This window comes from Hypanus sabinus, chromosome 4 (assembly GCF_030144855.1).
Source record: "Hypanus sabinus isolate sHypSab1 chromosome 4, sHypSab1.hap1, whole genome shotgun sequence".
Lineage (NCBI taxonomy): Eukaryota > Metazoa > Chordata > Chondrichthyes > Myliobatiformes > Dasyatidae > Hypanus > Hypanus sabinus.
This window is the reverse complement of record NC_082709.1, coordinates 47,277,392-48,430,824: the sequence shown is the minus strand read 5'-3', so window position 1 is coordinate 48,430,824 and position 1,153,433 is coordinate 47,277,392. Positions and strand designations below refer to the sequence as shown.

Here is a 1,153,433-nt window from a genome sequence, read left to right as displayed (position 1 = left end):
CTAACTGAAAGAGGATTTTCACTTTTACAAAAAAAGACGCCTGTTTTAAACTTGTATTTACCCCAAGAAAGACTACCATGACCGTGAAGCCTTGCGGGGGCAGATGTATGCACATGCGTGTACGTGCTGATTCTTTTCTACAAATCGGTTTTGGCTCAATCTTCCCGATTCTGGTAAGTGAAACTACACTGTACATACATTATTTCTACTACATATAGCTGTGCATTTATCATATCATTCCTGCTTTTACCATATGTTAGTGTTATTTTAGGTTTTATGTCCTATTTGGTATGATTTGGTAGGATTTTTTTTGGTCCAGGAATGCTCAGAAAATTTTCCCGTATAAATTAATGGCAATTGCTTCTTCGCTTTACACCATTTCGGCTTATGAACGGTTTCATAGGAACGCTCTACTTTCAGATAGCAGGAGAGACCTGTATTCTGTATTCTGTATTCTTCAACCACTGTGATTGTTAATTGTATTAAAACAATAGCTACTGAATTATTGGTGCTTGTGCAATGAATTTGGATTAACAAGTTCAAGCCTAAACCATGAGGAACCATAAGACATAGGACCAGAATTTGCCCATTCAGCCCATCAAATTGACTTCAACATTCAATCATGGCAGATTTAACTTGCCTCTCAACACAATTCTCCTGCCTTGTCCCTGTAAACTTCGATGTTCTTGCTAATCAAGAACCTACCAAACACCACTTTAAATACACACCATGACTTGGCCTCCACAGCCATCTATGGCAATGAATTCATCTCACTCCATTTAAATAAATTCCTCCTCATCTGTGTTTGTAAGGAATTTAAAAGATTGCATTACAAACTCTCCCATCTCTGCCTTTCCCAGTTCACCATCTTGTCCACGCCAGGTGACAACCTGTTCTATCTTTATCCCTACAGTATATAACAAGTTGGCATGCTTTGAGGCAGCTATGAGTTCTGTTCTCAATTCAATTTCCAAAAAGATTGAGACCCTAATCAAACATTGACTCTTGTACACAAACGCAGAAAATAAAAGCATGAATTGAGATCATTTCTATTTTACCCACTACTCTGGATAGCTGAAAGGATGGGACAGATAGAATTAGACCATAAGACATGGAAGCAGAATTAGGCCATCTGGTCCATCGAGTCTGCTCCACCATTCAATCATAGCTGACTGTTTTTTTGGTCTCTTCCTCAACCCCAGTTACCGGCCTTCTCCCCGTAACCTTTGATGCCATGTTCATTCAAGAACCTATCAATCTCTGCCTTAAATACACCCAACAACCTGGCCTCCACAGCTGCATATGGCAATAAATTTTACAGTTTCTCTGCTATTTGGCTAAAGAAATTCCTCCACATCTGTTTTGAAAGGGAGCCCCTCTATCCTGAAGCTGTGCCCACTTGACTGTTTTAATTTTTTTTTCTCCTTATTTTTTTGTAATGACAAAAGAATAGCCAAGAGAGACCCTTTTATGCTCAGTATATAAACACCAAACTACATGGAACAGTGAACTATTCAGTTGGTTCCTAACCTAACTGAACTCAAAATGGGAAGGCAAGGGCAACTCATGCTTTCTATTATGATTTTTATCTGCTGGTTTGAGAAACTGATAATTATCAAATCTGTATATTCCCACAGATCTTCTTCTACGAGGACAGGAACTTCCAAGGTCAGCACTATGAGTGCAGCTCCGACTGTGCCGATCTCTCCCCTTACTTCAGCCGCTGTAACTCCATCCGTGTTGAGAGTGACTGGTGGGTGGTTGGTTCAACTGATAGATGGTTTCAGCTTTGATCTTATTGTTCATGATCCCTCTTACTTTCATTGCAAGTAAAATTGCATTGAAGCATCTGACTATTGACAAATCTGATTTCACCACCCCACACAGCAGATTATCTCAGCTTTTGTAGATTTGTAGATGACTTCAACAAGTACGGACCAAATAGCCTAATTCTGCTCCTATACCTTATGGATTTTTCAAGGTCAGTCAAGTTCATTGTCATATGTGCATGTAACTGCAACTGTGTCACAGGCAGATAAAATCACATAAGCAATATTCACAAGCAAACATAAATTAAGATGTTTATTCTTTCCTTATTAGGTTATGTCTATTCATCTTGTGCTTGACTCCAATTACAATCCTCTATTACCACAAGACATAGGAGCAGAATTAGGCCACTTGGCCCATCAAGTCTTCTCCGCCATTCAATCGTGGCTGATCCTTTTTCTCTTTCTCCTCCTCAACCCCAGTCCCCAGCATTCTCCCCGTAACCTTTGATGCCATGTCCAATCAAGAACCTAAAAATCTCTGACTTAAATAAGCCCAATAACCTGGCCTCCACAGCTGCATGTGGCAACAAATTCCATAAGTTCATCACCCTTTGGCTAAAGAAATTTTTCCGCATCTCTATTTTGGAATGCACAGAGAGGAGGAAACTACAGGATAGGGTTTAAGAGAAACCTGACCTTGGACGGCAGATGATGGAATTCATGGACAACTGTCCCTCTGTCTACAATAGTTTCCATTACCATGACATCCACTCCTGTCAGGTGATGAATGGTTACTGGATCTTCTCTGAACAACCCAACTACAGAGGCCAACAGCACTTCCTGAGACCCGGGGAATACCAGAGATAAAGTGACTGGGGGTGGCTACAACTCAACCATTGGGTCTTTCAGATGCTTGATTAACTTAAGTTAAATAAGTAAAGCTTATTTGTCACTACAATTAAACATTTCTATTACATTACTGCTTCTGCATCTTTACAAAAAGTGTAAACATTGGTGGTATTTCACAAGTATTGATGACATGGCACGAGTATTAACAAAAGCAATTGCTTGTTGATTTCTGGTGGCCTCCTTCAGTGAAACAGGCAACCTGTGTTCTTAAGAGACAATGATGTCTCATTACTACAAGAAGGTTACATGGAAGCAAGCTTTTTCCTCAGGACTTTATCTTACCAAGACAGCTTTTATTCCTGCTTGTAACTCTGCTTGTAAACAGCTCCTTTTGCCAATGGATCCTTGACTTTCTGACCAACAGACAGCTGGCAGCAATCCTCCTGATATGTTTATCCTCAACTCTGTTACCCAACAGAGTGGCATCCTCTGCCCACTAATCTACTCCCTTGGCCAGGGGTCAAGAATGTTTTTGAGAGCATGCCCACAAACTGGCAAAAAATTCCAAACCATTTTCTGGCATGCCATGGTCATTTTGATTCATCAATAACAATAATAAGGAAATAAAAGATTAGTTCTGTTGCTCATTTAGAGTTTAATTATTAATTAAAGTAATTAAAGTATTACAGAGACATCGATGTAACCTCTCACTGCAGCTCGTAATAAACCAGACTCGATAGCTAACTCTGGATAACAGTTACATGGCTCAGCATTGTATAGTAACCATGAGAAGGCCACTTTCAATAAGCAACTCACATCTAGTATCGGTATGATTTGGGTTCAACCAAATAGGAAAGTTGGAATGTTATGATGAGGGAACAGAATTTATGGTGAATTCTGGGTAAATGCTAGTCTATGCAAAGTTATTGGTCTCCAGGAAATAACAGACCTTACACCAGCATAAAATTAAAGTGGAAGTATATTTACAGATGTTTCAACTTTAACTAATTAATAGGGGAAAACAAAGAAAAAGGGGCACCCAGTACAGTTAAACTAGTCTAATGTGCTCATAAAGGTGGGAGCTAATTTCTGCAGTAGTTGGGATGCTACAGCTTGATAACTCGCGTGCTAGACCCACGTTCTGTTTGAAGGACACCAGACACAGCTCCAACTTCCCCGAAAACCATCTTGAATGACCTGGTTAACTCAAGAGTATTGGCATTTCTTCCTCGGAATCATTCATCTGCACAAAGCACTTCTTACAATGGGGTCTCCCCTTTGGGTGGGATCTTCCAAGCAATTTCCCTAATGCTCTTCTCTGCACTTCCAAACCAAAAGACTCCAAATCAGAAATCTGATCCCACCCAGCTCTCTAAAATGTTCTATGGCATTCCCCCCTCCCCCCGATTGTCTGATACAATGTTCCTAGGGTTGAACAAATGCTCCTTATCTCAGCTGACACTACAGAACACAATGCATTTGCAAAAAACTGCTAAAAATAAAATTCCCAACAGCATTGCAGTAGAAATACAATTTTAATCAGGGTATTATATTAAAATAAACAAAGCACTTCAGAAAACATAAAAACTTATTAATATTAATCCTTTAAAAAGCAATTTGAAAAATAATATCACTTCTATGTAGCATTGATATTAACACTATAAGCTTTGATGCATGTTCGTTACAGATCAAAGAAAGGAAAATAAACTCTCTTTCTTCTCAATGAGACTTTTGATACTGCAAAAATGTTGACAAACATTTTATATTCAGCTTGCATTTGATTGTTTTGAGTTATGCACATAGCATATTTCATAAGTAAGCCTACTCCTGTAATCAGACTTGACCAAGTTCATCACAGAAAATAATGAACATGTCAATGAAAGTACTGTTAATACTGCCACTGCAACATTTTGCAGACAGTTACAAGTTTCAGGACTGGAATTTCTGAGTTTTGGAACATTTTTTTCTCTGGATGTGTATGCTTTGATTCCATCACTAACTGATCTCTGGTAATATTTTCCAGTCCAGCATTTGTCGACAGATTGAGCTTTGCAGATCAATCAGTTGGATTTCAGAATTCTCAGAATCAATCCATTGCAACATTTCCAAAGGAGATTGAAGTCAAGTAGCATGGTGCCATGAAAACAGCTTTCCCCTCAATATCAGCGAGACAAAGTGCTGGCCACAGACGTCAGGATGTGCTCCTGTTCACAACAGTGTTGCTGAGGTCAAAGAGATCGAGAGCTACAAGCTCCTGGGAGTGAACTTTACCAATAGCCTTTCCTAGTCCAACCACATTGACACCATGGCCAAGAAAACTTAACAACATTTTAATTCCTCTGGAAGCTAAATAAATTTGAGAAGTCCTCTTTGATCCTTGCCAATTTTTATTGATGTATCACCAAAAGCATTCTATCTGTATGGAGAACAGCTTGCTATGGCAACTGCTCTGCCTGTGGCCACAAGAAGGAACAGAGAGATGTGGACACAGAAACCAGCCTCCTCTCCATGGACTCTGTCTACACTCTTTGTTGCCTCGATAAAGTAGTATTAGCAAAGTCCCCACCATCCCAGACATTCTCTCTTCTCAGCCTTCCATACCACTAGGGTTAAGGACAGCTTCTAACCCACTGTTATAAGACTATTGAACAGATCCCTAGTTTGATGAGATGGACTCCTGACCTGACAAACCACCTCATCATGACCTTGCATCTTACTCTCTACCTGCACTGCATTTTCTCAAACTGTAACACTTTATTCTGCACTCTATTATTGTTTCACCATGTGCTACCTCAATGCACTGTTATAATGAATTAATCTACATTCAGTATGCAAGTCAAGTTTTTCACTGTACCTTGGTACATGTGACAATAATAAACCAATTTGCCAATTTAAGAGTTTCCAAAGTAACTCTTTAGTTCTTCAGCTCCCAGTCAAAACTGCATTATAACTAATGTGACCTGTACAATTAAAAAAAGTTTTCCCAACAATAGAACACTGGAGACTACCTTCTGCACAACCATTAACTTGATTCTGTTTGTGTTTTTTTTTACACTAAGGTCTTGCTTTTGCTAGTCTTTCTCTCTCTCTCTCTCTCTCTCTCTCTCTCTCTCTCTCTCTCATGTCTTGTATAAGTTATATATTGTTTATTTTCTGTGTATTGTCTGAATCTACTTGCCTGTGAAGCTTCTGCAAGCAAGTTTTTAATTGTACCTGGGTCTCAACATACTTGTCCACATAGTAATAAACTTGACTTAAGATTTCTAGCGTAAACATAAAGAAAATATGTGGAAAAAGAATACATGTTAGTTCAGTTTCTTGATCAACAGGGCACTATCCATCCTCATGGAAGTTTCCAGTGTTTTTTGTTATAATTTCAGATTTCTGGCATCAACGTTCCTTTGTTCTTCACATCTCTGGGTTCTGAGCTTCGGAGGAACTTGCCAGAATTGGTGTTTTCATTGGTTATAGAATATTAAGGATGATATATGGGTAACTATAGATTCATTTTAACCTGAAGATGTAGTGCAGTAAATATCTGTGGTAAATTAAGATGATAACATTGCTTTACATGGAAAAATGTTGTAAAACATATGTCCTGTAATGAGAGCATGCGAAGTATGAATTTAGGTGACAAATCAATGTAATAATGAATGATGAAGGAACTATGGACAAATCACTTTTAAAATGCTTCAGACTTTCAAGGTAGGACAACCTGAACTTGGAAAAATATTAACAAGATCAATGGTGCTTTAGATATACAGTTCCCTTGGAGTATTGTGAGCAGTTTCAAACCCCTTAGTTTTGAAAGAATGTGCTGAAACTGGAGAGGTTTCAAAGGAGGTTCATGAAAATGATAAGAGGATTGAATTGCTTGTCATAATGAAGAGTGTTTGATGGTGCTGGGCCTATCTTCATTACAACGTAGAAGAATGAAGGGTGATCTCATTGAAACCTATTGATTGGTGAAAGGCCTTGATAGAGTAGATGTGGAGAGGATGTTCCTATGGTGGGAAAGTTTAAGACCAGAGGATGCAGCCTCAGAACAGAGGGGTGTCCTTTTTGAAAGGAGATGAGGAGGAATTTCTTTAGCCAGAGAGTGGTGAATCTGTGGTATTCTTTGTCATGAGCAGCTGTGGAGGCCAAGTCTTTATCTATATTTAAGGCAGAGGTTGATAGATTCTTGATTGGTCAGAGCATGAAGGGATACAGGGAGAACACAGGAGATTGGATTGAGAGGGAAATTAGATCAGCCATGATGAACTGGTGGAGCGGTCTTGATGAGCCAAATGGCCTAATTCTGCTCCTATATCTCATGGACTTATGGTGCATGCTATAAAACAATTGCATGTGGAAATAGAAATGATCAATTAATCCATTAGAGATTAATTCTGGACTACTGATAGAAAGACAGTTATGCTTTCTTATTAGGCAGTTATGTCCAAACATAAAACATGGTACCTGAAGAAATCAGATCATAAAACTGTGGTAAGATGTCTTCTGTAGATTCTCAAGTAGTTTTGCTATCAAGAAAGTTTTGTGGAATTTTATGATAACAGAATGTAAAATCAACAGTTAAATAAACTCAACAAGATGCAGGGAACTGTTTGTTTACCAGCATGTATTTCATTTACAAAATTTTGCAGTCATACTGCAGGAATAAAAAGTTTTGAGGCTGTTATAACAATATAAACAGGGTGCTTTTTTTTGGCTATGGAGCACTGAAACAGGTCCATATGTCTTTCTATTCTAATCCCACTTGCCTGTGTTAATCCCATATATCTATATTTTGTCCATTCCTGCTCAGATGTCTTTTAAATATTGTTATTTTTTTTGCTTTCACCAGCTCCTCCAACAGCTCAATCCAGATATTATGACTATGTGAAAAACTGGTCCCTCAGATTCCTTTTAAACTTTCACCTTGTCACAAGGGGACATGGAGACAGGACCAAAATGCAGGACACAGGCACTGAAGTACTAGGGGCAGGACAGGAATAATTAAAGGATAGAACAAGATAGGGAGACTGTGGCATGCATGAGGGATGTGGCATTCAAAGGTGATCCTGGGGTTCAGAGATAGTTCATGGCAAGGCAGGACCCTGGCAAGGCTAGAGGACAGGTCTATGGGACAAGGAATGCTGGGAGGATAGCCCCCTGGGCCAGCCACAGAACTCCTGGGCAGGGCCCAGCCTCCCAGGCAGGAGCACAGGGGCCTGGGCAGGTGCAGGGCACAACCCATCAGAAGAGAGGGGTAGGAAAGGGTCAGAGTCCCCCACTGGGCAACAGCAGTCCAGCCTGCTTACCTGACAGAGGCAAGGGATCAGAAAGGAGCTCAGTCCAGGGTGACTACAAGAACGGTCTTACAGAACTAGTTGATTAACAGTGGGTACTCCAAGCCAGGGCAACCAGCACAACCAGGTCAGAACAGGGTAAACAGGGCAACCAGCACAAACAAGGTGAACAGGACGACAACACCAACTAGACTCAGTCCCAGAGCCCCTTATATACACCTTCCAGCCGATAGGCATCAAGTGTGCCTCCTTAAGCCAAGATGATCCTATTTGGGCTTAAGGGTGAAAGGAGGGAAGGCTACAAGCCCTGGAGTCCGGAGTCTGCGGAATGTGGGCTCCAGACCGGACCATAACACACCCTCTCACCTACATTCTCTAATTTTAAATAACCTACTGGGGAAAAAGACTCCAGCCACCAATGTCTATCATTATTCAAAGTTCAAATTTCAAAGTAAAATTTATTATCAAAGCACATATATGTCACCATATACAACCCTGAGATTTACTTTCTTCCGGACATACACAGTAACTCCAAGAAGCATAATGGATTCAATGAAAAACCTCACCAACAGACAGACAACCAATGTGCAAAAGTCAACAAAATTGTGCAAATGCAAAAGAAAAAATAAAAAAAAACAAGTAATAAAGATTGAGAACATGAGATGAAGAGTCTTTGAAAGTGAGTTCATAGGGTGTGGGAACAGTTCAGTGATGGGGTGTGAAGTCGAGTGGTTAAAGAGCCTAATGGTTGAGGGGTAATAACTGTTACTGAACCTGCTGTGTGGGTTCTGAGGCTTCTATACCTTCTTCCTGATGGCAACAGTGAGAAGAGAACATGGCCTGGGTGGTGGGAGTCAATGATGATGGATGCTGCTTTCCTGTGGCAGCGTTCCATGAAGTGCTCAATGGTGGGGAGGGATTTACCCATGATGGACTAGGTTGTACCCATCACTTTCTGTAGGAGTTTCCATTCAAGGGCATTAGTGTTTCCATATGAGGCTGTGATGCAGCCAGTCAATGTACTCTTCTCCACACATGTATAGAAGTTCATCAAAGTTTTAGATGTCATGCCGAATTTTGCTAACTTCTAAATAAGTAGGGGCACTGCATGGCTTTCTTCATTATTGCACTTACATGCTCAGCCCAGGACAGGTCTTCTAATAGTATAACACCAAGGAATTTAAAGTTGCTGAACCTCTCCATTACTGTTCCCCCAATGAGGATGGGATTATGGACATCCAGTTTCCTCCTCCTGAAGTCAGTGATCAGCTCTTTAGTCTTGCTGACATTGAGTGAGAGGTTGTTGTTATGGCACCAATGAGCTAGATTTTCAATCTCCCTCCTATATGGTGATTCATCTTTGATTCAGCCTACAACAGTGGTGTCAACAGCAAACCTGAATATGGGATTGGAGCTGTGCTTCGCCATGCAATCAAAGCAAGTAGAGTGTGGAGGGCTTATCACACAGCCCTGTGCTGCACCTTTGCTGATGGAGATTGTGGAGCGGAGTTGTTACCAATCCGAACTGACTGCAAATGAAGATATTGAGGATCCAATTACATGAGGAGTGATTAAGGCCAAGGTCTTGAAGCCTATTGATTAATTTTGAGGGGATGATGGTATTGCATGCTAGTCCAAAAAAAAAGTTCAGAGCAAATTTACCATCAAAGTACGTACATGTCACCATATACAGCCCTGAGGTTCATTGTCTTTTAGGCATACTCAGTAAATCCAATAACCATAATAGAATCAACGAAAGTCTGACAACCAGTGTGCAAAAGACAACAATATGTGCAAATCCAGTAAGGAAAAAAAAGAATAAATATTGAGAACATGAGATAAAAAGTCCTTGAAAATGAGTCCATAGGTTGCGGGAACATTTCACTGATGGGGCATGTGAGGTTGAGTATCAATTACCCTCTTGTTCAAGAGCCTGATGGTTGAGGAGTACTAACAGTTCTTGAACCTGGCAATGTGAGTCCTGAAGCTTCTGTGCCTTCTTCCTGATGGGAACAGTGTGATGAGAGCATGATGTACAGTATACATCTTTGCTGTCTGGATGTGAACAGCCAATGAAATGGCATTTGCTGTAGACCTGTAGTGTAATATAATTGTGAAATACCCCATAATTAATGTGTGTTAATGAATATAATCTATAAATTAAAGGGATGCACGGTTTTCAGGCTGTGTACGAATTTCCTGCTCAGAGCAATGGTTGGTCTGTGCAGCTGTGAAAAAGGTTAGGCAGAAAGCAGCTTGCGGGAGTTGATATGTTTCATCACCAACCTCTCAAAGCACTTCATCACAGTGGATGTAAGTGCTACTTGATGATAGTCATTGAAGCAGGTTACCATGTTCTTATATATAAGAACTGATATAATTGAAACTAGCTTGAAGCAGGTAAGCACCTCAGACCGTCAAAAGGAGAAGTTAAAGATATCAGTGAACAATCTGAAATGATAGAGGTGTATTTTATCTAGCTCCCTCAAATCATGCCAGAAGGCTCTACTTCATTAGGGCTTTGAGGAGATTTCGTACGTCACTAAAGTTTCTGTAGGTGTAGTTTGGGAAACATTCTGACTGGTTGCATCATGGCCTTGTACAGTAGCTCCAATGCCCAGGATTGCAGGAGGCTACGGAGGTTTGTAGACTCAGCTAGCTCCATCATCGGAACAATCCTCCCCACAGTCAAGAAGGTCTTCACAAGATGGTGTCTTAAGTGGGTTATTGATAGGGTTGCTAACTGTCCTGTATTAGCCGGGACATCCGTATATAGGGCTGAATTGGTTTGTTGCATACGGGATCACCCTTGTCCCGGTATTTGACTGCTACTACTCTGTAATCTCCAGAGGGCACGCTTACAGATAGATCCTAGATCTGATACAACAGCGTGTGTGCGTGTTGCATGTGCTGTTGACATCACACACCAATGATTCACCTGTCATCCAATCACAGGCCCCCTTATGAGCACCAGTTGTGTGCTATATTTTGCCAATTCCTGGCAAAACAAAAAGCTTCAGTAACGTCTGGTGTTGTTCAGTCGGTTTGGCATGTGCCAATATGGATAAACCTCCAAAAAAGAAAAGACTGTGCAGCTATAACAAGCAATGGGAAGCAAAAAAGACGTGGATTAAGCCTGTCAGCAGTGACTTGATGTCGACGAAAGCCTTCTGTACTTTATGCTGTCGGGAATTCTCAATTGGCCACGGAGGTGAGAATGACCTAACTCAGCATGCTTCCACAGAAGTGCACAAGAAGGTGCCAGCAATATTGGTGCATCCTTCATGAAATCTACTGTGGAAAATGACAAAATCGCGGCAAGTGAAGCCTCATATGTGTACCATACGGTTAAACATGGACTCAGCTACAACAGCACCGACTGTCTTGCTAAGCTCAATGGTGCTTTGTTTAATGACTCAAATGTTGTGAAGAAGATGCACTTGGGAAGAACAAAAGCTGAGATGATTACAATGTATGTTTTAGGGCCAAAGACTGTGCGGGATATTATGGATGATCTGTCCCCGACCAAAGAAGGTGAGCCCGCAGACCCTCTTATTTCTCAGTTGCCATCGATGCCTCAAACAAGGGAGATAGAAAAATGTTCCAGTGTGCGTGAGATATTTCTCTGTGTCTGATGGAGTGCAGTTATGAAGACAGTGATGAAACTGCGAATGGCACACATCAAGCTCTGATGAGCTGTCTGGACAAGTATGAACTGGATATTAAACACGTCACAGCCCATGCAGCAGATAATGCCAATGTAATCTTCGGAAAACACCACTCAGTTTACCAGTTACTGAGCAGTGCCAACAATCGCATTCTGAAAGCTAATTGCCCAGCTCACATAGCTCATAACGCTTGCAAGCACGCCTGTGATCAGCTGTCAGTGGACATTGAGACAATTGTTCTAAAGGTCTATAGCCACTTCTCAATATCTGCTTCCTGAAGAGAACTGTGTTCATTTTTTGCCTTTGTTCACAATGAGTGGCGTGAAATTCTGCGTCGCATTTGCACACGATGGCTCTCTGTCGAACGTTTCCTGTAAAGCTGGCCAGCTCTTACCTCATACTTCAGCTCCCTTGAGGCTTGTCCTGTGGCACTGAAGAGGATTTTTGAGGATGAAGAAAAAACTGGAACTACTGAAATTTATCTGTGCTTTTTCCACAACATGGGGTGTGTTCTTGACCAACTCGTAAAAAAGCTGAAGGAAGCAAAACTCTGCCTCACAGATGTTTACGAGGAAGTCCGAAATTTCAAAATGAAGGTGCTTCAGCGGAAACAGGACAGCCTCTTTGAATACCAGACCAAGCAGCTGACAGACAAACAAGTGCTAGCACAAAGGTCCAAGCAGCAACAGGACTTTGTGAAGTTCTATGACTCTGCCATTACATACATTGACAAGTGGTTTGATTTCTCACCAGAAAATGTAATGATGAAACTGAAACCGATCAGCCTCTATGAAGAGCTCTCTTTCACTCACCTGGAGCAGGTGGTGGCTGCCCTCAAAATGACAGAGACAGTCAATATGGACCAACTCTAGGAAGAGTTTTGTGCTTGCCGGGAGGAAATACAGAAAGCCAGACAGGATACCACAAAATCCACCAGTGAGAAGTGGGTGGCAGTTTTCCAAAACATAGGGAAAGCCAACTTGATCAACATGTTCAGGATTGTCTCATTTGTCCTCAGTGTGCCAGGCTCAAATGCCTTTGTAGAAAGGATCTTCTATCTGATGACCATTAAATGGTCAGACTCAAGAAACAGATGCAGCATAGGGCTGATTAAAAATGAACTTCAAATATCTGTGAACTGTGACGTCATGTAAGGACTTCTCTCTGGCTGTGCAAAAGGACAAAGGATTGCTTGAATCAGTCAAGAACAGCAAGAAATATCCATGGAAAAAGTAGACCTGGTGAGTCCCCCCTCCTTTCCTCTTTAACAGTGATTATATGTCTATAGGCACATACAGATAGGGTCATTTGGTGTTATTCCATGTCTGACTGGTAGTCAGATTATGCTCTGTATTATGCTTTGTTATAATTTGGTGTTACACTTCACAAATAACACTGAAGATATGTATACATGGTTCATATATTGGATTTGTTTGCCTACTCGGGGTTGTTTTTTCTCTCTCTCTCTTTTGAAAAAGGTCCCTGTTACCATCTGCTAGCTGCCAGCCCCCTCAGTCACTTCATCCTGGACCTGCACCATACCCACACCGCCGCGGCTCGCCTCCTTTTGTCCCTTATTTGGGAGTGAGAAAGTTGGCAATCCTAGTTATTGATGTGCACAAGCCATTGGATGATACTGTCCCAGTTCCTCGCTGTGCTGTAGACTGAGAACAGAATGATTGGGCGATTATTAGTTAGAGAGGATTAATCCTGCTTTTTATTAATAGAATGTACCTAGCTGTAAGCTTCTATCAATGTACAACTGTTTCCGGAGCACAAGTTTTCACCACTACAACTGAGATCTTGCCTGGTACCATTAACCATTCCTGTGTCCCGTTCAGCCATCCTTTTACTTCTCTTCCCCATTATGATATATATTCAGCCAACTTAAAAATTAAAATAGCAAAAAAGTAAAAAGAACAAAAACTTGCCATGGTGCATATACAGAACTAATGAATGTCACTGACAAGTAAATGGAGCATCAGCATGCTGGGTCCTGAAAACCCCTGTAAGGTTCAGCTAAGCATGCACCGATGGAATTAAAGCAACTTTTGCTGACTCTTCACCCTGACCTGTTTGGGTAGATGTCTGTGTCATTGTATCAGCCTATCAGAAGTGGGCCCTTTGTGCTCAGGACTTGTTTGAGAATTGCAGTGGAAGCAGGCTTTATGGAGCACAAAGGGTTTTAATGCATGGTCAATCTATACACACAATTAAAATGGCATGGAGGCAAAATGAGACCAAAAATACATAGGTGCTTTTAAGTGCTGCCTTTTACAAAAAGACTTTATGTCACTTGCTTTGTTGTTTTTAATGCTGATTTTAAAAAATTGCAATTATTAGAATAACAAAAGCACATTCTACACAGCCTTTCAGCTCGGCGTATATAAACGGTACTGTGTGAGGCTGTGAAACATTCAGTCAGTTACCAGGCTAAAATGGGAAAGGTAAGGATAATACAGAATTTATATGTTGTATTAGAACTATTTATTCTATTTCTCTTATTTAGAAACTGTTGATAAACCTGCTGGTTTTTCACAGATCATCTTCTACGAGGACAGGAACTTCCAGGGTCGGCACTATGAGTGCAGCTCCGACTGTGCCGACCTCTCCCCTTACTTCAGCCGCTGTAACTCCATCCGTGTTGAGAGTGACTGGTGGGTGTTGTACGAGAGACCCAACTACATGGGATACCAGTATGTCCTGAGCAGGGGAGAGTATCCTGACTACCAGCGCTGGATGGGATTCAATGACTGTGTCAAGTCCTGTCGCACCTACCCTTACGTAAGTTACTACAGGAGGCATCTATGTTCTACTCAATCACGAAGGTGACCACAGGATTGAGTATATTTTTCCTCCAGCTTTAGGAACAATTTCAACTTTTCACTCTAGTACAGTAATTAGTTGGTGGAAGCCTTGTAAATTCCCAGTTACCAATTCACCGTAACCAGTCAAAGTTAATTTCTGTTCTTGCAGTCAATACACACAGTGGATATTAAGGCCATTTTAAATATACTATTTAAAAATGTTAAGGCATTATATGATGCCCAGTCTGTTGCAAAGCTCCAGAGGCTTTGGAGCAAAGCAAGTTGCTTGTTTGTTATAGATCAATGATCTAGAGTCAATAGTGATTTTCTGTATTGAAACTGAACGTGATAACAAAGAACTGGCTGCATTTGCATCCATACCTTTACTTCTATAGTGTACTTTAGTAGCAGCAATTTCTCCCCATCCCACCCTCAACATTATGCATACAGTGAAAAAGACCTCACAATAATAATAGATAATATTTGACTGATGTGGTGCAGATGTTGACTAGAATCTATAATGACAACTCCCCATCTAGTCTATAAACTAGTCTTTATCCCAGGGTCAAAATCTTTAATACTTGAGGGTATTCACTTAAGTTGAGAACAGGCAAGTTCAAGGAAGTGCAGGACACCTTTTGTGCACAGTGTGTGGGTGCCTGGATTGCTCTGCCAGTATTGGTAGTGGAGGCAAATGCAATAATGGTGTTTAAAAGACTCTTAGATAGATACATGAATATGTAGATATTAGTATATGAATGGAAGGATATGGACATTGTGTAGGCAGAAGTGATTAGCTTAGTTAAGCATTTTATTAGCTCAACACAGCATTATGGGTCGAAGGGCTTGCCCCTCTGCTGTACAGTTCTACATTCTATCTACTGCATGTTCTATGTTCTATCTACTGTATATTCCATGTTCTATTTACTCTATGATCTATGCTCTGTGTTCTATCCATTGTATGTTCTGTGTCTATTTACCCTATGTTCTATGTTCTCAGCTACTGCATGTTCTTTGTTCTATGCTCTATTTACCCTTTGGTCTATGTTCTATCTGCTCTATGTTCTACGTTCTAAGCAGCTACTTTATGATATAAAGGTAAAGAGGAGCAGTTTATTGCTATCAAAACTCAAGCTTTGTCAACCTGTTTAGTAAAAACTATTCCAAACGTCTCTAAGGTGTTACCTGGTCCCTGCCACAGTCATTTTTTTTTTGGATATCTCTCTCCATGCAATATCAGAATATGCATTTCCATTATGGTTACAATTGTCTTTCTCTTTCAGTACCAAGGAGGAAACTATAAGATTAGGATCTATGAAAGGCCTGACTTTTCAGGGCAGATGATGGAATTCGTGGACGACTGTCCCTCTGTCTACGATCGTTTCCGTTACCGTGACATCCACTCCTGTCACGTCATGGATGGTTATTGGATCTTCTATGAACATCCCAACTACAAAGGACGACAGTACTTCCTGAGACCCAGGGAATACAGGAGGTTTAATGACTGGGGCAGCTCCTGCGCTACCATCGGGTCCTTCAGGCGCATGAGGGACTTCTAGTCTGTTACCATGAAACATGATCCATATCTTGTTGAATCCATGGTCAACATAATAAAATAACCTCTATTGCACCATTATATTGCTTAATGGATTCATTTTGAAATAGAAAATCCAATCATCAGTAGAATCAGGGATTCTCATTCAGGTATTTCTAAACCATTATCCTTCAATAATGTGACAATCACAGACAGGATCTGATATGCAACAAATTGGTGTGATGTAATTCCAGCCAAACTCCTCAGAATATGTTCATTGAGATATTCAGTGGTGGTCTAGAAAATGCTTGTGTGCCAATAATAAATAGGGTTCATTCAGGAATTGGAGGTATTTGGGAATAAGAGGAGGAATTCATCCCCTAAGGTTGTTTGCCATTGAATGGGATCATGGCTGATTTATGCTCAAACCTAAATCCCTTTCTGTCCACAAATTTAACAATGCCTGTCATAAAACTGAGGAGTGACAAAGCATAATGAGAGTTCGCAGTGAACAGTTCCAAACTTCTACCACCGTCACCTAACTTAAATCCTCAAGTACTGGGCTCTCATTTTTAAGACTATCTCGCCTGGTCAAAGATTTCTTTACCAATAAAAAAAATACTTTCCATCTACTGCATCAATTTCTCTTAATATCCATCTATTGGCGTAGAACCGCTGGGTAAGACAACAAAGATACAGACTCTTCAGCTCAACCAGCCTACACTGACCACCCAGCTAGTCCAATTTCCTGTGTTCAGTTCGTATCCCTCTAAAAGTGGCCTCTCCATTCACCTATCCAAATGCTCCTTAAATAACATTACTGTACCAGCCTCAGCTTCTTCTACTGGCAGCTCATTCAATATACTCACCACCCTCTATGTGAAAACGTTGCCCCCGAGGTCCCTTTAAATCTTTCCCCTCTCACTGTAAGAAAACTTCAATTGAACTGTGCATTTGCCTTACAAATACAAATGCTTGCAACTCTATACAAGTTCTATATCTCTCCTCATAATTTAATCTATGACATTGTTCTTTCAAAGCCAATGTATTCTTCTGTGGTGTGTTGTCCAGTCTACTTGCTGTGCTCTATCCATAGCTTTGAATTGGGTGCCATTAATCCTACTGCATTGTGCTCCAGTCCTCTTAAGGTAAAGACCAACATTGCATTTGGTTGATTATTTCTCGTACCTGTCCATGGTGTTTTATCTGACATCCTCTGGACTTCCACTGGTTCTACTGCTTGGTATTTAGAAAGAACTCCACCCCAACCTTTATAGGTTGAAAGTGGATGGTCTTACATTGGCCTACAGGGAAATCATCTTGCTCTTGTTCTTTGATTAGCCTTTGTTCAAGTATCATTTTCCTCACTTGAAGTTGTAAAAATAGCTTGCAGTAGGTATGAAGCAAATGTGGGAGTTTACAAATGACAAAGCCAAGTTATTATTGATGAAACATGCTGAAACTCAGAGGTTAATAGGTTATTCATTGGGCAAGGCATGAAGGGATACAGGAAGAAGATTGGGGCTGAGAAGAAAATTGGATCAGCCATGATGAAATGCCAGGGCAAACTCAATGGTCAAAATGGCCTAATTATGCTCTTATATGTTATAGTCTTATGGTCTAAACATAACTCATTCTTCTCTAGGCATATGCTTCATCTTAATAGGTCTAACCTTACCCAGTGTTACATCAGACTAGATCTGACACCTGACCCCTTACATAAGTGCTCCTTGTTTGGATATATAGAGGAAGAAATACTTACAAAATTTAATGTATGCATCTTGAACCGAATACAGATAAAATACCATTTTATGTCTACTGTTTTACCTGACTCCTAAGACCCTTTGCCTTGCAAAATGAGCTACAAAGTATAGTTGCTTCAAGGCAGGAAGTCACAATTTTCATCTTGCTTTCTCCCAATGACATATAACCCCTTTTTATCTCAATCCCATGGTACACAATCAGGACTTGCATCAGAAAATAATAAGAAAATGAAAAATAAATCCATCCTATCCTGGCCCATTGAACTAATTACTCCAAATCTCCATCTCCAAATCATTGGGGACCTGAGTAACCCCAACCACAATCTATTCCAGCTGCTACCATCCGAGAAACAATACCGCAGCATAAAAGCCAGGACCAACAGGCTCTGGGAGAGCTTCTTCCACCAGACCATCAGACTGATTAACTCACTCTAATTTGAATGTATTTCTAGGTTACATTGTATTTCTAGGCTCTATTTATTATAAATTACTATGATTGCACATTGCACATTTAGATGGAGACATAGCATAACAATTTTTACTTCTCATGTATGTGAAAGATGTAAGAAATAAGTTAATTCAATTTTCTTTCATACCATGAAATAAATGTTGAAATTCCTTTGTTGCTTTGCATTGTTATAACCATTTTTATATGTAGGGTGCCACAATAGTGTAGTTAGCATCACATTACTACAGCACCAGCAACCCAGATTTAATTCTTGCCACTGTCTGTAAGAAGATTATACATTCACCCTGTAACCATGTGCATTTCCTCCAACTGCACCATTTTCATCCCACATAGCTCAGTAGGTTAATTGGTTGCATGCTGTAATGGGCAGCACAGTCTCATTGGGTCAGAAGGGCCTGTTAGCACGCTGGATCTCTACATTAAAAAAATTCTCCATCCTCATGAATCTCTGGGCTCACTTGAAGCAAAGGGGACAGAAAATAATCATTCATCCCCTCAGACAGAGAGTCACTGCCTTAACTCCAGGTACCCACTCTTACATTTCACCTTCTCACCAGAACATTTCTCTTTTTTATCCTGTGAACAGTGGGCTGATCAATCTATTCCCCATCAACCTGGCAGATTGGGCACTCACACTTGACAACTTCTCTTTTAACTCCACATCCAGCAGATAAATGTTGTCATTGAGTGAACATTAACCGGCCCCATCAATTTTTGCCTTTTATAGGACAGCTTATGCAACGCCATTTGACACACCCATTTCACCCTTTGCAGATTGTCCAGTTTGACTCAACAGAGACTTCTGTGGTGAGTGAGAAATGAAATTGCAAAACAAAGCCCCTTTTGTTTTCTCAGATGGGCATAAAAATCCCAGATTCCAAGACACTGATTAACCACTAATGCCTTCATCAATGAAACAGGAACATGATCAGTAGGACATTGCTGCTTGTGGGAACTTGTGAGTGAACTAGCTCTGCCTTTCTCTATTTCAACACTACCTGCACATCAGAAGTCGTAGTCAGTCCTTTGGAGTTAAGTGGGTTTGGCAAACTAGAAGCTGTAGAATAAATTCAATTCTTTCCAGTTGTCTCTGTTTCAAACCTAACAGGCACCTGCAATACAACGGAACAAAGTCAGTCAGAGCCATTTGTTCTTGTACATCTCAATGATGCTGCCATAAATATTCCCAATTTCTTTGGATTGCTGTGACTGCACATAGCATTTTCTGCTTCTGTTGACCACAAAAAGAAATTCTTAATAGTTGATATTACTTATTCAACCTCAATGCACTGTGTGATGAATTGATCTGTATGAACAGACAAGCTTTTCACTGTACATGTGACAATAATAAACCAATGCCAATAGTAGTTGGTGACAGCTGTGGAGGAGAGAATGGGTGCATTCAGTCAGCACTACATCCAGATGAGACCCCATCTGCCTACGATTGCTACTTCCTACATTTCTAGCTTGAGTATGGCTCAGGGTGAATACAGAATGAAGCAGTCTCCTCTGATCTTTTGTTTTCACTATCACATTTCGTGAAATGCTGAATTTCACGCCCAGCACCAAATGCATAACGGAATGATTATAATGAAATAAAATTCACCAGTTTAACCGTTGGAGTACAATGTTGTATGTTAATTCCACGTTGTCATTTCCTCTTCTAAAAGCTGATCTCTTCCTTGTGAATGGTTGTGCTCAGGCCCCCATGTCCAAAGCTCGTGGCTACCTGTAAGCAAACAAATCTCAAGGTTGTGTAATTTATACATTCTTTGGTAATAAAAGTATGTAGGGCTCTCAGTACCAGTAACTGTGCTGTTAACAGTTCAGGCTATCAAAATGGCTTCTCTGTAATGTTATAATGAAATGGCTCCTCTGTAATGTTATTTAATGCTGTAATGGGTTTCTGTGTCTGGAATGTTTGGGTTATGACTGCAGGTAAGGGGGTAAGTAACCAATGGAGAATTGTTAAGCAATCTTGTATGTGTGAGCTGAGCGGGAGTTCACGGTCTTTTTCGGGAGGAGCGGACAGCAGTTCCAGGGCGGCGGAATCTGGACGTCGGCAGTTCAGACGGTGGCCGAAGGCTTCGGAGGTCGTTGTGGATGGAACTGGAGGCGTGAGCTCCAATGTATTAAAATATTATGTTCACAAACTGATAAATTTACTGATTTGGTGCCTTTAGTTTATCTGTTTCTACTAACCCATCACTAAGAAATAACTATATAGGTGCAATTATTTACTCACCTTTGGAATATTGTCTGATACTTGTGTTGCGAGCATGTACTGGGGGGGCATTACACCGTATTTACACCAAAATATCGCACTATTGGTGGGACGATAGTGGTTCACCCTAGGCGAATGGGGGTAAATTGGGGGCAGGGATGCTACATGCACTTTGAATCTTTGACCCTATATGCTGATCTATAGACAAAGCTGACTGTACGACAGCATTGTGGGACAATGTGGCACATCAGTGTGCTTCCTATCTATTGAAATCACAGTTTTCTGCCTATTCCATTTAAAGTCCAATTGCTGTATCAAAATACTTAGCCAATGCTGGGCTTTCTCCTACAGAGAAGAAAGAGCTAAGAAGGACCAACCAATCCAGAAGTGCGGGCTAAAAATATACAGATAAAACAGAGGCACCTGAATGCCCCATTGGCCAGCAATTTCTGCAAAGACGTCAATAAATTACAAATCATTATGCATTGCCAGTATATCTGTGATATCTGCCCATCAATATAGTTGCTGTATTTACCCATTAATTGGTCAGTAAAATCACCACAGGAATTTAACAACAGTATGTAACAGTACCATTTTCCTGTGATAGCAAGGAAATGGCAGAGAAACTGAGTAAATACTTCTGCATCCATTTTCACTGTGCAAGACAATAGCAGTATGGTGGAAGCTCCAGGTGTCAGAGGTTATAAAGTGTGTAAATTTATTATTACTAGGGAGAAGGTTCATAGGAAACTGAAAGATCTGAAGGTAGAAAAGTCACCTGGACAGGGTGGGTGTACACCCTAGGGTTCTGAAAGAGGTGGCTGAAGAGAATGTGGAGGCATTAGTAATGATCTTTCAAGAATCACTAGATTCTGGAATGGTTCCTGAAGACTGGATATTGCAAATGTCACTCCACTCTTCAAGAAGGGAGAGAGACAGAAGAAAGGAAATTATAGGCCAGTCAGTCTGAACTCAGTGGTTGGGAAGATGTTGGAGTCGATTGTTAAGGATGTGACTTTGGGGTACTTGGAGGCACATGATAAAATAGGCTGAAGTCAGCATGGTTTGCTCAAGGGAAAATCTTGCCTGACAAATCCGTTGGAATTCTTCGAAGTAATAACCAGCAGGATAGGTAAAGGAGAATCCATTGATGTTACGTATTTGGATTTTCAGAAGGCCTTTGACCAGGTGCCACGTATAAAGCTGCTTAACAAGCTATGAGCCAATGGTATTACAGGAAAGATTCTAACGTGGATAAAGCAGTGGCAACTGGCAGGAGGCAAATAGTGGGAACAAGAGATATTTTCTGGTTGTCTGCCAGTGACTAGTGGTGTTCCACAGGGGTTTGTGTTGGGACTGATTATTTTTATGTTATATGTTAATGATTTGGATGATGGAATTGATGGCTTTGTTGCAAATTCTGCAGATGGTACGAAGATAGATGGAGGGGATGGTAGTTTTGAGGAACTAGAGAGGTTACAGAAAGTCTTAGACAGTTAAGGAGAATGGGCAAAGAAATGGCAGATGGAATACAGTGTCGAGGAGTGTATGGTCATGCACTTTGGCAAAAGGAATGAAAGTGTTGACTATTCTCTAAGTGGAAGGAAAATACATAAAAACTGAAGTACAAAGTGATTTGGGAGTCCATGTGCAGAATTCTCTAAAGGTTAATTTGCAGGTTGAGTCTGTGGTGAGGAAGGTAAATGTGATGTTGGAATTCATTTCAAGAGGACTAGAATATAAAAGCAAGGATGTAATGTTGAGGCTTTACAAAGCACTGGTGAGGCTTCACTTGGAGTATTGTGAGCAATTTTGTGCTCCTTTATCTTAGAAAGGATGAGCTGAAACAGGAAAGGGTTCAAAGGAGGTTCACTAAAATGATTCCAGGTTTGAACGGTTTGTCATATGAAGAGCATCTGATGGCTCTGGTCCTGTATTCACTGGAATTCAGAAGAATGAGGGGTGACCTCATAGTAATCTGTTGAATGGTGAAAGGCCTTGATAGAGTGGATGTGGAAAGGATGTTTTCCATGGTGGGGGAGCCTAAGACCAGAGGATACAGCTTCAGAACTATTGGGTATGCTTTTAGAACAGAGATGAGGAGGAATTTCATTAGCCAGGAAGTGGTGAATCTGTGGAATATTTTGCCACAGGCAGCTGTGGAGCTCAAGTCCTCATGTATGCTTGACAGCTTCTTGACTGGTCAGGGCATGAAGGGATACGGGGAGAAGGCAGGAGACTGGGCTGAGAGGGATATTTGATCAACCATGATGAAATGGTGGAGCAGAGTCAATGGGCCAAATGGCCTAATTCTGTTACTATGTCTTATGGTCTTATGATGGAATGATTTGTCAGAGTCCTAACCTTCCTTCCCTTTTCAGAAGTGAACAGTGAAATATCAATTCTATACGTGTGAATGACTGATGAATTTATAAAACGTTCAAGTTTAAAATTTTATATTTTATTTCTTATTTTCTATTTCTATCTCTTTTCTTTCGTAGTCCAGTCTTTCTTTTTGTTCATTCTATTTCTCTTTCTGCCCCTAGTTTGATGCTGAATTCAATATTTTAATTCACCCTGTCTCCGAGCTTTTCAGCGATTTATTCCTCAATCCTTCAATCTCATCTGTGTCGAATACACATTCTGTCTTGCTACTCATCAGGATCCCTTTGTCCCCATGTTGTTGTAACCAGCTCACACTTCCAGCAGCTTTATTAATAAGTCATCTAAGCCATAAGATCAAGTCTAAATAATAAAACGGAGTAGGGGATACTCTGCTTCAGCAAACTCTCAGCTATTAGTGATGGTTTATTACATCAACCAAAAATAATTTTCCTCTGTCCATTTCTCCAATGTATTTATGCTGGGCCAAATTTTATTTGGAAGACCATAAATGCTTTCAGCTGTGACTAACTATATAATTTGAAAGGGCTTTTAAGAACTGGCTACCATATTGTGAGTATTATGTCAGAAATAAAGCAGACCACGTAGAAATAGCAGATTTCCTTCTCCAAATGACATTGAAATTAGTGGTATAATTGACAGTGAAGAAAGTTATTTACAATTATTATCAAATTTTAGTCAACTAGGGCAGTGAGTCAAGGAATGGCAGATGAAGTTTAATTCAGATGACTGTGAAGTGTTGCATTTTGTAAAACAAATCAGGGCAGTACTTCAAGATTCAAGATTTTTTAATGTCATTTTCAGTACACAAGTGTAAAGGAGAACAAAGTAGTTATTAGTGCGGATGCAATTCATCACAAAAAACACAATAAAATAAAGAGCATAATAATAAACAATGTAATAAATATAAATACATAAGATAACTTTTATATATGTAAATTGATGGAATGTCCATAAAGTGAAGCTAGGCACAAGAGAGTCTGTACGTAAGATGACTCTGACAGGAAATTATAAATTATTATGGTGGGGGAGGGGTGTTGATCAGTTTACTGTTTGAGGAAAGTAACTCTTTTTGAGTCTGGTGATTGTTCTGGAGTGGATGCTACGTTGCTGTATCTTTGATGGGAATGGGACAGACAGTCCATGAGCAGATTGGTGGGGTCTTTCATGATGCTGCTTGTCTTGTTCCAGCAGCTTTCTGTATATATGTCTTTGATGATGCTAGGATGGTGCCTGTGATGCATTGGGCACTTTTAACCATCCATTGGAGAGCTCCAGTCAGCCACAGTGCTGTTTCCATACCGTGCAGTGATGCAGCATGTTAAGATGCTCTCTACTGCACTTCTATAAAGGACATGAGTATAGATGTGCATTGTCCAGCTTTCTTCAACCTCCTCAGAAAGTAGAGGCATTGGTGAGTTTTCCTGATTGTGTAGAAAGTATCTGAAACCTTGAGAGTTTGTGTGAGATGTGTACTCACAGGAGTTTGAAACCGCTGACAGTTTTCACTGCTGTGCCTCCAATACAAAGAGGAGTGTGAATGGTGTGAGTTCCCCTGAAGTTGGTAACAATCTCCTTTGACTTGTTGACATTGACAAAGAGGTTATTTATCTCTCACCAGGCTCCAAACTCTACCATCTCCACTCTGTAGGGTGTCTCATCATTGTTGGTGATGAGCTCCACCACTGTCGCATCATTAGCAAACTTGACAATGTGATTACTCAGGAGTTTGGTCGTGCAGTCCTGTGTGAGCAGAGTGAACAGCGATTGGCTCAGCACAAACCCATGTTGAGGACGATAGGGAGGAGGGATGAACGGTTGCACATCCTGACCATCTGAGGTCTGCTGGTTAGGAGCTCCAACACCCAGTTTCACAGTGGTGTATTCAGACCGAAGAGTGGGAGTTTGTTCACCAAAGTCAAAGGATCCAAATGATTCAAAGTACATTCATTATCTAAGTATGTTTGCATACACAACCCTGAGATTCGTCCTCCACAGGGACCCAAGCCATGAAACAAAGAAAACCGTGGAACCCATTCAAAGAAAAACATTAATGCCACCACACGCAAAAAACAATTTGCACAAATGGCAACAAGAACATTAACACAGCTACTTGCAAAAAAAAGCAAACGGCAATAAGAAAGAATGAGTGAAAACAGAATATAATACAGAAAATCAAAAGCGTCCATATTCAGTTCAGATCAGCGTTCATTATCTGCGGGCTGCCCATATTCAAACTCGCCCAAAATAGCAACAGAGGAAAGGAGTGGCCAGGAGCTACAGTCCAATTCCACAAACTGCAAACCCCGAACTTCAGACCGTCCTTGACAACATTGAGGGAGAGAAAAATCATTCGAACATCGGGGCCTTCCCTCGGAAGCAGTAAGTGAGAGGGAGAGGGAGACCATCGCAGGCAGACATCTTCCTCCAGCAGCAGTGAGCGAGAGGCTGGTAGATGATGCTGTGTACTCACTCGCCTGCCTTACTCACCTCAATACTTTCAATCTTCTTTGATGCTTTAATCAGTGAGATCAGCAAGAAATAGAGTCAATCATGGGGTTAGCCTTGAGGCTGCTTGCCTCCCAGAACCTTCTCAGAGATAGTATATTGCTAAATCACTCAATTGGCCCAAAAACACACTATCAAACTGTAGATTACATGCCTCCACAGTACTAGGACAACATTTAAAAAAAAAATAAGCCATAGAATGTCACCTGAGGTAGTGCTGTTTGCTGGTACCATCTTCTATTGTCTGTGGGACCATAGTGTTGAATTCAGGCAGACAGACAGACAGACATACTTTATTGATCTCGAGGGAAATTGGATTTTGTTACAGTCGCACCAACCAAGAATAGTGTAGAAATACAGCAATATAAAACCATAAATAAGTAAATAATAATGTTAATCATGCCAAGTGGAAATAAGTCCAGGACCAGCCTATTGACTCAGGGTGTCTGACACTCCGAGGGAGGAGTTGTAAAGTTTGATAGCCACAGGCAGGAATGATTTCCTATGACGCTCAGTGTTGTATCTCGGTGGAATGAGTCTCTGGCTGAATGTACTCCTGTGCCGAACCAGTACATTATGGAGTGGTTGGGAGTCATCGTCCAACATGGCATGCAACTTGGACAGCATCCTCTTTTCAGACACCAGCGTCAGAGAGTCCAGTTCCACCCCCACAACATCACTGGCCTTACGAATGAGTTTGTTGATTCTGTCAGTGTCTGCTACCCTCAGCCTGCTGCCCCAGCACACAACAGTAAATGCCACCACTCGTAGAACATTCTCAGCATTGTCCGGCAGATGTTTCCAAATTGAAATTCAGAAACAGACATAGTAAATGGTCAGGACCTGGAGAATGTTTTAGGATCTGGGGCTCAGGTAAGTGATGCCTTGAAGGTGACGACACAGGTAGATGGGCTGTTGAAGAAGGCATTTGAAATTGCAGGGGCCCTGGCAGAAATACTTAAAATGTCGATATCCCTGGGTCAGGTGCCGGAGGATTAAAGAATAGCTCATGTAGTTCTGTTGTTTAAAAAAGGCTCAAAAAGTAAGCCGGGAAATTATAGGCCGGTAAGTTTGGCATCGGTAGTAGGTAAATTATTGGAAGGAATACTAAGAGATAGGATCTACAAGTATTTGGATATTAGAAACAGTCAGCGAGGTTCAGTGCTGGGTCCATTGTTATTTGTCATCTATATTAATGATCTGGATGATAATGTGGCAAATTGGATCAGCAAATTTGCTGACGATACAAAGATTGGTGGTGTAGTGGACAGTGAGGAAGGTTTTCAAAGCTTGCAAAGCGATTTGGACCAGTTGGAGGAATGGGCTGAAAAATGGCAGATGGAGTTTAATGCGGACAAGTGTGAGGTATTGCACTTTGGAAGGTCAAACCAAGGTAGAACATACAAGGTAAATGGTAGGACACTGAGGAGTGCAGTAGAACAGAGGGATCTGGGAGTACAGATACATAATTCTCTAAAAGTGGCGTCACAAGTAGATAGGGTTGTAAAGAGAGCTTTTGGTACATTGGCCTTTATAAATCAAAGTATTGAGTATAAAAGTTGCAATCAAATGGTGAGTTTGTATAAGATATTGGTGAGACTGAAGTTGGAGTATTGTGTGCAGTTTTGGTCACCTAATTACAGGAAGGATATTAATAAGGTTGAAAGAGTGCAGAGAAGGTTTACAAGGATGTTGCCGGGACTTGAGAAACTGAGTTACAGAGAAAGGTTGAATAGGTTAGGACTATATTCCATAGGAGCGGAGGAGAATGAGGGGTAATTTGATAGAGGTGTATAAAATTATGATGGGTATAGATAGAGTGAATGCAAGCAGGCTTTTTCCACTGAGGCCAGGGGAGAAAAAACAGAGGTCATGGGTTAAGGGTGAAGGGGGAAAAGTTTAAAGGGAACATTGGGGGGGAACATTGGGAGTCTATGCCTGGCCAGCATAGACTCCTTTCCTGGGTAATATCCTTTTCTCTTCATTGACTGTCAGGGACATTCGTCGCAGAGAGTGGTGGGAGTGTGGAATGACCTGGCAGATGAAGTGGTGAATGCAGGCTCACTTTTGACATTTAAGAAAAACTTGGACAGGTATATGGATGAGAGAGGTTTGGAGGGATATGGCCCACGTGCAGGTCAGTGGGACTAGGCAGAAATATGGTTCGGCACAGCCAAGAAGGGCCAAAAGGCCTGTTTCTGTGCTGTAATGTTCTATGATTCTATGTTTCTATGGTTTGGCAAGCTTTCCTTCATCAGTCAGGATATTGAGCATTGTTGGCCAGAAGAAACTGCAGTCTGATCAAGGACAATGGAAGCAGACAAGTTAATTTGTTTCCCCCATTTTGTGGACTCTGAACAGTTTCTTGCTCTTGGATAATCTAATCAGAGCAACTGAATGTGGACACAGGAAGCTTCAGGTAATAATCTGGGACAATACATAACAAGGTCTGGGTATGGACTCTGAACTGATCCTTGCTCTGGGACAATCTAATCAGAGCAAGATACCTGAGACCATTCTCTGAGGAGTAGCTACTTGTTATGTAACATGCCAGACCTGCAGTCGGTAATCTCGTTAGACTCTGTCTGGGTTGCCTCATTTAACTGGCTTGGACCGGTCAGAGTGTAAAGACACAAGTACACAAGGCTGCAGTGGGCAGAGCCATGAAACAATGTTGGCTGTAGCCCTGTACAATGACCCAGTAAGAAAGTGACCCATGTAGGTCAGGTGACCTTGAGCCAATGGGGTGGAGATCCAATGGTTCAATTGATGAGGAACTATATAAGACTCAGGAGCTCCAAAATGCAGGAGTGATAACTCTCCATCAGCCAGAGATCAGCCATCACGGATAAGGAGGACCCGATGGACACGTGGAGATTGGGACCACGAGGAACGCCTGGCCAGCATAGACTCCTTTCCTGGGTAATATCCTTTTCTCTTCATTGACTGTCAGGGAATTCTAGTAGGGTGCAAACAGGGACAGTTTGTGAACCCACGTGCTTTTAGTTGAAACAATAAATGTTACTTGTCAGTAATTACAGATTCTCTGTGCCTCAATGATCATTATTACAAGGGATGGTTCTTGTAACAGAATGATGTCATTAAACTAGAAACAATGAAAAATGAGTTATGAGGAGTGCATAGCACGAGACAATGAAGGCTGATTGGCTAAGGCTTTTTTTCTCTGGCGCACAGGAGACTGAGGTGTAGCCTCATAGAGATTAATAGATTCATGGAGGCATAGATAAGGTGAATATTCCTTTTGTTAGGATAGGGAAATCCAAAAATAGAGACCGTCGGTTTAAATTGAGAAGTGAAAGACATGTCAATGGCTGAATCAAAGGTGGTGACAAATCAGCATATTTAGAGGGAGATTGAATGGTGCCATGACAGCAACATCTCACATAATGCCAGCAAAATCAGAGAGCTGATTATTGATTATGGGTGGAGGAAAGCAGAGGTTCATGAGCCAGTCTTCTTCAGGGTATCTGAGGTGGAGTGGGTCGGTAATTTTAAATTACTCGTCATTATCGTTTCAGGCGATCTGTCCTGGGATCGGCATGCAAGTGCCATTACAAAGAAGGCATGGCACCTCTACTTTCTTAAAAGTTTGCACACGTTTGGCATGACATGTGTAGAGTATCCTGAGTAGGTGCATCATGTCCTGGTATGGAACCACCAATGTCCATGAATGGAACATAACAGAAAGCAAAGGGTAGCAGTGAATGGGTGTTTCTCGGACTGGCTGGAGGTGACTAGTGGGGTACCACAGGGCTCTGTATTGGGACCACAGCTCTTTACGATTTATGTCAATGATTTAGATAAGGGCATTGAAAACTATATCAGCAAGTTTGCTGACGATACTAAACTGGGTGGCAGTGTGACATGCGAAGAGGACGTTAGGAGAATACAGGGAGACTTGGATAGGCTGGGTGAGTGGGCAGATACTTGGCAGATGTCATTCAATGTGAATAAACGTGAAGTTATCCACTTTGGAAGCAGGAACAAGAGGGCAGAGTATTGTCTGAACGGTGTAGAGTTAGGTCAGGGAGAAATACAAAAAGACCTAGGAGTCCTAGTTCATCAGTCAATGAAGGTGAATGAGCAAGTGCAACAGGCAGTGAAGAGGGCAAATGGAATGTTGGCCTTTGTTACAAGGGGAATTGAGTACAAGAGCAAGGATGTCCTTTTGCATTTGTACAGGGCCCTGGTGAGACCACACCTGGAATATTGTGTACAGTTTTGGTCTCCAGGTTTAAGGAAGGACATTCTGGCAATTGAGGAAGTGCAGCGTAGATTCACTAGGTTGATTCCTGGGATGGCAGGGCTGTCTTACGCAGAGAGATTGGAGAGATTGGGCTTGTACATGCTGGAATTGAGGAGATTGAGAGGGGATCTGATTGAAATGTTTAAGATAATTAAAGGATTTGATAGGATTGAGGCAGGAAATATGTTCCAGATGTTGGGAGAGTCCAGTACCAGAGGGCATGGATTGAGAATAAGAGGTCAGTTATTTAAACAGAGTTGAGGAAGAGCTTCTTCTCCCAGAGAGTTGTGGAGGTGTGGAATGCACTGCCTCAGAAGATGGTGGAGGCCAATTCTCTGGATGCTTTCAAGAAGGAGCTAGATAGATATCTGATGGATAGGGGAATCAAGGGATATGGGGACAAGGCAGGGACTGGGTATTGATAGTGAATGATCAGCCATGATCTCAGAATGGCGGTGCAGACTTGAGGGGCCGAATGGTCTACTTCTGCACTTATTGTCTATTGTCTATTGATACAGCCCAGCCCATCACAGGAAAAGCTCTCCATGTAGAACATCTACACAGAGTGTTGTTACAGGAAAGCAGCATCCATCTTCAAGGACCCCTACCATCCAGGCCATGCTCTCTTCTTGGTGCTGCCTTTGGGAAGGAGGTACAGAAGGCTGAGATCCCACTCCATCAGGTTCAGGAACAGTTATTGACCCTCAGTCATCAGACTCCTGAACCAGAGTGAATAATTTCACTCACTGCAACACTAAACTTATTCTGCAACCTATAGACTCACTTTCGTAGACTCTACAACTGATGTTTTTAATGTTATTTATTATTTATCTATTTCTTATTAATATTGCTTGTGTTTCTTATTGTATTTGTACAATTTCCGTGTATTGTACATTGTTTGTCTCTTTGTTCGTTCATTGATTCTATTGTTTTTCTTTGTTCTATTGTGAATGCCTGCATGAAAAAGGATCTCAGTGTATTATATAGTGATATATATGTACTTCAATAGTAAATTTGAACTTTGAACTTTTTGAACATTTTCACACAATAGATGGCCCCTATATGCAATGAGTTGTCAAGGTAATTGGTAAGGGTGTGTTCCAAACACAATATGATCTGCTTTTGACCTTCCCCATTGAGCAAACTTTTAAATCTAAAGGTCAATTTTATATACATGGTGATAAAACGGGTAAACTGATAGCTGGTCAGTTAAAGGCAAATATGGTCGGAAGACAGATTTTGAAAATACGTAGACCAGATAGAACTGAAACATTAGACCCTTATGAAATTAATAAGATATTTATGGATTTCTATTCTAATCATTATAAATCTGAATTCTGTGATAATACTATTATTATGAATAGATTTTTGTAAAAGTTAAATATACCTAAAATTTCTATTCAAGATATTAATACACTAGATGCACCTATTAAACAAGAGGAAATAGCCAAGGCTATTTCCTCTATGCAATTAGGGAAAGCTCCCGGACCAGATGGATATACAGTGGAATTTTATAAGACCTTTAATGAAATGCTTACATCATATCTTTGGCAATCTTTCACTGATTCTATATCCTCTGGGAATCTTCCGAAAACTTTTTATGAGGCATCAATTTCATTGATTTCTAAAAAAGGAAAAGATCTATCTGAATGTGCCTCTATAGACCAACCTCCTTATCGAATGTGGATTTTAAAATTCTCTCTAAGATTTTAGCCAATAGACTTGAGAATCTTCTGCCTACTGTTACCTCAAATGATCAAACTGGGTTTATTAAAAATAGGTATTCACATTTTAATATTCAAAGATTGCTAAATATTATTTATTCTCCCTCAGGTAAAGAATCTGAATGTATTGTTTCTCTCAATGCAAAGAAAGCTTTTGACAGGGTGGAAAGGCCTTATTTGTTTCAGGTTTTGGACAGGTTTAATTTTAGTCTGGGCTTTATTTCCTGGATGAAAATGATTTATCAAGCCCTGATGGCTGCGGTTATAACTAACAATCAAAAATCTCCTTACTTTAGATTATATAGGGGAACCTGTCATGGTTGTCCTCATAGTCCTTTATTATTTAATTTGGTTTTAGAACCACTTGCTATTGCTCTTAGGGATTCTAATTCTGTTGAGGGTATTAAGAGAGTGGATAAAGTACATAAGGTTTCATTATATGCAGATGAATTATTAGTTTACATTTCAAACCTTAGGAAATCTATTCCCTCTATGATATCCATATTTACTGAATTTCATATTTTCTCTGGATATAAATTAAAGTTATATAAAAGTGAATTATTGTCCTATTAATAATTATTCTGTTTATTATGATCAAATACCTTTTAATATTGCTAAAAAGTATTTTACCTATCTTTGTATTAAAACTACTAAAATTTTACAGGTTAATATAAATATTATTTTCTTCTTGTAATTGGATATGCACACAAATGCTTTCCAAAAGGTTGCCTATGATGATGTCATTAATTGGTCAAATAAATGCTAAAAAAAATGGCAATTTTACTCACATTTCTATATATGTTTCAAGCTGTTCCATCCTTTGTCTCGAAAACATTCTTTGATAGGATAGATTCTATGATCCTGCCATATATCTGGAATAATAAGAGTTCTAGACTGAGTAAACCTTTATTGTAAAAATTAAAAAAAGATTGAGGATTGGCCTTACCAATTTTTAGATTTTATTATTGGGCAATTAATATTCGTTATATCACTTTTTGGATTTACGATGTATATAATCAGGACTGTCCTTCATGGTTGGACTTGGAGGAAAACTCGGTAAGGGTTTTCTTTGTCTTCTTTAGTGGGAGCTCCTCTCCCTTTTTTGTTTTCTAGGATTGGTAGACTAGATCTTAGTTCAATTGTTAGACATACATTAAAAATTTGGTTTCAGTTTTGCAGATTTTTTGACTTAATTAACTTTGCTCTCTCTAGTAATATCCATCTTAACTATTTTTTTTTAAACCATCAATTCTGCATAAGGCCATTTTAACATGGAAAATTAAGGGAATAAAAACTTTTTTAGATTTGTTTTAGAGAATTGTTTAATGTCTTTTTTGCAGCTAATGGATATATATGATATATCTAATGCACAATTTTTTAGATATTTACAGGTTAGGAATTTTTTACATGATTTGTTCCCGAATTTTCCATTTGCTCATTTACCAAATATGATAGATGCTATTTTTCAGTTTAAACTATTTCAAAAAGGATTTTATAGCCATTATATATGAACAGCTAATGAATTTATGAACGATGTCTAATGATAAGGTTAAACGTGCTTGGAAATTGGAACATCAAGAGTCTCTTTCAGATGATCAATGGAATAAAATTTATCAGTTAGTTAACAATTCATCTATCTGCACCCGTCACTCCTTGATTCAGTTCAAGGTAGTGACAAAAGATAAACTAGCGCATATTTTTTCTAACATAAATCCCACCTGTGATAGATGCAATGCTGAGGTGGCTACCTTAACTCATATATTTTGGTCTTATATAAAGTTAAATAATTTTTGGAGAGTTTTTTTAGAACATTATCAAAAGTCATAGGTTTGGACCTACAACCTAATTCACTTATGCTTCCACTCAATGGATGATAGCTTTTTCAACTTTATTGGCTAGGAGAGCTATTTTGTTGTATTGGAAAGATCCCAATCCACTTTTTTTTTCTGGCTGTCCTCCATTATGTCATATTTAAGCTTGGAGAAAACTAGAAGTCAGACGTTTGATACGTCTTTTAAATTTGGGCAAACCTGGCGACCATTCATTCAATATTTTCATATGATCTAATTTTTCTTTTTTTTTAACCTTTTTTGGTATTTTTTTGTTCTCCGTGAAGTTTCAGATTTGACCAGAAGGATTTTTCCTTTTTTTTCTTTGTAATTATAAATTATTACTGCCCAGTCCTTTTTTTTTGTTTTAGGTTAGTTTAGTGTTTATTTTCTTTCTCAATAATGGAAATTTTGAATCTTTTTTTATGAGTTGTTAAGAGGAGTTGTAGTTCCTTCTTTAAATTAGCTCAATATTATACATTTTGATTTTGACAGTGTATATTCCTTTCTTTGTTTGTGCTTTTATTGAAATATGTATTTGATATAACTTCTCCTCTGATTTGTATCTATTCTTATTTTTTTTATTAAAAAAGATTGAAAATGAAATGAAAAATGAAGGGTGTGTAAAATTACAACAGTTAAAAGACATTCAGACTGGTACCTAGATAAGAAATGCTCAGAAGGATATGGACCAAACATAAACGGGACAAGCTCAGATAGGTAACCTGGTTGGCATGGGTAAGTTGGACTGAAGGGCTTGATTCTGTGCTGTTTTGCTTGATCTCTCTATGACTTTATGAATGACTTTAGTTAATTAGAATACACAGTAATAATTGAAGGCCTATCTGTGTATGTAACATTCTCTATTTTCAAAGTAATTTTACCTACATAACCCCAAATTTATCATTATTAATTGGTCTCCAATAGTAAAATTTCTCATTTGCTTGTTTTCCTGTTTCCCAACTTGAAGTTGAAGTCTATGTGAAATTTAATTGAAATTGTAAGGACACCGAGAATTCTGAAGTAATTTTCATTGTAAGGTATTGTTCTCATCACTGCATGAACTATACATGAATGTTTAATTAAGGGCAGGTAGGAAATCTCGGTAGATACAATCATCTATGGAACGAAAATCTCTAAAACATTTAATAGACTTATCAGTGTCAGTTGACACTGATAACTTTTTTGTTTTATCTTAGTTTCTGCTTCAGTGTACCTTTCCATTTTCTTCTCATGCAAAAAGAAACAAGATCAAGGGCTTTGTTCATCTATTTAGAACGTAATCTAGTAATGCAGAAAATTGTCATGTTACCTTGAAACGTAATAATGAACTGGAATAGTGGCCATAAGGGCAGAAATGGGAACATCTAAAATCTTTGTAATAAGTATGTTCATATACTTGTCCATAAAGAGAAAGTGCAATAAGATATCCGTCTAATGGAGAAAACTTCAGTTAAAAATAAATCGGGTTGGTTTTTTTACTGGTGACATCATCATCGAGAATGGCAGCTTAAGTCACTAGCTCCTCCGGAAAAATGCATATTAAGCTCCGTTAACCCATCAAATATAATATTTTTTGAAAAATATTTGAACTGAAAAGAGGGGCAAGAATGGGGAAAAAGAATGGAAATTTAAAAAGCGACACTGTGGAGCCTGCGGCCAAGAGGAGTGCAGTGAGCAGCTCTCCTATCCGAGCATGTGCTAGCGAGGTGGACGCTGGGCCTTGTTCAGGCGAAGCGGCGAATATGTTCGAAATCCTGAAAGAAATAATGGAGTTTCAGAAAGAAATAAAGCAGCAACTCTGTGATATTAAGTCAGAGCTCACCAGTGTCAATCAAAAAATAGTGGTGGCAGAGACTCGAAATGAAAAGGTGGAAGATCGTGTTCAAAACGTGGAACGGATACTGAGTAAGACAATAAAAATATTACATCACCAAGAAGGTAAACTGCTTGACCTGGAGGGAAGATCATGGCAGAAAAATATCAGAATCTACAACGTGGCCGAAGGATCGGAGGGCTTGTCTATGACGGAGTTTGTCGGAAAGTTACTGTGGGATGCACTGGAGCTTCCCTCAGCTATGGAGCTGGAAGTCGAAAGAGCCCATTGTGCGCTCGTTCCAAAACCTACCAGGGATAGAAAGCCAAGCTCAATAATAATTAAATTCCTTCAGTACAGCACCAAGGCAGAGATTCTATGAAGGGCCTGGGGTAAGAAGAGACTGTTTTTAGAGGATAAATCAATATATTTTGACCAAGATTACCCTCCCCCCGCGGCCCTCCAGAAACACAAAGAATACTCTGAAGTAAAGCGAGTACTAAAGCAAAATAAGATTAAATTTCAAACTCTGTACCCTGCTAAACTTCGAGTGTTTTATGACAATGGGACGCGGTTGTACCAGACAGTGGAAGAGGCGACTGCAGACAGGAAGGCCAGAGGGTTGCCCATCAGCGTGGCCAAAATAAGGGAAAGCCTGGCTGAGGAATTATCCCGCTCCGCTTGGGAAATAATGCGAGAATCGAGAAAGCAGGAAACGGGAGGAGGCCGAGACAAATATATCAGGAAGAGACCGGGAGTTTCCCAAAGACAGTCCTCACCCCCTTCAGAAGAGCCATAAGGTTTGGCTAACTTTAAAAATGTTGAGAAGCTAAACGGACTCAAAAGTACATGGTGATATACCTATCTCGAGAAATACTTATTATAATGTGGATTTTATATTACTTAGTTGTTATTCTTTATTTGCTCACTTATTCCTTTTTCCCCACCAAAATGAGAATATATATATATGTATGTATGTATGTGTGTGTGTGTGTGTGTGTGTGTGAGTATATATATATATATATATATATTTGAGTGTGTGCATATATAGGAGTACACAGGGAAATCTTTTCTGTGTAATGGATTTGTTCACTGAATTTATGAATACTGCAATGGGGGCCCTCAATTCACAAGTAGGAGGGGTTATCCCCCACAGCTAGACATTTCCTCTAGCTCAATGCAGGGTCATCTACTAGAGACCTCAGCCTTGGAATCACACGTTCGTTACCATTTCTGTTATTATTTTCATTTCTTGGTTCTTATTTGTTCAGGGAGTTGATCAATTAAGTTTTATTCTAATTTCAATGATACATTGACAGATAAATACAGATGGCTACGGAAAAGGTAAAATTAATTTCTTTTAATGTCAATGGGCTATTAAATCCAATTAAATGTAAGAGAATTTTATCCAAAATGAGAAAAGAACAAGCTAATGTAGTATATTTACAGGAAACTCATTTAAGTGATAATGAGCATAAAAAACTAAAGAGAATGGGCTTCACTAATCTGTTTTTCTCCTCATATAAATCAGGGCATAGGAGAGGAGTTGCTATTCTTATCTCAAGTAAGCTAAATTTTGAAAAAGTATTCGAAATGGGAGATAAAGAGGGCAGATATATTCTGGTAATGGGGAATATAGACGGCAATTCAGTTACTCTATTGAATATATACACACCACTGGGAAGTGATATTGGTTTCTTTCAGAAAATTACTGATATTATGGTAACAGAAACAGAAGGTCTCCTGATATGTGGAGGAGACTTAAATTTACAATTACAACCAAACTTAGACTCTTCCAATTGAAAAACCTATGAAACAAAATCTTTACATACAAAATTTAATACACTTTTTGAGGATATTAGTTTAATTGATATATGGAGGGACCTTTTCCCCGACAGAAGGGATTACACTCATTATTCTGCTCCACATTCTGTATATACAAGAATAGACTATTTCATAACATTTGGAAAAGTAAACACCTGTGGAATTGGGACAATAGATGTAAGTGACCATGCACCTATATATTTATCTGTTGATTTTGACCTACAACCAAAGAATACTATTTGGAAACTAAATTCAAGTCTACTCAATGATCTGTACTTTAAGGAACAAAGTAAAAAAGAAATTGGTCTCTACTTAGAATTTAATGATAATGGAGAGGTTTCACCTCCCATTTTATGGGATACTCTGAAGGCGGTCTTAAGAGGGAAAATTATAGTGATATCTTCATATAAGAAAAAATAAGGAATAAAACATTAGAGGAATTACAAAATAGGCAGAAAGAACTTGAGAAAAAACACAAATTGAATTTGGCACAGGATACATTAGGGGAAATTAAAAGAATTAGGAATGAAATAAATAGTTTGTCTTATCAAGAAATCAGGAAAAAACTTCTGAAACAGAGACATTATGAAAGCAGATTGAAATCTATGAAAATACTGACGTGGAAACTGAAAAAAAAGATAGCAGAAAATACAATTCATAGAATTAGGGACCCAAGAACAAAAATGATAAAAAAAAATAAGCTAAGTGAAATTCAGGAAGCTTTTGTAGTGTTTTACAAAACTCTATGTTCCAAAGTTCCAGGAAGAAGCATAATTCAAATTGACACCTCCTTGAATTCTCTAGAGTTACCCACTTTAAGCGAAGAACAAAATAGAACGATGACTGCTGACAGAACTGAAGTTGAATTAAAAGCTGCAATTATTAGGCTTAAATTAAGCAAGTCACCAGGATCAGATGGGTATACGCTAGAGTGGTACAAAGAATTTAAAAATGAGTTAATTGCTGTTTTACTCCCCACACTGAACTGGGATCTAAAAAAGGCACAAATGCCACCCAGTTGGAAGGAAGCAATAATCTCAGCGAGACCGAAAGAAGGCAAGGATAAAATGGAATGTGGGTCATTTAGACCAATATCCTTTCTTAATGTAGATTATAGGTTATTTATGTCCATCATGGCCAAACGATTAGAGGAGTTTCTACCCTTACTGATATGTAACAATCAGACAGATTTTATACGACAACGCCAGACACAAGACAATATACAAAGGACACTTCACATTATGGATCATAAACAAAAAAATAAAATCGAAGAGTGATAAGCGTGGACGCTGAGAAAGCATTTGATTTGGTTAATTGGAATTTTCTTTACAGAGTTTTACATAGATTTGGTTTCCAAGACACAATTATTAAAACTACACAGACACTATATGACAACCCTACTGCTAGGATTAAAATCAATGGATATTTATCAAATAGTCTTACCCTAGAAAGGGGCACGAGAGAGGGTTGTGCATGGTCACTTCTACTCTTTGCGTTATATCTGGAACCATTAGCTCAACATATCAGACAAAATGAAGATATCAGGGGAATTACTATTAAAGGGACAGAGCATAAATTGGCTTGTTATGTGGATGACATTTTGATCTATCTAGGGCAACCAACATACTTCTCACCTAAATTGATGCAATCCTTTGAACAATATGGTCAATTATCAGGATACAAGATCAACATAGATAAAACCTAATTACTTTCATATTACTATAGCCCACCAAGAGAAATTGAAAGTCTATACCCCTGGGCATGGCACACAGAATCTTTCAAATATTTGGGCATCATTATGCCAAAAGATTTGGCAAAATTATCAGAATGTAATTATCAGCCTTTATATAAAAAAATTAAGGAAGATGTGGCTAGATGGAACCTGATTCCTTTTTTCAGTCTCAGTTCAAGGATTGAGTCTATTAAAATGAATATACTGCCCAGGCTGTTATATCTCTTTCAGACCCTACCAATAGAGATTAATCAAAATCAATTCAATGAATGGAACAAGATGTTATCAAGGTATATTTGGCAGGGTAAAAGGCTTAGAGTTCATCTCAAAACTTTGCAATTAGCAAAGGAAAAGGGGAGATGGGGCCTACCTTCTCTTAGAGATGATTATTTTGCAACACAGTTGAGAGCTGTGATATGTTGGTGCAACCCATCATATGATGCTCAATGGAAAAACATTGAGGAGCGGGTACTTCCCATCCCCATACAAGCAATTTTGGCTGATAACAACCTGCAAAGGTACATAAATACTATTGATAACCCATGGGTGAAATTGACTCTTAAAATATGAAAAACTACTATAAAAGAATATAATCTAGAGGGAGATATTGCAATTCTTAAATGGTATGCATATGATTCAGATTTTACACCAAATAAATTGGATGCTAGATTTAAGGACTGAACAGCTAAAGGAATAACAGTTCTTTGCAACATAATGAAAGAAGGAACACTGTTCAGTTTTGAAATGCTTAAAGAGAAACACTTATTAGAAAAACAAGATTTTTATTGGTATTTACAGATGCGACAATATGTTAATAAGACGCTTCAAAATGTAACCAAGGCAGGTACATGCTTAATAGAGCTATTAAGAAAAGCATATAATTCAGGTAACAGTGGTAGGATCATTTCAAGCATGTATAAGGGGTTGTCAAATCTTAAAACACATTTGACTTCATACATTAAAACAAAATGGGAGAAGGAAGGAGGGATAATTATATCTGAGGAAGAATGGACAATAATATGGAGGTATCAATGGAAGTGTACCAGTTCACAGAAATGGAGGGGGTTCGGATGGAAAAACTTGATAAGATATTTTATTATGCCCTCTCAGAAATCCTATCATGATAGTAACCTCCCTGGGACTGCCCTGTTATCAAAAACTATTGGAGGGGGATACACAATGCCCTACAAGACATCTTTAAATGTGAAATACCCTTAGAGAGTAAGACCATATATTTTGGATATATACCTCAAGAATGGTTGAAAAGAGATAAATATTTAATGAATATACTGTTGGTGACTGGTAAAAAAACTTTTACTCGGAAATGGTTATCACAGGAGAGCCCAACTTTAAATACATGGATGGAAATTACAATGGACATTTACAAAATGGAGAAGATGACAGCATCTGTTAATCATAAGCTGGAACAATTTGATTCATACTGGGAAAAATGGTTTAACTACATATGCCTCATAGGCCTGATTTCATTCTCACAAATCAATGAATCTGTTGTAAAAAAAAAGATCACTCCCTACTTATACATAGTTCTTTCCTTTTGCTTGTTTTTTCTTTCCACTCTTTTCTATAAGTGTATACCTCAGATAAATACTTTGTGGAGATCTGTGATATATATGATTATATGATATATATGTACAATGTCTGAAATACATCTTATGGAAATGTTTGTTTGATGATGAACTTCAATTAAAAAAATAAATTACTAAAAAAAAACAAATTGGGTTTTTCACGATGTTCAGCATCATGTACCCAAGAGTAGGATCATTCCATGACATACTATACTTCTCTTCAAGTGTAGAGGAAACCATGTCAAAAGAATCTTTTGATAGTTTACCTTCATTATCAGAGCTGAACCCTTCCAGTTTTGTTAGGGTGTGATTAATCATTCCTGCAAGTGATTCTTTGCCTCCCCTTGTGTCTACTGCATGTTCCTTTCACCTACAAGGTGGTCAGAGCGAATGTTTAAGTGGGCAGGAGCAAGCACTTTGCCAGAGGCAAGAATTAAGTTTTCCAATGTTTTAGTTCTCATATGACCAAGAGGTAAGTGATATTTCAATTGGAATCACCATTGCTCACATATCCTCTTAATCTAATAGTCTCTGAGAGATTAAGTTTCAGCGGTGTCTGAGACAGATGAGGCAATTTCCATTGTAAATGAGACTTTGTCTGTGAAAAGCAAATGGTAAGTAAGGCAGCACTGAACAACGATATTCTGGCTTAAATATTAAAAGTAAAATACAGCAAAAGCAACACCTCTTCCTGGAGTTTGAGTCTGTCTTACTCTGTAAACAGCATCACATTCTGAATCTATTATCTCCAGGCAATGTATCTCTGAAATTTTCCTCAGTGAACAGGTTTTTCGTTCTTTCTCAGATCTAAACATATGTCTTACCTTTTGAATACATCTCACCACCCCCACTTCCCATTCTGTCAGGGTGTAGGGTTCTGTGATAGACTCATATACTGGTCTAATATAAGGGTTCCACTCATTCTGGGGGGATAAACCTTCCTGGGTCAGGTTTGTTGTCTATGGAGACAGTTTTGCTTACATTCTTGATTCCTCTCCCAATCTCAATTACCATGGTCCTATCATTGATAACCTGGGTAATGAGACCAGGAGGTTTTCATTTTGGACCCAGCCCTTTTTTGTGGTCTTCAAATTGTCTTGTTGTTTCTTTTGCTTTCTCTTGAATTCCCTTAAATTCTCTCAATTCCTTGAGGAGACTTGTTTTGGACATAGGTAATGGTTGGCCTGAGTTAGCTTGTGTGTGTGTGTCATGGTCAACCATGGGTAATGTGCCTCTGGTAGTCACTGGTTTGTCGAGCAACGTTGACTGTGGCTATTGAGATTGATCCTAGAATGGCAGGCTCTGCCACAGTTACTGCACGTGTAGGGCATTGTGGAATTGTTGTCCACTGTCCACTGTGCTCTCCGTTTCACTCTTCACCCCTCAAACTGACTCAGGATCACCCTTTCGCCTTGCTCTAGGTGTTGCTGAAGAGTACCTCGCCATTTGTTGCGGTCATCTGCTGTATCCTCCCAGCACTCTGTGTTGATTTTTAAGGCTTTCATGTCATGGTTGCAGAGGTCCTTGAACAAAATTGGGGTCTACCAATGTTCCTCTTGCCTGTTGCCAGTTCTCCATAGAGGATGTCCTTTGGCAGTCTACCATCCTTCATACGATGGATGTGGCCCAGCCAGTGCAGTTTGCATTGTCTTAAAAGCGTGAACATTGTGGGAAGTCCAGCGCGGCAGAGGACCTCAGAGTTTGGGACTTTGTCCCTCCAGGTGATGCCAAGGATGTGGCAAAGGCTGCACAGGTGAAAACTATTGAGTTTCCTCTCCTGCTTGGTAAACAATCGATGGCATCAATGGCTGAGCTAACAACATTTTCCCTCGAGTAGAGCTCAGAGTAGTGTTCTACCCGGCGTCCCATCTGCTTGCTTTTATTGGTGATTATTTCACTGCTGGATGACTTCAGGGGTGCTGTCTTGCAATGTGATAGGCCAAGGGCCTTCTTGATACCATCATACATCGATCTGATGTAGCCTGTTACAACTGCTGTCTGAGTGTCCTCACTGAGCTGAAGCCAGTACTCATTTGCACATGGCCTTGCAGGCTGTTGCACTTTGCTTCTAGCAGCTCAAAGTGCCTGGAGTGTTTGGTTGGATGGTGAGCGCTTGTACTCTGTGAGAGCTGCACACTTGGCTTCGATGACAGGAGTCATGATGTTGGACTTTGCCTCAAACCAGTCACTGCTCTTTGTGGTCTCTCTTCCACAGATAGAGAGTGCTGATTCGCGGATGGTGTCGCGAAGGTTTGACCATTGTTCTGTTGCAGTATCTCCTTGTGAGGAAGTAGTCAGAGCACCCCGTACTTACTCGGCAAACTGGTCAACCGTTTCTGACTGTTTCATCTCTGTTGTGTTGATGCAAGGTTTTCCAGTATGTTTGGAGTGGTGGATTTTCTTTGGACATAGTTTGATCTTGCAGCGTACTAAATCGTGATCCATATCACAGTCTGCATTGTGGAATGAGCGGGTGATTACTATAGAGATGATGAAAGAGTGTTTGGTGATGATCATGTCCAGTTGGTGCCAGTGTTTAGACCATGGATGTCGCCATGAGACCTTGTACTACAACTTCATCTGAAAGTAGGAGTTAGTTACGCACAGACCATGATAGAAGCAGAACTCCAGGAGACGTTGTCCATTGTCATTTATTTTGCAAATTCCGAAGTGGCCAAGACAAGATGGCCAGAAATCGTTATTGGCTCCCACTCTGGCGTTGAAGTCACTGAGGAGAACGAGGTGCTCATCACTGGGAATATTCCTGACAACAGCTTCTAATTTGTCATGGACATGTCTTTTGCCTCAGAGGTGGAGTTCAAGGTAGAGGCATACACACTGACAAGAGATACTGGGCCATGACAGGTGTGTAGGCGGAGAGTCATAAGTTGTTCTGATTCATTTTCTGGTGGCTCCATCATTTACAATAAGGAGTTCCTAACGGCAAAACTCACTCCATGTTTGCAGGGCTCGTCTTGGTCCTTTCCCTGCCTATGACTATCAGAGGAGTATTTAGGTGGACACTGTACATTATAAAATAAGGTATAACATTCATGTGTGCTCCTATTTTTGCTAGCAGCATTTTGTTCACAGACAACTGCGCTTCAGCAACAAATGTAGCCTACTTTGCCTCCAGAATGGACCAGTTTTAACAGACCTCCATAACTTCCCAGTTCCTTCCCTTCACAAGGCTACTCGATTGTGACTGGAAAAGAGAGCTGTACTCTGCTTGCACAGTGTGCCTGCTTGTTCACACATGGCTTGAAAGTCTTCATCACTGAAAGAAGACACTTGGTCAGCATACAAGAAGTCATGTATCCCAAACAAAGATCAATTATCACAAGATTATCGGAAACCCAATTATGTTTCCGATAAAGTGAGGATGCCAGAAATGGGCCTATGCAATCAATTTGCCACATTTGCATTGGTGCAGTTGGTAGGAGGTGATTTTGTGACTATCCCTTTATTTTTCACTGGACATCTTCACAATTTGTAACAAATTGCTTACAATCACTCAACATGCTGTCGTTCGTCCTTCGGAGTTGAAGACGACCACGACTTCTGTCAGGTGGAGGGTTTGTGACTGTGGGTCCAGAGGTGACTGGTGAGGCCAATCCGGGCCCTGAAAGCTCACCCACATGTGGGACACGTGAGGGTAGGTGCTGCAGTGGAAGTGGAGGTAGCTCGAGCCTTGCACACAGCGCGTTTCCTTTAAGCCTCTGAGGTGTGTCTGATTTCTGCTGCATACGATCCTTTAGTGGTCCTGCTCCACCAGGTTGGGCGGTCCAGAGCAAACGATTCCCAGCTACTGGGATTGATGTTGAGGTCTTTGAGGGACACTTTGAGGCAGTCTTTGAAACGTTTCTTCTGCCCTCCAACTGAGTGCTTGCCCTGGCTCAGCTCTCCATACAGCAGCCGTTTTGGTAGTTGACTGTCAGATATCCTGACAACATGGTCAGCCCATCTGGCTTGGGCTTTCTGTAGGAGGGTGTTGATGCTGTGGGTGCTAGCCCGCTCCAGGACCTCCGTGTCTGGGACTTTGTCCTGCCATCGTACGTGGAGAAGTCTGCAGAGGCAGCTCAATTGGAAGTGGTTGAGCAGTTTAGCGTGTCTGCTGTAGACAGTCCAGGTCTCGCTGGCATAGAGGAGGGTGGTGAGAACCACTGCTTGGTAGACCTTCAGCTTGGTGGTAAGGCTGAGTCCTCTCCGCTCCCATACATTCTCATGGAGTCTCCCAAAGGCGGCACTGGCTTTGGCAATTCTGTTGCTGATCTCTGCATCTATGTTCACCACTCGTGATAGAGTACTGCCCAGATAAGTAAAGCTGTCAACTGCCAGTAGCTTCTGCCCCTTTACTGTGATGTGTGGTTCCTGGTAGGGCTTTCCGGGTGTGGGCTGGTACATAACTTCAGTCTTTTTGGTGCTGATTGTAAGTCTGAAGTTGTCACAGTCTTGAGAGAAGCAGTCCATTTCTTGTTGCATCTTCTGCTCAGTGCTGGCGTTGAGGGAACAATCATCAGCGCATAAGAGGTCTTTGACGACGGTCTCCTTTACCTTTGTAACAGTCTGTAGATGCCGGAGGTTGAATAGCCCACAGCCAGTCCTGTATCTGACATGTATACCATCCTGACAATCGCGGAAGGCATCAGTCAGCATAGCAGAGAAGACCATGCTAAAGAGTGTAGGGGTGTGAAGCCTCCTTGCTTCACACCGTTCGTCACTGGGAAGGCTTCTGACTCGTCACCATCATCCAAAACTTTCACCAACATGCCATCGTGGAACTGCCAAACAATCGTGATGAACCTGCTAGGGCAGCCAAACTTCTCCATTATCTTCCATAAGCCATCTCTGCTGACCGCATTAAATGCCTTGGTCAGATTGACGAAGGTCATAAAGAGGTCATTGTGCTGCTCTTGACATTTTTCCTGGAGTTGGCGTGCAGCAAATATCCTGTCGACAGTTCCATGCTCTGCACGGAAGCCACACTGGCTTTCTGGGAGGAGACCTTGCTCAAGGTGTTGGAGAAGGCGATTAAGCAGGATGCGAGCCAAGATCTTCCCAGCTATGGAAAGGAGGGAGATGCCTCGGTGATTGTCACAAAACTGGCGATTGCCTTTCCTCTTGTAGATGTGGACAATGCTGGCATCTTTCAACTGTTGTGGGACCTTTCCTTCATTCCACATGGACTGGAAGAGCTCAGTCAGCTTCTGCATCATGAATGGGCCTCCTGCTTTGTAGACTTCAGCAGGAATTGCATCTGATCCTGGTGCTTTGCCACAAGAAAGTTGCCTGATGGCTTTTCTGACTTCTTCTTCTATGGGGAGGTTGTCAAGGTCCAGGTTGATCTCCACCTGGGGTAGGTGAGCAATGGCCTCATCATTGATTTCGGCAGGGCGGTTGAGGACCTGGTTGAAGTGTTCAGCCCATCTCTACAAAATCTGCTTTTTCTCTGTCAGAAGCTGAGTCCCATCTGCACTGAGGAGGGGGGAGGAGCCAGAGGACTGAGGTCCATACATAGCCTTCAAAGCGTCGTAGAAATGCTTGGTGTCGTGACTGTCTGAGTAGCCTTGGATCTCATCGACTCTATTGCTGAACCAGACATCCTGCATCTCACAGATTTTCTTCTGCACTTTCCATTTTGCACTGGCGAAGGCATCTATCTTTGCTTGTGATGTGGGATCGTTCTGGTGCACCCTGAACAGTTAGTGTTTCTCTGACAACAGTGCCTGTATCTCCTCGTCGTTCTCATCGAACCAGTCTTGATGTCTACAGATTGCTGGTCTGAGGTGTTCGGGAGCAGTAGAGTAGACTGCATCTCTGAAAGCCGTCCTCTGCTCTTCAATGCTGGTGTGGTCATCCTGGGGTGTGTCAAGCAGCCTGCTATCTAGGTCTTCATGAAATTCTTCTGCAACTACGCTGCTCTTCAGCTTGGAGACATTGAGTCTCTTTGCAGTCTTCTGACCTTGGGGTCTTCTCAGAGGCAGGATGCAAAGTTTAAACTTGGACACTATGAGTCGATGATCCATCCAGCAGTCGGCACCACACATGGCCTTTGTCACTCTCACGTCTGGCCAGTCCCTCTTTCTGGTGATGACATAGTCAATCAGATGCCAGTGCCTAGAGCGTGGATGCATCCAAGATGTTTTGTAACGGGTAGGGAGGCGGAATAGGGTGTTGGTGATGACAAGGTCATGTGTAGCGCATATCTTGAGGAGCAGCAGGCCATTGCTGTTACACTTGCCAATACCATGTCTTCCAAGAATCCCTTCCCAGGTCTGGTAATCTGTCCCCACTCTGGCGCTAAAGTCCCCGAGGACAATAAGCTTCTCTGACTGTGGGACTGCTGCTTTGAAGGCGTCAAGTTCTTTATAGAACTTATCTTTGATGTCATCTGTGTTGGTCAACGTTGGGGCATATGTGCTGATCAGCGTTGCACTCCTCTTATTGCCAAGTGGGAGCTGAAGCATCATCACGTGATTGTTGATGCCCTCTGGAAGCTTGGAAAGTTTACGAGCGAGGTGGGGTCGGATGGCAAATCCAACGCCAGCCTCTCATCATTCAGTCGCTCCAGAAGAAGGTGTACCCACCAGCACGTTCTATAAGCTGGCCCTTGTCTGCTAGGTGTGTTTCGCTGAGTGCTGCAATGTCCACGTTCTAGCGGGCTAGTTCTTTGGAGACCAGTGTTGTTTTTCTTTCTGGTCTGACAGCCTTGGTGATGTTAAGCAGAGTTCACACGTTCCATGAGCTAAGGCTGAGCACCTTCACTTTTGTCTTCTTTGTAGTTTGACCGCTGAGTGGGACCCGCCAGCTGCGGTGTGCTGGCCAGGGTAAGGTGAAGCAGGCTAAGTTTGAGGCACCTTTTCTAGCCCCTTCCTCCATGGAGGTGAGCAGAGCAATTCCTAAAAAGGACTGCTCAGACACCCAGGGGGCTGCCGAGCTCCACTGCTGCTTCATTCCAGCGGAGAATGACCCAATGCCCTGGGCCGCCTGTGTGCAGGTTTGTGACTACAGCTTCCAGCGTATCCACACCTGCTGCTTCGCCACTCGCCCATCGCCACAGGATTTGAAATTTTTTAGTGGAATGGGTTTGGAGTCGTGACTTGCGCTTGACTTGGATTAAAGTGAGGGAGAGTTGCGCAAATCGTCAGCCTCACTCTCTCATCTCGACCTATCTGTATCCAGTTGCAAGACAGAGTTGAGATAGCTGGAGATAAGTTGGGATGCAGTGGATGGCCAGCAGTGTCCTACGTGTCTCACTGTGCCTTGATTGCACTCCACAACGCTTTGCTGGGTCTGCCTTTCTACTTGTCGGACCGCCTAGTGGTACTCTCCTCCACGTAGTCTGCCGAATTCAGTCCTCGCATGTATGGGGTGCCAGGGAGAGGTAGTACCTCTGATGGGGAACATGTCGTACTCTTCTGAGTAGTTTGTTCGCATTGGTCCTCACCTGACACTCAGCTCTCACCATTGGTTCCTCGTAGCTGTTTGCATGCAACAGCGGTCACACCCTGGGCAACGGCTTCAACTGGCCGGCAAAATCTGGTGAGGGAAGCCGATGGGCCTCAAACCCTCAGTGAGTTAGGGCTTGTCTACCTACGCATGCGAAGACTGAATTCGGCGGACTCAACATGGAAGGCTATTGGCATAACATGGTTAATTTTTCATGAGTGGCCCGTCTGCTAGAATAATAGCGACCAAATCCTTGGTGGACTTTCTCAAATCAGTGCTTCCCATTTCTGGGCAGGTTGTATTTGCTTCTTATCTTTTATTTTAGGGGTGAAATACCCTATTGGAAATCCTTCAGAATTGGGTTTAGTAGAATACTTAAAACATCACCTGTATTTTTTATATGTTACTTAATTACTACTGAAGCTTTGGCCATTCTATTATAGCTTGTTTTACTTGTTTGTTTGCTAGTTTACTCAGATAGGTGTGTAAGAGGCTTGCGGTGTCCCAGGATGTGTAACACCTGTACTAATAGTCTCATCAATATTAATTCATAAATATTCTTCCAAATGGACCAATTAGGAAGCAGTTCTCCATCTGGTGGCTGACCAGAAGAGAAAATCTCTTATAGCCACATTCCCAACATAATTAGAGTCAGCACATATCCCAACTGGTTCTGTTGTATTTACTTGTTTTATGTATCATTCTAGGGCTTAGCCTCTGTGTATTGAACTGTACAATTCCTGAAAGCATGTATTTGCAACTCATGTAGTTCAAATTCAGTTTCCAATAAAAATCTTCCTCTGATGTATAATCAATAGCAGAGATTTAATTGAGTAGATCCATACTTCTAGATTTTCATTGCTGATCCACCACAGTACCATATTTGAGAATAGTGCTCCAGAGGATGTCATGGTCTGCTGGCTTGTGGCGAGGGCTGCATACCATCTCAGACTTCAAAGCCAAACGTCGTGGAGCCGCCAACATCGCGGCCTCTCTCCCAGATGAGTTCAATCACTTTTATGCTCAGTTCGATGTCGCTAACTCTGAGCCTCCGAGGAAAGCCATCGCTACGACCTGTAACCTGGTCATCTCTGAGGCTGAGGTACGCAGGTGTTTCCAGCGAGTGGACAGTCGCAAGGCTGCAGGACCGGACGGCATCCCAGGGCAGATACTCAGGATGTGCACAGCACAACTGGCAGGTGTTTTTACAGACAAATTTAATCTCTCCCTCTCCCAGTGCAGGATGACCTCCTGCTTCAAATTATCCACCATTGTCCTTGTGCCAAAAAAGACTAAGGTGACATGTCTGAACAACTGGTGTCCTGTCATACTCACCTCAATAATAAGCAAATGCTTTGAGAGGCTGGTCAAATATTACATCTGCAGCACACTACCACCCTAAATGAACCCCCTACAATTCACCTACCAACACAACCAATCAACAAACAATGCAATAGTCACAGCTCTACATACCGTCCTTGCACATCTGGAGAAGAAGGATGCATTGAACACCATAATTCACTTCAGGCTTGACAACAAGCTCAGAGACCTTGGCCTTGACCCTGCCTTGTGCAGCTGGATCCTGGACGTTGTCAGATTGCCAGCAGGTGATAAGAGTGGGCTACCTCACCTCCAACCCTCTGACTCTCAACACAGGAGCCCCTCAGGGCTGTGTACTGAGTTCCCTCCTTTACTCCCTCTAGACCCACGGCTGTTTCACCACTCACAGCTCTAATCTGCTAATTAAATTTGCCAATGACACTACATGGATTGGCCTAATCTCAAACAATAACGAGATGGCCTACAGGGAAGAAGTCATCTGTCTGACACAGTGGTGTCAAGAAAGCAACCTCTCCCTCAGTGTTGTAAAAACAAAGGAGCTGGTTGTGTATTACAGGAGGAATGGAGATTGGCTAACCCTTATTAACATCAATGGACCTGGGGTTGAGAGGGTAAAGAGCTTTAAGTTTCTCGGTGCTCATGTGCTCTGTACACACCAGCTGAGTGGTGAAAAAGACGCAAAGCACCTCTTTCATCTCAGATGGTTGAGGAAGTTTGATATGGGCCCCAGATCCTAAGAACTTACTGCAGGGCACAATTGAGATCATCCTAACTGGCTGCATCACTGCCTGGTATGGGGACTGTACTTCCCTTAATTGCAGGACTCTGCAGAGAGTGGTGCGGACAGTCCAGCAAACTGTAGTTGTGAACTTCCCACTATTCAAGATATTTACAAGGACAGGTGTGAAAAAAGGGCCTGAAGGATCACTGGGGACCCAAGTCACCCCAACCACAATTTATTCCAACTGCTACCATCCAGATAACAGTACCACAGCATAAAAGTCAGGACCAACAGGCTCTGGGACAGCTTCTTCCACCAGGCCATCAGAGTTATTAACTCACGCTGATTTGAGTGTATTTCTATGTTACATTGTGTTCTATTTGTAATAAATTATTATAAGTTACTATGATTGAACATTGCTCATTTAGACGGAGATGTAACATAAAGATTTTTACTCCTCATGAATGTGAAGGATGTAAGAAATAAAGTCAATTCAATTCAATTATGGAGAAGATAGTTCTGCATCTCCCATGACAGTAAAGGATTATAAATCATAGCTCCTAGTAAAGTTTCCCATGTTATGGTGTCATCTTGTAAAAGTATTTGACATTCCCCATATTCAGTTATGATAGATCTGCATTGACTTGATGATAATTTGCTATTATTTTTCAAAGCCTCCATCTCGATATAATTATCGGTTTATCAGTCTTACTTCAGTAAGTGTTGGAATACCATAGTAAGACACCATTCAGTATATTTCTGTTCTGTTTGAGGCCCTCCGTTGTCCGGAGGATGTTGGGTCCCACATCTCAAGGTGATGGTCAAGCCATGACACAAGTCAGAGTAGACAATATGGTGGATGAGCTGTTGCCCATATAGTAGGCTCCCCTTCTTCATGCAGCTGATAAATCCAAAGGAACACTAGAGGCTGATACAGTTTGACTAGCAGCATCACAGGAGTTGCCATTCAGTGTTGAAGTCAACATAGGACCACCTTAGGGATTCCAGCTCTGGATTTTTACTCAGGGTTTACTTTCGAAGCCTTTCCCTTGAGTGGGTACAGCTGCAAGGCAGTGGAGGTTTGAGATCAGAGTTTTCCTTCTCCTAGATGAGCTGCCAGCCATGGCTGGTGTGCCTCATCTGCCAGAAGCAACCAGTTTTTGCCCTGCCTGTAGAAACTGTTCCACCAGGCTTAGTAGCAAAGCCACACATGGAGGCCAGGAGCTGGACTTGATTGTCAGAGGTTATTTGAGGTGCACACTATTGGGAGAATATAATAGTGGGAACTTATCCCCACTACCTGCACAGCCTTAGAAAGGTTATAACTCACCTTTCTAGATGAGTTATTGTAACGTTCTCCTTCGCGTGTAACGAACGCCGAATTTAACGTCGAGATAAACCAGAGCCAATGAGAACCAGATTGCAGTAAGATTAACCATTTACTGTTCACTCTTCACATTAACATATGGTGAAAAAGCGTTGCTCTCACTGTGATTTCTCATGCCTGCAAAACAACTTCTGCTCAGGTGAGCCTTGCGCTAATTTCAAACCGGTATTTTCCCACAAGACGCGGCGAAACCGGATGTGACGTCATCGCATGCCAATATATTTTACATGCAATTAATATACTTTAAACACTTCTAATTCTAACTAGAAAATACTATTGAATGAATTACTAAGCGAAAATATTATAAACTAAATAACTGTCGTAAAGACAGCACACTCCCCGCTTGACCTTCGTAAGGTCACAATGAGCAGAGTACAAAACTTAGTCTCTTAATCAGTCATTGGGTAGAAGTAGAATAACTTCTGTAACTGGCCTTTGGTAAATTTTCACATCGCCTTGGTCGGTAGTCTTCAATTCGATCTTCCTGACATGTCCATCCCCGCTAGGGAATGTAGCAGTGATTCTGGCCATTGGCCAGCTGTTGCGGGCGATTTGCTTGTCCCTGAGCAGGACTAAGTCTCCAACTTGAAGATTCCTGTGGGGTTCTGTCCACTTTTGTCTCTGTTGCAACAAAGGTAGATATTTTTGTCTCCAGCGAGGCCAGAACTGATTTGCCAGAGCCTGGACTTGTCTCCATTGCTTTGTGTACAAATCCTTGTCTGAGAAGTCTCCTGGTGGAGGAGGTGCTCCTGCCTTCTGCGTAAGGAGCGTTGATGGCGAAAGTATAAAGGGGTTTTCTGGGTCAGAAGACACAGGTAGGAATGATTGTGCGTTTATAATGGCTGTGACCTCTGCCATTAGGGTGCACAGTACCTCGTGGGCCAATCAGGTGCGTTGCTGCATCTCAGGTTTCCTTTTCTGGGTTTTCCGTAAGGATGTGAACCGTTTGACTGCCTGCTCTTTGTTATCTGGTGAGCGCTGGCGTGGTTCTCTGAAAGGCAATGGGGCAACCCCATTATTTGCTTCATCTCTGAAGACCTTGGTGTCTTTGGGTTTTAAAGAAATGGTATCTTGAGCTGATTGTGCAAGTTTGTTTCCGTGCTCGGTTTGAACGAAAACTGACTGACCTAGCGTCTCGTCGGTTACTTTACGCTTGGTAATGTCTTGTTGTGCTTCTTTAGGGTACACCTCAGTGAGGCAGATCTTGGAACAAGAACGGCTTGACTGAGTTTGACCGCAAACTTCTGTACAGTTCGAGCTGACAATTGTTGTCCTGGAGTGAACCTCTCCCTCCCCGCCGTCCTGTTGTGGGGGTGAAGGAGCGTTGTCGGTTCTGTCATTCTTGACTTCATCACGGAGCCGTGAGGGTAAATTTCCTTCCTCGTATGGATGTGATGCAATCGTGACCCTCTGAGGTTCCTCGTAGCTGGGGAAGTTATCGAATACGTATGGAGAGGGGAGACGAGCCTGCCTGTCTATTTGAGATTGTACATAGTCGCTTGTGCGTTCCAGTCTGGTCCTTTCTAAAGTAGATCTTGCTGCGGTCAGATCACGCGACCCTTCAGCTTCTTCTATGTACTTTGCTTCCGCCATGGCAGCTTCTTCTTCTCTTTCTAGCTGCAGCACTTGCAACTCTGTCGATATTTTTGCCATTTCCAACTGGATTTCGGCTTCTCGGGCGGCCGCTTCTCTTTGTCTGGCGGCCCTTTCTTTCTGGATTTCGGCTTCTCTGGTGGCCAGTTTCATTTTCAAAACTGCTTCTTGTCTGGCGTAACGCAGTAGCACCTTGGCGGCTTCTGCCTTTCTGGCGGCCCTTTCGGCTTCTCTGGCAGCCCTTTCGGCTTCTCTGGCAGCCTTTTCGGCTTCTTTCTGGATTTCGGCTTCTCTGATGGCCAGTTTCATTTTCAAAACTGCTTTTTGTTTGGCGTAACGCAGTCGCACCTTAGCAGCTTCTGCCTTGGCTCTTGCCTGTGTGGACTTACTTGATGTCGTTCTACTGCCCTTGTCGCTGGGCGCCATCGACTTGATCCCGGATCGAGCTGACATTGCAGCACTTGGAACACCTGATAACGCCTGGGTGGGCTTACTTGATGTCGGTTTACTGCCCTTGTCGCTGGGCGGCGTCGACTTGATGCTGGATTGAGCTGACATTGCAGCACTTGAAACACCTGATAATGCCGCTTTTTCACTGTAACGTTCTCCTTCGCGTGTAACGAACGCCGAATTTAACGTCGAGATAAACCAGAGCCAATGAGAACCAGATCGCAGTAAGATTAACCATTTACTGTTCACTCTTCACATTAACATATGGTGAAAAAGCGTTGCTCTCACTGTGATTTCTCATGCCTGCAAAACAACTTCTGCTCAGGTGAGCCTCGTGGTAAGCCCCCACCCTCGCGCTAATTTCAAACCGGTATTTTCCCACAAGACGCGGTGAAACCGGATGTGATGTCATCGCATGCCGATATATTTTACATGCAATGAATATACTTTAAACACTTCTAATTCTAACTAGAAAATACTATTGAATGAATTACTAAGCGAAAATATTATAAACTAAATAACTGTCGTAAAGACAGCACAGTTATAATTTATGCAAAGCGCCATGGCTCATCATAAATTGTAAGGAGAAATTTTGAAATGTAATCAAGAATCAAGAGAAGATCCAGAAGCCTTTAATTTAAATATTTTTTTCTTCTCGGTAAATGGATTATTGGTTCAATTATTCCCCACAAGTTAACATTAAATATTTAGAATCACTCAAAGAATCTCCAGTAATATCATATACTCCGAACCCTTAGATTGCTCCAACTCAAGACGTATCTCAGAAACATTAGCTATTCAAAATACTATTGGTTATATTTGTTAAATAATTACTCCTCTATGGACATTACAAATCTTCCAATTTTTCAGATTTTCATTGTACACGAAAACCTAATACATTTTCCCTTCTTAATTACTAAAGCCTCTGTTTTAATAAAACCTGGATTGTGTTTCCACTCAATCTTACTTACTGAAATTAAACCATTTATGTCTGATCCTCTCATAACTTAAAATACAGTAGAGTCTCTCACAGAAGCTAGAGAATTGATGACAAGATCAGCATTTATTCCCCATCCCTAAATGCCTTTGAGAAGCTGGAAGTGAGACTTGTGCATGAACTCTTAAAGGTATATTTAATTTTAAAGGTGTCTGTATGTAACATAATACAATCCTGTGTCACCATTCACATTATAAGATATATTACTGCATTTGCTAATAGGAGTTACTGTATGTACATGGAGCCGTTTGAAGGGTTTGCCAGGCCAGTTAAAATTCAACCACGTTAATGTGAGTCCAGAGTCAATTGTATCTCAGATGGGGTGAGAATGATGCCAAGTTCTGTACATTAGTGAACAGAAAGAACTTCAACATGATGCAGACAGCTTCACTGATATTAGCTCTTCAGTTAATTAAGCGAATTTAGGCTACTCAGGATTTGATTTTACTAAGCAGGATTTGGGTTCATGGGTCTTGATTAATAAACAATGAAGCACAAGCCCCAGAAATAAGGAAGTGGTAAGTGACAATATAATGAGTTACTACTAAATGGAAAGTAGAATTCATGCCACACATGTGGCAACACGATCCCGAACAAGGGTCTAAACATCACCCCTTAATATATTCAATCGTTTTATTATAAACCGCGAGAGGATGTTATCATAAACCAGGAAGTTAACCAAGCAAGCCAATCAATACCATGCTTTACAAGAACAGGTAAGAAATTTGGTATTCTATAGTACAATCATATCCAATAGCCTCTCCATCATTTACAAGTCAGAATGCAGGTCTGAGACAGAGGAGAGCAACTCTAATAACACTTAAAAATCTCAACATCTGGAATGTTTGATTAACGTTCTTTCAGCCATCATTAACGTTTATTCTCTCCACCATTGTTGCTTTTATATCTACACAGTGAGCACAGGACTAAATAAGCTGCAACCACAGTCTAGGGCAGGGGTCAGCAACCTTTACCACTGAAAGAGCCACTTGGACCCGTTTCCCACAGAAAAGAAAACACTGGGAGCCGCAAAACCCGTTTGACATTTAAAATGAAATAATACTGCATACAACGTTTTGTTTTGCCTTTATGCTATGTATAAACAAACTATAATGTGTTGCATTTATGAAATTGATGAACTCCTGCAGAGAAAACGAAATTACATTTCTGCATGCAACAAAAACATTTTGAACTCCGAAAAAAAGACGTTGGGTTGAAGGTTACTTTTAAGTAAAATACTCAACGTCTATTTGAGTCCTTCTTGTATTTATGAAAAACGCCAAACTTAAATTTGTCGCCAGCAGCAAACCAAAAATAACGTCAGCCAGCTGTCAACCTGAAAAATAAAAGGACTATTTCACTGAACAATGAAAACATATGAATATATGTAAAATAATAGGCAATTAAAATATTTATCATACTTGGTCAGGTTGACTCACACCTGACAATGCAGTCGTATTCAGTAGGGATCGATCGATGCTTAGGGGAGTGACCGGGAAGGATAATGTGTTTTTTTCCTCTCTGAACTCACAGAAGTGTTTCCCAAACGATGTTTGCATTGCGATGATTGCAGAATGTAAATACTCCGAATTTATCAATGTCGTGACCTTGTTTGAACTCTCTCAAATTGGGGAAGTGAGACAATGTGCCTTTCTGTAAATCTCTGGCAAGCACTGTCAATTTGCGCTCGAATGCCAAAACATCCTCCAACATGTGCAGGGCTGTACGTCCTTACCCCTGAAGAGCTGTGTTCAGCGTGTTCAGGTGCGTTGTCATGTCTACCATGAAGTGTAGCTTTTCCAGCCACTCTGGCTGTTCCAGCTCAGGAAAGTTGAGACCTTTGCTGCCCAGGAAAGTTTTCACTTCTTCCAGACACGCGACAAAGCGTTTCAGCACCTCCCCTCTGGACAGCCAGCGATAAAAACACGTTGTAGCGGTGTGCTACACGCAGTCAGTAAACTGCAGTCAAAGATAGCTTTATTCGAACTAAACAGCCTTGCTTTTAAGCCTCCCTCAACCCACCCCCCCATGGGCGTGGATGCTGCAAAAGACATGTACTCACAAACCCCCGTAGGCTATCTCCCTTAGCCTGAACGCTGGCTAATTGTGAGCCGGTTCCAATGTGCCAGGAAATGGGTCGCCACAACGTCTTATTTAGATTGTACAAGGTCACCATAATCTTCAAATTTAGAATTACATTTCAAAAACTAACAAACTAACATAAAATACATTTTAATTAAATACTGACCAATTATTTCCCAAAGCAACAGGGAGCCGCAGCACAGACGTAAAAGAGCCACATGTGGCTCTGGAGCCGCGGGTTGCCGACCCCCGGTCTAGGGCCTCTTTTAATGGCGCATCCCATCCAGAGATCTTAGCAGTTCTGTAAGTGGAGAGAACTGGGAAGGCAGTTATTAGCACCTTCCTCTCTTGAATTTAAAGTAATTACAGAGTAATGACCTGAATTTAAATCACGGCTCTTCCATCGTTGCTGAACAGAAATGAATAAGGGAATCAGAATCAGAATCAGGGTTATTATTAATAACAGATTTTCTTTTTTTGTGACAGCAGTACAGTACAAGTCAATAAATTACTATGAGTTACAATAAATAATAAACAGGTGGTGCTCATGGGTTCGTGGACCATTCAGATATCTGATGGTGAGGAGAAGTTGTTCCATGGAAGAGTTTTGAAAAGACAAAAAGAAAGAAAAGCAACTAGATATAATCCACAATTAATCCCAAATGAAGCCACTTCAGTTTGATAATTTTTTCTTTGATGTCAAAATTAAGACTATTTGCTAACTCATGCTGGATAAGAAGTAGTACAACTGCCTTGACTTTTATTTGGTCTGTCATATAGGGTTCCTTAAGGTTGCTATGGTCAGGAGTGGTAATGGGGAGAAGCTCCCACTACCCATTAAATACTCCCACTGGCATGTGCCTCAAAAAGCCTCTGACAACCAAGTCCAGCTCCTGGACCTCACGTGTGGCTACTAAGCCCGGCAGAAGCTTTTCTTGTGACAGGAGAAGGGGCAAAGGCGGGTTCCTGGTGCCTTAAAACCAGTCACTTTGGGCATATGGGTCTCATTAGCAGAGACTGGCAGCTCATCTAGGAGAAGGAAAACTCTGATCTCAAACCCTCGCTGCCTTGCGGCTACACCTACTCTTGGGGAAGGCTTCGGGAGTAAACTCTGAGGGAAAAGTCCAGAGCTGGAATCCCTACAGCAGTCCTACATTGAGTTCAATGCAGACTGACCATACCCGTGACACTGCTGGTACCAAAATGTATCGGTCTCTTCTGTTTCTTTGGGTTCATCAGATGCTTGGAGTGGAGGAGCTTGCTACATGGGAAACAGCTTGCTCTCCATATTGTACTGCTCAGGCTTGTGTATCTAGACAGCTAGGATGCAAGACCAATAGGCAAAAATGACAACTTGAGCTGGGACACTGGGACAGAATGTGAACAAACAAGAGAAGCCTTAAAGAGACCTGAAAACAGACCTGAACCTAACACATTGGGAAGGAGCATATAGAGCCATAATGACACAGTATTTGTACACATAATTCTCCCAGACAGGTATTTGGAAGTGCAATTTGACTGTGTTTGACTAAAACAATACAAACATTGTTTTAGGATTTTAAATACAAGCACCACTCTCTAAAAAAGACATCCACTCAATACGTCCATCCTATCACCTTAAAATTATGCCCTCTTGTATTAGTTCTTTCTGCTTGGGGAGAAAAGTGCTGGTTGTCCTATCTATGCCTCTTATTATCTTGTACACCTCTATCAAGTCACTTCTCATCCCTTTCACTCCAAAGAGAAAAGCCCCTGTTTGCTCAAACTTTCCTAATTGACCCAAAACATCGACTCCGTTTCTCTTCCCATGGATGCTGTCTGATCTTCTAAGAGCTTCCAATATTTTTAGTTTTTATTTTGGATGTCCAGACTTTGCAGTTTTTGCTGCAAAATGTTCTGTATGATTGGCAGCTGAGTAATTTATTGTGGCCAGACTGAAATATTTGGACACTGAAATTACAAGTGGAAATGTTTCCCAATCAGAAAACCACATTTCCTGGGCAACACCTGACTAAACATCTCTACCAGATAAAAAATAAGCACCGATTCCACTTATAATTTTCTTTTCCTTTTGAGATACAACCCCTGTGCCCTATGTACATAGAGAGAAATTAATGGTAGTAACGCACCAAAAACATAAAATAGATCAATTAATAATTCAAATCAGGAATGGCTGCTTATTTTTTACCTTTTAGCTCGTCAGGATTACCCAAAAGAGACCGTGAAGAAATCTGCGAAGGGTAACACAGCAAAGATGGCAAACAATTTAGGAACAGGAAACTCCAATGAACAGTATGGTCAACGTCAAGTTTATTATAATATACACAAGTACATGTCTGCACAGATACAAAGAAAAACTTACTTCCATCAGCATCACAGACACACAGTTATTATGAATGTGTCACTTGGTATAATAATGATCAGTATAATAATAATAACAATAGTAGTACAATCAGTTTTAGTGATGTTGTCTTAAAGATAAATCTTGACCATGAAGCTTACGGATAAAACCTCGATTCATGGTTAAAGAGGGGCATCTGTTTTCTTAAATATGGACCACCTAAATTGAGGCAACTCCAACGAAGATTATCTCCTGAGTAACACATTTAGATCTGTGTCCCTTGTGTCAGGGAATAAATTTGCAACTACGAAGAGAGAAAGATAACAATCCTAGAAGCAAAGTAAAATGCAAAGATAAAACAAAAAACGGCAGCATCAGTGCTGTGACTGGCCTGCACAGAAATGCAGCGTCAACATTTGTTTGTGGCCCAGAACAATTAAAACAGCATCAAAGCAGAATGAAAAGAATCAGAGGTCATGTAAAATCCTGAATCAGGGAGTTTTGTCTACGGTGTCAATAGCTTTTGTTTTAACTTGGCCATTTTGCTGATATATACTGCTGTAATTATTAGAATAACAAAAGCATTTCCTACTGTGGCATTTTGCTTCAGCTTATAAATACCGAGCTGGATGAAGCAGTGTTGTGTTAGGGTTGCTCTTCCACTGTGCAGTTCAACATGGGAAAGGTATCATATTATTTTCAGATTTGCCGATAGTGTTTTCATCAGGTAAAGAAATTGATTGCTTACCTGTGTCATTTAATCCCCCACAGATCATCTTCTACGAGGACAGGAACTTCCAGGGTCGGCACTATGAGTGCAGCTCCGACTGTGCCGACCTCTCCCCTTACTTCAGCCGATGTAACTCCATCCGTGTTGAGAGTGACTGGTGGGTGTTGTACGAGAAACCCAACTACATGGGATACCAGTATGTCCTGAGCAGGGGAGAGTATCCTGACTACCAGCGCTGGATGGGATTCAATGACTGTGTCAAGTCCTGTCGCAGCTATCCAGAGGTGAGCAATTTAACCTTCAGTCTGAAATTATGGTGAACATTTTGTAAGTTAGTTTATCAACAATGTTCTGTTAGTTTGTGTAGTTCAGTCTCAAGCAATTAACTTATTGTTAAAAAACTTCCTGGATTGATTTCGTGATTAGTTTTGACATTCTCATTTCCTGTTCTGGTGATGAATCCATACTATAGGATATAAGACTGAAATGTGGTTTGAACCAACAAATGTCATTAGTATAAGCAAGAAATAATCTCTATCCTCTACTGGATTTTCCTACAACAGTTGTTAATTATCAATAGGCACAACTGGTGCATAGATTTGTAGATCAAGGAGATAGAAAATCATAAACTGTGGGAAGGCTAACTCTCAGAGATTGACTGTGAAGGGCTGTTTGCAGGGAAAGGGACATCTAACAAGTGGGAGAATAGTAAACGAGATATAACATGAATTCAGGGCCAGCATGTTCCCATTAGAGTGAAGGGCAAGGCTGGCAAAATTAGAGAACCTTGGTTGATGAGGTATGCTGGGGGTCTAATCAGGAATAAAGAATGAAGCATGTCCAATTTGCATCCCGGATCAAACATGTCCATTGAGCAGCACATGAAATATGAGTGTACACTTCAGTAGAAAATTAAGATGGTAAAAAGGACCATGAGATATACCTGCCATATAAGACAAAGGAAAATCAAATGAAGATTCTTTAGGCTCTGAAGAGCAAAAGGGTAGCTAAGGAGAAAGTAAGTTCCCTTGAGAGTCAGCATATTAATCCAAAAATAGGCTAGGTCTTAAGTGAATGTTTCTCTTGATTGCTACTATTGATTATAATTGTTACATACCCCGTAACTGGGTCACTTACCAGCAAAGATAGGGAGGTCCGTTGAAGTCTGATGGTACTATTTTTAACAGTACTTATTGATAAAAATACACAAAAATAATATCAATGCAAACATACAGATAATATACGTCGTCAATACTAAATCTAAAATCGTGGGTATAATAATAATCAATAAGGAATAGCTCTATCGTTGTCTAGGGAATAATGTATTGTCTGATGGAAATATAAAAGTCACTTTAGTTCATTCAAGCTGCAGCTTTCTGGTTTGAGAGAAAGACGGGTTAAAACTTGCCCAGACCTTTTATGATGTCAATCCTTCGAGAGTCGTTGGGAGTTGATTTCCCCGTTGTTAGCTAAAAGCCGTTCTTCCGTGGTAAAGGCACATCGATTCCGGGGCAAATGGAAACGGACGCACATGGCCTTCCCACAGGCTTTCGCTATTACGGGATCGCTAGCGTTTCTTCTGGTGCGTCTGTTCCCACAGACCCTCTTTTATCCTGACTCACAGGGTCTCAGATGTCAATCAGGTTGGGGATGATGCAATCCCTCCACCAACCTCCCCCTCGGTTCATTGCCTGGGGGCTTCGATGCATCATACAGGATGCAATACACAAGTCTGTCTCCAAGAGACAATAGCCGGTATCACTGGGTCCGCCTTTCGGAGGCCAGGACACATTCCAACGTCTTGTGGATTCTGCATGTCTTTCTCTCATTTCCTGGGTATCCTGAACTGACTCAATAGTGATCTTGCAATTCTCACAAAGGAGGGGGGTACCCCGCACCCTTCGGCCCCTCAGAGTTGTGGTACATTCATAACATAATTAATGTAGAGAAGGATGTTAAAGATGGATACATCTGTTGTACACTGGCAGTTGTATTGTAGGGTGTTATGGGAAGCAAGGGAGGAGATTTTTGTATCTTTGACATGTACAGGTGATATACCAGAAGATTGGAGGACAGATAATGTTGTGTTTTTATTTAGGAAGGGATTCAGGAATAAGTGAGGGAACTGCAGGCCAGTAGTTAGTAGCGAGAGAATTATTCAGAAGGATTCTGAGTGACAGGAGGCACCTGCATTTTGGACAGGCAAGGACTAATTCGCGATAGTCTGTGCGGCTTTCTGCATTGGACATCATGACTTGCAAATTTGATTGATGTTTTTGAAGAGGTGACCAAGATGATTGATGAGAGCAGGATGGTAGATATTATCTACCTGGACATTAGCAAGGCCTTTGACCAGGCCTCATATGGTAGGCTGGTCTGAAGAGTGAGATCACGTGGACTCCAGGGTGAGTTAGCCAGTTGAATACAAAATTGATGCAGATGACACACTGTGAATGATAGGGACCTGGGGAGTATTGTTGCACAGGGAGACCCTGAAGTAGAAGTTGAAAATGGCAAAGCAACTAGATAGAATCGTGAAGAAGGTAGATGTCAAGCTTGCTTTATCAGCTAGGCTTTGAATACAATCTTGAGCCATCATGGTATATTTGTACAATGTATCGACTAGGCCGTATTTGGCATTGTGTCCTGTTCTTGTCACCACACTATAGGAAGGCTGTTATTAAACTAAAGGGGGTGTAGAAAAGATTCACAAAGATTTTGCTTTGATTGGAGTGTTTGAGTTATATGGAGATATTGGAAAGGCTGATAGGAGTGTCCAAAATTAGAAGGCATAGGTTTAAGATGAGAGGGAGGAAGTTTTAACATGGTGCTAAAGGGTAAATGTTTAACATGAAGAGCAGTTGCTATCTGGAATGAGCATCCGGAAGTGGTGGAGGCAGGAACAGTAGTGATATTAAAATGTCATCTGGACAGGTATTTGAATGAAATAATTATGGAATTAATGCAGACAAGTGGGATTTGTATAGACAGAAATGATAATTAGCGTAGACGGGGTAGGCTGAATGGCTCACTTCCATGCTGAAAAACTATGTGTAATGACAACTGCACTCACTTCTGCACCGCAACACTCTCAAACTTCCAGCATACCACTACTGTCTTCCACAGTGAAGACTGATGCAAAATACTTCTTCAGTTTGTCCACCATTTCCTTATCTCATTACTACTTCCCCAGCATAATTTTCCAGTGGTCCAATATCTATTCACAACTCTCTTTTACTCTTTCCATACCTGGAGAAAACTTTTGGTAGCTTCTTTGACATTGTTGCGTAGCTTACCTTCATATTTCTTCTTTATCTCCCCTTATGGCTTTTTAGTTGCCTATTGTTTTTTTTTAAATTGCCAAGTCATCTAACTTTCCACTAATTTTTGTTCTATTATATGCCCTCTTTTTCGCTTTTACGTTAGCTTTGACTTCCCTTGTCAGCCATGGTTACATCATTCTGCCTTCAGAATACTTCTCCTTCTTTGGGATGTATCTATCCTGTGTTTTCTGATCAGCCAATGATGATCCTTTGTCACCCTTGCTAGTGACCCCTTCCAATCAACTTTGGCCAGCTCTGCTTTCATGCCTCTGTAATTCCCTTTACTCCGCTGCAGTACTGATACATCTGACTTTAGCTTCTCTCTGTCAAATTGAAAGCTGGAGCGCAAGATGCTCAATATTACCCATAACAATCCTGATGTATCTTCATTTGTAATGTATGTTTGGTTGCGATGTTGTGACCACAATATGCATAAATGCCTTAGAGCTTTGTCTATTCAGTGATCAATATGATGGTAGGAGACTACAAAACAATGAATGATCAATACTCCATTTCTTAATTTTGTTGAAGAACTTTTGATCGCTGCTGATAGATTTGTGTTGCTGTATTTCAGATTTCTTTTTGGGGAGCCATGGAATTGTAATTAATGTGAGACACACATGTACTTACTACAATAGCTTGAATGTTGTGTATTTTATGTTCCAGTACCGAGGGGGCACCTACAGGATGAGGATTTATGAGAGGCCTGAATTTGCAGGGCAGATGATGGAATTCATGGACGACTGTCCCTCCGTCTATGATCGTTTCCGTTACCGTGACGTCCACTCCTGTCAGGTGATGGATGGTTACTGGATCTTCTATGAACAACCCAGCTATAGAGGCCGACAGTACTTCCTGAGACCTGGAGAGTACAGGAAATATACTGACTGGGGCGGCTACAACTCAACTGTTGGGTCCTTCAAGTGCATGAGGGACTTCTAGTTCCTTTTTGCAAAGTATATTTTCAAATGATGACAAATTCTAAAGCACAATAAAATGTCAATCCTATCTGATGCATATCAAATTGTGATGATGTGTCTCTTGTTCCTCTCCATTTTTGCAATCTTACATATATGTTAGTAAGGGTGATATACATTGAGAACAACTTTGAAAACTACAGAATACGCAGTAACAAAGAATCCCACACAAGAATCTTCACCTAAAGGAAAGGTTTTCATGTTCAAAAGTTCAAAGTTCAAAATAATTTTATTATCACGTACATATATGTCACCACATACAACCTTGAGATTCATTTTCTTGTGGGCATATTCAATAAATCCATAATAGAATCAATGAAAGACCGCACCAACTTGGGAATTCAACCAGTGTGCAAAAGTCATAAGCTGTGCAAATGCAAAAATTAAAAAAAATTATACAAATAAATAAGCAATATATATTGAGAACATCAAATGAAGAGTCGTTGAAAGTGAGTCCATGGGCTGTGGGAACATTTCAATGATGGGGCAAGTGAGGTTGAGTGAAGTTATCCCCTTTGGTTCAAGAGCCTGATGTTTGAGGGGTAATAACTATTCCTGAACCTGGTGGTGTGAGTCCTGAGACTCCTGTGTCTTCTTTCTGATGGCAACAGTGAGAAGAGAGCATGGCCTTGGTGGTGGGAGTCTCTGATGATGGATGTTGCCTTCTTGTGACAGTATTTCATATAGATGTGCTCAATGATGGGGAGGGCTTTACCTGTGATGGACTGGGTTGTATCCACTACTTTTTGTAGAATTTTCCTTTCAAGGGCATTGGTGTTTCCATACCAGGCTGTGATGCAACCAGTCTATATACTCTCCACTACACATCTATAGAAGTTTGTCAAAGTTTTAGATGTCAAACTTTGCAAACTTCTGAGGAAGTAGAGGTGCTGTTCTGTTTTCTTCATAATTGAAATTACATGCTGGGCGCAGGATAGATCCTCCAAAATTATAACACTGAGGAATTTAAAGTTGGTGACCCTCTCCACCTCTGATCCCCCAGTGAGAACTCTGACTTTCTCCTGCTTCAGCCAATAACTGGCTCCTGGTCTTGCCGACGTTGAGAACAGGTTGCTATTAAGTCACCACTCAGCCAGATTTTCAATCTCCCTCTTATATGCTGATTCATCACCACCTTTGATTCAGCCAATGACAGTGCTGTCATCAGCAAACTTGAATGTGGCATTGGAGCTGAGCTTAGCCACGCATGATGCTTCCTGCCATTTTTTATGCTATCATGAAAAACACATATAAAGAGATTGTATGAACCAAATTAAGACATACGTATGCAGTGAGTACTCCAGGATACAGGTGCTACAGGTATGACGAAAGTACATGGAGAAGGTACTGCTACTTTTTAGATAAGTGAGGAGGTAACAACAGTACTTAAAGATGACATTCTTGGTGGAATCGCCCTGTGCGGCTATATGGGTTGAACTTAGAAACAAGAAGGGGAGGGTCATTCTAGTGGGGCTGAATTATAGATACCCCAATTGTCAGGTGTAACTTCAGGGTGTGTAGTGAAATTGCTCTTAGCTGTTTGAATATTAGATCTGTATTAGTGGGAGATTATAATTTCATCAATCATTGACTGGTCTACCCAGTGTGTCAAGGGCCTAGATGGGATGGAATTTGTGAAATATGTTCAGTAAAGTTTCCTGAAACAACATGTAGAAGGGCTGACTCTACAGAGCGCAATAGTCTTCCTTTTCTTAGGGAATGAGATAGGGCATGTAACCTGAGTGGCAATCAGACAGCAGTTTGGCTCTGGTGACCATAATTCTATTAGTTTTAAGGTGGTGATGGAAAACGATAGGGCAGATCTACAGGTCAGGGTCCTAAACTGGAGCAGGGATAATTCTGGTGGGATTAGGCAGGATCTAGCTGTGATTAGGTGAGCCTGGTGAAGGGAAAGGAACAAGTAGCAAGAGGGAGGCTTTTAAAAAGTGTGACATCAAGAGTCCAGGAGCAACATGTTCCTATTAGGAGGAAGAGTAAACTTAGTAAGTTTAGGGAACCTTGTCTCACAAGAGTTTTCAAGACTCTGGTCAAGAACAAGAAAAAAATATATATTGGCTTTAGAATTTTGGGGATGAGTGAATCCTTTGATGATTATAAAAAGATTAATAACACTCTTAAGTGTTAAATCAGTAGGGCAGAGAGCAAAGAGAAAGTATGAGATGTATGTAGCAGGTAAGATTAAGGAAAATACCAAGAAGTTCTACATCTATATTATGAATAAAAGGGTGGCTAGGGACAGAATATGTCCCCTTAGAAATCAGCAGGGTTGCCTATTCTTGAGCTGCAGGAAAAGGGAACGATTTTTAATGAATATTTCTATTCTGTGTTTACATGCATATCTCTAGGAAAGAGGAATTTGCAGTCTTATAACACACAAATGTAGGTAAATAACCAGGGTCTGACTGTGTGGATCATGGGACTTTGTAAGAGGCTAGAGAAGAAATTGTGGAGGCCGTTGTGCAGATATTTGCTTCAGTATTAGCCACTGGTAGAATTCTCAAGACTGGAGGGTGACTAATGTTGTTCCATTCTTTAATAAGGATGGCAAGGTCAAGCCATGGAACTATAGGCCCATCAGTCTGACATTAGCAGTGGGGAAGTTAACTGGAAGGAATTCTGATGGACAGTTTTTGAATAGACAAAGTCTGATTTGGAGGCATCAACATGGCTTTGTGGGTGGAAAGGTGTGCTGAAGTTTATGAAGTGGTAGGTGAAACCATAGTTGAGAATAAAGCAGTGGATGTTGTTTATTTGACATTAGAATGGCCTTTGACAAGGACACACATGGTAGGCTGGTCTGGAAGGTTAGGTTCCATATAATCTATAGAGAGATAATTACATGGATTCAAAATTGTCCCGGAGGTAGGAAGCAGAGGATGAAAGGTGAAGTTTGTTTCTCAGAATGGAGTTTGGTGACTAGTGCTGCACTACAGTGGTTGGTGTTGAACCCTTGTTAATCATTAGCTATACAAACAATTTGGATGCAAAGACTTGCTGATGACATGAAGTGCGAAGGTGTTGTTGATAGTGAAGAGGGTCATCATCCATGACAAGGGGATCTTGATTACTTGTGGAATTAGGCTGAAAAATTGAAAGTGAATTTCAATGCAGACAAATGTGAGGTGATGCATTTCAGAAAGTCAAACCAGCATAGTACTTGCACCATGAATGGCAGGACACTAGGGAGTGTAATAGAACATAGTTGCCATAGGAGTACAAATACATAGTCCTTTGCAAGCAGTGTCACAGGTAGACAAGTTGGTAAAAAAAAGAGACCTTTAACATGTGGCCTTCATTAGTCAAGCCACTGAGTATAGGATTTGCAACATTATATGTAGTTGTATAAGTCATTGGTGAGGCTGCACTAGTAGCAGTGTGTACTGTTTAAGTCAGTCTGTTATAAGGAAGGCATGGCTAACCTGGAAAAAGTGTAGAAAGATTTATGAGGATTCTTCCAGGACTAGAGACCTTGAGTTATAATGACAAGCTGTCCAGGGTAGGTTTTTACTTCTCAAAGCACAGGAGGATGAAGAGAGAGAGGCATAGATAATTCGAATGGTAGCACTCATTTCCCCTGTTAAGGGGTATGGATTTAAGTTTGAAAGGCAAAAACTTTAAAAGTGACCAGAGGGTCAACTTTTTCATGCAGAGGGTGTCAAGTGAATGGAATGGCTTCCAGAGGAAATGTTTGAGGCAGCTATAATATTATAACTTGACAAGCGCTTCAATGTCCATATTGGGTTGGAGCTTAGAGGGATATGTGCTGAATACAGAAAGGTTGGACTAGCTGGTTGGGCACAGTGGTCGGCATGGACTCATTGGGCTAAAGGGCCTGTATTTGTGCTATACTGTTCTATGACACTTTGTGTCAGGAGCCATGGCACAGATATGGCTACCGCCCACAGTCCTCTCTCCTTTGATAACAAAATCTCCAAAGCTCTCTGTTTACAGTTCACTATATGCACAAGTACATCACAAACTACACCTCTTGGCAACATTGTATTAAAGGAGCAGGAGATGGCTAATCAACCTTAAACCCTTTTCAATCACACAAGGTTGATCTACAACCTAATTCCATATACCAAGATTCATCCTACCACCTACTCACCATCTCTTTGACCCACTACCATCAGGAAGGAGCTATAGGAGCATCAGGACTAGGATTTGCTCACTGGGTCACAGCTTCTTCCTTCAGGCTGTGCAACTAATGAATATCCTGCCACTACCAAGGTTTTCTCAGTAAGACAGGGAGCTGTACCCTTCACAGTTTCCCTGTGCTGTTCACAACATGCATTTTGAATTATATTTTATTAACTTATTGATGGTAATATTGTGTTTTATTCAGCTGTATGTGATATATATTTTCTGCGAGCACCAAGAGGAACATTGTTCTATTTGGTTATATGTATGTACAGTCAGATGGCAATAAATTTGAACTTGAACTTGAATCAAGCTTTCCACCTATAAAAAAATTAATCGTAGATTTAAAATTAACAATTAACATTTGCCATATTTGGAAGAGAGCTACACATTTTTGATCACCCAGTGTGCCCCGTCATCACTTTTGAATGGCCTGTGTTCAGCATAGAGTCTCTATGACCTTCCCCATAACTCTACAATACAATTAAGCCAATTCTCTCGCTCTTCCAATCAGCTTCTCTTAGTATTCTGAAAATTCCCAAGAAATCACCTTCTTACATCAACCAAGCTGGGAATCTATTTAAAAAGCATGGTACTTAATACAAAAGCAAATGAGCGCTGATGACAATGAAAGGACAAGTGGTGCTTTGACTTCGACACAGTAAGACTACAATATATTTCATTGTCTGTCTGCATGTTGGTTTCACAACAGTGAATTCAGGAAAAAGTAGAATTAAATGTTGCTGGTCACAGCCAAAAAGTTTGCCAAGCACTTCATACATGAATGATGTGCTTTGCACATCAGTATATCTGAATCATGAAATGCTACCAGGGTCCAGATTAAGTTAACTATTTGATGTCTAACAGGCAAGTTCAATTGTATATAATCAACTAAAATTCAAAACGTTTTTACTCAACCTTTCAAAGTTAGGAGCATTTAAATTTGCTCACATCATTTTTGCATTGAAACCAAAAACTTAAAGCCATTTATTTTATTTATTTTTCATTACCTCAATTACTTCGAATTCTGAAATGAATTTAGATTACTGATACACACACCAAGTGCTGGAGGAACTTAGCAGGCCAGGCAGCATCTATGGAAGAGAGGATCTACAAACAGATCTACTAACTACTGTATTGGTCATACTTTTTCTGGACAATGATCACTGCGATCACTAGCCTGTAACTTTCCTTTCAGAGTTGAACTTTGAATGGTCGGTATAACCTGACAATTTTGCGGTGTGGTCCTTCTTGAAGGGGAAGGACGGTTGCAGAATGGCGTGTGTGGATGAATCAAGGTGGCAGGGCCCAGGCCTGAGAGTGAGGAAAAACCAATGCTGGAGCAGACTAGGGGCCAATTCATAGCAGCAGATTGAAGTGAAGCAGATTTGCAGCAGTGGTGGGGCTCAGTCCTGAGAGCATAGTGAAGTACCAGGGCCCAGATCCAAGAGTGAGGGACCAACCAATAATTGGCTGATTTAAGCAATGGGCCAGAGGCAAGGGATGGGTTAGTGTTCAGCTCAATGTAGAACGAGGTTTACTCATCTCTTCATTGAACTAAGGCTGTGACCTACAACTACTGGGCTCCTGGACTGGTTTCTTGGCTGCAAACTCACTTTTGTGAACTTTAGTAGTGAATGTTATTTGCTTACTTTTTTATTTTTTACATGATTTTTTCTTTTTTTTTGCACATTGAGTGTTTGATGGTCTTCTGTTTTAATGAGTTCTATTGGGTTTTGTTTCTTTGTGGCTGCCTATAAGGAGACAAATCCCAGTGTGGTATCCATACTTTGATAATAAGTGTACTTTGAACTTTGAGATTTACCTGGCTAATTTCTGGGATGAGCAAGTTATCTTACCAATGTCTAATATGATTTACTACCTCATCTTGAATGCAAAGCAACTGAACCTTCTTGGTCAACCTCACATGTGAGAACTTGTCTAATGCCTTGCTGAAATCCATATAGACAAAATCCACTGCTTTGCCTTCATCAACTTTTCTGGTAACATTCTTGGCAAAGTCTATAAGATTGGTTAGACACAACCTACCTGCTAGGATATTAGTTCCCCTCCAGTTCAGGTGCAAACCGTGTCTTCTGTACTGGTTTCAGCTTCCCTGGAAGAGAGCCCAATGATCCAAAAACCTTATACCATCCCTTCTACACCAGTTCCTTAGCTATTTATTAAAATGTATAATCTCCCTGTTCCTAGCCTCAGAAGCACATGACACAGGTAGCAATCCAGAGATCACAACCAGGGAATTGCAAATATCATACCATAGAAGCACATTGCTTCTGAAGATTATTTAATAACACTAGCTTCCCTTATCCTCATTTCTCATCTTAAACTATAAGCTTTGATGCTCCATCTGTTCTAACAGATATTTACTCTAATGTATTCTATGTCATCTTTATATGAAAGTAAAAGATCTGTTCTACATAACCCCATTGTTTTCCTAAATGATGAGTGGTGGAAAAATGCTGGTTATAATTTCTGACAATCTGTGACAGAATATTGATCTGATATTGCATTGGTTGCATTGATTTTATATTGCTTTGCAATGCCTAGTGGGAACAGGAACTTAAATTGCTTGGTTACATAAGTATAAAATTGCCCTCTAAATTTCTTCCAGACAGTTGCAAATTAGTAATTTATTTCCATAGTTTAATGTTGCTATATATAAAATAAATTATTTTGGCATCCTTTTTTAGTAACTTAAAATTGTTTGCTGGGAGTGACAACACGATAAAATGCTGACAGAACATTTTGAATATTTCCAATTGACTTTTTCATCAAAGTCATTAAGAATGAGGAGGCATGTAAAATGAGCTATAGATTTTACATAAATTGAAACACACCCATTTATTTTATTTCAGTCTCATTATCATTTGCAATATGGGATATTTTTAGCACGTAAACTTCTTATATTTCAATAGCATCTATTGGGAACCAATCTACAAAATTTTCAAAGAAATGTATCCAATCATGTACCAAAACAGGGAAAGTTCTTGATTCCTCCATTTGCATAATCAAAAATGGACTCATAGAAAACCAAATTCACACTGATACTTGTAACCACAATAAATCATATGAGATTAATTATATCTTGCAGTTCCTTTCTGCTGTGTCCACCTGACAAGTTTGCAATTCCATATTATCAAATTACTTACTTTTTTCTATTTGAATACCACAGGTAGTTTATACAAAATCAGAATCAATGAAAAGTGTCATTAAAAAAAAATTAGATAGGTATATGGACAGGAAAGGGATGGAGAGTTATGGGCTGAGTGAAGGTCGGTGGGACTAGGCGAGAGTAAGTGTTCGGCATGGACTAGAAGGGCTGAGATGGCTCGTTTCCATGCTGTAATTTTTATATGGTTATATGGTTAAAAGCCAAACCTTGGTGGACAGATGATGGAATGCACTGATAAATGCAGCTTTATCATTGCTTCCCTTACCATGGAATCAATCATGCCAAGTGCTTGTGGTGCCCGGGTTTTCTATAAGCATCCTAGTTTTAGAGGATGTCAGTAACTGCTGGAGAGAGGAGAGTACAGGTGCTACACTGACTGGGATATGAAATTTCCCACCATGGGATCCTGTCGCTGTTGTGTTATTACATGTGTACCTAATACAGAACTTCAGTTCCCAGAGTAATGTTGGTGAGCTGGTTGTACACGCTCAGTGTGGAGTTAGAAGCCATGTACTCTAGTTGGCATGAGTACTAAACATGGAGAGTAAATGTACCACAAGTATTTAAGAAAGAAATGCTCAGCTTCAACAAAGAGAAGTTGCCAATCAGAGGGCATGTTGTGTTCTGAAGCTGCCACTGTTCACTGAAATCATCAAGAGACACTCACCTGAAAACCTAAAAATTCTACATAGATAAGCTAAGCACGTACACATTTTACCTATACAATCTAACTGGAAATGCTTCAAACAGCGATTCACTATATATTTAGCAGTGATTAGAAGCCTAGAGGCGGATGAAATATCAAAAGAATCTATCTTTTTACCTGTAATTTGTGAAGAACCTTTGGATATCTATAAGATCTTTCAAATTGATGGAACAACCTTCTCATTGGATACTCAGATGACTAAAGTTGAGAAGTATTTTGTCCCAAGTAAAAGCATCACTTTTGAGAGATATACAGTCTTTTCCCTGTGACCAGAAACAATGTGCTAGCTTTGACCAATACTTAGCTGACCTTCACACACTTAGTAAGACCTATGAATTTGGAGATTTGAGAGACAAAATAGTTTGAGGAACTTCAACTAAAGAGCTCAGGAAAAGATTTAATACAGAAAAAGGGTGTGGGTATGTGTTGGGCAGGAGAGACCACACTATTACAAGCTAAGGAGCTGCACAAGGCAGAAACAACAGTGCACGCTGTGAAAGCAGTGGGGCAGAGCACAATATATTTGCCAAAGCAGCAGCATAGCAAAGAGGTAGCCTCAAACAGCAATGACTACAAATATGAAACCAGGCACATCCCAGGGAAGCGTCCTGCTTATGGAAAGTCCTACAATAATTGTGGGAAAAGGAATCATTTTGCAAAGTGCTGCAAAGCTGAGGCTACCAAGAAAAAGGTGCACACATTTGCTGAGGAAATGGAGGAAGTCTTTGTGGATTGTCTACAGACTGCCGGTGTTGGTAAAACAGAATGGATTGTTCCAGTGACTGTGAGTGAGACAATAATTCAAGTCAAGCTTGACACCAGAGCCCAGGTAAATCTGTTATCCATCTATGATTATAGGACTCTCAAATTAAGAGCAAGATTTATGCAGTGAAGTTAAAAATGACAGGTTACACGAGAGTACATTCCAATAGAAGGGGGCCGTATATTTACCTTCAAGCACAAGGGCAGCATCTAAAAGCACAGCTACAGATAGTAGAAAAGAGAGTATAGCCGATATTAAGTCTGAGTGCATGTGAATAGCTCAACCCAAAGGAAAGAGTTTTGGTAGTGACTTTGCAGACCAAAAATGATCATGCAATATTCATAGATAAGTACACAGATGACTTTGAGAGGCTTGGATGCTTACCTGATGCAACTCGAAAAACCATGTGTCTTCCAGTTAAACGAGAGAAGCACAAGTATTCCACTTTCCATAGACATCTTTACCAGCTACATCAGCATGACAGTCAGGATACTAGTGCTAAACAGGGTGATTATGATGAAGAAGTTGCCAGTCTTGGTTCAAAATGTATCTCTCATCAAATTCCAGTTAAAGACTGGAAATCAAGAATATTTCCATGATCATCTCCAGAGTTGAAGCGGAAATGTAAAAAGGAAGGTGGAAAGACTACACAGGCCCCAAGGTGAGAACAACAGCGCCAAATCAAAACAGACCAACGGGGAGAGTAGCTATCTATGAGATGCAGGTTACAGACGGAGCTCTGTGAATTGAAACAGAGTGAGTTGAGACAGAATGAATTGGAACTTGCGTAAAGACTCACTGATCACATGGATGTCGTCCAGGACTCCATTATAAGGCATGTGAAGTGAATTATGGTCACATGGCAAGAACAAGTACGCAGACAAACAAATAGGGTCTTGGCAGAAGCGTGTGAAAGAAAGCAACATGTTGATCAGAATTCCCTAAAAGACACCAGTATTAACACAGCAAATGAAAGCAAAACATCTGTGAAACAAATAGTAGACCGAAAGGAATTATTAAACTACTACAGAGATTGATGAGTGAATAAGGGACTGTATTTGTTCATTACAATTGAAGTTAATGTAAATATCTTTGTTAGAAAGCATTCTATTTCTTTCAGGTTTATGAGGTCATAGCATTGTGTTTGTTTTCTTTAAAGGGAGATGATGTGTTATTATGTGTGTACGTAATAAAGACCTTTAGTTCCCAGTGGGCAATGCAGGCAGTTCTCTCAGAACTGGGAGTGACGTTGGTGAGCTGGTCACACCCACTCAGTGTTGAGCTAGAAGTCATGTACTGTAAATAAATATGTGCTGGCATAAAAATCCACCTGAAATTTGTCTTTGTTAAAGAACAAACATAACAACTGTATTGCAGAGTTCTAGCAGATCGCTGTATATGATCCTTCTTTCCATCTAGGTTTTTTCATTAAAGTCAGAGTTTGTGAGGAGCAATGTGTTTAAATTCTGTTTCATTTATTTGCATCATACTTAGCCCTCAGCAGGTTTTGAAGTTTAAAAATGGAGTGTTAAATCATGAAGTTTAAATGAAGTTTAAATCATTAATCTTTGTAAATCATATTTTTCAAAACTAAATATTCAAGCAAAAAAAACTATGTATTTAAAACTGGTGAACAGCAACTGATTAAAAATGATTCCACTCTCTGCAAGCTAAACTTTCATATGTGTAAACATAATAAAGATCATCAAGACGTGAACATTTAGAAACTAAAATAAAACTTAAATCATTGATATTTTGTGTTTCAAACATAAAAATAATACATAATTTAGGTTCAGAATTCCCACAGAGAAAACCCATACATTCCACGGGGATGATGTACAGATTCCTTACAGATAATGTTGGAATTGAACTCTGAACTCTGACGCCCCGAGCTGCAATAGTGTCGCACTAACTGCTGTGCTTCCGAGGTTCTGCAATGGTGCACTGTCAAAAGAAACTTAACTGCTGTCAATATTTTGGAAGGTGCTAATTCTGCTTGACATAAAACCTTGAAATAGTTAAAATGTCCTTAGGTCAGTAAGGGATTGAGGGGAAAGAGATGGAATTTTGCAGGTTAGTGGCCTGCCCTTACATTTGTAGAGGTCTGAATTTCCACTGACAAATGGTCCAAAACAATTGTAAGCAGTAGCTGATGTGGTTGGGAGCTGTACATCTCTTAAAGTCTTCATAGAATTTTTACCAACTGATTCTCACAATATTCTCAATTAATGGAGGAAAAAGCTGTTTGAAAATTGCTGTCATTGGTTTCATGTCTCTCTCATAGATTTTCAAAGTGCATTGCATTCTGTCTTCAAGATTTAGTTTCGCAATTATTGATTGCTCTTTTTCTATAATTTAAAAGCTTATAAAATGCAAACATGATCGCAATGACAGTCACTTCAGCTCAGTCCCCGCATTCCTACCATGGCAGCAGTGTGGTGTAATGCAATCATTTCCAGAATAACCTTATAATTATTCACTGGCATTGCAGTCGCAGTCAGTTATCTCACTCTTAATCCCTTCTGTATCATGGAGAAGTCACAAGGAATGGTTAAAACGTGCTTGCATTAACTAAAGTGAGCACAGAATGTCGCAAAAAAGAGCAGAAGGATAGTGACCAGTAAAAGTCCTTTAGTTCAGTTAATTGAGGGATAAATTTGGCCAGGGCATCAACTTTAAATCACCTATTTTTGCCCAGAGTGCCGGTGAAAAGATAGACACAACTTTTGATGAACACGTTATCTAAAAATGTACCTTTGGCAGACCAGCAACTCTGCACTACAGTAGATTGTAATCAAGTCCATTAGATGAACCCATAATAGTGTTGTACAGTGTGAAAACAGACCATATGGCTGACTGAGTCCACATCAATCATCAATCACCCATTTACACTAAGCTGACACTAATCCTGACATTCCCATATCAGCTCCAATTCTACCACTCACCATCACACTAGGGGCAGCTTACAGTGGCCAGTTAACCCATCAGCCTGTGTATCTGGGGTTGTGGGAAGAAGCCAGATCAGCCACAGGAAACCTGTGTGGTCACAGCAAGAATGCGCCACACTAGAGGTCAGGACTGAACGCGGGTCACTGCAGCAGTGCCGCCAGCTGAGGCTTTGTGCCTTCTAACTTAGAGGCAAGAATGCACTGCAGCAGTGAAGAATTATAAAATGCACATCGACCTTTACTTCCCCTCAACTCGTTTTTCTTTACAGGATTCAGCTATGAAAATTAAGTGCAAGAGCACTCTGTTTTGTTTATTTAAAGAAAAATGCCATCCTGAACTCAAAGGTTTCTAAAGTGAACATTCATGGAAGTTCTGACATTACAAGCATATCTCACAGTCTGGAGAACATGGGGATAATCGTGCTTGGCCCTGGGCTGTCAGCTTAGTTGTGGGTGACTAGCAAGCACTGCAAATGCATAGCTGCAAGGAACTGGAGTTGCAATGATTCTCTAATTCTCAGTGACTAGGTGATGAAAGATGAGGTGAAGTCAATTCAGAAGCTGTTGTATTACTTCATAGGTATCCTGAAATTAAAACACATGCATGATTTAACCATCAATTTTGTACTTTAATTAATTTACAGGTTGAAATATTTCTTTCGATTCGGCAGGTCTGGAGACTGAAGGATGGAAAAAATCTAAAAGTAATGGTCAGACAATATCAATATACTGTGAGCTATTTTAATCTAGCTGAATGATAAGAGTTACCCATCAGTTGTAAGGTAGAACAGTTGTCCTGCTTAAACCTCAGTCTGCTTGCCTTAGTACAATTGTCACCATGCAACGTCTGTTGTACGTGGAGCCAGGGTACCTGTTGGCACAGCTGGGAGCAAGGGCTGGAGAATGGTGTTCTCTTTTTACCATTTACACTGGGTTTCTGGGTGCTGCTAACATGCAAGAGTCCCTGTAACATCCCAATGCTCCTTCTCCACTCGGAGATATTCTACTTTGTCAGGAAGGATTTGAGAAACCCCTTGAATCATTTCCTTTGTCCTCCAAGTAGCCTTTCACCACAACAAAGCTTGGAATCTGTTATTGGACATATGAGTAAGGTGGCTTGTTCATTGGAGCTGAATGAATATAATTCAACATTCAAAGTATAGTTATTATCAAAGAATGCATACAATATTCAACCTTGAGATTTGTCTCCTTATAGGCAGCCACAAAACAAAGAAACCCAAAAGAATCCATTACAAAAGATGACTGTCGAACACACAGTGTGCAGAAAAGAAAACAAATCTGTAAACAATGAAAGAAACATTCAGAACTGAAGGTCATGAAAGTGAGTTACAAAGCTAGTAACAGCCGATCCAGGAGCCCGTTAGTTCAGGCCACAGCCTCAATTCAGCACAGAGATGAGTAAACCTCACGAGCAACGAGTTGAACACTGGTCCATCCCTCTCCTCCTGCCCCAACACCTCGATTTTTTCAATCTGGCCTGGCGCTTCAATCGCCCGAACAGCACTATCAGACCTGGGCCCTGACGCTTTGGTACACTTTGATACGTTGTTGGGCCCAGGACCCACAGCCTCAATTCTGCCCATACTCAACCTTTACAATCTGGCCCGGTGGTTAAGTTGGTCAAACATCGGCATGTTCCTCGCACTCAGGCCAGGGCCCTGCTGCCTCAATCCTCCCTTGCCTCACTTCTACTGTTTAGAATTGGCTCTGAGTCTGCCCCAGCAATGGCCATACGTTGGCTCATTCCTCACGCCCCGGCTCAGCCCCCATGTCTCAACAGTCTTACGCCTTCGAGACTTCAGTTCACACTGCAAAACTGCCAGATGGCACTGATGGTTCAAAGGCTCAACTCTGAAAGGGACTTTACAGGCTATTGATTACAGTGATTATTTGCTAGAAAAAGTATGATTGATAGAGTAGTTTGTAGCTTTGTTTGCAAGTCGTCACCAGCACCATTTTAAACCAGAATTCAGGGTCTAAAGGCTCCATGCTGAGGAATTCAGCTGGAGAACAGGTACAATCATTGATTCAACTACTTGTCAGTGGATAGGGAAAATTTGACAGAGGGATTTGGTGGGAATCTCCAATGCTTTGAGGACTGTCTAAATCTTACAGAAATACAGTGAATGCAGCAGCCCAAGAGACCCATGCTTTCATGGAGAGGTAGATCCTAAATCTTGAATATCAGTCCACAATTTTCAGCATTTCATCATGGACCTTTGTTGGAAGTACTGTGATGAGATAGAATGAAGAAAGTATTGGTTAATGATGCAGCCTGTATTGATTTTAGTCAATGCGATTAGGTCTAGTTTGGGCTCACTGGTTAATCTCAAACTTATCTTGCCATAATGTAGCAGGCATTAGTGGGAGGTGAACATGTTCTACAGCCCTTCTCAGCTGACAGAGTCAAAGGTTTTAACTCAGTCAAGAGAAGGTGAGATACAATGGACAACGTTGATCCACATTTATCTCTTGGCCATGGAGTCACGAAGTTTACAGAACAGAAGCAGGCCTTTTAACCCACCACATACATGCCCATATAGTTCACTAGTTCCATTTAATATCAGAGAGATGTATACAATATACAGCCTGAAATTATTGTTCTTCGCAGATATCCGTGAAAACCGGGGGAGAGGGGAGAGGGGAGAGGACAGAGGGGAAAGCGGAGAGAGAGGGGAGAGAGAGAGAGAGAGAGAGAGAGAGAGAGATCCACTGTTCCCAACTTACTGTTTTCTCCCGTGAAGCTTCATTCGACGGCCCCAGCAAAGAGTGGGCTTGTCCACAGAACCGCAAAGCCTCTGAACCTCAAAGGCACACTTGTCTCCTAGGCCATGTCCTTGTGATCTTGAAAAATGGCTGGTCATGAGCACCACCCCCACCCCGAAGCCGGTTCCACCACAGCAACGAACTGATGTCTGAGTGTAACTCTAGGTCAGGTTCTCTGACAGAACCCTATCCACCCGGAAAAGGAAAAAGCGAATCATTAAAGCTAGGGATTAAGCTGTTTCTGAAGATGAGCTCGAAGGAGTCCCTTAAGCGCCATCATAGCTCTGCCCTTCGTTTCTCACATCACGACTGTGCCCTGGCATGTGGACATGTGGTGCAAAACAGATCCAGTGTGCCTCTAGATGCACAGAAGTAACTGAAATTCAGGGCAAGGGATTTTGGTCGCTAGGAGGAGGAGATTGAGGAGACCCTGGTAATGACATTTTTTTGTGTTGGGCAGCAGGGAGATTCCTCCCAGCTATCCCAATCAAATTAGTAATGATGATGACATGTCCTACTCTGCCCAGTCGCATGATTGACAAAAAGAGAGTAAGAAGGTTCTCGCAGTGGAGTCCACCTTCTGAAATAAATGCTTCGAGCATGGTCTTGTTTTCATCAACATTCTTCATATGAGAGAAAAAGTGATGGTGGTCTCAGGACAATAACTCCAATTCAGACACCTTCACCAGCTCGATTGTGTCAATGTCTGAGATGGGGAGAGTTGGAGAGAGAGATGGGGGAGAGGGAAAGAGGCTGGGGGGGGGAGAGAGACTGAAGGAGGGAGAAAGACTGGGGGAGAGAGGGGGGAGAGGGGGGGAGAGAGAGGGGAGAGAGAAGTGGGACAGAGAGGAGGAGGGGGGAAGAGAGAAAGATCATGATCACTTGAACTCTCATAGATACTGTTGACAAATAAATCTGCTTTCTTATCTCCATCAACAGAGTAACAACAGTAATACAGAGTTTTCAGAATATCGAAGTTGAAACCTTCAAGAACACCACAAAGTCAACTCTCCACAGACAGTTCCTCCTGACCTGGAAACGCCTGATGAGCTGGAGCTTCAGACTGTCCAAACATGGTCTGGACTGGCCTGAGGTCCAGCATAATTAGACGCTGTGAATAGACTCTTGATTCCATACCAGAAAACTCATAGACTGCTTCAATGAGATAGACCTGGGGATTCAAGTGCTAATTAATTGCAAAAAGCATGATGTTCTTGAATTGGAAAGCTTGCCACATCTCATGGGAAAGGATGACGCTCTATAGGCAGCTGAAAAATAAGATCGAATAAATTGGCTGTTACACAAAGATAAGATGGTGGATAGAGCACAGGAGACCGAACAAGTTGCTGATGGCTCTGACATGCATGGGTTTTTCAGCCATCTACTCATCAGTCACTACTCTGTTGACATCCTCGAGTAGAAGTGAAGTTATCAAGCTGAGAGAGACAGTCAGCACCAGCTGGTAGAAATACCCCAAGGAGCTCCTCGACTATTGCACTTCCTTCCGTCACAGACTTCCTGACCCACCTCTCAGCTGTCATTAATTAATTTGGAATTTAAAAAAAAACACAAATAACAAGGCTACAGGGGCAAACTGCGTTCCCACGGAAGTTCTAAAACTTGGTGGCAAGAAATTTCAGTCACAAAATCACCCCCTCTTCCACTCACTAGGTGGAGTGCTAGCCATTCGTTTGAAGAAAATTGAAGTCAAAGTAAAGATACATATGTTCCATTCTTACAATCGTGTTGCCAGCTTTATTCTTTTACAGCCTCATGCAGAATTCTGAACTGCCAAATGACTCCTCTTCATGTGCCTAAACTGTGCCTGGGTTCCTGGATGATAGGGGTCTTTAAACTGAGGAACAGATGTCAGCAGAGCATGGGGTCTTGAATTAGTCATCACTCCAGCTCAATGGTGAAAGGAAGTGTTGGACCCGGCAGCACCAGAGTGAAATGTGCCTTCAATATTGTCGAAAGAAGCAGGTTAGCCAGGTAGACCTAAATGTCAAGTCTGTATATAGAATTGCCACAGTGCAGGAACACATATTTGAGATTGAGAAAAAGCTACACATGGGCTCGTAATTCTGAGGTGTAGGCAGAAAAAAGACCTGCAGACTTGCTAATGGCAGTATGGTCTTCTACAACAAAGCTCGGTTACATTGATAGAGTAAGGAGGCTCGGCAAGAAAACAGCAGCTTGTATGAGTTCTGAAGACAGAAGGGCAATAGGAGGCCCTGCCATGGGTGACCACCAGCCTCAGAATATTATTTTTCCAGAAAACTGAATGTTATAAACGCAAGAGATTCTGCAGAAGCTGGAAACCCTGAGCAACATTTTGTGTGTGTAGTTGCCTTGGGGTTGGGCACATTGCACAAAGGAAATAACCCTTCAAACATCAGTGGTTATTCCCAGAAATAATGAGGCAAGTCCATGGATCAGATCTACTGGGACACACCAGTGTTGATGCAGATAATGAAGGAACTAAGGGAACTCAATGGAATTTATCACAAAACCAAAATTAATAGGTTAGGATGGTATGTTCATTGAGCAATTAAGTATAAATAACCTTTCACTGAGGCAAAGAAACAAATATTGGATACTTCATAAGGAGACAGACTCAAAGTTAAGAGCGGAATCAACAGCTGGTTGTCTAAGAAGAATATCACATTGTGTATTTTAATCAGCAATCCTGGGTGGAGACTGGTTTAAGTCACTTGGATTTTGCTTTGCAAAGGATTATGTCTTTGAGCAACAAGGGATTTAGAAGATATACACTATGGGTGCTCCAACCACCATCAGGTGGCCTTGGAGGTCTATGACATATTACAGGAAGAGACATTAGTAGACAAGGGAAAGAAAATGGCATTGAGAATGTGACAAGTACTATCTTGGTGAATAGAAGACATATTTTAGAAATTACAAGAGAAGGGCCAACAGCTCAGTGTTTTTGGAAAATGGTAATGTTCACTCAGGCACAAGCTTGAGCAATCTATATTTAGTCAGCAGGTGAAGCTAGAAAGCTGATCTTTGGGAGCTACCGGAACAGTCATCAGCTGCAGAAAAGGTTTCAGATGACAGTGGATGACAGATGACAAGAGGGCATTACAAGGATAATGCAGGGCTTTGGAGGGAGAAAGTCCTGCTGCTGGGAAGTTGGTGGGGTGGTATTGAGGAGGAGAGGAAACTGTTGATGTTTCAAACTACACTATTCTCCGAAGTAAAGGTGGTTAAATCATGTCGCAGAGAGCACATCCCAGGGAAGCACTGGGGTCATGATTTGGTTGAAGCCTTTCACACAAGGTGATGTTGGCTCAAGGAAATAATCAAGGTTGCCAGGAAGAATCAAAGATCTGGATCTTGTGCAGTTCTAGAATCTTAGGTTGTTGTGTTTATGAAACTAGCAGATGAAACTGTTGCAGCATCACTGCAGGAGTGGAGCTAAGGTACAGAGAAACATGATGATCCATTTTGTGTACCATATATCCAAAAGAATGGTACCCATACAGTATATGGAAAGATTTGAATACATTATTACAGCTGAGGTTGCATTATGATGAATGATCATGCAAATAATAAACCTGAGGGTGACAAGATGAGGAACATGTAGATAGAGGGACCCTACCCAAGTGGAAACTTGAACAGCAGAGTCCAGAGCCACAAACTAATTCATCAAGACATACCACTGACACTTGAGTGGGAGCAGGTCAAGGGTGCTGTGGATTTCCAATGTGATACCATGAACAAAATACTGTAGAGAGAGACAAATTAAGGGAAGGCACAGACAAAGGAAGGCTGTGAAAAGCATTCTACAGAATCTGTAAATGTTTACTTAATTACATAATTTTGTATTTGCAAATAGCTGCTTATTGTCATAATGCATGAAGGTAGTAGATTTCATGAGATTGATATTGAATTTTATTAGGGAAGCATAAAATAAATATGAATTTACCATTATAAAGTGTGTGTACTGCATGGCATCGATAGACTGGTGAACAAGAAACTGATGTTCCTTCTGAGTATGGCTACCTATGATTAAGAATTTTAGCTCTGCCTAGTAGGAGTAAAGCCACTTGCAGCAAAAATAAGGAAAATTATCAAATACAAAAATCACATAGTCCATTCCCAAACTATATATCCACTGCAACCTCAAAACATTTGATAAGTTCTCTGGCAATTTGCTACAGAGGATCTGTTGTGACACAGATTAAGGATTAACTTTATTTGTCACCTGTACAATAAAATATACAGTACAGTAAAACAGGAGTTCTTCCATCAAATCAAATCAGTGAGGATTGTGTTGGGGCAGCCCCCAAGTGCCATCATGCTTCCAGCTGCAACGTAGCATGCCCACAACTTACTAACCCTAACGTTAACCATGTGTCCTTGGAAAGTGGGAGGAAACTGGAGCACTTGGAGGAAACACAAGTGATCATATAGAGAACGGACAAACCCCTTACTGACAGCGGTCAGAATCAAACCCCAATCGGTGATCTCTGCAATTACACTAACTACTACACCTACCGTGACCAGTAGGGATGTCACAGGTCTTCAGCAGAGCCCGTGAAGCAACCTCACAAAACGCCAGCTCCTGAAGCACAGTAACTAATCCTTCCTTCCCATGGCTATTGGTTCACCATGAACCTGCTTGGGGGATCACCAAAAAACAGCTACATCCTTGCCACTTCTTTGGTAAAGTGAGGCGCAAGCTGCACCCCCCTCCCCCACTTGTTTTGCCCTTCTCCCGAGAGAGCTGTTTCCTTGGCCGTTACTTCCATCTTCAGGTTCTGTGCTTGGCAGGTAACTTAATGTGTGCTAAACTGGTATCTAGAATCAGAGGTGTGAGAAGGTTTCACACGTAGTGGCACAGGAAATCAGTCACAGACTCTGTTACTGAATGTGCTGAAGTGATTCATGTAGAGAGGACAGAAAGCCAAGATACCCAAGTATAGCAACAGCATATGAACAGAAGGGTTTATTAAGTACTTTCAGCATGCTCTGTGAAATTTGCACCAGAATGATTATAGAACATAGAACATAAAAAACCTAGAGGATAATACAGGCTGTTCGATCCACAAAGCTGTGCAAACATGTCCTTACCTTAGAAATTACCTGGGGTTACCCATAGCCCACTATTTTTCTGAGCTCCATGTACTTGTCCAGGAGTCTCTTAAAAGACCCTATCGTATCCACCTGCACCACCGTCGCCAGCAGCCTATTCCATGCACTCACCACTCTCTGCATAAAAAAACTAACCCCTGACATCTCCTTTTTACCTACTTCCAAGTACCTTAAAACTGTGCCCTCTCACGCTAGCCATTTCAGCCCTGGGAAAAAAGCCTCTGACTATCCACAAGATCAATGCCTCTCATCATCTTCTACACCTCTATCAGGTCACCTCTCATCCTCCAAACCTCCAAGGAAAAAAAGCCAAGTTCACTCAACTTATTCACATAAGGCATGCTCCCCAATCCAGGCAACACCCTTGTAAATCTCCTCTGCACCCTTTCTATGGCTTCCACATCTTTTCTGTAGTGAGGCAATCAGAACTGAGAACAGTACTCCAAGTGGGGTCTGACCAGAGTCCTATATAGCTGCAACATTACCTCTTGGCTCCTAAACTCAATCCCCCAATTGATGAAGGTCGATGCACCGTATGCTTTCTTAACCACAGAGTCAACCTGCGGAGCAGCTTTGAGTATCCTATGAACTCGGAACCCAAGATCCCTCTGATCCTCCACACTACTAAGAGTCTTACCATTAATACTATATTCTGCCATCATACTTGACCTACCAAAATGAACCACCTCACACTTACCTGGGTTGAACTCCAACTGCCACTTCTCAGCCCAATTTTGCATCCTATCAATGTCCTGCTGTCAGCCCACCACACTATCCACAACACTTTTTATATTTCATTGTGTCTGACTTTCTGCTTCATTATATCCTCTGCTGGCTGCCTGTTCTCTGACCAGAATTTTGATGGTGGCCTCTTCCATCAATACCCTTGGCTGCAGTGGGGCAAGCCATCTCCCACTCTAGAATCTTGCTTCTGTTCGGTTCAACCTCCTAGAAATCTCTCTTCACTTACAAGTGCACAGAGGCAGTCTCACAGAGTGCACTTGATAGTAGGAAAAAACAGTCAGGGTATCCATATATATGTGGATTATACAGAGTACCAAATAATCCGACACACGGCATGTTTCCTGCCTTTCATATTTCAATGGAATGTACAAATAACCCAGGCCCCCTGACTTTTCAATAGAGTTAGTGAGTCATTCAGCCCACAATGCGTAGGCTGGTCTGTGACCTATTAGATACAACTTCTAAAAGTGATGACTAAAGACCTTAATTTACCACTCATTATCATTTACAAGGGCAGAAACCTCCAGTGCAGTACTGACTGTGTAGATGTGTTTGCCTCCTGCGGAAGATTTAGTTACATCTCACTGAAACATAAAATTCTGAGAGAGATTGATAAGAGTGATGAAGAGAGGTTTTAATCTCTGGGTGGAATGATTAAAACTCATGGCATAGGCTCAGGATAAGAGATCAGCTATTTTGGATTAAAGGTGAAAAACATTTCTTTACATCAGAAGTATGAATTCAATCCTTGAGTGGCTGCACAGTTATTGAGTGTGTTTGAAGCTTTGATTGGTGGATTTTGGATTCCAGCCAGGGAAAATAGGGATTGCCAGGAACATGGACTTAGCATACCAGGTCAGCTATAATATTAATGAACAGCATAACTTGAGGGATAATTTGATGCACTGCTGTTTCTTTTGTCTGATGTAGTATGTAGCATTTGAGAAACCTCCCTACTCCCAGCCTGGATGAGAAGCAATAGCAGTATCAGGTCATCAGACCTGTGTAGATTTTGCCAGTTTCGTCCATTTCTGATCTTTGGATATAAATGAGTCATATTTTTCCATTGAAGAGCATCTAAGTGAACCTTCTATCAGCTAGACCTGCCATATCTTTTATTTAGTGGGTAATGATGGCTCAGTGAGAGATACGTGTTAACTGAGATCTGAGTCAAGAGGTCAACAATGACCATTGAGAAGATTAATGGATTGACTACATTCATTAATTTATTCATCGAGATACAATGCGGAATGGGCCTTTCCTGTAATCCCCTGATTTAATCCCAGCCTATCATGGACAATTTAAAATGACCAATTAAGCTACCAACCAGTACATCATTGGGCTGTGGGAGGAAACCGGAGCACCTGGAGGAAACATACATGGTCAAAGGGAGAACATACAAACTCCTTGCCGGAAGCAGTGGGAATAAAGAATGCAAGCATTTTAAACTGAAGGATTTGAACTAATATCAAATCAGACACTAAAGAGATAAATAGGGAATAAGCAGTAAGGATTTAGAGAGAATAATTGAAAGAAATGTTTAATTTTGAACTTTTTAAGTCTTTGACTATAATTACTACCTGATGGGCTGTAGATTCATATTTTTACTCATTAATTTTTCAGAGCTAGTAGATTGATTAACATTTATAGTGTCATTCAAGGAAAATTTGTATTTTTAAAGCAAGGCTTAAATATCTCTGGCATGTGAAGTTCTTTGTTCAGTGCACAGAAGGTAAATAGTGACACACTTTTTTTCAAAATTAGTATTACGGTATGCCTCAGATGGCAATATTTAGATATTGATATTTAACCATGCAAATACTCTTTACCTGAAGTTGGGGTACCATTTATACCTAACATTATTTAACAAAACATCATGGTCAACATTCATTGCAACCAAGGAAGACCCCAGTTATGACTACACTGGACCCAAACTTGTGGACAACTAGTCAATTATTTTTACATTATCAGTGTTAGTGCGTGGCCAAGTGGTTAAGGCGTTCGTCTAGTGACCTGAAGGTCGCTAGTTCAAGCCTTGGCTGAGGCTGCGTGTGTATCCTTGAGCAAGGCACTTAACCACACATTGCTCTTAGACGACACCGGTGCCAAGCTGTATGGGTCCTAATGCCCTTCACTTGGACAACATTGGTGGCGTGGAGAGGGGAGACTTGCAGCTTGGGCAACTGCCGATCTTCCTTATAATCTTGCCCAGGCCTGCACCCTGGAAACTTTCCAAGGCACAAATCCATGGTCTATTGAGACTAACAGAGGCCTTCCTACATTATCAATTTCCAACACTTGCTTTTCTAAAGTAGGATTGAACTTTGGAACACTGGCTGGGACATTTCATGATCTCATGCCTGTTTTTCAGGCTGTATGAATTCACCAAATGAGCATTTTGATCTTCCAAAGAGAAGTCCAGGAAGATGACACAGATGACAGCCATAAGCTCATTGCCTGTCATGTGAGTGCAGAAAATGTACAACCATCCACATCTTGAAGAAGTCCGAAAGATTTTTTGTTTAAAAATAGACTTTATTCATCACAATACATTCAAGGACAGTACATTCAGCAGAAAGACAAGATGCTCTTGAGTCACAAGCAAATTAGAGCTTCTTAAGACTTGATAATAATGCAAAACCTGAATGGAAATAGAGTAAAGAACAGTGTAGGCAAGCTCACTATGTTCTAAAGAATACAACAGTACAAAGGTACTGATTGAACTGAATGAGATATTATTGGAGAAAACACAACAGAGAAAACACAAAAAGGTAATATCGGAGTGGATGTGAAAAAGCTACTTGTCCTGGACAGGACAAGACTAAAGAATGCCATATATTGAGTTGTCAGCCCTTTAATTATCTCCTATTCAGAATGGTGAGGAACTTAGTAGATTTGCTGCTTCAGCTATAGAAAAGAAATTCTGATTATATCTTCTATACCCACCAGTGTTTAATTCACAAATGAATAGAATGAAGCAAAAGAGACAATTGACATTAAGTTAGTTCTGACTTTCAGGAGGAGCAGAATGAAAAGGAGACAACATGGATAAAGCAAGGAGCAGAATCAGGAAAAACAGTGGAAACACGAGAACTGTGGAGAATGTAGGATGGAATTCATGGAAAGATGGTCAAGTAAAAGAATCAAAAGATCTAGCCCTTAAAATCCAATGGCATTAGGCAACAGTTATCCAAGTCTTGCCAGTGTTAGGTTGGATTTCACTAGGGTCCAATAAAACTCAGATAATCTGTTGGAGAGTTCAGAAACCTCAATGGTTTGGGATCTGACTCAGTGGATGTGAATTTCCTCCCTCCTTTTCTCTCAACTGGGCCCTGGCTCCTGCACTCCCTTTAAACTCACCTGCTTCTCTTCAACTTACTCTTTTGAAATTTATCTGGCTGCCTGTTTCCTACACTCTTTCGGAATTTATTGGGCCTTGAATCCTATTGGGAATCTAAATAGTCCTTTTAAGCTAACCAGGTTAACTGGAATATGTATTATTCAAATGTATAAAAACTAAAAATATGAATTTAAAATATAATAGAATAATGTCCAACTGCTTGCCTAGTACAATTAAAGTCCTGAGTGAGTTGAACTAAAAGAGTTTTACCATATTTGATTTAGTTCCCGTGTGTTTGTTGTACATGGATGCACGGAAAGCACTGGATAGGAACTGTGGCATTAAACAACGCACCATGAAGATGGTACATGCTTGAATTTTAGTCATTCACTGTTATACTGCAGATGGGCTTCAACTCTGGGTGTTAGTTCAAATACCTTACACCATCTGGCCCAATACCATAGAGTCTCAGGCATTTCAGATAGTTTTGCTCTTTGAACTTTCTATCGTCTACCAGCTCCCTGCCAAGTCTTCATACCACATGAGTTACTTTCTGATTTCTTCATCTGATCATCTCCCTGATAGCCTTCACGTACCCCACCCCTGCTGCAGAATCCAATGTCCTGAATAAAGCTCTCCGCAGCCACTGATGTACCTCACCATTGAAGCTCTCATCACTTCCTGTCAGCTCTGCAACCCACTGACTCCAGTATCTCCATTCTCTAAAATGGTGGGAGGTCATCAAAAAATATTTTCATGAATATTTGATCTACTTTACCTATCAAAGAATCTCAGTTTAATACCATCATTCCAAATAAACTGATTCCTAAGCTCCTGAACCTAGGTCCCTACCTTTGCACTACCTTACTTTCCCTTCTCTATTTTCTAATTATGATTTATAATATAAATTTTTATTATATTTACTTCAACTTGTACTCCAGGGAGCACGAAGCGCAGAATCAAATATCGCTGTGATGATTGTACATTCTAGTATCAATTGTTTGGTGACAATAAAGTAAAGTATAAGTTGTTGTGCACAGTAAACAATCTCAATGTTGTCCAAAACTGTCTTGCCTCCACAAGCTCCCAATCTCATCTCCACCACTGCTATCGCCACTGTCTCACCAAGCAATATTGCTTAATTAATTTCTGATGAAGGGTCTTGGCCTGAAATGTCGACAGCGCTTCTTCCTATGTATGCTGCCTGGCCTGCTGCATTCCACCAGCATTTTGTGTGTGTTGCTTGCTTAATTAATGCTGTAATGTGCATCATAGATTTCAGCCCATAAGTATTCAGGCTGATTGTACAAGTATTGTTCCACTGAATGGTTGAGCTTGAGTAATAATCCCAAGGCCCAAAGGATGCTACTTCAATGACATGTCTTTATCATGATGTTATGAGCCTCGTCATGTTTAGGCAGTCCATACATAAATGTAAGAACATTAAAATCAGAAGAAATAAAACTAGGAGCAGACCTCATAGCCACAAAATGTTTTGCAGAACTGGAAATTTACAGAATCTCAGATGCAAAATGCTGGAGAGATTCAGCAAGTCAGGCAACATCAACGGAGAGTTCAGCTGAAGGATCTTGGCTCAAAATGTCGACTTTTTATTCCTTTCAATAGATGCAGCCTGACAGACTACTTTAGCCTCTTCAGAGCTTTTGAAGGATACTGGTTAAGTTCCACCAGTTCAATGATGCCGATGATCAGATTGTTCTAAATAAAAGACAATTACTGGCATGACCATAGCAGGTCCTAAACTCCATATTCACCTTCTTTGGATAAATGGATATATCTCTTCAGTTTTATTTTCATGATTTTTAAAGAATGACTAAGTTTTTGCTATGTAAATATATGTTAAAATATCTGAATGTATTTTGGGTTGGAAAAAGATCATTAATAAAACTCTATTTGCCAGTGCAGAATAATCATTAAAGCTTTGTGTATTTATGCTTGACATGCTATCACTAGAATTATCTTTAGCACAAAAACAAGTCAAGCATCACCAGTTGTCAACTTGGATTTAAGTTACAATTAATTGACCATAAATAGCCTATGATTGTTATATCTGGAGCAAAACCAGCAATGAGGGTCAAACAGGGTTTGAAGTCAATAAAATCTCATTAATTTATTATTATTACAGCTCTATTTAATCAACACACACGAAATGCTGGAGGAACTCAGCAGGCCAGACAGTATCTATGGAAGAGTACTGTTAATGATTCGGGCTGAGATCCTTCACCAGGACTGGGGAGGAAAGATGAGGAATCACAGTTAGAAGGTGGGGGAGGCAAGGAAGAAGCACAAGGTGATAGGTGAAGCCGGCGGAAGGGGTAAAGTAAAGAGCTGGGAAGTTGATTGGTGAAAGAGATACAGGGCTAGAGAAGGGGGTGTCTGATAAGTGAGGATAGAAGGCCATCGAAGAAAGAAAAAGGCGAGGAGCACCAGAGGGAGGTGATAGGCAGGCAAGGAGATAAAGTGAGAGAGGGAAAAGGGGATGAGGAATGGTGAAGGTGGGGGCGTGACCAGAAGTTTGAGAAATCGATGTTCATGACATCAGGTTGGAGGCTACCCAGGTGTAATATAAGGTGTTGCTCTTCCAACCTGAGTGTGGCCACTTTGCAACAGTACAGGAGGCCATAGACTGACATGTCAAAATGGGAGTGGGAAGTGGAATGAACATGCGTGGCCACTGCGATATCTTGCTTCTTCTGGTGAGTGGATGGAGTGTGGCTGCTCGGCAAAATGGTCTCCCAATCTACGTTAGGTCTCTCCAATGCACAGGAGGCCACACCAGGAACACCAGACACAGTATATAACCCCAGCAGACTCACAGGTGAAGTGTTGCCTCACCTGGAAGGACTGTTTGGGGCCCTGAATGGTAGTGAGGGAGGAGGTGTAGGGGCAGATGAAGCACTTGATCTGCTTGTAAGGATGAGTGCCAGGAGCGAAATAAGTGGGGGGGGGGGTACAATTAGACAAGGGAGCCGCTTAGGGAGCTCTCCCTGTGGAAAGCAGAAAGTGGGGCAGGGGTGGGCTGGGAAGGAAAGATGGGCTTGGTGGTGGGATCCCATTGGAGATGGCAGAAGTTATGGAAATTATGTGCTGGACACAGAGGATAGTGGGGTGGTAGGTGAGGACAAGAGGGACCCTATCCCTAGTGGTGTGGCGAGAGGATGGAGTGAGGCAGATGTGCACGAAATGGTTGAGGGCAGCATTGATGGTGGAAGAAAGGAAGCTCTTTTCCTTGAAGAAGGAGGACATCTCCTTCATTCTGCAATGAAAAGTCTTGTCCTGAGAGCAGATGTGGCGGAGACGGAGAAATTGAGAGAAGGGGTTGGTATTTTTACTAGTAACAAGATGAGAAGAGGTATAGTCCATGCAATTATAGGGTCCATACAAGTAACAGCTCCTCACCTACCACCCCACCAGCCTCCATGTCCAGTACACAATTCTCTAGAACATCCACCATCTCTAACGGATCCCACCACTAAGCACATCTTTCCCTCCCCCCACCCCCACTTGCTGCTTTCCGCAGGGATTGCTCCCAACACAAGCCCCTTGAACAATTGTCCTTCCCCACTGATCTCCCTCCTGGCACTCATCCTTTCAAGCGGAACAAGTGCTCACCTGCCCCTACACCTCCTCCCTCACTACCATTCAGGGCCCCAAACCATCCTTCCAGGTGAGGCGATACTGCACCTCTGAGTCTGTTAGGGTCATATACTGTGCCCGGTGCTCCTGATGTGTTCCCCTGTATATCAGTGAGACCCAACAAAGACTGGGAGACCACTTCGCCGAGCGTCTGCCAGAAAAAAGCAGGATCTCCCAGTGGCCACCCACTTTAATTCCAGTTCCCATTCCCATTCTGACACATTTAGCCATGGCCTCCTCCACTGTCATGATGAGGCCACACGCAGGCTGGAAGGACAACACCTTATATTCCATTGGGTAGCTTCCAACCTGATGGTATGAACATTGATTTCTCAAACTTTCAGTCACATCCCCCCTCATCATTCTCCACTCCCCTTTCCCTCTCTCACCTTATCCCCTTACTTGGCCATCACTTCCCTCTGGTGCTCCCCCCTTTTCTTTCTTCCATGGCCTTCTCTCCTGTCCTATTAGATTACTCGTACTCCATCCCTGCACCTCTTTCACCATTCAACTTCCCAGCTCTTTACTTCACCTCTCCCGTCTTCCTAGTTTCACCTATCACCTTGTGTTTCTTCCTCTCCTCCCCCCACCTTCTAACGCTGACTCCTCATCTTTTTCTCTCCAGTCCTGGTGAAGGGTCTTGGCCCAAAATGTCAACTATGCTCTCTTCCATAGATGCTGTCCGGCCTGCTGTCCTCCAGCATTTTGAGTGTGTTGCTTGTGTAGGGCTCTCAGTATCAGCAACTGTGGTGTCAACTGTTCAGGCTAACAAAATCGCTTCTCTGTATTGTTAAAATGAAATGGCTTCTCTAATAATCTTATTTAATGCTGTAATGGGTTTCTGTGTCTGGAATGTTTGGGTTATGACTGCAGATAAGGGGGTAACTAACCAATGGAGAATTGTTATACGATCTTGTATGTGTGAGCTGAGTGGGAGTTCATGGTCTTTTTCGGGAGACAAGCGAGGAGAATGGATGTGTGAGGAGTGGACAGAGGTTCCAGGGCGGTGGATACTGGATGTCGACGGTTCGGATGGTGGCCAAAGGCTTGGAAGGTTGTTGTGGATGGAACCGGAGGTGTGAGCTCCTACGTATTAAAATATTATGTTCACAAACTGATAAACTTACTAATTTGGTGTCTTTAGGTTATCTGTTTCTACTAACCCATCACTAGAGAAATAACTATAACGTTGTAATTATTTACTTGCCTTTGATGTATTGTCTGATATTTGTGTTGTGAGCGTGTACTGGGATGGCATTACACCATATTTACACTGAAGTATTGCTCTGTTGGCGGGGCAGTGGTGATTCACCCTAGGTGTACTGGAGTAAATTGGGGGCACAAAGTTTTTACAAATAAAGATAGTGCAGCAGACATGCATCATTCAGCGGCAGCCAACAGATGGGCAACTGCTATCCTGGTCACAGCATCGACTTTACCTGCCGAGTCTCAGGAAGGATTGTTGGCTTCTGTAGTTGGGTTGCTCATAGAAAATCCAGCAACCATCCCATTACCTGGCAGTAGGTGAATGTCGTTGTAATGGAAATGATTGTAGAGGGAGGGCAGTTGTCCATGAATTCCGTTATCTGCTCTGCAAAGTCAGATGTCTTCATCCTTCAATTGTAGAAGATGTGGTTGGAATGAAATGACAAAATATACATCTCAGGAGTTGTCTTTTCTTTACAAATATTTTATCAACTTCACCATAATTAGGCAGAACTTACCAGGATCTTTCAAAGAACAAATTCTAGACCAGAGATGGTCTTTGGTCATAGTTTATACAAATAATCATGAACCTACCAGCTACTTACATTTACTAATGAATTTTTAGCATTTGTATTCTGTAGTTTATAACTTTGGGTAGAAATTTGTGAATTCTGTAAGGGTGAATTCCCATAAACTGAATGGTTGTAATATGAGTCACCTGTAGTGGATTGATGCATAATACTCCTGTCTGAGATGTATCTTAAATGTCCTATTTCAACATTTTTGATGCAATAGTCTCAAAAGGGGAAATCATCAATGGCTTTTGAAATTCTTGACACAAATCGATACATATTCCACTCTTTTCTGCTAAAAGATGTGTTGCACAATGAATTTAAAATGAAATTAAAATTGAGTTTTGATTTGTACTCAGTAAAGTACAATAGGGTATTTTAAGAGACTCTTGGATGGGTACTTGGAACTTAGAAAAATAGAGGCCTATGTGTATCCCTAGGTAATTTATAAAGTAAGTACATGTTTGGCACAGCATTGTGGGCCGAAGGGCCTGTATTGTGCTGTAGGTGTTCTATATTTCTAAAAAATATAGCAACATTTGTTGCCTACACCACTTATCTGGCACATGGGTACAAGACTTGGGCAAAATGACAGGGCTTCCAATCACAAACAAGAGAAATTTTTCAGATGCTGGAAATCTGAGCAACACATTCAAAATGCTGGAGGAACTCTCAGGCCAGGCAGCATCTATGGAAAAGAGTACAGATGTGGTTTGGGCTGAAACCTGACAAAGGATTTTGGCCCAAAATGTCAAATGTACCCTTCCATAGATGCTGCCTGGCTGCTGAATTCCTCCAGCATTCTGTGTGTGTTGACAGGGCTTGCACTTGCCTAGGTGCTGGCAGTAGAGATTATCAGAGTTCCTGATTTTCAGAAGGGGCCTATGGCCCAAAGTCTGGATTTAAAACTGAATGAGAAAATGTTTCATAGCCCGGGTCATAACTGGGCACAGTTATTGAATCCTAACCAGTGTTGGTAGTGAGGGTACTGCCCCTGCTCAGGGCATACTGGTATCCCATGTAGATGGGCCTTTCATACCCAGCAATAAAATATAGTTGCATTTCTTCAATAAAGACTTACTTCTTTCCCATTTTCCCATTTTGAGTTGAATATTCCAAATATCATAAATGAGTGAGAATGGAGCCAACTTCTTGTTACATCCTCTAAACATGCACATTAGCAATATACAGTACATTGTTCATCAAATCAAAACTCCAGCTTTTCTTGTAAAGTTTTAAGTGCAATACATTATAATATTTCAATCGGAGCACATTTGCACAGTCACTCCTCATAATTGCAGTGACTCAGATGTTTCCGCTGCCATTACGGCTATTTGATGTGTTGTGCATTTGCAAATAATTCAGTTTAAAATGCACAACCTTATAAAATGACTCACACTGTAATTTTGCAGATAAATGGAAAAAGTATCACTCATCAAATGGTCAATATGGAGATTCAGCTGAAATTACTCCACTTTGGTGAAAAGTGGGAGAAAGAGATTCCACCAGACATAGGAGAGAGGTGATCAGATCAGTTATGGGAAAATTGACTTGAAGAACGATTTAGAAGTTTCATGAAAATTAGGTAACTTTATTGATTGGAGAAACATCACAGAATATCAGTTTTACAAAGTAGTATAATTCTTTGAGATTTAGTATAATTACTAGCTTGTTATATCATTCCTTCAGTGGATAACTGAGGAAAAAGTTGAACGAAGTTCACGACTTCAGGTCGGACAAAAAGAAAACTCAAAGTCTACAAACTCAGGCAGTAGTGATCCCTGCCCTCCTAATTGATTCTGAAGCTACCTACAGCAAGTTTCACTGTGCAAGGTGCAAAGGGTCAGGGTCATCAGACTCCTCTTCAAATGCTGTATCTGAATAGTGAATCAGGTAGCAAGAAGTATTTAATTGAGCGGGCACTGGAGCAGTGGAGTTCATGTTCCATTCATATCCCAGGTAAGTGACACACCCATCATTCGGCTCTCAGCTGAGAACCACGATCAGCAGGTGTGAGAGCACACCCCAACGCATTCCCTGATCACGGTAGAGGAGTCTTCAACCAGACCAGTGACCGATTATCACCAACATGTCACCTGCAGAACCGGATGAGCCAACACATTCAATCACTGCTATTCAACCATCAGGAATGCTTCCTGTGCCATCCTACACCCACACGTTTGGAGGTCCGATCAGCTACTTCTACCCCCAGCATACAGGCAGAGACTGAGGATCACATCACCACTGGTAAGGACCATGAAGGTATGGTCATGAAATGATTACAGCACTTAGTGTCGTTAAACTGAGCCATATTCAGGAATCCATCTTCAGATCTGAAAGATTGTGCCACAGTCCTTTCTGATTTCACCGAAACCTGTGTGGATGAGTGTGTGCCTTCAAAAACACACTGAGTTTTCCAACACCAGAAGATGTGGATGAACTACGAGATTCACAGTCTGCTGAGGGCTGGATCTGTGGTATTCAAGCCCAATGATTCAGAGTCCAGAACCATACAAGAAGACCAGGTAAGACCCACAGAAGACCATCATGAGATTGAAAAAGTAATTCTATGTGAAGTTAGAGACACAATGGTTACACAACAGCTATGGTGGGGTTTGTCTGTTGTTACTGTGATGGTATTGGGTTTGCTTACTCAAACCAAGACCTTAAGCCCTATAGGATATAATTATCCACAAGTAGTCTCACTAAAGGGAAATTATACTGGGACTGTCCACAATTCAAAGACTAGTTCACTTCCCTATTTATTCTTCATAGAAATTTTAGCTGCCCAAACCTACAATTCCAGTGGTGGGTCCCCTCTCCCTACTAAGGAGAGTGTGCTTCCAGCCAACAAAATAGTTTAAAACACAGTTTATTTATTTTCAATGATGCACATTTAAATCCAAACAGCATTCTTAAAACACATTTAAAACTCACAGAGGATTTCTATCTTAAACATTTCCAAAATGCAAACTATTTCTAAGAAACACAAAAGATTTCTAAAACACAAAGCATTTCCAAATAATTGCTTCAGGTGTGATAGAGTAGGAGGGGCCAGAGGAGGAGGTGTTGCATTGCTTGTCCGAGAAAATCTTATGGCGGTGCTTTGGAAGGATAGATTAGAGAGCTCCTCTAGGGAGACCATTTGGGTGGAATTGAAGAATGGGAAAGGTGCAGTAACACTGATAGGAGTGTATTATAGGCCACCTAATGGGGCACGTGAGTTGGAAGAGCAAATGTGTAAGGAGATAGCAGATATTTGTAGTAAACACAAGGTGGTGATTGTGGGAGATTTTAATTTTCCACACGTAGACTGGGAAGCTCATTCTGTAAAAGGGCTGGATGGTTTAGAGTTTGTGAAATGTGTGCAGGATAGTTTTTTGCAAAAATACATAGAAGTACCGACTAGAGATGGGGCAGTGTTGGATCTCCTGTTAGGGAATGCAATAGGTCAGCTGACAGATGTATGTGTTGGGGAGCACTTCGGGTCCAGTGATCACAATAGCATTAGCTTCAATATAATTATGGAGAAGGACAGGACTGGACCTAGAGTTGAGATTTTTGATTGGAGAAAGGCTAACTTTGAGGGGATGCGAAGGGATTTAGAGAGAGTGGATTGGGTCAAGTTGTTTTATGGGAAGGATGTAATAGAGAAATGGAGGTCATTTAAGGGTGAAATTATGAGGGTACAGAATCTTTATGTTCCTGTTAGGGTGAAAGGAAAGGTTAAAGGTTTGAGAGCACCATGGTTTTCAAGGGATATTAGAAATTTGGTTCAGAAAAAGAGGGATGTCTACAATAGATATAGGCAGCATGGAGTAAAGGAATTGCTCAAGGAATATAAAGAATGTAAAAGGAATCTTAAGAAAGAGATTAGAAAAGCTAAAAGAAGATACGAGGTTGGTTTGGCAAATAAGGTGAAAGTAAATCCGAAAGGTTTCTACAGTTATATTAAAAGCAAGAGGATAGTGAGGGATAAAATTGGCCCCTTAGAGAATCAGAGTGGTCAGCTATGTGTGGAACCGAAGGAGATGGGAGAGATTTTGAATGATTTCTTCTCTTCGGTATTCACTAAGGAGAAGGATATTGAATTGTCTAAGGTGTGGGAAACAAGTAAGGAAGTTATGGAACCTATGACAATTAAAGAGGTGGAGGTACTGGCGCTTTTAAGAAATTTAAAAGTGGATAAATCTCCAGGTCCTGACAGGATATTCCCCAGGACCTTGAGGGAAGTTTGTGTAGAAATAGCAGGAGCTCTGACGGAGATCTTTAATATGTCATTAGAAACGGGGATTGTGCCGGAGGATTGGCGTATTGCTCATGTGGTTCCATTGTTTAAAAAGGGTTCTAGAAGGAAGCCTAGCAATTATAGACCTGTCAGTTTGACATCAGTGGTGGGTAAATTAATGGAAAGTATTCTTAGAGATAGTATTTATAATTATCTGGATAGACGGGATCTGATTAGAAGTAGCCAGCATGAATTTGTGCGTGGAAGGTCATGTTTGACAAACCTTATTGAATTTTTTGAAGAAGTTACGAGGAATGTTGACGAGGGTAAGGCAGTGGATGTAGTCTATATGGACTTCAGCAAAGCCTTTGACAAAGTTCCACATGGAAGGTTAGTTAAGAAGGTTCAGTCGTTAGGTATTAATGCTGGAGTAATAAAATGGATTCAACAGTGGCTAGATGGGAGATGCCAGAGAGTAGTGGTGGATAATTGTTTATCAGGATGGAGGCCGGTGACTAGCGGGGTGCCTCAGGGATCTGTTTTGGGCCCAATGTTGTTTGTAATATACATAAATGATCTGGATGATGGGGTGGTAAATTGGATTAGTAAGTATGCCGATGATACTATCGTAGGAGGTGTTGTGGATAATGAGGTGGATTTTCAAAGCTTGCAGGGAGATTTATGCCGGTTAGAAGAATGGGCTGAACGTTGGCAGATGGAGTTTAATGCTGAGAAGTGTGAGGTTCTACATTTTGGCAGGAATAATCCAAATAGAACATACAGAGTAAATGGTAGGGCATTGAGGAATGCAGAGGAACAGAGAGATCTAGGAATAACTGTGCATAGTTCCCTGAAAGTGGAGTCTCATGTAGATAGGGTGGTGAAGAGGGCTTTTGGAACGCTGGCCTTTATAAATCAAAGCATTGAGTACAGAAGTTGGGATGTAATGCTAAAGTTGTACAAGGCATTGGTAAGGCCAAATTTGGAATATTGTGTGCAGTTCTGGTCACCGAATTATAGGAAAGATATCAATAAATTAGAGAGAGTGCAGAGACGATTTACTAGGATGTTACCTGGGTTTCAGCAATTAAGTTACAGAGAAAGGTTGTACAAGTTAGGTCTCTATTCATTGGAGCGTAGAAGGTTGAGGGGGGATTTGATCGAGGTATTTAAAATTTTGAGAGGGATAGATAGAGTTGACGTGAACAGGCTGTTTCCATTGAGAGTAGGGGAGATTCAAACTAGAGGACATGATTTGAGAGTTAGGGGGCAGAAGTTTAAGGGAAACATGAGGGGGTATTTCTTTACTCAAAGAGTGATAGCTGTGTGGAATGAGCTTCCTGTAGAAGTAGTAGAGGCCAGTTCAGTTGTGTCATTTAAGGTAAAATTGGATAGGTATATGGACAGGAAAGGAGTGGAGGGTTATGGGCTGAGTGCGGGTAGGTGGGACTAGGTGAGATTAAGGGTTCGGCACGGACTAGGAGGGCCAAGATGGCCTGTTTCTGTGCTGTGATTGTTATATGGTTATATGGTTATAAAACACAGGTACAAATCCCATTAGCTAAAAAGACATATCAACAATTTAGATAAATGAATCATCCATCGCAGAGATCGAACCCAGAGGAATAGTCTTTGGTTCACCCCATTGTTAAAAAAAATTTTCCTCATCTTCCTTAACCCATTCCTAATTAGCCTGAGCTGCTCTCTACATTTGTAGTCTTTCTCTCCCACATGCATATGATATTTCATCAGATACTCTTCCTATACAAATGGTCTATACAGTACTGTGAAGCAGAACTTTCCTGAGTACATAAAAACTTTGAACATTAATAGTTTAGTTATTTGACATGCTAAGTGGTTGCTTCCACCTCGTCTGCATGCCTCATTGAACTATGTAACTTAGTCTCAGCTTGTCTAAAGTAACTCAAATTAAATAACCCATTGACTTATACAGCATCTCTTGAGCATGAACTGCACTTGCTTACAAAGATATGCTTTTAAACTTCTTGCTGATTACTGCTTGATATTTATATTTTAAAAACTACAGACTGACAACCATTTTATAACCAGAATCTAAACAATGAAATATTAGATAGAAGTTTTCTTACATTTTTTTTGTGAACTTGCAAGCAGCAGCTGACGTGTTCGGAAAGTGAACTTGGCAAAATATGTGAAAGAAGCCTACTAGCCTAGAAAGTGAATATCCATCAGACCTCACTCCTGCAAAGCAAGGATTTCTAACCCAGATTCTTACAATGGATATCAGTTTTGAGATCAAGACTCCTACCACAAATCCTCTTGGGAAAAGGTGTTCACTCCCCCATCTGTTCCAGTGCTAGAAAGGCTCTCTTCAATCTGATGTTCAACAAGCTTATTGAGTGCTTCCCAATGTGGGGTTTCTCTGTGATTTTTTCTTAGAGAAACAAGCCCATCTAATCTGCAACAGATTATTAATCTGTTTAGGCCCATCAACCATAGCCCTCCATACCCTCTCATCCATGTATCTATCCAAATTTCACTTACATTTTGAAATTTCCCCTTACGTTCCCCTTAAACATTTCACCTTTTGCCCTTAACCCATGGCCTCTAGTTGTAGCCTCAGTGGAAAAAGCCTGCTTGCGTTTACCCTATCTATACCCCTCATAATTTTGTGTACCTCAATCAAATCTTCCTTCAATCATCTATATCTAGGGGATAAGTCCTAAGCTATTCAATCTTTCCCTATAACTCAGAACCTCAAGTCCCAGCAACATCCTTGTAAAATTTTCTCTGCACTCCATCAATCTTATTTACAGCTTTCCTGTAGGTAGATGATCAAAACTGCACAAAGCAGACCAATTTAGACCTCACCAATGTCTTATACAATTACAACATAACATCCCAACTCCTATATTCAATAGATTAAATTAGGAAAGTCAATATGCCGAATGCTTTCTTAATCACCTTATCTACCTGTGATGCCACATTCAAGGAATTATGGATCTGTATTCCTAAATCCCTTTGTTCTACCACACTCCTCAGTGCCCTACCATTCACAATATAAGACCTACCCTAGTTGGTCCTCCCAAAGTGCAACACACTCACACTTGTCTGCATTAAATTCCATCTGTCATTTCTCAGCCCAGTTTTTTCCAGCTGGTCCAGCTGCTGCTGCTGCAAGCTTTCAAGCTGGAAGCACTTCCTGCGGGCATAGCCATCAGGAACTGGAAGTCTCCCTGCCTTCCTACATCCCACAAGAAGAACATTGTTCTATCCTGCCTGACATCCCCACTGCTCTAAATGTGCAAGAAAAAATGAAAGAATAAATAACAAAAAAAAGCTACACCTCTCCTTGATGAGCCAAAGCCTCAATTCCCCATTCCAATATTGACCCACTCAAACAATGGTTGCTCCATTTAAACCTAACTTTTTTTTATGGGTCCTTGCCAAGTATCTAATTATATGCAATCCAATGTCTCCTCGGGAACTGTGGCACACAAAATGCTCCAAATCTCCCCACTCGCTTCTTTTAAACTCTATCTCCCTCTATGCAATCCAATGTCTCCTCAGGACAGTGATGTACAAAATACTCTTGCGTATTCACTTCCATAATCTCAGCTGCACATCTTTCTGAAATATCAAAGGAATGTTACGACAATAATTTTTCATTAACACACGACAACTACACATCAATATCCATATTATAAGTCCGTATCAGTCCAGCTTTAAAATCTTCGCCACAAGCAGTTCTTCCCAGTTCCTTGATACAAGTTTGAATCACTGCTTCTGTTGCCATTAGTTCATCAGGTCAGCAGGCAATGTCTCTCACTAAACTGAAGACAGTTCATCTCTTTCACAGAGGTGTTCACATTGTTTATGATGCAATGCCTGACTTTAATCAGATTTCCTGAAAATTAGTCTTGTAAACAAGTTACTAATTGTGTATTGCTGTCTTCTTTTGCCCAAGGATTAGTAATCTCACATTTTAGTTATAGAAAATGATATGCATCAGTTATATGATTTACCATATAGCAACATACATAAAAATGAAACATTTAGAAAATTAAGGAGGATTACAGTTCTCCTGTTGAGGACTTTGTCTATAATTTTAATTCCAGGATCCCAGAAAATGACATTAGAACTTTGTTACGTTCCTCTCACTGGTATGCTGTAGCTTACCATTCTTTTGCCAACCATAGCATCTGCATAGGTTTTTTCCCATTTTGGTGATTCTGGACTCTAGGTATAATTGTTCAGGTCTTCCCCTTTTACTGTGTTAAAGATTGCCCCTAGCTGAGAAGAAATAATACATCTTCCCAAATTCTGTGTTTTCACGAACATCTTTAACTAAGCAAGGGCTACCGAGTCTATTCTTTTAGACCATGGGAATTTTATCAACCAAATATATAAAATGTTCTAGTAACATTAAATAATACACTATTAGCAGTGTTGGTAGGCTTGTTACATTGTAGAAGTACCACATACACAAAATATGTCTATACCAAAATGGTAAGTAAATCATATTCATATAGTTCTACCTTGTGACAATATCATACTTCTAGATCTCTGAGGCCCTAGAATTACATCTCTGTTTCTGAAGAAATGCAACAGAATGGGGAAAAAGGTTATCAGGTGTACAGCATTTCTCAGTGGTCACTGTATTTCTCCCCCTGAAAAGCCTTTTACCATGGCACACAACATAACACACTAAATACAGTAAGACAGATGGTTTTAAAAGTCAAATCTGTAAACCATGATAGTACAATGTCATCATTAGCAATAAGCAACTCAGTTACAGTGTACATTATATAAAATCGTAAAAACCATATTGTAAAACGTTACCCATGTTAGAAAGCAAATATAAACATCCAAATGGCTGAGTGAAAAATAATGCTTGTCTTTCTGTAGAATTGTGTTATTACACCAATTATTTGAGACAGGCACCACCCTCCCCCGCCCCCCACCCAGCACAAGATGAGGCAAGAGTCAAGGATACCTTACGCAATGTTCATGATTATGACTAGTAAAAGAAGAAGAACAAGGACAGCATGATCAGGGAAATCCCTGCACTTCACTCTTCTAGGGTTGGAGATGAACCAGATGAATAAATAAAGAGGCAAGAAGGATGTCAGGCAACCATGCTGGCTTTGGCCTATCTTGTCATGTGCCTCCAGGTACTCCGTAATCTCATCCCTAACAATCGATTCCAACAACTTCCCAACCACTGAGCTCAGGCTAACAGGTCTATAGTTTTCTTTCTGCTGCCTCCCACCCTTCTTAAAAAGTGGAGCAACATTTGCAATTTTCTGCTCATCCGGTACAATGCCAGAATCTATTGATTCTTGAAAGATCTTTGTTAATGCCTCTGCAATCTCTCCAGCTGCTTACTTCAGAACCTGAGGGTGCATTCCATCAACTCCAGGAGATTTATCCACCCTCAGACCATTAAGCTTCCTGAGCACCTTCTCAGTCATAATTTTCACTGCATAAACTTCACTTTCCTGACCCTCTTGAATGTCCGGTATACTGCAGATGTCTTCCACTGTGAAGACTGGTGCAAAATATGCATTCAGTTCCTCTGCTATCTCTGCATTTCTCATTACAATATCTCCATCGTCATTTCCTATTGGTCCTGTATATACCCTCATCTCTTTCACCCTTTATATACTAAGAGAAGCTTTTAGTATCTTCTTTGATATTTGTCACCAGTTTCCTTTCATAATTCATCTTTATTCATCTATATCATCAATAAGGGTTCTATTCATCCTCGGGGAGGGGTGTGAAAGATAAATCCTGCTGGGGCAAATTTGATGTTCTCTATGGAGACAGTTTTACTTACAGTCTTGTTTCTCCTCCCAGTATCAGTTACCACAGTTGTATCATTGATACCCTGGGTAATGAGACAAAGAGATTTCCATTTAGGACAGAAAATAGGTCAGAACTATTTTAATGGAACTTCTTTTCATGGACCCATTCCCCAGTCCCCAAGTTTGTACTCTCCATACTTTCTTGTCAGCTTCTTATGCTTTTTCTTGAATTCCCATAAATTTTTTTCAGTTCCTTGAGGAGACTTGTATTGGACGTAGATGATGTTTGGCCTGAGTTAGCAATCAGGGAAGTATTTAGGTGGACATTGTACATTATAAAATAGGGCACAATATTCTTGTGTAATCTTATTTTTGCTATTAGCACTTTGTTCACAGACAACTGCACTTCAGGGACAAGTGTCTGCCCCTTTACCTCGAGAGGGGACCAGTTTTACCAGATCTCCTTAGCCTCCCCATTCCTTCCTTCACCATTCTACTCAATTGTGGCTGGAACGGAGTGTTGTACTCCGCTTGTACAGTATGCCTGCTTGTTCACACATGGCCTGAAAGTCTTTGCCACCTTCAGTCGGCATTTATGCAGGCAGGCTGCCAGCACATGGGTATAGGGAGTTTTGGAATGCTATGACAATTCAGTCTCACTACAAGAAGTCATGGAGACTATTAGGTATACATGTATTCTGGAGTTAGGGTATATAGCAAGTATTAATTTCAACAGCAGCCATTCTTCAGGTTTGAATGTGGATTGCAGATGACTTTAAAATGCAGTTCAGAAGAATGATCTGGAGCTGCAGGCTGGGGTCAATTGCAAACTTGCAAACACTCCACTTAGACCTCAGATGCCTGCATATGCACGAAAGTGGCCTAGACCCAGTGGGGGGGTTAACATTCATTTTGGGTGTCTGGAGAGTGGGTGTGACGGAGGTGTTTGAAGATCATATGTAATTCAAAGGAAGCATTGCAGATACATTTTAACTATAGAATTGTCCTGCTGTTTTCCTTTGATCTTTAGCATATAAAAATGCCATGTAATATTGGGTCAGACAGCCCTCGTCTTCCACGTGTGTCTCAAATATGATGTCTGTATACTTGTTTTGCTGGAATAAAGGCTTGTTTATACACTAGCTTCCATGTGTCTCCGATGACTTTGTCCATGTTACAACAGAGACTAACAACATATATCCCATATGTATTTCCTTGGAATGACAGAAATAGGCATGCAAGTCAAATTCAGTTTCCAATAAAAAATTGCCTATTAATAAGGGGCCGGGATTATAATTAAGTGGATCCATCTTTCTGGATTTCAGTTGCTGATCCATCATAGTAACATATTTGAGAATAGTGCAATAAATGATGTTGAGCTATATTGGGCCATGGAAAAGATGGTTCTGCATCTTTCATGACAGGTGAGGCTTGTAAGTTATAGCTCTTAGGAACATATTCCCATTTTAAGGTGTCATCTTGTCGAAGTGTCTGGCATTTCCTATGTCTAGTTGTGGCAGCTCTCTATTCATTTGTTGGCAATTTGCTATCATTTTTCAAACCCACAAATTCTGTTTGTATAAAAATGAGCTTGTTCCCTTGGTGGCCTTCCTGCAATAAGAATATGGAATACCATAGTTAGAAATCCTTCTAAGGCAGTAAATTTCTGTTCTGTTGGGAGGAATTTATATGAAGCATAATGTATGGAGGCTTGTGGTTCCCCTCCCTCATTATAGAAGATGGCTACAACAATTTTTGGAAAAACATGGATTTGCAGAACAAGAGATTTTCTTAGATCTCTTGTCCAGAGATCTACCGGTTGATGAACTGCATTAATCAATTTTTCTATGTCCCTTCTGAGGTTATAAACAAAAGTCTTTGTATTTTTCTGGCTTACACCTGTTGTATAATGGTTTTAACAATTGAGCATAGTCAGGTATGAAAGTTGCAGAATAATTCAGTAGGTCTAGAGTTGATTGTAAAGCTCTTATGGTCTTTGCATCTCTTACTTGAGTGACTTTTTTGTCTAAATTCAGGGTTTCAACCATGTCCCTGAATAGTAATTATCATGCATAGGAAGGTTACTTCTGTACGACTGAGCTGAGATCTTCTAATGTTAATTACATAGCCTCTGTCAGTCACTTTCAAGAAGTAGATGTGACCAGAAGCCATTCGCCAAATCTGTGCAAACTTAATACTTCTTTATGAGTCGATTCTTGCAGCATTTGTTATAATTTCTGTTGCTGTATCAAAATGGCAGGGTCGAACTTTGCCAAAACTATGAGCTTTGGCATTTGGAAAGGCAAGAGCGGGCATGCCTGTATCTTATTCGTCAGATGGAGCATTTTGAGTGGAATTGTTGCTGAAATTCTCCTGTGCAGCTTTTATCACATCAGTGTTCGCTGAAGGAAGTTCATCACTTTCACAGAGGTATTCACACTGCTTTCGAGGCATTGCATGACTTTGCTCAGGTTTCCTGAAAATGAGACTTGTACACAAGTTACTGATTGTGTATTGCCGTCGTCTGTTGCCGATGGATTAACAATCTTATGTTTCAGTTAGAGACAATTATATGCATCGGTTAAATGATTTCACAATATAACAACACACATAAAATGAACATTGCAAAAGTAAGGAAGAGTATAGTTCTCCTGTTGAGAATTTTTACCTTTCCCTCCATTACATTTTGCTTTCCCTGAGCTGCAGTGGAGGGATGGCTCTATCCCATTTTATACAGAGGGTAGACAAGACAGATCTTGTGGCATGTACCAGGTATCACACTCTTCTACATAATATCGATGGGGCTTCTGAATGTTCCATCTGCCCCTGAAGAAATCTCTTAGTCTAAGACTTTCTTTTGCAAAGAAAGGAGATGAAGCTAAAAGTCATGACCTATACCTAGTGCTTAGCAGTCTAACATGTGGGTGAATATCTCTTCATAAGGCAGGCGTTCTTTAGGGAACTTGTCTGGTTTGTTGATTATCTCATCCCTGCTGAGGGGCTAGTGTAGGAGAATGCTGTGAATGCAGTTGATCCGAGAAATGAGGCTGGTTTGATGACATTGCTACTGATCCTACTGACGTTAGAGGGAAAAGGGGAAAACTTTGTGCTAACGTCTCATTGCCCTTGCGTGGAAATGAGCAGCAATCCTGCTACCAGCATGTGGGTGCGTAAAATCTCTTCAATAACCTGAAATCATCTATGTATCAGTTGTGGATTAAGAGCTACTCCACACATGGTGCTGAGGTTTTCAATAGCATAAAGGGACAACTTTATAGATTGAACAAGGTCCCAGTCTGTCCTTGCCATTTATTCTCTGATCTTCCAAGTTGTTATTAAGCCCTAGCTTTTGATTATTTTACTCAATGCAGTACGAAGCCCTCCACGTACATCTCTGCCACTTACTTGTTTATAAATCCACATATATATTGATATGGATTTCCACACTCATGTGGAAGTGGTACCAAGGCTATGGGAAGTAACATTAATAAGAATTGTTAAAATTAGTAAGGATTGTTGGGAAGTATGACTGGCCCAGAAGGCCCATATTCCCTTGTTACTCTGAAGCAGCCACTTCAGAATTCCTTCAGCATCAGCTTGATGCATGGTGCATATTGCCTATAAACTTTGAATGTTCAGAGATCCAAAAATTTGATGGAATGTTTGCACTGTAGTAACTACCATGGCTCCACGAACAGGAACCTGTTCCTGAAGCCTTCTTTTACTGGCTATAGTCAATTTTTTTTTAGCAATTCTAGTGCATGTTCCTAAACATTTGTTCTCCAAGTTTCAGTAGTACTTCTAGGGTTTACTGATGTGGGCACAACGTCACGTGTGCCTAGCAGGAATACACAATACGTACAGAAAAGCAGGATGAACTCAGCAGGTCGGGCAGCATCACTTGAAAGAAGCAGTCATCGGATGCTGCCCAACCTGCTGAGTTCATCCAGCTTTTTTGTACGTCTTGATTTGATCACAGCATCTGCAGTGTACTTTGTGTTTAGGAATATACAATATTTCATGCATTGTGATGAAGATATAGATCACCAGCTTCTATCACATAAGCATGTGGTCCCCTCCCGAGTGCTTGGTTTCTATCTAGCCAGGGGCCAGTATGTTGCCCTCAAGCACATTGTTGGGATTGTTGCTACATTGTTGGGATCTCACACTAATTGTGATAGTCTTAACAAACACGAAATGCCGGCAGAACTCAGCAGGCCAGACAGCATCTGTGGGAGGAGGTAGTGACGACGTTTCGGGCTGAAACCCTTCTTCAGGAGTGAAGTAACATGGGATGGTTGATGGTCTCCTGATGAAGGGTTTCAGCCCGAAACGTCGTCATTACCTCCTCCCACAGATGCTGTCTGGCCTGCTGAGTTCTGCCGGCATTTTGTGTTTTTTAATTTCCAGCATCTGCAGATTCACGCATGTTGCCTTGTGATAGTCTTAGTCCGTCAGTTCATCAAATGGGGCTTGATCTGTCTAATTTGCATCCTGCTCTATGTTCAATCCCTTCATCATTCCAGTTTCTGACTTGAAGAATAAAATAATCATATTCAATCATATTCATATTCAATTAGCTGCCAATGTCCCCTCTCCCTGCCATGAAGAAGATACTTACAGTTAACTAAGTAGTTTAAATTACAGATCAATTATACTCATATACAAATTTGGCTTGTTAGCTAACTCTGCTAACAGCCACATGACTCAGCGGTGTGAAGGCCACCTTTCATAAGCAATATACATCTAGGGTCAGTATGATTTAGGGTTCAACCAAACAGGAAAGTTGCTGTACCCATACACAATTATCAGTCACCATGAAATGACAGATATGTACACCTGCATAAAATTATAAAGCAAGTGTATTTATCAACTTTTGTTGAAGAGCCCATTACAGTTAACCCAGTATAAATGTGCACATAAATATTTAGGTTCATTTTTGAAGTAGTCAGGTGTATCACTGCACCCATACACTGAACCCACGTTCTGCATGAAAGACACCAGCCACCATTCGAACTTCCCTCAAGGACCATCTCAAACGAACTGGCTAACTCAGGATATTTGCCTCTTCCTCTTTGGAACCATTTATCTACACAAAGCATTTCTTACAACGGAGTTTCTCCCTCAGGCAGCATTCTGCGGCATCTCCCATTGTCCCGTCCCCCTCCACAGCTCCTGCCAAAAGACCCTAAACCAAACTACTGTCCATCAGAAATATGAATCTCTCGAAACTTCTATACATCCCAATGGGCAAAATGTTACAACATGTACCAAGACAATCCTGATTGGCTGACGCAACATTCCTAAGTTGTTCAAAATGGCTCCTTATCTTTACCAAAGCCAAAACACTCTAACAGGACACACTGCTTTTGCAGAAAACTGCTTAACTAAAAATACCTCACAACATAGCAGCAGAAATCTTAACCAGGGCAGTACATTCTCCCTACCCCCCTCGCCACAACCAAACATACTCGTGTCCTTATGACACTGGAATCTATTAAGCCATTATTAATAACACAGTATTCAAATGAATTTCATGATTTCAGGACTTTCAATCCATTTGTAAATGGAAGCAACATATCTCACTATTGGGACGGGCACAACACTCTGTCTCCCTGGTGCCTCTCTGGGGGTTTCCTGACTCTCTGAGAACTCCTTATCTCATCTACAACTTCTTCAGCTTCAGCTATTCCTTGTGACCCTGTCTACTAGAGGGTGCCTCCCTCGTTCACCACTTGTACCTTCTGGTGACTCAGGCCCCCTGCCACCTGAGTAAATCAGATTTATCTCCAAATAAATTGGAGCCCAGCTTAAGCAGATTGATGGGGTTTCCTGATGGTGTGTCTTACATAGCTGAAATATTAGCAGGTATCCATCAAGTCAGCTCAGCTCAAAGGCTTTTCATTTCATTCCTCCAAAGCTCTGTCTCTGTGGTATCACGGGTCACTTCAGAAGCACAGGCAACCACTAAAGACACATCTTGGCTTTTGGAAATGTTCATGTTTGTCTCCTGCCTAACTTCTCTGAGTAACTTGGTAAAAGATGGAGAAGGGAGCATCTTGTGGGTCATTCAAATACATTGAGTAATCATGTCATGTGACAGCATGCCCTTCTCATCTTGCTCCACCCTCAAACAATTCTCTCAGACAGCTGTCTGGCCCCTTTGTAGCACAAACAGTGCAGCAGTTTGTCCAACCTGAAAAGGTAGGCAGACAGCTTCACTCCTTCCTCCTGAAATGTGCCTAAGCTTCATCATCAGATCGGCTGAACTTTCAGCTGTGCCAAAAGCACTTTCCAGAGCTTGTGGTAATTAGCCGACGTGGCTAATGGGTTTTCTGCCTTTAGGAACCTCACTATATCAAATGCTGGACCCTTTAAACTCTCTACCAGTCTCTGTTTTTTCATATTATCTGAGTACTGCCATTCATCCAGTAAAGGAGATGTCTGTTCAGCCCAAACCTTGTTATCTGCTTCCTCATTGGGGGTGGGCGTACCTCCAGAGAATATGCTTAGCCTACGATAACTTTGGCTCTCTGCAGGCATGATTTGGCAGTTATCAACCAATGGTGTAATACCAGCTCAGAACTTCAGTCAACAGCTGAAGTACTGATTAAACCTTTCTGACAACTCCCTTCCCTCACTTTGCAGAAATGAGAACAATTTGTCTTTAAAGTCTTCACCCTCAGTTACATTCCCCCACTCTCTAAAAATATGGACTGCCCATGGCCCTGCCTCTCTAGGCCTCGCTATCTTACTGAGCACGTCACTAGTAGTCTGGACTAACACAACATCCTTACCTGCTGATTGGTCAAAGTGCCATTCGATCAGCGCAATTTCCTCAAACAACTGATTCCTGGAGGTCAGATGAGAACGATGGCCCATGATAACGAGGTAGCGTCATCCATGCCTGGCATGAATGAGCAGTTATGCAGACTACTCCAACAGCATTATCCAAACTCTCAATCCCTACCATAAAGAAGAAGCCCAAAGCACCAGCAGGCTGCAGGCTCCATGGCAAGTTACACTTCATCCCATCCTGGAAGTTGATTGCAATTCTTTCATCACTGGAGGACCAACCTATCCAAAAGCCCTGCAGGAGTTCAATCATCAGGATCGCAACAATTCATTAATGTGTTCTCAGCTACCCTCTCAAGGATGCCTAGGGATGTGTAATGGAATGAATGACAGGAGGAAATGTAGAACTCCCTCTCATTCTCCCGTGGGGAAAGAAATGTGTTTACTTTGATCTCTTTCAGCTGCCTTTCACTCTGTGTGAGCCAAGTAATTCATTTTTCATCAACTGTTTTTAACGCCAACTGACAGCAAAATTGGCAACAACTAATCTGACAACATCAACAGCCATTACATTTTCTTCACCAACTGAATGGAGATTCATCTTGTGACAGGATCTTTGGGAAACTGACCCTTTTTAAAGTTTGCCTCACTTAATGAAGTCATTATAATGCGGCCCTCGGAGCTACAGTGCTGCTTCTAGACCAGTTTAAGTGAGGAAATACTCATCACTATACGGAGCTTCTTTGTAAAGTGTATTGACAGATATTGTTTTGAGTACTACAGTGTACTCTCAAAGGTAAAGCTGATGGATAAGAGGGCAGAACAGTACATCATTGTAGCTTGTTTGTCAGGTGCATTGTCCCGTGCAGTTTGGAATTAAATTTCCCAAGGGGAGTAAGTTTGATAAAACACAGATTAATAGCCAGGTTAACCCCATACTGTAATTTGTTTTTGTTATTTTAATACCAGGTCATCTTGCAATAAATACCTATCTATATTGCAGGATAATGAAGGGGCATTAATGAACACACCACAAATGGTACAATTTTAAGCCTCTAATAGGTAATGTGAGTGGTAATGATGTGACATGCAGCATGCTGTACCTCAGGACATGATATAATGGGAGGAAGATGAAATAGAGAACTTTTCCACCTCAGCCGACCTAATTTCCAAATGATTCCTACTGTCAGATTAAGTTGTTTAGACACAATGGTAAGTAAGTATCTACTAGTAGCAGCATCTTAGTTATTTAGGGTTATCTCTCAGGAGTTATGATCATACTTAAAAAGGAAACATCAGAATAAATGGAGAATGCGACACTTAGTTGTAGAATACCTGGTTATCTTACTGGGCCAGACTGCACCAATGGTGAGGTGGCAATTCCACAGGGAGTAGCTGGATGTGGTGGGTGCTTGAGTTTGTAACTTAATATACACAGCTGAGCAACAACAAACAGTCCAGCTTCTTAGCTTTAATAATCAGAATCAGAATCCGGTTTATTATCACTGACTATGTAGTGAAATTAGTTGATTTGTGGCTGCAGTACAGTGAAATAAAAATAATAGTCTCAGTTACAATAGAAATACTGTGGATTTTGTTTAATTGGGATATATCAGGACCAGCACCTTTCAGGCCAATTACGCAGCTGCCCCAATTAGCTGATTTTTCATGGAAATAGTTAAAGAGGTACAGAAAAGACAAAATACAATTTAACAAGTAACAAATTATATATTTAAATGAAATACAGGATGAATTGGAACACCATCCATACTACTACAGTACTCTAAAACTGTGTATTTGTTTTTAATAGCTAGTGATGAAGGAATTCATACAGTCTATGCTGTCACTGATTGTCAGGTTCTTGTTGAAGTGATGAACTGTTTCATTTTGATTTCTGGCCATTTCTGGCACCTCCTGGCCGGAATCCTTGAAACTGCGGGGAGGAGAACAGTTCTGAATTGTCTTACTGTTTATTTCTCAGCAACTATCAGAGGCAAAAATCACTGCTTTTTGAACAGAAGCAAACACAACTGACCCTATTTAAAAACTGTTCGCTCCAAGCATACTGTCATGTCTAACGGCTACACGTGCATACATCTGATGCCAGTTAGAAACTGTTTGGCATCCATCAACTGCCCCAATTAAGCAGCATAGTGTCCCAAATAAACAAAGGGAATCCTGGCTATTTTCTTGATTTGGTTTTGTTCTTTAAGAGTTGTCCCAAATAAACAGCTGCCCCGGTTAACCGATGGCCCAATTAACTGGAATCTACTGTAATAGAAAAATGAACATCTAGTGCAAAAAGGTAGCAAAATAATGATGTTGTGTCCATGAGTTCATGGACTCTTCAGATATCTGATGGCAGAGGAAGCTGTTCATAAAAATGTTGAGCGTGTCTTCAGGCTCCTGTACCTCCCTAATGATGGCAATAATAAGAAGCGGGCATGTCCTGGGTCATGAGAGTCCTTAATGACAATGCTGCCTTCTTGAGCACTGCCTTTTAAAGATGTCCTCGATGGTGCGGAGGTTTGTACGCATGATGAAGCTGCCTGAGTTTATTATTCTCTGCGGCTTTTTCCAATCCTGTGCATTGGTGGCTCCAAAACATTTCTATGATGCAGCCAGTTAGAATGCTCTAAACGGTACACCTGTAGAAGTTTGCTAGGGCCTTTGGTGAAATACCAACCATCCTCAAACTACTACTGAATGTCTGTCACAGCTGGTACAAACAACACGGTCCCATTCATTTGAAAGGAACTATGAATTCTCATTAATTTTTTTAAAATTTGTATTGATAATGTTAAATGAGTTTTTAGAGATAGGGGGACAATCCACGGAAACAGGTGCATCAGCCCACATAGTTCCCACCAAAGATCAAACACCCATTCTTACTCTAATTATTTTTAAGCGAGGTCATTTGTGGAACTTCTTAGTTCAAGTGTTTCATATCTTTTTTTGATTATGAACATAGGGAAAAGGTGAAAGACCTTCAAGCTATTCCCCTTCTCTTAGGGAGGATGAGATGGATGTTGGGAAAGACTGTTTGCCCTGAGCAAGTTTGCTACAGAAAGTGTGATGCTACAATCTGGGTTGTGAGCTGAAGGCAAGTCCCTGGCTAAGTGGGGAAGGGGAAACCAAAAGCAATCCTGAATTTTAGATACTTGAAATCTGAAGTAACACCAGAAAATGGTGAAAACACTCAGGAGGTGAGACAACTATGAAGAAAAGAAAAGCAGAGTTAAAGTTTCAGTCCAAAAACCATTTGGATGCTGCCTGATATGCTGAGTATTCCCAGTATTTTCTTGGGTAGGTGCTAGTAGAAAGGGAGGTGCAGTCATTAATAGCATGCTCCACAGTGAGAGGAGAACTTCATGCTAAGGCCCAGACTACAGATCCAGTGTTATGGTGCAGGATGGAGCAGATAAAGTTAGCAGACAGGTGCAATGAGTGATTAGGAAGGTAAATGGCACATTAGTCTTTCTTACAAGAGGGATTAGATTTAGAAATAGAGAAGTATGTTGTTGAGGCCTGAGTGCTGAGTACTCGAGCACTGAGTACATGCCTGGTCCTTCAACAAAGGATGTTCTCACAGTGAAGTCCAGAAGAGACAAGAAAAAGGATACAGCATAGTTAAAGGTCCTTTACCAGATTTTTTGCCCCTCTCCATTCATTTATTTGCCCTCCCAATATGAGCCACATGGTGAAAGTACTCCCACTGTGCTATTAAGAATGTACCTCCAGGAACTCTGTCCCAGAAGTTATTTAAGGAGCGTTGATATGTTTCCAAGTCATGATGATAGAAAGGATCTTGCTAAAGGTGGTTTTCCTATACTCCTGCTGCACTTGTTCTTCTGGGTGGAAGAGGCAGTGGATTTGGGAACTGCTGCTGAAAACCTCTTGATTAGTTGTGTGTCATGGTTTGCCTTTGTATGTGGTCTCCTAGCATAGACCAATCATATAAATAGTGAATATTTCTAATGTGGGAAGGATACCAATCAGATGTGCAGCGGCTGTGATGATCGGTCTCCAGCATTCACTGCATTTATTCCATGCAAGTCAGTTGGTGAACTTGCTAGTGGGGAGTTCACGCCACCCCCACCTTTCTCATTTTAGCAAGGACTGCTTTATACCCTACAAGTTCAAATGGTGCTGTGATGCTAAGGGAAGTAACGCATTCCTTATCTCTGGAGCTCAGTTCTGACAACAGCTGTGGCTGATTAGACATCGGAATGTCTGTTGTATTTTGCTGGCATTAGGCCAATACCTCTCTCTCCGTGCTTTCAATCTGTGCTTTCGTCAGACAGGGATTGGAACATGCATAGTACAATGGGCAGGAATGTTAAACCAATTTGCTTTCACGGATCAATGGCATAAACTTATTTTTACAAGCTATCTGAAGGACCTTGATCGCTGAAGCATCTCCAGTTTCACTTATCATGCGAAATCATAATAATCTTAACAAAATAGAATGAAGAATGTCTTCAAACATTATTAACTAATCTTCTCCTGAGAGAATAACACTGCAAAATCTCAAAGATAAAATTGGCAAGAGGGCAGACTGGGTGATATTTGTATTAAATCAGCAAATGTTTTGACATTTTTCTATCAGAGAGAGCACAAGTTAATAACAAGTTAATGAGGCTACAGTCATGGTCATCCCCATATTATTCTATTGCCTGTATCAAGTTTGTACTATATAGAGGTGATGTACTTCAGGTAGGGTTTGAAACTAATACCCCTTATGCCCTCTTTGGCAGACTTTGAAGGTCTATGTTTCCAAATTAGGATAGGTGGGACAGTTCTCTGTCTTGACCGATGTCACTCACCCAAACAGACCAATCAATTATTTGGTCATGAAGCCCTGCTTGCCAGAGCTGAGCTCTTCCTTGAAGTTTATTGTTAAATAGGGCAGGTAATAAGTTCAAAGACGATTTGTTTCCATTAAGTCCCATTAGATGAAAGGCTCATGGAGACGACAATCAAGATGGTCTTCAACTGCTGCATATGGATGATGCCTACCTTAGTGGTGCTGCAAAGACTTAATACTTGTTGCATTTCCTGGTCTCACTGGTTTTATTGGGTGAAAGGAATCAATGGAAAGATGGTATATTTGCACCACTAAGCAGTCCGCAGTTTACTTAATATGCCCTAGGAGTGCATTTTATTACTCATTCAACACATCAGCATGGTTTTAAAACAATGTAATAGAAGTACTAACAACAACACACACAAAATGCTGGTGGAACACAGCAGGCTAGGCAGCATCTATAGGGAGAAGTGCTGTCGCCGTTTTGGGCCAAGACTCTTCGTCAGGACTCATGAAGCTGACGAAGGGTCTCGGCCCGAAACGTTGACAGCGCTTCTCCCTGTAGATGCTGCCTAGCCTGCTGTGTTCCACCAGCATTTTGTGTGTGTGTTGTTTGAATTTCCAGCATCTGCAGATTTCCTCATGTTTGCTCTTTAAATTCACTAAATAGAAGTACTGATCATTTTGGATAAAAACAACTTTAAGAATCATTCAAATGAAAGTCACTCTTATCAGTACATAAAGCGAAGGGAAAGAATTTGTTTTTGTGGCATCTTTGGTTCTTAAATTGATGACAGATCCTGGTGAGAAAACGCTTTATACTGAGTTATTACTGATGTAATGGTGGGGAAAGTCATGCAGCTGTGCTGATGGTGATATAGTTTTATTAACAGATACTTAACTTTCAAAATGTGGGGTCTAACTTCAGCTTTATGTGATGTCAGGCTATCTCCTCAGACTCTAATTCCCATGGCGGCTGATTAGTCAATAGTTATACCATGTTAAGTGATTATTTATTTTCCTACATCTGCAGACTCAAGAAATTCCTAACCATGTGAATGAAACATAAACAAACATGACAATAACTTTAAGGATGACTTGAAAACCTAGTGGGAAAGAGCCGTTTATGAGGTTTTCAGCCGCTGCAGTAAAGGAAAACATAGAAAGTAGGAGAGGGGACCAAGAGGTTCTCCAGAAGCCTAAGGTGCCAATGGAAACGTATCACCTTGACCCACAAGGATCCAGCTTTGTTGGTACTAGATATTCAATGACCTTCTGCAAGTGATCAGGATCACTGACTGCATTTTCAAATGTCTTTTAATTTTTTTTAATTTAGAGATCGATCACAGCAACAAGTTCTTCAGGCCCAATGAGCCTGCATGGCCGAATTAAACCCAAGTGACCAACTAACCTACTAACCCACTCATCTTTGGATTGAGGGAAGACCAAAGTACCTGAAGGGAATGCAGAACTCCTCACAGACAGTGGCCGGCATTGAACCCAGGCTGCTGGCACTGCAATACCATTATACTAACTGCTACACTACAATGCTGCAGAGTTACCAAAGGCAACACCATTACCTTCAGTTATTGTTCAGTACATCGTATCCCTATAAATCATCCCTGTAATCATAATAAGTTTCATCTTAAAAGTAGCAGAACCGCCCAAGGTACATTATTTGAATTTTACGAGGCAGTAACTAAGAAGGTTGATGAAGGCAGTGTGGTACATGTTGACATATGAACTTTAGCAAATCAAGTGATAAGGTCCCACATGTTAAACTGGTTCAGCAGGTTAAGGAATTTGGGATCCAAGGTGAACTGATCCAAAATTAACTTGGTGATAGAAGGCAGAGGGTGGTGATGGAAGGGTGACTTTCTGATTGGAAGTCTATGACCTATGGTGAACCTCTACAACCCTTTTTGCTTGTGGTATGTATTAATAACATGAATGGAAGGAGGTATGATTAATAAATTTGAGGATGACTTAAAACTTTTAGGGTCTTCCAGTAAGATAGCGCAATACTCAGTTGCAGAAACCTCTCTGGATCCAAACAAAGATGTAAATATTCATTTTGATGTTTATTTTATGATTGCAAGACACTGCTGGCTATTAAGAACTCCAGGTCTACCCAACTAGTGTGTTGCATGATAGCAGTGGAGATGAACTTGGTGCATTCTGTGTTGCTGTCTGCTCCAGCCACCAAAGGAGGGAAGCATTAGGGATGGAATCCGTATGCAATCCAACAAACGGTGGAAGTGATTGTTTTGCCCTTTCTCTAGTGGTCACAAAACTCTGTTAGACATTGGTAGCCTGGTTCACTGGTTCATTGGAAGGACAGACAGCGAGGAAGCCGCATGATCTCGGTTGTTCTGCAGATCAGGTCTTCACTCTATGGGGTCATCTGTTGCATCTGCCTGGGGAGAAGACCCTGGAGGCAGTGTGAGAAAGCACAAAGGTGCCGCAGGGGTCTATGCTGGGTTGGGGGGTGTCCCCTCCCATTAGCGCTGTCCTCCAGCGTTCATTCAATGGAAGAAAACAGCTGACCTGGTGTGAGATAAGCAACTGTTGTGTACTTGTTTTTGGAGAAACGTGGCTCCAAAACAACATCCCATGCACCATATATCTACAGGCCATGACACTCAGGGACTAGTGTAAGGAGCTTGTACATCCTTTCTGTGGAATGTGTAGGTTTTCTCCGAGTGCTCTGGTTTCCTCCCATAATCCAAAGACATACCAGTTAGCAGGTAAATTGGTGATTGTAAATTGCCCCTTGGTATGAATAGGCTAAGGTTAAAGTGGTGGATTGTTGGCTGGCTCGTCTGGAAAAGACAGAAGGGCCCGTTCCATACTGCATGTCTAGATAAATAAATAAATAAAATTATCAGCTTAGATAGGACAGATGGTCAGAACATTTTTCCCTAGAAGTACCAAAAACAAGACGGCAGAGGCTTAAGATGGGAGGAAGGAGTTTTAAAGGGGATGTGAGGCACATTTTTTTAACAGAGAGTGGTTGATAAATGGAACTTCAGAGGAGTTTCCCTGTCTGAGGAGATGGTGGAATCAGATACAATCACTTCACTGAAGACACGTTTAGACATGTAGAAATAGGCAAGGTGTAGGTCTAATGTAAACTAATACCATTAGTGTAGTTAGGACAAAATGTTGTCATGAATGTGGTGGGTCGAAAGTCCTGTTTTGTACTCTACGACTCCGTGTCTCTCGGACTCTGCTTACAAACGAAAACTGATTCTGATTCATGAAAGGAGATGACAAGGCAGATAACTAAAGGCTTCCTCAAAGAGGCAGGTTTTAGCAAATGCCATAAGACAGAAAAGAGGTCAAGAAGCAGAAAGTTAGTTTTGAGAACTGATTCTAAACCTTTGGACTTTTGTTGCTGCTGATATTGCCTGAACGACTGGCATCCTGTCACACTCACCTCAATAATAAGCAAGTGTTTTGAGAGGCTGGTCAAGGATTACATCTGCATCTTGCTAAGAGCCACACTGGACCCCCTACAATCCACCTACCGACATAACCGATCAACAGATGGCGCAATAGTCACAGCTCTACACACCGTACTTACACATCTGGAGAAGAAGGATGCTAATGTGAAAATGCTGTTCTTGGACTACAGTTCAGCATTCAACACCAAAGTTCATTCCAGACTTGACAAGAAGCTCAGAGATCTCGGCCTTGACTCTGCCTTTACAGCTGGATTGTGGATTTCCTGTCAGATCGCCAGTAGGTTATAAGAGTGGACACCCTCACATCCAACCCTCTGACTCTCAACACAGGAGCCCTCAGGGCAGCGTACTGAGTTATCTCCTTTACTCCCTGCATACCCATGACTGAATTGCCACCCACAGCTCTAATCTGCTAATTAAATTTGCTGATGACACTACATTGATTGGCCTTATCTCAAATAATAATGAAGTGGCCTACAGGGAAGAAATCATCTCTTTCACATGTTGGTGTCAAGAAAACAACCTCTCCCTCAATGTTGTCAAAACAAGGGAGCTGGCTGTGGATTACAGGAGGAATGGAGATGGGCTAACCCCTATTGACATCAATGGATCTGGGGTTGTGAGGGTGAACAGCTTTAAGTTCCTTGGCATTCACATCATCAATGACCTCAGATGATCTGTACACACCAGCTGTGTGCTGAAAAAGGCACAATAGCGCTTCTATCACTTCAAACAGTTGAGCAAGTTTGGTATGGGCCCTGAAATCCTAAGAACTTTCTACAGGGAGCATCCTGACTGGCTGCGTCACTGCCTGGTATGGGAACTGTACCTCCCTTAATCGCAGGACTCTACAGGGAGTGGTGCGGACAGCCCAGCACATTTGTAGTTGTGAACTTCCCATAATTCAGAATATTTACAAGGACAGGTGTGAAAAAAGGGCCCATAGGATCATTGGGGACCCGAGTCAGCCCAACCACAATCTATTCCAGCTGCTACCATCCGGGAAACTGTACCGCAGCATAAAAGCCAGGACCAGCAAGCTCTGGGACAGCTTCTTCCACCAGGCCATCAGACTGATGAATTCATACTGATTTAAGTGCACCCTATATTACATTGACTGTTCTATTTATTATAAATTACTATGATTGCATATTGCACATTTAGCTGGAGACGTAACGTAAGGATTTTTGCTCCTCATCTATGTGATGGATGTAAGAAATAAAGACAATTTAATTCAATTCAATTCATTGGCAGACAAAATTGTGGGCAATTAAATTCAATGATGATGAGGAGATGTCAGATTGTGGAGTGCAGAAACTACAGAAATATGAATATGTGAAATATGAATATCTGAAAGCTGGAAAGATGTTAAAATAAGAAAGAGAAGTTTAAAGCTAAGACCTTGATCAAATGGGAATTAATGGAGCTGAGCAATGTTAATGAGAATTAGTGTGATTAACGACATTGCAGCTAAGCCTTGGATCACCCGAGGGAAATTCAAATAAAAGAGGATACCCAAGAGTACCTCAAATCATTTGGGTAGAAACAAAGGGACTGCATATTTAATACTGCGCTGTAGAGCTTAAGTAACCTTCTGGCCTCAGGAGATCACACCTTCTCCTGAGTGCTCTGCATTTACCCCACATGATGGTAGGCAAGTGGCAGGAGAACCAATGGGAGTTGTCAAAGCATATCAGAGAGGAAATGGAAGCTGGCATAGACCCAACAAGCTGAATAGCCTCCTTCTATGTAGTGAGAAAATTGCGAGGGAGATATGTGATAGGCACATGAGGTTTTCAGCAGGTGATCCAACGATCATTCCTGGGTTAAATATGACACCGGTTTTGTAAAGACCCTGCTACAGTTTCTGACAGGAGGAGGATGCAAAACAGAGGTTGTGAATAATAGTGTCCATCTTCCCAATATTTCACCACATATGTATAAGAAGTATTTGGATCTATTGCAGTTAGGCATGTTTGATTTTCCAGGCATTGATTCACCAAGCAATCTACCGTTAGATGCCACACAAAATTAAAGGACACAACATCACAAGAAAATAGGAGCTGGGGGCAGGGTTACATGTCCCCTTAAGCCTCCCCCACCAGTCAACATCATCCTAGCTGACCAACTCCAGGCTCCATCGTCTCCTATGTGCCAGATTCCCACGGGTTTCCATTCCCCAGTTTTTCAAAAATAAATATCTGCCATAACTTTAAATACACCTAATAATCTAGCCTCCATAATTCTCCGAGGAAGAGAATTCGAGAGATTCACTTACTCTGTGAGAAATTTCTAAGCGCACTGGTCTTAGAAGATCAGCCTTGAAACTATGACTCCTTGTTAGAGACTCCTTCTGTAGTGAAAACTTCTTAACATTTACCTCACCGTCTCTCCTGATGATATTTAATAAAATCAATTCTCAGTATTCTACACTCCAAAGAATACATACCTAATTTAATTAGGCTCTCTGGGACAATCCTCATATCCTGGGCAAGTGCCTGCTATATTTCCATTGGATTGACCGCAGTGCTGTGCCTTATCAACACCCTGTACAATTGTAACAGAACTTCCCTGTCTCTAAACTCCAGTCTGCTTGTTACAATAGCCCATCCGCTAATATTTCAATAGAGTTTACTGTTTAGATCAAAATTGATTTAGATCAAATTTATTAAATAATGTAATTATCATAAAAAATGCTTGAATCACAGAAAGATGTTATTCAACACAGAAAGATTTCAATAAAAACTCCCTACCTGAGAACCCTTACTGTACCCATGCATGTTTCCTGTCCATATATTAATCCATCTCACTCCACCACACCATGTTCTGAATTCCAACCATATTTAAATATTTTTCTATATGACAATTAATTCCCTTCCCCTCTGATTTAAACCAGACCTCCATTCTCAACCCCCCCCCACCATGAATGTCCAGAACCCTCGTCGTCTTATGCATTTTATCAGATCTCTACCCAAATCTCTTTTCTCCAAAGAAAACAGTCCCAGCCTCTTAATCTATACCACAAACTATTCTCATAAATCTTCTCTGTACCCTCTTGAATGATTTCATATCCCTTCTATTATGAAGCAACCAGAAATGAGCTCAATACTCCCACTGAGTGAGGCCAGGTAAGTGTTTTTATAGTTTGAGGATCACTTCCCTGCTTTTATATTATGGTTCTGCTGATAAAGTCCAGAATTGTGTGATTTTACTTTGAGCCGCTTTCACAACCTGATCTGAGTCAGTAACTTGTGCATTCATGCCCATAGCTTGCTCCTACACCCCTTTTTGAACAGACGCAATAGCACAGACTGTTCACATTTACTCCAAAAGCCAAACCAGAGTCTTAACAATCTCAGCGGTGCCCAAAGTTGACAACAAAAATCATATTTGAAGTTTTATTAAGAAATGAAGCCTGATGTTCACATATTCACTAAAAATGAAGATTTTATTTAATTTGCTAAATCTGGAACAGATTAGTAGCTGAAAGACTGCTGGTACTGTGGTTTTCCAGTGAGCCATGTAAAAGTAGGTAAATGCAGACTGTGAGCACTTTCAAGTTCCTGGGTGTCAAGATCTCTGAGGATCTAACCTGGTCCTAACATATTGAAGCAGTTATAAAGAAGGCAAAACAGTGGCTATATTTCATTAGGAATTTGAGGAGATTTGGTTTATTACCTAAAACGAAAACTTCGACAAATGTGTTGTGGAGAGCATTCTGACAGGTTGCATCACTGTCTGGTATGAGAAGGCTGTTGCACAGGATTGAAAGAAGCTGCAGAAAGTCATAAAATTAGTCAGCTTCATCTTGGGTACTAGCCTCCATAGTATACAAGACATCTTCAAGGAGTGGTATCTCAGAAAAGTGGCATGCATTATTAAGGACACCCCCCCCCCCCCACCACCCAGGACCTGCCCTCTTCTCATTGTTACCATCAGGAAGGAGATACAGAAGCCTGAAGGCACACACTCATGATTCAGGAACAGCTTCTTCCCCTCTGCCATCCGATTCCTAAATGGACATTGAACCCATGAACACCATCTCACTTTTTTATATTATTTCTGTTTCTGTGCTATTTTTCATTTAACTATTTAATATACATATACTGTATATACTTACTGTAATTGATTTTCTTTTTTTTTCCCATATTATCATGTATCACATTTTACTGCGGCTGCTAAGTTAACAAATTGCGCAACACATGCTCCTGATTCTGATTCTAAGAGTCTCATAAACAATTCTAATGTATCTGGTTCAATCAGCGTGTTCCATGAATCCACCATTCTCTGTGTAAAAAAAAAACTAGTTCTGTTATCCCTCTAGACTTTCATCCAATCACCTTAAAATTATGCCCAGAATAGATTAACTTGGACTTATTTTCATTTATCTATCTTTGTGGATCAAGGCATTGCCAACAAACCAACATTTAATACCCAGTCTATGTGCCCTTGAGGGGCTGGCGGTGGAGTCATCTTGTTGAACTTCATCAGTCCTTTTGATGATGGTATCCACATGATGCTACTAAGGAGGGTGCTCCAGTATTTAGACTCAATGATGATGGAATCATGAGACCATAAGATGTAGAAACAGAATAAGACTATTTGGCCCATCAAGTCTGCTTCCCATTCAATCATGGCTAATTTACTATCCCTCTCAACCCCATTCTCCTGCCTTCTCCCCATAACCTTTGATGCCCTTACTAATCAACAACAATTCAACTTCCACTATAAATATATCCATATGATATGACAAACACAGACATCTGTGGTGATGAATTCCACAGATTCACCACCATCTGGCTAATGAAATTCTTCCTCATCTCTGTTTTAAAGAGACGTCCTTCGATTTTAAAGTATTTTATCCATGACGTATTTACAAGCTAGCAGAGAGTTTTCCTCTCAGCACCATTGACTTCAGTTTTTACTATGGCTCCACACTTGGCTGGGGACTACTTTGGGGGTGACTTGTAATTCAGAGCAGATCTCTGGAATTCAACTCCTTAAGTTCTTATTTTGACCCTGCAAGAATTCCATATCCTGCACTGATGATCCCTTCTCCAACTCTTCTCTTCTTCTTGGACACCTCTCAAGTTCTTTTTCTGCTCTGGATCTTTTCTTCTCCAATTGTCAATGTGACAGCAAACTTCTTAATTTCAGCTTCTATCCTTACCCCTCCCCCCCTCCTTACCTTTCCTCCCTCTAAAGGCATTGTCCTCCACCCACTCTGCATCAGTCCCAACTTTACCATCAAACCCACAGACAAAGGAGGTGCTGCTGTAGTGTGGCTACCACATGCAACCCATCATTCTCTGCAACTTCCACCATCTCCAAAAGGATCTTACTACCAAACATATTGTTACCACACCCCCCCATCTCCATTTTTCACAGGGATTGCACCCTCCCTGATTTCCCTTGTCTATTCATCCCTCTCCCCTAATCGACCTCCCAGCAGCCAAAGTGCTACAGCTGCCCGTGTACCCACTCCCTCACCTCCATTCTGTGCTCCAAACAGTCATTCCAGCTGAGGCAACACTTCACCTGTGAATCTGCTGGGGTCATCTATTGTATCCACTGATCCTAGTGCGGCCTTCTCAACGCTGGTGAGATCCGTCATAAATCAGAAGGGTCAGTTCATTGAGTACCTCAGCTCTATCTGCCAAAAGTGGACCTACCAGGTGGCCAAACATTTTAATTCCAATTCCCATGTCTGTTCTGATGTGTCTGTCCATGACCTTCACTTGTGCCATGATGTGCCAGCCTCAGATGAGAGGAGTAACACCCTATATTCCATCTGGGTAGCCTCCAACCAGACAGCATGACTATTGACTTCTTCTAGGTAAATTTTTCCCCTTCCCCTTCCCCTTCCTCTAATCCCCACTCTGGCCTCTTACCTCATTTCACCTGCCTATCACCACCCTGAATCTCCTCTTCCTTCCCTTTCTCCTATAGTCCACTCTCCTCTCCTATCAAATTCCTTCCTCTCCAGCCCTTCTTTTACCTTTCCTACCCACCTGCCACACCTATCACCTTTTAGCTATCTTCCTTCGCCTCCCCAAATCTTTTTATTTGGGTATCGTCCTCTTGCATTTCCAGTCCTGAGCAATAGTCTTGCCCAAAACATTGACTGTTTACTCTTTTCTATAGATGCTACCTGACCTGTTGAGTTCCTCCAGTATTTTGTGTGTATTGTTTGATTTCCAGCACCTGAAGATTTTCTCTTAAATGCAGAATTTTTCATATTTATCTTTTGACCCCTGCCTACTTGTCTTTAATAATGCTCCCTAAGATCCACTTATATCTTCCAGAGTGTGCAGAACATCCAACGTCACAAATCAGATTCAGCAGAGGAGACCTTGCAGCCCACTCTCAGAAGCATCAGCCTAGATGTAGCCCTGCAGCTCTAGAGTGGCATTCAAACTTCCACCCTCTGACAGAAGCAACTAATGTTGGCAACTGAGTGGAGGTGATGCAGCCTGCCCTTTGGGGAGTTCCATCACTTAGGACGGGTCTTCCTTCAATGCTCTGCCTTGTAATTATTCTTTACCTGTTCGCCATCATTGTGGCTGAGTTTTGCACTGATCAATTGGTTTTCTCCAGCATGATGCTTCTGTTGTGTAGCAGGAGTTGTTCATCTAGATTAACAAGACAGTTTTAGGTGTGGCTGGTGCTGTAACCCATATATCGCACACATTTGTGGAGTTACTCCTGCTCCATGGGCTTGGTTGTATTGTAATGTGAGGGATGCAATTAAGCACAAGGTTACAGAATGCAATGGAATCCAATTCTGCTACTGCTTGTGCCTCAGATAGTCTAACAGACATTCAGATGTCAGCTGCTGTTCTAGTTCTGCATCTATCTAATTTGTGCCATGGCCGTACCTTAAAACTCATTGTGAAATAGAATTTTCTTCAACAGCAATGCAATAACCTCTCCAACCCACACGGCCATGGGCAGAGAGTGGGAACAGGATGAATCAGGTAGGTTTTCCCTCTAAACGGTGCAAGCCTATAATAACATTTATGCATATCAGGACTGAAATGGATCCATCAGAGGTGGTGTTATTGAGGCATGACCATGAGTGGACAAGGAAGTCTCTCACTCAATAAATTCTGCTCTTGCAACCTTGGGTGATTGTTCAAAGTAGGATACCAACACAGAGAAGTTCTATACTTGATAGTGGTGATAATAATATCCAGTAGGAAGACTTTGTGCTCCTGTTGTTCAGATTTGAAGAATAGTGGAACAAATAACACTGCCCAATGGTGGGGAACGAACCAGATCTGCAATTTTCTGTGAGACAATGAAGGAAGTACATTAACTTCGACATCTCCGTTCCTGATGTGAACACCTGCTGTATGAAGCTCTATGCGATGAGAATTACATCACCAGAGTGAGCGGCTACAAAATTTTCATTTATGGCACACAGCTAGCACAACACAGCACCCTGAAGTGTCTGATACTGCAAAAGTATCCAATAAAATTTGGCGCCAAGTCATTTTATTAGACAAGATGGCAAATAAAGCTTGCTCGAGACATTGGTTTCAACCACAATCTTAGAGAGAAGGACTGTATAGATGTGATAAATAAATTTGAATCTAAGTCTGAATCTGATCAAATGCTACTACCTCTGCCCCACTGAACAGCAGTATCTATAACAAGAACAGAAATGTCAATAGCAGTTTACTTCAGCAGAATTATCAGTACAATTGTCAGTTCTCAAGCTCAGTGGAAAAAGTTGTTCAGACAAATTGATCCAAAACTTTTTAAAGTAGTTTGCACATTTTCCTCCCTTTTTATTCCTTCCTATTCTGTTTTCCTCTTTCATGCTGAATATCATGCCAATGTTATTCTCAGCCATAAAGGAACTCTCAGGCTAATTCCCTTGCTGATCATACCATTATAAGTAAATAATTTATTGATTATTATTGATTTGTAAACATAATTTCCAGTGTTATTATATTCTGCTCATTGTATTTGTTGGAGAAATCACCCACTCTTCCGTTTTCAGCTTTCAATTTTGTTGCTGTTGCAGAGACTACCTCAAAATAGCTTTTATAAATTGGTTTTGTTTTGCTCTTTGCATATAACTGGTTGTTGCAAGTTCTTCCATAAGTATCTCGCCAACTTGATACAATAGTGACTGAGAAGTTCTGAATGGCCTTGTCTATCTTCATTTCCTTTCTAATGGACACCTGCTATGTCATTGACTAATCATTGATTTCAGAAAGCAGAAGTTAGGAGATCAAGTACCAGCTCTCATTGGTGGGTCAGAAGTGGAGAGATTAGCATCTTCAAATTCCTTGGTGTTAACATCTCAGATGACCAGTCCTGGGCCAAGCTCATAGTTGTAATCATGAAAAAGACACACCAGTGCCCTTTCTTTCTTAGAAGAGTAAGAAGATTCAGCTTGTCACATAATTGACAAACTTCAATAGATGTACTGTTGTAAGTATCCTGACTCATTGCATCATGGATAATTAAGGCAATTCCAACACACAGGAATGCAAGAGGCTACGGTGTGTAATGGGCACAGGCTGATCTATCATGAGGACATCTATTGAAAGCACCTGCATGAAGCAATGCGTCAAGAAGATAGCATCCGTCATCAGGGATCACCAATATGCTCTCTTTTTGCTGTTATCATCAACAGGAGGTAAAAAGCCTGAATTCCAACACAAACAGTTTCAGGAATAGCCAATTTCCCCTTGAACCCTAAACCTGCCTCAACAACCAAACATTATGACCACCTCCTGAAATACTATGGACTTTCCCCTGACTGTTTTCTGCACTTGTTTCTTCACTGTCATGTATAAATTACATATAATTAATGTCCTGTGTGTTGTCTCAATCAGCATGTCAGTGATACTGGTACAATTAAGTTTTTCATTGTCTTGTACCTCACCATAATGATATTAACCATAAAGGTTAATATCATATTGTCAGAGAGCTAGGTATTTCAGTTCCACTCACCTTCTCAACACCTACTGCCTGACCTGCTGAGTACTTCCAGCACTTCATGTTTATCTCAGATTTACAGCATCTGTGGGTTTTTGATATTTTGTTGCCCATGTTGGTACAGTCCCTCTATTTCCTTGGGCTCTGACCATGATGATTAGAATCATAGAATCCTGATGACTGATCTGTGCTAAATCTGCTGACCTTCATTAAGAGAGGTTGGGTCTATTGTTTCTGTGTCTAAGGGCAGTCCACCTGGGCTCACGCTCCTAAACTGTCCTGCTGGGAGGTGCAGTCAATTTTGGACAGTGAGACTGGAGTGAATCTAGAGTAGAAACCCAGGCTAGAAAGGTCAAATACCAGAGGACAGGGAAGGGGAAGGGTAGAAGTTTAAAGGTGATGCGATGAGAAAATTGTTTTTACGCAAGGAGTGGTGGTTTACCAGAGGTAATGGTGGAGCTTAAGAGGCATTTAGAAAGAGTCACAGTATCATAGAGTAGTGAAACAGGACATTTGACCCAACTGGTGTATGCCAACCACAGCATCCTCACCACTAGTCCCAGTTGCCCATAATACTCCAAGGCCTTCCCCTCCATGTACGGTACTGATCCAAATATCTCTTAAATGTTGCAATTATCCTTGCCTCGATCACTTCCTCTTTTAAATATCTCCCCCCTTGTATCCACGCCCTCTAGTTTTGGGTTCCTCAACACTAGTGACAAGACTATGACTGTCCACCTTGTCCATACCCTTCCCGACTTTATAAACTTCTACAAGGCTACTTCTCATCTGACACATAAATATGAAGGAATATGGATTATAACAGGAAGAGGACACATAATATAAATTGGCATCAAAATTAGCACATTATCGCCTGAATGGTCTATCCAGTACTGTACGATTCTATATTCTATTCTGTATGACAGTAAACTTGACTTGTGAATTGGTCCCTCTCTAATAAAACTTAGTCTATTATTTACAGGTAAGTCTCCAAGTGCTAGTAAACATCTCAGCCCTATATACCTCACACTTTGCTCCATATTCCACTAAGTATCTTGCAAGACAAGTTAGAACAGGAACTCTTCATTTCCTGCCTGTCATCCAGCATACTGTGAATGCTGGTGTATACTGCCATCTGGTGTTCTGTCTCAAACTGGATCAGAATTCCAATCTGGGCAATTGGAATCTTAAACATCATTGAGCTATTGAGATATTCAGCTCAGAAACAGGCCCTCCAACCCATTAGTTATAGAATCATATAGTACAATGAAACAACAATGACTATGGTGCTCATCCAGCTAATTTCTCACATTCAGCCTATATCTCTCTAAACCCTGTTACTCTGAGTGCCTATCCTAACCAAGTGCATCTTAAATGACACTATTGTACCAGTCTCAACTACTTCCTCTGGCAGCTCTTTCTATAAACTTACCATCATTTGTGTAAAAAATGTTGCTCCTCAAGTCTCTTTTAAACCTTTCCCACCTCGCCCTCAACCTATGCTCCCTAGATTTTTGCATCTTTCCCGACCTCAGGATGGATTCTATGGGATTGGAGAATGGCAAATGTTATTCTGTTGGTCAAGAAAGTTAATTGAGTTAATCCTAGCAATTATAGACCAGTGAATCTTATGCCAGTGATGTATTGGAGAGGATTCTTCGGGACAAGACTTACAAGCATTTGGAAAAGCATATTCTAATTAGGATAGTCATCTTGGCTTTGTGAGGAGCGGGCTGTGTATCTTGATGAGCCTGACTGGGGTTTATGAGGAGATGAATGTAGAGCAGTAGATGCGGTGTGTATGGATTGTTATGAAACATTTGACAAAACTCTCCATGCTGATCTCATCCACAAAGCCATGAGGCATGAGATCCATGCAGAGTGAATGCAGAATTGGCCTGACCATAGAAGACAGAGGGTGGTAGTAGATGGAGCATATTCTGCCTCCAGGTCAGTCACTGGTTGTGCTTGGGTATCCCACCCTTGCTCTTTGGATGAGCAAGTGGAGGGGTGGGTTAGTACATTTTCAAGTGACATAAAGGTTGGTGGTAAGGGGAAAGTGTAGAGTTCATCATAGGTTACAACAGGATAGAGACACCATGCAGAGTTGAGTGGAAAGGGGCAGATGAAGTGTGAAGTGATAAGATTTGGAAGGTTGAACAAGGTCAAAGGCAGGATTCTTAGCAGTGTGGAGGAACAGAGCGATCTTGGGGTCCAAGTCCATAAATCCCTCAAAGTTACCACACAATTTGACAGGATGTTAAGAGTGTTGGCCTTCATTATTCTGGGGACTGAGTTCAAGAGCCATATTGGTATGCTGCAGCTCTATAAAACTCTGGTTAGGCCACACTTATAGTGCTGTGTTCAGTTCTGGTCACCTCATTATACATTATACATTATCATTATACATTACACCTCATTAATGGCTGTGGAAATATCCAAAAAGGGCACAGAGCAGATTTACATGCTGATGAAGAGAAGTTGAGTGAGCTTTTCTCTTTGGAGTTGTGGTAAACTATGTATACCTGTCTGGACATGCCCCTCTGCTGACTGCTCCTGTGGCTCCTCCCACAGACCCCTGTATAAAGGTGATTGGGGCACTGCTCCTCCCTCAGTCTCCGAGATGTCGAGCTCCCTATTGCTGCTAATAAAAGCCTATCGTTCACTTCCGTCTCCGAAGAGTTATTGATGGTGCATCAGGAGTGGAGGAGGGTGAGTAGTGTCCTGATAGAGACATACAAGATCATAAGAAGAATTCCCAGGTGGCAATGGTAAACACCAGGGGACATCTTTTGAAGCTAAAGTGAAGGAACATTTAGGAGGGATGTCAGAGGTACATAGGGGTTTGGCACAGAGCATTGGGGATGCCTGGAATGCACTGCCGAGGATGATGGTGGAGTCTGATACAACAGGGATATTTAAAAGATGCAGAATGGCACATGAGCAAAAGAACACTGGAGTGTTATGGCTCATGTAGGCAGGAAGGATTAGACTGATTATGGAGTATGTTGAAATATGGTTGTATGACAGAACATTATGGGTCAAAGGGCTTGTACTGTGCTGTACACTTCTATGTTCTATGTTCTAGTTTTGGACTCTCCTACCCTGGGGAGAAGACTGCTAACGTCCACTTTATTTATGTCCTTCTTGATTTTATAAACCTCTATAAGGATCACCCTCACTCTCATACACTCCAATAAATAAAGTCCTACCCTGGACCATCTCGCCCAATAACTCAGACATTCTGGGTCTTGGTGGTATCCTTGTAAATCTCTTCTGTACATATACCAGTTTAGCCATATCTTTTCCATATCAGGGTGACCAATACTGTACCAAATGTGGCTTCACCAACAACTTATACAACTGCAGCTTCCTGTATCAACTCCAGTAGGCTAAATGCCATTTTCATCACCCAGTCTACCTAAGATGCTTTCAAAAGAATATACACTTGTACTCTAGCTCTCTCTCTTTCACTATACTACCTAGTCCCCTATCATTCATAGTATGACATATACTGTCTTGACTTTCTGAAGTGCATCACCTCACACTTAGCTGAATTGGAAGCCATTTGCTGCTCCTCAGCCCACTTCCCAATGTTATGAATGTGCCACAACTCTGAGGGGCCAAAGGGTACAAAGTCGTCCCCTCCTTTTTGAGAATCGCAAGATCGCTATTTATTCGGGTCTGGGACCCAGGAAATGAGAGAGAATCCACAAGGTTTGGAATGTGTCTTGGCCTCAGCGAAACAAAACCATTGATAGCGGCTATTGTCTCTTGGAGACGGAATTGTGTATTGAGTACTGTACTATTCATTGAAGCCCTCAGGGAATGACCAGAGTGGTCTGGTTGAGGGATTGCATCATCCCAACCTGATTGACATCTGAGACCCCGTGAGTAAGGATAAAAGAGGGTCTGGGGAACAATCCCTTTAGATGCACCAGGAGAAATGCTAGATATCCCGTGACAGTGTTTAATAGCGACAGCCGGTGGGGGCTCGTGTGCGTCCTTCCCTTGCGGGCTCACCACGGAAGAATGGCTTAGCTAAAGGAGAGGCCACAAGTGAACGGCCACACCAACGAGACGCTGACGGATCGAGATCATAAAAGGAAAGCCGGCAAGTTTCTCAAAATCTCTCTCTCTCTCTCCAACCATTGAAAACCCAGCGGTCACCAAAGGCTGCAGCCTGCATGAACTAAGCGACTTTTATATTTCCATCAGACAATACATTATCCCCTAGACAACGATAGAGCTATTTCTTATTGATTATTATTATACCCGCACTTTTAGATTTAGTATTGACGACGTATATTATCTGTATGTTTGCATTGATATTATTTTTGTGTATTTTTACTAATAAATACTGTTAAAAATAGTACCATCAGACTTCAATAGACCTCTCTATCTTTGTTGGTAAGTGACCCAGTTACGGGGTTCTTAACACCAAACAGATCAAGATCTCCCGGTAATCTACAATAACCATCTTCATTTGTGAACTTAATGATCAACCTTTGATCACATCCAAATCATTTACAGAAATAATTAGTAACAAGAGTCCCAACACTGACCCCTGTGGTGCACCAAGCCCTCTATTCCAGGAAATAACCTCCACCCTCTGCTTCTTATTTCCTTCATTTTTGAATCCAAGTCTACACCAATCTTCAAGCACCCATGTACTCTAATCCCATCCCAACCCAGTCTATCCTCTCCACATTCCCATCACCTCTCCCCCCAGCTACATTCTGTCACTGCTCTGCACACTAGGGGCAATTTGCAGCGGCCAATTGTTCTACCAATCATGTAGGAGGAAGCTGGAGAACCCAAGAGTAGCTCAGGCAGTCGCGGGGAGAATGCCCAAACTGTACAGGTCAGGATTGAACCAGGATCGCTGGAGATGTGAGATGGCAGATCCTCCAGCTATGCCACTGTGAATCAACCTCTTAATGATGAACTAGTTGTACTGCCTTGCGGGCAACAGCAATAACTGAAGCATTTGTAATGCTCAGTAATAGCACTCTCTGAAGAAGAGTGCTCACACTAATTTATATATCCCAAACCACCTTACAGCTAATGATGTAGTAAATACATCCCCAAATGCCTGTCCTTCAATTATCCACGTGATGAAGTTAATGAAGATAAGGATAACAAATAACGTGATAATGATGAAGTAGTAATATTGAGTGATGTTGGCTGAGTAGCGCAGTTATCGTCACAGTCTCAGAGCTCCAGGGACCTGGGTTTAATCCTGACTTCAGATGTTGTCTATACATCACCATAAGACCATAAGACATATGAGCATAATCAGGTCATTTGACCCATCAAGACTGCTCTGCCATTAAATCATGGCTCAATTTTTTCAACCCCTTTTTTCCACCTTCTCCCTCTAACCCATAATTCCTTTATCAATCAAGGACCTACAACCTCTCCCTTAAATATACCCACAAAGAAGAGATAGATAGATAAATAGATAGATAGATAGATAGATAGATAGATAGATACTTTATTCATCCCCAAGGGGAAATTCAACATTTTTTCCAGTGTCCCATACACTTATTGTAGCAAAACTAATTACATACAATATTTAACTCAGTATAAATATGATATGCATCTAAAGAGAAAATCTGCAGATGCTGGAAATCGGAGCAACACACACAAAATGCTGGGGGGAACTCAGCAGGCCAGGCAACATCTATGGAAAAAGAACACAGTTGACATTTCGAGCTGAAACCCTTCGGCAGCACCCGAAACGTCAGCTGTCATTTTTTCCATAGAAGCTGCCTGGCTTGCTGAGTTCCTTCAGCATTTGTGTGTGTTCCTGAAAGATACCCAGTGTTTTGGCCTCCTCAGACCTCTGTGGCCACAAATTCCGCAGATTCAGCCTCTGGCTGAAGAAATTTCTTCTCACGTCAGTTTTAAAGTTCCTTTATTCTGAGGATGAGGCCCTTGGGTCCTTGATTCGACTACTAATGCAAACATCCCCTTTACATCCACTCTGTATTCATTATGATTCAATGAAATCTGTCATCACCATTCTGAACTACATTGAGTACAGGCTCGGAGCCATCAAACACTCCTGAGACGTTAAGCCTTTCATTCCCAGAATCATTTTTGTGAACCTCTCCTGGGCAAGGATATCTTTCCTTCGATACAGGGCCCAAAATGGAATGTGCAAAGAACATACTTTGCATGTTCTTCCCATGAATGCATAAGTTCCCTCCAAGTGTTCTGGTTTCTTTTCCACATATCAAAAATGTCCTGGCAGCTTTACTCAACGTTTCCCTTGCTGTAGATTAGAGACAAAAATCAGTCAATGGCAGGAGTGAACAAGAACTAGTTGCAAAAAATACAGGGAAATAAGAAAAGAGACAATGGGATTGTTTACCTGGGATCCTGGATGAACCTCCAACTTGAATGTATAAAATGCTGCAAGAGCTGGAGGCCAGAAATAAAAGCAGGGCACGTTGGAATGTGAGGTTGCCAAAGTGAATTAACAATCTCATGGAGGAATTTAGTACTTCAAGCAGCATCTGTGGGTTTTAAGGAATTGTCGATGGTACCCACCCGATAAATTCACAATTCCTTTCAACCAACGGATACTGCTCGACCTGCTGAATTCCTCAGCAAGGTTGTTTGTGACTCCACGTTCCAGCATCTGCAGGCTCTTGTTTCTCTACTGAAATGAATTGTTGACTCTGGTTCTTTTTCCATAGATGTTGCTTTTAATCCCTCACTGCCTCTTTCATTTTCTGGCTCGTCACTTCCGTTCCTTTTCCTTCCATCCTTTGTGACCTGCCAACCATTCCAAGGTGTGCTTATGTCTACTTTTAACATGGATCAGACCTGCCATAACTTCACATGGCCTGTAATATGCAACAGAGAGATTCTGTTCTCCTCAGACTTCCTGACAACTATATTCCACCACTGGGGCTACTAGCAAAAGCAGTAATGAGGAAAAGATGATTCGATCACAAACAAGAGAAAATCTGGAGATGCTGGAAATCCAAGCAAAACACACAAAAAGCTGGAGGAAGTGAGCAGACCGGGCCGAGATCCTGCCCAAAACATCAACTGTACCTTTTTTCCATTGATGCTGCCTAGCCTGTTGAGGTCCTCCAGTGTTTTGTGTGTGTCGATGAGGAGAAGGTGATCCCATAGGCACTTAGACAATAGACAATAGGTGCAGAAGTAGACCATTCGGCCCCTCAAGTCTGCACCGCCATTCTGAGATCATGGCTGATCATTCACTATCAATACCCAGTCCCTGCCTTGTCCCCATATCCCTTGATTCCCCTATCCATCAGATATCTATCCAGCTCCTTCTTGAAAGCATCCAGAGAATTGGCCTCCACCGTCTTCCGAGGCAGTGCATTCCACACCTCCACAACTCTCTGGGAGAAGAAGCTCTTCCTCAACTCTGTTTTAAATAACTGACCTCTTATTCTCAATCCATGCCCTCTGGTACTGGACTCTCCCAACATCTGGAACATATTTCCTGCCTCAATCCTATCAAATCCTTTAATTATCTTAAACGTTTCAATCAGATCCCCTCTCAATCTCCTCAATTCCAGCGTGTACAAGCCCAATCTCTCCAATCTCTCTGTGTAAGACAGCCCTGCCATCCCAGGAATCAACCTAGTGAATCTACGCTGCACTTCCTCAATTGCCAGAATGTCCTTCCTTAAACCTGGAGACCAAAACTGTACACAATATTCCAGGTGTGGTCTCACCAGGGCCCTGTACAAATGCAAAAGAACATCCTTGCTCTTGTATTCAATTCTCCTTGTAACAAAGGCCAACATTCCATTTGCCCTCTTCACTGCCTGTTGCACTTGCTCATTCACCCTCATTGACTGGTGAACTAGGACTCCTAGGTCTCTTTGCATTTCTCCCTTACCTAACTCTACACAGTTCAGACAATACTCTGCCGTCTTGTTCCTGCTTCCAAAGTGGATAACTTCACATTTATTCACTTGACTTGTAATGGAAGGTAATTATATAATGGAAGACCGCAGAGTGCAATGATACAGAAATAAGCGATGTCTGCAAGGAAGGAATTGTACTTGGTTTGCAATCATTTTGTTTTAGCTCATGTTGAGGCACTAACCAATGCAATTAAAATACCAATTCCTGGCCTCTGCTTCTTTTGCCTACACTAGAGTTTTCAACCTTAACCACAAAGGAACCAACTTAATCAATATAAACTTCTCACACCCATAGAACCTATTGATACCAAAAATTAGGTTCAGAATCAGGTTTATTATTGGTTTGGAGAACAAGTCATATGAAGCAAGGTTAGCAGAGCTGGGACTTTTCTCTTTGGAGCGTAGAAGAATGCGAGGGGACTTGATAGAGGTCTACAAGATAATGAGAGGCATAGATAGGGTGGATAGTCAGTAGCTGTTTCCCAGGGCACCAATAGCAAACACCAGAGGGCATATGCACAAAATTAAGGGAGGGAAGTTTAGGGGAGACATCAGGGATAAGTTTTTTTACACAGAGGGTTGTGAGTGCCTGGAATGACTTGCCAGGGATAGTGGTGGAGGCTAAAACAATAGAGTATTTAGGAGCCTCTTGGACAGGCAGATGGATGAAAGAAAAATGGAGGGTTATGGGGTAGTATGGGTTTAGTACTTTTTTTTAAGGATTATATGGGTCGGCACAACATGGAGGGCTGAAGGGCCTGTACTGTGCTGTAATGTTCTATGTTCTATTATCAGTGATATATGACATGAAAATTGTTGTTTTGCAGCAGCAGGTCAGTACAAAGCCATAAAGTTACTATAAATAATAGTATAAAAGAAAGTAATGTAGCTGTGTTCATAGGTTCATAAACCTGATGGTAGGCGGGAAGAAGCTGTTCCTAAATCATTACATGTGGGTTTTCAGGCTCTTGTAATTCTTTTCTGATGGGAGTAATGAGAAGAAGGCATATCCTGGATTGTGAGGTTCCTAAATGATAGAAAGCTACCTTCTTGAAACACCACCTCTTGAAGATGTCCTCTTCTCATAGGATGTCTACAAACAGGGAACAACTGAGTTCAACCATGGAGCTCAATTACTTTGAAATGTGAATTTACCCTTAAGTGAATTTTTATCATCATCTGATGTCACAATCGGAATTACAGTCCATAAAGGTTTCATAGGAACCTGTCCATAAAATCATCAAAGCAATGGATGGATCATTGACAACTTTATTCTGCCTGTAGGAGATGGAAGATCAACATGGTTCTCAAATGCCGTTTCACTTTGGAATATCTATCAACAATAGAGCACAGACTTTCCACAATACTCCTGGATTAACATCTGAAAATGTTATTCAACAAGATTTTAATCTGTCCAGGTTATTCCTTTTAAGTAGTTATTTTATGAATAATTCTTGAAAGTTAGGGATAATTTCATAATTGTACATAAAACTGAAATATAAATTAAAATCTTTTGACAATTTCTTCCCAATTAAAATACTATTTGCACAAGTTTTCTGTGTTAATACTGATTCAGAATATTTATAATATTAACACAAATGATTCTATTGGCGGGATCAGGAAGGCTTTAAAGCGAGGCCGCGAAGTTTGAATAAACTTCTTTTGTAACTGCATTTCACTGACTCCGTGTCGTTATTGCAGCACTGCAAGTAGCACGCTGCTATAGTCCTGTATTTTCACCTGCTTGTTGCTAGAATGTGCTCTTGAATATTCCTGAGCCTTTTCAGCATTTGTGTCTGTCTGTTGACTCTGCCTGATTCTGGTTTTTGGATTTCTCTAGATGTTTTGATCTCTGCCTGAACTTTGACACTGACTTTGTTTGCACCTTGGGATTTGTTACTGAATTTATATCACTGTGTGCACAGTACTGGTCTGTGATTGGATCCCTGCTCCAGCATCCTGACAAAAGGCCCAATTCCAGTGGTAACCAGGCAACAGCAACAGGTGGGTGAAAAAGTTACTATGTGGGAGAGGGAGGGAGTTCTCAAGGTTGTATATAAGGGACACTTCAGAAAGATAATTGCCAAGAGACACCCTAGGGTCATCACAAAATGAGTTGGGGAGAACATGACTCAGGTTGCCTCTAGCACTGAGAAGCAGTCAGTTGCAGTCATACACAGAGCAATAAATAAGAGGTTAGAGGAATTCATTGGATCATGCAGCACCTGTGGAGGAAAGTGGACAGTTGACATTTTTGATTGAGGCCTTCATCTGGACTTGTGGTTGCTCCAGATTCCAGACACTCCAATCCCTTGTATCACTCAGAGGTGGAAGGAACCTGTTGTGGGTATTGAGAGGGTATATTTTACATCCCTAACAGATAGTTGGTGTACTCTCAGTCCTTCCTGGTCAAAAACAGGAGATGCCAAAGAGCATGCAGGTCAGGTCCCTGCCACACCACAGGAGATCTGGGTCAGAGCCAGATTCTTGCATCAGAGAGTTGCCCAGTGGATTTGGTTCCTTTGTTATTGATCACTCCACTTGGGGGTGGGGGGGAGGGGTCACTAACTTGCTTCTCAGCACTACCTTTTACCCTGCCACCCCAGCATCCCCCTTCTGTGGGCTAGGACCACCTGGCTAAAGTTAGCCCACTTGTTGGAGAGATCCTCATGGGTCAACGATATTTATACACGTTCAAAGAAGATGAAATGGTGTGCCGTAGCTAGGCTGCATCCACAGGAACTGAAGACAAGGGTAAAGATTAGCTTTATTTGTCATATGTACATCAAAATATACAGTGAAATGTGCTATTTGTATCAAATCAGCGCATAAATTTTTGGAGCAGCCCAGAAGTTTCACCACAGCTGCAGTACCAACATAGCATGCCCACAATTCACTCACTCTGACTGTGCCTTTGGAAGGTGGGGGGTATTGGAAAGCAGAGCACAAGGAGAATGTATAGACTCCCTACAGACAGCAGCAGGAATCAAACCCAGAGCTTACAGCTTGAAAGCATTGTGCTAACCACTCTGCTACCAAGTCACTCAAGCCACGAGGGTTACCAAAATGTTGTGCAAACTACAAAAAATAGTAGAAAGGAAATGTCCCTAGTTCTTTAAACCGTGATTACAGTACCATGCTTATATCTCTTGTATCTTTTGACTTAGCCTTGCTACATGTGATTTTCAATATATACAGTAACTGATATACAAATGCCTTCTCACTTGGATCGCGTGACGTTGCTCAGTGTGCAGAGTGTACCGGGTCTGGAACTACTGCTGACCTTGGGCCACTGCACTGCATGCAGCTGCCTGCAGGTCACATAGATGGAATCATAGAGTCACAGAAAAGTACAACACAGAAACAGGCCCTTCTACATACGTAGCCTGCTCCAAACCATTTAAACTGCCTACACCAGGATCATAGCCTGCCATATCCCTGCCATCCATGTACCAAACTTCTCACAGGCACCATTTGGTGCTGGCGGTTCGTTCCACACTCTCGTGACCCTCTGAACGAGTGACTGAATCTGAATGATGCTCACAATGGTGGCATGGTTTCTGATTAAAAAGGTTGTCTCACTACTGAGCAGAATATGAGAGATCAACAGCTACTAACATCAGAACTGACATGGACAGTAATTCAGTTAATGAATGAAGATATCTTCTAACGTCAATTCCCATCTTGGGATTCCTCTCCCTGCTCGGCGTGTTCTTCAGTTTTATATATAATAGCAACTTCAATGAATAGTTCCCTGAAAGACGCAAGTGAGATTACCTCCTTAAATGAAACATTGATTCTGTGCCTTTATTTATGGGCAGGATTACAACCTGCGTCATCGGGAAATATAACATCAGACCGAGGTGATTGCTTGAGCAAGATAGAGTGACAATACACTGTTCTCATCTAATTGTTGTGTTCCTTTCACTACCAAGGCCTCTTCAGTTCTTTCTTGCCAGGTATGTCAGAATAATTCCACAGCTGGTAATGCATGTCATTGCTCCAAGTGAGTTCCATAAGGGGTTTCTCATTGATAGGTGAGTGTGGAATTCATTGCATTGAAAAGCTAGCTCCTCATAGCATCCCTTCTCTTTATATATTGATCATGGATATTTAAATATTATATACGTTACTCTCAGTTGCTTTGGTTGCAATGGTGATCATATCACAAGGTTGATCAGCAGACAACAGCATTAAAGCTACTGTGAAAAGAATGTTTGTGAGGACGCCAGACTACTTTAAGTAAAGTAGAATTCATCAAGAAGTACGGGGATATGCTAACAAGATATTGAAGTAATAGAAGAATTCATTCGGTGTCGAATTCAATTCAGATCTGCAAAGCATCACACAAGGGAAGATCATGTGACAAGTGGTTTCTCAGATGACTCTTGGTGTCAGTAGCAATGGACAGAGGGTGGAGAATGCTACCTGTTTCACAGGGTGGGCCAATGATTAAGAAGACACCAAAGATAGCAGATGCTGGAATCAGGAGCTACTGTACACACACAAGATGCTACCACACACAAGGTGAAGTATTCTACTTCACTCTCTCCGTCTGTCAGGTGCCCACACACTCATGCCATTGGTTCCCCACCCCCCATTTGCCCACCCAACTTCCTCATGATTACACGTTCCAGCTCCCTCTGCTATCAGATTCCAGCATCCTTTGTTGCTTCAACTTGTCACCTCCCAATTTCTGTCGCTATTTCCACTCTTCCTTCCACCTCCTGCCTATCACCCCATCGCTCACCAGCTCGTGTTCCACTCCTTCCCTTCACCTGTTTGTTTAGACTAACTTCTTTCTATCTTTCAGTCCAGATGATGGGCCTCAACCTTAAATGTTGACTGTCCACTTCACTCCAAGAATGTGAACTGACCCTTTGAGTTCTACCAGCATCTCTCTACACTTATGATTGTATGGCTAGGCACAACTCAAATGGTGTCTATAAATTTGGTGATGGCACAACTATCGAGCTTTAGCTGGTGATGAGGAGGTGTACAGGTGTGATTTAGATCAGATGGTTCAGTTGTGTCACAGCAGCAACTTTGCACTTAACTTCAATAAGACTAAGGAATTGATTGTGGATTTCAGGACAAGAAGTGGAAGGATCACACACCATTCCTCATCAAGGGATCAGCAGTGGAAAGGGTGAGCAGTTTCAAGTTCCTGGTTATCAACATCTCTGAAGATCTATCCTGGGCCCAACTTATCGATGCAATTATTAAGAACGCATGACAGTGGCTATATTTCATTAGCAGTTTGAGGAGAATTGGTATGTCATGAAAAACACTCTCAAATTTCTACAGGTGTATCATGGAGAGCATCACTGTCTGGTATGGAGGGTCCACTGCCCAGGATCAGAAAAAGCCGCAGAAGGTTGTAAACATAGCCAGCTCCATCATGACACTAGCCTCCCCAGAATCCAGAACACCTTCATTAAGAACCCCCATCACCCAGGTCATGCCCACTTCTCTCATTGCTACCATCAAGGAAGAAATACAGGAGGCTGACGACACACACTCAACGTTCCAGGAACAGCTTCTTCCCTTCCGCCATCAGATTTCTGAATGGACAATGAACGCATAAACGCTGCCTCAGCATTTTACTCCTCTCTTTTTGCACTACCTATTTAATTTAATTTTTAAATATATTCTTAAGGTTGTTTATAGTTTTTATGATTATGTATTGCAATGTACTGCTGCCACAAAACAATGGATTTTATGACAAACGCCAATGATGTTAAACCTGATTCTGAAATACTCAGATTTGTTCCTTTAAAAAGACTGTATCTGGGTAACTTCTCCAACTTTGTGGTGACGAACAAGCCAAGACATATGGTAGAGTTCAGTGATAGCTGCCTGGAATAAACCCGAGACCAGGAAGCCAAATCACACCTTACTCTCCTCAGTGAGTAGTCCTGGCATGAGGGGAGGCTGAACGTCATTTACAAAAATCTCTCAGAATATCTCTTACTAAAACTTCAGAAAAACTGTGCCACATTGCTTGTCAGCAGGTGCAGGTTCAACAGAGTTTCTCAAAACCTCTCAAATAAGCTGATCACATTTGACCAGTCCCACACCTCCTGGCCCATGGTATTCAATCATACTTTAATAACCAGTGATTTATCGCCTGAAGCTTCCTGCAATGAACTGTCAAGGGTCTCTGAGAGGCTCTTCAAACGCATTGCCCAGCAATCACAACACAAAGGATTCTAGGAAGTCTTGTAGCAGTCCACAATCAGTGTCATGACTAACTGAAGGTTGCAGTGTGTCATATTGTCCTCCTAAGGCAGTTCAACAGCAATTGTTTTCTGAAGCTTTGAGCAATTTAATTCATAAGGAATGGAACTCAATACCCAGCCCTCCCTTCCATGTCTTTGTCTAGGCTTCAATTCAATTCAATTGAAGTTTAATTATCATTCAACCATGCATGAATACCCATAAATTCAGCCAAATGAGACACTGTTACTCTGGGCCCAAGTTGCAAAACACAGTACCAACTATTATACAGCACAAAGCATTCATAATACATACAAGATAGCAAGCACATAAAGGTATCAGTAAGATACAGCCACACAAAAAATATATATAGCCCATACCCTGAACCCATGAATGCCGCAGAAATCTGCAGTCAACCCCAATGTGGCTTGTCTTCTGCTGAGTGAACACTAGAGGGCAGTACCTGACTCCAGCCTGGATGCCGCGCCACACCGCCCTCATTGGGGTGCAGCTATGATCGAGGCCACTTCGCTCGCTCACTGTCTGCCCTTGCTTCAACGCCAATAAATCAGTGGATTGAGCCTGCGGCTTTCCACATTAGCAATGGTGAAAAGGGTCTTGCGATCACAAGAAAAGCCCCCAAGACGGTCACTCACAATTAGACTGTAAGCCTCCTTTGACGCAGGCAGCAAGCATGATTCAAAGCTCCTTCACTTTCTCCGCCACAAGAAACTCATTGATGGGGTAGACCTGCAGTACTGTAAATTCTTAAGGTCTAGCATGATTTTGCAATCTTTAAAATAATTAAAAAGGACAATAGCACCATTTGTTGACCTGGTAGAAGCTGTTGCGATTAAACACATCTCCATCTTATGGGAACTGCTCTTCCATCTTACAGGCACTTCTCGCTGCCTCAGTACAGCAGCTAACATAATCAAAGACCTCACTCGCCCTGGACATTCTCTCTTCCCCTCTCCCATCAGGCAGAGGATACAAAAGCCTAAAAGCAGATGCTTCTATCCCACTGTTATCAGATTCTTCAACTCCTGGCTGAAAGATGGACTCTTGGCCTTGCAATCTACCTCGTTATGATTTTGCACTTCATCGTTCACCTGCACTGTGCCTTTTCAGTAGTTTTTACAATTTATTATGCATTGTTATTGCTTTACTGTATTCTCGCTCAATGCACAGTGTAATGACTTGATCTGATAAACAGTAAGCAAGACAAGACACTATCTCATACCATGTGACAATGATAAACCAATGCCAATACCAATACTGTGAATAATTACAGACCATGCATTGAACTCACTAGTCACCGCCTGTCGCTTGGAGAAAGATCTGTTTACTTCTGCTCCTTGCTTCCTGTCTGTTAACCATGCATACGTGTTGGTACATTATGCACCCAGTCTCGTGAGGTTTGCTTTTACACATCTATCTTTTGCATGCGACCTGCTTGAAAGCCTCCTGTCAATCCAAATACACTACATCAGCTGATTCTCCTCAGTCCACTCAGCTAATTACATCAAGTGAATCATTATCTCTCTTTCATAAATCACTAATCCTGTCACTGATCTCCAAGTGCTCTGCTTTTGTATAACTGCCAATAGACTCCATCATTATCCCAACTACCAATATCAGGGTATGAGTCTGTAACTCCTTCTTTTCTCTTTCCCAAACAGTGGGGGTTATGTTAGTTGCCATGCAATAAACGGCAACTGATCTTTGGTCTATGTTGGCAAATAACTACCAATGCATCTGCTGCTTTTAGGACTGCCCTTTGACTTCTCTGGGATGTCCACTAACAGACTATGGAGATTTATTACCTTTCAATCCTTGCATCAGCAGTACAATGCAGTACATGTTAATATAAAGAAATAAATGAATTGCAACAGATATATATATACATATTAGATAGTAAAATTAAAAAGTGCAAAACTGAAATAATAAAAAAAGTGAGATCATTTTCATAAGTTCAATGTCCATTTAGGAATTGGATAGCCAAGGGCGAGAAGCTGGTCCTGAATCACAGAATCTGTGACTTCAGGCTTCTGTACCCACTCCCTGACGGTAACAATGAGAAGAGGGCATGTCCTGGGTGATGGAGGTCCTCAATACTGGACACTGCCTTTCTGAGGCACTACTCCTTGAAGTTGTCTTGGATACTACAGAGCCAATAATGTTTCCTTCAGCTCTGCCCTCTCACTAGACTCTGGGAAATCATATTGTGAAGGCAGTTGCAAACTGTTTTTTCAATTGGCTTGCTGTTTCGTTGTTCTTCATTATAAATTCCCCTGATTCTGACTACAAAGAGCTTATCCTTGTTCACAATATATTTTTTCATCATCTGTAGGATGGCTTCCTCTTTAGTTTGTCCAGAGAGCTGTCGTGTATACACTCTAGGAATTCCTTCTCCACAGTTTTGTTCATTGCTCAGTTAGCCTAATTATTATTCCTCCTCTATATGATTTGTATCTTTTTTTAACAAGCATCACTACTGACGACATTTTCTTTTGTATCTATCCTTGATAAATATAGTATAATCTAGATCTTTATTTCCCATCCTTGGTTCCCCCTGCAGCAATGTCTCTGTAATCCCAGTTATATCATACTAATTTACATCTATTTATGAAATTAATTTATCCATCTTATTGTGAATGTTTTAATCATTATAGCACCAAGACTTTAAGCTTGTCATTGTAAAAACTTTCTTCCTCTTTACATTTTCTTCTGGGTCCCTGTTTGACTTTTGCCCCTGATTTCACTGTCTTTTAATATTGCTTTTCTTCATCCTGTTATTTCTTTTAATCCTTCTGTCTCCTCCTTCCTCTGTCTCACTGTCCCATCCTCCTGCTGGTCTAGTTTAAACCATCCCAACAACATTAGCAAACTTTCTGCCTGGGATGTTGATCCCGCTTATATCCAGGTGCTGGCCATCCAACATGACAGGATGAATCTCTCCCAGAACTGTTACCAAAGCCACAGGAATTCGAATTTCTTCCTTTGTTCCTCCTGCCCAGTGTTTCCCATCCTTCTTTAGCCTAAAACGCCTTCATAGTAGCCAACACCCCTCTAAGGCACAAAATACTTTCTGGTGCCCCCATAGTGTAAAAACATGTCTATCATATGCTGACAGGAAACAAAGTGTGGGAGTAAACGGGACCTTTTCAGAATGGCAGGCAGTGACCAGTGGGGTACCACAAGGCTCAGTGCTGGGACCCCAGTTGTTTACAATATATATTAATGATTTAGACGAGGGAATTAAATGCAGCATCTCCAAGTTTGCGGATGACACGAAGCTGGGCGGCGGTGTTAGCTGTGAGGAGTATACTAAGAGAATGCAGGGTGACTTGGATAGGTTAGGTGAGTGGGCAAATTCATGGCAGATGCAATTTAATGTGGATAAATGTGAGGTTATCCACTTTGGTTGCAAGAACAGGAGAACAGATTATTATCTGAACAGTGGCCGATTAGGAAAAAGGGAGGTGCAACGAGACCTGGGTGTCATTGTACACCTGTCACTGAAGGTGGGCATGCAGGTACAGCAGGCGGTGAAAAAGGCAAATGGTATGTTGGCATTCATAGCAAAAGGATTTGAGTACAGGAGCAGGGAGGTTCTACTGCAATTGTACAAGGCCTTGGTGAGACCGCACCTAGAGTATTGTGTGCAGTTTTGGTCCCCTAATCTGAGGAAAGACATTCTTGCCATACAGGGAGTACAAAGAAGGCTCACCAGATTGATTCCTGGGATGGCAGGTCTTTCATATGAAGGAGGACTGGATCAACTAGGCTTATACTCACTGGAATTTAGAAGATTGAGGGGGGATCTTATTGAAACGTATAAAATTCTAAAGGGATTGGACAGGCTAGATGCAGGAAGATTGTTTCCGATGTTGGGCAAGTCCAGAATGAAGGGTCACAGTTTAAAGATAATGGGGAAGCCTTTTAGGACTGAGATGAGGAAAAACTTCTTCACACAGAGGGTGGTGAATCTGTGGAATTCTCTGCCACAGGAAACAGTTGAGGCTGGTTTATTGGCTATATTTAAGAGGAGGTCAGATATGGCCCTTGTGGCTGAAGTGATCAGGGAGTATGGAGAGAAAGCAGGTACAGGGTTCTGAATTGGATGATCAGTCATGATCATACTGAATGGTGGTGCAGGCTCGAACGGCCACAAGGCCTACTCCTGCACCTATTTTCTATGTTTCTATGACACAGAAAAAATGATTCTGCTTTAAATTTTTATTTGCCTTTAAACTTAGCTTACACGGTACCTGTGCACTGTACAGCAGCTTTGATATCAATGTGATCCTCGAGCTTGATGGTTTTTAGCAAGAGTTGAAATAACCGGTTCTAGCTGTGACAACAAAAGCCTTAAGTCCCCACGCATAACAACATCCAAGCAGTTTCTGTTTTTTGTGATTATGTGGTTCACGACACTGAAGCCTCTTTCAACAGAGTAGGAGGATAAAAATGCAATGAAGAGCTGTTTGGCTGTTCTCCAAAGACCAGAAATCTTTGTATGACAGTGTAGCACAAAATCTGCCATTTTTGAAAAGCATTTTTACTTCATCACCCTGAATCTTAGACCATAAGACCACCAGATATCAGAGCAGAATTAGGCCATTCAACCCATCAAGTCTGCTCTACCATTATATCATGGCTGATCCCAGATCCCACTCAGCCCCATACACCTGCCTTCTCACCATATCCTCTAATGCCCTGACCAATCAGGAAACGATCAATATTAAATATACCCTATTATATTAAATATTAATATTATATTCCATATTAAATATACCCACGGATTGACCTCCACTGCAGTCTGTGGCAGAGCATTCCACAGATTTTCTACTCTCTTGCTGACAAAAATTCCTCATTACCTCTGTTCTGAAGGATCATCCCTCCATTTTGAGGCAGTGCCCTCTAGTTCTGGATGCCCCCAGCATAGGAAACATCCTCTCCACAGCTACCCTATCCAGTCCTTTCAACATTCAGTAGATTCCAATGAGATTACCACACATTCTTCTAAATTCCAGTGAGTACAGGCCCAAAGCTAACAATGCTCCTCATATGTTAACCCCTTCATTGCCAGAATTATCCTCTTGAACCTCCTCTGGACTCTCTTCAATGACAACCACATCCTTTCTGAGATATGGGGCCCAGAACTGTTGACAATACTCCAAGTGCGACCTGACTAGTGTCTTATAAAGGTTCAGCATTATTTCCTTGCTTTTATATTCTATTCCCCTTGAAATAAATGCCAACATTGCACATGCATTCTTTACCACAGACTCAACCTGTAAATTAACCATCTGGGAGTCTTGCACAAGGACTCCTAAGTCCCTCTGCACCTCTGATGTTTGAACCTTCTCCCCATTTAGGTAATAGTCCACACTATTGTTCCTTTTACCAAAATGCATTATCATATATTTCCCAAAACTGTATTCCACTTGCCACTCTTTTGCCCATTGTCTATGTCCTGCTGCAATCATATTGCTTCCTCAGTACTACCTGCCCCTCCATCTATCTTTGTATCATCGGCAAACCTTGCCACAAAGCTATCAATTCCATTATCTAAATAATTGATAAAATGTGAAAAGCAGCATTTCCTATACTGACCCTCGAGGCATACCACTAGTCACCAGCAGTCAACCAGAAAAGGCCCCTTTTATTCCCACTCACTGCTTCCTGCCTGTCAGCCATTTCACTATTCATGCCAGTATCTTTCCTGTAACAACATAGGATTTTTTCTTGTTAAGCAGACTCATGTGTGGAACCTTATCAAATGTCTTCTGAAAATCCAGGTAAATGACATCCACTGCCTCTCCTTTGTCCATGTTTCTTGTTTCCTCCTCAAAGAACTCTAACAGATTTGTTAGGCAAGATTCCCCTTGAAAGAAATCATGCTGACTTTGACTTATTTTATCATTTATCTCCAAGTACCCTGAAACCTCATCTGTAATAATAGACTCCAACACTTTCACGACCACAGAGGTTAGGCTAACTTACCTAAAATTGTGTTTCTTTTGCCTTCCTTCCTTTTAATAATTTTGATAATTTCTTCTTGGAAGCTCTCTTCCTTTTCTTCCACCTTGCAAAGAAATGGTTCAATTTCCAAGTTCAGAGTTTCCAGATCATCCAAATCCTTGAATCGATTCCGAAAATCCTTCTTCAGTGACTGTTGGTGTAAGCAGTACTCTTGCAAATCACTGTCTGTGAAAGAGAGCACTATACTTTCCATACAGGGAAACTGTGGCAACATTCTTCTCCCAATGTTTTGCTTATGTATTTCCAACTTTCCAATAAAAGTGGGCACTGCACTTTTTGCCTGTATTAAATTGAAACTCTCAACTTGCAGTTTTATACTCAGAATGTTCATTTTGTTATACTGATTGGCTAGATTTGCCACTTCTCCACATAGAAGTTCAATCTTGTTTCCTAAGCTCTTGTTGACTTCGAGCAAAAATTCAAATAGTGTCAAAAATATCAAAGAAACATTTTAAGCAGCAACCTCTCAGCAGCCACCACACCTCAATGTGAAGAGGCAAGCGTACAAATTCTTCATCGTTACCTTGGCATAACTGATGAAATATTCTGCTATTTAATGGATGAGCTTTAATTTTGTTGATAGCAGATATTACAGGAGTCATGCTTGAAAAAAGTCACTGGCTAAGACTTATGGCTAAGACTTCAAAGAGACTTGGAATTTCTTTTTTCATAAATGTCAGTAAACCAGGATGGTGACCTGTTATACATAATGCTTCATCTGTTGCACAAGAAATCCTGTTACTATCATCAGTACAAATTTTGATCTCCTTGTAGACTGATTCTTCATTGATGTTTGTTTTTAACCTTTTTACAAAAGAGAATCTGTTTATAAACTTTTCCATTTTTGATAAACCATACATATACCATTAGCAATGTCTCATTGTCTCACACAGTTGACTCATCCGGTTGTATCCCAAATTCTGTTTTTTGTAGCTCTGTGCATAGTTCATTGCCTTGATTCATTTTGTGAATTCAATGAGCTACAAAGTTATTACTCAGAGGAATTGATTTTACAATACTGGTATCCATTTTGAGAACAGTAGTGAGCACTTCTGATACAGCAGGCATTATTAATCTTTCACCAATTGTATGAGATTTTCCACAATTTGCTATCATTTTAGAAATGTTATAAGAAGCAGTGAGATCACTATCAAGATCATTTTTAGTTTTTTTTTGGCAAATGATGCGTGTACGACACTTTTCAAATGCTTCTTTCATCTTCTGGAACTGAGTAATAGCATAAGTAGTCTTTTCATGCTGTCTTTTACAGAAATGTTCCTGCAAACTTGATGGTTTCATGGCTTCATTATACAGTACAATATTACAAATAAGACATATGGAGCAGAATAAAACCATACTGCAGGTATGTAACATTGTACTGACGCACTTTCTGAGGTTTCTGTTCCTTAACAGGATTAGAATTCTGTCTTCACTGCCTTCAGCCTCAGAGATCACACTGTACGTATTTATCCATCATTAACGGGACTAAATTAAAAATTAACACTAACTGGGAATGCCTATCAGATGTTGATGATGGCAGTGAGTTGAACACGGATGGAACAATGGTAGAGGCACACAAAGAAACGAAGAGGTGAAGATGAAGATGATCACATCAGCGAAAATTACATTGACAAGGATTCAGATTGGAACCTGAATGTTAGTCGGGATAGAGATGGCACTCCGCAAGCTCCCCTTATAGAATAAATTTATACTATACCAGTTAACGCAATTGACCAATCATGTAAGGTCTCAATCCTCAAAGATGGTCTTTGACCACATATATGAAGCCGAGGTCACTTTGAACACCTCAAGAGGAATCCTCAGGGTTGGCAGGTTCACTGATTGGCTCTAATTCACCGTTTGGTTCCGGCCAGCACTGTATCACTGCATGACCTGTTTTCCGTAGATCTGTAGAGGAAGTTGAGAGGGTGTACTTAACTCATCAACTGTTAAATTGCATGAACTCGTTCCGTGCCGCAAGTCAAGGGGAACTGTTGGGCACCCTATTTGCTAATTCATGCATCCCCAATAATGTCTGTTTGATTGGTAAAGTCAGATGAGATTGTTGAATTTCAGATACAATGTGATGACGAGCCTGTAGACACAACCTGTAGAGCTGTGGTCCTTCCTGTGTTACAGTGCTTCATCCTTTTCTTTTTGGAAGTTTTGGAAGTGCCTGCTCTACCAGCAGTTGGTCAGGTCTCGTGCCTCATGTTAGGGTGCCGCTTACCGATCCTCCCACAACAACTTCTATTTTCCCTAATGCCCTCTTAGGACATGTAACTGTGCCCTTTGGGGCAGGGGGGAACGGTACTGCCCACATTAGGAATCACTGCTCTAGCTACATATTCTGCTAATTTTGCACTGACTGGGATGTAGCACTGGTAATAATTCTGAGATTACAGCCTTTGCCTAACCTGAAATAAGATTCAGTAATTCTAACACTTCCTTGTACCTTTCAGCTGCATCTTTCTGTCAAGTTATATACCATTCATTTAATTTTTCTACTGTTTCAGTTAATGGCATTTGCAGCTACAGTACATATAATTTACATTTGTTGGGAAAAAAATGAAAATGTTACTGCCTTCATACTGTTTTTTGACAAGGTGCTGAAAATTAGACTTTCCCCATTTGTTAAGCAACTTCTCTGATTTGACAACTAAACCCAGAACCTGGTGCTCCTACATTTTAACTTGAATTTGCATATTATTCTGATCTTTTTCTTCATTTGTTCCTTGGGGTAGTTCTAAAGCTTGAATGCACAGACTAGTGCATATACTGTATATATGTAGGCAGAGCGTACCATCGATTACAGCGCAATATAATGAAGAGCAAGCTGGCTGGTGGTGTAGTGGCATCAGCACAGGACTTTAAGGCAAATAGTCCCAAGTTCAAATCCAGCTGGTTCCTTGCACACTTATAATCCATGCTGGGCTGGGTTGAGCATCATGCTAGCATCTCAGCCTTGTAAAGAATGGTCAAATGCTATGGAAACAGCAAAAAATAATGCCGCCCAATTTACGAAAATGAGTAAATAAATAATGATGAGCTGCAATAACATCACAACCACTGAGGTCTCATTGCCTTTGACATGTACTTCGTGATTGACACTCAACGTAACCTGCAGCAATGAAGTAAGCCTTGCAGTCAGTGAGCCAGTAAGGTTGGTCGGTACCATCTGAGGGGAATAATGCACATAGTGATTTTTGGCAATCTATACATCTCTAGAGTTAGAAAATATGTGATAGCATTGCACCAGTGGTAGCTTTATTATTTCAAATATGTAGTCACTTCTTGTATATATTCCATATTAACATCTGTGCAGCAAATGTTACCCCATTCCCCCAAAAGGTAAAAAACCTCATTTGGAGAGGTTTCTGGAGTTTTATCAATATCATGATATTTTCCATATTGTTGTATCAAATCAAAACAATCCTAAGCTTGTCATAGCATATACAATTACAGTACAATAATTCAAATGTGGGGTTCCACACGGCCATAACTTAGGCCCTTTTTGGTTGTAAAATGAATATATTTAATCAAAGAGTGCTTTCCATACTTTGTTTTCCATACTTTACCTATTAATAATCATAATAATTTTCCAAGTCTTCCACATCTTCCACATCTGCATCTGAACTCTCCACGCTCTCTGAGGTGGATGCCTGGTTCTCAGTCTGCCAGTCTACACATGTCAGTACACCTGAGGCCATTTGCAACACACATACATCTTGGGAGTGAACATTTTTTTGGACAGTTACAGGCCAGTAGATCCAGGACGGCATTGGGTGCTGGCTGGCCTTCCAACCAATGCGCCGCCAACTGTTCAGCTTCCTCTTCTCTCTCCATCTTCCATCCTCTGCCAACAGGGCTTGGCATTTGTGGGTCCTTCTCCAAACATTTTATCCATATACTAGCCTGGTAGTTGGCTCACTGTGCATGTTTTGTTAAGCAGTCCATGCATGGTGGGAGTTGATGAATTTTGATTTCACCTTTTTTGGCACATACAGGAGACCTGTAAATGCCTCCAGTTTGTCCATCAGTTCTGGGGAGAGGTCCCATTCCTGACCCAACTCTAAGAATGTGTCTTTTGTTTCCCTGTTGCTGGTCAGAAGTTTTAGGGCACTTGTCTTCCCTTTGCCTGCAAAAGTGCTTACAGTGTCACATCCTGTATATGCGTGCAACCCGATGAGAGCCCTACAAACCTCTGTGCCAACAGTAGCAGCAACCTTCCTGATGTCTACAAGCCTTGTACAGGTTCTAGTGCGACACTTCTGGAACAATGGGGCCTCAGTCTTGTCACGAAATGCTAAAGATATGATAAAGACATCTGTGTCTTCTGAACCGATCACTACAGATTGGTATCCCTCTCTTGTGGCATGGGCAGCAAGGAGAAGTAGGCAGCCATCTGCTTCTTCTTGTTGACACTGAAGGGCTGACACCTCCTCACTGACTTGAGATGTAATTCTGTAACATTTGTCATTCACAGTTGCATACAGAATCTTCTCCTGTAGCTTTTCTCTATACTCCACCTTCCTCCATTCATAGACTATGAAGCTAATGAGATTATTTTTGTTACTGACGTTGGTCAGGAAGCCCCTCTACTGCCTCACCATCTGTGTGCCTGTGATACCTTGCAACTCATGACCAGTCTCTTCACCCCGTAGAGATCTTTCACTATTCTTGATAGAGTTCTCCTTGTATGTGTCAAACACAACATCTATTCTGCTACTCTGACTGGCTTCCCTCAGAGCCATATCCAGAATTGTTGTGGCAACATCTCTGAAAGTAACTTGATCACCTTTCACTCTTTGGACCAAGTTCATTCCATCAACCACTGTAGCAGATTTTCCTGGGAGTTGCTCTTCTACTGTTACATTTTTTTGCAAGGTTGTGGCTAAAGTAGCTTTATTTGTCTTTCTCTTGTGTGGACAGGGCCCAGGGCAATGGTCCAAGGGGATGAGAAAGGATATCCTCCATACGTAGACTGTGCACTTGTGCCATCACTATGATGAGTCCAAACAAAGACCTGTCTGCTTTCAAGATGATCGCCCTCCCATTTGATTTCACTTCTCTCTTCTTACACATATCACTGAATGTTTTCAGCTTGTTGGTTTTTATTGGGTCATGGAATTTCTTTGCAGGTGGGTCTTCCTCGAGTCTCTCATCTTGAAGGTTGCATAGCATTGCTCACCAATCTCATATGCCTTCATCAGGTCGGAGGCAATATCCTTGGGGGCTGCCTTTGCCATAGAGATGCTAATGAGGTCCCGCTTCTCTGCAAATGGGTTGACCCATTCATGTATGAGGCTAACCACTGCTGAAGCTGCTTCCTCATCTTTCTGGATTCTTGGCCGCTGTAGCTCCGCATGACAAAGCTCTGATTTGTTGCCTTGCACCATCTTCCTTAACTGACCCAGGGATGCACTGCGGTGCTCAGCTGTTGTGTAGTAACACTTGATAGCTCCAGCATTCAGGCTGAACCGTGATGTGCCTCCAGGAGTCTTTGTTCACTGTGGTTTCAGTAGCCTGGTTCACAGGGATCGGCCCAAAGGGGTTGTTACTCGACAGCTGCACTGAGAATTGGCCTGTCTTGAAGGCCTCATACACAGAAGGATTCTTCTCTGGGAGGTTCATCATCAGAGCAAAGTAAGGGGACAGGTACCTGGCATAATTCACCTTATCGTAGGCAAAGCAACATGGGATCATGGTTCTTATAGCATGGAGGTTGACATGCAAGCAACCACCACTGCAATGCTATTACATATTTTCTAGCACTAGGGGTGAATACCTTGCCAAAAATCACTATAAGAATTATTCCCCCCAGGTAGTACCAGCGGCCCAAATTTGGGGCCCTGGCTCACGGACTATTGCCATTTAGTATGCTATGGAGCTTGTCTTCTTGAATTTATTACCTCTTGCCATTTTCCTTCATGCCAAGGGAGGCATCATAATCATGATAAACTGCAAGGGAAATTTGCTTCTCTCGTACCTTTGACAATGTGCTGGAAATAATTTGGAGAGAGCTTCATTCCAGTTGTTGTAAAGGTCATTGTGGCTTCATTTCTTTTAACAATGCTCACCATCACAAAAATAGGAACAGCAATCAATTGTTATAAAGATCATCAAAGAAAAAGATAGCAAGATGCCTGTACATTAATTCAGATCTATGCCTTATCTTCCCCTTTGATATAATTTCAATTAGTTTATTTTACTTAGACCTCATAAATCAGTTTAATATGCTGTTATTATGGTTGGCATTGTCTTGCTATTCAGATTTTTTTATTCAATCTTCCAAGCCTTATTTTTACCAAATTTGGAGTATGCACAAGAAGATCAATTCCATACAAACATCTAAATATACATCTGGATAAAACAATGGAAGAATATTGCATTTATAAAAAAATGTTGTGAGCTCTCTCCCTAACTGTTGGATATTCTACTCTTCAATTTCATATTCTCCTCAAATTCAGGAATGTTGCAAAAGGGAAATCAAAAACAGCTGTCTACTTGCAGTTGACGTCAATATGTACAGCCCATTCGTCAAAGCTAATATTAGCTGCTCTTGTTTCCACTGGGAAAGAACTCCTTAATTCTGTTGCCAATTTACATTTCCAGACTTATTTCCACGCTTCTGGTCTCTCAGAAGTTATTATTATCTAACTATCCACTTATTGATGACATCCCATGATGGGATGTTTTGCAAGTAATATAGAAATAAACATGTCATAGTTCAGGAATAGTTCTCTGTCTTGGATGTGGAGTGCAAATTGCTTGCAGACAGATGCTTTATGCTATCCAGAAGCAGTTATTGCATTATTAAAATGTTGTAGTGGAAGGTTGAGGTTAAGCTTTAAAGTACAAGTTAGGATTTTAGAGGGAAATAATGAGAATCTAAAAATATTTGTGGTATATGTGAACTGCTTGCATGTCGTGTCTCAAATTAAACTGCTACTACTCTGTATAACATCAAAACATTACCACTAAATATATCTTTTTTTCTTGTTTAGGTCTTGCCTCAGTGACAGAAGACTGAAAAATTATTTTTAAATGATATTGCCCAAGGTCTATAGTTCTATATGTTGTGAATTAATGGATGATAATGGAGAGAACACAGAAGTTCTTTAACTGCTTAGTGCCAGCATTTTACCTTAATAATTTATTAATCAACAGGAAGAATTTTTATATAACGATGGCTAAGAAATTGATGTAAATCCAGTTTTCAATTGTGTTAGTTTTGACAAAGCAGTAAATAGATTGTAGCAAAAACAGGCACTTTAATTGAATCTGACTGCTTGTTCATCCCAGAATGTTATCCCTGTTAAATTAAACTAACCATTCAGGATAGCTGTTAAGGAATCCATAACTTAGGGAAACAGAAGTAGACCTCACTGGTGTTGCCAGAAGAACCAAGAAGTATACAATTCCAAGAAAACCTGCATGGATAATTTCACCCACCAAAACTCTGAAATGATTCTACAACCTAGGGACTCAATTTCAAGGACCTACAACTTGGGTTCTTAGTGTTGGTTGACTGTCATGTCCAGTGATGATGTAACCTATGTGGGAGGAGTTGTATAGTGAGAATGCCATTGCACTGGGGCAATTCCACTCACTCGGCCTCAAAAATCTTGGTCTAAGGGTATGAAACATCATCAGGACTGGAGAGTTCCGCAACTGCAGTGGATAGCCTTGCCTTGTTCTCCGTATTATTACAGAATTTGTCTTCTTTTGCACAATGATCATCTGTCAGTCTTGGTTTATGTATAATTTTTTCATTAATTCTATTGTATTTCTTTATGTTCCTATAGATGCCTGCAAGAAAATGTATCTCAAGGTAGTACATGGTAACATATATGTACTTTGATAATATATTTGACTTTGACATTGATGGCAGGGAAGATGGGCAGACTATCCAAGCAGCATGATACGATGCAGCAGGCAGAAGAGCCGTACAATCTGACAGCTTCCTTTACAGGAAAGCTCTCACGAAGAGTCTGATTGCGTCATTACCATGCTGCTAAACACCACCAGCTTGGGACAGGTCACTGCAAAAGCTTGGTTATCTGACATGTGCCAAATGGGGTAGGTACCAGCTAATCCAATGCCAACAAGGGGCTAGCACAGCTGCAGAGTGGCAAATATCTGGGGGTTTTTTTTGCAGCTCCAAACCTTCCACATGCCTAACGGACGTCCTTTCCTCAGACTCAACCAGCTTGGCCAATAGGATAATTCTCTCCTAATTTGTCATGCTCCTAAAACTCAAGTTCAGGTTCAGTTTATTGTTATTCAACCAAACACATGTACACCACCAAATGAAAGAAAGTTTCTCTGAACCAAGATGCACAACCCAGTACTTAAAACTCATATATGCAACACATAAAGTAATGTTACCACAAATAAATGAACAAGCAGTAAGGTGCATATATGACACAAGATTAAAAAGTCAACAGTCTGAAGCTACTGGCACTTCATATGTGACGAGTCCTGGATGGTGCCAGGGTGTTCAGTAGTCCTTCGGCCCGGGGGAAGAAGCGGTTTCCCATCCCAACAGTTCCTGTCTTAATGCTATGGAATCTCAAGCCTGATAATAGGGGCTCAAAGAGTTTGTTGGAGGGATGGAAGAGGTCATGTGTATGCAGTGCTCTGGATAAATATCCCTGATGGGTGGACGAAGGACTCCAATGATCCTCTCAGCAGTCCTTGCAATTCTTTGCAGGGACTTGTGACCAGATGCCTTGCAATTCTCTTATCAGTCCCCTTTTGGTAAGTTAGCAGTGTGTTTGCTCACAGCAGCTTTTACAAGGTCAACCAAAGGTGTTATTGTTCCTTCTAAACATATTTTTTTACAATCTCAAGAACCTGCTGGACATTAAGAATTTAAAGTACTGCAGGACTAATGCAGTTGCTCTTGGAAGAGAAACTGAAGGAGCTGGGTAAGAACAGATTGAGCTGCTGTCTGCATCAGAAAGGTGTCGGAGGCGCTGGTGCAGGAATGAGACATGCAGTCTGTCAGCGAGTGATCGTCTTTGCTGCTTTTCTTGTAATTGCAAGATCCTGGTGGACATTGTTGATGTTGAATGCTGCCAAGTCCAATTGACTGATTTATTGGCAGACACCAGGGGTAGATGGGAATGGTGGGGAGGAGGGGCTTAGTGCTGCATTGACTTGATTGTAGCAAGGACTAGGCCTCAAGCAGGGAGCCACTCAAGGACAGCCGCCCAGGAGAGAGGCATCAGATTTCACTAACTCTGGAGGCAGTGTGGTGCAGCATCCAAACTGGAGTTGGTGCTGCTCACTAGTGTTCACTCGACAGAAGACAAGGTATATTGAGTTCAACTGCAGATTTCTGTGACATTCATAGACTCAGGGTCTTGAGCTATATACTTTGTGTGGCTGTATTTTACTGATGCCTATGTGCTTGCTACCTTCTAAGTGCTATATATGCTTTCCACCTACCTGTTTCACCTATCCCCTTCCAGCTAGCCCCCTTCTCCTCCCCCCACCCATTTAAGACAATGACACTTGAACTATGAACTATGATGTGGTCAGTGAGGCTAGTCTCAATGGTGTTCCTGTAAAAATTGGTTAGAATGGTTGGAGGGGTGCTTGCTCACCTCAGTCTCCTCAGGAATTGGAGACGCTGTTGGGCTTTCTTGCCCAAAGTGGTGGAATCAAGGGACCACGTGAGATCATCCTTTAATAAAGGAAATTAAGGACTGATTTTGTGTGTTGTGGCCAAGACTGAGTCTAGTGCCTCCATCACTGACTCTGATATTGACAGGATGTTTTGTAGTAATTCATAAATAACGCTAATCAATTTAATCTCCTTAAAATTTTCTTAGAGGGCAGTTAAGCATGAACCATTTTGCTTTGGTTGTATCACTAGGTAGAGAATCAGGGTAGGTAATGATTGAAGATTTCTTTCTCAGAAATACATTGTTAAACTTAATTGTTTTTCAGCTGACAATTTCATGGTTACTAATCCTACAGAGCTATTTAATTTGATATTAAATTAACTGTTTAAGACCATAATCTGTTGAGATTTTAAACCTGTGTCCAGATTATTATTTGATCTTGGTGCAGCAACATATCTACCATAATGTTGAAGCAATAATTAATAGTTGATATGTTAATGACTTTTTTGAGTTTTAGAATGGCATTCGATAATCAAGTAACTAAAAGAAAAAAACTTAATGTGATCTGTCCTTGAGGCTGAATTGTTGAACTGCACTAGCTACTGTCTTCCAATTTGTCAAGGTATTTGATGGTAACATTCCTGCCTCATAAAGAAAGACTATTTAGCATGATTCCTTGCTGCAGCTTGTGGCTTGTCTTGGCCAGTAATCTTCTTGCTTGCATCATCATTAAATATCTTAACTTCTCCGTCATTGAAAGTGTGTCGAGAAAGGGAACGGAACATATTTTATATGTTTGGGAGTGTAAGGAAAATGCAAGAAATCCAATGGAATAATTAGATGTGATTTTTATCCAGTATTTCCATTAGTACTGCTGTGCATGGTGTAAAAGTTTTTCAGTGACCAGACAATGCTGTTCCAACTCCTGAAACATTCTGTTCTTGTTCCCACTGTGAATATCCAACAGCACTTTAAGAATGTCAAGTCCATGCCAAATCAAAAATAGTGCATCTTGAGAGATCAAACAGATCAGGAAAGGGGCTGTCATTACACTTAGGAGAACCTCTAGTGCAGAAACAGATGGGCAGATAGACAGGGAATAAAGACCAATAAACCTGACTAGAATTGAAGGACTGAAGCTGAGGATCTTGAAAGGTACAACATGCAGTGAGTGCAATTTTCCAAAGTTTTACTGAAAAGGTACCAGAAGCTTGGAAAATCATACATGTAACACCCACATTCAGGGAAAGGAACAGGACAGTAACAAAGAAGTTAAAGGCTAATTGGACTCAAATCTATCACTGGGAAATTCAAATTACAAGCTACTGGAGGAACTCAGCATGTCAGGCAGCAGCTATGGACATAAGCTGACATCCCTTTCATGGTCTCAAATGTCACAAAAGCAACCAGGATAGCTCGCCTGGCTAGCTGCAGAATTTTGACCCAAAACAACAGCAAATCCACTCCATAGCTACAACACCACACCCACCCCACACAGATGCTGCTCAGCCCAGAGTTCCTCCACCAGATTGTTGCTTCTGACTCCAGCATCTATGGTCTCTTGTATCCTCAAGATACTTAGCTGTTCATTCTTAATTCCAAAAGTAAATGGTTACTAGGATGTACCTTCCAGGGTCAGGAAGCACAGTTCCTTCTTTCAGCACACACTTCCTTTTGTTGTACTTTTCTCAGTGATTAGAATCATCTCCCTCCTTTACTCCACCGAAGCTGCATTCAGACAAACATGTGTCATTATTCGCTAGCTGGCATCAACTCTAATCACCTATACTGAACTTCTAAAATCAGTCCCCAAGGCTGCCTTGAGGCTAAAGATTTCACGTTGTGACTTTGGAGGAAAGTTGTTCTTTTCTGACTTTACATTTGGTTTATGGACAGTTCTCAGAGACAGAACTCTTACAAAACCCAGGAACCCCAGCATTCAGAAGAGAAGTTAATTCACTGTAGTCAATGTGATTGAGTGCTACTTCATTGGCATTGTCTTCCTCAAACTCACATGCAATGCAGTGTAACAGACCACAGCTTGCTTAATCTCTGTAATTGGGATTAATGTGATTTTTTAAAACTGCATTTTCCCTCCAAATATTACCTGGAGGTAAAGAATTGTAAAAGATAAAAAAAGATCTTTCATGTTTTAATGCCTGATATTGATTTTTAGTATGAACTACTAAGGATCATTTTGTGTAACAATATACGATAGATGTAACAGGGCATTATTTGGCAAATGCAGCATTGTCAATGAATTGGAGGTGGAACACTTAAATCAGAGAAAGCATCTTTTGTACAGCAGGCCAAATCAAAGTCAACCTCTACTTCCTTAGAAGTTTGCAAGGATTTGGCATGACTTTTAAAACTTTGACGAACTTCTATAGATGTGTGGTGCAACATAGACTGAATGTCTGCATCACAGCCTGGTATGGAAACATCAACACCGTTGAATGGAAATCCTACGGAAAGTAGTGGATACTGCACAGTCCATCAGGGGTAAAGCCATCCCCATCACAGAGCACACCTACATGGAGTGCTGTCGCAGGAAAGCAGCATCCATCATCGCGGACCCCGTCACCAAGGTCATGCTCTCCTCTCTCTCCGGCCATCAGGAAGAAGGTAGAGGAGCCCTAGGACTCACACCACCAGGTTCAAGAACAGTTATTACCCCTTAAATGTCAAGCTCTTGAACCAGACTTGCCCCATCACTGAACTGTTCTCATAACCTATGGACCTACTTTAAAGGACTCTTCATCTCATGTTCCTGATAGTTATTGCTTATTTTGAATTTATTTTTTGTATTTGCACAGTTTGTTTTCTTTTGCACACTGGTTGTCCATCCATTTGGTGCAGTCCTACATTGATTCTATTATGGTTATTGGATGAATTGAGTTTGCCTGCAAGAAAATGAAGCTCAGGGTTGTATATTGTGACATATATCTTCTTTGATAATAAATGTACTTTAAACTTTGAACTTAAAGAGCAGAAGGAACAGAAACTACAAGAGCTTCTTCCAATAAATAAGATTTTCTTTGAGAAAAGTGCCATACTATGGAGGATAGATGCATACATGTCATAGAATCAATCATTATTCCTTACAAGAATGTAATCCCCAAGCTTGACTGACAGGGGAATTGCCTATTCCTGCACACTATGACCACTATAGCTTTGTCACTGTATGCAGCTTGCTTTCTTGTTGTTCATTACTTGACAAGTATGTTGGTCAAGTGAAACAGAATTATTTCCGTTTGTAAGCAATGCCCTCTGAATAAATGTATTACAACTGGTGAGTATTTTCTGTGGTTGCCATTAAGAGGCAAAGCTAGTAAGAAGCCCACTTCCATTTCCTTGATCTACTGAATAAAGATTAGGGAAGCTAAGTGAGTGAAGTCATGAAAGAGGATGAATTATTTATGTGGACATATGGTAGTAAAATTGTATCCTCATCTTTCGGAACCCAAGGGCATGACCGGCAGTTCCCTTTGTGTCCTTTGAAAAAATGGTCGATGCATAAATCTTTTGACAGATGTTTGTTCTGATATTGACTGTGATATGGGATTAGACTTTCATGAGAGCAGTGTAATTATATTCCTTCGAGCAGTCGTTGTTTGGAGATGAGATGTGAGCCCAGTTAAGAAGCGATGCTTTATTGACAATTTTCTGCTCATCTTCCAGGCTTTTGGATGCAGTAAGATCTGTATCCTATTCCATTTACAGTGTATTAAAGTTGATTGATTTTCGGAAAGCATAGTTAATCATAGGCCGGCTGGTGGTGGAGGGACGTCAGTGCCAGACTCCAGAGCGAAGGTTCCCGAGTTCGAATCTAGTTGGGCCGCTCCCTGGCACGTCTTCCATCATGCCGAGTTGAGTGTCGAGCTCGCAACTCAGCCTCGTAAAAAAAAACACAACTGCGCCGTGAGAAGGATGTGGGGGACCACTCACAGAATCTTCCCTCCAAGATAACCACTTGAAAAAAAAGTGGTCGCCGAGGCTCTGGCAGAGTATGGCACACACACAAAATAAAAAAGTTAATCATACTTGTTCAATCTCAGTGTTCCGAAAGCTAACATGATACTGAAACTAACTATTCTCCCCTACAACATGTATTACTGATGATTGGCTGTGTGTTTTCTCTTTTAAAACGCAAAGCAGAAAAATGTCCAGCCCCAGCACTTACATGCAGATCCCTTTTCAATAGTCTTTCAGTGTGGTTAATGGATCTGTGTGATATGCCATGTATATTGATACTGAACATTGACCTCTGCTGTGAAAACGATATAATCTTGGTTTAAATACCATTTATTAGCTAAAGATTGCTATCAATGTTCTAATTGGGATACATGAAGAACCAATGCCAAAGGGGAAACAAGCTGTTCCCCTTCAGCCTCCTCTGCAGAGTTTCATATATAGACTCCTGTAGCATGTATTTAGTTAAGGTTCACAGGCCTTCTGTGACTTAGTTTCCTTTTCTAAACAAACCCTGCAGCAACGCCACATTAATTGAGATCATTAGGACTCACTAGCATTATGGCAATGTTAAATGGTGATCTAGAATGCTTTTGTGTGTACTTAACTGTAATCATTGTAAACTTTTACAACCAAAAATGTTGGAATATACATTATCTGCTCATTGAGGTGGGGGTTGGATGAGGGGGTCTTTGGAATGGTACGCCTGAGTATGTTTGCAAGATATTACCAATACTGTAACATGACACGCCATCAGTTATGATTTAACAATATATTGTGCTATTATTTGTAAATTCAAAAGCTAGCATCCTGAGCTCCATTGGTGCCTTGGACAGTCAGTGTACCATCTAGATGCTCCACAGACAGAGGACAGCTCAAAGCTGACCATAGTGACACTAGCGATATTACAGCATATTGTCCCTGAGGTGATAGAGAAAAGAGAAAACAAGGTGCCACACTTTCTTTATGTCATGAACTGCTTGTTGAATGAGAGCAGAATGGGTGTGGCTGTGTTTGCCTGATTCTAAAACATCTATCCATTTTCATCCTCAGTGGGAAGTCAATCTACAGTTGAAGATCAAACAAACATTATACACCCTGCTCAATTTTCCTTTCTGCTGACTTCTGTGCTACTGAAACACGCTCGCACATTCTCATCACCCGTGGACTCTACCACAGTATTTTCATGGCTGCTGTCCAATCTTCTGCTCTAGGTAAGCTCCAGTTTATTTCAAACTCTGGGGGCCTAATCCTGATTTATATGGAGTCACACCATGCTATTGATTCACATTGACCCTTGATCCAACAACAATGCTTTCACCCTTCAGTGCAAACTTCTCTATAATAGATAGATAGATACTTTATTGATCCCAAAGGAAATTGTAGTGTCACAAGCGTTACAAGTGCAGAGATATAAATATTAGACAGAAGCAGAAAGAATAAAAATTAGGTTACAACAGTCTAACTGGAGGGGGTCATCACTTCCCTGGCTAGTGGAGTAAATTATAGAGCCTAATGGTCAAGGGTAAGAATGACCTCATATAGCGCTTTTTAGAGCAGCAGTATCGTCTAAGTCTAAAGTGCTCCTCTATTCAGCCAAGGTGGTATGCAGAGAGTGAAAAACATCCAGAAATGCCAGGATTTTCCATAAGGTCCTTTGTTCTACCACAGCCTCCAGCGTGTCCAGTTTGACTCCTGTAACAGAGCCAGCCTTTCTAATCAGTTTATTGAGCCTGTTGGTACCACCTGTGTTGATGTCATTGCCCCAGCACACCACTGCATAGAAGATTGAACTGGCTATAACAGACTGGTAGGACATGTGAAGGAGAGGCCTGCATACTCCAAAGGACCTCAGTCTCCTCAGAAAGTAGAGGCAACTGGCCTCTCTTGTACGTAGCCTCTGTGTTAGTGTTCCACTCTAGTCTGTCATCCAAGTGCATTCTCAGGTACTTGTAGGTCCTCACTACATCCACGTCCTCACCATCAGTCGTAACAGGGAGCAGTGCAGGCTTTCTAAATTCCAACATCAATCTCCTTTGTCTTACTTTTTGTAGGATTGTCCATTTAAGGGCCTTGGTGTTTTCATACCAGGCTCTGCATGCAGCCTTTGATTGCCTGGATAATGCAGATACCTATATCAGGGTGCTGTTTATTGTTTATTAACTACAGCTCAGCATTTAACACCATCATTCCTACAGTCCTGATCGAAAAGCTACAGAACCTCAGCCTCTGTATGTCCTCCTTCAGTTGGATCCTCAACTCTCTAACCATCAGTGCGGATTGGAAATAACATCTCCACCTCACTGACATTCAACACCAGTGCAACTCAAGGATGAGTGCTTAGCTCACTGCTCTACTCTCTACACCCATGACTGTGTGGATAGGCATAGCTTAAATGCCATTTATAAATTTGTTGCTAATAAAATCACAGTTGGCAGAATTTTAGATGGTGACAAACGGGCGTACAGGAACGAGATATACCAGTTAGTTGAGTGGTGTGAGAGAAACAACCATTCAATGTCAGCAAGATCAAAAAGCTGATTGTAGACTTCAGGAAGGGTGAGGCAAGAGAATGCAAACCAATCCTCATAGAGGGATCAGAAGTAGAAAGGGTGAGTAATGTCAAGTTCGTAGGTGTCAATTTCTCTGAGGACCTAACTTGACACAGCTATAAAGGGGGCAAGACAGCAGCTACATTTTATTAAGAGTCTAAGGAGATTGGTTTGTCAACTAAAACACTTGAAAACCTCTACAAATATACCATGAAGAGCATTCTGATTGGCTGTATCACTGTCTGTTACATGGTCGGTGGGGGATGGGGGGGGGGTGGGGTGCTCTATCATGGGTTCCTGCTTCCATTGTAGCCAAGACATCTTCAAGGAGCGGTGTACAACATTAAGTTGTTACCATTGGGAAGGAGGTACAGAAGCCTGAAGGTACACACTCAGCAATTCGGGAACAGCTTCTTCCCCTCTGCCAACCGATTTTTAAATGGATATTGAACTCATGAACACTACCTCACTACATTTTTATTTCTGTTTTATCACTATACCTATTTTAACTTAACTATTTAATAGAGATATATATATAATGTAACTCAGCTTTTTTTCTCTATATTTCTGCATGCACTGCAGCCATAAAGTTAAAAAAATTCTCAGCATATGCCAGTGATATTGAATCTGATTCTGATTTAAAGTTGCTGACCCGCTCCACCTTTGATTCCCCGATGAGGACTTGCTCGTGGATCTCCGGTTTCCTCCTCCTGAAGTCAATAGTCAACTCCTTGGTCTTGCGCACATTGAGTAAGAGGTTATTGTTGTGGTACCACTCAGCCAGATTTTCAATTTCCCTCCGTTATGCTGATTTGTCACGATCGTAAACAAACTTAAGTATGACATTGGAGCTGTGCTTAGCCATACAGTCATAAATATAAAGCGAATGGAACAGGAAGGCTAAGCATACAACCTTGTTTTTACCAGCAGAAGAAGGGTGGTGAGGCATCAGGTGTATATCTCAGGGTGCAGAATAGCCACCTTTCTTGTAGAACGATACCTATATACCTGGCCCAGCTAAGCTTGAGGTCTGTGAAGATTCCAGTTTCCAGTGAGGGTAGTAAATGTGATGATTGTTCCAGAGGAGTTAAAGATGTTCAATGAGATTCTGTTGTTATGATTATACCAGGTTGTTGCTTGATAAGTCTGATGCACAGCACTCCTAATTTTAACACCTATAAGTTTGCTAATAAGGAGGCTTGAGCTATATTCACAGCAGGGGTCAACGTTCAGTAATGGATTTGCTATGAGTCTCTGGCATAAGTAAATCTGATGTGTACATCTATACAAGTTGGGCTGTGCTGTTTAATATTGTCTTGTCCTGTTGCACATTTCCAAAGTGAAGCATATTCTAGAAGAGCAACTCTCAGGGCAGAAGGAGGCAAGGTGGCAGGTTTCCCTGAAGGACGTTAGCGAACCAGATGGATTTTTATGGCAGTCTCAATGTCTCCTTTACTGGTCCAGGCATAGTATACCAGACTTACTTAATTTATTAACTGAGTTTAAGTTCCCCAGATGCCATGGTTCAAATTGAATGTGTTCCAATGTCGACTGTCCAGACCCCTGGATGTAAATACTGCTTCGTACACGTTGTGCTGCTATATCCCTTTGTGATTGACGTCTTTGGAAAACATATATGCTCCTGTTTGCTAGCTGCTCATTAATGGCTTTGCCTTGATGTTGCTTACTGCTGTGAGTTAAATATCACAGCTTGAAAGCTATAAATAGAACTTGGGTCATCAGAAAGCTCTCATTAATACTAATAGATCATAGAGCGCTTCTGACCATTGTAGGGCATAGAATCCAAGCATACATAAATTAGATTTTATTAAGAAAAGCCTGCATTATACTCAAGTTGATTTGTTTGTTGATTGGAAAGGTCAAGCCCTGAGAGTTTTTGCCTGATATCGATGTGTCTGCCTCCAATTAATCCCATATCTGTATGGCCTGATCGTTAACATCAGGAACAGGCAAAGAAATTGAACCATTTAATAAACTGTTCAATGTTACTCAATAATGTAAATTAACTTTCCATCCATAATGCTGTATTAGTTAAAACTTATACATCTCTATCCAGTATTTAGTAATTTAGCTAGTACTCTGAACTTGACCTGAAAATATTGGGGTTCTCATATACAATGCTTTACTCCTGATTTTGAAATTTGTCCAAATGGATAATGAGAGTCAGTTTTCCCCAGTAATAATTTTACTTGCATTAGACTGAGCTTTACATAACCTAAACATTTTTCATTTCAGCTCCGCTTTATTATTTTGGCCCTTTCACCTTGGACTTCTTTTGCATTGACCTTAGGTTTATTCTTGTATCCTTCTCTTGACTACTGCACAAGTTCTTGTTTGTACTGTTTTCAGCATCGTCCCCACAGATCAGGAAAAAGAAGTTATGTGAGGCAATTAATCTCAGACAGTTATGCAAAGAAGGGGAAATGTACATGCAGGCATATGTTTGTGCGCACACCGCACATATGCATATGCACGTGTGCAAGCAAGTGTGTATAAGCATATACTGTCATACACACAAACACATGTAGGTGTAGAAGGGTTTTGCTACAATGGCCATTGGTACCAGGCACATGTGTCTTCAGTCATGTAGAGAGACAGGAGCATCCAGGATTCCTCCTCTAAACATAAAGAGGTTAAGAGGACACTTAAAAGAGATGTTCAATATCACTATGGCCATTGTATAAATGGCAAAATAGTTTCCTTCAATAATAAAATCTGTAACTATTTTTCAGAGAGTTCAGTAAGAGACAGTAAGTGGGGGGAGTGGTGGCAGTGGCAAGTCACAGCAACTGCTTATCATATTTATTTCCAATCTTCCTAAAATCTCCAGTAATCTTTCAGCCCAGAGCTCTGGAAATGTGTCAGACACAGACTTACCTATTGCTTCTTCATGGTATTTCCGATTTTTGTTTCAGATTTCCAGCACTCAGTAGTGTTTCACGTTCCAGTAAAGATTCAGAGTCTGTAAAATGTCACTATTTCCTCACTTACAGTAAATTCTTCAGTGGATAATTATTATGGATATGCCTCAATTATAACACTGAAATAAAATGGTATATTTGGAAGGTTCTTTAACATCACGCAATTGCATATTGACATGTTAACAAGTGGGACACATTTCCTCTGTGGCATCCAAATGTTTGGTTGATTGAGCATTTGCTCATTGCAAATTCAAGCTCAAACTGAAGAGGTGAATTACCACCAGGAATGGGGCTTTAATATTAAGAGAGATGGGAGAATTGAGGATTCTGTCCCTGCAGTTCAATTAAGACCACAATACCATAACACCATAAGATGTAGGAGCAGAAGTAGGCCATTTGGCCCATTGAGACTGTTCCGTCTTTTCAGCATGACTCATCAATTTTCCCTCTCAGCCGGAAATTCCTGCCTCCACCCCCACCCCCCGCAGTATCCTTTCATGCCCTGATTAATCAAGGATCTATCAACCTCTGCCTTAAATATACATAAAGACTTGGTCTCCACAGCCGCCTGTGGCATTGAATTCCACAGATTCACCACTTCCTCGCTAAAGAATTTCCTCCTGATCTCCATTCTAAAAGGACACCCCTCTACACTGAAACTATGTTCTCTGTTCTTAGACTCTCCCGTCATAGGAAACATCATCTCAACATCCACTCTATCAAGGTCTTTTCCCATTCAATAGATTTCAATGGTGTCACCCCTCTTTCTTCTGAATTCCAGTGAATACAGGTCCAGAGCCATCAAACTCTCTTCATATGTCAAGCCATTCAATCCTGGAATAATTTTTGTGAACCTCCTTTGAACCCTTTCCAGTGTCAGCACATCCTTTCCTAGATAAGGGGCCCAAAATGCCCTCAGTACTCCTAGTGAGGTCTCACCAGAGCTTTATAAAGCCTCAACATTGCATTCTTGCTTTTATATCCTAGTCCTCTTGAATGAATACTAACATCCTCACCACCGACTCCACCTACAAATTAACCTTTGGGGAATCCTGCCCAAGGTCTGCCAAGTCCCTTTGCACCTCAGGTTTTTGTATTTTCACTCCATTTAGAAAATAATCAACCCTTTTATTTCTTCTACCAATGTGCATGACCATACACTTCCCAACACTGTATTCCATCTGCCACTTCTTTGCCCATTCTCCTTAACTGTCAAAGTCCTTCTGTAGCCTCTCTACTTCTTCAAAGCTACCTGCCATCCACCTGTATTTGTATTGTCCACAAACTTTGCAACAAAGCCATCAATTCCATCATCCAAATCATTGACATATAATGTAAAAAGAATCGTTCCCAACACAGATTCCTGTGGAACACCACTAGTCACTGGTAGTCAACCAGAAAAGGGTCCCATAATTCCTACTCTTTGCCTTTTTGCAATCAGCCACTGCTTTATCCATGCTAGAATCTTTCCTGCAATACCATGGGCTCGTAACTTGTTCAGCAGCCTCATGTGCGGCACTTTAACAAAGGCCTTCTGAAAATCCATCTACACAACTTCAACCAATTCTCCTTTGTCTGTCCTGCTTGTTATTTCTTCAAAGTATTCCAACAGATTTGTCAGACAAGATTTTCCCTTGAGGAAACCATGCTGACTACAGCCTATTTTATCATGTGCCTCCAAGTACCCCAAAACCACGTCCTTAACAATTGACTCCAACATCTTCCCAACCACTGAGGTCAGACTAACTGGTATACGGTCTAATAAAAACACAAAATGCTGGCAGAACTCAGCAGGCCAGACAGCATCTGTGGGAGGAGGTAGTGATGACGTTTCGGGCCAAAACCCTTCATCAGGAGTATATGGTCTCCTTTCTTCTGCCTCACTCCCTTCTTGAAGAATGGAGTGACATTTGCATTTTTTCAGTCTTTCAGAACCATTCCAGAATCTAGTGATTCTTGAATGATCATTAATAATGCCTCCACAATCTCTTCAGCCACCTTTTTTGGTGTGTACACCATCTGGTCCAGATGATTTATCTAACTTCAGACCTTTCAGTTTCCCAAGAACCTTCTCCCTAGTAACGGCAACTTTACACACTTTTGACCTTACGCATTCTGGCACACATTCTGGCACTTCCACCATACTGCAAATGTCTTCCACTGTGAAGACTAATGCAAAATACTTAATCAGTTGATCCGCTGTTTCCTTGTCCCCCATTACTACCTCTCCAGTATAATTTTCCAGCATCTAATATCCACTCTCACCTCTCTTTTACACTTTACATATCTGAAGATACTTTTGGTATCCTCTTTGGTATTATTGACTGCTTACTTTTGTATTTCATCTCTTCCTTCTTAATGATTTTTTTAGTTGCATTCTGTTGATTTTTAAAATCCTCCCAGTCCTCTGACTCCCCACTAATTTTTGCTCTATTATATGCCCTCTCTTTGACTTTTATTTTGACGTTGACTTCTTCTGTTAGCCATGGTTGTGTCATCTTGCCTTCAGAGAATGTCTTCCTCTTTGGGACATACATATTCCGTGCCAGAAATATCCAGAAATTCCAGCCATTGCTGGAACATAGAACATGGCAACACAGTGCAGGCCCTTCGATCCACAATACTGTGCCATTCTTTTGATCTACTCAAAAATCAATGTAACCCCCACCCCCCCGCACAGCCTTCCATTGTTTTTATCATCCATGTGTTTATCTAAGAGTTTTTTTAAATGACCCTAATATATTTGCCTCTTCCAACAACCCTGGCACTTCACCATCCTTTCAAGGTGAATGTCCCCACCACCTTTTCAAGGTGAAAATCATCTCATACTTCTTTCTCCCTTGGACTTGGTGATATTTTTTCTGCCCATTCACTACGAAGGGATCTAATCCTACCAAAAGCAGTAGGATCTCACTCTCTTTCTGATGCAGCATCAATAACTCACACTGAGACGTAAGGCGAGATATCGGCTTTTATTGACTGGAAGAAGGAACCAGGAGTGAGTGTCCATCATACTATGACCTGGAGACTGAGGCCGAGCGTCAGGCCTCAGATCGCCTTTATACAGGGGCCTGTGGGAGGAGCCACAGGAGCAGTCAGCAGGGGGCGTGTCCAGACAGGCACACGTAGTTCACCACATTCACCCCCCCCTTTGTTTGAAAGAGTCCCCATGTGGCGAAGTTTCTTACAAGTCAAGTCTATCAGGTGGTCGAATCTGTCGCTGCGATCTACATAGCACCGGCTGTGATCGCATGGATGCCGGCGACATTGGTGATTGCACAGGGGACGGAGGTTGCGCTTGTTCCTGCCCACTAGGCGCTGGTGATCCCTCACGCATGTGCGAGGCACCTGGTATAAATGCGTACGAAACGCCCGGTATACAAGTGTCGTGAGGAGTCTGTGTAGGGCCTGGTGAGCACGGTGTCACCTCTGGTGCAGGGTTCATAGTTACCGGGGAGCCTTCAGGGTAGTGGTCTGCTGCACCTGCGGGTGCCAGGTCGCGGATGGAGACCGTGTCCTCCCGCCCATCAGGTAAGACCACTTAAGCATACTGGGGGTTCGCATGTAGAAGGTGAACCCTCTCTACCAGCGGGGAGTATTTATTGCTCCTCACATGTTTCCGGAGCAGCACTGGCCCCGGGGACATCAGCCAAACTGGTAGGGTGGTCCCAGTGACAGACTTCCTGGGAAAAGAGAATAGGCATTCGTGAGGGGTGGCATTGGTGGACGTACATAACAGAGAGCGGATAGAGTGCAGTGCCTCAGGGAGGACCTCCTGCCATCGAGAGACCGGCAACCCTTTTGACTTAAGGGCTAAAAGTGTGGCCTTCCACACTGTGGCATTCTCCCACTCCACCTGGCCATTACCCCGGGGATTATAACTCGTGGTCCGACTGGTAGCAATGCCCCTAGCTAGCAAGTACTGGCGCAGCTCCTCACTCATAAAGGAGGACCCTCTATCGCTGTGGATATAGCAGGGATACCCGAACAGAGTGAAGAGCTGGTGCAGGGCTTTTATGACGGACGTGGCAATGGTGTCGGGGCAGGGGATGGCAAAGGGGAACCGTGAGTACTCGTCGATAACACTGAGAAAATAGACATTGCGGTCAGTGGAGGGAAGGGGGCCCTTAAAGTCAACACTCAGTCGTTCAAAAGGGTGGGTGGCCTTGACAAGTTGTGCCGTGTCAGGACGGTAGAAGTGCGGTTTGCACTCAGCACAACTTTGGCAGTCCCTGGTCATCGTCCTGATGTCCTCCAGGGAGTCTGGCAGGTTCCGAGCTTTCACAAAATGGTAAAATTGGGTGACCCCCGGATGGCAAAGATGTGCATGAAGGGTGTACAGCTGGTCGAGCTGTGTGCTAGCACATGTTCCCCGGGATAGGGCATCAGGGGGCTCATTGAGTCTGCCAGGCCGGTACAGGATATCATAGTTGTAGGTGGAGAGTTCTATTCTCCACCGCAAAATCTTATCATTTTTGACTTTGCCCCGCTGTTGGTTGCTGAACAGGAACGGAACCGAGTGCTGGTCGGTCAGCAAGGTGAACCTTTTGCCAGCAAGATAGTGCCTCCAGTGCCTAACAGCCTCCACTATGGCCTGGGCTTCTTTCTCCACCGCGGAGTGCCGAATTTCGGAGCCTTGGAGGGTGCGAGAAAAGAATGCTACTGGTCAGCCTTCCTGATTGAGGGTAGCAGCCAGAGCAAAATTGGAGGCATCACACTCCACTTGGAAGGGAGCGGTCTCGTCCACGGCATGCATCGTAGCTTTGGCAATGTCCTCTTTAATGCAGCTGAAGGCCGCGCGGGCCTCAGCAGAGAGGGGAAACGAGGTAGACTTGACCAGGGGGCGTGCCTTGACTGCGTAATGGGGGACCCATTGGGCGTAATAGGAAAAAAAACCCAGGCACCGTCTGAGGGCCTTGAGAGTGGTGGGAAGAGGGAGCTCTAACAGGGGGCGCATACGTTCGGGATCAGGGCCAATAACCCCGTTTTCCACAACATAACCAAGTATAGCAAGGCGGGTGGTTCCAAACACACACTTGTCCCTGTTATAAGTAAGGTTCAGAGCTGCGGCCACTTGGAGAAATCGTTGGAGGTTGGCGTCGTGATCTGGCCTGTCGTGACCACAGATGGTGATGTTATCCAGATAAGGAAATGTGGCCTGCAGTTGGTACTGGTCCACCATCCAGTCCATTTCCCTCTGGAAGACAGAGACACCATTCATGACACTGAAAGGGATGCGCAGGAAGTGATAGAGCCTGCCGCCCGCCTCGAAGGCGGTTTAGGGGCGGTCCTCTGGACAGATGGGGAGCTGGTGATAAGCGGATTTCAGATCTATTGTCGAGTACACCTTGTACTGAGCAATCTGGTTGACCATATGTTCTTCCAGTCAATAAAATTGATGCACCATCAATAACTCACACTGAGACGTAAGGCGAGATATCGGCTTTTATTGACTGGAAGAAGGAACCAGGAGTGAGTGTCCATCATACTATGTCCTGGAGACTGAGGCCGAGCGTCAGGCCTCAGATCGCCTTTATACCGGGGTCTGAGGGAGGAGCCACAGGAGCAGTCAGCAGGGGGCGTGTCCAGACAGGCACATAGTTCACCACACTTTCAGACCTAATCAGTAGAACCTGTGGGCACTCCAACCAACCAGCGTAGACAAAAGAAAGTGTAGCTGTCCTCTAACAGCCTTCTGCATAGTATTGTTGATACCATTTTTAAAATGTCATCTAAGTTAATCCACAATAGAGAAGCCTTTTTCATTAGTAGCATGCCCTGTAACTGGCCATGTCTTATTTATAAACAGAGGTCAGTCCATTAATATAATTACACAGCTGATCACATTTTATTAATAGAAATTGGTACCTCACATTTTCTATTATGCTTATTATATGACTAATATTATGATCACCATGAGTGAATTTAATTCCTGGGTAGTTTTGAAATCAGAGCTGACATAAAAGCAAATACAAATTCTTCCATCCTCTTTATTTTCATTGCTCTTTGCCATTCTTGCCTCTCCTTGCAAATTATTTCAGTTCACTTTAACAATATTGCAGAAAACTAAAACCACAAGGGCTTCTGAGTTCCATCTTTATTTAAACCACGTTCTGCACGACTTGTTGGGTGAAAGAACTGATTGTCACACACAATATAAATGTATTTATAAAAGCAGACTCGTAAATGTAGCTCTCCAGTGCAAATATAACAAGAGCAGTGACTGATCTTGTCTTGTTGCTAGGAATGGGTGATACAGAAGTAATTGAATTCAACAGTGATTTATTTTTAAAGAGGAAATTTGTGCAGCCTCAGTCTATCAATGGTGCTGGAGCTGAAAGCAAATGAGTTTTAGTTTGATGGTGTGCACAGTGCCAATCGTGCTTTAGTTGTAAGTTTAAGAAAATAAGAGAATGAAAATATTTGTAATTCCTGGGAAGACTGAGAGCTCAACACCACATGTGCAGAGAATGAAGGGTGTCAGGGATACCAAGAATAATCATTTTATACTTGCCCCACAAAGATGAACGTGCATTACTGAACTGAAACCAACACAATTAAACTATTCACAAGACAAATGAGTCACCAAAAGGTTTTCTGAATAGTTCCAAATGAGCGTGAATTAATTACACTCAGAGATTTTACATGAAGCCGTAGAAACTGGACACAAAACTGTGGGTGTGGGTGCAACCTGTGATGCTACACAGAGATGGTGTTCCAAGTAGCAAGTGATTTATGAAGCCCAGCCAAAACTGATCTTACCTATTTACTTACTGCCCATTACACCACTGGCACTTATGGCAGCATGGAAGGTCTTCCATCCCTTGTGGTGTTCAGGGCTTCCTTCATCATGTCTGTAGCTTCCTCTTGGTTTTCCCTGCTGTCAGTCATGCAGGTGCCAGGTGGAGGTTCAGGAATATCATCACACTCAGATGTAGAAGGATTCTTCATTGCTGTTTCCATAACAATTTTGTTTTACCAGTCAGGGCAGTTGGCACTGAGTTGAATCCCCACACCTGGAGGACCGGTGGACCACTCTTAGTCCGGCCTCTACTCTTTGACCTGTTTGGGTGACCCTACCAAGAGCCATAACATAAAGTCCTGACTCCAACCAACGTGGCTCTCCTGGTCATTAAGGCACATGAGCTGCCAAACCCAACGACAGGATTGTGTTCCTCCTGGAGGAAAGCTGATCTACATGGCCATGAGTTTGGTCCAGCTTTTAGAAAGTCAGCTGATGAGAGTACCAGTAAACAACATTTTGATAAAAGAATGGTGAAAAGAAAGGAAGACTTAATTAAGTAGCCAACTAGGTCTTGATTGCAAAATAAAATGATTATCCACAGGTCTAACAGTAAATCTAATTTTCTATTACAACAATGGGCACAAGCTATAACATCTGTGAAGTTCCAGAAACTTAGGTGTCATCACTGCTGCATTCTGTCTATGTTTTTGCCTGCAGTTCCCTGAAACCACATTAGCACAATCCAAAAGAGTATTTACTCATTATTAGCCTCACTATTTTTTCTCTACAACAGTTGAGTATTTGTTAAGTTGGTGAAACACGAACATGATGTCAAACTAAAAGTGTAAATCATAGATGGTGATAGACCCAATGAGCTCCTCCAACATCTTGTGTATTGCTCTGGATTCCCAGTATCTGTGGAAGCTCTTGCATTTAAGAGAGGGAAATGAAATAGAGACAGCAATTTGGAAATTACAAAGTAAGTGAGATGACATGATATTGTGGAAGGGCTATGATGACGCTCACGATGCCAAGATTAAGTCTCTGATGGGGAAACGTCTTGTGTTTGCTACTGGACTACTGAAGAATGACAGAAATATTTCAGGTGTGAATCTTTTCTCTAGTCCATTAAGATGTTTCATAGCATTGGCAAAAATGGCATCAAAAAACAAGTGATTGTTTATGTTTTGACATATTACAGTTTATCTGTATACCTATATATTATTTTCTATGAGTAAAATGTGGCAAATAGTTTAATGCACTAAATATCCTCAACCTGCAGTTTTTTCATTCTCATGCACAGTCCTGAAAATGTGTTCTTTAAAACAAAAGCTCTTGAAATGAGAGAAATTTTTAAAAAGGTGAATGAATACAAAACCTCAAAATAAAAAGACTTTCATGAGCAACATTCCCATTGCTAGAGAAATCATCTCTGAAGCATTTAGCAAAATGAATGTCACAGAGAGTACCCATGTCTCCTTAGAAACATAGAAAACCTACAGCACAATACAGGCCCTTTGGCCCACAAATTTGTGCCAAACATGTTCTTACCTTTAGCAATTACCTAGGGTATAGAAAATCCTGTAGAATTTTGGATGTTCAGTTTGATTTAGACAGAGTTGTAAAATGATTGAAATTTTTTTTTTGTCAATTTTACTGAGCAGCAACTTTTCATGAAGAGAGTGGTGAGTATATGGAACAAGTTGCCAGAGGAAATGGTTGAAGCAGGAGCACTTGGAGGGCTGAGACTTAGAGGAATATAGGCCAAATGTAGGAAATTGGTACCAGTTGGATAGGGTCTGCTTGAGTCAAACCGCCTGTATCCGTATTGTATTGCTCTATGACTCTATTGAAAATTTAGTGTCACACGAGATACGTATGCATCATGAGTGGAATTTTAATCACATAACCAAATGAGAGACATCTTCAAATGTTACATCTTCAGTAAAACCATGGACTTGACTCCATTTGGAGCATGCTAATAAAGGTCTGCTCTACTGTATCACTGCAGCACTGAAGAATTGTGAAAGAGTGGGCTCAAAGAATTCCTTTGAATTATTGCTATTTGAGAAGAATTTTCCTGAAGTCACGACTAATATATTTATTCCTAACAGAGATAAAGTAAAATAAAGTAAAATCTGTTCTGCTATCACTTTGTGCACAGCAGAATCCGAGGAAACAATTTGTTAATCTTTATTACAGTAACTGATCATCTGAAGCAGTGCGTAGCTCTGCAGTGTCCATTGGCTGTGAAAGATACAATAAAAGTGCCAAGCTCATCTTTCATTAAAAATAAATGTGCCTTTGTCTTTTCTTACCTGACTCATGTTAAAGATTCGATTCACACCAGCACAATTAATTTTCATTCCCAGCCTGCACTAGTTGAGAGACTTCATTGATTAGTTTGAACTGAGGATTCCAGATCCGACAAAGCTGGTTGTAGAAGCATTCAGGGAATCTGAGAGCTCTTTAATGTACAATTTCGTTAATTGGAGAACTTGTCACTTTGTTTGCTACTTTAATGTTGTAATTTATTGGTGTCCATAGGCAATAAAGAATTCTAATTTTCTGCAAATTATTGAGCTCTGCTTTTTCTGTCATGCATCTACTGATTAACTTTTTATATATTTTTAATTATGCCTTGTAGTTTGATCCCATCTTGTTTGTTTTGTAGGCATATCTTAACTCCAAAGAAGTCAAGTCTCCATTTTAGGTGATTCAAAATTGCATTTCTGTTGAAAATATTTCTCTCAAGTGTCCAGTCAAACTTATATGCTTTCACCACCTATGAAATTTACCTTGATCAGTGTAATTGTAAAAAAATTAGTTATTCCTTGATAAATGTGGGCTGTGAATTGGTAAAACAAAAAAGTTTACTACTGACAATAAGTAATAAAAATCATTGTAAATCATCACCCATATTAAATTAATGAATATTAATCAGTTGTAAAAATATAAGCTATTTTCTAGATAGGGATGCAGCATTACTTGTTTTAAAAATTCTTTTTAACCTTCACAAAATGTGTTTATTAGTGCCCTTACACCCAGAAAATCTAACTTAATTTTTGGAGCTACTTCCAACATTCACAATTAGCAGAATGTCCCCAAGATGAGTAAGTTCTTTAGTTTTTTTGTTTTGCACTGGGTTTGAAGGCATTAGGTTACAACATTATTGAGAAAACTGTATTGGCAATCGAGATGAAGTACCAAGCTTAAAATCTTTATTTTAAATTCGATAGTTCTTTGATTATAAAGGCCTTACATGAGGTTTAATTACTTTAACATTTATTGATTATATATTGTTATTTACATAAAGTTATGTCTCATAAAACCTGTGAAAAACCATCAATGGAAGATAGCATTTCAGTAGCCATGAGACAATTGTGAATTGCTGACTGATCTCAGATTGCACCGCACTGTGAAAATTGACCCAACATCCTGTGAAGGGCAACGTGCTTATATTTATTTCCAAGTGCAATAACATATTTAATATGTAACACAGTACCATCTGACATTTGTCTCCGATCTGATTCCAGCTGTGATATGTGATTTCTCCACATGGTTTATTTCTGGTTCCTGGTGAGGTGCAATGAATCTGTTCTGCTGCAGAGAAGAAGGTCTGGGATCTGTCAGAATTTTAAAGCATCAGATTCCTTAGTCTGTGAATATTTCACTTGCATAACTGCCTGTACCTTTCTAATTCTGAACATGAATGAGTATGGGGACTGCAGGTAATGTCAGAGATTCTGTAATTATTGTGTGTGATTTCTTTTTCCTTGGTTTGTTTTGTTATTCACTCATGGAATGTACAGATCACTGTCAGGAATGAGTTCCCCTGCCCTTCAATGACTGCCCATGAACTGTAGGGCCTCGGTGATAGTGCAGAGAGCGAACACATTGATGATGGGAATCATTTTGACAAGGGTGGAAGATTTCCATCCCTAGAGGATATTCATGACCAGATGGATATTTAATAACAATTCTGTAATTTCTTAGGTCACCATCACTTTTCCTTTCCTCATTCCAAATTTACTTAATTAATGAATTTAAAATCTCTATTTTTGTGATGGCAATTCTGATCATTAGCCCAGACCCCTTGATTACTGTAAGATAACCATACTAAGTTTGTAAAGTTTTTTCAAACATGATAAATTATTCGATTGGTAGTTATGTTGTAATGCATTTTCAACAATGAAATGAGGTTTAAATTGAACTGTGCCTTAAATTGTAAATGACATGGAAAGTTAAGGTATTGGCTTGTTTTAGGAATTTTTGAGAAATAGGAAGCTGTCTTTATTCTACCCTTTATCAATTACAAGAGAGGAACATTAGAATAATACAGTCCTTTGAACTTCAATAAAGAACATAAATTACAAAAAGAATAATACAGTCCTGACACAAGTTGCAAAACATCCAAATCATTGCACTTTCTACTCTTAGAATCAAACAGAAATTAAAACCAGTGTTAATTCTTAACAGGCAGGAGACCAGTGTTTTGATTATCATGTCTTGCAGTAAACATCAGTAAGAATATCACTGGAACCTGATGGTGGTCCATTTAACCAATATATTTAGCTCACAATACTGACCATTTGATGTCAGGAAGCTCTATGCCAGTGGCAGTTAAACCACTATGGTGTGTTAGTGAAACAATTCAGAAGGGCACATGTGCCATTAATCATTCTGGTTTAATTAGACAGAGCATTTTCACTCATATTTTTGTGAGTGCATCTTATTGCAATGTAAGATTAGAAATACAAAAGTGAAGGCTGTAAGATCTGTACAAGATGATCTTTGCAATCACGTTATACAGTACTGCAATAACTCCTGGAGATCCCTTTATTTTATTGCAGCATCATTGGCTGCCTTCAAGTCCCACTCCAGAGATTCATTCAAAACTCTAGGCTGACATTGCACTCCTTCAGAGAAGGAGCTCATCACTGTTGAGGGTGGTATTCTTGGTTAAGGTGTCATACTGTGAATCTTCCTATCCTCAGGTGGACACACAAGGTGGCTCCATTTGGAAGAAGAGCAGAAGTTAAATTCCAAAGATCCTGGCCAACATTTATTTCTCATTCAACATTAACAAATGTTATGGTCAATGTCACACTGTTGTTGTGAGTACTTAGTGTGAGTGGATTGATTGCCATGTTTCTTCATTCTGACAGCTACTTCCAATGGGCATCAACTGTAAGTAGTTGTGGAAAGTCTTTCTTTCTAATTTCCCCTCAGTATTGATCAACCTTTACATCCCCTGTCCCTTGTTAGCCTACAAAGCATCTTGAAGTCTTTAGGACATTAAGTGTGCAACAAATACAATTTGTTGTATACTCCTAACTTCAGACAATTTATTGTAATAATATTTACACTTTATTGGACTATAATTATTATTGGATCATTCCACATCACCTATGTAATGTTTGTTGGCTGAGAACAACTTAGCTCCTATGTTCAGGTTTGGCAGGACAACCAATGGATTCAGTAACAACTGTTGTCCACATGCGTGTCCCTACCAGAAGGCACTGTTAATCTCTTTCAGTTCAGATTAGAGTTGAATTTTGGATCAATTTCTGAAGCATTTTTATATAAATAGATGGAGTAGAGAGGAACGGCAATATCTGGTTGAGACGTTGCTTTATGCCTTGCCAACACAGTAGAAAATAACATGGGCAAGCATGTAAAAGGTATTTCTGAATCATGAAATAATTCTAAATTCTAAATAAAATTTCAAATTTATTTTCTTTAACTACATCACTGGTGAAACAATTTATTTTTCTCATTGTTCTTTATGATTTTAATCCTCATGTAATGAACCAATTCATTTTGTGGAAGGTGTCAATGAGGTGGAGCTACAGTCACCTCATTAATTCAATGCCGGTATTGGAATGAATTTGTGTAGGGGAACAGAACTGGTGTTTCAAGTCTGTGAACTGGAAAGGAACAAAAACTAGTTGGTTTTAAGTTGCGGGAGAGGTGTTGGAGTGGATGAAGAGTTAAGGAAAGGGTGATGGCTCAATGAAGATAGATAGATATTCTTTAAACTTCTCTCTTTGATACGTGATGCTCGGTGCAGGGTTATTCATGAGTCCAGCTGGTCAGGCTGTACCAATGCTAAAACACCATCAAAGGTCTGAAGTGGCTCAACAAATACACTCAAAAACTTCCATAGATGCATTCTGACTGGCTGCATCACCGTCTGGTATGGGTGGAGGTGGAGGGGGGGGGGGGGGGTGGCTACTGCACAGGACCAAAAAAAAGCTGCAGAGGGTTGTAAATCTAGTCAGCTCCATCTTGGGCACCAGCCTACAAACTACCCAGGATACCTTTAGGGAGTGGTGTCTCAGAAAGGCAGCATCCATTATTAAGGACCTCCAGCTGTGAGGGCATGCTCTTTTCTCACTGTTACTGTTAGGTAGGAGGTACAGAAGCCTGAAGGCACACACTCAGCAACTCAGGAACAGCTTCTTCCCCTCTGCCACCTGATTCCTAAATCGATATTGAACTTTTTAAATATACAGTATTTCTCTGGTTTTTTTGCACATTTTTAAATCTATTCAATATATGTATACAGTGCTGTTATTTATTTATTTGTTTGTTTGTTTATTACTTTATTTATTTTTCTCTTCTATATTATGTATTGCATTGAACTGCTGCTGTTAAGTTAACAAATTTCATGTCACATACCAGTGATAATAAACCTGATTCTGATTCTGATTCATGACTGGTATGGTCCCCATCATGTAAGAAAGTATTCATATTTTATGAACCAGTTGATGTTTGTCATCCAAAGTGTGATAGCCAGTACTAAAGTTATAAGTTGCGGTGTATTGAATTAGTCTGAGATGTCTATGCTCAGTCACTAACAACAAGTGTTCACAGTGTTATCGCCGATTAACTGGTCTCTGAAAACTCACACTCGTTCCTCAATCACACTTGGTTAACTTGTGCACATAGAGAACAGCATGGCCCCGTCAGCACTGAAGTCTGAACAAATAAATGCCATTTTTATACTGAATTGTCTAGTCAGAAACAGATACTGATCAATTGGTAAACTTATGTATGTTCATATTCCTTATTTGCATAATCAATCGCCAATCACTACTGTAATGCAAGTATTGATAGCTAATAGAATTTCCACATGAAAGGCCAATAATACTTCAGAATTAGTAAAGGAACTAACTAATAGTAGCTGTCACACCAGAATATTCCACCTGCATCTGCTGTGCAAAGGAAAGCTAAGCTCTTTGAAGACCTTTCCTCGCTCCAGTTGCCTGGGCTGACTGTACACTATCTGTAAACTATCCTTGCCTGGACTTCACTTAAACCCTTGCCTTGCTGCAAATTCCACAATAGCCATTAGGCTTAATGAAGTTAGGTTTGGGCAAATGTACAAATTGAAAATCGACAGCCCAATCATGGCATGTTATCAAGTTCAAAGCTACCTCCGTTTGTGAAGTCAGCATGCTACTATAAAAAAACCTTCCAAACAAATTCAAATGATACAGATCAATTTATTCCTAATAAGGCAAAATTGATCTTGATGTGCAACAGAAATAGTGTTGTTATCGAGCATTGCCATCGTACACCAGCCATATCATTTAATAGGCAAGAATGCCATATCAGTGCACCCGCTATAAGCCGTGAGTTATTGCTACCAAGGTGAAGTTACAGGGAATTAAACTGAAGTGTTATTTAGAATTTGGAATAATTTCATGATTCAAGAGAAACATTTTTCATGCCTGTCCAAGTTATTTTCTGCGATGTTGGCAAGACGTGAAGCAGCATTTCAGCTGGATATATTATTATTCACCTTATCCTGGCCCTGATTTACAATACTTGGAAAAGAGCCATAGCTTTAAAAAAATCCTATTGCTGTTCCACTTCACTCTACCTATTTATAGAAAATGCTTCTGAAATCAGTCCAAAGTTCAATGGTTCTGAGCTGAATTGAATGGGACCGACAGTGCTTGCCGACAAGAATATATACCTCAGGAAGTGAGTACTGGGAGCACTGAGCTACTCATTTCGATCGATCATGTGCTCTAAATTCTTTCCAGCTACCCTGTTTCCCAAAGGATATAAATAATTGTAGGCATTGCTCCAATATTAATTCCTGGCTGAATGAAAGTAATGAAAATTCCATCTTGCCTTCCATTGACTATTGCAGCCCATTAGTAACTTTCATCTAAGGATCAGAGACCCAAATCCCAAAGAGTGTTTGGCCTTTACACTACTTTAAATAGTTACTTAGTTAGGCTGGCAACACTCCATGTTGTCCTCATTCTCTGTCAGTAGTACAAACCGTAGTTAAAAACTCATTGTTATAGGACTTGAGAATATTGGTTGATAGCTTAGCTAGTCAATATGACCTCTCCCCAAAGCAACTGGGATTATTTTTGTCTCTTCCAGCTGAAATCCCAAGTGTTTGTGTTAACTACTATAGCAACTATTTGCTATAACCAAACTCAGTGTGATGAATGGATATGCATGCAGACCAGATTAAGCAGAGGTGGTGAACTTTTCTTATGGGCCTCTTGAATATTTAGGTTGGTCTGACAAAGGAGTGGATCCAAATCCAGTGGTTGTCATTGATTGATATAAAATGTTAAACTGCAGATTGCTCGTTCAATAACATTAACTAGATAATTAGCTACATAAACCCAAAAGATTCTGTAGATGCTGTAAATCCAGACTAGCATACACAAAATACCAGAGGAACTCAGCAGAACAGGCATCATCTTTGGAAAAGAATATACAGTCAACAATCAGGCTGAGGCACTTATAACAATCTTCTGATGAAAGGACACAGCCCAAAACATCAACTATAGAATATAGAAAACGTACAGCACAATACAGGGCCTTCAGCCTACAAAGCTGTGCCGAACATGTCCTTACCTAGAAATTACCTAGGGTTACCCATAGCTGTCTATTTTCCTAAATTCCATGTACCTATCCAGGAGTCTCTTAAAAAACCATATCGTATCCACTTCCACCACCACTGCCGGCAGCCCATTCCATACACTCACCACTCTCTGAGTAAAAAAACTTACCCCTGACCTCTCCTCTGTACCTACTTTCAAGCACCTTAAAACTGTGCCCTCTCGTGCTAGCCATTGCAGCAAGCACTCCTTTCCTCCTGTGGGCAAGCCAGTTCTGGATCCACAAAGCAATGTCCCCTTGGATCCCATACCTCCTTACTTTCTCAATAAGCCTTGCATGAGGTACCTTATCAAATGCCTTGCTGAAATCCATATACACTACATCTACTACTCTTCCTTCATCGATGTGTTCAGTCACATCTTCAAAAAATTCGATCGGGCTCGTAAAGCACAACCTGCCCTTGACAAAACCATGCTGACTATTCCTAATCATATTATACCTCTCTAAATGTTCATAAATCCTGCCTCACAGGATCTTCTCCATCAGCTTACCAACCACTGAAGTAAGACTCACTGGTCTATAATTTTGTGGGCTATCTCTACTCCCTTTCTTGAATAAGGAAACAATATCTGCAACCTTCCAATCCTCTGGAACCTCTCCCATCCCCATTGATGATGCAAAGATCATCGCCAGAAGCTCAATAATCTCCTCCCTCTCTTTCCACAGTAGCCTGAGGTACATCTCATCTGGTCCCGGTGACTTATCCAATCTTGGTGCTTTCCAAAAGCTCTAGCACATCCTCTTTCTTAATGTCTACATGCTCAAGCTTTTCAGTCTGCTGCAAGTCATCCCTACAATTGCCAAGATCCTCTTCCATAGTGAATACTGCAACAAAATATTCATCAAGTACCTTTGCTATCTTCCCAGTTTCCATACATACTTTTCCACTGTCACACTTGATTGGTCCTATTCTCTCAAGTCTTATTCGCTTGCTCTTCACATGCTTTTAGAATGACTTTAGGTTTTCCTGAATCCTGTCCGCCAAGGCCTTCTCATGGCCCCTTCTGGCTCTCCTAATTTCAGTCTTAAGCTCCTTCCTCTAGCCTTACAATCTTCTAGATCTCTATCATTATCTAGTTTTTTGAACCTTTCATAAGTTTTTCTTTTCTTCTTGATTAGATGTACAACAGCCTTTGTACACCATGGTTCCTTTATCTGTCTCATTGGAACGTACCTATGCAGAACTCTATGCAAATATCCCCTGAAAAATTGCCACATTTCCTTCATACATTTCCCTGAGAACATCTGTTCTCAATATATGCTTCCAAGTTCCTGAGTAATAACCTCATATTTCCCCCTACTCCAATTAAACGCTTTCCTAACTTGTCTATTCCTATCCCTCTCCAATGCCATGGTAAAGGAAATAGAATTGTGATCACTACAAAATGCTCTCCCACTGAGAGATCTTTCACCAGGTTCATTTCCCAATACCAGATCAAGTACAGCCTCTCCTCTTGGAGGCTTATCTACATATTGTATCAAGAAAACTTCCTGAACACACCTAATGAACTCTACCACATCTAAACCCTTGTTCTTGGGAGATGCCAATCAATATTTGGGAAATTAAAATCTCCGACAACGACAACTCTGTTATTATTACACCTTTCCAGAATTTGTCTCCCTATCTGCTCCTTGATGTCCCTATAACTACTGGGTGGTCTATAAAAACACATCGTAGAGTTATTGACCTTTCCTATTCCTAACTTTCACTCACAGAGACTCTGTAGACAACTGCGTTTGACTTCCTCCTTTTCTGCAGCCATGACACTATCTCTGATCAACAGTGTCATGACCCCACCTCTTTTGCCTCCTTCCCTGTCCTTTCTGAAGCATCTAAAGCCTGGCACTCGAAGTAACCATTCCTGCCCCATGTCATCCATATATTCCTTTCCATAAAGACTTCCTGGCCCTTTGAGTTCCTCCAGCATTTTATGTGCTACTATAGATATTTAGTGAGTGTTTTTTCAAGACATTAATCAAGAACAAAGCAGTGAGCTGGCAGCCTCACAGCCCCAGGATTTCCTACTTGGTCCTAACTTTTCTCTATTTGGAGGTTTGCTGATGAATGCAGTGTTCAGATCTGACTCATCAGTGATGATGAAAGCAACCTAATGTAGGGACCTAGATAATACCCTTACTGGGGTTGATGGGTGGCAAGTAATACTTACATCACAACTCCAAGCCAGACACTGAGCATACCTAGCCAGTCCCAATTTCCTGTGCTTGGTTCGTATCCCCCAAACCCCATGCTGAAATGTATCTATCTAAGTAATTCTTAAATACTATTGTACCTGCCTCAACCACTTATTTCCTCTGCCAGCTCCTTTCAGATATTCACCATACTCTGCATGAAAATTTTGCCCTTTAGATCCCTTTTAAGTCTTTCCTTTCTCACCCTAAATCAATGTCTTCTAGTTTTGGACTCCCCTCTCCTGAAGAAAAATCTATTACTATCCACCTTTCATAATTTCAAACATTTCTATAAGGTCGCCCCTCTTATGTTCTAAGAAATAAAGATCTAGCCTGGCAAACCTCAGGCCCTCTAATCATGGCAAGTTGCTCAAAAACTCCTTTCTTCGCTATTTTCATTTCAGCCATATCTTTCCTACAACAGGGTAACCAAAACTGTACACAGTGCTCTAGGCGAGCCTCATCAACAACTTTGACAACTGCAACATGATGTCCCAACTTCTATAAAATGCTCTAAATGATGAAAGCCAGCATAGATTCATAAAGTCATAGTACACTAAGCAGAGAAACAGGCCCTTTGGCCCATCTAGTCTGTACTGAACCATTAATCTCCCATCGACCTGTAGCTGGACCATAGACCTCCATACCATTCTCATCCATTTTTTAAAGGAATCTCAGAGCTGTATTTTGTATGCATAATAAGATAATCAACCCTGCGTCCACCACTTGTGCTGGCAACTCATTCCACACTCTCACCACTCCTCTGAGTGAAGAAATTCCCCCTCATGTTCCTCTTAAACATTTATCTTTCACCCTTAACTCATGACCTGTAGCTGATTTCTCATCCAATCTCAGTGGAAAAAGCCTGCTTGCATTTGCCCTTTCTATACACCTCATAATTTTGCATACCTCTATATAATCTGTTCTCGGTCTTTTACATTCTAGCAAATGAAGTCCTGACCTAATCAACTTTTCCCTATAATTCAGGTCCTCATATCCCAGCAACATCTTTGTAAATTTTCTCTGAACTATTTCCAACTTATTTACATCTTTCCTCTAGGTAGGTGACTAAAACTGCACAGAATACACCAAATTAGGCCTCACTAATGTTTTATAGAACTTCAGCATTACATCCCAACACCTGAATATAGATTTATGAAGACCAACATGCCAAAAGCTTTCTTTACAACCCTATCTATCTGTAATGCCACTTTCAAAGAATTATAGATCTATATTTCCAGATCCCTCTGCTCTACCATGTTCCTCAGTGCCCTCCCACTCAATTTGTAAGACCTACCCTGGCTGATTCTCCAAAAGTGCAGCATCTCATACTTGTCTGCATTATGTTCCATCTGCAATTTTTTCAGTTCATTTTCAGATCCCGTTGCAAACTTTGAAGGTCTTCCTTGCTGTCCACTACACCTCCAACCTTGGTGCCATTTGCAAACTTGTGATCTAGCTTACCACATTATCATCCAGATTGTTGATACAGATGATAAACAACAATAGACCCAGCACTAATCCCTGCAGAATACCACTAGTAATAGGCCTTCGGTCAGAGAGGCAACCCTCTGCTACCACACTCTGGCTTCTTCCACAAAGCCAGTGCTAATCCAATCTACTACCTCAACTTGAATGCCAAGCAATTGAACCTTCTTGACCAATCTACCATGTGCAACCATGTCAAAGGCCCTTCTGAAGTCCACATAGACAATATCCAGTACCTGGCCTTCGTCAACTTTCCTGATAACTTCCTTAAAAAGCTCTTTAAGATTGGTTAGACATGACTTATCATGCACATAGCCAGACCCTGTCAATCCAAATACTTACATACCCGGTTCCTTAGAATACCTCACAAAAACTTTCCCACTGCAGATGTCTGGTTCAACGGCTTATAGTTTCCTGGCTTATTCTTGGAGCCTTTCTTAAATAACGGAACAACATTAGCTACCCTCCAGTTCTCTGGAACCTCACCCATAGCTAAGGATGTCTTAAATATCTCAGCTAGGGCACCCTGCAATTTCTGCACTTGCCTCCCACAGGGGCTAAAGGAACACATTGTCAGGCCCTGGGAGCTTAAAACACTCAAAACAACAAATACTTACTACTTTGTAATCGGTATAGGGTCCATGACCTTACTGTTGTACTGTCTCACGTCTATAGACTCTGTGTCCTTCTCCTGAGTAAATACAGATGCAAAAAAATCTATTGAAGATCTCTCCCATCTCTTTCATCTCCACACATAAATTACCACTCTGATCTTACAGAGGACCAATTTTGTCCTTTGCTATCCTGTTGCTCTTAACATATCTGTGCAAGTTCTTTGGATTCTCCTTTGCCTTGTCTGCTAGAGTAACCTCATGTCTTCTTTCAGCTCTGCTGATTTCCTTCTTATTTGTTCTCTTGTATTTCTTATACTCTTCAAGTACCTCATTTCTTCCTTCCTGCCTACACCTGCTATGAACCTCCTTTTTTTCTTAACAAAGGTCTCAATATTTCTTGAAAACTAATGTTTCTTAAACCTATTGTTCTTGCCTTTTCTTCTGACTGGAACATACAAACTCAGTACTCCCAAATTTTTTTTGAAGGCCTCCCACTTACAAAGTACACCTTTGCCAGAAGATAAGCTGTCCCAATGCACACTTGCCAGATGTTTTCTGATACCATCAAAATAGGCTTTCTCCAATTTAGTATCTGAACCCAAGTACCCAGACCTATGTTTTTCCATAATTACCTTGAACCTAATGGCATTATGATCACTAGATGGAAAGTGTTTCCTGACACAAACTTCTGTCACCTGCCCTGTCTCATTCTTTAATAGGAGATCTAGTATCACACTTTCTCTAGTTTCTCTCTCTCTAGTTCCAAGGTTCTCTTAACTTGCTAACCTTGTCCTTTCTTCTTACTGGAACATACCTGTACTGTACACTGTGCAGTTGGTCTTTAAATACCCTCCATGTATTAGTTGTGAATTTGCCCAAAAACAGCTGTTCTCAATTAACTCTCTCTAGTTCCTGCCTAATGCTCTTGTAGTTTGCCTTGCTTCAGTTTAATACTCTCCCACAAGACAGAGTAAGCCTGGCGAGTAAAGTCCACAAGGAATTGTCTCCAACTCAGTCCACAACCTCCTGCTCCTCATCAGAGTTGATACTTGTCTGATGCTTGTATTACATTTGATTTTGAGCATTTCAGTCCCTGAGAACACTCTCCCCACATTCCAAATGCTTTATTCAATGAGATGCTCACTTTCCTGTAATTCTCAGTAAACACATCTTCCTGCTTTTTTACTAACACAATGCCTGGCCTACTTGTGCTACTTACTTAAAGTTAGACCTCATTAGCATGTTTCAAAGAATTCATAAGAGTCAAGAATTGGATCCACTAGTGGTGTTTCACAAATTGTGTATAAGAACAATTCAACCCTGGCAGAATGCTCCAACGTAAACTTTCAAGATTAAATCATGTCTATTCGAAAACAGAGCCAAGCACATTGATGTGTATTTTGTCTCAGCTTTTTGCTTCAATATTCTGCCATTAGTCCTGTGGCTCAGAACATCACAAACCATGCTCTATTCCCCTCCTTACCAATCTAATTTAAAGCTCTATGGTACAATCCGTGATCTTCACTCACAAAATAATCGGGAGTCTTGATGAAGGGATTTGGCCCAAAACTTCAACTATTTATTCCTCTTCATAGATGCTGCCTGACATGCTGGGTTCATCCAGCATTTGGTGTGGGAGCACATTCTGTTGTGATTGCCTATAAGATATCAATTAAAGAGACTACCTGTACACTATATCTGCCAACCTTAATTTTGAATGCACAGGACTCACCATTCATTGTTCCATCAGTGACTGCAGCCTTTTTATACAACGTACAGTGTAGACACACACTTTAATCTTTACCTCATTGATCTCTCCACTCTTCCCAGTGGGCATGGTTTGCTGTTCAATCAGGACAGTGATTTTAAGGGACATACCCTCATACCTAGAAGATCACAGATTCCTCTCTCCCTTCTGTTTTCATCTGCTTCTTGCTATTCCATGATTTCTATGGGTCAAGTTACAATCAGGTCTCCCTATTGATCAGCGAGGCAACAAAGCAGTGTCTGGGATCATTCAATATGAATCCTATTGGACATCTAAAGTCTTGCTTCACACACGGTTTTTGACGTAGAACCATAACGGTGCTGTCTCTAACATACTGTTGGTCAGATGCACCATTTTTCTTGCAGGGAATCTGATTGGACATCAGGACAAAAGCACCACACAATAAAGGAGAGAAGTCTAATTTAAAGACATGGAACATTAAACTTTTTCAAGTAGGGACCACAGAGAAGTGAACATTTGAGTCAGTGCTCAGTAAAGGAATAAATGGAAATACTCTTGGAGCTTTTCCTCAGATGGCAATATTACATTATGCTGAGCTGACTTAAATCATATTTTTCCTGCATGCCTGTGTCTTTGTATTTCAGTACAAGATAATATATGAAAATTACAGTGAACTATCAGATCAGCAGAAAATGTCATTGGCTGCAGTCTGCCATCACTGCAGGTCTTATATATGTTCAGCACAAAGAAGCAGGCAAGAAAACTTATTGTGGACGCTACACACCTTGCAAACTGCTTTTGCCAAAAGCTCCCATCTGGAAAGTGCAATAAGGCTAATAAACTTCACACCATTTAAAAAGCTTTTTCCCCCCCAGGCAATTCAGTTGATCGATCATTTTAGTTAGTTCTCCCCCCACACGCACCTCTATCTATTACCTCAGTCACTGAAAAGTAAACCACTTTAAACCGTTTTGAGTTATAATGCTGTTTACATTGTAAATACATGCTGGTGTTAATGTATTTATGCAAATTCAGTCCACATCTGTACTTTAACCTTTACTTCTATTTATTTAGTTCTTTATTCTTTATAATTGTTGAATGTTGTTTTAGTTGCATGTGGTGCCAAGACACTACAATAAAAGTCTAATACATGTAACGGTATATGAAAAATGAAATTGATGAAGTTTATCATACAGTTTGTAAAAATGCAGTGTTAATACAGTTAAAACGACATTGTTCATGAACTTCAAAATTGGCAATGTATCCAAGGGATTTCTTCTGCTTTTGTTCTACCATATGTACCGAGTAATCACATTTGGTTACTTTCCTTAGAAGCCTCTAATCTTTGAATGACCTATGACTAAGAACAAATTATTAATACCACAATTTATAACCATGAAATCATTTTGCTAATACTTTCATTAAAATTCTACTTTCTTAAATGCTTCAATCAATCTGATCAATTGAAAGAGTGTTTCTCATTTTTGCATCACTTTAATCCTATCCTGTTAGGTTACTATGGTGCTGCTAAAGTCACCAGTGTCATGGAAACAGTGCCAGTATGACGCAGTAAGTATTTTTCTTGAACAGCAGCTGTAGAAATGAGTGAGCAATGTTCTATTCTGAAAGAAAAGGCTATGGGAATTCAGTGCACCATTTGACAAACTTTTAAGTAGAATTCCTCACAATTAATATGACGGAAACTTCCTGAGAGGAGCTTAATTTAACTTTATAGGAAGCAAAAATAGTTAAATAGTTTGCACCAGAAAGGACCCACTGGTAAGAGGCAATTTTCTTTTCCCTGCTTGCTAAAGATAGCTGTTTGCGAAGGATATAATGAGATGAAGGGTTTATCAACACAACAGTTAACTAGGACAGGAATTGTATTTTGTTTGTGCTTTTATCTTGAAGAACATGTGCAAAAACTTCATTGTTCTCTTTGAGCCTCATTTTAGTGGCCAATCTTCATACTTTAAATTGTATGTTTATTGGAGAAATGCAATAGCAATTGTTGAATGGGTGTAACTTTTAAGGAAAATGACAATCCAGCCACAATTCTAATGGCCTTGGTGTTTATTTGTTGGTTATTGTTCGGATTCACTTGGGATTCGTGTTAACTTGGTGCATTGGCTCATCCATGAGATTTTCCTTTTGTTTATTTTTAACTGAAAGTTGGCAGTGGCTTAGAATGAAACATTCTGAGTTTTTATATGACCTGCTTTCAGAAGAAGTTTAATAGTAAGAAGCATTGCTGGAGTTGATGTCGGAATATGTGCCTGCAGCCTTGTAGTACATGATATGAAGGACTCTGCAGACTAAACGTTAGCTCATTTGATGCCAAGAAAGTAGTCTTGTTTTAGAAAGGGTCATTAATAATGCAGATGTGCCCAAATAGTCTTTTTTTACCCTTTTTATAAAGGGGTGGCATCTATGAAATCCACATGTCTTGGTCCATTATCTCAGGTCAAAAGACTGTCCATGCAGTACTTGCCCTAAATAGGTAGGATTATGAGCTCAAGGTCACAGTAGGACACATCGACAAACCTCTGGGAGGCTCCACTGTAGCAAGAACAAAAATGCCATTACTCCTCATGGTCAGAGTTACCTCGTTCATGATTGATTGGATTTTTAATTAATTATTCCAGCAAGAAAATGCCATGGACAATCACTGAGGGATATTTGGAGGGTGTGATGGCTGGATGTGAAAGATTTCATTAAGCACACTGCTTCTAGCAGATTGCAACACAGATTGGTGCAAATCCATGCCTTTCCTTAAGTGTCCTCTGGATGGTACCTGCCCTAGTGGAGAGGCTTCTAAGTTCCTCAGATCCTGAGAGCAATGCCATCTGGAGTTTATCTATCTAGCAGTTAGTTCCTGCTGGGATCACCTATGATGGTAACACCAAGGGGGAGCTTCCAGACAAAAAAAGATCCAATGAAGACCTCAACGGTGGAGCTGGCAGAAGATAATGACACATCCAATGACAGTGAAGATGGGGGAAGGCTGCAGCAGTGTAGAGTCCCCAGGCATCTTGCATGCCATGCCACTGGACCCTGACTCTGATTTGTTCAGGACTGTGTAGTAGCCACCCATGCATCAGCGGTCCCACATTAAACAGTCACACGTATTTGTTCATTAAAGGAATGCCTGAATATGTGAATGCTGGATCAGCCTCTACCTGAGGACTCACCAGTAGACAACCCTTGAGGAGAACATCATAGTCGACTCAAGTGATTGCACTGCCTGTACTCCTTATGGCATGAAGCGACAGCCCTTGTGTGCTGGTGGTGCAGGGAATGAATTTTGAGAGTGGGTGATGTGCTGGGCTGGCAAACAGTTCCTTTAGAGCTGCAGAAGCTGCACTCGTCCAGTCTAGTGATGAGCAATCCCAGCTTGAATAACAATATCATGTGCTGCACTTTCAAAATCCTCTTTATTCCTTCAGAAACAATCTTACAGAGAAAAACAAACAAGCCTCTGCTTTCTGATATGGAGCCATATCCAACAAAGACTTGGAAATACTCCCAAAACTCTGGGTATTAGTAAGCAAGGAACTGTTGCTGGAAATTTACTCTAGAAAGTTCTGGTGTTGCAATGCAAAGGCAGGCAGTAACATTCCAAGATGCCAAATGAAGGGCTGATGTTTATGACTGTCTTAAAACAGCTCTGTGTGCAAACCCTATGCTTACTAGCGGTGTAAAAAAAGTGCTGGAATACACAGCAAGACAAGAAACATCGATAGAAGAAGAGGTAATGTTTCAGGTCAAAAATCAGAAACCAATACTTGCAGTTTTAATTCAAAGACATAAAGCAGAGAAACAAGCCCATTTCATCAATGTCAAGCAACATGTCTATGTAAGATGGTCCCATTTGCCTGCATTTGGCCTATACCCCTCCAATACTTCTCCTATCCATGTACCTGTCAAACAGTCTTTTAAATGTTGTAATTGCACCCATCTCTGCCACTTCATAGTAATTGTACTGGCCTCATTCCGTATACTCAACACCCTCTGTGTGGAACAAACTCCTCCTCAGGTCCCCTTTCAATCTTTACCCTCTCAACTTCAACCTATGCCCTCTAGTTTTAGCCTACTCTACCCTGGCAAAAAGACCATGTCATTCACCTTATCTTTGCCCCTAATGATTTTATCTACCCCTATGAGATCACTGTTCAACCTCCTATACTCCATGGAGATAAGCCCCAGCCTACCTAGCATAATCCAATAATCCAAACCCTCCATTCACAGCTAATATTCCCTTCTGAGTATTTTCCATAGTCTTTGCAGCTTAGTTACAGCTAAGAAACTGGAACTGCACTTAATACCACAACTGTGGTCACACCAATGTCTTGCACAGCTGTGACATAACTTCCCAACATTTGAATTTGGTCACATTCAGGAGCAGGTGATTCCTCCCGCACCACTCCACAAACTTGTCTACCAGTCCTCTGTACTCCAACTCCTGCTCATCTCTGATACGCCCACCTATGCAGAGTCATCAGAGAACTTCTACAAGTGACAAGACTCAGATTTGTACTGTAAGTCTGAGGTGTACACTGTGAACAGAAATGGAGACAGGACAGTTCCATGTGCCACTCCAGTGCCACTCACCACCACCTCAGACAGAGGCAAACTGGGGTCTATCTGTCAGGTAGTCAGTAATCCAGGAGATCGTGAATTTGTCTACTCCCATCCTTTGCAGCTTCTCACTCAGAAGAAGTAGCTGAATTGTATTGAAGTCACAAGAGAAATCAAAAAATGTGATTCTCAAAATGCTACAACCATCATCCAGGTAGAAGAGAGCTTCAAACAGAAGACTCTAATCATTCCCACTAGGAGTGATGATATTTTTTCTGTCCTTTATTTTGTGACCTCTTATTCCACATTTTCCACTTAGTGTCTCCCTGCTTGGTTCCTTAAAACTGTTCGATATTCCAGGGAAATCATCTCTTGTCACTCTGTCCTCTGGGGAATATCAGCCAACCTTCATCACAGGCAACCTCCTCCTTCCTGGAACTAATTTAATAAACTTTTGCTGCATGCCAAAGTAAATATATTCTTTCTAGGTAAGTAGACCAAACTCATACATAGGACTTCAGGGGTGATTTGTCCAATGCTGTATGACAATTGTGTTTTGACAACTCCAATTATTTTGTTACAAATATTAATCTCTCATTTCTTCCCACACCCCAATGTCAACTTTGTGATTCAAGCTACCTCTGAATTCAAGTGTTTTTAAATCGGTCAATTAAATATGAATTTCAATTTCCAGCTTCCCACCTTTTTCTCACTTTTTGCACTACTTATTTAATTGTTAATATCTATTTTTTGCAATTTATTTTTATTGAAGTTCATCGTCAAACAAACATTTCCATAAGATGTATCTCAGATATTGTACATATATATCATAGTCATATATGCCACAAATCTCCACATAATATTTATCTGAGGTACACTTATAGAAAAGAGAGGAGAGAAAGAACAAGTGAAAGGAGAAAACTATGTACAACTAGGGAGTGATCTTATTTTACAACATATTCATTGATTTGAGAAAATAAAATCAGGCCTATGAGATGTAATGTAATTAAACCATTTTTCCCAGTATGAATCAAATTGTTCCAACTTATGAATAACAGAAGCTGTTATCTTCTCCATTTTGTAAATGTCAATTGTAATTTCCACCCATGCATTTAAGGTTGGGCTGTCCTGTGATAACCATTTCCTAGTAAGAGTCTTTTCACCAGCTACCAGCAGTAAATTCATTAAATATTTATCTCTTTTCAACCATTCTTGAGGTATATACCCAAAATATATGGTTTTACTTTCTAAGGGTATTTCACATTTAAAGATGTCTTGTAGGGCATTGTGTATCCCCCCTCCAATAATGTTTGATGATGGGGCATTCCCAGAAAATATGATGATTTACATTTTGATTTCCACAATTTCTCCATCAACCAGGGAGGTTACTATCATAATGGGATTTCTGAGAGGGTGTAATAAAATATTTTATCAAGTTTTTTCCATCCGAACCCCCTCCATTTCTGTGAACTGGTACACTTTCATTGATACCTCCATATTATTGAGAGTATCTATTTCTTATTTTAATTTATAGTATATGTTATGCATTGCACTGTACCGCTGCAGCTAAATAACCATCTACCAAACTGCATAGCTTCCTGTTTCTACATATAATACTCCTTCTGCTGAATGCTTGGCAATTCATGGATCATAGCTTTGATCTCCTTAGCCAAGGAAGGACATACATGCTTTTTCCAACCAGTAACAATAAATGACACGAGGTTGAATTCATACTGTTTAAACGCTTCGGGGAGATTTTTGAGTAGTGCATACAATAAAGATGCTTGATGTTCCAAACTATGAAAACTGTAATTAGCCGAGAACAAAAGAGAAATGGAGAATAAATAGCTTGCACTGGTATTTCATCACCTCGCAGTGTTTCAGACAACTTTGAAGCTAAGAAAGTGTATCATAGTCTAGTTGCTACTGTAGCACAGGAAATGTGGGAAGAAAATTGCATGCTGCAAAAGCCAGCAGCAAAAAGAATAATTATTGTTGTACTGATGTTGTTTGAAGAACAATTATCAGCTAGATTACCAGGCAAAACCCCAGTGTTTCTTCTGTGAATATTGCTATGGAACCTTTCATATTTAGGACCTTGTTATTCAATGCAGAAACAACATCTCCAATACAGTGTTGAACTGTCAGCTTGCATTGCAAACTCCCATTCTTGTTATGGAATAAACTTATGATGGACTCCTCCACAGATTAGAATTTTATCACTAAGATCCAACTAGCAGAACTGCAGTGAAACAAATTATTTAGTAACATTCTAAAGAATGCTGTTACATTACGTGCAAAGGACATAGATAAATGAGAAAAACAATTCTACAATGCTGAGTATTGAAAACCAAAGGGAAATGGAAATTAAATACTTTAGTTGTACCTTAATAATTGAAAGATAATGAATTGTTCCACTATTGTAATTAAATTTGAGAATTCTTTCCACTTAAATTAATCCTTCATTATATTTGTGCTGGGCATATACTGTAGAAACAATACAGCTGAAGCAGACAATTGGCTCCTTGATTTTTTCATATTCCATGATATTTTGGCTAAGTTCTATATTCACAACACTTTCTCCTACATTATTAACTAAAAGACCTGACTCTAATTTTTGGACAATATCCCAGTAATACAGTTTTTAATTAGCAAGGAGAAAGAGCAAAATCCTAATATGCGAACACAACATAATAGCACGTTATCTTATTGTTATGCTATGTCATTACATTCTATCTTTTAAGAACACTTTGCATTTCCTTTTTAAGACTACATACAGTTTTGCATATGTCATGTATCTCAGGTATAGCGATATAGAAAGCAGCCAGGGTTTGTAATGCTTAACAGTGTGTATTTTTAATTATTTATCAATACAAGAATTTAAATGGGCCGGGTTTATGACAGATACTTCCTTCCTCCTCTGCAATGTTTCTAGTATGATTCTCCCAACTATTGTTATTTTCATTACTTTTCTAATATTTTAGCAGACCTTACTCTCATTCTGAACAATGAGATTTCATGGTCTCATCAACATAAAGTTCATTCTTGGATGTATTGAGTTCTAATATCCTGTCTGTGGTTTGAACTCACTAGATCCAAGCTTTGTTGAAACATGACCTCTTCAGCTCATTAAATCCCAACTCCACGGCACTCACCTGTCCAAGTATCTCCTTATGTGATTTAGTGCAAAGTAGTGCTACTGGGTGCCTTCAAATATAGCTTTTGTAAGCTCTTTTTCTGGATTCTTGGACCCTCATAACTCTTTGCAAATCTCTCCTTATTCTTGTGTTTCTAACAGCCATTGATGTTTTATCCATCAAAATTCCTCAAAGGCAAATTTACCTCTAATTCCTGTCATCCAACCTTTACTTTGTTGAGGTTTCTCGTTAGGCTGGAGAGGGATCCTTGCAATCCAGGGAAGGTTCTAGAATGATGGAAAAAAATGTATCCATCAGGCAGACCCAGCATGAATTCAGCAAAGGCAGATCCTGTTGGACAAACTTACTGGAGTTCTTTGCTGATATAACGAGCACAGGGGATAGAGGGGAACAGATGGACATTATTTATTTGAATTTCCAATGGCATTCGATAAGGTGCTGCATATAAGACTTATCCATAAGATAAGGATGCATAGAGTTGGGGGTGATGTATTAGTATGGATAGAGGATTGGTTAACCAATAGAAAGCAGAGATGTGTATATACGGGTGCTCTTCTGGTTGGCAATCAGTGGTGAGTGGTGTGCCGCAGGGGTCAGTGCTGGGCCTGCAACTGTTCATGATATAAATTAACGATCTGGAAGAGGGGGCCCAGTGTAGTGTATCTAAGTTTGTTGATGATACTAAATTGAGTGGAAAAGCAAATTGTGCAGGAGATAAGGAGAGTCTGCAGAGAGATATAGATAGGTTAAGTTAGTAGGCAAGGGTCTGGCAGATGGAGTACAACGTTGGTAAATCCATCCACTTTGGAAGGAAAAATGGAAAATCAGATTATTATTTAAATAGTAAAAAAATTGCAGCATGCTGCTGTGAAAAAAGGACTTGGGAGTGCTTGAGCAAAAATTGTAAAAGGTTGGTTTGCAGGTCCAGCAGGCTATCAAAAAGGCAAATGGAATGTTGGCTTTCATTGCTAGAGGGAGTGGAGTTAAGAGCAGGGAGGTTATGCTGCAACTGTACAGGGTACTGGTGAGGCTACATCTGGAGTTCTGCATGCAGTTCTGGTCTCCTTTCTTGGGGAAGGATATATTGGCTTTGAAGGTGATGCAGAAGGGGTTCAACAAGTTGATTCCAGGGATGAGGGGGTTAGACTATGAGGAGAGATTGAGTTACCTGGGACTATACTCGCTGGAATTCAGAAGAATGAGAGGAGATCTTATAGAAACATATACAATTATGAAAGGGATAAATAAGATAGAGCCAAGAAAGTTGTTTCCACTGGTAGATGAGACTAGAATTTCTGGATCATGAATCATCACATCCCAATCCAGGTATCTGCCAACTACGGATATAAACTCAAACGGTTATCTGACTCAGCAGCCCCATTCTAAAAAGACAAATCTCATTTTTCCATTCTACCCTGTATCCATTTATCTTTACTTCCTAGTCTGTTTATAGGAATTTTAATAAATGACCTGCAGTTATATTTTGTGTATGGGCAAAGATTTGTACATGGAGTTTCCTCCCAGGATTAATCTCACAATCCTTTCCGACAACACCCAACATTAAACCAAACTTCACCTGGGCTGCTTCTAAATGAGGGTGATGTATATTCAGAATCTGGCTGGTAGTTTTGTTAAATGCAACATTGGCAATTTGAAGTTGGAAACTAATCCTGAACTGAAGTGCTCATTCCTGCATTTCATTTTCTTGGAACACAGTGGTAGCAGCCAATTGGGTTTGGTATAGAAATTTTGAGGACCTCTGAGCCTGCCATCACTGAGGACAAACAATACTATTAAATACCATTGAGCTCTGAAAAGAGATCCAAATTAGGACACTTCTCTTTCCATTTGGATGACTTCTTAAAGCCCAAACAAAAATGTGCCTCACCCATTACTCAGAAGTAAATATACCGACTACTTAGTATCATAGACACAAAGTAGCAAATTTCAATCATCGGACCAGCATTGCCCCACCCTTGACACATCTTAATGAAAGGAGGTCACCCCTCCCACGTTTTTTTTTCCTTTTCATCCACTAGATGGCAATATCTCTTACTACACCAACAGTAGCATTTTCTGTCATGTCGTTTATAACATGCCATTATCTGACTGGTTCATCACTGGATGGCTCCTGTCCTTTTGAGCATCGTTACTGCTATATTCTTTTAAATAGCAAAGCCAATTTGAACCTATTAAGTCAAATATGCTAGCTTTAACTTAGGTCATGGATTGAGTTTTTAATAGATGTTTTACAGGATGATTATAAACCCAGAATGTTAAACTCCTATTTCTCTCTCCTCAAATGCTGCCCAACTTGATGTGTTTTTATTTCAGATCTCTTTCATTTATAATACTTTTTCTTTATTGGATTCAGTGTTTTCTATTGCATTCCAAGCTTGTTTATTCTTAAGAAACACTATCAGATTCAATACTGAATTCTCTTTCCTTTTCATTCTATGCAAAGGTAGGAGATTTCCTCTGCTATCATTTTTAAACTTGGTTGGTGAGTTCTTTTTTGGTGAACTAGCTTATCTGAATCAATGGTAGCACTGATAACTCAATAGGTTATCTGGGACATTAAGAAATTACAGTACAGAGAGACAAAAGTAGAAAAGAATCTGCATTAGCAGTTGTCTGGAATATGCATGGTAATAACTAATTGTAAATTACCTTTGCACAGGTTACTTGAACAATCTAATCTTGCACTTTGTAAAGATGCAAGTATTGCAATCTCTCCTAATGTGACAAACCTCCCTTCCCTTGAACCAGTCTTCTAAATCCTTTCTGCACTTTCTGAAAGGACTGCACGCTTTTTTTGTAAAGAGACCAATTTTATGCACAATATTCTAGGAGTAGATTTACCAGCTCTATATAATTGCAGCAAGATATTTTGTAGTCTTGTACTCAAATATTCCCATAAAGAAGTTCTAAGTGCCATTTTTTCCTAGTTGCAGCTGCACCTGCAAATCTGTCTTCAGTTGCAGGCAGACAAGAACAGCTGGGTCACTTTGACTTCAGCATTACCAACTTTCTCCATAAAAAACAGATACTTTGGGTTTTTTTTGGCACCAATGTGGATTAGTTCACATTTTTCAACGTTACTTAGATTTAGCAAGAAGATACCACACAGTAGGGTGCCCCAGAAGGTGAATTCACACAGGATCCAGGGCGAGCAAGTTAACTGGATACAAACTTGGCTCAGTGGTAGGAGTCAGAGGGTGGTAGTGGAGGGTTGTTTCGGAGGCTTGTGATCAGTGGTGTACAACAGTAATCTACGCTGGGTGCACTGCTGTGCATCACCTGCATTAGCAATTTGGATGACAATGCGAGTGGCATATTTAAAAAGCTTGTGATGACACCTGAATTGGTGGTGTGGCGGACAGTGAAGACAGTTGTTTAAGATTACAACAGAATGTAGGTCAACTAGAGAAGTGGGACAGGAAGCAGCAGATGGAATTTAACTTGGATAATTCCAAAGTGCTGTATTTTGAGGAATTAAACCAAAGTTCAAAGTAAATTTATGATCAAAGTACACATATGTTACCATATACGTTACTCGGAGATTAATTTTTTGTGGGCATGCTGAGATTAATTTTTTGGTCACCAAATTACAGGAAGGATATTAATAAGGTTGAAAGAGCACAGAGAAGGTTTACAAGGATGTTGCCAGGACTTGAAAAACTGAGTTACCAAGAAAGGTTGAATAGGTTCTCCCTGGAGTGGAGAAGAATGAGGGGAGACTTGATAGAGGTATATAAAATTATGATGGGTATAGACAGAGTGAATGTAAGCAAGCTTTTTCCACTGAGGCTAGGGGAGAAAAAAAACCAGAGGACATGGGTTAAGGGTGAAAAGGGAAAAGTTTAAAGGGAACATTAGGCGGGAGGGGCTTCTTCACATAGAGAGTGGTGGGAGTGTGGAATGAGCTGCCAAATGAAATGGTAAATGCAAGCTCACTTTTAACATTTAAGAAAAACTTGGACAGGTACATGGATAAGAAGTGTATGGAGGGATATGGTCCAAGTGCAGGTCAGTGGGACTAGGCAGAAAAATGGTTCGGCACAGCCAAGAAGGGCCAAAAGGCCTGTTTCTCTGCTGCAATGTTCTATGGTTCTATGCACTCAACACCCCTGAATCAATGAAAAACTGTACACGAGATGGACAAACAACCAATGTGCAAACAATGACAAACTGTGCAAATACAAAAAGAAAAGACAAACAAAATGATAGTAATTAATAACTAAGCAATAAATATTGAGAATATGAAGAGTCCATATTATGGGAACGGATCAGTGTTGGGGTGAGTGAAGTTGAGGGACACTATTCCCTCTGGTTTGAGAGCCTGCTCATCAAAAAGGCTAAGTAGCAAACACCTGATGCTGCATGTTATCTTCTTAAAAACTGGCACCTGCAGCTCCCATCAATCAATTCTTTCCCTGTTGTTTCCCTGCTACTATTGTGCAAGAAAGGAGGAGCTGTAGCAAACAGTGGCATAGATTTATAGTCATAGAGCATTACAGCATAGATGCAGACCTTTCAGCCCAGTGAGTCTATGCACACCACAGTGCATACATAGGTAGTCCCACTTTCCTGCATTTGGTCTGTATCTCCCTCAGCCCTTTCCTTCCATGTACCTGTCCAAGTGGTCCTTAAACGATACTACTGTACCTGCTTCAATCACTTCCTTTGACAGCTCTTTCTCTATACACACCACCCTCTGCATGAACATGTTTTCCCTAAGGTTCCTTTGATCTATTTAATATACATATGTAAGGCTCTCAGTACCATTAACTGTGGTGTTAACTGTTCAGGCGAGCAAAATGGCTTCTCTGTAATGTTATTTAACGCTGTAATGGGTTTCTTTAGCTGGAATGTTTGGGTTATACCTGCACATAAGGGGGGAGCTAACCAGTGGAGAATTGTTATGCTATCTTGTATGTGTAAGCTGAGCGGGAGTTTGCGGTCTTTTTCGGGTGGCGAGCAAGGAGGACGGACGTGTGAGGAGTGGACAGCAGTTCCAGGGCGGTGGATACTGGGTGTCAGTGGTTCAGGTGGTGGCCAAAGGCTCGGAAGGTTGTTGTAGATGGATCCGAAGGCATGAGCTCCTACATATTAAAATATTATGTGCACAAACTGATAAACTTACTGATTTGGCGCCTTTAGGTTATCTGTTATCTGTTTCTACTAACCCATCCCTAAGAAATAACTATAAAGTTGTAATTATTTACTCGACTTTGGTGTATTGTTGGATATTTGAGTTGTGAGCGTGTACTGGGGGGGCATTACACTGTATTTACACCGAAGTATTGCACTGTTAGCGGGGCAACAGTGGTTCACCCTAGGCAAACAGGGATAAATTGGGGGCCCGGATGGTACACATCTATATACTACTGTAATTGATCTATTTATTCTTTTTCTTTCTATATTATCATGTATTGCATTGTACTAAGTTAATAAATTTCACAACACATGCCAGTGATAGGAAACCTGGTTCTGATTCTTTCCATATACACACCACCCTCTATGTGAAAGCATTTCCCTTAAGGTTCCTTTTAAATCTTTCCCTTTGCACACTAAGCCAATGCTCTCTAGTTCTGGACTCCACTGTCCTGGGGAAAACACGATCATCCACCCTTTTCATGCCGCCCATGTTTTAAAATTTTCTGTAAGGTCACCTCTCATTCTTTTAATTATTGTAGCTCCTTCCAAGCTGGTATTGGTGCAAATTATCATGGTGACTCCTTCATTCGCTTAAACAAGGAGCTGCAAGTGAACACAGCTTTTCTTAAAGGCAAGCAAAAATCTGAGGAGTCTGAGATAAAAGCAGAAAATATCAGAGATACAGAGGTGCTAAGCATATCAGGCAGCATCTGTGGAAAGAGCTATTGTCTGTGCTGCTGATCACCTCCAGCATTTTCTGTTTTCACTTCTTTACTTGTGGCTGTCTTCAACCAAAATGCAGTGCTGGTACATCTACCCTGAAGCAGCAGGTTTCCTTAGCAGCCGATGTACATAAACCACAGGAGTGCTGCCTCCAGCAACTCTGTATTTGATACTTGGAATCACTCAGCAGAGCTGCCTGCCCATGCAGTCTGTGAAGAGATCTGCCCTCTGTGGTTTCATCACTTGTGCTGAGCTGTCCTTTGGTGTTTCAATCCACTAATGGAACTGAATTTCAAAAGGAGATTTCAATATTCACACTGCAACATGGCTTTTGATGCATATTGTGAAGGACGCAGACCTCCCCAAGACTGAGCCTTCAAGTTGCTCTGAATGATTACTCACCTCAAATTTGCAACAGAATCTCTTCAGCATTTTTTAAAATCTGGGATTTGGAATCTAATCTGCTATTTAAAACCTCCCTTGTTGAGTAAATTTCTTTTGAATTAGCACTTGTCAAACAATATACATTGTTAAAAATATAACCCTGGCAAGAAAATTATGGTGTGATACTGTGGTGATCTACATATACCTGTCTGGACACGCCCCCTGCTGACTGCTCCTGTGGCTCCTCCCACAGACCCCTGTATAAAGGCAATTGGAGGCACTGCTCCTCCCAGTCTCTGGGATGTTGTGTGGTGGTCGCTTGCTGCTTGTGCTTTCTTCCAGCCAATAAAAGCCTACCTTAACTCATGTCTCCGAGAGTTATTGATGGTGCATCAGATACTAAGACTAAAGAAACAACATTTTAAAAGCTAAAGCTGGTAGATTATATCAAAAGCACCACAGTGTTTATTTATACAGTGTAATGAACTAATATCTTGTCTTTTTAACAACAAAAATAACAGGGTGTCGAGTAATTGAGAAAACAGACACAGAGGAGGCCATTTGGCTCAGGGTCAGCACAACATTGTGGGCCAAAGGGCCGGTAATGTGCTGTAAATGTCTATGTTCTATGTATCTGTGCCAGTAAAGAAGGCTGACCCACACTGATGCTCCTGATGCTCCTTCTGCTACCGGCACTGCGCCCTGCAGAGCACAATTCCTCAAATAAACACTTATTAAGGGTAATGAGGGTTTCTGCCTCTGGCATCCTTTCAGGCAGGGAGCTCCAGACCCCTCCCACTGCTGGGTGAAAATGCTTTCCTCACATCCACTTTGATCCTTTAATTTTGTTCCCTTTCATTTTAGACATTTTAGATACAATACTGGGTAATGGCATCTGCAGAAATTCTCTCATGGCTCAGCAATAGTTGGGTGTATAAAGGGAGGACGGGAGGATGAATACAGGGTCACGGTGGAGGACTTTGTCAAATGGTGCAAGCTGAATCATTGGCAGCTTAATGCTAGTAAGGCAAGGGAGATGGTGATGGACTTTAGGAAGACTAAACCTGCACTGCTCCCTGTTACTATTGATGGTGAGAACCTGCAGGTATCTGGGGGTGCACCTGGATGACAGACTTGAGTGGAACTCTAACACACGGAATCTGTACAAGAAGGGCCGTGTCGCCTCTACTTCTTGAGGAAACCGCAATCCTTTAGAGTATGCAGGCCTCTCCTTCACATGTTCTACCAGTCTATTGTCACCAGTACAATTTCCTTTGCGTTGGTGTGCTGGGATAATGACATCAACACAGGTGACGCCAACAGGCTCAATAAACTGATTAGAAAGGCTGGCTCTATCATATCAAACTGGACACACTGGAGGGTCATGCCACCTTAGCTGAGCAAAGGAGCACTTTTTTTTTTAGTAATGGACTAAGACAATTGCACTGCTCCAAAGAGTGCTATATGAGGTCATTCTTACCCTCTGCCATCAGGCTCTAGAATGAGTCAGCCTATAGCCGGGTAAGTGATGAACCCTCCTGTTAGACTGTTCAAGGTAACTTTTTTTTATTCTTTCTTACTTCTCTTCCACTGTTTGTATATCTGTGCACCTGTAATGCTACTATGACACTGTGACTTCCTTTGGGATCAATAAAGTATCTATCTATCTATCTGTCTTTTCCAAAGGGAAATAAGTCTCTTTCTTTTATCCAGGCCTCTCAATTCAGACTCTCCTCAGCCTCACTTGTTCCAACAAAAACAACCTTCAAAGGCAGAGTTAGGCCCCTAGTTTAGACATTTTACCCTTATTTTATCTTTTATGTCCTTCTCCACAATAATGTTAAATCCATCCAAATTACTATCACTACTTTAGGGATACCAATCTCCTTTAGGGAATGATAATTCCAATCCCTGAAACTATCCTGATGAAGGGCTTAGACTCAAACATTCATCCCTAAGCTTTATCCCCCACAGATGCCAATCAAGCCCTGAGTTCCTTCAGCAGATTGTTTGTTGTTCAGGATAACAACATTTGCAGTCTCTTGTGTCGATAATTATTAACTAACTTTATTGAAATTTTGCAAGCTGCAAATAAATTATAAGAGATGCATGAAGTTAAGGTCCAGATAAGCAGAGATTTGTGAGTAGGAATCACAATTTGGTTTACTAGTAAAACTTTGCTTTTGTGTCATGCAACAAAATTTGGAGAAGGTTTTGTGCATAATTGAAGTTGTCAGATCATTGGTTTCTGTAGGTTATGACGAAGAAGGTTGCAAAGCATTGCATTCTATGGAACGGGGGTGTGTACTGTCTGGGTTTAGCTCGGACTTTCAAAACACCGGGAATTCCTGTCAATATAATGATGGAATTGCTGACAGTTAAAACCACAACTCTTAAGTTTAGGCTTTTCATTGACAGCATTTTATGATGGTGTCTCTGATCCCCTTGTCAAGCCAATAAAGCTGAATTAGTTTCAAAAGGTGGGGGACCTTTTCTTGAATATTTTCATAATACCCATTTAGATTAAGGGTGCATCCCTCCCTTTTTTCTTTTGTATTTAAATCCCTCACTTCCAGTTTAAGATTAAGGTTAAGATTTATGGGTTTTTTTTAATGTGTAAACATATTATAGATTAGGTAGCAGGCAATATACCTTCTTTTTTATAAATACAGCTCTGTGATAATAACGTTCTGATTAACTTTTTTATATATCGTTAAGGTTGGCTTGGAGTTGGGTAGTGGGAGGGTGGGGTGGTTTATACGATTCTACTATGGGTGCTTTTCTTAATTGATATGAACTGTACATTTGATATGTTTGTTTTGTACTGTATAAACCTCTTTTTTATTGCTTTTTTTGTTTTGTCGCATTGTAAAGACTCATTAAAAAAAATTAAAAAGCTGAATTGATTGGCTATTGGGGAATAAAATATCACAGCAAGAAATTCACAAGTATTGAAACGTTAAATAATATCTGGTTGAAAAGCTGCCATCTGGCTTCATCAGTCAAACCTGGGCAGAGATAACTTGGAGAGACTGAGAATTCATTTGTTTGTGCTTAAATAAAGACAGTAGATAATTAAGTTAAAGCACTTAAATATACAACAGTTAATTCCATATCTATTTCAATCCTATGCTTTCATGGTATGAGTGTGGGGAATCTAGATGATTATACACTGAGTAATTGGAATTAAGGCTTCCATCCAAGGTTGGCGGTAAGGCAAACAGTAAGGATTTATTAATAGACAGGAAAAAGACGTAGATAGGCTGACAGAATGGGCAGACGTGGCAGAGAGAATTTTAAAACAGAGAAAGATGAATAGCTGAAATTTGGCAGAGAAATATGGAACTATAGACTAAATGGCATGCTTGTACAGGAACACAAAAACCTATGTGTCTCCGGACCGTAATTGCTTTTACTATTTGGTTGCAGTCTGGAATTTTTTGTCTGCAAGGATGATTAAAGCAATCAGAAGGGAATTGGATAGGTCTTAAGAAGGAATAATTTGAGTCATAGAAATATAAGGCATGGAAATCGCCTCTTCATCTCGACTTGTTTTATTCATGCCTCCTGTCGACCCTGCCTCCCCAACCCCAACATTGTATACGTTTGAATAAATTCATCCCTAATTCTAATCATTCCAAAAAATACAAGTCCAACTTATGTATCCTCTTTTGATGGCATAATCCACTTATCCCAGAAATTAGCCTGATTGAACTCCTTCCAACTGCCTCCAATGGGGACCTAACTGTGCACAATGTTCCAGTTGTGGCCTCAACAGCATCTTGTATAATTGTAACAAAACCTCCCTATTCTTAAATCCCACCCCCTTTACAGTTAAATATGTCATTTGCATTCTTTATTACTTGTTTGATCTGTCTGCTAACACTTTGTGTTACATGCACTAGATCATCAAATTCCTCTGAAATCTCTCCAGTTAGACAGTAGTCGACCTTTGATAGGCTAATTGGTCACAGTAAATTGTCCCTAGGGTATAGGTGAGTGAGCGGTGTCATAGAATCAGGAGGGGATGTTTATGAAATGTGACAAGAATAAAAGTGGATTAATATATCTTCTGATTAAGGTGGCGCAGCCAAATGCATGTGACAGCTCACTGGTAGTTCAAAGGGCAAGAAATTTGACTAAAATCATCTTTTCAGGGGTAAATTGAGTTAAATTATCACTGCAAGCAGTGAGGGGGCAAATGATGGGGAGGTGAGTTCAGGGGATGACCTGGGTTGGTGTGTTGCAGAATCGATGCAGATGAAGTGAGCCACTCGGAGAGGAGAAGTTGGGGCAGAGGAGGTTTAATGCCCATACAACTGGCCCAGGTGCAAGGTTGGATTGCTCTGGGCACCAAGCTGATTTGAAGAGTTTGACAGCAGCTTTGGACTTGGGTGGCATGGTCCAGGCCCCAAGCCCATCACAGGAGCCAGATCCCCGTGTGAAATACAATTCACTGTTTAGACAATTTAAATGCCAGCCCAGATTGGAGCTGAGAGCCAATTTTGCTTGATCTCCATGGTGTTTACACCCCTCTCCAAGACGCCAGAGCCTTTTGCTGCAATGGTTGCCAGGTACAATGCTAGGTACAATCCACTCTTTGGTCAATTTAAGCGCCAGCCTAGATAGACTGAAACGACAGGGTGTCAGGATCTGAGCGAGAGCCAATTTTCATTCTTGGCGATGGTCACTCCTCTCTCCACAGCTGCCTAGTTGCCATGCTCCATGTCTGCTAATAGACGAACTGCTAAGCAAGGCTCTGGGTCTGTTCCAGGCTGCTCTGGGGTTCGGTTCTGAAGACTCCTCAATTTGGTTTGGAATGTTATTGCTCGCTTCAATTCTTTGCATGATTTCTATTGTTTTCTCCCTTTCACTCGTACATCAGATATTGGTCTTTTATTTTCATTTTTATTTTTTTTAATTGAGTTCTTTCAGGTTTCTGTGGCTACTGGTGAGCAAACAGATCTCAAGTTTGGATCATTTATTCATCTTTTGATAATAAATGTACTTCGAATCTTGAATAAATGGGGGCTTGATGGTTGGCATGGTCTCATAGGCTAAGGGACTTTTTTTTGTCTTCTGTGCTAACTTTGTCTTCTGTGCTTTCTTCTGTCCTAACTTTGACTTGTTAGGCTGCATATACCTCTTCATGCCAAAACAAATCTATTATTTTTTATAATAATTGTTGGCTATTAACCCAGAAGAAAACTGGCTTCAGTCAGAATGATTATTTTGGGAACTGATAGGTCTTATTACATTAAATTCTTGGAATTACATTGGTCAAATTTCATGTTGGGTTGGCAATAAGAATATGCATTACATCATTCATAGCCACACCTGACCTATGAAATTCTTGCCACGACAAACCTCGAGTGATATTTTCCCCTTGGCTGCTTTAATTCCTCTTACAAAGATACCCTGCTAAAACCAATTATTTCAGGGTTATTTCCAAGGAAGTTCCTTTGCATTTCTTCCCTATAAATGACTTTCAATCTTAATGATATAGTTTCAATGCTGTTCGTTTAACTGATCTGAAAATAAATTGGGAACTTCTCACTCATCCTCGCAAAAAGTGAAAAGCTAATAAGAACAGCACATTACAGACTCCTTGGCCATGATATTGTATCATCATTTTAACCAACACTAAGATCAGTCTTCCCTCCCACATAGCCCTCGATATTTCTATCATCCATCTGCAAATCTAAGAGTTTCTTAAATTCCCTTAACATATCTAACTCTACCACCACCCCTGGTGGGGCTTTACCAAGCACCTACCAATTTCTGTGTAAAGACCATAGCTCTGACATCCTCCCTAAACTTTCTACCTATCACCTTAAAATTATGCCTCCTTGTTCCAGCCATTTCTGTTCTGGGAAAATAACTCTAACTATCCACTCTATCATCTTGCACTCCTCGATCAAGTCACCTCTCATTGTCCTAGTCACTCAACCTATCTTCATAAGCTGTGCACTCCAGTCCAGGCAGCACTCTGGTAAGTATCCTCTGCGCCCTCTCTAAAGCTGCCACATCCTTCCTGTAATGAGGCGATCAGAAAGGAACAGAATATTCCAAGTGTGATCAATTGTCTTTGTTCCTGCCATGTGCTTGGAGATGGAGGCTGCCATTTTGTGGAACTGTTTTACATCCTCTATTTTGTGAGATGGAGTTGATTTGCTTTCCGTGTTTTAAAGTAGACATAATGATGTTTCAGGTAATGTGCTGGTCTAAGGATCATTTCCAAATAAGACGTTATTTCTGAGGTGTTCTTTGATATAAGATAAATAAGATAACATGCAGAGTTGTGAATGTGGGGGTTCATGTCTGCCTGAAGTGATTTGAGCTGTTTACTGAAGAGAACAAAGAGCAATAAAATACCGATTGTCACTTGCTGGGAAGAGTGCAGTAAGTGGATTCTGGCCGAGAGCAGAGCCAATTAAAAGGTGTTAAAGGTCAATCACCTCCAGTCATTGACACTGGAGTGCAATATATCAATTGGTAAGAAACGAGTATAAACATGAACATTATAAGTGTGCTATCAGTGATAACTCTCTAAAGGGACATACAGTTGCAAGGAAGAACACCCACACCAGAGGCCTGGCGAAGAAAGGACCGATCATCTGGCCTTTGGAAATCTCCTATTTCGGTGTTATAAATTGGACAGGTGGTCTGAGTGAGTATTGGTACAGAGGGAACAGTGGAATTCATGTTCTAAGCTGTTGGCCCAGGGTCAACATAGTTGTTTGTATAGAGACAATAAAGTGTGAGCTTCAATTAATTACAAGTTGCGTAGTGAATTTCCTAACCTGGTACCAATAACGAACAGTCAACACTGTTCAGAAACCAGGACAGAAAACTGCTATTTTTATACAGAATTAGCTTCTCGGTTATGGATATTGATCCATTTGGTAAATCGTATCCTTTTGAATTCCTTACTTACAAGCTCAATTTGCACTTACAATAGAGATCCAAAAAGTCAATCAAAACTTCAAGCTGACAATCAATGCTATTTTCGAGTTAGTAAAGCAATTGTTCCTTAGTTGTTGAGTGTGTTTCACACCCTTCCATTGTTCCTATTTTGTATGTATCTGGCACTCCTCCCCCCATTGTGTTTTAGGAAGACCTTTCTGGAAAAGACTTACAGCAGGGGCCTCACTCATCTGGCCTGCCACAGTCACTCTGGCGTATCTTGTCTGTAGAGGTGTCTCTGCTGGTCTTGCTTCAAAGGTCACACTTCACTACAATTGCGCCAGGCTATCCTTGCCTGGGTGTTGTCTTTAACCCTTGCCTTATCTCAACTTCGCACTAGCAATAGTAAAATAAAATAACTGGGCCCAGAACAAATACACACTTACTAATGCTGTCTTATCTTTAACCCTTGCATCACCACAATTCACAACTCCCTGCACTTCCAACACTTCAACATGGTCCAGTACAGCAGAGCTCAGGCAGACTGCTATACCTACACAATGGCTTTGACAGAGGGTGACACATTGCCCCCGGAACCATAAGCTGGCTCCTTGCCTTCATCTGAACAGGGGCTGCCCATCTTGTCCTAAACTTAACCCAGTTCAGGTGCAGCGGGCAGACTCCAGAATTAACGTGCTAGGAAATCTGCTAAAGGACACACTTCCCCACTGGAACTGAACAGCACAGAGACAGCAGGCATGGGGGCTGACAATTCCACTACCAGTTTCAGTTAATGCCAGCGGGGTTTTCTGTCAGGATACCTGGCTATATTCCGGGAGTGTGCTGGAATGATTGGTATACCCCAATGCTTCCCTCAGCTACGCATGTTGACCAACAACAGAGAACCAGAAAACGTCCTTCGCAAATGAAAAATGAGTCTATTGTCTGGAGTATAAGTCATTCCAACACTGTCTGATGCGGCTAGTGTTCATACACTACTGTGCAAAAGCCTCAGGCACATGTAAACAATTCTGTAAAATGAAGATGCTTTCAAAAATAATGAAATGTAAAGTTTCCAAACATCAAAAATGTACTATAAGAACAGTAAACAGTAAAAAAAGCTAAATCAAATCAATATTATGTGTGACCACCACCCTTCACCCTTAGAACTGAATCAGTTCTTTAAGGTATACTAAGATACCACCAAACACGTCTTTACATGCCCTCCCCACAAGCTCGGCTTTTTGCAGGGATCACTCCCTCCATAATTCTCTTGTCTATTTGTGTCTCCCCACTAATCTCCCTCCCAGCACTTACTCCTGCAAGCTACCAAAGTACACCTGCCCATTCACCTCCTCCTTCACCTCAGTTCAGGGCCCCAAACAGTCCTTCCAAGCGAGACAACACTTCAGCTGCGAGTCTGCTGAGTATCCGATGTATCCAATGCTCACGATGCAGCCTCCTCTACACCGGTGGGACCCATCATAGATTGGTGGACTGTTTCGTCGAGCAGTTCCACTCCATCCACCAAATGATATATTTCCCACTGACCAAACGTTTTAATTCCCATTCCTATTCCCATTACAACATGTTGGTCCATGGCCTCCTCTTAAGTCATGATGAGGCCACCCTCAGGGTGGAGGTGTAACACCTTATGTTCCATCTTGGTAGCCCCCAACCTGATGGCATGAATATTGATTTCTCCTTCCAGTAAAAAAATTCCTCCACTCCCCACTTCTTCTAGTCCCCACTCTTCCCTCTTCTCACCTGCCTATCACCTCCCCCTGGTGCCTTCCTCCTCCCCTTTCTCCTATGGTCCCCTCTCCTCTCCAATCAGATTCCTTCATCTCCAGCCTTTTACCTTTCTCTACCACCTGGCTTCACCTATCACCTTCTAACTATCCTTCTATCCCACCCCACCACCACGAAGGAAGCATCTTCCCCCTAACTTTCCAGTCCTGAAGAAGGGTCTTGACCTGAAACATTGATTGTTTGTTCATTTCCATGGATGCTACCTGATCTACTGAGTCCCTCCAGTATTTTGTGTGTGTTGTTTTTAGGTATGTTGTCATGCAGTTTTATAAGAAAGTTCAAAGTAAATTTTATTATCAAATTTCATATATGTCACCATATACAACCTGGAGATTCATTTTCTTATGGGCATACTTGACAAATCTAGAGCATAATAATATGACAGAATCTCTGAAAGACTGCCACATGAAAAGGCTGCAACAAGAGGAGACAGGTTTAAGGTGCTGGGGAGCAGGTACAGAGGAGATGTCAGGGGTAAGTTTTTTACACAGAGTGGTGAGTGTGTGGAATGGGCTGCCAGAAATGGTGGTGGAGACGGATACGATAGGGTCTTTTAAGGGACTTTTTGATAGGTACATGGAGCTTAGAAAAACAGAGGGCTATGGGTAACCCTAGTAATTTCTAAGGTAGGGACATGTTCTGAAGGGCCTGTATTGAGCTGTAGGTTTTCTGTTTCTATGTAACACCCAACTAGAGCATTCAGCCTGAGTACAGAGGACAACAAACTGCGCAAATGCAAAAAGGAGCAATAATAATAAATAAACAAGCAATAAGTATCAAGAACATGAGATGAAGAATCCTTGAGATTGAATACATTGCTGGGGGACCACTTCAATAATGAGGCAAGTGAAGTTGAATGAAGTTATTGCCTTTTGTTCATAAGCCTGATGGTTGAGGGGTAGTAACTGTTCCTGAACCAGGTGGTGCGAGTCCTGAAGCTCTTGTACCTTCTTCCTGATGGCAGCAGCGAGAAGAGACCATGTCCTGGGTGGTGGGGTCCCTAAAGGTGAACTAGTAGAAAATAGCCTGGTAAGTTGTTCCAAACATCTTGAAAAACTGCGACAGTTCTTCTGCTGACTTTGGCTGTCTCACTTGCTTCTGTCTCTCGAGGTCAACTCAGACAGTGTTGATGATGTTGAGATTGGGACTCTGAGGAGGCCATACCATCTAGAACCATTTTAAAAATCTGAGGTGCCCAAGACTTTTGCACAGTTCCATACTTCTGAACTTCTGGGACCCTGTGCAATTCCTGGTCTGGCCTGAGTGAAGGGGTGCTGTGAGGCCCTGACAGTCATCTTGTTGAGCTATTCTGTTGTATCCAACTGTCCTTTCAATCACAACAACGGCTCTAGCATTGCCTCTGATCAGACTCCACAATGCTTCGATGCTTGCTGTAAACAAGGTATGCGCCTTTTGCCTATCAATGAGATACTGGACCCGGCCAAGGATCCGGTGAGATGCCAGGAGGCACTGTACAGAATAGACCAGGGACCCATCCATCAAGCAAGGAGGGGTGGGGGTGGTAACTTGAGTAAGGGGGGAGGAAGTCATCAAACATAGAAAACTGGGTGAATCTTCATTGATGATGGTAGGTGAAATCTATTCAAGACTTCTTGATAGCCTTCTTCACCATGAATGGACCCATGTAGCATGGGGGCAATTTGTAGTTCTTGACTTTCAAGGGAAGATCCTTAGATACCAGCTAGACTTTCTCCGCTGGCTTAAGAGGGTTCATATGTTGGCAGAGCTGATGAGTTTGCTGGGTATGCTGTTTCTGAGCACACTGCAGAGAAGCCCTGGCCTGTTTCCACATGCACTTATAGCATTGGACTAACTGTTCAGCACTAGAAACTCTCGCTTCAATCTCTTGCTCAAGGAAGCATAATAGCTGGAATCCCTTCTGGCATTCAAAGGGAGATATGCCAGTAGAGGATGAGTGTAGGTTATTCTGGGCAATCTCTGCGCAAATGAATTTGGAGCTCCAGACACGAAGTTGGAAGAGACAAGGCAGCCTAGGGTTGTCTCCAGCTCTTGATTCACTCTTTCAATCTGGCTGTTAGATTGTTAGATTGGGGGTAGAAACCAGATGAAAGGCCAGCTGTGGCTCCCACAGGAGAACAGAAGGTTTTCTAAATATGGGTAATTAATGCTGGGACAGAACTTACCGTACTTTTGCTCACATAAAAATGAAGCCCGCCCCTGCTGGCATGATTGACAGATGAATAAACCCTAAGGCCAATGCACTGACCTAGAGAGACAGATGCTCTCTACAAGGGCCATCTTTTCAGGATGAGAGAAGGAAAAGAGCTGCCTCAGGAAGAACTATTACCGGGTAAGAGGTCAATGATACAGTTATATGGGCAATGTGGAAGCAGGGAGGTGGACTTCTTTTTACTGAGGTCACCATATTCAGTCAGAATGGCAGGTGGGTCCACACTAGCAGTTGGCAATGGAGGGGACATACTGACAGGAGATTGACCCAGACAGGTAGACAGGCATGCCAGTCCCACTCTCAGAGTGCCTTTAGGAAACAATCAATCCGTAGGTTGTGTCGAGATAACCAGGGAAGGCCAGGCACTAGCAACACTACAGCCAAAGCAACCAGATCAAAGAAGGGCTATTCCTTATGTTTTCCTTCCAGCACAACAACCTAGTTCTGTGGAAAGATGAATCTTGTTAGCGCCCAGAGGCCAAAATGGCCTTGAGATCAATATTCTCTCTCAATTGCTGTTGGAACTCTGCATCTGTGAGCCAAAGGGATATCCATGAAATTCCCGGCTGCCACAGAGTCAGTGTACCCCTGAAGCTTGTGGGTCTGATACTCCCATAACAAGGAAGCTGAAAACATTACATAATTAGGAAAAGATGCTTACAGGGAGAATCGACCTGGCAGAATTCTCTTTCCTGCTGACGGGTATTAACTATTACTGGGTTCTTGGGACATATAGTCCAGAAGTGTCCTGGATTGCCACAGTAGAGGCAGGAACTTGTTCTCCTATGCTGATCTCATTCCTCCTGAGAAAGCTGCATGCACCCCACCTGCCTAGGCTCTTCCTTGGACTTTGTACTGGGTGATATGGGAAAGAGGAAGAGGGAGAGACTGAAGTTGATCAACCGTTTAATTACATTTGTAACTCTCACTTCGGCTAGCGGCTTAATCTAGGGGAAGACCGCACTCAGTCCAGCCAAACAAGAAATCTTGTTTGGGTGGATGCTGTGCGATGAGTCCCCTGTTACAAATCAGTACCACGAGAAAACAAACAGTACACAATATGTGATTAAAAGATTGAGCTTTATAATTCTTACTTTGACTGTATGGCTAGTAAAGAAGCAAAAAAAGAAAAGGGCCCACTCTCATGAAACAGTCCAATGAGCAATGTTGGAGCTCAAGGTCCAGTCCACTGGTTTCCTGTCAACCTCCCCCGAGTATAGCCAACCCTCAGACTCTTGCTCCAAGTCCACTCCATCCGGCAGTCTACCAACTCTCTCCATTTGCGTCTTCTCTCCTCGTCTCTCTCTGGAAAAAGACCTGAAATCCCTGCTCCCATACCCACATTAAAGAACAACATCCCTCTCATTGGATAGCCCCACATTTCAAAGCCCTGTTATCTCTAGGCATAACCCAAACATTGCTGCTACAGAGAAACCTTTACATTAGCAATGAAACCTTACAGCGTGTTACACATTAATAAGAAATGCGCAGAGATAAATGAAAATCAGTAAAAACCAGGTTTTGCATAAAAACGATAAGCATCCACACTATGCATTTTTAAAAATATCTCTATCCACATTGAAACGGAGATTTTGGCAAATCTCCTCCTCCTGTGCAGGTGCAGGACACTGAAAACAAGCTGCATGTTTGATGTTGAATCTCGTCATAAAAGTGCCTATTTGTGTAGTTACAGACTAGAAAAACTTAAAACGACGGACAGCTGTTGGCTTTTGAGCAATAGAACTTCAAAGTAAAAAAAACAAATACTGGAGTGTACGGAGGCAACCGATAGGGAGTTCACAGACGGATTGACCCGGCTGATGACAAATGTTGAAAAACTGACTAACTCTGTTGCATTAATAAAGCACCTTGTTAAATGTATAAAACATGTCTGCATCAGTGTTATCTTGTATTTCCATACAATGTTACATTAGGCTGTTACACATCTATTGACAGAGAAGTACTTGCATAAATAGGTAAACCACCTTCATAGGAGCAAGGACAGAAAACAGGGCAAAGTGAGTAAACTTATTTATTCAGTAAGTTACTGGTCAAAGTATTTGGTGAGCACATTTGTAACACTTTTGGTGTCAGTTTCATTGCTGTCTGTTCTGAAATAGCGTGTTGACGTCTGACAGTGTAATCAGAAGTCTCCGGTTACCCCGTCCACACTCATCCGGCCAATCCGGCGTTATCAAAAATACACACTTTGGAGAGTGTTTCTGAAAAGCTCCGGTTTTGGGGGACGAAAACGCCATTTTAGTGTGGACAAAGTGTAAAAACGAAGAGGAAAAGCTTCAGTTATGGATTTATCCGGTGTAGTGTGGATGTAGCCTAACTAGTTGCTAACTAGAACTTTGAAACTAAAGCAAATGCCGATACAATGGCTCAATAATAGTAGCTTAATACAAAATAAATACTGCCCCTTAACAGTCTAAATGCTATTCTTCTTTCCTGGAAACAGGGCAATGGCAAGCAGAGGGCATTGATGTTACTGTGCTTTTGGTTAAGCTTTGACAAGACTGAAAGGAGAGGAAGGAGGTTAAATACCACCACAATGAATCACTAATTGGCTGTAATATGCATACGTATGAGCATGATTGCCAAACTTGTTCCAAAGCTTCTGCACGTGACAGCATGCAGATCCGATGACAGAGACTGTACTTGCGACAGATGGTTACAAACCTCTCCGACCATTCTACTTGCAAATGCAGCCATTAACCATGCAATAATTAAAACCAGATGAGGGGACGATGACTAATCTCAAAGGTACTGGCATCAAGAAGCCACAGCATAATCATTTTGTTTATTTGGTATGTTTGTTCTGATCAAGAATACACAACTGGTTAAAAGAAAGGGTGACTGAATAAATACAGCTTCTTCCCTCTGCCATCTAATTTCCGAATGGACTTTGAACCCATGAACCCATGAACACTACCTCACTACATTACTTACTTAACTTTTGCACTGTTTATTTAATGTAACTATTATATATGTACATATGTATGTGTGTGTATATATGTTTACTGTAATTCATAGTTTTTTTTATTATTATGAAATACTACTGCCGCAAAGACAACAAATTTCAGGGCATATGCCAGTGATAATAAACCTGATTCTGATTGTGGTTTTAGATTCAAACAAAGGTCATGTACATTTGTAACCCAGGTTAATTAAACCCAAAATTGTAATGTTTGAAAGAATTGTTGTGAAAGGTTTTAAACTGTGTATATATAATTTTTGAATTTGAATTTAAACTTGTAGATATGCTGCCTGGAACTGAAATTGAAGTTAACTATAATACTTGAAAATAGTAATTATACCTGGTTTTCTAACTAACTAGGGATAAGTAAAAAGGGAAGTTTAGTCTGTAAACTTTTAAGTAGGAATAACACTAGATCTAATTAGTTAGAGAAATTGGAATAACAAAGGTTATTCTAATGAATATCACTGATTCTAACAAAGGAATTAGGCTTTTGTTGACATCTAAGATTTGGAAACTAAATGGAATGTTTAAATTTTAAATTATTCTTGCTTATGCTTATGATGTCAAAAAAATAGAGAGAGTACAGAGAAGATTTACTAGAACGTTACCTGGGTTTCAGCACGTAAGTTACAGAGAAAGGTTGAACAAGTTAGGTCTTTATTCTTTGGAGCATAGAAGGTTGAGGGGGAACTTGATAGAGGGATTAAAATTATGAGAGGGATAGGCTTTTTCCATTGAGAGTAGGGGAGATTCAAACAAGAGGACATGAGTTGAGAGTTAAGGGACAAAAGTTTAGGGGTAACACGAGGGGGAACTTCTTTACTCAGAGAGTGATAGCTGTATGGAACAAGCTTCCAGTAGAAGTGGTAGAGGCAGGTTTGATTTTGTCATTTTAAAAAATTGGATAGGTATATGGACAGGAAAGGAATGGAGGGTTATGGGCTGAGTGCAGGTAGGTGGGACTAGGTGAGAGTAAGCATTCGGTACGGACCAGAAGGGCCGAGATGGTCGGTTTCCATGCATTAATTGTTATATGGTTATATGGTTATAAATATTTTGTACATTTTTTTTCCTTAAATACTAAACCATATTTTCAAAAGTGTGTGGATTCTATTCACTGCCTTCCTTCCGATACCTGGATTCTTCTGATGGTCTGTTAGCACCTAGCGTAATTTGATTTTCTCTAATGAATGCGACAACTTGTCACACACAAGACTGGTGTTACACAGGTGTTATACAGTGTTTATCAGAGGCTGGGATGAAAGGCAAATCTTACACAAAAACTCTCCGCCATCTAAAGTGTGCTGTGTTAGCAGCTCAGAGTAATTGTCAGGAATAGATGCACTTTTAACAGCTCCTGCACTGACAAGTGACTGCACTGATGTCAGTGTTGCAGACTTCTACAACAGAAACTATCAGAAGGCCTGTGTAGCAGCAGAGCTGGGAGCCCAAACCAGCAGGCAGCAGAACTGGTGGGTGGACCAGGACAAATGTTTCAGTCTTTTTCTTCAGTGCCATTCCTGTGAGCCAGAAGTACATCTGCTTGTCCCTACATCCCACAAGAAGCGGCTGACTCCTTCGCATTGCAGACCTTCCTTTTGCCCTGCTGCCGAACTGACATTCACACCACACCGCCTCCAATCTTCACTCCTGTCTGTTGGTCCTGACTCACTCCTGCCCGATCTGTTTGGGAGATGACTCTTTACTCACTACGATCCAGGGGGTCTGTCATCTGTGCAGTCAAAGTTGGCAAATGTACCTGCAAAATTTCAAGACGAAGTAAATTTTTTTTATCAAAATACATACAGTATATGCCACCATATACTCCTTGAGAGTCATTTTCCTGCAGGTATGTGCAGGCAACTAAAGAAATACAATAGAATTTATGAAAAACTGAATATAAATGAAGATTGACAACCAACCATGTGCAAAAGAAGACAAAGTGTGTAAGCAAAAAATAAATAATAGTGAGCGCATGAGTTTTAGAATCGTTGATAATGAGTCGATAGGTTGTGGAATCAGGTCAGTGTTGAGGTAAGTGAAGTTATCCACAGTGGTTCAGGAGCCTGATGATGTTTCTGGACCCGATGGCATAGGGTTTAGGCTCCAGTACTTCCTGCATGATGGCAGTAGTGAGAAGAGAGCATGGCCTGGATGGTGAGGGCTGAATTTGAACATTTGAAGCTGAATAATCAGCTAACCTTGGAGGCAGTTATGATGAATGTTGAGCAGATGAAAGAAATTATACACACGCTGCACTTTTTTATTTATTCACTTAAATGTTCCCTGCTTCCTTCAGTGCCTTTGTCGGTGTCCTCCAAAGGAGCCATGAAGGTATTGTCACCCCCACCATACAGGCCAAGATAACCCATACTTTTCTGCTGACTTCTCCTTTCTTTTCTGATGTTGATCCAGTGACTTTACACCCTCCATGATGTCAAACACCACCACAATTTGTCATCTCTAAGTTTACCACATCCTTCATTGCTCTCTGTAAATCAATTCATGAGTCATATAGAATATGAGTGTCACAGAGAAATAAGGCATGAATACAGGCCCTTCAGCCCAACAATACCATGTTGACCATGTTGTCCACTTACCTAGTCCTAAGGTCCTTTGTTCAGCCCATTTCCCTCCAGGCACCACCTCTCCATGTACGTATCCAAGTGTGTCTTCATCGATGCTATGGTACCTGCCTGAACTACTTCCTCTGGCAGCTCACTCCATAGACACTCCACTTTATGCGTGAAAAAGTTGTCCCCTAGGACCTTTATAAATCTTCCTCCTCTCATCCTAAATCTATGTCCTACCCTGGGGGAAAGACTGTTACCATCTAATATATCTATGCCTTTCATAGTTTTAAACACTACTGTAAGGTTGCCCCTCATTCCCCTACATTCTGAGGAATAAAGATGTAGCTAGCCAGCCTTCCTCTATGTCTCAGGACCTCTATTCTTGGCAACATCGTCATAAATCTTCTCTGCACTCTTCAGCTGAACCACATATTTCCTATAACAGGGTGACCAAACCTATAAATAGTACTCCAAGTGTACCTCACCAATAACTTATACAACTGCAACATGGAAGTCCCAACTCCTATTCTCAATGCCCTGACTGATGAAGGCAAACTTGCTAAACAGCTTTTTCACCACACTGTCAATCTGTGGCACCATGCACTCTGCACTCGTACTCCGTTCCACTACACTCCCTGGTGCCTTACCATTTACAGTATAAACTCTACTCTGCCTGGACTTTACAAAATGCATCACCTCACACTTGTCTGTATTGAAATCTAGTTACCAGTCCTCAGCTCACTTCTATAACGAGTGAATACCACCCTATAGTCTACAATAACCTTCTTCACTATCAGCGACACCTCCGAATTTGATGTGATTGGCAAAATTGCTGATCAAGCCTTATGCGATTGTATGCATGAATGTTTCTTTTCGGTTGATGAATTCCAAGGAAAGATGCATTGAAAGGTGGCAGGTATGCATGGATGTGTTGGAATGCATTCCTGTTGCTATCTTTTGGCTGTGAATAGAATATAACTTGCTAGCAAGTTAGGACAACATTGTCTGAGAGCATCCTTCAGGAAGGTGAACTCAGAGAGCACTTGGCTCAGACGGGGGCCGGGCTAAGTACTAAAGACCTGTGCTGATCAACTGGCTGGAGTGCTCGCCGATATAGTTAACCTCTCGCTTCGGCAGTCTGACGTAGCCACCTGCTTCAAATATACCATTGCCTTACATGAAAGTGGCAACCTGACTATTATCCAATTGTCCAGTAGCACTTACATCCACTGTGATGAAAGGCTTTAAGAGGTTGGTGATGAAATATATCAATGTGTCCCTGGCAAATGACTTGGATCCACTCCAGTTTGCCGACCGCCACAACAGGCCACCAGCAGATGCCATTTCCTTGGCTCTTCACTCAGTCCTGGAACACCTGGACAGTGAGGGTGCATGCACCAGGATGCTCTGCATTGACTACAGCTCGGCATTCAATGCTATCATCCCCTCAAAACTAATCAATAAGCTCCAAAACGTTGGCCTCGATATCCCTTTGTGCAATTGGATCCTTGATTTCGTCACTTGCAGACCCCAGTCAGTTTGCATTCACAACAACATCTCCTCAACGAACTCCATCAACACAGGTGCACCACATGACTGTGTGCTTAGACCCCTGCTCTACCTGCTTTATACTTACGACTGAGGCTAAGCACAGGTCCAATAACATTTTAAGTTACCAGATGACACTACTGTCATTGGCTGAATCAGCATATAGGAGGAAGATTGAAAACCTGGCTGAGTGGTGCCATAGCAACAACCTCTCACTCAATGTCAGCAAGATCAAGGAGCTGATTATTCACTTCAGGAGGGAGAAACTAGAGGTCCATGAACTAGTCCTCATCACGGGATCAGAGGTGGAGAGGGTTAGCAACTTTAAATTTCTCAGTGTTAGCATTCAGTGTATTTGTCATGGGTCCAGCACAAAAGTGTCATTATGAAGAAAGCATGGTGGTGCCTCTACTTTCTTTGAAGTTTTTGAAGATTCGGCGTGACATCTAAAATTCTAACTAACGTCTATAGATGTGTGGTGGAGAATGTATTAACTGGTTGTATCACAGCCTGGTATGGAAACACCAATGTCCTTGAATGGTAAACCCGACAAACAGCAAAGGATCGTTCGTAAATCATGGAAAAAGCCCTCCCCACCATTGAGCATATCTACATAAAGCACTGCGGCAGGAAAGCAACGTCTGTCTTCAAGGCCCACCACCACCCAGGCCATGATCCCTTCACACTGCTGTTTGTGAAACACCTTCCATTCGTGATCAAGGGCTTAATTTCATTATTAGTGCTAACTAATAATTTCCTCCCTGTTAAGAATTAATCACCTTATACTTGGGTTTTGAGGAGCTTGATGTTACCTTGCTTCATGTAGGTAATACATTACTTTGTATTGTAGCTTAAACGGTCGATGTTTAAGTTTGAGTGCTGATGAAAGGTCTTGGCCCAAAACATCGACTATTTATTCCTCTCCTGACCTGCTGAGTTCCTCCTGCATTCTGTGTGTGCCAAGACATTACTCTACAGTAGTTTCTCCTTTGAGCCTTCTGATCCCAGAGATGATGATTGGAATATATTCTAGGCTTACTCAACACCATCTTTATAACTCGGGCTCAAAAATCCACCTGACCATTTAATCGAAGTCTGTAAACAAATATTCTCCTGAGGAATTAATAGAAACATAGGCAAAAAAACTCTGCAAATACATTGCTTGTATTATTGGGTTATTAACTTGATTGCAAAATGTCAGCCCACATTATGGATTTCACCCAGAGTTTCCAGCAGAACTGCAGCAGATCACAACATATCTCACTATCACCTCTTTAGCAGCAATTAAAGTTGAGCAATAAGTACTGGCCTTTTTCAGTGATGCCATTTTCCTGGAATGAATTAAAAGTAGAGATGTATTAAGCGATTTAGCAAAGACTTGTTAGATAGGATATTATGTTTAAAAAATGTATGAGGTAATTCATTTTGGTAGAAATTAAATAGAAGGGCAAAGTGTCTAAGGTGGTGAGCAATGAAAATGTGTTAGTGGCCTGAGAGACCTAGGTATCTGTGTATTCAAATCACAGGAAGTTAACATGGATGTAAGGCAAGCAAATAGGAAGGCTAACAGTCAGCCAGTCTTTATTGCAAGAACATTTGAGTACAAGAGGCAAGACCTCTTGCTCCAATTATATGGAGCCCTGCTTGAGACTGCATCTGGAATGTGTGTAGCCTTCCTTCCTAAGGGATTGCAACAAACGTTCACAAGACCTATTCCTGCGATGCTGAGTTTGTCTTATAAGGAAGGAGTACACAGATTCTGTACTCTCTTGCCTTTAGAAAAAACAAGAGCTGATCTTGTAGGTCTTACATGTTTGACAAGTTAAATGCAGGGATGATGTTCCCCTAACTTGGATGTCTAGAACCAAGATCATAGTCTCAAAAGAAGGGATTGACTATCTGGGAAAGAACAAAATCTTCTGCCAGAGTCACAAGAATTCTTCCCCCTAGAATACTGATAGGTTTATAAACAGTAAGGAAATCAAGGGATTTAATGTTGGAGCTGGAAAGTGGTGTTTAGGTGAAAGGTCAGCCCTGATTGGGCAGAGGGTGATGTCCTAAACCTGCAATGGGTCTTGTGCTTACACAGTGGCATAATTATTTTATAATAGGATGATACTGTAGTGGTTAACGTAGCACTATTACAGCAGCCATGACCTGGATTCAATTCTGAAGCTTGTATTTTCTCTCTGTATCTGTGTGGGTTTGCTCCAGATGTTCCAAAGACAAGTGGGTTGGTAGGTTAATTGGTCACATGGGTGTAATTGAGCGGCTTGGGCTTATTGGGCAATAAGGGCCTGTTAGCATGCTGATGCACCATCAATAACTCTCTGAGACGTGAAGCGAGATATCGGTTTTTATTGACTGGAAGAAAGAACAAGCAGCAATTGACCACCATGCTACATCCTGGAGACTGAGGGCTGGGCTCAGGCCTCAATCGCCTTTATACTGGGGTCTGTGGGAGGAGCCATGGTCAGTGTGGGGAGCCACAGGAGCAGTCAGTGGGGGAGCGTGTCCAGACAGGTATATGTAGTTCACCACACATGCGTATCTCAAAATAAATATGATATAAAATGAAAGGGACAGTGTTTTCTACCCAGTAAAAGCATAGAACACCAACAATACAGTTGCCTGTTAACTTGCACCAGACCTAGTCTTCTTCCCAGACCTCAGCAGAGAACTCAAAATATAAGACACTGGAGAGTGACACTGAGGTAAAAGTTGATAATCTTACAGAATGCTGGAGCAGACCCAAGGGCCAGAATGGTTCACTCCATTGCTTCTATTTTTTTTATTTCACACTTCTTCTGTTCACACAACACATTTTCAGGTCATATCACAGACACTGCTGAATCGTGTTTTGTTTTACACTTCACCACACTCCCCCAGATCGAGTACATTGACATCCAAACGAGGGTCGCTTCACACAGCAGAGCGAGGGCACTTCATGCTAGCCTGCAGTATTCATCACAGCATTGCATCTCCAACCGGAGTCACAGAGTTAAACAGCACAAAAATAAGCCCTTCGGCCCAACCTGTCCATACTGACCAGATTAGCATTTGGCCCATATCCCTTTCCTATCTGTCAATGTGTCTTTTGGGCATTATTTTACATGCATCAAACATTTCTGAAAGCTCATTCCATCTATAGACCAGCCTATAACACATTCTTTGTTCTAGATATTAATACACATTTACATACTTCCTTACAAAGTAAATTCACTGAGGGAATTCCACACAGTAAATCCTCACTGACCACCAACCACCCATTAATACTAATCCTATGTTAATCCCATTCCTGGTCTTCCCACTTTCTCAAATACTCCTCCCCGAATCTAGCACTCACCTACACAGTGGGGTAATATACAACATGCAATGGCCAGTTAACCTCCCAACCTGCACATTACAGGGATGTGGGAGAAAATTGGAGAAACTGTTTGGGGACTGAAAAACTAGAGAACACATATACACATCAAGAGAGGAGAGATTTTAAAGAGACCTGAGGAGAAACTTTTTTTTTACAGAGGACAGTCATTACCTGGTATGAGCTGCCAGAGGAAACGGGTACAATTGCAACATTTAAGAAGCATTTCGATGTGTGCCTGGAAAGGAGAAGCTTAGAGCAGGAATGGGAATATCCACAGCAGGTTTGAAACCTTTTGGAAATGTCTGCAGATGGGTGCCTCTACTAACCCTCACCATATGTTTCCCTGGGGGTCCACCATTACCATACCCTGCCCTACTTCTTGCTGCTCCGGAATTTTCCATTTTGTGTTAATGCATTGTAAAACCTCAAATAATCTGAGATTTAGTAGATCAGAGTAGAGTGGATTTGCCTGTGCCTCAAAACAAGATGTGTAGGAATAACCTATGATATCTTCCAGCAAAAATACCAGACATGGTTGCCGTGGAGTGTCATGCCTTTGTTTACTACATGATATCATTCCAATGTAAAATAAAACATAATGAAAATTCAAGCACAACGTAGCATAGTCTGGAAGTATTCTTCCTAAGGGTAACACAGCGGGGCTCCAACACTTGAACTGGTGTCCAATGGAGTGGAATGCAAATCTGGAGACCTTCGTCCATGTGCACTGTACCCCATCACTCTGCCTGTGAGCCCTACTTCATAAAGGCCATCAGTCTCAGCAGATCCTAATCTAGCAGTTGGAATCAGAGTCAGGTGGAGACTCCTTCAAATAAAATTCTTACTCAAGTTGCTCTTGAAGTGATCCCCATCACCAGTTCACCCAATTCACACACCTCCCCACAAGTATCAATCTGCTGATCCAATATGTCTCTCTCTGGTATATTGATCCCCGTGATGGTCGTGCTCCTCGGATTGACTCCTGACTGTTCCTCCATCAAAAGCTGATCACTGGCCACCACCCGCAGGTCCTTCACCCTCATGCCACGGCTTGAACTCTTCGCATATCCAGTTCCCAAAGATCTGCCAACTCTAGCCTTGAGCGGTCCTCGCCTGGCACCCAACCAGGACTGGACACCAGCCCATTCTTCAGTGGCAATGTGCCAGAAGGAAAAATGGTTCACTGTGCAAGGCATGGCATGGTACTGAACTTCCCAGTAAGAAATAACAAGGGAGCATAAATTTCATTTAATCGACAGAATTATTATTTGAAGGAATGGAGCTTTAAGAAAAGGTTTCACTTAATGAGTCTGGAACTCACTGCTGGAGAAACTGGTAGAGACAGAAACTCTTACCATTTTAAAGCTTCTTCCCCTCTGCTGTCATATTTCTGAAAGGTCCATGAATCTATAAACATTATCTCTCTTTTTGCATTATTTATTTATATTTTATGTAGTTATTATCGTAACTTACGGTAATTTTACGTATTTCACAGTGACAATAAAGCTGATGCTAAATCTGAACCTGATTCAATATCTGATGTGCATTTGAATCGTTGCCACCCACAATACTCTAGAGCAGTGTTGGGAAGGAGGAATTACCTGAAGTCCATTTGTCACCAATGTGCATTTAGTGGGCCAAATGGCCACATTACATTTGGAAATTTCTACGATTGTTTGCATGAGACATGAAAAACACCCTTTGGGCAGAAGTGAAAGGTCGCTCAGTTTCCTAGGAAATACATTGTTAACCAACACCCAAACACACACACATTAAGTAATTTACCTCACTTCTCTTTTGTGGCACCCTGTCATAAGCAGTTTCATCATAATGCATTAGCTGTAATAAATCCTGAGCTGAAGAAAACTAAGAAACAAATCTCCATTATAGCCATCAAAATAACATTGACTTTGTTGGTCTGAGGAAAGGTAACAGCATTTACATAGAGCAACACACACAAAATGCTGGAGGAACTCAGCAGGTCGGTCAGCATCTATGAAGGGAAGTTAATAGTCGACATTTTGTTCCAAGTTCCTTCACCCAGCATTTTATGTGCATTATTTGAGATTCCCAGCATCGCAATCACTCTAACGTCTCTGCATGTACATTGCAGCTTCTTCAGCCAGTGTTTCGCAGTCTTCTTGGGATGGAAGCTGGAGGTCCTGTGATTTTACTGTAATTTTAGCCATTGACGTTCTGGCTAAAGCAGATGAAGACTGAGTTTTCGAAGCACTCAAGAGATGAGCTGATGATATCGTGCAGTTATAGGAACTCCACGGGGTACAATTTCTCTTTGTCAGCAAATGTGCGAGTGTCACAGGCTGAGTATCTGTTATAAAATGTCCATCTGGGTTTCAGTTATGCCATGGGTGGCTGCTGCTTTGAAACTCCTTTTGTCTCAGGGACGGTAGCTCAGTAAGCACTGATGGATCCAATGAGTCACTAAGCAGCTTAAAACTCATTCTAAACCTTGTAAACACGGCGAGAATGGTGCCTTGTGCAAGGGGGGGATGAGGAAAAGAGAAGGCACCCACTTTCAGACAGCCTATCCTGCTCCAATCACGCGGACACTACAGCAAGGAAACCTTATCAGAGCCTTTACTTCTCCAGGAGTTAAAGAAATTTGGTGCGTGCTTCTTGACACTCATCATTTTTTTAATCAATGCACCATTAAAAATATCCTATTTGGATACATCACAGCTTGGTATGCCAACTGCTCTTCCTGAAAACACAAAAACCTGTGGACACAGTGCAACACATCATGGAAACCATTAACTCTATCTATACTTCTCACTACCTGTGGTGAACTACATGTGCCTGTCTGGACACGCCCCTGCTGACTGCTCCTGTGGCTCCTCCCACAGACCCCTGTATAAAGGCGATCAAGGCCTGAGACCAGCCTCTCAGCCTCCAGGATGTAATATGGTGGTCACTCACTGCTTGTTCCTTCTTCCAGTCAATAAAAGCCGATATCTCGCCTTATGTCTCAGAGTGAGTTATTGATGGTGCATCACTACCTCAGTAAAGCAGCCCACATAATCAAAGACCCCACCCACTCTGACCATTCCCCCCTTCTCTTCACTCCCTTCCCAATCAGGCAGAAGTTACAAAGAGTGTAACACAAGGCTCAATGGCAGCTTCTACCCCACTGTTATTGACCTATTGAATGGTTCCCTAGTACAATAAGATGAACTCTTGATCTCACAATTTACATCATTTTTTTAAAACTTTTTTTATTGCATTTTTAAATGATTACAAAGTATGAAAAAAACAATGTATATAACTCATACCCCCTCCCCTTAACCCCTCCCCCCTAACTACCCTATAGAAAAAAAAAGAAAGAAAGAATGCCTGGTTGTTGGAAGATCTCCACATGCTCCATGGAATTCATAATAACTTTAATATGGTTGTATTCCATTAGAAAAAAATACTTATAATTTAAGAGATAAATATGAAACATTTTTGAAAATTTGGAGCCCTTATTTACAAAAGACAGGATTAAATATATAGATGCTCTGAAGATGAAACAATTGGTTATTAGGGGAAAGAAATAAATATACAATTTACATCATTATGACCTTGCACCTTATCGTATATTTCCACTGCTCTTTTGCTATACTCTACCTTTATTCTGCACTCTGTTATTGTTTACCTTGTGCTACCTCAATGCACCATCAAAATGAAGTAATCTGTGTGGACAGAATGCAAGACCAGTTTTTCACTGTACCTCAGCACATGTGATAATAATAAACCAATCTAGCAATTAAGCAATGAGGCCCAGGACTTAAACTGAATCAATAAGCTCCATCACCACCTGTTGCAGCTCCCACAATTTCAATTTGTGTCCTGAGAGACAACTTGGCTTTAGAATATTTGCATTATTTAGCTAATAAATAGTAGGTCTAAGCCATTACAATCAGTTGATGACCATGGGTAGCTTCATTACATATATTGGAACATGTGCGAAATTTTGTATTGCCAATTAACTTGCTACACAGAAGTACTTGTGCACAAGCATCCAATTTATAACAGCCACAGAATTGTTTAAGTTTACTTTAATCAGCCTCATACTTTCCTAATTGACTATGTGGCCTTTAAAGTTGGTTTTATATAAGCTTTTGATTAAGAGTTTACAGGATAACTAAACAATGGGTAGGACCACTCAAGGATACAGGAAGGAACACATGCTTGGAAGATATCAGTGAGTTTCTAAATTATTACTTTGCATCAGTATTTATCAAGGAGAAGGAAGGTGGGGATAGGGAGATTAATGTGATGTGTGCCAGGGCATTTTGACATAAAGAAGGTGATAATGTGGGATTTCTTTAAAAAACATTAAAGTAAGTCCTCAGATCCTGGCAGAGAGATACCTTAGGTTATTGATGAGATGGTCAGGGTCTTCACCAAACTCTATGTGTCTGTTACAGCTACTGGTGAGGACTGACAGGCAGTTACCTGTACTGTTCTTCATGAAGGGAAATTGGGATAACCCTAGAAACTATTGAGTCTCACTTCAGCGGTGGGGAAGTGACTGTTGAGGATCCTTAGTGATAGGGTTTATGAGCATTTGGAAAACCATGGCCTAACTAGGAACAGTTGCCAAGGTCTTGTGCAAATGCACAAAATGATGAAGGAACTCAGCAGTTTAGGTAGTATCTACAGAATTGAATAAACAGTCAACATTTCAAGCTGAGACACTTCTTAAGGACTGAAATAGAAGGAGGAAGATGCCAGAACAAAACAATGGGGGAAAGGAAATGAGAATACCCAGAAGATGATAGGTGAACTCAGGTGGGTAAGAAAGACTAAGGGATAGGAGAGGAGAGTGGCCCATAGGAGAAGGGGTAGGAGGAGGGGACTGAGGGAGGTAATAGGCAGGTGAGAAGAATCAAAAGGCCAGAGTGGGGAATAGAAGAAAAGGGGAGGGAGGAGAATCTTTTTTTTACTGGAAGAGGAAATCAATCTTGCCATCATATTGGATGCTAACCAGGCAGAATATAAGGTGTTGCTCCTCTGCCCTAACATGATGAGTGTGCCTCATTATGGCACAACAGAAATACATTGACCAACATGTCAGGACTGGAAGGGGCATTAAAATTACAATGTCTGGCCACTGGGAAGTTCCACTTTTGGCAGATGGAGCGGATGTGCTCAACGAAGTGGACCCCAATTTACAATGGGTGTCACCAGTGTTGAGGAGTCTGCCGCAGGAGCACTGACTACAATAGATGGTCCCAGCAGATTTGCAGCTGAAGTGTTGCCTCACCTGGAAGCCCACTAGATTCATAGTTGAAGTGTCTTATTAATGAGCTTCTCAAAGAGGTGATGAAGCTAATTGATGAAGACAGAGCTGTGGCTATTGCTTACATGGATTTTAGTAAAGTATTTAACAAGGTCCCTTATGGGAGGCTCATCCAGAAAATTAAGATGTGTGGAATCCATGGTTAATCAGCTGATTGAATTCTGAATTGGCTTGCCATAGAAGACAGTATAAGGTCAAGGGGCCTGTGACTAGTGGTGTTGTTTGGGGGTTTCACACTGGGTTGTATGCTGATTGTGACATTTATAAAAACACACCTGGAAGAACATAAGATATAGGAGCAGGAGTAGGCCATCTGGCCAGTCAAGCCTACTCTGCCAGTCAATAAGATCATGGCTGATCTGACCATGGACTTGTCTCCACTTACCTGCCTTTTCCCCATAACCCTTAATTCCCCTACTATGCAAAAATCTATCCAACCTTGTCTCACATATTTACTGAGGTAGCCGGTAGCCTTCACTGCTTCATTGAACAGAGAATCCCACAGATCTACCACCCTCTGGGTAGGGGGAAACAGTTCCTCCTCATCTTCGTCCTAAATTTACTCCCCCGAATCTTGAGGCTATGTCCCCTAGTTCTAGTCTTATTTACCAGTGGAAACAACTTTCCTGCCTCTATCTTATCTATTCCTTTCAAAATTTTACATGTTTCTGTAAGATCTCCTCTCATTCTTCTGAATTCCAGTGAGTACAGTCTCAGGCGACTCAATCTCTCCTCAAAGTCTAACCCCTCATCTCTGCAATCACCCTGGTAAACCTCCTCTGCACTGCCTCCAAACCAGTATATCCTTCTTCAAGTAAGGAGACCAGAACTGCACGCAGTACTCCAGGTGCGGCCTCTCCAGTACCTTAGACAGTTGCAGCATAACCTCCCTGCTCTTAAATTCACTCCCTCTAGCAATGAAGGCCAACATTCCCTTTTGCCTTCTTGATAGCCTGCTGCACCTGCAAACCAAACTTTTGTGATTCATGCACAAGCACTCCCAAGTCCCTTTGCATAGCAGCATGCTGCAATATTTTTAACCATTTAAATAATAATCTGCTCTTTCATTTTTCCTTACAAAGTGGATGACCTCGCATTTATCAACATTTTAACATTGTACTCCATCTGCCAAAAAAACATTTATGGGTGGGCTAGTAAGTTTGCAGATGATACAGTTCTTGGTGCTGTTGTAGATGGTGTGGAAGATGAGCAAAGGACTCAGAAGGACACAGATTCAGTTGGACAAATGGGCACCAGAGTGGTAGATGGAGTTTAATCCAGCCAAATGTGACGTGCCATACTTTGGCTGATAAAATGTTAAGGAGACTACTAACAGTATTAATGAACTAAAGAATCTTGAGATCTAAGTTCATAACTCCTTGAAAATGGCTATGTAAGTTGTTAAAGAAGACATCTGGCATTCGTGCTTTTTATTAGTACAGGAACAAAGTTCAAGAGTTGGGAAGATGTGCTCCAGCTTTATAAAACTCTAGTAAGGCTGCATCTTAAGTATTGTATTCATTTCTGGTCTCCCTACCAGAAAAAAGCTGTCAAGGCTTCGGAGAGGGTGCAGAAGAGGTTTTACCAGGATTAGAGGGCAAGTGCTATAAAGAAAAGTTGGATAAACTTGGATTATTTTCCTGGAGCTGCAGGAGCTAAGAGAAGTTTGATAGAGATCAATTTTTATTAAACAAAATAAACTTTATTAATAATAAAAATATATTTACCGAATAAACTGTTCAATGCCTTTTCATTCCTTACATACATAAGGTCAGTGAGTTCTGTTCTGTTCCATTACATTCATACACACCAAAGGCACAGCTGTCACTCATGTGGCACTCTGTGGTCCACTGCTACCACTATAATTGAGGGGCTTCCTCCCATGCACAGACCCTCGCAATCCAGCAGAAAAAGAACCCTACACCATGATTCTTCCCTACCCTACCAAACAGATGGCTGCTTCAGTGCGCCCTTCTGCATGTATTCCTGCAACCTGGAATGCACCAGTCAGCAGCATTCTTCCACTAATATCTTGATAAGCTGCTAGACCAACAAGTTTCAGACGGACCAAAGAGCATCTTTCAATGAGTTGGTGATCTGCCAGCGGCACCAGATCTTTGTCTCCATGTGTGTTCCTGGGAACAGCCCGTAGAACAGGGAGTCCTCTGTCAAGCACTTACTTGCGATGAAATGTGACAAGGCCCTTTCACTTCTCTCCCTACCCTTGTAGCAAGCCCACAGTCCACAAAGAGGGGAGCCACTGCATCTTCCACACAGCAGTCATCCCAGGGGCAAAGGGCTGTGGGAGTGATGCTCCTGGATGCTTGGATAGAGGTTTATAAGATTATCAGAAATATAGATCAGAGTAGATGATCAGTATGTTTCTCGTAGGGCTGAAATGTCTAACAGAGGCATGCAGGTAAGGTGAGAGGTGATAAAATGAAAGAAGATGTACAGGGCAAGTTTGGTGAGCCCCTTGAATGTACTGCTAGGATCATGGTGGAGGCAAATGTGACAGATGTGTTCAACTGTCTCTTACATAGGACATGAAAGTGCATGAAATGGGCAGATACAGATATTGTGTAGGCAGGAAGGTTTAGTTTAGTTGAAAATTTGATTACTAATTTAATCAGCTCAGCAGAATGGTTGGGTGGAATTACAATTAGACCTCATGGGTTAAAGATGAAAGGTGAAGAAAAGTTTAAGGGGAATATGAGGGAAACTTCTTCACCTCAGATGGTTGTAAGTGTGTGGAATGAGCTGCCAGCGGAACTAGTGCATGTGAGCTTGATTTCAGAGAAGCTTGGATAGGTACGTGGATGGTAGGGTATAGGATCAAGGGTCCTGGTGCAGATCGATGGAATAAGCAGTTTAAATGGTTCAACATGGACTAGATGGGCTGAAAGGCCTGTTTCTGTGTTGTACAGTTTTTATGACTTTATGTGGGCCAAAAGCCAGTTTTTGTGTTGTACTGTTACATGTTTAATGTTTTAGTTTAGCACAATGGTTCATTTTTGCAGGATGAACTGTGTTTAAATTCTGATTATGATCCTGTCCTGATTTGAGAAAAAAATATTTTTAATTCATTTGTCCAGTTCTTAACCAATTTTCTCCGAACACCTCCACTGCTCCAAGTAACTAAGTTCAAGTGGCTTTGTGGGATCCAGGTGCAGCCTAGACAGGTTGACACTCAGTTCACTTTAGTAGAGATGAAAATCTAGCATCGAAGTGCCAATTGGACTTGGCCACTAGGAGATGCAGAAGAGCAGCAGCGGTTAATTAGTCTAACCTGAATGCAAGCTCCAATGGGCTGAAAGTTCAGGGAACTTGCACTCAGTGGAATTGTAATGCATGCAATTGCCCAAAATCCTGGAGGAAACTAGAGCACAAGTGTGTTGTCCAAGCAGTTCCTTTGTTTATTCATGATCCTGCACCTGAATGCAACTTTTCTGATTAAAACAGCGCCAGCAAGTGCTGACTTTTGGCGTGCAGCTCCATTGGGAAACACCAAATATTCCCATTTAGCACGACAGCTGGTCCACCGTCCCAGTCATGCTTACTTCAGCAAGCAACATTGTTTTAAAACATTTAAAAAATCTGTCAATCCTCAAAATTGGCGAATCCCAGAAAGCCGGGCAACACAAAGACCTTAAAACGCCACTCCCTACTATCCTGCTCGTGAATGCAGAGTATCCAGAAAATGAAATTGAAGATCTCCGAGCAAGATTGCAGTCCCAGAGGGACACAAGGGACTGCTATGTACTTTGCTTCACGTTGGACACTCAGCACCAAGGGTGCATAAAAAGAATTACTTTTACGTTAGGGTGGCATTCGAGATTTTGAAGGTAGAATTTCACGGCAGTTTCTCTGAGTTGAGGAGTGACCAATCAGCAAGAGGCAGAGGATTTCTGGGTCTCACAATCTCCCAGGACCTGAAGCGGACACCCAACGCGGACACTCTTATCAAAAAGGCTCAGTAGAGGTTGTATTTCCTACGTCAACTCAGGAAGTACAACCTGCCTCAGGATCTGCTGATTCAATTCTATTCAGGAATAATCCAGCCTGTTCTCTGTTCGTCCATCACTGTCTGGTTTGGATCAGCTACCAAACAAGACAAGAACAGACTCTAAAGAACCGTCAGGGCTGTGGAAAGGATTGTTGGTGTGAAGCTGCCCTCGATCCAGGACTTATATGCATCTAGAGGCAGGAAGCGAGCAAGCAGCATTATTGTAGACCCATCACACCCTGGACATCACCTTTTCCAACTCCTTCCTTCCGGTGGGCGCTTTAGATCACTGTATGCCAGGACAAATAGGTACAAGAACAGTTTCTTTCCCTGTGCCATCAGTCTTATGAACACTTGAATTTTAGTCTATTATAAATCAAGTCCACCTGTACATTCAATGAGGTGGCCCTCATTGTACATAGTTTATGATTATTTGCACTATTGTTTTTGTTTGCTTTTAATTCTGTAGAGAGAGAGCTCAGGGAAACCGGCATCAAATTCCCTGTATGTGTCTGCATACCTGGCGATAATAAAGGATTCTGATTCTGATAAAAAGAGCCACCTTTCAGTCAGGTCTGGGCTCAAGATTTACATAGCAGAGCTTCATGCCAGTTCTCTCTTGAGTTGGACAATCTGACCAGAGGTGCATACAAGAGTTACTTTTTAGTCAGGGCAGCAATTGAGATATAGAAGGCAGAGTTTGCGGCAGTTTCTTTGCATTGAGGAGCAAACAATCAGCAAGAGGGATTCATTACAAAGGACCAATAAGAATAATTCAAGTTGAAGTGGAGAGGCCAGTCTTTCGAGTGGCTTTGGCTCATATGGCTCTCTCTCTCCTCCCCCCACCCCCCGCCTATTAGGGCATAGTAGTTTTGTGAGAATGGCTCCAGGGGTTGTGTTATGTACTCTATGTGGGATGTAGGAAGTCTGGGAAGCCTTCAGTCTCCCTGTTAAACAGCTCTGCTCCAGGTGCACTAAGCTGCAGTTCCTGGGAGAACGTTTTAAGGAACTGGAGCTGCACCTAGATGGCCTTTGACTCATATGGGAGAATGAAGAGGTGATAGACAGGAGCTACAGGAAAGAAATTAACCTTTAGGGAATCTTGCACAAGGACTCCCAAGTTCATTTGCACCTCTGATTTTTATATTTTCTCTTCACTTAGAAAATAGTAAACCCTTGCATTTCTTTTACCAAAGTGTGCGGTCATACACTTCCCAACACTATGTTCCACCTGCCATTTCTTTGCCCATTCTCCTAATCTGTCTAAGTTCATCTGTGTCTCTCTACTTCCTCAAAACTACCTGCCCCTCCAACTATCTTCATATCAACTGCAAACTTTGCAACAAAGTCTTCAATCCCATCATCCAAACCATTGACCAGATGGTGTAGGCCCCAGGGTTCTGAAAGAAGTGGCTGAAGAGATTGTAGAAGCATTATTAATGATCTTTCAAGAATCATTGGACTGGAAAATTGCAAATGTCACTCCACTCATCAAGAAGGGAGAGAGGCAGAAGAAAGGAAACTATAGGCCAGTTAGTCTGACCTCAGTGGTTGGGAAGATGTTGGAGTCGATTCTCAGATAGCCTTTGACAAGCTGCTATGCATGAAGCTACTTAACAAGCTATGAGTGCATAGTGTTACAGAAAAGATTCCAGCATCAATAAAATAGTGGCTGATTGGCAGAAGGCAGAGAGTGGGAATAAGGGGAACCATTTCTGTTTGGCTGTTGGTGACTAGTGCTGTTCCACAGGCAGCTGTGTTGGGATCAATTCTTTTTACACTATGTCTCAATTATTTGGATGATGGAATTGATGGCTTTTTTGCAAAGCTTGCAAATGATATGAAGGTAGGTGGGGGGGAGGGGCAAAGAGCTTTGAGGAAATAGGGAAGATAAGAAGGGCCTTAGACAGATTAAGAGAAAGGGCAATGAAGTAGCTGGTGAATACAGTGTTAGTAGAAGAATTGAAAGGACTATTTTCTAAATGGAAAGAAAATACATAAATCTGAGGTGCAAAGGGACTAGAGAGTCCTTGTGCAGGATTCGCTAAAAGTTAGTTGCTGGCTGAGTCTATGGTGAGGAAGGCAAATGCAGTGTTAGCTTTCATTTTGAGAGGACAAGAATATAAAAGCAAGGATGCAATGCTGAGACTTTACGAAGCATTGGTGACACCATACTTGGTGTTGTGAGCAATTTTGGGCCCCTTACCTTAGAAAGGATGTGTTGAAACTGGAAAGGGGTCAAAGGAGGTTCATGAAAATGATTCCAGGATTAAATAACTTATCATATGGACAGCATTTGATGGTTCTGGGCTTGTATTCACTGGAATTTAGAAGAATGAGGGGTGACCTCATTGAAACCTGCTGAATGGTCAAAGGCCTTGAAAGAGTGGATATGGAAAGGATGTTTCATATGTCAGTGATGTCTAAAACCAGAGAACACAGCCTCAAAGTAGAGGGCTGTCCTTTTAGAATGGAGATGAGGAGGAATTTATTTAGCCAGAAAGTAGTAAATCGGTGGAATTCCATGCCACAGGCAGCTATTTATTAAAAACGTCTGTGATTGGTCAGGGTGTCAAAGGTTATGGGGAGAAGAGAGGAGAATGGGATTGAGAGCGATAATGAATCATCTGTGTTGGAATGGCGGAGCAGATTCAAAGAGTCAAATGGCCTGATTAAACTCCTATGTCTGGTGGTTTAATATTGAGCAAATTTGCCTCTTTCTCCAGTCTTGAAAACTGCCTACTGATTTTCAGTAATTGAAGACTTTAATTTCACTCAGGTGTATGTGATTGAGATGAAATTGAGTTCTATGTAGACATCAGGAAAATGTGCACATGGATGAACATAATCTCACTTTCTTCCACTTGAGAATTACACCTATCACAATTTCTGGGCCCTAATGGCTCTCCTGCAATAATGTCTCGAGGAACAAAGCTTCACCCAATAACATTAAAGAATTCTGGATCAGCTTGTAATTCTTCTCACTGATTTATGTACAGTTAAGTTGACATTCTTTTCTCCATATTCATTCATTTTTAGAAGGAATTAATCAAGTCTATTTTAGGACATGACAGTGATAACAAGGCAGAATTCTGTGACATCAAGCTGGCATTGTACAGAGAACTAAAGTTCTACTAATTTTATACAATGCTTTGTCTCCAATGATTAAGTGGGTTAGAATACCAAAGCAAACATTGTGGAAGGATTGAGCAAACCTTTTCAGATTTTTATATGCTTTTCCTTGTCCGTTGCAGATCATTTTTAATTGCTAAATGAACCGTCTTTGGGCTTCCCTGATGGCAAGAATCAAAAACCTGGTGATAGACAGCTATTGTTCAGTTTCTGCCCATTTTCCAGAGGTGGTTGGGATAGAGCTTGGGGATGTAAAAGGTGTATGGAGAGGTTAAGCAGACAAAAGTTGAGTAGATTGTCATGCGTACAATTGCAGTAAGATATGGGTACAATGAAAAATCTGTTTGTAGCTTCAACACACAGAACATAAATTATACAAGACAGTGAAGGAAATGACTACAAAACGAATCAGAAACCTGTCCAAGATATCGCAAGAGGTGATCCATGAGGTAGGATAAGGGTCGTGAAGGTCAGTTCAAGAGCCTCATGGCTGTATTTCATGTGTAAAAATGTGATTGACAGAATCCTTTTAAATAGTGAGAACGGAGCAATGTTGACTTCCAGAGGTACTTTGTCATGGGTAGTTCATGAGACAAGGAGTAAGCATGCAGCAACAACAAGCAATTCGGAAGGCAAATAACATGTTGGTCTTTGTTGCAAGTGGGGATTGGAGTAGAAAAGTGAGGAAGTTTTGTCCCAATTGTGAAAGATTTGGTGAGGCTACATTTGGAGTCCTGGGGAACAATTTTGTCCCAGATCCTAAAGTGGGAGGAATTTGATTTGGAACCAGCATTATTTTACCATATTAATTCCTGGCACAGGGGAACATCTGTGAGTTGAACATGGCTACATTCAAAGGAGCTTAGAAGAATGAGAATTATTTCACTGCAGCTGAGAGGAGTGCATGGAGGAAGATGCTGAGATTTGGAAAGTTTAGAACCAGAGGCCATGGTTTGAGGATGGGATTGTCCTACTTTTAATGAACCCCTTAGTTTAATGTACTGTTAAAGACTGAAGTCAGAAGTTCTTAAGCAGATAACAGAAATCCTCCACCATAAAGGATGTAGTTCAGCGCTGAAGCAGGAGACAGGTTTGCCAGCACCTGTCACTCAGCTCAGTACAACAGGGCCTTTAAACCCAGTACTAAGTTACGGGCCGAAAGGCCTGTATTGTGCTGTAAGTTTTCTATGTTTCTATGTTACCTGCTGGAAGTTAAAATCTGATGGTCTAGGCCAATCGCAAAACTTCAGTGCTTTGAATGAATTGTACTGGAGAGGAGCTTCTTTTCAAAGTAGAGTGTCTTCAGCTTAAGGTCACAGACATTGTCACCATCCCTTTCACTCACAACTCTAAGTATGAAACCCTATACCTGAAAAAATAACCAACTGCAGCAACCACTCAACTCAATGACTCAATTCACTATAAAGTCTGAATATCCATCTGGAGTGGGCCTTCCTAGTCAGCTGCAGGGGCCCTCTAGGACACCACTTTTCAATGCCAATCCTTGTGGTTGTATCTTGTTATAAGCGCCTTGTAGTTCAGTACAAAACAAAAATCTATTTCACACAGCTCGGTGCAGACATCCTGTCATGTGGGCTTCACATCTAAGTTAAACATTGTTGTCATACGCACGCGGTTTAAGAACGTTAACACACATGCACGCTTGAAGATAACAAACCACAACATGTGCAATTGTAAAAAGTATTTTTCAGTTCAGCAAGGTTTTTGAATGCTATAAAATCTATATGTTTATTTAGAGCACCTCTTACTGGTTGCTACTTTGAAGCAAAGCCTGCCGCCACCTCCTCGAGAGGATTTACAACACAGGGAGTATGAGTTTCCCTTTGCTGGCATGCAGGCAGTTGAAGCCTCTCTACTGTGTGGGCGTTAGCAGTTTCAACCGAGCAACAGCTTCCTCAATATAAATTTCCTTTATTATGGCAGTGGAAGAATTGTAGCTGCCACTAACCTCTCAGTGGCTATCAATCAGCTGTAGCTATTTTGGGTTCAGTTCCTGCTCATGTTGCTTTTTCAATTGTCATTCTATTTCCCCACACACACTGGCAGCAGTGTCAAAGCTGCTCCGACACCCATTCAGCTTCCCTGTTTCGTGACTGGTACATAGTCCCATCGATGGGTTAATTAAATATTACCGTCTCATTCATGCTTCCTGCTACTTCTCAAATTTGTATTTCAATGGAAGAATCTGCAGTGACAACAGCAGAAATAAAATTTAATACTAGATACTCACACAACTTAGTTATATTAGCTTACTTTGCTTCTCGGGCTAATTAGCAATACTAATAAAATAATTAGTAATGAAAGATGAGCAATATTATCCCTGAAGAAGATAGCAGAGTTTGTCGTTGAGTCGTCAGTTATAATTATTATCCACACCTGGCTTGAAGCCTGAGTAAAGTTTATCTGTAATATTAGTAAAATTATAGATGGGTTTGTAGCATATTGTTTGGTGGCTGATAACATTACTGTATCCATTGTGGGGAATTGATTGAAACCAACTATGATAAAATAAAAGGGAGCCATTGATCAGCATTGTGTTCAGAATTGTTTTAATGCTCAATCTGTTTTAACGGTAAAGTTTTATAGTGGAAACTGTTTTGTAATGAACAAGTTTGAAATACATGAACAAAGTCATGATATTTTGTGCTACATGGCATGATAAAGTTAGAATTTGCTTTTAGTAATGCTCACCCTATTATATTAACTACAGAAGAAATATTTTTCATAGAAGTTGCCATGAAATCTTGGCATTTGAACAATGAACCCATCCTGTTCCTATCAGATTAGTATACAGATAGGAAATACACAGACGTCAGCATAATTCTCCTGAATAAGGAAGCAGGCAAAATACAATTGAAGACGCGTGTAGTAAACTTCATTACAAGTTGCCAGTTTGAAATGACTGATTAATACTCCTTAAATGAATCGAATTGCTCCATGTTACTTTGTCTTGCTCTGTTTAGTTTTTATGTACTGTATATCACAACACCTTGCAGCCAATGCTATATGTTTGGTATTCACAATGTGAGATTGACTGAAGCAGCAACATCAAAGCCTTAGCTTTGCAGGTTATTACTGGGCAAACCCATGAATTTTAAACATCACATTGTCAGGTCTAGGTTAACTCAATGCTACCAGAATGGGGTGGATCTAAAGTCCTGTTGATAACTAGGCTAATTCTAGCATAATGCAAAGTATAAATCATTAGGATATTCTTTGCCTGGACACTACAAAGTAGTTAATCCACTAAATGCATTGCAGTAATCCACACACATTTCAAAGCACCTCTTGAACATAAGAGGACGAGGGCATTAGCTGCATGGGATTACAACCACGTGCAAGGCTCCTTCAAGCTTCACATACTGTTCTGACTTGGAAATACTTTGTGGTTCTTTCTTCATCTTCCCCCTCTTCTTAAGCATGGCTAAATTAATATTTATAAATTAAGTTTAGTGTCCTTAAGCACTGCAAGGTCTTTAAGGAGACAGGACATATTTCAGAGGTATAAAATTTGAGCTGGGGCAGGATCCATGTCATGGGGGAGAGGGTCAGTAAACTTTAAATTCCTGTGTGTTATCATTCCAGAGGATTTCTCCTGGGTTCAGAACACAACTGCCATTCCAAAGAAGGCATGGCACTGCCTCTGCTTTCTTAGAAACTTGCACATATTTGGCATGTCATCTAAAACTTTGGCGAACTTCCAGAGGTGTGTCGTGGAGAGTATCCTGACTGGTTGTATCACTGTCTGGAATGGGAACAACAAAACTCTTGAATGGAAAAGCGTACAAAAGGTAAGTGGATACGGCCCAGTCTGTCACAGGTAAAGCCCTCCTCACTACTGAGCACATTTAAAATGGGTGCTATCACAAGAAAGCATGAAGCATCTCCACCATCCAAGCCATGTTACCTTCCTGCTGCTGCCACCACGAAAGAGTTTCAGAAGCCCTAGCCAGGTTCAGGAACAGTTATTAGGTTCTTGTATGAGAAGGGATAACTTCTCTCATCCTCTACAAGAAGGGTCAGAGCCGTCTCTACTTCCTGAGGAGACTGAGGTCCTTTAACATCTGCCAGACAATGCTGAGGATGTTCTACGAGTCTGTGGTGGCCAGTGCTATCATGTTTGCTGTTGTGTGCTGGGGCAGCAGGCTGAGGGTAGCAGACACCAACAGAATCAACAAACTCATTCGTAAGGCCAGTGATGTTGTGGGGGTGGAACTGGACTCTCTGACGGTGGTGTCTGAAAAGGGGATGCTGTCTAAGTTGCATGCCATCTTGGACAATGACTCCCATCCACTCCATGATGTACTGGTTAGGCACAGGAGTACATTCAGCCAGAGACTCATTCCACCAAGATGCAACACTGAGCGTCATAGGAAGTCATTTCTGCCTGTGGCCATCAAACTTTACAACTCCTCCCTCGGAGTGTCAGACACCCTGAGACAATAGGCTGGTCCTGACTTATTTCTACTTGGCATGATTAACTTATTATTATTTAATTATTTATGGTTTTATATTGCTATATTTCTTCACTATTCTTGGTTGGTGCAGCTGTAACGAAACCCAATTTCCCTCGGGATCAATAAAGTATGTCTGTCTGTCAAAAACTGAACTGATTCCACAATCTATGGACTCACTTTTAAAGACTCTATAACTCATTCTCGATATCTATTGCTTATTTGTTTACTATTATTGTTATTTTCTTTTTTTGCATTTGCACAGTTTGTTGTCTTTTGCACATTGTATATTTGTCCATCTTCGTTTTGTGCATTTTTTCATTGATTCTATTGTGTTTCTTTGCTTTTACTGTGAATACTCGCAAAAAAATTAACCTCAGGGTAAATGGTGATGTACTTTGTAATAAATTTACTTTGGACCTAATTTTTGAACTTTGATCAAAATAAGCCCTCTACCAGTTAGTTGTTTTGAGTCATTTCCAGCATCTGCAGTCTCGTATATCTCCATGTTCCCATTCAGATCTTATTTGGACCTCTCCAGCTCCTTCAATGAAGGTGCGACTCACGACCCACAGAAGCCCGTTGTCGGGTCTCCAATAAGTTCCTTCTGTGGGATAGTATTTTAGCTCAAGTTTTATTCCATTCAGCCTTCCTGTTGCAAATTTCAAAGGAAGAAAAGCAGGACTAGCAGAGAGTCCTTGAAGCTGCCTCATAAACTCTGAAAAATTCTGACTTTGTAATTAGGTCAACCGTCAAAGTGTTCCCCTGATCCCTATATTTCCTATCTAGTGCAATTTTTTCCTTAATGTGGTGACAGGCAGATCAGATTAGTTTATTATCATATACACCAGAGCACAATGAAGTTCTTTGGCTGCAAGAAGATGAGAGGATAAACAGCATAATAATCACAGTAATAATCAATCACCTACTTAGATGTGAAAAGACAACAAGAGTGAGGAAGCTCCCTAAGCAAAGTCATGGAGTCATACAGCGTTGTAACCTGCCTAAGTGTTGTTGGGATCTCTTGGCTAGAGGATCCGTTCCCAACACTGAGCCCTCATTTCTTTAAATCCCGGCCCATATAGACCAGAAAGGCCAGGTGTTGAGAGTTGGCCATGGTTGGATCACTCTAAGCATGGAACCAATTTGGAGCAGTTGAGAACAATTTCTCCAGCAGCAAAATCTAGGCCCGAACCAATTCGCTGCACTGCTAAGTCTGTGAGCCTGCCCTTAGCTGCTATGTTTCATGTCTGTGAACTTTGCATAATGTTGTCCCACTAATGTGATGAACTAAATACCGAGTCTTTGGGCCTACTCTGAGCTGCTTGAGGGATTTGGATCTAAGGACTCAATTTGGTTCGAAAAGCTAGTGTTGTTGCTCGGTTCTATTTGCAAGATTTTTTTTTTCTCTTTACTCATGGGTACTGGGGGTTGGTCTTATTTTTTTTAATTGGATTCTTTTGGGGTCCCTGATTTGTGACTGCCTGTAAGCAAACAAATCTCAAGGTTGTATAACTTATATATTCATTGATAATAAGTGTACATTGCATCTTTAAATCTTACAGATGTCCACTGAAGGTTAAGCAGCTTGGCAGGCAGCAGAAGCTTGAGCAATGGTCTGTAGTAGCAGGAGGCAGCGTTTAGAAGATCTGTTAATACAGTCCCATTCACACGGCTCCAGAAGAATCTGGCCTCAGTGAGAACCTGGTCCCATGGGTCACTGCCACCAAAAGTCTGCCAGTTGGTTTGGGTGGGAACTGCTGATAATGGGTGAGAAGCCTGTAACATTAATATTGTGTAATAGTCTCAGCCTCCACAGGCAAGACTCTTCCAGCCAAACCTCTGCCTCTGCCTGCATACTAACACGCAGTGAGCTCCATCTGTTATCTCAACACCTTTTATGCCACTTTGCCAACACCATCTGTTGTATACCACTCTACCAAACATCCACAGGTCTCCCCACAATAGACCATTGCCACTGACTATCAGTGTTTTCTTCCTCATCCAAGTTCCTACCTAACCCAGCCATGATGATATCCAGCCTAATGTAATGAGCGTCAAGACCAGCATCCACAGTTAGCCTCTCAGAACAAGCTGACTCCATAAAGCCTACCCTTGCAACTGTGAGCACTCAGCATCTATTGACGTGCATTTTATGCCTTTTAATTAGCTGCATGTAATGCCCAAGATTTCAGGAAGTGTAAAGTTTCTTTGATTTAAATGCTGGTGAAAATCAGGAAGGAATATACACACACACACACACACACACACACACACACACACACACACACACACACACACACACACACACACACACAAGACACATATGCACATGTACATACATGGACCTGCACATGTAAACACAGGCATATAGTGACACTAAGACGCACTTGCATTCCACCTTTGGGCTAACCCTACAGCCGGAGAGCTGCAACATCATAGCTTCAGTAGCATAAATTCAGTCCTGGCTTCAGGTGCTGTCTGTGTGGAGTTTGCACATTTTACCTATGACCCTTATTCCTCCTCATGACACCTCTGTGTAGTAACATTTCACTCCCTTACACTCCAATGCACATAATGTTCAGCAGAACATACAGCAAAACAAAACAGAACACAAAACAAGCCCTTTCCTTCCTCCCTCCCTCCCAATCACACAGACAGTCCTCCAGTCCCAAGACAGGTCGCCTCCTGCATCAGACTTCATGGCACTCGAGGCATTGGGCCTCCGACTTCCCGCAGACTTGCAGATTAGGGCTTAGTCTTCGGGCCTCAAATTAAGGCCTTCCATTTGACCTACTGGCCTGTGGTGTCATTGTGGGTAAAATTCTGCTTACTTGCAGTAATTAAACCAAAGCATTAAATAGCACCTTCATAAAAGGGATGACTGACTCTATTTTAACTAAAGGGATACATTTATGAAAAGAGCTAGCGACAGACAGCTATTTTTATTATTCAGTCACAATACGTGGGAATCGCTGTCAACATTTTCTGTGTAGATACAGTGAGCTGTCACCCCAAATCTCCGCAGTCTCTGCTGATGAGGGAACTCCCACTGTGCTTGAGGGATTTTCACTAAGCAGCTACAAAAGACCAGTGACTGATTTCCCCTCTGGGACTGTGTGTATGCTGGGATTCCCATGCCTGATTTCCTCACCCTTCTACAGGATAGAAGTCTCACATTTGGACGTGTACTCGGAATAGCCTTGACATGTTGCTGTAGTGCCTGCTCCAGGTGGAAGGGTACAGCAGAGGTAGGGGCGGGGATATTTAGCCTAAGAGATTCATGCTCGTACCCTTTTACAAGTTTTCATGCCAAGAGTCCTCAGTCAGATGAAAAAATACGGACAAGATTATCCAGTAGAAGATGTGGAAAGTACTACCAAGCTTAAGCAGGAAGCACAGTAGATTCCGGTTAATTGAAGCACATCGGGACCAGTGTATTTTGGCCCAATTAAGCAGCCACCCCAGTTAGCTGAAGTAGTGAAATCACTTCATTTTCATACCTGGCCATTTTAGGCATCTCCAAGCATGATTGCTTAAAACCACAGTGAGCAAGACAGTTCTGAATTGTCTCAATGCTTATTTCTTGGCAACTATCAGCAACAAATCTCATTGGTTTTTGAACATAAGCACGTGCAAGTAATGCAGAACTGAGCAACACACACAAGATGCTGGAGGAACTCAACAAGCCAGGCAGCATTGTTGGAAAAGAGTACTGTTGATGTTTTGGGACAAGTCCCTTCAGCAGGACTGGAGAAAAAAAAGATGAGGAGTAGATTTAAAAGATGGGGGGAGGGAGAAACACAAGGTGATAGGTGAAACTTGGAGGAGGGAGGATGGTGAAGTAAAGAGCTCGGAAGTTGATTGGTGAAAGAGATATAGGGCTAAAGAAGGGGGAATCTGATAGGAGAGGACAGAAAGCCATGGAAGAAAGAAAGGGGGGGGGGGAAGAGCACCAGAGGGAGGCGATGGACAGGCAAAAAAGTAAGGTGAGAGAGGGAAAAGGAGATGGGGAATGATGAAGGGGGGTGTGTGGGGGCATTACTGTAAGTTTGAGATATCGATGTTCATGCCATCAGGTTGGAGGCTACTCAGATAGAATATAAGGTGTTGTTCCTTCAACCTGAACGTGACCTCATCACAACAGTAGAGGAGGCCATTGAGTGACATATCCATGTTTGGTCTGTTGTCTCTAAACTGTTTGCTCTAGGAACGATGTAGTGTCTAATGGCCACACAAGGGCTCATGACTGACACTAGTTAGAACCTGTTGGACAACAGTATCCAGCCTCAATTAAGCAGCATAGTGTCCCAAATAAGTGAAGGGAACCCCAGCAATTTTCCTGATTAGTTTTTGTCCTTTAAAAATTGTCCCAAATCAGAGGCTATCCCAATTAACCAATGGCCCATTTAACTGGAATCCACTGTATTTCCAAGTGATGATAAATAAATAATTCCGTTTTCAGCAATTGCACATGGCACTAAATTTTAAAGAAGCATGACTAAGTCTTCCTCACCACAGAGTATATAGCCAGAAGAAACAGGCCCATAATTGACTCAATCTCTTAACGATTGAAGTGCCAAGGAAGATTGAAATTATCGAGGCAGATTTGGAAGGCAAGTAAGTGTTCAGGGCCATCTACCAGCCTCTCAATCGCTGCTGCTGGAGAAGGTAGCTGCGTAAGGCCATGTCTCGCTTGCTGCTCCTAAAGCAATGTCCTTGCATTTGGGTGATTTCTCTCCCTCTCATTCGATGCTCTCAGAGTATGGTTCAGAAACAAGGCTTAATCAATGCAGATTGGAGATTTGGACTCTAATTCAGTTATTATGATGCACGCTAGTTTTTAGTTCTTGTTGTGGCCGTTGTTTTCTGTTGCTACTTTTGGCAATTTTTGGATCGAGATGGCCTGCAGGTAATGAAAACTGAGCTGGAGTGTATATGCCTTTTGATTTTGTGTTTTATATTCTGTGTTTGACTGGACAACGGCACAGACACAGTAGAAGGGTTCCTGTGCAAGTCGGATGAAGAACTTTTAAAAAACAGGAAGTTTTCAATGAGAGTCTTTGATTGGACAACTGTGCAGACCCAGCAGAAGTGTTCCTGCAGAAGTCCATCGAAGAGCTTTAAAAACCCAATCTCCATAAAAGAGGGGTACCATCTAGCAGAGCGATCATCGTGGGAATGGTCTGAGTCAGAGTGGTAAGGCTTTGGCAAGCACAGGCAGAGGCTAGGTAAGTTCATTTGTTATTTCTTATTTTGTGTTTCTTATTTAACTCTTGAGAGAGTAGAGGTATGTCTACAGGGTCAGTATTGTTCTGGGTGTCAGATGTGGGATTTCCAGGAGACTACCAGCCACCCCAGCAACCACATCTGCACCAGGTGCATTGAGATGCAGCTCCTTAGAGACCGTGCTACTCGATGACCCTCGGCTTCTGAGGGAAAGTGAAGAGGTGACAGACAGGAGCTAAAGGGTGTTAGTCACCCCAAGGCTACAGGAGACAGATAAATGGGTGACTGTCCAGAGAGGGAAAGGAGAACACCAGATAGTGGAGAGCACCCCTGCGGCCATCCCACTTGACCATAAGTACTCCATTTTGAGAACTGTTGTGGGGGATGATGACCTACTGGGGGAAGGAACAGTGCCATGCCTCGGGCACGGAGTTTGGCTCTGTGGCTTTGAAGAGTAGGGAACTGAAGAGGATGGCAGTAGTAATAGGGGGCTGTGTACTTTGGGGGACAGATTGATGATTCTGTGGACATGAAAAGGAAACGCAGATGGTAGGTTGCCTCCCGGGTACCAGGGTCCATGATATTTCTGAACGCATCCATAATATCCTGAAAACGGAAGGTAAGCAGCCAGAAGTTGTGGTACATATTGTTTCCAACAACATACGTAGAAAGAGGGAGGAGATCCTGAAAACAGAAGACAGGGAGCTAAGGACGAAGCTGAGAAGCAGGGCCTCAAGGATAGTTACCTTGGGATTGCTGCCTGTGCCACTCCGCAATGAGGATAGGAGTAGAATGAGGTGGCAGGTAAATGCGTGGCTGAAAAATTGGATTCAGATTTCTGGATAATTGGGATCTCTTCTAGGGAAAGTGTGAACTGCAAAAAAGGAACAGTTTGCACTTGAATCTGAGGGGGATCAATATTCTTGTGGACAAGTATACTGGAGCTGTTGGGAACTAGTATGATAGAGCTGAGAGTCAGCCACAGGTTTACAAGTAGATGACGGGTGTAATATGAATGTAAGGAAGGACAAGCCAATGATTGTGTACAAATGCAGACAGAGCAAAAAGTTAAGTTGTACCACAGAGGCAAAATTCGAAAGGACGAAGAATGCAGGACTGTAGATATTATATTTAAATGCGCATAGCATTCAGAATAAGGTGGACAAACTCAGAGCACAATTAGAGCTACATGCACAACACGCTGGAGGAACTCAGCAGGTCGGTCAGCATCTGTGGAAACGAGCAGTCAATGTTTCAGGCCAAGACCCTGCAACGGGACACTTTGTCTGCAGCGTTTCCGCAGATGCTGCCTGACCTGCTGGGTTCCTCCAGTGTGTTGTACATGTAGCTTTGACCCCAGCATCTGCAGTTCACTTTGTGTTTACGTAGCGCAATTAGAGATTGGTCAGTATGACATTGTGGGCATCATTGAGTCGTGGCTGAAAGAAGGCCATAGCTGAGAGATTAATGCCAAAGGATATACTTTGTATCAAAAGGAAAGGCATAGGTAGTGGTGTGGCTCTGTTGGTAAGAGATGGAATGACATCTTTAGAAAGTGGTGACATGAGGTCAGAGACTGTTGAATCTTTGTGGGTGGAGTTAAAAAACTGCAAGGGTAAAAAAAATCATTATGGGGATTACATATAGGCTTACAAATAGTAACCAAGAGTGGTGCTGAGATTGCAAAGGGAGCTGGAAAAAGCATGAAATAAGGGTCATGAAACAATTGTAATGATGGACTTCAATATGCAAGGGGATTGGAAGATCAGGTTGGTATTGGATCGCAAGAGAGGGAATTTGTTGAATGCCTATGAGATGGCTTTTTAAGAGCAGCTTGTGCTCTAGCCTGCTCGGAGAAAGGCTATCTTAGATTAGATGTTGTGTAATAACCCAATTCTTATTAGAGAGCTTAACATAAAGGAACCATAGGAGTCAGTGATCATAATATGATTGAATTCATTCTGCAGCTTGAAAGGGAGAAGCATAAACCATGTGTATCAGTATCTACAGAGGCAATGAAAGAGGAGTTTTCCCTAGTGGATTGGATGGGGATTCTGGAGGGGGTGACAACAGAACAGAGGTGGCTGAAGTTTCTGAGAATAGTTAACAAGGCGCAAGGTAGATATGTCACACAGAAGTAGTTGTTCTCAGATAGCAAGGGTAGGCAACCGTGGCTGACAAAGGAAGTTAAGGACTGCATAAAAGCCAAAGGAAAGAGCATATAAGATAGCAAAAGTAAATGGGAAGTTGGATGATTGGGAAGCTTTTAAAACCCAATAAAAGGCAACTAAAAATCCATAAGAAAGGAAAAGATTAAATATGAAAGCAAAGCAGCCGATAATATAAAGCAAGATACTAAAAGATTTTTCAGTTATTTAAAGAGTAAAAGGGAGGTGAGAGTTGATATTGGACCATTGAAAAATGACACTGGTGAGGTAGTAATGGGGAACAAGGAAATGGCAGATGAGCTTAATAAGTACTTTGCATCAGCCTTCACTGTGGAACTCATTAGCAGTGTGCCAGAGGTTCATGAGTGTTCGGGAGCAGGAGTGAGTGCCACTGCTATTACAAAAGAAGGAGTTCTAGGCAAACTGAAAGGTCTCAAGGTGGATAAGTCATTTGGACCAGATGGACTACATCCCAGAGTCCTGAGAGAGGTTGCTGAAGTGATAACGGATGCATTTGTCATGATCTTTCAAGAATCACTTGATTCTGGCATGGTCTTAGAGGACTCGAAAATTGCAAATTTCACTCCACCCTTTAAGAAGGGAGGACGACAAAAGAAATGAAATTATAGATCAGTTAGCCTAACTTCAGTGATTGGGAAAGTGTTGGAGTCTATTATTAAGGATGAGGCTTTGGGGTATTTGGAGATTAATGATAAAATAAGTCAAAGTCAGAATGGTTTCTGTAAAGGGATATCTTGCCTGACAAATCTGTTAGACTTCTTCGAGAAAATAACAAGCAGCGTGGACAAAGGAGAGGCAGTGGATGTCATTCATTTGGATTTTCAGAAAACATTTGATAAGGCACCACACTTGAGGCTGCTTAACAAAATAAATTCCTAAGACATTACAGGAAATATACTAGCATGGATAACGGAATGGCTGACAGGCAGGAGGTAGCCAGCGGGAATAAAGGGGGACCTTTTCTGGACTGCTGCCAGTGACTAGTGGTTTTCATTAGGGGTCAGTATTGGGACCACTACTTTTCACATTGTTTGTTAATGATTTGGATAATGGAATTGGTGACTTTGTGGCAAAGTTTGCGGGTGATACGAAGATAGGTGGAGGGGCAGTTAGTGCTAAGGAAGCAATGTGATTGCAGAAGGATTTAGACAAATTGCAAGAATTGGCAAAAAAAATGGCAGATGGAATACAGTGTTGGGAAATGTATGATAATGCATTTTCGTAAAAGAAATTAATCATGCAGACTATTATCTAAATGGCAAGAAAATTCAAACATCAGAGTTGCTGAGGAACTTAGGAGTCCTTGTGCAAGACTCCCAGAAGATTAGTTTACAGGTTGAGTCTGAGGTAAAGAAGACAAATGCAATGTTGGCATTTATTTCAAGTGGAATAGAATATAAGAACAAGGAGATAATGCTGAGGCATTATAAGGCACTAATCAGGCCACACTTGGAGATTGGTTAATAGTTTTAGTCCCCATATCTCAGAAGGGATGTGTTATTAGTCAGAGTCCAGAGGAGGTTCACACGGATGATTCCAGGAATGAAGGGGTTAACATATGAGGAGCTTTTGGCAGCTTTTGGCCTGTACTCATTGCAATTTAGAAGAATGCATGGGGATTTTATTGAAACCAACCATTTGTTGAAAGGACTAGATAAGGGGGATGTGGGGAGGATGTTTCCTCTGATGGGGGATATCCAGACCTAGAGAGCACAGCCTCAAAATTGCAGGGTGATCTTTTAGAACAGAGGTAAGGAGGAACATTTTAGCCACAGAGTAGTGAATCTGTGGAATGCTCTGCCACAGACTGTGTTGGAGGCCAAGTCCGTGGTACATTTAAAGCGGTAGTTGATAGTTTCCTGATTGGTCAGGGCATCGAAGGATAAGGTGAGAAGGCAGCTGTATGGGGTTGAGTGGGATCTGGGATCAGCCATGATGGAATTGTAGAGCAGACTCGATGGGCCGAATGTCCTAATTCTGCTCCTATATCATATGGTCTTATGGTTTATTGCTCATATTTTTGTTGCCTTTTGGTAGACTTTTTTTGTGTGCTGGGTTAGAGAAGTTTGATGTTTGAAGTCTTTTCTTTAAACAGGTTGGTTCCCTGGTTCTTCTTTGTTTCGTGACTATCTGCAGGGAGGATGAATTTCAGGGTTGGATACTGCATATGTAATTTGTTTGTAAATGTACTATGGATCTTTTGAATCTTTGAAGATGTATCATATCAGTTTATTGTCCAATTCACTGCACTGTGGAACCTCCAATGTGTGCATCATCACAAAAAGCATTTTTAATTAACTGAAAACTGTTGTTATGAATTAGGACATTTACTTAAATGCAGAGAAGCCACAAGAAAAGTATTTGGGGAAGTTCCTAGTTCATTGGATTGGAGAGAGTGTAAAAGAGAATGGTGTTGCAATAAATAACAAGTCATATAACAAGAACAGTTAATAACATTTCCCACAGTGTTTTCATCATCAGTATGTTTACATGGACCAACATCCTTTACGATGACAGGTGCTCCTTCACTTTCAATAATAATCATGAGGTAGTCATGACCCCTTGTCACTAAGAGCGACTCGTGCTGTCTTCTCATCTTGCGGAGTACAGCATATCCCACTCCTTCCTATCATCCCTAAATTCCACCCCTCCCCATTTCCCAGCACAGGACTTCATGGGTCCCTCTCCTTCTGGCCAAAATCCACTTTGAATCAATGCTCCTCTTGTCTATTTCTCTGCCAGCCAGCCAGTTTGTCAATTTGGCAAACTACTGGCAGGAAATCAACAATGAGAATTAAGAGCAACAGACAAGATGCTGGACAAACTTAACAGGCAGGCAGAGACTGTGAAAGGGAATGGACATCGGACGTTTCAGGTTGAGATTCTAAAAGACACAATCCAGTCATTAAATGGGACCAGATTCCCACATCCCTGGCCTTGGTAGGTTTATCCCCATGGTCATGCTCCATCATTCTTCCTCTCCCATCTTATCACTTTGCAAACATCACTATTTTCTAGATATTCCAAAAGTTTGCTTTTAGGAAGATGTATGTTTCTGGGACTAGCTGTTGGACAAATAGCCTGACAACATAGGGCGCTTGGAAAACATGACAATGAGCTCGAACTTGGTGTTTTCAATGGATGTGGGAAGTCTGTAATAAGCTGAATGGAAACATTGCCAAAGCTGTGATCTGGGTGCCATATCCCTTGCTGAGTTGACCTTGGAAGTGAGCCTGTAAGCAGCACTATAAATGCTGGACCCGGTGAGAGCTCTGGGACTCTGTCAGTGTGACAGAATTCATCTTCTGCAATGCTCTAATTTGACCATTACACTCAGTAATCGTAGGAACATGAAATACTTGTAGATATCTTAACACTGTTCTTACACACCAAAAATTATCTTCTTTCAGCTTCAAGGGCAAGGTAAAAATTATTTTAGAGCTTTTTATAATCTATACAAATCATCTGGATGAAGGCACTGAACATTTATTTGCTACATTTGTTGATGACACAAAGGTATGTTGGAAAGTAAAATCAAAGGTCAAAAGGAAACCTCAAAAATGCATAAAGTCATAGGGTCATAAAGTCAGAGAGTTTGTAGCATAGGAACAAGCCCTTCAGCCCATCTCATCCTTGATGTCTATCTATGCCAATCCTATTTGTCTTCATTAGACCTGTATCTATCCATTCTTTTGTATGCGAGTAACTGTCCAAATGCCTCTTAAATATTGTAGTTGTATCCTGTTTCTACCACTTTCTCTGCTGCTTCCTCCATACACCCACCAGCCTCTGTAGATCACCTTTAAGCCTCCCCTCTCACTTTACAACTGTATTCACTCTCCCACCTTAGGAAAAAGACTAATTATCTACCGTATCTACTCCTCTCGCAATTTTATAAATCTTTGTAAGGAATTAAAATCAGATTTCTCACTGACATACAGTATGCTATAAAATTTGTTGATTTGTGGCTGTGCAGTAGAAGACGTATAAAAAACTTAGTTACAATAATAAATAACAAAATTGTGCAAAAGAAGAATGGGTTCATGGGTTGCTTAACGAGAAGAAACCCAGCCTAACTACCACAACTCCAGCCAACGGCCTGGTAAATCTCTTCAGCACACTTTCTAGTGCTACAGTATCCTTCTTGCTATGCAGAGATCAGGGCAAAGATCTGACAAATAGAGAGTAATGAGGGAAAATGTGACATTGTCCATTTTGGCAGGATAGGAAACAAAAGCATAAAGAGTCAGAGTAATACAGCTCAGAAACAGGTCCTTCTGCCCAGCCTGTCCTTTCTGGCCAGCAAGTGGCCATGTTATCTAAGTGGAGAAAGACTGTGGAACTCTGAGCTGGTGAGGAATCGACTTCTCTATTAGTTTATCATTCACAAATGGTTACTATTAGGAGTAACAGCCAAAATGTTGATCATCCTCTTGCCTCCATGGGTGTTGCTTGACCCACTGAGGTCGTTCAGTAGCTTATTTTTTGTCCTAGATAGAAAAGCCAACAAAGTTTCTAAATATCGATAGGAAGAACTGAATGTAAAGGCAGAATGGTTGTAATCAGTTGTATATGACTTTGTGAGACAAAAGATAGAATACTGTACATAATAGCAGTGCCCTTCCAAATTAACGATTTTAATACATTGGAGATTGCAATACCGGTTGACTGGACTAACACCAGGTACAAGTAAGTTGTCTTATAAGGAAAGATTGAAGAACCTTACGTCCTCAGCAGTTTAGATGAATGAAAGGCAACTTGACATAAACACATTAAATCCTGAGGGGAGGATGTGAACAGGATGTCTCCTCTTTTGGGAGACTCTCGAATTAGGGATCATTGTTTAAAAATAAAGAGTCGTCCTTTTAAGATTAAGTAAAATATTTTCTCTCAGAATGTTGTGACTCTGCAGAGATACAAGGCACTGGAGATGCTGGAGTCTGGAGCAACACACCACTAGACACAGGAGGAACCCAACTAGACATGTATCATCTTTGGCGGGGAACGGGGAGTCAATTATTGGGTCATGACCCTCCATCTGGATTAGATGAAGGATCTTGATGAAAAACATCAACTGTCCATATTCCTCCATAGACACTACCTGGCCTGCTGAGTTCCTCCAGAGCTACGTGTGTTGCTGTGGATCTTGGGAGTTCTCTTCCCCAAAGTCCAGGGGAAGCAAAGTGGTTGAATAGTTTTAAGATGGGGTAGATTGATTCTTGAGAAACAGTGAACAGAGTAATTCCTACCAGTAGATAGGAATGCACAGTTAAGGTTACCATCAAGTGAACCAAGATCTTACTGTATAATGGAGCAAGTTTGAAGGCCTGCATGATCTGCTCCTAATTTATCTGTTTGTATGTGTAGATGTAAGGGAAGCCAACAGCAATTAGCAGCCACAGAGATTTTCTCCTTATAAAAAGTTCAACCAAGTTAATATTTTAAAGTCTGCATCACTGCTTCCACCTGTAAATTGTCTCAGCAGCCCCTCACATAAGGGAGCATGATTGATTCTATTTCTGGCTATGACAATAAACCTGGGAGGACTTGGTGCTTCTGAAGTGTGGTGCTGACACCCTGAGGGGTGGGAAGAATTCTTTGGCATGGTTTGAGAAGCCTAAATCTGGTGAAAGCTGACAAGCAGATGACAGGCCAAGAGGCTCACTGCTACTATAAATTACCAACAGTTGGCTTACATGAATACCCTGTGGCAGTGACATTTTTCGGCAGAATCCATCAACGGGCAAGTGTGAATTATGTCATAGATACAGAAGGATATTTGACTGTCTATGTAGTCTCTGAAAAAGAAATGCATGCATCAATTCCTTCCTCCAGGTATTCAGACTGAGCTTAACAATGGGAGCCTCTTATTTCTCTTTCTTACTGTCTGGTTTCCCACCATGATACTGACCTGGGTGGATGACAGGCTGCAATTTGAGTGCAGGTAGGAAGTCTGTGGCTGTGTTGGTGGGAATATGGGAAGTGTGGATCTGGTGTATGGAGATGGGTCTCCCCTGATAAATCTCAACTTTCAATCTGTAGGTATATGTTGGAGAGGAGTATGTCTTTGAATTAATTGGGGTGGGACCTGAATGAACCTCTCCTTAGAAAACAATGCAAAGGAACTTTCTGTTATCTGTTTAAGTCTATTCCAAGTGCCAGTTTATTTATCTAAAGCCTGACGAAGCATCTCGGCCCGAAACATTGACAGCGCTTCTCCCTATAGATGCTGCCTGGCCTGCTGCGTTCCACCAGCATTTTGTGTGTGTTTTCTCACAGTGCGTTTAGACTCTGCCAGGGCAATGTAGGCCATTTCCAAGGATACAAAGGCACTGCTCTTTGCATCTTCTGGACATGTTGGCATCCCAAACAGTGTATGGAAAGTTCGACCTGCTGATCAGGTCTCCAGACAAAGCCTTGAGCCAATGCTTTCATTATGACCATGTCCAGATGTCCATCTTGTAGCTCCTGTGTTACGTGCTCATGACATGACAGTGGTACCCTTGTCACGTGACTGGGGTTGAAGCTATACTGGACTTGAGGTAATGGTCTTGTGATGGTGGAGTGACGTCATTTTCCCACCAGTAGAGATGATGTGACAGGTTTTTTTTTACAGGATATAAAAGGAAGACCCCACCCTGTGAGGAGGGGCAGTTCGTGGCTGGATTTGCCAAGTTGACTTCATGCCACTGCGTGATTTAATATGATGACGCAGTTTAGTTGAAAGATGAAGTTTTATCTAATGCCTAAAGTTTAAAAGGTCATTGCCAGCAGTTTCTTTACAATACTGCTAGTTGAGGATCAGTGGAGAGTGAAGATTGGAGTTCGGGAGTTAAAGATCAAGGAGAATCTATTTCGACGGTGAAACGGGTTCGACCTTATTTAATCCTTATTCAGAAGGAATTTGTTGACTGTTCTCGTGTTAATCTCTGCGGGATAGCAGAAGATTGAGGACAGTGTGATAAAGGAAAGGTCAGTGCCTTTAAGCCATTTTGTTTCGTAAATTCTTCATGGGAAAAGTTCGACGTCGGGGATTGAAGCAAAACGACGTGAAAGAGAATTTAAATTGTCATATAAAGTCTCTCCTTTTAAATGGACTGTGAGCATTTTTACCTTTTGGCAATACTACTTAAAAGAACTGTTTTTGCAACATCGCTTTAAGAACTGTTTGAGCTGTATCGCTTTCAGAACTTTTTAAGCTGCCACACAGCAGCTGATTTCTGGTTACGTTAGTGTTGTTTACTTTTGGGGGGTTTGTTTTCAGTGTTTAATAAATGTGTTGTTTGTTATAAAAACCCTGGCCGAACTCATATATTTATTGTTGCCTGAATATGTAACATAAATATGGGGGCTGCGTCCGGATTGGATCATTTGTGTTTAAATGCTTGTTGAATTTTGAATCGGTGTTTTGGAAATGGGGAATACTCGATTCTTTTGTTTGATTGGCTTGTGAGTGGTGTTCAGCAACAATGAATATTGATGAGTTTCTGGTTTCGCCAGTCGCGGAGTTGTTAGCGAAGGCGAAAAAGACTGAGGTATCTGAGATAGCTCATAGATTGCAACTTAAAGGTATTTTGATGACTACATCTAAGGCTGTAATACAGAGAAAAATCGTGTCACACTATGTGGATTCGGGTGTTTTTGATGATTCGGTTTTAGAGTCGTTTCCAATAAGTGATCTGGAGATGCAGTTGCAAATCGAACAGATGAAATTGGAGTGTTGTAAATTAGAGGCTGAACAAAAACAGAAAGATTTTGAATATGCAATGGAGGAATTAAGGTCTGGGAAACAGTCTTCTGGTTCTAGAAAGCCGTTTGTTGCTAGTCAAGAAATTAAACTGGTCCCTCCATTTAGTGAAACAGAAGTGGAAATGTAGCGCCTCTTTTCCTAGCGTATCCGAACCGACTCACAATTAGATAGCCTACGGGGGTTTGCGAGCACAGAGCTTTGGAACCTCTTCGCCATGGGGGGCCGGTTGACAGAGGCTTAAAAGTGAGGCTGAAGTTTTCGAATAAAGTTTTTTCCTTCGACTGCAGTTACCGACTCCGTGTCGTAATTCTAGCGCTGCTTGTAGCACACCGCTACAATTGGTGACCCCGACGGTCCAAACGATTTTTGGACCAGAAATGACCGACGCCGCCTCTGTTCATGCGGTTTCGTTGAAACTGCCGGGTTTCTGGACACAGCGCCCGGACCTATGGTTCCAGCAAGCCGAAGCCCAATTCCACGTTCGCCGGATCACCTCAGAAGACACCCGCTACTACTACGTGGTGGGCTCCCTCGACCAGGACACAGCTGCCCAGGTCGCGGAGTTCGTACAGTCGCCCCCGGCAGACGGCAAGTACACGGAATTCAAAGCCCTGCTCCTCAGGACTTTCGGACTCTCACGGCGCGAGCGGGCTGCCCGTTTACTGCACCTGGACGGCTTGGGCGACAGACCTCCATCGGCTTTAATGAATGAGATGTTGTCTCTGGCCGAGGGACACACAGGCCTCATGTTTGAGCAGGCATTCCTGGAGCAGCTGCCCGAGGACATACGCCTGCTGCTGTCCGACGCGGATTTCAGTGACCCCCGGAAGGTGGCAGCCCGGGCGGACTTGCTGTGGAACGCCAAAAAGGTGAGCGGGGCGTCCATCGCACAGATCTCCCAGCCACGCTCCCGGCAGCAAACCAGTCCAGGCCCGGCCGCAGAGCCCACTAACCCCCGGCCCAATGACCACTGGTGCTTCTACCACCAGCGGTGGGGCGCAGAAGCCCGCCGTTGCCGCCCGCCCTGCAAGTTCCCGGGAAACGCCAGGGCCAGCCGCCGCTGATGGCTACGGCGGCTGGCCATCGGGATAGCCTCCTGTATGTGTGGGATAGCAGGTCGGGACGCCAGTTTTTGGTCGATACTGGGGCTGAGGTCAGCGTTTTACCTCCGATGAGTTACGACACCCGCAGCAGGGCACCGGGTCCCCCCCTGAGGGCCGTGAATGGCAGCACAGTAAGGACCTATGGCACCCGTCAGGTGCAGCTACAGTTCGGCCCCAGCCAGTTCACGTGGGACTTCACACTGGCCGCCGTAGCCCAACCGCTTCTGGGTGCGGATTTTTTGCGAGCTCACAGCCTGCTGGTTGACCTGCCCAGGAAGAGACTGGTACACGCCGAGACCTTTCAGACGTTCTCCCTGGGCGCGGCCCAGTTGCCAGCCCCTCACCTCGGCTCCATCACGCTGTCCGACAACGATTTCACCAGGGTCCTGGCGGAGTTCCCATCGGTTCTGGCACCGCAGTTCACAGCAGCCATGCCCAGGCACGGCGTACAGCACCACATCCCGACACAGGGACCACCCCTCCATGCCCGTGCTCGGCGGCTTCCCCCGGACAAGCTCCGACTGGCGAAGGAGGAGTTCCAGAGAATGGAGGAATTGGGGATCATCCGGCGGTCCGACAGCCCCTGGGCTTCCCCCCTGCACATGGTGCCCAAAGCGACGGGGGGCTGGAGACCGTGCGGCGACTACCGCAGGCTGAACGAGGCTACCACACCGGACCGCTACCCTGTGCCGCACATTCAGGACTTTGCGGCAAACCTGCACGGCGCCCGGATCTTCTCCAAGGTCGACCTTGTCCGAGGGTACCATCAAATCCCGATGCATCCTGACGACGTCCCCAAAATGGCTCTCATCACCCCGTTTGGCCTCTTCGAGTTCCTCCGCATGCCGTTCGGCCTGAAGAATGCCGCACAGACGTTCCAGCGGTTAATGGACACGGTGGGACGGGACCTGGACTTCGCGTTCATCTATTTGGATGACATCCTCATAGCCAGCGGCAGTCGTCAGGAGCATCTGTCCCACCTCCGTCAACTCTGCGCCCGACTGAGTGAGTACGGTCTTACAATCAACCCTGCCAAATGCCAGTTCGGACTTGATACCATTGACTTCCTGGGCCACAGGATTACTAAAGACGGGGCAACCCCTCTGCCCGCTAAGGTAGATGCGGTCCGCCACTTCCCCCGACCCACCACGATCAAAGGCCTTCAGGAATTCGTAGGTATGGTCAATTTCTACCGCCGCTTCCTCCCTTCAGCTGCCCGGATCATGCGCCCCCTGTTCGCCCTGATGTCGGGTCCGAGCAAGAACATTACCTGGGACGAGGAGTCCGCCGCCGCTTTCGTTCAAACGAAGGAAGCTTTGGCTGACGCCGCAATGCTAGTACATCCCAGAATGGACACCCCTACCGCCCTCACAGTGGACGCATCAAACACGGCAGTCGGTGGGGTGCTGGAGCAGCTCATCGCAGGTCGCTGGCAACCCCTGGCGTTTTTCAGCAAACACCTGCGGCCACCCGAGCTCAAGTACAGTGCTTTTGACCGGGAACTGTTGGCGCTCTACCTGGCAATCCGGCATTTCAGGTACTTCCTAGAAGGCCGGCCCTTCACCGCGTTCACGGACCACAAACCGCTTACCTTTGCGTTTACGAAAGCATCCGACCCCTGGTCATCCCGCCAGCAACGCCACCTGTCCTACATCTCTGAATACACAACGGATGTCCGGCACGTCTCGGGTAAGGACAATGTCGTGGCGGATGCGCTCTCTCGCCCTACCGTTCATGCCCTTTCCCCAGGGGTAGACTTTGAGGCACTGGCAGAGGCACAGCAGGTAGATGAGGAGATTCCGAGTTACAGGACTGCAGTCTCTGGTTTGCAGCTCCAGGACTTCCCCGTGGGCCCAGGTGAGAGGACCCTACTCTGTGACGTCGCCACCGACCGGCCCCGTCCGGTCGTCCCCGCAGCCTGGCGGCGACGTGTTTTCGACTCCATTCATAACTTGGCGCATCCCTCCATCCGGACAACTGTCCGGCTGGTTTCCAGCAGGTTCGTTTGGCACGGTCTCCGCAAACAGGTCAGTGAATGGGCCAGAACGTGCATGCACTGCCAGACGGCCAAGGTTCAGCGGCACACCAAAGCCCCACCGCAGCAGTTCCATCCCGCCCACCGGCGTTTCGACCACATTCATGTGGATATCGTGGGCCCCCTGCCAGTGTCGCGCGGAGCGCGTTACCTCCTGACTATCGTGGACCGGTTCACAAGATGGCCAGAGGCGGTCCCGCTCACCGACACCACCTCCGAATCTTGCGCCCGAGCCCTGCTCGCCACCTGGATATCCCGCTTTGGTGTACCAGCCCACATTACCTCCGACAGAGGCGCCCAGTTCACCTCCAGCCTGTGGTCAGCTATGGCCAGCCTTTTGGGGACTCAGCTGCACCACACCACTGCCTACCACCCACAGTCGAACGGGCTAGTGGAGCGTTTCCACCGTCACCTGAAGTCGGCCCTCATGGCCCGCCTGCGAGGGGCCAACTGGGCGGACGAGCTTCCCTGGGTCCTTCTCGGCATCCGCACAGCGCCCAAGGACGACCTGCACGCCTCGTCGGCCGAGTTGGTATACGGCGCGCCCCTGGCCGTCCCCGGGGAGTTCCTACCAGCCCCAAGGGGGCAAGAGGAAGAACCCGCTGCAGTCCTGGGCAGACTTCGCGAGAAGCTCGGTAACCTGGCCCCCATACCCACGTCACAGCATGGGCGGCACCCGACCTGCGTACCCAAAGACCTACGGAACTGTAAGTTTGTGTTTGTACGAAGGGGCGGGCATCGGCCGCCGCTGCAGCGGCCATACGAGGGGCCGTTTACGGTGCTCCGGAACAACGGGTCCACGTTCGTGCTGGACGTTGGGGGGAAGGAGGAGGTTTTCACGGTGGACCGCCTCAAGCCGGCCCATGTGGACCTGGCGCAACCGGCCGAGTTTCCGGCGCCTCGGCGCAGAGGCCGACCTCCCAAGCAGGTTCTGGCCCAGGCTGTGGACATTGGGGGGTGTATCGCCGGTTCTGGGGGGGGGTTATGTAGCGCCTCTTTTCCTAGCGTATCCGAACCGACTCACAATTAGATAGCCTACGGGGGTTTGCGAGCACAGAGCTTTGGAACCTCTTCGCCATGGGGGGCCGGTTGACAGAGGCTTAAAAGTGAGGCTGAAGTTTTCGAATAAAGTTTTTTCCTTCGACTGCAGTTACCGACTCCGTGTCGTAATTCTAGCGCTGCTTGTAGCACACCGCTACAGAAAGATATTTTCAACATTTTGAAACTATTGCTCGGATGTCAGAGTGGCCGAGAGATAAATGGTCAGTGTTGTTACAGAGTGTATTTAAAGGCAAAGCACAACAAGTTTACACAGCTTTAACTGCTGCGCAAGCACTTGATTATGATATTGTGAAAATGCATATTCTAAAAGCATACAAATTAGCCCCAGAATCTTATAGGGAAAGATTCAGAAGTTTGAAAAAGTCTGTGGATAAAACTTATGTGGAATTTGCCTATGACAAAGCTGTGTGTTTTGAGAGATGGGTTTCTTCTAAAAATGTAAATGGGGACTATGATACATTGAGAGAGCTGATTTTAATGGAGGAATTTAAAAGAAGCATTCCTGTTGAAGTAAGGACCTACTTAAATGAGAGGGATAGTGATAAATTGCAGGACTGTGCTAGATTAGCTGATGAGTATGCTTTAATCCATAAGAATAAATTTCCTCAGGGCAGAATTTTTAAGAGGAAAAATAACATGGAGACTCAAGGTAAATCAGAAATTGAATCAGAAGTTAATGAGAAAGGTAAGGAGGAAGGAAAACCTGTGAAGGAAAGACAGTTTGGTCTTATTTGTAACTATTGTAAGAAGCCTGGCCACGTAATAGCTAACTGTTTCAGATTGAAAAAGAAGGAGAAGGAAGCAGTTCCAGATGCTTGTGTGCAACATACTGAAGCACCTGTAAAGTTACAGGGTTTGATAAACACAAATGAGGTTTTGTTAGAGTCTGACCAAGTTAAAAAGGGATATGATCATTTTATAACTGAAGGGTTTGTATCCTTGAAAGAAGGATCTACTCTGGTGCTAATAAAAATCCTTAGGGATACTGGAGCTTCTCAGTCACTGATGCTAGACAGTGTGTTAAAGTTTAATGAAGAGTCTGATACTGGTGAGGTAAATTACATAAGAGGTGTTGGGAGTGATTTTATGCCTGTACATTTACATAAAGTAAATTTAAAATCAGGGTTAGTTACAGGATTTGTTGAAGTAGGATTACAGCATAGCTTACCTGTGAAGGATATTTCTTTATTGTTAGTAATGACTTGGCAGGTGGACAAATTTTTCCTGAAGTGCATTTGACAATGGAGTCAGAGGAAACAGAGTTGAATTCTAACACAGATTCTTCCTGTGTTATGACTAGAGCTATGGCTAAAAAGATTGATGCGCAGAATGAGGTTGTTACTCGGGACTGTTCAACTCAGGATTCGAGTTTTGAGGATGTGTCAGAGACTTTCTTATCTTCGTTGTTTGAACAAGATTCTTGGAGTAAGTCTGACTATGAAGATTTATCTCTGTCTCGGAAGGAGATGATAGCAGAGCAGAATAGAGACCCTGAGGTTATAAAGTTAAGAGAGCACGCTTTACTACGTAGTGAAATTGAGAAGGTGCCAGTAGGATATTACTTAGAAAAAAGAGTGTTGATGAGTAAGTGGAGATCGCCTACAATTCCTGCAAGTGAGGATTGGAATGTTGTTTACCAGGTAGTTGTCCCGAAAGTTTATCAAAATGAGATTTTGACTTTAGCTCATAGTGTGCCTTTAGGTGGACATCAAAGGGTAAGGAAAACTGTGGACAAGATTTTAAAACATTTTTACTGGCCTGGTCTAAGAAAAGATGTGGCGATATTTTGTAAAACGTGCCATATTTGTCAAATTGTGGGTAAACCAAATCAGGTTACACCAGTAGCTCCATTACAACCTATTCCAGCATTTGGTGAACCGTTTTCTAAAGTTATTGTAGATTGCGCTGCTCCATTACCAAAGACAAAAACTGGTTATCAGTATTTGTTGACTATCATGTGTACTTCGTCTAGGTTTCCAGAGGCAGTACCTCTTAGGAATATAAAAGCTAAAACTGTTACAAAGGCTCTTATAAAATTTTTTACTTATTTTGGATTACCTAAGGAGATACAAACTGATCAAGGCAGTAATTTTATGTCTGGATTGTTTCAACAGATAGTTTATAAATTGGGAGCTAAGCAAATCACTTCGTCTGCATACCATCCAGAGTCGCAAGGTGCCTTGGAGAGGTTTCATTCTACCCTCAAGAATATGATTAGGACTTATTGTGTGGAAAATGAAAGTGACTGGGATGAGGGTATAAACTTACTTTTATTTGCAGTAAGGGAATCGGTACAGGAATCTTTAGGTTTTAGTCCATTTGAACTTGTGTTTGGGCATAGAGTTAGAGGACCTTTAGCTTTATTGAAAGAACAATGGATTAGTAAGGAAGTACATACTAATTTGTTGGACTATGTGTTGAAATTTAAGGACAGGTTACATAAAGCTTGTAGCTTAGCCAAGGAAAATTTAAAGTTGGCTCAGGAGAAAATGAAAACTTGGTATGATAAAGAAGCTAGGATGAGGATGTTTAAGCCTGGAGATAAGGTGTTGGTTCTTTTCCCAGTGCAGACAAATCCCTTACAAGCTAGATTTCATGGTCCTTATGAAACTGTGTCTAAAATCAATGATGTGGATTACGTGATAAAAACTCCAGATCGTAGAAGGTCAACACATCTTTGCCATATAAATATGATAAAACCATATTTTGAGAAACAATCTGATACTGTGACTGTTGTGGTTAGTGAGAATGAGTTTGATTTAACTAGGAACATGATAGATGATTCATCTGACTTTCATTCTAAATCCAACATTGTTTCTGTTAGGTTACCAAATTCAACCATTCTGGAAAATATTGGTGAGAAATTAGCACATTTACACCTAGAGCAGAAACAACAAATGAAGGAATTAATTTTTAAATATAAGGATTTGTTTCCAGATGTTCCAAGAAGGACTACTATAGCTTCACGTGATGTAGATGTTGGAGATGCCAAACCTATTAAACAACATCCATATAGGATGAACATAGAAAAATGTGAACTTGCTGAGAAAGAAATTGAATATATGTTAGAGAATAATATTATTAGACATTCTAACTTGAATTGGAGTTCACCATGTGTTATGGTGCCAAACCCAGATGGTAGTATTAAGTTTTGTACGGACTAAAGGAAGGTGAATGTTGTAACGAAAACAGATGCATATCCAATTCCTACAGTAGATGATTGTGTAGATAAAGTTGGAAAAGCAAAGTTCCTTACGAAGATTGATTTATTGAAAGGGTATTGGTGTGTTCCATTAACAGACAGAGGTAGAGAGATTTCTGCATTTGTAACTCCATCTGGGTTATATGAGTATAATGTTCTTCCATTTGGGATGAAGAATGCCCCAGGTACTTTCCAGAGGATGATTAACTCTGTGATTCAGGGATTGAAAGATACTGATGCTTATATTGATGATTTAGTGACAGGAAATGATACTTGGGAAGCACACATTATTGTGGTGGAGAAATTGTTTGAAAGGCTTTCAAAAGCTAACTTAACTATTAATTTAGCTAAGAGTGAATTTGGACATGCCACTGTGACTTACCTTGGTTATGTTGTGGGTCAAGGTAAGGTAGCTCCTGTTCAGGCAAAAGTTCGGGCAATTTTAGAGATTCCCACTCCAACGGGGAAAAAAACTCTCAGAAGATTTTTGGGAATGGTAGGATATTATCGAAAATTTTGTAAGAAGTTTGCTAATGTTGCCCTTCCATTAACTAACCTTTTGCAGAAGAATGTGAAGTTTGTGTGGAGAGTGCCTTGTCAAGAAGCATTTGAAAAATTGAAAACAGTGATATGTCAACAACCTGTGCTTAAGACACCTGACTTTGGAAAATCCTTTTTCATTGGCTGTGGATGCTAGTGATGAGACTGCAGGAGCAGTATTAGTGCAAAGGAATGAGGGTGATGAGGTTGATCATCCAGTAGCTTACTTTTCTAAGAAATTTAATAAGCATCAAAGAAACTATTCGACAATAGAGAAAGAATTGTTATCTCTTGTTTTAGCTTTGGAATATTTTGAGGTATATGTTGGTACAGCTCAAAAACCACTTATTGTTTACACTGATCATAATCCGTTAGTTTTTCTGAGTAAGATGAAAAACAAAAAAACAGAAGATTATTAAATTGGAGTTTGATGTTACAAGAGTACAATATTGTGATCACTCATATTAAAGGTAAAGATAGTGTGGTGGCTGATTGTCTATCTCGATGTTGAATGTACAATGCAATTTTTTATGGAGTGGTTTTTTTTCAATTGTAACACTCCTACTGTATTGTGAGTTATAAGCTGTTATATGATGGTATTGTATATTATGTATGTTATAAAATTTATAAATTTGTTTTCTTGTAAGCAATTGTTAAAAATTTTTGTTCTTGTCAGACCAAAAATGTTTTTTTTTTGGAGGGAGGTGTTACGTGCTCGTGACATGACAGTGGTACCCTTGTCACGTGATTGGGGTTGAAGCTATACTGGACTTGAGGTAATGGTCTTGTGATGGTGGAGTGACGTCATTTTCCCACCAGTAGAGATGATGTGACAGGTTTTTTTTTACAGGATATAAAAGGAAGACCCCACCCTGTGAGGAGGGGCAGTTCGTGGCTGGATTTGCCAAGTTGACTTCATGCCACTGCGTGATTTAATGTGATGACACAGTTTAGTTGAAAGATGAAGTTTTATCTAATGCCTAAAGTTTAAAAGGTCATTGCCAGCAGTTTCTTTACAATACTGCTAGTTGAGGATCAGTGGAGAGTGAAGATCGGAGTTCGGGAATTAAAGATCGAGGAGAATCTATTTCGACGGTGAAACGGGTTCGACCTTATTTAATCCTTATTCAGAAGGAATTTGTTGACTGTTCTCGTGTTAATCTCTGTGGGATAGCAGAAGATTGAGGACAGTGTGATAAAGGAAAGGTCAGAGCCTTTAAGCCATTTCATTTCGTAAATTCCTTGTGGGAAAAGTTCGACGTCGGGGATTGAAGCAAAACGACGTGAAAGAGAATTTAAATTGTCTTATAAAGTCTCTCCTTTTAAATGGACTGTGAGCATTTTTACCTTTTGGCAATACTACTTAAAAGAACTGTTTTTGCAACATCGCTTTAAGAACTGTTTGAGCTGCATCGCTTTAAGAACTGTTTAAGCTGCCGCACAGCAGCTGATTTTGGGTTATGTTAGTGCTTGTTTACTTTTGGGGGTTTGTTTTCAGTGTTTAATAAACGAGTTGTTTGTTATAAAAACCCTGGCCGAACTCATATATTTATTGTTGCCCGAATATGTAACACCTGCAACACTTTAGCTCACAGCGTGGATGGTATAACAACTCTAAATACCCATATAAGGCAACCTCTGTCAAGAGCAAGTTCATCCTAGCACTGGTAAAAGTGGGGAAACTGGAATTTCTTCTGCACATTCCTACTATTTTGGGTTGCCATGTAGACCTGAAACAATGTGGCATCTTTTCTGATTTCCCTTTCAATCCTCTCTGCCATAATAGAGAGACTTTTGATTTGAGAGAATACATCAAGAAGAGTGCCAGTTATTGCAAATTTTTCAGGTATTTCCTTTTCCAATGTTTTACAGGATAATCCATCAGCATTTCCATGATTAGTTGTCCTCTTGAATTTGATCTTATAATGTATCAAACCCACCTCTGTATTGTGCTGCTGCCATTAGTGGGGCATCCTTCTGTGGGTTGAAAATGGACACCAATAGTTGATGATCAGAAATGAAGGTAAACTCTCTCCCATACAAGTACTGGGTAAATCATTTTATACCACAAACCAGACTTAAGGCCTCTCTGTTCATGTGAGTGTAATTTCTCTCTGCAGCTGTAAGGGGATGTTCACTTCCATCACTCATAACATGCGACATGACTGCACTTATGCCATAAGGCCAAGTGTCACAGGCATCCTTCACTGGATGGTGTGTATCACCGTGTGTAAGTACAGCACCTGCCACCACCATTTCCTGTGTCTTTTTGAAAGCCACCACATGCTGCTTTGTCCCATGCTATTTATTCCAAATCTGTAGTACTGAGTACAAGGGGTACAGCACAGTGGCCAGGTTTGGCATGAACCTGTTATAGTAATTAACAAATCCTAAAAAGAATCACAACTGTGATGGCCCCTTTGGCCTTGGGGTATCCACCAATGCCTGAAATTTCTCAGCACACTTGTGTAATCTGTGTGCATCAATAGCATGACCACAGTAAGTGATGCTTGGCTTAAAGAATTCACACTTGAGTCATGCTCCGAGCCCATAATCTTCTGATCTTTTTAACACCATCCTAAGATTTTGCAGATGGCCCTTGTCATCCTCTCTGGTAACAATGATATCATCCAGGTAACACTGAGTGCCTGGGCAGCCTTATAGCCCTTGGTCCATAGTTTTCTGCCAGAGTGTAGGAGCAGATGCTACTCCAAAAATAAGCCTATTATAGCAATAGAGCCCTTTGTGAGTGTTTATGGTGAGAAACATTTTAGAATCTTCTTCCATCTCCATCTGCAGGTAGACCTCAGCTGAGTGATCTTTGCTGAAGTGTTTCCCTCCAGAAAGGTTTGCAAAGAGATCGTCCATCCTGGATAAACTATATCGATCTACTTTAGGTACTGGGCTGATTATAACCTTAAAATCTAAGAGATGATCTTAAAACCTAAGAGATCCTTTTTTTTTGGCTTCTGGGACCACTGTGATTGCCTCTGGTCTCCACTCAACTTTGGAAATAATTCCTTCAGCCTCCAGGCGAACTAGCTCACTGGCTACTTTTTCATGGATGGTAGAAAGAACTGGAGGGGCTTTGTAAAATTTGGATGTGGCATTTTCTCTTAACACTATTTTACCTTTGATATCCAGGTTCTTTCTTAATTCACTTTCAGTTGACTCTATTGCAGGGGATGCGGCATGCAAGCTCCAATCAAATTGTAATTGTCTTAGCCACTCAAGGCCCCCAAATGATGGCCCTCCTGTTTTTATCTCCAAGTTTAATGTGGCTTATTTGTTGTTGTATTTCACTGTTATGAATGTTATTCTCTCAGGAATTATCTTATATCTAGTATACAGTGCCTACAAAAAGTATTCACCCTCTTGGAAACTTTCATGTTTTATTGTTTTACAACATTGAATCACAGTGGATTTAATTTGACTTTTCTGACACTGATCAACAAGAAGACTGGTTCATGTCAAAATGAAAACATATCGCTACAAAGTGATCTGAATTAATTACAAATATAGAACACAAAATAATTGATTGCATAAATATTCACCCACTTTAATATGACACACCAAATCATCACTGGTGCAGCCAATTGGTTTTAGAAGTCACATCATTAATTAAGTGGAGGTCACCTGCATGCAGTCAAGGTGTTTCATTTGATTGTAGTCACTGAATATCCCTTGGAGTACAGTTAAGATAGTCATCAAGAAATTGAAAGAATACAGCACAGCTGTAAATCTGCCTAATGCAGGCCGTCCTCAAAAACTGAGTGACCGTGCAAGAAGGGAACTAGTAAGGGAGGCCACCAAGAAACCTATGACAATTCTGGAGGAGCTACAAACTCTTGTGGCTGAGATGGGAGAGACTGTGCACATAACAACTGTTGCCCGGGTGCTTCACCAGTCACAGCTGTATGGGAGAGTGGCAAAGAGAAAGTCACTGCTGAAAAAAAACTCATGTGAAACCTTGGCTAGATTTTGCCAGAAGGCATGTGGGGGACGGAAGTCAGCTGGAAGAAGGTTCTATGGTCTGATCAAACCAAAATTGAGCTTTTTGGCCATTAGACTAAATGCTATGTTTGATGTAAGCCAAACACTGCACATCATCAAAAACGCACCATCCCCACTGGGAAGCACAGTGGTGGCTGCATCATGCCATTGTGTTTCAAAGCAGCAGACCTTGGAAGACTTGAGAAGGTCGAGGATAAAATGAATGCATCAAAATACAGGGAAATCCAGGAGAGAACCTGATGCAGTCTGGGAGAGAACTGCAACTTGGGAGAAGATTTGCTTTCCAAAATGACAATAACCCCAAGCATAAAACCACCAAAGCTACACAGGAATGGCTTAAATACAACAAAGTTAATGTCCTGGAGTAGCCAAGTCAAAGTTAATTAGAACATACGAAATAGGAACAGGACTAGGCCATCTGGCCCATAGAACCTGCTCTGCCATTCAATAAGATCATGGCTGATCTGATCATGGACCCCGCTCCACTTACCTGCCTTTTTCCCATAACCCTAAATTCCCCTACTATGCAAGTATCTATCCAACTTTGTCTTCAAAATATTTATTGAGGTAGCCTTCACTGCTTCACTGGGTAGATAACTCCACAGATTTACCACTCTCTGGGGAAATGCAGATGATCCTCATCTCCGTCCTAAATCTACTCCCCTGAATCTTGAGGCTATGTCCCCTAGTGCTAGTCTCAACTACCAGTGGAAACATCTTTCCTGCCTCTACCTGATATAAAATTATGGAAGGGATAGATGTTTCCATAAGATCTCCTCTCATCCTACTGAATTCCAGCAAGTACAGTTCCAGGCAACTCAATCTTTCCTCATAGCCAAACTTCCCCATCTCTAGAATCAATCTAGTGAACCTCCTCTGCACCACCTCAAAGCCAATATATCCTCTCTCAAGCAAGGTGACCAAAACTGCACACAGTTCTCCAGATGTGGCCTCAATATTACCCTGCACAGGTGCAGCATAACATCCCTGCTCTTAAATTCAATCCTTCTAGCAATGAAGGCTAACATTCCATTTACGTTCTTGATAGCCTGCTGCACCTGCAAACCAACCTTTTATGATTCATGCACAAGCACTCCCAAGTCCTTTTGCATCACAACATGCTGCAATCATTTAACATTTAAATAATAATCTGATCTTCCATTTTCCTTCCAAAGTGGATGACCTCACGTTTACCAACATTATGCTTCATTTGCTAGACCCTTGCCCACTCACTTAACCTATCTATCTCTCTCTGCAGACTTCCCATATCCTCTACACAATTTGCTTCTCCACTCAATTTAGAGTCATCAGCAAACTTAGATACACTACATCCAGTCCCCTCTTCCAGATCGTTAATGTATGTTGTGAACAGTTGCAGGCCCAGCACTGACCCCTTGCAGCACACCGCTGACCACTAATTGCCAACCTGAGAAATACCCATATATCCCAGCTCTCTGCTTTTGAGAATTTGTAACTGGATTGTTCACTCACAATCCCCATGCAATCTGACAGAGCTTGTGCAGTATTGTAAAGAAGAATGAGGAAAAATTGCAGTGTCCTGATGTGCAAAGCTGATAGGGGCCTATCCACACAGATTCAAGGCTGTAATTGCTGCCAAAGGTGCATCTACTAAATACTGACGTGAACAGGGTGCATACTTAAGCTATACATTATTTTATATTTTATATTTGTAATTAATTTTGATAACTTTTTACAGATCTGTTTTAATTTTGACACAAAAAAGTCTCTGTTGATCAATGTCAAAAAAAGCCAAATTAAATCCATTGTGATGCAATGTTGTTAAACAATAAAACATGAAAACTTTCAAGTGGAGTACTTTTTATAGGAACTGTAGGTTCTCAGTTAGATATCTGCAAGCATCCATTCAGTGTCTTTGAACTGCTGTTCAAACACAATATATGGAATGACTGAAACAGCTGAGGCAGGTGGCCAATTCCATTTTAATTACTTTGCTATTTACTTCTTCTCTCTTGTTAGGTTTTACATTGTCTTTTATCATTACCAGATTTTTTTTATCAGCAGCATGCATATTTGTGCTCTTTTTGAAAATACAACTTGACTTTTTATCTTTTTCTCTTCCCTGTGTAGTTCACTTATTTTTGTCTGCCTAATATGTTCTTTGTTGTGTTTCCTTCTTTTTTGCATTTTCTGCAAGTTTCACTTTAATCCTGCATTAGTCATGTGTATGTGAGCCCCTGCCACAATGGTAACACAATTTGTTCAGCGCAACAGACTTCTGTTTAGTCATTGCAGTTTTGTTCACACTCACTTTCATTCCTGACTTGCAATTCAATTATGTCTTTGGCTGCTGTTTCCATTGATACAACAATTTCAACTGCCCTTTTAAATGTGAGTTGTGCCACAGTTAGGAGGTGTTTTTGTATTCTTTCTTGCAAGATTCCACAACTGAATTATCTCTCAGTGTATCACTAAACCCATTGCTAAACTGACGATGCTTAGACAACTTCTTCAATTCAGCTACGTAGCTGAAATAGACTGTCCTTCCTTTTGAATCCAGTTTTGAATCCTAAAGTCTTCTTCAACAACAATGGCTTCACTTATCAATGTTCCTGTATCGTGTTCACAATATTAGCAAAGCTCATTCAGCTGGTTTGGTTGGAGCAGTTAAGCTTCTAAGTAAATGGTACACTTTTCCACCTGTTGCACTCATATCACTAGCACTTGCTTTTCATTGCATATTTCATTTGCTCCAAAATACTGCTCAGTTCATTCAGTATACACCATACAGTTATTTTTGTGCTATTGAACACATCTTTCTTTCCAATGTAGCCAGCCGTTTTGCTTTTTTTAAATGAATTATTAATATTATTACCCAGTACTCACTGTTTAGGAACCCGTAAAGTCCATCCTTCCTCTGTGCATTTTTTAAACTCAACTGTCTCTCTTCCCTTGCGAAGAAACACATGCTGTACTACCTTTTTTTTTAACTTGAACATCTCTCTCCTCCTTCAGAAAAAAAACATGCAGTGCTTCAACTATTAAGCAGTCATTTTAGGTCCATTTTAAAAGTTAATTGGCACCACAGTTATTTTTTGTAACTCCAGAAATGAAACAAAAGAAAAACATGGGAGCCAGGTGCATGTGTACTTAGTTTTTCTTCGGTAGTGGAGGCATGCTGTATGACATGGTGGCAAAGTGATATATGCCATGCATTTTCTTATATATAACTGTAATGAATTATGTAAACAAACAAGAAAGCTTAATCAATGTATTCGCAATATTACTCAAATATTACTGAAATATTATGTACACTACAAACAGGGCACCCTTCAATGCATTATGCAAAAGAAACTCTCAAAAAAATAACATTATATAATTTTTAAAATGTACTTAAGGTTAAGGAGTTACCTGAATCCCTCCATTGGTTTCTGAAAAGAATTGCATTGAGTGTTTTTTTTTGCAGTAGAACTGGGAGACACTAGATGCTTAATGTTATAAAGCCCATAGACTTATGGCAATAGACAGATAGGGACTTCAAACCCAGATAACCACATAATAAAGTCAGTAATTGGCAAACAAAGTTTCTCTGCTACATTATTGTATCTGCAGCTACATCCACATTCAAAGCATCCCTTCCCTGGCTGCCCCTCCTTCACTGAAGACATGAGAGAATAGGAACATGAGAGACATAAGACATGAGAGAATAGGACCAATCAAGTATGACAGTGGAAAAGTGTGTATGGAACTGGAGGAGATAGCAGAGGTACTTAATAAATACTTTGCTTCAGTATTCACTACAGAAAAGGACCCTGGCAAGTGTAGGGATGACTTACAGCAGGCTGAAAAGCTTGAGCATATAGACACTAAGAAAGAGGATGTGCTGGAGCTTTTAGAAAGCATCAAATTGGATAAGTCACCGGGACTGGACGAGTTATATCCCAGGCTACTGTGGGAGGCGAGGGAGGAGATTGCTGAGCCTCTGGCAATGATCTTTGCATCATCAGTGGGGAAAGGAGAGGTTCTGGAGGATTGGAGGGTTGCAGAAATTCTTCCCTTATTCGAGAAAGGGAGTAGAGATAGCCCAGAAAATTATAGACCAGTGAGTCTTACTTCAGTGGTTAGTAAGTTGATGGAGAAGATCCTGAGAGGAAGAATTTATGAACATCTGGAGTGGCATAATATGATTAGGAATAGTCAGCATGGCTTTGTCAAAGGCAGGTCATGCCTTATGAACCTGATTGAATTTTTCGAGGATGTGACTAAACACATTGATGAAGGAAGAATAGCAGATGTAGTCTATATGGATTTCAGCAAGGCATTTGATAAGGTATCCCATGCAAGGCTTATTGAGAAAGTAAGGAGACATGGGATCCAAGGGAACATTGCTTTGTGGATCCAGCGCTGGCTTGCATACAGAAGAGTGGTTGTAGACGGGTCATATTCTGCATGGAGGTCGGTGACCAGTGGTGTGCCTCAGTGATCTGTTCTGGGACCCCTTCTCTTCGTGATTTTAATAAATGACCTGGATGAGGAAGTGAATAGATGGGTTAGTAAATCTGCTGATGACACTAAGGTTGGAGGTGTTGTGGATAGTGTGGAGGGCTGTCAGAGGTTACAGTGGGACATTGATAGGATGCAAAATTGGACTGGGAAGTGGCAGATGGAGTTCAACCCAGATAAGTGTGAGTTAGTTCATTTTGGTAGGTTAAATATGACGGCAGAATATAGTATTAATGGTAAGACTCTTGGCAGTGTGGAGGATCAGAGGTAACTTGGGGTCTGTGTCCATAGGACACTCAAAGCTGCTGTGCAGGTTGACTCTGTGGTTAAGAAGACATATGGTGCATTGGCCTTCATCAACCGTGGGATTGAGTTCAAGAGCGGAGAGGTAATGTTGCAGCTGTATAGGACCCTGGTCAGACCCCACTTGGAGTACTGTGCTTAGTTCTGGTAACCTCACTACAGGAAGCATGTGGAAACTATAGAAATGGTGCAGAGGAGATTTACAAGGATGTTGCCTGGATTGGGGAGCATGCCTTATGAGAACAGGTTGAGTGAACTTGGCCTTTTCTCCTTGGAGCAACGGAGGATGAGAGGTGACCTGTTAGAGGTGTATAAGATGATGAGAGGCATTGATCATGTGGGTAGTCAGAGGCTTTTTCCCAGGGTCGAAATAGCTAACACAAGAGGGCACAGTTTTAAGGTGCTTGGAATTAGGTGCAGAGGGGATGTCAGGGTTAAGTTTTTTACTGAGGGAGTGGAATGGGCTGCCAGCAACTATGGTGGAGGCAGATACAATAGGGTCTTTTAAGAAGCTCCTGGGTAGGTACGTTGAGCTTAGAAAAATAGAAGGCTATGGGTAACCCTTGTTAATTTCTAAAGTAAGTACATGTTTCTCACAGCATTGTGGGCTGAAGGGCCTGTATTGTGCCGTAGGTTTTCTATGTTTCTAACTTTCCCTTGTCAAGGCCAGGGGAATCAGTGTGCCTGCTGGTGGCTGTTGTAAATACCACGTCCTAAACCTCCCTTCTACTGCAAACATAAAACAGTGTTTTTCCAAACAAATCAGTATGAATGTCTGACATACTTTATATGGGATTTTCTTCAGCCAGTGCCTTTGACAAATCCATAAACAAATGTAAGGAATTGCCTGTGCACTCTCATACAGGAGAACCATGATGAAAAGCATTCTTGCATGTTCTGATCTGCACCTGAGCTGCAGATGTTAAGAAAAAGCTGAGAGCAGACAAGGGCATGTTTAACATAAGACTTCATTTGCTCTCCTTTTTAGGACTTTTTTTTGTTTTGAATGTCCTTTATGGAATGGTTCACAAAGACTTGCCTACCATTAATTCAAATCAAATCTTCACTGCACTGTTTGTACAGCTGGAAATATATATACATAGAATATATAAATACGGGGATGTAATACCATAGTTCTAGTGGTGCAAAATTGAAACTGAATCAGAAAGTTAAATTTTGATTGATATCTCACTGATCCTTCCTCAAGCCCAAAGATTTGCAGATTTATGTTTAACCTTTTTTTCAATTTTTTTGATGCACTCCATGGAAAGCAATAGGAAAGAGCTCAGAGGAAGGATTGCAAAAGTTTGCAACAGCTGATAAACTATTTTGAAATGTAACCTGCACTGACAGTTCTTCTGTTTTTATTTACCTTTGAACTGATGCTGCAGCTCTTTGACAGGAAAAGAACACACACTTATGCCATGCCTTGCGGGATCTCAAGACATCGGCACTGCTTTGCAGCTGGTGAAGCACTTGCGAAGTACAGTTGCTGATGGTAGTGCAGAAAACGAAATGTCATTTGAGCTCTTCTATGTGATGCTATTCATGCCACAGAGGGCTCTGGTTTTGCACTGAACCTCATGCCGATTGAAAGAGCCAGCTTCTGTCTGCAAGCCCCTACTGGGGAATTTTTTTGTCATGGGTGGGTTACAAGTACAGGATGTTTGAGGCAGGAAGAGGAAAGAGCAGAACAGCACTTTACAGTTGGTTACTTTCCACTGTATCCACGGCAATACTGATTGTGACATCACAGCGTTCCCTCAAGCTCCATCAGGTTTTTGTTGCAGAGAAATGGACTCAAGTCAGTATATCACGGGCAAATCCTTCCTTCCCCCACCATCAGTCGTATCTGCAGGAGGTGCAGGAGTGCCCTGTGATAATTAAAGAATATTCAACTGGTAAATTAGCTTATCCTAATACATAGCGAAAATCTTTGTTTTGTACACCATCACAACTGCACATCCAGATAGTACATGGGAAAAGCAATGACAGAATGCAGAACATAATGTTACAGATACAGAGAAAGTGCATGCTTGCAGGCAGTAAGATGCAAGGTCACGGTGAGGCAGCTTGTGAGGTCAAGATGGTTCAATAATCTTATAGGAATGGGATAAAAGCTGACCGTGAGCCTGATGTTTAAGGGGACCTTGGTGGGGGTAGGGGGAGGGAATTTCTTCACTTGTAGCATGGTGCAATTGGTGAATGTGGCTTCAATTGCAACACTCATGTTTCGATGTGTACATGGATGAGAGGGGTATGGAGGACTATGGTCTGATCGTAAGTAGATGGAACTAGTCAGTAAAACAGGTTAGCATAGACTGGATGGGCAAAAGGGCTGTTTCTGTGCTGTACTGCTCTCTGGCTGACTCTAGAGGAAGTCATGGACAGACATGTTGGTGTGGGAAAGGGAAGTGGAATTGAAATAAACACAAGCAGAAGGAAATCTGCAGATGCTGGAAATTCAAGCAACACACACAAAATGCTGGTGGAACGCAGCAGGCCAGGCAGCATCTATAGGAAGAAGTACAGTTGACGTCTCGGGCCAAGACTCTTCATCAGTCCTGATGAGGGGTCTCGGCCCGAAACATCGACTGTACTTCTTCCTGTGGAATTAAAATGGGTGGCCACCGAGAGTTCCTGGCTGTTGCGGTGATGGAGTGAAGGTGCTTAATAAATGCCTATAATGTTAGATGGGAACTAGATAGAAATATTTGTTACTTCGGTAAGTGAAATGAATTATGCATGTTTAAGCTCCAAGACTTTGGGTGGACCCTTTCATTGCATAGATTACACCATAAATCAAAAACTTGTTTCATTGAAAGGAATAAAATCAATATTAATGGAAACCAGTGGAGAAGATGTCATTGTCTTTGAACATACAAAGTTAATCAATGCAGAATGTAACAACCTCTCCCACCGACAACTATAAAGTGTACAGAACGTAGCTACCACAGCATTTGATTTTCATCTGTGTTCAGAAAAAGCTGACACTGTAATAAGCTGTTGAAATAAGTGTCAGTGCCAAGAACTACTGTTGAATGACTTCTCATGCTGTCACCTAGTACTGTCAAAAATGAATCTAATTAATCCTCTCAAATATTCCATGTGGTAATAAATTCCATCTCCCAACTGCTGTCTATGGAAAAAAGTTTTGCTCGATACTTTCTTGAGCTCTTTGAGCCATGCCTGTCCCACATTAAGGCAATCCGTAGCACTCAATTATTTGTGATTTAAGTACACAAATTTAAGCTGATGCTCTCATGCAGCACCAAAGGAGATCCATACTGTACTTAGGTGCCTCCTTTTAGGTGAGACATGAAACTGAGCTCTTGTCTGCTCTGGATGTAGAAGATTCCATGGCACCATTTCATAGAATACCAATGATGTTTACCTTGATGTGAAAGGTCACTCCCTCATAAGCATCACTTAAAAGCATGCAGTCAAGTTATCCCCCACATTGCTCTTTATGGGAGTTTGCGGTTTCCAAACCTGTTGCTAGTCTCCTAGTGACATGACTTCAAAAGCCCTTCATTGTCTGTAAAGTGCTTAAAATGGCCTGAAAGAGCATAAAAGACATTATAAAATACCATGTCTTTTTCTTCATATACATTGGATTTATCGGAACCTGTATTTCTCATCTCCAGCTCAGGGTGCCCATGAATAAAAATATCTTCATGACTGCTTGCACCATTCCTTCCCTTTTGTTATCTCAAAACACCTTCTATCGTCGTAATGCAGCCAATTTTGTTTGCATTTGTTTGAAATGAAAAGACTCACAAATATCTTCTGTTTTTCATCATTCTTAGTTTGCGGAGGGCCAGCATTTATTACCCATCCCCCCACATAAGGAAATGTTGCCACCTTCTTGAACCATTGTGAAACTTTTGGAGAATCTGTCAGGTAGGGAGGTCCTTGATTTTGACCATGTGATGAGAAATAATTGGTAAAAAATTGTAAGCTAAAGAATATGTGCACTGGAGGACGACCTGGAAATGGTGGAGTCCCTTGCGTCCACTATTTTTGTGCATTTAGGGAAGAGTGCTGTCCCATGATCCTTAGCTGGTTGGTGTGGTGCAACTTGAAAACGGTTTCCACTGCAGACCTGAAGCATAACAGAAATTCTGTGTCAATCATTAGAAATATGCCAACACAAATATTCCTGTTGGCTTTACCAATGATATAAATGTGAAACTAATATTGCATGCATCAATATTAGTTACACAGGAACTTTAAACATGGATTTTGATAGACCTCTCTGTCAAAAAATAAATCAGAGGTAAAGGGAAATCATTGTGCTTCCCTTATATGTAGATATCCTCCAAGAGAGCCACACCTTTGTCATAGGGTTTGGAGTCTTGCATGCCTCAGTGACCCAGAGAGCTACGTTGGCTGGAGCTTTATGCTTTGGCTCTTGGTAGAATCACTCATGCCAACCACGTAAAAGGGTAGAGGACAGACTAAGAGTGGTCCACCAGTCCCCCAGGTTCGGGGGTTCAGCTCAGGGCTAACAACACTGACAAAGTCATTATGGAAACAGCAATGAAATATTGCTCTACATCTGAATGTGATAGTATTCCTGAGTTTCCACTTGGAACTTGCATGATTGACAGCAGTGAAAACCAATAGGAAGCGACTGACACAATGAAGGAAGCCCTGAACACCGCCAGAGATTAATGTCTTTCTTTGCTACCCAAAATGCCAGTGGTGTAATAGGTAGTAAACAACTTAGATGTGGATCTATCTGATAAATGTTTTCTGGAACAAATACCTATAGAGTCAGCCACTTTTTACCTGCACAGGAGTTTTGTTTTGACATGAAGTGTTTTCAGCACCTTTTCTGTTCAAACATTTTGCAGATATAAAGTTGCTAATGTTTCACTGAAATGAAATTCTTTATCCTAAGAAAATGGATTAAATTTATCCAAGTCTAGCAAAGTTTAAAAAAAGGTCTGGAGGGGGGTATATCTTGTGCATTTCTATGCGAGGTAGGGATATTGCACAATGTGAGTCAAACAATTGAGAATATAACAAGCTTATGCTTACATTAGTCTCATTCATGTGGCATTGTTATCAAAACATACTTGACTTACTTTAGAACCACAGAGTTCATTGAGTTCATTACTCTTTGTGGGGGATGGGGGGTGTTCTTTTACTGGATCCTGTTGCAGAGCCAAAAAGATTAAAATATACGAGTGTTGGCCTTCAGCTTTCAAACTGTATTTAGAGGAGTCCAAGTGACATCATTTAGTGTAAAGTTATGGGTGACTGAGGCAGCTAACTCTCTTCTAAGCAATATAATGGTATTTTTTCCTTCAGTTAAGCATGTACAGTCATATCTCAAACCACAGGTCCTCAGATATTTTTGTAGTTTTAAATAATGTAAATTAGTAGGGAAACAGTAAGACGGCTAACGGGGTGGGGATGGGAATCATTTTCTAGCATCTTTTCATAGCAAGGAGATACTTGAATGCCCCAAACTGGTTTCACAGAATTAATCTGACAAAATTAGAAATGGAGCCTAATTTTGTGGAAGCTAGAGAAGATCGCCATGATAAATGAAATGAAGGGAATGATGATGATGAACTTTTTCTGTGATTGTTGTACGATGATTTTAGAATCATGGTGTTGCTGGACCAGAGCCCAATAAGGGCAAGCAAGCCAAAGGCTGTTGTCTGAATGAGATTAGGTGTAAGGGTCAAAATTTAGATGAACTCAAGTGCACAGAATCACAGACCATCCTGATAAGGAAACAGATCGCCATTTTTTTTTGTTATCAGCTCAAAATCTTGCAACCCAACTGCAGTGGTAAGTACCTTTTGACCTCAAGAACTACAATGCTTCATGAAAGTGGTTTATCACCTCCTCCAGGCCACTGGATATGAGCACTACATTGCTGGTTGCCAATAATGTCCATATCACAGAAGTGAACATAGATATAAATAGAATAGACAAGAATGGCCAAGAAGGCTCTGGGATTGTCCAGCATAGGAGTAACAAAGGTATGGACTATTTCAGGAAATCATTTTGACTTGGCTTTTATCTAAAGAAAAGATATTGTTGTGAAATATTGTACCAGATTATCTGAAGTACTGACAGCAAAACTGTCAACAGTTGCTGTTACTGTAAAACTGACAGCAAATCTGGGATTCTTGTATAGATATGTGAAACTACATAAAAGCATGTGTTGCTCTCAGCCGTTCACTCTGGGATCGCATTGTAAAATGAGATTCCACATGAAATTGGCCAAGGAAGAGGGATGCTGTGCTAATTGCCTTGAAATCACAAATTCGCACAACAATCCTGCGTCAGGTCTAATAAGGGAATCAATATATTTGTAAAATTTTAATGAAAGGGAATTACTCCTTCCCCTCCCACTACCTTCCTATCCTGGCTTCTTCCCCCTTTCATTCTAACCCTGATGAAGGGTCTTGAGCCAAAACATCGATTCTTTATTCTTTTCCATAGATGCTACCATGGCCCACTGAGTTCATCCAGTATTCTATGTACATGACTCTAGATTCCCAGCATCTGCCGAATCTCATGTTTACAATCTTCAATGTCTTCTTCATTTTGATTTTTTTAAACATGTTTAAAGGTGCTTAATTGTGTAAGTTTGTAAATTTTCCAGTCGTATGTTTGAGTTATTTCATGATCTTTTCATGTTTTCTACCAAATTAACATTTCTATATTTTTGATTTATTTTATAATTCTTTAAGGATTTTTAATGTGTTTTTGAATATCTCAGGAACATTGCATCTGTTTTAAAACACCTAAGTCCAGCTCCAGTTCTGCCTTACCTCTACATCAGTTTTCATTTTATAGGCCTCTTGTGTTCCAATAGAACAATCCTTCTTGCAATTTCCCACAATGCAAAGCTGCAACACATGAAACTCAAGTTGAAAAAACGAATTTGGCTTTGATCTATTTACTTTTTTTACCCACGTAATTCCTTGAGAATGAATTTTATTCTATATCTAAAACTTTCATTCTTCTGTTTCTACAGAGTTCAGGTGAAGATTGATTCATCTCTGCTCATACAATATGGTATCAATCTAGTAGACCTACAGAACATTCCTAAGGCAGGGAAACCAGAAATGTTCAAAATACTGCAAGTGCAGATTGATAAAAATGCTACAAAATTGTCATCTTGTACTTAAATCCTCCCATTTGCCTATTGTGTTGATGTGTGCTGATTTCCAGTGATTTGTGTAAAAGTGACACCTAGATCTCTCTAAACTCTAACTTTTTTTAAAAAATACAGCTTTCTATATTTTTTCTAACAAACTGAACTTCAAATTGTTTTCCATTATATTCCATCTTCCGAGAACTTGCCCATTTAACTAAGGTTATCTCTGTCTTTTTGAAGGAACTGCCCTTGCGTGGCAGCCACAGAAGAGTTGCTTGAACAGCTGCCATGGAATTGAGGAATAGCGGCCTCTTTGTGTACAGACAACTCTGGCTCAGTCGTTTGTCTTGCCTGTGACTGCAGAGTGGGGCATATAGGGGATGAAACTGCAGTAATGTATATTTCCACAGTCCTCCATGATGCCCAGCTTTGATCAGCTAATTCAGTTCTGAGTCTATCCCGTTTCACACGATTGCAGAGCCAAGCTACATGATGAAGGTATTTCATCTGAACAAAAACCAGTAGTTGCAAAAGTAAGGTAAAGGTTAATATTCATGCTCTCAGGTATGATTATTGACACAGCTACCAACTGCTACTAAGAGGTTCTTAAAGGTAACCTTCACATATAAATAAAGAAATGGTAATATTCTGCGGAGACTCTGAGAATATTGGGCTATTTTTTTCCTCTGTAATGAGCAAATGGCCAAGCTGCCAATTTACAGGAGGTATTTATGAAAATAAATTAATTCTGCTTGGAAGAGTGGTAGACAGATTGGAAAAGTTGAGAATGAATGGAATCCCACCATATTTACGGATGTTTCTGGAACAATGTGAAGATATGTTTGCAGGTCCATCTTCAAGTATTAAAGCTTTTCTCTGTAATAAAGTAAATGCCATACTGACTTGATAGATGCATACTGATATGCTAATACTTACTGATAAACAAGGCTGCCCCAGCACGTCCTTGGCTGTTAAGGTACATGGCACATTTCACTGTATGTTTCAATGTGCATGTGGCAAAAATCTGAATTTGATCAATTGTAAATCTAAACTGCTATATGCACCAAAAATTCAGGTACAGGAGAGCCAAACTAGAGCAACAGAGAGGCTTAATGGCAATGACCCAGAGTGATTCTGAATCACATTTATTGTCAATGTTATATATGATGTGAAATTTGTTGTTTTGTAGCACAATATAGTGCGAGACATAAAATTACCATAAATTGCAAAATAAATAAATACTGCTAAAAAAGGAATAATGAAATAATGTTTATGGGTTCATGGATTATTTGGAAATCAGACATGGAGGGGTAGAAGTTATTTCTTAATCACTGAATGTGAGTCTTCAGGTTCTCGTACCTCCGCCCTAATGGTAGTAAGGAGAGGAGGACATGTCCTGGATGGTGATGGATGCTGACTTGTTGAAGCACTGCCTATTGAAGATGTCCTCAGTGATGGGGAGGATTGTGATCTGCAGTTTCTTATGATTCTATGCATTTGAGCCTCCATACCAGGCTTTGGTGCAACCAATGAGAATGCACTCTACCACATATCTATAGAAACTTGCAAGAATCTCCTCAAAGTTCCAACAAAGTAGTGCCATTGGCATACGTTGTGATTGTATCAATGTGTTGGGCCCAGGAGAGACCCACAGAGATGCTGGCACCCAGAAGGTTAATGCTGCTTTCCCTTTATAGCACGGCCCCCTCGATGAAGACTAGTGGGTGTTCTTCCGACTTCCTTCATGTCCACAATCAATTTCTTGGTCTTGCTCCTATGCTGAGTGTGAGTTGTTGTTGTGACATCACTCATTCAGCTGATCCATCGCACTCTTGTACACCTCAGAAACAGCAGCTGAGATTTTACCAGCCACAGTGATTTCCCACAAATTTATAGATGGTGCTTGAACCATGCTTAGACACACAGTTGTGAATGCAGAGGGAACAGAGCAGAGGGCTAAGCACATATACTTGAGGTGCAACTGCGTCAACTGTCAATGAGGAAAATCTATCACCTATCTGTACAGAATGTAGTGTCCCAGTGAGGATCCAAGACACATTTTATATCCTGTTAACTTGAGTAGTTCATTAAGGGCAATAAAATAAAGCATAATTTCACCTCTCCTTACCACTCACTTTCAAAAGGTTTCAGGAAGTTTAGTTCACATGGAATAGGAAGCATTGAAGAAACATACTCTGGACTCCACCATTGTAACGTCAATTTATAATGTTTCTCCCAAGCTACGGGTCAATCAGAACTCAAAAAAACCTCCTAATATTATGATACTCATAACATAATCCTTAAAGGCATGACACCTTAAAGTACTGTTCCCTCTAATTTATGCTGGTGCACCGCAATACAGTATTTAAAATGCTCCTGTGCATATAGCCTTTGTTGCTGCATAGCTGGAAGTTTCTTTTATATAATTTTTTTATTAAGATACCTTGTAGTTTTTGGTTTGTGTAAAAATTTCCCGCTCAGAGCAAGGGTTGGTACATGCAGGTATAAAAAGAAATTTAGACAGAACATTGCCATGTAGGTACAATCAGTGTTTCAACTAAATACCACTCCTCTTCATCTTTTATCATTATGATGTAAGAAGAGAATAAACTGACCAACTCATCAGAATCACAGACTTCTGTTGCCTTTGGAATGGCACGAGTGCTACCTTTGTTGAAGCTGTTGATTCATTTGGTGTATCATCTATCTTCTTTTCTGAACAATGTTATCTCAGCTTGAGCCTTACGAGAAAAATAGCACGCTGATCCCTTTTAAACAATAGTTGGACTCGGTTCAGAAACATTTATGATCTTACGACCTTTGTTGCTTTCTCATGTATTGTTTGCAAGGATCAATGGTCAATGTGGACTTTGCACAAGAGATTTCTCGGAATGATATTCCTCCACTATCTTCTCAGCCTTCACAGCCACGACATCTCCGTGTCTGAATTCTGAAGCTCTTCTTTTCACTTGTGTGGTGTGATTCTTTCTTTGCTTTAGTTGCTTTCCTTCTGTTTTCCCTCCCAAATTGAATTTGATAAGCCTCTTTCTAAGTTGCATTCTGACTCTCTTGCGATCCACATTTCAACAGGGGCGCGGCTAATTTATTACCTCTCTCAGTCTGCCATTGACCAGTAGCTTAGTAGAAGAAGTCCATAACATGCTTCTTCAATGTCATCTGTATCTTGTGGATGTCCCCATCAGAAGATGAGTGATGAACAGAAGTAAATCCATTATCTGTAATGAACTGTTCAGATTGAGATGTTTTGAACAGTGGGCCTTTATCTAGTATGACTTCATTGGGAACACCATCTCTGGCAAAGATAAACCTTATCTTCTCAAGTGTATAGGATGATAAGAGGCATAGACAGAGTGTACAACCAGCACCTTTTCCCAGGGCAGCAATGATATAAGTGCATAACATGATGAGAGACATAGACAGAGTGGATAGCCAATGCCTTTTTTTTACCCAAGGTGGAAATGGCTAGTATGACACAGAGTAATTTTAAGGTGGTTGCAGAAAACTATAGGAGAGGTGTCTGAAGTAGGTTTTTTACACAAACGGTGGTGGATGCTTGGAATGGCTGGTGGTAGAGACAAATATATTAATGACATTTAAGATACTCACAGATAGGCACATAAATGAAAGAAAAATGAAGGGCTGTGTTGAGGGGGTTAGATTAGATTGTTCTTGGAATAGTTTAAAAGGTTGGCACAGCTTTGTGGGCTGAAGGGCCTGTACTGTGCTGGACAGTTCTCGCTTCCTCTGCTGCACACTCCATAAAGGTGCATAAACACACATGGCTCCAATCACTTTGAATCATAAAACCATGAGACGTAGGTGCATTGGTCCATTTGGTCCATTGAGTCTACTCTGACATTCCATCATGGCTGATTTATTTTCTCTCTCATCCCATTCCTCTGCCTTCTCTTCATAATCCTTGACACCCTTACTAATATAGAACCCATCTATCTCCACTGTAAAAGTACCCAATGACTTGTCCTCCACAGCTGTCTGTGACAATGACTTCCACAGATTCACCACCCTCTGCCTAAAGAAATTCCTCTTCATTTATGTTCTAAAGTGACATCCTTCTATTCTGATTCTGTGCCCTTGGGTCTTAGACTACCCCACAAGAGGAAACATTTTCTGCACATCCACTCTATCTAGGCTTTTCAATATTCAGTAGGTTTCAGTGAGATCCCCCTAGGAGAACAATCTCTCCTGCAGCTTAGAAATTCTTTCATCATAATTAATATGTGTCTGCTGGGTGTTTTTTGGCTTCTTTTATACCTACCCATAGTGCTGCTTTCCCGAATTTAAAATCTGCAATTCCAAGTAAATCACTTCAACTGCACGCAAGATAATTTGCATTTTTATTCAGCTTGTTGTTAGTTTGATGATATCCTCTGAGCGCTTCCTCTAGTGGGCAAAGCTTCTCCTCCTTCAGTGGTGTTGTAGTAAGATTATCATAATGACAGCATAAATAACATTTGTGCCTCTGCAGTATCTGATTCATTGTCAATTACAATACTTAAGGCAATGATTTTACCCCATCCTGTACAAACCTTCTCAGCAATTGAATGTCAAACATTATTGATTCTCTTTGTCCACCTGAATGTGGGTCAGTTCAAATTTTTTTTGGAGACCTTTGATCTTGTCAATTTAGCATTTAAATCCCGAGACACCTGTGGACATTTCCTGTCAGCTACATTTCTTGTAAAGGTCATTCTGTAGAGCTGGATGATCTTCAATACACTGTTACAGCTCTCACCCAATTATTCTGTGCACTTCCACCAGTATTCCAGGCCGCAAGTATCTGTTTAGCTTCTCCGTCACGGTTCTTGGTGGATTAGGTGCTGGCCTGGGTTTACAGCAGATTTGACTTTTATATACTCACAAGATTTGTACTCTTAGATCTCTGTCATAAATCCTTAAACACTTCTTGTTATAGTTCAGAGTTTGTTTGAATATAGGCATATTCATGTTGAGTGCATTCTCAATCCATGTGTAGTTCTTTTCTCTCTCTCTCTCTCTCTAGATGGTTGATATATAGACAGACAGCTATTATCATGAACAAAAATGCTGGAGGAACTCAGCAGGCCAGGCAGCATCTATGGGGAAAAAAAGTACAGTTGGTGTTTTAGGCTGAGAGTCTTCAGCAGGACTGGAGTAGAAAAAGATGTGGAGGAGATTTAAAAGGTGGGGGGAGGGGACAGAGAAACACAAGATGATAGGTGAAACCGGGAGGGGAAGGGATGAAGTAAAGAGTCAAGATGCTGATTGGTGAAAGAGATACAGGGCTGGAGAAGGGGGATTCTGACCATGCAAGAGAGAAAAAGGAGATAAGGTGAGGGTGAGAGTGGGAAAAGGGGATGGAGAATGGTGAAGGTGCGGTGGGGGGGGGGGGGGGGGGGGAGGCATTACCGGAAGCTTGAGAAATCAATGTTCATGCCGTCAGGTTGGAGGCCACCCAGACGAAATATAAAGTGTTGTTCCTCCAACCTGAGTGTGGCCTCATCGCGATAGTTTAACATAAGATTGACATATTGGAATGGGAACGGGAAGTGGAATAAAAAAGTTTGGCCACTGGGAGATCCTGCTTCTTCTGGCAGATGGAGTGTAGGTGCTCGGCACCGATATACAGGAGGCCACACCAGGAGCGCCAGACGCGGTATATGACGCAAACAGACTTGCAGGTGATGTGTCACCTCATGTGGAAGGACTGCTTAGGGCCCTGAATGACATTGAGGGAGGAGGTATAGGGGCAGGTGGAGCACTTGTTCCACTTGCAAGGGTAAGTGCCAGGAGGGAAATCAGTGAGGAAGGACAAACGGACAAGGAAGTCACATAGGGTGCGATCCCTGCGGAAAGCAGAAAGAGACCACCCCCCCTTGGATTTCCAACATCTGCAGATTTTCTCTTGTTAGTTATAATCGTCAGAAGCCTTGCCCTTTGCCCTTGCAGAAGACTACATATTGCATTTGTCCTAATGTTTTCAAATTCTCACTCTGGTACATTATCAGTTGAATACCATTTGGTTAATATAAGCTTACTAAACCTTTGATTATATGCAGTCATTCCCATGGTGGAACAATTGGCAGATATGGTTTCCATTATAAACAGTGAAACTTTGAAACTGTTGTTTCTACTGTCCACCACTGCTGCTAATTAAATATCCTCCACGTTATGTAAGCTTTGTGCTTTTGTGTCCCTCGCTTTGGGAGAGTACCACTCTCCTGGCTTACTGAAAGGTGAGCAATCCTGTGTTCGGAGCTGCAGCGATCTTTGCTCTTGCAGCTCCTGTGTTGGATGATTTCCATTGCAACACAATAGCCCTTTCTGTCAGACCCACTTTCCACAACCCTCGTGTGATCTTGAAGTGATTCAGGTGCTCCGATCATTGTTCCCACTGTTGCTCAGCCGGCATTCTTTAAACAGTACATCTGTAGAATTTAGTGAGAGCATTCAGTGACAAGCCAAACCTCTTTAACCTTTCTAAGAAAGTAAAGCTGATGTGCTTTACTTGTGGTAATCTGAGGACTTAGTGATTATCCATATAGTTTCAGAGAAACACTGCTATCCCTTTTCGGAGGAAGAAATGTCCCTCTCTCTGAACTGTGAGGTAAATGTAAATGAGGTGTGTATAGTCATATAACTCAGATAAAAGGCCCTTTGACCCACCTGTCTACACGGATCATCAAACACCATCTACACCTATCAGAATATTATTTCTATATTCCCTCTTGCATTCTCATCATATTCCTTGCCCCTGAATGCTGATTTCCCCACCACTCACCTACACTGGGGTAATTTACAATAGCTGATTCACTTACCTTTGGCATGTGAGAGGGAACCAAAGTGCCAAAGTCAGGAACGAACCTAGATCTCTGGAGCAGTGAGACGGCAACACTAACCAGTACAATCCATTCTCTGATATCACTGAAACAAGTAAGGCCGGCCAGATGCTACAGCGATGTCTTCTCTGGTTAGAGAGGAAACATAATTTGGACACTTAGAGCCTAAATCAGGAAGTTTTCCCTTCTTTGGATCCCCGTACAATTCTCCACCCTGTTGAGGCCTTGTCATTGAATGTATTCAAGGCTGTGTCCACTGTTCCCTCTTAGCTGTGCGGGTGTGTGGTCACGTAGGGACTGAAATGCTCCTGTCCCTGAATTCCGCGCGGCTGGAATTTTTTTAATATAACATTTTATTAAAGTACCACACAGTTTTCAGCTAGTTTAAAAAATTCCAGCTCAGAGCAATGGTTGGCCCATGCAGATGTCAAAGAATCAGAGGGAATGTTGGCTGAGACTAAGAAACTCTGAAGAATCAAGAAATTAATAGCACTTGTGGGAAAGAGGTGCTAAGGTAGAGAATTAACCTTAGTGAATAGCAGACCAGCTGAGGGCTATTCTGCCTACTTTGGCTACTACTTCCTGCAAGATTCTAAGTCAGCCCCATGTTTCACATTTAAAATGAAAATCAGGGAAAGAACATAAAATGAGCTGCTTCTTTGCCTGCATCTTTTAAATTGCATTCCCCAATCTTAGAATAAATTATCTTGCATGATAAATATTTGAACATTGTGCAATCAACCATAAGTTTGTCAAGGACTCACTTAAGAATGGATTGACCTAAAGGTTAACAACTTCTCCAAAAGAACAGGGATTGAAAGGGTAGCCACTGGAACACATGAAAAGAAAAGAATGCGGGATTTAAGTTTTGCTAACAGTTTGACAATATAATAAACTGGCATCTGAATTGAATGTTTTCTGAAGGAAATATGAAATATGTGGGTTAAACTCTGCACAGAGTAAGTTATATTATCATATTGTGGTTTTGAGGACACTGATGATACTGATAACAGTTTTCAGTGAACAATAGAAGCAGATGTTTGACATCTATCAGAGACTGTTTTACCACCAACAAAATATTTATGCACCAGCTTCCAAGTAATTCTGCTGCAAAGTGGTAAGCTGCAGAAAGATGCACAGATCATAAAAGAAACGGTAAATTTCTAGGTATGCTTCTCATCTACACTTCTGGAATTTTTTTAAATTCATAATAAAACTTCCATTATATATTTCATGAATTCTTATCTCATTTCCTAACATCACATTAATATTTTTTTCAATCTATATAACCAAGCTGATACTTTTCAATAACTTATCAGACTTGCACATAGAAGTGTCTAATTTTTACAAGGCTGATCATCACAGTTCTGATACAACAGGAACATCCTTTCTGCTTACTTTCGGATGGCATACTTCCTATACAAGTTTTTGACTACAGGTTCCACTCTCGTCTTTGTGTTACAGTCAGCTCTATTTCTTACTTTTGATTCTCATTATTAAGTGCCATCATCTGAAACTTCCTATTTCTCTTTCATTGTATAAAAGGAACAAAAGGTGAGTACTGAAAGTAATGATAGTTCTGCCACATTCAATATGAAATATTAGATTTTATCTGTAAAAGTGATATATGTAGCTTAATCATTGGAAAAAGTCAAGGTGATATATTATGAAATGCAATGCTGTGAACTGGTTGGATTTGACATGCACAATTTTTAATGTCTTCCATCCAGTTCAAGTTGTTAACTATTGCTCATTGCTAACATTTTTCCCTCTGAGTCAGAAGGTTGTGAAGTTGAGACTCACTTGATATAGTGAATCAGTACTGTGAAATACAGAACTTAAAAATCTAACAGATTACTGAGCAATCTCATTTGTTCATGGGGGGAGAAAAATGCAACACCAGCTAAGTACTGGTATTTATTCACATGAATAGGAGCAGGTCAGGAGAATGTCCTTCACGAGTTTACTAATTCTGCCTCAAAGTGTTCAGACTTGTAAGAAATAATTTCTTGCTGAAATCCATGCCCTGCCTCACTGGCCTAGATTTAAGGTCTGAAATAATTTAAACTCTGTAAGCTGGTCTGGATTTAGTGTCTCTTTGCCAGCAAGTCAAACTAGTGGCTGAGGATGTTTGAGTTTGTGCGGTAAATCCAGACTACCTCAGAGACTGTCAGCAACTCTTCAGGTGATGTGAAGACCTTTGCTAAGGCAATCATATGTAGTGGGACCAATCACTTCACGTAGCAACCACGCTTCAGTCAGCTTGCCCAGGATTCTACTGTATGGAGTCTATTTTCTCTATAAAGTAACCAAAAGCAGTATGCTCTGAGTTGCCTGGTAGATTCATTAGGATGACACATAAATAACAATTTACAATTTTATTTAGCATAGCTTTGTGTTAGAATCTAAATACAGGTCAAAGCACATGAAAATCGGAGAAGAGAATCAGACATTCTTTCAATTTCTTCAGCACCATTAGTAATTGAATGTTGTTAGTCTGATTGTGAATAATTGCCTTCCTCAGTGAGAAACCATCAAAGTTTCACATTCATCTAGTACAAACTAAGTGGAAGTAAATATCTGTTCACACTGCAAGGGCACTAGTAGCATCTATTGGCACTGTTCCCTCTGAGCTACGTGGGTGCATGGTCACGCAGAAACTGAAATGCCCCCATGCACACAGCCTTTGTCATCATGCAGCTGGAATTTTCTTTAATATAATGTTAATATAATTTTGAAATCTACGTTAATATAATTGTGAAATACACTAATTAATTGTGTTAATGAATATAATCCATACATTTCTTACAAAATAAAAGTATTTTTACTTTGAAACATTTTAGGGGTTCAACATAGTTACATTATCAGTGTTTCAAGTTATAATGCTGCTACAAATTGTAACAATAAACACAGAGTGGAAGCCAGTAGCTCATTGTTAATAAACTGTCAGCTGTGGCTTACTGTTTATAAAGTGCCACACTACTTTCCAGCCATGTAAAAACATCCTGCTTATAGCAATGGTTGGTCTATGAAGCAGTAAAAAAAATTAGAGGGAACATTGTCTATTGGAAAGAAAAACTGTCTCATTTGACCATTACTCCCATAGTCTGAACAGCAGATTCCCATTCCTTGGCAATATCAGAGCTGATTTTGTTCTGCTTAACATATACCTAATATGCAACAATTGTCAGAATGGCAGGAGGAAACATAGCAATTAGACCTGCTTTCATCAAAGTTCTGGCCAGTTTGATGTACGTGCCTGGGAGTCTGTGAGGAAGTGTACAGGAAGTCCCACCTGATATAGACAACATATTGCAGCAAGTATTTGAGTGATCCTGTAAATGCTCCCAAACTGCGATTTAGTAAGTCAGTTGGCAAACTCTGTGAAACAGTACGCCAGCGATCTAGATTTTAAAGTCTATAAGGCCACTCTTGGGTTAAGAACTTCATGGAACTAAATCAAAGCTCCCATTGTTCTTCTGGCCCTTTATTTAATATAGTCTCTGGCTCACAGTCAGTACCATCCAGCATTTACGATGTTGTAAGTTGCTGCACCTGAGAAGTACCTAGGCCTGTTTGTGTGCTGTGAAGCAATGTACCAGCTTATAGATTATCTTTGTTAGCAGGTTAGGGCATCCATTACTAACAGGTAGTTGAAGTTTTTCATTTTTCTTTAAAGGGTATTGGGGGAAAAAGAGAATGGCTGGTGAAATGATACTGGCAAATCCTGCAAGAACTGGAGGAAGGAATCAGAGAGGAGGCAGGGATAGAGTGTGCAGCTTCATGGTCCAGGTTTTTTTAAGGCCAGGGGACTGGATAGCAGAAAGCCATGGTCTATTCTACCACTATTCCACTTGTTTAAGTGCTGCTGCATGTAGCATATCTCTGCTCAATCTACCCTGAGTTGTTGAATTTTCAAAACCATTTGTGTGCCAGATAGAACAAATGGCTGAAATTTGAATCAATGAACTGAATATTAGAAAATGTAGCTTGAAAAAAAAATAGATTTTAAACATTTTGTTGGAGTGGATTGGCATATCCAGACTAATAGCCAAAAGTGTTTAATTGTATTAGAAAGTCATTTTCTCAAAGAAAAATGTACACTTAGCAATGTCGTTATGAGTCCTTTGAGTATTGAGAATATACATTGCAGCAATCAAAATACACACCTGTTGGTTCAATGAGACCGTAATAAATTGACGTACTTTGATTCATGAGTGTTTTTTTTACATTTGTAAAGATCAATGAATACTATTCAAGGTTTGTCCTGTGTCAGCCTTATTTAAAAATTCACAATTTCTCTTTTCTTAATGGGTTTATAGCGTCCCTGCACATGGTATGCAGAGGAATTCTTCACTGCATATAATATTTATGTTCCCTTCTGACAACGTTTTAAAAAACGATTCAGAAATACCATTTCCTTTTCAAATTAAGTATACTATTGGCTCATATTGTAGCAGTTATTTTGCAGTCATGAATGAAAGATAAATGAGGACTTCCAGTCAAAATATGTGTACTAACTGTATTAACCATTACTTCAGTAAATTGCAGTTTTATTCGCTGATGGGCCTGAATTTGTTCAAACTGATGTATGATTTTAGTCTGATCATAAGTTTCTCAATATTTTGAAGGACCCATGGCCTTCATGGGTCTTACTTACTTTAGATTTCCTGTAGTGGGAAATACATTAACTAAAGAGCTAAATTGAATTTTTTAGGGAGAAGTGAATCATCATTAATAGTTGACAAGAATTAAAAACCAGTGTATATTAAATTGTATGCATCTTGCTGATTTGAGAAACAAAAATATGTTTGCAATAGCAATCATTTTCCCATTTAGTTTCAAAGACTAATAGGCTTCAGGCTTAACTTTTATAACTACTCATCATTTGGAAAGAATGGGATAAAGATGGGAAGCATTTATGATTAGAAAAGGATCATATATTTATGAATTCCTAACTTCATAAACAGACTTTTTTAAGTTTTCATGAAGTCACCAATATTGTGAGGGAAGTTAGAAGGAAATGAATTTCAAATTTGTATTAGGTGTTTACTTTTCCTATGCTTTTGTTTCTAATCACCTCTTTCTCTTGCTAGTTCAAAGATTCCAACCATGAATAATTCATCTTTTATTGAGAGGAACTTTGCCTGGAGCCAAAGACCCTGAGGCAAATAAAATGTTGTCACAAAATACCCTGAGAATCATGTGAACATATAGTACAATGGGAACAAATCTTCGAATGCACAATCATAAATCTTGTTTTACTATTACTCAAAGTATTGCCAGTTTTGGGGGTTGTACAAAATGCACTTCTGCACATATATGACATTAATTTCTTTATCTAGTCAAACTTTTTCCTACAATGTAAATAATGACTAGTGGATGTCAATACCAACCATGTCTTCTGCATTGAGGCCCGAACTACACTCTGGTGGGCAGCCATGATGTTTGCATCATCACAAGGGATTCTGCAGATGCTGGAAATCCAGAGCAACACACACAAAGTGCTGGAGGAAATCAGCAGGTCAGGTACCATTTATGGAGGGGAATAAACAATCAACATTTCAGGCTGAAACTGGAAACTATCAAGACTGGAAAGAAAGGGGGCAGAAGCCACAATAAGATGGTAGGGAGAAGGGAATAAGGACAAGTTGGTAAGGTGAAAGTATGTGTGGGGAAGGTGGGTGGGTGGGTGGGTGGGTGGGGGAGGTGTTGAATTGAGAAGCTGGGAAATGATGGGTGGTAAAGATCAAGGGCTGAAGAAGAAGGTAACCTGATTTGAGAGGACAGTGGACCATGGGAAAACATAAGAAAGGAGTGACTGAGATAATAGGCAAGTTAGGAGAAGAGAAGAGGTTAGAGGGAAGCCATAATTGGGAATGCAGAAAGAGATGCTTGCATGCTCAACTTCTGTCTCCCAAAGCAGAAGTTCTGACACAGGATGCGATCATAAGGTAGACAGACAAATGGGTTCAAGGTTGTCCACAGAGCATCCTTGAAAAAAAATCATCATCACTTTACTCCTGGGAGCATCTGACCCTTAATGATTCAACTTGGAGAAGGCTAGGATGCTCCTGAGGATCTTGTGTCCGTCCAATAGAAGCACAAGAGAGGAATGCATGCGCTAGAGGTGTGCCACCTTAAACCACTCACCCATTTTCTGCATTAAACATCTCCGGCCCTTTCTGTTGAAGACTCCCATATTGACCTCATCAGTGACCTCTGAATCCTAGCTTTACAGTCATGGCTTCATACCATTGACAGTTACGTTATTTTTACAATAGCAGCAAATTGTCACAACACATAATACCATGGCTTTATATTTAAAAAGAAAGCATATTTGAATTTGACATGCTATCCTGAAAATAATTGTGAAGACTGGTACTTACTGAAACTGACAAAGGTTGATTTTAGATAATCAAGGATATGAACATTGGTCCGTTAGTAAAGAAGACCAGTGAAATAATGATGGAAATTAGAGAAATGGCAGAAATTGTCTAGAATGCCTCTTCACAGTAGAAGACACAATGAATATCCCAATAATAATTTAAAAAATTAAGGGGCTATAGGGAGAGAGGAACTTAATACATGTAACATTTTGAAATAAAACATTACTAGGCTAACTAATAAGTCTAAAGACCCGCTTAATCCCCAGCCTATGTCTTAGAGCATTCAGAGAAGTGGCTGCATTACTTATAAGCTACCACAGTTTGTTGGCTTCTGAAAGGTCCTAGAGGACTTGAGAACTGCAAATATAACTCTTCCAGAAAGGTGGGAGACAGAAAGCAACAAACTATTAACCTGGCATTTGTAATTAGAAAAATGCTGCAATGGGTTATGAAGGAATTAAGAGCAAGACATTTGAAAAATCATAAGGCAATCAAACAGAATTAATATCACTTTATGAATGGCAATTTGCATTTGACAAACATATTAGAATTTTTTGAAGATATAACAACATGGTGGATGAGTGGGGAACGAACAGATAAAGTGTAATTGAATTTTAAGAAGACATTCACCAAGACATTATATAACAGATGAGTGCCTGTGATTGGGGGAGATATCTTGACATGGGGGAGGCGGCTAAAGAAAAGAAAACAGTGAGTCAGGATAAATGGACCAATCATGTGAGATGCCACATCAATCAGTACTGGGGCTTCAACTGTTTATAACTCATGTTGATGGCTTATGTGATGAGACTGTAGCGATGTGCTACACGCAGCGCTAAAATTACGACACGGAGTCGGTAACTGCAGTCAAAGGAAAAAACTTTATTCGAAATCTTCAGCCTCACTTTTAAGCCTCCCTCAACCTGCCCCCCATGGCGCAGGGGCTCCAAAGCTCTGTGCTCGCAAACCCCCGTAGGCTATCTAATTGTGAGCCAGTTCGGATGTGCCAGGAAAAGGGTCGCCACAAGACCTAGAGTAGAAACAAGGCTAGGTAGGTTAACAAGTTGTGAAGTTGTGAGGCTGGTGGAAAGAACCTGTAGAGGGATTGCAACGTATTAAATGAGAGGGCAAAAAGTTGGCAGACGGAAAATAATATGAGAAAATGTAAGGTAATTCACTTTGGAAGGTAGAGTAAGGAAGCAAATTATAATTTGAGGCTAAGGATACAAATTGCAAAAGGTTCTGGGAGGTCAATGCATGGAAAACAAAAAAGGACAGTATGTGGAAACAGCAAATAATTAGGAATCTAGTTGACTAGTTGAAGGAAATGCTTTTCAGGTGACAAAGAAACACTCCTTTTCTTGACTCCTGAGAATGCTCTTCAAGTACATTTTAGAAGTACTTTGAATTTATTTTCAAGGCCTACTTGTTACCTGCATCTCTTGCACTGATTGCCTGTCAGTGATGCTCCTGAAAAGCTTATAGTGAGCTACCTCGTAGTCAAGGAATGCTGCAGAGCAGACCATTGAGGAGAAGCCATTGTATAATTTACAAAGATAGAATTGAGGATAAATGACCCAAAGCAAAGTTTAATGAGGAATTAATAAAGATTAAACTGAAAGTCTTAGAAAGCTGCATAACGGTAGGAGCAAATTGTTTTAACTTCTGGCATGCACAACTCTATTTGCTTTCAAAATTCACTGAACTGCAACAAAGATCAATACCTGTTCTAACTAAGTGCCCATTTCTTAATTGCACTTACTTTGATCTTGGGCATTAAGCTTTACAACATCAAAGAAAAAAGCTGATTTTGAGGAGTTCTTTCCCATTGGCAGCAATTCCAGCATTTGTCAGGTAAATTTCCATCTTTACAGATTTACAAATTTTCCATGTGGGATGGGGTTGAAAGCCTATTGATCAGTACACATCAGCTTGTGTTCTTTGGGAGTTTTAAACCTTAATTCTACAGAGTTGTATCTGCTCTAATGAAAACAATTATAATAAGGTGAAAAGTGCCCAGGAGTGAGTGGAAACATAGAAAAGAGTAAACCCTTTAAGCCTGCTCTGTCATTCAGTGTGATCATGGCTGATTCTCTACCTCAAGGCCATATTTCTGCTCTCTCTCCATGTCCTCTGTTGCATCTCTGTCTAAAAATAGAGTGTAAACTTAATCCCTGGACGTATGTGATATGAAGAGCACTTATCAAATAATTTACAAATGTCTGAAGCCTTGGATTAATTTACAGACTTTAATTAATTCCGTGCTGACTATTTTTCTATAACTAAAATTAAGATGAGCTGATGTACTGCACAGTGTATGAAATAGATCAGACAGTGCTTAAACCTCAGATTAATCCCGGTCCGTAACAGAAAATTCATTATATAATCATATCAGACCTAATATCTGTCTCTGGACTTCTTCCAAATTCTTTCAGTGAACTTGCTTTCAGAGACAGAATGGAGAATGAGGTGACACTACTGATGTTTCCCTATTTCAGATTAATGCCCACTAAAAATAGTCTGGCTAAGATCAGCAACATTACAGGAGGGAGGTCGTATTTAGAAAAGGTTAATATAATTTGTACAATGCAGAGAGAACCAATTTTAACTTATTGCAACATACACAAATGCTGGAGGAACTCAGCAGGCCAGGCAGCATCTATAGAAAACAGTACAGTCGACGTTTCGGGCCAAAACTTTTCAGCAGGACTTATTAAACTTATTTAGGTTATTGATCCACTCTCTGTCCCAAGATCTTCTTACTACCACACCACATAAACTGGTGATAACTACATATATTCCTTGCACTGTAGAATGTAATTGTATCCTCCTCCCCTTTCACTCTTGCTCATGGGCCACAGCATCGTTATAGCTAATTTCAATTGTTCCATTTCATTCAGAGGGTGGCAGATTCTAAACAGTCAGCATTTTAATAGTTGACTTACATCAATTTACCTACAGTTTTACAGAGGCCGGAATTTCCATTTTAACTCATTCAGAGCAGGCAGAGATTTTGAACATTGGACACTTCAATAGGTTCACCAAGGTTACGAAGTGAATATGCTTCCCTTCAGGCCTCGCATACATAATTTATTTTCCAGATTGTGAAAAATGCTTGTAGAAATAGAAATTCATACTTCCTTTTACACATTGAATCATTCAGAATATCAAGTAATAAGGGTTGATATAATACCCATGGGTAACCGAGTAACATTCCCTGTATCAAAGACAAGCTCGTGAAAGATGTGTTTGAGTGGGTGGATAATGAAAATGTCAACCATGGTTGCAAAGGATGTATAACATTGCTTTTGACATGCAACACAGCTACAAAGCACCACCAGTTACAAAAGTGTGGAACTCACTTTCAGTCCCGTCACTTTCCTAACCCTAGACTGAAAACACAAATGCAGTCTTAAAATAAAGCATACCCATCCCAATCCCATAGGAAAACAAAACTGTAAACAACCTAGAGGCTTGCCATGAAGATTTGAACAGGCATTTTTTAAATGGCCTGCTTTGTGCTGTTGCAATAAGAAACTAAGATGGAAAAATTAGCAAACAATGGGTGAAAATTCTAGAAACCCTTTACAAGTTGAATGTTATTTTGTACTGCATATTGTACGTCAAAAGTCTTTTCTATCTCCCTTGGAAATCATTGTGATCATTGGTTCTCATTGATCTCAAAAAAAATTACACTTTTATCCTTCCAATCAGTTTCACTTTTGTCATATGTATCTACCTTTCTCAAAGGTTTGGTGAAACTGAAGTGTTTCTATTCATTTATGCGACCGCTTTCGATTATCAAGAACAGGACTGGGATCGCAATGTAAAGAACAATAAGTTTGGGTAGCAAGCAACATGCACCAGAGTGCATTCTCCACCAAATGGAAGAAGATGGTGGGTTTGCACTGTCAACACATAAACATTACAATGGCTGAAACTATAGCAGTTATTTTTGTGCACAACTTATAGTTTCTCTTTCATGTTTTACTCTATTTTGGGCCTCTGGCAGCATGTTTGGCCATTGTCTGCATTGATGAGTAATTACTTGGCAACAGTAGTTGATGGCTGGCTGAAAACAAGTTAATATTTCCTGGAGTCGACCCTGCAATTCTAGAAAAAGCTACGTACAAAAACAGGAAAAATAACATGAACTCAATACTGAAAAAAGGAGACAGCATCCAAATTATGAAGAGGACTCTGCTGAAAATGGAGCAGTGAAAAATGAACCCCGGTACAAGACAAGCCTGAAGTATAATTTCTGCTTCATAATGGGGAGAGAAGATTTTTCATGATGCTCCCAAGAAAGTTATTGGCACTTTGTCCCTGATGTGAGTGTGTATCTAGGTGCAGATGGCCCCTGCGCTGCCTGACCTGCTGAGTTCCTCCAGCATTTTGTGTGATTTACTCCAGTAACTTTGTGCTTGCTGTTACTAAGACAAAGTATTTTTGAATTCCAGGTGCATTTCATTACTCCAGTTTAAATTCTCCAGCCACCATAAAGGTTACTGACCTTTTTCACTTCTTGTGTCTGAGTCAATAGCTCAGAGTTCCGGCTGTTTGACCAGTAACTTTATCACAGCGGGACCTTCTCTCTGATATCTTTGCACAAACTGGGTGACATGAGTAATGGCAATACTTAATGAGCATTCCCACAAAAGGGACAGTTAAAATTGAACCACGTTGCTGTATGCATGGAATAACAGAAAGGTTTTTCTGGGTGAGGTTTGGTCAATTTCCTTACCTCCAACCAAACAGAGGCATAGATATTGTATTTCTCGGGAAAAACTTGTTAAGTCGTCAGCACAGATGCAGCACATCAGTTGTTATCCAATAATGTCTGCCAAAACTTTTGCATAGTTCAGCCTCAATGCACATATAAAATAGTGAAATCCAATACAGTTCCCAGGCCTAGACGTTGAATTTAACTCATAATTTGATGGTTAATATGCCGATATTTTATCAGTGAATGTGGGGTTACAAGCTAGTATTTCTAAGAATTTGGTTCAACAACCTGAGTGCTTCTGATGAAGGTGCTCTCACACAGATGTTGTGCAGCTGTTCTAGGACTTAATGCATATGACTCCAATGGAAAAGTGATTGACTTACAAGTCAGTGTGGTGTGCATCTTGGAGAAAACATACATTAAATATTTTGAGCATCACTGGCAGGGCCACTCTCTACTGCCCATCCCTAATCACCCATGACAAGGTGACGATGAGCTGCTGTAGTCCTTCGGGTGAACATACTCCCACAGGGGTAGAAAGTTCCAGGATTTAGACCCAGCCACAATGGAAGTCTGGCAATATATTTCAAGATGAAGATGATTCATTAATGTAGTGCTGGTGATATTTTCTTGAGCCTTCTTCCCTGTCATCCTTCCGGATAGAAATCACGGGTTCAGGAGGTGCTGCTGGAATAGCCAGTGCAAGTGACTACAGTTCTTATTTAAGGACCCTTACCATCCAGGATATGATCTCTTCTCATTACTGCCATTAGAGGAGATACAGAAGCCTGAGTACACACACTTAACATTTTAGGAGCATGCTCTTCCCCTCCAGCATCAGATTTCTGAACGGGCCATGAAATGTCTGAATACTACCTCACTTTTACTCTCTTTTTGCCCAACTATTTACTTTTTTCATATATGTATTGTAAGTTAACTTAATTTTTTTGCTGCTGCAAAACGACAAATTTCATAACATATGTTAGTGATAATACCCTAACTCTGATTATGGATGCTGCACTGATTTACAGAATGAATATTTAGAGTAAGGTACCAATTCAGTTGACTGCTTTGTCTCTACCTTCCCCCACCTTTTAAATCTACTCCTCAGCCTTTTTTCTCCAATTCTGCCGAAGTGTTTCAGCCGGAAACGTTGACCGTACCTTTTCTCCACGGATGCTGCCTGGCCTGCTGAGTTCCTCTAGCATTTTGTGTGCGTTGCTCGGATTTCCAGCTTCTGCAGATTTCTCATATTTCTGCTTTACCTTGGACGAGGTTGAGATTCTGGAGTGTTGTTGGAGCTGCACATTCAACAAGGGAAGAGTATTTCATCACACTTCCATCTTATACAGTGAAAATATTTAGAGGTACCATAAGGTGAATCGCTTATCTTGTCTCTCATTTGCTCTTGTTGTCATAACATCCCTCCTGTTGACATTTGGACATTTTGCAGAGATTGCACTTTCCGAGGAAGCTTAAACAAGCATCACTCCCCATTAACATCTTAACTACATTCTACAGAGGTGTGGTCTAGAGTGTGCTGACCTTTTGCATCACAACCTGGTACTCCAGCTGCAGTGCTGCCGACAAAAAAGCCTTGCAGAGGGTGGTTAGGGGAGCAGAGAAGGTTATTGGGGTCTCCCTACCTTCTGTCCAAGACCTCTTTCAGAGTCGATGCCTCCAGAAGACATGGTATATCATTGAAGACCCCTCACACCCTCTCCATGAACTGTTTGTTCTTTTGCCATCAGGTAAACATTACAGGAGCATCAAAACAAAAACCACAAGGCTACTAAACAGCTTAATCCCACAGGTAGTCAGACTGCTAAATAGCTGCTCTACCTGACTCTGCTTTGGACACTTTTAACTTGCACTGGACACTTATAACTTGTTTTTAACTGACATGTGGCTGTTGTGTTTTACTATTTAGTGTTATGTTTATTATTTAGTGTTGCATTTGTTATGTTATGATTGCACTGCTCCTGAGAAACGCTGTCTCATTCTGCCCTGCAGAGCTGATGTACGGTTAGAATGACAATAAAGTTTTTGAATCTTGAATGTTGTTTTCCAGGATATAAATAGAGAGGGGCTGAATGGTGGTATTACTTACTAAATATTACAGTTAGGCAGTTCAATTATTTCCTGTTGGAGATGGATTGGCCTTGCATTGTGGTGAAGCAAATGTTGTTTGCTTGAATATTATGCATAGGCATGGGTTGATAATGGCAAGCTGATTCTGTTCTGCTTAACATACACCTAACGTGCAGCAATTGCCAGAGTGGCAGGAAGAAACATAGCAATTGGACCTGCTTTCATTAAGGTTCTGACCTGTTCGATGTACGTGCCTGTGAGTCTATGAGGAAGTGTACAGGAAGTCCCACCTGATAGAGACAACGCAATGCAGCAATTATTTGAGTGATCCCGTAAATGATCCCTGACTGCTATTTGGGAACTCAGTTGGCAAACTCTGTGAAATAGTATGCCAGAAATCTAGATTTTAAAGTCTATAAGGCCCCTCTTGGGTTAGGAACTTCATGAAACTAAATCTCTGAAGATCCCATTGTTCCATCATCAAAGACCCCCACCATCCAGGTCATGTCCTCTTCTCCCTACTAGCATCTGGTAGAAGGTACAGGAGCCTTAGGTCCCACAATGCCAGATTCAGGAACAGTTATTACCCTCCAACCATCAGGTTTCTGAACCAGCATGGATAACTTCACTCACTAAAACCCTGAACTGATTCTATGATTTACAGATTCACTTTCAAGGACTCTTTTCAACTCATGTTCTAAGTACTATTTTTATTTGCAGTTTTGTCATCACACAATGGAGTTTGTCAGTCTTTGTTCACGAGTGATTTTTCGTAAAATTCTATTTTTATTTCTTTTTCCTCATAAATAACTACAAGAAAGTGAATCTGATGTAGCATATGGTAACAAATTTGATAATAAATTTGCTTCACACTTTAATGAGGCAGCTGAAGATATTTAGTTCTAGGACACTGCAATGATATCCTTGCTTGGGGATGACTGACCTTTGATAATTACAACACTTTTTTGTGAAGGTACGACAAAAAGCAGTGCAGTATTTGATTGTAGTGACTATGGGTCCTGTCATGAAGAGCAACCACTCTCATCTTAATCTATTTCTCTTTTTCCATCTTTGGAAAAAGAATGATGCCTAGAGTCAAGTTATGTTGGTGAGAATAATATTGACAGTACTTTCCATAAATTTGCTGATGATGAAAAGCAGTGTGATGGGGCAATAAATAGTTGGATTGTATTCACCCAACTTCTTATGAGCAGAATGTACCTAAGCAATTTCCCATATTATTGGATAGATGCCATAACCATACTGAAAGCTTGGCTAGCGGCCCAACTACTTTTGGAGTAAAAATGTTCAATCCTATTTCAGGATACGTCTGGTCCTATAGCTTTGCTGTGTCCTGTGTGCTTTGCCATTTCCTTCAATGTGTAGTAAAAGCTGTGGCCATTTGTGATGAACTGCTCTCATCGTGCTCCTCCACAAAACATTCACATCATTAGTCTGTGCTACAATTGCTTTTCTCACTTGTATTTTATCAAAAGACCAGCCACTCTACTGGAAATCCTACAGACAACTTCAGAAGTCATTCTTGTATTGTGAGAAGTGTTCATTTAGCACAGATCTACAACTCATCTTTTAAAGTAATTGCAGAATGATAAGTGCAGGGAGTGCAATGAGAATCCAATGCTTTGCTTTTACCTGTTTCATTTTATTTAAGAGCATTCATTATCATTAGCTTGGTAAGTTTCAGACAGTAAAAATGGGCAACTTTTCTTAACTCAGAAAGCAGAATATCCAAATGGCATGAGAGATGGAATGTCCAAATTAATTATTTGCTGAGTTTACAGTACACAATTGCAATACAAAGTGAAGAAAGCTGGCCCACTCATTATAAATCTGGAACCAAGCATTGAGACTTGTGTCCAAATTGGTGACCACAAGGAATTTTCATTTGCAACCGTCTGGTTTAAAAAGGGATGCTTAAACAATGTACACTGTATGAATGCTAAAATCTAGTAATATATTTTTAAACAGTAATGAGCCTCCATTCCTTTTTAGTCCAGTTTCCTTGCCTCTGTCACATTTGTCCCAATGCTGACATCTTCTGCCTTGTTGCCTCTGAAAAGTGTTCTCCTTCTCGCTGTTCTGTGGCTTCCCCTCTGCTATAGTGCATGGAACTCTCAACCTCATTTCCTCTACTTGACATCAGTCTTCTCTCACCTGCTCCAACCAGGACAGAAGAAGGGGTACTCCCCTTCCACCTTCACGTTCAGTGTTTCATCTGTCACAGCTTCTCTCAGCTCCAACACGATCCCATCAAATGTCAAGATTTCCATTTCCTCCCCTTTCTGCATTTCAGAGAGACTGCTCTCATTGTGTCTCCCCTGTCCACAAACCACTAACAAACCAGACAAACAGAGGAGATTCAACACCCATTCATTCACCTTTTCTCTTCCACCAACCCAGGGTCCAAACATATTCCAAGTGATTCACTTACTCTGTTTCCAATCTAGTTTGTTGTGCTCAGTGTTCACAATGTGATCTCAACTGCACTGGAGAAAATCTAACACGGATTGTGTGAGTGCTTTGCAAAGCATCTGCACTCTGTCTACAGGGATGATCCTGAACTTCCTGTTGCATGACAATTTACTTCTCTGTCCCAGGCCTATTTCAACCTGTCTGTCAGCAACCATCTCCACTGCCACAGTGAGGCCAGATAGAAACTAGAATCAGAATCGGAATCAGGTTTATTATCATCGGCACGTGATGCAAAATTTGTTAACTTAGCAGCAGCAGTTCAATGCAATATAGAATACTGTATAGCTGAGAGAGAAAAAATAAAAAAAAACATAAAAATAAATAAACAAGTAAATCAATTACATATATTGAATAGATTATTTTAAAATGTGCAAAAACAGAAATACTGCATGTTAAAAAAAGTGAGGTAGTGTCCAAAGCTTCAAAGTCCATTCAGGAATCGGATGGCAGAGGGGAAGAAGCTGTTCCTGAATCACTGAGTGTTTGCCTTCAGGCTTCTTTATCTCCTACCTGATGGTAACAGTGAGAAAAGGGCATGCCCTGGGTGCTGGAAGTCCTTAATAATAGACGCTGCCTTTCTGAGACACCGCTCCCTAAAGATGTCCTGGGTACTTTGTAGGCTAGTACCCAAGAAAGAGCTGACTAGATTTATAACCTTCTGCAGCTTCTTTGAGTCCTGTGCAGCAGCCCCTCCATACCAGACAGTGATGCAGCCTGTCAGAATGCTCTCCAGGGTACAACTATAGAATTTTTTGAGTGTATTTGTTAACATGCCAAATCTCTCCAAACTCCTAATAAAGTATAGCTGCTGTCTTGCCTTCTTTATGTCTACATCAATATATATTGGGAGCAGGTTAGATCCTCAGAGATCTTGACACCCAGAAACTTGAAGCTGCTTACTCTCTCCATGTCTGATCCCTCTATGAGGATTAGTATGTGTTCCTTCATCTTACCCTTCCTGAAATCCACAATCAGCTCTTTCGTCTTACTGACATTGAGTGCCAGGTTGTTGCTGTGGCAACATTCCACTAGTTGGCATATCTTGTTCCTGTACACCCTCTCGTCACCACCTAATATTCTACCAACAATGGTTGTATCGTCAGCAAATTTGTCGATGGTATTTGAGCTATGCCTAGCCACACAGTCATGTGTATACAGGGAGTAGAGCAGTGGGTTAAGCACACACCCCTGAGCTGTGCCAGTGTTGATCGTCAGCGAAGTGGACATGTTATCACCAATCCGCACAGACTGTGGTCTTCCAGTTAGAAAGTCGAGAATCCAATTACAGAGGGAGGTAGAGGCCCAGGTTCTGCACCTTCTCAATCGGGATTGTGGGAAAGATGGTATTAAATGCTGAGCTATAGTCGATGAACAGCATCCTGACGTAGGTGTTTGTGTTTTCTAGATGGCTTAAAGCCGTGTGAAGAGCCATGAAGATTGCATCTGCCATTGACCTATTGTGATGTTAAGGAAATTGCAATGGATCCAGGTCCTTGCTGAGGCAGGAGTTCAGTCTAGTCATGACCAACCTCTCAAAACATTTCATCACTGGCGATGTGAATGCTACCAGGTGATAGTCATTAAAGCAGCTCACATTATTCTTCTTAGGCACTGGTATAATTGTTGCCTTTCTGAAGAAAATGGGAACTTCCATCCATTGCAGTGAAAGATTGAAAATGTCCTTGAATACTCCCGCTAGTTGGTTGGCACAGGTTTTCAGAGCCTTACCAGGTACTCCATCGGGACCTTCCGCCTTGCGAGGGTTCACTCTCTTTAAAGACAGTCTAACATCAGCCTCTGAGACAGAGATCACAGGGTCATCAGGTGGAGCAGGGATCTTCACAGCTGTAGTTGTATTCTCCCTTTCAAAGTGTGCATAGAAGGCGTTGAGTTCATCTGGTAGTGAAGCATCGCTGCCATTCATATTATTGGGTTTTGCTTTGTAGGAAGTAGTGTCTTGCAAACACTGCCAGAGTTGCCATGCATCTGATATCACCTCCAACCTTGTTCGGAATTGTCCCTTCACCCTTGTAATAGCCCTCCACAAATCATACATGGTTTTCTGGTACAGGCCTGGGTTGCCAGACTTGAATGCCACAGAACAACATCTTATCTTCCACATTGCTTTCTGGACACTTCACATTCCCCTAGAAAGAACAATGAGTTTTCCAACTTCAGGCAAACGGCTTGATCATTGTTTCCCATTCTCACACTTCCAGCCCTTTCTCACCCTGTTTGCTTTAAATACCTAACAAACGGTCAGTACTCATGCTCCTTATCACCTGTTTTTAAAATTTAACTTCGTGTAGGCGTTCATCTTATATCTCACTCCTCCTCCCAGCTTTGCTTTGAAAAGCATAAACCCTCAACTCACAGCCCCATTTCTGAGGAAAGTTTGCTGGATTCCACTTTCATACATACTGCTTCACTAGCTGAGTTTGTCCAGCATTTGCTTTTTTTTAATATCTTTTTTATCACGTTTTTAACCAAGATAAGGAATATCAGCACTGAGAATCAAAGGACTTAAAAGTTATGTCTTACATTTCGTACCACTTGGCACCAAAACTGAGATTTAAACAGAGGTGTAATCAACTATAAATTCCATAAAGTTGTTGTAGCCAGGGGTGGTAATGGGGACAAGTTTCGACTACCTATAAAATGCTCCCAAAGGTGTGCACCTCAAATAACCTCTGACAACCAAGTCCAGCTCCTGGCCTTCACGTGTAGCTTAGCTACTAAGCCCGGTGCGCTGTTTCTTCTGACAGGAGAAGAGGCAAAGGCAGGTTACTGACACTGTAAAACCAGTCACTTCGGGCAGATGGGGCTTGTCAGCCATGGTTGGCAGCTCATCTAAGTCTGATCTCAAACCTCCGCTGCCTTGCGGCCATACCCACCCATGGGGATGGCTTCAGGAGTAAACCCCGAGGGAAAACCCAGAGCTGGAGTTCCTAAGACAGTCCTACATTGAGTTCATTGAGGCAATGTCTGCGACTCTTCAGGTACCAAACTGTATCGGTCTCTGCCATTTCTTTGGGTTTATCAGATGCGTAGAGAGGGGGGGCTTGCTATGTGGCCAGCAGCTTACTCTCCATATTGTTCTGCACAGGCTTGCATATCTAGACAACTGGGATGCAACATCCATGGTCAACTCTGACTGGCAGAGGCCTCGACAGCAGCAGCATAGGATCAGCCATAGGAACGAGGAAGACCAATGGGACCAGTTCTTGCATCTGGAAGAAAGCAGCTGACAAATGTATACATGACAAAACATGTCTGAAGTTGTTCTTAGATTGTTGCTCCCCACCCTCATCCCTGTCATCCCATTATCCTCTCCCCTTCTCTTTTCTCCCCAATGGATGAGTTCATGGGTGTAAGCAAGATTTTGGTATGAACTCACCTTCTTCATCCTGAAGATGATCACTTGGACCAGCCACTTGTTGATTTGTCATTGTCAGCCTGTGGAATGTTCAATACTGTTTGTGGACTAGTTTGTGCTTTAAAATTGGCAATTATGGTTGGTGAGCGCATAGTTCCTCATGTGCCTCTTCAGATGCAACTTGATTCTCCGACTGCAGGGGTGAGAAATCGCTAAAACCACTTTTCCTTCCTGCTGACTGGCTGCCTCCAAGAGGTAATCATTCTGGGCCAAAACAAAAGAAGAGAATGGGAATCCATTGTAACCATGGTCTGAATTATATCTCTTGGAAAATAGAATACTTGCAGCATTTTCCATTGCAGCACTATATACATTATAAATGAAAAATAATCAGAAGTAGAGTCAAACTACTTATCTGCCATGCTTGCATCACAGACGCAAAACTTGGGAAAGCTCGACACTCTACTGTACCTTTTCTTAAACACACTAGTTGTCAAGCAGTGCACCACTTAATTCTTCAAACTCAATGAAATATGCAGTGAAGTCCTGTTTACCTGATATTTAGGTAGAAGTATTCTCATGCAATTGGCAGAAAAACATAAAAATATTAAGCAAATTCATATTTTCTCTCAAAATGCAAAGTAAGTGAGAAAAGATGATTATAGTTTATTATCTATATACATAAAGGCAGTGCAGTTGTGGGCTGATTGGCAGTAACATCCTCTGAAGATATGGCACTTCATGTGCCTGAGAGCACAGTCAATCACTTGATTTATTTTTGATGTATTTTTCAGCACAAGAGATTAATATATAAAAAGCTAAGGAGATGACATATGGTTCAGCAATTTATTGAAAGATTTAACCAAAGAATAGTAGTGAATGAAGTACAATAATAGTTTTTGAGCAATTTTCATACAACTGAGACTGCACATGGATGTCTGCTGGCTGAGTTTACACTACATTAAGAAATAATGAATATATGTGCAGATGTAAACATGAAACTACCTTTATTATTTTATAGTTATACACCTAAGTTAGAACCCAGCAGTTTTTTAACAGTGCCTTTGAGAAATTGAAGTATTGTATCTTGGAACTCACTGATCCATTTTGACAGGTAACACAGAAGGAATATTGTGTAAATATGACCCTATTCCTGTACTTATTTTAACTTCTTGCTGCATATTTCAAAACCAACTAAGTAGACAATTCTGCTCCATAGCATTCAACAATCTGAGTTGCTCTGGTAATGCGGCATTGTCATTTGCTTCCTATTAAAATGATAGGTTTGATTCAATGGTCTCACAAATCTTGTGGCAAATCTGTTATCTGTCACACCATGTCATTGCAGACTGCAAGCTGATTTGATCTGGCATTTCCTCCAACTGAAAGTCACCAATGTCTGAATGCTTAAATAATAGAAAATTAGATTAGCAAATGGTATGACAGTTACAACAGGAAGAAGAGGGATGGCTCAAGATCAGAAGGCTCCAGGAAACCTATGGCAAAGCACTTCAAATACTGTGCACTCAGCATCTGGAAAGTATCTGAGAAAAATTCAAAAGTTCAAAGTAAACTTATTATCAAAGTACATATGTGTCATCATGTATAACCCTGAGATTTGTTTTCCCATGGGCATACTCAATAAATCCAATAACCATAATAGAATCAATTAAAGACCACACCCAACAGGGCAGATAACCAGTGTGCAAAAGACAACAAATTGCAAATGCAAAAGAGAAGAAAAAGAAATAATAATAAATATATAAATAAACAAACAATAAATATCGAGAACATGAGATGAAGAGTCATTGAAAGTGAGTTCTTAAGTTGTGGGAACATTCTGTAATGAGGCATGTGAAGTTGAGTGAAGAGAAGTGAACCAAATGCCATTTCAGTACACTTCTAACACATTTTTAATTTAGAAAATAATGTGATAAATAGAATCTTAACTTGAATGCATGAACCATTTTCAGATTCAAAGTAAACTAAATCCCTCAGTATCTTGTTTCAATGGGAAAAATCTTTGCTACTCCTTGGACTGGGATGAAATGCAAAATCCCTTATGTCTATCAGATGTAATGCTTTCATTGGAGATGCTGAAATAAAATTATGACAAGTCTGAACTTATAGCTTTGATTGCAAGTTCCCAATGTATTTTTAAAGATCAGAAAATATGGGTGAGCAGACTCAGACAGCAATGTTTGGGGTAAGTTTACAGACGTGGCTGATGATAACTTGGCCAGGAAGCATTGGAGGATTCATGTCCAGAGTGGCTAAGGGAGGGTTTCGACAGTATATGGGCTAAGACAAAGGAAGTTAGGGACAATGTTGTCAAAATAGAAACAAACAATCTCTTGTGATGCAGAAAATACAGAACAGAACTCAACGTTGAATGTTACATTGGAACAACTTCAGCTCGTGCAAGCCTGGTTATCAGACAATTTGTTTCACACAACCAATAGGTCAGTCAGCATCTGTTTAGTGAACAGAGAACAATGAAGGGAGTGTAGATGCTTTGTTTGATCTGGTAAACTGCAGTGCCTTCACTTTACAAACTAGAGACCACAGCCATGTAAAGGTCTTGACTGCAGGATTCAATGCTGTAGAGAGATCTAGAATTAGTAGCTTGTAGGATGGTACAATGTGTATTTCATGTTCTTTTAGTTTCCTTAAACATGGAAGGAGGTTGTTCTGCCCATCAAGAATATGCTGGCTCTCAGAGAAATCTCATCAACCCTTTCCCCTTCCTTATACTACAGGTTGGTGACCCTAACATCTGTGGTAGGGGAGTTGCTGATGGAGATGTTCTGAGAGACAGGATTTATCTGCATTTGGAAAAACAGGGACTGATTAAGAAAAATCAGCATGGCTTTGTGTATGTGAAACTGTATCTCAAGAAATTACTTATAATTTTTTGAAGAAGAGACCAAGAGGACTGATAAAGGGGAGGATGTTAGATGTTGCCTACAAGCTCTTCAGCAAGGCCATTGACAAGGTTCCATGTGGTTGACTGGTCTGAAAGATTAGATCACACTGGATCCAGGGTGACTAGACAGCTTGTTTCTTGCTAGCTTTTACGTTGTAATTCTCAAGGCTAAACAGACCTGTGTCACTCTCATCATGATAAGAGTTTTCATCAACAGCATGCAGAATAGCGCTCTTTTTGAAAATGCAACTTGACTTTTTAACTTTTTCTCTTCCTTGTTCAGTCTACTTATATTTGTCTACCCGACATGCTCTTTGTAAGTGTCCTACTTTTCTAAAAGTTTTGCCTTTAAACCTGCATTGGTCTGGTTTATGTGAGCACCTGCCATGATGTTAACACGATTGGTTCAGAAAGGCAGATTTTTCATTGACATTGCAATTTTGTTCATGCTCACTTTCATTCCTGACTGCAACTCTCTTGCATCTCTGGGTGCTTTTTCCACTGATACTGTGATGTCAACTGCTCTTTTAAATGTGAGTTTGTTTCAGCTAGGAGCCATTTTTTTTTCTGTGAGTTTCCACAAATTAAACAATTTCTCTGTGCATCATTAAGCCCATTACTGAACTGGCAATGTTCAGACAATTTCTGCAATTCAGGCACATAAACTGAAATAAACTCCTCTTCCTTTCAATTACACTTATGAAACCTAAAGTGTTCTGCAATCAACAATGATTTTGGTTCTTAAAGTACTTTCACAAAATCAGCAAAGCTCATTTTGGCTGGTTTGGTTGGAGCAGCTAAACTTCTAAGCAAAGTGTATTCTTTTCAACCAATTGCACTCAGCAAAGTTGGCACTCACTTCTCATTGGCTATTTCATTTCATTTGCTTCAATATACTGTTCACTTTTCAGTATTCATAATCCAGTTATTTGTTTTGCAATCCAGCATGCCTATCTTTCTGACATAGCCGGTCATTTCTGCTCTTTTTAAAAATAATTATTATTTTCACCTCATTGTTTATGAACCCACGAATTTCAACCATTTTCTGCCTTCTTTAACATGAACCTCTTTCTCTCCCCCTTCTGAAGAAAAAAATGCATTGGAGGTGGTTACGATAGGATCTTTTAAGAGACTCCTGGATAGGTACATGGAGCTTAGAAAAACAGAGGGCTATGGGCAACCCTAGATCATTTCTAAAGTAAGTACATGTTCAGCACAGCATTGTGGGCTGAAGGGCCTGTATTGTGCTGTAGGTTTTCTGTTTCTGTTCTATGAATGACTGGCATCCTGTCACACTCACCTCAATAATAAGCAAATGCTTTGAGAGACTAGTCAAGGATTACATCTGCAACATGCTGCCACCCACACTGGACCCACTACAATTCACCTACTGTCACAACCAACTGTCGGATGACACAATAGCCATAGCTCTACACACTGTCCTTACAAACCTGGAGAAGAGGGATTCTTATGTGAAAATGCTATTCTTGGACTACAGTTGAGCATTCAACACCATAATTTCCTCCAGGCTTGACAAGAAGCTCAGAGACCTCAGCCTTCACACTGCCTTGTGCAGCTGGATCCTGGACTTCCTGTCAGATCACTGGGAGGTGGTAAGAGTGGGCTCCCTCACTTCTGCCCCTCTGACTCGCAACACAGAAGTCCCCCCAGTGATGTGTCCTATGCCCCCTCCTTTACTCTCTGTATATCAATGACTGTGTCACCACATACAGCTCCAATCTGCTAATTAAATTTGCTGATGATATTACATTGATTGGCCCTATCTCAAATAATAATGAGGCAGCCTATGGAGAAGAAGTCATTTTTCTGACACAGTGGTGTCAAGAAAACAACCTCTCCCTCAATGTTGCAAAAACAAAGGAACTGATTGTGGACTACAGGAGGAATGGAGACAGGCTAACCCCTATAGACATCAATGGTTCTGGGGTTGAGAGGGTGAACAGCTTTAAGTTCCTCGGTATACACATTACCAAGGACCTCACGTGGTCTGTGCATACTGGCTATGTGGTGAAAAAATCACAACAGCACCTCTTTCACATCAGAGAGTCATAGGAAATGAATCCTCAAATCATCAGGACTTTCTGCAGGGGCACAATTGAGAACATCCTGACTGGCTGCATCACTGCCTCGTATGGGAACTGTACTTCCCTCAATCGCAGGATTCTGCAGAGAGTGGTGCAGACAGCCCAGTGTATCTGTAGATGTGAACTTCCCACTAATCAGGACGTTAACAGTAACAGAGCCCAAAGGATCATTGGGGACCCAAGTCACCCCAACCACAAACTGTTCCAGCTGCTACCATCTGAGAAACAGTACCACAGCATTAAAGCCAGGACCAACGGGCTCCGGGACAGCTTCTTCCACCAGGCCCTCAGGCTGATTAAATTACACTGACACAATTGTACTTCTAAGCTGTATTGACTGTGCTGTTGTATAGCTTACTATACATACTATTTATTACAAATTACTATAATTTGCACATTCAGACCGAGACACATTAAGATTTTTACTCCTCACGTACATGAAGGATTTAAGTAATAAAGTCAATTCAATTCAACTCAATACAGTATTTCAGACAAATCATGATAAAGCAACAACATTGATGCCAGAGAGAGATAATTCTTTGATATCAGGTCAGTCCACATTCAGTGATATCACTTCAAAAATTACACAGTACCTCTCCTTCACTGTTAAATTTGTGATATTTGTGAGTATATTAAGTCAGTTCATGTTTTATTTCAAGAAAAAAATGATGCATAGTCTTGAGTGAAACATGGGATTCTTGAGTGGCAAATTTCCTGCACAAGGAGAGGTTCAACGGACCAGGATAATCTTCTCTGAATTTAGAAGAACAAAAAGTGATTTTAACAGAGTGTATAAATCATCAGACTTCACTTAGCCTATGCACAAATTTAGATTGAACTGCGCAATATAGAAACACACCAAATACCACAGCAAATTTTCTAAAATGCTTAAGTCATCATCTCTCCTGATTGCAGGTTTGAAAGCACTGAGCTGAAGTCGTTCTATTGCATTATTAAATGCAATAACTCTCACCTGCTGCCATCAGGCTCCTGGACTGGCTTCACTTGCCTCAGCACTATACTAGCTCCATGACTGTGGACTCAGTCTCAGGGAATCTGCCGTTCATGTTCCATGGATTATTTGTTTACGTTCTTTATTGCTCACACAGTCTTTTTTTGTGTGGGGATTTTTTTTTTTGTGGGCTCTATTGCATTCCTTTATTTTGTGGCCGCCTGCAAGAGGATGAATTTCTAGGTTGTATATGGTATACATACTTTGATCATAAATTTACTTCGAAATTTGAACTTCCAAATAATTTATCTCATGGGGTTATGGTCAGTTGACGACAACTTTTAATGTTCTTGTCCTGTTTCTACTGACATTTGTATTCAAGTATTGTTGTATTCTGAGCATTTTCACCCTCAGCTTTTACTTTGATGTTGTTATTCATCCTGAATACTATTTCCATCCACTTGTAGTATGAATGTTATTGGACCAGATTACTGTTATGTTAGTTCTGAATAAAGACAAACAGTATAAGTAAAAATGCTAGCATATATTTTATTCACAGTAATGACTTCAGCCCTACTCAAATACATGCCCAACTTGCCAATGTTTCTTCCAGTTCCAGGCAAACTGTCCACATTGCACACTGGGAACTGAAGTTCCAGATTATGCACACATAATAGCACATCTTTCCCCTTTAAAGTAAAAACAAACACAATACTATGTCATCATAAACCTGCAAGAAACAATGATGCTTTCCAACAAAGATATTTCCATCAACTTCAATTGTAATGAGCAAATACAGTCCCTTATTCACTCATCGATTCTCAATCCACCTCTATGGTGATTTCATTATCCCTTTTGGTCTGCTATTTGTTTCGACAGATGTGCCTTCCACGGATGTGCTGTGTTAATATTAATGTCTTTTTGAGAACTCTGATCAACATGTTCCTTTCTTTCACCTCCTTCTGCTAAGATCCTATCTGTTTGTCTCTGTTCTTGTTCTTGCTGTGTGACCATAATTTACTCAGCATGCCTAATACTGGAGCCCTGGACCACATCCATGTGATCAGTGAGTCTTTGCACAAGTTCCAATTGAGTCTGTCTCGAGCTCCTTTTGTTGTCTGCGTACCAACTCCTCCTCTTGGTTCTTGTCGAACTGTTGCTGTTGCTGAAATTTGGGTCTGCGTGATCTTCCCATCTTCCTTATCAACCTCAGAGAGGATTGCGGAGATCTTTGTGATTTCCATTATTTAACTGGAAGTTGATGAGGGACAGATTTTGAGCCAAAGCTGCACGATTTAGAAGTTGGACTGGCAACTTCTTCATCTTGATCACTCTGCTTAGCACTGGCATCCTGGCTGTCATGCAGATGTAGTTGGTACAGATGTCCATGGAAGGTGGAGTTCTTGTGCTTCTCTTACATAACCAATCTGCATCTCTCTTGGAAGCTGTTATAAGTTTCTTGAGTTATATCAGATAAGCATCCAAGCCCCTCAAAGACATCCGCATACTCTACCATGAATACTGCATGATCATCTTTGGTCTGTGAAGGCACTTCAGAAACTCTTTCCGCGAGGTTGCGCCTTTCACATGCAGTCAGACCTAATATTAACTGCACTTGCTTTTCAGCAATCACTAACTGTGCCTTTAGATACGGCCCCTTGTGATTGAAGGTCACTACAGGGCCTCTTTTTACTGGAACATTCTCTCCAGTACTGCATATAATTTTTAACTTACATCTTGCTCTTCACTTTGTATGTCTTGTAATTATCCATGCTGTGAAAGCAGAGGGGCAGAGCACAAGGCATTTCCCAAAGCAACAGCATAACAAAGAAGTAGTCTCAAACAGCAAATGCAGCAAATGTGGAGGTAGACACATCCCTGTTCTACTTATGGAAAGTCTTTCAATAATAGTGGGAAGAAGAACCTTTTTGCAAAGTGCTGCAAAGCTGGGGCTACCAAGAGAAAGGTTACTGAGGCAATGGCAACCTCAGGACATAACATGCTTTCTGGCTGGCAGCTTTTCTCCATTGGAACCTAGTGCCTCTTTCTTAGTCACTCACTGTACTCCATGTTTAGACCTCACACTGACTTCAGACACTGTATTATATTTGTCCTTAATAAAGAAAAACTGTGTGGGTAAAAACACTAGCACACATTGTATTTAGAGTAATGGCTTCAGCCCAACATGAGCACACACCCTGCTCACCAATGTCACTTCCATTTCCGGGTGAACCACCCGTATTGCACACTGGGAACTAAGGTTCTTTATTATGAACACACATAACGTAGCATATGCAATATGAATGGAAGGCCTCTTCTTACTTTGTCATAACTATATTATGGGACCAGACTACTATTTTGTACTGTCTTGTCACTGCATCATCTATGATGCTTAGCCTTTTATCTGCACCAGGTTTTGTGGAGTCTACCTTTCTCATCATGCTCAAAATTTGCACACCAGATTTTCTGCAATGAATCAGAGTTTCATTGCATCATTCATCTAATGCAGTCATGAAGTCATTTGCCATATTCAATGACTGTCATTACTAATGGCTGAGAGAGTTTACCACACTTTCCTTGCCAGTGTAGACTGCATACACTCAAAGGACTCATAATCATTAATGATGTTCCCTGCAACGTGGTACACTTGCGAGCTCATAGAAACATAGAAAATATGTGTAGGAGTAGGCCATTCGGCCCTTCGAGCCTGTACCGCCATTCAGTATGATCATGGCTGATCATCCAACTCAGAACCCTGTACCTGCTTTCTCTCCATACCCCCTGATCCCTTTAGCCACAAGGGCAATATCTAATTTCCTCTTAAATATAGCCAATGAACTGGGCTCAACTGTTTCCTGTGGCTGAGAATTCCACAGATTCACCACTCTCTGTGTGTTTCTCATCTCGGTCCTAAAGGCTTCCCCTTTATCCTTAAACTGTTCTGGACTTCCTCAACATCGGAAACAATCTTCTTGCATCTAACCTGTCCAACCCCTGTAGAATTTTATATGTGTCAATAAGATCCCCCCCTCAATCTTCTAAATTCTAGTGAGTATAAGCTCATGCAACATGTTTGTAGTTTATCTGAAGGCTCTTCAGAGTCTGCCTTTGGAGTTTGCTACAAGCACTGTTGCAGCACAGAGAAGGATTAAATAATAACATAATACTTAAAGGGGCAGAGCTTTCAAAATAACAATTTTTGTTCACAACTCCTTTTACATATGGTCATATTTTGCTCTCAGCCTTGATTTATAAAGCAAATTGAAAAGATTCAACTGTTGGTGGTTGCACACTCTAACCTTTGCTGCACTGCGCTCAAACTAGTTTTCTTTAACTTTTGAGTAGTGAAGCTGCTCCAATGTGCTTCAATAAAACCCCTGACTTTCATTCACTTGCTTTTGTTTTTGACATAAGCAGAATCTGCAATATCTTGAGTAAACACGTAGCTACCAATAGCTTTATTTCAATGTGAGTAATGAAGTTTGGTATTCTTCTTCATATTAACATTAAACAGCTATTGATTAGCCAGCATATTAATGCCATGTTTCATTTAAGTAAACAAGTATAAAAGGTTCTACGGTCTGACATTTGCTAATTGGAATTCATGCAAATAATCACAATTTGCCATCTGCTGGCCTGCACTGTGAAACCAGTGGGGGTGTATTTTGCTTGGATGGAAATTAGATGCAAATACGGGTGAATGGAGCCTTCAGGATATCGGATAAACTCATCCTCTGCAATTTAGCTCATTCAGTGCAACCAGCATATGGAATGGATAGAGACTAGCATTTCTGAGAAGCAAGTAGCTTTCAAAGGGTTCACACAGACAGAAAAAGTTTGGATAGCCTGCATGCAGAATTGATTGCTTAGCATTACACTAAACATGCTTAGCATTGTTCTTCTTCTGAAAGGGGACCAGACTGTGTAGCAGTTTCTTCCCCCAAGCCATCAGACTCCTCAATACCCAGAGCCTGGACTGAAACCAACTTACTGCCCTCTACTGTGCCTATTGTCTTGTTTATTATTTATTGTAATGCCTGCACTGTTTTGTGCACTTTATGCAGTCCTGGGTAGGTCTATAGTCTAGTGTAGTTTTATTCTGTGTTGTTTTACGTAGATCAGTGTAGTTTTTGTATTGTTTCATGTAGCACCATGGTCCGGCAAAACATTGTCTCGTTTTTACTGTGTAGTGTACCAGCAGTTATGGTCAAAATGACAATAAAAAATTACTTGACTTGACTGTAACTGAAGTACTTTCATGTTTCTGGAAGCTACAGTAAATGTCATAGGGCCAGTTCCTCCAATCAGAGTTAGGTGGTGGAGATGGCCTCAAGCTAAGGTGGTTACTATTTTAGACTGAAAAGAGAGGAAGTGCCTGCTGGGCAGCTGTAGATCCTTGAAATTTGGTCAGAATCTTGTGGATAATTTGCTCAATGACTATTGCCCAGTTGCACTCACATCAACTGTGATGGAGAGGTTAGTCATGGGCAGAATCAACTCCTGCTTAAGCAAGGACCTAGACCCATTGCAATTTGCCTATCACCACATCAGGTCTACAGTGGATGTAATATCACTGGCCCGCCACTTGGCCATGTATCACTTGGACAATAGTAAAACTTACGTCTGACTGCTGTTTATTGATTACAGCTCAGTGTTCAACACCATCATGCACTCAATACTAATCAGCAAGCTCCAAATCAGAGGCCTCTGTACCTCCCTCCGCAAATGGATCCTTGATTTTCTCATCAGGAGACCACAGTTAATGCATATGAAAATAACACCTCTTTCTCACTGACAATCAGTACTGGTGCACCTCAAGGATGTGCGCTTAGTCCAATGCTCTCCTCTTTCTACACCCACGACTGGGTGGCTAAATGCAGCTCAAACATCATCTATAAATTTGCTGATGATGGCAGAATTTCAAATGGTGACAAGGAGGCGTACAAGAGTGAGATAGATCAGCTGGTTGACTGGTGTTGCAAAAATAACCTTGCACTCAAAGTCAGTAAGACCAAGCGATTGATTTTGAACCTCAGGATGGCAAAGTTGAGGGAACACATGTGTTCTTTATCAAGGGGTCATTTGTGGAGATGAAGGAAATGTTCAACCTCACAAAACTCCCACGGAAATACCACAACTCAACTAACCTCTTCAGTCAAAGAGAAGCCAGCACCCTGCTGCCCCACAGAACTCACAACTGTGCGATCAACCTCCTCCTGGCATACCCCTTCCTGAGGTTATCTGTTCTCTTCCCCTCCTCCTGAGACACAAGCCACGAATAACTATATCGCCAAAGCACTGCGGCTTCATTAGATCATTCCAGTCACCAGCCAGTGCAGGATTCTTCTTTGTTAAAAAGAAAGATGGGAGTCTTGTCCCTACATTGACTACCATGGACTCAACAAAATCACTATTAAGAACTGCTACCCTCTCCCCTTGATGGATAACCACTCTGCCCGCCCCAGATCTTCACCAAGCTGAATCTACAGAGTGCGTATAACCTGGTCGGCATCTGCCAGGGGCATGAGCGTAAGACAACATTCATAACACCCACTGGCCACTACGAGTACCTGGTGATGCCTTGCTGACTTTCCAACAGTCCAGCCATTTTCCAAGCTTTCATTAACAAGATATTCCAAGACATACAATGCAGGTATGTGTTTGTCTACCTCAGCAACCTCATCCCCATTTTCCAAAACCACATCTGTCACATCTGTTCAGTCCTTCAGCCTCTCCTTGAAAACCAACTGCATTGCAAGTTAGAAAAATGCCAGTTCCACACCCCAGTCATTTTTGTCCTGAGCTAATTCCTTTCACCCCGATGCATAACCTTAGATCGAGAGGAAGTGCCTGCTGTTGTTGAATGGCCCCACCCATGCACCCTCAAACAGCTACAGCATTTCTTGTGTTTCTCCAATTCTACTGCCATTTTATCAGAAACTACAGCCAAATTGCCATTCTTCTAACTTCCCTCACCAAGTCACCTACCTCATGGATAACCTGGTCTGTTGCCATGGACCATGCTCCCATCCTCTACCATCTGAACCCTCCCGGACCTTCTATAGTAAAAGTGGATACATCTGATGTGGGCGCTGGAGCTATCCTCTCGCAGTGAGCGCTGTATGGGAAGACACACCCTTGTGCCTTCTTTTCGCGTAAGTTCAAATCTACACAGTGCCATTATGGAGTAGGAGACAGGTAGCTACTCACTTTTTAATGGAGGAGTGGAGATATTGGCAGATGGGAACCATCATCTTTGATCTGGACTGACCACCAGAACCTCGTATCCATACAGAAAACCCATCAACTCAACCCATGTCAGGTTTGCTGGGCTCTTGACTTTGATCAATTCTACTTCATCACCTCCTACTGACCCAGTTCCAAGAACACTAAAGCAGACGCTCTGTTACTATAGTTTAACCCAGCTGAAACAAAGATTGACCATTAACCCTATCATTCTATCCCCTCAGATCCTCATTCTCATCATCTGGGACCTTGAGAACTAGATTCGTCAGGCTCTACAACATAAGACTAGTCTGGCTGACACACCTGACAACCACGTTTATGTACAAGCACCCAAGGGCTCTGAGGGACTCCAGTGGACCCACTCTTCATTACTCTGCAGACATCCAGGCACACAATAGTATCTAATTTTATGCGACACTTTTTCTGGTTAGCCACCATGATCGTAGATATAAGTCATTCGTCGATGTTCCTGCAACCCTACTAGTCTCTTGATGCCCATGGTCCCACGTCACCATGGCTTTCATCTCGGGTTTGCCAAATTCCGTTGGGGCCATGATGATCATGACAATGGTGGACCATTTCTCCAAGGTGGCCCTCTTCATTTCCCTCCCCAAACTTCTGTCAGCTGCTGAGATGGTGGGCCTGGTTCTCCAGCATGTAGTTTGCCTCCACAGCTTCCCTCAGGACATTGTGTCAGACCACAGCTCACAATTCATTTCCCGCACCTCATGTTCCTGCAATGCTTCACTGCCTCTAACCCTTCCACATGAAATAAGTAACTGCTCCGCTGGGAAGAGACCATGAAGAGTCATCCTAGTTGCCAACTGCTCCTACTGCTACCAGGCCAACCACCTGGGAATCATGTCTAGCTCTCCACCTGAGATTTGCCCCCTGCACTAACTCCCGTAGCTCTCACCTCAGTTCATAGGTCAGTTCAACATTACTCATCACATCACTTACCATCTCCTAAACTATGATGGTTTTCACTTACCATTTCCAACTGCCACCGGCCCTCAGGATCAGTGTTTGGGGGCTCAGTGTAACCTCAAATGGGGTTGGGTTTGGGTATTAGGGGTGATGCTTGAGCTCTGTTGTCATGTAATTTTTCCAAAGGTAGGCTCAGAAAGTTTGCTCCAACAGCCAATAACATCACACTCTGCAGCTCTGTAGGAGATCTGTTTCTCTGCTGAGAACAAGGTTTGTGGAATGGGTGGCCTTCTGAAGACACATCAGGCCATTCATAGCATCCTCCAGGAAAATGAGAAACTTGGCACTGTTCTTCAGCTTCACTAAACGTTATCTTTCCAAGCGAACTAGTAATCATGCAATCACCACTTCTGTTACTACATTGAGCAATTCTCTTAGTACAAAAGTGCTGTAAATAAAGAGTATTTGAATAATGCTTTTAAAAGGAAATTTGATCAACAAGGTGTTCCCTTCTCTTCTTCAATAATCCATCTCTGCTTGGAATAAATTAAGCATCAAAATCTCTTCTTTCTTAGATAGAGAATGGTAAAAATTCGCTGTTCTCTGGATTTCTTCTTATCTCCGTGTAGCTGACCATTTTTAGCTTTAGATTGTGATCTCCCCAGCAAAAAGAAATCAATCCAAATCTACCCCATCAAGACCCTTAAGAATTGTGTACATTTTAGTAATGTGAGCTCGCATTCTCTGAAATCTGCGCTAATAGCTCTATGCTGATTTCTAAGATACTTAAAAATTGAACCTTCGGAACAACTGGCATGGTTTGAGAATTGTTCTTGGTGGGTGATGACCTCCTTCAAAATGCTGAGGTCTGTCCACTTACAAATTGCATCAGATAATCGATGTTGCCTGGCTCGCTGAAAAAGCTCATGCACCAGGTTTCCACCCAATTAATATGCATGCCCCAATCAAAACCACTGTTCTCCTGGTTGAAACCACTGATGCAGCCCTCAACTCTGCTCCTTATAATACATAGGATGCAGATTCCAATGGATATGACAGACAACTGTACTTTGGATAGCCAACATAAACCCATGTCAGGTCCTCCTTTCATCTTCTAGAACCATTCACCCTCTCTCTCCCTTGTTTCCTCTATCTCTCTTTCAAATACATGAGATAGTCCTGGATTTACCTGCCACTAAATGAGATGTGACCAGCTATTAGCCTCACAATAATGTAGTGATTATTAGCACAATGGTCTTCAGCTTCAGCTGTCAGATTGGGATTCAATTCCTACTACCGTCTGTAAGGAGTTTGTACGTTTTTCATGTAACTGCATGGGTTTTCTCAAATTTTCTTCCACATTTCAATAATGTACGGTTAGGGCTAGTGAGTGGTTAGCATGCAATGTTGTCGCCAGAAGTGTGGCGACATTTGAGGGGCTGCCCAACCCAACCCTTGCTGATTTGATTTGACATGAAATACTGCTTTTCACTCACATTCAATGATAAATAAAGCTAATCTTTGCTTTTCCCCTCTCACACTAAATTCTCATGATTTTCCATTCTATAACACCAAAGATGTATTTTTCTGTGGTTTCTTTCATTTCCAGGCCATGTCTATTAGACCTACCTTCTGTTCACTCAGTGTTATTTCTCATGAATCTGTGATAAGTAAGCCGCTGATAGTCCAATTTCTCTTCCTAGCATACAGTATATTTTGACTAATATTATGAATAGCTCTCTCCCTCCAGTGATATTGTCTCTTTTCTTCAAATCCACCATCACCCAATAAATCCCACAAGCTGCCATTCCAACCCTAACCTCCCTTTCCTCTCCAAATTGTTTGAAGATGCTGTGTCCCCTATAGTTCCCATCAATCTCACCTGGAACTTCTTATTTGATTCCGATTCTGATGATTTCCTTTGCTGCAGAATCAAACTGGCTCCAGGTAATATCTTTATGACCATATCAAAGAAAGCAATAATCTTTTCCCCTTCTCAACCCACATTTCCAATTTTCTAATCCACTGGGTTTTTTTTTCCAGAATCCAAAGAACGCTAGGAGATCATGCCAATTGTATCCCCTATCTCTACAGTCGTTTCTTCGAAAACCCTAGAAGACAGACTATCAGGTATTTGTCAATCTTTAGTCCCATTATTTTGACTGATACATTTTTTTCCAGTGGAAATAAGTGCTTTAAGTCCTTTTTTCATTCTGCCATCTGATTCCCTACTGTTTATATGATGTTAGAGTTTCTACTGTGAAGACTGATAGTTGTTAAAAGTTTTTGTCATTTTCTCATTCCTCATTACTAATTCCAAATCATCTTCATTTACCTTATTTCTCTTTCTTTTGTGAATACTTTCAGAAGCTCTTTATTCTTTTATTTGTCATTTTATTAAGATACAGCACAGAATAGGCTCCTCTGGCACTTTGAGCCGATCCACCCTGCAATCCCTCGAGTTATTCTTAGCATAATCACGGGAGAATTTACAATGACCAATCAACCTACCATCCAGTACTCCTTGAACCTCTCTCAGGTTCAGCTACTTAACACATTCTCTGAGGAGTTGCAGCTCAGTGCTCCTGGTGCAGATATGGTTATCCAAGAGGTTGGAGGTCTCACAGAATTCCCACATCTCACGCATAGAACACAATACAGCCCTTAGAGCCATTCTCACTGCACTAACTCAGACATAACAGATGAGGAATGAAGAATAAAGAAGAAGAAACTTGCCAGTTACTTACCACGCCCAAGCTAGATCTCACCTAAGCCTAATGAGGCAGAACCAAAGCCTCCCCACTCTAACACTGGCCCGCTCACACAATGGCCGCTTCAACAATGGTTGTTCCAATTGCAGCTGCTTTACTTTTATTCCCCCTTGCTAATGAATCCAGTTCATTGACTGGGCATGGTTGAAACTCTGAAAACTGCCGCAAGCACTGTTTTTTTTATCTTCAATCACAGACCAGTGTGAAGTCACCTCATCTTGTCACTCCCCTTCACTGATTGGGTGCACTTCAAACTCCAACCAAAGTGCAGGTGAACCATTGCTTCTGCTGGAATGACTATTTCAATCCCTGAATGTTGAGAAGGGAAGAAGTGAACAAATAGGTGTTGCATCTATGGCCTTCACTCGTCAAGAATAACTCTGAGGACTCACTTCCAAGGACAATTCATCTCTTGTTCTCAGACTTGTTGCTATTTATTTATTATCATTATTTCCTTTTTGTATTTGCACAGTTTATTGTCTTTTGCACATTGGTTGTTTGCCTGTCTTGTATGCAGTTTTTCATTGATTCTATTATATAACTTTGAATTTACTGTGAATGCCCCCAAAAAAATCTCAGGGTTGTATATGGTGACATACGTATACATTGATAACAAATTTACTTAGAACTTTGATCTTAATTCCTGCCATTTTAATGTTCTATCTCATGCTCTCTGTCACTATCTGTCTGTGGTATCGCTACACTGCAGCTGAATACAAGTGTCACATAGTTACAGAGATATACAGCACAGAAATGGGCCCTTTGACCCACAAAATTCACGTTGACATTTATGTCTATCTATACTAATCCCATTTTTCCAAATTAAGACCAGATCCTTCTGCAACTTGTTTATTTAAGTGTATATATATATATTTTTTTTTAATAGTGAGACTTTGCAAGGCAAGCTTAAGGAACAACATGCCATCTTCTACCTGAGCATGTTGCAATCTTCTGGACTTAATATCAAATTCTGCAACTTCTGGTAACAAACTTTTTCTGTCTATATCAGAACTGGCCACTTCTGTGTAAATCATCCAACTGAGATATTTCCTTCAGTCGCACTGCCTGACCTGCTGGACTTCTTGACAGCACTACATTCCACAAGCTTTTACCCTCCTTCTTCTGTGCATTCACTTCCTAACTGCTGCTATTAACCAATGAAACCTCAGGAGTCCTGGACAACCCCAGTTTCACATCTTTACAAATATTAATTTTGTCCCTTCTATCCCTTCTTTTCCCCTATGTTTTCTGACAGGGATTCTTCAACCTGACACATCAACTGTTTCTTTTTCCACAGATGTTTCCTGAGCCATTTGAACAGACAAATGTTTCCAGCATTTGTTTGTTCAAATAAATCTCTCTGGGAACAATTTGCTGGTGAAGCATTGTCACCAACAAATATATACATCAATGATTCACATGGGTTCTTCATTTTTGTCCTCTTCACTGTTAATGTTGTAGGTCTATATCCTCAGTAGTTCATTTTAGTCAGCAGATTTATATAAAAAAAAACAACTGAAGACCTGTCTGATTTGAAATCAAATACATGATTAACGTCTATGGAGACACAAAAGTCTTCAGATGATGAAATTTGGACCAAAAAAAACAAGTTGTTGGAGAAACTCACCAGATCAGACAATATCTGTGGAGGCATTGTATCAAGATGCAGATACTCGCTGACCAGCTGAGCTTCTGTAGCAGTCTGTTTTTCACATCTTTGTAGTTGTCATATCTGAACAATACTTAACCAAATTCAAGTTTCTATATTTAACAAAGAGCAACGTACCTCTTAGCAAAAATATCCTTCATCTAACAAATCAAATTCAAGACAGGTAAAGTAGTACTCCATGAACTGCTGAATGATGGTAACATGTTGATCTATTGGTCATTATTACGCAAGAAAAGGCTGCACAACAAGAGGACTTGGCAGGATATGCACAGTAGAAAAACAATGTTTAGAATTTTGAAGTTACAAATTAACTCTGCGATCTCCTTCGAAAGCGGGAATTCTTAGAAGTGCAATATTCAACAAGTAGCATTTGAAGCAGAATTAAGATAATCAGAGTAAACTTCTAGTGCATTATTAGTTGGGTTATATAGTTCGACTAAAATATGCAAAGATCTCTGAGCAGCTGGAGAAGATTCCATGAGTGTCTCCTGTGGTGATTCTATAACTCTTGCCAGTTTCAGCTCCTTAGCTCTTCTTTGAGCAGGTTTTTACGCAGCTACGGGAAAGTCATCACGCTCTCAGTAAGGCCTGAGTTATCAGTCAAGCTCTATGCTGTTGCATCAGCATGAATGATTGAATGTTTTAGCAGCAACATCACACATGTATTGCATGCCAATTAGTATCACTGTTGTTTACCCTCTAGCTTCTGCAAGGGGTATCATCAGCCACATGTCAGCCAGTGAATTATTTTCATAATGGACATGCCACACGCATAAAAGTTCCAACTGCATTTTACTACCAATTCTGCTTTCAATCACATAAAAACACACATTTCACAATGAATTTCTGAGCCATTATCCTCACTGCATCCATTTTCCTCGTTTACCACTTTAAACGTAAGTCAAATTCAATGTCTCAAAATGTTATCTATAGCTGTGTCTCCCTTCTGTTTTGCTCTTCATAATTAAGTTCTGAATGCAAAAATGTTAATATGATCTCTGATATTGGTTTAGCACGTTTATTTTAATCTTATAAAGTTAATTTGTGACATTAATTCGAGGGGCAGACTCAATAGGCCAAATGGCTTAATTCTACTCCTGTGTCTTATGTCTTATAAATAAAATGAGAAGTAAAGCCAGCAGAGATATTACACAAACTGAGTCCTGTTGGGATGTTAGGGCAGTGTTGTATTGGAGTATAAAGCAGTCAAGTTGAGAAAAGCTTAACTTAATATAAGAGCTGTCAGGGACATCAAAAACCCTTACGGAAAAGGGTTATCACCCCCTCAAACTTCCTCTGTTCCTTAAATATTATCACCTCCTTCCTACTGCCAGACTATGTCTTTTTGAAATATAGTAGAAAGATGTTGTTACTGTATTTCATTTGAAATTTATAAATTGCTGAAGATTCCACCCTGATTAGTATCAGGAAAGAACTAAATAGTTGTATAAAAAGAGTGAGTTGGGGATTTTAAAACTGTAATTACTCTTTTTGTCGTAAGACATTTAATATAGAATGTGGAATTTCGACTTGAGAGGTAACATACTTAAGGTTTTTTCTGGGTCTTGAAAAGCTCAAGGCGTCTTTGATGTAACGTTACAGTTGAGAAAGGGAAATCAATGTTTTTGTTCTGAGAGCTTTTTGCACACTTTCTCGTTTCCTGCAGTATTGTTACATATTTCAATAATGACAAAAAGACATGGCTTTTGTAAAAATCACCATAATTCAAGGTGAAAGCAGCAAAGAAGTAAGCTAGCTTTTAAAATTGTATTTGCTTTCTAGTTTACTTTAGCAGCCATGCACTAACATGAGCAGCCAATATAAAACTCCAAAGCCAAGGTGATCTTTCAGTGCAGTGACAAGGTAATGTTTATGATCCAAGATGCCATCCTTCTCATCACACATTCCCTTCAGTCACTTTTACCTGTTTGTACTTTCTAGAGTAAAAAGGAAAGATTTGTCTTCTTCCAAGCATTCAGAGTGGAACAAAGAAATACAAGTTCAAAGTTCAAAGTGAGTTTATTATCAAAGTACATACTATATTTGTCGTCATATACAACCTTGAGCTTCAATCTTGCAGGCAATCACAGTAAATACACAAAACACAATAGAATAAATCAAAGACTACACATAATAGGATGGACAACAAACACTGCAAAAAAAAAAGCCTGTGCAAATACAAATAGAAAGAAAAAATAATTATATTAAATAAGCAATAAATACCAAGAACATTCGATGAAAAGTCCTTGAAGGAGAGTCCATAGGTTGTGGGAACAGTTCAGTGACTGGGCCAGTGAAGTTGAGTGAAGTTATCCCCTTTGGTTCAAGAGCCTGATCATAGAGGGATAATAACTGTTCCAGAACCTGGTGGTGTAGTCCTGAGGCTCCTGTATCTTTCCCTGATGGCAGCAGCGAGAAGAGGGCGTGGCCTGGATGGTGGACCTCCTTGATGATGGATGCTGCTTTTTTGCAACAATGCTCCATATATATGTGCTCAGTGTATGTGCTTCCTCCATATATATATGTGCTCAGTGTACGTGCTCCGTATATATGTGCTCAGCGGTGGGGTCAGCAACCAAGCTGGGTACGTGCAAATTGTTGCACGTCAAAATGTGGATAAGAAAGTTTTTCTTCAGAGCTTAGAACTTCAAAAGGTCACCCAGGAACTGGAATTGAGAAGTCTGGTGCAGACCCACTGTGGGGTATAGGCTTCACCAGCAGGAAGGAGGCCAGGGATCAGAATTGACCTCTCTTTCTAACTGATTATTTTCACGATGCTAACAAAGGCATGTGTTCAGCTTCTTCTTTGCATATTAAATTAAGTTGCTCAGGCAGGATGCTGTGTTTGCGGGAGAAGGAAGAAAACCCCAGGAAGAGATTATCAGGCAGACAGAAGAGAAGATTAGTGGATGTGTTCAAAGCATTCAGTGTGAAGGGACCAGATGAAATTTTAGGGTTATGAATGCCAAGCAACTTGAAGCTGCTGACCATCTCTACAACAGATCTGATAACGAACGCAGGATTGTATTCACACCACACTTATTACCCCCTACCCTGCCCCCACCCCACTTTCTTGGGTCAATAACTAACATAATCTTTATGAAATCTTATCCATGTTATCAGTTTCACAAGATTTATATGAAATTACAGTTCACATTTCTTTTCCACTTTCTGAAAAATGTGGAGCCTATAGATAAATGATGTTTATCATAAATCAAATACAGTCCAATTTCACAGAGAAGCACTGATGAGAACTTGGGTCTACTTTATACCACTCAATATATTCACTCTCTTGATGCAGATGAAAAGAATCTCTGTTTGCTGCAGATTGTTGTAAGTGTCTTAACTAACTTTTGCTGCCACTTATTCAGTGAGTTTCTCTAACTCAAAAGATTCTGCAGATATGGGAAATCTGGAGCAACAAACACAAAATGATGGAGGATCTCAGCAATTCAGGTAACATCTATGGAGGGGAATAAACAGTCATGACCCTTTGTCGGGTCTCTGGTCAGGCTCTGATATGCTCAGTGTCCTCAAACCTACCCTTTACCAAATCCCCAAAATGCCTCTCAAGATTGTAGTGATTCAGAGAAAAACAGAATCAACAGTCAGTATCTAATTATGTAATAGCACAGTGGAGAGATATTCCATTACACACTGCTGGTGAACTTCTTTTGGCTGGGTGTTGTAATATTACAGAAATCCATCTCAAAGAAGTAATCCAACGATGGCCAATGGTCATGACTTACACCAATCGACTGGTGGTTAAACACAGCCTTAAAAGCAGAATGCACACATTCTTTAATACCAGGTAAATGGTGAGGAGAAGGTACTTGGTATCAAGAATCAAATCAAATCAAGTTTAATTGTCATTCAAACCATACCTGGGTACAGTTTAATGAGACAGTGTTCCTCTGGGGTCAAGGTGCAAAAACATACATGTGCATTCAAAACAACGAGAAAGGAAAAAGAAAAGAAAGAATATAGTCACGAAAGAAAACATATTTTTAGTCCAGATCCCTGAGCGATAAGTCCCTCAAATTGATGTTCCCAGCAGCCCAGTCTGTAATTCCACTGATCCAACACTGGAGGAAAGCTCCAATCGCCGAGACCATCACCAACCGAGCCAAGACGCTAAACTAGAATGCAAGCCCAAGGACTGAGGCCTAATCCTCACTACAACTGAGGTGACACTTGTCGCCCGTTTCTCCACCACACTAGAGAAGCAGGCCTATGGCATTCAATGGCCAACAGGCTCTCGCAATTGCAAAAGGAACACCCAAGACAGTCATTCGTGGTTTCACTATACACAGGCTTCACACAAACTGAAAGGCACCCACTCTGGTGCCTCAGAGTAGCATGGTCTGCACCCGGGTCAGCTCTTCCGAAACCAATCCTACTTCTACTGCAGCCTAACAACCCAATATGAATCTCCAGGCCCAATGGCCTGACTCAACATCCCCAGCCTAATGACCCATCTTGATTTCCCCAGCTTGTCAGGCGGACTCGCTATCTCCAAACCAGCGGCCATCTCTTACAACACCTCAGCCAGCTACTCTGCACTATGAGCAACTCACTGACACAGTGGACCTGCTGTACACATAGTTATTGGAGTCAAAAATAGTCTTACAATGTATAAAAACACATTTAACAAGGCAAAAAGCAACTTCAGTTGGCCCCCGAGAATGCGCTGCATGTATACCTGCCGCCATCTTACCACTGTAAAGACCTTTTGCTGAAATGATAAACAAGAGAAGATCTGCAGATGCTGTAAATCCAAGCAACACATAGAAAACGCCAGAGGAACTCAGCAGGCCAGGCAGCATCTATGAAAAAGATTACAGTTGACATTTCAGGCGGAGATCCTTCAGCAGGATGGCTGAAGGGTGCCGGCCTGAAACATTGACTGTTCTGTTTTCCATTGATGCTGCCTGGCCTGCTGAAATGATAATATGTTTCTTGATCAGAGTTATATATCACTTCAGTATAATCTCCATGCTGAACGAGTATGTGATTTACAGTGCTTTCATCTCTTAGCTTTTGTGCATTTAAAGCTCAAATCATTCTTAACTCTGAGTCAACATTGCTGATTGCAAATCAAAATTCATTAGAAAACACTATCAGTGTCAGTGAAATAATACCACCAGTCCTGGTGGTAGTATATGAAACATTCAGCAGTGATATTTCCTCATGCAATACTCTTAAACAGCAAATTGTACTATTATTCCAAGCCTTGTCTATAACTGTTGGTGACTCATTGATAAGAATGGTAAACTCCAAGAGCACCTTGCTGTTGTTTCATAAGTTACCCAGGATAGTACTTGCTTATGGTGAGCTTGTTGTGCATAAGTATGAGCAAGTGATCAGTGTCATAAACTATCAGTGTTTGGGTGGTTTAAAACAGCTACTGAAAACGTTTCTGCCTGGGAATTATTCCAATATGGTGAACTTCCAAGGACTCAGTAACTGATTGGAAAACTGTTGGTCTTCCTCACTCATGAGTCATTTGGTTGCACTCAGTGAATAATAAATATCATGGTGAACCAATGGATTCAGGGCTCTTTCCTTATTTTGGATTTCCCGAAAGAAAATAATTGCTTGACTTCACCTCCTTCCTGCTGGGCTGCAGCCTACATCCTCCGTAGTGGACTAAACACAAGAGTGGCGTTAGCAACCAGGACGGCTGCCAAAGAGAAACACTTGCAAAACAGATGTCACTCAACATGTTCCTCAACTGCTCTGTAAGCTATTTGTTGTGATTTATGGAATATAACAAAGGAAAAAATATTTCAACCCTGGATAGATAGATAGATAGATAGATAGATAGATAGATAGATAGATAGATAGATAGATAGATAGATAGATAGATAGATAGATAGATAGATAGAGAGATAGATAGATAGATAGATAGATAGATAGATAGATAGATAGATAGATAGATAGATAGATAGAGAGATACTTTCTAGATCCCAAAGGAAATTGCAGTGCCACAGTAGCATTATAGGTGCACAGATATACAAATAATAGAAGAGAAGTAAGAAAGAGTAAAAAAATAAATTACCTCAAACTGTCTAACAGGAGGGAGTCATCACTTCCCCGCTATAGCTTGACTCATTACTGAGCCTAATGGCTGAGGGTAAGAATTACCTCATGCAGCACTCTTTGGAGCAGTGCAGTTGTCTTAGTCTATTACTAAAAGTGCTCCTCTGTTCAGCCAAGGTGGCATGCAGAGGGTGAGAAACATTGTACAGAATTGCCAGGATTTTCCAGAGAGACTCTTGTTCTACCATAGCCTCCTGTGTGTCCAGCTTGACTCCAATAACAGAACCAGCCTTTCCAATCAGTTGATTGAGTCTGTTGGCATCACCCATGTTGCCTCAGCACTCCACCACATAAAAGATTGTACTAGTGACAACAGACTAATAGAACGTGTGAAGGAAAGGTCTGCATACTCCAAAGGACCTCAGTCTCCTCATGAAGTAGAGGTGACTCTAGCCTCTGTGTTGGTGCTCCATTCATCCAGGTGCACCCCCAGGTACTTGTAAATCCTCACCACATCCATGTCCTCACCATCAATAGTAACACAGAGCAGCGCAAGCCTCGTCATCCTAAAGTCCATCAGCGTCTCCTTTGCCTTACTGATGTTGAGCTGCAGATGATTCAGCTTACACCATTTGACAAAGTCCTCCACCAGAGTCCTGTATTCATCCTCCTCATCCTCCCTTTATACACCCAACTATTGCTAAGTCATCAGAGAATTTCTGCAAGTGACATGACTCAGTAATGTATCTAAAAGAAGCCAATGCAGTCCCTTGTGGGGCCCCAGTGCTGCTTATAGCCATGTCTGGCACACAGCTCTGAAGCCACACGCACTATAGTCTGTCAGTCAGGTAGTCCATTATCCAGGATACAATGACAGTGCCAACCTGCATTGAGTGGAGCTTTCCCCCAGCAATGAGGGCTGTACGGTACTGAAGATACTTGAGAAAACACGATTCTCACTGTGCGGCTCTGCTTATCCAAACGTGAGTAGGCTCTGTTCAGCAGGTAGATGAAAGTATCGTCAACTCCAGTGTACTCCTGGTAGACAAACTACTGGGGACCGAGGGCTGATCTGACCAGGGGTTGGAGGAGAACCAGGACCAGCCTCTAGTGTCAGGGCCACTGGGGAGTCATTCAAAATTTTCAGCTGGCCCTTCTTGGGTACTGGGACCACACATGATGTTTTCCACACAGTTGGGACCCTTTCCAGACTGAAACACAAATTGAAAATATGCTGGCAACTCCACATAACTTTTCAGCACACTCCTTAAGGATCTTGGGATCCACACTATCTGGTCCCAATGCTTTGCCGTGTCTAAGTTTCCCCAGAGCCCTATTCACCTGCTCACTAGTGAAGTTGAGGCCATAATGACTGGGGTGGGGGTTGGTGGGAGGTTGGGACTGGGGGAGGTGAAGATCAGGATGATAGTTTTGTATGTGGAGGTATGTCTGGAGAGGAAGTAGACAGTGGTTCTGTGTTGTTTATCCATGTGTTGTACTGGAGGAGGGAGGAGGGGAGCCATTGATGCTGAGGGAGCATTGGGTGCCTCGGCACCTGGACTGGTGTGCTGAGGGGAGGGTGTGAAAAGGAGGGCGGTTGTCAAATCTATTGAAGAACTAGTTATCTCATTAGACCATTCACAGCTACTTTCAAAGGCTCTACAGCTAGGCTGATTGAAGCCAGTGATGTTCTTCATGCCTCTCCACCCCTCCCATGTACTACTCTGCCCAAGCTTGTTCTACAGTCTCTCTCTCCTGTATTCCTCTTTAGCCACCTTGATCTTCTCCTTTAGTCCCCTCTGCACATGTTTCAATTCTTCCTTCTTTCCTGATCCTAAGCAAATCCTTCTGTGTGTTGCAAAGAGCCTTTAGATCACTGGTGACCCATAGATTGTTGTTAGGAAAGCAGCAAAGAGTCCTCAATGGTCCACACAGAAGATGATGTAACCAGCGACTGGATTAGTTAGATGACCATCAAAAGATGTTTCAATTTCATCACCTTCTATGAAAATACATTTCCTTTTAGCAACCCATTTCTAGTAGCAAGCTAAATTATTAAAAAATGTAAATATTTCATTGTCATGGTCTGGTCCATGAAATCCACATTCCGGTTCACGGTCCGGTCCATGTTCCTTATTCCTGGTATTCTGCATTTCCCCAGTTTCTGTTGAGGCAGCTGACTCTCATTGGACTGGCTTCATAAATAGCTTCAGGATTCAGCCTCTGGCTGATGGATTGTCCCTGTCCAAACCTGCTGTCTGTATCCCTTCCCTTCACCTTCCTCCTGGAGCATTGCTGTGCCTTGCCTCACCTCTACCTATGTCTGGAGCCTTGCCTTGTTTGGAACTGTCTGTCTGTGTCCATGCCTTTGCTAGGTAGGTCTGGCTGTTTTACTGCTACCTAGTGTTGGGAACTGTCTTGTGTTCAGTGTTCTGCACTATGAGTCCTGGCCCTATGTCCTGTACCCAAAGAGGGGTCCTGGCTCTGTTCTGTGTGATGAGTCCCATCCTACATTCTGTACCCAAGGAGGGGTCCTGGCTGGGTGTTCTGCATTCCTGTTGTCCCTTGACCCAGGCTCAATGTTCTTTGTTCCTGTTTCTCCCTTGACCAAGGTTTTGTGTTCCTGTCTCTTCCTTGACCAAGTCAAGGCTTTGGGGTTTTGTCCAGTCCTAGTCATGTCCAAGGTCCTAGTCCTGTCCAAGCCATGCCTTTGTGTTCTTGTCTTGTCTTGAGCCTTGCCCAGCCCAGGAGTACCTTGCCCAGTCTGGTGTTGGGGTTCCCTTGTCCTGTCCATGAGTCTCCTGTCCAGTCATGTAACCTTGTCACGTCCTTGCCTTGTTCTGGAGTCTGATCCTGAGTCAAGACACAGGTTCTGGGTCCTTGTCCAGTCTCTGGCTCGGGGTCCATACCCAAGCCTCGTCATGTCCTCGCCTTGTTCTGGAGTCCGAGCCTGACTGAAGACCCAGGTTCTGGGTCCTTGCCCAGTCTCTGGCTTGGGGTCCATACCCAAGCCTCGTCATGTCCTCGCCTAGTTCTGGAGTCCGAGCCCAAGTCAAGACCCAGGTTCTGGGTCCTTGTCCAGTCTCTGGCTCGGAGTCCAAGCCCAGGCTCCTAGTTCCCAGTTCCATGTCCTGGTTCTGCTATCCTTGTCAAGTCCTAGCCCAGGCCTGGAATTCTTGTCTTTTCTGGGGCCTGTGTCATGTCCAGTGTCCTTTCTTCCTCACTTCCCTAGCTTCCTTCTCATGCCTAGTCCTGTTCCTGGTGGTTCAGTGTCTGTGTCTTGCTCTTGGGTCCACTCCCAATGCCCACCTTATGACACACATGTAATTCATTCTGGAGGAACATTTGCTGAAGGTGTTGCATTGGTGCATCTAGAATCTCACTAAGGCCATGATGGATGAGAGTATCCACGGCAGTACTTATGCATACTCTCGATCGGTATGAGAACAATTTTGAGGGCAGCTGGGTTAGAGTGCTTTTATTCTTTATTGAAACAAGGGTGATAGTGACAAGATGGCAACTTACTGGCGATCAATATGTTCCCCAGGAAAGTGACATTGATCAGTGGTGTGTTGACCACTGTGGTCTTCATGGTGAAACTAGCTCAGAGAAGTTGGGGAGTGCATGGCACAGATCCAAGTTCCCAATGGAATTTAAAATGAACCATTGCAAAGGTGCTTGGGGAAGGGGCCTGGCATAACCTGTACTGGACCCAGAATCTCCACAGCTGCTTTATCCTGGAAGCCCCAGGTTCAATCTAGAAAAGTGCACAGGAGCATTCCCCAAAGCTCTTGTTGCAGTTGGGGCTGTACATCAAACTGCACCCTGAGGAACTCGGTGTAATTAAAGTCCTTTATCTGCAGGTAACCTTCTCCTCACCATCATGGACAGTCAACAGCAGAAAGCATGGGTTCATCGTAGGATTAGTGGTTTCAAGTTCATATCTAAAGATCTATCCTGGGCCCAACATATTGATGCAATTCCAAAGAAGGTATGACAGCAGCTAATAAAAAGAAGACCTGCAGATGCAGGTAGATTGGGAAAACCAGTTTGGTATGGGATTACAAGAGGAAAAATTTCTGGAATGCCCACAAGATGGCTTTTTAGAGCAGATCATGATTGAGCCCACTAAGATATCAACTATTCTGGATTGAGTGTTGTGTAATGAACTGGAAATGATTAGAGCTTAAGGTAAAAGAACCCTAGGGTTAAGTGATCATAATATGATCAAATTTATTCTGAAATTTGAGGAGAAGCTAAAGTAGATGAGTCAGCATTACAGTGGAATAAAAGGACAAGGAAATGGCATACAAACTGAATAAGTATTTTGCATCAGTCTTCACTGTGGAAGGCATTAGCGGTATGGTGGAAGCTCCAGGTGCCAGGGGTCATGAAGTGTGTGAAGTTACTTTAACTAGAGAGAAGGTTCTTGGGAAACTGAAAGATCTGAAGGTAGGTAAGTCACCTGGACCAGATGGTGTACACCCCAGGTTCTGAAAGAGGTGGCTGAAGAGATCATGGAGGCATTAGGAATGATCTTTCAAGAATCATTAGAATCTGCAATGATCCTGGAAGACTGGAAAATTGCAAATGTCATTCCACTGTTCAAGAACAGAGAGAGACAGAAAAAAGGAAATCACAGGCCATTTTTTCTGACCTGAGTGGTTGGGGAAAATATTGGAGTTGATCATTGAGGATGAAGTTTCAGGGTACTTGAAGGCACGTAATAAACTAGGCCATAGTCAACATGGTTTCCTCAAGGGAAAATCTTACCTGACAATCTGTTGGAATTCTTGCAAAAAAAATAACAAGCAGGATAGACAAAAAAGAATTGGTTGATGTTGTATACTTGGATTTTCAGAAGGCATTTGACAAGTTGCCACACATGAGGCTACTTAGCAAGCTATGAACCCATGATATTACAGGAAAGATTCTAGCATGGATAAAGCAGTGGCTGATCGGCAAGAGGCAAAGTGTGGGAATAAAACGAGCCTTTTAAAATGAGCCTGGCTGCCAGTGACTAGTAATGTTCTTCATGGGTCTGTGTTGGGACTGATTTTTACATTGTATGCCAATGATTTGGATGACAGAATTGATCACTTTGTTGCAAAGTTTGCAGGCGATAAGAAGATAGGTGGAGGGTGTAGGTAGTTTTGAGGAAGTAGAAAGGCTACTGAAGGATTTGGATAGATTAGGAGAATAGACAAAGAAATAGCAGATGGAATACAGTGTTGGGACGTGTAAGGTCATTCACTTTGGTAGAAGAAATGAAAAGGTTGACTGTTTTCTAAATGGAGAGAAAATGCAAAAAACTGAGGCTCAAAGGGTAGTCCTTGTGCAGGATTCTCTAAAGGTTGAGTCTGTGGTGAGAAAGACAAATGTGATGTTCACATTCATTTCAAGAGGACTAGAATATAAAAGCAAGAATGTAATGTTGAAACTTTATAAAGCACTGGTGAGGCCTCACTTGGAGTATTGAGGGCAGTTTTGGGCCCCTTATCCTCGAAAGGATGTGCTGAAACTGGAGAGGGTTCAAAGGAAGTTTGCGAAAATGATTCCAGAATTGAATGGCTTGTCATATGAAGAGTGTTTGATGGTTCTGGGACTGTATTCACTAAAATTTAGAAGAATGAGGGGTGACCTCATTGAAACCTATCGAATGGTGAAAGGCCTTGATCGAGTGGATGTGGAGAGGACATTTCCACTGGTGGAAGAGTCTAAAATCAGAGGAGACAACCTCAGAATAGAGGAGCAATCTTTTAGAACAGATGAGGAGGAATTTCGTTAGCCAGAGAGTGGTGAATGTCTGTGGAATTCTTTGCCACAGGCATCTGTGGAGGGCCAGTCTTTATGTATATTTAAAGCAGAGGTTGATAGATTCTTCACTGATCAGAACATGAAGGGATATCGGCAGATGGCAGGAGACTGGGGCTGAGAGGAAAATTGGATCAGCTATGATGAAATGGCAGACCAGACTCAATGGACCAAATGGCCTAACTTTGCTCCAATATCTTATGGTCTTATAATCTTATAAAATGCTGGAGGAACTCTGCAGGCCAGTCGGTGTCAACTGAAAAGAGTAAACATTTGATATTTTGGGCCAAGACTCTTCATCAGGACTGGAGAAAGGAGATGAGGTCAGAGTAAGAAGGTGGGTGGAAGAGAGGAAGTAGGTAGCAAGTGAAAGGTGAAACTGGGTGAAGCAGTGAGGGTGAATAAAACAGCTAGGAAGTCAATTGGTGAAAGAGATAAAGGGCTGAAGAAGGGGGGATCTGACAGGAGAGGACAGAAGGCCATGGAGGAAAGGAAAGGAAGAGGAGCATCAGAGGGAGCTGATGGGCAGGTGAGTAAATAAGATGAGAGAGGAGAATGGGAATGATGAGGAGGGGCGGGTCAATTACTGGAAGTTTGAGGAGTCGATGTACATGCCATCGGGTTGGGGTCTACCCAGGAGCAATTCAAGGTGGTGCTCCTCCAACCTATGTGGCCTCATCACAGCAGTAAAGGGGCAATGGACTGACATGTTGGAATGGGAATGGGAAGTGGAATTGAAATGGGTTGCCACCAGGAGATCCCACTTTTTCTGGCAGATGGAGCACAGGTGCTCGATGAAACAGTCTCCCAATCTATCTTGGATCTCACTGATATGGAGGGGGCCCCACCGGGAGCATCAGATAGTCAATGATCCCAACAGACATACAGGTGAAGTCAACATGTACAAACAAGCTGGATGAACTCAGCAGGTCGGGCAGCATCCGTTGAAAGGAGCAGTCAATGTTTTGGGCCGAGGCCCTTCGTCAGCATCTGCAGTGTACTTTGTGTTTAATACAGGTGAAGTGTCACCTCACCTGGAAGGACATTTGGGACCCTGAATAGTAGTGAGGGAGGAGATGTTGGGGCAGGTGTGTTCATTGTTCCACTTGCAAGGATAAATACTAGGTGGGAGATCCGTGGGAAGGGATGAATGGACAAGGGAGTCATAGAGGGAGCCATCCCTTTGGAAAGCAGGGTAGAGAGAAAGATGTGCTTAGTAGTGGGATCCCGTTAGACATGGCAGAAGTTACGGAGAATCATGTGCTGGACACGGAGCCTGGCGTGATTGTGGAGGAAGGAAATCGCCTTTCTTTGAAAAAGGAAACCTCATTTGTTCTGGAATGAAAAACCTCATCCTGAGAACAGATGCTACGGAGGAATTGAGAGAAGGGAATGACATTTTTACAAATGACAGAGTGGGAAGAAATATAGTCCAAGTAGCTGTGAGATCAGTGGATTTATAAAAGACATCAGTGGATAAGCTGTCTCCAGAGATGGATACAGGTTGAGAAAGCGGAGGGGGTGTTCGAAATGGACCAGGTAAATTTGACGGCAGGGTGGAAGTTGGAGGCAAAATTGCTGAAGTCGATAAGCTCAGAATGGCTGCAGGAAGCTGCACCAAAGCAGTTGTCGACATAGTGTAGAAGTGCGGGATGATCACCAGTGTAGGCTTAGAACATAGACAGTTCCACATAGTCAAATAAAAGGCAGACATAGCTGGGACCCATGCAAGTGGTCATGCTACACCTTTTGTCTGAAGGAAGTGGGAGGAGCCAAAGGAGAAATCATTGAGAGTGAGAACCAGTTCCGCCTGATGGAGAAGCGTGGTAATGAAGGGGAACTGTCCAGAAAGAAGCGGTGGGCTTTGAGGCCTCCCTGATGGGGGAATAGAGGTGTATAGGGTCCATAGTGAAAGTGAGACAACCAAGGCCAGGGAACTTGAAATTATTCAAAAGTTCAGGAGTGTTTAAAGTGTCACAGATGTAGGTAGGAAACAACTGAACTGGGTAGATAAAACAGAGTCCAGGTATGTAAGTATAAGTTCAATGGGATAGGAACAATAATACATACTATCTATGTCATGTCTCACTGATAAAGGAGGCCACACCAGGAGCTCCAGGTACAGTAGATGACCCTAACAGACTCACAGATGAAGAGTCACTTATGACAGCGCACATATTTCATTAGGAACTTGAGGAAACTTGGTTTGACACCGAAGATTCTTGCAAATGTCTACAGATGTACCATGGAGAGCATTCTAATTGGTTGCTTCATCTGTTATGGAGGGGTGACTGCACAAATTCAGAGAAAAAACTACGGAAAATTGCAAATTCAGCCAACCAATATGGGCACTAGCCTCCTCAGAATTGAGGACATCTTCAAAAGGCAATGCCTCAAAAGCATGGCATCCATCATTAAGGACCCCTTCATGCCAGGATATGCCCTCCACTCATTGCTATCATCAAGGAAGAGGTACAGGAACTTGAAGACACACACTCAAGGTTTTAGGAACAGCTTCTTCCCCTCCGAAATCAGATTTCTGAATGGACAATGAACAACTATACACTACTTCAATATTCATTTTGCTCTCTTTTTACACTATTAGAATCAGTATCAGGTTTAATACCACTGGCATATGATAACTTTTTTTATTATATTATTATGTACTGTAATGTACTGTTCTTGCAAAACAACAAATTTCATGACATATGCCAGTGATATTAAACCTGATTCTGATTCTGTCTGTTTCCACAATGCTTCCATGATGCAATCAGGGTCATTAATTAAAATCTCTCAAAATGTAACTACTTTATGAAATAAGAACAGAAATTCCCAGCAGATCATGTACTTGAAGAGAGACAGAGAGAGTCAATACTGTTGAGTGCTGCTCGACTTGTTGTTTGCAGTTGAATTTCATGCTCATATTTCAGATTTCCAACACCTGCAAATTTTTACCTGTCTATAAGTAATTAAGTCCTTTCTTGCACAACTCACAGAATCTGAGGATTTGAAGAATATATCTCACAATGCTCTGAACATAATCTGTGATGTGACCTGGAGTCAAAGGGTGCTTTGGGTCTTTCAACATCAGACACCCTCACCGATGCGACCCAGCCGTGATTGATCAAGCAACAACTTGTGTTCAGTTAGCACGTGCTGCAGATCCCCATGGACTCTCTCTCTTCATCCAGAGCCATCTTGAGGCATTCTCCGCTGCCTCGGTGATGTCGCTGAAGGTTCTCTGTCTCCTTGTGCCAGTGATATCCAACATGCTGAGGGCTCTGTGAAGAGGCCGTCTTGCAGCCCACTTCAGTAGGAATAAACTTTGCCTTCCGTCCCTGCCTCTGATGGTCCCTGACTAGTTCCTCATATCTGGCAAGTTTCTTCTCATGGGCCTCTTCCGGACTGCCCTTCCACAGCACTGTCGGCTCCAGCAGGATGATGTATTTTGCTGCCTCTAAGACCAGGAAGATGTCTGGTCTCGAGGTGGTCTTGACAACGTGCTCTGGGATCTTTAGTTGTTTCTCCAGATCAGTCATGAGCTGCCAGTCATGAGCAGGTGCCAGAATCCCTGTGGGTGGCTTTACTCTTGTTTCTCTTTGTTCTCCAGCTCTTTCAAAAGAGAAGCAAAACTGAGCATGGTGGTTCTTTGTTAATTTTAAGTCGTATTATCTTGGGATTATCTGAGTATTAGTCATCAGCAATGCTTAATGCACTTTACAGTACCAAAGGTCCACACAGTGCACTAAAGCTCCAAACCATTGAAAGTTGTCAAATTACTAATTTAATAATGCATAGCATTCTAAAAAAAAATCCATAAATCAGCAACAAGCAATAACAGTATGCTGACAAAATATAGCTACAATCTATTTGCAGCATGATCTGGATTCTCAGAATAGACTTCAGAAACTTAGCACAAGGCTCTTAAACAGAATGCAAATGGAATCTCCCTGGCATTGTGGATTCCAGACAGGTTCACTGGCATTAATGAGGTAAGAATCACAAGATGATTGTTTACAGACAGCTGCATTTCAATAACAATTTAAAGCACATATACCAACAAATTGTTTAAAATAGAAATTGAAAATTGATAACAACCTTTTAAAAGCAATTCTGTGGCACTGTCTGCTAATGTATTATTGAATTACATGCTGAAGTAAGATGTTAAATTTCATCTGACTGAACACATTGGAAACTCTTGGGCATATTTTACTAGGTGCAGGCGCTATATAAATCTGTGGCATTGTTATATTTCTGTGTTTTTTAGGACCATGCTGTTTTTAAATTGGTTGCTATTCACAATTTTCTATCAGGATATTTGTCAGAATCTGAGCGTAAGATTCTCTGGACTAGGTATGAACTAGAAATCAAGTGGAACCTTTGATGCACTTTATTGATTGAAGACACTTTGGGGGATGTGGCGAAATACTGAAATGATTCAGCTCCTTTATTATTCAGGTGTGATAAGTATTAGAAAAGAGATAATTGCATCCTCTTCAGATATCATGCTTTTAGTAGTTTAAAAACTGGAGCAATGAGAAGTCACAAGTCAAAGTTAAAGTTTATTGCCATATAAGTAAATCCATGTATGCATAGGTGCAACATAAAACTTACAGCAGAACCACAGGAATGGTGGTATCATATAAGCAGCATTCACATAAATTAAACACACAATACAGTATACATAATATATTACAAAAATGTAGAACACAATTAGAACAAGATGTGTGTGCATGAAATGGAAGGATATGGATATTATATGGGCAGAAGGGATTAGTTTAGTGGGCATTTGAACATACAACAAAGAATAGTACAGAACCTTCAGCTCATGATGTTGTGCCCACCTCGTATGTACTCCAAGATCAATCTAATGTGTCCCTCCCACAAAACCCTCATTTTTTTCTTTCATCCATGTGCCTATCTGAGAGAATCTCAAATATCCTTAATGTATCAGCCTCAGCCCTGGAAGCATATTCCACTCACTCAACACACTGGGTACAAAAACAGCCTCTGATGGAACCTCTATACTTTCTTCCTATCACCTCTCGTGTTGGACATTTCCACCCTGGGAAAAAGGTACCAGCTATCCATTCAATTTCTGCCTCTTATAATCCTATACACCTCTATCAAGTTACCTATCATCCTCCTACACTAAAAATAGAAAATTACTCATCATATGATATCATGTCATCAGCTATCTTCTCAACCTCCGCCACTCCAGAGAAAATAACCCTTGTTTGCACAATCTCTTGTTATAGTGCATGCCCTCTAATCTATGCGGCATCCAGGTAAGCCTCTTCTGCACCCTCACCAGAGCTTCAACATTCTTCCAATAAATGGATGACCAGAAGTGTATGCAGTACTCCAAATGCAGCCTAACTAGAGTTTTATAAATCTGCAACATAACTTCCTGACTTTTGTATTAACTGCCTTGACTAATAAAGGCAAGCATGCCATATGCCCTCTTAACCACCCCATCAACCTCTGTAGCCACTTTCAGAGAGCTGTGAACTTGGACCCCAAGATCTCTCTGCTCATCAGCACTGTTAAGAATCTTGCCCTTAACACTGTACTGTCTGTATTTGACCTACCAAGGTGCAATGCTTCATATTTGACTGGGTAAATCTATCTTCCATTTCTCCACCCAAATCTGCAACTGTTCTATATCCCACTGATCTATAAGCCTCCTCGACGACCACACTCTGATTTGTTGGGCAAGCCAATATTGAATCCAAATGGCCAATTCACCACTGATACCATGCACCTTAATCTTCTAGATGAGCCTCCCATCAGGGACCTTGTCAAAACACCTTACTAAAATTCATGTAGACGACATCCACAGCTCTACCTTTATCAATTGTCCTCATCATCTCATTAAAAATTCAAGCAAGTTAGTATGACACAACTTGTCCCATACAAAGCCATGCTTCCTCTCCCTTATTGGGCCATGGTTTTCCAAATGCTCATAAATCCTATTTCTAAGAATTCTCTCCAATATCTTCCCTACCACTGATGTGAGACTCACTGGTCTATAGCTTCCAGGATTATCCCTGGTTCCCTTCTGAACAATGGAACAACATTAGCTACTTGCCAGGCCTCCAGTACCTTGTCTGTGACTAGGGAGGACACAAAGATATTGGTCAGGGCCCCAGCAATTGAATAAATTTTTTGAAGAGGTGACGAGGGTGATTGATGAAGTTTGAGCTGTGGACGTTGTCTACATGGGTTTCAGTAAGGCATTTGACCAAGTCCCTCCTGGGAGGCTCATCCAGAAAATCAAGTAAGATACTCATTCAGGACCTCACCCACATCATTCACATCCAAGCATATGTTCCCCCCTTTATCCTTAGGTGGTCCCACCTTCTCCCTAGTTGTCCTCTTGCTCTTGATGTATGTATAGAATGCTTTGGGATTCTCGTTAATCATACATGCCAAGGACTTTTGATGGCCTTTCCTGCCTTTCTAAATTCCATTCTTAAGTTCCTTTCTGGCTTCTTTATAACCCTCAAGGATTCTGCTTGATTCTAGCTTCCTAAACTTTACATACTTTTCCTTTTTCTCCTTGACTAAATCTCCACTCTCAACATCCAAGATTCTCTTACCATGACTCCTTTGTCTTTAATTCTGACTGGAGCATACCTGTCTTGTACTTTGTGCAGTTGGTCTTTAAAAACCCTCCACATATTGGATTTGGACTTGCCCGGAAACAGCTGTTCCTAATAAACTCCGCCCTGTTCCTACCTACTGCTCTCATAAGTTGCCCCGCTTCAGTTTAATATTCTGCCATGAACTCCATGCTTATCTTTATCCATAGCTATCTTAAAACTTAAGGAGTTGTGGTCGCTGTTCCCTAACTGCTCATGCACGGAAAAGTCAGTCACCTGGCTGGGCTCATTGCCCAACTAAAGAGCCAATACAGTTGCTCCTCTTGTTGGAGTATCTACATACCGATTTAGGAAATCTCCCTAGATCTGCTTAGTATGAGTTCCTGTGGTCCAGATGATCCACTGCAGAGTGAAGAGCTAGAGAAATGGCATCTACAGTTAGCCTGTTAGGCAAATTGAAGTAGATCCAGGTTATCTCTCAGGCTGGAGATGACTTGCACCATAGTCAACCTCTCATTAAGCTTGATGTAAGTACCACCGGACAGCAGTCATTAAGGCAAGTCACCACACTCTTCTTGGCTTCCATAAGCATCCTCAGATCTGTATCATGTCTAATCCATTTCTTCTTCCACTTTGTTGCTTGGTCTCATATCCTATGATTCTGTTAGCATCTAATAATTATTTGATCTCTGGTACCTTGAACACTGTATGTTTCAGAACTAGGCATCACAACCATCTTGAACAGGTTATTCCAAATGTTGCTGACAATAAATTAAAATATTCCTCATTATTTCATCCCTAAATAGCTAAGATGACAGACTTTAGTTCTATATTAGCCAACCAAGAAAAAAGTGTCTTCTATGAACAGCTCATCTATGTCTCTCTGACTTCAAGGAAAATGAATCCCACCTTAAGTACAGAGATCCAGACAGCAGAGTGCAACAGGTGCAGTCTTGCCAAAAATGTTGCATTCACACTGGGTTGGCATCTTAACAAGAGAGCAGTTTAAAAAAAAATCTTAGTATTAATCAGATGTCTTTATAATAGAGCAACATGTTAATTCTTTATAATGACACTTGAATGAAATTTCCTCAGGGTGATAGGAGACCCATTTCCACTCCCCAGTTCTTACAGCTGTATTGTTAACGTCACTGGAAAATCTTCAAGCTCTTGTATTCAGAATGTGGAGGCATATTCTATTCAGAACTTGTACAGTAAAAATTTTCAGTTAAGGTGGCTCTTGAGACATCACAAGCCTAGAAATTTTTAAAAAATACAAAGCAATGCAAAATTAAATGCATAAATCATGCGTCTCCCCTAATGCTCCTACAGTAAATGCTTTTATTGAGTTAAACCAAATTATAATTAGAAAATGGAAAGCAGGGTTTCTTGCAAGAAAATTTACAACCTTAAGGCAATAACTTACAAATTGACAGTGATTTCTGCAAAAGCTGAAACATGAATTTGAGTATAGAAACCTCAATTTTGAATTATGCAACTGCTGTAAATCTACTGAGATTGTTTTTTTTAATTGCTTCAGACAGGAAAAGAAAGACCTGCATTTCCCTAGCATCCTTTCTCATCCTCACAGGCATTTGAAATTATTGTGTAACCAGTTAAATATTTTTAAAGTGCAGTCATGATTAATGGCAGAGCACAGCAGTCATTCTGAAATTCCCACGAACCAGATAATGACCTCATAATCTGGCCTGGTGTCATTTATTGTGGAATGAGCTTCCTGTAGAAGTAGTAGAGGCCAGTTCAGTTGTGTCATTTAAGGTAAAATTGGATAGGTATATGGACAGGAAAGGAGTGGAGGGTTATGGGCTGAGTGCGGGTAGGTGGGACTAGGTGAGATTAAGGGTTCGGCACGGACTAGGAGGGCCAAGATGGCCTGTTTCCGTGCTATGATTGTTATATGGTTATATGATAAACACTGATCAACCCATCAGGGAAAAGTCCTTCTCCTTACTTGAATAGGATTATGGGAACTTTTATTATCAACTATTCTCTTATCAAATATTTTCTTAAAACGGTGAAGCAGGTCATTTGGCCCAATAAGTCTATTTTAGCTCTCAGAGCAATCCCATCAATTACTTTCTCTCATGTATTTCCCTTCAGGCTGTGCTCTCGCACTGCATCACGCAAGAGACTCAATGAAGCTTCAGTGTAACAGCTTATCCAAGGGATGGTGCCTCTGGTAGTGCCACTCCCTTCTGTGCTGCACTGGTGTGATCAGCTGTGGCAGAAGTGATGCTTTCAGCCAGGGCTGACACTTTAGCATGGAGGGGAGATAGTTAATGTGATTTCATAATACATAGCTGTAATGTGGTCAACTAATGCGGTCAACAAATGCCAGTCTTACCAAACCAGGTCACAAGAAGGCTTAGCTGTCACTTTGGTGGTAACAGTTACAACCCCAAACATAGGCAAGGCTTTTGTATGTTGTATCTGTGTTTGTATCTACATTATTGCCTACTGTCTGTCCCCAACTATGCTCTTTGTCAAAAGACAATGATAACTGGAGGAAAGTATCATTTTTTTCTCTTGGTTAGAGCTTTTTACTCAGATGGAGACATCAAAGGAGTGAGATAGGGTTTAAGACATTTGCTGCGATCTTCACAGCCAATTCATCATGTCTTATGTAAATCGTGAGTTCAGTCTAATTTGCAATATGTAACAGAGGTTGCAGCAGTAGATACAATTCTTATGTGATATATAGGAATAATCTACTTCCATTATTAGAGCTTTTACTATGTGTGTCATGTTGCTAAAGCTTAGTAATTCATTCACAAAATATCCTTGTAATCACCTTTATGGAAGGAGTTACTTTATTTTCAGCCAGACTGATCTATTTGATACATTTTCTATTTTTAGATAACCATAGCAACAGACACGCATGAGAGATGAGAGTTCTTCATGATCAAAATACAAATAGCTATCTCGTAGAAAAAAGGCATCCACATGCTTAAAAAGCATTTGGGAGCCTAGAGTAATCAAATATGCAGGTCATTAGTGAAAGTGAGAGAGATGAGATGTGCTTTAAGCAAAATAACTGAAACACAAAAAGGCTTATTGCACTGGGGAAGTGTACCGGACACCAATGCCTTCTATTTCTGACAAGGTAAAAGGTATGCATTTCATAATGCAGCATTGTTTTATATTTAAATGAAACTTGAATGTTTAAAGCTACAGCCTAACCTTCCAAATGTTCATAAGAACATAAGAAATAGGAACAGCAGTCGGCCATCTGGCCCGTCAAGCCTCCTCTGCCATTCAATAAGATCATGGCTAATCTGGCTGTGGGCTCAGCTTCACCTTCCTACCTTTTCCCCAAAACCCTTGATTCCCTGCTAAGCAAAAATCTATCTGTGTCTTAAGTATACTTAACAGGGTGTCACCAACTGCTTCCCTAAACGGAGAGCTCCACAAGTTCACTGATCTCTGGAAAAAGCAGTTTCTTTTCACCTCCACTCTAAATCAATTTCCCCAAATCTTGAGGCCATGTCCCCTAGTTCCACTCACACTTACCAGTGGAAATAACTTTCCTATCTCTATCTAATCTATCCCTTCATAACTCTATATGTTTTGATAAGATCCCCTCTCACTGTTCTGAATTCCAACAAGTATAGTCCCCAACAACCCAATCTCTCTCACTCTCTCTTCTGATCTCTAGAATCATCCTTATGAACCTCCTCTGCACAGCTTCCAAAGGCAATGCCTCTTTGTTCAAGTAGGGAGAACAGAACTGCATACAGTACTCCAGGAGCAGCCTCACAAGTACCCTGTAGAGTGGCAGCATAACCTGGTGCTCTTAAATCCCTCTAGCAATGAAGGCCAACATTCCATTAATCTTCTTGATCATCAGTTGCACCTGCAAACCAACCTTTTGCCATTCCTGTACCAGCATGTTTTACCTATGTAAAACAGCATGCTGCAACCTTTCACCACTTAAATCATATTCTAATCTTTAATTTTTACTTCCAAAATAGGTGACATCACATTTAGCAACATTGTACTCCATCTGCTAGATGCTTACCCACTCATTTAACTCATCTGTTTCCATAGAACTGTAGAACATTACAGCACAGAAACAGGCCTTTTGGCCCTTCTTGAATGTGCTGAACAATTTTTCTGCCTAGTCCCACTGACCTGCACCTGGACCATATCCCTCCATACACCTCTCATCCATGAACTTGTCCTAGTTTTTCTTAAATGTTAAAAGTAATCCCACATTTACCACCTCATCTGGCAGCTCATTTCACACACCCACCACTCTCTGTGTGAAGAAGCCCCCTGAATGTTCCCTTTAAACTTTCCCCCTTCACCCTTAACCCATGTCCTCTGGTTTTTTCTTCCCCTAGCCTCAGTGGAAAAAGCCTGCTTGCATTCACTCTATCTATACCCATTATAGTTTTATACACCTCTATCAAATCTCCCCTCATTTTTCTACGCTCCAGGGAATAAAGTCCTAACCTATTCAACCTGTCTCTGTAACTCAGTTTCTCAAGTCCTGGCAAATTCCTTGTAAACCTTCTCTGCACTCTTTCAAACTTATTAATATCCTTCCTGTAATTTGGTGACCAAAACTACACACAATACTCCAAATTCAGCCTCACCAATGCCTTGTACAACCTCACCATAACATTCCAACTCTTGTACTCAATACTTTGATTTATAATGGCCAATGGACCAAAAGCTCTCTTTACGACCCTATCTACTTGTGACACCACTTTTAGGGGATTTTGTATCTGTATTCCCAGATCCCTCTGTTCTACTGCACTCCTCAGTCTCCTACCATTTACCTTGGATGTTCTACCTTGGTTTGTCCTTCCAAAGTGCAATACCTCACACTTGTCTGTATTAAGCTCCATCTGCCAGTTATCAGCCCATTTGTCCAGCTGGTCCAAATCCCTCTGCAAGCTTTGAAAACCTTCCTCACTGTCCACTACACCTCCAATCTTTCTATCATCAGCAAATTTGCTGATCCAATTTACCACATTATCATCCAAATCATTGATATAGATGACAAATAACAATGGACCCAGCACAGATCCCCGTGGCACACCACTAGTCACAGGCCTCCACTCAGAGAAGCAATCCTCCATTACCACTCTCTGACTTCTCCCATTGAGCCAATGGCTAATCCAATTTACTACCTCACCATGTATACCTAGTGACTGAATCTTCCTAACTAACCTCCCATGTGGGATCTTGTCAAAAGCCTTACTGAAGTCCATGTAGACAACATCCACTGCCTTCCCTTCATCCACTTTCCTGGTAACCACCTCAACAAACTCTAACAGATTTGTTAAACATGACCCACCATGCACAAAGCCATATTGACTCTCCCTAATAAGTCCCTGTCTATCCAAATACTTGTAGATCCTATCTCTTAGTACTTCTTCCAATAATTTACCTACTTCCGATGTCAAAGTTACCAGCCTATAATTTCCCTGAATGCTTTTAGAGCCTTTTTTTAAACAATGGAACAACATGAGCTATCCTCCAATCCTCCAGCACCTCACCCGTAGATACCAACATTTTAAATATATCTGCCAGGGCCCCTGCAATTTCAACACTATTCTCCTTCAAGGTCCAAGGGAATACCTTGTCAGTTCCTGGGGATTTATCTACTCTGATTTGCCTCAAGAGAGCAAGCACCTCCTCCTCTTCAATCTGTATAGGTTCCATGACTTCACTGCTGTTTGCCTTTATTTCCGTTGACTCCATGCCAGTTTCCTTAGTAAATACAGATGCAAAAAGCCCATTTAAGATCTCCCCTATTTCTTTTGGTTCCATACATAGCCGACCACTCTGATCTTCAAGAGGACCAATTTTAGCCCTTACTATCCTTTTGCTCTTAATATACCTGTAGAAGCTCTTTGGATTATCCTTCACCTTGACTGCCAAAGCAACCTCATGTCTTCTTTTAGCCCTCCTGATTTCTTTCATAATTTTTTTTGTACTTTTTATTCTTCTCAACCACCTTACTTGCTCCCTGTTTCCTATACATGTTATATATCTCTCTCCTTCTTTATCAGAGTTCCAATATCCCTCGAGAACCAAGGTTCCTTATTCTTATTCACTTTGTCTTTAATCCTGACAGGAACATTCAAACTCTGCCCACTCAAAATTTCTCCTTTGAAGTCCTCCCACTTACCAATCACATCCTTGCCAGAGAACAACCTGTCCCAATCCATGCTTTTTAGATCCTTTCTCATTTCTTCAAATTTGGCCTTTTTCCAGTTTAGAACCTCAACCCGAGGTCCAGACCTATCTTTATCCATGATCAAGTCGAAACTAATGGCGTTATGATCACTGGAACCAAAGTGTTCCCCTACACACTTCCATCACCTGTCCTAACTCGTTTCCTACGAGGAGATCTAATATTGCATCCTCTCCAGTTGGTACCTCTTTATATTGATTTAGAAAACTTTCCTGAACACATTTTACAAGCTCTAACCCATCTAGACCTTTAACAGTACGGGAGTCCCAATCAATATGTGGAAAATTAAAATCCCCTACTATCACAACTTTATGTTTCCTTCAGTTGTCTGCTATCTCTCTGCAGATTTGCTCTTCCAATTCTCGCTGACCATTGGGTGGTCTATAATACAACCCCATACCTTTCCAGTTTCTCAGCTCCACCTGTATGGTGTCAGTAGACAACCCCTCTAAACTTTCCTGCCTGAGTACTGCTGTACCATTTTCCCTGACTAGCAATGCCACCACCCTTCATCTCTCTGCCCCTATCACATCTGAAACACCGTGACCCTGGAACATTAAGCTGCCAGAGTTGCCCCTCCTGTGGCCAAGTTTCACTAATGGCTATAATGTCATAATTCCATGTGTCTATCCACACCCTCAGCTCGTCAGCCTTCCCCACAATACTCTTAGCGCTGAAATACACACACCTCAGAAGATTATTACCACCACACAAAACCCTTCTATTTGTGACTTTGCAGAAACTTTTAACATTACTCATTTTCACTCCCGCCCCACTATCTGCTCTGGCACACTTGTTCCCACCCCCCTACAGGTCTATTTTAAACACTCCCTAATAGCACTAACAAACCTCCCAACAAGGATATTGGTCCCTTTGTAGTTTAGGTGTAACCTGTCTCTCTTGTACAGGTCCCACCTGCCCCAGAAGAGGTCCCAATGATCCTGAAATCTGAAACCCTGCCCCCTACACCAGTTCCTCAGTCACATGCTCATCCTCCAGAGCATTCTATTCTTACCCTCAGTGGCACATGGCACAGGTTGCAATCCTGAGATTACTACCCTTGAGGTCCTGCTTTTTAACTTCCTACCAAGTTCTCAATACTAACTGTTCAGGACCTCCTCACTCTTTCTTCCTACATCATTGGTACCGATGTGTACCATGACATCTGGCTGATCACCCTCCCACTACAGAATGCTGTGCACGCAATCAGAGGCATCCCTGACCCTGGCACCCGGGAAGCAACAAACTATCTGGGAGTCTCTGTCACGACCACAGAACCTCCTGTCTGTACCCCTGACTATGGAGTCCCCTATCACTACCGCTCTCCTCTTCTTCCACCCTCCCTTCTGCACTGCAGAACCAGATTCAGTGCCAGAGATCCGGCTGCTGCAACTTGTCACAGGTAAGCTATCCCCCCAACAGTATCCAAATTGATATACTTGTTGAGGGGAATGGCCACAGGGGAGCCCTGCTCTGCCTGTCCTTTCCTCTTCCCTCGCCTGATGGTAACCCAGTTACCTGTGCCCTGCTCCTTTGGTGTAACTACCTCCCTGAAACTACTATCCATAAACTCATTCTCCCAAATGATCACGAGGTCATCCAGCTCCTGCTCCAGTTCGCTAACATGGTTTGTTAGGAACTGCAGCTGGATGTACTTCTTGCAGGTGTCATTGTCAGGGACACTGGAGGTCTCCCTGACTTCCCACATCCTGCAAGAGGAGCATTCCAACATCCTGCCTGGCATTCTCTCTACTCTAAACAAACAAAACAAAACTTACCAGAACCTACCCTCACCTCTGCCTGTTCACACCGAAGCCTGTTGAGCCGAAGATGTCCCACTCTACTCCCTCTCACTCCGCTGCCCGCTGTATATGGTGGTCTTTTTTTTTTAACCTTGAGCACTCTACATCATGCGCCTGTGCAGTCTAGCCTCTTTTTCCCAAGCGGTGTGGAAAAAAAAAATGACTTCTCTCCGAGATTCCTTTACTCCTTCACTCTCAGCCTCGTGCTTCGATTTAAAAATGGCTGTTTTGGACAGAATCAGTGCAGTTTGAGTTTGCAGAATTACTGCTAGGACACTGCAATTTGTTTTTATTTCCATTTTATTTTCCTCAGAGGACCATTTCCAAGAGTGCAGGAGCATGTCACTGACGGAGGGACCAAATTAGAAAGTACTTTGCTGAACTGGGCCTTCCAGAGCACTTGAGGCACTGACAAGCTGTAATGTCTCCGCATTATACTCCCTGCAGACCCTCCGCATCCTCTGCACAATTTTCACTTCCACTCAATTTAGTGTCATCAGCAAAGTTAGATACATTACACTTGGTCCCTTCTGTAATGTTTTGTAACTCCAAAACATAAAAAGAGAAACACGGAGTCTGGGAGTCGTGTCTATTTCATTTTACCTTACTCTGGCGCACACATATGACATGGTAGCATAATGATGTATGTCGTTCACATACTTTTACATAAAACCCATAACAATTTAAGTAAAAAATAAAGAAAATGTAAACATATTTACAATATTACTCAAATATTACTGAAATATTTAATACACAACATTCCTCTCTGCTTATCTATAAATAACTCAATATAGAATGCATCTCAAATTATATACATATACTATATAATACTGGGTGGAGGAATGGAGAAATGTCTCTACCAAAGGAGTTGTAAGGTGCTCCTACCCTCTGCTAGACTGTGGCTCACCCTAGAGCAAGGTGTGGCACCTGTGTAGCCCCCGATCAGGGTCACGTGAAGCCATGGGAGCAGCCAGTGCCTATCACAAGTCCTGACTATGTGACCACTGACACCAGGCAGACAACCTGTGTAGAGTATCGATAATGGCTTGGGTAAACTGTTTTGTAAGGGTACTGTCCAGAAGAAGGCAATGGCAAACCACTTCTTTAGAAAAATTTGCCAAGAACAGTCATGATCATGGAAAGACCATGATAGCCTTAATCCTACAACAGAGCACATAAAGAACGAACTATGTAATAGAACTGCTATAAGGACATCCACAACATAGCAGTTTTTAAATCTCCTAGAGATTTAATTGCTGTGGAGGATTTCTTATTCTTGTAGGATAATATCTTTCACAACAAGGGGGTCACTCTACTTGGCAGGTGAGACTCGTGGCTGTGAAACAATTTCAGGTTCTGGGGCCTCCTCTATGGTGGTTGTAAGAGTTGACTCTGGGACAGCAGGAAGTGTTTCTGACAGCTCTGGACATCTTTCTCTGTAACAATTGACAGCTCTTCTCAACTGATCGATGTATCATCTCCAGATGACATCAGAAGCAATCTCCAGTGTGTAGGAGAATGGTCCAGTTCTGTCCTTAATCTTTCCAAGTACTGTACCAATTTTTGATCTCTGGAATTCTTTGCCAGTACTGCTCGTCCAGGAGTGAAACATCAAACCCCGTGGTTTGAGGAGCCCTCAATTTCCCCTCAGCTGTTTGTCCTACATACCTCTTCTAAAATTTGGTTAAAGGAGATCCAAGTGTAAATGCAAGGAACACACACAAAATGCTGGTGGAACACAACAGGCCAGGCAGCATCTATAGGGAAAAGCACTGTTGACATTTCTGCTAAGACCCTTCATTTGTAAATGCAAGGGATGACCCAGGAACAGCAGAGCTGGTGAGCTGTTAGATTTGGAGTGTGCTGTATTGTGATATGAAGGGAGAAAATTGGCAAGTTTATGATTCAGTGTCTGTGTAGTGTGATCTCTGACATTCCTCGTATTGCTTTCTGTACTCTAGACAAAACATTCCTCCAAGCCATTTGTAGCTGGGTGGTACAGTACAGATGTTGTATTTCATATTCCATTCATTTTCAGAGATGACTGCAATTGTTCTGCAACAAGCTGTGATCCATTGTCACTGATGAAGTGTTCTGAAACACCAGCTCTTGAGAAGTGGCTGCTCAACACAAGAACAGTATGAGAGGCTGTAGTGGAGGTATTGAGAACCTTTGTAACTGCATCCACTACTAACAAGAAATTTGTGCCCAGGAATGGAGCAGAAAAATCCACATAAATCCGCTGCCAGGTCAACACAGACTATTTCCAAAGGTAGAGAGCTGCGGCTCTTGGCATCTTTTAAATATGTTGGCATCCACCAATGCTTGAATTTTCTCAGCACACTTATGTAATCCTTGTATGTCAATGGTGTGACCACAGTAAGCAACGCTTGGTTTAAAGAATCACACTTGTTGCGTCATGCTTTGAGCTCATAATCTTCTCATCTTTTTAACACTGTCTGGACATTTGGCATATGTTCTTTGTCGTCCTTTATGGTAAAACGTATGTCATCCAGGTAACACTGAGTGCCTAGGCATCCTTGCAGTACCTGCTCCACAGATTTCTGCCAGAGTGCAGGTGGAGATGCTACTCTAAAATAGGCCAGTTTTAGTGATAAAAATCCTTTGTGAGTGCTCTCAGTGAAAAACACTTTGGACTCTTCTTCATCTCCTTCCATAGAACCTAACCTTAGTTAAGTTCACTATCCTGGGCAGAGGGTATTAATTTACTTCCAGAACGAGGTTGATAGTGACCTTAAAATCACCACAGCCTGACAGACCCATTCTTCATGGCTACTGGGACCACTGGTATCGCCCATGAGCTCTACTCAACCTTGGAAAGAATTTCTTCAGCCTCCATTCAATCTAACTCACTGGCTACATTATCACAGATGGCATAAGGAACCAGATGGGCTTTGTAAAACTTGGATGTGGCATTTTCATTTAACATTATTTTACCTTTCATATGTTTGACTTCCCCAAAGCCATCCTGAAACATTCCTGTGGTGACATTCTCATCAACAACATGCAAATTAGTGTTCCTTTTGAAATTGGATCTTGACTTTTTTATCTATTTTGCTTCCATGTGCAGTCCATTTATTTCTGTCTGCCACACATGCTCTTTGTTCATGTCCTACTTTGTTGTATTTTCAGCAAATGTCGCCTTTAAACCTGCATTGGTCTGTTATATCTGAGTCTCTGCCACAATGGTAAAGCAATTTGTTCAGCCAGGCAGGTTTCTGTTCAGATGTTGCAATTTTGTTCATGTTCACTTTCCTTCCTGACCGCAACTCAATTGTATCTCTGGGTAATGCTTCCATTGATACAGTGATTTCAACTGCTGTTCTGAATGTGAGTTGTGATACAGTTAGGAGGTGTTTTTGGGTGCTTTCTTGTAGGATTCCACAAACTAAACTATCACTCAGTGCATCATGAAGCCCATTACTGAACTGGTATTGCTCAGACAATTTCTTCAATTTAGTCATGTAAGCTAAAAAGGACACACCTTTCTTTTGACTCTGTTTATGAAACCTAAAGCTATCAACAATGGTTTCAATTCTGAATGTTCCTGCATTACTTTCATGATGTCATCAAAGCTCATTTCAGCTGGTTTGGATGTGGGAGTTAAATGTTTAAACCATCTGTATGTTTTTCCACCTCAGCACAACTAGCAAATGCTTTTCATTGGCTATTTCATTTGCCTCAGGATGCTGCTAAATTCATTCAGTATAATCACCCAGTTATCCTTTGTGCAATCAAACACTATTATCTTTCCAATGTAGCCAGCCACTTCTGCTTTTTTAAAGTTGTTGTTATTATTAATATTATGATTATTATATAATACTAGTGCGTGGCCAAGTGGTTAAGGCGCTTATCTAATGATTTGAAGATCACTAGTTTGAGCCTTGGCTAAGGCTGAGTGAGTGTACTTGAGCAAGCAACTTAACCACACATTGCTCTGTGATGACACTGGTGCCAAGCTGTATGGGTCCTAATGCCCTTCCCTTGGACAATACCTGTGGCGTGGAGAGGGGAGACTTGCAATATGGGCAACTGCTTGTCTTCCATACAACCTTGCCCAGGTTTGCACCCTGGAAACTTTCCAAGGTGCAAATCCATGGTCTATCAAGACTAACAGAGGCCTACACTACACTACACTGGGTCTCTCACACTGAGTCTGGTGCTATGACTCAGAAGAGAAGAGAGGTGAAGAGGAGATTCCATAGGTAGTGGAATAGAGACAAAATTCTGTTGCTGTGATAAAGATGCCCAGTGAGTAGGTTGCCTCCCAAATGCCAGAGTCAGGGATATCTTGGATCAAGTCCATGGTACTCTAAAGGGGGAGTGTGAGCAATCAGAAGTCTTGGTACATATTGGCAACATAACATAGGTAGGAAAGACGAGGAGGTCCTGAAGAGATATTTTAGGGAGCTAGGGTAGAAAGCTGAGAAGCCGGATCTCCAGGGTTGTAATCTCTGAATGACAGTCTGTGCCATGCACCAGTGAGGGTAAGAACACTGAGGGGCAGAGGTTCAGATTTATGGATCATTGGCATCTGTTCTGGGGAAGGTATGACCTGTACAAAAGGGATGGGTTACACCTGAGCCTGCAGGCAGATTGAGTTGATTCAGCACAGAATGAGAACCAGAGTGATAGAGTTGAGAATGGAGTAGCTGGTTTACAAGCAGAGGAAATGTGTAGTGAGAGTGCTAGCAAAGACAGGTTGATCATAGGGCAAAATTTCAGTCAATGTTATGAGTCGCAATGTAAAAAGGAGAAAAAATTGAAAAGAGTGATAGGTGTTATAAAGATTGAAGGTGTTATATTTGTATGCATGTAGTATACAAAATAAGGTAGATGAACTTGAAGCGCAGTTAGAGATTGCCATGTACGATGTTATGAGCATTACTGAGTTGTGGCTTTGGGTTTAAGATGGCACTACTGAAGTTGTGTGACAGCTTACTGGTAGTGCAGAAGGCAAGAAATATGACTAAAAGCATTGTTAACAGAATTGTTAACACCAATTCCGAAGTAAAGTGTGGTCAACTATCACCGCAAGCAATGAAGAAGCAAATGGAGGCAAAGCTGATTGAAGGTTGAGCTGTGCAGGTGCATCACACGAAGCCAAAGTGCAGTGTGCTCGAGATGGAGTCACAGATGGAGTTGGTATCATTGTTGCTGTTGGAGTTAACAACTTGGAGAGGAGTTGATACAGAAGAGTTGCAATGCCTCTCCACCTAACCCAAGTGTGAGGCTGGATCGCTCCAAGCATCGAGCTGATTTGGTGAGATTGAAAACTGCTTTGGGCTGTGTGGTTCAAGCATGTCGTTGTGCTGGGATCTAGGTCGTAGAGCAAGGCACTACCCGGTGCTTGGACAATTTAAACATGAGTCAGGATAGACTGGAAAGCCCAAGTGTCAAGACAGGAGGCAAAGGTTGGGCAGATTTCATTCACTCTCCCACAATGTTCATTCCTCTCTCTGCGGCACCGAGGCTGTGAACTGCTTTGAAGGCTGTCATCTCCATGAGATTTGCGGCATTTTTGCCCTGCTAATATAATGAACTGAGATCGAGGCTTGGACCTACTCCAGCTGCTCAAGGGAGTGGATTTCAGAATGCTGTCATTTGTTCTTATTGTTTGCATGGTGCGAGTCTGTTTTTTATCCTCTTTCTCAGTGCAATCCTCTTTCTTGTGTTTAATTGGGATGTTCAGGTTTCTTGCTTTGTGGCTACCTGTAAACAGACAAAATTCAAGGCTGTTAATTTCCTTTATCAATCTTTTTATTAGTTAAATAAAAAAGTACATATATATAAACAGGAGGAGAATTATCAGAAATATCTATATCAATAACAGTTCGAATAAAAAGAAAAATAAACATCAAGATCAAACATAGTATTAATCCAGCAGTATATAATAAAGAGAAAGGTAATTGATTCTCCTCTTATCCATAAAAAGAAAAAAAAAGATAAAGAAACTTTTATAATTGAAATGTAGAGAAAAAATAACCAAATCACAAAAAAAAACAAAAAGAAAGAAAAAAGAACTGGGCAGCTCAAACTGAGAGTGAAAGCAAAAAAAAAAAACAAGGAAAAGCTTTCTGATCAAATCCACAGCTTTAAAAAGGTAACTGGAAGGCCCATAAGTCAGAGCATATGAAAATATTGAATATAAGGTCACCAAGTTTCCTCAAATTTAGAGGATGTATCAAAGGTCAGACTTCTTATTTTCTCTAAACTTAAACAGGACATAATGGAGGTAAGCCAATAAATAACAGTAAGTTTATAATTTATACGTGCTTTGATAATAAATGTACATATAATCTTGAAGATTATAGCTGGGAGTTTAACATCCAAGGATAATCATTGTATTGAAAGGACAGGAAGGTAGGCAGAGGGCGTGGCGTGGTTCTGCTGGTAAAAAATGAAATCAAATCCTTAGAAAGAAATGACATAGGATAATAAGGTGTAGAATCATTGTGGGTAAAGCTAAGGAACTGCAAGGGTAAAAAGACTCTGATGGGAGTTATTTACAGACCTCCAAACAGTAACAATTATGTACAAATGACAATGGGACATTTCAAAAAATGCGTGTCAAAAGGGTAATGTTTTGAAAGTCATGGGAGATTTCAATATGCAGGGAGATTGGGAAAATTAAGTTGGTGCTGGATCCCCAAAGGGGGATTTCCTAGAATTCCTAAAAGATGGCTTTTTAGAGCAGCTTGTCGTTAAGCCCACTAGGGGATCAGTTATTCAGGATTGGGCATTGTGCAATGCACTAGAATTGATTAGAGAGCAAAGGAATCCTGAGGGAGAAATGATCAAAATATGATAGAATTCACCCTACAATTTGGGAAGGAGAAGCTGGAGTCAGATGTATCAGTATTACAATGGAGTAAAGGGAATTACAGAGGCATGAGAGAGGAGCTGGCCAAAACTGATTGGAAGAAAACACTAGCTGATCAGTAATGGCTGGAGTTTCTGGGAGGAATTTGGAAGGCACAGAATAGATATGTTCCAAAGAGGAAGAAGTATTCTAAAGGCAGGATGAGGCAACCGTGGCTGACAAAGGAAGTCAAAGCCAATGTAAAAGCCAAAGAGAGGACGTATAATGGAGCAAAAATTAGTGGGAAGTTAGAGGATTTGGAAGCATTTAAAAAGCTACAGAAGGCAACTAGAATGTCATAAAGAAGGAAAAGATGAAATTCAAAGGTAAGCTAGCCAATGATATTAAGGAGAAAGGATACCAAAAGTTTTGTCAGTCGTAAAAAGAGTAAAAGAGAGGTGAGAGTATATATTGAATTGCTGGAAAATAATGCTGGAGAGGTAGTAATTGGAGACAAGGAAATGGAGGACAAACTGAATAAGCATTTTGCACCAGTCTTCACTGTGAAAGACACTAGCATTATACTGGATGTTCAAGAATCTTATTAGGGAGAAGGTGCTTGGGAAATAAAGGTCTGAAGGTAGATAAATCACCATATAGTTTACATCCCTTGGTTTGGAAAGAGGTTGCTGAAGGGATTATGGAAGCATTAGTAATGATCTTTCAAGAATCTATAGATTCTAGCATGGTTCTGGAGGACTGGAAAATTGCAAACGACACTCCACTCTTCAAGAAGGGACAGTGGCAGAAGAAAGAAAATTATAAGCCAGTTAGTCTGACCTCAGTGACTGTGCAGATGTTGGAGTCGATTGTTAAGGATGTGGTTTTAGGCTATTTGGAGGCACATGATAAATTAGGCTGAAATCAGCATGGTTTCCTTAAGGGGAAATCTTGCTTGATAAATCTGTTTGAATTCTTTGAAGAAATAACAAGCAGGATAGACAAAGAAGAATCAGTGGATGTTGTGTACTTGAATTTTTAGAAGACCTTTGATAAGGTGCCACACATGAGGCTGCTTAACAAGTTAAGAACTCATAGTATTACAGGGAAGATACTAGCATGGAAAGAGGATTGGCTGATTAGTAGGAAGCAAAGTGTATGAGTAAAGGGAGCCTTTTCTGGTTGGCTGTCAGTGACTAGTGATGTTCCACAGGGGTCTGTATTGAGACCACTTCTTTTTTAATTATATGTCAATGATTTGGATGATGGAATTGATGGCTTTGTGGCCAAGTTTGTGGATGATACAAAGATAGGTGAAGGGACAGGTAGTGTTGAGAAACTAAAGAGCCATGGAAGAACTTAGACAGATTAGGAGAATGGTCAAAGAAGTGATGGATGGAATATATTGTTGTGAAGTGTATGGTCATGCATTTTGGTAGAAGAAATAAATGTGTAGACTATTTTCTAAATGGAGTGAAAATTCAAAAATCTGAGGTGCAAAGAGACTTCAAAGTCCTTGTGCAGGCTTCACTGAAGGTTAATTTGCAAGTTGCACTAGTAGTAAGGAAGGCAAATGCAATGCTGACAATCATTTCGAGAGGCTTTATAAAGCATTGGTGAGGTCTCACTTGGAGTGAATTATATTAACAAATAATGCTTAATCAAGTGATATATTGACAATATTACTCAAATTTTAAACATATATTAAATACACAACACTCTCTCCCAAGTGAAATGTTGCAGGCCCAGAACCGCCAACCAGGGAAATACCCATTTATCCCAATTCCCTGCCTTCTATTGGTTAACCAATATTCTATCCATGCCAATACATTGCTTCAACTCCATGCTCCCTTATGGATGTTCTTTCATGCAGCACCTTGTCGAATGCCTTAGAATCATAGAAAAGTAGAGCATAGAAATAAGCCCCCTGACCCATCTAATCCTTGCAAAAACATTTAAATTGCCTAGTCCCATTGACCTGCAGCAGGACCATAGCCCTCCATACCCCTACCATCCTTGTACCTATCCAAACGTCACTTAAATGTGGAAATTGAGTTTGCATGCACCACTTGTACTGACAGCTCATTCCACACTCTCACAATCCTCTGAGTGGAAAAAGTTTCCCTTGATGTTCCCCTTAAACTTTTCACCTTTCATCCTTAACCCACGACTTCTGGTTGTAGTCTCACCCAACCTCAGTGGAAAAAGCCGTCCTATCTATACTGCTCATAATTTTGTATACTTCCATCAAATTTCCTCAATCTTTTATGTTCCAAGGAATAAAGTCCTAAACTAATCTATTTTTCCTTATAGCTCAGGTCCTGCAGACACAGCAAAATCCTTGTAAGAATTCTCTGTACTCTTTCAAACGTATTACATCTTTCCTGTAGGTAGACGACCAAAACTGCACACAATATTCCAAATTGGGCCTCACCAATGTCTTATACAACTTCAACATAACATCTCATCTCCTGTACTCAGTACTTTGATTAATGAAGGCCGATGTGCAAAAGCTTTCTTTACAATTCTATCTACTTGTGACACAACTTTCAATGAATTATGGACCTGTGTTTCCAGATCCCTTTGTCCTCCCACATTCCTCAGTGCCCTACTGTTCACTGTGTAAGACCTTCCCTGGTTGGTCCTACCAAAGCGCAAGACCTCACATCTGCATTAAATTCCATCTGCCATTTTTCAGCCCATTTTTCCAGCTGGTCCAGATCCAGCTGCAAACCATGATAGTCTTCCTTGCTGTCCACCGCATCCCCAGTCCTTGTGTTATCCGCAAATATGATGATCCAGTTAACCATTTATCATCCAGATCATTGCTATAGATGACAAACAACAATGGAGCCAGCACCGATCCCTGCAGCACTCCACAAGTCACAGACCTCCAGTCAGAGAGACAACTATCACTCCCTGGTTTCTCCCAAAAAGACAATGTCTCATGCAAGCCTTCTGGAAATCCAGGTGTACAAACATCCACCTGTTCCCCTCTATTCAATGTGTTCATTATATCCACAGAGAACTGCGGTGAGTTTGTGAAATAGGACCTGCCCTTCAGGATTTCATGATGTGTCTGCCTGATGCAAGTTCTTATATCCAAATATCTCACTATTTCTTCCTTAATGATAATGTTAAGCATTTTCCCGACTACAGATGTTAGGTTAACTGGCCTATAGTAACCCAGCTTTGGGCAATATCCTTTAATAAGCAGTAACATGGCATTCACTTTCATCTAATCCACTAGGACATTCCCAGAGTCCACAGAATTTAGTAAATTATCACAAGCACGTCTACCAGAACTTCCGCCATTTCTTTCAGGACATAGGATGCACTCCATTATGTCAACCTTTAGGCCCACATGTTTGCTCATCACAATGGCAGTGCCTGTATTGAGGTACTCGCTTCCTATTGCATCCATCACATCTCTCTTTGGCATATTAGATGTGTCCTCCACCATAAAGACCAACACAAAATTATTCTTCAAGGCCTCGGCACATTCTTCCACATTATCCAATATGAATTCCCTTTTGTCATCTTCCAAGGGACCTACATTCACTTTATCCACACTTTTCCCCTTTATATTATCGAACTTTTACTGTCTGTGTTTATATTTTGTATTGTTTTACTTTCATAATGTACCTTCCTTTTCCTTATTGTTTGCTTATTAGTTCTTTGTTGCTTTTTAACATCTTTTTTCAATCTTCTAGTTTCCCACTATTTTTGGCAACATTTAGGCTCTCAGTTTAATTCTTTCTTTTATTTTCCTAGTTATCCAAGGCTAGTTCTCCCAACACTTACCGCCCTTGTTTTTAACTGGAATACACTTCTGTTGAGCCCCGTAAGAAACTTCTTTAAAGATCTCCTGCTCCTCTACTGTTGCGGACAATATGAAGATGTGTGGTGGGGCAAGTAGTACTAAGGCAGTAGAGAGGCTACAGAAAGACTGAGACAGATTAGGAGAATGGGCAAAGAAGTGGCAGTTGGAATACCGTGTTGGGAAGTGTATGGTCATGCACCTTGGCAGAAGAAAGACTTGGAAGACCTTGTGCAGAATTCCCTAAAGGTTAAATTTCAGGATGAGTCAGTGGTGAGGAGGGCAAATGTGATGTTCGCATTCATTTCAAAACGACTAGAATATAAAAGCAAGGATGTAATGTTGAGACTTTATAAAGCACTGGTGAGGCCTCACTTGAAATATTGTGGTCAATTTTGCGTCCCTTATCTAAGAAAGGAAGGACTGATATTGGAGAGGATTCAAAGGAAGTTCAAAAAATGATTCTGGGATTGAAAGGCCTGTCATATGAGGAGCATTTGATGGCTATGGGCCTGTCTTCACTGATATTCAAAAGAATGGAGGGGGGGGGGGGATCCCACTGAAACCTATCAAATGTTGTAAGGCCTTGATAGAGTGGATGTGGAGAAAATGTTTCCTATAGTGGGTGAGTTTAAGATCAAAGTGCACAGCCACAGAATAGAGGGGCATCCTTTTAAAATGAAGATGAGGAGGAATTTGTGGAATTTGTTGCCACAGCAGCTGTAGAGGGCAAGTCATTGGGTACGTTTAAGGCAGAGGTTGATAGATTTTTGATTACTCAGGACACAAAATGATACAGGGAGAAGGCAGGAGGTTGGAGCTGAGAGATAAAATGGATCAGCCATAATGAAGTGGCAGAGCAGACTCGATGGGCCAAATGGCCTAATTCTGCTCCTCTACCTTATGGTCTTAACTGTCCCACCATACAGTTTGTGTTACCAATCTATGTTCCCTCATTTAATCATAATACACTGATTTTCGATTGAACTATTGTCTAAGAAATCCAGCCTTACCATGATCATTCTTTCCAGGAGGATCCATAACTACAAGATCGTTCATTTTACCTGTTTTACTGCACAAGGCGAGATCTATGATAACATTTTCTCTTGTAGGTTCACTAACACGATTAGAGACAAATTCCAAAACTCCACACATTGCTTCCAACCACCACTTCCATGACAAGTATCAGCTCGAAACTTTTTCCATCAAAATTTCCAGATACAAGAGATGGAGGAAAGTCATATTAAGTAAAAGTGATATGTGCCATTGGGACTTGAAAGTACTTTGCTTTTAGATTATTATTCCAAATTTCCACATTGCTAACCCATTTATAAGATGTTTCTACTTAGAATGGCGCTGTAGTGTAATGGTTAATGTAACACTATTACATTGCTAGCGAATGGGTTCAATTCTGCCACTGTCTACAAGGAGCTTGTACCTCACCATGATCACGTGGGTTTCCTCTACGTAACCCGGATTCTTCCCATACTCTAAAGATTTATGGGTTAGTGGGTATAATTGGGCCAAGCAGGCTCATTGGGCCAGAAGGGCCTGTTACTGTGATGTATCCCTAAATAAAGAATAACGCGCTATTCAAGAAAGTTATCATGGATGGACTCCAAATCATACCCCTTTGCATTGATTTGTGCAACCTTTTTACTAAGCTTGTTTCAAATAGAATGGGCATTCAGATAAAGTGTCCTTACTCTCATTGACCTGCTTTGGAGGGAGATGACAACAAGCATCTCCTGCATTACCTTTCTTCTGCTGCTCGGCCTATCGGTCACTTATTCCCTGTCTTTCCCTAGCCCCTTAAACTGTGGTGTCACCAACATATTAAATGGTAATGCACAACATTCCCAGCATCACGGCTGCTCCAAAGTGAATCCCTGTGCAGCTCTAGGGCCGTCATGTAGTCTGTCAGGAGCTGCAGCTGGACACAAATCCTGACTGTGCAGGTGATGCCTCCCTCCCAGATGCGCTGAACAACTTCTATGCCCAGTTTAAGGTGGAAAGTGACGTGGCAGTGAGGAAGTCCACCCCTCCTACAAATGACCAGGTGCTGTATCTCATGTGGCAGACGTGAGAAGAACCCTGTGCAGGGTCAACCCACGGAAGGCTGCTGGACCAGACAATATTCCTGGTAGAGTGCTCAGAGGATGTGCAGATCAGCTAGCAGATGTTCTCACTGACATCTTCAACATCTCCCTGAGCAGCGCCACCATTCCAACATGCTTCAAGGCTGCCACCATCGTCCCCGTCTCATCAGCAAGAATGATGAGTCAGCTTACGGAGAGGAGGTACAGCAGCTAATGGACTGGTGCAGAGCCAACAACCTGTCTCTTAATGTGAACAAAACAAAAGAGATGGTTGTTGACTTCAGGAGGGCACAGAGCAACCACTCCCTGCTGAACATCGATGGCTCCTCGGTAGAGATCGTAAAGAGCATCAAATTTCTTGGTGTTCACCTGACAGAGAATCTCACCTGGTTCCTCAACACCAGCCTCATAGCAAAGAAAGCCCAGCAGCGTCTCTACTTTCTGCAAAGCCCAAGGAAAGTCCATCTCCCACCGCCCCCCCCCCCCCCCATCCTCATCACATTCTACAGGGGTTGTATTGAGAGCATCCTGAGCAGCTGTATTTCCTGGTTCGGAAATTGCACCATCTCGGATCGCAAGACCCTGCAGCGGATAGTGAGGTCAGCTGAGAAGATCATCGGGGTCTCTCTTCCAGCCATCACTGACATTTACACTACACGCTGCATCCGCAAAGGAAACAGCATTATGAAGGACCCCATGCACCCCTCATACAATCTCTTCTCCCTCCTGCCATCTAGAAAAAGGCTCTGAAGCATTTGGGCTCTCACAACCAGACTATGTAACAGTTTCTTCCCCCAAGCTATCAGGCTCCTCAATACCCAAAGCCTGGACTGACCCTTTGCCCAACTGTCCTGTTTATTATTTATTGTAAATACCTGGTCTTTTTTTGTGCACTTTATGCAGTCCTTTATAGGTCTGTAGTCTAGTGTAGCTTTCTCTGTGTTGTTTTTTTTTATTACATAGTTCAGTCTAGTTTTTGTACTGTGTCATGTAACACCATGGTCCTGAAAAACGTTGTCTCATTTTTACTATGAACTGTACCAACAGTTATGGTTGAAATGACAACAAAAGTGACTTGACTTGATATCCTGCACACGTAATCATCAGGGACCCGAGGGGCCTCCAAGAATTCCCACGTCCAAACAAATGTTAGATTTGCTTCTGACTCAGACCTTAATTTCTGATGAACCATTGTGCCCCTTTGAACAATTTGTTTTTCTTGAAATCGTATCTGGAAAATTTTGGTTTTGTCTGCCCAGATTCAGAATTTGCCACAAGTAGTATAACAGTAATTAACCAACATAATTATGATGCCTGGGAATTTCCCAAAGGCTGTGTAAAAAAACCTGGGGACTGTAATTTCTTCAATGTCAGCTGGTTTGCACCAATTCTTTTCTTCAGACAAGGCTGCTATAAGGTCTGAAAGACAAAGTAATGTTGGAATAAAGTGAGAGGAGGTATGCATTTGTTTTTTTATTAAAGAAAATCTTCAGCAACACACACAATATGCCGGAGGAACTCAGCAAGTCGAGCAGAATTTATTGAGGGGAATAAGCAGTCAATTTTCTGGTGAAAAACCCTTAAAGTTCTTCATAGCTTAATGAGATTATCTGAAGACTAGCTGAGCTAGACAGAAACATGAGAATTATAACAACATTACCAGACTGCCTATCTTTTGATTCAACAATAACTCATCTGAATATCTGTATTCAATCATAATGATCTCATCCTTGACTATATTCTGTCACCCACAGGATTTTTTTGTAGGAGAAGAGTTCTAGATTCTACTTGTGTGAAAACTTGTATCTGGATTTAGCTCCTGAGTGGCCCAGTTATGATTGCCCCGACCTCTCCAACCAAGGGGATGATTTAATTCTTAATTCCCTGAATCCAGAGACTGGAGGCATCCTAGTTATTTATCCATCAGATCTCCTGGCTCTTTTGTTACAGATTATCTGTGATAATGACACCTCATCAACCTTAACCAAGTCTCAGGTCATGAACAACTAATGAGAAATCTTAAGTCAAAGTTACCATAGTTTCACCTGTAAAATGTAACAGATCAAATTCTAACATTCTTCCACTCTCACATTAATAAGGACCATAAGATATAGGAGCAGAAGTAGGCCATTCAGCCCATCAATTCTACTCTGTCATTCAATCCTGAGCTGATCCAATTCTTCCAGGCGTCCCATACCCCATACCCTTTAATGCCCTGGCTAATCAAGAACCTATCTATCTCTGCCTTAAATACACCCAATGACTTGGCCTCCACAGACTCTTGTGGCAACAAATTCCACAGATTTACCACCCTCTGACTAAAGTAACTTCTCCATATCTCAGTTCTAAAAGGACATCCTTCAATCCTGAAGTCATGCCCTCATGTCCTAGAATTCCCTACCATGGGAAATAACTTTGCAATATATAATCTGTTCAGGCCTTTTAACATTCAGAATGCTTCTATGAGATCCCCCCTCATGTCCTAGAATTCCCTACCATGGGAAATAACTTTGCAATATATAATCTGTTCAGGCCTTTTAACATTCAGAATGCTTCTATGAGATCCCCCCTCATTTTCCTAAACTCGAGGGAAAACAGCCCAAGAGCTGCCAGGCGTTCCTCATACAGTAACCCCTTCACCCCTGGAATCATTTTTGTGAATCTTCTCTGAACCCTCTCCAATGTCAGTATATTCTCTCTAAAATAAGGAGACCAAAACTGCACACAATACTCCAAGTGTAGTCTCACGAGTGCCTTATAGAGTCTCAACATCACATCCCTGCTCTTATATTCTATACCTCTAAAAATGAATGCCAACATTGCATTCCCCTTCTTCACAACCAATTCAACCTGAATGTTAACCTTTAGGGTATCCTGCATGAAGACTCCCAAGTCCCTTTGCATCTCTGCATTTTGAATTCTCTCCCCATCTAAATAATAGTCTGCCCGTTTATTTCTTCCACCAAAGTGCATCTCCATACACTTTCCAACATTGTATTTCATTTGCCACTTCTTTGCCCATTCCCCTAAACTATCTAAGTCTCTCTGCAGGCTCTCTGTTTCCTCAACACTACACACTCCTCCACCTATCCTTGTATCATTGGCAAATTTAGCCACAAATCCATTAATACCGTATTCCAAATCATTGACATACATCATAAAAAGCAGCGGACCCAACACCGATCCCTGTGGAACTCCACTGGTAACTGGCAGCTAGCCAGAGTAGGATCCCTTTATTCTCACTCTCTGTTTTCTGCCGACCAGCCAATGTTCCACCCACACTAGTAACTTACCTGTAATTTCATGGGCTCTTACCTTGTTAAGCAGCCTCATGTGGGGCACCTTGTCAAAGGCCTTCTGAAAATATAAGTACATCCCGTCTACTGCATCTCCTTTGTCTTCGCTGCTTGTAATTCCCTCAAAGAATTGCAGTAGGTTAGTAAGGCAAGGTTTTCCTTCCAGGAAACCATGCTGGCTTTGGCCTATCTTGTCATGTGCCTCCAGATACTCCGTAATCTCATCCCTAACAATCGATTCCAACAACTTCCCAACCACTAATGTCAGGCTCGCAGGTCTATAGTTTCCTTTCTGCTGCCTCCTACCCTTCTTAAATAGTGGAGCAACATTTGCAGTTTTCTAGTCATCCAGTGCAATGCCAGAAACTCTCAGTTCTTGAAAGATTATCATTAATGCCTCCACAATCTCTCCAGCTACTTCCTTCAGAACCCAAGGGTGCATTCCATCAGGTCCAGGAGATTTATCCACCCTCAGACCATTAAGCTTCCTGTCATAATTTTCTTAGTCATAATTTTCACTGAACAAATTTCACTTCGCTGACACTCTTAAATGACTGGTATTCTGCAGATGTCTTCCACTGTGAAGACTGATGCAAAATATGCATTCAGTTGCACTGCCTCTCATTACAATATCTCCAGACTCATTTTGTATTGGTCCTATATCTACCCTCGAACTCTCTTTTTCCCTTTATATACTAAAAAAAAGCTTTTAGTACCTTCTTTGAGATTAGTCACCAGTTTCCTCTCAGAATTCATCTTTTCCTTCCAATTCACCTTCTTAGTTTCCTTCTGCAAGTTTTTAAAAGCTCCCCAATCCTTTATCTTCCCACTAGCTCTGGCTTCCTTGTATGCCCTCCCTTTTGCTTTTATTTTGGCTCTGACTTATCTTGTCAGCCACGGTAATGTCCTTCTTCTCTTTAAAAATTACTTCTTGTTTGAAACGTATCTGTCTCGCACTTCCCTCATTTTGCGCAGAAACTCCAGCCATTGCTGCTCTGCTGTCTTTCCTGCAAATCTCCTTTAATCAAATCAGCTTCAGCCAGTTCCCCTCTCATACCACTGTAATTTCCTCTATTCCACTGAAGTAACAACACATTGGATTTTATTTTTTCCCTCTCAAGTTTCAATGTGAACTTGATCATATTTGGATCACTGTTCCCTAAGGGTTACTTAACCTTAAGCTCTTATCACCTCCAGATCATTGCACAACACCCAATCCAGCACAGCCAATCCCCAAGTGGGCTCAACAACAAGCTGTTCTAAAAAGCCATCCCTTAGACTTCCTACAAATTCTCTCTCTTGTGGACCAGTACTGGCCCAGTTTTCCCAATCCACTTTCATGTCAAAAATCCCCAACAATTATTATGCCATTGCCTTTCTGACACACCTTTTCTATCTCCTGCTGTAATTTGTAGTCCACATCCCAGCTGCTGTTTGGAGGCATGCATACAACTGCCATTAGGGTCCTGTTACCCTTGCCATTTCTTAACTCAACCCATAGAGACCCTACATCTTCCAATCCTATGTCATCTCTTTCTAATGATTTAATATTATTTCTTATACACAGGGCCACGCCACCCCCTCTGCCTACTAACCTATCTTTCCAATACACCGTTCATCCTTGGACGTTCAGCTCCCAATGGCAGCCTCCTTTAACCAAGTTTCAGAGGTGGCCACAACGGTCATATTTGCCAGTCTGTTGATGAATTTCAAGATGGTCCATTTTATTCCTTATGCTGCATACATTCAAATACAACACTCTCAGTCCAGTATTTGCTGCTTTCTGTTTTAACTGCACCACACCTCTGTTGCCCTGTAACTCATGCCACTGGCTGTGATTAAGCCTCATCTCCTGCCTGTTCTTTCTACAATCTCTGTTCATGAAGTTTGAACTCTGATTCGTCTATTTCCACCATGCTAGCAACCGATCATTCACCCAGAGCAACACCCAGAAAATGCTGGAGGAACTCAACAGGTCAGATCGTGTCTATAAAGAAGAATAAACAGTCGATGTTTCAAGCTGAGACCCCTCATTGGGACTGGAAGGGAAGACATCAGAAGCCAGAATAGGAAGGTGGGAGAGGGGGAGGACTACAAGATGATTGGTGAGACCAGGTGAGGCGGGTATGTGAGAAGCCGGGAGGTAATAGGTGGAAGAGGTAAAGTGCTGAAGAAGAAGAAATCTTACAGTTGAAGACAATGGAATAAAGGGAAGGAGGTGGAGAACCAGAACGGAGTGATGGGCAGTTCATGATGGCAAAGGGGAGGTAGGAGAAGAAAAGGGGTGATAGGATAACCTGAGTGGAGAATGGGAAAAGGGAGGTGGGAAAGAGCGGAGTAATAATCAAAAGTCAGAGAAATCAATGTTCATGCCATCAGTTTGGAGGCTACTCAGACAGAAGGTGTTGCTCCACCAAATGAGTTTGGCCTCACCACGTCAGTAAAGGAAACCATAGATCAGGGGGTCTCAACATGGAGTCCACAGGCCCATTAGTTAATGGTAAGGGTCCATGAAATTAAAAAGGTTGTGAACCCCTGCCATAGACAGACACATTGGTATAGGAATGGGAAGTTGAATTAAAATGGATGCCCACCAGGAGATCCTGGCTGAATCATGGATATTGCCTGACCTGCTGAGTTTTATTTTATTTGTTGTACTAAATTACACAGTACAGTAACGGGCCCTTCTGGCCCAACGAGCCTGTGCTGCCCAACTACACCTATGTGACCAATTGACCTACTAATCTGTATATCTTTGGAATGTGGGAAAATACCAATGCACCCAGAGGAAACCGACACAGTCACAGAGAGAATGTATATACTCCTTACAGACAATATGTCTGGAAGGAGGGGTGCAACTGAACCTGGGTTGCTGGCATTGTAGTAGCATTTACACTGATGGGTACACTATCTTGCAAATTCCTATGGCATTTTATGTCTGTTGCTCAAGATTTCCAGCATCTGCAGAATCTGTTTGGACTATGGTTCACCCTGAGTCCACAATCTTAACAAATACTAAGTGACAGCTTTTACAGACATTGCAAATGATCTGGAATGCCTTGTCGCTCATGGGGGCCTTTCAAGTGGCCCACATAGAATAGACTCAGCTTCTAAAACAAAACCTGTGCCCGGGTGCTTGTGTCAAAGTAATGTTCAGCAGAAAGGTCAAAATAAATGGCACAATTAAGACAACACGAGTCCAGACAAAGTGTTCCAACCTGACATGTCGATTGTCCATTTCAGAATCAGGTTTAATACCACTGCCACTTGTCAGTAAATTTGTTGTTTGCAGCATTATAAGTTACAATAAGAAATATATAAAATTAAAGTAGAGCAAAAAAAAATGGTGAGGTAGCATAGATGGATTCATTGTCCATCAGAAATCTTGATAGCTATGGGAAAGAAGCTGTTCCTGAAACATTGAATGTGTGTCTTCAGGCTTCTTTACCTTCTTATTGATAGTCGCAGTGAGAAGAGGGCATGTTCTGGGTGATGGGAGTCCTTAATGATGGATGCCACCTTCTTGTGACATTGCTTTTCAAAGGTGTCCTCAATGCTGGGGAGGCTGGTGCCCATGGTACAGCTGTAGAAGTTTGCAAGAGTCTTCAGTGACATATCAAGTCTCCCCAAATCCTAATGAAATTTAGCTGCTGAGCGCAAGGTTGTTGTTACAACATCACTCAAGCAGCCAATCTATCTCCTTCCTGTATGCCTGCTTATCACCATCTAAAATTCCGCCAACTATAGTTCTGTCATCAGTAAATTTATGGACGGTGTTTGAGCTGTACCTAGCCACACATTCATGGGTGAGTTGAGCAATGGGCTAAGCATGCATCCTTGAGACGTGCCAGTGTTGATTGTCAGCAAGGAGGAGAGGTTATTTCCAATCTACTCTGTCTGTGGTCTCCCATTAAGGAAGTCAAGGATCCAGTTGCACATGGAGGTACAAAGGCCCAGGTTTTGGAGCATGGTGATTAGAACTGAGGGTATGATTATGTTGAACCTTGAGCTGTAATCAATAAACAGAAGTCTGAAGTAGGTACTGCTATTGTTCAGATGATCCAAGGCGAACTGAGAGCCAGTGAGATGGCATCTATTGTTAACCTACTGCGACGATAAGGTCCTTGCTTAAGTTGGAGTTGATTTTGGCCATGACCAACCTCTCAAATCACTTTATCACAGTAGATGCGAGTGCAACTGGCCGATAGTCATTGAGGCAGCTCACACTACCCTTCTTGGGTATTGGTATGATTGTAGCCCTTTTGAAGCAGTTGGGATCCTCCCACTGCAGCAGTGAGAGATTGAGACTTACCATATGATTGGCACATCACTACAGTACCTTACCAGGTACATCATCTAGGTATGACACCTTGGGAGGGATCACCAACTTGAAATAATTTCTGACGTCAGCCTCCAAAACAGAGATCACAGTGTCACCAGATGCTGCAGGGATTTGCACAAGTGTAGTTTTATTCTCCCTTTCAAAGCATACATAAAAGGCATTGAGCTCATCTGGGAGTGAAGCATCACAGTCATTCATAATGTTAGGTTTTATTTTGTAGGCAATGCACAGATGCTGCCTGTCCCATTGAGTTCCTCCGGCAGATTATTTGTTTCTCTAGATTCCAGCCTCTGCAGTCCCTGGAGTCTCTGTACCTACTTGAAATTTGTTATAAGTCAGACCTTACTTCATTTGTAATTGTCACATCGACAAACTCTATTTACTCCTGTTACTGTGTAACTCACAAACAAAAGTCATCCAGATTTATTTGTTTAAATATTCTGCTGGTCTGATTAACTTCCACAGTTTGCCATGAATTTCAGATCTATAACATCCAAAATGCCAACCAGATTCATTTTAAATACATATATATTTTTTATTTTCCTCTTTCTCACTGCTACCATCAAGGAGGTGATACAGGAGTCTAAAGGTGGGTGGTGGGGGTGGCGGTGGCAGTGTGTGTAATGCCCTAGTTAAGATTTCTCCTGCTATGCTGAGGGGCATTTTATTTTAGCAGTTTTCTGTAAAAAAAAAGCAGTGTGTCCTGCTGGTAAGAGGGTTTTGACTTTGGCTAAAGATAAGGAGCCACGTTGTCTAACCTAGGAATATTGTGTCAGTCAATCAGGAGTGAGATGGCTTGGAACATTCTCGAGAGCTGGGTGGGAAGAGTTTTCTGAAGGACAGTAGTCTCGTTTTGGGTCTTTGGGACGAGAGGTATAGAGAGAAGAGCACTAGGGAAGACAGTTGGAGGATCCCATTTGAAGGGGAGCCCCTATTGCAAGGAGTGCTTCTTGAGGTGGAGGCTGCTGGTTCATTTTGCTGCCGTCGGATGGGCCGCTGTTGTCAGAGGTGCTACTGGGTTCTGATGCTCTCAGAGATGTTATCAAAATTCTGAGGTTAATGGATTGGACTGTAGTTCATATTGACCTCTATATTGACTGTAGTTCTGTGTTATTTAGTGTTCTCATCCATTGATTCTTGATACCAATTGATGGGCTGGAGGTTTGGGTGATCTGGTTAGTTTTCTGTGAGGGAGGGGTTGGGGGTGTTTGGGGTTTTTTTCTTTCTCTTTTCATGTGGGCGGGGGATTGATGTCTTTCTTTCAACTACTTGTATAGTTTTCTGTATTCTGAGACCGTAAAACCATAAGACATAGGAGCAGATTTAGACCATCTGGCATATCGAGTCTGCTCTGCCATTCAATCATGGCTGATCCTTTTTTTTGATCTCCTCAAACCCAGCTCCTGCCCTACTCCCCATAACCTTCGATGCCATGTCCAATCAAGAACCTATCAATCTCTGCCTTAAATAGATCCAATGACCTGGCTTCCACAGCTGCACATGGCAACAAATTCCACAAATTCACCACCCTTTGGCTAAAGAAATTTCTCCACACCTCAGTTTTAAAAGGGTGCCCCTCTATCCTGAGGCTGCTGTCGCAAAACCACAAATTTTACCAAATATACCTGTGATATTAAACACAATTTTGATTCAGAATCAACATTTTTTGAGGTAACTTTACATGTTTTGTTGCATTAAAGGTATTATCTGTATGCATTGGTGTTTTACAGCATGGGAAGTTATTATAAAGTACCTTCACTACAAGCTAATCAAGTCGTCTAGCAGCTTCATGGTCAAACATAGCTGATTCAGTCTGAGGAAGTTATTGCATTTGCTAAATAGCCTAATCTATGTAATTCTGCTTGCTTTGCTTTATATTATGAGTTCCAGCAGTGACTGAACAATGTTTAATCTCAATAATTAAATTGAAACAGAATTAGCGTATATATTGTTTGCTGTAATTGCAGCTTTCTGTGTGAAGAAGGAACTGATGCATTTGAATCGTGCTATTTTTTGCTGATGTCTTGCTGTGTAGCTTGGTAGTTTGATTCAAGAGGATCATTTTGGTGTCTGATGGTAAACAGTCAACGTGCTCCACAATTAATGTTCTCGGGTTAATGCTATTTGCATTTATTCCAAAGGGGGCTTGTTGAACAACAGGATCGACCAAACAAGATTTGATTAATCTCATATTTTTATTTATGTACATGAAATTGACAGTGAACAATGAGGATTTATTTTTCAATCTGTACCTTGAGGTCAAGCTGTAGATACAAGCCTGTTTTAGAGTTTGCAAGCACTAAGTTATAAGCTTTTGTGGCATTGAATTCAAGCATCAGCCATCAAATAATCTAACTGCAAAGATATTAGCAGTGCAGTTTTTTGAAGACTGAAGTTATTTGAAAGACATGGTTCCATATGTTATTTTCTTAAGGAGTCTGATTTTCTCCTGACTCATTAGATAATTTAAGTTATTGCTAAGCATGGACAGGAATAAAAGGTGGGAAAGCAATTTTACGTAAGCTAATGCCCCCTACCTAGTGGATGCAAAATCCAGCAGACACTATTTCTCCAACTTCATCCCTTATCTCCTGACTCACGCTTTCAGTTTTAGGTCCCACTGTATATTCTAACTGAGGGGTGGAAGAAGGTAAAAACATCCTGCTGTGTGTGAAATAGGGTGAGGTTGGGCCCTATCACAGACCAGTCAGTGGCTAGTGAGCATGCTAACTCCCTAGGTCTGTCTTTGAAAACTGACGGGGATGAGAATAATGCAGAGGGCATGAAACCTGTGTTGTGGGTGGGAGGCCAGAAGAACTGGATAAAAGGCACCAGTCTGAGGTGAATGATTTCATATTGACTTTTGAGGGCCAGTAGACCATAAGCTAACCAAGTGATTTGAAATCCAGGCCAATGTACTTGATTAAAAGATGCTTTATTGTCTTTTCCATTTTATTTCAGCTGGTTGATAAACTTCCAGAACTTTTTTTAGCTGGGTGCAATTTGCTCCAATTTCCCTTTCATGGATCATTAAATTCATCCGGAGGGATCATCTAAGCTACAATATTTTTGGGGGAGAGGAAGACAAACTGGGTGGAATTTACACTGGCACCCTGCCCAAAGACTGAACCCATTGTCCCACTGGCATCCTGCAGCTGGCGGAAGGAGCTGACTGAGTGTTGTCCTGTGAGGTGGAGCATGGTCCAAGCTGCAAGCAGGCCTCAGGAGACGGGAGGTGAACGACAGGCTTTTATTAGCTGCAAGAGACCACCACACAACATCCTGGAGACTGAGGGACGAGCAGTGCCTCCAATCGCCTTTATACAGGGGTCTGTGGGAGGAGCCACAGGAGCAGTCAGCAGAGGGGCATGTCCAGTCAGGATTATGTAGTTCACCACAAGGCCCCACCACTGCCCCAGCAGACTTTGTTTAAGAAACTTTACAGAACATAGATGAGTAAGTAAGAATGGGAAATAATATATAATAAATTTATTTAAAACACCATAAAATAAGAAAAAATTTAAAAAATAAGATTATCTCTGCATTTTTGTCAAGGTGGAGTTGAGCTTTGTACACACCAGCCTGAGCTGGAAGCAAGCTGAGGAGCAGGTGCAGACTATATCGACTACCTGACCCATTGCTCAGCAGTACCCTGTCATTGGGCTCAAGGAGGAATCTGACAGCAGAGCAGGAAGCCAGATGCACTGGCATCTGCATTGGAGCATGCGTGCACGAGTCTGAGGCTGGCTGAAACATAGGTTGTTGGCAGCCATTAGTCTTCCACAGGAGCATCAAACAGAAGTAGGCTCACTCCCAGCCATTCTCTCCACTTCCTCCTGGCACACATTCAAGCTGCAGAGTGATGTAGCACATTTACCCTGGCAATAATGGATTGAGGACCATCTCCCGGCAGGAAGTGCCAGCAACAGCATGCAGTCAGGAGTCAACATTTGCAACAGTCATTGAAAGTCAGCTACACTTAAGTCCAATTTACTCTCAGAATTTCCTGGGAAAAGCAGTTCTAAACCACACTGATGGAGGCAGTAATGCTGAGCCATACTGACCCGTGACCACCAAGCTGTAAAGAGCAGGAAGTGAGGGTGAGCCAGACAATATTTCCTTGCAGGCAAGGCCAAGCAGATCCCAGGAGATAATGCTATGACAAATCCTCCTTGCCAAAAATCACATAGCATGTCCTCAATTTCAGCAGTAAAGTACAAGACTGGTTACTGGGCTGCATAGCAATTTGTCTGCTCACCCTTCACAACTTCTACAGGTCCAGTTCTTGTCATGCTGGGCTGCAATTAATTGTCCCTTGCTCTCTCGGCCCTAGAGAAAGTGGCTGCTGATGATAAATTGACAATCTTGAATGGCTTTTTAAATGTTTTTCACCTCTACCTGACACTCTCTCTAAATGTCCCCATCCATTTGAAGCCAAAGGTCCCCGTGTTATATTAATTTTTTTCAGGGCAGATTCAAACACTTCCACTGGAACTTCTTAAAGTAATTTTACATTTCTGGTTGTTAAGTTTTTATTTGAACTTAAATACAAAAGAGAATCCGAACTTGTTCACACATATGATCTCACATTAAGATACTCAAGGGAAAGATCCTCAAAGATCAGCACCTGCTGCACAACAACTCTCTCCAACAATGGGTTTCATGACTAAACCCTGAGAAAAAGGGACAACTTCTTGAATCACATGTGTTACCTTTCAGAAAAGGCAGACACCAATGATGAAAATTGCCATTTTCTTTAACTGATTAATGGTGAGAGTATTTGACGATAAAGACCGTACGCTTGATACGAAACCCATGGTGTAAGGGGCAGAAACCCTGCTCCCCAATGTACTTCTGGGGCCTGGATTACCTACAGCAGACAATCCATAAAATTGGAAAGATACTACCAGTATAGTCTCCACAAAATCCTCCAACCTAACCAGGCGAATAAGCAAACAAACATTAGTGGCCTTGTCCAAGCCAAGTACTGTCACAGGAACAGGTTGTTATGTGGTCAAGAATGTACTCAAAGCCTCTTTGAGGAAATGCTGCAGATTCCTGAAGATCACTGGCCCATGACTATTCAAAGTCCAGTGAAGGATCATTCAGAATAGAACTGGGAAATACAAATCCATGCTTTGGGAGGACACAGATAACTGGTGAAAACAGCTAAAAGAAGCATGCCAGCCCACAAAACAATTACATCCCATCTCATCATTCGTGAGAGTCACATTGGCTTCTCGGAATCCATGGAACTGGAATGGAAACAAGTCATCTTCGATCCTAAGTGTCTGCCTAAGATCATTGTAGGATGTTTTGGCACTCTGCATTTTTTTCTGAAGATACAACTTCATTCTTTATTCTATTTAGAAATACAGGTCCTTCTGGCCCAATGAGCTGCACTGCTCAGCAACCCAACTGTTTAACCTTAACCTAATCACAGGACGTTTTTCAATAACTAATTATCCTGCTAATCAGTACATCGTTGGAAGATGGGAAGAAACCGGAGCACCTGGAGGAAACCCACACACTCACGGGGAGTATGTACAAACTACTTACAAAGGACTGAACACCAAATCCTAAAAAGCTTCATCATTGTACTCCAAGTCACTGATGCATTGGGCATGATAATTTTATGGCAATTAATTATTACACATCTATCAAGACATTACACTTCACAGTACATTGCTCTATTGTCTTATCTCAATGCATGTAATCTATATATATTGGAATGTCAACACACATGTCAATAGTGTTTTTGCTTATATTTTATCATATTCACTTAAACAGGATTTTTCTACAGTAACCTCTATATTAGAAATCCAAAGTTCAAAGTTAATTTATTATTATGTTGCCATATATAGACTGAGATTCATTTTCTTCCAGGCATTTACAGGAAAGACTGAGAAATACAATACTCAAAGGAAGACAAACTGCAAACAAAAATAATAATGAAAACATAAGTTGTAAAGACTCATGGAAAGTGAGTCTGTAGGTTGTAGAATCAGTTCAGGGTTGTGGTGAATGAAGTTACCCATACTGGTTCAGGACCCTGATGGTTATAGTGTATTAGCTGTTCCTGAATCTGGTCATATGGGACCTAAGGCTTCTGTATCTCCTGCCTGATGACAGGAGAAAGAAGAGGGATGTTCCTGGATGTTGTTTTCTTGTGGCAGCACTTCATGTAAATCAGAAGAATATAACAGACAACCAATCACAAATCAATTGAATTGACTTACATCCCTCATATATTTGAGGAGTAAAAATGTTTACGTTACATCTCCATCTAAATGTGGAATGTGTAATTTATAGTAATTTGTAATAAATAGTATGTACAGCAGGACAGTCGATATAACATAAAAATACAATTGTATTAGCATGAATTAATCAGTCTGATGACCTGGTGGAAGAAGCTGTCCCGGAGCCTGTTGGTCATGGCTTTTATGCTGCGGTACCGTTTCCCAGGCGGTAGCAGCTGGAACAGTTTGTGGTTGGGGTGTCTCAGGTCTCCAATGATCCTTCAGGTCCTTTTTAACACACCTGTCTTTTCATATGCCCCGAATAGTGGGAAGTTTACATCAACAGATGTGCTGGGCTGTCGGCACCATTCTCCACAGACTCCTGCAATTGAGGGAAGTACAGTTCCCATAACAGGCAGTGATGCAGCCAGTCAGGATGCTCTCAATTGTGCCCCTGCAGAAAATTTTTAGGATTGGGGGGCCCATACCAAACAACTTCAACCATCTGAGGTGAAAGAGGCGCTGTTGTGCTTTTTTCACCACACAGCCAGTATGTACAGTCCACGTGAGATCCTCGGTGAGGTTTATGCCAAGTAACTTAAAGCTGTTCACTCTCTCAACCCCAGATCCATCGATGTCTATAGGGGTTAGCCTGCATCCATTCCTCCTGTAGTCCACAGCCAGCTCCTTTGTTTTTGCGACATTGAGGGAGAGGTTGTCTTCTTGTCACCACTGTGTCAAGGTGGTGACTTCTTCTCTGTAGACTGCCTCATTGTTATTTGAGATATGTCCAATCAGTGTAGTATCGTCAGCAAATTTAATTAACAGATTTGAGCTATGGGTGGCGACACAGTCATGGGAAAACAGAGAGTAAAGGAGGGGGCTTAGGACACAGCCTTGAGGGGTACATGTGTTGAGGGTCAGAGGGGCAGAGGTGACGGAGCCCACTCTTACCATTTGCAGGAGATCTGACAGAAAGTCCAGAATGCAGCTAGACAAGGCAGGGTGAAGGTTGAAGTCTCTGAGCTTCTTGCCAAGCCTGGAGGGAATTGAATGCTGAACTATAGTCCAAGAACAGATTTCTCGCATAAGCATTCTTCTTCTCCAGATGTGTAAGGACGGTGTGTAGAGCTGTGACTATTGCGTCATCTGTCGATTGGTTGTGTCGGTAGGTGAATTGTAGGGGGTTCAGTGTTGGAGGCAGCATGCTGCAGATATAGTCCATGACCAGCCTCTCAAAGCATTTGCTTATTATTGAGTGATTGCGACAGAACACCAGTCATTCAGACATGTCACTTTTTTTTATGGTACTGGAACAATGGTGGGTGTTTTGAAGCAGGAGGGCTCTCTATGCTGGGAGAGGGAGAGATTCAAAATGTCTGTAAACACACCTGGCAGTTGTGCGGAGCATGCTCTGAGTACTCGCCCTGGGATGCCGTCCGGTCCCAAAGCCTTGCGACTCTCCACTCGTTGGAAACACTTGCGTACTTCGGCCTCAGAGATGACCAAGGTGCAGGGTCATTGTCTTCTACAGCTCTCCTCAGGGGCTCAGTGTTGGCGACATCAAACTGAGAGTAAGAAAGATTTAGCTCATCTGGGAGAGGGGCAACGTTGTTGGAAACTCCACTGCATTTAGCTTTGAAGTCTGCGAGGGTGTGCAGACCGTGCCATAAGCTGTGTGTGTTGTTGGTGGAGAGTTGTGAATTGGTTGTTAAGTTCAAGTTTCAGTTTATTGGCATGAGCGTGTGTTTTTGTTGTTCCTTTCTGCGCTTTGTGGCGCATCGGGCAGCAACTTTGCTGTTTTCTTTGCTGTTGTCTTTTTTTTAAAGAGGCTGAGTTGCTAGTTCAATGCTCAACCCAGCACAGATGGAAAGTGTGCAGGGAGCCGCTGGATTCGAACGGATGTCACCACACCACCGTCTGGCTTAAGTATACATACCCAGGGTATAAATGTCTTGAAAATTAACTTTTTGCAGAAGCAGCAAAGTACATTACAGACATCAAAAGCTTAAATTACATCAACTTAAATGAATATGAATTATACATAACTTATGTCACAAAATGAACAAAAAAATAAACATAACAGCGTTAGTGTAAATTGAGGGAAATATAGTCCCAGGTGGAATTAAGGTTTCTCATGTCCTTTCAAGAAACTGATGGCAGAAGGGAAGAAGCTGTTTTTGAACCTGAGGTGAGGGCCTTCAGTATCCTGTACTTCCTGTATGGTAGCAGCATTGAGAAGAGGGAATGGCCCAAATGGTGGGGTCCTTAATAGATAAATAGTCAGATCTGGTGATATGTTGCCTGTGGACATCTCAGGGTGATACTGAATGGAAAATTAACCTCATCCTTGCAAAGTGCCAAGACCAAAGTAAAAGGTACAATGGATACAGATGTAGAAGTTTCACAAAGTTGAATTAAATCCTTGCAACATTTGCTGGAAGCTCAGTTTGCATAACCATTGCTTGGAGCACAGGTCAGGCTTTGTGGACCTACTGCATACTTGGATCTCACGGTTTGTGTTTGCCAGGTTGCGCACTAAAGTTCTTAATAATGGATCTGATGTTACATTCAGCTCTGGCTATAGGTTTGGCTGACATCTGAGGCATTGGCTTCTGCCTGCGCTGTAAAGAAATGATAGATGTGAAGTGCATCAATCACTCTGATTGCAGCTGCTTCAACAAACATCTACAGACTTTCAAGGACTCCAGCTTAGCTTGTTTTGTGTCTTACAGTGCAGGAGATCAATCTATTTCTAGTCGGTGCTAGGTTGCTGCCATGTTGATTCGAAGTTGGCCTGTCCTTTGCAAGTAACAGCAACAAAGTTAAGAGATGGCTGCAAGATTCTGTCAGAAATTCAAAGGAAAGAACTTGGTAGCGATTGCAAAAGATACTGATAATAAGGGATTATGGAATTAAATGCCTGAATGCTCATGAAATCTTTTTTGACTCCTGTCCTTCCAGACTACCCACAAGCTGCATTGACATGACGTGTCCAAACCTTCTGTTGCATTTGCTGACTACCTGTAGGGCAACAACAGCATTATGTCCTGAAGCTCCAATTGTGACTCACTGTGAGTGCAACTTCCTGCTTAGGGTGCAAGAGCATGAGATCATTCTCTCACTAAATTGGAGCTTTCACTGCCACTGATGTAAGAAACTTGGCCAGGCTTTGCATTTGGGAGTAGAAGAGCCAAACCTCATTTTAAGGCCACAAGGCCATGGAAAGTCACCTAGGAGACTTGGCTTTTGGCAGATTTGTGCAGGATGGTAAAATCAGACAGGGCTGCACTTTTTAAAAGGCTGCGGTTCACAGGGAATGGAAAAGTAGAATGTGATAACATTGCACTCCCTGAAAAAAAAGAGAAGAAAGAGCTGAAGATCCTGAAGGGAGAATATAGGAATTCGGTAGAAAGCTGGAAAGCAGGATCTCACAGGTAATAATCTCTGGACTGCCTCCTGTGCCACACCCCAATGAGAGAAGAATAGGATGATTTGGCAGATTAATATGCGGCTGAGGAACGAGTGCAGGGGGCAGGGTTTGAGGTTTCTGGATCATTGGGATCTCTTGTGGCAAAGTTATGACCTGTAGAAAAAGGATGGGCTACACTTGAACTTGAGAAAGAATAATATCCTCGTGGGCAGGTTTGCTAGAGCCATTGGGGTGGGAACTAATTTTGCAGGTATAGGAACCAGAGTGATAGGGCAGAGGATGGGGTAGTTGGTGTACAAGCAGATGCAGTGTGTAGTGAGACTGTGAAGGAGGATAGGCTGAAGATAGGGCAAACTCTAATCTAATCTAAAATTGCAATGGATGCATGGAAGTGCATCTTTAAATAGTAGGGGTGCTGAGTTCAGCAGGTTGGAAAAGTGAAGGTAAAATAAAAGTAAAGGAGAGTGCGGGAGAGGTTATGGAAGTCCCCAAAATAAATAAAACAACAATAAGTAGAGACAGGGTTAAGAACTTAACTTCTGGTAACATTGTGGCTAAATTGAAAAGGGTGATGAAAACAGGATTGAAGGTGTTGTTTGTTAATGCACACAGTTTACGAACTAAGGTAGATGGTCTTGTAGTGCAGTTTCAAATTGTCAGGTATGATATTGATGCTGAAAGAAGATCATAATTAGGAGTTTAACATCCAAGGATACACATTGTATCGAAAGGACAGGCAGGTAGGCAGAGAGGGTGGTGTGACTCTGTTGGTAAAAGATGGAACTCAAATCCTTTAAAAAATGATGACATAGGATTGAAAGATGTAGAATCCTTCTGAGTAGACTTAAGAAACTGCAAGTGTTGGGACTGCTTCTTTTCATGTTATATGTCCATGATTTGGATGATAGAATTGATGGCTTTGTGGTCAAGTTTGTGGATAATACAAAGTTAGGTGCAGGGGCAGTTAGCATGAAGGAAGCAGGGATCTGCAGAAGGACTTAGATTTGGAAACTGGGCAAAGTGTGGCAGTGTAGGGATGCACATTGGTATAAGGAATAAAGGCACACAGACTCTTTTCTAAACTGGAAACAAATTTAGAAATCAGAGATACAAAGGGAGCCCTCCTTAAAGGTTAGCTTGCAGGTTGAGTCGGTGGTAAGGAAGGCCATTACAATGTCAGCGTTCATTTCAAGAGGACAGGAATATAAAAGCAAAGATGGAATGCTGAGGCTTTATAAGGCATTAGTTAGACTGCACTTGGAGAATTATGAGCAGTTGTGGGTCCCTTATCAAAGAAAGTATGTGTTGGCATTGGAGAGAGTCCAGAGGAGGTTCACGAGAATAATCCCAGGAACGAGGAGCTCTGAGCCTGTTCACGCTGGAGTTTAGAAGAATAAGGGAATATTTCATTTATATTGAAACGTCTAGATAGAGTGGATGTTGGGAGAATGTTTCCTATAGTGGGGCAGTCTAGGATCAGAAGGCACAACCTCAGAATACAAAGACATCCCTTTAGAACAGAGATGAGGGGGAGTTTCCTATCTTTCCGTTGACAGAAGTCTTCAACAGCACAAGCAATAAATAAACTTAGCTATTGTTTAAAGCTAGTGCCACCTTTAAAGCTTAGAACCCTGACATCAATTGATGAGACCTGTGTAGATTGCCACTAAGCACAGAGACGAGAGGGTTCCAGGGCACTCCAAAAGCACATAGGCATTTATACCAGGGACTACTGCAATCAGACGAGGCATGGGTTAAGCACACAGCATGGGTTTTTCACTCCTATTTAGAAATAATTCATCCGTAGACACAAGTTTCTCTTGTTATTTCTCAAACGCAACAACTTCATGGGTGAAAATCTAACTCTAAATGCTTCTCAACTATGTGACCTACAGTTGTGAAATACTATCATCCATCTTTGTACTCCAAATATTTTGTCCTTGTTAGGCCAGTAGTTTTTGTATATCCTTCAAATCCATTGACAAGGTGATGATGGATCTTGCTTATTTCCTTCTCCACAGATGGTGCCCAACCCATTAATTGTTTCCACAATGTTCTGTTTTTATTTCAGATTTCAATCTGCACCTTCAGTTTTTTGATTAGCTGTTTGACTACTGCTTTGTTCTGAACTTACTTAGTACAAAGAAAGACACTCTCAGTATTCCCTAAACTCAAAGTCAGTCTAAGAATTATGAAGCTTTTCAGTCTAGGGGTGGATTGAGCAAAATATCAGTGAGTAAGTGAAGGTCCCGTAGAATCAATTAATACAGTGTGTGCGCTCCTTACTTGAAGCTCTGTCCAAAAGTCCTGAGGAACACATATTCCTCCATTGTTGGTGAAAAAAGCCAGATATCATTATGAAGAAAATAATTTCCTATTTGGTAAATGAAGCAGCTAATGTTTGATATTGTGCACATGACAATAAACTTGACTATATTTTTATGCAGTAAATATAAACAGAAGATTAATTAACTGGCAATAATTATCTTTAAACAATGTTCTCTTTCCTCATTGCAGTATTGCATGGAAGATTTGTTTTAACTATTAGTGACACACCAATGTTGTTTATACTGGCCATAGAGCCCCTGGCTATGGCAGTAAGAATGCAGACAGGCCTGTCTGGCATCCAGCTAGGAGAACAGGAATGTAGAATATCCTTATATGCTGACGACGTGATTCTTTTTTTAACAAATTTATCCATCAGTATTCTAAACTTAATGCAATAGATTGAATTGTTTGGGCAGTTCTCTGTTTATAACATTAACAACTCAAAATCATCAATACTATTTTTGAACAAAGATGAAAGACTGGAACCAGTCATAAAAACCCTATTTATAAATGCAAAGGAAGGATTTACCTACCTTGGTGTCAAAATTACCCCTGAAATTAAAACGATCGTCCCAACAAACAACACTAGTGAACAAAGTGAAAGAGACGTTGGATCGATGGATAACAACGCCCATATCAATGACTGGCCATATAAACATGATCAAAATTAATATATTACCAAAATTTCTATACCTTTTTCAATCACTTCCTCTCCCACTACCAAAATCATTTTTTGATAAGCTTAATAGTATTTTTAGTAAATTCATTTGGAATAATAAAACATCTAGACTGCGACTTAGGGTGCTATACCTGCCTTATGAAAGGGGAGGGCTACGGCTCCCAAACCTGTAATGGTATTATTGGTCTGCTCAGTTGTGTTCTGCAAAGTTTTATTTCTCAATGGAGGCCCTCCCAGCCTGGGTGAATATTGAACAGGCATCAGTACCAAACCTCCCATTAAACCTCTATCTGTACTTTGAAGATCCAAGAAAAGGACAACCGAGAACCCTTAAAAATGTTATTGACATCTGGTGTAAAGCACATCAGCATATTAAAGATACTCCTCCCATCTGTCGCTTCTCCCCAACATGAGGCAATACATACTTCAGGGCAGGAAGAGCGGATAGTGGTTTCAGAATCTGGGCAAACAAAGGTGCGCAGAAAGTAGAGGACCTTTATATGAATGGTAATCTTATTACATTTGATCAATTGTGTCAGACATACCATATTCCTAAAAAGCACTTTTTTAAATATTTGCAACTGAGATTTCATATTAACAAAATATAAGCTTTTAAAATCTGAACCACCACTATCACATCTTGAAAATCTCACACTTCTAAACCTAAAGGGGAGGAGTCAGATTTCTTTACTCTATATATCTTTGTTGTCATATGATAAGGAGTCCACCATTGACAGGCTGGAGGCATGGAGACTGGATGTTCAAGAGGACATACAAGAAACTGAGAGGGAAATGGCATGCTTAAAAGCCCAAAAACAATCAATTAATATGAGAATGAAGCTCTTACAATATAAATGGTTAATGAAAACTTACAATACCCTAGTCAAGCTGAACCGTTGGACCCCTGACATCCCTGACACTTGTGTTAAATGTTTAAAAGAAAAGGGTACTCTGTTTCACTGTGTATGGGACTGTCCAAATTTTTAAAAATACTGGAAAACAGTCATTCAGACTATATCTGAGATTGTTGGAGTAAAGGTGCCTCACCAAGCAAAAATGTGTGCACTAGGTATATATCCAAAGAACTTTACTGTTAGTCCAAAGCAGTCAACTTTATTTGACTTTGGACTCCTGCAGGCCAGGAGGATAATAGCTTTATCTTGGAGAAAAATGGACATACCTTCGATACATGTATGGGTAAAGGAGATGTATTATAACCCTAACCCTAACCCTAACCCTTACATAACTAGAGGAATGGCAGGAGAATTTGAAAATGTGTGGAAACCTTTATTGGAGTTTCTTGGATGCCAAGGGGCACAGTCATCTTGAAATACCTGTGTGTTGTTGAGTGCGTCTACAGTTTTTCTTCTGATGCTTTTATTTTTTTTTATTAAATATGTGAAGTATGTGAAATGTTATATCCCTTTTCCTTTGATGATTGTGAAAAACATGAGGACATGTTTCACTAGTTTCATTATTATTATTGTTTATCTGTATATGTGAAATATAGGTAAAATTCAATAAAAATATTGTTTAAAAAACTATTAGTGACACAACTATTCCTTAATTAAGCAATGAATTTACATAGAACCTGTCAAGTGAAATGTTTATCTTATTGTCGACTACTAATTGCTACTTATGGTACTGTGATCATAATGATCATGTGATGGTCATTGTACCTTGCGGATTGGGGTGGGGTTAAATCACCCAATTAGCTTGCCTTTATATGTCCAGGGATAAAGGGGGCAAATTCAAGAGCCAAAGAGTTTTTTTTCTGACATTGAATCAGCTCATGGACACCCATGATTGTTTTTTCACTTTATGTTGTTTTTTGAGGTCTGGTTGATAATGGCAAGGCCAGTGTGTATCACCCACCCCTGATTGCCCTTGAGAAAATGGTGTTGAACCTCTGCAGTCCTTCGAATAAAGGAGTCCTACAACATTATTGGGTAGCTAGTTCAGACAGACAGACATACTTTATTGATCCCGAGGGAAATTGGGTTTCGTTACAGCCGCACCAACCAAGAATTGTGAAGAAATATAGCAATATAAAACCATAAATAATTAAATAATAATAAGTTAATCATGCCAAGTGGAAATAAGTCCAGGACCAGCCTATTGTCTCAGGGTGTCTGATACTCTGAGGGAGGAGTTGTAAAGTTTGATGGCCACAAGTAGGAATGACTTCCTATGACGCTCAGTGTTGTATCTCGGTGGAATGAGTCTCTGGCTGAATGTACTCTTGTGCCTAACCAGTACATTATGGAGTGAATGGGAGTCATTGCCCAAGATGGCATGCAAATTGGACAGCATCCTCTTTTCAGACACCACCATCAGAGAGTCCAGTTCCACCCCCACAACATCACTGGCCTTACAAATGAGATTGTTGATTCTGTTGGTGTCTGCTACCCTCAGCCTGCTGCCCCAGCACACAACAGCAAACATGATAGCACTGGCCACCACAGACTCGTAGAACATCCTCAGCATCATCCAGCAGATGTTAAAGGACCTCAGTCTCCTCAGGAAATAGTGACGGCTCTGACCCTTCTTGTAGACAGCCTCAGAGTTCTTTGACCAGTCCAGTTTATTGTCAATTCGTATCTCCAGGTATCTGTAATCCTCCACTCTGTCCACACTGACCCCTTGGATGGAAACAGGGGTCACCGGTGCCTTAGCCCTCCTCAGATCCACTACCAGCTCCTTAATCTTTTTCACATTAAGCTGCAGATGATTCTGCTCACCCCATGTGACAAAGTTTCCCACCGTAGCCCTGTACTCAGCCTCATCTCCCTTGCTGATGCATCCAATTATGGCAGAGTCATCAGAAAACTTCTGAAGATGGCAAGACTCTGTGCAGTGGTTGAAGTCCAACACTTAGATCCAGGACTCGTGATATATTTCTGAGTCAGGAAGCCGTGTAATTTAAAAAGAATTTTAAAATGTTTGGAAGCAATTAAAGTATCAATGCAAATGTAATTGAAGAAAATACAAGTTACTTTTATCTGTTCCGTCACAGCCATACCTTGCTGCTGGGGTCTGATCTGACTCAGGTTCACCAGGCAGATCCGCTAACTTAACTTTGGAGGCTCAGCAAGAACATATCGCACTGCTGGACACTATTCTTGGTCTGTGAATTGGGAAATACCACGTTTCTGAGGGAATTATAGGCTGCTATTCTCTGGAGGTTTGCTGGAGATTCCCAGCAGGTCACACACAGCTCATTCATTTTCATGTTAGAACTTCACTGCCTTGCCAGTTGGCTCCTCATATGTAATCTACCTGGCTTTTGCATCAGCTCTGCATGGCTCCAGATCAATTATTAATAAAATCAAATTGCAAACAGCATGGTTCACTTACTGATTTATTTATTTTGTAGGTTGCAGAAGGAATTATAGAAAAATAGCTATGGAAATAGTGCACCGAGGAAACAGAGGAATGTAGTTTACAGAGAATATTGATTACCAAAGTAAAACATGGGCTTTGAATGAGAATAATTGCAAAAAGAAATGCTGATCATCTATGGTGGATATATATCTGAAAGAATAGCTCTTATGCTGTTCCACAAAAGTTCAATACAGCAGGCAGGCTTTCAACGTCCAGACTCATCTTTATTGGTCAGTTTTTAGGCAAGAGACAAAAGCATTTTTTTTAAACTAAAATAACACAGACAAAATGCTGGAGGAAATTAGCAGGTCAGGCAGCATCTATGGAAGTGAATAAGCAGTTGACGGTTCAGGTCGAGGCCCTTCTTTGGGACTGAAAAGGAAGGGAAAAGACACCAGAATAAATGGTTTGGGGGGGAGGGGGAGGGGAAGGAAGATAACTAGATGATAGGTGACGCCACGCGGATTGGAAAGATAAAAGACTGGGAAAGGAGGAACCTGAAAGAACAAGAAGGAGGAGGGGAACCTTCCTCCACTTTCCTCTCCTAACAGATTCCTTCTTCTCCAGCCCTTTACCTTTCCAACACACCTGGTTTCACCTATCACCTTCCAGCTATTTTCCTTCCTCTCCCCCACCTTTATGGTCTGGCATCTTCCACCTTCCTTTTCAGTCCCAAAGAATAGCCTTGGCCTGAAATGTTGATTGTTTATTCATTTCCATAGATACTGCTTGATCTGTTGAGCCTCTCCAACATTTTGTGTATCTTACTTTGGATTTCCTGCATCAGTAGACTTTCTCATGTTTATTCTTTTAATGTTTCCTACCCTCCTTTCCATGCAAATTTTAACCCAGAAAATGCACATAAACCATGGCATTCTTCAGGCCTCTCCCTAAATCAGGTCTGTCACATCAGGTTTGTGATGTGCTCCAACGCTGACTTTCCCAGATTCCATGCAATCAGAAGGAAGGTATCTCACGTTGGGCTGTTTGGCAAACCCATCATCATGGGTGACTCTGCAGCATGTTATTTGTCTGTGCATTTGGAAAATCTTGTTGCCTTTATGAGAGGTTATTCAGGTTCAAATTTATTGTCATCATGGAAATACATACATGGGGCACAAAAGTCATGAAAGTTAGCTTTATTTGCAGCACCAGCAGCACAAGCAGAGATTCTGCAGATGCTCGAAAACCAGAGCATCACACACACAATGCTGAAGGAATTCATTAGGTCAAGCAACATTAGTGGAGAGGAACTGTCGACGCTTTGGGCCATGACCCTTCATCAGGACTGGATCTGATGAAGGGTCTCAGCCCAAAACATTAACAGCTTATTCCTCTTCATGAATGCTGCCTGAGCTGCTGAATTCTTCCAGCATTTTGTGTGTCACAGTGTGTTGAGCACTTTCTCCTTATTTCCACTACCCAGTTTTTCTTTGGTCCCTTGTGTAGGAGAGAAGAGCTTGACCTTTGGAAGTAGATCCATCCTTCCAGTGACCAGGCAGCTTCTCTTCAAAAGGCTGAACCTGAATTTCATCCACTACCTCAGACCCAGCACGGTCAATGGAGACCGGGATACCTCATCCTACACCACGCACCAGTATCCGGTCCAACAGCAATCGCAGCAAACAAAGCAAAGAAGTACCTCTAGTATAGGAAGACCCATTTCTCAAAATCATTGCTTCATAGGGAGATGTTAAAGCTCTTGCAAGATCGGATGATTCCAAACATAATTAACTTCTGGAGAAACTCTTAGGTTGATGCATGGATGATAGAAAAATGGAGGGTCAGTATGAGGGAAGGGTTAGATTGATCTTAAAGTAACTTTTAAGGTTGGAACAAGCTGATGGGCTGAAGGGCCTGCATTATGATGTAGTGGTCTATGGAAGAGACAGCAGAAGCTGAAATCAAGAGCCATAAACAATCTGCGGGATGAACTGAGCAGGTTAAGCAACATCTGCAGAGGGAAGGGAACTATCAGCTTTATGGGTTCTAATTCAGGGTTTTGACTGTAAGCATTGACAAATCCTCCCCTCCCCCACGATTGCTGCTCAACCCACTGAGTTCCTCCTCTAGCTTGTTATTCCATAAACTGAGATCTCGCTTATTAGGTCGATTGGAGTCTGGTACAGTTTTTGTGCAATTGCTGGGCCATGAAATAATTCTGACAAATGCAGAAATAAATCCAAGCTCTCTATAATTATATATATTCACCTGCTTATTAATAGGGTTGAATGCTGCACTGTTAATAACAACCAAATATGGCAGGAGGTCAAGTAATAGTTAAACAATATAAATTGCAGGTGAAAATATTTGCAGAGACAACACCCACTCATGAACAAATTTGCATCCACACTGTGACTGAAAAAAATATAAATTTCATGGAAAAAAAAATCAAAACTGCTGTATCACTATTACAATTATAGTTGAATATCATGCTGTTAAAGTTTTTTTTCCCCTTCCCACCTTTATAGGATAGTTGTGCACTGCCCTAACTACACTCAAAAAGACTCAGGATATTGTCATGAAGTGCTGGATAATAGAACTATTATTCTTGAGGCCATGACTGAAGCAGTAAAGTCTTGAGGGTGACATGTAAGGGCATTGTAGAGATATGATTCACAGGTTGCAAGGACTTTTGGTCAGTACAGGAGATATATAACAAATCATATATGAAATCTGAAGCTTAGGAGATGAGCTTATGTTTAAACATAAATATATCCCCTTGGAGCAGCTTTGGATCAAGAACAATTTGTTTCCACTCTGGAAATCTGCCATCCTCTTCATGTTTGTTTGTTAATGTCTCCATCCTGCCTCCTCAACTCAGGAGCAAGTAGAGATGAAAGCAAATATCTTTGAGTAAATAAGCAAAATAAGATCCAAGGATTTCTTTTTCCATGAAACTGGTAAGATGCTGCAATGAACACTGTGCTGCAGAGAATATGTAAAGAAACTAAGAATTGTAAGCTTTAAAAGTTCAGGATCAGAACCAGGTTTAATATCACTGGCATACATCATGAAACTTGTTGTTTTGCGGCAGCAGTACATTGCAATACATAATAGTAAAAACTAAACTACAGTAAGATTTATATTTTTAAAACCTAAATTAATTAAATTGTGCAAAAAGAGAGGAAAAAAAAATGAGATAGTATTGTCCGTTTTCCACTCAGAAATTTGATGGTGGAGGGGAAGAAGCTGTTCCTGATATGTTGAGTGTGTGTCTATAGGGTCCTGTACCTCCTGCGTGATGTTAGCAGTGAGAAAAGAGCATGTCCTGGGTGATGGGGGTCCTTAGTGTTGGATGCCACTTTTCTGAGCCATCACCTTTTGAAGGTGTCCTCGATGCTGGAAAAGCTAGTGCCCAAGATGGAAGTGGCCACGTTAATAACTTCCTCACAAAATGCTGGAGAAACTCAGCAGGCCAGGCTGCATTTATGTAATAGAGTAAACGGTCAAAGTTTCAGGCCGAGACCCTTCATCAGGACCTTCATGAGTCCCGATGAAGGGTCTCAGCCCAAAACATCAACTATTTACTCTTTTACGTAGATCCTGCCCAACCTGCTGAGTTCCTCCAGCATTTAGTGTGTGTGTTGCTTGGATTTCCAGCATCTGCAGATTTTCTCTTGTTTACAGCTTTCTGCAGCTTTTTACAATCCTGTGCAGTGGCCCTTTCATACCAGACAGTGATGCAACCAATTAGAATGCTCTCCACGATAATCTGTAGAAATATGCAAGTGTCTTTGGTGACATACCAATTCTCCTCAAACTCCTAATGAAATATAGCCACTGTTGTGCCTTCTTTGTAATTGCATAAATATGCTGGGCCCAGGATAAACACCCTGGAACTTGAAACTGCTCACCCTTTCAACTGCTGATCCCTCAATGAGGACTGGTGTGTGCTCCCTCAACTTCCCCTTCCTTAAGTCTTCAATCAATTCCACGGTCTTACTGACAATGAGTGCGAGGTTGTTGTTATGACACCATTCAACCAGCTGGTCTATCTCACTCCTGTATGCCTCCTCAACACCATCTGAAATTCTGCCAACAACAGTTGTGTCATTGGCAAAAAAAGACTGCAATTGAGTTGCATCTAATCACACAATTGTGTGTGTAGAGAGTATAGCAGCAGGCGAAACATGCATCGTTGACATGTGCCGGTGTTGACTGACAGTGAGAAGAAAATGTTATTTCTGATCATCACGGACTGAGGTCTCCTGATGAGGAAATCGAGGATGCAGTTGCGGAGGGAGGTACAGAGACCCAGGATTCGGAGCTTGTTGATTGGAACTGAGACTGTGATTGTGTTGAACGCTGAGCTGTAATCAATAAAGAGCAGCCTGATGTCGGTATTGCTATTGTCCAGGTGATCCGAGGCCAAGTGGAGAGCCAGTGAAACTGTATCTGCTGTAGACCTGTTATGGCAATAAGCAAGTTGCAGAGGGTCCAGGTTCTTGGGTAGGTAGGAGTTGATTCTTGCCGACCAACATCTCTTTACAGCAGATGTAATGACACTGGATGATAGTTGTTCAGACAGCTCACCCTGCTCTTTGTGACCACTGGTATGACTGTCACCCTTTTGAAGCAGATAAGAACCTCCAACTGCAGCAGTGAGAGATTGAAGATGCCTTTGAACACTCCCGCCGGTTGCTTGGCACAGGTTTTCAAAGCCCCACCAGGGCCTGACCCCTTGTGAGGGTTCACCATCCTGAAAGATGTTATAACATCAGCCTTCAAGGAAAAGATCACAGGTTTACCAGATGTAAGGATTCACACAGATGTAGTTTTACTCTCCATTTTAAAGCATCCAAAAAAAGCACTGAGGTCATCTGGGAGTGAAGTGTCACAGCTGTTCATGCTGTTAGGTTTCACTTTGTAGGAAGTAATGTCCTGTAAACCCTGTCAGAGCTGACATACATCCAGCTCCATCTCTAACCTCAATTAGAATTGTTTTCACACTCTTGAAGTAGCCTTCCATAGGTTATATCTGGACTTCCTGTACAATTGTGGATCATCAGTCTTGAATGTTGCAGATCTAGCCCTCAGCAGGCTATGAATCTCCTGGTTCATCCATGGCTTTTAGTTTGTGTGTGTCTGGTATGTTCTCAAAGGTGCAATCTTATTCAAGCAGGTCTTGCTAAAGTCAGTGGCATTCAGATTCAAAAATGAATTCCTGAATATTGTCTAGTTCTCCAACTGAAAGCAGTCCTGTTACCCTCTTCCGCCTCCCTTGACCATATCTTCTTGGTCCTGACCGCTGATGGTGCGGTCTTCAGTCTTTCCCCAAATGCTAGGTGTAGAAGTACAGGCAGGTGATTGGACTTTTGAAATGGCACAGTAAGTGTTCTTGATGGGGGTATAACAGAGGACAAGTGTAGTGTCTCCTCTGGTTCCTCAGGTGATATGTTGGTGGTAGTTGTTCAGAGACTTCCTCAAGCCAGTGTGGTTGAAATCTCCCGCAATGAGAGGGAAGGCATCAGGGTCTGCAGTTCTGTGCCTGCTGATTACATTGTTCAGCTCCTCCAGTGAGCTAAGTTGCCAAAAAACTTAAAGATTCATCTGCCCAGGTATTGATTTATTGCTAATAGATATTAGTTTGCTGGCTACCATAGACTTCCAGATGGATTTCATGGGTGAGATTGCTCTGGGCTGACCAGTATATTGTTTCAGGCCTGTTGCAGAAGTTTTAAATGACTAAATCAGTAATCTGGAGCTCAGAGCTAAAGATTCCGATATATTTGTTCATATTCAAACCAGGTGGCTTTGACCAACTGGAATAACTGGAAATTCTTCCTCAGTACTTGAAGTCAGTAGAACTAAATTTCAGAGTATAAAAATGCAGAGTATAACTACTACTGATCGAATGTGAAATTTTAGGCAAGTTTCAGTAATGATGGCTATTGTAATGACACTAAAAGTAACTCAGGTTCACTAATCTCCTTAAAAGAAAGAATTATGCTGCCCATACCCACTTGGTTTCTTTGTAATTGCATTTAACGCTCTTACTTTTGTTTCTGTCTTGTCTAATCTTGATCAAAGCATTGTGATGACAAAGCTCCTTAGCCAGGAAAGGAGATTAGTGATTTAGATAAATGCCAGTAAAGGAGTGGTACTAATTGAGTTCCAGGTTACTGTTTTTGAGCAACAGTGATGACGTTAATTTTTAGTTAGTTAGCAGCCCTGTTGGTCTAGTATTTATTATTTTCCTTTATTTTGTACAGTTCCCAATAAAACTCGGTGAACTTTTCATTCTGGGTCTGTGTTTCTCCATCTGTACTTGGACCACCACTAACTCCTGTCAGTAAGAATTGAACATCAAAATGGACCCAGCAGAACGTTAACATCTGAAATCTGCCCAGAATTTCATTCGTCAGCTGGAGAAGTTAAAAGTCAATGGGTAACTGTTCTCAGAGTGGCAAACCCAGTCCAAGCTGGAGGAACAGGTGTTAAATCTTGCAACAATGGTTCAGCAACTCACCACAGACATCCAGAATCAGGTGGTAGCTATTACTGTTCTCACTGCCGATATTCAGCAGCTCCCTGTCAGGGCAGCCCCACTTTCAGCACCGGCACCTGTCCCATCCTCCTCTATTGCATTTTCATCAGCCTCAGCTACAAATGCCCCAAATCCCTTGGCTGCTTCTGGACCTGAACACTCCCCCACTGGGTAGACACCCCAGTATCCCAACGGCTGCAGAAACTTTATTACCCCATGTGAGATGTCTTTCCAAGCCCAGCCTGATCGGCTCAGTGATGATGTTTGTAAACAGGTTTGCATGGTGAACTCTTAGATGGATCCCCAGGTAGCCTGATCAACGTTTTGCAAGAACAAGGTTCTTATGTAACCAAGTCGTTACAGCAATTTGTAGTCACATTCAAGAGAATGCTTGACCTTCCAGCACAGGGTCAGGTTACCCACTGACACCTGGACCTGCACCAAAGGAGAGGGTCAGTGAGAGTCTACACAGTAAATTTCCACAAACTTGTGATTGAGATGGGGTGGAACGAGAGAGTTCGCATCACTGCTTCACAGTGTGGGCTGGAAGAGCACAGAGCTCCATCATGATATTGCAACCGGGCAGCTGAGAGGAGCAGCGCGAGAATGCCCAGAGCCTCCTATTCATCAAATCACCACTTGTCTTCATCCCCTCTTTCATCAACCAGTCCACGGAGGAGTCCATGCAGGTGAAGGGCCTCAGGACCTCAGGAGGAATGAGATCAGCATGGAAGAACATGTTGCTGCCTCTGCTGCGGCTCTTCAGAACAATTCCAGGCATCATGTCCCAAGTGCCCAGTAAAGGAGGAGGCCCATTAGTAAGAAGGGGAATTCAGACGGGTCGATTCTCCCTGCAAGTATCTTCCCTTAATCAACTAATGCTCCCAGCTTCCCTGTCTTGGGGCTCCTAGACCCATGACCTTCCGGCAGATATTAATTCTGGGACAGCTGGAAACCTCATGGATATCTCTCAGGCTCGAAGGTGGAGAATTCTGACTTGACAAGTGAGAGAGAACATTGCTATCAAGGGTCAGGCTGATCGGCCTCTGGGCACCAGCAAGATCAACCTTTCCACAGAGCCCTTCCAACTTGTGTTAGAGGGCAGGCACTGGGAATGGCCCTCCTTCGGTCTCTCTGATTCACCTGAATTGCCGATGGTGGTTGGTCTTCCCTGGCATTCTCGACACAACCCACAAATTGATTGGTCCCTAAAGGTGCTCCAAGAGTGGGGACCAACATGCCTGTCTATCTGACTGGGGCGAGTCACTGTCAGCAAATCCCTTCCAGAGATAACTGCTGGTGTGGACCTAGCTGATGGTAGCTGAATATGCTGACCTTCTTGAGATCTTCAGTGAGAAGAGGGCTTCCTCCCTGCCTGCAGACTGGCCATACGACGGCACCATTGATCCCTCACCGGGATATAGTGCTCCTCAAGGCCGGCTATTTTCCCCAACTCATCCTGACACTGTGGCCATGGAAGAATACATCAAGGGGGCAGTCGTTATGGTTTATCCTTCCGTCTACTGCACCAGCAGGGGGTTGGCTTCTTTTTCACCAGCAAAAGGAATGGCAAGTTCCATCCCTACGTTGACTATCAGCCCCTCAACAACATCACAGTGAAGAACCACTACCCCCATCCCCTGCTTGTCTCTGCATTTAAACATCTCCAGGGAGCAACCATCTTCTCCAAAATAGATCTGTGCAATGCTTTCAACCTGGGTCTCATCCCCATGATGCCATTTGGTGTGGCCAGTGTCCCCACTGATTTTTAGGCCCAGGTCAGCAACGTGCTCCAGGACACGTCGAATCAGTTTGTTTTTCTGTATTTGGATGACAGTCCTATTTAATGCTACTTCTCACCATGAACACATCCAGCATGGCTGAGAGGTTCTCAGACCACTCCTCAAGAACAATCTTTATGCCAAGTGTGAGTTCCATAAAGAGCCGGCGTTGTTTTTGCGGTATATCCTCAACCTTTCCAGTGTTCAGATGCGATAAAGTTCAGGCAGTCACAGAGCGGTCCAAACCAGCAACAGGTGAGGCACTTCAAGGGGTTTGCAGACTTCTACTGCTGCTTCATCAGAAGCTTCAGTTGCATCGCAGCACTCATAAATGTACTCGCCAAAAAGACTTCAGCAGGATTCCTATGGACAAGTGAAGCAGACCAAACTAAAGCAATGCTTGGCCACTCCCCAGTGCTGCAGCATCCGGACCCATCCCATTCAATCACATCGAGGTGCTGCAGCATCCGGACCCATCCCGTTCACTCACATCGATGTGATGCAGCATTCGGACCCATCCCATTCACTCACATCGAGGTGCTGCAGCATCCGGACCCATCCCATTCACTCACATCGATGTGATGCAGCATCCAGACCCATCCCATTCACTCACATCGAGGTGCTGCAGCATCCGGACTCATCCCATTCACTCACATCGAGGTGCTGCAGCATCCGGACCCATCCTATTCACTCGCATCGATGAGATGCAGCATCCGGACCCATCCCATTCACTCACATTGATGTGCTACAGCATCCGGACCCATCCCATTCACTCACTATCGAGGTGCTGCAGCATCCGGACCCATCCCATTCACTCACATCGATGTGATGCAGCATCCGGACCCATCCCATTCACTCACATCGATGTGATGCAGCATCCAGACCCATCCCGTTCACTCACATCGAGGTGCTACAGCATCCGGACCCATCCCATTCACGCACATCGATGTGATGCAGCATCCGGACCCATCCCGTTCACTCACATCGAGGTGCTACAGCATCCGGACCCATCCCATTCACTCACATCGATGTGATGCAGCATCCAGACCCATCCCATTCACTCACATCGAGGTGCTACAGCATCCGGACCCATCCCATTCACTCACATCGATCTGATGCAGCATCCAGACCCATCCCATTCACTCACATCGATGTGCTACAGCATCCAACCCATCCCATTCACTCACATCGATGTGATGCAGCATCCGGACCCATTCCATTCACTCACATCGATGTGCTGCAGCATCCGGACCCATCCCATTCACTCACATCGATGTGATGCAGCATCCGGACCCATCCCATTCACTCACATCGATGTGATGCAGCATCCGGACGCATTCCATTCACTCACATCGAGGTGCTACAGCATCCGGACCCATCCCATTCAATCACATCGATGTGATGCAGCATCCGGACCCATTCCGTTCACTCACATCGATGTGCTGCAGCATCCGGACCCATCCCATTCACTCACATCGAGGTGCTGCAGCATCCGGACCCATCCCATTCACTCACATCGAGGTGCAGCAGCATCCGGACCCATCCCATTCACTCACATCGATGTGATGCAGCATCCGGACCCATCCCATTCACTCACATCGAGGTGCAGCAGCATCCGGACACATCCCATTCACTCACATCGAGGTGCAGCAGCATCCGGACCCATCCCATTCACTCACATCGATGTGATGCAGCATCCGGACCCATCCCATTCACTCACATCGATGTGATGCAGCATCCGGACCCATCCCGTTCACTCACATCGATGTGATGCAGCATCCGGACCCATCCCGTTCACTCACATCGAGGTGCTGCAGCATCCGGACCCATCCCGTTCACTCACATCGATGTGATGCAGCATCCGGACCCATCCCGTTCACTCACATCGAGGTGCTGCAGCATCCGGACCCATCCCGTTCACTCACATCGATGTGATGCAGCATCCGGACCCATCCCATTCACTCACATCGAGGTGCTGCAGCATCCGGACCCATCCCATTCACTCACATCGAGGTGCTGCAGCATTCGGACCCATCCCGTTCACTCACATCGATGTGATGCAGCATCCGGAACCATCCCATTCACTCACATCGAGGTGCTACAGCATCCGGACCCATCCCATTCACTCACATCGATGTGATGCAGCATCCGGACCCATCCCATTCACTCACATCGAGGTGCTGCAGCATCCGGACCCATCCCATTCACTCACATCGATGTGATGCAGCATCCGGACCCATCCCATTCACTCACATCGATGTGCTACAGCATCCGGACCCATCCCATTCACTCACATCGATGTGATGCAGCATCCGGACCCATCCCATTCACTCACTATCGAGGTGCTGCAGCATCCGGACCCATCCCATTCACTCACATCGAGGTGCTACAGCATCCGGACCCATCCCGTTCACTCACATCGAGGTGCTACAGCATCCGGACCCATTCCATTCACTCACATCGAGATGCTACAGCATCCGGACCCATCCCATTCACTCACATCGATGTGCTGCAGCATCCGGACCCATCCCATTCACTCACATCGATGTGATGCAGCATCCGGACCCATCCCATTCACTCACATCGATGTGATGCAGCATCCGGACCCATCCCATTCACTCACATCGATGTGCTCCAGCATCCGGACCCATCCCATTCACTCACATCGATGTGCTGCAGCATCCGGACCCATCCCGTTCACTCACATCGAGGTGCTGCAGCATTTGGACCCATCCCGTTCACTCACATCGATGTGCTGCAGCATTCGGACCCATCCCATTCACTCACATCGATGTGCTACAGCATCCGGACCCATCCCATTCACTCACATCGATGTGTTGCAGCATCCGGACCCATCCCATTCACTCACATCGATGTGATGCAGCATCCGCACCCATCCCATTCACTCACATCGATGTGATGCAGCATCCGGACCCATCCCATTCACTCACATCAATGTGATGCAGCATCCGGACCCATCCCATTCACTCACATCGATGTGCTGCAGCATCCGGACCCATCCCGTTCACTCACATCGATGTGATGCAGCATCTGGACCCATCCCGTTCACTCACATCGATGTGATGCAGCATCCGGACCCATCTCATTCACTCACATCAATGTGCTGCAGCATCTGGACCCATCCCATTCACTTACATAGATGTGATGCAGCATCCGGACCCATCCCATTCACTCACATCGAGGTGCTACAGCATCCGGACCCATCCCGTTCAATCGCATCGATGTGATGCAGCATCCGGACCCATCCCATTCACTCACATCGATGTGCTGCAGCATCCGGAACCATCCCATTCACTCACATCGATGTGATGCAGCATCCGGACCCATCCCATTCACTCACTATCGAGGTGCTGCAGCATTCGGACCCATCCTGTTCACTCACATCGATGTGATGCAGCATCCGGAACCATCCCGTTCACTCACATCGATGTGATGCAGCATCCAGAACCATCCCGTTCACTCACATCGATGTGATGCAGCATCCGGAACCATCCCGTTCACTCACATCGATGTGATGCAGCATCCGGACCAATCCCATTCACTCACATCGATGTGCTACAGCATCCGGACCCATCCCATTCACTCACATCGATGTGATGCAGCATCCAGACCAATCCCGTTCACTCACATCGAGGTGCTGCAGCATCCGGACCCATCCCGTTCACTCACATCGATGTGATGCAGCATTCGGACCCATCCCATTCACTCACATCGAGGTGCTGCAGCATCCGGACCCATCCCATTCACTCACATCGATGTGATGCAGCATCCAGACCCATCCCATTCACTCACTATCGAGGTGCTGCAGCATCCGGACCCATCCCATTCACTCACATCGAGGTGCTACAGCATCCGGACCCATCCCGTTCACTCACATCGAGGTGCTACAGCATCCGGACCCATTCCATTCACTCACATCGAGATGCTACAGCATCCGGACCCATCCCATTCACTCACATCGATGTGCTGCAGCATCCGGACCCATCCCATTCACTCACATCGATGTGATGCAGCATCCGGACCCATCCCATTCACTCACATCGATGTGATGCAGCATCCAGACCCATCCCATTCACTCACATCGATGTGCTACAGCATCCGGACCCATCCCATTCACTCACATCGATGTGCTGCAGCATCCGGACCCATCCCGTTCACTCACATCGAGGTGCTGCAGCATTCGGACCCATCCCGTTCACTCACATCGATGTGATGCAGCATCCAGAACCATCCCGTTCATTCACATCGATGTGCTGCAGCATCCGGACCCATCCCATTCACTCACATCGATGTGCTGCAGCATCCGGACCCATCCCATTCACTCACATCGATGTGCTACAGCATCCGGACCCATCCCATTCACTCACATCGATGTGTTGCAGCATCCGGACCCATCCCATTCACTCACATCGATGTGATGCAGCATCCGGACCCATCCCATTCACTCACATCGATGTGATGCAGCATCCGGACCCATCCCATTCACTCACATCAATGTGATGCAGCATCCGGACCCATCCCATTCACTCACATCAATGTGATGCAGCATCCGGACCCATCCCATTCACTCACATCGATGTGATGCAGCATCCAGAACCATCCCGTTCACTCACATCGATGTGATGCAGCATCCGGAACCATCCCGTTCACTCACATCGATGTGATGCAGCATCCGGACCCATCCCATTCACTCACATCGATGTGCTACAGCATCCGGACCCATCCCATTCACTCACATCGATGTGATGCAGCATCCAGACCCATCCCGTTCACTCACATCGAGGTGCTGCAGCATCCGGACCCATCCCGTTCACTCACATCGATGTGATGCAGCATTCGGACCCATCCCATTCACTCACATCGAGGTGCTGCAGCATCCGGACCCATCCCATTCACTCACATCGATGTGATGCAGCATCCAGACCCATCCCATTCACTCACTATCGAGGTGCTGCAGCATCCGGACCCATCCCATTCACTCACATCGAGGTGCTACAGCATCCGGACCCATCCCGTTCACTCACATCGAGGTGCTACAGCATCCGGACCCATTCCATTCACTCACATCGAGATGCTACAGCATCCGGACCCATCCCATTCACTCACATCGATGTGCTGCAGCATCCGGACCCATCCCATTCACTCACATCGATGTGATGCAGCATCCGGACCCATCCCATTCACTCACATCGATGTGATGCAGCATCCGGACCCATCCCATTCACTCACATCGATGTGCTACAGCATCCGGACCCATCCCATTCACTCACATCGATGTGCTGCAGCATCCGGACCCATCCCGTTCACTCACATCGAGGTGCTGCAGCATTCGGACCCATCCCGTTCACTCACATCGATGTGATGCAGCATCCAGAACCATCCCGTTCATTCACATCGATGTGCTGCAGCATCCGGACCCATCCCATTCACTCACATCGATGTGCTGCAGCATCCGGACCCATCCCATTCACTCACATCGATGTGCTACAGCATCCGGACCCATCCCATTCACTCACATCGATGTGTTGCAGCATCCGGACCCATCCCATTCACTCACATCGATGTGATGCAGCATCCGGACCCATCCCATTCACTCACATCGATGTGATGCAGCATCCGGACCCATCCCATTCACTCACATCAATGTGATGCAGCATCCGGACCCATCCCATTCACTCACATCGATGTGCTGCAGCATCCGGACCCATCCCGTTCACTCACATCGATGTGATGCAGCATCTGGACCCATCCCGTTCACTCACATCGATGTGATGCAGCATCCGGACCCATCCCATTCACTCACATCAATGTGCTGCAGCATCTGGACCCATCCCATTCACTTACATAGATGTGATGCAGCATCCGGACCCATCCCATTCACTCACATCGATGTGATGCAGCATCCAGACCCATCCCGTTCACTCACATCGAGGTGCTACAGCATCCGGACCCATCCCATTCACTCACATCGAGGTGCTGCAACATTCGGACCCATCCCATTCACTCACATCAATGTGCTGCAGCATCTGGACCCATCCCATTCACTTACATAGATGTGATGCAGCATCCGGACCCATCCCATTCACTCACATCGATGTGATGCAGCATCCGGACCCATCCCGTTCACTCACATCGAGGTGCTACAGCATCCGGACCCATCCCATTCACTCACATCGATGTGATGCAGCATCCAGACCCATCCCATTCACTCACATCGAGGTGCTACAGCATCCAACCCATCCCATTCACTGACATCGATGTGATGCAGCATCCGGACCCATTCCATTCACTCACATCGATGTGCTGCAGCATCCGGACCGATCCCATTCACTCACATCGATGTGATGCAGCATCCGGACCAATCCCATTCACTCACATCGATGTGATGCAGCATCCGGACCCATTCCATTCACTCACATCGAGGTGCTACAGCATCCGGACCCATCCCATTCACTCACATCGATGTGATGCAGCATCCGGACCCATTCCATTCACTCACATCGATGTGCTGCAGCATCCGGACCCATCCCATTCACTCACATCGAGGTGCTGCAGCATCCGGACCCATCCCATTCACTCACATCGAGGTGCTGCAGCATCCGGACCCAACCCATTCACTCACATCGATGTGATGCAGCATCCGGACCCATCCCATTCACTCACATCGAGGTGCTGCAGCATCCGGACCCATCCCATTCACTCACATCGATGTGATGCAGCATCCGGAACCATCCCATTCACTCACATCGATGTGATGCAGCATCCGGACCCATCCCTTTCACTCACATCGATGTGATGCAGCATCCGGACCCATCCCGTTCACTCACATCGATGTGATGCAGCATCCGGACCCATCCCGTTCACTCACATCGAGGTGCTGCAGCATCCGGACCCATCCCGTTTACTCACATCGATGTGATGCAGCATTCGGACCCATCCCGTTCACTCACATCGAGGAGCTGCAGCATCCGGACCCATCCCGTTCACTCACATCGATGTGATGCAGCATCCGGACCCATCCCATTCACTCACATCGAGGTGCTGCAGCATCCGGACCCATCCCATTCACTCACATCGAGGTGCTGCAGCATTCGGACCCATCCCGTTCACTCCCATCGATGTGATGCAGCATCCGGAACCATCCCATTCACTCACATCGAGGTGCTACAGCATCCGGACCCATCCCATTCACTCACATCGATGTGATGCAGCATCCGGACCCATCCCATTCACTCACATCGATGTGATGCAGCATCCGGACCCATCCCATTCACTCACATCGATGTGCTGCAGCATCCGGACCCATCCCATTCACTCACATCGATGTGATGCAGCATCCGGACCCATCCCATTCACTCACTATCGAGGTGCTGCAGCATCCGGACCCATCCCATTCACTCACATCGAGGTGCTACAGCATCCGGACCCATCCCGTTCACTCACATCGAGGTGCTGCAGCATTCGGACCCATCCCGTTCACTCACATCGATGTGATGCAGCATCCAGAACCATCCCGTTCACTCACATCGATGTGCTGCAGCATCCGGACCCATCCCATTCACTCACATCGATGTGCTGCAGCATCCGGACCCATCCCATTCACTCACATCGATGTGCTACTGCATCCGGACCCATCCCATTCACTCACATCGATGTGTTGCAGCATCCGGACCCATCCCATTCACTCACATCGATGTGATGCAGCATCCGGACCCATCCCATTCACTCACATCGATGTCATGCAGCATCCGGACCCATCCCATTCACTCACATCGATGTGATGCAGCATCCGGACCCATCCCGTTCACTCACATCGATGTGATGCAGAATCTGGACCCATCCCGTTCACTCACATCGATGTGATGCAGCATCCGGACCCATCCCATTCACTCACATCAATGTGCTGCAGCATCTGGACCCATCCCATTCACTTACATAGATGTGATGCAGCATCCGGACCCATCCCATTCACTCACATCGAGGTGCTACAGCATCCGGACCCATCCCGTTCACTCGCATCGATGTGATGCAGCATCCGGACCCATCCCATTCACTCACATCGATGTGCTGCAGCATCCGGAACCATCCCATTCACTCACATCGATGTGATGCAGCATCCGGACCCATCCCATTCACTCACTATCGAGGTGCTGCAGCATTCGGACCCATCCCGTTCACTCACATCGGTGTGATGCAGCATCCGGAACCATCCCGTTCACTCACATCGATGTGATGCAGCATCCAGAACCATCCCGTTCACTCACATCGATGTGATGCAGCATCCGGAACCATCCCGTTCACTCACATCGATCTGATGCAGCATCCGGACCCATCCCATTCACTCACATCGATGTGCTACAGCATCCGGACCCATCCCATTCACTCACATCGATGTGATGCAGCATCCAGACCCATCCCGTTCACTCACATCGAGGTGCTGCAGCATCCGGACCCATCCCGTTCACTCACATCGATGTGATGCAGCATTCGGACCCATCCCATTCACTCACATCGAGGTGCTGCAGCATCCGGACCCATCCCATTCACTCACATCGATGTGATGCAGCATCCAGACCCATCCCATTCACTCACTATCGAGGTGCTGCAGCATCCGGACCCATCCCATTCACTCACATCGAGGTGCTATAGCATCCGGACCCATCCCGTTCACTCACATCGAGGTGCTACAGCATCCGGACCCATTCCATTCACTCACATCGAGATGCTACAGCATCCGGACCCATCCCATTCACTCACATCGATGTGCTGCAGCATCCGGACCCATCCCATTCACTCACATCGATGTGATGCAGCATCCGGACCCATCCCATTCACTCACATCGATGTGATGCAGCATCCGGACCCATCCCATTCACTCACATCGATGTGCTACAGCATCCGGACCCATCCCATTCACTCACATCGATGTGCTGCAGCATCCGGACCAATCCCGTTCACTCACATCGAGGTGCTGCAGCATCCGGACCCATCCCATTCACTCACATCGATGTGATGCAGCATCCGGACCCATCCCATTCACTCACATCGATGTGATACAGCATCCGGACCCATCCCTTTCACTCACATCGATGTGATGCAGCAACCGGACCCATCCCGTTCACTCACATCGATGTGATGCAGCATCCGGACCCATCCCGTTCACTCACATCGAGGTGCTGCAGCATCCGGACCCATCCCGTTTACTCACATCGATGTGATGCAGCATTCGGACCCATCCCGTTCTCTCACATCAAGGTGCTGCAGCATCCGGACCCATCCCGTTCACTCACATCGATGTGATGCAGCATCCGGACCCATCCCATTCACTCACATCGAGGTGCTGCAGCATCCGGTCCCATCCCATTCACTCACATCGAGGTGCTGCAGCATTCGGACCCATCCCGTTCACTCACATCGATGTGATGCAGCATCCGGAACCATCCCATTCACTCACATCGAGGTGCTACAGCATCCGGACCCATCCCATTCACTCACATCGATGTGATGCAGCATCCGGACCCATCCCATTCACTCACATCGAGGTGCTGCAGCATCCGGACCCATCACATTCACTCACATCGTTGTGATGCAGCATACGGACCCATCCCATTCACTCACATCGATGTGCTACAGCATCCGGACCCATCCCATTCACTCACATCGATGTGATGCAGCATCTGGACCCATCCCATTCACTCACTATCGAGGTGCTGCAGCATCCGGACCCATCCCATTCACTCACATCGAGGTGCTACAGCATCCGGACCCATCCCGTTCACTCGCATCGATGTGATGCAGCATCCGGACCCATCCCATTCACTCACATCGATGTGCTGCAGCATCCGGAACCATCCCATTCACTCACATCGATGTGATGCAGCATCCGGACCCATCCCATTCACTCACTATCGAGGTGCTGCAGCATTCGGACCCATCCCGTTCACTCACATCGGTGTGATGCAGCATCCGGAACCATCCCGTTCACTCACATCGATGTGATGCAGCATCCAGAACCATCCCGTTCACTCACATCGATGTGATGCAGCATCCGGAACCATCCCGTTCACTCACATCGATCTGATGCAGCATCCGGACCCATCCCATTCACTCACATCGATGTGCTACAGCATTCGGACCCATCCCATTCACTCACATCGATGTGATGCAGCATCCAGACCCATCCCGTTCACTCACATCGAGGTGCTGCAGCATCCGGACCCATCCCGTTCACTCACATCGATGTGATGCAGCATTCGGACCCATCCCATTCACTCACATCGATGTGCTGCAGCATCCGGACCCATCCCATTCACTCACATCGATGTGATGCAGCATCCAGACCCATCCCATTCACTCACTATCGAGGTGCTGCAGCATCCGGACCCATCCCATTCACTCACATCGAGGTGCTACAGCATCAGGACCCATTCCATTCACTCACATCGAGATGCTACAGCATCCGGACCCATCCCATTCACTCACATCGATGTGCTGCAGCATCCGGACCCATCCCATTCACTCACATCGATGTGATGCAGCATCCAGACCCATCCCGTTCACTCACATCGAGGTGCTACAGCATTCGGACCCATCCCGTTCACTCACATCGATGTGATGCAGCATCCAGAACCATCCCGTTCACTCACATCGATGTGCTGCAGCATCCGGACCCATCCCATTCACTCACATCGATGTGCTGCAGCATCCGGACCCATCCCATTCACTCACATCGATGTGCTACAGCATCCGGACCCATCCCATTCACTCACATCGATGTGTTGCAGCATCCGGACCCATCCCATTCACTCACATCGATGTGATGCAGCATCCGGACCCACCCCATTCACTCACATCGATGTGATGCAGCATCCGGACCCATCCCATTCACTCACATCAATGTGATGCAGCATCCGGACCCATCCCATTCACTCACATCGATGTGCTGCAGCATCCAGACCCATCCCGTTCACTCACATCGATGTGATGCAGCATCTGGACCCATCCCGTTCACTCACATCGATGTGATGCAGCATCCGGACCCATCCCATTCACTCACATCAATGTGCTGCAGCATCTGGACCCATCCCATTCACTTACATAGATGTGATGCAGCATCCGGACCCATCCCATTCACTCACATCGAGGTGCTACAGCATCCGGACCCATCCCGTTCACTCGCATCGATGTGATGCAGCATCCGGACCCATCCCATTCACTCACATCGATGTGCTGCAGCATCCGGAACCATCCCATTCACTCACATCGATGTGATGCAGCATCCGGACCCATCCCATTCACTCACTATTGAGGTGCTGCAGCATTCGGACCCATCCCGTTCACTCACATCGATGTGATGCAGCATCCGGAACCATCCCGTTCACTCACATCGATGTGATGCAGCATCCAGAACCATCCCGTTCACTCACATCGATGTGATGCAGCATCCAGAACCATCCCGTTCACTCACATCGATGTGATGCAGCATCCGGACCCATCCCATTCACTCACATCGATGTGCTACAGCATCCGGACCCATCCCATTCACTCACATCGATGTGATGCAGCATCCAGACCCATCCCGTTCACTCACATCGAGGTGCTGCAGCATCCGGACCCATCCCGTTCACTCACATCGATGTGATGCAGCATTCGGACCCATCCCATTCACTCACATCGAGGTGCTGCAGCATCCGGACCCATCCCATTCACTCACATCGATGTGCTGCAGCATCCGGACCCATCCCGTTCACTCACATCGATGTGATGCAGCATCTGGACCCATCCCGTTCACTCACATCGATGTGATGCAGCATCCGGACCCATCCCATTCACTCACATCGATGTGCTGCAGCATCTGGACCCATCCCATTCACTTACATAGATGTGATGCAGCATCCGGACCCATCCCATTCACTCACATCGAGGTGCTACAGCATCCGGACCCATCCCGTTCAATCGCATCGATGTGATGCAGCATCCGGACACATCCCATTCACTCACATCGATGTGCTGCAGCATCCGGAACCATCCCATTCACTCACATCGATGTGATGCAGCATCTGGACCCATCCCATTCACTCACTATCGAGGTGCTGCAGCATCCGGACCCATCCCATTCACTCACATCGAGGTGCTACAGCATCCGGACCCATCCCGTTCACTCACATCGAGGTGCTACAGCATCCGGACCCATTCCATTCACTCACATCGAGATGCTACAGCATCCGGACCCATCCCATTCACTCACATCGATGTGCTGCAGCATCCGGACCCATCCCATTCACTCACATCGATGTGATGCAGCATCCGGACCCATCCCATTCACTCACATCGATGTGATGCAGCATCCGGACCCATCCCATTCACTCACATCGATGTGCTACAGCATCCGGACCCATCCCATTCACTCACATCGATGTGCTGCAGCATCCGGACACATCCCGTTCACTCACATCGAGGTGCTGCAGCATTCGGACCCATCCCGTTCACTCACATCGATGTGATGCAGCATCCAGAACCATCCCGTTCACTCACATCGATGTGCTGCAGCATCCGGACCCATCCCATTCACTCACATCGATGTGCTGCAGCATCCGGACCCATCCCATTCACTCACATCGATGTGCTACAGCATCCGGACCAATCCCATTCACTCACATCGATGTGATGCAGCATCCGGACCCATCCCATTCACTCACATCGATGTGATGCAGCATCCGGACCCATCCCATTCACTCACATCGATGTGCTGCAGCATCCGGACCCATCCCGTTCACTCACATCGATGTGATGCAGCATCTGGACCCATCCCGTTCACTCACATCGATGTGATGCAGCATCCGGACCCATCCCATTCACTCACATCAATGTGCTGCAGCATCTGGACCCATCCCATTCACTTACATAGATGTGATGCAGCATCCGGACCCATCCCATTCACTCACATCGAGGTGCTACAGCATCCGGACCCATCCCGTTCACTCGCATCGATGTGATGCAGCATCCGGACCCATCCCATTCACTCACATCGATGTGCTGCAGCATCCGGAACCATCCCATTCACTCACATCGATGTGATGCAGCATCCGGACCCATCCCATTCCCTCACTATCGAGGTGCTGCAGCATTCGGACCCATCCCGTTCACTCACATCGGTGTGATGCAGCATCCGGAACCATCCCGTTCACTCACATCGATGTGATGCAGCATCCAGAACCATCCCGTTCACTCACATCGATGTGATGCAGCATCCGGAACCATCCCGTTCACTCACATCGATCTGATGCAGCATCCGGACCCATCCCATCCACTCACATCGATGTGCTACAGCATTCGGACCCATCCCATTCACTCACATCGATGTGATGCAGCATCCAGACCCATCCCGTTCACTCACATCGAGGTGCTGCAGCATCCGGACCCATCCCGTTCACTCACATCGATGTGATGCAGCATTCGGACCCATCCCATTCACACACATCGAGGTGCTGCAGCATCCGGACCCATCCCATTCACTCACATCGATGTGATGCAGCATCCAGACCCATCCCATTCACTCACTATCGAGGTGCTGCAGCATCCGGACCCATCCCATTCACTCACATCGAGGTGCTACAGCATCCGGACCCATTCCATTCACTCACATCGAGATGCTACAGCATCCGGACCCATCCCATTCACTCACATCGATGTGCTGCAGCATCCGGACCCATCCCATTCACTCACATCGATGTGATGCAGCATCCGGACCCATCCCATTCACTCACATCGATGTGATGCAGCATCCGGACCCATCCCATTCACTCACATCGATGTGCTACAGCATCCGGACCCATCCCATTCACTCACATCGATGTGCTGCAGCATCCGGACCCATCCCGTTCACTCACATCGAGGTGCTGCAGCATTCGGACCCATCCCGTTCACTCACATCGATGTGATGCAGCATCCAGAACCATCCCGTTCACTCACATCGATGTGCTGCAGCATCCGGACCCATCCCATTCACTCACATCGATGTGCTGCAGCATCCGGACCCATCCCATTCACTCACATCGATGTGCTACAGCATCCGGACCCATCCCATTCACTCACATCGATGTGTTGCAGCATCCGGACCCATCCCATTCACTCACATCGATGTGATGCAGCATCCGGACCCACCCCATTCACTCACATCGATGTGATGCAGCATCCGGACCCATCCCATTCACTCACATCAATGTGATGCAGCATCCGGACCCATCCCATTCACTCACATCGATGTGCTGCAGCATCCAGACCCATCCCGTTCACTCACATCGATGTGATGCAGCATCTGGACCCATCCCGTTCACTCACATCGATGTGATGCAGCATCCGGACCCATCCCATTCACTCACATCAATGTGCTGCAGCATCTGGACCCATCCCATTCACTTACATAGATGTGATGCAGCATCCGGACCCATCCCATTCACTCACATCGAGGTGCTACAGCATCCGGACCCATCCCGTTCACTCGCATCGATGTGATGCAGCATCCGGACCCATCCCATTCACTCACATCGATGTGCTGCAGCATCCGGAACCATCCCGTTCACTCACATCGATGTGATGCAGCATCCGGAACCATCCCGTTCACTCACATCGATGTGATGCAGCATCCGGACCCATCCCATTCACTCACATCGATGTGATGCAGCATCCGGAACCATCCCGTTCACTCACATCGATGTGATGCAGCATCCAGAACCATCCCGTTCACTCACATCGATGTGATGCAGCATCCGGAACCATCCCGTTCCCTCACATCGATGTGATGCAGCATCCGGACCCATCCCATTCACTCACATCGATGTGCTACAGCATCCGGACCCATCCCATTCACTCACATCGATGTGATGCAGCATCCAGACCCATCCCGTTCACTCACATCGAGGTGCTGCAGCATCCGGACCCATCCCGTTCACTCACATCGATGTGATGCAGCATTCGGACCCATCCCATTCACTCACATCGAGGTGCTGCAGCATCCGGACCCATCCCATTCACTCACATCGATGTGCTGCAGCATCCGGACCCATCCCGTTCACTCACATCGATGTGATGCAGCATCTGGACCCATCCCGTTCACTCACATCGATGTGATGCAGCATCCGGACCCATCCCATTCACTCACATCAATGTGCTGCAGCATCTGGACCCATCCCATTCACTTACATAGATGTGATGCAGCATCCGGACCCATCCCATTCACTTACATAGATGTGATGCAGCATCCGGACCCATCCCATTCACTCACATCGAGGTGCTACAGCATCCGGACCCATCCCGTTCAATCGCATCGATGTGATGCAGCATCCGGACCCATCCCATTCACTCACATCGATGTGCTGCAGCATCCGGAACCATCCCATTCACTCACATCGATGTGATGCAGCATCCGGACCCATCCCATTCACTCACTATCGAGGTGCTGCAGCATTCGGACCCATCCTGTTCACTCACATCGATGTGATGCAGCATCCGGAACCATCCCGTTCACTCACATCGATGTGATGCAGCATCCAGAACCATCCCGTTCACTCACATCGATGTGATGCAGCATCCGGAACCATCCCGTTCACTCACATCGATGTGATGCAGCATCCGGACCCATCCCATTCACTCACATCGATGTGCTACAGCATCCGGACCCATCCCATTCACTCACATCGATGTGATGCAGCATCCAGACCCATCCCGTTCACTCACATCGAGGTGCTGCAGCATCCGGACCCATCCCGTTCACTCACATCGATGTGATGCAGCATTCGGACCCATCCCATTCACTCACATCGAGGTGCTGCAGCATCCGGACCCATCCCATTCACTCACATCGATGTGATGCAGCATCCAGACCCATCCCATTCACTCACTATCGAGGTGCTGCAGCATCCGGACCCATCCCATTCACTCACATCGAGGTGCTACAGCATCCGGACCCATCCCGTTCACTCACATCGAGGTGCTACAGCTTCCGGACCCATTCCATTCACTCACATCGAGATGCTACAGCATCCGGACCCATCCCATTCACTCACATCGATGTGCTGCAGCATCCGGACCCATCCCATTCACTCACATCGATGTGATGCAGCATCCGGACCCATCCCATTCACTCACATCGATGTGATGCAGCATCCGGACCCATCCCATTCACTCACATCGATGTGCTACAGCATCCGGACCCATCCCATTCACTCACATCGATGTGCTGCAGCATCCGGACCCATCCCGTTCACTCACATCGAGGTGCTGCAGCATTCGGACCCATCCCGTTCACTCACATCGATGTGATGCAGCATCCAGAACCATCCCGTTCATTCACATCGATGTGCTGCAGCATCCGGACCCATCCCATTCACTCACATCGATGTGCTGCAGCATCCGGACCCATCCCATTCACTCACATCGATGTGCTACAGCATCCGGACCCATCCCATTCACTCACATCGATGTGTTGCAGCATCCGGACCCATCCCATTCACTCACATCGATGTGATGCAGCATCCGGACCCATCCCATTCACTCACATCGATGTGATGCAGCATCCGGACCCATCCCATTCACTCACATCAATGTGATGCAGCATCCGGACCCATCCCATTCACTCACATCGATGTGCTGCAGCATCCGGACCCATCCCGTTCACTCACATCGATGTGATGCAGCATCTGGACCCATCCCGTTCACTCACATCGATGTGATGCAGCATCCGGACCCATCCCATTCACTCACATCAATGTGCTGCAGCATCTGGTCCCATCCCATTCACTTACATAGATGTGATGCAGCATCCGGACCCATCCCATTCACTCACATCGATGTGATGCAGCATCCAGACCCATCCCGTTCACTCACATCGAGGTGCTACAGCATCCGGACCCATCCCATTCACTCACATCGAGGTGCTGCAACATTCGGACCCATCCCATTCACTCACATCAATGTGCTGCAGCATCTGGACCCATCCCATTCACTTACATAGATGTGATGCAGCATCCGGACCCATCCCATTCACTCACATCGATGTGATGCAGCATCCGGACCCATCCCGTTCACTCACATCGAGGTGCTACAGCATCCGGACCCATCCCATTCACTCACATCGATGTGATGCAGCATCCAGACCCATCCCATTCACTCACATCGAGGTGCTACAGCATCCAACCCATCCCATTCACTGACATCGATGTGATGCAGCATCCGGACCCATTCCATTCACTCACATCGATGTGCTGCAGCATCCGGACCGATCCCATTCACTCACATCGATGTGATGCAGCATCCGGACCAATCCCATTCACTCACATCGATGTGATGCAGCATCCGGACCCATTCCATTCACTCACATCGAGGTGCTACAGCATCCGGACCCATCCCATTCACTCACATCGATGTGATGCAGCATCCGGACCCATCCCATTCACTCACATCGAGGTGCTGCAGCATCCGGACCCATCCCATTCACTCACATCGATGTGATGCAGCATCCGGACCCATCCCATTCACTCACATCGATGTGATGCAGCATCCGGACCCATCCCTTTCACTCACATCGATGTGATGCAGCATCCGGACCCATCCCGTTCACTCACATCGATGTGATGCAGCATCCGGACCCATCCCGTTCACTCACATCGAGGTGCTGCAGCATCCGGACCCATCCCGTTTACTCACATCGATGTGATGCAGCATTCGGACCCATCCCGTTCACTCACATCGAGGAGCTGCAGCATCCGGACCCATCCCGTTCACTCACATCGATGTGATGCAGCATCCGGACCCATCCCATTCACTCACATCGAGGTGCTGCAGCATCCGGACCCATCCCATTCACTCACATCGAGGTGCTGCAGCATTCGGACCCATCCCGTTCACTCCCATCGATGTGATGCAGCATCCGGAACCATCCCATTCACTCACATCGAGGTGCTACAGCATCCGGACCCATCCCATTCACTCACATCGATGTGATGCAGCATCCGGACCCATCCCATTCACTCACATCGATGTGATGCAGCATCCGGACCCATCCCATTCACTCACATCGATGTGCTGCAGCATCCGGACCCATCCCATTCACTCACATCGATGTGATGCAGCATCCGGACCCATCCCATTCACTCACTATCGAGGTGCTGCAGCATCCGGACCCATCCCATTCACTCACATCGAGGTGCTACAGCATCCGGACCCATCCCGTTCACTCACATCGAGGTGCTACAGCATCCGGACCCATTCCATTCACTCACATCGAGATGCTACAGCATCCGGACCCATCCCATTCACTCACATCGATGTGCTGCAGCATCCGGACCCATCCCATTCACTCACATCGATGTGATGCAGCATCCGGACCCATCCCATTCACTCACATCGATGTGATGCAGCATCCGGACCCATCCCATTCACTCACATCGATGTGCTACAGCATCCGGACCCATCCCATTCACTCACATCGATGTGCTGCAGCATCCGGACCCATCCCGTTCACTCACATCGAGGTGCTGCAGCATTCGGACCCATCCCGTTCACTCACATCGATGTGATGCAGCATCCAGAACCATCCCGTTCACTCACATCGATGTGCTGCAGCATCCGGACCCATCCCATTCACTCACATCGATGTGCTGCAGCATCCGGACCCATCCCATTCACTCACATCGATGTGCTACTGCATCCGGACCCATCCCATTCACTCACATCGATGTGTTGCAGCATCCGGACCCATCCCATTCACTCACATCGATGTGATGCAGCATCCGGACCCATCCCATTCACTCACATCGATGTGATGCAGCATCCGGACCCATCCCATTCACTCACATCGATGTGATGCAGCATCCGGACCCATCCCATTCACTCACATCGATGTGCTGCAGCATCCGGACCCATCCCGTTCACTCACATCGATGTGATGCAGCATCTGGACCCATCCCGTTCACTCACATCGATGTGATGCAGCATCCGGACCCATCCCATTCACTCACATCAATGTGCTGCAGCATCTGGACCCATCCCATTCACTTACATAGATGTGATGCAGCATCCGGACCCATCCCATTCACTCACATCGAGGTGCTACAGCATCCGGACCCATCCCGTTCACTCGCATCGATGTGATGCAGCATCCGGACCCATCCCATTCACTCACATCGATGTGCTGCAGCATCCGGAACCATCCCATTCACTCACATCGATGTGATGCAGCATCCGGACCCATCCCATTCACTCACTATCGAGGTGCTGCAGCATTCGGACCCATCCCGTTCACTCACATCGGTGTGATGCAGCATCCGGAACCATCCCGTTCACTCACATCGATGTGATGCAGCATCCAGAACCATCCCGTTCACTCACATCGATGTGATGCAGCATCCGGAACCATCCCGTTCACTCACATCGATCTGATGCAGCATCCGGACCCATCCCATTCACTCACATCGATGTGCTACAGCATCCGGACCCATCCCATTCACTCACATCGATGTGATGCAGCATCCAGACCCATCCCGTTCACTCACATCGAGGTGCTGCAGCATCCGGACCCATCCCGTTCACTCACATCGATGTGATGCAGCATTCGGACCCATCCCATTCACTCACATCGAGGTGCTGCAGCATCCGGACCCATCCCATTCACTCACATCGATGTGATGCAGCATCCAGACCCATCCCATTCACTCACTATCGAGGTGCTGCAGCATCCGGACCCATCCCATTCACTCACATCGAGGTGCTATAGCATCCGGACCCATCCCGTTCACTCACATCGAGGTGCTACAGCATCCGGACCCATTCCATTCACTCACATCGAGATGCTACAGCATCCGGACCCATCCCATTCACTCACATCGATGTGCTGCAGCATCCGGACCCATCCCATTCACTCACATCGATGTGATGCAGCATCCGGACCCATCCCATTCACTCACATCGATGTGATGCAGCATCCGGACCCATCCCATTCACTCACATCGATGTGCTACAGCATCCGGACCCATCCCATTCACTCACATCGATGTGCTGCAGCATCCGGACCCATCCCGTTCACTCACATCGAGGTGCTGCAGCATCCGGACCCATCCCATTCACTCACATCGATGTGATGCAGCATCCGGACCCATCCCATTCACTCACATCGATGTGATGCAGCATCCGGACCCATCCCTTTCACTCACATCGATGTGATGCAGCATCCGGACCCATCCCGTTCACTCACATCGATGTGATGCAGCATCCGGACCCATCCCGTTCACTCACATCGAGGTGCTGCAGCATCCGGACCCATCCCGTTTACTCACATCGATGTGATGCAGCATTCGGACCCATCCCGTTCTCTCACATCGAGGTGCTGCAGCATCCGGACCCATCCCGTTCACTCACATCGATGTGATGCAGCATCCGGACCCATCCCATTCACTCACATCGAGGTGCTGCAGCATCCGGACCCATCCCATTCACTCACATCGAGGTGCTGCAGCATTCGGACCCATCCCGTTCACTCACATCGATGTGATGCAGCATCCGGAACCATCCCATTCACTCACATCGAGGTGCTACAGCATCCGGACCCATCCCATTCACTCACATCGATGTGATGCAGCATCCGGACCCATCCCATTCACTCACATCGAGGTGCTGCAGCATCCGGACCCATCACATTCACTCACATCGTTGTGATGCAGCATCCGGACCCATCCCATTCACTCACATCGATGTGCTACAGCATCCGGACCCATCCCATTCACTCACATCGATGTGATGCAGCATCTGGACCCATCCCATTCACTCACTATCGAGGTGCTGCAGCATCCGGACCCATCCCATTCACTCACATCGAGGTGCTACAGCATCCGGACCCATCCCGTTCACTCACATCGAGGTGCTACAGCATCCGGACCCATTCCATTCACTCACATCGAGATGCTACAGCATCCGGACCCATCCCATTCACTCACATCGATGTGCTGCAGCATCCGGACCCATCCCATTCACTCACATCGATGTGATGCAGCATCCGGACCCATCCCATTCACTCACATCGATGTGATGCAGCATCCGGACCCATCCCATTCACTCACATCGATGTGCTACAGCATCCGGACCCATCCCATTCACTCACATCGATGTGCTGCAGCATCCGGACACATCCCGTTCACTCACATCGAGGTGCTGCAGCATTCGGACCCATCCCGTTCACTCACATCGATGTGATGCAGCATCCAGAACCATCCCGTTCACTCACATCGATGTGCTGCAGCATCCGGACCCATCCCATTCACTCACATCGATGTGCTGCAGCATCCGGACCCATCCCATTCACTCACATCGATGTGCTACAGCATCCGGACCAATCCCATTCACTCACATCGATGTGATGCAGCATCCGGACCCATACCATTCACTCACATCGATGTGATGCAGCATCCGGACCCATCCCATTCACTCACATCGATGTGCTGCAGCATCCGGACCCATCCCGTTCACTCACATCGATGTGATGCAGCATCTGGACCCATCCCGTTCACTCACATCGATGTGATGCAGCATCCGGACCCATCCCATTCACTCACATCAATGTGCTGCAGCATCTGGACCCATCCCATTCACTTACATAGATGTGATGCAGCATCCGGACCCATCCCATTCACTCACATCGAGGTGCTACAGCATCCGGACCCATCCCGTTCACTCGCATCGATGTGATGCAGCATCCGGACCCATCCCATTCACTCACATCGATGTGCTGCAGCATCCGGAACCATCCCATTCACTCACATCGATGTGATGCAGCATCCGGACCCATCCCATTCACTCACTATCGAGGTGCTGCAGCATTCGGACCCATCCCGTTCACTCACATCGGTGTGATGCAGCATCCGGAACCATCCCGTTCACTCACATCGATGTGATGCAGCATCCAGAACCATCCCGTTCACTCACATCGATGTGATGCAGCATCCGGAACCATCCCGTTCACTCACATCGATCTGATGCAGCATCCGGACCCATCCCATTCACTCACATCGATGTGCTACAGCATTCGGACCCATCCCATTCACTCACATCGATGTGATGCAGCATCCAGACCCATCCCGTTCACTCACATCGAGGTGCTGCAGCATCCGGACCCATCCCGTTCACTCACATCGATGTGATGCAGCATTCGGACCCATCCCATTCACTCACATCGAGGTGCTGCAGCATCCGGACCCATCCCATTCACTCACATCGATGTGATGCAGCATCCAGACCCATCCCATTCACTCACTATCGAGGTGCTGCAGCATCCGGACCCATCCCATTCACTCACATCGAGGTGCTACAGCATCCGGACCCATTCCATTCACTCACATCGAGATGCTACAGCATCCGGACCCATCCCATTCACTCACATCGATGTGCTGCAGCATCCGGACCCATCCCATTCACTCACATCGATGTGATGTAGCATCCGGACCCATCCCATTCACTCACATCGATGTGATGCAGCATCCGGACCCATCCCATTCACTCACATCGATGTGCTACAGCATCCGGACCCATCCCATTCACTCACATCGATGTGCTGCAGCATCCGGACCCATCCCGTTCACTCACATCGAGGTGCTGCAGCATTCGGACCCATCCCGTTCACTCACATCGATGTGATGCAGCATCCAGAACCATCCCGTTCACTCACATCGATGTGCTGCAGCATCCGGACCCATCCCATTCACTCACATCGATGTGCTGCAGCATCCGGACCCATCCCATTCACTCACATCGATGTGCTACAGCATCCGGACCCATCCCATTCACTCACATCGATGTGTTGCAGCATCCGGACCCATCCCATTCACTCACATCGATGTGATGCAGCATCCGGACCCACCCCATTCACTCACATCGATGTGATGCAGCATCCGGACCCATCCCATTCACTCACATCAATGTGATGCAGCATCCGGACCCATCCCATTCACTCACATCGATGTGCTGCAGCATCCAGACCCATCCCGTTCACTCACATCGATGTGATGCAGCATCTGGACCCATCCCGTTCACTCACATCGATGTGATGCAGCATCCGGACCCATCCCATTCACTCACATCAATGTGCTGCAGCATCTGGACCCATCCCATTCACTTACATAGATGTGATGCAGCATCCGGACCCATCCCATTCACTCACATCGAGGTGCTACAGCATCCGGACCCATCCCGTTCACTCGCATCGATGTGATGCAGCATCCGGACCCATCCCATTCACTCACATCGATGTGCTGCAGCATCCGGAACCATCCCATTCACTCACATCGATGTGATGCAGCATCCGGACCCATCCCATTCACTCACTATTGAGGTGCTGCAGCATTCGGACCCATCCCGTTCACTCACATCGATGTGATGCAGCATCCGGAACCATCCCGTTCACTCACATCGATGTGATGCAGCATCCAGAACCATCCCGTTCACTCACATCGATGTGATGCAGCATCCGGAACCATCCCGTTCACTCACATCGATGTGATGCAGCATCCGGACCCATCCCATTCACTCACATCGATGTGCTACAGCATCCGGACCCATCCCATTCACTCACATCGATGTGATGCAGCATCCAGACCCATCCCGTTCACTCACATCGAGGTGCTGCAGCATCCGGACCCATCCCGTTCACTCACATCGATGTGATGCAGCATTCGGACCCATCCCATTCACTCACATCGATGTGATGCAGCATCCAGACCCATCCCATTCACTCACATCGAGGTGCTGCAGCATCCGAACCCATCCCATTCACTCACATCGAGGTGCTGCAGCATCCGGACCCATCCCATTCACTCACATCGATGTGATGCAGCATCCAGACCCATCCCATTCACTCACATCGAGCTGCTGCAGCATCCGAACCCATCCCATTCACTCGCATCGATGAGATGCAGCATCCGGACCCATCCCATTCACTCACATCAATGTGCTACAGCATCCGGACCCATCCCATTCACTCACTATCGAGGTGCTGCAGCATCCGGACCCATCCCATTCACTCACATCGATGTGATGCAGCATCCGGACCCATCCCATTCACTCACATCGATGTGATGCAGCATCCGGACCCATCCCATTCACTCACATCGAGGTGCTGCAGCATCCGGACCCATCCCATTCACTCACATCGAGGTGCTGCAGCATCCGGACCCATCCTATTCACTCGCATCGATGAGATGCAGCATCCGACCCATCCCATTCACTCACATCGATGTGCTGCAGCATCCGGACCCATCCCGTTCACTCACATCGAGGTGCTGCAGCATCCGGACCCATCCCATTCACTCACATCGATGTGATGCAGCATCCGGACCCATCCCATTCACTCACATCGATGTGATGCAGCATCCGGACCCATCCCTTTCACTCACATCGATGTGATGCAGCATCCGGACCCATCTCGTTCACTCACATCGATGTGATGCAGCATCCGGACCCATCCCGTTCACTCACATCGAGGTGCTGCAGCATCCGGACCCATCCCGTTTACTCACATCGATGTGATGCAGCATTCGGACCCATCCCGTTCTCTCACATCGAGGTGCTGCAGCATCCGGACCCATCCCGTTCACTCACATCGATGTGATGCAGCATCCGGACCCATCCCATTCACTCACATCGAGGTGCTGCAGCATCCGGACCCATCCCATTCACTCACATCGAGGTGCTGCAGCATTCGGACCCATCCCGTTCACTCACATCGATGTGATGCAGCATCCGGAACCATCCCATTCACTCACATCGAGGTGCTACAGCATCCGGACCCATCCCATTCACTCACATCGATGTGATGCAGCATCCGGACCCATCCCATTCACTCACATCGAGGTGCTGCAGCATCCGGACCCATCACATTCACTCACATCGTTGTGATGCAGCATCCGGACCCATCCCATTCACTCACATCGATGTGCTACAGCATCCGGACCCATCCCATTCACTCACATCGATGTGATGCAGCATCTGGACCCATCCCATTCACTCACTATCGAGGTGCTGCAGCATCCGGACCCATCCCATTCACTCACATCGAGGTGCTACAGCATCCGGACCCATCCCGTTCACTCACATCGAGGTGCTACAGCATCCGGACCCATTCCATTCACTCACATCGAGATGCTACAGCATCCGGACCCATCCCATTCACTCACATCGATGTGCTGCAGCATCCGGACCCATCCCATTCACTCACATCGATGTGATGCAGCATCCGGACCCATCCCATTCACTCACATCGATGTGATGCAGCATCCGGACCCATCCCATTCACTCACATCGATGTGCTACAGCATCCGGACCCATCCCATTCACTCACATCGATGTGCTGCAGCATCCGGACACATCCCGTTCACTCACATCGAGGTGCTGCAGCATTCGGACCCATCCCGTTCACTCACATCGATGTGATGCAGCATCCAGAACCATCCCGTTCACTCACATCGATGTGCTGCAGCATCCGGACCCATCCCATTCACTCACATCGATGTGCTGCAGCATCCGGACCCATCCCATTCACTCACATCGATGTGCTACAGCATCCGGACCAATCCCATTCACTCACATCGATGTGATGCAGCATCCGGACCCATCCCATTCACTCACATCGATGTGATGCAGCATCCGGACCCATCCCATTCACTCACATCGATGTGCTGCAGCATCCGGACCCATCCCGTTCACTCACATCGATGTGATGCAGCATCTGGACCCATCCCATTCACTCACATTGATGTGATGCAGCATCCGGACCCATCCCATTCACTCACATCAATGTGCTGCAGCATCTGGACCCATCCCATTCACTTACATAGATGTGATGCAGCATCCGGACCCATCCCATTCACTCACATCGAGGTGCTACAGCATCCGGACCCATCCCGTTCACTCGCATCGATGTGATGCAGCATCCGGACCCATCCCATTCACTCACATCGATGTGCTGCAGCATCCGGAACCATCCCATTCACTCACATCGATGTGATGCAGCATCCGGACCCATCCCATTCACTCACTATCGAGGTGCTGCAGCATTCGGACCCATCCCGTTCACTCACATCGGTGTGATGCAGCATCCGGAACCATCCCGTTCACTCACATCGATGTGATGCAGCATCCAGAACCATCCCGTTCACTCACATCGATGTGATGCAGCATCCGGAACCATCCCGTTCACTCACATCGATCTGATGCAGCATCCGGACCCATCCCATTCACTCACATCGATGTGCTACAGCATTCGGACCCATCCCATTCACTCACATCGATGTGATGCAGCATCCAGACCCATCCCGTTCACTCACATCGAGGTGCTGCAGCATCCGGACCCATCCCGTTCACTCACATCGATGTGATGCAGCATTCGGACCCATCCCATTCACTCACATCGAGGTGCTGCAGCATCCGGACCCATCCCATTCACTCACATCGATGTGATGCAGCATCCAGACCCATCCCATTCACTCACTATCGAGGTGCTGCAGCATCCGGACCCATCCCATTCACTCACATCGAGGTGCTACAGCATCCGGACCCATTCCATTCACTCACATCGAGATGCTACAGCATCCGGACCCATCCCATTCACTCACATCGATGTGCTGCAGCATCCGGACCCATCCCATTCACTCACATCGATGTGATGCAGCATCCGGACCCATCCCATTCACTCACATCGATGTGATGCAGCATCCGGACCCATCCCATTCACTCACATCGATGTGCTACAGCATCCGGACCCATCCCATTCACTCACATCGATGTGCTGCAGCATCCGGACCCATCCCGTTCACTCACATCGAGGTGCTGCAGCATTCGGACCCATCCCGTTCACTCACATCGATGTGATGCAGCATCCAGAACCATCCCGTTCACTCACATCGATGTGCTGCAGCATCCGGACCCATCCCATTCACTCACATCGATGTGCTGCAGCATCCGGACCCATCCCATTCACTCACATCGATGTGCTACAGCATCCGGACCCATCCCATTCACTCACATCGATGTGTTGCAGCATCCGGACCCATCCCATTCACTCACATCGATGTGATGCAGCATCCGGACCCACCCCATTCACTCACATCGATGTGATGCAGCATCCGGACCCATCCCATTCACTCACATCAATGTGATGCAGCATCCGGACCCATCCCATTCACTCACATCGATGTGCTGCAGCATCCAGACCCATCCCGTTCACTCACATCGATGTGATGCAGCATCTGGACCCATCCCGTTCACTCACATCGATGTGATGCAGCATCCGGACCCATCCCATTCACTCACATCAATGTGCTGCAGCATCTGGACCCATCCCCTTCACTTACATAGATGTGATGCAGCATCCGGACCCATCCCATTCACTCACATCGAGGTGCTACAGCATCCGGACCCATCCCGTTCACTCGCATCGATGTGATGCAGCATCCGGACCCATCCCATTCACTCACATCGATGTGCTGCAGCATCCGGAACCATCCCATTCACTCACATCGATGTGATGCAGCATCCGGACCCATCCCATTCACTCACTATTGAGGTGCTGCAGCATTCGGACCCATCCCGTTCACTCACATCGATGTGATGCAGCATCCGGAACCATCCCGTTCACTCACATCGATGTGATGCAGCATCCAGAACCATCCCGTTCACTCACATCGATGTGATGCAGCATCCGGAACCATCCCGTTCACTCACATCGATGTGATGCAGCATCCGGACCCATCCCATTCACTCACATCGATGTGCTACAGCATCCGGACCCATCCCATTCACTCACATCGATGTGATGCAGCATCCAGACCCATCCCGTTCACTCACATCGAGGTGCTGCAGCATCCGGACCCATCCCGTTCACTCACATCGATGTGATGCAGCATTCGGACCCATCCCATTCACTCACATCGAGGTGCTGCAGCATCCGGACCCATCCCATTCACTCACATCGATGTGATGCAGCATCCAGACCCATCCCATTCACTCACATCGAGGTGCTGCAGCATCCGAACCCATCCCATTCACTCACATCGAGGTGCTGCAGCATCCGGACCCATCCCATTCACTCACATCGATGTGATGCAGCATCCAGACCCATCCCATTCACTCACATCGAGGTGCTGCAGCATCCGAACCCATCCCATTCACTCGCATCGATGAGATGCAGCATCCGGACCCATCCCATTCACTCACATCAATGTGCTACAGCATCCGGACCCATCCCATTCACTCACTATCGAGGTGCTGCAGCATCCGGACCCATCCCATTCACTCACATCGATGTGATGCAGCATCCGGACCCATCCCATTCACTCACATCGATGTGATGCAGCATCCGGACCCATCCCATTCACTCACATCGAGGTGCTGCAGCATCCGGACCCATCCCATTCACTCACATCGAGGTGCTGCAGCATCCGGACCCATCCTATTCACTCGCATCGATGAGATGCAGCATCCGACCCATCCCATTCACTCACATCGAGGTGCTGCAGCATCCGGAACCATCCCATTCACTCTCATCGAGGTGCTGCAGCATCCGGACCCATCCCGTTCACTCACATCGAGGTGCTGCAGCATCCGGACCCATCCCGTTCACTCACATCGATGTGATGCAGCATCCGGACACATCCCATTCACTCACATCGATGTGATGCAGCATCCGGACCCATCCCGTTCACTCACATCGAGGTGCTGCAGCATCCGGACCCATCCCGTTCACTCACATCGATGTGATGCAGCATCCGGAACCATCCCATTCACTCACATCGAGGTGCTACAGCATCCGGACCCATCCCATTCACTCACATCGATGTGATGCAGCTTCCGGAACCATCCCGTTCACTCACATCGAGGTGCTACAGCATCCGGACCCATCCCATTCACTTACATCGATGTGATGCAGCATCCGGACCCATCCCATTCACTCACATCGATGTGATGCAGCATCCGGACCCATCCTGTTCACTCACATCGATGAGATGCAGCATCTGGACCCATCCCGTTCACTCACATCGAGGTGCTGCAGCATCCGGACCCATCCCATTCACTCACATCGATGTGCTACAGCATCCGGACCCATCCCATTCACTCACATCGATGTGCTACAGCATCCGGACCCATCCCATTCACTCACATCGATGTGCTACAGCATCCGGACCCATCCCATTCACTCACATCGATGTGCTACAGCATCCGGACCCATCCCATTCACTCACATCGATGTGATGCAGCATCCGGACCCATCCCATTCACTCACTATCGAGGTGATGCAGCTGTTGTCAGCATTGGAACTGTACTCTCCCAGTGCTCTTTGGTAGATAATTGACTGCACCCCTGTGACTTTCCTTCCTGTTGCTTGACTCCTGCAGCATGTAACTATGATGTCAGGAACTGAGAACTTCTGACTGTGAAGGAGGCCCTGGAGTCATGGCAACACTAGATGGAGGGAGCAGACTACCCGTTTCTGGTATGCACAGATCACTGAACCCACTCTTACATTCCTGTCACCAAGAGACCTAACTCCTGTTGAGCCCATTGGACTCTCTTCTTCACCTGGTTTACCTTCAACTTCACCTACTGTCCTGGCAGCAAGAATACCAGTACCAAGCTCTCTCCTGCCTGTTTGACATCCATGTGGACAACGCAAATCCAGAGCTCATCCTTCCCCGCAGGTGCACAGCTTCTCTGGTGATTTGGGGAATAGAAACAGAGGATCCAGACCCAGGTGCGCACCTCCCAACCGGCTGTCTGGCCCTGCCACTGTGTACCCCAGAGTGCCGGAGTGACGCCACTCTTCCAATCTGGTTGGCCACCCAAGGATTCAACAGACCCTGGAATTTATAAAGAGATAATTTTGGTGGCCTTGTACTTTGTATATCCCAAGATGTCTACGACTTCATATCTACCTGTCCCATTTGTGCCCAGAACATGGCATCATGTCAGCTCCCTGCTGGTCTGCTTTGCTAGCTGCTTGTGCCTCACCATCCCTGGTCCCACCTCTTGGTAGATTTTATCACTGGTCTGCCTCTGTCAGATGAGAACATTACCATTCTGGTAGCTGTGGACCAGTTTACTAAAGCAGACCACTTCATTACTCTCCCCAAGCTCCTGTCAGCTCGTGAGACTGCCACCCTCATGGTTCAGCACATGCTCTGGCTGCATGGCTTCTCTCAGAGCAAAGCGTCTGATCGAGGACTGCAGTTCACATCCTGTTTTGGGAAGGCTTTCTGCTCTTGTTTTGGAGCCATGGCCAGCATCTCATCAGGTTTCTATCCACAATCTAAAGGCCAAACTGAGAGAGCGAATCAGGAGCTGGAGAGAATCTTGTGCTGCCTTGTCTCTTCCAACTTCACAAGCTGGAGCTCACAACTGGCTTGGGCAGAAATTGCCCACGCTAACCTCCAGTCATCCCCCATTGGTATGTCCCCCTTTGAATGTCAAAAGTGATTCCAGCCCCCTCCTTCCCTGACAAAGAGATAGATGCGAGAATCCTTGCTGCCGGATGGTTAGTCCAGCGCTTAAAGAGCACACGGAGAAGGGCCAGGAATTCTCTGCTCTACACCCAGAAACACTATCCCCAGCAGGCTGATCAGTTCTACCAAGAGGTGAAGTCTCTCAGGCCAAGGGAAAAAGTCTCAAGCTGGTGGCTTTCTCCTCCCTTGATCCAGTCACCTCCTTCCCCGTCCTCTCCGCTTGGTGGATAGGTCCCTGGTTTACACTGTGCAGCGCATCGTGGCATCTCACCAGAGGCAGGGCAGTGTCCATTACCTCATTGATTGGGAGGAGGGCCAGAGGAATTTTATTGGTTTCTGGTTCTACACATCCTAGAAAAGTCTCCGATCTGAAATTTCCAGTGGGCACAACCCTCTGGTAGCTTGGTAGCTGCACCTACGGAGGAGGACCCTGTCACAACTTCAAGTCTGAGTGCCCTGATGGTGGGCAACTGAAAGAAGTTGACAATCACTCATGTGAGAATGCACATATTCCAGCCAACTAGGGTTTACTTGTTATTGTATTTAACTCTCTTCCTTTTGTTTCAGTCTTGTCAAGTCTTGATCAAAACACAGCGATGACAACACTCCCTGCTTACCTTAGCCCACGTTTCAGAGAAGTAGATTAGTGATTCAGATAGATGCTTTTAAAGGAATGGCACTAATTTAGTTCTATGTCACTGCTTTCAAGCTGCTGTGATGATATTAACTTTTAGTTAGTTTGAAAGTTTTAGTTAGCAGTCCCGTTGTCCTAGCACTTATTATTTTCCTTTGTTCTGTACTGTTCCCTTTAACACTCAGTGAACTGTTTATTCCTTGTCTGTGTCTCTCCATCAGTACTTGGGCCTTAACTGACCTCCTATCAAAATCTGACACAGTGGGGAAAAATATGTTGCTAAAGCATTGAGTGTGGTTCCACGGGCTTCTGTACCTCCTCTCTGATAGTAAAGATGAAAAGAGGGCATGTCTGCATGTAACAATTCTATGAAGAAGGCAGCTTGAAAATTGGGAGGGGGGGTATATTTTCTCATCCATTTGTGCTGATAGTTTCCATCCCAAAAGCTAAGAAATTTGCTGCTTGTGGCCGCAGATCCATACAGAATTTCGAGAGGATAAGGAATATAAATAGAAAGTCAGTCCTGATGTACGCTCAGTGGCTGCTTTATTAGGAACCTCCTATACCTAATAAAGCAGGTAGAGTGTATGTTCATGGTCCTCTGTTGCTGTAACCCATCAACTTCAAGGTTCAATGTGTTGTACATTCAGAGATGTTCTTCCGCACACCACCGTTGTAATGTGTGGTTATTCGAGTTACCATCACCTTGAACCAGCCTGACCATTCCCCTCCCCCCTCTCATTAACAAGGCACTTTAACCCACAGAACTGCTGCCGCATGATTCGCTGATTAGATAGTTGCATTGGTGTATAGGTGTACCTAATAAAGTGGCCACAGACTATATATTAGCTAACAAAGGACAGAATTCTAAATGTTACCATAGCTTCCAGAAAATTAAATCAACTAGTTTTTTGTAGCACGATACAGACATTTGTGTTTATCCCCCTCTATACTTCCCTCTTTCCCCCCCAAGTTGATTCTACAAGACTAATGTCAGTAGAAATCTAGCATAATGGTTAACATAACAGTATTACAAAATCAGCGACCTAGTTCATTTCCCGCTGCTAGCTGTAAGGAGTTTGTATGTTCCTCTCATAACCTCGTGGATTTCTTTTATGTGCTCTGTTTTTTCCCCACATTCCAAAGACACGCTGATTAGGGTTAATGCATTGTGGGCAGGTTATGCTAGCGTTGGAAACATGGCAACAATTGTGGGCTGCCTAGCACAATCCTTGGACTGCTTTGGTCATCGATGCAAACAACATCACTATCTGCTTTGATGCTTCAATGTGCATATAATAAATAAAGCTTATATTAAAATGGGAGACCCAGAACAGCCAGTTTTATACTGAGCCAAGCATTCATCATTCATGGTAAGTGCACAGAATTCCCCGGGAATTACATGAAAACACAGATACCACTCAAGCCACTGGCAGTGACATTAAGGTTGCAACAGAATACAGCAGTAAACCCTTCTATGGATATAACAACTTTAAGGTAAGTTTCAGCTTGTTTCTAAACATATCTATGTTTCTGACCTGTAGTTTTCCTGGTCCATCTTTGGTCGCAAACCCAACCCACACTCCAGACCTCAGCCACACTCCTGGCCCACATTCCTGGCCCTTGAAGTTGTTGCCAGCTTCAAACTTACAAGTACCCAGACCCACAGAGAGCAAGTCATTGGATAATGAAGAGTCAGTGTACCGTAAAACATCCGCACAGGGAAAATTCAAACCCTGGAGTGTTGCCCTGATAGGGACAACTGATGGAAAAACCTTAGATTGATCTAAACTACAGCTGGATGCTCTGATAGTTAGAGTAATTTGTCTTCAATTAAGTAAGCAATGAGAAATAGCTTTGCTATTGTGCTAATGCTTGTGGCTTTTGGATCTTTCACGAGTTCTGCCCACTTGAGTTACAATCTAGTACTGATGAGAACTAAACAAACACAACAAGATTTTGAACAAAGGAGAGTTAGGAGGTAGGTAAACACAATACCAGCATGCTCCTGCAGTGCTTCCATGGTCATAGGCCAAAGACAACACATTTGGGTTGTGGATTCACTTCAATTGGAATCAATAGACAGTGGGTACCAAAAGGACATTCAGCTACAGCAAGAACTCAAGACAAACAAGTATGGTCATTGGAATAGATATGTTAAGGGTCACAATGAGCAACTAGATAAGTCAGGACTGCTCCATTCAGACCTACATAGACAATGTATTTTAAAGGAAAGAGCAGCTTGCCTTTTACAAATGTGGCTATTTAACTACCTTACCCAATTCCTATAAATCTGGACATTCCAATTGCATAATCCATCCATATTCTTCATGAAAATTGCAATGAGCTTGAAGCATCCATTTGTTACTTTATGCCAACCCCCCTTGATGAGAGTGCTGGGTGGCAAAATAATAAATCAGGAAAGGATACGAGTGTCCAGCTCTGCTGGTCATGGATCTGTCAAACAAGATACCTGAAGTCAGCTATTAAAGATTGCCCCCAACATAAGTGTTGCAGTTACATGAGGTATGAAATGACTGATTTGTTTTTGGCTTTCCCTGCTGGTTGCATTCAATTCACAAGATACTCCACAACAAAAAAATTAAATTTCCAAGAATTTTAGCTTAATGTTTATTAACTTTTTCACTTAAGAAGAAGACATGTAGTAAGTTTTTTTTTAACACAGAGAGTGGTAAGTGCATGGAGCACACCAGCAGTGTGGTGGGTAGAGGCAGATACATTAGGAACATTTCAGAGACCCTTAGATGAATGAAAGAAAAATGGAGGCCTGTGGGAGGGAAGGATTAGATTAATCTTGGTGTAGGCTAAAAGTCAATACAACATCGTGGGCCAAAAGGCCTGTATTCCAGTGTACTGTTTTATCTATCCCTCAGGAAATGTGGAACTACTGACATACAGATTAATATACATGCTTTTGCCTGTTCCTGAGAAGTGCTCAAATGCAGAAAAAGATGACAATTACATTGTTAATTTCATCCCGCTCTCATTGTTTTACAGGACTATAGTATGTCCATGCTTCCCCAGCTCAGCAAATCAGCAGTGTGAAACAAATCATCTAGTAGTTGTGCCTTGGAAATGAAACATTTCCCCAGAGCAGAAAACACAAAAGCTTGTCATTGCAGAAGAATCTGGATTGAATTATGAGGGCAGGACCTGTTCAACTGCTCTTTATTCTTGGGTTGCTGCAATAGGGGATATAAAATTAGTTCTAGGGTGAAAAATTATAATCAGTGACTCACCTGATGTTAAATCAGGCTCAATTAAGCTTATTAGTGGAGTTATCTTAGTTCAGTAATGAATGGTGAAAATCTATTCCCATTTGAACTATGCTGTCCTGTTAGTTATTTTATGATGTCATTAAAAGAAAAATGGACTGTTTAAAATACAGAACAAGGGAAGCTAGGAGACAATCCTTTTAAACATTACAACACCTTTTCCTCACTGCATTTAGTATCCATCCTGGTTCTGAACTGTAAGTAGAAAATGTGCCACATGTGAGCAAAAATAAAGTTCTCTCTTTGGTTTGTGCTTCTGTGCAAACAAATCATGAATATTTACTCATGTGGAGAAGGAACTAAAGCTGCCAAAATGCCTCTGAAATGTGCCTTGAAAATCTGGGATGTTTAAAAGATCATGAAGACTGTTAGAAATTATTTCAATTAGTTCTTTTCTCTTTAACAATCTTTTGTGTTTAAAGTATTCAAATCTTTTTGTAGGAAATGTGCATTCCTTCTCAAAAAAAGGTGTTATGTTGCAGTCAATGCCAGCTCCAAAGAAAATATTTATATGAATATATATGCATGAAATAGCAAATGAGGAAAAGTAGTTTCGTAAGCATGCTAAGCACTAGATAGTTACAACTTCAGCAATGCTTGCTACAGTGACAGCTGCTGCTCTCTAAACAGTACACAACTTGTGCACTCTGTCCAATAAGACCTGCAGCAAGGTTGCAAGGGTATGGACATTTGTTTCGTACCAGATACTGTGCACATAAACTTAATCTTTCATTAACCTGAAGTTATTGTTCAAATCACCTATCGTTTAGTGATCTTCTTTTGTTTTGATTATCTTAGCCAAATCTAAGCTGGTCAAGAATGGTGCAACAGTTCATCGGCTGAAGACAATGGACATATGCTGGTCAAGGAAGAGGTTATCTCTAAATGAAGCATCAGCCAAGGAGCAGCTTCACAACCCTGATGATCTTCACAGATTTCTGGTGCTCCTAATTATTATTTCAATCAATGCATACTTTTAAATGAACCACAAATATACTTTCCTATTTATTGACAACTTTAATTCTCAGAGTATGAACCTATATTCTGTACACTTAAATGATCATTTATCTATGCAATATAAGTGACACTTGACATTGATTATTTTGCTTGTAATAAATTTTAAATAGCCTGGGCAGTTAAGTCCCATTTATTTTGTATTTATGAGCTTCTGAAAGAAAACCTGTGGAGTTTAAGAGAAGTTAATAAATTGAGGAAAGAGTTTCAAGATTCGTTGTGCAGTCACATAAGCAAAGTAAGGAAGTCTGTCTGGAATTTGGCAAGAAAATGAATCATGTCATTTTCAGATTTCCTGGGTTAGAAACTGTATAGAATTTGATGAAAGGGAGAAGTCACCCAATATGCAAAAAAAAGCTGTCAAGCAGGTTAGCAGTGTTAATGTTAACGACAAATAGCAATTCAATCTGTTTCAAAAGTCACAGCAAATGATATGATCTCACAGTAAGGCAGCCTTCACAGTGACAGCCCTCAATGGGAATTACCACTTTTAGCACTGGGGCTTGATCTGCAGGCTGGACCAGGAGTGTGAGAATGGAGACATGAGCAGCTTCTCTGATAGACACCTAGTGTCATGGTGGTAAAAGTGGACAATTAGGTTGCATATTACAACAGCCTCATTTCTCTATCCCAACTAAGAAAAAAAAACCTCTCACCTGAAGAACTCAGAGTTATCTTGTCCATTGAACATGATTTCATGGCTGAATTCAGTGGCAGATTTTCCAGCAGCAGTTAAGGAATGAGCAGTACTTTGTCACCCTTGAGCAGCTGTTTTTATATTTAGAGATACAACACAGAAACAGGCCTTTCTGGCCCAATGAGCCCATGCTGACTAATTATACCAGTGTGACCAATTATCCTCCTAACCTGGATGTCTTTGAAATATGGGGGGAAACCGGAGAACACAAAGGAAACCCACTTGGACACGGGGAGAAAGTACAAACTCATTACAAACAGTGGAACCGAGGTTACTGGCACCTTAATACTGTTACACTAACCACTACATTACCATGTCTCCCCCTTTGTAATCAAAGCCCACTCAAAGCTAGTGACTTCCCTGTACCTTAGCACCACACGCTAAGGAGGTTAGCAAATAAGCTTTGCATTGTGTGCTAGGAAATGCTGACCGTGTTTTACTGAACTTACCTTGTCATTCCATTCACTATTCTGTGGTTTAGTCACAGTATAGAATAACAGCATAGGGTGGCAATGTGCATTCCCTGGATCCTGGAGGATGCAGGTAAACCATATGGTTTCATGATCACCATTACTGTTTCTAGTATTCTTTAATTCCTCAGTGAACTGAATTTCCCACCCACTGGGATGCGATTTGATTGTTTGTCACCAGATTTCAAGTCCCATCCTCTGGATTCCTAGACTAGTAATGGAAAACACTGTGCTACCATTGCCTATGATAACTAATATACACATACAATCTATTGATAATGTTCTAAAAAACATTCTATCATTAAATTCAATTTTATTTAACAAACCTCAATTCTGTTTGAACTGAGCTTAAAGAAGGCAGCTAGTTTTCTTTTGAATCCTAAATTTCATTTATTAATAAAACTAACAGCAATGCTCTGTTTTGGTTCTTCTGAATGCCGCTGCTCTGCAAAGTTCAAAGTAAATTTTATTATCCAAGTACATATATGTCACCATATACAACCTTGAGATTCATTTTCTTGTGGGAATACTCAATAAAATCTAAAGATTAATAACTATAACAGAATCAATTATAAGAGTTTATAGCACAGGTAATTACCGTAATAAATCATTGCACTGCCTGTCACATCACCAGTTATTTTTGCTATGTCTTTCTAGTAAACATTTCAAATATAGAAGTTACTTTCAATAATCAATCATTTGAATTTATTGGTGATTCATTCTCAATTATCTGACAAAAACAAAAACAAATTATATCTTTAACTAGATTATTAATTCTTCCATGGATGGTCAGAGGGTTGGCTTGTTGGGGCTAGCAACCCCATCCTGTAAAGACAGACCCATGGCTCCAAGTGCTGCTGTCAACAGCTTATGCCCCAGTAGGGGTGATGGGCTTAGGGGGAAGAAGAAGAAGAATTGAATTACCAGTATTGTATTTTAGTATTGGACATTTGATCTTTTACCATAAAGTCTGTAAGAACTATCAGAACATATAACATAGCAAACAAAAGAATGGCATCATCTTTGAAAGCAGCATACGCCCAATGCTAAATAAAACTAATATGGGGCTTTGCTTCAAATTAGATTGATTTAAACAGGGATCGACTGGACTTCTCACTTGAATACAGTGAAGTAAAGAAACTGAGTACATCTATAACTAACTTATGAGCCAGACACTTCACGATCATTTTGGGAGTATGTTGGAGTATGGTTCATATTTATGCTACCCTTTCAAATTGTTCCAAATTGGAAAAGGAAATTGTAGAAATGTGTTTGTAAAGTTTTTGAAATAATGAAAATAGTCATAGTGGAGTAGAAATCAGCCAACCACGCTAATCCACCTGCTCTTTAGAATCTCCTGAGCATTGCGTATAAACTAACATTATTAGTCTTCCTAAAATGCATAACCACACATTTTTCAAGATTAAATTCTATCTGGTGTTTAACTGTCCATTTCGCCAACTGTCCAAATTCAATCTGTGTGCAGTCTAGAATTTGTTTTACATTTACCTGACTGCCGTCTGTCAAGACATTAGTACATACCATTTTATAGTCTTTTTAGCATATTACTTTGTTTTATGAGCTACTATGATCTTTCTAATGGAAAAAAATGTGTGCATTAGAACATTTCGTAAAACAAGGAAATAACTTGAATGAAATGTTATTTTACAAGCTGCATGGAATGTTGCTGCTATCCACACATCAAATGGAAATTGCTGGGTAATTTTCCCATTTGACAGGCTTAGAGATGGCACTGCTCAAAGTAACTGCGATCTATTTTACAGAAAGCTTACTGTTCCTTAGGAAGGATCTTTTGAAATGGGCTTTATAAATAGATTTAGTTTGCTTTGATGTTTGCTACTTGAAAATGCACTGTAAGTTCTCATGGTCAAATGACACACTGGATTGACCTTGAAAGAAACATTTCAATTGCATGTTGGCATTTCTTTCAGTTATCACAAACATATTGAAGACTATTCTTCTTGTTATTATTATTATCATTATTATGTTAATTAATATTGTCTTTAAAAATCTCCTTCTTCTCTTGGAAGTATCTAATGGTGCAGTATTACAAGAGAACTTCATAAATGAAATGAAAAAATCTGCAGATGTTGGAAATCCGGAATAAAAACAAAAGGCTGGAAACACTGCATTCTAGGCAGCATCTGTGGAAAGAGAAGCAGAGTTAATGTTTCATTTCCAGATGCTTAATTAGTTTCATTCATTTTCTGTTTTTATTTGTGAGATATTATTTGGTTACGCAGGAGGAAAATGATAGAAGAAATGCAGTTCCATCAGTGAGTAGGGGTGTTCAAGAAAAATGGTGTGGCCAATAAATTCAGCTGATTATTTGAAAATGACAAAGAAAGTTGGACTATTATAGTAACAGTTAGAAGTAAATCAATATAGGGCAGGATTTTGATGATAAATTTAAAAAGGCTGAGAATACATCCTTAGATAATGATGTCAGCATAGGACAAGTTGATGATAATTCTGACGTTTTGACTAGATTACTGGTGATTAGCTCCTGATAACCTTGTTATATTAGGATTTTGGTAATATTTAAAATTACAGTTTAAAAAAACTTTGGAATACAATAGATTCCAATTAATAGGGACATATTGGGCCCAGCACATTTTGGCTCAGTTAAGCAGCTACCGTAGTTAGCCAAAGTTTCATTGGAATATGAGGGGTGATTGATAAGTTCGTGGCCTAAGTAGAAGGAGTCAATTTTAGAAAACCTAGCACATCTTTGTTTCAACATAGTCCCCTCCTACATTTACACACTTAGTCCAGCGGTCGTGGTGCATACGGATCTTGGACCTCCAGAAAGTGTCTACAGCAGGGGTGATTGATAAGTTCGTGGCCTAAGGTAGAAGGAGATGAGTTATACAACTCTCATTGCATGCACATGCAGTTCAACTCTTTGTGATTATGCAGAAAGTTTGAAGTTAATAACTTATCTCTTCCTACCTTAGGCCATGAAATTATCAATCATCCCTATGAGTTATTAACTTCAAACTTTCCACATAATCATTCAAAGAGTTGACCTGCATGTGCATGTAACAAGAGCTGTATAACTCATCTCCTTCTACCTTAGGCCACAAACTTAGCAATCACCCCTGCTGTGGACACTTTCTGGATGTCCAAGATCCGTATGCTCCATGACCGCTGGACAAAGTGTGTAAATGTAGAGGGAACTACGTTGAAAAATAAATGTGCTAAGTTTTCTAAAATTGACTCCTTCTACCTTAGGCCACGAATTTATCAATCACCCCTCGTAGTTAAAAAGGTATAAAAAGACAACCTACCGTCAATGGGGAAATTTATTGATTGTATACTGTGTGTTTCTTTGGTTATCTATAAATAAAATCAGCAAAGACACCTAGTGCAGATAATGGACTCTCTTCATCCAAAGCTTTCAATGATTGTACTTTCCAAATCTTCATTTTCATTGTAAGATTCAAGATACCATCAGATTCTTCATAGGTCCTAACTTTTTGAAGTGGCGAAATTGTTTCATTTACAATCCCAGCTGTTTCTGTCATCTCCAAACCTGAATGCTTGAAACCTCTGTCATCTCTTAAGTAAATTGAATCAATTGAATAGATGTACAATTAAAATGGTAGCATTGGTGACAAAAAAAAGCTGGATTGTAGTGGATGAAAAATCCCTGGATTGCAATAGTCAATTGAACATTAAGAACTGCTGCCAATGAATAAATGGCAGATCATTATCATTTGTGAACATCATAAGTTGAAAAATCTCCCATAGCATTTTATAGATTCTAATCAAATTGCAGCACATTCGGAAAACTTAGATGTTGTCATGACAATATGTAACCAGACTTCATTAAATGATCGTCTAAGTTATTCAACATCTTTATCACTTGCACAGTTTTTAGTTCAAATTTGCATGGATAGTTTTTTAAATCCAAATTTGCAATGCCTTTTTAAAAATCTATTTTCCACTGTAAGAATAGATGAAGAAGTGAGTCAGATTAAGAAAATCAAGAGAGGCATTAGACAAGGGTGTGTTTTCTCCCCTGATTTGTTTAATGTGTACAGTGAAACAACATTACAAAAAATAAGAGACATCTTGGGAATCAAAGTTGGTGTTGAAAACATCAATAATTTCAGATATGCAGATGACACTGTGTTAATTGCAAGTACGGAGGAAGAACTACAAAACTGAATTAATATAGTTGTTGAAGAAAGTGGAAAAATGGGTCTATCTATAAATTGCAAAAAGACAGAATGTATGGTGATATCCAAAAAAAAGGAGAATCCTAGCTGCATGCTGAGAATAAGAGGAAGACATAAAACAAGTACAGAACCTTTGCTACTTAGGAAGCTGGGTGACATCAGATGGCAGGTGCGACATGGACATCAAATGAAGATGGCAAAAGACACCTTTACGAGAATGGGGAGTATACTGACCAACACTAAACTAGGCATGACAACCCGCCTCAGAGTACTGAAATGTTACGGTTATCCAGCTATGTTATATGGCTCAGAATGTTGGACAATATCTAATTGAATTGAAGCATTGGAGATGTGGTTTTTGAGGAGGATGCAAAGAATATCATGGATGAAATGAATATCTAATGAGGATGTCATGAACAGAGCAAGCACAAAAAGAGAAATAATGTATGAGATCATGAAAGGGCAACGTGACTTCATTGGACATGTGATTAGGAAAGAGGAGTTAGATTGCATGATAATTATAGGAAAGATTGAAGGGAAGAAAGCAAGAGGAAGGCAAAGACAAATGATGATGGAGACAGCAGCCAGAGAACTGGAAATGAACACCAATGAATTGATCCACTTGACCCGAAACAGGAGTGTGTGGGCCATGGCAGTCAAAGCTCAAACTGGGCATGGCACCTGATGATGATGATTTTCATGTACTGTTCACCTGATGGTGTTACTGAATCCAAATCCACAGCTTTATATTTTAGGAATGTTTTAAATGAGATAAAAATAAATATACTAATACCTTGGGAAGTTCTGTCTGAAGAAGGAGGCATAAATAGAGAGTAGAATGTAGAACACAGAATTTACTACATGATTAAACTTGTGAGAGTTACTTGAGCAGGTTCCTCCTAAGTTATCCCAACAAAATGAAAATATCTGCACTGTATATTCTACTTTTGAACTGGCTAGGTCTAAGATTTTACATACATTATAACTTCAGCTTGTTAATTATTTAAATTTTGTCTTAGTTAAGAGTACTAGGAAGGTTTAGTGCTTACTATTTACATTGCGTTATTTGGCAAGCAGAAATTATCTCCAACTAGAAAATCTTTGTGGCGATGCAATTCTTGATCCAACATAGTATAGCGTTATACTCCCAGTGGCCACTCTATTAGATGCAAGAGTGTACTAAATAAAGTAGCCACAGGAATGGAACTCAGCATGGTCCTTTGCTGCTGTAGCCCATCCACTTCAAGATTCGATGTCTTGTTCAATCAGAGATCTCTTCTGCATACTACTGTTGCAACTTGTGATTATTTGGCCTTCTTCTGTTGCTTTCTTGTCAGTTTGAACCAGTCTGGGTGCTCTCCTCTGAACTCTCTCATTAACAAAGTGTTTTCACCAACAGAGCAGTTGCTCACTGGATGTTGTTTCTGTTTTCCACACTATTCTTTGTAAACCCTAGAGGTCGTTATGTGAAAAGCCTAGAGGATCAGCAGTTTCTGAGATTCTTAAACCACCCCATCTGGCACCATCTAGCTATAGTCAGTCACTTAGATCACATTTTTCCCCCATTCTGATGATTGGTTTGAACAACAACCGAACCTCTTGATACGGCTTTTTATATATTGAGTTGCTGCTAATGATTGGCTTATTATATAAGACCATAAGATATAACCATATAACATATAACCATATAACAATCACAGCACAGAAACAGGCCATCTCAGCCCTCCTAGTCCGTGCCAAACTCTTAATTTCACCTAGTCCCACCTACCCGCACTCAGCCCATAACCCTCCACTCCTTTCCTGTCCATATACCTATCTAATTTTACCTTAAATGACACAACTGAACTGGCCTCTACTACTTCTACAGGAAGCTCATTCCACACAGCTATCACTCTCTGAGTAAAGAAATACCCCTTCGTGTTTCCCTTAAACTTCTGCCCCCTAACTCTCAAATCATGTCCTCTCATTTGAATCTCCCCTACTCTCAATGGAAACAGCCTATTCATGTCAACTCTATCTATCCCTCTCAAAATTTTAAATACTTCGATCAAATCCCCCCTCAACCTTCTACGCTCCAATGAATAGAGACCTAACTTGTACAACCTTTCTCTGTAACTTAAGTGCTGAAACCCAGGTAACATCCTAGTAAATCGTCTCAGCACTCTCTCTAATTTATTGATATCTTTCCTATAATTCGGTGACCAGAACTGCACACAATATTCTAAATTTGGCCTTACCAATGCCTTGTACAATTTTAACATTACTTCCCAACTTCTGTACTCAATGCTATGATTTATAAAGGCCAGCATTCCAAAAGCCTTCTTCACCACCCTATCTACATGAGACTCCACCTTCAGGGAACTATGCACTGTTATTCCTAGATCTCTCTGTTCCTCTGCATTCCTCAATGCCCTACCATTTACTCTGTATGTTCTATTTGGATTATTCCTGCCAAAATGCAGAACCTCACACTTCTCAGCATTAAACTCCATCTGCCAATGATCAGCCTATTCTTCTAACCGGCATAAATCTCCCTGCAAGCTTTGAAAACCCACCTCATTATCCACAACACCTCCTACCTTAGTATCATCGGTATACTTACTAATCCAATTTACCACACCATCATCCAGATCATTTATGTATATTACAAACAACATTGGGCCCAAAACAGATCCCTGAGGCACCCCGCTAGTCACCGGCCTCCATCCTGATAAACAATTATCCACCACTACTCTCTGGCATCTCCCGTCTAGCCACTGTTGGATCCATTTTATTACTCCAGCATTAATACCTAACGACTGAACCTTCTTAACTAACCTTCCATGTGGAACTTTGTCAAAGGCTTTGCTGAAGTCCATATAGGCTACATCTACTGCCTTACCCTCGTCAACATTCCTCGTAACTTCTTCAAAAAATTCAATAAGGTTTGTCAAACATGACCTTCCACGCACAAATCCACACTGGCTACTCCTAATCAGATCCTGTCTATCCAGATAATTATTAATACTATCTCTAAGAATACTTTCCATTAATTTACCCACCACTGATGTCAAACTGACAGGTCTATAATTGCTAGGCTTACTTCTAGAACCCTTTTTAAACAATGGAACCACATGAGCAATACGCCAATCCTCCGGCACAATCCCCGTTTCTAATGACATCTTAAAGATCTCCGTCAGAGCTCCTGCTATCTCTACACAAACTTCCGTCAAGGTCCTGGGGAATATCCTGTCAGGATCCGGAGATTTATCCACTTTTAAATTTCTTAAAAGCGCCAGTACCTCCACCTCTTTAATTGTCATAGGTTCCATAACTTCCTTACTTGTTTCCCACACCTTACACAATTCAATATCCTTCTCCTTAGTGAATACTGAAGAGAAGAAATTGTTCAAAATCTCTCCCATCTCCCTCAGCTCCACACATAGCTGACCACTCTGATTCTCTAAGGGCCAATTTTATCCCTCACTATCCTCTTGCTTTTAATATAACTGTAGAATCCTTTCGGATTTACTTTCACCTTATTTGCCAAACCAACCTCGTATCTTCTTTTAGCTTTTCTAATTTCTTTCTTAAGATTCCTTTTACATTCTTTATATTCCTTGAGCAATTCCTTTACTCCATGCTGCCTATATCTATTGTAGACATCCCTCTTTTTCCGAACCAAATTTCTAATATCCCTTGAAAACCATGGTGCTTTCAAACCTTCAACCTTTCCTTTCAACCTAACAGGAACATAAAGATTCTGTACCCTCATAATTTCACCCTTAAATGATCTCCATTTCTCTATTACATCCTTCCCATAAAACAACTTGACCCAATCCACTCTCTATAGCCAATCACTATAGGAGCAGAATTAGGCCATTTGGACAATTGAGTCTGCTCCACCATTTCATTATGTCTGGTCCAGTTTTCCTCAGCTCCACACTCCTGCCTTCTCCCCATATCCCTTCAAGCACTGAGAAATCAAGAATCTATCAACCTCTGCTTTAAATATACATAAAGACTTGGCCTTCACTACTGCCTGTGGCAAAGAATTCCACAGATTCACCTTATGTTCTATTGTTCAAAGGTTCTCTGGCTAAAGAAAATCCTCCTTATATCCTTTTTTAAAAGGACACACCTCTATTCTGAGACTGTGTCCTCTAGTCTTAGACTCTCCCACCATAGGAAACATCCTCTCCACAGCAAGTCTATCAAGGCCTTTCACCATTCGATAGGTTTCAATGAGGTCTTGCTTCATTCTTCTGAATTCTAGAGAATACAGGCCCTACACCATCTATTGTTCTTCATATGACAAGTCATTCAATCCTGGAATCATTTTGGTGAACATGAGGAAATCTTCAGATGCTGGAAATTCAAGCAACACACACAAAATTCTGGTGGAACGCAACAGGCCAGGCAGTATCTATAGGGAGAAGCACTGTCATCGTTTCAGGCCGAGACCCTTTGTCAGGACTCCTGTGAAGGGTCTGACAAAGACCCAACCACTGAGGTCAGACTAACTGGCCTATAGCTTCCTTTCTTCTGGCCTAATAAAGTGGCCAGAGGGTATTTGCTTTAGTTTGATGGTTTCACGGTTACAGGGGTGTCACAAATTGAAATGAATAGGACTAAAGTCACGTCTTTTTTAGGGTAAATCATTTTCCTAGATTCCATACTTCTGTTGTGTGCCTTTTGCTAACAGTGGCATGGGTGGGTGACCACCTCCTTAATTTCCATCAATGTCAGATGCATATAATTGTTGAAAATATCTGTAGGAATCACCAGATAATGCTCATGCAAAGCCAACCTCCGGTCCCCACTATGCAACTTTTTCCATGAACGAAGAGTGAAAACTTTGCGTATTAAACTAGTGTTCTACAATTCCATGCTCTGGAAGACAACACAGGAATAATATAATAAGTATGTATTTATAAACTGTACGTGTATGTCTTCTTAACCTATTTTTTTGATTTGAAGAATACAACTCACAACGCTCTAAGCTCATAGTCAGTGATGTAACTACGCTCATTGCGTGTTTCAGCTCTTGCAACATGAGACTCCTTCACCCAGATGACCGAAGATATTTCAAGCACTGTTCTCTCTGTAGCGATGCATGAAAGCAAGAGTTGCACACTCTCTCATCTGGAAGCTCCAGAACCAGAAAATGAGACAAATGGCCAATTAATCTGCTTTTCTTTTAATTATATTGCAGTGAGGAATACTGTCCAATAAAGCTGAGATGATTTTGTACAACATTTTTAAAAGTTTATCCAAATAAACATAATAAACATATAGGCTAAGAAAATCTGAAAACTGTAGAAGCCAGAGATAAGAAATGAAAGCAGAAATTGCAGGCACCGTCTGTTTAAATAGTAACTAATATTTCAGCTCTAGGACTCTTTGTTAGAACCCCAGTTTGAAACATTAACTATTTCTCTTTCCACATATGTTGCTCCATCAGCTATTTCCAACATTTTCTATTTTATATCAACTTTCAGAAATACTCTCTGAAGGTCAACACCTCAGATAATGCAACATTCTCAGTTCTGCACTGAACGCTTAACATTCAATACCAAATCAAGCCAAATGAATCAGATATGTGATGGAAACGAGAGAAAATCTGCAGATGTTGGAAGTCCAAGTGACACACACAAAATGCTGGAGGAACTCAACAGGCCAGGCAGTATCTATGGAAAAGAGTACAGTTGACATTTCGGGCCGAGGCCTTTCAGCAGGATGGTATATGTGAGAGCTGAGTTAACCTGACTTATTCATTAAGTACTACAGCACTGAAGCCTAAATTTCAGATTATGAGATCAGCTTTAGTGAGGCCAGCTATCCCTATCATAGAGAACTACAGCACAGAAAAAGGCCTTCAGCCAATCCAGTCCATGCTGAACAATTATTCTGTCTAGTTCCATCCACCTGCACCTGGACCACAGCCCTTAGTACCCCTTCCATCCATGTACTTATCCAAATTTCTCTTGGTCAATTTAACCACCATCTCAGATAGACTGAAAAGATGAGATGTCAGTATCCGAGGCACAAGATGATTTCACTTGCCCCCTGCGATGGTCACCTCTTTCTGTGGCGCTGAGGCGATGAAGACTGCCCAGGCTGCTGTGCTCCATACCCGCTAATATGATTGAACTGATGAGCAAGGCTTGGTGCCCACTCCATGGTTCAGACCTGAGGACTCAATTTGGTTTGGTCTGTTGTTGTTGGCTTCGGTTGTTTGCTCGATTTGTATTTTTTTTTTCCTTTCTCTTGCACATCGGGCTTTGGTCTTTTTTTTCTTTAAATGGCTTCTTTTTTGGATTTCTTGATTTGTGCCTACTGTAAGTAAACACAAGTCAAGGTTGTATAACTTATACATTCTTTGATAATAAATGTACTTGGAATCTTTGAATCTTGAAATGCTAAAAATCGACCACACATCAACCACTTCCACCGGTAGCTCACTCCCCACTCTCACCGCCCTCTGAATAAAAAAGTTCCCTTTCATGGTCCCCTTAAATATTTCACCTTTCACCCTTAACCACATGACCTCTAGTTCTAGACTCACCCAATCTCAGTGGAAAATCTTGTATACCTCCTTCAAATCTCCCCTCATTCTCCTATGTTCCAGGAATGTATTGCCAAAATAAATTCATACTTTTTAGAATCAATTAAATGCATCAGTTTCAGTGTATTGGTGAAAATCTGTGCAGGAATGGCATATATGGGATAGTAGCAAGAAATCTACCATTTGAGGGGCAAATTATAAGTGGAAGGCACTTACTTAATGGGATTTGGAGTATGAATTATTTGCTACCCTAATAAAACTAAGGGATTGAGTATTGTTAAGGTCATTTTGTCTTTTAGTAAAATAGGGTAACACATAAATAGGTACTTTATACTATAAATCTCCTATGTTTCAGGAAATGGATTGCCAAAATAAATATCTACTTTCTGGTGTGCGTTTATGTGCTATCCCATTGTACTAAAAACAACATGACGCTAGTTCTATTATTATACAAATTGTTCATTGTAAGACATTATAATCATATCCTGCTACATCTCCATACCGAGAAAATCGCATAAGACAAATGCACTGCAAATATTGCTGACACATTACTTCCAGCCCACGAGTACGATTGCTTCGAAATATCAGCGATGAATAAGGTTTCACAGTCGCGAGATTACTACATTATATTATGATATATAGGAAAACTGAAAGGCTATAATAGTAACGAGTTCCAGGATTAAATCTCACACGCGGTCTTTAATTAGTACTGTTCCATAACTGAAGCGACAAAGAAACGGTAATCTTGCAGGATTGATCACCCCCTTTGCAAGGTGACCGTGAAGAGATATCTAATGAAGAATTACTTCCATCTGCTGCTACCCTTGACCATGAGGTAGCAGCACTGAGAGTTTCTCATAATGGGGGGTGACTCAACCAGTCAGCAAATTCATCAACTCTCGACAATGCAAAACGTATTTTTGATTGTAATCTAAATGTGTTCTGTCACTTTGCTTTGCATTTGCTGGGTAGGCTGCAAGTATTAGAATGCAGCGTTTATTTCCTCCCCCTCAAAATCGGAAATGAAATGGAAATATGATTGATTATGTGTGGGTGTGTTCTTTTTACAGAGAACACAGCAAACCCCATTCTTTTAAGCTCACGATATTTATAAACTTTTTTTAAAAAGCTCCTGTCGCTTCATGACTGCACTCTGGAAAGTACAAAAACCTGTGGAGTCATGTCAGTTGGCGTCATATCCCAAAATATATTGTGTTTACATTTGGATGAAGTCATAGCAACGAAGACAAGCTTTGTGTTTACTTTGCATATCTGTGATGGAAGCGTATTAAATCTTTATTTATTGTAATAATAGATAATTCCGATTAATGCATGGAAACACGAGTTTTGCGAAAAACAGTTCAATATCACAGGTTACAGCTTCCAACAAACACGTTCCTGCTCTTTTACTGATTGGATTTAATTTAGATAGATTTATATTCATTGAAAGCTTGGAGAATACAATGATACCTTGTGCCTTTGTGGACTATTGCCCGCGGCATGAGATAAACGCTAATAATTATCAAATGCTGTGTGCTTGATTCTTTGTTGTAATCAGGGAAAAGGCGAATCTCTGAAAATGATTCTGTGTCTTGTCCCTGTGAACTGCTCTTTCTGGCAGTAAACGATTTTCAGCAAAAGTGAAGACGGTAGTAACAAATGTCTTTAAATAGATGAGAGAATTACTGCCGAAAAGAAAGCTGATGACGTGAGGCGAAGGATTCCCTTACAAACAAAATCCACATTCATATAAATTACATCAAATTGGGGATTATGAGTTCGATGCCTCACTTACATATCCAATGTTAGTTCAAAATAGATTGCGGGATCTTGCCGTGCGTTTTCCTACATTACACGGGATATTACAGGGAATGCCCATCTGTCCTGTGCGCTAGATCACATGATTACTTCCAAAAAGAAAAAGGGACATTCTCTGGATTATTGATTTCTCGATTTACAGACAAAATAAATCAGATTTTCTGCAGTGTACAATTTGACTGCCCCTGTCCTATGTCCAACGGTCAATGTCAACTGAACTTCAGTGGCTGTAAAGAATTTGACACCTTACGGCACGGTATAATCTGCTAAAGAAAAGCAAGCTTCTCGATACAGACTTTCGGGAGAGCTGAGATCCGACTGGAAACAACCTTTTCAGATTACAAAAGAAAATATGAAAAAAATTACAGATGCCGGAAATCTGAAATTTTAAAATTAAAAAACACAGGTATATCCAGCATGTATTTCATATTTGCAACATCTGCAGCATTCTTATTTTTCATCCCTCTCTGGGCGCAGTGTGTCCCTTTCCTGGAACTTCTAGGCTCGCGGGCACGCGCAATAGCGGCGGGGTCGGTCCGTCGATGAGGAACATGAACACAAGCCTCAGTAGCCGAGGATCCAGCGCGCTCACGCGCAGCCAGTGATGTGCTCCTGCCCAACAGACGAGCAAAGGAGACTCGTGGGGCAATTAAAAAAATAAAACAAAGTATAAGAACATAATTTTCCACTGAACCCTCGGCAAAAGGGCAGTTCTCTGGCAGTCGGTCCTGACTTGTTTTTTTTTGCTTTCATGCATGCACATACACGTGAAATAAAAGGAGCTCAATGAACTCGCGGCTTATTGCAGAGTGAGGAGCAGCAAGTGGAGCCCGGTGAGAGGTGAGTGGGATGAGGGGGGGTGGAGGTTGTAAATGCTCTTTTTTTTGTCATTGAGACTTTACGTTGTGGCTTGTTCGTTCAGTGTGGCGGCCGTGGAAGTGACCGAGAGTGGACGAGTTGTCCCTGTCCCTGGGCCTGTGGGGAAGCGGTGGCGGGAGGAGCAGCCGGCTCTCGGCGCCCGGCTCGGTGCCCCGTCCCCCGCGGGGTGCGCTCGCGCCCAGCCCGATGCCCCATCTCCCCGCGGGGTGCGCTCGCGCCCAGCCCGATGCCCCGTCCCCCGCGGGGTGCGCTCGCGCCCAGCCCGATGCCCCATCTCCCCGCGGGGTGCGCTCGCGCCCAGCCCGATGCCCCGTCTCCCCGCGGGGTGCGCTCGCGCCCAGCCCGATGCCCCGTCTCCCCGCGGGGTGCGCTCGCGCCCAGCCCGATGCCCCGTCTCCCCGCGGGGTGCGCTCGCGCCCAGCCCGATGCCCCGTCTCCCCGCGGGGTGCGCTCGCGCCCAGCCCGATGCCCCGTCTCCCCGCGGGGTGCGCTCGCGCCCAGCCCGATGCCCCGTCTCCCCGCGGGGTGCGCTCGCGCCCAGCCCAATGCCCCGTCTCCCCGCGGGGTGCGCTCGCGCCCAGCCCAATGCCCCGTCTCCCCTGTCCTGCACTGTGCCCATACACCCGCACCTTCACTGCTTCCTCCTCGCCCCGCTTTTATGACATTTTCTATTTCTCTTTTTTAAAAATAATAAACCGGCTCAGCGCAAAGATGCGGAAACCCTGAGCGTTGCGTGCTCGGAGCAAGTAGGCAAATTGTGTGTAATCCGAACATGATCCAAAGTTACTATTATTACGGTTATTTTATTTGGAAGCCAGAGGCAGATGGTTGCAGTAAGCCCGTTTGCCTTTCTGTGGTCCAGTTTTCTTCTTAAATAGCCGAGTAAATGGGGCAATGGGCGTAGAGATGTGTGATGATGATGTCCCAACCGTGCTGAGGTTAGACGCCGTGGGCTTCTCCTGACTCCCCGCGCCTTGAGTTCAGCACCGACGCTCGGCTGACGATGTTCAGCAGATCAGCGAGGAGTTGTTTCCGCTAGAATTGTTAGAACTGAAACTTGAGTTTTAAGGTTGCCGAAACTGTTTCAAATTCAGTTGCAACACAGAACAAGCCAGTTTGAGGTTAGAGATGCCTGTGCGGCCTCTTCCAGGTAGGGTTGCCGATGTTTAACGAATTTGTTGACTATTTCCCCCGCCTGTGTTTAACATACAAACTGCATTTGTAGAGTTTGTGTACCCGCGGTTCCAATTTTAAAAACGCAACTCCTAATTAATTTCCCTAACGTACTCAAGCCTGTTCTATTGGGTGCAACTTGTCTAAATTAGAATTAATGAGCTGCTACTTGTCTAACATCAGTAATTTCTGGTGATGTCATTATTGGCTTTTGATTAACAGTGGCCTCTTGTAGTATTCAGTGGGAAAAAGTACTATGAAGATTAATAATCATAATGTCACAGTATCCTTTTATTGATAAATATCACACACTAATTTGGCTGTGGTATTTTAAGAATTACCCTAAGAGAATGATTAAGTGTAGTCTGTGATAGTTTACCAAGGTTTGTTTTGCACTTTGTTTGTGGAACTAATATGTTTTTGTAAATTAAGATTCATAATAGAAACCTTATGCTGGTCAGATGATGAAATGTCTCTTTCCAGTTATTCATATTCTGCAATTCCCAGGTCACATTCGCTATGTTAAATCCAGCTACTGTCAAATTCATCACTTATACTAGCATGTTCACTGTTTATCAATAGTCCTTTTCCTACCCTGGCCTACTATATATGCTGCAAAATGGAATTTTCTACAATATTTTACTTAAAAAAGCTCCTTTCCAAGTTATTAATTTCAAAGTATTGAGCAAGCTCGGAACATTGTTTATAAAAATAGAATAAAAGGAAATAACATTGTGGTTGCCTATCTAATTTATGGGAAGCATGACCTTTTTCTTTAATAGCTTTTGTGCCACTAGCATTTAAACTGTCAGTTGAGTACTTTCATTAGCTAGTGGCCTTATGTTACTGGGACTGTTTTGATCTTGTGATTTACATTAATATTTTTTGACATTGCTTTGTATTTATTTGTCTCATGTGGAAATGAAGAGATTTGAACCAAATTGCGAGCTTGTATGCATGAATTACTGGTGGAGTATGTAGCCATGTATCAAAATTGAGATCTTAAAGTCTAATATTTTACTCACTTTGCATGGCTGTGTGTATTTCACACCTAGGAGACATCCGTTTCTGCTGATTCACCCACTGAATATAAGACTATGAAAGCTATCGTTGGCTTGGCATTCAGGCAAGTGCTCCCGATACCTAATGGAGCCATGCTGTATCAAAACCAGGACAGGAGGGAAGGACCAGATTATAGGGTCTTGACCTGAAAAGTCATCTGTTTATTTATCTCCATAGATGCTGCCTAACCTGCTGAGTTCCTCCAGCAATTTTTGAGTGTGAACCTCTAGTTTTCAAGCATCTGAACAATCTTGTGCATTTGTGTTAAAACTCTCAACCTTGTCACTCAGCTTGTATGAAAAGGGACATAAGAAATCCAGTTTTTTAATCTCTTGAAATAACTTTATAGAAAATTTGTAGTTTATTATTTGCTTTGATTTTTAAATATCTGGTTATTTTTGTCAGTGAATGAAATGGAAATATTTATTTTATTACAATCTCTCATTCTCCGTGCATTCCTTCTTACTTAACTTGTACCACAAGTCACTAAGACTGATAGAAAATCTAAATACTAGCATACATTAACCCTAATACCATGGTTGCTCCTCCCCCATCACTCTCCAGTGATTTAAAACAAAAGACTTTGAGTTCATTTATTAAGTTTATGACATCTTATCTCATCAGATGTGTAAAGGTTTTGATTGGGATTTTAAAACAAAATGCAAAATCTGTAGGGGAGGAAATGGGGCATGTCATTTTTTTCAACTTGATCCAGACAAATGTTATTAGGAGCTGACATGAACTATTCTTTATGCCTCTGTATACTTAAAGCTCCAGTTTCTGCACAAATGCTTTATGGACTCACTGGTGCAATGAAGGAACGTCCTGCCACTAGGGATTAATTTATAGATAAATTTCCATATTAGATTTTATTTTTTAGTACTCCTGTGAAATATCTTGGAACGTTTTGTATATTTTAAGGAACTAAAGATATGCTTTTGTAAATGTATTTGCGAGTATACGAACATATTTTTGATTTCCTGCGAATAGCCAACCAGGCCCATATAATACAACTTGATTACTTTTACATTTTTACAATCTACACTTTTAATGTTTCCTTTACCATTCCACGGTGATGAGCACTGCTGCTCAGTGGAGTACTGATGGGCATTGGTGGCCTAGGTGGCACTTGTTTGCCTTTTACTTGTGCACACAAGGAACGAGTTGATCTTCAGGTTCTTTACCACCTTATTGGTAAAAGCTGAAATGAGTACTTCACCTTGAAGTTGTGAGCAGAACCACTGGCCTTGGTATTCAGTACTGTGACTGAGTGAATTGGTAATGTTCTATGATTGCTTGTCACATCATTGTTGGAGATCAACCTTGTGTGAGAAACGTAAAATGGTCTAAATATGAGGTGATCCTTAGTGAACAAATCCATACAACTTAGTTAGGAAAGAAACAATTAAATACAGTGGCATGCAAAAGTTTTGGCACCCCGGTCAAGATTTCTGTTACTGTGAATAGTTAAGTGAGTAGAAGATGAACTGATCTCCAACAGTCATAAAGTTAAAGATGAAACATTCTTTTCAATGTTTTAAGCAAGAGTAGTGTATTATTTTTGTTTTGTACAATTTTAGTGAAAAAAGGAAAGGAGCACCATGCAAAAGTTTGGGCACTCCAAGAGATTTGAGCTACCAGATAAATTTTACCAAGGTCTCTGACCTGATTAAGCTTGTTAGGGCTATGGCTTGTTCACAGTCATCATTGAGAAAGGCCAGGTGATGCAGATTTCAAAGCTTTATAAATACCCTGACTCCTCAAACCTTGTCCCAACAATCAGCAGCCTTGGGCTCCTCTAAGCAGCTGCGAGCACTCTGAAAATTAAAATAAATGATGCCCACAAATCCGGAGAAGGCTATAAGAAGATAGCAAAGCATTTTCAGGTAGCCATTTCCTCAGTTCATAATGAAATTAAGAAATTGCAGTTAACAGGAATGGTGGATGTCAAGTTGAGGTCTGGAAGACCAAGAAAACTTTCCGAGAGAACTGCTTGTAGGATTGCTAGAAAGGCAAATCAAAACCCCTGTTTGACTCTAAAAGACCTTCAGGAAGATTTAGCAGACTCTGGAGTGATGGTGCACTGTTCTACTGTGCAGCGACACCTGCATAAATATGACCTTCATGGAAGAGTCATCAGAAGAAAATCTTTCCCGCATCCTCACCACAAAATTCAACATCAGTAGTTTGCAAAGGAAAATCTAAACACGCCTGATGCATTTTGGAAACAAGTCCTGTGGACTGATGAAGTTAAAATAGAACTTTTTGGCTGCAATGAGCAAAGGTATGTTTGGAGAAAAAAGGGTGCAGAATTTCATGAAGGAAAACACGTCTCCAACTGTTAAGTAGGTGGATGGGTCATGCTTTGGGCTTGTGTTGCAGCCAGTGGCACGGGGAGCATTTCAATGGTAGAGGGAAGAATGAATTCCATGAAATACCAGCAAATTCTGGAAGCAAACATCACACCGTCTGTTTTTTTTTAAAAAAAAAGCTCTAAAGATGAAAAGAGGACACACACAGGATAATGATCCTAAACACACCTCAAAATCCACAATGGGCTACCTCAAGAGGTGCAAGCTGAAGGTTTTGTCATGACCCTCAGTCCCCTGACCTAAACATCATTGAAATTCTGTGGATAGACCTCAAAAGAATAGTGCATGCAAGATGGCCCAAGAGTCTCACAGAGCTAGAAGCCCATTGCAAGGAAGAATGGGTGAAAATCCTCCAAACAAGAATTGAAAGACTCTTAGCTGGCTACAGGAGGCGTTTACAAGCTGTGATACTTGTCAAAGGGGGAGTTACTAAGTAATGACCATGTAGGATGCCCAAACTTTTGCTTCAGGTTCTTTTCCTTTTTTGTTATTTTGAAACTGTAAAAGATAGAAATAGAAAAATAATCTTAATGTTAAATGTGTCATCTTTAACTTTATGCCTTTTGGAAATCAGGTAATCTTTTACTTAGCTATTCACAGTAACAGAAATTTTGACCAGGGTGCCCAAACTTTTGCATGCCACTGTATACTTGCTGCTTTTTAAATTAATTTGTGGTATGATCTAAATTATGGCATGTTTGGGGTTACAAATGAGTTTATTTTTTAGTTTCCATTTTACTTTTTAAATTGTAATATATTATTCCCTTTGACACTTTTGATTCTTAGTGTTCACTTTGTGATCATTCTTTAAGATTTCAAAAAAAGTGAATAAAGCATGATATCTAATAGCACGTTTGACATGACAATTTCAAAACTGCAGCAGCCTTTTTAATTAAAATTATTGAAATTATTGAATCAATCTTGATGCCCACGAACAACTGAGCTTGAATTAATCCACGATGTAGGTTATTTTCCACTGACTATATCTTTGGGATAAACTACCCTGCTTTTAGTGGAAGAAGTTGCTGCGGTTTCTTCCTCCTCCAGTCTTCTGGGAAAATTGATTATGTTTGTTGTGAGTCATCTCTGATCAGTTTGTTCAAGCAAATTCTGTGAACAGATTGCATGCAAGTAAAAATGAAAACCTTTTCTGATGCTAGAAATCTGAACTGATCAACAGAAAATGCTGAAAACACTGTTCAGATCAGACAGTTTCTGTGGAAAGAGAAATAGTTAAAATTTCAGGTTGATGTGTCTGTCTAACCTGGGAAAGAGAGTATAAAAGGTTATCTTAAACTGCAGAGGAGCTGGTGGATAGAACAAAGGGGAACCTGAGATTAGGTTGAAGGCTCAATTGACAACTACTGGGTAACTATGTTTTGACTGTATATGTATGCTAATAGCAAGACAGTGATTTATGTTCAGGCTGTACCAAATGGGAGAGAACAATGAAGCCAATGTCATAGTTGGATGATTTGCAACAGAAATGGCCAGTTCTAGCACAGATAGAAAATGAATTACTGGAAAATGAAGAATGCAATACTGAGTGTGGTAGAGAGTAGTGGTCCCAGAAAGAAGATGGAGTTACTGGTGACAAGTCAGGATCTGTTGGCCCCACTACACTCTTCTCAACCACTGGAGCACATGTCTACCCTGTTTCTTGTGTCTGGTCCAAAAGCATTAGGATTTTAAGGTTCACGGTGTCCAAGCAGAGAACCTCCAAACTAGACATCGGCCTCTGTAAACATCTGACTGATGAGGCAAAATGGAACTCATGATCATTGCTTCAGCTTTCCCATCCACCTGTGTTCACTTACTGACTTTATAAAGATATTTAACTTCATGAGAGGCATTGACGAGGTGGATGGCTATAGTCTTTTCCCCAGGGTAAAAGATTAGGGTGAGAGGGGAAAGATTTAAGGGGGGCCCAAGAGGCAACTTCAAACAAAACGTACTGAAGTGGTGTTCCTCATGCTTGCATTGTTTAATGGTGCAGGAAGATGCAGATAGATTGGTGGGGTGGGCCATAGAATAAAAGTAACAGGCAACAGGAAGCTCAGGGTTCTAATCTTTTTGCAACTGGCATGTTTAGTTGGGTGAAAGTGTGCTGACGATGCCATGTGTTGAATCCCACAGAATCCTAAAAACCTGCTTCAGATCCAATCATATTATCTTGTCAAATGGCAGACCGGGTGCAAGGACTGGCGTGACCTTGTACAATGTAACTGATGGACCAGAACATGGTCTGTCCATGAAACTGCTGAGAGGATCATTTGATACCCAGAAAGTCAAAGCCATGAGCTCTGCCATCAAAGCTGACAATTGGTTTTTTTAAAAAAGTTTTTGAATGCTCTTGGCATTCAAAAATATTAATTGTTTAAATAATTAACATTCTTAAAGTAATTTCAAAAGTAATTTTTTAATCAATTTAAATGACTAAAATACTAATGCAAATGTTGGGAATTAGAACTGTAACTTGTTTTTACTATTCTTGCTGCCGTTCCAATGCGTAAGTGACTGGATCCCTTGCCAGGTTTAATCTAGTGTAGGTTTTATGGTCAAATTCCTTGGCTGACATGCTGGGGAATTCATACAGGACCAAGTCCAGCAATAGCACAGTTGGGTAATAGGCAGTAGAATCTTACTTCTGCTTGATCTCCTTGTACTTACAAGGCTAAATGCCAGGATTTCTGCAAATCTGTTTTCATTTTATGGAAAAGAAAATTAAGTTACTTCTGAAATAATGTCTATCTATGTACGCCTATACAGATATTTGAAAATAATGTTAATGTGAGTCCTTGAAATATACATACAATGTTATGTTTTATTTTCACCAGACCAGTGCACAATGGAGTCCTTTCCTGAATGATGAATAAATTTATAATACTTTGTGGCAAATAAAATAACTTTCTTAGTGATAATTTGTTCTTCTGTGTACTTTCAATTGCATTCATTTAATGTCTGAGAACTTCCTCAGTGAAATTTTATCAGAGGAGTTTGAGAGACATTAAGCCTGGTTAGGTGTAGCCGCAAAGTAATTTACTTTGCCACTACATTCTTGGCATTCAGTCCAAACTGAATAACTACCATCAGCTGGACTTCATAAGCTGAATTTTTAACATGGATATATAATCATTTTAAATTCACAAGTTGGGCATAGTCTGCCTGTGCTGTTGATTTTCTTGTACGATGTAAAGTGAAATAGGTTCCTAACATAGAAAATGATTGCCACACAGTTTTTTTTTTGAAGAGTCAGCAATGCAATTTTGAAACACAAGCTTCATTTGGAGACAAAATCACAGTGAAGATGATGGCTGGGTCATTTTAATTTGTGCTTTAAAATGACCAAGCTCTTTATTTTCCCTTTTGTAGTATCATGCTATTTTTGAAATGGGCTCAATGTTCTAACCTTGGGCAATCTTCCTGGCAGGTCTTTGTGACCCAATTTGGATATACCTTTGTCTCATTGTTTTACGTAAGTTTTTTTTTTACAAATGGTGCAGTTAAGATAGCAAAGAAAAAACTGGGTTTTTGACTTTTCCCAACTATTGTACCAATAGGTTGTCTAGTCATACACAATCTTGAATTTTGGTTCTTGTTTGCATTTTTTTAGTTTTGAGCTGTAATGCCACAGTGTTATTAAAGTGCACCTAAAATCTGTTTCACAACTATGGAGATAACTGGACAAATATAGTTCAAGATAAGTAAAGGACAGATACATTGCAAGTTGGAGTCAAACTTTTCACATAGAGAACAGGAGTGCATTTCAGTCACTAAGCATTTTTATATTTTTGGAGAATTTTACAGGGTACAAGTAGCAATTGAGAAAAGATGCTTGCTTCTGCAGTGAGCTTGGCCGCTAGATTGTTTTAAAACTTGGACAGTATATTGTAAAAGCAGTAGTTGATCTGGTTTTGGAGATAAATATTGAACAAATCAGAGCAACTGTCTTGCTCTTCAAAGAGTATTTTGACACTTATGTTTACCCACAGTGGCCAATTAACCAACCAACTGGTCCATTTGTGGGAGGAAACTGGAGCACCCAGAGAAAATCAGCACAGTCACAGGGAGAATGTGTCCACTCCACATAGACGGCTGAGGCCAGGATTGAACCCAGGTATCTGATGCTGTGAGGCAACAGCACTACTAACTGCACCACTGCGCTATCCATGTATAGATGGCTTTCCAATTAACACATTTTGGCCTGTGTGCAAAAATATCAGTTACTATTAGAAACAAGAGAAAATCTGCAGATGCTGGAAATCCAAGCAACACACTCAAAAAGTGCTGGAGGAACTCAGCAAGCCAGGTAGCATCTATGGAGAAGAATACAGTCGACATTTTAGGCTAAAACCCTTCATCAGGACTGGAAAGGGTCTTGGCCAGAAATGTTGACTGTACACTTTTCTATAGATGCTGCCTGGCTTACTGAGTTCCTCCAGCATTTTTGTGAGTTACTATTAGAGAGCTGACGTAAAAGTCACCCTTTTCAGGTTGTTATTATCATGCTTCAAAAGCAAAGATGAGGTAGAGCATGAAATTTTAACTTGTTACTCCTGAGTTTTCAAGGCCTAAAAATACCCACAAGTTGTGGAGGTTGGGTGGAGAGTGGACCAGGGTGAGAGATAGCATAGCCGCATCAAGAAAGAGTGATTCGATATTGTGTGTGTGTTTTTTTTTAAAGCAATGAGTCATGTTTTAGCAGAACTGATGAAGGAAGGGAGAGATTCCAAAATAAGTACTTGTATTCTGTAGGAAATTATGCCCTTATTTTGTTATAATAATATGTACCTATAAAATGCAACAGTACCCAAATCTAAATTTCTACACTAATTAACATTGGAGCCAGTTTTAATGAAAATCCTTCGTTCACTCGCAGTCTGAGAATGATGTATCGAATGCCATGTAGTTTAGTTTTGAGTTTGGTCAGATTTAGACTTTTGAGGTGTTATGAAGGCCCACATTTTAAGTGGTTTTGCACAACATACATACATGACAATTGAGCCTCAACTTTCTCCTTTAAACTGTTTTTCCCAATCACTGTTTTACTTTCCTTTTTTTCCTGAAGATATTTGTCTGGAATATGCCAGACACTGCCCGTGCCGCACGTTCCCACCAGTACCCTTGCACTGGAAGCCTTCATTGTCTGCCCCTTGCATGAGGTGCAGAGGACTGTGAGTGGTAACCATGTTGCACTTGGCTCAGCCATTTGGCCTGACCTAGGGGCCTAACTACATTGTTAGCTTAACTTTTCTTTTCAATGGTAAAGCCCTCTCTCATTGTTTCCTTTCTGTGATCTCTGCTGCTCTCTGACTCTGAGCACGTGCTCACCCAGTATCTGCCATACTCCTTCCCCGCCTCACATCTTATTCTGGCTTCTTCCTCTTTCCTTTCCAGTCCTGATAAAGGGTCTTGGCCTAAAATGTTGACTGTTTATTCCTCTCCATAGATGCTACCTCACCCGCTGAATTCCTCTAGCATTTTGTGTGTTACTCTAGATTTCCAGCATCTGCAAAATCTCTTGTGGCTGTGTTTTCTGCTTTTAATTGTTAGGATTTAAATATTCAGAATATTTTTTTAGAAAATGGAAGTACTTATTCAACATCTAAATCTAACCTTGTAGGCCAGATGGGTAGCAGTTCCCTACAGAACTACCAATATCAGAGCTTGTTCTGGCCAAATGATGTTTTATTAGGCTAATTGAACTAGAATACCAAGGCTTTCTGTGAATTCATGTCAAGAGAGTTGTGTTTGACAGTTCTGTGGCCTTATTAGCATGCAGGGGAGTTTGTGTGATTGGCCCTTACATGCTCCACCAGGTCCTTCCTAAAACACTTGTTTTTCCAGCATGAATCTGAAGGTTCGCTGTAGTTAATATCACATTTTTTAAAAAATCTGAAAATACAACCATTACAAGCAGTGTTTCAAATCGGTAGTTTCTTTTATCACCAATATTCATAAAGGAGCATGAATCATAACTGGAATTTTAAACTTCATATTCCTATAAATGCAGTCCCTTTCCATTTCTCTCCCCTCACTTCGACACTGTGTACTAATTTTAAAGTTACTGTTTGATCCTCTGTAAAATTGTGTGTAAAAATAATTCTAGCCTTGGGATTATAGTTGCTGGTTCTAAATGAAGAAATGAATTATCAATAAGAATTCAATGCAATATTAGATTTAATTTATAGGTTTAATTATACATTAGCTGAAGATTTTTTTTATTACGTGGAATATTCTCCAGTTGGTTGATTATTTCACATAACTCTTTGCTAATATTAAGCACTGGTGTATTTTTACAATGGAACTATGCAAACCTACCTTTCTTTTAACCCTCCTCTGATCAGTTCTCAAGTATAAAGCAAGGAGGACTGATGTGTACTACTGGTCCATAAAATCATATTTTGGAAACAGTGGTATTTTCTGTGATATGCATTTTATGGTAGACAACATGAAGGTTTTTCAAGAGCTACTGAAAAAAATACGAAAGCTCTAGTTAACAACTCCTGATATACAAAATTGTCAAATGGCCACGTTAAGGTCAAGGTGCTTTAATGATGTGTACAAAATTGTAAAATAAGACGCTATAGAAGTTAATTTGTATAATTTGTTAACAAATTGACACCAAATTTGAAACCAAGGTCATTTAATAGTCAAATATTAGATAATATGTGTGTTTGGAGTGAGTGCAATGTCACATGCTTTAATGTCACTTTACAAATTGTATCTGCATACGTAGTGTGACTTTTGTGGCCAATCATAGCTGTGAAAATTGCTATACAATTCCTTCAGTGGTTCTGATAGGGAATATAAATAATATTTTCTAATAGTTTTAACGAGTTTGCGCTTTTTCACCTGGCAGTATGCAATCTGAAAAACTGCTTGGCTGAAACAAGAGACATTCTGCAGATGCTGGAAATCCAAGCAACACACATAAAATGATGGAGGAACTCAGCAGGCCAGGCAGCATCTATGGGGAAAAAACAGTTGCCATTTTTGGCCGAGACCTTTGGCAGGACTGGAGGAAAAAAGATGAGGAGTAGATTTAAAAGGTGGGGGAGGGGTGAGAGAAACATAAAATGAGAGATGAACCAGGAGGGGGAGGAATGAGGTAAATAGCTGGGAAGTTGATTGGTGAAAGAGATACAGGGCTGGAGAAGGGGGAGTCTGAGTGAGGATAAAAGACTATGGAAGAAAGAAAAGGGGATAGGAGCACCAGAGGGAGGCGATTGGGCAGGCAAGGAAATGAGGTGAAGAAGGAAAATGGGACTGGTGAAGGAGAGGGTGGGGGTGAAGTGGGCCATTGCCGGAAGTTTGAGAAATCAATGTTCATGCCATCATGTTGGGGGCTATCCAGGCAGAATATAAGATGTTGTTCCTCCAACCTAAGTGTGGCCTTATTGCAATAGTAGTGGAGACCATGGATTGACATATCGGAATGTGAAGTGAATTAAAATGAGTGGCTACTCGGAAGATCCCGCTTCTTCTGGCAGACGGAGCATAGGTGCTTGGTGAAATGGTCTCCCACTCTATGCCAGGAGTCCACACCGGGAGCACCAAACACAATTTATGACCCCAAAAGACTCTCAGGTGAAGTGTCGCCTCACCTGGAAGGACTGTTTGGGGCCCTGAATGGTAGTGAGGGAGATGATGTAGAGACAGGTGCGGTGCTTGTTCCACTTGCAAGGATAAGTGCCAGGAGTGAGATCAGTGGGGGAGGATGAATGGACAAGAGAGTCGGGTAGGTGCGATCCCTGCAGAAAGTGGGGGAGCAGGAGGAGGGGGAGATGTGCTCAGTGGTGGTGGAAGTTTCGGAGGATTGTCCGCATGAGGCTGGTGGGGTGGTCTGTGAGGACAAGAGGAATCCTATCCTTGGTAGGGGGGTGGGAGGATGGGGTAAGAGCAGATGTGCGAGAAATAGAAGAGATGTAGTTGAGGGAGTAACTGTTCGGCTGAACAGCTATTTTTTTTTTAAATCATTTAATTATTTTAAGTCCTAATGGTTTTATTACAGTGAAACTTTGCTGTATTCCAGAATTGAAACAAGTTATTTCTATCAATCTTTTAACTTTTTTTCCCTCCAGTACTAAGTAGACCATATTTATAATGCATGACAGTGTTTAAAATTTGAAATAAGATTTGAGCTTGAAGTGGAAAGAGTGAGCAATTTCAAGTTCCTGGGTGTCAGTATCTCTGAGGATCTACCCTGGGCCTGACATATTGATGTAGCTACAAAGAAGGCACAACAGTGGGTGTATTTCATTGGGAGATTTGGTATGTTACCAAAGACACTTGCAAATGTCTACCGATATACCATGGGGTGCATTCTAACTGCCTGCATCACTGTCTGGTGTGTGGTGGGGTGGCTACTGCCCAAGGTCAAAATTGACTGCAGGGAGTTTTAAGCTCAGTCAGCTACATCATGGGCTCTAGCCTCCATTATATCCAGGCCATCTTCAAGGAGCAATGCCTCAGAAAGATGGTCTCCATCATCAAGGATGATCATCACCCAGGCCAAACCTTATTCGCATTGCTACCATCAAGGAGGAGGTACAGAAGCCTGAAGGCACACAGTCAATGATTTAAGAATGGCTCTTCCCCTCCACCATCGATTTCTGAATGGACATTGGACCCGTGAACATTACCTCAGTACTTTTTTATTTGTATTTTTGCACTATTTAATTAACTGTTTAATATATATACTTTAATTTAGTTTTTTTCTATTATGTATTCTATTGTACTGCTGCTGCAAAACAACAAATTTCACGATATATGCCGGTGGTATTAAATCTGATTCTGATGGGCACAAGTCCCAGACTGAGTCAAAGTTTTCTAAATATATTGTTAAGATGGACAGGGCATCTGAAAATACATGGAAATAACTTCATGCAAATCTCTCATATTACAGAAAGATTTGTTTTAAGATTTCCATGTTATTGATTTCCAAATACATTGTAAAGATTTCTGTCAGTGATATAATCAACCAATTATGCAGATTGAGTATCCCTTATCCAAAATCTCAAAACTACTTATCCAATTTTTTGTGCTGATGTGACATAAATGGAAAATTTCCCAAGATGCTGGGAATGTTCCTAGGCAATGTGAAAGTCTGCACACCACAGACAGGTCTGAGAAGTTCTCGTATGTCATGACAGAAGCTAATGGAAAAATAGAAGAACACTGCTTAAAACAAAAAACACATTGCCAGAGCAGCCATGGAGTGATCATGATCTTAAACTGATTGGACATCTTCTGCAAGACCAAGATTGCTGTCCACCACTGCTCCCCAACTAACGGCACAACTTGAGCAATTTTGCAAGGAGGAATGGCAAATCACATTGTGCAAAGCCAATAGAGACTTGTCCCAAAAGACTACTGGCTGTAGTAGCTGCAAGAGGTGGTTCAACTAAGTGTTCAGCAAAGGGTGATGAATACTTTTGAACTGCTGACATTTCAGCTTTTCACTTTTTGGTTTTTCCATTTATGGGGCTCTACCGTTAGGGGGGAGGAGCATATGATTCAGAAATAAAAATTCTCAGTTAATCAAAAATTATCAATTGTATTACTCATGTGAAGAAAAATTCGGAGACTGAGTACATTTTCAAGGCACTGTGTGCCGCTTAACAGTATGCTGATCATGAAACAAGCAAAGATCTATCTTGACAAACTCAAAATTGAAGGTAATTGTGAATATTCAGTAAGCTGGTTACAGAAATTTAAGAAAAGGCATAGTGTACAATATAACTTCTAACATCAATTATATATTACACCACAAAAAATAAAATAGATTATACTCAAATTTATCTGATCAGTGTTTTGGATGTAATCAAGAATTGATACTTTTTTTACACTCGGTCTTGTTTTAAAATTCAACCTTTTTGGACAAATTTAAGAGTTTTACTGGAGCAAGTTGTTGGAACACAGCTTCCACACAATCCAATATTATTCTTACTAGGTGATATTAAAGGGATAAAACCAAAACCCAAATTGAACAAATATCAGAAAGAGTTCATAAAAATTGCATTGGCAGTAGCCAAAAAGGCTATTGCAGTTACTTGGAAATCGGATTTATACTTGAGTATAGATTGTTGGAAGAATGAAATTTTCAGCTGCATTCCACTTGAAAAAATTACTTATAATTTAAGAAATATGATATATTTCTGAAAATTTGGTGTGCTTATTTACAAAAGATAGGATTAAATATAAAGATAAAATTATCGGTCATCTGGGGAAAGAAATATATATGTGGAGCATGGGGGGATCTTCCGATATCCAGGCACTCTTTCTTTCTTTTTTTTTCTCTTGTGTATATAGGGATATGTTAGGGGGGAGGGGTTAAGGGGAGGGTGGGGAGGGTTGATATATATTTATTTTTTTCCCTTCTATTTTGTAACCCGTTTGAAAATTCAATTAAAAAATTTAAAAAAAAGAAAAGGCATAGCATTAAATTTAAGTGTCTGCTGACCACGAAATTCTAGCAGCAGAACAAGACTATGATGTTGATTCGTTTTTATTCCTTGCATAATGGCATTCAGTTTTTAAGGTGTTGCTAATGAAAATATAACACCAGAAGAAGTCTACACTGCTGATTGTTTTTATATCTTACATAAAACCTTTTTTTAAAAAAAAGTAAAATACAAGTACAGTGTACTGTAACCTTTTAAATCAAAACATGGCATTATAGGCACAGATTGAAAGCCTGCAGTTGTTTATTGTTCAATAGCTGATTCAGGTATTCTCCAGATGCTGCCATGCTGCTCTTTTAAAACCCTGAATGCATTATATTAATGGTATATAATTTTTACTGCTAAGTACATGTGTGTGATGAACAACTGTAAGACAAAGATTGTTTACCACTAGCGCACAAATTCAGAGTCGGAAAGGATGGTGATCCCAAACTATTTCATTATATATTTCAAAATCTGAAAAACTCAAAAACACTTCCAGCCCCAAGCGTTTTGGATAAGTACTCAACCTGTACTTGCTTGCTCTCTGCTTTGCTGTTTTTTTTTAGCAGATAGTCCTCAAATCTACAGTAATTCCATTTATAATATTTTCCAGGAATACTTATCAGAGAATTTTTGACATTGAGACAAAAGATGTATTAACTTTGACAAATCTAAGCAATTCCAATTGTAAGACTCACAATAGCAGAGAGGGAATGTTTGGGGCAGAGGGTGAGGAATAAAGAGGGAATTTGGAGTTTTGGCCAGAGTATATTTGTCAAACACCATGCCCCCAGGCAAATAGTTATACATCGAGAGATGAAGAAAATTAAGACGACACAAGAGACTGGATTGGAGCATTGCTGAGCTCTAAATGGTTATTGGACTAGAGATGTTTACTGTGGTTAGGAAGCTTAAGTCTATGGAGTCGTTTCAATGCCTGTAGGATCATTTTGAATTAAAGGTGTTGCAAAAGATTTTGGTTGGTAAATATTTTGGATGATAAACTATATTTAATCCATTTTAGTATATGGAGAGCACATATTTGGATGAGCTGGTTTAGAAGGTGCAAAGTGGGAAGTCAGCAGAAGACTGTAGGTGTAGTTGAGTTTGGTGATAACAAGTATGGTGAAGCTTGCATAGGAAATGAGCTGAGGCAAGACAACCAATTATACTGGTGATCAAAGTTGGCATTCAGGGGAGCTTTATAGGCTTCACCAATGAAGAATGTTAGGAGTGATTTGGGTCCACTGGAGTAGTTTTCTTGCAACATTGGACACCGAAGGCAGAGTTAACTGTAATAATTTCTGAGGGGAAAAGGTGGATGTTTTTCATCCTTTGCAGTGAATGTGGATTTATTGGCTTTGGATTAGAGGTGAGTTGAAGAAGATGGTGTGTAAATGGAACTGCGCATTAGAGAAGGGGAAAGGTTAACTCAAAGTCAAAGTAAATTTTATCATCAGGGTATGTATATGTTACCATATGCTACCTTGAGAGTCGTTTACTTGCAGGCATTTAATGGGAAATAAATATAACAGAATTTACAAAAAAAATACATAAACAACCAATGTTCAAAAAAGACAAATTGTGCAAATTAAAAATACTGAGAACATGAGTTGTAAAGAGGCCTTGAAATTGTGTCTGTTGCTTGTAAAATCAGTTGAAAGTTGTGAGTGAAGTTATCCATGCCAGTTCAAGAGCCTGATGTTTGGAAGGAAATAACTGACCCTGAGCCTGGTGGTCTGGGATGTAGTGTTTTTTTTTAACCTCCTGCAGAATGGCAACAGAGAGAAGAGAGCATGGCCTGGATGGCCGGGGGTCCTCGATGATGGTTGCTATTTTCTAGTTTCTACTTTCTGGACTGGTCAAAGAACACAGAGGCTGTCTACAAGAAGGGCCAGAGCAGTCTCTACTTCCTGAGGAGACTGAGGTCCTTTAACATCTGCTGGACGATGCTGAGGATGTTCTACAAGGCTGTGGAGGCCAGTGCTATCATGTTTGCTGTTGTGTGCTGGGGCAGCAGGCTGAGGGTAGCAGACACCAACAGAATCAACAAACTCATTCGTAAGGCCAGTGATGTTGTGGGGGTGGAACTGAACTCTCTGATGGTGGTGTCTGAAAAGGGGATGCTGTCCAAGTTGCATGCCATCTTGGACAATGACTCCCATCCACTCCATAATATACTGGTTAGGCACTGGAGTACATTCCGCCAGAGACTCATTCCACCAAGATGTAACTCTGAGCGTCATAGGAATTCATTCCTACCTGTGGCCATCGAACTTTACAACTCCTCCCTCGGAGTGTCAGACACCCTGAGCCAATAGGCTGGTCCTGGACTTATTTCCACTGGGCATGATTAACTTATTATTTAATTATTTATGGTTTTATAGTGCTATATTTCTTCACTATTCTTGGTTGGTGCGGCTGTAACGAAACCCAATTTCCCTCAGTATCAATAAAGTATGTTTGTCTGTCAGTACTCCATGTAAACTTGCTCAATGGTGCGGAGGGGTTTGCCTGAGACTAAGTGGGCTCCAATTAAGGTAAACTTCACTGTGTGAAGCTTGTGAAAGTTTTTGGTGACTTGCTGAATCCATGCAAACTTCGAAGAAAGTAAAGGCACTGTCATGCCTTCTTTGTGATGGCATTTACATGCTAGTCCCAGAACAGGTCCTCTGATAAAACAGCAATGGATAAGGAGCTGCTGACCCTCTGTATCTCTGTTGAAGACTGGCCATTGGACTTTTTAGTTTCTTCCTCCTATAGTCAATAATCAGCTCTTTGGCTTTGCTGACGTAGAATGGGAGGATGTTGCTATTGTCGCCATTCAACCAGAATTTGTCTCCCTCCTGTACCTACTCTTAAATTCATTGGTGAAATTGCTGGACATTTGAGGTGATAAATCTCAGAATCTGATTACCTACATCCTGAGGCTTTGAAAATAGTAGTTACAGAGATGATGGTTGCACTGGTTGTCATCTTCCTGAACTGTGATTCTAAAATAGTTCTCACCAGATGCAAGGTAGCACATGTAACTCCCCTGTTTAAGTTCCTTGTTTTTTTTTAAAAGTTAGCAGAACAGCGTGGGAAAATGTTGGTTTCTGTCAGATGGTGCAGTTCACCATTGCTGTCAATGTTTCGGCGTGGCTCTTGGTAGATTGAGAAAAAAAATCACAAGTATGTTTGCTGGGTGCAGTGCTCCCTACTGTTGCTTCTGAGACCTGAGCTGCCTGTAGCCGGCATCTCAAGGGATTTTGAAAATATCATTCGGACTGTTTCTGAGAAATCCTCCAAATTTACTGGGAGAATAAGTGAAGCAATTCTATTAGTTTTAAAATAGTTATGGAGAAAGATACAATAGGTACGCAGGTTAAAATCCCCAACTGGAGCTGGGCCAGCTTTGAGGGCATTGGGAATAATCTAGTTAGGGTTGACTGGGTGACTATTTAAAGGCGAAGGAACAGATGGCAAGTTTGGGAGGCTTTTCAAAGAGTTGTATCAACAGTCCAGGGTCAGCATGTTCCTCTTAAGGTAGACATGCTAACTTCAGGGAACCCTGACTGACGAGACACATCAAGGCTCTGATCAGGAAAAAGAAGGAAGCAGCTGGCTATAAATGAGTTCCTCATTGAATATAAAAAGTTTGAGAGCGGGCTTAAGAGGGAAATCAGGAGGGTAAAATCCGGTTATGAGATGAATTTGGCAGGTGAGATAAAAGATAATCTCGTGGCTTTTAAGAGTAGCATTGACAGGGTGGTTAGGGAGTGACTAGGTCCTTTTTAAAAACCATCAGGGCTGCCTATGTATGGAGCTGCTGGAGATGGCTTAGATTTTTAATGTCTATTTCTCCTCTGTGTTTACTAAGCAGAATGCCATGGTCACCAAAGTAGTGAGGTCTTGGGTCTTATGCATACTATAGGTCTTATGCATACTGTAGGTAGGAGGTATTTGCACCCTTAAGGTGACAAATCCACAGGGCTAGACCAAGTACACGCCAGACTTTATGGGGGGTCAGGAAAGAAATTGCAGAGACCCCTACAGAGGTACAATTGATTCCAGTTAGTTGGAACAAATCGGGACCAGTACATCTTGACCCAGTTAAGCACCTGCCTCAAATTAGTCAAAGCTTCGTGAAAAAGATAAGCTACCTTTTAACTGAATAATAAATTATGTATTTAAGTGAAATCCAGAATAAATTATAACACTACCAAAACTACTACAGTACGATAAATCTGTATTAATTCCCATTAGTTATTGGCAGAAGAATTCCTCCAGTGTACACTGCTGTGTATGGTTTTCCAGGGAGCAATAGCACCTCTGGTGAAGAGGTTGTGTCCATTCTGGGGCAGCTCACTCACCTTTGGTCCCCACAGGACACTTGGCTCTCATCTGTGGTTCCAAGTAGCTGATCGCATGCAACTTAGGCTGCACCCTGGTATACCGCTTCAACAGGCAGGCTAAACCAGGTGAGGGTAGCCGACAGGCCTTTTACCCTGGTAAAATAGGGACATGGCTGTCCAAGCATGTGAAGTAAGCTTCAACAGACTAGCCTAATGAGATCAATGGCCAAGAAGTTCTGCAATGCTTCAAGGAGAGCGAAAGCATGATGGGGAACAGAAGAAGTTGTAGTTATCCACTGTAAGTAGTCATCGCAAACTGGGAAGTCCCCAGTTTGTGATGACTACTTGTATTACCTGGCCCAAACTTGTGACGATGAGAGAGTGGAACTGTCCCAGTGCAATGCTTTGCCACTTTAAAAACTGCCCCACACAGGTTTCACTCTCATCACCAGATACAATGGACAGCCATTGCTCTGCCAGTTTTCTTTTGATTGACTGTAAATGAACAAAAGTAGCACAGATGCCAATGGATTGTTTTCATACAATATTTTTGATGATTGCATGCTCTAATCAGGGGCTCCCAACCTTTTTTATGCTGTGGACCAATACCATTAAGCAAGGACTCCAATGGACCCCAGGTGGGGAACCCCTTCTCTAAATCTTCATTTTCATTGTAACATTCAAGATGGTAATCAATATCTTAATTTTTCTTGAAGTAGTGAAATTGTTTCATTTTCACTCCCTGCCGTTTCTGGCATCTCGAGCCTGAATATTTTAAATTGCAATAAGCAAATCAGTTCAAAATGGTCTTGCTGCTTCTTTCTCATCAACAATCTGAGACAAAATTCAATGCTTTTTGAACACAACACACATGAATGACACTATTTAAAAGCTTTTCGGTCTAAGCACAGTATAGTGTCTAACACCACACAAGTTCACTTGACTGATGCTAGTTAGAACCTTTTGGCAACAGTCTCCTGTCCCAATTAAGTGTCAGTGCCCCAAATAAACAAAAGAAAATCGTGGCTATTTTCTCAGTTATTTCATGTTCTTTAAGAGTTTGTTCAAATTCTTAATTGGCTGCCCCGGTTAGCTGATGGACCAATCAACCATATTTGCTTTGTTATGGTAGAAGTTCCAGAAGGCTGGAAGGTGGCTAATGTTGTTCCATTCTTCTAGAAGGATAACTAGGGCAGGTTAGGAAATTATAGGCCAGTGAGCCTGACTTCATGTGTAGAGAAGTTACTGGAGAGAAAGCTGAAGAACAAGGCCTAGTATCACTTGGATGGTGGAGACATGATCGTAATATTCAGCATGGTTTTGGGGGGGTCATGTCTAATTAATTGAGGTGAGTAAAGGGAGATGAAGGTTGGACGGTTGATGTTGTCTACATGGACTTGAATAAGGCCCTTGATAGGGTCCCACATGGCAAGCTGATTGGAAAATTGGGTTACATGGGAAGAGCTAATGAGATGGATTCAGAACTGCCTCAGTGGTAGGAAGCAGGGAGCAATTATCTGACTGGATGCCTGTGATTAGTAGGGTGCCCCAGGGGTCAGTGTTGAGACTTGGTATTCATTTTACAGTATGTGTAAGTGATTTGAATATGAATGCATGTGGCACAATGAGCAAGTTTGCTGTTGATACTAAATTAGGGGTTTTGTTGATAAGCACAGGTCAGAATGAATTGCAGAGATTTTGATCAGTTAGGAAGATTGGCTGATGAATTACAAATGCATTTCAATTTAGATAAGTGTGACGATGCATTTTGAATATTCAAACCAGGATAGGACCTATACAGTGAATGGCAGGGCACTAATGAGTATTGTGGAAAAGAGGGATCTGGGAGTGCAAGTGTTTGCTGAAAGTAGGCGTACAAGTAGACAGGGTGGTGGAAAATGTGTTCATATGCTGGCCTTCAGTTAATGCAAAATGTTTAGTAGAAGGGAGATTATGTTGCAGTTATGTAAGTTGGTGAGACTGCTCTTGGAGTATTGTGTACAGTTTTGGTCATCCTTTGATTAGGAAAAATATCTTCAAGCTGGAGAGGGTGCAGAAGAGCTTTGAGGATGCTGCCTGTACTAGATGGCCTAAGTTATAGGCAAAGTTGGCTATGCTGAATCTTTATTCCTTGGAGTATAGGAGAATGAGAGGTGACCTCTTAAAATTCATAAAATCATGAAAGCATATGAATGAGTGGACTGTTGTAGCCTTTTCCCCAGAGTTGGGGAGTCGAAAGAAGAGGGTACAGATAAGGGAACGATTAGAGACCGAGGCAACCTCTTTACACTGGCTAGTGAGTACTTGGAGGAAATGGTCACTGCAGGTAGCACTGCAGCATTTATGAGGAATTTGGAGAAGAGGGGCTTGGAGAGTTATGGGCAGCTAGTCCCAACATCCTGTCATCACAATGGGTTGCAATGGTTACAATCTCACTGCTGCTGCAGTCAGCCTTGAACCACCTAGAAAATAGCAATATCTGCATCAAACTGCTTTTTATTGATACTGCTCAGCGTTGAACACAATCACATCCTCAGTTCTAATCAACAAGATCCAAAACAGGTTGTATTATACACTCACTCACTCTGTGACTATCTAAAGTCAGTGTCCTCTCTCAGGACAACATCCCTGTTACAGTTCAGTTAACTCCATTGGGCGGAATCTGTTCATGTTTTCAAGGCCTGACTTCATCAGATGGGATTAACAGAAGAACAGAAAACCATTCAAATGCGTTGGGGAGTAAATGCACATAACAGCCCCATTGATTTTATGTGGTTGTGGTCTGCATTCCCCAAACTGGGGACTGGAAATGGTTTCTAGATCCTCGAGTCCATGCTTTGTGACCATCCAGAAGCTGTGTTTACAGAAGGAGCAAACCACCCCATAAACCTGCCCTGTAATAGGGAAAGGAGGACTTGTGGATGTGCTGTATTTGCCCTTCCAGAGATATTTGGAAAAATGCAACATGAGCTGATTCGACAAAATTAAGCAAGTGGGATTTGGAGTATATTTGGTAATCACATTTCCAATTCAACAATAAAACTGTTGGGAGATAAAAGTAACATCACTATTGATATTTACACAGCCTAACATTTTTGGGGTTGCTTTCATCTGTTTGTGTGTTGGTGTTGAATTAGAAATGTTAAGATGCTATTCCAGCTTTTTCTTGTCAAACATTAAAAATCTTACCTATCTCCTGCAGCTCCACACACAGGCAGCACTGATGGTCTTTAAGAGGATTTAGTCTTCTCCTTGATCAGCCCATGTGCTTCTCTTCGCCTCCAACTCATTTTCCTTATTTTGTACGATTAAACATAGTCATACCTTTTTTTTATCAGTTTAACTTTTTGTTTGCTTGGTTACTGTCATTTGCTTTAATTGAGTAGCTCACTATCCAGACTTGGTTCATGTTTGCCTTTGATTCTGACACCAATTTCAATTGAATATATCTTGATTCTGCTTGCTTCTTTCTATTGTAATATGGTTCTTGTGTTTTACTAATGTGAGATTTACCTGCCTGGAAGGTTGCTATCATCTAAGGAAGTGATTTTCTTGGAACTGTATTTTTTCTGATGAGAATCCTGGTGATGTTTATGACTGATCTTCTACTGAATTTTAGGAGGCAGATTTGTTTAAATATGCTAATTTTGTTCTTTGTCTTCATGTTTTGAGGTGTATACTCCATGGTATATAGTGTGTAGAATTGTTCTGTGCTTTAGCAAGAGATTGGCCAGGCGGAGTCCTGCAGAGCTTTTTTGAGAACAGCTCCAAATATTTTCCTTATCCTTTTAGGGAACTAGTTGTATGTTCAATATAATTTCATTTCTTGAAAGTTGTGAACAGTGAATCAAAATAGAAAGCCACTATGAAAAGCCATAGTATCAATCTCTGCTGGCCATCCGTGAGATGTCCATTCTAACAATAAGCCAGTGTCTGTAAGCCCATTTGGACACTAGCTTATCTTTAGTATGCTCAGTTGTGGTACATGAACCCCTCTTCAATTCACTTTTGTTTCTTATCAGTAGTGGTCAAATTCTGTCCATCATGTCTTTGTCCTTTTGTATATCTTTTACATTGCAGATAAAACCCAGGGAAACTGGCAATTTTGGATGCAGTTACAGTTATTGACAGCTGTGTGTAACTTCTAACTCTATCCTCATTTTGATCTCTTGGGTAAAGAATATATCAGTAAAAGCTGATGGAATTTGATTTTGAGTTCAGATGTTGTTTCAGTTGCTCCCTCAATTTCTGCAGAACTGTCCTTGTTCTTTGTGAGTGTGAGGTGCAATTTTTGCTTTTTGTTTTGCTCATCATCGGGCAATAGGATGGTATTACATCTGGTCTGAAGCAAATATTGCATCCTGTTATGCCATTGTAGCTGTCTCCAAGTAGCTGTCCATTTATCTCCACAGATACTAGCTGATCTGCTAAGTTTTTCCAGTTTTGAGTGTTACTCCCGATTCTAGCATCTGTAGTCCTGAGTTTTCATGTTAACTTATGACTAGGAACCGCACTGTAATTTTTGAAGCATTAACACTGCATTAATAAGCATCAGCATCCTTTCAACTTACTAAAAAATTCATACTTTCTCATTTGTTATTTGGCACTGATGGGCACATGTTCTTAGTGTTATGTAGTGGTCTGTATTTCATTTGCCCTCATGTCAGAAAAGCTTCACTAGTGTAAATCTTCACTGTAACAGTGCTTTCCATTAATGGTATCTGGCTACACTTGTCAAATGCTCTTGACTCATTATCAGGGTATTAGTGGCAGCATAAATTTGCATATTAAGACAGAGATTGTTAATCAACATATTGACTTAAATGAAATGTTGTTTGCTGCTTTTGGCAAATATGGTACAATCTCAGTTCCTTGCTATCTGAATAACTAGGAAGTCCTTTTGTATTGATTCCAAATTGTCACTGAAATTGCTTTGCAGTTCATCTTGATTTTTGGATCTGTAAACTGTCCAAATGTGACCTGTCTTTTAAATAAGAAATACTTGACTATTCTAAACTGAGAAGGCTGTGGTGACTGACTGCAATTGGTCTGGCCAGAACACTTTGGACTTGTAGACACGAGACCACAGATGTTAGAATCTGGAGCAACAGACACTCTGCTGGAGAGACTCAGTGGGTTGAGCAACACCTGCTAGGGTGCTGGGTAGGGAAGAAGTTGTTGACATTTGGATTCAACGCTGACAATTCCTTCACCAGCCCTGCCCACCGATAGATGCTGTTTGGTCCACTGTGTTCCTCCAGCAGTTTGTTATGTCAGACCTGTAACTTTGAACTTGTCTACACTTTTCTGAATCTTGACTGCAACTATACCATTCACTAGTGGTGGATGAAATTCTCTGATATTTTTGAATACCATTTCTGTTAACACAATTTTACATGCAAATCCATGTTTCAGATTACGAGCATGGAACAATTTTAACTGAATTAATTCATCTGGCAGTCAACAGTGAAACGCATTTTGCATTAAGCAAGAAGTCGGCAAAACTCCAAGGACAGATAATGTTTTACTGAAACAAATACTTGCTAATTGTCTTCCGCTGCTTCTGTTATTTTGTCCTAACTTAGCGCATTAATTTTCTACTTGTGATTTTATCGTTAAACAAGGTCTTTCTCACTTTGCAGAGATAAAGATTTGCTTTATTTGCCACATTTACATTGAAACATAATGAAATGTGTCATTTACGTCAGATCAGGGAGGATTATGCTGGACTATGCAGGGAGGATCAAGTAGTGCCATGCTTCTAGTGCCAACATGGCATGCCCACAGGATACGAACCCTAATGTAAGTGGAAACCTGAGTACCCTTACAAACTCTGTACAGACAGTGGTGGGATTCAAACCCCCCCCCCCCCCCCCCGAACAGTGATCACTGGCACTGTAAAGTGTGTTACATGATGATTTGTCAGCAAGCTTGTGTTTCTTGCCCAATATCTGTCAGGAGTATTGGGTGCTTATATTGCACATCTCGTCAATTCTCACGGAATCACTTCTTCCAACCTCCAAGATTCTGCCCACTTTAAAGAACACCCATTTATTTTGTGAGCTCTATGTTCCTGAGCTTGATTTATGTGTGCTCTCCTGATACAGCCTTTGTAGTGCTATCTTGTTTGACTCCCATGAGTGACAAGGCTAAACATGTTGTAATAATTTAACATTGTACTTCCTTGCCAGGATTACTTTTATCCCGATATTTCCGTTGGTGCATGGTGAGGCGTTGGGTAAATGAGATTTCTTTTGGAATGGCTATATAAAAGTGCCAAGACCAAATCAATTATGTTATAAACTCTTGAACCTTCTATAGTAAGAGTTGGCAATGTTACTTAATAATTCCAAGGACTATGTGCCATCCTTGTTGATTTACTGTCTTTATGAATGATTTTACTAAGTTTTTTATAGTTATTTGCAAGGCTGAATTTTAACATAGGTTTAATGTCATATGAAATGAAAATTAGAAATGCTGGTAACTGTTGTGTCAGGGTGTTTCTGTAGAAAGAAACAGATTTGATGTTTTGCATTCTATCAATTCTGTTTTCTTTTCACAGGTGCTGCCTGACCTGAGTCTTTCCAGTGTTTTCTGTTTCCATTTTGGATTTCTAGTAGTTCTAATCTTTGATTTTCAGTCTAATAATTGAAGCCTGAACCATTCAGTCTTCCAGCTTGATCCCTTCCATAGTAACTGTTTTCAATGTGTTCCTTTGCAAATGAAACCCTCTTTTGCTTGGAGATCTATATTGTATCTCAATTCAATTTTGATGGCAGGGTAAACAGGGTTTGATTTTTCTTTTTTGGATTGTGATTGTCTGGAACTCTTGCTCTGTGCAGGATGGAGGACTGTTACCATGTACCGACATCGTTCCAGCTCCTTCCGTGGCCTGCAGCTGAACTAGTCGTTTATGTCCATGCTATAAAGCCAGGTTTGACGTGTTTTGGTAAGACTAAGTCAGTGAAATGGTAGCATGTTTAGGACATTGGCACAAGGTGTTTGAGCATAGATGCCTCAAGCTCATTGGCTATCCTGCCAGGGTATTTGATATAATACTGCCACAGGATTGTACACAATGCTCATTGTTTAAATACCCATTGCAGCTGAGGAACCTGTGTCAGGTTGGACTTGGACTATTGGTTTATACAGTCGTGAGTTACATATTTCAAAATCATTTGTAACTTTTTATAATGAGCAATTTGAGTTGTTTTGGGCATCTGATTTTTGTGTAACTTTTCTGAAGTAAACTTGACATCTTTGTCACAGTCTGAAACTGGGACATGGCTGTTTAGTCTGTCAAAGGTTACTCAGTATTTTCATTGCCAAAGTTTGGTCAGACCCATCCAATTGATCCTGCCATGTCTCCTTTGAAAATAATAATGGGATAGGTGAAGTTTTCCATACGGATTTATGATAGAAATTTCATTTTGAAATATTCTTTGGCCTTGTTTGACATTGTAATCCATCGAATATTAAAAGCAACTCAGTTATTATCACTTATTTGGATTTCTGGAAGACATTTGGTAAGGTGTTTCATAAGAGGTTATTAAACAAGATTACAGTAAGCTATTATGGGGAATTGACTGGCATAGATTAGCTCGGAGTCATAGACTCGTGAAGTCCCTCGTTTGTTCACAGTCTGTATAAATGAGGGGTCAAGTGTAATATCTAGATTCAGTGATGATTCAGAACTGTTTCTGTGTGAGCTGCAAGACAGAAAAACACAAGCTAGGTGAAAAGGCAAGAATTTGGTGGAATGGTACAGTGAGGACAAATGTGAAGCATTGACCTTGGGAGAGAATGGATTTTTTTTTAATGTTCTTGTATACTATTGAAAGGTGTTGGTGTTCTGGATTATCCCTGTGCAGAAGCCGCTGGCAGTTACCATAGCAGTGTAACATGCAGTTAGGAAGATAGCAAGTAGGCCTTGGCTTTAAGAGGTTTTCGGTTTGATAAAAGTGGTATTTTGTGAGGCTCTATCTAGAATATTGATTAGTCACCCAGTAACCCCACTTGTGGTCCCTGCAGCATAATTTGGTAGTTTAAGCAGATTCGCACCACTCATCTATCCTGACTGGAATTAATATAAACTTAATCCTAATAGTTAATCAAAACGCTGTACTGTCAACCCACTTCAAGTTCTTTCATTTCGAGTGTAATGCACACTGGTGAGCACAAGCAGCTGCATTTATTAACAATACTTGGGTTTACAGTTACAAACATGTATTGATTGTACCTATAAAATATGCAAAAGGAGGATGAGAATGCAAGGCTCTCAACAGCCAGCTGGATAATTGGTAGAATTTGTACTAGATGCCTATTTTTTTTCAAAATGTTGCTGAGATTATTTTGATTTCATAATCAGAAACAGAATCAGGTTTATTATCACTGGCATGTGATGTGAAATTTGTTAACTTGGTAGCTGCAGTTCAATGCAATACATAATACAAAAGAAAAAGAAGTAATAACTAATTAAACCTTATTCAGTATACTTTATATGGTACATGTATTGAATAGATTAAAAATCGTGCAAAAAACCAGAAATACTGTATTTTTTTTTAAGAAAAAGTGAGTTCAATGTCCATTTAGAAATCGAATGGCAGAGGGGAAGATGATGTTCCTGAATCACTGAGTGTGTGCCTTCGGGCTTCTGTACCTCCTACCTGATGGTAATAGTGAGAAAAGGGCATGCCCTGGGTGCTGGAGGTCCTTAATAATGCACGCTGCCTTTGAGACACCATGTCCTGGGTACTTTGTAAGCTAGTACCCGAGATGGAGCTGACTAGATTTACAACCTTGTACAGCTTCTTTCAGACCTGTGCAGTAGCCCCACACCTCCATACCAGACAGTGATGCAGCCTGTCAGAATGCTGTCCACGGTACAACTATAGAAGTTTGAGTGTATTTGTTGACATACCAAATCTCTTCAAACTCCTAATAAAGTATAGCCACTGTCTTGCTTTCTTTATAACTGCATCGCTATGCTGGGACCAGGTTAGATTCTCAGAGATCTTGACACTGAGGAACTTGAAACTGCTCACTCTCTCCACTTCTGATCCCTCTGAGGATTGGTATGTATTCCTTCGTTTTGCCCTTCCTGAAGACCACAATCAGCTCTTTCGTCTTACTGACGCTGAGTACCAGGTTGTTGCTGTGGCATCACTCCACTAGTTGGCATATGTCACTCCTGTATGCTGTCTCATCAATGATTCTACCATTCTGCCATCAATGATTGTATTGTCAGCAAATTTATAGATAGTATTTGAGATATGCCTAGCCACACAGTCACGGGTATATAAAGAGTAGAGCTCAGTGGGCTAAGCACACCCCCCCTGAGGTGCACCAGTGTTGATGGTCAGTGAGGAGGAGCTGTTAGCACCAATCTGCACAGATTGTGGTCTTGTGGTTAGTAAGTCAAGGATCCAATTGTAGAGGGAGGTACAGAGGACCAAGTTTTGCAACTTCTCAATCAGAATTGATGGAATGATAGGATTAAATGCTGAATTGTTCCCTTCAAGCATATAATGAGCCATGACAGAAGCCCAAAAGTAAAAGTTGATGAACAAAAGCAAGTAGATTTGTAAAAGAATGTTAAGGGTAGATTTAATACAAATGCAATGGATTCCGGTTAATTTGGGCAATTGGTAAATCAGGGCAACCACTTATTTGGGTCAACTGTTAAAGAACAAAAACTAACCCGGGGGTGGGGGGGTGGAAGAAAGCCAGGATTCCCTTCATTTATTTGCTACTTAATTGGGGCAGGAGACTGTTGCCAAATGGTTTCTAACTAGAGTCAGTTGCATACACTTGTGTAGCTGTTAAATACTACACCATGCTTAAGAGTAAACAGAGTGTCAGTTGCATGTATTTGTGTTCAAAAAATGGTGAGTTTGATCACTGATAGTTGATGAGAAAGAAGCAGTAGTTTGCCCTTTTTATACCTTTTTAACTGTTTCCATGGAACTTTGGAAAATTGGGCCAAAATATACTGACCCAATGTCCATTGTGTCCCAATTAACTGGAATCCAGTGTAGTAACATTTATCATAGCTTTTGAGTGTGATCTAGGGAGTTCCCTGTTCAAGAGTGTCTGAAATGAAATGATTTAAGATAATTTGCAGAAAACAAGTCACCAGTTTGATGAGGAACATTTGAATGTATAGAGTTAGTAGGATCTGGTTCTCCCTGTCCTGAGGAATTTTGGATATTGATTCAGTATTAGGTAGAGCTGAAGTATTAGTCTGCTGTGAAGAAGAACAGCAGATGGGATTATTTGGATAGTTTTGTTCAAAGAGCTGGCGCAATTACAACGTGCATGATGTAAGTTCTACAAAAGCAACCAAAAATGTATCATTTGAATGAATAATTCTCATTGAGACCTTTTTGATATTTCTATTATCAACTGATATGCCGTAAGATTCAGAATTTTTGAATTGGCTATCTATAAACACAACATCTTAAGATTGTTGATTGAGGGTGCACTTACTTTTGAGATTTAGGAGATATTATTTTTATTTTGCCCTCTTTGTAAAGGAAACACTCACCTCATTTGTTTTAATGACTGCTCACGTGAATATGAACATGCTCTGCATACCAAATGTTTGAAGAAATGCTACCCTCTATGATGAATTAAAGTAGGTTTTTTTGGGGCATAAGGTGGACAAATATGGTTTTCAAGAATGTTTTGGCAATGGAGAAGCTGTTACCAATAGGTAGATTGCTTACTAAAGAATATTTTAATTTTTCTTGATGCCAGGTTCCTTTTGAGGAGCAACTCTGAGTAGATTGAGCATAGGTAGCTGTAAAATAAGCATCAGTGATAATTCAGCAAACTTTATTTCCGCTGCACGGAGTTGTTTCTGGTAATGTTACTTAAATAGTGGAATCATTGTGCAGCTCACTTATAGTACTTTATGTTGCCTGAGCTTGTACTAAAAATTCCTTAAATTAAAAGCTTGACCTGAATTTTAAAATGCTAAAAGTTGGATATTGAATTATGTGTCATATTCCCTTTTTGTGTTGCTCAAGACTAAGTTTTTAATCTTAGCGCTCTACTTTCAATGCTTTGGTTTACATATAAATACTAATTTCCTGTTATGCATTTTTATTCATTTTTGTATGCAGGCAATTTTATTCAAAATAGCAAATTTGAAAATTTTATTCAAAAGTACATAAAATAAATCGTAAGAAAGTTGAACCTTTCTGGTTTAAATAGTAAATTACTGTACTGAATAATATTTTGAAAATTGTAGATTTTATATTGATAACACAATTGTAATTTCAGTACTTGGTATCTGTGAAAGAATGTAACCTGTGAATTGAAAGGCTGCTGATCCATGCTTTTTCCAGGACTTTGGACTTTCAGTTATGGAAATATTTCTGTAATTTCAGTACAATTAAAAGTACCAAACATCTGCATGAAACAATATAATCTGCATCTTCCAACAAAATTTACTGGGATTGCTTTATTATTGTTTCAAGATGCAGTGAAAAACGTTTGTCTTGCATACGGTTGAAACAGATCAAATCATTATACAGTGCATTGAGCTAGAATAAGGTAAAACAATTATAGGTTATAGGCATCCATTAGTCTCATGAGACCATGGATTTGTGCCTTGGAAAGTTTCCAGGGCACAGGCCTGGGCAGGGTCGTATGGGAGTCCGGCAGTTGCCCAAGCTACAAACCTTCCCCTCTCCACACCACTGATGTTGTCCAAGGGAAGGGCACTAGGACCCAAGCAGCTTGGCACCGGTGTCATCGCAGAGCAATGTGTTGTTAAGTGCCTTGCTCAAGGACACAATGCGCTCCCTCAGCTGAGGCTCGAACCAGTGACCTTCAGATCACTAGACCTGATGCCTTATCCACTAGGCCAACACGGTAAAACAATAACAACACAGAATAAAGTATAAAAGCTACCAAAAAAATGCAGTGGTGGTAAACAGTAAAGTGCAAGATCATAATGAGGTAGCTTGTGAGGCCAAGAGTCCAACTTAACATACAAGAATCTGATAACAGTGTGGCAGAAGTTGTTGTTGACCTTGGAGGTACAGGTTTTCAGGCATCTACATCTTCTGCTTGATGGAAGAGGGGAGAAGAGACTATGTCCAAGATGGGTATGGTCGGTAATTATGCTGGCTGCTTTACTTGAGGCATTGAGAAGTGCGGACAGAGTCCATTAGGTTATAAGGCACTACAGCACAGAAACAGGCCTTTTGGCCCATCCAGGCTGTGTCACAATGTTATTCTGGTTATTCTGTCGAATCCCATCAACTTGCTCCTGGACCATAGCCAGAGAGGAGAGGCTGGTTCTTGTGAAATGCTGAAAATAGAGAACATTTTTTTTTTGCAAATACTTCAGTTTTACAATTATACTTTTTTAATTCTGCCGTTGATGGTCTAATATGGATAGAAAGAGGTGGACAGGATTGACAGGAATTTGAGTTTTTTGATTTACAAGGCACATTTACCTGTCATTGAGTGAAAGAGACTGGGGATTTAGGAGATGCCACAGTTGAAGGAGTAGAGTACTTGAAGAACTGAATAACTGAGTAAACTTACGGTAGTATTGAGAGCATGAAGTGACGTACATATTCTTGCATTTGGGTCTTTTGGTGGGTGGATGGTAGGGAGGAATGGGAACAACACATACAAAATGCTGGAGGAACTCAGCAAGCTGGGCAGCATCTATGGGAATTGGGGGGGTGCGGGGGGGAGTACAGTCGATGTTTCAGGCTGAAACCCTTCGGCAGGAGTGGAGGGAAAAAAGCTGAGGAGTAGATTTGAAAGGTGGGAGGAGGGGAGAGAGAAACACAGGCAATAGGTGAAACTTGGAGGGGAAGGGATGAAGCAAAGAGCTAGGAAGTTGATTGGTGTAAGAGACAGAAGGCCATGGAAGAAAGGAAAAAAAAGGGGGTGAAGAGCACCAGAGGGAGGTGATGGGCAGGCAAGGAGATAACATGAGAGGGACAAAGGGATGGGAAGTGGGGGGGTGGGAAAGAAGCATGTTTGGAAGTTTGAGAAATCAATGTTCATTCCATCAGGTTGGAAGCTACCCAAATAGAATATAAGCTGTTGTTCCTCCAACCTGAGTGTGGCCTTGTCACGACAGTGCAGGAGGCCATGGATGGACATATCGGAATGGGAAGTGGAATTAAAATGGGTGGCCACTAGGAGATCCTACTTGTTCTGGAGGATGGAGTGTAGATGCTCAGTGAAGTGGTCTCCCAATCTACGTCTGGTCTCACTGATACACAGGAGGCCACACCGGGAGCACTGAACACAGTATATGACCCCAACGGACTTGCAGATGAAGTGTTGCCTCAGCTGGAAGGACTCTTTGGCATGCTGAATGGTAGTGAGGGAGGAGGTGCAGGGGCAGGTGTAACACTTGTTCTGGTTGCAAGGATAAGTGTCAAGAGGGAGGGTTGAACGGACAAGGGAATTGTGAGAGTGATCCCTGGGGAAAGCAGAAAGTGGGGAGGAGGGAAAGATGTTTGGTGGTGGGATCCCGTTGGAGGTGGCAGGAGTTTCTGAGAATTATGTGCTGGACTCAGAGGCTGGTGGGGTGGTAGGTGAGGACAAGGGGAACTCAATCCCTAATGGGTGATGGGAAGATGGGGTAAGAGCAGACATGCATGAAATAGAAGAGATGCAGTTGATGGTGGAGGATGGGAATCCACTTTCTTTGAAAAAGGAATACATTTCCTTCATTTGGAAATGAAAAGCCTCATCCTGAGAGCAGAGGAATTGACAGAAGGGGATGGCAGTTTTACAAGTTGCATGATGGGAAGAGGTATAGACGAGGTAGCTGTGAGCGTCTGTTGGTTTGTAATAGACTGGTGTATTAGCCATCTCGTAGAGACAGGTCGTGAAAGGGACAGGAAATGTCGGAAATGGACCGGGTGAATTTGAGGGCCCGGTGGAAGTTGGAGGCAAAGTGGATGAAATTTACAAGTTCAGCACGGGTGCAGGAAGCAGCACCAATGCAGCTTCCTTGGGAGGAATGGGACATGTTTTGTTGTTTTGTTTCTTGGTATGTTTGTTTTGTTGTGTTCTGTGTTGTCCTGCAGAGACTGCATCTTGTTGCTCCCATCCCCCAACCAGAACATCCTGGGTGTGTTGGTTGTTAACGGAAATGCTGCGTTTCAATGTAACGTGAAAAATCTGATTGCTTGGGAGAAAAGGAGCTTGTGTAGGCCACAGAATATGAAAATAATTGGTGTGTGTGAAGTAGTAGTCAAGAAAGATTGAGGACCAATGTTTTAGATGAGTTGGCTTACGGAGGATGGAAAATTGGGAGCAGGGCCGTAGAATAAGTTTGTGATCAGAGCTTTTTTTGTAGCAGAGGGACCAAGGCAGAAGGGTTGCTAATGAATGTGGAACTGAACAGTCCTCAGGATCTGGGAGTGAAATCAATAGACAATAGGTGCAGGAGAAGGCCATTCAATGTGATCATGGCTGATCATCCACAGTCAGTACCCCGTTCCTGCCTTCTTCCCATATCCCTTGACTCCGCTATCTTTAAGAACTCTATCAGACAAAGAAATCGTGGCTTAGTACCGCATAGAGTGTTGTTTTTGCAACTGAATGATTCCGACTCTTGAATGACAGAGCAGCCTTTTATAAGAGGAACTTGCAAGCTATATTTTGCTCAACACAGTGAATCACAACGCCAAGTCATCCACTGAGTTTGGTTCTGTCAAAGGTACGACATATTGTTTTCTTTTAATTTGTGGTGGAAAGTGTCAAGACACAAACAACAACTGATATTAAAAACAGAAAGTATTGGGAATACTCTGCAGGTCAAGCAGCATGTTTGAAGATAGCCGAGCTGCTGTTTCAGACTGGGGAAGTTGTTGATAAAACAGTTCTTAAACTGCAGTGATGGGGGAAGGGGCAGAGAAAACGAAAGGAAGCATGTGATAACATGGGAAGCATTAAATTCCATTAAACAATAAACTGCAGGTGCAAGGGACTGGGAAGGAGATAATGTGGAAGCAGAGTAACTAGATGGAACTTAAGGAAAAGGGTAAGGTAAAAACAGGATATTAACTATCTCAAATGGTTAATGTTGGTATTGAATGTAGAAGGCAGTAATGTATCCATTGCTTTCTTCCTTGGGCATTGTTGGAATGGTAAGTGAGGCAGCAGATGGAGTTTACAATTTTGAGTTAATAAAGAACTGAAGCATCAGACTTCAAAAAATTTGGAGTGAGAAATCCTGATTGAATAAAATTCTTCTGCAAATCAATTGCCTAACGGTCTATGTTCTTACCCAGTGTAAGGGTGACCTCACTGTGAGCAGCAAATGCAGTTTGCTAAATTGAAAGAAGAGGTGACTGCTGTGTAGTAGCAAATGTAACGGTGATCTAGTTGTGAGTGGCAAATGGAGGGTACTAAAACTGAAGCTTCAGTTGTTTAGGGCTCTGAATGGCAGGAAGGGATGAGATAAAATTGGCAAGTGTTGCATCTCTTGTGGTTAAACTGGAAGTTGTTTCAGGAAGGGGGATGGATTTAATGCCTCGGGTCAGTAAAATTTCATCAAACTTAGCATTTTCATTTCACATTTCCACCGTTTATATTTTTTAATTGATGTTTTTTCCCCCCATTTGCACCTTTTTTGATCCCTTGTCCAATATTTGCCCTATTTCATGCTAAACTCTTATCCCCTTCAGCATTTTAATTTTGCTCACACATCTCTCTGCTTTTCTGCTGCTTCCAATGTTGATATTTTAAGATGATCTTATCGCCAACTTTTTCCAGTTCTCACGCAAGCTCATCAGTCTGAAACATTAACACTTGTAGATGTGTCCAGCCAATATTTCCTGTTTATATTTGTTTACGTCATTTGTGTTATTTTTGGAACTAGGGTGTCATAATTTATCATACCGTCTGACATGCTAAAAATGCTTAATGCATTTGCTTAACATAAAAAAACTAAAGTCTAAACAAATGAGGTCATCAGACTTGACACCTGCTGGTCAATAACGAAGCAATTGGGTTTGCATTGAACAATAAGGTTGAAGATATCTTGCTGCATTTTCCCTTCTAATTTGTACTAGAGAAATTTTTCAAAGCTAGTATCTTGTTGGCGCAAGGCATCAAACCAGTAACCTGAAGGTCACTGGTTTGAGCCTCAGCTGAGGCAGAGTGTTTGTGTCCTTGAGCAAGGCGCTTAACAACACATTGCTCTGCGATGCCACCAGTGCCAAGCTGCATGGGTCCTAGTGCCCTTCCCTTGGACAACATCAGTGGCATAGAGAAGGGAAGGCCTGTAACTTGGGCAACTGCCAGTCTCCCATTCAACCCTGCCCAGGCCTGCACCCTGGAAACTCCAGGCACTGATCCATGGTCTCTCGAGACCGACGGATGCCACCAAGCTTGTTTTTCAAAAATATGCATAGTTTTTTTAAAAAGTGACTTGGTTTTATAAAGTATCTTCCATGGGTTCAGCGTGTACGCAGAGGTTTTGAACCCAGTGAAAAATTTTTGAGGTCACAAGTATTACGTTCAAAATAAATTTATTACTGAGGTACGTATGTCACCATATACTACCCTGAAATTCATATTTTTATGGTCATGCGCAGTAAATACAAAGAAACAACAGAATCAGTGAAAACTGGTTATCTGTCTTCTGCAATGTGCAAAACATAACAAACTGCATCTACAAAAGGGGGAGGAAGAAACTAAAATAATAATAATAATAATAAGCAATAAATATCATGAACGTGAGATGAATTGTGCTTGGTAGTGAGGCCATGGGTTGTGAGACCAGTACAGTGTTGGAGTGAGTGAAGTTGAGTGATATTATCCCCTCTGGTTCAAGAGCCTGATGGTTGAGGGGTAATAAGGGTTGCTGAACATAGTAGTGTGGATGCTTTGGCTGCTGTACTCCCTGCCTGTTGGCAGCAGTAGAGAGGGGTCCTTGATGATGGATGCTTCGTTTCTGCAGCAGTGCTCCTTGTGCTCAGTGGTGAGGAGGGCTTTACCTGTGATAGACTGGGCTGTATCCACTACTTTCTGTAGGTTCTTTCAATGAAGGAAGTTGGTGCTTCCATACCAGGCTGTGAATCATCCGGTTGATATACTCATCACTGCACACTGAAAGATGCTTGTCAAAGTTTTAGATGACATACTGAATCTTCACAAACTTCAAAGAAAGTAATTGTGAGTCATAACAAAGAATCGTGTTAATATCACTGACATGCATTGTGAAATATGTTAACTTTGCAGCAGCAGTACAATGCAATACATGGTGATATAGAAAAACAAAACTGAGTTATTGTTTCTATGATAATTATATATTTTTATTTTGTCTTAGAATTTTGGCTTGGAGCTGAATATTGGCTGTGAGATAAATATTCTCACAACAGAAGTAAGAGATACCTGCTCTTCAAAACAGGATCTTTTGATATCTAGTTGAAAGTGTTGACTGGGACAGTACTTCTGGTGAGGCCATCCTGCAGTAACTTTCATTCAACTAACAATCTGTTGAACTTGAACTTCCTGAGAAGGATTTGATTCACACCCCACTAAGTTCTACTACGTTGCTCTACCTTCCCCAAAGTTATTTCACAGAAAAGTTAGACACATCAAACTTGTAAATAACTTGCAAGATGTCACTTGCTCTATGGAAAGGTTAAAACATCAAAAACACATTTGACAGTCAAATTAAATAATGGAAATAATTCATTAACATGAGGAAATCTGCAGAATCTTGAAATTCAAGCAACACACACAAAATGCTGATGGAACACAGCAGGTCAGGCAGTATCTATAGGAAGAAGCACAGTCGGTTTCAGGCCGAGACCCTTCGTCAGGACTAACTGAAAGAAAAGATAGTAAGAGATTTGAAAGTAGGAGGGGGAGGATGAGATTCGAAATGATAGAAGACAGGAGGGGGGTGGGGTGAAGCTAAGATCTGGAAAGGTGATTGGCAAAAGGGATACAGAGCTGGAGAAGGGAAAGGATCATGGGACGGGAGGCCTAGGGAGAAAGAAAGGGGAAGAGGAGCACCAGAGGGAAATGGAGAACATACAGAGTTATGGGCAGAGAGAGGATAAAAAAGGGGGAGGGGGGAAATAAATAAATCAGGGATGGGGTAAGAATGGAAGGAGGGGCATTAATGGAAGTTAGAGAAGTCAGTGTTCATGCCATCAGGTTGGGGCTACCCAGATGGAATATAAGGTGTTGTTCCTCCAACCTGAGTGCGGCTTCATCTTGACAGTAGAGGAGGCCATGGATAGACATATCAGAATGGGAATAGGACGTGGAATTAAAATGTGTGACCACTGGGAGATCCTGCTTTCTCTGGTGGACTGAGTGTAGGTGTTCAGCGAAACAGTCTCCCAGTCTGCATCATGTCTCACCAATATATAAAAGGCCACACCGGGAGCACCAGACACAGTATATCACACCAGCCAACTCACAGGTGAAGTGTCGCCTCACCTGGAAGGACTGTCTGGTGCCCTGAATGGTGGTGAGGGAGGAAGTGCAAGGGCAGGTGTAACACTTGTTCCGTTTACAAGGATAAGTGCCAGGAGGGAGATCGGTGGGAAGGGATGGGGACGAATGGACAAGGAAGTCATGTAGGGAGCGATCCCTATGGAAAGCAGAAAGGTTGGGAGGGAGGGAGAGATGTGCTTGGTAGTGGGATCCCGTTGGAGGTGGCAGAAGTTACAGAGAATTATATGTTGGATCCAGAGGCTGGTAGGGTGATAGGTGAGTACAAGGGGAACCCTATCCCGAATGGGGTGGCGGGCAGATGGGGTGAGAGCAGATGTGCGTGAAATGGGAGAGATGTGTTTGAGAGCAGAGTTGATGGTGGAGGAAGGGAAGCCCCTTTGTTTAAAAAAGGAAGACATCTCCTTCGTCCTGGAATGAAAAGCCTCATCCTGAGAGCAGATGCAGCAGAGACGGAGGAATTGCAAGAAGGGGATGTCATTTTTGCAAGAGACAGGGTGGGAAGAGGAATAGTCCAGGTAGCTGTGAGAGTCTGTAGGCTTATAGTAGATATCAGTAGATAAGCCATCTCCAGAGATGGAGACAGAAAGATCAAGAAGAGGGAGGGAGGTGTTGGAAATGGACCAGGTAAATTTGAGGGCAGGGTGAAAGTTGGAGGCAAAGTTAATGAAGTCAATGAGCTTAGCATGCGTGCAAGAGGCGGCGCCAATGCAGTCGTCAATGTAGTGAAGGAAAAGTAGGGGATGGATACCCATATAGGCTTGGAACATGGACTGTTCCACAAAGACAACAAAAAGGCAAGCATAGCTAGGACCCATACGGGTGCCCATGGCTACACCTTTGGTTTGGAGGAAGTGAGAGGAGCCAAAGGAGAAATTGAAAGTAAGGACTAATTCCACTAGACGGAGGTAGAGTGGTGGTACAGAGGAACCAGTTAGGTCTGGAATCCAAAAAAAAGCGGAAAGCTTTGAGAACGGAAATAATTCAATGGAATGCAACTATCAATGTTTCCTTAATGGTCATGAACAACTTTTGCATCCCATCTTTTAGGATGATGCTCATCATGTATAGTATATACAAATAAAATTCAGTTGGCTCAACACTTTCTATAAAGTGAAATTTACCATTTTGCACATCAACTCCTGGAGATATTCTTGTCAGGTACAGGCAGAAATGTTGGGATAAGTTTATCCGTGACTTACAGACACGCTTTCAAGGACTTTACAACTCATTTTCTCAGTTTTTATTTGCATAATGACTGTTTGTCAGGCTTAATATATTCTTTTTCATAAATTCTATTGTACTTTATTTTCCTGTAAAATGTCGGTAAGAAAAGGCATCTAAGGGTATATGGTGACATATACATTGGTAATAAATTTACTTTGACTTTGATCTTGAAAGAATAAAGCAAGTCAACAGTGATGGGATTTCCAATCAGATATGAAAAGATTTCAACATGAAATTTACCACCTAATTTGCCTAGTCCAAACTCTCCCAGTCTCGCATAATATCAAAGGTTCAGAAGTTCATTTTATTGCCAAAGTGTGCATGTTTAATGCACACTTTGTTATTTGTCTACTGCAGATAGGCAGTAAATACAGAAAGACCATGGGTGTTGTGTTGATGAAAGCAAAAACACTGATCCCCCCACAAAAAAGAAAAGAAACAAAACTCGCATGCCCCAAATCACTCCCCACCTAACCCTCGCTTGCAGCAAAAAACAGTCACAATAACAAGACTCTCTACACATAACAATCCCTGACTGCTCATTCGCAGAAAAGAACAGCAGCAGTAGCACAAAACCTTCATCCCTCCTCACCCCCACACACACACGCCCACCAATCGTCCACAAGAAAAGCACCAGTAAGACTGAAGGAAATCAATATAAAGTAATCAATATAAGATGGCGGTGCGACACAGTCTGCAGCGGCCTCTCCGGAGTTGATATCTGTTATTTGTTGAGTGGAGTGCCGTGCACAATCCTAATCTAATGAAAAATGGACGTGGGAGCACGGAGGAACATCTGGAAATCTCCAGGAAGGCCTTCTTCATGGCTGCTGCTGCTTTAAGGTCCGGGTCTCTGCTGGGAAGAACAGGCCCCCAGTCCTCGGGGTCGCAATGCTGGTGGCGGGGATGTCTTAATACGCTCAGCAGAGGATGGTGCTCAGAGAAGCTGTACCGGAGGGGGTGGTCGTCCGCTTGGAGGTTCGACGGACTCAGAGTCCACTGCGGTCAGGTCACCTTCAGTGTGTGCTGTGTCTGCAAAGCTGGGTTCAATGGAGCTTTCACTGTGTGCTGTGTCTGCGAGGCTGAGTCAGGCGGCACCATGGAAGTCCATAGTGGGGGTATTCCCTTCTGCCGTCGGCGTGGGATGACGAGTCTGTCGTGACCCTGAGGACTTGTGGTGACTGTGTGGTGGTTTCTTTTGAACTTATAGGCTTTTAACATCTTTGGACTATTTTTACTGTGCCCATGGTCTTTTTTTTATCAAGTTATGGTACTGTTTGCACTGTTGTAACTATATGGTTTTCTGCAGGTCTTGTTGCTTTAGTTTTTGGTCTTGTTTGTCTGGTGGGTTTGGAGGTGCTAAGACGGTAGCGTGATATTAATACGCAGCAGCCTCTCCGGACTCTGGATTGGGGATTGCCAAACATTATGTGGATTTCTGATGTAGTCTATTTTGTCATGTGCTTTGTTGATATCATTCTGGAGGAATGTTGTCTCTTTTTTTTAACTGCATTGCATTTGTGGTTTTTAAATGACAATAAACTGAATCTGAATAGTATTATAGAACAATTAGTCTTTACCAACAGTATGGTTCATTCATCACTTTATAAAACTTGGATGAAATTGCCTCTGAATTAATCAGTTTTAAAGTTTAACAGCATCTAGTTTCTAATGTTAGCTGGATAGCTGAGTTGCTTCAAACTAGTTACCAATCTTTATGTAGTCTTGTTATTTTCAAAGTAGAAACTGGTCATTTGATTGAGCATTTCCAGCTAATATCCTTGCTGTACAAAACCTGCTGTTCCCTATTGTCTTCATTTAAGCATGCCTCCAACATATTCCCTTTATTTCCATTTGCTCAAGGTACTTCAAGGTTCTCCATAATTCTCCATGATTCACATTAACTAACCCGGTGCCTAGTGGGTTCAATATTTCACTCAATATGCATAAAGAAGTTTTTTTTTTCCTGACCTACACATAACAAATGCAGAAGAAACTCGGCAAGTCAGGCATCATCCATAGAGGAGAATAAATGATCGCCATTTCCTTAAAAAATATTAAAATTAAAGTAAGGACACTTTGTTCATTTTATTTTGGTCAAAAACATGCTCTACAAATACAATCAATGTTTAAAGTAAATTTTATTATCAAAGTACATGTATTTCACCATATACAACCCTGAGATTCATTTTCTTGTGAGCATACTGTATAAATCTATAAACTAATAACTACAATCAATGAAAGGCTGCAAAACTAGGGCATTCAACCAGAGTGCAGAAGATAAAGAACTGTGCAAATACAACAAAAAATAATAAATATGAAGTACTTGAGGTGAAGAGTCCTTGAAAATGAGCCCATTGGTTATGGGAATATTTCAGTGATCGGGCAAATTAAATTGAATGAAGTTATCCCCTTGGATTCAAGAGCCTGATGGCTGAGAGATAGTAACTATTCCTGAACCTGGTAGTGTGAGTCTGAGGCTTTTTCATCTTCTTCCTGATGGCAGCAATAAGAAGAGACCATACCCTGGTTAGTAGGGATCCCTGATGATGAATGTTGCTTTCCTGCGACAGATGTGTTCAATGGTTGGGAGGGCTTTACCCATGATGGGCTGGACTGTAACCACTACTTTTTGTGGGATTTCAAGTTCAAGGGCATTTGTGTTTCCATACCAGGCTGTGATGCAGCCAGTCGATATACTCTCCACTGCACATCTATAAACATTTATCAAAGTTTTAGATGCCATACCAGATCTCCACAACCTTCTAAGGAAGTAGAGGCGCTGCTGTGTTTTCTGCATAATTGCATTTGCATGCTGGGCTTAGGACAGATCCTCCAAAATAATATAACACCTAGAAATTTAAAATTGCTAACCTTCCCCACTTCAGATGAGGACTGGCTCATTGGCCTCTAGTTTTGTTCTCCTGAAATCAATAATCAGCTCCTTGGTCTAGCTGACATTAAGAGGTTGTTGTTATGGCACCACTTAACCAGATTTTCTTTCTCCCTCCAATATGCTAATCCATTACCACTTTTGATTTAGCTAATGTCAGCAAACTTAAATATGGCAGTGGAGCTGTGATTAACCTCACAGTCATAAGTGTAAAGAGAGTAGAGCAGGGAGCTAAGCACACAGCCTTGCGGTGCATCTGTGCTGATGGAGAATGTGGAGGAGATGTTGCCAATCCGAACTGACTGGGGCCTGCAAGTGAGGAAAGGCAGGATCCAATTGCACAAGGAAGTATTGAGGCCAAGGGCTTATTGATTAGTCGAGAATAGATGATGGTATTGAGTGCTGAGCTGTAGTAGATGAGGAGCATCCTGATGTTTGCATCTTTGCTGTCCAGATGTTCCAGTCTTAACTGAAAAGTCAATGAGATGGCATCTGCTGTGGACCTGTTGTTCCAGTAGGCAAATTGGAGTGGATCTAAGTTGCTTCTCCGGCAGGAATTGATCTGCTTCATCACCGGCCTGTCAAAACACTTCATTGTGGATGTAAGTGCTACTGGACAATAGACATTGAGGCAGGTCATTCTGGTCTTCTTGGGCACTGGTATAACTGAAGCCCACTTGAAGCAGGTGGGCATCACACACTGCTGAAGCAAGAGGTTGAAGATCTCAGTGAACATGCCAGCCAATTGATCAGCACAGATCTTTAGTATGTGGCCAGGTACCCCATCTTGCCTGGATGGTTTTTGTGGATTGGCCCTCCTGAAGGAAGCTCGCACATTGGCTTCAGAGAATGAAATCATAGGATCATCAGGATGTGGCTGTTCATGATGGTTCCTTCAGGTTTTGATGGTCAAAGTGAGTATTGAAGGCATTAAGCTCATCTGAAGGCGAAGCCCTACTGTCTCCTCTTGCTTGATTTAACTTTCTAAGAGGTGATAGTACTCAAGCCCTGCCACAACTGTTGAGCATCCTTCATTGATTCAAGTTTGGTCCAGGATTGCCACTTTGCCCGTGAGATGGCTTTCCGGAGATCATACCTGGACCTCTTGTAACTTGATTGCCACATTTGAATGCCTGTAATCTGGCTCTCAGCAGATTTAGTATCTCATTGCTCATCCCGAGTCTGAATGTTTCTATCTGCAGATGTTTTGATAAAGTCCATGACAACCATTGTGTATAAATTCAGATCCTCAGATGAGTCCTTGAATATGGCAGAGTGCATCCATTACCACTCTGCCTCCTGCAACCACCTCTTTGACTTGATCTCTGGAGCTTTACCCTTTAGCTTCTGCCTGTATGCAGGTAGGAAAATGAGAGTCAAGTGGTCCAATAAGACAAATTGTGGTCTGGGCATGGAATGGTGAGAATTCCTCATCTTTGTGTAACAGGTGTAGTATGTTGGGACCTCTAGTGCTACTGGTTATATACTAACGTTAATTGGGTAGGGTTATCTTCAAACAAACCTGGTTGAAGTCTCCAACTATGATTTATAATGTGTCAGGATGGACTGTTTCTTGTTTGGTGATGACATCATGTAGGATCATCAGCACTCTATTATAATCAGCCGTGGTGATATGTAAACTCCGGTGAGGATCACAGATGAGAACAAGTGTTCCAAATTGGGGGAACACGAGTTCTACAAAACCACCACATCAGAGCACCACCGAGAGTTTATCATGAAACACACACCACCTCCATTTGCCTTTTCTGAATCAACAGTTTGATCGATCTGGTAAATCGAGAAGCCTTCAGATCTGATCATCATTTCTGGCATACTTGGTCAAGTCTTGGTCAAACATAGAGTTGACGAGGCTCTCAATTCTCTTTGATACAATAATCTTGCCCTCGGGCCCTTAAATTTGTTCTCCAGCATTTGCATAATTGCCAATAAGATGCTGGGTGGAAGAGACCTCATTCCTCCGTTTTTGCCCAGCTTGTACTCCCCAAACCACCCCTGCCCGCCCCCCCCCCTCGCTTCTAGCCATGGTAATAAACCTTTGTCCAATCCGTGTGCCTGGTGCACCTGGTCATCAGACAACCGTATGATCTGTAGATTATGAGATTGACTTAAAAGTACATTGGTTAGAGGGAAGTTGCATGCTGCAGGTTGCAATGAGAGTAATTTGAAAGAGGTATATTTAGAAATATCATCTGTAGCCCATAAAACATTGACGATTACTGATCTTAGCCAGCCCATGGTCAGTAAAAGCATGACTAAAATTTATTGTTATCAACTTAGCTGATTGAATTGATTTGTAATTATGGAATATTGTGTTACAATTTTCAGTAGACATTCATGTAAAATATTTCTGACGATCTTTGGTGATAAAGCATGGATCAACCGCAGTGATATTTCATGGCTTTTGACTAGCAGAATCTTAACGATTCTCTGAATATCTGCATCAGAATCAGGTTTAATATCACTGACGTATGCCATGAAATTTGTTTTTTTGCATCAGGTGTATAAGATGATGAGAGGTATTGATCATGTGGCTACCCAGAGCTTTTTCCCAGGGCTGAAATAGCTAACAGGAGGGGACATAGTTCTAAGGTGCTTGGAAATAGGTACCAAGAGGATGTCAGAGCTAAGTTTTACACACAGAGTGGTGGGTGCATAGAATGCACTGCCGGTGACGCTGGTGCAAGTGGATAAAATAGGGTTTTTTAAGTGCCTCTTGGACAGGTACGTGCAGCTTAGTAAAACAGAAGGCAATGTGTGAGGGAAATCCTACGCAGTTTCTAGAGTAAGTTACATGTTCGGCAGAACATTGTGGCTGAAGGGCCTGTAATGTGCTGTAGATTTTCTCTGTTCTGTGTTGCAGTAGCAGGGCAGTGCAATACATTTTTCTTAAAAAAACTAAGTTGCACTAAGAAACATAAATTAAATGAATTGTGTAACGCAAATGTAGTGCAGTGGCATTCTTCGGTTAGTTTGTCTGTTCAGAAATCTCGTGGTAAAGGGGAAGAGGCTGCTCCTAAAATGTTGAATGTGTGTCTTCAGGCTTCTGTACCTCCTTTGATGGTAACAGTAAGAAGAGAGCACGTCCTGAGTGATGGGAGTCCTTAATAATGGAAGTCACCTTCTCGAGACATTTCAGTGCTGGGGTGTTTGGTGCCCATGTCGGAGCTGGTTGAGTTTGCAACCTTCTGCAGCTTTTTCAGATCTTGCACAGTGGCCTGTCCAGACCAGAAGGTGATGCCAGAAGTCAGAATGTTCTTCACATTGCAATATTGGTAGAAGTATGTTTTAAACAGCTGTCCTGGGATCTTAAATAGAACTAGTTAGTAGTATTATGGGTGCCCTGTGTACATAACTCTATAACAGAAATTAAACCCACATAATTTCTAACTGCATGTGGCATTCACAGTTATTTTAAACCTTCTTACTTAACTGCACTGTTTTTCAGTGAGCGTTAACAAGTTGACTTTGGCATGATTTTGAAGGAAATGAGTTTACATCACAGTGTGAGATCTAACACTGCTAAATTAAAATGAGTTGGAGCACAAGTTTTTTTCCCCCCTCAAGTATATAGTGATTTCGGTTAATTGGGCCATTGGTTAATCAGGACGGCCACTTACTTGGGACAACTCTTGTAGAACAAAACCTAAAGAGAATAGTCAGGACTGCCTTCATTTATTTGGACACAATGCTGCTTAATTGGGAGAGGAGACTGCTACCAAGCAGTTTTAACTAGTGGTAGTTGCATGCATTTGTGTGGCTGTTAGACACTATGGAGTTAACAGTTTTTAAATAGCATCAGTTACATGTGCTTGTGTGTTATCTATTTGAGCCGGCGAACACGGATTCGAAAAGCAGTGAATTTTTTGATCATTTTATTTTTTTATTTTGCAGGAAGGCAATGAGTGCAGTTCATTATCTGCTCTAGGTGTCTGTGCTGATTTAGTTAATTTACAGTCAATCGCCAGCGACAGTGAGAACATGGCAGTGTACATGCTGGATGAATTACTCTGATAACTATTAGGAAATGATAGTTTCGTAGTACTGTAGTAGTATTGGTAGTGTTCTAATTTGTTCTGTATTGCATTTAAACACATAATTTGATTCTCAGTTATAGTAACTTGTCTTGGTTATACCTTAACTATTTCCATGGAACTTTGGCTAATTGGGACAGCTGTTTAATTGCGTCAAATGTGCTGGTTCTGATGTGTCCCAGTTAACTGGAATCCACAGAATATGAAAATAGGGAGCTAAAGTAAATGAAAATTGTGATTATACATGTACTCTACCATACTAGTCTGTGGAGAATGCTGATTTGCAATCAGAAATCTATGCTGATATGTTATTAAATTTTGTTAGCATTTTGTAAAATAATAATGCAATACTTTTAGTTTTTAGTCACCAGGTCTGTGTTATCTGTAATGATTACTTAAGAAATTCAAGGATATTTTCTACATGGAGAATATGAATACCTGACTTGTGGGCACAGTGCATGTTATTACTAAATTCAAAAGGAATGATGTACAAAGGGCAGAATTAGATCTGCTATCTCCACTTTTAGAAATTGTTTCTTGTCAAATGTATCAAATAATTTATGGAAAAATCTGTGCATAAATATCTGAAGATATGGAGTTAATTTGTTATCCAAGAGAAGTGTGTTTAATATAAACTGTTGTACATTATCTTAGGAATTCCAGACCTGGCTGCTGTCTTTTTTTCCCTCCCCTCTTTAGTTGTTTGCCTTATTTTATTGCAGATTCAAAGTTTGAGCCTAGTTTCAATTTCATTTCTTCGATTTGGACCTGATGGAACTTTTTTACTGGCGTACTACTAGCAAATGGAAGCATCTGCGAAGACTTGGCCCTCCACACAGATTAAAAAATATCACACCTCAGGATCAGAATCAGGTTTATTGTCACTAACAAGTTGTGAAATTTGTTTTGTGGCAGCAGTACAGTGCAGGCATAAGAAATAAGTAAGGTACAATAAAAATAGAGCAAGAGAGAAAGTCTCCCTTGTTACTTGGGTCTCCACGTTTTATATGACCTTCATAATTAATCTTACTGCATTGAATACAGACAGAACATGATTCATTATAAGGTGCACAATGTTCTTCACTTTACTGGCCATCAAGCAGTTCAGCACATTACAGCGGTGAGAATCTGGAGGCAATTGGAATAAATTTGTCACTCAAGTATTGCTGTCAGTTTTTGCCTTCCCATTGTGAATCAGCTGCTCTAATAAAAAAAATATTTTTTTATGCATAAGGTTATCCATTAAACTTACTATTTATTCTTTGATAAAACATGAGATTCTGCAGGTGCTGGAAGTCTTGTGCAACACACAGTGCTAGGGGAACTCCTCATCTATGGAGGGGAATAAGGTCATCAGGACTAGAAAGGACTAGAAGAAGCCAGAATAAGGGGGTGATGAGAGGAAGGAGTACAAGCTCGTAGGTGATAAGTGAGCCCAGGTGAGGGGAAAGTTCAAAGTAAAATATATCAGAGTAACATCCATGTTACTACATATAACCTTGAGATTCTTTTACTGCGGGCATACTTAGCAAATCTATGCAACAGTAACTGTAAACAAACTGTCAATGCAGAATTAAATAACAAGCATGAATTAACAAGATAAGAGTCCCTAAATGAGTGTAGTTATCCTCATTTATTCAAAAGCCTGCTGGTTGAGGGATAATAACTTTTCTTGCTCTTGTTGGAGTGAGTCCTGAGATACTTGTACCTTCTACCTGATGGCAGCAGCAAGAAGAGAGCATTGCCTGGTTGGTCTTTTTATGCTGCTCTTCTATGGCAATGTTTCATGTAGATGTGTTCAATGGTCGGGAGGGTTTTATCCATGATGTACTGTACCGAATCCACTACCATTTGTAGGATTTTACGCTCAAAGGCATTTGTGTTCCCATACCAGGCCGTAATGCAGCCAGTCAGTACACACTCCATCACACATCTATAGAAGTTTGCCAAGGTTTTTGATGACATGCTGAACCTCTGCAGATTGCTGAGGATGTGGAGGTGCTGTTGTGCTTTCTTCACAATAATAATTATATGATGGGACCAGGACAGGTCCTCTGAGATAGAAACACCCAGGAATTTAAAGTTACTGACTCCACCTCCGATCCTCCTGAGTACTGGCTCATGGACCTCTGGTTTCCCTCCCCTAAAGTCTATAATCATTTCTTTGGTCTTGACCTTGAGTGAGAGGTTGTTAATACACCACTCAGCCAAGTTTTCAATCTTCTTCCCCATACGTTGATTCATCACCCCCTTTAATACAGTCCACAACAGTGGTGTCATCAGCAAACTTGTATATGGTGTTGAAGTTGTATTTGGTTTCACCATAGGCACAAAGCGAGTAGAGCACGGGGCTAAGTACACATCCCTGTGGTGCTCATCTGCTGATGGAAATTGTGGAGGAAATGTTTTTTCCAATTTTAACTGACTGGGGTCTACAAGTGAGGAAAGGTGAGTGGGTGGGAGGAGGAGGATGAAGTAAGAAGCTGGAAAAAGGTGAAGGACTGAAAAAGGAGTCTGATTGGGAGAAGATTGTGGACCATGGAAGAAAAGGAAAGAAAGAAAGAGGAGGGATACCAGAGGTAGGTGATGGACAGGTGAGGAGAAGAGGAGGGGTGAGAGGGGGACCAGAACAGAGCAAAGGAGAAAGAAAAGGTGGGGGGTGGGAATAAATTACCAGAAGTTTGAGAAAGCGATGTTTGTGCCATCAGGGTTGGAAGCTACCCAGACAAAATATCTCATTACTCCTCCAATCTGGTTGTGGCAGTAGAGGCCATAGGTTAGCATATTGGAATGGAAAGTCATCCTTCCCTTCCCATTCCTATCCCATTCTTCTTCTCTGCATCTCCTTGGACCATATACTCTCCAGTCTGATTACTCCCCCTCTGAACGTGCTCCCTGGTGTGCTGAGTTCTTCTAGTATTTTGTGTTTTCTTAGATGCTACCTGACCTGCTGGGTAATTACAGCATTCTTTTGTTTCTGGCACTTTGTGTTTTGCATCTCACTGCTCCAGTATGGTTTTTTTTCCCCCTCTCTCTCCAAATTCCCTTGGCATCTATTATCTAGATGGCACCGTGTGGTTATTTCCCCTTTGTCTCCACCTTGTTCTTATTGTTACCTTCACTCCTCTAGCTCTCAGCACCATAGAACATTTTATATTCTCGCCTCTCCACCTGTAATAACATTTCATCCTGAAATAGAGACTCTCAGTTTCTTTTTATAGATGCCAATAGACCTACTGGTTATGTACAGTAGCTTCTGCTTTCAAAATCAAAGAAACCTTATCAATGTACATGCATGTCACCAAATACTATTTGAGACTCATTTTCTTGCAGACATTTACAGGACAATAAAGAAATACAATAGAATTTATGGAAAAAGTATACATACAGACTGACAAACATCCAATGTGCAAAAGAAGACAAATTGTGCAATTAAAAAGATAATAATGAGAATGTGAATTGTAGAGTCTCAAAAGTAGTCTCTAGGTTGTGGAATCAGCTCATAGTGGTGATTGAAGTTATGCACTCTGGTTCAGGAGTCGGATGGTGTAGAATTATAAATTCCTGAACCTGCTGGTGTCCAACCCAAGGTTCCTGTACCTCTTACCCGATAGTAGCAATAAGAAGAGCACATGACCTGGATGGTGGGGTCCTTAATCATGGATGCTACCTTTTTGTGGCAAAGCTCTATGTAAATGTCCTCAATGGTGGGGAGGGCTTTGACTGTAATAGACTGAGCTGTATCCATCACTTTCTGTAGACTTTTCTATTCCTGGACATTTTTGTTTCCATACCAGGCCATGATGCAACCAGTTAGTATACACTCCACGTTCAGAATTTTCATGTTCTTGTCTTGGTTTGTATTCATCAGCAAAATATAGTGAAGAATTTAAAATAATGTCTGTGTACAGGGCTTAGTATTCAACATAAACAATTCAGCTTGAACAGCTGTCCATCTATCTTTTTAAAACCATTAAATGTTTTGAAAAATAAACAATTAGAGTTGGTTTGTCCAACGGAAGTGATTTGCTTAATGTGCTTGCAGTTTGTAACCCAGATGGTGGATAACTGCAAAAGGTAATGATCAGAGTTAAAAATACTTTTAAGTTTGTGTAATTTAGCCAGCAGTAAAGGTTTGCAGGGTATTGTTCACCTCACTTTAAAGCACAGTGTAATTTAGGTTCCCCACTTTTTTATCAGGAGATAGTTTAAGGTGGTGCTTGTGGAGCCCAACACCTACTTGCTGGTGGCCAATGAAACACAGAAAACATCTAAGTACTGTACTTTGTTAATCACACTTTTTCTGGAAAACGAGCTCCGCAAACAATAGCCTGTGACTTCCTTTAGGAATTGGAGGAAATTTGATGTGGCAGAACCATGGTGAGATGAGGCAGCAGGCCCATCAACAGGTGCGAGGAAGTTCGATCAGCTTAAGTGCTGGGTTGAATTGGAAAGGTCGGGTACAGGACAAATCGAGGCAGCGTTATCCAGGCCCCAGAGCATATTGAAGCGACAGAACCCCATATTTGAACAACTATTTAAGTGCCAAGCTAGATTGAAAAGTTCAGGGTGTTGGGGCCCGAGCCAACAGATGGACCAGTTCAGCTTGATCTTCCATGACGTTTACTTGTCTTGGTGCTGAACTTGGGATCTGTGGATGGCCCCTCTTTCATGGGCTTCAGTTCTGAATGCTATTTGCTTGTTCTTGTTGGTAATAAAAAATAAAAAAAATTTCTCTCTACATATTGTGTGTTTAACGGGCTTTTTTTTTAATGGGCTTTTTTGGGCTTTGTCTTGTGGCTGTAAGGAAACTCAAGATTGTATAATGTATACGTGCTTTGGTAATCAATGTACTGTGAACTTCATAACATAGACAATCACTATTGTCTGCTAAAAGATGAGGAAAATTGAGTGATATTACTGTTTTTCAAAAGTCTTGGATAATTAGCCCTCCTCTGTCCAGGATAATTAGGGATAATCATTAAAAGTCCTACTGGCATCCCAATATCCCAATACTGGGAACCAATCAAGAACCACTTTCCCCCTCCCCCTCAATCATTCAGTCAATGAACCTTGTTTATAACTTTATGCCTGCTTTTCATAAGATCTTCCTTCTGCTTCTACACTCTGCTGTGGCAGCACCAAAGCTGGTGGGGTTGGAGATCCTGCTTTTTTGCAGTGGAGGAGAATGGTGATGTTAGGAAGCTGTGAAGGGCAATCTTAAATATCTGAGCTGAGATGTCTATCTTGGAACTTCCTAATGAGGGGCAGTCTGGGCCAGGTAGCTGAGACGTGACAACAAGAACACATTGGGTCCTCGAGCTGTCAAATGAAAGAGGGTAACAGATTTCTGCACCTTTTAACCTTGCTGCTGTTCCCCTGGGCTTGCACATCATCCGTTCCAGTGATCTGTTAAAAGTGCTGCTGGGCCATCTTGATAAGTCTCAACGCTCTTTTGAGAAAGCAACCATTAAAACAGATTGCTGGGGACTTCACCTCCAGGAACAGCAGTGACTCCAAGGAGCAGAAGTTAACTGCACTTTTGGGAAGTTGGTTTCCCGATACTGAAATATGAGAGTGAAAATGCTGGAATTAGGATTAAGGAACTGAGTTGAGAGGCATCTGTGGTGGGAGAGGATTTATCAATGCTTTGGGTTGAATTTCTGTGTCAGGACATCTTCCTCCATGTCTTTGGCTGTCGGTTGCACCATCGGAGCTGTTATCCAGATCCTCTGGAACAAAATTTGTATGTGTCCTTTTCTCTCCAGAGATCGGATGTCCAGGCTACTTGTATCCACTGTGACTCATCCTTACAGATTCTTGAAACTCGGCTTCTTCTGAACTTGTCAGAATGCCATTGCCTAGTTCTAGTTATCAATTGGAGTGATAGAATAACTTATTCAAAATTATGCCACAATAGTGATGTCTTTATCTCACAGCTGAGGGGTGAAGTGTGGGAGCAAGTACAATTTGAATTCTCAAAACATAATTTTAATTAAAATTAGTTTGGGGATAAGAATGATAGGGATATGAGGAGCGGGATTAAGTAAGCTGTCATTACGGTTGGTGTACTGCAGGGATTGGTGTTGGGAGCTATGTTGTTTGTCATACATACATGTGACTTAGATGAGAATGTCAAGGATATGATTAATAAGTTTGCAAATGACTTGAAAATTAGTGGATCCATAGAAAGGGATGGAAGTTACCCAAGGATGTCATGAGCATAAATCAACTGGAAGGTTGGGCGGCGCAGTGACAGATGAAATTTAATTCAGACAAGTGTGAGGTAATGCACATTCAGAAGTCAATTTCTGGTAAAGTATTAAGTGTAAATTGTAGAGACAGTTTTGGAGTGTTGATGTGCAGAGAAATCTTCGGCTGTAGGCAATAACTCCCTGGAAGAGATTATACATGGATATGGTAGTGAAAGAGGCTATGGTCTTTTATGGTCTGTTAATTAATTTTAACATTAATTCAACCTATCAAAGACATAGACAAGGGTGACCACTGTGCTAAACTCTGTTTTGTATGATTTAAAAGATTAGTGGAATTTTTTCCAAAAAGACACTTATAATTTCTTGTTATTGTAACACCAAAGTAAGTAAATTGATTATTTACTACTTTAAAAGGGAGTTTATAAAATTCTAGTAATTGTGCTTCTCTACTTATTGGAAAAAATTCGCTCTTATGTAAATTAAGTTTGTATCTGGAAAGCTGTCTAAATTTGTTAAGGAGTGAAAACATCGGGGATAAGGAGGTAGTCAGGTTTGATACAAAAAGTAAAAGATCATCAGCATAAAGCAGCATAAAGAGAGACTTTGTGCTTAACACCCCCCCCCCCCCCAGATCCCCATCAATTCAGCACAACTTCGAAATGCAATCGCCAGTGGCTCTATAGCCAAATCGAAAAGTAAGTGACTTAAAGGACACCTTTGCTGGGTGTCATGTTGAACCCCTCTTATCTAATCTCACTAGAATGTAGGAGTCTCCGGAGTCACTTTACGAGTATAAGGTCTTAGGAAATTATAAGGAATGTAGAATAGACAGAATCAATTTCCCAATGGCAGGATAGTCTAGAACTAGATGACACAGGTTTAAGTTGAGAGGGGGAATTGAGATCTGAGGGCTATGTTTTTCACATAGCATGCTGAATGTCTGCATTGAACTGCCAGAGGAGCTGGTGGCAGCAGATACAATTATAATGTTTAAAAAGTATTTAGACAGGTACATGGATACAAAAATTGTAGAGTAATTGAACCTTTTGCTAATTCTGTTTGACTTTATTGAAGGGCCCATTTCTTTTCTCTGTGATTCTGATTGCTGTTGGTTAAAGGTTTTAAGCATTGTTAATTCTTTTGAAATGGAAGTGATTTGGTGTGAAAATATATCCTAAAGTTGAATTAAGTTTATAAGCTGTTTTGCTTCCTTTGTCTATTGAGTTCAATTAGTTGATATAGGAACTATTTTGCAATTGATGCTATGTCATCATTATTTTTGTAATTTATTTTTTATTGAAGTTCATCATCAAACAAACATTTCCATAAGATGTATTTCAGACATTGTACATATATATTATATAATCATATATATCACAAATCTCCACAAAGTATTTATCTGGGGTATACACTTATAGAAAAGAGTGGAAATAAAAAACAAGCAAAAGGAAAGAACTATGTACAAGTAGGGAGTGATCTCTTTTTTTACAACAGATTCACTGATTTGTGAGAATAAAATCAGGCCTATGAGGCATTATGTAGTTAAACCATTTTTCCCAGTATGAATCAAATTATTCCAGCTTATGGTTAACAGATTCAGATAGAAATCATTTGTCAACTATTTGCACGCACACCTTTAGTTTTGTAATTCAACTATTTCATTAGTATGACATAAGTCAGTGTAGCCACCATGGCACTTTCAGCAATCAAGGGAGATGACACATACCGCAAGGTGGTAATTTTGAATAGCATTTTGGCTGACCAAGTTGTCAAAGAACAAAGAGGTTAAGCGTTGAAGATAGAGACCTGAAATTTATAACAGCTGGCTTAAAGAAAAATAATGCTCATTAGCTGATGACTTTTTATTTCATTTTCTTTATTTCCAGTTATTTCCTTAATGTGATTGAACTGCAAATTCTCAATTGTGTTTTGTGTTGCTTTATTGTTCATTAAAATCATGAAATATATAATTTCGAAGAATTTTACTTTTTAATTACTTCATATTAGTTATTTTGTATAATTACAATTTGAAAATAACAAAAAAATGAAGAAATATCCAAATTTGTTCACCCTGGTTTTAATCCAGATGCTTACATTACAGTTCAACTACAGTAATTTATAACGTTCTGCTCCAGGTCTGGTGAAAAGTTTGGAGATTGCTCTTCATTGCCATCTACAAATGGCTCTTGGTTTCTGATGGTGATTGTGATCCAGCACGTTGCTCTTTTTAAACTCCGGACATGAACACCAAATCTAATTTGATGCCACATTCTTCAACTTTGGACTGATCGCTTTCATTTAATCTGTAACCATGACCCTTCACCTTTCCAGTTGTTCCAAAAAGACCTTCTGTATGCTAGAGAAACAACACTTCGTGATTATGCATACATAGACTTCAGGACTCAAAATTGAGCTCAACAATTTCAGATAACTGGCTAATCCATTTTTTCCATTCTCATTTTCTACATCTGTTCTAGTTATTTTCAGTTTTTAGAAAGGACTTTTGTTATTCATGTCTTCAGTGTCCTCTCACTCAACTCTGTAACCACATTTTTTAACCTTTTCAATCACTCCTGTTCATTCCTGTCAAGCCCTTTACCATTCCCTGCACCTTAAGATTTGCTCTACAGTATTTCCAATTTTTCTTAATTGAAACATTAAATTTGCTTCTCTCTAAATAGGTTTGAGAATTTTTAGCACTTTGTGTTTGTCATATACATTAATGATCTGGATGATGGGGTGGTAAGTTGGATTAGTAAATTTGCAGATGATACTAAGGCAGGTGGTGTTCTGGATAATGATGTAGGTTTTCAAAGCTTGCAGAGAAATTTAGGCCAATTAGAAGAATGGGCTGAATGATGGCAGATGGAGTTTAATGCTGATAAATGTGAGGTGATTAATTTTGGTAGGAATAATCCAAATAGGACATACATGGTAAATAGTAGGGCATTGAAGAATGCAGTAGAACAGAGTGATCTACGAATAATGGTGCATAGTTCCCTGAAGGTGGAATCTCATGTGAATAAGGTGGTGAAGAAAGCTTTTGGTATGCTGGCCTTTATAAATCTGAGCATTGAGTATAGGAGTTGGGATGTAATGTTAAAATTGTACAAGGCATTGGTAAAGCTGAATTTGGAGTATTGTGTACAGTTCTGGTCACTGAATTATAGGAAAGATGTCAACAAAATAGAGAGAGTACAGAGAAGATTTACTAGAATGTTACCTGGGTTTCAGCGCCGAAGTTACATGGAAAGATTGAACAAGTTAGGTCTTTTTTTCTTTGGAGTGTAGAAGGTTGAGGGGGGACTTGATAGAGGTATTTGAAATTATGAGGGGGATAGATAGAGTTGATGTGGATAGGCTTTTTCCATTGAGAGTAGGCAAAATTCAAATGAGAGCATGAATTGAGAGTTAGGGGGCAGAAGTTGAAGGGTAACACGAGGGGGAATTTCTTTACTCGGAGTGGTAGCTGTGTGGAACGAGCTTCCAGTAAAAGTGATAGAGGCAGGTTTGGTATTGTCATTTAAAGTAAAATTGGATAGGTATATGGACAGGAAAGGAATGGAGGGTTATGGGCTGAGTGCAGGTAGGTGGGACTAGGTGAGAGTAAGTGTTCGGCATGGACTAGAAGGGCCGAGATGGCCTGTTTCTCTGCTGTTATGGTTATATGGTATGGTTAAATGTAATAGGGGTTAGTATAGGGCACTTTCTCTGCAAGATGAGAGCCGTAGTCAGATCTTTAATTTGTAGTGGTTATCCTGTAGGTCATTGGTATACAATCTCTTCCTGGGGTGTGCTATTGACTGCTGGTTCTCTTCCTCTGGGGATTTCTCTTTGACTCACTGTTCTTTTACATGCTTACTTTTCTTTGAGCTATCATTATAATCAATAGTTTCCAGAGTATTTTATCTCTTGTCATTTTAGTAGTACTGAAAAATGTTTTTATTTCTTTAACAGAGCTGTTTTTCGGCAAATGAGTTATTCCTCATCTTTGATTCTTCTTTCACAAACTGGGACTCTGCCTGGGACTTTCATGCTTATTGACTTTGTTATTAATTTTGTTTGCATATTCGAAGTTCACAACATGTTTCCATATTTGTTAACTGATGCTCTACCCTGATTTACTTTGAGTACTATATTTCATTAGCACATTCCATGTACACAATTTATGTTCAGTCTTCAATTTCAGATGTCGTATTGCTTCAGCAAATTCCTTTGTTTTAATGGACTATTGTGTTTTTAAACATGTTAACAGATGTTATACTTTACCAATCTTTAACATCCTGTTACATAGAAATGACATTTTCATGCTAAGAGTCATAGAGTAAACCTGACCTTCAGCCCAACTTGTCCATTCTGACCAAGATGTCCATATCCTTTTCCTTTTGCATGTGCTTGCCCAAATGTCTGAAAACTTTGTAATTGTTCCTGCCTCTACCATTTTCTCTGGCAGCTTGTTCCGTATTCACACCACCCTCTGTGTGAGGAAATTGTGCTTCAGGTCCTCTTTAAATATTTCCCCTCTCATCTTAAGTCTATATCCTCATAAACCCTTGCCCCCCCCTGGCATTCCCTCCAGGTGAGGCAACACTTCACCTGTGAATCTGCTGGGGTCATCTGTTGTGTCCAGTGCTCCTGATGTGGTCTTCTCAACATTGGTGAGACACATTGTAAATTGGGGGACCACTTCGAAGAGCACCTCCACTCCATCTGTGGGACTTACTGTTGGCTAAACATTTTAATTCCTATTCCTGTTACAATGTGTCAGGCCATGGCCGCTTCATGTGCCAAGATAAAGCCACCCTCTGGATGGAGGAGCAACACCTTATATTCTGTCTGGATAGCCTCCAACCTGATGGCATGAATATTGATTTTTCCTTCCATTAAACAAATTTTGTTCCCCTGCCCAGCTTTCTCTACTCCCCATTCTGGCCTTTTACCTCTTCTCACCTCTCTCTCAATTCCCCCTAGATTCCCCCCACCTTCCCTTTCTCCTGTGGTCCACTTTCCTCTATCAGATTCCTTCAGTTCTTTACTTTCCTCACCCACATGGCTTCACCTACCACATTCCAGCTAGCCTTCTTGCCCTGTCTCCACATTTTTATTCTAGTGCCTTCCCCCTTCCTTAGTCCTGAGAAAGGGTCTCAGCCTGAAACATCAATAGTCTATTCATTTCCATAGATGCTGCCTGACTTGCTAGGTTCTTCCAGCATTTTGTGCATGTTGCTCTGGATTTCCAGCATCTGCAGACTTTCTTGTGTTTATGTCCTCCAGTTGTTGCTTCCCTTTTCCTGGGCAAAAAAGACTCTGCATTCACCCTGTCTGTGCCCCTTATGATTTTATACACCTCCCAAAAGGACATCTCAGTCTCATAAGCTCCAAGTCCTAGCCTGCCCATCATTCTCCCTAATAACTCAGGCCCTTGAGTTTTGGCACCATTCTTGGAAAGCTTCTTTGCACTCTTTCTAGCTTAATGATATCTTTCCTATAGCAAGATAGTCAGATCTGTACACAATACACCAGGTGCAGCTTCAACAATGTCATGGACAACTATAATATAATGTGTCCTGACTGGTGAAGATCAGACTCCTTATTCACCACCATGTTTACCTGTGATGCCACTTTCAGGGAACTATATATTTCTAGGTCCCTCTGTCTAGAACACTCCCCTGGGCTGTACCACTTACTGTGAATGTCCTACCTTAGTTTGAATTCCCAGAGTGTAGCACCTTGTGCTTACCTGAATTAAATGCCATTTACCATTCCTTGATCCACTTGCCCAGCTGATCAAAATACCCTTGTAAGTTTTGATTATCTTCTTGCTGACTGTGATACCACCTATTTTAATGTCATCTGCAAACTTACTAACTGTGCCTTATGTGTTCTCATCCAAGCTATTTACATAAGTGATGAACAGCATTGGGCACAGTACTGATCCCTGTGGCACACTACATGTCGCAGGCCTCCGGTTTGGAAAAATAAACTTCTGCCTTCACCATCTGCTTCCTATGATCCAGCCAGTTATGTCTCCATGGTTTTCATGTGATCTAACCTTCCAGACCAGCCTTTCATGCAGGACCTAGTCAAAGGCCTTAAGAAGATGCATATAGATAGCTATTGGCCTGCCCTTGTCAATCCTCTTGGTTACTTATTCAACAAAAATCTTATTAGATTTGTGAAGGAATACCACCTATGCACAAAGTTGTTCTCACAATTCATAATCAAGCTTTGTCAATCTAAATGCTGGCAGGTCCTGTCCCTCCAGAATCCTGTTCTGTAGCTTATCCACTGCTGATATCAGCTTCATTGGCCTTTAGTTCCCTGGCTTGTTTTTGCTGCTTTTATGTAACAGGGCAAGATTAGTCACCTCTCCAGTCTTCTGGAGCTTTGGCTGTGGTTAAATACGATACAAGTGTTTGTAAGTGCCTTCACAGTTCGCTAGTTTGAAGTAATGGGGCAACATTGGCCATCCTCCAGTTCTCTAGTTTTAAGTAATGGAACAACATTAGTCCTCCTCCTGTCTTCTGGAGCTTTTTAGCTGTAGCTGAAGGTGATACAGTTGTCTGCATGGGCCTTCCCACAAGGTCTGGGCTGCACTTGGTCAGGGGCAGGAAATTTAAGCACGTTTACATACCTTAAGGTCATCAATAACTCCTCTGCTAACCATTTCTGAAAGTTCTTTCTTTGATTCCACAGAAACTTTGAGGTTTTCTCTAATTTTTTTACAGGTTGCTCAAAAATACAAGTACTCATGTGACCAATTCCCAAGGAGTTTTTTTTTGAATATTTCTCCACAGGAGCTGATCAGTGAAATCAATCACTTACCATAGTATTTAAATCTCAAAAGGACAAGGGTTATGCTCCTAATTGCTTTTAAGTTTATCATGGTGATGAGCATTTTGGTCACTTAAGGCTGGAGTTGAGGTATTTAGAACTTTTTGCAAAGAAAAAAATACAGATGCTCAATCTGAAATTTTAAAAACGGGCGATTCTGGAAAAACACAGTAGGTCAGGCAAACAGTTAATGTTTCAGTTCAAAGATCCTTCATTTGTTATAATTTCTCAGTCGCAGAACCTGGCCTGTTGATTTTCTGGCTTTTTCTGTTTTTATTATTGTGTAAAGAAGATCAATAAGATCCCTGGTTTGAGAAATCAGTTGCACTTCATGTTCACTTACCAGAACAAGGAACAGTTATATAGATTTTCAAAATTTGTGGGCTTTCTCTTGCTGATGGGTGTCTTTAGCTGCACACGTGGGACTGAATATACTGTTTTGCAACTCAAATGCATTACATCTGCAGTTTGGCACTCAGCTGGCCATACTCAAAAACAGAAATTTGATTGACTGCTAAACAAACTGAATGGGTGGGAATGACTATGTGCATATTCAGTTTAGCATGTATGCTTCATATTAATGACCAAAGAGGAATTTGTCCTTATCAAAGGTTTCAACATGTAGTGAGTTTTATCTTGATTCAATGCAAAGATCAGAAATTATTACTCAGTGTTTGTGAAATTTATCAGTTGGACTGCCAACAATCATGTGTTTCAATGCAAGCCGTGTTTTTAAACTGAAAATTAGCTCCCTGGCACAATGTCAGTGCAGGATGTGCTTTTACCCAACTTGTAGGTTCAAGGCTTGTCCTGGGCTGAGTGAGTCTGCAGGAATCCTGGAGCCTCAGATCAGACACACAAAGGCCAGAACTTCCTGCTTTCTACTGCTGATCTTCAAACGTCCAGCAGAAACACCCAGGAATTGCTTGAAGACTCCTTCATGCCAATGTAGATCAAGATTTTTCAATGTTTAAACTTGTCAAAGTTTGCTTTGGCCTCAATCGCCAACATCCAAGGCAGTTCAAGATTTGAAACCTGAATAACAGAAGCAGCTTCCTGAGGCTTCCGTTGTTCTGGGTTGACCATGGATGTTTCATCCTAGCTGTCTAGATACACAAGGAAGGCAGTACAATTTGGAGAGCAAGCTGTTGCCCGTGTAACAAGCTCCCTCTCTCCACTCTGCTGATGAACCCAATGGATCGGCAGAGACCAATACAGTTTGGCCTGAGCAGTGTTGCAGGAGTTGCCAGTTAGCATTGAACTCAATGTAGAACTACCTTAGGAACTCCAACTCTGGATTTTTCCCTCGGGGTTTACTCCCAAAGCCTTCCCCATGAGTGGGTATAGCTGCAAGGCAGCAGAGGTTTGAGATCAGTGTTTCCTTTCTCCTAGACGGGCTGCCAACCATGGCTGACGAGCCCCATCTGCCCAAAGCAACTGGTTTTTAAGGCACCAGTAACCCACCTTTGTCCCTTCCCCTGTCAGTAGAAACGGTTCCACCGGGCTTTGTAGCTAAGCCACACGTGAAGGCCAGGAGTTGGACTTGGTTGTCAGAGGCTATTTGAGGCGCACACCATGGGGAGCATTTAATAGGTATTGGGAACTTGTCCCCATTACCACCTTCGCTATAACAACCTTAAGAAACCACAGAAGCAGCAAGAGCAAGAAAGAAAGAGGCCAGCATGAGGACTTCATGCCATGGAAACTGAGTCTTTGACCATTGGATATTTATTTCTTTGGAGAATCACAGCACAGTAAAAGGCTTTTCTGGCTCAATGAGACAGCATTGCCCAATTACACCCAAGTGATCAATTAACCTACTAACCTGTACATTTTTGGGATGTGGGAGGAAACTGGAGCATCTGGAAGAAGCCCACGCTGTCACAGACAGACTTACAAACTCCTTACAGACAGTGGAGGGAATTGAACCTAAGTTGCTGCCGCTGTAATAGTGTTACACTAACCACTTCTGTATCTCCTACCTGATGGTAACAGTGAGAATAGGGCATACCCTGGGCACTGGAGGTCTTTAATAATGGATGCTGCCTTTCTGAGACACTGCTTCCTAAGGATGTCCTGGGTACTTTGTAGGCTAGTATCCAAGATGGAGCTGACCAGATTTACAACCTTCTGCAGCTTCTTTTGGTCCTGTGCAGTAGCCCCTCCATACCAGACAGTGATGCAGCCTGTCAGAATGCTCTCCACGGTACAACTATAAAAGTTTGTGAGCGTATTTGTTAACATGCCAGATGCTTCAAACTCCTAATAAAGTATAGCCACGGTCTTGCCTAAGACTTGCAGGCTATCTCTAAGTAACATACAATTAAAGGTGGCTGGCAGATCTTAGAATCAATAGAGCAATACAATGTGAATACAGAGGAACATGCACAAAATACTGGAGGAACTCAGCAGATCAGGCAGAATCTATGGAAAGGAATCAAGAGTGATGTTTATTACCCGGACCCTTCATCAGGATGTAGTTTATGCCGACCACAGTGCTCAGCCAGCTAATCCAATTTCCTGCATTCATAAAACATAGAACAACACAGTATAGGGCCTTAGCTCATAATGTTATACCAATTTTTTAACCTACGCCAAGATCAATATAACCTTTGTCTCCCATATAGCCTTCCATTTTTCTTTCCTCCATGTTCCTTTCTAAGAGTCTCATAAATGTATCTGCCTCTACTAAGAGAGTGAGAGAGAGACAGAGATCGTACTCTCTTGAATGCTCACACTCTACCTTAAAGTTATGTCCTATAATATTAGATGTTGCTGTATATCCACTCCATGCCTTAATACACATTTATCAAGTCGCCTTTCAATCTCTTTGCTCCTAGCTTGTTCAACATATCCTCATAAGACATGCTCTCTAATCCAGTCAGCATGATGGTAAATCTCCTCTGCACGCTTTCTAAACTTCCACATCCTTCTGCCCATATCCCTTCAAGCCCCACCCCTCCACGCTCCTATCTGTGGTTCTTAAATGATACCTGTCTCAACCACTTCCTCTTGTCCCATATACTTACTGCCCTCCGAGTGGAATAAATACCCCTTGTGTCCCACTTAAATCTCTTTCCCTCCCCTCCCCTCTGAAACCATAGATGTATTCCCATACTTTTGGACTCCTCCCTCACCCCTCCCCTCCCCCCCAATGTGAGGTAAGTTGCCATCCAACTTAGCTATGGCTCTCGTATGTTTGAACATCACTGGAAAGATCACCCTTGCATTCCAGGGAATAAACACCTAACCTGGTTAACCTCTCTGTACCTCTAGCCTGCCAACATCCTCAAATCTTTTCTGCACTATTCCCAGTTTAATCACATCTTTCCTATAGCAGAGTAATGAAAACTACGCAGTACTCCACATGAAGCTTCATCAACAACTTGTACAACTGTACAATATAATGTCCCAAATCCTGTACTCAGTGCCTTGACTGGTGAAGGCTAAACACCTTTTTCACCACCTTGTCTGCCTGCAATAGGATTAATGAACTACACACTTATTCTCCCAGGTCCTTCTGTTCCATTGCACTCTCTAGTGCCCTATCATTCAGTCCTGTGCTGATTTGACTTTCCAAAGTGCATCACCTCACCTTAATCCGTATTGAAATCCATCTACTTCTTGGCCTTCTTCCTGAACTGATCAAGATTCCCCCTGTAATCTATGGTGACCTTCTTCACTATCAACAACACCTCCTAATTGTGTATTATTCACAAACTTGCTGATCAAGCCCTGTGATTTCACATCCAACTGTGTAAATAAATAACAAAGACAGAGTGTCCCAAGACCAATCCCTGTAGCACATCTCTTTAATTACATAGAATGACCAATTGGTTGTCTTTGACCAGAAGGAATAGACTGACACAATCTTGCAGATTCATTGGTGGCACAAAGTTGGCATGTTGCTTTGTGTTGGAAGCAAGGGTGAGGGCACTTTGTAATCCTGCACTTCCAAATTGTATATCATCAATTAGAACCAACAGGAGAAGGATGAGGAACAAAGAAATAAAAACTGGAGAAACAATGCACTGCAGCAGCTTGGTGGTTAGAGCTGCAACATATGTGGAGGAAAGGTTAAAATGGGATATTCAGTAATGCTGTGCTGCTGGCAGCACATAGAAATCTATAGCACATTACAAGCCCTTTGGATGCGATGTTGTCCCAACAATGAAGCCTCCTCTAGAAGCTGCCTTATCGCATAGTGCTCTATTTTTCTAAGCTCCATGTAACTTTCTAAGAGCCTCTTACAAGAACTTATAATAAAGAACATTACAGTTAGATTTTCATCAGAAGTCACAATATTACCAGTTTTTTTTTAATTAGTGCACAGGCTATCATTTCTATGTAATTACTGAGCATTCAATTCATGGGCTTTTAACACATTTCAATTGATCAGTATGCAGTGGTAAAATACTTTAAACTAACCTTTAAACTACTGCCTTTCCTCATGGAACACACAAAGTGACTGCACTGGTCTTTGATGTGTTCCCCAGTAGATCCTCGACCTCAGAGGTGTGCTACTTCTCAGCACTTGGTTATGGACAGAACTTTGCTTTGGAATATCAGTGAATTTTGAGCATGCTGCTGAAAATCACTACTTCGACTTTCCAGGAGAAGTTAATAATGTCTGTGATTGTCCCTGGGAACAGCATATACAGTGAAGTGTGCTGTGCTATGCAGTTGTTCAAAACAAACTTCCACAATTATTCCTGCACCTCTCCCTAGAAATTCAGAATCAGGTTTAATATCAAGGGCATATGTCGTGAAATTTGTTGTCTTTGCTGCAGCAGCAGTACAATGCAATATATGATGGGAGAAAAAAGTTAATTACACTAAGTATAAATAAATATAAAATAGTTAAATGAGTAGTGCAAAAATAGAAACCTAAAAGTAGTGAGGTAGTGTTTCATGGGTTCAATGTCCATTAACCCATGACATTGTCCATTGATAGGTATATGGACAGGAAAGGAGTGGAGGGTTATGGGCTGAGTGCGGGTAGGTGGGACTAGGTGAGATTAAGAGTTCGGCACGGATTAGGAGGGCCGAGATGGCCTGTTTCCGTGCTGTGATTGTTATATGGTTATATGGTTAAATAATCAGATGGCAAAGGGGAAGAAAATGTTCCTGAATTGTTGAATGTGTGCCTTCATGCTTCTGTATCTGCTCCCTGATGATAGCAATGAGAACAAGGCATGCCCTGGGTGATGCAGGTCCTTAATGATGAATGCTGCCTTTTTGAGGCATTGCTCCTTGAAGTTGTCCTGGATACTGTGGAGATTGGTGCCCTTGATGGAGCTGACTAAGTTTACCACACTCTGGAGCATACTTTGATCCTGTGCATTAACAACCCCCCCCCCCCCCCCACCATACCAGATGGTGATGCAGCCTGTTAAAATGCTGTCCGCATATACCTATAGAAACTTGCAAGTGTCTTTAGTGACATACCAAATCTCCTGAAGCTCCTCATGAAGTGTATCTGCTGTTGTGACTTCTTTGTAGCTACATCGATATGTTGGGTCCAGGATAGATCCTTAGAGATATTGACACCCAGGAACTTAAAGATGCTCGCTCTTTCCATTTCTGATCCTTCTGAGGAGTGGTGTGTGTTCCCTCATCTTACCCTTTCTGAATTCCACAATCAGTTCTACGGTCTTAGTGACATTGAGTGCAAGGTGGCTGCTGTGACACCACTGAACTAGCTGATACATCTATTCCTGTATGTCCTCTCATCACCAATCTGCAATTCTATCAACAATAGTTGTATTAGCAAATTTATGGATGGCATTGGGGCTGTGCCTAGCCACACAGTCATGGGTGCCAAGAGTAGAGTAGTGGACTACGCACACATCCCTGAGGTATGCCAGAGTTGATTGCCAGTGAGTTGGAGATATTATTTCCAATCTGCTCAGACTGTGGTCTTCGGTTAGGAAGTCGCGGATTCCGTTGCAGAGGGAGATACAGAGGCCCAGGTGCTGGAGCTTTTCGATTAGGAATGATTGTGTTACACTGAGCAGTAGTCAATAAACATCCTGACATAGGTATTTGTATTTTCCAGGCGATCCAAGGCTGGGTAGAGAGCCAATGAGATCACATCCGTCATAGACCTATTGTGGCGACAGGCAAATTGCAATGGGTCCAGGTCTTTGAGGCAGGAGTTGATCCTAGCCATAATCAACTTCTCAAAGTACTTCATAACGGTAAATGTGAGTGCTACTGGGCAATAGTCATTAAAGCAGCTCACCTGCTTTTCTTGGGCACTGGTAAAATTGTTGCCCATTTGAAGCAGGTAGGAACTTTCGACTGTAGCAATGAGAAACTGAAAATGTCTTTGAACACCCCCACCAGTTGATTGACACAAGTTTTCTGAACTCATTTGGGAGTGAAGCATCACAGCCATTCAAGATGTTAGGTTTTGCTTTGTAGGAAGTAATGGCCTACAAACCCTGCCAACGTTGACTTGCATCCAATTCCATCTCAACCTCATTTGGAATTGTACCTTTGCCCTTGAGATAGCCCTCAGCAGGTTGTCATTGGTTTTCTTGTACAGTCTTGTTGCCCAACTTAAATGCCACAGATGTAGCCCTTGAAGGACTACAAACCAGGTTTATCAGCGGCTTCTGATTTAGGTACGTACAGTAAGCTCGCGTAGGTACACACACATCCACACAGGTTTTTAATGAGGTTAGTAACAGCTGTAACGTACTTATTCAGACTCGAACGTGGGTCCCTGAATGCAGACAAGTCCACCAATTCAAAGCAGTGCTGCAAGCGCTCCTTTGCCTCCCTTGTCCATACCTTCTTGGCCCTCACTACTAGTGCTTCAGTCCTCAGTCTCTGCCTATACTCAGAGAGAAGTGCAGTAAGTGATCAGACTTTACGAAGTGTGGGCGAGTAAATGCTCTTGATGGCTGTATAACAGTAGTCCAGTATGTTTGTTCCTCTGGTACAACAAGTAGGCTTTTTCAAGCTGACATGGTTAAAATCCTACAAAATGACTGGTAAAGCCACATTCCAGAAGGAGAGGGGCAACTGTTTTGTTTACAGTCTGACCATCAGGAAGTTTGTGGTGATTTACCTATATTCAGTGTGTGAAATATCTACCAGTAATTGAAGGGGCCTTTCTCACCACCAGCCAAGCAGAATTGGTGCTTGCTTGTAAGTTTTGGTGATGATACATTCGGCCAAATGCTTGGAAAACCTCCCCACCGATCACTTTTCCTGCAGGGCTCTTCATTCATCCAGATTACTCTGTATGTGGGAGTTTCCCTTGTAACTGTGGGAAATGCAGTAGCTGCCCTTAATCTTCACCCTTCCCACCGTACAGGAATCCAAACGGTGCATCACTCTGCTCACCTGTATTAGGTATGGGGGGGGGGGAGGTGAATGGACAAACAACCTCTGATTTGGTGACTGCTTTGCAGAATACTTTCATTCATTTTGTGGGGACGATCTTGATTTTCCTGATGCCTGTTACTTCAACTTTCCACACTGCTGTTACTCTGACCCTTCTGTCGTCATCCTCTGTTTTGCTTCACTTACTTCGAATGTAAGTGTGAGGAACAGCAGCTCATCTTCCACTTTATATCCACGGCACATTATATCCACGAGCGTTAACAGTTTTGAATACAATCTTTTTCACAGAGTGGCTGTAAATTTGTTTCACTTTGCTGTATCGCATTTGTTCGAATTGTCTGTTCCTAATGTAATTATTACTTTTGCAACTTTGATCTGCACTTATCACAGATATTCTCTTCACTCACTCACTCCCCCCCCCCCCCCCCCACATCCCCATCTGCAAATTAAAACGTGCTAATTTCCCCACTTTTCCTGTTCCGATGAAGCATTGACTTTTCTTTTTTCTCTCCAGTGATGCAGCATTGTAGTTGTTTCTTTTGTGTGTGTGTGTGACAAATACTATATCAGATATCTGGTATATCGGGAGAGGACTGATTTGGTGCCAGAGTCTGTTCTGGGAGTTTTGGATTTGATCAGGATGGGGTGATGGTAGTGTGAAGGTGTTTGAGAGCTGGGAGAGAAATTTGAAGAACTGTGGAGATTATGAAAGTCAAAAGCTTGATGGACTTGGTTAGGAAGTACGCTAAGTATTATTGACGCAAAAGGAAAGGTACAGTGTATCATGTCAGTTGTGACTTGCTGTCAAAGTGGTGTTCCTGATTTGATTTCCTGTCCCTAACCCTGATGTCTAATAAAATAATATCCAGAGTTGCATGGATGGAGATTTCCTTCTTGCAGTAGTTAGATGTACATAAATCTCCTATGACCATCTGACTGACATTGATGAATATAATCATTAATAGATTTGGTTATGATAGAAACAGGTGGATGAAAACATGTTTTGCTCAATGTGAATCAAAGCTACAGTTATAAATCTTAAAATACTTCTGGCAGAAAAAAGTGAGCAACTCCAGCTATCGTTTAAAATAGGTTTGTTCTGATGTTCTTGCAGATTTTGTTTAAGTATATCTTGGGCTTTAGTGACATTTGCAAAGCCAACATTAAATGCCAGTTCCTCATCCTAGAAGGATTATTGAACTGAACTAGAGAATAATTTATTGAACTCAATTTATTCCCCAGCTGTTGTGGTGTGACTCAAACTTTGATTTTGTGAACTAGGGGCTTGGAAACAAAGGTCCATAGTTCAGTAAATTAACCACTATGATACTGCACCTTGTAGCAATCCCAACAAACCTGGAGTAATTACTGTATATTTTAAATATAGGTTTGTTCAAATATTAAGGTGTGTATTGAAATGCTACTATTGCTGGATAAACTTTGACTGTGACTTTTGTAGTTAGAGTATAGTTTCCCACCATGTTTTAAATGATAGCTAGGAATGGGCAATAATATTACCATAGCCAGCAATACCAACATCTTGCATAAGATAATATTAGTTTGCTACTTTTGCTGATGGAAAATTAGCACATACTCTTGACAGCAAGAATTTGTATTCTTATTTTATTTAAATATAAATTAAACACTGCAATTTTTGCCAGTGAAGTTGATCTATGTTAGTTTTCACATTTACTATTAATGTTTGTTGTAAAGGAAGCCCTAGTGTTTTTTTGGGCCTGAGACTCTACACGAGGTTATGTGATGCATGTTTCAATGGAAAAAGCCCTTGAGTACAATTTTCAAATAGAAAACTTATTTGTCATTATAAACAGAATATTTCCATTAGCTCCTTTTTATGGGTGACCAACGTTGCAAATATTTTCCAGTGAACTTGACTTGTGGTTTTCACATATCATATCGAGCCACAGCATAGCCTTGTTTTTATGTAACATCTTTAAACCAACGATTTGGTTGATTCGTGCTTCAGCTAGGTAATCAATAGTGCTCTTTAATACTATCAACGGTAATTAAAGTCAAAGTAAATTTAAAATTAAAGGTTGAAAGACAGGGTCACAATTTCTAAGTATTGGCCTTCTTGCCAATATGATTCCCTAGGGCAGTGCTAAAGTCAGCCAAATTATCTGTCTGTTGCCCTGAAGCTTTATCTGTGTGGTTTAATGCTGTCCTAATGAAATAAGAGCGATGACCTGCACTAACAGCTCTCCCACTAGCTCTACGGTGTTTAGAAATGTTTTGAAAATCATTTTTGATACTGCATGAATAGTGAGTAACAAAAAAAAATTAGGCCATTATTCTTGACATACATATCCGTCCAGTTGTAAGAGCAACACACACAAAATGCTGGAGGAACTCTGAAGGCCAGGCAGCATCTATGGGAAAGAGTGCCGTTGACGTTTCGGGCTGAAATCCTTCAGCAGTCCGGCTGAAGGGTCTTGGCCTGAAACATTGCTTGTACACTCCTCCATGGATGCTTCCTGGCCTGCTGAGTTCCTCCAGCATTTTGTGTACGTTGCTTGGATTTCCAACAAGATTTCTCTTGTTTGCAGTTCTAAGAGTCTTGTTTCAAAAAAAAATGTAGATTGGAGCAGATGAAGGCCACTCAGTCAATCAAGCCATTCAGCGAGATTGCACTTGATCTGATTGCAACCTTAGTTCCTCTCTGTCCACACTAACTTTTCACCTGCCCAATAAATATTAATCTGCCTCTGTCTTAAGATTTTTCAAAGATTTTGATTCCACTACCTTTATGGAGAAGAATTTCAAAGCTTGAAATTTTGAGGGAAGGAGTTTTTTTAAAAAAACTGCATTCTCAGACTTAAATGATAATTCTGTAGCGATGTGCTACACACAGCGCTGAAGTAACGACACGCAGTTGGTAAGTTGTTTCAAGACTAGTTTATTCAAACTTCCCGACGCTGGCATTTAATCCCTAGCGCCCGCCCTCTCCGGGCAGAAATGACATCAGAGGTGCATTGCCAAAGTCTCCCCCTGCGTGCTGGCTATTTGTGAGCCGGTTCGCCTAAACAGAAAGTGGGTCGCCACATAACCCCCCCCCCCCCCCCAAGAACCGGAGATACACCCTCCAATGTCCACAGTCTGGATCAGCCTCTGTTTGGGAGGTCTGCCTCTGCGCCGCGGTGCCTGAACCTCAACCGGCTGTGCCAAGTTCACATGGGCTGGTTTGAGACGGTCCACTGTAAAAACCTCCTCTTTCCCCCAATGTCCCAATGTCCAGAACATGCGTGGACCCGTTGTTGTTGATCAGCTTGAACGGCCCCTCGTACGGCCACTGTAGCGGTGCCCGGTGTCCGCCCCTTCGTACAAACACAAACTTACAGTTCTGCAGATCTTTGGGTACATGGGTCGGGGTCCATCTGTGCTGTGAAGTCGGTACGGGGGCCAAGTTGCCGAGCCTCTCGTGTAGTCTGTCCAGGACTGCTGCAGGTTCTTCCTCTTGCCCCCTTGGGGCTGGTATGAACTCTCCTGGGACGGCCAGGGGCACGCCGTACACCAACTCGGCCGACGAGGCATGCTGATCCTCTTTGGGCGCTGTGCGAATTCCAAGCAGGACCCGGGGAAGCTCGTCCACCCAGTTAGGTCCTCTCAGGTGGGCCATGAGAGCCGACTTCAAGTGATGGTGGAAGCGTTCCACCAGTCTGGCTAGTTTGTCCCAGACGTACAAGAGGCTGTCCTGGTGGCCAGCCGCCCTAGACATTAGTGGCAGTTGGCCCTGGCCCTTGCAGGGTGGGCGACAACAGCAGGCTTCTGTGCCCCACTGCTGGTGGTAGAAACACTACTGTTCACTGTCCTCCTCACTCCTGCCTGTGTGTGTGCACCCCCCTGCAGGGCCTGGTCTGGTCCACTGTTGGGCGCATGGCCTGGTAAACTGGCCAACGGACGCCACGCTTTCCCTCTTGGCTTTCCACAGCACATCTGCCCGGGCCGCCACCTTCCAGGAGTCGCTGAAATCTGCGTCGGTCAGCAGCAGGTGTATGTCCTCGGGCAGTTGCTCTAGGAACGCTTGCTCGAACATGAGACTGGGCTTGTGTCCATCAGCTAGGGCCAGCATCTCTTCATCAATGCTGATGGCAGTCTGTCTCCCAAACCGTCCAGGTGAATCAGGCGGGCACCTCACTCATGCCATGAGAGTCCAAAGGTCCTAACGAGCAGCGCTTTGAATGCTTCATATTTGCCTTCTTCCGGGGGTGACTGTATGAAATCCACAACCTGGGCGGCCATCTCCTGGTCAAGGACGCTCACCACGTGATAGTAACGTGTGGAATCAGAGGATATCTGCCGAATCTGGAACTGGGCTTCTGCTTGGCTAAACCACACGCGTGGTCGCAGCGTCCAGAAAGTTGGCAGTTTTAGCGAAACTGCGTGGACAGATGAAGAGTCGGTCATCTGTGGTCCAAATCCCATTTGGACTGTCGGGGTCACCAATGTAGCGATGTGCTACACACAGCGCTGAAATAACGACATGCAGTCGATAAGTCATTTCGAGACTAGTTTATTCAAACTTGGCGGCGCTGGCATTTAATCCCTAGCTCCTGCCCTCTCCGGGCAGAAATGACATCAGAGGTGCATTACCAAAGTCTCCCCCCGCGCGCTGGCTATTTGTGAGCCGATTCGCCTAAACAGAAAGTGGGTCGCCACAGTTCCATGTTTTTAAACAGTGACCATAATACTAGATTTTTAGCCCACTGGTTTAACCATTCTCTCTGCATTCACCCTGTCAAGATCCCTTGCCATCTTTTATGTTTTAATCAAATCACAAGAACACAAAATAGGAGTAGGTCTCCGAGTTCTTCAAATCTACCATTCAAAGTGATCACGACTGATCTAGCCTAGACTTAAACTTCTTTCCTACAGCACTGAATTCCTCAATTTTTCAAACATTTATCTGATTCCACTTTTTAAATGTTCCAATGATTTAGCTTCCTTGTCCTTCCAAGACGAAGAATTCCAGTTCACTATCTGTTTCAACAGATTTCTACAGCTGTTTTTTAAAAAAAATTGTTTCTCCCTTCTCGCTCTTCAAAACTTCAGTGGATTCAAGCTCAACCTGTCCAACCTTAAAGCATAAGATAATGCACCAATTCCCAGTATTCATCTAGTAATTCTTCTTTGAACCAGTGCATTAAAATCCTTCATAAATAAGGAGACCAGCAGTAATCCAAACAGGTTCTCACTAGTGCCCTACTATAACTGCAGCACAAAATCCCAAACTATATTCCATCCTCCTTGCAATATACAATATCATTCTTTTACATTTTCTTATTACTTTTTGCTACGTACAAACCATTTGTGAATCATGCACTTAGAAACCAGGAGCTTCTGCATGTCAGAGCTTTGCAATCTTTTGCCATTTAGCAATATACTTGTCTGTTTATCCTATAAAAATAAGCAATATACGTTTTTCATGTTTTGCTTCCTTTTTCCAATCTGTCTTTTCTATTTTTGTTTGGTAGACTCCTTATTTTCTTCACAACTTGCAATCCAACTTAACCTTGAGCTATCATTATATTTAACAATTGTTATCTATGTTGAGTCCCCGGCACTGATTCCTGCAACACACCATTCATTATCTCTTGACATCCAGTCTGAAATAAATAAATTGTAATATTACAGCTTTCAGGAGAGTTCCTCATCTACACTATCATGTAATTGCTTCTAAATTTATTTTCCTTAACGTACTCTTCCTGTGTTCACAATCCACACTGTTGCTCTTTGTTATCAAAGTCCTGCAATTCCCTACTCAAAAAAATTATGGAAGCACCTTTTCTGTTAAAGGGGGTAAAGGGGTGAGTTTTAAGGCTGGCCTTGCCTGCATTGCTCCCAAAACTCAAGTATGACATTCTTTATAAATAACATTTCTATGTTTTACAACTGTCCAACTTGTTATAAACTAACACGATTAATCCCTGAACATCAGTGAGACAATCAATTTACTGGAATTTTTATCTAAATTTCTTCTGAATTTTATGATATCAGAATTAGTGGGACTTGTGTTGTCAAGTTTAAAAATATATATATATATATATATACAGTCAGCCCTCCTTATCCATGAGGGATTGGTTCTGGGACCTCCCGTGGATACCAAAAAACGCGGATGCTCAAGTCCCTTATATAAAATGGCATAGTATTTGCATATAACCTACCCACATCTTCCTGTATACTTTAAATCATCTCTAGATTACTTATAATACCTAATACAATGTAAATACTGTAATGTTTAGGGAATATTGACAAGAAAAAAACTGTACATGTTCCTTTCACTCACAAGACAAGCAGCAAATGAGCAAGATGCGAGGCGAACAATGATCAAGCAACAAGTAAAACTTGTAATACCTGTACAGTAGTTGTTACTCTGTCTTGTTTAGGGAATAAGAATGCTTTGCAGGAGGCTAAATAATACTATAGTCAGGAACTGTGGAGGTTGAGGGCAGAAGATCTTCAAGTATTGAAAGTCGAGACTTCAGAATTGCAGATGCTTTAGTTAAAGACTTTGTTATAGGAAGCTGTCTCTTTTTCTTTGCATCATCAAATAAATCTTGCAAGGTAGCCTTTCTCTTCTGAGTTTCTTGAGCTCCTCTGGGAACACTGCTGCGGTCGTGGCATTAGCCAATGCCGATTCTCCTGTCATCTTTACTTTCTTGAGGCTGTAGCGCTTTACATAGCCAGCCAGCCATCCCTTACTAGCCCTAAACTCTTTTCTCTAGCTCTCACCAACCCCGCTTAAACTCTCATCAACAATGCTCGAACAATGAGTGCTGGAAGAGCAGTTCTGGGTTTTCTTGATTCGCGGTTGGTTGAATTCGTGCATGCGGAACTCGCGTATAAGGAGGGCTGACTGTATATTGTTGTAGTTCGGAGTATGCAAGCCCTGCAGGTCCAGTCTTAAGGTTCTGAATTTTGTCTGCCTACTGCTCCGACTCCATGTGTAATTTGGTGTTTTGTCTGCCTATCCCTACCCTGCAATGTCACTCTGAAACTTTGTCGGTAGATCCCTTACAGTCCATCCTTCCCTGAGAAGCAACATAATAATGTTTAGGGTGGTTTATGATGTGCCATTAGTAAAGAAAACATTCAAAAAATGTGAAGCACAATGAACCTGACATACTCATTGTCAAATTTAAATGGAAAAACTTACCAATTAAAATTAACCCTGATGAGTCGCTTCTAATGTTTTTGATATACTGTGGGTTAGCAATATTTTAAAGCCAGTAGTGCACTCGGTCTCTTAAAATCTGGACGGACGATGTATCAGACTATAGAAAATGCATTTATTTGTGGCAGTGATGTTACTGGGTAATGTGAGATGAAAATACCCAGAGTAGTATAAAATTATGTGGGGTGGCAATAGATGGCTTGTTCTGCTATATATTGTTAGCATTATTGATATAATTACATCTTATTTAAAAACTAGAATTTAATTCTTTTGTGTAAAAGTTTAGAAACTGAAAATGAGATTTTGTAGAATAACAATGTTAAAAAGCCACCCTGAAGTGGAAAAAATATATAAAGCGAGCAATCGCAAGCTTTTCGTAGCTTTGACTTTGCTACTGCTTGAATGGAAGCTACAGTTGAATTCTGACCTTTTGTGGGGAGAACGTGCTCAGATTAAATATCTTTTAAATTGCTGCTTTGATACTTCTGTATGTTTCTTAGGTAAACAAGTTGCATTTAGTTATGATTTATGTGACCTTACCAGTTTACACAGTTCTCCATTTCATAACATCCAGCTATTGTGAGGTTTCCTGTGCAAAACCGGTTGGTTATCTGTGGAGCTTTGGCCAATGCACCTGTGCAAATTAGTTATATTATTAATATACAAATCACATTTGTTGTGACACCATGGGATATTATAATATCACCAATTTTCCTGCTCCCACCTGATGGTGCCCCTGTTGACAATAGAAACCCAGAAATAGTTCAAAAATGAAATTGTGCTATGTACGGTAATCTTTGGACTTGTCTTGAGCTGCAGAAGAATGTTTTTTGAGGGTCTTCAACTAATGAACTATATACGAAACCTAAGTATGCTTTTATATAAGTTCTCATTCCTGTGGCCCCCTTTGTGTAAAGAATATCAGATAAGACCTTGAAAATATTTTAAATTAAATAAAACTTCACAGCCTTGTACACGTGCAATGAAACACTAAAATGTATTGAAAATATGTACAGATATGCTGTTTCAATTGATTTTTTTTCTTGGACTGAGGGAAAAGTATCTAATGTATAAAATACATCATACTTTTCTATATCTGCTCTGACCCTTGTCTTCTAATATATTTTTCAGTATGAGACTTCAGTGGTGTTTTACTGATATGTTTACTTTTGGCCCAAGTCTGGATAAAGAGGCAGAAAAGGAATTACTTTTCATCCTCTCCACCCTTGGGACTCCATACCCCCTCCATACATCATCAATCATCTATTTAATTGCCATATTGTGTCAGTGATATTTTTCAAATTAAAATTGTGCTAATTATTGCTTATTTACATAAATGCACAAAACTACCTGATTTTAGAGACTTCTGATAGTTCCACTGCTTAAAAAACTTTCACCAATATTGTGGCAAGTGTTGTCTCCTCTCTGGACAACTTACAAATGATGTAACACGAGTGAATCTGCAGATGCTGGAAATAAATAAAAACACAAAATGCTGGCAGAACTCAGTAGGCCACACAGCACCTATGGGAGGAGATGATGACGATGTTTCGGTCCGAAACCCTTCATCAGGAGTGATGAAGGGTTTCAGCCCGAAACGTTGTCACTACCTCCTCCCATAGATGCTGAGTGGCCTACTGAGTTCTGCCAGCATTTTGTGTTTTTACCTACAAATTATGTAGCTTCCTCTGGAATTTTAGAAACAGCAAAAGTGGTTTGAAGAAAATATTGAGAATACTTTTTGTTGTCGTTTAAAATGCAAATAATTGCATGACCAATTATTCTCTCTTGGCCACTACCATATGTAATTTTCAGGTGAAGCATTGTCTGACAGTGGGGAAATTGATCCAAGGTTCATTTGATTTTACGTTTTAAAGCCATTCATTCTGTTGTCTAAATCATGACATTCTTTATCCAATATCTCTGGGAGTGCCTTAACCAGAATGACTGCAGCTGATTTTTAAAATGTGTATTTTCCCAGAGCCTTTTCAGGGCAATCGAGGATTGCCAAAAAATTTTGCCGTTAAAAGTAATGCAAACATCTCAACATCAAATAACATTTTTAAAAAAGTTGTATTGCATGTGTCATAAGGGGCAAAACAAATTCCCTATCAAGATTGATATTGATAAAAGGAGGAACACATAGAAGATGGGAAGGAGCATAAGGCAATTTATAATTCAGTGCACAGCAGAGTGGGCCGTTGCTGTACCTACATAGATGGGAAGTGGTAATTGGAGCACAAATTCTGTCTAGAATAGGTTGTGGTTTTAGTTTCGATCTGCCACATGCCGTGTGTTATAATGTGCAGTTTGTTCAACTTGTCTTGATGTTGAAAATACCAGCGTATATAATTTTAGCTTTCATACTTAACAAAGGTCTAGATTTAACCCTGCCCTTTAAAATTTGCCTTCTATGTCTCATTCACTTGTTCTAATTTTTACAATAGCTTTTTCCATTCCCAGGCTGAACTTGATTATATTTCTTAATGTTATTTACTTAATGTTTGTTGCATGTACCCTGAAAAGGAGCATGAACATTTACATACCGATGCTGATTCCTGCCAGTTCCAATAACATGCAAATAACTTTTATTTGAAAGTAGTCACATTGAAAATGTCCACACCCCTTTTGTTGGGGTTTCCTTAAGCTGTTATTAGTGGCAGCCATTTCCTTTGCTTAACCTCCAACTTATTGCTGCCAACAATGTTCTTCCCCATTCATCCTACAGATTTTATTTTTTTGACAAATCATTTTCCCTAGTACGTTGTCAATATTTACAATATGCTTTCCCCTTGGAACACTCTGTTCTTCTGTCTTCCTGTCACCAGAGAATAAGAGCAGGAGTAGGCCACTAGGCCCCTCAAGCCTTTGCGGCCATTCAGTATGCTGCTGGATGTACTGTATTGGTCTTGTCTCCTTCTTTGCACCAATTCTCCACATCTCTCAAATCCTTGATTTTTGTCCTTTTGTCCTTTGATACCTCACCTCATTTAGTGAACACGTTAGGCTTAGAGTCTAGATAATTTTGGCATCTAGATTATTCCAATCCTGCTAAGGCTTCTGAATAACTTAAACTAACTTCACTGATTAAAGGATAGGCATTTAAAATTTTGTATCACTTATTATGATCATGATGCCTCCACTTCCCATTTACAAAATTATTTCATCCATTAAATTGTTCTTGAGAAGCTAAACTTGTCAGATAGGGTAAGAATGATTTACATCAGTATCCAAACCTTATATGGCATGGTTGTCTCTAAGCTGTCCTCTGAAATGGCTCAGTGAGCCTCTTAGTTTTTGAGTGAATAAGTAACATAATGTGTTTTTTTTTGTTACAAATCACTCCTTACTTGATGTCTTCCAGCCTGGTTTGGTGTAATTGTTTGTTATGATGTAGTCAATTAAAGGAGACAAGTTTTTCACTGCTTTGCTGACCAACTACATTTGAGCCCAGGACTAATGATAACCGTGCCCAAGTATCACCCAAGTAGTATCTTACATTTTATCTGCTTCTTCTCCCCACCCCCACCCAAATTCCACATTTCCCTCTGTGTTGGTTTTTTTGGTATGGTATTCGATGTCATTTCATGGTCTCAAAACAGAATTTGAATATTTTACAAAATTAAGTGGTTGACTGAATGGCCTAAATGTCATTTGCATAAGAGATTGAAGGTGAAAAGATCAGGTGAGCTTAAAATGCATTTGGAAGAGCTTGTAAGGAACTTGACCAAAGCTTTTTGTAAGGGAAAAGGACTGTTTCAATGCTGTATGTTCAGAGATTTTTTTTTAATGCCACATTAGCCTTTACATTTTTTTCCTCACTTCCATTTTCTTTTTACTTAGTGATTTAGACATTGGCAGAGGATTGTGACAGGAATCAAAATTTGTATTTATTTAATCTAGTAAAGTAAAATCACTAACAGTTTTGTATCCTGTTCAGTTCTAAAGCACTTATTTCCCTCATAAACTGATATATTCCTCTCTCATTTTACGAATATATCTTGAGTCGTGTTTGCTAGAAAAAAAGACAACTGAATACACGTTGCTATAATGTCTTGTCATTGTAACCAATAAGAATTCTGAGATTAGTCCAATTGTTGTAGATTTGCTTGCTTTTGATTATACTTTTTGTGTTTTGTAGATTTGAGCAAAGTTCTGTGACTCGCCCATCAAAAATATGAATGGATTTCACTCGACACATTCTATTAATGGAACAGTTCATAAGAGAAACTAAGAATGGTTTAACAAGAGATTTCCTTGGGAAGAGAAGTGTGTTTGACTGGGTTTACAATCAAATGCAAACAGACATCAGCTGAACTAAAAGCATCAGAAGTACTTCTGTCTGCTTGAAAAAGAAGATGCCTTCTGCAACCATACTTTTCTAGAAGCACATCAGGATTTGCCGTGCTCTCTTCATGAGTAAGAACTTGGGCTGAGCGGATCTTTAAAAAATGTGTGATGGGACGTGGGTTATCCTAAGTCCAGCAGAGTTTGCTCAGCTACAACAGTACACAGAATGTAAGTATAATCTTGATTAAAATATCAGTTAAGCAAAAATTGTAAGAAGTTTGATTACAAATAAAACTAGAAACATGAAGAAATGAAATTGTACCTGATTTTTTCCAAGAAATAATTAATCTTTTCAGTTTGTATTGATGTGCTTTAATTTTAGAGATTTCTCATATTTGGGAAAAAAATTAGTAACAGAAATTCAAGACCCACATCTAAAATTGTGAGATATATTAATTTTACTACTTGCTGTGATATTCTATAAGGTCTTCATCTGAAAGGACCTAATATCAGCCAAGATAGAAATATGTCAAAATGTTCCTTTCATAGTTTTAGGCAGCAGTTGGAATTGGCATTGATTTATTATTGTCACATATTGTGAGATACAGTAAAAAGCTGGCATACTGTTCATACAGATCTATTCATTACACTGAACATTGAGGCAGTACAAGGTAAAATAATAACAGAACACAGAATAAAATGTAACAGCAACAGAGAAAATGCAATGCAGGTAGATACTAAGGGGAAGATTATAATGAATTAGACTGTAAGGTCAAGAGTTCACTTTTATCATGCTAGGGAACCATTCAATATTATTATGACATTGGGATAAAGGCTGTCCTTGTGCCTGGTGCTTTGCGCTTTCAGGATTTTGTATCTTCTGGCTAATGAGAGAGGAGAGAAGAAAGTGGATGGGATCTTTGATTCAACTGCTGGCTGCTTTACTGAGGCTGTGAGAAGTATAGACAGAGTCCATGGAGGCAAGCCTGCTTTCTGTGTTGTCCTTCCCGCGCAGTTGCCATACCAAGCCATTATGCATCCTGACGGGATGCTTTCTGTGGGGCATTAATTTTTTTTTAAATGGGTAGGGGTCAACAGGGTCATGCCAAATTTCTTTAGCTCTTGAAGAAGAGAAGGTGTTGATGGGCTTTCTTGGCCACGTGGTTGGACCAAGACAGGTTGATTTTCACTCTTCAGAACTTGAAACTCTCAACCCTTGCAATCTCAGCACCATCAATGTAAACAGGAGTATGTGTGTTACCTCCTTCTCCCCCCCACCTCGCTATCTTCAATGACCAGCTCTTCTGTGTTACTGGCATTGAACTAAAGGTTGCCATGATGCCATATTACTGAACTCTCCATCTCGCTCCACACTCTGACTCACAATTATTTCAGATATGAATCCGTAAGGTGGTATCATCTGCAAACTTCTAGCTTGAGTTAGCGAAGCATCTGTCCACATCTGTCGTGAATGTACAGACAGTAGAGCAGGGGACTGAAGAGGCAACCTTCTGGAGCACCAGTGCTGAGAATAATTGTGGTGGGGTTGTTGCAGCCTATCCTTACTGATTGCAGTCTGCTAGTCAGGAAGTCAAGCATTCAGTTGCAGAGGGAATTGTTGACTCCCAGGTCTTGGAGTTTGGTGATGTTTGCTTGGAATTATAGTAATGAAATCAGAGCTGTAGTCAATAAGTAATGGTCTAATGTAGGTGTCTTTACAGTTCAGATACCCCAGAAATGAGTGTAGGGCCAGGGAGATGACATCTGTGCTGGGCCTGTTTTAGCAGAAGGCAAACTGCAGTGGGTTGAGGTTGTCTGAGAAGCTGGAGCATCCTGAAGCACTTCATGATGGTGGATGTCAGAACCAGTGGGTGGTAGTTTGTAAGGCATGTTACCGTGCTTTCCTTAAGTACAGAATGATATTGGTCTTCATAAAGCATGTGGGAACATTGAATTGATACAGGGAGAGGTGAACATATCTGCAAATACTCCCCCCAGTTGATCTGGACAAGATCTAAGGACACAGCCAGGGATGCCATAGAATTCCATGGGTTCACTCTCTAGCAGACTAAACTTGTGTCCATACTGGTGACTGTGGCTTCAGGTGCATTGGAAGCTGTCATGGTGGGTGGTAATATATCAATCCCCTTCTGTTCAAATTATGCATAGAATGTGTTTAGCTCACCAAGAAGCAATTATGATGTTGCTGGTGATGCTGCTGGACTTTATTTTGTAGCCTGTTATAGCATGTAAGCCCTGCCACAACTGATGGTTTGGGACTCTATTTTGAATTGATATTGCCTCTTGGTAACTCTGATAGCTTTATGGAGGTCATATCTTGATCTCTTGTAAAGGTCAGGTCATCTGATTTTTATGCAGCAGTTTAGAGTTAAGTAGGGAGTAGATTTCCCCATTCATTCATGACTTCAAAAACACTTGGATTGTCCTTTATGCTATACAGTCCACAACACACCTGCTGACAAAGTTCATGATGGTGGTGACAATTCCATCTTAGCCTATTTACCTGAAGTTTAACTCACTCAGCCTACTTGGAAGTTTGCAAATCAAGCTATATTTCTGAATACTGATTAAGCAGCAGCTTTGTTCAGTCTGTTTACTTCCGGGGTGTGGGCGCGACTACAGAAGTTTGACAGATTATTCTCTTGAGCAAAAAGGAGTGCAATGGGGAGATAGCATCTTCCTTTTTTGAGCATATAAATGCTGAAGTATTTACAATCACCTTGGACCAGAAGCACTGAATAGATGATTCACCTTTGTTTCCTCCACCATCACAGTACTCATTCTTCAGACATTTTGATTAGTATATGATATAAGTAAATAGTGAGATCACGGGATGCAGAAGCCAGTGAGACCAAACAACAACATGAAGGCGCGCTCCAGAATTATCCAGCTAAGTTGCTTTTGTACAGTTATAGTGCTGGGTTGGACTTTTGTGGACAGAAATCCAAAGTCTGTTAATCTGCTCCCAATCATTAGCAGAAAGGATGGCAAGAGTCATCGACACCAAATCTGATTACAGCCCTAATTCAAACGTGAATAAAAGAACTGAGTTTCACAGGTGAAATGAGAGTGACTCACCTTGATAACAAGACTGTATACTGAAAATACTGAAAATGTTGTGGTTGTTGGTCATCTCTGCTCCCGGGCATTATTCCAGGAGCTCATCGAGGAAGTAACCTAGACCCAATCATCTTACTCTGATCTTCCCATCTTGAAATGAGGCACATAGATATTTGGTGATGACTGCAGAATTTTTCAATAAGACCATAAGCATAGCAGATTATTCCACTTGGCCCATCAAGTCTGCTCCACCATTCTGTCAAGGCTGATGTATTATCTTCTTTGACTGCATTCTCCTGCCTTTTACCCCATAACCTTTGATGCACTGACTAACCAAGAACTTATCAACCTCTGCTTTAAATATAGTCAAAACTTGGCCTCAGTAGCCACCTGTGGCAGTGAATTCCACAGATTCACCACCCTCTGACTAAAAAATATTTCTTCTCATCTCCGTTCTAAGTGGACATCCCTCTACTCTGAGGCTGTGCTCTCTGGTCCCAGACTTGCCAACTATAGGAAACATTCTCTCCACTTCCACTTTGTCTCAGCTTTTCAATATTCAGAAGGTGTCAATGAGACCCCACATTCATTCTTTGAATCTCCAGCAAGTATAGACCCAGAGCCATCAACCACTCCACATACATTAACCCCTTCATTTGTGGAATCATCTCCTGGACCTCCTCCGGACTCTCTCCAATGACAGCGCATCTTTTCTTAAATAAGTGGCTGAAAGCTGCTCACAATACTCGTGTAATCTGACCCATGTCTTGTAAAGCTACACCATCGTATTCTTGTTCATATATTCTAGTGCTTTCAAAATGAATGCCTACATTGTATTTGCCTTCCTCAACACTGACTCAACCTACAACTTAACCTTTAGGGAATCCTGCAAAGGACTCGCAAATCCCTTTGCACCTTGGATTTTTGGATTTGTTTCCATGTTTAGAAAATAGTCTATGCCTTTATTCTTTCTACCAAAGTGCATGGCCATACACTTCCCTGTACTATATTACATCGGCCACTTTTCCCATTCTCCAATCTGTCCTTCTGCAGTCTCCTTGCTTCCTCAGCACTGTTTGCCCCTCCACCTATGTTTATATTGTCTGCAAGCTATCATCCAAACTGTTGATATAATGTGAAAAGAAGTGGTCCCAATACCAACCCCCATGGAACACCACTTGTCACTGGCAGCCAACCAGAAAAGGCCCCTCGCCTTTATTCCCACTCTTTGCTTCCTGCCAGTCAGCCAATTTTCTATCCATGCCAGTATGTTTCCTGTAATACAATAGGCTCTTGTTTAAGAAGTTTCATGAGGCTGCTTACCAAGTTAAGAGCCTGTGGTATTACAGGGAATTTACTAACATGGTTAGAGCATTGGCTGATTGGTAGGAAGCAGCAAGTGGGAATAAAATAATTCTTCTCTGGTTGGCTGCCAGTGACCTGTGGTGGTCTGCAGGTGTTGGGGCCGCTTCTTTCTATGCTGTATATAAATGATTTAGATGATGGAATAGACAGATTAGGAGAATGGGCAAGAAAGTGGCAAATGAAATACAATGTTGGAAAATACATGGTCATGCTCTTTAGTAGTAGAAATAAATATGCTGACTATTTTCTAAATGGGGAGAAAATCCAGGAATCTGAGTTGTAGAGGGATTTGGGAGTTCTTGTGTAGAACACCCTGAAGGTTAACTTGCAGGTTGAGTTGGTGGTGAGGAAGGCAAATGCCATGTTAGCATTCATTTCAAGAGGTCTAGAATCCAAGAGCAAGGATATGATGCTGAGGCTTTATAAGGCTCTGGTGAAGCCTCAGCTTGAGTATTGTGAACAGTTCTGGGCCACTCACCTTAGAAGAGATGTGCTGGCATTGAAGAGGGTCCAAAGGAGGTTCACAAAGATAAATCCAGGAATGAAAGGGTTATCATATGAGGAACATTTGATGGCTCTGGGTCTGTGCTCGCTGGAATTCAGAAGGATGGTGGGGGGGGGGGGGGGGGGGATCTCATTGAAACCTTTCAAATGTTGAAAGGCCTAGACAGAGTAGATGTGGAAAGGATGTTTCCCATGGTGGGAGGGTCTAGGACATGAGTGCACAGCCTCAGGACAGAGGGGCACCCTTTCAAAACAGAGATGCAGAGAAATTTCTTTAGCCAAAGGGTGCTGAATTTGTGGAATTTGTTGCCACATACAGCTGTGGAGGCTGGGTTATTAGGTGTATTTAAGGCAGAGATTGTTAGGTTTTTGATTGGACATGGCATCAAATGTTATGGGGACAAGGCCGAAAACTGGGGTTGAGGAGGAGATAGAAAAAATGGATCGGCCATGATTGAATGACAGAGCAGACTTGATGGGCCAGATGACCTAATTCTACTCCTATGCCTTATGGTCTAAGTTTCATGTGCACCACGTTGATGAATGCCTTCTGAAAATCCTAGAAAACAGCATCCATTGACTCCTCTTCGTCTATCTTACCTGTTATTTCCTGAAAGCATTCCAACAAATTTGCCCAGTATGATTTCTGCTTAAGGAAACCTGCCGACTTTGGCCGACTTTATCACGTGCCTCCAAGTACTCTGAAACCTCATCCTTAGTAATGAACGTCAATGTCTTCCCAACCACTAAATCCAGGCTAACAAGCCTATACTTTACTTTCTTCTGCCTCCTTCCCTTCTTAAAAAAAAAGGTGTGACATTTGGAATTTTCCAGTTGAGTAGTATAAATTGGGGAGGTAATGAAATATTATATGACTTGGATGATTTTAAAGCAAAACTGGATAAACATGAAGCTGTCCAGAAAAAAAGGAAGTGACTTGAATCATTCTGCACCTTAATGTTCCAGTACTGTAAGATATATGAAACCAGTTGTCTGGTAATGAGCTCGAGGGCTAGCGACCACTGTTGAGCATGACCAATATTGAGCTTTTTACTCTAGAGGAATCTGCACTTTTGGGGAAAGGAATGTGGCCAGATTTTAAAGTAAGTGGTATAAAACAGTTTCCATTACATCCAGCAGAAGGTAATGAGACAAACTGAAGGCTTCAGGCACTCGTGTCAATACAAGAAGCAGATACTGCCAGTGTTCATTGTGTCAGCCTGGGTGCAGCTCTTGAGCCCTACATCTCAACACAGAGCAAGTTCGCTGCAGGCATCCTTTGTACATTGCTTAATGGGATTGCCTTCATGCTGAGCCACGTGGCTCAAGGAATCACCAACTATTTCACAGCAATAGGGGATTCACACCAGCCTCTCAGCACACCCATGTGCATGAAGGGTAATTATCTTGTTTTAAAATTCTGTCAGGTACATACATGTCAGGACAAAAGTGAATACAAATGCAAGATAAAGCTGGTTTCTTTAATCAAAAGAGTTGTCTGGCATTCACTCTTCTTTTCAGTTATGCTGCCCAGTCCATGCTGCCAAGAACCTAAAGGGAAGTTCTGTGATCAAAGAAAAAAAACTAGATCAATTGTGTATTAATATTAAAGTAAACTGCACCTGGTACATTCATACTTTTCTGCAATCCTATCTTTCTTCATCTCCCTATTATTAGCTATGGTTTCAGTTAAACTCTTGTACTTTCTTTCCTTCTCCTAGACACAAAAAACTTGGTCCATGCTTTGGTATTTTTTGTTGCATCTGCTCATGTCGTCTTAGGTTTGTACCGATCATTTTGTCACGTCGATTTCCTATGCAATGTGTAAGTGCTTTATTCTGTTGGTAAATCAATTTTAATTTCAATTTATAAATTCAAGTTGTTCTTGTTTTCCTTATCACCATTTTATTTACTGTTTCTCTTCATTGGTTTGAGACCAGAGCAAGACTTCATTTTTTTTCCCAATTTCATGTTATCAAAACCTTCTAGATAGAGATTTCTGGAATCCTAACACCAGAAATATGATCCAGAGAATTTGGGCATTGATTCTTTTATTAGCTATAGTTCATCATTACGAAAGTGTAGGAGAGAGTGTAATTGTTTTAAGTTTCAAGGAAGTGCTTTAATTAATAGCATGAATCGATTCCACGTCTACCCAAGTATGATCTGCTTTTTGTTGGGAGGATAGTTGTGTATCTTGTACGTACTCTAGGACTAAAGAGGTTTAAAAATAGAACCTAATATTCACATTGTAGAACCAGCAGAGTTGTTTAATGCTTTTAGAATATTGTGTAAATGTATCATGTTATTAATTGTTAATTCTAGGTGATTTTTTATTTTATTGTTTTTGAATGTTTCAAGACTTTTTGAATGTGATTTTACATTGAAATCACGGTTCAAAATCTGTGAAATTTTGGTGGGATCAGGATCTTGATTCTGCAATATTGAAGTGATGGATGCAAAAACCTATTCAGAGTTGGTTTGCGCAATTTACAGAACATTGCATTTGTATAGAGCATTTTGTAACACACTTCTTCATGATACCCCCTTTCCTTTTTTGTCTATTGCTCAGAAAGCTCACAAATCACTAGACTACTTTTGAAGTTTGGACAGTTAACTTGCATGTATCACGTTTACATAAAGGGAATAATGGTTAGATAATCTGTCAATGTGTGATGCTTTCAGTTTGCTATAGATGAAGGGTGCTAAAATACATTTTCTTTGTTTGAACCCAACACTCCGATGAATATTTTCATTGTTGAAATTTGCTTTAGCATGAAGGTGACGTGCACATACATATATATTGCGATGTTGTATTAATAGCTGTTTTCAGATATCTTAATAAAATTTAAATTGGTAAAATGAATAGTTAAGGATGATAAAATGTTTTGAAGGAAGTGTGTGGGCGACTACAGTTAGTATAATTTGAACAGATGGAAGGCTTACAAAATGTCATTGTGCGTTCAATAAAGTTGTGCAGTGGAAAGCAGTATTCAGTTCTGTTCTAGAGTATTGTCATGTTGTAAAATCAAATTTATTTTAAACAAGAAGAAAGTATCATGGATTGTTTTGTTTTTAAGTACTTGACTTTGATATATCTTTTTTTTGTACTGTTGAGTACTGGTTTACCTAAGCCAATGGTACAACTTGTTCTATAGTTGCAATTTCTTTTATCTCATTATTCCTTTGTAACATCTACATATTCTCGTTTCTGCTTGGCAGTTGAACAGCCAGTATGGGCTTTTTTTTAAAATGATGTTTTGTAAAACAAAATTGTTTTGCAAAATGCATTCATATGAGTTACTATATGCAATTTTATATTGTCAAAATTAGTGTGAATCCCATTGTATTGTTGCTTAGCCGAAAGTATTTTGATATCTGTTACTACAAGTTCTACAAGTTATCGTGTTCATTGACTTCTAATGTATCTGAAGAGTTTGAGATTGAAGTTTGCTTCAATTTAATTCAACCAAGTTGTTATATGTAATCTCTTTGATCACCAACAGGCTAACAATTTATTTATTTGCTTTCCTCCCATTAGACCTCGATATCCTAACCAACACTAATCTGGAATCTTTTAGATTAGCAGTATATTTCATAGTTTGTTCGTGATACTGCATAGGAATACATAACACATCTGTCTTCTGCATCATGTATCACCAGTCTTCTGTGACCATTGCACAGGGTATTTTCTTCACTACTTCATTACTTTTTCTACTAGCTATTTTTATCATCCTTTTTGCTTCATGCCCAGTAGCCTCTGATTTGAGCCTTTGTTAAATCCAAATACTCATACCATTCTGTCACTTAAAGAACACTCCTGTTGCTTTGCCTCTAACATTTTCTGTTCCTGCATTTGCAGCTTTTAAAACTATCACTTTGTCCTGTGTCATCAAAACCCTCTCTAGTCTCCTCTCTCTTTTATTCAAAGAGTTATATGGCATAGAAACCCGCCCTTTAGCACACTGTATCTATTCCTGTCAGCGTGCCTATCTTTTGTGTCCTCTGCAGAGAATATTTACCTGCATGCCTGCCTATACTAACCACATTTACCTGCATTAATTCCATATCCCCCTTTTGCCTTGCTCATTCAAACAACCGTCCAGATATCTCTTAAATGTTTATTGTTTCAGCCTCTGCCATTGGGCTCTTGCACTACGCAGCTCAATCCAAATACCCACCACACTTCGTCTGAAGTATTCACCCCTCACATCACCTTTGTACCTCCTCTCTCTCACCTTTTAAGTCTGCCTCTATTTTTAAATACCCTGCCTCTGACCTATTTATATTTCATTATTTTAAATGTCACTATCATGTCTTTTCTCGTCGTCCTTCATTCCAGGGAAAACAGATCTAGCCTATACAATCTCTCCTGATAACTTAAGCCCTCCAATTCAGGCAATGTCCTGATGATTTTTCCCCCCTCTGCAGCCTCTCTCCCTTAATCACATTCTTCCCATAGTTTGGATACCAGAGCTGCCCACAGTACTCAAACCACAACATGATGTCCCAGCTCATGTATTTTTAATGCCTCAGCCAATGAAGGCCATATGCCTTCCTCACCATCCCATTTACTTGTGTTGCCATTCCTGAAACTATGTACTTGTACCCTAAGATTTGTCTATTCATCAACACTCCCCAGGGTCCTACCATTCACTGTGTATGTCCTGTCCTGGTTTAACTTGCCAGAGTGCATCACTTCTCACTTGTCTGAGGTAAATTCCATTGTCATTCCCTTACTCAGCTTCTAAGTTGATCTAAGTACTGTGGGTGGATAACCCTCTTTGCTGTTCAGTGTACCACCAATTTTGGTGTCGTCTGTAAACTCACTAATCATGGCATCCACGTTCTCATCAATATCAGAAAGATATGTTATGAAAAAACAGAGGACCTGGTACTAATTGTTGTGGCACACCATTGGTCAAAATTCTGCAGTCTGAAAAGAAAGCCTCTACTACAACCCTTTGCTTCCTTCCACCATGTCAATTTTGTGTCCAGTTTGTAGCCTCACCGTGGATCTTGTGTTACTCACTGATTTTCTTAACTTTTTGGCCTAATCTTCCCTTTGTAAGCTTCTGAGCTTTCCCCCTGGCGTGGATGTGATGGGCTGAAGGGCCTGCTTATGCGCTGCAAGACTCAGAATTCAAAACTGGCTCCTATAGAGGTTGGTGGCAATGTTGTTTATAGGATGTCTTTGGTATTGATAAAAGGGTTTTCACTTTGGACTGGGTGAATGGTGGGAATGGCAGAGATAATACCCTTACATTCAGTGTTGTCAGGAATTCCCAACCATAGAAGGGATGTATTTAGCTTTAGAACTGATTGCATCTTCGATTAACTGTGCAGACTTCCTTTTTGGTCAAGAGTAATATGATAGTTATTGAAGACACTCATATTTGCTGATGCCAGGACCAACAGATGGGCTATGACTTGTTTACTTTAATAATGAAAACCTGTTTAATCCTTTGTATTGATCACTAAATAAGCTATTTTCTTGAATATATTTGGATCTGAACCATATTTCAATAAGCCAGTGTTTTGTAACAGCAGGAAGGATATACCGTAATTGTACCCAATTGCACCCAGACGAAATTCGCCAAGATGCTGTGTGGAGTGGAATGGAATAGCTCAGGTTAAGGAGAGATTGGAAAGGCTGGTTTGTTTTCTTGCCAGTATTCTACTGTTGCATCTGTCATCTCCAATGTACCTCCTTAAGACATATCTTTGCCCTGTAATCCTTTGGTTAAAATTGAACTATTACTTAAGTTTAGAATTCATTGTGGATGAACATTTCAACTTACACCATCCTTGAATGAAGACGTTTTTCTCAATTTCAGTTCTGAAATATTAGATCTGAAATATTAAAATTGGAACTTAGAAGAATGTGTGGGGACCTCACCGAAACCTACCAAATGTTGAAAGGACTGGATTAGGTGGATGTGGAGCAGATGTTTCCTCTTGGGGGTGGGGATTTCCAGAAATAGAGGGCACAGCCTCAAAACTGAGGGGCGACCTTCTGGAACAGAAGCAAGGAGGAATTTTTTTAGCCAAAGTGTGGTGAATCTGTCGAATGCTCTGAATTGTACAGAGCTATTACAATTTATATCATTTGTCCTAATAATTTAAACCAAATTTTAGGTATCGTTCAGGTCAATTTATAATGCATTCTGGTGAGAACGATGCAGCAATACAGATATACAGAGCTTAGAGCTAAACACAGTAACACGTGCAGTATTATTTAGGCTTAATTGAATTTTTTTTAGGATAACCTACTCCATTGTGTTTGGGACTTCCAGATGCAAAGTTGTGAATTCCAATTGATTTTCCACATCTGTCCATGGCTTTGTATGTGAAGCCTTCTGTTGCTCTGGACAACTTTTGTTTTTAGCTGCTGGCTGTTTTACAAAAAAAAACCCTAATTTCTTTTTGAGTCTCAAGGTTGATGTCACATTCCCCTACTAGGAAATCCAATTGCCAGGGTTTTGAACTTGGTGCCTCAGCTAATAAAAGGCAAGCATGTCAATGCTGCCTTAATCACCCCATCAACCTGTGTAGCCACTTTCAGGGAGCTATGAACTTGGACCTCAAGATCCCTCTGCTCATCCCCCACAGTTAAGGGTCTTGCCTTTAACAGTGTACTGTCTTTTTACATTTGTCCTACCAAGGTGCAACACTTCACATTTGGTCAGGTTAAACTCCAGTCTGCTCTTTCTCTGCCCATATCTGCAACTGATCTATATCCTGCTACGATCTATGCTAATCATCTATGCAATCCATGGCACCACAAATCTTTTTAACGTCTGCAAGCTTATGAACCCACCTATCTGCAGTACATTTTCATCCAGGTCATTTATATACATCATGAGCAGCAGAGGTCCCCACACAGATTCCTTTGGAACATCACTAATTGCAGACCTTCAGCTAGAATAAGTCCCTTCAGTGACCATCCTCTGACTTCTATGAGAAAGCCAGTTCTAAATCCAAGTGACCAATTCACTATGCATCTTAATCTGGATGAGCCACCCACGAGGGATCTTGTGATTTTAGCCTTACTAAAATCCATGTAGACAACATCCACAGCACTACCTAATCAGTCACCCTCATCATTTCACTAAAAATCTAGAGAGGAAGAAAAGATATTGGTCAAAGCCCCAGCAATCTCTTCACTTGCCCTCTCTGTAACCTGGGGCATATTGCATTAGGCCCTGGGGACTTATCCACCTTAAAGCACCTTAAGAGATCCAAATCTACCTTGTCTCCTTTGAAATGTCCTAGCATATAAATACTCATGGCGTGCACTGATCTCCCTGTCCTCGACACGCTTCTTGGTGAATTCTGATGTAAAGTGCTTATTAAATTTCAAAGTAAAATTTATTATCAGAGTACATACATGTCATCACATACAACCATGAGATTATTTTGCTGCAGATCTCACCCATATCCTTCACCCAAACAAATGTTTCTCTGCCCTCCCCCCCCCCCCCCCCCCCCGGTCCTTTAGTGGCCCACCCTCTCTCTAGTTATCCACTTGCTTCTGATGTATGTATAGAATGCCTTTGGATTCTTTTTAATCCTACTTGCAAAAGGATTTCCATTGCCCCTCCTGGCTTTTCTAGTTTCCTTCTTGAGTTATTTTCTGGGCTCTTTGTAATTCTCAAGGGCTGTGTTTGATTCTAGCTTCCTCGGCTTTTCATACTTTTTCTTCTTGACTAAATTAATTGCCTCCTTCAACATCCAAGGTTCTCTTTCCTTGCCATCTTTGTCCTTTCTTCTGACTGGAACAAACTTGTCATGTAATCTGTGCCGTTGATCTTTTAACACTGTTCCTTAAATACTCACCCACTGAAAGGACCGTCGCTTAGCCCGACTCATTACCCAACACCAGATCTAGTACAGCCCCTCTTGTTGGATATCTGCATATTGACTTAAGAAACCCTCCTGGATACACCTAACAAATTCTGCCCCAGTGAAACCACTTGGACTACGAAGGTCCCAGTTCATATTAAGAGCAGTACTTTTACACCTTTCCTTAATCTGCCTATATATCTGTTATATTTTGTAACACCAAAACATGAAAACTGATTGAAAACAAAACATGGGAGATGGGAGGTAACTTGTGTATGTTTGTTTTTACTCTAAACAAGACATGCATGCATGATGTAGTGGCATGTTGATGTATGCCATTCACGTACTTTGTACATATAACCATATATAAACAACAAAGAATGCTTAATCATACAACATATTTATGATGTTACTCAAATATTACTGAAATATTAAATATACAACACACACTTAGTTTATAAGCTCCAATTTTTAAAATTTTTCCCCTATGCAGTCCATTTATTTTTGTCAGCCTGACATATTGTCTGTTGTTTTTTCTGCAGGTTTCACCTTTACATCTGCATTGGTCTGGTGTATATGAGCCCCTGCCACAATAGTAACACAACTTGTATGGCTAGGTCGGTTTCTGTTTCGATGTTGCAATTTTGTTCACGCTCATTTTCATTCGTTACTACAACTGAATTGCATCTCTGTCTGCTGTTTCCATTGATACAGCTATTTTAACTGCTCTTTCAAATTGCTCTTTTGTGCTTCAGTTGGGGATCGTTTTTCAATGCGTTCTTGTAGGATTCCACAAACTAAGTTATCTCTCAGTTCATTATTAACCCCATTACTGAACTGACAATGCTCAGACAATCTCTTCAATTCAGACATATATGCTGAAATAGATGCCCATTCCGGTTGATTCTGCATATAAAACCTAAAATGTTCTGCAATCAACAATGGTTTTGGTCCTAAGTGCTCCTGCATTATGTTCATAATATCAGCAAAGCTCATTTCAGCTGCTTTGGTTGGAGCTTTTAAACTTTAAAGAAAACTGTATGCTTTTATATCCAATGCACTCATCAAAATAGGTACTCACTTTTCAGTAGCTATTTTATTTGCTTAGAAAGAAACTGCTCATTTTGTTCAGCATGCAAAATCCAGTTATCTCTGGTGTAGTTGAACAGTCTATCTTTCTGATGTAGCTTGCCATTTCTGCTCATTTTTAAGTTATGATTATTATTATCATCATCCAGTACTCACTGTTTATGAAGCCATGAATTCATCCAGTTCCTGCTTTTTTTGAACTTGAACATCTCGCTGCACTTCAAAACCTATATTTTTGTTGCCACTGTTGTATTATAACTCCAAAACATGCAAGCTAATTGAAAGCAAAGCAAGGGAGCCGAGAGATAACTCGTGTATATTTGTTTTTACTTTAAGCGAAGCGTGCACGCAAAATGCTGTAGCATGATGATGTATGCTATTCATGTACTTCGTACATATAACTATAATGAATTAAATAAGCAGCAAAGAATGCTTAATCAAACAACATATTTATGATATTACTCAAAAATTACTAAAATATTAAATAGACTATCCGTTCCTTAGTTTCCTGGGGCTATTTGTAGGGTCTGTAGGACAATCTCATCAGATTGATTACATTTTTCCTTTTTTAAGTTTTGCCTATATAAATTCAGTGGACGAACCTTCCATTATGCCCCTCTGAGTACAGCTGTAATATTGACCATGATTATATGGTGCAACTTCTCCTACCACTTTTACCTCCCTCTATCTTTTCTAAAACATTGAAACTCTGGGGCATTAAGCAGCCATTCCTGTCCTTCTCTCAACCAAGTTTCTGCAGTGGCTTCAGTATCATAGTTTCTTGCTCTAAGTTCATCACCTTTACCCATAATACTCCTAGCATTAAACACAAACACACTTCAAACTATTCATCCTATCATCTCTATTACTTAGCTCCTGCATGTTTTAACCGGCCCTGACGTCTACCTTCTTCTGCATTCCTCCACTTTCTGAGCTGGCACTTTGTTTCCCACCCCCCTGCTGTGGACTATTGGATCACACAAGCCACTCTCAGTAATACTGCAAAATTCCATCCCACATCTCACAGCTTGCAAACAATGCCTGGATGTTCCTTTGTAAAACAAGGTGGAGCACAGCCAGATGTATTGGGAGCTAACCACGCAGGAAGTGATACTAGATCATGTGTTGTTGAAGTCATCTTGACTGCCAATGCCTAACTGATCAAAGATAATGCTGTCTGTGTGCATGATCCTCATTCCCACGTCTCACTTTCCCTTCTGTCTACACATGTTTGTCTTAAATTAGTTGTATAAGCTGTCAACGAAGTTCTTCCTGGCTCACTTCCTAAGCATGTAACTATAAATGTCAGTCCTGATGCAGCTTCTTGACCAGAAACGTCAGCTATCCCTATAGCTCCTCAAAAGTTGCTTGTCCTGCTGAACACTTCCAGCAGCTTATTTTGATTCTTTTTGCTCCAGATTCCAATAGACAGTAGGTTCAGGAGTAGGCCATTCATACACAATCAGTACCCTGTTCCTGCCCTCTCCCCATATCCCTTGACCCCGCTATCTATAAGAGCTCTATCTAACTCTCTCTTGAACGCATCCAGAGACTTGGCCTCCACTGCCTTTTGGGGCAGAGCATTCCACATATCCACCACTCTCTGGGTGAAAAAGTTTTTCTGCATCTCTGTTCTAAATGGCCTACCCCTAATTCTTAAACTGTGGCCTTTAGTTCTGGACTCACCCATTAGCGGGAACATGCTTCCTGCCTTCAGCGTGTCCAATCCCTTAATAATCTTATATGTTTCAATCAGATCCCCTCTCATCCTTCTAAATTGCAGTGTATACAAGCCCAGTTGCTCCAATCTTTCAACATATGACAGTCCCGCCATTCCTGGAATTAACCTTGTGAACCTACGCTGCACTCCCTCAATAGCAATTACATCCTTCCTCAAATTTGGAGACCAAAACTGCACACAATACTCCAGGTGAGGTCTCACCAGGGCCCTATACAGCTGCAGAAGGACCTCTTTACTCCTATACTCAATTCCTCTTGTTATAAAGGCCAGCATGCCATTAGCTTTCTTCACTGCCTGCTGTACCTGCATGCTTGCTTTCATTGACTGATGTACAAGAACACCTAGATCTCGTTGTGCTTCCCCTTTTCCTAACTTGACTCCATTTAGATAGTAATCTGCCTTCCTGTTCTTGCAACCAAAGTGGATAACCTCACATTTACCCACATTAAGCTGCATCTGCCATACATTTGCCCACTCACCCAACCTGTCCAAGTCACCCTGCATTCTCATAACATCCTCCTGACATTTCACACTGCCACCCAGCTTTGTGTCATCAGCAAATTTCCTAATGTTACTTTTAATCCCTTCATCTAAATCATTAATGTATATTATAAACAGCTGCGGTCCCAGCACCAAACCTTGTGGTACCCCACTGGTCACAGCCTGCCATTCCGAAAGGGACCCATTAATTGCTACTCTTTGTTTCTTGTCAGCCAGCCAATTTTCAATCCATGTCAGTACTCTGCCCCCAATACCATGTTCCCTAATTTTGCCCACTAATCTCCTATGTGGGACTTTATCAAAAGCTTTCTGGAAGTCCAGGTACACTACATCCACTGGCTCTCCCTTGTCCATTTTCATAGTTACATCCTCAAAAAACTCCAGAAGATTAGTCAAGTATGATTTTCCCTTCATAAATCCATGCTGACTCTGACTGATCCTTCTACTGCTATCCAAATGTGTCGTAATTTCCTCTTTTATAATTGACTCCAGCATCTTTCCCACCACTGACGTCAGGCTAACCGGTCTATAATTCCCTGTTTTCTCTCTCCCTCCTTTCTTGAAAAGTGGGACAACATTAGCCACCCTCCAATCAGCAGGAACAGTTCCTGAATCTATAGAACATTGGAAAATGATTACCAATGTGTCCATGATTTCTGGAGCCACCTCTTTAAGTACCCTGGGATGCAGACCATCAGGTCCCAGGGACTTATCAGCCTTCAGACTCAACAGTCTATCCAACACCGTTTCTTGCCTAATATAAATTTCCTTCAGTTCATCCTTTACCATAGTTCCTTTGGCCACTATTACATCTGGGAGATTGTTTGTGTCTTCCCTAGTGAAGACAGATCCAAAGTAACTGTTCAACTCGTCTGCCATTTCCTTATTCCCCATAATAAATTCACCCGTTTCTGTCTTCAATGGCCCAATTTTGGTCTTAACTATTTTTTTGCTATTCACATACCTAAAGAAGCTTTTACTATCCTCCTTTATATTCTTGGCTAGTTTACCTTCGTACCTCATTTTTTCTTGGCATATTGCCTTTTTTGTTATCTTCTGTTGCTCTTTAAAAGCTTCCCAGTCCTCTGGTTTCCCACTCATCTTTGCTATGTTATACTTTGGCCAGCTCCTCCCTCATAGCTCTATAGTTCCCTTTGTTCAACTGTAATACTGACACATCTGATTTTCCCTTCTCCTTCTCAAATTGCAGGTTAAAACTTATCATATTATGGTCACTACCTCCTAATGGTCCCTTTACCTCAAGGTCCCTGATCAAATCCGGTTCATTGCACAACACTTAATCTAGAATTGCCTTCTCCCTGGTAGGCTCCAGTACAAGCTGTACTAAGAATCCATCTCGGAGGCACTCCACAAACTCCCTTTCTTGGGGTCCAGTACCATTCTGATTCTCCCAGTCTACCTGCATGTTGAAATCCCCCATGACAACTGTATCAGCTTTGTGACATGCCAATTTTAACTCTTCATTCAACTTACACCCTACATCCAGACTGCTGTTTGGGGGCCTGTAGATAACTCCCGTTAGGGTCTTTCTACCCTTAGAATTTCTCAGTTCTATCCATACTGACTCTACATCCCCTGATTCTATGTACCCCCTCGCACGGGACTGAATATCATTCCTCACCAACAGAGCCACCTCACCCCCTCTGCCAGTCAGTCTGTCCTTTCAATAAGATGTATATCCTTGAATATTCATTTCCCAGGCCCTGTCTGCTTGAAGCCATGTCTCTGTTATTCCCACAACATCGTACTTGCCAATTTCCAACTGAGCCTCAAGCTCATCTACCTTATTCCTTATACTTCGTGCATTCATATATAATACTTTTAATTTGTTACTCCCCTCTCCTTTCATATCAATTCCTATTTCACTTGGCCATTCTGTATGATCTCTTCTTGAGCTTTCTACTCCATTGATTCTGTTGTCCTTTTTAACTTTTCTTATTTTCACTTTTCCTTTAACTCCATCCTTATATTTCTAGTTCATCCCCTCCCCCCCCCCCCCCCACTACTTAGTTTAAACACATCTGCGTTGCAGTGGCAAACCTGTCTGTCTGTCTGGTTCGCCGCCTTCTAAGGTGCAACCCGTCCCTTTTCATCCCTACCCCAAAACAGATCCCAGTGGTCCAAGAATGTAAATCCTTGCTTCTTGCATCAGTTCCTCAGCCACACATTCAGATCCATTATCTCCCTGTTCCTGCCCTCTCCAGCACGAGGAACTGGAAGCAAACCAGAGATAACCACCCTGGAAGTCCTGCTTTTCAGCCTTCTTCCGAGTTCTCTGAAGTCCCGCTGCAGAATGTCCTTCCTCTTCTTCCCGATGTCATTTGTGCCGACCTGCACTACCACTTCCAGCTGTTCACCTTCACCCTTGAGGATTCCCTGCAATCGAGGGAAATAATCGAAGATGATGCTGGTGACATAGGGTGATGTTTTGTAGGCAAAACTACTAGATACCCTGCTAGATATACTTCTGAACTGTGATCACTGCAATCTGCAGCCTATAATTACCCTTTAAGAAATGTACTTTTGAACTGTCTGAACAAAATAGTGATCTTACAATCTTGAGAATGCGTGTAAGGACATCGCAAGGTGGCCATTGCTGGGGATGGATTCTGTGTCGAGGCCCGAAAGCAGGAAGTAAACCTGTTGTAGTGACTACTTGAAAACAAACAAACAGTAGGTGAGAGGCTGTGAGGGAGTATTGCACTGTACAACACACTTGTAACCAACTGAATTCCAAGTCGAAAAGGTATGTTTAATCCTTTATTACAAACCAACAATAACATCATTCAATTCTTCCATAGTTCATGTAGAACAAAAATTAATGAGAAGTGTGATTGGATCAAGTTCAAACAAAAATGAGTGTTAAAAGATGAGCATAATTGGTTCAAGTTCCAACAAGGACAACTGGTCAACAAAAAGTATGTGCTCCCGACTCACCCCTTCTCTATTCTGCCATACAGGTGAACAGGTGACTATATTCATTTATTTTACTACCACCTGAACCCACGTGACAAATTACCTTAACCCAGTGTGAGGATGTGGAACACAAATACTATACAGACAGACAATAAATAGATGCATGGCTCCTATACACATGCTCTGCTCTGTTACTCCACGTCAATTAAAGCATTCATCCAGTTTAAAACATTGATGCCCAAGAGCAGAAAATGAGTCAGTGTTCAGTACTGTATGTCTGTGTTTGACATGTCTCTCTCTCTCTCTCTCTCTCTCTCTCCCCCTCTCCCCCTCTCCCCCTCTCCCCCTCTCCCCCTCTCCCCCTCTCCCCCTCTCCCCCTCTCCCCCTCTCCCCCTCTCCCCCTCTCCCCCTCTCCCCCTCTCCCCCTCTCCCCCTCTCCCCCTCTCCCCCTCTCCCCCTCTCCCCCTCTCCCCCTCTCCCCCTCTCCCCCTCTCCCCCTCTCCCCCTCTCCCCCTCTCCCCCTCTCCCCCTCTCCCCCTCTCCCCCTCTCCCCCTCTCCCCCTCTCCCCCTCTCCCCCTCTCCCCCTCTCCCCCTCTCCCCCTCTCCCCCTCTCCCCCTCTCCCCCTCTCCCCCTCTCCCCCTCTCCCCCTCTCCCCCTCTCCCCCTCTCCCCCTCTCCCCCTCTCCCCCTCTCCCCCTCTCTCTGTCTCTCTCTCTCTCTGCTTGGGAGGTACAAGTGTCTCAGATCTCATGCCGCTGGGGTTGGGAGCAGTTGTTGCCCAGCACTGGTTTCCTGGACCAGCTTCATTCACATCAGTGCTGAACTGACTCTGCAGCTTTGGACTTTCTGGGACTCTGCAGCTTTTGCTCTGTATTATTTGTTTACTTTTTTTGCTATTTGCATGAGTTGTCCTCTTTTTTTTCCACGTTGAATGTTTGTCCACCTTTGTGTGTGGTTTTCGTGGATTCTATTGTTACTTTCTTCTCTGGATGCCTGCAAGCTGAATCTCTGGCTTGTTTACGGTATTCATACATACTTTGATAATAAATATGAACTTTGAACTCTGGACTTTGAGATTCCAGCATCTGCAGTCTCTTGTTTCTACAACGTTAGATGTGTATATTTTATGTGAGCCAAAATGTCATCCTTTCCAGGCAAAGCAGGCACTGCATGAAGACAGTGATGAACACCTGCTGTAACACTTGCAATGAACACCTCAGATACTGAGTGACAAATGCATGATATTTGAAGATGGGATCAGCCTGATTTAAATCATTGGGCAGTGACACAAGACAGGAAGAAAGACTGGGATGCATGGTCACTCAGAGTTCAGCTGCAGAGGACTCTGTTAAAAGCTGGTGGGGGCAATCGATAGGGACAGGCTGAAGGCAATCCACAAACAAATGCTTACTCTATTAGGAAGACTCTGTTCAATACCAAGGAATGGGAAGAAGTTTATATCTTAATATGGGGTATCTTGCACATTTGGAAATGTACTATTCTACTGTAAATAAGATGGCCATTCTGACCATGAAACAATTTCTTCAGGCTGACATTGCAACTTCTATTAGACACAGCAGACAACCATCACTGGGTACGCGTGTTTTTGCGTAAAGTTAGCCTGCTAAATAAGTAACGGATGTGCAGGTTATTGGGGGTTGTCCAGCAACTTATCCACCAATTGATTAATGGGAGCTTCTAACTGGAGTGGGGTTGAGTAGCAATTGACATGAGGCTTCAGATGCCTCCTCGCAGTCCAGTCATTCAGCACTTCCCCTTTCCTGATGCTTGCAGCCGGAATTATTGCCACCTCCACTGTGATTTGGGCTCTAAGCCAGTTGGTTGCTTGAGATCAATTAGTTGCCAAGGACAAGCATGGGCCCTTGGGGAATTCACAAAGCTGTTAGTTGGCTTGGAGTTATGACCTACTGATCTCCAGCAAGGCAAGTAATGGTTGTGCATAAACAACACACATCGGTGAACCCCCCCCCCCCCATACTTCACATCAAATTGATAGAATCATTTGTATCTCTAGGTTGAAGGAAGCCATTTGTGTAGAAGGTCACAGTCACAACCGCCATGACAGCTGCTGATTTTGATCTTCTAATCATATATTTTTTCCATTGTTGCATTACTTTTTTGTAACACATAGCGCACATCCATTTCACTAAATTTTATGTTGTCAGCACTATTGAGAATTAAATGTACCATTGATGCTGTACAATTTAACAAAAGACAACTGTCCACCAAATGTTCACCCCTTTCACCTTGATATTAATTACTGAGCTTGGAATTTTATTTTTGAGGTAAAGTGCATTGTTCAGGTATTTTGAAGCTCTCGGGAAGGCTGCACAAAATAAATTGAGTAGTTACAATAATGGGTGGAATATACTGATATCTTTATGAACGCACTGTAGTGTGGGAGGATAAGACAATTACGTTATGGTAGAAGTGGCAAACTATATTATTGCAAAAAAATTTTGTAGATCAAACACAAGTACTTGGCAGTTGCTGGTTTAAGGCAAAGATCCACAATTTGAACATGAATTACCATAATTAATCCATTCGATAGTTGAGTAATGGTGGCTTTTTTTAAAAAACGCTTGAGCAGTTTGATAGTCAAATATGATATAAATACCATGAAAAGTTGGACTTTTCAGGAATGTGAAATGAAAGACTTTGCTTTAAAAAAATCAATAAAAGATCCAATAGAGCATTTGCTGAAACGTCTCAGGAAGATGGAAAAATTGCATTTTGACATTGTAAATTTGATCTGTGGATTTGAGAATTATGCCATCATTATTTTGTCAGATACACAGTGTTGGAGGAACTCAGGAGGTTAGGCAAGATCTATTGAGAGTAAGTAGGTCTGGCAGTATTTATCGATGCTTGGGGCCAAGACCCTTCATCAGGACAGGAAAGGAAGGGGTAGAAGACAGAATTAGAAAGTGGGGAAGGAGAAAGAGTACAAGCTGTCAAGCGATGGGTGAAACAAAGTGAGGGGAAAGGTGGGTGGGGAATTGGGGGCATCTGCAGAATCTTGTGTTTATCATTATTTTGTCGGCTTGAGCTGGGTAAAATGTCAGACATTAAATAATATCCCAATAATTTTCATAGTCATAGAGAAGTACAGCACAACAGGCCCTTCGACTCATGCTGAACCATTTAAACTGCCTGCATCACTTGATTATTTTCCCAATTTTTTTTCATATTTTACATTTGGAGATTCAAAGCTGAAATGGATGTAATTCTACATTTAGGGCAATGAAATTTTAAGAACTATAAAAAGTTGGTCAATATGGGCCAAATGGTATGTAAGTAAGAAAATGGCCAATGTTACGTGTGATGTGACTATACCAGTAAAAATCACTTCAATTACTTTCATCCCTGAGTACACTGTCAGTTGCTGAATATCTCTAAGGCAAGGATAGTGAATTCTAAGTGTTTTGACAACTCAGACAGTTCTTACCTATTGATGCCAGATGAGAGCATGAAAACTTAAGGTCTTAGATTAAGTTCAAATCTAAAATAATCCCTGCAATATAGAACACAGAAAAACTTGCATTATTGTAAAAGCGCAGCTAATTCATCAGTAGGTTCAGGAGACCTGTCATTACCTGGTGTGGGTTATAAATGACTCCAGAAACCTACAGCAATATGGTCAACTCCTTCTCTCTGAAATGGGCAGCACGGTAGCACAGTGCTTAGCATGATGTTTTAGAGTACGGGCAGCCTGAGTTCAATTCCTGTAAGGAGTTTGTAAGTTCCTTCCGTGATGGCGTGGGTTTTCTCTAGTTGCTCCAGTTTCCTCCCACAGTCCAAAGATGTAAATTGATCAGTATAACTTATCCTGGTATTAGGCTAGAATTAAATCGGGGGATTGCTGGGTGGTGTGGCTTGAAGGGCCTATCCTGCAGTGTATCTCAATAAATAAATTGTATCAAGAAAAGAAATGAGGAATCCAGATGGAAGTATCTGAATTTAAATTAGCCAGATTAGCTGGGCATTAATTTCGGACATGCTAAAGTGTTTCCCAGCCAAATTAACCTGGCAAAGTAATTTTTACAAGCATGCTAAGGGCTGAGGACTAAATTCAGAGAGTTGTTCCAGCCTGACATAGTCCAACTTACAGAAACATGCTCTATAGATATTACACTCGACAGCCCTTGCAGGACAGGCCAATCATTGGACCAAGTTTTGGAGGGGGTGGCAATGTGATTCCTCTGCATTGACTCAAGACTCCATGGTGTCTTGCAGTATCAGGACAGATATAGAAATGGAAACTACTTTCTGATTGCCATCTATTCTTCTTGTTTAGCTGTAATATAGTGTCAAGCAGCACTCTGGTGGAAAGGGCACAAAGGTATCCTTCATTGTATTGTATGGCATTGTAATCAGACAATCTGGAATAAACTCCAAACAGATTTGGCAGGTTGAAATTGGACACCCGCGATGTACTATGGGTTACAGTATCTCAGCCTCTATCCTTGTGAACTGGCGTACCCTGCAATTTATAATTAAGTCCAGAATCAGCCTGATTCAATGAAGAGTGTAGAAGACATTTCTGAGGCAACCACCAATGTATCTGAAAGTGTTGCCAACCTGGAAAAGTTGCAACAAGGACTGTGTTTACAAAAGCAGCATATAAGAGATAACTGATGCTACAATGATTAGCTCTCTTCCCACAGTTGTGAATCGTGGGGTGATGTGTCTCTGAAGACATCCCTATCATCCCTCTCGATAACGGGGCAATCCAACACATGAGTGATAATTTTAAGGCTGAAATATTTGTACTCATTAAGTGCTAGAAATACTCAATACATCAGACAGCAGCTGTTCAAGGAGAGACTGAATAAATATTTCAGATCAATGACACTACATCACTTGTGAATCAAGTGAAGAGTCATTGACCTGAAACAGACTTGAAAATCCTGTCCTCAGCAAGTACCTTGCCTTTGTCCTCCTCTGCCCGTACCTCAGTGAATTTTGTCCTGCCATGATGCCAAGCTCTTCTTCAATGGCCTCCGTCTCTGAGCCCATCTCCTTGGCAAGAATTCCCCACCACTCACTCACGGATGACCCCTGTTTTCCTATTCTCCCATTTTCAACTCTCCTCTTGTTCTTGGAGACACTGTTCTGATTCTCTGCCTGCTCTGGATGTTTTCATCTCTAATAGTCAACGAGACATCAATTGGTTTGACTTTAACACTCCTCACTCCTCTTTGAACCTTACCCCTCTGAACACACTGTCCTCCGCACTCTCCACCCTAATCCCAACCTCATCATCAAACCCGCAGACAAAGGGGATGCTTTTGTAGTGTGAACTGGTCTCCACATTACTGAGGCCAGGAGGCAACTCTCAGACAACTCCTCTTCCTTTCCCCTTGATAAGGACCCCACTCAGGACCATCAGGACATTGGCTCCGACACCATTATCAACCTCTAACTCTGGAGATCTCCCATCAACAGCCGACAACCACATAATTCTCTTACTATGATTGCCTGTTTGTACCTCTTATCCAAGATCCACAAACCTAACTGTCCAGGTAGGCCCATTGTTTCTGCCTGCTCCTGCCCCACTGAACTCATGACCTTATTTCTTGGCACGCAAGAAAATCTACAGATACTGGAAAGCTAAAGCAACACCAACTCAGTAGGTTAGGCAGCTTCTATAGAAATAAAGAAACAATTGATGTTTCAGGCTGAGACCTTTCATCAGGACCAGAAGTCAGAGTAAGAATGTGAGGAGAGGGGAGAAGTACAAGGTGATAGGTGAAACTGGGAGAAGTGAAGTAAAGAGCTAGGAAGTTGATTGATGAAAGAGATTAAGGGTTGGAGGAGAGTAGGAGAGGGTGGAAGATAATGGAAGAAAGCAAAGGAGGAGTACCACTAAAGGGAGGTCATGGGTAGATAAGGAGATGGGGGAGGGGGAGGAGATGGAAACAAGAATGGGAAATGGTGAGGGGCAATTACCAAATTCAAGAAATTGATGTTCATGCCATCAGGTTGGAGGCTATCCAGGTGGAATATAAGGTGTTGCACCTCCATCTTGAGTGTGGCCTCCCAGAACAGGAGACCATGGACTAACTGAGTTGGAGGAACGGAGGGAAATACATGTTAGTAGGGAAGTGGTGTTGGGTAAATTGAAGGGATTAAAGGCAGATAAATCCCCAGGGCTAGATGGTCTGCATCCCAGAGTGCTTAAGGAAGTAGCCCAAGAAATAGTGGATGCATTAGTGATAATTTTTCAAAACTCCTTAGATTCTGGATTAGTTCCTGAGGATTGGAGGGTGGCTAATGTAACCCACTTTTTAAAAAAGGAGGGAGAGAGAAACTGGGGAATTATAGACCGGTTAGTCTGACATCGGTGGTGGGGAAAATGCTAGAGTCGGTTATCAAAGATGTGATAACAGCACATTTGGAAACAAGTGAAATCATCGGACAAAGTCAGCATGGATTTGTGAAAGGAAAATCATGTCTGACAAATCTTATAGAATTTTTTGAAGATGTAACTAGTAGAGTGGATAGGGGAGAGCCAGTGGATATGGTATATTTAGATTTTCAAAAGGCTTTTGACAAGGTCCCACACAGGAGATTAGTGTGCAAACTTAAAGCACACGGTATTGGGTGTATGTTATTGAAGTGGATAGAGAATTGGTTGGCAGACAGGAAGCAAAGAGTGGGAGTAAACGGGACCTTTTTAGAATGGCAGGCAGTGACTAGTGGGGTACCGCAAGGCTCAGTGCTGGGACCCCAGTTGTTTACAATATATATTAATGATTTAGACGAGGGAATTAAATACAGCATCTCCCAAGTTTACGGATGACATGAAGCTGGGCGGCGGTGTTAGCTGTGAGGAGGATGCTAAGAGGATGCAGTGTGACTTGGATAGGTTAGGTGAGTGGGCAAATTCATGGCAGATGCAATTTAATGTGGATAAATGTGACATTATCCACTTTGGTTGCAAGAACTGGAAAACAGATTATTATCTGAACAGTGGCCGATTAGGAAAAGGGGAGGTGCAACGAGACCTGGGTGACATTGTACACCAGTCATTGAAAGTGGCCATGCAGGTACAGCAAGTGGTGAAAAAGGCAAATGGTATGTTGGCATTCATAGCAAAAGGATTTGAGTACAGGAGCAAGGAGGTTCTACTGCAGTTGTACAAGGCCTTAGTGAGACTGCACTTAGAGGATTGTGTGCAGTTTTGGTCCCCTAATCTGAGGAAAGACATTCTTGCCATAGAGGGAGTACAAAGAAGGTTCACCAGATTGATTCCTGGGTTGGCAGGACTTTCATATGAAGAAAGACTGGATTGACGAGGCTTATACTCACTGGAATTTAGAAGATTGAGGGGGGATCTTATTGAAACGTATAAAATTCTAAAGGGATTGGACAGGCTAGATGCAGGAAGATTGTTTCCAATGTTGGGGGAGTCCAGCACGAGGGGGACACAGTTTAAGGATAAAGGGGAAGCCTTTTAGGACCGAGATGAGGAAAAACTTCATCACACAGAGAGTGGTGAATCTGTGGAATTCTCTGCCACAGGAAACAGTTGAGGCCGGTTCATTGGCTATATTTAAGAGGAAGTTAGATATGGCCCTTGTGGCCAAAGGGATCAGGGGGTATGGAGAGAAAGCAGGTACAGGGTTCTGAGTTGGATGATCAGCCATGATCATACTGAATGGCGGTGCAGGCTCGAAACGCCAAATGGCCTACTCCTGCACCTATTTTCTATGTTTCTATGTAACATGTCGGAATTGGAATAGGAAGTGGAATTGAAATGGGTTGCTATGGGAGTTACCACTTTTTCTGGTAGGAGCGTATGTGCTCAGAGAAGCGGTCTCCCAGTCTACATTGAGTATCAACAATACACAAGAGGCCACACTGGGAGCACCGGATACAGTAGATGACCCCAACAGTCTCTCAGATGAAGGGTCACCTTATCTGGAAGGACTGTTTGGGGCCTTGAATGGTAAGAAGGGAGGAGGTGTAAGGACAGGTGTGGCATTAGTTCTACTTGCAAGAATAAATACTAGGAGGAAGATTAGTGGGAGGGACAAGTGGGCAAGAGAGTCGCGTAGGGAGTGATCCCTGTGGAAAGTGGGAAGTGGGGGATAGGGAAAGATGTGCATGGTAGTGGGATCCCATTGGAGATGGTGGAAGTTGCAGAGAATTATGTGCTGGACATGGAGGCTAGTGGGGTCGTTGATGAGGACAAGAGGAACCCTATCCCTGGTGTGGCAGTAGGAGGATGGGGTGAGGACAGACGCAAATGGAAGAGATACAGGTGAGGGCAGTGTGGATAGTGCAGGAAGGAAAGCCCCTATTTTAGAAGAAGGAAATCTCATTACAGTAGTTCTGGAATGAAAACCTCATCCCGAGAGCAGATGTGGTGGAGACGGAGGAACTGAGGGAAGTGGATGGCATTTTAGTAAGTGACAGAGTGGGAAGAGATATAGTCCAGCTAGCTGTGCTCCTCCTTCCCATTCTTCCATGATCTTCTACCCTCTCCTATCAGATTCCCCCTCCTTCAGCCCTTTAACTCTTTCACCAATCAACTTCCCAGTTCTTTACTTCGCCCCTCCTCACTCCCGGTTTCACCTACCATCTTGTACTACTCCTTCCCCCCCCCCGCCCCCACCTTCTTACTCTGATTCCCAGTCCTGATGAAGGGTCTCGGCCTGAAACATTGACTGTATATTTATTTTCATAGATGCTGCCTGTCCTGCTGAGTTCTCCGACCATTTTGTGTTTTGCCTCTGTATTCTTTAACTCCATTTTATCCCCCTTGGTTCATTCTTTTCCCACAAACATCCACGACACTTCACGTGTTCTTGATCTCATCAACAACTTTCAATTCCCTGGTCTTGATCACCTCATTTCCACCATGGGTGTCCAGTCCCAATACACTCTAACCCCATCAAGGTGGCCTTAAGGCTCTCCATTTCTTTCTTGAAATCAGACACAAACAGTTCCCCATGTTCTCTGTCAGGGAGAACTGGTCGTCACCCTCAAATTTCTCCTTCAGCTCCCCTTACTTTCTGCATGCCCCAGCTATGCCTGCTTTTTCATTGGCTCAGTGGAACAGTCCATGTTCCAAGCCTTCCCTGATAATGCTCCCCACCTCTTTCTGTGCAACACTGACAACTGCAGTGGTGTTGCTTCATATACCCATGCTGAGCTCATCAATTTCATCAATTTTGCCTCCAGCTTCCACCTGGCCCTTAAATTTACTTGGTCCATTTCTGGCACGTCGCTCCCCTTCCTCGATCTCTGTCTCTAACACTGGAGACAAACAGTCTACTAATATCTTTGTTTAAACCTACCAGCACCCACAGCTATCTCTTCCCACCCTGCCTCCTATAAAAATGCCATTCCCTTTTCTCAGTTCCTTCATCTCCACCATATCTGTTCCCAAGATGAGACATTCCTTTCCAGAACATCTGAGATGTCCTTTTTCAAAGAGTGGGTTTCCCTTCCTCCACTATTGATGCTGCCTCACCCTCATCTCCTCTATTTCCTGGACATCCCTGCCCCCTCACCCCATCTTTCTACTGCCTCAACAGAGATAGAGTTCCTCTTGTCCTTACCTACCGCCCCATGAGTCCCCACATCCAACACATTATTCTCCACAACTTTCACCATCTTCAACAGGAGCATACCATCAAACTCTTCTTTTACCCCAACCCCCCCCCCCACCAGCACTCTTTACTTTCCACAGGGATCGCTCCCTCTGTGTTTCCCATTCCCATTTGTCCCTTCCAGTAATCTCCCTCCAGGCACTTACCCCTGCAAGTGGCCAAAGTGCTACACCTGCCCATTCACCTCCATTCAAGGCCCCAAACAGACCTTCCAGGTGTGGCAACACTTCATCTGTGAATCTGTTGAGTTAATCTACTGTATTTGGTGCTCCTGATGCAGCCTCCTCCACATTGGTGAAACCTAACACAGTTCAGTTCAGGGGACCACCACCTGGTGCCCCTCCTCCTTTGCTTTCCCCCATGATCCTCTCCTCTTCTATCAGACGCTTTCTTCTCCAGCCCTTTGCCTTTTTCACTTATCGACTCCCAGCTTTTTAATTCATTCCCCTCCCCACCCCCCTGACTTCACTTATCACCTAGCTTGTCCTCCTCCTCTTCTCCCCACCACCTCTTCCTGGCATTTTCTCATTTCCTCTCAGTTGGCCCAAAACTTCGACTGTTTATTCATTTGAATAGATGCTGCCTGACCTACTGAGTTTCTCTAGCACTTTGTATGTGTTGACCTGAAACATTAATCTTGTTTTGCCCCTCCTTTCCCGTGGATGCTGCCAGGCCTCCTGTGTTTGTAGCACCTAACATTTATAATTCAGATTTCCAATATCTACAGTATCCTAATTTTCAATTGTCCTTGCTGTCATATTCACCTCGTAGTGCTAAGTGGATGAACCAATTCATTTTTTCCTTCCAAGATTTCCACAATCTTTAAAGTTAGTTTTAGTAATGTCAATTCACTTCTCATCATGTCAAGAAATGCTTGAGAGTAAATTAGAGACATCCTAGCTGCATTGAAGACATGCTTTTCAGAACCAGATAGATATTCTGCCAAGCTGTTAGAGCACAACTACAGTGCAGGCTTCTTTCCAATGTTGTGGAAAATAATTGGCCAACTGTATTTGTCCAGCAAGTGGAAGACAAATCCAATCCACCTAATTGCTCCCCAATCAGTTGACTCTCAATCATCATCAGTGTGATAGAAATTGTTGATATTGCTGCTATTATGCAGCACTTATTCATGATAACTAGCTCACTAGTGCCATGTTTGAGAAAAACTGGGATCAATTTGTTCCAGACTTGATCACAGCCCAGGACTCTCAAGCTGAATTCCTCTCGGCCCACATTGTGTCAATTTATATTCTATGCCCTTTTGTGTCATCCATATCTCTTCATTCATTTTATATTCATGTGTCTGTATAAAAGCCTCTTAATCTCCAGCAATTTGCTTTCTGTCACAAATACCCTTCCCAGGCACCTCCCACTCTCTGTGTAAAAACTAAACTTATCCCTCACATCACCTTGAGACTTCTTCATTGTCCTTCTCCAGTGAGACAGTGATGTGTCAGTGATATATTTTGAAATTAATGTTACAATTACAGACTAGGTAGACCCATTTTAGGGTTTTAAATCATGTGGTTAACTGTCTAAGCATCCTTTGAAGGAATAGAGCGATTTACTCTGGATGCCTCCAATTCCCTAAAAGCATCCTGATACTTCCAAAAATGTCCTAGACTGTGGTGTTTTCTAGGAGATGAGAGACTTTCTACAATCCAGTGACATCTTTCAGTGGTCTAACATCCCAATTATTTTCCAGCAAAGAAAGTGTTTACAGTGTGGTTTGCATTGTATTATATGGATTCCATTACGTGGTCTGCTTGGATTTTAGTGAAGTGTTTGATAAGGTCTTTCATGGGAGGCCCATCCACAAGATTACAGAATGCAGAACCGATGACTTGGCCATTAGATTCAGAATAATTTTGCCTGTAGAAGACAGAAGGTAGTAGTTGGTGGAATGTGTTCTGTCTGGAGGTCTATGACTAGCTGTTTTACAGAGGGATCTATATTGGTACCTCACTGTCACAAACAGCAAGGTACCTGTATAAATCATCACCCTGGCACAGTATAAGGTACAAGTTATCACCCTGGCACGATGGTGCCAAGAAAACAACCTCTCCCTCAATGTCACAAAAACAAAGGAGCCGATTGTGGACTACAGGAGGAATGGAGACAGGCTATTGTGCTGCAGGTTTTCTGTGTTTCTAACCCCTATTGACATCAGTGGATTTGAGGTTGAGAGAGTGAACAACTTTAAGTTCCTCGGCATAAACATCACCAAGCATCTCGTGTGGTCTGTACATACCAGCTGTGTGGTGAAAAAGGCACAGCAGCGCTTCTTACACCTCAGACAGCTGAAGAAGTTTGGTATAGGCCCTCAAACCCTAAGGACTTTCTACAGGGGCACAATTGAGAGCATCCTGACTGGCTGGCTGCATCACTGCCTGGTATGGGAACTGTACTTCACTTAGTTGCAGGACTCTGCAGAGAGTGGTGTGTACAGCCAAGAGCACCTGTAGATGTGAACTTCCCATGATTCAGGACATTTACAGAGAAAGGTGTGTAAAAAGGACCCGTAGGATCATTGGAGATCTGGGTCACCGTAAACACAAACTGTCCAGCTCTTACCATCAGCATTAAAGCCAGGATCAACAGGCTCCGGAACAGCTTCTTCCTCCAGGCCATCAGACTGATTAATTCATGCTGACACAACTGTATTTCTATGTTGTATTGACTGTCCTGTTTACTATAAATTGCACATTGTACATTTAGACGGAGATGTAACGTGAAGATTTTTACTCATGTATACGAAGGATGTAAGTGGATGTTGTGGATAGGGTAAAAGACTGCCAAAAGACACAGTGGGATATAGATTAGTTGTAGATATGGATGGAGAGATGGCTGACAGACTTTGATCCGACCCAATGTGATGTTTTTAATTTTGTCCCTTTACATTTGATTTCCCAGTGCGCTGTCAATGGCAAGACTCATACCAGAGATGATGTGCAGAGGGATCTTGGAGTCTTAAGTTCAAGGCTCTCTGAAAGATTAATCAAGCATGTGGCATGCTTGTCTTTATTAGTTGAGGAATTCACCTTGAAGTTCAAAGTAAATTTATTATCAAAGTGCCTAAATGTCAGCGTATAAAACCCTGAGATTTACTTTTTTTGCAGGCAATCAGTAAATACAAAAACTCAATAGTCAATGAAAGACTGCACCCAACAAGACAGACAGCAACCAATGTGCAAAAAGAAAAACAAACTGTGCAAATGCAAAAAGCAAAATAAATAGTAATAAATAAGCAATACTAGATTCCTAGATACTAGATCAGATTTTCAGCAGTGTGGTGGGTTGCTCGGTGCTTGGAATGTGTTGGCCGGGATAGTGGTGGAGGCAAATATGATAGAGGTGTTGGAGAGCCTCTTTAATAGGCACATGAGTATGCATAAAATGGAAGGATATGGACATTGTGTTGATGGAAGTGATTACTTCAGTTAGGCATCTGATTACTCATTTACTTCAGCACAATACTGAGGGCTGAAGGGTCTGGCCCTTTGCTGTATGTTATGTTCATTATTTAAGTATGATGTGACAGTGGCCACATCCCAGTACACTGCTTCGGCTTCAACAGGCAGGCTAAACCAGGTGAGGGTAGCGAGCAACCCTCAACACTGGTGAGACATGCCAACCCCAGCATGCAAAGCCAGTTCCGGCAGACTGGGCAGATGAGGTCAACTATAAGATCCAACAGTCAAGAAGGTGGTGCTGCAGTGCTCCGTGGAGAGCAGAGGGCATGACAAGGCACAGCAGACGTCGTGGCTGTCCACTGCAGCCGAGGAAGTCTCTAGTCGTGATGATTTTTTTGTAGCATTGGACCAAGATTTAAGGCCGAGAGAGTGGAGCTGCCCCAGTGCAATGGCTTTTTCACTATAAAACTACCCCTGCACAGGTCTGTGTCAACATTGGAATTGAAGAACAACGAACACACATTTATGTCTGAGATTGAAACTCTTCTGAAGTATTTTGAAGATTTGTCCCTAGGTGTTTGGTCCTATAGGTTCCTCGGCCAAGTGCTGCTCCTGGTGATGTTTTCTTTTATTTCACCACTTCCTTCTCGTGCTCATTGCTGCTCAGTGCCTCATTTTTTTTTAAATCTTCTGGCTCACTGATTCTAGTCGAGTAGCACATCGTGGTCTTTCGGCCGTGTCGTTTGCAGTCTCCCAGAATGATGCAGTGATTGTCATTCTAACCAGCCTGCTTATCTGAGATTTCTATTCTGTTATGGAAAGCAGAAATACTTGTTTGTCAATGCGCATGCCAATAACCCTTTATTCTGAAAACTTCTTGGCTTCATTAAAGAATATTTTAATAATCTGAGGAAGCCTACAACACCACAGAACATTTTAGTGCCTACAGTTTTGATCTATTACTCCTCCCTAAAAAAAAAAGCAGCTAAACAGGGTAAGCAAGTTGTTCCAGCATACTTAAAATACACCTTGAAATACTTAGAGCAAAGAACATTCAGCACAAAAGCAAGCCCTCTGGACCATGATGTCTGTGCCTAACATACCAATTTAAACCAAATTTCTTCTGCATGCATGTGATTCATATTCCTCCATTCCCTCAGGGACTTATCAAAAAGCCTTTTAAACAAATTTTGCTACTGCTTCCACCATTATCCTTGGCAGTCTTGTTTTTAAAACTTTCCCACAAATTTCCGTTAAATTTTCCCCATCTCACCTTAAACTCACGTCCTCTAGTATTTGACGTTTCTACCCTGGAGAAAAGATTCTGACTCAACTCTATGCTTCTGTAATTTTATAAATTTCCATCAGGTCACCTGTCAGCATCAAAACACTGGTGAAAACAACCCAAGTTTGCCCAGTTTCTCCTTGTAGCTCATACCCTCTAATCCAGGCAGTATCTTGCTAAGATACCTATGCATATATATTAAAATAGAAAAAAGTATTTCCTGTTATCTTGACTACTACACACCCTCCCTGATTTGGAGTCCATCCTCTGCTGACAGGTGCTCTCATATTTTCCTTGCGTCTCCTTCCCAGCAATGAATACTGATTGTGAGCCAGGTTTACATTCAAAAGGAAAGGAGACAGTCTAAAGGATATGTGTGAGTGCTTTCATTGTGCTGCAAAGAAGTGTTTATTCCTTTAAGTGGTTAGGACTTGTAACACTATCTGTTATCGAGTGCATAAGCTAATTGAGAACGCTCTTTGTAGAAATCAGTTACCTTGAGATGCAGGTGTTTGGGAATTAGAGCTTGATGTGTAGGGAGCAAGAGAAATGTTCAATAGCAATGCTATTACTTATAATGATCACCTTGAACTGCTAGTAGACCTTTTTTGCCACTGCGGCATTTCTTGGGATGGTGTAGGTTGCACTGCTGCCTCTGCCAGTATAACCGAGGGCCTCCTGCCCTTGCTGCTCAGCAGTCTGATTCTTCTGTCCCTTCGTTCAGCAAGAAACCTTTTCCAAGAGGTAATCCGATGCCCTTCTTATGGCTCATCTTCCTCACATCCTCATTGTGATAAAGCTGCCACAGCTGGCCAAAAAGCATATCTGGCTGAAACTTTGCATCAGAACTATTCCTGCTGCAGCAGCAAGCATATAATAAGTGATTACCCTCCAGACCTTCCTACATGGGGAAAGACAAACCTCAGGATGAAGGTCTAATGGTTTGATTGTGGCTTCAATTAAGGTTAATATCCTTCTGCACCGCCACAGATTGATTAATGAGAGGAGGATTTGCCCAGTTAGATCATCAAATTAAAACTTCACTTTGTGAGTTATGGTCATTACTGCATGTCATCTTTGATCGTTTTAATTGGCTTCCTCATTACCTACATTTTAAAAAATAGTGGATTAAGATTATGCACCTGAGTTTTGTAATTAATTCTGATTTATCTTTTGTGGCACTTTGAAGACTACTGCATGTTGGTGCACTTGTATTTAATTTTCATAATTAATTTCCTTCAATTAGGTTATGATTACTAATTACTACTATTCTGTACACTGGAATAATACTATGGGCTCTTCGGCTAGACTGAAGCCTGTGCACTGCATGCTGAGTGTGATCTATTTTCCCATTTTACCATGCTTCATATAGAGTGGCAGCAAATTTATCTATAATGCTTCATCTATTGTTGACTCATATATAACATGCCTTCTTCAATAGATTTTGCTGTTTGCTTCTTTGTTGTTCAGTAGCTTCTACCTCAATTTCCTTAAGCTATAAACATGTTCATATTAAATAATATCAAGGAGCTCTATTCGCCACATACATTTAGGTATTTTCTATTGTGTGTTAGGTCAAAAAAAAACAACATTCAACAATTATAAAGAATAGACAAGTATATAAAAATAAAATTAAAGGATGGTAAGGAATAAAATGTGCATTAAACATAGTGTCTACAGTAGAGTCAGATAATTTAAATGCCTGATGCTTTAATATTAAGAATTATATTGAACTTATTCCTAAGTGTCACAAAATTAATGCAGCAGATAACTGATGCATAATTGTAAAACAATATGATTCGATGCACTCACTGTGTATAATGCCAATACCTACTTAGATTGGTGGTTCCGAACCCTTTTTATAATGCCATAGACCAAAACCATTAAGCAAGGGGTTCCATGAATCCCAGGTAGGGAACCCTCAACTTAGATTCTTATTTAATATGGAGTTCTGTTGGACATCATTTGTGCTGTTACATGTAATATCAAATTGGTTCAAACCATCCTCAGAAATATTTGGAAATTAACTCAGAAAAATGAATGGATTTCAGTGTTTAGGTTAAATCCAGCAAAAACCTGAGTCCATTTGGAAATAGACACCTGTCTTTTAACTTCTGCAGTTAGGTGAAGTGCTTCCGTACAGGCAAAAGTCCAATTCGTTTTAATGTATTTTCAGTTGACTCAAGCGATATTTCAACATAGCTTTTATTTAGTATATCCACAGGTTTCTGTAAGTAGCCATTAATATCAAGGTGAAATCATGATAACAGTTAATGGCTGGTTAAGACTTTATTCTTAAAGTCTTAAGAATAAGACTTAAGACTTTATCCATTATTCTTGGTTTGTTGTGATAAGGTTGATCAAAACAACTTATGAAACTGGTTCAAGGAAACACTGAGAAAGTGAAGATGTAGTGGAGAAGTAGAAATGCCAAAAGGGAAGGCCTGTGATTGATGGGATTTAGCAGAGATAAAACATTAAGAGTTCAAAGCATAAACAAGTGATGTTGGAACAAGTAAAACAAAAGATGGGTTTATTGGAAAGAGCAGAATCGTTATCTGAAGTAACTGATTTCAGATGCTGTCTCTGGAGTGCACTAGCTAGGAAACTGTTAAAGTGAGAAAGGAAATGATAAACTCTTAATGTGTGGAGGAGTCGGTGGAAGAGTCTCAAGTAGGTGTGTGGATTACGATGAGACAAGGAGTGTTCAGAAAATAGGGATGCATGGGATTCCGAGAGAATTGCAGGTTTGGGCTCGGAACTGACTTGCCAGTAGAAGTAAGAGTTGGATTGGGTGGATGTTATTGTGGATGGAGGTCCATGACCAGTGGTGTTCTGCAGAGATTTGGATGAAAATGTCCAATGGGTGGATTAGCAAATTTGCAAATGACACAAAGATTGGTGGAGCTATGTATAGCATGAAGGGCCATCAAAGATTAGAATGGAATATAGATGAGTTACAGATATGAGTAGAGTCTTGGCAGATAGAGTTTAATCCAGGCAAGTGTGAGGTGCTACACTTGGGGAGGTCAAATGAAAGGAGGAAGTATTTAATGGTAGTGAATGGTAAATGAAGTATTTAACAGCATTGAGGTACAGAGGGATCTTGGGATCCAGATTCATTGTTCGATGGAAGTGGGTAAAACCATGAGATATAGGAACAGAATTAGGCCATTTCGTAGTAACAAAGGCATATGGCACGATTGCCTTCATTGGTAGTGATGTTGAGTACTAGAGTAAGGAAGTCATGCTGTTGCTACATGAAACTTTTTAGTCAGAGCATACTTGGAATGCTGTATGCATTTCTGGTCTGTTTTAGGAAGGATGTGCAGAGGGTGCTGAAGGGGTTTACCAGGATGTTGCTTGGATTACTGGGTAATATCTATAAAGAAAGTTTGGACAGACTTGGATTGTTGCCCCAACAGTATTGGAGGCTGAGGAGAGATCTGATAGAGGTTTTTAAAATTGAGAGAGTAGACAGTCAAATCTGTTCTCCAGGGTAGAAACATCAAAAACCAGAGGACATTGTAGACAAATTATACCATCCTTCTGGAATATTATAATTCCAAAGGCATTGTCTATTCCTGATTAACTTTGAATAATATTTGATTAAAAATAGACATCATTTTAATATTAAAATAAGATTGCTAATTTCCAGTTTCTCTTAAGTGTCAGTTAGAGGTAGAGGAAATTACGGATCCATCAGACAGATAAGTGAACTCTAATGTACCTGCCATTTGTGATGGAGATGGAAGTATTTGTGGTTCAATCATGTTTATATACCTCTGTGGAGGGTTTTAATAAAGAGAAGTTGAATGGGACTGATCAAAGAAGTATACAGATATTTCTGTGCTAGAATTCAATTCAGTTAATAATTCTTTCTTGAAATTTTATTTATAGATTCCTCAAAGAAATTGAAAGATGTGCTGGAGGAATTTCATGGAGATGGGGTGCTGTCCAAATACAATCCTGAACAGGTAACTATCTATCGCTCTTAACCTTTCCGGTTTGTGTGCTTTATAATAACACATGCTGGAGCTGCTCTTAACATAGTGCTGCAAGTTCTTGTGCTTTCAAAGTATTAGTTTTCTGTGGAATATAACAAAATAAATTCACTAAAGTAGAAAATATGCATTATCTTTCAGTTTAAATGAAGTGAAGGAAGTTAAGATATTTAGGTCATCGCTAAGTGATGCTTTCCCAAAGGATGTATTGATGTATTATTGTATTCTGTCCATTGTGCATAAATGACATTTCCCTTTATCGTGACAATATAACAAATTACTTATAAGACTTTGTGTTGATAATTTTGCACTGAAATGGACTTGCATTTTATTCAAATTAGCAGTATTATTAGATTAATAATACAATTTGCATTGGATTTTATGAATATCAGCATGTGTTTGTGAAAATTATTTATCTTTAATCTATTATTTTGATTGAGTCCCTAAGTCCAGCTTTTTGCTGTTGTACAAGCTCAGAAGTGAGCAGCATGGATTTCATGACGAGGGTTGTTTTAGTTGATGCAAGGATAAAATATGGAATGAAAATGCTATATTGATCAGTAAAGACTTTAGTTTTGACCTGCAATCTGTAGGGCAATATGATTTGGTAGTAGAACCAGAAAAAGTTCCAGGTTTGACCTTGGATCTATTCTGGGCATACAGATTTGAGCATGGCAGTGGTTGAGATTAAAGTTAATTGTAGGTAATAAATATAAGATGGAATACCTCCAGTACTGCTACATTCAGATCTGTTGGCTCATCATAGACCCAAATTTTGACACTGGAATTTATAATCTCATGATTAGAACCTGGCTATCCAATCCAAGTTGGAAAGGACCCTATTATACTTAAGGGGGTTGAGCAGGCTGTCAAGCTTTAATTGTTTTTTGCCAGCTGATTGCTTGATCTGCTGTGAAAGGCTGTTAGTGCTCAGTTTTCTGTTTGAGTGGACAGTTACTTGGGAATTTTTAGTAATCGTCAGAAATGTTCTCTAGTGATCTTGTCAATACTCATCCCTCAAACAAAACCTTAAATGGATGATCTTGTCATTGATTTTATTGCTCTTTGTTGAACCTTGCATAACTTCCTGATCAGCTTTCCAATATTATACCCTTGATAGTGCTCCTGAAATGCTTAAGCAACTATAAATGCCTCCTCGGGAATATTGCGGTTGTAAGGGACAATGTATCATTCTTTGTTCTTGCTATAGCTTCATTCTCTTGCTCTTTTTTCAGACTTGTTCAAATTACGTTGGACTTGTCTTTAAAGCCAAAAAAAGGAAGTTACTGTATGTAGTTTAGGATATTTGGGATTATTATGGTTTTATTTATGAGATTTTAAGTTTTCATTTTCACATCAAACCAATGCAAATAGTAGTCTCTTATGTGCTATGTCAACTTGAGTTAGTTCAGTTTGATACTATTAAACCAGTAGTATTCCTACAAAAGGACAGAAAACTCATTTCCATCAGCAAAATAAATGAAACTGGGAAGATTTAGCATTCACCAAACACATTTTTTTCAGTGTTGCCTATTTTTAGCAAATATCAAATAATGAACATGCACCACTGAAATGTAATGTTTCATTTTGATACTTAAGGCTTTGCATTTTATTCCTGTAGCCTTGCAAAGTGATACAGTCTGAATTCTAGCTGTAGTTGATTTTATTTATGCATTTGCCTGTAGTTTTAAGTTGTTTTTACAATGATAAATTGCATTTGTTTTGCAGGCTGAATATTCATTGCACCAGAGTAAAGCGTAAGTGGCTGAAGGGAGGTATTAGAGCAGTATATGGAATCATGAAGGACAAAAATACAGTGAACGGTCTTCGGGTTTTCCCCAGATTCAGGGAGTCCAAAACTAAAGAACACTGGTTTAAAGTGAAAACAGAAATATTTAAAGCAGACTTGAGAGGCAAATTTTTCCACACACAGTTGTGAGGAATATGGGCCAAACGCAGTGAAATGGGGCTAACTAAGGAAGCTTGTACGTACTCCTTGTGATCACACGGGTTTCCAACGGGTGCTCCAGTTTCTTCCCACAATCCAAATACGTAGTGGCTAGTAGGTTAATTGGTCACTGTAAATTGCCCCACGATTAGGCTAGAACAGAAATCAAATAGGGCAGTGGAACTAGTGTTGATGGAGAGCAGCCATTGATTTTTCTTTAACTCAAAAGTTAAAAATTTTAAAATCTAGGTATTGCTGTACATGGAGGGATTATATATTATTGAACGTGGATGTAATGGGTTAACCTAGCAGCTTCAGTTGAAGCTGATGAAAGAGAAAACAATTTTTTTTTGGACGTTGGCAGCCGAGGCACAGCATGCACAGAGTAGAGATTATGGGAGCAGGACGTGGCTCAGAAGGTTCAAGCAGCATCTATGTGATATCACAAATATTTGCCACACTTATAAGACATTTGTCAATGACACAGGAATGAGATGGCATTGTGAATAGTGTAGCTGACAAAATTTCATTGCAAAGGGGTCTGAGTGGCCATAGTCCTGTGTAACACGCTTCACAAATACACAAATCTCTGTGTGTGTGTCTCTCTCTCTCTCTCTCTCTCTCTCTCTCTCTCTCTCCCTCCCCCCCCCCCCTGTATTTTTCAGGCTTTCCTCATCATCATCAATCAGTCAGTTCTGTTACCCTCTCTATCATGTTCCCTGCAATTATAATAGGAATTAGTTATTGTACAATATATAAAACAGAAGGCTGAACATTGAGGGCTCCGGATGATCTATTTTTCCATCCAGTTTGCAGCTCTCTCCTGATTTCTATGGGATTACATTTTTTCTAACTTGACATGTGCGACCTTGTCAAAGATTCTTACTGAACATCAAACTCACTACCTTTGTCAACCATCCTGTAACGTTCTTGAAGGTTTAATCAAGTTAAACACAAGCTTCCCTTAACAAGTCCATTCGTGAAGGTCTACAGTGGCCCTTAAACACTAATTAGTGTAATTAGCCTACCAATTTTATTCCAGCATACACACACAGGGTGGACACTTTAATAGGTACCTACTATTCCTAATAAAGTGGCCATTGAGTGTACGCTTGTAGCCTTCTGCCCATCCACTTCAAGGTTCGATGTGTTGTGCATTCAAAGATGCTCTTCTGCATACCACTATTGTAGTGTGTGGTTATTTGAGTTACTGTCACCTGCCTGTCTGCTTGAACCAGTCTGGCTTTTCTCTGACATCTCTCATTAACAAAGCATTTTCACGCACAGAACCACCAAGCACTGGATGCTTTAGTTTTGTTTGTTTTTCGCCCCATTGTCTGTAACCTCTTGAGACTATTCTATGTGAAAATCATTAGTTTCAGAGATGCTCAGGCCACACCACCTCACTAACAATCATTCCACAGTCAAAGTCACTTACATCACATTTCTTTCCATTCTGATGGCTGGTCTGAACAACAACTGAACCTCTTGATTAAGTCTGTATGCTTTAACCATTGAGTTGCTGCCATGTAGTTGACTGATTAGATATTTGCATTAATGAGCAGGTCTACCTAATAAAGTGGCCACTGAGTGTAGGTCAGTCTTAACTACAGGGAGTGGTACATTTTATATCTGCTTGGCTTGTCCGAGCCTGCTGGGACAGCAGAAGTGGTTGAGGAGTACTGAATGGTAGAGGTAGGAATTTGTGGGAAGCAGACTGCATGAAAGGGGCAACATGAATGAAGCTGTTGATAGAAGTCAAAGGAGGGAAAAAGAAAAGAAGAGATAAGACAAATTGGAATTAAGAGGCCTTGATACAGAATGGTAGCTAAAATGCACATTGAGATGTGATTTCTGTTGTTTGGAAAGAAGATTCACATCAATTAATCAAGTTTTGCATTTTTGTGATTTTTTTTTTAGAAACTTGTGATGAAAGCGACCAAAACACTTTGTTCCAGGTCATTTTAATCACAAACAACAGAATCTTGACATTACAAAACTTGACCATTTGTAATGAAAAGACTGCAGATGCTGTAAGAACACAGCAGGTTAGGCAGCATCTATGGAGGGAAATGAACAGCCAGCATTTTGGCTAAGATCCTTTTATCAAGATGTCCTCCAGCATTTTGCGTGTTGCTACTTGAAATGAATCTTTTTATTAAGGCTTCTTGTCTGAATCTGAGTATTATTATTGTGTGCCTTTTGATGCTGTCAACACTGAAGTGCATTATTAAATGTAAGTGATCTTATTTCTTCAAAGGTCGGAGTTTTTTCCGCATTTTAACTAGTAAAATTATATTTCATTATTCAAAAATGAACATTAATTTGTTGGAATGAAAACCCAGCTATTAGAGGTTTTAAAGTTTAAAATAATGTTTTGGCAATGAACAGTTGTGTTGGAAAATTGTGATAAATACTTAGAAACAAAATTCATTTGGACCACAAACAAGACAGAAGTGTTCTATAATGGCGGTCTCAAGATTCCAAGGCCATGTAGAGAAGGCATCAATATATGATTATGACTGTAAAAACATGAAGGTGAAAGAATATGAAATTAATTAGTATACAGTAGTCAGTGAAATGCAGAGAGGGAAAAGTTGCTGCAGACTTTAAGCAAGAACAGATCAGCTTAAATTTTCATTCTCTACTACAAAGTATTTTTGCCCTAGCCAATGGCTTGATCTCTCTCTTTATTGTCTGATTCTTTTTAATTAAATTGACCTCTGAACTTTGCCACTGACTCCCATTGCTTCTTCAGCACCAGGACCACTGCTGACCCTTCATCCATTCCTTCATTAATTTTAGGCTTGACAAGTCAATGGTGGACAAGTCAATAGGTCTTCTCTCAGTCATCAGCAGGATAATGGTAGATATTGTCAGCCATGATATCAAACAACACCCAGCCATAAAGTTCAGTTTGAGCTTTGCTCAGATCACAGCAGAACCTCACCAGAAGCATTGACCAAGAGCTCATTCATATGTGATGCAAGTATGACAAAATGTATTATTTCACAGAGTTAGCCCTCAAGGAGAGATTATAAACATGAGATTCTGCAGATGTTGGACCTGAGCAACACACACAAGATGCAAATCAGGCAGCATCTATGGAGGGGAATAAACTCCTGATGGAAGGTCTAGGCTTGAAATGTTGACTGTTTATTCTCCTCCATAGATGCCAGCTGACTTGCCGAGTCACTCAGCACATTTTGTGTGTTGACTAAAGTCGATAGCAAACCCTCTTCTGGTTGAAGATGCATTTTGTAAAAAAGAACAGAACAAAGATTGGTGGAAAATAATGATCTTGTCTTTAGGACATTGTTACGGCAGGTACTAATGGCAGTAACTTAAGCATAGTCATTATCAGCTTGTTTATCAAAACCCTACTATCCATCAAGGAGGCAGAAATGGAATGCACATTGATTGCACAATGAGTTTTAATACCAGTTCTTCAGAAAGTGAAAGTTGTACCTGCCTGCTGCAAGACCTAAACAGCAACCATTCATGGGCAAGTAATATTCATGACACATTGGTGGTAACAGCCTCCTACACAAGAGAGCCTAAACACTTTTCCCTGAGGTTGAACGGCATCAAAACCTCTATCACCATTATCCTAATGCTTACTATGCATTCAAAACTTAACTGGGCCACCTGTGTAATTTCTGCTCTTACCAAAATAAGTAAGGTGTGTGTTCTTTTGGAAATAATTCACTTTCTGACTCCCCAAACATGTTTGAGTATTTTCAAAGCAGAACTTCAGTAGCACTGGAGAGACTTAACAGCTCTCAGAAATATGCAACCTGCTTGACTGGTTTCCCATTCATCACTCAAAATATTCACTCTCCACTAGCAGTATGTATACACTGTGTGTTCCATTTTTAACAATGCACTAAGTTTGGGCTCAAGGAAATAGCTCATACCACTTCAACATAATCAGGGATGGCTAGCGACATTAGAGGAAGCTGTAGAGATGGGTACAATTGCAATATTCAGAAGACATTTAGTCAGGTATATGGACAGGAAAGTTTTAGAGCAATATCGGCTAAATGGAGGCAAATGAAACTAGCTCAGGTCGACAACACACGTTGGCCCAAAACGTCGACTGTGCTTCTTCCTATAGGTGCTGCCTGACCTGCTGCGTTCCACCAGCATTTTGTGTGTGTTGCTTGAACTTCCAGCATCTGGAGGTCTCCTTGTGTTTGCGTAGCTCAGGTAGTCTATAGTTTTAGCTCTAATTTTTGGAATGTGACTTGAACTTTCCAATCATCAGAAACAGTTTCAATTAGAGTTCAGAGTTGAAATAGGGAAATTCCTCAACTGTAAAGGGTGGTTGAAATTTGGATTTTTCTTACGAAGAGCAGTTGTTAATTTCAAATCTGGAGTAAATTGATTTTTTATAATTTAAATGTGCCATGAGGTGTGAGCCTGAGGACCAATTTGGTATTAAGTGACAGATCTGCCCTGATCTTACCAAATGGTGGAATTGGCTTGAGGGGCTAAGTGGTCTATTTCTGTCCTTTGTTCACCCTTCATGTCTGTAATATGTTTACTTGATGTCAGTTCTATTGGCAAAAAGCGTGATGTTCCATGCTGGTGATGCATGAATATTAATATGATGGGCTTTGAATTCGTTGGCAGTGCCTTATTTATACTCATCTTTGGAATTTCTTTGGAATCTTTGGAATCTGTTCTTTTCATCAATCAAGAAAAGAATCCTTGTCTTTTTCCTCTTCAGATTTTTAAATACATTTGACAGTGAAATGTGTTAAGTTTGCTGCTGACCTTTACTGACTTATTTCTCTTCCTGTCTTGCCCCACTGTTTTTAATTATGTTTTCTTACATGCTCAGAGTCAGAACTCTGTCCATACCATTTTGGTAGCAAACTGTAATTTATCAAAGCTTAATTGTCCTTTTGGTTTAAAAAATAAACTTAATTCTGGCACCAATAAAAGAGCCAGCAATCCAAACTTGCAGACCCACCATTAATGCATAATGTTCTTCTTGACTACTGGGTACCACATGGCGTTCAGGGTCCTATACTTTTCAGCACATGATGATTCTTTTTCTCTCTTAGCCATGTAGAACGTGTGGAAGAATTTGTATGTTAGAGAGATTACAATTGAATTGCAGTCACATTGCAATATGTGGCTCTACAACATTTGAACGCAATTGCCCTGTGTGACTCCACAGTGTTTCCCCTAAACTCTTGTAGGACTGTTGCAGTTGCATGCCAACTATGGCATTGTAGAGACAATGGCATTGGAATACCAGTGCACTGATATATGACTTTGTGCTCTGATACCTAAGTTTGGTGGTGACATTAAGGCAGGCCATATAAGCTTAATTAGAAGCACTACATTTCAGAGGTTTGAGGTGAATCAAATGGGCAAAAATTGAACAGAATGCTTCCTAAATTGTATGTTTGAAGTTGTGGGGGTCTACACCATGTATTTAAATCATTGGTGATAAACAAGTATGGAAAATAATTGAAAAATATTATTTGAATTCTGCCTATGCAGTGCTATACAGTAACACAAATAAAATCTGCTTGGTTCAGCGTGAGAGTATTAAGACTCTGGGATAATTTTCCTGAACATTAAAAGAAGATGAGATGATAGCTACTTATGTTGATTGGGGAACCTGGGGTGAGAATTGTAGTTTTAACAACTGGGTTCCATACCTTCCAGATAATGACTTAAGAAATAATTCAGTACAAGTTGGATGGTGGTGATTTGTAACTTACCAGTTGGAATTTGATGCTTATCCATTTGTTAATATTAGTGTATTCTTTTAACCGGAATTACTAAGAGGTACAATGGGAAAGCATTTATTACTCCATGGATCATCCATAATCGATATGAGTGATGGAGAAATTGTACATTGCCAAAAGCCTTAAGTTTTGGTTAGCGAAGGGCTGCATTTATTATATTGATCGAAATGCATGTTGGGAAACCATGCTAACAATAGTCAGAAACTATCGGTCTAAGTAAAGTTTGCTTTTTGCTGAACACTTTCATAAATAGTTGTAGATCAACTTTGTTTTATTTAAGAGTACCCATGTACCATACTAATTCTAGATTCTATTGAGTCAACAGAATTGAATTAAAATAACTCGTATTTCGATGCAAGTTAAAATTCACTACAAATTAAACTATCTCTATCTCCATGCATTATATCAGAAATTTCCTAACAAACTAGTCTTCTCTGCTTTTTGATATTGAATGTGTAGGATCAAAACTCAATGTAAGTAGATTTTTTAAAAACTGCAAGAGTTCTCTCCAGCCTCTTAATTCCCCCACTCCCCCAAGGCCCCAAGTCAGGTTGTTGTTGCCCCTATGGATATGAAAGTAAGATTTGCATGCTGTTTGGTAATTGTCTTGTTAAAACAAGCTGTAACCCCACCTTTAAAACCCTGCAAGACAACAAGAGATTTTGATTTATTGAGGTTGCAACATTATTGTAGGGGAAAGACTAGTGAGGGCTGATAACTAGTAAATAGGATGTGGATTGTGCTAAAGTGGTAACCAAACCACAAAGACTAGACGTAGAGACATGGAATGCAGGAGTGACAACACACATTTCAGGAACCTCAGTAATTGTGTTATAGTGTGTACCCATTCCTATAATTAAAAAATGGATTTGCTGTTAGATCTGTGGATAATCATTTTATTTTGTAATCAGGGCCTAGTCTGTAACTTGTGCTTTCCTATGGCCACCATTCTGTTATCAAAAATTAATTTTGCTGGTAATCTTGTAAACTGAGAATGTAAAAGTTGTGCTGGGTTCATGGTCAAGTAGATCAGCTTTGACTGATCTCCTGATATGCACTAGTTCTTAAAACCTGCAGTTTTGAACTCCAACTCCAAGTGGCCTTTTAGTTTACTCCTCTAATCGGCATAGTTGGCAAGATACCCCACTGGATTGCTCCTGGTTGGATGAGTATGTTTAAAATACCATCCTGTGAGGTACAGGAATAACCCTACAGTTGACTGTGACCATAAGTTGTGGTAAAAAGAAAGCTAGGAATGTGAGGAGTTTGGTGTCGAGGAACAGGGGATTGGGGTGTTTGGTAACTGGTGGATGAGTTCTTTCCATGGTTGTCAGGAGGGCATATACAACATGAAGAAATGATAAGGGAGTTAGTTGAAGCTGCTAAACTGCGCAGGAAGCAGCAGTCATAAAAATTAAGACACATTAGGATAAACACCCCTAAGTGTTTGTTGATCAGACAGTTAAGGCAAATGTGTAGGAATCTGGTCCAGTCCCAGTAGGTGAAGTGATGAAGATTTAAAGGCAATACAAGAGGAGGCATTGTCAGAGGGAAAGTGGATTTGAGAACAGTGCAATAGGAAAATGAGATGTGGGGAGGTGAACTTTTGAAAGCCCCAGATTGCATCTGACATGCATTGTTAAAACCTACCATGGTGGGATAAGATGAGGACCCAGCTAGAAAAATGTTGCTGGTGCCTGGGGAAGAGGAGAGAGATTGCCAAATTCTGCCAACAGTGTATAGCTTGTTGCCCAGCTAGTGTGACCCAGGAAAAACAGTTAAATTCCAACTAGGGCATCGGGCAGAGCCTAAAGGTCTATGGGAACATCTTCAGAGGCATCTTACAGGTTTATTACCCAAGTGTTGGGGTAAATGGTATTGCTTGGTGATCACCGAATACTTCACCATGGTGGGGGGAAGTATTCCTGTACTGGGATTGCTCCGCCAAATGGGATTGCCCATGCGCTAGCTGAGGAGGTGATAGCTAGATGGGGAGTGCCGGCTGACCTTGAGTCGGAGCAGGGGACAGATTGTACTGGAATGGCGATCAAGAAGGCTAGCAAGTTGTTAGGGAGCAAGCAGACGTTTCACGTTCCATACTGACCTCGGTCTTCTGACGTGATTGAGAGAATGAATCGCACCCTAAAAGGGAGCCTAAAGAAGGCCTTGACGGCGTCTGAGGAAAGGTGGTCTAGGGTATTACCAGCATTGTTGATGAAAATAAGAGGAAGTCCTGCTTGTGGGACAGGATTCACTATCTTTGAATTAATGACAATATGGGCCAAGCAATTACCACAGGATGTGATGATGAGAGGATTGGAGAGCTGCAACTTAAGGAACTGATTGCCCAGTTTGTACAGGAGTTGGCAACTTGTCCCTGTGATCAAAAAGCAGCAGCGCTCATAGTTTCATCAATCTTTGATGGAGTGCCGGCTGTGAGCATGAGAATGTCCAAGTGAAGAGGAACCTGTCAGAAGCAGGAAGTAAGGTCATGGTTAAGGTTGTACCAGCAAAACCAGAACGACAACTATTTCTGGTAATCCTGACTGCAGAAATGTATGCCCTGATGGAGACTAAGGAAGGGCTGAACTGGAAACATTAGTTCCACCTGGGAAGATAATTTTGGCAGGGATGATTTAATCAGGCAAACGTATCTGCACAGGAATGGTAAATATGGAACCTGACAAACTAAGCTCAAAAGAATTTACGTAATTGAATGTGTCACTCTTTTGAGCTCTTTCTCAATAGTAAGTAAAAAGGCCATAGTGATGAGGTTTCTCACAGGTTGGCGACACTTGTTTAAAAGTACAGAAGGGACAAGCGGAGTGGCCATTGTTGGGAGTAGGCCAGTGGTGAGAGTATGAGTGTCAGGCTTTGGCTCAAAGGAGGCTTCAGCTTGTAAGAGATGTTGGCTTTGGATAAGCTCCTGTTAAGGTTCCCTTTTTGTTTTCTCTTACCGTACCTGGTGTAGTAAATGGCTGTTGGGTGTTCTTCATACTGGATGTTGGAGTCCTGGGACACCCAGAGTTTGCCAGGGAACCAAATCAGCATGGAGTGCATCTGGCTGCAGCTCCTTGAAGACTGTGTTGGGGATCTAGAGCAGCAGCTAGATGACCTTCAGCTTGTACAGGAGAGCAAGGAGATAATCGATCAGTTACAGGGAAGTTGCAGGAGGTGAGTAGCTTGTTGACTGTAAGGAGAAATGGAAATATGAACAGGCAGTTAGTGCAGTGCACCCTGTGGCCATTCCCCTCAATAATAAGTATACCATTTTGGATACTGTTGTGGGGAATGACCTCCCAAGGGAATGACACAGAGACTGGGTTACTGGCACTGAGCATGGGTCTGTGGTACAGAAGGGAAAGGGGGAGAAGAGGGGAGTGATAGGGGACTCAATAGTCAGGGGAACAGACAAGAGATTCTGTGGCTGTGAATGGGACACCTGAGTGATATGTTGCCTCCAGGTGCTAGGGTCAGGGATATCTCGGGTCATATCCACAACATTTTGGAGAAGGAGGGAGAGCAGACAGATGTCTTGGTACGTATTGGCACCAATGGCATAGGAAGGAAAAGCAAAGAGTTCCTGAAGAGAGAATTTAGAGAGCTAGGTAGAAAGCTGAGAAGCAGGACCTGCTGGGTAGTAATTTCTGGGTTGCTAACTGTGCCATGCACCAGTGAGGGTGGAAACAGGATTATTTGGCAATTTAATGCAATGCTGAGAAGCTGGTGCAGGGACAGGGCTTCAGGTTCTTGGATCACTGGGATCTCTTCTGGGAGAGGTATGACCTGTTTAAAAGTGACAGGTTGCACCTGAACCTAAGGGTGACCAATATTCTCATGGGCAGGTCTGTTAGAGCTGTTGGGGAGGGTTTAATCTAATTTGGTGGGGAAGTGGGAACCAGAGTGAGGGGATTCAGGATAGGGTGCACAGTTTAAAAAAAACACAAAGATAGCATGCAGTCAGACTGTTGGGAAGGGCAGACAGATGATAGGACATAATTGCAGCCAGCAGGGTGAGTTTCAGTGCATTAGGGATGCAGAATCAAAAAGGGTAGCAAATGCAGGCAAAGTGTTATATTTCATTGCACAAGAGTTTAAGACATAAAGTAGATTACCTTGTTGCAATATTACAGATTGCCAGTTATGATTTTGTGGCCGTCACTGAATAATGGCTGAAAGATGGTTGTAGTTGGGAGCTGGATGTTCAAGGTTACACATTATATCGGAAGGATAAGAAGGTAGGCAGAGGGGGTGGTGTGGCTCTGCTGGTAAAGAATGGCACCAAATCAGTAGAAAGATGTGACATAGGATCGAACAATGTTGAATCCTTGTGGGCTGAGTGAAGAAACTGCAATGGTAAAAGAACCCTGATGGCAGTTATATTACAGGCCTCCCAACATCGATTACAACAGGAAATTGAAAAGGCATGTCGAAAGGGCAATGTTATGGTTATCATGGGAAATTTCAACATGCAGGTTGATTGGGAAAATCAAGTTGGAAATGGATTTCAAAAGAGTGAGTTTGTTGAATGCCTACAAGATGGCTTTTTAGAGGAGTTTGTTGTTGAACCTACTACTGGATTGGGTTTTATGTAAAGGACCAGAAATGATTAGGGAGCTTAAGGTAAAAGAACCCTTAGGAGACGGTGATCGCTGTATGATTGAGTTCAACTTGAAATTTGATAGGGAGAAAGTAAAGTCTGACATAGCTGTATTTCAATGAAGTAAAGGAAATTACAGTGGTATGAGAGGCTGTGGCCAAAATAAATTGGCAACGATGACAGTAGAGCTGCAATGGCATGAGTTTCTGGGAACAATGAGGAAGCTACAGGATATATGTATTTCAAAAATGACGAAATCTCAAGTAGCAAAATGGTACAATTGTGGCTGACAGGGGAAGTCAAACCTAATGTAAGAGCAAAAGAGAGGGCATACAGCAAAGCAAAAAATAGTAGGAACACAGGATTGGGAAGTTTTTAAAATCCTAGAGAGCAACTAAAAGAATCATTAGGAGGAAAGATGAGATATGAAAGCAAGCTAGCAAACACTATCAAAATGGATAGTAAAAGCTTTTTCAAGTATATTTAAATAAATAAGAGAGATGAGAGTGGATATAGGACTGCTAGAAAATGAGGCTGGAGAAGTAAGAATGGGGGCCAAGGAAATGGCAGATGAACTAAATGAGTATTTTGCATAAGTCTTCACTGTGGAAAACAGTAGCAGTGTGCCAGATGTTGAAGGCTGTGAGGGAAGAGAAGTGAGTGCAGTTACTAATACAAGGGAGAAGGTGCTCAAAAAGTTGAAAGACCTAAAGGTACGCAAGTTATGTGGGCCAGATGAACTGAACCCCAGAGTTCTGAAAAAGGTAGCATTAGAGATTGTGGAGGCATTATTAATGATCTTTCAAAAATCACTGGATTCTCTGCATGGTGCCAGAGTACTGGAAAATTGCAAAGAAAGGAGGAAGGCAGCAGAAAGGAAATTATAGACCAGTTAGCCTGACTTCAGTGGTTGGGACAATATTGAGTCAATTGTTAAAGATGAGACTATGGAATACTTGGAGACACAGGACAAGATAGAACATAGTTAGCATGGTTTCCTTAAGGGAAAATCCTGCCTAATAAACCTGTTGGAATTCTTTTAGGAGGTTACAAGTAGGACAGATAAAGGGGATGCTGCGGATGTTGTATGTTTGGAATTCCAGAAGGCCTTTGACAAGGTGCCACACATGAGGCTGCTTACCAAGTTAAGAGCCATGGCATTACAGGAAAGTTACTGGTATGGTTAGAGCATTGACTGATTGGTAGGAGCAGTGACTGGGAATAATAGGATCCTTGTTGGCTGCCAGTGACCAGAGGTGTTCCGTAGGGGTCGGTGTTGGGACCGCTTCTTGTTGTGCTGTATATCAATGATTTAAATGATGAAAAGGATAGCTTGTTGCCAAGTTTGCCAATGATACGAAGATTGGTGGAGGGGCAGGTAGTGTTGAAGAAACAGGTAGGCTGCAGAAGGACTTGGACAGATTAGGAGAATGGATAGGAGTGTAGCATATGAAATACAATGTTGAAAAATTCACATTCGTGCACTTTCATAGTAGAAATAAATGTGCAGACTATTTTCTAAATGGGGCAAAAATCCAAAAATCTGAGATAACTCATCAGGGGTGATTGATAAGTTCGTGGTCTACAGTAGAAGGAGATGAGTTATTAACTTAAAACTTTCTGCATAATCACTCAAAGAGTTTAACTGTATGTGCATGTAATGAGAGCTGTACAACTCATCGCCTTCTACCTCAGTTTCTGGAGGTGCAAGATCCGTATGCTTTTTGCCTTTTGCTTTATTGCCTTTTGCTTGGATAATTAGTAATTTAGTAATCTACCATTCAGTAGACAAGTCCTTAGAGTATGTGATTGCTTTTTAAACCTAGCGTATGAAGCCCATGGTGAGCTGTCTCCAACTAACTCTTTGATCTTCTGTTCGGTAGACAAATCAAGTCGGTGGTTCCGACTTGTTTGTACAGTTGATTATTTAATGACTCACTATTTTTGTGTGCAGATTGGGGGGGGGGGGGGTGGGCAGGTAAAACTTTGGCATTACAGGGATGGTCATTTCGTAGGCCAAACCAGACTACAGTTCGGGATCCGACATTCTAGACCAAGGGTGGGGGGGGGTGGGTGGAACTGATGTAGAGGAAGGATTAGTAAGAGCCAATGACTAGGAAATAGCAATATAGATTGTACTAATGTGGTAACGGAGCTGCAGACAAAGCCTGGAGTTAGAGAGATGGAATGCAGCAGTGATGACATCCAGGTTTCGGGGACTTCACTGGCGTGTACCCATTGTACAAAGTTGGATTTGCTGTAGACCTGTGGATAATCACTTTAGTCTGTAATCAGGACCTAGTCGTATTATTTAAGTCTTTCTTCTGTAATTAAAATGTCGTTTTACTGGTAATCTCATCAACTGAGAATATAAAAGCCCAAATTCAGTCCCAAATAGGTCAGCTTTGTCTGGTATCTTCGTCCACACTAGTTTTTAGTAAATCACCAATTATTTTGAATATCAACATGTGGCCTTTCAATTTGCTCCTACAAATACTTACTAAAGAAGCTTTAAAAGAAGCTTTCTCAAAGGCTTACAGGGACAACCTACTTATCTGATATGGAAAATAACCATGGGAATAGTACTTGAACATGTTTTGAATAGATTTGTGGATGACTTCTATTGAAGACTTAAAAATTACCACATTAAACTGATTGCTATATTGTCTATAATTAACTGCTCTCTTTTTGTCTTTTGAGATCAGCGAGTTATAATTCTGGAGTAAATTTGTACTCATTAGCTCATCCTGGCCTAACCTGAAGTCTCCTATGGATTGCTGAGGATGTGAAAGGTCCTTGGATTGTATCCAGTGGTATATTTAACTGATCAACTTCACTACTGTAGGTGTCACCCATTTGGTAATTAGAGGTTCTTGGGTCCAAGTTCCATTCTAGAGATGAATAGAGAAATCTGGACTGAGACTGTAATGCAGTGCTGATAGAGTGCTTCAGTGATGAAGAAACTGTCTGTGGATGAGACCTTAAACCAAAAGCCATCTATTCACTTGTGGATAGAGAGAATCCTCTGGATTTTAGATCTGTGGTTTTAGAGATTTATCCTTGATGTCCTGATCAATGTCTGTCTATCAGTTTACATAAGTTTTAAAAACATAGGCTGATGATAAAAAAGATGTTGATAGAACTGCTGCATTTTGGAGGTGTGCAACTGGTGACGATCATGTTATATTATGCTAACAAAGTAGTCATAGCTGTAATTAATTGGCTGTTAAATACCCTAGGACATTCTAAGGTCATTAAAGGTGCTGTATAATTGCAAGTTTAATGTGATGGACTCTGCTGTGCTGGATTTTGTAACAAGCAGCAATGAGTGGAAACTTGCCAGGTCAGTTGCCATTTGCAGAGAAAGTGCTGCTCTCCTCGCAAATGTTGGCTGCAAGGCAGTGTCACATTCCTGTGAGCTATTCATAACCTGAGCAGTTTTCATGTCAGGAATGCAGCTGTCAACCATGTTCCCATGTGGCAGAGGTTGCCTACAGCCCTAAAGAGGCTGGCAGTCCATTCCTCTAGTCCCCTAAGCACTAGTTCACTTGTACAGTCTGTACGTAAGTTGGGCGATTGTAACCTGGGTAGAAGTAATATGTGATTCTTGTTTTTTCTACCCTTGTTAAAACTATATTCCGTTGAACACTGAGCAACATATCGCCAGTAATAAAAACACAAGAATACATACACTCAATGGCCACCTTATTGGGTAAACCTGTACACCTAGTTAATGTAAATATCTAATCAGCCAATCATGTGGCAGCATCTCAATACATAAAAGCATGCAGACATGGGCAAGAAGTTCTGTTGTTGTTCAAACCAAACATCAGAATGGGGAGGAAATGTGATTTATGTGACTGACCATGAAATAATTGTTGGTGCCATAGTGGGTGGTTGGAGTATGTCAGAAACTGCTGATCTTTTGGGATTTTTATGCACAACTGCTCCAGAGTTTACAGAGAATGGTGCGAGAAACAAAAAAAATTCCAGTGAGTGGCAGTTCTGTGGGTAAAAACACCTTGTTAATGAGAGAGATCAGAGGAGAATGGCCAGACAGGTTCAAGCTGGCAGGAAGATAACAGTAGCTCAAAATGCCACGTGTTGCAACAATAACTCACACAAAATGCTGGAGGAACTCAGCAGGCCAAACAGTATCTATAGAAAGGACGAACAGCCGAGGTTTTGAACTGAGATCCTTCTTCAGGATCTGAAAAAAAAACTTCTTAAAAAATTAATTAGAAGCATTTATTTTTCCTGAGTATATTTTGAATTTGCAGCTAAGTACAGCTCCAATGCCATATTCAAGTTTGCTGATGCCACCACTGTTGTAGGCTGAATCAAAGGTGGCAAAGAATCAGCATATGGGAGGGAGATTGAAAATTTGGCTGAGTGGTGCCACAACAACAACATCTCACTCAAGGTCAGCAAGACCAAGGAGTTAATTAGACTTCAGGAGAAGGAAACTAGAGGTCCATGAGCTGGTCCTCATCAGAGGGTCAGCGGTAGAGAGGGTTAGCAGATTTAAATTCGAGGTGGTAGTATTTCGGAGGACTGTACTGCCCCCAGCACATGAGTACAATTATGAAGAAAGCAAGGTAGCAGCTCTACTTCTTTAGGAGTTTGTGGAAATTCAGCATGACATCTAAAGCTTTAACAGGCTTCGATGGATGTGTAGTGAAGAGTATATTGACTGGATGTATCACAGCCTGGTATGGAGACACTAATGCCCTGAAAGTAAAATCCTCCAAAAAGTAGTGGGTGCAGCCCAGTCCATCACGGGTCAAGCCCTCCCAACCATTGAGCATGAAACACTGTCGTAGGAAAGCAACATCTATCAAAAGGGACTCCCACCACCCAGGACGTATTTCATCTCACTGCTGCCATCAGGAAGCAGATACAAGAGCTTCAGGACTCACACCACCAGGTTCAGGAACAGTTACTATCCCTCAACCATCAGGCTCTTGAACCAAAGGGAATAACTTAATTCAACTTCACTTGCCCCATCATTGAAATGACTGTGGTGGGTCTCATCAGCAAGAACGATGAGTCAGCTTACAGAGAGGAGGTGCAGCGGCTAACGGACTGGTGCAGAGCCAACAACCTGTCTCTGAATATGAACAAAAAACAAAAGAGATGGTTGTTGACTTCAGGAGGGCACGGGCGACCACTCCCTGCTAAACATCGACAGCTCCTCAGTAGAGATTGTTAAGACCACCAAATTCATTGGTGTTCACCTGGCGGAGAATCTTATCTGGTCCCTCAACACCAGCTCCATAGCAAAGGAAGCCCAGCAGCATCTCTACTTTCTACGAAGGCTGAGGAAAGTCCATCTCCTACCCTCCCATCCTCATCACATTCTACAGGGGTTGTATTGAGAGCATCCTGAGCAGCTGCATCGCTGCCTGGTTCGGAAATTGCAGCATCTCAGATTGCAAGACACTGCAGCGGATAGTGAGATCAGCTGAGAAGATCATCGGGGTCACCCTTTCTGCCATTACGGACATTTACACTACACGCTGCATCCGCAAAGCAAACAGCATTATGAAGGACCCCATGCACCCATCATACAAACTCTTCTCCCTTCTGCTGTCTGGGAAAAGGCACCGAAGCATTAGTGCTCTCCCAACCAGACTATGTAACAGTTTCTTCCCCCAAGCTATCAGACTCCTCAGTACCCAGAGCCTGGACTGACACCAAGCCTTATTGCCTTGTATATTATTTATTGTAATGCCTGCACTGTTTTGTGCACTTTATGCAGTCCTGGGTAGGTCTGTAGTCTAGTATAGTTTTTTTTCTGCGTTTTTTTACGTAGTTCAGTCTAGTTTTTGTACTGTCTCATGTACACCATGGTCCTGAAAAACCATTCTCATTTTTACTATGTACTGTACCAGCAGTTATGGTCGAAATGACAATAAAAAGTGACTTGACTTGACTTGACTTGAAATGTTCCCACAACCAATGGACTCACTTTCAAACATTCTTCATCTCATATTCTTGATATTTATTGTTTATTTATTATTATTGCTTTTTGTATTTGCACAATTTGTTGTCTTTCATTGATTCTGTTAAGGTTATTATTCTATAGATTCATTGAGTATGTCCGTAAGGAGATGAATCTCAGGGTTGTATATAGTGATGTATATGTACTTTGATAATAAAATTTATTTTGAACTTTAATTTTGCTATTGTTTTGAATGTCAGAATGTTACATTAAAAGGCAGCTCTTAAATTTGAAAAATACTATTGTTCTTCATCTTAAGTAATCAAAATACAATGTTGAACAGAACATGGAGATGTTTACCTAACTATTTTCTCCCTCAACTTTACTGGTAGGCTCTTGTTGCAGTGCCTTGAAAAAGTATTCGGGCCCCAACACTTTGTTCACATGCAGTAAAAGAGTATTACAACCAAAGATTTTGATCAATTTAACAGAAGTTTTATTTGTGAATCGCATGCTACTTTTTTCACAGTAGAGTCCAAAAAACAGGGAAATTGTAAAGCATGATAAACTAAAAATTCAAAAACTGATATGTCAGCAGTTCAAAAGAATTCATCCCCCTTTGCTCAGTACTTAGTTGAACCACCTCTCGCAGCTATTACAGCCAGTATACTTTTTGGATAAGTTTCCATTAGCTTTGCACAACGTGATTGAGCAAGATAGCTTGTTCCTACTTGTGAAATTGCTCAATCTGTGCCAGGTTAGTTGGGGAGCAGCGATGGACAGCAGTCATGAGGTCTTGCCAGAGATGTTTGATTGGGTTAAGATCAGGACTCTGACTGGGCCACTCAAGGACATCACTTTTCTTCATTTAAAGTGCATAGTTGTTCTAGCAGAGTGCTTTGGGTTGTTGAACTGCTGAGAGAAGAACTTCCTCCCCAGTTTAAATTTTCTGGCAGAGGTTAGCAGAATCTTTTGCATGATCTCTCTGTATTTAGCAGCATTCATCTTCACATCAATTCTACCCAGGTTTCCAGTCCCTGCTGTTGAAAAAGCATCCCCATAGCATGATGCTACCTCCACCATACTTTACAGTTGCAATGGTGCTACCTGGCTGATGACCAGTATTGGATTTATGCCAGACGTATCACTTAGTGTTAAAGCCAAAAATTTCCACTTTCGTCTCATCTAAGACCTCCTTCTGCATCTTGATATAATCTTCTAAATGACACTTTTTACAAAATCTTTACAGGAAAAGAAATGCTTTTTTTAGCCATGTCTTCTTCCTTGACACTTTTCCATAAATATTCTTTTTGTGCAAGGCCTGAGAGATTCTGGAGCCATGAACTTTATCTCCAGTTATAGCCACTGATTTCTACAGCTCACTTAGCGTGACTGTTGGTGTCACAGTAGACTCTCTTAGAAGTGCCATTCTTCTCCAGTGACTAAGTTTAGAGGGGAGCCTGACCTAGGCAAAGGTGCCTGTGATTTCATATTTTTTCCTCTTTTTCATGATGGGTTCCACTGAGGTCGGAGGTCTATTCAGTTTCACGATAGACTGCACTAAATTCTGAGTCCTTTTGAAATGGTTTTGTACCCTTCCCCAGGTTTGTGCTTCTCTATTATCATTTCCCTGACTTTCTTTAAATGCTGTCTTAATTTTAGTTTGATCTGTTGAAAATCTACCATAGTGTTGGATCTTACAGAGAGAGTGGGTACTTATAGTATTCTAATGAATTCATTGAAAACAGGTGATCCTCTAATTTTCTATATCAAAAATTTGGGTGATTTGTTAAGATACTATATTGCTACTGAAGGAAGTTAGCATAGTAATTGTAAAGAGGATGAATACTTTTTCAGCCTCATCATTTTGGTTTTTAATTTTGAGTAAATTGTTGATTTGGAATTTTTACTTAACATGATGCACAATGTTTTGAAGATTAGCTTAAAAAAATCTACTTCAATATATTTTAAATTTAGAAAATGAGATAGTAAAATGTGAAATTAGTTGTGGGGGCTAAATTCTTTTTTCAAGTTATTCCTGGAGAGTGAAAGATGGAAACAATCAAGTTCAGAACGCGCATGTCAATGATGATTGATGAGCACCATGTCACTCCTTTGTGGGCCTTAGCTGTACTTACACTTGCAGTGGGTGCTAGAAACTCTTTCTTTAGGAAAGACAAAATATTTTTATTGCATCTATATCTATAAACAACTTATGTTCAGGATCAGTGATCTTTCATCAGTGAAGTGTTCCAAAAGCTGATGACTTGAAACGTTAATTTTCTTTTTCTACCCTCTCCACCTCTCCTGGTTTCACCTACTGCCCCTCCTTCTGACTTCTCATCTTTTTCTTCTCCAGTCCTGATGAAGAGTGTTGGCCTGAAATGTCGATTGTACTCTTTTCCGTAGATGCTGCCTGACCAGCTGAATTTCTCCAGCATTTTGTGTATGTTGCTTGGATTTCCAGCATCTGCAGATTGTTCTCTGGTTTTTGAATTGTCTTTTTCTCTTTGTGTAGATGTTGTCTAATTTACTGTGCATTTCTAGTGCTTTCATTTCATATTACTGGCATGTTAGTATTTAGCTCTGTATACTGCAGTTCACTTTTCCTCGACTAATTTGTTGAGTTGTCATCTTGGGAAAAAAAAGATGAGAATGCTGAGAAAAAGCATTGGCTCTTTAACTGCTTTTAAAAGCATTAGTTTTACTTGAGTTGATGTTTTGGAACTCGTGTAATTGGAACCTTTCCATTTGAACAGAATCACATTACAAAGCCTCTTCTGTTGCCATTAATTAGATAGAACAAGTTGAAGCAAATTTGCAGACAAATTACAAGTATGCAAGAATGGTAAAGGTAATGATTTTGAAAAATTTACAAGGATCTTGCCTGGACTTGAGGACCAGACTTATAGGGAAGGGCTGCCTAGGTTAAGAAGTTATTCCCTGGAGTGTAGGAGAATGAGGGAAGATTTGATTGAGGTATATGAAATTGAGGGGTATAGATAGGGTAACTGAGGTTGGGTGAGACTAGAACTAAAAGCCATACATAAGGGCAAACGGTGAGATATTTAAGGAGATGAGGGAAAACCACTCAGAGGGTGGTGAGAATGTGAAATGAGCTGTCATCAGTAGTGGTGACTGCGGGTTGAATTTCAGCATTGAAGAGAAACTTGGGAAAGTTCATAGATGGGAGTGGTATAGAGGGCTATGGGTCAGGAGTGGGCGGATGGGACTAGAAAATTCAGCACGGACAATATGGTCCAAAGGGCTTGTTTCTGTGCTGTAGTTCTCTATGATTCTACCAGGATTATCAGACTTCATTAAAAACCAATTAGGCTTCAGTTCTTCTTACTCCAACTGAACCTTATGTGTTCTAGGTTGTTCCCTCACCCATTCTCTACAAGCACTGACTGATTCCTCCTCCATCCTTAGCCCTCTTTCCATCATCTGTTAGGCTTAACTTTCAAAGTTCAAAGTAAATGTCTTATCAAAGTACATATGTCACCATATACAACCCTGAGATTCGTTTCCTTGTTGCATACTCAGTAAATCCATAGAATAACTATAACAGAATCAATGAAGACTGCCCAGTTAGGTCTCAACCAGAGTGCAGATGACAACAATGTTAATAAATTATAAAGATTGAGAGCATGAGATGGAGAGTCCTTGAAAATTAGACCATTTGTTATGGGAACATTTCAAGGATGGGGCAAGTGAAATTGAATGAAGTTATCCCCTTTGGTTTAATAGCCAGAAGGTTGAGGGGTGGTAACTGTTCCTGAACCTGGTAATGCAAATCCTGAGGTTTTTGTACCTTCTTTCTGATGACAGCAGCGAGAATGAGCATATCCTGGGTGGTGGAGGGCCCTGATGATGGTTGCTGCTTTCCTGTAACAGCGTTTCATGTAGATGTGCTCAGTGGTTGGGAGGGCTTTACCCGTGATGGACTGGGAAACCACTACCTTTTGTAAGGTTTTTCATCAAGGGCGTTGGTGTTTCCATGCCAGGCCATGATGAAGCCAGTCAATATGCTCCCCACTATACATCTATTGAAGTTTGTCAAAGTTTTAGATGCCATGCCGAATCACCATAAACTCCTAAGGAAGTAGAGGCACGTACCTCCTAACTCCCTGATGTCCCTCCCCTATCTCCTCAGAATATGCCAAGCAACGTCAATGGACTTCAATACAAGGGCAAGCTGGACCTAATCCCCCATCTTGGCATCATCAGGCCAACCATCCACTCCTCTTTCCATCTCCCCAGTGCCAGTGAGACCCCAACCACATCCCCACAACACTTGCACAATTGATTCCTTCCCAGTCCCTAGACTCTCTCAACTCAAGTGCCAGTACAGTATGCCCATCTCTGTCTCTTACCTGCCAAGCACTCTGTCACCTGTGGTGTTGATCTGATATTTAGGTATTGTTTTCCAGAGAAGCGTGAACAGAAAACATGGTTAAATTGTTTGTGTTTCAAGAGGAAGAAAGCCAGAAGGACCTTATGCTATATTGTTGGTATGACAATAAGTTAATGTTAATAAATTAATAACTATATTAAAATTATGTCCTTCAAAATGATTCTAGATGAGAGTGTCCATTTAAGAGTAGGTAAAGCATCAGAGTTATGAAAATATACATCTCTTAATCAAATGCAAATTACAAAACTTCCTACAAACCTGTAAGATGCACAATGTAATAATGTAGAATCAGAAAAAAATATCAAAAATATGCACTCTTTCTATTCTTTGGCATATCTTTCTATTACTGTTCAATAACTTATTTCTTCCTTCCTTTCTTTCTCTCTTTTTTGTCTGTCCTTCAATTCACACAACTCTGCAGAAGCAAGATATTCTAAAGCAAGTAAGCATGTTACAATATTTTTGCTTTATCCTCTGCTTTCTGCCTGCATTTTATCATTCACCTTTTATTCAATGGCTCAACATATTTTGAGAATTTTCAAGGAGCAGGGAAGGATATGTCATTATTTGCAATCCCTGTACCATTCTACTGTTAATGAAGCAATTTGTACTAAAGAGCCATTGTGAAAGAAAGTAATTCTATTTGAATTTAATGAAAAATCTGCAGAATAGCTCAACTCTAGCTGTGTTTCCATTGTGAACTAGAACTACAATTGCAGGGTTTTCAATTCTTCTGTCTCTGGAAAGGAGACGGCAAAGTGCATAACTGAATTTTTGACATACAATCTGAATAAAATATGTTCTATTATTTTTTGAAAAAGCATGACCGTGGCATAGTTTTATTTAGTATTGCATGTGTTCAAAATTGTTTATCCTTTTTATCTGATTGTTATGAATTATGAATTTTATTTTTTTGTGGAAATATACATATAAATTGAATATCTGTGCTTTGTCAAAATAAGATAACTTGTGATTGTGGTTTGAATGTATTTTTTTCACTCTGAATTAAAACTAGTCAACCTTAATAATTCCATTAACCGGATGTTCCTGAATGATATTGATTCTAGCTGCTAAAAACATCCATTACCTCCCTTTAAGAAATCATGAGATTGTTCTGTGGCACAGGAAGGTTAGTTGGAATTGCAACAAATAATATGGTAGTTTCATTCACACCCATGCTGCAATACTGTACACTTCAATTTTCGAACGGCTCATTTTGCCATCACGTATCCACCAAGGATACCTCTTGCTCCAAATTGCACTGGATGGTAATGGCTATCCAGGTACAAATGCCTTAGTGTAAGAGGTGCACTGTCACTACAAAGCAAACTCTATCACTATACAGAGGCATCATTGCGAAAGCACTAAAGACCCAATACCAAATTTACTTTTGTTCAAGGTGTTTCTGTTAATCATGAATTGTAACTTTATTGAAGAAAAGTATTTACACTTAAACATTTAACAAAGAAATGGTATGTAATTATGCAATATCTTTTGTTAAATATATCTGGTCCTGCACTGAAATCTGAATATCTGAGTTTATCATTGTATCTGTAGAAACATTTTACATCTACACTAGAATATTGTCTTAACTTGAAAATGATTGGGTTAAATACTCTTTTTATGATGCATAACACTATAAACTATTATTATTATTATTAGGATTATTGAATTACATGAAAGGTGAAAAGCTGTCACATTTGTGCAATCAATGCCATTCATTTCATCATCACAACCTTAACTTTTCTTTTCCACTTCGAAGTTGTCTTCATTTGGTTGAAAAGTAGATCTTTTTTTTAAGGTTTATTAGAATGATCACATCATAGATGTGACTGTTGGCCTATTTTGACAATGTCACCTCTTTCAGAGTAACTATCTATATCTCCCCGCCTCTAGCTCTGTCACTATAGTTTTTAGCCTGCCTCAAAAACAAGTACAACTATGGTGGTGAAATGCTTTGAGAGGTTGGTCATGGCCAGAATCAACACCTGTCTCAGCAAGGTCATGGAACCACCGCAATTTGCCTATCGCCACAATAGGTCTACAGCAGATGTGATCTCAGTGGCTCTCCACATAGCCTTGAATCATCAAGACAATGCAAATCTCCCTGTCAGGAAGTTGTTTATTTGCTGTGGATCCGCATTTATGACTATTATTCCTACAGTCCTGATCGAAAAGCTACAGAAAGTAGTCCCCTGCACCTACCGCTGCAGCTGGGTCCTCAACTTCTTAACCAGAAGACCACAATCTGTGTGTATTGGAAATAACATCTCCACCTCACTGACAGTTAACACTGGTGTTTCATAGGGATGTGTGTTTCGCCCACTGCTCTACTCTCTCTACACCTATGACTGTGTTTCAGATAGTGATGAAAGGGCATACAGGACCGAGACAAACCAGCTAGTTGAGTGGTGTCACTGAAACAACCTTGCATTCAGCATCAGCAAGACCAAAGAGCTGATTGCGGACTTCAGGAAGTGTAAGATGAGGGAACACAAGCCAATCCTCATAGAGGGATCAGAAGTGGAGAGAGTGAGTAATTTCAAGTTCCTGTGTGTCAATATCTGACAACCTAACCCGGATGCAACATATTGATGCTATAAAGAAGGTAAAACATCAGCTATATTTCATTAGGAGATTGAGGAGATTTGGTTTTCAGCTAAAACACTCAAGCTTCTTCAAAAGTACAGTGGAGAACATACTAACCGGCTGCATCAGCATCCGGTGTTGGGGCTACTGTACAAGATCGAAATGAGATGCAAAAACTTCTAAAAATTTGTCAGCTCTATCATGGGTACCAGCCTCTAGTATCCAAGATATCTTTGAGGAGTGGTGCCTTAGGAAGGCAGCATCCATCATTTACAGATCCAGGCCCTCTTCACACTGTTACCACTGGGAAGGAAATACAAACGCCCCTGCTATTCAGCTTCTTCCTCTCTGCCATCTGACATTGAACTCATGAACACTACCTTACTACTTTTTTATTTCTGTTATTTTGCACTATTATTTTAACTTAACTATATATATATATACACATATAAAATATGTGTGTGATTCAGATTTTGCCCTATATTTATTTATTATTTGTTTCATTGTATTGTCATAAAGTTAACAAATATATGTCAGTGATATTAAATAGGATTCTGAAATGTTTTGCAGTTAATTAGAATAAATGATATTTCAGACTTCATGCATCTTCCTTTGAAATAATTTAATGTTTTACTGTTGGGAAACAAAACAAAAACCAGAAGCAGTTTGGTTTAGTAGCATACAAGTTTAATGCACTTGTCCTTTTGGATGGAGGGACTGTATTGGGGTGGATTTTGCAGTCAGCAGAGGGCGCTATGAGCTCATCTCCAACCTTTGTTTATCAGAGTTGCATGAGCTTTCTATAATTGTTGGTGAGAACAGAGGAAATTGATGAGTGGATTCTCTGTGGCAAGTCTTCCTGTGCCCATATGGAAAAGGCTATTGTTACAGAGTCAGAGAATTGTTCAATGCTGACACAGGCCTGTCTTGTTAATGATGGCCGCAATGCCTTTCTACATTAGTCCAATTTGTCCACTTTAGGCTATATCGCACTGCATCTTTCCTATCCAAGTGCCTGTCCATGTGCCCTTTAAACATTGTAGTTGTATCTACCTCTACCATTTCTGGCAGCTTGTTCCATCAGCCTCTATGTGGAAAAGTTTGCCCCTCAGATGTCCTTTATAGAAACATAGAAACCCTACAGCACAATACAGGCCCTTCAGCCCACATGGTTGTGCCAAACATTTTCCTACCCTAGAAATTACTAGGCTTACCCATAGCCCTCTATTTTTCTAAGCTCCATGTACCTAACCAAAAGTCTCTTAAAAGACCCTATTGTATCCGCCTCCACCATCGTTGCCGGCAGCCCATTCCATGCAATCACCACTCTCTGAGTAAAAAACTTATCCCTGATTTTTCACATTATATTTTTCACATATCATTTTAAATGCAAATACTCCAGGTTTAGACCTCCTTACCATAGGAAAAAGACCATCTACCTTATCTATGCTGCTCAAGTTTTATAAACATTTACAAAGTCACCACTCACCCTCCTACGTTCCAGTGAGAATAATCCAGCCTACCTAATTTCCCCCTAAAACTACAGCCTTCCATTCCAGCAACGTAGTGGTGAATCTCTTCTGTACCTTTGCTAATGTTATCGCATCCTTCCTGTAATGTGGTGGCCAGACGGCGCGCAATACGCCAGATGCAGACAGACCAAAGGTTTGTACAACTGCATGATGACATCCCAACTCTTATACTCATCACCTCCCTTTGCAACTGGATCCTCAACTTCCTGACCAACAGACTGCAATCAATAAGGACAGGGAGCAACACTACCACAATTATCCTCAACACTGGTCCCTATGACACTGCGTCCTTAGCCCTTTACTTTACTCCCTTTACAGTCAATATTGCAAGACCAACTCCGCTCTAACTCCATCTACAAGTTTGCAGAGGATGGGCTGTATCTCAAATGATGATGAGTCAGAGTACAGGAAGGAGATAGAAAGCCTTGTGACATGGTGCCAACAAAACAAAAGAGCTGATCATTGGCTTCAAGAAAGGGATGTGGTGCACATCCTTCTGTTTACATCAGTGGCACTGAGGTTGAGAGGATTGAGAGCTTTAAGCTCATGAGTGAACCTCACCAACAGCCTGTCCTGGACCAACCGTAGAAGCTGTGGCCAAGGATACTCACCGACACCCGTGCTGAAGAAATACGGCATATGGTCTTTGACTCTCACCAGTTGTTATAGATGCATTGTACAAAGCATTCTCTCCAGGTACATCACTGCCTCCCTTCTGTGGACTCTGTCTACACTTCTCAGTGCTTCAGAAAAGCCCCCACCCACCCTGGCTCTTCTCTCTTCTCCCCTCTCCTGTTCGGCAGAAGATACAAAAGCCTGAAATCCGGTATCATCAGGCTCAAGGATAGCTTCCATCCAGCTATTTAAGACTATTGAAGGACCTCCTGTTCATTAACGTGGATTCTTGACTTTGCAATCTAACTTGTTTAGCCTCGCACCATTTTGTCTCCCTCCTCCACTCTCTCTGTAACTGCAGCAGTATGTTCTGCATTCTGTTACTTCTCTTCCATTGTACTGCTTTATTGCACATGTGATAAAGTGGTCTGTATGGATGCATACATACAGATCGGCATAGTTACAATAATAAACCAATTTACTAAGATGTTGGTAGCATGAGAAAGGGTGCAGAAGAGATTCACTGGGATGTTGACTTGAATGGAGGTTTGTAGTCATAAGGAGAGATTAAATAAGCTGGGTTTGCTCACACTGCAATATAGGTGACTGAGCATGATTGTACAAAGGCCTCTGAAATCTAAGGGACATAGATCCAGTAGTTGATCTGGATCAACTATTCACCCCAACATCTGGATGATGGGGTGGTAAATTGGATTAGTAAGTATGCACATGACACTAAGATAGGTGGTGTTGTGGATAATGAAGTAGGTTTCCAAAGTTTGCAGAGAGATTTAGGCCATTTAGAAGAGTGGGCTGAAAGATGGCAGATGGAGTTTAATGCTGATAAGTGTGAGGTGCTACATTTTGGTAGGACTAATCAAAATAGGACATACATGGTAAATGGTAGGGCATTGAGGAATGCAGTAGAACAGAGTGATCTAGGAATAATGGTGCATAGTTCCCTGAAGGTGGAATCTCATGTGAATAGGGTGGTGAAGAAAGCTTTTGGTATGCTGGCCTTTATAAGTCAGAGCATTGAGTATAGGAGTTGGGATGTAATGTTAAAATTGTACAAGGCATTGGTATGGCTGAATTTGGAGTATTGTGTACAGTTCTGGTCACCGAATTATAGGAAATATGTCAACAAAAAAGAGAGAGTTGAGAGGAGATTTACTAGACTTTTACCTGGGTTTCAGCAACTAAGTTACAGAGAAAGGTTGAACAAGTTAGGTCTTTATTCTTTGGAGCATAGAAGGTTCAGGGGGGACTTTATAGAGGTATTTAAAATTATGAGGGGGATAGATAAAGTTGATGTGGATAGGCTTTTTCCATTGAGAGTAGGGGAGATTCAAACAAGAGGACATGAGTTAAGGGGCAAAAGTTTAGGGGTAACATGAGGGGGAATGTCTTTACTCAGAGAGTGGTAGCTGGGTGGAACGAGCTTCCAGTAGAAGTGGTAGAGGCAGATTCGATTTTGTCATTTTAAAAAAAAATTGGGTAGATGTATGGACAGGAAAGGAATAGAGGGTTGTGGGCTGAGTGCAGATAGGTGGGACTGGGTGAGAGTAAGCATTCTGCACGGACTAGAAGGGCCAAGATGGCCTGTTTCCATGCTGTAATTGTTATATGGTTATATATAGTTGTTTTTCCAGTACAGTGGAATTTATAGGCTTGAAGTAAGAGGGGAGAAAATTAGAGCTTTGAGAGAAATGTTTTTCATGTAGATGGTGTTGAATATCTGTAACAAGCTGACTGAGTATAGACAATGGTATAGACAATACAGCTAATGTGTTTAAAAGGTGTTCAGACAACTGCTTGGATAGAAAAGGTTAAGGGTGATCTGGATCTCATGTTGGTAGGTGAGATTGGGTATCATGGTTGACATGGGCAAAGTGGGTCGTAAAGGCTTGTTTCTGTGCTGTCCATTTCAACGATATGACTTCCTCTGGGGCTTAACGGTCCTAATGTGTGTGACTTAATGTAGTGCACCTCTTAGGTTCTGGAAATATGGTTTTAGCTATCTCTGCGTCAGCTTCAACATTTAATATATTATCTGGAATTCTTTCTTTGATTTACATTTTCAAAGTTTTAGTAGCAGCATCATCAGTAAACACACATAAGTATCTTCCAATCAAAATTCTTGCCCCTCACCATTAAATGCCATGGTTTGCAGAAAGGCCTTTCCTTCGTCCCTCAAGCCTTCAGCTCTGTGTCTGGCTCTGTGATGTTTTACTTTGTATTCCTAATTTCTTTGTGCATCATTAATCGATGATCTGGCAGTTACAACACTTCTGATACATCCAAAAATCTCAATATTAATTTAATTTTGAAAACCAGAAGATGATTTTTCCCTCAGTTGTTGTTTTGATCTGTTCCTGGTGTCATTTCAGCTCCTTCCTAACTTCCCTCTGCAAAGTTTTCTGGTAGGGTCATTTTGTGTGATGGTTGAAAAGGTAGAAAGGCTTTGCTCAGTTTGATGAGCGTGCATTACTTACTGAGTGAATGTGTCCACGCAGAGTGTAAATTGGAATGTATTTTCCTCATAAAATTGTAAGCTAGTTCTTCAGGAGTGAGTTTATATAGCATATGTTGTTAAATCTGTTAGCCTCTTATGTTTCTAATTATATCAGTATGCAAGAGAACTCTAGAGAGAGTTAAGTATGCCAAGTTCCTGGGAATTCACCTCATGGATGACCTCACCTGATCCCTTAATATCTGAATAAGATATTAACCTGATCCCTGAATAAGAAGGCACAGCAGAACCGCCACTTCCTAAGGAGATTGAGGCAAGTGATGCTCCCCCACCCCTCATCTTAAATTAATTTTACAGGAGCACCCTTGAGAGAGTCCTGACAAGTTGCAACTCTGTCTGGTAAGGGAGCAACCTAGCATTGGACTGGAAGTCCCTACTAAATGAGAGCAGCTGAGAGGATCGTAGGGGTCACCCTACCATCCATCAGGGTCATTTATCAGGAGTGCTGTGTACACAGGGCCCTTAGTGCTATTAAAGATCCCCACTCATCCATCCAGCATCCTCTGCTGCTTCACATTCAAAGTGTCATCAGTTAATCCATTCTGTACCTTACCATATTTAATTTACTCACTTTGTTTCTTTATGTGTAATTGATCTGGAGATCGTGTGTTATGTGTATTACTGTGCTTTGCACCTTGTCCAGAGAAACATCTTCTTTGATGCTATACATGTATATAGTTAAATGACAGTAAACTTGACTTGAAATGTTTGGAGGAACCCAGCAGGTCAAGCAGCATCTGTGGAGGCAGATAGAAGGTCAACATTTCAAGCCCTCTGCTTCAGCCACAGAGTTCTTCCTGCAGTTTGCTCCAGATTATTATATTTCATATTTCCACAATTTGCTGTCTGTTGTACATGCATTATTTGTCCAACCTGTGTGTGGTTTTCATTGATCCTGTAGTGTTCCTTTGTATCTATAGTGAATGCCTGCAAGATCATGAATCCCAGGGTTGGCATACATGTACTTTGATAATAAATTTACTTTGAACTTTTAGTCTCTAGTGTCTGCAAAGTATTTGAATTTGTTAGATGTCTGTAAACAAAACTGGCCCTGATTTAGTTCAATGGTAAACATCAGTACTTGCCATGTATTGCAATTAACACTTGCCTAGAACATCCTGTGGGCCCTGCATCACAACTTTCCATTTCTAGAGAGCCAAATCAGGAAGGTTTTCTCAAAAGAAGAAATGACACCTGTATGAAAAAGGCAAAAAGGATACGTTTGCAGTCAGGTTGGAGAATTCTTTAGACATTCAGAGTCTAAACTAGGAAGTGTGAACTGCAATATTCAATTCAATGTAAAGTTATATACAGTAGACATAATAAGAGGGAAAGAAAGAGGAAACACCTGAAAAGATGACCATTGTAACTATAGTTTTCAGAACTAAGATGCCAAACTTGTACAAGCACATTTCCCATGCCTCAATTGTTAAGACATGTCATTCCATTAAAAAAACTAGCCGCATTTGAACTGGCAAGTCCCAAGTATTGCTAACAAGTTAAGAAAACCAACTTCACTGTATTACATGCTTGTGATTGTGGAGACCCTTGCAAAGGTATTGACAGAGATATCCTGAATTTCCATGTTTAATGGCACACGAAAGGGCAAAGTTAGCTGCTTAGTTTACCTAAAAAAAAAAGGCAACCACTAACAGCCTTACTGCTCCTGCCATTTATTACATGCTACATTTAAGCACTAAACATTAATGAAAAACAATTAAATGTGTCTCAGAATGATTCTATATCTGTACCATTTTAACTACACAACGGAAGACATTGAATGAATGCTCATGTTAATTGGCCCTCATTAACATCTTCATGATGAGATCAGGAAAGGTTGTCTGTCTCCTATATTAACACATCTTTAAAGATGTATCCCTGCTATTGAATAAATGGTTCAGCATATGAATATTTGTCATTTAATATTCTGAATGCCAGAGAAAATGGTAGAGGTGGGTATGATTACAACATATAAAAGACATTTGGAAAGGTACAAGGTATGTGGATGGGGTAGGGTTAGGTCAAAGGTTCTTGTTCCAGTCTTGACCAGAAGGAGGTTGCTATCAGGCTTCTATTTCTCATGAAGGGTCTTGGCCCAGAACATCAACTGTTTACTCTTTACCATAGATGCTGGTTAGCCTGCTGAGTTCCTCCATTTTGTGAGTGTTATTTTGGATTTACAACATCTACAGATTTGCTCGTGTTGGAGATTGCTATCAAGTCACTTTTCTATAATTTAACAACAAGAGAAGATAAACTTATCTGTCACCTTATTGTGAAGTAGTCCTCTCTTGTGGAATCTGTCAGAAAATCAGGCAAAAATGGATTTTGCTATGGTTGCTTCTTATAATTAAGCAGCTCTGAGAAATAACTAATCAAAGGTTCAAAGATCCAATTTAATGTCAGAGAAATGTATACAATATATATCTTGAAATGCTTTCTCTTCACAACCATCCATGAAAACAGAGGCGTGCCCCAAAGAATGAACAACAGTTAAATGTTAGAACCCCAAATTCCCCCCTAGCACTTCTTCCTTCTGAGTGTAATTGGCAGTAAGCAACAATACCCCCTTGTCCCCACTGGCTCCAGCCACCGATCACTCAAGTGTGAGCAATGCAGTAGCAAAGACACAGACTTACAGTTACCCCAAAGACTTCGCGTTTCACCTGGAATACAACATACCACAGGCTCTCTCTCTCCCTAATGAGGAAGAAGGAGGTGTCTCCATTTTCCCAGTGGGTGGGGAGACGTAACAAACAATTTGATGGTTTATGATGTTAGAAGTCCATTATGTTGCTTTTTTTCGAGCTCTGTGCCAGAAGATCTCAAAGATCTCAGATCTCCGGGCACACAGCCGTAGATATTCTGAGTCCCACGATGGCACATGGGTCTCCTGCTGTGACACCGACCCTCTTTCCGCCCATCTCCAGAGCCCTGAGATCCTAAGTTTCCAAATCTGAGCCAGACTCGTAGGCCGAGCCCTTGGCATGCCAGACAACAGCCGGTTATGAAACCCTGAGAACGGGTCCCATTCCCACAAGGAACCAAAGTCAGTGTGCAGCTCCAGGTCAGGGTCTTCAAAATAACCCTGAAAGGGAAAATTAAGATATTAAAGATGGAAATAGAGCTGTTTCTGAAGATGCAAGCAAAGGAGTCGTCATTTAGCGCCATCATCACTCCGCTCCGCCTCTTCTGTGGGTTACTTATATTAACGAGGGCTACTTCCATTTCTAAATTAACCTCTAATGTGGGCAAGATCCTTTAAGAGAAAATGCAAACACAAAAATAGATTGAACAAATTATGCCCAAGATTTATGCCCTCTAGCATTATTCATGGGTAATATAAGAGGGCATAATTTTAAAGTGATTAGAAGAAATTATGGGGGAGATATTAGCAGAAGTTTCATTTCCACGGAGAGTAATGTATGTGTTTAACATGCTGCGGACTGGTTGTAGAGGCATAGAAATTATGGGCATTTAAGAGACTCTTAGAGGGGCATATGGATGAAAGAAAATTGGAGGGCTATGTGGGAGGGGTGGGTAAGATTATCAGTCTTGGAGTAGCTTAAAAGGTTGGCTCAGGATTTTGGGCCTAAGAACCTTTACTGTGCTGTACTGTTCGACATTCTATAAAACGTAAAAATTGATTGTTGTCACAGACTTTGTTTCATTGGTGTACTTCTAGATAGCTGCAATGGAATCCACTATTCCTTCTGAAGTATCAACTAATCAATTTCAATTTTGCTATCTTTAATTTAATTAGATTTTGCAATATAATAGAATATCATGCACCATTTGCATTAATATAAAGGAACATCAAACTTGCTTTCAAATTTGGCATTTTTTCCCTATATTGTTTTCCAATCATGTGTTCTATTTTAAAGGAATTATTTATTTTTTTTAATGACAACAGTTGTAATCATGGTTAACGATAGCTGTGCCAAGTTCTGAAAGCTGCATGCATTATTTAGCATTGCATGAAATATCGATGCTCATTAAATGTTGGGCTTTTTGGTGTGTTTAATTCTGTGGCATATGGTCTAACTGATACTCAGTTTAATGAGTTGGCAGTAAGTATGCAGTTTATATTAATACATTCTATCATGATAAAATAATTATCAGGACAAAAAGTTTACTTGTGATAATAATAGATCCCTTTAATATAAATTATGTAGCAGATTTAGCAGTCAATGCCAGATCATGGCTTTCTATTTTCCTTCTACCCCTTCTGTGTGCTGCACGTACCAATTATTTGTGGCATCATGTCAGCTTTGATTTTATGATCATGACTGAGTATTTTCCTGAAGGGATCTGCATATGCAGAATGATAATATAGAATACTAAGTATCACAAGGAAATGAAAATCACATGAGTAGACTACAGCCTGACTTTCTTCAACATTCTTCTTAAAATAATGATTCATTAAAGCAGATGACAGGAACGTAGCTATTCTTCTTTGTTTTTTTTTAATTCAATTTAACTTGTGACCTACCATTCAATAGTTTATATAATATAAAATAAATTGTTAGCTTTGTATGTCTGCTTAAATACCATTTTTCCTTGTCACCAGCCTATAGATTACGAAGGTTTCAGATTATTCATGAAGACATATCTGGAGGTGGAAATCCCAGAAGAACTCTGTGAGCACTTATTCATGTCATTTAAAAGGAAGACATGCCAAAATTCACCGGAGTCCCAGAAGCAGAACTCAAGTAATTCACAGTTTAATCTATTAGGTAAGGACAGAGTGAATCCGGTATCAGATTGCTCTTGGAGAAATGTACATTTGGTTATTGGAATATGGGAAACACTTAAAAATGCTTGGAACATAAGTCCCAAGAACAGGAGTTGCAGATCATGACATTAAACACATCTGCATATGTTGACAAAGTAATGAATGTGGCATTGAGGTGCATCATTATATTTAAGTATTTTGATACAATTACAAATTTACTTCAGAGTGCATTCTACCAGGTAGGTATAGAACCTGCCTGATATTGAAAAGACCAGATCCTTTGTCTGGAAAATAGCAAACAACAGAGTAAAGAATTAATCTTAATTTAATTAAAAAAAAACTGACATTTGCCATTACTTGCTCCTTTTCAGAACAACTCCACCATGTTTGACATAAATATAAAGACTGACTAGAATATTTCTTTGGTGTAACAATTCAACATTTCCATCTTGACTTAATCAGTGGACTGCAAAAGTGCTATTCTATGTTAGTTTCTATGTTAGTATTCTATGTTACTCTCCCAAAATGAATATTAGAAACAGGTCAGGAAAAGAATTCTACACAAAAATTATTTTTAGTGAGGATAACTCATGTGAGATAGGATGGACGGAAAGTAAAGTTGTTAAAAATAGTTGGTAAAGGAATGAACAATAGTTAGTGGGAGAATAAAACTGAAACAGAATGGAAAGATTTATCCTCTTTGCTGCTGATGTGTATACCTGCAGACATTGGACATCCTCCCTTCATTGTCCATCCACTCAGTATTACAATACTCTAAACACTGATTGGAAAGCCATCCTCTTGGGATGATCATTTAGCAGCACTCAACATTCTTGCATTGTGGAACTAACAGCCTCTATATTAGATACAGCACATTAAACACTGAAATACAGAAATTACTCTCTGCAGTCCCACACTTCTCTTGTGGAGCTGTGGGCAGATTTGCAGCTTTCTCTAGTGTAATTTTCAAATCAATGATCTGATGAGAATGTAAGGTATTTGCAAGTAATTTGGTTTGTGAGATAATTCTGCTGTAAATACTGTTTAGCCATCTTTATCTGAAGCTAAAATTAACATTTTATATCTGTGCATTGTAATTTATTAATATTTTAATATGTGAAGGAGTTTAATCTTAGAATTATTATGGTGAAGAATGTCAGTTTAGCCAATTGATCCAATAACAACATCTTAAAGGTCAATGCATTTTATCCTGTTGCCCGAAGCTTTCTCTGTGGCCCTTATAAATGAATTTCCCACAAATGCTTGTGTAATTTCCCTTTACAAAGTTCTGGCTCCATTCTGGTTCCATCATCTTTTTTTTTAATTATTTACTTTTGTTGAGAAGTTTATGACTTTAGCTTCATTTTGTGTATATTCTGATCTTTTTTTCTACTCTCTCTCAAAATGTTAAGAATTGTGTTTTGCTTTCTGGATAGTTGAAAAGAAGTCACTGTGATATTATTCAAGAGATGCATTAGAGTTGGCACTGAATAGCAATACACTTTCATGAACCTTTAGGACATTGTGGTGTACAGTGCCACAGCAAGTAGCTCTGCTGTTTCACAGTTCCATTGACAAGGGTTCAAGCCTCATCTCAGATGCTGTGTGGCACTTGAACATCCCTCTAGCTACATGGGTTTCATCTGTCTGTTCTGGATCTAAACACATGGGTTAGTAGATTATTTGGCCACGGTAAGTTGTCCTGGGTGTAACTGGGTGGTAGAATAATGGGGGTTTGATAGGAGTATGAGGAGAGTAGAATACAGGAGAATTAAATGCTGAATGGGATTGCTGTATGAACTAACATAGATTTGATGGGCCAGATGGCTTCCTTGATTATTATAATGGAAACATAGGTTGTTTCGCTTTGCTGTTGATTGTATTGTTAGAATAAATATAGTGACGCGTTGAAAATTTATAAATCGGCACAGAAAGGCAGAAGTTCCTAGAAATTAAAAGTAATTTCCTTTCAAATTGTACTGATATTGAGAGTTGTATGATTAAGATTTAACATTGAAAAATATAATTATGGAAATATTAATTTAATTAACAGAAGGTTGCAGAAGCATTAAAATTTGTTAGCAGTAAATGAATCAGCAATCTCTAGCCTGGCAGGTAAATTAAAGTCATTCATATTAACCTGCCAGCTGTAATTAAAATTAGTAGCCTTATTGATTAATACAATAGATCAATATTATTTAGGGGGTGCATGTTTGAAAATTTAATTAAAGTTGTATTTTCATGTAGATATTATATTTAACTATCAGTGCAAAATAAACCCAAAAACTGGATAAAGGGAAAGCTGTTTTATTTGATCTTATAATTGAACATAGCTAAAATTAATGTGAAGTACATTAAGTTCAAGTTCAAATTTAATTGTCATTCAACTATACACATGTATACAGTTAAATGAGACAGCATTCCTCCAGTGCCAATTGCAAAACATAGTATAGTTATAAGAACACATACAGTCACAAAGAATTAATATTAGCACAAGTCCCTGTGTGGCATAACCTGAAGATGGTGCATGGGTTTTGTCCTGGAGCCACATTTCTATAAGAACAAGTACATCACGGTTGCTCATCTTGCACTCGGTCAGCTGCAGACGAACACAAACTAGCTCAGGGGTCAGCAACCTTTACCACTGAAAGAGCCACTTGGACCCGTTTCCCACAGAAAAGAAAACACTTGGAGCCGCAAAACCCGTTTGACATTTAAAATGAAATAACACTGCATACAATGTTTTTTTGCCTTTATGCTATGCATAAACAAACTATAATGTGTTGCATTTATGAAATTGATGAACCCCTGCAGAGAAAACGAAATTATATTTCTGCATGCAACAAAAACATTTTGAACTCCGAAAAAAAAACGTTGGGTTGAAGGTTACTTTTAAGTAAAATACTCAATGTCTATTTGAGTTCTTCTTGTATTTATGAAAAACGCTGAACTTAAATTTTCCGCCAGCAGCAAACCAAAAATAACGTCAGCCAGCTGTCAACCTGAAAAATAAAAGGACTATTTCACTGAACAATGAAAAAATATGAATAATCCTAAAATAATAGGCAATTAAAATATGTATCATACTTGGTTAATGGGATTTCTGCTCCTGGACCTCAGCGCACAGCATCTGCACATCAGGGCTGTATGACGTCACCTTCATCTTTACACAGAATCGCAAGCTGTCATCTGTGAGGTGTGCACGATGTTTGTTTTTAATAAAGTTCATGTTGGAGAACACCTGCTCACATACATATGTGGATCCAAAGATCGACAGGACTCCAAGCGCATACTTTTTAATGTTTACATAAATGTCGGGGATAGCATTCCATGTTTCGAACACAAGTTTGTCCGGTTGTGGGAGGTTTTCAATATCACTCCATTTGTGATTCTGAGCAAGAACGGCCTTCTGACGGGCAACATCTTCAAGGTCTGCTGTCAAGCGTCTAAACTTGGACACCCATATGTCTTTGTCGGCTATTTCGGCCAGTTCCATCTCAAGATCAGGTTTACTCACACCTGCCAATGCAGTCGTATTCAGTAGAGATGAATCAATGCTTGGGGGAGTGACCGGGAAGAATAATGTGTTTTTTTCCTTTCTGAACTCACAGAAGCGTTTCCCAAACGATGTTTGCATTGCGATGAATGCAGAATGTAAATACTCCGAACTTATCATGTCGTGACCTTGTTTGAACTCTCTCAAATTGGGGAAGTGAGACAAAGTGCCTTTCTGTCAATCTCTGGCAAGCACTGTCAACTTGCGCTCGAATGCCAAAACTCCTCCAACATGTGTAGGGCTGTACGTGCTTTCCCCTGAAGAGCTGTGTTCAGCGTGTTCAGGTGCGCTGTCATGTCTACCATGAAGTGTAGCTTTTCCAGCCCTTTGCTGCCCAGGAAAGTTTTCACTTCTTCCAGACACGCGACAAAGCGTTTCAGCACCTCCCCTCGGGACAGCCACCGGACTTTGTTGTGCAGCAGGAGATCAGAATATGCGCTTTCCAGCTCGTCCAGTAACAAACGGAATTGACGGTGATTTGCCATTATTTTATTGACAATCTGAATGACAACATCCATTACTTCTGTGCATTCCGGAGGAAATGATTGAGCGCACAGTGCCTCTTGGTGCAAGATGCAGTGAAAAATCAGCAGCTTTCTGTCCAGCGACTTCTGCAGTAAAGCCACAATTCCCTTGTGCGTTCCCGTCATATTCGGTGCCCCATCAGTAGCTACTGACACCAGGTGGGTAGTCTTTATTCCTTTGGCTCTTAAACAATTCAAGACAGCCTCACAGATGTCCTCCCCCCGTGTTTGGTCTTTTAGAGGTATCAACTCAATCAGTTCCTCCTGTGGCCCGGCAGAGTTTACATACCGGCAGAACAGCGCTATTTGTTCAATATCACCTTTGTCTTGAGACTCGTCACAGGCAATCGAGTAGGCCACAGCTGAATTGATGTCTTTAATTTGCTGTCTTGTGATGTCTTCTGCCGTTTTTATGGTTCTGTCTTTGACAGTCTTTGCAGAGAGGGGCATATCCCTGATTTTCTGCACAATTTCACTCTTGTTTTTAAAGTCCGTGAATAGATGTTCTGAAATCTCAATGAAAGATTCTTTTATATATTCACCATCTGTAAACTGCTTCCCGTGCCTGACTATTTCCTGAGCGGCAATATAACTAGCATATGTCGTTGGTTTTCCGGACTTCATCCATTGCTTGAAATGATTTTTGCTCAGATCAACCTTCCGCATCAGTTCCGAAACGGCTTTTTTTCTCTCATCTCCATCCGGATATTTTTGAGCAAAGGCTGCGTGTTTATTCTGGAAAAGTCTTGCGATTTTTGACTATTTGTTGTTTGGTAGTTTCTCATTGCACATTAAGCATACCGGTAAACCAGTCTCGTCAGCAGTGAAAGCAAATGAATCTGTCCACGTATCATTAAACATTCTGTTTTCTTCAGTCACTTTTCTTTTTTTAGAATTCTCCATAGTTGGCCTACCTTGGATCGAAAAATTAAAGAAATCGAGCACTGACGGGTGTCAGGTATTGGCAGTGGTGACGTATATTAATAGCGATAAAAACACGTTGTAGCGGTGTGCTCACGCAGTCAGTAAACTGCAGTCGAATAACTTTATTCGAACTAAACAGCCTTGCTTTTAAGCCTCCCTCAACCTGGCCCCCATGGGCGCGGATGCTGCAAAAGACCAATTATTTCCCAAAGCAACAGGGAGCCGCAGCACAGAGGTAAAAGAGCCACATGTGGCTCCGGAGCCGCGGGTTGCCGACCCCCGAACTAGCTTGTCTTCCAGGAACAAACACTGGAGAGCAACCCTGATTGGTGAGCCAAGCTGCAGGGGCCAGCCCCACCCCCCCAACACAGTACAGATTCCAGCATGCCAGCCACGTCTCTGTTCTCTTCCACATCACCTCAGCCCCGGCTGAGTATTTCAAGCAATGCCGTGGCATGAGAGCCTAATCTGCGGGAGAACAACAAGGTCACGCGACTTTTCTGCTGATGATCTCGCCAATGAATCGTATTTGCAGTATTTTATAGTACCGCTCTCTAACAGGGTCTTATGATTACAAGAAGACATTTAAGACACACGTTTACAGCCACCACCATCTTACCAGAAAGCTGCCTTCTTTAATTGAACAATAATAATCAGCTTTTTAATCTATTGTATTTTAACAGCACAATGAATAATTGTGATGTGTTTATTTAAAAAAACTAAAGCGCTGTGGGATAAAATTGGTCATTGGCAATGGTGAATAAATTGTGAACTTGGAAGTCTGTTTTATAACTAGTTCAGTTTACTTCTCTGCAAAATAAACATTTATGTATTTTGTTCCTAATTTAATAATGTTCCTTTCCCAACATCCTTCGCTTCCGCCAGATTTACAAACTCGCTCTCCGCTCCACGTTGACAAATACAGTACTGTGCACAAGTCTTGGGCACCCTAGCTACATATACATGACTAAGATTTTTATGGATTCATGACACTGTCAATCGCCTGGTGTTTAAGTCCAACCTCAAGCACTGTGACCAGTATATGAGTAAGTTATGAATCACTGTAGCTCAGGCAAAACCTGATTCTTGCCTGAAGGTACATTAAGTGGGCCATGGGCTAAAGAAATGTGGTCAAGACCATTCAAAAGGGCAGATTCTGAACTTTACCCCAGTGAATGCCATTCTCTAATTCACAGGAGTTGTGTCACTGCGTGATTACAGTATGGGAATCATACTAGCTAACACTGTACTATAGTAGTGACTGGAAATAATACTTGGGCTGGGCCCGGAAATAACATTATTTCTTCAGTCCAGATTTCTCATCATACGCCAGATACAGAATTGTCACTTTGCTTTACAATAAGTATAACATACTTCGACCAAAATCTAAGAGAACGGTAGGTTAGTAAGAGTTGGAATGATTACATGACCATTGTAATCATTATGAGGCACTGAAGATCAATTAAGTAATTTATTTCTTAAAATAAGCCTGCAATCCCTCAGCTGACCCTTTGCTACTGAGCACTTCTCTTGTCTACCCCCTTTATCTTTATCACCCACTGTCTGCAATGGGGTAATATCACCCACTTTGGGAACCACTGCTCTAAGTGCACCTCCACAATATTGGAGCCTGCAGTACTGGTTGTACTAATTCTGTTATCTCTTCAGCAAGTCCTAGTTACAGCTCATGCAGCACTCAGAATAATGTAACATTTTTCGTTTGCATCTCCACTAAAGGAAAGTAAATGTGTATTTTCTGCTGTATCAGAATGCTAATTTATAAGAACATAAGACATGGGATTCAAGTCCACAAGACTCATGATTGAATTGAGTTGACGTTATTTCTATATCTTTCACATACATGAGGAGTAAAAATCTTTATGTTGCATCTCCATCTAGACGTGTCACGTGCAATCAAAGTAAATAATAATTCATAATAAATAGAGCAGTCAATGTAATATAGAGTACACTCAAGTCAACGTGAGTTCATCAGTTTGATGGCCTGATGGAAGTAGCTGACCCAGAGCCTGTTGGTCCTGGCTTTTATGCTGCGGTACCGTTTCCTGGCTGGTAGCAGCTGGAATAGTTTGTGGTTGGGATGACTTGGGTCCTCAATGATCCTACAGGCCCTTTTTACATACCTGTCCTTGTAAATGTCCTGAATCATGGGAAGTTCACAACTACAGATGCTATGGGCTGTCCGCACCACTCTCTGCAGAGTCCTGAGATTGAGGGAAGTACAGTTCCCATAGTAGGCAGTGATGCAGCCAGTCAGGATGCTCTCAACTGTGCCCCTGTCGAAAGTTCTTAGGATTTGGGGGCCCAAACCAAACTTCCTCAACCATCTGAGGTGAAAGAGGCAGTGTTGTGCCTTTTTCACCACACAGCTTGTCTATACGGACCACGTGAGGTCCTCAGTGATGCAGATGCCATGGAACTTGAAGCTGTTTACCCTCTCAACCCCAGATCCATTGATGTCAATAGGGGTTAGCCCATCTCTGTTCCTCCTGTAGTCCACAACCAGCTCCTTTGTTTTTGCGACATTGAGGGAGAGGTTGTTTACTTGACACCACTGTGTGTCAGAGAGATGATGTCTTTCTTGTAGGCCACCTGGTTATTGTTTGAGGTTAGGCCAATCAATGTAGTGTCATCAACAAATTTAATTTGCAGATTAGAGCTTTAGTGCTGATACAGTCATGGGTATACAGAGAGTAAAGGAGGGGACTGTACGCAGCCCTGAGGGTCTCCTGTATTGAGGGTTGGAGGTGAGGGAACCCACTCTTACCACCTGCTGGTGATCTGACAGGAAGTCCAGGATCCAGCTGCACAAGGTAGAGTCAAGGCCGAGGTCTCTTAGCTTTTTGTCAAGCCTGGATGGAACTATGGTGTTGAATGCTGAACTGTAGTCCAGAACAGCATTCGCACATAAGCATCCAGATGTGTAAGGATGGTATGTAGATCAGTGGCTATTGTGTCATCTGTCAATCGGTTGGGTTGGTAGGCAAGTTGTAAGGGGTCCAGTTTGGGTGGTAGCAAGCTGCAGATGTAATTCTTGACCAGCCTCTCAAATCATTTGCTTATTATTGAGGTAGGTGTGACAGGACGCTAGAGGTTCAGGCACAATACCTTGGCCATTTAGTCCATTATGTCTGCTCCACCATTCCATCATGGCTGATTTATTATGTCTCAATTCCATTCTCTGCCTTCTCCCCATAACCAGTGACACCCTTATTAATCAAGAAAATATCACCTTCTGCTTTAAATATTCCCAATGATTTGGCCTTCACAGCCTTCTATAGCAATAGATTTCATAGTCTCACCACCCTCTGGTTAAAGAAATTCCTCCTTTGCGTTCTAAACAGACATCCTTCCATTCTAATTCTAGACTCCTCCACAATAGTAAACATCCTCTTCACTTCCACTTTAACTAGGTCTTTGAGTATTCAATAATATTCACATCTCTCACTCTTAAAAACTCCGGTGAGTACAGGCTCAGAGCCATCAAGCACTCCTCAAGCATTAACCCTTGCATTCCTGGATCATACTTGCGAATCTCTTCTGGACTCTCCAATGCAACACATCCTCTCTTAGATGTGGAGCCCAAAACTGTTCACAGTAGTCCAAGTGTGGTAAGACCAATGCCTTATAAAGCCTCAGTGTTACCACCTTGGTTTTATATTCTAGTCCTCTTGAAATGAAATAATTTTCCTTTTGAAACAAAAAGAGATGCTTTGGGGGTCCTACGGGTTAAATACGATTGGCAAGTAAGAAACCCTAATTATCATATGCAAATTGTGGAAGCATTGTAAATGAAATCACTGGAAGTTTACATCAGCTGATTATTCTGGCACAGGATAATGTTGCACGACTCTTATACTTGCTGCAGGCATTGTCATAAAAACCTTCAGTAACAAACTCAAAATGGTAGCTATTCACCAAAAGCCTGCACTAAAATAAATTGATTTCATTTAATCAGATTCATTGTTAAGTAGACCTAAAGCTCTAGGCTACCTGATAACAGTTTCTGTTCTAGGAATGACATTTCCATGCATTCTCCATCTTCCTGTCATGCCTAAGCATCTTTAATTGAGACTCTCTCCCCCTTTTGTAAAATGAATATGTACACTTGACTTTGTTTACTTTATATGGAAGAGCAGGTGTCTTTTTGTATAAAGAGAGAATACTTGCAATATATCTCGGTGCATCTATGGCTGTGATTTAAAAATTTTCATTGTGCTTCACTATTAACTCTTGTACACCTGGCTTCCCAGTCTGCTTCTCAGCCCACCCCCCACCCACTCTCTTCCCCTCCCCTCCTCATTCCCTCCATATGTGGGAATATCAGTGGAGGTGGACGTGTAGATATTATGCATCATACCTGATCGTTATTGAACTGGTGACATTGATTGAAGTGTGGAGAGGATCTCATGGACTACATTGGGAAAAAGAAACACCTCTATTTTGAATGGTTTCCTATAGCCCTTGTCACTAGGCCTTCCCCTTTACTTTCCACTTGGTACAGCTGCAGGTAGTAAGCACTGTCCTTCCCCAGTACCTGCTGTTGCTTACTTTGTTCCTGCTGATTTCTGAAATGTGGGTATCATATGTCTCCTGGCTAATTTTCCTATGCTACTGGATGATGTCCTTGGCTTGCAGGATTGTGCTGATAGCACTTCACAGTAAAGTTGCAATATCTATTTGTTATGGACTAGAGCCAAGAATTTCTTCCTCATCTGTGTACTGATTCCCACAAACCTGCTGATTGTGTAGGTGTCATTACATCTACACTCAGCTACAGCTTCTGTAGGGTGTATTGGTGTAAGCAACATTTCCCTCTGGGTGTGTCAGTGCAAATGGTCCTTCCTTCTGGGTGTATGGGTGTCAGTGGTCTGTCTCTGGATGTTGTTGGTATCATTGGTTTGTCTCTTGGTGTTGTTGGTGTCAGTGATCTGACTCTGGGTGTTGTTGGTGTCAGTGGTTTGTCTCTCGGTGTTGTTGGTGTCGGTGATCTGTCTTTGGATGTTGCTGGTGTCAGTGATCTGTCTCTGGGTGTGTTGGTGTCATTGGTCCGTCTCTGGGTGTGTTGGTGACAGTGATCTGTCTCTGGGTGTGTTGGTGTCATTGGTCTGTCTCTAGGTGTGTTGGTGTCAGTGGTTTGTCTCTGGGTGTTGTTGGTGTCAGTGATCTGACTCTGGGTGTTGGTGTCAGTGAACTGACTCTGAGTGTTGTTGGTATCATTGGTTTGTCTCTTGGTATTGTTGGTGTCAGTGATCTGACTCTGGGTGTTGTTGGTGTCAGTGATCTGACTCTGGGTGTGTTGGTGTCAGTGGTTTGTCTCTCGGTGTGTTGGTGTCATTGGTTTGTCTCTCGATGTGTTGGTGTCATTGGTCTGTCTCTGGGTGTGTTGGTGTCATTGGTTTGTCTCTCGATGTGTTGGTGTCATTGGTCTGTCTCTGGGTGTGTTGGTGTCAGTGGTCTGTCTCTGGGTGTGTTGGTGACAGTGGTCTGTCTCTGGGTGTGTTGGTGTCATTGGTTTGTCTCTGGGTGTGTTGGTGTCAGTGGTCTGTCTCTGGGTGTGTTGGTGTCAGTGGTCTGTCTCTGGGTGTGTTGGTGTCAGTGGTCTGTCTCTGGGTGTGTTGATGTCAGTGATCTGCCTCTGGGTGTGTTGATGTCAGTGATCTGCCTCTCGATGTGTTGGTGTCATTGGTCTGTCTCTGGGTGTGTTGGTGACAGTGGTTTGTCTCTGGGTGTGTTGGTGACAGTGGTTTGTCTCTGGGTGTGTTGGTGTCATTGGTTTGTCTCTGGGTGTTTTGGTGTCATTGGTCCGTCTCTGGGTGTGTTGGTGACAGTGATCTGTCTCTGGGTGTGTTGGTGTCATTGGTTTGTCTCTCGATGTGTTGGTGTCATTGGTCTGTCTCTGGGTGTGTTGGTGTCATTGGTTTGTCTCTGGGTGTTTTGGTGTCATTGGTCCGTCTCTGGGTGTGTTGGTGACAGTGATCCGTCTCTGGGTGTGTTGGTGTCATTGGTTTGTCTCTGGGTGTTTTGGTGTCATTGGTCCGTCTCTGGGTGTGTTGGTGACAGTGATCTGTCTCTGGGTGTGTTGGTGTCATTGGTTTGTCTCTGGGTGTGTTGGTGTCAGTGATCTGTCTCTCGGTGTGTTGGTGTCAGTGATCTGCCTCTGGGTGTGTTGGTGACAGTGGTTTGTCTCTGGGTGTGTTGGTGTCATTGGTTTGTCTCTGGGTGTTTTGGTGTCATTGGTCCGTCTCTGGGTGTGTTGGTGACAGTGATCTGTCTCTGGGTGTGTTGGTGTCATTGGTTTGTCTCTGGGTGTGTTGGTGTCATTGGTTTGTCTCTGGGTGTGTTGGTGTCAGTGATCTGTCTCTCGGTGTGTTGGTGTCAGTGATCTGCCTCTGGGTGTGTTGGTGACAGTGGTTTGTCTCTGGGTGTGTTGGTGTCATTGGTTTGTCTCTGGGTGTTTTGGTGTCATTGGTCCGTCTCTGGGTGTGTTGGTGACAGTGATCTGTCTCTGGGTGTGTTGGTGTCATTGGTTTGTCTCTGGGTGTGTTGGTGTCAGTGATCTGTCTCTCGGTGTGTTGGTGTCAGTGATCTGCCTCTGGGTGTGTTGGTGATAGTGGTTTGTCTCTCGGTGTGTTGGTGTCAGTGGTTTGTCTCTGGGTGTGTTGGTGACAGTGGTTTGTCTCTCGGTGTGTTGATGTCAGTGATCTGCCTCTGGGTGTGTTGGTGACAGTGGTCTGTCTCTGGGTGTGTTGGTGACAGTGGTCTGTCTCTGGGTGTGTTGGTGACAGTGGTCTGTCTCTGGGTGTGTTGGTGACAGTGGTTTGTCTCTGGGTGTGTTGGTGTCATTGGTTTGTCTCTGGGTGTTTTGGTGTCATTGGTCCGTCTCTGGGTGTGTTGGTGACAGTGATCTGTCTCTGGGTGTGTTGGTGTCATTGGTTTGTCTCTGGGTGTGTTGGTGTCAGTGATCTGTCTCTCGGTGTGTTGGTGTCAGTGATCTGTCTCTGGGTGTGTTGGTGTCATTGGTTTGTCTCTCGGTGTGTTGGTGTCAGTGATCTGCCTCTGGGTGTGTTGGTGACAGTGGTTTGTCTCTGGGTGTGTTGGTGTCATTGGTTTGTCTCTGGGTGTTTTGGTGTCATTGGTCCGTCTCTGGGTGTGTTGGTGACAGTGATCTGTCTCTGGGTGTGTTGGTGTCATTGGTTTGTCTCTGGGTGTGTTGGTGTCAGTGATCTGTCTCTGGGTGTGTTGGTGTCAGTGATCTGCCTCTGGGTGTGTTGGTGATAGTGGTTTGTCTCTCGGTGTGTTGGTGATAGTGGTTTGTCTCTCGGTGTGTTGGTGTCAGTGGTTTGTCTCTGGGTGTGTTGGTGACAGTGGTTTGTCTCTCGGTGTGTTGATGTCAGTGATCTGCCTCTGGGTGTGTTGGTGACAGTGGTTTGTCTCTCGGTGTGTTGGTGACAGTGGTCTGTCTCTGGGTGTGTTGGTGTCAGTGGTCCTTTTCCCTGCGTAGCTGAAAATATTTGCAGCATGTTCTCCCTCAGGATGCAGTCCTGGAGATTTAACATACATTGGGAGAAAATTCTTTTTTGTGATCCACTCCAGTTCCAAGGGTATTTAAGACATACTTGCTGATATAAAGCTTTGGATTATAAATGGAAACCCCTGTGGGCATGTGTGTAGTCAGGGGATGCCTGGGCAAGTGGGAAATCAGCAACACTGGCAAATCCTGGTGCCTGAGATGCCTCCTGTTCCTCATTAATATCAAGGCCAGTGAACATTATCACCCAATACAGTGCCAGTGAAGTTCTCAAATAAGCAACACACATTGAACTGGGAGATGCCACAGTGACCTGCAGTGCAACTTGGAAAGATTCTAGGATCAGGAAGCTGAGAGTGTGATCTTCATCTTCTGAGAGAGCAGTCCAGGCTCCAGGTCTGACTGCATTATGTTATCTATCTCTCCTTTGGACTAGCCTAGGCTGGAAATGCATTGTACCTCACAAAGGTCCAGACAAGATGTGGTCTCATTGAAGATGAAATTATGCCTACTGCCCTAATCTCAAACTCATCAATACACAGATGTGGCTATGATGATACATTTGATGACACCATAGGACTCTTAATAGAATGTGTATTTCACAAGCTTGAGTGTGGTGGAGGAAAAATTACTTAGTTGAAGCATACTTAGTGGAGTTTGGAAGGTATCTGAACAGAAGGTATCTGAGTCCTGAAACTGCTTAGTCAAGAGTCCCAGCATCAGCAGACTGGGCTTTTTAACACTGAGAAAAGTAAGAACTAGTCTATCTACATACTGGAGCTGTTCTACACTGGTCACAATTTGAAGCTTTGAGTTCTAGTTTATGTTGGGTGGGCTGAAGAAGCATTATGTGACTAATAGTATCAGATTTCAGTGACGTATGTTATGCACTTTGCACACAGAATCAGATGGTCAACCTTTGTTGGTGGAATTGACTGCTGAAAACACCCTGATGAACGGTCTCAGCCCAAAACGTTGACTGTTTACTCTTTTCCAATAGATGCTGCTTGGCCTGCTGAGTTCCTCCAGCATTTTATGTGTTACTGAAAATATCCAGCAGTTTGACCCGGAATGTGATCACAAATTAGCCTAGGAGTAATTAGTACTGTGCCTTTTTTCGCCTTAAAATGAACGCAGCACATTTTAGTTTTTGAGCAGGTCCTTGCCATGACTTGTTATGGTGAAGATAAAGTGATACGTATCATAAAACTGCATTTTGGTTATGTTCAAAGCCAAAAAAAATAGTGAGGCATTCAAAAGTATTCTGGATTTTCACAGTAAAATGCACTATATGGTATTAAGAATCTCAAAAGGGATGATAAATTAATGTGATAATGTTATTTTTATAAAGCAAGGAATTATTGTAAAACCAGTTATTTCTCCATGCATCATGTTTCCAAAGTATAAAGTGGGAAGAAAACAACTTCAGTATATCCAACTAAAAGAAATTGAATTCTCTTAAGTTGAAAAGTGGATTACTTCTGAATGATTTAACCAGGTGCTTACTGCTTAAAAATTTAAAAAGAATTATCAAACCACTGTGACATTAAAAGCCAGATAGATGGCCTAAATCCTCTTCTAAATCTCTAAACTTGTACTTTGTGGTTATATAAGCTGTTTGAAAAAAGATAGGATGTAATATTTAAAACATTAACACACTGTGGCGATTCTGGTCCATTTGAAGAATCTTATTCATTCACCTGTCAGTATTTTTCCAACTGGAGAAATGGAAAACTGAACATTGGCTGGAAATCTGGGCATGATTCTGCTATGATCATAATTTGAATGGAAAATCATTTTGCATAAATTTAGCTTTTAGATAAGATCAGGACTTGATTATAATTTTTGATTTGGTTATGTTCTTTGCCTTAGTTCTTGCAGAAGTTATGAGGGAAGTTTCTTATACAACACAGGCCACTTGGCCCATCGAATCTATGCTGGATCTCAGAACAATACTATTCCCCCACATTTCTCTGTTACCTGTTCTCTCTTGTATGCCCACCAATTCTTCTCAGATTCTTTCCTCTCCCCAACACCCCCCCCCCACCGACATTAGGGGCAATTTACAGTGCCTTATCAATCTACCAAACAGCATATCTTTCAGATATGAAACAAAATTAGAGCATCTGGGCATCTGGGATAAGGCCAGATGGTCACAGGGAGAACATGCAAACTCTGCACAGAAACTCCAGAGGTCAGGGTTAAACTCCAATAATTACTGTTTTGAGGCAGCACTACTACATTGCTGTACAGTATAGCCTTTTTAGTGACTGTACTTCTGATGTATTAGGGCAAATAACCATCGAGTTGACTACCTGTAGCTTCCCTCTGAAGCTGACCACGGCAACTTAATAAAATAAATCGAATGGTAATGCTTAAAAAGAAGGCTCAAGTGTTGGAAAGTTGTTAGTAAATTTTGCTATTTTAGAAATGGCTTTCTGAGGCTGTAAGAGGATTCACATCTTGTAAGTTGCATGCATCTCAAAGACACGAGAGATTTTGGAGGATTTCAGTACTTTCAGAAGGGTCTACATTTTATTCTCAATTTTGACCTAGATTTCCTGCTGTAGTCATTCAGCAGACTATCATGTATTCATTTAGATGGAAAGGAGTGCAAAATTTGTGGTATGGTTTGCTGCTGGACCCTCTCCAAAATAGATGTCTGTAAATGATACCTGTTGATGCCAATTTTGAGGTAGAAATTTGAGCCAGAAAACGTGCTGGCTCAGCAGATGTGAAATGTAGCCCTTACCTTTAACTTAACATGGGTAGTGTCTTGGGAACATGGCTGGAGTGCATTTTATAATGACAGTGTGCTACAAATGAAAATAAATCAGCCTACCTTTCCACCTGTACCCAGAATGGAGGAAATTATTTTCCAGTTCACTTTTATGGCTTGCTTTCAAAAGCATTAGAATTGGTTTTTTTTTTATTATATAGAGTATTTTTAGTAGAAATCTGCAATTTAAAATTTTTGGATTTGTATTACTGAAATTTTATTTATGTAGGACATATAAACTGGTTTACATACAACATTGAAAATTTCAGCAACATAATAAATACTGGGCAAATTTTAAATCGATGTCCAACTAAATGGCCATACAACTTTGTAGTTTGTGTGTTGGATGATAGTATGTTCCATTTTGATTAATGTTCTGAATTGAGACTACAGTATTTTTATTTCATGTATGCTTTTGAAGTGGTCCACGAGAATGACAATCTATGTAAAACAGCTAGATTGTTTGGTTAAAACAGAATTCAGGTCCTTGGGGTATAGTTAAGCACTGGAAATTTTCTTTAAATTTACTGAGCCACCTATCTCTGTTGAAACTGTCTTTAACCTTGACAAATTGAGTGCTACATTTGCTTAACATATTTCTTTGGCAATTGCAGCTGAAATAAAATTTCTTCAACTTTGAAAATTTGTTGCCTGAGGTTCTTTTTAACTCCTCCACATTGGATGAAAGCAACTTTAAATAGAATTTAGGAAATCACTTAATATATAGAATAGCTAGTGCAAGGGATAATCAAAGTAATCGTTAATAATTTAACATTAGCTAGGAAGTGGCTCAATTGTATCATACTTGTGTCTTACTGTGGCCAAAAGTGTTTTGGATTTCAAATATTTTTGGATTTGGGGATAAATAATGAGGTCAGTTTAGGATTGCCATCATTTCCAACTGCATTTATGTTCTACCGGTAAGCAGTCTTTGTCTTGCACTTGTTCATCATGTATTTGCACTGGTGCAGCCATTCAGAATATTAAATTTTCATCAGTGATGATCTTCTCAAACTCATCAATGAATTCCTCTGCTGCTTTTGAGATCAGCAGATGCTCTACCACCACAAATCTTTAAAAATGTAATGTTTAATTCACAATTGCTTTCAATGTTCAGTTCTTTGTGATAGAATAGGTTGTTTCATGATCAACATACAGTTATGCAGCATATGTTCACTCAGACACTGATGAATCCATACTTTCAATACACAACCAAGATCATTTTTTGCTTTATGCAGTGATTTTTCTATTTTTCATTGACTTTTGTTCATTACATATGTGAGGTCACTTCTCAAAACTGTCTGTGGCATGCAAAGACCTGTGCATTGCCTGGGAAACTTCCCAGCGCATTGTGGAATTTTCCATTTGTGATGTTATGTCAGCACTCAAAATATTACAAACTTTGGGGTTTTTTGAATTTGAAATTTCAAATAAGGGGTACTCAACCTGTACTGCCTGAGACAATGGCCCCGACGCCTCTTGAGATCATCCCACACATTAGCCCCTTGGCCACACAGCTACCAATGACATTAAGTACTTACCTTTAAGGCTCCTACTAAAATTTAATAGCATATAGAAATACCTTGAATTTACAGATTCATTATGAATTACTCCTCATACAAAAATTGAGTAAGTATTGATGTGAAAGGGACCCAGCTAATGCTGGATCTTACATGGCATGTCACCCTGGAGGTTCATTGGAAGCTGATGCTGTGGACTCTTGCCGCTAATATTGGCCAAAAGTTTAAAAGAAACACAAAAAAGTGCAGATGCTGGAAATTTAAAACAAAAGCAAATTTTTGGAAATACCCAGCAAATTGGGTCACATCTGTGGGAAGAGAAACAGAATTAGTGTTTCAGATTGATTTTGTACATTTGGTTGATTCTAGCATAGGTTTAGGCACATCGACCATTCTAGCACTCAGGCTTCATTTGAATATGGTGAGTGAGGTATAGCAGTCTGCTGGTTCTTACTAGGAAGCCAGCCTCTACTTTGAGACTGTCAAATGAAGATAAGAGCATTGAGTCATTTGGCTGCCCCTTGGCGCTCTCTCTATTATTGGATAAAGATGTTTTATCCCTGCAGGATTTTTCTGCACTAATCTCTTGTGCATTGATTCCCTTATTATCTAAAATTCTATTCATCTCCAACTTGCTTGTACTTGATGACTGAAACTCTCCAGCCTTTGTGGATGAGCAGTCCAAAGATTTACTATCCTTTGGGTGAAGAAATATATTCTATGAAGTTAAAATACAATTTTGTTTTATAAATTAGCCATGATTACTTAAAGATGTCCTATTTTAAGATTTCTACATCAACTTATATTATCAATATTCTTGGACAGAGATACTCTGGACAAGAAATGTCTGCATTTGAAAGCCCACACCAATATTTAGGCCTTTTAATTGGGGTAGTTAATGTTATGCCCCCAATCAAAATCAAGGAATTGTGCTGTATTTCAGACATTGTTCACTGCAATTGCTCATTTAACAGCCTTTTGATTACAGAATTTATTCAGTTTGGTAGTGTACATTATTGTAACTTCTCACATATCTTTTTTAGTAATATGTAATAATCTATTAAAGAAGTCATGCAGCATTTAGTGATTAAATGAAACTGCTTTTAATTATTGTTTGTTATAGAACCAAAATCTCTAGATTCTGGCATCTCCTTCCAGACAGAAGTAGCATGTGCTCCTATTACAGGTACATCGTGCATCCTTCTTTTCATTGAACTTATTGTTCTTTTACCTTTGTGCATGTTAGCTATATACCAGGTTTGTGCCTAGTTGTACTATGGGCACAGAGATAGAATTGTGCATGTTATCATATCATATACATGTTTTGCTCACAATAAACATTTTCAAGAATAAGCCATTGTCTTTGGGTTCCTATCACCTGCTTACTTCCCTAGCAACTCCATCACTATCCCTAGCAGCTCCCTGAAACTGTGCTTGACTGCTCATAACCTCGCCTTCATAGTCTGAGTAAAGCGGTGAATCTCATGACTAATTTCCTGCTCAGTAATATTGCTTAATTCGGTTCATGTGCCACTGAATCCCCATTCATACAGTCATTGTATGCAGACTTGTATATTCCGATGTGTACACACCCAGTTGTCCATCTTCATTCAAAGCTCAGTAAACTTGAGGTCTTCAGAACTTTGCTGCCAATGTCCTATCTAATTTACCCATGGCTTCTGTGCTTGGTGACCCTCAAACAGATCACAGCTGAGCTCATACTCAAGCAGTCCCTCTGTTTTATAAACCTCTTTTTTTTTGTTTCTTTTTAATTTCTTCATGGTCTTTTGCCTTCCTTGTTTTTGTCCGGTCCTCTACCATGCACCTCCTTGAGTTATCTGCACACATTGGATATTTGTAACTTCTGCATCTTTAAAATGTATCATTCCTTAATTAGCAAGTGGGTCTCCAAATGCCAGGACATGAATCTCTAAATTTTCATGTCCTTTTCTGTCTCCCTCTCTACAAGTCTGCTATCCAAACTTTTGCTTATTTCCCTAATATTTTCTTTATGCTCTTCCAAGGACATTATTGCAGTTGTAAAGATGCTATATAAATGGGAGCTGTTATTGCTTATTTGCATTAACGTACAAAATGGTGTTATCGTTAATTCAGTTGCATGTAAGTAGTTCTAAAATGGAGAACATTTATGTTATTGAGCAAGTTATCTCCAGAGTTTTAAGGATACATGTATCTCATCAAAACCTGCCATCATAACACAGTATGACTATATAACAAAATCAGGTCTTTTTGATAGATGAGTAAGATTTCAAACAGATGTCTAGCTTTATTCCACTTACAAATGATAAAGCTTCTTGCAGTGTTTAAAAAATTATATTAATAGTATTGTAGAATGATCTTGCAGAAGTATTCATTTCTTGTATTAAATCTACAATCACCTATTAAAACATAATTGGCAGAGTGGAAGACAGAGATAAGTAATTCTGGGTCGAATCTTTTCCATTTCAGTATTTTCTTGTGCACCTGTCTGTGCTGAGTGATGTTGAATATGTTGTATAATATGTCCTCCTGCAGTGAACTGCATTACTTTAAAATCTACCTGTTTAAAATATGTTGTGTTGTTCTGTTTTCTTTCTCTTTCAAGTCTTTAGTGACTAAATATTGCCCTCTAAGAGGCAGGTAAAACAAACTGGGCTGCCATGGATATTTAGTTCAGCCATGCACTGTGACCCATGGGCTTCGGTTTAAATTGTTCCAATCTTGGACTGATGGAACACTAACATTAGCAATGTAGACTTTCCAATGAGAATTAAACTATGGCCCAGTCTACTCCAAAATGAATGTAAAAAATCTTTGTGGCATTGTCTTGTAGTAGAAGACTGTTAATTATCCTGATGTCCTGACCATTATTTACTTCCCAGCTAACATAACTAAAAGTGCTAATCCCCTTGCTTTGCACAAATTGCTTATCCCTTTCCTAAATTAAAACATTAAGCACATTTTGAGGTGTAATCAGTCAGCTGAAAACCACTGTAGGACAGCCCAGGATTGTAAAAACAATTACAAACAAGAGAAAATCTGCAGATGCTGGAAATCCAAGCAGTACACACAAAATGCTGGAGGAACTCAGCATGCCAGGCAGCATCTCAGCATCTAACTGGTGAAGGGTCCTGATGAAGGATCTCTGCCTGAAATAGTGACTGTACTCTTTTCCATAGATGTTGCCTGGCCTGTTGAGTTCTTCCAGCAAGCATTTTGTGTGTGTTGCTTTGAAAATACTAAGTTTTTCTTTCTGTGACCAAAGTTGATTTGCAATCAGTCAGCTGAAGTCACAGTTTAAGAAGCATTTGATCAATTATGACCCAGTTCTATCCTATCCCGAGGCAGAAATGTTTGTCCTCAACGTGGCATTTTATCTTATCATTAATCTGATATTTGAATTATTGAACTTCTTCATGACTTGCACCAGTGAATTTATTTTGCTGGATCCTATGTTTGTGCATTTAGAATAAGTATACAAATAAAATGCTTAATTGAGAAGCCAGAATTTAATTAAGGTATTCATCAGTTAAATCTAATTGCAGATACTAAAGAGATTTCAAAAGTATGTTTTATATTTAGTCTAACTACAAATTCATCCATGAAAACAACTTTATCTGTATCTTCCAAAGCAAAAATCTGATTTTTGATTAAATGCATGCCATTTGAGGATTCAAAGACTGACACTTCCATTGCGGTTGATTTGTTGATGAAACAAATAGATTAAACTCACAGACTGAATGGACTGAAGTCCAGTTCATTTCCAGGAGGGCAGGGCCTGATGATTAGGACTGTGCCAGGGGAAAAAACTAGACCATGATTCCCAATCATGGTCATCACAAGTAAGATCTACCAAAAAGAAAAGTATGAAATTTCCAGTTAAGGGTAGGATTGACCAACATAATGTTACCCCCGTGGATTGTTGACATAGATTCATAAACTGAACATTGACATTTAGAGATACCACTGAAGAAAGTTTTACACTTCCACTTTGTTTATTAAGGTAAAAAATAAGAAATGTGCTGGGATTCTCCTCCAACCAAGGTCCTCCTGTAAATCTTTTTTCCCAATATTGCTGCAATATCAGTTAAGGAAGGGAGAAAAGTCAGACCTACCTGGCTTTATTGCAACTATTTTGTTTCATTCTAAACTGCTGTTCATTTCTAAACACCTTCAGGTGATTAAAAATTAAAATTTTTAACCTTTCATGTGTTTTATTTTAATCTTTATTATCTTTGCACTAATACTGCAGGAATTAATGGCAAAAGTATTCTGAATGCCATGAGAAGACATTCTCCAGATGGAAGGAATTCCCAGGTTAACCTCACCGATCAGCAATTTCCCAGCTTGGCTCCTATTGCTGCTGCTGCCACAGCAACTTACTCTCCTGGTTCCTCACGGTCTTCTTCTCAGAAATCCACTGCTGCTGCTCACTTTTCTCATAACTTCTCTGGCTCCTTCAAGATTTCCTCTGCCTCACTGCTTAACTCTCAGTCTCCAGGTAGTCCTTTCATCTTCCTTTCAGGTTTTGCAAAGGATTCAGTGCTTGTTCATCTGTCAGATTAAATTTATTTACCAGAAATGCTGTGTTCATTATTATTATTTTTAAACTTGATCTTCCGTGTGAGCTGTAGGAAATGGGAATTGATTAAGATGCCAAAATCAGCAAACCCAACATGAAGTTTCTAAGGATTTTTATCATTTCAGTGCATTTCATAAAGTCTTAGTAATTAAAACAGTGATAATATTAAAAACCACTGTTACTGTCCATAGTCTGTGAAACTTTAAAATTGAAGTTCTTGATTCATTGTTTGCCAGACAATTGAATGTGTGCATTTTCCTTTATACGTTGTTGAAATAGATTATTTTTGTAACTTTGATTTATTTTAATATAATGATGGCCTGTATTTCTTTGTTAGCAGACACTACCTTTGGATGTTATATTAGTGTGGTGTCTGGTGTCTAGTGAATGAATCAGTATGAATCAGGGGTGCTGTAATAGAAACAGTTGAATATCACTACTTCTACTCTTGTTGAAATTGAAAGTAATCATAACTGAAGATTCCTTTGTAGCAAAAACTTTGTTCACTTGCGTATATAGCTATAACTTTGCACATTTAAATAGAATGCCTCTACTAATTACTCTGGAGGTCATAAGCAATATGTGAAAATTAAATACAGAATGTTCTTTATTAGCTAGAATAAATAACAATTGGTTGTTATTTCTGTTTTAATTAATTATTTAGTTTGTTTCTGTTCATTTGCTACTTGTTGAGACTAATAGGCAGCACAGAAGATGATCAGCTTTCAGTGCTGTAAACAAAAGCAGTTTGAACTTCTTTTTGGCTAATGAACCAAATTTTGTTTATAAACTGTAAATGAAAAGCACCAACATGATTTTGCCTTTCAAGTTTGCATGGTTGACTTTTGACAAAATTAATTGAACTAAATCGGGTAGACAGAAAATTGTGAATGAAGTTAGCCACTTTGATTCAAATATTCTGAACATTTTGTCTTAAATTATTCTGGCATTTTTGCCTCCAATAGTCCTGTCTGGTATAATCACTATATTCATTGTTCATTGAATTTCCTGACAGTTGTATTGCCACCAAAAAGATTCCTGTCAAGTTTCATTTGTTCCATGCCACATTGGCCATTTCCGATAACATTTAACATAATATCAATCTTCGTTAAAATATAATCAACAGTTTCTGTTTTGTGTTTGTAGCTTTTGTTTAAATATGTTTACGTCTTTGCCATTCTTGTCCACTTCGTTTTCTGATATTTTGTGAAATTCATTTTACTTCTCAGTAACTTTCATGTTATTTCTAAATTATGGATAGTTACGGTCCCACTCTACACTGTGCCTCACTAGGTGATTTTCCTGCTTTGGCCAACACTCTTCTAATGAGTACTTAGTATTTCTTCCTCCTGTTAAACCACTTCCTTTATCTGCTGGAAGATATTAATTTGAATCTCATCTTTTGGAGTTACTTAACAGTGTTACAAATTGAACCTTGCAAATTTAAAGGTTTTCCACATTCTCATTGGATTGATAATTCCTCAGAGAAGTTAATAAAAGATAAAATTGTAGCTGATTGTAGCTGTATGGACTCTCCTTGGGCTTATTTGTGACGCTTGACTATAAGCCCATAATATATTGCAGCAGATATAGGCCATTTGGCCCATCAAGTCTGCTCCACTATTTGATCTTGGCTGATTTGTTTTCCTTCTCAGCCCCATCTTCCTGCCTTTTCTCCATCACCTTGAAAACAAATTCTAATTGATTCTGTTGTGTTCCAATGTAGATATCCATGCCTGCATCTTACCTTTTTTATTTAAATTTGAGAAGACATTAGTCTGCTTTATGGTCTTATGGTGCATCCATTGTTTGAAGTGAACAGCCTTCTGCAGAATGCAGGGGCCTCCAAAGCTACTTTATTCAACATCATTTATCCTCATGAATTTATTTGTTTTTAATCTGAGCATTGAGTTCCATCTGACTAATTATGCTGAATTTATTTGGAAAGTAATTGAACAGACATATTTAGTTCTTATTTCTTGTTACTTAGAGAATAGCCACAATTCTTAGATTCAAGTCTGATTGCATTGTAATTTTTCACAGCATATGCTCTGTTGTTGTACTAGGCATCTTCTATATCTTTGCTTTTATTATATTTTAGTAAATCTCTGATCAAGCTCTTCATCTTCCTCTTAAGCACTTCTTTCTTCCTAAAGATTGCCCAGGGTTTATTGTATCCTGGAATTATTTGCTAATGTATTTAAGTCATGTTTGATTTGCCTGTTGAATTAGTCTTGATGAGTCTTGCATAATCAGAATTTTATCTTTTATAAAGGTATGTTTGGATAAAACTCTCTGTAATATTGGACTAATCCTAATGATACATATTGAAAACTGCTTCATCTGACACCCAAGGACAAATTTAAGGAGAGAGATTTCAGCATTTTTTATATTGTGTTTTGCATTTTTAGTGCTTGGATCTAAATATTTCAAAATAATTCCATTGCACTGGCTCCAAAATAAATGTGACCTGCCACTCTAAAAACTTCAATACCTCTGCCTTTGTCTCAAGATTTTGTACAGTCCAACACCCAAGCAATAACATTGTCAATTTCGCTGACAAAACAACAGTGGTGGGGCTCGTCACCAATAATGGTGAGATCTTGAGGCCTGGTGCCAGGCAAATAGTCTTTTCCTCAATGTGAACAAGACAAAGGAGTAGTTACTGATTTCAGAAAAATATCACACCGCTCACATTTCACTTCACATTGGTGGCACAGCAGTGGAAACTTTCAAACTCCTAGGAGTGCACATCCTGCATAACTTCTCATGGTCCCAGAACACATTATCCACAGTCAAGAAAGCCCATCATGTCTGTCCAGTTCCCATCAGGGAAAAGGATATGCAGCATTCATGCTGGGGCCATCATACTCAAAACAGTTACTTCCCTCAACCTGTCAAGCTGATCAACACCTCCACCCATTAACTCACCCCACCACCACAGCTTTATCATTTCCTGTCAGTCAGTCACCTTATGTGCAAATCCTCCTGTACCTAGCGTCTCTTTCAATCAGTCCATGTATAAAAGCTAATCTTATGTGTTTGTTTTTATCATATTATTTATTGTGTTTTTTATGCTAAATCAAATTCAGAGTAACAGACATTTTTTTCTGCTTTACACTTGTGTACTGATGTATGATCATAAACAATCTGCAGTCTTGAAGAATGTTAAAGTGGCCATTTTTCTGAGGGAGTGAATGTCATTTTTTTTCGTAATCCAGGTGGCTTACTTGGATTTTTCTGGCCTTAAGCCTTCCTACGACCCAGACACATGCCACTAATGCTTCACAATGCATATTGTTGGACTTTGAATTTGCATCTGGGGTACAACGACAAAATCTTTGGCAATTTGGACTGCTGCATTCTTAATGCTTTTCTATGTGCCAGAACGAGACTGTCAAATTCTAAACGGTTGTACTTTTATAACTCCTTCAGAATTTGTTGCAAGCTTTATAAATTCTATCAGCATCAGCCAGCTTGCAGAAGAAAAGTGTGATTGTTGCAGGAAGCAACTCTTTCATGCCCCTTTTTTTTATGTCATTCGCATTGCCTTCAGACCCAGTTAATTTAAGCTTGGGAAAGAAGCCAGAATGATTTCATAATTGAACTATTGGAGCTCTAATACTTCACAGTACAGATGATGCCCTTTGCCAAGGAAAAACAAGTATGTTTAACATATAGTCTAGTTAACCAAATCTGAATCTTTCCTCTAATGTTGTTACATTGCAACATGGAATACATAAAAAACAAATCTTTCTTTAAGGTCTAATTGATATTGGCCAATTGTGAGTGCAGAGATTTGTTTCTCTTCAATGTAGAGGTTTGTACTGTCAAATCTTAAAGACCGTCACAGGAACGAACTTTGCCATTGCAGAATTTTAAACATTGTGAGGCTTTAGTAGCCTTGCTCATTATTTGTGACCCTACTCTAAGATAAATATGCAGCAATGATTTACTTTTGATTTTCTTCTCCCAGAAGAAAGATGTTGAAATAAACTACATGACAGTTGACAAATAGCTATTATTGCAAAAAAAAGCATAAATTATTAATGTTTTGAGAAAGGAGTTGTTATACAATTTGTTTTTATTTGAATAGTAATGTAGACAGTTATTGTAAAGAAAGGTGTTACATAAATCAACACTACTGAATGAATTACGCTAAGCAGCAGTTGTGTTTCCAAGTTTATGACATAGTTAGGTTAAACTTATCTTTCCATATTTAATAGAGGTGCAGGTCCAGACATAGAATAATGCAGTGTATTTCTTTTTTATTCAGGAGGGGGCTGTGGGTTGTCAGCAGGTGTTTTCCACTTTTAATTACCCTTGAGAAGGTGGTGATGCCCTGCTTCCTAGAGTCACCGCAGTTCATTTCATAGAGTTAGCTCCCACAGTGCTTTCTACTTTGGAGTTCCAGGTTTGTGACACAGTGACGATGAAGGAGCACTGATATATTTGCAACTCCAGATGGTGTGTGATTTGGGGGTAAATTTGGAGATAGTGTTGCTTCCTCTTTCCTGGAGTCCTTGTCCCTCTGGGTGGCAGAGGTTGCTCATGGGAAACTGTTGATGAAGCCTTGTTGAGTTGCTAAAATCCATCTTGTATACGCTGTTGGTTCAGAGTACAAGTGGTAGAGGAAATGAAGATTTAATTTGGACTATAGAGTGGAGTTCAAATGGGCTGTTCTGTTCAGAAGTCCCAACTGGCACCTGTGTGCTACAAATGTCATGAATTAGCCGTGCCTGAATGGGATGCTCCGTATTCTGAGAATCTGGAAATGGAATTGATTGCTCAGTTGTTGGGAGCATTCCATTCCTGACCTTAAGATGGAAAGAAAGGCACTGATGAAGTAGCTGAAAATGGTTGGAACCATGATGTAAGGGGTGGGGGGAACAGGTGACCAGTTTTGTTCCTATTGTTCTTATCTCCCATCAAACACCTGCAATAAAGTCTTGTGGAAGAGATGCCCAACCACCACGGTCACCTTCCTTTGGGGCATGACTCCAACCAGCCAGATATCTTCCCCTTGATTCCACTGACTTCAGTTATATCAGTATTTGTTGATGGCATGCTCTATTAATTGCTGAGCTACTCTCTCTTCATCTCTGCTGTACAGATCTTCAGTCAGTGTTTGGTGACCAACATGATGTGTTCCCAACAAAACTCCAACCAGCCATAGATGGGCTGGTTATCTCTCAGGCATTACTGGATAGTTTTCCATGTTGCTGAAAATGTTCCTAATGTACCAACACAGCACGGAAGGGATTTATAGAGTCATAGAGCCTACAGCCCATCCCAAACATGCTGACATTTTTCCCATCCCCACTAATCCCTTTTGTCTTCATTAGGACTGCATCCTTCTACACCTTGTTCTTTCTATTTGTCTAAGTAACCCTTAACCATAACTATTGCACTTAATTCCACCACCACATCTAGCAGCCCACTCCAGACATCAAGCACTTAGTTTTTTTTTAAAAAACATAACATATCCAGATCCCTATAAAGCTGATTCTTCTTAAACCTATTCCCACTTGTTTTTGATACCTCAATTCAAGAAAAAAAATTGACTGTATACCCTCTGCCTCTCATAATGTTGCATACTTCTTTCAGATCACCCATCTGCATCTTTCACTTGTGGAAGTAAATAGTCTTTAATCTTCCCTATAGGAAAAACATAGAAAACCTACAGCACAATACAGGCCCTTCAGCCCACAAAGTTGTGCTGAACGTGTCCCTACCTTTGAAATTACTAGGCTTACCCATAGCCCTCTATTTTTCTAAGCTCCATCTACCTATCCAAAAATCTCTTAGAAGACCCCATCGTATCCACCTCCACCACCACTGCCGGCAGCCCATTCCACGCACTCACCACTCTCTGCGTTTTTAAAAAAAAACTTACTCCTGACAACTCCCCAGCACCTTAAACCTGTGTCCTCCTGTGACAACCATTTCAGCCCTGGGAAAAAGCCTCTGACTATCTACATGATCAATGCCTCTCATCATATTATACACCTCTATCAGATCACCTCTCATCCTCTGCCTCTCCAGGAGAAAAGGCCAAGTTCAGTCAATCTATTCTCATAAGGCATGCTCTCCAATCTCGGCAACATCCTTGTAAATCTCCTCTGCACCCTTTGCATGGCTTCCACATTCTTCCTGTAGTGAGGCAACCAGAACTGAGCACAGTACTCCACGTAGGGTCTGACCAGGGTCCTATACAGCTACAACATTACCTCATGGCTCCTAAATTCAATTCCATGATTGATAAAGGCCAATACACCATATGCCTTCTTAACCACAGAGACAACCGTTGCAGCTGCTTTAAGCATCCTATGGACTCGAACCGCAAGATCCCTCTGATCCTCCACACTGCCAAGAGTCTTACCATTAATACTATATTCTGCCATCATATTTGACCTACCGAAATGAACCACTTCACATTTATCTGGGTTGAACTCCATCTGCCACTTCTCAGCCCAGTTTTGCATTCTGTCAATGTCCCGCTGTAACCTCTGACAGCACTCCAGACTATCCACAACACCTCCAACCTCTGTGTCATCAGCAAACTTACTAATCCATCCCTCTACTTTCTCATCGAGGTCATTTATAAAAATCACGAAGAGTAAGGGTCCCAGAACAGAACCCTGAGGCACTCCACTGGTTACCGACCTCCATGCAGAATATGACCCGTCTACAACCATTCTTTGCCTGTGGGCAAGCCAGTTCTGGATTCACAAAGCAATGTCCCTTTGGATCCCATGCCTCCTTACTTTCGCAATAAACCTTGCATGGGGTACCTTGTCAAATGCCTTGCTGAAATCCATATACACTACATCTACTGCTCTGCCTTCATTAATGTGTTTAGTCATAAAGCCTTGCTGACTATTCCTAATCATATTATACCTCTCCAAGTGCTTATAAATCCTGCCTCTCAGGATCTTCTCCATCAACTTACCAATCACTGAGGGTAAGACTCACTGGTCTATAATTTTGTGGGCTATCTCTACTCACTTTCTTGAATAAAGGAACAACATCTGCAACCCTCCAATCCTGCAGAACCTCTCCTGTTCCCACTGATGATGCAAAGATCATTCCCAGAGGCTCAGTAATCTCCTCCCTCACTTCCCACAGAAGCCTGGGGTGCATCTCATCTGGGCCCTGCAACTTATCCAACTTGATGCTTTGCAAAAGTTCCAGCACATCCTCTTTCTCAATATCTACATGCTCAAGCTTTTCAGTCTTCTGCAAGTCATCACCACTGTCACCAAAATTCTTTTCCATAGTGAATACTGAATTAAAGTATTCATTAAGTACCTCTGCTATTTCCTCCGGTTTCATACACACTTTCCCACTGTCACATATGATAGGTCCTATTCTTTCACATCTTATCCTCTTGCTCTTCACATACTTGTAGAATGCCTTGGGGTTTTCCTTAATCCTGCCTGCCAAGTCCTTCTCATGGCCCCTTCTGGCTCACCTAGTTTCCTTCTTAAGCTCCTTCCTATTAGCCTTATAATCTTCTGGAGCTCTAACATTATCTAGCTCTCTGAACCTTTTGTAAGCTTTTCTTTTCTTCTTGAAGCTTACACCACGGTTCCTGTACCCTACCATAACTTCCCTGTCTCATTGGAACGTACCTACACAGAGCTCCACACAAATATCCCCTGAACATTTGCCACATTTCTTCCGTACTTTTCCCTGAGAACATCTGTTTCCAATTTAAGCTTCCAATTTCCTGTCTGATAGCCTCATAATTTCCCTTACTCTAATTAAACACTTTTCTAACTTGTCTGTTCCTATCTCTCTCCAATGATATTGTAAAGGAGTTAGAATTATGATCACTATTTCCAAAACGCTCTCCCACTGAGAGATCTGACACCTGACCAGGTTCATATCCCGATACCAAATCTAGTACAGCCTCTCCTCTTGTAGGCTTATCTACATATTGGGTCAAGAAACATTCCTGAACACACCTAATAAACTCCACCCCATCTAAACCCCTCGCTCTAGGGAGATATCAATCAATATTTGGGAAATTAAAATCTCCTATCACGACTCTTATTATTACACCTTTCCAGGAAAGGAGAAAAATCCAGAAATTATTAAAAGGCGACTTACATTTCTACAAATTAATTTTGAATATATGAATATTAAGTAAAATGAAGGAAGATAGCAAACTATTCAGCTGCATTAACCTTTTAAATCAAATGATTGAGGTTGCCAGTTAATCCTTGCATGAAGTCAGGGGCCTGGAACTCACCTCTGATTTGGACATTGCAGTCTACGGTTGCAAAACTCAGGACAAACCTGCCTTGCATACAGGATGCAACCATTAGTCTCTATAAAATCACCAGGCACTAGTAATCAGTGGTTAGTTGTCCGGTCCTGAAAAAAAAAAATTGATGTACGTATTGCTGCAATATTTACCACACCAAAAAAGAACTAGGAATTCAATTCATTTATTCACACACATGATAGTTGAAGATTGTGTTTTACACATGTTTTTAAGGTTGCATCCATCCTGAAATAGTTACTTTATTGACTGTGGTTATTAACTAATTTGTGCATTTTCAAGCTAGCCAATACTGGTATAATAACATCGTATTTTTATAATTCTAGTCATCTATAATTATAGTAATAAACTGTTATAATTATACCAGTATCAGAGGAAGGATAGGGAAGCTTTAGAAAGGATAGAGGGAAGTTTAGTTTGATGGATTAGAGGGCACGGGCCAGAAGGACAAGGTAGACAAACGGGTTATTTTCCTGGAATGTCAGAGGCTGATCATGGTTTATAAAGTTAGAGGAGGCATAGTTGGTGTAAACGATCAAAGACTTTTTTCCAAAAGTAGAAATATCAAATACTTGAGGAACACACACAAAATGCTGGAAGAACTCAGCAGGCCAAGTAGCATCAATGGAAAAAGTACAGTCGACGTTTTGGACTGAAAAACCCTTCGGCGCGACTGGAAAAAAAAAGCTGAGGAGTAGATCTGAAAGGTGGGGAGAAGAGAGCGAGAAATGCCAGATGATAGATGGAATTTGGAGGGGGAGGGATGAAGCAAAGAGTTAGGAAGTCGATTGAAGAAAAAGACAGAAGGCCATGGATGAAAGAAAAAAAGGGGTGAAGAGCACCAGAGGGAGGTGATCGGCAGGCTAGGAGATAATATGAGGGAGGGACAAGGGATAGGAAATGGTGAAGGAGGTGTGGTTGAGAGGCATTACTGGAAGTTTAATAAATTGATGTTCGTGCCATCAGGGTGGAAGCTACCCAAACGGAAAAAAGGTGTTCTTCTAAGCTAAGCGTGGCCTTATCCCTACAGTGGGGAAGGCCATGAGTATTCAAGGACATTTGTTTAAGGTGAGAGAAGAAAGTTTAAGGAAGATGTGTAGGGTAAGTTTTATACAGAGCACAACGTGTTTGGAACAGGCTGCCACAGTTCTGATGGAAACGGATATGAAAGGGACATTTAAGAGAATTTTAGATAGATGACTATGAAAGGAATGGAGTGTGATATTGGTCATGTGCAGACAGAAGGGATGTGTTGCAGCATCCAGTATACTCGGTTTAAACAGTCTCTGTTAGGAAGGATTATTAGATCAAAAATCTAGACCCAAAGGGCTCAGTATGTGCAAGTAGGTATTTTAAGAGGCAATCCTCACTGTAATAATATTCTGACTGAATGTTGCCCATGCGAGTTGGAGCTTTGTTGCAATAGTGATTTTGAATGTATAAATATAAAATAAAAATGGTCCAATTCAGAGAGATCAGAAGTGGGAATGAGATAGAAAATTATCATGGCAGGCAACCAGAAGTTCAAGATCAGAATTACAACTGTGGATCCTGGTTAACTGAGTCATCAGTTAATCAGACAATTGCTTATTTGGGACAATGCTTAAAGAACAAAACATAATGGAGAAAATTGAAAGGCTTTCCTTTCTTTATCTGGGATGCTATGCTGCTTAATTGGAACAGGTGATTATTACCGGACAACTTCTAGCTCGTGTCAGTCATGTGCACTAGTGTGGCCGTTAGACACACATTAGTATCCTTAGAACAAACAGTTTTTAAATAGTGTCAGTTGTGTGTCTTTTATGTTCAAAAAGTAGCAATTTTTGTCACTGATCGCTAGTGAGAAATAAGCAGTAAAACTATTCAGAATTGTTTTACTCACTACAGTTTCGAGCGTTTAAGCTTGGAGATGCCAGAAATGGCCGGGAGTGAAAATGAAATGATTTTACTACTTCAGCAAGTTAGGATTTGAAGGCATCAATGATCTCTTGAAGGTTACAATGAAAATGAAGATTTGAAGGATGCAATCATCAATAGCATTGTATGAAGGAATTCTGTTATCTGAACTAGTGTCTGCACTGATTTTGTTCATTGCATACACTGGATGAATTCCTTTGTCAATAACTATTTGGAGCTGATATACTTCTATAAAACAGTAGTGCCATTGGTAGTATTCTCATTTGTTCTGTATATCATTTAAATATATAATTTGTTACCCTGTTTGTCTTTTTTTATACCTGCTCTGAGCTTCCTTTACATTACTGACCAAGGCTAATTGCACCCACTCCACAGTAACCACCATTCCACTCATGACACTCTTCATTGCTTTGGTACTTAAATTGCGAGTGATTTGAAATTTTTTTGTGATTAAAATATTGTATTTACTGTGCCATAGAAATAATTTAGATAACAGAATTCTGTGCTTAGATAATTTAGAAGAGAAAGTAAAATTAAATTTGCTATTTGTTATTAGAACAGAAATTTATTAATTTTTAGAATAAGGTGTTTTGTAGCATATTGAGGAAAATATACTCAAAAGATCTTCTCAAAAGTTATCAAAAAAGCTTAACAGTACAAACTTAATTTTCATGATACTTGTGAAAATGGCAGTAGTAAAGCCCTATCTTTCTAAGTTCACAAACTTTATTAAAAAGGTCAAGTAAATCCTACAAAATAGTCATTGCAGGATAAAATGTAATGAACTAATACAATAATATATGCACTACAGAAGTTAATACATCTCAGTTTTAATCCTTGGTAGGCATTTTACTACCTTGGTTTTCTAAAATTGAAGTTTATTTAAATTCAGCAGTAGCACTCAGTCTGCTGTGTTTGCACAGTGGATGAATATTGATACTCCTTGTTAGATTCTGTGTTGCTCAGCAGGTCGTGATCTGCAGGGATGTTATTAACTGTCCATCATCAGAAGGCATGACTCTGTCAGAAACTGCTTGCTTGGCAAGGCTGACTGGTGAGCTGTCGAAGGGGATGGATTTGATCTTTGTTGGTACCAAAGTACAGCTTGGAATAACGTGTAATTGTTTGACGGCACTAATTAAAACTTTCATTCCCTCACCAGGTTTGCCTTCCATAAACATCTTAATTAAATCTCAGCATGGATGTGGAAATCATAGGTGTGTTACCAAAGGGCCACTATATTCAGACATATGGAAGCAAGGGAGGTTTTGCTTAGTCACAAACTCCCATCTGCCCAAATGTCAAGGTCACAGTACACTTATGCAAGATGGTTTCAGGATCTCAGCAAGAGTGACTTTTCTTGCAAGTTGAATTTGAAAGCACCTGCTGAATATTACTCATATCCTCAGCCAGATTGAGCAGAAATGAATAATTGGGGAATCGAAATCTCAATGGGGGAGTAAGGATAAAAGAAACTCTGCGGAAAAATGAATCACTTCCTTATCAGAAGTGTAGTAAATGGTTCTGAAAAAGGATCAAAATTTTTAATTAAAATGTTGTGAAGTGTTTTCAAAATTTGTTTGAACTTGAGTTGCAACACTTTGGTTAATAGGCATTCTTGTTAATTTAAGGACGATTTAAACTGTGGTAATATTTCTTGTTTGCCTCTTAAGTTAAAAAGCATGCATGATTAATACTTTAAAAATCATTAAGTATTGTGAAACTTTTCAGTGCCACTATTTAGAGAACATAGTGCAGGTCAAACACACAATTTATTATCAATGTGACATTTCAATTTCAAAGTAATCAAACTAATTATGTTGTTTAAACATTGCAACATGTACAGAGAGTTCTTGGTAAACTGAGTACAGCAAATCACAGAGGGCTAATATTTTGGAGTAGTTTAGAAGTAATAACTTAAATGAAGTGGTTTCTTGCTATTTTTAATAAACTGTTCATTTTTTCATAAATTTAAGAAAATAAGGGATTTTGTAGAGCGCAATATTGTTAAGTGAAAAGTTTGTATGTAGTGGTTAAACTGTATGGAACATAATAATAGTTCAATGGAATGTTTAAATGTTTTGAGTTAACACAATATTATGCACACAGGCAGCAATTTTTTTTCAAGTGCAGTAAGATTTATACATTCGTCACTAATTGTTCCAATTTGAATTACTTCAAAAAGTAGTCTTTGATGTTTTTTTGATGGTTCATTGCAATCCACGTATCTTACTGAAGTACACAAGTCAGAGAGTTAGCAAGTTTGTTTCTTTCTCAGTGACATCGTGAGTTACTCACTCTCTGCTCAACTGACTCCATCCATTCCTGCCCTGGGTGCTGTCCATTTGGAGTTTGCATGTTCTCCCCGTAACCTTGTGTGTTTCCTTTGAGTGCTTTGGTTTCCATCCATATTTCACAGATGTGTGGATTTGTAGGTTAATTGACTACTATATATTGATCCTGCAGCAGGTGAATGGTAGACATGAGAGGAAATTAAAAATAACATTTGTGCAAAGTTTGTTTAGATATTTAATTAGTATAGACTTGATGGGCCAAAGTGCCTGCTTCCATCCCTTTTTTTTGTGTGAGTCAATATATCACTGCTGGAGTGAGAGAACATTTGCAGAGCTTTAAGTGCATCATAAATTAAGAAGCTGTCATCCCACTTTCTTGTTCAATATGCTGATCACAACAGAAGAACATCATTGTTATCAGCATTTTTAGGGTTAGGAAAAGGATAATAGGCCAAGGTTCCAGGTCACTTTTCATTGACTTTTTGTTTGGCAGCATCCATGAAGGCTACGTAAAGACCAGAGTATGATGTCTTTCAATATGAAATTTCCTACCAGTCCTCAGTTTCTCAAAGTTGGCCATTTGAATAAAATACAGGAAGCAGGAGACATGTTCATGTGAGCAGATGTAACGTTTGAGGATGTTTCCCCTATTGAAGTCATGAACTATTGGATATAATCTCAAAATGAAGGGTCAGTCAGTTGCTTAAAATCAAGATTATCAGTAAACTGAGTAGTTTATTCTTTCCCCAGATTGCAAATCTTTGGCATAATCTGGCCCACAAAGTGTATTGAAAGCTGATTTGGACTGATTTTTGACAACTGGAGAAATAAAGATTCTAGGGGCTGGGCTGGGAAATGGAGTTAAGGTTAAGGTCAGATCAAGCACGATGCTATTGAAAGTTGGGTTATTGGACTTACTGCAGATCCCATTCTTAAGTTATATTCCTGTGGCACAACATATACCCTTTATTTTATCATGTGGGGGGAATTGGTGGTGTCATTTTAGTTTATTGTGTAGGGTAATGTCACTGGTGGAAATGTACATAATTCACAACCACTGACATTGAGTTGGTGTTCACTTTAAGATGCTGGTCTGATGTGATAATGTAATGACATGAAGTGCTGTTACCATGCTTTGTGTTCAGTGTTTTGATTCCAATAAATGAGTTGCTACGGTTTTTCTTAAACATTAAATGTCATTTTATTTATGAAAGCCTACACTGGTGACCCCAATGCTCCAGGACAGTTGTAGGATTATTGGACATGTTGGGGAGTGCAATAATTTTGAAACTGCTGGAGTTTTGGGAGAAAAATGCCATTGCTGGGTTTGTACAAGCTGAGGCTGAATTTGCACTGTGGGGAATCATAGTGGACCACACCAAATTCTACGGTGTTGCTCAGCAGTTCCACAGCATCGAGAGTGGTGAGTCTACTTGATCACCCACGTGAACATGATAAATACCAGTCGCTGAAAACTCACCTTATACAGACTTATCAGAGTCTGAGCACGCCAAACAGATGCTCTGCTTGCCAGGCCTTGATGATGCTAAGCCAGCGGAGCTAATGGACCACAAGCTGTCCCTCCTGGGATATCGCCATCCTTGTGGAGCTATGAAGTTGTAAAGCTGGCCTGGGACTGCCTTTTGTTGGCTTCAGTCTTCCCATGACTTAGAGAAAATTAAGCTTGTTGGAACTAGGTTCAGAGGCAGTGAATTGTTTTAGCATGGGAGTAAAAGTAGTGCTGAGTTCCATGCTTGTTTTAGCATGGGAGTAAAAGTGTTTAATTTGTTAACACTGTAAGCAAGTGAAAGGGTGGTGCTGGTGTGTGGTTTGTTTGGATTTCTGCAAAATGTGCCAGTGGCAACCCTTTCAAACCATGGACAATGTAGCAAATTTATAAATCTGAAGATGACATAATGGAGACATAATCAATTTTCGTAAGTGCATTACATTAGTTATCCAACTTTTAAGCTGGACTAAGAGTTGTTGGTCTAAATCAGCCATTCTGAAGGGTAGAAGAGTAGAATGGTAGGCATACTGTCAATCATCCAGAAGGCAGTAAAAAGGAACAATGTTCCATATTGCAGTTGGCAAAAATATTATCCAGGGTTTAATTTGGAATGAATGGAGAACTACAAAAACCTGACTGGAGTGGTTTAAGTAGGAACTGGTGGGAAAGTTGACACAGGTCTAGAAGTGTTGATATGTTTCAGGGTGCTGGAGAGTTAGGAAATTTGGAAATGGGCCAGGAATTAGTCCAGCCATCAGGGTCTGGGCTGCTTTTTATTGGAAGTGCAGGATGATGATAATAATTTTAGCCAAAGCTAAGATTGTTCTGCTTGGAGTAAACAAGGATGATGGGACTTCGGCACCATTGAGTCTTCAGTCACTTCATAACTTATTACCTTCACTAAAACAGTGAATTCTGAAACCCCAATTGTTCCCCATCCAGCTCTGGTGAAAGAAAGGGATGAGGCAAATGGACAATGCAGCTGTCCAAATGAATTCATTTTTAGAGGCACTATTAATTACCTCTGATTCTCCAGCTGATGTCAAAATCAAGTTTATTATCATGTGCACAAAGTACATTTATGTACAGGTGAAATGAAGAACTCACTTTGCTGACAGTCAACACAGGTGCACCTCAAGGACGTGTGTGTAGCCCACTGCTTTACTCCACATTCATGACTGTGTGCCTAGCCCTAGTTCAGACACCATCTATAATTTGCCAAGGACACAACCATTGTTGGCAGAATCTTAGATAGTGATGAGGAGGCATATAGGAGTGAGGATAACAACTGGTTTAGTGGTATTGCAGCAACAACCTTGCACTCAAGTAAGATCAAGGAACTGATAGTGGACTTCAAGAAAGAAAGTTAGGAGAACACTAACCAACCTTCATTGAGGGGTCAGCAGTGGAAAGGGTGAGCAGCTTCAAGTTCCTGCTTGTCAACAAGTCTGAAGGTGTCTCCTGAGCCCAACAATTGCAAAGAAGGCATACCAGTGGCTGTATTTCATTAAGAGTTAGAGGAGATTTGGTATGTCACCAAAGACACTAGCAAATTTCTACAGCTGTACCATGGAGAGCATTCTGACTGGCTGCATCACTCTCTAGCATGGAGATGCCAATATGCAGGGTCAGAAGAAGCAGCAGAGTGTTGTAAACTAAATCATGGGCACTAGCCTTCCCACCGACAAAAGCATCTTCAATAGATGATGACTCAAGAAGGCAGTATCCATCATTAAGGACACTCATCATCCAGGGCATGCGTTCTTCTCATTGCTACCATCAGGGAGGAGGAGTTACAAAGGCCTGAAGATACACACTCAATATTTTAGAAACAGCTTCTTCCCTCCATCATCAGATTTTTTTTTGTAATTTATTTTTTATTGAGTTTCATCATCAAGCAAACATTTCCACAAGAAGTATTTCAGGTACTGTACATATATATCATATATTCATATTTGCCACAAATCTCTACATAATATTTATCTGAGGTATACATTTATAGAAAAGAGAGGAAAGAAAGAACAAGCAAAAGGAGAAAACTATGTACAAGTTGGGAGTGATCTTTTTTTTATATACAGCATATTCATTGATTTGTGAGAATAAACTCAGGTCTATGAAGTGTTATGTAGTTAAACCATTTTTCCCAGTATGAATCAAATTGTTCCAACTTATGATTAACAGATGCTGTTATCCTCTCCATTTTGTAAATGTCCATTGTCATTTCCATCCATGCATTTAAGGAAGGAGGTTGAATGGAAAAACTTGATAAGATATTTTATTACACCTTGTCAGAAATCCCGTTATGATAGTAACCTCCCTGTTTGCTGGAGAAATTGTGGAAATCAAAATGCAAACCATTACCATATTTTTTGGGATTGCCCCGTTATCAAAGACTGTTGGAGTGGGATACACAATGCCCTACAAGACATTTTTAAACATGAAATACCCTTAGAAAGTAAGACCATATACTTTGAGTATATACCTCAAGAATGTTTGGAAAGAGGTAAATATTTAATGAATATACTGCTGGTGGCTGGTAAAAAGACTCTTACTAGGAAATGGTTATCACAGGAGAGCCCATCATCAGATTTCTAAATGGCCTATGAACACTACTGCACATTTTGCTCTTTTTGCAGTTTTTTTCATTTTTTCCTGTACCTTAGTGTTTTTATGTATTGCAGTGTAACAATTTCTCGATATACAATATGTCAGTGACTATAAACTAGACTCTGATTACTTACAGTAGCATCACAGGTTATTAAGCTTTGTAACTCTAAAACATAAAACTTATTGAAAGAAAAATACGTAACTGGAAGATGTGTGTCTGATTCATTATTTTTACTTACACATATCGTGATGATATATGCCATTCATGTCCTTTTACATATAATCTGTAATAAATTATATAAGCAAAGAATACTTAATCAAACAATATATTTACAATATTACTGAAATATTAAATAACACTCCTCCCTGCTTAGCTATAAATTCCAACTCAGTATATAATTTATACAACTTATGTGTGTATGTATGTATATCCTGACAAGGGAGATCACTCTGCTTGGCAGATGAGACCTGGCTGTGAAGTAATCTTAGGTTCTGGGGTCCCCTTTGTTGTGGTTGATTCTGAGACTGCAGAAGTGGTTCTGACAGCTCTGAACACCTTTCTTTTGGACTTGTTGGCATCCTGAATACTGCATGGTAAGCTGCTTATCTATCCCAGGCCACCAGACCATGCTTTGAGCTTTCATTTTGACCACCCCTAGATGACCGGCATGTAGCTCCTCCACCATTTTAGCTCTCAGTTTGGATGGTACAATAACTTAAAATCCCCACATCAGGCAACCTCCATTCAGGGTAAGTTCATCTCTGTGTTGGTAAAAATGGGGTAAGTGGGATTTCTGCTGCACATTTCAGCCATCAGGCTACATAAACCTGAGACAGTGTGAGGTCTTTTTCTGGTTTCCCTTTGGATTATCCCTGCTGTGATAGAGAGACTTTTGATTTGCATTAGGAAGATTATATCACGAGGAATATGCTCTTTTGTAAATTTTTCAGTTTATTTCCTTTACCAAGGGTAAATGGGACAATCCATCAGTATTTCCATGATTAGTCATCCTCTTGAATTCGATCTCGTAACTGTGTCATCCAATGAACAGAGCCCATCTCTGCATTCATGCTGCTGCTATAGTGGAACACCCTTCTGTGGATCAAAATGGACACCAGTGGTTGATGATCAGTAACAAGGGAAGCTCACTCCCATGCAAGTACTGGTTTAACCATTTTACACTGCGGATCAGACTCATGGCCTCTCTGTCAATCTGTGCATAATATTTCCCAGCGGTGAAAAGAGAATGTGATATGGGGTGTTCAGTTCCATTACTCACGATATTTTACAAGGCTGCACCTATAGCATAAGCCAACCTTCACTGGATGATGTGCATCATAATGTGTGAGTACAGTGTCTAACGTCACCATTTCCTTTGTCTTTTTGAAAGCCATCTCACACTGCTTTGTCCAATGCCATTCCTGATCTGTAGTAATGAGTTCAAGTGTGGAGTGCTGTAGCCAGGTTTGACAGGAACCTGTTATAGTAATTGACAAATCCTAAAAAGGACCACAACTGTGACATGTCCTGGGGCATCCACCACTGTTTGAATTTTCTCAGCACGCTTGTGTTATTCTTGGGCATCAATGGTGTTGACCACAGTAAGTGATGCTTGGTTTAAAGAATTCACACTGTGCTCTGAGCTCATAATCTTCTAATCTTTTTAACACTGCCTTGCAATTTTGGGGAAATCCCTGTCATCCTTACAGAACCAGTGGTATCACCCAGATAATACTAAGTGCCCGGGCAGCCTCGCCGCACCTGGTCCATAGTTTTCTGTCAGAGTGCAGGTGCAGATGCTGCTATAAAAATAAGCAGATTATAGTGTTAAAGCCGTCTGTGAGCGTTTATGGTGAGAAACACTTTGGAATCTTCTTCCATCACCATCTGTGGGTAGGTCTCAGTTAAATCCACTTTGCTGAAGTGTTTTCTTCCAGAAATGTTTGCAAATATATTCTCTATCCTGGGCAGAGGGTATAAATGAACATGTCAAATATTATATTAATCAGCAGATTTTAGTTATAAAATCTGTAGTCTGGTCTGTTAGTGGGATAAAGACTTTGTTTTCATTGGATTACAGTTTATTGTTCAGGATGTAGTAGGTGGTTTGATAAGAACAATGGGCTCAGTCCTGGTTAGTTATAGTTCTGTATATTAAAAAGGCTGTTTTAGTGTTGCTAAGCTATAGTGATTAGGGTTTTGCTGAATGGTTGATGGGAAATAGTTACTCTTGAACCTCGTGGTGTGGGACGACAGACTTCTCTGTGTTACTTGTCCATGTAGCATGGATCTAGTTCCTACACTCACTGTCTAGGGCCCCAATATCATCAAAGTCAGTTAATTCTGTTGGCTGTGCTCACTTGAAGCTGACTGAGTTGCCATGTGTTCCTTAACCTTAACTGCACCTTCTATCCTATATGCCCTTTAAGTGTACTGTGTGACATTTAAAGAGAAAAAATATGATAGACCATTGATAGGTTAACTACTGCTAGTACAAAAAACCTGCTAGTCTAGCACCACTGGAGTTCTGAGCATGCCAGATGAAAGGAGTTTTACTGAACCCTTAATGTACTTTCCACAATCTCAATGATGTACTAAGTGTTACTGAACTAAACACTTTATGAAAGGAGCAAAATCTTTTGTAAGTTGAGGAATACTTGCACAAGATCATAATTATATAGGGTAAAATGGTGGGAAGCTGTTCCAATCAGCAAGTAGTTCAAAGACCAAGGGTACAGATTTAGAGTTTTGATGGAAGATTTGCGAGATTTTTTTTTAGCAGATTGATAATGATCCAGAACTGTAACAACAGTGGCAATAGGGAATTGGTTAGCTACTTGAAAAGGAATAATTGTTAGGGCAGTTGGAAAGGAGCAGGAGAATGGAACTGATCAGATTGCTCTACCCCATGGATAAATGGCTTCTTTCAATACCATAATAATTTTATGATAACAGAAGTAATGGCCTCAACAGATAATTGAATAATATTGGATTATATTTGTCTAATATGGACTAATAAGAATGCATAAAACTGTTATTGCCTGACTTCTTTTTGCACAGATATTTCTTTGGGTACTATTGCATGATCTAGAAATGGTCCATGTATTTCTACCAAACTCTCAGGAACTGGAAATCACACTGATTTTGCTCAGAGATGCTGGCAATTTAAGTTCTATTTGGAATTGCAGAGGAGCATTAAGTCATTATTTTAAAAATAATTTTACTCAATACATCCAACAGCAGTCCGGTTTGGCCTTCCTGCCCAAAACATTTTCTAATTATTATGGGCAAAGAGAGTCCAAACAGAACCAAAAAATGATCAATCATTCATAAAATGGTATCTTAGCATAAATATGCTTGGGCACTGATTAAATGCTGTTTTCCTTTTGGCAAAAAAGGGCAGTGTCTTTTGATAAATAACTTTAATTTCAACCATTAATCAGAGTTAGGCATGCAAAGGCCAATGTCACAAAACCAGTCAGCTAGTCTGCTAACAGTGACTGTTTTCAATTGGTATATTGATTAAACAGTAGATAGCTAAAGGACGATGCATGGCAATGGACTCAGTCTGGTATAGTTCCACCTCAGCAGAACTCTGTTGAAAATGAGGGCCATATGGACATGAATCTCATGTAATCCTGTTACTTTACTATTGGATTATCTTTTACACTTTAAAATAGGCAGCCCAAAGACTCCTTGTCTGATCAGCTAAAAAGAAGTGCCTTTCACTGGTAGGATCCGTCATTAATTTAGGAGCAAGCTAAGATGATACACTAAATATACTGACTTGGCATAAGGATGTAATTACATTGACTGATCAAATGTTGATTTGCCATGGCAGGACAGGCAAGATATTTTTATAAAGAGACATTTCAAACATTATATTACTCAGTAGCAGGCGTGCACATTTTAGATATAAAATGAGTAGTCTGGTCAGTTAATGACAAAAGGACTTTGTTTTCATTGGATTACAGACAGTTTATTGTTTAGAATGTAGTAGGTAGTTTGATAAGAACAATGGGCTCAGTCCTGGTTAGTTACAGTTCTGTATGTTAAAAATGAACAATGAGCACAATTAAATATTGATAATTTAATATATAGATCAGGTTATATTTTTTGTACGTCTTCTAAAGGGCATTCCCAAGGTAGAATCTCTTTATGAGTAGGAGGAAAAGAATGAGGTTATTAAAATCAGGTTCCATTTTCCAAGTCTTACAACATGATGGTGCAAGGGAAGGGAGCAAAAAACATAGGAAATTGAGAGAATCTGCAGATGCTAGAAATCCAAGTAACATACACAAAATACTGGAGGAACTCAGCAGGACAGGTAGCACCTATGGGGAAAAAAAATACAGTCGATGTTTCGGGTCCTGCTGAAGGGCCTTGGCTAAAAATGTCAAATGGGTCCTCTGCCATCGATGCTGCCTGGCCTGCTGAGTTCCTCCAGCATTTTGTGTGTGCTTCATCCCTCCTGTAAGTTTTCTATGTCATGTGCAGAAATGTAGAAATGCATGTCCAATGGGCTTGGACTGCCTGTTAACTTAAGAGTTAATCATCTCCAGGTTCAGAATCAGAATCAGGTATATTTTCACTGACACATTGTGAAATTTATTGTTCTACAGCTGCAATACAATGCAGGACATAAACTGTTATTAAATTACAATAAATGAATAATGCAAAAGAGGAATGCTGAGTTAGTGTTCATAGACAATTCAGAAATCTGATGGCAGAGGGGAAGAAGCTAATTTTAAAGTGGTGAGTGTGGGTTTGGATGTATGGGGGCTTTATTCAGCATGGCAAGCAGACATTCTGGAATAGTCTCTTGGGAAAATCTTTCAAAAACCCAAAGTAAATTAAGGTTTATTACTCTTTAAAACAAGGAGATAATAGCAAGTGATCAACTGTTACAATTACAATAGTTTAATTCAAAATTTTGGGTGTGGGCAAATGAGTCCATAGAACTGAATGTATTTAGTGGGAACATATTTTAACTCAGAATCAGAATCAGGTTTATTATCACCGGCATGTGACATGAAATTTGTTAACTTAGCAGCAGCAGTTCAATGCAATACATAATCTAGCAGAGAGAGAATAAAATAATAATAATAATAAAATAGAACATAATAATAAACAAGTAAATCAATTATGTATGTTGACTAGATTATTTGAAAATGTGCAAAAACAGAAATACTGTATATTTTAAAAAGTAAGGTAGTGTCCAAACCTTCAAAGTCTATTCAGGAATCGGATAGCAGAGGGGAAGAAGCTGTTCCTGAGTCACTGAGTGTGTGCCTTCAGGCTTCTGTATCTCCTACCTGATGGTAACAGTGAGAAAAGGGCATACCCTGGGTGCTGGAGGTCTTTAATAATGGATGCTGCCTTTCTGAGACACCATTCACTAGAGGTGTCCTGGGTACTTTGTTGGCTAGTGCCCAAGATAGAGCTGACTAGATTTACAACCTTCTGCAGCTTCTTTCGATCTTGTGCTATAGCCCCTCCATATCAAACAGTGATGCAGCCTGTCAGAATGCTCTCCACAGTGCAACTATAGAAGTTTTTGAGCGTATTTGTTGACGTGCCAAATCGCTTCAAACTTCTAATAAAGTATAGCTGCTGTCCTTATGACTACATCAGTGTGTTGGGACCAGGTTAGATCCTCCAAGATCTTGACACCCAGGAACTTAAAGCTGCTCACTCTCTCTGATCCCTCTATGAGGATTGGTCTGTGTTCCTTCGTCTTACCTTTCCTGAAGTCCACAATCAGCTCTTTCATCTTACTGACGTTGAGTGCCAGGTTGTTGCTGTGTCACCATTCCACAAGTTGGCATATCTCACTCCTGTACGCCCTCTCGTCACCACCCGAGATTCTACCAACAATGGTTGTATCATCAGCAAATTTACAGATGGTATTTGAGCTTTGCCTAGCCACACAGTCTTGTGTATACAGAGAGTAGAGCAGTGGGCTAAGCACACACCCCTGAGGTGCGCCAGTGTTGATAGTCAGTGAGGAGGAGATGTTATCACCAATCCACACAGATTGTGGTTTTCCAGTTAGGAAGTCAAGGATCTAATTGCAGAGGGAGGTACAGAGGCCCAGGTTCTGCAACTTCTCAATCAGAATTGTGGGAATGATGGTATTAAATGCTGAGCTATAGTGGATGAACAGCATTCTGACGTAGATGTTTGTGTTGTCTATCATCAGTTGGTTGGCACAGGTTTTCAGAGCCTTACCAGATACTCCATCGGGACCTTCTGCCTTGTGAGGATTCACACTTTTTAATGACAGTCTAACATCAGCCTCTGAGACAGAATACCTCAGCATATTCAAACACCTTTATTGAGAATCCAGATGCCCAGCTTTGCGATGTGGCTCTCTCTGCAGACAATAGAATTTGTTTAATTACTGCTTGAATTTTACATGTGAACTAGTTTTCATCTTGAAGACTGGTTCTTGTTTTTATAAATGGCTGCAGCCCCAATCTGATTGAAAATGACATTCAAACCTGAACAACATAGAAACATAAAACATCAGTACTGTCTAAAGGGGAATTCTGTTAAACTCCCATTCTAATAATCCGTCATCTCCAGGATTAAGACCTGAACAATATTCTGTGATTTTATGGAAAAGGCTTGTCATAAGACATTGGAGTAGAATTAGGCCACTCAGCCCATTGACTATGCTCCATCATTGGTGATTTATTAACTCACTCAACACCATTCTCCTGGCTCCTCCCCAAAATGTTTGACTAACTAACAGCCTACCAGCCTCTACTTTAAATATACTCAATGACTTTGCCTTCACAGCCTTCTATGGCAATGAATTCCATAGATTCGCCACCATCTAGCTAAAGAAATTCCTTCTCGTCACTGTTCTAAATGGACATCCCTCTATTTTAAGCCTGCCTTAGACTCATCCACAATAGGAAACATTCTCTCCACATCCACTCTGTCAAAGCCTTTCAGTATTCAATAAGTTTCAATGCAATTCCTCCACATTCTTCTAAAATCCAGCAAGTACAGGCCTGGAGCCATCTAACGCTCCTCATATGTTAATGCTTTCATTCCTGGTATTATTCTCATGAAGCCCCTCTGGACCCCCTCCAATGCCAGCATATTTTTACCTAGATAAGTGGCCTAAAATTACACACAATACTCCCAAGTGTGGTCTGATCAATGCCATATAAAACCTCAGCATTTCATCTTTTCTATTCTGTTCCTCTCAAAATTAATGCTAACATTCTATTTTCCTGGCCAGGCAGCATCTATAGGGAGAAGCATGGTTGACGTTTCGGGCCAAGACCCTTCATCAGGTCCTGGCCTGCTGCGTTCCACCAGCATTTTGTGTGTGTTGCTTGAATTTCCAGCATCTGCAGATTTCCTTGTGATTGTATTTTCCATCCTTGCCTCTAACTCAGCCTCAGAATCAGAATCAGATTTAATATCACTGACACATGTCCTGAAGTTTGTTGTTATGCGGCAGCTGTGCATTGCAATGCATAATAAAAACTAAATTATAGTAGGAAGAGTATACAGTATATATTTAAAAAGTTAAATTAAGTAAGTAGTGCAAAAAAGAAAAAAAGTAGTGAGGTTTGATGCCATTCAGAAATCAGATGGAAGAGGGGAAGAAGCTGTTCCTGAATCATCAAGTTTGTGCCTTCAGGCTCCTGTACCACCTCCCTGATGGTCCTTAATAATAGATGCCACCTTTTTGAGGCATTGTTCCTTGAAGTCCTGAATACTGGATGCAAGTCAACCTTTAGGAAAACCGGCACAAGGCCTCCAAAGTCTCTGTACATCTCTGATTTTTGAATTTTCTCCTCTGTTAGAAAATAGTTTATTCCTTCTCCCTAAGTGCATTATCATACACTTCCATACCTGATACTGGTGTCCCCCGCTTTACGAATGTTCACTTTACTCCGCTTCGCTTTTACACAAGACCTACATTAGTAACCTGTTTTCGCATCACAAAGAGGATTTTCGCTTTTATGAAAGTTTTTCCCGTATAAATTAATGGTCGTTCGCTTCACGCCATTTCGGCTTAAGAAAGGTTTCATAGGAACGCTCTACCTTTGTAAAGGAGGAGGGGGAGACAACTGTATTCCATCTGCTACTTCTTTGGCTATTCTCTCAATCTGGCTAATTCCTTCTGCAAACTCTCTGCCCCTCCATGTATCTTTGTATCATCTGCAAACTTGGCCACAAAGTCATCAATTCCATCATCCATATCATTAACATATAATGTGAAAGGAAGTGGTCCTAATACTGAGCTCTGTGGAACACCACTGGTTACCAACAGCCAGCTGGAATAAGCCCCCTTTATTTCAACTCTTTGGCTCCTGCCAGTCAGTCAATTTTCCATTCGTGCTAGTATATTTCCTATAGTACCCTGAGTTCTGTCCTGTTAAGCAGCCTTATATGATGCACCTTGTCAGAGGCCTTCTGAAAATCCAAGTAAACAACATTCACAGGTTCTCCTTTGTCTATCCTGCCTGTTACTTCCTCAAAGAATTCCAACAGCAAGTATTTAGTGGTGTCTACCAGCCGCTTGCTCACTGCTACTGGAGGAAGGTGTGTGTATCCTCTCCATCATCTCTCTCTCTTTACATCCCATCTCTCTCTCCCCCTCTCTCCCCCTCCCTCCCTATACACACGCACACACACCCACCCACTCCCACCCACTGGTGTTTGGAGCAAGGTTTTATCTTCGCTATTTGTGGACTGGACTCTAGCTTGCATTATCATATGTTTCTAGTTTCTGGTCACTACTTTTTATCATTGCTATTTTGGGTGAATATGAATCGGAGTGGCCACAGATAAGGAGCACTGAGTTTTGGGAAGGGGCAGTTGAATTTTTTCTTTCAATGGGTTCCATGGTTTCTCTTTGTTTCATGTCTATCTGTGGGGAAGACAAATCCTGGGTTGTATACTGCACACATACTTTGATAATAAATGTACTTTGCAACTTGGAGATCATCTACCTTATTCCATATACAGTTTACATTCAAATATAAAACCTTCAATCCTATATTTATCACCCGTTTTAGTTTTGCACCGCCTCATCCCACTGACTGTAATTTGCCCTACCATCTGCCTCACAGTTTCACTACATACTGAATCGGCTTCTACTACTACTGCCCCATCCTTAGCCCTGTCATTCCAGCTCCTTTCCCCCTGCCATCTGAGTTTAAACCCTCACCAACAGCTCTAGCAAACATGCCTGCAAAAATATTGACCCCCCCTCGGATTCAGGTGTACTCCATCCTTTTTGTACAGGTCATACCTCCCCCAGAAGAGATATTTGTGATCTAGGGATCATTGCAGGTAACAATGCCAACTTTAGATATACTGTATTGTGGCAGCAATCAAATGCATAAAAGCATGCAGAGTTGTGGCTAAGACCAAACATCAAAATGGGGGAAGAAATATGATGACCTAAGTGACTTTGACCCATAGAGTGGTGATTGTTGGTGCTAGACAGGATGGTTTGAGTATCTCAGGAACTGCTGATCTCCTGAGATTTTCAGGCACAGCAGTCTATAGGTTACAGAGAATGGTGCAAAAAGTGTCCAATGGGCAGCAGTTCTGTGGGCAAAACCATCTTGTTATTAAGGGACAAGAGAAACTCTGCAGATGCTGGAAATCAAGCAACACACACAAAATGCTGGAGGAATCCAGCAGGCCAGGCAGCATTTATAGAAAAGAGTATAGTCGACATTTTTGGCCAAGACTTTTCGGCAGGACTGGAGAAAAAAGCTGAGAAGTAGATTTAAAAGGTGGGGGAGAGAAGAGAGAAACTACAGGCGGTAAGTGAAACCAGGAGGGGGAGGAATGAAGTAAAGAGCTGGGAAGTTGATTGGTGAAAGAGATACAGGGCTGGGAAAGGGGGAGTCTGAGAGGAGAGGACAGAGGCCTTGGAAGAAAGAAAAGGGGGGAAGGAGCACCAAAGGGAGGTGAGAGAGGGAAAAGGGGATGGGGATTAGTGGGGGGAGCATTACCTGAAGTTCAAGAAATCAATGTTCATACCATCAGGTTGGAAGATACTCAGACAGAATATCAGAGTATAAGGTATTGTTCCTCCAACCTGAGTGTGGCCTCATTGCAACAGTAGAGGAGGCTATGGATAGACATATTGGAATGGGAATGAGAATGGGAAGTGGAATTAAAATGGGTGGCCACTAGGAGATCCCACTTGGGGCAGATGGAGCGTATGTTTTCGGTGAAGTGGTCTTCCAGTCTACGTTGGGTGTCTCCGATATACAAGAGGCCACACTGGACACAGTATATGACCCCAACAGATTCATACGCACCTGGAAGGACTGTTCGGGGCCTGGAATGGTAATGAGGGAGAGGTGTAAAGGCAGGTGTAGCACTCGTTTGGCTTGCAAGGATAAGTGCCAAGAGGAACATCAGTGGGGAGGGCCAAATGGACAAGGGAATCGTATATGGTGCAATCCTTGCAGAAAGTGGATGGGGGAAGGGAAAGATGTGCTTGGTGGTGGGATCCTGTTGGAGATGGTGGGAGTTCCGGAGAATTATGTGCTGGATGCAGAGGCTGGTGGGGTGGTAGGTGAGGACAAGAGGAACCCTGTCCTGGTTGGGTGGTGGAAGGATGGGGTAAGAACAGACGTGCAGGAAATGCGGTTGAGGGCAATGTTGATGGTGGAGGAAGGGAAGCCCCTTTCTTTCTCCTTCATTCTAGAATGCAAAGCCTTATCCTGAGAGCAGATGTAACAGAGACAGAGGAACTGAGAGAAGATCAAATGGCCAAACTGATTCTAGCTGAAAGGAAGGTGAAAGTAACTCAAATAACTACGTGTTACAACAGTAGTGTGCGGAAGAGTATCTCGAATGCACAGCACATCAAACCTTGAAGTGGATAGGCTGCAGTGGCAGAAGACCATGAACATACACTCAGTGAGTGTGCAAGTAACTGTAGATTTAATTGCATAATATGTGCCCATCAATTACTCCACTTTCACCTCTAGTTAGTTAGAGCTTTATTGCCATTGCTGAGGACAACATGAGTATGTCCACTATTCCGTTCGGTGCAAAAGCACATAGTGGTGATTCAATTCCTACAAGAACAATGACTAGATTTAAAATAACATCAGAATTTTTTTAGAGTGACATCTAAATTGCAGCGGAATTTAAAACAAACAGCTCAAAAATGGGGAATTGCTCAGTTGGACGACAGCCCTGGGGGATAAAGCTATTCTTCAGTCTCGATGTCCGTGCAGCCCACTGTAGACATTGTGAGTTGTAGATGGTTTTCATAAATGCTAGATGGTGTCCCAATGATGTTTGGTGCATTCGCTGAAGTGCTTTTTGGTCGATCTTGTAGCTAGTGTATCATTCTGTCATGAAGTCATGCAGTAAGTCAAAGGCCATTCAGTGTCCATTGTTAATGAGATGATGCTTCATCAAAAGTAAACTGAGTGGACTCCATCATCTAGTAGCATAACCTATGACAAAGTGATAAACAGTTTTTGTACGTGTTCCTGACAATTTTATAACTAGTAAATCAAAGTACCCAAGAAACATTTCCAGACCGCTTCCTAATGTGGTTCATTTATTTCCTAGCCAATCTGGTAGAACTGGTAGCACCAAGTACTGGGCACATTGATCATCTCCAGCTTCCGAGTGCACTGGCCTCAGGAGCCTGAAATGAAACTTATCTTGCAGTTTCTGTGATTTTTGTGCTCTCTTGCTCAATCTCACTTATGCTGCATGTTCTGGAGTTCCTGGCATACACTGAACTGATGAGAGTATTGTCTCTCTTGTGCAGAGAACAATTCCAGAAATTCAATCACATTTGAAAAACAAATAAGTGGCAAAGATAATTGGAAATATTGACGGGTGTTCTCTTGGCTACAATTTGAATACTATAAACAAGACTTGTTTATAGTATTAAAATTTCTGCAGGAACTTGATTCTTTGTTCATGGGTTCTTCATGGTCTAAAACACTACTGTAATGTACAGTGCCAGAAGGGCACAGCTGGGTTAACAATCCTCTAGAAGGCTCACAAGGGTAGTGGTACAATTCACTGAGGATTAAAATAAACTGTAGATGTAAAAAAATCTGAAATAAAAATGAAGTACTGGAAATGCCAGGCAGCAACAATGGGGAAGTAAGCAGTTGATGTTTCAAAGTTTAAACCCTCCAAAAGTTAATATTGAAACATTAACTCCATTCCTCCTTCAATGGATGCTGCCAACACTGCCAATTATTTTCTTGCATTTCCTGATTATGTTTCATTATAGTTAAATGTTAATGCAAAAGCTTAACTTGTTGTATAATTTTATGCAACCAGCAAATGCTGTAGCAAATCAGAGGTTTCATTTATGTTAAATTTCTACTTGGAATTTCTTCAGTGAGACTTACCTCACTGCTTTCACCTTCCCATGAAACTTTCTTCCTAACTGTATCGTCATCCTGAGGCAGTAATTACTGCAGAGTTTAATCCTTCACTTGAGGAATTAAAATTGTTTATTCTGGCCTATTTTCTAGAATGAATGTAACTTGATTAATAGTATTCCATTAAAATTCTCTTACCCGCACCCACCAGGGTCAGATTTGTGAGTCAGCGGTCCTTGCAAAAATTGTTTCTGTATCATCTATTGATTATGTCTTTTCATGGCTAGGGAGAAAATAAGTTATGAAGATACGAGCAGTACTAATTCCAGCAGGATGGTTCGTTAGAAAAAGTACAGTATGTGCTGATAAAATTGGTGCACTTTTCCATCAGTGATACTATAGACAAAGAAAGGGGGAGGGTAAGAGCGATGAAAGTGTTTTGGAAACCATGCATCTTAAAACTAAAACTAAAACAGTAAAATTAAAGCTTTTTAATTGAAAAGTTTAAAATGTGTCAATTAAAAATGAAATACATGTTTATTACTACTTGTAATTTTTTCCTGGCCCTTGAAGGCACTTGTAACCAACAATTCATACACATGAATTTCTAAGTTTCTTGCATCAGTAATGAAAAATTGTGGCACAATCCTCACAAATAGTTTTCCATTCAAAGCAAGTTTATGTTCAACAGTATAATCCTATGTTCTTTTTAAAAAGTATTATTTGTTAAGAATATTTGCAATGAGCCTCACCAACCTAAATATCACAGTAAAATCACAAAGAGAAAATCTGCAGATGCTGGAAATTCGAGCAACACACAAAAAATGCTGGAAGAACTCAGCAGGCCAGGCAGCGTCTATGGAAAGGAGCCCTGCGAAGAGTCTCGGCCCAAAACGTCAACTGCACCTTTTCCATAAGTGTTGCCCAGCCTCCTGAGCTCCTCCAGCATTTTGTATGTTTCGCAATAAAATGTTAACTGTGAGGCAGTGAATCTAAAGAGCAAACTTTCTCAACACCTCTACGTTTTTTACTTATAATTCGCAGGCTTGTTTGTTTTATGGAAATGCACAACTATTGATGTGAAAGTCAAGGACCATGTTAAAATGTAGAAAATCCAAGATGGTCTGATGAGCCAAGTGGACTTCACATTGGCATATATAAGTAACACAGTCCATTTCTTCTGAATGCAGTCACTAACAGAAAGTGAAACTGCAGGAGTGCAGTTAAATACTATATTTCTTTATGTTTTACTTTATCTTGATACTATATTATCGAGTGTATTTTAGGCATGTTTAATTGATTTTTAAAATAATTTATTCCTTTTGTAATTAAAAATGATTTAGACTGTTTTTGACATATCTCTGAATAACATACTTGCTTGCCTCCACTAGCTTCATGGAGGATTCTTAGATACAGCCTGAACTTCCCTCTGACCAGATCGGAGGCTGATTAGTGCAGGTGGACACTATGGGAGTTGAGTTTAGACTTTGCCCAGTTCCTGCACACTCCAATACAATTATGTCTTTTGTATAATTTACTTATAGCAAACTGAAGGAAACATCTCTATACTGTGGGGTACAAACTGAATAATGATAGAAGATAATATTGGATATGCTAAGTAAAGGTAGTACTGCATACAATTTTAGTCCCCTACTAAAAAAGATTAGAGGCAGTACAAAGATGGTTCCCCAAGCTTAATTAGTGGGATGAGAGGGGTTCATATTGAGAGATTAAAAATAGCTTGGGCTTGTATTCCTTGGAGTTTAGAAGAATAAGGAGACCTTATCCAAACATATCCTAAGGGACTTGATGACTTGTTGACATAATTTCACTGACGTGAGAATCTTGGAAAAGTGGGACATAGTTTACAAGATAAGGAGCCGGTCTTTTAGAACAGAGGTATGTAGAACTTTTTTTTCCACAGAAATTGGTGAATCTCTGCAGTTCTCTGAATTATGTGGTGAGAGCTGGATCATTAGAAGTATTTCTAGAGGAAGTGGATAAGTATTTGAGAGATTGAGGTGTAGAGGGGTATGGAAAAATGGCCTACTCCTGCTTCAGTTTTCTTCTCTACTTGTGCATTAGTGCGCTGACATGACAATCTTCACAAAACATTGTGCTAGTTTTGGTAAGCACTGAACATTTTTCTGTTGATTGGATATGTACTCCTACAGCATTATCAATATTGCCCTGGAATGGTAAAATTCTTTGATACACATAGTAATGTATTAGTTCCCAAAAAACCTGTGTGGTTAAAACTAATGGAATTGTTAGATCTGAAGTATGCAGGTTTGATTTCCAGTCAGTGCTGAATTGTTGATTCGGTTGTAGAGTGTGTTGCAGGATAACTAAACTTGCTACCCCTGTTTCTAGTGCCTGCTCTAATGTTTGATGGACAGTTTGTTGGAATAGAATGCATGCAAAATGAAGATTTTTGTCTTGATTCAATTATAATACCTACCTTAGTCATACTGTATGCTGACCTATCTTAGTCATATTGTATGCTGTTATGTACACTCTGGGATTAGCCAGCGCATATAGCTGTTTTGGCAATGTGCCCAAGCTGTTACTGATGCTCATGTCATCATAATAAAAAAATGGGCTTGCAGGGGAAGATGGAAGTCAGAGGAGAAATAGCATCAACAATATCAAACATAAATATTTAATCTGAATAAAATTGTTGGAGCTTGATTGTTTGTGCTTTAGCAGCTAAAGTTTAGACAGCACTTGTGCTTCAAGTATTTCATTTTATTTACAAATTAACAAAAGGGCTTTGAGCTAGAAATGAGCTGCTCATCATAATGTCACTGATACTATCCAGAACAGTAGCAGCAAGTCACTTTTTCACATATTCTTAAAGTGGACTGTTGCAATTACCATCAGCATGAATACAGTGCTTTGAGTACATGTTTTCATCTACCAGAAGGTATGAATATTTACACCTGAGCTAACTCACAATAGAACTAAGTAGGAATGGGCGCAGTTTGCTGTGTTGAAGCAGGTAACTTTCATGGAGCATATTTTATCCATGATTTTGCTAGCCTTTGTGTCAATGCCTGTGGGACAGAGCAATTTGTGAAAAGGTATAATATTTTAAAGCTTGTTTTACAGAAATGGTACATGGCATTGAAGTGTCAGGAAGTAACAGCACTGCATTAATCAGTCTGCAGTTCATTGTATTTTCCACTCAATATTTGTCCTTGTACTATATTTAGTGCTTGATGCGAGACTTGAAAGGAAACCTAAAATAAAAATAACAAATGATAACAGTACATAGCAAAATATCAGGCTTAAAATAGTTCAGAAATTTTGGTGAACAATTTTATCAGATGTGCATTATCGAAAGGAAAGGTGTTTTATGAAAAGCATGAGGATGACAAAACAAATGACTAGATTCAAAGTTCAGAACTGATAAAGGAAACCAAGACACTAAATGAAAAACAAAAATGTAACTTAGATATAAGGCCATTGCCAGAACCAAGTCTGTCATAAAAGATTCATAATTTGTCATGTTACTGGAATGCTGATGTCAGGATGATCTTAGACACATGAAAGCTTCTGGAAAGATTAAAGATGAGTTAACCATAACTCCAAAGCTGCAGAACAAACTAGGGAACAATAATTCTACTCCTGAGGGTACATGTTTGAAGCATCAACTATGTAGTGCTACCCACAGATTCACAAAAATTTTTCATCATTTTATATTTCAGATTTCTGCCAATTTTAGCATTTTTTGACATTCACTTCTTGTCTGATCCTGCTTTATCTTTTCTTCTATGCTCCAATTCCGATACTGTATTTATGATGAGAGGCTTATCAGGAGAGCAAGCTGAACAACAGAAACATCAAAGGATTCACAGGCAAACCAGATGTAATTGAAGAAATGTCAAGTGCTAGATTAGAAGAGACTGAAGGTGGTAGCTAATTTTCTACAGACAAGAGAGAAAGAAGTTTGAAAAGAAATAAATTATTTTGGTGGGGGTGAGGTCTGATTTATTTGTAATATTCTGTTTTTAAAAAAATCAGACCACAAAGGGCAAACCCAGTTTAGCTTAGTTTGATCCTGTTGCTGTTCCATTTTGTACCTTGATTATAATATTACAAATATTAGACCCTTAACTTGTGTGTGGCCTGTTAGTGGTACTTTACAATGTAATCTTTTTAATACTACCTACACTTATAAGCTCTTCCTCGTCACAAAACTCACAATAACTGATTTACAGGTTTTAAATAAAATTCGTTGAAGCATCTTTTGGGGCCAACGTATTGGCAGTGCTGATGTGCTGAAAAGAGTGTGATGAATTGAAATACATGGCACTAGCTTAAGCATAGACTACTGAAACTAGTGTGTTATCCAAATTGAATCTCCCTCATTTCATCCATTAGGATCATTGGCACAAACATTGGAGATTCTAGATGTGATAGCACTTTAGGTTCGTGGATCTGATCCGTTGATTGTGTGAATCAATTAGTTGTGGCTGCATGATGCTTTTGATCATTGACTAGGCTATCAGCTCATTTTTTAATATTCTTGCTACAACTCCAAGCATGCCCTTTTGCAGTTCTTATTGGACAGGGTTGATCCCTTAACGTGATGTTGGTGACTGAGTGAGGGTTACACCCAGCCATGTGGTTACAAGCTGTGATGGTATGCTAGTCTATTGCTGCTTAAAGGCAAAATGAGCACAACATTTGAGCTGGAGGAATTTTCAGAATCTATCCAATTTAGCATGACTCAATAGATAGTATCTTCAGTGTGAAGGTAACACTTTATGTCACAAGGACCACTTCCACCAGATGCATCTGCGATACTGAAGTCAGTGAGAGTAAAGTCTTAGAGGTTTAAACTCCCATGTTGGTTCACTCAGTGCCTGTGACAGACTCAGTATGGCAGCTCTGTGCTTAGCCAGCCTGGTCAGTGATGGGACCATTAAGTCAATCTTCATGATGGCCACTGAAAAGGACTATTTCTGTACCCTGGTAACTTTCAGTGCTTCTAACTTTATGACATGGAGTAACATAATTTATCATCTGAGGAAGGATTGTAGGTTATTATTAGGACGAAGTTTCCTTCCTGTATTCGATCTGATATCATGACACTTAATAGGTCTGGAGTCGGCATTGAGGATTCCCAAGAGTCACTGCCTTTCAGTATCAGAGTACAGCTATTGAGACAAGATTAATCCGTCAAATGTGGTGAAGGAATCTAGCACATTGAGGAGGATCTTTGCAAGGTTAGCTGAGCAGGGAGTGACTTCTAAGTATGAAATCGGTGCCCAGTTTAGTGGCAAATGGTATGTTCGGTTTAATTGTCCAGAATACAATAATGTATTGGTTTTGCAAGATTTATCAGTATTATTGATTAGCTAATGTCCTTTTATGTTTTCCAAATTCCAAATTATTAATTGGACTTAACTTCCACAGCTGTCATGATATGATTTGATCTTGTCTCTGGATTGTTGATCCACTACTATGACTAATATTCTCATAATTTAACACCATACCATTTTAAGTTTTTGTGGTCCAGTTTAATACAAAATATTAGGAGTGAAAATAGGTTTGCCCTTTGCCTAGCAGGAGTACACTGGAGTTGATGATGCTGTCATCTACCTGCTGAACAGAGCCTACTCCCATTTGGGTAAGCAGGGCAGCCCTGCGAGGATCATGTTTTGTGATTTCTTGAGTGCCTTCAACACCATACAGCCCTCATTGCTGGTGGAAAAGCTCTGTTCAATGCAGGTTTGTGCTTCCATTGCATCGTGGATAATGGATTACCTGACTGGCAGACTGCAGCCTCAGAGCTGTGTGTCAGACATGGCTATACACAGCACTGGGGCTCCACGGGGACTGTATTGGCTCCCTTCGTGCTTACCCTGTATACCTCGGATTTTAGATACAACACTGTCATGTCATTTGCAGAAATTTTCTGGTGACTCAGCAACAGCTGGGTGTGTAAAGGGAGGACAGGAGGATGAATACAGGGTGCAGGCTGAATCATCTGCAGCTCCACATCAGTAAGATAAAGGAGATGATGGTTGAATTTAGGAAGACTAAGCCTGCACTGCTCTCTGTTACTATTGATGGTGAGGACCTGCAAGTACCTAGATGACAGATTTGATTGTAACCCCAACACAGAGGCTGTGTACAAGAAGGGCCAGAGTAGCCTCTACTTCCTGAGGAGACTGAGGTCCTTTAGCAGGGCTCCCCTCACATGTTCTACCAGTCTGTTATCGCCAGGACAATCTTCTATGCAGTGATATGCTGGTGCAATGGCATCCACATAGTTGGAGAGTTTGGCTCTGTTGTAGGAGTCAAACTGCACACACTGGAGGCTGTGGTAGAACAAAGGGCCCTATGGAACATCCTGGCGATTCTGGATAATGTTTCTTAACCTCCGCATGCCACCTTGGCTGAACAGAGGAGCAATTTTAGAAATAGACTAAGCCAACTATGAACTCCAATGAGCACTATATGAGGACATTCTTACCCTAAGACTTTAGGCTCTGTAATGAGTTAACCTATAGCCACCCTCCTGTTAGACTGTCTGAGGTAATTTATTTCTTATTCTTTCCTACTTCCCTTCTAATATCCGTGTATTATAATTACTACTGAGACATTGTAATTTCCTTTGGGATCAATAAAGTATCTATCTATCTAGCTAGTATTCATTAAGTTTAATCGTAAATCATCTTTAAATTTGTCTTTAATAATGTGAGTGATGAAATCTTATATTTGAAGATAACAATTAAAAACATGATTATTATATTGTTAGCCCACTCATAATAAGCAATTGTAAAAAAAAATCTTTGGTGCCACTTATGTAAGTGTAGAGATTTGGTGAAAAAATATGAGACTTCTCATTCATGCGATAGCACTTTATGTCAGTTTAAGCATTCGCCATCCATTACTTTTACTATCCTTTCTAAATCCAGTGTTTGTTATCCTATTTTTTTCAAAGCTGGGGGAAATCATGAGGAAATGAAAAAAACCTCAGTTGTTCTGATCGTATACTTGATTCAAGTGGTATGCTCTCATCTTTTGGAAAGCTATGAGATACTGAACTGTAAATTACATTTCAGTCTCTAATCCATCATCATATTCTTGAAAATAGTGGGGGGGTTTTCCCCCCAGGCAATCATCAGTGCCTGGAGGCACTGTTGAAATTTAGTGCTACTCTGCAGTCACCCGAAATTTTTACAACATCCATTAATGAATGCACTTGTGTAGCAAGTGCATTTTTCTTCCTCTGGAGTAGGTATAGGAGGATAGATAGTTGCAAAATGGGTGCATCAGTTGACCTCATGAAATGATTATTTGCATAAAATAAATATTACACACAATTTAACTTAATTTTATATTCAAAGCATGCATTTGCATTGCAGATAATTGGATTTGCAGACGAAAGGTAAATCCTTTTCTAACTTTAAGCATATTAATATGCTTATTAATGGTATTAACAATGGTAAATATTAATGGTAATTTAATTTTCCCAGTTGTATTTGATCTTAATTCTTAATTCTATTATTCAAGTACCAGAAACCATTTGTGTAATTTTTTAACATTTACACCCAATTGATTGCAGTATTTTTACAAAAAATTAGTTTGCATACAGTCAACTCATGGCTGTTATTACCATTATGTTCTTACCCAAAAATGTATTGTAGAGGTTTAACAGTATGTAAATACAGATGAAAGTTTAAATTCATTATTCCAGATTGTCCTGAAAATTGAAATAATTGTTCATTTTCATCCTTCAGTGCACCACTCTATCTTTTTAAATTTTCCCACTCTTAATGGTTGTAGAGAGGAGGATGAGATGATATTAGTGAAGGGAAGTGGCACAGGGGAACAAAGGAAGAGGGGAAAACTGAGGAGAATAAAAGCAACGAACAAAGAGGAAAGAGGGTGAGAGCATAAAACATTTCTTTGCTACTGTTTCTCCAATTAAACCCAGATTCAATTTTAAGTGAATTCTTCAGACACCAATCTTTCTTTATTTTTAAATAAGCATAATTAATTATCCCACAAACTTTCATCATAAAGTAGCCTGCTTAGAAAAGATACAAATAAAATTGAGCTTCAATTATGATCTCTAAAATTATCATCTGGACTTCCTGGGGCTCCACATTAATATTTGACAGCAATGTATTTATTCACTTAGCTGACCTCTGGACCTGGGAAATCCTGCATAAGGGGAAATAATGATGACCGGTAACTGCGGCTAAAATTGAACCTGGCCTTAAGTGGAAAAATCCAGCAATATTTCTAATTGCTCCTTGCCATTGATCTGCACACGGGTAAAAAATGGACTTGGTGTTTATCTCACTGAAAGAAAAGCTAAAAAAAAAAATTGTGTCTACAACGTCAATCTGAATCGGTTACTGACAACTTTATAAAATCGTCCATATTTAAATTGATTGAGCTTATATTTGGAAATATGCAAGCTGTAGTGATTTGTATAGTGCCATCAGCTTAGGAATACATCTCAACATTCTTCACAGTTGCAATATCGGACCTGATAATGAAAAGAGAACATTATAAGGTAATTGGCCCACTCTACCCACATTCTTTTTTACATTTCTATGCTATATTCTGAATTATGTTTTTTTTTACTACCTTGATGTACTTACATACTGTATGACATAATCTCTCTGGATGACAGGAAAACAATGCTTCTCACTGTATCTCGGTATGTGTGACGGCAAAAAGCTGAAACCTTGCTGAAAGAAGCCGAGGGATTTAAGAAGTATCAGATGCATACATGCAAAAAAGCAGGAAAAGTAACAAGCAAGTCCGCAGTTTTCTTTGCTAGTTTTGTTGTTCATTTTTGGCAACTATACTTGCAACTGTTGATTCTTACTCTGGTCATGTTATTGGTGACTCAGTTTGTCCATAAACATGGGGCTTGTAATAACTGAAGCAGCTTTGCATCAACAAGTATCACCAGTCATTATTACCTTTCGTTTTTAGAAACAGCTCTCTCCAAAAAATGTGTTTACAATTTAGAAAATTGCTTCTATTTAGAGGTAGATAGTACAAGGTAAAAGTAGATTTTAATCTCTAAAACTGTTGTGTCTGAGCACAACTACGTATCAATTAAATAAACTCTATGCAGACGTTGGCATTAACTGGTGTATTCACATTGCAACGAGAGAGAAACAGAACAATGCTCATGCTAGACAACAGCACATGGGGGACAACGCTGGGAGGGAAGGGGTCATTGCTCTAAAAGAAATAGATCCATACATTACATTTCCTCCTCCTTTAGATTAATGCAACATAAAACTTCATATGTACAAAACATTCAATTTCCCTTTCATAAACCCATATTCCAAATAAAAATGCTTTCACAATAACAGTTCTAAAGGTACAGTCTTTTGCGTGGTACTGTGTTTCTTTCAGGAGAGTGCCTCTGGACCTGTGGAATGGTATCAGGTTTGGCAGGTGGCTTGTCTAAGACAACGTTCTAGGTTTCCCATGTCACATTGCTGTCAGTGACATGATCATCACTGAGAGGTAAGTCCGGTGACTGTAATGCGTCCATCTTGCTGGCTGCATTCAACTCAGGTGTGTTCTTCGGTTGAGCATCCAGTATCTGGTGCACACGATGTCTCCGTGTCTGATCTCCAACGTTCACTGTGTACATCAGTGGTCCAGTTCTTGTAGCTATCCAACTGAGTGTCCACTTCTCTTCTCGGTAATCATGCCTAGGACTTCCTGTCTAATCTCAAAGCTCCTTGCTGCTTCACATGGCAACTGGCTGAACTGTTTATTCTGCACGTCTCTCCAGACGCCTGGTTTCAGAAGGTCTATGTGATATCTCACATTTCTGTTCATGCACAGCTTTGCAGGTGTTTGATTTGACGTCGCATGAACAGAGTTCTGATACACAAAAAGGAAGTTGTCCACCTTGTGCTGTAGAGAAATGTCCTCTGTGTCCATTGCTTTAATGGACTTCTTGAAGATTTGGATACACATTTCAGCTCACCCATCTGGGTTTCTGGGTGCTGAGGAGCTACCATGAAATGCCTGATACCATTTTTCTTCATGAACAGTTGGAATTCTTCTGATGTATATTGTGGTCTGTTGTCACTCAGTATTTGTTCTGGTAAGCAATTTCTGGTGAAGATGGTGCTTAGAGCAGAGACAGTCTTTTCTGAGGTGGTTGACTGTATTGGTATAACCTCCGGCCACTTTGAATGAGCATCCACAGCAATCAGAAGCATGGAGTTTATGAGTGGCCTCACAAAGTCAATATGTACTCTTTGCCATGGTGACGACGCTCACTCCCACAGGTGTAACAATGTCTGTGGGGTTACACTTTGAACTTTATAGCATCCCGAACAGCTTTTGGCCAAACCTTCAATCTGTTTATCTATTCTTGGCCACCATCTTGACTGTACCCAGGTGTCCTTCATGCAGATTTTCTGACACTCTAGTACATAATTTAGAGGGAACCACAACATGTGATCCACACATCAGCGTTCCTTGACATACTAACAAATGGTCTCATCTTGAAGAGAACTCAGGAAACATGGGGTTACCATGAGCTGGCCATCTTTGCATGATGATTTCATAGACTTTTGAAAACATTAGTTCATTCTTTGTTTCCCTTTTGTAGTTTGGAATTTGTTACTAGCAACTGGTCCACCAGTGCGGTGTGGAACACTTCTGCTGGGTCACAATATGAAGACTTTCCTTCTTCAGTTGCCAATAGTAGAAGCTGTGACAAGTCATCAGCATTGCTATGTTGTTTGGTACCATTGAACTCTGTCATAAGAGTGGGCTCCTAGGAATGTTGCCCAAAGTTGCAGCTGGGTAGCAGTCATCACAGGAATTCCCTTCCTAGGATTGAAAATGGACACAAGGAGCTGGTGATCTGCTTAGTCTTGTGTTTGAGACTTTTCATGTAGTTGTGCTTTTTGTCTGCCTTGCACACTCTTTGTGAACTTGTCTGTGACACTTTATGCAGGCTCTTTCTTTGAACCAACTGTCATTTGCATCATGGGAGGACTTACCACCCCATAATATTTTTGGCTTTTTGCACCATTCAGGGATATTTTGTGCATTTCACATTCTGACTCATTTTCTGTACTTCTGCTGCATCCTTTGCTGCAGTCCCTCATACTACTGCAATGATTGATGCTATTCTGGGGTTAGGTCTTTGGATAGTAGCCTCATTTGAGTGCCTTTTCTATGCATGCCACATACAAGCCTGACCTTTAGTGCATCAGAAAGTCCATCTCTAAAGTCACAGTACTGCGAAAGTTGGTGCAGTTCTGCAAAGTATTCAGACAGGCTTTCATCTTTTGACTCGTTCCTTTCATAAATTCTAAATCTCTCAGCTATTACCTGTGGTTTAGAGCTCAAGTGATTTTGTAAAGTTGTAACAGTTTCATTGAACGTCTTACTGACTTTTTGGTGGTTACTAAGCTGCATAAGAGATAATGTTCTTGGGCCCATTAAGCTAGGAAGCGCAGGGGACTTCTTTCTCATCTTCATTAGCACTATCAAATTCATCAACTTCCCCGACTGAAGCCATTGCCACATTATTTTGTTCCTTAAATTCAGTGTGTCTTTCACTGTTACTCATGTGTTCCTTTGTTAGCATCCATGACAGCTTCCTTGTACTGTTTAGCTCTCTGTTTCGTCCCATAACTGTCAATGCAGTTCATGATATTTTCTAACATTCAGGTTCGTACTTGTCGCCAATTTGTTGTGTCTGTGCATGACTACATAAAAGCATGCATGAGGAAGACGGCTTTAACTGGTGTATTGTGCAGACAACAGATCAATATGTAGTGCTGGGGGGGGGGTCATTGCTCTAAAAGAAATAGATTGTGCATTACACAAACCAATTATTTAATTGATATATTATTTCTCTGCAAAAATCACAACTGTATTTTAAGAGAGTTGTTAGAATGCAAACCAAAACTGGAAGCACTGGTGTTTTAACTCTGACCATCAAAGTCAGTGCCAGAGGGAGATGTAGAGATCTATAAAATAATGCAAAACACACATTTTGTAGCTGAACAATTGAGAACAATAGGGTGTAGTTTGAGTGCTGAGAGAGGATCAACATACTGATCTATTTGGCAGACGGAAGAAGGGAAACTAATCCAGTTGAGCATACTGGATGAATTGGCATGGAGATAAACCAACTCGTGATCCACTGATGAGAGAGAGTCATTGGGCTGAAAAGAAGGAAAACCTGAAGATTATGAACCAGGAATCAGGATGGTGAAGGACTTTTTTTTAAGCTTGGATCAGATCACAAATAAAATTGCTTCTGTTCTACTTAATTTTGAATAGCTTAGCCCACAATGCAGTAGCTTTTAGCCTAATGAATTACAGCGCCAGCAGACCTCAGAAAGATCAGGGTCCAACTCCTGCCACAGTCTGTAAGCCAGTTGTACACTCTCCACATGGGTTTCCATCATGTGCTCCAGTTTCCTTCCATATTCCAAAGATATATGGGTTAGGGTTAGTAAGTTGTGGGCATGCTATGTTGTGCCAGAAGCTTGGGGGCACTTGTGGCTTGCTCCCAGCACACTCTGTTGCTCATTGACGCAGATGATACATTTCACTGTACGTTTCAACATTTCAATGTACCGTACATGTGACAAATGAAGTTCATCTTTATATGGAAGTTAAAACATCATGTTAACATTGGTTTCATACTAGTTAAGTATTTAAAATATTTTGCGTTGAAGTAGATCTATACATTTTAATTCTATTTTTACATAACTGAGGAGGGTTTTTGCCAAGTTGAGATTACACAATGCTGTACTGTACATAGACAAACCTACAGTGGCAGCTGCTGGTAGAGAGCTGAATTACAAAAGGCAAGCAGTTTTTAAGAAGTGTCATAGTTTAAGTGTCATAGGCAAATATTTACCTCCCTGAGGAAGTGAGGACTTCATGGAGGAAATAATGGAAACCTTAGTAGAACTTGTTCTTCATGGTCACAGTGAGTGTGCTGTTAGTATTTGAAGGTGTAAAACTAAGCTGGGTACTTGGGGGGGAAAGCAAGCGATGTGATTGCAGTTCTTTGCACACCTTATTCTTTCTGCGATCCTAAATGTGCTTCGGGGAAGTAATCAGTAATTGGTTCCAAGTGCTCTATGTAGATATCTAGTGTATTCAAAATTAATCAGTGGGAAATAGATGGCTTCCCTTTCAAGTCTGGAGTCAGACCGGATTGTCTAACCTCCCCTGTCTTGCTAGAGTGTTGCATTGAACCTTTACTAAATGCATCAGGAAAGACAAGCATCAGAGGGATCACTCAAATAAAAAAGCTGCTCTGTACATGGACCATATCACTATTTTTTGGTTGAACTGAACATCATTCTGCAGATTTGTCAGCATCTGGAGCAAATTTGAGTTTCTATCCACAGCTGAAATCGATTGTAGAAAGAGCAAGGCTGTGCTGTTCTGTAATTGGCCCAACTGATCCAGTGGCCTCTTCAGAATCAGGCTTGACTACTTGAAGGTGCTGGGATCTGGTTCAGAGGGGCTGAGGTGTCTAACAAGAATTGGCTGCAGCGGATTGGAAAGATTAAACAAAAATTGGGTCAGCAGAAGTAGCGTTTTCAGTCAGTAACTGGGATGAACGATCATCTGATGCAATATACTCTCAGGGCTGCTGTACTTGGTTCCTCACTCCTCTACCTCAGAAGTCACCTGGAACATCTTCCGGTTTATCTGGGAATCCAAGATGGAGTGAGCCCAATGGGCCACACTGCATGTCTCCAGAGAATAGGGGCATAAGTGCACTCATCCTAATGACCACCAGGCAGTCTGTGTGGATCCCAGGTATGCAGACACCAAGTGTCTTAACATGTTAAGATTCCACCTTTCTGTGATGTTGTGAAAAATAAGCCCATCCTCCTCTCTGCTGCACAAATCCTAGTCAGCTGAACATTGCCCATTACCTGTTGACTGTGGGAGAGTTCTTCCGAGTAAATAGCTTTGACCCCAAGCCCTTCCGGTGATTGTCAGCACAGTGTACTGCAAACACGGTGGGACAGGGACACTCTGGATTCTGTGGGTTTCTTCCATGAGCAAACAGTCCAAACCATCTGCAGAATGTTTCATCAATAGCACCAAGATCCCGCCCATCTGGCAATGAGAGGTGCCCTCCCAGTCAGGGCCTTCCTCTATAGACAACATATCACCTGCAGTGCAAGCTGCTGGGTGAAGTTGCATGGGGAATTGACAGTCACCCAGCTCTTTGCAGCCTGTGGATTTGCTCAGTGTGTGTGGAGATGGGTGCAAGTGTAGCAGCTGTGTAGCAGAGGGCTGGCTGTCTGTTCATGAAAGCACACACCAAGGCTGAAAGGTCATCAACTCAGTGAAGTACAGACACCCTTTGATCTGCCTGAAACTTGTTAGGCTTTCAGCACAGAGAGGCGTATGGAAGGAAATTCTGCAGACTGGCACAGTCTAGGCTGCAGGTATACGTGCTGAACAATGCTCTGAAGCTTGGTGCAGCTAATACTAAGGATGTGTGGTGAAAGGGATGGTATAGGCTTCTTCCACTACTGCTCATGGAGGGGCAGATTTGGGTAGGGAAGCTCCTTGAGCAATGAGAAGTGTATCACCTCAGAGAGTCACATATTGTGGCAATGGTGCTATGTTTGTTTGTGTTACTTTTCTTTGAAGTTTACACCACTGAATGCAATGACCACAAAGCAAAAAGGTATTAGTGCTCTTTCTTCCTTTGTATATAGTTTTTTTTTATCATGAATAAAGTCTTTGAGATAGCAATAACGGTGGCTGCCACACTGCAGAAGCAAACCATATAATGTAATGAAACCGTGTTTGCAGAGCACCTTTCAACTTCATGATAACCAAAGATAGTTACAATGTTGTCAACGACCTTCAAGAATGTGCCTGTTGAAGTTGACGTCAGTGATGATCTGATAGTTGGTAGGCTTTCCATTTTTGGAAGCATTAATGCAATCCAGTCTCTGCCAAGTTATATCTCTATGATTAAATTTCGTTCTTGCATTCTTCCTTGGGCATGAGGGGATAAACACCACTGGATCACATCAGATCTATTGTACCATTCCAGCTCACCACTGCACCAGTGGATAAAAATCAGCACCAGGCTTAAAAGTATTTTTTTAGGTTGGTCATCTATAGGCAAAGCAAATGACATTTGAAATTACATGGCTGCCTGGAATATCCTCTCACTGGCCTAGTGTGCTCAGTGGTGAAGGGTCCATCTCACCGACACCCCTCCCCACCCCACGGATAAGACTTTGTCTTTGCTCAAATTTACAGCTGAATTTAACGTGGTTTTAATGTTTCTTTCAATTAAAAAACTATCAAAATTGATTAAAATGATTTTAAAATGTAAAATAATTAACATGAGAAAATTTGCAGATGTTGGAAATCCAAAGCAACACACACAAAATGTTGGAGGAACTCAGCAGGCCAGGCAGTAACTTTGGAACTGAATAAACAGTTGACAATTTAGGCAGAGGCCGTTCTTCAGGAAATGTAAAATACTGTACTAGATTTACTGTACTGTACTAAACTGAAATCCTGTAATCCGTATTGAAATGAGGCTGTGGAAGCTGCTTCATGTGAAATCTGATGAGTGGTGTAAATGAGTGTTCCAATTAGACTGATCTGTGCTAATAGAGTCCGAGAGGAGGCCAGCGGTGAAGTATATGGTAGATTCAATTCCTGCCTTTCCACAGTTTTAGAATTTATCAGTAAGTCCAGGAGTTCTATGCTTCACAGTGAATGGATCTAAGTCTGAGACGTAGTTCAATTTGAGTAGCTAAATTTATGACTAAAACATTTCATAACCAAATTGTTTGTTCTGTCAACCCCAAGCTTTCCCCATCCCATGCTCAAGCTTCTCACTCTCACGAACAGTTAAGGTTAATTCAACATCTGTATTTCACAGGTACAAAAAGTTTAGACAAGAGGATGAATTTATCATTTAAGAAGAATCACAGCCCTCTGAAGACACCACCCCATGTGCCACAGTCCCAGATGCCCCAAGTGGTCTACCTGAAGGATATTGTCTGTTATCTGTCACTGTTGGAGCGAGGAAGAGCTGAGGATAAGCTGGAGTGTAAGTTAAACATTGTTGACCTTTATCCGAATTAGAGTTGGGCAGTTGTAATATGACTTCATTCTAGAAAGAAATCAGTAATTTTCCACATTGCATCTACAGTATATTGCAGATTAAATGCTGTTGATTTTTCCAAAGGGCTTTGTTATATATCCAATACAAGAAGTATTGGATATTGAGTAAGTTGAGAAAAGGATTAATATGACCTTAGTTTTAGTTTTAGTCTTCACCAGCTTTGAAATTGTGTTTTACTGTTGGCTTATCACTGTGCCTGACCAGTAATCCTAGGCTTTGATCATGAGTAATCTCCCCATAGAGCTGCTAGATCTTATATAATTCTATGTGTAACATTGAATCAGCAGCTGGTGTTTTCACTCACAACTGTGATGTGTATTTTAACGAAGAATAATCGGAACAGTTGAAACAGAAAATATTATGGGAAAAGTGTTGGATTCACTTGAAAGAGATTAAAAAGTCACATGTCAGTAATGTGCTTACACACTTCTATGAAACTTCACAATAACAGAATTTAAATACTTTTCTGAAAGTTTCTTTTTGCTACTCCATGAATTACATTGCAGTTTGAGAAGGTTGTAATTTTGCAAATGTCAGCCAAAAGGAGGGCCAAGAGAATGTTTGGAGCATGAAAAAGGACCTGTATGATTGAGTCCACAATTTTATTCAATATTATATCTTCTATGACCCGAAAATCAAAAATTGGAGTTGGTGTCTGTCCCGGAATTATTACTACATATTGGATCATTTGAATTTTGAGCTGTAGTAATATATCATGTTTTCTCTCATTAAAGCTTGTACTTGTATAGGTTAGAAACCTTTTGCTGGTCATCCAAAATGACTTTAAGTAGACAAATGATGAAATGGCCAAGCCATTCTGTTTGTCCAGTTTGGTTGAACTGTCTTTTCTCTAGTCTGCTGGCTGAGGCAGTTCAGAAATGATGACTTTTCCTGTTCCAGTCATATTTGGCAAGAAGAAGCCAAAATGAATTCTTAAATAGAAACAAGAAGTCAACTGACAGTTTAATGATAAATTCTGCTCTATTTTAGTACTGAAGCTCACAGTTTGCTGTTATGCATTGCTATATATAAACACTATACTCTTGTCGAAATCATTTCACCAATAACTGTAGTGAATGTTTTGAAATCTGCATTATAAACCAAACTGCCATCCAAATCTATTATGAGGACTATTTTAATTTGTTCAATCATTTGTTGATTTTTGTGTAAAACAGTGTTTCCAAGAACCAGTGGTATTAATGATTTGTTCCAGTGTATTGATATCACTTCTGCTTACATTGTCAAAGATAAGTTTCATAAATTAAATTTGATTGTCACTTGTGCTAATTGATTTTACAGCCAAACCTAATTCAGAACATTCACAGGAAGAGAATTAATACTTAATTATATAAATATGAACTAGGGGAAAACTTTTAATAAGGGCTAAGTTTGATTGAAGAAAGTGTTTTTCAATAGTCACAAAGTAGTTGGATGAAGGTAGTGTAGTTCAAATCAAATTGAGTTTATTGTTCACAAGTATGGTGAAGTAACAATGGAAAACTTGCGGCAGGATCACAGCCACAAAAGTACAGACAACACACTTTATAAATTATACAGAAATTGTCCAACACAAAGAAGAGAAGAGAGAAATAAAAAGTGTAAAAACAAGACATTAGTGTAAAAAAAAGAGAACATTATCACAGACAAGTCCATGGTTGTCCATATGGGAGAGAGAAACCAGGGAATTATAGACCGGTTCGTCTGACATTGGTGGTGGGGAAAATGCTAGAGTCGGTTATCAAAGATGTGATAACAGCACATTTGGAAAGAGGTGAAATCATTGGACAAAGTCAGCATGGATTTGTGAAAGGAAAATCATGTCTGATGAATCTTATAGAATTTTTTGAATATGTAACTAGTAGAGTGGATAAGGGAGAGCCAGTGGATGTGGTATATTTAGATTTTCAAAAGGCTTTTGACAAGGTCTCACACAGGATATTAGTGTGCAAAATTAAAGTACACGGTATTGGGGGTATGGTATTGATGTGGATAGAGAATTGGTTGGCATACAGGAAGCAAAGAGTGGGAGTAAACGGGACCTTTTCAGAATGGCAGGCAGTGACTAGTGGGGTACCGCAAGGCTCAGTGCTGGGACCCCAGTTGTTTACAATATATATTAATGATTTAGACAAGGGAATTAAATGCAGCCTCTCCAGGTTTGCGGATGACACGAAGCTGGGCGGCAGTGTTAGCTGTGAAGAGGATGCTAAGAGGATGCAGGGTGACTTGGATAGGTTAGGTGAGTGGGCAAATTCATGGCAGATGCAATTTAATGTGGATAAATGTGAGGTTATCCACTTTGGTTGCAAGAACAGGAAAACAGATTATTATCTGAACGGTGGCCGATTAGGAAAAGGGGAGATGCAACAAGACCTGGGTGTCATTGTACACCAGTCATTGAAAGTGGGCATGCAGGTACAGCAGGCGGTGAAAAAGGCAAATGGTATGTTGGCATTCATAGTGAAAGGATTTGAGTACAGGAGCAGGGAGGTTCTACTGCAGTTGTACAAGGCCTTGGTGAGACCGCACCTAGAATATTGTGTGCAGTTTTGGTCCCCTAATCTGAGGAAAGACATTCTTCCATAGAGGGAGTACAGAGAAGGTTCACCAGATTGATTCCTGGGATGGCAGGACTTTCATATGAAGAAAGACTGGATCGGCTAGGCTTATACTCACTGGAATTTAGAAGATTGAGGGGGGATCTTATTGAAAAGTATAACATTCTAAAGGGATTGGACAGGCTAGATGCAGGAAGATTGTTTCCAATGTTGGGGAAGTTCAGAACAAGGGGTCACAGTTTAAGGTAAAGGGGAAGCCTTTTAGGACTGAGATGAGGAAAAACTTCTTCACACAGAGAGTGGTGAATCTGTGGAATTCTCTGCCACAGGAAACAGTTGAGGCTGGTTCATTGGCTATATTTAAGAGGAAGTTAGATATGGCCCTTGTGGCTAAAGGGATCAGGGGGTATGGAGAGAAAGCAGGTACAGGGTTCTGAGTTGGGTGATCAGCCATGATCATACTGAATGGCAGTGCAGGCTCGAAGGGCCAAGTGGCCTTCTCCTGCACCTGTTTTCTATGTTTCTGGATGAGTTCGTTATTGGTTTCCAAGAAGTATTTTGTAAAATACTGCTTGCAAGCCTGGTTAACAAATGATGCCTAGGGGATAAAATCTGAAATAGCAAGGAATATTTTTCCCAGACTAGAGTGATGCAAGGACCACTGCCTGATAAATGTTATTGTTGACTAATATTCATGTCTTGGTGTTACCAACCATAATTTCAAAGTTAGCAAATGATACAAAACCTGGAAATACAGCAAACAGAGAATGAAATGGTAATAGTATGAGAGGACATCGATGGCTTGTGGGCTGGTTTGCTAAAGCTTTTGGGGAGGGTTTAAACTAATTTGGCAGGTGGATGAGAACCAAAGTGATAGGGCTGAGAATAGGGATGTTAGTTTACAAGCCAAGGCAGTGCTTAGCTAGACTGTCAGGAAGGATAGGCAGATGATTGGGCAGAATTGCAGTCAGTGGGATGAGTTGCAGTGTAATGGGGACAAAATTGAAAAGGGTGATGAATACAGGACTGAAGGAATTACATTTGAATGCATGCGGTATATAAAATAAGGTAAATTATCTTGTATTGTAGTTAATGATTGGCAGGTGTGATGCTGAGGGTATCACAGAGTCACGGTTGAAAGACAGTTATAGTTAAGTATACACAATCTATCAAAAAGACAGGCAGGTAGACAGAGGAGATGGATGACTCTACTGGTAAAAAATGAAATCAAATCTTTAGAAAGAGGTGACATATGATTGGAAGGTGTAGAATACTTGTGGGTATGGTTAAGAAACCACAAAGGTAAAAAGACCCTGATGGAAGTTATTTACAGACCTCTGAAAAATAGCCAGGATGTCATCTAGAAATTACAGTGGGGGATAGAAAAATCAATGTAACGTTAGTCATGGGAGATTTCAGTATGCAGATAGATTGGGAAAATCAAGTTGATGCTGGATCCCAAGTGAGAGTATTTGTGTAATGCCTCTGAGATGGCTTTTTGGAATAGCTTGTGGTTGAGCCCACCAGGCGGTCAGCAATTCTGGATTGGAGTCATGTAAGGAACTGAATACGATTGGAGAGCTTAAGGTGATCATAATATGATGGAATTCACCCTGCAATTTGAGAAGGAGAAGCTATAGTCAGATGTAGCAATATTACAGTGGAGTAAGGTGAATTACGGAGGAATGAGAGAGGAGCTGGCCAAAGCTGATCGGAAGGGGACTCTAGCAGGGATGACGGCAGAACAATAATCGCTGGAGTTTCTGGGAGCAATTTGGAAGGTGGAGGATAGATATATCTCAAAGAAAGGGAAATGTTCTAAGGGAAGGATAATGCAATGTGGCTGACATTGGAATTCTAAGCCAACATAAAAGCCAAAGCAGGAGCATATAATAGAGCACAAATTAGTGGGAAGTTAGAGGATTGGACATTTTTTTAAAACCAATAGAAGGTAATTTAAAAAACCATAAGAGGGGAAAAAATGAAATATGAAGGTAAGTTGGTCAGTAATATCAAAAATGATACCTGTTGTTGTGTGAATGAAGTCACTGGATTAAAGTACTGGAAGCTATGAAGCAGCTTTTTGATTCGACACCACAAAGTACCTTTGGCATCATGTGGAGATGCTTTTGGTCGAAAGGTCTGCCTGGCCCAAAGTTAGCCTCAATATTTTATGTGCTGAACAAAAAAAGGGCAATTCCATATTTACAGTGTATGAACAATGCTTTCTTTGAAACTACACACAAACTTCACACCTCCCGATTCGTGCACACATTGCAAACATCCAAATGAATTTTAATCAGCATTGTTTGGTCTGGGATTCACAGCTTTTATGAACCCATTTTTCAGAGCTGCAATCTAAATTAAATCCACAATTTATACTTGGACCCAAAGTCATTTGTTAAATGTAAATGTGTTAAACCCAAAAATTGCTGTAACGATACCATAAGTGTTTTCAGATATATAAAGAGTAAAAGAGAGTAGATATTAGACTGTGGTAAATGACACTGGAGAGATAAGAACGGGCAAGGAAATGGCAGACGAACTGAATAAGTATTTTGCATCAGTCTTCACTGTGGAAGACAGTAGTATGACAGAAGTTCAAGAGCGTTAAGGAGCAGATGTGAATGCAGCTGCTATTACTAGGGAGATGGTGCTTAGAAAACTGAAAGGTCTAAAGCTAAATAAGTTACCTGGACTTGATGGACTACACATCAGTGTTCTAAAAGAGGTAGATGAAGAGACAGTGGAAGCATTAGTAATGAGCTTTCAATAATCAGTGGTTTCAGGCGTAGTTCCGGATGACTGGAAAATTACAAAAGTCTCTGCACTATTCAAAAAGGGACAGAAGCAGAAGAAAGGAAAGTATAGGCCAGTTATCCTGATCTCAGTGGTTGGGAAGATGATGAAGTTGATGGTAAAGGATTTAGTTTGGGGGTACTTGGAGGCACGTGACAAAATAGGCCAAAGTCGCATTGTTTTCCGAAGGGAAAATCTTGCCTAACAAGTCCATTGGAGTACTTTGAAGAAATAACAAGCAGGAGAGACGAAGGAGAGTTGGTGGATGTTACATACTAGGATTTTCAGAAGGCCCTGGACAAGATGCCGCACATGAGCCTGCTAAACAAGATAAGAGCCCAGGGTATTACAGGAAGCTACTAGCATGAATAGAGCATTATCTGATTAGCAAGAAGGAAAGCATGGGACTAAAATGATTCTATTTGGATTGGCTGCCGGCAACTAATGGTATTCCACAGGGGTCTGTGTTAGGACTGCTTCTTTTTACATTGTATGTCAACGAATGGTGAAATTGATGGCTTTGTGGCTGAGTTTACAGATGATATGAAGGTAGGAGGAGGGGCAGCTGGTGTGGAGGAAGCAGAGAGACTGCCAAAGACAGACTAGGAGAATGGGCAAAAAGGTGACAGATAGAATACACTGTCAGGAAGTGTATGGGCATGCACTTCAGTAGATGGAATAAACACATAGACTATTTTCTAAATCGGGAGAAAATTCAAAAGTCCAAGTTGCAAAGCGATTTGAGAGTCCTTGTGTAGGATTCCTTAAGGGTTAATTTGCAGGTTGAATCTTTAGTGAGAAAGACGAATGCAGTGCGAGCATTCATTTCGAGAGGACTGGAATATAAAAGCAAGGATGTGGTGCTGAGGCTGTATAAGACACTGGTGAGGCCACACTTGGAGTATTGTGAGCAGGTTTGGGCCCGTTATTCAAGAAGGGATGTGCGAACTTTGGAGAGGATTCAGAGGATATTCATAGGAATGATTCCAGGAATGAAAGGGTTATCATATGAGCAGCGATTAAGTGCTCTGAGCCTCCTCGAATTTAGAAGAATGAGAGGGATCTCATTGAAACCTATCAAATGTTGAAAGGCCGAGATAGAGTGAATGTGAAGAGGATACTTCATTTGGTGGAGGAGTCGAGAACCAGGAGGCACAACCTCAAAATAGAGGGACGACCATTTAGAACCGAGATGAGGAGGAATTTCTTTAGCCAGAGGGTGATGAATCTGTGGAATTTGTTGCACCGGTGGCTATGGAGGCCAGGTCACTGGGTGCATTTAGGGCAGAGGTTGATAGGTTCTCGATTAGTCAGGGTGGGAATGTTTATGGGGACAAGGCAGAAGAATGGGGTTGAGATGAAAATGGATCGGCCAGGATGAAATGACCGAATAGACTCATTGGGCCGAATGGCCTAATTCTGCTCCTCTATCTTATTGTGTTTAGAAAAGCGCATCTATGGCAGATGAAATTCAGAAGGGAGGTTTACATCTTGGTAGGGGGAAATAAGAGAAAATATAAGTTAAACAATACTACTATGAAGAGTGTGTAAGGCCCACAATGTTAGTGCATAAATTTTTAAAGGTGGCAGGACAAGCTAGCCAAAACAGATCAGAATGAAGCATATCCAATCTTGAAATTGTATTGAAAAGGCATAAGGGTGGCGCAGTGGCATAGTGGTTAGAGTAGCGCTTTACATCATGAACAATCAGGGTTTAATTCCTGCTGCTGTTTGCAAGGTGTTTGTGCAATACATTCACCGCCATGATTGCATTAGTTTCCTCCTGGTGCTCCAGTTTCCTCCCACATTCCAGACATACGAGTTGTGGGTATGCTATGTTGATGGCGGAAATAAGGTGACATTTGCAGGCTACCCCCAGCACATCCTTGGGCTGTCTTGGTTGTTGACACAAAAGCTGCTTTGCATTATATCTGTATGCTTCGATGTATATGTGACAAATAACGCTAATCTTTAAATAAAATGAAACAGAACCAAATGGTTACTGTAAACCAATAAAAAAATAATTTCTCCAATTCTGGCTAGAAATGTTGTGGCTAATTCTGGGTACTGCACATTGAAAGGTTTGCTGAGAGAGAGGAGAAAAAGAAAGGAGTTTAATAAAATGATTCTAATGATAAAGATTCAGAGATGGGTGGAGAAACTGTTTTCAGTACTGTGAGGAGCATAACAGAAAATGTGCTTGGCATGTTTAAAATCAGAATGGGGTAAATGTAGTAATTAACTAGAATCTGTTTTCAGTGACTGAGGGGGTTGACAACCAGACAAGATTTAAAATGATGTGCAAAAGAACATAGGTTTCATTGAATATCTAGCATTCAGAATGTACTCCCTGTTGGGGTGATAGGCACAGTTCAAATAGATGGATTCTAAAGGGATTTCGGTTAACATCTTTTAAAGGAAAATAGTTCTAAATGTATGGGGAAGGCAGGGGTGTGTGTACCAGCTCCTCTCAAAAAGTAAACTGTCAGTGGGTTGCATCCTCCTGGGCAGTTTTATTCTAAAATTGATGCAGGATTATAAATAATCCATGTCATCATCTAGATCATATGCAAACCAATTGAAATGCAAATTGTACGTACTCGTTCGTCTTTGGCGAGAACAAAAAGAAATTATGGGAAGATACCTAATCTTGTCTCACATGCCAGGTGGTTTTTCTGAAAATATTTGCTGATGTGCTTAGTTTAGATCGTGAAAATTTGTTTGCACCAGCTGGTTTCGGGCAAAAGAGAATGAAAAGTGGTTCATATTCCCAAGGTTAAATCATAGGGGTTACCCTCTTGCAATACTCAGTGGGAAGCAGACAGTGTCTTCTGCTGGTAAGACTTGGATGTAAAACTAGTTCTTTCGTTGGCCATCATAATTCCTATTGTTGCTGTGCAGTTGTAGTTGCGACAACTGGCAGATTACTGTGAAGCACATACTGTATATGTTAGCTTTGTAGAGAAGGTTCAGGTAGAGAAATGATTGCCTCAGCATCTTCAGTGAATATTTTCCTGCTGAGGCCTCATCTTCCCTGTTGCCCAGCAGCATGTCCTGCTCTATATGCTCAGCCTGCATTGCCCTGATAAGTTAGTAAATTGGTTTATTATTGTCATGAATAATGAGATAGTGAAACTCTTTGTTTTGCCTGCCATCCATACAGATCATTGCGTTACAACAGGATATTGGGTTAGCACAATGAGGGAAAATAGTGCAGAATAAAGTTTAACAGTTACAAAGAAAGTGCAATGCAAGCAGCTGGTAAGGTGCAAGGCCATAATGTGATAGATTGTGAGGTCTTATTGTACCAGGGAACTGTTCAAAAGTCTTGTAAAAGTGGGATAGAAGCTGCCCATGAGCCTGGTTGTATTTGCTTTTAGGCTTTTGTATCCTCCACCCAGGAAGAGGGGGGAGTAGAGTAGAGAATGGCCAGAATAGGAGGGTGCTTTGGTTATATGAGGCAGTGAAGAGTATAGACTGACTCCTTGGCGGGTTTCCTGCTTTCCATGATACTGAGCTGTGCCCACAACTGTGTGGTTTATTGTGGCATTGCACAGGGAATGCATGTTAATGACAGCTGGATTCAGCCTAACAATGAAGTCAACATAAAGTCTTCAGCAGCTGCCACACTGCTCCCTGGAGATGTCTACAGCTTGAACCAACTCTATGCACACAGAACTCCTGTAGAGTTGTTGCAACAGCAAAAAATGTCAGCATACCAAACTGTAGGTAATTCATTGTCCCTTTCAGGGGTTCAGCCTCCTGCTTATTGTGTGCAGCTGGACAGAATAAAACTAGGGCCTTTAGATGAAATGTTGAGCTCCCAGATGTGAGAGCTCAGTTATAAGGTTCCAACTGCATATTTCACAGTGGCCTAGCTTGTAGAGCTGCTGCCTCATACCGGCAATGGCCCAAGTTCAATCGTGACTTCTGATGCTGTCTGTGTGGAGTTTGCATGTTCTTACGTTGGTTTTCACACTCCCCCACACTCCAGTTTCCTCCCACAGGGTTGGTTTATTAATTGGCTACTATAAATTGCTTTTAGAGTGCAGAGGAGTAACAGAATTTAGACAGAGTTGATGGGAATGTGGGGAAAATAATGGAATTATGTAGGATTAGTGTAAAGGAAGGCTTGGTGGTCAGCATGGACATTGTGGGCTGAATGGAGAGGCTACTGAATCCAATGGTCCTATCGTATTGAAAACTTATTGGTCAGATTTTGTGCTTTCACGGCTGCATTCTCCAGAAAATGTGTGGTGGACAGGAAGAATATAATTGTGTAAGAGCTACCTTCTTTTTTATCCTTGAGCAGAAGTGAAGTGCTTCAAACAGTTTTAGTTAGTTCTCAGTTCAATTTGGTTTTTTACATCCAGTTGAAAATTACTGAAACAGGAATAGTTAAACATGCGAACAAAGATTATTAGAAAAAAAATGCACTTCAATTGCAATTCTTCCACTGGATCATGAAGCTATAGCAGAGAGAAATGGTTTTAAAAGAGAGCAGTTATTTATCCTCGCTTGACATTGGGATGTGATTCCTGAAGAATACAGAGAAGGAATAACAACGCCAGTTTCACTGTTTCTAGAATTATCCAAGACTGTTTTACTTGCACTACTTAATATATTAATCAATCTATGATTAACATTTGTCTTACATTAACTTTTGAAAAGCTGTGATGTCAGTTATCAAAATGATTTTGAGATCAAATACCTGTCATGGTCCCTTCTGGCAATCCCCCACCTAGCTATTGACCTCAGGAATTGGGCCTCAATCCCCTCATTTAGTTTCCAGTCATTCCCAGGTTCCACTAAGTACACACACCAGCTTTCCATCAGCAAATGCAAGATAAAAACCCTGTGATCACAACAAGGAGCTGCCAGTTCGTTGGTCGACTCTGGTGTAAGTAACTGTTACAAACCCCGTAACTGGGTATCTTACCAGCAAAGATAAGAGTGTCCATTGAAGTCTGATGATACTATTTTTAACAGTATTTATTAGTAAAAATACACAAAAATAATACCAATGCAAATATACAGATAATATATGTCATCAATACTAAACCTAAAAGTGCAGGTATAATAATAATCAATAAGAAATAAGCTCTATCGTTGTCTAGGGGATAATGAATTGTCCGATGGAAATATAATGTTCAGTTCAGTTCATGCAGGCTGCGGTAGTTGTTGATCACTGTGTTGCAATTGTTGGGGGGAGAGAGAGAGAGTAACAGCTATTAACTTGCCGACTTTCCTTTCACGATCTTGATCCGTCGATGTGTTGTTGTTGTGGCCATTCATGTATGACCCCTCCGTCCTTGAGCTAGGCCGTTCTGTGGAGGACTCGTCACCCAGGCAAGGGTGGACACACACACACACAAGCCCCCACCGGTCTCGTAGCATCTCTCCTGGTGCGTCTGAGGGGTGTTTCCCCAGACCCTACTTTTATCCCCACTCACGGGGTCTCAGGTGTCAATCAGGTTGGGATGATGCAATCCCTCAACCAGACCACTCTGGTTGCCCCCTGAGGAGTTTCAATGAATAGAACAGTACTGAATACACAATTCCTTCTCCAAGAGACAATAGCAGTAATCAGTGGTTCCGTTCCGCTTTTGTTAGGAGGAGACATTCCACCTTTGTGTATCCCCGCGTTGTCTCTCTCTCATTACTGACATGAGCTGTTTATCTCTCTCATTTCCTGGGTATCAGACGCGAAATAATAGCGATTTTGCGATTCTCCAAAGGTGGGGGGGATGACTTTACACCCTTCTGCCTATCAGAGGTGCTCCTCATTCGTAACAGTAACCTTGTTTCATGGTTCTTAGAACTACCAGGTCTAAGTCTAGCATGGCTCCTGGATACGGATTCCACACTCGCTACATCAAGAATGCCTCCTAACTCTGCCTCCGCGTCTGTGTCCTGCACTCAGGTTCATCCTCAGCCTTGTCCTTGCAACAGTACCATTTGTGGTATAATGCTGAGAAGTGATATTGGCACCATTAAATAGATTCCTGTTGTGTTTCTGTGTACTTATTGACCTCACTATCCATCTTGAGATGACCTTCACCTTATTGTCTACATGTGCTGATCTTTTTCTGTAGTTGTTACACTTTGGTTTGCACTTTGTTGCCATTTTACCTTGTATATACCCTCAATAAACTGTGTAATGAATTGATCTGTAAAAACAATTTGCAGGACAAGCTTTTCACTGTACTTTGGTCCATGTGGACAATTATAAACCAGTTCCAATTCTTGAATTATCAAGTGGGCTTTGACGAGTAAGATGGTGACTGTTGGTCCTTTTATTAAAGAAAATGCAATTATGCAAATTATCTTGTAGGCCTTTGCTATGGAGGGTGTTGGAAGAAGCTTGAGAATTTATGAAGTGCCATGTCACAGTTTTATTTTATTCCTGACCCCAGAGCAGATACATTGACATTTCTAGGCATTAGCTACTTGGAAGTGGCCTTGCATGATTCATTTTTGGTGATCTGCTCCAAAATAAAAGGATACTGAAAATAGGACTAACTGTCACTGTTTATTACTTAAATTTCTCAACACTGATATCAAACCTGAATTGTTTTCATTTATACTTCCATTTTTTTTATGTTTTGCTTCAGTTTAATAGTGAGGTAGCGGGTACATTGAACAACCTGGCTGCATGAAATATGCCACATAGTTGCCATATATTGTGCAAATCTCAAACCCAGTTCAATGTTATGTCACAAATAAAAGCTACATTTATGCCATGTAGCCAGTATTTAGTTCAAAATAAAGGTAATCAATTATATTCAATATATGCACAAGAATTATAATGCTGATATTATTCTGGCATGCCCTGGATATATCTGTTCTTCAGAAATTTGTTAAACTTGGACCTGGATGGTGACTATACTGCCACAAAATGTGCATTTATTGTGTTTTTGGCTTTGAGTTAAATTTGCTGTAACCCGTGGCTGGATGTGAACTACAGTGACAGTGGAGGCAACATGGAAATTGATGACAATAATCCAATTTAAAATGTGCAGACTGATAGCTACATGCAGCATCACAGAGACTGCCATTTCATACCTGACCAGAGAAGTTTGCCTTGCAATACAGTGGATTTGTTGCACAAATAGAAGGGAGACACAAGAAGTTGGAGAAGCTGATGTCTGCTAACATGCCTCCAGCAGCCTACCTTTCCGGCTAATGCTCACCCTGGGACAAAATAGTAACTCACTATCTATGATTTTTGTATTAATTTTAATTTCAGCTTTTCTTGGATAGTAGAAGATACTTTTTCCTTTAGTCTGCTGTCACATCCAATTTTTTTAAACATTTAAGGTTTAAAACGTTTGCACTTTCCACTTGTAAATATGTCGGAACGCAGAGAATTAATCTTGCCTTTTGTGTATTAAATGCACACCTACTGCAGATGAAGGAAATGAAATTGATTTGTTTTATTTCAGAAGGGTACCACAGCAATTAGCATGGTATTATCATACTGTAGAGAAGGAAAGCAGTCAAAGTACATTACAAAAGTTGGCCGATTATGATTTAAAATCTGACTTGACAGAGCAATATGTAAAATATTAATCAGTTAAGACATTCCATGTTTTAAAATATGTATTATTACAATTATATTAATATAAGGTTACAACATTAAGAATATTAATGTTATTTGAAAATTTCTATGAATTACAAACACAAGAAATTCTGTAGATGCTAGAAATCTGAAGAAGCGTACACAAAATACAGGAGGAACCCAGCATGTCAGGCAGCATCAATGGAAAAGAATAAACAGTCGACATTTCAGGCCAAGACGCTTCTCTGGGACTGAGAAGGTAGGGGGAAGATGCCAGAATGAAAAGGTGGGGAGGGGAAAGAGACTAGCTGGAAGGTGATAGGTGAAGCCACATGGGTCGGAAAGGTCAAGGGCTGGAGGAAAAAAAAGTCTGATAAGAGTGGAGAGTGGACCATAGAAGAAAGGGAAGGAGGAGAAAGCCAGGGAGAAGTAATTGGTCAGAGTGGGGAATAGGAGTGGGGGGCAGAATTCATTTCTTGGAAGGAGAAATTGATATTCATACCATCAGTTTGGAGGGTACAGAATATAAGGTGCCACTCCTCCACCATGAGGATGGGCTCTTCTTGGCACAAGATGAGGCCATGGATTGACATGGCAAAATGGGAATGAGAAGTGGAACTAAAATGTTTGGCCATGTTGGAATGGGTTCAGCTCTTAGAAATTTCTACTATATGCAATTTATTTTATTTCCAGTACTTAAGTTATATCTGCTGTGCCAGAAAATAGGAGGATCTTTCAAAATCCTTCTGTTGGTAGACATGGAAATAAGTTAAAATTGAAGACTTATTTGGAAGGCATTGCAAACAATGTGACATCTCAATGCTGAGATTTCTCATTGTTTGTAATATCTCAGTTTAATCCAGGATTCCTCACGGGAATCATACATTTTGTGTTTCCTCTTCTGTCACAAATATAAGAGAAGTTTGGATTAGTAGGTGTTTGGGAGTGGGATGGAGGGTTATGATCCAGGTACAGCTCAATGGGACTAGTAGAATAATAGTTTGTCATAGCCTAGATGGACTGAAGGGCCTATTTCTGTGCTGTAGTGTTCCATGACTCCAAATCTCATCTACCTTGGTGCATATATACTTCATTAATCGTAGGAATGAATACATTTGTTTCTGTTCTTTCACAAGGGGTAAATAAGATGTAGTTGAATATTAAATGGGAATTTCTTCATTCGTAACTTATAATATCTTTTAATATCACAAAATGTCCCAGAGCATTGGGCAATATTGTTATTGAGTGAGAATTAAATCACATCCACTTCTAAGGAGCATAGAAAGACATCGTAATTTAGGAGGGAGCTCCAAAGTTTAAGATCTATGACCTGGAAAGTCTAATCATTGTAGAGGGGTTAAATGAATTGATGCACGATGGGCCAGAATTGAAGGAGTACAGGGACCTTGTATAGTAGATATCATGGCAGAACTTCAGTTGCCAAAGCTGCTGGAGGGATTTGAAAATAAGGAAGAGAATTTTAAAGTATAGGTGTTGCCTGATCAGGAAAACCTAGATTACAAAATTCTGTGTCAGCATTTCTATGTTGTAGTTAAACTCATAGGCTACAGATCTTGCATGAGATAAGGTTTACAGAAGGTCAAACGTGGGCGAGCTGCAAGAGGTGAATCGTATTATGTTTAGTAACTTTAAAACATTAAACTAATTCAAATGAAGACATAGGAGTCCAGAAATGAGAGTCTAACTTCAGATTTACTTTAAGTGAGGCATGCCTGTATCACGCGGTAGCGTGATGATATATGCAATTGATGTATTTATACATATAACCAGTAATTAATTATTTAAAAGCACAAGAATGTTTAATCACCCAATAATATATTCAAGATCACTCAAATATTACTTAAATATTAATTTGACAACACTCCTCCCTACTTATCTATAAATTCTAACTCAATATAAAATGCGTCTGGATTATATACACAGTATATCATATAATACAGCTACTATATACAGAGCTCCACAGTATAGTAAATTTAAAGTGTCCCATTAAAACCTAAAAATTTAATTGCTGTGAGGGATTTCTTATTCTTGTGGGATAACACCGTTCCTGACAGGGGGGGGGGGGGTCACTCTGCTTGGCTGTGGAACAATCTCAGATTCTGAGGCCTGCTCCGTGTGGTTGTAGGAGTAGACCCTGAGACTGCACCAAATACTTCTGATACCAGTAGCCAACTTCCTTCTCTGAGAATTGAATTGACTGCTCTCCTCGGCTGATCAGTGCGTTGTCTCCAGACGATATCAGACGCAACCTGCACCATGCAGGAAACTGGGCTAGTTCAGTCCTTAATCTTTCCAAGTGCCCACTTTTGATCACCTCTGTCGTCCCCCGCCAGGACTGCTTGTCCAGGTGTGAAACATTGAACCTTTTTGTTTGAGGAGCCTGTAACGTGTCTCTGCTATTTGTCCTTCATACTCCTTCTGAGACTGGGTTTGAGGAATTTCATGAGTGAACACAAGGAATGGCCCAGGAACAGCATGGCTGGTGAGTTGTTGTTGTGGAATGTGCTGCATTACGATATGCAAGGGGACAACTGGTAAGCTTCTGATTTAGTGTAGAGTGGTGTATTCTGCTGGCATTGCTTGCAGTGCGTTCTTTAGACTCAGGAACAAAATTTTCTGCCGACACATTAGTAGCTGGGTAGTACAGTACAGACGTAATATGTCTTATTCCATTCATTTTTAGAAATGACTGAAACTGTTCTGCAACAAACTGATCCATTGTCGCTGACTAAGTGTTCTGAAACACTTGCAAGGAGGCTTCCCAATACATCAACAGTAGTGGAGGCTATTGGGAGCACATCTGGCCACTTTGTAGTTGCATCCACTACTACCAAGAAATTTGTGCTCATGAAACAGTTTGGTAAAATCCACATGAATTCTCTGCCGAGGCAATGTAGGCCAATTCCAGGGATGGAGAGGCGCTGATCTTGGCATCCCAAACAGTGCATGGCAAGCTGTTCCATCTGCTGATCTACCCCAGGCTACCAGATAAAGCTTTGAGTTAACACTTTCATTTTGACTACACCTAGGTGACCAGCATGTAGATCCTCCAACACTTCAGCTCTCAGCAGTGGTAAAAATGGGGAAACAAGAGCTTCTGCTGCACATTTTGGCCATTTTGTGTGGCTATGTAGACCTGAGACAGTTTGGGGTCTTTTCTGGTTTCCCTTTTGATCATACCTGCTGTATTAGAGAGACTTTTAATTTGCACTGCGGAGAATACGTCAAGAGAAGTGTCTTTTGTTTTATAAATTTTCCAGTATTCCCTTTTCCAAGGGCAAACAGAGCAATTGATCAACATTTCCATGATTAGTTGTCCTCTTGAATTCGATCTTGTAATTGTGTTCTCTAAGAAACAGTCATCTCTGCATTTGTGCTGCTGATGTTAGTGGAACTCCCTTCTTTGGATTGAGTATGGACTCTAGTGGTTGATGATCAGTAACAAGGGTAAACTCTCTTCCAGACATCCTAAACCAGACTCAAGGCCTCTCTGTCAATTTGTGCGTAATTTTTCTCTGCAGCAGTAAGGGAACGTGGTGTCTGGTGCATGCGGGTCCCTGACACATCGGTAACACAATCTGTTTGGCCAGGCCAGTTTCTGCTTAGACGCTGCAGCTTTGTTCACACGTCTCGGAGCAGGCCTGCCACAGGTAATTTCCTCTCCCTCTCCCTTAGAGTGTTCACAGGCCACTAGCTCTATTTCTTCCCCCTCTCAGGAAACATTACAGTAGCTTGACAGTTTTGGGTGCTTCAGAGGACAACAAGAAGCTTTGTGTCCTGGCTGTTGACAGAAGAGGCGAACAGCAAACTGCTGTCTTTTTCCTGTGTAGACCCTGGTGTAAAGCTTCTGTATGTCCCAGAACACCTATACTCATAGTGGCTGTCCTCTGTTTCCATGGCTGCATCAAAACTGGCCAGTCAACCCTTGTCCAGGCATTCAGGTGCTGCTGAGAACCAGCTGGGCTGCAACTAAGCCTTCTGCAGGTTCATGTTCCTGTAGCCATGTACGGATATCTCCTTACAGCAGCAGCTCTAGCACGATGACCTCTCTGATGTCATCCTTGGTCCAGAGTTCTGGCTTCACTCAGCGGCAATATAATCCCTTCAGATGGGTTGTAGGTCTCTTTCTTTCTTTTTAAATTTTTTATTGATTTTCAAACAAAACATAGTAACAATAGAAATACAGAGAGGTTGGAATACAAAGTTAATAGAGCAGTATACACAAGTATAAACTATTGAAAACACAGATGTACCAAACCTCCCAAATTCATCCTGTATTTATATAGTAGAAAGAAAAACCCCCAAATTGAAAAAAAAAATTTAAACTAAAAAAAAAACTAACTTGCAAACTAGGTCTGATTTGATGATTGCCCTGGTGATGTAGACCAGGCTCAGAACTTCAACCAGTAGGTCTCTGGAGAGATGTTAAACTTGGCAAGGAGAGCCTCCTTCAGCTGAGGACACTGGTTGGATGGCTCCTCATCCACCATAGAGTTGACCTTGAGCACTTTCTCCATCAGCAGTAGGATGAGCTGGTAAGCCCAAGTCCTAACTGAGCACTCAAAGTGCAGCAAATAGTTTCCAATGTCCTCTCCATCTTGCTCTGTTCTGTAAGTGAGGTGTCTGTGTCTCAAAATGGCCTCCTGCATTGCAGCTCCTTCACCTGCCTGAAGAGGGTGCCAGGGATCTGGTTGGGGTAGCCTTGGGCTGGAACTTAAGTGAAAGCTGGATGGACCCCCAGCAGGGACTGCTCTGGTTCTCCCCATGCCCCCCAGCTGAGGTAGCATCGTTAGACTGGCTTTCAGCTGCAGTAACTGCTGGGTCAGTTGTTCCTGCTGGACCGTCAGGAACCTTTCCAGGAGAGTTGTGACATCTGACATCTGGCGCGGTGTCGCTGGGTCAGCACCAGGGGCTGCATACCACCCATCTTCTGACTCCATGCTGTCCCATCGCATGTTGTCAGATCCATCATGCTTGGCTGCAAAAGGAGCCATTGTGCGTGAGTGCAAACCATTCCCTTTCTGTTTTGAACACTTTTATTTTCCTGTGGCTTGCCATCCCACCACTGCCACCAGCTGGATCATCAGGGACATCTTAGACTCCTTTGTGGCAGACCTGCTCTGTCACAACAGTCACTTTCATTCCTGACTGCAACTCAACGGACTCTGTGTCTGCTGTTTCTGTTGATACAACAACTTCAGCTGCTCTTTTAAATGCAAGCTGTGCTTCATGAGGAGCCATTTTTGAATGTTTTCTTGTAAGACTCGCAAACTAAATGATATCTTAGTGAATCGTTAAGCCTATCATTGAGCTGACAATGCTCAGACAATCTCTTCAATTCAGCCACCTAAGCTGAAATGGACTCCCCTTCCTTTTGATTATGCTTATAAAACCTAAAGCATTCTGCAATCAACAATAGTTGTAGATCTTAGTGTTCCTGCATTACTTTCACAATATCAGCAACACTCAATTCTGATGCCTGTTTCGAAGCATCAGAAGCAGTTAGAGCAGTTAAACTTCAAAGCAATGCCCAATGCCCTCAGCAAAATTTTACACATTTCTCATTAGCTACTGCATTTGCTTAAAAATGTTTTTGTATTAGCTCATTATACCTATTCCAGTTATCTTTTGTGTAATCAAATGTCAGTTTTCCCAACGTAGTCAGCCTTTTCTGCTTTTATTATCAACCGGTATTCACTCTTTATGCTGTTGGGGTTTTTTAAGCTCGCCGGTCTGCATGTGCTGGGCTGCTTATTTTGCTGTTCCTTGCTGCGTTTTGTTTTAGTTTGAATGTCTCTCTGCACTTCAACAGATCGATAGCTGTCTTGGGTTCGTTTTAAAAATACCTCGTTGCCAATGTTATGTTTTGTAATTTCAGAGCATCAAACTAATTCAAAGAAAGGCACGAGAGTCCGAAAGCGTGGGTCTAATTTTGGGCTTACTTTTAAGCGAGGTACGCGCGTGTTAGTGTGATGACGTATGCAATTCAAATATTTATACATATAACTCATAATGAATTATTTAAACAAATAGGAATGCTTAATCAACAAATATATATACAATATATATATCAACAAATATATATTACTTAAATATTAAATAGACAACAAATTGGAAGAGGCTAAAACTAACAAAGACAAGAATGAGGCCTGTCACAGCAAAGGATTGAGGAAGGCCTGAGACAGGCAATGCTACAGTGGTGAAGAATTCTAGTCATGGTGAATTCAGTCGGATAATGCATAGTCTCCTCAGGTGAAGGCTGAAGGTGGTAGGTGGAGTAAATGTTTGAAATTTGTGACTAGAGAATTAAATTAATGAATCTGTAGTCATAATATTTAAAATATCTAAACAAAATATGGGAATAAGGCTGAAAACAAATGCTATGAGACAGAGAGGCACAGAATTTTGGAAATATAATTGCATATTAATTGACTTTGATTGCCAATGTGAATTATGTTTATTTTGAAAGGAACAATTTGTTCCAAGGACTTTTACTGGTTTATAAAGCAGTAACCCCCTAAAGGAAAGCAGATTTAAATATGGATACACTTCATAGCATTAGTTCTGAATCAATTGAATGAGGTGGTTTCTTCTCATAGTAATGTGTTGGGGGAGAGGGGGGAGAGAGCAGGGTTGTCATGTAGTGCAGTAAGCTGGGAATAAGCATCACAGATGGGGTTTGGTTATATTATTTCTGGTGTAGTTGTGGTGCTGTAAATTATGACATACTGACCCTGGGACCCAAAAAAGGACCCATTTCCTGTTTGGTGACTTTCACACTGTTTCAGACATGTTCTGCACAGTTAGGTGAGGTACATGCTGTAGAGGGTATTCAGGACTTCTTGGCAAATCATTACGTTGATTATGTGTGATACTAGAGTGTTTTACCAATGATTCAAACATTGAATGATTTCCAGCCAGGAGTGCAGCTGCTTGTTAGAAACAAATGTGAGCTGTCTGATGACATTAAATCCATCCACATGACGGATTTCACCTTGCACTATGACACGGAATAACTACTTCAGGAGGATATACAGGGTTGAGGAGAGAAGCTGTAGTGACTGGGGGGGGGGGGGTCACTGGGATAGTAAGTATCTGTGTTGAAGAATGGCAAGAAAACAGTTGGAAAAAAGGCAATTATACATTGGGGAGACCCGCCACAGACTGGGAGACCGTTTTGCCGAACACCGGTACTCAGTCCTCCAGCAGTGGTGGGATCTCCCTTTGGCCACACACTTCAATTCCACAGACCACTCCCACTCCGACATGTCTGTCCGTGGCCTCCTCTACCGTCAAGATGAGGCCACACGCAGGTCGATGGAGCAATACCTTATCTCCCGCCTAGGTAGCCTCCTACCTACCGGCATGAACATTCAACTCACAGACCTCCGTTGATACCCCTGCCCCCCACCCTTACCCCCATCCCTATCTATTATTTTAGTCTGGTTCTCTTTCTCCCTCTTTTTTCCCCCCTCACTATAATCTTCCCCCAGTCCTACCTTTCTTTCTCTTTTATTTCCCATAATTCTCCACTTTCCCCCTAGCCCATTTCCATCCAGCCTATCACTTCCCACCTCTCTACTTTATCCCTCCCCCCACTTCTTATCCCTCCTCGACCATCCCATGTTACTTCACTCCTGATGAAGGGTTTCGGCCCGAAACGTCATCACTACCTCCTCCCATAGATGCTGTCTGGCCTGCTGAGTTCTGCCAGCATTTCGTGTTTTTTTATTTATTTCCAGCATCTGCAGATTCACTCGTGTTGCCTAATAGTTCTAATCTAACCATTATTCCTACCAATTCATGTCAGTTATTACTATTGACATTAAATGACAGTGGATAAAATCAGAGAAGTTTGACACAAATGGCTGGATAGAAATCAACTGTGTTCATTCTGAGGTGCCTGCTTCAAATTGTTCTCCTCTGTCTGCCATTATCACATTTGCCACTAGATGGAGCAGTAGTGCCACCAAACTACTGAGCCAGATTTAGACTGGGAGGCAGCTGCTATTAGAATCTCTTCTGCATGTTGCATGCTAAAGCTGTTCAGTTGTGAATTAATGACACTATAGGACATGAGAAACAGGGCAACCAATAAGGTGTTGCGTCAACCAGCTGGATTTAAAGATACAGACTTAAAACTGAAAGGATGGCAACATAGTGTTTGGACTTTTCATCATCAGGTAGAAGCTAAATATCACACTTTTTTCTCTCCAGATAACAATGGATGAAATATAAATAAGACATATTACATCAGATAGGCATGTTATACCCTCAGGATTCAAAAATTTCATGGCTAACACAAGAGAGCACAGTTTTAAGGTGCTTGGAAATAGGTACAGAGGAGACGTCAGGGGTACATTTTTTATGCAGAGAGTGGTGAGTGTGGGGAATGGGCTGCTGGCGATGGTGGTGGAGGTGGATACAATAGGGTCTTTTAAGAGACTCCTGGATAGGTACATGGCACAGAAAATTAGAGGGCTATGGGTCACTCTAGGCAAATACAAAGTGCACTGCAGATGCTGTAGTCAAATCAAGACGTACAAAAAAGCTGGATGAACTCAGCAGGTCTGGCAGCTTTTTTGTACGTTTTGATTGGGTCACTCTAGGTAATTTCTAAAGTCTGTATGTGTTCGGCACAGCATTGCGGGTGAAGGGTCTGTATTGTGCCGTAGGGTTTCTATGTTTCAGATAACCAGCTTTCAAATTTTGCATTTGAAGTGGCTATTCTGCTAAAAGGACATCAACCTGTAATATTAATTTTATTTTTCTCTTTCCAAAGCTGATACCAAAACTTGCTGCAATTTTCCAGCATTCTCTTTGTATCAGTTTTCCATCAATCTGCTCTGTTCATTATAACAGTTTCAGCATAGTGATTTCCCCTTCTCCTTAGTCTCTGTTCATTTTCTACTCCACACAGGTCAGCTGCCATTCACAAGCCTTCACTGCCCTCTCTCAGTCAGCACCATCGTCACTTGTGCAATTCACACTCCACTTGGTCTCCAATTAATAAAAACTTACCCTGTGTAATCTTCTTGCCTGCCCTTCTCTGCAGCCTAAAACATGATTTCTAACTATTCCTTGCTCTGTTAAAAGTATCTTTGACCAGACATACTAATTTTGCTTCATTCTGCACAGGTGCTGCCTGACCCGTTGGATACTTCTGCAGTATTTCTTCATTAGAGCAGGCCCAGTACTAAGTGACTTGTGTGAAAGCAGAGAAACCTCAAAGGCCATCCTGCACCAATAAGAAGTGCATTCAGAGCACCAACAATTAGCCAGACTTACTGCACTCAGAGGTTTAAAAAAAAGGCTTTAGGTTGTGCTCTGTAAATTGGGGGACTGCTTCGTCAAGCACTTCCACTTCCCCTGCCAAAAGTGGAACTTCCCGATAGCCAAACATTTAAATTTCGATCCCCATTCCTGTTCTGTCATGTCAGTCCATGGTCTCCTCTTGTGCCATGATGAGGTCACCCTCAGAGTGGAGGAGCAACACCTTTATATTCTGTCTGGGTCATCTCCAGCCTGATGGCATGAATATCGATTTGTTCTTCTGATTTAAGAAAAAATTCCCTCCCCTGCCCCTCTTCCTCTTTTCTTCTCTACTCTTCCCCTTCTTCTCCAGCCCTTTACCTTTACACCCTCCTGGCTTCACCTATCACCATCTAGCTGTCCTCCTTCCCCCTCCCCCCACTTTTTGATTCTGGTGTCTTCCCCCTTACTAGTGCTGAAGAAGGGTCTCAGCACAAAAAGTTGACTGTTTATTCATTTGCATCGATGCTGCGTGACCTGCTGTTTTCCTCTCGTATTTTGAGAGTCTTGTTTAGGCTGTGAGCTTGAGGGTTTCACTAATACAATGGGAGACCTGTATTTTCTGCAGATTTATCACAAACCCTTAAAACTGATTGCAATAAAGAATCTCTCCAAGCCCCAGTGAGTCCGTACCTGTGATACTTACATTGTCTAACATGGCAGAGGCCCCATGCCTTCCTAATGTGAAAACAAGTCACAGGTTCACAGGATTGGGCCAAGTGTGTACTGAACTATCAACAGACCTTCTGATGGGGCGCTGCGAGGATTGCTGGCAGATTTTGTTGGAGAATGGCTAAAGCAGCAGCTGGAGCTTGTTCACTGTGTTACCACATTTGGGACAAGTATAGTGCTTTGAGGCGATTGGATTCTAAGTGAAAGAAATGAAGGCACCAAAATCTGAGCTGATAAATGCTCGACTGCAGACGTTTGTACACAACTGGGAGAGAATAGTTATTTGAGGAGAGTTGATGATTCATTCATTGTACAGACCAAGAAAGACTTCACATGAGAACACGATATGTGTTGATGTGGGGAGGAACTGCAGCAAACCTGGCCAGGTAAGGCTGTGTCCATGAGACATAGGTGCATAATTAGACCACTTGTCCCATTGAGTCTAATCTGCCATTCCATCATGGCTGATTTATTAATCCTCTCCTGACTTCTCCCAGTAACCTTTGACACCATGAATACTCAAGAACCTAGCAACCTCCACTTTAAATATATCTAATGACTTGGTCTCTACAGCTGTATATGGCAATGAAATCCACAGATTTGACACCCTCTGGCTCAAGAAATTCTTCCTTACCTCTGTTTTAAAGGTTTGGTCTTGTATTATTCTGAGTTGCAGCCTCTTGTTCTAGATCACCTTCGATAGGAAACATCCTCTCCCCATCCACTGTATCTAGGCCTTTAAATTTTCAATGGATTTCAATGAGCTCCCCCTCTTTTTCTAAACTCCAGGGAATACAGGCCAAGAGCCATCAAATGCTCCTCATACGTTAACAGTTTCATTGCTGGGATCATTCTCATGGACCGTATCTGGACCTTCTCCAATGCCAGCACCTCCTTAAGGGGCCCTAACTTCCAATTTCCCACAGTTTGCTGCAGATCTTTGTAAAGTTGGTGTTTGGCTCACTGATGCAGAGTACAATCTAATAGAAAGGCAGAGTATATTGTAAAGTTAATGTTGAAGGATTAATGGCTATAATATTTGAGAAAAGTGAAGGAAGTGGTTGAAGCAGGTACCTCAGTGTTTTGGCTTACAGAAGTACACCAAGGCTAGAGTTTAACTCTACCCCAGCCAAGACAGAATAGACAGAAGGAAAAGCGGCACATGCAATATACTGGAGGAACTCAGCAGGCCAAACAGCATCTTTGGAAAAAAATAGTACAGTCGACATTTCGGCCACACATTGAGAGATCTCAGCTTCCTTAGAAATTAGAGCCTGCTCATCTCCTTGTTGATACAGCCAACAACAGTGGTGTCTTCAGAAAACTTAAATATGACATTGGAGCTGTTCTTCACCTCACAGTCATAAACATAAAGCGAGTCGAGCAGGGGGCTAAGCGCACAGCCTTGTGGTGCACCTGTGCTGATGGTGATGTGGATGAGATGTTGTTGCCAATCCATTTAATTATGTTGTTTCTCCATTACTGAACTGTGACATGAGATTTTCAGACTGAGATTGGTTTCCACTGCTGTGATCGCTGAGCTGCGGTTATTAAACAGGAAGAGTTCATCACTGAATGTTAAATGTCGTGTTTCGTTGCACATGGTAATTAGAATTGCTTGTCTCCTGTTGTCAACCATGATTTGAATCATAACTTCTGTTTCACGAAAGTTTTAATCTACAGTGTACTGACTTCCCTGTATTTGTTAGCAAAAACTATTAATTATACAATTCCAGTCTAAGCAATTAAATTAGGAGAAGTGTAGATTGGGAATTTAGAATAATTATGTCACAAGCTTTTCTATGCAGTCAATCAAATTAGTTACAAAAGAGATGAGTAACAGCAAGAATTCACAACATAGAGTTCTGATGCTTAGTTTAGAGCTTTTGCATGGCTATTTCTCATTTTTCAGATAGTGCATTCTTTGCATTAGTGAGATATGGGGAGCATAGAAGCACAAGCATTGTTAGTCAAAACGGATGCATCTATTTGCAATTAGCCTTTTTGTTTAACAGTTGTGTGATCCAATGATGGTATTGCTGACCAATGTCTCATGATGTATCAGTGTATCATGAGTAACCATTAATAACATACTGATACGCCATTAATATGGGACTTGATTAAAGAGGAGGATGCAGCTTTATTTTATTTAGAGAGACCACAAGGTACGGGCTCTTCCAGCCCAACGAGCCCACGCCACCTAAATAGACTTATGTGTCCGATTAGCCTACCAGCTTGTACATCTTTGGAATGTGGGAGGTTTTGCCCCCATTATGTTCCCACTAATGATCATGCAATGGAGAAATTCCAAAGGCAGTATTCCAGAAATAGCTTTCTCTGCATCGCTTCTCGATAAACCTATTTTAGTAAGGAAATAGAACAAACCACTTAACTAAAGCTTTGCCTCTGATGCACATTCAAAATTTCAGTTCAGTTCAGCCTGAAACTGCATACCAGTGTTATCCATCATCTGTGTAGCTCTGCAGTGTATTCTTAATAACTTTTACATTGTTTTAGAAAGTAAACTGGATTGTTGAAAATTAACCTTGTCAACAACTTTTTTGATTTTTGGTAATTGGTTATTAGCTTATTATTGTCGAATGTACTGAGATATAGTGAAAAATATTGATTTGCATATCATCCATACAAGTATACCACTTTGGATACTGTTGGGTGGAAATGCCTTAGCAGAGGAAAGCCACAGCAGTCAGGTAATTGGTACCTGACTGGCTCTGTGGCTAAGAAGGGGAAGGAGGAGAAGAGGTGATAGGGGAACAGACTAAAGATTCTGGGGAAGAGGATGAGATTCCTGGATGGCATGTTGCATCCTGGGTCCCAGGATCAGGGACATCTCAGGTCAAGTCCATGGCATTCTTAAATGGGAGGGTAGGCAGCCAGAGGCCATGGTTTCATGTTGGTACCAGTGACATGGACAGAAGTGTGATGAGGTCCTGCAAAGTGAGTTCAGGGAGTTAGATGCTAACTTAAAAGTCAGGACGCCTAGGGTTATGATCTCAGGATTGCTACCAATACCACATGCTAGTGAGGCCAGAAGTAGGAAGATTATACAGTTTAACACATGACTAAGGAGATGGTGTAGGAGGGAGGGCTTTACATTTTTAGATCATTGTGGTTTCTTCCGGCGAAGGTGGTATCTGTAACTGTCCAGTGGCACTTGAACTAATATCTATGTGGGAAGGTTTGCTAGTGCTGCACGGGGTAGGACGGGGGTAAACCAGAGATTCAGAGGGATGGGAACCAGAGTGCCAGATCAGATGGTGGAGGGGTTGTGGGGAAAGATCTGTTGAGCCTACACACAAAGTCAGAAATTGAAAGGTTGAGCATGATGGGACTAATGTTCCGAGTTGTGTTTATTTCAATGCAAGGAGTTTGCAGGGATGGCCGATAAGCTTAGGGCCTGGATCAGCATGTGGGTTTATGACATTGTAGCCATAAGTGTAGGAGGGATTAAAGAGGGAGGGGTGGCATTACTAGCCAGGGAAAATGTCACATCAGTACTTAAACAAGATAGGCTGGAGAGCTCATCTACTGAGGGTACATGGGGGAATTGAGGAATAAGAAAGAGATGATCATGTGAATGGGATTATATTATAGACTACGCACTTGTCAGTGAGATCTAGAGGAGCAAATTTGAAGAGAGATTGCAGATTGTTGCAAGAAATATAAATTGTGATGGTAATTGATTTCAACTTCCTTATTGGATCTCTCAACCTGTAAAAGGGCTGGATGGAATAGAGTTTGTCAAACACATTCAGGAAAGTTTCCTTAATCAGTCCTTAGGGATCCCAACTAGAGAGAGCATGATACTAGATCTCTTATTAAGGAATGATACAGAGCAGGTGACAGAAATTTGTGTAGGGGAACACGGCATCTATTGACTATATTACTATTAGTTTCAATATAATCATAGAGAAGGATAGGTTTGGTTCTCGAATTGAGATTCTAAATTGGAGAAAGGCCAATTTTGGTGGTATCAGAAATGATCTGGCAAATGTGGATTGGGAGAAGTTGTTTTCAGGCAAAGATGTGCTTGGTAAACGGGAGGCCTTTATAAGTAAAATTTTCAGAGTACAGAGTTTGGAATAAATGGCATAAATAACAGGTTCCTGGTTTTCAAGAGATATTAAGGCCCTGGTTAAAAAGAAGGATGAGGTACTTAGCAGGTATAGGCAGAAAGAAAACAATAGGTACTTGAGTATAAGAAATGCAACAAAACAGTTAATCAGGAGGCCTGAAAGAAGGCATAAGGTTGGTCTAGCAGACAATGTAATGTAGAATCCCAAAGGGCTCTACAGATAGTTTACAAGCAAAAGGATAACAAATGACACAGTTGGTCTTCTTGTGGTCATCTATCCATGGAGCCAAAAGAGGGAGTTGAGATCTTAAATTGATTTTTGTAACTGCATTTACTTTGAAGATGGACACAGAGTCTATAGAAGTGAGGCAAGACAACAGCAAGATTACAGAGGAGGAGGTGTTTGCTGTCTTGAGCCAAATTAGGGTGGCCTGACAAGGTGTTCCCTTAGACCTTTGGGAGGCTAATGCAGAAAGTACAGGGGTCCTTGCAAAGATATTTATAACATCCTTATCAACTGGTGAGGTGCAGTAGGATTGGAGGATAGACGCTGTCGTTCCATTGTTCAAGAAGGGCTCTAAAAATAAACTGGAAATTCACAACAGTAATGGGTAAGTTACTGGAAGGTATTGTAAGGGACCAGATATATAAGTATTTGGATAGATAGCGACTGATTAACAACATGGCTTTGTGTGTGGTAGATCATGTGTAACCAGTAGTGTTTTTTGAGGAAGATACCAGGAAAGTTGTCATACCAAGATGTGATAAATCCAGATAGGATGCTTTCTATGGTGAATCTATAAATATTTCTGTCAACTGTGATATTCCGAGCATCCTGAGTTTTCTGATGTGTTGATCTGCTTTCTAAGCCATGTTATCAATGTGGATGGAGCATAACAATCTGTTGCTCATATGTACACTTAGAAACTTGAAAGCTCCCAACAACCTCCACCTCAGCACCTTCGATGCATACAGGAACACGTGCTCCACCTTGCTTTCTGAAGAAAGGGTGGTGTATTTTTGATGTGAGCTGCCAGAGATGGTCATTGCGGCAGGCACATTACGTACAGATTCTATGACGTTGACCACCTCTTTCACTTTGCTGACATTGAGGGAAAGGTTGTTGTCTTGAAACCATGCCAGTGGGCTTACATCTCCTGTCTGTACACCATCTCATTGCTATTTGAGATTCAGCTCACCATGATGGTGTCATCTGGAGCCCTTGCTGAATGTCTTGAACTAAGTTACTTTATTTCACCCAAAAATTGAATGTGTAAGTTCAGGAATCTTTATGCCTTTTACAAAAGCAGAAAAAAAAACAAAGTGAACTTGAAATGATAAAGGGAGTGCAGAATTCCTTCTGACATGTTGATTAAGGCTGTTACTTCTGAGCAGTTGGTCACAGCTAACAAACTTTTAAAAATGAAGTTAATGACAATGTGTCCAAGTTGCACTAATTTAAGGAGACAAATTAGTTCATGATTAGAACACAGCAGAGAAAAAAGTTAATTGGATTTTCATCCACAAAAATAACTTTATTCGGGACTGAGGGCAATTAGCAACTTTGAAAATGTGCAAATTATCATATGATAGGTGTAAAACGAAACTGAATTATGACTGCTGATGATTGGAAAATAGAAGTTGAAAAGCTATTGATATAACAGCAACTTTCTTGTATTTCTAAATGTCTGTAAGTAAACAAAATGCAGGGCTACTACCTCCCACATTATGTTTTGCATTTCTCTAAAAGAATTAAATGAATTTGAACTCTGTTTTCATGGGGTATGTAAATAAATGACGGAGTTAACCCATAATATCAGATGTTTATACTCCGGTTTACTGATATGCTGTTTATAATTCTTTATCTATTTATTAACAAGGCCAACATTTCATGCTCTTGAGAAGGTGATTATGGCTCCCTTCTTGAAGTGCTGTGGGCTCGCTAGTTAAGCTGATGCCCTAATGGTATTGGAGAGTGAGTTCTAGGCTTTAGACCCTAGCATTGATCTAAGAAAGGCAGTGTGTCTACAATGCCTTCCTCACAGTTCTTCAGGCTGAGTGTAGAAGATTGGATTTGTCCTCTGTTTTTGTGAGCAAGGCAAACTTAGACGATTTTCCAAACGGTTGGGTGGCTGCCTCTGTGGTAACCATGCTGGAATGGGTTGGCTTGGAATTTGGTAGCTTTGATATGCAGATCCAACCAGCATGGTGTCTGGTCCCACAGCCTTCCCTGTATCATGTATTTGATAATATGTGAATCAAGTTAGCTGTGGAAGGCTGTGGTGGACTTTCTGGCAAGCCAGTCGAGTCCTGAAGAAACATTTATCAGGTTTGGTCTGTGGCAGCTAGAATTGTCCCGCCTTATCATTAGCACTTGACGGCTGAATCCCATCAATAGTTTCCGTGGGCCCTGTTTTCCGATTTGCCGTTTAATTTTTAACCACTGTTTGCGCTGGATGCAGTTGGACTGCAGGCTTTGATGTATGTGATTCTCTGTTGCCTGCTGTTTCTTCAGTGTTGCTTTGTGTTTCATTTCACCGGAGTGGTTGATGATTTTTATGCACAATTAGTGCATTTCCCAGCATGCCACTCTGCACCTTTTATTCAACCAGAGCTGATCACCTGACATGGCAGTAATGGAAGGGTGAGCAATGTGCAGGCCATGAATTATGATGGTTACATTTCTTTTGTTGCTTATGCCTTTGTGTGAATGCCCAGTTTTGAGTTGCAGGAACAGTTCTGAGGCAATTCCATTGAACATCATCGTTGTTAACACATTGCAGAGTGCCCTCAGTACTAAGGTGGGATACAATCTTCACATGGATTGTGTTGCGGCCACTGCTATCAGTATTAACGTAGAATGATGCATCTGCCACAGGGGGATTGATGAGGACAAGATCAAGCAGGTTTGCAACCCTTACAGTGGTTCACTCACTGCCTGTGATGGACCCAATCAGCTTAGTCATTGCTGCTGCCACCAAGTCATTTGTGTTGGATGTTGAAGTTCCCCCAACCAGAATACATTTTGCTGCTTCTTCCAAGGGTCAATGAGCATGCAAGAGCAGTCATTCATCCACTGAGGAAGAATCGTAGGTGGTATACGGGAAGAGATTTTTTTGCCCATGTTTGCATCAGTGCTATGAGAATTCATAGAAACTGAAATCAGTATTGAGGACTTGCATGTCCACTTCCTCATACAAGTACACCTTTGCCTACCCACCTCTGGTGGGTCTGCCCTACCAGTGGGGCAGGATGCACCCAAGGATTATGATGATGGAGTCTGGCACATTTTCTGTCAGGTGAAATCCTGTGAAGACAACGGTATCAGGTTGTTGCTTGACTGATTGCGACAGCTGTCCAAATTTAAACAGCAGCCCAGAGATGCTTGTGAGGAGGTCATTCCAATGTTAACTGGGCTGAAAGCCACGTCCATACTGGGTGCAAAGGTTGATACTCAGGTGATCTATTTAATTTTGGGGTTTTTTCTCTCTGTTTCAACGTGGCAGTATGGTCAACTGAATGACATGCTAGACCATTTCATTGTCAACCACATCAGCGTGAGTTGATGACTTAACCCTTGACTCCTGAAATAGGTAGCTTTAGTTTTAAAATTTACTTGTCTTATCGAGTGTAATTGCATTGCATCATTACTTGTTTTTTTTTACCATGAAAAAAGAAGGAAATGTCGCACTATTGTAATGGAGTGTATTGATCTGGAATATTATCGCTGTTTTGAATGTATTTGAGCCAGCCCCTTTTGTTCTGTAGTGTCTATACCATCATCCTTGATTCAGTCATGGATATGATCCAATTCACTTTATACTCCAACAACTTTTCAACAAAATAGTTGTGTTTGGGAACAACAAAGCAATATTATACAGATCAGTTTTGTTCAGTTGATAACTGCAACTGATATAATCTGATTGTAATGAAGCAAATTGGGTAGGAAATGGAAGGGATCCACTGAACCTATTACATGGTTTCTTACAGGAAAATAGTCTCTCCAACTGCTTGTTACTTACAATTATGAATTAGATTATCCTTTCTTTGTGCAGTAACAACCATAAAATACAACTATCTTCAACATAAGCATAATAGCAGGAACAGGTTCAGACAAGGTTGCTTCAACAAATAACATGGAGCATATTAGATTGTGTTAGCTAGTCTTCATAAAGTAGCATCCCAACAGAAGCTTCTCATTAGTGTTATTTGTTGTATGAGTAATAATTGGCATCATCTCTCAAAAGTCTCTGAAGTAAATCACAAGACAACAGCAAAGAGCATTTCATGATTTGCTTTGAAGAGGAAGTTTTATATTTGTTCATTCCCATTGCTTGTTAAATTGCAGAAAACTTCAATAAATGGTGTAAATAAGTATTTATTAATGCTGCTTGTAAAAGTTAATATTACACATTTAGCACCAGATCATCTAATTACTTTAATATTGTTACTATTTTCTTCGGCAGTTATGTTTCGACTTTATGATACAGATGGAAATGGTTTCCTGGACAGCTCTGTAAGTGTTTTTTAATAGTTACTAAAACTGTAATCTTTAAGTCTAGCCTGTTGTCCACAACATAATAATAAAAAAGAGTTCATCCTTTTTCAGTTTTAAGTACTTTGTTTAAAGTTTGCAGCTGATGTAACAGAAGAATTTAAATATGATCTAACTTCTGTAATTAAGTTGTAGATGATAATTAAATACTTTAACTTTTGAAATTGTTTTAAAGTGCAAAAAGAGATTACTATCCCATGTGGTTTATGACAGGAATGTTAACTACCCAATCTCCCAGTCTATGCCAACCAAATTAATACAGACTTTTATCAGCAGGAGCTGCTGGCCAGCCGTTCAGAATGCTTCCCCTTAACCACCACTGTCTTTCACTCATTTGAATAGCTAGGACGTATTGCCAATTTTCACAACTGTTCATCAGTTTTCAGGAAAAAAGACCAATATTTTTGGACAATGACATTCATAAAAAATATCATTGATATTTTACAAAAATTATGAATTTCTTCAGTCATTATATTGAGAGTGAAGAACTATCCAGCCTGAGATCGGAGTATATTCATTTTTCAATTGATGTAGAAAGTCCATGTGTTGTGAAGGGGGACATGTTGTCAATCAGCAGTGGGAGTGTTGGAATGAGATTGTTGGAAGCAGGGTATCAAGTAATGAAATCTCCAGGAAGGCATCCAAGGCCAGTTTTGAGTTTAGTTTGACTGCACTAATTGATGTGGTTGGGTTCAGCTAATTTAGTGTTGGATTTTCCCAATTTGCCTGACAACATATTAACCAATCATTTGTTCTTAACCTTAGTGGTGAGGGAGAAAGCAGCATAGGTCTTATTTGCTGCTGATGCCTGAACGTGATGACAGGCAGGGACTTCTGCAATTTCAATGTTCAGAAATGTGAATAACGCTAATAAAACAAAGGCTGTTTAACCACATCATTGTAGCTTCCTTTGTGCATTTAATTCTATTGATTCCACTAAGAACTTTTGGGATTAAGTACAACCAGCAACTATTTCCCAGTGCACTTAGCCACCAGCAGGAGAGGTTTTCTCTTTAAATTTTCTCCCATCATATAATCTTTAGGTGGGTTCCACCTTTGTTAATCAGGCACATAAATTATCAACTAGTTAACCCTTTTTAAAATTTTAATTTCAGGAATTGGATCGAATCATCAACCAAATGGTCCATGTTGCAGAATATTTGGAATGGGATGCTACTGAACTCAGGCCAGTAAGTATTTTATGAAAATCCAAGTCATGCTTTGATGGCAACTATGATCGTATTATGACATGATTATATAACCACACATTTAATGGCCATGTTATTTTGTACTCAGTAACTCTCTGGCATCCTTTGCAAAACATGTTTCTTACAAAAGTAGAAATCTCATATCTGTCCACAATGCTTGCAAAACGTACCTACAAATGTTTGGCATGGAATTAGTTTACTATTTCATGTTGTTGATCATTTATTTTCTGAATCCATTTTCATAAGCGTACCTCCTGGTCCTCATATATTCAATAAATCCCCTATTATTTTAAGATGTCTACAGCTTATCATATTTGTTGTTTGTCACTGGTTGTGCAATGATTTTGGACCACTTTCTGGACATCCTCTATTCTGGCTCCAACCTCTTGTCCAGCAATTCACTTCACACTGGAAATGTTCCACATTTCACCCACATTTCCACCTAGGAGCATACCATCAATCACTTTCCCAACTGTTCTGTTCATGATCGGCTTTTATTTTTGCTCCTTTGATAAATATCTGGAAAATGATGTGTTCCATTTTACATAAATTTATAAATACTGCAATGGAAGATAAAGGGAAGTGTGTTTATTTTATTTATATAGTTCCATTTGATATCAGAGAATGTATACAATATACAATATGAAATTTTTATTCTTCGCAGACATCCACAAAAGCAGAGGAGTGCCCCAAAGAATGAGTGACATTAAAAAGGTAGAACCCCCAAAGCCCCCTACTCCCCCTCCTACGCACAAGCAACAGCAAAGCATCGACCCTCTCCCTCCCCCCAGTTACTTCAGCAAATAAGCATCAGCACCCTAACCCACCAAGCAAGCAATAGCAAAGCCACCAAGACAGACCAGCATCTATCTGCACTAGAACATTCATTCAAAATGTAAGAAAATTGTCTTGTTAAATTCTGTTTTTTCATATGTTGCACATAGATACTAATGGAAATGATGGAGGAAATTGACTATGATCATGATGGTACAGTTACACTTGAAGAGTGGATAAGAGGAGGGATAACCACCATTCCATTACTGGTCCTCCTTGGCATGGAGACGGTAAGTATAGGGCTGTAAGCAATCATTACTGAAAATTACAGAGCTCTTCAGAAGAAGCATTTTAAACATTGAGTCATGTTTTTAACCGCCTGAGCTGCTTCCTTCATAACAACTTGCAGTACTGAATAATCATCTTACCTGACTGTGCTGAATTTACACCAGTAATTGTAATGCATTTACAATAAAAATGTTAATGGGTCAATGAAGGAACTCCACTGTTTATATAAATACAGTTAAGTAATTTTCTTAAAATCGAAGAGATGGTGAGAATGTGAGGAGTGACTAAAGCATTGGTAAGTGCCACAGCTCATGCCCTGATGAGAAAGCCACAATATCTGAGACACAGTATTCTAATTTATTCTTGCCACCTGCGTCATTCATACAGAACTATAATCCCTTGATTAATGTGTGATAGTGAACTTTTCTGCAGATGTGAAAGCATTCCACAGAGTGTTAATAATTGTACTGGTAATGCTGCGGATTACCAGTGAATTCAGTGAAAATGAACTCAGAAAGTACCCATGTTACCAGATCCAGTTCTCCTTTTGGAAATGGCCTCTGTACAGAGGTTCTAAAACATGAAAGATTGTCACGGTGTTGTCCCCACCATACCACGTCACTGCCTAATGCATTCTCAGGATTCAATCTCTAAATGATTTACATGACATTTTTTTAAAAGGCACAATAAAAGTAATTGGTAGTCATGTAATTTGCTTTAGAGCGTGGCACATAATGTTTTATTGGTTAACAGAATAAATCATGATATCTTAGCAATGAGATCTGCAATAGTCTTATAAAACCAAAACCCTCAAAACTTAAAAAAAGCAGATTTACAAGACTTTTGGAGATTTTGTTCTCTTTATATTGGTTTTAAACTTACATAATGTTTAAATCTTCATGCCATTTTTTTCTTTAATGACTTCTAATCTAGTGTGTAAATGATTTACGGGAGCTTTCAGAGTTCACTTCTGAGGCAAGTCTTCAGAATCAAGGATAACTTGCTACATTCTGTTTATATTTTGAGGTGACTAATGAGACTATCATTGGAACTACAGTCTCTTGGATGGGTCATGAGGTTACTGACAAGGCAGCTGGCTGATCAGTTTGTAAGGCACTCCTGGTGCTTAAAAGGGTTTCAGAGTGTTCCAAATGCATGCTCTCAGCTTTCCTAATATATGCCACTTCTTCACTTTGAATGGTTTTTGTTCAAGGATAACAGGAACCAATTATGGGGCATTTCTTCAGGAAGGCTGTGAGCATTTTTCTCCACCTGGTTACCTTTCCCCTTTGACAGAGTTTAATGTAACTATTTTAAGAGTCTAGAAATAATATACACTCACCTTGTGACTGGCATTCCTTTGCTACATTTAATAGGGAAATTACTTCATCAATGTAAAAATTACACTTTTTCTGATCACAGCATTCAAAGTAGTATATTTACTGACACATGGTGATTTTGTTTTAGCATAGTGGCAAACCACCTACTTGTCAAACATTGGCATCAATTTGTCATTTGTTCAAAATGGTTTAAAATAATATTGCATTCAGTTTACTGTTAGTCAACGTAAATTGATCTTCAGCTAAAGCAGATTGACATCAATGCTTTCCTAATGTTAATTGGATTAACCTCCCCCTCCTAATAATTGACTCAAATGTTATTAAGGAAGTGTTATCACTATGTTAAAATTTGCAAAGTAATATTATTGCAGCTGAAGTGATTTTAACACATTCTTCATCATTTATCACTGAGCACTGTGTTGGGATGAACATTGCTGATGGTTATACTTTATCAGTTATACTTTTCTGATGAATAGTGTAACACTGTCACTCGAAGGATCACATGAGGCTCATGTGTATATCTCAAGCCTCTTGAGCAAGGGGATTGTGAGTTTAAGACCCACTTTAACCAAGATGTTGTAGTGAGGGAGTGCTGACTGCTGCCTTTCACATGAAATGGTAGTTAAGTAAGGCTCACAGCTACTCTCTCATTATTTCACCCTACTATCGTGGCCAAAATTTATCCCTAAACTAAAGTTGATAAAGCAAAGTGTCTGGTTGTCATTTTGCTATATTGATGGGACCTAGTAATCTGTGAAAAATTAAGATGCATCTTGTTTCATGCAAATTGGCTGCTGTATTTCTAATGTTACAATCTCGGTTAAAAAATGTATATGATTGGTTATAAAATAATTCTACCTGAAAAATGAAAAAAAATGCCCTTCTTCCTTTGCTATATACAATAACTGAGGAATTACAGAACTGGAATTCTTGTTAAGATGCCTATCTCTGTCATACTTTTCATTGACTGGAAGGCCTCCACCATTGCTATAAACCTACTTCTATTGGGAAAAAGATGTATCTTTGTTGAGTTTTGTTATAATTCCTTTTAATGTTAGTCACAGCACTATTTTCACAACATGAAGTGCTGACAAATTTATTTTATACAGTAATATTAACTTCCCATTAAAACTTGTAGCTAAAATGTAAAACTAAATTGTTATTTGTGTACACTATTCTACCAGATATAAATCAAATGCTTGATGTGCATTTAATATTTAATGAAAATAAACTGATCTCTAATGTCTGAAATGACTGCTTTTTTATTCAAGGAAAGGGGCAATGTAATGATTCCAGCAATTGCAGGACAAATGGTGGGGAGATTTATTGAGATAGTAGCCATGCAGAATTAAAAGGCAAGGTCCAACTTAATTTTGTTAAAACAGAACTAATTCAACTAATTTAATTGAATTTTTGACAAGGCTCTGCAACAACACAGAGGATCTGGTTTATTTTTATTAATGCCATATTAAAAGCTAGTTTGTAAAATTGAAACCAGTGGAAGAAAAGGGGCATGAAATCTAAAGTTCAAAGTGAGTTTATTATCAAAGTATATATATATATATATATATATGTCACCATATACAATCCTAAGATTCATTTTCTTGTGGGCATACCCAGTGAATTCTCAGAATAATAACCATAGCAGAATCAATGAAAAACTGCACCAACTTGGGCTTTTAGTTAGTGTGCAGGTACAAAGAGAAAGAAGAAATAACAATAAATCTAGAACAAGAAATGAAGAGTCCTTGAAAGTGAGTCCATAGGTTGTGGGAACATTTAAGTGATGGAGCATGTGAAGTTAAGTGAAGTTATCCCCTCTTGTTCAAAAGCCTGGTGATTGATGAGAAGTAACTGTCCTGAGGCTCCTGTGCCACCTTCCTGATAGAAGAAGCGAAGAGAGAGCATGTCCTGGGTGGTGGGGGTCCCTGATGATGGATGCTGCTTTCCTGCGACACCATTTCAGGTTCATGTGTTCAGTGCTGAGGAGGGCTTCACCCTAGATGGACTGGGCCATATCCATTACTTTTTCTATGATTTTCTGTTCAAAGGCAGTGATGTTTCAATACCAGGCTATGATGCAGCCAGTGGACATACTCTCCACCACACATCTAAGTTTGTCAAAGTTTTAGATGTCATGCCAAATCTTCATGAACTCCTAAGGAAATAGAGGTGCTACCATGATTTCTTCATAATTGTACTATGTGCTGGGCCCAGAACCGGTCCTCCAAAATAATAACACTGAAGAATTTAAAGTTGCCAACGCTCTCCTACTCTGATCCTCCAGTGAGGACTGGCTCATGGATTGCATTGTGGGGCGCCTGGGTGCGACTCAAGTAGCAGCAGTACTCTCAATGGATACGATTAAATATTTCTGTTTCAGCCTGATACAGCTGAAAAGCACGACTGTTTCCAAGGTCGTTGCAGACAACAAAGATGTCTTCATGCATTTAAGCGATGGAAACAGCTCTGATTGTGGTTGGAAACGCCCATGTAGGATACCTCGGAGGAAGTGCAGGTGCAGAGTGGGGTTACAAGTGTGTTTAAGGAAATAGGGTTTTAAACTCCCTATACCGACTATCGTGGTGGCAAATGTGTAGTCTCTGGTGAATAAAATCGATGATCTCACAGCTAAAGTGTTGATTCAGAGGGACATTAGGACCACGTGTGTCCTTTATTTCAAGGAATCCTGGTTAACCCCTTCTGTACCGGATGCAGTGATTCAGATTGACGGGTTTACTATACACCGTCAGGATAGATCTATAGAGTCTCTCAAAAGCAGAGGTGGAGAAGTATGCCTCATGATCAACTCTTCTTGGTGCACAAATCAGTGCTATCCCAATACTGCTTAGTAGATCTGGAATATCTAGCAGTTAAGTACCATCCTTTTTACCGACCATGGGAGTTCTCCAGAGTCATTTTGGTAGCAGTTTACATTCCACCTCAGGCCAAAGTCAAGTAGGTTTTAGATGATCTGAGCAGTGGGATCAACATGCAAGAAACAGCACACCCTAATGCCTTTACCATTGTTTTGGGAGATTTTAACCAGGCCAGTCTGGGAAAAAAAATCACTAAGCAATTACCATCAACAGATCACTTGCAATACCAGAGAAAAGAACGTACTGGACTATTACTACACTATCATCAAGAATGCCTACCGTGCTATTCCACGCTCTCACTTCAGGAAGTCTGATCACCTGGCTGTACTTCTACTCCCTGAGTACAAGCAAAGACTGAAGGCTACAGCACCAGCAAAGAGGATCAAGAAGGTATGGGCAGGGGAAGCACAGAATTGCCTACAAGACTGCTTTGAATCGTTGGACTGGACTGTATTCAGGGATACATCTTTGAACCTGGATGAGTATGCTGCAGTTGTTACTGACTTCATTTAAACCAGTGCGGATGAGTGTGTGCCTGCAAAGACTTACTGTACATTCCCAAAGCAAAAGCCGTGGATGAACCAAGAGGTGCATCGTCTGTTGAAGGCTAGATCTGTGGCATTCAATTCTGTCAACCCAGGCCTGTACCAGAAAACCATGTATGATTTGTGGATTGGCTATTTCAAAGGTGAAGAGACAATTTTGAACTAGGTTGGAGGCGACATCGAATGCACGGCAACTCTGGCAAGACATTACTTCCTACAAAGCAAAACCTAATAGCATGAATGGCAGCGATGCTTCACTACCAGATGAACTCAACGCCTTCTATGCCCGCTTTGAAATGGAGAACACAACTACAGCTGTGAAGATTCCTGCTGCACCTGATGACCCTGCGATCTCTGTCTCAGAGGCCGATGTTAGACTGTCTTTAAAGAGAGTGAACCCTCGCAAGGCAGAAGATCCAGATGGAGTACCTGGTAAGGCTCTGAAAACCTGTGTCAACCAACTGGTGGGAGTATTCAAGGACGTTTTCAACCTCTCACTGCTAAGGGCGGAAGTTCCCACTTGCTTCAAAAATTATACCCGTGCCTAAGAAGAATAATGTGAGCTGCCTTATGACTCATTGACAGTGATGAAATGCTTAGAGAGGTTGGTCATGACTAGACTGAACTCCAGCATTTCTGTCTTTTGCATGTTTTTTAATCTGTTCAATATGTGTATAATGTAAATGATTTATTTATTATTTTTTTAAATTTTATTTATTTTTTTCTCTTCTATATTATGTATTGCATTGAACTGCTGCTGCTGTTAAGTTAACAAATTTCATGTCACATGCCGGTAATAATAAACCTGATTCTGATCCCTGGTTTCCTTCTGAAGTCAATGATCTTGGTCTTGCTAACAATGATTAAAGAGGTTGTTGTTATGGCACCAGTTAGCCAGATTTTCAATCTCCTTCAAATATGTTGATTTGTCACACCACCTTTGATTTGGCCAACAACAGTGGTGTCATTGGCAAACTTAAATATATACGGCATTGAAGTTGTGTTTAGTCATAAGTGTGAAGCAATTAGAGCTGGGCACTAAGCATACAGCCATGTGTATATCGTGGAGGAGATGTTGCTGCCAGTCTCAACTGACTGGGGTCTACGAGTGAGGAAATCCAGGATCCAATTGCACAAGGAGGTATTGAGGTCAAGGGCTTGGAACGTTTGATTAGTTTTAAGGGGATGATGGTACTGAATGCTGAGTTGTAGTCGATTAAAATGACTATGATGTATGCATCTTTGCTATCCAGATGTTCTGGTGATTAGTTAAAAAGGAGATGGAAAACAGGCTTGTGGTGACTGGCTGTTTTCCCAGATTAGAATGAACTACATAGTGGAGGCTCCCGGGATTCAGTGCTCATAGCGCTGCAGTGGTGTCTGGAATTCCCTGAGTGCCAAGCCGGGCACACTTGCTGCTTTCCCCAACTGCTAGGTCTGGACCTGTGTGGACTTTCAAGCAGCAACTAAGCCAGCTGATCTGCAAAGGACTGTGGAACACAGGGTTTCCCACTGCAACAGGCAAGCTTGGGCAAGTCCTCAGAAAGCAAAGGAATGCTTTTACAGGTAGTTGTGCAGACTTCTAAGCTGAACCACCTTTTATGTTTGTGAATGGCAAAAAAAATTCACTAGCATTCAAAAATGTTAATAATCACTTTATCAGGCCATCTGGGTTGAACTGGTGCAGGTTCAGTGCTCAGTTTAACTGCTGAAGAAATGTTGGAAAGTTGGTGCTTCACTTCTGGACTCATTGAGGAGTCCAGCGCCAGACGCCAGTTGGCAAATCCTGATGGGCATTTTTTTTATACATATATAAAGAAAGTTTGGGACTTAGGAATCCATGCGTGTTTGTTGCAGGATTTCCTGGAAAATGAAATTTTAATGCGAAATAGATACTGGTCCTGAAAATAAAGAATTTTATTCAAAAATAATTTGCAGTTGATGAGAATGTATGCAATCTCTGAAATATTAAGTCTAGACCTGCTTCAATTCAAACATCGTATCCAAATGTTGCTATACCTTAGGGAAGGGTATGAAGGCTGAGAATGCAGAAAGATTTACCAGAGTGGTAACGTGTATAGAAGATGGAGAAGGTAGGATTGTTTTTCTTAGAGCAGGGAAGGCAAGGAGGTTTGATAGATGGGCATCAAATCATAGCTCAGATGAAGGAGATACCGAGATGCTGTTTCCAGTGTTGATAGGGTTAATGGTCATGGAGTGAAGATATAGTGCGTTTGGTAAACAAAGTGGTGATGAGGAAGAACCTTATGCAGTGAGTGACCATGATTTGGAATGAGGTACCCGATTCATGATGGAGAATCATATAGATGCGTGGAATAACAAAAAGGATTTGGTCTGTCTGGGATTTTTTATTTTGTTCAGAAGGTGGTATTGCCTGTTATCTCAGTTGTGATTTACTATTTTATGAATAAATGATATACATGAGGATTAATTAAAGAATGTCTCATTTCAATTGTATACTTCAATCCATTGTGTTTAATTTTGTATTATTGCCTTACTGCAGAACGTGAAGGATGATGGCCAACATGCTTGGCGATTAAAACACTTCAACAAGCCTGCCTATTGCAACTTCTGCCTGACAATCCTATTGGGTGTTAGAAAACAAGGCCTTTGTTGTTCTTGTAAGTAAATACATGACTACAAATGCAATTAAATGAAGAGTCTGTGTTTCAACCTTCCTTTTTGATCTTTCTGTAGATATTTATGCAGTTCTCTGATATAATGTTCAGAATTTTCAGTTCTCATTTTACTTATGCATTTTCAGATATCTTAAATTCTTTTAATTAAAACTATCTGAAAATGTAAAAATAACTATTTTAATTTAATGCTCAGGACACTACTGGCAAGGTCAGCATTTATTAGCCCAGCCTAATTGCCCCTGAGAAGGTAGTGGTGAGCTGCCACCCTGAACCACCAGTCACTCTGTGAAGGTATCCCATAATGCTCTTGGGCAAGGGACCCCAGGAATAAAACAGAAAGGACCAGCAACACATTTCCAAATTGGGGATGGTGCGTGATCTAGGGAACCGGAGGAGGTGGTGTTCCCAAGTGCTTACTGCTGTCTTCCTCAGTGATATGGGTCATAGGTTTGAGAACTGGGCAAATTACCACAGTGGATTTTGCAGAAAATAGTCACTGAGGCAAATATGCACCAGCCAGGAATTGGAACAAATGCGCAGAGTGCTGGATGCCATGCCATTGGGTAGCCTACTTTGGCCTGGACAGCATCAATCTTCTTGAGAGTTGATGCACTCTTCCAAGCAAGGGGAGAGTATTATATCACTCTGCTAACTTGTGCCTTGTGGGTGGTGGACTGGCCTTTGAGTGTCAGGAGATTTAATTATTTTCTTAAAGTACTTAGCAATACAGCATAGTAACTGGCCTTTCCCACCCAACAAGCCCACTCTGCCCAATTACACCCTTGTGACCAATTAACCGACCAATGAATCCGTGCCTCTTTGGAACGTGGGAGGAAACAGAGGATCTGGGGGAAACTTGTGCAGTCATAGGGACAAATAACAGAATCCTTACAGGCAGCAGCAGGGATTGAACCCCGATTGCTAATCGCTGTAAAGCGATGCGCTAAGAGCTGCATTACCATGCCACCTCACACCGCAGGACCAGACTAGTTTTCTCCCAGCACAAAGGCTTTCTTGATAAGGTCAGCTGCTGCTGAGGGCCAATACTTAATAAACTGATCACTTCAAATGATCACAGTGTTTATTTCTCTCTCCGTATTCCCTGGCAATATGTTCAATGGAGATGCTGCATTAATTAGTTGCAAAATTATCTTTAACTACCCACAAACAGTAAAAAAAATTCTGAGAGCCCACATAGAGTAAATACACTTACCAATCTCCTGTCTCCCCTCTGAACAGCTCAATATTATAGCATTCCAAAGCTCTTTTGAAAATGTCATGCTTTGAAATCCTAGAATGTGATAACAAATTGTAGTATCAGAATTTTATTTTAAGAAGTGTTACTTAAATGTAATATTATTTATATAATTGTAAGTTATGATAAGCTTGTAATAATGAAAAGGATGTAAATTATTTTTGAATGGGAAATATACCATATATGTTGTTAGAAGATAAATGGATGAGGCATTCAAAGAAAGCAGCTTATGGGACTGTTAACAGCACATACTTCTTTAGCAGCTGTATTTATATAGATAAATGCTCTTGTTGAATGCTAAATTCCACAAGTTAGATGAGAGCTCATGTTTAATGCCTCTTGGTTTGGGATATTTAAAAAGGAATTTGTAACTGTAATTTAGAAATAAATCACTATGAGCTTGTTGAATTACAAGGAAAATCCAAGGTCCTGTTGCTGTTACACAGTGTAAATCACCGTGTTTGCACATACATTTTTATGCAGGAAGACCAGCTTTTGACATTTCCAGAAAAGTGAAAAGAATCTGAATTTCTGCAAGATGAATAAGTGGTGTGCATTTGCCTCCCCCCCCCCCATTTAATAAATTGACTCAGTCATGGTGTGGCAAGCTTATTTTACTCTACCAGATGGAGACAGAGGAGAGAACATGTTATACCGTTTTTTTTTGCAGAGTTACTTAGTTAAATTTGATGAGATATGTGGACAGATAAATGAATGTTTAGTTCTTAGAAGTCGAGAGGTCTCATTACATAAGTGAACTGTTATGATAAATACCCTAAGGATCTATAGCTTTAAAAAACTCCAAAATGCAAGTATTTTAAGAAATCTATGAACCAGGATTTGAAATTAAGAAGGCAATATCCAGTCTTTTTTTTGCAAATCTGAATTGAGGAAATCATCATTTTTGGAGTTTCCCAATTTTTTACGTCTTGTAGAAGCTATTAAGCCAGTTATTGAAAGATTGCATGAATTAAATACAAATGTAGATGCAGTTTACTTTGGTAATTGAAACTAGATTTGTTTAAAATAATCTGAGTGTCCTTAAACAAGTTAAGCGGAGGTGAAAAGATACACAATTTCAGATTAATCACATTAAATAATTTTTTAGTAAATAGAGTGGTCTGTAATCTTATCATTAGAGAAGTGCATAAAGGACAACTGCTTTGACGTTCCTCCAATTTGTTTTCAGTTTGCAAATACACAGTCCATGAAAGATGTGTCTCCAAAGATATTGCATCATGTATAAGCACATATGTAAAATCCAAGAGAAATACTAATGTAAGTATGCTTTTTTCTGTGCATTCACAGTGCATGTAGAATTTGTGAATTTTTTTATGTCCAGGTACCAGAAATCTGAAAAATGAGTGCTCAGTGATGCCTTGTTCAAAGTGTATGTTTCTTGGAACAAATAAGTTAGCGGCTTTGAGAAAACCTTTGAGCAAAGTTCCCCACACAAACTTCAAGCTCCAAAAATCTGGACCTCGTGACTGTTAACTTTTTACACTGATTTATAAAAAAGTATTTATTTCCAAATGTCCGGTACTTATGCTGCCTATTTGAGAGATGTTTAATGTGAATACTTATGTAAAGAAAGTTTGGGACAAGATTTGTAAAACCTTGACCAGATTGTTATAAAGGCTCCCTTTGTACGTGCAGGTTTTTGCCTTGTCTGGAACTTATTCAGTAGGACCACTGCTGCTATGTCAGAATGCAGCCCCAATCTGACACAGTGGTGTATGTTTGCTGAACAGGCTGTAGGACCTTTAACAAAGGTCCATGCAAGGTAGAGCTATTAAACAAGTACTTTGTGCCTATCTTTGCAGAAGGTACAGTGGACCTCCCAGAAATAGTGAATGACTACAAGTCAAGGGTGTATAAAGAGCTGAAAGAAAGCGGCATCATTAAAAAGAATTAACATTGCAGAAACTAAAGCAAATGAAAGGTGATGTGACCCTGGGAACTGTTAATCTGCATCACAAGGTTTTCAAGTAGATGCTGACAGAGAAGGTGGACTTCTATTAAAAGAGCACGTAGAAAATGAGATTGCTTCACCAGATTGATTCCTTGGTGGCAGCATTGTTGTACAAGGAGAGGTTAAGCAGTCTACTTGATGCTCTTAAATTTATAATGATAAGAGAAGTTCTCATTGAAATGTACAAAATTCATTTTTGAAATGACAGGGTGTGGTCTCTTGAACCAAAGGTCAGAGTCTGTCATTCAGATCTGAGATGAATATAACTACCTTGAGGATAGCAAATCTTTAGAGGTTCAGTTGCTGAGTACTTCCCAGAAAGGCAGGTAGGTTTTGAGAGGTAGAAGGAATTGAGGACAATGGAATTAGTGCAGGAAAGTGGAGTATCCTATCTGGCTGCATCATTGTGTGGTGCAGAAGCTGTAAGACATCGGACCGCTGGACCCTGCAGAGGACAGTAAAAATTGCTAAGAGGATCACCAGGGTTTCCCTTTCCATCTCCCCACCCCCATTTGTAATATTTGCCAGAAGCATTGTAGATGAAAGGCCCAGTGATCCCTACAACCCATCCCACAATCTCTTTGACTCACTACCATCAGGAAGGAGGTACAGGAACATCAGAACTGGGACTGTCAGACTGGGTTACAGCTTCTCCCCTCAGGCTCTGTGACTAATGAACCTTGCCACTACTGAGGGCTTGTCAGTAGGACTGCAAGTTGCTTACAGTTTACTGTTAACCTGTGCAGTTCACTACATGTATTTTGAATTACATTTTGTTAACTTATTTGTGGTAATATTTTGTTTTATGTGCTGATATGTGCTTTATGAGTGCACTGTGGTCTGAAGGAACATTGTGTCATTTGGCTGTATATATGTGCAGTCAGATGACAATAAACTTCAACTGAAATACTGAATGGTGGAGTAAGCATGAGGTCCTCGGTACCTCTCATGCCAGAAGTGAAACACCCATCAAATTTGAAAACCTGTTCAAGAAGCCCAGCTATAAGTTTGATGTTGTGACCTCTCTCTATCCCTTTGTACTCTTGCAGATTGATTAGTAAAAATTTTACGCACCTCAGAGTTTAAACTTAACCTGAACCCCGAGTGTAATTGTTATGACTGACTTTTGAGAAGATGGTAATTTTGCAGATTACTTTTGAACACATAGTCATTCTGAAAAGATTGCCCTTTTCATATCAGTGAAGTAATTTAATTTGTTGAGTTAATTTAGACTGAGATTGGCTTGCAAGTTTTATAGCATATTCTATGACTTTTTGATTAAATTGCATAAAGATTTTTTTAAAACATTTTGTGCGTTTTCCGTTTTCCCTTCCTATCAAGGTTATGCAGCATGTTTGGGTGGAAGGAAACTCACAAACCAAATGTGATAAATGCCATAAAAGCATTAAATGTTACCAGGGTCTCACGGGTCTCCACTGTGTTTGGTGCCAAATTACTGTAAGTACTGAACAAAACAATATCCTTATTTTGAAAACAATAAATGATAATTTTTTTGCAGAAACACAACAGGATTGACTGAGCACTAGAGGGCAATCTAGTTTCTAGCTGCATCCTGTCTTAAATCCAGCTCTGAGTGAGAGGCTACATTCTCCAAAATGCAATTGCAAACAAGAATGCTGATGACTAAAGGTGTATTTGTTCTTTGTAATTTTTGCACAAAATACAAATATTACAGAGAGAAGTAAGGAGGAGGAAAATAGGTTAATCATGTGTTAGATTAAAGCTACAACTTGCAAGATATCGAGTAAATAAAATAAATATTATGATGCTCAGAACTCTGCCATTTGATGTTAGATGTTATGTATATGAGTTAATTTTCAATGTAAAGATGTCGATATGCTGCTGGAAGTCAGTTTCTCAGTTGAATGTTGTCTGAGATAAGCACCATTTGCAAGGCACTTCTACAGTGCTCCTGCTGCTGCCTCTGTTTCTAACAATAAAATAATAAATCTGTCATATGAGCATTGGCCTCCCTTCAGATAGGTCGTAATGGAATGATGCGGGCCTTAAAGAAAGAAGTGTGTGAATACCGTTTCATTGTCAAATCATCCTGAATAGACTGTTCCTTTGGTGAAAATAAAACAGGATTTGTAACTGCGAAACACATGGTACAGGATTTCCTGAATTGTAGGAAATTGTGATGGAAGTTATGATTGGAACCCAGCTCAATTATTGGACGATCCAGCACCGTATTTCCAAGGCCAACTGTTTCACCTAAAGTTATTACATTGTCAACAATAATTCATGATGGATGAACGCCATTGAGATCAATGCTGTGTTTCATGTTCAAAATACGGTTTTATCAATTCTTCCCTTGCTTGCATCTGCTCCATTTCCCACACATCTGCCCTCAGCATACCCTCATGCTGTCATGACAGGGATAGGGTTCCCTTATCCTTACCTTCCTCTACTGCCATGGGCCTTCGTATCCAGCACATCGTTCTGTGTAATTTTCGCTATTTCCAACGGGATCTACCACTAACCACATGTTTTCTTTCGCTCCCCCCCCCCACCCCACTGCTTTCCTTAGGGATTACACATGACTACCTTGTCCACTCATCCCTCCCTAGTGATCTTCTTCCTGATACTTTCCCCTGTACTGCGCCATCACCATTCAGGAGCCCAAAAAGATTTTCCTGGTGAGGAAACAATTGTCAGACAAAACTTTAGGGGCTCAGCAGGTCAGGCAGCATCTTTACAAATGAATAAACTGTTGACGTTTTGGGCCCAGGCCCTTCATCAGGACTGGAATGGAAGGGAGAAGATGCTAAAATAAGAAGGTGTGGTGAGGGGAATCATGACAATCTAGAAGATGATAGGTGAAGCCAAGTGGGTGGGGGAGGAGGGATGAAGTAAGAAGCTGGGAGGTGATGGGCGGAAAGGCAAAGGGCGGAGAAGAATGAATTTGTTCAGTGAGGAGAGTAGTCCATGGGAGGAAGGGAAGTGGGGGGGCACCAGGGAGAGGTGATAGACAGGTGAGAAGTGGTGAGGTCAGCATGAGGAATTGAAGAAGTTGGAGAGGGGGGAAGAAAGTCCCAGAAGTTGGAAATATCAATGTTCACGCCATCAGGTTGGAGGCTACCTAGACGAAACATGAGGCGTTGCTCCAACCTGAGGGTGGCCTCATCACGGCAGAAGTGGAGGCCATGGACAGTCATGTCAGAAAGGGAATGGGTTAGGAATTAAAATGGTTGGCCACTGAGGAACTCTGCTTTTTGCTGTTAGAAACATAGAAAATAGGTGCAGGAGTAAGCGATTTGGCCCTTCAAGCCTGCACCGCCATTCAGTATGATCATGGCTGATCATCCAACTCAGAACCCTGGACCTGCTTTCTGTCCATACCCCCGATCCCTTTAGCCACAAAGGCCATATCTAAGTTCCTCTTAAATATAGCCAATGAACTGGCTTCAACTGTTTCCTGTGGCAGAGAATTCCACAGATTCACCACTCTCTGTGTGAAGAAGTTTTTCCTCATCTTGGTGCTAAAAGGTTTCCCCTTTATCCTTAAACTGTGACCTCTCATTCTGGACTTCCCCAACATCAGAAACGATCTTTCTGCATCTAGCCTGTCCAATCCCTTCAGAATTTTATACGTTTCAATAAGATCCCCACTCAATCTTCTAAATTCCAGCGAGTATAAGCCTCATCGATCCAGTCTTTCTTCATATGAAAGTCCTGCCATCCCAGGAATCAATCTGGTGAACCTTCTCTGTACTCCCTCTATGTCAAGAATGTCTCCCCTCAGATTAGGGGACCAAAACTGCACACAATATTCTAGGTGCGGTCTCACCAAGGCTTTGTACAACTGCAGTAGAACCTCCCTGCTCCTGTACTCAAATGCTTTTGCTATGAATGCCAACATACAATTTGCCTCTTTCATCGCCTGCTGTACCTGCATGCCCACCTTCAATGACTGGTGTACAATGACACCCAGGTCTCGTTGCATCTCCCCTTTTCCTAATCGGCCACCATTCAGATAATAATCTGTTTTCCTGTTCTTGCAACCAAAGTGGATAACCTCACATTTATCCACATTAAATTGCATCTGCCATGAATTTGCCCACTCGCCTAATCTATCCAAGGCACCCTGCATCCTCTTAGCATCCTCCAGCTAACACCGCCGCCCAGCTTCGTGTCATCCGCAAACTTGGAGATGCTGCATTTAATTCCCTCGTCTAAATCATTAATATATATTGTAAACTACTGGGGTCCCAGCACTGAGCCTTGTGGTACCCCACTAGTCACTGCCTGCCATTCTGAAAAGGTCCCGTTTACTCCCACTCTTTGCTTCCTGTCTGCCAACCAATTCTCTATCCACATCAATACCATACCCCCAATACCATGTGCTTTAATTTTGCACACTAATCTCCTGTGTGGGACCTTGTCAAAAGCCTTTTGAAAATCTAAATATACCACATCCACTGGCTGTCCCCTATCCACTCTACTAGCTACATCTTCAAAAAATTCTATAAGATTTGTCAGACATGATTTTCCTTTCACAAATCCATGCTGACTTTGTCCGATGATTTCACCTCTTTCCAAGTGTGCTGTTAACACATCTTTGATAACCGACTCTAGAATTTTCCCCACCACCGATGTCAGACTAACTGGTCTATAATTCCCCGGTTTCTCTCTCCCTCCTTTTTTAAAAAGTGGGGTTACATTAGCCACCCTCCAATCCTCAGGAACTAATCCAGAATCTAAGGAGTTTTGATAAATTATCACTAATGCATCCACTATTTCTTGGGCTACTTCCTTAAGCACTTTGGGATGCAGACCATTTGGCCCTGGGGATTTATCTGCCTTTAATCCCTTCAATTTACCTAACACCATTGCCCTACTAACATGTATTTCCCTCAGTTCCTCCATCTCACTAGACCCTCGGTCCCTCACTATTTCCGGAAGATTATTTATGTCCTCTTTAGTGAAGACAGAACCAAAGTAGTTATTCAATTGGTCTGCCATGTCTTTGTTCCCAATGATCAATTCACCTGTTTCTGACTGTAATGGACCTACATTTGTCTTGACCAATCATTTTTCTTTTCACTTATCTATAAAAGCTTTTACAGTCAGTTTTTATGTTCCCTGCTAGCTTTCTCTCATAATCTTTTTTCCCTTTCCTAATTAAGCCCTTTGTCTTCCTCTGCTGGTCTCTGAATTTCTCCCAGTCCTCAGGTGTGCCGCTTTTTTTTGCTAATTTATATGTTTCTTCTTTGGACTTGATACTATCCCTAATTTCCCTTGTCAGCCACGGGTGCACTACCTTCCCTGGTTTATTCTTTTGCCAAACTGTGATGAACAATTGTTGCAGTTCACCCATGCGATCTTTAAATGCTTGCCATTGCACATCCACCGTCAACCCTTTAAGTATCATTTGCCAGTCTATCTTAGCTAATTCTCGTCTCATACCTTCAAAGTTAACCTTCTTTAAGTTCAGAACCTTTGTTTCTGAATTAACTATGTCACTCTCCATCTTAATGAAGAATTCCACCATATTATGGTCACTCTTACCCAAGGGGCCTCGCACGACAGGATTGCTAACTAACCCTTCCTCGTTGCTCAATACCCAGTCTAGAATGGCCTGCTCTCTAGTTGGTTCCTTGACATGTTGGTTCAGAAAACCATCCCACATACTGATGCACCATCAATAACTCACTCTGAGACGTAAGGCGAGATAGCGGCTTTTATTGACTGGAAGAAGGAACCAGGAGTGAGTGACCATCATTCTACATCCTGGAGACTGAGGCCGAGCACCAGGCCTCAGATCGCCTTTATACAGGGGCCTGTGGGAGGAGCCACAGGAGCAGTCAGCAGGGGGCGTGTCCAGACAGGCACACATAGTTCACCACACATACATTCCAAGAAATCCTTTTCCTCAGCACCCTTATCAAATTGGTTCATCCAATCTATATGTAGATTGAAGTCACCCATTATAACTACTGTTCCTTTATTGCACGCATTTCTAATTCCCTGTTTAATGCCATCCCCAACCTCACTACTACGGTTAGGTGGCCTGTACACAACTCCCACCAGCATTTTCTGCCCCTTAGTGTTATGCAGCTCTACCCATATCGATTCCACATCCTCCAGGCTAATGTCCTTCCTTTCTATTGTGTTAATCTCCTCTCTAACCAGCAATGCTACCCCACCTCCTTTTCTTTCCTGTCTATCCCTCCTGAATATTGAATATCCCTGGATGTTGAGCTCCCATCCTTGGTCACCCTGGAGCCAGGTCTCTGTGATCCCAACTATATCATATTCATTAATAACTATCTGCACATTCAGTTCATCCACCTTGTTATGAATACTCCTCGCATTGACACACAAAGCCTTCAGGCTTGTTTTTACAACACTCTTAGCCCTTATACAATTATGTTGAAAAGTGGCTCTTTTTGCTTTTTGATAGAGCAGGAGTATTCAACAAAGCTGTTCCCCAGTTTACATCCGGTCTCACCAATGTAGAGGAGGCTGCAGTGGGAGCACCAGATACAGTAGATGACCCCAGGTGAAGTGTTACCTTACCTAGCAGAACTGTTTGGAGCCCTAAATGGAGGTGAGGGAGGAGGTGAGTGGGTAGTGAAGGTGAATGGTTTCTGATGCATACAGTGGTAAGAGCCAGGAGAGTGATTAGTGGGGAAAGATGAATGGACAAGAGAATCACTGAGCGAGTGAACCCTGCAGAAAACAGAGAATGGAGGGTAGGGTGTAGGTTAAAAATGTGTTTTGTTGTAGAGACCTGTGGAAGATGGCAGAAGTTGCAGAGAATGATGTATTGGATGCAGAGGCTCATGGGGCGGTAGGTAAGGACAAGTGGAATCTATCCCTGTTAAGGCGGTGGGAAAATGGGGTGAACATGAATCTCCAGGAAATGGAGCAGATACAGGTGAGGGCAGCATCAATGGTGAAGACAGGGAAACCCCATTCTTTGAGGAAGAAAGATTTCTTTAAAGCCCTGGAAAGGAAAGCCCCATCCTGGGAATAGATGCAACGGAGACAAAGAAACTGAGAAAAGGGAATGGCATTTTTACAGCAAGTAGTGTGGGAAGAAGTATAGTCAAGATAATCATGGGCTTATAAAAGTTTGTCTCCAGAGAAAGAGACAGAAAGATCAAAAAAAGGGAGAGAGGTTCAGAAATGGACCAAGGGCAGGGTGGAAGCTGAAGGCAAAAGTTGTTGAAATTGACAGGCTCAGCATGGGTGCATGAAGCAGCACCAGTGGAGTTGTCAGTGTAGCCCGAAAGGATTTGGGAGGCATCGCCAAGGGTTGGAACATTGGCTGTGGCACATCACCAATGAAGAGGTAGGCATACCTAAACCTCAAGTCTGGAGAATGCTGGAGGAACCAAAAGAAATTGATCAGTTTTGCCAAAGGAGAAGCATGGTGGTGGAGGAGAACTGGTCGGGTCTGTTGTTGAGAAGGAAATGGAGAGCTTTAAGGTCTTCTTGATGGGGGTATAGTATTGTGTAGGGACTAGACATCCACAGTGAAAATAAGGGGATCAGGGCCAGGAAATTGAAAGGTGTTGAAGAATTCAAGAGGATGTGAAGTGCTGTGGATGTAGGTGGGAAGGGGGCTGAACCAAGTGGGATAAAATGGAATCGAGGTGTGCAGGCCCGAATTCAGTGAGGCAGGAGCAGGCAAAAGCAATGGGCTTACCTGGACGGTCAGGTTTGTGGATCTTGGGTAGGAGGTAGAAATGAGCAGTGCGGGATAAGGGAACTATGAGCTTAGTGCAGTGGTTGGGAGTTCTCCGGAGTTGATAAGATGGTGATGGTGTGGAAGATAATGGCCTGATGGTCTTGATGATGGTCCTTTTCAAGAGGGAAGTAATAGGAAGAGTCTGTTACTTGCAGCCTGACCTCAGCAAGATCGAGGTCAGTCCACCACACTGCAACATCCTATCTCTGCAGGCTTGATGGTGAGGTTGGATTGGTATGGAGGGCAGAGTGTTCAGAGGGGTTAAGATTCAAAGAGCACAGAGGAGTGCTGACGTCAAGCTGCTTGATATCTCATCGGCTTTTAGAGATGAAAAGATCCAGAGCAAATGGATCTGGAATGCATATTTCTCACACAGAAACAGTTCTTGTGTTCAAATGTATATTGGTTTAATGGTGTAGTGTGCAACTGAGTCCTTGAAACAGTTGCTAACTTCAGAAATGTATGCTGATGAAGTTATATAGAATATCTAAATTGTTCAAATAATTAAATATTTCATGTTCCTGATGAAAATTAAATCACTGGGGACATAATTACACCTTCAGCAAACTGTGTTCAACTACTTTGGCATTTTCACTTCATGTGTGCATGTTTGTACAATTTAGATTTCTTCAACTTTCATACATAATTTATTTTAAGGTATGAGAGAAAGCCAGAATCCCAGAGTTGCCTTGTCCTTTGGGTAAAAGTTGAGCTTTACTCTAAAAGTTTTCGAGCCTATTGATAGTGATGCTGTAAAACTGCTGAAGTTAGTCAGCAGCTGTGGAGACAGAAATAAAATCACTGGCTGGTTTTTGCAGGAAAGTGCAGAATCTAGCTAGGCAAGTTCCAGTAAGCTCAAGATTTCCATCTGCAACTCTGATACTAATGTTCCCAACATCCTGGCAGCTGTCACCAGCACATACAGGGCCCCTTATGCAGACTAGCAAAAGAGCATAAATTATATGGCAATAGTCTAGCAAGAATTCTCTGTTTTCCATTGGAACATCCCACACCAGGCCAAAGTTGAGTTTGCCATATGCACCCATACGTGCATGCACATGTATAGTGGGGAAAACGTGCCACCATATCTCAGGCATATAGCTTCTTATTTTAAAAAAAACACGCACATGAAAAATAAGCATTTTTTACAATTAAAACACAATTAGAATGGGAAAGAAAACCAAGTCTATTTTAGTGCAAATTGATCAGAGTTGTCATGGTGTTGTGAAACTGTAGTGGTTATTGGAATTTTGCTGGGTGGTTCAATGGTTAAGTGGAAATAGCTGTTCTTTAACCTGGTGGTGGAAGTACAGCCTTCTGTACCTCCTGCTTGTTTGAAAAGATGGAGTAGTCCAGATGGATGATGTTGCTTTCTTGTGCTAGTGCTGTCTGTAGATATGACTGATAGTGGGGATAGTCGGGGGGGGGGGGGGGTGAAGTCCACCCTTGACGTGGTGTGCTAAGTCCAATGATCTCTGCAACTCTTAGATTCCTGCACATTCAGATTGCCATACCAGACCATGATGCAACCAGTGTGGATACTTTCAACAAATACTTCCTACACCTGTGGAACTTTTTTTTTAGCGTGTTCAGTGACAAGCCAAAACTCCTTAACCTCCTAAGGAAAAAAAAGGCACTGATAGGCTTTCCTTATGATTGAATCTGCTTGCTGGGCCCCAGATAGGTCATCCGATATAATAATACCCCGTTTCTGGACATTGGTATTTCCATACAGGCCATGATGCAATCAGTTAGGATACTCTCCTCTGTTTGTCTGTAGAAGTTTATCAAAGTTTTAGATGACATGTCAAATCTAGACAAACTTCTAAGAAAGTAGAGGTGCTTTCATGCCGCCTTTGTGATGACACTTACATGATGATCACAGGCCAGACCCTCTGAGCTGTTAAAGCCAAAGGAATTTAAAGTGACTGACCCTCTTCACCTCCATTCCCCAAATGAGGACTGGTTCATGGACCTCTAGCTTCTTCCATCTGTAATAAGTAATCAGCTCTTTGGTTTTGCTAATGTTAATTGAAAGGCTCTTGTTGTGGCACCACTGAGCTAGATTTTCAATCTGCTTTCTATATGCCAGTTTGTCACCACCTTCAATTCAGTCAACAGTGTTGTCATCAGCAAACTTAAATACGATGTTAATTTTTCCCTGTTTTAATAGTTTCACATTTTATACTTGAATGTTTCTGAATGTCAGGAAATTCAGAAGTTGTAGTTTTTAGCATGCTCATTTGGTTAACTTGTAAACATTCTTCAGTGTTTCTTGGCTACTATTTATTCTGCATCCTTGTTGAAAATCTCCCATTGACAATTATTATTGATACTGAGACTGACTTCAACCAGATTATTCCCTTTGAAAGTTCTGCACAGAGGCAGCTAAAGGTTTGTAAGCAGGGCACCAGCAAGCATGTTAGCTCACAGCAGACTGCCTCATCTGGATGAGAGCTTCAGATCCTTGAGTCAGAACCAAGAAGTGTTAGAGACGTGATAGTTTTAAACAGATGCCTGAAAACGGAGTGGGTATTGGGGGGAGGAGGAGGAGGAAAACAAAAGAGAAAATATGTTAAGGGAAGGAGAGAGAAATTCACTGAAGATTTGTAGAAGGAAAATACAGGAGTAATGATAGGAAAAGCCATTTGGGAGGCAACAAGCCCACAGAGGGCCATTCCTTGACAGACTTCCTGTGGGCTTGTTCCCACATTCCACTGCCCACAGCAGACCATCCAGGTGCTTCCAGTGCCTACTCATCATCTCATGCGCGCGTGTGTATGCGTGTGTTCATGGATGTGCTAGTATCCTTGCAGTAGAGCCTTTCCTCCTTTCATCTTGTCCTCCTTGTCACTGAATTAAGACCGCAGTATGTTGTCCACAAGGTAACTGATTTTTAACCCCTGTCCCTCATTAAAGGAAATCAGACAGGCATCCTCCATCAGAATGGAATGCCTCTTCTTTGGTCACTAATGCCAATAGCAACAGACCCTAATCCTAGGGACTTGGAGACTCTGACATTTGTCTCTCTGCCCCGAGTGCGACAGCAAGGCGCAGGAGGTAGCCAGCTCGATGAGTAGCGCAATGGACTCATGTTCTGGAGGAGTGAACAAAAAGGAATGCATGAAGGGTCTGATGAAGAGTATCAGCCCAAAACTGTTTATTCCTCTCCATAGATGCTAACTGACCTGCTGAAATCCTCCGGCATTCTATGTGTTGCAGTCTTTGTGGAATGGGTTTTGCTATCAAGAATGAGCTACCGTAGCAAATCAGCACTTTTCAGGGGTTAAATGAACATTTCATGATCGTCCAGCTTAGTCTATTGTGAGGAATCTCACTCCTATCATCAATACATACACTCCAGCTCTACCAGTACCAAATGTGGCCAAGGAGGACTTCTACAATGAACTTAAAAAATCTATCCTACCTATCATAATCTTATAAACCTCTATCAGATATCCCCTCAAATTCCACCGTTCCAGAGAAAACAACGTATCTTTATCCAATCTCTCATTATAACACATGCCCATTAGTCTAGGCATCATCCTGGTAAATCTCTTCTGCACCCTCACCAAAGCCTCGACATCCTTCTATAATGGGGTGACCAAAACTGTATGCAATACTTCAGGTTTGGCCTAACTAAAGCAACATAACTTTCTGTCTTTTGAATTCAGTATCTTGTTTAATAAAGATAAGCTTGCCATATGCCTCCTTAACCATCCTACCAACCTTTCTAGCCACTTTTAGGGAGCTATGAACTCTGATTCCAAGATCCCTCTGATTATCAACACTGTTAAGGGTCTTTCCCTTTAGAGTGCGCTGTCTCTTTATATTTGACCTACCAAGGTGCAACACTTTACATTTGTCTGGGTGAAGCTCAATCTGCCATTGCTCTGCCCATATCTGCAACTGATCTATATCAGGCTGTATTCTTTGCCAGTCTTCTACACTATCCACAGCACCATCGATCTTCATCTCATCTGCAAACTTAACCCACCCATTACGTTTTCATCCAGGCCATTTATGTACATCATAAACAGCAGCAGTCCCAGTGCAGATGCCTTTGGAAGAGCATTAATCTCAGACCTCCAGCTACAGTAGAAAAAGCCCCTTCAACCACTATCCTCTATGTTCTGTGGGAAAGCCAGTTCTGAATCCAGGTGACCAATTTATCTTGGATCCCATGCATCTTAATCTTCTGGATAAGCTTCCCATGAGGGACCTTGTCAAACGCTTTACTAAAATCCATGTAAAGAACATCCACAGCCTAACCTTCATTAATCACCTTCATCAAAAAAGTCAAATCAAGCTAATAAGACATGACCTGCCCTGCACAAAACTATACTGGCTCGGTTCTCGAAATGCTTATAAATCCTATCCCTAAGAGTTATCTCTGATGACTTCCCTACCACTGACATGAGACTCGCTGGTCTATAATTTCGAGGATTATTCCTTCTTGAATAATGGAACATTAGCTACTTGATAGTCCTTTGGGAACTTGCCTGTCAATAGGACATAAAGATTTTGGTCAAGGCCCCAGCAATCTCTTCCCTTGCCACTGTCAATAACCTGGGGTTACAAAGGCTCACAGTCATCATGATAACTCACAGCCAATGCTTTTGGACAGCTGTCTGTCCGTCAAAAGTATCACCTGTGAAGAATATCTTGGCTTTTTCTACCAGAACACACCAATGTGAGCTTGATGAGAATGACCCTGTTAGATGGGTAAGTTAGCTCGTTTCTACTGACATATAAATCCCGTTTGTGATAGATGTAATTCTGAAGTAGCTTCCTTGACACGTATGTTCAGGTCTTGTCCTCTTCTAGGAAAATATTGAAAAGATATTTTTGTTATTACTTCATTAGTTCTGTGTGTTGATATACAACCTCATCCTATTACTGCAATTTTTGGACTACCAGTGATAGACTCCAGACATTTACCCTCATCAGCTTGTTGTCTAATTACATTTGTGACATTAATAGCCAGAAGATCAATTTTACTTAAATGGAAAGACTCCAACCCCCCTATCACATTTCAATGGTTTTCCCAAACAATAACATGTTTAAACTTGGAAAATATTAGGAGTGGTACTATTGACCCTTTGGTTAAATTTGAAGAAACTTGGAGGCCATTTATTCAATATTTTCATATGATCTATGTTGACCCTTTCTGAATCCTTTTTTATTAATTGTTGTTCTTGTTGTATAGAGGAGCAGAGTTAATGACAAATTATAATTTTAACCGATGAAACATGGCAGCCCAATCTTTGTATTTTTTAGTTTAGTTTTTCTTAGTTTAGGGTTTTTTTTCTCTCTTTTTATAAAATATCTTTTTCATGGTTAGTTACAAAGAGACTGGGAGGCTAAACTCTATTTGTTACTTGGAATCTGTGTTTTTACATGTTAACCATTATTAATGTAATCCCGATCTCTATTACCATTATCAATATTGCTATGTTTATTAATTTGAAATTTAATAAAAAGATTGAAAAAGAAAGAAAGAGAATGACCCAAACATCCAAACACAACACAACGGCAAGGAGGATTGAGGGACAATAGCACCGTGGATAATTTACAGAGCGAATAAACAGAAACCTGCACCACTGAACTAAAGACACAGGTCTGCTTCTCATCTGGGGAACTTAAATTCAAATTAAATAACTATCCCAAAAATGAAAAAAACAGTAACATCATTTTTGGTAACTGTTGTTGGGTAGCACAGGTCAGAGGGTCATGGCCTCACTGCACCAGGGAACTGGGTGCAATCCTGAGCTCGGATGCTGTGTGTATGGAGTTTGCATGTTCTGCCTGTGACAACGTGGGTTTCGTCCCACATCCCCGTTTCCTCCCACGTTGGGTTTGGCAACTGTAAGTTACCACTTGTGTATAGATGAGTGGTACAGTCTGGGGAGTGAAAGGGAAGGAAATCAGGAAAATTAATTCACTCTTCTGTAGTGTTCTTTGCTGAACCATAAAGTGAATTTTCAAATGCCACAGGCATGATCCTTTAATTCCCTTCTTTACAAGAGGTTTCCTCTTAACATGAAGGGATTTAGAGAGAAGAGGAAGGGAAGTACATAAAACTAAGAACAGAAATAAAAACAAAAATCCCTTTGGCTGCAGAAGAATGTTGAGTGGGTGTTTTCAGCAGCTGAGTGGGAGAGGGTTAACTATCAGCAGACCTCGATCCGAGAGCTGCCTAGTAATTCGGTTAAAGATTGTATTGTTTGTGCCAAGGGTGGCTCATAGAAATTCAATTACCAGAGCATAAATTATGTAGGATCTAGAGTTTGTTTTCTCCATTTCTGATGCTGGGTTTATCTCTTTGAAGTGTGCACCTACTGTCCTGTAATTGCTTATCACATCCCGAGTGTGAATACTGAACCCCCACCAGGGACTATTTATCCAAAAAAAAGTCGAAATCTATTTGTTGACAGCATATAATAAATTTTGAATAAACTGTTTTGCCACAATAGGCATCTGTAACTAATACAAAAAGACCTTTGTTGTGTCTTTGGCCTACATATGAAGAAATCAAGTCCACTCAAAATTCCATTAAAATGTACTCCCTACACATCATTTCCAAATATATAAGTTAAAATGAGCACAGCTATTTTTCCATCTTTGGAAGTGGAATTAATATGAATATTTTGCACAAATTCTTGGAAATATATATTAATGAATTAATTGATCTAAAAGGATTACCCCAAGTACATACATTTTCCTTTCTGTAGGTGGAGCTGATCCTATTATTTTCCCAACATTGATTTTAGTTTTGCCATGTTTACATAACAAAAAGAGAATTGCAGACACAAGATTTTTTTTCCACAAGGAATGAATGTCATGCAGTTTTAGGTGTGTCCATTGTCACTTGGAAGCACACTTCAAACTCCCAAGCAAACACCAACCATGTTCTTCAAATTAAGTCAACAAACTTATTGCTGCAGTATCAATCTTAATATTAAGGCTGCATGGGGCGGGGCGGGGGGCGATGAGTTACATAAAACATTCTTAATCTTGATTTTTCTTCTCCTTAAATGCAGGAATCTCACTCTGGATTAAAATTAAATAGAATAGAATTCTATTGTCATTGCACAAGACAGCAAGATTGTGGTGCTACTCCATTCCCTGTAAAATAGATACTTAAAATGCATGTGGTGTGGCTCACTTAAAAAAATTCCCATATTCACATGCAACAACTGCCTTAGATAGTCCAAAACACTCAAGGGCCATTGACTAGCCGGGTGTAGTATTATTTAGCTGCACAACAGCCCTCGGGAAGAAAATGTTTTTCAGTCTTACTACCTTGACTAAGGTATTTGTAAATCTCCTACCAGATGGCAGGAGATTGAACAGACATTTTTTGAGATGGGATGTGTCTTTAATGATATTACAAGTACGCCAAAGACATCAAGAGTAGTAGACACCCAACAGAATCAACAAACTAATTCGTAAGGCCAGTGATGTTGTGGGGGTGGAACTGGACTCTCTGACAGTGGTGTCTGAAAAGAAGATGCTGTCCAAGTTGCATGCCATCTTGGACAATGTCTCCCATCCACTCCATAATGTACTGGTTAGGCACAGGAGTACATTCAGCCAGAGACTCATTCCACTGAGATGCAACACTGAGCGGCATAGGAAGTCATTCCTGCCTGTGCCCATCACACTTTACAACTCCTCTCTCGGAGTGTCAGACACCCTGAGCCAATAGGCTGGTCCTGGACTTATTTCCACTTGGCATAATTTACTTATTATTATTTAATTTTTTATGGTTTTGTATTGCTATATTTCTTTACTAATCTTGGTTGGTGTGACTAACAAAACCCAATTTCCCTTGGGATCAATAAATTATGTCTGTCTGTCTGTCTCCTCAGTAGTGTTGATTCCCAAAAACTTGAAACAGGAAAGCCTTTCTGCTATTTTACCATTTATGAATAGTAGGGCTTGTTCAGGATCTCTTGACTTGCTAAGTCAATTATTAATTCTGTTGTCTTCTTGATGTCGAGTGATAGGTTGTGGTTCCTGCATTTGTTGCCACAGCCAGCTGTGGAGGCCAAGCCAGTTGGGTATATTTAAGGCAGATTCTTGATTAGTCAGGGTATGGAGGGATATGGGGAGCAGGCACAATGAAATGGTGGAGCAGAGTCGATGGACTAAATGGCCTAATTCTGTTCCTATATCTTATGGTCTTGTGGAAAACTTCAAGGAAATTGGACGAAGTCAACAGGATTCTTTGAAATGCTTGGACAATTTACTTCAAAGTACTGTAAATGTGCCGTTGTTAAAGGGGAACTGAGGAGTATATCATATTTAAGTTTTTGGAATACATTTGATAAGATGTTGCATCAAAGGTTATTTATCACGGTGTTGAGGGTGATGGGTTGGCTAGATAGAAGATCTGATGGTTTAAAGAGTTTTCTGGTAGACAGCATGAAATAAGTACTGGGCCTCAATTTTGAAGAATTATAAATAATGGATGAAGACAATGAAGTTAATGTTACTAAATTTTCTGACATCATACATACATGGTAAGTTTTGAAGAGATGTCAGGAAGCTGCAAAAAGATTTAAATAGATTGTGAGTGGGCAAAAAGCTGAGAAATTGAGAATGAAGTAAAGTGTGAAATTATCCAATCTGATAGTGAAAAAAATAAAGAAGCATATTATCTAAATGGTGGCAAATTGCAGAACACTGTTGAGGGATTTAAGCATCCTAGAACATTCTTCACAAAAGGCCAGTGTTCAGGCACAGAAAGTATTGTTAATTGCTGGGGGAATTGAATGCAGAATAAAGAGGTTATACTTCAGGTGTGTAGAGCTTTGGTAGGACAACATTATGCCCTGTATTGACCTTACTTGTAGAAGAACATCAATGTATTGGACATTGTTCAGAGAAGGGTTATGAGATTATTACCTGCGATGGTTGCCTTAAGGAAAAGTTGGACAGTTTATACTTGCGTCTACTGGAGTTTAGAAGAATGAAAGGTGACTTGATTGAAACCTAAAAGGTCCTGAAGAGTCTTAATGAAATGGAGATGATGTTGCTATTTTTTGGAGAATCTAGCACTAGAGGTCACTGTTTAAAAAATAAGAGGTCATTCATTTTGTTTGTAATGGAGGAATCTTTTTGTCACTCAAAGATCATGAGTCTCTGAACCTTTGCTACAAAGGGAGGTGGAAGCAGAGCCTTTGAATATTTTAAGATGGAGATAGTCAGGTTTGTTATTTCAATTAGCAGAAAAAGGGGAGTGAAAGATTGCAATGGGTGAACCAGAATATGGAGTTGAAGTTAGTCAGATCACCTATAGTCATATTGAATGGTGCAGCATACGTGAGGGACCGAGTGGTTTCCTCCTGCTTCTCGTTTGTGTGGTTGTATGTACCACTACATTATTAGTAGTCAAAAGCTCAAAGAGCCATGTGGGAGGCAACTTACCCCACTATCTGAGTATGAACTTGCTCATTCATTTCTATTTTCTGATGCTTTTCCCAAATACTTTTATAACAGTTTTGTCAAATCTTTCCATTTTAACAACAATTTTGCCTAATATCAATCACTATTTCAAATCATTTCAGGAAATTACATGTCCGAACAAATTTCTGAATGAAGAAACATCGAACCTATCCTTCTCACAAACAAGAGGAAGTCTGCAGATGCTGGAAACCTGAGCAATGCGCACAGAACACTGGAGGAGCTCAGCAGTCCGGGCAGCATCGGCCTGCTGTGCGTTCTGTGTGTGTTGCTCAAACCTGTCCCTCTGGTCATGATCATGGATTTGTGCCATGTTATTATCGATTCACCAAGCAGCAATGATTGTTTCTCCACATTTGTTTTACTAATATCTTTTAATTAGGCTTATTTATATCAGGTCTTCTGGATGGGTATTTGGATTGGAAGTGCTTACTGTGATATAGGCCTAATGTTGGCAAATGAGGCCTCACAGTTGGATGGACAAATGGACCGGAAGGTTCTGTGTTGTATCTTTCTTTGAAGGTAATTCCTGTATTTCAGTTTGGGGGTAGAAATTTTCCCTTACAACACTTGCAAATCAAAGCTACAGAATAAAATTGAATCTTATTGAAGTCATCTGAGGAAAAGTTAAATAAGTAATGACAGGTCTGGATAATATAGCATGTCTTCTTTAGTGCAGTCAGTTCAGTTTGTTGTTTAGCTGATGTTTTTCCAAGAGTTTTCCATATTATTTATCTTCACAATGTCTGAAGCTGAGCCAATAAGTTTAAGTGCAAGTTGTAAACCTAAACGATTACTTTTATTTGTTGTGAGTTGTATCATTAAACTATGCCACCTATATTTGATATGTGTTTAGAAGTGAATGCCTCCATTCACAGTTAAAGCTGGAAGATGATAGCTGCAGTTGCTCATGTCACCAAATAGCAGCAGATGAGATCTGGTTTGGAAATTGACAAAGTAATTTCTTAAGTGCCCCCACCCCCATGTGAGCCAGTAGCTGCAGTATGCATCGTTAGTGTTACGAGAAAAACATCCTGGAGAAATACATCTCCATTTATAATGTGAGATTCAATTGGAAATAAGGTTTCACATTATAGAAAATCATGGTATGGAATGTCTGAGGAATGGAATTCTTTGTGCATGTGGGAGTCACCTGTTGTAATTAAAAATACCTATGTTTTATGCTCTCAACATTGAAAACTTCTCTTCCCTAGCACCGTCGTAGCAAATATCTGTTCTACTCTCTTGAAGGCCTTGGTGTTGCTGGGATGGAAGGATTGTTTTGTGAGAAAGAAGGATGGCATATACTCATTGGAGTTTAGAAGAATGAGACAAGATCTTACTGGAATGCATCTGGTTCTGAAGGACTGGACAGATAACAGCTGGAAGAATACTACCCCTTGTAAAGGAATTTTGAACAGGGGGTGGGTATAGTGCAAATTTAAGGGATTGCCTCACTTAAAAATGATAGGAGAAGCAATTTCTCCTCTCAAACAATGGGGATTCTAAGGAATTCTCTATCTAAGAGAGCCTTGAAGTATGATCTATGCTAAGACCAACAAGCAGACTGATATTTTGGTCTATAGGGTAGTGAAAGGCAACGAGAGTCAGGCAGGAAAGAAGCTGAAGGCCAAGATTTGATTAACCACAAATAAGTTGGAGTACTGGAACAAACTAGAGGGGTTGAATGGTCACTTCCACTTGCTGATTCATATTCTGTTATAGTACAGAATGTCTGAGGAATGCAATTCTTTGTACATGTGGGAGTCACCTGTTGTAATAAAAAATACCAATGTTTTATGGTCTCAACATGTTACGAGGTTCAGGCTAGTTATGGTTTTCCTAACTAGAATATCCTCAAGAGGACACAGCTTTTGACAGGTCATATAATCAGTTACTTGTGTAGTTTAACACTACCTGAGTTTATATTTACTTGCTGCATCGGTTTATGTAAAATATCTTCCTGCTGGCAAATTTTATAGAGCTTAGACGTATTCTTCCATATTTAATGATTTAAGCATTGAAAACTTTGGTGTTTCCTTCCCCTTTAAAGTTCCCATATAGTTTTATGTGAATCTTTAATAGTACTGCAAAAAGTGCATCATCTCAGGTCAAAATGTGTTGCATTCAGTTTGAAGTCTCAGATCTGTATGCCCACTTGAGATTTTGTGAACTGATTGAACTATGTTCTCTGCAAATGTTGGTATTGTGTCACCATAACCTGCTCATCTAACACATACACACAGACTGATGGGTTCAACACACATTATATATCTCATGGCATTCCACTGTCTGATGCAGTTTACTGCTCTTCTACCAATTTTAGATCATAAGATATAGAAGCAGAAGTAGGCCATTTGGCCCATCGAGTCTGCTCTGCCATTCAATCATGGGCTGATCCAATTCTTCCAGTCATCCCCACTTCCCTGCCTTCTCCCCGTACCCTTTGATGCGCTGGCTAATCAAGAACCTATCTATCTCTGCCTTAAATGCACCCAATGATTTGGCCTCCACAACCGCTTGTGGCAACAAATTCCACAAATTTATTATCCTCTAGTACTAGACTCCCCTAACATGGGAAATAACTGCCATATCTAATCTGTTCAGGCCTTTTAACATTCAGAATATTTCTATGAGATCACCCCTCATTCTCCTGGACTACAGGGAATACAGCCCTAGAGCTGCCAGATGTTCCTCATATAGTAACCCTTTCATTTCTGGAATCATTCTCATGAATCTTCTCTGAACCCTTTCCAATGTCAGTAAATTCTCTCTAAAATAAGGAGCCCAAAACTGCACACAATTCTCCAAGTGTGGTCTCATGAGTGCCTTATAGAGCGTCAACAAATTTTCATTCATTGCACCCAATTTCTATTTTACTATTCATTTTAACTTTTGTCTGCAACCCTCCTGTGCAGAAACTTTTCAAACACTTACTAAAAATTTCCAAATGTAACTGTTCTGGTTTCACAATAACTGTGGTATGTGCCAGTAGAAAGTCCTTCAGTTTTAAGAGTTTGTCAGAAAAAGCCAAGGTTAAACTGTCATCTATTCCCATTCTTTATCATTTTCTGTTCTTTCTTGACAGAGTAGCATATAACCATCTTTTTCTTAAAATGATATTTTACATGGCATTGGAGACATTATCTGGTCAGTTACGTGCACACCGAGCATTTAGTACTTTTTCATTCCTTTGTGGTTGTATTATTTTCATTAACCATAATTGATTCTGTATCATTCTAATTGTTATGATCATGTCACTTCAATAGGGAATCCTTGAACTTTGATTCTTGTCTTTAGTGAGCCTGAATCAATTATGCATTACTTTATCTCCTTTCACCACTCATCATTATGCTTATCTTTAACTTTTAATGATATCTAACTTCAGTGAATTATTGTTTGTGTTTTATTTTTGCTGCAGCTCCACAATAAATGTGCCTCACATATCAAGCCTGAATGTGACGGTGGCCAACTAAAAGACCACATTTTACTTCCTTCCTACATATGTCCTGTAGTTCTGGTAAGTATGAAACATAGTTAGAAACTTTAGGTACAAAACAATCTGTTGGAAGAACTGAGCAGGTCTGAAGGGCAAAAAGGATCATCAGCAGTTTTGGGTCAAGACACTGCACCAGGTAGCAGGTCCTGTTGCAGTCTCACCCTAAAACTCTACCACAGATTGAGTTCCTCCAGCTGTTTATTCTTTGCTCTATGTTCCAGTATCTGCAGTCTACTGCATCTGGAGCTCACGATGTGGCCTCCTCTGCACTGGTGAGACCCCATGTAGATTGAAGGACCGCATTGTCGAGCACTTCAACTCCATCTGCAAAAAGCAGAATTTTCCAGTGGCCTGTAGCGATATGCTACACACAGCGCTGAAATAACGACACGCAGTCGGAAAGTCGTTTCGAGACTAGTTTATTCAAACTTTGCAGCGCTGGCATTTAATCCCTAGCACCCGCCTTCTCCAGGCGGAAATGACGTCAGAGGTGCATTACCAAAGTCTCTCCCCGCGCGCTGGCTATTTGTGAGCCAGTTTGCCTGCGCAGAAAGTAGGTTGCCACAGGCCAACCATTTCAATTCCTATCCCATTCCCATTCCAACATGGTGGCCCATGGCCATCTCTTCTACCACGATGAAATCATTCTTAGGTTGCAGGAGCAACACCTCATGTTCTGTCTGGGTACAACCCGATGGCATGAACATCAGTTTCTCCAGCTTCCAGTAATTTCTCCCCTTCCCCCTTCCCTCTGCTTCATTTCCCCTCTCTGGCCTTTTACCTCTTCTCTTCACCTACCTATTGCCTCCCTCTGCTGTCCTTCCTCATTCCCTTTCTCCCATGATCCACTCTCCTATCAAATTCCTTCTTCTCCAGCCTTTTCTTTATCCACATCATGTCCCAGCTTCTTACTTCGTCTCCCCTCCCCCACCCACCTGGCCTGACCTATCACCTTTTAGATTGCCTTCCTCCCCCTCCCCCACCATCTTATTCCAGCTTCTTCCCCCTTCCTTTCCAGTCCTGATGAGAGGTGATGTCCCAAAACAAAAACTCTTTATCCATTTTCATAGATGCTACCTGACCTGCTGAGTTCCACCAGCATTTTATATGTACTGATCTGCAGTCTTTTGTGTCTCCAGAAGTGGGTGGTTATTGCCTAAATTTTGTAAGCTTCATATTGCTTTTCTTTTTGGTGATTTTTGTTTTAATTTTGCTGTTTTTCATATTCTTACTCTAGGTTTCATCTGTACAATAAATATTGGCTTAAGAGAGTGAGATAGGCATTGAGGAGCAGATTTGCAGAGAAATTGCAGTGGCGTACAAGAGCCAAAGATTATTGAGAAAAGGTCTTTAGCTATCCAAATATAGCAGCAAGGGCAACAACGTAATGGAAAAGAGGAGGAGGAGTTCCTTCAATGTGTTTGGGAGAACGTATTTGTTCAACTACGCTTATTGCCTAGTGAAAAAGGCATCATTGCAAGACAGTTGTGGGAAATGGGGCAAGCCACGTTCAGGCATGTTGGAACGGCAGAATGAAGCATAAACATGAAGATATTTACTTTTGATGATTTTAGGCGGGATTGTCCCATATTTCCTGATTTTTGTTTCAGTTAAGATACCTGGAGTTGTAGAGTGTCTGCCTCACAGTGTACATTTCTGCCCAATGAATCCATGCAGGCTGTTTAAAAAAACCTATATAGCTAGTACCAGTTCTTTCTCCCCCCCCCCCCCCCCAATACTTATTGGTAGTCTCTCCAACCTATTCTTAATTTAGGCTCATATCTTCTCAGTTTCCTTTCCAATCTTGCAGCAGGAAGCATTGAATCAAGTTCTGTTTTCTCATTTCTTTAAAACAAGTCTACGCCAAGCATTAGCTGAGGGTCATCAGGAGGGGTAGCAGCGTACAACAGCCTGCTGTCTGCTGCCAGACTCCCTCATCCTCAAAGATGTTTATCACTAGTTTCCTGTGTCCATTGATTAGCTCAGTTGTTCAAAACAAGTAAGAGAGATGTAGCAGAAGTACTATCTGAAAGATCTATCAGAATAAGAGGACGTCCCAGGAAATCTCAGTCGCCTTGAGTTTTCCTGCAACTAACATTAGCTGTAGATATAATGATACATAATTCAGACATAACGTGATAATGCAGTGTTCAATTAGATGCATAAAATTTGCATGTGGTGCTTTCTTGTACAGCTATTAATGCTGAGTTCGTGAAAAGCAAATTATTTTGGCTGACATATCACCAAAAGGCACAAAACAAAATTTAGGTATAAAATCTATAAAATTAGGCACAAGTTATTCTGCAGGTGCTGGCAGCAACACACACAAAATTCTAGAGGAATTCAGAATGTTAAACGGTACCATAGATGGTGCCTAACCTGCTGAGTTCCTCCAGGATTTTGTGTGTGTGTTGTTAAATATAAAACCAGGATAAGTAAGTTACTTGCAAATTCCTGTGGCTAACTGCATCGTCTTCACGCGGGTAAATTTATGCAACTTTGTTCAAATTGGAAAAGCCGACACCAGATTCTCTTAATTGTTTGATTGATTTTCTGTTTTAAAGGATAGACAGCCCAATCAGAAAAAAGCTGAAAATCATTCACCAACAACTCCAACTTCAGATGACAATCAGGCTTTCAAATGTAATACAATGACAATGGATGGACAAGGACTGCAGGTATGCTTAAAATGATGGAATGTCTACTAGTATTGCTCATTTGCTAACTTTCTATAGTAATGAATTATTTCTTACCAGCTATGTTTCCATTAAAAAGAAACAAAAAACCGGAAGTACTCAGCAGATCAGCATTATTTGTGAAGGGAAACTTGATTGTCATTTTAGGTTGTAGACCTGTCATCAGAACTGGAAAAAGTCAAGGTAGAAATTGGTCTCTCTCTCCACCCACACTCCCTACCATCATCTATGCATAACACCTGAGAACTCACTCAGATATTCTTGCATTTTAACACCAATGCCCTCAAACCAAAGAAGAGAGGGGAAATATAAAACATTTGGTTTGGTCTTCTAGCCATCAGGTTGAGCCAAGAAGATTGTGTAAATTACATGAAGTGCTCATGGACTTTGCCCTGTTTTTCAAAAGCTACAAACTTCAGGATCATCCAAGGACAATGAGGGGAGATTTCATAGAGGTATGCAAAATTATGAGGGGTATTGATAGGGTGAATGCATGCAGCTTTTTTCCTCTCAGATTCAGTGAGGCAACAACTAGAGGTCATAGGTTATGGTGAAAAGTGAAATAATGGAAATCTGAGGGGGAGCTACTGCACTTAGAGGGTGATGTGAGTATGGAGCGAGCTGCCAGTGGAAGTGGTGGTTGGGGGGGGGGGTTGAATTGTAACATTTGAGAAAAGGTTGGATAGGTACATGGGTGAGAGAGGAATGAAGGGCTATGGTCTGGGACTAAGCAAAAAGCCTGGCCAGCACAGATTAGATGGGCCAAAAAGACTGTTTTGGTGCTGCAGTGCTCTGACTCTAATAATCAGCTAAAAATTGATTGCATCACTGAGGATGATATTTTCCCAGACCTGGGGAGCTTTTTAAAAAGGCAACCAAATGATGGAATGATACTATAGTAGTTAAAAGTACACTCAGTGGCCCTTCATTGGGTAAACCTATACACCTGCTTGTTAATGTAAATATCTAATCAGCAGCAGGTCAATGTTTAAAAGCATGCAGGCATGGTCAAGAGGTTCAGTTGTTGTCAGACCAAACATTAAAATGGGGGAAGAAATGTGATCTAAGTGACAATGACCATGTAATGATTCTTAGTGCCAGACGGCATGGTTTAAGTATCTCAGAAACTGCCGATCTCTTGGGATTTTCACACACAACAATCCCTAGAGTCTGCAGAGAATGGTGTGCAAATCAACAAAGTATCCAGTGAGTGGCTGTTCTATAGGCCAAAACAACTTGTTAATGAGAGGTGTCAGAGGAGAATGGTCAGATGGGTTCAAGCCGACAGGGTGGTGACAGTAATTCAAATAGCAAAGTGTTATTCAGTGGTGTGCAGAAGAACATCCCTGAACATAAAACACATCGAACCTTGAAGTAGATAGGCTACAGCAGATGAAGACCATGAACGTACAGTCAATGGCCACTTCATTAGGTGCAGGAGGTACCAAATTATGTCATTTTGTGTATATGCTTGGTTTAATTTGAAAGAGGGTTAAATACAGAACACTCCCAAGTAATAAGAAGATAGAATGGAAAGACAGTTCTTGCTCTGACTTCTCATCTTTTTTTACAGTCTTGATGAAGGGTCTCAGCCCAAAACATCGACAGTTTACTCTTTTCCATAGATGCTGCCTGGCCGGCTGAGTTCCTCCAGCATTGTGTGCGTGCGTGTGTGTGTGTGTGTGTGTGTGTTTGTTTTTTGCTTGGATTTCCAGCATCTGCAGAATTTCTCAGCAGAATGGAATATTTCCAGTTTAATACTGGTTTAAAAATACAAATGGAAGAAAAAAGTAGGACTTCAGCCAAATCTCCAGGTCCTAATGATTTCTATTCTGTTGGTATAAGAGCCAGGTGGCGTCACTTACACTGCGTTCATTGTTTTCCAAAGCTCCCTCGATTTAAGGATTATGCTTCTGAGTTGGGAAGTTGCTCTGTCAGCCCTTTGTTTGGGAATGGAGAAAAAGGATTAAACTAGGAAACCACTGTCCTCTCAGATATAAGCTTAATGTCAGTTCCAGTGAAGTGACTGGACTCTTATCAGGCAAAAAGTTATTGAGGAGTTGCTGGTTGGTAAAGTGATCATAGACGGCACCGATTTGTGATGGGCATCTCAGGAACTAGTTAAATTTTTGAGGTTAATGGCATAATGGAAAGGGGTTGTCAGTGGATGTGTCTGTGTGCACTCAAGAGAATGCAGACATTATTGATAAAACACAAAAAGTTTCTGAATTGGAAGTAGTTATTTGCTGTGGTTAATAAATTGTTTAATAAAGAAGAAGGTTAGTGTTCTTAATTTAGTTTATCTTAATTTCATAAATTAAGATAAAGGATCAGAAGTTTGAACACCAACGTAGCAGGTAAACTTAGTTGAGAGCAACAATAACTTCAATAGATGGGAATAAGAAATTTTAAAAAGACCATGAAGTGAACGTAATTGTAATCTACACAATATTGGAACAGTGAACTGTGTTGGGCAGAGTTCAAAATTATGCAACTATTTATTTTTGATCCAAGAAAAATAAACTTGAATAATGTAGAAAGAATCAGATCTGTGAACGTGCAAGGGCCCTTGAATGTCCAGTTACAGATTGCTAAAAAGTAGAGCACAGGTATAAGGAGTAATTAAAAATTCTGATTTGGTAAAATTATTGTAAAGGGTCTGGAAAGGAGGTGATGTTGCAGTTGTGCAAAGTCCCGACCAAGCTGTCTGGAATGTCACATCAACTTTTCAGCATCCCAACCAAAGAAAGATGTATTGACTTTGGAAGAGGATCAGTAAGGCTTACCAAACTGATACCAGTGATTATATTTTCATGCTCTTTCTCAGGAAAATCCAGAAGAAGCCAGTGGCAGTTTAAATTAAAGCTAAAACATTTAAAAGTGAAATCAGAAAAGCCTTACTCATTGGAAGGATAATAAAAATCTAAGGTGCTCTTGATCGTGGATGAATTAAACATTTCCAGACTTCTTCACTCAGAGCGTCGCAAGAGTGTGAAATGAGCTGCCAGCACAAATGGTCCATGCAAGCTCGAGTTCAACATTGAGGAGAAGTTTGGATAGGTACATGGATAGTAGGGATATAAAGGTCTGTGGTCTGGGTGCGGGTCGTTGGGAGTAGGTAGTTTGAATGGTTTTCAGCATGGACTACCTGACGTAAAACTGCATCCAGGCATAGGGGTCCGCGAGGGCAATGAGGATGATGGAATGCTTCTTAACTGTCGCTGGTACTCCCAGGTGTCCCTTGGGCAAGGACTAGCTCCTGTCAGCCTCCCTTACCAGGGTTACGGTGAAGACTGGCAGCAGGGTGTTGGATGACGGCATTGGTGGAAGAACTCAGCAGGTCAACAGCAATAATGTCAGCTGCGCAAGCGGAAGCATGCCATAAAGACATCAATAGCCGGGCAATTTAGTCAGTGAGCGACCACTGCGCTGTGAGAACGGCGTGGGGGACCACACACAGAATCCTCTTTCCTCCAAGACAACCACTTTCACGCTACGACAGGACCAATGAATGACAAAAACCATTCCGTGGGCAGTGGGACCCACAGGCTGTGGCACGGTATCAGTGCTACTGGGGAAGAGGCTGACAGCACTTCAATTACCTCTGGTCATAATGATGACTCTGGGGGAAATCCTATTCCAGGAACCCCAGAATCTGACACGACCAGTGCTGGAACGACCCTCAGACTTAACAAACATTGTATCAATATTGGCACTTGGATTGTTTGCACTCTGTGAAGCACAGGGAAGCTTCACCTTCTCATCGATGAAATCTGCAGAATCAGCTGTGATATTATTGGAATAACAAAGATCAGATGGTCTGACAGATGTTATTTTACAACAAAGAACAGCTACACAATGTACTACTCCAGATCTGAGAAAGGAGGAAGAGCAGATGTTGCGTTCACCTTGAAGCAAGAAGTAGCTAAAGCAGAACTAGGCTACAGCCCATTGAACGAATGACTAATGTCCGTCTGCATACAATGCAAGCCTTTCCTAATCACACTGATTGTCAGCTACTCACCAACTAGCGATGCAGAGGAGGAAGAGTTTGAGGGACACTACAACAACCTGCAAGGCCTCGTGGATGATACTCCGAAAACTGATGTGATCATTCTAGGTGATTTCAATGCAAAAGTAGCTCAAACATCTCTGAATAAGGAAGTCATGGAAACAACAGTTTAGGAACACCAAATGAACGGGGGACACGGCTGGTTGAGATTGTCAAGAAAACCACCTCTGTATAATGAACACAATGTTTGATCACCACCCTCGGCGCAAATACACATGGACAGCTCCTGATGGTAAAACCAGGAAACAGATTGATTATATCGTCACGATCAAAAGATGGAAATCAAATATTATGAAATGTAGGACATATCCAGGAGCTGATTGTGATACTGATCATCATCTGCTGTTGGCCAAGGTGACGCTCAGGGCTATGAATGTAAAACGAGCAAAACCACCAGTCAGATATGATCTCTCAGACATACCAAACTCTCTCAGCATAAAGGTTTGCGTTTTGAAGCCCTGCTGAACTTACAAGAAGAGGTCGAACCAGAAGAACTTTGGAATGTAACAAGAGATGCAATGACAACAGCAGCAGAGAAACACATTCCAAAGCAACGCAAGCACAAAGGCACAAAATGGATCACAAATGAAACGCTGTATGGAGTAGAATAAAAGAGATTGGTGAAAAGGTCAGAAAGGAACAAGCAAGTAATATAAGGAGCTGAAGCGTGAAGTACTACGACGACGTAGGCTTAACAAAGAGGCAAACCTACAACACATCTGCTCCAACGTGGAAAATAAGGCCAACAAAGGCAACAGCAAGATAGTTTATGCTGCAGTAAAAGGACTTACTGGCACCTTCACACTAAGAATTGGTGCAATCAAAAATGACAAAGGAAAAATTCTGACAGAAGATGCAGATGTGAGGGAAAGATGGCTCAAGTACACCAAGAAACTCTATGAAGATCATGAGAATGAAAGCCATGACAAAGCCATTGACTGGACAACACTAGAACACGAACCAGAGCCACCGTCAGAAGTAGAAAGAGCGATCGAGAAGATCAAAAAGAATAAAGCACCTGGTCCAGACAACATACCACCAGAACTACTGAAAGCAACAGGCACCTCAAAGGCCCACAGACTGGCAAATGGCCAACAGACTAGTGCAAATCTGTCTACTTTCCAATTCCCAAGAAACAGGACCTCCTGCAGTGCAGTAATTACAGAACAATTGTATTGATATCACATGCCAGCAAGGTTCTACCCATGATTATCTCTGAGAGACTAAAGAACCACATAGAAAGCGAGATTGCACTCAAACAGGCTGGCTTCAGGAGTGGCCGAGGTAGCAGGAACCAGCTTTTCAACATGCACCTAATAATGGAGAAAATGAGAGAGGTCAATATCCCCCCCCCCCCCTGTACATCTGCTTCACAGACTACTCAAAGGGGTTTGACTGGGTCTAATACATCAAACTGTGGACAACAATGACTCAACTGGGCATGGCACCACACCTAGTGGCTCTTCTAGAAACAATCCTCCAGCCTTCGGACCACATCCGGTGAGACTGAATCATTCTGCAATGGGAAAGGAGTCCGCCAAGGCTGCATCCTTTCTCCACACCTTTTTAACATCTACACCGAGATGATCAGAGACTGGCGATTCCAGACAACACTGGCATTAAAATAGGAGGAAGAACCATCAGTAACTTGAGATACGCCGATGACACAGCCCTGCTAGCCACAACGGAAGAAGACCTACAAACACTACTCAATTATGTTGCAAAAGTCTGCTGAATTTGGATTGCTAATAAATGGGAAAAAGACCAAAGTTATGATGATAAACAAAACTGCAATTCAAGCTGATATCTACATCGGAAACGACAAGATTGAACAAGTGTCCTCCTTTATATACCTTGGTGCAGAACTAAATGACACAAACGAATACAGCAAGGAAATAAGGCGAAGGCTAGCAATGACATATACAAGCATTACCAAACTCTGGAACATCTGGAAAGATAGATCTGTGAGCACTGACACCAAGATACGCCTCCTCAAGTGTTTCATCGGGCCAGTAGCCCTATCTGGCTGTGAAACATGGACCCTAAAGGCAGCTGATGAAAAGAAGTTGACAGTATTTGAGATGTGGACATACAGACGGATCCTCAGGGTATCGACATTGAAAGGAGATCCAACAATTTCATCCTAGAAAAGATTGGCATGAAACCAATACTTCTGGAAACCGTTATCCAAAGGAAACTTCACTATTTTGGACACATCTCCTGAACTGATGACACACTAGAACGCACTGTGCTTGAAGGCAGAGTAGAAGGAAGCTGCTCCTGAGACAGACAGAGGACAACCTGGATCGGCAACATCAAGAAGCGGACCAGCCTCACTGTCAGAGATGCCAGAGATTTGACTGCCGACAGATCGCGGTGGAAGAAAGTGGTCGCCGAGGCTCGGGCAGATGATGATGATGACCTGACCCGAAGGCCTGTTTCTGTGACTCTAGAATGATATCTGCCACATTAATAAAGCAGCCAGGTTAGGTTATTTACTATATATTTGTAATTCTTCAAAACTCACTAGATTTCAAATAAATTTAGGGTAAAGACATCAAAGTCGATTAAAAACAGTAATCTCTTCTACCTGTGTTGAGTCAGCAGGCTGAACGTTCTGCTCCTATTTATATGGCTGACCCCACTTCCCTCCAACAAGACAGCCATTTGTGTCTTAGAAAACAGAAACTTACTCTATCTTAAATCATTACCCAAAAGTATGAGATAAAGGATGAGATTTGCTTTCACAGAATTTGAGCAAATAAATATAAGTTTTTTTTTTCCAGTTCACATTTCTTGCCATGTGCAAATGACATGACTTCACCTTATGGAAGATCCCAATGTATTTTGTTTTCTAGGAGCACAATCCCACACTCCCCCCCCCCCCATAATGTTGGAGGGGGGTCACACGTACAGACAGTAAAGATAACATCTGGCTTCTTTCTTCTATTGTCATTCATTACCTTAACTCTTTACTCATATAACCTCTGACTTCATTCTCCAAACCAATAGTCACTGTGGTTGAGGCCATCTCAATAGGGATATCACATCTTCTACCTTCGCCTTACTCATCCTGCTAGCTTGCCTTTGATTTATTTTTCTCTGAGTCCTTTCATCCTTTCCTTTTGCTCATCCCTTTCCATAATAAACAATTCCTTTTCTCTCAATCCCATTTCCAGTTGGCCATTGACTTCCCTTCCTGATTGTCATTCTCTTTTACCTATAAATTACATTTATCATCTTGAGTTTCTCCCTCTCTTTGTAATTCTTTTTAGTATTTTCCCTTCTCAAGCAACCACCTTTGATTACAAAGTCCTTGATACTTAACCATTTCCATTTTCCTTGCATGTTAATAACCAATCATGTACCCATCTCTGTCAGAGCAACAGGCCAACCTTCCCCTATTATCCATGCCTCCACAGATGCTGACAGTCCCACTGAATTCTTCTGGCAGTTTGTTTTTTTTTTGCTCCAGATTCCAGCATCTGCAATCCTTTGTGTCCCCATTATGAAAGGGTGATTGTCACTAAGAGAAACTTGCAATCAGCTAAAGGAAATACATCCATTATTAGTGCTATCCTATAAGGTTCTTGTGGTTTCTGTCACTAGTAATGAATAAATATAAAGGCTTTGTAAAGCATCCTTTTTAATACATAAATTTATCCATTTTCAATAAAGTTGTAAATGAGAACTTGGAACAGGCCATAAGAATGGGTCATTCAGCCCACAATATTGTATTGTATTAGTTAAACTAGTACTAGCTAAACTATTCCCTCCTGCTTGCACAATGTCTATATCCCTCCATTCTGCACATTTATGTGCCTATCTAAGGGTCTCATCAATGCTGCTATTGTATTCACCTTCACTACCTCCCCGTCAGCAAATTCCGGGCACCCACCACCCTCTGTTTAAAAGTAAACTTGTCTCGCATATCTCCTTTGACCTTGCATACATGCCCTGTAGTATTGCACGTGGGAATCATCATGGAACATTTATTCTATGTCTTTTGGAAAGGTAAATGTTGGTGTTATTAGCTATTGGCTCTGAAAATAACATGACTAGTGCAAACTAATCAGAATATACATTAAAAGTTAGTGTATATAATTATTTATCCTCAATAAAATGTACCAAAGTTATTACAGCAGTATTAGCACACAGAGGCTATAAACAGCATTTCTATGTTACAGCTCTAAAATAATTTCTGTTTGGTACAATAAATTCATGTGCTAATTATAAATGGGACAGCAACATTTACTGTGCTTTATATGTGGTATGCAATACATGTGCATAATTATATGGTTATTTAAATATAGGCTGACAAACCAGTGAAAACAGTTTACAAAAAAACACATTTTCTTGAGCTAGTTATATTTAGAAGTCTTTTTCATAATTTAAGAAATAGTTGTAACAATCTGTGAATATCTTGATCATAGGTTATTACCTGACACCAAGGTTCCATAAATAAAATTTTACATTGAGAAAACACAGAGATAGAGGAACAAATGAATGTGAATTTTGTAAAAGGGAGCATGTTACAAAGCATCCTAAAAAAGAAAAATGAGGCTCATCAACCTTTTCTGGTGTGAGATAGTTTTTTTTAAAAAAAGCTATCATCCTTAGCTAGTATTAACAACATTCTGTCTATCATTCATTATTCAGGTCATCCTGCCATGCTACATTTGCCTTTATTGAGCAGTTGCAATTCAAAGTAATCTATTGGATATGAAGCATTTTCAGATACGTATTAGAAATGATAAAGTATTATATGACTTTCCTTCCTTACTAGAAGGTCATTTTATGAGGAAAGATGTTTAAAACTTTACATAACAATAATGTACCTGCTTAATGTCTCAACCTTTCTCTTGATGGTGGCACAGTTCCTTCAGCATGATGCATGCTTATTATTTTGCGCGTTGGAGCCATTACTTACAATCCTCCCGTGCTAAAGCTGATCACTGTGGATATTGTTACACTAATCTTGATATGCACTTTGACCTGACTTTTTACATTGATTTCAACTATAATATCCTATGCGATTGCCATTTCTGGAAAATTAGTTTTCATGTAGTCTATTGACTTGACATTGCAGACTGGGATATTCAGAATGAGTGAAAGGTTGCAATTTTGCTACTTGATTCTGTGCATTTATTTCTTTTGGTAAAGCACACATCACAATCTCTGGTGGTTGAGATAGATGAAGATAATTACAGGGTTATGAACGAGTTCCATTCCTGAGTCCATCTTTATGTCGGATTTGTACGCAAGTCAGAACAAGTACATCCGATATTATTTAGCGTCAGTTAGTCAAACATTTGTCTTAGTAGATTGTATATATTTTATCTTTTTATGCGTATAAGACACTTAAGAAATGTATGTATTCCAATAATTAAACCACTGCGTTGCTTAGTAACAATTGTAGCTTTCATCGGGGCAGGGCCTTTCACTTGCTCCATTATTCTCACTTTATCCTTTAAAATTGTTCCGAGCGTTGACCGACTGTAGCCTAACGCTTTTCCAATGACCAATGACATTTCACCTCTTTCCAAACACTTTATTATTTCCACTTTATTTTCAATCGTGATCGCTTCCCATCAACGGAACAGAAACACTGCGGGCAGCGGGTCCCAAGCTCTGCCACACCACACTGAATTCCCCAGGTCCTAAAGTCCACCACACTGAGACAGGTTAAATGGGACAAGTAGGGGTTGTGCTGGGTTTCGGTATTTGATCCTCCACAATATTCCGTGTGGGAATTTAAACTGGAGTTGGCAGTGTTTTTTTTACGAGGTCAAGTTGCGAGCTCGATATCAACCCGGCATGGCAGCAGTCTGTCACTGGATCGAACTTGGAAACCTCTGTCCTCAAGCCCAGTGCTGATCGCACTGCACCACCGGCCAACCAGAAAAGGGAGGGCGGGGTCAGGGTGAATCTTCCTAAGAAAACTTTAAGCCAAATACAAAGTTACACACTCAATACAGTGTCAACGGCAGTGACTTAAAATGGCGGATGGCATTGCGATCCAACTTAAAATGGCAGACGGAGTTCTCCTTCTTTGGTTCGTAAGTATGAGTTGTTCATAAGTCAGACGTTCGTAACTTGGGGACTACCTGTAAATATGAACATGAAATTCCATTGCATCTAGATGCATATGGTGAATATAATTGATCCTTGATATGAACAAATCTCTCAATGAAGAGATTCTTTTTCATTTACTATTTCCTTTTGTCAGTTTATATGCTTTTCATTTCTGGTCACAGATCCAGTTGCTAGAGGAAGCAGTTTCTAATCATAATTTCAGAAAGTTCATTAGGTGCCTCCTTAAAGAGGATTCATGCAACTGCAGGAGATTCAGCTCTCGTCCTTTCATCTTTTTTCTTCCCATAGTGCAGAAGTTAAATAGTTCTTCCAGGTGAAGCAGTAGTTTACTAACACTGTTAATCTAGCATTTGACCCTTGTTTTCACAATATGGTTCCTATATTGGAGAAACCAAATACAGATTGGATGACTGCTTTGTGAGGAGCCTGTGTTCAGTCTGTGCTTCCAGTGCCTAGCCATTTTAACTCACCATCCCAATGATCTTCCTATCTTCTGCAACAGTTAGAACAAGGCCCAACTCGGCGTTAAAGTTAATCTTCCATTGAGATACTTTACACCTGTCTGGGTTTGTATCAATTTCTCCAACTTCAGGTAGCTCACTTTTTCTTTTTGCTTGTATCAGTACTGACCATTTCAGTCTGTCACCATGTTGGCTTTGTGTTTCTTGTTCTGCTTATTTCATCGGGCTTGCTGAGCATGCCCCATAGCCTTGCCACTTAGAATACATTATACAGACAAAGAGATCAATCTGTTGGCAGCTGCCCCGTAAACCCTTCTGCACTCAACCTCTCAGAGATCCTTTTGTTCTACCCATCCCTCCCCAACCTGCTACTGAAACCTAACTTCTTTCTCTCCTTTTTGCAGTTCTGATGATATGTCCTGAACTGGAAATGTTAACTGTTTCTCATTCCACCGATGCTGCCAGACAGGGTTGAGTGTTTCCAGCGTTTCCTCTTTCTGTTACAGGCCTGACCTTTGGCCACTGCTCTGAAGAGAATTGTCTCAACTCACCCTGTATCACCTTGGGAATGAATTCATTTAAACCTAAAGTTAGCAGCTATGAAAATTCCTTTCCAGAGCTTAAAATACTTCCTAAATCATTGATATTCCCAAATCACTGAGAGTTTTGAAGATGTTTAGGATTAATTGTTCTTTGTACATTCAGTGGCCTATAAAGCCAAGTGTTTCGTGTTCTTTATTAAATATTTTATCAACATGGCCTATTATGTTTAATAGTTTCTATGTAAAATCATCCCAAATCTGTACCTCAAAATAGTGGTATACCACTGTACCATATTTTCTTTGAGACTCCTTAACTATGGAATTTTTAAACTACCAATATCTGGAAAATAATATTATTTTGTTCATTTTATTTGATTTTATTATGCAAAATTATGAAAAAATAGTGGTTTCATAACATTACAACTTTAAAAAAGAGCAAGGTAATTAGATCTAATTATTACCATCCTCATTTTAGCATAATAAGTAGCTTAGAGAGAGGATTTATGTTTTTTGAGTTAGAGGAGAAAGGCTATTTACAAATAACAGTTTTAATATTGAAATTGCCTAATTAGTACAAAATGTGTAATGCTACAAATAACATGAGTTAATTTTCCAATTTCAATTTGGAAGAAATGGCTATTGCAAAAGTTTGTTACTAATTTATTTATTCTGATATGCCTGTTGAAAAGAAATGAGTGGAAAGAGTTTTGAACACGGGAAAAGATAAATTCAGTCTCCAAAGCTGAACTCAACAATCATTGTGTTGTAATGGTTAACTATGGGAATATCAAAGGTATGAGTGAGGGTTTCAGCAGCAGATGAACTGAAGTAGGAGTGAAACTAAGCAGTCTTCATTATGACATGAGGTTCCAGAAGTTTGACCTAATTGCAATGAATGAATGTAGATAAGTCCCAAAGTAAGAATGCAGTATTTCTTGAAGGAAAGCCAGATGGTTGTAATCCTGCGGGCGTGATGTTGCATGCCTGTTGTTTTTGTCTGTCAATGGTAGAAGTCATAGATTTGGAAGATTCACTTAGCCCAGTAACTGCTATGTCTGTGGTAGCTGCCACACATTGCAGGTAGTGACTGCGGGATGTTTGTTAAGGGTCATAGATAAGGTGTCAATCATTGGGCTGCTTGCCCTGGATGGTATTGTGTTTCTTAAGAGCTTCAGACCCTGAGAAATGGTGAATACACTGACATGATTACAGATGGTGGAAAGTCTTGAGTTGAATGATTTGTTGAAGAATATACACCCTCTTATCTGCTGCTGTGCCATAGTGTGAATGCAGCTGGTTTTTGGTCAATGTTAGCTTGCTTCTGGGAGTTGGTAGTGTGAGATTAGATAATAGTAATGTCATTAAACATCAAGAATCAATGTTTAGACACTTCTATGTTCTTGGCATGGATGTTACTTGCCACTTTATCAGTCCATGCCTGAGCATTGTTTGCCTCATGTGTTGGAGATATTGCTTGAGAAGTTTCAAATGGAATTGAACACAATCATCAGTGAATATTCCTGATTCTGACTTGATGATGTACGGAAGATCATGATAAATAGCTGAAGGAGGTTAAGCTTAAAGCAGTGTTCTGTGTAAGATATGGCTGTAGACAGTGCAGAGATTTCAAAGCAACACGCGCAAAACGCAGGTGCAACTCGGCGGACCAGGCATCATCTATGGAAAAGAGTAAACAGTCAATATTTTGGGCTGAGACCCTTCACCAGGACTGGAAAGGAAGGGGAAAAATCAGAGTAAGGCAGAGTGTGGTGGATTCCTTCTCCCCATTGCTGGTCTTGGAGCCTCTTCTTTCTGTCAGCTGTTTAAGTGTCAAGTACCTCTGATGACTTGGTGCTGGAGAACTGCATTGCCTTGAACTGACGTATTGGTTGGGCATGCCAAGTTAGCCCTGTGATGTAGAGATTAAAGATTAGCTTTAGTTGTCACATGTATATTGAAACATGAAAACATACAGTGAAATGTGTCATTTGTATCAGCGATCCACACAGCAGGAGGATGTGCTGAGGACAGCCCACAAGTGTCACCATGCTTCAGGTACCATAGCATTCCCATAATTGACTAACCCTCAACCTAATCAAATGTCTTTGTAATGTGGGGGTAAATTGGAATACATAGAAGAAACACGCAAGGTCACAGGGAGAATGTATAAGCTCCTTACTGACAGTGGCAGGAACTGAACCCCAATCGGTGTCCACTGGCATTGTAAAGCATCACGCTAGTTCAGCTGAGTAATGCACTCGGTATCTCTTTCCAAGATGCCTAGTGTTGCTGCAGGCACAACCCTTCTATACTCATTGAACAAGGATTAGTCTCTTAGTTTGATTATGGTAGAGAGAGGGATATGCCGACAAATTAAACTTTAGGTTGTGGTGGAATGTATTCTGCTGCTGCTGAAGGACCCCTGTCTCATAGATGCCCACTTTAGAGCTCTGTTTTTGGATGAGGTAGTAGGTAAAATGCAAAGTAGAATTAAAAGGTCGCCAAGGGTAAATCCTCTGGAGCATTAGGGCTTACAGTGCAAAGATGAGAAGAAAAGTTGAATTAGGGTAGGTAAAAGACATACAACTGGCTGGATATTGATCAAGGGGATTGATGGAAGATGCTATGGCCAACTGTATGAGGAGCAGACCTGTCATGTGACAAAGATTGAGAACATGCAGAAGCAGGAAGAAGCAACAGACTGAATAAATTACAGAACATCTTGGTAATTGTTAGCCGGTTGAGCAGTATCTGTGGAAACAGAAGCAAGATTTAATTTTTCAGGTTAGTGCTCTTTCAGCAGAAGGAATTACAAATATAGCATTAAAAATAGTTAAATGGAGGTTAAATAAAGATTAATTTAAGAGACAAATAAATACACATGCAGGGGAAAAAAGGGAAAGAAGGAGAGTTACTTGGGAAAGGGATAGGAGGAAGTTCATGTGGAGCACTTAACACTGTTTGCTTTTTGGACCCAATGCCTTATTTCTGAGTTGTAAGTACCATAATATGTAATAACATTGTGCAACCTGCATTTAAGCCTTGCTGAGTATTCATAATGAGTTATAACCATAGTTCAGTTCTTTTACCACAAAGTATGGTGGGAATTAATGGAAATTTTTTGGACATATTAATGGCTTGTACTCAGAGATCTGTTTTTAATATGTTTTACCCTTTAATTGCATTTATTTTCAATGGCTGTGTTCACTACATATGGTTATAATTGTGATCAAAAACCAGATAATGCTTTCTGACTCACTTGGCTGAGGGGATAAGGCTCTGGCTGGAAGTGATTGATCATAAGAGCAAATTGTCATTTGTATATAAATGCCAGTAAATTTAACGGTAATCTGTGTTTGCTTGTCAGAATTTTATATATCAATCCTGCTTATTTTACAGATCACATCAGTGCCCGGTACACATCCACTTCTAGTGTTTGTCAATCCCAAAAGTGGTGGAAGGCAAGGGGAAAGGTAAATGAGAAGAATATTTTATCAAGCTTAAGTTGGTGGTGATGATACTTTTCGGTTGTAGTTCATAATGTCTAACAACGCAAGTGAGTGCTAAATGTAGGAAAATGTTTAGACATGATAAGAATTTCATGGCTAGATTTCCTCCATCCATTTTGTAGCTGAACACTATAAAGTTGCAGTTAAATTTAATAAACGCTTCTATTTTTAACAGCCGTAATGTAATAGGCTTCAATCTAGAAGAAATGAGTGACTTTTCTAACTGCACACTTACAGTATCTTGTTTGATTATTAAAAATCAGTCTGTCCTGCTTAGCTGCAGGAAACATCCTACAAATCATTTCAAAATAAGCTAAATTTTGCAGTAAGGTTATCAGAGCTTACCTATATTTAAAGGATAAATTGGACAGCAGCTTCTATCAACCACACATGTATAATTAAACCTTGATATCAGCAAGAGAGCTTCCTCCACACTCTTCATTGTAACAGTACCTTTCCATGAAACTCATCAGTGAAACATGACAAACATCAAGGAGAGGAGATATTTGCTTGCCAAATGCGATAAAAATATTAGAGCAAATTTAATCTCCTGTCTAATCTGTTATCAGACTTACCCTGGTAAAGTAACATTTGCTTCTACAAATGAAGAATCCCATTCCTTCTTTTTTTGTTTTTTTTTACCCTCTTCCCTTTTATTTTACTCATTCATTTACTTTTTGCACATAATGTGAAGTAAATGTTTAAACTTAAATGTCCTGGTTTAGATTTTATGTGCTGAAAGGATTTTAAGTTTTAAGGGATGTGGGTTAGGGTAGGGTTAGTCTAAAAGTGGATGCTTAATAATTAGCACAGACTGCCTGGGCCATTTCTGTGCTGCATCTCTCTATGACTGAGATATTTTCATTATTCAAGCAATCCTTGAGCCTCTGCTTTGAATTTGTCAGAACTGTAACTACCATTCCCAAATCCCAAATTTGACAGTTCGCTGTCCATAATTCAGATGCTGGAGTTCTGATGTTACCCTTGCACATCAGGTGGAAACAGAGCGGGCAGTGAATTGAAATGATGAATGGGCAGATGTAAATTGTGGTGTTCCAGCAGCCCTTTCTGGAATCAAGTTTAATCTATGATCTCTTGAGGCCATAACTTCACATGTAATTTAGGGCTAGCATCAAAATAATGTTAAATAATAAGTATTTTTATTGCATGTTAAGCATAGTAAAAAAAACAGCATATTTCATGAGCAAAATGAGATAAAGTATACCACAGATTGCATGAAATTCAAGTGGGCACTGGCCTTTTGTTATTCAGGCATCTTACAGTTTATTCAGTTGTGACACAACACTGCTTAACATCCATTCAATTATGGACACCTTTGTCCCCTTAAGCAGCAGGTTTACCTCGTTTAATATCCATGTTTTCTAGGTATTGTACATTGATCTTTAGACAGTGGTGAACTGTTTCAATCACAGCAGTTGTTAGTTATAAATAATTTTCTGAATGCTATTTTCTGTCAGTTTTACTGTTACCTAGGATGAAATGTATAGATTACACTAAAACGTGCAAAATGCATTGCCTGAAACCCAAGAATAAATTGATCTGTTCTGTTTTGATAGAGTTCTCCGAAAATTTCAGTATCTTCTCAACCCCAGACAAATTTATAATCTTGACAGGGGTGGTCCTATCTCTGGGTAAGTCTGAAAATAATTTAGATATTAGAATATATTAATGTTTTATGGGGTGTGTTTTGCCTGTTGAAGGTGTTCCAGAAAGTACTAATATCAATAAGTGCCATTCAGAATGAGGTCAACTAATTTCACAGTGACTGTCATCAAATTTGAAACTATTCTTGTTTATGGTTCGAAATACAGGCCATCCCTGGTTTACAAACAGGTTCTGGTGTTTCAAATGTCCATTAGTCAATTTTGTCTTTAAGTAGGAAGCTACACATTAAAAAAATCACTCAACATGGTAATCATACATCCAGAATATTGCAATAACTGGCGTCAAGAAGGTGTAAGAAAGAATATTTAGTGAATGTGGAGAGAGAGAGTAAACAAGTTTTGCTATTTGCAGAAACAAATCTATGTACGTTGGTCAGGTTTTTGAACTCAGTACTGCTACGGGTGCTCACCTGGATGCACAGGTGTCTGTGAGTCTGGCTGCATTGGTCTAGGCGTGGCCTGTACTACTTCATTAGGACTTTAGTAAATCCGCATAACAGAATGCGGAAGCATAAAGTGGTGTATTTTTTATGCTTTTGTGGTTTGCTTCAATCTTAAACTTTGAGGACAGTGTACAATTATTGTTAAATTAGTGATTCTCAGGAAGTACTTCTGCTTCGCATCATGATAGTTTACATAAAGTGAATTGGAACAGACCTTCCTTTGCCCTGAAACTCCAGGCTGCCTGCCCCCCCAGACCATACTGGAGCCATCACTTTGGTGTGGCCCCAACACAGCATTAAGGCTTTCTCATTTTGCACAGTCCAATTTGTTTTCTCAGCCAGATACAGCAGGCTCTCTGACTATTAGAGCTGTCATTGGTATTGAATGTATTTCATTGCCTTTAGCATCCACAAACATTTAGTAACACTTGTATAGAAAGGACGACCAAAATGTAAAATAATTTATTAATGAAATGCTAAACAGCACATATGTTTTAAAACAGTTAATCTAATCTACACTTAATCTAATTAAATTTAACGAATAAGCCCCGCTTCCTCTTCCTTCCTGGCAGCTGATTTCTACCATTCATTTCGGTGGAGCATTTCATTGTGTGTGGTTTAACTGGCAAAGGCAGGCAGACGGGTTTCCCAACCTGATAGCTGGGAGGTTTGTGCAAGTTCACACTGGCCTGTTCAACTCAGTGAGCAGCAGTGCAGAAACAGTTGACAGCACAGGTAAAAGACCAAAATATGTTTCCACCAGATTAAGCCCATGAAACCAGTGGAACTGAAACTTCCACAAGGAAACCCCTGACCTGAGGATCTGACCTAATACATTGTCATTATTCAGATCATTCGTATTTAGCCTCTGTGTAACAATATATTGTTCAACAGTAACTTAAAAAATCATACCAAAGTTGCTCTAAAAGTACAATCCGCTTTGATGGAAATCACCATTTTAACGGTGTATATCAAATGATCTACGTTGTTAATATAATGTTGCTACAAAGTCTTGTAGCAGCAGGCTTAATTTGATTGTGACTTATGAAACTGTTTTTATTGGAAGATATTTAAAAAACTACCACATAAATAACAACGCAGCTGAAATTGTTTTATGTGTAATGTTCTGATGGTCTTATTCTGGTAATATTAATAAGATCTCAAAAAGTATATTTCAAACAAAAGTGGATGTGGGTGCTTTCAAATAAACCTTTTATTCTTGTGTTATGGTTTACCAAGGATTTGGAAGGTTTGAGTATGAGTGCCAAAAGGATATTGTTTTCTCTTGTACAGTTACATTATTATTAATTACAGAGAGCTCAGTTACAGAGTGCAACTTTAACAGACCACTATTGATTAAATGGAAAGCTGAGGGTTTGACAACAGTGCTGGACGGTTAGGTGGGTCTTCTTGGTGTTTTAAGTAATCCAAGTGAATTAATTCCATAATCTCTCAATTAGGTTTAGAGACAGCAGCATGGAGTACGTGGTAGTTTGCAGAAAGGAGAGCAGTTAGAAATAACCACATTTGTCATACGTGTCTGCAATTCACGGAACTTTATATTAGCCTGACGGAGAGGGACAGTTACCAGAGCATCCTGATTCAGAAAGCACGAATTTCTCTACTGGTTAAGTTTTCGTTAGAGGTCAGGGACAAGAGGGAACCACAGCTCTAGTGGAAAAGAGCCTCAGCATTTGCTTCCAGCACATTTGCAGCGCTAGTTATTGATGTGGTTAAGAATAAAGTGGCAAGTTGACCAGGATACCCTGGTACAGGTAATCATTTGGGTCTGGTGAGCAAAGGGAATATTGTTGTATTGTTGAGTCAGGAAAATGATAATTACTATGTGCATCCATAACTTGTGGTGCCAAAGTGCGCATTGGCTGCTCAGTGTCCCGTTTAGGAACATTTCTTTACTACTATAAAGGAATGGGGAGGATCTAATTGTTCTATTTGAAAATAAGGTGTTAAATACTTGTAAAATTAACTGAGGAAGGATAGAGTTCGAGTTAAAGAGCAAGGAACGCTCTCTAACTTGATAAAGTTAGAGTTGTGAAGTTAGAGAGTGAGGAACAGCCCAGAGGTTGGATGATTTAAGCACTGGGCCAGCTTGAAGTGATCAGGATGTAAGGGTTGGAGGCTGTGGCCTGCAAGTAGAACCTGACTTTGTGGTGGGGTTTGCTTGTCTCTGTTTTGGATTGAGACAGCTGCCTGCAACTAGTGGACTTCAGGATCAATTGTAGAAACGCCTGGTTTTGTGAACTTCAGTTCTGAATGCTGTTTGCTTGCTTTTCTCTGCATTGCATGTTCGACAATCTTCTTGTGTCATTAAGCGGTTCTGTTTGGCTTCCTTGTTTTGTGGCTGCCTGTAAGGAGACGAATTTCAAGGTTCTATAAAGTATGCATACTTTGATAATAAATGTACTTTGAACTTCGGGCTGAAGTAGATTAGGAAACTCATTTGACGATACTAGCAGCATCAAAGATATAAATAAATAATTCATGTTCCTCATTTATGTATGTTCCCTTGAGAAATAAATATGCTTTGAAAAGTGATAAGTTAAGCTAACAAGAGGAAGGTCTGTGGCCCATCCAAAAATACTAAGCTTGGGATGATCTGAGAACATTTCAAAAATCAGCAAGTGATGAAAGGGAACTTGTTACAGGAAGAAAATGGAAAATAAGAATGATGAAGAAATGACTGGAATGTAAAAGCCTATTAGTCCAACATCAGTAGTAGAGCAGCTGTTATGATCATGCTAGCAGTATGATAAGAGGACTCTTGGAGCATCGCATTATGATTAGGCTGGGTCAATCCAGTTTTATTAAATACAAATCCCTTTGATAAATCTGTTATTTGTTGTGCAATGAACAGGGTGGAAAAGGAGAACCTGTGCAAATAATGTATTTGGAGTTTCAGAAGATGTTATGCAACAACTAATGGCATAATTAAACTCATCAGTTTGAGATAATTTTATTAATTGCATGGCTATGAGTACATTATTTCAGTCTTTCTACAAGATGTAACTTTGAATTCTAAAAGGATCAACTACTTGTGAATGTATCAGGTGCTCAGAGATAGTGTACTTAAGCCATTTATTACCTGATACATATATACAGTATGCAGTGAAACTCATCACCATGTTTTGAGCAATTTCATTAACTATTTTTGAACAAGTTCTATTTCACCCCGATGGGAAATACAGCTCAGTGTCAGCAGCTTCCCTTCTGGGTTCGAATGGGATTAAATTCCCATTCCAGGAACCCAGCTTGAAAGGTTATTTTTTATAACTGTGCTGTGCAGCAGAAAAATTCAGGTTCTGCTTTTCTGTTGGCCTGTGGTTGCTTTCTCAGCTCAAGCTTAAAGATTTCATGGCATTCTGATGGCAAGGAGTGAGAACCATTTTCCTGGTCAATATCTATTGTTCAGTTGACATTCACTGAATAAATTATATAGTCATTAACATTACTGTTTGCAAGATGATATGCGTTATTTTGCAACAGTGAGTTCAGTATTTCATTAAGTGCCATCAATGTTATGAAAGACACTTTTAAAAATGCAAGTTCAGTCTTCAAGTTGATGCTGTATTATTCTGATAAATTAACCCTTTATTTAAATTGAGGTCCACAAAGACAAGAAAATCAAAAAAAAAGAAAAGAAAAAAAACTGCAGATAGTTGGAATTTTAAACTAAATGCAGAAAATGCTGTAAATGATAAAGGGTCTCAGCCCAAAATGTTAACTATTTAACCCCCCCTATATATGCTGCCTGACTTCCTCCACCTTTGTGTGTGTTGTTCAAGATTTCCAGCCTCTGCAGAATCTCTTGTGCTTATGAAATGTTTAGCAGGTCAGGCGGCATCTGAAGGAATATAATCATTTAATGTTTCAGTCAAAGACCTTTCGTCAATGCCTTCAATTCTTCTCATGTGCCTTTGTCCTTAAACGTTAACTTTCTTTCTCTTTTAAGACTTACTTCTCCCAGCAAATTCCTAATATATACAAATGTATATAGCGAATAAAGCTGATCCTTAAAATTGTTCCTTCTTACAGATGAATCTATATACATACATACATACATATAGAAGCCAGATATATTTTAGAAATAACACCTGGTATTTTATACAGCTGCTACTCAGCTGCAGTGCACCATAAAAATTAGAGAAAGCTGAAGAAAAATATGTCTTCTCTCATCATTCACTGATGCATGGCTGAAATTTCCAAACTACCACGCCAAAGTAAACAGTTTTAGGCCTTCCTGCGAATGCTCCCCAGCTCACTGTTCAGTCATAATCATCATCCTACCAAATCTATACTGAACACTTAGAACTGCAACACAAAGGGTTTTATCTGGTTTCTAAGCAATTAGCCTGGAAACAGCTGTTAGTTGATTAAAGGCTACAGTAAATGTTTTAGTTTTATTTACTGATTGTATGATACAGTAAAAGTACACACTGTGTGCTTTAATAAAACAACAGCCAGTTCCCATCAGTGACAGAAAACCAATAACTCTGAGCTATGGAAGCTGGATTAGTTAGTTGGTCCAGCCTTCAAAAGAGATTAACTGGTGGTTAAGAAGGATAAACAACTAGAGGGGAAGGCGGAGAGTAAAGGAAGTATGATACAACGTTACAGAAGTAAAGGTGCTTACACAATCCACTGAGTACGACAAAGTAGAAACAGAGAGCTCTGCCTCAAACAGAACTGTGTTATCTTGGAAGTAACACAAAGCCCAAAGTCATAGTAAACGATTAAAATTAGTGTTGTGTGAATTGGATCAACACCTGATGATTGTAGGAAAGTAATTGATCCTGAACCTGGTGGTGTGAGAATTTAAGCTTCTTTATTTCTGACCCAATGGTAGCAGCAAGAAGGGGTCGTAGCACAGATGGTGGGGATAGTTGATAATGGATGCCACCTATTTGAGACAGTGGTTGCTAGAAATGGTTTCAATGGTAGGGAATGCTGTGCGTATGATGGGCCAAACTGCATCCACTACTCTCCACAGACTCTTATAACCCTGTGCATTGAAATTCCCATTCCCATACCAGGTCACAATACAACCATTTTGGATAGTTTTTACAGAGGCATCTGTACAAGTACTGTGTGTTAAGAGTATTAAATGACGTGCCATATCCTCTTGATGCTTCTAAGAAAGTAGAGGCCAAGAAAGTTAAATGATGATACAATGCAGAAGTTCACTAGAGGCAACTTCTCATGGTCCCAGAACTTATCCCCTACAGTCAAGAAAGCTCACCAATGCCTCTACTTTCTAAGGAGGCTGGAGATAGCTGATCAATGCACATCAGTACCCACAACCTTTCACAGGTGCACAGTGGAGAGCATTCTGACATGTTGCATCACTGTGTGGTATGGAAACTGCACTTTAGCAAACAGGGGAGCTCTATACCATGGGTAGTTAAAACTACCCAACACATCAGCAGCACCATCAAGGACATATACATAGAAAGCTGCCTGAGAAAGGCCAGCAATATCATGAAGGATCCCACTGACTCTGCGTATGGACTGTTTTTCCCAGCCCCATCAGTGAAAAGGCTACACAGTATCCATACCAGAGCCACCAGGCTCAAAAACAGTCACTTACCCCAAGCTGTCAAGCTGATCAACACCTTTGCCCATTAACCAACCTCACCAGTATTATGCATTCATCACTCAACATCACTTCATGTACATACAGTCAGTTTGTGTATATAACCGTTACTTCTGCATTGTATTTTATAGGTTTACTTTTGGTTTTTATTGTGTTCTTTATGCTGCATGGGATCCAGAGAGACAATTATTTCATACTCCTTTACATTCATACTGAAGAATGAGAATAAACAATCTTGAAGCTCGAACCTTGTCACTTGAGGAAAAGGACAATTTGTTCTTGGATTTACAAATTTGAATATTTGGAACATTGAGCTGATAACATGTCCTGGTCAATGGTTTCTGTTTAATGTAAAGAGCAAACCGGTAAACCTTGGTGGTAAGAATACATTAGCTGTTTTTAGCATACAGTTTTAATCTGTGGTCTTTCTAGCACCTGGATCCAACATCTGTTTAAATATTAAAACTATTGTTATTTCTGAAGATGAAGATGATCGATTGCAGTAACTAACAGCAGTCCAACTTAATGAGACATCAGCAAGGGTATTATTGATCAGCAAGGCTAAAAGCCCATACTCCATAGAAGGGAGGCATTAGTCAAGCCTGGTTGAAGGCAGATGAAAGAGTTGAGTAATTATTCAACTGGGATTTGAGAAAGAGAGAGGGAGAATTCAAAGCACCATGACTACTGTTGTGTCCTTTCCATAAGCACTGGCACAACTTCCCAGGCTACCATACATTTCTGTGGCAGTGCACTAATAAATTGCATGCATCAAGTAACAAACACCAAACTTGCTAACACCGATAGCTTAGTAATAAAACTTCTGTGCGTGATATCCGAGCCAAAAGAGAGTGAATAAAGATCATGGTGGATGCAGAACAGCTTGCTCATAAAGGTAAAAAAAAATACGAAGTTAATGAAGTTAACCAGTGAAGACACACATCCAGTCTTTGTTTATTCAAGTGTTTGTAATGTATTCTTTATGAATCATGTTTTATTTGCTAACCATCATGAAAATTTCAGAATCACAGGTGCTCCTGATCCCATGTAATGTTTGCCTGTGTGCAATTAACAACAGAAAAATCACAACTGTCATTGCATGTATATGAAAGTAATTCACCTCAGCAAACAAACTTTAGAGAATTCCATCTCCAGTTTCTTTTCAAGTCACAGGAAAAAAATAACAAAACAAGGAAATTAGACTCTTTACTTGGCAAATCCTATTGGTAGTCAAACTGTGATGAGAAATTCTGCAAGCTGCCCTTCTTCAAAATGGAGAGTGCAGTTGAAAGGTCTTGAGGCAAAGGTATCCGTTCCTTTTTTTTTTAAGAGGTCTCTGGTTTAGTGTTCTATATTAAAGGTTCATTCAAACAGTAAGATAAGCATCTTGTCAAATATATTATTTAAGTTTGGGCAATGGAAGTTATAGTTATTCGAAAATAAATAGTAGTTCAACATGTATAAAAATTATTACTTCGAGTGATTTTGGTGGTAGTGCAGCTAGTAGTCAGGATACTCAACTAAACCTGTCCCTTGCTGTTACAGACTTCATCAGGTGATGGATACAGAGAGTAGCTTGCATTTCTGAAAAGATCACTCTAAATGTTTGGGCATTCTGGCTGTCATTTATGGCTTTATGCTATTATGGCTTTATCGGGAAGAATCAAAATCAATATGCTCTGTAAAAGGATTCTTGCATGTCAGCTGAAGGCTGATATTGAGAACCCTGATAACCAGATGGACCAAGTTTCAAAATCAGTGAGTAAAAAAGACTTGATAGCACAGTCAATGGCATCTTCCATCATCTCGTTGATATTGAGAATAGATTGATGGGTTCTAATCAGCTGAATTAGATTTGTCCTTTTTTTCTGATAGTTGTATGTTAGAAGTCCTTAAATATGTATCTTTGATAATCAGACCTAGCAGTGTTTACTCACGACTTTCAGTAATTCAAATGATTCCTGAGCCTAACTTCCTCAGGCCTCTATATTTCTCATGAAGCATTGAAATACTGATGTATCTAGAACATGATTCTAACATTTTCAATTACTTAATACTTTCATAGCAAGCAATGAAACATGGGGTGGATCTATATTTAACCCCATATGTGATTTGCCCATTATAACCAATACCCTGAATAGAAATGTAACTCTCAAAGCACATTCCTTGCTCTCATTGGTCATCACTTTCCAGGTTGTAAATCCTTTAAAAATATTGTGTGACTTCTGTTCCTGTTCAAGGGTCTTCCCTCATTTTCTTTACACTTGTCCATCTACACCAAATAAACACTTCCCAAGAAAGTAACTATATATTTTTTACTAGAGAAAAATCCAAAGAAAGAGTAATTAGCTATTTGGCATTTTTAGGGCAGCATAAAGATTATTTAAAAGGCAAGCTCAGTGAAATGATATATTTTAAGATTCTGCCCAAATGGCACTACGTCTGGCAGCCATGTTGCAATTCAATAATGCCCAAGAAAACTGAAACGTAGGCCTCTGCAAACCTTGTTTACTGGTTGACAGTTATGTACAGTTGATACATCATTTATTTAAATATTTATAAATATTCTTTTCAAAATGCCAAATGGATTTAGAGCCCAGAAGACATTTGATACATCAGAAAATTTTGAGGTAATCTGGATTGTGGAGATTAATTTCAAACCGTACTATATGGTGTGGTTGATGTATTGAGTTATTCTCCATTGTGAGGTCAGTGGTGTAAGGGTTAATGCTCAAACTAGCATTGACATTTTTCTAAAGCTCCAACTTTAAATCAGAAGGTTCTTTGTGAAGGCATCAAATGTGGAGAATGCATGTTGTGATTATCAACACGCTGTTACAGGTATAGTACATGAAAGTACTGTGTATTAACAACTCGGATATATTACTGGTATGAATATTTCAATTATCTAAGAACATTTCTTTTAACCAAAGCTCATGATATAATACATACTCAGCTGTAGTTATCTGAAGCTCTGCTGGTTGTTTTAAATAACACAGCTTGCAAGAAACAAGATAAAAGCAAAGTAAAATACATGAGCTTTCTATAGAATATGCTGAAGAGCCTTTGAACATCAAAAAAATTACCAGATATCGCTCGGGACCTGCAGAGAGAAAAGCGACTAGTTTAAATTGTGTTTCAAAATACTGTTACTTTCTACCATTAAATAAAGTCGAATTCTGTTTTTATAAAAAAATTGCACTGGAGTTCCATAAAAGCTGACCGCAAAGATCATGCTTCTTCAGTCAGATACTTTTGTTTCAGTAACTTACATTTATATAAAGAGAGCACATTAACGAGAGCATAAACACTTGATGATGTGCTTTAAAAGAGGTAAGCAATAAAACATCTTCAGATAGTGTTGACTTGGTTTGAATCCAATATGGAATTGACTAAGTCGCAACAAAATTGAAGATTGCTTCGTTTAAGGTATTTGTCATAGGATACAGAAAGGAAACAGGCCATTTGGCTCAGATTGACCAGTGACCACCCATGTGTACTAACTCCAAGTTCCAGCACTTGGTCTGTAGCTTTCTTTGTCAAGGCCATTTAAGTATTCATCTAGATGCCTCTTAAATGCTTTCAGTGATTGTGCTACCACCTGTATCTCTGGCCATGTATTCCATCAATCTTGGTGAAAAGGGTCCCTCTCAGATCTCCTCGAAACCTTCTATCTCTTATAAAGATCTATGTCTTCTAGTTTTATTCACCTCTGATTGGGGGGGGTGGGGGGTAATGCATTTCTACCCTACCTTGTTGTTCCTCTCCACACCTTGTGGTGCATCGGGCAGCAACCTGACCGATTCTTTAGCATTTGTCCGTTTTATTACAAAGCTGAGTTGCTAGCTCGACACTCAACCCAGCATGAATGGGAAGTATGCAGGGAGCTAGCTGGATTCGAACCTGGGACCACACGCCTCAAAGTCTGGTGCGGATGCCACAATACCACGGGGCTGGCTGATCTACCCTGTCTATACCCCTTATAATTTTATATCTCAGTCATGTCCCCTCTTAATCTCCTGAACTTCAGAGAAAGACCAAGCTTCTGTGGTCTCTCATTAGTATGTAAACGTTCACAAGTTTTTGTGTCAATGGTGTTTATTTAAATAGGTTGATAAAAGTAATTAGTGCACAGTAGGTATAAAATTCAGTATAATTTGAAAATTACATCCGTTCTTTGTTTACAGATTAAATTTTTTTCGTGACATACCTGATTTCCGAATATTGGCCTGTGGAGGAGATGGAACCGTAGGTTGGATATTAGATTGTATTGGTATGTTCAATATTCACAAATAATATTATAAAAGTTAGCTATTCATTACATACTAAATTACATTAAATCTCATCACTAACATCAGAAATAATACTTCCATGTTTGATTCTTAACTATAGTCTTATCTTTTTCTTTTATGTTAAATTACAACTGCTCTGATTTACAGCTGCTATTTGACCTGAACTATGCATGTCTGTTTTTTTTTTGTTTCAGATAAAATGAACTTATCAAAACACCCACCTGTAGCTGTGTTACCACTGGGAACCGGAAATGACCTCGCTCGATGTTTGAGATGGGGAGGAGGTAAGAATGAAATCTGACTCACTGCAGCTCCTCTTAGATGTTTTATCGTTGAGGCTACCTCTCTTGGCTTTGATTGTGTAAATAAAGCATTTTTGTTGCCCATATTTAAACTAATGCAATTTTCCAAGGGGCAATCTTGCAACATTTCTCCTTGGCTGTCAAAAATAATATTGGTCCTGAGTAAAGACTCCACAGTCACTGAGAAAACTGGAGCTGGATATATTGAAGCCATTTAGTGTTAGATTTCAAAGTGAGGTTCTTAAAATTTCTTGTTCTCAATGGCTATTGATTGCTCTCTCACTAATATTAGCATCACATTATAATGATTGCCTGGCGCAGTGACTTAGCGTGAATGTTGTCCTGATTGTTCCCAGTCCAAGAGATTCATCTCTGACTCCTTGCATCCCCAAATGGTCCAAATTCACCTCCACATACCATAGCCCCTTGCTTCCAAATTACTCCCATCTTTGCCCTACCTGTGCCAGCAGGGATGTATGATGAAGCTGTCAGTTTCAGACCCCCCCCCCCCCCCGCATCCTTGGAGTGCAGAGATGCACACTGATGGGCTTCATATAAGCAGTGGCCTTGGACCCGATGGATATGAAAACATTAAAAACAATTGCAGCAATTTCTGCCACCCCCAAGAAAATTCTGTCACCGGACCCATCTTTCTTTCTCTCAGTTACTAAACAAGCACTTACTTCCCTCCAGTTACTGAACCAACATCAGTGAAATGAATATTATGTAAAGTTTGTAGCTGTGCACATGAAAACTGTTAGTTTGCCTCTGTGGATGTCCTTAATATCAGCATCAGATCCACAATATAAGTGGGCTGGTTAGGGATTATTTTATGTATTGGAAGCTATTTAGAGTCAAAGATTTTAACATGTGTTTCTTTATTCATGCAAAAGGATACGAAGGTGGTAACTTAATGAAAGTTCTCAAAGACATAGAAAACAGTGTAGAAATGATGTTGGACCGATGGAGTATAGAGGTGATTCCAAACAACAAAGAAGAAAAAGGTGATCCGGTGCCATACAACATTGTTAACAACTATTTCTCAATAGGTGTGGTAAGTGCCAAAGTACTGTTGTCCTTTTATGTTCTGATGTCGAGTTTTGATATTACTCTGTGCTTCTTGTTGTGCGATGTATAGTTTTCATGCTTATGCTATATCTACTGACAGCACAAAATGTTCATTTTTAATGCCAACTAATATACTCAGAATACATTTTAGTCATTAGTATACAGTGCCTATAAGTATTCGCCTTCTTTGGAAGTTTTCATGTTCTGTTGTTTTACAAAATTAAATCGCAGTGGATTTAATTTGGCTTTTTTGACACCGATCAACAGGAAAAGCTTCTTTTGCGTCAAAGTGAAAACAGATCTCTACAAAGTGATCTAAATTAATTACAAATATAAAACACAAAATAATTGATTGCATAAGTATTCACCCTCCCCACTTTAATTTGACACACCAATTCATCACTGCTGCAGCCAATTAATTGATTTTTAAAAAGTCACGTAATTAGTTAAATGGGGATCTGTTTTTAGAGACTTGTGTGCAGTCAAGGTGTTTCAATTGATTGTAGTAAAAATACACCTATATCTGGAAGGTCCAATTGCTGGGGAGTCAGTATCCTGACAAAAACTACATGAAGACAAAAGAACACTCCAAGCAACTCTGCGAAAACAGTGTTGAAAAGCACAAGACAGGAGATGGATACAAGAAAATTTCCAAGTCACTGAATATCTCTTGGAGTACAGTTAAGTCAATCATCAAGAAATGGAAAGAATATGGCACAGTTGTAAATCTGCCTAGAGCAGGCCATCCTAAAAAACTGAGTGTCTATGCAAGAAGGGGTCTAGTGAGGGAGGCCACCAAGGGACCTATGACAACTCTGGAGGAGTTACAAGCTTCAGTGGCCGAGATGGGAGAGACTGCACATACAACAACTGCTTCACCAGTTGCAGCTTTATGGGAGAGTGACAAAGAGAAAGCTACTGTTTAAAAAAAACTCACATGAAATCTTAGCTAGAGTTTGCCAGAAGGCATGTGGGAGACTCTGAAGTCAGCTGAAAGGTGGTTTGATCATCTGATGAAAACAAAAGTTGAGCTTTTTGGACCGTCAGACTAAACGCTGTGTAAGCCAAACCCTGCACATCCTCAGAAACACACCATCCCTACCGTGAAGCCTGGTGGTGGCTGCATCATGCTGTGGGGATGCTTCACTGCAGCAGGGCTTGTAAGGCTGATGAAAGTAGAGGGTAAAATGAATGCAGCAAAATACAGGCAAATCGTAGTGCAGTCTGAAAGAGAGCTACTACTTGGGAGAAGATCTGTTTTCCAGCACGACAATGATCCCAAGCATAAAGCCAAAGCTACACAGGAATGGATTAAAAACAACCAAGTTAATGTCCTGAAGTGGCCAAGTCAGAGTCCAGTCCTCAATCCAATTGAGAATTATGGCTGGAATTGAAAATGTTCCCCATGTAATCTGACAGAGCTCGAGCAGTTTTGTAAAGAAGAGTGGAGAAAAATTGTAGTATCTGGATGTTCAAAGCTGATAGAGACCTATCCACACAGACTCAAGGCTGTAATTGCTGCCAAAGATGCATCTACTAAATACTGATTAGAAGGGGGTGAATACTTGTGCAATCAACTATTTTGTGCTTTATGTCTGTAGTTAATTTAGATCACTTTGTAGAGATCTGCTTTCACTTTGACATGGAAAAGTCTTTTTCTGTTGATCAGTGTCAAAAAAGCCAAATTAAATCCACTGTGATTCAATGTTGTAAAACAATCAAACTTGAAAATTTTCAAGAAGGGCGAATGCTTTTTATAGGAACTGTATGTACCAAACGACTTAATTTTACTTAACTCATCAGAGGCATGATCATGTAATACAAGCTGGAAGAAACTAATATGGAAGCAAAAATAGCAGGTAGGATTGATATTTATATTTAACAAATATAATTGCACAGTGGCCATAATAGATTGGTTTCCATTATATCTCATGAAAGGTATTGAGAGTTTATACTGTGCAGTGTCCAGACTGAAAAGCAAAAAGTACATCAGATGAACCAAGTTATGATAGTCAGTATCATGGAGCTTCTAGTCCAGCAGGGTGAACTAAGTCGCATGCTTAAGATTAGGGAATTTAAACAATTAGAACCTTTTTGCTGGGGCTTTCAAGTAATCTGATCCACTCTCATCCTTTACCAGCTGAGAGAGGATCATTTTATTAGATGAAGTGATCCTACGTTACCTCCCAACACTGGGTATCAGAGGTACATTTGATTTCCAGTGGTTATATAAATTTTTAGCACTGACACAGAACAAGTTTTAGCAATTATGTCAAAGGGGGACACATTATTGAAATGTGGCACTGACCAGTGTTCAGATTGTTTCATTTCCGGTGGTACCGTATGGACAAAGATTATACATTTGAATATTTCTGCTGCATTATCTACCTTGTTCATCTCAAAATGTGGGAAATTTGAACAAAGCTAACTCAGTTTAAGTATATTGCTTTATATGTTTGCTTGTTTAATTGCATAATTTTGCATTATGTCTTCTAATTCATTTGAGCATAGTGGTTATGAATACAATAAAGGATATTTCAGGTGAATACTAGGGTTTCTTTAGAAAAATAGAAGGCTGAGGCTTCTCTTCATGGAGAAATTGTTTAAATAGATCCAGATATAGTATCCTTGCTCATATGAATTTTCTAGCACATTAATGTCAGGGTGAAGTTGTCTTTTGAAGAATGTCATTTCATTTAAGGTTGTTCAACATGAAGTATAATCTTTAATTTATGTCAGTCCTTAGTTATTGCTTGTGATTTTTGATCAGCTGAAAATGCACTCAGTGACCACTTTATTAGATGCAGGCAGTACCTAATGCTAGTACCAAATAAAGCACCACCTGTACCTAATAAAGTGGCCGCTGAGTGTCTGCTTATTTATTTATTTATCTATCTATTTACTCATTTAGCAATACAGCACAAAGTAGGCCCTTCCAGCCCTCTGAGCCACACTACCCCCGCAACCCCTGACAAACTTAATTAACCCTAACCTAGTTATGAGACCATTTACAATGACCAATCAACCTACCCAGTACATCTTTCGACTGTGAGTGGAAGCTGGGGAATCCGCACATTGCATACAGGAACTCCTTACAGAACGGCACCAGAAATGCACTCCGAACTCTAGAAGGGTCCCAAGTCGTAATAGTGTGGCGCTAACCACAATGCTACCGTGGTGTTGTGTAGCCCATCCACATCAAGGTTCAACATGTTGTGCTTTCAGAGATGTTCTTCTGCACACCACTGTTATAATGCGTGGTTATTTGAGTTACTGTCGGCTTCTTGTCAACTTGAGCTAGGAGAGTGTGGCCATTCTCCTCTGACCTCCCTCATTAACAAGGCAATTTGCCCACAGAACTGACACTCACTGGGTGTTTTTTTTTTGTTTTCGCACCATTGTCTGTAAAACTCTCTGTAGCATGTGAAAATCCCAGGAGATCAGCAATTTCTGAGATACTCAAACCACCCCACGTGGCACCAACAAGCACTCCACTGTCAAAGTCCCTGAGATTACATTTCTTCCCCATTCTGATGCTTGGTCTGAATGACAACTGAATCTCTTGATCATTCTGGTGTCTTTCCCGCTCTTTTCCAGTCCTGATGAAGGGTGTTGGCCCGAAATGTCAACTGTTTATCATTTTCATAGATGCTGCCTGGCCTGCTGAGTTCCTCCAGTATTATGTGTGTGTCACTTTCTTGACCATGTCTGCAAGCTTTTATGCATTGAGTTGCTGCCACCCAATTGGGTGATTAGATACTTGTATTAGCAAAGTGTGCAGGTGCACCTAAGAAAAAGTGGCCACTGAGTGGACTTGTCTAGTTATTTCCAACCTAGACTGGAACAGGTCCTGCAATGAAGAAGGTAGCTACAAATCATTTTCTTGTTACCTGTGCTTTACTCCCATCTTGCTTTGGATTTAGTAAAAATTTTTAAGAAGGTTAGCCATCTAAGTCAAAATAACTAAAATATTCCAAATTAAGTTGAGTTATCTTTCATAAGCTTTGTATTGAGAGTGCCATACATCATTTGACTATATATAACTTTTATGCAAAAAAGCTAACATCATTACTTTCCCAACTGGTAAAGCTGCAAATGAGGAATTGTTTTCAGATGGGAAACATTATTTAAAAGTTAACCAGTATGATAAATTGGCTTAATAGCAGAAAAAGTATATGATAGATTTTGTCCTGAAAATTGGTGGTTGCTAGATACTTCCAGCAGTAATTTGGTCCTATCCTTTAATAACTTGGAATGTATAAAGTTTGAGAGGATATGTTTTAATGTCCTAGCACATATTTTGTCAGTTGAGTAGGTCTTTCCAATTATCATTTGCAGTTTTCTTTCTTTTTCTCCAAATCTTCCTCCTGAGTTTGGATGAGATTAGAACTGGAGTGAAAGGTGAATAATTTAGGGGAAATCTGAGGGGAACGTCTTCACTCAGGTGGTGAATGTGCAGAATGAGCTGCCAGCAGAAGTGGTAGATGTGGGTTCATTTGTAACATGTAAGAGAAATTTGTATAGGTACAAGAATGGGAGGAGTTTAGGGGGAAGCAGCTTGGCTGTGGGTAAATGGGTCTAGGTGGAAGATTAGGTTGGCTTGGACTACAGTAGATGGGCATAAGAGCCGGGTTCTGAGCTGTAGACTCACCCTAATGGCACAAACTAAGGCTGATAATATGATCCTGAGCTTAATAATACTGATCCAACATGTAGAATAGAGGCCGTACATTTGACAGCTGATGATAAAAGGTAATCCAGTCATGTTCACCACAAAATTGTACACGTGCTCCTTCACCTAGCAGATGCTGCAGTTTGATCAGCATTCTAGCATTCACACCAAACGATACTAAGCATAAAGATGGCACCCTGGCCATCCAGATTCTGCCACTAGCACTGATTTGGAACAAGACCTAAGATTTTACTGGTCTAATTAATTTATCAGAATGATAATTTACCCATTTGTCTATGTTCTTCAATTGCAGATTTGATGAATATGAATGTTACCAAGTAAATACATTTTATATGTGCCTTAAAATTTAGAAGAAAGATAAATGTCTATTAGCAAGTCTAAGTCTCCTTTGTATGGAAGACATAATTATTCCACAAGATCCATAAATTTTCTTTCATTCTCAAACCACTCAGCTGGTTGAATGGTGTCATAGCAACAACATTGAATTTAACATCAACACCCAAAGAACAGGTTGTGGACTTCAGAAAGGGTAAGTCAAGGGAACTCACACCAGTCTTCATAGCAAGATTAGAATTGGAAAGGGTGAGCAATTTCAAGTTCCGGGATGTCAATATCTCCGAGGATCTCTGCTTGGCTAATATATCGATGCAACTGCAAAGAAGGCACGACAGTGGCTGTATTTCATTTGGAATTTGAGGAGATTTGGTATGTCACCAAAGACACTCGCAGATTTCTTCAGATGTACCTTGCAGAACATTCTAACCGGCTGCATCACAGTCTGGTGTGTGGGGAAGATCAAAATAAGCTGCAAAGTTGTAAACTCAGTCAGTTCTATCATGGGCACCCAGGACATTTTCAAAGAGTGATGCCTCATAAAGGTGGCATCCTTTATTAAGAAGCCCCCATCCTCCAGGACATGCCCTGTTCCTATTGCTACCATCAGGAAAGAGGTACAGGAGTCTGAAGGCATCCACTCAATCATTCAGGAACAGGTTCTTCCCCTCTGACATCTGATTTCTGAATGGATATTGAAACCCTGAACACTAGCTCATCATTTTACCTTTTAATTTTTATCTTTGCACTACTTATATAACTATTTAATATATTTTTTAAAAGGATCTAGTGTTTTCCAGACGTATATGACTCTTCCAGGGCTTCCAGCCAGGTACAGCTATTGATTATCACTGATGTTTCGATGACAATCTCCGCCTTCTTCATCAGGGTATGATGCTGTTTATAACCCCAAAGTCCATCCCTCCTGATTGGTTAGTCCTCATCCAATCAGGTTTCTGCTCTCCCATCTTGTTTACAGTCGAATTCCAGTTCTTAGTTAGAGCAACATCTTGAGAAATTGGCAGAAGCAGAACATTGCAATCACAATGGCCATAGGATTGACTTCAATGGCACCAAACTACTGAGCTACCTGAAGCCATTGAGATAAAACTAGAGGAAAAGAATTTCCACGAAGATGAAGGTAAACAAGGTGGGAGAGCAGAAACCTGATTGGATGAGGACTAACCAATCCAGAGGAAAGGATGATGGGGGTGTAAATACCACCAGACCAGACACGCCCAGGCATCATTCCTGACGAAGATGGTGGAGTTTGTATTTGAAACGTCAGTTATAATCGATATCTGTACCCAGCTGGAAGCCCGAGAAGAGTTTATTCATATTGTGTGTATGTGTGTGTTGTACGTTTGCTGTAATTCGCAGCTTTTATTCTCTATTATTTTGTATTGCATTGTACAACTGCTGCAAAGGCAACGTTTTTCTTGACATACAGTATGCTGGTGATATTAAACCTGATTTTGACTCCAATTCATTAATTCACATGTTATAGATGTATATTAAGGTCTAAGAATTTACTCAACAGAACAAGGATAAGTAATCTGTTCAGTCTGTGGTATCAATTGGTGCTTTCTATGAAAGTAATGAGAAGATATTCAGTCATCTCAAATGTGGTTGTAAGCCTGGGAAGATTGTTAATATCTATCTTGACCTCATGTACCTGAGCAGAACATCAAACTAGGAACTATTTGAAGATTATTTCTCGGATTATTCTTTCTATCTGCTAATGCAACTTTATGTTTTTGGAGTTTACCAGTGGATTGAACACTATTAATATATAAAGAATTGAAGCCTTCCACTGAGGCAAGTTGTTTGCAATAATGTATGGTTTGCTGGTGCTAACTCTTGAGACCTTTGCATGCCAGGGAGAATAAAGAAATGTTGTGCTAAATAGAACAACCTCTTCAGAAGAGGTGGGTGGAGAGGTGGATTGGGGCTCTCAGCAACTTGCCACAGTTGCTCATACTGTCCTGGGAACTCAATTCCCATTTAAGACTCAATGATAACCAATGTGCAAGACTTCTTTACATCACTAAATAGAGCTGAATTGCCTATTATTTAGCAACAGAGCATGTTGAGTTGATCAGTAGATGAGATTATTGGTGCAGCTTGAAGGGGTTGCCTTTTGAACACGAGCTTCCTTCCCTTTGACAGGGTAACTTCTTCATAGACCTCCACCACCACTTGCTGCTTTCACCAATGCTTCATCACCTAAAATCTCTGGGTATGTTACCAGAAAGTTACTGGAAGTGAAAGCCAGAGTTCTGGGCTACTAATCCATAGATGTGTTTGAATCCTGCCACAACACCCAGGAAATTTAGTTGCAATTAAATAAATCTGAAGTTAAACTAAAATCTAGAATTAGCAGTGGCAACAATAAAACTACAGAATTGTTTGAAATCCATCTACTTCACTTGTGTCCCTCAGGGAAAATAATCTTAACCCTGAAGATGATTGATTCAGGATTGCTTCATTAAGGATGAAATAATAAATTCCAAAATATGTTGATGAAATCCATATTTCATAAAAAAATTCTACAAAAATATATTTTAAAGTATAACCCACATGTGCAACCGTTCCTCAAAAGTCTCCCCTTTTCAACAAAGTACCACTACACCTTGTTGCCACAATGTCGTTTATGTTTAAGAGTTCAGCAGGCTGTACTTATGGAATGCTAGGCATGTGCAGTATCTGAGACAATCATGAATGATGTTTTCAGTGAGCAACATGGGTAGTGCTAGCTTCATAGAGAGATTACTTAAAAAGAGCATGCAGTTTTGAGTACTGTGCTACCTACAACCCAGTGAATGTGCATTGTTAATCATGCTTCAATAGTCTCCATCAACCAGTTCTCAGCTAATCTTTGAGCTTAATATTAAAATATTAAAATGAGGGGAAAGAAACAGTTCACTCTCCGTGTTTTATTTTATACCTGATGACCACACAGAGCTACAGCCTGCAAAGTAATTGGATCAGATGCTGGGAATGGGATTCCCCAGCTGCTTTTTGTGTGTTAGCCCAGTTAATCCACACTCACACTGTAATGATTTGTTACATCCATAAACTACTAATATTTTAAAATGACTATGTAATCTTTTTGTGAAAAAAAATCTGTAATTAATGCTAATATGTTATTCGGTATGTTCTCCTGACTCGAGGTCAGTGTTGCAGTAAATTGAAAATGTTCATAATTGTATTTCACCGTCTATGCATAGACTGGCATTTTGTTTCAAACCCTACATTTATTCTCCTCACAAAACAAGTTACTACCAGACTCTTGACTTCACTTTGATTTCTGCTTCATATTGATTAATGATGGATGAAAGGACCCTTTTGAAGTCAGTCCCCAGTATTTCTTTTTAATGCCCAATCCATTAATGATCTGCCAGCTATAATGGATAATACTACATCATTTTGCTTGTCATTATGGCAATGGCAAAAATTGTCTATGTGGTTTTGTGCTGAGTTTTAATCAGAACTATAAAACCTATCTACTAACAATAATGTGAAACAATTGATTTTTATTTTGAAAGAAGCACTTTATTGGTGTTAATAGCCATGAGAAGATGAGGAAAATATGTGTGTATACAAAGCTCTATTCACATTTACAGAATCTGCCAAAGGACTTCAGGACCAGCAAAATGGTTTTGAAGTGTAGGTGCTGTTATTTTATAGGTTTATTTTTGCCTGCTGAGGTGTCTCAGAAAGCAGTGAAACAGATGTCTTTATTGATATTCATTGTGTTACAATTGTTGGTTCGGACACTGAAATAACTATTTTAGGTCCAGCTGAACAGGTAATCAGCTCTAAGATTAATGATTTTTTTTTAAAAATTCTCCCTCACAATGAATAGTTCCTGCAATATTGCATGCAAATAAAATATGTAACAAAAACTAGAGTCCCTGGAGCCAAGATAAGCCTGCTACCACTGCAATTAGTATGACAGGAATTAATATCTTCACTATTCACAATGTCTGCATCAATCAGAAACTAAATGTACGATAACATCGCTTTGGTGCTATTAAACATAACCCTTAAACAATTTAAAACAAATGGCTTAACAATTATAATAAAGTAATGCACAGAATTTTCTGCACGTGTATTAATACATTCCCAAGTGTGCAGTGCTCTTTCTGTTCTTTTGGTTCTGTTTTACGTGAGGTTGATTTATACTTTTAAACTTGCGCACCAGCTCGTTTTTGTTTCACCTGTTTTAAATCACAAAAAAAACACAAATAATATAGTAATTTTAGAAGTAATGTAATTCTGTTTTGTATTTGTTTCTAAAGATATTTCAGAGCTGCAGCTACATCATCTTGAGAAGTAAATGTGAAAGAGATACAACCACTATATATTATAAATATTATTTAATTTCTTATGTGTAACAGAGAATAACACAGAGATCCCAATCCTTACTGTGGCTTTCAAACATATATTCAGCTTAATGCATTTATTTGTATGTGATTAAATTAAGGACAGAAAGCACCATCTTTAGAAATCATTGCTGGCCCAGAGGAGCTGTCTTAGATCTCCTAATATAGAACGGTGACCTATTTATTTTCAATGCTTTATCCTCAGCATTAAAATAACATCAAAGACTTCATATGCGCTGCGCTCTTACTTCACGAATAAAGTTTTCAGTTATCATTGGTGGTTAAGATTTTTTTTCTACTATTTATGCACTCTTCACTTTTTCCTCAGGAAGACTGAGCTGGTTGTTTGTGTCAATTTAGCTCAGTTTCAGTAGCTTTGCTCTGAACTCCGTTCTAAGAAATGTTATGAAATAAAGCTGTACCAAGGGACGGCCTCAATATTTGATCAGTTATGCAAGGTAGAGTTACAAGGGCATTATTTAATGAAATGTGCTCTGATTGAAATTCATTGCTTAACAAAACTCAGCAAAACATATTGGGCATAATCCCTCCATTTATCCTTTCAAACCCTGTGAAGCTTCTGTACTGTATATTTCATTGCAATCACCTCTTCTAAATTCAGTAGAGAATGAGCCCAGGTTACTTAATCTCTCTTTATATCACAGTTTTGTTGTCCCAAAGATCAAAGTAATAATTCTTTGTTGCACTCCCATTGCAAATATGTTCTCCTTTATAAATGTAGATAGTGCCAAGATATGGTCTATGTTCCACAACTCCTACTAGGCCCTTATAAAATTGAAGCAAGTAGTCTCTATTCTTGTATTCAAATCCTCTTGTAATAAAAGCCAATCTATGATGTATTTTCCTAACTGCTTTGCTGTACTTGCATATTTGCAATTTGTGGACATGGTCATCCAACAATTGACACCTTTCATTGTTGCACCGCGTCAAAAAAAATGTGTATACACACAGTGGATAGCTTCTTATTCATTTAAGTTGTCTATAGTTCTGCATTCTCCTCATAGCCTGCACTGCCGTTCAACCTTGTAATGACAGAGGCAGAACAAAGGTAGACAAGAGCGGTGAAGTTATTAATTGAGCAGAGAATCATTTTGCAAGGCTGATGTGAAAGCCACCAACCACCAGGACTGCCAGTAAAGTATTAAACAAGAAGTGAATATCACCAGCAGCATTAAAATTCAACAAACTCCGAGACTGACATCAGGCTGTAAATAGCTGCTTGAAATTGAATTGATGTTGGAACAATAGTAAGCATTCAAAGAGGAGGCAGTGAAAATGGTAAAAAGGGATAGATCAAATAGTTACAGACCAGTGTGCTTACATTAGGTGGAGAGATTTCTGAAAAGCATTCTGAAGGACACAATACATAGTTGGTGAGAGAAACACAGATTAATCAAGGATTCATTAAAAAAGCTAAAAGCTAAATATTTCAAATGCAGGAAATCTGCAATGAAACAGAAAATGTGCTTATGATATTCAGTAGGTGTGGCACTCACTATCTGTGGAAGGAAAGGATTTGCTTTTCGAGTCAGTGACCTTTTACTAGAATTCAAAAATGTTGGAGACAAACTTTAAGAAGTTTGAGCTTTATAATCTTAAAGCTTGTTTTATCTCAGACTTTTCCCAGTTCTGATGAAAAGTCATTGAACCGAAGCATGAATTTTATTTCTTTCTCTGCTAAGTTTGCTTCACTGGCTGAGTATTTCCAGCATTTTATTTTAATTTTGCTGAAAGAATGATATATATGATTAATAATTGAATAATTTTGGAGAGGTAGCAAGTGACAGTTTCAGGATAGCAGCCACTGTTTGTTCATTTTCATAGATACTGCCTGACCCGCTGAGTTCCTCCAGCATTTTGTGCAAGTTGCTTTGATATAAAATGTTTGGCTTCTAACAAGTCTCTACGTGGCGGACTGATCAGAAAAGTAAAGCCCTTGAGATCCAAAGTGAAATACAAATTGGACTCAAAAAGAGTTCACTGACAGGAAACAAAGGATGTTTCAGTGATTTGCAAGCTGTTTGCAATGGGGTTCCTCAAGGTTCACTGCATTTTGACATGCATCAGCAATTAAATATGGAGAGCCTTATTAAGTTTCCTGATGACATCAAAATTGGCTATGCACCGTTTGGTGAAGAAGAAAGCTACAGATTACAAGACAATATTAATTGACCAATGAAGGAAACAGAAATAGGACCAAAAGACACAGGAGCAAATGCTCCACCATTTGATCATGGCTGATTTATTTCTCACCTCAACTCCATTCTCCTGCCTTCTCCCCATAACCTTTGCTGCTATTACCAATAAAAATCTATCAACCTCTGGATAAATATACCCAATGGATTGTCTTTCACATCAATCTAGGGCAATGAATTTCACAGATTTGTACTTCTGGCAAAAAACATTCCTACGCATCTCTGTTCTAAAGAGATAGCCTTCTATTCTGAGACAGTGCCCTCTGTTCCTAGATACTGCCGCTGCTGGAAACATCTCCACATCCATTCTATCTAGGCCTTTCAGTGTTTTGTAGGCTTCAGTGAGATCCCACCTCCCAATTCTTCTAAAGTCCAGTAAGGAGAGGTCTAGAGCCATCAAACACTCCTCAAATGTTAACTCTTCCATTCCTGCAATCATTCTCATAAACCTCCTCTGGACCCTCTCCGAAGCCAGCATATCCTTTCTTAGATATGCAGCCCAAAACTGCTCACAATACGCCAATTGCGGTCTGACCAATGCCTTAAAAAGCCTCAGCCTTATCCTTGCTTTCAAAACGAATGCAAACCTTGCATTGGCCTTCCTCACCACCCACTCAACCTGTAAGTTAACCTTTAGGGAATCCTGAATGAGTACTCCTAAGATCCTTTGCACCTCTGATTTCTGAATTATCTCCCTGTTAGAAAGTAGTCTACACCTTTAGTCCTTCCACCAAAGGGCATGACCATACACTTCCCTGCACTGTATTCCATCTGCCACTTCTTTGACCTTTCTCCTAATCTGTCTCAGTCCTTCTGCAGACTCCTACCTCCTCAACACTACCTGCCCCTCCACCTATCTTCATATTGTTCGCAAACTTGGCCACAAAGCCCTCAATTCCCTCTTCCAAATTATTGACATAAAATGTGAAAAGAAGCAGGCCCAACACCGACCCCTGCTGAGCACCACCAGTCACCATTTTGGGTACTAACCTTCGTAGTATCCGAGACATCTTCAAAGAGCGGTGTCTCAGAAAGGCAAAAAGGTGCTGTTCATTATTAAGGACCCCAAACACCTAAGGTGTGCGCTCTGCTCACTGTTACCATCAGGGGAAGGAGGTATAGAAGCCTGAAATCACACAGTCAGCAATTCAGGAACAGCTTTTTCCCCACTACCATCCGATTCCTCAATGTACATTGAACCCATGAACACTACCTCACTTTTTTTTAATATATATCATTTCTGTTTTTGCAGTATTTTTAATCTATTCTATGTACATACACTGTACATACTTAGTGTAATTGATCTATTTTTCTTTCCATATTATCATGTATTGCATTGAACTGCTGGTGCTAAAGTAACAAATTTCATGACACATGCCAGTGATACTAAACTTGATTCTGATTCTGAGAGGTAACTTGACTGAAGTATGTCAAATAGTCAGAGGCATAGATGGAGAAGACAGCCAATGTCTTTTTCCCAGGGTGGCAATGGCTAACAGCAGAGAACATCTTTTTAAGGTAAGTGGAAGAAAGTTTATAGAAGATGTCAGTGGCAGGCCGTTTTAAACAGGGATGGATGAGTGCCTGGAATGCACTGCTGGAGGAGGTGGTAGAGGCTGATGTATCAAGGACATCTAAGAAGCACATGGATGATAGAAAAATAGTGGGTGATGGGTTATGTAAGAGGGAAGATTAGATTGATCATGTAGAAGGTTAATCAGTCAGCACAACATCATAGGCCAAAGAGCCCGTACCGTACCATGCTGTCCAGTTCTATGTTAAATCTCCAGGTTAGGGATAACTGTGCAGTTAAATTAAGAGGAGTTAACAGGTACCATCTAACACCACATTGAGGTGATAAGAGAAACTGTAGGGTCGGGCCATACTATGGAGGAGCTGCTACCAGTCCCCGGCAGTGTCCACACGCATCATGCCAGCCATGGAAAAAGACTTCTCACCATTGAGTGGCCACACCAGTCACGACGGCCATTGGCCCACTGTGCATATTTCACTGGCTGTGCACTCCAGACTGGGCCACGGGACAGTAAGATCACTTTAACCATTTCATTGCTGTAGAAGATGGTAGTATCTGAAATGAAGGAACCAATTACAATATTAACAGTGTAAGAACCAATGTGAACGCCCATTATCTAAGTATCTGTACTTCAAGAACCCTGACCATATTTTGTTATTGTAACCCATTGGCACTGAAACCAATTCAGCTTTCTTATTGTGATGGGAAGCATTATCTAAAAGTTAAGCATTATGATAAATGAGCTCGATGGCATAAAATGTATTTGGCGTTTTTTTGTCCTGAAAATCGGTGGTTGTTAGATATTTCCAGCAGTAATTATATTCTATCCTTTAAGAACTTGGGTATCAAAAACTTCGAGGATATAGACAATAGACAGTAGGTGCAGGAATAGGCCATTCGGCCCTTCTAGCCAGCACCGCCATTCACTGTGATCATGGCTGATCATACACAATCAGTACCCCGTTCCTGCCCTCTCCCCATATCCCTTGACCCTGCTATCTATAAGAGCTCTATCTAACTCCCTCTTGAATGCATCCAGAGACTTGGCCTCCACTGCCTTCTGGGGCAGAGCATTCCACATATCCACCACTCTCTGGGTGAAAAAGTTTTTCCACATCTCTGTTCTAAATGGCCTACCCCTTATTCTTAAACTGTGGCCTCTAGTTCTGGACTCACCCATCAGCAGGAACGTGCTTCCTGCCTCCAGCATGTCCAATCCCTTAATATGTTTCAATCAGATCCCCTCTCATCCTTCTAAATTCCAGTGTATACAAGCCCAGTCGCTCCAATCTTTCAACATATGACAGTCCTGCCATTCCGGGAATTAACCTTGTGAACCTACGCTGCACTCCCTCAATAGCAAGAATGTCCTTCCTCAAATTCCCTTCATAAATCCATGCTGACTCAGACTGATCCTTCTACTGCTATCCAAATGTGTCATAATTTCCTCTTTTATAATTGACTCCAGCATCTTTCCCACCACTGACGTCAGGCTAACCGGTCTATAATTCCTTGTTTTCTCTCTCCCTCCTTTCTTGAAAAGTGGGACAACATTAGCCACCCTCCAATCTGCAGGAACTGTTCCTGAATCTATAGAACATTGGAAAATAATTACCAATGCGTCCACGATTTCTAGAGCCACCTCTTTAAGTACCCTGGGATGCAGACCATCAGGTCCCGGGGACTTATCAGCCTTCAGACTCAACAGTCTATCCAACACAGTTTCTTGCCTAATATAAATTTCCTTCAGTTCATCCTCTACCCTAGTTCCTTTGGCCACTATTACATCTGGGAGATTGTTTGTGTCTTCCCTAGTGAAGACAGATCCAAAGTACCTGTTAAACTCATCTGCCATTTCCTTGTTCCCCATAATAAATTCACCCGTTTCTGTCTTCAATGGCCCAATTTTGGTCTTAACTATTTTTTTGCTATTTACATACCTAAAGAAGCTTTTACTATCCTCCTTTATATTCTTGGCTAGTTTACCTTCGTACCTCATTTTTTCTTGGCGTATTGCCTTTCTTGTTATCTTCTGTTGCTCTTTAAAAGCTTCCCAGTCCTCTGGTTTCCTGCTCATCTTTGCTATGTTATACTTCTTCTCTTTTATTTTTATACTGCTCTTTACTTCCCTCGTCAGCCACGGCCGCCCCTTACTCCCCTTAGGATCTTTCTTCCTTTTTGGAATGAACCAATCCTGCACCTTCTGCATTATTCCCAGAAATACCTGCCATTTTTGTTCCACTGTCTTCCCTGCTAGGGTATTGTTCCATTGAACTTTGGCTAGCTCCTCCCTCATAGCTCCATAGTTCCCTTTGTTCAACTGTAATACTGACACATCCGATTTTCCCTTCTCCTTCTCAAATTGTAGGTTAAAACATATCATATTATGGTCACTACCTCCTAATGGTTCCTTTACCTTGAGGTCCCTGATTAAATCTGGTTCATTGCACAACACTAAATCTAGAATTGTCTTCTCCCTGGTAGGCTCCAGTACAAACTGTTCTAAGAATCCATCTCGAAGGCACTCCACAAACTCCCTTTCTTGGGGTTCAGTACCATTCTGATTCTCCCAGTCTACCTGCATGTTGAAATCCGCCATGACAACTGTATCACCTTTGTGACATGCCAATTTTAACTCTTGATTCAACTTACACCCAACATCCAGACTGCTGTTTGGGGGCCTGTAGATAACTCCCATTAGGGTCTTTCTGCCCTTAGAATTTCTCAGTTCTATCCATACTGACTCTACATCCCCAGATTCTATGTCCCCCCTCACAAGGGACTGAATATCATTCCTCACCAGCAGAGCCACCCCACCCCCTCTGCCAGTCAGTCTGTCCATTCGATAAGATGTATATCCTTGAATATTCATTTCCCAGGCCCTGTCCGCTTGAAGCCATGTCTCAATTATTCCCACAACATCGTTCTTGCCAATTTCCAACTGAGCCTCAAGCTCATCTACTTTATTCCTTATACTTCGTGCATTCATATATAATACTTTTAATTCGGTACTCCCCTCTCCTTTCATATCAATTCCTATTTCACTTGGCCATACTGTATGATCTCTTCTTGAGCTTTCTACTCCATTGATTCTGTTGTCCTTTTTAACTTTTCTTATTTTCACTTTCCCTTCAACTCCATCCTTATATTTCCAGTTCATCCCCTCCCCCCCACTACTTAGCTTAAACACATCCGTGTTGCAGTGGCAAACCAGTCTGCCAGAATGTTGGTCCCCCGCCTATTAAGGTGCAACCCGTCCTTTTTGTACAATTCATCCCTACCCGAAAACAGATCCCAGTGGTCCAAGAATGTAAATCCTTGCTTGCCACACCAGCTCCTCAGCCACACATTCAGATCCATTATCTCCCTGTTCCTGCCCTCTCCAGCACGAGGAACTGGAAGCAAACCGGAGATGACCACCCTGGAAGTCCTGCTTTTCAGCCTTCTTCCGAGTTCTCTGAAGTCCCGCTGCAGAATGTCCTTCCTCTTCTTCCCGATGGCATTTGTGCCGACATGCACTACCACTTCCGGCTGTTCACCTTCACCCTTGAGGATTCCCTGCAATCGGTCCGTGATGTCCTGGATCCTAGCACCAGGGAGGCAACACACCATCCTTAAATCTCACCTGTTGCCGCAGAAACCCCTTTCCGTACCTCTTACTATGGAGTCCCCTACTACCACGGCTCTTCCTGATGTCTGACTCCTCGGCTCTGCTTCTGCACCAATTTTCAGCTCGCAGACCTGTCCGCCTCTCAGACTGGCAGTATCTTCTGTCCTGACAGCTTCCAAGAAGGTGAACCTGTTTACGAGAGGTACATCCCCTGGGGACTCCTGTACTTCAAGCATCCTTTCCTTCCTCATCGTTGCCCCCTTTCTCTCTTTCGGTATCCTTGGTGTAACAACCTCACTGTAGGTCCTGTCCAGAAAACCCTCATTTTCGAGGATAAACCTGAGGTCACTCAGTTCTTTCTTCAGTGCTGCAACATGCTCCTTCAGAAGCTGAATGTGGACACACTTTCCACAGCTGTAGCAGTCGGGGGCACCATCAGTGTCCCTGACCTCCCACATCATGCACGTAGCACACTGAATCAGCTTAGCGGTCATGTCTTCACCCTCTGCAATTGTGCCTGGTGTAGTCTCCTCGCCGAAGACTCCCGAACCAAAGACTAGAACTTTTCACACCAGGCACTTCCCTCGACCAGGCCACTTCCCGACAGGCATCAATGTCTTAGAGACAGTTACTTTATGTGTACATCAGGCCTTTAAAATTATTGATTGCAGCTTTCTTTCTTTTTCTCCAATTCTTTCCTCCTCAGATTGGGTGAGAATAAAACTAGAGGTCATAGGTTTATGGTGAAAGGTGAAATAAAGAGAATCTGAGGGGAACTTCACTCAAGTGAGTATGTGGAAAAGTTGCCTGTGGAAATGGTAGCTGTGGGTTCAATTGCAGTATTCCACTTGGAGTACTGTGCTCAATTCTGGTCGCCTAACTATAGAAAGGATGTGGAAAACATAGAAAAGGTGCAGAGGAAACTTACAAGGACATTGCCTGGATTAGGGAGCATGCCTTATGAGAATAGGTTGAGTGAACTCAGCCTTTTTTCCTTGGAGCAACGGAGGTTGAGAGGTGACCTGATAGAGATGTATAAGATGATGAGAGGCATTGATGGTGTGGATAGTCAGAGGCTTTTTCCCAGGGCTGGAATGGCTAGCACGAGAGGGCACAGTTTTAAGGTACTTGGAAGAAGGTACAGAGGAGAGGTCAGGGGTAAGTTTTTTACTCAGAGAGTGGTGAGTGTGTGGAATGGGCTGTCGGCAACGGTGGTGGAGGAGAATAGGATAGAGTCTTTTAAGAGACTCCTGGACAGGTACATGGAGCTCAGAAAAATAGAGGGCTATGGGTAACCCTAGGTAATTTCTAAGGCAAGGATATGTTCAGTACAGCTTTGTGGGCCGAAGGGCCTGTATTGTGCTGTACGTTTCCTATGTTTCTAAATTTTAAGAGAGGTTTGGATAGGTACATGGATAACGGGAGTTGGAGGGATACAGTTCAGATGCAGTTGGTGTTACGTACCCTGTAACTGGGTCACTCACCAGCAAAGATAGAGAGGTCCGTTGAAGTCTGATGATACTATTTTTAACAGTATTTATTGATAAAAATACACAAAATAATATCAATGCAAACATACAGATAATATACGTCATCAATACTAAATCTAAAAGCGCGGGTCTAATAATAATCAATAAGAAATAGCTATCGTTGTCTAGGGGATAATGTATTGTCCGATGGAAATATAAAAGTCACTTTAGTTCATTCAAGCTGCAGCGTTTTGGTTTGAGAGAAAGACGGGTTAAAACTTGCCCAGACCTTTTATGATGTCAGTCCTTCGAGAGTCGTTGGGAGTTGATTTCCCCGTTGTTAGCTAAAAACCGTTCTTCCGTGGTCAAGGCACACCGATTCCGGGGCAAATGGAAACGGACGCACGTGGCCTTCCCACCGGCTTTTGCTAATATGGGATCGCTAGCATTTCTTCTGGTGCGTCTGAGGGGCTGTTCCCACAGACCCTCTTTTATCCTGACTCACAGGGTCTCAGATGTCAATCAGTTTGAGATGATGCAATCCCTCCACCAACCTCCCCCCGGTTCATTGCCTGGGGCTTCGATGCACCGTACAGGATGCAATACACAAGTCCGTCTCCAAGCCAGTATCAATGGGCCCGCCTTTCGGAGGCCAGGACACATTCCAATGCCTTGTGGATTCTGCATGTCTTTCTCTTATTTCCTGAGTCTCCTGAACTGACTCAATAGTGATCTTGCGATTCTCACAAAGGAGGGGGCTACCCCGCACCCTTCGGCCCCTCAGAGCTGTGGTACATTCATAACATTGGGACTAGGCAGAAGATCAGGTTGACATGGAGTAGCTGAGCTGATGAGACTTTCTAGTGCTCTACAACTCTAAGATCTGGACTCATAGCCATTCATATTGCTTAGCTCAAAGAAGATATTAAATGGTGGCAAATATTAGTTTGTATTCTCACAAAGCAGCAATCTTCATTTTAAATATGCCTAATGGTTTAACAATCTAAAATGTCTGTTTTTCAGTCTTACTGCACCTGCATTTTGCCCAGTTTACTTCGATCCATCATTATAGTAACTGTTGAATAATTACTAGGTTACAATTCAGAGCATTGGTTTTGTTCACTTCACTGACAGTGGAATTAAGTCGAATTCTCAGAAGAGCAGCATGGAGTTGTAGACCTTAGCACTCTAGTTAATGGTGGAGAAGAGTTTCATTTATTGCTGTAGTCAAGAAGATTATCATGGAGCTAGAATCTAACCAAATATTAAGAGAATATGTCAATATTAAGAGAATATGTCATTAACTTACAAGGAAAACAGAAGGTTAACCAGACTTATTTATGGCTCAGGTTATAGTTTGTGAAGGTAGAGATCGGGAAATTTTCTTTAGAAAGCTGTTGTTTATGGTTTACAGTGACCATAAAAGCAAATCTTCTAATGCAACTGGCTGTAAATAATCTAAGGTCAACTTAAATTTATTATCAAAGTACGTATACTGTACGCCACCAGATGCGACCTTGAGATTAATTTTCATGCAAGTGTGCACAGATACACTATAGAATCAATGAAAGAGCACATCCAGCAGGACGGACAAACATCCAAAAGACAAACACTGTGCAAAAATAAAAGAGAAAATATTAAGTGAGCAATAAATATTGATAACATGAAGTTAAGAGTCCTTGGAAGTGAGTCCATAGGTTGTAGGAACACTTTAGTGATGGGGTGAGGGAAACTACCTCCTTTGGTTACCCCTCATGGTTGAAAGGTAATAACTGTTCCTGAACCTGGTGGTGTGGGTCCTGAGGCTCCTGTACCACCTTCCTGATGGCAGCAGTGAGAAGAGAGCATGGTCTGCATGGTGGGCATCCTTGATGATGGATTTTGCTTTCCTGTGATCACTCTCCATCTCAATTTGCTCAATAATGGGCCACAGCTACTACTTTCTGTAGGATTTTCCACTAAGTTTGAGATTTACCTTTGAAAATTAAAAGGAAAATTCGTGCAATATGTTTGAAAAGAATAAACTTGATGAACAGATTAGAATGTAGTGGAGAGTGCATGGAGTTGCAGATAGTGTGGTTCAGGATGTAGTCTGAGACGAGCATGGAATTAGTGGAAAATGTTGATAATTTGTGATGTAGCCTGAAGGCAATGTCTTACTGGATATTTTAATTTGTTTTGTTCAGAACCTTTAGTAGATACTAAAAATGTTGTATTTGTCTTGTCAATGCAATTTTGATTTAGGTCATTTTTTTTAGGTGAAAGGACAACTTTCTATAACAATTTCTAAATTAAGTATTGTATGCGTACAGGATGTTTGTTAATGAAGGTTATACAGCTGATGACAGGACTGTATACGTGCAATAGGCATGGTGTTAATTATTGTGCAGCTGGTGCCCTGTTCCAAATTTGAACTGAGTATGGAAGTAATTACATTTGCAAATTAGAAACCCATCAATTAATGTAACTTGAAACTTTGCATTTCATTGTTGGTTCAATTTCAAAGTCATCAAAACAAAATTTGTAAGGCCAAGCATTTGTGGATATGCTTACAAGATTTGAATCTTTGTGGATAATTGAAGCAGTTGAAATTTAGCATCATAGATTTGCTGTAATATGTACTTTAAGATTGCAAAATTAAATTCAAACTATTTTCTATACGTTTACATTTAAGTTTCATAAATAACATTTTATTCTTGTGTCCAAAGAACAGTGTTGTACACAAAAAATTGCTTTCTCAGAAATGAGTGAAGTTCATACGTGTCACTTGAAAACTAAAACAATTAACCCCAAAAGATAATTTTTTAAAAAGCACCAGGTGCTTTACACAGATCTCATTTTCATGATCCTCGGGCTCTTACTGCTTTTATGATATTATCACTTCCAGAAGCAGCCTTTTTTCTCCCACCAACAGCACACTTGCGTACTCTAAGTATAATGTACTTACAACTCAAAATTCAGCCCTGGTTAGTGGTGCTAAAAGTGCTGTATCATTGCATCAAGTCATGCACTGTTCCACTGGAAGTCATTTCTTTACAATTGTGTAACTCACAAATAGGAATAAATCCCTAGATGACTTCAAGTCAGGTGATTTAATCAGGCAAAAAAATAATTTTTCATTTATTTTAAAAGGTAATTACTTATCTGAGGACAGTGTACTTGAATATATAAAGCTACTATCCAAAGAACAATCTAGATGTCATGTGTCTTTAATATATACAACTATTGCCAATGAATGGAAATGCTGAAAATGAAATACTGACTTGCTGTAAGTGGCAGTTTCCGTTCTTGCTTTAGGTGCTTTCATAAACATGGGGAATGTTTTAAGTCTGGATAGCATAATTAATCCATCATTGGGATTGATGGTATTGGTGATACTTGAAACCATCATTTGCCTCATGCTGTTTCAGTCATTGATACACCAGCCCTCCAGCTGTTTGATTTATAAAGTGTTGGAAGCTGGAGAAAAATCATGCTGTCAGCCCTTGTGATATTGATGAACTAAAGTAATTGAGATATTGATAATATTCATGTGAGAGCTAGTCCAGGGATAAATATTACATGAATCATGGTAGGTTCAAATTCTGCTCTTCACCATCCAAACTAATAGTAATTTAGTTTTTTTAAACTAAGTATATAAACATTTAACATTTTTGAAGAATTAACTTAACTATCAGTATGTTTTAAAGTTATTAGATAACCAGTTGGTTTTTGTTTCTGGTGCATATCAGGTAGCCAGGGGCCCATTATGCCCACCAGATCAATTGAAAGGAAACTATTCAAATTTTTTTAATATAGTATGATTTAATTACAAGAGGGCTGGAAATTACAAGCGGAGGGAAGGTGCATATTACACTGCCTTTGGTAGGGATGTGTCTCCACCTCACCAGCTATTATTGCAAAAATTAATGTACCCAAAAATATTACTTAATATTTTTAAGCAAATAATTCCAAATTATTCCTTCTTTAAAAGAGATGCCAGCATACAATAGTGAGATTAACATAGGAGATTCTGCAGATGCTGGAAATATTGAGCAACTCATACAAAATGTTGAAGTCCTTTGCATAGATATATGAAGATGGTAGGATATGGATCATGTGCTAGCCAAAGAGATGTACTTTAATTTTGTTTCATGCTTGGCACAAGTTTTGTGGACAAAAGGGCCTGTTCGTGTGCTCTTCTGCTCCTTTTTCTGTAGTACTGCTACATTAGCTGAGGTAGAGACTGAAGTGAGACTGAAGCAGCATTTTGAAATGGATAGCTGAAAATGTGTATGTCAGCGAAGCAGAGAAGGAAATGTAAGGCAAACATAAAGAGTACATAAAAGAACTGTGATTTAAGAGTACTTTTAAAGCCTTAAAGCACCCCAAGTAATAAAAGAGATTATTTACAAACTCGATTATTTAATGATGCCTCAAAGGAGCATTGTAAATTGTTGCCTCCCTACCATGGCTCATAGTCAAGTTGCACAATCAGCATAGTAGCTCTGTGATATAAATTCAGACTTTCCTACCTAAAGGCATTATAAGACCCTATAATAGATTCAGCTTATTTGTTAAGTTCCCACAAGTCACAGACATGAGCACATTGTAGGCCAGCTTCCTGTACAAGTCTATGTGCTTTTATTATAATTTTTGTCCCACTTCCACCCTGTTCAAGTTAATAAATTGAGGAGCAGTGGGATAAAAATGCACTGAAACCCTTTGACTTTGCTCATAAACAGATAAACTTTGGCAATGACACGACCATTCCATGGCACAAACATGGCTCGTAATTGCAGAACCTGATGTGATTTTTGGATTGGAGTTCTGGGAGTGTGGTGCTATAGAAGCCTTCCTTTTGCTACACCAGCCAAACAAAGCAATAGTGACTGTGCAGGTGCAAACTGCACATGAGTTGGCCCCTTGACCAGACAGGCTCACCCATTCAGTAAAATCATGGTTGAGTCAGTCTTGGCCTCAACATCCCTTGCTCCACTTCCTTGCTCACGGGCCAGACCACATAAAGATTGTAAGCTCCTTAACTCTTTGTAGTTTAAATATACATAGGTGAATTGCCTTTAACTTTTTTTTGACTCTGCCTCCACAGACCAATGATTTATGACACTCCAGTGGAAGAAAATACCACCTGAAATAGACAGCTCCTTATTCAGAAACCGTGTCCCCTCATTGTACATACTTCTAGCAGGGGATAACAACCCCTCAGCATTCATCCTGTCCATCCCCTACATAACACTTCAATAAAATTCTCTGTACTCCACTGAGCATAGACCCTCCCTGCTTAGTGTTCCCTCTTACCTCATTCCCTTCATCCCAAGGAACAATCTTGTTAACCTTGTAGGCATGACTTCTAATGCATGTATGTCATTCTTTAAGTATGACTTTTGTGTTTTGCGTGCTAAAATCCCCAGAACCATTTGCACTGCCACATTTTGCAGTCTCGCAATTAAAGTTTAAACAATAACTTGCTTGATCATTCTTAACCAAAGTGAATAACCCGACAAATGTGTGCATTATGCTCCATCTGCACTTGCCCACTCGTTTAACCTATCTATATCCCTTTACGTACTCTTTATATCCTCCTGACCACATACTAACCCACCCATTTTGCATCATCAGCAAACTTGCCTATTCTACCTTTAGTCCCATCATCCAAGCAATTAATACAGACTATAAATAGTTGAGGCCCAGCAACAATTCCTCTGATATCTCACTAATTACTGACTGCAAATCAGAAAAAGTTGCCTCATTCTCTATTAGTTAGCCATATGCCCATCATTCACCCCATTATGTTATTCACTGCACAGTGCATTGTACCTTATATTGTAACATTTTATGCAGTATCTTACAGAATGCTTTCTGGATATCCAAGTACATCACATTCACTGATTTCCTCTTTGTCTACACTAATTCATCCTTAACGAACTCTGGTGAATTTGTCAAATTCAGCTTTCTTTTTCACAAAACCATGTTGACTCTACTTGTCATGATTTTCTAAATATCCTGCCAGTACCTCCTTAATAATGGATTACAACATTAGGCTAACTGGCATATAGTTTCCTGTTTTCTGTTCTCTCCTTTCTTGAATAGTAGTGTTACAATTACAGTTTTCAAATCCTCCAGGGCCTGCCCAAAGCCAGAGAATTTTGGCAGATTACAACCAGCGAATCTGCTACCTCAGCAGCTCCTTTCTCTATGACCCTAGAATAAAATATTGTAAGTAGAACCAGGAGACTTATCATCCATTAGTTTGCCTGTTACATTTTCTTCTTGTGATCACCATTGGTTTAATTCCCTTGATTATGTATTATTATTAATACAGTAAGTTGGTTTAAAATCATTATTTCTGGCACAGCAGTATGTTATTGTGTGCAGTAGACACCCATTTACAGGAAGGATGTGAGACCTTGGAAAGGCCTGGACTAGAAGGTATGAGCTATAAAGACAAACTTGAATTATTTTCTATGGGGTGTTGGAGGCTGAAGAAAGTCATGTTAGAAGCTTAGAGAACTATAAGAGGCATAAATAATGTAAACAAGATCTCTTACAAAGGTAAGAAATGCTGAGTACTAGAGGGTATAGGTTTAAGATGAGGAGGAAAGTTTAAAGGAGATGTGCAGGACAGGTTTTTTAGACAGAGGGTAGTAGGTGCCCAGAATAGGTTGGGAGGGGTAGTGGTGGTGGTGTTTAAGAGGCTTTTAGATGGATATATTAATATGCAGGGAATCAGGGGTATGGACCATGCACAGGCAGAAGAGAACCAGACTAATTCAGCATAGTATTTGGCTCAGGCATTGTGGGCTAAAGGGCGTGACCCGGCACTGTCTGGTCTATGTTCTCTGTTCTAACTATTGTGCCTGGGATGAGTCTTCCAGCAATTTTTCTGTTGACCTATATAAACCAACTCAGCTCTGATGTTAAGCCTTTAGAGGCTATCCTGATAGGTTTTCCCATATCATTAAATGTAACCGATTAGCAATAGTTTAAAGTAATAAACTTCTGATTTTTGTGTTCTGAGTAGCCCGATCTGAAGCTGTGAGTGCAAAGAATTTGAAAGGAATTCCTTTTTAAGGATACATTTTGAGAAGAGGCAGTACTGTTGACTGTGCACTGTATTGCATTCTAAAGTGGCAAAGTCTTGTCAAATAGTTATGTTTTTATTCATGAAATAATTTGCTAAAGTAGTTGCCTCTTAATATCCATTCAGTTAATATATTACTCTTATAAAGTGTCTGCATGTACACACAAGAAATACTCAGATTCTCTAAGAGGAATATCAATAGCAATTATTTGCACTGGTAAAATTATAGGCAATATTCATAAAGTTAAAATAAACTATATGCATTCATTAAAATAGACAAGTTAATGGTTCCAGTGAGTGTTACTGCTTTAATGTATCAAATGCACTGGAAGTTGAATGTGCAAGTCTTTAAACGTTTTCTTGCTCAATTGAAATCCTTAAATATAAATAAGTTTTTAATATACTACAGCTGTCTTCCATTCTTTGTAAAAAAAAATGTGTGATTAACTAGATTTGTCACTTCTTTCATAACAGTAAATTTATCCAGTGAACAATTGAGCAGACAAGAGTGCAAAGAAGGATTCTTCTGAGCACATGGTTGTGAGCATTTGTCTATTTCTAGCCACCCCTGGGTTACTCACCTTCACAAGATCAGCAGATCAGTTTGAATAAGTTTCAGAGCCTCCAGACCCAGTTGATTAAATCCATCCAGAATATTAGCTGCTGCAGAGCCAGAAGACCACGTGCAGCAGATTACTAACATATGTTGTGGAGGACTCCAGGGAGGGGACCAGATTGTTTGGCACCTTCTCACTTTTCAATTCTATATAGAAACAGCTGTTGTACCTACCCTTATGTTGTAGAAGGGCCTTGTTTTCCTTCGGTAAGCAAGTAACATTGAGGCCTGTCTAACCAAGTCTGCAAAAAGGCACATTCTTTAGGGAGCAGCCTTTGCTGAGAAGACCAGTCTGACATTAGGTGGACCAATTTGAAGCATTTATAGTTGACGTACCCTGCTAAATTTAATTTTCAAATTGAGTGAGATTGGAGTCAAGGCTAGCAGGTTCCATTCTTTGAAAGAATTTAATTTGAACAATACTCCTGTAATTTTGTGTTTGCTGTTACTGAGATGAGCTTTTTAAAGATTTGGTTTCTTGTGATTACTTGAATTTAATTTTCCATGTTGCAACCTAAACTTGTGTCTCTAGATTAGTGTTCCAGTGAAAAGTACTTTACATTCTTCGGTCCAGCTTCCCCCTCTGTTTATAGGCTGTCAATAGGCGCCAGTGGGCATGGTTTTGGTTAGATCTAGTCACTTGCACTAAGGACAGCTTTTGAAAGGACTGTTACATAGCACAACAAGCTATCCAGAGGCCAGCTAGTGTTTGGAGTACACTGGTACTTCACCAGAGATGACTGTAGGTCAAGTAGGTTTTGAAAGCGAAGTAGACAAACTAGTTCGTCGTTTGCAGTTCAAACAGGGAAACTCTGGAAGCAGGTAGCTACCTGGATTGGTGGGAGACAGTGCAGCCTGGGCCGAGGGTGCAGGGGATGTAGTGAGTGAGGATTGTGGTGCAGTTGAAATGAGGTGGAATCCATTTAGCGAGGAATCTGGACTGATAGGAGTCTAAGGTCTCTATAGGTGGAGCGATACAGGTGTTGTGTACTAAAACACAAGAAGTCAAGGGATGTGGTGAAGCATGTGGTGAGAGTAGGAGTAAGATCGTTCTAAAAGTGGGTTTATAATATCTGTGGATAAAATTAGCATAGAATATACCTTCTGAGGCACAAAGAGCATACTGAAGGTAGCCTTTGATCAGCATGACTGTGCAGGTGGCAGACAGTAAGGGCTATATGTTTCACCAGTAAGCAACGAGTAAGGCAGATATTTCATCACAGTGACAAGGTACTATGATAGAAATAGTTGTGATTTACAGAAATGAACTGTGGAGACAGCCATGAGGACCAGGAGCAGAACTGCAAAGTGGGGTAAGCAATAGATCAGAGAATCAGACCAGGTGAGATTTTCCAAACAAGATGTTTGAGATGAGGGCGAGTGGAAAGGAATCCATTATAAGCAATTCTAATTAAGGTATGAGCTTTACATTGCTAGTGTTAACAACAACATAATCCATGAAGTAGATGCAAATGATATTGCAGCATATCCAATAACCAAACCTTTACAGATATAAAGGCCAAAATACCGGCAATCTTACTGAACCATCAAATATTTGATGTATGTCACTTTAAGGATTTACCTACATAGAATTTTGGTCCCCCAAATTCCTGGTCATGGGCATATTGGTTCATATGCAATATACTGTAAACATACCTTTGTTTTTGCTTCCTTCTGAAATACTCATTTGTCTTTATACATTCATACATTCTTATGGACCAAGAAATTTGATCAGCTAACATTGTGATTTTTGGTTAAAGAAATTGAAATTGCACCTTACCCAAAGTAAACAGTAATTATAGCTGTTTGTGGGTATCTTGCATCAGTCCAGAAGTTCAGGGAGACACACACTGGTGTGAATCACACCAGCACAATTTGACACCGTTTCAGTGTCAGACCACATCAAGTAACACCGTTCCCCATGCATCATTTCTTTTGGTTCAAATTGTCCTGGGAGAGGCAGTTTCATGTAATTTCTGGAACAGCAAGGGCCTAGAAATTTGTTAGTACAGTGCTTGTAAAAAAACAGCTCTGTGTAGTTAGAAACCACACAAAACAGCGTGAAAGCAATTTTGTGTTTTTTTTTTGTGAATTAATGCCAGTGATTAACATCATATGCTTGTTTCAGGCTGAAATTTTCTGATGCCTTATCTTTATTTTCCCAATATCAAGCTCACCTAAATAATAACAAATGTCAAAATTTTCTTCCCTCTTTGAGCCTGTTCTTTCAAGAGTATTTTAAAGCAGTTTTAGGGAGCCATACTTTAATGCAAAAGAAGTGTAGCTTAGGTTTTCACTAATGCCAGATTACACTGCTCAAAATCCACTACTTACTCTCTATCCTTCAGGTCAAACCACCAAACACCTTTATCTTCTACCAGTCTTAGAAACTTCAGATCCAACACCGGTCCTCCAATAGTAGCTGTGATCCTCTGATTCTTGCTGTTCACATTGTCTCTGTTTCTGGTCAGAACAGTGTCTACACATTGGAGACGGAAGAGCCAACAGATGCTTGAATCTGGAGCATGGAGCAGTCTGCTGGAGGAACTCCGCTAGCATCCGTGGGAGGAAGGGAATGGGCGAGGTGCTGCACCAGCTCACACAGATATTGCTCAGCCCGCAAGAGATCCTCCAGCAAATTCTCTGTTGCCCCAGTGTTCACACTTTGTCCATCTTTTTCCACCCTAGTTACAATTGATAATATCCTCCCACCCACTCCCCATCCCTTCTTTCAATGAAACATTCCTCTGTAGCTATGTTGTTTTCTATCCCATTAACCAAATCATTAACAATTACTACACTACTGCTCCACACTTGATCTTGGCTAAAAGGACGAGAAGCAATGTTTGAGATGCAGTATAGATCACTGTTGCAGTACGCCAGGTTTAGTCTCTTCAGCTTTCTGTGGTCGCAGTAGTGTTTCTGAGTGATACAGTACATTACAGGTAAGTTTTCTGGTATTCCTCCTGCAATACACTTACTGTGACATGGAACATAGAATATTACAGCCCAGTACAGGCCTTTCAGTCCACAATGTTGTGCCGAACTTTTAACCTACTCTAAAGCCAATCTAACCCTTCCCTCCCAAAGAGCCTAGCATTTTTCTATCAGCTATGAGCCAAGTTAAATGTCCGTAATGTATCTGCCTCTGCCACCAGCCTTGACAGTGCTTTCCATGCAATCTCCACTCTCTATACAAAAACTTACCTCTGACGTCCCTCTACACCTTCTTCCAAACACCTTAAAATTATGCCCCCTTGTATTAGCCATTTCCACCATTGGGGGGAATGTCTCTGGCTGTCCACTCAATCTATACCACTTATCATTTTATAAGGCTCTATCAAATAATCTCTCATCTTCCTTTCTTCCAAAAAGAAAAGCCCTAGCTCACTCAAGATCATGAAGATCCTTTAAAACCATTTGTTGTTACTTGTGGGCAGTATTTTTCTGGCTGTAATTTTTGTACTCAGCTTAGGGTAATTAAATTGTAATCAAGAAGGTGTCTTCAGGGCTCGGAAGAGACCTCTCTTATGGGTTCTGAATTTATGGGAGTATCTTTGAGCCCTAGAAGAACAGTCTGACTCAGGAAAGTAGAATAAGAGGATCTGTGCTTTTCCACCAGAAAGAGAAGGTAATAGAGATCTTTCATGTGACCTTTACATTTCTCTGCCATGTCCAGCCATCCTATTCACCACTCCTTGCACCATAATCCATTCTCTTTTATGTGGCCACCAATTCCCCTCAGTTCTCCTGCTCCCCACTAACCCCAGCCAGTCAGCATACTAACTGGAGTGACTTTGTGAAATGGGGGGAAAGAAGCGGACCATCCGGAGAAAACTCCGCATGGTTTCAGAATGTGCAGACTCCACACAGATCATCCTCAAGATCAACATTGATGCTAGCTCACTTGGAGCTATGCCACAGCACTAACCATTTCACCATCTATGTTCTAGATCTTGGTATTCTGCCTCGTTTTTTCAATGATTCTGAAGGCACAAGTTCCATAGAAGATAAAACATTACAGCACAGGACAGACCCTTCAGCCCACAATGTTGTGCTGACCTTTTAACCTACTGTAAGTTCAATTTAACCCTTCCCTCCTACATAGCCTTCCACATTTTATCATCCATGTGCCTTTCTTTCTCAATGTCCCTAATGTATATGCTTTTATCACCACACCTGGCACGTACCCACCACTCTCTGTAAAAAAAAACACTTACCTCTGACATCCTCCTATACTTCCCTCCAATCATCTTAAAATTAGCCTCTTCTACTTCAGAGCAAGGTTATAATAAGACTTTTGACAGATTGATATATAGGCCCAAGAGATTCTGCAGATGCTGGAAATCCACATGCAACATGCTGAAGGAACTCAGTGGGTCAGGCAGCACCTATGGAAAGAAAGAAAGAGTCAAGCCGAGACCCTCCGTTAGGACCGGAGAAGAAATGGGAAGAAGGTAGGGGGTGGGGGGAAGGGAAGGAGTACAAGTTGCAAGGTGATAGGTGAAGCCAAGTAAGGAGGAATATAGATTGGTGGGGGAGGAGGTGGGGTAGTGAGAAGCTGGGAGGTGATAGGTGGAAAAAGTAAAGGGCTGAAGAAGAAGAAATCTGATAGGATATATAGACAGAGTACAAATGATTCTAATGTGTGGTTCCAATACATGTACAAAAAAGCAAAATATCTTAAACAAATAGAAGAACTACAGCTGCATCTGAGCATATGAGTTTATGACGTGAGGCAACAAAAGAGACCAAAATTTTAAAAGGGACATATAGTCGGCCCTCCCTATCTGCGAGTTCCGCATGCACGAATTCAACCAACCACAAATCAAGAAAACCCGGCTTGTTCTTTGAGCATGTACAGACTTTTTTTCGTGTCATTATTCCCTAAACAATGCAGTATAACAACTATTTACATTGTATTAGGTATTATAGGTAATCTAGAGATGATTTAAAGTATACAGGAGGATGGGCGTGGGTTATCATGGATCGGAATCGAAAAAAATCAGAAGTTCTCTTACTAAGTAAGTCAGAACAGCTACATCCAGTGTTATTTAGCATCAGTTATTCAAAAGTTTGTCTTAGAAAATAGTATATATTTTACCTTTCTATGCATATAAAACACTTAAGAAACATATGTATTTCAGTAATTAAAACACTGTGTTGCTTAGTAATAATTGTAGCTTTCATTGGGGCAGGGCCTTTCTCACTTTATCCTTTAAAATTGTTCCGATCGTTGACTGACTATAGCCTAACGCTTTTCCATTGACCAATGGTGTTTCACCTCTTTCCGATTGCTTTATTATTTCCACTTTATTTTCAACCATGATCATGATTATTTTCATGAACAGAAACACTGCAGATTCAGACCTCCGCCCTGATAACTAAGGTCTGGGGTTCCGCTGGGTCCTAAAGTCCACTGCATTGAAACAGGTTAAATAAGGGACTTGAGCATCCGCTTTTCTTTGGTCTCCACGAGGGGTCCCGGAACCAATCCCTCATGGATAAGGAGGGCTGACTGTATTTAGAAAGGAGACAGGGTGGGTTGTAGTGAACAGCAGAGTGACAGTATTGACTAAAGAGTATTTTATGTGTTGTTAGCCATTGTAAGGGTGTCCTTGTAATAGCACAATGTAGGAGAAATGTGTGACACCTGGCTGCACAGAGAAAGTATCTGCATCTCCTCAAACAATCAGATTGAAAGTCTGAGGAGAAAGGCAAATTAGAATAGGTGAATTTTATTTGATAACAGATGTAGGGAAAAGAATTAATGAGAAAGAAAATGTTGATTAAGCAAGAGAATTAATTAAGAGGATGGGGGGAAATGTTTATAAAAGCATTTTAAATCTAACATTTTTAATAGCCTTAAAGGTTCAAAGCTTCATTTATTATCAAAGTATTTATGCAGTATACATCTCTGAGATTCTCCTTCTCCAGGTAGCCATGAAACAAAGTAAAACCATTAAAGTCAGTTCAGAGAGAAACAACAAACTTTCCCCTCCTTGCTCAAAAGAATGGCAACACGGTCATCAACCACCCGCCCAAACCTTCTCCTCCCACAGGAAAAGCAATGAGAATATCGGCCCCCAGTTCCCCCTCTCCCCACACAAAAAACTAACAAAAACACTAAGAACATCGACCCCAAATCCCTTTCCCACTGCACACAAAAAACAGCAAGAAAGAACAGGTGGAAACACAAAATATGAAACCATAAAAATGAACTAGTCCACGATCCAAACTCATAAATGTAGAAACCTCGGTAACATCTTCCAACATCATCGAAAGAGAGAGATACACTGAGGCCTACCCTCTGGGCACAGCGATATGCCACACAGTCTCCCTCGATGGCAACAGAGCGATCCCACCAGTGATCAGAAGGCAGGCAGTTGGCACTCATCCTCAGCATTCACCTCAATGTTTCAGTCTTCCTCACTGCTTTAATCGGTGAACAATGGAAACTTGAATCAGCGAAATGGAGTCGAATATCGGCTCACACCACATCTTGAGGTTAATTCCAAAATAAATGAGATGCATATGTGTACTAATTTTAATTGCCAGTGATATCGATTGGCAGTAATCAGAAATTGTCATGTGGTTAAAAGGATCCATACACTTTGTGATGAGTTTAGTTGATATCTGTCATGAGAATACAGTAATCGGACTATCTAGTACATTTCCACAGTGAGGCACTCAGCAAAATCCCATTTTTGAAAAAGTATAAAATTTCAGCAGCAAAATTTGGGAAGTGGCATCAGATCTCACATTTGCACCTCAGTTTAATTTCCTGTATCATTTACCCATTGCTAACATTTGAGTACCGTCAGAGTCACCCTTATTCTGGCAAGAAAATCTGACCCATTATTTTTCTCAGTGGTGACGTAGGCAAAATTAAATTGTCAAAAATGGCGCATCTGAAATGGGTCCATGTGTGGGAGTGGGCATGGGGGTGTACTTATGAGTCACCCAGCTAATTTCTCTAAATTTTAGATTCATATTTTATAACACATTTATAGCTCCCTAGAGAAACACTAGTATCTCTGCTCAAGATAGAAAATTATGATGCAACAAAATGATTCATACGAGTTCAGGACTGTACCAATTACAAAGCTGAAAGCAGTAAAATTTTGTTTGATTAATTGAATCATGATTACATCCCAGAGCACATTGAGGAGCTTAAAATGTAAGTAATGAAATCAGACCAATTCCCACAATAAGCATTCCTATTGTGGGATCCTAGCAGCGGATTTATCTTCTGGTTGCACAGATTAGTCACCAATTTTTATTTTTTCCTGTGTTTATTTCTTTCCTCCACAAATTTTCACTAGTTTTCTCTTTGCTGCCCAGTAGCCCATCTTTCATAACACATGCAATAATGATCATTGCAATGCAATAGGTAATAAGATTTTATAAATTCTGTCTTACAAAATAGATCCTTTTATTCTGTAAATGGAAAAACAACTTGTGCCCAATGCCACAGACACAAAATGCTGGAGGGACTCAGCAGGTCAGTCAGCATCAATTGAAATGAATAAACAGTCAACCATTTCAGGCCGTGACCCTTCATCAAAATGAAAAGGAAGGGGGAAGAAGCCAGAATAAAAAGGTGGGGGAGGGAAAAGGGGACAACCTAGATGATGATAGCTAAAGCCAGGTGTGGCGGGAGGAGATGAAGTAAGAAGTTGGGAGCTGATGAGCAGAAAGGACAAAGGGCTGGAGTAAAAGAAATCTGAGAGGAGAGGCGAGTGGACACTGGGAGAAAGGGAAGGAGGAAGGGCACCAGGAGGAAGTGATGAGCATGTGAGGAGAAGAGGTAAGAGGCCAGAGTGGAGAATGGGAGAAGAGGGAGGGTGGAGCGGAAAAAAATACCAGAAGAAGAAATTGATGCCTATGCTATCAGTTTGAGGCCACCTAGATGGAATCTGAGGTGTTGTTCCTCAACCCTGAGAATGGCCTCATTATGTTAGGAGAGGAGGCCGTAGACGTGTCGGAACAGGAATGGGGATAGGAATTAAAATGGTCTGCCACTGGGAAATTTTCCTTTTACAAGTGACAACGCCAACAGGTTCGCAGGTGACTGTTTGGGCTTATGAAGGAGATGAATGGGCAGGCTTAGCATTACTGTTGCTTGCAGAGATACATGCTGGGAGGGAGATCAGTGAGGAGGGATGAATGGATGAAGAAATCATGGAGGAAGGGATCCCCCTGTGGAAAGCTGGGAGTTGGGGGGAGGGTTTAAAGATGTGTTTGGTGATAGGGTCCTGTAGAAGATGGCAGAATTTGCAGAGAATAATGAGTTGGATGTGGCGCTCCATGGGGTGGTAGGTGAGGACAAGAGGAACTCCATCCCTGTCAATGCGGTGGGATGATGGGGTGAGCTTGGATGGCCAGGAGTTGGAGGAGGTGCTAGTGAAGGCAGCATCAACGGTGGAGGAAAGGAAACCCCAGACTTCGAAGAAAGAAAGGAAAGCCTCATAGGAACAAATGCGTCTGAGACGAAGGAACTGAGAAAGGGGAATAGCATTTTTACAGGAGACAGAGTGGGAAGAGGTGTAGTCAAGATGGACATGGGAATCAGTAGGTTATAAAAGATATCAGTAGACAGTTTGTCTCTGAAGATGGAGACAGAGAGGTCGGTCGTGGCCAGAATAAACTCCTGCCTAGGCAAGGACCTGGACCTGCTGCAATTTACCTACCACCACAATAGTTCTGCAGCAGATCCAATCTCACTGGCTCTCCACTTGGCCTTGGATCACCTGGACAATAGTAATACCTACGTCAGGCTCCTATCTATTGATTTCACCTCAGCATTCAACACAATCATATCCTCAGTTCTCATCAACAAGCTTCAAATCCTGGGCTTCTGCACCTCCCACTGCAACTACATCTTTGATTTCCTCACTGGCAGACCACAGTCTGAGCAGGTCAGAAATAACATCTCCTCCTTGCTGACAGTCAACACTGGCGCACCTCAAGGATACATGCTTAAATCACTACTGAAATCTCTCTACACCCACAATTATGTTGCTAGGCACAGCTCAAACGATGTTTATAAATTTGCCAATGACGCAGCTATTGTTGACAGTATTTCAGATGATGATGAGGAGGTGTACAGGAGCGAGCTAGATCAACTGGTTAAGTGGTGTCACAGCAACAACCTTGCATTGAACATCAGTAAGACCAAGGAATTGATTGTGGACTTCAGGAAGGGGAAGTTGAGGGAACATACATTAGTCCTTATTAAGTGATCAGAAGTGGACAGGGTGAGCAGATTCAAGTTCCTGGAAGTGAATATCTCTGAGGTTCTATCCTGGCCCCAATGTATTGATGCAGGAGCTATATTTCATTAAGAGTTTGAGAAGAACTGGGATGGCACCAAAGGCACTTGCAAATTTCTACAGATGTACTGTTCAAACTGGTTGCATCACCATCTGTCTTGGAGGGCCACTGCACAGGATGGGAAGAAGCTGCAGAAAGTTGTAAACTCAGCCGGCTTGGGCATTTTGGGCACTCGCCTCCCCAGCATCCAGGACACCTTCAAAAGGTGATGCCTCAAAAAGGCAGCATCCATTATTAAGGACTCCCATCATCCAAAACTTGCCTCTTCTCATTGCTACCATCAAGCAGGAGATACAGGAACACAAAGACTCATGCTGAATGTTTCAGGAACAGCTTCTTCACCTCTACCATCATATTTCTGAATGGACAATAAATCCATGAACATTACCTCAGTATATTCCCCCCCTTTTGCATTATGTATTTTTTATATACGGTATAGTCCGAAAGTATTAGTCACTCGTAAAAATATTTGTAAAGTGACGATACTTTCAAAATGAAGTGAGAAGTTTCCAAATATCAAAATATTTACTATAAAGTGCAATAAACAGTAAAAAAAAATCCTAAATCTCAATGGGGAATGCAGGTACCTGGGATCCTCAGCAGGTCCAAACTGAGAGACCTGAAGGTGGAGCTGAAAGCCATGTGGGACAAGATGGCAGTGAAGTCAAGTACCCAGGAAGGATACGTGCCTGTGGTAGCAAGTCTAGGTGAGCAGATGGTAGGAGAGTTGGAGGGCAGCAGATTTCACAGAGCGGGACCAGTGACTGAACCTCTGTTGAAGAGAAGGAACAAATCATAAGCTCAAGAGATTCTTCAGATGCTGGAAATCCAGAGAAACATATAGAAAATGCTGAAGGAACTCAGCAGGTCAGGCAGCATCTATGGAAATGAATGAATAGTTGACATTTTTGGATCCAGACCCTTCATCAAGACTGGAAAGGAAGGGAGTAGAAGCCAGAATGAAAAGGTGAGGGGAGGGGAAGGAGGACAGGTGAGAAGGTGATAGGTGAAGCCAGGTGGGTGGGGGAGGGAGGATGGATTAAGCTGGAAGGTGACAGATGGAAATGGCAATGGGCTGGAGAAAAGGAACCTGATATTAGAGGGGAGTGGACCATGGGAGAAAGGGAAGGAGGAAGGGCACCATGGCTAGGTGATGGCAAGTGAGAAGAAGTGGGGAATGAAAGAAGAGAGAAATGGAGGAGGGAAAATTACCAGAAAGAGAAATCAGTGTTCATGCCATCAAGTTGGAGGCTACCTAGACAGCATATAAGGTGTAGCTGCTCCACCCTGAGAGTGACTTCATCGTGGCAGAAGAGGAGGCCATGGATAGACGTGGGGATAGGAATTAAAATAGTTGGCCACCGGGATATTCAGCTTTTTGCAAATAGATCGGAGGTGCTCAACAAAACAACCCCCAAATTTACATCAGGTCTCACCCATATAGAGGAGGCCACATCAAGACACAACTTGTGGCCAATATTTGGAACAGGTGGCAGATTAGATTTGACTTTCAGTGAAAAGCACCAGTCACTCTGAATGAGCTTTTAAATGCAAAGGGGATCATTTAATTTAATAATTTGTAAATGCTTTTGTGTTGTCAATAAAACAAACAAATTTTTTGCACTTGAATGGCTCGTTCTGAAGTATCCTTAACATCAATATCATAAAACCATATTGTTCTTTATCTATTTCAGCTTGTATCTTACTTCCAGCTCTTGTCATCAAAATTCTAAGTATCTTAGTGATATGAGTCATTAAACTTATGGTCCTATGTAATTCACATTCTATTGCTCCAGGTTTCATAGGAAGGGTGATAAATACAGGTTTCCCCCGCTATTCGAAGGTAAAGTGTTCCTATGAAACAGCTCGTAAACTGGAATGTCGTAAACTGAATAAGTATTTATTTATATAGGAAAAATTTGTGAGTGTTCCCAGACCCAAAAAATCATGCCAAATAACACATAAAACCTAAAATAACAGTAACATATAGTAAAAGCAGGAATGATATAAATACACAGCCAATATAAAGTAGAAATACTTTAATGCAATCATTGCAGCACTGTCTAGTGTAGCGTATAATCTCACTATGTAGTGGAAGCAGTCTCACTGGAAGCACTCTCTCCAGTAACCTTTAACATATGAAGCTGCCAAATCATACCAAATAATACATAAAAATATGCAGCCTATATAAAGTAGAAATAACGTTTGTACAGTGTAGTTCCACTTACCAGAATCGGGAAGACAGCGAGCACACTGATGATGGTGTATTAGGCAGAGTCATCGGAGTTTGGGGTGCTCAGCAATTTTTTCCAATAAATTGCAGTTTTGTCACAGTTAAACACTTACTGATACAATAACCACCTTCTGTAATTATTTTCTTCAGTTCTGCTGGGAACTTTTCGGCAGCTTCAGAATCAGCCGAAGCACTCTCTCTGGTAAATGTTAAGCTATGAAGCTGCCCTCGCCTCAGAAACCGATCAAACCACCCATGACTACCTTTAAATACCACTTTCGCAACACTTTCATCACCATCGTTCAGTGCTTTCTGTTTCAGCTTATTAAAAAGACTGAATGATTTCTCCTTAGGTATAAGATAACCTAATGGAACACCACACTTTGTACACCCATCAATTCACTCAATCAATAGACTTTCCACTTTATCCATTATTGGATGCCGACTAAGAGAGACCACTTTGCTACGAGCATAACCAACAGTAACATTGGCCGCTTTCAAGATTCTTTCTTTCTGCATATAAATACTGTAGTGCGAATGGTTCGATGTGCAGACAATGTTCTTACTTCGTTCACCACGATCGAAACGCTTAATTATGTCTAGTTTTACGCTAAGTGTAACAACCTTACGAGCTCTTTTAGGCTTTTCTGATATCTTAGAACTCAACTTGCTAACAGATGCACAAAATAAATGTACATAAAGCAGAGATGCTCAGAGGCACGTGTTTAAGCAATGGCGGCTAGAATGCCGTTCCGGGGGAGGAGCTTGGCTGCTCAGGGGTGCGTGCTGCTTTTTTCGTAACAGTGAAAGCACATTCTGTTAGCGAAAACAGGTAACTAATGTAGGTCTTTTGTAACAGAGAGGTGTTGTAAAGCAAATGTTCGAAAAACAGGGACCACCTGTAAATCTAGATTCAAAAGACCTCAGCCTAATCAGAAATCTGTACTAGGAACAAACTGCTACTGTAAGAATAGATGGAGAAGTGAGTCAGTTTACAAAAATCAAGAGAGGCGTTAGACAAGGGTGTGTTTTCTCTCCTGATTTGTTTAATGTGTAGTGATACAATATTACAAAAAATAAGAGACACCTTGGGAATCAAATTTGGCGGTGAAAACATCAATAATTTCAGATATGCGGATAACACTGTGTTAATTGCAAGTATGGAGGAAGAACTACAGAACTTAACTGATACAGTTGTTGAAGAAAGTGGGAAAATGGGTCTATCTATCAATTGCAAAAAGACAGAATTTATGGTGATATCCAAAAAGAAGGAGAATCCTATCTGCAGGCTGAAAATAAATGGGGAAGACGTAAAACAAGTACCGAACTTTTGCTATTTAAGAAGCTGGGTGACATCAGATGGCAGGTGTGAAATGGACATCAAAAGAAGAATAGGGATGGCAAAAGACACCTTTCCGAGAATGAAGAGTATACTGACCAACACTAAACTAGGCATAACAACCCGCCGCAGAGTACTGAAATGTTACGTTTATCCAGCTATGTTATATGGCTCAGGATGTTGGACAGTATCTAGTAACACCAGGAAACAAATTGAAGCAGCAGAGATGTGGTTTTTGAGGAGGATGCAAAGAATATCATGGATGAAACAAATATCTAACAAGGATGCAATGAACAGAGCAAGCACAAAAAGAGAAATAATGTATGAGATCATGAAAAGACAACGTAACTTCATTGGACATGTGATTAGAAAAGAGGAGTTAGAATGCATAGTAATTATGGGAAAGATTGAAGGGAAGAAGCAAGAGGAAGGCAAAGACAAATGATGATGGAGACTCGAGGAAATCTGCAGAAGCTGGAAATTCAAGCAACACACACAAAATGCTGGTGGAATGCAGCAGGCCAGGCAGCATCTATAAGGAGAAGCATTGTTGACATTTCAGGCTGAGACACTTTGTCAGGGTTAACCTAAGTCAGGAAAATAAGTCTTACGGTGCGCTAATGTTGAGGGTAATCATGAAGGAGATATTGTTATCTCTCTTTACTAAGGTGGTTCCTATAATCCAGCAATGATGTTGCTGATTTGTAAATGACCCCCTGAAGTCACAATCCCTCACTAAATAAAAGCAATCAGACCAAACCATTCAAGGAGCCAGCTTACTTCCACCCTGTCTGACCAAGCCAAGTATCACCAATATCCTGAGAAACTGCAACTTAAAAAAATAATTTTGTATCCTGGCAAAGCCTGTAGATCAAAATTACCAGAATACTAATTCATCAATAAAAATCAATATTTAAATTCCATAAAGATGATTCAGTGAGCTACAGAGCCAGAAGTATACTAGTTCAAACCCCTTCTAGTTTAGGAAGGAAAAGATAGATTAGGATTTCTGGTTGTCAATCCAGTGGCTTGTCTTTGGAACACTTAGAACAGTGCATACCTGGTAATGCAAAGAAGTTAACATAAATGAAGGTTTCCCAGGATAAGAGCATTTACCTGGGAAAGGAGAGAACATTATCAAGAAGGCAGTTCTCCGAGATGAGGATGCACAACTGGCAGGGGCAAAACAGTGATCTCTCCTGAACCATGCCAGTGGAGCTCTTTCATGACTTGGACATGGGGTGCAAGGTATCAGGCAGATCGAAGTGAATTCTGTTAAAGCTCGGGTATCATGAGTTCCCATCAGGAAGGTTTTGAGATGGGTACCTGTGAGCAGCTGAGTACCTGAAAAGCTCTTGGCTTAGTGTGAGTAGATAACTCATTGATAACTTAAGAAAAGCTTGAGAACGGTCAGGGCATTCAAGGAGAATGAAAAAGACATACCCTTATTGCCCCTTCACACTTCTAGAGAAGGTGAGAATGTGAGTCACGCACACTTAACCCACACGCTGATTGTGATATGCTTGTATTCCAGAAAGAGTGAAAAAAGATAGCATAGCCGCTTAGGATATGTGTTGTGTCCTGATAAGAAAAAGAAATGGAGAAAAGACAAGGACAAAAATATCATCCACCTACCATGTTCCAGAATTGTCGGGAGCTATGGTTACAATGGTTTCCAGGGACATCTTCTCCAAAACCAATTTTCTGCAAAACAATAACCTGCTGAGACTGTAGGATAGACAACAACCAGATGATAAGAGGCCAAGTGTGGGGAGACAGATCCCTGTAAAAAAAATCTCTGCCAAACCCCAGGCTGCAGGACAGTCGATGACACAGAAAGAGAGAACAGCTACTCTACAGAACTCTAGCCTCCACTGTCTCTCCACGTACCAAGCAGCACCTGAGGAACAAGGAAAGCAGTGGTTCTCAAAGTGGTTGATACCAACCTCTCTGGGAGTTTTTAACAGACGATAAAGATAAAGGAGGCATAGAAGCATTCTGGAGCCAGGAAGGACACCTGAAGAATTACAGGCATAATTTTAAAAATCAATAATTTATTATAAGCATTTGATCCTCAGTGCCTCATAATTCATTACAGTGATCACAAATTTATCGCATCTTTTGCCAACTTGCTGTTCTCTTGTAGTTTGCTCGAAGCGTGTTGTAGTTGTCGAAAAGCAATGCGAGACTTCTGTATTTGGTATATCATGAGAAATCTGGATTGAAGAAATTATCTTATTTCCGGGCCCAGCCTGCGCATTGTTGCCATTTGCTACAGTAGTACGGTGTTAGCTAGTATGAGTCCCATTTTCTAATCATACAGTGATGCAATTCCTGCGAATTAGGGTATAGCGTTCAATGGGGTAAAGTTCAGCATCTGCCCTTTCAAATGATCCTGACCACGTTTTTCTAGCCCATAGCCCAACCAGGTTATCACTGCCCCATTTTATGTACCTCCAGGCAGTGTCAGGCTTTGCCAGAGCAAAAATGACATCATAAATTTCTCCTTTATTGATTGCAATGCTTGAGGTTAGATTTAAAGAATAGGTGATTGACCATGGTCGTTAATCCATAATGAAATTGGCAGAAGCAGACCAAACAAAAAAGAAGTGTAGACAGTATAGTGTGGAGTATCTGAAATATGGATTTATATGAACACCAACAGCAGCCAATGTGTCTGTGATGTGCAAACGGTTTTTTCAAATGAGGCAATGAAACCGTCAGTCACTTCATGAAAACGTAGAAATGGAAAACACTTCAAAACGTGTGTTGACACTTCAGAACCATAAAATGATAGTTTGCGTGCTTTATACAACATTTCATTGTTCATTGCTATCTAGAAAACCCCATTCAATTGGAGAAGAACTGATTCTGTCAGCATAAGGGAGGGGGGGAGTGTTCTGTGTATGGTTTTGATTAAATCACCAGTCACCAGACCAAATAATTAAAGCAATTCCACTCAGTAACAACCTGTTCAAAGACGAATAGATGAAATGTTTGAGAATGTGGAACACTGATTGTGCAACACACGCAGGGCAACAGAATTTGCTCTGCAGTTGAATGGGTTAAATTTGTCAGCCAGTGAATCTTTGCTTCTTGGTGATGTTCACTTCATAAAAGATGAAAGCATGGTTCCAGAGTTTGTATTTGCAAGGGGACTGGAAACAGATAAGAAAGTGGAATCAATTTTTCAGGTCATTGGGCAACTTTTCAAAGAGAAGGACATTCCCTTCACCAACATTCTTGGTTGGGCAACAGATAGGGCACCATCAATGACAGGACACCACCATAGGACGCCACCTTATTTGAAAAAAAAGCTGTACCTAACATATTTGCCATGCACTATGTAATTTACAGATGAAATATTGTCACTAAAATGCCTAAGTGATCAGCTGCACAAGTCATTAACTCATAGTGATATAGTTGTGTTATCAAAGTAGTAAATAAAATTAGGTCCCATGTTGTCATTTCTTGACACTTTCAAGAGCTTTATATTGAGAATGATGATGGTTTAAATGCTTGCTGGTATACACAAAAGTCAGATGACTTGCAAATGGAAACCACCTGACACGGTTTTATGTGCTTTTTGAAACTGTGATAGAATTCTTTCCAGACTTGAATGCTTCATTCAGTAATCGACTCGAGAGCATTAGGCATAGCGTTGCTTATTTGTCAGAATTATTCCCAAAGTTTAATGAAATCAATCTTCAACTGCGAGTAAACGATGAGAATCTTATCCAAGTCAAATTCAACTCTCTTGAGTTGAAAGAAAAGAAAGAATACCAGATGATGATCTTCAAGTATGCTGTGCCCACCTGGGTGAGCTGTATGTCAGAGATACTTCAGGGTCTTCTCTCGATCCAATTTCCAGATTAAGTAATAAATCCATTCCTTGTAATGAGGAATTAACAGGAAGGATGGTGGAAGAACTGATCTTGATACAAGACATCTTTGAGCTGAAGCCTTTACAACATCATATTTAGTGGAGCACAGTTTCAATGCAATCGAACAACGCCCTTGAAAACAACGAAGTAGACTTCAAATTACGGAACATGAGATCTGAGGCTCCTTCTGAGTGACATTCAGCTTGATGTTGAAAAGTTGATATCACTGCACCAAGCCCGTCCATCTCATTGAACAGTGAAAAGCATTGACGTAGTAGCTAATAGGACAACTAATATACACTCTAAAATTATTGATGAAATATGTTTTACTGTAGTTAAATAATTTTTTGCAGCTTTGAATTTTTATTTGTAGATTTGAATAGTTTTTGCAATTATTTGACACTGTTTTAAATTTGCTGTTCCTATCTTCTTTCTCTGTGCATCATCAATTAAAATTCTTTATTGTTTTTATGTAATAGTCAGAAAGGAGAGAGGGATGCTAGGGATGTGGTGTAGGAGCCAAGGGGACAGCAACCCAGAAAGGTTTGGGACCCACTGATGTAGAACGAGAGCGTAGCCTGGAGGACAAAGAATATAAATCCCAAGCAAGGAGCATGGAACCCAATCCAGAGCCACAGAGGAAGTTGAAAGCTTTCCAGAGCATGGGATAAAGCAGAACACTCATCAATCCAGAGATGCCCTTCCAGGTGTTGCAGGTGGCCAGACGCTGTAGATGACTCCTCTGCTGAGGATCAACAAAATCAGCAGCAGAAACAGCACTTCATGAGAGGCAGCAAACAGTTATATTGTCAATACACCCAAGCAAAAACAAAGCAGGAACAAAGGTGTCCAGAACAGCAGCTCCAACTCACCTCCAACAATCTAGGAGTGGAAATGGAAAGCAGAAAGCAAGGGGAAGTGGAATCTGTGCAGCATATGTCCACTCCAGCTCCATGTTTTGGAAGATGGAAAGCAGGAGAGGATTTCCAGCAGGAACAAAGCAACTGCACTGCCAGCTTCATCACTGTGGAGCTCAGTCTCTGTGGGAGGTCAGAAACTGTACCTCTGCCCTCAGTAAGTGCAGGAGTCAATGCATGCTACGTGTATGCTGGGACAGAGTAATGAACCAGATCCTATTCTCAAAACACAAGAGATTTAAAGAGTTTTTCAGGGTCAAGTCTCAGCTGCTGTCTTTGTCAAGTCTATAGCCTGTGTCACAGTGGTGATTTCATGGGGAATCAATCTGGTTGGAAGCCAGTGATTGCCATTCTCCATCCAGCTGCAGAGATACAGCTTCATCATCACTGAAGTCGGAAGTTGATGTTGGCCATCTCTTGTATTAGATGTAAAATACAAAAGTGTTTTCCACAGGTTAATCAATGTGTATTCCCCAGCAATGAAAGACTCCTGTGCTGCTGATGGCATTGTAAATAACATTCTGAATGATGACTTCAACAGCACCCTCAATGTTGCTGGACACTCCAGCCTGAGATGTCAGCAAACTGTAGGTTGTTTACAGACACCTGATTGCACATGTTGGCATCTTTAATCGCTCATTATCCTCAGCAACTCTCCAGAGGGGCACAGGTCAGTCCAGTCCTGAACAGATGTCTGGATGAGCTGGCAAGGTCTAGTTGTGCCTTCAGGACAAATAACTCTTCAGGAAGTAGTAGCTGGCCAGTTGAGTTGGACTTGGCTCTGCTGGAATAGATCAGCTTATACCTGCTGGAAGTGTTCAGTGCTGTGTGGAGTTGGCAGCATGATGTATTCTGCAAGGAAGGCCTTATCCACAAGGAGGAGAAAGAAGAGATTGGAAATTGGGGATCCACCACACTGCTTATTGTGGATCACAGGATTCTGCCTTCCCACAACTTGAATGTCAATGTCATTTGGTAGGCTGCTCCCTCACCAAAACTTTCAAAGAAGCACCATGACCTTGTTTGGCTGATGATGAGAAGGGGCAGATTCAGCACTATTTCATGCTGCCCTATTGTGATGAGATGGTCGTCCATCTATTGTTTGGGGTGTGTATTTGACAAGAGGTTTGAATAGTGATGCAGGGTTCCCCATGAGGGTTTACCTCAACAGCTGCATAACATAGCAACAAACATGGTGCTGGAGGAACTCAGAGAGTCAGAATATGAGTATAAAGAGGTGAAAAGAGTGGGTAAGAGCTAGTAGTGGGAGGATCCAGGTAAGGAGGGGTAATAGGTAGTTGGAGAATGGAAGAATGGAAAAGCTGGCTTTGTACTAGCTGTATCTTTCCTCCTCCTTTCATTCCAAAAGAAGCGTCTTGATGAAATGTCAACTCCATATTTCCCACCACTGCTGCTCAACTTGCTGAATTCCTCCAGCATCTTTTAGTATATGAGGGAAGGCACACTCCAAAATCAAGGACCTGTCCTGAAGAATGCACTTAAGTTCATTGCAGCTGCTGAAAATTTTGATTCAGGGAAGCTGCAGCGTAAGGTCCTTCTATCACAGTACAGTGAAGGGCTGGAAGATAGACTCTGCTCAAAGATTATAAAGGAAAATTAATACAATATGGCTCATACTGAGAATGATGATAAAAAAGATGAAAATAAATAGCAAATTTTATCAATAAGGTACATTGGTTAAATTTAAAAAATGGTTGAAGAGATTAGACTGAGCTGCAATAATCTGCTGAATGAATAACCTGTTAGCATTCCCCTATGGGGGCGAAAACATGCCTGTGGAACAAAATCCAGCAATGAGTCGATATCATCAGGAGAGAAGGGAAAAAATTGGCAAGGACAGCAGCAGCAGGAGGAGGAAACAGTTTGATATCTTTCTTTACTGAGTCGTTCCTTGCTTCACGTTTACTCAGATTCAGGAACCAGCTGTTACTGATGGGAAAAAAATAATTACATAAATCCCAGGGTTAATCTTTGAATCCCTGTAACATAAAGTATTTAAATTTCTACAGTAACACTGGACTCTTTATGTATACATTTGCTATCAGTAGGTCTTACAGTCTGTTCAGTCCATTCAAAACAGGCAATCAACATTGCACCTGCTGTTTACTGTGATATGTTCTACTAGAAAAGTGAAGCAGGGCCTGGATAACAGCCAGATAATGGGCTGACAAATGGAAGATTACAAGTTTGCATGGCAGGCAATGGTCATGCATAACAAGAAAATTATCAAACCCTTTCCTAATATTTATGAATACTCTGGTCACTGTATTCCCTAGCACCAGGTTCCTATATGCCATTGTTGGATAGTTGTTGAAACTGCATGGACTCATGACCAAGGCAGATAGTATGATTGCCACTTCCAATGCCTTCCCACCAGACTGGTTTGATGCTTGGGGAAAATAATGAAATGCGTTTCATAAGGTGCCCTGGATGGGTACAGTCAAAACCATAATCCAAAAATTTGACACCATTCAGGATCAGCTTTTTCTGCACTTTGGTTCAATGCTATGCCTCTTCATTGTGGCTGCAATGTGCTCAGTCTGAGGATGATCCAAAGTAACTCGGCTTTATAGTGTTATTTCTTTCCACGTACACTTGCACCATCAAAAGTGCAAAAACTACATCATTAGGAGAATGCCATCACTTTCAAGAGCTGAGTTCTTAGATGAAAGGTTCTTTTTAAAGACAAACCTGGTCATCTTCTTAGCATCTAATATGAACCAGTAGACACCGACATAGCAGCAAAGTACATGTTTGTAGCTTTAGACCATGGCCTTTGTGCCATGCCAGGACCAGCCCGCGAGAAGTCCTGTGAGAATTTCAGGTCTTTAGCATCTTCTCTGTGCCCAGATCTGTCACTTTCCCAACAGGTTGGCAGAAGTGAGAGATGAAAAACACCACACTGCGCTCTCATTCTCAACATAAATAAAAAAGATTTTTGGAAATTTGTTCCTAAAAGCGAATGAAACCAAATGTCTTTGCAATATTGACTGGTTTTACTTTTGCTTACACAATTATTAATAACATTATAGTTAGAATTTTTTTCATAACTAGACTCTTCTCACAGGTTTGTTCACTTTGTAATAATTCATTCCGTCAATTAGTGGGCCATAACAAAGGTTTTCTTTATTTGACAAAGGGACGGTGGGGGGGGGGGGGGTCTTATTGATTTTATTGCACACACACTCACCATTCACAGTTCAAAGTTCAAGTTTAATTGTTATTCAATCATATATGAATACCCATGAACAGAGCCAAACAAAACAGCGTTACCTTGTGGCCAAGGTACAAAGCACAGGACCAACAGTCATACACAGCACACGGCATATATGAGATAGTAAGCACATAGAAGATATCAGTAAAGTACAGTCATGCAAAATTTATATAGTTCAAGACCCTGAGTCCATGAATGTTGCAGCAGTCTAACACAAAACGGCTTGTCTTCTGCTGAGCACCAACCCCCAGCTTAGATGCCGTGCTGCACCGCCTCTTATTATTTATTTTTGTTAGAGTTTGTTTCTACTAGAGTGGTTTCTCGTGTGGATTCTTCAAGCAGCAGTTATTCCCTGAAGCAACAACACACTCTGAAGGTGTACTTTAAATGCTGACCTAACAAATGGGAAAAGAGGATTTATTCATTCACTACGAAATCTACAGATGCTGGAAATTCAAACAACACTCACAAAATGCTGGTGGAACGCAACAGCATTTTGTGTGTGTTGTTTTTATTCATTCACCGGTCAGAACATGAGGGTCCCCTGATATGTGTTTAGAAGTCTACTGAGCCAGGAATTACTTGGCTGTGATTGAATTTGATGCTTAAGTTCCATCCAGTGCATTGTTCTTTTGCTTTAACATAGTAGTTTGATACAAGTGGGGGGCTTTCTAGGCCACTTCAGAGTCAATCTAATTGCTATAGGTCAGGAGTTGCATAAAGTCTGATAAAGATAGCAGATTTATTACATCAGTGAACCAGTTTAAATATCAGATTATTAATCAGAAAGTAAATTCATATATGAATTCTCATTTCTGATTTTTTGTTCATGCCCAATGAACCATTAACCACCATAAATGCAATGCATTGATTGTAGTACAAGATCATACTTGGTCAGACACTGTGAAAGTGAAACTCAGGCCATTTATTAATGGCTTGTAAATCTAAAGGTTATGTTGCTAATCTTTAACCATCTTCTGTCTGTCCAATGTTATAAAGTTGATTGGAATTTTGTATTTGATTTTTTTTTTGTAAATTCTTTGTGAAAATGGATGTTAGCACCTTTATGATGCAGCACTGACATGTTAAAAATCTGAGATTTGGCCAAAAGGATCATGTAAATGCAGGAGTTCCGATTTTGTTGAGAACTGTAATTCAACTGAAGTTGAATTCATCTCATCAGGTATCTTCTATTTATGCTATACATTTGGTTATTTTAATAACCTTATCATAATCAAATATCAAGATGCTGTAAAGTTGATGAAAAGTAGTAACTTTAGATCCGAATGCACATGACATTACAAGACAGGTGCTCTCATTTTTTTTCAGCACACTGTCAGAAAATTATCATTTTTTAATACACTATATAGTATGCAGTTACACTCTTGACCGACAGGGCTTATTTATGTTACATTGATATGATTTTTTGAAATGTATATGTTAGAGTCATATTAGTTATTTTAGAAAGCAATAATAAACTGGTTGTGTTTATTGTGCTAGTGCATCAGTGTACCTTCAGTGTTTCAAAATTGGAATGTCCTTTATGAAGAATTAGCCTCAGTTCACCTTGATTTTCTTTTAAATCCCTTTTAATGGAAGGATACAAAATTGTAGCAAATTGTAAGTTTTAAAAGCAGAATTGAGCACTATGTGTTAACATGTTAGTAAGTTTGTTCCTGAAAACAAATTTCTTGTGGGTCTTCATTTATCACATTAGAAAAAAATGATAAGGTTCACTTTTTTACAGGCTCTGTTAGATACAAATATATCAAGTGTTTGAAAATCATAGGCTGATCAGATCTGCTGTTTAAATGTCCATGTTTAAATTTGTCTAGAAAACTATCTCCAGTAATACTTCGCATTGAGTTATCTAGGATCACATTAATCGCAAAGATTTTAAATAACACAAAATAATTACACAGATTTACATACATGTTATGCCTCAAAGCTTTAGTCATCCAAAAAGAATTAGTGCTTCGACCATTTTTAGATGTCACAGCACTGCAAAAGGAAGTATTTATAACAGGAAGTTGGTTTTCAGTTACAGAGTGGATTTTTTAAAGTCTAAGTTTAGTTCTTAGTTATGTTTAAAAGTGCTCCAGGTTCCATTACACATTCTTTGTTGTGTAATATTGCAATAGATAGTCAGGGTAAATTGATATAGCTTTATTTCTAAAACTTTTAACCGGTGAAGTTAAAAGCACATTCATATTAACTGTTTATAACATAATGTAGAAAATAATATGCCAAGCAGAATATTGATTATTATTTATGATGAATATGTTTTTTTTCTACTATAGTCCTGTGGTAATACAACAAAGCTGGTATCTTGAGAAAAATCAAATTTAAGCAGTTGGGATCTTTTGCTCAATCACCTACCAAAAGATTGATTTAGTATCCAGAAGCATTATTTACAACCCTGACCTGGTGTGGGTTTATGCAATGTGGCAGCCCTTGGAAAAGACCTACTGTTTACTCAATTCAAGCAAGTCATGGTTGGCATCATTCTGGTACGACCAACAATATCCACATCATGTGCTCCAGCGTAAATAAAAAAAACATCTAGATAGGAGGTAGTTACTGATTTCAGAGCTGGTTTGATTGACTTTGTTTTGGTTAGTAAGAATACAGCCAGTTCTGAGTTTGATAGCTTGGCTCCCTTTAGATTACAAGATTCTACTTTTTTATAAACATGCGCACTCCTTTTCATTCAATTAAGGAAGTGTTTCACAGATTACCCTACACAATGTTACTGGTAATTTGTTTGCTATCTGTTATCATTAAAAATAGACTTTAAGATTTAAGCTACCACTTATCATAGTAACCAAACAAAATATTTTAAAACATGTGTTCACTTATCATTAGAAGCATGGTCAATTCTCAAACATTTATTTGCCAGTTCCTTGAAATAATTCTGTTGTTGTTTTGATAACTTTCTAAGGTTATTAGTTCCCAGACCTCCTCTAAAGATTCATGCACTCAGCCATTAGATTGGAAAATATGTAATGGAAAAGTAAATTTAACATTTCAACCAACTATTCTGGATGACAAAATATTTAGGTCAATTTTAATGGAATGAGAAATTACAAATTTTTACAATCATTATTTGATTAAAATATGTATACAATGGTTACTGGCTTCTGGGTCAATGCTTTAGACATATTTTGTTACCTGTAAAATAAGAAATCCTGCTATCATGTTAAATGTTAATTAAAGCAAGGTTTTTATTCTAAAACAGTTTCTGTTGCTCTGTCAATTTTGTGCAGATGAAGTTGACGGGCTAATCTAAAGATATTGCAACAATTTTGCATAATTTTTCCCATAAATTATTGGTTTTAAACTGCAAACCAAGCATGTTATTTAAATACATTTTTAAAAATTCCTTCAGAGTTGTTTTATAATCATGACAATTCTCAAAGCAACGGAGAAGCCTCAATGCCCAGATTTTTTTGGTGAAATAAGCAGCAAATTTGAGGGATTTCTCTGCCATCCTGCCTGCCTAATGACTTGAATTCCAGGAGGTGCCAATCATTCATAAAATTCCCTTCTACTACCCACACAAGGATAAGATGAAATTTAACATGGGTATTACTGATTTGGATAGCACTTTGCTGTGTATCAGAGCTGGAACCTGACAGCATTCCTATTCAAAAGCCCAAGGTCAACTCATTACTTTTGTCTGTGGTATCTTTCATATTACTTAACCTTTTACGTGTACAATTCACATTACTTACAATGTTTTCTGTAAGAAAATTATCATCCAGTGCTTGTTTAATTCATAGATGCTATTGCTACTTCTTAGTAGTGCTAAAGGTTTTTCTGCAGCCTGCCGAGATTCACTGAATCAGTTTATTCTGCAGTCAGTCCAGATTGGCTGCAGTAGTGTTGATGCAAATAAGCTGCAGTCTGAGTCAACTTTTGCGAATTCAGTTGGGTAGTCACCTTCTTGTAGCTGCTGACCTAAGGGAATACTTACCAAGTTGCTTTGAAGTTGAACTTCACTGCAAAGTAGCTGGGAATTGGTCATAGGCAACATTATTGATTGGGAACTATATGTAAACTGTTTCTAATAGCATTTCTCGAACTTGCATTTAATAATGGTAAGTGTGCGTGTGATTCAGTGGAGTACTGGAATACACCAACAAAAATTTAACAGCAATCAGTTCCTGCAGCTGCCAATTTGCTGAAACAAGCATTATTCCAATACAATTGACATATAATGAATCATCAGAATATTAAATGACCATCAAGGTTCTGTGATATCGATGTATTATGTGATTCTGAAGAATCTAATCTCAGTTAATCCAGGAAATTAGTCACTAGATGATTTAAACCAGGCAGAGCAGAACCTCTCAAACTCAAGGAGTAAACTTATTTCCTTATTCGCTTTCCTTGTATTGCAATTCACAGCAAATCCAGAAAGTTGATCAGAGTCCCTTAATCACAGAGGGATTAGGCTGGATCTGAAAACCACAATTGGCACAGACATTTAAAAGCTTTAATCTAATGGATTGGTTCCAGGAATACTTTAAAATTGTTCCAAGGAGATTTATGTAAAATTGAACTTTCCTATACTAACTCATTTTAATGGATTCAATTGGCATTTCAGTGGTGAATGAATATATTTGTTGTCAGAGAAGATGAATAACAAATGAATGTTAAACATGCCATCCATTAGATAAAATGTAAATTGTGTTTCTCTTACAATTGCAAAAAAGGTACTTTAGTAGTAGGTGAGTTGGGGTTAAAGAGATGAAAATAGATAATGTAGAACATATGTGAACTTTCCTGTGGATATTTTAGTTGTAAATCGTGTTTTAGCAAATCTTTCAATGCAGAATTACGAAAAATACATCAACGTTCTGTTTGATGTAATTCAACTGAAGTTAGAGTGGAGAAATGCACTGCACATGAAATGGATTGCAAACTTTAAATTGCATTTTAATGTCCCTGTATAATACAATTTCAGAAAAGTCAGAATTATTATCCTGTCAACTACATTATGGCAGTTCTACTGGGAGCCAAACATTTCTTGGATGTGTTTGAAAACATGAAACAGAAAACTTGAGGGAATGTTAATCAAAGTATCTGAGTCTGGCCCAAGTTACATTACAAGAATATTGAAAGTATTGTTTGATTACTGAGTCTTGTGCTAAGGGATAATGTAGGGGTGAATTAATTTTATGTTTATGTAGATATTGTTGCTAAGAAACAGTGACGAAGTCAAAATAACTGGGATTGTATTGAGGAAATGCAATCTTAGGCTTTAAATCAAAACATGTTCTTGCTGGCAAGGACAAAGAGATTTAGCCAACCATATAAACGCATTGCTTTAAAGCTAACGTACATATGTAAACCACAACAATTAGAATTGCTAGTGTGAGCAAAAAGGCATTTATCTAGTGAAAGTTAAAATTCAAAAAAGAAGAGAGTGATATTTCAGTAGTACTGTGCCTCTGTTAGACCCAGAGTACTACAGGCCTGATTTGGGTAATTTTAGGTCTTTGGTGTATTGGAGAGTCTGTAAAACAAATTTACCTGAATTTTGCTGGAGTGTTTGAAGCCTGCTTACATTAACTTGACTAGCACTGCATAAGAAGTTTGCAATGATAAAAGAATTTAATGAGGTTGAGACAGAGAATTTAGAACAGGACATTGTGCTCTTAAAATTTTATTACATTCCAAACTGAAATCAGAAAGCACCTTTTCAAGCAAAAATGGTAAAGTACCTCTGTTTATGGCCACAGGTCATCCAAAATAGTTGTCAGCAATAATGTATTGTATGTTTGAAGTTTAGTCACTATTGTAATCCAGGCAACCCATAAATCAACTTGCACACGCCAGGCTGTCACAAACATAACTTATTCCTACTTGCATTCTAATTAAGTTTGGTAACCCCTTCTGATTATAAACACAAGAGATTCTGCAGGTGCTGGAAATCCAGAGCAACACACACAAAATACTGGAGCAACTCAGCAGAGCAAACAGCACCTATGGAAAGAAATAAATAGTCGATGTTTTCAGCCAAGCTCAGCCCAATATGACATCTGCATATTCATTTCCATAGATGCCCTCTGACCTGCTGAGTTCTTCCAGAATTTTCTGTGTGTTTCCCCTTAAGTTTAGCTGCAGCTGAGCCATCTCTGTTGTGCTCCCTCAGCTCAGAACATTTGTAATCTCAACTCTGCATCCCCATCTACTAGGTCATATTTTACAAACTTGTTTATCATGAGTCTAACTCGGCCTTAAAAATATTCAGAGATTCTGTCCTACTGCTCTTTGAAGCAGATTTCCAAAGATTCACAAGTCAATGAGAGGAAAAATAGTGCCTCATCTCTGTCTTGACTGGGCAACTTATAATTTTAAACCATTCTATGCTCTCCCTATAGAGGTAACACCCCGCATTCACTATGTCAAGACTGTCCAAGCTGTTGTTATGTTTCAATTTGTCTAGATATTATACCTGTTATAAAGCAGCACATCTTCTGACTCACTGTGGAAAAAAAAAGGTTCAAAGGTTCATTTTATTATCAAAGTATGTATGCAGAATACAGCTCTGAAATTTGTTTTCTCTGGGTAGCCATAGAATACAGAAAACCAAATAAGTAGTTGAAAGAAAGACATCAAACAAAAACTCACAAACCCCAAACACCCCCAACCCCTCTCTTACACAAAACTAACAGCTCACCCAAACCCCCAGCCCATCAATTGACAACAAGAAAGAATGGGCAAGAACGTGAAAAAAGTCACAGAACTGAAAGAGGCCAATATGAGCTACAGTCCAATCCATAAATCTCAGAATTTCGATAACATCTCTGAGAGCAGCAGGACTCAGAAGTCCTTCCAATGGCAGCAACTCAAACCAGCGGCCCCTCCTAGATTTTCTAGTTCATTTTAAAAATTAGCAAATTGTACAACTGACATCAAGATCAGAATGGAAAGATACCCCTCTAGAACAGAGATGAGGAGGAATTTCTTTATCAAAGGGTGGTGAATTTGTGTAATACTTTGTCACAGATGGCTGTGGAGGCCAAGTCATTGGGTATATTTAAAATGGAGGTTAGTAAAGGCATCTAATGTTATTGGGAGAAGGCAAGTAAATGAGGACAAGAGAGATGATACATCAGTCTTTGTTGAATGGTGGAGCAGACTTGATGGGCTGAATGGCCTAGTTTGCCCCCATGTCTTGTGTCTTAAGATGTATGAAATTGTGCTATTTTATTCTCCACTGTGGGATTGCTATGTACTAATTGTTCACCTGCTTTTGCTTCTGCTGTGATGCTTATTTTTAATTCTGTTTGCATAGGATGCATCAATTGCTCACAGATTTCACGTAATGAGAGAAAAGCATCCAGAAAAATTCAACAGTAGGTAAGAAGCTGCTTTCCTTCAATTCCCCTTCCCTTGTAAAAATACCCAACCATCCAGTCACCATGTCTCAGTATAATGAGCAAGAAAATTATAATGCACAATGGTAAATGGGAACATCTTAATAATTCAAATTAGGGTGCCCAGATATATTGGTTGAATGAATGCGCTGTATTTATTTCTGCTTTTGTATGAGATTACCAACTTTTAGTACAATTGTACGTTCCACATATACAAAAAAAATGGAACTTAGGAGGCTATGCAAATAAAAAATCTAAAGACTTAGTTGCTGACTAACAGAGTAATTAATTTTGCTGATACCATGGGAATGACTACTTTTTATAAGTTTATGATGTTAAAATTACTGTTGAAGTTACTTAAATACAAAAGTGAATGCAACAGACATTGTGTTCTCTCAATACGTTCGGCTCTGCGGCATCTGTTCTCAGGATGAGGCTTTCCATTCTCGAATACCTTAGATCTTTCTTCAAAGGATGGGGCTTCTCTTCCACCACTACTGATGCTGCCCTCACCTGCATCTCCTGCATTTCCCGCACATCTGCCCTCACCCCATTCTCCCACCATCATAACAGGAAAAGGTTTCCTCATGTCCTTAACTATCATCCCATGGGTGTCTGTATCCACCACATAATTTTCCATAACTCCGCCATCACCAACGGGGTTCTACCACTAAGCACAACTATCCCTATCCCCCGTTTCCTCAAGGATTGCTCTCTATATGACTCCCTTGTCCATTCATCCCTCTCCACCAATTTCCCTCCTGTCACTTACTCCTGCAAACAAGACAACTGCTACATCTGCCTCTGCACCTTCTCCCTTAACAAGATTCAAGGCCCCAGACAGTTCTTGCAGGTAAGGCAGCACTTCACCTGTGAGTCTGTTGGTTTCATCTATTGTATCCGGTGCTCTTCCTTTATGTCAGTGAGACCCAACACTGTTTGAGGGACTGTATTGTCTTCGCTTTAAAGCCTCCCTGATCCCACCCTCCCCAGGCGCGGATGCTGTAGGAGGCACGTACTCACAGTCCCGCGGAGGCTTTTCCCTTTGTTGGTGAAGCAAACCTGGCGCCCTTTTGGGACTGGCCTTTGTGCCAGCGCGCTGGCTATTTGTGAGCCGGTTCGAGTGCGCTAGGAAGTGGGTCGCCACAGTACCATTAGTTTGTTTACATGTTGACTTTCAGATCCTAATTCCTATCTTCTAAACAGACAAAGTTCAAACAGTACAAACCAGAAAGCAGGAAATGAAAATCAGATTTGTGGGCGGAGTTACCTGTGATCAAAGACCACAATGCTAACAGGCCTTAGTTGGAGACTTCTAGAAACTCCTACTAAAGGAGCGCTAATGCATTAAGGATTGTCCACTAATGTCGGTAACTGTTTCAGTGGTTAATTTGCCAACTGTATAGTCATTGCTGTTTTCCTTAATTGTTCTTATTGGGCTAATAAATAGTCCCGGAAAATAATACAATTGCACTTTTAAGTCACACCTACAAGAATATGTTCATTGATCCATGTGGATTGATCAAGACAGCTCAAGGTGACTTCAAGGTGGTGACAGCAAATAAAAATTGCTTTCACTTTTCTGCTGCAAAAGCCAGGCCGCCAAGGAAACTTCGCCTTCGTCGACATAAGAAACAGAGGCAGCAATAGCCAATTCAGCCGCTTGTAGCTGCTCCTCTGGTCAATATAGGCAGCTCCTCAGAGAACATGCTAAGCTAAATGACTCTTGGCTCATACAGGAGAGTAAGGAAGTAAGAAATAGAAGCTCAGAGAGGTAGTCACCCCTAGGTTGCAGGAGACAGGTCATTGGGTGACTTTCGAGAGAGTAATGGGAAATAGGCAGCCAGTACAGAGTACTCCTGTGGCCATTCCCCTCAATACTAAGTATACCACTTTGGATACTGTTAAGGGGGAAGGTAGCTGCAGCAACTAGTCTCTGGCACTGTGGCTCAGAAGAGAAGAGAGGTGAAGAGGACTGCAGTAGTTATAAAAGATACCATAGTTAGAATAATAGAGACGAGTTTCTGTGGATGCAACAGAGACAGCTGGATGGTATGTTGCCTCTCAGGTGCCAGGGCCAGGGACATTTCAAATCAGGTCCACAGCATTCTAAAGAGGGAGGCTGAGCAGCCAGATATCTGGGTATGTATAGGCACCAATGACAGAGATAGGAAAGGTCGAGAGGGCCTGAAGAGAGATCTTGGGGAGCTGGGTAGAAAGTTGAAAAGCAGGACCTCCAGGGTAGTAATCTCTTAGACTGCTGCCTGTACCCAAGTGACAGTGAGGGTAAGAATAGGATGATTTGACAGATAAATATGTGGCTAAAGAACTGATGCAGGGGGCAGGCATTAAGATTTATGGATCATTGGGATCTGTTTGGGGGAAGGTATGACCTGTGCAAGAAGGACAGGTTGCACCTGAACCAGAGGGAGACAATTATCCTTGTGGGCAGGTTTGCTGTAAAAGAGAGCTGAAAGTAAATATTGAACTGCTGGAAAATAATACTGGAGAGGTAGAAATGGGGGATAAGGAAATGGCAGACAAACTGAATAAGTATTTTGTATCAGTCTTCGGTGTGGAAGATACTAGAGGTGTGCCAGAGGTTTGAGATTGTCAGGTGGAAAGAAGTGAGTGAAGTTGCCATTACTAAGGAGAAGGTGCTTGGGAAACTGAAAGGTCTGAAAGTAGATAAATCATTTGAACCAGATGGGGTACACCAAGGGTTCTGAAAGAGGTGGCTGAAGAGATTGTGGAGGCATTAGTAATGATCTTTCAAGAATCACTAGATTCTGGAATAGTTCTGGAAGACGGGAAAATTACAAATTCATTCAAGAAGGGAGAGAGGCAGAAGAAAGGAAATTATAGGCCAGTTAGTGTGATCTCAGTGGCTGGAAAGATGTTGGAGTCGATTGTTAAGGATGTGATTTTGGGGTACTTGGAAGCACGTGATAAAATAGACAAAAGTCTGCATGGCTTCCTTAAGAGGAAATCTTGCCTGGCAATTCTTTTGGAATTCTGTGAAGAAATAACAAGCAGGATGGACAAAGGAAAATTAGTGGATGTGATGCACGTGGATTTTCAGAAGGGCTTTGACAAGATGCCACACAGGCCTTAACAAGCTAAGAGCCCATGGTATTACAAGAAAGATACTAGCATGGATAGAGGATTAGCAGGAGGCAAAGAGTGGTAATAAAGAGGACCTTTTCTAGTTGGTTGTGGTGTTCCACAGGTGTCTGTGTCGGGAACCACTGTTTTTTACATTAGATATCAATAATTTGGATGATAAAATTGATGACTTTGTTGCCAAGTTTGTGGACGATACAAAGATAGGTGGCGGGGCAGTAAGTGTTGAGGTAGGAAGGAGGCTGCAGAAGGATTTAGACAGTTTAGGAGAATGGATAAAGAAATGGCAGATGAAATACAATGTCAGGAATTGTATGTTCTGGCACTTTGGTAAAAGAAATAACAGTGTAGACTATTTTCTTAATGGAGAGAAAGTTAAAAAATATGAGGTGCAAAGAGGTTTGGGAGTCCCTGTGAAAGATTCCCTGTTTAATTTGCAGGTTAAGTCTATGGTGAGGAAGGCAAATGCGATGTTGGCATTCATTTCAAGAGGACTACAATATCAAATCAAGGATGTAATGTTGAGGCTTTATAATGCACTGGTGAAGCCTCACTTGGAGTATTTTGAGCATTTTTGGGCCCCTTATCTAAGAAAGGATGTGTTGACATTGGAGAGGGTTCAGAGGAGATTCACAAAAATTATTACAGGATTGAAAGGCTTATCATATGAGGATTGATGGCTTTGGGCCCGTACTCACTGGAATTCAGGAGAATGAGAGGGCCTGTCATCGAAACCTTTCAAATGTTGGAAGGTCTCCATAAAGTGGATATTTTCTATGGTGGTGGAGTCTAAAATGAGAGGGCACACCCTCAGATTACAGGGAAGTCCATTTAGAAAGGAGATGAGGAATCGTTTCTTCGGCCAGAGAGTGGCGAATCTGTGGAATTCATTGCCACAGGTGGCTGTGGAGACCAAGTTATTGGGTATATTTAAGGCAGAGGTTGATAGATTTTTAATTAGTCAGGGCATGAAGGCATAAGGAGAGAAGGCAGGTGATTAATGGTAGAGCAGACTTGATGGGCCAAATGGCCCGATTCTGCTCCTATACCTTATGGTCTTGATATAATCGTAACTGTTTTTTACTTCAACCCCACTTTGCTGCATTAATAATGTATCTCTTATTTCCCTTAAAATACAAAAATCTGTCTGTCTTTGTCTTGAATACTAAGTTTACTTATTTTGATTCTGTGAACCCTGGTTGTCGAAGCCCCAGCAATGGATAACACCTTCCCTTTGTGTCCATTGCCAAAATCCCTAAGATTATTTTTATGTTTCAATTAAGTTAACTCTCATTCTTCAAAACTCTACAACCTGCTTAATATCTCCTCATAGGGGGGCAAGCTCACCCTACGCCAGGAATCGTGAATCTTCAGATCACCAAGTCCACACAGACCGCCAAGCACCCAGTTTTACACTAATCCTGCATTAATCCCACTTTCTCATCAACTCCAGCCATGTTTCACCACCCACCTGTATTCTACCATTTGTTTGTGTCTGCTTCAGCGCAAACACTGCTCTCCCCTCCAGCAAAAAGCATTTACATGCGATGCTGCCTTAGAGAGGCAGCATCTATCATCAAAGACCCCCTTCATCTACACCGTACATTTTTTTGTGGTGTAACCACCAGCCTCAAGTTCCACACCACCAGAATCAGGAACAGCTCCTTTCTTAAAGTCTTCAGATTCTCCAGTCAGCTTGCAGGGCTTTAACCCAACCTCAACAACAGAATGCTACAGATCATCCCTTGCATTACCTTTCACTTGTCTCTGATTGTGTTTTTTGAATTAATGTTCTGTTTCACGCTGTCTTTTCCTTAACCGTCGTTCATAATTTCTGCATCATTTGCATTTTGTGTTGTCTGAGTCTATGTGTCTGTGGTGCTGCTCCAATCAAACTTATCATTGTGCCTGCACCTCATTGTACTTATACGTATGGCAACAAACTCCACTTAATTTACATACCAGGGCAACTTACAGTGGCCAATTAACCTACCAATCCATATGTCTTTGGGATGTGTGAGGAAACCAGAATGACCCGAGGAAGCCCACGTTAGCACGGAGAATGTGCAGACTCCACACAGACCACCCAGAGGTCAGGATGGAACCCAGGTCGCATGCTGAGAGACAGCAGCTCAACAGATTGCTTCAACTGGATTTCTACATAATTGGCATATATCATCATTGTACTTGTATTCAAATCCTCCTGTATTAAGGTGATATTGTTGGCACTCTCGCTTGCTCTACTGCACATTATTATTCAGTGATTCATGTACAAGGACACTCAGGCTCTGCTGAGCATAAACACTTTTCAATCTCACCCTTTAGGAAAATCTCTCAGCTTTTCGATGTTTTCCAGCAAATAAGAGAACCTCGTGTGTATTCTCATATTCCAGTTGCCAAGCCCTTGCCCATTTAGTTATCTATTCATATTCCCCTGCATTCTCATTACAGTTTGTACTGTCATCCAGCTTTGTAGCATCAGCAAATCTGGATATGTTCCCTTTGATCCTCTCATCAAGATCGTTCATGTGGAATGGATTGTGAATGGTTAAAGACTAAGGGCCAATCCCTACAGTAACCCATTAATCATATCCACCCCAACTAAAAATCACCCATTTATTCTTCTCCAGTTCTCACTCTGTAAACTAATCCACTGTTCCATGTGCTCAAATGTTCTTCAATAATTAATTACAAGTTTTATAGAAATCCAAATCCACCACATCTCCCAGTTACACACACAGAATGCTGGAAGAACTCAGCAAGCCAGGCGGCACCTATGAGAAAAAGCACAGCCGACATTTCGGGCCAAAACATTGATGACATTTTTTTCTATAGTTGCTGCCTGGCCTGCTCAGCTCCTCCAGCATTTTGTATGTGTTGCTCAGATTTCCAGCATCTGCAGATTTTGGCTTGTTTGTGGTTTGACATCTCCCAGTTTCCTGTCATCCATCCTTCTAGTTGCCTGTTCTGTTAGTCAAAGCACTGTATCTGATGTGTGGAATCTGAGGTCCTTTTCATCAATCCATATTGATTTGGCCTAATCCTATTTTTATTTTCAAAGTTCCCTGTCATCATTTCTTCACTGATAAATTCTAGCCCATTTCCCACCATTGGTGGCAGTCTAATTGGTCTGCAATTCCAAGATTTTGTCCTCTATCATTTCTTAAATAGTTATATTTGCTCCCTTCCCACCTCTGGGAGCTATTCTGAAATATGTAGAATTTTGGAATATACCAACTACTCACCTGCACTAAAGTATAAGTTACACAACCAATTAACCCATCAACGTCCATTTGCAACGTGTAAGGAAAGCAAAGCATCATGGATAGGGCGTGTAAACTCCACACAAACAGCACAAGAGAACATGATCAAACCCAGCTTCCAACTGTGAGGCAGCAATACTATCTGCCTCTAGTTCAGGGGATTTATTAGGTTTCAGTCCCATTAATTTCTACATTACTTTCTTCTTAAGTAGTACTAATTTCTTCCAGCTGCTCAATTACTCTCAGCCAGTTGTTCTCCAGTGTTTCTGGGAGGGCTTCTGCCTTTGACCCTGAAGGGGTCACAAAGTATTTGTTTAATTTCTTGGCCATTTCCTTATTTCTTAATGTAATTTCCTGTCTCATAATCTGGAAGGCATGCTCTGCACAGATCACTAGAAGCTTTTACAATCAATTTTACGTTTTTTCCGTGTTTCCATTTCCCTTTTTTTCTTTTTAATTCCTTGATTCTCCTTTGAAATTCTAAAATTTTTCGCAAGCTTTAGCATTGTTGCTCTTTCTAGCTGTATTCCTTTGGTAAAGGGCCAATTCAGAAATGAAAAAGAGTTGGAATGAAATTGATGATGAGCATTTTAATTGTAAATAAGAGAAGAATTTGTGCTTTTGTTAAAGCAGCTTTAAGAGGAAGTTGTTCATCAAAGTAGCCTGCAAAAGTTCTAGAGATGCAAACAGCTTTGAGTCACTTATATATGGAAGTTAATATTTGAATGTCATCGATTTTTGTATGTATCAAATAAAGTTGTGTAGACCACCATACTTAGCAGGTTATAATAGCAGACAAAGTAAGTCAGCTATTATGTTCATCTAAACATCATCAGAAGCAAGTGTTTAGCAAACATTTGTAAAATTTCTATTGAAGTTGCTAGGATCATTACTAATTATGAAATTGTTACTTATATCTCTTATTAATACAGCTACATTTGTACAAATCTATGATTGAGATCTTGCTTCATTTGTGATGTTGTAGCAATATGAGAGCTTTAAAATAATTGGATTACTGGTAGATTAAGTAAATAATATGCAGAACGTAACTGGATGAAAATGTTTGGTCTTTGCCTTTAGTTGTCGTTCACGGGTTTAGAATTTGGTTCAGATATCGTTCTCTGCATATTGCTAAAAATAAAACCTGCTGAACCCAAGCTGTAACCTCCCAGTATCTGGTTATGCTTCACTTAGCCTGGCTGCATGAAACATTATGAAGCAACCCTAACTCCAGCCCCTAGCAGGATTGGTGTAACAAATTTCCAGATATTGTTACTGCAATATCCATTACACTACAGCAGAGTGAATGCTTCATAGCTGCAATGACCTGGTTCAGTACTGATTTCCATGCTGCCTGTGTGGAGTTTGCATGTTCACTTTGTGATTATTTGGGTTTCCTCTGGTTCTGGATTCAGCGTCTTGACCAGAAATTCTGACGGTCTGTTTCCCCCCACAAGTGCTGCCTGACTTACTGAGTTCCTTCAATGTTTTGTTTATTGCTCTAGATTCCAGCATCTGCAGCCTGTTGTGTCTCCTCTGGGTCACCCACATCCAAAAGATGTACTGGTTGGGTGGGTAACTAGTCACTGTAAATTGCCCCTGAGGTAGGTGGGTGGAAGAAGAATCAAGAGGAATTTAACAGGCATGTGAAAGAGAACAGATTGTAGATACAAGAAAATAAGATGGGGGGTGTTAGTGGCATAGTAAGTGGCATAGACTCATTGGACTGAATAACCTCTTCATTTGTAGTATGGATGTATGAAAGGTTATCTGATTCTGGCTGGTCTGACAAGTAATCTAGTATTTTGTATACATAAAAATAATTATATAGATAATCCTAACAATAGGTTTTCCTTGAACTTAAATGCTTATTTTTACAAAGGTAATTTTGAAGCAGTTCAGAATTACACCTAAGCTTAATTCATCCCACAGAACAATAATATGGGTTCTTCAACAGCCTAAAGACACTTTAGAGGAGCACTGTGACAGAAGGTTGACACCAAGCCACAAAATGAAAGTTCATTACTGGTATGTAGGTGTTTCTAGTGAGGCCAGCATTTGTTACGTACCCCCTAATTGCCATTGAGAAGGTAATGGTGATCTACCTTATTGAACTTCCCGAGCAGACTACTTCACAATATGGTTGAGAAGGAAAATCCAGGATCTTGCTTCAGAGATGATGAACAGCAGTATGTTTCCAAGTCAAGAATGGGCCTTACAGTAGCTTTGTGAGTTTTGCCTTTGTCAAGCTTGCCGAGGAACTAAGCTGTCAGGAGCTTGTCTAGGAGGCTGGCTTCTGGGCTTGGTAGACACTCAAGGGAAGTATGAGGTGATCAGTGATTAAACAGGGTTCAGTGGCCAGGTAATGGTCAACAAAGTGCTGGTTCAGATTGATGGATGGGTAGTGGGGAGGTTTAGGACAAGTATTGCAAGCCTGAAACAGTGAAGGAGGGGGGACCTAAAGAGCACGTTAACTGAGTTGGGTTCCCAGCATCCAATTGCGATCATCTCACACAACTATGCTTTGAATCAAGGTCCACAAATGCTGTGTCAAATAGCTTTTGCAAGCGTGGCATGTAAGCATGAAAAAGAGCTGCAATAAAGTACCTGAAGAACTGTCTAGCTTTGGCTACATGCAGCAGTATGCCCTGATATACAGTATGGCCAGGGTCCTCCACATGTAACTGTACCTAAAATGAGAATTCAAGACTTTGTTTAAGTTGTATGAACATTTATTGTATTCAATTAGATCAATTTTTTTTAATTGAAACTGCCTCTTGAGTGGCTGGCTGAACCATGGTATCTTAGCTAGGCAGCTAATCCTTTCTACAGCACCCACTCTTATCTGGTCAGGGGTCAAGAATCGCAGACCAGTCGGACAAGTGTAAGGGCTGAGGCTTCGCCAGCACTACCTCTTGGATTCCCCCTTCCTGCTTCACTCAGAGCCACACCTGACCACAGGTCCAATTTGAAGCAGTTAATTTAGTCCTTGATTATATGTGCCGTTCTCCCAAGGCAACAGTAAGTATAAACAGTGTCAATGGAGGGGAGACTGACTTTCATGAAAGACAGGCCTCCTTCCACAGCTCTCTGCAATTTCTGGCAATCTTAGGCAGAGTAATTGCCATATCAAGCTGTGATGCAGCTGGATAAATACTTCCTGTGTTACACCTGTCAAAATTGTTAAAGGTCTTTGAGAGACATGCTAAATTTCCTTATCCTTTTGAGGAAGTAGAGGCACTGGTGTGCTTTTTGACTATAGCATCCACATGGCTGGACCAGGGTAACCTAGTGATGTTTATACTTTGGATCTTGAAGCTGTCAGCCATCTCCTTGATACAATCTGTATCCTTGATACAGATAGGCATAGACTCCGCTCTTCCTCCAGAAGTCAATGACCAGCTCATTGGTTTTGCTGACATCACTAATTTGTTAACACTTGCACATGTCTATTGGATAGTTGATAAGAGTATGAACCTAGCTGGCGCTAGGTTTCCCAAACTGGCGCAGTAATGCAATTATGAACCTCTACAGCTACCCAGCTTGGATTAGCAAACATAATCCTGTTTAGTGATTACATTTCAGATCCTCCTGGACTAAAAGGATTATCCAGTTAATGAAATGTGGCTTGTTCCATAAACCACTTATTATTCTGACCTGAACACCTTTCTAGTTATAAACTATATACCTTAGTAGGATATCATTTGGATCTATGTAAAACTCAATTATTTATTTTGAATGGACATCTTTTTCTTTAGACCATAACTTTAAATCTTAAATGTTAGTTAAGAACTATATCTATTTAGCAACGTTCATATTTTCAGTTGGGCATCTTTCCTTGGGATTTCTAAATTTACATTATCAGGCTCTGATAAATGTGTACCATATAGGTGGGAAATAGTTTTTACTAAGATATTTGAGTGACTGCCTTTTAACTGCTGCATGCGGTCTTTCAATTTTTTTGTACTTACTTAACCTATTTAAACTAATGGAATGACTCACTGATACTATACTTGCTGTTTTAATATAGTCCTCAATAGAAACATTTATTAGTTTTAATTGCGAGATTATTGTCACAGTCTTACTCAAAGATTCAAGTTGTATGGTGAGAAATAGGGACCAAGATGTTCAATGGAACATTTGTTCAAAGCAAATCACTTCAGTCTTTGAAAGTGTGCAATTGAGGGAACTCTTTCCTTCGACAAGAGGTTTAGGAAATAGTGATTTAGATAGCTGGAAAAAGGCTGGGGGATGCTAATGAAGTTTTTGCGTCCAGTTGTATTATGATTTCTAGAATGCATTATTTCCAGTTCTGTTTGCTGTCTAATGTATAGGTTCTTCTTTAGCATTGGTGCTGATCTTCTCAGCTTGTATGATGGAAGCAGATTCAATATTGAGTTTGGAAAGAGAATCTGATACTTGCTGAAAATGTTACAGGGACAAAAAGTGGTGAATGAGGTGATTGGAGAGCTCCTTCAGAGGGTCAGTAGGTCCTCATTAGGCTTAATGACCTTTAGTGTCGAAAGACTCTTTTGTAATTCTAAGGCTTCAAATATTTTAATAACATTTGTAAATATATCAGAAAGTGCACTTGTATCACCATTCAACATGCCAGATTACATCTGTTCTGTGCACGAGTGTGCTTCATCCCACGCACTTACGATATTAGCTTTACATCAGCATGGCAGAAATATTTTCATTCACACACACACTGCACCATAAACAGTACAGGGGTCTCACTCATCACCTCAGTCTGCAATCCCAAGAGTGTTTTGATCTGTCACTACACAGTGGCTCATGACTGTGAGTCTGGCTACATTTCTCTTGGGTAACACAATTTAAATGCCATTCTCTCCATTGGTCTGCCAGAACGGAGATTAGTTTTCCTTATTTAGTAAGTAAAATAATTCCTGCATTCTTACTGCCATGATGAGGCCACTGTCAGGCTGGCGAGCAACACCTCCTGGGTAGCTCCCAACTTGATAGCATGAACATCAATTTCTGTGACTTCTGGTAATTTCTCGCCTCCCCCTCTTTTTTTTCATTTCCCATTCTGGCTCTCCTTTCCTCTCCTATCAGATTCCTTCTTCTTCAGCCCTTCACCTCTTACACCTATCACTTCCCGACTTCTTACTTCATGCCCCTTCTCCCACCACCCACCTCCCCCCCCCCACTACTCATCTGGTTTCAACTATCACTTGTACTGCTTCCCCTCCCGCCTGCCCCACGAACCTCCTTATTCTGGCTTCTTCTCCCTTCCTTTTCAGTCCTGATGAAGGGTCTTGGCCCAAATCACCGACTGTTTATTCCTTCCATAGATGCTGCCTGACCTGCTGAGCTCCTCCAGCATTTTGTGTGTATAGCACAGCATTGCTAGTTAGGTTTGTTCTCCAATGTATAGATTATTCAATGGGGTTTGTTGTCAATCCTCTCAGACAATCCAGCTGGTCACTTACAGTAATCTGTTCATGAGTGCTTTTTTTTTGGCTTTCAGGTATGTATCAAAAGCTTTTATTCTATTTCAAGGAAATACCTTAAATTAAAATCCTTACCTTTGGGAATCATGTAAATAGTTCAGCTGCCTCCAAAGCAACATGAATGACAATACTGGTGGTCATAAGCCTTGACCATGAATGCCAACTCACCTGTACATACATGTTGAAAGTACCTACATCTGAGAGCTGGCATTCGTGGTCAAGTCTTAATAAAAGTAATAACATCTGGATGAGAAACTGGAATAACCTATGTGGCAAGAATTTTTCAGGAGCAGAGAATGGGTGGGAATAATGCTGGCAGGAAAAGAAGAAAGATATTGTTTTTTATATATTAAAGGAACCACCTGTAACATTGAACAGTTAATGGGGAGTCATCTCTTTATAGAAATTATTGCTTTGAATATAATCCCTAGTCAGCAGCATTAAATGTGCTGTACGGTCATGATATACTATGCCTCGGAAATTCATTCAATTGATTTCAGTGTTTGGGGATGAACTTCTAGGCGTATGTACCCTGAAACATTAATTTTAAGTGAAATTAAAATGAATTCAAATTTTAAATTACATTGCTTTCCAAAAGTTAAGTACTTTTTTCTTGATGTAAAAATAAAATTTTAGTTGGATTTGGCTTCTGAGTAAGAAATCTATGATTAAACACTTTAACCCAAAATGATCTGAGTGTGCCATTTTCTACATTACATAGGTTAATCTTTTTGTCAATTTCCAACTCAAAATATTTGCAAAAAATACCAGTTGATAACAGCTGTTATATTAAAGGGACATAGAAGACTTTGGTAGTTAATATAGCTGGCAGTTCAAATGGTCAAGATTCAAAAATGGTCAAATAGCCTTTCCAAACATTGCCTTTATTTTCTATTCAGTTGCTAACAGTTGATACCTACAGGAAAGAAATTAATTTTCAGATCCAGTCAGGATGACTGGCAGTAATTAACTGATGGAGTTAACGGGATATTTAGTCATGAACTTAACTTTCCATGGACTTTACCTCGAACTACAGAATAAGTACAGTAAGCACAAAGTACACTACAGATGCCATTGTCAAATCAACACGTACAAACAAACTGGATGAACTTAGCAGGTCGGGCAGCATCCGTTGAAATGTCAACATTTCAGGCTGCGACCCTTTGTCAGGAATAAGTACAGGATCTTATTTATGTATCAAAAAAGGCAAGGATTGTTATCAGTTTCAACGGATACTGTTTTCTCACTTTTTTACATTTATATGAAAATGGGTCTGAGCCTTATTATTTGTGAACTGCAATTTGGGGAGTAGTTCTTTGACCACCAGGAGGCACTAATTAAGGTGCTGATTAATTTGGCAGGCAGCAAGGAAACAACTGTATAGCCAACACAATTAAAAATAGTCGCAATTGCAGATGTTAAGAGGTCTCCTGGCAGGGTCCTTTGTTCTCAGATGGGAAAGATAAGATTGTGAATTTGTGGCCAAAGTTCTTCTCCATCAAGTTTAGAGCTTTGTCATTGATGCCATTTCCTACAAATCCTTGCCTCTTTACATTTGGCTTTGTTCATTTCTGTTGTGTATTTGATATTTCAGTAATATTTAAGTAATTTCGTAATTATATTGTTTGAGCATTCTTTTACATGATTCATTAGGGGTTATATGTGAAAGTATGTGAATGGCACATGTCATTAAGCCACCACCAGTTCCATGAGACCGTCCTGGAGTTCCTGGAAGAAACAATTCAAAGAATTCCCCTCCCAAGATTCTGTCCTTATCATAAGTGACCATGTCAATTGTTACTTTGTCCGCATTTCTATTGTCAGGGAAATACACACAAACACTGACACACAAACACGAGGAAATCTGCAGATGCTGGACATTCAAGCAACACACACAAAATGCTGGCGGAACGCAGCAGGCCAGGCGGCATCTATAAGAAGAAGCACAGTCGACATTTTGGGCCGAGACCCTTCGTCAGGACTAACTGAAAGAAAAGATAGTAGAGATTTGAAAGTAGGAGGGAGAAGGGGAAATCCAAAATGATAGGAGAAGATTGGGGGGGGGGGGGTGGTGAAGCTAAGAGCTGGAAAGGTGATTGGCAAAACGGATAGAGTTGGAGAAGGGAAAGGATCATGGGATGGGAGGCCTAGGGAGAAAGAAAAGGGGAGGAAGCACCAGAGGGAGATGGAGAACAGGCAAGGAGTGATTGTGAGAGGGGCAGAGAGAGAAAAAAAGGAGGGAGGGGGATAAATAAATAAGGGATAGGGTGAGAAGGGGAGGAGGGGCATTAACGGAAGTTAGAGAAATCAATGTTGTTACCATCAGGTTGGAGGCTACCCAGATGGAATATAAGGTGATGTTCCTCCAAACAACAGGTGTTGTTTACACCTTTTATTCTGTCTGGGTTGCCTGTTCTCCACCTCCCGCTTTCTTCCACCCTAGGCCTCCCGTCCCATGATCCTTTCCCTTCCCCAGCTCTGTATCCCTTTCGCCAATCACCTTTCCAGCTCTTAGCTTCATCCCTGCCCCTCCTGTCTTCTATCATTTCGGATTTTCCCCTCCCCCTCCTACTTTCAAATCTCTTACTATCTTTTCTTCCAGTTAGTCCTGACGAAGGGTCTCGGCCCGAAATGTCAACTGTGCTTCTCCCTATAAATGCTGCCTGGCCTGCTGTGTTCCACCAGCATTTTGTGTGTGTTGCACAAATATTGCCACACTTTTTAGGGGCTAAGATGACAGGGATAACAAAGTGGTTAGTCAGATGGTTAGTCCAGCAGTCATTTCTACTTGCTATGATGTGCGTGACTGGACATATATATGGTGTTTCATTTCTACAATATTATCTAGCTGTTGTTATTTCCTTAATTTGGGATTCTGCGGTGAAATCTTGTCAAAATAGAATGTTGGTTACGACACCAGGCCCTGAAACAGGCACTCGTGCCTTAACTCTGTCATAACAACTGATTACCAGGTGGGAAGGGGGAAAGGTTTAAGGATATTAACAAAGCCTTCCAAAAAGTGCAATATCCCCACTAAATGATGGAAATCTCTGGCTCATGGCCACTCATTGTTAGGGAGGAGTATTGAGGATGCCATAGAGAACCGTAACACGATTTGGCCTAAGCACAAAGAAGCCCACCATGAATTACAGAGGTGCCTCTGAACTAAATTGTCCTCCTATCTTTCTGTTCCAGTGTTAGCACTTCCCAAACTGGCCTGGCAGTCTTCTTTGAACCTAAAGAGCTAAAATGGAAACATGCAAACTTGACTCCAAGCAATTCCCTAAGAAGAAGAATGTTCTGATAATTTATTTTGAGCCAATGATCCTCCTAATTTTCAAATCACAAATGTAGCTAGCAGAATCATCTTCATAGTCAGCACAAGTAGTTAGTGAAACTTAGCATTAACGTTGAAGTACTTGAGGTCATTGATTTGCCCCTGTAGTTAAGGAGTTATGCTTGGCAATATTTGCATTCTGTATCCTGGCAATAACTTTGTCTTAGCAGACAGCAGGAAAACCCTGCCGAGTACTTTATTACAGAAACGATGTCTGCCAATAATAAAGAATCAGGCTTCACTGTGCTGGATTTTGTTAGGGATACTTTTATTGGGCCAATGTGAACCAGTCATAGAGTCAGAATCTTGACCTCCAGTCGGAGCTAAATCTTTTACACTTACAATTTCTTCCAGATTCTCATTCACTAAAGATGTCCCAGCACTCTGTGATAACTGCTTGATGTTTATAACTTTGAGCATTTTCTGCCACTTCGCATCCACATAAAACAGTAACAGCATTTTGACAAGGAGTAAATTGGATGTGAAATGCTTTGGATTGCAGCCAGAAATTTCCTAAATACATATTTTCTTTCTTTCTCTCCATATGTGTGCTAACCTGCTCTCTTAATTTATATTTCTTTCATTTACTAGGTTTTTTGCCTGTGTTGAATTTTCGTCAACACTTCTGTGCTCCAGCCTTGCACAGTGTATTTATAATACTTGATCAAAATTGCCAACTAATCACAAAACAGCTAAAATAATAAGAACATAAGAAATAGGAGCAGGAATAGGCCATCTGGCCCATCGAGCGTGCTCCACCACTCAATAAGATCATGGCTGATCTAGCAATGGACTCATCTCCACCTACCTGCCTTTTCCCCAGAACTTTTAATACCCCTACTATGCAAAATTCTATCCAACCTTCTCTTAACTATATTTACTGAGGTAGCTTCCACTGTTTCATTGGGCAGAGAATTCCACAGATGCACACTCTCTGGAAAAAGCAGTTCCTCCTCATCTCCATCCTAAATTTACTCCCCTGAATCTTGAGGCTTTGTCCCCTAGTTCTAGTCTCACCTACCAGTTGGAACAGCTTTCCTGCCTCTATCTTATCTATCCCTTTCATAATCATATGTTTCTATAAGATCTCCTCTCATTCTTCTGAATTCCAGTGAGTACAGTCCCAGGTGACTCAATCTCTCCTCTTAGTCTGACCCCCTCATCTCTGGAATCAACCTGGTGAACCCCCTCTATACAACCTCCAAAGCCTGTGCATCCATCCTCAAGTAGGGAGACCTGGACAACATGCGGTACTCCAGGTGTGGCTTCACCAGTACCTAGTGCAGTTGCAGCATAACCTCCCTGCTCTTAAATTTAATCCCTCTAGCAGTGAAGACCAACATTCCATTTGCCTTCATGATAGCCTGCTGCACCTGCAAACCAGCCTTTTGTGATTCATGCACAAGTATCCCCAAGTCCCTCTGCACAGCTGTATGCTGCGGTACTTTTTACCATTTAACTAATAATCTGATCTTTCATTTTTCCTTCCAAAGTGGATGACCTCGCATTTATCAACATTGTACTCCACCTGCCCATTCCCTTTCCCATTCACTTAACATATCTATATCTGTCTGTGGACTCTCCATATCTTCTGCACAACTTGCTTTTCCATTCAAATTGTGTCATCAGCAAACTTAGATGCACTACACTTGGGCCTCTCTTCCAGATTGTTAATGTGTATTTTGAACAGTGACAGGCCCAACACTGACTCCTGTGGCTCACCACTCACCACTGATTGCCAACCAGAGTAACCCCCATGTATCCCAACTCTCTGCTTTCTATTAGTTAACCAATCCTCTATCCATGGTAATACATCACCCCCAACTCTGTGCATCCTTATCTTATGGATATGTCTTTTATGTGGCACCTTATCAAATGCCTTCTGGAAATCCAAGTAAATAACGTCCATCTGTTCCTCTCTATCCACTGTGTTTGTTATATCCTCAAAGAACTCTAGTAAGTTTGTCAAACAGGACCTGCCTTTGCTGAATCCATGTTGGGTCTGCCTGATGGTTCCATTTCTTTTCAGATGCTTCGCTATTTCTTCTTTAATGATAGCTTCAGCATTTTCCCAACTATAGATGTTAAACTAACTGGCCTGTAGTTACCTGCCTTTTGCCTACATCCTTTTTTGAACAGTGGTGTGACATTCGGGATCTTCCAATCTGCCAAGGCCTGCCCAGAGTCCAGAGAATTTTGGTAAATTATTACCAAAGCCTCTGCTATAACTTCTGCTATTTCTTCTAGTACCCTGGGATGCATTCTCCTCCATGTAGGTCCTCCAGGGACCTACATTCACTTTAGCCACCCTTTTCCACTTTATATAATTACAATAACTTTTACTATCCCTTTTTATATTTTCTAGTAGTTTATTTTCATAATCTGTCTTCCCTTTCTTTATTGCTTGTTTAGTGGTTCTTTGTTGCTTTTTAAAGTTTTCCCAGTTTTCTAGTTTCCCACTACTCTTGATGACTTTGTACACACGAGCTTTTAGTTTAAAGCAATCTGTATGGCCACAGAGTTGTGGATTCAAGCCATTCTCCAGATTATTGCACACAAAAATCTAGACCAGCAGTTCACTAAAGCTCTGAGGAAATATCGAAGGTACAATTTTTGGGCAAGGTGACGAACCAGCGCTCCCATCTTCTGTCCTTTCACTCTGACATCATTTTGAAGCATAGCAGGGAACTGCATGCTGGTATCTTGAACAACATTTTTACCATCAAACAACATCATAAAAGCAGATTGCCAGTTTATTAACACATTGCTACTTGTGGGAACCTTCCATGTGCATGTTGCTTGTGCTTTTCCTAAGTTACAGCAGCCACAGCTCTTTCTGAAGTACTTCTTCGACTATAAAATACTTAGAAATGCAGTCTCTTCATCAAATGATGATTGTCCTTACATTTTTTGTGATTAATTTGTTTCCGTATGGGTGTTCCTACTGCGCAGATGTGCCTGAGGGAAATATTTGATTGGGAACACATGTCAATGGGCCAGTCTTCACTTTTACTTCCCCATTTGGAACAGAAACCGTGCACGTGCAATGTGAAGTTTCACAACATTGTGCAATCTTGAGCCATTCTGAGTCATTGATCACGGTCCTTCCTCCTCCTCTGATGTGACCCCACGCATTGTTTATGCATTTTCAAAGCACTGAAGCACAGACAAGTCGGTATAATCTCAAGTTTTTACTTATTCTTCACCAGGACTTCAAAATTATAAGATTCATGTCCCAAAATTGATTAGAACAATCACAAGAGTTCTAACCAGGGTAAAGGAATTCTGAAACTCAAAGCTTTGATTTCATTCATTTTTTTATTAATACCACTTTTCCATCTAAAGATTGATCTTGTATCCCCTTTGGGTGGCAGCATTGCTGAAGAGGCAGTGGTCCAGGAGTAGATCAGTAGATCAGGAGTAGATGGTCTGGGGTAGATTGCAACATGTGGTGAAACAGCAAAGCACAGTTTATTTCTGAGCCAGGAGAAAATGACGAAGGATGACTGGGAACGTCTGTACCCTCTGGTTTGAGGTTCACTGCTGAAGGTCCAGTAACCACAGAGGCAGGAATCCAGCTGAAGCTATTGTTGTTAATCTTATTTGAAGGTTTCCAAACATGAATCAGTAACAGGGTAGAGTGTTGGACCTGGGGGAATGCTCCTCATCTTCAACTGCCCACAGTCCAATCCCCTTTGATATAGCTGTACTTATCTTCCCTTATCCACTTAGGGTCCCAAACAACGTTCACTCTAATGTAAGGTGTGTACGTGTGCACACACACACATCTTTTGCTCCTACCACCCAAAGGAATTTAAACTGCACATAAAAGGTCATCACCGTCTACCTCAGCATGTTAAGTATATTTTGTGATCATATACAACCACATTTCCTTTTACAGTTTCTAATGTGGATGGTGTTGACAAAGTGGAGTTTGCGATGATTTGTCTGCAGATTTTAGAACTGGCTTGTTTATACTGTTTTAATTGAAGAAGTTATTGATCCACTATGTCAAATTCCAAAGAAGCAAAGGACACAAAATGCAAAAATCTGCTAGTTCTTTTAAAACGAAATGGCTTAATGAAGCAGTAGAAGCCATGATAGTAGAAAGCTCATGAGGTCAGGAACATGCAGTTGCGAGAAATATTTATGTACAATACAGAAACTGGTATTACCTGTGATGATTGTCTCGATGAAAAAGTTGCTGGAGAATTTGCAAGAGGGAAGAAGTGGAGTGATATTTGGAAACGTGACTTTTTTAAGCATCATTTAGCAAGTAAATCTCATATGGATGGTGTGCAATAGCTCCAATGAGAAAATCTTTCATTGACCATTAGAGGCCTGCTACGTATGTTTTGTGAGAGTGTAAATGAGCAAGAGCAAAAACGATCAAACCGAGAGGAGATCAAAGTTCCTATTGACAGTCATTTTATTTCTTTTAATACTGAAGAACAAACTGGAATTGGTAGATTATTGTCCTTAGAATAGCTTCAGGTTTACTTCCACTTAAAAATTCAGTACACCCGTGTTGTTGTCACTTGGCAAAATACTGCACAGCGCAAGAGTTTTTGCACACATTGGTCATTACAAATTAGAGGGAACGTTGGTCCCAAGTCAGAACTGATCCTGGGAATTATGCGATTACAGGCTATGTACAATATCAACTATTTCATTCTATATTTATCTGCCAAAATTATTTTGAAATTCTAAGTGGCATTGGCACTTTAATTGTCAGCCCAGTTATTTACTTAAGTTCTTAAGGAATACAATTTGTACCAGTATATTCCTTTTTCTCTAATTTAGCATTGAGGACAAGCTTTGCATATTTGGTTTTCAACAGATCTCATGTAAATTTGGAGGTATTGAAAAGACCTGTCTCTTTTTAGCTAATTATCTGTCATCTTCAAAGGCAAATTTACATGTCATTTAAAATTCAATCACTTTTTTTGAATATTTTGTTTGTAGTTCCAGGCAAGGGGCCCAGACAATCTTTCTGATGTTTTATTTATTGGATTTTTTTTTCTCTTTTCCCTCTGTGTAAAAGCTTACCACAAAGAAACCAATGCTCTTCAACAGATTGAAATAAAACCCAATCAGTCATCATATGTCCTGGTTTATTACAGGAAACTTTACATCTATACTTAGTATATTTACCTCACAACCACTGTTAGAGGCATAGCAAACTGAGCTTGTAACTTAGCTCTGTAAAGGAAATTATTAGTTGTTAGTCAACCACCACTTCCACAAGTTGCAGACAAGGGATAACTTAAGTTGTAGTACTTTTTTTCAGTCATAGATCATCCATCTATGTGTAGTTGTATGTCTCATCAATATGTTAACAATGTGTTGTAACTATGGCCTGTGGTTTCTTTAAAAGAAATGTATATAGCAATGTACACAAAATCTCATCGTGCGTGGCCTCGTCAGTATCTTTGTTAGTGAATACTAAAACAAACAAGTTGACTCTCAAAACGTTCCAAACTACTGTTTCTGCTAACTTTCAGAGCCAATATCTAAAAGAACTGGTCTTGCCAGTTCTGTCCTAAAATATTAACTGTTCCTCTTTCCACAAATGCTGCTTGACCTGCTGAGTATTTAAATTAATTTTCAGATTACTGTTTTTCCAAGCTTTCCCTTATTTTTTCAGTATTCTATCAAGAAATTAGTTTTCTCTATGCCTTTTTTCAATTTCCTTGAATTCTGATATTTCCTTTTTTCTTGTTGAAGTTATCTCTCCCCTAGCATTATGTGACATACTTGGTCATGGATGCCCAACATTTCTGTACTAACTAAAGGCTAGAACACATAGGTATTCATATAAATGGAAGTATGCAGGTTTAATTTTGGAAAATTTCCTGCCAATCACAATTTCTTAAAGTAACCACCACACAGTACTGATAAATATGTAACTCCATCATTACAACAAGGATACCAAGGATTGTTTTGAGAGGGTATGCCACTGTCCTAGATACAATATGAGGACAAAACAATTGCAATCACCGTTGTTTATTCACCAAGGAGATAACCAACCTCAATGTCATCTCAGTGTCTTTTTTTAAGCATATGAGATATCAATAGGGGCACGTAGATATACAGCAAAAAACAACAAATTCTGTAAAGACTCTGATCCCTAACAGCATTCTAGTTACAGAGCTATAGGCTTGTAACCTAGAACCAGCCATGCCTCTAGTAGTGCAACTGCCAACACTAAAATCTGCTTGACAACGTGAGAAATTCTTCAGCTGCATCCCATCTACAGAAATGGCAACTCCAGTGCAGTCAATTGCCACAATTCAGTTGATTCTCGGTCACCAGTAAAATGTGTCTCCCAAAACATTTTGCTCCAGATCCCATTACAACATTTTCCCAAACACTGGCAGAGGAAACAAGTTCCTGATGTGAGATGAGAATGACGCCCTTGATATTAGAATCGATTTATTTCAGCATCAGTAAGCCAGAGCAAAACTGAAGACAACTGGAGTCAGGGAAGAAAATTCTTCTTGAGCTGGAGTGATAACTAGAACAGAAAGGAACAGAAAATTATGATTGTGGCTGTTCAAGCCAGTCATCTCTATCCCAGGATTTAACTGTAGTTCTTCAGTATTCATCATGTATGTCATTAGTGGCCCTAATAGGTATAAAAGTGGAATGCTTTCTGTCAATCGCGCAATGGTTACTGCATTGGATTAAATTTGAAATTGAATGTTGAACACAATGCCAGTCCAATCACTATTCCGAGACCTCACCCACTCCAAACATTCTCACTTCTTTTTCATGTTGGGCAGGAAAGATAAAAGCTGAAGGCACTCATCAGCTAGCTCAACAGTAGCTTTTACCCCACTGTTGTAAGACCATTGAATGGTTCCCTAGTACAATAAAGTGGGCTCTTGACCTCACAGTCTAACTCATTATTACCTTACACCTTATTGTTTACCTGAACTACACTTTAACTGTAGCTGTTACACTTTATTCTGCATTCTGTTATTGTTTTATCTTGTATTACAATGCTGTATGTAATGAAATTATCTGTATGAACAGTATGCAAGGCAAGCTTTTTACTGTACCTCAGTGCACGATGATAAACAGATTCCAATTCCAGCTGAAGAACAAAAAATCTACTCCTCATCTTTCCAGTTATCAATTGCTAATTCAGATGCAATAACAAAGCAATAAAAAGATGCAACAGAACAAGAGATACAGTCTGACAGAATGGATAGCCCAATCTTAATAGACCATGCATTCAATGCTATGAAAATCTATCCATGTCCTTATGAGTAATCTGTTTCTTTGGATTACTGTCCTCTCTCACATCACAACAATATCCATCTTTACTATAATTTGTAAAGCTCTAAAATGCTTCTTTGAACGAACTTATTACAACAATTTTTTTTGTGCTAAAAATCTTACAAAGGATTCAGTATTCCAAATAGAGGTTCTATAAATCAATCCTCTTAACCATTTGTTTTCAAACCCTCCTTCTTTTCTCCTCACCACCCCACCCCTGCCAATGATATTGGTATCTACTAATCATTAAGATCCTAGGTTCCAAGTAAACGACTCTGTTATTTTTTTTTACCAAGTTTATTTCGAAAAGAATGCAGTATTTATTGTTCTTGTTTTTCAGCACTGTAGAGTATCAGCCAGTCTTGACATTTTCCCTCCAGGAAAATAAATGAATGTCAATGCTGTCATTCACAATATTACTGCTTCTATTTTTAACTTTTTTTTCGTGGGCTTCTTAATAAAGATACATGTAAATACATAATTTTAATTATATCATGCTCAGAAGATGATCTTCTAATGCAGAGAACAGAAAGTACCAATTAGTCGTAGTGAAGATATTTCTAACAGCAGAGCATATGAATGATTGCAGGAAGTAGGCTAATTAAAGAAAACAAGTAGCTAGTAACTATGTTGAATGTAAAGATATAAAGCCCCATAAATGACAACATATTATGTGCATATTGAAGCAGAAGCTCTTAGCCGATGGTTTCACATTTCTGCCATTATACGCTTAACCTCCAATGTAAAGTAATCTCAGAGGATGATGCATTAAAGATGCATGTATGTAATTACAGCCTGTGCCTTTGAGATCTGCCTTTGATATCCCTGGGAAGCAGTGCTGACTGTCCAATTTAGGTGCTTGCTTGCTGGTTGCCTTCAAAGGCAAAGCAACATTAAAGATGTGAAGTGCTTTACTAGATACAATATAATGCATTACTGCTTAATATTCTCTAACTGACCATGGATCAGAATAATGCATTGGGATTGATAGAGCTAATAATCAAGGTACACTGAACATATCACTTAGTTTGATGCCATGACAAATCAATTCAAATTCCCTTTCTGAATAAATTTGAATATCTTGGAGCTGCAAAGCAGTTCACATTCTGCTATGTTTATGGTGAATTTAAAAACTTATCTAAAGAGTGTAAAATGGCAAAATTTATGATTATTTTTCTGTTTGTCAGTGTTCATTAAATAAAAAAAATTGTATATAGCTTTTAATCATAAAAAGTGGCTTCATTAACTTCAAACAATCATGTTTGAATCTGTTAGTAAATTGTGGCCAGATACCATTTAGGAAACATCAAGAGTTGGTACAATACAAGAGCACCTTCAAATGAGGCGGCAAAAATGGATGAAGGAGGGAAATAGAGTTCAAAAAGGAACATTGTTTTTCAATCACAAACACAAGAAAGTCTTAAGATGCTGGTCTTGAAGATTCAGTCCTGAAGAAGGGTCTCAGCCCGAAATGTTGACTGATTACTCGTTTCCATAGATGCTGCCCGACATGCTGAGCTCCTCCAGTGTTCAGTGTGTGTGCACTGTTTGTCAGTAACACCGAGTTACTGGGTGATGTAATTAGATATGCAAATGAAATTGCACATATTTTTCTTCCAAATAAATTCAGGTATTTATTTCATTAATTCACAACCAAGAGAAAATCTGCAGAGGCTGAAAATCCGAGCAGCACACATTAAATGCTGGAGGACTCAGCAGGCCAGGCAGCATCTATGGAAAAGAAACAGTCGATGTTTCGGGCGAAACTCTTTAGCAGACCTGCAGAAAAACAGCTGAGGAGTAGATTTAAAAGCTGGGGGGATGGGGGGGGAGACAGAAACACCACGTGATAGATAAGCCTGGAGGGGGAGGAATGAAGTAAAGAGCTGGGAAGTTGATTAGTGAAAGAGACAGTAGGTCTCTAAAAGTTCTAAAACATTTCTAAAAGTTAATATTTTCAGTATTAAAGATAATTTATGTATCTCACAATGCAAATAATAGCAACATGGATTTTCTCTATCGCTTATTTTAAGTTTAAACATAAGAGGAATGATAGAGATTTGGCAGTGGAATTAAAATAGTTCTGTGATTGACAATGAGGAGGAAAGTTTTGGAATGCAAAAGGAAGTTAAGGCATTTGGAGAGATGCATCTAGGTAAGGAAATGTGCAGTTAATGGGACAATATTGAAAAATGGTGTGAAATGAGAGACATTAAGATATGTATCCACAGATTCTGAAAGGAAACAGCAAATTGGTGATTGAAGAGGTATATGGGATGCTTTTCTTTGTCAGGTGAGGCATGGAATAAGGGGAGCAAGCCTTTGCTAGAATAGAATACAATGCTAGTAAGATCAGTATGTGAGTATAGTGTACAGTTTTGATCACAGAAAATTGTACTGTGAGGATGTTGTCAAGACTGGGAAAATTTACTGGATAGTCTGGAGTAGAGGAATCTAAGGGAAATTTTTAATTGAAATGCCTGAAATTAATTAGGCATTTATGTAGCAAATATAAGAAGGAGCCATTTCACTGAGCAAAGGAGCCTAAAACAGAGGGCACAGGTGGCAGTGATTTAAAGTAAATGGCAAAAAGATTAGACAGAAGATGAGGAAATGATTTTTCTCCCAAAGGGTAAAAAAGCCTCTGGAACTCACTGCCTGGAAGAATAATAGAAGTGGAAACCCTCTTTCCTTGCACAAAATATTAGTATGTATACTTGAAGAGCCATGACCTGCAGAGCTACAGCACTAGTTCTGGAAGGTAGGATTAAGTTGGAGAGTCTTTCACTAGCACTAACAGAATGGGCCAAATGGCCATACATTTTCTATGATTCTGCTTCAGTGGTACCCTAAGAATACAGCATAGACACAAGAGAATCTGCAGATGCTAGAAATCAAGAGTATGACATGCAAAGCACGTGAAAAACCTTGAGGGTCCCTTTATCTATCAAAAAAGTTCTGGTGAAGGGTCCTGGCCCGAAACATCGGCTCTTTATCCCCCTCCGTAGATGCTGCCTGACCTGCTGAGTTCCTCCAGTATTTTGTGGATGTTACTCAGCATACCTGTGGAGAATACTGCGGATAATGAAGTAAAACTATTAGATTGCAAATGAGTTGGTAGGAGTTCCATCAGTCTATCAAGATGATCCTGAGCCTCAAGCAACCTTGAGTTTCATGTTAATCAAGATCCAGTATCCACTACCTACTTCTGATAATGCTAGAGATAATCTTTCATTAAATTATTTTTCCAGTTAAGATAAACAAGTGTAACAATTATTAAGTGACAGTAGTGCTCCTGTTGCAGAATAAATATTGGACCAATTTCATTACACCTCAGTCCATTCATCAGAATTAGGTTTATTATCATTGGCATGTGACGTGAAATTTGTTAACTTAGCAACAGCAGTTCAATGCAAAATAGAAACTAGCAGAGAGAAAAAAAGATAATAAATAAAATAAAACATAATAATAATAATAAATAAACAGATAAATCAATTACATATAATGAATAGATTTTTTAAAGTGCAAAAACCAAAATACTTTATATTTTTAAAAAAGTGAGGGTGTGTCCAAAGCTTCAATGTCCATTTAGGAATCGGATGGCAGAAGGGAAGAAGCTGTTCTTGAATTGCTGAGTGTCTGCTTTCAGGCTTCTGTACCTCCTATCTGATGGTAGCAGTGAAAAGGGGGCATGCCCTGGGTGCTGGAGGTCTTTAATAATGGACACTGCCTTTCTGAGTCGCTGCTCCCTAAAGATGTCCTGGGTGCCTTGTAGGCTAGTGCCCAAAATAGAGCTGACTAGATTTACAACCTTCTGCAGCTTCTTTCGGTCCTTTGCAGTAGCCCCTCCATACCAGACAGTGATGCAGCCTGTCAGAATGCTCTCCACGGTACAACTATAGAAGTTTTTGAGTGTATTTGTTGACATGCCAAATCTCTTCAAACTCCTAATAAAGTAAAGCCACTGTCTTGCCTTCTTTATGACTACATCAGTATGTTGGGACCAGGTTAGATCCTCGGAGATCTTGACACCCAGGAACTTGAAGCTGCTCACTCTCTCCACTTCTGATCCCTCTATGAGGATTGGTATACATTCCATCATTTTACTCTTCCTGAAGTCCACAATCAGCTCTTTTGTCTTACTGACATTGAGTGTCAGGTTATGCTGCAGCACCATTCCACTAGTTGGTATATCGCACTCCCATACGCCTTCTCGTCACAACCTGAGATTCTACCAACAATGGTTGTATCCTCAGTAAATCTATAGATGGTATTTGAGTAATGCCTAGCCACACAGTCATGTGTATACAGAGAGTAGAGCAGTGGGCTAAGCACACCCTCCTGAGGTGAGCCAGTGTTGATCATCATCGAGGAGGAGATGGTATCACCAACCTGCACAGACTGTGGTCTTCCAGTTAGAAAGTCAAGGATCCAATTACAGAGGGAGGTACAGAGGCCCATTTCTGCAATTTGCCAATCAAGATTGTGGGAAAGATGGTATTAAATGCTGAGCTACAGTCGATGAACAGCATCTTGACATACTGTAGGTGTTTATGTTATCTAGGTGGTCCAAAGCCATGTGGAGAGCCATTGAGATTGCATCTGCTGTTAACCTATTGTAACGATAAGCAAATTGCAATGGGTCCAGATCCTTGCTGAGGCAGGAGTTCAGTCTAGTCACAACCAAACTTTCAAAGCATTTTATCACTGTTGCTGTGAGTGCTACTGGGCGATAGTCATTAAGGCAGCTCACATTATTATTCTTTGGCACTGGTATAATTGTTGCCTTTTTGAAGCAAGTGGCAACTTCTGCCTGTAGCAGTGAGAGGTTGAAAATGTTCTTGAATTCTCCCACTAGTTGGTTGTCACAGGTTTTCAGAGCCTTACCAGGTACTCCATCGGGACTTTATGCCTTGCGAGGGTTCACTCTCTTTAAAGACAGCCTAACATTGGCCTCTGGGATGGAGATCACAGGGTCATCAGGTGCAGCAGGGATCTTCACAGCTGTAGTTGTGTTCTCCCTTTCAAAGCATGTTGGAGTTCATCTGATGGTGAAGCATCGCTGCCATTCATGCTATTGGATTTCGTTTTGTAGGATGTAATGTCTTGCAGACCCTGCCAGAGTTGCTGTGCATCTGATATCACCTCCAACGTCCTTAGAATTTGAATCTTCACCCTTGAAATAGCCCTCCTCATCATACCTGGTTTTCTAGTATGGGCCTGGGTTGCCAGACTTGAATGCCATAGATCTAGCCTTCAAGAGACGACATACCTCCTGGTTCATCCACAGCTTTTGCTTTGAGAATATAGAGTAAGTCTTTGTAGGCACACACTCATCCCCCACACAGGCTTTTTAAAAAAAAATTTAAGTTTCTACAATGCAACAAAAAAACAGTTAAAAAAAGGTTTATATAGTGCAGCACACAGGTTTTAATGAAGTCGGTAACAACTTCAGCCTACTCATCCAGATTCAAAGATGAATCCCTGAATACAGTCCAGTCCACCAATTCAAAACAGTCCTGTAGGCGCTCCTGTCCTTCCCTTGTCCAAACCTTCTTGGTCCTCACTGCTGGTACTGCAGACTTCAGTCTCTGCCTAGTTGTGAGAACCAGAATACTTGATGTTTCAGAGGAATGCATTTCATCAGATTCATCTAAGAATCATCTTTGCTCCCTGCTGGGGCAAGTGGGAGAAGGGGGAGGGTGATGCTTTGCTGCTGCTTGTGCATGGGAGGGTAGTGTGGGGGCTTTGGGGTTCTAACAAATTTCAGTCATTCATTCTTTGGGGTTTCCTTCTGTTTCATAGATGTCTGTGAGGAGTAAGAATTTCAGATTGTATACAGTGTACATTCTCCGACATTAAATGGAACCACTGAAAAAGGATTAATTTGACAAGACAAAGAAAGTTAATTCATATATTAGAGAGGTGATATTCCTTGAACAACATGTGTGCACCATTTCTGTACTGATGATTTTTACAAAAGTATGTAAAATAGCTAAGTGACCTGTTTCTGGAAGTCATTGTGGTAAAAGGATGGGAATCAGCTGTCAGCTCAAACCACCTTGATTGTAGGCATTGTGGTTTCTTCCAGGCACTTGTAGTTTTGAACAAAAAGTAAGCAGAAACATGCCTATGTGAATTCCATTTTTCCCTTCTAGGAACCCGCAAGCCTGAACTGTCTTAAGGTGGCATGCTTGAGAACTAATCAAAAGCAAATCAGATCACCTGAGTCACAATCTTCCATTTTTTTAGAGAAATCTACAGTTTAAAATTGTGATTGAATCCGAAAATATATTTCAATCGATCAACCCCTTTCTGAAATCCTTTAAGAGAATACTGTTAGCAGCTGGTTGCTGTGTAAGCAACTGGTTAAAAATTTATAACGGCAGTTCTCAATTATTAAAATTTATGAGCCTTTCTAATAGCTCCATCTGAACCCAACTAACCTACCATTCGATTATCTATCAAAGAAATCCTGTTAAAACTTACATCAATATTTGTTGTCCTCCATGTTTTAGCTCAAAAAGATACTTTAACATATTAGTAATTACATTAAAACAGTCTGATACACCAGTTTCAAAAAACAATCACAAGAACTTCCTTGGATTAATTTTTAACTGTTACATTATTTGTATAAGTAGAGTTGACATTCATGAGTAAAAGCAGTAAAACCTATTGGGATGGATTGAAGTGTGTTTACTATTTGCTTTAAGAAGCAGAAGGCAGTTATTTGTGTATTTTTTAATTGTGTCTTGTCTCATTTAAAGCTTTTCATAAAACTCGACATAGACATCTATTGGAGAAATAATCATTCAGGTTTGTAAAATATTATGTTGAATAGGTAGCTAATGACTATAATCTAAGGAGTGTCAATGGGATCTGTCATGTGGAGTTTCAAAAAGCTTTTTGTGTTATTTCATAATTCAGAAGAGAGTTTAAAGTCTATTGATTCTTTAATCAGCACAAAAAATAGTGCAGGGCCTAATGAAAAGACCGCAGGTCGATTTGGATAAGTCGCATGAACAGGTCGAAGCAAGTGTCAAATTCCATTTAAAGTGAATAAGAGTGGTGTGATGTCCTTGAGGTTAGAAAACTCCAGGCAAGCTTATTATATCCACAAATATCTATTACAGGTCACAAATCAAAATGGAACCACGAGGAAGATGCATTTTTGAGGGAAAGAAATTGCTGAAAGTACAAAACAGATCAAAAGAGTGCAGGACAGGGTCACCAGGAAGTTGCCTGGACAAATTTGCATTATTTTCTCTGAAGCGTTGGAGGCTAAGGAACAACATGTCAGTAGTATATAAAATTATGGAAGGCATAGATACGGGAGGTAGTCAGAGTCTTTTTAACAAGGTGAAAATGTCAAATACTAGCAGGAATACAGTAGCTCTTATGAGGAAGAAAGGTTTGTGAAACAAGATTTTTTTTTAGCAACAGAGAGTAGTAGGTACCTGGAATGTGCTGTCAGTGAGGTGTAGGAAATGTATGTGATAGCAATTTTTAAAAGACATTTTAAAAAAACATGAACCTGCAGGGAATCGAGGAACACAGGCACGTGCTTGCAAATGGGATTAATTTAGGTTGGCATCATGGTTAGCAAACACGTGGTAGGTCCTGGAGCCTGGTCCTGTGCTATGATGTTCCAGGTTCTATAGCAGGAAGTATCTGCAGAGACAGAAGTTAACGTTTCATATGACTAACTTTTTAGGTCAGGATTACCTAGCTGAAACATTAACCTAATTGCTCTTCCCACAGATAATGGCTGACCTGTTGAGCATTTCCAGTATTTTCTGCTTCCTCAATATCTTATGTAAGAAATTAGATCTGACATAGTTAATTTTTGAGATGCATTGGATCATTAGGCCAAGCCATCAGACATACAAAATCCATCCATAAGTAGCCAGCTGAAATACAGAAAAAGATTTCTTTTCTTTCTTTAGGGTTCAGAACAATTTGATGAAATAAAGCTTATAAGAAGTGGGCTTTACTGGTTTCTGGGGAAAGAAGACATTTCCAGTTTTCAACAATAGATTACTAATGAATTATAAACGTGATGACTGACTTGTGGACTACCATGGTCTTCTGAAGCTCTGTTCGCCTTAGAATGACAGAGAGGGTATTCCTGCATTCCATGTGAATTCCTTGCAGTTTTTTGTCTGATTTTGCCTTGACTCATTTGGAAACATTCTGCCCTCTGAGATATGTGGATCATGGGTGCAAAGCTAACAAAACAGTGAAGTATAAAACCCTATGCCAATGAACCTTTTATTTATTCATTTACAACACGTGGATTTTGCTGTCAATGCCATGTTTATTGTACTATTCTAACTACCCCTGAACTAAGAGGGCAGTCAGCAGTCAATTACATTGATGGCTCTGAATTAGGCATGATGTCCCAGGTCCCAGTTTCCAGTTTCCCTTCCTGTCAGACATCAGTGAAACAACTCTTGATCAGTGGTCTAGAAGTCTGGCTCCTGATCCAGTAACTTGACCATAACCCAGTGTGGAACAGAAAAAGCACTGCACTTTAAACTAGTGCCCTATCTACCTAGTGAGATTGTTGTGGGTAATCTGTGGAAAAATCAAGGCAATTATCCTCAATGTACTAGTTAAGAGTTTTGCCTGTACCAACACTTAAAAAGAGATTTTCTGATCATTTCTTCAATGCTATAAATGGGAAAGATTGCTACGTGCAAATTGGCTGCTAGGGTTTTCAAAACACAGCATTCATTCAGACTCTAGATAAATTACATTGATTATGAAATTTAAGATTCAGTTGGGTAATGTAAGGCAGTATACAAATACGTGGCTTTCCTTTTCTCCTCCTCTTATGAGAAAATGTGCACTACATCGACTGGATGTTACCAATGGGCATTTCTGTCTTCTTCACCTTCTTCATTGAAGATTGCATATCAGCAATGGAGTCTACAGGTCTGGCAGATTTCAAACTGAGTTCTTGAATATGAAGTTAGATTGGTGGCTGCATAGTGAAGTTACTCAGTGCCACGTGCCAAAGGAACAGTGTAGTTTTAAAAACAAGTCTCACTTCACCATAATTGCAAGATTATCCCAAATGAAATACGTAAACTGGCCACAAACAAAAACAGAGAAGTTCACTCAGCAATAATGAATTAAGCAGCTGTGGTGACCATAAATAAATAATTGTTTAATATCAGAGCATGTAAAATGGCTCTGATTAAAAGTTCTCAGAATTTAGAAGACTAATAGCATTTTAGAATCCACCAGCATTTTGTGAGTATTACGAGAAGACTAATATTTCAGTTTGATGTTATAATACAAAAAGCCTTTCTAGAGAACAATCTTTATCTCAGGGAACAAATTCTTCATAAGACCAGAAGATCTAGGAGCAGAATTAGGCCATTTGGTCCATCTAGTGTGCTCTGGCATTTCATCACAGTTGATCTATTTTCTGTCACAGCCCCAATCTTCTGCCTTCTCCCCATATCCCTTCATAACCTGACTAATCAAGAACCTATCAACCTCTTCCTTAAATATACCCAATGACCTAGCCTCCACAGCCACCTGTGACAACAAATTCCACAGATTCATCACTCTCCAGCTGAAGCAATTCCTTCTCATCTCTGTTCTAGAAGGATGCCCCTCTATTCTGGTGTTAAGACTTCCCCACCATAGGAAACATCCACCCTATCGAGGCCTTTCAACATTCTATTGGTTTCAATGAGGTCACCCCTCATTCTTCTGAATTCCAGTGAATACAGGCCCAGAGCCATCAAACAGTCTTCAAGCCTTTCAGTCCCAGAATCATTTTCATGAACCTCCTTTGAACACTCTCCAATGTTAACACATTCTTCCTTATAAAAGGTGCCCAAAGCTGCTCTCAATACTCCAAGTGAGGTCTCACCAGTACTTAATAAAGCCTCAACATTACATCCTCGCTTTTATATTCTAGTCATCTTGAAATGAATGCTAACATTGCATTTGCCTTCCTCATCACAGAATCAACCTGCAAATTAACCATTAGGAATCCTGCACAAGGACTCCCAAACCTCCTCGTGCCTCAGATTTTTGAATTTTCTCTCTGTTTAAAAAGTAATCTACCCTTTTATTTCTTCTACCAAAGTGTATGGTAGAACTTCATTAAGAAAACAGGTAACATTTGAAAATCAGATATTGTTAAATGCAGGTTATTTAGTCAATGGAACAATACAGCTTAAAGAATAAATACTTTCGGGGATCTTTACAATAAACAGTTACTAGGGAGGGCTTATAATAAAATCCTTACTCCAGAATGCAGCAATTTGGACCTAAGGCTGCTGTTCTTTTTGACCATGTTAGAATTGTTATAGTTATTTAGAAAGCTAAACAAGTTTTCAGATTATTGAAAAAAATGACCACAATTGAGGAATATAGATGAAGAAAGCTATAGATGATCTGGTCCTTGGGTAGAAAAGGGACAAAGTGTGGAAAGATGCAAAAGGGCAGACAAATTACAATCAATAGAAGATGTTGAACCAGCAGTGAGAGCCAAAGGGATCTTGAATTGTCCATTCACATATGTTTAAGAGTAGCAGGATGGGTCAGTAAGAAGTTTAAAGAAAGACCATGTCTGAGTGAAAAAGGAAACCTCCAACAGTAAGTTTTAGCTAGAGGTGTGTACACCACCTGTTAGGCCACAATGTGAAAACAGTGATAAAGTTCTGGTCATATTGCAGTGCAGACAGTGTAAAAGAGGTTTGCAGGGTTATTGCTGGTCTGGGAGATTTTAGCAAAGAGGTGGGATTTTCTTTGGAACAGAAGAAACTGAAGAGAAATGTAACCAAGTGTTCTAGATAAAGTAAAAAGGAATTCTTGAAAGGAAAATCAGAAACCAGTAGGACATACACAAAGCAATTGTTAAAAAATTAAGGAAATATAAAAATTTTTTTCACTCAGAGGGTGGGTTAGTGTCTAGATACCACTGCTGGAAGGGATGGTATAGACAGAAATCTTCATCCCAAGCAGTATTTATATATTTGAGCCATAAGGCTGTACGCTCAATGCTGGAAAATCGTGTTAGGCAGTTTAGGGCTTTACTAACTGCTATACTCTAGTTACCATGGGCTGAAATAGCCTCCTGTTCCATTAATTTTCCACAATGCTGGACCCCTGACTGATGCTGGGCCCAATTCTATTCTTGTTGCTTATAAATGAATTAAACACAGGAGTGGCAGCACAATATTAAAAAGCTTGTTACCAAAACCAGAGGAGAGTATTTCCCTGACAGTAAGGAATATGAGAGGCCTGGAGAAAGTGAACAGGAAGGAGGTCAGTAAACAGCAATGTATAGATTTAAGATTATTATTGAAACTGTTAGAGTGCAGTGGAAGCAAATTTTGTTTTGTGATCTGAGCTGTGCCTGAAATGGTGACAGAGGAGGAAGCACTTGTTATTATTGCTATGGTCTAATCTACAGGACTGCATTATTTGCCAATGTTAGATTAACCACTGAGATGAAAAGGCAATAGATTGTACCAAATTTTGCTGATGATACAAAGTTTGATGGTAAAGTGAGGTGAACATAGAGTCATCTGCAGACAAGGAGGGTAAAGATTTGTGGCAATGTGGGAAACTATGTCCCACATTGATAGGGAAAATTGAAGAATGGAACATTTTTAAATAATAAGGAACTGACAAGGGTGGAGTCCAGAGGGATTTAGAGGTACGTGTTTCAAGAGATGCAGAAAACAAGCATTAAGATGCAACCATGTTCTTTTTGAATGGAAGTTCAGACTCAAAGCATAGGCAGCCATTTCTTGCTTTTACTTCCTATGTGGTAGGTTGATTTGAACAAATCTTTTCCAGGTGGCCTCCCCCTGTGCCTTAACTGTCTATGTTTCTGACAGTTAGTGGAAGAGCACAAGCAGTTTACTGTACTTGGCAGAAAGATAGGAGCCTAACACAGTAAAACCTGATTAATATGTTCAATGGAAGGGAGAGGGAGGAACGGCAGTACAGACTTAAGTACTGAACAGTGTGCCTTGATGGGTTAACTTCCTGGACGTATATACATAGCCAACAAATACCATTGATGAAAAACAATCAAGGATACAAAGCAATGAAATAATGATTTGCATCTGAATTTCATTGCATGTATATGTTGTGTATTTAATAGTTCAGTAACAATTGATTAATATTAAATATATTGTTTGATTATGTATTCTTTAGTTAAATAATTCATTACGGGCTATATATAAAAGAATGTGAGTGATATATATCATTATGTCACCACATCACATGTGAGTGCCTCACTAAAGTAAACATGAGTTATTCCCAGTTCCTATATTTTTCTTTCAATTAATTTTATGTTTTGGAGTTACAAAACATAACAGTGGCAATGAGTAGGTTAAAAAAGAACCCACTAAAGATTACCTACAAGTTGAAACACAGCGAGACATTTGAGTAAGAAAAAAAGCACAGCACGCCTTTCTTTTGAAAAGGGAGAGAGATGTTTGCATTTTTAAAAAGTGCAGCAAGTGTTTCTTCACAAGGGGAGAGAGATATTAAGTTTAAAAAAAAGACAGAAAAGGGACAGAATTCATGGGTTCATAAACAGTGAGTACCAGGTGATGGTAATGATAAATGTTTAAAACAGAAATGGCTGGCTGCATCAGAATAATAGATGTGTTTGATTTGTACAACAGATAATTGGGTGATGTATACTGAATGAACTGAGCAGTATTTTGAAGCAAATGAAATAGCCAATGAAAAGCAAGTGCCAATTTTACTGAGTGTAATAGGTTGAAAAGGTTATGTTTACTTAGAAGTTTGACTACTCCAACCAAACCAATGGGAATGAGTTTTGCATATATCATGAAAAAATGCAGGAGCATTTAGAACTGAAATTATGGTTAATTGCAGAATGCTTTGGGTTTCATGAGTGGAAGCAATTGGAAGGGGAGTCCATTTCAGCTTACATAGCTGAATTGAATTGAATTTTGCCAGTTCAGTAATAGGCTTAATGATGCACTGAGGAATCATTTTGTTTGTGGAATCTTACAAGAAAGCCTTCAAAAACAGCTCCTAACTGAAGCACAACTCAAATTTAAAAGAGCAGTTGAACTCATTGTAACACTGGAAGCAGCAATCAAAGACACAATTGGGTTGCAGTCAGGAATGAATGTGAACGTGATCAAAATTGCAAAGTCTAAACAGAAATCTGCCTGTCTGAAATAATTGTGTTACCATTGTGGCAGAGGCTCACATTCAGCAGACCAATGCAGGTTTAAAGAAAACATGTGCAGGGGTGACACAAGGGGGAACTTCTTTACTCAGAGAGTGGTAGCTGTGTTGAATGAGCTTCCAGTAGAAGTGGTAGAGGCAGGGTTCAATTTCGTCATTTAAAGTAAAATTGGATAGGTATATGGACAGAAAAGGAGTGGAGGGTTATGGGCTAAGTGCAGGTAGGTGGGACTAGGTGAGAGTAAGTGTTCAGCACAGACTAGCAGGGCCCAGATGGCCTGTTTCCATGTTGTAATTGTTATATGGTTATGTGGTTATAAAACGCAACAAAGCAGGACTTGTATTATAAAGAGCATTTCAGGCAGACAACAATAAAGGGACTACACAGGGAAGAGAAAAAGTGAAAGAAGTCGAGTTGCAGTTTCAAAAAGAGCAGTAATCAACATGCTGTTGGTCAAAAATCTGATAATGATGAGAATAATACAGGACTGAGTAACCTTAAGATTTACAATGTGGAAACTAACTAAAGAAAAGCAAAGTGACTGACACCAAAGTTGACTGGCAAATTGACTAAAGTGGAATTGAACATTGGCTCATCTGTTTCAGTCATTCCACAAAATGAGTTTGAACGGTGTTTCAAAGATATCAAACAGAGATATCCTACTAAGAACTTATACTGAAGAAAACATAATTCCTGTGGGAATGACAGTCGTAACAGTGAAGTACAACAGCCAATAAGTGAAATTCGGTTTGTATGTGGTAAAAACAGAAGGGTCAGCATTGTGGGGCTGTGTTTGGCTGAGACAGCTACAACTTGATTGGAGATCCATCCATCATCTGCATGCTACATTCCCTACAATAGAATCAACTGAAAGTGAATTAAGAAAAGTATTGGATGATGCCTCACAGTGTTCAAGGATGGCATTAGAAAACTTAAACATTATCAAAGGTAAAATAGTGTTAAATGGAAATGCCTCATTCAAGTTTTACAGCCCATCCTGTTCCCTAAACCATTCAGGATAAAGTAACCAGTGAGCCAGATTGTATGGAGACTGAAGGAATTCATTCCAAGTTTGAGTTGAGCCCTTGGACAATGCTAATGATCCCAGTCGCCAAGAAGAGTCAAGATCTGTGGTGATTCTAAGGTCACCCTCAACCTAATACTGAAAGTAGGTTAATACGTTCTGCCCAGAATAGAGGATATCTTTGCAATCCTTCTTAGAGGAAAACACTTCAGTAAAGTGGACTTAGCTGAGACCTACCTACAAATGGAGATGGGTCCAAACCGTTTCTCACCATAAACACTCATAAAGGGCTTTATCACTATAATAGGCTTAATTTTGGGGTAGCATCCACACTTGCAGTCTGGTAGAAAGCTATGGACCAGGGGCTGAAAGCTGCCCATTCACTCTGTGTTACCTGGATGACATCATGTCACCAGCAAGGATGACAAGAAACATCTCCAGAATCTCAAGAGAGTGTTAAAAAGATTAGAAAATCTTTGGCTCAGAGCACAATGCAATACGTGTGTATGCTTTAAACCAAGCATCACTTACTATGATCGCACCATTAATGCACAAGGATTAGACAAGTGTACTGAGAAAATTCAAACAGTGGTGAACGCCCCAAGCCCAAAGGATACATCACAGTTGCAGTCCTTTTTATAATTTGTCAATTACTGCAACAGGTTCCAGCCAAACCTGGCTACTGTGCTCCATGTCTTGAACTCATTGCTACAAATTGGGAAGAAATGGCAATGGACAAAGCAGTGTGAGGTGGCTTTCCAAAGGCAAAGGCAATGGTGACATCAGACACTGTCCTCACACATTATAATCCACAGCATCCAGTGAAGCTTCCCTGTGAGGCCTTGCCTTATGGTATAGGTGAGTCATGTCACATGTTATGAGTGATGGAAGTGAACACCTTAGCATCATGTTCCCTTATGGCTGCAGAGAGAAAAATTGTGCACATGTTGACAGAGAGGCCTTGAATCTGGTTTGGGGTGTAAAATGTTTCAACCAGTACTTGCATAAGAGAGAGTTCGCCCTTATTACTGATCATCAACCACTGGTGTTCATTTTTAATCCACAGAAGGGTGTTCCATTAACAGCAACAGTACAAATGCTATATCTCTATTTACCCCTCAGGTAAGATGGAGCTTGTCAGCCTGGGTAGGCAGTCCATCTAAGAGAGGGAAAACTCTGATTTCAAACCTTCTCTGCCTTGTGGCCATACTCATGGGAGAGGCTTCGGGAGTAAACCCTGAGGACAAAGCCAAAGCTGGAGTCCTTAAGGCAGTCTGACATTGTCTTCAACTTCGATCTGGCAACTCCTGCAACGACACGTGCCAAGCAGTATCGGCCCTTGCCCTTCCCTTGGACAACATCGGTGGGGTGGAGAGGGGAGACTTGCTGCATGGGCAACAGCCGGTCTTCCATACAACCTTTCCCAGGCCCTGCGCCCTGGAAAAGAATTTCCACGTGCAGATCCATGGTCTCATGAGACTAATGGATGCCATACTTACCCCTCAACTAGCTCTGATTGCCCATTTTTCCATTATCTATTTCCATCTATCACGCACTAGCTTCAGCCTGAAGATACCTACTCCTCATTTGGCTCTGCCTTTCACACACCAGCTCCATCTTATCCCTCCTGTCACCTCTCTATATTCACTACTGTCTATCTACCCTGTCAATCCTGATGCAGGTTCTGCACTGAAACCCCAGACATCTCTTTGCTTCCACGGCCTTGTTGAATTCCTCCAACAGTTTGATATTATTTTCACTCCAAATTCTAGCATCTGTTGGAATGTTTGTCTCTGTCTTAAGTTCTCTCCTGCATTTTGTTTCAGAAAAGCACTTCTGTTTAAAAGGGAACAGTTCTGTTTGGACTTGATGTGTTAACCTCTCATTTGTACAAGACATTGGTTGGTAGATTAGATGCTGTAATTTGCCCCAGGTGTGTAAGTACTGTAAATAATAGAACCTGCGGAAGTCAGTGAATATGTGGGGAGAATGAAATGGGATCACTGTCAATGGATCAGCGAGGAAAGGGACCTGTTCCTGTTTCCATGGTGTATGACACTATCGACTCTATTAAAAGGTTACCTCATTGGAAACAGCCTTGAACCACATTGTTTTTCAATGCAGAATGATTCAGCATCAAAGTGAAATATTCATTTTAAGATATAAGTAATTGTTTAAAGATCTTTATTTAGCAACATCTATAGTTTACCATGTTACATGAGAGGTTACCATGAAAACACTAATAATTCATCTCTGAGGCTGGAAGACAGGCACCTGTTCCCAGATTCTGTAAATAGCACCTAGCATGGAGGCATACCAGGATGCAGGTCCACGCTCCATTTCAGTCGCGCTTTAGGAAACAGCTCACCCTAGAAGACACCTGACAACCTTTAAAGCTCATTGAAATGTCTAAACATCACTGCTGACCACAATGTGATACAGACAACCACCACTCTGACAACTATTGGCTAACTCTGGGTTGCAAAGGATTTTCTGAAAATGTATGCTGAAGAACTGGGAGAATCAAAAATCAAAATGCCCAAAAATAAATTTCATTTAAAGAATGCTGCTATTTCACTGATTATTTTGCATAATACTATTACCATACAGGTTAATTGTGAATATTGCTGGTGGTACTCAGTAATAACAACTGATTAATGTTGTTCATGAGAAGACCCTGCCTTCAGCACAGTTGTGTACATGTTTGGTTTTCATACAACTCCAGTCTGCGCTCACAACTGTTTTAGTGGAAGCTAACCCTCTCTTCTTCTAATTGTGTTGCTCCTTGGTCAGATACCTGAATCCATACCCTTCTGCTGTCTGCGCTCCTTTGGAAGAAGCAGTGAAGCTCATCCGCATCCCTTTGTCCCCATAAACTCTTTGATAATTTTTGACCCTTGGATGAATTTTTTATGCATTTCAGCCCTGTAACTGGAGGTCCATTTTACCTTGTAGAAATGGACAAAATGCAATAATACTTGTCTGAGAAACTTGAAAATAGTGCCTTTTTGGTAAAACTTCATAATAATTGAAAAAATAAAAACAGCTATAAATCTGAAATAAAACACACACAAAAAGAAGTGTTGGCAACACTCAACAGAGCAGACAAGACAGCTCATTGAAACTGAAAAGTTAAATTTTCAGGCCACAAACCCTTTATCAGTACTGTGGAAAGGGAAAAGGTAGATTAGTTTTAAATTGAGAGAGGATATGAAGGGATGGATTAGACACCTCTGATGAATTGAAGCTACTGTTCCAAAGATAAGGAGACACAACAGAGAGCAGATGCTGGAAACTGAAAGCAGTCTGCTGGAGAAACTCAGCAGGCAAATTTCTTTCCTCCCACTGATGCCACGCGACACACCGAGTTCCTCCAGCAGTTTGTTTGTAGTCCCTGAGGTGATGCAGCTGTTTACAGAGCAGTTCAATTCATGGATTAATGAGGAATGCTTGTAAATTTAAAGGATTACTTATGGAAAGGGATCTATATAGATAGAGTAGAGGGCATCCTGACTGGTGGTATCACAGCCTGGAACAGAGCCTCCATTGCACAGGATTGCAAGATTTGAAATTCATAGATTTTTATGTCTTTGCATTGTACTGCTGCTGCAAAACAACAAATTTCATGTCATATGTCAATGATAATAAATTTGGGCTGTTAATGAGGGCTGTTGATGTATCCTTATATACCTCTTCTCTGTCAACCAGGCAGAAATGCCATTCCTTTCTCATGGTAGCCTCTAGGCTAGTGCTAGCTTCACTCCCTTGCTCTACTAGGGTTGTATTTTAAATTGAGCAAGTCTCTAGTGCATTGCTGGATATCACAAGTTGGATGACTCACTCACTGTCCTTGGTTACTTTCAGTTTGGTTAGTGACTAATGGAGAAAGATCTTTGTGGTTGTGGATTCTCTCTTGCCTGTTTTCTTATTACCAAGCTGCAGCAATCTGTTACAATCTTAACAATGAATTCAACAAGGAAGATATCTGAAGTGAACTGTGTTTTCAAAATGGATTCTTGGTTACATATAATAGTGTATGTTCCTTTATATTCTTTTCAGAATGAAAAACAAGCTATGGTATTTTGAGTTTGGAACGACAGAGACATTTTCTGCTACTTGCAAGAAGTTAAATGAATTTGTGGAAGTGGAGGTGGGTGACTTATTTTTCCTTTCACAATATTTCATTGATGTCATTAAAGAGGAAAAAAGGTGGAAATTAAATAAAATAAAGGCAGAAATCACTGAATATATGCTGTAAAATTAATCAGCTACTGGATGAAAAGGACAGATCAAAACTATACTTGTAAACTCTTTGGACCTTTCTCAAGAATGGTCCATATTTGGAGCATTAATGTCTCTTTCAACTATTGATGGACGTACATTTCCTGTACCAAGAATATTCAAGTGTAAAATTGGGAAAGCGGCAATGAAGAATTGTAAGTAAATCAATAATGCCTACCATGTATTACTCAGTCCCAGATTTTAAATCTGAGCTGAAGTTATTTGCAAAGGTTAAGCACTTTGCTTAAGATGTGATTTACTGACACATCAGACTATTAATAACAATTCCAAAAGATTACTTCCAATTTCCTTGAACTTGAAACCATATTTCACCAGGCCCCCTCAGTAATGTGTACCATCTGGTTAGAAAATAAATAACTGCAGCTGTGCATAAAAAATACCCATGGTATTCTCTCTGAATATTTGCCCAAGGGATGCTGCAAATAGTTGTATTATTAAAAAGTTGCTAATTAGAGCTGAAAAATAAAGAATTATTTAAGATGCTCAACACCTGGCCAACTCATTGTTACTTTACAATGCATTGTAATCTTGAGCTGTAACCTGGTTGTAAAATATTGCAATGGATATCTTCATTTTCTTAATTAAGACGATCATGCTGGCCATCAATTTTAATAGAGAAATCTGTAGATTATTTAAATGAGCCTGATTATGCTGTTTGCTGGTCACTGCTTTACATATTCTTTCTGGCTGTCAATTCACAATTTCATGAACTAATACACCAATTTTAACCTTCTTTGCTAATGCAGTAACAACTTGGAACAGATACTAAGAATTGATGCTTGTTTTGCTTCCAAGAAATTTCACAAGCCTCAGAACAGTAGTTAAGAGTGATTTTCCAGAGCTGGAACATGTCTTGGCTGGGGAGATCCATTTTCCCTCTCTGCTTTGTGTAAACATGCAGTAGAAGGCTCCAGGTGGAAAATATGGCAAACACTTCTTTCACTTAAGTCATTTCAAGTAATTATCTTGATTCAAAGTTAAGTAAAAAAATGTCACTTAAATTGGAGAAATTGGGAAGAAAATAAATGAGAGTTCCCTCTTCGCTGATCAGTTGTTGTTTGAATTTACAATTACAGCAGCTTTCCAGAATAGGTTTGTACATCTGGATGATTTTATTGAGAGGAAGTAAGCGGATATAGTGGGGCAGTTTCACCTAAAGAGGAAAAGAAAACCTGGGTATTCTTGTTATGGTTTGCCAAAACTGAGGAACTCTCCTTGGTTAAAAGAAGTCTGACTTCAATCTAACTTCAGTCCTAAATGGTTAATGACAGGAAAGGGCAAAAATCAGTAAGTCAGATTGGTTTTCTGCTCAGTAGAGCTCTACTGGAAACAATGGCTGCGGAGAGATCAAATGAGAGCAGGATCTGGTTTGCTTCTAAGTCTTGCACAAATCGATCAAGTAATCTCTTGGTGAGACATTATAACAAGGAATCAAAATGTGTACAGATCTTCTGAGAGTGTCTCACATTAGAATTTAATACTGATTAGCGAGGAGAAGTGGGGGTGAAGACTGGCAGACAAACAGGAAAGCAAAAATGATCAAAGTAGCCAAATGACGTGGTTCATGTCCCAATCTCTTCCCTTCCATTTGAAGTTTCATGCTATTCCCCAACTTCTACTGGAGCCTTGTAATCTGAATGGTGCCAAGTTCAAGGACATCTCAGGGAGGAACTTGGAGTAACAGGGAAATAACAAGTTGTCATGATCCATGAGGAATCCAATAATATAGATCAAACAAAGATGTCAGATCTGCCATCAGAATCACTATCGATTATTATCACTGATTTATATGATGTGGAATTTGTTGTTTTGTTGTAGTGGTAGAGTGCAAAGACATTGTAGAAGTTACTATTTATTACAAAATAAATAGAACAAAACAAAAAGAATAATGAGGTAATGTTCATGGACCATTCAGAAATCCGATGGCAGAGTGGAAAAACCTGTTTCTAAGCCGTTGAAAGTGGGTCTTTAGACTCCTGTACATCCAACCTGGTGGAAGTGGAGAGGACATCTCCCAGATGGTGAAGCTGTTTAATGATGGATATCCTTGATGGCATCCTGAAGATGTCCAAGGACTTGGAGGATTGTGCCTGTAGCTGCTTACGACCCTGCACATTAGAGCCTCCAAATGGGACAATAATGTAAACATTCAAAATACTCTCTACTCTATATTTATAGAGAATTACAGAAATGTTAGGTGACATACTGAGTTTCCTCAGATTCCTAACAATGTAAAGCCACTTGCTTACTATCTTCATGATTGCATCAATGTGTTGGGCCCAGGATGGTCCCTCTGAGACATTGATGCCCAGCAGCTTGAAGCTGCTTATCTTTTCCACCGCTGACCACTTAACGAGGAGTGGTATGTGTTCTCCTGACTTCCCCTTCCTGAAGTCCACAGGAAGGGGAAGTTCTTGCTGGCAATGCTGTAGCAACAGCACTCAACCAGCCAAACTATCTCACTCCTATATGCTTCTCAGAATCAGGTTTAATATCACTGGCATTTGTAGTGAAATTTGTTGTTTTCTGGCAGCAGTACTTTGTAATACATAATTTAAAAACTATAAATTACAATAATATATATACAATATATATGAATTAAATCAAATGTAGAGCAAAAAGAGAGGGAAAAATAGTGAGATAGTGTTCATGGGTTCATTGTCCATTCAGAAATCTGATGGTAGTGGGGAAGAAGCTGTTCCTGAAATATTCATTGTGTGTCCACAGGCTCCTGTAGCACCACTTGGTAGCAGTGAGGAGAGGGCATGTCCTGGATGATGGGGGTCCTTAATGATGGATGCCATCTTTTTGAGGCATTGGTGTTTAAAGGTGTCCTCATTGTCGAGAAGGCTAGTTCCCATAATGGAGCTGACTGAGTTTACAACTTTCTACAGCTTTTTCCAATCCTGTGCAGTGTCCTCCTCCATACCAGATGGTGATGCAATCAGAGTGCTTTCCATGGTACATCTGTAGAAATCTATGATTGTTCAGAGTTCAAAATAAATTTGTTATCGAAGTGCATATGTGCCACCATTTATAATCCTGAGATTCATTTTCTTGTGCGTATACACAGTAGATCCAAAGCCATAATAGTATCAATGAAAAACTGCACCCAACAGGATGAACAAACAACCAGTGTGCAAAAGACCACAAACTGTGCGAATACAAAATATGAAAAGAAATTATCATGATAAATGCAGTAAATAAGCAATGAATATTGTGAATGTGAGATGAAGAATCCTTGAAAGAGAGTCTAGATTGTGGGAACAGTTCAGTGATGCAGCAAGTGAAGTTGTTCCCATTGGTTCAAGAGCCTAATGGTTGAGGAGTGATAACTGTTCCTGAACCTGGTGGTGTTAGACCTGAGGTTCCTGTTTCTTCTTCCTGATGATAGCAGCAAGAAGAGAGCTTGACCTGGGTAGTGGGGGATCCTGATGATAAATGCTGCTTTCCGTAACAGTGCTCCATGCAGATGTGCTCAAAGCTGGGAAGCACTTTACCCGTAATGAACTGGGCCGTATCCACTACTCTTGTAGGATTTTCCATTCAAGACCATCGGTGTTTCCATACCAGGCTGTGATGCAACCAATGTGTCACTAATGACATATTGAATTCCTTCAAACTTTGAATAAAATATAGTCACTCCCATGTCTTCTTTGTAATTGCATCTATATGCTGGGCCCAGGTCAGATCTTCAGACACCCAGGAACTTGAAACTGCTCATCCTTTCCACTGTTGATCTCTCAATAATGACTGGTGTGTGTTCCCTTGACTTCCCTTTCCTGAAGTCCACAATAAATTCCTTGGTCTTACTGATGATGAGTGCAAGGTTGTTGGTATGACACCACTGAACCAGCTGAGTACGCCTCCTCATCACCATCTGAAAATCTGCCAACAATAATTTTGTCATCAGCGTATTTATAGATGGTGTTAAAGCTGTGCCTAGCCACCCAGTCATGGGTGTTGAGAGTAGAGAACTGGACTAAGCACGCATCCTTGACGTGCAACAGTGTTGATTGTCAGTGAGAAAGAGATGTTATTTCCGATCCACACAGACTGTGGTCTCCTGGTGAGGAAGTCAAGGATCCATTTGCAGAGGGAGGTACAGAGGCCAAGGTTTTGGAGTTTGTTGATTAGAACCGAGGTCATAATTGTGTTGAAAACTGAGCTGTAATCAATAAACAGCAGCCTGATGTAGTTATTACTATTGTCCAGTTGATCCAAGACTGAGTGGAGACCCAAAGAGATTACATTGAGAGATCACCTATTGTGGTGATAGGCAAAGATCCAGGTTCTGTAGGTCTTTAAGTGTGCCAAATGATTGTCATCTAAATCATAAAAAGTAATTTTATAAAAAAATTAAAAGAAATTCAAATTTATGAAAGCATAATTGGAGAAGTTAAAGAAACTGAAAGGCAGTGAATACCCAGGACCTGAAGGTCTGCTTCTAGGGATTTAAAGGAAGGGCTATGAAAATAGTTTCTGCGCTGGTTGTTCATTCTCCACTGTTACAAGGGCTCTAGAACGGTCCTCTTAGGTATATGTAACCCTACTATTTAAGAAAGAAGAATGAAGAGAGAAAAAACAGAGAGACCAATTAGTCTGACAGAAGTAGTTAGAAAATGCTAGAAATTTAGGAAGTGATAGCAGAGCAGTTGAAAAACAGCACTGGGAAGTTAACATAGAATTATAAGACCATAAGACATAGGAGCAGAATTAGGCCATTCAGCCCATTCAGTTTTTCCACCATTACATCATAAAGGAAAATCACATTGGACAATTCCATTAAAATTTTGTCAGGGTGTAACTTGCAGACTAGATTAAATGGAGCTGATATATGTGTTTATTTTAAATTTCAGAAGGCCATTGGCAAGGTGCCATGAAAAGATTATTAGAACATATGGGATTATTAATGATATTGCAAGCTTGGATTGAGGATTAGGTTTAATGGACAGAAACAGAGTAGGGATAAATTGATAACTTTATGGTTGAGAGGACGTGACTAGTGATGTTCTGTGGGGATTGTTGCCAGAACTCCTGCTGTTCACAATTTATTATCAGTGATTTTGATGAGGGGTTGAAGTGTAATGTATTCAGTTCACTGATGATACTAAGATCAGCGGTACTGTGGGTGGATGCAGAAGAGATACACAGATGAATAGGCAACAGTGTAGCAGATTGCGCATCATGTGGAAAAGTATGAGTTCATCCACTTTGGTTAGGAAAAGTAAAGAAGCTGACATTTTTCAAATGGTGAGAAATTAGAAGGTGCTTTTGTTTAGGGAATACGTTGATGCAAATATATAGAGCCCTGGTGAGACCTCATCTGGTATATTATGTACAGACCTGATCTCCCAATCTGCGGCAGAGGGAGTTCACTGAAGATTCACCAGATTGATTCCAGCTTGACGTGTTGCTCTGAACTCTTTGCCTATACTCAGCAGTTTGAAAGAATAAAATTCCTTCTCATTAAACAGCCAAGACTCTTCCTGTGCTTGATAGGTTAGATAGAGAGATGTTGGGATGTCTAAACAGTCGAACTTTGGGATGCATTGCTGAGTTTTTGTAGCTGTGTGCGTTTGGTGAATAAAAGTTTATTTCATGTTCCAGCTTTGTTCTGTCTCCTGGCTTCAGATCTCATCAGCTGTTAAGGCAAGCAAACACAGCAAATTTGCACTGAAGCACTGTATTATATCAACATGATAATTTCAGTAGAAGATACACATGCAATCCTACAACAGCAGCAAGCTCAAGTTGAGGCATTCCAGCTGAAGTTAATCAAAACCTTGAAGAGCAAGTTGTCAGTACAATATTGGTGTCCAACACTCAACAGAACTCATGTGAGTCAGTTGTTGTGTTCATGATCAGCTTCCAGTTTGATGCTGTTTTGGGAGTCACAATTCAAACGTTATGAAGCTATCTTCTGGGTTAAGTTCACCAGTAAAGATGACTCGTGGAAGACTAGCACTTTGCTCTGAAAGTTGGGCACTGCTGAATATGAGTGTTATTTCAACTTCATGTTGCCTAAAAGCCTGCATGACCTATCATTTGACAAAACTGTCCAACAGATAACAGGAATTTTTGGAGAGTAGTTATCTCTCTTTGATGTTCACTACCATTGCCTAAAAGCTGTTAAACATAACACCAATAACTTCATCACAAATGCTGGTGTCATCAATCATGAAAGTTCAAGCTGGATAACGTGATTGATTCACAGTTCAAATGTCTGATTTTTATTTGTGGACTTCAGGCATCTGGCAGTGCAGGCATTCACCAGTGTCTCTTGTCCAGACTGGAGCAAGACCCTGACATGGCTCTGCAAGATGTCACTCAAGAATGTTAGTGGTTGATTAACCTGAAATACAATTCCAAGCTGGTTGAACAGAACTGTGTCAATGCATTTCAACGGCCCAGACGCCATCACCCAGCAGATCGTCAAGTGGCCAGCCACAACCTGTTGGAACTATGGTACATGGCATTATGTAGAAAACAGTCAATACAGGAAATACTTAAACACTTTTGTGGCAAATGCCATTGCTGCGGGCACGACAAAGTCTTTCACCGTCCTTCACTCTTCTAGGCCAGTGAAACACAAGAGCAAGAAGTTTCAAAAGCAAACCAAAATCTACAAAGGGTTTAATGGTCACATTCAAAGTTGGCTTCACCACCAGAATGCAGTACATCAACATATTTATCAACAACCAGTTGGTCAAGCTGCAACTCAATAGAGCGTCACACCTCACCATTATCTCCAAACGCATATGGCGGGTGCTTGGGTCCTCATCACACTGTTTGCTGTGCATTGGATGGAACCCTCCATCTGATTGCTGAACTTCACTGCACAGTGAAGCTGAATGGTAACCAAATCAACAGAGTGTATTACCAACAGATCAGCCAGATCTGAACATCCTTAACATTGACTGAATGGACAAGCTTGAGATCTGGAGCATCCTTCTGGATGAGCTCTGTAGGAAGACATTGGCTACTTAAATCAGGATAGTTGATGCCATACCACCACCAGTACGCTAGACCATACAACAACTGCAACAGTGCTATGCAGCAGTGTTTCTAGATGGTTTAGCTGGCTGAACTGAGCTGCAAGCAGAACTCCATCTCCGTCCAGACGCAAAGCCAGTTTCCTGTCCCAAAAGACCAGTTCCACGTGTAGCCTTAGCAATCATGGAGCAAGAGTTAGACTGCCTGCAACAAGTTGCTGTGATCAAAGGTGTCAACTGTTCACAATGGGCGGCTCCAATAGTCATCATCAAAAAAGCCAATAGCACAGTGCGGTTGTGTGAAGACTTTTCAACTGGAATCACTGTGGCTCTGGAGACACACCAAGTCCCATTACCGATACCTGCAGATCTCTTCACGAAAATGAACAGTGGTTGCTACTTTTATAAGGTTGGACTTGTCTGAAGTCTACCTCCAGGTAGAATTGGTGAAAAATTCACAGAGCTTCTCACCATTACAACACAGAAGGTTTGTATTCCTTCCTCCATCTAACTTTTGGGGTAAAGGCAGCTCCTTCAACTTTCCAACAGCTCATGGACACCATGCTGAGTGGTATTGAAAGTGTTACCTTGACAACATCATGGTGATGGTACAGATCAGCCAGAACTATGCCAACACCTGAACGTGTTTTGAACAAACTACAAACCTTTGGATTGAGACTTCAGGCAGAAAATGCAGCCTCTTGATCTCTTAAATCAAATATCTGGGATTCATCATAGATGACCACGATCGTCACCCAGTTCCCAAAAGCATCACAGCTGTCTTAAGGATGTCAGCACCTTACAATCATTTTTGGGTAAAATTAGTCATTGTTCCACATTGCTCCCAGCAATGCACCAGCTGAGGAGCCACTAAATGCCCTGCTCAACAAGTCTGCACATGGAAATGGTCCAACCAATGTCAAGTGGTCTTTGATCAGATGAAGTATATGCTGTGATCATGCCTTCTCTAGACAGATGCACCTAACTACAGGGTATGTGCTGTTATATCCCATACCTTCTCTGATCACACTATCATGCATGCAGACTGATCACTGACTGCTGCAGAAAGGAACTTTGAACAAATTGAGAAGGAAGCCTTGGGAATCACCTTCGCTGTGAAGAAGTTCCACAAGATGCATTATGGCAGACACTTCACATTCTTATTGATCATAAGCCACTGTTGTCCATCTTTGGTCCAGGAAAAGCATCCCAGAGTATACAGCTAGCCATCTAGAAAGGTGGGAATGATGTTCTTAGCCTAAAAATGTGAAATATGAAATCAAGTACAAATCAACTCATGAATTTGGTCAGGCAGATGCCTTCACCAGACTTATGAATCAGTAGGATTGGGATCAAATGAAGATACAGTCATGGCTGTGATTTTAGTTGATCAGATTCTGCAGAAGTTCTTCTGGTCATGGTTGACAAGATCAGAGCAGAACCAACTGCAGAGCCTATTTTTCAGGTATTGCCAAACTCCCCATTGACGGGTGGCCAATCGAGGTTGAGGAAGATGTATTATTTTATCAACATCATACATTGTTCTCAACTGTGGACTTCTGCCTAATGTTTGGAGACAGAATAGTGATTCCACGAGTACTTCAACCAAAAGTACTGAAACAGTTCCACCATGGTCCACCCGGGCAACAATTCAATGAAAGCCCTGTCAAGAAGCTTTGTGTACAGGTTGGCCATACACAATGATATGAGATTTGTATGTAAGCAGTGTACTTAGTGCTGTATGACAGCAAAGGATCCAAGTACAACTGATCCGTAACCATGGGCTCAGGTTCACAGACCTTGAAGTTAAGTACCTATTGACTTCATTGGCCCAATCAACAGGTGTTCCTACCTCATGCTGGTTGACATCTGCAAATGCCCAGAAGTATTACCTACAAAGTCAGCAGCAACAGAGCCTACCATTCAATAGCTACTGCAGATCTTCAACTGCCTTTGGAGGCAAGAAATGCTTCTTTCTGACAACGGCACCTCTTTCAGTTCACAGCAATTTTCTGCATTCTGCCAAAACAGTGGAATTATCCTGACCTGCTCACTCCTATATCAACCACAGTCCAATGGCTAAGCAAAGAGGTTTATAGATACCTTCAGTAACTTATAAAATCAGGAGGGGAAAGAGTATCAGCCAAGGCTCTCACACATTTCTCATGACATATCTAATTTCACCACATCCAGGCCTTGAGGGGAATTCTCCATCTGTAGCACTTTCAGGAAGAAAACTGCGCATGGTGTTGGATGCTGCCACAATGTCCAACAATTGAGACAACAGATGGTCACGTTGATGGGTGAAGTCATTCAAGCCCGAGCTGCAGTGTGAACCAGCCAATATCACATTAGGCAAGACCTCTGGGTACCAGGTCAGATTGTTAAATGAATGGGGAAAGTACTCTTTCAAAGTGCTAGAGGAACTCAGCAGGCCAGGCAGCATCTATGGAAAAGAGTACAGTCGACATTTCAAACCATGGTGACTATACTCTTTTCCATAGATGCTGCTTGGCCAGTCGAGTTCCTCCAGCATTTTGTGTGTATTGCTTGGATTTCCAGCGTCTGCAGATTTTCCCAAGTTGGGGAAAGTACTCTACAACATTATTGTAGATGGACGTCTCTGGTGTCACCACATCAATTAGTTGCAGCCACATGCTCCCGAAGGCACAACAGGCTTCTCAGGCAGATCACCTATCACAGAGCTGGATCTTCATCTCCCACTGGATCAACCGAAACAACCATGAGGGCTTGCAAAGCTGAAGATAACACCGTGACAACAAAGTAGCAGCCTGCAACCATTAAGAAGAACTGATCACTAGTGCAAGCCAATTGTTCCAATCCAAATCAACTCCCGACTTAATCATTCTTCAAGAGAGAGTTGTTATGGCGAGGCAAAGCAACCAAAGCCTCTTGGTCAGCTGGCTCCCAATCTCAGGCTGACTTTCTCAGATTGGTCGTTTTCGTAATTGTGTCTCGAATATCCATTTAAATAGTCATGCTTTGAGATGCACTGCTGAATTTCTGTAGCTACATGGTCTTAGTGAATAAGGTTTATTTTGTGTTCCAGCTTTGTTCTATCTCCTGGCTTTCGAGGCTGATCAGTAATTATAGGCGAGTGAAGACAACAAAAGCAAAAATAGCAGTATGACTGTAGTGTTTCTACACTGATGTAGTGATTAGGGTTGTGCAGGTTGGTTCAAGAGCTAAATAGTTGAAGGAAAGAAACTGATTTTCAGCCTGATGGTTAGGACTTAAGGCCTCTATACTTTCTGTCCTTTGGTAGCTGCGAGAGGAGGATATGAAACAGATATGGGAATGTTTGATGATTGATGTTACCTTCTTAAGGCAGCACTTCATGTAGCTACTTCTGATGATGGGGAAGGCTGTTCCCCTGATGCTTTGTGATAAACTGTGTATCATTGGTTTAGGACAATATTAACGCATACCTGGGTTCTTTTCACACTGTTTATCAGAGACTCATGCTGAAAATAGCGGTGTACTTGTGAATGTCAGGTGAAGGCAGGATTAAACTTGAAGGTTAATTCCTTGTATTGTCAAATAATATGCTAATAGAGACTGTCTAAATGCACAGATCACTTAGTTAAAATTATTGATGACTTTGAGCGTGCATGCGATTGTACCCCCAGTATACTCAGAGAATGTAAAACATCTTAGGAATTTTGTTTTGCATGGTTTTACACAAAAGGGTCAAAGCATACATCAATGTTTAAAAAAACTGCTTCACTTTAAAGACATAGTTGAAGGAAACAGCCTTGTATTCTGGCCTCGGGTTTGTTTTCACTGCCTTTCCAATTTATAATGGCAGAAAAAATATAACTGAAGTGAGCTGCCCAATCTTGCATATCTGGGAAAAGTTATTGTGAAGGATTATTTATTCTGTTGAAATTGCAACATCCAGTTTGGCACAGAATACTCATTTAATGCAGTAAATCAAAAGCAAAAGTGCATTCTGGAAGTCTGAAATAAGAAATACTCAGCAACTACTTGGAAAGAACCAAAGTAAATAACCTTTCATTAAAACTTTAACACATTACCTTGCAAGTAATGGGGTCTGATAAAAATGACAACTGGGTCTTCCCTCACACCGTACAGAAGCTTTCTGAATTTTCTTTTCAAGACATACAGTAAGTTTCCTTGGTGTGTTTTTTTTTATTTTAAATTCTACCAGGGACATTAAGTCATTCTCTGCTCTGGTATTACTGAGTTTGTGCAGCAAAGCGATTTCTATTTTAGCAGTGTTCTAAAGCCACAGCATGAGAAAGTAGCATCGACAGTATACCTTTGATTTCATATAGCTAACCAATAGATTCTTTGAAAATGCTTGCACCTGGTGTAGACAGGAAGCTTTCACCACATAAGGCAACAATCTACTAATGTAATCTTTCAACACCAAAGATAAATAATGTACTTTTCCCTTATTCAGTGCAATAAAATTGTAGCCTCTTTATTCTCCAGATACAAAATATTTCCTTCTCGCCTTGTATCACATCTGGAAAAATGTAAATTCAGACTGCAGTTTTGCCAGAGTATTTTGTCTTCTTTTATACTTACAGTGCTGCTAGAAAATGAATGAACCCTGCAGAATTTTCTCTTAATTCTACATAAGTATGACCTAAAATGTGATCAGGTCTTCACGTAAGTCCTAAAACTAGATAAAGGGAACCCCCAATTAAATAAATAACGCAACAACATTATACTTGTTCATTTACTTATTGAGAAAAATTATCCAATATTACATGTATTTATTGGAAAAAGTATGTGAACCTCTGGGGTAAGTAGCTTCTGCATAAGCTATTTGGAGTCAGGTTTTCCAATCAATGAGATGAGATTGGAAGTGTGGATTGTAGACATGTCCTGTCCTATAAAAAAGACACACAGAGTCAGGTTATTGACACAGCCTGCCCTTCTCAAGAAAGATCTGTTTAAGTGCACCATGCCTTGATCAAAACAACTTTCAGAGGACTTTTAAAGAAGAATTGTAGAGATGCATGAAGCTGGAAAAAGGCTACAAAAGCATTTCTAAAGACCTGAGTGTTTATCAATCCACAGTAAGAAAAATTGTCTACAAATGGAAGAAATTCTGTACTGTTGCTACTTACCCTAGGAGGGGGCATTCTGCAAAGATCAGACCAAGAGCACAACATGCAATGCTAAAGGAGGTGAAAAAGAACCCAAGGGTAGCCCAAAAGTTTGGCAGAAATCTCTTGCACTTGCTAAAGTCTCTGTTCCTGTGTCCACTATAAGAAAAACATTGAACAAGAATGGTGTTCATGAAAGGACACCACAGAGGAAACCACTGCCCTCCAAAAAAGCATTGCTGCATATGTCAAGTTTGCAAAAGACCACCTGGACATTCTACAATGCTTCTGGGACAATGTTCTGTGGACAGATGAGACAAAAGTTGAACTTTGATTGGCAGAAATGCACATTGCTATGTTTGGAGGAAAAAGGGCACTGCCAACACCAAACACCAACACCAAAACCTCAACCAACTGTGAAGCACAATGAAAGGCGCATAATGGTTTGGGGCTGCTTTGCTGCCTCAGGGCCTGGACAGCTTGCAATCATTGAGCAACAGTGAATTCAAAATTGTGTCAAGACATTTTACAGGAGAATGTCAGGGTGCAGTCCACCACCTGAACCTTAATAGAAGTTGAATAATGCAACAAGACAATGATCCGAAAGACAAGAGTAAATCAACAACAAAATGTTTTAAAAAGGAATGACCAAGTCAAAGTCCTAACCTTAATCCTATAGAAATTTTGTGGAAGGACCTGAAGCAAGCAGTTCATGCAAGAAAGCCCACCAACATCCCACAGTTGAAACTGTTTGGAAGGAGAAATGACCTAAAATTCCACCAGGTTGATATGCAGGACTGATCAACAGTGGTTGGAAACATTTGTTTGAAGTTATTGCTGCACAAGGGGGTCATGCCAGCTACTGAAAGCAAAGGTTCACATACTTTTTCCAACAAATATTTGTAATATTGGATTATTTTTTCCCAATAAATAAATGAACAAGTATAATGTTTTTGTGATTTTACTTAATTTGGTTCTCTTTAATTTTAGGACTGGAGTGAAGCTCTGATCATATTTAAGGTCATTGTTATGCAGAAATAGAGAAAATTCTACAGGGTTCCCAAATTTTGTAGCACCGCTGTATTACTGCATTGAAATTTAATTTTGTGAGTCCTGTGAAAGTCACATTCTGACTGTTTTGGCTGGCTTCTGATCAGGGAAGTAGCATATTGAATACTAGGAAATTTCCTTTTCTCACTGAACAGATTCAAATTTCTGTTTGTTCCTTTGCTTTAGCAGATCAAGAGCAATGATTTTACGCAAAATCACAGCTCATTTGAAAATAAATATTTTTGTCAGTATTTAATAGTTTAATCTTAACTGGCTATCTGTTTTCTTTTTAATGGTGCAAGCCAACTGAATTGCTGGAAGAAATTTTGATTCACAAATCATACTCCTTTCCAGCCGGGATGTTTTCTATTTCATTCATGACTTCTTTTCTTTCTATTCCATTCATGACTTTATTGTGTATAATAGACAACATATGTCATGCAGTGCCAAGTCATCATAAATGTACAGCTCATTACACAGCCATTTAGTAAAAGCATTTTTAATGAATGATTTTCATTCATTCATCATACAGATACTCATCTGGCAGCCTGCCAAAATCTGTAAAATCTGTCATCTGTTTTACTGGAATCTGGATTTTACCCATTCACTGTTGCTCATTTTGTGATTGCTTGACCCTCCTGGTGATTGCAAGAGGCTGAATGAAAACACTCCCCTAAATAGAAGCAAAGGCTGTACAGAGCAAAAATACTCAATTTTCATTGAGATTTGCATTGTAGAGAAACTGGCTGGTTCGGCCTTTGTTATTGTCTGCACACAGCTGGATTTAGGTATCATTTCTTATTCTCAGCATGTTCAATGCAAAGCAGATTCTGCTGCAAAAAAAAAACAATGTCATTGATAGTATTAAAGAGGAAGTGCATGAATGCCCATCAAAATAAAGATTAAGGGTTATATGGATATTAGTTAATCAATATGATTTTTTATGAGCTTCAGAATGAGATTTGAGATGTCAGATGTGGGAAGGGTATTTGTCATTGCAATCATCATTCTTCGAAACTGGCAGAAGATGACATATTGGTCTAATCAGGATTTTTTATGTTTAAGCATTCTTTTTTTAATATACTTATTTATTAAATTTTAGAAAATTACAAAGAATAAATGTGATGATAAAAAAGTGAGAAAAATAATATTGGCTCTCCCCCCTCCCTTTGACCCTCCCCCTGACCCTCCCCCCTTTAACCCTTATCTAAAGAAAGAAAAAAAAGAGAGAGATTGCCTGGATATCGGAGGATCCCCACATGCTCCATGGAGTTCAAAATAATTTAAATATTTATTTTTACTTTCCCCAATTACTTTATAATTTTATCCTCAAAGGACCTATGTATTTAATCCTATCTTTTGTAAGTATGGGAGCCAAATTTTCAAAAATATATCATATTCATTTCTTAGATTGTATGTAATTTTTTCAAGTGGAATACAACTATGTATTTCATTATTCCAACGATCCATAGTTAAATATAAATCAGATTTCCAAGTAACTGCGATAACTTTCCTGGCTACTGCCAATGCAATTTTTATAAATTTTTTCTGATACTTATTCAATTTAAGTTTCGGTACTGTCCCTTCAATGTCTCCTAATAAAAATAATACTGGACTATGTGGGAGATGTACTCCAGTAATTTGTTCCAATAAAAGACTTAGATTTATCCAAAAAGGTTGAATTTTAAAACAAGACCAAGTAGAATGTAAAAAAGTACCAATTTCTTGATTGCATTGAAAACATTGGTCAGACATATTTGAATTTAATCTATGTATTTTCTGTGGTGTTATATATAATTGATGTAAAAAATTATATTGTATTAATCTAAGTCGAACATTTATTGTATTTCTCATACTATCAGAACATAATCTTGACAAGTTTTTTCCATCAATTTTAACATTCAAATCAGATTCCCATTTTTGTCTTGATTTATGAATTCCTGATTTAATTGTCTGTTTTTGAGTCAAGTTATACATACGAGATATAAATTTTTTAATTTTTCCTTTTTGAATTAATATTTCTATTTCACTAGATTTTGGCATCAACATTGTTTAACCCAGCTTTTCTCGTAAATAAGCCTTTAATGGAAAATAACAGAAAAGAGTGTTATTTGATATTTTATATTTATTTTTTAATTGATCAAGCGACATCAACATACCTCCTTCAAAACAATCACCTACATATTTAATCCCCTTTTGGAACCAATTATGTAAAAGTTTATTATCCATTGTAAAAGGAATAAGCCTATTTTGAATTAAAGTACTTCTTGCTAATAAAGATTTCCTTATCTCATCGTCCATATTTACCTTATTCCATAAATCAATTAAGTGTCTTAATATAGGAGATTCTTTTTTTTTCCCTTATCCATTTGGATTCCCATTTATATATAAAATCTCCTGGTATGTTTTCTCCTATCTTATCTAATTCTATGCTAATCCATGCCAGTTTTTCTTCATCAAAAAAAGACGCTATAAATCTAAGTTGATTTGCTTTATAATAATTCTTAAAATTTGGAAGTTGTAACCCTCCTAAATCAAATTTACATGTCAATTTTTCCAGTGATATTCTTGACCTCTTTCCTTTCCAAAGAAATTTCCTTACATATTTATTCAGTTCTTGAAAAAACTTGTGAGTTAATTGTATTGGTAAAGTTTGAAATAAATATTGCAATCTAGGAAATATATTAATTTTTACAGCATTAACTCTACCTATTAATGTTATTGGTAACATCATCCATTTATCAAGATCCTCTTTTTTTTAATAATGGCAAATAATTTTGTTTATATAAATTTTTTACATCATTATCAACTCTAATACCTAAATATTTTATCCCGTTTATTGACCATCGAAATTGAGTTACTAATTGACATTGATTATAATTTCCTTTAGTAAGGGGTAAAATTTCACTTTTATCCCATTTTACTTTATACCCTGATACTTTCCCATATTCTTCCAATCTAAAAGATAATCTTTGCAAAGATTGCAATGGGTTTGTTAAATAAATCAAAACATCATCAGCAAATAAATTAATCTCATATTCTTCTTGATTAACTCTAAAGCCCCCAATGTCTGAATCTGTTCTAATTAATTCAGCTAATGGTTCTATTGCCAATACAAATAAAGCAAGTGATAATGGGCAGCCTTGACTAGTTGACCTTGTTAGGCAAAATGGTGTTGAAATCTGACCATTTGTAACTACTTTAGCTTGAGGATTAGTATTTAAGGTTTTAATCCATTGTATAAAAGATTTTCCTAACTCATATTTTTCCAATACCTTAAATAAAAAATCCCATTCCGATCTATCAAATGCTTTTTCTTCATCCAAAGCAACTGTCGCACTCATTTCCTCTCTTTTTTGTGCCAAATGAATTATACTAAGTAACCGGGTTATATTATCCATTGATTGTCTGTTTTTAATAAAACCTGTTTGATCCATATGTATTAATTTTGGTAAATATTTAGATATTCTATTAGATAAAATTTTTGCTATTATTTTATAATCTGTATTCAACAAAGAAATAGGCCTATATGATGTTTGTTTTAAAGGATCTCTATCTTTTTTTGGCAATAGTTATGATCACTGTTAAAAAAGATTGTGAGAGTTTATGCATTCTTTCCACTTGGTATATTAATTCCATAAAAGGAGGAATTAATAAATCTTTAAATTCTTTTATAAAATTCAGGAGGAAAACCATCTTCTCCTGGGGATTTATTACTCTGAAGTGATCCTAAACCTTCTTCAACCTCCTTTAATGTAAAGGGCATATCTAATCCTTTCTGTTCTTCCAAATTTAATTTTGGAAGGGTTATTTGTGATAAAAATTTATCTATCTCAGCTATCTTATTTTGTGATTCTGATTGATATAGTTCAGTATAATTTTTTTTTAAAGTTTCATTAATTTCTAAAGGTTTATAAGTAACCTTATTTACACTTGTTCTAATTGCATTTATTGTTTTAGAAGCCTGTTCTGTTTTCAACTGCCAAGCAGCATTCTTATAAATGTTCAAAATAATAGAATATTAAACATGTGACTGTTATTATTTTGAAGGTCTTAGCACAGATTAATGCGGAATGGTTTCAGTTATGGAAAGACAGATTTTGAAAGTGCTAAATTTTAAGTCGTGGGCATCCTCATCTAGACAGGATTGGTGTGAGAAGCGATATGATTTATAGGCCCAGGAGAGATTAAAAATGAATTATTGTGTCCCAAATATAACTTTTAACTAAGATCTTTCCTAGAAAATATATAGGTGTGAACATTGTCAGATAACATTCCTATATGATCTCTGCTTACTTAAATAATTTATCATATTTGCAGTATTGATTTAAACAAGATGATCTCGACTTTCTCAGGCTACCAGTAGGCAAATTGTGTTATTACAGAATCATTGAAATGTACACAGAAATGGGTCTATTCAACCTACCTGTTCCAAACCAACCCTGATGCCTGTCCATGTTAATCATATTTGCCTGCAGTAGGTCTATATGCTGGATCACTCCATCCTCTGTATGAAAATTGTTACCCTCATATCCCCTTTAAATGTCTCCACTCTCATCTTAAATCTATGTCCCCTAGATCGAGACTCACCTCCCCAAAGATAAAGATTCTGTCAATTTAATCAATACTCCTCTTAGTTTTATAAACCTCTCTAAGGTAACCATCCCTTCCCCTCAGCACCCCACAACTTCCCAGTGAAAATAAACTCAGCATATCCAATCTTTCCTTATTGCTACTGCCCTCTTGTCTGCACACTCTCCCTCAGTCTCCTTCCCACTCATTCTCCCACCCACTCTCTCCCTCCCCCTCTCATTCCCTCCCCCACTCAATCCCTCCTTCCCTCCTGTTCCCTTCCCCCTCCCTCCCTCTATTTTTCCTTCCTTCTTGCATTCCCTCTATCCCCTTTCTGGCCACCCTCGCTTCCCCCTCACTCCCCCCTCTCCCAATCACTCTCTCCTTCTCTTTCCTCCTCGCCCTGACCATCTCTCCCCTCCACTCTCCCTCTCTCTCTCTCCCCTCTCACCTCCTCTCCCCCTCACCTCCCCTCCCCTATTTCTCCCCCTTTCTCTCCCTACCAACCTCTCCCCAACCACTCACTCTCTCTCCCCTCCTTCCCCTCTCTCTCTATCACTCTCCCTCTCTCCCCTCACTCTTCCCCTCACACACCTCACTTCCCCACTTACTCTCACCCATCCTCGCCCCTCACTCCTTCACCTTCCTCTCTATCCCCTCCCACTCTTCCACCTCTCTTTCCCCTTCTCTTTCCTCTTCTCCCCCTCCCCATCTTCCACTCTCTTTCCCTTGCCCCCTCTCTCCCCCTCTGTCCCTCTCTATCCATCTCTCTATTCACCTCTCTCCCCACCTCTCTCCCTGCCTCACTCTTCCCTCACCTCTCTCTCCCCTCACCCCTCTCCACCTCCTCGCCTCTCATTTCTGCCCCCACCCCATCTCTCCTACCATTGACTCGATGTCCTACCAGAGTTTGACACCTAATGCATGTCTGGATTAAATTCCATCTGCCACCATTCTACCCAACTTCCCAGTTATTTATGTCCTGCTGTGTTCAGAAATATATGGTTCTAGATGGCAAAAAGATTGCTTAAGTGTTATCTGCAGACATACTAATTATAACCTGTACTTTCTCATCCATGTTGTATTACATATTTTACATACATTTCAAAGTTACAGTCAGAAAAAATACCCTCTGCCTCCTGCCACCTGGCCAGCTTTGGATCCCATTTGCAAAACATCTCTGGTCTCTTGTGAACCAGCCCGCCTCGCAGGATCTTGTAAAAAGTCTTATTAAAGTTCGTGTAAACCATGTCTACCACTTTGTGTTCGTACCAGTACCTCTCAGTGAATGGGATAGAAATATAATAGCACTGGCTTCGCCTGCTCCAGGCTTTTCCAATGAGTTTCTGTGTTTCATTCTAATGCGAGGCAATTGGTACTCATTGCTGTTCTTTGGGACAGGCAGGAACCAGGATCTGCTTTGCAATGGTTATTCCTCTGTCAGAATCAGCTAATGATTCTACCCCAGAGAAGATCAGCCAAGCAAGTCAGCTGAGATGACTAACAAGCGGAGCTTGATTCAGAATCAGAATCAGGTTTAATATCACTGGGATATGTCATGAAATGTGTTGTTATCCAGCAGCAGTACATTGCACTACATAGTAATAAAAAAACTACAAATTACAATGAGAAGTATATATTAAAATTAAATTACGTAGTGCAAAAAGAAAGCAAAAAATAAACTGGCAAAATAGTATTCATGATGCATTGTCCATTCAGAATTCTGATGGTGGAAGGGAAGAAGTTATTACTAAGACATTGTGTATGTGTCTTTAGGCTCCTGTACTACCTCCTTGATAGTAGCAAAGTGAACAGAGCATGTCATGGTGATGGAGGTCCTTAATCATGGACACCACTTTCTAGAGGCATAGGCTTTTAAAGGTCTCCTTGATGCTGGGGAGGCTAGTGCCCATGATAGAGCTGGCTAAGTTTAACAATCTGCAACTTTTTCTGATCCTGTGCAGTGACCCTCCCACCCCATACGAGATGGTGCTGCAAGCAGTGAGAGTGCTTTCCATGGCACAGCTGTAGAAATTTGCAAGTGTTTTTGGTGACGTACCAATCCTCCTCAAACCCTGAATCAGAATCAGGTTTATTAGCACCAGCATGTGTCGTGAAATTTGTTAACCTAGCGGCAGCAGTTCAGTGCAATACATAGTATAGAAGAAAAAAAAAGAAAATAAAATAATAATAATGATAAATAAATAAGTAAATCAATTACAGTATAATGTATATTGAATAGATTAAAAATTGTGCATAAAACAGAAATTGTAGCAGTGTGCTTGGGTCGCCCCAAAATAATATATGTTAAAAAAGTGAGGTAGTGTCCAAGGATTCAATCTCTATTTAGGAATCAGATGGCAGAGGGGAAGAGGCTGTTCCTGAATTGCTGAGTGTGTGTCTTCAGGCTTCTATACCTCCTACCTGGTGGTAACAGGGAGAAAAGGGATAAGGGCAGATCAGAGGTGTCAGTGTTGCAGTTAAATAAAGGAGACTACGGAGCCATGAGGGAAGAGCTGGCCAAAGTTAAATGGGCGGATGCCCTGGCAGGAAAGACAGTGGATCAGCTGTGGCAGATATTCTTGGGCATAATACAAAAGATGCAAATGCAGTTCATTCCAATGAGAAGGAAGGATTCAAAGAGGGGGAAGGGGCCACAGTTGACAAAGGAAGTCAGAGTTTATATAGCATTAAAGAAAAAGAAGTATGACAGGGCTAAGATGAGTGGGAATACAGATGATTGGGAAAGTTTTAAGGAACAGCAGATCTTAACTAAAAAAGCAATACGGAGAGAAAAAATCAGGTATGAGCTCAGTCTAGCCAGGAATATAAAAGGGGATAGCAAAAGCTTTTTTAGCTATGTGAAGAGAAAGAAGATAGTTAAGAACAATGTTGGCCCCTTGAAGAATGAATTGGGAGAAATTGTTATGGGAAACAGGGAAATGGCAACAGAATTTAATGCATACTTTAGATCTGTCTTCACCAGGGAGGACACAAGCAATCTCCCAGATGTATGGATGGGCCAGGGTCATAAGATATCAGAGGAATTGAGACAGATTGACATTAGGAAAGAAACTGTGATGAGTAGACTGGTAGGACTGAAGGCTAATAAATCCCCGGGTCCAGATGGTCTGCATCCGAGGGTTCTAAAAGAGGTGGCTCAGGAAATTGCGGATGCATTGGTAATCATTTTCCAATGTTCCTTAGATTCAGGATCAGTTCCTGAAGATTGGAGAGTGGCTAATGTTGTCCCACTTTTCAAGAAGGGAGGGAAGGAGAAAACGGAGAACTATCGCCCTGTTAGCCTAACATCAGTCGTGGGGAAGATGCTTGAGTCCATTATTAAGGACGAAATAGTGGCACATCTAGATGGCAGAAATAGGATTAGGCCAAGCCAGCATGGATTTACCAAGGGCAAATCATGCTTGACTAATCTGTTGGAGTTTTTTGAGGGTGTAACAAGGATGTTAGATGAGGGTAAGCCAGTAGATGTTGTGTACCTAGATTTTCAGAAGGCATTCGATAAGGTGCCACATAGGAGATTGGTGAGTAAAATCAGAGCTCATAGTATTGGGGGCAGGGTTTCAACATGGATAGAAAACTGGTTGGCAGATAGAAAGCAAAGGGTAGCAGTGAATGGGTGTTTCTCAGACTGGCTGGAGGTGACTAGTTGGGTACCACAGGGCTCTGTATTGGGACCACAGCTCTTTATGATTTATGTCAATGATTTAGATGAGGGCATTGAAAACTATATCAGCAAGTTTGCTGACGATACTAAACTGGGTGGCAGTGTGACATGCGAAGAGGACATTAGGAGAATACAGGGAGACTTGGATAGGCCGAGTGAGTGGGCAGATACTTGGCAGATGTCATTCAATGTGAATAAATGTGAAGTTATCCACTTTGGAAGCTGGAACAAGAGGGCAGAGTATTGTCTGAACGGTGTCGAGTTAGGTAAGGGAGAAATGCAAAGAGACCTAGGAGTCCTAGTTCACCAGTCAATGAAGGTGAATGAGCAAGTGCAACAGGCAGTGAAGAGGGCAAATGGAATGTTGGCCTTTGTTACAAGGGGAATTGAATACAAGAGCAAGGATGTTCTTTTGCATTTGTACAGGGCCCTGGTGAGACCACACCTGGAATATTGTGTACAGTTTTGGTCTCCAGGTTTAAGGAAGGACATTCTGGCAATTGAGGAAGTGCAGCGTAGATTCACTAGGTTGATTCCTGGGATGGCAGGGCTGTCTTACGCAGAGAGTTTGGAGAGATTGGGCTTGTACACGCTGGAATCGAGGAGATTGAGAGGGGATCTGATTGAAACGTTTAAGATAATTAAAGGATTTGATAGGATTGAGGCAGGAAATATGTTCCAGATGTTGGGAGAGTCCAGTACCAGAGGGCATGGATTGAGAATAAGAGGTCAGTTATTTAAAACAGAGTTGAGGAAGAGCTTCTTCTCCCAGAGAGTTGTGGAGGTGTGGAATGCACTGCCTCGGAAGACGGTGGAGGCCAATTCTCTGGATGCTTTCAAGAAGGAGCTGGATAGATATCTGATGGATAGGGGAATCAAGGGATATGGGGACAAGGCAGGGACTGGGTATTGATAGTGAATGATCAGCCATGATCTCAGAATGGCGGTGCAGACTCGAGGGGCCGAATGGTCTACTGCACCTATTGTCTATTGTCTAAAAGGTCAAGTCCTGAGTGCTGGAGGTCCTTAATAATGGACATTGCCTTTCTGAGACACCACTCACTGAAGATGTCCTGGGTACTTTTTAGTCTAGTACCCAAGATGGTGCCAACTAAATTTACCACATTCTGCAGCTTCTTTCAGTCTTGTGCAGTAACTTCCCCCCCCCCCCCCCATACCAGACAGGGATGCAGCCTGTCAGAATGCTCTCCACAGTACAATTATACAAGTTTTTGAGTGTATTTGTTGACATACCAAATCACTTCAAACTCTTAATGAAATATAGCCACTGTGCATCGATATGTTGGGACCAGGTTAGATCCTCAGAAATCTTGACACCCAGGAACTTGAAACTACCCACTCTCTCCACTTCTGATACCTCTATGAGGATTGGTATGTGTTCCTTTGTCTTACCCTTCCTGAAGTCCACAATCAGCTCTTTCATCTTACTGACATTGAGTGCCAGGTTGTTGCTGCAGCACCACTCCACTAGTTGGCATATCTCACTCCTGTACACCCTCTCGTCACTACCAGAGATTCTATCAACAATGGTTGTATCATCAGCAAATTTATAGATGGTATTTGAGCTATGCCTAGCCACACAGTCACGTGTATACAGAGCGTAGAGCAGTAGGTTAAGCACTGAGGTACACCAGTGTTGATCATCAGCGAGGAGAAGATGTTATCACCAATCTGCACAGATTGTGGTCTTCTGGTTAGGAAGTCAAGGATCCAGTTGCAGAGGGAGGTACAGAGGCCCAAGTTCTGCAACTGCTCAGTCAGGATTGTGGTAACACCTAATGGCATGCTTTCTTTGTAATTGCATCAATATGTATGGCCCAGTATAGATCGTCAGGTACTTAAATTGCATACCCTTTCCACTGCTGATCCCTCAATAAAGACTGGTGTGTGTTCCCTCAACTTCCCTTTCCTGATGTCAACAATTAATTCCTTGGTCTTACTAACTTTAAGTGCAAAGTTGTTGCTGTCTCAAACAGCTGACCTACCTTGCTCCTGTACGCCTCCTTGGCACCGTCTGAAATTTGGTCAACAATAGTCGTGTCACAGGCTAATTTATAGATGGCATTTGAGATGTGCCTAGCCACACAGTCATAGGTGTAGAAAGAGTAGAGCATTGGGCTAAGCACACATCCTTGAGGTACACCATTGTTGACTGTTAGCGAGGAGATGTTACTTCCGATCCACGCTGACTATGGTCTCTCGGTGGAGAAGTCAAGGATCCAGTTGCAGAGGGAGGCACAGAGGCCCAGGTTTTGGAGCTTGTTAGAACCAGGAGCATAATTGTGTTGAGTGCTGAGCAGTAGTTAATAACCAGCAGCCTGACTTAGGTATTGTTGTTGTCCAGCTGATCCAACATCAAGTGGAGAGCACTCAAGCTTGGTGAATGTTGCTGGGTGAGAGGTTGCATCTGCTCATTCTGGCTGCACCAGATTCATACTTGAATTAATTCAGATTGCAAGTTGAAAGGCTGCAATATCAAGGCAGTTAGAAAATATTAAAATTATATTGCAGTCAGCTTGGAATTCTGTAGCTCTTTGAGGATGTGGAGTTGGGATACATTGATATAGAACAGCAGCTGGTTAAGAGCTAGGAGACAATAAATGGGAATATATGTGTCTATCTCAGGTTGACAGTTTGTGACTTTTGTAATGTCACCTATTCCCAACTATTCACAATTCATAGCAATTAATTTTCCATGGAACCAGATATAATATTTTCAAGTTGCCAGTGACACAAGATTAACAGCCTACTTGATCTTTTAGAGTTTCGATCATAAATTCATACTGACTCTCCCCACTCCTATTATTTTTTAGCAGGTTCTATATATAAGCAACCTTCATGAACATAGAACAGTACAACACAGGAACGGGCCCTTCTGCCCACAATGTGATGCCAAACTAACTAAACTAGTAATTAAATGCAAAACTACATGAGGTCCATATCGCTCCATTCTCTACACATTCACGTGCCAAATTTAGAGCCTTTTAAATGCCTCTATGATATTTGTCTTGTCTACCACACATTCCAAGCACCCATCGCTCTGTGTAAAAGAAAAACTTGCCCCACTTATCTTCTTTGATCTTATTCCCTGTTCACCTTAAATGCTGTCTAGTATTATATAGTTCAAACCTAGGAAGAAGATTCTGGCTGTCTATTCAATCTATGCCTCTCATGATCTTATAAACTTTTATTAGGGTTCCCCTTGATCTCCAATGTTCCAGAGAAAATAGCTCCTCAGGTCCATCCTCTCCTCATGGTACTGTCAACCTGAATTTATTTATTCAGAGAGGAGTTCGCAGCCCCATGCACTTCGGGCGTAAGGTAGCCAACTCCCAATTTGTCGGTTTACAAAGGTCATACTTATACCCAAAAGCAGGGTACTACATTCGCAAATATGGTTACCGATTCAAATTCATCAATTGATTGGCTATTGCATAACTAAGCATGCAAAATACTCGGAATAAGCATAGACGCAAGCGTAATACTTGGAATGGGTATGGACACAAGCAAAACACTTGAAATAGGTATATAGCTCAAAATACTTTGCCGAACATATTGTCTTGTGGTCGCAAGGTTCCTCTTTGTGGTTGCCACATGCTGTCTGGCATCTTATTTTAGCTACCTCTTCCCTGTCCTCCTACACTTCCCCAATGATGTATCCTCTCCCGGGTCCTGTCTACATATTTTGCTACACTTACCCCTCGCCCACCCCTTCTACACGTACCCCTTACCCTCTCACATTCGCTGTACATGCTCTTTAATCGAGACAGGATAACAGGTTGTAATTTCCCGTTCTTTCTCTCTTCCCTCCTTTCTTATATAGTGGGATTACATTTGCTACACTTCAGCCTGCTGGAACAAATAAGCAAACTTGAGAGCCACACTCACTGGCCTCGCAAGTGACGAGTAAAACCTAGAATTACTTCCTTTATAAACTTTATGTTAGGGTGACAATGCCTTTAGGTGAGGAAGATATGTGGAAACTGACAACAAAAAAAGAAGTAAACATGCGAACACAAGGAAATCTGCAGATGCTGGAAATTCGAGCAACACACACAAAATTGCTGGTGGAACACAGCAGGCCAGGCAGCATCTAGAGGAAGAAGTACAGTCGACATTTCAGGCCGAGACCCTTCGTCAGGACTAACTGAAAGAAATGATAGTAAGAGATTTGAAAGTGGGAGGGGGAGATATGAAATGATAGGAGAAGACAGGAGGGGGAGGGATGAAGCTAAGAGCTGGAAAGTTAATTGGCAAAAGGGATACACAGCTGGAGAAAGAAGATGATAATGGGATGGGATCGGCCCGAAACGTCGACTGTACCTCTTCCTACAGATGCTGCCTGGCCTGCTGCATTCCACTAGCATTTTGTGTGTGTTGCAAGAAGTAAACATTACATCTCTTAGCCTTCCTATCCTCATGGCAGCACCATCATAACTGTCTCCCATTCAACAAGACATGGTGCTTACTTTACTGGAGGAAGAATGGATATAATTGGTTCTAAGAACAGATAGGAATAGATTGCAGGATGTCTTAGAAAAGTGGGTTTTAAGCAGTATCCAAGAGAGAAGTGGGGAGAGAGGGAAGATTAGGAGAGTTTGGATCCTGGCAGTCAGTTAAAATTAATGAAATGAAAGAAGCAAGAACTGGAAGAACACAGGAATCTTGGGTTGTTGCAGGGCTGGGAAAACCAAGGAGACAGAAAAGGCCATGGTTGACTCGGAGAAAAATTTTTAAATGGGTATGTATAGGATTGCGATCCTGTGTAAGTTGATGACGGTGTTTGGCTGCCAGTTGGAATGTTTGGAAGTTTGGAATAGTGGAATTAAGTGATGAGAGCAAGGTAAAGAGTTGATGAGGCACATCCTTTGTTATCTTCTCCTCTTTACAAAACTCCACTGAAATTAATAAGGCACCAAAAGGTCTGGGTTTATTTCAGCAAAAGTTGCAAATACCCCACCATCCTTTTCCATAGCCACAGTTTCATTATATGCAGGAGTGATGTAGACAACAACTGACACAGTTGCTTCTTCAGCAGTGGATCTGTGAACAGACACTTCTAGTTTTGGTTTGTAACTGTATTGGAAAATGAGGCTTTGCATATTAAATTAGAATCCAATATATTTCTCCAAAAGTACACCATCTGCTCCAGCCCACAGCGGTTTGCGAATTTTGCGGGTTTATCTACAGATATTCTTTTCTACTAGATGTCCCTATCTTGTGCACCATGTGAGTAATTCCTCCATGTTTTGAGTGATGTTTTGGTCTCATTACAAGAATTATAATCTTATAATTTATCTTCTTAAAGGTATAATCGCCTATGATTGTCTATTATATTATTGTTCAGAATTCCTGGCGGTCCAGCACCTATCTCACCAGGCCAGGCAAAATAGGTACCAAACCATCAGCATTTCTAAACAAGGTTTATTGGAAAGTTTTAGAGGCTCGAAAATCCATGAGATCGAAAACAAGTTGCGATGATGCTATTGTTAATCAACATGAAGGTGTTAGAACTCATGAAACTTGGTAAATGACTATGAAGTGAATGGACTTGCCTGAGAATTTTTCATGGGCTCCTGAAAGTTTGATCTCATCAGTAAAATGAGGCAGATTGGTCAGCGATGGGATCCATTAACGTTCTGACAAGAATATAGCAGGTATATTAAAAAGGTTGCCTTCAGGATCAGCTTGGCCAGCTGCAAATTCTAGCCTGACCTGCTGATAGGGTACAGTCAGGGTACAGGTAAGACAGAGTAGGTCTGGCTGCGGTAACTTGCACAAAAGGCTTTTCTCCTGCTGTTGTGTGGGGGTCAGAGGAAAGCTTGTTGAGGTGGAAAGAGACTCAAAGACAGAGAAAATTTTGGAAAGGAAGCATGTGTTGTTAGGGGATTAGGCCAAATGTTTGTTAGGGAAGGAAAAGAAACATTTGATCGGGATGGGGTTGAATAGGAGATACTGGAAGTCTTAGTACTGTGCAGGGAAGTGTATTTGGGGGCTGGACCTGTATATACTGAATAGCTTGGTCTGTTCGGGCAGGATTGGTGTGCATCTAATAGAGAGGCTGGCTTCAGTGATCCGGTTTAAGGCCTATTTCAATGATCACGATCTATGACTAATCAGAGGCCTTATCTTCATAGAATTTTAACCTAGTGACTTCATATAAGCATTTTACACCATATGACAGTATTGTTAGTGGCTTCCATGCTATTAAAAGGTTTCAGGAAATTTCAGCAAAAGTTTCAATCTGTGCTGTTCCACTGTAACATACAAATAATCTTCCACATACAGAAGTTGAGGCAGCCTCAGTTATTCAGCAAGCCCTCCAGGTTATTTACACAGAAGATGGTGGTTATTTGGAATAAGCTGTCAGAGCTTAGATAGGAAAGGTTTACAGGGATATAGTTCTAATGAAGGCAAATGGGATTAGGGTAGATAGACATCACAATTAGCATGGACGAGGTGGGCCATTTTTGTGCTGTACGATTCTTTATTGCTAGATCTCTGAGTGTTGCTGGTACCTGGAGTACAGTTTTGTAAAGTTAGGATTTATCCATCACTACAAAGAGCTAAATAAATATCATGTCACTACACTGACTTGATTTTTTAAAATGTTACCTTATAGACATTGAAAGGTGTCTATACAAAAATCACTAAGCTTATTAACTGGTAAAAGCGCAAAAAATTCACCTGTTCCCTCAACAATCACCACCTTAGATAATTGCAGTGGACAATATTTATGCTTTGTCTTTCCTTTTAGATTTCAGTATTTGGTTATGATGAGAGTGTGTTATTTTATCATTTCTGTTCGTCTAGAGAACCTAATTGTTACACCATTTTAAGAGAAATTTTGGCACTCCTTTTGTTTAATATGAGTAGGAGCTATCACTTTGTTAAGATTGCTATTGAAGTTGCACTGTTAGTGAACATCTCCATGAAATTTCTTCATGTTCCAGCCAGTAGCTCTGACTATGGTATCTTATAAGCATTTCCTTTAGGACTGAGGTGAGCATTCCCCATCCACCCTTCTCTAAACACAAAACATTGAAAGGGAAATTAAAGTAGCCTAGTAGCCTTGTGTTTCTATTTTATTTTCTCTGCAGGTTGCTCGCCACTTGTGATTTAAAGTTTCTTTTTAACATTGAGGTTAGAGTTTTAGAAAAGCAGAGTGAAAACTTTAACTTAATTCATAATACACAAGATGCATGCCCAGAGGATACATGCAGAAATGCTTGTTTGCTCAATGATTTCACCGCTTTACAAAATACATTATTTTTACTTTGCTTCCCACGGTATGAGTTTATAATGTAAAGACCAGTAAGTTGTCTGAAAACTTAATGTAAGTGTAACCCCCTGGGTCACCTCAGGCTCGCTCAGCTCGTTTCGTCTGGGGGAGCAGCCTTCGGCCCCGCCAAACTGGGTAATCAGCTGGTGTGGATGCTGTGTGATGTCCCCGCCTCGCCCAAAAACAGACAGTACACCATATGCGATTAAATGAGTACAATTTATAAAGGTTACTATAACCAAGTGATTAATAATGATACAGTATATACGAAGGAAAAAAAATAAAGAAAAGGCACCAAACTTATCAAAGTCCAAACCACTTCGTGCACAACCGTTAGAGCTCAATTACTGAAGTCTTCTGGCCACCATTCGATCCCCTCCGAACTCCTCGACTCGCAGCTTAGGACCATCCGAAGTGGTCAACCAAGCACATCTAGCTTCAACTCCTCTCCTCGGAGTACCTCCTGGCCTTGGACTCCCGCTTGGGGTCCGTTCCTCGCCCAGCTTACAGCATCACGTCCTCTCTCTCAACCCCTCACGCTGATCTCCCCAAAAGCCCGCCAACAATAACTTACAGACTCAGAAGAAAGAACAACATTAATCCCAATTGGTTTACAAAGGAATACAATTCTCGTTATCAGTAAATTTTAACCCAAACAAGCTTCCAGCACTCTCTTGCAACAAAGAAGCATTCCTGCTTTTAACAAAACAAAAAAGCCATTTTGATTACATACACAGTAACAAAGAAAAAAGAAGAAACCCCCTTTACATAAGGAATGAGTAAAGTGATCAAGTTTTTCTTTTGGTTGTGCTGAGCACTTGGTATTATAGTTCAATTGAAGGAGAATGGAAACTACAATTCCCAGGATGCACATTTCCTGGTAAACAGAATTTCTGCATAGCTGCAGGAAGCTGCCAACAGCCCAGGGCCATGGTGAAATTCACAAATCAACCCCATGCCTAGGAAAGAGGAACAGTATAAAGTAGAGGTTGGAAAACATTCAGCATTCAGTCTTTATTATGTACCCTGACTTTATGATCATTAGGTTGCAGATGTGCTAAAGAACAACAGAAGCTGAAAACCTAACTTAAGGCATTTTATTGATTGGTTTTAGCATGTGACAACCTTGGGGAAGGGGAAGTAGGACTTTACTGGTTACTCTCTTCAAAGATGCTAGTTTTTAATATTAAGTAGAAATATTTTAATATAGTCTCTAAATTGTTATTCATGTATTTTTCTGGTTCCTTGATGGTTCATTGGTGGCTATTTGAGCCAAACTCAAGAGATGTGGCATCCCCAAAGAAACAGTTTCAGAAGTGATATTTTCAGAGATGTCAAATTGTAAATTGTAAATTCTTAGGTTAAAAAAAAGCATGCAGTGAATCTAGGCACCAGATTCTCTGTTCATATTTCAGTACAAGCCTTCCAATGTAAGTCTTGATGCAAGACTCCCGGTGCAAGCTTGGTGCATGTCACTCAGTGCATGTCTTGATGTAAAGGGACCAGAGTGCATTTGGCTTGATTCCTAATACAGATAAAAAGTCGTCTAACACATGTTTGACCTAAAATCCCTGATCTGTACAATTTTTCAAGACTCCTGACAAATCCTCATCGCAGGACTAGTGATGCAGTTGATAAAATAGAAATTTGAAAATGCATCGATTCACTTTTACTATATGCAGTGTTTGAACTTTTTGGAGCACAGTGTCCAGGTCCTATCTGACTTCTTTGGCTGCCTGTTCATGTTGCCCTGTGCAGCGAACTGCCTGTGTCCTGCAGTTCAGGATGCATCTGCTGCCTTGAATCTCCTTCATCAGGGCCTGCAGTACCATGTCATTCTTATTCTGTCTATTTCAAAACTAAACTTCATCCATAATTTAACAATACCAAAGAATAAACACAGCACAGAGCTCTTTATATTCTTAATAAAACTTGATAAATAAATTCAGTAGTGGTAAACATATAGTACCAATGCTACAGGTTAAGGGACTACCCTGTCAAAGTCAGCCCATCAACGTCCAGTTGCAGAAGGACCCTAGACTGTGCCCTTCCCGACAGAAATTTTGCACTGACTGCAGTAAGCTCAGTACACGCTCCTGCAGCCAGGAGTGTGCAGTCAACAGTGTTCCCTTACAGATATCTCACTGCTCGAAGACCAATGAGTTTTGGGCAGACCAAAATGGGAATCTTCCACTGAGTTGCTTACCTTCCAGCAATAATTATTCTACCCCATGGTTCACCAGTCTCTAGTATTTCCCAATTAGTATGACTTGTGGAACCAATTCCAGCCCTTATTTGAGCTGTAGTGTAACACTGTTGTTATTAATGCTAGTTTGCTTTTACAAAAGTAAGCCACTTGTTATATTGGTTCCCCCCCCCCCCCCCCCGATGCATTCATTTACTGATCAGCATGTATAGCATTGGCTGAATCATAAATAAGGAGGTTTCAAATTTGGCTTCCTTCCTGCACTGCAGTTGACACGGCAGGTTAATTATGTATTGTGCTGTTTGCACCTGTTTTCAGGGACATTGGAATTTAGACTCTGTCCTCATCTAACTCACTTGTTTTCCAAGGTTCTGTTTTCCTTAGCGTTTCTTATGAAAAGGGAGAATTCCTACAGATTGGAATCACATCCTGCATCCCACTCAATAACATAATCGCATCCTCTGTGCAGTATAGAAAAGGTGCTGCAGTGTCAGATTTAAGTCCCACCTGTCTACTGATCATACATACCAGCTGGGAGTTTTTAATTAGGAGGTCAACACTTCAATCTGCAATTTGCTGGTGTTTAATGAGGAAAAAATAATTATTTTTCATTCTTCACTGGATTACGTTATGATAAACGGTCGGATTAGTTGCGCTGTAGGACTGAAAGCTACTGTCTTCCATTGAGTATGACTCTTCCACTGTGAGTTGTGTTCATGTTTTCAGATGAGCTAATTGTTTCTAAAAGGTGTAATTACGTGTGTGCTTACTGAGTGTTTGTCGCTCAAGAGGTTATATATAACAAATGTCTGCTAAAATGCAATTTTCTAAAAAAAAATGTCCTCAAAGGAACTTCATGAGGCCTGTTTAATCATTGACATCTGTGCAGAATTTTCTGCTAAAACCATTGTGGAGAATTCTGCTGTGAATATGTGACTTGGCTTTATTTGGGCATTCCTGTCACCTGCACTATTCATAAGCGTAAGGAAGGAAAAAGATAGTTCGTTTGGCTGTGACAGGTTCAATTAATTATATTGTGATCCTTGTATGTATGATGTTACTTCACTGTATGATGATGATGTACCATTTAGGCACTTGTGTTTGTGGGTGAGGTTGAGTGCCTCATTATTCCATTAGTTTGAAAATGATTGTTGGTTCATCCCATTATTACCATGTGGCAACTGGGCAATCAGCCTGAATCATCTGTAACAGAGGAGTCAACATCCACAGGGAAGTGTAAAAGTAACATTTATAATTGCTTCATCACACTCATTTGTAAGCTGAATAGATTGCACACCAAAGACTGGAAGCTGTCAATCGAATTTAGCTTTTTTTTAATGATTACTGTGTCCACTGGGTCCTCTTCCCAGTCCGGGGAGAGGTGCCTTCTTGACATAGTCCGGAATTACTGCAAATGATAATGGTTCATCATTGCTAAATGCATTCGACTTTGCTCTATCTGTTTTTTTTTATATACTGTATATGGAGGGTAGTGACTATAAAATAGCAAATAAATGAATGTACAAGGGCATTGGAAGCATTCATCATATTTTATCACAAACATCAAATACTAACTTCATACATTAGAACATGCTTGAAGTGCACAGTAGATTGTTTAGCATCAAGAAGCAAGGATGACCCTTTATTGGAAGATTGTTATAACGTTTTAGTTCAATGAGTCACTCTTGAAGTCATTTAAAATTATAAGCTTGTTTAGTCAAAATACTCTCGATTCTTATAATACTATAGCTGTCTCTGTATTGTATGGAATGGACCAGATGAGGTTAAAATGAAAACCAGTTTTGATTTTTTATTTGTGTGAGGTTTAGATTATTAGATTAGATTAGATTCAACTTTATTGTCATTGTGCTGAGTACAGATACAAAGCCAATGAAATGCAGTTAGCATCTAACCAGAAATGCAACGAATAACACACACAAAATGCTGGTAGAACACAGCAGGCCAGGCATCATCGATAGGGAGAAGCGCTGTCGACGTTTCGGGCCAAGACCCTTCGTCAGGACGAATGCTACAAATAGTGTTATTTACAAAATAACTGCAAGTAAAAAGGAAGTGCTACAGCACAGAAATATAAAAGTACTGAGACAGTACAATATAAGGTGTATTACTGCATGGGAATATTGGGTGTTCAGTTCATAGCATAATCAGCCAGAACTTGCGTGGAAATTCTAGCAATTCTGCACTGCCTCCTGGCCTTTCTCCACGTTAGTGCTACTGAAATGAGTGTCTTCCTGCACAAAGATGGAGATCTGGGATTTGCTGGATGTTCTTGCAGAGCTTTTCCTTACTGTACCTAGGTTAGTGACTTACCAATGACAGCAATGTTTGGCCCAATTACTGTATGCTGCAGTGACTTTTGTTTTTAATCATTAGATACTGTAATCAGTAACACTGGCTCTTTATAACTCCCAGGGGAATATTTGCTGAAAGCGTTAAGGATAAATATACAGAACATAATTCTCTAGTGTGCTTCCCATAATAAGAATAGAGATTGAAGCATGGTGTGAGTGCAATGATCATGCTTTCGTAACCTACTGTGATTACTGTTGGGGTAAAATGGATTGGACAGCACAGGTGACCTGGAGTTAATCTAAAGGAAAATGTTAGCTGCGCATATCAGTGATAATAGAAACTGATTAAAATCAGCAGGTTTCACTGGAGCAGGATGAAATAGTGGGGTGATCAAAGGACCCTGAGTATCAGCAGATTATAGAACTGCAGGCTTCTCAGAGACATATGTAAACCAGAGCAAGTCATTTTGACACAGAGAGGAACACTGCAGTGCTTCAACGCCAGAAACTGAAACCGGAGCTGTTGTGCCATTGGCGGACCGTGATGTAAGGAAACATGGCAAAAATCAGTGCATAGTACTCAGGATTGACTGTGAAGGGAATGCGGGACAGTGCAACCCTAAATTGGAGACACATGAGAGGTAAAGGTGATGGTATGAATTACACCAATTAAATTTTTTTATTGCTTTTTAGTGTTACAGGAAATATCTTTTGACAGGAGTCTTAATCTTAGTATAATCTTGACAAACATAAATGGTTCGGGTCAAAATTGTAATATGTGACCCATTCTTTCTCTAGTGCTTCAGGGAAACTTAAGTTAACAATATTGTTTTTTTTAAAATATCTATTGTAATCTTTGGCAGTTTTAGGAGGTTGGCTGTGTCTGGTATTAGGGTGCCATGGGTGTGATATACCAGATCTGATCTGCCATTTTGATGGCAGCATGGTTAGTGGGGTCCCTAATGATGGAAGTTGTCGATGTCCTCAATGGTGGGGAGAGCTGTCTTTCCCACTTCCTTTTGCCTCTTGCATTCCTGTATGGTTGAGTTTACATACTAGGCTGTGATGCTACCAATCAGTACTTACCGCTGTAGAAGTCTTCAATGACATGCCCAATCCCTTTAAACATTTTAGAAAGTGAATTTACTAGCACACCACCTTCATGGCAGCATCTTTGTGTTGGACTCAGGATGGGTTCTCTGAGATGTTGACATCCAGGCACTCTAAACTGTTTAGCCTTTCCACCACAGGCTCTTAAATGAGGACTGGTATGTGTCCATCTGTGTGTAATGTCTCAGTAGACTCAGTAATATCTATAAAGAAGGAAAGAGAGTTATCCTATGATTATGGACTTCAGGACCTTCCCTTTCTACAATTATTTCATTGGTTGCACTGGCATTGAGTGCAAGATACTTGTCACAACACCATTCAATTAGCTGATCTATCTCACTCTTCAGTTATAATGACTATGTTAATTCTAAAATAAATCATAATTAGTATTGAAAATAGCCAAAGACATTTTGTAGAGACAACAGAAAAATTGTTCAAAGGGGAATATCAGCAAAGACGGCCAAACTTTTGATCAAGTAACTGGATTTTGAGATGAGTCTTAAAGGATAAAAAACAACATGCAAATTCTAGTGGGCAGTACTGGGGTGACTGAAGGCATCGTCATCTACGAAGAGACATTAAGAAAGGGCTACATCCAAGGACAAAAAACTATGCAACACTGGAATCAAAAATTACAGATTATAAAATTCTGAAGTAATATTAAAAAATGCTAGATACATTCAGCAGATCAGGTAATATCTGTGAAGAGAGAAAAAGTATTTCAGGCCAATGCCCTTTGATCAGATCATCAGTTATCAACCTGGATTGAGAGGTGCTATTGAATTAGTTTTGTTTTACTTTGCAAAATAATAATAATAATTGGTGGCATCCATCAGTCTCGAGAGACCATGGATCTGCGCCTAGAGTTTCCAGGGTGCAGGCCTGGGCAGGGTTGTACAGGAGACCGGCAATTGCCCAAGCTACAGGCCTTCCCCTCTCCACGCCACCGATGTTGTTCAAGGGAAGGGCACTAGGACCCATGCAGCTTGGCACCGGTGACGTCGCAGAGCAATGTGCTGTTAAGTGTCTTGCTCAAGGACACAAACATGCTGCCTCAGCTGAGGCTCGAACCAGTGACCTTCAGGTTACTAGTCTGATGCCTTGCCCACTTGGCCACGTGCCAGCACTAATAATAATTAGTGTTTAATAATAATGTGGTTAATAAATGTTTATCACTTTAAAGTATTAGCAGTATTTTTTAAATTTTAAATCATTTTTGAATTAAAATCCTTTTGAACAGTTCAGTGATGATCAGAAGCATCTAAAGGCTACTGAAAGGCTTTTGATAGCAGCAAATTGAAGTAATTTCATTAAGGTGTTCCAGGTACTAGACCTCAAAAGAAAGATATGCCTTTCTCTGCAGACAATGGAATTTGTTTAGTTACTACAGGTACATGTAGTTAATGTTTGAACAAGTTTTCTTTTTGAGGACAGGTTTTAGTTTGTATAAATGGCTGCAAACCCAACCTGATTGAAAATGACATTCAAACCCTAACAACATAGGAACATAAAACATCTGAACTCCCCAAAGGGCATTGATTAGCTGCTAAATTCACATTCTAAGAATTAATCATCTCCAGGATTAAGACCTGAATAGTACTCTCTGGTGTTATGGAAACTGGCCTGTAGACCGTAAGACATAGGGGCAGAATTAGGCCACTTGGCCCATCGAGTCTGGTTCACCATTCCATCATGTTTTATTATCCCCCTCAACTCCACTCTCTGGCCTTCTCCCAGTAGCCTTTGACACTGACTAATCAGGAAACTCCAGTTTAAGTATACTTAATGACTTGGCCTTCTCAGCTCTCCGAGGGGCTTTGCACTCTGGCCCTAGACTCACCCGCTATATGAAACAACCTCTTCACATTCACTCTATCTAGGCCTTTCAATATTTAATAGGTTTCACTGAGATTCCCCCCTCCCCTTCTCTGAACACCAGCAAGTCCAGGCCCAGAGCCATTAAATGCTTCTCATATGTTAACCCTTTCTTTCCCAAAATAACTTGTGAACCTCCTCTGGACCCTCTCCAATGTCAACACATCCTTCATAGATAAGGGCCCTAAACTGCTCACAATACTCCAACGTCTGACCAATGCCTTATAAAGCCTCAGCATTATATCATTTGCTCTTACGTTCCAGCCCTCTTGAAATGAATTACAACATTGCATTTGCCTTCCTTACCACTGACTTAGCCCGCTATAAGGTCTTCCAAGTCCGTTTACATTTCTGATTTTTGAATTTTCTCCTTGTTTAGAAAATTGTCTGCACCTTTATTTCTTCCACCAAAGTGCATAACCATACACCTCCCTATACTTTAATTCATTTCCCATGTCTTTGCTCATTCTCCCAATCTGTCTAAGTCCTTTTGCAGGCTATCTGCTCAACACTACCTGCCAGCAATCCCCCATTTCTCTGCCATGTCCCCCCCTCCCCCCCCCCCCACAGGCCTCCCTCTCACTCCCCTTGGATTGGAATTACTGACAAGGCAGAGGACAGAGTGTTTAGAATGATTGAGAGCCCAGAGTAAAATTCACCTACAGCCAAAAGTTTGGGGTTACACTTGCAAGAGAATGGCGATTTTTTTTGAAGTGGCCAATTTATCTGTATTGGTCTCTCCAGCATAAGGAAGGCAACATTAGCAGCAAATATAGTGTCCTAAACCGAGGTATCACTGGAAATATAGTGTCCTAAACTGAGATATCACTGGAAAGAGATCACGGAAAACTGTCTAAAGAGGGATGTTGTCAGGGCTAATTGAGAAATGGGTTGAAGTTTGTGGAGGGAGCAATTCCTTCAAAAGGCAGAATGAGCTGGCTGTGGAACAGAGAATATAAGTGCTGCAAATGGCAGGGCTTGATTAATTGGGTATGAAGCTACTACAGTGGATGAGGAAGTCAAATTGAACTTTTCCCTTAGCTTGGGAGTAAAGGGTAAGGGGAGGGAGGAGTTCAGGAATAAGAATGCACAGTGGAGGAATATACATGGTAATAGTGTTACATTTTGATGACAAGGTTGCCTGCTAGATGTCTACCACAACAGGAAGATGAGTTGTGAGAACAATTCTATTCACGACATTGATCGTACATTTTCAAAAAGGATATTTAGACCTACTGGTTATGGCTATAATTTTATACAACTCCAATATTCCAGGAAGTAAGCAGTAGATAGCCTTTACTTCATGCATTAAGTTGCCTGTACTTACTCAAAAGAGTGTCTGGAATATGCACTCTAACCTACATCCTTCATGACTTGATTAATTAACTAAGCAGATAAAATGCCACAATAATACTGGGAGTAATGAGACGCTAATTTATGCTTGTAATTTAACTGGCATATATAACTTTGAAACTCCAAAAGAGAAGCAGAGAGCCATTTCAACTATGTTATTCTAATTAATCTTAGGACTATATCAGGCCTGTGTCTGATCATTCAGCAAATATTTTTGTCCTTGAAAGACAACTGAGCTGGACAGTCAATGTGATTCTAATAGGCTGGGCTGGGACCTAAATTAGCTACATTTCTGATGGCTTACAGTTCATTGTGTTACTGGCCAAGGCCTAATGCAGCATTCACTAATATCAACAAAAGCAATAGCAAAGAACTACTATTAAATGAAAAGCTAGAACGGAAGCTCTATGAGCAGTTTACAGTGAAGTACATAAAATCCTAGGTATATTCAACAAGAACAGAAAGTACTGGAAACAGTCAGGAGGTGAACAAGTGTATGTAGCAAGAGATAAAGTTAAAGGTTCAGGTTGCCTGTCCATTTCCCTCATCGATGCTGCCTGACCCGCTGAGTTCCTCTAGCATTTTGTGTGTTGCTCCAGCTTCCAGCATCTGCAGTCTTCTTTGTCTCCAGTTAGTGTTTCAGGCCAGTACCCTTATTCAAAACTCAGTTCTCTTGAAGCTTCCCAGACCTGAAAGGTTAACTGTTTCCCTTTCCATGGAAGGTGCCTGACTTGATGAGTGTTTCCAACATTTTCCATTTTTTATTTCAGATTTCCAGATTCTTCACTTTTTTTGTTAATTTCAGTATATTCAACAAATTGAGTTGCAGGCTTAACTTATCACGTGAGTTTAAAATGTTATGGCAGTAATATAAATCTCTTTTCTTAAATTCTTTATTGTGAGGTGTTCTGAAAAGGTAAGGAAGAAAAGAAAGTAGAAAGATATTAATGAATGAGAGTATTACAGCCTAGGGAGAGGGATGCCCCGAGCAGTTGAAGGATGAATCTATCTGCTCAGAATTTAGAACATTAGACATGTAATTGCATGACTACAACTATTCTGATCGGCTGAGTGGAAAGAATAATGAGGAACCAATTTGCAAATGAATTCAGAGATGTGCAAAAGCCAAAGTGTCCTGATTGTTGTCCTGATAGCGAGAGATTCAGGCGTGGATCCTCAAGATCAGAAAACTGCAACTCTTACACCTTTTTCAAAAAGCCATCAATGGATAAACCTGGCAATTGCAGACCTGTCCGTTTAACCTCCGATGGGGTAGCTATAAACGCAATAATTAAATAAACAGCCTCTTGTATATGGTCACATTGGTTGTTAGGCCAGTCGGCCCCTCAAGTCTAGTCTGGCATTCCATCATGGCTGATTTATTATCCTTCATAGTCTTATGCCCAAAACCTCTGATGCCCTTACTTATCAAGAACCTATCAATCTCTGCTTTAAAGATATCCGATGACTTGGACTCTACAACCATCTGTGGCAATGATTTCTACTGATTCAGCACCCTCTGGCCAAAGTAATTCCTCTTCATCTCTGTTCTAAAGGGACATCCTTCTATTCTGAGGCTGTGCACGCTGGTGTGAGACTACCCAACTGTAGGAAACATCCTTTCTATATCCATTCTATCTATGTCTTTCAATATCCTATAGACTTCAATCAGAACCCTCTCATTTTTCTAAACTCCAGCGAGTACAGGCCCAGAGCCATCAAACATTAACACTTTCATTCCCAACATCATTCTTGTGAGCCACCTCTGGACACTCTCCAACCCTGACTTTGGCCTATTATATCATGTGATACAAATGCCCTCATCCTTAATAATGGACTTCAGCATCTTGGCAGCCACTGATGTCAAGCCCACTGGCCAGCTAATCTTGTCGAACAACTACTTTTTGATAAGTAACTGAGAGGATTTGAGATTCAAGCGACTGCAGATGGAATCTGGTTCAACAGTCTGCTGGAGGATCTCAGTGGGATGTGTAACATCTGTAGGAAGAAAGGAACTGTCGGCATTTCAGGTCAAAATCTACATCAAGATAGAGTGGGAAATGTGATCAGTGTGGATTGTATAGACTTTCAAAGTCATTTGCATATGTGCCACAATTAGACATGGACTGAAGGTGCTGCAACAGCATTGACAGAAAATTGGTAAGTGACAGGAAATAATATTTGTGAAAAGTTTTTTCTTAGATTATATGGAAGTGTACAGTATTGAATGAGGATGGTTGCTTTTTTAATAAGTATTAACGATTTGGATTTGGGTGCGCATACAACCGTTTCCCAATATTCAAATAACTCAATATTTGGTGACTTCGTAATAGACTAAGTGAAGTGGATGGAGGTAAACCGACATGGCTCCTACAGAGATATTGACAGGCTGGCAGAATAGGCAGATGTTTGGCTGATGGAAAGTGTTACAAATTTCTTGGAAAGCTGAAAAAAGACAATTTAAACCATAGGATGCAGTTCTAAAATGGAACAAGTACAGAAAGATCAGGGGTATTGGTACATAATTTGTTTGAAGTAGAAGGGCAGGTCGAAAAGCTCATGGGACCTTGTGTTTAGAAGCAATGAATACAAGAGCAAGGGATTTCTGATGTATCATTCTATGTAGACCACAATGGAGTATTGTGTCCGGTACTCAATGCCACATTTTTAGCGAGGAATACATAAGAAATTCAGTAGAATGATATGAGGTGAAAAAATTTAAGATATCTGGATGGAATGGATAAGTTGGTTTTGTTCTTCTTGAGTTGCCAGGTCATAGGCTGTAAGTATTTGACATCATCGAGTATATGGATCAAGTGGATAGGGAGAAACCTTTCCATTAATGGAGGGGGTCAAGATCTACAGTAGGTGACAGAGAATGACATAGGCTGAAGGACCAAAATTAGCATGAAGCAAACAGTTAGGGTCTGGAATGCTCTGCAAGGAGTAAAGAAGTTTGCAAATTCAACTGTACTATTCAAGAGAGGTCATAGGTATCTGAAGAAAAAGAATTCTCAGAGTTATGGCTATAGGGTGAGAACTAGTACTTGCAGGATTGGTGTTGAGTGGAATTGGTGTGAAATCAGCAGACAAAATGGTTTTTCTCCATGCTGAAACCATTCCCTGATTCTGTTGGACTCTATTCCTTGCTGAATAGGGAAAGAACATCCTGGGATCTGAGTGGATTGTGTTCCTACCCTCAAGTGAATGGCCTATCAACAAACAACTGGATTCAGGCACAAACAGTGGTCATTTAAGCTCGCCAATCATTATGGGTATACACACCTGCCAGAGGCAGCTCCTTCAGATAACAAAGGGTGAACTTTGAAAGGAGCAGCTCAGCCTGTAGGGCAAGTTGAGTTTAAGAGCAACTTTCTGTCATTGTGGCATTGACACAGATGTATTCTTCAGACAGAATGTATTTCATAAACATGGAGTAGATCAGTTTATTGGTCTTAACCCAAGCTCAACAGGTGCATGTATCATACGAATGCCTGTCCCACTTTATCTCAACTGTGATTCTTGTTGCTGCATGACATTCAAAGTATTTGCAGTCTTCAAGATGCTACTTGGTAACAGATTGTTTTTCAGAATGTGTAAGTGAAACCTGATCAGATCATTGAGATTAGGTGAAATGCTTTGTGATTTTACATCCTGATAATGGTGCAATTTACATTTTATAATGCAAATTCTGCATCAAATATTGTCCAGAATGGTGAAAAACAATATTCTGAGTCATCTTTCATGAAGAGGGTTGTTTGAATGAATGGAACTAATCTGAATAAACTTCACATTTGGCATTGAAGTGTGGATTAAGCTGTGAATTTAATAAGTTAGCAAAGTTAGGACATTAATACTGAGGAGTTATAAAAACGTGGCTAAAGAATTGGTGGCATTACAGAAATTATGCAAAATGGAATAATGGAATTTCATCTGTTTCTCTTTTCAGTTTTTCTCTTGCGCAAGATCAACAAAAGTGTGATTTTCCATTAAGTTATTTGGATCCGTGCCAGAAAATCAATCTTCCTTCCAACTGAACTCTGCCATTTTGTGACCAGGGCAGTACATGTGAACAGAGCCTGATTAAATGGCAGTTTTTCTTTCCCAGCCACACCACTGCTAAAAATATCCAGAGTTATTTACTGTTGCTTGTAGTTTATCCCCACCCTGGTATCCGAACTTGGCTTCGTTTACCTCTCTCTTGAATGAAGTCTTAGCTGAATCTTCAGATATACTGTGTTTTGTTTGGCAACTTATGACTTTGCAATGCATTTATTAATTACCTGCAATTTAGCATGAGAATAGCAGAGACAATTATCATTTACCATTATAATAGAGGGAACCTACCAGCAACAACTAAAGTTTCAGGAGCTACTGTTGGCAACTCTGTCCCCCACAGAGGCCAGGACATTTTAAAAAGCAGTCAAAGAGCAGGAGAACATTGTACAGACAGGAATCTCAAGAACTGGTAAACCATTCTCCCTGTTTTTAAAGCAAAAACTGAAAATGTTACACAAGGTGTCATGGGGGATATATGAACTTTTAATGGTGTTATTAAACCATTTTTGTTGCATAGTACACATCCTAGAAACATAGTTTTGCATTTGTTGATTGACATTTTCAGAGATAAATATTTCAAACCTCCATATTTTATTGCATTAAAGTCTGTGGTATTTCAACTGCCAATGTCATGTATATACTCCCATTCGTTATTTCCACTTTGCTAACCTATTTTAAAAGTTATTTAAAACGTGTAAATTTTGCTTCACGGCTTGCCACGTTAGTCTGATTTGCTGGTCATCCTTATAACCAGAGAACACTACAGCACCGAAACAGATCCTTCAGCCCATCTAGTCCTTGCCGAGCCATTAATCTGCCTCATCCCATTGACCTGCACCCAGACCAAAGCCCTCCATACCTCTCCAATATACCTATCCAGATTTCTCTTAAATGTTAAAATCAAACCCATGTCCATCCCTTCCGCGAGCAGCTCATTCAATGCTCTCACCATCCTCTGGCTGAAGAAGTTCCCCACACGTTCCCCTTAAACATTCGACATTTCACCCTTTACCCATGATCTCTAGTTCTAGACTCACCCAACTTCAGTGGAGAAAGCCTGCTTGAATTTACCCATATCTATACACCTCACAATTTGGTATACCTCTCTCAAATCTCCCCTCCTTCTCCTATGCTCTAGGAAATAAAGTGCTAAATTATCCAACCTTCCCTTAAGTCTCGGGAACATACTTATAGGTTTTCTATGCATTCTTTCAATCTTATTTACATCTTTCCTGTAAGTGTATGCCCAAAACTGGACACAATGCTCCAAATTAAGCCTCGCCAACATCCCATACAACTTCAACATAACATCCCAACTCCTGTACTCAATACTTTGATTTATGAAGGCCAACAAGCCAAAAGCTTTCTTTACGACCCTATCTATTTGTGGTTCTACTTTCAAGGAATTATGGACCTGTATTCCAAGATCCCTCTGAATTACCTCATTCTTCAGTGCCCTATCGCTCACTGTGTAAGACCTACCCTGGATGGCCTTCCCAAAGTGTAACACCTCACATTTGTCTGCTTTAAATCCCATTTGCCATTTCTCATCCCATTTTCCCAGCTGGTCCAGAACCCGCTACATGCTTTGATAGTCTTCTTTGCTGTCCACTACATCCTAATCTTGGAGTCATCCTCAAATTTGCTGATCCAGCTTAATACATTCTCATCAAGATCATTGATAATAGATGACAAATAACAACAGACTCAACGCCGATTTCCACAGCACAACAGTAATCACAAGCCTCCAATCACAGATAACTATTTACAACTCTCTGGCTTCTCACGCAGAGCCATTGTCTATTCCAATTTGCTGCTACTTCTTGAATGCTAAGCGACTAAACCTTCTTAAAGAATCTCCAATGCAGGACCTTGTCAAAGCCTTGCTAGAGGGAACATCCACTGCCTTGCCTTCATCAACATTGCTGGTAACTTCCTCGAAAAACTGTATAAGTTTGATTAGAGATGATCTACCACACAAAAAGCCATGTTGACTATCCCTAATCAGTCCCTGCCCATCCAAATAAGACCACGAGAAATAGGAGCAGAATGAGGCTATTTGGCCCATCAAGTCTGCTCCACTTCACCAAACTACTTTTACTTGTATATCTGATCCCTTAGAATACCTTCCAATAACTTTCCCACGACTGATGTCAGGCTCATCAGCCTATAATTTCCTGTTTTATTCTTAGAGTCTTTCTTAAACAACAGAAGAACATTAGCTATCCTCCAATCCTCTGGCACCTCACCCATAGCTAAGGATGTATTAAATATCTCTGCTAGGGCCCCTTCTTGATGACACCATGAGCAGGCACTTGATGACAATCAGTATCAGGAAAGGTGAAATCCATACCACAGAGAATGCCAGGTCTTTGTGGGACAAATTTCTTCAAGGCCAGTGCCAAGTGCCATCACTTCACCACTGACCACAAAATCCTGGCCAATATAAAATTGTCTGCTGCAGCTGGATATTCATTCAATCGTGAACTTCAACATTATTCTATTATAAGCACAATATACCCATAATTTAGAGGCTGTGACGCACTTCGATTTCACACAGCAGTTCTCCCTCATCTAGTTATTCATTGTACACAGTTAGATGATGCTTTTGAATTGAGTCTATAATCAAATATGTTTTTCCCCTTTTCTGAAGTTAAATACAAAGAGACTGGCACAATGCCACTATAAACAGCAATAAAACATTGCAGTATGTTTATTTTATATTATATAATATTACACATATTAGTGTAACTGTTTCCATAATTAACACTCTGGTACTCTTTTTCACTTCCATCTTTTCCTCCCTTTTGAAAACATTAAACCCTTATTAGGTTACCATTGCCTGCCATAAAATACCCTCTGACATCTAAGCAAAGGCTAACATTTATGCTCGAGCTTTTGGAACAAATGCACAATCTGTTGAACTAAGGGGACAGCATAAATTGGGGTTATCCTATCAATGAACAGAGGGACATTTGTAACAAGTGCTTAGACATTGTTTGGGAGCAGAACGTAATTGACTTTCCCTTTCTTAACCCTAGAAGCTATTGACTTCCTGGTTGAAATAGGCCAATTTAACTCAGATCTTGGATTGAACTGTGGATTTTCCTGGCCAGAGAGGCTCAACTACCAAATAAAACAAAATCTCTAAACCAGTGAGGTACTTCTCTAAGAATATTACAAGCCCTCTTGCAGGATTTCTGATCTATACCAGATGATGGGTTATGTCATGGTGCCAGTTTTTGCAGGGTTCCATTGCTGTTCTATGTCCCATCAAGTGAGTGTTCATCCTGCTTCTCCTAGTCTCTGTGTCTATGGATCCATGCGTGGTGGATGTCATTTCACCATAGAAGCAGATGGCATTGCATGCTGACCTCTTGTACTAAGAGCTCACATGGCAAGCATGGCTGGTGCCCTGCAGGCAATATGACTGACATCAATTGTGAAAGCTTGTCACTATGCAGGAATCTATAGATACATAAAATCTAGAAGGAAAGGATGAATGTTCACTTCAGTGATATGTCTGTACAATAGTAATGCACTGAGGGTATCAGGCAGTCTGCTGAATCATAACTGAAATAAAATACTCCATTTCTTGTTGCTTTAGTCCACCCATTTAAACCAATATACGGAAGACAAGAAGACAACTTCCTCTATAGTACAGAGTAAGAAATCTGACGTGAACTTACTTGTTGGTCCAGAAACCATTGAGGTTCAAAGTTTTGTGCACAGTTCTGACTTGCCACACTGCAGGAATAAAGTGGTAGTATTGGAAAGAATGCCAAAGAGGGACATTTGTAACAAGTGCTTAGACATTGTTTGGGAGCAGAACGTCATTGACTTTCCCTTTCTTTCCCAGGACTTTTCCTGGAATGGAGAGCTGTAACTATAAGGAGTGACTGGACAGGCTGGCTTTATTCTCAATGAAATGAAGGAGCATGAGGAGTGACATTGCAGCGGCTTATGAAATTGTGAGGGACATGAGTAGGGAATCTAATACTAGAGGGCAGATCTTTTGGGGAAGAGTAGAAATTTAGAGGAGATTTGAGTGGTAGGCTTGTCACACTATGGCTGGTAAATATCTGGAATGAGCTGCTAGAGGAGGTGGTCGAGGCAAATACAGTTTCAATGTTTAAAAGACATTTGGACAGGTACTTGGACTGGAAAAGAGTAGAGGGATACAGACCTAATGTTATAAATGGGATTAGATTGGCATCATGAGTGGTATGGACAAGCTGGGCCAAAGTACCCATTGTACAATGCTATGGCCTTAAAGGGTGTTCAGTTTCACCAGAGTACCTTTCTCAAGTAACATCATTAATAGCATTATCTGGTCTCTCATCTCTATGATTTTTGTGGGATTTTGCCATCCTAAATTACGAACAAAATAGCCTACGTTATAGTGCCTGGACTCAAGATAGTTTATTAAAGGCCTCATTATACATATTGAAAGAAGTGATAAACTAGTATTTTTTTATATACCAAACTATGGTATTGCTACCAAATCACAATGTTTAGGCTCCATTTCATCATATTATGCATCATTAGCCTAGTGAAGATAATAACTGCATTGCATTTAATTATACATGCTTGAGAAGGTTGTATCCTTTCTTGCTATACTATGCTTGGTTGAAAGGTTAGTTCTCTTAAATCTCAATATTGTCTCAGGCTGTAATGAGTTGCTGACTATTATGCAGCAATGACCTTTACAGTTTAAAGTGCTTCAACAAATAGAAAATATGTTCTTGAAAGCTTTCTTCACAGAATATTTTGAAATGCCTTAATGTTGCATCTCTGTTAAATATTCTCCAGGAAAGCATTTATATTCAAATTATTCTTGGATCAGAATTTCCTGTTTCCTTTGTACACCAGCATTCCAACAGAAACAAATTTAGAACAGCTTACCAGCTTCTAAACATCACTATTTTATATATATAGGCCTTTGGCTGCTGACAACAAAACCGACAAAATTGGTGTTAACAGCACCTTGTCTTAACTAGTTTCTGAACGGGGCCATGTCTTGACAGCAGAAAGCCAACTCTGCTCTTTTCACTGTGTTAATGTTGCACTAGCTGCCAAATAATTGGAAATACTTATTAGGGCAAGTTCCAAGTAGCGGCTACTAGAACTGATTAAATAATCATTGGTGGAATTATGCTTAACATGCCCTGGCAGGCAAAAGGGCATTCCTAGAGAGCTGGGAACAAATTGCCTACTTAATGTTTTAGTTGAGGAATGGAGAGTGGTCAAGTTCTCTGATAGCCATGGATAAAGCAGAAAACCTTTCCAAAAATGGTCTACTACAGGAGAAAAATATGAATGTGTTATTGACACAAAACAATTGATTTAAAATTTCACAAATCATTTCCTAGTGAATTGTTTACAGTTGTTAGTGCATGTCCACATTCTTGCACAGCATTCAGAAATGGATGTCCCTATGCCAAAAGCACTGTGCAAAGCGTAACAATTACAGTCCGTTCTGGGCTTGGCAGATTCCCTGTAGAACTTGGACTAAAAACAAACTGCTGGAAGAACTCGGAGGGTCAGGCAGCGCCTTTGGATTTACAAAGTACAATTATTATCCAAGTGCATATATGTCACGAGATTTGTTTTCTTGTGGGCATACTCATTGATTCCAATAACCATAAAAGATTCAATGAAAGAACGCACCCAACAGGGCGGACAACCAGTATGCAAAAGACAACAAACGGAGCAAATGCAAAGTAAAAAATAAGAAGTAATAATTATAATTAAATAAAGCAAAGAATATTGAGAACAAGAGTCCTTGAAAGTGAGTCCATGGGTTGTGGGAACAAGTCAGTGATGGAGTAAGTGAAGTTGAGAGAAGATATGAAGTTATCCCGTCTGGTTCAGGAGCCTGGTGGCTGAGGGGTAATAACTGTTCCTGAACCTGGTGGTGTGAGTCCTGAGGCTTCCTGATGGCAGCAGCAAGAAGAGAGAATGGCCTGAGTGGTGGAGGAGTACCTGATGATTGATGCTGCTTTCCTGCGACAGCACTCTGTGTAGATGTGTTCAATGGTGGAGAGGGTTTTACCCATGATACACCTGGCTATCCACTAATTTTTGTAGGGTTTTCCATTCAAGGCTGTTGGTGTTTCTGTACCAGGTTATAATGCAGTCAGTCAATATGCTCCACATCACTCATCTATAGAAGTTTGTCAACGTTTTAGATGTCATGCTGAATCTTAGCGAACTCCTAAGGAAGTAGAGATCCTGCCGTGCTTTCTTCTTAATTGGACTTGCATGCTGGGCCGAGGATAGGTCCTCTGAAATTATAACACCGAGGTTCACCCTCCCCACCTCTGATCCTTCGATGAGGACCGGCTCATGGCCCTCTGATTTCCTCCTCCTGAAGTCAATAATCAACTCATTGGTCTTGCTGTGTAAGATGTGGCTGTTGTGGCGCCACTCAACCAGATTTTCAGTCTCTCACCTATATACTGATTTGTCACCACCTTTGATTCAGCCAATGACAGTGGTGTCAGCAGCAAACTTGAATATGGCATTGGAGCTGAGCTTAACCACACAGCATAAAGCAAGCAGAGTACAGGTCTAAGCACCCAGCGTTGTGGTGCACCTGCACCGATGGTGTTTGTGGAGAAGATGTTGTTACCAATCCAAACTGACAGGGGTTTGCAAGTGAGGTAATCAAGGATCCAATTGCACTGGGGGGTATTGAGGCCTAGGTCTTGGAGTTTATTATTGATTAATTTTGAGGGAATGATAATATTGAATGTCGAGCTGCAGTCATTGAAGAGTATCCTGGTGTATGCATCTTCCAGCACTGAGTTCTTCCAGCAGTTCAGTTAATGCTCCAAATTCCGTCATCTTCTCTTGTGCTCCTGTTCTTGTTGAACTTTCTTTGTTTATCAATAGTATCACAATAGTTTATCCCACCTTTCAACAAAATCAGTCATGTACTGTCAAGAAGGAAGTGGTTATACTTTTTGTTTGGCTTCAGGTGACACTGCACAATCCTATAAGTACTCCCAAATATTGATGCAAGCTGAAAAGTAAAAGGAGAGAGAGAATGCATCACTTTCCCTTGAATAAAACAGCTCTCAGCAGTCAGTACCTAAACGTCTAAAGTAGAATCAGGTCCTGGTTATTCGAACACTAATTTTTTTGTGGTGCTGATTGTAAGAATATGTATATATTTCAAAAATTAGCATTGAAAATCAGTGTGCTATTAGTTTTAAAAGGAGACAAAGTCATCTTATTCAACCAGTGGAATGGTGAGACCACCTCTAGAAATATTTCAACAATTGCAACTACCTGCTACCTTTAAAAAGTGAGTTTGCTTGGAACTAGGCAGGCAAAGTAAACAGCCGATAAACTTTACACAAAGCCATCAAGTGTGGATGAATAATCAGTAATTTCACAATATTAAAAAACAATAGCCCATGTCTTCCCTTACCATAAAAATCAAAGTATTGTTCCCTTGGAGGCTGTCCTTGAGTCATGTAAATCAGGTTTAATCTACAGCCTTCCATTCACAATTCAAACTGTAGTAAGCATATTACAATTTTTCCAGCACACAAACAGAGGTAGATCATTAAGGAAATATTTTATAATTCTGAATGAATCTGTTTTGTTTTGAGAAATAACATCCACCAATAAAATGATCCAGTGTGTCTTATTCAGTTTGTTAAGCTCAGGTTTGGACTAAAAGAGGCTTGCAGTGTTGCCAAGTAGCAAGTCTGATGATTGAGGAAGTTTTAGCATCAACAAGAAGTGACCACAAAATTATGAGAGGAAGGAGGTAGAATATGAGAATGAAGTAGAAAAAAAATTATAAACATTGACTTGGAGCTTCTACAATCAGAAGTGAACTAAATATGAATTTCTTCTGGAAGCAAAGTTAATCCCTTTAAAGATCATTCCTTTTAAAATTTTGCTTTGAGAACACCAAAAGCAACATGCAATGGTATAACTAAGCAATATCTCAATCAATGAATCAAGTTAAGGTTCTGAAATCTTACCACATCTAATCATGCCTTCTGGTTTAAGATGGTGCTGGTGAAATGCAGTGAGAACTTGCTGGCAGCAAACAAAACTAAAAGTTTCTGTATTAATCTCAGAAATGATCACTGCGATCAGTAGCCTGTAACTTCCCTTTCGGAGTTGAGCTTTTGAACCGCCTGTAGGAGCTGGCACATTTGTGCTTTGAACTGAGGTCTCGGAGGGAGCAGGGTGGTGTGGTGTGATGCGTATGGGCCAAATCGAGGCAGCAGGATCCGGACCTGAGAGGGTATCAAAGTGGCAGTGCCCATGTCCGAGAGCAAGGGACGAACCGAGGTTGAGCCGATTTAAGCGCCAGGCCAAACTGAAAAGATCAGGGTGTTGGGGCCGAAGGATAGGAACAGGCTGGTGATCAGCTTGCTGCTCCATAAAGTTTACTCGTCTCTGCGCTGAACTGAGGCCGTGGCCTGCAGCTGGCGGGCTCCTGGATCGGCTGCAGTGATAACTGGCTCTGTGGCTGTGGACTCACTTCTGTAATCTTGATTTCTGACTGTTACTTGCTTACTTTTACTGTTTGCTCAATTTGTTTTTTCTCTGCATATTGGGTGTTTGATGGTCTTTTTTTTTAAATGGGTTGTGCTGAGTTTCTTTGTTTTGTGGCTACCTGTCAGGAGCTGAATCTCAAGATTGTATGTAAATGTACTTTGAAATTCGAACTTAGAAGGTGAAAACAATGAGAGCAGCAGCAGGCTCCAAAAATATTCCCATTCTAAATGAGAACCCCCCCCCCCACTTCCTCTTCCCCACTCTGACCTTTCAACCCTCTCACTTCCCCCTGGGTCCCCACCTCCTTCCCTCTTCTCCTATGGTCCACACTCCTCACCTATCTAAGGTTCCTTCTTCTCTAACCCGTTACCTTTCCCACCCACCTGGCTGCACCTGTCACCTTCCAGCTATCCTCCTTCCCTTCCCCCCACCTTTTTACTCTGATGTTTTCTCCTTTCGTCCTCAGTCCTGAAGAAGATCTCACCCCAAAATGTTCAATGTTTATCTATTTCCGTAGATGCTACAAAGAAACGTAGAAAACCTACAGCACAATACAGGCCCTTCGGCCCACAAAGTTATGCAGAACATGTCCCTACCTTAGAAATTACTAGGCTTACCGATAGCCCTCTATTTTACTAAGCTCCACTTACCTATCTAAAAGTCTCTTAAAAGACCCTGACATTCTGAGTTCCTCCAGCATTTTTTGTGTGGGCTGGGGTCTTTGATTAATTTGGCAGCGAAAACTGCAAGCAGAGTCCATGTAGGGGAGGCTGTTTTCCATGATGTGCTGAGCTGTATCCACAACTTTCTGTAGTTTCTTGCAGTGTTGGGCAGAGCAGTTGCCACTCCAAGCTCTGATGCATCTGAATACAATGTTTTCTATTGCACTTCGATAAAAATTAGTGAGGATCTAAGGAGATGTGCCAGATTTCTTTTGCCTCCTGCAAAGTTGAAGTGACAGATGTGCATTATTGACCATGATGTCTACATGGTTGCACGAGCACTAGCTACTGGTGATATTCATTCCTAGGAACTTGAAGTTATCAACCGCAACTCCGCTGATCTAGACAGGAGCATGTGCACCACCCACCACTCCCCCCTCCTTTCCCTGAAGCTAATGACCAGCTGTTTTGCTTTGCTAACATTGATGGAAATGTTGTTGTCATGACAGCATGCAACTAGGTTCTCTATCTCATTCCTGAACTCAGATTCATCATTATTTGAGATTTGGCCCACTGCAGTGATGTTACCTGCAAACATGTAGATGAAGTTAGAGCATGATCTGGCTGCAGAAGTTATAATGAGCATTAAAAATGGCTTAGGCAAATAATCTGTAGCTACGTTCATAGTGAAAGTCACACTAAAAACATCAGAAATAGTAAGCAACCAGGTGTAAGAAAATTGATCGTAGTTAAAGAAAATCCTTTGGATAACCATAAGAAACATGAACAGAACTATTGGCCCTACAGAACCACTTTGCCATTCAATATAGTAATGGTTATTCCAACCTTTGCTTCAATACCTCTTAGTTCCCTTGTAGTTGAAACGTTTGTTAATCTCTACAGATGGTGCTCTGATTGATTCCACCGCCACAATTTCTGAACTGAGTAGAGCTGCTTCCGCACCCAACCGCAATCCAGGTTCATTCCTGAACTCCGGTGCTATTTGTGTGGAGTTTGCATGTTCTTCCTGGGTTCCCTACAGTTTCCTCCCACATCCCAAAAGCTTGCTAGCTTAACTGGTCACTGCAAATCATCCCTATTGTGTAGTTATTTTGGGGGAGTTGGTGAGAATTTGGAGAGATTAAGTTACAATGTAACCCAGCAGGGGAATGGGGCTGTTGTCCAAGTTGCTACCGCCTGTGTTGTATGGAAACATATGTAGAATTAACAATGACTGGTGACCCTCTAAAAGAAAAAAATTCCCCCTAATCCTCAACTCAAGTGGCTGCACCACGATCCTGAAACCATGCCCCGGTCTCATGTTGCCCACAGGGAAAGAATCGTTTCAGCATCCATCCTGTTACTGACCCTCAAGTGGTTAAATAAGATCACTTCTTAGGTCTGTGTACTCCAACGAGCGCAGATCCAAACTGCTCAACCTTTCTTCATATGTCAGCCCCTTTAACCCAGGAATCAGCCTAGTGAACCTTCCCTGCAATGCTGCCAATGCAAGTATATTCTTCCCGAAGATTAGAGACCAAAACCCCTCAAATGTTATTGAGGTGGCTACAGAGATGATGGCTGCATTGGTGGTGATCATCAAAAACTCCTTGTTCTGAAACAGTCCCAACAAAATCAGCAGAAAAACAAATGTAACACCATTATTAAAGTAGGGATGGAGGAATAAAGTAGGACACTTGATTAATTATCCGAGCATTAGTTCTCAGCAAAATTCTAGAGTCACCATTTATTTTATGCTCATGATAACTGAGTACTTAAGAAAAAATGTCATATGATTAGGGAAAGTCAATACTGAATGGTTTTATGAAAGGGAAATTCTGTTTGACACGTGATAAGGTCCTTTGAGATTGTACAGTAGCTGGAAGGAGGAATGAGTGTACTATATCTCAATTTTCAAAAGGCATTTGATAAGGGTTCCACACGAGATTGCTACATAAAAAAGGGCTCAAAGTAAGGAGTTGGACTGAAGAAAGCACAAGTTGGTGAAAACAGAGGGGCGATAGTGTTTATTTCAGGCTGGCAGGCCTGTGATGTGCTACAACGATCAGTACTAAACTTAAGCTGTTTGCGTTGGATGGAAGACGGTAACATATCCAAGTTCACTAAACTGAGAGCTTGGTAGGAAGTGAGTAGGGAGGAGGTTACAGTGGGATATAAACTGATTAAATAGATAATTTTAAGGGATTGCAGAGTTCAGGAAAACAGGAAGTTATTCACTTTGCTTGGAATAATTTCCAAGCAGAAAGAAACTAGTAAATATGTACTAGTGAAACTAATAAAAAAGATTTGTGATTCATGAGATAAAGAATGTGAGCATTAAGGTTTGGCATGCAATTATGAAAGCAAAATACTATGTTGGCCTTTGTTGTGCAGATGTTGAAATACAAAGCAATAGAAGTCTTTGATACAATTATAAATGGCTTCATTGACACCATGCGTAGAATATTAAATATGCTTTAGCAGGACGAATACACTTGCCATAGAGTAGAGTCATCTGATTCCTGGGATGCGAGGATTGTGCTTTGAGAAATGACTGAATGAAATTACCCTATGTAAGAATCAGAATAATTTTATTTTATCACTGATATATGTCATGAAATTTGATGTTCGTTTGCAGCAGTACAGCACAAAACTTTTTTAAAAATACTAAAATTTACAATAAAAATAAAATAAATATATAAATAGTGCAAAAAAAGAAACAATGAGATAGTGTTCATGAGTTCATGGACTGTTCAGAAATCTGATGGTGGATTGAGAAATGAAATATCTTTATTGTCATTGCATAGTACAATTTGTCATGCACCAATACAGCGAAAATGAGTTTGCAACTCTCGTACTCAATGTTATAAAACAACAAATAAAATAAATAAACAATAAATAAAATCAAGTAACCAGCCAGTACAAGCAATGTCCAGCAGTACAAAAGCACAACTCAGATGCATGACAGCTATAAAACCAGTATTAAAAGTAGCAATATAACAAATTTTTGGATGATGCTTGATCGATTGGTTCAGAGCAATTACAGCTCTGGGGAAAAAGCTATTTTTCAGTCTGGAAGTGTGGGCATAGAAAATCTTATAACATCCACCAGATGGACGAAGTTCAAACAGATGATTGCATGAGTGTGTGTTGTCCTTACAGGTGCTTGTAGCTTTCCTTAGGCAGTGTAAGCTGTAGGTGTCCTCAAGGGCTGGGAGCTGTGTCCCAGTGATCTTCTGTGCTGTTCCTGAAAGTTTGAGTGTGGATCTTCAGGTTCCTGTATCTCCTCCCCGCTGGTAGTAATGAGAAGCGGGTGTGTCCTGGATGGTGAGCATCCTTAATGAGGTTTGATCCTTTGAGATGTTAACATCCAGGAACATGAAGCTACTCGCCCTTTCTAATACTCTCCTCTCAATGAGGACTGGTGTGTATTCTCCCAAATTCCCTTTCCTGAAGTCCACAATCAATTCTTTGGTCTTGTTGATGTTGAAAGTAACCAGTCAATCTATTTCATTTCCAATATGCCTCCTTGTCACCATCTGAACATCTGAGATTCTGCCAACAACAGTGATGTCATTGGCAAGTGTACACATGGCATTTGAGAGCTGTGCCATGTCATGAAGTTAGAGAGAGTAGAGCTGTGGGCTAAGCATACATCTTTGAGGTGCACCTGTGTTGATTGCCAGTCAGATGGAGATGGTGTTACTGATCCACACTAACTTTGGATGCAATTGTAAAGGGAGGTATAGAGGCCCATGGTTGAAGGTTTTTGATGAGTGCTAATAGGATTATGATATTGAACACTGAGTTGTAATCAATAAAAAACAGCCTGACATAGGTATTGCTGGTGTTCAGATGGTCCAAAGCTAAGTGGAGAGCAAGTGAGACTGCATCCACTGTAGAACAGTTGTGACAGGAGGCAAATTTCAATGGAGTTAACTCTAGCCATGACCAACCTCTCAAAGTACTTCATCACAGTAGATGTGAGTGCTACCGGGTAATAGTCATTGAGGCATTCAATCTGTTTTTCTTCAACACCGGCATGGTAGTGCCCTTTTGAAGGAGGTGGGAAGCTCTGACTGCAGCAGTGAGAGATTGAAGATCTCCTTGAACACTACAGCCAGTTGGTCCGCACAGGTTTTAAGTATCCTGCCAGGGACACCATTGGGACCTGACACATTGTGAATGTTCACCCTCCTGAAGGATGTTGAGTGAGGACGTTCAGATGTCAGCTTCTAAGATAGAGATAACAGGATTGCAAGATGCTGTGGGGATTTGCAGAGCTGTAGTTTCAATTTCCTTTTGAAAACATGCATGAAATGCATTGATCTCATTGGGGAGTGAAGCATCACAGTCATTTATGCTGTTCAGTATTGCTGTTTAGGAAGTAATGACTTGCAAGCCCTGCTACAGCTATTATACAGACAGACATATTTATTGATCCCGAGGGAAATTGGGTTTTGTTACAGACGCACCAACCAAGAACAGTGTAGAAATATAGCAATATAAAACCATAAATAATTAAATAATAATAATGAGTTAATCATGCCAAGTGGAAATAAGTCCAGGACCAGCCTATTGGCTCAGGGTGTCTGACACTCCAAGGGAGGAGTTGTAAAGTTTAATGGCCACCGGCAGGAATGACTTCCTATGATGCTCAGTGTTACATCTCGGTGGAATGAGTCTCTGGCTAAATGTACTCCTGTGCCTAACCAGTACATTATGGAGAGGATGGGAGTCATTGTCCAAAATGACATGCAACTTGGACAGCATCCGCTTTTCAGACACCACCGTCAGAGAGTCCAGTTCCACCCCCACAACTTCACTGGCCTTACAAATGAGTTTGTTGATTCTGTTGGTGTCTGCTACCCTCAGCCTGCTGCCCCAGCACACAACAGCAAACATGATAGCACTGGCCACCACAAACTCGTAGAACATCCTCAGCAACGTCCGGCAGATGTTAAAGGACCTCAGTCTCCTCAGGAAATAGGGAAGGCTCTGACCCTTCTTGTGTACATTTGATAGCGTCTTTCTCTACGGAATTGCCTTTTCATTCTTATGATGGTCTTAGGTTGTACTTGAACTTCTTGTAGAGTTCTAGTTTGCCAGTCTTGAAAGTCACATATCTAGGCCTCAGCAGACTGCAAATCTGGTTTATCCATGGCTTCTGATTTGAGTATGTTTGCTATTTTCTTGAAGGCACACACTCATCCACACAGGTCTTGATGAAGTGAATGACAATTGTGGCACATTCACTCAGATCCAAAGATGAATTCTTGAATATGGTCCACTCTTCCAATACACAGCAGTCCTGTAAATGCTCTCCTGCCTCCCTTGACCATACCTTTGTGGTCCTCACCCCTGTTGCTGTGATGCTCAGTCTCTACCTGTATACTGGGAATGGAAGCATGGACAGCTGATCGGAATTGGCAAAGTGCAGGCATGGGATGGCACGATGGTATAACAGTGATAATGTTTGTGTTAGCTCTTCTGGTTCCACAGATGTGTTGGTAGTAGTTTGTCAGAGATATCTTCAACCTAGCCTGGTTGAAGTAACCCACAATGATCAGGAAGGTATTAGGCTGTTCACCAGAGTTCAGAAGAGGTGATCACATTGCAAACTTCAAAATTCTGCGAGGGATGGAATTCTTGACTATATGTGTGTGTGTGTGTGTGTGTGTGTGTGTGTATATATATATATACACACACACACACATAGAGAGAGAGAGAGAGAGATTTTTTGTGTGCATATCCAAAGTGCTGTTAAAGTGCAGAGCATTCTCCTCTTATCGTTAGATGCTGGTCTCCACTGGTCTACAATTGAATCCAAAATTGGCTTAGAAATAGGAGACCGGGTGATGGAAGAGGGTTGTATTTGCCTGTGATTTGTGGTGTCACACAAGGAAGAGCACCGGCTTAGATGTGAACGTACTATAGAAAGCAAGAGCAGCAAGTTCACAGATAACAGGAAGATTGGCAGAGTTGTTGATAGTGTGGAAAATGGTTTTAAGCTGCAGGGATATATTGAAATGGTGTTGAAATGGGCTGTAAGATGACAGGCAGAGTTTAATCCAGACAAGTGTTGAGTTGATACAGTTTGGGAGTACATATAAGGCTAGGAAATATACCATCAATAGGGCTCTTAGGGAGTATCGAGGAACAGAGGTTCCTTGGAGGTTGAGGGAATATAACTGAGGTTGAGGTATATAAAATAATAAACAAAATATACCTCAATATGGTACTGTTATTAATTTTTGGAGTGACAACTCAGATCTCTGTTCACTGTCATGTGTGTCATGAGTTTAGGTAATAATTATATTGCTGCCAAACAAAACAAAATCTACTTTTAAACTTGAAGTGTAATAAAGTAAATCTTGTATTTTTTAATCTTTTGGATGAAGATTATCAAGTCAAGTTTATTGTCATTTAACTATCTACACATATACTGTCAAACAAGACAATGTTTCTCCGAACCAGGATATACAGCACCACGGTATACATAACACACAAGAACTTATGAAAGTAAGGATGAAATCTACAGATGGATTACACATAAATAAACAAACTAAAGTGTATAAATTAAATATTGTAAGGTACAGAACAGATTAACCGGTAACACTTGGAATGCAACTTGACAGGGAGTTAAGAAGCCTAATGGACCGAGGGAAGAAACTGTTTCTCACCCTGATCGTTCTTGTTTTTATGCAACGGAGTCTCCAATCTGATGGTAGAAAGACAAAGCAGATGCTGGATGGATGGATGAAATGACAATAATTAAATAGCTCTGAAAATTGTAATCATTGATGTATGGCTGTATAACAGGTTGTTGTGTGCCTTCCTTTTGACTTTGGAAGATTATGTTGATCAGTTTCGCAAAAGAGTGTGATGTTTTATGATTTGTATCTTCCAGTGTGATGGTATTGTCCTTGATCTAAGTAACACGTCACTAGAAGGAATCGCAATCCTCAACATTCCCAGTATGCATGGAGGTTCCAACCTTTGGGGTGAGACAAAGAAGCGAAGGAACTATAACCGTATGAGTAAAAAGGTCCCCGAGAAGCTCTGCTCAACAACGGTGACAGATGTGAAGGAACTGAAATTCTGTGTGCAAGGTAGGAAATCTAGTGTGCCATTTAATTTGTGAGTTTCTGTTTCGTGTCAATCTGAGCAATCAGTCAATATTCACATTTTAGTTACATAAATGTTGCATTAGCACATGATACAAGTATGTTTCAAGCAGTAGATTCTAGATTGTAAAATACACTTTAACTTTCCCAGTACACATTGTTTTGATTGATTCTGTTTCCATGGAGCTCATACTTGATCTTAAAAAAAATCATTTTTTTGTTGGTGCCATTGAATTCACGTATACCAGATACATTTCCAAGTAGCCATTCTCTTTGTGTGAACCCTTTCAATGAATATTCGCCACACGTGGCATCACTCAATAATTCCACAGCCAATTTCCATATAGCACTTCTATGGGGGGGGAGTGGGAATTTCAGTATAAAAATGAGCAAAGGAACAATATTGTATTTTCATCTTCTTATCCCATGGTGTTGATGTGAACAGTATTTTGCCACTTCTATCAACTGTATCTGTCCAAGTGCTTCCCAGATTCACCTTAGCAACAGGAGCATGACATGTGGAAATAAAATATACTGATCAAAGTAAACTGTGTCTAGGTGCCAGAGTTCTTTGAACTTTTAGCATACACTTACAGAGCAGATTTGATGGGCCAAATGGCCTAACTTTACTCCTATATCTTGTGGTTTTATGATCTTGTTGTGTGTCAATGAACAACTGATAGACAACAGTGAGTAATTGATTAAAATATGAAGGCAATACCTGTACAGCAAACCTTCCCTCAGCTCGGAACAACAGGAAGGAATTAGTCATTCCTGACAACCCAGGGAGGAGGGGTGGTTAGTTGCTCAGGAGGCTGGGGTCAATTTACTTTCATTTGGCAAAAGAGTCAAATGATACAGAACAAAAGCAGGCAGATGGGGTTGAGCTACAAATCAGTCATAACATAACTGTATGCCAGAGGTTGTTGAACAGATGGATATGGGTGGGTCAATTCCAGAAGCAGATCTAACAATTGTGTGGGAAGACAGTGAAGATCAAGAAATGACCCTAATAATACCATGTGAGGGATTAACAAAGAATGTTTCCTCTTTGTGAGGCAATCTAAGAAAAAGGTTAAAGCACCATTTAGGACTGAGATGAGAACACTTTATCTCAAAGGGCCGTGTAGATGAGTAGAATTGAGACTGAGTTAATGGATTTTCAGTATGAGATATAGCAATGGGTTAGGACGATGACCTTTGTCCTATGTTGATATGACGACAGTGCTGCTAAGCCTTTGTTTGCTACTGTAATCCATTACTCCTTGCTTGACTTGTGGCTAAATGATCTGCGGTAGATTTCTTCATTGAGTAGTACAATATGTTTTATCATATCCCTCAGATTCTGTTCTGGAACAGAGGAGTTATTTGATGAAACCAGTGACATATAATCAGAAATGGCATCATGAGCTGCCAAAAATCCTGTCCAGTTGAATGCCATGTCTGCCCAGTAACCTTGAAGCAATAAATGTATAGCTCTACACTGGTTTCCCCTGTAGCCCAACACCCCCCAGCCACCATCCTGCACCCAGTTTTTCCCAGCACTGAAGTTTTAATTCTCATATGGCTTTTGATTGAAATATCAGGTTTAAATCTCTGTGCTTACAGAGTTCCCTAGGAATAGTTATTACCCTACAACCATCAAGCTCCTGAACCGGCGTGGATAACTTCACTCACTGCAACTCAGAACTGACTCAATAACTTGCAAACGTACTTTCAAGGACTTCCACAACTCATGTTCGCAGTACTATTATTATTTTAAATTTGCACAGTTTGCATTCGTTTTGTACATTATTTGTCAGTCTTTGTTTATGTATAGTTTTTTCATAAATTCTATTGTAATTCTTTATTTTTTCCTGCAAATGCTGGCAAGAAAATGAATTTCAAGGTAATATCTGGCAACAAGTACATAATTTGATAATAAATTTGTTCTCACTTTGAATAGTATCGCAGCATGAGCCTGTGGCTCCAGTACGTGAAAGGAAAAACAAGGGGGTGGAGTGTTAGGAGTGGCCGCTGTGCTGCCGGAGTGACCTTGCTCCATACTTTATGACACCTGCCTGCTTTGATGTGTTGCAATATTATATTCGCCTTTCCTACTGAAGTGACCATTTTCCCTTCAAAGTGTTGAGTACTGTGATTGCAGTGCCTGGAGACATGTTGATCTAGCAACAGTGACATTTCTAAAGCACACTTCTCATGCTGAAGATAATCACAAAACGTTTTGCAGAGACCTGCTCTGAAAATGGACATAAACCAACAATTTTATACCGTGGGTATTGTGAGTTGCCAGAGTGGGTGTAATTTAATCTTATTTGAATACAATGTAAATCAATTAATAGCAACACTCAGTATCATCTTTCATCAACTGTTCCAAAGGTTACAGGGCCAGACATTTATTGCTCTTGAGCCTTTGAAGCTGGGTTCAATCTACCTCAGAAAATCATTGACAAGTGCAAATTATAGGAGAAGTCCACATGCATTTTACTTTATTCTTTATTCAAACTTCTGTACTTCCCACAAAGTTGTGCTTCCTGTCTGGTGCCGATTGTTAAAAATTCAGACCAATAGCAAGGAAATAGTAAAAGTCTAGCTGTACATCAAAGAAAACATGCACTCAGCTTTACTTGCACTGATAACTTAAGAGCTGACTTCCATGAAGATTTTAAAACACCTTGAAATGCTGATTAATTTTTATAATTTGTCTTAAAATTCCTATGATGTCATGTTTCATTTCGAACATTTAGGATTAATGAATACAAGCATTTAACTTCAGGTATTGTCTTTTGCATTCTCCTGGGAAAAGTTTGTTTGTGGATGGCAGAAACAAGCTCATGAGAAAATAGCAAGATCGTTTTTTCAATAACCTTAATTTGTATTTTATCCCAACTGTAGGATTGAACAAATTTACCTCTTAACACAACATCTGACTCTTTCTTCAATGAGCTCAGTGTACTGGCCATAAACCACACTCTATGTCTATGACAACTTGAAACTGTTGATCTTGTTCTGGTTAAATAAATAAACATCTGCTAGTAACCTAAATTTAGCCTTCAGAATCCTTCACCAGCCAGTTTATTCTTGCTGTTTAGGCATAGCTGAAGGTATTCTTTCAGATCTGCTTTCTGGGGTTATTACGGCATAGCAGGAAGCCAGGCAGCCATCTGTTCAGCCTCATTACAGGAGAGTCACCTTTCCAGAGAATTTAACACAACCGATTGGTTAGTGTAGTTCATCTTCTACCTAACATGATGATGAGGTCCTACCCATCATAGTCATGCTTCTTCGCATCATCCCTTTGACCATTAGGAGTCGGATTGGGTCATTGGCCCACTGAGTCTGCTCTCCCATTCGATCATGGCTAATTTATTATTCCTCTCAACCACATTCTCCTTCCTTCTCCCCATAACCTTTGATGCTCTTACTAATCAAAAACCTTTCAACCTCCACTTTAAATATACCTATTGCTCCAACAAAGATGCTGATCCCTCCTCAGCAAAGCCAAGCTCCCACTTCCCACTTTGCCACAGTAATTTTCCCTTCCCTCCGTCAATGTCAGTAGCTTCATATGGCTATATGCTTTGTAGTCGTTCTGTAACTATGAATGATTTCAAAGAATTGTTCTTTGCTTATTGTTGGGACTGCAGTTTTTAATAACTGAGGTATTTTCCAAGTACTTTCTCTTATTCCCTTTGAAGCCTCTGAATTATTTCTGAGGCAAGGTGGCTCTGGGCCTTCTCCACATATGAACCTAGAGAAAGAACAGTGGGCTGTTGATTCAAGGAGGGGTCTACCAAGAATACACAGAAATCTTACCCAGACCAAATCTGGCCCCAAATTCATGCCTCCCCCACTGCTTCCCTCTAAAGTCTATCTACTTAAGACGTCCCTGCAGAGATTATTAATGCATCACCAAAAAAAAATGACTTCTCAAGAGTCATGCTCTCCACCACTAGGCAACAAATTTATCAAAAGGTGGTCTGACATTATTTTGTCCCCATTCTACTTAACTAGCTTCTAAAATAGGTTGATTTGCATTGGACAGCACACTGTTTACACAAAGGAATGAAACATTTGCATTAAACATTTTCTCTTAACCCATAACCACCACTAATGCATTCTCTGAATTACAGCAATTTCTCATAACACATAATTTCAATCAATGATAACATTGTCAGAACTGAAATGCTGTTGATCTATCACCAGCCTTACAGATTCCAGAAACTCTTGATTTTTGCCTTCTGGTTTGCAAACACCAGATAGTGAAACGGGCACATTTGTAGTGCATTGCACAACTTGATGAACAAGATGAAGGGAGAAGACAGCCTATCGCTACCCGCAAGTTCTCTGTAAAACCTCAACTAATGACTCATTGTGCACCACTGAAAAAATGCCATTCATCGAACGCTGTGACCCACTTGCCCTCTTTTAGAGGCGGTCATATTAGCTCCTTTAATCCCTGAGTTGCATCATGGTTAATCACAGTAAGAGACAGCAATCCAGAAATGATGGTCAACATCACTTGACTGACATCATGTGGTTCCACCTCTCTTCCCGTTTGGATGCTGCTGCCTGAAAATGTGCTTCACCCTTTCCATAAATAGGCACAGATTAATCGAACACTGGTAATCAAATTAGCTCTGAGAATCTGTTGAGGTCTGGGTTGCATTGAAGTTAGTTACTGGCATTTTCTTTCCATGTAACAATCTTCCATGGTAATTGTACATGATTTTAATATAATGCAATCTGACCAAACATTTGGTAAAGGGGCATTTGTGTTGTTTCCCTCAAAGATCGATTTCTCCTATTTGCTTATTGAGGTTGATACAACAGATCCGCAAACATCTCTCGAGGCAATAAAGAAAAAGAAAGTTGCAACCGGTTTATATCCAATCATATGTCTTCGGTCATTGTGCTAATATATATTTTCTTCGAGCTGTGTAAATATTTCTCATGTCTGAATTAAAAAAAAATCACATTGGGCAATGTAAAACACTTGCTATTTGAAATGCACAAAGGTTTGTCTAGACTTATTATCACCAGAGAAGCCACCTGCAGACTGCCCTGTTCACAGTGTACATCAGCACTGTACAAATGCCCAAAGGTGAATGGATCTTTCCAAAGATTTTCTGCATCATTAACATCTTATTGTGATATTAATGCACCAGCAGCAATTTGTAGTGGTATAGCACCTGAAATGTACAAAGGAACTTCACAGAATTGTTATCAAAAAACAGTGAGCTGCAGGTGGAAATACCACATTAGAATACCATGAATTTGGTCCAGGTGGATTTTAAGAAACATTTTAAAGGAGGAAATAGAATTTTAGAGAGGTAATTCCAGAGCTTGGCTACTGAAGGGATGGTTGATGAGATTTACAGGGAGGTGTTTCCTGCTTGACATTGCTGTCTGCCGCACCTCCCTTAAGTCAGCTGCAGGGTCATCAGCTGGGGATAACCATACATTTCCTTAGCCCTGGTACATCTCCTGATGGTGGAGCAGTGACAGGGGCATTTCCCTGTCACCCCCTGCTGCTTTGGTTAGTCAGTCCCCCAAGTTCTGTCCTTCCTCCTCAGACACAGTCAAAAGTTGTTCTTTTCTGCCTCTTCTGTCAACTCCCTGGTGGCCTTCCTGAGCATCGCTCCAGTCACTGGCATTACGGAGTAACCTTGTCGTCGATGAAGCCCCCACATCCTAACTCCGCAAGGTAGATGATGGTCCTCCAGCCAGCTTCCTTACATTCAGCTGCCAGGACTGAGTACTTCAGCCTCTTCTGCTTGTGGCCAGGCTCCAATCCTTCCTCCCATGGGATGGTTAACTCAATGAAGAGGACTGTCTTGGCCATGGACCACAGTACTATGTCTGGGCGAAGAGAGACTGAAAATATTTCTCAGGCTGAAGATATTTATACATTTCTAACTGTAGCAGTATTTTACTTTTCCAGTGTGATTTTGATGAAATAAGTACAGTACTGTACAAATGTCTTAGGCACATCTACTAAGGTGCCTAAGACTTGCACAGTACTGAAGTAATTTTATGTGTTCCTTTGTATTGCTGCCCACAAAAAAAGCAACTTTCATGATGTATGTGAGTGATGATAGACTTAATTCTGTGGGTCTCCATAGTGGACTGAGAGTGGGAAGGGGGCAAGGAGATTGAAATCATGGTTAGGAAAAGGGAAGGGAGAGGAGAGGGAGCAGGAAGCACCAGAGCAACATTCTATAATGATCAATAAACCAATTATTTGGAATCAACTGACTTTGCCTGATGTCTCAGGGCTGGCTATGTCTCCACCCACTCCACCCATGTCCCTGGCACTCCTCATCTGCCCACACGCCTTCTGCAGAACTCCACCCTCACCATTCCCAACGTCCTTTGTTTCTGTCAGATTTACAAGCTCACTCTCTGCTCCCACTTTGGCATATACAGTACTGTGCAAAAGTCTTAGGCATCCTAGCTATATACAAGGGGTGATTGATAAAGTTGCGGCCTAAGGTAGACGGAGTCAATTATAGAAAACCTAGTACATTTATTTTTCAACATTGTCCCCTCCTACATTTACACACTTAGTCCAGCGATTGTGAAGCATACGGATCTTGGACCTCCAGAAAGTGTCCACAGCAGGGGTGATTGAAAAGTTCATGACCTAAGGTAGAAGGAGGTGAGTTATACAGCTCTCATTACATGCACATGCAGTTCAACTCTTCGAGTGATTATGCAGAAAGTTTGAAGTTAATAACTCATCAGTTACTTGCTCACTGGGGTGATTGATAAGTTTGTGGCCTAAGGTAGAAGGAGATGAGTTATTAACTTCAAACTTTCTGCATAATGACTGAAATAGTTGAACTGCATGTGCATGTAACGAGAGCTGTATAACTCATCTCCTTCTACCTTAGGCCACAAACTTATCAATCACCCCTCATGTATGTGTCAAAGACTTTTGCTCAGTACTGTGATTAAAAAATATATCAGCATAAAGGTGAGAGACAAATGCTCTGATTTGAATCAAGTGCTTTATCATGACACAGTGCAGGGATTATGGGTGGGTGGGATGGTGTAAACTAGGACGAGAGCTGCAGTTTTTGGATGACATCATCTTTAAAGAATGAGGAAAGTCAGAGGAGTGTACTGGAGTTGTCCAGTTTCGGGACACGGGGGAAGGTTTCAGTAGCAGAAGAGCTGAGGGTGGACAGAGCTGGGTAATGTTATACAGGGAGAAATAGTGATCTAGATATCATCACATCACCTAGTTCTGAACAGTCAAATTCAGATTCAGACAACTGGCATGATCGTCAGGGAACAGATTAATGGTCCAGTTTTCCCACCTGTTAGTGAGGAAGAAACATTTGTACATCCAGTAGAGGGTGTCAGGTAAACAGAGATACAATTTTGGTTGAGAGAGGTACAGCTGAGTGCTGCCAGTATACATGTGCTTTCAGGTGATTTTGTCAAGAGAGCAATGGAACAACAGGTTAGTGTAGGCCAGTGATCAATCCACAGAGGTATAGCTGTCTGTAAGCGGCAGCTAATGGGAGTTTTAGGTAAGATGCTCATCAATTTGGAAGGCTGTAACAGATTCAGTGACCCTGGTGAGGATCAGAAGCGGGCTGGTAGTGTGCAAAGGCAGAGGGGTTAAGGATAAGGTCCTGACGAAGGGTCTCGGCCCGAAATGTCGACATCGCTTCTCCCTATAGATGCTGCCTAGCCTGCTGTGTTCTACCAGCATTTTGTGTGTGTTGTTGTTTGAATTTCCAGCATCTGCAGATCTCCTCGTGTTTGGGGGTTAAGGTTACTTTTATTTTAAGTACATTGATGACAGAATTGAAAAGGAAAGGAAAAGAGCGGCATATAGCACAATTTTCTGTGCTTTCCTTCCCGGCTTCAATGATCTGTGTTCAATTCAGACCTCATCTGTCGTCTGTGTAACATTTGCACGTCCTCCCCTTGAGTGCATGCATTTTCCTAGATGTGGCAGTCTCTCCCAGTATCTGAAAGACATGCGAATTGCAAGTTGCACCTTAGTGTACAGAGGTAGCAAAATAAATAAGAGTGGTCAGCAAGTGAGAATAAGTGGCAGGCTGCAAGGAAATGAGGAGAAAATGAATGGAACTGATGGAGCTAGCAATAGATCTGATGGGCTGAATGGTGGTCATTTTTATCATATACAGAATTACACAAGAAACAGAGTTGCTAACCACTAAACACATCTTTCCCTCCACTCCACCCTCCTCCTTCCACCAGAATTGCTTTCTAGATAACTCCTTTGTCTTCTTGTCCTGCTCCACAGACCCCCTGGGCCTTATCACTGTAAGTGCTGTACCTGTCCCTATACCTCCTCCATCACTACCATTCAGGGCCAAAAACAGTCCCTCCAGAAGTGGTGGCACTGCACCTGCAAATCTGACGAATCATTCACTGTATCCAGTGCTCCCGGTGTGGCCAAACCACCGCCCCCGTACATTGGCGACACCCGCCGTAGATTAGGGGACTTCTTCATTGAGCACCTTCACACTGTCCTCCACAAAAGGCAGGATTTGCTGGTGGCCACCCATTTCACCTCAACTTCCCATTCTCATTCCAACATGTCAGTCTATGGCTACTCTCAATATAGAGGAGCAACAACTCATATTCCATCTGGGTAGCCTCAACCTCAGCATGAACATTGATTTCTCTAATTCCAGGAATTTCTCCCCTCTCCTCCTCCTCCTCCTCTTTTGCCATTCTTCATTCTGGCACCCCTCTCACTTCTTCTCTTCATCCATCCATCATACCCCTCTGGTGCCTCTCCCCTTTCTCATAAGGTCCAAAGTCCTCTTCTGTCAGATTCCTTCTTCTTTCGCACTTTACCTCTTCCATCTATCACATCCCAGCTTCTTGCTTCATCCCGTCTCCCCCTCCCATTCACCTGGTTTCACTTATCACCTGGCAATGTGCTCCTTCCCCTCCTCCACCTTCTTATTCTGGCTTCTTCCCCCTTCCTTTCCAGTCCAAGGGAAGGGTCTCAGCCAAACCTTTCATGACTTTATTCCTCTAGACTACACAGATGCTGCCTGACCTATTCCAACAGCATTTTGTGTGTGCTTCTCTCGATTGAATCCCCTGTGCTGATGATTCGCTGCATAACCAATGAGGGAAGACTGAGAAGATGGTGCTGAATCGTTTGGTGTAGTGGCTCCATCTTTGGTCCATAATCTACGTAGACAGTTGTCTGTGATATCACCCAAAATATGTTTTGGCCAAAGGCAGGGTGCTCCTTTACTGCCTGCAGTTCATGCCAAACAATATCATTTTACAAACTAAGTGATGCAGTTTGAGATCAACACATTTCCTGCTTTATCCAGACAGAATCTACACCAGGTCACAGCTTCTTACAGCCTGGGAAATTGTTAGTTTTCTCAACTGTGAATGGCAGATGGCTGTGTCTGTGTGTCAACCTCAGGATTAGTCTTCATTCATGATGGTTACTGCTGCAGAGTTGTCTGTGGCCACGTGTTACCCAGATCCATAAGATCAGTGCTGCAAGGCTGTGAAACAGTGAGCAATGACCTCAGGCGCCATACCTCAACAGGAAATTATGTCTTCCTAGAGGAGAAAATTGGACAAGGGAAGGAGAAACTCTGCTGAACAAGTAACAGCTGCTTTAACATTGGATTGGCAAAACAGTTGATGCGACTGATCAAACATAAGTTATTTGTTAAGCGAGAGTTTAATAGTGGCTTCGCTAGTCTTTTGCTGGTTTCACATTGTGTTCAGTTGTCAGTTAAAGCAAATTCCGCACCTGTACTGAGAAAATTCACTTAATAAGTATTCCAGAATTGTTCCCCATTTACACTCCACTAGAAACAACAGGTCAGATCCATGAGAAACAACTGACATCACACACAATAGAGCCACAACCCCTCCTTCCCACCCCACTACCAGGATCTACAGCATCGTTTATCCCAACTCTTTTTGTGTGTGTGTATTTCAAAGCTGTTATGCAGCCAGCAGGCACAGCCTGCAAGAAAATGATTCATCCTCACACAAAGGAAGAATTTGAATTTATCACATCCTCAGGGCATCCCATGTGCTTCACAGCCTCTGAACACTTATTCATGCAGTCAAAAAGAATTCTAATGCATTGTAGAAAGTCTAGTGATTTCTGACAAGGTCATGGTGGTGAAGGCCTGTAAGCAAACTTTACGCACTTTTCTTTAAAACCGCCACAATATGCCTTAACTGTATTCCAATTGTCTCTTAAATAGCTTTGTAACTTTTGTCCATGGTACTGTATGTAAAAGTTAATTCCAACTGTTGATCACCTGTGATACAAAGTACTTCCTGGCACCTGCTCTCAGCTTATGCTAGTTTGAACCTGCCAACTTGTTCTCATGCTTTCATTACTCTTTAATTTTATAAGTAGCTTTCTCTATCTAACCTTTGCATTCCAATGTAAACTTCTAAGTTACAAGACCTACAGCCGTCTGATTTCAAAACTAAAGAGCCTCAAGGCTATAAATATTCCGTTTGTTGTTGAATGGATCTGTAAAACTGATTGCTAAGTGGGCTCAGAACTAGGAAATTTAAACACAAGAGAGTCAGTGGATGCTGGAAATCTTGAGCAAGGCAAACAAAATGCTGGCAGAGCTCAGCTAGTCAGGCAGCATCCATGGAGGGGAGTGAACAGCTGACATTTCAGGCCCAGACCCTTCATCAGGACGGGGAAAGAAGGCAGCAGAAACCAAAGTGAAAAGGCAGCTGGTGATGGGTGAGCTGAGGTGAGGGGAATGAAGTAAGAAGCTGGGCAGGGATGAGGGAAGGGGCTGAAGAAGGAGGAACCCAATTGGAGACGAGAGTGGACCACGGAAGGAGGAGGGGAACCAGAGGTAGGTGACAGGCAGGTGAGGAGAAAGGGTGAGAGGGTAGCCAGAATGGGAAATGGAAAATGGTGAAAGAGAGAGCAGAAAGAAATTACTGGAAGTTAAAATCAATGATACTGGAAATTAGAGAAGGCAATGTCACACTCTTCTAATGCTGGTTATGTACATGAACCTTTAGCCCTCCCACAGTGCTTTCAGTTGGCACGTATTGCAAGATTAGCTTTGCTGATGCAGCCCTGTTGTGTCTTTATGGGAAGGAGAAACAGTTTGGGCCTCAACCAAGAAAACAGATCTTAGAGGAAGGCCTGCTTGAATACTGTTTAAATATATCAGAGTTCTTTCCCGAGCCACTCAAAGGGAATCACAATGGACGACAACATTGATTATGGATTATCGTCTGATGCATCAATGATTCAACTACAGTTGCATTTTGCGGCTAACAACCTTCCCTTGGAGGTTGTGACCCCACCTCCCAATCTCTCTGATCCTGGCCCTGAGAGCCCACCCAGATATCCGATACCCTGTTATTCCTACCAAAGAGCAGTACCCTTCCTCACTCTTCCAGAGGTTGCTACTGCTTTTAAAGCTCCCATAGTAGGAAGAGAGTGTGCCGGTAAATGTATCTTCCTTCAGCAATTCCTGACATTTTGTGAGATTATTTTATCGCTTAAGACTGAGAAGCTGTGCCATTTGCATGTACAGTTCCTGGCATGTTGGAGCAGAAAACCCATTCTCCACCTTCCTAGAAGAAACAGACACGAGGTCTTCCGGCAGCATTCCTTTACTACACTTTCCTATGCACCAACCTGTATCTAGCCCCAAGCTTTGTAGCCATTTCCCTGTTTAGTCAAACAAGCTATGTTTGGGAGGGGGAATCATGTTCCTGAACCACAGTGATGCTTAGTGTGAAAGTACTCCCAAGCTGATAATCACTAGAGAAAAATTAGCTTTTCAATAACCATAGAAGTGGGGACATATCCAAATCAAAATCTCGCTCACCTTGGCGAGTAGGATTTAGGAAACCCCCCCCCCCCCAAATGTATTCTGCATGGTGAGAGTTGAACCAATCAGGGATAGTAGAGGAAACATGTGTTTGGAGTCAGAGATGGTAGGGGAGGTTCTTAAGGAATACCTTGTTTCAATATTCACCAGCGAGAGGGCTCTTGATGTTTGTGATGATAAGCATAAAATAGGTTGCTGTGCTAGCACATGTTGGAGTTAAAAAAGAGGATGTGCTGGAACTCTTAAAAAATACTAGTATAGATACATTCTGTCCACCAGAAGAAGCAGGATTTCCCAGTGGCCACGTATTTTAGTTCCACTTCCCGTTCCCATCCCGATATGTCAATCCATGGCCTCCTCTACTGTCACAATGTGGCCACGCTCAAGTTGGAGGAACAACACCTTATATTTCACCTGGGTAGCCACAAACCTGATGGCATGAATATCGATTTCTCAAACTTCCAGTAATGATCCCCTTCACCATTCCTCATCCCTTTTTCCCTCTCTCACCCTATCTCCTTGCCTACCCATCACCTCTCTCAGGTTCTCCCCTACCCACCTTTTCTTTCTTCCATGGCCTTCTGTTTTCTCCTATCAGATCCCTCTTCACCAACCATGTTTCTCTTTTACCAATGAACTTCCCAGATCTTTACTTCATACCTCCCCCTCCCGGGTTCACCTATCACCTTGTCTCTCTCCCCTCCCTGCCTTTTAAATCTACTCCTCAGCTTTTTACATCCAGTCCTGCTGAAGAGTCTCAGCCTGCAACCTTGACTGTCCTCTTTTCCAAAGACGCTGCCTGATCTGCTGAGTTTCTCCAATGTTTTGTGTGTGTTGCTTGGATTTCCAGCATCTGCAGATTTTCTCTTGTTTGAGTCCCTGGGGCTGGATGGGATATACCTCAGATTAAAAAGGGAGCAGGGATAGTACCAAATGATTTTAAGGTGGCAAATACTATTCCTTTGTCCAAGAAAGAGAGTAGGGATCACCCTGGAAATTAAAAGCCTGTGAGTCTTACTTCATTGTTGGGTAAATTATTGGAAAAGTTTCTTAGAGACAGAATTTACGAGCATCTGGCAAAGCATTGTCTGATTAGGGATAGTCTGCATGTCTTTGTGAGGGGTAGATGAAGCTTCATGAGCCTGATTGAATTCTTTGAGGGGTGTGCAAAGCACATTGATGAAGGTAGGGCAGTGAATGTGGTGTAAAGTGTTTTTTAAGCTCCCCCATGGTAGGTTCATTCAGAAACTCGTGAGATCCAGAGAAACATGGCTTTCCCATAGAAGGCAGAAGGTGGTTGTAGATGGAGTATATTCTGTCTGGAAGTCAGTTGTCAGTTCTCCACGGGGATTTGTTCTGGGTCCACTGCTCATTGTGTTTTTATAAATAATGAATGAGGAACTGGAAAGTTGGGTTAGTAAGTTTCAAAATTAATGTATTATCAAAGTACATATATGTTACCATATACAGCCCGGAGAATAATTTTCTTGAGGGCATGCTCAATAAATCCAAGAAACATAATAGAATTAATGAAAGACCACACCCATCGGATGAACAAACAACCAATGTGCAAAAGACAACATACCGTGCAAGTACAAAAGAAATTATAAAGTAATAAATAATTAAGCAATAAATATCAAGAAGATAAGATGAAGAATCCTTGAAAGTGAGATCAGATTGTGGGAACCATTCAGTGATGGGGCAAGTGACGTTGAGTGAAGTTGTCCTCACTGGTTCAAGATCCTGGTGGTTGAGGGGTAATAACTGTTCCTGAACCTGGCGGTGAGGGTCCTAAGGCTCTTATATCTTCTTCCTGATGGAGGCAGCAAGAAGAGAGCATGGCCTGTGTAGTTGGGGTCCTTGATGATAGATGCTGCTTTCCTGCAACAGGACTCCATGTAGGTGTGCTCAGTATTGGGGAGGGCTTTACTATGATGGACTGGACCATATTTTTGTAAGATTTTCCATTCAAGTGTATCAGTGTTTCCATTCCTTGCCATGATGCAACCAGTCAATATACTCCCCACCAGATATCTATTGGAAGTTTTTCAAAATTTTAGATGTCATGCTGAATCTTTGCAAACTTCACAGGAAGTAGAGGTGCTGCCATGCTTTTTTCATAGTTGTCCTTACTTGCCTGGGCCAAGACATATCCTCTGAAATGATATCACCAAGGAATTTAAAGTTGCTGATGCTGTCTACCTATGAACCCCTGATAAGTTGCTCATAGACCTTCGATTTCTTCCTCCCCTTGAAGTCAATAGTGAGCTCCTTGTTCTTGCTGACATTGAGTGAGAGGTTGTTGTTGTGGCACCAGTCAGCCAGATTTTCAATCTCCCTCCTATATGGTGATTCATCACCACCTTTGATTCAGCCTACAGCAGTGGTGTCATCAGCAAATCTGAATATGCAGTTGCAGCTGTTCTTATCCACATAGTCATAAGTGTAAAACGAGTAGAGTAGGGGACTAAACACAGCCATGTGGTGCACCTGTTCTGCTGGAGATTGTGCAGGAGATATTGTTGTCAATCCAAACTGACTGGAGTCTGCAAGTGAGGAAATCAAGGATCCAATTGCACCAGAAGGTATTGGGGCCAACGTCTTGAAGCTTATGGATTAGATTAGTTTTAAGGGGAGAACAGTATTGAATGTATAGCTGTAATCAATAAAGAGCATACTGATTTATGCATCTTTGATCTCCAGATGTTTCACGGTTAAGTGAAGAGCCTATGAAATGGCATCTACTGTGTTCTTGTTACACCAGTAGGCAAATTGGAGCTGATCCAAGTTGCATCTCAAGCAGAAGTTGATGTATTTCATCACCAACCTCTCAAAGCACTTCATCACAGTGGATGTAAGTGCTGCTAGACGATAGTCATTAAGGCAGGTTATCCATGAAATTTTTAGACACTGGTATAGTTAAGCCTGCTTGAAGCAGGTTAGTACCTCAGACTGCTGAAGTGAGAGGTTAAAGATATCAATGATCACTCTAGCCAGTTGATCAGGACAGGTCTTTGGTACTCAGCCAGGGCCGGATTCATTCTGTGGGTTCACTGTCCTAACTACTTTACTTATAATACATTTCTTTAAAAAAACTATAGTAAATGTTGGAGAGGCAAATGAGGGCAAAGCTGAGTCAAGGATCAAAGTGTTTGAGTGTGAGGCGAGGTTGAGGCATGTTGAAGACAAAGTCAGGGCAAGTGGAGCAGCAGAGAGGCAGGTTTGAGACCCGTCCACCCAAACTGAGAGTGAGGTTTGGTCGATCTAAGCACTGAGCCAATTTGGAATGGTCAGGTACGGGCTGAAATGTAGCAGCAGTGTCCAGGCCTGGAGAGTATCGGCGTGACAGACCACGGGTCCTAGATCAAGGAACAGCTGATACTTGGATGATTTAAAAACTAGGCCAAACAGATTGAAAAGGCCGGGTGTCAGGACCAGAGGAGAAGGTCAGGCTGGTTCTGTTCCCTGTTCCAGAATGTTTACTCCGCTCTTCCCTCGGCTGAGGCTGTGGCCTGCTCCCACTGCTGCAGGCTCTGTGACGTTTGCTCCGCTATGCACTGAACTGAAGCTATGGCCTGCTCAGGCTGCTGCAGGCTCTGTGACGTTTACTCCGCTATGCACTGAACTGAAGCTACGGCCTGCTCAGGCTGCTGCAGGCTCTGTGACATTTACTCCGCTATACACTGAACTAAAGCTATGGCCTACTCAGGCTGCTGCAGGCTCTGTGACATTTACTCCGCTATGCACTGAACTGAAGCTATGGCCTACTCAGGCTGCTGCAGGCTCTGTGACATTTACTCTGCTATGTGCTGAACTGAGGCTGTGGCCTGCTCAGGCTGCTCTGGGCTTTGAGACTGAGGACTCATTTACATTCTAAATGCTTTTTGATTACTTTTTCTGTTTGCATAATCTGCTTTTTTTTTCTCTCTCTGCACATTAAATGTTTGACGGGCGTAGTCATTTTATGGTCTTGGGTTTCTTATTTAGTGGCTGCCTGTAAGGAGACAAATCTTAAGGTTGTATAATGTACACATACTTTGATAATAAATATATTTTAATCTTGAACTACAGGATGCCTGCCATCGTTTCTCATGCTCATTTCTCAGGCTGGAAATGGCTAACACGAAGCGGCATAATATTAAGGAGACTGGAGGAAAATAAAGTGGGGATGTCAAGGACGAGTTCTTTACACAGAGAGTGGTGGGTGCATGCAACCCCTGCTATGGCTGATAGCAGAGATGGATACAGTAGGTACATTTAAGAAACTCTTAGATCGACACATGGTTGTAGAAAAACAATGCAGGAGGGAAGGGTTAGATTGATATTAGAGTACGTTGAAAGATCTGCACAACATTGTGGACCGAAAGGCCTGTACTGTTCTGTGTTCTAAAAATGCTATTCCTGTAATGTTTTGGCCTGTTCTTGAAGTGATCTTCCAGGAGTTATTGCAGATCCTATCGATGGTACATTCTGCACTGCTGAAGGAGTACCGACCATGCAGGCCAGTCAGTCACGTATGATACATTGTACTATTGTTAATCATTCGTCCCATGTGCACAAATGCTGAGCATTCTATACCTCTCATTGTAAATGCTGCCAAAATTTGAAGGGTGAAAAGGTAAAGAATCCTTTATCAGCAGACTTACTATCTAAGAGGCTTTCAAGGTTGGCCATGTATTAACAACTATAATCTGTGTTTGGTGAGCCCTGTTTACTATGTGTTGGATTGTAATTGATGCCTTCTGCTGGCTAGTAGTGAAATGTAAATAGCCTAGGTGTAGCCAGGGTCAGAGTCAGGAACACTGAGGGATCAGGAATGTGAGTAGGTTTGTGGCTGGAACAAGAGCTGGGAGGACAGACCAAGTGTGTGGCGAAAGCCAGAACTGGCTGCTTCAGTAATACTTGGATTGTCACATAGTTGTTTCCAGACTTACATTTTTCCATTGCTTTCATGGTTGTCCCAAATCTAAATCAAGAAATACATCTTAATTATCGACAGGCTGCAAATGCAAAGCTGCATTAATATACAAAATAACCCCTAACCTGGCTATTTAAAGTCCTTTCGGATAACAAATTTTTACTGTTCTGTAGCAATTACTTCTCACGTTTGATTCACTGATTAAGAATATTCATGTAATGTACACAGAATTTTGATCTCTTAATTATGTATACTTTTGTAATGAAAATGTTCCAGATTGTAAGTTGATTCAATCTTTCACTCCATTAGGTAAATAATTATGAATTTTGTTTTATTTGTCCTTTGTGACTCAGGTTGAGTATTGCAAATGGAGTTACAGTTCAAATGTCCCAATTCCTTCAGGAAAAACAAAATAAGAGTAGAATCCCTCGAATCTGATCTACCATGGCGGATCTAATATTTGGCTTCAACTCCACTGTCCCACCTGATTCCCATTTAGTTGAAAAGACTATTCCAGCTTTGAACATATTTGAAAATCCAAAGCACTCATGAGCAGGGAACTGCAGGAGAAATATTGCATTGTTCTGAAAGATAAAATTCTTCTTCATCTCTGTCTTAACTGACTGAATCCTCATTCTCTAATGACTGAATCTCTCATTCTCCCACCATCCCAGTAACAGCCACCCTACCGAGCCCTCTCAGAATATTTCCGTGAAATCTCCTCACATTCTCTGGATCTCAGAGGGCCATAATCTCATTTGCCTCACAGGACAAACCCGTTCTTCCAGCATTATTCACCAATTGTACTGTTCAGGAGCAAGGGCTGATCCTGATTCACCGCTCTGGACATGCAATACTGAGTTCTTACCGAAAACTGCAAATTAGAACAAAGGTGGTCAACATTAGCAGTTAATATCTATTCACTGGTTTAGAGAACATTGCTTTAATTTCTTCCTTTTACTTTTTGCATTGCAGATCACTTTTCATTTAAAGCTTACACTCACAATGCACTGATGGTGTCAGCAATCTATCAGTAAATCTGCCAAGTAGTTATTCACATATGTGAGCCAGATGAGATGTGGAGTGCTTCTGTGACATTGAAGTGTTGTAAGCAAGTTCATTGCCTTCACCTAAACAGCCACAAATGTGCACTTTACAATCAATATAAACTTGATAAGTCATGGGATTCCTTTCTGTCCTAGGGCATCTTTATTGTTTTACCCACTAACAAACTCAGTCAAATAGCATTTCATCTCTATGATGACATGGTACAGAATCACATCACCTCCATCTTCTCAGTCCTCTTGACTGGTTATCTCATACTCTGTCCCGGTATTTTCCAACCTGATGGAATGAACATTTGATTTTTCTGCCTTCCAGTAATCACTCCCCTCTGCTCCCTACCTCCCCACCCCCATTTTCCCTTACCCCTGTGATCCCCATTACCCCTTCCCTTTCCCCTCCCCCACACTCAGGACCAACACATCTCCTTCCTTCATCTGATTCCCCACTTCCTTCCCTTTATTCCATGTCATCCGCTTTCAAATTCCTTCTGCTTCAGCCCTTTGCCCCTCACAGCTTCTCATTTTATTCCCTTCCCGCGCCCCCCTCCTCTCATCTGGATTCATGCACCTCCCCCTTCCTTTCCAGTCTCGAGGAAGGGTCTCAGACTGAAATGTGGACTGTTCACTTCCCACCATAGATTCTGCCTAACCTGCTGAGTTCCCCCAGTATTTAGTGTGTGATGCTCCAGATTTTCAACATCTGCAGAATAACCCATGTCAGCGTAGCTGAAGCTCTAGATTTTGTGACTCTTTCTTATCCCCTCCATTGTTTGCGTGCACTCCGATTACCTCAGTAATCTCAGCAGGGCGGACACCAATAATATGCAGTCTTTAAACATTAATTCACATTATATCTTGTAACTTCAAAACATTAAACTAATCCAAAGGAGGACACCTTATTATTTGTTAATTTATTTGTGGTAATATTACTTTATGTGTTATGTATGTGAGTTATATGTACTGTGTTGAGCACTTTGACCCATGGGGATCGTTGTCTCATTTGGTGGTATACATGAGTATGGTTGAATGACAATGAACTTGAACGTGATCAAGCATTGCTCTTTGCAGTGAGGTTTTTCGTACTCACTTGGTGGTCCTGCTTGAATATTGTGGTTAAGAAGATTTAGAAGGAATGCTTTGAAATGCTGACAAGAGACTGCAAATGCTGAAATCTGAAGCATAAAACAAGCTTCTCCAGAAACTCAGCAGGTCAGGCAGCAACTATGCAGAGAAATAGACAGTCCAGATGAAGGGCTTTAACCTGAAACATTGCCTATCCATTTCCCTCCACAGGCTGCTTAACTGAGTTCCTCAAGTAGTTTGTTTTTGGCTTTCAAATGCTGTTGCTTCATCAGTGAATGGATTCCAATCGGAATACCAATATCAGTGTTTCCAAATTGACTAAACTAATCGGAATATGATTTAAGTTTTATAAATAGACATCTTCACACTGCCCCACAAGACAAAAGGATTGTACATCTGTGGCATAGATGTTAACACTTTTTCTTTTGATCAGCTGGGAAATGCAGGGTGGTGGGAGTTCTGAAGGGAAGAAGGAATGAGATGAAGCATTCCTGCTTCTCCTGGCCCAATAGTAGTGTCATAAAACATGTACCATTTCCACAGAAATGGGTTCTAGGAATGAACAAAAATGAAACATTCTTTGTCTCCTCTATAACCTGAGTAATGGAGTAAATCTCAACAACACACCTTCTTTATTATAATTAAATAATGAATCTAGCTCCTAGGGACAGATTTTTTGCCACCTTTATATCCCATCTCCATTGCAACCCAGCAGTAGTCAGCTAGAAAAGCAAATTCCTGCCTGAAGTTCTCCAGAAAATGTCAGAGACAATCAGTAGATCAGACAATATCTGTAGAGTGATGAAAACAGAGTTCGCACTTCAAAGTGATAGCTCTTTTTTTCTCTCTCTGCAGATGCTGCCTAACCTGAGCATTTCCAGCATTCTTTATAATATCTTGTTAGCTGGCCCAGGGCTGGGTGTTGAGATTAATAAGTTTTACAATCTTTTGCGCCTCACAGTTTTCCTGTTCCTCTGGTTAATATTCGTCCCTATCATGAACTAGACACAGTACTTAGAAGATGAAAGATTTCAATTTATGAAAGAAATCCATTTTAAGTTCCGATAATAAAAGCCACCTTCTCTGCAAGTCCATTCAGCAACAGGATGGAGCAGTTGACTTCTGTGAGGCAGTAGCAACATGATCGGCCTCTTTGCATGTACATTGCCTTTGAACTGATGCTTGAATGCAGGAGAAAACAGTCCATATGGTAATCAAAGCTGCCTGAGCTGCTGGCCATGCCACATGGTTGATATCATCGCTTTGTCTGACTCATCCTGCCGATTGCTTGATGCTGAAACCAGTAGATGGGAATGCGAGGAACATGTTAGGCTTGAAGACAGATGCAGGTTCTGACAGATCAGTGAAAACATCTCTTTGCAGAACAGTTTTAATAATCATCACCATGGTGGCTGACTAAACTTCACTACATTGCACTTAGCAATTCCGCTGGTGTTTGCCGTGATTTATTTTAATATCGTGTTACCCAAAATAGAATGTACAGTGGCAACCTGATGCCTATCCGCAAGGTAAACAACAATATTGTGTTTAATTAGGTGAATATAAAAGGGCTTTCAATACCATTGCCAGCAATCTCAGGAACAAAGATTAGCTTTTCATATGAAAGAAGTATGTAGTAATTTAAATCCATTCTTTCGATCATAATCCTTTGTCCACACTTTTACTCCACTCTTCCTGGATGTTACTTCTGCTTTCTGTGACGCTGTATTTCACTGAGTGTAAAAACAGATATATTTTCACATTGGGCAGTGGGAAGGGCTGAGAAACAGGTTAAAAAGCGTCGTGGGTCAGAATGCTCACTGGGGGTCTTCTGTTCTTCCAAGAATAATAAAACAACATAAATCATTCGATCCATACAAAGTAAAAGACATCTATGCTTGTTATTAATAGCCTTGCAGTGATGATTTTCTTTTCCGCTATGTTGGTTTCAGCTTAATTTCACCAGTACAAGTGACTATGATACACTGCGATTTTAGTCAACACTAATGCTTGAAACGACAACCTGCAGATGGAACTCAGTGGCTCGAGCAGGACCTGTTGAAGGAAAGGAATTGTTGACATTTTGGGTCCAAAACCCTGCATCAGACCACATAGATATACTGTATGTGATACTGATTCCTCAGAGGCTTTTTTACCTTCCTTTACTGAAGATGCAGCGGATTATCTTTCTTCAGAGCCCTCAGCCTGTTGACCAAGCCGATGTTCTTCATGTGTATGAGCCTGGATGGCAGAACAGCACCTGACTGTGCAGGTGATGCCTCCCTCCCAGATGCGCTGAACAACTTCTACGCTCATTTTGAGGCGGAAAATGACGTGGCGACGAGGAAGTCCTCCTCCAAATGACTAGGTACTGGGTCTCACCGTGGCCGATGTGAGGAGAACCCTGTGCAGGGTCCCTGGCAGAGTGCTTAGAGGATGTGCAGACCAGCTAGCAGATGTTCTCACTGACATCTTCAACACCTCCCTGAGCAGCGCCGTCGTTCCAGCGTGCTTCAAGACCACCACCATCATCCCCGTGCCGAAGAGGTCTTCAGTGTCCTACCTCAATGACTACCGTCCCGTTGCACTCACATCCATCATCATGAAGTGTTTCGAGAGGCTTGTCATGAGGCATATCAAGACCCTACTGCCCCCCTCATTGGACCCCCTGCTGTTCGCGTACCATCCCAACCATTCAACAGACGACACCATTGCCATCACCTTCCACCTGGCCCTGGCCCTCACCACTCAAGGGCAATTAGGGAGGGACAATAAATGTTTCCCTTACCACTATATCTACATCCTGGAAAATAAATTTAAAAAGCTTCACTATATTTTATGAGTAGACCTTGATCACATTCTGTTTGAAGTTACTACTGAAAGATTGAACATGCCAATAAATAACCTCAAACAAGACGACCCCTTATACAATGCAGGAGAAATTTCAACTGGATTTACTTACCATGTTGGTGGAATGAATATATTTTTCTTAAGGGAATGGCCTTTTTCAAGTCAACTGCTCACATGCATTTCTGGCACTGAGGGTGGAATTTTTTTCCCTATCAGCTTCAAACAAAGCTGCAAGCCATTCTTTATTGTTGTGCTGAGTCACAAGCATTTTAAAAGGGAAGTTGTTCTAGAACATGCTGTAAAAGAGCACTCTATTTACAGAGGGCATGGAGAAAATTTGAACCCAGTTGGGTATCTCCTTAACTAGTCACACTGAAGAACCAGTTCAGGTACATGCAGTATCATGTCAGGATCCAGTAAATGTCAGTTTGAATGATGCATTCAAAGCCAAATCAAGTGCACCCAAAGCAAAAGAGCGACAATGTGATTAGAAGTAAAAGGAGTTAAATGCATGAAATGGCTGAAAATCAGGAAGAATGAAACTTTGCACTAGTTTAAATTAATCACCAGTGCTAGTGGGTTTGTTTGACAGAAACTAAGATTTAACAAGACCTGTATTTAGAGTTATGCAGTAATGAAACAGGCCCATTGTGTGTGTCTACACCGGCAATCAAGAACCCATTTCCACTGAACCTGTGTTTCTCTTCTTCCCACATTCTCATCTTCCCCTCAGATACCACCACGCCAACTAACCAACCAACTCACACATCTCTAGAATGTGGGAGGAAACATGTGCAGTCACAGGAAGAGTATATAAACTCCAGAGGTCAGGTTGGAACCCAAGTTGTGCGAGCTTTTGTGCTGCCAATTGCCGTTTATGGAATTTTGCTGTGTGCAATTAGACTGTTTTCCCCATCTGAAACAATAATAATATTTCAAATATTGAATGCATTGGCTATTAAACATCTTATAACAACCTGAGATACTATATAACTGGAAGTTATTTTCCCTAAGCTTGAGGCAGTTTTGCAGGTCCTTCATTTTATAGTTTCCTGAACATCATTCATTTCTGTCATTCTCCTTCAGTTCCAGCCTCTTACTCACCCTTGAGTGGTATAGCTTATCTACCAAGATCTGAAGCTTTAGAGTTTTCTCTCTAAACTTAATCCTTACCATTTCAAACACGAGGAAATCTGCAGATGCTGGAAATTCAAACAACACACACAAAATGCTGGTGGAACACAGCAGGCCAGGCAGCATGTGTAAGGAGAAGCACTGTCGGCATTTCAGGCTGAGACCCTTCGTCAGGACTAACTGAAAGGAACAATAGTAAGAGATTTGAAAGTAGGAGGGGGAGGGGAAAATGCGAAATGATAGGAGAAGACCGGAAGGGGTGGGGTGAAGCTGAGAGCTGGAAAGGTGATAGGCAAAAGGAATACAGAGCTGGAGAAGGGAAAGGATCATGGGACGGGAGGCCTAGGGAGAAAGAAAGGGGGATGGGAGTACCAGAGAGAGATGGAGAACAGGCAGAGTGATGGGCAGAGAGAGAAAAAAAAGGAGGGGGGGGAAACACTAAATATATCAGGGATGGGGTAAGAAGGGGAGGAGGGGCATTAATGGAAGTTAGAGAAGTCAATGTTCATGCCATCAGGTTGGAGGCTACCCAGCCGATATATAAGGTTTTGTTCCTCCAACCTGAGTGTGGCTTCATCTTGACAGTAGAGGAGGCCATGGATAGACATATCAGAATGGGAATGGGATGTGGAATTAAAATGTATGGCCACTGGGAGATCCTGCTTTCTCTGGCGGACAGAGTGTAGGTGTTCAGCGAAACGGTCTCCCAGTCTGCATCAGGTCTCACCAATATATAAAAGGACACACCAGGAGCACCAAACGCAATATACCACACCAGCCGACTGTAAGTCTGGTGTGAGTCAGCTGGTGTTGGAGGAACAACACCTTAAATACCGGCTAGGTAGCCTCCAACCTGATGGCATGAACATTGATTTCTCTAACTTCCGTTAATGCCCTTCCTCCCCTTCTTACCCCATCCCTGATATATTTAGTGTTTTCCCCCCTCCTTTTTTTTCTCTCTCTGCCCATCACTCTGCCTGTTCTCCATCTCCCTCTGGTGCTCCCCTCCCCCTTTCTTTCTCCCTAGGCCTCCTGTCCCATGATCCTTTCCCTTCTCCAGCTCTGTATCCCTTTTGCCAATCACCTTTCCAGCTCTTAGCTTCACCCCACCCCCTCCGGTCTTCTCCTGTCATTTCGCATTTCCCCCTCCCCCCTCTACTTTCAAATCTCTTACTATCTTTCCTTTCAGTTAGTCCTGATGAAGGGTCTCAGCCCGAAATGTCGACAGAGCTTCTCCTTATAGATGCTGCCTGGCCTGCTGTGTTCCACCAGCATTTTGTGTGTGATCCTCACCATTTCTTTTCCTTTAAGATTTCCCATTAAGCCTCCCAGATATTTTATCATCTGCTGTAATACCTTACTACATGTCCAAGACAGGTAAAGTCCTCCCCCACCCCCACTGAGCACATCTACATGGAGCAGCATCACAGGAAAGCAGCATCCATCATCAGGGGCCCTCACCACCCAGGTCATGCTCTCTTCTCACTGCTGCCACAAGGAAGAAGGTACAGGAGTCTCAGGACTCACACCACCAGGCTCACAAGCAGTTATTATCCTTCAGCCATCAGTCTCTTGGATTAGAGGGATAAATTCACTCAACTTCATTTGCTGAAGTGAACTGTTTCCTCTGATCTGGACTCACTTTGAAGGACTCTTCATCTCATGATCTCTAATGTTATTGCTTATATATTTATTATTATTATTTCTTATTGTTCTTTTTGTATTTGCAGTTGTATTTTTTTGCATATTGGTTGTCGTTGCCCTGTTGGGTTTCTTGTATTTCCTGTGATTGCCCACAAGAAAAGGAACCTCAGGGTTGTCTATGTTGACATATATTTCCTTTAATAATAAATTTACTTTGAACTTCATAAATTTTATAAACCTCTTGGAACTATTGCTTTTGTTAAAGATGCTCTATTAATGGATGCTGTAGTTCTATTTTTGAAAACTTTACATTACGGCAAAATGGGTATCCATCATGGAAATAGTACAATTTCACATTGTTGCATGTACTTGGATATCATCTTTCAGAAACATAAATTATGGAGTAATAAAGCTTCCCAAGCAAAAGTCTCCAGATTTCTATATTTAGCTTTGTAAGTTCAGAAAGAAAATTTGTGATCTGATTTACAATTTAGTACCATTGTCAAGTTTAGGCTCCCTGTTATTTCTACATCTTGGTCCATGAGAAAATCACAGCTGAAGTAGATTTGAATGTACATGTGACTCTTACAAATGCATTGGCATGAATTTCCTGATCAAATGAACATTTGTGATTTATGAAACTGCAAGTTATATCGTTATTGACATATGCAAATAATACAACCAAAGTTAGCCACTGAGTGCAATATATTTCCATGAATCTTATGCAGTTTTATTCCCTAAATTTGTAGCAATGTCAGGAACAAGTAGGGTATCTGCTGTGAATGATTGTGCACAGTACTGACACTCTCTAACACCATTAAAATGTCAAGAAACCCTAGAACTTTCACAGGAATGGTGAAAGAATATAGCTCCACATTTCACACATCCAATGTCACGTAAAATAACAGATACCAACAGTGACTAAAAATGTTCCAAACTAATAACAGAAGTCAGATAATATTGTCCAAACTACTTGATCAGTTTGTAACTTACTTGCACATTCTTTTATGGTGATTAAGCTGCTTGGGATGGGAAATGGTGCAGCCAGGATTTCAGGGAATAGGTCATTAGGGGAGGAGCACAAAGTGCATCTGGATAAAGCTCAGCAGAATTACTCCTGATGCACAAGGAACCTCGGGATTTTTAAAAACTTGGCCCATAGTCCATAGCAAGCCTAGCCATCACTATTCCCTGCTCAGATCTCTGACTGGAACTGTATTAGTGTAAAAAAGGTATTCCACCCATGGATGAGATATCTCCAAAGTTCTCGACGGGGAGTTAGATAGAATGTCATTTTGTGGAGCAGAAGGGCAGGGAGCTTAAACAAACAATATAATTACGATACTTCTGAAATACACAGCACTCCTTCTTGCTTAGCTATAAACTCCAACTCAATATAGCATACATCTCAACTCAGATATGTAACATGTTGCTCTCCAGTTATATATAGAAGGGCCACTAATCTTGGCAGGTGAGACACATGGCTGTGAAATAATCTCAGGTTCTGGAACCTCCTCTGTAGTCCTTGTAGGAGCTGACTCTGGGACTGCAGGAAGTGGTTCTGAAGGCTCTGAACACCTTTCTTCTCTAACAATTGACACTGCTCTCTTCACCTTTTCATTTCCAGATGTCATCAGATGCAATCTTCACTGTGTACTTCTGTGGTCCAGTTCTGTCCTGAAACTTTCCAAGCACCCCCACTTTTGATTGCCTCAGATTCTTCACAGTTCCTAAGTTGTTAAAGTGAAATCGTTTCATGTTCACTCCCAGCCTTTTCTGGCATCTCCAAGACTGACTGCTTGAAACAGTATTGGGCAAAACAGGGCTGAATTTTTTTACTGCTTATTTCTCACCAACTATCAGTGACAAAAATCACTGCTTTCTGAACACAAGCACACGCAATTGATACTATTTAAGAACTAACACACACAAAATGCTGGAGGAACTCAGCAGGCAAAGCAGCATCTGTGGGAAAGAGTACACAGTCGACATTTTGGGCCAAGGCAATTTTGTGCATATTGCTTTGGATTTCCAGCATCTCCCGATTTTCTCGTCTTTGTGATACTATTTGAAAACTGTTTGCTCGAAGCACAGTTTAGCGTCTAAGTGCACCCATCTGACGTTAAATAGAAACTGTTTGGCAACAGTCTCCTTCCCCAGTTAAGCGGCATAATGTCCTGAATAAAGGGAGGGAATTATGGCTATTTCCTCAATTAGTTTTTGTTCTTTAGGAGTTGTCCCGAATAAGTGGCTGCCCTGATAACTCAGTGGCCCAATTAACCGGAATCCACTGTAGTTTGGAAAGCAGGAAGATTCCATCTGTGAACACTGTTGCCTGGCATTGTTCCAGCAACACCATAAGTAAAGAAATTGGCCCCTCTGTCCTCCAGTTACAGGGGCAAATGCAGCCAGTGTCTTTACCCTGGACTGCTACATGATGAATGCCTGTTTATCAGTTCAGAAGAAAATACAATTTAGCTAATGAGTGGCACATGTTAAAAAAAGTGTCAAAGCTCAAACCTGCAGGTCTGTTTTGAGGCAATGTGTTGAGGTAATGAGTAATGAGGATCTGCCCCCTTGATCTTTGCTCTTTGCTTGTGGTTGCCTGGCCATTGGAAATGAATTGTAAAAGATAACAGATGAGTCCAGCTGAAGATGCCAAATAAACTTCCCACTGAGCAACTTCTTCACCCTTCAAGATTATTTTTTATTAGATTTTGTCATGAGATTTCAGTAGAAAGAGATGACAGCAAAAAAGGTTTTTAAGTTGTCAATACTTTTGCAATTCACGTTGCCATATTAAATGAAAGCAAAAAGAATACTCGTCTAATGATGAGCAACAGTGTCTCTGTACATAGACTGTCATTTTTGGTTCCAATGGATTGAAATGAGCAAGAATGCATTTAGTATAAGTGTAATTGATCATCTTTGTCAGGGTATTCCATTCTATGCCAAGTAATATAATTCCACGTTATCCATGCATCTCTCAATTTTGCTACTCAATGCCTCCACAACACATTCTTTCAAAGGACAGCAGAGAACATGTTGAGTCAAATAAGGTGCAAATTACCACAAAACCACATGTAACAAAGAACTGTGAATTTTAGGAAGTGCCCTAAATAAAAGCTTGCAGATACAAACCTCAAAGCAAAATGTTAATTTACAAAGGGTTTAATTAACAAGCCAGTGCCCTTTTTTTCTAAGCAAAAAACCTATGTTCAGGCATGACCAGAGAAAATATGTTTCTATAAAGGCAGGAATAATGTTTAATGCTTGATATAATTTTTAAAGAGATTTCTATGATAATATACACATGGACAGGCTTTGACTCAACAGGCTTGGGCAAGAACAATTGCAGGCTAGAAATAATACTTGAGAAGTTAGAGGGATAACAAGTGCAGTCAGGATGGTAGCTCAGGCAGTAGAATGCTACTCTCCTGAGACGTGCGTTTACAGGGTACCTAATGGTCTCCCTAATGACTACATCTGCAGGAAATGCACCCAACTTCAGCTCCTGACTGACAAGGTCAAGGAACTGGAGCTGGAGAAAATCTGAAGACGCTGGAAATCCAAGCAATACACACAAAATGCTGGAGAAACTCAGTAGGCCAGACAGCATTTATAGGAGAGAGTACAGTCAATGTTTCGGGCCAAGACCCTCCAGCAGGACTTGAAGAGACTGAAGAGGAGGACCTCCAAGGTAGTAATCTTGTGATTCCTTCAGGTACCATTTGCTAGTCAGGGCAGGAATAAGGTAATGGAGGTCCTACATGGTCGGGGTCAACTATGGATGTTGTATCCTAGTTGTCTACATCGATATGCAAGCCAGGGCAGTAGAATATGGAGAGCAAGCTGTCACCTATGCAGCAGGCTTCCCCTCTCCACACAGTTGATGAACCCAGGAACGGTAGAGACTGATACGGTTTTGTACCAGCAGCACCACAGGAGTTGCTAGCCAGTGTTGAACTCAACGTGTAGGACTGCCTTAGGGACTCCAGCTCCGGATTTTTCCCTTGGCGTTTACTCCCGAAGCCTTCCCTGTGAGTGGGTATAGCTGCATGATACCAGAGGCTTGAGATCAGAGTTTTCATTCTCCTTGAAGAGGTGTCAACCATGGCTGATGAGTCCCATCTGCCTGAAGTGACTGGTTTAAAGCAGCAGTAACCCACCTTTTCCCCTTCTCCTGTCAGGAGAAACAATTCCACTGGGCTTAGTAGTTAAAGCACATGTGAAGGCCAGGAGCTGGCCTTGGTTGTCAGGAGCTATTTAAGATACATGCCATTGGGATGAGTTAATAGGTAGTGGGAACTAATCTCCCACTAACCCCCACCCAGTGGCCATGGCAACCTTAGGGAATATAAGGAATTGGGTGGTAGTACAGATGAATGAATGGCCGAGGAAGTGGTGCAGGGTTTCATATTTCTGGATCAATGGGTTCTCTTCTGCGGAAGGTATGTCCTGTACAAAAAGGACAGGTTGCACTTGAACCTGAAGGGGACCAATATCCTTGCGGGCAGGTTTACTAGAGGTGTTGGGGAGGGTTCGAACTAAGTTGGCAGGGGGATGAGAACCAGAGTGTTAGGGCTGAGGATAGGGGCAGTTCTTATATGAGTTGATGCAGTGTGTTGTGATGGAGGACAGGCTGACGTAGGGCAAAACTGCAGTCAGTGAAATTAGTTGAAGTGTAACATGGGGACAAAATCAAAAGGGCTGATGAATACAGGACTGAAGATGTTATATTTGAATGCACACAGTGGGATTGGCGTGCTGGAATTTGTCTACTGGGATTGGTCTGGTCGGATTGGTGTGCTGGGTTTGTTGTGGTGGGACTGGTCTGCTGGGATGCTCTGGTGGGATTGGTGTGCTGGGATTGGTCTGGTGGGTTTGGTGTGCTGGGATTGGTCTGGTGGGATTGGTGTGCTGGGATTTGTCTGCTGGGATTGGTATGGTGGGATTGCTCTGCTGGGGTTGGTCTGCTGGGATTGGTCTGCTGGGATGCTTTGGTGGGATTGGTGTGCTGGGGATTGCTCTGGTGGGATAGGTGTGCTGGGATTAGCACCAATCCCACCACACTAATACATCACAATTTCACACACTCACCCACCGCAATCCACCACACCAATCCCAACAGTCCAATCCCAGCACACCAATCCCACCAGAGCATCCCAGCAGACCAATCCCAGCACACCAATCCCACCAGAGCAATCCTAGCACACCAATCCCACCACACCAATCCCAGATTGGTGGGATTGGTGTGGTGGATTGTGGTGGGTGAGTGTGTGAAATTGTGATGGATTTGTGTGGTGGGATTGGTGTACTGGGATTTGTCTGCTGGGATTGGTGTGGTGGGATTGCTCTGCTGGGGTTGGTCTGCTGGGATTGGTCTGCTGGGATGCTTTGGTGGGATTGGTGTGCTGGGATTAGTGTTTTGGATTGCTGTGGGTGAGTGTGTGAGATTGTGATGGATTAGTGTGGTGGGATTGGTGTACTGGGATTTGTCTGCTGGGATTGGTGTGCTGGGATGCTCTGGTGGGATTGGTGTGCTGGGATGCTCTGGTGGGATGGTGTGCTGGGATTGCTCCGGTGGGATTGGCCTGGTGGGATATGGCTCAAAGCAATGGTTGGTTTGCGCAGCTGTAAAAAAATTTGGAGAGGAGTTTGCTCATAAGTGTCCTTAATGGACCCTTTTAGAACATAGAACAATACAGCACAGTACAGGCCCTTCGGCCCACGATGTTGTGCTGAACCAGTGAAGGTTCAGAACACGCAGGTCTACAGCGGACATGATCTTCTCACTGTGCCAGCTGCAGGAGGAGAGTCGAGAGCAGCAGAAGCAACTGTACACAGCCTTCATTGATCTGACCAAGGCGTTCAGCATTTCAAACTTCTGCTAATGATAGGCCATCCCCCTCCTACAAGACTGCACAACATCACATCATCATTCCACAAGGACATGCACAACTGCTATCAAACCTGCTGGCCAATAATTTCCCAAGTTGTACTTCGAGCCTTTCTCAAAAAATGAAATAACTTTAGATATCCTCTCATCCACACCTCACCCGTGACTAAGGATGCTTAAAGTATCTCTTCCACAACCCCTAAAATTTATGTATTAGTTTCCCACAGGTTCAAGAGGACTCCTCCCCAGGCCCTGGGGATTTATCCACTCTAATTCACCTCAAGGCAGCAAGCACTTCCTCTTCCATTATCCAGATAGAGTCCATGCCTACAAACTACCTCCTTTGGTTCTTTGTCACTTGCCTCCACCTGGGGTAATTTATGGGGCCAATGAACCTAGCAGAGCCCCCTTGGGATGTGGCAGGAAACCAGAGGAAGAAATTCACAGTCACAGACTGCGCAGGCAGCACCCGTGGTCAAGTGGGTAAATTGCAGATCTCGGGCCGCAGAAGGACTGCAGTGATCTTGTAAGGTTTTAGGCTGTTGGCAATGGAGATAGGGGCCATGAGGGATATAAAAACAAGGACGGGGTGCTGCATGGGTAACCAATGTGGAACAGAAAGCTTCAGGTTGATGAATGATTGAGACCTGGTGTGAATCAGAATACAGGCACCAACTGAAAGGCCCAGCAGTCCACATTCAATCTTGACTTCCTGCACTGTCTGTGTGGAGTTTGCATATACCCCACCGCCCCGTGATCACCTGAGTCTACCCAGGAACTCTGATTTCCTTCCATGTCGCTCGGCTGTGTTGGCTGTTGGATTATGTGGAGAGTTGAGGAGAGTTGCAGGGTGAGGAGGATACAGGGAAATCAGCGGGGGTAGGGGGAAGGGTGTGTTGGTACAATTGATAGACTTGCTGTGAGAACTGTATTATGTTGAAGACAAATGAGCAAGTTCTGGAACATTTGAGTTCAGTGGAAGCGAAAACAAGGATGAGTGTGACTGCTCCCACTACACCACAGCTTTAAGGTCTTTGGAAGGATTGCACAGGGTAGCTTTGCTACCTCACAACCATTCAGGAAAAACACAAAGTGCACCACAGATACTGTGGTCAAAGCAGCACGTACAGCACACTGGAGGAACTCAGCAGGTTGACTGCTCGTTTCTTTGGATGCTGTCAGACCTGCTGAGTTCCTCCATTACGCGTTGCGTTCAGCAAAAAGATCTTTTGACAAAATGAGTGAGTGGACTGGTCAGGAAAAAAAACAATTGTGCCTACTCCCTCTCACCCCTCAAGACTTTAAGCCTGCTCTGCAACCACTCCCACAGGGAGCAAGAGGAGGAGGGACGCTTTATACATGGGATCAAGTAGGTCGGTGAATATAATGACAGTGTTTATGGAAAAGGGCCAGAGAAGGACTGTGAAGAATACACTATAACTATTTCCAAAAGGCCAGGAATACCAAGGCCCCTGATATAAACCACAGACTGCCCTTTCATTCTCTTTCTCCACAGTACACTCAGGTCTTGGTTTTTCTGAGCACGCTGCATTGCATGAAGCTCTATTGCTCAAGTTCATAATGACTGATTTGTTCCAACAAAATACCTGCGTGTGGTGGGGAAAGGGCTGTTCTGTACTTTGAATGTACTTAGAATCTTTGAATCTCTCTCTCTCACTCTTCACTGTGCCACCTCCAGCAGCACTGCATCCTGTTTTTCATTCATGAGTTCTTGGCAAACACGGCCATCAGCTGTTGATGCCCTAGGCTTGTTATGCCTTAGGTTGATGCCACATAAGGAACCGAGATTCTACAAGATGCCAACAGTGTTACAAGGTTCCATTATGCAATTCGAACAAAGTATAAAAGCTGATTTCACAGGGAGTTTCATTGCACTTTAAAAGCAATCTACATCAAGCAGTGCTAAGAGGATGCAAACTAGGTTTCTTCTTAAAAGTTAATGAATATACTAAGATTTAAACAGCTTGTAGAATTACGACTAAATACTATTGACTTTTTAGTAAAGGCATGTTGTGAATAATTTTACCTATAGTTACTTTGCCCCCAAATGTTTTTAAAACAAAAATACTAACAGTACTGTATACTAGATGAATGCTAGGGAAAGATATAAACCAGTTCTTATTGTGGACGTTGACCTTTGCAGTTACAATTAACCAGCATCCTGGTTTAAAAAAGGAATTATCCAGCAGAGTTTTTGTTCCTGAATGAAATCCAAAGCCTCCCCTACTGTAGGTATGCATCTGTGGGCATTTGAGGACAGGAACAGGCACAGTTATGATGTCAAATAGGTTGCCAACACTGTCAAGTCTTCCAAGTAACAGCCATTTGGCTGAATGACAAGAAATCCAAGAAATCTACCCCCACCATGAAAAGAGTAAATCTTTCTCAGAGCTAAGGGTGGGAAGGCAGAGGATGGCGAGATGGATAATGGCTTAAAGTAATATAAGATACTTTTTCCAAATTTAGCAAATTCTTCCTTTTATCAAGTTCTGAACATTGCATTAAAATACTTGACCATTTATTTCCTAAAAGAGTCAAGAAAATAAATATTTGTATCCTGGCTAAGGTATTTAGTGTAACCTGAATGTGTGTCTTGTTTAGATTCCCAAGTGTGTCTCTGATACGCTGTTTGCAGCAGCAGTTCAAGTGGTTTTAACTTTAACCACAAAATAACTGCAGCGCTCAACAAACGCAGTATCACATGAGAATCCTGGTAATTGAAAAGCCTAACCTGCTTCTATTCCAGAGTTAGAATTGATTTCTGTCAATACACTTTCTATAATGCGTTTAACTTGGACTGGTATTTCAGTGGCCAGGGAGGGAGTGCTGCAAAATTTCTGGTGCTTTGGTGACTCACTAATTGACAGAAAATAGCTGAATAAAATGGGCTATGTTGTGGCACTACATGCCAGGAAGGAGAAAATTATTACTCAAAAATTACAGCCACTCAGCCCAACAACTATATACTGTTATTTATCCCTTCTATTCCTCCCTCCTCCTGTACTTACCCAGATTCCTCTGAAATGCTTTGTCTCAATTACTCTAATTGGTGGCAGGTTCCACATTTTTACCCAATTCTGGGTGGCAATGTTTCTCCTGTATTCTTACTACATTCATTTGAAGTTATCTTATATTCTTGATTGTAAACTTTGACACTAACCTCCTCACTCTACCTCCCACCTCACTAAGCATCATATCTCAAATTGATTTATTCTTGAATGAAATGCAGATATAGAAGACAATCACCATCTGAGGGTTTGAAATTGTTAAAGATATTATGGTGCAAAAGAATGATTTGTTTTATTGGCCTCGCTAAACATTTCCCTTCCCTCAGGGTCTGTTAAAGCTACTTATTCATCTAATTACCCATTTATGGGATGTTACTATGTGTAAATTAGCCTCTGCAACAAATAAAGAATGTTTAAGGTAATCCAGTACAGCCATTCTATATAATCCAACAAAACATCATTTACTTTCGCTAAATCCATCCTAACCCCCACCAATTATTTGTTCAAATGTACTCCCTCTTTTGTATTGTGTTGTGTCTACAAAATGAGATAGGTCACATTCAGATTTATTTATCGTACTGCATGTACATTGAACATAAGGTGAAATGCATTGTTTGCGTTAACAATAACACAGTTAACGTGCTGAGGGCAGCCTGTAAATGCTGCCACACATTCCAGTGCCAACGTTGAGACCACAATGCTCAGCAAATGCGGGTCATTGTCCACCTGGTAGAATAGCTGTTAAACTGGACTGGCATTTCCATAGCCACTGAGGGGATGCTGTATTGTTTTTGGTCCTTTAGTGCAGGTGCAATACTTCCTCTTCCACTCTTCCCCATACAGTGCTGGTGCTGTATCATGACACTGTAACGCTTTTGTGTTAGATAGCAAATGGAATGCAGTTCCAAACTCCCACCATTAAAGAGATTTAAATCATTGACCTTGTCCAATATTGCAAAAAAAGCCTTGAAATTATACTAATTAGGACACCAAAAGCTATTGACTTTTGAATTTAAGCTCCTTAGACTCTACATCATTTTGCAATAAAAGGCCAGCTTGTAAAAGTCACTAAATAATTACCATAAACAAATCACTTGTAGTACTAGAGGAAGCAACACATTGGACCATTGCTACACCACCATCAAGAGTGCTATTCTACGCCCACACTGGTAAGTCTGATCACCCGGCTGTACTTCTACTCCCTGAGTACAGCCAGAAACTGAAGACTGCAGCACCTGTAGTGAGGACCAAGAAGGTTTGGGTAAGGGAAGCACAGGGGTGCTTTGAATCGGTGGACTGGACTGTATTCATGGATTCATTCTCGAATCTGGATGAGTGTGCCACATTTGTTACCAACTTCATTTAAACCTGTGAGGATGAGTGTGTACTTACAAACACTTGTACGTTCCCAAACCAAAAGCCGTGGATGAACCAGGAGGTTCGGCATCTGCTGAGGGCTGGATCGAAGTCACTTAAGTTTGGTGATCCAGGCCTGTAAAAAAAAAACCCGCTATGACATGTGGAGGGCTATTTCAAAAGCAAAGGCACAATTCTGAGTGAGGTTAGAGGCGACATAGGTTCATAGGTTGCACATCAACTCTGGCAAGGTTTGCAGGACTTCACTTCCTACAAAGCAAAACCCAACATCATGCATGATTGGCAGCAGTACTTCACTACCAGATGAGGTCAACACTTTTTATTCCGACTTTGAAAGGGAGAATATATCTACAGCTGTGAGGATCCCTGTTATACTCAGCAACCTTGTGATCTCTGTCTCGGAGGCCAATGTCAAGTTGTCTTTCAGGGGGGTGAACTCTCGCAAGGCGGCAGGCCCTGATGAGAACCCAGTAAGGCTCTGAAAACTTGTGCCAATCAATTGGGTGGTGTGCTCAAAGACATTTTCAAACTCTCACTGCTACAGTCAGAAGTTCCCACCTGCTTCAACAGGGTAACAATTATACCAGTGTCTGAGAAGTGCAGTGTGAGCTGCCTTAATGAGTGTTGTCCAGTAACACTCACATCTATGGTAATGAAATGGTTTGAGAGGTTGGTCATGACAAGAATCAACACCTGTCTCAGCAAGGAGCTGGACCCACTGCAATTTTCCCTTCACCACAATAGGTCAATGGCAGCCGTAAGCTCAATGACTCTCCACACAGCCTTAGATCACCTTGGCAGTACAAATACCTATTCATGCTGTTCATTGACTATAGCTCAGTATATCATTCCTACAATCCTGATTAAAAAGCTACAGAACCCAGGTCTCTGTACCTTCCTCTGCAATTGGATACTGGATTTCCTAACCAGAAGACCACAATCTGTACAGATTGGTAATAACATCTCCTTCTCACTGATGATCAACACTGGCACACCTCAGGGATGTGTACTTAGCTTACTGCTCTATTCTCTCTATACCAAATATCACTGCATAGCTCAAATGCCATCTATAAATATGCTGATGGTACAACCATTGTTGGTAGAATCTCAGATGGGGACCAAGAGGGCGTACAGGAAAGAGATACACCAGCTGGCTGAGTGGTGTCACAGCAACAACCTTGCTCTCAACATCAGTAAGACCAAAGAGCTGATTGTGGACTTCAGGAAGAGGAATACAAAGGAATACAAACCAGTCCTCACAGAGGGATCAGAAGTGGAGAGGGTGAGCAATTTCAAGTTCCTGGGTGTCAGTATTTCCAAGGATCTAACCTGGTCCCAGTATATCAATGCAGCTAGAAAGAAGGCAAGACGGCAGCTATATTTCACAAGGAATTTAAGGAGATTTGGTTTGTCACCTAAAACACACAAAAACTTCTGTAGATGTACCAAGAAGAGCATTCTGACAGGCTGCATCACTCTCTGGTATTGAGGGTGGGGGGGGGGGGTGGAAAGAGGCAGGGGGCTACTGCACAGGATCATAAGAAGCTACACAAAGTTGTAAAATTAGTCAGCTCCATCATGGGTGCTAGCCTTCAAGGTATCCAAGACAGCTTCAAGGAGCAGTACCTCAGAAATCTGACATTCATTATTTTAGTCCTGACAAAGTCTTGGCCCGAAACGTCGACAGTGCGTCTCCTTACAGATGCTGCCTGGTCTGCTGCGTTCCACCAGCATTTTGTGTGTGTGTGTTGTTTGAATTCCCAGCATCTGCAGATTTCCTCGTGTTTGATCCATTATCAAGGACCCTCTTCAGGCAGGATATGCCCTCTTCTTATTGTGATTCAGGAACGGCTTCTTCCCTCTGCATCCGATTTCTAAATGGACATTGAACCTGTGAATACTACCTTACTTTTTTTTCTGTTTGCACTATTTTTAATTTAACTATCTAATATACATATATATACTTACTGTAATTATTTTTTTCTATATTAATCATGTATTGCATTGTACTGCTGCTGCTAAATTAACAAATTTCACGACATATGTTGGTGATATTAAATCTAATCCTGATTCTGCAAGACACCAAATTCAATCCCAAACAGTGCGGATTTATCTAAACCATAACAATTCAGTTAGCTCAACTGGCTCAATTCCACTAAGGTGAATAGCCAGCTGCTGTTTCTATTTATGATTTTTATAAAGTAATTTTATCTGGAAACTTGACACTCCGGACTTTAAGTGGGTACAGGATTGGATTTAACTGTGATTCCTTCTCAGGTTGAATAATATGTCAGTATCAGTCGGTGTTAAATTTGCATATAATGAAAGGCTACTGGCTGAGGTATGCAAAGACTTGCACATGCCTTATGACCTACATTCTTTTGGGATTTGAGAAAGTTGACAACTGGTGTTCTAAGCAACAACACTTTTGTAAGAAGGTGACAGATAACACATACTGCTTGTTAAGATTCATGACTGTGAATCCAAGCAGAAGTTTTAAACTGTGTGGAGATGTTGTGAACTGTGGTGTGTATGGGTGGGCTTGTCTGGCTGGAGGGTATCGTGGTTTTGGACTAACAAGCTGAAGTTCTTACCATATGTGTTGGTGTGTGGCCAAGTGGTTAAGGTGTTCATCTAGTTATCTGAAGGTCAGTAGTTCAAGCCTTGGCTGAGGCTGCGTGTCTGTCCTTGAGCAAGGCACTTAACCACACATTGCTCTGCGACGACACCGGTGCCAAGCTGTATGGGTCCTAATGTCCTTCCCTTGAACAACATCAGTGGCGTGGAGAGGGGAGACTTGCAGCTTGGGCAACTGCCGGTCTCCCATAAAAAAAACCCTTGCCCAGGCCTGCACCCTGGAAACTTTCCAAGGTGCAAATCCATGGTCAATCGAGACTAACGGAGGCCTACTTGTCATATATCACTTAGACATAACTGTATATAGTATATATGTATAGTTAACATATAGCATATAAAGAGAACTGCCTGTTTACCTGTGGTGTGCATGGTTTGGATAAGGAAGGCAAATGCAATCAATGTTAGCATTCATTTCGAGAGGACTGCATAATGCTGAGGCTTTATAAGGCATTGGTCAGACCACATTTGGAGTATTGTGAGCAGTTTTGGGTGTCATATCTAGGAAAGGATGTGCAGGCTTCCAGAGCATGATCTCAGGAATTAAATAGTTAACGTATGAGGAATGTTTGAAGGCTTTGTGTGAGTTTAGTAGAAGGAGGGGGATCTCATTGAAACCTGCTAAATATTGAAAGGCCTAGATAGAGTGGATGTGGAGAGGATGTTTCCAATAATGGAGGAGTCTATGACCAGAGAACAGCCTCAGAATAGAAGGACATCCCTTTAGAAAAGTGGAGGATGGTGATAATGTGGAATTCAATGTCACAAGTCATTGGGTATATTTAAAGCACAGGTTGATAGGTTCTTGATTAGTAAGTGCAACAAAGGCTAAGGAGAGAAGGAATGAAAATGGGTTTGAGAGTAACAGTGATTGTTTGGCAGAGAAGAATCAAAAGGCCAAATAGTCTAATTCTGATCATATGTCTTACAGATTTTATCATGGAGGAAAGCTAACCACTGAATTTTTATTCAGCATTTGTCAAGACAGAGTGACTGTAATCTTTTATAGAATACTGCGATTATTTGCGATGGCAGACAAAGTCAATATATTTTACAAATGTTTTGTTTCCTGGAGCTGGGGAACAAAGGGGCAATCACTTTCCTTGAGAATGGAATTTATAACGTGCTGCCAAGATGGCTTTTTGAGCAAGTGCATAGAAATAAAGGAAGAGACAGCCCTGAACCTAATCTTAGAGAGTGGAGCCACGCTAGTAGCTGATAGATTAACTGGTGAACGCTTTGGAGAGAGTGGCCATAAATTTCATGGACTGTGTACAGAAGCTAATGTTCTGAACTGGAGGAAGACTGATTTCAGCATCATAAGAAAGTAGACTGGGGAGAAGTTACAAATTCACTCCAAGTGAAATAATGAGAGTACAGGGGGCACTGTGTGACAAAGTGAAAGATGAAGACAGCTAGTCCGTGGAATCGAGGGCTGGCTAAAAGAAAAGAAAGTACGACAGAGACACAAGAGACCACAGATGCTGGAAATCTGTGTGTTGCAAAAGGAAGTGTATGGCAGGACTGAACAACTCTGAACAGTGAAAAGCGTAGGTATCAATACTGGTTCATTTTAGTCACGTGTGAAGATAACAGTGAATAACTTGTATTGCCATGCCGTCCAAACAAAAGTGCAGGGACCAAGACAAAGTAGATGGAAGACTATGAATTTGTCTTTAACAAATGAGAAGTCTGTTCAAAAGTCTGATAACAGTGTGATAGAAGCTGCCCTTGAGATTTGTGGCAGGTGGTTTCAAAGTTTTGTATCTTCTGCTCGATGGGAGAGGGAAGAAGAGAAAATGACCAGCGTGGAAGGGGCTCTTGATTATATTGGCTGATTTCCAAACATAGCAGGAAGTAGAGACCGAGTAAATGGAGGGATTAGTACACTTGGAATTATTCAAAGGGAGGTAACATGGCTTTCTAGGGGAACATCCTGTCTGACAAGATGGAATTTTTTGAAAAGGTAACAAATGTATTGATGACAGCAATGAGCTTGATGTGATCTGTGTGGAATTTAATAAGGCCTTAGACAAGTTCGCACATGGGAGATTGGTTGAAAAGGGTCTAAGCCCATGATGGCCAGGACAAGTTGGCTACATTGGATCCAAAACTGGTTTGGCAATAGGAAACAGAGGGTGATGGTGGAAGGTTGTTTGTGTGATTGGAAGCCTGTGACCAGTGCTGGGACTCTTGCTATTTGTAATAACCATCAGTGATATGGGTAATGAAGGCAGGAGGCATTGTAAGTAATGATGATGCAAAAATGACACATGTTGATATCAAGGAGAATAGTCATGGGCTATGAAAGTGTTCAGTTGGTAATATGGGCAGAGCAATGACAGATGGAATTTACTCTAAGTGCAAGTTAATGCACTTTGGGAGGGCCAGTGGGGGGAGGATGTACCCACTGAATTGTAAGGAGTACTGAAGAAAAAAAGAACTTTGGTGTGCAAGTCCAAGGATGCCTGAAGTAGGCAGCACAGACAGATAAGGTGAAGAAAGTGCACGTGTATTATTTTCAAATCTCTTACTATCTTTCCTTTCTGTTCGTCCTGACGAAGAGTCTCAGCCTGAAACGTCGACAGCGCTTCTCCCTATAGATGCTGCCTAGCCTGCTGTGTTCTACCAGCATTTCATGTGTGTTGTTGTTTGAATTTCCAGCACCTGCAGATTTCCTCGTGCTTGATGTGTATTATTTGTCCTCATTAGTCAGGGCATAGAATACAAGAACAAAGAGGTTATGGTAAATTTTTTACAGCTGTAAATTGTGTATAATTCTGGTTGCCACACTACACAGTAGGATGTGATGCAGAGGAAATTCAGCTGCAAGGTGCATTGCAATTAGGAGGAGGGGCTGGTTTTGCTTTTCTTGAATTGGAGGAATTGATAGAAGGGAAACAAACTCATGAGGGACATAGATAAAATTCAGAGTAGGACATTTTTCCTGTAGCAGAGGTGTCTGGAGATAAAGGAAATGGGTTAATGATTGACAGGGGATCTGAAGAGTAATGTTTCCACCTAGAGTGTAGTTAGAATCTGGAACACATTATCTGAGTGAGTGGCAGAGGTGCTCTCACAACACTTAGCATTATCCATATGACCACTTAAATCATCAAAGCATACAAGGTTATGGACCAAATTCTGATAAATGGGATTAGTATAGATAGGGATTTGATGGTCAGTATGGACATGGTGGGCAGTGCTGTATGACCATGTGAAGGATTTATTGACAGAGTGAGATGAAATTCATTCACATAGAGGGCTAACATTCTGACATGCACCAATCATCTTGAATAATTCAGCGCAAAGTTCCAATTTGTTTAATATTGATGTAAATGTGCAGCATAGTTCCCTAAACACAAGAGATTTCCTCAAACTTTTTAGAACATAATTTCCTAGAACTTTAACATAGTACCCGGAACTCCTAAAAAAAATAGTTCTCATGATCCAATTGCATTATTTTGCAAGTAAGCAGAATGTATGCAGCTGTTTATTCAGTGAATATGGTGAATTGATGGGATCAGTTAAAGTGCTGTCAAAGAGTGGCTGATTTCCCAGCTGGAAAGTGCTTTCTCTGTGTTTTTATTTCCAAATTTTGCTATTACCAAGTTTTCCAATTTTTTAGAACGTTCTGTAAATCAGTGTATTTTGACAGATCTTTTGTGTACTATGTAACCTTGACCTTAAATATATCTTTTCCACAAAAGCAGCTTAGATAACTCTATATTTTCCATCGTCTGTCACAGTGGGATAAGATAGCTGAGTGGTACAGTGATTACATTACCAAACTAGCAGCTGGACCTCTTTTCAACTGACCTGGAGTTGTGATGGTAACTGGGGAATTTAAATTCAACAAGATAAATAAACCTGGAATTTTAAAAAAAAACCTGCTCTCTGGTAACAGTAACCATGAAACCACGCTGGATTGCTGTCAAAAACGTGGTTCTTTTTGATTGGAACAGGGAATTATTGTGTTCTGTTTTTTACCGAGACGTGGCTTAATCAGACTACGCTCGATACTGGTATCAGAGCCAGAGGCCTCTCTATACACAGGATGGACTAACTGCTAATTTGGAAGAGGCAAAAGGTGGAGGTATATGTGTGCTGTCTTTACGACAGTTATTTAGTTTATAATATTTTTGCTTAGTAATTCATTCGATAGTATTTTCTAGTTAGAATTAGAAGTGTTTAAAGTATATTCATTGCATGTAAAATATATCGGCATGCGATGACGTCACATCCGGTTTCGCCGCGTCTTGTGGGAAAACACCGGTTTGAAATTAGCGCGAGGGTGGGGGCTCACCACGAGGCAGACCTGAGCAGAAGTTGTTTTGCAGGCATGAGAAATCACAGTGAGAGCAACGCTGTAAGTTAATAGATAATCGATATATTGAACTAAGATGTTAATGCCGATCCTGTTAGAAGTAACGACGATCGATAATGTTTATGCTTTCGTTAGTTAAAGAGTTGCGGATAGTTTGCATGGAAGTGTATTTAAAGTAGTCAATGGAGCAGGTAAACTCTCCCTGTATACTGCACCTTAGTGTAATGTAGTTATAGTCACCTTTGCAAGTATTTACAATTGAAATGTGATATTAAGGAAGGAACAAATACTGTATCAATCTTGTATTGTTTTATCAACAGTTTTCACCATATGTTAATGTGAAGAGTGAACAGTAAATGGTTAATCTTACTGCGATCTGGTTCTTATTGACTGTGGTTTATCTCGCGTTTAATTCGGCGTTTCGTTACACACGAAGGAGAACGTTACAATATGTTTCATGGGAAACTTTCTGTGGTGCTCTGATGTGGCGGTTTTGTCGTACTTGTGTTACCCCAACCTTGAACACTTAACAATTAAATGCCAACCATCTAGTTACTAAGAGAGTTTTCCTCCATGATCCTGACCGCTGTTTATATACCACCAGTGGCTGACTATAATCAAGTGCTTGAGATACCATCTGATGCCGTCACCAAACAAGAAACAGTCCAACCTGATACACTTCATATCATAATCAGAGATTTCAATCAGGCTTGCTTGAAGAAATCCCTGCCGAATTACCATCAGCATGTAACCTGCAGCAACAGAGGTCAGAAAACACTAGACCAGTGCTATACTAAGACAAGGAATTCCATGCCCAGACTACATTTCAGAAAATCTGACCACTTGGCTATCCTTCTCCTACCTGCATACAGGCAGAGGTTAAAGTGCAAGGCTCTAGAGACTAGGCAGCAAAGAGACGTCCATGGGAGGCAGAGGAGTGGCTATGGGATTGCATCGAGTCGGTGGACTGGGCCGTGTTCAAGCACTCATCTGTGCATCTGAATGAATACACCATAGTTGTCTTAGACTTTATTAAAACTTATAGGTGATTGTGTCCCCACAAAATCATCCAGAGTCTTTCCCAACTAGAAACCCTGGATGAATCATGAAATCGACAATCTGCTGAGGGCCAGATCAGAGGCGTTCAGGTCTGGTGACCAAGCAAGGTTCAAGAGGTTCAGGTCCAATCTGGGGAAAGCCACCTCAAGGGTGAAGTGGCATTTCCAGAATAAACTTGAATCAATGAAGGATGCTCGACAGCTGTAGCAGGACTTGAATGCTATCACCAATTATAAAGGGAAATCAGGCTTTGCTTCCAGATGAGTTCAATGCTTTCTGTGCTCACGTTGACCATCACAACATGGAGGAACTATCACAAACTCCCCCCCCCCCCCATTTCTCTGTGATTTCAGTCTCTGAGGCTGACATGAGAGCATCTTTCAGCAGGATGAATCAATGGAAAACGTCTGGCCCAGATGGGGTACTTGGCCAAGAACTAAAGACCTGTGCTGATTAATTGGCTGGAGTGTTCACTGAGAGCTTTAACCCCTCGCTTTGGCAGTCTGAGGTACTCACCTGCTTCAAGCAGGCATCAGTTATACTGGTGTCTAAGAAGAACGTGGTAACCTTCCTTGATGACTTACGTCCAGAATTTTGAAAGGTATAGTGATGAAATGTATTAATACCTGCCAAAGAAGCAACTTGTAACTGCCTCAATTTACTGACAGGAAAAACGGGTCTGCAGCAGATGCCACCTCACCAGCTCTTCATTCAACCCTGGAACATCTTGTCAGCAAAGATGCGTACATCTGGTTACTCTTTATTGACTACAGTTGGGTATTCAATACTATCATCCCCTCAAAACTAATCAATAAGCTTCAAGATCTAGGCCTCCTTGTGAAGTTGGATCCTTGATTCCTTCATTTGCAGACCCCAGTCAGTTCAGATTGGCAACAACCTCACCAATACAATCTCCACAAGGTATGTGCCTAGCCCCTGCTCTACTCACTTCACACTTCTGACTGTGTGGCTACGCACAGCTCCACTGCCATTTCCAAGTTTGCTGAGAATAACAATGTCATAGGCCGAATCAAAGGTGGTAATGAATTAGCATATTGGAGGGTGATTGAAAATCTGGCTGAATGGTGCCGCAACAACCTTTTACTCAATGTCTGCAAAGCCAAGGAGCTTATTATTAACTTCAGGAGAAGAAAACTGGAGGTCTATAAGCCGGTCTTCATTGGAGGATCAGAACTAGAGACGGCCAGCAAATTCCTTCGTGTTATTATTTCAGAGAACCGATCCTGGGTCCAGCAGGTAATTGCAGTTGTGAAGAAAGCATAGTAGCACCTCCACTTCCTTAGAAGTTTGCAAAGATTTGGCATGACATCTTGTGTGGTGCAAAGAATATTGACTGGCTGCATCACAACCAGGTACAGAAATACCAATGCCCTTGAACAGAAAAAAGGTAGTGGATACAGCTCAGTCCATCACAAGTAAAGTCCTCCCCACCATTGTGCATAACTACATAGAGCATGGTCAAAGAAAAGCAGCATCCATCATCAGAGACCCCCACCACCTAGATCATGCTCTTTCATCACTGCTGCCATCAGAAAGAAGGCACAGGAGCCACAGGACCCTCAACACCAGGTTCAGCAACAGTATCACCCTTCAACCATCAGGTTCTTGAACCAAGGGGGATAACTTCACTGAACCTCACTTGCCCCATCACTGAAATGTCCTACAACCTATAGAAATACTTTCAAGAACTTCTTCATCTCATGTCCCCAATATTTATTGTTTAGTTATTATTTTTTTTTTTCTTTTTGTATCTGAACAGTTTATTGTGTTTTGCACACTGATTAACCACTCTGTTGCTGTGGCCTTTCATTGATTCTATTAAGGTGATTGCATTCATACAGCATTTGGGACATATATGTACTTTGATAATAAATTAACTTTGAATTTTGACGTCTTTGAGGGAAGAGAATCTGCAACCTTTACCTGCTCTCACTGATATACTATACGATTCTAACCCCATTGATATGTCTAATTCTTTACTAGCTAATAATTCAAAGGCAGCTATGGATAGATAGTAAATATTGGTATTGCCAGCTTTGTCCATATCCCTTGAATAAACTAACAAATAAATAGATTCTTCTTGTCCTCAGAGCAGAGCTGAGCATTACAGAGGAGAGCAGTGAAACTTACAGCTTTAGTGAGCAGACAACAGGTTATTTTGTTACTGGAATTGACAAGAAAATAGAATTCCTTGAGATTTTCCAATTCCCTAACCACCAAAGTGCTTGTGCATTTTCCACTGGCGCTGCAGTTCATTGCTCGTTAAACCAAGGCCAGGAGTCAGTGTCTCCACTTAGGTACTTGAATCTAATATGTTAAGTCACAGTGCATGCTTAGATTTGTTGATGATTCTGTCCTTTTGACTCAGAAGCAAGTGCATAAGTTAAGAAATTAAAACAGAAAATGTCTGTTAGTAACCTAGCTTCAGCCTGTCTCCACAGATAGCATTCCTGTTCTGAGTTCTCCTTTAGCAGAGGAGGAGATTCTGAGCAACTTGACTAAGCCAGGGGTTTAACAGAGCAATGGAAAGTGCTCTGCACCCAACCACCCGTCACTCCATGCTTCCTTTCAAGTAGATGCTGAAACTGTTTTATTCACCCTTCCAGGCAATGTACAGCAAAACAAGCTGCTCCTCATCTTGATCCATAACACCCACCCCCTAACATTTATTGCATTTTCTCCAGTTATCTCAAGTCTATGGCTTCTGATTACAACTCTCCTGTCAGTGGAAACAGTTTGGCCTTTATTTTTACTCTTAAGCTGGATACTTCGGGCTGAAACTTAATGATCCCACCCGTGCTGCCTTCTCCACAGCAGGTGTGTGGAACAGAGGACATCACATCATCACGCTGCAGTGCAAAGTGGCACAAGAGAAAAAGTGTTTTATGCATCATCTTTACTCACAGAAAAAGCTTGATTTATTATTTCAAGATTTTTTTAAATTCCTTCCTTTTGGGAGAAAAATAGAGCTTCTTTTCAATCCATTTAACACAATTTTTAGGGTGGCAGGGCAGTCTGCCAAAGGAGGTGTAAGTTGTTCCTTCCCTCTGCTATCCTGAAGGTCACCCTTGGGCAAGATGTAGCACCTGCCTAGCCCTCCCCAGTCAGGGTCATGTGGAGCCATGGGAGCAGGTGGTGCATGGTCGTATGAGCAGCTGGTACTCATCACAAGTCACACGACAGGGCACATAACAAACGAAGGATTTAAAAATTTGTGATTGCTTATACGCAGCATGTGAAGAGAAGTGTGGTACTTCATTGTGACTGTCAGAGTCATTGCCTTCAAATGGGGCTGACTTTTCCTTTCTATTTCATTCAGACTTTAGTGATCAGCTGCTGGAAGTTGTTGGCCTTGAAGGTGCCATGGAGATGGGACAAATCTACACCGGACTGAAGAGTGCTGGGAAGCGACTGGCTCAGTGTACTTGTGTCACCATCAGGTAGCTATCCAAACCCACTTACTCATTACTTTGGCATAAAATCGGTCGTGTATGCTGATGCCATTGGAGCTTCCATACGACTCAGTGGGAACTTTTATCTGAGGTACTTTGAATTATGAAATGAGATTGCAAATTCAGAAGCAGCCACAGTAGCTGGGAAATCTCAAATCTGCTTAATTAAATCTGTAATAAGAAGTTAGTACTGATCATGTGATCAGCAAACTATTAGACTATCATTAAAATTCATCACGTTCACCAGTAACCTTTGGGGAAGATCTGACGTTCTTACTGATTTTTGACCAATTATAACATGAGATCAAATTTTACCTGTTCTCTCAGTTATATCATGCAAGTAGGAGAAGTAGTATCTAACCTGAACACCAGCCTCATTTTAGCCACACAGAATAACAAAGGTAAAGGTCCCCTCAGAAATATATTTGCTTACTAGGACACAGGAGATTGTTATTCACCCATTGCTCCAAGCTGACTCCCAGCTGAACAATCTCATTGGTCCTGTTCCCTTTCTAATTATATCCCCATGTTCCTGTCTCAAATATGCACCATCTCTTTTTTCACAATGATCCGAATAATCTTCCTACTTTGGGACACGGGAGGGGAGTGGAACAGCTGACAGAAACACACCTAGGCAGAAGCAGAATACCTTCAATACTCAAGGTAAGGATCGTCCAGGTTGAATCATTCTCAGACTCAGACCTTCAGTCAACATTCCAAAGCCAAGGTGGTGTAATGGCTTCAGCACTGGACTTCAAGGCCAGTGGTCCCGGGTTCAAATCCGACGGCTCCTTGAATGCTTTCCATCCGCACTGGGTTGAGCATTGAGCTAGCAACTCAGCATTGTAAAATCAGTCAAATGCTATGGAAACAGCAAAAATGCCACCCAGTTCGCCACAATATGTGAACAACAACAACATTCCAGACCCTAATACCATTCCAGACTATATCCTATTCAACTAGCAGGAGAGATGAATTGTGAAGTTGGAAAGGAGAGGTCCTGGAAATCATCAGTAATCAACCTTGGCTTAATTAAGGCATAGTAGTGTGATTATTGATCAATCTGCCCACAGCATGTTGGATAAAGGTTCTATAACACAGTCTGCAGAAAGATCTTCAAAAGGCGATATACCTATATCTTGTTGTAATTTGTAATTTTTATTGTTATGTAGCACAATATACTGCTGCCACAAAACAGGAAATTTCATGGCACATTCCAGCGACATCAGACCTGAATCTGATCTGAAGTCAACACACAGCAAGAAGTTATTTGCCGTTGCCCCACCAGTGTACTTGACATAGATGTTGCTGTCCTTGATGTGATTGGTAGGAGTGATCGTAGCAGAGTCCTTGAGCTCAAAGGCTCTGATGTTCTGTTACACCTTCATGGATTAAGTGGGACATGTTCTGAATGTGAACAAATCCAGAAGTACAAAGTCAGCAAGTAGATAAATTGGGATCCACTTCATTTTGAAACTTCATGGCCTGACATGTTTGTATCCCTCACACTATTGATGAGCAAGTGCATGCACAAAGGGAAACCAAGAGCAGCAGCAGTGGTCACAGGGTTATAAACAAGTCTGGTCCACAACAAAAGGAACCATATGTATTCCCTTCGAAAGGCTGGCACGTTCGTCTCATACATGCCTTGAAGGGACCACTTAGAGCCCATGAATGGTGGAGAGGAACATGCAGGAGCAGCAACAGGTCTCCCTCAAAATGAGATGCCACTTTAGTGAAATGACAACACAAGACTACATGCAAGGGAAACAAAGGAAATATTCTGCAGCTAGAGCAATACCACAATTGTAGCAGTCTGCTCAATAGTCAATGGAAAGAAGATGCTGCATAATCTTTACATCCTTGTGCATTGATGTAAAACACAAGCCTGGAGCATAACTTAAATTCACCATTCCACCCCCAGCCTAATTTCTCCGTCTATTAACTACATTCAGGGATCACCAGAAATTTAACTTTACCAGTCACTAAGATATACTGAGAGCAGATCAGAGGCTCAAATATTCTTCAACAGGTGACCATTCACTTGCCTGGATGACTGAAGCACTCAAACAGCACTACACCATCTAGGACAGAGCAGCCAAAATGATTGACACCCATCCATCACTTTAGCATTCCTACCCTTCATGAATAGTGCACTTAGGCCGCAGTGTGTACAACTTGCTACCAGCTAGAAGGACAAGCGCAAAGGCTCATAGAATGCCAGTACCTTGAAGGACTCCTCCAAGTCACACCTAAACAGGCCATAGAGTGAAACTCTGATAATTCCTTAAAGTCAAAAGCCTTTAAATTTTGGTTGAACCAGACCAGCAGATCTCCTAGACTGTTGAATGTTGTACATTAATACACACTCTCTTTTATTCTACTTTTCCCTTAATATGTTATTACATGGTAATATCATAAGTTTATTTAACTGAATGCTGAGTTTAAAAAGAGCAGGAAATGTACGAGCACTCTATGTCATGGATCTGGCCACACACCGACCTATGATCCTGACTGCTGGTGTTCCAGGAAACACACACTCTTGCTCTCTGGAGCCCTGACTCATTCTGATCCAGTGATTAAGCCAGGTATGATACTATTAGGGTTTCCAAACAACTGGATGCTGGATTATCAGAGATATATGTGTACATTGCTGATCTGTTAATATCACTGTATCAAAATCTTAAATGTATCTTCATTAAATGGGCTACAGTGGTCAAGGACAGGGACAACTCTGGACTGACAATAAATGTTTCCTTTACCAATAGTACCTTGTGAATAAAAAAAATTCTTTAATTATTAGTATTGTGGTTATATCACCCTTTAAAAGTATGTATACAGTAAAAATTCTGAGCTAACTGCAGGTAATTATTTATAGAACAACTAAGCTGCTGCCTATGCAGATTGATGGGGAGCCCTGGATGCAGCCTCCTTGTACCGTAAGTGTGAATTTCCCTTATTTCTATAGCTGTGCTGTGAATTGATGCATTCCTCTCAATGGTATTTGTTTGATTTTTAATTGAAACTTCCTATTAATGGCAACTGTTCCTTTGTTTTACTTAATGTTAAAACCTCCAAACAAATACCATGGCAAAACCCAACACTGGTTACTGTTTAAAAAAAACTGTCGGGAGGATTTTCTTTAATATTCCTTCAGTCAAAGATTGTAGATTCCTACTATCACTTTAACCCAAAAAATTCTGAACAATCTCCATGATGTGCAATACATAGGGAATGTTACAGTCAGGAAAAGAAGTAAGAAGTTACACCAAGATTGGTCCAGTTATTCAGAGAGATGTAGGAACATGTCTTGCTGTCCTGATCATCCATACCTCCTCAAGCAACACGAGAAATTGATAAATAACGCCAGTGAGGTTATGGGATCTTAACAACTACTGGATTTGTCTACATGAGAACATTGGTTACAAGTAATAGTTGCAAAGCACCTTGAAACAGTTTAATGGGTTTCATGTATTGCAACATTAACTCCTGGTTAGGAAATACGTAGTTCCATGGTTGGGCTGCTGGTTGCTGTAAAATTAGATTCCTGCCCTGGGGTTATGAAAGAGAAAATTCACAAGGGTTCCTTTCATTACTACCAGTGCTATTTTGTATCTCGAGTGGCAGTAGGATTACGGTTTGCTCTTTCATCCACTTTCCCTGCCTGTGCCCATGTAGTTCAGCAGTTTATGAGTTTTCACAACAAAGGATCACTCATGACAACAGCTGCCTGAGGAAGACCCAGTACTGTCAGTGCCTGTAAGAAGGCAAAATGTTAGCAAGAAGGTAATGTTTGTCGGACAACAGGGAAGAAACCCATTGACTTTTCAGAAAAAGGAAGACTTTAGTTTTCCTTGTCACTGATATTCCTGTTTATATCAACAGTGTTGAGATTGAGAGAACATAGAGATTCAAGTTTCCAGGAGTAAACGTCACCAACCACCTGTCCTCATTCAACCATGAAATCACCACAGACAAGAAAGGTCACCAACACCTTTACTTCCTCAGGAAGCTAAAGAAATTTAGCAAATCTCTGTCGAACCTTATCGATTTTTATCAAAGCACCACAGCTTGGTATGACAACTGCTCTGCCATGATCCCAAGAACCTGCAGAGAGTCGTAGACACAGCTCAGCATATCGTGGAGAAAGGCCTCCCCTCCATTGACTATCTCTACATCTTGCTGCCTCAGTAAAACAGCCAGGATAATCAAAGACCTCACCCACTCTGAACATTTTCTTTTTTCCTCTCTCCAATCAGGCAGAAGATATAAAAGCCTGAAAGCACCTACCATTGGGCTCTGACAGCCTCTACCTTGCTGTCATAGAACCATAGAAAACCTACAGCACAATACAGGCCCTTCAGCTCACAAAGCTGTGCAGAACATGCCCTTACCTTATAAATTACTTAGACTTGCCCATAGCCCTCTATTTTTCTGAGCTCCACATACCTGTCCAGGAGTCTCATAAAAGACCCTATCATATCTGCCTCCACCACCATCGCCAGCAGCCCATTCCACACACTCACCACTCTCTGCATAAAAAAACTTACCCCTGACATCTCTGTACCTACTTCCAAGCACCATAAATCTGTGCCCTCTCATGCTAGCCATTTCAGCCCTGGGAAAATGCCTCTGACTATCCACATGAACAATGCCTCTTGTTATATAACTACTGAATGGTTTCCTGCTCATATAAAATCTTTAAAGTGGAGGTTGATATGTTCTTGATTAGTAAGGACATCAATGGTTATGGAAAGGAGTCTGCAGAACTGGGTTTAGAGGGAAAATAAATCAGCCGTGATCAAATAGTGGAGCAGACTCAATAGATCGATTCTGCTTCTGTGCCTTAGGGTCTTACATGATTGAACTCTTGACTTCACAACCTATCTTGTTATGATCTTGCACTTCACTGTCTACCTGCACTACATTTTATCTTTACTGTTACACTTTACTCTGCACTGCATAATGATTTGATCTGTATGAACAGCATGCAAGACAAGCTTTTCACTGTAGCACTGTACATATGCCAATAATAAACCAATTTCAATTCAAAGCACAGGAAGAGTCATGGACATCAGAGATCACTTATCACTGAGCTACAACATAAGAAACCAGATCCGTAATTTCAGGAAGTTTAGTATGAAATCAAAGTTACATGTGCAAGTACTGCGAAACAGACCGTCAACAATACAACAGTATTATTATAGTCAACAATCTGTAGACTCCTGTACTCCCTGATGTCTTCTGGTAGTGCCTCTCATGGGAAGTTAAGTTTATTATCATGTACACAAGTATGGTGAGGTATAGTTCAATGAAAAATTTGTCACAGAAGCAAAGGCACACAGGTATTGACAACACAGAAAATACAAAATTATACATAACTGTATAATCATACATAAATTATATTCCATTGAGAGATGTTCCATTTTAGAGTTCAGTCGTAAGAGTTGCAGATTCTGGTGTCCTCTACTTCCTACCAACATATTTCACAGTTGAACACTAATGGAAGGCATCAGTGGACGGAGCAGTCTCCATAAGAGATCAGGACATGACAGAGAGCACTGTCGCTCTGTAGAGTAACCATGTTGCTTACATTCCCCACTCAACTTTGGAACTTTCTTCAGATAATTTTCGTTAACATTCAACTTCAGTAGAGACACAAAACAAGTGGTTCCAGAGTAGGCATGCTACACCTTAACAGATTTCACATCCATTAATTAACTACTAAGGATAAATTAGTAACTGTTGATGAAAACTTTATGATACCATTGACAGAACGGAATTTAAGTACTAATATGCCCCTTTTCATGCTCACTAAATTTATTGTTTGTATGGTTCTACCAACATAACTTTCTTAGAACATTTAATTTTTATCTCTGTAAAACTGCATAAAACTATATTTAATCCTTCCTTTTGGATTTCTCTCAACACCCGGCAACCTATTTCCAGCCTTCTGCCAAATCTGGCCTAGATCTGACCAATAGGATGCGTGCATGACCAGTCCTGGTGTGTAGAGAAGCAGCTTACCATCTGCTCAATGCTTCACCTTGTTGGCATGGTCAAGGTCGGGAATCACCACTAAACACGTTAACCCCAAAACCACCATGGAGTTTGGCATGCCAGTATAGACTTCCAGGCATCAGCAGCAAGTAACTGAAATGTAGGTGGCCAGTTAGCAGTGCCCAGTTCACATATAACATTACCTGCACATAAATGTCCAATGTGCCACAACCTAACACACATGCACTGCACCCAGAATTTACATTCTGTATAGTGTGTCTAAAAACAGTTTGTAAAATTTATCCTAGGAACATTTAACTTCCCCTCCTTTTATTAACAATAATCAAATACAAAAATCATTTTTATATTTATATTTTTTATTTAGAAATAATTCCTCCTAGCAGCATAAATGGGAAGATCAGTGAAAAGTTATTTTTGTTTCAACAGAATTGTCAACATCCTCTGCTTATGGTTGAGATTTTAATCAAAATTTACCTTTAAAATATCATAAAGTGGATTCCATTTAATTGGGCCATTGCTTAATCAGGGCATCCTCTTACTTGGGCCAATTCTTAAAGAACAAAAACAAATTGAGAAAATAGCCAGGATTCCCTTTGCTTATTTGGGATGCTATGCCACTTAATTAGGGCAGGCAACTGTTGCCAAAATTTTTCTAACTTGTGTCATTCACATGCACGTCATGTGGCTATTAGACATTATACTGTGCTTAGAGCAAGCCATTTTTAAATAGCATCACTTGTGTGTTTGTGTTCAAAACATAGTGATTTTTGTCACTGATAGTTGGTGAATAATAACAGTAAGACAATTCAGAACTATTTTCCTCACTGCGGTTTCAAGCATTCAGGCTTGGTGATGCCAGAAACGGCTGGGAGTGAAAATGAAATCATTTCCCTACTTCAACAAGTTAGGAACTATGAGGAATTTGAAGGTATCAACAATCATCTTAAATGTTATAATTAAAAGGAAGAGTTCAAGGTTGCATTTGTCAAAAGCACTATTTAAAGGCAGTCCAATATCTGCCCTATGAGTCTGCATTGATTTTGTTCATTTATAGTCAATTAAAATACATCAGCATACACTGAATGAGTTCCTCCTTCGATAACTATAAGGAACTAATACAGTTTTATAGTCCTTATTAGTTTCTAATGTATTCTGTATTTAATTTAAATACATAATTTGTTACTCAGTTAAAGGGCAGTTTGTCTTTTTTTTATATACCTTCTTAACTGTTCACGAAACTTCAGCTAGTTTAGGACAGCTGCTTAATTGGGCCAAAATGTATTGGTCCCAATATGTCCGAATTAACCAGAATCCACTGAATTTATTTGTTAAGCACAACTACAGAATTCTATAATAATCCTTATTCGAATGTTGGAGATAGAAATGGCTAGAGTTGGTGTTAGAGTACATAGCTACAAAATGTGGAACTGAACATTGAGACATGATGTCAGGAGGAATTCCCAACCTGAGAGATCTGTGAATGCAGTCATTGAATATATGGGGATAGATACATTTTTGGAATCTTAAGAATGTCAAGATTCAGGGATTAGTCAGGGAACTAGAGTTATTGCATAAAATCAACCGTGATATTGTTAAATGGAGCAGTAACAGGAATGGGCCATGAGGCTGTGTTTTTGTTCTTGTGTATGCAGAAAGAGGACCAAGTGGTATCTGAGGATAATGTGAACTTAAGTCATTTAAATAACTGTTACTAACAATTTGCAGACCAAATATGGGTTTATCTAATTTTAACCTTCAACAGCCTTTGGGGCTCCCGCTCCATAAGTGCTGCTTTGCTGAATATCATAAATACATTCAGCTGAATATCATGATGTACAAATATAGTATCACTTAACAATTACTCAGTTTAAAACTTGTCTGTAATATTTTATTTTCCAGATTAGAATTACTCACAAAAACCAGGTCCCCATGCTGTTGGGGCCTCCTGCAAAGGCAAGCCTACTTTTCTGGAAAAGGAGAAATCGCAGCAGAGATTAAATGTGCAGGAAAATGTTACAGCTGAAGATCACAATATTACAAGAAAGCCCTCTGGACAAATGAATATTTTCTTTTTACTTTAGATGTTTTATTTTTATTCTACATTTATACCACAGAGTCATCAGACTTAAACACTGTACAGTAACAATATATAACTTGGACTTCAATGAAAATAACTTTGTAATATTTAAAATGAATCTATGAAGCAAAGTCATAAACTTTCCAAGAATGAACAGAATCAGTAAATACTTCGGTGTTTCCATTTTCCATGTTTCCGATGTTTGTTCTAGTATCCTAGGAACAATGGAGCAAAGAGGGAAGCAAAACTCCAGGATGCAATCCAAACTCACCCATGCTACAACAGTAAAACAATTGACTTCAGCTGTCACATACCGACCAATGCCTATTGCCTAACAAAGTTACACTTCCACGTCATCAACTCAGAGCTGCAGGCAGTTCTGGGACGGCAGCAAGGAATTTGCATTCTGGGATTGTGTACATACAAACATTTTGAAATTGCAAGTTCCGTACCTTGCACTTTGATTAAACAGCTCATGGTTTCAGGTCAAAACATGACAGTACATAATGACAAATTGTCTTTTTTTTTCCTGCTGTGATATCATTGCCATAGCTATATAACATTTATGGTAAACTATAATTAAGTGGCTGCACCAATATTCTTAATATTGGCAAAGACTGAGAAACTTGTAGAGTAAACTAATTGAACCGACATTCAGAGAAAGCTGTGCTTAGAAGCCTGACCTGTGTGCGTGTGTGTGTGTGTGTGTGTGTGTGTGTGTGTGTGTGTGCGCGTGCGCGTGTGTGCGCGTGTGTGTACGTATGTGTATCATATACATAGTTGCAAAACATCACTGGTATTCAAGTTAAACATATGCATCAGCAGTGGTCGTGTTTACGTGTAGATTATCATTCTTGATGTCGTATATCAGTGGCAACAGTAGGCTTGTGTGTTCTGTGTGTCTGTTTACAATCATCAGCCTTAACAATGTGTCTGAACATAAAAAGGTGCAATAATTATTGAAAAAAATCAATAGATCTAACATTGTAAAAGAAGCCAAATATATAGCACTTGTTTTTATATTCTTTGTGTTAGCTGCATTGAAATAGAAATGCCACTAAACACACTACTAGTATAGTGAGAGGGTCCATATCTATTTTGAATGTACTGTAAAGCTGTTAGAAAATACTTACTTTTAGCCATTTGGATAATTTAGGGTTTTCATACCAGTATATTGTTAAGAATTTGAAATTTATGTAAAATAAAGTTACCAATGTAATGTTGCCCCATGTCTGTTGAATTGCTTTTGGCTGCTTGCATGGTATTGTGTAGATCTGTTATGTACAATGTTTATATGTAACCCAAAATGGATATTGTTTTAGAAGAAATAAAAAGAAAAGCATCTTCTTTGTGCTGAATATCATTATTACATACCGGGCATATAACCATTTTTTGTTGACTAATATGAGATAGCGCCAGGCCAGTAGATTATCTCTGTAATCACAGAAGATGATAATGAAGTAACTCACCGGGGTAGACTAACGAATACACTGCCATCACCAAGGTCTCATCACTAGGACAGCAAGGTGTTTACTCTACCGTTTACTGTATACTATGTACTTTTTGAATTATGTTGTAGTAACATATTTATGGTAATATTGTGTTTTATGGTCTGTGTGTGATGGATGTTTGGTGGGTGCACCGTGGTCTGGGGGAACGTTGTTTTGATTGGTTGTATACTGTATATGTAAGGTCAGATGATGGTAAACCTGAACATGAATGTAATCAAGAAGAGTCTAGTCAATGACCTTGCCTCAGAACCAGAGAGAAGAACTATAGAGGTACAGAAAGCAAATGGAATGGAAACAAACTGGAAGGGTGGATGACAAAGAGGTGGTAATGAGGGGATGAGAAATAGAAGCAAGGTCTGAAGCAGGAAAAGAAGAATAGCAGAATTATATTCTGGAACTGTTGATCCCAAAGGATGCAATGCATTGTTCTTCCAGCAGATATTGAGGATCATTGGAATACCATAGGGTGAGGAATTACAGTGGTAGGTGGCACCTTAGGGTTACACTGAAGAGAAGCATTCCATGAAGCAGCAGCACAACCTGGAGTCAGTCTTCTCAGTGCATAGGAGATCAGACTGTTAAGAGCATAGTATATTAAACTGAAAGTAAAAAAGGGAAATCACTGTTTCTGGGTGAGAGTGGTTGAAACCATTTGCAATAGGAAAGAAAAGTAGACAAAAAGGGAAGATATTGTAACTTCTGTGCTTGCACGATGAAATGTTATCTGGCTGGAAACGGATAGAAGGAAAAGAATTGGGGTTGTGGAAGGAAAACAACTCTGATGGGGAGGCCAAAGAAGATGGATTTGATGGTGATGCATTGTACAGAAGAAACCAAAAATGTGACTGCTGGAGGGGCAGACGCTGAAAAGAGAAGTTCTACTATAATTATGCAAAAGAGGGAGGCCAGAAATGTGGGAAATGGAACAGGTGTACTCATAGGCCTAAGCTGGAGAGTTTGTGTTAAAGGAGAAAGGCAGGCAGATCAGAGGGTTTTTTTTGGAAGGTGGAAAGGTCACTCCTGTATTTCTTTCTGAAACTATAATATTCAATATCAGGCAATACATTATGTTAGGTTACTTAAAGGATTCCATTGGAATTGGGAAAATAATTCTTTCTTGAAAACACTAATGATTTATTTTAAATAGTCTCATGCCATTAAGATTGCAAATAAATGGTTACAGGATGTCATTGGAGAATGATAAATTGATCATTGTTACGCAAAAGCATGCCATTGCTTAATAATTAAATTTGTTGTTTCCAAAAATAATTATTTTGGTTTAGAGAGAGTTTTATTATGCTTTATTTGATAGCTATCAACATGGCTGAGTATGTCTAACCAGCACCGATAGCTGGGCTTCATCCTGAAAGATTAACTGTTTCTCTTTCCACAAATGTTGCTGAGTGCTTCTAGCATTTTTTGCTTGTAACCAGTTTTGTTATGCACATTTAGTAACTCTTCTCATTGTAGAAGCCACCGTAAATGGTTTCAAAAAATAAGAAAAACACCAGGTGAATTTATTCAAGTGTGAAAGCTACATTTTTTGGGAGACTTTTGAAAAAACATAGCTGGAAGCCATTGCCCTGAACATTTTGGCTGCAATTAGATGTTTAAGAATCTAATCCAAATCTTCCTCTTTCCATTAAATTAGACAATCAGGATAATATTTGAAGCAATAATCTTAAAATAATTTTTTTTCTCAATGTCACTTCGTGCCTCCCCTGTGAAAGTGCATATTTCTTGCTGGGAGACATTACTTCTGCATGTCATCTATTATCTATTTATGATCCTCCACAGTGTGATCCACAGCAGAAACCAATTTCAAGCTTTCAGAAGGCTCTATAGATGGAATAGCAAGGTCTGAGCCAAGATCCCCAACCAAAGGAAGCCTGTTTTTACAACCCTACCTGCCCTTCCACCTATCTTTGTATCATCGACAAACGTGACCACAAAGCAATCAATTCCATCATCTAGATCACTAATTTATAACATAAAAAATAACAGACCCAACACCACTAGTCACTAGCAGTGAACAAGAAAATGCCCTCTTCATTAACACTTTTGACCTTCTGCCAGTCAGCCAATCTTCTATTTAGGCTAGTATCTTTCCTGTAATACCATGGGATCTTGTTTAGCAGCCTTAAGTGTGGCACCTTGTCAAAGGCCTTCTGAAAATCCAAGTAAATAACATCCACTGACTCTCCATTATCTATCCCTGCCTACTATTTCCTCAAAAATTACCAACAGATGTACTAGGCAAGCTTCCCCTTAAAGGATCTTGGTGATTGTAGGGATGACTTACAGCGGACTGAAAAGCTTGAGCATGTAGATATTAAGAAGGAGGATGTGCAGGAGCTTTTGGAAAGCAAGTTAGATAAGTCACCGGGAACAGTGGAGATGTACCCCAGGCTACTCTAGGAGGCAAGGGAGGAGATTGTTGAGCCTCCAGCGATGATCTTTGCATGATCAATGGGGCAGAAGAGGTTCCGGAGGATTGGAGGGTTGTGGGAATTGTTCCCTTATTCAAGAGAGGGAGTAGAGATAGCCCAGGAAATTATAGACCAATGAGTCTTACTTCAGTGGTTTGTAAGTTGAGGGAGAAGATCCTGAGAGGCAGGATTTAAGGACAATTGGAGAGGCATAATATGATTAGGAATAGTCAGCATGGCCTTGTAAAGGGCAGGTCATGCCTTACGAGCCTGAATGAATTTTTTGAGAATGTGACTAAACGCATTGATGATAGTAGAGCAGTAGATGGATATACTACTATATACTATATACATAGTTTATATGGATTTGATCAAGGCATTTGACAAGGTATCCCATGCAAGGCTTATTGAGCAAGAAAGGAGGCATGGGATCTAAGGGAACATTGCTTTGTGGATCCAGAACTGACTTGCCCACAGAAGGCAAAGAGTGGTTGTAGACGGGTTATATTCTGCATGGAGGTCGGTCACCAGTGGAGTGCCTCAGGGATCTGTTCTGGGACCCCTACTCTTCGTGATTTTTATAAATGACCTGGATGAAGAAGTGGAGGGAAGGGTTAGTAAATTTGCTGATGACACAAAGTTTGGAGGTGTTGTGGATAGTGTGGAGGGTTGTCAGAGGTTACAGCAGGACATAGAGAGGGTGCAAGACTGGGCCGAGAAGTGGCAGATGGAGTTCAACCCAGATATGTGTGAGATGGTTCATTTTAGTAGGTCAAATATGATGACAAAATATAGTATTAATGGTAAGACTCTTGGCAGTGTGGAGGATCAGAGGGATCTTTGGGTCTGAGTCCATAGGACCCTCAAAACTGCTACGCAAGTTGACTCTGTGGTTAAGAAGGCATACGGTGTATTGGCCTTCATCAGTCATGAGATTGAGTTTTGGAGCCGAGAGGTAATGTTGCAGCTATATAGGACCCTAGTCAGACCCATCTTGGAGTACTGTGCTCAGTTCTGGTCGCCTCACTATAGGAAGGATGTGGAGACCATAGAAAGGGTGCAGAGGAGATTTACAAGGATGTGGCCTGGATTGGGGAGTATACCTTATGAGAATAGGTTGTATGAACTCGGCCTTTTTTCCTTGAAGCAACAGAGGATGAGAGGTGACCTGATAGAGGTGTATAAGGTGATGAGAGGCGTTGATCGTGTGGATAGTCAGAGGCTTTTCCTCTGGGCTGAAATGGCTAGCACGAGAAGGCACAGTTTTAAGGTGCTTGGAAGGAAGTAGAGAGGAGATATCAGGGTAAGTTTTTTACACAGAGAGTGGTGAGTGCATGGAATCGGCTGCCGGCGACGGTAGAGGCAGATATGATAGGGTCTTTTAAGAGACTCCTGGACAGGTATATAGAGCTCAGAAAAATAGAGGGTTATAGATAACCCTAGGTACTTTCTGAGGTAAGGACATGTTCGGCACAGCTTTGTGGGCCGAAGGGATTATATTAGGCTGTAGGTTTTCTATGTTTCTATGAAACCATCCTGACTTCATCCTACTTATCATGTGCCTCCAGCTACCCTGAAACCTCATCCATAAACATGGACTGCAACATCTTATCATCCAGCGAAGTCAGGCTAACTGGCCTGTAATTTCCTTCCTTTTGCCTCCCTGCCTTCTTAATGAATTGAGTGACATTTGGAATGTTCTGTTCCTCCAGAACAATTACAGAAACTAGTGATTTGTGAAAGATCACTATTAATGCCCCTGCAATCTCTTCAGCTACCTCTTTCATAATACTGGTGTGCAGTCCATCTGATCCAGGTGACTTATCTAACTCCATACCTTTCAGCTTCCCAAGCACATTCTCCTTATAATAGAGATTACACTCATTTCTGCTCCCTGACTCTCTCTCAAATGTCTGGCATGCTGTTTGTGTCTTCCACAGTGAAGATGCAAAATACCTACCTAGTTTATCCACTATTTCTTTGTCCCTTTTACTAGTTCTCCAACATTATTTTCCAGTGGTCTGTTGTCTACTCTTGCTTCTCTTCCACTCCATATTGCTTTGCAGTTGCCCTAGCTTTTAAAACCTTCTCAGTCCCCTACCTTCCCACTAATGTTTGTTATATGATATTTACTCTTCTGCTTTTATGCTGACTTTGATTTCCCTTGTTAGTCATGGTTGTTAGTTATAGTCCTCCTCTTAGGGATGAATCAATCCTGTCTCTTCCAAATTATTCCCAGAAACTCTAGCCATTGCTGCACTACCTTTGTTCCTGCTCGTGTCCCCTTCCAATCAAATCAAATAATGACTAAACCTTTCACCTGATGAAGCATCTTTGACCTGAAGGTTAGTTCTGTTTCTACAGATACTGCCTGACCTGCTGAATATGACGTATCTATACATGCAGTACCAATAGCTATAATATATCCCTAGGGACTTCATAAAAGGTAAATTGACCCGAAGTCAGATAGTGAGCTACCACAATGCGTGACCAATACTTTGGCATAAATGCACTTTATTTTATTTTTTTAAATTAGTTTTTTTATGCATTTTCTACATCGCTACAGATAGAAAAAAAACCCAAATCAAAATGAAGAACATTAAAACAGTGCAAAAATAAACATACAATAATAATATAATACAAAAAAGATAATTGAGAAAGCACTCAAATTGAAGACATGTAAAATTAGTATCCTCCCCAAGCCCCACAACAAAAAAAAACTCCAGACCAACCACAACACAATATAGAGAATATAAATCAGGACATTCAAACCCCCAAAACTGTAAATACACTTAAAACCAGAAGATAATAATGCCTGCTACCAAAAAAAAAAAGAGCTGAAAGCAAGGGACTGAAAAAAAAACCTTAGTTAAGAGGAAGGTTATGAAAGTACTCAATAAAAGGTCCCCACACCTTATGGAACTTTATATCTGAATTAAGAACTGAATAATGAATTTTTTCAAGGTCTAAGCAGGACATAATATCATTAAGCCATTGAGCATGTGTGGGCGGGGCAACATCTCTCCATCTAAGGAGGATTAAACGTCTAGCCAGGAGAGAAGCAAAAGATAATATTCGACACTTAGTCGAACTTGAACATAAATCTGTCTCACCCTAAAAACCAAACAAAGCAATTAAAGGGTTAGGTTCTAGGTGGTGATTCAGAATATAAGATAAGGTTATGAAGACATCTTACCAAAATTTCTCCAAGCTAGGACAGAACCAGTACATATGAATGAGAGAGGCCTCGCCCCTTTTGCATTTATCACAAAGAGGACTAATATTAGGGTAAAATCGAGATAGTTTAGATTTAGACATATGGGCTCTATGAACAATCTTAAACTGTAAAAGGCAATGGCGAGCACAAAGAGAGGTTGAATTAACCAATTTGAGAATCGAGTCCCAAGTCTCATCAGATAAAAAGATATTTAAATCATGCTCCCAAGCCATTCTAATTTTATCCGCAGGGGCATGCCATAAGAATGCTAATTTATCACGAATAAATGATATTAAACCTTTACCCAGTGGATTAATAAAAAGAAATAAATCCATAACATTTTTCTCAGGCATTTCAGGGAAGTTAGGAATTAAAGGATTAATAAAGTGTCTAATTCGGACATATCTAAAAAAATGAGCATTGGGCAGATTGAACTTAGCAGAGAGCTGTTGAAAAGATGCGAAGCGATTATCCATAAAAAGATCTTCAAAATGTCTAATGCCCTTCCTATACCAATCATGGAATGCTGAATCATAAGTAGTAGGTAAAAAAAGGTGATTATGTAAGATAGGGCTATAAAAGGAAAAACCATAGAAACCATAAAATTTCCTAAACTGAGCCCATATACGCAAAGTGTGTCTAACAAGAGGATTAACAATTAATCTGGACAAACTACTGGGGAGTACAGAGCCAAGAAGTGCAGAAATAGATAAATCTTTAGTGGAACTCAACTCCATTGCCACCCAATTAGGGCACTCGGGTTGGCCATGGAAAAAAGACCAAAAGGTAGCACAACGTATATTTGCTGCCCAATAATATAAACGAAAGTTGGGTAAAGCCATGCCACCCTGTTTTTTAGATTTTTGGAGATAATTTTTAGTTTATTAATTATTAATTCTTTATTAATTCTAGAACGCTTATTCTTCCACAGATATGACAAAATAATAGAGTCTAAGGAATCAAAAAAAGATTTAGGAATAAAAATTGGGATTGATTGAAATAAATATAAATAAATGCACTTTAAAAGATGACATAGAAGGGAGTAAAAGCAAGAAAGAAATTCCAGAACGCAAACAGGAGGAAATCTGCAGATGCTGGAAATTCAAGCAACACACACAAAATGCTGGTGAATGCAGCAGGCCAGGCAGCATCTATAGGAAGAAGTACAGTCGACGTTTCTGGCCAAGACCCTTCTTCAGGACTAACTGAAAGAACAGATAGTAAGAGATTTGAAAGTAGGAGGGGGAGGGGGAAATGCGAAATGATAGGAGAAGACCGGAGGGGGAGGGGTGAAGCTAAGAGCTGGAAAGGTAATAGGCAAAAGGGATACAGAGCTGGAGAAGGGAAAGGATCATGGGACAGGAGGCCTAGGGAGAAAGAAAGGGGGAGGGGAGCACCAGAGGGAGATGGAGAACAAGCAAGGAGTGATTGTGAAGGGCCAGAGAGAGAAAAGAAAGGAGAGGGGAATAAATAAATAAGGGATGGGGTAAGAAGGGGAGGATGGGCAATAACGGAAGTTAGAAAAATCAATGTTCATGCCATCAGGTTAGAGGCTACCCAGACAGAATATAAGGTGTTGTTCCTTCAACCTGAGTGTGGCTTCATCTTGACAGTAGAGGAGGCCATGGATAGACATATCAGAATGGGAATGGGATGAGGAATTAAAATATGTGACCACTGGGAGATCCTGCTTTCTCTGGCAGACAGAGCATAGGTGGTCAGTAAAACGGTCTCCCAGTCTGCGTCGGGTCTCACCAATGTATAAAAGGCCGCACCAGGAGCACCAGATGCAGTATACCACACCAGCCGACTCACAGGTGAAGTGTCGCCTCACCTGGAAGGACTGTCTGGGGCCCTGAATGGTGGTGAGGGAGGAAGTGTAAGGGCAGGTGTATCACTTGTTCCGCTTACAAGGATAAATGCCAGGAGGGAGATCGGTGGGAAGGGATGTGTGGGTGGGGGGACACGAATGGACAAGGGAGTCGAATAGGGAGTGATCCCTGTGGAAAGCAGAAACGGGGGGAGGGAAAGATGTGCTTGGTAGTGGCATCCCATTGGAGGTGGTGGATGTTGTGGAGAATTATATGTGGACCTGTAGGCTGGTGGATGGTGGAAGAAATTCCAGACCTTGGAGCTCAAATAGCAGAACAGTAGATTGATGAAAATTTATGGACATAGTAAAGGCCAGAATGCAGAGATCTTAGGTTCATATTTCTGGAGGTACCCAGAATAAGGGGAGGGGTACGGCTGTGATGAGCCACAAAGATCAGAACTTGAAATTGAGTAATTAAACTGGGCAGAAGCTAACGCAATTCAGTAACTACAGAACCAATGGCTGACAGGACTTGATGCAGCTCTCGCTATCTATGATTATCCCGCTCAGGTCAGCTGATCCAGTCCACATCTAGAATAAAAACAGGAACAGATCTGGACAGTTTAGTTAGAGGATGTTTTAACCAACAGAAATCCAATTAAAGCTGAAAGTATCTTTCTGTTTCATACAACTACAGAAAGCAGTCTAGTCACTTTGCTTGAAATTCACACTGGCAAAATCAGTACTGCAAATAAATAGCAGTATAGTAAAGAATGTATTCAAGAATCTTTCAGCTTTACAACATAGAACAATACAGCATAGTAAAGGCCTTTTTCCCCATGGTATCACACTGACCTTTTAATCTACTCCAAATTCAATCTATTGGTCTCTCCCAAATACTCCTCCATTTTTCTTTTATCCATGTGGCTATCTTAGAGTCTCCTAAATGTCCTTAACGTACAGTATGTATCTGCCTCTACCACCATCTCTGGCAGCTCATTCCATGTACACACTACTCTGTGTAAAAAAAAATCTTTGATATCCCCCACTAAACTTCCCTCCAATCACCTTAAAATTACGGTATCTTGTAATTTCTGTCCTGGGACAAAGGCACTGGCATCCACTCTGTCAATGCCTCTTATCAATTTGTAAACCTCGATTAAGTCACCTCTCCTTCTTCACTCCACAGAGAAAATCCCTAACTTGCTCAACCTTTCATCACAAGACATGCTCTCTAATCCAGGCAGCATCTCTCTCTGCATCCTCTCTGAAGCTTATAATGAGGCAACCAGCACTGAAGACAATACTCCAAGACTGGTCGAACCAGAGCTTCAGAGAGCTGCAACATTACCTCATGGCTCTTGAACCCAATACCCTGACTAATGAAAACCAACACACTATGCACCTTCTGAACCACCCTATCAACTTAATCCCCAAGATCCCTCTGTTCCTCCACATCGTTAAGAATCCTGCCATTAACCCTGTACTCTGCCTTCAAGTTCAAACTTCCAAAATGAATCACTTCATACTTCTTCAAACTGAACTCCATCAGCCACTTCTCAGTCCAGTTCTCTGTCCTGTCAATGTCCTGCTCTAACCTATAACAACCTTCTACACCAGCCACAACACCACCAATGTTTTTCAGTCAAAATTACTGAAGACTCACAGTGTTTGCAAATTACAACTCTGGATGGATGTGGAGAGGTGGAAGATTGGCTGCCTACAGGGAAAACAAGGACATAAAGGGGTTTTTTGCTTGGTGACAAAATATAACTTGTGATCTCAGCCTTTATCGATTTATACAAATGACCTGGGCAAAGGAACCAAAGGTATAAATGTTAAATTTACTGATGACACAAAAATAAGTAGGAAGGTAGGTTTTGAAGAGGATAGATGTAGCAAAAGAGAAAGAGCTACAGATAAGTTAAACGAGCTGGCAACTGGAATATATTGTGAGAAATTATTCATTATGTTAAGAAAATATAAACAAAATATTAGCTAAATAATGAGAGGTTGCAGAGGACTGAGACACAGAGGAAAACTGAATGTTTTGGTACGTGTTTCACAAAGGCTGGTGTGCAGGTACGGTGAGTAACTGGGAAAACTAACAGAACATAATAGTAGCAACACACATAAAATGCTGGTGGAATGCAGCAGGCCAGGCAGCATCTATAGGGAGAGGCACTGTTGACATTTCGGGCCGAGACCCTTCGTCAGGACTAACTGAAAGGAAAGGTAGTAAGAGATTTGAAAGTAGCAGGGGGCAGGGAAAATGCGAAATGATAGAAGACCGGAAGGGGGTGGGGGTGAAGCTAAGAGCCGGAAAGGTGATTGGCAAATAATAAACATAATAGTTTATTTTGAGAAGAATTCAATGCAAATGTAGGGAGGTTGTGTTTCGGATGCAAAGGGCATTAGCTGACTTATAGCGAAATATCCAGTCTTGCTTCCCTAATTTAAGGAAGACTTTTAACTCATTGGAAGCAGGCCAGGGAGGTTTACTAGGTTTACAACTTGAATGTGCAAGTTATCCTATGAGTTAAGTCTGAAGAATCTAGATTTGTATCCCTGATGTTTAGAACTGTAGGAGGCAAACTCACTGATACTTATAAATTCCAGAGAGGTCTTGACAGACTAGAGTAAAAGAGGTGAATCCTTGTGAGAGGAAATCTAGAAATAAGGTTTATTATTTAAAAATGAGGGTTAATTCATTTTAGATCACAGTTTTTTTTCGTGCAGTCTTTGGAACTTTATCCCTCAAAGGGTATTGGAAGAAGAGTCTTTGAATATTTACAGTATAAGCCAACTGCAAATAGATGGAAATCAGGTTGTGGAAATCAGTGTGATCAAGTGTGATGCACGGAATGCCACAGCAGGCTGAACGGGCTCCTCACTCATACTTTGGAATGTTATTTGCTCAAAGCTAAAGGTTCAAGGAATCATTTTTACATAGCAAGCTAGATTCTGTTAACAGTAACCTTGCATTAATATTGACACTCTTCGCCTGCACTGCTGTGATTGTAACACTAATCCTTCACACGCTATCAACAGAAGTTAAGAATGCAATAAGTGAATACCAGATAAATAATGGAATTGGCAGTGAGACAAACTTATCATAAAAAAATCCTATCATTGACTGAGTTAAGAAGGAATGTGTTACTGACCACAGAGGCACAAAGCCAAACCCAATATTGTCCTCAGTCAATGACCACAACAGTGTATGTCAGCCTCTCCACTAAGAGCTTCTCATCTTGGTCTGATATTTAGCTAGAAAGGCTTAGTGCTGTTGCTTCTGAGACAGAAAGTTATATGAGTTCAAGTCCCATTCCAGGAAAAAGACAGCAGTACCTTGGAATGTCTGGAAAACTTTGCAGTCGTACCTTAGAGTGCTGTTTTTCCAGTTGGGAAAGTACTCCAGGTAGCATTGTAAGGGATTGAGGGCCTTGAAATTGTGCCCTAACTTACTGGTGTACAAACATACAGGAAAATGAGGCAGCACAGTAGCACAGCAGTTAGCATAATGCTGTTACAGTGCCAGCAACCCCAGCTCAATTCCACCTCTGTCTGTAAGGAGTCTGTATGTCGCACCCATGACAGTATGTTTCCTCTGAATGCTTTGGTTTCCTCCCACATTCCAAAGAGATATGGGCTAGCAAGTCAATTAGTCACATGGCTATAACTGGGCGGCATGGGCTCATTGGGCCAGAAAAGCCTGTTACCGTGCAGTATCTCTAAATAAATATGATAAATAAATGATCTGTATGAGGTTACCTGGGTGCAATTCTCATTTCAAGTTATTGATACTGGGCTGATTTGAAATTACCACAGTTCCAAATGTATTTATCAAAACTGACAATGTTCAGACAGTAGTTGAGGGGTTTCAGTCTGATCCACTCTAAGGAGCTTCCAAACCACGCAAGGTATTAAAATATCTCCTTTTTTATATTTCACATCTCAATGTGGCTGCTGTAGGAAAAAAGCATCTAGGAAGCAATGGTATTTACTCACTCTCTCTACAGCAAGTATACTGTAGCATGATGTATGTATGCTGTAGCATGCAACTGCTAGCATGGTAGCAATACACAAACGGCCTCCTTTTGACGCCAATCCCTAAGAAAAAATCTGAGTAATCATTAGAATTGGTGATTTAATAGGCAAATCTATTTTCCAACTGTGTTTACAGACAATTTCCAGTACATTCAAACCTTACAGAGGTTTCATCAAACCAGCATTCTTGCAGGAGATGTCAGAATGGGTGATTAGACACTTGGTCCATGTAGAAGACCTTTAGGCAGGGGCCTAAAAGACAAAATGGGAAGGTAAAAGGGAGAAAAAGATTAGATCTGTAAAAGCATGGTCAGCAACACTGAAGTTGTGTCTGTGTGTGTGAGGTGGGGAGGAAGCTATAGAGCAGACCTGGGTTGAAGGAATGGGGTTCTCGGGGGGCAGTGAGGAGGGAGATGAACTGCACAGCAGCTGCAAGAGTGTGGTAAGGAAGGATGCATTAAACCCAAGAGGCAGCGTATTGAGGAGGCAATCAATCACTAAGGACCACGACCATCCAGAACAGCCTTCCCCTTACTATCACTGGGGAGGAGGTGCAGGGGCCAGATGTCAATAAGAGTGAGATGAGTAGAGTATGGAGATAGAAAGCCTAGTAGAGTAGAGTCAGGACAACAACCTTTCCCTTAATGCCAGCAGAACAAAAGAGCTAGTCATTGAACACAGGAAATGAACGGGCTGCACATACTCCTGTTTGTATTAATGGTGCTGAGGTGGAGATGGTTTTAGAACTCCAGGTTACCAAGTGTACACATCACAAATAGTTTGCTTGGTCCAACCAAGTAGACATTTTGGCGATGAAAGCACCTCAGAAGGAAAATGGGATTCAGCATGTCCCGGTTGACCCCCATCAGCTTTTGTAGATGTACATACCATAGAGAGCATCCGAACCAGATGGGTCATGGCTTGATACGGCAACTGCAGAGGATTACGGACAGAGCTCAGTATATCACGGAAACCAAACTCTCCCCTCCGATTCTGTCTATACTTATCACTTGCCAAGCAGCCAACATAATCAAAGATTCCTCCCACCCCTAACATTCTCTCATCTCTTTCCCACCCCCCCCCCCCACTTCCATTAGGTAGAAGATACAAAAGCTTAAAAACACAGGCCAACCTCAAGAACAGCCTCTGTCTCAGTGTTATATGACTGGACCTCTTGTATGTTAAAAGTCAAAATCAAACTCCAGTTTATTGTCATATGCACAAGTACATGCAATGAAAAGATATCTTGCAACAGCATCACAGGCACATAGCAAAACATAAGCAGCATTCATAAAGTGAACTCTTGACTTCACATTCTATCTTGTCATGGGCCTTGCACCTTAGTCTGCCTGTGCTGCACTTTCTCTGTAATTGTATTCTGCATCTATTACTGATTTTCTCTTGTGCTACATTGTTAGACTTCTGTATTAAAATAAATTGTATGGATGCTTGCAGTGATGTTTTTCACTGTACCTTGGTAGATGTGACAATAATCAACAAACTCCCACAAACAATGTTGTGATAATGCCCAGATAATCTGTTTCACTGAGATCTGTTGGTGAATAAAACACTAGCCAGGGCTTTGAGATAACTCTCCCACTCTCCTTAAAAAATGTGTACATGATGAAACAGCTTCAAAGAATTCTAAGTCACTAGAGGCTGTTCCACTTATTAAATCTGTACCAGCAGTACATACTGCAAACTGTTCTGTCCCAAAGAGGATCTAGTGTTTTAGGATTCTGTCCTAAAGGATTCTGTTCCATTTCACTTCTCTTTCCCTGAGTTTCCTCAAGAGCCCTGACTGTTTCTACCACCTTTAAAGACAATGAGCTTCACAATCAAGCCCTACATAAAAGAATGACTATTCAATATTTACCCAAGTCTTTTGCCATCCTCCAGTTCCTGAATCACCTGCTAAAGAAACTACTTCTTTCTATTTACCAAATAATAAATCTATTTTCTTTAACAAATCCTCTTTTAATCTCTCTTCTAAACGTTTACCAAATTCTTCAATCCTAGAACAATTCTAATAAAACAGCTCTGTCCCGTCATTGACATCTTCACATCTCTCCTAAAATATGGCAACAACAGATAAATATAAGACAGTCATACAGCACAGAACAGGTTCATTGGCACAGTATGATTTTACTGACCACCAAGGACCCATCTATACTGATACCATTTACCAGCACATGGCTGTAGTCTGCTGCATTTCGGCATTTCAAGTTTTGGTCTACAGGCTTCTTCTTCAACATTGCGAGAGTTCCTGCCTCTCCAAAAAGCTGTGCCTCAAGAAGACGCATCCATCATTAAGGTTCCCCACCACCCTCTACCATCAGGGAGGAAGTAGCCACTTGAAGAGCCACACTTAATGTTATAAGAACAGCTTCTTCCCCTCTGCTATCAGATTTCTGAATGATCCATGAACCCATTAACACTGCCTCACTATTTTGCTGTCTTTTAGCATTATTTACTTATTATTGTAACATAGTATATTTTATGTATTGCACTGTACTACTGCTGTAAAACTATGAATTTTGCAACATGCGCCAGCGATATTAAACCTGATTCTGATTCTGAAATGCTTCCTGCTCTATCAAATATATTGGGCAACAAACAGGGAGACCGTTCCTTTGCTCTGACACAGTGGTCAGGACGGTGACATGGTTCCTGCACCATCAGCTAGAGTGGGAAGAACAAAAGGACCCTATGAATGGGGCAGGGCACTGAGAAGCATTTCCTTCTTTTTTCAAATACAGCCAACAGGAAGCAAAGATCCTCCTATGAAATACAGTGGATAGGAGATAGGACATGTGGGATATACAAAGGGCAGGACATGGTTCTCTATCTTTTAGGTTAGGAGCATACTGGAACACAAAGTCAGCTGGAATTTGGGCAAGTTGATAGAAGTTTGTTCAATGCAAATATCTGTATTAATTTCCCTTCAGGCCATAGTCTTTCATCAGTACCAGGGAGACATTACATCATTCTGCCCCTCCCAAAGCTTTCCATTGAAATTCCCATTTATATCAAAAGTGCTAATGAGTCTCAGAAAGAAAAAATACCAAACTAGCACAGGATAATTTATTAATATAAATACTACTTTTTGAGTATTAACTGAAACAGATTTGCAAACCAATGTTGGAAATCACACTCTTACCTGAATACATTAAGAACATTGAATTACAATTATTGGCTGGCAAATGACTACTTTGTCAAAACTCCATACATGTTCTGTTCAGGTGCCTTGCCATTTGGCAAGGGCAATCATGTCTCTCCATCCATCACGGTCCCTGACCCTCCGAATTGTAATTGTTGCCTCCCCTGTTTCTAACCGTGATGTTAATCCATCTATCATTCTCATTCTCTGACTGCCTCTGCTTCTTTTTCCTTCCAGCTTTCCAGTTGGAACTAAACGTTCTAATGTCTCTCTCTGCATGATGTGTCCAAAGAATTTTGATTGCTGTTTTCTGATATTTTTAAGTAACGTATGTTCTGTTTTCGTTCCCTGTAGAACTTCTTCGTTGGTTATCCTGTTCGTATATGATTTGCATAGCATTCTTCTGAGGAACCATATCTCTGCTGCATTGATCCTTTTTTCCATTTCATTTGTGACGGTCCATGACTCACAGCCATACATCAATATAGGAAGAATGTAGCAGCTGAGAGTTCTAAGGCGGATGTCAATTACTATTTTCTTGTTCGTTAGGATGTTTCTCATTTCTGTAAATGCTGTTCTTGCCATTGCTATTCTTGCTTTTATGTTTGTTTCGCATTTGCCATCAGATGTTACCCATGATCCAAGGTACTTAAAGTTGTGAACTTGTTTCAGGATTTCATTTCCCAAAACCATCCTACAGTTTGGGATATCAGGTTCCTTTGATATGTCCATTACTTAAGTTTTCTTTTTGTTTAAGGTTAGGCCAAGTCTTTCGCTCTCTGTGTTGATGGTAGATACTAGTTTCTGTAAATTTTCTTCACTGTAAACCATACTTGAGTTATGAATTATATCTCATTGTTTAATTTTAAGACTAAGATTGTTTAATGTCAATTCCAGTACACAAGTGCAAAGGGAAAAAAAAATTGTTGCTCCAGATCCAATTCAGCACAAAAATACACACTAAGATAATGAACCCAATAATAAAAAACACAATAAATATAGATACAGAAGACAGCTTATATACAGAGAAATTGTCAGTCCATAAAATAATGCTACACGCAGGAGTGTCTGTACATAAGGTGACTGACAGGGAATGATAAAATAGTGGTGCTTGGGGGTGTGGAGGGGTGGGTTAGTGGGTGGAAGTGTTGATCTTATTGCTTGGGAGAAGTAACTGTTTTTGAGTATAGTTCATCTAGTGTGGATGCTACGTAGCCTCTTTCCTGATGGGAGTGGGACAAACAGTCCATGAGCAGACATGGGAAGGGGGAATCCTTCTGATGTTACTGGCCCTTTACCGGCACCTTTCTGTATGCATGTCGTTGATGGCAGGTTGAAAAACACTTAAACTCACTCCCCATTGAGATGTTAGATGTACAAATGGGCCCTGCACGGATTTTGTTTCCCAATGCATTTTCAGCTGTTACTGATGCATTTTTCAAGTTTGTTCTCGGGACATAAGTGACAAAGGTACCTTTGTCAGCCATTCCTGGTTGCCCACTGAAAGACGCTGATGGCCATATTGCAATTCTTGCATGATGGTGTAGGGAACTGATGTGTTTGCTCAGTATCACTGACAATTTACACCCAAGTCAGGATATTCCATAACTCAGAAGTGATAGTGATGATTCCTGTAAGATGGCGGCACACACATATGCAGTGGACACTCTGGGTACAATCAAAGGTGAATTTGTTTGTCTTGTATGTCCTTTTCACAATTACAGGTCACTGCTGGATATGAAGAACATCAAGTATTTCAGGACTATCCCATCAGTGAGTTGCTCTATAGCGACGGAGTTGAACATATTGTGTACCATTGTTGTGTTGTCGCCTGGACTTGGATGGTGCGCAGTGCAAATGATTGCCTTGAACATTTTTATTGTGATCACAAGACCCTGTTGAACGTTGGTAACATACAAAAATGCAGGTCCAGTTCACTGATTCATTGGCAAGACCAATGGCAGGGGAGCTCCATTGCCTCAGCTGTGGCAAGGACCAGGCCAAGGAGTCGCCTGTTGCAGCCGGCCAGGAGAGGAGACACCAAGGTTGTATGGCAGAGCCCTGCGGGACGCACTGCTGGAATCTGTACTTGGGTTAGAAACTGGCCCCTCTCATCAGAGCTGCTCTCCTGTGTTCGCTCAATAGAAGAACAAACCAGATCAGGACAACTTACCATCAATTTTACAGTCATGCCAGTCAGGATCATGGGCTATATTATTTTTTTCTTTGTGACTCTATGTTTTTCTGAAATCATAACCATATGTGCTATTTGTGCTATGTGATATGTGTAGTGTGTTGTTGGTAATGTCTTTTGCACCTTGGCCCTGGAGGGATGCTGCTTCATTTGGCTATATTCATGTATGCTTGAATAATATTTAAACTTGAACATGAACTACTCAGGATGTTATTGTGTTTCTTCTTCTCAGTGATGAATGCTATAGACCAAAAAGTATAATTTTAAAAAATAGCAAGTTGCTGCAAATCATGTGGATTACAGACACCATGCACAATGGGGGTAGAGAATGGACAGTGAGTCTGATGGTGCAGCACCAATCTAATGGAGTATTCTGATCCAGGTAGACATGAATCTTACAAATCTGTTTATAGATATGACTGTCCAGGGATGCCAAGTATTGCATCAGAGAGCTAACTTAACTTCTGCTGGTAATGGAGATTGTCTGAAAAACTGGGAGGTGAGTCACTTATGAAAGACTGCCTGGCCACTTTTCAGAAGCTACAGGCACATTACCATCAGTGGATTAAGTCATGCTTCCAATCAATTATGACTTGCAGGATGTAGATAGTTATAGAACTTAAGGATGTAGGTGCTGCTAAGTGTCAAGAGGTATAAAATGAGCCTAATTTTGTTATGATAATCACTGACTACCAGTAAACATGGCAAGCACATCACCTGTAAACTCAAGCAAAGATATTGCTCAAATCTTGTATTGAGGGGAAAAGTCCATGTTTAGACTATAAGATATAGGAGCAGAATTAGGCCATTTTGCCCATTGATTCTGCCCTGCCATTTTATCGTGGCTGATCAAATTTTCCTCTCAGCTCCAATCTCCTGCCTTCTTCCTGTATCCCTTCATGTCCTGACCAATCAAGAACCCATCAACCACTGCCTTAAATATACATAAAAACCTGGCTTCAACAGCTGCCCGTGGCAAAGAATTCCACAGATTTACCGCTCATGTTCCATCTTTACCTTAATGACATTTTTTAGTTGCTTTCTGTTAGTTTTTAGAAAGATTCCCAATCCTCTGATTTCCTATTAATTTTTGCTTGATTATAAGCCCTCTCTTTGGCTTTTCTGTTGGCTTTGAGTTCTCTTGTTAGCCATGGTTGTGTTATCCTGACTTTAGAGTACACTTTCCTGTATATATCCTGTGCCTTCCGAATTGCTTCGAGAAATTCCAGCCATTGCTGCTCTACCGTCATCCCTGCCAGTGTTCTTTTCCAAAAAATTCTGGCCAATTCCTCTCTCATGCCTCTATAGTTCCCTGTAATACTGTAATACTGATATATCTGACTTCAGCTTCTCCTTCTCAAATTTCAGGGTGAATGCAATCATGTTATGATGTTATGATCACTTACCCCTAAGGGTTCTTTTAGCTTAAGCTCTTTAATCAATTCCAATTCATTGCACAACACCCTATCCAGAATAGCTGATCCCATAGTGGGCTCAACCATGAGCTGCTCTAAAAAGCCATCTCAGAGGCATTCTAGAAATTCCCCCTCTTGCGATCCATCACCAACCTGATTTTCCCAATCTACGTGCATATTGAAATCCCCCATTGCTATTGTAACATTGCCCTTTTGACATGCATTTTCCATCTCCCATTGTAATTTGTAGAGCTCATCCTTACTACTATTAGGGGATCTGTATACAACTCCCAGCAGGGTCTTTTTTACCCTTGCAGTTCTCTAGCTCTATCCACAATGACACAACATCTTCCGACCCTTTGTCACGTCTTTCTAATGATTTAATTTCATGTTTTACTAACAGAGCAACACCACCCCCTCTGCCTTCCTGCCTGTCCTTTCAATACAATGAGTATCCTTGGACATTAAGCTCCCAGCTATCATCTTCTTTCAGCCATGTTTCAGTGATGCCTATAACAACATACCTGCCAATCTACAACTGTGCTACAAGTTCATCTAGCTTGTTCCGTATACTACGTGCGTTCAAAGATAACACCTTCAGTCCTGCATTCACCCTTTTCGATACTGTCTGCAAATTTTGCAATATCATCAGCCATTCCTTGCCTGTTTGTAAACCAGCTATCTCATCTTCAGCACTATCATCCACCTGTCTTACGATAGTTCTTGCATGGGAATATACATAGCTCGGGACCATGGTCACGCCATGGTCAACCCTTAGATTCCTAAATTTGTCTGAGGTCTTAGCTGCCTTCACAACCTCTCCACTAAATGTTCTAGCACTCTGGTTCCCATTCCCTGCAACTCCAGTTTAAACCCCACCATGAGCATTGACAGACCTTCCTGCTAGGATATTCGTCCCTTCCAGTTCAAGTGCAAACCGTCCCTTCTGTACAGGTCCCACATTCCCTGGAAGAGAGTCCAGTGATCCAAAAATCTGATGCCTTCCCTCCTACACTAACTCCTTAGCCATGTATTAAACTGTATTATCTTCCTAGTTCTGGCCCCACTAGCATGTGGCATGGGTAGCAATCCTGATATTACAACCCTGAAGATCCTGCCCTTTAACTTTACACCTAACTCCCTGAACTCCCTATGCAGAACCTCTTCACTCATCCTACCCATGTCATCGTACATGGACCATGACTGCTGGCTGTTCACCCTCCCACTTAAGAAATCTGAGGACTCGATCCGACATGTCCTGGGCTTTGGCACCCAGGAGGCAACATACCATCTGGGAAATTCATTCTTGCCCACAGAACCTCCTGTCTGTTCCTCTAACCAACAAATCCCCTATCACCATAATGTGCCTTTTTTCACCTGCATCCCCATCCCCCAACCCATCTGAGTCACAGTCAGTGCCAGAGAGTCAACCACTGTGACTTTCTCTGTTAGGTCAACTCTCCCCAACAGTACCCAAAGTGATATACCTGTGGTTGAGGGGGATGGCCACAAGGGTACTCTACACTCTCTCCTTAACCCCTTTCACCTTCCTGACTGTCACCCAGTTTTCTGTGTCCTGCACCTTGGGTGTAACTACAATAGATAGGCAACTTGCAGTGGGTCCAGGTCCTAGTTTAGGCAGGATTTGATTCTAGTCTTGACCAACCCTTCAAAGCACTTCATGACAGTGGTAGGTGTGAGTGCAACTCGGTGATGGTCGTTGAGAAAGCTCACCATGCTCTTCTTGGGCACTGGCATGATTGTCACCATATTGAAGCAGATGGGAACCTTGATCTGTAGAAGTGAGAGATTGAAGATGTCTTTGAACACTCCCGCAAGTTGGTTGACCCTGGGTTTCAGAGCCCTACCATGTACACCATCAGGGCCTGACACCTTGTAACAGTTCAACCTCTGAAAGATATTCTGACATTGGCCTCAGAGGCAGAGATCACGGGGTCACCGGGTGCTACAGGGATCAGCAGTAGTTTTATTCTCCATTAAAAAGGGTGCATAAAAGGCTTCGAGGTAATCTGGGAGTGAAACATTCATGATTCATGATGTTAGGTTTCACTTGGTAGGAATTAATGGCCTGAAAACACTGCCAGAGCTGATGTGCTTCTGATTCTGTCTCTAAACTCAATTAGAATTGCTTTATCAGCCTTTAATTTGACTTTCGTAGGTCATGCCTGGACATTTTGTATAGTTCTGAATACCAGCTTTGAATACCATAGATCTAGCTCTTAGCAGACTGTGATTTATCACCTGGTTCATCCATAGCTTTTGATTTTGGTATGTCCAGTGCGTTCTTGAAGACTCATCCACACAGGTTTTGATGAAGTCCATGACAACTATGTCATACTCACTCAGACTTGAAGATGAATCTCTGAATGCTGTCCAATCCACTGACTCAAAGCAGTCCTATAAGCATTCCTCCACCCCCCTTGACCATACCTTCTTGGTCCTCACCACTGGTGCCGCGGTCTTTAGTCTCTGCCTGTATGTAGGGATTAAAATTACAGCTGGGTGATTGGACGTGGGATGGCATGGTAATATGGCTGTGGGTTGGCATGGTACATCTTCTTGGTATAACGGTGGTCAAGTATGCTGGCTCCTCTGGTACTACAGGAGACATGTAGGCAGCAGTTGTTCAGAAACTTCTTCAAACTGTCCTGGTCGAAATCTCTCGCAATGATAGGGAAGGCAGCATGGTGTGCCGTTTTGTTCCTGCTGATTACATTACTCACTTCTCCAGAACCTGCCTGGCTTTGGCCGAAGGTGGAATCTACCAAGAAGGTGGTGGAAAAAACCCTCAGCAGATAGGTCATTTCTAATGATGCAAATAACAGATGTTTCAAAAGTCTCTGTTAAGTCCTTGCTCCTATATCCAGAGCCAAACATCGCAACATACGGCCAATGCTAAGCTGCAGTTGATCCATAGCTCCAACCAATGAGCCTTCAGAAAACAATGGATAAATTTCAACATCAATCAATTGGGATGCTTTAAGAAAAATGAGGGGTGGGTTGGGGAGGAGTAGCAAAGGGATTTTGGGGTGAAAATATTTGTTAACCTGATAGAGGTATAGCGATAAAGGTTGGTTGAGATAAGTTAACTGTTGAGGGGTTACTTTTCCCCTGGTCCATCAGACCATAGAAAGACAATAGAATTTAACATGTTGTGGCATGCTTGTCTTTATTAATTGAGATAGTGAATTCAGGAGTAAAGAAATCATGTCGTAGCTTTATAAAACTCTAGACCACATCTGGAGTACTGTGTTCAGTTCTATTTGCCTTGTTTAGAAGGGATGTGGAAATACGGTACCTATATTTGAGGGCATGCTCTACATGGAGAGGTTGGCTTGTTTTCTCTCTGGAGTGGCAGAGGCTGATGGGAGATCTGATGGAAGTTATAAAATTTTGAGAGGCATAGATATCTTTAGAGAGGCCAGTATCTTTTCTCCCCAGGGCCAAAGTGTCTAATACTAGAGAGGATGGATTTTTGTTCAAAGAGGGAATGTTCAAAGCGATGTACAGGGCAAGTTTTTCTCAAACACAGAGAAATAAAACTAAAGAAATAAATGCTAACTTAGAGTGGTAAAAACATCCTTGATTTAATACTTGCCTGATACGGTTGTATTATACACAGGTTTCAAAATGCAGCTCCATTAACTTCAATGATCCTAAATTTTGAAAGGCAAGTCCAATATGCAGCAGCTATTAAATCGTGTGCTTAGGGCCCTGGGGACAAATTTTTTAATGCAAAGAGTGGTTAAATTGTGGAATTCTCTGCCACAAATGAAAGATGGTCTTTTTAAAAAATTAAATAGAGACTTGGAAAACAAAGAGGAAAGTTGAAAGGTGTGGAGGGCGAGCAGGAAGGTAGGATTAATCAGCTCGGCTCTAGTGCAAAAATTTACTGGCACGGATCCATTGCACAAAATGGCCTTTTTCTGCACTGTAGCACCCGATGATTCGGTAAACAAGTTAAGTGTTCCTGATGTCAATTATATTTCCTATCATTCTGAAGTTAAAACAAAGTTGTACCACAAGGAACAGCCAAGTTGTGGCATTGAGCACGTTTACAAGGAGCACTGCCACAAAAAAAGCAGCACCCATCATTAAGGATCCCTACTATGCTCCCTTCTCATTACTACCATCAGGAGAAAGGACAGGAGCCTTGGTTCCCGCACTACCAGGTTCAGGAACAGTTATTACTCTGCAACCATCAGGCTCCTAAACCAGCAGGAATAACTTTACTCACCTCAACTCTACAACCTGTAGAGTCACTTTCAAAGACTCAATAACTCATGTTCTCAGTATTATTTATTTACTTAATTTTTTATTTGCACAATTTGCCTTCTTTCGCACAGCGATTGATGGTCAGTCTTTGTTTATGTAGAGCGTAAATTCTATTGTAATTTTTCCTGTAAATGCCTGCAAGAAAATGACTCTTAAGGCTGGTGCCATACAGTAAATGTACTTTGATAATAAACTTACTTTGACCATTACCTGTGTTTATGAAACTGAATGTCAATGGTGCTACGTTACAGATCTAGAACACAAAAGTAAATAGAGCCCAGGAAATCAAAGGAAAAAAGGATTCAGGAAACCATAAAGCTGGGTTCAAAAAAAGAAACAGAAAGGCCAATAGATACAGGAAAAAGAAGAGGATGCTGAAACATAGGAGGATAGATTTGATCACCATTTCCTAATACCAACTGTGACTCTGACTGGCAGAGAACATTCATGAAGAAGAGGTACTCAATACTACTCATTGATTTCAGTCATTGTCGGCACCCTTTCAGCTGCGGAAATCGGTCAAGAAGGTGGCCAAAGTGAAGAGGAATACTACCAGGTTAGCAGATGGGAGCCATTTAAAAGCCTTTGACCTGCCATCAATAAGACATTGCTTTGTCCTCACTGTCACAGAGATGTTTTGCACCCATTGTATACTTCATGACTCTGAGGAGTGCATTTTTAAAAAAGTGTCGATTTAGCAATTTCTCCACTCTTTGGTCTCACACGCTGAAGCTGGATTTTCTCAACAATTGCTTGTTTCAGAGCTACCTTAAATCTACAGTCAGTTGGAAATGGCAGAAAAAGGGGAACTTATTATCCAGATTCTCACCTCCCCCTGAGGGAGCTCAGAATTGGCTGTTTCACTGATGCTCCCAATGCTGCTATCACACCGTACTACAGGGAGCAACACCAAGGGCAGCCTCTGCGCATTTCATAATTGAAAGCCCGCAGTCTGCACCGCGGCCTCGGATTACTACTCAGCCTCTAGCTGTCTGTAGCAACACCTCAATCTCGTTTGCCACCACCGCATTCCTAAAATTCATGGCCTCAAACTGCTGAGGCAGAGAGCTGGGAGTAGCATCAAATATCTACTTGGTTTTGAGGCAGTGAAGAGGAAAGATAGAGCACACAATAATTTTCTGCCCACCTTCTTCGCCTTCTAATGATACCCCCGGTAACCAGCAAACATGATGACCTTCACTCTCAGAGCTCACAAATGAACAAACGGCATTGGAATGGATCACAAATGGGTAACAGGTATCCACAGACCTTCCTTAGAGTAAGGAGAGTGAAATTAAACAAAAGAGATGAAATAATAACGGTGCCTGAGCTGAGTGGATGCAACAAATCTAGCTGGGGATGGTTTAAAAGCCACTGAGGTGAAGTGTTGACTATTATTGATTTAATGTCACATATTCCAATAAAGGGCAATTTGTGGAAAGCTTGTGGTGCCTCATGTCGTTGTTTTCCATCTTGTGCCTCGAGCAAATGCAACCTTTAATGAAATTTTAATGTAATTTCCCTCAAACAATTAACACAATAGATATAGATCATGTAATTTTAAAATTTGCTCAAGTCTAATCCTCCTCCTCCTCCTCTTCAACCCTCAGGGCAATCTCAGTACTAAACCGATGACCACCTACCTAGCTTCTCTGGCTCCTATGTTAATTATCCACTTCTCTCTTCTCACATGCTGTCTCTATTTTAAGTCTTTCCCTTGCCTAAATAAACTACCTTTGGACCTCTGGTTTCTAACCCGAATGTCCAGTAGCCACTGAAATTGGCAGTCCTCCTTTCCAGAAATCCTCAACCAAATTCTTCTACTTGGGTTCTTGATCCAACCTAGCACAACATCAAAACAGCTCTGGACCATGGCAACTATTGAAATGAATTGTTACAGCAAAGTTAACCTATGTCTTTTTTTAACTTCTCAACCCGCTCACTACATCTTAACTCAGTTGATTTTACCATCTTTCTCCCACGCCACTGAACCATGGCACACCTATGAAGGTTGATTCCAGTCTTCTCCATTCAGTTATAGTCAAGGGTAATCAGCAATGACTGATCTCCCTGACTCATTCCATTACCTGCGGATTTCCCTAACAATTCTCGCTTGCTCTCTCCGATCTTACAATTCCCCTTAGCAACATCACTTTTAAACAATGTCAGTTTCCATTTGCACACCCACATCTACCTCACCACCATCCTCACTATGTCTAAACTAACCAATTAATTGCCAGTTATTAAGTATAAAGCCTAGATACAGTGGAGAGGATGATTCTAACAGTGGAAGAGTCTAGGGTCTCAGAATACAAGGGTGTCCCTTTAGAACAGAGATGAGGGGCAATTTCTTCAGCCAGATGGTGGTGAATCTGTGGAATTCGTTGCCACAGACAGCTGCGGCAGCCAAATTATTGAGTATATTTATAGGAGAGGTTAATAGGTTCTTGATTCGTAAGGGCATCAAAGGTTACGGGGAGAAGGCAGGAGAATTGAGTTCTGAGGATAATAAATCAATGATAATGGGATGGCAGAGCAAACTTGATGGACCAAACAGCCTGATTATGCTCTATAAATTACGGTCTTATTGGGTGAACAGACTTTTCTTCAAAATAAATGTTGGGAAGACTAAAGCATCCATCTTCAGTCCCTGTCTTTAACTTTGTTTTTTTTTGCTTCACACCACATCCCTGGTCTTGAAGTCGGTCTGAAACTGGCTGTTCACAATTCTGTCATATTTCATTTGGATGGGATCAGGAAGTCTAAGCCTGCGCTAAGATTACATAACATTTGCACATTAAGATTATATAACATTTACACATGCAGTCCCACCCTGTCTTTGGTTCATTCGTTCCTAAAGCCCTGATCATCAACTCTTCTTTAGGCTTGACTTTTTCCAACAAACAGTACTTCTGGCCACCCTCTCTCCAAACATGAACTTGTACAAAAGCAGTTTGCCCATCTCCTAATATGATCAGCCCTTCCACTTCATGTGGGTGCCTGGCCTATACGGTCATTTTGAAATTGTCCTCTCAAGTCTCCTCCACTGTACTGCAGCTTTTTATCCCTGTAATCACCTATTGTCCAACAATCCAACATGTGCTTCTTATGCAACCTTCAGATTATAACTTCAATGTTGCCACTGTCTTCCGGCTGCTAAGGGCCAAGTTCTGGAATTCCCTCCCATATATCTACATTTTACCCCTTTAAGAAGCTCTCAAAGATCTGTCTTTTTGACCACTCTTCAATCATCGAGTTTTTTCCAATATTTAATACTCCACTGAATCTCTGAACTACATTAAACAGTATGTGACTGCAAGTTTTGGGTGGAATTGCTGAAGCATTATAGCACAGGAAAGACCAGTCAACCTATCAAGAGTAGAACAATCCCCACAGAGGCAAACACTTTCCTAGCTCCTTCTGCAAAGCTCTGGTGTTCACCACAAATGAACCAGGCAGAACTTCACTATTTAAATTACACCCACCGGAAAAACCCAATTGACCGACCATACAAAAGAAATATGATGTGTTAGAGGCAACTAGGAATTAGAGATCCAGCCTTGAAGACTGGGAATGAAATGATTGAAGTGTCATGCTGAAGAAACTGCTGCTAATTAGGAAAATATTTGCCTCATTAATCCAACAGGTTCATGACAATTGTGGCCTCGGTGGATTTCTGACACTCGGGTTTTCAAGGTGTTAAAGGAGTCATTAGACTTGCCAATCTCCTGAGCTTCAGCATGCAGTACGGAACATAGAGCAAAGCAGCACAGTACAGGCCCTTCATCCCCTTTTAACCTACTCCGAGATCATTTTAACGCATCCCTCCCACAGAGAAAAACGTAGGGCCATCATCTGTGTGTCTAAGAGTCTCTAAGAAGTTTCTCATGTATCTGCTTCTGCCATCACCCCTGGCATGGCGTTCCACACACTTAATGTTCTTTATGAAAATATCTACCTCTGACACCTCTGCTATATTTTCCTGCAATCACCTTAAAATCATGCCTGCTCACTCTGGGAAAAAGGTGCTGGCTGTCCACTGTATCTGTGGCTCTTATCATTTTTTACACCTCTATCAATTCATCTCTCATCCTTCTTTGCTCCAAAGAGGAAATCCCTAGCTCGCCCAGTCTTTCCTCATTCGACATGCCCTCTAATCCAGGCTTCATCCCGGTAAATCTCCACTGAACCCTCTCTAAAGCTTCCACACCATTCCTGTAGTGAGGTGACTAGAACTGAATATTCCAAGTAATCTGTTCCAGGGATGCCTACCCTGAAGAAGTTTAGATCTTCCCTTCGATGGGAGTTTGGTGAAACCCTTTCTCACTGCTCCCCGTCTGTAATCTCTGTTGCTCCCTGACTCTTTGACCACATGCTTCCCCATACCCACTACTACAGCCACGTATCCTTTCTGGGAACATGCCTTCACCGCCAGCTTGTACCACACGGTTTCCAGATCTGTTTCAAAGCTTCTTGATATGGACCCTCTGAGGACCCCAGGTACTCACATTCAACTGACTGCTTCTCCATTTGCCTCTCCCACTGCATTCTACACACCACGTTTTCCGCCATGAGGAGGTACCTGGTGTCCCTATCCCAGTCACTTCCACAACTCTGGGATTCTCTCTCCACCACCTGTAATGGACCTGTATACTACTTTACTACCAGATCCACGCTTTTGTATACTGGTACTTTGATACAGCATTTTGTGTGTGTTGCTTGGATTTCCAGCATCTGCAGATTTTCTCTTGTTTGTGACAATATTCCGGAGTTTATAGGGTTCCAACATGATCTTGCAACACTTGAACTCAGATCCTTGACAAATAAAGGTGAGCACACGATATGCCTTCTTAACCTCCCGATCAACTTGCATGGCAACTTTGAGGATCTAAGGATTTGGACCCCAGGATCCCTTTGTTTCTCCACTGCTAGGAACCCTGCCATTACCCTGTGCTCTGCCTTCAAGTTCGATCTTCCAAATTGCATCACCTCAAACTTTTCAGGATTAAATTCCATCCGTTAACCTCAAACTTTTCAGGATTAAATTCCATCATCCCAGGTATGCATCCCATCAGTGTTGTTATGATCTACGACAACCTTCTACACCACCAACTTTCCTGTCATCCGCAGTATAACAAGAATCTCTGAGCCTGCGCTCCTTCAGAACAATATGGGTGCACCACACTAACATGCACACTGGTCCGAACTAGCAGCCTGAAGCAACGTACTTTCAAGACCAAGCTACCCACTCAATAGGGAGAGAGACAGCTAAGCACCTTGTGGTACTTGCCATGAGGTCACATCACAGATAGAGAGGCAGTCATGGATCAGGCATATCAGCTCCTGGAGCCACTTCAGCCATCATCCAGCCAGTTAGACTAACACCACATTAATCCGATTTTCTTTTCCCTCCAATCTTATCAACATGCTCCAGATTATACTGCGCCATACACCCGAGGGAAATTTACAATGGCCATCTAACCCACTTCCACACTTCTTGGGGATATGGGAGGAAGCCAGAGCACTCAGCAGAAACTGACATGTCATCGGCAGAACATGCAAACTCCACACAGACAGCACCCAAGTTCAGGGTCAATTATGGCGCTGTGATGGATTAACTCAACTCAGTGAACTGTGCAGCCTGTGATTTCGTGCAGTAAGGGGCTAGCTTCTGTTCGCTGCAGTGTTTCTTGTATAAAAGTCAAATGTTTTGCTGTGTTAACCAGAGTGTTTGGAGTACTCTGAAATACATCCTTATATCATGCTGGCTTATTCATACAATTTATACAGTACTTTCAATATTTATTTCAGGCTATTCCAATACAGTGTCATCAGACCACAAAAATAGATGAGTATTTTGTGACATGAAGATAATAACAATTCCTGAACAATTACTTCAAGATATACATGAGAGCAGAGATGAGCAACGTAGGTTCCTCGTCAGATCCTTTCCCACTTCCCACCCAGACAAAAGTCAAGACTCTGATATAATGAACAGCAAGTTTTAGGCAAGCAGAAAAGGCTTAAAACACACTAGGGGGGTTCTCGGATTGAAAACTGATCAATTTAGTGACCATTCCACAGAAACATGATAAATTAATCAGAGGCAAATACAAATTCATTCATCTTATTTCCATTGAATGCAAAATAACATTTGATTAACAGGAGCTAAAAAAAGGATTAACTATGAAATAAAACCACTGTAATAGTCAATACACCTTTTACAAGCGATATCTTGCTTGTCCAAACACCTCGAAGTGATAATGTAAGCCTTCCAAACACAGTTTGATATAGCTCAACAAATGATTGCTACTCAAAACTTAACCATTAAATTTGAGTTGTAGAATGAAAGGAAATATCCCAGGAGCAAAGTACACACAGTAGCCACTTTATTAGGGATAGGAGTAGAACCCGGTGTGGCTTTCTGCCCATCAGTTCGAGGTTCAAAGTGTTCAGAGATGCTCTTGCACACACCACTGTTGTAATGCATGGTTAATTGAGATACTGTTGCCTTCCTGTCAGCTTGAACCAGTCCAATCACTCACCTCAGACCTCTCTCATTAACAAGGACACTCCGCATGGCACAATGACTCCACTGTCAAAGTCACTTGGATCACATTTCTTCCCCATTCCGATGTTTGGTTTAAACAACAACTGAACCTCTTGACCATGTCTGCATGCTTTTATGCATTGAGTTGCTGCCACATGATTGGCTGATTAGATACTTGCATAAACGAGCAGGTGTACCAGTGTACCAGGGTGAAAATGCTGAACGGGTATGTCAATAAGGAAATGTCGGAAAGAATAGCGAACATGCAAACTTCACAAAGAGTGTGGGTAAAGCTATGAAGCAATTTGAAAACAAAACCTAAAACACTCAGTAAGTTCAATATCCTTGGCTGTTGAACTGCAACAGATATCAAACTAGAATATGACCAAGCTGCATGATCATTTAAATCAGGTCAATTGGATCTTTGATGACTTAAAGCTTTTGCTAAACTGTTTTAGTTTTTGATTCTCTCCAACAGTAATTCTCCAAAGCTCGGCTGAATGTCACAGGCATTTAAGTACAAATTAAAATTCTGATAGTTTATATTATTTGAAACAGTATTTCTCTACAGCTACACCTTAGTCACAAATCACTCTTACCATCGTTTTTAATTTGAGGAATATAGACAGCACAATGCTGTGCTAACCTATATAGACCTACCCCAAGATCCCTTTCCTCCTACATGACCCAGAACCCTTCATTTTTCTTTCATCCATGAGCCTAACAAAGCATCTTTAAATGTCCCTATTGTATCAGCCTCTACCACCACCCCAAGCAGTGTGTTGCAGACAATTATAACTCTCTGGGTAAAAAACCAACCTCTGACATCTCCCTGACAAACAAGAGAAAATTTGCAGGTGCTGATAATTCAAGCAACACACTCAAAATGCTGGAGGATCTCAGCAGGCCAGGCAGCGTCTATGGAAAAAAGTACAGTCAATGTTTCCGGCCAAAACCCTTTGGCAAGGCTGGAGAGAGAAAAGAATGAGGGATAGAGTTAAAAAGTGGGGTGGGGGGAGGGAGAAACACAAAGTGATAGGTGAAATAAGGAGGGGAGGTGTAAAGACATGGGAAGTTGACTGGTGAAAGAGATAAAGGGCTGGAGAAGGGGGAATCTCTGATAGGAGAGGACAGAAGGCCATGGAAGAAAGGGGGAAGGAAGTACCAGAGGGCGATGGGCAGGCAAGGTGATAAGGTGAGAGAGGGAAGAGGGGATGTGGAATGGTGAAGGGGGAAAATGGGAGGGATATTACCAGAAATTAGAGAAATCGATATCCATGCCATCATGGGTACCCAGATGGAATTGTGAGATGGCTTCACTGCTCACCTATGCTCCGTCTGTGTCCGGTGCTCCCAGTGTGGCCTCCTGTATATTGGTGAGACCCAGTGAAAACTGGGAGACTTCTTTGCTGAGCACGTTCAGTCCACCCGCCAGAAAAAGTGGGATCTTCCAGTGGCCACCCACTTTAATTCCACTTCTCACTCCCATTCCAATATGTCTATCCATGGCCTCCTTCACAGTCATGATGAGGTCACACTCAGGTTGAAGGATCAACACCTTACATTCCGTCTGGGTAGCCTCCTGATGGCATGAACATCGATTTCTCAAACTTATAGTAATCCCCTCCCCTCTTTCACCATTCCCTTTTCCCCATCCCCTTTACCCTCTCTTACCTCATCTCCTTGCCTGCCCATCGTCTCCATTTGGTGCTGGTCCCCCCTTTTCTTTCTTCCATGACGTTCTGTCCTCTCCTATCAGATTCCCCCTTCTCTAGCCCTGTATCTCTTTCACCAATCAACTTCCCAGCTCTTTACTTCATCCCTCCCCCTCTCCGTTTCACCTATCATCTTGTGTTTCTCTCTCCCTTGCCCCCACCTTTTATCTCAATCCCTCACCATCTTTTTCTTCAGTACCGCTGTGGGATTTCGGCCAAAAACGCCGATTGTTCTCTGTTCCCAGATGCTGCCTGGCACGCTGAGTTCCTCCAGCATTTTGTGTGCGTTGCTCTGACATCTCTCTGACACTTTCCTCCACTCCTTTTAAAGCATTTCCTCAGTCATTGCTACCTGGCAACACAGTGTTGGTTGACCATTCTATCAGTGTCCCTTATAATCTTATGCACTTTTATTAGATCACCTCTCAACCTCGTTCACTTCAAAGAGGAAAGCACTGGCTTTCCACATAAGACATGTTCTCTAATCCAGACAACATCCTTGTAAGTCTCCTCTGCATCCTCTCTAATGCTCCCACATCTTTCCTATAATGAGGCAACCTCAATTGACAGACAGACAGACTTTATTGATCCTGAGGGAAATTGGGTTTTGTTACAGCCACACCAACCAAGAATAGTGAAGAAATATAGCAATATAAAACTATAAGTAATTAAATTCTAATAAGTTAATCATGCCCAGTGGAAATAAGTTCAGGACCAGCCTATTAGCCCAGGGTGTCTGACACTCCTAGGGTGGAGTTGTAAAGTTTAATGGCCACCGGCAGGAATGACTTCCTATGATGCTCAGTGTTACATCTCAGTGGAATGAGTCTCTGGCTGAATGTACTCCTGTGCCTAACCAGTACATTATGGAGTGGATGGGAGTCATTGTCCAAGATGGCATGCAACTTGGACAGCATCCTCTTTTCAGACACCACCGTCAGAGAGTCCAGTTCCACCCCCACAACATCACTGGCCTTACGGATGAGATTGTTGACTCTGTTGGTGTCTGCTACCCTCAGCCTGCTGCCCCAGCACACAACAGCAAACATGATAGCACTGGCCACCATAGCCTCGTAGAACATCCTCAGCATCGTCTGGCAGATGTAAAAGGACCTCAGTCTCCTCAGGAAATAGAGACGGCTCAGACCCTTCTTGTAGACAGCCTCAGTGTTCCTTGACCGGTCCAGTTTATTGTCAATTCGTATCCCCAGGTATTTGTAATCCTCCATCATGTCCACACTGACCCCTTGGATGGAAACAGGGGTCACCGGTGCCTTAGCCCTCCTCAGGTCCACCACCAGCTCCTTAGTCTTTTTCACATTAAGCTGCGGATGATTCTGCTCACACCATGTGATGAAGTTTCCCACCGTAGCCCAGTACTCAGCCTCATCTCCCTTGCTGATGCATCCAACTATGGCAGAGTCATCAGAAAACCTCTGAAGATGGCAAGACTCTGTGTTGTAGTTGAAGTCCAAGGTGTAGATGGTGAAGAATCACCCCCGTTATATGACATGGGACAAAATGATGAAGATGATCCTAACATCCAACATGCTGATCAAAACTATACACAGGACTCCAAGTGCTGTCTCATAAATGCTGAGCATGGACACAATACTCCAAGTGTGGTTTGACCAGAATCTTATAGAGCTGTAATGTAACCTCACGACTCTTGGACTCAGTCCCCTGACCAATAAAAGACAACACACCATAGGCCTTCTTAAACACTCATTCAATTTTCATGACAACTTTCGGGAATCTATGGACTTGGACTCCAAGATCCATCTGTTCCAGTACATTAACTTTGTACCTAGCCTTCAAGTTCGACAAGTTAGTCAACTTAAAATTAATCTTTTGGTTGTAAGGATATAAACAATCATTTTTTTTAAAAAAAAGCTTCTGAATGAATTTTCAACATTCATCAAGAGAATAGTTTCTGCATAGCTTAACTAGAAAATGTTTGTAAACAGATTTTTTGAGACATTTTCAGTTTACATCAATTCAGTAACAGTTTTGTTAATATATACACTGATTAATGTGGTTCTTGTTTGCAATAATATTTTCAGCTGTTGTAATGAAACTGCGAACAAGCCCAATTCCAAATATAGTTTCTAAAACAAATTACCTTCCAAGCCACATTCTAAATACTGTGCCTATTTGCAACTTCTTTTCACTTTGATATATGGAAAAGTGTTTATGTGGAAGCTCAAGTTGAATCAATTTTTTTTCAACAATGTGCCGTTTAGCTGAAATCAAATCCCTTAGTACATAGAAAAGGGAGACTGTGACCAGGTCTGGTCCTAAGGAACGAGAGAAATGTTGAGCACTGAAAATTTTCAAGAATAAGATGCAACAGTGATCTGACTTCCAGAGGGAAAAAAAATCAGAGAATATAGGGCCTAGAAACTGTTCCACAGCAGGAACAAAGTCCATTAACTTGGTTATGTGAAGGATGTCAATATGAACTTTATGTGTGGGTCTGTCTACTCCAATATTTTGTCTCCATTACTGTAGTAATTTTAGTTATTAAGAAACTCAAAGGGTGCAAGGTCAGTGCAGCAATTGGTGTTGAGGTAAAAGATTAGCCACCAATCTACAAAATGGAGGAACAGATGGGAAGGGCCTAATTGCCTTCTCCTACAACTACTCCTTCTTATTGGTGTTATAGAAATTTAGAAAACCTACAGCACAATACAGGCCCTTCAGCCCACAAACATGTGCTGAACATGTCCCTACCAGAAATTACTAGGTACAAAAAGCTCAGGGACTTGCACTGTTTATATACACAAAGGTTTCCCCTTTATCATCTCTGCCCATTTAGGAACGAGACCACAGTTGAAAAGTCTGATAGATGTCAAATACTCATGGGATTGGGTAGGATTATCATAAGATCATAAGATATAGGAACTGAATTAGGCCATTTGGTCCATCATGCCTGCTCCACCATTTCATCACGGCTGATCCAATTTTCCTCTCAGCCCCAATCTCCTGCCTTCTCCCAGTATTCCTTCATGCCCTGACCAATCAAGAATATATCAACCTCTGCCTTAAACATACAAAAAGACTTAGCCTCTATGACTAGCTATGGGAAAGAATCCCACAGATTCACCACTCTCTGGCTAAAGAAATTCCTCCTTATCTCCATTCTAAAAGGATGCCCCTGTATTCTGAGGCTGTGTTTTCTGATCTTAGACGCTCCAACCATAGGAAATGTACTCTCCACATCCGTTCTAACAAGGCTTTTCACCATTCAATAGGTTTCAATGAGGTCACCCCTCATTCTTCTGAACTCTAGTGAATACAGCCTTGGAAACATCAAACACTTCACATGACAAGCCGTACAATCCTGGAATCATTTTCATGAACCTCCTTTGAACCCTCTCCAGTTTCAGCACATCCTTTCTAATACTTAAGGGGCCCAAACTTGTTCACAATTCTCCAAGTGAGAACTCACCAGTGCTTTATAAAGTCTCAACATTAGATCCTTGCTTTTATATTCGAGTCCTCTCGAAATGAATGCTAACATTGCATTTGCCTTCCTCACCACAAACTCAACCAGGAAATTAAACTTTAGGGAATCCTGTACAAGGACTCCCAAGTCCCTTTGCACCTCACTTTTTTGTATTTTCTCTCCATTTAGAAATTAGTCATCCCTTTCACTTCTTCTACCGAAGTGCATGACCAGACACTTCCCCAGACAGTATTCCATCTGCCATTTCTTTGCCCATTCCCCTAATCTGTTGAAATCCTTCTGTAGCCTCTCTACTTCCTCAAAATTCCCTTCCTCTCCATCTATCTTCATATCCTCTGCAAACTTTGCAACAAAACAATTAATTCCATCATCCAAATCATTAACATATAATGTAAAAATAATCGGTCCCAACACAAACCCCGTGGAACACCACTAGTCACCGGCAGAACAGCCACAAAAGCCTCCCTTTATCCCACTCCTTACATCCTGTAAATCAGCCACTTCTTTATGAGCTAGAATGTTTCCTGTAATACCATGGGCTCATAGCTTGTTTAGTCGCCTCATGTGTGGCACCTTGTCAAAGGCCTTCTGAAAATCCAAATACAGTACACAACATCAACCAATTCTCCTTTGTCTATCCTGCTTGTTATTTCTTCAAAGAATTTCAACAGATTTGACAGGCGAGATTTTCCTTTGAGGAAACCATGCTGACGATGGCCTATTTTATCATGAGCCTCCAAGACCTCATCCTTAATAATTGACTCCAACATCTTCCCAGCCACTGAGGTCAGACCCACTGGCTTATAGCTTCCTTTCTTCTGCCCCTCTCCCTTCTTGAAGAGTGGAGTGACATTTGCAATTTTCCACCTTTTCCAAACTCTGGGGTGTATCTACCTTCAGACCTTTCAGTTTCCCAAGAATCCTCTCTCTAGTTACGGTAAATTCACACTCTCCATACCCCCGACACCTGGAGCTTCCACCGTATTGCTATTTTATTCCAGAATGAAGACTGATGTAAAATACTTATTCAGTCCATCCACAATTTTGTTGTCCCCTCATTACTACTCCTCCAGCAGCCCGAAATCCACACTCACCTCTTTTACACTTTATGTATCTGAATAAAGCATATTCAATCAGAGTGTTCAGGAAAAAATATAGATCTTCAAGGGTCACTCTGTGAAAGGAAGTGTCATGATTGGACAGAGCCTAAATAACAACTGTAGGAAGGAGGGCGTGTTCATGTGCATGGAGTCAAGCTTCAGACTCCACAACTTCAGGTGTGTCTACTATGGGTTCTTCCTGAAACTGGCAAAAATAATGCTGCAAGTATTTCAATTTCAACATGGAAGTCATAAAAACATTGTGCTTTCTATTATATTTTCAAGGCCCAGCCTTTACAGCTTAGAACAAAGAAAAATGCTGTTATAGAAGTATATAAGACATGGAAATGCTAATCTAACAGGGTGGTTTATATTAAAGAGGCACACATTCTTAATGGATACAAAATAACATTAGGACTTCCAACTGGAGGCTTTTCTTTGCCAATACGTCTTGAATTTACTCAATTCACTAAAGGTTACAGTGGAGAGAACACAGGCTTTTTTTCTTTTCAAATGAAATTAGAATGGTCTTCTACATCTTTAAGATTTTTACACTTATCTGTAAGAGAAAATACGATTTCATATTTTAATGTTGATCTTGGGGAGTATTTAGTCCACCATTTTCATTTGCCAATTATCTGATTACTACCATCTCTAATTCCAGAAATACAATCAGTTCACTTTGCCCCTTAGTCTTTGCTTCCAAGTCAAGTGACACTGCTAAACGTTCACTTAAAACTTAGTTAACAAAAAGTAATGAAAGAAGTGATTAACACATACAATATATACAGTACAAATAAAGTTAGAATTGTAATGTTGAAATGCTTGCAAGAAGCTTCCTTTTCTGTTTTCCTGTCTCGACTCCAGATTTTGGCCCAAGTTCAGAGGGTTGGCAATTCCAGCTTCCAATGCCAAAGCCCTGAGTTAAGGAGAGAATTTTGCTCCCACACACTATAAGGTATGTGCATCTATGCAAGGACTGCAAAGGGATCCAAAATCATGTGGAAGCTGAAAATCTGGAATAAGAAAAACACTGAAAATTATCACACAATATTTTGGATGTAACTAAAGATTGTAACAATAGATTTTGGACTCAGATGTAACTCCATCTTTGTGACCATAGAGAGAGAGAGCAGCCCAGAATGTCGACTCATTCGAAACCCATGGTACATGTCACTGGGGAAGTTGCTCAAAGCGATGGTTGGCTGGAGTCGAAGAGGGAAATACTCTTTGCAGGGGGGCTTTCACTTTAGGTGTCAGCCTGGACAATAATATGTTAACTAGAAGTCATTACAATTACATTCCTTGTAACCCGGAGATACACAAAGAGATCAAAGTGTTCTCGCTCCCACTGCACTTACATTATTACTGGTCTCCAATCTACAACACAGGGGGGGATCCTGTAACGGGTATAATTTACAGTCTGGTTCCAACAACCTCGGGTTACTCGATTTATACCATCAAGATTTATGACAGAGTGAATCTGGTCCACTGCCAGTCCCGATGAATCTATCCGCCAGCTCCACACTCTCGTTTCTGAGTCGGTATTGTGGCGTTACACTGAGACACTGCCGCACTGCCGGAGATGCTGCCTTTGAAAAGAGAATATTAAAATGAGCTTCTCTGTCCTCTTAGGTGAGCATAATAACCACCCCCCAACCCCATCCAGGTTTTAAAACGCACTGGATGCTCAGCGACTGGAGTCCCGGCTATTTTCCATCGCTCAGTAGAAAAGATGAAGCCATATTGTATGCAACTGGTTGCCCCGTTCCTGCATTTCCAGCAATGAGTGCCTGTTATTTATTGAACCGCAGAGCCGCCCAGGTGTCCTCCATTTTCCCACCGCGTAGAGATACGAGGGCAACAACTAAACAGTAAACGCTGCAAGTTACCGACAGCCCACTCACCATTTGTGAGAAGAGGCAAGTTGAGCAAAGCATTAAGAAAAGGGTCTGGATGGCAGTGTGCCTGCCCACCTTGCGGATATGCTAATTGCTTCCAGCTTCTGGGGCCCTCTTTGTCCTGGGCCGAGCTTCATTTGTTATGGGGAAAGTTCAGGAAATAGTCTGAGTCTAACCTTGCGGGACGCAGCTCCAGTGGAATTAGTCAACTGGTCTATTGCTGAATATTACTGATCGAATGTTAGTGAAAGATCGGCCGTACAGAAATGCCTGGGCCATGGCTGATCGGTTAGGCTGCTGGTTTAAGTAACACTAATGGAACTAGAGGGGGGGATTAGGAAGAAAAACCGGACTCTGGAATTAATGAAACACGCGGGATACGAGAAACCTCATCCTGAACCCGAGATGTTGTCATTTCTAATATGTTTTCGTTCCTCCCACTCTCACCACATACCAGCTTTAAATGTCGCCCGGGAGCCTAAGGCTAAGGCTGCCCAATCCTTGTGCACTGGAAGCCCTTAAATGGCCAGCACCTGAAAATATGTTTCCAAACTTTCTGCCAAGAATGGTTTTATTTTCAAACGACCTATATGTGGTGCCTGCAGAGCGTTGAATCGGCAGACAAAAAAAAATCTACAGGCTATTTAATACTTTTAAGCAAAATACTGTTGATATTTTAAAAACAATCTTCCAAAATTGCCAAATTAGAATAAATATCGTTTGTTCATGTACATTCTTCTACTTTTAACAAACAAATTTCCTTTGACTTTTAACAATGCAATGTGCGTTTAGCCGAATGATTTTCCGAGATGCGCATTTTTAAAAGTGTAATAAAGACCAGATCCTACTCAAAAAGTATGAATAAAACGGTGTCTAATTTTACAGTACAACTAAGCTTTGATTAATCTGTTCTATATGCTTTTAATGCTGTTGTGACCTTGCATAGGATCAAGATAAATCGAGCTGCTATTGTGATCTCCAATCCTTCAATGGCGCAGTTACTCAGCCCTGACCAAATTTTCGTGAATGAAACCCATCAACAGGCCAGTTATCAATCAAAGACACGCCCAGTTTTCTGATTGGTTTATGGAAGTTATTTTTGCGCCTGTCGAAGCACCATCCGCTTTTGACCAATAGGCTTTAGAATTTTTCTTTTGCTATTGAGCAATTGGTTCACATGTCGCTTCAACGCTGACCAATGAAATGCTTCGCTTTGTGACAAGCGTGGGATCTGTCCAGTCAGCGCGCAGGCGAGATGCGCGAGCCCGAGTTGCCTCTGGGGAAAAGAAATCGCGTTCACTTAAACTGAGCAAAAAAACCCATTCAACTTTTTTTTCTGACGGCGACTCGTGAGTCTGAATGTGTGGTGTTTTTATTTTTTAAAGATGGTGTACTTTTAAAAAGTAATTTTAAAATACAATACAAATAATTTCACAGGTAAGCAGAACATATATCCGAGTCTACAATATCATTTCGAATAAAGTTTGTTTTTTTTTAATGCGCGTGAGACTTAGAAAGGGAATGAAAGTGTTGCATTTTAATGCTAAAGATAGATTCTAACGAGAGCTTGGTAGAAATGTTCGCCATTTTTCTTGAATACGTCTGTGCAATTGGTAAAAAAAACTGCTCCGCCGCCTGCGAGGCCGATTTTTTTCCGCAGACAATCTCTGGAGCTTGGGGCAATTGCTTTTCCAGCGGCCTTTAAACTCAATGCGAGTTGTTGTTTGCTGTGTGGGAGGCAGTGGGCAGTGGGCGGTGGGGCTCAGCTGCGTGTGTGTGTTTTTTTGTGAATGGGGCGCTCGGATCCCGTTACGCTCATACCTGACGCCAGCCAGCCTGCCTGCCCCATTCATAATTTTTGCTCTGTCGTCTCTTAGGAGCTGTGGAGAACGAGCGAAACAAAACAACCTGAAAAAAAATCTCGACTGTGCTCTGCGAGTCCATGTTAAAGGATTGTAGGTCGACTTATAATAGAAGATCAGCTACAAAATGGACGGATTTTACGATCAGCAAGTTCCTTTTATGGTGCACAATATACCGGTAAGTAAGCCATTTATTCTCACTATTTTTTTAAGAAAACTATTTTCAGAATTCATTCTTAAATATGACAAAGTTGGATCGATTTGTGCATTAAATAGGGGATGAGTTTTACTGTAAAATTTGCGCTTTTTTTGCTCGATTTTCTATGTGAGTTTATTTGATTTTCACAGAAAACTCGCGGGGAAGAACTTCGTGGGCGACAAATAAATGAGAGAAAGAGGAAATTAGTGGAGACTGACCTTGCCCATGATTCGGAAGGTAATGACTGTTCTGGATTTACTGCGGATTGTAGAACCAATCGCACAGACTTGCCTTGTTTATGCTTGTGATTTGTTTCGCTTCCCCAGAACTTTTCCAAGATTTAAGCCAGTTGCAAGAAACATGGCTAGCAGAAGGTATGTATAAAACATCCATTTCAGATCACAGTAATTGCACAGTTATGCTTGACAGTTAAATAGAGTAAAATAGAACAGTGAAATATTTCAAGCGAACGTGATTTTTTTTCTTTCTGCGCAGCCCAGGTTCCCGAAGATGATGAGCAGTTTGTACCAGACTTCCAGTCGGTTAATTGTAAGTATATCCCTTTTGCTGTTTTAAGATAGTGGCAATTTTAGTGGAAAGAATAACCGGGGTAGTCTTTGATGACCGGAAAATGCTGTATTTTATACATAACTGTACAGAAGAGTTGACAATTCTCTGAGATTTCAGGGGAAGACTGACGATCAATTTTAAATATCCAGGCAAAGTGCAGCCCTATGAAGGCTACCTGTCTGTATTTAAATTAACTGTAACGTCAAATACTGAATAAAATTTTACATTATTTTCTGCCTTAACGATCACCGTTTATGTTTTATCCCTCCTGTGTTCGGGATCCTGTTGAGATGCAAATTACTTGGGAGGTGGCGCTAATCTTGGCTCATCTTTGGCTGCACCAGAAGCTTTTGATGAAATGATATTACTAGGGCAAAGAAGCTCTCTAATATATTAATTTCCAATCTTTTTTTTCACTCTTGCAATTTAACGCTCGTAAATAATGTATTTAGTAGTAGTAAATAGTCTCCTTAAAGGTGCTTATGTTTGGATAATAGTACAAACGGGCATTTTCTGAGTGTTCATCACGTGGGGCAGAAGATCAGAGTGGAGTACGTTTGGAGTGACTGTTCCTGGGGGTGGGGGTGACTGGTTAATTGGAGGTTTTCAAGGTCAGTATGCAAACAAGCTTCCCATCACAGAGAAAGTGCAGGGAATAGACTTCTGAAGAATCAGAATCAGGTTTAAGTCATAAATCGGTATTTACTGTCATTGACAGAAGTCGTGAAATTAATTGTTCTGTGACAGCAGTATGGGGCAGGCATAACAAATTACCGTATACTCGTAATAAAATTAGTAGAGCAAATGTATGAAGTTATACGAAATGAATCTTTGCTGTACAACTTGACTTTCAAATTGACCATCAAAATTCACATTCCTGGAAAATGGAACATTTTCTATTAAATACAGTCTTCTTCACCAGAACAATTTTTTTTCAATTTTGATGCAACTTCTAAATTTATGATTTAAATTTTTTTTCTCTATGTGCATGTATTGACACATAACAGGTCGCCCACTTTAGAGTGCTTTACCTTGATGGTGGCAGTTTGTTAGGACTGCCAAAAGAGACTGTGGATTTGGATGGGATTCTTTGCCTACATTCTATGAGTTGCTTCATTGACAAAGATTATATAAATAGAACTGAATGGAAAATAGGAATGGGATTTGTTGTTTTCCTTTTAGTCCATTTATTCTTGGCTACTCAGGCCACATGGGGAATTGTAGACTCCACTAAAGGTCATGTGACTGTTTTGATATTGGATGGGGGAGGAGCAGTCGGCACCAAGCCAGCAGTCCTGGGTTATGTCCATTCTGATTTATGGTTCCTGTGACTATTTGGCATTTAACTCCTGGTCAGACTTTTGACATGAACCAACCACAAACAGCAGTTTATTCCACCCCAATGTTATTTGCGCCACAAAGACCTTAATCAGGTCTCTTACAGATTTTGGCTCTATGGTTATATAATGATCTGACTGATTTTTTTAAAAAAAAACAGTATAACTGAAACTTGGCCATCTGTTACCAGCTTTAGATAGCATTAGTCATTTTGATTTTTCTGCACATGGATTGCTACCAATGCACTTTAAAAAGAAATCCTTTGTTGTGGTGAAGTTTACTGGGACAGAACAGTGATAGTAAATGAAAGATTTGTACTTTTGTAGCATTTTTCCTAATCTCAAAGCACGTGCATAGCCAGTGAAGTGCTTTATGCTGTGCACTACTGCTTTGTGCAATAGTATTGAATTTTATTTCTGCTACCTTAACACTTTAGCCAATTCTGATCATTTCAACAGCAAGAAGAGTTGTTCACCATTTGTACTCTAGCATTTCTTCACTATGCTTTCCTTTTTTTGACCTATTTAGCAACACTTTTTAAGCAGAATTTTAATTAGTTATGTTTGATTTTGCTTTATGTTAAACCTGAATTTTAAATATGATTTAAGTACACAGTATGGGCGTTTAAAAATGAGGCATTGATTGGAGAGGTTCCCAGCAGCAAATGTGCTTCACTTGGGAACCTTCATTGTCAAACATTGGGATAGCTAGCAAGCTGGCTTGTGTGAGTCTACTCTGCATGGTGTCTTTGGGTCCAGCACAGCAGTGTGTTTTATTGAATCCTCATGGAATTTCCCATTCATGCTGCACTTGCCCTACCACTTGGTCAACTGCAAAGTCGCCTTCCAGTACATTTACGAAGGTGTCCTGCAGAATAATGGGTGGGTGGGGAATTGCTGTTAGCATAGTGACAATTCAGGAAAGGGGTTATAGATGGGAATTAAGGAAGAGGTAATTCTCAAGGAATAATCAGGATGGGGTGGGGAGAATAAAGAACTGGACCATAAATTAGTTCAATCTGCAATGATTCTCCTAAAGACAGACAAAAATTGAGACTTTCTGTGAAATCTGGGAATTGTGTACAGTGTAATGTTTGTCTTGTCTACATTTAATGACGTCCACAGCCTCGACAAATGCTGTATTATTTTCTCTCACCCCACTGCTAAAGTTGCCTGTTCGCTTCAATTTCTCACTGAAAACTGGCATAAGCACCAGAACAAAAATACTACCCTAGGCAACGTCTCCTTCTGTACTGTCCAGCAGTGGATAGTATTTAAATAAAATTCATTTCTTTTGTGTTGAAGCAAAGGTTATCCTTAGTAACAATGATGTTTTCATTGAAAAGGCAATGATCTCCTGCTAAGTGGAGTCAAAGTTTTGTAAAGAATTCTCTTTGCTGAAGAGTAAGGCATTTGTCTTCCTCATTCCTCACTCTCAGATATCAGTCCTAATGGTTTTTGTTGGAAGTCAAATGAAAGTCAACTTAAACCGAGCTAGTAACATGGTTTGCTGTTTCTGGTAAAGCACATGAGTTGCCACTTTAATTATGCTTAATGAAACATACAATACAGTCCTTGATTGTAATAGGATATGAAGCCAATTTAAAACATCAACATTGTAAATAGTTATTTTTCTGATCAGACTAAGTGATCAACAACCTAGAATTTACTATTTAATGGTTAAGGGAGACAGTCATCAAACAATTCTTTACCAGGAAAACATTTTAAAAACCTATTTTAAATTAGATAAAGGTCTGCCTTTTTGAAGAGCTTTTCTAGAAAGCATTATATTTTAAGGCTGAATTCTGCTTTGCATTATTGTTTGTTACTAAATTATCTTTGTAACTGTAGAGATTTCACTGAAGTTATTGGCTTCCTGTAGTGTCTTTAGTCTTTCCAAAATTGTTTTCTGTTGTGGTGGTGATGTGGCAAGTCAGTCTGTTGTTTGCCTTAAAGTCCTCTGATTTCCCTCAGGAGCAGAGAGGTGCACTTAGAACATATGTGGCTACAGTGATTCTTTGGCACACTGCAGCAAATTCAAATTCAGTGTCATTGGACCTGTTCTATTGAGTGCAGTATTTTATGGTGGAGATACTGCCATCCCTGTAACGTGACATCTCATGCCAATGTAACCTCAGCAGTTGATAGCCATAACATTTTTGTGGGGTTCACAAAAATCTCATCTAGCATAGTGCATCCCCATCACTATCCCCAGCGTAAAAGACATATCCTGGGAAATGAACCTCTGTTACAAATTACCAGGGAGAGTTGGTGCACAACAAGTATGCCTTTTTGTTCGTGCCCTTCTCTGTAAGTTATGAATTATACTAAATCAATGTCGAGGAAGTGCCAGTACAGCAGTGAAAAGTTTAGTTGCTGCTGCTTTTGTGTTTATGAGCGGACAGTTGGTTCAATGCATCATGACTCTCATGTTCAAAGTTCAAAATAAATTTATTATCAACGTGTGTGCCCTGCGATTCTGCCACAAGAGGTAGAGTAAAGAAAGACTATCTTAGTTCACACAATCCTCACTCTGTTGAATTTTTGTGCTAGCCTCTCCTCCACCCTGGTGATCTATACTAGAGGTGTGGAGTAAAGGTTATTGACGTTGAATTTTGCCAACATGTAAGATGGAGAAGAAGAATTAGCCTTGAGAGTAATTTTCTGTACATGTGGCTGATGAGATAGCCATCTCTAACTAGTTCAGTGATTCTTTGATTATGTGGTATGGTTGGAACAACACACTTGATTAGGGAAGAAATAAATTTTCTTTTAAACTCAAGGAAAATATTTTCTAATCGACTAGCTGTAGATTAAAGCCATTGTATATTAAGCACATCCATGCAGTAATAATAAAATCTGTACAAATCTTGTAATAAAGTTGTTGATGTCATGACCACCATCAACGAAACTAGATTTTCATGTTGTGCAACTGTAGTGTCTTCATTTTTTTAATGATCACCACATATTGAATTCCTTTGGCACCTATTTACAGTTCATCCCTGAAGAGCTTTTACTCCAGCACTCTTATCTGCTAATCAGTAGAATATAAATATGCATGCTTTACTCATGCAGAGCTGGTTGCGGTACAAATCTAAAGAAAATAAAATTACACAATGTTAAATCTCACTGCTTAACTAATGTTTAGAAATGGAATTTTGGTGAATGAATTAAGTCAGATTTTCACTGATCACACTTGACTACAAGTAGTTGGTCTCAGGAATGTGTGTCCTCTCTGTGGGATGTGTGTGTTTTCTCCCACAGTCCAAAGACATACCAGATAGGATAATTGGTCATAGTGAATTGTCCCGTGATTAGGTTAGTGATAAATCAGGGTTGTTGGGGGTTGCTAGATTATACAGCTCAAGGGGTCAGTCAGGCCTATTCCACACTGTCTCTCTAAATAATTTTTTAAAACTCAACTGTATCATGTCATATAATTGCCTTTGAGTGCGCTAGTGAGAGCAAATGAGAGATTTTGATTGGTGAGTTCCCTTTAAACATGCAACAGGAAACAACAGTTTATTTTAAACCCAAGCTAGTGCCCAGTAAAAGCCATTCCAGAAAGTGCAGTGTTGATTTAATAAAATCATTTCCTTTGAACTAGGTGTCTATAAACAAAACTGACCACAGATTTAAATGTAAAGTGGATTTTTAAAATATCATTGTGCTCTGACATTTAAAACACAGGGAAGTTTTATCACTGACTGTAAATGTTTTTCCATGAGAGACCTATCATGGATTGGGTCAGACTTTTGGTTACTTTCAGTCCTGTAGGCACTGCCATCATCAACCATACCACCAACTTTACGCGACTGAAATCCCCATTCATCTGCATATTGACACATTCCAGTGCTTCCCTGACTCCCATTGCTACTTTCTATGAACTTAAGTCCTGTTCAATCGCCATACAGTTGGACAGCAGAGGAAGAACCCATTCTGCTCACTGAGTCTGCGCCAACTATTAAACATTTAATCCTATAGTGATTTCATTTTATTCTCCCACTTTCTCATCAACTCTGCAGTTTTTAACATTCATCTGCACACTCGGAACAATTTAGTGGCTCCCGACTGTATGATGCAGCAGACTCGACTGGCCAGGTAGCTGAATTCTGCTCCAGTGTCGTATGGCTTCTGAGATATGGGGGAAGTGAAGCAATTTGAGGAAGTGCACTTGGACACACAAAGAACGTGCAAACTCCACGTAGTTAGTACCTAGTCTTAGGATAGAACTTGGTTTAGTGGAGCATTGAGGCAGCCACTCTACTAGCTGCACCTGTTCTCACTGTCTTTAAAATTTTCATCTGGGTTCAAATTCCTCTCTTCACCTCTCCACTCGCCATCTCTGTAGTGGCTTCAAGGTGCCGTGATTGTCCATGTATTTGAACTATAGTCTCCTGCCTTTTGTTGCCCTGTCCCTTCACACCACTACTGGTGATGTGGCTTCAGTTGTTAGGACCTCAGCTATCTACATCTCTCTCAAACTCAGCCCCAATTCTAATGATCTTCCCGTTAGAGGGGACGGCACGGTAGTGGTTAGCTCAACACGTCACAGTGCCACTGAACACCGATATGGGGTTAATTACCGCTACTGCCTGTAAGGAGCTTGTACATTCGCCCTGTGACTGCGTAGGTTTCCTCCAGGTGTTCCTGTTTCTTCCCACTTTCCAAAGACGTACGGTGAGGGGTAGTGAGTTGTGGTCACACTAGGTTGGAAGCATGGTTACACTTGTGGGCTCTCCGATTTGACACAAGTGATGCATTTCACTGTACATGACAAATAAAGGTAATCATTAAAACTCTAGAATTTCTTAAGCCACCAATGCTGATGTCTCCTCTGGCACAGATATAGCTTACTATTCTTAAAATGTTTCTTAGTTACACTAATTCGAAGATGGCATTATTGTTTTAAAATAGCAAATAATGCTCAACATATTACTTGTAGTTAATTAAGAACAAATCTTGGACTTTATGTGAAATATGGGCCTGTAATATTTAATTTTCTACCATGTGATGCTTTGCTGCTTGTAAAGACAATATGGAGCACAAAATATAACAACTCATTTGACTTTGGTGTTGTTGATGACCGTGGCACTGAAATTTGCTGTTTGTTGCCTGACAACAGATCATTCCACAGATGTCAAACCACCCACTACAACCGCAGAATAAAGGTCCAGGGCTGACCTGGACTATCCGCGATGACTAAAAGTCGGCAAGACATGAAAGACTTGGAAATACTGCAACAGCAGTTTGATCCTTGCAGACTGCAGAGATAATTAGCACATTAAAGGATCCATTGCCTCTCCTCTTTCTCCTGGTTTACTGTCCCAGCTGACCATCAGAAAATAATGTCCTCAAGCAGGAAAACAGCTTTAAAAATGGGAGATTTGTAAGGAACATTTGGTTTGATTTCCACCAAAAGCTGTACTTTTGTCCTGTTAAATAGCATTTTACAGTTTTCCTCAACTGGCAAGCATAAAAATGGCTTTTAAAAAAAATTCACCTTTGTTTATAACGACAAGGAGGATTATCATTGTCGTCCAGTTATTAGCTTTTTTTTATTTGCACAGTTGAATTCCTTCGGTCAGCTGCCAGCTGCTTTTGTGCAGTTTATCAGATTATTCAACAGTGGGCAAGTCGTCTCTAGTGATCTGTTGCATCATTCTCTTGGGAAAGATGGATGGAAGCAATTAACCCAGGGCACCACCTTTCATGTAGTTTGTTCACTGGGTTCACGTGGAAGTGCCTGAGTGATTGTTGGTTCTGATTACAGTTGGACCTGATTGTACCTCAGCGGTTATGTACCAAAATTCACATTAGGAATTCTCTTCATGCTCTTATCATGACTTCAGGAGCTGTCTTCTGTAAAGATTGGGCTGTGGAATCTATTGAATTTCCTCCTGTGTTGCCAACTTTATTAGGACACCTTCAGCCACACACCTGCCATAAGTTGAGGTGTTGGCTTCTAATGGTATTAAAATTGTCTTTCAAGGGATTTATTCACGGGGAGATGAGCTGGTCACAGCCTAGTCCTTTGTACCCTAAAATATTTAGGTATTAATGAACCCCCTTTAAAAAAAACCCTATAGAATCTCATTGTGACGAAAATTCAGAAGTTTAAATGCCACTGTTGCTCAGTTGTTAGCATTCCTGGACCTGATTCAGTACAGTAGTTAATTTGTTCCAAGTTCCATTTGAGAGAACGGAGCAACAGGAATGTAAACTGACATTCCAGAGTTGTCCTGACAGAGATGGTATCTCTCTTGCATGTATAAATGCCCTGATACTTTCAAGTGTGGCTTTCTAATTAACACTGTGACCATAGTACAGAAGTACTTTTTAGCACTAAAATGCATTGGGATGCTCTGAAGCTTTGGAAGATACTATATAAATGCAAGTCTTTCTCCACTGTGCATCTGTTTTGAAATGTCACGTGCATAAAATACGTAACCATTGTTAGACTGTTCTGGTGCTTTGCAGCTGTGCACCATTTTGCAGCTGCCACCATTTTCATCCTGGGTCATTTAACCTTAGACTGCAGCTACCCGGATAACAATTGACGTGTGTTCAGTGCTGAGTGGTGATTTTGTAAAATGATACAATTGCTGACAGTAGGGAAGAGATAAATGATAGGTCCTTCTGGTAAAGCAAAATCTTTTTAAAAAAAAATTTGGAGAACCTGCTAATTTCTCAGTTTTCATAGTTAATTGCAAAATTATATGTGAATTGTTAAGAAAATATATGATGGTACATGGGCTAAATATTAAAGGCACTGTATAAAGTACAGGTCGTAAAACTGAGTGGCCTTTGTTACAGGTGTCAAAAATCTGTTTTGCATGCATGGTTTAGAAAAGGCATGTCCTTAACAAAGGTAACTATTATCTGCCACTGAACTGTGACTACAACCAGGATGTGTGCATTAAGGAATAAAAGCAAACTACTGCAGGTTCTAGAGGTCTGAAATGGAAACAGAAATGCTAGAAATACACATGTCGAGCAGGAACTGTGAAATGAGAAACAGAGTTAATGTTTCAATTGACTGGCTGAGAATTTCTAGCATTTGCTGTTTTCACTTAGCAAAAATAATGACTGGGATAAAGTGCACTGTCTACAAATACTTTAATGGTTACATTTTAATCCCAGGCTTTTCTTAATGAAGTAAACGTAAGAGTAACCCTGGAGTTGGGCCGTTCTGTTTTCAAGAAGATTCACATTCTTTCAAGGATTGGAATCTCTCTTTGTGGAGTGAAATTCAATCTTTGTAAGGTCTTTAACTTTCTCACAAGATGTAAGGGCCGATGTCTGGCCTCCGTCTGTAAACCATTCGCTGTCTCTGTAAGAATGTTTCCTCACAGTAAATCTCGAGGTTTGGAACACACCTGTTAGCTCAATGATTCTGTTGCACCGCTGTGTGAGAATTCATATCTGCACACACACACTTTCGCTCTTGGTGAGTTTTCAATGAGTTGATATCGAAGTAAACCCTGACAGCTGATCTGCACAGAGTATGTATTTTTATTGACTTTCAAGTGAATGTAGGTCATTTTTAAAACTGTTGTTGTGAAAGATTGCAAATTGGCAATTGAAGCATCTTCTTTTTCGAGATTATATGTGTCTGTAAGATGTGAGGACATCCATCGTCAGTTCATTCGCAATCCTTTACCAATCATTCTTCATTAATCTACATTAAAGGTTACACTTTGATAGATTGGAAAGGATCTGTTTCAGCTTCCCCCCACCCACGTATCTGCATCCGGACAATTATGGTTGCCCCCTTAATGCCTGATCAAATGCTAGTTAGTACGTACTTGTCATTGCCTATCTTAGTTTTGCATCTGTCACTTTCTACGGCTAGAGTTACAAAGTGAACTTATTTTATTTCAGTGGTATTTCATGGACCTTCCCCGGCTAAGATCAAGCGCGAAACTCAAAGCCCTAATACAGAAGTGTCCTGCCGTCACAAGCAGAGTCTCAGTTCCGGCTATGGAGAAAACTGCCTCTACAGTTACAGGTACGCAATGGCTTATTCTTAGTTTTGGACAGCCCTCCTGTCTGCATGATGACAGTGACTGCGCTTCACAACTAAACCATTGGCAGTGAAGATTTGCACAGAGTTAGTTAACATTTTACATTCTAACTGGGAGCTTCTGAGCACATCAAAGGTGCTTTATGTGAAAGCTTCTACCAGCTCAGACTTCATTTCCCTGGCCTCTTGTCTAGTTATTTGGCTTTATTACTTAATTGCTCTTCATAACTCCAACAGAGCTAATCCTCCCCCCATTTCTGTGTTTCTTTTCCCATTGTTGGCACTTGTTTCAGCAGTTGACGAAACAGTATTTACTTCTCACAGTGATGACGTTGCCTGCATGTAAGCAGTTTATAGGAACATTTTTTTTAATCTCTCGTCCGATGCAGGCTTCAATATAGTTTTACAACTTTTTTGTAGTTTTTAAATGTTCCTGACAATCATCACACATCCAGGATTTACCATTGAATGGGATATTCTGATAAACAAGACAAAATCTGCAGATGCTGGAGGAACTCTGCAGGCCAGGCAGCACGTATGGAAAAGAGTAAACAGTCAATGTTTGGGGCCAAGACTCTTCAGCAGGATTCTGAAGAACTTGGCAGTATAGTCTTGTTCCATGTAGAATGGATCTAGTTGAGTGTAAACTCAGGACACGGGGAAGTAGTAGTGCGAGGAAGAAGGCCATTTGGTCATGAAGAATGTGCAAACCCCACACAAACAGTAACCTGAGGCCAGAACTGAACCTGGGTTTGCCGGGCCTGTCAGCCATCCCAAAGTCTGCCACCCTTTCACGTGTCGTGCGCAGGGCAAGCGCGCGTGGCCACAGGGAGAACAGGCAGCCCCGCTGGTGGTCAGGATTGCCGCACTGCACTGCCCAGATACTGAAACTTACAAGTTTGGCCTTTGCCCTTGTGAAAAATCAGGACTCCGCATCTTTTGGAAAGGTGATAAGGACTTCTGTAACACAAGAGATTCTGCAGATGCTGGAAATGCTGAGTTCCTCCAGCAGTTTTGTGTGTGGTGCTGGGGGGTGGAGCTGTTGGAGGGACAGTGTGATCCTCACGTAGTTAACACCTACTTATGGTGGTCGTTTGTACTTGCACTTCAGTTATTTACTTTTGCTAACAACAGTGTGAGCCAGGGATGTGTTAAGTGCATCACCAGCAAAATGTCTGAATCTTCTGTGCCTTTTGGTTTTTCATTTGCAGTGCCTACGATAGGAAGCCCCTCGCTGGGTTCAAGCCATTAACTCCACCAGCCACCCCCGTGTCTCCAGTCCATCAGAACTCCCCTCTGCCTCACCTCGCTCCTGCTGCAGTGGTGCCGCCAACCCATGTCCCCACTTCGTCCCCGGTGCAGGCTGCACCTCCTGCGGCTGTTCCACCACCGCCACAGCAGCAGCAACAACAGCAGACCTTTGCAGTACCTCAGCCTCCCCACCCCCCGCTCCAGATGTCCCAGACCTTGCCCGAGTCCCAGTACGCTCCGGAGCACAGGTAAGTGAGCGACAAGTCACTCTGCTGTTTTGTAGTGCAAGTGAGAGAGCTAAGTGAGGGAAGCTTGTAGTTTGCGGAATGTGCCCCTTTTCCTGATTGCTTTCCCAGAAATTTTTTTTGCATCAATTTTGTTCCTCCAGGGTGGGCTTCCTGCTGTCTGTGCTGAATTCAGGCAATTGTGAGGATATCACATTTGGTGTTGGTTGCCCTGAATTAGATAGGAAATCAAGGGAGACACAAGAGATCGGTGATGATGGAATCCTGGAGCAGCATGCAGTCGACTTCCATTTCTCTCCTCAAAAGTTGCCTGACACGCAGAGTTCCTCCAGTGTTTTAAGGTTATAAGACTTGGGAGCAGAGTTAGGCTATTTAGACCATTGAGTTTTGTGGGTTGTTAGGGAGGAAGTGAACTGGACTTCTCTATGTACAGTAGATCCTCGCAGTGAGCCAAACATGCAGCCAGCCTAGGTGTTTACAAGGCTTGGCAGTTTGAAGGAAGAGTTCTGTAGCAACGATACACCAGCTGAGGCGTTACAAGGAGTCAAAGAATTAGCATAGGAAGGGGATGTTTTAGCAGGAAAAGCTCCTCTTCTTGATTTCACAGCACATTGGCTTTAATTTACCGGAGAAGGACAACAAACACACTGTCTTGTGCTCAATTATTAAATAAGAAAGAGAAGCAGCAATAGGCCATGTGGCCTCTTAAGCCTGGTCCACCATTCAGTATTATCATGACTGATTTGACCTTTGGTCTTGCCACCATTTCCTCCTGACTTTCTTCCCCCCCCACTCCCTCCACTTCATAATCTACACCCCAGGGTTGAACGTACCCAGTAGCTCAGCATCCTCTGTTTTCTGTGGTAGAGAATTTCACAGAATCATAGTCCTCTTAGAAAAGAAATGACTTCACATCTCAGTCTTGAGTGGTTGGGTCCTTTTTTACTGAGATGATGCCTCAAGATTCTAAAGTCCCCCCCGGAGAGGAGAGATATTCTTGTACCTATCATTCAATCTATCCTTCTCGCTATCAAACTTGGTCAAAATCCGAGCTATTGTCATAAATATTAGACGCACCTTTCTGCAGAGAGGAGAAATTTTATTCTCACTGTTAAGCCCTCTATCTCTACTTTGCCAAGTTATCCTGGAGGTATTTTAGGAGCCTTGGCAGAATAAATAAAAGTTCTGTCATGCTTCTGAAATCTCAATGGATTTCAGAAAGATGGTATTTTGGGCAGTGGCAGATCCCCTGACGGCACCTGCCTCTGCGGCACTTCTGCTTCCCACAGCTCTTGGTTTTCACCTCTGCCAACTGGTATGTGCAGGACGCTGGCTGGAGACCATCTGGAAGTGTTTGTTCCGATGGAGGCATACCAGCAGAGCTATAGATTACAGTTTGGCAGGCAGGGTGATACACAGTGGAAATGGGACTAATCCAAATGCAATCAGCTGTGAAGGATCATCTTACGTGGAAAGTGGTCCCGAGGACCTGGGTGATTTGCAGAGAGCTGATTTATGTGGGATCGCCTTTCAAGGTGCTAAATGATTCTCAAGAGTTCTATTTTGGAATTGTGCTGACAAATCTTCCGAAAGGGAAGTAATGATAAAGCCAAAGCAACATTCCTTTGGTGTGATAATCCTCTTCTATAATAATTTAGCCCGTACTTTCTGTTCGGGCAGTTCAGATGTTCACTTTTCTTAATGCACAGCCTTTTACTAAATAAATGATTCTCTTTTTTTTAAATCTTGATATAGTCACGTATCTGACCAGACAAGAAGGTTAAAGATGACCTTGTATAATTATTTGCTAAGGGTTAGAGGTTCATGTAGTTTGACTTTCAAATAATTTTCTGTTAAGTTTGCATGTCACTTTAATGTCAACAATTTTTTTTGCCAATTCTGATCTGGCAGTCACACAACCTAGATGGCATGTACCAAATTAAAACTTCTGTAGCCAATTTAATGGGCTGGCTGGTGGTGTAGTGGCATTAGTACTGGACTTCAAGGCAGATGGTTCCGAGTTCAAACCCAGTGGGTCCCAGCCTGGGCAGCAGCAGTATCTGCGTGGAAGAAAGGCCTGGCAATCTGCTTCCGTATCTTGTCATGAAAATCCTCTGGACTCTATGATCCATGAGGTCACAAAGAGTCGCACTCGACTGAACAACTCAACAACAATAAGCCAATTTAAATAATTGCGTATGACAGGATGCATGTACGACTGGCATCTTATTTTCAACCATATATAATTCTCTCATTCAATGTTTTATGTCTGGTGATAATGTTTGTGCTGAGAGAGGCAACCAAATAGTTTTGCTTTTCGTCATCAAAGGTTCCAGCGGCAGATGTCCGAGCCGTGCCACCCATATCCACATCAGTCAGGAGTCCCCAACAACAGTCGACAAGTTTATCAGCGACAACTGTCAGAGCCCATGCCTTCCCTTCAGACCTTCAAGCAGGAGTACCACGACTCACATTATGATCATGTCAGTGGTCCCAGCAGGCAGAATTTCCAACCCCCTCTTGGGATTAAGCAGGAACCAAGAGACTACTGCTATGACTCAGGTAGGTTCTCTTGGGCGAGTACTGAAGCATTCTGATCTGTGTCCCCAGTCTGGAGTAAACCGTTCTGCACTGGTTAGCTAATATTTGTTTGCTGATCGTTTGAAGGAACAAAGCTGGGCCTTCTTCCTGCCCTAGACTATTTTGCATGGCTTTTTGTTATCTTTTGAAATTGGCAAGATGAGAGTTTTGTTACCATGGCGATGGGCCTTGGTTGACATTTCACAATTTAAATTTATGTAGGTAGCTTGACAGACATGGGAGATTCGATAGAGCAATCTTTCCTTTACTTCCATCTTGCATCAGGAAAGGAAACCATCGCACCATCTACTATTTAGAAGAATTACTCTGTGTTGATTTCTCAAATAGATGATTTGCCCTCTGCTCGGTGGATTTTTTCCTTTTTTAAAGGGAAAATGCATCCAAGCTTAGCTTGGATATTTAAAGGATCATGTTTTTGTATGTGGCTTGCCAAACGCTTTCTTCAAGGGTGTTATTAATTTGATGCTCGGTGACGTAACTGTAAAATCTTCTAATCAGCTTAGGCCTATTAATACTAAAACCTAATAGGAGGCAGTGATTGGGGATCTGCTGTAAAGCCAAGCAGATGGTTAAGATTTAAATCTAAAGGACAACATTTACCAATGACTAAGGGTTTAACAGAACAAATTTTAAAAATGTAGGTCATGGTTTCCTGTACCTTATGTCTCTAATCACCAGTTAAAGATCACTGGTCCATTTGTCAGACCAGCAGCGAGATCCCACTTAAACTGTCGACAACCGAGAGGCAGAGTTTTGTCAGTCCAATGGCCCCACCTTGCAGTTCTGTGACACAGCTGACCAAACGTCAGATGTAAATGTGCTTGACTCACATTGGAGATATCTAGACTGCCCCTCTCTGCTGAAAACCTGAGTTTAATTCAGTGCACTGTCTGGATCGTCTGCTTTTCCAGTGCAACATGTCACGGGTCACTCGGATCTCAACGGGTCAGAAATGGCAAAGATCTCTTGATGGTCCGTCTTTTTATGCCCATCTGCCCTACATTACAGAGCAAACTTGTGGTTTAAACAATTGTAAATGACTGTGAGTGCTCTTTAGGACCTCACCATGGAGAGAGGCAAGAATTAGCATTTCACAAATAGGGTAGGTTATTACTGAGGTGTACATCCTCACTGTAGAACTTTCTACAGGGGCACAATTGAGAGCATCCTGACTGGCTGCATCACTGCCTGGTACGGGAACTATACTTCCCTCAATCGCAGGTTTCTGCAGAGAGTGGTGTGGACAGCCCAGCGCATCTGTAGTTGTGAACTTCCCATGACTCAGGATATTCACAAGGACAGGAGTGTAAAAAGGGCCCATAGGATCATTGGGGACCCAAGACACCCCAACCACAATCTATTCCAGCTTCTTCCACCAGGCCATCAGACTGATGAACTCATGCTGATTTGAGTGTACTCTATATTACATTGACTGTTCTATTTATTATAAATTACTGTGATTGCACATTTAGATGGAGACTCCTCACATATGTGAAGGATGTAAGAAATAAAGTCAATTCAATTCAACTTTCCCTTCTGCTTTTTGCAAAGACTCTACAATGATTACAGGGCCAATACTTGCTTTTATTCTTTCTTAAAAAGCACATAAGTTGCATTTTCCTGTTGCAGACAATTTTCAATGCAACTTTCAAGTGTCCTAATGTATGAGCTATTATTTTACGTTGTTTACCCTGAAATTTTCAGTGGGTTATAATCCTCGCATTTAAATAAACTGTTGTTGTGGTCTACTAATGTTCTGGCCTCCATCTTGAAAGTCTTTTTGTTTTAATTAATATTTCTGTTTAGAAGTGCCTAACTGCCAATCCTCATATCTGACGGGAGGAAGCTATTACACTGCTCCCACCAACCAGGAGGGTAAGTGGCACTGATATCTCCATTCCACTGTCTACTGCAATAAAATCAAAACAATCTATGCTGACAGAAACGACTTTTCAGGCTCCAACCATAGGGTATTGAACTGGGAAGTCTGTTTCCCTCTCCACAGACGCTGCCTGATCTGCTGACTCTTTCCGGCACCCTCTGTTTTCATTTCAAGTTCCTAGCATTTGCTGTTATTTACTTTTGCCAATGGTGTGCTGAGGGATATCGAAACCCAGCCAACGTGCAATGCCACAACCACCTGAAATAATGTAGAAACAGATTTGCCTCACAGTCTGGTTTTAATGGCTAAAACATAGGATGGAATTTCAAAAGTTGGTATTTTAATTAGGTTTATAGAGCCATATGATGCTCTGGCCCAACTCATGCTGACCATGGTACTCACCAAGCTAGTCCAAATTTGGCCCACATTCCCTCTAAACCCCACCTATCTATGTACTAAGCCAAATGATTATTCAGCATTATTGTACTATCCTCAACAACTTTTTCTGTCAGCTCAATCCACTCTACATGGAGAAACTGCCGGCCAAGTCTTTCACCTCTTGCCTTTAAGCTCTGCCTTGTGGATTTTAGCTCTTCCCTGGGAAAAAAGACCATGTACGTTTGTCCTATCTTTGCCCCTCATGAATCTGTGCAGAGGATGTACAAATGGAATTTATTAAGACCATTGATTAAAATAGGATATGATTCCAATGCTTTCATCACAAAGAATGGCACCAAAGTTTTTTTCCTGCTACCTTGAGTAGTTATGGCTAGTTACTCTGATCTATAGAATCATCTCAGCAAAGCATGGGTAAGGAAGACATTTGAGTGACTGGGTTTTAAAAACGACAGAATCCAGACTGAGGTAAAACTGCAAGCCCCTGTATAGGCTGATGTGCCCTTCAGTGCAACTCCCATTCTATTTCATCAAGTAAATGGTAGGAATTTTGTTTAAAGAGCTTTTTGAGCTGAAGTTACCATAGAGAAGGAGGAGGAACTTGCAGCAAGTACCCAGCCATAAATTTTTATACCTGTTACTTTACAAAGAATTTAAAATATAGATTGCACTTTTCAGAAGGCTGAGAAGATGCTTTTTGAAGACAGTGTTTACTGGCAAGCTGAACAATGTTTCTTCAATTTAACTTGCTGAAACTTATCTGATTGAAAAATGCAGGTGTAAAAATAAAATTATTTTGGAACCATCAGGGTTTAACGGATCTACAAAGATCTCAGGCAGCTGTTGGTTAGCTGCTTGTTCCTGTTTCTCCTTGTATGCTTTCTACCAAGCAATGTTATCTGTTGTCGCTGATGCATCTGTTGCAACTGTACCTCAGCCTTCTGATGAAGTATTGCTCAGTTATGTATTTAGAAAAATACAAGATTGCTGAAAACCTCAATGTAAAATTCAGGCTGCCTTTCATTGTGTGTGTGCACACGCGCGTTTTAATTGGCACTGAGTCATATGTATGTTTATTCATTGATAACATCTAGAAGGAAGATATTTAGCCCATTGAACCTATGCTAGCGGTCGGAGCATTCTGAAGATGACCCCCCCCCCCCCCAACACGCTTATTTCCATGTAACCTATTCTCTCACATGCCCATCCACTCCATAATTTTCCTCCCAGCCACCTGCAAGGAGCATCTTGCGGTAGCAAATGAATATACCTCTTCGTGTGTACAGGGAAGCAGGAGCACGCAGAGAAAACGTGTATGTTCACAGGATTAAAGCTAGATCACTGGCAAAAGCAATGACCGCTGATCCAGCGTGCCACTCGTGCACAAGAGCTAATTACCAGCTTTCCTGGACAATCACAAGTTTCTGCCAGCACCGTAGCTCATCAGGAAGCGCTGCTGCTTCACCGATCCGTTAACCCAGGCTCAGTCCTGATCACTGCTGCTCCAAGTCTGGGGCTTGTATGTTCTCCCTTTGATTGCATGGATTTTCCCCAGGACGCTCCCACATCACAGAGATCTATCTGTAGGTTAATCGGTTACTGTAAATTACTCCAAGTGTGGGTCAGCGGTAAGAGAATCAGGGAGGGAGTTAGTGGGCATTTGAGAGAGAATAGGTTAAAGGTAAATCAGCAGGGGCATGGGATTGAATAGAAAGCTCTTGGACAGCATTGGCTTATTAGGCATAAGGAAATATGCTAAACTCTGTCAGTGTCAAAGCATAGCATTCAATAACATATAACACAAGGATGGCTGTTCATTAGAAACGCCGTGGCTTTTTCAATCCCTCTCTCTTCCATGCCCTTGGAAGGTAAAATCGCAAATCAATAAATTCTTCCATCTGGGACCAATAGGATTGATGCAGTGATCTCAAGTTATTCCTCTGGTTACTAAGTGGAATAATAATGTGACCATGTCACTGGGATTTATCTTTTGGCTATCCAATTTAGAATGCTAAGCAACACTGAAGGTTTACCCAAGGTTATATTGTCGAATATAATCAGAAGAAATTAAAGTGCAGGAGTAGGCTGCCAACTTGAGAAGAGCATTTTATTGCACTGCACAAGAACTCATCCCAATACCATTTCTTTTAGAGCTTTATATTAATTAAAATAAAGGCCACAATGAAGTTCACAGACCTGATGTCACTTTAATGGGATTTTTGTTACGCCTGATGGTCCAGTTTTCTCCTGCACGTGTAATTGTTGGTCTTCACTCTATTAACACCCTTACTATTTACCTTTCAAAACCCCCATTATTTTTCATTTATCCATATTTTCCTCCTGTGTGCTTATCTCTAAATTTGTCAGATGTTCTGGAGAACGTTCGTACGATATGGTATCCCCTTGCACCCTGTCACTATGCATATACATGGAACACACACTTATAAGATTCCAACAAAGTCAGGACTTGCTTTATAACAGCAAACTAGACAAGTAGATTGCCAATGAAAATTAATTTCTAACCAACTGATTTGCCAATCTATATCTTTTTCCTTTTTCCTTTTCCCAGGTTTTCCTTATGAAAAGGATCCCCGGATGTACTATGACGATACGTGTGTGGTACCAGATAGGATTGACAGTAAGTTCTGTCCATAATTCACATATCTCAAATCTGGTTAAGGTTGATTGGAAAGACGTTCTTCAGCGCTTTATTATAGAAAGTATCAGTTTTGACTTTGGTATCTCAATTTTGACTTAGTTGATCTCATCTGGGACACTTATAGGATGCAACTGGTGGCATAGAGGGGCATCACTCAAGGGCCCTGCTTCTTGGTACCATTCTGCCAGAAATTCCTCATGTGTTTGGCATAAACCAGATTTAGCATGTGGAGGAGGGCCTAGGTAGCTTTACACCATCACCCCATCGTCTAGTCATATAGATGCATGCAAAATGACCCAGTAGCAGATTGCCCACAGGGATGGCAAGACTCCTGAGAGTCCTGTTTCTTTACTGGAGGGGAAATATGAGCCATATCTTTCAAGATGCAGTCCATTCTGTTAAGAGGCCTTTTGCTAGGTTCACTTTTAACATTATTGGGCTCATAACCAAGAATTGAAGTTTTATTTCTATTTTACAACCGCTGTCAGTTTTGAGTCAAGTCATTTGGGTTGATGATCATTTTCAGATGAATAACACTGATTCAGTAATTATGTAAAGACTGTCATTGTTTCATGTTAACCAAAATACACACTAGAACAGGCATGGGCAAACTACGGCCCGCGGGCCATATGCGGCCCGTTAAGCTTTTTAATCCGGCCCGCAGAACTTGATGAAATTATATTAATAAACCTTGTTAATGTTTTTTCCCCGCAATTCTGGCGTTTTCCCAATAGATGACGCACTCTATATACATTGACCTTTGTTGAGGTGTAGCGTATTACTCCACATTTGCGCTTTACTTTGTGACCTTGTGGCGACCCATTTCCTGGCACATTTGAACCGGCTCACAATTAGCCAGCGTTCCGGCTAAGGGAGATAGCCTGCAGGGATTTGCGAGCACAGAGCTCCGCATACTGGCGCGCTCTCCCTGCTTTGTCATTCTGCGGGTCATTGTTGAGTTTTGGCACAGGGGACAATTGAATAAGAAGGAGCAGGACAAGTAGACCTGCATCTCCTACCGTTTTTGAAATAAAGACAGTCAGGAGGAGAGTGATGATGATAATATCTTGAAGGATAACAGAATTTTCAGTGCTTTAAAATAATGTTACTATTAAAAAAAAGCTGTATTCTATTCATTTAATTTTCAGTGTTTTAAAAGTCATTTCAATAAATAGCTAAATACCATGGGACTTCAAAGACAGATATTTTGTTGTAATGCATTTGTTCATTTTCAATTGAAATTAAAGCAAATGTTTTCTACATATCCCATGATATTTAATTTTCTCTTATGAGGTGTATTACCAAAACACTCCGTCCATCTGCTCCTGGTCCGGCCCCCCCTGTCAAATTTTAGAACCCTTTGTGGCCCTCAAGTCAAAAAGTTTGCCCACCCCTGCACTAGAAGGATCAGGATCCTCCTATTCTCACTATCATTGTGCAACAAGGTCAGTGCCCTGTTAGTGAATATTTTTGTTGAAAGGGATAACATTGAGTCATTCATAATTGCTTACAGAGTGCACCAGGAACTGAGTTTGAGCCAATCATGTTCAATGTGGGCCTCTCTGATGTTTTTTCAAGTGACTTGTTCCCCTCAATGGAATTTTTGTTTGCTCTTGAAGGAGCTGAACATGTGGAAAAATTAAATCTCTACAGACGTTCTTTGCAAATATAAAATATACAAAGTTCTAACCCCTCTGTTGGGCATATTTATACTAGGCAAGATTTTATTTCTGAAAGTGGTTTAATTCAGTGTGACTAGCCATTCTGTTAAAGAATGGGAAATGATTCAAGAAAATGGCAACTAGCTTCTCACCTTTGGTGTGTTTAACAGATAAAGTCAAACAAGAATCCCCAGTGTACAGAGAAAACCTGCCCTACCAACGACGTGGTTCCTTACAGCTGTGGCAGTTCCTAGTAACGCTGCTGGATGATCCATCAAATTCCCACTTCATCGCATGGACGGGCAGAGGCATGGAATTCAAGTTAATTGAACCCGAGGAGGTTTGTACTCCACTTTTTGTCTAGTGCTTTTAGTGAGCTCTGCGTGCTCTGGCATCTTGCGCACCCCGGGTTTTCACCTCTCCACTATTGGCAGTCCTGGGATCTGATCACTGGAATTCTATCCTTAAGTCTCTGCATCTCAAATAATCCTCCTTGTAGACGTTCCTTAACATTTAATCCTTATTTTGTCCAACTTCTGCTGGCTTTTGTTTCCTGACGCTACTCTTAAACATTTAGACTATACTATTACAGAGTAAGGGTACAATTCACAGTCTGGTGTACAGATTTTCTCCTCCATGCCACAATTTTTTTTTTACATTGCTATGATTTATTTTTGCCCTTGAGGGAAGTTTTGGCACAGGCTGCTTTTTGGCCTCAGTGACCCGGGTTCAGTCCTGACCTTGGGTGCTTACTGTGTGGTGTTCTCCTGTTCTCTCTGTGTCTCCTGGCAGCTCCTGTTTTCTCCCACATCCCCAAAACGTGGTGGTTGGAAGGCTGATCGACAACCACAGCTCACCCCGTTGTAGGTGGCTGGTGGGCGAATCAGTGGGCGTTAGGAGCATGTGTGATCAGGTTAAAGGGAGATGCGATTGATGACATTGCAGTGAGAGCTTGCATAGCAGCTTCCTATGCCATAAGGAACATAAAGATGGACTTGGATATGAATGAGAGGAGCAATCAAATTGATTTTATCTCTGGATTAGTTCATCTGATTATTATGTTCCTTCAAAAGCATTATTTGAAGAAAATGATCTGTATTGAACTTGCTAGATTTTATCAATGAAGGCTACAGCACAAAGTAACTATTCAAAGAACATGGCCCATTTTTAACTCTGTACTTCCTTTATGTAACCTTGAATCAGCCCTCTCTCTCCATTGTGATTCACAGAGCTAAACTGGAATTCCCCCCCCCCCCACCCCAATGAATTAGTGTTACCGAGAAACCGTACATCTTACCTGGGAATCAGATTCTGTGCTGCTCTAGAACATATTCCTGGAAATCAGAAAGGCTTAACAAGTATACACTGGAGCCCTGTTACCAAGGAGATGGGCCTGCGTTCATGTTTTTACATGTTGGTGTCTCTGTTGCTCTAGGATCTTAATAAAACCATTCATCTGTTTTGCTGGGGAGTGACCACATTTATGAATGAGGATCTGTGACCACACCCTGTCATTAAAGACAAATAGCTTCATTAAAAGCCTGGGGCACTGCAGAAGTTATGAATGAAGCAGTAACAGGAGCAGTCATATCTCTGCAGTGGCTTCTTACAAACCTTTGTCTGCTAGAGCTAGCTGCTTGTAGTATTTTTAAATTTGTGTGGGAGTGTGTGATGGCATCAGCCATTTTAATTTGCTGACTTAATTTGTTCAGGAGCACAGCCTGGAGTGGTTGTGGAGTCCACAGGTGATTTCAAGAATGAAATAGCAAAATGATCTAGTCTCATTCAGAAAATATTTCCTCTTTATAACTTTTTTCTATAGCACAGTCCATGTGTTGCTCAATGTTCAAGTGGTTTTACTAATGGCATTTTTCTGAACTGCAAACAGCTGTAAACAAAATGAGATTGCTGAAAGATAGATGAGTGAATCTTGGTGAAAAAACATGATAGCTTTGTTATACATTAGACTGATGTAAATCATTTTTTATACTTAATCAGTTATTGTTCATTACTTGAATATGTGCTGTATTCAGACCCATGCAAGAATGTCTGGGCTTTTCCTTTTGAGTCACGTGAATATTCAAAATGTAATGTTTAAATGTAAGGTTCCCATTAAAATTAGCGTCAAACACTGAGTACTGCCATATCTTGATGTTCTGACTTGGGAAACAGTAACTTTAAAGACAATAATAACCTTTTCCAAACCTAGAGTCATGCAGAATCCAAGCAGACCAATGCAGCTAACATGTAACCACAACAAGTGCCCAGAATGTATGAAGGAAGTTCGCTCTCCTGATGCAATGCTTGGGATAGAGTACTCTGTCTCCTTTATTACCAGAGAATATCACATGGTTTTAGCTTCCTTTGAAGTAAATTGTATAGTTCAGCATATCCCACTGCATTTTTTTTATTCGATCCATTTCTCTTTAAATGTGAGTGCAGGGCATTAGACTGTTATGTCAGTTTTATCACCAAAAATGGGAAGGAGTGTTAAGAGGTCATGATCTGTGAAAGTGGCCTTTGTTGTTGCAATAACAGTGAACCATTTAAAGCAAAATAAACATTTCAGGAACTGGGTAATTCTGCTGTAGAACAGCAGAATCTGTATTAAGTGACTGTCATGCAATTGATGTAAACGTTATGGTTGCCTGTGTTTTCAACGCAACATGGCTGAAGACCACAGCAGCTTCGTGTTACTGAAGAAGCAGCCTTGTGACTTTAAAAATGCATGAAATGAAAGACTCTTAGGCACTGGCCAAATTTCATTTGGATTGAAAGCTTCTTTATCTGATTTGTATGTCGGTGGTGAAGGTGATGAGCTGATGTTCAGTGCTAATTATAGAGGCCATGAGCTAACATGAAGGAATCAGTATTACAACTAACCTTGGTTGTTGTGTACACATGATAAATGCATGGTGGATGCATTTTGTTCATTTGATCACTCGGAGATCTCCAAGGGAATTGAAGCCTGCATTAAGTTGCAACACTTGATGGCCACTGAGCTAATTTTAGGACCTCTAAAGGCTGCTTGGATTTTAAGAATATTTATTACTCTGGTTTTTTTTTAATTGAAATTAACATTGTTTCTTCCAATCATGTTTCTCAAATTTGTGTTTGAGCTTTCAATTAATTTGGTCAAAATATTGGAAAGGATTTCCATGAAAGCAAAAGAGCTACCATTCTCACCCCTGTTGAAGGGTAGCTGAGCAGATAAGTGCTATATGCACTCCAGAATCTCATTTAAAATCATGCTTTCACATCAACAAGCCCATTAGTAAGTTGCTGATGCAGTGCTACTGTTACAGTAATGACCTATGGGGTTTCCATTGATTGCTAAATTCATACTCCTGCCTTTACTAAGATGTGCACTAATGAGAGAAAGATCAATAGCATATAAACACAATCTGCGGTCATTTTACCATAGCTTCCTTTCAAGAGTTCATATGCCCCGTGTCCTTAACTACAAACATTATCAACAGATTTTCCTCTCTTCTCCCCTGTTCTGCCGCAGGTCGCCCGCCGCTGGGGCATCCAGAAAAACCGCCCTGCGATGAACTATGACAAATTGAGCCGCTCGCTGCGCTATTATTACGAAAAGGGGATCATGCAAAAGGTAAGGAGGAGGTCAGCATTTATAAAAAGCTGCAGCACTTCCAGTGTGTGGGCACCTGCTGACCCTGTGCAGGCCTGGCTAAAAGTGGCAGCATCTGTGTCAGATCTGCAGAATTATTATCCAATCAGCATGGTTAATAAAAGGGTGGAACATTCTTCTTCTTCACATACACTAAATGTAAATGTATTTTCAGTGGAACTGAACTTTGGAATTTTTTTTGCGTGAATAAACCTGCTGTCCAGCTGCTGTTAATTTGGGCATTATGTTAGCGTGTCTAGGGACTCGTTTCTACCATGCTTTAGTTTAACCCCTCTGTAACTCAGTTTGGAATTGAATTCCGCTTTAGTCCAAAATGCAGATCTTGAGTTGTGTTCAGGCTTTCAAAACATAGATCTTCTGCTTGGGAATCTCCAGCTAGCTTCTGAAATGCTGGCTTTTGCCTTTATGATGGCACAGTGTCTTCATTGGGGCAATGTGGTGAACTACGTGTGCCTGTCTGGACACGCCCCCTGCTGACTGCTCCTGTGGCTCCTCCCACAGGCCCCTGTATAAAGGCGATCTGAGGCCTATGCTCGGCCTCAGTCTCCAGGACGTAGTATGATGGTCACTCACTTCTGGTTCCTTCTTCCAGTCAATAAAAGCCGATATCTTGCCTTACGTCTCAGAGTGAGTTATTGATGGTGCATCAGGCAACTGCTTCTCCGTCGGACTCCCCATGTGTAGTGAAATGGAAGGACCAGTTCCACAGATTTCTTTGTATTTAATCAAAGAAATTTGTCCACTGTGACAAGTACAGCCATTGCAATCATTTTAATGGGATGGGGCAATTTTAGATCGAAATACAAGGAATTCCATTTTCCTTTGCCAAATTCATTTAGCTATATTTTATTGTTTTAAGTGTTCTTAATTCTGTTTTAATTTAATTTTAACATCTTTTGAATAGTTTTAGCTCCTCAGGAATTTAGACGTTCAGTCTCCTTTAAGTTTTGACATGCTACAGTGAAGCTTGCCAATCCTGACTTGGAGTGGCACAATACTAGGCCTTGCCAATAAATTGGCTGTGGTCTCTTGAAAATTTCTCCATAGGGACCCTTCTCCAGGTTGCAATGGGCTCCAAGGACAGGTGACCCACCATTTCAAGGAGCTTATTGGTTGGTTGGTGGAAGATCTGGGCTCTTTCTTTATATTCTGGCACTATCTTGTCTAATTATTCTAAAAAAACATCCCTTTGATGGATTCCATTGTACTAGGATATTGAAAGTATTTTGTCTTCTGCATAATCATTTTAATTTATAGATTTAAATCCATCTCTAGTTTGGTTGAATAACAATGTGTCTGTTTCTTTTCAATCCAGGTTGCAGGGGAGCGATACGTGTACAAGTTTGTGTGTGATCCCGAGGCACTTTTCTCTATGGCCTTCCCAGACAATCAGCGTCCCTTTCTGAAGACTGAAATCGACTGTCACATTAAGGAGGATACCGTTCCTCTAACACATTTTGATGATAACGCAGCCTTCTTGCTGGAAGTGGATCACTGCAACAACCTTCCGTATTCAGAGGGCTTTGCATATTGACTGAATCACAGCAGCTCCTGTGACTGAATGCATCACTGTCCAGCTGATAAAGTGCTCCCTATGCGGTACCGTTGCACTCGGCTGTATTAAGAATCCAGCTCTTCAGAACATGCAAAAGCCTAAAAGTTGTACGGTAGCATCACACTACTGGAGAAGCTGCCACGTGCTTCACTGATGATGCACTAACAAGTGTGACTTAATTTGCCTAAGTCCTCCACTTTGATAGCCGTGGGTATGGGGAGGGGGGGTGGGGGGGATACCTAGCAACCAGGCTGTGTGTTGCTATCAGAAATGCATTCAGGTGTGGCATTTGTGATTGTTCAGTGTGGCATTCACAGAGCTTGGATAGACCGTGTGGCTAGCGTTTGTAATGACAATCTGCTTTGTGTAGAACACAGTTCTTTCAGCTGCCTTTTTGATGTTAAAGGGCTTCAACTTGCACAATCCCACAGTTGTATCATGGGTCAGACACGATAAGGAAACTGTGTGCACTATAGCATGTGGATCTGTTCCCTGGACTGGATACATACTGGTGCTGTATTAAAATAGCTAAAGACAAAAGTCCTGTCTACCTGAGACTTAAATAGAGTACAGCTTGTAGTTTATTTTGGTTTTTTTTAATGCTTAGATGTTCTAAATCTTTGAAACCTGAAGTCTTTGGCACCTTGTAAACATTTTTTTGTGTCTTGCTCCTTTTCTAAACTACACATGTAAATGTAGCAATTTCCAAATGTTTAAATCCCGTTGTATTTATCAAATGAAAAAGAAGGCCTTTATTCAAGTTTAAAACTGCATTTGATATTTTTTCTTCTCCTCCCACCAGTGTTCACATTCCCAATCTCTTCTGCCCCACCTCCTCTTTCAGCATCCAATCTTTGTAAAAAAAAAGAAAAAAAGCTAGTATCAAATGTTTGATGGCTTGATCTAACTCTAGAGAATGTAGTTGTATTGCATAACGTCTGTACATACAATGTTCCCCACAAGCAGTTCTACCTGCGTAATATTCTATCATTTTCATTTAGAGTGGGTGAGAAGGTAAGATAGGGAAAAGGGAAGAAATCTGCAGGTATTTTTCAAAATATTTTCAAGAAAAATTTAATAAATTTGTAATTTGTTTTGTCTTTATACTCAAGACAAAATCTTTTTGTTAATGACACTGCACTCTAAAGGTTAGAGTTCCAATATTTTGATGATGTTACTGCTTTAATCAGGGGGTTAGGGCTTACTGTGTAAAACAGTTCATTCTGCTGCAGGTTATACATGCCTGCTTCAAGCTTTGCACCGAATATCTTTTACAGTTTAATCTTTGGAAATGAAATAATGGTATGACTGTTTCTGCTCATTGTATCTTGCAATGGCATACTGCAATTGTATAATTGCAACATATCCACATTGTTTCAGTTTGTGACATTTTATGTATAAAGTCCCCAGGATCTATATTTTTTTTGGAAACAAAATTATTTTTACACCAGTTCTCGATTGTATTTTATTTTGAGAGTTTTAAATGTTTTGCTTTTACTTTTGAATTGTGTGCTCAAAGTCCGTCGATAACCATCAAGCAAATTTACCTTTATTTTCAAATCCAGTTGCGCATTTAAGGAAAACTCTCATGTACACCAAATAAATGTTTGATCTCTCTGTGTACAATAAAGTGTTTCTTGGCCTCATACTCATTTAGATTTTATGTCTTTGTCAAATAAGGTGTAAGGTTCTATGTTGATGGTTTGGTGATACTCGAAAGTACACTTTCCAGATTGCCAAGGGACATTGAGACATAGAGGCAATCCTATACAACCATAAGCTTCCAATTAGTGACATAAATAAATTCTAGAGTCAGTGACCAAACTCATAGTTAATATTAGCTTGGAAAAATTTGGGTTAATCTGCCAGTCATTATAGATAAATGCAATAGAGAGGGTTGATGGTGATGTACTGACCTTGGTATTTGATGGAATGCCATGTATTTGACCTGTAAACAACATTGAAAGACAAAAGGCCATGGTGGTATTGGGAGGAAATCGGATGAATGACAAAGCAGAGCAGTGATGAATCACAGTTACCAGCCTGGAAGAAGGTTAGCTGTGAAGTTACACAGGGTCATACTGCAAGACATGTCCAGCCTAACGAATTCCACAGCCTATGGTCTCTCCTTCAGGGGCTTTACAACTCAATACTTATTACGTATTTATTATTATTTTGTTATTTTTCTTTGTGTTCTGTATTTGCACGATTTGTTGTCTTTTGCTCCTTGGTCGATTGCCTGACTTTGCTGCTTTTAATTGATTCTGTTATGTTTCTTTGTATTTATTGTGAATGCCCCTAAGAAAATGAACCTCCAGGTAGTAAATGGTGACAGATATGAACTTTGATAATAAATTTACCTTGAACTTTAAAATATCAAAATGCCACGAAGCAAGTAACTCTTGAGGACATTTATCACATTAACAAACACAGTAAAATTCTAGTACAAGATATTAGCAACTTCTCCAAAGTCACCCTGATTAGGTAAATAGATACTTCATTGATTCCAAACAAAATCACAGTCTCACAGTAGCAATACAGGTGCACCAATATAAATATCAGAAGAGAAGTAGAAAGACAAAGTAAGTTACCTCTCTAATAGGAGGGCGGCATCACTTACCTGGCTGTAGGTTGACTCATTATAAAGCCTAACGGGCAAGGATTAGAATGACCTCATACAGCACTCTTTGGAGCAGTGCAGTTGCCTCAGTCTATTACCAAAAGTGCTCCTCTGTTTAGCCAAGGTGGCATGCAGAGGTTGAGCAACATTGCTCAGAATTGCCAGAATTTTTTGTAGAGTCCTTTGTTCTACCACAAGCTCCATCATGTCCAGTTTGACTCCTGTAACAGAGCCAGCCTTTCTAATCAGTATGGAGTTTGTTGGCATCATGCATGTTGATGCCATTGCCCTGTAGAAGGCTCTGTCTCCCAGTTTCCAGTGCAATGTCCAAGACCTTCTGATCTCAGTAGGAAGATGGTAGATATCAACAGGGGTACGCTCGTACAGTAGCTTGTGACCAATTGGCCACATCATTGTAAAATGTCCCTGGGAACATGGCAGTAACCCATCCATTGGGTTTGGCCAGTTCACTGGCAGTATCATGGGTTCAGTAATTAAACTCTGATGGTGGACTTGATGCACTCCAGAATCTCTGTTAGTGACCCTGTTCTGTTAGAAGATGGCAGAAACATGTCTGATTATGTCTGAAGGTGGGAGCTGATGGGCCTTTTTCTCCTGCTTTTGATGTGTTGTCCAGGCCTCACAGCATAGAAGACAAGGGCTTGATATACTGCTTTCTCATTCTTTGACCTTTATCAATGTAAAGCAAGGCATTTATCTGTGTGATTCTCACTGCCCTGTTGGTCGACACTCTTGCTCAGCTTAGACAAAACAGCTGCAGCTTTTGCAATGTGCGTGTTGATTTCAGCATCAAGTGACAGATTGCTGGTGATTGTGGAGCTTGGATTTGTGAAGCTGTCAACAGCCTCCAGTAACACATTATCAGTGTTAATTGATCGTGGTGTAACAGCACCCTGGGCCATGACATTCAGCTTCCTGATGCTGATGGCTCTTTACAGATGTGAGAGTGTTTGTCCATTAGTGGTCAGAGGTGTGGGAGGCTGCTTTAGCATCACCTGCACAGAGAAACTCTGAGGAAGACCTGGAGCACTTTGTACATGGCTCTCTGTGTAGATCTGAATGACATTTCATTGGTTCTGATATATAAATAGATGCTCTCTGTGTATCTATTCACACAGCAGAACTGCTGTGCCATCTCTCTGTTGCCATTGAGAGGGAGGTACAAAGGCTTAAGTCAGAGGCTCAAGTTAATTAATTATCAAAGTATATATTATATATCACTATATATGGTCCTGACATTCATTTTCTTGAGGGCATACTCAAAAAATCAATGAAAGACTGCACCCAACAGGACAGACAAACAACCCATGTGCAAAAGAAACTAAATGGCAAATACAAAAGAAAAAAAGGAAATAATAAATAAATTAGCAGTAAGTATAAAGAACGTGAGACGAAGAAGCCTTGAATCTGAGTCCATAGGTTGTGGGAACAGTAGTGATGGGGTGAGTGAAGTAATCCCCACTGGTTCCGGAGCCTGATGGTTGGGGAGGTAATAACCGTTCCTGAACCTGGTAATGCGGGTCATAATCCTGAGGCTCCTGTACCATTTTCCTGATGGCAGCAGCTAGAAGAGAGAGCATAGACTGAGAGGGGAGGGGGTGGTAGTAGTTTTCAATGGATGCTGATTTCCTGCAACAGTGCTCCGTGTAGATGTGCTCAGTGGTGGAGAGGGCTTCACCCATAATGGACTGGCTTCTGTAAAGGAACAGTTAGTGCCCTTCAACCATCAGGCTCCTAAACCAGGACAGATAACTTCACTCCTCTCAATGTTAATCTGATTCCACAACCTATGGTCTCTCTTTTGGGGATGCGATACTCATGTTCCTAGTGTGTGTTAGGCCTCCGTTAGTCTCGATAGACCATGGATTTGCACCTTGGAAAGTTTCCAGGTCACAAGCAAGGTTTTTTTTTTATGGAAGACCGGCAGTTGCCCAAGCTGCAAGGCATTAGGACCCATACAGCTTGACACCGGTGTCGTCGCAGAGCAATGTGTGGTTAAGTACCTTGCTCAAGGATACACACGCAGCCTCAGCCAAGGCTCGAACTAGCGACCTTCAGATCACTAGACGAACGCCTTAACCACTTGGCCACGTGCCAATACTGTTCTTAGTATTGATTAGTTAATTGCACAGTTTGTCTTTTGCACATTAGTTGATGGCAGTCTTGGTGTGTAATTTTTCATTGATTCTATTGTATTCCTCTGATCTACTGTGGATGCCCGCAAATAAGTGAAACTCAAGGTAGTATATGGTGACATAGTTGTACTACGGTAATAAATTTACTTTGAACTTCCAACCAGTAGAAAACTGAATGAGCTGGCACCACATGAGAGCAGCAGTGATAAGAACGTGACCAAACACCTGGATATAGATGTAGCTCTGCTTAACCCAGAGGCAGATCAGGCACAATTCCAGTGTTCCCCATTAGCTGGCTCTCTGTGCCTGTTGTTTTCATGTGAGAAGTAGATCACTCTGAGCAGCTTCAGCAGGTTGAGTGAATTGTTCCCACTCACACTCACCTTGGTGAGGCTAATAAAGGCAACATTTGATGGTATTTCTTGTGCAGCTTCTGCATTGAGCAGGTGGGCTGGATTGTGGATGTTCATTTCCAAAATCATCCTAGGATTCAGGTAAGTGCATTCAGCTAGGATTTTGCACTCTGGTCGGAGAAACACAGACAAATATTCTCCTTGATAGATATTCAATGGGGGAATGTCTAGATACAGGCTACAATTCATGCAGTTGTATTTTTATAATGTTTGTGATTTTTGCATCTATCAATCCTGGGGAATGATGATCTCCTTCTAACAGGGACAAAGAAGTTCCAGCAGGTTCTGTAGGAGCATCAACTTCCTGTGCTTGATAAGTTCAGGTAGAATCATTATCACCTGGGACCTTTTCCATATTAGTATGCTGATAACTTCACTAGTCCTTCCCTGACATAAGCTCTTTCCTGACACATAGAATCTCCTTTAGTTATGATAATTCCTCTGGGGTACAGGGCAGTGTTCCACTCAACTATCCGACTGTTCCTTGCCTGAAATATGGGCTCTTTCTGTAGTTGCTTCATGACTTGCTGCCTTTTATGAATATTTTTTATATCACTCATCTGTTTGTCACTATCACCTGGAAGTGATGTTGCTTCATTGTTCACTCCTTTGAGCCCTCTGCAATGTCGGCACATCCTTCCTTAGATAAGGGGTCCAAAATGGCTCACAATACTCCCAGTGAGGCTTCACCAGTGCCTTATAAATCCTCAACATTACATCCTTGCTTTCATATTCTAGTTCTCTCAAAATGAATGCTAACATTGCATTTGCTTTTCTCTCCACCGACTCAACCTGCAAATTAACTTGCAGGGAATCGTGCTTGACGATCCCAGGTCCCTTTGCATCTCAGAATTCTTAATTTTCTTCCTGTTTATAAAATAGTTTACACTTTTAATTCCTTCTTTCTAAGTTCATGACTATGCACTTCCCTACTTTATATTCCATCTGCCACTTCTTTGCCCATTCTCATAATCTGTCCAAGTCTTTCTGCAGCCTCCCTACTTCCTCAATATTACCTGCCCCTCCACCTATCTTCATATCATCCACAAAATTGGCCACAGAGCCATCAGCTCTGTCATCCAAATCTTTGACATACAACATAAAAAAAACAGTGGTCCCAACCCCTGCAGAACTCACTGGCAATCAATTGCAAAAGGCTCCCTTTATTCCCACTTTTTACCTTCTGCCAATCAGCCAATGTTCTATGCATGCTAGAATCTTTCCTGTAATACCATGTGCTCTTAACAGTCTCATGTGCGGCACCTTGTCAAAGGCCCTCTGAAAATCAAAGAGCACAACATCAAACAATTCTTCTTTGTCTATCTTGCTTGTTATTCCCTCAAAGAGTTCTAACAGATTTGTCAGGCAAGGTTTTCTTTTAAGGAAACCATGTTGACTTTGGTCTTTTTTTTCATGTGCCTCCAAGTACCCCAAAACCTCATCCTTGACAACTGACTCCAACATCTTCCCAACCACTGAGGTCAGGCTAATTGGCCGATAATTTCCTTTCTTCTGCCTTCTCGAAGAATGGAGGGACATGAGTCTGCCTCTTCAGTTATTGCCAGACTAAACATGATTTATTCATCAAACTAGTCAATAAACAAGCATTGCTTAAAATATCAAATATCAGAAAGAATCTTGACCAAAGAAACACAAATAACGTCATCATTATCCCACACTGATCTAATTATCCAGTTCTTGCTTGGGTAGGATCAGAGATTTCAAAGTGGTTCAGATGATCAAAGACACACTCTATCAATCAATACAAGGGGCTAGTGAAATCAGAAGGTTTTCTGTAACAAATATGTTTATATCACTAGTCATACATATTTAGAGTTCATTAATGTTGCTATATTTTTAGACTTAGTTCCAAATGTTCCAGTTTTTTTTGTAGGGAGGAGACCCTATCGAATCATTCAAGCCTTTACTCCCTGTGATCTGAATTATGCCTTTTCTTCAAAGTTTACAGTAAATTTGTTATCATAGTGCATATGTGTCACCATATACTACACTGACATTCATTTTCTTCTGGGCATTCACAGCAAATGCAAAGAAACAATAGAAGCAATGATAAACTCCACACAAAGACAGACAAACGAACAATGTTCAAAAGACAGCTAACTGTTCAAATAAAAAAGAAAAGCAAAATAATAATAAATCATTTTGGTCTACAATAAATAATATTCTAAGTTCAAAGTGTACTTATTACCAAAGTACATATATGTCACCATATACCATTCCGCAATTCCTTTTCTTGCAGGCTATCGCAGTAAGTCCAAGAATCATAACAGAATCAATGAAAGACCACATCTAATAGGGTGGACAAACAACCAATGTGCAAAAACACATCAAACTGAGCAAATACAAAAGGGAGAGAAAAAGAAAATAATAATAATAAATAAATAATCTATAAGTATCAAGAACATGAGATGAAGTGTCCTTGAATGTGAGTCCATGAGTTGTGAGAACCATCCCGTGATTGGGCAAGTGAAGTTGAATGATGTTATTCCCACTGGTTCAAGAGCCAACTATTCCTGAACATGGTAGTGTCAGCTCTGAGGCTCCTGAACCTTCTTCCTGATGGCAGCAGTGGGAAGAAAGCATGACCTGGGTGATTGGGGGTCCCTGATAATGGATGCTGCTTTCCTGCAATAGCACTCCATGGAGATGTGCTCAGTGGAGGGGAAGGCCCATGATGGACTGGGCTATATCCACAACAATTGAGAAGATTTTCCATTCAAGGGTATAGGTGCTTCCATACCAGGCTGTGATACAACCAGTCAATATACTCTACACCACACATCAATAGAGGTTTGTCAAAGTTTTCAATCTCATGTCAAATCTTTGCAAGCTTCCAAGGAAGTAGAGGCATAACCGTACTTTTTACATAAATGTGGTTACGTGCTGGGCCCAGGGCACAGCCTCTAAAATGATAACACCAAACAATTTAAGGTTGCTGCTAACTCTCTCCACTTCTGATCCCCCAATGAGAACAGACTCATAGACTTCAGTTTTCCTCCTCCTGAAGTCAATAATCAGCTCCTTGGTCTTGCTGACATTGAGTGAGAGGTCGTTGTTATGGCACCATCAGCCTGATTTTCAATCTCTCTCCTATTTGCTGATTTGTCACCACCTTGGATTTGTCCTAATACAGTGATGCCATCAGCAAACTTGAAAACAGCATTGAAGCTGTGTTCAGTCCCAGAGTCATAAGAATAAAGTGAGTTGAGCAGGAAGCTAAGCATACAACTTTGTGATGCACCTTTGCTAATGGAGATTGCGGAGTCTGAGGTCTGCAGGTGAGGAAATCGAGGATCCAATTGCACAATATATTAGAGCAGGGATCCAAGTGAGGACTGGCAGGAAGTGAAGGGCAGAGGAAGCTGTTCAGAAAGCAGAGGAAAGGCTGCGTCACAGGAGGCTGGTGGGAGTGGTCACACGAGGCAGAGCTGGGCTAGGATCCTTTCCAACTCCCCAAATGGACACCATCAAAGGAAAGGAGAGGCACCATCTAGTTCAGGAGGAGGTGAGAGCAGCAGTGGAGGAGAGGAGAACCTGCAAGGCGGTGGCAAAGAAGCAACAGGGAGCTTGGACAAGATGGGAGAATGTGATGGAGAGGACAGTGACCTGGGCTGAGCTTTGGAAAGCCGAGCCACACTGCATCCAATTTCTCATCCAGGCAATACATGATGGGCTTCCAAGCCCATCAAACCTGCACACGTGGGGCAAAGCAGAGTCATCAGCGTGCCCACTGTGTTCCAAGTGAGGAGCCCTGGAGCACATCCTCAGCAGCTGCACAAGGGCACTTGGTGAGGGACGGCACCGATGGAGGTATGATCAGGTCCTGAAGACCATCGCTGAAGCCATCAGCGCAGGAGTGGAATGGGCGAAGTGGTCCCGACCCTCCAAGCAGACCATTGCCTTTGTAAGAGCTGGGGAGCAACCAATACCCACCAAGAGAACATCGGCAGGTATCCTGACCTCTGCAAGGGACTGGCAGCTGTTGGTGGACCTCAGCTGAGGTTCCCCAACCATATCGCAGCCACCACCCTGCGACCAGACATTGTCCTTGTGTCTGAGTCTACGAAGCAGGTGGTGATGCTGGAGCTGACAGTCCCATGGGAAGATCACTTGGAAGAGGCCTTTGAAAGGAAGCTATCTAAGTATGCAGGACTGGTCAGCAACTGCCAGCAGGCTGGATGGAGAGCGAGGTGTCTCCCAGCGGAAGTTGGTTGTAGGGGATTCACAGCCATTCCTTAGCCAGAGCCTACAGCAATTTGGGCATCGAGGGAGAGAGGAAGAGGAGAGCCATCCACAGTACCACAGATGCGGCGGAGAGGGCCTCAGGGTGGCTGTGGCTCAAGAGAGGGGAGCCATGGAGTCATGTGTAGCTAGCCATCTGGACACAAGCTGGGGTCTGATCAGCCCTGGCTGGGTCACCTGGAGGAGGGTGTATGATGATGAAAGACCCAAAACACCCGATGGTTCCAGGAACATCACTGATGATATGTCCAGAAGCATCAGTAGATGTATGCACACAGCTAAGACATGCTATATAATATCCCCTCTTTTAAGGCGTGCTGACATAAAACTACCTTGATTTGTTGTTATAGCACATGCAATTATTCTTATTTTTAAGGCAAGGGATGAAATGCTCAACCTGATCACAATTTCAGTTATGATGAACCAAATAGGCTGTTCAAAACCACTTAAAGCATTCCACAGTAGTTGCTAAGAGGGTCGGAGATACCAACTTTTGGATGAGCTGTTTAATCAAAGCCGTTGAGGAACATGTAAAAAAAATCCTATGGCATTATTTCAAAGAAGATCTGAGAAGTTCTCCCTGGTCCACCACAATGATTACTGGGAGAGTTTTCTCTGGGCAGCATGTTTTCTACTATCCCGTCTTATATTTTGAGCAAAAAAGTTATACTGTCCACCTCCAGCCTCAAATACTTTTCTCATATTTGCATCAATTTCCACAATGAAGGTAAAGAACAAAATATTCCCCAGTAACAGAGTGTTTCATTGAAATAGGTAGGCCCATTGAGTGTTGAAGGTGCCTTTGTGCATGGAGGTCAGAAGCTCCTAACTGCTTCACTCACCAACTGCAGTAATTCATGTGCCATTAAACAGACATGCTATGAGTGAGCCTATTAGCTGGATATTGGTAAGTGGAGCTATCAACACAAAGGTCATAAATGGATTTCACTCCTACTTAATATCTCTTGTTTCCTTTGCCTACTAATGTACAGTCTCTCTGGTTTTAACCAAATCCAAAACACTCTTTACTTCTTTCTTCTAAAATCAAGGCGGCTGAGCCAATCTAGAGAAGAATGTATAATTTTACTTATTTATTTATTGAATATTGCCATGCGTAACAGGCCCTTCGGCCGACCTATTTAACACTCACCTGATCACAGGGCATTTACAATGACCATTTAACCTACTAAACTGTACATCTTTGGGTAGTGGGAGGAAACAAGGGCACCTGGTGGAAACCCATACAGTCACATGGGGAGAGCAGATGTACTCCTTACAGACACTGCCAGAAATGAACTCCGAACTCCAGAATGCCCTAGGCTGTAATAGTGTCTCTTGACCAGAAGGATGGAAAATTTGCAGGCATTTGCACTGCTCGATTGGAGTCTATACAGATGCCGGCGCAGCACTGAATGCATTATGGTTGGTACTGTATCAAGTTGGGGCAGTGCTACACTTTGGAATTGCCAGATATGGTCATTTCTACTACCATGTCCATCATAGGATCTCAGTGGCCCACTGACCCAGCAAGTCATTAAACTTTAAAGTGTTATTTTTATGTTTGATGCCCCATGACAAAAGGCAACCTAACACAGGCCTGCACTTCTTCAGATTTCTCCTCTGTTGTTTCTTTGCCCACCACTGGATGTTAAACATTGAACCTCTGTTTCAGCAGGGCATTCATTAAGACTCATTTGACCAAGCTGTTGGCTGCTTAATAAAATTTCTTCCTGAGGTGCTCAGTTTTAAATGCCACCTGAATTGTTTCCTGTGAGACATTTTACCACATTAAGAAGGTAATGCTAATTCATGCTGTTGGTTTTGAGAAGATTCTTGAAAACAGAGACAAGAAACAAGAAAGGAACATAAATTAGAACAGTACTGTGAAATATATTCTCCTCGCCTGCCTATCACCTCCCTCTGGTAAGCTTCCTTCTTCCTTTTCTCCCATGCTCCACCCTCCTCTCCTCTCAGATCCCTTCTTCTTCAACCCTTTACATTTTCCACCTGCCAACTCTGAGCTTCTCACTTAATTCCTACTCCACTACCCACCTACCCTCTCCCCCTTCTTATTCTGGCTTCTACCCCCTTCTTTTCCAATCCCGATGAAGGGTCTCGACCCAAAATGTTGACTTTTTATTCCTCTCCATAGATGCTGCCTGACTTGCAGAGTTCCCCCAGCACTTTGTGTGCGTTACTGTGCAATATATTTTCTGTGACTAGTACTGAATACTTGCAACATAGGGACAATACTAATGAGCGATATATTTATTAAAATGTATTAGTTACTTCATATCAAGTGACTATGGTTCTTGACATTTGTCAAGGTCGCAGTCAAAGTAAATTTATTATCAAAGTTACCTTGAGATTCATTTTCTTGCAGGAAATAAAGAAGTACAATATAATCTATGAAAAACTATGCATAAACAACCAATTTGCAAAAGGTGACAAATTGTGCAAATATAAACAGAATAAATAATACCAAGAACATGAGCTGAAGAGTCCTTGAAAGTGAGGTTGTAGGTTGTGGAATCAGTTCAGGGTTGTGGTGAGCCAGATCAGGAACCTGATGGTTGCAGGACAATAACTGACCCTGAACCTGGTAGTCTTGGACCTAAGGGTCCTGTACATCCTGCCTGATGCTGTTAGTGAGAGCAGGGCCTTAATGATGGGTGCTGCTTTCTTGTAATAGCACTCCATGTAAATATGCTCAGTGGTTGGAAGGGTATTTCCTCTGATGTACTGGGCTGTGTCTGCCACATTCTGTTGGCTTTTCCATTCCTGGGCATTGGTGTTTCCATACCAGGCCATGATGCAACTAGCTATGATACACCCTACTATGCACCTGTAGATGTTCGTTAAATTTGTAGGTGACAAACCGGACCTATGAAAACTTCAAATAAAGTTGAGGCACTGTCGTATCTTCTTTGTAATGTCACTTAGTTGCTGGTCCCAGGATAGTTCCAAACTTAATTCTACACAGTGACTAGACACTGGAACAATAAATCATAGAGCACTACAGCACGGAAGCTGCCCCGTTGGCCCATCTAGCTGCAGCTTTGGTTGTTTGGATGGATAGTAAGGAAGGCAATTGCAATATTAGCATTCATTTTGAGAGGACTAGAATATGAAAGCAAGGATGTAATGCTTTATATAGTATTGGTCAGACCACACTTTGAGTATTGTGAGCAGTTTTGAGCCCCATATTTAGGAAAAGACATGCTGGCATTGGAGAGGGTCCAGAGGTTTATGAGATTGATCCTGGGAATGAAAGGGTCATATGTGAGGAGCATATTCCCTATATTCACTGGAATTTAGAAGAATAAGGGGACAGAAGGATCTCATTGAAACATTACAACTAGAAAAAGGCCTAGATAGAGTGTATGCAGAGAGGATGTTTCCATTAATGGAACAGTCTAGGACCAGAGGACATAAACTCTGAGTAGGAGAACATCCCTTTAAAACAGCGAAGAGGAGGAATTTCTTTAGCCAGAGGGGGATGAATCTGGAATTTAAGTATCTCCACAGATGACTGTGGAGATCAAGTCATTGGGTACAGTATATTTAAAGCAGAGATTGATAGGATCTAGGTGTCAAATCTTATGGGGAGAAGATAGGAGAATGGGGTTTAGAGGACTAATAAACCAGCAGAGATCGAATGGCAGAGCAGACCTGATAGGCCAATGGCTGAATTCTGGTCCTATGTCTTATGATCTTATGGATTCATTCTCTTGTTCTGGTTAGATGTAAATTTCCACTGTAATATATTATCTTAAAAGAACATGTCATAAAAAAATCTGAAAAATATTATATGCTAAAAATGAGGGAGTTGATGCAAGTTAATGTAAGATTAACCAGCTCATGATTTCACATTTATTTCAATCAAGCACATGTTGATTGCAAAGAATTAATCTGACTTCATAAATTCATAGGGATGAACTAAATCCAGCCCACACATAAATATCAGACCGAAAGATCTGCATTGATTTCATCCCTTCTCCTTTGGAGCCCATGACTAAAGCTGGCAAATTGTTTAGTCCCAGAGTTCCTATTTAAAGTTCTCCATCTCCCTACTACTCTTTCCTTCTTTAAGGAGATCTTTGACCAAGCTTTTGATCACTTGTCATGGGTCACCATCAAATACTTCTGTTCAATGTAATTTATTCATTTTACATTTTTAGGTTGCAGCTATCCCAAAACTACTTGATCATCTCGAAGTACTCTGGAGAACTTGGTGGTGAGCTGCCTTCTTAATGCTTTGCAGTCCTTTGTTCACACTGTAGTTGCGAATAGAATTACAATGAAGAAACACTATACAGTATTTTCAAGGCAGAATAGTTTACAACTTAAAGGCAACTCTATCTTCCCATGCACCTGTCCTTCTTGGTAGTAGAGGACACGGATTTAGGAGAAGCAGTCTGACTCCCTGGACAAGCAACAGCAGGTGAAGCATACAAATGTTTAAGCTATCAAGATTCAGTAGTTGTTTTGTTCTGGATGATGTAAGCTTCTAGACATTAGAAATGCATTCCTCCAGACAAGTAGAGGGTATTCCCATATGCCCACAACTTAAGGCCATAAGATATAGGAGCAGAAGTAGGCCATTCGTCCCATCAAGTCTGCTCCGCCATTCAATCTTGGGCTGATCCAATTCTACCAGTCATCTCCATACCCTTTGATGCCCTGGCTAATCAATGGACTTGTGCCTTATGGATGGAGGAAAGGCACTAGGATATCAGACGTGAGTCACTCACTGGAGGATGTCCAAAAATGTAGAAAAGGTATTGATTTGACTGGTTCAGTTGAGATTCTGGTCCATGGTTACTCCTAGGATGAAGATAACGCCAATGAACACCAAGAATAAATGGTTAGAGTATTCTTGGAGACGGTCATCTATGCCAGAATGCCATCTAGAACTTGCATACCCTTGCATATGCTGCACTCACTTTTGCCCAGTTACGACAGAAGTTGAACATTGTTCAGTCATCAGCAACTGCCTGTGTGTCTGGCTGCACCGTGAAGGAACAGTCGTTGACAGAGCAGCTGAAAATGCTTGGACCTAGGAAGCTTGCGGTCTTTTTCCCATGTCCACTAAACTGGGCTCTCACTAGGGCTTCTTGATTCCTCGTCGGACAAATGCTTCCCCTGTGTCAAGGGCAGTCATTCTCAGCTAACCCTGGGAATTTTAGCTCGTTGGTCCATGTTTGAACTTAGACTCAGTCATTCGGCCAGTGTCCATGAAGAGAGAAGTAGACTTAACATTTTAAGTCAATAATCTTTCATCTCAATGTTTCCATTGAAAGGTCATCAAGCTGACCTGCTGAGGACTTTTGGCATTTACTCTTTTATATCAAATTACCAGCATCTACAGTTTTGTGCTTTTCGGTTAAGTTCAATTTATACTAAGTTTAGATTAAGGTTACACCTTAGCTTTTCCTGGGTTTCAAGGATTTGATAAAATCGCAGCTGGTACTCAGTGTGGTGAACTATGTGCCTGTCGGGACACACCCCCTGCTGACTGCTCCTGTGGCTCCTCCCACAGGCCCCTGTATAAAGGAGATCTGAGGCCTGACGCTCGGCCTCAGTCTCCAGGACATTGTATGATGGACACTCACTCCTGGTTCCTTCTTCCAGTCAATAAAAGCCGATATCTCGCCTTACGCCTCAGTGTGAGTTATTGATGGTGCATCACTCAGTCAATGTGACCTTAGTAGCTGAAGCCAAAGTGATTTGCTTCCTCTTTGCCCAAAATTAAAGCATTTTTCTGTGATAAACTCTAAGCATCTGAGACCATAGCAACCAATACAGTTAACCAATAGAAACAAAGATATCACAAGAAATGGATGTGCTGTTAAATTTTCACACTGTAGAAGAGATTTAATTAATTATAAAATTACTTTCAGAAATGCACCATGACATGTCAATCAGAAAGTGTTGGGGTTCATTCCTGATCAATGCTGCATTAGCTGATCTGAAGCTGGATGTGATATGTTTCCATTGCTTCAGCTCAGCTCCTTCTAAAGTGCTCATTCATGCTATTTAACCTCTAGACTTGAACCTCCAATATTCTTCTGCCTAGCTTCTCTCACCACATTCTCCATCAACTTGAAGTCAATTAAACCTCTACTGACGATGTTCAACTCATTTCTAAAAATCAAAAAAAAAACCCGGCAGATACATTTCACCCAGTAGCCTTGTTCAGTTCCCTTTAGGTAAAGCATCTAAATTAGATAATTTATTTTTGCTTTCAAATCCTTCCATGGTCTCACCTCTCTGTTTCTCTGTAAATCTCTCAAGGAAACTGCACTTATGGAGTCACAGTCAAATAACTCAAAACAGGCCCTTCTGCCCACTGAACTCACAACCACTCATTTACATGAATCCTTTGTGTCTTCTCAGACTTAATCATTCTCCCATTTCTGGCTGTGTCTTCATTTTCTTTGCTCCTAAATTCTAGAGTTCTTTCCTTAAACATTTCTAATTCCTTACCTCTTTTTCCTGCTTTAAAGCACTCCTTACAACTACTTCTTTGATAAAGCTTTCTATCATCTGCTTTAAAGTCACTGTTTGAGACCGTCAAGTTTTGTTTCATAACACTCCCCAGGAGCATCATGGGGAATTTTGTCATTAAAGCTGCTATAAAATTGTATTTAAGATTGTTATTATTCCTATTGATTCGGAAGAGAGCAAATTGACCACAGTACTGAACCCTGTTATCTTGTTGCAAAGGATTTGAGTAAATGAGTGGTTGGTGTCGATTCAGTGGGTAAAGGGTCTGCTTCAAGCTGTATGACTCTATGACTCCATAAGTGTAGATTGTTGCAGTTTACGGTTCAATGATTACTGCAGAGTAATCTTCTTGCATAATAGTAGGGTGTGAAAGCGATCAGCACGAACTGTTATTCCTGCATGGTTAAAACTGCAAGCATTCACTTCCCAGGCAAGGCTGACTTGAGTCAGAATCAGAATCAGGCTTAATAACACATGCTTAAGTTGTAAGACTTGTTGTTTTGTGGCAACAGTAAATTGCAATATATAATAATAAAAATGATAAATACGATAAGAAGTGTATATAAAAAATGAATTAATTAAGTAGTGCAAAAAGAGCAAAGAAAGTGAGGCTGCATTCACATGTTCACTGTCCATTCAGAAATCTGATGGTGAAGGGGAAGAGGCGGTTCCTGAAATGCTGAGTGTGTATCTTCAAGCTTCTGTACCTCCACCTTGATGGTATCAATGAGAAGAAGGCATGTCCTTGGTGATGTGGGTCGCTAATGATGAATGCTCTCTTGAATGCCTTTTGAAGTTGTCATCAATGCTGGGGAGGCTACTGCCCACGATAGAGCTGGCAGAGTTTACAACCTTTTGCAGCTTTGTTCCAATGCTATAGAGTGGCCCCTCCATACCAGACAGTGATGAAACCAGTCACTGTAGAAATTTGTGATGTATGTATTTATTCAACTTCTCCCTCCCAAAGCCCACAATCAAATTTTTGGCCGCACTGATGTTCAGTGCAAGGTTGTTGTCAGGACACCACTCAACCAGCTGATATATCTCGCTCCTGTACACCTTCTTGTCACCATCTGAAATGCTGCCAACGAGAGTGGTGTCATCAGCAAGTTTATAGATAGTGCTTTAACCACACATTAATGGCTGTAGAGAGAGTAGAGCAGTGGTTTAGCACACATCCCTGAGGTGTGCCAGTGTTGATTGTCAGTGAGGAGGGGGATATTGTTACTGATCTGCACTGACTGTGCTCTATGGAAGTGCACCCCAGCATGAGGAGGGGGCTTCTTTCACACCAACATGAATAACTCACAGAACCAGGGGTAATGGGAAAAGTACTTACCTGATGCAGCTAAATATCTGCATCAAACAAAGGTTGCTCAAATGGATATTAGAAGCAGACATTAATATTTCATTGATGAATAATAGTTTGAACTACTAGCTTTCAAAATGTCAAAACAAATGAGTAGTATTTTTATATTAACATATGTTATGGAAACAGGAATCATAAAGTCTTACACAATTGTCTGTTTAACTATATGTAACTTTCCAATCAAAGGCATACTTAAACAGATATTTTCAAGATACCCACATGTGAACTCAACAGTTTAATTGTTTAGACATTGAACTAAACAAAAATTTAAGGTGAGCAGGAACAAATTTCCATGAAGAAAGAAAGGTTTTATTTCAGAATAATATTTCCAGCACAACAAAATTAAAATCCCTGTTAAATTTTGAACAGAAATGCAGGCATTTTCCTCAAGTACCAACAAATGACCTCTGACCCCGAAGGCTTTACTTTAAATGAGGAGGCACTGAGTTGTTTTTAACAGGAATAATCCGTCATAGCTGCTGCAGTTCATTCTAACTCTTTAACCATGTTAGCAACTTGAATACAATCTAACAGGGTACAGGAAGTGCCCTTGTGTTGTGCCAAACACAGTAGGATGTATGACTCACCAGCATCTGCTTCTGTGAAGAGCAGACTAAAGATTATGAAAGACAGAGCTGCAGTAAGGAATCAAATCTGTTTCTCCCTGGGTCCACAGCTTTCAAACAGAGCCAAAGTGTGGATCTCACACCACAAATATTATTTTAAAAAAGTTCCACAATTTCATGAGGAAAGCATGTCCAATTTGGAATAACAGCTCATCAGGACTTGCAAGGCCATATGCTTTCATTAGATTTCAAAATGTTTGGAGTAATGAGGTACATGTGCCATTTAAAAGGTATTACACATTAAATAAGTTTCAAACAAGCTTCTTAAAGGGATCCTGGGAGAAATACTAACTATGTGTGGGCACTTAGCAAAGCCAAATAACCAATCAGTAGAATGGAAATAGTGCAAAATCTGCACCAATCAGCAATCAGGTTTGCTCGTTTTCTTAAGTACTTGCATGTTCTTTGACTATCTGAGTATGAATGAAAGAGAAAGCAAAATTGGTCCACACAACTCAGATGCCTTATGCTTCAAAACATGTATTTGAATGGAAGGTTACTTTCAACGTAACAGGAGGGATAACGGACAGATAAGTCATTGGACTCCAATTTTGTCCGCAAATACTTAACAATTTTAAGTAATTTTCAACAAAGTAGACCATATTGTTCATTGTGCGCTGCTCAATGGCAGGACAAAAATCATATGTGTTCTATCTTCCACACAAAAGAAAAGTTTTCAAGGATTTTATTTTCATTAAGATGCTTTTGTTACATCGCTTACATATTTTCATTGATGCCAGGAAAAGCAATGAAGAAGTACTCACAACCAACAGAAAGCACAAGGATCTGTGTTGGTAGACAAGGTGTTGATAATGACAGCACAGAAACCCCGAAGAGTGCTACTGGACCCCTGCCAGCTCGGGTCACCTTGTGTCATAGAGTATACGCTAAGTTTTGCTAGTGTCTTAGTGTGTCCTGGGGAAAGAACTTTATTTCAACTTCTCTCTGGAAGTCAAAATCTGAAAGTTGGTGGATGTTGGAAGGAGGGTTGTGGGTGGTGGTAATCAGAAGAAACCCATTGTATAAAACATATTTGTAAAATTAAGGAAACATGTGGGAATTAACATTGGGCAAAAGAGAACAGTGACAAACAGAAATAGTAATTATCAAGTGTATGTAATGTACAGAGATCAGTTTTGGAAAAAGATCTAGAACACAGAAACGAGACAAAAATGAAACATGTGCAAATAAAACATATGCAAATTCATGAGCAGCTGTAATTCTTTTTTCATTTGTTCCTCTGTGGCAAAATTTACCAGATTGTTCACAGGTCCTGTTTGTTACTGCGAAATCTTTGTAATCCAGCAGAATCATTCATATTCAGCTCCACTGCTACATGTCACTTGCTCGTATTAGAATGAACCCAATTTAATTTCCATTAAAATCAGTAGAAATAAAGGTAAGGAAATTGCCACATTAGTCATTCAAAGTACCCTGCTGGTTTATCTCACCCAAAGTGTGATCTTGGGAAATGCTCTCATTTAAGCTTGTTCTCAACTATCCAATTAATCACATACCCTTTTTTTGCTATGTTTTACCTCTTTATATACTTATCCAATTCTCTTGTGAAAAATATTTTGAATTTGATGCTGTCATGCTTCTATATAGTCCTTTCAAGTTACCAGCTTATATCTTCATTAGATTTCCTTAACTTATTTAACACCATCATTCCTTCAGTCCTGATAGAAAAGCTGCAGAACCTGGGCCTCTGTACTTCTCTCTGCAACTGGATCCTCGACTTCCTAACTGGAAGACCACGATCTGTGTGGATTGGATTTAACACTTCCACCTTGCTGACAATCAACACTGGTGCACATCAGGGATGTGTTCTTAGCCCACTGCCCTACTCTCTCTAAACCCATGTGAGTGCGTCTAGGCACAGCTCAGGTGCCATCTATATATTTGCCGATGATACAACCATTGTTGGCAGAATCTCAGATGGAGCTGAGAGGGCATACCGGAGCGAGATATACCAGCTAGTTGAGTGATGTGGCAGCAACGACCTTGCACTCAAAGAGCTGGAAGACGGAAGAGCTGATTGTGGACTTCAGAAAGGGTAAGATGAGGAAACATACACCAGTCCTCATAGAGGGATCAGAAGTGGAGTGAGTGAGCAGTTTCAAGTTCCTGGGTGTTAACAACTCTGAGGACCTAACATATCAAGGAGGCAAGACAGATGCTATATTTCATTTGGAGTTTGAGGAGATTTGGTTTGTCAGCTAAAACACTCACAAACTTCTACAGATGTACTGTGGTGAGCATTCTGACTGGCTGCTTCACCATCTGGTACGCAGGGAGGGGTGGCTACTGCACAGGAATAAGCTGCAGAGAGTGGTGAAATTAGTCCCACCACACAGGACATGTCCTCTTCTCATGGTTATCATCAGGGAGGAGGTACAGAAGCCTGAAGGCACACACTCACTGACACAGGAACAGCTTCTGCCCCTCTGCCATCTGGTTTCTGAATGAACATTGAACCCATGAGCATAACCTCACTACTTTTTTTACTTCTATTTTCGCAATACTTATTTAGTGTAATAATTATTTATACATACTTAGTGTAATTCAGTTTTTTCTATATTATCATGTATTGCACTGTACTGCTGCCCAGAGTGAACAAATTTCACAGCAAATGCAGTGACATTATGCCTGATTCTGATTCTAACATATTATCTTAAATCTGCGAGCCTTTCCACAGAGGAAGGAAGAAACAAATTCTCTCCGTAACAGGAATGCACTATACAAGGGATGATTGATAAGTTTGTGGCCTAAGGTAAACAGAGATGAGTTATACAGCTCTCGTTACATGCACATGCAGTTAAACTCTTTGAGTGATAATGCAGAAAGTTTGAAGTTAATAACTCGGCGACAGACTTATCAATCACCCTGATGAGTCATTAACTCCTGCAGTTTCCCGGGATTTCCAATGAAGCACCTGAACGGCAGCCCTGTGCAAACACCAGACTGGCATCCAGTGAGGCATAGTAACCTTCCCTTTGCTATGGCTGAACTTTGGAACACTACTTACTGGCTTTGACAAGTGAGATACTATTAAAAAATTATAGACATAATTCAGAAAAATATTTAAAAAATAAAGTTGACTACAGTCATAAAATTACAAACAGGAAATTAATTTTATTTTTTAAAATAACATGTTTCCACTAACAGGGAATATAACAGATTTTCAGAATTCAGAACTATTTTGAGAAAGCAGTTGCAGATGTTTGTTTCTATTGTTAAATAAATAATAAGTCACTATCTCTGAATTGTCAAAGGAGAAAATATTAGAATACATTCTATCTGAAAGGTTATCATAACATTAACATATTGTCATCTATTTATCATAGTATCATATAAAAAGGAACTAAAGAAATATTTGAAAAAGAAGGGTATTAAAATTAAATGATATTAAAAGAAGAAAATGGTCTGCTGCTCCCCAGTGGGGAAGGTATACTTCCTCCTTACACCTCCTCCCTCACCACCATTCAGGGCCCTAAACAGTCCTTCCAAGTGAGGCGACGCTTCACCTCTGTTGGGATCAACAGACTCTGTGAGTCTGTTGGGATCATATACTGTGTCCAGTGCTCCTGGTGTGGCCCCCTGTATATCGGTGAAACACGACCTAGATTGGAAGAGTGCTTCACCAAGCACCTATGCTCTGTCCACCAGAAAAAATGGGATCTCTCAGGCTACATCCGCACTAAACCGGATAATTTTGAAAATGCCGGTTTCACATAAAAATGATAGGCGTCCACACTATGCGTTTTAAAAATATCTCTGTCCACATTGAACTGGATATTTTGTCCAATCTCCTCCTACTGCACATGTGCAGGACACATCTACCAAAAACAAGCGACATGTTTGGTGCTGAATCTCATGAAAGACGGTGTGTGTTTGTTCAGTTACAGACGAACGACGGGCAGCTGTTGGCTCTCGTGCAGGAAGATTCAAAAGTTTAAAAAAAACAAATACTGAAGCGTATGGAGGCAACCGACGGGAAGTTCACGGACAGTATGACCCAGCTGACGACGGACATTGAAAAACTGACTAACTCTGTTGCATTAATAAAGCACCTTGTTAAATGTGTAAAACATGTCTGCATCAGTATTATCTTGTATTTCCATACAATGTTACATTAGGCTGTTAAACGTCTATTGTCAGAGAAGTACTTGCATAAATAGGTAAACCACCTTCATACGAACAAGGACAGAAAACAGGGCAAAGTGAGTACAGTATACTTATTTATTCAGTAAGTTATGGGTCAAAGTATTTGGTGAGTACATTTCTAACTCTTCTGGCTTCAGTCTGGTTGCTGTCTGTTCTGAAATTGTTAGGTTGCTTTCAAGAAAACAATGAAATGGTGTGCTGCCATCTGACAGCGTTTTCAGAAGTTTCCGGTTACCCCATCCACACTGATCTGCCCGAGCAGCATTTTCAAAAATACCCACCCTGGAAAGCGTTTCTGAAAAGCTCCGGTTTTGGGGGATGAAAACGCCGTTTTAGTGTGGACGGAGGAGAAAAACGAAGAGAAAAAGCTTCAGTTTCGGATTTATCCGGTGTAGTGTGGAAGTAGCCTCAGGGGCCACCCACTTTAATTCCACATCCCATTCCCAGTCCAATACGTCTATCCATGGCCCCCTTTACTGTTGTGATGAGACCACACTTAGGTTGGAGGAACAACACCTTATATTTCGTTTGGTTAGCCTCCAACCTGATGGCATTAACATCAATTTCTCAAACTTCCAGTACTGCCCCCACACGCCCCCCCAATTCACCATTTCCCATCCCCTTTTCCCTTTCTCACCTTATCTCTTTTTCCGCCCATTGCCTCCTTCTGGTGCTCCTCCCACGGCTTTTTTTCCATCGTCTTCTGTCTCTTTTACCAGTGAACTTCCCAGCTCTTTAATTCATCCTTCCCCTTCCATGTTTCGCCTTGTGTTTCTCTCTCCCCTCCCCCACCCTTTAAATCTAATCCCCAGCTTTTTTTCTTCAATCCTGCTAAAGGGTTTCAGCCCAAAATGTCACCTGTATTCTTTTCCTAGATGCTGCCTTGCCTGCTGAGTTCCTCCAGCATTTTGTGTGTGTTGCAAAGTATACAGTACTTCTCACACAAACATTCAGAACCATTCAGATTTTACCAAATGTTTAAAGCAGCAGTTCTTGATTATTCATTATTTGATGAAGATCTACTTCCTCTCTTTAATAACTATCACTAAAGAATAAGTAAATATTTCAAAGAATTAAAAGCCTCTGTTTGCTATTTTCTGGGCACCTTGTGCATGTCAGAGATATGTGCTTAGCCCACTGCTCTACTCTCTCTGCATCCTTGCCTATGTGCTAGGCCCTGCTCAAATGCTATCTATAAATTTGCTGTAGTTGGCAGAATTTCATATGGTGACAAGGGGGCGTACAGGAGTAAGTTATATCAGCTAGTTGGATGGCATCACAGCAAGATCAAAGAACTGATTGTAGACTTCAGAAAGGGTAAGATGAGGGAACACACTCCAGTCCTCATCGAGGAATCAGAAGTGAAAAGGGTGAGCAATTTCAAGTTCCTGAGTGTCAATATCTCTGAGTATCTATCCCACACGCAACTTATCAATGCAGTTACAGAAAAGGAACAATATCAGCTATATTTCATTAGCAGTGTGAGAACTGGTATGTCACCAAAGACCCAAAGACATTTGCAAATCTCTACAGATGTACTGTGGAGAACATTCTAACTGGCTGCATCTCAGTCTGGTATGGTGGCGGGGGGGGGGGGGGGGTGGGGGGGGTGGGGTGCCATTGCACACGATCAAAATCAACCAGAGAGAGTTGTAAACTCAGCCAGCTCCATTGCGGGCACTAGTCTCCCCAGCATTCTGGACATCTTCAAGGAGCATTGTCTCAAAAAGGCAACATCCATCATTAAGGATCCCCATCACCCAGGTCATGTCTGGTTCTCACTGCTACCCTCATGGAGGAGGTACAGGAGCCTGACAACGCACACAATGATTCAGGAGTAACTTCTGTCCCTCTGCCATCTGATTTCTGAATGGACATTAAACCCATGAACACCACCACACTACTTTATTTCTCTTTTTGCTCTACTTATTTAACTTATATATATATATTTCTTACTGTAATTTACATTTCTTTACTATTATGTATACAATGCACTGCTGCAACATAGCAACAAATTTCACAACGTATGCCAGTGATATTAATTCTGAGGTAGCAGCAGATGTGATAGCAACATTTAGACAGGCACATGAAAAGACAGAGATACAGACCGTGTGAAGGCAGATGGATTACTTAGATTAGTCTGGTAGATGGATCAAAGGACCTATTCCTGTGCTTTACTGTTCTATGTTCTCCATGTTGCAGGCTGAGAATCATCATTGAAATGAACAGCTTCTCTGTTCTTACGCAAATCATAAAGAAAAACTTCAGATACTAGAAAGTTGAAAGGGACTTACCTCAGTGTTGATTACTGAATGCCAGTGTTTCCCTTCGGTCATAGCCTGGAAGATTTGAGCCGGTGCATTTATAAAACCTCTCCGCTCCTCGTGGCTCATCGGGTGGCAACTTTGCTGTTTCTTTTGATTTGCCTATTTTTTCACAAGGCCAAGTTGATAGCTCAATGCTCAACAGACAGAAAGCATGCAAGGAGCAGCGGGATTCGAACCCGGGAACACTTGCCTTGAAGTCTGGTGCCGATGCCATTACACCACCAGCCAACTTAATCCATTTATACCTGACAACTAATAACTGACATCTTTGATCCATATCAATACTTCAGAAAGAGTATTCTTTTGATTTGAGATGGAATTTTTAAACAACTCCTTCTCAAAGATCACAAATATCAATTTACTGAACTTTGTGAGAAGAAGGATGTTTGAGATAGCATGTTCCTATACTTTGCTTTAATGAGTTCGTTTAAAAATTGATGTCAAAAAAAAGCAAGAGTGGTCTGTCATATAGCTAATTATACTGGTGAACTCGTTCAGATGTGTGCAGGTGATGCTGTTGCCTTTATGCTGTAATACTGAATGCAATTTCTCAACTGCCTCCCACATTATAACACCACCCAGCTGATGACTTGTGGTCCAACATCACAGGAAGAACTGTCATTGTTGGCAGAAGGTACCACCCACGCAAGAATTTCTATGAATGAACTAGTCAAGGAAAGACGTAACAGGTTTCAAATCGTCACTACTTATTACTTGGTTTAAAAATGAAGCTTTAAAATGCTCAAAGTTTTGCAACTAACACTAATCTATGACTCATTTTCCAAATAATACTTAACAGTTCTTGAGATATCAGTACTCTACAGTGAATTGAAAGCAAATAGAATGCGAATTCATTGCTTGAAGATATGCATTTATAAAGCACTTTCACATCCTTATGAAGATATTCAAAAGTGCTTTATAGACAAGGCAATACACTTGAAGTGCAGTTATCGTTACGGTGAAGGAAAAACAGTAGCCGAGTCTGCAGGGGAAGCTGGGCCCAGTAACTGTGAATCCATGAGTGCACTGGAGACTGACGACAACCTGTCCTGGGGAGGGGGGGGGGGGGGGGCAACATGCTAGCATAGTGGTCAGCATAATGCTTTATGGTTCCAGCAACCTGGGTTCAATTCCCACAGTTGCCTCTATGGAGTTTGTACATTCGCCCCATGACTGCATCTGTTTCCTTCAGGTGCCCCGGTTTCCTCTCGTGGTCCAAAGGCATGCCAGTTGGTAAGTTAATTGGTCATTGTAAATTATCCCGTGATTAGGCTAGGATTAAGTCGGGGGTCACTGGGCGGCGTGTCAGTAAATAAATAAATGTGTGTGCGGGGTGGGTGGTAGGAGGGAGGAACAAGGCTTGTTCCGCTGTTGTTGCTTGCTTTGCGGTGTTTCTCTGTTCTGCAGAACATTGTGGGTGTGCTATCAGGGAGCTGGAATGTGTGCTGCCCCCAGCACATCTTTGGGTGTGTTGGTTGTTAATGCAAATGACACATTGCACTGTATGTTTCGATATACTTGTGAAAAATAAATCTGAATTGAAACAGATTTATTGAGCTAGAAAAGAACAAAGCACAAAGATGCTAGGGATATATCAATGGTAATAGAATTAAATTATGTCTATGTTTGCACTTGCAGTGCCCAGAGGCCGAGCTTCAAGTCATCAACACATTGGAGAGGATGGGCCTTACACTCAATATCCACAAGACAAAAGTCCTCTTCTAACTTACCTCCAGCACCACAGTGCCCGGTAACAACAAGACCTTATACAATTTATTTCTCATATTCAGGAGCCATCTCTTGGAAGATATCATTGATAAAGTTCACCATTGTCTTCAGTGTCCCAGCACTGAAAAGGGTACCTGAAGGTCAAGACCACAGACCTTGCGCAAAACTGGTCAACTCCTGCCCTCCTTTATGTTTCTGAGAACTGGACCATCTATAACAGCATTTACAAGGGGGAAGGATGGGTGGGGTGGTGAGTTAGGGGGAGGTGTACACTGATTGTCTGGAACATGAATGTATTGGAAAGGAAGTGTCAGAGATATTTATTCACATTAAGGTGGACGAGTCCCCTGATGCACCATCAATAACTCACTCTGAGACGTAAGGCGAGATATCGGCTTTTATTGACTGGAAGAAGGAACCAGCAGTGAGTGACCATCATACTACGTCCTGGAGACTGAGAGGCTGGGCTCAGGCCTTGATCGCCTTTATACCGGGGTCTGTGAGAGGAGCCACAGGAGCAGTCAGCAGAGGGGCATGTCCAGACAGGTATATGTAGTTCACCACATCCCCAGGGCCTGATGAAATCTATCCCAGTGTGGTGTGGGAAGCAAGGTGGGGTGGGGAGATTTCTGCAACATCTTTAGAAACTGTTGAAGGTAGTGGAAGACTGGAATAGCTTACTTCCTCCCCATATTCAAGAAGGGCAGTAGAGAAATTGTGGAAAACTACAAGGCAGTGAGGCTTCAGTCGTGAGAAAACAAGGAAAAAAAATCTTAGGAACAGGATTTATGACCTTTTGGAAAGGCATGGATGAATTGGGGTGGGGGAGTAGGTGGTATCAGTGTGGGTTTGTACATGGAAAATCCTACCTGACTGAGGTTTTTATGGTGATTACAAAGAAATATATGAAGACCAGGTGTTAACATGGTAACATGGAATTTAGTACGGTTTTTGACAAGGTCCTGAATGATAGGCTGATCCAGAAAGTTGGAGCACATGGGATTCAAGCTGATTTGGGAAGCTGGATCCAAAATTAGCTTGGCAATAGGAGGCAGGGATTGTTGGACGGTGTTCTTCTGGCTGGAAGTGTAACCAGTGCTGCAGGCTTTGGTTGGTTCAGATGTGGACTATTGTATGCAGTTCTGGTCAAGTCTCTAAAGGATGTGATCATGCTAGAAAGAGTGCTGAAGAGAGGCACCTAGGATTTTGCCTGGAATGGAGTGCTTTACTTACAGGAAACGTTTGGACAGGCTAGGATTGTCCTCCATGGGGCATGGAAAGCTGAGGGGTGAATTTATAGAGGTTTAGAAAATTATAAGTAGCATAGATAGGGTAGATGGCCACAGTTTTTCTTCCCAAAGGGTAGGTGTACCGTATTGCCTACAGTATAATAAGGGACTACTTTATGTTTTAGTTACACATTGTTGAATGCACTATTAAGGGAATATTGAGCATGCGTTATTAGGTGCATATTGATCTGTACGTGAGTGTTAGAGTGCGGTTTCTACCAGTAAAGAACCATGAAACTTAACTCCTGTCTCCAGCGTATTTATTAATAGCATTGTTGTGTAACCAGGCCACACATGCAACAAACTGGCGATGAGGTTAATGAACCTACATCATATCGGAACGTTGTGTTTTAATTGATAACGATTGATAACGACACTCAGAGGAAGAGAGCAAGGAACGAGCAAGGGAACATCGAGAGATCAAGAGACTCAGTCAGAGCTGCAGCGTGTCCAGGCGAGACCACAGCTGATGCTGACCCCCACGGGCTGAGGGTCTGCCTGCCCCAGAAGGGAGATAAAAAGGAGCGACACACACATCTAGAAGGAGTGCGCTCGTGGCGCTAGCAAAAAGGACACACAAGTCAAAAAGAAAACAAGGGGAAAATGGGGCTAAATTAGCATAACAAAGATGGTGATGATTGGAACCATTACAGCATTTGATAGTAGCATTGAAGACTGGGCAATTTACATTGAGAGAGTAGAGTTATATTGTGAGGTTAATGTTAATGATGAAAAGAAAGCCAGTGTCTTACTCAGTATTATGGGAGCAAAAACGTACGGCCTGCTACGGAGATAATTAACCTCTGAAAAACCAGCTGACAAAACATTCAAGCAAATAGTAGACACTCTTCAACAGCATTTAAACCCCAAACCACTGATCATGGCTGAAAGATTTATATTTCACAAACAGAATCAGAGCAAAAATGAAAGCATTTCTGAATATTGTGCAGAATTGAGCAAATATCAAAACATTGTCAATTTGGAGCTGGTCTATCGGACGCATGGAGGGACAGTTTAGTCTGTGGCAAGCACTGTGAAACCACACAGAAGAAGCTTCTGTGTGATAGAGACCTTACATTTGAGAAAGTGCTAAACATTGCAATGTCAATGGAAACAGTGGCACGGGGTGCTTCCGAGATACAACAAAACTCTCTGGATATGCCACAAGTAAAATGTCACTGAACAGAAATGAAGGAAAGAAATGTTACCATTGTGGGATCATGTCACATGGCCCTGATGACTGCTAGTTTAAAGACAAAGAATGCAGAAACTGGGGCAAACAGGGCCACACTGGCAGAGTATGCAAAGCTAGTTAACAGCAGAAAAAGGACAAAATACAGAGAAATAAAGAACCCCAGAAAGGGAAAAAACAACAATGCACACAAAATGAAAGAAAGCAGTTCTGATGAAAACAACTCAGACAAAAGTGAATTGTCTTGTCTGCAACTTCACAGCGTGAAAGAGACAGATGATCAAAGAGTAATATGGATCACTCCACAAGTGGCAGGCATGAGACTGAAAATGGATTTGGACACAGGCTCAGCATTAACAGTGATCTCTGTGCATGACTACAAACGACTGTTTTCTCACATATCTCTGAAACGAACTAAAGTACTGCTAAAGGCTTACACAGGACAGAAAGTGTGTCCCAAAGGTAAAATTAAAGTGACAGTGACCTACGGAGACAAAACATAGCAGCAGAAACTCTATGTACTGAAAAATGGAGGACCACCATTGCTGGGACGTGAATGGCTCAGGAAAATCCAGTTGGATTGGCACACCGTCAAGGCACTAGATGTGTCAAAAAAGGAGGGCAGCTAGGCGGGGAAGATGTCTGCAGCTCTCCTCTCACCCATTGTGACTATTACAATGATGAGGAGGAGCTAGACGGCGTCGATGAGGACGAACGCAGTATCCATGGCCGCAACTCAGATGAAGATACAGATGATGCATGGGAGACAGATATTGCCGATAAGCAGGATGATGAAGACTACCTGGAAGTAAAAGAGTAACTGTACCATGAATAGTAGACATCTCTCAAAAGACAGCTACAACAGTTACAGGAAGGCACTTTGCAGGAGTATCAGAAAAGGATGAAGAAACTAGATCAACAATACAAGGAAAGAATATGAAATGCAGAGCTTTTTCTGCAACTGGAGACAGAACAAGTGAAAAGGAATTATATTAAAGAGAAGAAAGCAACAGTGAAGGAACTTGAAGATAAAAAGATTGAGTTAGAAGAAAAGAGAAAGATGATTGAGAATGAAAGGCTAACAATGGAACTAGCAGGAGATTCTATGGAGGTAAAGCCAATAATGACTAGGAAACTAAGGAGGAGACCTAATGACCCTGTTCCAATTACAGACAAAAGACGAAAACCTGCACCTGCGTGGTTAAATTACTTGTTAACAGATGAACAGATAATGGAAGATCTGTGAACTCTCAATAATCTTAAATCTCCGAAAAGACCAGCATCTCCGTCTTCTCCTGAGCATCTTCCCAGCACTCCTGCTGAATCACCAGCACAAAGATATGAAGCATGAATAGAAAATGGAAAGTTATATTACAATAAGAGATGGTATCATTAAGGTCAGGCTATCTATTTGGAATCTAAGGAGAATACAAAGTTTGGCTGTGTAATTAGCTCAGTCAGAACAAATGGGTAAGGAAGACAAGTGATAGCACAAAGATGCGTATATATCTAGGACAGCTACACAGAGGAGTCTTCATTATACAGAGGTGATCTGCTGTCTTAGCAATTTGGAGGCACACATCTTCTTAACTCCCTATGCTCAGAGGTCAACTTTTCATGACTTTTATATAGAAATCTGTATTAAAACAAATAAATTATTGACAGACATTACCCGGAGAGGCAGAGAAGACTCCCCCAGAGACTTGAGTAATAAATGGGTCTTAGACCAAAATTTAAAAAAAGGGCTTGTTATAATTTGATATTATTAGGTTACTAAGTAAACAAATAGTAGGCATCTTTATGTTAAGGGTAAACATATTTGTTTAGCATAGTTCCCAGTAAAAAAAACAGTTGCTACACTAATAAAATAAAAGTGGAGAAGTGTACCGTATAGCCTACAGTACACTAAAGGACTACTTTATGTTTTAGTAACACGTTGTTGAATGTACTATTAGGTGCATATTGAGCATGTGTTATTAGGCACGTATTGGTCTGTACGTGAGTATTAGAGTGCGGTTTGTACCAGTAAAGAACCATGAAACTTAGCTCCTGTCTCCAGCATTTTTATTAATAGCATTGTTGTGTAACTAAAAAGCATAGTTACTCAAAAGCATAGGTTTAAGACAAACGGGGAAATACTTAAAGAAGATCTGAGGGATAAGTTTTGCAGGGTGGTGAGTAACGGGAACAAATTGCCAGAGCAGATGGTAGAGGTGGATACAATCACAATCAAATATTTGGACAGGAACATGGATGGGAAGGGAATAGAGGGATATTGGTAAAATGTCAGTCAATGAGATTGGCATAAAAGCCACACCATTCAGCATATATAAGCAAGGCTGAAGGGCCAATTTCCATTCTGTACAAATCCACAAGTTCAAAGTTAATTTTATTATCAAATTATCTATTTTTTTACAAACTTTAGATTTATCTCCTTACAGGCAGCCATGAAACAAAGAACCCAATAGAAGCCATTAAAAACAAAAGACAGTCAAACACCCAGACTGTGGAGACAAAACAAAACAAATCATGCAAACAATAAAAGCAAGCAAACAGCTTTCAGAACTGGTTCACAAAACCAGGCATCTCTGCAGCTGATCCTGAAGTCCACTAGTTGCGGGCTGTTGTCTCAGTCCAGCACAGAGGCTCCGAAGTGTCTCATCATACATTAACTACAACGTTAATGCTTTTTGACACCTCATGTAAGTGTCTTTTGAAATTTAACCATTTCCTATTCTACATGTGCACTTAACAAATCATTTTATTTACTTTTCTCTTCTCATGTGGCTGCTACTTCTTTCTTTATATATCCTTTCTCTGCTTCTGTTTAGATAACACTTAGATCTCCTTACTGATCAGGTAAAGAACTCAGCTTAGAAAGGTCCTCGTATCAGCTTCCCACATCGCAGAGGCAGCACTTTCTGACTTCCTTTTACACATGCTCAGAATTTAACATTACATGTTTTCATCATTCTTCAAATTTTCATTTGAAATCTTTAGAGTATGTAGTGTTACACAAAAGCATTAAGTTCATATTACAAGCATACACAATGTAAAATATTCAGCTATTTACAAGATGCTTCAAAAATAATATAACTAATTGTTAATGGAGAAAAGGTGACCAACAGCTTGAACAAAGAGTTGGGAGTTAAGAATAATCCTATGATGGCAAAGAGAGTCATTTTCAGTGAATATTCAGTTACTGAGATAAGCAACAACTCTTGAGAAATATTATATTAAGAATGTTCTATAACTACGTGGCGAAAATGCTTGGCTGTGGCTTGTTTGAAAGATGTTTCAAAGCTAACACGTGAATAGTACACAGGTAAGCTGCTTGTCCCAAGAGGTTTATACAAGTTCTATTTTTTCCACATTGAAAATGAATCTCAATCACTCACAAAGGCATTCTTGTTTTCTGACATCCACTCAAAGGATTTTGCATTCAGATTTGATTTCAATGTCTGGTCTTTACTGTGATCAGGATGCTTCATATAAAATTGGAACATTTTTAGTAAGTTCTTGGTCTCCTGGAAAAATGGAGTTTTGCATAATCTTCAACTGAGATCTGAAAGAATGGAAATCTGTAATTTCTCTCCAAACCAGAGATTGGTCCCATCTAAGAAGTCCTGTGTAGCAGGTACAACTAATTTAATATTGCACAATGATGGATTAAGCATTAATAAGAAAAATATCCTGTCACTAAAGGAAACAAATTTCATTTATTATCTGAGCAAACAAGGCTGTAGTTTAATCAAACTCTTACATTTATGTCAAATGTATTTCTTAGAAAAATAATTAAATGTTTAAACACTCAGTGATTCAGTATAATAATGAAAGTCTGCTTTTCATGTCTTCATGGTGTCATACAGGTCTCAGTTCAATAACAGGTCAGTTGACACATCCCACTCTCATATAAAGCAAGGACTGCAGCAAATTACTGTTGTGCACACAAGTAATTTGATTTGCTGTCTGTCGTGCTGTTTGTACAAGCATGGCTAAAACTATAACATTTGCTTTGAAGGAGCTTGGTCTCTTAGAGGTCTAGCTTCAAAGGCAGCCTTGGCTTGTGACTGATGATGGCAGGCAACAGCAAGTGTACCAATGTGTTGGGAGCGTTAATGCCATCAGCCTGAGGGAGGACAATAGGTTTGTTCTCCAGTACCACCAAAGTGTCACCAACAACCTTTCAAACAATGGCCTCTGTGATCTCCTCCATGACCAGCAGGGCATCTGGGAACACTTACTCCTGTTGCTTTTGATTATATTCCACCCCTACTTGTAAAAGAGAACAGTGTCAGTGCAATGTATCAGGGTGAATAGGAGGCATTATGTGTGAGCTTGTGATGTGGGTGTGAGGCACTAGAGAATGCATGGGGTGATGTTAACTTATTAATGTCAAGTATGGATGTGGTACAGTCAGAAAGAAAAAGAGTTTGAGGGCTTAATCACTGACCATGACCAAGCATGTGCAGTTCTTGCAACAGACTACCTATGTCCTCTAGGTCTTACTCTCAAAATTCATCTTCGTGGCTATTTGGTCTCAAGACCTTTTAAGATTTAGCTGAAGGACCTCCTGTTGATAGGGCAAACCTCTCCATTTGTAAATCTTGGAACTTGCTCTTTGTCATGATTTGCCATTTTATGTATTTTGCGTGTCTGCTCCAGCCAGAGTGCGCCTCCACTTTAGAAGGTGCAGGCTAGTTTACAAGTGGGGTGCTTAAGGTGTAAAAGCAGTGCTCGAAACAACGTAAGCACCGTGTCTGCAAGGTGCCTGTAAGAGATCAGCACAAGAAATTCAGGCTAGCTCTTAGTAGTCAAAAGAAATGCAGATAAACTGTAAATAGCGGAGGCTGGGTTTAAGAGACACAGTTGAGTGTCTCACTATAAGTGGTGCAGATCTTTCACAATTCAAAGTCCTTTGTTGAAGCAATCATCCACCCAACAGTTAACACTGAGTGCACACTATTAAGCAACAAACAGAAAGGGTTTTACCTTCCTGCTGCAGAAACAACAGGTGTTCATTAATTACACATTGCAATCTGCAGTCCCCGTTTCAGGGTCTACTGAACTTAACCCACATGGAGTCTTAACAAACTCTTTGTGTATGACAAATGGTGCAGAGATACGGTTGACAGTACATATTAACCCTGCTGCTTTGGTATCAATGGGTTTAAAGCTAAACTTGAAGCTAAAAGTATACCGTACTTTTCTAAAATCATTTGAGGACACCAGTGAATGAGGGCTCAGCCTTTCTTCTGTTAGGCAATACAGTTTAGCAGAAACAGTGTATTTGACTAATTTATTATCAAAATCAAAAGCTGATTTTGTTTTTTTTTAAAGTAAATACGTACTTCAAACTGTTTTCACTGTTTTTCACTTCAAAGTGCACCTTGATATGAATTTTCCAGGTTTTAACTAATTTGTTCTTGTACAGAGCAATTTCAAAAATCAGAGTTTGCGAGCTCCAATCTAGTGATGGATAGCATCCTAGTTTCCACCACTAAACTCTTCCACCCGCAATGACCTTCTAATTTGTTCAGTAATGGGTGATGTTAATAACTTCTGAAATGGCAGAGCAAGTCACCCATTATATGGAATCTTTGTTCACCCAGAAGAAAAGATTGTGGGATATGAGAAGGGAAGAGGTCCACAAAAGTAATTACAGACAAAGTCAGAGAATTAGAGAGTCACAGAGAGATGCAGCATGGAACAGGCCTTCCATTCCATCAAGTCAGTGCCAACCATCAACCTCCCACCTACACCAGTCCCAAGTTAATCCATTTGTATTCTCTCCATATTCTCAACTCCTCCTGATTCTACAACTCCATACAAGAGGTGATTTACAGCAATTAATTAACCTTCCAAACCACATGTCTTTGGGATATGGAAGAAAACCAAAAAACCTGAAGAAAAGTCAATTGGTCATAGAGAAAATGTCCATTTGGTCTTTGGGGCAAAGAGGGAACAGCTCTATTAGCTGTGAGACTGTGCCTCCCAAAGTCATCATTATTAGTGTACTAGAAAATCACTTGAATGCTAGATTTCATCATAATGTTGAGACACATAGAAATGCAACACAGGTCCTCCCCAGGTCGCAACAGGATTCTATTCCTGAGGACTATTTGTAACTGGAACAGTTTGCAAGTCAGAAAGGTAAACACTAACTTAGTTCAAACACAGCGGAGGGTGACTGCAGCCCTGCAGCAGCCAGCAGATCCAGAGCAACACACACACAAAATGCTGGCAGGACTCAGCAGGTCAGGCAGCATCCATGGAAATGAACAAACAGTCAATGCTTCGGGCTGAGTCCTTTCTTCAGGACTGGAAAAGGAAGGGGGAAGATGCCAGAATAAAATGATGGGGGGGTGGGGAAGAAGGACTAGCTAGAAGGTGATGGTTGAAGCCAGGTGGGTGGGAAGGATAAAGAGCTGGAGAAGAAGGAATCTAATAAAGAGGGGAGTGGGCAATGGGAGAAAGGGAGGAAGGAGGGGCATCAGAGGGAGGTGATAAGCAGTTGGGGAGAAGAGATAAGAGGCCAAAGTGGGGAATAGAAGAACAGGGAATGAGGAGGGAAAATAATTACCAGAAGGAGAAAGTGATGTTCATGGCACCAGGTTGGAGGCTACCTACACAGAAAATAAGGTGTTGCTCTTCGACCCTGAGAGTGGCCTCATCGTGGCAAAACAGAAAGCTATGGACTGACATGTCGAAGCAGGAATGGGGATAGGAATTAAAATGGTTGACCATGGGAAATACTGGTTTTGGCAGATGGGGCAGAGGTGCTCGACAAAGTGATCCCCCAATTTATGTCGGGTCTTACCAATGTAGAGGAGGTCATATCAGAGAGCACCAGATACAATAGACAACCCTAACAAATCTGCAGGTGAATTGTTACCTCATCTGGAATGACTGTTTGAATGGAGGAAAGAGAGGAGATGAATGGGTAGGTCTGATGTTTCGATCACTTGCAGGGATATGTGTCAGGTGAGAGATTAGTGGGGAGGGAAGGTGGGTGAGTGCAGGTGTCCGGGAAATAGACAGTATCAATGTGGAGGGAGAGATACCCTGTCCTTTGAAGGAGGACATCTCTGACATCCTGAAAAGAAAAGCCTCATCCTGTGAACAGATGCAGGAGAGATGAAAGAACTGAGAAAAGGGGATGGCATTTGGGTTGGGAAAACATATAATCAAGGTAGCCATGAGAATCTGTAGCACTTTGTGAGGTGAGGCATTGCTTCACCTGCAAATCTTTTGGGGTCATCTATTGTATCTGGTGCTCCTGATGCGGTCTCCTGTACATTGGTGAGACCCAACAATTGGTGGACCTCTTTGTCGAGCACCTCCATTCCATTGGCAAAAAGTAGAATTTCCCACTGGCCAAACATTTTACTTCCTAACTCCATGGCCTCCTCTTTTTCCATTTTGAGGCTACTTTCAAGGCGGAGGAGCAACATCTCATACTCCAACTCGATAGCCTCCAACCTGATGACGTGAACATTGAATTCTTCTTCCAGTAAATTGTTACCTCTCCCTCCTCTCACTTCTTCTATTCCCCACTCTTGGCCTCTTACTTCTTCTCCTCACCTGTCAATCATCTCCCCCTATGCCCCTCCTTCTTCCCTTTCTCCCATGGTCAACTCTCCTCTTCTATCAGATTCCCACTTCTCCAGACCTTTATCTTTTCCACCCACCTGGCTTCACCTATTATCTAGCTATCCTCCTTCCCCTCCCCCAACATTTTTATTCTGGCATTTTCCCCCATCTTTCCAGTCCTGAAGAAGGGTCCAAATCATTTTAATTATTTCCACAGATGCTGCCTGAGCTGCTGAGTCCCTTGAGAATTTTGTGTGTGTTGCTCTGGATTTCCAGCATCTGCAGAATCTCTTGTGTTTATGATTAGCTAGCAAATCCATCCTGCTGATCTTCCAAGATCTCATTTATATTTATGGACAGGATGTAAATTGGGTTTGTAAGCTAGGGTGAACTTGTAATGGAACACAGTATTGATAAGAGTAACAGCATTTGACATCCAACATACCAGAGCACCCTTGGCCTTAAAACGAGCAAGAGTAGTAATGCTATGGGAACACCAAATTTTCAATTTTCCCTTTGAGTCACACTCTGCCCTGGATGGACACATACTGTCGGTTGTTCTTTGTTACTTACTCAATGTCCTTGTTTTCCTTTCTGGTCAAAGTGATTCAATTTCACTTTCTCCATACATGATAGATACTAAGTAAGGTCATGGCAGCCTTGCCATATCTTGAGGACAAAGATAACATTCTTTCAAATCTCTTGTTACATTTAAAGACCACCAATAAGTTCCAGCATAAAATAAAATCCTTGAATGCTGGGATTTGCTGATGCTCATGCTCCACAAAATAAGTACAGTGCAGTTCCAGACCGGACGGAAAGTGTAAATCAATTCAAAACACTATGGTGAAGACACATGGGAGGACTGATTTACCAGCTCTTTCAGAGAACTGGGATAGGAATGACAGGCTGAATTGTTTCCTTATATCTGTAGATTTTATGATTCTATACTCTTTTAATTCGTTTATATCTCAAAGTTATAATACAAACATACGTATGAATAGCTGTAGACCAAAGAGTCATAGAGTCACAGAGAAGTACAGGGGACATACGTATGAATAGCTGTAGACCAAAGAGTCATAGAGTCACAGAGAAGTACAGCACAGAAACAGGCCCTTTGGCCCATCAAATGCCAAAGCATTTGAAACTGCCTACTCCCATCAACCTGCACACAGACCATAGCCCTCCATACCCTTACCATCCATGTACCTAACCAAACTTTGTTTAAACATTGAAATTGAGCTAGCATACACCACTTGTTCCACACCCTCATGACTATCTGAGTGAAGAAGTTCATTTCATGTTCTAATTAAACTTTTCACCTTTCACCCTTAATCCAGGACCTCTGGTTGTTGTCCCACCCAACCTCAGTGGAAAAAGCCTGCTTGCATATAACCTAGTTATACCCCTCATAATTTTGTATACCTCTATTAAATCTCCTCTCAAGCCTTTATGTTTTAAGGAATAAAGTCCTAACCTATTCAATCTTATTTTATAACTCAGGTCCTCCAGACCCTGCAACATCCTTGTAAATTTCTCTGTACTCTCTCAACTTTATTTACATCTTTCCTGTAGGTAGGTGACTAAAAGTGTACTCAGTACTCCAAATTAGGCCTCACCAATGTCTTAAACAACTTCAACGTAACATTCTATCTTCTGCACTCAATACTTTGAGCACTGGCCTTCAAGAATCCTCTGCCATTTACTAGTGAATTTTTTTTACTTTAACTCTGAATTCCCATCTACCTTGTCATAAGCTTTTCACTCCTTGGTCATTAAAAAAATCTATGTTTCTGTCACTTAAAATATTCAAAGACTATGCTTTCACTGTCATCTGAGGAAGAAAACTTCAAAGGATTGAAAACATTTAGAGAAAACAATCAATTTATCTCCATCTTAAGTGGGCAACTCCTTATTTTTTAAACATCTGTGAGTTCTAGTTCCTTCCATGAGAGGAAATATCTGTTCCAGATTCATCTTGTCAAGACTACTCAGGATCTTATATATTTCAATCATATTCACTTTCCAACAGATATAAGCCAAGCCCATCCAACCTTTCCTCACGTAATAACTTGCTAATTCCAGTTAGGAATCCACATTTAGGAAGGTTTCTCTGAGCTCCTTCCAACATATTCTTAAATGATCTTCTTAAAACATCCTTCCTTAATAAGGAGTCCAATACTGTACACAATTCTTCAAATGAGCTCTCACTACTGCACTCTACTGTATAAACTTCTTATTTTCAGTATTCATTTCCCACAACACTAAACAATAACAATTTATTAGCTTTCCCATTTAACTTCTGGACTTGCACATTATCCTTTTGTAAATCACACAGTGACACTTGCAGCTCTGTAAGCTCTCATCATTCAGATAATATACTTTCTATTTTTCTTGGTGAATTAGACAATTTCACATTTTCCACATTCTATTCCATTTGTCAGATCTTTGTCCACTCACTTAACCTTGCTGTATAATCTCCTTACACCCTCATCACAATTTACTTTTCTGCATATCTTTGTATCGTCAGTAATTTTAGCAGCCTACCTTTGGTGCCTTGACCCAGATCAGTCAACCAGATGCAAGATTAATCCACTCATGTGATTATATTTTCCAAACTGCCACGCCCACAAGATAGAGCAGAAAAAAGAACTAGCACAGTAACTGTAAATGCAAATGGTATGAGTCATCCAGGTCGCAATACTCAGGCTTTGTCAATGACTTGATAGAGGTTTATAAGATGATGAGAGGCATTGATCGTGTAGTAGCCACAGCTTTTTTCCCGGGGCTGAAATAGCTAACACGAGGGGAATAGTTTTAAGGTGCTTGGAAGTAGGTACAGAGGAGATGTCAGGGGTAAGTTTTTTTTACACAGAGAGTGGTGGGTGCATGGAATGCACTGCTGGTGACGGTGGTGGAGGCAGATACAATAGGGTCTTTTAAGAGCCTCTTAAATAGGTACATGGCGCTTGGAAAAACAGAGGGCTATGCGGTAGGGAAATTCTAGGCAGCTTCTAGATGGTCAGCACAACATTGTGGGCTGTAATGTGCCATAGACGTCTATGTTCTATGACTTTCAGTTTGAGATGTCTGACTTAGGTGTCTTTTATTACTTTTGACCAAATGAGAATAATTTAAACTAACCTTAGAGTCATTGATCATTTTCCCAGTATGTTTGCACATAATTGAAACATATTTTTTAATTGTAAGCCTGTCAGGACTGAGGCCTATCTCTTTCCAAATATGCTCTGCAGGGTTTTTCAAGATGGCCAGCAAACCCCACCCAAGTCTCTGACATCAAGTGAAATTATCTCCATTGGAGTATCTTGGAAAAACATTTAATTACCTGGATAGTTATAACCACATAATTTGAAAATAAATTCAAAGTTTGCCGCTGCAAGAAAATCCAAAGTTCTTTATTAGCATAGTAGCAGTAAAAGGATTGTCAAACTAGGTTTGTCAAACTAGGATTGTCAAACTAGGATAAAAATGCATATCTATTGATAAAAGTAAATGTACGCTTTGCCTCATTGCTTATCAAGCAATAGGTATGACAAACACTACGGATGTTTGCATCCATGATGAGTTAATTGCAACAGAAAAAAAGAAGTTTTGTGTTGTTGTAGATAACAAGGAGGAGTGTCTTAGTCCAGGCCATGATATTGATCAGTCGGAACGTGAGGCAGAGCAAAGGCAAATGGAATTTATTCCTGGCAAGTCTGAGGTGATGTATTTTGGAAGGTTGAATAAGGATAGAACGTTCACAATAACTGGTAGGGTCTTAGGGAGTGTTGATGAACAGAGGGACCTCAGGGTGCAAAGTCCACAGATTCCTAGAAGTGATACCATGAGTAGAAAGGGTGGATGAAGAAGGCAGATGGGATGCTTGTCTTCATCAGACATGGCATAGTTTAAAAGAGTTGGGATGAGAAGGTTCAGCACTGGAAGTGCTGGTCTCTTTCATTGACTTTGGTGTACAGGAGACAATTTCAACATTTTCAGGTGACATGAAACTTGGAAGTGTAGTAAATGCTGTAGCAGATGACAATCAACTTTAAGAAGCCATAGGTAGGATGAACACATAGTAGATGAAATGTAATGCAAGGAATAAAGAAATGTAGGGGGTGTTTGCACATGACTTCGAAGATTCAAAGAATAACACTTAGAAACAATATTTAGGAATTTACATATAGAGACACAAATTATAAAAGGCAAAGGTAATACTAAAGCATGGGTTAAGTCTCTATAGGGATGCTGAGTCCAGCTCTGGGCACTTCAGTCATGGATCTGCCCGCTTGCAAACAACGTAGAAACGATCAAGTAGAATTTGTTCTAGTGACGAGAACTATAGTTGTTGGATGCTTTGGAGAATTAGGTTCTTCAACAGGCATGAGAAGGTTAGGAGGAAATTTGATAAGGAATTGGTTAAAAAATCATGAAGAGCCTTTTTTCATTAGGAAAATGAAGACAGTTGAAATTTCCAATACCGAAGAGCAGAGATTTAATGTGATTTGCATAAGAAGTGAAGAGAATGCAAGATTTTTTTAAAAATCCAATACATTTGAAATACTCAATTTAGTGAATTTGAGAATTCTAACTCAATATCCAAGCAAAATTGAATAAATACCTGCAGAGATATTGGTTAAGAGCAGGAGGTGAGGCAGAGGCAGAATGAGAGAATGGTTTGCTCTTCCACACAAACTAACTCAATAGGGTAAGTGGTTCACCTCTACAACAACAAATACATTGATATCTAATCTGCTCTGTTAAATATCTCCTTTTCAAATCTTCTCTGCAATTTAATGCACAATTTAGACATTTTTTTCAAACAGGTGCAGAGACCAAAGTAAATGAAGTGCTATTACAATCAATTACATTAAATTGCTTTCATAACAAATTTAGTTCTCATTTAGCCAAAACATTTTCTCTTATCACAGTGAAACCTTGCTGATACTTGACAATCAAGGCTGAGTGAAATGCAATGCAAATGGTAACTCCATATTAACCTTATTCTATTATCCCCCAGACTTACAATGTATTTTCAAAATGTTGGAGCTGAAATAATGAAATTCAGCAATTAAGCACATTAATAAACCCTCTATTAATTAGAAACCCTCTATTGGAAGTTGTCATTTAACAGTTTTGATTTTTATCAACTGATATTCTTTAGCACTAGGAACATAACTGCTCCATATTCCAGGTTCAATCCTCAAATTGTACTGGGTTTCTGGATCTCAGCCAGAGTAGCAATTGGTTGCCCAAAATGATTTATTTCTTGTAGCCTCAGAGAATAAAAAAGTCACCTGGAGCCTCTGTCTCTGATTGCTCTCTAAGTTCACCCTAAGATATGTTTCTGGGACAGGACTGACTAGACAGTAATGCCTTGGGTCATCAACGTATTTCACCTGGGCACAAACACTACCATTTAATTAAGGTACGGGAAAGCTTATGGCTACCATAGGTAATATTCCAAAAGAGGAAGAGGAAGAAGTAAATTGGAGAAACAAATTAAATCAAACCTGATTATGATTTAATGTCAAAACTGATAAGGATATTAACATACAATTTAATAATATATAACAGACTTGCAATTAATTGTTATAATAGACCAATTATACATAACTGTGAGACCCTGGGGTAAAAGTATACACTTGCCTGAAAGAGGAAACACAGGTAAATAGAATGGTGAAGAAGGCATATAGAATGCTATCTTCATAGGCTGAGACATTGATTGTTGAAGTTGGCAAGTCATGTTACATTAGTACAATTATTGAACCGCCCACACTTGTGTGTGCATTTGTGAATGCCATACTATAAGAAGGATGTGATTAAGCTGGAGGGGGTACTGAAAAGATTCACAGAAATGTTGCCTGAACTGGAGAGTTTGATTTACAAGGAAAGACTGGGTGGGCTGGGACTGTATTGCCTGGAACAAAGGAGGCTGAGGGATATCATGACAGATGTAAGCAAAATTATGAGGGGCTAAGATAGGTTAGATAGCCATAGCCTTTCTTCCAGGTTAGGGGTGTCAAACACTGGAGGGCATAGGTTGAAGGTGAAGAGGAAAAATATTTCAAGGGGGTCTGAGGAATAAGGTTTTCCACACAGAGGGTGATATGTACATGGAACAAGATACTACAGGAGGTGGTAAAAAGGCAGACATGATTAAAATAGTTAAAAAATAATTGGATTGGTACATAGATAGGAAGGGGTTAGAGGGACAGAGCTAAATGCAGGGATTAGGTAGACAGACATCCTAGATGACATTGACATTGAGCTGAATGGCCTTTTTCTGTGCTGTATAACTCTATGCATCCATACATGGTCAAATGACAATTTGGAATTTCCATCCACTTACCCAAAGCATAGTCGTCCTTGCCTGATTTAATGGGTTTCAAGGATTTGAGAAAAATTTCAATATAATCTGGCATTCTAATGCTTGCAATGGGAGAACCAAGTTCCCTAAAGCAAGCTTCCATCTCTTCCTTCCCATCAAAATGCGGCAGGTTGAGCTTTGCTTTGATCTGTTTTTTCACATTCTCCAGTGCACTGAATACAGTATTTTTCACACCAAGTTTACTGGAAATGCCAGCTACTCTCTTCCCCCGACAAAGAACAAAGTATTCCTTTAAATATCATCGGTCAGTTTATGATAATCATCCATGCCACTTCGTCAATGACCCAGCAAACAAGTGAGTCTCACAAGCAGTAGTTTGATATTGCTCTGTGCTGAGTTAACTGATCTTTGAGTTGTAAATAGCTAGAGGGCTTTCCAGTTGTCAATCGGGAAGGCAGGATCAGATTTAGATATAATGCTTGTTGCTAGCTGTGTGAACAATCGCACTATTCACAATTCTCCAATGTGGCGGAGCATCTTCAAGAAAGATCAGACAAATAGTGAAAAATACCTATCTATAGAAAAGATTCAAAGCACCATAATGAAAAGTAGTAACTACTGAAAGAAATATATTTGTTATGCCCTTAAACCATTCATTAGATTTGTTAAGGGTGTGAACAAAGGGAATTTTTATCAATATACTGTAGATTCTGGTTAACTGGGACACATCAGGATGTGTACATTTTGGCCCAATTAAGCAACTTCCCTAATTATCCAGTTTCAGGGAAATAGTTAAAAAGGTATAAAGAAAGACCAACTGAGTAACACATTATGAATTTAAATGAAATACAGAACAAATTAGAATTCTACCAATACTACTCTAGTACTATAAAACTCTGTATTGGTTCCTAATTGTTATTGACGGAGGAATACATCCAGTGTACGCTGCCATGTTCTTTTGACTGTAAATGAACAAAATCAATGCAGACATGTAGTGCAGATAACGGACTGCCCTCATACAATGCTGTCAGTGATTGTGTCCTCCAAATATTCATTTTCATTATAACATTCACGATGATTGTTGATACCTTCAAATTCTTCATAGTCCCTAACTTGTTGAAGTAGTGAAATAGTTTTGTTTTCACTCCCAGCTGCTTCTGGTATCTCCAAGCCTGAGTGCTTGAAATCACAGTGAGCAAAACAGTTCTGAATTATCTTATTGCATATTAATCACGAACTATCAGTGACAAAAATCAATGCATTTTGAACATAAACACAAGCAAATGATGCTGTTTGAAAACTGTTCGCTCTAAGCACAGTGTCTTGACCAAAGATCATTTAAATGCATACGACTGTCACTAGTTAGAAACTGTTTAGCAACAGTCTTCTGTCCCAATTAAACAAAGGGAATCCCAGATATTTTCTTGATTCGTGTTAGATCTTTAAGAGTTGTCCCAAATAAGTGGCTGCACTGATTAACCCATGGGCTAATTAACTGGTATCCATGGCATTTTCAGGTTTGAATAAAACCACTCTATACTTGTAGCAACATATTCTTAAAAATTCTCTTAATTTTTTTGTCCCCTGCAAAATTTTATTCACTAGCCTCAACTAATACCATATGTAAAACATTACATTTGTTTTGTGGTGAGCTTTCCATTTCTGATGTGGTGTACGGGGAGGCAAATTACCACATGCTGAGGATTTTCATATGCAGAATGAGAAGGATAATCAGAGGCCGTTACTTAATCAAACTTCCGACCAGCTGTTTAATTCCTGCCCACTGGAATTCCCTCCTTAAATCTCAGTCCTTGAACATCCTTTCCAGTTTCAGATCTCTTTCAAAATCCATGACTTTGGCTATGCCTTCAGTCACTGCTCTTCTTAATGGATCAAATTAACTGATCAGCTATGACGTACCTTGGGGGTGCTCCTTACACAAAGCCACAAATCAAATACAATTTATTACTTCTGTGTGTGTGATGGCATCCTTCATTGGAAACAATAAACGATTTATCCCTATACCTTCCAGCTAAACTTTTATATGGTCTGAAGGCACTGCCTTGGAGTCCATCCCTGTCAATTCTCTGACCACTCATCCCTCTCCCTGAGCAGTCTTAGGCTGAATGAGACAGTACCCAATCATTGCATCATACTTGACTCCCTGAAGGGTTTTGCACCAAATATCCATGGCTTTACCATAATCACCAAATTCCACCTCCGTAACAAATGCCTGCCCACTGCTTCAGCTTATTTGTTGCTCAATCCTTATCTTCTCCCTTTGTTATTTCTAGACTTTACCTGCTCATCATATTCCATACGCTTGAAGACGTCCAAGCTTAGCTGTCTATCACTTAGCTCGCATTGTGTTAATGAATAATGTTACACCCATATGCTTCATCAGAGCCAAGGTCAAATTGTGTTCATAGTAGACATTCAATACAGACACTTTTATATTACAGTTGGGCTGCGCACAAATTGAACTTTTACCATGAGATTGTGGTCAGCAGATTTAAGTTGCATGTGCATGAGTGAGGGAGAAGGAAGCCACTTAGAAACTATGAACAATTTTCAGTTTTGATGGGGGAGGAGAAATTCTCTCATCACTATTAAGAACTATGAATATACTCATTCCAATTCAAAAGATTTTCTGCAGAAGTTCAAAGGAAATTTATTATGAAAGTACAGAGAAGGCACCATCCACAACTCTAAGATTCAATTTATTTTTATTGAGGGCACACTCAATAAATCTATAAATGAGTAATAACTTTAAAAGTATCAATGAAAGACTGCATCAACTTGGGTATTTAGCTGGTGTGCAAAATAAAACAAACTGTGAAAACACAAAAAGAAAAAAATATTTATAAATAAATAAACAACAAATATTGAGAATATGAGATGAAGAGTCCTTGAAAATGGGTCCAGTGGTTGTGGGAACAATTCAATGATGGGGTAAGTGAATTTGAGTGAAGCTATTCCTGTTGGTTCAAGAGCTTGGTTGTTGAGGGGCAATAACTGTTCCTGAACCTGGTGGTGTGAGTCCTGAGACTCCTGTATCTTCTTCCTCATGGCAACAGCATGAAGAGAGCATGATCTGAGAGCCTGGGGGTTCCTGATGATGGGTACTGTTTCCCTGCAACAACGTTTTGTGTAAATGTGCTCAATAGTGCGGAGGGTTTTAGCCATGATACTCTGGACCATATCCACTACTTTTTGTAGGACTTTCCTTTCAAGGGCTTTGGTGCTTCCATACCAGTCTTTGATGCAGCCAGTCAATATACTCTCCACTATACACCTATAGAAGTTTGTCAAAGTTTTAGATATCATGCTGAATTCTCACAAACTCCTAACAAAGTAGAGACGCTGCCATGTTATCATTTACATGCTTGGTCTAGGACAGTTCCTCTGAAACAATAATAGAGGGATCTAAGGTCACTGATGCTCTCCACTTCTGATCCTCCAAGGAAGACTGGCTCATGGACTTCTTGTTTCTTACTCCTGAAATCAATAATCAGCTCCTTGGTCTTGCTAACACTGAGTAAGAGGTTGTTGTTATGACACTACTCAGCCAGATAATCAATCTCTCTCTTATATGCTGATTCATCACCGCTTTGATTCAGTCGATGTCAGTGGTATCATCAGCAAACTTAAATATGACTAAGCAGACCGCTTTGAGTGGAGAATGTGGAAGAGATGTTGTTGCTATCCAAACTGAGTGGAGTTTACAAGTGGGGAAATCGAGGATCCAATTGCACAAGGAGCTATTGAGGCCAAGGTCTTGGAGCTTTTTGATTAGAGGGGATGATGGTATTGAATGCTGTGCAGCAGATAATAAAGACCATCCAAATGTATGCAGCTTTGCTGTTCAAATGTTCAAGGGTTGAGTGAAGAGCCAATGAAAAGGCAGCTGCTGCGGATCTGTTGCTCCGTTAGGGAAATTGGAGAGATCCAAGTAGCCTTTCAGGCAGAAGGTAATATGTTTCATCACTAAGCTCGCAATTCACTTCGTCACTGTGGATGTGAGAGCTACTGGATGATAGTCACTGAGGCACGTTACCATGTGCTCCTCAGGCACCAGTATAATTGAGGCATGCTTGAAGCAGGTGGGTATCACAGACTCGCGAAGCAGAAAGGTAAAGATCTCAGTGAACGCTCCAGCCAGTTGATCAGTGAGGTGTAATGGCCTGGTTCGTATTTTTACTGTTATGCTGTAGGTATTTCATTTAGCAGTTCTGTAAGAGCCTGTTTGGGTTCTTGTTGAAGATAAGGGTGTGCCATCCAATTAGGATGGTAGAATTGAGGGGAGGTTTTTCTGGTGAGGGACCCTAAGGTTGGGCTTGGGACTTTTGCTCGGTGGGAGATGAAGAGAGACGACGCTGGGAGAACAGGTCGTAGGATTCAACCCGGAGCAGGATAGTGAATCGATGCAGCCAGGGGCAATGATCGATTGAAGATCGGTGAACATGTTGAAACGTTGAGCTCCAACTTGCACACATTTTACTGTTTAATTAAAATGGACCCTCTTCTTTTTGTTTTTCTATACTAACCCTTTAGTTAAGTTAAGATTCATAAATATAGTTCCTTTAATCATATGCAGTGCACTGTCCGTCATTTCGTGGAACTAATCTGTAACAGGGTAGCAAATTACCCAGCATCCACACAAACCAGCGTTTGGGGTGGGAGAGAAGTCTCAATCTCATGGATTTGGCAGGACTGGGAAGTGTCTTCCCTAGACGTACACAGCCAAGGAAACCAGGGGGGTCACAGGTTTTTAGGATTGGCCAGGTACCCGGTACAGGTCAGATGCTTATTGTGCGTTCACCCTCCCGAAGGCTCTAGCATGTCAGCCTCAGAGATTGAAATCACAGGATCAGCAGGGACCTTGGGAGTTCATGATGGTTCTCCATGTTTTGACGGTCAAAGCGAGCGTAGATGCAAGCATGTTGCTTGATTTAATTTTAAAAAATGGTGGTTGTATTCAAGCTCTGCCACAACTGTCAAGCATCCTTCATTGTTTCAAGTTTAGTCCAGAAATGCCCCTTCGCCTGTGAGATGGCTTTCTGGAGATTGTATCTGGACCTGTTGTAACTTTTATGATCACCAGACATGATGCCTCTGATCTGGCCCTCAGCAGATTGCAGATCTCATGGTTCATCCAGGGCTCGTGGTTGGGGAAGATTCTGAATCATCTTGTGGGAACTCATTCATCTATGACTATTTTAGTAAAGCCCATGACAGCCATGGTGTATTCATTCAGATGCACAGATGAGTCCTTGAACACGGCCTAGTGCACTAACTCGTGCAATCCCGTAGCTGACCCTCTGCCTTTGGTGATCACCTCTTTGTTGTCCTATTCTCTGGAGCTTTGCTTTATAGCCTCTGCCTGTAAACAGGTAGGAGAAGGACAGCCAAGTGATCAGATTTTCCAAAGGGCCATCTGGAAATGAAACCATAGGCATTCCTTGCTTTGGTATAGCAGTGGTCTAGTGTGCTGTTACCTGTGGGTACTACAAGTTATACGTTGATGGTAATTGGACAGGGATTTCTTCAAACGAGCCTGGTTGAAGTCCTCAACTATGATTTGAAATGCATTGGGGTGGACTGTTTCTTGTTTGGAGACGACATCATGCAGTATCTCAAGTGCGTGACATAGTCAGCTGCTGCTGGTACGTAAACTGCAGTCAGGCATATGGAAAAGAACTCCCTAGGTAAATAGATGAGACAGCATTTGACCATTAGGTGTTCAAGGCTGTGGGGACACGAGTTCCACAAAATCACATTACAATTACTATTTTACATAGCAAAACAAAAACGTATTGTTGTGTAAGATAGTTTTAAATGAGCAGGATTTAGTTTGGTAATTATTTTCCTTTCTAATAAATTATTCTTTCTAAAGTTTGTAATAAGATGAAAATACTCCTTCCCCCACTGAAGATTATATTGGACTAAATCAAGTTTATTAACAAAGTAAAATTACCGGATATAATTATTTAAGTCATTATTTAATTGCAATCGCTTGAAATTGCCATAAATATTCAATTGATAACCTCCTCCTCCCCCCAACAACATAAATCCAAGTAGCGCTAAGATTCAGTAAAATAGTAATCTAATTTTAATAATTAGAAATCTGATCTTGAATTTTATTGGCAGGAAAAATAATGGGCCAAACCTTGCCTGTGATCGCAAGTGAAATACCTATGTTCAGCCGCTTGAGCTGAAGTCCCTAACTTGAGTGTACTGTGGGTTTGGGACATAGTGACAGGTGAGGCAGTGGTGAACTATCATCAAATTTAGACCCCACATGGAATCCAACGGGGGTGGGGTAGTTGACCAGTCTTGCTGGTATTCTCCAATAGTTCTCTCAGTATTCACCTCTTGGGATTTGAGGCCCCTTTGATCCCAATGGTGACCTGAGATTCACCCCACAGGGTCTGAGGGACTACGGAATCTAATGGGGATCTTGGATTAGAAGGCTAAGGGTAAGCTAGGTAATTATTTTCCACTTATTTTGCTATAGTAATTCTTTAAAATTATTTATCTGTGTTGTCAAAGCAAGATTTGGGATTACTTGCCCCTGTGGCCACATCAATACTGAATAAAGATGACAAAATTTGAGCCATAATCCATATAAGGTGTCCTTGCTTCAACAGTACATGTGCAAACTCTTAAAAAGAGTGGAACTAAGATTTCCCCCATTACTGAATAACTAACTAATGTTCCTGTGGATCCTACAATACCTTAAATTATAGAAACTGCAGATCCCAGAAATCTGAAATAAAAATGGGAAGTGCTGCAAATATTCAGTAGGTCAGGCAGATCTCTGAAAAGAGAAAAACTGTAAAAATTTCAAGTTGAAGATTCCTTGTTGAATTCCTACAGCAGTAATAGAACAAACAGCAAAGAAACAGGCACCTCGGTCCACTCAGCTCAGTTTTACACCAAATCATCACGGATCCCATTTTGTTGTCTCCCCCATTCTACCACGCCCGCCATATTAAGAGCAATTTACAATGGCCAATTAATCTACCAACCCACGCATCTTATGGAATATATTAGGAAAATGGAGGATATCCACCTGATCACAGGAAGACTTGCAAACTCCACACAGACAGCACTGGATTTTAAGATTGAACCCAAGCTGCTGAAACTGTGAAGGAGCAGCACTGCTAACTAGGCCACAACAGTATTGGCTGACTTGGATGTATAATGAAAGCATCAAATCACATCTTAATTCAATTTAAAGAAAACACATGATGAAAATTGTGGACCGGAGTTTGCAGTGGTCATTGTAGTCATCGGTTTAATAATAATCATGAACTGGCTGGAGTGTAGAAAGCTCAGAGTACTCAGAAGACAACAAGTGCCAGTTTGAGATTATTTAATGGTAAAGTTCACACATTTCTACAGCCACACATTAAAGAAAAAGTAACAGCGTCAGTGATGCACCATCAATAACTCTCAGAGATGGGAGGCGAATGATAGGCTTTTACTAGCTGCAAGAGACCACAATTAGCAGCAAGAGATCACCACACAACATCCTGGAGACTGAGGGAGGAGCAGTGCCTCTAATCGCCTTTATACCGGGGTCTGTGGGAGGAGCCACAGGAGCAGTCAGCGGGGGGGGGGGGGGGGGGCGTGTCCAGACAGGTTTCTGTAGTTCACCACAGTCAGCAGTATCCACGTGCACTTTCACCATCAGAATGGTTTTATCTAAAAGAGCCTTGAGAAACAACAGGCTGATCGTCATTCCCACTTCCTCTTGCAGCCACATCACCACTTAACATTATTACATTATTTGTCATCCTTGTTCGTGCCATTACTGCCAACTACATTAATAAAATGCCGTAAAACTTATTTTCATTCCAGCTTTATCAAAGTACATCTGTGTAATATTGACAAAGTGGTAAGAGATACATTAAAAGAAATAAAAACAGAAAATGCTGTAAGGACTTAGTAAGTGAGTCTAAACCAAGACTAAAAGAAATGCCTAAACGAGGGATGCTTAACTCGATTAAATAATAAGCTATTTGCTTTGGTATGGCACCATCAATGTTTTACAAAGGTACAACTAGCCAATTTGGCACATCATAGCCAATTATTTATATTGTGGCTGTTATAAAAACATACAATTGGTTTGTGCAGACAGAATGGTCCCACTAACAATGTAAATAACAGATAATATGTTATGGTGATAATGGTCAAGAGATAAATATTAGGCATTTCACCAGAGAACAAAATTTCAAAGAATGTCATGCGATATTTTATCCTATCTTGGGTAAATGGTGAGGCCATGACAATATTTCATAAAAACATACAGCGATGGAAACATGAGGAAATCTGAAGATGCTGGAAATTCAAACAACACACACGTCCTGACGAAGGGTCTTGGCCTGAAACGTCGACAGTGCATCTTCCTATAGATGCTGCCTGGCCTGCTGTGTTCTACCAGCATTCTGTGAGCGATGGAAACAGCTGCACACTCCTTCCATGTGGGACTGTACTGCACTTCCAGTCTAGATTACACACTCAGAGGGACTAGAACCCAAAATCTTCTGCTGCCAGAAAAACACCACTCAGCCATGGGCACACACTAACCACCAAATAAAGCACATTAACATCACTCTAGAAAATGTTATGGCTGCCAACTTTGCACACTTATATCACTTCCAGAGCATGTACGCATCTGAAATCCATATATCAAGGTCAAATGAGGCGCAGACTCAACAATGACTCTACAGAATGTAACTACGAACCATATAGAATTCTGTCCACTTCCAGTCCTTTCCCGGCATCTTAAAACCACTTCTAAAACAATATGAACTACTTCTCTCCAAAAGATCGGTAGATATTCTTTTTATTGCCTACATAGAGTACACACATCTTTCTATGTGCCTTACCCAAAAGCACAGACACAACATAGTGTGAATTTTCTCAGTACATTCATACACTACAATCCCATCTGATCCCTCCTTATCCTTCACTCAGCTCTCCTCTCTATATCTCTTGTTCCTCTGCCCATTTCATAAAACTACTAAATAATAATGATAATAATAACAATTTGGACAAGGTAATTACACTGTTGATTGATGGCAGGAGAGAATACTTCACTTTCAGACAAAGGAACAGCAATGCTCAGAAGCCAAACACATCATTTATAGATTCTCTCTCTAATTTTGCAGACATCATCCAACCTTGGTTTAGAAGTAAAGTGGATTCCAGTTAATTGGGACACATCAGGACCAGCACATTTTGACCCCATTAAGCAGCTGTCCCAATTAGCCAAAGTTTCATGGAAATAGTTGAAAAGGTATACAAAAGGCAAACTATCACTTAACTGAATTACAGCTTATGTATTTAAATTAAATACAGAATAAATTAGAACACTACCAATACTATTAAACCAGGTATTGGTTCCTAATAGTTATCAATGGAGGAATTCAATCAGTATGCCTGCCATGTTCTATTGATTGACTGTATATTAACAAAATAAATGCAGACACCTGGCACAGATAATGGACTGCTTTGATATAAACCATTCAACAATTTCATCTTCTAAATTGTCATTTTCATTGTAACATTCAAGATGCTTGTTGATACCTTCAAATTCCTTGTAGTTGAAGTAGTGAAACCATTTTATTTTCACTTCTAGCCATTTCTGGCATCTCCAAACCTAAATGCTTGAAACTACAGTGAGCAAAACAGTTCTGATTTGTCTCATTGCTTATTTCTCAGCAACTGTCAGTGACAAGAATCACTGCTTTTTGAACACAAACACACACAACAAACGCTACTTAAAAACTGTTCACTCTAAGCACAGAGTCTTGTCTCATGGCCATGCAAGTACAAATGACTGACGCTAGTTAGAAACTGGCAACAGTTACCCGTCCCAATTGAGAAGCATAGTGTCCCAAATTTTCTCAATATGTTCTTGTTCTTTAAGACTTGTCCCAAATATTCAGCTGACCCATTTAACTGATGGCCCAATTAACTGGAACCCACTGTATTCCTCAATCACAAACAAGCTCAGAAGACTAGGGTTTAGATGAGTGGGTGTATGAAAAGAATAAATGTGTAGAGTCGTAGGACATGGTATTTTATTTAGTACTTACAGAAGAATTATCAGATAATGAATATTAATTGCTTCTTGTTTCAACCTCAGGTATCAGGGCCACTGTTAATCTTTTAATTATTTTATCAAAAATTATATCAAAATTATTTCAACAAAAATCTCTAATCTTTTTGTGCCATGTGACTCTAAGATATGCAAGGACAAGCAAGAATGGAAAAAGTTAACAAGAAATAAGTGATAATGAAAGAATCTCAGTAGTATGAAAGTGAAGTGGAATCTCCAGAGCAAGGTCAATATTTACCTCTCAACCATTATAATCACAAGAAATTTTCCAATCTTAATCAATGTGCACATATATAAATACCATTTTTGTCCTTTTCTGCATCCATAAATAAAGTAATTAGTCATATTCTGTCTAGAAAAAATGATTTACAAAAAAATTCTGACATAGTTCTAATTGTTCTAGTGGCAACCGACTTATCTCATGAGAGTTCTGCATTACTTTCAGCTGGATATTCTCCTGAGCTGTGAAAGCTTTCTTGGAAATGGTTTGGAATTTGGATTTAATTTGGATTAACCCTCATTGACTTTAACCTATCATATTAATTGTACAACACCAACCTCTATTATCTAGCGGGTGGTGTAGTGGCATCAGCATCAGTCTTCGAGGTGAATGGTCCCAAGTTCAAATCCATCCAGCACCTTGCACCTTGCATCTTTTCATCCGTACTGGGTTGAGCGTTGAGCTAGGAATTTGGCCTAATCAAATGCTACCGAAACAGCAAAAATGCCATCTGCTGTACCACAAGGCGTGAAAAGGAACAACAACAACAAATTTCTATAACGGAAGTCAACATTGTACTTGGCTTTCTGCCTCCCCTTCCATGGATTAGACTTACCTTTCTTATGAGAGTGACAATTAAGGATATTTACCTGATCCCCAACCAGATAGGAATAACAAAACTTGGTTGAGAACTTTGCAAACAGCAAATGAAAAGCACAAAACATAAACTGGCAAAATCGTTGAGTCAGCTAGTTCATTTCTTCTTTTGACTTCAAAAAGCATCATACAGGTAACATGGAAGCATGTTATTGTTTATTAAAATGCTGCATTGTTAAATGGCAGAGTGAAATGTGCAGCTGTACATTATAATTTCATCCATGTTGGTGGGTGGAAAGGCTGACAACAAATCTGCACGCTGATGTCAAGTCCAAATGGTACTGCTTGTTCTCATGAGCTTTTGCTCCAACTTCCAAGAGTGAATAGGATTGGCCTGATTCCAAGAGCTTAATAATTTGCATCCTGCTTGTGCAATGATTAGTTCATTATCTGTTGTGAATGTTATCAATGTAATTTTTGAGCCAATAATTGAAATGTAACATAAACTTTTCAAAGTCTGAGCTAGATTGAGCATCTGAGGCATAAGCTTTTTTATTTTCCATGTATAATTGAATCAACTAAGCCCTTTTGCAATCCAGTCAATGAGTTCATTATTTTTCATTACATTTCATTGTTTATTTGACCTGCTATTGTGCATTTAGAAGCTGATTTTCAATTGTCACTGATATAAAATCTATATGCCAGATTTCCCTGGGTTATTTCAAGAGAGCCATGGTAGATCTCTGGAATCCATGAGTGAGCTTCACCGGAAGTATTTCCTAAAGCAAGAAAGATCATAGTTCAAACCTTGGGAAGATGAGACAGCAAGAAACACAGGGCATTACACTCAGCCTATGGCCCTGAGATCAGTGGGGAAACAAAATCAGCAGGTTCTACCTCACTCCTGATCACTATAATATCAACTTTCTCTGGTTCCCTGGTAATTCAAATTAATTCTTTCTTTCAAAAGAACAGATGGGAAAATGAGAAAGCAGGAATAAAAGCAAAGTTTCTAAAATGCCAAATTGATAGGCAAACACATTTAAGCAGTGTTAGTTTCCATTTTAAGCATTTGTTTTAATTTCGACTCTTGTAGGATTTTGCAGACTTTTCACCCGTAACAGCAACTTACCTTCAGCAAGATATGAAGCAAGCTGTTAGTTTGCTCATTTGAAGGCCGGGACAAATTTTTAAATAAAAATTGTTTTTAGTGTTATAACAACAATAAATAACTGTTTGTCACATAAATTACACAATGTGAGTCACTTGCTGTGTTTCAGTGTTCATATTCCCAAGTGTAATAGCTGATGAAACCCCTCTGTGAAACCATCCAAATAGTAGCTAATTTACTCTTATTTTACATTTTCATTATATACAAGAAATTAACACGTTTAGGAAGCAAATTTTATTCACTGAAAAGTTGTGATTTGATCAGCTGGGATTTGTTAAATATTTAACTTCCTTTCCTTTAAGTTTCTCACACAATCATTGATAAAAGAATAGTTTGATGTTCAAGCTTCGGCTCAGTTTGATCTACAATATTACAGTTGAGGCTTTAGAAAAGTCTTAACCCAATTTAAACTTTTAAACACAAAATGACATTGGTGAAAAATGAAATCAAGTTAAAATTACACTATCAAGCATCTTTGCGAACCCATATTTTCCTTTGACACTTCAGAGTTAAAAACTCCTGTTGTAGTGTACAAACAACTTGTCCTGCCGGTATGGGTCTCATTCCATTGAGAAAATACTTGTTCACTGTCAATTATTTGCATTGGAGCTGTGATTTATGTGAGGAATTGTTGGCTTCAACCTAATTGCTCATTGAAGGAATTCACTACAACACTAATCCCTGCATTTATTGGAAATTTGTTGTCATAATATGTTGCACTTACATTATTGGAGAAAAAAAGGACTACTGTATATATCTTGCTACAATTCTTCTTGCTGTGCTTGAAGAATTCAATTCCAAATGAAATTTTATCATGTTTAATCAATTATCTCAGTGTTAAAGAACTACAAACACCAGTGATTTTTCAAAACATTAAACCAAAATAGAAGCAGAATCCTTCTTGAAGTTTGCCTGCAGGAGGCCTTCTTTTCATCTGCCATAAGATCCAGATTCCAAAAAATATGACACATTCTCCCTAAGGAATTCCACAAACAGTAAAGTTGACTCAGATTTATACAGTCCCTTTCATGATCACAGGAAGTCCCAAAGCACTACGGCCAATGAACTGTTTTTGAAGGTCAGTGATTGTTAAAGTATGTGGACTGTGACTGCCAGTAATGACAAATTGTGAAATAATTTAAGGTGAGGAAAAGAGTTTAAACGAGGAACTATTTTTATAAAGAGCCAATGTAGTTCATCAGAGGCTGGCTAAGATCTTGGTTTCCTTATTTTGGAACAAATGATCGCTCTGAAATGAAGTACTATCATGTTTAGGTAGATTGTTGCTTTGGGACCAAGGGTATCATGTCAGTGACAGCTCTTTGCACCTTGACAAAACCAAGAAGAAATTACGTTCTATTCTGAGAAAGTTGAATCATGACAGAGCATATCAACTAAATGTGCTAGCAGTTCAGGGAGTAAGTTATCCAGCACTGTAAAAAAAAATTCTGTAACCATTATAGTCTCTATATATACCTCTTGGGCAGCACTTCCATACACAGAGTCATTGCATAGGAAGAAGAGGCTCGATTGTAATGCAAACTAAAACACGTCACTGAAAACGCGTGATAAAAGGATGTCAGTATTTAACGTAGCAAACTATGCTGTTTTTGAACAATTAAAATGTTGAATATACAATACTCAAGTGGTGCCTGATTTTGTTCATTACCTAGCAAATTTAGAGTTATATATCAGATGTCTATAAATACTTAATAAGTGTTTTCTGTCAATCTTCACTGTGGAAGACACCAGCAGTAAGCTAGAAGTTTGAGAGTGTCGGGGTGTAGTTGAAATTAGTAAAGAGCAGGTACTTGGGAAACTGGAAGGTAGATCAGTCACCTGGACCTGATGGACTAAACCCCAGGGTTCTGAAGGAGGTAGCTGAAGAGACTGTGAAGACATTAGTAGTTATCTTCTAAGAATCAATAGATTCTGGACTGCTTCCAGTGGACTAGAAAATAACAAATGTCACCCCACTCTTTAAGAAGGGAGGGAGACAGAAGATGAAATTATAGGCCAGTTTACTTGACTTCTGTAGTTGGGAAGATGTTGGGATGAAATTTCGGGGTACTTGTAGGCACATGAGAAAATAGGCCTACGTCAGCATGGTTTCCTTGAGGGAAAATCTTGTCTGACAAATCTGTTGTAATTCTTTGAGGAAGTAACAGGCATAAAAGACAGAGGACAGTCTGTGGATGTTGTTTACTTGGATTTTCAAAGAGCCTTTGACAAGGTGCTGCAAGTGATGCTTCTAAATAAGATTACAGCCCATAGTACTACAGGAAAGGTTTTGGCATGGATAAAAGATTGGCTGACTGGCAGGAGGCAAAGATTGAGAATAAAGAGGATCTCTTTTGGTTGGTTGCTGGTGACAATTGGTGGTCCACAAGGGCCAATGTTGGGACCACTTCTTTTCACTTTATATGTCAATCACTTGGATGATAGAATTGATGGCTTTGAGGCCAAGTTTGCATATGATAAGAAGATAGATGGAGGGGCAGGTAGTTTTGAGGAAGCAGCAAATTTGCAGAAGGACTTCGGTAGACAAGGAGAATGGGCAAAGAAGTGGCAGGTATGGTGCAGAGAAATATATAGTCATGCACTTTGGTAGAAGGAATAAAGTCATAGACTAATTTCTAAATGAGAAGCAAATTCAGAAATCAGAGGCACAAAGGTCTTGGGAGTCCTCGTATTCCCTGAAGGTTAGCTTGCAGGTTGAGTCAGTGGTAAGGAAGGGAAATACAATTCATTTTAAGAGGACTAGAATATAAAAGCAAGAATGTGGTGCTGAGAGTTTATAAGGCATTGTTTGGACTGTACTGGGAGTATTATAAGCAGTTTTGAGCCCCAAATCTAAGAAAAGATGTGCTAGCATTGAAGAGGGTCCAGAGGAGGTGTCCAACAATGATCCCAGGAATGAAAGGGTTAATGTGTGCTGAGTGTTTGATTACTCTGGGTCTGTACCATCTGGTGTTTAGAAGAATGGGGGGGGGGGGGGGGAATCTTACTGAAGCCCATCAAATAATGAAGGGCCTAGATAGAGTGGACAAAAAGAGGATGTTTCCCTCCCAGAACCCAGTAAAAGTACTCTCAAAACTTACTGCCTCTGTGTTCGATCATGGCACTGCTGAATTGAATAAGAGGATGCTCAAAGTGTTGGGGAGCTGGTGGTAGCTGCAATTGTTTCAGTTGGATCCCCTGCCTTGTTTTCTACATCAAACTTTGTGATTCATAACTGTACTGCAAGTTCAACAGGACTGAGATATTTTTACATCACTCTTAATAATGCAGCTGTTCCCAAAGTAACAGAGTTCACAAATGATTGTCTAGAATCTGGACTTGGCTTTTTTTGTTATGTTAAACCTGTGCCGTTGACGCCGACCCCCTAGGCCTGAGTCGACGTAATAGTAGTAAACATGTGCAACATATAGCAAATAGACAAAATTGAACCCTTTATTGAAAATTAAAGTAATTGTCCACAAGGACCAGAATTGTTCAAAACAGCATCAACAGGCTGCACAAAAAGGCTCCAATTTATGTCAGCACAGATAGAAATGGGCAAAAGTCAACAGTAATATAATTAGATGCATAACACTAACAGGTTTAGCATTTGGAAATGCCCAGTGCAACTCCCAATACATACTTCTTTAACTGGGAATGGTCACTAGGATGATCTACTCCACAACTCATCAATATTTTGAGAATTTTTGAATGAAACAGAAACAGCCATACACCAAACCAAAGTGCAATAGTGGAGTGAGTGAAAGTACTTAACAAAGCAGTACCCCAATCCACGTCAGTCTCATTGATATACAGGAGACCTCACTAGAGGAACTGGATTCAGTGGTGGGTTGGATGGGTGAAGTTTGTAGGATCTCCCAATGGCTACCCTTTTCAATTCGACTTCCCATTCCCATACTGACATTTATATCCATGGCCTCCTCTACAGCCATGATGAAGCCAAGCTCAGGTTGAAGGAGCAACACTTTATATTCTGTTTGGGTAGTGTCCAACTTGATGGTATGGGTATCAATGGCTCTAACTTCTAGTTTCTCTCACTTCTCTCCTTTTCTCTTTTTCCATTCCTATTCCATTACCCCTTCTTTACTCCTCACTTACCCATCACCTCCCTTTGGTTCCCCACCTCCTTCCCTTTCTTCCATGATCCACTGTCCTCTCCTATTAGATTCCTTCTTCACCCCTTTAGCTCTTCCACCTATCATCTTCCAAATTCTTTTTTAACCTACCTGCCTTCCCCCTCATCTGCTCTCACCTATCACCTGCCAGCTTGTATTCCTTCCCCTCTCCCCACCTTCTTACTTTGAATTCTGCCCCCCCCCCCTTTCCTGATGAAGGATTTTGGCCCAGAATGCCAACTGTTTATTCCTCCCTATGGATGCTGAATTCCTCCGGCAGTTTGTGTGTGTTGTTCAAGATTACTAGCATCTGCAGAATCTCTTGTGTCTACCATTTTGCCATCTTTACCCAGCATGCCCTTCTGCGAATCAACAATGGAATTGTATCTTAGCTACATCCTCAGTCTTGAAACTCTTTCTTTAGGTAGGTGCCATGATCACACATGCTTGAAACCTCAATTAAAAAGCACACATTTTTTTTTAGTATATATAGGGTTTTATTGAAAAGAATTAGAACAGACTGGTTGAACCACAAAGGACAAGTCAGTATTCTGCAATGTACAAACGTTCTGATGTTTTGAAAGACGTTTAAAGCAGGATTTGATGTTTCTTTCATTTATTATTCTAGCATAGATATAACCATTCATTAGATATGAACAAAGGGAATTTACATCAATATACAGTAGGTTCTGGTTAATTGTAACACATCAGGACCTGTACACCTTGGCCCAATTAAACAACTTCCCCAATTATCCAGTTTCAGGGAAATAGTTAAAAAGGTACAGTATAAAGAAAGACAAACTGGGTAACAGATTATGAATTTAAATGAAATACAGAACAAATTAGAACTCTATCAATACTACTATAGAACTATAAAACTCTGTATTGGTTCCTAATTGTTATTGACGGAGGAATACATCCAGTGTACGCTGCCATGTTCTTTTGACTGTAAATGAATAAAATCAATGCAGACATGTAGTGCAGATAACAGACTGCCCTAATACAATGCTGAAACGATTGTGTCCTCAAAATCTTCATTTTCATTATAATATTCACAATGATTGTTGATATCTTCAAATTCTTCATAGTCCCTAACTTGTTGAAGTAGCGAAATAGTTTTGTTTTCACTCCTAGCTGCTTTGAGCATCTCCAAACCTGAATTATTGAAAGTGCAGTGAGCAAGACAGTTCAGAATTATCTTACTGTTTATTTTCCACCAACCATTGGTGACAAAAATCACTGTCTTTTGAACATAAACTCAAGCAACTGACACTGTTTGAAAACTGTTCACTCTAAGCACGGTGCCTTGACCAAAGGCCATTTAAGTGCATATGACTGTCGCTAGTTAGAAACTGTTTAGCAAAAGTCTTCTGTCCCAATTAAACAAAGGGAATCCCAGATATTTTCTTGATTCGTGTTAGATCTTTAAGAGTTGTCCCAAATAAGTGGCTGCACTGATTAACCCATGGGCTAATTAACTGGTATCCATGGCATTTTCAGGTTTGAAAAAAAGCACTCTATACTTGTAGCAACATAGTCTTAAAAATTCTCTTAATTTTTTTGTCCCTTGCAAAATTTTATTGCTAGCTTCAATGAATACCATATGTAAAACATTACATTTGTTTTGTGGTGAGCTTTCCATTTCTGATGTGGTGTACGGGGAGGCAACTTACCACATGCTGAGGATTTTCATATGCAGAATGAGAAGGATAATCAGAGGCCGTTACTTAACCAAACTTCCGACCAGCTGTTTAATTCCTACCCACTGGAATTGCCTCCTTAAATCTCAGTCCTTGAACATCCTTTCCAGTCTCCAGATCTCTTTCAAAATCCATGACTTTGGCTATGCCTTCAGTCACTGCTCTTCTTATTGGCTCAACTTAACTGATCAGCTATGACGTACCTTGGGGGTGCTCCTTACACAAAGCCACAAAACAATTACAATTTATTACTTCTGTGTGTGTGATGGCATCCTTCATTGGAAACAATAAACGATTTATCCCTATACCTTCCAGCTAAATTTTTGTATGGTCTGAAGGCACTGCCTTGGAGTCCATCCCTGTCAATTCTCTGACCCCTCATCCCTCTCCCTGAGCAGTCTTAGGCTGAATGAGACAGTACCCAATCATTGCATCATACTTGTCTCCCTGAAGGGTTTTGTACCAAATATCCATGGCTTTACCATAATCACCAAATTCCACCTCCGTAACAAATGCCTGCCCACTGCTTCAGCTTATTTGTTGCTCAATCCTTATCTTCTCCCTTTGTTATCTCTAGACTTTACCTGCTCATCATATTCCATACGCTTGAAGCCATCCAAACACTCATATGCTTCATCAGAGCCAAGTGGATTTCACCTGTGATCAAATTGTGTTCACAGTTTTCCTTCTTCGGTTGCCCATTGGAATCTGATGATGACGTCCACTCCCTTAACGGTGAGATCTTTGATGAATATACAGTCCTACCCTGGACCCACAAGTTCTATTTCAGGTGGGACATGTAGTGGTGGTGGTAGTGATGGCAACAATAGCTGCATTTCTCCTGGCTCTCTTCTGCTGTCTTCTGGTTGTTCTTTCCATCTCCAGAATATGAACCCCATCCCTACACAGCTGTCGCCAAGTATTACAGTCAGCAGCAACATCCTCCAGGTCCTCAGGTCTGATCTTGCATTTCCTTAAAGCATTTTTCACCCAATCCTTATAGAACTTGTTCGGCCCTCCAGTTGAGTGATGAACATGATTGTAGCTGGCTGCATAACACACTGTGGGGTAGCCGACATGGTGGCATCCTTATCATGTGCCCCAGCCACTGCAGCTGACGCTGGGTGATCATGGCCTCAATACTTCTGCAGTTGGTCTTTATTAGTATTTCAGTGTGAGGCACCCACTCACACCAGGTAATTCCCAGGATGCGCTGAAGGCAGCTTATGTGGAAGCGCTCCAAGGACTTGATGTGACAGCTGTAGGCTACCCAAGCTTCACAGCTATAAAGAAAGATGGTGACACAGACCGCTTGGTATACGGCGACTTTGTGGAGGGACGAAGGATCCTGTTCTGAAAGACTCTACGCCAAAGTCTCCCAAAGGCAGCTGATGCCTGTTTAATGCAGCTCTGGATGTCATTGTCAATGCTGCTATCCTCAGAGAGAATGCTCCCCAGGTATTTGAAAGATGACACTAATGACAGCTTTTCAGGGAAGGCAGGTAGGGTGGGTGGGACACTAGTACTCCACTGGCAAACCACTTCTGTCTTGGTGGTATTGACGGTCAGCCCCATCCTGCTGTATGCTCTCACTGCCACAGCAAGGACAGTCTGAAGATCCTATTTATTTTATTTTATGATCCTATTTTATGAAAAACACTTTAAGAAAAAATGAAAATATTAATCTTGCATGATTTGATATCAGTCCTTTAGAAGTGTGTTTAATTACACAAAAAAAATGTTGAATTCCCACAATCAAAGATTGGAACAACCTAACTAGGTTCTGCCCAATAATGAAAAATCTGAAAGAGTCCGGAAGTGAATTGATAGACAAAATGTGTAATGACAACCTCACATTGCAAGCTTTTACTAGGACAGGGTGTAAAACCTTTCTGTTCCAATCTCAGGAAAAGGCAACACTAAATTTATTGAACATTCTGGGAATAGCAATCTGAAGCTAAGTTTATAGTATCTGGTACAAGAGGTAGATATATAACCTAGAAATCCCGAATGTCTCATTCTCGATGTTACATACACAGTGAATGTAGGATATTTTACTGGTTGTTGAATATCTTGCATTATAGTAGGCCTCAGTTAGTCTCGATAGACCATGGATTTGCCCCTTGGAAAGTTTCCAGGGAGTAAGCCTGGGCAAGGTTTTTTTTATGGAAGACTGGCAGTTGCCCAAGCTGCAAGTCTCCCCTCTCCACGCCACCGATGTTGTCCAAATACAGCTTGGCACCAGTGTCGTCGCAGAGCAGTGTGTGGTTAAGTGCCTTGCTCAAGGACACACACGCAAGCCCGCAAGCCTCAGCCAAGGCTCAAACTAGCGACCTTCAGATAACTAGACGAACGCCTTAACCACTTGGCCACGCGCCAATACTGCATTATAGTACTTGCACAGTGAACTGCCGTACAGATCACTACAGTCTTAAAACAGATATTTCATTCAATTATTCTCCTAGTAATCAGGAATAGTCAAGAGATGGAACTCAGAATTAGAAGATTTGCTAGAATCTAGGTTTGCTAGAAATTGCACTTCTAATAAAAAATGACAGGCCTCTACCTGTGACTTGCCCTATTAATTAAAGCACAAATGGTTCAATTAAATGTCTAATATTAACCTCTTACAATTTATGTGGAAATAATTAAAATATGAAAACATTTTCCCTTTTTCTTCTGAGGTGTAGACCTAGAATCTCTAATGAAATCACTGGGGTCTCAAATCCTGCTACTGCTGGTGAATCAATTAAGGCTCAACTCAGATTCTGAACTCAACATGGAGTTCGCAATACAGTAACAGGTTTGTTTCTTTAAATTTGTCGGAAGGCACCAGACTTACAGCGTATGTACTTAATGGGCAATAAAATTTGGCGCATGGTTCTTTTTCCACGCAACTAAGACCAGCCAGGTCAGCAAATACCAAGACTAGGGAGTACTTGGATTTGAGTGTTGGAGGGTGAAATACAGAATTAAAGTTAAAGAGCACAAGGAAGAAAAGTGATTGTGATTAAATAATAATTAGAATTATGACATTATCAGATCAGGTAACTTTAGATAGTTCTAAACCTGAATTTATTCTAAATTTCTTTCAGGATAAGAAATGATGTAATTTTGTTACAGACCATTGAAGAAATAATAAAATGAAAGGCACAGATGTTCGTCAACAATGTAAAGATGCAAAACAGGACCAGACGTCACCCTGATAAATTCACTTTTAATTTTTATGCAGTGAAAGATATACAGGATTTAATTCCACGTATTAAAATGTATTAAAATCCAAACTGCAGATATTCAATAAAGACAACACTTTTATATTATGGTTGTGCTGAGCACAAATTGAACTTTTCCCAAGAAATTGTGGTCAATAGATTTAAGTTGCACATGAATGAGTGGGGAGAAGGAAGCCACTTAGAAAGAATGAACAATATTCAGTTTTGATGGGGGAGGAGAAATTCTCTCATCGCTAATAAGAACTATGAATATACTCATTCCAATTCAAAAGATTTTCTGCAGAAGTTCAAAGGAAATTTATTATGAAAGTACAGAGATGGCATCAGTTACAACTCTAAGATTCATTATCTTTTTGTTGAGGGCATACTCAATAAATCCATAAATGAATAATAACTTTAAAAGTATCAATGAAAGTCTGTATCAACTTGGGTATTCAACCAGTGTGCAAAATAAAACAAACTGTGCAAATACAAAAAGAAAGAAATAATAATTATAAATAAATAAACAATAAATATTGAGAATATGAGATGAAGAGTCCTTGAAAATGGGTCCAGAGGTTGTGGGAACACTTCAATGATGGGGTAAGTGAAATTGAGTGAAGTTATTCCCGTTGGTTCAAGAGGTTGGTTGTTGAGGGGCAATAACTGTTCCTGAACCTGGTGGTGTGAGTCCCGAGACTCCTGTATCTTCTTCCTCATGGCAACAGCAGGAAGAGAGCATGATCTGAGAGCGTGGGGGTTCCTGATGATGGGTACTGTTTCCCTGCAACAACGTTTTGCGTAAATGTGCTCAATAGTGCGGAGGGTTTTAGCCATGATGCTCTGGACCATATCCACTACTTTTTGTAGGATTTCCCTTTCAAGGGCTTTGGTGCTTCCATACCAGTCTGTGATGCAGCCAGTCAATATACTCTCCACTCTACATCTATAGAAGTTTGTCAAAGTTTTAGATGTCATGCTGAATTCTCACAAACTCCTAACAAAGTAGAGACGCTGCCATGTTATCATTTACATGCTTGGTCTAGGGCAGTTCCTCTGAAACAATAATAGAGGGATCTAAGGTCACTGATGCTCTCCACTTCTGATCCTCCAAGGAAGACTGGCTCATGGACTTCTTGTTTCTTACTCCTGAAATCAATAATCAGCTCCTTGGTCTTGCTAACACTGAGTAAGAGGTTGTTGTTATGACACTACTCAGCCAGATAATCAATCTCTCTCTTATATGCTGATTCATCACCGCTTTGATTCAGTCGATGTCAGTGGTATCATCAGCAAACTTAAATATGGCTAAGCAGACAGCTTTGAGTGGAGAATGTGGAAGAGATGTTGTTGCTATCCAAACTGAGTGGAGTTTACAAGTGAGGAAATCGAGGATCCAATTGCACAAGGAGCTACTGAGGCCAAGGTCTTGGAGCTTATTGATTAGAGGGGATGATGGTATTGAATGCTGAGCAGCAGACAATAAAGACCATCCAAATGTATGCATCTTTGCTGTTCAATTGTTCAAAGGTTGAGTGATGAAAAGGCAGCTACTGCGGATCTGTTGCTCCGCTAGGCAAATTAGAGAGATCCAAGTAGCCTTTCAGGCAGGAGGTAATATGTTTCATCACTAAGCTCGCAATACACTTCATCACTGTGGATGTGAGAGCTACTGGATGATAGTCACTGAGGCACGTTACCACGTGCTCCTCAGGCACCAGTATAATTGAAGCATGCTTGAAGCAGGTGGGTATCACAGACTCGCGAAGCAGAAGGGTAAAGATCTCAGTGAACACTCCAGCCAGTTGATCAGCAGAGATGTAATGGCCTGGTTCGTATTTTTACTGTTATGCTGTAGGTATTTTATTTAGCAGTTCTGTAAGAGCAGTCTGTTCTGCTGTCAGCCTGTTTGGGTTATTGTTGAAGATAAGGGATGATGGGGAATGTGTGCCATCCGATTAGGGGAGGTTTTTCTGGTGAGGGACACTAAGGTTGGGCTTGGGGTTTTTGCTCAGCGGGAGGTGAAGAGAAATGACACTGGAGAGAACAGGTTGTAGGATTTGACCCGGAGCAGGATTGTGATTTGATGCAGCCAGGGGCAACGATCGATTGAGGATCGGTGAATACTGTTTAATTAAAATGGGGCCTTTTCTTTTTGTATTTTTTTACTAACCCTTTAGTTAAGTTAAGATTCATAAATATAATTTCTTTAATCGTATGCAGTGCACTGTCTGTCATTTCGTGGCACTAATTTGTAACAGGGTAGCAAATTACCCAGAATCCACAAAAACCAGCGTTTGGGGTGAGAGAGAAGTCTCAATCTCATGGATTTGGTGGGACTGGAAAGTGTCTTCCCTAGACTTACACAGCCAAGGAAACCGGGGGGGGGGTCACAGGTTTTTAGGACTTGGCCAGTTACCCCGTACAGGTCAGATGTTTATCGTGCATTCACCCTCCTGAAGGCTCTAGCATGTCAGCCTCAGAGATTGAAATCACAGGATCAGCAGGGACCTTGGGAGTTCATGATGGTTCCTCCATGTTTTGACGGTCACAGAAGGCATTGAGCTCATCTGGAGGTGATGCACCGCTGTTGCCTATGTTGCTTGATTTCATTTTATAAGAGGTGGTAGTATGGTTGGGGTAAAAGGTGGTAGAGTGGAGTGGAGCTGGATGGGGAGGGGTTAATGGATGGAATGATTGGGGACTGGGTGGGTGGGCACAGGATGATAGATGATAGGTGGAGCCAGATGGGGAGGAGATGGTTGGCAGATGGAACCACATTGGTGGAGTGGATGGAAAGGATGAACAAACAAAGTAAACTAGGTGGACAGTTAGTTGTGCAAGAGAAGAGAACACTGAAGACGTGGTTTATCTGAAGTTGGAAAATTTGGTATTCATACTAGTACTAACAAATGAAAAGCTACCCATGGAATCTGAGATATTCTTGCACTTGCATTCAAACTACTGTACAACCAGCAAAATTAATCAGCAACAAACCAACAAGTAGTTGATATTCCCTTTTAAATAGTGCTTGTGAGAGTCACTTCCTGCAGCTGAACACAAACTGAGCCACACAAATTTTATATTTTGGACATCAATGTTAGTTGGAATATAAATGCCACCATCGAGGACATCTTCAAAAGGCAGCATCTCAGGAAGGTGGTATCCACTACTGGAGACCCACTCCCTTCAAGACATGCCCTCTTTTCCTTACTATCATCAGGGAAGAGGTACAGGAGCCTGAAGATGCACACTCAATGTTTTAGGAACAGCTTCTTCCCCTCCACCATCATATTTTTGAGCAGACCATGAACCCATGAACTCTACATCAATATTATGTTTTCTTTTAGGACTATTGATTTATTTTTTAAATATTTCCTATTATAACCTATACTTATTCTTTAATGTATTGCACTATACCACTGCCACAAAACAACAGATTTCAGGATATACACTCAATGGTCACTTTTATTAGGACAGGAGAGAAATCAGGTGTGGTCTCCTGCTGCTGTAGCCCATCCAATTCAAGATCGATGTGTTGTGCATTCAGAGATGCTCTTCTGCACACCACTGTTGTAACTCATGGCTAGTTGTGTTACTGTTGCCTTCCTGTCAGCTTGACCCAGTCTGGCCATTCTCCTCTGATCTCTCTCATTAGCATGGTATTTTTGCCCACAGAACTGTTGCTTACTGGATGTTTTTTTTTGTTTTTGGCACTATTCTCTATAAACTCTAGAGAGTGCATGAAAGTCCCATTATATCAGCAGTATCTGTGATACCTAAACCCACCCTTTATGGCACCAACAATCATTCCATGATCGAAGTCACTTAGATCACATTTCTTCCCCATTCTGATGTTTGGTCTGAACAACAACTGGACCTTTTGACCATGTCTGCGTGCTCTTATGCATTGAGATGCTGCCACATGACTGGCTAATTAGATATTGCATTAACGAGCTGCTGTACAGGTGTACCTAATAAAACGACCACTGACTGTATGTCAGTGATGATAAACCTGATTCTGAATTTTTAAAATAATAGTGCAAGTATCAAATCATCACTGGCCACTGAGAGATTAACTATTCAAACGTCTCATCAATAATTCCTTGTGAAAATTGAGTTGAAGACAAGGGATCAATGGTGCAGCACATTACATGCAGAGAAAACACGGAAATGACTCAATGCTCAGATTTAAATTTATGACAATATTGCAAAGAGAAAAATAAATTAGTAAGACCTGATTATGAATTCCACGATATTCAGGGTCTGGAGAAAACTCTGAGCATTTGGTAACTCCTGTTTTCAACACGATAGGAGTAGGAAGAATACTGCACTAAGATTCATCAAAACAGGTTGAGCCAGGTATCAAATTCTGAATTGAACCCAGCAAACCTTACAATATTTAAACCTGACCCATGCCTGCGTAGTTATATTTTTTCTCTCTTGCCAACACAGCCATCAAACATATTATGTTGAGTTGTTAGAGGGTGAAACATGAAACTTTAATCAGAAACAAGAGGACACATGCAGTGATACTGATCAGCTGGATCAAATGCAGAGGCAGGCTGGCAAGCCACAGCCTGACCCAATACCATCACAGAACACATACCTAACCTGACCCAAACTCGATACATGCAGTCACTTTCTACTGGGCTGCTGCTGAGCAGCCAGGTGCTGGATCAAAAACCTACATTCAATGCAACATGACTCAAAGAGAAGAGGCTGGAAATCAGCAGATCAGTTCGCTCCTTGGGGAAGTGAAATAGCATCAACGTTTCAGGCTGAATACCAATTCTCAGAACTGAAATGATGACAAAAGAGGCTCATTTAGCTGCCGGGAGGGTGGGAGAAGAGAGTATCTCCAGCAGGGTGAAACCAAGGTGACCACAGGGAAAAGCTTCAGAGTGGTCATCTGGTCAATGGATGAATGGGAGCAAGATGGAGTTGCAAAATGCAGATCAGGTCAAGTCCAGAAGATCAGACACGGTATGTACGACTCATGGTGAGAAGAAAGAAGAAAACATGCTAATATCTCAGATATATACTGAGAAACTGTAGAATTCATTATTGAGTCCACAAGACTTAAGCTTAGGAGGTTGGCTGTTAACATCCATCATAAGTCTATCAAATACTGCAGCTGTCTCCACTCCTCATTGTCTCAATTTGCTTCCTCTAAGGACTCTATTCCATTTTCCCAGTTCCCTTGATGAGGAGACTTCAGTATAGATGCCTCTGAAACGTCTTCTTTCCTTCTCTACCATTCTCTACTGTAGCTTTCCGTCTACCATTGTTGAGACAGCCCTTGACCACATCTCATCAACCTGCCAAGCCTCTGCTTTCACTCCACCTATCTCCTCTTGGGCAGAGCAAGGGTAGATTTCCCCTGCTCATCCCTTTCACCTTACCAGCCTTTACATTCAACAGATCACTCACCATAACTTCTGCCACCTCCCCTGCCGGACACACACCCCATTTCCTCTGTTTCAGCATTTTGCTGGGACTGTTCACTTCGTGGCTTCCTTATGTACTCTTCTGTTCCCACCAACTACCCCACTTCTCACTGCAAGAGGTAACAGTACACTTGTCTTTTCACCTCTTCCCTTCCCACTCTTCAGGACACAGTCTTTCCAGGTTAAGCAGCAATTCACTTGCATGTATTCCACTCAGTACTCACCATATGTTCTCGCCTACAACAGAGAAACGAAACACAGATTGGGAAATTACTTTACAGAATACCCGTGTTTCAGGGCAGCCCTACAATTTCCAGTCCCACTCTTCTGTGTTATAACCTCCTCTACTATCATAGAAGGGCCCAACACAAACATATGGAACAGCCCCTCATCTTCTGTCTGGGCATTTTGCAGCCTCTAGACTCAATATTGAACTCTTTGAATTCAGGTAATTTCACTTTCAGTCTCTATCAGTTATCCACCTGTGATATTAGCCCATATTGCTTTCCACCCCAACCCCCATCCTCTTTTTCTCTCTCTCTCAGAAAGAGAGACATGGCCAATCTACAGGACATGCCCTCTTGCTCTGCATTTTGCAATTCCCTTTTTAGCTTGTCTATGTTCTCACTCTCCGAACCATTCACCCATTGACCAGATAACCTCTTTACAGCTTATCTCCATGGTTCACTTTATGACATGCCCCTCCTCCAACCTCCCTGTAACTTAAGCTTTTTTTGATAAAAGAGCTTCCAATATGAAACAACAACACACACAAAATGCTGGTGGAACACAGTAGGCCAGGCAACATCAATAGGGAGAAGCGCTGTTGACGTTTTGGGCCGAGACCCTTCGTCAGGACTAACGGAAAGGAAAGATACTAAGAGATTTGAAAGTAGTGGGGGGAGGGGGAATGCGAAATGGTAGGAGAAGACCGGAGGGGGTGGGATGAAGCTAAAAGCTGGAAAGGTGATGGGGAAAGTGATACAGAGCTGGAAAAGCGAAAGGATCATGGGACGGGAGTCCTCAGGAGAAAGAAAGTGGGGGCGGGGGGAGAGCACCAGAGGGAGATGGAGAACAGGCAAGCAACTAAATATGTCAGGGATGGGGCAAGAAGGGGAGGAGGGGCATTAATTCCAATATGAAACATAGTTTCACTTTCCACAGATTCAACTTGTCGTGCTGGGTATTTTCGGCAGTTTTGTTTTTATTTTAGATTTCCAGCATCAGTAGGTTTTTAACTTACCGCGCAATGTACTATGCCTCAATATATGCGGAACTATGTAAATGTGGATAGCACACAAAAATAAACCATCATAACTCACCACAAGGCATCAAACTTCTTTGAAAACCTTAAAATAGCTAAAATTTTGATTTCAGTGGAAGAACTATTAAAACTGACATAAGGCATTCGGGGCTTTTTAATAGAAACACCCTATAGCATGAGTGGAGCACTGCTTTAATCCAGTTGTTTGTGATCAATAACCAGTACAAACTCTCCATGCTCTGATCCTGAGTTGGAGTGAGAGTTTTGTAAAGGTCCAAAGATTAGTCATTGCATTACATAATTGCAACAGAAGCATTATATTCTATATAGTGTAATACTGTTAGACTGAGCTCATTCTGAATCAGCACATCACACAGAAACAGTACTGTTTACACTGCCTATGTTTCATTTTAAGTGACGGGTAAAAACAACAGAATGCAAGAAAAAGATGAATTGGCAAAGAGGTAAATTGATCACTGCCTGCAAGTGCTGTGGAAGCAGCGTCAATTAGCACTTCCATAAAGGAGTTAAAGGAAATAATATAAAGGACTAAAGGGAAGGAGTTGTGATTGAGCCAGGCAGGACAGCTCTACAAAGGGCAACTGCAAACTCCATGTGGCAAATGGTCTTTCCGTAAGAAAACAAAACACAATTCTTTTCATTGGTTGTATTCTTATTCTAATGAGTAATGATTAGAGATTTCATTTTTCGTCATGATTTAAGATATTTTTCAATGTGCAAGTTAACTTTCCAATTGTCTTCAGAGTTGATAATCAATTCTATTCTACATTACGCCATGAACAAATTCTATATATGAATGTGTTCTGAATAAGCTTTTGCAACAGTAACAGCAAACCACGGTGATCTTAAGTTCATTTTCACCACAAGACTGGTAGCCAAATAGCAAGGCGACTGCCCCCACCAGGCAACCAGGGACAGGAACTAATTCACCTGTGCCAAGCTGAAAAGAAAACAAAAAGGAACTGGAAGTTGCAACCAGGCCCCAGTTAGGAATCCATACTATCAGGCGATCAAGAAGTTAACTGGAGTGGGGATGAAAAGGTGAAATTGTGTGTGTGTGTGTGTGTATATATACATACATACATACACACAAACAAACCAGGGACTAACTGGATTTTTATTGAGTCTCATTAGAGATACACATGGCCTCTGACATTAGCAATTTCTCTACTCTTCTAATGGTCTCATCAGGACTCATTCTCTGCAACTAATATCTTCATTAATGATTGACTTTTGGCAAGAAAGTATGACGTCTGCACACAATATTGATGATGCCTGTAATCTGAAACATTATATTCTTTCCTAAGTGAGCCAGATGGATGTGGGTTTTTAAAACTGAATTAGTATCGATTGCATTACAATTAAACAACAATCCACAGCTGCTATCAATAACAATACCACTTAGTTGATCACTAACTAGCATTTTTATTATTAAATTACATCCTAACACTCAGCTGGAGAAACGTAGGGCTAAAACTCATTTGTGAATCATTCAGCCATATTAACATTACTGATCAGGCACCAGTGACTAAAGGATGATTAATTGTCATCTGATTCATATTTTTGTTACAGATGCTATCAGGGATATTTCCAGGGTAAATTATCAGATAAGAGCAGATCAAATCCCTGCAATGGTACCCAGATCCTCTGGTGAACAGTGGGATGACGAAGCTCTATGCACATCTCCAATCTTAACGACTCAGAGCAAAAGAATTGCAACATGTTCACCCAGAAATAATAAGTAGATGAATAATCTTATCTTCCTCCTGTCCCCAGAATCCTTGTTAGCTTTCTGCCACTTCAGTTCACTCCACATGGCTTAGTATAATTTAAAAATTGTGTCCCTTTGTTCTGCATTTCCTCATCAGAGGATATGATTTCTTTGTGACAGCCCTATCAAATTTCTATTGCATTTTAAACAACTTAATTATATAATTCCTCAATCAGATAAATTCAAGGGAGTGTAGTGTTTATGCCACCTACCTTCATATTTTAGCTCTCTGACGCCTGTGACCAAAGACAAATATATTTTTCCAAGGTTTGGGCCAAAAAAATGCAATATTCCAGAAGGGGTCTGACAAGTATTGACAACTGAAACATCACTCGAGGCAGTTTTGGATTCAAGGAGGGCACATTTGCACTTCTCCACATTAAATTTTGTTCCTAATGTTCAGTTTCCTTACTTGGCCCGTCTGCATTCTTTCATGCATTTTCTTCCAAACGTGCCTCACTTCAATTCCAACCTCTTTTGTGTCCAAATCAGAAGTTTATGCTCAAGTTTACTCCAGCAATTTGAACACAAACTTTCCAGTACTATTCTGGAATGCTGCACGTTATTCTACATATTCAAATATCAAGGCTTCGTAAGCTTTCTGATTAATGTAAAAGAATAAAGATTGGTCAGGGAACTTACCCCAATATTTCTCTTAGTCAACATTCTTTTAATTATTATTACCGCACTGCTTTTGTGGCAGCTTGTCATTCACAGATTGGCAGCCATGTTTCCTCTATTATAACAGTGATTACGTTTCTGCAAGTACTTCATTATATGCAAAACTGTTTTGATGTGTGATGGTATGTGCAATATCTAAATGCAAGTTTCTCTTCCTTTCTTTCCTGTGCACATGTACACAATTTATCATGTCTTCTATCATAGCAATATCCATAACTTTGATGTATAACTCTGCAATCTTTAATTAAAATAATTTATCATTTTGTGAAATGCTCTGTCTGCATTACTCATCCGCAGGGAACACGACTTACCACATCCTAGCATGCAGAGAACATTCATTTTATTCCTAGTTGATCTTCTGGTTCCCGTTGAATCACTAATTCAAATCACAAGTGCTTCCAATTCTATGAGCTTTATTTCTCATATTAATCTCTTTTCCAGAATCTTATAAAATGTGTCAAATAAAATATCAACCAAATCCATTGACATCCTACATTCACAGTTCAGCTTGTAGAGTTCAGGTATTCAGTAAATTCAGGCAGTTAAGCATATTATTTCCTTCACAAATCAATGTAAAATCTGATCAGCTGAAAGCTGTCCATGCCCAGCCACTATATCTAGCAGCTGCACTTGGTTAGGAGTTTGAGGAGATTCGATATGTCACCAAAGACTCTTGCAGATTTCTATATGTGGAAGGAGGAGAGCGTTCTGCCTGGTTACATCATGGACTGGTATGGAAGCAGCAGTGCATAGCATTGCAGGAGGCTGCAGAGGGTTGAAGACTCAGCCCTCCGGGCACAACACTTCCCACTATCGAGGACGTTTTCATAAGGTGGTGCCTCGAGAAGGCTCATCCATCACTGAAGAACCTCAACATCCAAGACATGCCCTCTTCTCGTCATTACCATCAGAGACGAGATACAGAGGTCTGAGGATGTACACTCAATGACTTAGGAACAGCTTCTTCCCATCCACCATCAGATTTATGACTGGTCCAGGAACAAATATCTGCAACAGGGTGGAGAGCCTTAATATCATTTTGAGTAATTTTTCCAAAACCAGTGTAAACCAATGTGCCTTTAGTTACCCGGTTTCTTTTTTGTTTCATTTTTATATAAGTGCCATTTATAGTTTCTGAATCTATAATATTTGAAACTCAATAGTTTTGTAAAATGATACCCAACCTATCTACAATATCTTTTGTTATTTATTTTAACACGTTGCTGGTGGGGATGGGTCATTTATTAAACAGATAATACGTTTATCACTTCTCCCCTGGTATCGGTTCATTATGGTCACGTGTACTGAGAAACAATGAAAAGTTTTGTTGCAGATCATGCCTCACTTGATTACATCAAGGGAGTTAAAAGAAAACAAAATGTAGAATATTGTATTGCATTTACAGATAAAGTACAGTGCAGGAAGTCAGCAATTATAAGATTTCCTCACAAGTTGTTTGCTCCAAATTCCTGCAGTTGCTGTTTGTAATTCAGCACAGCGATCATCTTACTCCACAGTTCTCATGAGGAGTCACTTGAACTGATACAATCTCAAGCTACTTGAGAAGCCTTGCTATAAAATGCCCTGAAAACTGCAATATGACTTTATAACACCATTTAGCAAACCATATCAACCTAACCTGAAAAAGTCATACAGGATCACAGCAGGTCATTCAGCCCATTGAGTCCATACCAATTATCAACCATCCCTTTACATTCATCTCATTTTATTCCCCACCACATTCTCATCAATGTGCTCGGAATTCATCACTTACCTGCACGTGAAGGGGAATTTGCAATGTCTCATGAACTAGCCTGGAAGGAGGAAACCTACATGGTCACAGGAAGAACATGAAAACTCCACAAGACAGCACTGAACCAGAACTGCTGGAACTATGAGGCAGCAACTCTTTTAGTTCTGCCTCGATACTACCTTATTCTTGTTTCAATAAGTAAATCATTTTAAAATGTAAATATCAAAAATTTACATTACTTTGGTTTCTAATTTAATCTTATATATGTGTCAACTGTAGGTTGTTTGAATCATTAGTTAAAGATTCTGCATTGTTTTTGAAGTTGTTGTCAATAAAACTTTAGCATGACTGGCTCTTCAGACATCATAATCTCAGATTACTGTAATATACCTAGATTTTTCCTTATTGTCTTTCTTTATTCATAAATCAAACAGCATTATGAAGGACCCCGCGCACCCCTCATACAAACTCTTCTCCCTCCTGCCATCTGGGAAAAGACACTGAAGCATTCGGGCTCTCACGACCAGACTATGCAACAGTTTCTTCCCCCAAGCCATCAGACTCCTCAATACCCAGAGTCTGGACTGACACCAATTTACTGCCCTCTACTGTGCCTATTGTCTTGTTTATTGTTTATTGTAATGCCTGCACTGTTTTCTGCACTTTATGCAGTCCTGGGTAGGTCTATAGTCCAGTGTAGTTTTTTTGTGTTGTTTTACATAGTTCAGTGTAGTTTTTGTACTGTTTCATGTAGCACCATAGTCCTGAAAAACGTCTCGTTTTTACTGTGTAGTGTACCAGCAGCTTTGGTCGAAATGACAATAAAAAGTGACGATATATTTCTGAAAGAAATGTTGTTAACTTCACTTGTAAGTTCACTGTTATATCTATTTTATAAATCTTAGAACATTTTGCTGTTTCTTATGGATGGATTTGAATGATTTCCTTCAGTGATGTAAGTCTTTTAAGTTGGTGCCCTCCCTCATCTCACACGTTGACATCAATTCTTTGCTAATAATCCTAAAAACTATGACTTTATGTATATACTTTGCATTGTGCCAAATACTTCTTCCAACACTATGTTTCATTGCTCACACTAAACCTCATCTTATCTGCTTTCAAATCAAGTAAGTTGATCTTGAGGATGATTTCAATAAAACATTTAGTGGAATGAATAGTTGTATGTTAAAATCATACATTATTTTTGATTTATGCTTTCTTCATCTCTATACTTAAGCATCCACAAATATTATCATCACACATCAAGTGAACCATCCCGATCAGTTTCAAATCCTTTCCTGTTCTTTAATCCTTCCTACAGCACATTCACTTCTGTTCAAATTACTCCCTTACAGCAAGTGCAATAATTGTATCTTTTATAATACTGCTGCCCTTCTTCCTTTTGATTATTCTATCTACAAACACTGACTACTCACTCATCTCCAAGTCCAGGTCAATGTAACAAGGTCAATGTAATATCATACCCTTTAAACCGAATTTGTACATCTATTCACTTGTTCTATTCTGTAAACTTGTGTATCTGTCCAACAAAATTTATATAGGTAACCACCCTTATCTTGCCTAGTTTTCTAAACTTATCCTCAAACTTCTACAGACTTCATCTGTATAGGTTTACTCGTAAATTTCTACAGATATACTGTGGAGAGCATTCTAACTGGCTGCATCGCCATCTGGTGTGGCGGGGGTGGGGGGTGGGGGTGCAGTGCACTGAACAGCATTGAAATGAGTTGCAGAAAGTTGTAAAGTCAGTCAGCTCCATCATGAGCCACCCCAGCATCCAGGACATCTTCAAGGAGTGAAGCCTCGAAAAGGAGACATCAGTATTAAGGAGCCCCATCACCCAGGGAATGCCCACTTCTCATTGCCACCATCAGTGAGGAGGTACAGAAGCTTGATGACACACACTCAGTGATTCCAGAACAGCTTCTTCCCCTCTGCCATCCGATTCCTGAATGGACATTGAACCCACAAACACTACTTTATTGTACTACTTATTTAACTTATTAATATTTATAGATGTATACATACATACTTCTTACTGTAAGTCACAGTTTTTATTGTTATCTATTGCAATGTACTGCTGCACATAACAACAAGTATCATGACATATGCCATCGATATTAAACCAGAATCTGATTTGGAAACTCTCTAATTTGCAGCAAGTGAGAAATGGGAATGGGATGTGGAACTAAAATGGGTGTCCACTGAAAGATCCCACTTTTTCTGTCGGACAGAGCCTAGCTGCTCGGGGAAGCAGTCTCCCAATCTACGTCGTGTCTCACCGATATACAGGAGGCCACACCGGGAGCACCGGACACAGCATGTGACCCCAACTGACTCACAGGTGAAGTGTCGCCTCACCTGGAAGGACTGTTTGAGGCCCTGAATGGTGGTGAGGGAGGAAGGGCAGGTGTAGCACTTGTTCCGCTTGCAAGGATAAGTGCCAGGAGGGAGATCAGTGGGGAGGAACGGTCGGACAAGGGAGTTGCATAGGGAGAAATCCCTGTGGAAAACAGTGAGTGGGGGCGGAATGGAAAAATGTGCTTGGTGGTGGGATCCTGTTGGAGATAGCAGAAGTTACAGTGAATTATATGCAGGATGTGGAGGCTGGTGGGGTGGTAGGTGAGGACAAGAGGAACCCTATCCCTGGTGAGTGGTGGGAGGATGGATGAGGGCAGACCTATGCCAAATGAGAGAGATGCAGGTGAGGGCAATATTGATGGTGGAGCAAGGGAAAGCCCTTTCTTTGAAAAAGGAGGACATCTCCTTTGTTCTATAATGAAAGCCTCTTCCCGAGAGCAGATGTGGCAGAGACGGAGGAAAAGAGAGAAGGGGATGGCGTTTTTACAAATAACAGGGTTGGAAGAGGTATTGTCCAGGTAGCGGTGAGGGTCTGTGGGTTTATAATAGATGTCAGTAGATAATCTGTCTCTAGAGATAGATTCAGTGAGATCAAGAAAGGGGAGGGAGGTGTCGGAAATGGATCAGGTAAATTTGAGGGCAAGGTGGAAGTTGGAGACAAAGTTGATGAAGTTGACGAACTTGGCATGGGCACAGGAAGCAGCACCAATGCAGTCATCGATGTAGCATAGGAAAAGTGGGGGATGAACATCAGTACAGGCTTGGAACATAGACTGTTCCACATAGCTGACAAAAAGGTGGGCATAGCTGCCATGCGAGTACCCATGGCGACACCTTTTGTTTGAAGGAAGTGGGAGGAGACAAAGGAGGAATTATTAAGAGTGAGGACGAGTTCTGCTAGACAGATGAGAACGGTGGTGGAGGGGAACTGGTTGAGTCAGGTGTCCAGAAAGAAATGGAGAGCTTTCAGACCTTCCTGGTGGGGGATGGAGGTATATGGACTGGACATCCAAAGGGAAAATAAGATGATGGGTCCAGGGAACTTTCTTTTCCGAAAGAAACGGAGAGCTTTGAGGTCTTCCTGGTGGTGTCCAGTCCTGCCAAAGGGTCTCGGCCTGAAACGTCAACTTTGCTTTTTTTGCACAGATGGTGCCTGGCCTGCTGAGTTCCCCCAGCATATTGTGTGTGTTTATTGATTAGCAGTGATTTATGAAAATGTGGAGATGCAGCTAGCCACATGTCCCATATCTGTCAATATCTTATTACCCAGTGGGACAGAGTTTATAGAATCCAGAAACATTATGTTGTTGTCTACACTGATCTCTCAGTAGATGCTACAGAATGCAATGGTTGTACAGGTTTTCAAATTAGTAAGTGGGAAAGTCATCTATCCCTGACCACTAGCTAAAAATGCAAAAGACCTGCTAAATTATATATGGACCTCTCCCAGGTAAGGATAAAATTAAATTTAATGATGACTCTTCCACAGCAGAATGATCTTCCTTCTTTTCCATCCCTTACACCAACTTACTGGGACCACCCTACCAGTTTGGCTGACGTCCCCAGGGCCAGTGCTGCTCCGGAAACATGTGAGGAGTAATAAATACTCCCCGCTGGTCGAGAGGGTTCACCCCCAGTATGCCTACGTGGTCTTACCTGATGGGCGGGAGGACACGGTCTCCGTCCGCGACCTGGCGCCCGCAGGTGCCGCAGACCACTACCCCGAACACTCCCCGGTAACTATGAACCCTGTACCCGAGGTGACATCGCGCACACCAGGCCCTACACAGACTCCTCACGACACTTGTATACCGGGCGTTTCATACGCGTATATACCAGGCGTCTCACACATGCGTGAGGGATCACTGACGCCTAGTGGGCTGACACTTCCAGTTAGGCCGGAACCAGCACAACCTCCGTCTCCGGTGCAAGCACCACCGGCACCTGTGCAATCACCACCACCGGCTCCTGTGCAATCACCACCACCGGCATCTGTGCAATCACCACCACCGGCACCTGTGCAATCACCACCACCGGCATCTGTGCAATCAGAGCCGGTGCTACATAGATTGCAGCGACAGATTCAACCACCTGATAGACTTAACCTGTAAGAAACTTCGCCACATGGGGTCTCTTTTTAAAACAAAGTGGGGGGTGAATGTGGTGAACTACATATACCTGTCTGGACATGCCCCCTGCTGACTGCTCCTGTGGCTCCTCCCACAGATCCCTGTATAAAGGCAATCAAGGCCTGAGCCCGGCCTCCCAGTCTCCAGGATGTAGTATGGTGGTCAACCACTGCTTGTTCCTTCTTCCAGTCAATAAAAGCTGATATCTCGTCTTTACGTCTCAGAGTGAGTTATTGATGGTGCATCAATTTTATTGACTGGAAGAAGGAACAAGCAGTGAGTGACCACCATACTACATCCTGGAGACTGAGAGGCCGGGCTCAGACCTCAATTGCCTTTATACCGGGGTCTGTGGGAGGAGCCACAGGAGCAGTCAGCAGGGGGCGTGTCCAGACAGGTATATGTAGTTCATCACAGCATGATCAAGAGAATCTTAATGCAAGTGGGAAAATAACTTGATTACACTTAACAGATTATTCTTTTCTGAGCATTTCCAAGAAATGGGATATAACAGTTTAAATAGGGTAGAATGATAGAATGTATGGCAAGAGCAACAGAGGACATAGCTGAAGCAAATACTGAGAGATTTTCCCACTAACTATGGACAGAGTGGAGACTATTAGTGATCAAAAAGACACCCCATGTACAGATGAGAAAGAAGATGAGTAGGCACTTAATGAATACTTCAAATCAAAGAATAGGAAACAAAAGCAGAAAATGCTCGAAGCACTCAGAAGGTCAAGCAACATCTGTGAATAGAATTCAACGTTTCAATTTGAACACCCTGCACCAGTACTGGGTAAGTGAGTGAACATTTAAAGTTATGTTTTATTTGCAAAGAGGGAAGGGAAGGGAAGACTAGATAAGATGTAGAGAATATCTCTAATTAAGTGAGGCCAGGATCAGTCAGATGATTCCAATGTTTATGTGTTTAGTTGAAAGATTAATGAGGACAATTAGAGAGAAAAAGAAATTATGAAATCAAAAGGAAAATGCTGACAATCCCCAGTAGATCAGACAATGCCTGCACAGAGAAACAAAAGCTGGGTTAATAGTACAACTTGATAACTCTACAGCAGAACTGGGAAATTACTACAGAAGCAGGAAAAGGCTACTTAGCTGAAATTGCTAAATTCAACATTATGTCCTGCAGGCAGCAGTCTGCCTTTACAGGAGATAGTGATCTTCAAGATGTGCAATCCCTTCCCTAAGAGTGTGTGGTAGAACATAGAACAGTACAGTACAGACCCTTCAGCCCGTGATGTCATGCTGGCCTTTTCAAGTCAAGTTAAGTCACTTTTATTGTCATTTTGACTATAACTGCTGGTACAGTACACAGTAAAAATGAGACAACGTTTTTCAGGACGACGGTGTTACATGACACAGTGCAAAAACTAGACTGAACTATGTAAAAAAAAAACAACACAGAGAAAGCTACACTAGACTACAGACCTACACAGGACTACATAAAGTGCACAAAAACAGTGCAGGCATTACAATAAATAATAAACAGGACAATAGGGCAAGGTAACCTACTCTAAGATTAATCTAATGCTTCTTTCCCACATAGCCCTCTGTTTTTCTTTCATCCATCCTAAGCATCTCCTAGATGTCCCTAATGTATCTGCCTCTATCTGCAGTGCATTCCATATATTTACCACTCTGTGTAAGTAAAAAACTTCTTCTGACACCCCCTTATGCTTTTTTCCCATCCTAAAATTATTCCCTTTTATTAGCTATTGCCATTGTGGGAAAATTAGTGCTGGCCATCTACTCTATCTTTGCCTTTCATTATCCTAAACACCTCTATAAAGTGACCTCTTATTCTCCTCCGTCACTCCAACGAGTAAAGGCCTACTCAATCACACTTTCCTGTTAAGACATGCAGTCCACTCTGGGCAACATCCTGGTAAATTTCTGCACCCTCTCTAAAGTTTCTACATCCTTCCTATAATGAGCAAAGAATATAAAGGAGGATAGTAAAAGCTTCTTTAGGTATGTGAATAGCAAAAAAAATAGTTAAGACCAAAATCGGGCCATTGAATACAGAAAAGGGTGAATTTATTATGAGGAACAAGGAAATGGCAGATGAGTTGAACAAGTACTTTGAATCTGCCTTCACTTGGGAAGACACAAACAATCTCCCAGATGTAATAGTGGTCAAAGGAACTAGGGTAAAGGATGTACTGAAGGAAATTTATATTAGGCAAGAAACAGTGTTGGATAGACTGTTGAGTCGAAAGGCTGATAAGTCCCCGGGACCTGATGGTTTGCATCCCAGGGTACTTAAAGAGGTGGCTCTAGAAATCATGGACGCATTGGTAATCATTTTCCAATGTTCTATAGATTTAGGAACAGTTCCTGGTGACTGGAGGGTGGCTAATGTTGTCCCACTTTTCAAGAAAGGAGGGACAGAGAAAACAGGGAACTATAGACCGGTTAGCCTGACGTCAGTGGTGGGAAAGATGCTGGAGTCAATTATAAAAGAGGAAATTATGATACATTTGGATAGCAGTAGAAGGATCAGTCCGAGTCAGCATGGATTTATGAAGGGAAAATCATGCTTGACTAATCTTCTGGAGTTTTTTGAGGATGTAACTATGAAAATGGACAAGGGAGAGCCAGTGGATGTAGTGTACCTGGACTTCCAGAAAGCTTTTGATAAAGTCCCACATAGGAGATTAGTGGGCAAAATTAGGGCACATGGTATTGGGGGCAGAGTACTGACATGGCTTGAAAACTGGCTGGCTGACAGGAAACAAAGAGTAGTGATTAACGGGTCCCTTTCGGAATGGCAGGCTGTGACCAGTGGGGTACCGCAAGGTTCGGTGCTGGTACCGCAGCTGTTTACAATATACATTAATGATTTAGATGAAGGGATTAAAAGTAACATTAGCAAATTTGCTGATGACACAAAGTGTGAAATGTCAGGAAGATGTTATGAGAATGCAGGGTGACTTGGACAGGTTGGATGAGCGGGCAAATGTATGGCAGATGCAGTTTAATGTGGATAAGTGTGAGGTTATCCACTTTGGTGGCAAGAACAGGAAGGCAGATTACTATCTAAATGGAGTCAAGTTAGGAAAAGGGGAAGCACAACGAGATCTAGGTGTTCTTGTACATCAGTCAATGAAAGTAAGCATGCAGGTACAGCAGGCAGTGAAGAAAGCTAATGGCATGCTGGCTTTTATAACAAGAGGAATTGAGTATAACCGCACAGTGCCCTGGTGAGACACTACCTGGAGTATTGTGTGCAATTTTGGTCTCCGAATATGAGGAAGGACATTCTTGCTATTGAGGGAGTGCAGCATAGGTTCACAAGGTTAATTCCCGGAATGGCGGGACTGTCATATGTTGAAAGATTGGAGCGACTGGGCTTGTATACACTGGAATTTAGAAGGATGAGAGGGGATCTGATTGAGACATATAAGATTATTAAGGGATTGGACACGCTGGAGGCAGGAAGCATGTTCCCGCTGATGGGTGAGTCCAGAACTAGAGACCACAGTTTAAGAATAAGGGGTAGGCCATTTAGAACTAAGATGTGGAAAAACTTTTTCACCCAGAGAGTGGTGGATATGTGGAATGCTCTGCCCCAGAAGGCAGTGGAGGCCAAGTCTCTGGATGCATTCAAGAGAGAGTTAGATAGAGCTCTTATAGATAGTGGGGTCAAGGGATATGGGGAGAGGGCAGGAACGGGGTACTGATTGTGTATGATCAGCCATGATCACAGTGAATGGCAGTGCTGGCTAGAAGGGCCGAATGGCCTACTCCTGCAACTATTGCCTATTGTCTATTGATGCTACCAGAGCTAAACACAGCATGCATAGTGTGGACTAACTGGAGTTTTATAGAGCTGCAGCATTACCTCATGGCTCTTGAACTCTATTTCCCAGCTAATGAAGGCCAACACACCATCTGCCTTCCTAACCCCTTATATAGACTTACACAGCAAAATTAAGGGATCTATGGACATAGACTCCAAGATCTTTCTGTTCCTCCACACTGCTAAGACCCCTGCCATTAACCCTGCCCTCAAGTTCAACCTTCCAAAGTGAATTACTTTACACTTTTCCATGTTGGATTCCATTTGCCACTTCTCAGCCCAGCTCTGCATCCTATCAACATCTCATAATAGCCGACGGCAGCCTTCTACACTGTCCATAGCATGAGCAACCTTCGTGTCACCTCCAAACTTATGCACCCACCCTTCTACTTGTTCATCCAAGTTGCTTATAAAAATCACAAACAGCAGGTATCTCAGAACAGAGCACTGCAGAACATCAGTAGTTATGGACTTCCAGGTGGAATACACTCCATGAGCAAGACAATTCTGAATGCACTCAGCCACGTTTTCCTGGATGCCATGCCTCCTGAGTTTTGGACCTCCAATCTTCTGGTACTACCCCTGGGATATAGAGAGAGCTTTATTCTGTATCTAACCAAATCAAATCAACCAAATCAAGAGATATGTGTCAGAGAACTTCTGTATGCAGATCACTCAGCCCTGGCTGCTACTGATGTTAATGTGATTCAAGAAATTGTAGACTGTTTCTCGTTTGCTGCCACTCTTTTTGGCCAAAGAATCAATGTCTCCAAAACCGAACTTCTGTACCAGCCTCCTCCTCTGTGTAGATCCAGTGAGACCCAACCACCAGTCATATCGGTCAATGGGGAAGCACTGAAATGTTCTGACTCTCTCACATACTTAGGAAGCACTGTGACCAACACCAACTCATCAGATCTGGAAGTTGAGATGAGAATTCAATCAGCTACAGAAGTCTTTGGTACTTTGCAGAAGCAACTTTGGTCTCGCCACGACATTAAAATGGCAACCAAGGTCAAAGTGTATAACACAGCTGTTTTACCATCTCTGCTTTATTGAACTGAAACAATGACATTGTATCGGAAGCACATCAAGAAATTGACCCAGACACAACTCAGGCAATCACGCCCAATATTACACATCAACTGGCAAGAGAGAGTACCAGATGTGGAGGTGCTCAAACGTGCTGGGACAGTCAACGCAGAATCACTCATCACAGCTTCTCAGCTGCGTTGGACTGGTCATGTCACAGGAATGAGCGATGATCGTTTACCCACAGCTGTTTTCTATAGTGAGCTACATGAAGGAACGAGGAAGCATGGTGGTCAGAAGCTGTGCTACAAAGATGTGCTCAAGCGCCAAATGAAGAACAGTGACATGGATGTCAACACCTGGGAGAAAGATGCTTTGGACAGAAGGAGTTGGTGCTGCATTGTTAAGAAGTCAATCCCAGCTATCGAGGAGAAAAGGCAGAAGAAATATGAAACAGGTCATGAACGCAGACATTCGGTGTTAGACCAGTCAAATCACAAATGCAATCGATGTGGGACTCAGTGCCGATCCAATGCTGGTCTTGTGGCCCATAAACGTGCCTGCAGAGACTCTCAGCACAGTCAACATCGAAATCGATGGACAGCCGAAGAAGAAGATCTAAGCTCTAATCCTCACTGGCCAGACCCTGTGTACTGTTGAGGGACCTTTACTGTAAATAAGTGAGGAGAAAGAGGAGTTATCTTACAGAGGGGTATAACATCACAAGGGGGATGCATACTGTCTTTTCCCCAGGGTTGAGGGATCGAAACCTAGAGGACAGAGGTTTAGAGTGAAAGGGGAGTGATTTAATCGGAATCTAAGGGACTTCTTGTTCACCCAGGGGGTGGTCTGTATACAAAATGAGCTCAGAAGCAGGAAGCAAAAAGGTAATAGTGACATTTTTTTCTATGACCAAATGGCTATTCCTCATCAGATTCCACAAGTTATGTGTTGCTAGGGTGTTTTAAAAATAAAAGCACATGTTAAACTTTGCTTGAGTTATATCTGAATTGCATACAATATGGTTTAGGCAACAGCTTGGAAATTGCATACAGTTCTAGTCACATTATCACAGGAAAGGTGTAATTGCATTTGATTGACAAATGCGTTGACAAGGATATTGGCTGCATTGAAAATCTTAAGTTCATATTCAACCTCAAAATTTGTATTCATGCAGGCAGCCACAAACAAAGAAACACAATAGAATCCACAAAATAAAACTCACACAACTAAGTTTGCCAAACACCCAATGTGCCAAAAGAAGAAAAAATTTTGGAAACAATTTAAAAATGCAGACAAATAAGACACAGCTCATGAACTGCAGAGTCCCCAGAACAGCTGCAGAGCCAGCTTAGGTCTGCAGCCGGTCTAGGAGCCCGATTGCTGCAGGCAACAGCAATGGAGCCAGTCCAGGAGCCCGATGGCTGCAAGCCATAGCCACAGAGCCATTTTGATGCCGAGGGAAGTAAAGCCTCCTGGAGTCATGAGCTGAACATCCTTTGCCTGGACACCTTGACCTTTTGAATCCGGCTCGGCAGTTAAATCATCACCTTGTTTCTATGAGGAAAGAACGGAGAAGTTGGGGTTGTCTTCTTTGGAACAAATACTGGAAAGAGACTTCATTGAGCTGTGCTACAAGTCATAGGCAAACATGCAGTAAGGACTTATTCCACTTTGAAAAGTGGCGAGGGTCATAAATGTAAACTGAAATAATAAAAAGTGCTGACATCTGAAAAAAAAACAAAATGCTAGAAACCCACACAAAATGCTGGAGGAACTCTGTGGGCCAGGCAGCATCTATGGAAAAGAGTACAGTTGACATTTCAGGGCGAGACCCTTCAAAAATGCTAGAAGTAATAGGGAGGTCAGGCTGTATCTATGGTATGAAAAAAACAAAGTTGATGTTTAAAGTTGGAACCCTTTGTCAGATTTGAAGTGATATGTTGAGACATTAGAGAGAGTTTTTTCACCCCAGATCTAGAACTCTTTGCCTGAAGGAATAGTAAAAGCATCAATCACACTTAAAATACCTGGCAGCATGCACAAATTGCAGATTAACTGCTGGAAAATGCTTTCAGCCACCACAAAAGTCTGAATAGTCTTATTATAATAGACAGATTGAGTGTGATTGTCTTGATTGTACAAAATTTATTATTCACTGGAAACAGATTTCAGTTTTTAATCAGCTTTTACTTAATTCTAAATGTGTCTTTAACTAATTAAAAATGAAGTTCCTTGTATCCCTCTGCAAGTTGTTCATAAACTTATCCTATAAAAGCTGAGCCAAAAGAGCCCAATTTGATTGAGACTGTTGTTTGTTGACCTCTTCACTCAACTATTGCAACATCATTTTGCCAGCTTTTTCAGCCAATGATCAGTGATGTTCCCACTTCAAAATGTCAAATACCCCTAATGAATATACAGTACATGTCAATGCAGCAGGGGTAAACACAACTTAGTTCCTGTCAATACAGCTGTATCAATAACAAGATCAAGTTAACCATTTGTACTGACTGCACCTGTCACTTTCTTATGTCGACCACATTAGCCTCCATTCACTTCTACAAGGGAGGCTAAATGAGAAGTGGATCAGGCTCCAATATGGTTTGGTACCCATGCTTTCATAATCTAAAGCACTAACCGTCAAGGTCCACCCATGAATGAGTACCTGCTGGATTAAATAACTGAGGATGACAATTAGAGAATGTGAAAGATTTTCCAACAAGGTAAAGCTTTTCTTTGCAAAAGTGTGGAAGAGCAGTACTGGCACAAAGAACCGAGTAGCTTTTGCCTGTGCGAAGTATTGCTTGCTTTTGTGATGGCAAGGACCAAGGTTTAGAACTTTCAGGCACTAAAGTGAGATTCCGGTTGGGGAGACTGTTTTAGTAGTAAACTAGTCAACCACAGTATCTATTGCCTTAATAAAAAAATGGTGATCTAAAAACTAAAACTGCAAAATTCTGCATTTCTCCCCACCCTCAAAGTGTTCTACAATTGAAAATTGACTTTAAGCACGGTATATACCATTCCTGGATTGTCACACACCGTTTTTGAAAATTGACATGTGAAATGCTAATATGAAATTTATGCAATTTGCATATCAGTCACAATTAGAACAATAGAAAGTTTCCAACAAGAATAGGCCATTCGGCCCAACAAAGCTTGTCAAATTCCTACTCACACATTCGCACATGGCACAATGTTACTCCTTGGCGATCCATCTTTTGGAGCACTGGTGACCAATAAGACGAATTTGTCCCAGCACAGTCACGGGAAAAACCAAGGTTTACAGATACACAAGAGACTGTTGGTGTTGGAGTCTAAAGCAAAAAAAAAAATCTGCTGGAGGAACTCAATAGGTTCAGCATCAGCTGAAGGTGGTGGGAGGGGGGAAGCTGCTGGCATTTCAGGTCAAGTTTCTCCAGCAATTAAGACGCCTGTGGGATATCCATTGTTTAACTTTGATCTATAGAATTCCCCATTCTTCCTCAGCGCCACAAGACAGTACACATATTCCAAGCCCACAAGTCTGCTTCTGACCTTGCAAAAGTGAGACCCTGATTTTCCCAACCTTCAATAATCCCAGCCCCCCCTGATCAGGGGCCCATGGCAGTCCAATCCATGAAGCTCAAGTTTTGCCAACCCTCCAAGGTTCCCCTAATCCCACTGCCCAACCACCTGATTGGCCCATATCCCTAACCAAGAAACATCTTGCCTCACTGGCTGTGACTACCAATTAAATTCCCTGTTTCCATCCCCTCCTCTTACTTTCACTGGGGAATTCAGCATCGGTTCTTATCCAGATCGGTAAACCAAATGGCACGTGCAAAAATAGTGTTGGTATACAGCATGCATGCTGCCCCTCGATTATTTAAACCCCACCCCTCCGCCCCTACCATAAAGAAACATAATGACTATCATCTCTGTCAAATGAGCAGCGAATAATTTGTTACAGCCCAGGAGCAGTGAGATAGATATTTTCACAGAAAAAGTCTTACATTGGCTTGACGCCAGCTTGTGAGAACATGTGATGTTGGATACAGTATATGTTTTGAAATCCTCACTGACCTGGTTCACACATCAGTAACTGCATAGCAAATGATTACAATAACAATACTATTTAGAATTTATGTATTTTTAATTGTGCTTTAAATATTAATATTAATAATTTTTGAATAGATTTTCTATAATGCTGCATTTGTTTCAATCTGTTATACTTTTATTAATATTAAAACAATAAATACACATAAATAAGCAACAGTACTCATCCTTTTTCCTTAAAATATCCATTATCATTGATTAATTAATTAGTAACAATAATTATTTCTAATGAAAATTACCATGGCATGCAAGAGAATATTTTTAAGATATCACCAATTTGCGTGCAGATTCCCAAAATGGTTCAGCATCCCTGTTCTAGACTCTATCCTCCCAGCTCATAAGTATTATAGATATATATCAAGTTTATTCTGTAAAATTTACAGTGGCACCTGCATGACTGAAATGTTGCTCATTGCCCCGATACAACACATTGCTTGTGCATCTTTTAGGGCACAGTAGAACTTCTACAACTGTATTCTGGACACTAAATTTCTCAGTGAATGAGAAACTTTACACATAAATGGCTTAACGTTCTTTTTGACTGGTGACTGATAGGATCAATAACCCCATGAGTTCTCATGAAGCAGATTAAATGCCAATTCCAACAAGGAAGACAACGAGCAAGAAGATAATTATATATTATATTTCAAAACATATTAAGCTGCAAAAATGTTTTTTGTGAGGCTGCAGTTTTTCCTGTCCTGGGTTTACATTTCATAAGTGATCAGTGACAAAAAAAATCTTGAAATTCTATTTATGATTAAATTAGTTTTCTACATCAAAATGATAGAAAACATTTTAAATGTTTAATGGTTTATGGATGTTCAAAATCTTAATTTCTGATCTTTCATTTCATCAATTATAATATTTAACCTTACCAAGTGTTAAAAATTTGTTGTTTAATGCAGCATGTTCATAGATACTATCAAATTCTACTACCTCCACCTAACAAGTCTGCTGACGACACCACCATTGTAGGCTGGATCTGAAATGAAGAGACCGAGTACTAGACGGAGAAAGTCTATTGCCATGGCAACAACCATTCCCTCAAACTCAGCAAAACAAAAGAACTCGTAGTTGACTGTAGGAAGTGGGGCAAAGCACAATCCCCTTATGTATAAATGATGCTCAGGCAGAGATGGTTGAGAGCTTTAAGGACCGAAGTGTAAACATCACCAAAAGTTTGTCCTTGTCCAAGCACATAAACACTATGGCAAAGAAAGCACACCAGTGCCTCTGCTTCCTCAGAAGGCTGCAGAAATTCAGCATGTCCCCATTGACCCTCACCATTTCTTTACAGAGACACATAGAAAACATCCTATTCAGATGCAATACAGTCTGGTATGACAACTGCTCTGCCCATGAAAGCAAGAAATTGCACAGAGTTGTGAACATAGATCACTCCGTCACAAAAATCAGTCTCCCTCCATTGACTCTGTTTACACTTCACACAACTTGAAAAGGTAACACAGCGGGTGTACGTGGTCCTGTTTACTGAGATCGAGAGGGTTGAGAATTTGAAGTGTTTAGGAGTGATCACCTTTAATTTCCTGTCTTGGTCCAAGCATATTGATGCCACAGCCAAGAAAGCTCATCAGGGCCTCTACTTCTTTAGGAGTGTAATGAATTTTGGCACGTTCCCTTTGACCAACACCAGTTTATAACTGGGGCACCATAGAAAGGATTCACCTGGATGCATCACAGCTTGTTATAGCAGCTGCTCTGCACATGACTGCAAGGAACTGCAGGGAATTGTGGTGCAGCTCAGTGCATTCAGGAAAGCAGCCTCCCCGCCACGTACTTCATCTGGACCTCTTGCTGCCTCAATAAAGCAGCCAGTATAATCAAAGATCCTACACTCAATGGTCACTTTATTAGGCACATCCTATGCCCAATAAAGTGGCCACTGGATATATGTTCATGGTCTTCTGCTGCTGTAGCCCATCCACTTCAGGGTTCAATGTGTTGTGTGTTCAGAGATGCTCTTCTGTACACCACTGTTGTAATGTGCATGGTTACTTGAATTACTGTCATCTTTCTTTTAACTTGAAACAGTCTGGCCATTCTCCACTGACCTCTTTCATTAACAAGGTGTTTTCACCCACCGAACTACCACTCACTGGATGTATTGTTTTTTGCAATATTCTCTGTAAATTCTATAGACCCTTGTTATGTGAAAATCCCAGAAGGCTGGCAGTTTCTGAGATACTCAAACCACTCTATCTGGCACCAACAATGATTCCATGTACCACACCACAGCAAGTACCACCAGGCTTAAAGACAGCTTCTATGCCACAGTTATAGATCTATTGAATGTTTCCCCCATATAAAAATTGAAATCTTGACTTCATAATCTACCTTGCTGTGAGCTTGAACTTTATTGTCCACCTGCACTGCACTTTCTCTGTACTGTAGTCAGTTTATTCTGTACTCTGTTACCGCTTTTACCTTGTACTATCTCAATACACTGCTGTATTAATTCACCTTTATTGTCAACATGCAAGACAAGTTTTTCACTGTATCTCAGTACATGTGACAATAATAAACCAATTTACCAAAAGCAGCCAACGTAATCAAAATACATACTCTTTTCTTCACCCTTCCATTGCGCAGAAGATAGAAAACTTTGAAAACATGAATCACAGAACTCAAGGACAGCTTCTATCATGCTGTCACAGGACTGCTGAATGGACTCCCTCAGTTATTAAATATAAACTCTTGACCTCACAATCTACCTCATCATGACCCTTGTCTATTAGCACTGCACTTTCTCCATGAATGCACTGTAACACCATATCCTGCATTCTGTTTTGGTTTTTGCTTGTACTACCTTTACATGTTTATGTTTTAAATTAGTTGCACGGATGGCTTGCAGTACTGATATAAACCAATTCCGATTTCATCATAAATGTCTTCATCAGTATTTGCCTCTAAATCACAAATACGTAGCCTGCAACCAATATAGGTAGATAAGAAAACATGCATGCTTTTGGGAAAAAAATGTTATCTATTGGCTAATGCTGAACCCAGCCAGATGCCAGCCATATTCGTCTTCTGAAAGTTTGATTTAGATGGAGCTGACTATAGTTAGTGTATGACAAGTGGCTGATGGCCTTAGCAGGAGCCACAAGTGACTAAATGCTCATTATTAAACGGTACCAGTTTCAATGTACACTCCAGACTTCTTTTTCTTGTCACAACAACCACATGATGTGTAATTGAGATAATTTTATCCATCTGACTTTTTGGGCTTTTGATTTATTCATGAAGTCTAGGAGACAGGAATAAAACAGCAAGCAGAAGCAAAGTATTGAGACTTGGACATGAAAAATTCTGCTTGCAAACTGAACTGGTCTGAGGCTGTTTTATCGGTTTGGCAAGCAAAAAGAATATATCTACTCCATAGCATACAACCTCTACGTGTTTATTTCTCTAAGTTCAACACTTCAATTTTTTTCATTATTTTAAAAAATCTAATGTTTTACGTTCTAGTTTTTGTTTTCCCTCTTCTCTTATTAATGTATTGATATCAGTTCGACATTACATCTTTCCGGATCATTCACAGGGCAGGTTCATTCTCAAACAGATTCAATCAGCCCCTTTTCCCCTCTGCAAACCCTGTTGGATGCTTTCAGGTATCGTTCCTGTTCTTGCATTCTAATTCTACTTGTGAAGAGAATAAGATTGTCACTACGGTTTTGCTTTCAGAGCAAAGCACCGGTTAAACTGTGTGAATTTACTTGCTCTTACCTTTGGAGTGTGAACTGTCACATGTGTTATCAGTTTCAATACTATGACAGTAAAGCAGGCGGGTGGCAGATTATTATATAATTACTAACACTGGGACTGTCTCAGCAACTATCTGGTAATTAAAAGTTACAATATTTTTGTAGGCACCAAGTCTAACCTGAATAATAAACAAAAAGAGGCAATTTTAAAAAAGCATATCAAATAGCTACTGAGCTAATATGAAACATTAGTGCGTGAGAGTTTCCTATAACTGCAATACTTCCTACTACACAACACTCCTGTGTGGATGCAAGGTAGAACAGGTAAATCTCAGGTGTGATATCTATTTCCATGATCTTAGCATCTCACACTGAGTGAGACATGACAGGCACGATGCAGCCAGTCTGAGGAACAAAGTGGTAACAACATCTGGAGAAGTAAACTGGTGGAGAAATGACAGTCGAGTAAGCCAGTCCAATGTTTAGATGACTTCAGCTCAGAAGTAGTTAACATTTTAAGATCCTTCTAGTTACTCTAACATGAAAGTAACACTATGAGGATCAGTGCATGTGCTCCAACTCTCAGAGCTTCAGATGAGAGTATGGAGGACTTCTCTGACCTTAAATTTTCGCTCATCCTAAAGGAAAACAAAATGATCTACCTGGGAGACTGCAATGCCAGATGAGAAGGAACACTACACTCTGGTGATGCGTGATCAGCAAGGAAGGCCAACTTCACTGGGGTCCTTTTCGTGACAAAATCTTGGGGCATGGTCTTGCCATAATGAGCATCCTAATTTTTCAGAAGGGCAAGCTCATGACACCTTGGCAACACTGTGGGTCCAAGCAGAAGCACCTGTTATTGTCTGAATGTGGGATCTTAAAGATGTTGGCATCACATGTGCCACAAGAGGCACTAATGCCTGCTGCACTAAATTGTTTAATCTATTATTTCCAACATTTGGCCCCAAGATAACAGTGCAAACAAAAAATTCAGAGTCAAAACCTTCAATGATTTCACAAAGTAGCTCTTGCCTGACAGTGCCTCATTCATCTTCAGACTGCAGGATCTGCAGAGTATCCACAGCTATAATCCACGGATACAGAGTTAGCTATAATTGGTACCCGTGAAGATGCACACCAGGAAGAAGCAAGACCTGTTTGATGAGTATTACAAGAGATCAAGAAGCTAATCAATTACAAATACAAGACATCCTCACTGAAGTCCTAAAAATCAACCGTAAAGAACTTTAGTCACAAGCCTTAGTTGCCTTCGGTCAGCTATGCTGGACATGCTCAACACTTGACTCTTCTCCATTCCAAGCTCTGACAATGGAGGAGTTTACCAGGATGACAGAGAAAAAGATTCAAGAGTTGATCAAAGCTTCCCTGAAGAAGTGCAACATTTCCCTCGAGTCCAGGAGCCTCTGCCCTAAAGTTGAGGGAAATGTTGCATATTTGAGGGGCATTTGAAATGGTGCTGAGCACCCAAAACACACTTAAGTCCTATCTAAGTGGCAAAAGGATCACATCGCCACAAGAACTACCCCCGCACCTGCCCCATCAGCCACCTCCTGACCTATCTACAGAAGATTCTGTGTTTTACATTAGCCACATTGTAACCCACACAGTGATTTGGGAGCAAGTCATCCTCAACCCAAAATCACTGCCAAAGAAGAAAAGAACCTACTCTCATGATTGATGGCTTTGCTGAAAAGCTAAGTCATGGGCATTGTCATACAGACAGAAAAGTTGTCATACTAATGATGTAGACGTTGCAAAGGTCTTTTTTGGAATGGGATAAGGCATTCTCCCACCTCCTCTGAATTATTCATTCCCAACAATAATCTCATTGCTAACATCCCCAGATAGTTGCAGAAGTTGTCAAGAAAGTGCGCTTGTTAAATTGATGGCTTGTCAATGTGCAGCTAGCAATCATGTCTCATCCAGCTCGTAATCGTATCTCTTGCAGTCTTGGGAGGGGGTGCTAGGGGAAGGGATTAAGGTTACTTCATTGATGAATCATGTCATATAGGCCACAAGCAATCAGAAATCTAGCATCCTCCAACAGCAATCACTACAAAGCCACTTTACAGCTTTTAAGAGCAATAAAATGTTTCAATGTGCTTTTCAATGGCATAGTGAGAAAAAAACAACCAAAGGAAGACGTTCAGACACAGAGGGAAAAACAGTGAAAGAATTGGGAAGTGATAAAGGAGGAGAGATTTATTGGGAGAGTTTCAGAGCCGATGTAGCTGAGGAATTAACGTGTTAGCTGCCGATGTTGTCTCCTTTCCTCCTGTACTGGAAGACGATCTCAAAGAAATTGCATGATGCTGTGGAGTGAGTGGCTCTAGGTGCCAACCCATTTATATTGTCACACTGCCAATAATAACAAGACCTGTTGCTAGTACTTAACCAGTGACATAAATGTATCAGCAATTTTGAATTTAACCTTGGTCCACTGGCTGATGTGCTCCTATAGTTTGTCCTCAGTGAAAATGGTTGTCATTGCCATACATCGAATGTACAACTCAGAAACAGTTCATCCAGCCAAACAGTCTATCAAAGTTTTTATGCTCCACATCCTCCTCCCATCCTCCTTCCTGAGCCTACCAAACATTTTCTCCTTCCTGTTCTTTTTTTAATCCAGCTTTCTCTTAAGTGCATTTAAAATAATTTCCTCAATCTCTCCCTCAGGGTTATTCATTCTACATTCCTACCAATCTTTAGGTGAAGAGATTCCTCTAGAATTCTCTACTGAATCTTTTAGTGAATCTCACATTCATGGCCCCTAGATTTGGAATATTATTAAACAATTTCATTGTCTGAAAGCCCTCCACTCAATTACTTTGCAGCATCCCTGTCCTCTCCTCCCACTAAGATAAAGGGTCCCAAACTAACCATATACCTATTTCTAAAATGTCCTCATGCATACGTCCTCGCGTCAGGGACTGATTAGGAAGAGTGAACATGATTTTGTGCAAGTGAGGTCATGTTTCACAAATCTGATTTAGTTTTTTGAGGAGGTAATTAAGAAATGTAATGAAGGCAGAGCAGTGCATGTGGTTTCCATGGATTCCAGTAAGACTTTGGACAAGATCTTACACAATAAGTTAATCCAGAAAGTTAAGGGAATCTGCAGCTGGGCCAAAAATGGGTTGATAATCCAAAAATAGGTTGATAATCGGAGACAGAGGATACTGATGGATAGGTGTTTTTCTGATTGTAACAAGTGTTATACTACAGGGATTAGTGTTTGAACCTTTGTTGTTTTTAATACATAAAATGACTCAGATGAGAATGTAAATGGTATGATGAATCAGTTTGCACCATAATTATTAGCAGAGTCATAGATAGTGCAGAAAGTTGTCTAATAATGCATAGAGCAAAACAGTACAGCAAAGCAGATGAATGGACACTATGGTCCATATCTTTGCTAACTATGATGCCATTTTAAATTTCATATCAGCCAGCATATAGTCTATATCCCTTAGTTACCTATTTATTAATGTGCCTGTCACTTCCTTTTGTTATTATATCTACTTCTACAACCTCCCCTGGTAGCATATTCCAGGCACCACCCTCTCTCTGTGCAAAAATAAACATACAAGTCCCCTTTAAAATTTCAACCTCACACTCAAAGCCAAGCCTTCCAGTATATGACATTTCCATCATGAGGAAGAGTCTCTAATTATTATTGCCCCTCATAGTTTTATACACTTTTGACTGGTCCCCCCACCACCCCCTCAGTTTTCGATGGTCCAGAGAAAGCAACCCAATTTTGTCGGACCTTCTAGTCCAGGTAACATTCTGGAGAACCTCATCTACAGAGCCTCCACATCTTTCCTATACTGCAGAGCCAAAACTCCAAATGTGGCATGACAGAAGATGCAACATGACTTCTGAACGTTTACACTCAACACCCATCCGATAAAGGCAATTATGTTATATAACTATTTTACACACTTCCTCCTTGATTACCCTCCTCACTATAATCTACTAATCAGACTGCCTACATTTTCTTCCAAATCCTTTATATATCATTTTCGTCCAATTCTATATAATAGACACAGCTAGTGTCCACATTATTAGGTACAGGAGTAGAACACGGTGGGATCTTCATTGTTGCAGCCCATCCACATCAAGCTTCAATATGGTGCTTCTTCAGAGACGCTCTTCTGCACACCACTGTTGTAATGCGTGGTTATTTGAGTTACTGTCAGCTTGAACCAGTCTGGTCATTCTCCTCTGATCTTGCTCACTAACAAGGCATTTTTGCTCACAGAACTGCCTCTCATTGCTTTGCTTTTCTCCCCATTTTCTGCAAGGTCCACAGACTGCTATGCATAAAAATCCCAGGAGATCAGCATTTTCTGAGACACTCAAGCCACCCCATCTGGCACCAACAACCACTTCAGTCACTTGGATCACATTTCTTCCAATTCTGATGTTTGGTCTGAACAACAGCTGAACCTCTTGACCTTGTCTGCATGTTTTCTGTGCACTGACTTGCTTCCACATGATTGGCTGAATAGCTATTTGCATAAGCAGGTGTACAGGTGTACCTAATAAAGTGGCCTCTGTGTCTGCGTATGTTTGTGTGTATATATGTACGATATATTTACAGACGGAGTAGTGTGACATTGAGCAGCTGTTCATTTTGGAAAAGCAGAGGCAGACAAAGGTTAAGTGAAATTCTGGTCGGACACATAAAGCAACATAGGTGTGTTGATATACAGAGAGACCTTCTGCTACGTGTCCATAGAACCCTGAAAGTGGCAACACTGGTAAATGGGGAAGTGAAGAAGGTATTTAGTATGCTTGCCTTCATTGGCTCAAGCACTGAACAGAAGACCTAGGGCATCTGTACAGACTTACTTAGACAACACTGTGTCCAGCTCTGGTCTCCACACTACAGGAAAGATGTGATATTAACTGAAAGAGTGCAGAAGAAATTAATCAGGATAGTGCCAAAAAAGAAGGGCTGAAATTAAAATGTGGGTTTATGCACATGAGGAACATCAGAGCCTGAGGGGTGACCATATCAATATTCATAACATTATAGATAGAACATTAGTTAGGGTCTTTCCACAAGATCAGGGATGCCTAGAACTTGAGGTTGCAGTTGGAAGGTGAGGTAGAGAGATTTTAAAAAGATCTAAGGGGTACAGAGGGTGGCATTTCACCGGAATAAACTGTCAGAAAAGGTGACAGAGACAGATACAATTGCAATCTTTAAAAAGCCAGGTGCTTGTTTTGAAAAACATAGAGGAATACAAGTCTAATGCAGGCAATGGGGATTAGCATAGATAAACATCACATGGATAAGGTGGGCCATAGGGGTGCATTTCTGTGCTGTATGATTGATTCATAGCACAAGCACCATCACCACAGATGGCATTTGTGCCATGAGGAAAAATAAGGGACATATCGTGGCACACCCCAAAAGAAGGTAATTCCTGGACAACATGGAAGCAGTCCAGACCCCTGGACACTCCAGATGACAAAGACCAGACTCTTCAAATAAAAAAATAAATAAATTGCTGACATCAATTATAAGTATTAAAGCAAGTATATTTTTAAAAATAATTGATTTATGTAACTCTTTCACAGTCACTCTCTGGGCATACTAAGCCCATCATTTTGTTGTAGAACCAAAAGTTAGATTTTCTTAACTGTCAGGTATCTATTTTGAAATAGGCGGATAGGCTCAGGAACAGGGATATTTATTGCATGCCTCAATTAGTGTCAATCTCTGTTGGGGTTAACATGCCAAGATCCCAATTCTTGCTGCTTCCTAAGAAGTGACTTGCAATGAATAGCAAACATTGAAAAAATGTGATGGTAAAAATCAGTATCCAAGGAAACACATGCACCAACTCATTTAACCTCCGCTGCTATAGTTACAAACCTGGTCAACAAAGTGTTTGCTTAAAGGCAGATTAATGGAATTGAAATGGCAAAAGGTGACACCTGTTTACTCTGTTTTATGGTACTGCAAATTTCATCTTCTAAATTCAATGCTTTCATAATTTATACTTGTGACATTAAACAATTGTAACTGTGGCTTCAATTGCCGATTTAAGATACTGTATAATGAAATACTTCTCAGGTACACTCTACACTGTGATCCATGAACATTTTAATATCAGTATCAATCATGTGTCTAAACCATTTAGCAACATTAAACCCAGAACCTAAATTACCCTCTATGAAAACAAAGCTTTCACCATCATAATTTGGGCAATGAGTGAGTGGTAGATGCACCATTTTTGGTTAAAATATAAGGAACATAATTTGCCTGTCTAGTCCTTTTTTATACAGATACCATATACAGTTATTGTTTATGTTCATAAACAAATGTCATTTTCAGGGTATGTAATTAGGAAAGGGACAATTGGAGACAAAAATTAACATTGCTGATTGTTTAATGCCATAAGCTTCATGGAAATTATCTTGGGGTACAAAGACCTACTGCCTGGCTTACATTTGCTTCAGTAAACTTAATAATGATTACTGCCCTAGCTCAGCTTTAATTATTTCTCTATTAAGAAAACTTTCCATAATTTCCATAATGCAATATACCATTTACACACTTTTACATATAACCAGTAAAGAATTATTTAAATAAAGAATGTTTAATTGAACAATATATACGTATACACAATATTAATCATGTGATACTACTACTATACAGACGTCCACAGACGTCCAAATTTTAAATTCTCCCACTCAGGCCTAAAGATTTAATCGCTGTCGAAGCTTTCTTACTCTTGTGGTATAGTGTCTTTCCTGACAAAAGAGACGACTCTGCTTGGCAGGTGAGACCTGTGGTTGTGAAAGCAATCTCAGGTTCTGGGACCTACTTCATGGTGGATGTAGGAGTTGACTCTGAGACTGCAGGAAGTAGTTCTGACAGTTCTACACCTTTCTTCGGCATTTCTCTCTGGACCTACTTTGATCCTCGCTTCTCTCCTGGTCCCAGCTTCTTTCATTCTCCTTAACTCACTCTCGATCCCTTTCTCAGTCTCATTCACAGTCCTGATCCTGCTCACTGTCTCATACCCACTCTTGTTTCTTTCTCGCATCCTGCTCTCTTTCACTTTCTCACTCCCTTTATTTCTCTCTATCTCTTTTCTCCCCTTCCTTTTTCTTCCTTCTAGTTTTGTTGTATCTCTGAATCTCTAATCTGAGAAATTAGATCTTGTTTATTCCCTTTCATTTCCATCGAACTGATGTCATCTTCCTCTTTCTTTTCCTTTTTTTCTTTCTAGTTTGTGCATCCTGATCTTGGCAAGGTGCATTTAGTTCATAGGAATATTGTCTTATTAATCCTTACAGTGCTTCCTTTATGATCTGATCTTTCCTCTTGGTTTCCTCATCCACAACATGAGGAATCATCTGTTTTCATATCTCTATTCTTGGCCTTCCATTCATCTAGCTGGGCTTTGGTCTTTGTATCTATTTTTACTGAGCAGCTTTCTGTTGAAGTTCATGCAGAGTAGATTTTGATTCTTTATACTCACAAAACCTGAATGCTTGCAACTTTCCTGTAGCTCCATGAACTCCCTTCCAGTTTAAAACCAAGCCACATGTTGCAAGTAGCTCCCTGATTAACATATCAGAAGCTTCCCTGCAAAAACTGTTATAATTGGACCACTGCTTTTGATACTTCCATGATTCTCCTGAGCAGCATGGTCCTTCCTTGGTCCAATATGCTTTCTAACCAGAGGCCAAGAGGTTGGCACCAACACCTGTTTGCCCTCTGCTGTGTAAAAGTTCATGCTGTACAGCATGGAGACAGTTGTGCCATCATCCAGTACCTTTCTTAATTCACTTTCAGCTTACTCTATCACACGAAATGTGACATGCAAATGGTGAATGGATTTCCAATCAAGCCATCCTGTTTTTACCACATACAGTACAAACCCAATGTGGCTTGTTGATTGTTGTATTTCATTGTTACAAATGTCATTCCCACAGGAGTTATCTTTTCTCCAATATAAGTTCTTAGTTAGATATCTGCACTCAGTATCTTTGAAATGCCATTCAAACACTTCTTGTGGAATGACTGAAACAGCCGAGTCAATGTCCAATTCCATTTTGATTAACTTGCTGCTTACTTCTAGTGTAAGCCAGATTGCTTGCCTATTGTTAGTTTTCACATTATAAACCTCAAGGCTATGCACTCCAGTCCTGTGTCACTCTCATCATTATCCGACTTTTCATCAACAACATGCAGATTAGTGCTCTATTTGAAACTGTAACTTGAGTTTTTATCCCTTTCTCTTCCCTGTGCAGTCCATTTAATTTTGTCATGCCCTTTTGATGCACCATCAATAACTCTCAGAGACGTGAGGCGAGATAGGCTTTTATTAGCTGGAAGAAAGCACTGTCAGCAGCAAGAGTCTCCAACATCCTGGAGACTGAGGGAGGAGCTGTGTCTCCAATCGCCTTTATACAGGGGTCTGTGGGAGGAGCCACAGGAGCAGTCAGCAGAGGGCGTGTCCAGACAGGTATATGTAGTTCACCACACCTTTGTTGCATTTTCTGTAAGTTTCGCCTTTAAATCTGCATTGGTCTACCGCATGTCAGCCACTACCACAATGATGATTCAGTTTGTTCCTCTGGGGCCAGTTTCAGTTTTGACACTGCAGTTTTGTTCATGCTCACTTCCATTCCTCATCGCAACTCAGTTGTGTCTCTGTCTGTTGTCTCGATTGATACAGCTAATTCAACTACTCTTTTAAAAACAAGTTGTGCTTCTGATAGGAGCTATTTTTGAATGCTTTCTTGTAAGATTCCACAAACTAAACAATCTCCCAATTCATCGTTAATCCCATCATTGAATTGACAATGCTCAGACAACTTCTTCAATTGGCCACGTTAGCTGAAATGGAATCCCCTTCCTTTTGATTTTGTTTATGAAATCTAAAGCCTTCTACAATCCACAATGGTTTTGTTCTAAGTATTTCTGCATTACTTTCATGATACCAGCAAAGCTCATTACGTCTGGTTTGGTTGGAGCAGTCAAATGTCTAAACAAACTGTATGCCTTTAAACCCAATGCACCCAGCAAAACTGGTACTCGCTTCTCATCAGCTATTTTACTTGCTTCGAAAATACAGCTCAATTCAGTCAGTATATAGAGTCGTGTAAAGTCTTAGGTGTGCGTGTGTGCACATACGTACGTACGTATGTACACACACACATACATATACTTTTTTCTCTCACTCCTTATGGGCGGTGTGTATGTGCATTTTTCCCTCTACCAAAGCCCTGGAGCTTGAGGGCTCAGTGCAGCATTCCTGGTCTTGTGCTCTTCTGGACCAGGATTTCAGATATAGTTCCCAGGATTTGTTGGAGCCACTCTCCCAGTCCAGGTATCACAGCCCCAAGTACTCCTGTCACCACTGGGATTACTCTGGCTTTAACCTTCCACATCCTTTCCATCTGCTCTTTCAAGCCCTGGTATTTCTCCAGCTTCACATATTCTTTCTTCCTGCTGTTCCTGCCATTCGGGATTGCCACATCAACTACTACTGCTTTATTCTGTTCCTTGTCCAGTATTACTATGTCTGGTTGGTTGGACGGTACCTGCTTATCGATCTGTATTTGAAAGTCCATGGGATCTTAGCTCTGTCATTCTCCACTACCTTCTCAGACGTTTCCCATTTGGGCTGGAAGTGTTCAATCCGTACTCAGCCCAGATGTTCCTGCAATTTGTCTGTGCCGTTCAGTGTATGCTGCCCCTGCCTGCACCTTGTACTGTTACTATTGGTGAATTGCTTGCACAATCTGCACCCTGGGTCTTGTCTGGTGTGATAGACCTCCGCTTCTGTTGCTCTTGTGCTCAGCCCCTGTTCTTGTGCAGCCATGAGCAGCGCCTCCATGTTGTTTCTCAGGCCTGCCATTTCCAGCCATTGGTAGGACTTTCTTAAGTTAGCCACCTCAGATATCTGCCGATGGTACATCCCGTGCAGAAGCTTGTTCTGCCATGGCCTCTGGTCCTCTGGCTCTGCTTCACCCACTTCCATTTCCATGTCCCCTGCCTGCTGTCTGAGGTATTCTCCCAGAAGGTCATCCTTAAGAGCCACCTTTCTGACACAGTCGTGGATGTTTCGTACTTCTTCCAGGACTGTGGCCTTATATATACATATGTACATATATAGCTAGGGTGCCTAAGACAGTTCTGTAGTAATTTTATATATTGTACTTTACTGTAAAAAAAAATTTCATTACATGTATGAGTGATGATAAAACCGATTCTGATATGAGTCACTATTGTGGACTGAGAGAGGGAAGGGTGCAGGGAGAGGGGAGAGAGTGGGAAGCACCACGGAAACATTTTGTAATGATCAATAAACCAATTGTATGCAATCAAATGAATTTGCCTTGTGTCAGCACCCACACCACCACCCCGCCCCCGCCCTGCTCCTGGCACTCCTTCTCAGGACTGGGTGTGCTTGCACCCACGCCAAATCCTGCCCCTCTCGTGGCACTCCACCACCGCCATTCTGAACGTCCTTTGCCAGATTTACAAATTCGTTCTCCACTCCACTTTGAGAAATATAGTGTTCTGCAAAAGGCTTAGGCACCCTAGCTATGTCTATGTACCTAAGACTTTTGCCACATATTGTACATATTCCTGTTATCTCTTGGGCAATTGAACGTGTCTATCTTTCTGATGTAGCCAGCCATCTCTGCTCTTTTATTTTATTTATGATTATTAGCTTCTGAAACTCACTGTTTATGAACTTGTGAATTTGGTCTGTTGTCTGCCACTTTTATTTCTCAAATATCTCTGTCTCCTCCCAATGAAGCATGTGCGGTGCTGTTTTTTCACTCAACCATTTCTTGCTGTGTTTTTTGTACTCTAATGTATCACGGCACTTCAACAGGTAGGTAGTTTTCTTGCGTTCATTTAAAATTTCTTCCACTACTGTTAGGTTTTATAATGCTGAAACATAAAACTAATTGCAAGAAAAACAAAGGAGTCTGAAAAGCTAGTCTAACTTCATTTTTACTTTAAGTGAGACACCTCGTAATGACGTGGTGGCAGACTGACGTGTGCCATTTACGTACTTTTATATATAGCCCGTAATTAATTATTTAAACAAATAAAGAATGCTCAATCAAACTATATATATATATATATATATATATATATACACACACACACATATATATACACACACACATACAATATTACTTAAGTATTACTAAAATATTAAATATACAAAGGGCTGTAACTGAATGACAAGCATTTAGCTAAACAAAGTAAAACCCACCTGGATTTCTCCCCAAGGATAATTTTGAAACAAAATACTCTGAGATTGAGCAATTTCTAAGAATTAAAAAAAAATTAAACAGCACAGATTCATACCAATGAAAATGCCTTAGTTTACTGTATGAAAACATTATTCAACAGAGAAATGCAGGAGAACAGTTAAGAACAAAATCAGGAAGGCTAAAAGAAGGCACGAGGATGCTCTAGCAGATAAGGGGAAGGGGAATCCCAAGGATTTCTACAGATATGTTAAGAGCAGAAGGGTTGCAAGAGACAAAATTGGTCTTATGGAAGATCAGAATGGTAATCTATGCATGGAGCCAAAGGAGATGGGGGAGATCTTAAATGGATTTTTTGCATCTGTATTTACTCAGGAGTCTACCAAAGGAGTCGCTCCTTCCTTCCATTGTCCTGCAAGTCATCCTTGGGCAAGGTGCAGCACCTGCTTAGCTCCCCGATCAGGGTTACATGAAGCCATGGGAGCAGGTGGTGAATGGTTGTACGAGCAGCTGATGCATATCACAAGTCCTGGTTATGTGACCACCGATGCCAGGCAGACAATCTCTGAAGAGTATTGATAATGGCTGGAGTCACCTGTCTTGTAAAGACACTGCCCAGAAGAAGGCAATGGTCATAGACATGGCATGTAATGATTATGATGATGACCTTTATCAATTACCAATATACTGCCTTCTGCAATTTGAATGATTGATTTCCAAAAATATTTTGTTAGCAATTACCTTTCAAGCATTATTATCATAGAGTGTCATATAATTGGTGGTTCCAGGATTTGGTGTGATAGCAGGAGCAAATTAGCATCAGTTACTAATCCTTCTTATATTTTTACCAGTAAATTTTCTCATCCAGAACTTCCTTTTTAAAGTGTGCAAAAATTTCATATCATATTGCTTACCAAGAGAAAAAAGAATGTTTCACCTTTTTAATCCCATCTCATAACTCTTTGTTGAAATACATATATAAAAACAGGTGGTTGCCAAGCACTTCGATTTAAATTTGTAAACATAAGCTTTACTTTGTGCTTACTATCCTTTGGGAAAACGGTGATTTGTTGTTGTCCTCCTCAACCTTCTACCACATGGTCAGTATCCACACAGAAGTTTAGAGGACGGGTTTAATACTGAGGACTTATCACAGTCCAGCTTGCATTACAGCACCTGCATATGCAATGCCAGAACAAAAGACAACTCTCACTAATTACTTATCCAGAGCAAGAATGTAACAGGAGGGTAGGGGAGATGGTGTGGAAGCAGAAGGATGGGCTTGAGGTAATCTGTGAGGGAGGGGATACTGATGAGGAAATAAGGTGAGCCACAGAATTAATCAGGCCAGACCAAGAGAGGGTCCAGGGCAGAGCTGTTTTTGAGAAGGTGGTAAGAAGAATAGTGCCCAGGCTGAGGAGGGGAATGGCTTGGGAGGTGAGGTAAGGCCAGTCCTGGGTTGATCTAAAGTGGAGGAGGGAGGTTCTGCAGTGGAGTGGAGGTAAGGCCAGTAGAGGGTGGATTTGGAATGGATGTAGAGTGGATTGAGAGTCCAGAGTGAGAGATGGAGGTGCTGGATTAGAGCTGGAAACTGGAGAGGGGTGAAGTGGAGGGGATGGGAGGAGAGGAGAATGGACAGAGGGCTATAATGGGAATGAGAGTGGAGGGAAGGAGAGGAGATGTGGGAAGAGTGGGCATAGAAGGTGAGTAATGAATGCACAGTGGAGAAAGCACAGGGCCCAGGGGATGAGTGCAGGCTTTCGCCTGGCTGCGATTCCCAGGGCAGTGGGTACTAAGCCCGAAGTTCCTCCCTCCAGGCTGAGAGCCTGTCAACAGCTCCATAGAGCCACACTTCCTTCTCCTTTGAGGAAGACAATGCCTCGTCTTACTCAGCCAAGGCAGCAGTGTGGCACTGCAGCAATTGCAGCCCTGCGCCCCCACCCTCGCTTTACTGCTTCTTTCAGTACCTGCCCCTTCTATTTCACCACCTCGTTCTAATCCCATTTCTCTTTCCCCAAAAATATACTGGTGTTATAATATTTATGATTCCTAAGTGACCTCCCAGTCTAACTAAGCCATGATTCTCATCTACAACTTGCCCTTTAAATGAACTCAGTACTCATTCCAAGAATTCTCATAATTTACATCATCCTGAATTCAAGAAATAAACAGGTTCACTTTATTTTCAATTGTTCAATGCTGCTGTCATTATGCATATTCCTATTCTTGCTATAGGAAGCACTAAATATACTTAGTCTATTAATGAAGAGAGAAATTCAATATTCAATGTACGTATGAACTTTCTAATTTAAGTTTCTATATATCAGAAGAAAACATTACATTAAGTCTTGGAATTTCAAGAAATTGTTTCAGATGCTGGAAATCTGAAACCAAAACAGAAAATGCTAGAAACTCTCAGGGGTGGGTGGGGGGGGGGGAGGTTTAGTCAGGCAACATCTATAGAGAGAGGAAATATTTCAGGTGTAGGACCCTTCTTTTTAAAATCCAGCCTGTGTATTTTGTCATTGATCGTGCACCAGGAAGGTGGGTCAGGAGAACACACACCGGTAGTCACTGAGGGCTCAGCACTGCAAAAGACGATCAGCACCAAGTTCCAGTGGGTCAACATCTTAGGAGATCTATTCTGGGCCTAACATCAAAAAGGCAGCACACCAGCAGCTCTACTCCACTGGGACTTTGAGGAGATTTAACTAAAGGCTCTTGCAGATTTCTTCAAATACGTAGCGTTTCCCCTTGGGGATGAATAAAGTATCTATCTATCTATCAATCTATCTATCCATTCTGACTGTCTGCATTACAGACTGATAAAGAGCCTCCAATGCACAGGATTGCAAGAGGCAGCAGAGGCTTATGGACTCAGCCAGTTCCTTCACGGCACAACTTCCCCCAACATTAAAGGCATCTTCGAGAGGAGGTACCCCAAGGAGGGAGCAGCCTCCTGGGCCATGCTCTCCTCACGTTACTTTCATTGAGGAGGTACAGAAGCCTGATGACCTACACTCAGTATTTCAAGTACACTTTCTTCTGGGGGGCTGACACGAAGCATAGTGGTTAGCTCCCACCACTGTCTGTAAAGAGTTACACATTCTCCCCATGACTGTATGGGTCTCCTCTAGGTGTTCCAGTTTCCTTCTACATTCCAAAAGACACTCACTAGAGTTAGTGAGCTGTACGTTGGCACCGGAAGCAAGGAGACACTTCATAGTCCCCCTGATTTGATTTAATGCAAACAACGCATGTTTTGATGTACCTGTGACAAATAAAACTAATCTTATTATCAGATTTCTGAAAATTCAATGAGCACTACCTCATTATTTGGCTTTTACAATATTTATTTATTTGTAACTTGGAGACATTTTTATGCCTTGAACTCTACTGCTGCCATAAAACAACAAGTTTCAGGACATATGTTAGTGATAACAAATCTGACTCTGATTCTTTATTCTGAAGTGGGTGTGAAAGATTTGGGGAACTGTCTGGAAGAAGAGCAGATTTTCTTGGCATAAGCTTGCTTTCTGTGGCAACGTTAACAATGCATTTCCTACATTACAAGAGTGATTATATTTGAAAAGTAGTTTATTGGCTGTAAAAGGCCTTGGGATAATCTAATGTCATTAAAGTGACATTATAGATTGGTACCTCACTTAACATTGGGAATGTATCCCTGGAAAATGATAGCAGAAAGCCTCAAGGGAAAGTCAGAGCTTCCAATATGGATCAGCATGTGGAATTCTGATATTATTGTAAATAAGGAAATATAGTTCAGTGAAGACCAGTACTGCAGCTTCATGTTACGAGGTGTAGAGGTTTTATGCATGACAGGAATGCAAAATGGGGAGGAAAACCACACTGCTGATTTGGCAGAACATCACATCAGTTTGTAGAGAGTATATCCTGAAGGGATCCACCCAATGGGTAGAGTTTAGGAATAAGAGAGGGGCCGGGTTTATATTAATGTAAGAGTTGGAATGTTACATTGCAACTTTACAAAACACTGGTTAGGTTGAATTTGGGGTATCCTGTGCATTTCCAGTAATCACACTAGAGGAAAGATGCAATTGCACTGGAGAGATTACAGAGGAGATTCACCACGATGTTGCCTGGATTGGAAGATTTTAGTTGCGAAGAGAGATTGGACTGGCTTGGGTTCTTTTCCCCGGAGTAAAGGAGGATGAAGTATGAGAGGCATAGACAGTGTAGATAATCAAAGAATTCCACTCCCACCCCCCATGGTAGGGTAGTCAAAACAAGACAGCATAAGTTTAAGGCGAGCAGAAGAAGATTTAAAGGAGATTTGAGAGGTATATATTTCATTCCACATCGAGAGTGGTGGACATCTGGAACATGTTGCCAGAGGAAGTGGTGGAATCAGTTAGAATTACCACAGTTAAATAAGCAAATTTCAGAAGGATACAAAGTTCAAAGTGAATTTATTATCAAAGTATGCTTATGTTACCATACTGCCTTGAGATTCATTTGTCTTGCAGGCTTTGATAGGAAAAAAGAAGTACATACAATAGAAATACAATACAATAGAATTTTATGGAAACCTACCTAAACAAAGACTGACAATGTGCACAAGAAGACAAGCTGTGAAAATAAAAATAATATTGAGATCTCATGACCTGTAGAAAGCCCTAGAAAGTAAGCCTGTAGGTCAAAAAATCAGTTCATACTAGTGATGAATGAAGCTATCCATGCAGGGCGTCCTAATGTGGGCAAGTTGGATTACTGTAGAGAGGCAAATGGACCAGCATTGATGTGGTGGGCTAAAGGGCCCTTTCTGTGCTGTACACTTTGTGATCCTATGATTTGCATTCCCCTGGACTAGATGTTAAGAACAAACTTCATAAGTATGACTGATAGGCTAGAACACCAGCAATAATGAACAGTTTCATCAGTGTCCGGCCACAGGGAAAGTGTAAGACGTAACCCAACCCTCCATGCACCATTTGGTAAGGCTCAATATGGTGGTCCTAGGAATGTCAGTGATTTAATTCCTTGAACCCCAGTAGCTCTCATTAGAACCATTAGTCACAGCCAGAAGATTTGCCCCAATTAACCGCAAAAAAAAGCTTAATTGCTCAACCACCAAAACTCCTTCTTTACAAATCATCAAAAGTACTTAACTGTAAATAGTCATATATTATCAAAGCAAAAGGAGACCAGAATATAGTTCAGGTGCCTTGCTGTTCAGCGTGGGCAATCATGTCTCTCCATCCATCACGGTCCCTGACGCTCCGAATAGTACTTGTTGCCTCCCCTGTTTCTAACCACGATGTTAATCCATCTGTCATTCTCATTCTCTGACTGCCTCTGCTTCTTTTTCCTTCTAGCTTTCCGGTTGTAACTAAATGTTCTAATGTCTCTCTCTGCATGATGTGCCCAAAGAATTTTGATTGCCGTTTTCTGATTTTTTTAAGTCATATACAACCTCAAAATGGTGATTGAATGATATTTTTGAGCCTGTTCCAATAACGTATGCTCTATGATTTCATATGCAGACTATATTTGCTCAGAATCCTCATGAAAAATGTATTTGGAAGAGAACCAATCGATATAAATACACCCCCCCCCCACCACACACACACACACACACACACCCTTTGCAAATACAGGAATTGTATTTACACATTGCTCTGGATATTCTCCCTTTATCACACTTGCATCAGTCTTCAAATTTCATTTTCATCAAACATCAAAAAACCACAAGTGCATTAGATAGTAAAAATAACAATCAGCAAGTAACAGGAAGGAATAAAATCTGTCAAAAGGTTATAAAGGAAAGAAGTAATCAATAACTGATAGCATATAACAGCAACATATTTTCTATCCTATCTGTGGACTTAAAAGAAAGCAAGCTACAACAAAATACAAAAGCTATAATATTTACCTTCGTGCTAAATCTCAAACAGACATGGAAATCTCTACCTACTGTATGATATTGAATTCTGTTGTTTGGAGGAGATTTCTTTTAGCATGGCATTTTCAAAATGTACAGCATATGCTTTTCATTTAAGTATCTTAAAAATGGGGCATACAATGTACAATTGATTATGCAGAAATATCAATGGCAGCAAAAGAGAGGGCTCAATGAGAAAATTGCATAGATGTACAGGATCCACTTAGATCCAGTCTATACACTTCAACGATAAAGATTTGCTTTATTTCTTACATGTACTTTGAAACATAGAAACAGCCAGTGAAACGCATCATTTTGCATCGACAGCCAACACAGCATGAGGATTGTACTGGGGAAGACCACAAGTACTGCCACACTTCTGAAGCCATCACAGATTGCCCACAACTCACTAACCCTAACCCAAACCATATGCCTTTGGACTGTGGAAGGAAACCTCTGCAGTAACGGGGAGAACATACAAACTCCTCACAAACAGTGATGAGAATTGAACCCCAATCGGTGATCAATGACACTGCAAGGCAATTCAACTTGACAAACTGATCTACCCCACTCCAGTATGTGTCCACATCACAAAACATTTTTGTTTTAGTCTTTGGAGTAGATCTCAAACCCTTCTGACTCGGAGGTGAAAATGCTACCAGCTAACCTCCTTGATCATAAAAATCATCCCTTTAGAGGTTTGTTAGAAGTAGGTTAGAGATCAATTATAAGTTATTTAACATTAAATTTGGAATAATGGGAACTACTAAGGCATGAGAGAGGAGCTTGCCCTGGAGGAGGATACTGGCTGGGATGACAGCAGAGCAGAGATGGCTGAAGTTTCCGGGAGTAGTTCACAAGGCGCAGGATAGATACATTCCACAGAAGAAGTTGTTCTCAAATGGCAGGGGTAGGCAACCGTGGCTGACAAGGGAAGTTAAGGACTGCACAAAAGCCAAGGAAAGGGCATATTGGTTAGCAAAAGTGCATGAGAAGTTAGATGATTGGGAAGCTTTTTAAATCCAACAAAGGCCAACTAAAAAAGCTATAAGAAGGAAAAAGATGGCATATGAGGACAAACTAGCTAATGATATAAAACAGGATACTAAAAGTTATATAAAGTGTAAAAGGGAGATGAGAGTTGATATTGAACCACTGGAAAATAATGTTGGTAAGGTAGTAATGGGGGACAAAGAAATGGCAGATGAACTTAATAAATGTTAATAAATGGCAGATGGGGTCTCCTCCGCCTGTCTACGAGCCTGTGCTGATCAGCTGTCTCCCATCTTCACTCAGCTCTTTAATAGAGCTCTGGAGCTGAGTGAGGTTCCGACTTGCTTCAAGCGCTCTACCATCATCCCGGTCCCCAAGAAACCCACCATCACAGGACTGAACGACTACAGACTTGCCGCATTGACATCTGTGGTCATGAAATCCTTTGAACGCTTGGTGTCGAACCACCTGAAGACCCTCACCAGCAGCCTGCTGGATCCCCTGCAGTTTGCCTACCGGGCAAATAGGTCAGTAGACGATGCGGTCAACCTGGGACTGCACTATATCCTGCAACATCTGGATCGTCCTGGGACCTATGCTCAGATGCTGTTTGTGGATTTCAGTTCAGCGTTTAACACCATCGTCCCTCATACCCTCTGCTCCAAATTGTCTCACCTCACTGTGCCACCTGACCTCTGCGATTGGATTTACAGCTTCCTGACCAACAGAAGTCAGCAGGTAAGGATGGGACAGGTCACCTCGGATACTCGAATCACCGACACCGGCGCCCCCCAGGGGTGTGTCCTCTCTCCACTGATGTTCTCTCTCTACACCAATGACTGCACCTCCTCCAACCCCTATGTGAAGCTTTTGAAGTTTCCAGACGACACCACCGTCATCGGACTCATCCAGAACAGCGATGAGTCTGCATATCGACAGCAGGTGGACCAACTGGCGCTCTGGTGCAGTCGGAACAATCTGGAGCTGAACACGCTCAAGACAAAAGAGATGATAGTGGATTTCAGGAGACATCCCCCCCATTATGTCCCCCCTCACAGTCCTCGGCAGCCCTGTGTCCACCGTGGAGAACTTCAGGTTCCTGGGAACCACCATCTCTCAGGATCTGAAGTGGGAGCAGAACATCAGCTCCATCCTGAAGAAGGCCCAGCAGCGGATGTACTTCCTGCGGCTCTTGCTGAAATATGGTCTGCCTCAGGAATTGCTGCTGCAGTTCTACACTGCAGTCATTGAGTCTGTCCTGTGCACCTCCATCACTGTGTGGTTTGGAGCCGCCACCAAGCAGGATAGAACCAGACTACAGCGCACAGTGAGGACTGCCAAGCGCATCATTGGTGCCTCCCTGCCCTCTATTGTGGACCTGTACTCTTCCAGGTTGAAGAAGAGGGCGGGGAACATCATAAAGGACTCCTCCCATCCTGCGCACAGACTGTTTGAACTGCTTCCTTCTGGTAGGCACTTCAGTTCCCTCCAGACTAAGGCTAATAGGCACTGGAGAAGTTTTTTCCCTACTGCGGTCACTTTGCTGAACAGTTAACTGCCGGTTAACTGTCGGCTAACTATTACTTGGATTGCACCACCTGTATGTATAATCTATATTTTCATTTATATTTATCATTATTATTGTTATGAGCAGAGAGACATCTGCCGGAAGTAAATTCCTTGTATGTGCACAGGTACTTGGCGTTTAAAGTCTGATTCTGATTCTGATACTTTGCATCAGTCTTCAGTGTGGAAGACATGAGCGATGTGTCAGAGGTTTGTAAGTGTCAGGGAACAGGAGTGAGTGCCATTACTATTACAAAGGAAAAAGTGCTGGGCAAAGTCAAAGGTCTTAAGGTGGATAAGTCATCTGGACCAGATGGTCTACATCCCAGAGTCCTGAGAAAGGTTGCTGAAGAGATAACAGATGATGCATTGATCATGGCCTTCAAAGAATCACTTGATTCTGGCATGGTCCCAGAGGACTGGAAGATTGCAAATGACTCTGCACTCCTTAAGAATGGAGGAAGGCTAAAGAAAGGAAATTATAGGCCAGTTAGTCTGACCTCAGTGGTTGGGAAAGTGTTGGGGTCTATTATTAAGGATGTGGTTTCGGGGTACTTGGAGACTAATGATAAAATAAGTCAAAGTCAGAATGTTTGCTGTAAAGGGTAATCTTGCCTGAAAATTCTGTTAGAGTTCTACAAGGAAGTAACAAGCAGGTTAGACAAAGGAGAGGCAGTGAATGTCATTTACTTGGATTTTCAAAAGGCATTTGATAAGGTGCCACACATGAGGCTGCTTAATGAGATAAAAATCCTACAGTATTACAGGAAAGATACTGGCATTGATAGAGGAATGGTTGACAGGCAGGAGGCAGCGAGTGGGAATAAAGGGATACTTTTCTGGTTGGCTGCCAGTGACTAGCAGTGTTCCTCAGGGTTCAGTATTGGGACTGCTGCTTTTGACATTGTTTGTCAATGATTAAGATAATGGAATTGATGGCTTTGTGGCAAAATTTGCAGATGATATGAAGATATGTGGAGGGGTAGGTAGTACTGAGGAAGCAATGCGATCACAGCAAGACTCAGACATTGGAAGAATTGGCAAAAAAGTGGGAATACAGATGAAATACAGTGTTGGGAAATGTACTATAATACATTTTGGTAAAAGGAACAATAGAGCAGACTATTAACTAAATGGGGAGAACATCGGACGTGCAAAGGGACATAGGAACCCTCATGCAAGACTCCCAGAAGGTTAATTTACAGGTCGAGTCTGTGTTAAAGAAGGCAAATGCAATGTTGGTATTTATTTCAAGAGGAATAGAATATAAAAGCAAGAAGATAATGTGGAGGTATTGTAAGACAGTAATCAGAATGGACTTGGAGTATTGTCAACAGTTTTGAGTCTCATTTCTCCAAAAGGATATGTTGTCATTGGAGGGAGTCCAGAGGATGTATATGAGGATGATTCAGGGAATGAAGGGGTTAACATATCAGGAGTATTTGGCAGCTTTGGGCCTGTACTCACTGACATTTTGAAGAATGCAGGGGGAAATCTCATTGAAACCTACCTAATGTTGTAAGGACTAGATAGGGTGGATGTGGAGAGGATGTTTCCTCTGGTGGGGATATCCAGACCTAGAGAGCACAGCCTCAAAATTGAGGGGCGACCTTTTAGAACAGAGGTAAGGGGGAGTTTTTTTAGCCAGAGAATGGTGAATCTGTGGACTGCTCTGCCACAGACTGCAGTGGAGGCCATGTCTGGGTCGATTTAAGGCAGAAGTTGACAGTTTCCTGCGGTCAGGGCATCAAAGGATATGGCGAGAAGGCAGGTGTATTGGGGTTGAGTGGGATGCAGTATCAGCCATGATGGAATGAGGGAGTAGGCTCAATGGGCTGAATGGCCTAATACTGCTCCTATGTCTAATGGTTTTATTATTTAGGCTGGAGGAGAAACAGTATGGTTCTCACAATGCCTCACAGCTTATCCTTTAGTTATGGTTTCCATTTTGCCCCTATATGACTCAGGCTTCTTCTTTAATCTGTTATTGTACTCTCTGAATGGCATGCTATAATTTCCACCTTCCAGAATTGCCAGGCTACCTATTAACCTCAAAATATAATAGCAGCTTGCCAATTGATTGCAAATAAATGAAAAAATGTTTTGGGACTCTAGCTGGTGACATCACCAGGTGTTGCAATTATTCCATCTGTTACCCATCAGTATAACAGTGTTTAAAGTTGAGAATTTCAAGTTCCTAGGTGTAACCATCACCAACAGCCTGTCCTGGGCACACTATGTTGATGTCACCGCTAAGAAAGCTCGCCAATGCCTCTACTTCCTCAGGAAGCTAAAGAAATTCAGCATGTCCCAGATGACTTTTACCAATTTTTATCAATGGATCATAGAAAGTATTCTGTTTGGATGCATAACAGCTTAGTATGGGAACTGCCCTGCATGTGACTGCAAGAAACTGCAGAGGGTTGTGGACACAGCTCAGCACGGCACAGGATCCAGCCTCCCCCTCTCTGTCCGTATCTATCACTGACTCAGTAAAGCAACCAGCATAATCAAAGACCTCACCCACCCAGACATAATTTCTTAAGAGCACATATCACACCAGGCTCACGGACAATTGTGATCCCACTCTTGAACAGACCTCTTGTAGCGTACTGAGGACTCTTGGCCTTACATTCTAACTCTTTATGATCTGGAATTTCTATCATTTTACCTGCACTACCCTGTTCCAGTAGTTTTGCATTTTATTCTGCATTCTTATTGTTTTACCTGATGATTTGATCTGTATTGCAAGACAAGCTTTGGAGAACCAAAAGCCATACTCAATTCCTATCTCTTCTATCCCTTCCTTATTGGGAAGTGTGCTGGACATACAAATCAGAGAAACATACCCTAATACCCCTATTCACAATAAAGATCAGGCAGATTTCAATAACTCTTGGTTTAATGCTACAAGTTATTGTTTTCATTGAACTGAGCTGACTTGGCAAGATAATAGTATTTGCTTATTCCTTTATATCTTTTTTGTGGTGCCTACAATAATTCCAGTGCAAACAACATTGTCTGCAGTGGAAACACATGCCGTGAATAAATATTTGGAATTTCCCCCACATTATTTAACAACAGGCTAGCACTATGATCTTTACCACAGATATTTACACACTTTTCCGATGTCAAAACCATTTCCCTTTAAAACTGTGATCATCCATCAAGCATGTCATTGTGCTGAAGCAATATTTTTGAAGCAGATACTTGCTACCCAGATATTATAATTAGTGTGTTGAATGCAGTGAACAGAAAGTTACACAGTGAGATAAATATGCAGGGTTGCATTCACATGCTAAACCTGACTACCCATTGTGATTGATCATAATTTTTTCTATGCTTGTCACTCTCCATTGGTTATATTTTTAAAAAGGTTTTGTCATTTTGTTACAGGAACAAGATGGATATCTGTTTTGATTAACCATACACTGATCTGTATGGTCTATATTGAATTGAATCTTGTGAACTCATTTTGGCTTTAGATAATCCTGTTCTATTAAGAATTAGACAAGGTAGGTATTGCAATTTGTCTCTTACTGCTGGGATTAGAAGACTGAAGTCAGCCATGACCTTCATTAAGCATATGACCCTGTGGGAAAGCGAGAGTATCAGGATGTATGAAAAGCAACAGGCTTGGCAGTTGAATAGTCTAATATTATGCATCTGAAGATGGAACAGGGTCTACCAACTGCAATGGAAGCTAGTGGTGGAATATTGTACGCCAGCAAAAAGTCAATATCTTCATTAAAAAGTGGAGATGACAGAAATGCCGGTCTGTACACCTATAGCCTTTTGACACTCAAGTAGTATTCCACCTCTCTGAAAGTTTCTCAAAAAAAGTTATAGGTACAAATTAATAACAAAATAATAATTACACACAACATACATGAACATGAATATGGGGAGTTTTTAAATCAATTTTTTCCTGTCCTTTTCTCTGTAGTCATTCTGTGTTAGAATAGTAAAGTCTCCTGACATGTCATTCTTTATGAAAGAGCCTCCACTGTGATCATTGGCAATTTATTCAACCTCCGAAGACTATGGTCAAGCCTGATTTAATCTTTAGTTACTTTCCAGTAGAGTAGTGTTTATTTTTGCAAGGTCTATGAGCCAGAGGCAGCACCCATAGAGCCTATGGACAATTCAGGAGCTGGGAACTAAAGTATAGCTGGAAACACAGGTGGATGTGCAAACTGAAGCACAGCCAGGAATGGATCAGGTGTGATGACAGAGGTGGCCCAGAACAAAGCCAGCAGATTCTGCCCGTTAATGATGCCAGAAGTATGGGCAGATATACAGCTGGGAGCTATGTGATGGAGCATGGCTGGAATCAGGGGCTAGAGACTGGAGGATGGTCACAAACATGGCAAGTGTGCTGAGAAGGATCAGGGAGAGATCACACAGGATGGGATTCAGGAACTGGAAGGATTATATGTATGTAGGGAGAATGGGTGGGAGGTTGAGAAGGAAGGAGGGCAGCAATGGAAAAAGGTTCATGAGTACTTATTAATATTGGCAAAATGACCAGCAATGTGCATCTATGTTCATCTATTGTACTATAACATTAATATTAAATTATTTGCATAGGTGCATTTTCAATTTCATATATTTTCCATGAACTTAGATACATGTAGGTGTTTGTAACATCTATAGCTCAATCTTATTTATGATTTGTTTGATAAACAAGGAGGTGTATTTTCATTCAAGCCTCTTTCTACTGGTATGAATCAGCTGCTCTTTAATCTAAGTGAGATAAAATGGAATTAATTGGAGTATGATTCAATGTCTAAAGCAGACTTTGGTTTAGTTACACAAGAGGCTCCGTAAAATTATATCATAATGGATCAGTATTTAAGTCTTTAAGACCGATGACAACAGCCATTGTTGTTGGCTGAATCAAACATGGTGACGAGATTGGCATACAGGAGAAAGATTGACAATCTGAATGAATGGTGTTACAATAACAAACTCTCAGTGTCAGCAAAACAAAGAGCTAATTTTTGACTATAGGAGGAAGATTGCAGAGGTGCATAAACCAGTCTTCATTAGGGGACCAGAGGTGGAAACAAGCACGTAAGTCCTATCACAAAGAAGCCATGACAGTGCCTCTACTTTCTTAGAAGTTTGCAAGATTTGGATGTCACCTAAAACTTTGTTAAACTTCTATGGATGCACAGTGGAGATAATCATAACTGGTTGTATCATGGCCTGGTAAGTAAACACCAATGTCCAGAAACGAGTAAGTCATCAGAAAGTGATGGGTGCAGCCCTCCCCATCACAGGAAAAGTCCTCCCCACCACTGAGCACACTTCCATGAGTCATGCTGTCACAAGAAAGCAGCAACATCATCAAAGACACCCACCATACAGGCCATACTTACTTCTTGCTACGACCTTCAGGCAGTAGTTTGAGAATAAATTTACTTTGACTTTAAGCCAGGAGCAAAAGGCTCATTTTATAGTCAATATGGACTCACTTTGAAGATTTTTGTGAAGATTGCCTCTGCTTAAAAATTGATGAAGGCCTACAGTACATACACTGTAGAGTTGATTTTACAAATCTAACAGGTGCATGTAGGTGTAACTCCTTTAGTTCAATCCCATTTATAAGTTGTTTGATAGCCAAGGAACTGTATTTTAATTCAAGCCTCTCCAGCTGAACGAATCAGTTGTTCTTTACTTGGTGGGAGAGTAATAGAGAGGATTTTTAAAAATATGCCCATGCTATTAAATGGCATGCTTGTTGGTGTACATAAATAGGAGAGATCTGAGACCCTTGGCAGTGTGGAGAATCAGAGAGATCTTGGGGTCCATGTCCACAGGTCACTCGAAGCCACTGCACAGGTTAACAGTGTTGTCAAGAAGGTATATGGTGTATTGGCGTTCATCAACCGTGATATTGAGTTCAAGAGCTATGAGTTAATGTTACATCTATATAAGACCTTAGTTAGATTCCGCTTGGAGTACTCTGTTCAGTTTCGGTCACCACACTACAGGAAGGACGTGGATACTATAGAGAGAGTGCAGAGGAGATTTACAGGGATGTTCCCTGGATTGGGGAGCATGCCTTATGAAAATAGGTTGAGTGAATTTGGCCTTTTCTCCTTGCAGCAATGGAGGATGAGAGGTGACCAGATAGAGGTGTATAAGATGATGAGAGGCATTGATCGTGTGGATAGCTGGATGCTTTTTCCCAGGGCTGAAATGGTTAACACGAAAGGGCATAGATTTAAGGTGCTTGGAAGTAGGTATGGGGGGGGGGTGTCAGGGGTAAGTTTTTCACACTGAGAGTGGTGGGTGTGTGGAATGCACTGCCAGCGAAGGTGGCAGAGGTGGATACAATAGGGTCTTTTCAGAGACTCTTTGATAGGTACATAGGCTTAGAGGGCTATGTGGTAGGGTAATTCTAGGCAGTTTCTAGAGTAGGTTATATGGTTGGCACAACATTGTGGGCCGAAGGGCCTGTAATGTGCTGTATAGTTCTATGTTCTATGTTCTATGTTCAATTAGATTGCCTACTAAATTGACTACTGAGGATTTCCCATTTTCTTTAGCTTTTAGGTAATAAATAGTTTTTAAAATCAAGTTTATATTTAACACTATCAAGAAAGGCTGAAAATGAAAGTTGTGTCAATCCAAAAGTAATTTTAGAATGTGATTGCTTCAGATGAGTGGGCGAAGAGCTCGCATAAATCCAGCACCTTTCGCAACCTTGAAGTGTCCCAATGAACCAAACATTCAGTGGAAGTTATTTCTGTCATACAGCACAGTATCAGTAAACATTCCATTCATGATTTGATATTCCTTTGACACAAGGCCTGAATGATGCACATGAAGCTTCCACTTCAGGCCATAAGAGTTCTGCATAAAATGTGTTTTCCAAATCTCTTTGGACCTACAACAAAATGGGCTATAATTTGACATTACTTCAATAAGGCCTTCAATGCAGTATAAGTGCTCTCAATGATAAATGGAGAATTCTCCAGCAGTTCATGACACTCTCTCATATAAAGCTGATGATCTACAGAGAGGTGACAACTTTGGAGACTAACATTTTAATGAAAACCACAAACAATGTCAGTCTCTCATTACCTCTTTGTAGTAAGAGTTCTTGAAAGCAGCACATCAAGCTTGTGTGTCTCATTACTTCGAGCTGTTTATATTAAGGATTAAAAGGACTCTAAGCCATTGTCACTAACCTCACAGTTTCTTTCTGCAGTAAAGGAAGAGAAGCACAACTCATTACCTAAGCAACACTGAAAACGTTCTTTATTTCTTTAGCAATATACATCTACTGTGTTTAGTAAATATTCAACCAACCAGATGTAATATTTACCACTTCATATATTTGTACTTTAGTAATACAGTATTGCTAATTTCTAAAGTTTAACATTTTTCATGTGCAGATATGAGGAGCTCATTTAGCTCATGGTACCTCTGTCAGTTTGTTAAAGATACATTTACTCCTGCTACCTGACTGTGCTCAATTACATGCAATTTTGTTTCCCTCAAATATTTCATCAAACTTCTCTTGAAAGACACTTAATGGTCAGTTTCTATTAGGCAAATTACATACATTGCATTTGTTACACATATTAAAATACACTAATTTTTGTGTTGAAATTTTATTAGTTAAACATGTAATACCCCTGACAACAAGTGGAAGAATGATTCATGGATTCAGCTCATCTGGGGAATTGTTATTAAGGGCACAGAGGCAAATTTTATGTAGAACTGAAATCATATCTGTAAGAGAAGCAGATATCTAATTGAGACTTAAAGAATAATTTTATTGCAAGGAGGTGATAATTGCTTTAGACAATTGTGTAGAAAACACAGAAAGAGAACATATTTGTATGAAACCTGATGCTTTCTGGTTATTATCAGTACCGTAAAATTATCTAAGATGAACTTAATTTGGTTTAAGTGGATTCAAGTCACTCATTTTTAGCACTTTTCCCTTTTCCTGTTTTATTTAATTTTTTTTCTCTGGTTTAAGAGGAACTTTGGTGGGGAGAGGCGTCAGGCCTTTCACGTATTAAAAAATAGAAATGATTAGAAGAATGAAGGATGAAGCAATTTGAAATGATTAATAAAATATTCAAGGGTGGTGAAGTATTAATGATCTGAGATGCACTACCGAGAGTGTGGTGAAGGCAAAAACAGAAATGCAGCAGGAGAACATGAGAAATGAATAAGGACTGTGGGAGAAACAAGAAAGAGTAGAGAACTTACCTCACTGGGTTGCTTTGCAAAGAACTGATACAGGCTCAATGGGCTATATGATTTAATTTCCCACTGAAACAATTCTATGAAAAAAAAACAAACACATGTTAGATTAGTTAAGACTAGTTATTTTAAAAAATGTGTTGCATTTTTTTTTCTTATTCTTAGCTGTCCCAAGAAGATTCTTGTTCTTGAGCTGCTACAGGTCTGTGTCCCCACAAAGGTACAGCAGAATCTTCATGCAGAAACCATCAGCTTATGTTTCAGAAGAATTATTACATAAAAGAAAACATTCCACAATGACTTTCAATTAAAAGGGAAAGCAAAAACAATGAAATCTTAGAAAGGAAGTTAAAAGTAATCCTTAAATGAACAATGGGTGATGTAAGTAAACGTAACTCTGGGAGGAAATCTTAGGAACATTGGTTTGTAGGAAATACTGTGCAATATTTTTTATTGCTCTTCATTAGTTCCTATTCCAAGATAAGTGCTACAATAACAATGGAAACATTTGTAGCAATGCTTTACAGTACAAGCTGTAAGTTGGGTGTTTGATTCCTGCCAACGTCTGTAAGGAGTTCGTACGTTCTCCACATGACTGTATGGGTTTCCTCCAGGTGCTCCAGTTTCTTCTCACATTCCAAAGACGTACAGCTAGGGTTAATGAGTTGCGGCATGCTGTGCTGGCACCAGAAGCATAATCCTCGCTGATATGATTTGACACAAACGATGCATTTTGCTCTATGTTTCATTGAATATGTGACAAATAAAGCTAATCTTTACCTTTTAAAATCTTGACAGTACATTTGGGTCACTGTTAAAGAGACAGATAATTTCCAAATTTAATCAAAGGTTTTAACTAAAAGATTTTTTAATTGGTAAGATATGAAGTACATTACACATAAAATACTTCCAAACTTGAACTCATATCTGGCTGCAGGTTATTTTCAAGCCATAATCATAGCCATTTCCATATTACGAAGCTGAGACCTTTATCATTGAGATTGACTATTCCAAAACTACTACTGGCCAGCTTTCCTTTGTCCACTTTCCATGAATACATCCTGCTGCTCTTGTTCTTATTCTGGCCAAATTGTATTCATAGGGAAGATTTAGAGGTTATGGACAAAATGTAGGGAAATGAGATAGGCAACTTGGTCAGTAAGGAAGAGTTGGGCGGAAGGGCCTGTTTACTGTCTGTACAGCTCTATAACTCTATGCCAATCTCTGCTCTGCTCACTGACTTGCATTGTCCCCTAGTTGTGAGGGAGTATTAAAGTCAATGATGTCACTGTAGCTATTGAAACTGCATTGAGTCACCTACAGTTACCATTGATCTTAAGGGTATAAAAACGTGATGTACTTTTGGGTGTGTGAACCTCTACTGAGAGTGACTCCAGAATCCAGCCTGCTTGTTGTGACGAATAAAGTCTTCTATGTCACCAGCTTTAGTGTCTCGCTAATGACTTCGATCACAGTCACAACACTAATTAAGCAATCCTTCAACTTAAGCATTCTCAGCTTTATTTTCAAATACCTCCAAAGGCAATATATAAATAAAATTACAAGTTTCCATATTTTAATGCAGTATCTTAATGCAAAATAAATTGGCTCCAATTGATCATTAATCTTGTTGTTTCCAAATATGACATGTAGGAAGCAATTTGTCATTACAGCTAATAAACATGATGAGTATTAGCAGATGTGATTTGTCTATTTCTGTAACAGGCAGCACTCACACTAGGGAAACTTAAATGGTTACTTCCGAACAATTCACAGTGCTGTCTTACCAGATGGTTAGCACCGGCAACAACTCTTGATCAATCAAAATCAAATCCAACAGAAGAATCATCTGATGATCAATCTCTTATTTTTGTTGTGAATACATGTTCATTTGAAGCTGGTCATGGTCATTAAAATAAATTTTTAATAGTTATCCATTTGCCACTCATGCCTGAGTGTCACCTGCAAATTTAAATATATCACTGGCAGAAAACCCTTCTGCTGGTGAATGGTTTTCATTCATCAACATAATAAGATTTTTCTTAAGGTTTCATTTTCACCTGCATCTTGGGCAGATAATTATTCACAATACCAGCTTTATTAGATTGTATATAATAAAATATGGAAATAATATTCCTTTTAGTTTTAGTTTATATATTAAGATGACTCCTGCCTTACTTTTATCTTTCTGCTGTGATAATTAAATGAACAGGAAAACAGAAAATAAAATTTTTTGGGCAAAACTTACATAGCAACAGTTAAACAAGATGATCAAAAGATGCAAGAAACAAATTAAGAAAAAGGGTGTCAGAGAAAAAAAGGCTCTGGGCATTGGTAAAGAGATTAAAATCCAGGCCTGAGTGGGAGAAGCACAAATATTTTGGTGTATTCAAACATTGGAGAAAATTACAGAGACAGCATGGGGCGGACCAAAGAGGTATTTGAAAAATTTATGACATTGAAGGCCATTGACATCATATTGTCCATTATATCTGTGAAATTTGGAACAACTGATGTTGGTAATGATGGCCACACAAATTATCAGGTGGTCATATAAACCCAATTGACTCAGTAATGGAAGACAACCTACCACCAATTCCCAGTGCGACTATATATGACATCAATTCTAGCAACCCCATAAACCACTTTCTGAAGTAGCTTAGCAAGGCCAGCAGATGTACCATGACTACTA

General features: G+C 41.0%; 4 protein-coding genes and 1 pseudogene across 11 annotated transcripts; all 5 read left to right on the top strand.

Annotated features, from left to right (window-relative positions):
- Positions 1–12,077: 12,077 nt before the first annotated feature.
- LOC132392094 (gamma-crystallin S-1-like) lies at positions 12,078–15,943 on the top strand. Its single transcript, XM_059965946.1, has 4 exons — positions 12,078–12,428; positions 14,010–14,024; positions 14,119–14,361; positions 15,668–15,943. The coding sequence occupies exons 1-4, from the start codon at positions 12,078–12,080 to the stop codon at positions 15,941–15,943; spliced, it is 885 nt and encodes a 294-aa protein (XP_059821929.1).
- A 43,157-nt stretch (positions 15,944–59,100) lies between these two features.
- Positions 59,101–63,419, top strand: LOC132392731 (gamma-crystallin S-1-like). Of its 2 annotated transcripts, none has more exons than XM_059967026.1 (3): positions 59,101–59,109; positions 59,196–59,438; positions 63,144–63,419. In XM_059967026.1, the coding sequence occupies exons 1-3, from the start codon at positions 59,101–59,103 to the stop codon at positions 63,417–63,419; spliced, it is 528 nt and encodes a 175-aa protein (XP_059823009.1). The 2 variants fall into 2 exon arrangements, with proteins under 2 accessions (XP_059823009.1, XP_059823010.1); XM_059967027.1 differs by having other exon boundaries at positions 59,196–59,442; positions 63,151–63,419.
- Positions 63,420–443,598: 380,179 nt separating this feature from the next.
- On the top strand, positions 443,599–965,470 carry LOC132392730 (diacylglycerol kinase beta). Of its 6 annotated transcripts, XM_059967019.1 has the most exons (27): positions 443,599–443,852; positions 453,567–453,672; positions 521,659–522,035; positions 559,118–559,194; positions 593,738–593,903; positions 611,878–611,940; positions 615,007–615,255; positions 660,237–660,407; positions 691,968–692,017; positions 693,172–693,246; positions 694,209–694,328; positions 701,615–701,732; positions 704,195–704,283; positions 706,319–706,435; positions 725,590–725,688; positions 728,232–728,345; positions 742,934–743,007; positions 744,621–744,695; positions 754,970–755,055; positions 755,269–755,358; positions 756,270–756,430; positions 810,635–810,699; positions 851,491–851,581; positions 909,460–909,661; positions 955,896–956,016; positions 958,907–958,967; positions 963,949–965,470. In XM_059967019.1, the coding sequence occupies exons 3-27, from the start codon at positions 521,969–521,971 to the stop codon at positions 964,045–964,047; spliced, it is 2,700 nt and encodes an 899-aa protein (XP_059823002.1). In that variant the 5' UTR covers positions 443,599–443,852; positions 453,567–453,672; positions 521,659–521,968; the 3' UTR covers positions 964,048–965,470. The 6 variants fall into 6 exon arrangements, with proteins under 6 accessions (XP_059823002.1, XP_059823003.1, XP_059823004.1 ...); XM_059967020.1 differs by lacking the exons at positions 453,567–453,672; positions 615,007–615,255; XM_059967021.1 differs by lacking the exons at positions 453,567–453,672; positions 611,878–611,940; positions 615,007–615,255.
- A 39,321-nt stretch (positions 965,471–1,004,791) lies between these two features.
- Positions 1,004,792–1,032,487, top strand: LOC132392728 (ETS translocation variant 5-like). Of its 2 annotated transcripts, XM_059967017.1 has the most exons (12): positions 1,004,792–1,004,983; positions 1,005,154–1,005,241; positions 1,005,331–1,005,378; positions 1,005,500–1,005,553; positions 1,014,796–1,014,922; positions 1,016,149–1,016,436; positions 1,018,763–1,018,995; positions 1,020,841–1,020,909; positions 1,023,882–1,023,950; positions 1,025,803–1,025,972; positions 1,029,144–1,029,245; positions 1,030,600–1,032,487. In XM_059967017.1, the coding sequence occupies exons 1-12, from the start codon at positions 1,004,933–1,004,935 to the stop codon at positions 1,030,816–1,030,818; spliced, it is 1,518 nt and encodes a 505-aa protein (XP_059823000.1). In that variant the 5' UTR covers positions 1,004,792–1,004,932; the 3' UTR covers positions 1,030,819–1,032,487. The 2 variants fall into 2 exon arrangements, with proteins under 2 accessions (XP_059823000.1, XP_059823001.1); XM_059967018.1 differs by lacking the exons at positions 1,004,792–1,004,983; positions 1,005,154–1,005,241; positions 1,005,331–1,005,378; positions 1,005,500–1,005,553 and adding an exon at positions 1,014,349–1,014,361.
- A 22,788-nt stretch (positions 1,032,488–1,055,275) lies between these two features.
- On the top strand, positions 1,055,276–1,061,089 carry LOC132392093 (sin3 histone deacetylase corepressor complex component SDS3-like; annotated as a pseudogene).
- Positions 1,061,090–1,153,433: the final 92,344 nt, after the last annotated feature.

Bases quoted from the DNA above. Each gene is read 5' to 3' on its own strand.
- LOC132392094 (XM_059965946.1), top strand. From the start codon at position 12,078: ATGGGGTGTGTTCTTGACCAACTCGTAAAAAAGCTGAAGGAAGCAAAA. The intron at 14,362-15,667 runs GTAAGTTACTAC...TTTCTCTTTCAG, and splicing joins CCTGTCGCACCTACCCTTAC to TACCAAGGAGGAAACTATAA.
- LOC132392731 (XM_059967026.1), top strand. The intron at 59,439-63,143 runs GTGAGCAATTTA...TTTATGTTCCAG, and splicing joins CCTGTCGCAGCTATCCAGAG to TACCGAGGGGGCACCTACAG.
- LOC132392728 (XM_059967017.1), top strand. From the start codon at position 1,004,933: ATGGACGGATTTTACGATCAGCAAGTTCCTTTTATGGTGCACAATATA. The intron at 1,014,923-1,016,148 runs GTACGCAATGGC...TTTCATTTGCAG, and splicing joins AACTGCCTCTACAGTTACAG to TGCCTACGATAGGAAGCCCC. The intron at 1,023,951-1,025,802 runs GTAAGTTCTGTC...TGTGTTTAACAG, and splicing joins GGTACCAGATAGGATTGACA to ATAAAGTCAAACAAGAATCC.
- LOC132392730 (XM_059967019.1), top strand. From the start codon at position 521,969: ATGTGTGATGGGACGTGGGTTATCCTAAGTCCAGCAGAGTTTGCTCAG. The intron at 725,689-728,231 runs GTAAGTATGAAA...TCTGTTTTAAAG, and splicing joins ACATATGTCCTGTAGTTCTG to GATAGACAGCCCAATCAGAA. The intron at 728,346-742,933 runs GTATGCTTAAAA...CTTATTTTACAG, and splicing joins TGGATGGACAAGGACTGCAG to ATCACATCAGTGCCCGGTAC.